At 44.4% G+C, this 1014660-nt stretch overlaps 2 protein-coding genes across 5 annotated transcripts; both read left to right on the forward strand.

Annotated features, from left to right (window-relative positions):
* Window positions 1-9331: 9331 nt before the first annotated feature.
* On the forward strand, window positions 9332-853433 carry LOC144766566 (uncharacterized). 4 transcript variants are annotated; one of them, XM_078650371.1, is made up of 10 exons: window positions 9332-9423; window positions 25161-25225; window positions 158632-158697; window positions 268682-268741; window positions 294722-294865; window positions 356475-356519; window positions 409190-409255; window positions 466991-467050; window positions 847797-847847; window positions 853318-853433. In XM_078650371.1, exons 1-9 carry the CDS (start codon window positions 9375-9377, stop codon window positions 847830-847832), a joined length of 591 nt encoding a protein of 196 aa, XP_078506497.1. In that variant the 5' UTR covers window positions 9332-9374; the 3' UTR covers window positions 847833-847847; window positions 853318-853433. The 4 variants fall into 4 exon arrangements, with proteins under 4 accessions (XP_078506497.1, XP_078506496.1, XP_078506495.1 ...); XM_078650370.1 differs by lacking the exon at window positions 847797-847847 and adding an exon at window positions 501728-501778 and having other exon boundaries at window positions 853318-853419; XM_078650369.1 differs by lacking the exons at window positions 847797-847847; window positions 853318-853433 and adding exons at window positions 501728-501778; window positions 507181-507295.
* On the forward strand, window positions 709863-786226 carry LOC144766952 (uncharacterized). Its single transcript, XM_078650636.1, has 4 exons — window positions 709863-709986; window positions 713060-713124; window positions 726549-726614; window positions 786098-786226. Exons 1-4 carry the CDS (start codon window positions 709938-709940, stop codon window positions 786224-786226), a joined length of 309 nt encoding a protein of 102 aa, XP_078506762.1. The 5' UTR covers window positions 709863-709937.
* Window positions 853434-1014660: the final 161227 nt, after the last annotated feature.

Genomic DNA, 1014660 nt, shown 5'->3' on the forward strand with positions numbered 1-1014660 from the left:
CGCAAGCACCTCAGTCCAATAGGCAGCCACCCTCGGACACTCCCAAACAATGTGAAGAAACGTAGCACTCAACCCACACCCCCGCTTGCATAGGCCATCCGGGGAAAAACCCATCGCAACCAAACGAGGACCAGTAACATACACCCGGTGGAGGATCTTGAGCTGGACCAGACGGAGACGGGCAGGAATGGCGACCTCTTTCGGAGAAGATAGTGCCGACTGCCAATCCTCGTCATCCAATTCCAGCCCGTCGCCGACCCATGCCTCTCTAAGTCGAACCAGCAAGTCAGCGCGATTGTGAATCAGCTTCTTATAAATCAAGGAGATAGTGCTATCAGGGAGATGACCGTCCAGGATACGATCTTCGAGGGGGGAGGACTCGGGGATGGCGGTACCGGAAGTCAGTACAGAAGTGAGGGCATGACGGACCTGTAAATATCTAAAAAATTCTCTATCACTCAGGTCATAATCATTCCGAAGGGCCTCGAAGGACTTCACCGCTCCATTCGCACACACGTCATGCACTCTACAGATCCCAATCATGTCCCAGCGGTCAAACCCCTTCGTCGTCCAGAGACATCCCAGACGCTCAGATGCATAAAGCGGAGTCGCCAGCGTCACTCGTTCATCCCACCCCAAGCTCACATTCGCAGCGCGCCATACACTAACCGCAATCCTGGTCGGTCCCGTAAGATGGCGCCCAGCCGACCTAGAATAAAGCGCTCTATTAAAATCCCCACCCGGCAGTTGGAGTCTGTCCATTTCAAAGGCCGGATCCGGGGAATACATTGAGTGGTTAATGGCAGACAGTTGGGTAGCCCAATAATATCTCCTGATATCAGGAAGCGCTATGCCCCCGTCATACCAAGGGATGGTGAGCTTCGCAAGGGCAATACGTGGACGCCCGTCCCAAATCAGTTGCCTTTGTAGACTCTCGACCTCTCGGAAATAAGTAGCGGGGATATCATCATAGGAATTCTGGAGTGCGTAAAGGAATCGCGGCAAGGACATCATCTTGAAAAGGGCTGCTCTGCCCAGCGGTGACAAGGGTAATTTACGCCAGCGAGCCACGTCCAGCCTAAGTCTATGAAGCGGGGGAAGGAGATTACGTTCAAACCGGAGCGACGAATCCAGTGTAATAAAAACCCCCAGATATTTGAAACCGGACTGAACAACCTGGATGGGAAATCTATTCGGCAACGGGGGCAAATCACCCGAAATAACATAGACACAGGATTTAGCCCAGTTTATAATCAAACCAGAATTCTTGCCAAACGAGGTGAGAACGTCAAATAAGACATTTAAAGATTTACGCGGGGAAGTAAGATAAAGAAGAATGTCGTCCGCGTAAAGCGAGACACGATCCTCAAAATCTGGGGACCAACGTATACCCTTGAGAGAAGGCTCCCAGTGAAGCCACGCAGCTAGCGGCTCTAACGCGAGAGCAAAAAGCAATGGAGACAAGGGGCACCCCTGTCTGGTCTCCCTACCGAGGGAAAAGGGAACCGAAACTCGACCGTTAACCACGACCTGTGCCAGGGGGTCGGTATACAGCAGCTTCACCCATCCGATAAACCCCGGGCCAAAACCAAACTTCTCAAGAGCCGCCCAAAGGTAGGGCCACTCTATCGTGTCGAAGGCCATCGAGGCGTCCAACGAAGCCAAAATGGCCGGCTCCGTCAGAAGCCCCGCCCTCGCGATGGCTCCATGAAGGCGACGCAAATTAAGAGCTGTGTTACGGTGCGGGATGAATCCGGATTGGTCCGGATGAATCAAGTCACTAATGACCGTTAGGAGGCGAGTAGCCAAGATCTTGGCAAGAACCTTAGGCTCAACATTTAACAGGGAGATGGGTCTATATGACGAACAAAGATCCCGGGGCTTACCATCTTTAGGAATTACCACAATCGTAGCCAGGCGCTGGTCATAAGGGAGAGCACCCCGCTCACGAGACTCCGAAAACATTGTTCGAAGATAGGGCGCAATCTTATCAGGACGCAGTTTGTATAACTCAATTGGCAAACCGTTCGGGCCCAAAGCCTTGCCGGAACGGAGAGAGCGAATTGCAGTCGCTATTTCGTCCGTAGAGAACGAGCCCTCCATAGAGTCCCGCTCCAGATCAGAGAGGCAGGGCAAAGCTATGTCGCGCAGCAAAAGGCGAGAGTCGTCTGCATCCCTTTCCGACACTGGGGAGTAAACCGCACGAAAATAGTCCGCAAAACATTCCACTATTTCAACCGGGTCCGTCACTTTCACACCATTCAAAGTCTGAATCACAGGCACTACTCGATTTGCCCTCTCCTTCTTGTCCAACCAGGCAAGCAATTTACCCGCTTTGTCCCCAACATCATACAGACGACCCTGTTGCTCTCTAAACATCATTTTGGCCGCATCTGTGACCAGAGACTTATAGGCAAATTGCTTCAGACCCAGGGCATGGAGTTTGTCACGAGTAACACTCGATTCCAGGTCAGCCTCCATTTCAAGTATTTCCATCTCAAGGTCCACCACCTCCTGATTCCTCGCCTTTTTGGTTTCAGCAATGAGAGACAGGGCCTGCCCACGAATTACTGTCTTAAAAGCCTCCCATAGGGACACCGCAGAGGAGACAGACCCCTCGTTTTCTAAAAAGTAGTCGTCCAGGGACTTAATCAATTGACTACGAGTCTCAGGGGAGGTCAGGTACCAAGGGTTGATAGGAGCCACCCGGCCCGCCGCCTCCACCCCCACATCAAAACAAAGCCAGAGTGGAGAATGGTCTGAGATGCCCCGGGGGAGGTGTCTAATCTCCCGGACAGCCGATGACTGTGCAGCTGGCATGAGGAAGTAATCCAGTCTAGATAAACTCCCATGGGCCCCAGAATGGAAAGTATACTGAAGCTGAGTGGGGTGCATAAGTCTCCAACAGTCCACCAAACCAAAAGTATCCAAAAAGCCACCCAGCCACAATTGGGCCGAAGGAGTATCCCTAGGGGGGTAACAATCACTCAGACCGGAGAGGACAGAGTTAAAGTCACCAGCCATGAAAAGAGCACCATCAGTGAGTTCCAACAGCACTCGGCCCAAATCGGAGAAGGTAGAGGTCTGCAGGCCGGGGGGCACATAGACGGTGAACAGGGAAAGGGTCCGGCCCTCGTATCGTCCCACGAGGACGGCATAACGCCCCCGATCATCAAGGATTACATCATCTATCGCAAGGGGAAGGGAAGCCCGGACAAGGATACCCACCCCCCTGGAACCCGTTGTAAACCCTGAGTGCGCGACAAGACGATAGCCCCACCTATTCATTGCACGACAAGTATTACCCACTAGATGTGTCTGCTGCAGAAAGACAATATCGGGAGACAAACGTCGCAGGCATCGCAACACCACCCCCCGTTTTATACGATCCCCTAGACCATTGACATTCCACGAAATAAACCTCAACCCGCTACCCCCCATTCCACAAAGCAATGCAGGAACCATCCCCCAATGAGCATGACACTGAAAATTCAATTATCAAGATAGAATCGCCTTCAAAAAACAAAACACAAACCACAAACACCCCACCAACCCACCCCCCAACATCCAAGAAAACACCCCCCACCCTGCACCCCTGCAGTAAACAAAAAAACCACCCCAACATGCAGTGTGCCTGTCGCCCAAAAACCCCCGTTCTACAAAAAGACCCCGGAGGAGGAAAAGGCCCTGTCCCACCCGCCACCCCGACAGAGATAAAGAAAGAAGAGAATACACAGAAAATAGAGGCGCTCAAGTACAGAACCCAGAAAGAAATTACATGATACGGAGACAGGGGCCCAGACAACAAGTTCAGCTCTCTACACCACCCTCGGCACCACCCGGGTGCTCGGTGGGCTCAGTCAAAGTAGGCCGGTCCGGCAGAGAGTCCAGCCAGTCATTTACCGAATCAGGTCGATCAAAGAAGAGGGTCCGTTCATTGTACTCAACTCGTAGCCTGGTAGGAAAAAGCATGGCGTATCTCAGACCCAAGTCCCGAAGACGCTTCTTGACTCCACGGAAGCCCATTCGCTGTCTCTGCACAAGCTGTGAGAAGTCCGGGTAAAAGTTCACCGAGGCATTTTCGAAGGCCACCGGGCCCTTAACCCTCGAGGCCTGCAGGATAGCGTCTCGGTCCCTATAATGAAAAAGTTTTGCGACAATGGGCCTCGGCGGGGCGCCCGTCTTGCCCTGGCCACCCGGAACGCGATGGGCACGTTCCACCGCAAAGAATTTGCTCAATCCAGATGGAGAAAGGTAGTTTTGTATCAAGTCCTCAACCAGGAGATCAACAGAATGTGGATCAGGAATTTCCGGAACACCATCCACACGCACGTTGCAACGCCGTGCTCTGTTTTCAAAATCCTCCAAGCGCTGAGTCATGAAATCGTTCACCTTTCTGAGGTTGCCGATCTCCGTCTGTATCTCCGAGACGTCGGCCGTGAGGCTAGATGACTTGAGGTCCAATGACTTCACCTTCTCATTGGTTTTAGATAAGTCGGCCCGAATCAAGGTCACATCAATAGCCACAGTATCAATTTTGTGGGCCAAAGCTTCATACTGTTGGCCGATGGTTTCTCTCATGCCGGAGATGGCGCCCATGATGTCCTGCAGGGACGGCTCCGCCGAAGCCTCCAAAGGGTGCCCCACTGCACTCAGGCCAGGCAAGGTGGCACCGGGGGACCCCTTCGATTGTGTGTACCGGTCCATGATATTAGACTGGACCGGGCCTCCGCGAAGGGGCATCTTGGTCTTCCGCCTCTCTTGGTCCCCTCTGCCAGTCATAGTGTAGACCACGTCCCCAAGGGACCCACGCGACCTGGTGAAAATGGCCGCAGGAAGACAGGGCGCCGGAGCCAAAAGTCAGCAGCGAGGGCACCTCGAGGTGTGAACCGGCCCGGAAGGATACGAAGCAGGCAAAAGGTGCAACTGCGACCTCGTGCCGCTGGACTCAGCACCGGCCAGACACCTCCGCTGGAAGACGTAGTCTGAGTCAGAATCGAAACCGAAAGTTAAGAGGGGGACCCATAAGTCGAGTCTCCCTGCCGCTGTTGTTCAACTCAGACACGGCAGCAGAGCCTCACCAAGACCCGGGCGCACCACCAGGGCGGGCCCGGAAAGTTCGAGTCGACGTAGCTTCGGTGCCCCTGGTCCAATTCGAAATCCAAAAACAATATTAAGATCAGCCCAGGTTCCTCTTCATGAGTCCTTGTAATGATTCAGGATAAGTTCAGGATATCATGCCGGGGGTGGCGGGGGTCCGGAGAGCGCTGTGCTCACGCGGCCATCACGGATGCTCGCCAAGCTCCTGATGAAATACATTTTAAACTTTGGTGGAAGCTTACTGTTGAATACATTTTTTGTGACAGTTGGAGAACTTTACTAGAAGTACTTGAAGGTGCTCTAGTGTGTTGTGTTTCTCTGAATAAACTACTTTCGAAGTGAATGAAACACATTTTGGAAGCTCACTGTGGAATATATTTATAGTGAAAGTTTGAGAACTTTATTGGAAATACTTGAAAGTGCTCTTGTCTGGAATATCTATCAGAAATACTATGGAGAATCCATGTGTAATTACACCTCCTATGTTTCTACAACAAAGTGGAGAACCACCCATAGAGTGGGATGAATGGATTGATATTTTCGAAAACTACATAGAAGCCCTTGATGGTAAAGACTTTAGCGCTACAAGAAAGAAAGCATTACTTTTAAGTGTCCTTGGAAAAGAAGGTCAGCATGCTTTCAAATATTTACCGCTGGGTTTGAGCCAAGATGGTAGAGCTATTAACAATGTTTATACAGAGGCTAAGGCAAGAATGAAGAAACAATATTCAAAAGAGGTGAATATTGTCATGGCGAGACATAAGTTTTATACTCAACCGCAGAGAGCTGAGGAGTCTGTTGACTAATTTGTGACTAGATTACGAGAACTTTCCTTAAAGTGCAATTTTGGAGAGATGAGGGACGAGATGATAAGAGATCAATTGATCGTTCAATGTAAAAACCAGAAAATGCAGGAAAAACTTTGGGCGGCAATAAATCCCACTCTGCAAGCTGCGATAGACATAGCTACGGTTGTTGAGGAATCTACTGCGTGTATGAAAGAAATGGAGAAGAAAGAGACTTCGAGAGAGAGTGGGGGTGGGTCAGTCTCGTCTGTTGCTAAAACTGAAGTTGCTGTAATGAACAAAAAGGGGTTTGAAGCAAACGACAAAATTGAGAAATGAAGTTACGGAGGATACAACTGTGGGGAGAAAGGGAGATATCAAGTGAGGATGTGTAGCAGGTGTGGCAGCACCTATCATGGTGCAGATTATAAGCGTTGCTTTGCTATCGATAAAGAATGTAGGAAGTGTGGAAAGAGGGGTCACTTCTCGAGGATGTGTAAAATGTCAAATAATGACAAGGTAGCGATTGTTGAAGTAATGCCTGAGATGAGTGTGCAAGACAATGTGGGAGGTGCGGATAAAATATTATGTTTAGATGAGATGAATGCACAACGAATGGATCCTGGGAGGAAAAATAGGCTTAAGCTAACTTCAACATCAATAATAAAGTTGTTGAACTAATGGTTAACCCAGGTTCGTTTTGGACAATAGTTCCAGAATCCTTATTCAAGCAGAATTGGGTGGGAACTGTTTTGTTACCTAAAGACATCAATCCTTCTGGATACCAAGGGGGAATGTTTTGATTTTTTGGGGTACATGGAAGCTGAGATTAGGTTTCAGGGATGATCTGTTAATGGGAAAGTGTACGTTGCTAGTTCTGGACCAGCAATTTTGGGTTGGGGTCACCTATATGACCTTCACATTGTCATTGATCCTAGAGCGACACAGCAGGTAATGGTTGTAGCTGAGATGACTGCTGAAATGATAGTTGAAGGCATGCCAGACTTGTTTGCTGAACGTATTGGTGAATTGAAAGGGTATGTACATAAGATAGTACTTAGAGAGGATGCAGTTCCGATGCAGCACAAAGAGAGGAAAGTGCCTTTTATAGCAAGACAAGGAGCGCTACTAGACGCTGAGACAGCAGCTCGTAGGTATGTTTACTTTTAAAAATATTACGTTGACTCTCATCGAGTTGGTGAATGAAACTTGGAAATTAAGTATTCTCTTTTTATCGCGAATTTTACACTGACTTTGTACTCGGATTCTCATTAAATGTTAATAAAAGTCCCAGTCACGATACAAACAAAAAAAAAATGCTCACCAGAAGGTATTTGTTGGAAGGCTGAAAGGCTCTTGTACTTTTAAAGAAATGAACATCTCCTTCAAAATCCTCGTTGAAGTTAAAGATCGTTTTCCAGAACATCCGCCTCTAAATCCTTATCCTTAGATAGGAAGGTACTTCCTTTTCCACGCGTTTTTCTTGGTTCTTTTCCCACCAGTCGAGTTTTCTCTACAAAACTCACTCTGCACTACACTTGCTCCATAAGCCAATCGCCGCCATCTGATGTAATCGAAGATAAATGTCATGGAAGCCATAAGAGTAGTTAAGGTATTTTAATAGAAGTACAGAGTAAAAGCTGGTGTTCCCATTGAAGACTCAGGAGCAACTGGCAGAAAGAGAATGCAAGAGCATTAAGTTGCATCATGACATCAGCAAAGATAGAATGTTCTATTTAAAGGGAAAATGCAAAATAAGAGAATACAACAAGTACCTTATTATAGCCATAGAGGGGCTAAGAGGTGGCAAAACTGGCAGAGTGGCCGGTGGCGGTCATGTGCGGACGGGTGCAGACGGGCTTGCCTTTGGTGCACCATCGGCATGACGCTGCACCCTTCCGCTCTGTGCACTTCCTTAAGAGTGACTGGAAGTGGGGGGGACTGCAACAGCATGTGGAGAGCTGACCTCTTGTGCTCAGAGGTTACTGAGGGCTAAAAATGGTAGTGCTTTAACCCTCCGCACAAACAGCACTTGCGCGACGGACCAGGGCAGCGCAGCCTAGAACAGGTGAGCAACGCGTTAAAAGAGTTAAAAAATGTGGCTGAAGACCAGCAACTAGGTCTGACCTGTCTTCGTTCGAGTTTCTGTTTCTGAGTACGCTGTGCGTTCACTTCTGCACACTTCCTTAAGAGTGACTGGAAGTAGGTAGAGGATGGAGGAGTCTGGCTCAATGGTTAGAGCGGCAGACCCTGACGCAGAGGTCTGGCCCGGACTAGGGTTCAATTCCCACCTTGGCGTGTCTTGGGCTCAATTTCCTCGGACCTGACAATTCTCGCCTCGGTGCCTACTCTAATCATGGGCCCCACGCTGCAACTCTGGGCAATAGCTTGCTTAGCCTCCACACCGGCCCCAAGAGCACTAGGATGCCTGGCTTCACGTTGGGGGTGCCCAGGAGTGGACACCTCACAGGGAAAGCCAGGAAGGGTTCCACAGCGGTATGAGTAATAGCGCCAGGAAACCGCTTGGTGGCAGTGCGCTCTACTAATACCTTAACATTTACATTTAGGCAGGACTGCAACAGCTTGTGGAGCTCTGACCTCTTGTGTTCAGAGGTTACTGAGGGTTAAAAATGGTGGTGCTTTTACCCTCCGGAAAAAAGGCACTTGCCGCAACAGGCCAGGGCAGCACGGCGCAGAACAGGAGAGCGGCATGTTCTCGCCCCTTTTTTCCTTTCTCCTGTGTGCCCTGATGAAGGTCTGGCCCTAGATTGGGCCGAGCACCGAAACGCGCGTTGACACCTCAAGTCTGTCCTGACACGTGATCATCTAGTCTCCTATGTGCTCTTGGGAGACGTTCTCAGGACCGCATTCATCGTTTAACATCTGGCAACTGTAGTTTGATATGTATTTGATGCTTGAAGGGTGTGTGAGTATGTCTGGATTTTGCTGAAGTATTGGATGATTGAAGAGCGAGTGGAGATTTTTAAGTCTTAATGAATGTGTGAAGGGATGAATGGGATGTTGATTGAATGATACGACCACCTTGGTATCGCCATATGCATGTTTTGTCACCTATGTTATTACTTTCTGTAAAAAAATATATATTCATACAAAAGAAATGAAATAAAAAATGAATCTTGTTTTATAATGATCTGGTGTTGGAAAGTTTGATTTGCCTCTGGTCTTATTGAGCTCATTACTGCGAATTTAATGGAAGGACCCTAGTCGGGCCTGGTGTATCAGAAAGGGCATTCTGTTTGGTTTCTCCTTATAGTGCAGAGAAGCTGGCACCGGTTGAGTCAATATTGATTGGTCCCAGTGCCAAGAATCTCTCTGGTACACGTGTCACGTGACCTGACATGAGACCTGCTGGGAGGAGGCTGGCTGCTCGCCTCCGGTATAAACATAGGAGCTGTGGGCTGACAGCCCCACCCTGAGACTGAACCTTGTGTGCCCAGGATCACACCTCGGTGCCAGCCACCCCTCGCCATGAAGGTCGCTCTGGCTCTAGTGCTGGTGGCAGTCAGCTGCTCCCTGGGTGAGTGTCCTTCCTGGGCTCAGGGGGAGGGGGTGAGAGAGGGGGCTCTGAATGGACCTGTATTTGAATAAATAACAAATCATAACATTCCTCAGCGCAGCCCCAGGACTCAGTAATATCTGTGGAAGCGAGAGGTATAGAGACCCCCCCACAAAATAAACAGTCCCATCTCTGCTGGAGGGGATTCTTTTTAAAGTAAATGTAAAGCTCTTTAGTTTCTTCATTTATATGTTTCTTTACATGTTTCAGTTTTCGTCTTCAATGTCCCTCACCCTCATAAGTGAGAGGGGGCGTGGCTGGAGAGGTGAGGTCAGGGTGGGGATTTTGAAAGTACATTGTTATTTAAACCCCCTCATACTTTTGAATTTGTGGCACATTCTCAAGTGTTGTTTTTGTTTTTTTAACAATGTGGGAAAGAAAATTGATGGTAGTATTCCAAATCTAGTTTCAAAATACTCTCTGGAGCCATTCCTTCTCTATTCCTCATTTAGCCCTTTGCTGAGTAAATACAACACCGATTGGTGATTTTATGATCAGAAATACAACAATTGCTTCAGGGCTTTGTACTCAAAACACAGAAGAGGCTGCCTTTAACAAATATATTAAAATGTAAGTACGACTGCTCCCACGAGCCAGACAGATACAACCACGATGCAAGCTGCCAGGCTCTTACTTACAGGCACTAAACACATGTCTGAGGCAGCTAAGAGTTTACAATAAAAGCCAGAGGATAGCTCAGGGGGTTTGCTGCAGAGGAGGTATCTCGGGGCTGCACCCTCGGTTCCCATGGAGACCAGAGAGGAGGGGCTACAAGGACTGTTTTGAGGAACCTTCAGAGATGGCTGAAGTGCTGGAGAGGACACATACATACATTAAATGGCAGGCAAGTGAATATGCAAATTAGTAAACAGTATAGTTTGCCTGGAATGTAAAGTTACATTTAAAAGGAAAAAAGACGAGTCATCTGGCAGCAGGTGCAACCAGTTCATTCATTAAGTAGAAGTCACCATTGACTGATAACAACACACAACAAACAAATAGGATTGCTCCCATCAAAAACACACAGACACATTCACAATTTAAATTTCTTTCGAATGTCTTAAAATAGCTGTTTCCGGTGGTCCTAGTGACACATTTAAAGCAAGTTGATGAAAACCTCTTTAGGAGTGGTTAAAGTTTACTAGGCGGCCAGATTTTAAGGGCAATGCCAATATATCAGGGTCAAAATCAAGGTAAAGTAAACATGAAAACTCAGATTTCTGGGTTTGGCACCAGCAACAATAGGGCTTTGGGGGGGGCGGCCGACCAGCGGGAGGCCTGCCACCCCCGGGGGGGGGGGGGGGGGGGTTTGGGGCCGGGGGAGGGGAGGGATAGAGCCAGCACCGTACTTGGGCTGGTATTGGGCTAGTTAGTAGCCTTGGGCTGGGGTTGGGCTAGTTTTGGGCTGCTTTTGGGCTGGCCCCCTTTAAAACCGGACATTTTGTGTTATAGGTCACCATTTGGTGGCTGGTGACACAGCAGCCGGGCGGGGGTTATGGCGGAGGTAATTATTTTCCCACCCTCCCTCCCTGTGTTTTCGATCAGTTGATGGGTGGGTTTCAAGTGTGGGGTCTGGGGGGGCGGGGAGAGGGGTGATTGCTTTTCTTCAGGGTGTAGGAGGGGTTTTGTGGTGTGCGGTGGTTTTGGAAGGAGTTTTCTTGGGGGCCGGTGCATCTGGTTTTTTGCTCGATGGTTGTGGGTGTGGTTGTGTCGCTGGAGCAGGTGTGGGGTGATGTTCTGCCTTTGGGGCGGTTCTTCCTACTATATGGGGGAAGTGTAGGAGATCTGTTGTTGGATTATCGGGGGGTAGGTCAAGCATAATAAAGGATTTAGCCAGGTGGAGAGGCAAATTGACGTTTCTGCTAATTGTTTACTGTATTTGGATTGGGGGAACCAGTTAGGGGAGGAGGTGGGGGGATTGTCAAGAAATTGCATATTTAGAGAGGTATAGTTTTGTACGGCGCAGGCCAAGGGTTTTCGTTGTTTAAGGTGCACCTGCTTCCAATAAAGCGGCCTTTATCACACCTAATTTTGAGTTTTGGGTCGGTGCTGTTTTCCTCCCCCCCCCTCCCCCGTTTGGCCCCAAATAGTGCTTTGCTATTTAGGGTGTGCTATGTACGGTGGGACGCATTACACCCCTCCTTTGGTTTGGGTTGCGCATGCGATTACTACTACAGGGATTTTATTGGCCAAGTATTTTTGACCTTCCTTGAGGCATGTCTTTGAATGATACCTGTGTGCTGCCGCTCTCCTATTGGAGAACACTGGGACACGTGCTTGTCTAGGCTCCGCCTCCTCCCCTCACCTCCATCATTAACCCTCAAGCACAGCAGCCCCAGCAGGTGGCGCCCTTCGAGCCTGTCTGCTCGAGGACAAATCCAACAAAGAGCCATGAGTAAGACTAAATGGCAAGGTTGATAATTCTCCCAAAGTACATTAGCTGTTTTTATGAAATTGTGAGCCGCCCCCTGAAAGTCATCCACTGGTGTGGTCTGCATAATAAACAGCACATTTTGTGAAATGCATATTATAATTCCAAACCTCCTCTACATTAAAAAATGTACATTGTACATGGAATGATGCTGCCCAAAGTGACAAATACATGTGTTGCCCCCTCTTTAACCTGGCTGTTTCCTAAGGTTTAGCCTTTAGTTTCCTAACTACCGCCTCTTTGCCACCTCATTGGAGCCTTAGCACCAGGATGCCTGTAAGGTGATAGTGCGCTCTATAAGTTCAATAAATAAATGAAATAAAATAAATAAACTTAGTAATCCCTGCCCTCATATCTTCCTACAAGGTTTAATGCATTGTGGACCCTTTAGAAGCATCAGCTGCAAGGTGGGCAGAGACATCTTCAAGCCCCAGACAAGTAGAACCCCCAGACCCATGTACAGCAGCCCCAGAGAGCAGCCCCCATGCAGGACACCCAGACCCATGTACAGCAGCCCCACAGAGCCGGCACCCATGCAGGACACCCAGACCCATGTACAGCAGCCCCACAGAGCAGGCACCCATGCAGGACACCCAGACCCATGTACAGCAGCCCCACAGAGCAGGCACCCATGCAGGACACCCAGACCCATGTACAGCAGCCCCACAGAGCAGCACCCACGCAGGACACACAGACCCATGTACAGCAGCCCCAGAGAGCAGCACCCATGCAGGACACCCAGACCCATGTACATCAGCCCCACAGAGCAGGCACCCATGCAGGACACCCAGACCCATGTACAGCAGCCCCACAGAGCAGGCACCCATGCAGGACACCAAGACACATGTACAGCAGCCCCACAGAGCAGGCACACATGCAGGACACCCAGACCCATGTACTGCAGCCCCACAGAGCAGGCACCCATGCAGGACACCCAGACCCATGTACAGCAGCCCCACAGAGCAGGCACCCATGCAGAACACCCAGACCCATGTACAGCAGCCCCACAGAGCAGCACCTATGCAGGACACCCAGACCCATGTACAGCAGCCCCAGAGAGCAGGCACCCATGCAGGACACCCAGACCCATGTACAGCAGCCCCACAGAGCAGGCACCCATGCAGAACACCCAGAGCCATGTACAGCAGCCCCAGAGAGCAGGCACCAATGCAGGACACCCAGAGCCATGTACAGCAGCCCCACAGAGCAGTCACCCATGCAGGACACCCAGACCCATGTACAGCAGCCCCGGAGAGCAGGCACCCATGCAGGACACCAAGACACATGTACAGCAGCCCCACAGAGCAGGCCCCATGCAGGACACCCAGACCCATGTACAGCAGCCCCACAGAGCAGGCACCCATGGAGGACACCCAGACCCATGTACAGCAGCCCCACAGAGCAGGCACCCATGCAGGACACCAAGACCCATGTACAGCAGCCCCAAAGAGCAGGCACCCATGCAGCACACCCAGACCCATGTACAGCAGCCCCAGAGAGCAGGCACCCATGCAGCACACCCAGACCCATGTAGAGCAGCCCCAGAGAGCAGGCACCATGCAGGACACCCAGACCCATGTACAGCAGCCCCACAGAGCAGCCCCATGCAGAACACCCAGACCCATGTACAGCAGCCCCACAGAGCCGGCACCCATGCAGGACACCCAGACCCATGTACAGCAGCCCCAGAGAGCAGGCACCCATGCAGCACACCCAGACCCATGTAGAGCAGCCCCAGAGAGCAGCCCCCATGCAGAACACCCAGACCCATGTACAGCAGCCCCACAGAGCCGGCACCCATGCAGAACACCCAGACCCATGTACAGCAGCCCCACAGAGCAGCACCCATGCAGCACACAGAGCCATGTACAGCAGCCCCACAGAGCAGGCACCCATGCAGGACACCCAGACCCATGTACAGCAGCCCCAGAGAGCAGGCACCCATGCAGGACACCCAGACCCATGTACAGCAGCCCCACAGAGCAGGCACCCATGCAGGACACCCAGACCCATGTACAGCAGCCCCACAGAGCAGCACCCACGCAGGACACACAGACCCATGTACAGCAGCCCCAGAGAGCAGGCACCCATGCAGGACACCCAGACCCATGTACATCAGCCCCACAGAGCAGGCACCCATGCAGGACACCCAGACCCATGTACAGCAGACCCAGAGAGCAGGCACCCATGCAGAACACACAGGCCCATGTACAGCAGCCCCACAGAGCAGCACCCATGCAGGACACCCAGACCCATGTACAGCAGACCCAGAGAGCAGGCACCCATGCAGGACACACAGGCCCATGTACAGCAGCCCCACAGAGCAGGTACCCATGCAGGACACCCGGACACATGTACAGCAGCCCCACAGAGCAGCACCCATGCAGGACACCCAGACCCATGTACTGCAGCCTCACAGTGGAGGCACCCATGCAGGACACACAGACCCATGTACAGCAGCCCCACAGAGCAGGCACCCATGCAGGACACCCAGACCCATGTACTGCAGCCTCACAGTGGAGGCACCCATGCAGGACACACAGGCCCATGTACAGCAGCCCCACAGAGCAGCACCCATGCAGGACACCCAGACCCATGTACAGCAGCCCCACAGAGCAGGCACCCATGCAGGACACACAGACCCATGTACAGCAGCCCCACAGAGCAGCCCCATGCAGGACACCCAGACCCATGTACAGCAGCCCCACAGAGCACCACCCATGCAGGACGCCCAGACCCATGTACAGCAGCCCCACAGAGCAGCCCCATGCAGGACACCCAGACTCATGTACAGCAGCCCCACAGAGCAGCACCCATGCAGGACACCCAGACCCATGTACAGCAGCCCCACAGAGCAGCACCCATGCAGGACACCCAGACCCATGTACTGCAGCCCCACAGAGCAGGCACCCATGCAGAACACCCAGACTCATGTACAGCAGCCCCACAGAGCAGCACCCATGCAGGACACCCAGACCCATGTACAGCAGCCCCACAGAGCAGGCCCCATGCAGGACACCCAGAGCCATGTACAGCAGCCCCAGAGAGCAGGCACCCATGCAGGACACCCAGACCCATGTACAGCAGCCCCACAGAGCAGCCCCCATGCAGGACACCCAGACCCAAGTACAGCAGCCCCAGAGAGCACCACCCATGCAGGTCACCCAGACCCATGTACAGCAGCCCCAGAGAGCAGGCCCCATGCAGGACACCCAGACCCAAGTACAGCAGCCCCAGAGAGCAGGCCCCATGCAGGACACCCAGACCCATGTACAGCAGCCCCAGAGAGCAGCCCCCATGCAGGACACCCAGACCCAAGTACAGCAGCCCCACAGAGCAGCCCCCATGCAGGACACCCAGACCCATGTACAGCAGCTCCACAGAGCAGCACCCATGCAGGACACCCAGACCCATGTACAGCAGCCCCAGAGAGCACCACCCATGCAGGACACCCAGACCCATGTACAGCAGCCCCACAGAGCAGGCACCCATGCAGGACACCCAGACCCATGTACAGCAGCCCCACAGAGCAGGCACACATGCAGGACACCCAGACCCATGTACAGCAGTCCCACAGAGCAGGCACCCATGCAGGACACCAAGACCCATGTACAGCAGCCCCAGGGAACAGGCACACATGCAGGACACTCAGACCCATGTACAGCAGTCCCACAGAGCAGGCACCCATGCAGGACACCAAGACCCATGTACAGCAGCCCCAGGGAACAGGCACCCATGCAGGACACCCAGACCCATGTACAGCAGCCCCACAGAGCAGCACCAATGCAGGACACCCAGACCCATGTACAGCAGTCCCACAGAGCAGGCACCCATGCAGGACACCAAGACCCATGTACAGCAGCCCCAGGGAACAGGCACACATGCAGGACACTCAGACCCATGTACAGCAGCCCCACAGAGCAGGCACCCATGCAGGACACCCAGACCCATGTACAGCAGCCCCACAGAGCAGCACCAATGCAGGACACCCAGACCCATGTACAGCAGCCCCACAGAGCAGGCACCCATGCAGGACACCCAGACCCATGTACAGCAGCCTCACAGAGCAGGCACCCATGCAGGACACCCAGACCCATGTACAGCAGCCCCACAGAGCAGCACCAATGCAGGACACCCAGACCCATGTACAGCAGCCCCACAGAGCAGGCACCCATGCAGGACACCCAGACCCATGTACAGCAGCCCCAGAGAGCAGCACCCATGCAGGACACCCAGACCCATGTACAGCAGCCCCAGAGAGCAGGCACCATGCAGGACACCCAGACCCATGTACAGCAGCCCCACAGAGCCGGCACCCATGCAGGACACCCAGACCCATGTACAGCAGCCCCACAGAGCAGTCACCCATGCAGGACACCCAGACCCATGTACAGCAGCCCCACAGAGCAGGCACCCATGCAGGACACATAGACCCCTGTACAGCAGCCCCACAGAGCAGCCACCCATGCAGGACACCCAGACCCATGTACAGCAGCCCCACAGAGCAGGCCCCCATGCAGAACACACATAGCCATGTACAGCAGCCCCAGAGAGCAGGCACCCATGCAGGACACCCAGACCCATGTACAGCAGCTCCAGAGAGCAGCACCCATGCAGGACACCCAGACCCATGTACAGCAGCCCCAGAGAGCAGGCACCCATGCAGGACACACAGACCCATGTACAGCAGCCCCACAGAGCAGGGCCCCATGCAGAACACCCATACCCATGTACAGCAGCCCCAGAGAGCAGGCACCCATGCAGGACACCCAGACCCATGTGCAGCAGCCCCACAGAGCAGCACCCATGCAGGACACCCAGACCCATGTACAGCAGCCCCACAGAGCAGGCACCCATGCAGGACTCCCAGAGCCATGTACAGCAGCCCAGAGAGCAGGCACCCATGCAGGACACCCAGACCCGTGTAGAGCAGCCCCCATGCAGGACACCCCGACCCATGTACAGCAGCCCCACAGAGCAGGCACCCATGCAGGACACACAGACCCATGTACAGCAGCCCCACAGAGCAGGCACCCATGCAGAACACCCAGACCCATGTACAGCAGCCTCACAGAGCAGGCACCCATGCAGGACACACAGACCCATGTACAGCAGCCCCAGAGAGCAGGCACCCATGCAGGACACCCAGACCCATGTACAGCAGCCCCAGAGAGCAGGCACCCATGCAGGACACACAGACCAATGTACAGCAGCCCCAGAGAGCACCACCCATGCAGGACACCCAGACCCATGTACAGCAGCCCCAGAGAGCAGGCACCCATGCAGAACGCCAAGACCCATGTACAGCAGCCCCAGAGAGCAGGCACCCATGCAGAACACCCATACCCATGTACAGCAGCCCCAGAGAGCAGGCACCCATGCAGGACACCCAGACCCATGTACAGCAGCCCCAGAGAGCAGGCACCCATGCAGAACGCCAAGACCCATGTACAGCAGCCCCACAGAGCAGGCCCCCATGCAGAACACCCAGACCCATGTACAGCAGCCCCAGAGAGCAGGCACCCATGCAGGACACCCAGACCCATGTACAGCAGCCCCAGAGAGCAGGCACCCATGCAGGACACCCAGACCCATGTACAACATCCCCACAGAGCAGGCACCCATGCAGGACACCCAGACCCATGTACAGCAGCCCCAGAGAGCAGGCACCCATGCAGGACACCCAGACCCATGTACAGCAGCCCCAGAGAGCAGGCACCCATGCAGGACACCCAGACCCATGTACAGCAGCCCCAGAGAGCAGGCACCCATGCAGGACACCCAGACACATGTACAGCAGCCCCACAGAGCAGGCACCCATGCAGGACACCCAGACCCATGTACAACATCCCCACAGAGCAGCCACCCATGCAGAACACACAGACCCATGTACAGCAGCCCCACAGAGCAGCACCCATGCAGGACACCCAGACCCATGTACAGCAGTCCCAGAGAACAGCCCCCATGCAGGACACCCAGACCCATGTACAGCAGTCCCAGAGAACAGCCCCCATGCAGGACACCCAGACCCATGTACAGCAGCCCCACAGAGCAGGCACCCATGCAGAACACCCAGACCCATGTACAGCAGCCCCACAGAGCAGGCACCCATGCAGGACACCCAGACCCATGTACAGCAGTCCCACAGAGCAGGCACCCATGCAGAACACCCAGACCCATGTACAGCAGCCTCACAGAGCAGGCACCCATGCCGGACACCCAGACCCATGTACAGCAGCCTCACAGAGCAGGCACCCATGCAGGACACCCAGACCCATGTACAGCAGCCCCACAGAGCAGGCACCCATTCAGGACACCCAGCCCCATGTACAGCAGCCCCACAGAGCAGGCACCCATGCAGGACACCCAGAACCATGTACAGCAGCCCCACAGAGCAGGCACACATGCAGGACACCCAGACCCATGTACAGCAGCCTCACAGAGCAGGCACCCATGCAGGACACCCTGACCCATGTATAGCAGCCCCACAGAGCAGGCACCCATGCAGAACACCCAGACCCATGTACAGCAGCCCCAGAGAGCAGGCACCCATGGAGGACACCCAGACCCATGTACAGCAGCCCCACAGAGCAGGCACCCATGGAGGACACCCAGACCCATGTACAGCAGACCCACAGAGCAGCACCCATGCAGAACACACAGGCCCATGTACAGCAGCCCCACAGAGCACCACCCATGCAGGACACCCAGACACATGTACAGCAGCCCCACAGAGCAGCCCCCATGCAGGACACCCAGACCCATGTACAGCAGCCCCACAGAGCAGGCACCCATGCAGGACACCCAGACCCATGTACAGCAGCCCCACAGAGCCGCCACCCATGCAGGACACCCAGACCCATGTACAGCAGCCCCAGAGAGCAGGCACCCATGCAGAACACCCAGACCCATGTAAAGCAGCCCCACAGAGCAGCACCAATGCAGGACACCCAGACCCATGTACAGCAGCCCCACAGAGCAGCACCCATGCAGGACACCCAGACCCATGTACAGCAGCCCCAGAGAGCAGGCACCCATGCAGGACACCCAGACCCATGTACAGCGGCCCCACAGAGCAGGCACCCATGCAAGACACCCAAACCCTTGTACAGCAGCCCCACAGAGCAGGCACCCATGCAGGACATCCAGACCCATGTACAGCAGCCCCAGAGAGCAGCACCCATGCAGGACACCCAGACCCATGTACAGCAGCCCCAGGGAGCAGGCACCCATGCAGGACACCCAGACCCATGTACAGCAGCCCCAGAGAGCAGCCCCCATGCAGGACACCCCGACCCATGTACAGCAGCCTCACAGTGGAGGCACCCATGCAGGACACCAAGACCCATGTACAGCAGCCCCAGGGAACAGGCACCCATGCAGGACACCCAGACCCATGTACAGCAGCCCCACAGAGCAGGCACCCTTGCACGACACCCAGACCCATGTACTGCAGTCCCACAGAGCAGGCACCCGTGCAGGACACCCAGACCCATGTACAGCAGCCCCACAGAGCAGGCACCCATGCAGGACACCCAGACCCATGTACAGCAGCCCCACAGAGCAGGCACCCATGCAGGACACCCAGACCCATGTACAGCAGTCCCACAGAGCAGGCACCCATGCAGGACACCCAGACCCATGTACAGCAGCCCCACAGAGCAGGCACCCATGCAGGACACCCAGACCCATGTACAGCAGCCTCACAGAGCAGGCACCCATGCAGGACACCCAGACCCATGTACAGCAGCCCCACAGAGCAGGCACCCATGCAGGACAACCAGACCCATGTACAGCAGCCCCACAGAGCAGGCACCCATGCAGGACACCCAGACCCATGTACAGCAGCCCCACAGATCAGGCACCCATGCAGGACACCCAGACCCATGTACAACAGCCCCACAGAGCAGGCACCCATGCAGGACACCCAGACCCATGTACAGCAGCCCCACAGAGCAGCACCAATGCAGGACACCCAGACCCATGTACAGCAGCCCCACAGAGCAGCACCCATGCAAGACACCCAGACCCTTGTACATCAGCCCCACAGAGCAGGCACCCATGCAGGACACACAGACCCATGTACAGCAGCCCCACAGAGCAGCACCAATGCAGGACACCCAGACCCATGTACAGCAGCCCCACAGAGCAGGCACCCATGCAGGACACCCAGACCCATGTACAGCAGCCCCAGAGAGCAGACCCCATGCAGAACACAGAGCCATGTACAGCAGCCCCACAGAGCAGGCACCCATGCAGGACACCCAGACCCATGTACAGCAGCCCCACAGAGCAGGCACCCTTGCAGGACACCCAGACCCATGTACAGCAGCCCCAGAGAGCACCACCCATGCAGGACACCCAGACCCATGTACAGCAGCCCCACAGAGCAGGCACCCATGCAGGACACCCAGACCCATGTACAGCAGCCCCAGAGAGCAGGCACCCATGCAGGACACCCAGACCCATGTACAGCAGCCCCACAGAGCACCACCCATGCAGGACACCCCGACCCATGTACAGCAGCCCCAGAGAGCAGGCACCCATGCAGGACACCCAGACCCATGTACAGCAGCCCCACAGAGCAGGCACCCATGCAGGACACCCAGACCCATGTACAGCAGCCCCACAGAGCAGCACCCATGCAAGACACCCAGACCCTTGTACAGCAGCCCCACAGAGCAGCACCCATGCAGGACACACAGACCCATGTACAGCAGCCCCAGAGAGCAGGCACCCATGAAGGACACCCAGACCCATGTACAGCAGCCCCAGAGAGCAGGCACCCATGCAAGGCACCCAGACCCATGTACAGCAGCCCCACAGAGCAGGCACCCATGAAGGACACCCAGACCCATGTACAGCAGCCCTACAGAGCAGGCACCATGCAGGACACCCAGACCCATGTACAGCAGCCCCACAGAGCAGCACCCATGCAGGACACCCAGACCCATGTACAGCAGCCCCACAGAGCAGGCACCCATGCAGAACCCCCAGACCCATGTTCAGCAGCCCCACAGAGCAGGCACCCAGGCAGAACACACAGCACTTCAGCACAGAGCAGGCACCCATGCAGGACACCCAGACCCATGTACAGCAGCCCCACAGAGCAGAGACCCATGCCGGACACACAGCAGACCCATGTACAGCAGCCCTAGAGAGCAGGCCCCATGCAGGATACCCAGACCCATGTACAGCAGCCCCGCAGAGCAGGCACCCATGCAAGACACCCAGACCCATGTACAGCAGCCCCACAGAGCAGGCACCCATGCAGGACACCCAGACCCATGTACAGCAGCCCCACAGAGCAGGCACCCATGCAGGACACCCAGACCCATGTACAGCAGCCCCAGGGAGCAGCCCCCATGCAGGACACCCAGACCCATGTACAGCAGCCCCACAGAGCAGGCACCCATGCAGGACACCCAGACCCATGTACAGCAGCCCCACAGAGCAGGAACCCATGCAGGACACCCAGACCCATGTACAGCAGCCCCAGAGAGCAGGCACCCATGCAGGACACCCAGACCAATGTACAGCAGCCCCACAGAGCAGCCCCCATGCAGGACACCCAGACCCATGTACAGCAGCCCCACAGAGCAGGCACCCTTGCAGGACACACAGACCCATGTACAGCAGCCCCAGAGAGCAGCCCCCATGCAGGACACCCAGACCCATGTACAGCAGCCCCACAGAGCAGGCACCCATGCAGGACACCCAGACCCGTGTACAGCAGCCCCACAGAGCAGCCCCCATACAGAACACCTAGACCCATGTACAGCAGCCCCACAGAGCAGGCACCCATGCAGGACACCCAGACCCGTGTACAGCAGCCCCACAGAGCAGCCCCCATACAGAACACCTAGACCCATGTACAGCAGCCCCACAGAGCAGGCACCCATGCAGGACACACTGACCCATGTACAGCAGCCCCACAGAGCAGCACCCTTGCAGGACACACAGACCCATGTACAGCAGCCCCAGAGAGCAGGCACCCATGCAGGACACACAGACCCATGTACAGCAGCCCCACAGAGCAGGCACCCATGCAGGACACCCAGACCCATGTACAGCAACCCCACAGAGCAGCACCCATGCAGGACACCCAGACCCATGTACAGCAGCCCCAGAGAGCAGCACCCATGCAGGACACCCAGACCCATGTACAGCAGCCCCACAGAGCAGGCACCCATGCAGGACACACTGACCCATGTACAGCAGCCCCACAGAGCAGCACCCTTGCAGGACACACAGACCCATGTACAGCAGCCCCAGAGAGCAGCCCCCATACAGAACACCTAGACCCATGTACAGCAGCCCCACAGAGCAGGCACCCATGCAGGACACCCAGACCCATGTACAGCAGCCCCACAGAGCAGGCACCCATGCAGGACACCCAGACCCGTGTACAGCAGCCCCAGAGAGCAGGCCCCCATGAAGGACACCCAGACCCATGTACAGCAGCCCCACAGAGCAGGCACCCATGCAGGACACACAGACCCATGTACTGCAGCCCCACAGAGCAGGCACCCATGCAGGACACCCAGACCCATGTACTGCAGCCCCACAGAGCAGGCACCCATGCAGGACACCCAGACCCATTTACAGCAGCCCCAGAGAGCAGCACCCATGCAGTACACCCAGACCCATGTACAGCAGCCCCAGAGAGCAGGCACCAATGCAGGACACCCAGACCCATGTACAGCAGCCCCACAGAGCAGGCACCCATGCAGGACACCCAGACCCATGTACAGCAGCCCCACAGAGCAGGCACCCATACAGGACACCCAGACCCATGTACAGCAGCCCCACAGGGCAGGCCCCATGCGGGACACCCAGACCCATGTACAGCAGCCCCACAGAGCAGGCACCCATGCAGGACACCCAGACCGATGTACAGCAGCCCCACAGAGCAGGCACCCATGCAGAACACCCAGACCCATGTACAGCAGCCCCAGAGAGCAGACCCCATGCAGAACACACAGACCCATGTACAGCAGCCCCGGAGAGCAGGCACACATGCAGAACACACAGACCCATGTACAGCAGACCCACAGAGCAGGCACCCATGCAGGACACCCAGACCCATGTACAGCAGCCCCAGAGAGCAGCACCCATGCAGGACACCCAGACCCATGTACAGCAGCCCCAGAGACCAGGCACCCATGCAGGACACCCAGACCCATGTACAGCAGCCCCAGAGAGCAGCACCAATGCAGGACACACAGACCCATGTACAGCAGCCCCACAGAGCAGGCACCCATGCAGGACACCCAGACCCATGTACAGCAGCCCCAGAGAGCACCACCCATGCAGGACACCCAGACCCATGTACAGCAGCCCCACAGAGCAGGCACACATGCAGGACACCCAGACCCATTTACAGCAGCCCCAGAGAGCAGCACCCATGCAGTACACCCAGACCCATGTACAGCAGCCCCACAGAGCAGCACCCATGCAGGACACCCAGACCCATGTACAGCAGCCCCACAGAGCAGCACCCTTGCAGGACACACAGACCCATGTACTGCAGCCCCACAGAGCAGGCACCCATGCAGGACACCCAGACCCATGTACAGCAGCTTCACAGAGCAGGCACCCATGCAGGACACCCAGACCCATGTACAGCAGCCCCACAGAGCAGGCATCCATGCAGGACACCCCGACCCATGTACAGCAGCCCCAGAGAGCAGCCCCATGCAGAACACCCAGACCCATGTCCAGCAGCCCCACAGAGCAGCACCCATGCAGGACACCCAGAGCCATGAACAGCAGCCCCACAGAGCAGGCACCCATGGAGGACACACAGACCCATGTACAGCAGCCCCAGGGAGCAGCACCCATGCAGAACACCCAGACCCACAGCCCCAGAGAGCAGCACCCATGCAGTACACCCCGACCCATGTACAGCAGCCCCCCAGAGCAGGCACCCATGCAGAACACCCAGACCCATGTACAGCAGCCCCACAGAGCAGGCACCCATGCAGGACACCCAGACCCATGTACAGCAGTCCCAGAGAGCAGCCACGCATGCAGGACACCCAGACCCATGTACAGCAGCCCCACAGAGCAGGCACCCATGCAGGACACCCAGACCCATGTACAGCAGTCCCACAGAGCAGGCACCCATGCAGAACACACAGGCCCATGTACAGCAGCCCCACAGAGCAGGCACCCATGCAGGACACCCAGACCCATGTACAGCAGTCCCACAGAGCAGGCACCCATGCAGGACACCCAGACCCATGTACAGCAGCCCCACAGAGCAGGCACCCATGCAGAACACCCAGACCCATGTACAGCAGCCTCACAGAGCAGGCACCCATGCCGGACACCCAGACCCATGTACAGCAGCCCCAGAGAGCAGGCACCCATGCAGAACACCCAGACCCATGTACAGCAGTCCCACAGAGCAGGCACCCATTCAGGACACCCAGACCCTTGTACAGCAGCCCCACAGAGCAGCACCCATGCAGGACACCCAGCCCCATGTACAGCAGCCCCGCAGAGCAGGCACCCATGCAGGACACCCTGACCCATGTACAGCAGCCCCAGAGAGCAGGCACCATGCAGGACACCCAGACCCATGTACAGCAGCCCCACAGAGCAGCACCCATGCAGGACACCCAGACCCATGTACAGCAGCCCCAGAGAGCAGGCACCATGCAGGACACCCAGACCCATGTACAGCAGCCCCACAGAGCAGCACCCATGCAGGACACCCAGACCCATGTACAGCAGCCCCAGAGAGCAGGCACCCATGCAAGACACCCAGACCCATGTACAGCAGCCCCAGAGAGCAGGCACCCATGCAAGACACCCAGACCCATGTACAGCAGCCCCACAGAGCAGGCACCCATGGAGGACACCCAGACCCATGTACAGCAGCCCCACAGAGCAGGCACCCATGCAGGACACCCAGACCCATGCACAGCAGCCCCAGAGAGCAGCACCCATGCAGGACACCCAGACCCATGTACAGCAGCCCCACAGAGCAGCACCCATGCAGGACACCCAGAGCCATGTACAGCAGCCCCAGAGATCAGGCACCCATGCAGAACACACAGCACTTCAGCACAGAGCACCACAGTTAAACAGATCCTCACTCAGGATACATTGAAGTCCTATTAGCCCCTCACATAAGAGATGTGGTAATTACAGGTGAGGACAAGAAAACACAGAAGAAAACACATTCTTCAACGTTATTTGCAAAACGTATTTCTGTTTGTGATTGTGCTAAATATGTGTTTTCCATCTGGTATTGTAGATCTTGTGTCTTCTCGAGTTGTTGATGGTAACCCAAAGGAAAGTCTGAAGACATTGAAGCAATTGGTATGAACTTTTAAAGTTACATTATATTTTAAGAACAATCTTCTACTTTTTAATGGATGACCTACATTTATGGGAAATAAATATTTAATATTGTTTTGCCAACCAACAGTATTCCTGTATGTGTTTGAGGATGGATGGGGTTGGTTGGTATTGTATAATATATTGTATTATATATTATCATGGCACTCATGACAACTGACCTGGGTGGGGGGGGTGGACTAAACTGCAGGGGCCATTATGAGTATTCTTGTATTTGGAATGGGAGTTACTGCTGCCACAAACACAGGACCCACTGAGCCTCGCTTTTAAATCCCGTGGTGAGCTGAGACTAAGGCTGGAAGCATCTGGAGCAGACAGATGTGGCCTCTGCCTGAGGGCAAGAAACAAGTCCAGCCATCACCTGCAACACTGTAGGAGCTAGCCACCCTCCCTCCCGTCTCCTCTCAAGAGATTGCTCATAAATTTTACAGAGTCTTTCTTAAACAAATACTCCCGGTCTATTGCTCTGGACAATTCTTTTCCCTGCATTTTAAGTACGCTCTTTATTACATTCATTTTTTAATGTCTTCGGGTCTATTTTCACCTTCAGGTGGTCACAAATGGACTGAAGTTTACTTCTTGTGGTTTTAGCCCATTTTAGCTCACTCACTTGAATTTCTTTCATACACCATTGAGATACCCTAGGGACCTCCCCAAAACCCAAACGATTCCAAAATCGGAGTAGACTTTGTTGCACCTCAACATTCCACGCAGTCAGACCCGCTTCCAGTCGGACTGCCTGGATCATTGCCGAGCTCGGGGGGGCACAATAAAGATTTTAAACATTTCCCCTCCTCTTTATCCCAGAAGCTATTACCATCCATACAAAGAATTTCTGAACCGTATTGGAGTTGCGGGGGAATCATTGCTTTAAAGACCATCAATAGGGGTTTGTGGTACATATCTCCATAACTGCGGTTAAATCTTTTCAGCCCACATACCACCAGTTGAGCTTTTAGTTTCTCTGCCTCAAGATGCCTACCCCACTACAACACATTTGTAAACCATATTCCAAGATATTTATATTCATTTACAATTTCTAGTTTGGTTTGGCCCAGATACCAATTGCACTTCGAATTTCTCTCCCCGAAGCACAACATTTTTGTTTTGTCCATGGGGTCCCCAGGTCAAGAACAGAGCAACTGCCCTAGCAAGAACTTCTGCAGCCCTTCAGGGGTTCTCCAAAAAACGTCCCTATTCTATTGGGACTATCGACCGCCGCTCCACCCACTCCTTTAATCTACCAAGGATTATTTTTGAAAATACTTTTTCTCCAATGTCCAGCAGGTTAATTAACCTGTAGTTCATTGGATCCTTCGTATCTCCCTTTTCATGTAATGGTCTAATTATTGACCCTCTCCAGGATTTAGGAATACAACCGGAGTCTACAATGGCCGTGAACATGTGCGATAGGAAACCAGCCCACCAATCTATTTGAGTTTTATTTAAGATGGCTGGAAGGTTATCTGGTCCTGCTGCACGAGATAAATTCATCTTCTTGATTGTTTCTTTATTTATCTCTGTATTAAAAGCTGCTTTTAACTCTTCTATGGAGACTGTCCAGATCGATTGTTCCTTATTTTGTTTCCAGGTTCCTATTTGCTTTGTATAAATTACCCAAGTAGTTTACCCAAGCCGCCTCTTCCACAACACAGCTCATATTTCCCGGTGTCTTTATGGGGCCTCATGTATCTACCTCGAGAACCCTTTTATATTTTTAGTTTCTATTGTTTCTAGTAGGTTTCCCCAACATTTTTCTTTAAAAATCCTTTTCTGCGTTCTTACTAAGGATTTATATTCTTTCTTCAAGTTGAGCAGGATCGCTAAGTTTTTTACTTCATAGCGTATCCTCTGCCTCCATTCTATTTTCCGAATAGCCCTTTTTTTTATTCCTACAGGCAAGATTAAGGGCCAGATGTAGGTAGCCAAATACCGGTCGATAACGGCCTAATTCGGCCGTTACCGACCGGTATTTGGCTTTTGACATGTAGGGGGAAGGAAACAGGCCAATTCGGTAATTTTACCGATTCGGTAAATATACCGGTCGGTAAATTTACCGACCGGTATTTTTACAGAATCGGTAAAATTGAGATGTAGGTGGGACTCTTCTGAGTCCCACAAGCCCTACAAATTCGGTATTTTACCATCAAATTCAATTTGATGGTAAAATACCGATTCAGGTGTGCATGCACATGTGTGCATGCACACCTCTGCCATATGACAGGCAGACCTGCCCTTAGGGCAGGTATGCCTGCCACATGGCCCCCAAACCTTTTTTGGGGGTGCTAGAGGGTGTCAAAGTGACACCCCCTGCACCCTTGTCAAAATCGGTATTTACCGATTCGGTAATTACCGAATCGGTAATGCCCATTCATTCCTATGGGCTACAAAGCCCATAGGAATGATTGGGCATTACCGGTCGGTAAATGCACATCTGGATTTACCTACATCTCGGTACTTCTATTTTACCACTTCTTAAATACCGAATCGGTATGATTCGGTATTTAAGAGGTGGTAAAATAAAATTACCTACATCTGGCCCTAAATCACCTGGGTTGCCTTCCTTGGTTATGTTGTTCTTTTACCTTAGCCTGTTTCTTATCATTTAGATGCACTCTGAGGCATTGTACCGCCTGTACAATTTTGTCCACGTACCATATTACCTGCTGTCCTTCAACACTATCCTTCGTTAGGTTTTGTTGAAAGTTTACTAATTTCTTAACATATTCTTCCGTCAGTTTTGTAGTCAGGCGCTTGGGGTATTCCACATTTTGGGGGATGACTCTCTCCCATGGGATTGAAGGTCCTCTTAAACATTCATAAAACAAAGCATTATGGTCACTATCCGTGCGCTTGATTATCCGGAACTTATTTACCATAACATAGTTCCAAGCTTGAACAAAAACATGGGGCCTTATTTATGAAAAGTGACGCATCGCTGCGTGAAAACAGCGATGCGTCACTTTTCACTGCGCTCCTCCTGCGACATGATTGATGCGTCATATTTATAATATGACGCATCATGTCGCAAGGAGTTACAGATACGTCAGTATTTCTGACGTATCTGTAAGCGCAAAAGTCACGCATTGCTGGGTTGTGTCACAAAAGTGACGCAACTCCAGCAATGCGTCCTTTCACATGGGAAAGCCCCATGTGAAAGGGCTTGCGTCAGTCTTACGCCTGATGTGAGGCAGGCGCAAGATTTTGACGCACCAGCGTCCTAAAAGTGACGCAGTGAAATCTCATAGATTTCACTGCATCGCTATTACGAGGCTTTTTGCGGGTGAACGCCCCCTTTGCATACATTATACCTGACGCAGGTAAAATGTAGCGCAGGGGTTTACAAAGTGACACATCTGCTTAGATTGTAAATAGTGCGCAACACGACGCATGTTTTACGCCGCCGATGCGTCACAAAAAGTGACGCATCGGAAGCGCAAAACTGACGCACGGCTTCATAAATGAGGCCCAAGGTCTATAGGCACTGTTGATTCCCTACTCTAAAAGTCCGTGTTGCTGGGCGGTCTGGGTCCAACCTGCCATTTAAGCATATTAATCCTGTGGAACCCAGAAACTTCCCTAATGCTTCATCCTGATTGGTAGTTACACACATGGGAAATTTTGCTGAACCTATATTATTAGAGCTCAAAATTTCCTCGAACCAATGATCTATCTTTTCATAATTTAGTTTGTGATTAAAATCGCCCATCATCACCATTACCTCTATTCCATACATTTCATTTAAATTGATTAGCCCCATTTCTGTATCATATTCTTTTTGAGAACTCCATTGTATATATACATTTATAATGATCTGCTTCTCCTCTTTCCCTTCGCTGCTCGAATGGTATACCTTACAAACCAACAACCATTTCCATGATGTGCTGATTAACTTAACCTTTTTCGCTAGCCTGGTTGAAGTGAGAGTCATAATCCCACCCGACGGGCGCCCACATTTTTTTATTTTACTGGCTGGCTTATGAATTTGAACAAACCCTTCAACCACTGGGGTGTTGCCGCATAGCCATGTTTCCTGCAAACAAATATTATCAACATACTGTGCAACGTGGTTTAAACTATCCACCTTTGTTTGCCCTCCCAATCCATTTATTGTTCCATGATATTATTCTCAGGCTATGCGACAACTCAGTGTCCTAATCGATTTCACAAAGGTACCCTGATTCATTCAAACCCCATGAGGATGTACTTAGGATACTATTATCCGAGCCCCAATTGCCCCAGTTTTTATTAGGCTCCAGGTTCTCTACAGCTATGGTAATATTTGCCTTCTCGCCACGCCCCCCTGCTACCAACTTCACCTGCCTTACCCCCAAACCTGCATGGAATCTCAGGAAGTCTCCCTCTCGCTGTTTCCCTTTTTCAACTTCTACTTCGGGGATTATTCTTATACCCTCTTTTAAGATCTCCTTCTCAGCTTTCTGAATGGCTGCCTTAACCAGACCTGAGTAGACTTGGACTTTTGTATATTCAACGCCTTTAATATTACTACTGAACCCAACCTGTCTCAAATCCTTGGTACCAATTTCTTTTAAACTTGAACATTTTGCAAAGGAAAATAAAACACCAGATACCCCGGCAGAGCGGGGGAGACCATAGAACTTACCTGCCACGCCGATACTGCCAGGGACACCAAGGACGCCAAGCCGCCACCGCCGAGAGTCACTCTGCCCTTAAGCATCGCGCCGCCGCTCTGGGAACCACAACACCCGGCAGGCCTCGCGGCGGCGCGGAATTGACGCGGAAGGAGAGCGCCGCTGGCGCCATAAAACACCAGACACCCCGGCAGAGCGGGGGAGACCATAGAACTTACCTGCCACGCCGATACTGCCAGGGACACCAAGGACGCCAAGCCGCCACCGCCGAGAGTCACTCTGCCCTTAAGCATTGCGCCGCCGCTCCGGGAACCACAACACCCGGCAGGCCTCGCGGCGGCACGGAATTGACGCGGAAGGAGAGCGCCGCTGGCGCCATAAAACACCAGACACCCCCGCGTCGCGGGACGTGAGCGGGACGCCCGGGGCTAAGCCCGGGCAAAGGGTGGGCCCTCTACGGCCCTAAGCGGCAGGAGGCGACAGGACCAGGGCCAGAATCGCTGTCGGCCTCTTGAGGCAATCGGACTAACCAAGTAAGGCACTGTTGTTTTGTCACGCCCACATAAGAGTGTGGAGACTGCTCCCTGGGTGTAGGGGCAGGATGCCTAAAAGAGGCGTGGTCACTGCCACAAACACTATGGAAAATTATTTGGTTCAAACTGTGCAGAAAATAAACACACAGAGAAGAGAATCTTTGGGGTTGAGCCAGTCACCAGACCTACAATGCTTGACCCCTAGTATATTGCCTCCAACTGACGATATTATATCCTTGGAAACTGATCCAGAGGCTTGTCCAGCCCTCTCCATCAACCAGGGTAGCCGCAATCAAACTGAGATTATAGTGCATGCCCCCGAGGCACTTATTGCGGACCCAGTGAACAACATAGACAGTGACTCGGAACAGGAGGTTCAGTCCGGTCTCTCTGATGAGGATCAGTCTCTAATCGACCATGCCCCCCGGATAGAACATTCTGGTGCTAAAACCCAGTCAAAACGACCAGGGCTAAGGTCGGGGTCAAGGAGGAAGAGGGCAATTACTCCCAAGGATAAGTTAAAGGAAAAAGGAGAGGGGAGAGTAAAATCTAGCGTTCAAGATGATTTGCTTGCAAAAATTGCTGAGTTGATTGATATCAAAATTAGAGCTATTATTAAACCTCTAGTAGCAAAGATAGATAAATTACTAACTGAGGTTAAAAAGCTAGGTGGGCAGCAGTATAAGTTAGTTGAGGGTGTTGAAAATATTACCACGCTGGTTGGAAATATGGCCAACAATACTGGGGAGCATGCAGATGCAGATGATGTTGGTGAAGGAATAGAGGATCTGTTGCCTAATAATCCCCTAATACAGCCCTCACTATCAAGTGCCGACAATTTAGGTGGTAACGGGGATGGCTCCTTAAGAGTTGATATCCCCTTAGCGCAAGTCCACACAACTGACCCTTTACAATTTATAGTTGAAGCTTCACCTGTTGTTCTTGTATTAGCAAATATCCCCCCCTTGCAACCAGGCATAGTTGAAACTACTACTTCCTTGTCAAAGAAGGCATTGCAATGGCTCACAAATAATGTGAGACTAGCCCGGGGAGGGGATCAGCAATTGGCTCAAGAGATTAAAACTGCAAAAAGGGTATCCTGGCTGGGTAACCGCCCCAAAAAATTTAAAGGGGATTGTGTGGCAGTGAGTTTTTCACATGCAGGTGTCCTTCCTAACATCCTTACCAACGTACTCCCGCCCCAGCGCAGGCAGGGCACTGTTGTCCCATTAACTTTAAAATTCTTTTACGGAGAACAACAGAATGTTACCTACCCTAGGATTCCTGCATTTGGGTGGGATAATAATAGGGACACAAATAACAGATGGGGCCAAGATCAACATCGAAACATCAAATATCACTCACCTCATCCAGTTCATCATAATCCCTTTGTACAACCTTTATTGCTGTCTAACCGCTATGCTCCTCTATCCTTTTTGGACCAAAATGATTGACTTTCACCTGCACATATAAGCTACGATGAGAAACAGGTAGAAGTATTTAGTATCCTTACCTGGAACATTGCAGGAATTAAGACCAAAGTAGGAAATGTGGCATGGGTAGACTTGATGACAAGGTATGATATAATTGCCTTGCAGGAAACCTGGGATATAAATAACAGTTTTTCTTTAGATGGATATAGTCATTTCTGTATCCCTGCAGTAGCTAGCGTTGCTGGCAGAGCCAAGGGAGGCCTGTTAAGCCTCTTTAAAACAGACATTAATGGCCGTCTAAAGAAATGTGATTCAGGTTCCGAACAATGTCTAATAGTTGAACTTTCGTCGGCAGATTCTCCCAATATTTTATTTATAATTTTTTATAATTCCAATGCATCTGACTGTACTCTCTATAGCCTAGATAGATTGGATCAATTTTTGTCAGTCTATAGTGAAAATGTTCACTCTTTTGAAATCATCTTTTTGGGTGATTTCAATATACACCCGTGTTTATCAATGTGTGTTTGCGATGAAGTAGATTCCCCCCAGTACTGTACACCTATCCATCTTGAACACAATAAACAGGGGGAGTGTCTAGAGAACTTTTTAGCAGGATGGAATCTATATGAGTCTGGGTGTGGGGAAGGGGGGGCTAGATTATCTACATTTAAGGGAACAGACAATGGCTCTATTATTGATTATATTTTTATTTCATTGTGTTTTTTAGATAAGGTTTTAATGTATAAAACTGTGGTTTCTGTCTTTAGTGATCACAATCCTGTCTCCTTGGATATAGTAACCACTGGTTTACTAAGGCGTAAACATGGCCCTAGTATTAGCTCACATGCATTTAAACTTAAAGATCAGGGACGCAGATTAAAGTGGGATAACATCAACCCTGAACCCTTTGTACAAGAGGTACTCGCTGACGCTGAGGACGAAGTTGGTGTGTGCCTATCTAGTAAGGCTGAAAACAGAGAAGTGATACTTGCCTTTGGTAGTATTTGTAGTAAGATTAACCACCGTCTGTCTATTGTTTCTAAACCCAAGACAGAGCCCATTAGAAGATGGTTTGATCATAAATGTTCAAAAACACATTCTGCACTACTAAATGCTTTGAAGGCTGTACCAAAAGATTGTGTACTTATCACTACATGCAGAGCTCAGTACAAGAAAACTATAGCAGACAGGAAAAAAGAGATTAAAGATGAAGCCTGGATCCAGCTCCTAGACCCAGCAATACTGAAAAACAGTGGAAAATTTTGGAAAGTTGTCAACCAACCTCTTTTTACAGGGGAGGAGAATTCCCCCCTTGAAACAAATATATCTGACGAAGGTTGGATTAAACACTTTAGTGACATATATTCCAGTCATACTAGCGGAGCTCTTGGGGCTCGTGAGGATGACTTTAAAGCTACTGGGACTCATTTGCACTTTGAGACGTTGGAAGTTTTACATGCTATAGATTGTACCATAAAGAAAAAGGCCCCAGGACCCGATGGGGTTCCTGCGGATGCCTTTAAATGCTTCCCCAATTTTTGGTCTAGACTACTTTGCAGGGTTTTTAATGCATTAAGCCATGACAATATACCTAAATCATGGAAAACATCTATAATCATCCCTGTGTTTAAAAAAGGGAATAGGCAGGACCCTGCTTGTTATAGACCAATCTCATTGATTGACTCTTCAGTTAAGATTCTAGGAAGAGTCATTTTAGTGAAATTAAATGAATGGGTTGCCGAAAATAGTATCCTTACGAATGTGCAATATGGTTTTAGACCTAAAAGAAGTACCCAGGACCAATGCCTTAATCTCCACTTGCTGATTGAAAAATATACCAGGGCTAAGGAGGGGTCCATGTACCTTGGGTTCATGGACCTCTCCTCTGCTTTTGATCTGGTCAACAGATCAAAGCTCTGGGTAAAATTGCTGGAAATGGGTCTGGATAGGACTATAGTTAATCTCTTGGCTGATTTGCACTCGGGTTTAACTGCTAAAATTAGAGTCACCACGAGAGGCAGGTGCACCGACGCCTTTGCTTCTGAGAGAGGTGTTAGACAGGGGTGCATTTTGGCTCCCCTGTTGTTCACTCTATATGTAAATGCTCTGGAGCCGGCTCTTAGGGATGTGACCCCGAATATTCCGCGTGCAGGGGAACAGGGGATTCCTGTCCTCCTCTACGCGGATGACGCGGTCCTCCTTGCGCGTACTGGGGTGGGTCTCCAGCGCCTCTTGGATGCTTTTGAAACTTTCATGACCTCACTAGATTTGAAAATAAACTCAAAGAAATCTCAAATTATGCTCATGGGAAGAGTAGCAAGGACAAATTGTCATAAAACTTTCCTGTGTGGGCAGGAGAAGCTTGCCCGAGTAACTACCTTCCCCTACTTGGGAATCACATTTGATGAGAAGGGTAATTGGGGTCCCCAGGTCAAGAACAGAGCAACTGCCCTAGCAAGAACTTCTGCAGCCCTTCAGGGGTTCTCCAAAAAACTTGGGGCTAGGCCATTCATAGCCATATTGAAAATCTATAAGGCCAAATGTATCTCGGTGGCAACTTATGGAAGTTCTATTTGGGGATATAGGGGGCTGGATTCCCTACAAATGATGGAAAACAAATTTTTTAGATCTCTCCTTGGTGTTCCGCAATCAACCTCGTCCTACACCGTTCATATGGAAGTAGGGGAAGGTTACATCATTGATTTGATAAAAATAGCACCTCTAGTAGCATGGCTGAGGTTGTGGCTCAATGATGAAATTCCCTTAAACCATATTATTTTGAAAGATTGTTTGTGTTTGGACAAAGCCAATAACATCAAGTGGCTGACTTACATCAAGGATAGCTTTTCCAGGCTGGGGAGGCCAGAGCTTTATTCTGAAATATGATCTATAACATTTGAAGATATCGCACTTACAAAATGTGCAATGAGAGAGCTTTTATCTCTGGAGAGAGAAGAGTGTGAGCTAAGAAAAGTTAGTGTCAGGACTAGTCTAATGTTACTCATACCTGACGGCCCAGAAAATTATTTGAATGTGGTGACTCACCCCTAACACAGGTTTATTTTAACTCGTTTTCGCATGAACTTGATTCATTTTAACCTTGGTTTTTATCCTGTTTGGAGCACTCCAGAAAAGGCGTTACCATGTTCTTGTGATCACTTCTCCGAACAAAATACTATGCACTTTGTGATGTTTTGTAGTCACTACAATGATGCTAGGAGAAAGTTCATAGTGCCAATTCTTAAGACGGAGGGTTTCATTCAAGTTAAACCTGCCCTTATTTTCTTACAGCTTTTACAGACACCCAGGATCATGTTTTATGTGGCTAGTTTCCTGGTGAGTGCCATCAGGAGCAGGAATATTAGATTAAAAAATGTGGTTACCCCCTTAAGCAGCATAGACTATGCACTACATTAAGGCACTTTGTTCTAGATCATGGTTTTTAATCAGGGCATATTTGGTCCTTGTTATGTCTGTCCTGCTGGAGTTTTCCTTTTTTAGTAGTAGTTGTACTTAGTTTTAGCACTCTTGCACTTTATAATCCACGCTGATATGAATTGTAAATACGCAGTGTGGATCTTATTTTTACTGTTTTTAACTGTTTTTTATGCATGAATTTCTTGTATATGTATTTTTGTGTAATATGTATTTTGCCATTGTCCTTATATGATATTAAGTTATCGCAATAAAGTATTTTGACTGACTGACTGGCTGCCTTAACCAGACCTGAGTAGACTTGGACTTTTGTATATTCAACGCCTTTAATATTACTACTGAACCCAACCTGTCTCAAATCCTTGGTACCAATTTCTTTTAAACTTGAACATTTTGCAAAGGAAAATAAGAGCTGTGAGCGATTTAGGGGGACAAACTTCCTTTGTTTTTTTCTCCCCGTCACTTGATCGGCCGGTTTAAAGTAAATCCACATTTTATTCTTACTGAGCTTATCTGAGGGAATTTTTGCGTCCCAATCTCCACTTCTCTGCCATTCATTCTTTTTAAGAAAAGTGTTTGTTCTTCTTCCTTCTATTGCTGAGTTTCTAGGGTATTCTTTCCCTCCTAGCTTATCTCCTTTAATTTTTAGACTCTGATCTTCCCTACAGGATTTGCGCGTGCATTTCCGCCGTACCATTTTCCCTTCCACATCTGCTACTACTCCTACAGACCCAATTTGCCTCTCTATATGGCTTCCTTCCATTTTGTTATTTCGCAGCATTCCATTTCCATAAGATTGTTCCCTAGTCTGAAATTCCTTGCCCTTCTTTTTTATTAGTGGTGCTTTCTTTCTTCCATATGTGTGAGTAGGTCTTTTATGAGAATATCTGTGGGACAGGCGTTTTGTCCAGGGAAAATGTCCCCGTCTCCTTACCAGCATTGGCCATCTGGAAATGTACACATCGGACTGAGCCCTACCCTCTGTAGTCGCCCCTGTGTGCCCTTCAGTGCTACCTTCTATTAAGGGGTGTAGTACTGGTCTAACCATTGTTGGCATCTGCCCCCTTATCCCCTGTAGTTCTTCTACCATTTTCTTAAACTGTATTTCATGGCTACAGGGAATTATTTAGTACTGAAACTTCTAACAGTCCTTGCAACATTTTTTGCAGCACTAGCATAATGTCCAACATAGAGGTAGAAGATGATGTCGTAATATCTAAGCCCGGCGTGCCATTCCGTAATATTTCATTTACAGAGTCCATGATCTTAGAGCTTTAGTTTCCTTCAAGGGCTTCGCTTCTTTCAAAAACAGTTCTTGAGGCAGAGTTTGTCAAATCAATACTTGCCCCTTCATCTTTAGACCCATTCTCTACCGATATCACATTCTCAATCCCCAACGAGGAAAATATCTGAGGCGAAGATGAAAGTCTTGGCTCCAAAGGAATGCCAATTTGACTTACATCACTCTGTGTGAGGGAGGAATCAACAATCTCCATGACATCCTCTACACTTGGTTGTTCCTTGTCACTTTCTTGATCATGACCTTTTACCGGAGTAAGTGTCCTCTTAAAGTGCTTCCCCACAAAGTCCTTTATAGAATTGGACATTAGGCCACCTCCTTTTGTTTTATCAACTATGATGGGTTTCTTTGTGATTTTCCTCACCTCCCTTTTCTCATTTCCCACTGGATTATTCGTGGGCGCCTCTTCCAGCCCTTCTTCAATTAGCGTCACCTCCAGCTCCCCACTTTGTTTTGTTGATTCTTTACATATTTTTCTTGGCTTTGTCTTCCTTGGCGCCATTCCAATTGGGGCCTCAATATATACTGTGTCTTGATAGTAAGATAATATAGGATACGACTATTTGTAGGTTTTGCCCGCCAAAGCAGTGTAAACTCTCAAACAGTCGGCTCTACCTCCTTACCCCATACAGTTCATCAGATCGTCAGTTCTAAAAATCAATTAGCCTCCTGGTCTTCCTGCTCTTCCTGTGCTTTCTATTCTCAAGCCAGGTCTAGAGTTTCAATAGACATGATTTTAATACTTTTGGTTAATTAAAAAACACTAAAAGCACTTACCTCCCCTGTGTGCTCACTGGCTGACCGCGGGCCTTCTTAAACTAGTTTTACCACAGTATAATTGTTTCTAGATACTAGCTAAGGTCTTATCTGGTTGTATTCAGACCTCACTGGTCCCCTTAAAAACAGGTGTTTTCCCCAAGGGTGAATCGCTTTTCCCACTGCCTTTCCACAGTGCTGCCGCCGCTGCCACCGCTGATTCTCGCCAGGGCCCCCAGCTCCCTCCTCCGGATCTGCTAATCACAGTACCTCCAGAGGACTCACTTGCGGGAGATCCCCACTGAGGGTCCGCTCTTGAGTTACAGCCTCCCTCTCCTCACAGTGTCGGCGGTTCCAGATGACGATTATACGGACCCCCGAGTGTACCTCCAGTGTGCCTCACAGGTCTCACAGATTTGCGCTCTTATTATCGGCGCTTTTTCCGGACCTTTCAGCAACCAACGGTGATTATATGATGATTGTACCCGGAGCACCCGACTTCCGTGCTTCCCGCTAGATCTCTCACTTCCTTCGTTGTACGTCGCAAGTCGTCACGTTGCCGCCTCGTCAGCCACTACCTCGTCAGCCACAGCAACACAGGGGGAGTCAGCGGGCACCTGCACGTAAACAATATTAAAAAAAAGAAAATTACATTTTGTAACTTCTATGTGTGCTGCATTAAGCAGAAAACTTAGAAGTGGCAAAACGCCATCTAAATATTGTTTAATTGCAGGAAGGTGCAAGAGCGCCTGCGTTGGTGCTAGGCTGCTAAATTTAACGCCTGCACAGGGAGACACACAGGGCTGCATCATATTGTTGTAAATATGGTGCAGTCCTGCGTTTCAGAAGTGGCGGAGCGTGGCGTTAAGCCAAGGAGACAAATGCCAAGCTCTTCCACTTCATTGTAAAAATGCTCCTTAGTATTTTTACTTCTAGTATGAGGAGCAAGAACTGGAGTAAGGTCAGGTTCCTAAGTGGTTCCAGTAGTGGCACATGTATCCAGTGTATATACTGTCGACATGGTGATTATCGGTTCAGTGACTTTCGGGAATGTTAGTCCCAGCGTCTTGAGGGAATGTTAGTCCCATTTACATAATAAAAAAGGGAGAGGCCAACATTATGCCATGAATCAGAAGTGTGCGACTGAGATTGCTTTAGTGCACACAGGGCTCATATGGCTGCTTGTTGTTCAGCTTTGTGATTCAGAGGAAGCGCTGATCCTAATGCATGAAGGGTTGCTACCCTGCGGTAGGACACGCAAGAGGTTTCTTGAGACATGGAGTTTGATATAGAGCACAGAGCGAACGTGGTATGCGTTTTTTTTGTAATTGAATATTGGAAGGTTTTATATCTCTAAATTTAGAGTTGTAAAACAGGTTGTTTAATCTTTCTTGCTTGATAGCATATACAGCAATTGACTCTCAAGTGAGTCCTAGAGGTTATCAATGGACATATAACAAATGTAGGTTTTCGCAGGTATGTGTACACATGCTATATAGTTTTGGCTTAGTGAAAGCGGGTACTTACACCCTTCATTGGTGCTTTACAGTCGGTTATTTCCACAGAGTGCGGCACAGAAGAACGTGTGTTTCAGAATTTCCAGGAGAAGGTGTAGTGACATAGATCTTCCTGGGATAATGAGTACTTACGAGCTAAGTAGCACACTCATTTGCTAAACTATGTTGGCCACTACTTTTTGAAGGGCATCATGATTAGATATTAAGACCATGCTTGTGATCACAAATTGATTTGCAACTACAGAGAGGAGATTGATGCATGGTTTCTGTTTTCTCTCTTACCTTTTTTCGGGTTACCTCAACCACATTGTCAGGATTGTATACACAGGTTCTTTCATCTTTTGGGCAGTATAGAGTACATTATTCTGTATTCAGGCAGGGGAGCATTTACACCATTGATCCAAGAATAATTATCCTTGAATTTCCAAATAAAACAAGCATTTTAAATGGAGTTGAAATGCCATTGGGTTGTGATATTTCCTTCCACCTTAATGTTATGTTATGTTACGTGGGAATTTGTATAGCGCACGTACACCAACAGGTTTCTTGGCACTGTCGAAGTGATAGACGAATGCAGCTTTAAGCCCGAGACAGCTAATTGTAGGCCACGTTGAAGAGCCATGTCTTTAGCTGTTTTCTGAACCACAGATAGTCTCCCTCAAGCCTGAGGGAAGCAGAGAAAGCATTCCAGATCATGGGACCCAAGAAAGAAAACCTAGTCACACCTACGCGTTTGCGACGGATTCTGGGCACCATCAAAAGCTTCCGGTGCGAGGATCTCAAAGTCCGCTTGGGAAGGTGTTTATTGATCAGGGAGACAATGAATCTTGGGCCGGTGTCTTGGATAGCTCTGAAGAGTATACAGCCAGCTTTGAACAAGGCTCATTGCTCCACTGGGAGCCAGTGGAGGTCTCTGAGCAGGGGATGATATGACATTGCCTGTCCTTAAGATAGAGGATTCTTGCCGCTTGATTTTGAATCATCTGCAGGCGATCTCTCGGGAATTGTGGGAGACCAATGTAGAGGACATACCCATAATCGATTTTGGAAATGATTAGGGCAATAGCAATTTGGGTGATGGCCTCCTTACTATAATAAGTCGGATCTTGCGCAGTATGCGAAATTGGACAAAGCATGACGATGTCACCGAGACAATTTGGGTGCTCATGGAGAGGTCAGCATCAATATGAAGACAAATACTTTTTATCGCAGATTTAGGGGTGGGGGCCACACCTAGATTAGGGGGCCAATAGGAGGGAGCCCAGTAGTCAGGTTTACTGTGGGGAACAATGATCTCGTTTTTTTCCGAATTCCACTTTAGCTGATTTTCATTCATCCACGTTTTGACATACAGCATAGACCTCTTGACAAAGTACATGGATTCTGTAGATTTGTCAAGGGTGAAAATAAGCTGCATGTCATCTGCGTAGTTTAAGATTTTTACACCCATCTGATGTATACCTGAGAACAGGGGGTGTATATAGATATTAAAAAGAATTGGCAAAAGGGAGGAGCCCTGAGGAACAGTTCAGGTCTACCATTCTAGATTTGAAGGGTGATAGCCACACTGACTGTTGATGGGCCTCCAAAAATGAGCCGAACCAGGGAAGTGCCGAGCCCCGAACAGAATTTTGTGTTTCACGGTGTGAAATGCCACAGACAGGTCAAGGAGGATCAGGTCCTGAGTGTGATCCATGACGGCCTGTCCCTTGAGGTCGTCCAGTACTGATAGAATCAATGCTTTGGTGGAATGTGCGGAACGGACACCTGCCTGATGGTTGTCCAGGAATGTAGTAGTTTCCAGAAAAGAGCTAAGGCAAGTGGCCACATGGGTCTCCAACACTTTCGCCGGGAAAAGGAGAAGAGAAATGGGTCTGTAGTTCTCCAATTTATTGGGAACTATGCCTTGCTTTTTTTAAGTAGAACGACCACTGCTTCTTTAAAAGCAAGTGGTACAATGCCAAGGGACAAAGAGTGATTCAAAAATTTGAGAAATATATCAGGGAAGGACCAATAGATTGCTATTGAGACGTAAATGGGACAGTCCTCCTTAGGTGAGCCTGATTTGATCCTAACTATGAGGTCCAAGAAACATTTCTTATCCATCAAGGGGAAGGAGTTGAGAACGCAATGATTGGGAAGATCCCTGTTGTTTTGGGAGCCACAGTTGGTGGGGGCAATGGAATTTTGAATGTACTTTATTTTATCTAAGAAAAAGGAATTCAGGTCATTGCAAAGTACCTGACTAGGCACAAAGGATGGGGTCACACGGCTTGGGTTAGAGAGTTTTTTACTATCATAAAGATTTCTGTTGAACCATTATCGGAATCGAGTACCCTGTTCATAAAGACGACTCTCTTAGCCTCCAGTATAGCCGCCTTATACTGATAAAGATTGGTGGTATAATCAAGTTTATCTTTCGCTTTGTAGGTTTTCCTCCACTTCCGCTCAGCTTGGCGTACTTAGAGTTTAATGGTTTTAAGATCTTTGTTAAACCATTTGGCAGCTTCATGTTGCCTGGGGCGGTAGGTTTTGGTCTGTAAAGGAACATGGAGATTAAAAGCCTTCCTTTGCCAGGCGGAAATCTCTCTCTCCCATTTATCTGGATTACCTTCCGATACCGGCTGCTCCCTAGACAGAGTTTCTACTAGTTTACCAGCTCAACCAGATTCCAGGTTCTAAAAGTGCTTTTTGAGTGAGAGGGGTTAGAACTCAGCGGGGGAGCAAGCTGATTATAACTGATGATAGAGTGGTCAGACCAAGTGCAGGGTTGTACTGCCAGGTTAGTCAGGTTGACATTAATTGACCACACTTGATCGAGGGAATGGCCCTTAAAGTGCGTGGTGGAGTCAATGTGTTGAGTGAGGTTTAGACAAGCAAGGGGCTCAGAAAGATCCCTGGAAGATTTTCCCTCACCATTTTTCACAGTGGCCCCTGAAGAAGGGATTCTCATCCTGAAATGCATTGGGCAGGCAACGAATACACGGATTGAAACAAAACCTTAAATTTTTAAATAAGCCACTTTATGTGTTTCTTCGTTATTATTTATGTTTAAAACAGAAAGTCGCAGTTGTTAAATTTAATACCACTGAATGAATATCTTTGACATTGATGATTGATGAATTGTAAAATTGAAGAATGAATATAAATGAGAAAGTGATACAGTAATTCTAGAATTGTTTACAATTGTCCTGATTATAAAAAAATGTGACCAGGCTACGAGTGACCAGTGACACTTGGAATAGAGAAGTATAACTATAGGTGTGCAAGGCAGCCACACGTCCCTGACCAGCACGTCAATACATTAAAAAGGCATTTAAACGTCATAAATTGTTCCCGCATGATACCTTAAAACAGGTGTCGCCATAGCATTGAAGGAGCCAGGATCCATGTTCTAGATCTGCTCTGGAACCCTAGGCTGATCATCCATCACAGTGGCAATGAACTATGACTCCAAAGAATCACAGACTCCCAAATTGATTTTGTTAATTTAATATGAAGCCCAGAACAGTTGAACATACAAGCACCTCATAATGAGGGTGTGGAGACACATTTTAACTAATTCAAAACCAAACCTATGAGAAATTAAGACAGTGCAAAATGTACATAATAATCAATTCCAGAATCAGGATACAGAGGATGATGGCTCCAATATCGATATTCCCCTTAATTGAAGATTCATAGGTATAAAGCACTAGTCTCTCCCTACTCTACCACTAGCGTGACACCTACTTAGCATTTCCCAAGGCACATTCTATAAAGGTGTCACCACGTGAAGGCCTCCTAAGAAGTGCACTCACGTTGCATGGGTCAACCTGCATAAAGCTACAGAGCTCGTTCTAAGATGCGCTCTCTATCAAAGAAATGTCGTGCAGGCCTCAGCCAGACCCGCTAGTTCAAGGGGTTTGCCCTTCTGCGCACGAAGTCCTCAGACCCAAAGGAAAAAGTTGGCACGGAAACTGAATTGCAAAACATAGAATTTATTATACTTCATGAAGTGGTGCTAAAGTTCAACCAGTACCCTTCGGCACTGCGAGAAGTAGCACAAAGGGCTACCGGACACATGGTTTATTTATACCCACACAGGGGCTCAAAAGAAGGCGGTACAAAGCACAAGAGCACATTTCATGTCCATACAAGGCAATATCAAGAGGCACAATCGATCAGTGGGAGGCGTTAACAGTCTTGGGGTCTCGGTAAACACATTCCAATCCAGGGCTAATCATTGGCAGATGTGGACCCTAACGGTCAGCAGCGAAACACAGAGATGCTATTATTAACCTGTTGCCGGGCAGATTCAAAGGCCATGAGCAGAAAGATAGGACAACGCACATGGTCGGCACGAGGCAGCATGTGGCAGACAAAATGGCTGCCGCAGATCCAAAATGGATGCTCCAGATGTCGAGACAACAGCTAGAACTCGGATGTCTTTTGCTAACGCTCAACCTAATCGCTGCCAAACTACAACAGACGACCCTTTTAGCGTTAGCTGAAGACATATGCTCTTTTTGGGTAATCTGTGCATTCATCTCGTATATCTATGCACATTATACTTGTCACCTCTTTATCTGACAATTGTTGCGCTTTTATGGCATTTCGTTTCGATGGTATACAAGCAGTTATATACATAGAACATAGCATTGGACCACAATGTATACACATACAACAGGTGAAAATGAACGCAGCTGCAATACACCGAAAAGTCAATAATTTCCAACCCCAAGCGGAAATCAAAGCCCAAAAACATCCAGCAAATGTCCAGGTACCGTTTTTCTCATAATTATCAGGGGCTATCTTATGTAGTTTACAAATTGCTTCATATACAGAAGGCAAATTGTCTGGAATGTAAACGCAACAACTACTTCCGATGATTTTACATGCTCCTCCTCTATCTGCTAACATAACATCCAGAACCATTCGGTTCTGCAGAGTTACAATTCTAGCAACTTGCAGTTCCTCAGTAATATTGCCAAGTGCTACTGCTGTTTCATTAGTGACAGCTTCTACAACTCTAGTTAATCGTCGTATTTTCCTGCTGTTTAATGCAGCTCCTACAAACGAGAACAGGCCTAAATTGATGTCAACATATTGCTGTAGACTAGTGTCTGTCTGATCGACATCATCAACTCGGATTGTTTGTTTATAACGGTTCATAGAAATATTTTGAAACAGTTTAAAATCTCGGTGGTAAGAAGCAGGTGCAAGAAAAACAGGTGGCAACAGAAAAGATACATAACAAATGCCAGACCACCCTATAGGTAATCTATGATATCCATAACTACCACATACTAGATATGTGTTATGTGAGGCTAAAAAAGTACTGTCATTTATTCCATCTATATTTAATACAACAACACAATCACTATTTCCTACTGGAATTCGGCCAGTACTTTGTACACAGAGGTTAGCTCTGGTTTGTGTTACAGTAATTACAGATTCATTACTCGTAGTAGAGTCTCTTGTATGGGTGAAAACATAAGGCATGGAAGCATTGTCCGGCCGATATTCTTCTCATTCCCATATAGTTCCATTCGCTTGAGGATAACCATGTTCATCTTGGTAACACTCTTTATTCAAACGAAAGAGAAGTCCACCTACTGCAGGTTTTCTGTTCGAAAAGAGAAGAGTGTACCAGGCTCGACAAGAACCATTGTGCGAAAAAGGAAGTGGAATAAACGGCATTCCACCTTCCTTCTGATGAGCTGGAAGCATGCCACAAATCCAGCAGTTTGTAACATTAGTGGCGTCATGTGTATGGTGGAGCATTTGAACAAAAGTGTTATTCAAATAAGATTCTCGATGCTTATGCTCATGATAGGGAAGAGAAAAATGTTGATGCTCTTCCGGAATCGGAGTAGTAGGAACCACAAAGAATGTCCGGGCAGGACTCACCCTCTCAACACACCAGGTGATTGCTGCTATAACAGTTAGAACAACAAAAACACTTAATACTCCTAAAATCTTCTTCTTAGTAGCATTCATAGTCACAAAGCTAAATCTTCAAAACTAAAAAATGAAAAAAAACAAAAAAATAGTCCATGAGCTCTTTACTCTGGGCAGACGTTGGTTTCTTCGCCACAGACCAAGACAGGTGTCACTACACTACGCAGGGCTGATCCCCCTCCCTTGTCATATCGGCTCTCAGTTTCCACTACCCAGAGCGGTTGCTCAACCAGTCTCGCAACAAAAAGAACTGCAAATCACTTTCTTGCTCTAAAATTATATCGCGCTGCTCCAGGAGTTGTCTGGTCCGGGAAGAACTCCACAGATCCTTCAGGTGATACAGTAGGGCCTTTCTCCGTAGTCAAGATCTCTCGATGTTCAGTCAGCACAGCAGGTTCCACCAGGGTCGGCAGAACTTTTCGGCAGTGGGTACTATGGACCCAGTTCTTCTTGTTGGTCACCCTGACCGCTGTTATCGTGGCGAGGAGTACTTGCTCTGGTCCACGCCACCTTGGTTCCAAGCTGCTTGACCTCTCGAAGACTTTCAGCATGACAAAGTCTCCGGGACGGAGTTCATGGCCTTCACCTTGGGATTTATCAGGGAGTGCTTCTCGAACCTGTTGATGAATAGAAACCAAGCTGTCAGTTAATTGTGCCAAATAGTCATTCATTAAAACACAAGGTACATCATACACAGAACTTGGTTTCGGGACTCCCCAGATATTCATAGGACGTCCGAATACCACCTCGTACGGGGTAAGACCCGTTCTAGAATGTGGTACTGATCTGATGGACAACAATGCCAATGGCAGCGCATCTGGCCAAGTCAGATTCGTGGAGGCTTGAATTTTCGCGAGTTTGAGCTTGAGAGTACAATTATACCTCTCCACCAATCCTGCAGATTGTGGATGGAACACAGCATGGAACTTTTGCTTAATTACTAATCCTTTCAGGACATACTTGATAACTTCCCCGACAAAATGAGGTCCATTATCATTCCATAAAAGTCTGCAAACACCGAACCTCGGGAAGAACTCCTTCAGTAGCACCTTAGCAGTAATAATAGCAGTATTATCTTTCGTAGGGTATGCCTCAATCCATTTACTGAAGGCACAAACCACCACTAGAACATACTTCAAATTATTACACCGCTCAAGCTGAATGTAGTCCATTTGCAGGACTTCAAAAGGTGCGGTTGGTGTGACAAACCCTCCAGACGGAACTCGTGTCCCCTTTCCAGGATTGTATTGTAAACAAATCAAGCAGGACTGTACTATTCTCTTAGCTGTGTTGGCAATCTCAGGATGCTCTCAAACTCGCTTAAGCATTTTCGTTATCGCAAAAGCTCCAACATGCACTACTCCATGTGCCATCTGAACCATAGGTTGCACGAAAGCTATAGGCAGCTTCCATCGATCCATCTGCTTGTTTCTTCAACAACCTTCATCATCTAACTCTCCTTCTCTAGACCATTGTTCACGTTCCTTGTCAGAAGCTGTCTTCTGTATTTCTCACACTTCCTGCCTAGCATCATGCCATCTTTCAGCTTGTGACTTCACTACATACATAGAAGTGGTGTTCCTCTGCATTGCAGTCTCACGTGCTATACGATCTACAAAAGCATTTCCTTGTCCAATTTTGTCTGTGACTTTCTTATGTGCGCTACACTTCACTATGGCAATTTTCTTCGGTAACGTCAATGCAGTCAAGAGATTTTGCACTAAATCTCCATGCATTATCTGCACTCCATGAGATGTAAGAAAGCCTCTTTCCTTCCAGAGTAGGCCAAAATCGTGCACTACTCCAAAAGCATAGTGGCTATCTGTGTAAATATTTACGCACAAACCAGCACTGAGCTCACATGCTCGCATCAACGCTATCAATTCAGCTGCTTGAGCCGATTTCTGTGGTATGCGAGCTGTCTGCACTACTGTCTCAAGCGTGGTAATTGCAAATGCGGCTGAGGTCGTACCATCTGGCAATTTCAAACAGGACCCATCAACCCACAATTCACCATCTACATCTGGAAGGGGCGTATCCTGTAAATCAATACGACCCTTTGTCTGTTCTTCAGTCAGAAAAATACAATCATGCGTTTCTTGTGGCTGGGACTGAGTCACCGGATATGACAACAATGTGGCTGGGTTCAGAGTTGCACATCTCTTCAATGTAATGTGGGGGGCTAGCAATGTCAGTTCATATCCTGTAAGACGAGCACTAGTCAAGTGCTGTGTCTTTGTCTGATTCAGAAGGGCATCAACAGCATGCGGCACTAGCACCAACAATTTGTGTGACACAACTATCCCTTCACTCTGTCGAATAGACACTGCTGTTGCTGCAACTGAACGAAAGCATCCAGGTAATGCTCTAGCAACAGGGTCAAGAACTGCAGAAAAGTATGCACACGGACGTTGCTTGTCACCGTGTAACTGGACCAACACTGATAATGCACAACCATCTTTTTCGTGCACGTAAAGCGTGAAAATCTTGGTGTAATCTGGTGTACCTAACACTGGTGCTGAACAAAGGGCTTTTCGTAATTGTCGAAAAGCACTTTCACATTCATCTGTCCATGGAAGAGGTACTGGGGTATCTTTCGTCAAAAGTGCTAACAGGGGCTTAACAATGTGTGAAAATCCCAAAATCCACTGTCTACAAAACGAAGTAAGACCTAAAAATGCACGTACTGCTTTCTGTGTGGTAGGAACTGGCATGTCTAAATTTGCTTGTATGCGATCTGATGTCAATGCACGTCCCTCCTTAGGCAAAAGGTGGCCTAAGTAGGTTACCTTTGGTCTACAGTATTGCAGCTTCTTTCGAGAGACTTTGTGATGGTGTGTAGCAAGAAAAGAAAGCAAAGATAAAGTACATTTTTCACACTGCTCCGGTGTGTCGGCCGCCAACAAGATGTTATCAACATATTGTATGAGAGCCACACCGTCGAGCAGTACAAAAGAATCAAGTTCCCTCTTCAATGCTTGCCTATAAATACTCGGACTTTCATTATAGCCCTAAGGAACTCTACAAAACCTATACGCTCGATTATTCAAAGTGAAACCGAACAGATATCGGCTATCAGGATGAATAGGGATCGAAAAGAACGTGTTCTTCAGGTCAATTACAGTGAATGTAGTAGCAGTTGGGGGGACTAAAGTAAGAAGTGTCGTGAGGTCAGAAACCACAGGGTATTGTGGTACAACTATCTTATTAACTTCTCTCAAATCAATAATAAATCTGTAAACTTGTGTGTCAGTGTCTCTCTTCAAAATCGGAAGAATCGGACTATTGCAAACATTGTATGGGACTTCCTCAACAACCCCAACTCGTATCAGATCATGTACAATTCGTATGAGTGCTTCTTCACCCTCCTGTGAAATGCGATACTGTGGCAAACGAGGCAACACAGCTCCCTCCTTGACACTAATCTGGATCGGAAGAATGGTCATCTGACCCACATCAGTGTCTGAGGTAGCCCATAAAGATTCAGGAAGGGAGGCTAATGCAACGTCTTCCTGAACCAGGCAAATTCGATCAAATTCAATGTAACTATCATTCAGAATAACTCGTACCCCTTCAGGAAAACATCGTATAGTAGCTCTAAAATACTTCAACATATCAAGGCCCAAAATGTTGTCTGGAGTATTAGGGGAGAGCAAAAATGGGCATGGAGCATTGAATTTGTCAACATAAAATGGGAGTGGCTGGGACAATGGGCTAAGGGAAGGTGTTCCATCAAAACCTATCGAACTAATAGTTGTGCCAGACAGGGGAGCCCTCGGAACCAATTGTTTAGACAAATCGCTACAGGTAGCTCCTGTATCGACCAGAAACCGATCAGTAGAGCCCAAAACATGTGCTGTAACATAGGGACCCGTCTGATCTACCGGAACTTCAACTGATTCCTTACCCCATCCTACGCAATCCTATGCATGAGCAGAATCGTACAAATCAGGCTGAACATAATCAGACATTTGACATTGATTTCGCCTATCAAATGTGTTCAGTCTCTGCTGTGGGCGTGCATTCATGTCGGATCGGGCACGATCAGTCAGATTACCTCGAGGTGCCGAGAAACCTGAACCAGTTCTCCCTTGACCCCGCCCCCTAACATCCTGTGGAGAACGTAACACAGGGCAATTTCGCACCCAATGGCCAATCTGCTTACAATACGCGCATTGATTTGAAGACACATCCGAACGACCATAGGGAGTATAGAGAGGCGGTCGTCCACCTCTATCATAGTTTCTATCAGGGCCCCTATCATAACCTCTAGAAGGCGGACCATACACTTGGGCCAACATAACTTTCGTTTTCAACTCTTTTGATTTCTTGTCCTCGGTCCCCTTCGCCTCCGCCTCTTGGCACTCATAATACTGAGCCATCGTCAAAACAGAGGCCGGAGAGGACGTAGTCCAAGAACTCTCACTAGCTTTTAGGCGAATTGCTATGCCAGAAAATAGATTCGAAACATATTTATCGACAAACAGATATCTGCCGGTATCAACGGTAAGGGACTTACCGCTAAAATCATGAAAAGCTTCCTCAAAACGCGTAAACAAATCGGAAACCTATTTATCTGTCTTTTGTGTACAGGACGCTAAAACAGTCCAATCAATCTTTTTAGGGGGAATAATCGTTTTATGCTTAGTCAAAATAGCAGCAGGAAGATCTAATATTAGCTGATGCGGTTTTTGGGCGGGCTCTCTATCCACATCCGTGCGCTCTATCTCCTTCCATTCAGCACCAAGAACAGCACGATCATCAATGTTATGAACGGTCCTCCACATATCTGGGGGCAAAATAAGACCAAAAAACAAATCTATATCACATAAGGTCATAACACAAGAATTTAGAGCACCCTCAACTTCTTCGTAAAAGGCGGCTGGGTTTTTACGTGGGTCAGGTAACGCATTTTTAAGCGCCATTACATCTGTTCTATTCCAGGGAGTGTATACCCAATTATAAATAAAATATCCCTTAGCATCGACAGAAGTTTTATCATCGTTATCCCCTGTTCCTTTAGGAGGAACATACAATGTCGCGGCTTCCCACATAGGTTTCATGACAACTGGTAATCTCTTATCTGTCACGAAGATAGGGTGCATCGGCTCTCCAGGCGGATTAGTCTGTGGAGCGGTATCCGCAGGCTTTTTCTGTTCCTTCAGATATCTCACCTCATTCCGTATTTTAACCAGCCGTCTAATCATATCTTCCACCTGGGTAAAAACAAAGAGACCGTCACGTAACTGTTTATGATCAGTTGCAATATCAACAGGTTCTAATGTTGGGGAACATTTACGATACATTTCTACAACTTCATCAGCAAACATTGCAGTGAAATATATCTGTTCCTTTTCCGACCAATCCTTAATAATAGCAAGAAGATCGGAAGCAGGATCAATGCTACGTAATGCTTTCCGAGCAGATTGTCTGATCTGGGCCGACCGTTCAGTTGACAACATCGATCGGGTGTCCCGCGCTTTCTGCTGTCCCGAATCAGAATCCTCATCGTCCCCGGACGGAGCACACAGAATGATATACGGAGGTGGAGGTCGATCTAATAACAAGAAATCATCGTGTGGTTTATTAAGGACAGGATAAAGAGGCTGACGGACAGGATATTGGCCAGATATCTGTAACCTTCGTTCTTTCTCCTCTCGTTCCTGTAGTCCTTTCGCTTCTTTCTTTCTTAACTCCAGCGCTTTCTCATACACAGTCTTTCGCTGTTCTTTTTCAATCAACGCTTGCTCACGCTTCTCTTGCTGCCGTACTTCTTTCTCCCACATTCGCAAACTCTCAAACATATCATGCCTAGACTTTCGCTCAAACAAACATTGCTCCACATATTCAACATTTCGCGCATCAAACGACCCATACAATGGCCAACGTAACTCAGGATTCTTCTTTGTGTATTTATGCCACAATGTGCTGTACATTATGGCAGAAAGACCATACTTCACATACATATCTCGATAAGGAGTCCCCTCGGGGGGAGCCGGCTGCGATTCCTCAAGTCGTAAACTGGTACCACCAAACAGCAGCACATCTTCCGAAGTGCGCGACAAACAGACATGCTCAAAAATAGTCCAAGATATACACTACTATAGGGAAAGAGCGCTTAAAGTACTTTCTTAGTACGTTGCGCTATACAAATCAAAGCGGAGACAAGAAACTCGATGCTATGTCTGCCTATATGAGTTGCAACACATATATACACAATCATATCAAACAATCAAAGTAGACGTCTATCCCAAAGTCAAACGTGCCACAATAAGCGTCCTTATCATACGTGGCACTCCAAAGGCCAAGGCCTACAACAGGCGCCGTAAAACGGCTCTTACCAATCATAGGCCGTCCAGATTCCAACTGCCAAGTTCTAAATTCGACCAAACGGTCACTGCACGGCAGACCAGCAGAAGAGGTCTCAGTCGGGGACCGGCGCCGCCTGGATGGTCGGATCGGAAAGTAGGGAAGAAACACCGTGGATGCCAAGACACGGGTCTCCTCTGGCAGCGATCGCGTCCTCAGCGAAGTTCCGAACCTTCGTCACGACCAATCCTTCGGGCATCCGAGTCGCCGATGAGCCCCACGTGCCGGGCGCCAATTTGTCGTGCAGGCCTCAGCCAGACCCGCTAGTGCAAGGGGTTCGCCCTTCTGCGCACAAAGTCCTCAGACCCAAAGGAAAAAGTTGGCACGGAAACTGGAATTGCAAAACATAGAATCTATTATACTTCATGAAGTGGTGCTAAAGTTCAACCAGTACCCTTCTGCACTGCAAGAAGTAGCACAAAGGGCTACCGGACACATGGTTTATTTATACCAACACAGGGGCTCAAAAGAAGGCAGTACAAAGCACAAGAGCACATTTCATGTCCATACAAGGCAATATCGAGAGGCACAATCGATCAGTGGGAGGAGTTAACAGTCTTGGGGTCTCGGCTAACACATTCCAATCCAAGGCTAATCATTGGAAGATGTGGACCCTAACGGTCAGCCGCGAAACACAGAGATGCTATTATTAGCCTGTTGCCGGGCAGATTCAAAGGCCATGAGCAGAAAGATAGGACAACGCACATGGTCGGCACGAGGCAGCATGTGGCAGACAAAATGGCTGCCGCAGATCCAAAATGGATGCTCCAGATGTCAAGACAACAGCTAGAACTCGGATGTCTTTTGCTAACGCTCAACCTAATCCAAATCCAACATGTACATTAAATTTACTCGCCGAGGGACACAGTGTGTGAGGATTGTGCCGGGTCCTGACGGGAGTCGCAGGAGCGGAGACCCGTGGCATTTCCGCCGCTGTATTCCCGTCGCCCGCCGCCGCACCTTCAAGACCTACGGTGCAGCCGCTGAGTGGCGTGCGGGACTACATTTCCCAGCATCCCGGGCGGCCTGCTGCCGCGTATGCCCAATCGAAGGCTGGGCTGGGCCAGCCCTCTAACTGCTACTTCCCCGGGTAAGCGTTTCGTATTCTATTCATCTCGCTTTTGATAACATCTGATATCCTCAGTGGCCATGGAGGGTCAGCGTTGTTTAACACCTGCTCCCGCAGGGGGCAGACCTACTGGGACTCTAGATGACTTTTTTACCAGAGCAGCCGGAGTCTTGGGCAGAGAAATTGCTTTGACAGAGAAACGACTGTCTATTGAACTTTTGAGTGCTAAACGCTCCTCTATAGGTGGCCTGATAAATGCAGTCTCACCAGCCAACACTGTACCAACTACCCTACTTTCCTGTAGCCCCATTGACCTAGAAAAACTGGACTTACAATTTGATTACCTCTCTGGGGGCGAAGTTGCACCTTCCCTGAATATATCTTCTAGTAGCACTGCTTCATCAGAGGGGTTTTATCCAATTGAGCCAAGGAAAAGCCTCCAGCCACCAGATATTCCACTGGTATTGGATAATGTTCCACCATGCTCTAAGCTAAAAGGGAAAAGGAAGAGGAGTGGGGGACGTCACGTTGGCAGAAAACCCAAGGTTTCTAGAACTTCCAGCTGTCCGAGTACTACTATGTTAAAGAAACCTAGGAATACATTTAAAAAATTGAAAAAATCCACCACAATCCCCCCTGTCGCTAGCGCCAATACTAAACAGAAGGCAAATATAACTACAGAACTCAAGGAAGGGGAAGAACTAGTGTTATCCTTCCAAAACCTGACGCATCTATTACGTTCGTTTACTCTACCCCTGATTGAGAGACTCAAAATTATTGATAGTAAGATTGATGCCCTTAGTGAGCTCGCTAATGATAATACACGCAGACTTGATATATTAACACTACCCAAGTCTGTTTCTGCAAAGGGGAACACGTCTAGTATTAATTCGCACCCTAAAGCGTCTACTTCACTTTCTATAAACAAGACACACTCAGGTTGCAAAAGAAACACTACTCAAGGTCTGCCCCCACTAGTGAGTAAACCTCAAGAACAAAACTTACTCACAACACAAACACCAGATTTAGATAAGAACAAGGATAGGGGGAAGGAAACCACTGAACTAAACCTAAGAAGTACGGCGTCCCTACCAGTAATAAATCTTCCGCCAGAATCAGCACCTCTGGTACTGGTGCTAGCGAATGTTCCTGCTTTGAATGAGGGCTCAAGGGAAAATTTTGTTCAACTAAAAAATAAGGTAGTTCATTGGATCACTAATAATACATCTGAGGGAAATAATATCTGGCAAGACTTAATTATGGTCCGCAGAGTATCTTGGATAGGGAGAACAAAAAAGAATAAATTAGGGGACTGTATTGTCCTGAATTTTAAAAGACCTGACCCTGTCAAACATATATTGAGTGAGGTGTTGTTTCATGCTAAGTTACAAAAAAGGTCTATCGAGATTCACCCACTAGAATATTTTTATAGAGAGCTGAATGGATCTAATCCCAGCAGAGAAAACAAACTGAGTTATAATAGATACGTACAAAGACCAACCAGACAGGGATGGGAATATCCTAAATCCTTTTCATATCAACAACATAGAGGTTCGAATGGACAAACCCCCAGTTTTGAAGGGGTAAACCGCTACTCGGCTTTGATGGGGCTAGAGGGAGTCGATTGACGACGAACCATTGCAGATAGAGAGGATGTATGTACGGATTTAGAATCAGTGGTAGTACAAGATGGGGAACAGAGTGTGTGCGGACCATATAAGGAAAAATCCATGAAGGAGCACCTTGAGGCTCCTATCTTGATAAGGACTGAACTTCTAACGGCACAAAGCGAGATTGTCTGCACTCCAGAAAATACGCCCAAAGATCTCCCTGAAGAATCTCCGCAGAAAGGAACTAGGGTTGCTTTTTGGAACATTGCTGGTCTTCTTTCAAAGCTAAACAATCCTTATTGGTTGGATTTTATTAAAGACATAGATATTCTCTGCCTACAGGAGACCTGGTCGCGTGAAGCAATTCACATTAACGGCTTCAAAACATTCTTTGTACCAGCAAGCCCTTCTAGACATGGGAGGTGTAAAGGTGGATTGACTGTTTATGTTTCAAACCTATTAAAGGTATCCTCTTTGAAATTAGTAGGCTCATCTAGCGAGTTTCAAATTGTGGATATACAGGTGACCGACAAGGTGAAGTAATTATCACCAACATGTATAACAATATGGAAAAAGGGTTGGTAAATAACATGATATACTCCCTTAATAAGGAAATCAGAACGCTCATGGACAATACAGCTGGGGACTCTATTCTGATTTGGGGAGGTGATTTCAATCATCATCTATGTAAACAGTATTTAAGTGGATGTGGGGACCATGAAATGTATAAGTCGGAAAATCAACCCCATTTTCAGCACAATAATGGAGGTGACGCCTTTAACGACATGATGGCGTCACACGATTTGGGTTTTGTCAATTTGTTATGTAGCCCACCAGTAGAATTTAGCCCCACCTATGTGGGAAGAGGGCATAGTACTCTGATAGACTTTGTAACTATTACCAATTCGCACTCAAATTGTTTAACCGACTTTGATACCCACATTGTAGGCTTGAGCGACCACCTCCCTCTTTGTTTTGGATTACATCTTCCTGTAAATAGAGATAGCTACATGATTGAAAGATTGGCCTGGACAAATAATTGTGTTTTAAATAGACAGAACGGTTATGCCCTTAAGTGGTCAATGACCAATCCAGAAGTAATAAATAGTAAAATAATTAAACAAGCACTTGTACCCATCACCAGATGTCTTGAGGACGAGGTTGTACATACAGAGGTTTTGGACTGTTTTTCTGATATTACTAGAATTATTCAAACGAACCTTATACGCCCAGCGGGAAATAGGAAATTCCCTAAAAATGGGTGGTTTGACTCAATATGCTCGAAAACTCATGTACAACTCAAGAGAGCATTGAGTAAAAACCCAAGAAACCAAGCAGAAATAACCCAGTGTAGGCGAAATTACAATATGGCAAGAAAGGCACGGAAACGTGCTATCAAAAACGAAGCGTGGGTAAACCTACACGAGGCTTCTTTGAAAAGGGATAGCTGTGCCTTTTGGACGGCAGTGAAGGCCCCGTTTTTTAATCTAGCAGACAATGCAAAATTGGAAGTGGCAATAGCAGAAGATGCCTGGATAGACTTTTTTGCTGAGGTCTATAATCCGGGAGGAGTGCATAAACTGGCTATTATACCTGAAAATTCAACAGGACATGGCAAGGTCGGTTTCGCATCAATTAATCTACAGGTATCTGTAACTGAAATACAGGTTGCCATAGCCCAGAGCAGGGGTAATAAAGCACCAGGTGCTAATGGTATTCCTATTGATTTATTTAAACATCAGCCCGAGTTATGGTCACCGTTACTTAAGCGAGTCTTTGATGCGAGCTGTGATCAGGGTTTTATTGAAACCTGGGCAGAATCTATAATCATTCCCATATTTAAAAAAAGTGACCGGGAAAATCCCGCCTGTTATCGCCCAATATCCCTCCTGGATTCTTTTATGAAAGTTATCGGGAGGGTAGTCTTAAATCGTCTTCAACAACGGGCGGATGACGAAATTTTTTTATCCCCTGTACAATATGGTTTTAGGGAGGGCCGTGGTACCGTAGAACAGGTTTTAAATTTCACTATGCTCCTAGGAAAAAATACCCAATCCAAGGAGGGCAAGCTTTATGCCGTGTTCGTTGACTTAAGTGCGGCGTTTGATTGCGTCATACATGACCGCTTATGGGAGATCCTGAGGGATTTGAAGGTGGATGAAACGTTAATTTCATTTTTGAGACAACTTTATGCCGGAGCTAAGGCTAAAGTGAGGTTCGGCACACAAGGTGAATGTACCAAGTCCTTTCCTGTAAAGAGGGGAGTGAGGCAAGGGTGCGTTCTAGCCCCATTTCTTTTCAACCTGTACACCAATGATTTAGAAAAGGAATTAGAGGCTAAAGTGCGCGACTCTCCATAGGCAAACCACCAACAACTTGCGTCCCTCTTATATGCAGACGACGCCGTGATTATGTCACCGACCCAAGTAGGATTACAGGTGGCTCTGGACACTTATTTAGATTTTATGAATCGTAGGGGTCTAAAACTTAACGTGTCAAAAACATTTGTAATGACGAGTGGTAGATCTGGGAATAAAGTTTGTCGTCTGTTTGCCGTGAAGGAAAAAATAGCAACTACTAAATCCTTTTCCTACCTGGGCATTGTACTTGAAGAAACTGGGTCTTGGGGGTTAGCCATCAGAAATAGGTTCCTGATGTTTAAGAGAGCTACTGCGGCACTTATGTCATTCGCGAAAAAAATGGGTAAGAGACCTCCAGAAATTTTGCTCAAAATCTACCAGGCCAAGTGTATTAGCACAGCAACATATGGTGCAGGTATCTGGGGAATCGAAAAGTGCAGTCAGATACAAAAGGTCGAGAATGCGTTCTTAAGATTCATTCTGGCCACTCCTGCAAGCTCCCCAGTATTCAATTGTCATGCTGAGTTGGGGATCCGTTATATTATTGACCTGATCAGTATGCAACCTGTTTTGCTCTGGCACCGAATTTGGACCACACCCGAGCTCGCGCTAAATAGAGATATTATTAAAGACTGTATGAGCTTGGATAAGGCCAACAAGATACCCTGGCTGATGTATATTTTTAAATTTACCAGGGATCTAGGAAGACCAGAGTTCTACCAACAACCTGATTCATTACTTAAGATATCTAGAAAATCTCTGAAGCAGCTGTGTTGGTACCATGTTGAATCCCTGAGACTAGGTGTGGTAATGAATAAAAAGCTAGTAATGCAGCATCAGCTCAGCGTAGTCACATATAGCATTCAGCCCTATTTAATATGGTGCTTGGAGGCATTTGATCGATATCTGCTGACAAGATTTAGGTTTGATATATTTTTTCGTTTAATTTCTTTCCCGAAAGTAAATGACGGGGGAAGAAATCTGTGTAAATGCCCATGTGACAATGTATCTACTCAATCCACGTTACATGCTATATGCTTCTGTAAACTTTATATATTGGAAAGGTCCAGATGGATCAAACCATTTTTAACAAAATATGGTACTTGGAGGCAATGCCGCCCAGCTTTGCTATTCCTGCTATCCTTGAATGATGTGACTTGTGTAGCTGTCATGCTGGGTTTCTTGAAAAGTATGTTAAAAAAACAGAAAAGCTTAACTTTATGCTAAAATGTATGCATTCTAATTTATATTGTGATTGTAATGAATATGTTGCTTTTATGATTTTATGTGTTTTAAAGTCGAATAAAGCTTTTTCAAACACTAGCGAGTCTAATGCAAGAGCTTCCAGGGGAAAAATAAAATTCAAGCCTACAGAAATCGGTCAACATAAGAAATGGCAGAAGGCCTCATGAAGTTATACATATAAAATGAACATTAACACTGAGCACATCTGTTAACACGTTACATAAGTGCATCAAATATGTGAGTAAATGTCAGCATCATGTACATATTCTACATCTTAATGTTTTCAACTGAACACACATAGATGGAACATTGGTTCCTTCATGTTTACATTGAAAATATCCCTAACACATCACCCTTCTTGTTATTACAATTCACTTCCTAGTGACCTAATGTTAACACAATAAAGCCTTCTAAGCGAGTGTGAATTACCCATGATTATAAAGCACCCCTATAAATGAAAGAGCGAAATATGCGCTCTAACAATCCCCTGTCTGATGACAGGTGTCATTCCACCTATACTACAATTCCATGTAAAAAGAACCGATCTAAACAGATGTTGTGGCCAGTATTTCATTCAGAAATCTCTCGAAGCTCTAGATTAGCATAGTGACTATCTGGCGTGTCTCCATTCTCCTTTCTCGCAGTCTAAGATAATTTTCAGCTTCTTTGGACCAATGCCCCTTGTAAGCCTTCACTGGTCCCATCAGCAAGATGATACAAAGCACAACTAGTACTATTGGTTTTAAGATAAAACCAAGAATTCCATTTCCAAGGCTTGCAAACCAACTTCCAATTTTACCAAATCCTTTCCCAACTTTGCTCCAAACTCCCTCAGTTGCCAAATCATGTATCTCAGTGATGTTACTTATATACTTCCTCAGATCCTTGCTATAGTCTGGGATATACGTAGAGCACTGTTGAATCCTCAGCATTTTACAGTCTCCACCTTCTTTTGCCAATAATACGTCTAAAGCAAGAGGGGGTATGCATCACCATAACTCTTATTGAAACCATCTCTCCATCTATGAGTAGCAATGACTGAGCTGTATTGGCTGCCAACTCATCCACTGTAGTTGACAAACTTCTAATCTTAATGCCATTATAGGCCACTCCTAAACTGGGCATCGTTGCTCCAAACTCATCCCCTGCAATCACTCCTGCACTGGTTTCCCTCTATGTGTTAACTTCCCTTCCAAACATTTTGGAAGACAAGGAAGGCAGAGCGTGCGGTAACAACATCCGGGTGGTAAATTTCCCAGAAGGCATGGAGGGGAAATCAGTGCACCTCTTCCTTGAAGTCTTAATCGTTAATGTGCTCAAGCCCAAACTCTTGTCCAATTTGTTCTCCATAGAATGAGCACACCGGGCACTGGTACCCCCGCCCAAGCCCTGAGACTCCCCCGACACAGTCATAGCCCTCTTACTAAACTACAGTAAGCATGGGTGGAAAATTCGTTCCGCTCGCGGAATTTGCGGATTTTTGGCAATTTCGTGAATCGCGCTAAATTGTCCAAAAATCCGCAATTCGCGAGTAGGCAAATTTATTTTGCTTGTTCGCGCTACAAAAATACAGTCTCGCGCGCACGGCGTTGACTTACCGTGATTCTAAGTTCGCCGAGTTGTTTTCCTCCCGGTTTGCGTGCGCTGTGCCATTTTGGATCTGGCTGCGTGATCGCGCGAGACTTTTGGACCGAGAGTATGTAATGGAGTCCTGCCATCTTGCACTGCAAGACTTTGAGAATGCGAATACATCATAAGGGCCCGCAATCACATATAGCGAGAATAAACAATAGCGAATAAGTAGATGCGACACGCAGCTGACATCCGGCGGGAAATTTGAACAGCTCGCTTTCCCGAAGACTCAAAAATTCAAAGCCGTGGTGAAAAAAATCTTGCAAAATCGCAAAAATAAAAAATCCGCAATCCCACGAAAGTTCGCATATTTTGCGAACCGTGAATACGCTTTCATGCAATTCGCATACCGCAAATTCAAAAAAATTTCCCTATACTTAAACTACAGGGACAGGGATGCAATCCTGCAAGCCGCACGTTGGCATGGTGACCTCCAATACGAAAACGCAACCATCTGACTCTTCCCTAACTTCCTGCTCCAAGTTCAGTGAGTAAGATGCACCTTTTATGCAGTGAAACGGACCCCTCATGAGATAAGAATCTCATGAGGGGATATTCCAGTTCTCCTGTCTGGAATACTGCGCAAACTCATCAACACCAAAGGTAACGCATCAGGCCAATTCAGAGATATCAAAGAGCACACCTTTGCTATACTCATCTTCAGATTCCTGTTTATTTGTTCCACCACGCCTGACACCTCCGGCCTGTAGCTATGGTGTAATTTATTTTTTCGCGCGCGCTCTGTCTTCCTGGTCTTCCCGCCTAGTCAAGATTTCTGTCTGGTTTTTGGTTAACATTGACATTTGTTCCTCCAGGCGCTTCATTTTGGACTGTAGGCACCCTATACTTACTTAGGCTGTCGACATTTTGTCAGCGAGCTTCAGAAAATCCACCCTAAGTAAGTTGACTTCCTCCCTTACGGCGTCGAGTTTTGGTTCCGGAGTGCCCCCCAGGTCTCTGATTGCCAACATTATGTCTCTTAGTGAAGGGTCAGGGGCTTGGTCTTCTTCTCCGGCTGGCATTGTGGTAGTGGTCGCACCACTTTCATGGCCCACTGCCATGGAATAATTGTCCATTTGATTGACCGGGCCTGCTCCTCTGCCCTTATTTCAAACCATTGCTGTTGCCTTCCGGTTGTCGCTGGCGGCCCGTTAGTGGAGCTTGGTGCAGTGATTGATTTCTTCCCCTTCATCCCTGTAGGAGTCAGCTAACTGGTAGCCCTCGTTATTGTGCTTTTCCCCGTCAGGTGGGGCTTGTGTTTAACTCTGCCAATCTGCACACTATCTCCACTCAGGGAGGTGGCGCTTTCCATAATTCTGTCCAATTTACCTGAGTTTATGGGTTGCCCCATGGCACGGGCTCCTAGGGCCAATTGTTTGTCCAAGAGATTTTAGAGGGTAGGAAAGGATACGAGAGGGACGCCCACTGCGAATTCCATCTGCTTCCTTCGTCTGGGTGTGATGGGCAGCATTTCTGGGCCTTTGCTACTTATTTGGGTCTTTATTCTGTGTTGCTGAGTGCAACCGTGGGCCTCGCGGCTGTAGGACCTCTGAGTTTTAAGGACTGGGTTAGCCGCCTTCCTGCTCGCCCGCCTGTCTCTTCCCGGCAGTGGTAACCCTCTGATCTTCTTTGTGGTGGTGTGGCTGTTCTGGATCGCTTCCGCGGGCTTAGGTGTAGTTATTAGGCCTTTACCATGGCCTGCGGCACCCAAGCATTCAGGAGCCCTCAAGATTACTTTCTCTGTTTGCCTCTTGCCCCATGTGAGAAGCTCCCAGCTCGGGACTCTGCTGTCAGTGCTCTCTTTTGCACTGGACTGGTTTGTGGCCGCTCGCTCGGCCAGGCCTCTTCAATGGGTTTATGGGGGGACCTGGCGGTATGCGGCCACTGTACCTTCTCAAAGCATGGTGCCGCCCGGATCCTGCGTATCGGGTGAGCTGCAGACTTTTCCTGTCTGTCTCTGTGTTCCAGTGAGAGGAAAGTGTGTTAGTGCGGCCTGTGCCTACCTTGACTCAATCAGCTGGTTTAGGGTTTTCGGGCCTCCGGGCAGCATCCCCAGTGACAGGCCAGAGTGGATCTCAACCACGCTCACGACGATTCTCTCTCCTGCCTCTGGTCAGGGTCTGGCGGGTCAGTGCCCAACTCTGTGATCTCTGTGGACTCCACTTCCGCTGTGTTGGTGAAGTCGTTCTGTGGCACCAGACTGGTGGTGCGAGCCTCTACGCCCGTCTCTAGCAAGTGGGCGGCACCATGTTGTATGCACACTTTTTTCCGGCCTCCCTATTTTGTACGGTATTTAGCGTCTGATGGGATCATTTTTAGCAGCAAAATGTGGATCTCACTTCCTGCCCTCTTCTTACCACTAATGTCCTCAATTTGAGTCGGATCATGATGGATCAGCCAGGGCTACAAGCTGGCAAGTGGCGCAGCCCGGTTAATGTGCGGCCATATTCACTGGCTGCTGTCCATGTCCACCCATGGTGTACTCTTTGATCGACATTCAAGGCAGTGAACAGTAGCTTCATAATCTCACTGTGAAAGTGATGTCCTCTATCTGATTCCAATGAAGTTGGAAACCAGCACCTTGAAATCAACTCTCTTAGCAACAACTTGGCTACTGTAAGGCTATCATACCTTCTAGTCGGTTGCGGTTCCAACCACAGTGAAAAGATTCACACTACAACAAGAATGTATCTCAAGCCATTGCACCTGGGCATCTCTATTAAGTCGAGATGTATTCGGTTGAAAGGACCTCCCAATCTCCCAATGTGACTGAAGGCAATGACAGTTTTCTTACAAACATTCATCTGTTGACATGTGAAACACCGATGACACACTGCATCCACAACCACATGAAACCTCGGGTTAAATCACATCTGTCTGAACACTCACACCATTGCATCTCTCCAAATGTGAACTGCTCCATGAATATGTCTCACCATAGGATTCAGTAAACAGTTGGTTAACACTGCTCTACCATCAGGTGAAACCCAAATACCATCTCTCTTTTCAGAGCCTGTTCTGACCCGACCAGCCTGTTCTTGATCAGACACTTCTCCCTGCAGATGCCTGACCTCATCCCAGGTATTAGCTATGGCTAACATCACGCTGAGCTCAGTTCTTTCTATGCTCTCGCCTGAATATTCTCAGTTAAATATGAATGCATGAGTTGCACAAAAGCAGATGACTTTGTCTGCATACTGGTTTACAACCATCACAAAATCCTCCCCTTTTCCATGGGCAGCACATTTCACAACTGCCACTTTCTTCAGTCGCTGCAAAGCTTTTAACAGTTGTCTCACATACTCCCCCATCCTGATAGGGGATCCTGATGATGTTAAGAACACCCTATGTGACCATAGCTGTCCGAAGTTATGAACCACATCAAAACTGTATTGGCGATCAGTGGAGATTGTGACTGGGATTTGATCGGAAACAAGAGATGCACGGGTCAAGGCAATGATTTCAGCTACTTGTGTTAAATATACTCCCTGTAAACATGCAGCTTCCACAACTCCAGAAATGGCACAAACGGATGTATGTCGTTACTATGCATGCTTTTACAGCGCATGCCTTTACCACGCAGGTTTTACAACGCAAGTCGTTACAACGACTTGCGTTGGGGGCGCTGGATAGTGAATAGTTTAATTTACTATTCCAACTCCAGTCCCCGTGGATAGTAGGGAAGGTTTTGGATAGTAAATTAAACTATTCCCTATCCTACAGCGCCCCCCAGCGCAAGTCGTTGTAACGACTTGCGTTGTAAAAGTTGCGTGGTAAAGGTACTGTGTGGTAAGAGTTGCATTGTAAACGCTGTTCTCCGGTACAAACAACAAAAGCTGCTCTCAAGTAACCCTCAGTGTCTCTTAAGAATGAGCAATCAAAAAAAAGGACTTGGTCAAATTCAGGTAAAGGCTTATCGGCAGTGTTGGGTCTTGGTTTGGTACAAAGTTCAGTCACATCCAGACAGTCATGGTCCTCACAATATTCTCTATCAACACTTGGAGTAGGCATCAAGTAGCAGGATTTAACACAGATTACCTCTTCAAGGTGATATTCTTGGCAGCCAACAAGATCCTCTCATACGTAGTGAGCCTATTATTCGTCAAGTGATGCATTTTGGTTCTCCTCATCAGGAGCTCAAATGAATGTGGAACATAAACAGTAAGAAGGTGACCGATCACAATACTTTAATACCTTTCAATTCTGACACCTGTTGCAGCATGGGATCTGAGATACCGGGCAATGCTGAAGCAGCAAGATCTAATCTTGCAGAGAAATTGGCCACTGGTCTACGGATACCTCACTTGTCTGGGTGAGTACAGATAGAACACAACCCTCCCTCTTGCAGCAGAATAATGAAAATTCTTTGTTGCAATCAGGCATTATTAGAGCTGGAGCATGACACAAACTTTATCTCAGCTCCAAGAAAGCAACCAAACAATCGTTATCCCAGGGTACTGGTTCACTTGCATCTTGATGTGTGTCAATCTCTGTAAGTGCTTCACCTCCAATGAGAAGTTTGGAATCCATTGTTGGCAGTAGCCAACCAATCCCAGAATTTTTTTTATTTGTGTAAAAATTCTAGTTTCTTTTTGTGTGGTAGGCGCATTCATTTTCATGATCGCCTCAATGCGGTCTGGATTACACCTTTCTCTTACCTTACTCAATGCGATCACTCAAATACTGAACTTCAGGCAAGAAGTGCTGAATTTTGCTTGGAGATACCTTGTGTCCATTTTATGCCAAATAGTTCAAAATAGCAATGGTATCATCCCTACAAGCCTCTTCTGATTCTGATGGAATCAAGAGGTTGTCAATATATTGCACAAGCACTAAACTCTGTGGCAGCACCAAGCTCTCAAGGTTCTTTTTCAAAATCTTATTAAAGATGGATGGGCTTTCAGTATACCCTTGTGGAATAAGACACCATGTTAACACACAGTTCTACAGCCGGAAAGCAAATAAAAATCAACTTTCCTCAAGTATTGAGATTAAAAAGAACACTTGGCACAAGGTAATCACAGTGAACCATTCAGCCTCACAAGGAATTTGGAACAAGATCACAGACGGATTTGGTACATCGGGAAAACATGGAATCACAATCAAATGGATTTTCCTCAAATCTTGTACTATGCGATATTTACTGCTCGGTTTCAGTAACCCAATTATAGGCAAATTGCACGGACTTCCCATTATCTCCTTCAAGATGCCCTGCCAAATCATAGAATCAATCACAGGTGTAATCCTTGCCAACATTTCCAGAATAAGGTTGTACGGGGCGTTCTTGGAAATTCCGCATTTGGCTTGATCTGTTTGTGAACTGGCTCAATTCCTCGAATCAATCATATCTCTTCCCTTGTGAAGTCCCACACCATGGGAGATATGGTGTCTCTCAAGTTCCATGGCATGTCATCCACTGTCAGTACTGGAAACATGTCTGCACACTGGTTCTGGTTTGCCAATTTGAATGCAATGTCATCATAATTAGTCTGTAGTTCTACTCCCTTGGGCGTCCAATAGATGGTGCAATCCAGCTTGCACAAGAGGTCTCGTCCTAACACGCAGATTGGTATTGATCCTGGTTCCTATTTTCATGGGTATTTTTTCAGTCAATGGATTAGTCATTCTCCTATTGGCAACTCCTATACCTTGGATCGATTGTCCCAAGAGGGATAGGTTTGGGACTGCTACGGATCTCACAGTAGAACGGGTAGCACCAGTACCAATCAAAAATGTAATGGGGTGATCGCCTACATCTGCCTCCAGGTACAATCCACTCTGGTCTACCGTCAAGACTGGTCCAAGGGTACAGTCTTCCTCCCCCTTTAGGCACCGTCATTGTGACAGGTCCTGTCGAATCCGTCTAGAGTTTCCATAAAAGGCATTCGATGATACGCTTGGTTACTCTGCGTAATTCTCGCAGGTTGGGGTACTTGCACTAGCTGGTTCTTATCTCCTCCTTTAAAGGATCTGGGTCTTTTGACTGTGTTTATAACATTAGGCACCTGTGCAATCTCTCCTTCTTGCAACTGATGTGCTGGATTTAATCTACGCTTGCTCTTCCAATTCCCGATTTTGTAACAATAATGACAAGCACTTGTTTTCTTTAGCATGTTAATGTCTACACCTGTCTTGGGGTCGGTACCCTTCCCTTTCCCCTGTCCGGCATTGTGCAGAACCTTCTAAACCCCTCCTTGGTTGTTTCCCTGATTCTGACCTAAGGTTCATCCATTTGTCTTTGCCTGATCCACTCTATTCACATTTCTCATCTCTCATTACTACAATATCTGACGTACTGCAGGATCTTGTCCACCGACTTTTTCTGCCAGTAGATTAAAAGCTGTTGACTAATCTCTGGTCTCAGTCCTAAGACAAATTTCAAACAAACTGTCCATTATCTCTCAAGTCAAGAGTATCTAACCCACTGTACTGCTTGAAGGGTTGCATGAGCCGTTCATAGTAGGCTCCTGGGTGATTCAATTTATCTTAACCCAAACGATATCCTGTGGGTATATTTTAGACAGCAGCCATGTCATTACCTGTATGAACTCTTTCATGACCGAAGGTGAAGGACCGTAAGTTAAAGGATCCCTAGCTGAGTCAATAAAAGGCCTATCAATAGCAATAGCAATAGCAATTTTACATGCAGAACCACAAGTCACTAGAAACCACAATGTCAAACAATGTGTTCCAAGGCTCAAACCCTCCGCTTGGCACCTCTCGCGATGGTTAAGCCTCAACTCTTGGTATCCCCCTCCTGGACGAGGCATATCTCCTGTTACCTTCCTAACACACTTTTTCTTTGACCATCGTTCCTCCCATTTGTCAAGCATGCTCCATGCATGTATCCCTATGACCAGCTCCTGGATATATGTGTTTTCCCCTCTAATTCCTGATCACTGTAATTTAACCTATGATTTCCCTGTAACATCTTCGTTTTAGACGGATCTACATCATTATTGGGCCAATTCTGTTAATTTCTCATGTGCTCGCCTTGCTTTACGATTGCCAACCTATCCACACACAGTAGTTCTTCCTGTTCATACAGCTCTATCTTTTCTAAAGGCTAGTTCCTACTGATTATTACATCCCCCTCTGCTTTCAACCTCACTATGTCTAGCAATTTTGCCTTTATTGCAGCCTTGATTGTGCCCTGACTCGACATGTTACTTTGCCCTTCTCCCTCACCACTCCAATTTCTTTGCCATTTTTACGAAGTTGGGGCCTACAAAACATGCTGATTTCCAGCAGTTTCCTTCCAACCCTCCAACCTTTGGTATCCTTCCCATGGGTCCCCTTACTGGAGCTTCCAACATTCTCAAATCTGAATTTGAGTTTGCCAATGACACAGATCGTATAGTATTAGACCCAACCCGAACTCTCGAAGGATCTGTAGTTGCTGGCAATGGTGTACTATTTTCTACATGCATCAATAATGGGTTGTTTCCATTCACTGTCACATTTCATTTCTGAGCTGACCCTTCCTCCCAACCCTGGCTTTTGTTGACAAGCATTTTCCACTAAACTGGGGTTATACACAGAAACTACAGGTCCAATGGTGGCCGGTAACATAAGGGCGTCCAGTAACCGTAAAGCAGCATTGACTCCGCTTAACTCTGCACCTCCTAACACTGGTATCCCTGTTTCTTCTGTTCTTATTGAATTCCTCCCCACTACCCTGCACTAGGGCCTGTCTGTAACATTCCCACTCTTTCCATACTCACTGCATTTGCCAGTTCTCATCGACCTTCTTCTGAATGTGGATTATAACGTGGAGGACGCTCTGCTAAGAGTTTGTCTAGGAAGATGCCATCAGTGTCTCTCTCGCATCATTTCCATTTTGTCCTCCATTCCTATTCCGAGGATCTCCCTCTTTCACTAGTAATGCGTACAATCTCTCTCCCTCGATGGAGTCTACCTTCCATCACTTTAGTTGTGCATCTCATTGTGGATATGCTTTCATTGCCTTTCTTATCTTTCCCTGTTCTTTACCTGAGCTGCTTGCATCCACGCATCTAATGCCTCAAACTGTGTTGGTTCACGTTTACTTACCCAATCACAACTCTGTAATTATCTGCCTTTCTAATACATCAATAGAATTCCAGTCACTCAAGAACATTCACGCACAGCAAACCTCAGCCTGTGCTGTTTACCCGAATAAATATAGTCTACCCCTGTATAAAAAGTTTACCATATTATTCTAACATGTCCCACTCACACAAAGTTCCCTGTCTCAGGTGGATTGCCGATGACATCTTAAGACAACACTTCAAACCAGTGGCCAGACAATCACAACAAACTGGTGTCTTTTACATCACTAAATATATCCCGGAATCTTCAGCCACTTCGGGGTCAGAAACTCAAAACAAAATTCTTGGACCATGTCCGGCCCAAAACCACATTCACTCGACTTTCACACAAACTCCGCCAGACATCCTACAATCAGCACACTCCCACAATATAAGACACAATGCATCCCTATTGTTACTCACTCCTCCGTTTACCGCTTTTCTTGCCGCACCATCATTCTCCGTCGGTCCCCACCAAAATCCGTTGTTCTTTGCTCTCAGTCATTGGGATCTATTTTGGGGTTCTAGGGAGCTAGGTCTTTTCTAGAGTTTTCTAGATTCTCCCTTCACCTCATGTGACAACCATCCTACACTGCTACTAACTGAAGGAGCCGGGTTCCAAGTTCTAGATCTACTCTAGTACCCCAGACCAATGTCTCTTTTTGTCAGCATGGAAGTGTGGAGGGGAGGAAAATCATTAGCCAATCAGCCATTACAGTTCCAATGAACGCCAAAGAATCACAGACTCTCAAATAGATTTTGTTCATTTATTACAAAGCCAGGAACAGTTGGAAATACAAGCACCTCAAAATGAAGGTGTAGAGACACATTGGAATTATTGCAAAGCCAAACCTAATAGTGAAATTAAGACGGTGCAACATGCACAGAATAATCAATATCAGGATGCAGAGGATGATGGCTCCAATATCGATATTCCCCTTCATTGGAGATTCGCAGGTATGCAGCATTATTCTGTCCCTACTCTACCACTAGCATATCATCCATACTTAGCATTTCCCAAGGCAAGTTCTATAAAGGTATCAGCACGTGAAGGCTTTCTAAGAAGTCCGCTAATGTTGAATGGGTCAACTAGCATAAAGCTACTGAGCTCGTTCTAAGATGCTCTGTCTCTCAAAGCAATGTAGAAGTCCCCGGACTCTGACCCTAACATAGATACTTCTCCTTCTGGTAGTATCCAAAGATCCATTGCCATCCATTCAAGCCACCTCCTTGTAGGTAACTTTCCACACAGCAGCGATGCTCCTGGGTCTTGGCTAGACAACCTTAATTCCCAGGTTCACTCCGATGAGAAAGTACAACAGTTATTTTATATCAGTATTGCTGTTCAATGTATCCACTCCTCCCTAAGCCTAACTCCTAAAACAAACACATTATTCTAGCCAACAAGGATGAATTTCTCCACCTGCAACAGAACGAACAAATCCAACATGTGCATGAAATTCACTAGTGAGTCTAATGCGAGAACTTCCAGGGGAAAATACAATACAGACCTACAGAAATTGGTCAACATACCAAAGGGCAGTAGGCCTCATGAAGTTACACATACAAAATGAACGTTATCACTGAGCACATCTGTTAACACGTTACATAAGTGCATCAAATACATGAGTAAATGTCAGCATCATCTACATATTATTCATGTTAATGTTTTCAACTAACCACACATAGTTGAAAAGTTATTTTTTTCACGTTTACATTGAAAATTTCCCTAACACATCATCCTTTATGTTATTACATTTCAGATCCTAGTGACCTAACATTAACACAATAAAGGATTAAATGTGGGTGCGAACAACCTATGAATATAATGGAACCCTACAAATGAAAGAGCAAAATTTGTGCTCTTTCACAATTCTTTTACAGCATTTTTACTCTCCAACAAACACACCCTTGTTCCACAGTGCATGGGTGTGTGTGTTCTCTGAAACATGGGTTTTATGCTGAAAGGTGTCCCTTCCAGTACAAAACTATGCTTTAAGGCTTATCACACTTTGTATGTATGCTGTACACTGTAGCACACATGCAAAGTTTGAGAAATGGGGAAAATAGTTCTCCTTGTTACACCTGCCTCAAAGAGGCATACATTGTTGGTACAAGTTCTGGTCTATTTATAGGTAAAACTTCTGGAATGTCCTCTTGATTCAAAATACCAGTAGCACAACATTGCCTTACTTTAGGACACAACCAAATGTATATCTTGATTTGTGTTGGATAGTAAATCCCCTCCAACACTTTGTGATATGTTTGTGTCACAGTCCAGGCGCAAAAGTTCCTAAACCTCTCCCTGACTGTCGGTACATATGAATGAGTGAGAAGGCAAGAGATTAAAATTGAATTCAATTGAGGGAGATTGAATAAGAATGAGTGTAAGGGAATGCAAGAGAGGGTGAGTATGAGTGAGGGAATGAGTGTGAGTGTTTTAAGATACGTGTGAGAGAGGATATGGAAGGTAATTATTATCTTATAGAGACCCCAAGGCAATATGCTGTTCCTGGCACACTTGCAGCAATTCTTATTAAGGCAGACACCTGTGATAAAATACTGTCACTTGCACACTGTGGGATCATTCTTGGTATAAAGGGCACCAATAGTAAATTCATTGGTACTGGAATACTAGACATAATTTGTGGCACACAGGGCATACATTGATAAATACTGGTATACACATGGACACTAGTTGCAGAATGCAGGTACTAGCACACCAAGGAACGTTTGGGAATGAAGGTGGACAACCTGACATATGGAAGGGTAATACAATTCTGGTCCTCAAATACTGTCATTGTTGACATAAGGTTTCTCTATGGTATAAGGGTGGAATAAATTGCATAATTTTAGCACTGCATATCCTTTGTTATTCTTGTCATAAGGGGGCACCCATCGAATATGGGGCATCCATGCGAAAATGCTGGCCCAGGCACAATGGAGGTAATGTTTGACATACGGGGGCACCCATACCATATTTTAGATTGGCACACCATGAACAAAGTTGAATATTTAAGGAGGGCCGTTTCTGCACCTATGGCATTTTAGCAATTTTATGTGGAAATTGTGCTGAGACATTTTTCTCATGGGGTGAAGCCCACAAGAAGCAGGCTGGATTATTCACTTTCCTTACTCAGCTAAGCTAGGCCAAGTATTATGCTCAGAATTTTCAAAGATAGATCAAGTCATCAGCACCATAATATAGATTGTATCTAAAATAGACATTTGTCTGTTGTATTCTGTTATACTAATCACGTTATTATGGCACTTCCACGATGTCATGTGCTATGATGATAGCATCATGTGACATACCTTTCTGGAAAAACCAGGGTCAGGGGTTATATTATGTCACGTCCTGTGATGTCATTAAGAGCAAAGGTTATGTGATGTCACTTCTGCTATCCCTGGCATTTTGGTGAATCAAAGTCCATGCTCTTCACCCTCAGGCATCCCCTGCACCTCACCCTCCAACCCCTGGAGTAACATTTCTAGGTCCTGCCAAAGCCCAGAGAGGACCAGTGTCTTCCCTCCCATGTGCCCACTTCCTTCTACAAGCAGGAAACAGTCACCAGCAGTGACAGAGCCCAAGGCTAACAAATGGCTATTTATGCCCTGCATGCTGTGCCTATGCCACCCTCCCCGGTGTGCAGGACCAGACCAGTGCCATGAACAGACACCTCATGCTGACAGGGCTCCCATGAGAAGGAAGGACAGGATGGGCAGAGCAAACAAATCCCCCCAAGATGACTCCTATCCTGCTCTGCATCCTCCTATCTACCCACCTGCCACCAATGACCCACGTGTTTCCCCAAAGGTCTGACACCTATTTACCACTGGCCCGCAATTTGTAAATGTAAGCAGATTTGTGATTGGTATGCACACTGTTAGGGGGGAAAACATGGATTTAGACCTGGTATTCCTGGGCCTGCATAATAATCCCTATTGCAGAGGAATAGATCATGGGCACAGGACATAGATGCATGGATACTGGCCACATTTCGAGATTCTCCCCCCCTCCCCCCACATCAATCTCCTCACAGCTGAAACCTTGCATTGCATAATGATGGCATGCATGTTCTTCTTTAATATATCATCAGCACAATGTAAATTATAGCTTCCTTTGATGCTATCTTCATCTGTTTCCCTTTGGGAGCCTTCCTCAGAGCCTTTGCTGCTACCCCTTTGGCTTCCTCATTACAGCTTTTGGTCCACACTTGCTTCCTGTTTTTAATTTGAATGTCATGTATCAGCATTACCTTATAGAATATAGAATATCATGGTCTGTATACTGTGGGCCTGATTCACAATGGTAAACTTACACATCTTGGGTAAGCTGACGCTTGTTTGGAATGCACAAGACTGCAATTTAATCATTAGTTTATGAGTGTGGAGAGTGGAGACTCAGCAGTCAGGGAGGAGATCTCAGCTCCTAAAAAGTTAGGCATATCAGATAGTTTTACATAAGAAGTTCTCAAGCCTTAACACTCATATACTTACTATTAAAAAGCACTTTTGTAAATTCCAAATAAACGTAAACTTACACAAGAGTGTAAGTTTGCCTTTGTGAATCAGGCCCTGCATTCTTTAAAAAGCAAAGTAATAGCTACATAAAATAGGTATTTATTAGGAGAAGTAGGAAGCAATGTGCTATGGTGAATATCTTTCTCCACAGGTGTGTAGGTATCAATAGAGCAGCTTGTGAGGTTTAACCAGGCTCCCTAGATTAGATGGGCTCATGCCGCCCCAATTAATGACATGGGCCTCTCAATTTTTACTACAAAGCTAGGGGACGAGGGGTGCACTTTCTTTGCTTGCAGTTCAGCCCCTGGAAACCTTTCCACTCCTTGTCTACATGTAAAGCAACCTGAAATGAATGGTATTTAGAGGAAGCCAGTGTTTTGCCTTCAAAGCTGGCAGACAAGTTCTCTGCCTGGGGCTGGGCAGTAAATTCCGTTCCGCTTGCGGAATTTGCAAAATTTGGAATTGCGGAATTTTTTGATTGTTCGCGCTTTCAAAATGCGTTTTAGCAAGATATTTCACCCCGAGCACACAAACAGCGTTCGCGAACAGGAAAAAAGCATCACGAATGGATGGAACAAGCAATTCTGCATGTTTGCTGAACTTTTGCGTGCTCACAGAGATTTTTTACCATTTTGTAGAGCTTTGCTTAGCGCGACTATGCAAATTGCGCCCACCCCTAATTGCAACCCAGCATAAACTGAGGGGTTCACTTGACACTGAGAAGCACTGCCTGTTGGCCTTGGAAATACAGGAAAAAGATGCAACCAGAGTAACAATATGCAAACAGGAGCCACAGAAAATTATAAAAGCATGCAAACTAACCAGAACAAATAATACTAAACAAAATATTCAAATACTGAACCATCACACAGCTATCAGCATTTGGGTAACTATTTAACTTGACACATTCTTTAATAAAATTCCACTGAGAATATTTTGCGTTTATCTCTCTACATACAGAAAAGGAAACTGTTTTACTGTTACCACAGAGTGGGAACCAGCTGGGCTCGGGTTCTGGTAGCCATTCTGATGTCAGCACCCACTCATTGTTGCCCCCATCAATTCTCATTCCAATGGCATCCCAGTGCAGTGTACCAGCATCACTTTGGATTGGCTTTGAATTCTACTTTTTCTGTTTGTGCAATCTGTTTCTGACAGCTTGCTTTAGGAGCCAAATAGAGAATTCCTGCTTCAGCAGCTCAGCAACGCAAACAAGATATGTCACTTCACAAATTGCCAGAAAAAAACCCTGAAATTGCAGAATGTTTTTGAATTTCTCAAGCTCTGTTTTCTGATAAGAAAAGGGGGTGTATGCATGCTGTGTAGGAATTGCAGGTTTAAGATTGCATGTGTGTGTTTGTATATATATATATATATATATATATATATATATATATATATATATATATATATATATATATATATATCTATATTACCTTCTGGCGATAGCCAGTAGGTATATATAGTTAGGATTGTTTTCCATAGGGAAATCGCAACATTCTATTGGGAATAACTTTGGCGCCGGTTGAGGAATCTTCCTGAAATTTCCCTTAACTTTGCCTCGCGGCGCTCCGCTCCTTCCCTGAAAGTTTTGGGGGGATTCGTCAAGCGGGGGCCGAGATAAAAGGAGGGTCCAAAAACGTGTTTTCCCCATGTTAATTTCCATAGGGCGGTTGGACTCACTTTTAGCCCGAACGGCTGAATGGTTTTCCACCAAACTTGGCAAAATTGTAGGGACTGGTAGCCCGATGTGCCTTTGCTATGTCTCAAGATATGTGCTCCAGTGGTTTTTATGAAAATTAACTTTGAAAAAATATATATTGGGCTACATTGGGCTATATATATGTTAGAGCCCAAATGTAGCCCAATGTAGCCCAATGTAGCCCAATGTAGCCCAATGTAGCCCAAAGATGGCCACCAGAGACAAAAAAAACAAATGTAGCCCAAATATCAGCCAGATGTAGCCCAACTATAGCCCAATGACAGAATGTCCCAGAGTGTTCTAAAGAACAACTAGAGCGCCAACAGTCTTACTTATGACAAAAGTATGGAACACCTGAAGTCATCTTGATTGGAATAACGTGTTAACACTTAAAACATTTAATTTGCAAAGGAACAAAATGAGGGGGTTCATTTTGCCATAGAAATTATGATTAGTGCTGAAGAAAGAAAAATTAGGGCACATTTTGAGTGACTTCTCAAATCCTCTTATATTTCATTTAAAAAATTCTGATATGCAGCCTCCCAAGATGGCCACCAGAGACAAAAGAGCTCAAATGTAGCCCAAATATCAGCCAGATGTAGCCCAACTATAGCCCAATGACAGAATGTCCCAGAGTGTTCTAAAGAACAAATAGAACGCTAACAGTCTTACTTATGACAAAATTATGGCACACCTGAAGTCATCTTGATTGGAATAAAGTGGTAACACTTAATACATTTAATTTGAAAAGGAACAAAATGAGGGGTTTCATTTTGCCATAGAAATTTTATATTACCTACTGGCGATAGCCAGTAGGTATATATAGTTAGGATTGTTTTCCATAGGGAAATCGCAACATTCTATTGGGAATAACTTTGGGTCCGGTTGAGGAATCTTCCTGAAATTTTCCTTAACTTTGCCTCGCGGCGCTCCGCTCCTTCCCTGGAAGTTTGGGGGGGATTCGTCAAGCGGGGGCCGAGATAAAAGGGGGTCCCAAAACGTGTTTTCCCCATGTTAATTTCCTTAGGGCGGTTGGACTCACTTTTAGCCCGAACGGCTGAATGGTTTTCCACCAAACTTGGCAAAATTGTAGGGACTGGTAGCCCGATGTGCCTTTGCTATGTCTCAAGATATGTGCTCCAGTGGTTTTTACGAAAATTAACTTTGAAAAAATATATATTGGGCTACATTGGGCTATATATATGTTAGAGCCCAAATGTAGCCCAATGTAGCCCAATGTAGCACAATGTAGCACAAAGATGGCCACCAGAGACAAAAAAAACAAATGTAGCCCAAATATCAGCCAGATGTAGCCCAACTATAGCCCAATGACAGAATGTCCCATAGTGTTCTAAAAACCAACTAGAGCGCTAACAGTCTTACTTATGACAAAAGTATGGCACACCTGAAGTCATCTTGATTGGAATAAAGTGTTAACACTTAAAACATTTAATTTGCAAAGGAACAAAATGAGGGGGTTCATTTTGCCATAGAAATTATCATTAGTGCTGAAGAAAGAAAAATTAGGGCACATTTTGAGTGACTTCTCAAATCCTCTTATATTTCATTAAATACATTCTGATATGCAGTCTCCCAAGATGGCCACCAGAGACAAAAGAGCCCAAATGTAGCCCAAATATCAGCCAGATGTAGCCCAACTATAGCCCAATGACAGAATGTCCCAGAGTGTTCTAAAGGACAACTAGAACGCTAACAGTCTTACTTATGACAAAAGTATGGCACACCTGAAGTCATCTTGATTGGAATAAAGTGGTAACACTTAATACATTTAATTTGAAAAGGAACAAAATGAGGGGTTTCATTTTCCATATAAATTTTATATATATATATATATATATTCACTGAAAAAACCATAGGTTACACACCAGTTATAGTTAGGAATTAGCATTTAAAAAACCTTTGAAATTCACTGAAAAAACCATAGGTTTCACACCAGTTATAGTTAGCTGGAAATTTTTCTCGCATAAAACCATTGAAATTCCCACGTTATAGTTAGTTGGACTCACTATAACTTGCACGTCTGCAACGCACTGCTGATGACGTCACATATTACATCACTCATGCATATATTTAAATATTTAAACATTACTCGCTAATATATGTATTCACTAAGATACACTTAATAAGCCAGTTAACCAATCAATTTTTTTTTTAAAACACTGAAAAAACCATAGGTTTCAGGCCTTATATAGTTAGGAATTAGCATTTAAAAAACCTTTGAAATTCACTGAAAAAACCATTGGTTTCAGGCCTTATATAGTTAGGAATTAGCATTTAAAAAACCTTTGAAATTCACTGAAAAAAACATAGGTTTCAGGCCTTATATAGTTAGGAATCAGCATTTAAAAAAACCTTTGAAATTCACTGAAAAAAACATAGGTTTCAGGCCTTATATAGTTAGGAATTAGCATTTAAAAAAACCTTTGACATTCACTGAAAAAACCATAGGTTTCAGGAGTTATATAGTTAGGAATTCGTTTTTAAAATTCACTCAAAAAACTATGTTTTAGTGGTGTTATAGTTAGCTGGACATTTTACTCATACAAAACCAATGAAATTGCTCCTATATAGTTAGTTGTACCAACTATATTTCGCGTACCCGCAATCCACTGCTGATGATGTCACATATTAGATCATTCATGACATGGTCAGTGACATCACTGATGACATCATCCACGTGACAATCACATACACCTTTTCATACACTATTACAATTTTTCATCACTGTTTGTAAAATACAGAGTATCATATTTAAATCCATTGTCACAGCAATACAAGCATCTAAAAATCCACTCAGTGATTCATAGATGTATACACACATCTAATCACTTACATATGGATTCACTCATACATGCTGTCAATGAACAATAGAACACTATCAAAAATACTTATACATCTATATCGACATTAAAGATCAGCACGCATCCTATTCACATATGAAGTCATCCTACTCACTTATGCAAACAATGGATCATACTTACATATTTACTTAGCAAAACACTTATACAAACACCACTTCTTCTATTCATTTAGATAGTAAGTCATACTTAGTGAATTATAAAATCATTATTACAAGTATACAGTTATCCATACAGTCACTCACACAATCATTGTGTCTTATGTATACTTATTTATATACAACAACTGACACATACACTGCCTTTTATTTTTCTAGTTTGTTGGACCTGTACCTTTGAGAAATATATTTGCTCATCACCACACCCATAAAGAGAATCCCTCACCCAAACTGTTAGAACATGTAGTTTTAACTTCATATATCTACTGAATCAACTATTCACACATCTTTGGACAGTCACACACCCCCCACCGAACCACACACACTTTCACACTCCCATACAAATACTCAGTTAACTAATCAATAACTAATATAGACTTTCACAAAGCTAGTAACCAACTGTAGAATCAGTTTACACAACAACTGACAAAGTGATACAGAGATTCACACAGTTTAGTCACTATCCACTATATTTAGTGAGACATTATAAATTGGTCAAGTAAACAGTCAATTACACTGCTACTAAATCCTCCATCCAAATATTTATTTATATTTATCCACTCATTCTTCAATGTAAATTGCTATAAATATAAAGCATATTTAAATAACAAAGCAAACCACATTCACTGGATGATGTCATCCGTGATGTCATCAGTGATGTCATTTGAGATGTCATCAGTGATGTCACTGACCATGTCATGAATGATCTAATATGTGACATCATCAGCAGTGGATTGCGGGTGCGCGAAATATAGTTAGTACAACTAACTATATAGGAGCAATTTCATTGGTTTTGTATGAGTAAAATGTCCAGCTAACTATAACACCACTAAAACTTATAGTTTTTTGAGTGAATTTTAAAAACTAATTCCTAACTATATAACTCCTGAAACCTATGGTTTTTTCAGTGAATATATATATAGATATATATATATTCACTGAAAAAACATAGGTTCTACACACGTTATAGTTAGGAAATAGCATTTACAAAATATTTACTTTTTTAAAAAGACACACATTCACTGGATGGTGTCATCAGTGATGTCATGAGTGATGTCACTGACCATGTCATGAGTGATGTAATATGTGAGGTCATCAGCAGTGCATTGCACGCGCAAGTTATAGTGAGTCCAACTAACTATAACGTGGGAATTTCATTGGTTTTATGCGAGTAAAATTTCCAGCTAACTATAACTGGTGTCAAACCTATGTTTTTTTCAGTGAATTTCATAGGTTTTTTAAATGCTACTTCCTAACTCTAACGTATGTAAAACCTATGGTTTTTTCAGTGAATTTCATAGGTTTTTTAAATGCTACTTCCTAACTATAACGTGTGTAAAACCTATGGTTTTTTCAGTGAATTTCAAAGGTTTTTTAAATGCTAATTGTTAACTATATCTTGACTGTAACCTATAGTTTTATCAATGAATTTCGACAAATGTTTTTATCCGAAAAAAAGTTTTCTTGACTCGCAGAGTTGTTTAGGGACTCCTTCTAAAGCTCTAGAGGATTAGGGGGTGTCTACCTTGCCTTCTTTTTAACATTTTGAAACTTGTCTGTAAATGGAGGAGAACGCCTTTTTAAATTTCGTGCGCGACCGGGTACGCGCACCCCGGTATTTTTTTAAGAATAAAAAAAGTATTATAGTTCATTAATATTCTTCTTGGGGCCCCCTGAGTAGGTGTACAAGATCAGGGAGTGTCTACCTTTCCTCCTTTTGACTTTTTGAAACTTCATTAAATTAGACCGATACTTCCAAATGACGTACGTGACCGAATACTGTCACCGCGTACACGTCCTAATGCGCGCATGTCTAGTCATGTGACTCGAAAACAACACTTCCTATTGGTTCACAGTAGTTTCTATTCTGGAATTTTCCAGAACCCCACCCACTTCCCTCACAATCTTTTTTCCTCTCAAGGGAGAAGAGCCTCTTACATCTTTCCGAAGAGTTTGGTGAAATGTCTGCCGCACAGAATTCATCTTCTGAATCTGAGGAAAATTATCGACTACCTTTATCAAAAAGGAAGGAATCTTTCATCTGGCAATTTTTTACTTATCCTAAGGAGCTAAAAAAAGTGAATGCTCCGAAAGTTACTTGCACAATATGTGACGCAGTTCGTTCAAGAGGAAATCCTTTGAAAAAGTATTCCTTTTCGATACATACGATGTTGAGGCATGTCAGACAACTGCATCCTGTGAAATTTTCACAGGCTTCTACAAGAGCTCTGGCAACACAACTACCACCAGCTGTGGCCAGCACATCATCTGGAAGACGACCTGCATCTCCATCCACTGCACGGTTGGACTTGAGACCATATTTGTCATCAGTGCATATGAAATGCAACTTGTGTTCAGAAATGATTGTGTACGGAGAGCAGAGCCTCACTCTTAGAATTAATGAACATCAATGCTCCGAAAGAAGATGATTTTTTTACAATTTATTTTGTTCCTGTTTAACAGTTTTACAGTTCAAAATTTCGGCTCCAGTTTAAAAAATCAAAAACAATATAAAACTTGTTAAAAAAAAAACACAAAACTACAAAACAAAAAAAAAAGTTCTTTTCAGAACTAACTCATTGTACCAAAAAGAGCTGCATTCACAAGCTGAAGTATCGCCGCTTTCTCAGCACAATTATTCAAAAAAGCGGCGATACTTGGGGCATATTATGAAGAAGACGTGTTACGTTTTCGTCGCTTTTATCGGCACGACACTGCCGATAAAGCGACGATAATGGCCTTCATAATATGTTCTATGAATTCCAATCGAAACCTATGTTAGATGTATTTATATCTAACATTACGTTCGATTGCAATTCATAGAGCATATTATCAAGGCCGTTTTCGCCCCTATATAGGCAGTTTCCTGCCGATAAAAGCGGCGAAAATGTTTTGCGTATCCTTGTAAATATTCCCCAGCACCTTTTTGAAAACGTCATTACAACGCCTGCCGAAAGACCACTTTGCATGTCTGCCGCACAGAAAGTTAATGACATGCAAAGTGGGCGTACGTCAAACCACATGCAAAATGTGGTTGGAGGGGAAAAGACCCTATCACGAACACAGGCGTTCCGAGAAAAAGAGTTGGTATAAACTTGTTTATCGTACGACTGCCAAGGCCTGCTCTGATCAAGCATTCGGCAGCGTTAACATGGGGGTGTGGAAAATAAAACTGAATCCACCCCTCCCCTAATTACAAGGCACACATTAGTGCGTGAATACAACGCATGTTTTCATGCAGTAATGTTAACTGCCGCCGGCTGTTACAGGATTTACTATCACATATGTGTTCGCAATGATAATAACGCACTAACACCGTGGAAAATTCTGGCAGTAGCCGCCGAAAGTCAAATGTGCGATCTTCGGGGCATATTACCAACAACTAGCGATAATTATCACTATGCTGGTTTAGCTGCGATATTTTTATCGCCGAGCTGCGGCGATTTTTATCGCTTAGGAGTCTTGCTATTATGAAGGTTTATCTCCTAAGCCTGTGGTCCCAAACTGTGCATCGCGGCTTCCCCGTGCGCCGTAATGAGGTGCCAAGGGCGCCGCGCACACTAGAGTGACCAACCGTCCGTAAATTCCACGGACGTCCCTACCCTGTTATATGTAATTGTGGCCATCACAGGGAGCAGCGCTGCTCCCCTGTGAGAGGCCTCACCCCGCTGCTGGAACGACCTCGCACTCCTCCAGGAGCACAGGAGCAGCCCCTCCCGCCCATTGAAATTCTGTATGGGACTGATTGCCACTAACTGAATGAGAATGGGGGAGTCAGGAGTGTTCAAGCATTTGGCGCTCCTCCTGCCTCAACGTACAGAAGGGATTCTGTTAGATTAAAAAAAGTAAAACGCCCACGCTGCAATGTTAGAAAACACTTCATTTAAAGAAGGCTATCAAATAAGTTTAAAAGAACAGGTTAACGTTCTTTCATTGTCTCATCATTTTTGAACAGAAGTATTTTCAATATTATATTCAACAATGCCATGGTTGCTGCTTTTGTATTTGAAAGAACTAGCAACCATTGACAAAGCCAATAGTCCTGGCTTGTTGTTGGTGTAAAGATACTTGCTCTATTATATATCTGCATGCGATGACACAAACAACATAACACCAGTCGGCCGCAAAACTATGCTAAACGCAGATTTTTAGCTTAGGTGTTTTAAACTGCCCTCGGAATTACATCCAACCCCCCCTTTGAAGAGACCCCCCCATTTTTTTAACCCTGCTTAAAGCCCTGGAAACAACACCATTTTACAGTAACCTCACATACTGGCACTGTACATCATCTGTGACTCATAACTTCTACGTTTTCAGTCTGCCTATGTACCGAGGCATTGTGAACTCTCCCGCACCGCACCCCACCCCTTGCTGTAGTTTGTTCTTCATAGGCCTCTTCTCCCTCCAACTCTGCAGACAAAGGCTCAGCTCATAATGTGGAAAGGTGGGTGAGTAAATAAGTATGGAATGTCTGAATGGCTGGATGGATTACTGAAAGGATGAATAGACGAATGAAAGGGGAATGGATATATAATCAAAGAAAAGATGGATGGATAAGCGAATGAGTGGAAGTATAGATGAGAGAAAAGATAAATAGATGGATGTATGGCTGGAAGGGTGGAGGAATGGGTAAAAGGATGGATGGGTGTGTTAAAGGAAGGATAGATGAGTAAAAGGGCACCTGATGAATGAGTGAATTGGTGGATGGGTGTGTGAAAGGATAGATGGATGAATGAATAAAAGGGTAGATGATGGGCAAGTGAATGCGTGGATGGATTATTTGATAAGTGAAATGGTGAATGGATGGATGAATGAAAGGGTGCATCTAAGGATTGATAAGTTAGTAAACGGGGGTAGATGGACAAAAGCATGGATACATCAGTGAAGTGAAAGGGTGCATGGATGAGAGAGCGGATGGCTGGATCAGTGAACGGTTGGTTGGATGAGTGAAAGAATGCGCCCCAATTACTTTAAGGAAAATAACAGGAGGTACATACCATCCACCCACCGGTAAAACAAATGGATGGGGAGCCACGGCCAACTGCCGAGTAGGTCAAGGGAACCACAGGTCAAAAAAGTTTGCGAACCACTGTCCTAAGCGATAATAATCGGTCAAAATGCATGAATATTGCTGTAAATTCAGCGATATTCATGCATTACCGAGCTACTGCTCTTAGTCATGTTATCCTCCTACCATTAGATAACATAGGTAAGAACTGCTCAGGGGCACGTGTTAGCTTTTGGAGATATTCGCGCTTAGCGCAAATATCTCCAAAAGTGGGTAATAAGAGATAGCAATGTTAGCAACTCTTTCCAGTCGTTAACATGTTGGCATGCTTACTTTGCATGTCATTAGTGATAAATATCACTGACAAGCAAAGCAGGGCACAAGATGGTCGCTATCTCCTACTAGATGTCGCTAACTGGTGTTAGCTACAGCTACGTACTAGAGAGATAATTTTATCTCCACTTTCTTGGCTTTTAAAGCCAAAAAAGCAGACCATGTTCTGATACGCATCTTTAACTAGTTTATTAAAGGACACTGTTTTACAATCTGGTAATGTTAAATATATGAATCGTTCTGTCTGTATTTCAGTACTACTTGAAAATGAACAATTATCGCAATTATGTTCCCATTTATAAGAAAGGCCAAGAAAAACTATCAATATCTACACCTTCATCTTCCAAAACTGTAAGCATATACATAATAAATTCCTGACAATCTTGCTGAATATTCTGAGAAAATTGATTTAGTCCTGCACATATATCTAAAACATTCCTTAGTTCTGAAACACTTGCTACTTCACTATTACCACTGCCACATTTTTCAAAGACAGAATTTAACGAACATTAAAATGTTTGCTCCCGATTTTGTACAATCTGTTGCTGTAAATTTTTTAGAAAAAAAACAACATTCACCACTACATTTGCATAGCAGTTGACACCAGACCTGTTTTCAAACTAAAATCCAACAATCTCTTCAATACTAACCTTTTTCTTACGGCTACCAATGACAGCTTCATCTTTTTTTCTTCGTTTTTCTACTACTTCACTACATTTTTCCTCAATTCTCCTTTTTTGACCAACCATACACTTTTGAATTAAAGGATATTGAGGTAAACTTGGAGCATATTCTCTTCTTAACCTATTATACTCCTTCACACAATTTAAATCTGCACTAATCTTTGTCTCATCAAAATCAATTAGATAAAGTCCAGATAAAGTTCTAACTCGAGATAAAGCAACATACGCCATACCCTCTTTGAATACAGTGCTTCCAATATTTACCAAAGCACAATCTACACTTAAACCTTGAGATTTGTGAATAGTCACTGCATATGCCAAACAAATTGGAAATTGCTTCCGACGGACATATAAGTCTTTCACAAGCAAAAAACGAGTTGAACAGCGACTGAATTGTTGAACTTCCTCAATTCCATCAAATTTGATTCTTAAAAATTCAATCTCACCTCTATTTGGGTAATTCACAAAACCAACAATATTACCCATTGCTCCATTCACCAAACGTCTTTCAACATGTAAATTTCTCCGTAATATAATACGACAATTTAAACATACATACAGATTATTTTCTAAGCCAGCAGTTTTAGATATAGATTTCTGAAGAGAATCCAATTTTAACTTCAACTTTTCAGACAAAACAATAGTACTTCCTTCATGCTCTATTCTATCTTTAGCTTCCAGTTTTTTAATTTCTTGATTTTCTAACTTCAAAATTTTTTCATTGAAAACCGAACATTCTTTTAGAGTTGGCATCAAACATATGACTGACTTATCTTCTACCTCTTTACTATATATTTTCTCAGGTACATTATCTTCATTGGGAAACAACTTGGAAAGTAATCGTGTTTGTAGAGTTTCTTTCGCATCTTCAGTTAGTTTTCCAAAAAATAAATAATGAATTACCGGTACTATTTTTCTATGCATTAACTAAAACAGATAGCTCAATAAATAAGAGGCAGGATCCGTGATATCTGAGTCAGAATGGGCTTTAATCAGATGGCTCGAGCCTAAAGACCATGAAGTGGCATGCAATGGAATGGAATGGCAGCTGCAACGTCTTATTAACATTACACAGTATATATAGTAAAACAGTACAATTGCATTGCATACAGTAGGCGTAACAAGTGACAAACGTAAGATAAGAACATATGGACGTACAAAGAAGGCGTGCACAGGGCGTGCATGGAGACATGTGATGAAAACGTCACAGAAGTGTCATAAATGGGTGGATACATGGAGGGGGCTACCTGGGCAGCTGGAACCTTTAACCTACTGGTGCGCGCAAACGGGCCATGACGTGTAACTAGGGAGAGCTGGGGCTCTGACTTCTGCACTAAAAGAGGAGACTAAAGTCTGGGATGTCAGGACGACATGTACCTATAGCATATCTGGTATCTGGTGTTTGGAGTACATGTTGATTGAATCTAAAAGTCATCAGAGCAAAGGCTACTTGACACTAAGGCTGGTGCATGCATATATTCTACATGTATTGCGTGTGCTATGAATCTTCTATGGATATTAATTCAGTAATTCTCTTGCATGGAGACAGGAAGACTAGACTATAGCTGAAGATGTTTATGCGGTTCGTTAGCTTAGGAATGTGAAGCCGGGGAGCCGAACTGATAACTAGAGGCATAACATATTCTTGGCAGACAGGCAGGCAGGACCGCGCTGCTTGGAAGAAAGTAAGCGAAGGGTCAGGGATGCGGGAGGGGCTGTATCGCTCCTCGGAGTGGTTTCAGGAGACTGGAGCTTGAATCTGGTGTCCGGGCCCTTTGAGGCCTAGAAACGGGGACAACTCGATGAATTAACGTGCACAATGTAAGACGTTGGCAACATAGGCCTAATACTCGTTGTTTTCACGAGGACTGGATAACTGGCATACTAACGTTGGACAAAACTATAATTGCATCTTTATTCGGTCAAGGGGGAACATATGCATATCGATCATGCACATATAACATATAATGGGGAACACGTAGGGACACATGACAAGGCAAAATTCAATTTTCCTCATTCCCTCCTTGTGCCCTACGTTTCCTTCAGGAAACATCAATATTCATGATACCATCTATCTGTTCATATAGCATCATTTGCTCGTCTCGAATCTTCTTGGAACGGGACTTAGGACTAGGAATACAAGAGGTAGCGCACAAGCCGCAAATCGCAGGGCCACATTGTAAACATAGACAACAACTGAATATGATCATTACTACTATTCCTAGGAATGACAATACTTTCCATCCCCAGGCAGATATTATACTCCAGAGCCAACCGGACCATGTCCAGGTGCCTGGATTCTGGTGTAACTGATGGGCTATGTTGTGAAGTCTGATTATAGCTGAATAAACAGACGGCGCGTTATTAGGAATGAAAATGCAGCAACTAGATCCGATGACTCTACAAGCTCCGCCCCTATCGGCCAGTATGACGTCAAGAATAAGGCGGTTTTGAAGGACTACAAATCTCATAGCAGATTGTTCTTCAGTTAAGTTACCTAGAGCGGAAGTAGTCTCATTCACTACTGCTTCAAGGGTTCTGGTTAGCCTACGTATTAGCTTACTATTTTGGACAGGACCTATGAAGAAAAAGAAACCTTTATTGAAGTCTGTATACTGTTCTAAGGCAGTTTCAGTTTGATCGACAATTGGGGACTCAGTCTCCCTTCTATGTCTAACGTGTACTAGATGTGTATTTCTGTGATAATCGGATGGGGCTAGGAAAACTGGTGGCAGTAGGAAGGCAATGTAACATGTTCCATCCCAATCGAGGGGCAGACGAACATATGCGGTCTGACCACACACAAAATACGAATGACGTGAGGCTCTGAAATTAGATTTCCCACTGTCACTATACTCGACCACAGTAGTACAATCACTATGTCCTAGATGTACTGAACCATTCTTTCTGACACATAATTCGCCTTTCACTGGTAGGACTGTAATAGCAGGTAAATCTGGAGTAGTCTCGGACTGAACATTCAAAACCATGAAATTCGAGGAATAATTACCTAGATCATATACTTCATTTTCTAGATCTAACCCTGTTCTATGGGAAAGTCCTTCCTTGTCTGGGAAACATGTTCTATTCAAAAGGGACTTATCGTCTGAGGATGACGTTATCGTAAACCATGCTCCACACGAACCATTGTGTGAAAACGGATAGGGAAAGAGTGGCAGAACTCCCTTCGGTGTCTGGAAAGGGGGGAGTCGACCACACACCCAACAATTAGTGGCATTGCTAGTCTGGTGTGCATAGTGTAACATTCGGATAAAAGTATTGTTGCGCATGGCAAGTCTGTAGGATAACTCGTGAGGAGGTAGTTCACTAAAGGTGTGCTCTACTGTATCATTAGAAGACAAATGTACATGTGAATCAATAGGAGGAAAATATACATGTAAAACATAACTTATGCATGTAACCGTAAGACTCAGAAATAACATAAACAGTAACGTGATTACGCATCTGCTGCGCACATTTTTACAGTAACGTATTTTCTTGGAGTTTCGACTAACTCTCTCACTATGGGGGTCTATCTCATACATGTCAGGAACCTGTCTAACCGCTTCACCCGAGAGGGACTTAAACAATTAAACTGTCTGACTTGCTAGACCTTAGTTTCATTTTATACTCCTGCTGCGGAGTTTTCTCTAACAGGGGGAGTTTAGAGTCAGTATCTGGGCAGTCCTTGAAAAAAGTCTTTGGACGGAGTCCATGAAAACGTTTAACGTGACTGGAGTGGAGCCATCCTTTGCGGCCCTCCACTTTGACGGCGGTCCTTGTGGTCATCAGAACAAGCTTCGGCTCTTTCCAGCGGGGCTCCAGCGGACTTGAACGATCAAAATTCCGGATCAAAACCAGATCACCTGGAACGACCTCGTGCGGTTTCACTTGGGTGTTGTCTGGAAAAGCAGCCGCAACCTGTGAACGACAAGAGAGTAGTGCAGACATCAAGGAAGCTAGGTAATCTGTCAGCATATTACTGTCAACATCAGTTATTTTACGTGGCATTGGTGTACCCCACATGTTCGGGGGACGACCGAAAACAACCTCAAAAGGTGACAGACCTGAACGGGAGTGAGCGACCATTCTCATGTAAAAAAGGGCGACTGGCAGAGCTACCATCCAATCTACGCCTTTTTCTGCGCAAACCTTTGCAATGCTGATTTTCAGAGTCTGATTATGTCTCTCGACGAGGCCAGCTGCCTCGGGGTGTCGTACACAATGGAACTTCCACTGGTACCCTAACAGAAGAGATACTTGTTTCATGAGTTCGGATGAGAATGGTTGGCCGTTGTCCAAACATACGACCCTGGGCAAACCATAGCGAGGAAAATACTCACAAACCAACTGCCTGGCAGTGGTCGCGGCAGTGTAATCTGGGACTGGGTATGCTTCCGTCCATCTGGACAAAGCGCATACAACTACGGGGACATACTTGAAACCTCGACATCGATCCATCTGAATATAATCCATCTGGAGGACTTCAAAAGGGTGGTCAGGAGGATGGAATCCACCTTGTTCCACCGGAACACCTTTACCTGGATTGAACTGACAACATATCATGCGGGTACGTACTTTCTGTTTAGCTGCTGCTCGTAAATGCTTGTTAAACCAAATGTTCTGGATGCTGTCTAACATGGCTTTCTCTCCTAAATGTGCTGGACTATGTGCGGTGTTAATAATGACTTGAACCATAGAGTCGGGGAGAAACCATGTGGCTTTTCCCTTCGTCAACCATCCTTGATCTGTCTGGACCCCTCCTTGTTCAGACCATTTCTTGATTTCATCGGGAGTAGCATGTGACTGTATGTCTAGTACATCTCGTGTAGGGTCTTTAACTGTCATACAAGTAGTCTGATCTGGAATATGTATCTTGATCGTGTTAACTGGAATGTCTGGAGTCTGGGCTGTAAGCTTGGCTGTTCGATCTGCTAGATCGTTACCTTGAGAAATGGTGTCAGTGGCTTTCGTATGTGCTTTGCACTTCATAATGGCAATGTCTTTCGGTAAATGTATTGCTTCTAACAGAGCTTGAATGAGGGGGCCATGCTGAATCTTGGCTCCATGAGAGGTCATGAAACCTCTTTCTTGCCAGAGTACTCCAAAGTCGTGAACGACTCCGAATGCATAACGTGAATCTGTATATATGTTTACTTTCAGGTTCTTAGCTCGTATGCAGGCTTGGGTCAGAGCAACGAGCTCTGCTGCTTGAGCAGACAAGGTGTCAATACGATGTGTTTCTATGACTTCAGTTTCAGTAGTCACTGCATACGCGGCAACTAGTTCTCCTCTACTTGTTCTCATACATGAACCATCCACATAAAGTGTCAGGTCGGGATCAGGTAATGCAATGTCAGTCAAGTCTTGTCTTGGCTTCGTCATGGTGTTAATAACTTCCACACAGTCATGTGTGGCAGGATTCGATGTAATCGAGGGTAACAGTGTAGCAGGATTCAAAATGTTGCAGCGTCTGATTTCTATGTGTGGCTGAAATAGTGTCAGTTCATATCCTGTTAATCGTGCAATTGTCAAGTGCTGAGTCTGTGTTCGGTTTAAAAGAACTTCCACAGAGTGTGGAACTTGTACTGTCAGGGAGTGTCCTAACACTATGGAATCACTTTGTCTGATAGCTAGAGCTGTGGCTGCAACTGACTTGAGGCACGCAGGCAAAGCCTGGGCTACTGGATCTAATGTGCTAGAAAAATAAGCACAAGGCTTGTGTTGTCCTGCTTGATCTTGTGTGAGGACAGATAATGCTGTACCATCACGTTCAGTAACAAAAAGTGTAAAAGGCTTACTGTAGTTTGGTGTCGCTAACACAGGTGCATTACATAAAGCTTTCTTTAACTCGTTAAAAACAAGTGTATGTTCCTGGGTCCAAGGGAGGACAGTCGATGTCGCTGCCTCCTGTGTCGTTAACTGTATCAGTGGTTTAGCTAGATATGCATACTGAGGAATCCATTGTCTGCAGTAAGAAGTGAGGCCGATAAAAGCTCGTACCTCCTTCTGTGTCTTGGGCTGTGGAAGATGTGCTATTAACAGGATGCGGTCAGGTGTCAACTGTCTACCCCTCTTGGACAGTAAGTGTCCAAGGTATACCACTTGCTGGACACAGAATTGTAGTTTGGAAGGGGACACCTTGTGCCCCATTTCGGCCAGAAAATACAAGACTGTAAGTGACGCACATTCGCAGTCACGTTCTGTACGGGCTGTGAATAATAGATCATCGACATACTGAAGCAGGGCAGTGTCAGTTGGCATGTGAATACTGTCTAGTTGTCTTTTAAGTGCTTGACTGTAAATACTAGGACTTTCCGTGAAACCTTGAGGAGCTCGTGTGAATTTATAGCTTCTTCCATTTAAACAGAATCCGAAAAGAAAACGGCTGTCTGGATGAATGGGGACACTAAAGAATGCATTCTTGAGATCAATAACAGTAAAGAACGTAGCTTCAGAATCAATGGCTGTCAATAGGGAAGAGATATCTGGAACTACAGGGTACTGGGGTATGATACATTTATTAAGTTCTCGAAGATCAATCACTAATCGATAAACTGGAGGTGCATTTGAGTCAGTACGTTTAAGAATCGGAATGATAGGAGAATTACATATATTAGAGTCAGTTTCTACAACCACTCCTTGAGCAATAAGCTCGTCAATAATTTTCGATAAGGCTGCTACAGCCTCAGGTGGCAATTTGTACTGTCGGATTCGTGGTAATACAACACCTTGCTTCAGAGTGACACGATAGGGTGTAATGTGCATACAACCTACATCAGTTGGACCTTGCGCCCATAAATGCTGTGGTACATTCAGTAATCTTGGATCAAAATCACGTAATACATAATGACCTTTAAAATCACGTAAAAACAATCTCACTCCTTCTGGGGAACAGCATATTACCGCTCCTAATTCTTTCAATGTTTTAATACCAAGTAAATTTTCGGGACAGGATTTCGTAAGTAACAAGTCTGTAGTTCGGGACAATGGACCAACTTCTAGGGAAACTGGTTTCGATATTTCATTAACAATAGGCTTTCCTGAAAATCCCAGGGAAACGTTTCTTGAGCCTGAGAGTGGAGCCCCTGGAACCTCGTCATGACTGATGGTAGTCCTACTTGCCCCTGTATCAATCAGAAACTTTCTGTCTTTCCCTAATACCTGACTGTGTACATAGGGACCCTCTTGATCTACAGGAACCTCGATGAGAGGCAAGCCAACCTCCCTCTCTAGGCTGTTTCATGAATACTGCTGATATTCTGGATAATCTGACTGTGCGTACTGGTACATCTGTTGTGTAACGTGTTGTGTAGCAGCTATAGGCTGCGGTACTGTAACTGTCTGTTGTGCGTTCTGCGGTGGTTGCGAATTCTGCGGAACATGTTCTTGTCTAGGAGGACGTGGTCTCTCTTTCGTCTTACCTGTAGCTATGTTGTGTTTCAGAACTGCACATTCGTTTATATAATGACCTGGCTGTTTACAGTAATTGCAGGTCCCTTTAACAGGAGCTGCAGAATGACTAGTCTGATTCGGACCCCTCTTCTGACTATCTGGTTGAACAGACTGTGCAACTAGTACTTTCATTTTCGTGTCTTTCATACGTCTCCTTTCGTGTTCTTGCTCTTCCCTGATTCTATTCTGGTGATATTGTAGCATCTGGAGCATTTGCGACGGGGTATTAGCTTGCCAAGTACTCTCGACTTTTAATACTCTATTTTTAACTTGCGGTAAAGAATTCTCAACTAGTTTGGTAACAAAAAGATGTGGATACGACTCACTACTTGTTTTCAGACCGCTATTAATAATGAAACATTTCTCAAATCTGGAATAAAAATCACTAGTGTCTTCGTCTTGTTTCTGTTTACAGGCTGAGATGGCATCCCAATCTTCCTTTTTCGTGGCTAGTAATCTTGGCAAGACTTGTATTAACAGTTCGGGCAATTCTTTGGCTTTATCCCCAAGACCAGTACCTGGGACTCGTGCATTATCTTCGTTCTCTAACGCGGTCCAATCTATCTTTTTCTCTCCCACCTCCCATTCTTTTTCTTTCAGTTTTTCATATATGCCCGCAGGCAACAGGACCTTTAACATTTTGATGATATCAGGATACGTGTATTCTCCCATACGGAGCATGTCTTTTAATTCGCGATGGAACCCTGCTGGATCTTTATCGTGACAGGGTATTAACTTTTTCATTTCTAGTAGTTCTATTTTCGTGATAGGGGTGTAAACAAATACTCGTTCGAGGTTACCTCCCGCTCCCTTCACTGGATGTACTTCTCGTAACGGATTCTGTCTGTCTATGTAGAACGGAGGTGAAACAGGAACAAAATGCGGAGTCAGGAACGTTCTGTATTTGTGGCGCTGTTCTAAAATGACACTAATTAAATCGGTACCTAGACCTTTCCATCTGTTTAGGAGCAACTCGTTCAATACAGTATATAAGGGACCTGGATCAGAATGCTGACTCTCGTACAGTGTGATGAGGTGCTGGATCATGTACATACCCACCAGTCGCTGCTCGGCTGGGGGCAGTTTCAGAAACATTTGGGCCACTACTTTGTCTGGAAACGTGGCAGAATCACTAACCCATCGGACTGCTGATCGGGCTAGTTCTTGTTCATGCATGGTACTAAGCTCACTGTAACCTATTCGTAGTTTCAGAACTTTATCTGTAGCCTGGAATACTTGTTCAAGAGAACACTGTTCTGGTACGGGAGGAGGAAAAACTTTCTTGTAATCTAGGCGTGTGTGTCTATCGGAAAGTCTCGTTCTACCTACATACGCTATTCTAGTGGGAATCTCGCTGTCTACCTCTCCGTTTGAAGAGTCATTCTCTTTCTCAGCTACTCTCATTTCTTCCTCCTTTTGGTGTATACTTATAATTTCTTTACGAATCCTTTTGTACATAGATTCTACACAATTTTGTGTTCTGTGTTTTCCTTCTGCTATATTGTCACTCCATCTTGTCAGGACTTTCATATCTTCCTTGTTTTTATCAGGATAATCCTGTTCTCTTATTAAACAATTTATCAGAAATTGCAAAATCATGCCTTGAATCTTGACTTTCCTGTGTGCCATAGCTTCGTGAATACTTTCTGGATTCTCCCCTGTTTGAATAAAGTGGTATATTCTGTCTAGATGTGGTTCCATATTTGATATGGTAACCAAGAAGCTTGCAACTCGTCGTAAACGTATGGAATATATTAACATGCTATCTTCACCTGGCACGGGATCATATCTACAATCAGGTCCGCACTCTGTAAGATACTTTCTGAGGGCGTCATACGTAGCCAGCTTTGGCGTACGCTGTAACGATACATCTCTCAGCGTCCGTCGCCTTGTTTGAGGCGGGGTGGTAGGAGCACCTCCCCCTGCCCCTCCTGAACTGGAATCGTCAATTAATACTGGATTTGCGGCTGCTGGTAACGTGACTGGTACAGTAGGGATACGTAATGTGGGTTGATCCTGGGGGACTGGCGCATGGACAGGACCAACGACTGGAGGCACAGGAATTACATTATTAACAGGGGGCTGGACATGAACTTGGACTGGCGGGGTAGGATCTGTATTAGCATATTCTGGGACAGTGTCGTCTAAATAGGAAGAAAGAAAAATTTCGGCTGCAGTCGGTTTATGACGCAGCTTAGTCGGAACCAAGGGTGGCGGTAAATTATGGAGTGCTTCCGGGGTCGCCTTCGGCAAACCCTCGGCGAGAAGAGGATACATACCTTTAATAAGGGCATTTCTCTGTCTGTCTGACTGTTCTGCTCTAACTCGTTCACCTTCTTCTAGTAGTTCCCTTTCTTGGGCTTTTTCGGAGGATTCTCTACTTAATTCTGCTTTTCTGAATTCTTTCTCTGTTCTTTTATGAGATTCTTTACGCCATAACTCTATGGCATCTTTCTGGGATTGTCTGGCTTTCTTTTTCCATAATGCTTCTTCTACTCTCATGATGCACTCAGCATCCCATGTTCCTGAAACAGGCCATCTATATTTCTCTTCGAGATGTTTGGTATAGTCCACCCATAAATCTAGATACAGTATGGCATCTAAGCCATGCTTATGATACATGAAATGTCCAGGACTGTCCCTGGGAGGGACAGGAACTGATTCTTCGAGTAACCCTTTTCTCGTTTTTATCTGACGTAGTTTCGAAAACAGCGGCATATTTGAACCGTACTTGAACTTGAACACAATACACAATGAACACAGTAATGAATAGCAAAACAATCATTCATACCACGACATCAAGAACATATTAATAACAGTTCGAACAGAATACTACCTGATACATTGAAAACACAATACTTGAATTTCTCGAGAACGGACTTACTGGATGCACTGCTAAAACAGTACAGAACATACCGGTCTCCCAAAGAGACACGTCATACCGTATCCACCTAGGTGAACACGTCGGACCGGATCTGTGTACCCAAACCCGTCGGACCGGGCACAAATTAATGAACACCCGTCTAGATACCCCCAGCAACGGTACTCACCGGGAAGCAAAACTGAAGGCCTCGGACTGGACTGGACTGCTACGACGTCTTGTTACGGCTACACACTACGCATGCGCCTCGGGCTTCGGGCTTCGGATACAGGTGGGCCTCCGGATACCTCGGACCTTGCTCTCTCGACTTGGGCTCTGGTCGGAACGACCCGCCTTCCTCACCACCTCGTCTGGATGCCGGACCGCAGTCTCCGTCTCCTCCGTGGGCCTGAGGGAGACTCGAGCAGAAATATCTGCAGGTGCGCAGTAGAGGTCCGTCACGGCTGTAGAAGGGTCAGGGGGCCTGCGTTACATCGCAGCGCGTGGGGAAGAGGCTCGTCCCTATTCGGGCGCCATTTTATGTGGTAAATAAATAATTAATTACCGGTACTATTTTTCTATGCATTAACTAAAACAGATAGCTCAATAAATAAGAGGCAGGATCCGTGATATCTGAGTCAGAATGGGCTTTAATCAGATGGCTCGAGCCTAAAGACCATGAAGTGGCATGCAATGGAATGGAATGGCAGCTGCAACGTCTTATTAACATTACACAGTATATATAGTAAAACAGTACAATTGCATTGCATACAGTAGGCGTAACAAGTGACAAACGTAAGATAAGAACATATGGACGTACAAAGAAGGCGTGCACAGGGCGTGCACGGAGACATGTGATGAAAACGTCACAGAAGTGTCATAAATGGGTGGATACATGGAGGGGGCTACCTGGGCAGCTGGAACCTTTAACCTACTGGTGCGCGCAAACGGGCCATGACGTGTAACTAGGGAGAGCTGGGGCTCTGACTTCTGCACTAAAAGAGGAGACTAAAGTCTGGGATGTCAGGACGACATGTACCTATAGCATATCTGGTATCTGGTGTTTGGAGTACATGTTGATTGAATCTAAAAGTCATCAGAGCAAAGGCTACTTGACACTAAGGCTGGTGCATGCATATATTCTACATGTATTGCGTGTGCTATGAATCTTCTATGGATATTAATTCAGTAATTCTCTTGCATGGAGACAGGAAGACTAGACTATAGCTGAAGATGTTTATGCGGTTCGTTAGCTTAGGAATGTGAAGCCGGGGAGCCGAACTGATAACTAGAGGCATAACATATTCTTGGCAGACAGGCAGGCAGGCCAGGCCGGGCACCGCGCTGCTTGGCAGAAAGTAAGCGAAGGGTCAGGGATGCGGGAGGGGCTGTATCGCTCCTCGGAGTGGTTTCAGGAGACTGGAGCTTGAATCTGGTGTCCGGGCCCTTTGAGGCCTAGAAACGGGGACAACTCGATGAATTAACGTGCACAATGTAAGACGTTGGCAACATAGGCCTAATACTCGTTGTTTTCACGAGGACTGGATAACTGGCATACTAACGTTGGACACAACTATAATTGCGCCTTTATTCGGTCAAGGGGGAACATATGCATATCGATCATGCACATATAACATATAATGGGGAACACGTAGGGACACATGACAAGGCAAAATTCAATTTTCCTCACTTATATCTTGAAGAATATTCCCATATTTAGTATCCTTTGCCTGTCGCATATTTTGAATCAGTTCAGTATATTTGAAATGTGACCATATATTAACATTTCCAATACTGTATGTATGTATGTATTTTAATGCTTATTAAGCGCAGCTGTCACCCAGCGGGTATCCTGGCGCTGAGATCAGTTCCACCATCTGGTCTACAATTTATTCTGCTCTAGGGAAGAGATAAGTTTTAAGGTCCCTTTTAAATGAACTCAGATTTTGTCTGCTCCTCAGTGTTAAAGGTAAAGTGTTCCACATTGTGGCGGCCGTAAAACTGAAGGCGCGGCCGCCCATTCTCACTCTGTTTATTCTTGGGATTTTCACTAAGAAAGCTGAGGCGGATCTCAGAGGTCTGGCAGCCTGATACCACGAAAAAAGGTTTTGCAGTGGTATTGGTCCTTGACCATGCAGAGCTCCAAAAATCAGGCATAGGGCCTTATAGGAGATCCTCTGCTGGACCGGTAACCAATGTAAGACTGCCAGAGCTCCGGCAGAAGAGGCCAAGCGAGGCAAGGACAGGGCTAGTTTAGCCGCCATATTTTGAACCCTTTGTAATTTAAGGATCAAGATCTTTGGGGCTCCTAGAAGTAGTGCGTTGCAGTAGTCCAACCTACTGAGAATGGTACTACGCACTACTTCTACTCTGGCTTCCCGCGGGAGAAGCGGCAGTATCTTCCGTAGAGCACGGAGCAGACCCATACATGTCCCAACAGTCCTGTTCACCGAGACATCCAGTTGCAGGTTCGATTCAAACATGACTCCCAGATTACGGGCCGAGTCTGCCGCCTCCACCGAGCCTGGAATGGAAATAGGCCAAAAGTCTTCCGGCAATGGGCGAGGGAGTCGGTCTGAAGAGCAGTGCAATATCTCCGTCTTTGCGCCATTGAATTGGAGTGAATTGGCTTGCAACCACTCTGCTGTGGCCGACATACACTGATGGAAAGTGTCCCTCGACACTGCCTCCGAACCCTCAAAAGAAAAAATCAATTGGGTATCATCGGCATAATTGGGACACTATTGTGCAAAGCTACACATGCTAAACGGAGGATTTTAGCGCCATCAGCGAGTCAGAGCAGCTCACCTTCTTCTTTTCCCGGCACCAGTCTACCTCTCGGCGCACCCGCTCCGCGGGTGCCCCATCGCCTGTTTCGAAGGGGGAAAGTCATCTCTCGCCGGTTGTGAGGAGCATTGAGGCAGTAAGGCGGTAAGCGGCACCGGGCGTGTGGCTGCAGCGGGGCTGCGAGCCACACGCCCGGTGTCCCTTCAGGGACTTCAATTCCCAGAAGTCCCTGCTAGACCTTCCGGTCCGCTCTCCCTGCTGGCCCGCCCCCCGCCCTCCTGAGGCCTCAAAACACCAGCTTCCAGGCCAAGCAAGTGGGACACTATTGTGCAAAGCTACACATGCTAAACGGAGGATTTTAGCGCCATCAGCGAGTCAGAGCAGCTCACCTTCTTCTTTTCCCGGCACCAGTCTACCTCTCGGCGCACCCGCTCCGCGGGTGCCCCATCGCCTGTTTCGAAGGGGGAAAGTCATCTCTCGCCGGTTGTGAGGAGCATTGAGGCAGTAAGGCGGTAAGCGGCACCGGGCGTGTGGCTGCAGCGGGGCTGCGAGCGTCAGGGACTTCAATTCCCAGAAGTCCCTGCTAGACCTTCCGGTCCGCTCTCCCTGCTGGCCCGCCCCCCGCCCTCCTGAGGCCTCAAAACACCAGCTTCCAGGCCAAGCAAGTGGGACACTATTGTGCAAAGCTACACATGCTAAACGGAGGATTTTAGCGCCATCAGCGAGTCAGAGCAGCTCACCTTCTTCTTTTCCCGGCACCAGTCTACCTCTCGGCGCACCCGCTCCGCGGGTGCCCCATCGCCTGTTTCGAAGGGGGAAAGTCATCTCTCGCCGGTTGTGAGGAGCATTGAGGCAGTAAGGCGGTAAGCGGCACCGGGCGTGTGGCTGCAGCGGGGCTGCGAGCGTCAGGGACTTCAATTCCCAGAAGTCCCTGCTAGACCTTCCGGTCCGCTCTCCCTGCTGGCCCGCCCCCCGCCCTCCTGAGGCCTCAAAACACCAGCCTACTCCCGCAGCGCGGGACGCAGCCCGGGCTAAGACTGGGCAAAGACAGGGCCGTTTTAGGCCGTTAGAGACCGTTTAAGACCGGACCGGGCCACATCTCTTGGTTTTTACTTTTTGAGTATTCCCTGCTAGTATACTTGATTTTAAATCTTATTTATTGTAATATCTCTTCCCCACAATGTCATCACGTGAAACTCGGAGCAAGGCAACTAAGATCCCCAAAAAAGCTACGGGCACCCTAGATGACTTTATCACCAGGACCAGCCTCTCTATTGATAATGAAATAACTAAATTACAGCACAAAGTATCAACAGAACTTGAATGTGCTAGGAGGCTTTCAACTGAATTGGCGCTTAGGAAAAAATCTTCCCTAGGCAGCATTGCCCTTTCTAAAACTCCTGAACGCATTTCTGGTCCAAAACCAATCATAGCCCTAGTCGAGGTACATGCAACAGCAGAGGAATTAACTCCCTCCACCTCCCATGAAACTCATGAGTCTTCAGCTAGGGCTGAGTCAGGAAGCCCATCACAGTTGACACTCTCAAAGGAGAGTGCTGAGGTCCTTTTAGATGGGGCGTCCTGTAAGTCATCAGAAGAGATGACTCCTAATGTAAGCGCATCATCCAACTCTAGGAAGCAAGAGGAGGCAGAGTCCCTCAAAAGTAAATCACCTATCAATGCACCAATAAAGCACAAAAGAAAGCGCAAACATCTAACCGCTTTCGCTAGGAAAAAAGTTAAAGTAGCACATAGACATAACATCAAGAGTGGTACTTTAAATACTTTAAATACTCCTATCGTAACTTCCGAGATCACCGTCCAAGATGTAGCACCAGTAAATGCAGACAACACTAACAACAGCATAGATGAACAAATCTCCAGTACTATGTCTGACCACTTAGGTAGCGAGGGGCAAAGAGTCTCCTGTGACACAGTAGAACAAGATGGTGGAAGAGAAGAATTTTTAAAAATAGTATGGGAGACGCTTAAGAGACTACTCAAACCACTGGAAACTAGGTTAACTGGAATCGAGAATCAACTTCTTGAGGTCGAGAAAAGTGTTATCACTCTTTCAAGCATAAGTCTTAACTGCACTGAAGTACCTCCCGTTCCCGTCCCGGTCATATTAAAAAATTCACATATCAGTCCATTGGACATGCAGCAAAATAAGGTGGGGGTAGTAAACAATACAAATACTACTCAAGCAACTAGCACTATAATCCGACAGAATCCAACCCCCTCAACTTCATTAGCTGTAAATACCACTAGCAAACCTATGCAGAAAAACCAGGTTCACACTAACACTCTCCTACCACAAATTCCTTCTTCCTCTCACTCTTTCAATCAGAGTGTATTAGCCCAAAATAAACCTCAATCTAATCCCCCTGTCTACCCCTTTACTACCCCTGCAGGCATCAAACCCATGCCCGACAAAATCCCTGTAAATGTCATCCATAAGTCAAATTATCAGTCTAATCACACTCGCGATAATTTTAGAGGAGGGTACATAGATTTACCACCTGATGCTAGTACATTTGTAGCTGTTCTTACAGGGGTACCAGAACTGGATAGTCAATATGAAGAAAATTTCCAATCACTAAAAAATAAAGTGATTTTTTGGCTAAATAAATATAAACCCATTCCAAACCAGATGAAAAGTAAGATTCTTATGGTTAGGAGGGTACCATGGGTAGGGCCATCTGTAAAATCAATCACGGGCGATTGCATTATCATATCCTTTGAAGAACCCCAGAGTGCCGAGCAAATTTGCAATTGGAAATCATATGGTATGAATCCACCTATTGAAGCCAGACCTCTATCATTTTTCTACCCTCCACCAAGACCTATTCACCACGGCCCTAATTGGAACCTTGTTAACCAGCACTATGGTAGCGCTCCTAATTTGGCTAGACATGGTGATTATAACATGTGGTCTGGTACTCCAAACTTAGGCAGATATGGTGATTATAATATATGGTCGGGCATTCCTATTTCCAATAGATTTAATTGTCTAGAAGCTGTGGATTGACTTGCCACTGTCCCATACTGTATCTATGAACTATATGATGCCTTTTGTAGATTAAGTGAAGGTTATTCCAAGCCTGACTTTGTTTATGAATTATATGATGCCTTCTGTAGATTGGTTATTGGCTATCCCAAAACAAAAAATGTCGTACACTTGCTTGATGATGACTTGGTTAAAAGGAATATGCTGCATAGGTCCAAATTAGTACCACAGAAAACGGAATCATTCAACATGTCTGAGAATGTACGCCATTGCACAACGGTGGGTGGTCGGGATGGGAATGCAATCACTGTAGCTAGAGGAACAGTAAAGGCTGCAGAAAAAGTGACAACAAATTTGCAAGTTGGCAACCGGCCCAATGATTGTGTAGTTGATTCCAGCTCTGCCATCCGGAGTACTGATCCTTGCTTACTTATCCTATCATGGAACATCGCAGGTGTCCATAAGAATTTAAAAGATCCCGAGTGGGCAAATTACATTGACACCAGTGATATTTGTCTACTACAGGAAACTTGGGCTATGGAAGTACCTCATCGGGTAGGATACAAAACCTTTGGCATTAGGGCTGTTCAGTCTGACAGAGGAAGACCATCAGGGGGTCTACTAATTTGGCTAAAAATCACCTTGGCCATGCAGGTGGAAATTGTGAATACAGGTTCTTTGGACATTTTAGCCCTAAGGATCACTCCCCCGTGTGGCATTGAATGGTTTATTGTTAATGTCTATAATAGACCAACCAGCCACACAAAAGTTTCGGTAACATTTGAGGCACTGGAACTACTGTTGAAGAATGTAATTGGAGATGTCCCGGTCATCTTGGGAGGAGATCTAAATTGTAATTTTGAACCTGTTTTGGGCATCTCTGAAGTCTTCGAGGATGAGGATTCAGCATATAACATCCCCCAGCTTGAAACCACCAAATTTGTCAAATATTCGACATTGGCCAGCCAATTACTAAGACTTTCTGCGGACCACGGCCTAAGAGCAGGTAATGGCCGACTCCCATCGGACCTGCAAAAAAAACCCACCTTCTCTAAAGCTAAAAGCAATTTAGATTTTATACTTGTTTCTCTTAGCATTTGGCACTTTGTGATAGATCTGGAAGTTGTAAGCAGGGGGGAAAGTGATCATTACCCCTTGGAACTTTACATCAACAAGAAAATGGTCAGTGATACCGCTCCAATTACAACAGAATCTACCCAAGTCAGCTTATGTGAGGACGTCCATATACATAATAACAGACGTGCAGTAAGATGGCCACGTGTTTTGGCGGATGGTAATGTGCTAGCATCGGTTTATTCTCTTTTTGAACAAACATTTACACATATTGTTGACCATGCCTTCCTACCGGAACACTTTGAACATTTTATTGATCTACACAAAGTCTTTTTTTCTGAATTAAAAAAGCTTTTATCAAAAATGCCGAAAAAGAAACAGCAAAACCACAGAATGGCCAACCATGGAAAGTTATGGTATGGTCATTCGTGCAGAACTGCCAAATCAAATCTATTGCTTGCCATTAAAACTAAATCCAAAGAAGAAGTAAAATCTGCAAGGGTGGAATACAAACGTACATTAGAAACATCTAAAAAACTCTGGGAGGAATCAATCTGGGCTGAAATGTTACTTGCTGCAAAAACCAATGATAATGTTGGCTTCTGGAGATTGGTGGCTAATGGGGGGCATGCTGGGAGAGCCGTGAAAGACGTATTTCTAGATGAGATGACCTGGGTAACCCATTTTACAAACCTCTACAAACAGTTCGACAGTGAAAGCCAATGGAACTTAAAGTCCTTTTTCCCTATTGAACCCCTCAACTTCACATTGGAGGAGACTACAAGGGCGATCAATGACCTTAAAAATTCAAAAGCCCCTGGCCCGGACAGAATACCGGGGGATCTCTATAAGCACGAAGTTGATGTCTGGGCCCCTTATCTGAACCGTTTGTTTAATGCCCTATCGTCAAGTTGCAACTTTCCAGATAGCTGGCGGGCAGCGGAGGTTGTGTTAATATTTAAAAAGGGGGACAGAATGACACCGTCCAATTACAGACCAATTAGTCTGATGGACACACTCCAAAAATTATATGCAAAACACCTCCTGTACAGAATTAATGATTGGCTTGAAGCTACGAAGATAATTTCCAAATTCCAAGCTGGCTTTCGGAGTAAAACCAGTACAACAGACCAAATCTTTCGATTCTGTTGTCTGATTTGGAAATATGTTCAGTTGAAAAAAGGTCATCTGTATGTAGCCTTCGTCGATCTGAGGGCTGCATTTGACTTAGTCCCACGGAGTTTACTTTGGAAATCCTTGCAAAAAACTGGGTTGCCGGGATGTATTTTAACTCAAATAGTAGAGCTGCATGCTGACAATTTTGCTAATATTAGGTGGGGCCCCAACGGCGAGTTATCTCGTAACATTCCTATTGAACGTGGGGTTCGCCAGGGATGTGTCCTGGCTCCTACCCTATTCTCCCTGTTTATTAATGATGTCCCTGATTATTTAAATACTTGTGTTAATGATTCACCGCAGCTTAATGGTGTAAGGGTGCCTGCGCTGCTTTTTGCAGACGACACCATACTTATATCCCAAACAAAAAAGGGCCTTCAGGCACTCCTTAATTCCTTTAGCAGCTATTGCAAGACAAAGGGCTTGGAAATCAATGCAAATAAAACAAAATGTATGTCATTGAATCCCAGTATGCCAGACAGAGGGCTTTTGACTCTGAACAACCAAAAATTAGATACTGTGGATAACTTTTCCTATTTGGGTGTTGTACTAGATTCTAAACAAAGCTGGAAACCCCAAATCGAGAAAAGTAAAATAACATACGCCCAAAATGTCAAACCAATCTTATGCAAAATGAATTCTAGCACAAGCAAAAGTGTAACCCCGGTTTTAGAACTTTTTAAATTCAAAATACAGTCTGCTGTACTATATGGAGCAGAGATATGGGGCCCATGGGCAAGGAATAGTTTTCAAATTATGGATAACAAATTCATGCGGGCTTCTGTGAGGGTCCCCACTAGTACTCCCCTTTTACCACTCCAACTGGACTTAAATTTTAGGAGAACAGATCATTTAGCAATCTTGAGGCCTTTATTATTCTGGGTCAGGCTTTGGACTACCCCCGAGTTGATAGATTACAGAAACGGCCTGCAAGAATTGATGCTGCTTGATACTTTTAATTCCATCACTTGGCTAGTGCATATTAAAAAATGGCTTGCACTTTTGGGCCTATACTCAATGTGGGAGACTCCAGATAAAATGCCCACTTTTTCTAAACTAGTAGTCAAGCGAGCTTTCTGGACCCACATTAGCAGGGAGTTAGTAGTTGGAGTTAGTGTTGGTTCAGCAGTCCAGGCTTTTTTATTATTTAAGGACGAGCCTTGTTTCGAGCCATTCCTGGACGAGATAGAGCCACCCATTGCGAAAACTCTCTTCCTAAAGTTTAGATATGGGATACTCATGCTGAATTACAACACTGAAAGATGGGCACAAAAAAGATTAGGAGCCTTGGCTGTTAAAACCAAGTGCTGCCCCATGTGCTCCATTAACTGCCCCGAGAATGAGCAACATATGCTTTTTGTTTGTAGTGCATATACGAAGCCGAGAAAGAAATGGTTGAAACCAATGTGTAACCTTCTAGGGACTAGGTCCTGTTTAATAGCTTTTAGGATCATGAAAAGTAATTCAAATCAGTTTGTTGTATTCAGTGTGAGTAAATTTCTATATTCTGTTTACATAATTAGAAAAAAACAGGGACATTGTCTTTAAGTTGGAAATTTTACATGTTTTCTTAACCCTCGCATTGTGATAAAATTTTTAATGAAATATAATGTGCGATCTTCCATGTAAAATGAAATGTAAAGATGAACTAATGTTTGATTTTATATGTATGTATGTGACTTTTATGGCCAAATAGGCCGAAATAAAGTAATAATAATAATAATAATAATTGATGACTTGAATACCGAAAGACCTTATTAGGTGTATCAGGGGCTGGAGGTACAAATTAAAGAGAATCGGACTTATCGCCGACCCCTGGGGGACACCCTGGTTCACCTGGCGAATGGCAGAACGGAAAGGTGGTAGTGTTACTGACTGTTGTCTGTTATCCAGATATGATGATAACCAGGCTAGTGCCGAGCCCGTTATTCCCGCATTACAGAGACGGCCCAGAAGGACCTCATGGTTCACCGTGTCGAACGCGGCCGACATGTCAAGCAGCACTAAAAATGCTGACTTGCCCCTGTCGACACGCGTTCGCAGATCATTCAACACGGTAACCAAAGCCGTCTCAGTACCGTGGCCCGGTCTGAAGCCAAATTGAGCTACATCCAGACTGGAGTTGGATTCCAGGAAGTTGACCAAGGCTCTCGTAACCCACTTCTCTAAGATCTTTATCGCGAATGGTAACAGCGAAATAGGCCTATAATTGGCTGGACAGAGGGGGTCCAAAGTAGCCTTTTTTAGCAAAGGTGTTACAGTTGCTAACTTCCAGCAGTCTGGTACAGATGCAGTAGCTAACGATTGGCAACAGATTGAATGGAGCGGGGGAAACAGCTCGCCGTGGAAGGCCTTCCAGATCTTGTGCGGCATGGGATCAAGAGGAGAGCCAGATGATACACAGTTAGCCAGAGCACAAAACTCCTCCAATGAGGGTATTGGAAGGCTCGGCAGTTGACAGGCAGACTCCTTGTTCTTAATTGCCTCAGAAGCCGGGTGGCCGGGGGACACAGAGGGACAGGACCCAAATGGCATAGGCTGCGTAGAAACCTCAAAGCCCTTCAGAATGTTCCTAATTTTGTCACTGCCCAGGCACTTTCTGGTGTCTTCATGTGTAACAGTTTCAAATACAGGTTGTCCTTTCACAGGAGTTAGTTGCAGTAGATCTCCAAAAACTATGACATGTTTGCCTCCAAATAACACATCATAGTCTGTTTTAAGTATCTGTTGCACTCTTAAATGCACAAAAGCAAGCATTAAATTGGATACCATGCTTACCTCATCAATAATGAGAAGTTTCATTTCTTTAAGGACTCTAGAAACTTCATAACAAGCTTCTCCAGATAGCTTGTGATATTGTAATTTATTTTCATGTTCAACTGGCAGCATCAGTAAACGATGTAAAGTAATACCTTTAATATTATATGCTGCCAATCCAGTTGGAGCAGTAACAACACCAGACAGTGTTGACTGAGTTCTTTGCTGTAGATATGTAGTAATTCCTTTAATTAGAAAACTTTTACCAGTTCCAGCTTCTCCACTTACATATAGTCAAATAGGTTCAAATGACATATATGAGCATTCTTTTTTCTCATGACGAAAACCATGCTCAATGTGCTCTGTCACTTCATCATATATCTGTCTTTGCTCACGATTAAGTTGCTTCTCCAATTCTTCTAAGTTTATTATATCCTCTTGAGCTTGCTGCATTGCTCTTTCCACCTCATCCATGGCAGTGGCTGCTTCATTTTGGATAATTGGTTGTCCCAGTGGATCTTGACTCAACGAAGCAGAACTTTGACTATCTTGAGAACTGTCTCTAGCAATCTCTGCTGCAATTCTTGCTTCTTGCTCTATTTCGTTGTTCAACATTTGGAGATAATTACTAAAAACAGGACATTCTATACTACTTTTAGATGCGTTAAATGAATCTTCATAACTATGAAAGTCACCAAGTAGTTCCTCTTCTGTACGCCATGGTTTAAAGAGTTGCAAAAGAGCTAAATAGTAAAATTCTCTTTTGTCAGGACTTTCGCAACTCAGTTTTCGGTGATTAATCAAGTGTCCTTTTCTTTGTTTCACCAGGCATCCTTCATGTCCAATTACAGCATATACACCTTTATCAATATTCTCTGTAATATTAATATTCCTTTTAAAACTGTATTTTTCAAGTATTTCATACAGACAAATGTTTTCAAGCAGAGTACTTCTATTTGGATAGTATGTATCCAACATATTTGTTTTCGGAATGTCTGTACTGTTTGGTTCTTTCTGTGCGAAATATTCAATTTCTTGCACAGGCTTCAAAACACGGTTTCGTGTTTCTGCAAGACCTAAACTCACCCACAGGATAGTTTTAGATTTCGCATAAAGACTTGCTGATGATAATCGATCACAACATTCATATGCTCCAATTTCTCGATGAGATAACATCTTCAAACTGTACGTATACAATTTCTTGCTTAGGCTCTTTTCATGAGAAATGTCTTCCCACATCTCCTTTAGTTCCGTCGTTTCAGATTTCGTGATGTAAGACGTTACATATCGAGCCACAGCAATAGAGTTGTCCGCAACATATTGTATATCCATGTTAGCATTCCACATGGACAAAAGGACTGGGTTATAGACATTTATATATTTGGACTCTTCACCTCTTCTTAAATTGTACGTATTTTTGGGTGATCTTCTTGTGATATTATGTCGCAAAGATGACATAAAATTGTTGACTCTTCCTTTTGAAAGCAAATCCAAAACGACATTTGGTATAGAATTTATTCTTTGATTTAAATTTTCGCCGACAATATTTTCCACAACGATGTCTTTGAAAGCGTAACACTTTTCCTCTTAAGTCCTTATCAGTTGTACTGTTAGGTATCTCACAAGTGGCATATTGTTCAATAAAAGACAGTACAGTGTCATCCGAGTCTGTTCCAAATTTGGGAGCATCCTTGATCCATAATAGCATATGAATATGAGGAGCACCTCTCGCTTGATACTCTTTTCTCCAAAAGAAATCCAGAACTTCACCAAGAGGTGGATTTTTCTTGTTTGTAATAAAAGACATCATAGCTTCAAATTTATGATTAAAATATCTGCAAACATTAACAGGATCCAACGAACACAGTTCTCCAGGTGTCTTGTAGTTTATATTTTCTATATTTGCATTCGCCTCCCGAAGAAATTCAAGTAAATCTTCCCAAGCATACTCTGCACAGCTTAGAGTTAAAAACCATGCAGGTGCTCCTAAGTTTCTTAGCATGCATTTCAAATCTCCATGACAACGGTACCAATACTCATTAGTACCACGCTGACATGCCATTAAATTAATAAGGTGAGAATCCAAAACACTGTCTTTCTGTTGCACTTTATCCATAAATTCCTTTGCTGAAACATTTTGCAGATGCACTCCACTTTTTAAGATATGGTTTACTGCATAAGTAAGACCAGATAAGTCACTCTCAAACAGAAGATGAAACAAATATGGAATACATTGACGAAATCTCGAATCTTCTGCATATAATCTTGCTGTCCGGTACTCAGAGGCAGGAATCTGCATAGGTCGATCATCATATCGTGCACCTTCACCTGTTGGGAATAACTGTGGGAAACAACGACCTTCCAAACTTTCTTCCCATACACTAATAGGACTTCCTTTTGCTTTTTTCATCTGAAATAATTCAATAGCATTCCCTATTTCTTCTTTGGAATGCAGTGGATGAACACTGTAATGTTCATAAATTTCTTCACTTCTGGACAAGTCGACTTTTTCAATTTGTCCAATAGACAAATCATTATCCTCTTCTTCACTTACTTCATCTTCTTCTACATATACATTTTTATAGTATTTATTGTTTTTGACTAAATACAACGTTGCCTTTTTGACTTTCCTAACATCCACTAAATCTTGCCAGATTTTCTTACTCTTTGTAGGTACACCATTAACTAGAATAACTAGAGGTTCCTCTTCTACATTTTCAACACCAATTGTCTCCATATTTTTTTTTTAATCAAGTGGCAAATATACAACTCTACCCTTTAATCCTCTTTGTAAATCTGAAGGATTTAATTTTCCAGTCTTAGGCTCCATACAAACAATAGCCTGAAAAGGATGTACACATTGAATCAGAATAGTCTCATAAGTATTTAAATCCTTCAGTACCGATGGAATATTTATCAACTCAAGGGGGCATATTATCAAGGAGGTTTATCTCCGCTTTTTTGGCTTTAAAAGCCAAGAAAGCGGAGATAAAATTATCTCCCTATTACCAAGCTGTCGCTAACACCAGTTAGCGACAGCTAATAGGAGATAGCGAACATCTTGGGCCCCGCTTTGCATGTCAGTGATATTTATCACTAATGACATGCAAAGTGGGCATGCCAAGATGTTAGCGACTGGAAACAGTCGCTAACATCGCTATCTCCTATTACCAACTTTTGGAGATATTCGCGCTAAGCGCGAATATCTCCAAAAGCTAACACCTGCCCTGAGCAGTTCTTAGCCATGTTAACCAATGGAGGTGGATAACATGGCTAAGAGCATTTGCTCGATAATGCATGAATATCGCTGACTTTTCAGCGATATTCATGCATTGCGGCCGTTTTTTATCGCATTTGCGATAAACCTTGCTAATAGCAAGGTTTATCTGCGATAAAAATCGCCGATGTGCGGCGATAATTTTTGTCTCTAAACAAGTTAGAGACAAAAATTATCTCTATTGGTTGGTAATATGCCCCAAGATTATTATATACAGCTCTTGCAGGCATTCTATTTTCATTTAATTTATTATAACAATATTTACAAATACGTTGCTCAAAACCCAAATCAAAATAGTTTTCTACCAACAAATAAGTCGCAAAATCTTTCCACTGACTATTATTTTCATCTTCACTTTTTAAATATAAATCAACTAACCTAGTTTGACTTTTGTAATGAATGCGTCGACAACACACACATGGAAAATTTGGTTTTTCACCTGCAATGACCTTAAACTTTGTTATTTCCTGTTCAAAATCTTCAGTATTAAAATTCCCGACATTTTCAAACACATTTCCTTCTATAACTATATCAGTTTCTGCATTGTCTTCATCTCGACCAAAATAACTTACCTCAATTTCTGCACAAATCCTCTTAACATCTAATTGACATCCATGCAAAAGAGCACTATTTAACTCTTTAAGTTTAAGTGCTGGACTTTTTACATAATACATCTTTCTCACTAATTTTCTCATTTTGGTATGATGCACTGCTAACATCCTGAAGTGATGAAAAACACTCTGGCATATTTTTTTAGAAAGACAAGCCAGAGAATGGCCTTGCAGACCTATTTTTTCTCTCACTCTGCAACGGTCTATTTCTTGCAACATTACAATCTTTTTTTTTAGACTTTTCTTAGTGTACTTACGTAAGAAATTGCGAAACAAATCAATTGAATCCTGTCGTACACTGCAAATACTACTACAATTCCAAGTGTAAACAGGAACAATAACACGTCCCAGTAAAACTTCTCCAGCTATCACCTCTCCTGCATTTCTAACCACAATTTTCTCCTTCTCAATAGGACAACCATCCTTCACCTCATATGCTCGACCACTGGTGTCAACTGCATGCAACAAATCGTTACTTTGAAAGTAACTCTCTTCATTAAAAAATGGCTCAGAATTTGAAGTATGCATCCATTTCCCAGAAAACACTTTACAAAAATTACTTCTATTTATGTGTCTCTTCCATTTACTCTTAGCTTTTAAAACTCTGATTGCCTTATTTAGTGTATTTATTCTATTAATTACTAAAATAAATTACAAAAAATTGTCTCAAACGTGCGCTCAACAACATCCTCTATATATTTTTTCTTCTTATAAAAAGCAGATTTCCTTTTAGAAACTTTTTCCTTTTTTAATAAATTCGAAACCACTGTGTTATAAAACATACGCTTCCTGATTTCCGCAAACTGATTAGTACGTCTTTTACTGTACATTTTTTCCTCACCGCTGATTTCAGAAACATTTTTCAATTTTCTCGCATTTCTCCTTGTACATACTGACAACTGTTTTTCCTTTTGAACATTATCCAATTTACTTTTCGTTTGAGACAACTTTTTTATGAAATCCTTGCTGCTCTTACCCGGTGCACTCTTGTTTTTATCCGTCCTTTGTCTATTAGGTAATTCTTCTAATTCTTTCCTCTTCAAATGGTATGTCCGTTTATACAGCTTTCTTTTTTCATTTCTGGTCGGCATACGATTAATGTTTTTGATAAAAATGACAATCTGTTAAGAAAAAAGTTAAAAAATATTATAGACCTCTACTAGCATATAACATAGAAATTATAACCACTAGTTTATACTATAAGTAGAATAAAGACAAAGAAACAGTCTTGAACAGAGTAGGAAATCCTGTAGTGAATGTTGGTTCTAAATTTATGACAGTCCATAGCTGTGTCAGCATTATAGACGTATTTTCAGGTTCTAATTTTTCAGGCATATGAACACTACACTAATTTTCAAGCACTGTAGGTGATCCTAGTGCTTTTAATTTTTTTGACTATAATCTCCTATACACTTCATGAAAACATTTATTCTCATTCTCAGAAAGCAGATCAACAACGAATAGTACAAGAAAACTGCCTTCAAGAATATTTTTCTATCAAAAATAATTTTATTCATTTAAAAGTTCATATTCTATAATGACTTGTAGCATAATCTCATCAGGTACTTCTTCATTTTCAAAATTTTTATCATCCAAATTCTGTTCTTCCCCTTCCACCAATTCTAAGTAAGCACTGTCGAAAGTATTGTCCATAAAGTCCTCATTTTCTGTCTCAATTTCCTCTTCAAATACTCCATCTAGTAATTGCTCTATCAATTCATTAGCAATTTCAAAATGTAAATAAATGTGGTCGGAGTAATATTCCATTTTAGGAATCTTTTTGTTTCTTGTGTAGCCTTTTAAAAAAATATAAAGACTAAATTATATCTTTTTCATGAATAGTTAACAAAAAGTTCATACATTTTCATACTTTGTAACACATTAACTACATGGATTAAGATCGCATCTTCCTCTTGTTTGAAAACAAACTGACACTATGATCCTAGACGTTAACACTATCCCTTTTAATTTTTTAAAATAAATTCTGCTGTAAAAAGACATTTTACTGTGAAATTTGTTTTTAGGTTTTCTGGACTGTAGAACTGTTGATAGACTTTATAATTTATTTTTAGGGATCTATTTTCTGAGTTCACCACTACAAACCGCTATTTAAACTGTATACAGACTGAAGGGGGGCTCACAATGTACAAATGAAAACATTCACTAAACAGATTACTACTTCCCACAGAGACAGTTGCTTTTACTTTTCAACAGCATACTCAGAATGTGAATTTCATCGTATGTACAAAATTTCATGCTAAGCATGAGGAACCACATCATAATACACCTCTGCAAATGCATATAAAAGGGTGCAAAAGGATAGTACAGTCACAGACATGCAGAAAAAAATGGCCATCACACCAACAGCCATATCTCAATGCGTCACTTCTCCACTAGTCACAACTAGGCAGTGTCAAAAGTATCAATACCACACATAATCTACCTGCAGTTTCTGAACGTGTCTCTATCGGGCTCTGTTTTTTGCTCTGCCACTTTTTCTTGAACTACTGCAACAGCAGGCTGTCACTACAGGCCGGCTAAAAAAACAGTCTGCCTATACCAGGGCTCAAAAGTGCAGCCCGATAGACACCGAGCCTAGCTTTAAGAAACTGCCTCTGCTCAGACCCGAAAAGACCCGGCCAACTTAAAGCCCTGAAACTATCTTAATGTCTCCTCTCTCTTTGCACCTTTAAATTTGACTTTCAAACCACGTTTGCTTTCCATGACACACGCTTCTTTTTCGGTGTTCCACATTCAACGCCTAGACACTTTACCCTTTTTAGTATCAGAAGCCGCAGCTGCAACATGGCTAATCCACAAATTCTTTAGTCTATCTTTTACGCTTTTTCAGTGTTCAAATTCCATAAATTATTTTCACATAAATAGATACGAGCGGCTCAGTACCTCCTACTGGCATGAAACCAAATCGCTCCCTTTCACTTACAAATTCCTTAGAGACGGCAAACAAATTATATCTGTATAGACATGAGTGTACTCAAACATGGGATTAGTCGTTCACATCCAGGCACTTCCAATTGCATGACTTATTTAACTGGAACCACTGTAATGTTGCATGTGTTTTGAAAGGTACACCGGTGCCTGCTATAATGCAGACTTTTACCTTATTGCTCAACAGTGGTTATTTATTTTCAAGCAATGAGAATTGCTATGAGTTATTAAACGACAAACCTTACGCTGTAATAGTCACTCTGCATATGCTTCCCTGTAAGAATGTAGTTTAAACACCCCCGCATAAGAACCTTGATGTTTCCATCTGGCCGCGAATTCCGGCCTTGAATTCAAAGTTCAATCACAAGACATGAACAAGAGCCTTATTGTAACAAAAACAAGTTACCCTAGCATCTGTTCACAAACATATCTCCTTCACTTAGCTAACACTCGCCGAAAAGTGTATATCTTATTAAATAGTGACCTTCCTTTACAATTTGCTGAGGTGACTCCCATATTCTTTAACGCATCCTCCACTTCACGGCTGGCCTATTTTTTTTATAAGTACTGAGCAATGGTTTAGTGACTTCTTTGCCCGAAATGATTTGAAGTCATTCTGCTACTCCATATTCTCCGACCTACGTTTGTAGACTTCCTGATCTACTACCAGTGGCTGCTACTTTTGTGTTCCTATTTTGTTTTTTACAAAATGGATGTCCGTCCTGTCTTCGCAAACGAGCCGGAGCACTTAGAACTGTTTCGCCACAGGATGCTTGAGTACTATGGCATCATGCCACTCGCGACTTTGAGTGCATCATATGGATTATCATTTCGATTTTCCTATTTCACCTGTGTGTAGCCTGTATTTCATTGCCTGAGCTGTGATTTCATGTGGGCCCTGGACTTATGTCTCTGCAACTTGGAATCTCCTGAAGTGAATTACAATCATCTCATGAATCTGTTAATTGATCATGAACATCTTTGTTCCGATGCAGGAATTATGGCCTTTGCAGCGATACATGGAGTTCTGGGTCATTGGAATATATTTGCAGCGGCGCAAGATTTCTTGGCACACAGCTACATTGAAAAGTCACAGAGTTGTCCTCTGATGGTACTAGAGGCTCCGGTAATTGAAGAGCATGTATGTTCTTTTCCTCTTTTCAATTGGATGGCTGATGTGTTTTAGGATGATAACAGTGACTTCCTTTTTTGAAGCGGTTGCTGCTTATTTTGCCTACTCAGTTGTAGGATGACTATTATGCAAGCCATTGACGTCTTAATTTTTTTTCCCTCCCTATCTTTCTCACGTTTTTGGGACTTCTTTTTTTATATAAACAGACCTATTGGCTTTACTAACAGTGGACATTACAATTCCGTGCTGGTCAGATTTTCGTGTTTTATGTGGACTAAATTTTTTTTCCTCACCTGCTCGATTTTGAACTGAACATTTCATTGAACTCTAATTTCAACAATTCACTTGCTTATCTTATCTTATCTTATTTGAAACGAACTCGAAGCAAGGCAGGGTAATACATGATTAAATGTGCCCTGATAAATGTGTAAAGTTAGCATGAGTTTTTTATAAGTTTAAACGCCATTTTCCCTTTCTGCTCCTTATTTGCGCCTCACACACATCTGCTGCTTTACTTTTCTGCCTAGTGAAAGTTTTTGGATTCATACGAGAAAAATATGTTGTTACACTGATATTACCCTTGCTTTTCGAGCTGTATCTGACATCGAGTACTGAAACCTTCAAAAGATATCTCAATACAGTAGTTGTTCTGAACACTGATTTTCGAACGTCCCTACAGATAACATACATGCAGCTCCAGCCAAGTTCTTGCTTTTGGCGCGTTTTTTATTTCCTTACACAATACCATAACACAAACTTGATAGTGCTTCGCATGCAGAGAACTGATTGTTAATGAAGTGATGTCTAACCACTAGCATTTTCATATATGGTTGCTGAACTTAAAGTCAAAACACACCTACTTAGATTTAATATAATTTAATATACTTGCTCAGGAGGGTGTAGAATATGTTTTGTTAAACCCTATTCATTTTGCATCATACTATGCTTGCACCGTCTGTGTTCTATGGACTAGTAACTATGCCGATTACTTTGTTTTTTATAATATCTTTACGCGTATTAGATAATAAACTTCGCTTCAAAGCACTGCATTAGTGAATAAACATTTCAAATATACACGTTCCCTCTTTTAATCCATATTGTGAACTGAAATTATTGTATACTGAAAATGTATTCATGTGTTCGACGTAACCTCAGCTGTACTAAGTTCATGTTTTCTTTTGTCGACCTGAGTTACTCATACTGCAACCCATTGGCCTGTGACGGCCCGTCAAGCCTTTCTTAGCGGGTCGCGGACCATGCAAACAATCGTACCTCTGGTAAAAAAATAATTTATTACTGTTACCAAGCACTGCCGCAGTTGCGCTTCACTCACACTGATAATCACTGCTCCCCCGCTTCTACAGAGCAGACGCTATGTCGTATTTCACTACTTATCACCCTTTCATCTCCACTATAACAAACACTTCTCCGCCAGCCACCAGAGAACAGAGTGGAAAAACAAACGGACTAAGTAGTGAAATACGACAAACCCTCTGCTCTGTGGAGCCGAGCGAGCGGTAATTGTGAAAGTAGACATTCACTAGCGCTTCAAAAAAGCATCTCAATTATATAAATAGTGTTTAGATAACCTGCCAAATACTTTGATACGAATATCTGTGTGTGCCTGCATAGCAAACTTCCTCAGCCCAGACTGAACCCAGACACAGACAGACACACACACACTAAGATAACACAGAGCAACGGATACGGAAAGCAGCAGGGAGATGAAGATGGAGTCACACGGCAGGAGGGAGAGAGATCTATATATACTCGGTCTGCTACCTCAATGTATGAAGGCATGTACTCCACGAACATATGTACAACCTCATGGTCACGAGTTTTCATTTTATTTCACTCGGCCCCCTCCCCTTCTCACCCCACCCCCACCAATGCAGCCCTCGACCACAAACCACACTGTAATTTTATCCTCCGACATAAAGTTTATAAATACCTTAAGCATTAGCACTTTTTGACGACGGTATCACATATAATCTACCATTTTTCTCTCTACCTGCATTATCTGTGTCTCTGCTAATACCATTTTTTCATCTCCAAACCAACTTTACAGATTATACGGAAACGCTCCCAAATCACTCAAATAATTACTGTCTATTTTAAACATATTTTATATACCATTTATTCAGTATACCAAAAATATATGCAAAACTATAATTCACACTTGAAAGAAAGTGAAGAAAGGGCGCGCAACCCCCATTAAATTCACAGGACTTCAGCCCCCCCCTTCCGTCTGCTGTAGAAGCCCAAGATAACATACATCCCAGATACACACAGAGCCGCACCTGAACGTTTCACATCTCTATAAAGAACCATTTGAATGTTAATTAGGCCTTGCAGTTGTTTTACCCCTTCTAAATGCCCCTGCAGCTTTACTCTGCCTACTGATTAAACGTTCATGTCCCCCTAACAAAATTTTTTTTGTTCCCCCCCCCCGAAATTTCGTTCCAGTTCCGTCTCTGACTGACAGTGAATAAAAAGAACTTACAGTAAGGGATAACATAAGAACATGACTGAAGACCACTGAGCTTAATCAATTTTATTAATCGAAATTTAAAACTAATAATTGCAAACAAATAATGTATATAAAGAGTGATGAAACTAAATGGAACAGTGCCAAAGTCAAAAATGAGGTTATTTAGAGACTGTGAGGGAAATATACAATTATACTGACCGAACCACATTTTACGGTGCATCGCAAAAGAAACAGTTAGAGACTCACCTTTACCAATGCTTTATAAGATGTAGAACAATGACAGTCACAAAACAGATATTCGTTTGACGGAACTCTCGGTAATGCTTCTATCACTGCAACCAAAGATTAATGGCACAGATTTCCTCTCAATACACACTCATATATGTCTCTTCAACCAATCATATTTGTTCCCGCACAATTTTAAAATCAAATTAACATTTCAGTTGGTTATCCCTTTCAATATTTTCAAAGTTCATTCTTTCATTGATAAATGTATTGAGGTCATAGACCATAAAAGCACAGATAAAATATGTACATACACAAGGTAAAATAGATAAATAATTAAGAGTACATGGTTTAAAAATTATTGAACAGTAAGTTATCAAAAGAAAGCTAGAAAACGTCACTTAAGTCACAAAGTCACATAAAGGTCACCCTTCACCCTCTGCCTTCTCTGGCTTTTACCATGGTAACAGCTCATTCTGCACCTGGCTGAAGGCACAGGTCAAAAGTTCATATCTCAACGTTCTAAATCAAAGCAACAAGGCTCATTTCCCTCCAAACACACCTGCCTATCCACTGTTTTTTTACATTTCATTTTTTTTCACGACCAATAGTAGTTTTCGTTTAAAAAAAAGATAACATGCAAAGTAGTGTTCAATCTTGAGGTATAAGAATCAACCAATCATTTTTAGTTTTTCAACAACACCAAACTTCATCCACTTTTTTATCCTGACTTTCAGCTTCTAACTGCCATTCCACTTCCAGAACCCATCGGAGTACTACTGCATCTGCCTTGAAAATGAAGGTTTGGCTTGTAGGACACAGCTATATTCACTGGAGTGAAAAATATGCAGCAAACAGACGAATTTCCAACCTTGACTTTCCAAATGTGCACATTACGTGGATTGGACAAAGAGGATTGAGATGTCACCAATTGATACCATTGGTGAAAACTTTTATGCATCTCCCTGAACCTAACCTTATCATTGTGCACTGTGGTGGGAATGATCTAGGCACATTGACTGGGGTAGGTCTGGAAATGCTTCTAAAGGACACCTTTCGTCAATTGATGACACTTTTTCATCGAACTGTCTTGGTGTATTCCAATATATGCCAAAGACAGAAATGGAATTGGTCCAATCAACATTGTCCACAGATTGAGAAAGCAAGGAAACATGTAAATAAATCTGTTTCTGCTTTCCTCAGAGAATATAGCATGGGTTCTATATACAACAACAACTTGCGTTACAACATGCAAGGCATCTATAGGAGAGATGGTGTTCATTTCACTGATGAGGGAAATAGAATCTTCCTCTGTAACATGAGACTCTGCATCGGTACCTACTTATAAGTGCAGAAAAAACTCAATCAACACAAGGGCTCTTTTAAGAGCCACCTTACATCTAAACACTCAAACTTGTAATTTATCTCCATCTTTATTTATTTTTTTGTTCGCCGTGCGCGACTGGGTGCGAGCACCCCGCAACTTTTTTGCAAAAAAAAGCTACTTTTCCACTTTCGGCGTCCTTAATAAACCCCTGAGGAAACCTACAAGATCAAACAGTCTCCACCCTGCTCCCTTTCCATGCTCTCCACTATAGTTTTTCACAGTCTTGTGAATAGGGGTGCACTACCGAGTGCGCACACCCCGCAACGTTTTTAAAAAAATATATATATATTTTCGCGTTCAGGGTCCTTACTGCACCCCCTGAGAAAAGCTACCCGGCCAGACAATCTCTACCTTCTCCCGTTTCCATGTTCTAACCCTTTGTTCTGTACAATATATTCACTCGCACTAACAAAATGGCGGTCAACACTTCCTGATTTCCTCCGAATCGAATGTTGACAGACGTTAAACAGCAAATCAAAATTCCGCTCGCGCACAGCCGCATTACTGCGCGCACCCGTGCGCGCTTACAGATATATAATTGAATTCAACTTTAATTTTCTCAGCAACTACTGAACAGATTTACACCATTCAAAGAAAAGCGTAATCTGCGAGCCGGACTCTACCTTTCTACCAAATTTCTTATAAATCCATTCAGCCGTTCGAGCTGTAGCCGTGTCTAAACGTCCTATGGAAAATAACATGGGGAAAACACGTTTTGGGACCCCCCTTTTATCTCAGCCCCCACTTGACGAATCCCCCCAAACTTTCAGGGAAGGAGCGGAGCAGAGCAGGCCATCTTCTTTAAAAAATTCGCAAAGATTCGTCCACCGGCGCCAAAGTTATTCTCAATAGAATGCTGCGGATTTCCTATGGATACTAGGTCCTAACTATAACTACCTACTGGCGACCGCCAGTAGATAATATATGTATATATACATATATATATATATATATATATATTACCTACTGGCGGTCGCCAGTAGGTAGTTATAGTTAGGACCTAGTTTCCATAGGAAATCCGCAACATTCTATTGGGAATAACTTTAGCGCCGGTGGATGAATCTTCACGAATTTCTCAAAGAAGATGGCCCGCTCCTTCCCAGAAAGCCCCAGGAAGATTCGTCAAGCGGGGGCCGAGAAAAAAGGGCGGTCCCAAAAGTTTTTTCCCCATGTTAATTTCCATAGGACGATTAGACACGGCCACAGTCCAAACCGCTGAACGGAATTACATCAAATTTGGCAAAATGGTAGAGTCTAATTCGCAGATCGCCCTTTTGTTTAAATGGTGTAAATCCCTCCAGTAAATGTTGAGAAAATCGAATTAAAAAAAAACTATATATCTATAAGCGCGTACCATACGCGTATCATGCTCGCACGGTACGCGTACAGTACGCGTACCTTCGCATGCGCGAGCTGTATGCTGATTGGCTGCCACTGTCTGTCAACACTCCAAAAATTGTGAACAGCCATCTTGTGCCTTGGTAGACTGAGGCACAGGAAAGCAGAAAAACAAACATGTAGAACTCAAAAAGGGGGCAGGGTAGAAGCACCCTGACCCCCTAGGCCTGCTCAGGCGGTCCCACAAGAACCCCCAAGGCCCCCAATTTTTTTTATATTTTTCAAAATTTTTTTGGGGGGGCCTTGGGGGTCCTTCTGGGACCCCCTGCGCAGGCTCAGGGGGTCAGGGTGCTTCTACCCTGCCCCCTTTGCATGTTTTCCACCTTTGTTTCACTGCTTTCTTGTGCCTTGGTTCTACCGAGGAACAAGATGGTTGCCAACACTTCCTGGTTTGGAGTGTTGACAGACAGTGGCAGCCAATCAGCATGCCTTCCCGAGAAAGCTGCATGCTCATTGGCTGTCAACACTTCTAACCAGGAAGTGTTGGCATCCATCTTGTGCTCGGTAGACCGAGGCACAAGAAAGCAGAAAAACAAACGTGTAGAACACAAAAAGGGGGCAGGGTTGACACACCCTGACCCCCTAGGCCTGCCCAGGTGGTCCCACAAGGACAAAAAAGGCCCAACATTTTTTTTTTTAAACCCGGTCTGTTTTTTTTCAATTACCCCCGGAGAGACCAAATCGTGGAGGCATAGTGATAAAGAAGTGTGGGAGGTCCCCAATCCCCCCCACACTGCCTCGGGGACCGCCACACCCCAGGGCAAAGCAACGCAGCTCCTTGGCGCATACTGGAGGCTCATGGTGGGCTAGTTGGCCCCCAGGGACCCTCAGTATGCAAGGGGAATTAGTTCCCCCTCTGCAAATGCGCCAGGGGGCTGCGTTGTAGAGAGGTGTAAAAAGGGGCATAGCCTCATTACACCTCTCTGCAATGCAGCCCCCTGGCGCATACTGGACTTTCCAGGTGGACTAGTTGGCCCCCAGGGACCCCTAGTATGCAAGGGGAATTAGTTCCCCCTCTGCAAACGCGCCAGGTGGGAAAACATTTTTTTTCTATTTCTATTTAAAATATGTATTGTAATAAAAAAATATCTAAAAATAAATATTTTAAAATAATGTAGTAAATCAGTATAAAAATATATAACAATTAATACATTTTAAAATTATCATTTACAAAACCATTGAAATTCACTGAAAAAAACCATAGGTTTCAGCCACGTTATAGTTAGGAATTACCATTTAAAAAACCTTTGAAATTCACTGAAAAAACAATAGGTTTCAGCCACGTTATAGTTAGGAATTAGCATTTAAAAAAACTTGCAAATTCACTGAAAAAACATAGGTTTGACACACGTTATAGTTAGGAATTAGCATTTAAAAAACCTTTGAAATTCACTGAAAATACCATAGGTTTCACACCAGTTATAGTTATGAATTAGCATTTAAAAAACCTTATAGTTAGCTGGACATTTTACTCATACAAAACCATTAAAATTCCCCCGTTATAATTAGTTATTTTCACTATAACTCGCGCGCCCGCAATCCACTGCTGATGATGTCACATATTACATCAGTCATGACATGGTCAGTGACATCACTTATGACATCACTGATGACATCTCAAATGACATCACTGATGACATCACTGATGACATCTTCCATGTGACAATGAAATACCCCTCATCACACATTAGTATAATATTTTTCACTTACTGTAAAATAGAAAGTGCCCTATTTCAAACCATTGACACACCAATAGTATTTTCTAAACAGCCACTCATGAATCAAAGATCTATACACACACTTAATCACTTACCTATAGATTCAGTGTTATTTGCAGTGAATAATTAATAGAAAACTAACAAATATACTAATACGCCTATTCCAACATTACACACCAGCACACATTGTATTCACTTTAAAAAATATCTTATTGACTTATGCAAACAATGGATCATACTTACATTTACTCATCAACACACTTATACAAACACCACTTCATCTATTCTTCTCTTCACTTAGTGTGTTACAAAATGACTATTAGAAATATACAGTTATCCATACAGTGACTAATACAATCACTAAGTCTTAGGTTTACTTAATTAGATATAACTGTAACATACACTGCTTTTTTCCAATTATATTGGAGATATACTATTGAGAGACATACTTCATCACCACCACACCCATAAACATATACACTCACTGAAAAAAGTGTTAAAACATGTAGTCCTAATCTCATTTAGCTACTAAATGAACTAATCACACATTTTTAGGCAACTACACCCCCCACCAAACCACATAGATATTCATTTACTCATACAAATACTCAGTTAAGAAACCAATAACAAATATAGTCTTAAATATACCATTTAAGACAAATCAATAAAGACTTTCACACAGTTTAAAAACTACAGATTATATATAGTGAGACTCTACAAATTAGTCAAGGAAACAATCACTGACACTGTTACTAAATCCACCATCCACATATTTATATTTATATATCCACTCATTCTTCAATACAAAGTAGTGTATTTATAATACATATTTAAATATCAAAGCAAACAACATTCACTGGATGATGTCATAAGTGATGTCATCAGTGATGTCACTGACCATGTCATGACTGATGTAATATTTGACATCATCAGCAGTGGATTGCTGGCGCGCAAGTTATAGTGAGAACAACTAACTATAACGGGGGAATTTCAATGGTTTTGTATGAGTAAAATGTCCAGCTAACTATAACTGGTGTAAAATCTATGGTATGTATATATATTATCTACTGGGACCTTCCTCATGTCCCTTTTGGAACCTTTGACAAACTCAAAATTCATGACCTTGCAATGGAAAAAGAGTGGGGGCCGCCAGTAGATAGTTATAGTTAGGACCTAGTTTCCATAGTTTTTTGTTTTCCCAATTACTTTGGCGCCGGATAACGAATCTTTGCGGAATTTTTAAAACTTGTGGGACGCTCCGGTCAGCTCCTGTCTTGAAAGTTGTGGGGTGATTTGGCAAGCGGGGGCCGAAAAAAAGGGGGTCCCAAAATGTGTTTTCTCCATGTTATGTTCCATAGGAAACTTGAGTCACAGCTACAGCTCGAACTGCTGAACGGAATTACACCAAATTTGGCAAAAAGGCAGCTTTTGCTTCAGAAAGAACTCTTTTTGTTAAATGGTGGGAATCCGTTCAGTAGTTCCTGAGAAATTAAAAAAATAAAAAGTTTCGATATCTGGGCGGAGACGAAACCCCTGAGCATGAGCTTGGCTCTAATTGGCTGGCGACACTTCAAACCAGGAAGTGTTGGCAGCCATCTTGGGCCTCACATCAAGTGAAAATCGAAAAGGTGAGACAAGTAAGCATGATTGTGTATATTGGGATTAATTAAGGTACATATATAAATGTATATTCACCTTCTGTAAGTATATGCCCTGTGTGTGTGTGATTGACGTGAGGAGACACGGTGTCCCGGTAAGCAATAGGGGAGGAGCTACGTTAGGTCGAGTTAGATACTGGCAGCGAAGGCTATGCATACTGTTCGCGGAGGGGGCAAATATTGTTTTTGCGGCGTTTTCTTTTGAAAACTCATAGAGAGGAGCTTAAAGCCCAAGTCTTTCGGCTGGGCGGCTGTAAAATATGTGAGCTGTGATTGCGCTATGCCGTCAAAAATTGCCCGCATGGAGTTCAATTATAGGCTGAGCGTGCCTCTCACTGGTACAGTGCAAGCGAACGTCCAGCGCCGGCTAAGTGTACCGTGAGAGTTCAGCAACTCAGCTGCTGAGTGTCTGTGTTGTGCCTTCAAATTGAACCAGACAGTGAACGCAGCCCCCAACCTGATGTGCCTCCAGAGCTGGCATTTCCCCGGACTCGCAGTGATCTCGCCGGTGGCAGACGATGGTCTTCCGGGCGCCCATGACTCCTGGTTGGCAGAGCTCGCTTCCCTGGAGGCAGACGCGCCTGGCTGGGCTCCGGGGCCGCGGGCACTAGCTTGAACTTTGGGCAGCGGTGGTGTTGGGAAGGTTTGGAGCTGCGGGAGCCATGATGGGTCGGGGACCGTGGTGGAGCTGGGCACCCCGCTGCTCTTTTGCCTCTGCTGTGCTGTGCTGCAGCGGCATGGGAGTCACACACACCAAGTTTGTGATCTTCAACAGGGCGCAGGTCCTGGCCCTGCAGATGTGGAGGCTGGCCGATGAGGACCTGGGAGTGGTCACCATGCAGGTATGTTTGGCTGGGGGAGGGAACAATGGAATGAGGCATGGGTGAGCACCCCAGCTGCACTCAGTGTCTGACTGTTGCCCCTGTATGTACGCTGTAGTGCGCTGTGGCACTGGGTATACCTGTCCCGTGCCGTGCACGCTCCACATGTGCCCTCGCCTAATGCAGGGCACTGTGCATGCCCCCCGCTTTCCCACTTGGAAGTATGGACTTGGTGAATAAAGCAGGGTGCAACAGTTGTTTCACCCACTGTCCTGTACTTTAAGTTCTGTTTTCTCATTGGTGTAATTGGATCCTTCTACAGTTCTGCACTTTACGTTGTCCTGCACGCAGCCTGCCGCATTCCAGCACTTCATTCTGCTGTGGCCCCGGTCCTCTTGTGCTAGCGACCTGCATCTTCAAAGTTCTCAAGTGCCAAGAAGAGCGCATGGCATCATTGCGTGCTTTTGGAGCGTAGATGGCCCATTGATGGTGCTTGCCTTTTCGGATCAATTATTGAATATTACCATCTTGTTATGGTCATGACGGCCAGGTAGTCCTGTCACACTTGGGTATGCATGCACCACCTATTGCACAGCAACCTTTCGTGGACTTCATTCAGGGATTCAAATAATAAGTGGTATGATGGGGCCGTTAACCTTGTTTAAACTGGATTTAGTAATTATCGCAAAGACTTTCTATGAACTAGGCATATTTCGGCCACCTCAGGTGATGACCGCTTTCCATGAATGCGGTCTGTTGTCACAGATGGTGCAGTGGGCCGGCAGGTGCCTGTGATTCCTCATGTCAGTTATTTCCAGGGCACCACTGTTTGTGCGTGTGTTCAGATGCCCTGACTCTCTTGCTGCATCCTGTTGTGAGTTCTGTTCTGTTGGTTTACATGCGCCACACCAGCGGTGGTGGCAGCGCAAGTTCTTCTTTCTTGTTCCTCACAGAGGGGGTCTCTCTGAGAGAGGAGAGCCTGGCTCTCATGGATGTGGGTGTGAACAGGCTCAGTGCCCACCTCAAACTCTCTCACTGGTGTCTCTGTGCCCACCTAGGACTCTGTCTCACTCCAGTCTCCGTGCCCACCTAGGACTCTCTCTCAGTGGTATCTCCATGCCTACCTATTACTCTCTCACTGGTGTCGCTGTACCCACCTAGGACTCTCACACTGGTGTTTCCGTGCCCACCTATCACTCTCTCACTGGTGTCCCCGTGCCCACCTAGGTAGGACTCCCTCTCACTGGTGTCTCCGTGCCCACCTAGGACACTCTCTCTCACTGGTGCCTCTGTGCCCACATATCACTCTCTCACTGGTGTTTCCGTGCCCACCTATCACTCTCTCACTGGTGTCCCCGTGCCCACCTAGGTAGGACTCTCTCTCACTGGTGTCTCCATGCCCACCTAGGACACTCTCTCTCACTGGTGCCTCTGTGCCCACATATCACTCTCTCACTGGTGTCCCTGTGCCCAACTAGGTAGCACTCTCTCTCGCTGGTGTCTCCGTGCCCACCTAGGACTCTCTCTTTCTCTCACTGGTATTTCTGTGCCCACCTAGGACTTTCTTTCTCATTGGTATCGCTGTGCCCACCTAAGACTCTCTCTCTCACTGGTGTCTCTTTGCCCATCTAAGACTTTCTCTCTCACTGGTGTCCCCATGCCCACCTAGGTAGGACTTTCTCTCACTTCTGTCTCCATGCCCAACTAGGACCCTCTCTTTCTCTCTCACTGGTATTTCTGTGCCCACCTAGCACTCTCTCACTGGTATCTCTGTGCCCACCTATAAATACCACACATACCTATATACTTTGTCTCATTTTCCACACATACTACAATTGGACCATATATAATAGGGAAAGCAACATAAACACTTAAATTAAAAATATATATCACATATATTTATTATTTGTTTGTATACAAAATATCACTTTTAAAAAAGCGCATAAATCCATACAGTTAATAACACAAAAATGTCATAAAAATACAATACTTTAAAAAAGTTAATCACCGTAGGCATGAACACATCAAGAGAGTGAAAAACCAAAAGCTAGACAGAAAAAATTGGTCGTAACACTTTACACCTCCGTAATAACATAATATTACAAGCACGGAAATATGCCATATATAATTAGCCTTCTTTCACCAGTGCTCACTGACCGGATTGTGTATCAGAATGTAGCATTGACGCGTTTCGATGGGATTTTGCCTTATAAGTCTATCTTTATTAAGACCTGTATTATGTACACTCTGTCTTATATTGAACATTTTCATGCAGTCACCTATATTGAGATACGGTCAATGTTATGTTTATACTCCAGAGAAACATAATAGAATACATCTAAAAACAAATAACAACCCCCAGATATATCTATTTCTAAACAAGTATTTTACATTTCCTATTTATTGGACGAGCAAGCTATCGACTGTATCTCTTGTATCCTATTCAATCAATCAATCAATCAATCAATCACCTGACCTGAGAGACCTGACCTGACCTGGTCAGCCCGGTGGCTCCTCCTGCTGCGTGGCCCACCCCGAATGTGGCTGTTCTCCTCCCGCTGCCGCTGCCAGGAGTAATCTTGTGCCCCTACTAGGTCTGGCCCCCTGCCCCTGACCTCCCTCTGTGCCTGCTCTGCTTTTAATTTGTATTCTTCGCCGTTTTTCTCCTCTGGCCCCCTGCCCCTGACTTTCCCTCTGTGCCTGCTTGTTTTAATTGTACTCTGTATTGTCTTGTGCCGTTTTCTCGTTCCTCCTCGTGTTAACTCTGTGCCCCTTGTCGCCCAGTTCTCCCCTGCACCTCGGTGCCGCTGCCCCACCCCGCTCCCTGCCGCTGCTCCCCCGTGGCCCCACCCCCGCTCCCTCTAGCATCACCGCATCCTTCCCCCCACTCGCCACCCCGCTCCCGCCTCCCAGCTGCTCCTCCCTCCCACAAGAGTACTTAAAGCGAGGCTCACGGGCAAGGAGCTGTGACCTGACATGACCTGGTCAGCCCGGTCGCTCCTCCTGCTGTGTGGCCCACCCCGAGTGTGGTTGTTCTCCTCCCGCTGCCACCGCCACTGCCAGGAGTAATCTTGTGCCCCTGCTAGGTCTGGACCCCTGCCCCTGACCTCCCTCTGTGCCTGCTCCACTTTTAATTTTTATTCTTCGCCGTTTTTCTCCTCTGGCCCCCTGCCCCTGACTTTCCCTCTGTGCCTGCTTGTTTAATTGTACTCTGTATTGTCTGGTGCCGTTTTCTCGCTCCTCCTCGTGTTGACTCTGTGGCCCTTGTCGCCCAGTTCTCCCCTGCACCTCGGTGCCACTGCCCCACCCCACTCCCTGCCACTGCTCCCCCGCGGCCCCACCCCCGCTCCCTCTAGCATCACCGCATCCTTCCCCCCCACTTGCCACCCCACTCCCGCCTCCCAGCTGCTCCTCCCTCGCCCCGCCCCCTACTCTCCATTTATGGCAGAGTGCACATGTACGCGCAGCATAGACGCGCAGCGGGCGCGCCGAAGGCGCGCCAAAGGTAAGCCCGTCTGCGCCCGTCCGTGCCTGGACCGCGCCCAGCGCCAGAACCCCTGGCCCCCGAGGATGCCAGTCCTCCCGCCAAACTTACGACTACGCCACCCTCAATGCTCTCAACACCGGTCGAATCCCCGGCTGCACCCAGCCACCCCAGGACGCACCCACGGACCCTTCACCTGCCAATCCTGCAAGTTCTCCTGCATCCGGACCTGCACCGCACCCGCCAAGATGAGCACTAGCAGCAACCACCTGAAGTGCATCCTGCTCAACACCCGCTCCGTCCACAGACACGCCGTAGAACTCTGGAACCTCCTCGACACCACAGCCCCAGACAACGCTTTGCTCACGGAAACCTGAATGAATGCCTCCTCAGCACCTGACATCGCCATCACCATCCCGGACGGATACAAGATCATCCGGAGGGACCGCGTCAACAAGACTGGAGGAGGCATTGCCATCGTCTACAAGAACACCATCCGCATCACGACCAACTCCGACGACACCCTCACAGTCGCTGAACACCTGCACTTCCAGATCCACACCGACCCCAAGACCACCCTCAGAGGCACCCTCATCTACAGACCCCCGGGACCACGCACACAATTCAGCGAAGACATCGCCGACTTCATCAGCCCGCACGCCCTCCCCTAAGTGGACTACATCCTCCTCGGGGACCTCAATTTCCATCTGGAGAACAACATCGACCGCAACACCACCACCCTGCTGGACAACCTCGCCAACCTCGGACTCAAGCAACTGGTGACCACCCCCACCCACCACGCCGGCCACACGCTCGACCCCGTCTTCTCCTCCAGCAAGGACATCTCCTTCAGCCACGCCACCTGACTCCACTGGACAGACCACAGCTGCATCCACTTCAGCTTCAGAAGGACCACGCTCCACCACCACCAGCAACAAATCCCCCACAGAAGCTGGAACAAGATCACAGCCGACCAGCTCGCCACATCCCTGGGCCAGAACCCTCCCGCCAGCTCAGAGAACCCCAACCAAGCCGCCAACAACCTCACGAGGTGGATCAGCAACTGCGTAGACGACCTCGCTCCACTGAAAACCCCCCCTGCCAGACCCGGCACCAAGAAAGCCTCCTGGTTCACCGACGAACTCAGGAGCTCCAAGAAGAACTGCCGAACCCTCGAGAAAGCCTGGCGCAGAGACCCAACTACAGACAAAATGACCACCCTCAAGCTCGCCACACGAAAACACCACCAACTGATCCACGCCACCAAGAAAACCGCATTCAAGGAACGACTGGACAACAACGCCCACAACAGCAAGGAACTCTTCAACATCGTCAAAGAGCTCTCGAACCCTAGCGCTGGAAACAACAATATCACTCCCTCGCAAGATCTCTGCAACTCGCTCGCCTCGTTCTTCCACAGCAAGATTGCAGACATACACAACAGTTTCAGCGCACAGCCGACGCACCCTAAGACCACACCAACGCCCCCCACCACCACCCTCCGCGCTTGGACCCCGATCAACACCGAAGACACCATGAGGACAATAAATTCCATCCACTCCGGATCACCAACCGACCCCTGCCCTCACCACGTCTTCAACAAGGCAGACTCCGTCATCGCACCCCATCTACGGGACATCATCAACGCCTCCTTCGACACCGCCACCTTCCCAGAGAGCTGGAAGCATGCCGAACTCAGAGCCCTACTGAAGAAACCATCAGCAGACCCCACCGACCTCAAAAACTATCGCCCCATCTCGCTCCTTCCGTTTCCTGCCAAAGTCATAGAGAAGACCGTCAACAGACAGCTGTCCGCCTTCCTCGAGACGAATGGATCCCTCAACCACACACAGTCCGGCTTCCAGGCCAACCACAGCACCGAGACCGCCCTCATCGCAGCCACCGACGACATCCGAACCCTGCTCGACAACGGGGAAACAGCGGCCCTCATCCTCCTGGACCTCTCCGCGGCATTCGACACGGTCTGCCACCGCACCCTAGTGCAGTGCCTCAACAACATTGGAATTCAGGAGAAGGCACCGATCCGAGGCCACTGAAGTCATCTGCGGCGTACCACAAGGATCATCACTCAGCCCCACGCTGTTTAACATATACATGAGCCCCCTTGCGGCCATCGCACGCCAACACAACCTCAACATCATCTCCTACGCTGACGACACCCAGCTGATCCTCTCCCTCACCAACGATCCCGCCACCGCCAGAACCAACCTACACGAAGGGATGAAAGACGTAGCCGAGTGGATGATGAACAGCTGCCTGAAACTGAACTCAGATAAGACGGAAGTCCTCATCCTGGGATCCTCGCCCTTCGCCTGGGACGACTCCTGGTGGCCCCCTGCCCTGGGCAGCGCACCCAAACCCACAGACCACGCACACAACCTGGGCTTCATCCTGGACTCCTCCCTCTCCATGACCAGACAAGTCAACGCCATCTCCTCGTCGTGCTTCAACATTCTACGCATGCTACATAAGATCTTCCGGTGGATCCCCACCGAAACCAGGAAGACGGTCACCCAGGCCCTCATCACCAGCCGACTGGACTACGGCAACTCCCTCTACGCCGGAACGACTGCAAAAATCCAGAAAAGACTCCAGCGCATTCAGAACGCCTCAGCACGCCTCATCCTTGACATCCCCCGACACAGCCACATCTCCGTACACCTGAGAAACCTATACTGGCTCCCCGTCAGCAAGAGAATCACGTTCCGACTCCTCACCCAAGCACACAAAGCTCTCCACAACCAAGGCCCAAAATACCTCAACGACCACCTGACCTTCTACACTCCCACCCGCCAGCTTTGATCGACCAGCCACGCCCTCGCCGCCGTCCCCCGCATCCGAAGAGCAACAACGGGAGGAAGATCCTTCTCCTACCTGGCCGCCAAGACGTGGAACTCCCTCCCCATCCACCTCCGCTTGACCCAAGACCAGCTCGCCTTCAGGAAGCAACTCAAGACCTCGCTGTTCGAGCAGTAGCGGACCCCCCTACCCAAGCGCCTTGAGACCCTCCGGGTGAGTAGCGCGCTATACAAATGCTTTGATTGATTGATTGATTTTATACACAACATTCTATCATAAATATATATATATAGCTATATTTGAAAAAGCTGTGGAGATAGAAATAAAGAAATTATTTGAACGTCTACACAAAATTAACCATAATTTGTCTTTGGAACATAAAAAAGCTTCAAGAGAACTAAGAGAAAACACTAAAATTATAATCAAGCCCGCCGATAAAGGCGGGGGTGGTTATTTTTGATCAAATTAACTATGATGACAAAATGATGAGACTTCTTGATGTTAAAGAATACTATAAACAAGTGTCTCACAGCAAGAATGTACAACTTGATAAGGATGTGTATGAAATATTGGATAGGGCTAGGCAAGAGGAGTGGATTAGGAGTGGATGAGGAATATACATTTTTGTACAACTGAGATCCCATCACCCCAGCAATCTATGGGCTTCCGATAATCCACAAAAAATATAGAACGACCTCCTATGTGCCCAATAGTCAGCAGTATAGGTTCAAATTTGGAACCCTTGAGTAGATACGCTGACTATTTTTTTAAACCAATTGTGGCCAAACAAAAGTCCTACCTTAATGATTCAGCACATGCTATAACCACATTCGAAGGGGTGAGCTTCAACAGGGTGACCCAGTATTGGGTCACCCTGGATATTGAAGCTCTTTAAACTAATATCCCGCAGGAAGATACCATTAGAACTATTCACACTATGCTTCAAGTTGAGGACCTTAGAGGAGGGAATCTGGATTTTATCATCAGCTGCGTGCAACTAGTACTGAAGAACAACTTTTTCCTCTACAAAAAGGATTTATACCATCAAATAAAGGAGACCAGCATGGGCGCAACCTGCGCCCCAAGTCTGGCCTGCTTATGTGTAAGCAATTTTGAACGGATGTATATTTTTAACGAACTAGCACCGTTCTTTGAGAACATCAGTCACTGGCACCGCTTCATAGATGACATCATCTTTATTTGGAGTGGTGCAAGTGAACCTTTGGAGGAATTCATTGCATGGCTGAACTTGAGAGAGCCTAATTTGAAATTTACTTCAAGTTGGAGTAATACTCATATCAACTTCCTGGATGTATGTTTTAAAAGTGTGGACGATGTCTTGGCGGTTGAACTATATAGTAAACCGACAGACAAAAACACCCTCCTACACTACCAGAGTCATCATCCGAAATCGCAGAAAGACAATATCCCGTTTGGGGAATTTTTGCGGCTTCGGAGAATTGGAAGTTTTTTACATTCATTCAGAGAAGTTTACTAAAAAATTAGTAGATAGAGGATACCCTAAAAAATTGGTAAATAACTCATTAAAAAGGGCTAGATTCTACAACAGAGAAGCTATGCTGGATATCAATAAAAAAAGAAAAGAGATAATAACAAAAGTGTACAGAAGATAGTGTTTGTCAGTAAACTCTCGAATGTTAGTAACCAAATCAAGAATGTCATTAATAGAAATTGGAAAATTTTAAACCACGAGGGAGAGGAACCTATTGAAAAAACGTTGTTTACGTTTAGACGCAATACTAATTTAAGAAATTCCTTAGTTCACACTTACCTTGATCAAGAAGAGTGTTTTCAAAGTACCTTGTCCCAGACACGAGCCATAGGAAATAACAGGTGTGGTAACTCTTCAATATGTGAACAGTGTCTAGTAGGAAAATCAATTGAATATAGGGGTCAGACCTATTATTCTAAAGATCTGACCAACTGTAGAACAAAGAGCCTGATCTATCTTTTAGTTTGCCCTTGTGGCTTAGGCTACTTGGGCGAGACAGGGTAGGAATTACATCCCAGATTGACCGAACATAAATCTGCAATCCGCACCCAAAAAGAAAACGCACCACTGACAGCATATTTCCTGCAAGAAAACCATAAAAGTGACAGTTTTAAATGTTTTGTTTTGGAAAAAAATCAAAATCAGCTGACGGGGTTGTAATATGGAAAAAGTGAGGAAGATGTGAGAACAGTGGTTCGTATGTACTATGGATACCATTAATATTGGCCTGAATAGTAGGGAGGAGTGGATGTTATGTGTGTCATAAGGTTCAAGATATAAATTAGATTATACTTACACCTTTATACAGATAGTAGTAGATAAATAATGATGATAGAATATAGGGTCCAATGGGAAGTGATAGATCCACTTATGAATGGGCCATTAGGGTATCTAATAGGGTACATTAGCCAATTAAACACGTAACACCGTGTAAAATTACTTTTTGCGATCTATTACTTAGATTGGACTACCATTATGTGAAAGCGGGGGGACATGCTCTTTATTTTGAACGAGAATATGGGCTTCTTTTTACAACTAATGGCTATAGCACCATAATACACGTGTCTAAAATATTGGTGTATTTTGAAATTTACGAGAATGGTGCAGCGGAATATTTGATCAATAACTATGAAGATTATCCTCTGTTTTCTGACTCTAAAAGATATAAGACGGAGACTCGCCAAAAGAAAAAAAAAATTGTGCCCTTTGGTATATAAACAAGTGGGGAGATATTTTTCCTAACTGTTATCCAAATTAATATTTTCTGAAGGATTTAAATGCATATATCCTTTGGGTAGGAGTGAGTATTCTCACTCTTTACCCCTTATTAAGATCGCGCCCACATTTAGGGAGGTATGATAAACAACTTAGCTGAGCAATGTCAAAATATCGCGTCCGAGTTGACCCGGAAGTTGCCCAAGTGTGCCCACTTTAGTGATAGAATATATAAAGGAAGAGGTACCGAGCCCGGAGGGACCGCGTCAACCAGACGGGAGGAGGAATCGCCATCGTTCACAAGAACACCATCCGTATCACAACCAACTCTGATGACACCCTGACCACCGCTGAACAACTCCACTTCAAGATACACACAGACCCCAAGACCACACTCAGAGGCACCCTCATCTACAGACCCCCGGGACCCCGCACACAATTCAGCGAAGACATCGCAGACTTCATCAGCCCACACGCCCTCCCATCCACCGACTACATCCTCCTAGGGGACCTCAACTTCCACCTGGATAACAACAAGGACTGCAACACCGCCGCCCTGCTGGACAACCTCGCCAACCTCGGACTCAAGCAACTGGCGAACACCCCCACCCACTACGCCGGCCAAACGCTTGACCCAGTCTTCACCTCCAGCAAACATGTCTCCTTCAGCCACTCCACCGGACTCCACTGGACTGACCACAGCTGCGTCCACTTCAGCTTAAGAAGAACCACGACCCACCACCACCCCAAACAGGTCCCTCGCAGAAACTGGAGCAAGATCACCGCTGACCAGCTCACCACCTCCCTCAGCCGGAACTCCCCCACCAGCACAGCGGACCCCAACGAAGCAGCCAACAACCTCACACAGTGGATCACCGTCTGCGCAGATGAACTCGCACCACTAAAGACCCCTCCCAGCAGACCCGGCAGCAAGAAAACCTCATGGTTCACCGACGAACTCAAGAACTCCAAGAAGAACTGCTGCACCCTCGAGAAGGCCTGGCGCATCGACCAGACCACAGACAACATGACTGCCCTCAAGAACGCCACCTGCAATCCCCATCAGCTGATCGCACCACCAAGAAGTCAGCACTCAAAGAACGACAGGACAACAATGCCCCCAACAGCAAGGAACTCTTCAGCATCGTCAAAGAGCTCTCCAACCCCAGCGCCGGAAACAACAACATCGCTCCCTCGCAAGACCTCTGCGACTCGCTTGCCTCATTCTTCCACCGCAAGATCGCCAAAATACACAACAGCTTCGGCCCACCAACCATGCACCCCACCACCGAACCAACGCCCCCCACCAGCACCCTCCGCGTCTGGACCCCGGTCAGCACCGAAGACACCATCAGCACGATGAACACCATCCATTCCGGATCACCTACCGACCCCTGCTCCCACCACGTTTTCAACAAGGCCGACTCCACCATCGCACCCAAACTCCGGGACATCATCAACACCTCCTTCAACACTGCCACCTTCCCGGAGAGCTGGAAGCACGCCGAGATCAACGCCCTCCTGAAAAATAAAAACAGCTGACCCCTCCGACCTCAAGAACTTCCGCCCCATCTCGCTCCTCCCGTTTCCGGCCAGGGCCATCGAGAAGACCGTCAACAGACAGCTCCCCGCCTTCCTCGAGAGGAATGGATCCTCGACCAGTCACAGTCCAGCTTCTGAGCCAACCACAGCACTGAGAACGCCCTCATCGCAGCCACAGACGACATCAGATCCCTGCTAGACAACGGGGAAACAGCCGCCCTCATCCTCCTGGACCTCTCCGCAGCATTCGACACCGTCTGCCACCGTACCCTAGTGCAGCGCCTCAGCAACACCGGAATCCAAGAGAAGGCACTGGAATGGATCATCTCGTTTCTCGCTGGAAGAACCCAGAGAGTCCGCCTCCCCCCGTTCAGATCAGAGGCCACCAAAGTCATGTGCGGCGTACCACAAGGATCATCACTCAGCCCCACTCGCTTCAACATCTACATGAACCCCCTCGCAGCCATCGCACGCCAACACAACCTCAACATCATCTCCTATGCCGACGACACCCAGCTGATCCTCTCCCTCACCAACGACCCCGCCACCGCCAGAACCAGCCTACACGAAGGGATGAAAGATGTCGCCGACTGGATGAAGAACAGCCGCATGAAACTGAACTCAGACAAGACGGAAGTCCTCATCCTGGGATCATCACCCACTGCCTGGGACGACTCCTGGTGGCCCCTCACCCTGGGCACCACTCCCAAGCCAACGGACCATGCACGCAACCTGGGCTTCATCCTGGACTCCTCCCTCTCGATGACCAGACAAGTCAACGCCGTAACATCATCATGCTTCAATACCCTGCGCATACTCCGCAAGATCTTCCGATGGATCCCCACCGATACCAGGAAGATGGTCACCCAGGCATTCGTCACCAGCCGACTCGACTACGGAAACACCCTCTACGCCGGAACCACAGCCAAACTTCAGAAAAGATTCCAACGCATCCAAAACTCCTCCGCACGTCTCATCCTGGACATCCCCCGACGCAGCCACATCTCCGACCACCGGAGAGACCTGCGCTGGCTCCCCGTCAGCAAGAGGATTACGTTCAGACTCCTCACCCACGCACACAAAGCTCTATATGACCTGGGCCCCAAGTACCTCAACACCGACTGACCTTCTACACGCCCACCCGCCGGCTCGATCGACCAACCTCGCCCTCGCCACCGTTCCGCGCATCCGCAGAGCCACCGCCGGAGGAAGATCCTTCTCCTACCTGGCAATCAAGTCATGGAACTCCCTCCCCACCCACCTTCGGCGAACCCAGGACCATCTCACCTTCAGGAAGCAACTCAAGACCTGGTTTTTCGAGCAGTAAACGGACCCCTCCCCCCAGCGCCTTAAGACCCGCCCGGGTGAGTAGCGTGCTATACAAATGCTATGAATAATTGATTGATTGATTCATTGAGCCGTTATTTTGAGACAGAATTCTACACAAGGGTGCGGACGGTCAGTTCGAGTGCTGGGAGACTGCGGTAAGAAACTGAGCAAATGCGAGTGTTTGTACAAATGGAGTCAGGTTAAAAAATAAACTTTAGGGCGGGTATGCCTTGTGAAATGCCCTGAGTTATATTCCTAAGATTTGCTCGAGGACTAAAAGATAAACAAGAAGAGCCCGCGTTTGTCCATGATCGTATCAAAAGACCAACAGCGTAAAATGAATTGGTGGGGATATATAAATGAGTAAAGAAGTGTGTTTTCCCCGAGTTACATTTCTAAGAGTTGCTCGAGGAGAAAAGTTTAATGAGGCAGAGTCCGTTCTAGTGTTCTGCCGGAAGTAAAGAATAAGAAATAGTTGGTATTAATGAGTAGGTACATCGATCTTTAGAATACGTATGCCCCATGAGTGTCAACTCAATAACAATATTGGACTGATTCCATTTGAAGCTAAGTGAGTCTATATTGTAACAGATATAAAGAGGTACTGGTGAGATATAAAGAGATGGCGTTTCAGGTCATAATTCATGAGAATCCTAACTCTGACAAGTATTAGCCATGTAAATTTCTCTCTCACAGGACATTGGACCCTAATTATAAAAGGGCTTTTTGAGAGCAAATATTTCACTCCAAGTAATTACCAAGCGCCCTAGAAGGTTCTACCAAGATCCAAGGTTGCCAATGCACGACAAGCAAATTTTTTCAGCTAAAGGTAATAAATACATTTATTCACTCGTAGTTATACAAGAGAGGATGCTATGTGGTTGAGGAAGTCATATATGATAGAATGTTGTGTATAAAACACATATATTTTCCATTTGTACAGGTAGACTTCCTAAATAGGACAAAGCTATCTCCCAGATAAGATCGGATTATACTCACCGTGGTTTCCACCATATTAAGTTGTAAGGTGAGGAGTCTTGAATATAGCTAAGTCCACCCTAAAATAAGAACATGTAGAGAGGTAGCATGTGAATAATAAGCCTGTGTTGATTTTTCTGCCAACAGTTTTAAGACAAGGGGCTTGGACTGTAGTGTTTCACTCAACGCACAGATGATAAAGGGTTCTAGCAGGGAGGTCCCGCTAATTTAAGCGGGTGAGACACGACATGACATCCATAAGTGTGGATCTATGTAATATGGAGCGTGACAGTGGCAGTATAAGGTGTATGACGGTATGACGTGTTTGATGTTAATAGTATGACTGAAGTTGGGTAGTAAAATGATTACACCATATCTAAAGGGAAGCATATTGTTTTTTAAGCACAGCCCATCATCTATTATGTTTGATACTTTATTTCTATTTTTAAACTGCAACAGAATGGGGGGTGGTAAATGAATAGGATACAAGAGATACAGTCGATAGCTTGCTCGTCCATTAAATAGGACATGTAAAATACTTGTTTAGAAATAGATATATCTGGGGGTTGTTATTTGTTTTTAGATGTATTCTATTATGTTTCTCTGGAGTATAAACATAACATTGACCGCATCTCAATATAGGTGACTGCATGAAAATGTTCAATATAAGACAGAGTGTACATAATACAGGTCTTGATAAAGATAGACTTATAAGGCAAAATCCCATCGAAACGCGTCAACACCACATTCTGATACACAATCCGGTCATTGAGCACTGGTGAAAGAAGGCTAATTATATATGGCATATTTCCGTGCTTGTAATATTATGTTATGACGGAGGTGTAAAGTATTAAGATCAATTTTTTCTGTCTAGCTTTTGGTTTTTCACTCTCTTGATGTGTTCATGCCTACGGTGATTAACTTTTTTAATGTATTGTATTTTTATGACATTTTTGTGTTATTAACTGTATGTATTTATGCGCTTTTTTAAATGTGATATTTGGTATACAAACAAATAATAAATATATGTGATACTTTTTTTTAATTAAGTGTTTATGTTGCTTTCCTATTATATATGGTCTAATTGTAGTACATGTGGAAAATGAGACAAAGTATATAGTTATGTGTGATGTGTGAACATGGAGTCTTCTCCATAACATTATCTACCCAAAGTGATCTTCCTTTTATCACTGAGTAAGTGCCCTACTCCCTTGTTGGTGTAAAAGGGCCCCTCTTTTCCCTAAACCCAACCTATAAATACCCCATTGTGTTCTGCGCAATGGTGTGTATATGCTTGGACAGCAAGCTGTGCATAGATGGTCTCCAAACACAGTGCATAAACTGTAACTTTTAATGCTGTATTTCCTTTTCTTTTTTTTTACCTAAATGCCTTGTTTACAATCACAGTTTTTAGTCACTTGAGAACAGCAAGCTAGAGCTGTTTATTTTTTGGGGAGGGGTGCTTTGTTTTCTTGCACCCACAATTGTTGCAGTTCTGGGACCCTTTTGGTGCCCGGGCATTTTGTGTCTCTGTCACGGCATCCATGTGGTCTTACTGTGTTTTGTTTGAATTACCCTTTTAATTTGCATGCAGAGTACTTCGCTTTTCAGGTTGGCAGAACGTGCAGCTGGATTGCTGTAAACTGCCATTGTGTTGGAAGCCGCCGTGAATCACCGTAACAGACATGAGGTGGGGTCCGAGAGTGAAAACCTGGACTAACTCCATCATCTCGCATCTGTCTCTGGTCTCTATTTACCAAATTTTAAGTATGGGCGAATTATGCGGACCGCAAATTCGTGCAAAATCGCAAAAAAGTCAGCGAATTCGCAGATTTTCCAGCAAAATCATGGATTTTTTTGCGATTTCCATCTACTCAACTTGAGTACTTTCTACTGGCTAATCAGTAAGGGCTACCTCGTTGGGTAAATGTATAGTGCTTTTCCTACACTGCAGCTGCATAAAGGGCCAGAAGATTTGTCTCCACTGACCATGTGTGCTGTAACTTTGCCACCGCGCCCAATGGCCCTGAGGTCCCTTGAGTGAGCTGTCCATCATAGTTGAGAAAGAGCGGGAATACGTTTGATACCGCTAGTGTGTGGTGCGGGGCTTCTATGCGTGTCAACATGCCTCTTGTGTATAAAGGGTCAGAGAGCGAGCAGGGCAGCAGGTGAGGAGAAAGCAGCCTCCTGGTCACAGGAACGGGGATTGCGCTCGAGAAACTCAGGGATGCAAAGACCTCCCTCGGGTATTACAGCTAATTTTCGACGGCAGATATGGGGTTAAAGCACACTTGCCCAGCCTCGACTGTGCTCACTAATGTTTTGGGCTGATTAAAACGTTACTGAATTTGAGCTTCAACTCGGGCAGCTCCTTTATTTATATCTGTTGACGTTTAATTTTTGGCCCACCGGAAGCACTTACAGAGTTAAGGCAGGTGCCAGGGTTGAAAGCCAACCTTGAAACCATTTTAGAATGGCGCCAGCAAGCACTCTGGCAGCTTGCCGGCGCCATTCTAAAATGGTTACAAAGTTAGCTTCCACTGGAGCACCTGCCTTAACTGTGCATCCTGGGGTAAAAAAAAATATTCCGCCCACTCGCGTATTGGCACATTTTTCATCAATTTCGCGAGATTCGCGGATCGCGAAATTGCCGGAAAATTAACACATTTCGCGAGCGGAGCGGATTTTTACCCATACTTACAAAGTTTGTGTATACCCAAATATCCCATTTTATTGTTCAAATTAAACTATTTATAGTGCAGTGCCGGGCTGTGCAGTTTGCAGTGTGAATAAAACACCATTTATTACCCTGGCAACGCCATACCCCCCCAATTCTGTTTTGTTTTTAAATTTAATTACTGTGGCATTCTGGATATAAACAGCCCTTATTTCACAGGCAACTTTTCGTTTAGTGTTCAAGCTTCCCTAAGCCTTTGGCTTTTTGAGGCAGTAATCAGAGTTTTTCGTTCAGTGCTGGGATTGTAAGCTATATAATAGTATATTCCTTTATGAAATGAACAGTTTGTGAATGACTATAGATACCAACTAGAGCCACTAATGGATTACTGTGTGCGACTCCCGTCCCTTTTTCCTGCAGTATTATGTACTCATTTAATTTGTTTTGCCAAAATTTAGGGGCATTTGAAAGTTAATGGTTTGTGAAGAGCAGAAGTCTGTGGTGAAAAGCGGCCTGCCCACCCCCACCCACCCCCTCAGACCCAGAGGTCCACTGTCATTTAGGTGAGAATGTGGCCAGGAGCCAGCCACACTAGCTTCCGAGGCACCCTGGGGTAAGCCTGGCACCTCGCCGAAGTCAGCAAGGCCCAGCGGCATCTTGGCACAGGAGTGCAGGAGGCAGGTGACCATATGTTCTCTTTGACCCCACTTGTCACCACCCCAGCTCCCTGGCTTGTGTTTGCTGTGCTTACAATACATGTTTACTCTCCCACATGCATTTTTAGCATCCCACTGCCAACTATTGGCCGTTCCTCCCTGGGTGTTTTCATACCATATGTTGTCGTGTATTTCTATAGGTTCTGAATCGATCCCCCTATTCCTGACCCTATTCTGGTTAAACTAACTATCAAGTTAACTAACAGTCAGCCCATGAGGCAAGAAAACCCCCATGATGCAGATACCGTTATCTGACGCAGTCACACTACGGCACAGGAACGTGTTATCTGATTAGGTCATAACGCTTGAGATCTAATTAGACAAGCGACATTCCTCCAGCCCCTGATAAGGCATACGACGTTCTCATAACAAATCAAACCTATGACAACCTGGATAATCCGTGCGGCCATTGTTTTGATTTCACAGAGAACTTTTGCAAAAGAATGTGCTAACGAGCAAGTCGTATGACATCTTTATTGACGTACCTATGTCCATCCTTACGTCAATCTCGGCACCTTTAAGGTATAAATATTGCCGACCTTGCCCTATGCAAACGCACGCGTGGTGACAAGACGGAGCAGCCATACTTGCCGAAGCCGAGAGCAGAAGCAGACCCCGCTGGCAGCAGCCCCGCCTTCCTGACGCGCTGAGAGACGCGCTGCTATCTCAAGCCGAGAGACCCAGCACCGGCGCTTTCGGGCAGCCCTCGCAGGCAGCCTGGAATATCGAGAGCAGAGAAAGAGATACCATTCCTCATTCATCCTAAATTCCAGGTACAGAACTGAATAACCCCTCACAGAGAATTCTTTAGTTATTCACTTGGCAAAAACAAACTTAACTTAAACTGTAACTTTCTATTCCCGCCCACGCATTAGACTTAGGTCAGGTACACGGGGTAGGCGTATTTAGAAACACCAGTTGAGTACGTTTAGTCAAATGTATATGTGTATGTAAATATATTTTAATCATTTTAAACATCATATGGCTCAGAAACCATATCAATGTTTTTACAGTATTATTTTATACTATTGCTTCTAATGTATGCACTTTACTTAACTATAAGTATTGCAATAATATCGATCCATTTCTCATGTATGAGAAAAGAGACTGATCAATAAATAACACCTTTTTATTGAACACGCCCGTCTCTTCCTTTTCTCTACATTCTGATGAGACTAAGAATGCACGTACTGACTGAGTAAAATAATTGCCTTGTGCTCACACGACTCTCGAGATTGACTCTTGATTAGGGGAGAGCAAAGTTGTCATGTTCTATGGTTGTCAGAAACTAAATCCCTTCTTGTCTAATCAGGGAAGTTAATCCTTCCTTGAACATTCGAGAAAGTTTCTAGCGAACTCTGAGCTTAGCTGGCAAACCCAAAAATTAAGTCTAGTATCGACAGTAGTAGACCTAGTTAACGTCTGGCCTAGGCCTTTACTGCTGTAGTTACTATTCCAATGCGCAGAGCCTATTGGGAAAATAGGAACTACACTACATGGCGCCCAACGCGTTTGGAAAGGGCGATAAAACTAACGTAAGACATTTAGAGTAACTCAGTCGTGCTTTCTCACTCAGACCCCTTTTCCCAAATACTCCAAAGACGTCTGGAGTGGGTGAAAGGTTATATCCTCCAAAACCTCGCAGGAGGGAACTCCTATGTATGGTTCTTGGTCAAGTCAACGTTGAAGGATAAAAACAGTTCCAAAATATTGTGCATCTAATCTCTGTTTCCATAAAGAAACCTGATCTGCAAACAAACATAATACCATCCTGTCTGTAAAATGGGAGACAGTGATGAAGAAAGAGAGGCAGTTAGATTAGCAACTGAACTCGCAGATGCTGATGCTACCATGCAAGCAGCAGACGCGGATATAATACTCATTCCGGTCATTAAAAGGAGATCTATAACCTTAAAACTTATAGAAAATGGACTGACACCTAGAGGTGGCACAGTCATATTCGTAATCGAGGCACACGAATATCGGCAGACAGAGGTATACTATTCATGGATACATTTTCCAGCAGCAAATGCTGTAACAAAGTACTTCCACTATTACAAAGTAGAGGAACCTCCTGAAACGTACACTCCTTTCGAGGAGGTGGAAGTACCACTCAAATTCCAAGAGCATTTGCTCTTATTTGATGGCGCCCTAAAACATAACAATCACATTACAAGGCTCGGTCCTTTAGGAAGACCAGGAGCAACGTGGCCGGTCTTAGCCGGATACACACCACATCCAGACATCGAAAGAATGCCTGCAGCAGAGCTGTTAATACAGCTAAAACAACTACTAAAAATTCATAGACAATTAGTTCAGTATGTAATGCGGACTTCAACAATTCAGCCAGCGATTAAACTTCCACAGCTGACCCCTCACCAGGGGAACACAAATAAAATCACACCACAGAACATCCAATCCTGCCTAGGTAAAGTTCCAGCTAAACGGGAACAAATACCATTCTGGTTGGCACAGAAAATTACCCAAATAGAGGCGGTGTTTCCTGACACCACCCCGCTGGAAAAACACAGGATTCTGACTATATGTCTCCCAATGGGAATCGCACCACACATAGAGGACTGTGACACTTGGGGTACAGTCTTTGCTTCCATCTACACAAAAACGCACGGTGTTCCATCCATTTCGGTGATACCAGATGTGCTAAAACAAATTCAAGATGAATACGGTCCAGAACCTGCTTTAACTCTTGGTATGAAATTACTAAAAGACTTCAAGCAGGTCTCGGCTATATTATTAGCCAACATAAAAGGTGAAGCAGCAAACGTGGCGATCCGCCAGAGGTTAAAAGAGACAGATATAGCAGACCAACCAGCTGAAATTGCCAGAATCATAGAAAAATCCTATGAAGAACTAGGCAGAGATAGTCTAGGTGGAATACCAGTAAAACCGCAACTGACTACAAGTCCAGAAAAAATATTTTTTAATAATAATAATTCACCAAAAAAGAACTGGGATGGAAACAAACAATCCAATCCTAAAGAAAAGAAATTCCAGTCCAGAGGAAGGTCTCCGAGGCGAAGAGAGAAATCTCCAAACCAAAGACAGAGGTCACCGCAGAGTGACCCCTCGGGGAATAGATATAACCTTAGAAATAGGGATAATATTAAAAAACCTGATAGATATCAAGACATTGATACACGTCCCTCTCAATCTTTTCAGAATTCCTCGCAGAAATCGGAAAGAAGAGGACGATCAGAAGAGCACGCCAAGTCCAAAGACAAGGAATCTGCTCAGCTAAAAAAGAAATTACAATTTCCAAAAAAGAAGGTAGCCAGTATCAAGGTAGTTAACAATGCCGAGAATACTGAGGACACAACTGAAAAACGGAGAATGGGCTCAGACAATGCTAGACAGCGCAGCAGAGGTGAGCATAGCTCGCAAAGTCCTTATGAATCATCTGGAGACAGTGGACACGAATGAATACCTTCAAGTGGAAACTGCAGACACCAGAGTTAGCAAGCCCCACAAGATATACGAGATAACATTACGTATAGAGGGAGATAAGACTAGGAAAATAAGGGGACTATTTTGGGATAACCTCTCCAAAGGCTATGACATCCTTCTAGCTGAAAAAGACTGGCCACCAGAGTTTGTCAGGGAGTGCCCGCATGGCGAAGAAGTAATTATGCCTGCCTTCTCGAATCAAATACCGGTTCATAAAAAATACACACTTGCTAGAAAGTGGGCAGTGGCCTTAGCACCTGCTTTATATAAAAATCACGTAGGATGGGATGAGGATTCTCCTCCTCACAAAATCCAGTTAAAATCACAACCTACTGCACAAAGGCAGTACCCAATTAAGCAAGAAGCTAAAAAACAGGTAAATGAAATACTAGATCAGCTAGAATACCAGGGGGTGATTGAAACTTGCACCTCACACATGAACAATCCTTTGTTTCCGGTCTCCAAACCAGACAATTCGTACCGTCTAGTTTTGGATTACCGACACCTTAACACATGTTGCAAAACCTTTGCAGTGCAAAACTCACACAGTGCTGCACTAATGAATAACATAGTGCGCAAAAAATACAAAACAACCTTGGACATCTCCAATGGATTCTTTTGTCAAAACATAGCACCAGAGAGCAGATATTTAACTGCATTCTCAGTAAATGGCACTCAAAAACAATTCTGTCGGTTAGCCCAGGGGTACAAGAACAGCCCGGGGGTATTCTCAGCGAGAGTAACAGAATTACTACAACTATATGATGATGAAGCATTATCTTATGTCGATGACATTTACTTAACAGATGATGACTTGGAGACTCACTTGAAAAGGGTGAACACCATAATACTTGGGTTCGCTGCAGAGGGTTACAAATTCAACTTCAAAAAGTCCAGAATTGCCCATCTAAAAATTCTATACGAAGGATATGAATTATCAAGTATAGCCTGGTTGACAATTTTTTAAGAACTTGAAGAATTAAAAAATCTAAAATATGAAAAGACGTATCCTCTGCCAATCGACATTCTGCCTCTACGACATTACGCCTGTGTAATCTATACAGACGGACATGCTCAACCCTCCGTTTGGGGAGAACAAGCATACAACCCCACATGTGAGATTACAAAAGAAGTGTGGCGCGGAGGTAAACTAAGACCTCTATTAACAAAATCACACTCAGTAGAAACTAATTCAGAACTACAAACTGAAATAATAGCTTTGAAAATGGCGCTAGATAATGCGGATCGCGAATTCCCGACACTTATAGTGTCAGATTCATATTACTGCGTCAAAGCATATAACAAGGATTTGCAGACATGGATTCAGAACGGTTACAAAGATGACACAGATGCACCAATAAAGCAGAGACTGCTCTGGGAACAAGTAGCTCTTTTGAAAAAAGAACTACCAAAGACTCACGTGACTCACTCACTGAGTCATCAACGTGATGGCGTTCACGTTGTGGGGAATTCATTGGCTGAAGCAGCCGCAGCGGCAGCCACTAAACCGGCTCCCGTAGATCGAAAAAAGCGTACATTAAAATACATTGACGGTGAAACAATGCTGGCGGTGAAAACGTCATCAAAAGGCGACTGCTCAGCGTTACCGATCAACTATCCACTCAATTATACATACATAATCGATGCAAACTCCGTCCCTTTTGCTCGAATCCCTGGAGTGGGGGATAGAGTGATTCCAAACATGGACAGGAGAAACTTGTTAATCGCAGACGCACACATGGGCAAGGGTCTCAGACACCTTAAATTAAAAGATTCTCTGGAAGAATTACAATCACGGTACTGGTGGCCAGGCATGAGCCTGCACTACACCATGTTTGTAAAAAACTGCCCAAACTGCAACAGAGATCGCAGTGGGGAGAGAAGCAGTTTAATACCTCGTCGTATCAAGGCAGATAATATTACCAGCAAAAAGAATGGCTTGCGATTAACATATACAGGCTAGTTTCCACTTATAATGTAGATCACCAGCACTCGGCTGACGTCCGGACTATTATACAAGATTTGCGAGTCTAAATGGCATATACGCTAAGAGCATGCTACGTTCGACCATTGTTTTCACTCAGGCAATCCAGCTTGGGGGGGAAACATGGCCAAATGAGCACAGCCCAGCGGGAATCTTCTCACTTCCTTCCTGAGGGTACGGGATGGTGTAAAGAAAAAACCAAGGCAGAAAGCAATCTATAATGGAAAGGATATTAGGTTCGGGAGCTGGGTGGGTCAAACATCTAATAAGTGTCCAACGTAGTCTAAATAACTTGCCAAGAAATTCTCTGAAGGGATTCAGTCCGTACGAATTATTATTCGGAACTAGGATGTTGATCTCTGACCTTGATAGTCAGACTTCAGTGGTAATAGAAAAAACCTTTGATGTCAAAGACCGTTTGGCTATTTTGCAGGACTTAAACAAAACAAGAAAAGACCTGAGCAACATACAGTTGAAACAACAGCCAACGACCACTGAAGAATCACCACCTGTCCCAGCAAGACCTGTCTGGATTCCAAAAGTCGGGGATCTAGTCAGGGAGAAGATCGCGGTAAAGAAGGAATTTGGGCCTTCTTACAGAAAAGCAGTTCCTGTCTTGTCTGTCAACGGGACAAGATCAGTTGTACTACCGCCACTTGCTGGTAAAAAGGAGAACCGAGTTGTATCCATCGACCTGGTAAAACCACAACATGTGGCCGATAACAAACAGTAGGCCAAGTGGACTCCCAATAAGTAGCAGAACACCAAGGTTTGCTACCAGTACAGAGGTCCTAACAAAAAGGCTCATCACATTCAAAACGCCTAAAGAAGAACAAGAAGGACTATGCAACAATGCAATAGAACTCAGACCTCTTAAAACCCAAATAAAGACATTTAGCAGAGACACACCAATCTACAATGAAGTGCCGAGTGACAATGCAAGAAACAAAAATCCTGAAGCAATTGGAACAATTGACAGAACTGCATCCGGGTACTTCATCAACTTCGATGATTCCTCTGAAAGCCTCAGTGAATCAAAGACGCAGCCATCATCAAAATCCTTTAAAGACAAAGCTAAGGAACTTTTGAAACATCTGAAAGAAACATATCTGGTTTCTCCATGGATTGAATTTTGGGTGGGTTTTGGTGCATTTATCCTCATACTTTGGCTCATCATGGTATTTACTTTGGGACGCTTCATTGAGGGAAAATATGCTAAAATGGACACAGCAAGTCAGAACATCAACTTGGTCCTCAAACCACACACATCTTCACACGTCGAGAAAAGAGAACTTTCTTCAGAACTTTCCTCAGCCAACTTCACAGCCAATCCTATACCTGGTGGGATAGCCTGGGACAACACTGACTATGAAATTTATGGTCCGGTCGAGATCCTGAAATATCCACACCAAATCAAGATCTCCTTGAGTGATTTTGCAAAACCAAACTCATTTGCTGATGATTGGGACTTCGAAAGCATCAACAATATGATGTCTGACTTAGTAATGTCTGCTAAATTTACAAAACATGATTATTTGCAAGGTTCTACAAATTATGATAGTATGTATTGCTATAACCATTATGGTAACCATTTTTTGCATAAATCTGCACAACCTAGAAATGTTTTAAATTATAATCAATGGGAACATTGTGCTACACCTCCAAAAGGGAGCTCTAGAACTGTTTATGACAAATATTCATATTTTTCAGGTTTTAACACAAGTAATGCTGAAACATTTTATTTTAAATTGTCAAACAAGACAGGGATGAAAACCATGATAACCAACACAAAATTGATATACTCAGATTCATTCTTTGAAAAAATGAATACATTTGGATTTGATTATTGGGACAAAAATATTGATTTGAAAAGTGTTTGGGGTACAAAAGAATGGCAAGTACAGGGTATAGAAGCTTTGTTTAGAGCCTGCATGATCCCAGAACAAATTATATTTTTAAATGACACTGTTCAACAAACCACCTGTCTTGGCTTAGCCAAAATCAAAGATTTAAATAATCCGTCTATTCCAAAGCCAACAATGTTTAGCAATAGCTCTGATACAGATGAAGAGATAGACGTAAACCATATATTAAACCAAAACAGAACACATCCTGATTGGAAACAATGGTTGATCTGGCCCACAGATACAAATCACTGTCAAGATAGATTCCTGAATAAAACACAGGGTTTCAAAATGACCAGGCCAGACCCTAGATATCCCCAAAGACATCACCCAGGGATAATAACAACCTACAGTGTGGGCAAATTATGCCTTCAATGGCTACAAACTTCCACACTGCCTGAAATTAAGCAACACCTAACTTTACTTACTGATGGTGCTGACTTGCGTGATTTCATTCTGGGACCACGCAAACAGCGTCAAAAGCGTTTCATAGCAGCCTCTGTATATGCAGCATACAATGAGGCCTGGAAGGTTACTCAAATTGAGACAGCAGAAAGAATACAGGAAATTGACCGTATCAATTTGGAAAAATCACTATCTGTAGTGGACAATGGGTTAATGACTCTGTCCTCCAGAATTTTTTCATTGGACAGCATTGTGTCTTCAGCAATCGATATATTATCGCAAGACTTACTGTTATTACAACATGGTCAGTCACAATTGCGTTCTATTGTACAGCTTGGCTGGACGTTACAAAATCTGCGTTCAGGCTATGTGCCTTGGCGTTTAATCAACACAACGTCACTATTCCAAATCTTTAACCTTACTGATAGACAAATCGGTATGGCGCAAAAGGGTGCTGATTATACAATCTTGAGCATTGAAAAACTAGAAAGATTACCAATGACAATGTCAGAACGAACCTGTCAGTGAATGGATAATACACGGAATCATAAATATTCCAATCTCAACCTTCAGGTTTCAATACTGCCAAAAATATATACAGGCTGGCATGTACGAGAAATTGGGAAAGGGGTACCTTAAAACAACTTGGAACCTGCCCTATTCACATGCATGTGTCAGTAATAAAGGACAGAAAGTGTTTCTTAGTGGCAACAATTGTGCTATGTCACTAAGCGGCACGCTTCTGTGTAACGGAATTAGTTTGCATGGAGCCTGTGAAGGGAATTCATACAACCTTTCATGTCACCAGCAAGGCGCACCTGCAACTGAAATAGAACCATTCTTTCAAAGACTCTATAATGGGAGTCACATTCTTATTGTAGACCGCAGATGTTGCAGTCTTATGCCCGGGACTCCTTATCTAGTAACTACAACGGCGAAGGTCAAGTGCTGTGGACGTTCTTTATTCCCCAGCTCCTTTCCAGACAGGGAGGCAAGGGCATGGCCCAGTTTGAAAATTACTTCTATTCGAATAGATACTTTAAGCAGAATGAAAACAGTGCTTCTTCAGACGCCTACAAGGCTCACGTCATCAAAAGAAACGTATGATCTACAAGTCGCAAGGACGACTGCAGAGATACATACATTATTATCAACTAATTCCCCCGTACATTTCGCGGAAATCCTGAGCGAAATCTTAAATATTTCTGATACCAATGGGATCTCAGGGGTATTTAAGAAAGTATTTTCGATGGCATTAACACCATTCAAAGCCATACTGGGTATTTTTCCAGATTTCGTCCATTCGATTTTTGGCGGACTTCCCCTGATCCTGGGACTAATTGCAGGAATCCTATTCCTAGTCCTTATTTTTCGTTATGGCAACCCATGTCACAGATCAAACTCTCGCGACAATGGAAGATACGATCCTAGCCATTGGATACCGGGACCGGATATCAAAAATCCTGGGACTCTCCCGGCTTAGAGACCTGAACATGACTTGGTTTCTATCATTTCGACCAATGTGGCAAAGGTGTGTTTTACCTGTACTAAGGTGTCTGCTATGCGGAGAAGAATGCGTGTTAGACACCTGTCTGACGCTACAATCGGATGCGCCAGTGGATGCAGATACACTGTTGGTTCCTACCAAGGTTCACGCTTTGTGCTGCCCTCAAAGGCTGCCAATCCTGATGACGGCATTCCTGGAATCTTCACCACTGCGATTGAAGAGTAGTGAAGTTCAAGATGAAAGCAGCATCGAACAGGTACGACCTTCTGTCAGCAATGCGAATCAGAATGTCAATGGAGACAATCATGCGCACGAATGCATGGTTACACCTATTTCCGACTTAGTGGAACTTTCCCATGAAGCTGTTGACAGTTTTTTCGAAAGCCTGAATGATATGATGTTCTCTCCAGAACAGAAATAGAGACTTTTGAGTAAACTCGCACACGGCGTTCCCTGAATTCGGCCTTCAACTTTAAAAATAAAGTCACATGAACAATTACAATCCAGTTCACGGACAGCAATTTTTTCAGCAAGCCCCTAAAATATTTTTCTTCCTATATTTTTCCCGGGACACTGATCTTCTGCTTAAAGTAAGAAACTATTCCTAGAGAACTAAGATTTCTATTTTTAGATACTTTATAGACTTTAGCTGCCCGCTGGTAGGTTCACAAATATTTTATTATGTGATGAAATGGTCTCGAACTTCCTTTCTGTATAGCCATATTAAGAGCCATTTCATGTGTATTTCTCATATACCAATTAGCAATAATGCATAAAAATGCGTGTTTACTTTTGCATTTAATTCATAGCTTAAGTGCATACAATATATATGACTGCAATTTTTCAGTATATTTGAAAATTTCGAAATGCATTTATGTATTTTGGGGTGGTAAGGTATACACTATACTCTATAGTATGTTGTACTATGTTATACTATGCATAGATTAGTAGATATGACCATAGTTAGCGTGGAGTGGGTGTCGTGTATTTCTATAGGTTCTGAATCGATCCCCCTATTCCTGACCCTATTCTGGTTAAACTAACTATCAAGTTAACTAACAGTCAGCCCATGAGGCAAGAAAACCCCCATGATGCAGATACCGTTATCTGACGCAGTCACACTACGGCACAGGAACGTGTTATCTGATTAGGTCATAACGCTTGAGATCTAATTAGACAAGCGACATTCCTCCAGCCCCTGATAAGGCATACGACGTTCTCATAACAAATCAAACCTATGACAACCTGGATAATCCGTGCGGCCATTGTTTTGATTTCACAGAGAACTTTTGCAAAAGAATGTGCTAACGAGCAAGTCGTATGACATCTTTATTGACGTACCTATGTCCATCCTTACGTCAATCTCGGCACCTTTAAGGTATAAATATTGCCGACCTTGCCCTATGCAAACACACGCGTGGTGACAAGACGGAGCAGCCATACTTGCCGAAGCCGAGAGCAGAAGCAGACCCCGCTGGCAGCAGCCCCGCCTTCCTGACGCGCTGCTATCTCAAGCCGAGAGACCCAGCACCGGCGCTTTCGGGCAGCCCTCGCAGGCAGCCTGGAATATCGAGAGCAGAGAAAGAGATACCATTCCTCATTCATCCTAAATTCCAGGTACAGAACTGAATAACCCCTCACAGAGAATTCTTTAGTTATTCACTTGGCAAAAACAAACTTAACTTAAACTGTAACTTTCTATTCCCGCCCACGCATTAGACTTAGGTCAGGTACACGGGGTAGGCGTATTTAGAAACACCAGTTGAGTACGTTTAGTCAAATGTATATGTGTATGTAAATATATTTTAATCATTTTAAACATCATATGGCTCAGAAACCATATCAATGTTTTTACAGTATTATTTTATACTATTGCTTCTAATGTATGCACTTTACTTAACTATAAGTATTGCAATAATATCGATCCATTTCTCATGTATGAGAAAAGAGACTGATCAATAAATAACACCTTTTTATTGAACACGCCCGTCTCTTCCTTTTCTCTACATTCTGATGAGACTAAGAATGCACGTACTGACTGAGTAAAATAATTGCCTTGTGCTCACACGACTCTCGAGATTGACTCTTGATTAGGGGAGAGCAAAGTTGTCATGTTCTATGGTTGTCAGAAACTAAATCCCTTCTTGTCTAATCAGGGAAGTTAATCCTTCCTTGAACATTCGAGAAAGTTTCTAGCGAACTCTGAGCTTAGCTGGCAAACCCAAAAATTAAGTCTAGTATCGACAGTAGTAGACCTAGTTAACGTCTGGCCTAGGCCTTTACTGCTGTAGGTACTATTCCAATGCGCAGAGCCTATTGGGAAAATAGGAACTACACTACAATGTCATGAGTGTGCTTATAACTAATTCTTAACCGACAGGCACAATTATGCATGCCGACCATTGTGCAATTTGAAGCATGACTTGTGCAATTTTTCCCTCAGGGCATTTTATTAATATTGTGGGATTGGAGTTGACGATCTGCAGCCTTTCCCCCACAGTTCCTTGCCAAGGTTTGTTGCATTTGTGTCGTTGCCAACATTTACAGTTTCCAATTGTGTTTCACGCTCTTTTCATGTGCGTGCCATCCCAGGGCACGCACGTCTGTCGTGGTCACATTGGTCCAACCTATGCCAACAGGGGAGGTAGTGACGACAAATGTCACCCTCTCACGGCATGACCCGCGTGTTACACCAATGTGTTTCTGTTGTGTTTTGTGACATTTGTTGTTTGTGTCCTGATGGCATAAGACGCACAATTGATGGTTGGAATGAGGAACAAATCAAAACATTCACACCCAGTCAAGTGATCAGGGTTAAACCCATCATTCTTTTGCTCACCATGCCACCCCAGTTTAGACCTGGCCATGTGCAAATCAGTGTTGACCGTATGCCTCAGCCCGAACTGAAAAAACAGGTCCTCCCTGGACTGGAAACAAGCATCCTAGGACCTGTTTTGTGGTTTCACACCTCATCAGCCAGGATAGCTTGAATCCAGTGGCACAGTGAGCCCGGGACCCACGTCTGTGCATACCCAGCGCACTTAGGGTGAGAAAACCTAAGACACCCAATTGATGGACGGAATGAACACCAAACTAAATCATTCACTCCAGATGGCAGCAGGCAGAAATAAAGCCAGAGGTTTTGTTGCTTTACTGGCCGCCCTTAGGCCACAGACTTTTATCACCGCTGATGTCAGCCGCACCTCAGGAAGGCACAGCCAGCTTGTCACCATTTCCTTTTCTCACCCTGTGTGTGTTGTGATTCTGCTGGTGTCTTGTCCAAGGGCTGTGATGGTGGTTGCTTGCCTCCTTGTCTGCCATGCGGTTGTCTGGAGCAGCTGCGGTAGACAGACTTTGCTTGCATCCATTATGGTTAAATCTGTACTTTTCTGTTCAAGTTCTGGGCTCCACACCCGGCCACCCCCTTTCCCGCAACGCAGCCTGTGGTTCTTTTCTCTCGTGACCATCTGGTGGTGTCATTTCTGTTTTAAAGCAAGTGTACCTCGTGATGCCGAATAATGGAGAGTGTGCCACTAGTTAACAGAGTTTGCAGGCTTGCAAGTCGATGCACCATAATGCCAGGGGTAGCGGACATGACGTCACACACCCTTTGATACCCGGCAGTGCCATCACTGAGTTGACTCCTTGTCATATCTTTAGCTTCCTGTTTGATGATGTGTGTGTGTGTGTGTGTGTAGTGGGGAGAAGAGATGGCATGGAAACTGCAGAAGGTAAACAGTCAGCCCCAACCCCTCCCTTTAGTTCTGTTCTTGCTGTTGGTTGTCCATTCTCTCTTACCAGTGTATATAAGGGCACTAAACGGCAAACTAGTAGCATCGGCTGTTACTAATATTTAACCTTCATTTTCTTAACAGGAAGTGGCGTGAATGCACTGAAATGGTTCTGCAATCCATTTACTAACATTTCTGACTGTCAATGACTGTCCTGATTCCTGACATTTTTGGATACTGTATTTGGTATGCATGTCCATGCTTGAGGACGTGGAGGCCAGTGAATGAGTGTGAAAAACATACCTGGGTATGTGTGCTTTTGTGAGTGTGTGTATATGTACATATATATATATATATATATATTCACTGAAAAAAACATAGGTTTCAGGGGCGTTATAGTTAGTTGGACATTTCACCCATACAAAACCATAGAAATTCCCCTGTTATAATTAGTTGAGCTAACTATAACTCGCGCGCGGCCGCAATGCACTGCTGTTGACGTCACATATTACATCAATCATGACATGGTCAGTGACATCACTCATGACATCACTGATGAAATCTCAAATGATATCACTGATGACATCACTGATGACATCATCCAGTGAATGTGTGTTTTTTCTGAAAATTAAATATGTTTTATATATGTACATCTCAAGGTTGATGGAAGAATAAAGAATAAATGGGCATATAATTGTCTAAATGGATGATTTTTGGGGTAAAATTAATTGTATAACTGACTGATTGTGTATTTTAGTGAATACATGGGTTAGTGACTAATGTTTAAATATGTGAATATCTCAATAAGTCTCTCACTTTGTGTGTAAGTGACTGCATGGGTTGGTGAGTAGCTACATGAGTGTCTATATAGGCTATTAGTTGTTTTTTTTAGTATCAGTATGAGTGTCTGAGTGGCTGTATGGTTCGCTGGGGGGTATTACATAGTGCATAGATGCATGAATGAGTGGCTCACTGTTTGTATGTGAAGACAGCATGTGTGCAGGACTGTATGGGTGGATGAGTGTGTGTATGAGTGTTTTAGTGAGTGAATGACTGTCTCAATAGTGTCTTTATGAGTAACTACATATGTTTTAAACTAGTATATGTGAGTGTTGGTGTATATAAGTGAGTATATGTGAGAGTGAGAGATTGGAAAAGTTCCTGTATAAATTAGTATGTGTTTCTATAAGTGATTGCTTAAGAGAGTAAGTATGTGTACATTTCTGTAGCAGTACGTTTGGTGGTGTGTGTATAACTGTATATGCAATTTAATGGATGTTTGATACTTTGTTTGCATGTGTGACTATGTGTGTGAGTAAATCTATGGATGAGTGTCACTGTGTAACAGGATGTATAGGTGTATGAGTACATATGGTGATTGAGTACATGAATGAGTGGATGTGTGTTTAGATCTTTTTTTTGAGTGTGTGTATAAAAGGTTATATTAGGGTGAGAAGAGGTCTGCCACTCTATCACAAGGTTGATGTCATCAGTGATGTCATTTGAGATGTCATAAGGGATGTAATATGTGACGTCATCAGCAGTGCATTGCGGGCGCGCTAGTTATAGTTAGCCCAACTAACCTTAACAGGTGAATTTCTCTGGTTTTATATGAGTCAAATGTTCAACTATAAAGTCCCTGAAACCTATGTTTTTTTTGTGAATTTCTAAGGTTTTTTAAATGCTAATTCCTAACTATAATGTCTGTAAAACCTATGTTTTTTTCAGTGAATATGTATATATACATATATATATTTATGGAATGAGGTTAAAAGTAGTGCAGAAAAGAAAAACATGCAGAAAGAAGCAACAGAAATGCAGAAAAAGGCAAGAAAGGCGCAGAGGCAAGCAAGAGTGGCTTGCACACCATTAGTACCAATTTAACACCCACATTTAGAAATAAGTAACAGGTAACTGTTCTAGGTTTGCAAAGGGCCTTCCACCACGCTGTAACACTTGTCGCTGCATTTTTGGTAACGTTTGACCCGTTTCAGTTAGAAACAAGACTTTTTTTGTTCAAATCTGCAGATTAGGGTGCAGATAATGAATTATGTGGCTAATGCATAAAATGTATAATTGTGTGAAAGTCGGTGCAGCCAAACAGTCACATAATTCCAGTGGCCCTGCTCATACTTCTATCTGGGTCCACAAGTGCTCCTCGGTGATTCCATCTTTTTTCGTCTCACCTAGTTCATAGTTGAGCTTCTATGGAACTGAGGTTAAGACTCCACAACACAGACTACCATACCACATAATTACTCTCCATAACACATAATCCCACTTTACATAAAACCTACACACTAAATACCACATACTTTCTATCCACTTAATTTCCCTGCACAACATACCACATAATTCCACTACACACAACGTACATCCACACCACTCAAAAAAATATTGTAAAAAACGTTTGCATTTACAACGCCAATAGCTCTAATTCTCACAAATGCTAAATTTATTACATTGCAAACACTTCTTTAACTAGTAGTCACGTTTGCAGGGTGGTAGGGAGAGGGTGATGGGCCTCTGACCAGCGCTCAGGAATTCCGGTGCGTTGTGCTTACAGGAAGTACCAGTAGGGCTTCTTGGCCTCCAAAGTCCCACAGGAGTAAATTGGACTTCATCCCCATCCTGTAGTCTGCCAGGAGGCGCGTTTTCAGAATGGCTGCGAAAGGGGGGCCTGGCCTCCGAAGAAGTCTTAGCAATCCCACTGTGCAGGACGTACTGGTGGTAACAAGAGGGGTAGTTGGCCCCCAAGGACAACCTTGGGGGCCAACTACCCCTTTTATTACCTCCAGTAAGTCCCACACATCAGCATTGCTAAGTTTGAAGAGCAGGCCACGCCCCCTTTTCCCAATACTCTACAAATGCACTCCCTGGCGTGCTCTTTGATGGGGATTGAAGTCCCCTTCGCTGCTGGAATTCCTTTAGGGGCCAACTAGCCTACCTCTTACCTCCAGTTATCCCCACACAGTGGGATTGCTGAGAGGTAGACAAAGACCTCTTCCCCTTTCTGCAACACTCTGCAAACGTGCCCCCTGGTGCATTCTAGGTTGGGAGATTAACTCCCCTTGAATACTGAGGGTCCCTGGGGGCCTACTAGTCCACCTGGTACCTCCAGTAAGCATCACAGAGCTGCGTTGCAAAGAGGTGTAAAAAGGGACTCGGCCTCGGACCACCTCTTCGTAACACAGCCCTATGGCGCTTACTGGAGGTACCTGGTTGGCTACTTGGCCCCCTGGGACCCTCAGGATTGAAGGGGAATCAATCACCTAACTTAAAACCTGCCACAGGCACATTTGCACAGTGGTGCAGGGTGGAGCCGGGCCTGATGTGAAAAGTATGCAAATGCACCCTGTGGTGCGTTTCAAGTTGGGGGATTATGTCCTCTTGAATTCTGAGGGTCCCTGGGAGACAACTAGCCCACCAGGTACCTCCAGTAAGCGCCACTGAGCTGCGTTGCAGTGAGATGGTAAGAGACCACATCCCTTTATACACCGCTCTGCAACGCAACTCTGTGGTGCTTACTGTACGTACATGGTGGGCTAGTTGGGCCCAGGAACCCTCAGGATTCAAGGGGTCTTAATCATCAAACTTAAAACCCGCCACAGGGCGCTTTTGCACAATTGTCACATCAGGCCCCACCCCATCCCTGCACCACTATGCAAACGTGCCTCCGGACTTTTGCCATTTATGCAGCAAAGTTTTTAAGCATAGGATTAACTAGTTTCAGCCAAGCTGAGCTGTAAAATGACAAAAGCCTTGTACCACCACAGGTGGGGAACTGAAGCTTTGGATTGATAAAACTCCATGCAAGCTCAACTGGATGTGAATAAAAGTAGGGGCGGGCGTAGTATGCAAAGTAGCTACGCTTTGCACTACGCGAACTTCACGTTGCACTACGCGAGCTGCATAGTAGCATGTTCGCGCTGAGCAAGATGAATTTTTATTGATTGCACAGTGCGGGCAAGCATCCGGCACTGTGCAATCATTGAAAACGACATCTTGCACAGTGCGAGCTGTAGTTTTCTGCCGCTTGAGTAGATTTTTACTGGAGCGGCAGCTTTCTCAACGCGGACTGGTAGTTTCTCAACGAGTGCGGTCGCAAGCATGCGCGACCACTCGCAATGAGAAACCTGACCTCCCAGCGTTGAGAATCTCGCCGGGAGGTTTATTTTCCACGCTCGCGATCGGCAACTTGATGTCGCTGATAGCGAACGAGGAAAAAGTCTCACCAGGATGTCATTTTACTTGCTCGCGGTCGCCAACATGACGTTGAGGACCGCAAACAAGCAAAAAATGACCGCTGCACTACGCCACGCAGCGCTACACGTGTTCGCACTGTGCTACGTGCAGCTCGCGTAGTGCGAAGTTGTGCAAACTTCGCAAACTACACGAGCGTAGCATAGTGCTTCGCACAGGTTTAAATAAAAACAATCCCTGGCATATGTTGTGCTGCCATTACAGCCATTTCGAGATGTTTAGATTTGTCTAGACACAATTTAACATCAATTAAATAATTAACAATTCATAATTTATTTTTTTATATTTAATTAACATCTCAACCTAGAACCCTACAAACCTAGCAGTCCGCAATTAATAAATAAGTAAAATAATTAAGTATTGCCTATTTTACATATTGAAAATTCAATAAATATTTAATTTACAAAAAATAATTAATAGCTAACTAAACTATTACTTAGTAAACTTCCCACCATTTACCAGTAAAAACCTAGTAGCACACAACTAAAATAGAAGTGAAATAGTCAGTATTCCATAATTACATAAATATAATCAATTCAATGATTCATTTCTGAGTAATGTAGGAATTCATTATTACATAACTTCCCACCGTAGACCACTACAAACCTAGCATTGCACAACAAAAATGTACGTAAAATAAATCAGTATTCCATATTGTACATAAATAAACTCAAATAAATAACTAATTAACTATTAATGATTCATTGTTCATTATTACTTAAATAACTTCACTACCTATACCCCTACAAATCCAAAACACACTTCAGCACAATGAAATACCATTAATAATTAAATTAAAAAATGTAAATCATTTAAAATTAACAAGCTGTTTTAGAAAAATGTATGACATTTAAATAAACAATAGTAACATTAAATAAACATATCAACTAAAATAAATTACAATAATTAAAAACATCATTTTTATCAACTATATAACTGAAAACGTTATTACATTTTTTAATATTCTTTAAAATGATATTACTTCAAAACCTGTTATTCTTGTCACCAACATTAATACATTATAATATTTTTGTGTTACGATATATAATTAACGATATTCATGTCTCTTGATATTTTGAACTCGATATTTTGTCAAAACTGCCAAAGATACAGCACAATGGGCCCGATTCACAGAACTAACTTAAGACAAAATCCTAAACTTACTACTTTTGGTATTCACAGAAGTTAGGATTTTGTCTTAAGTTTGTCTTAAGACAGACTTAAGACAGACTTAAGAAAGACTTAAGACAAAATCCTAACTTAAGTCTGTATTAAGTTTGTCTTAAGACAAAATCGTAACTTCTGTGAATACCAAAAGTAGTAAGTTTAGCTTTTTGTCTTAAGTTAGTACTGTGAATCGGGCCCAATTACATCATTTGAAGACTGAGGTGCAGAAACGGGATAAAATAGAGGTAACCCAAATATATCAGATTGCGAGGACTTTCTACTGAAATTTGAAGACAAGGCTGACACAAGCCACCATCAGCTCTTCAGGGGTGGGCAATTACTAGACTAAAACACGCTAGTTGGAGTACAGGACATAGAGACCCACCTCACCACAAAATAAGGCTATAGAGAGTCATGTTCCATACTAACTGTGTTGCATGAGAGAGGCAAGGCTGCAAGGACTGTCAGATGAGACATTCAGGCAAGAGATGCACAAACAGCGACATAACTCTGTCTTGTAGAATATTCATTTCCAAAATCATTATTAAGTAACAAAATACTGTATGGAAGTGCTTAGGCTGTTAGGTAGTCATGGTCATGAACATATGTTACAAAAAGGTAATAACCATGAAACATGCATTATTGTTATTCGAATATCTTGATCTAAAGCCAAGTGCTCATCTAACATTGTGTATTGTGGAAAAAGAACCTGTAATGTAAATAGCAGATGTAATGCAAAACAATGAAAATAGTCAATAAAACTTTTAAATAAATTGACAAATTTCTGGAAAATGTTATGGAAGATCAGCATATCCATTATATTAGGCATTGTTAGGGGGTGCTGTTATATTCCATATAGGTACAATAATATAGCCTTGGTAACGTCATTACCCTTCACCTATATTCTTCCTTACATTACAATTGTAACGGTTTACAGGGACTGACCTTTTACCTAGATATGACACTGCATTCAGAAAGCAGGTTTTTCCTACATTATGCATGAGGATTCTTGGAAGCACAGCAGGACGACCATATCCTGTATAATATCTATGTATAAACTTCATGCCCAACATCATCCTTAAGCTGACACAGTAATTCAGCAAGGTAGGAACCCTGGGTAGACCGATGGGTATATATACTTCACATCTTACTAAGACAGGACAGAGGAGACTAAGACTTCCCAGCCGACACACTGACCAGAGAAGCTGAGGTTCCTACATGCAGACACTACAGCTTTCAGTGGTCTAAACATCCATCGCGGGCTGTCCAACTCACGACCAGGGCGGGGTCCCACAGTCTCTCACTTCAGGTAATGGGGTTGACTTTATCCTAGAGGGATTCTTGGCTTAACCCCTACACACATGCTAGGTACTAAATCTTAAGTTAGGGAGGCATCGTAGGAGTATGACCCCTCTTTTTTATCATGGATTTTATTTACTTGTACGTATTCATTATTATTGGAAGATGATAGAACTCTATCATCCTATTACTTTTATAGCGCTTCTAATCACATATATCTTATACTGTCTAACGGTTGTTGCAGCTCATCTATTCAACACCAGAATAACAACTGTTCAACAAATGCTTATTGAAATATGTCCAGACCGTTTATTCGGTGTAACTCTCTGAGACTAAGTGAGCACAAGTGACTGAGCGAAAAGTTGTGTATTGTTTCCACTGTCCTGAGGGATCAGGGTTGTCATGGTCGATGGCTGCCAATAACTATTCTCTCTCCTTGGTAAGAGGAGAATCTAGTGGCACTGTGAGCTAGTAGGGAAAACTGCCTAAGTATTTTGTGGGTTATTTACCTAATTAGTAAGATTTCAGTTGATATCCTGGTCATGGTCAACTTTTCTTACAGTCTGCATCCTTCAGTATCTTCTCTTACAGAATAAATCTTGAGAAAGGTTCATAAGCGTTTTGACAGTTTCCAACTTAGATCCTCATTTAGTGGCAAATTTACTACATTTTGACAAATTACAGAGCTGCAACCAAATCTGCATTGTGGCTACGGGACAGGCAAAAACTGCACCAGATCTTTCCAGCAGCATAGTGCAAAGATGCGTGTGTTCCTTCAAGCATTTGTTTTGAACTTGAAGGGGACGGCTCCACAAGAAAATCATGCTTTAATACTGTTCCCTCTTGATTTGTGCTGTACAGCGCAGCCACAAGCAAAGTTTGAAAAGTATTGAGAAAAGAAAACCTTTCTCATACCTTACACCTGCCTTTAAGAGAAATGCATTTCCAGCGTAAGTAGATAGGGATTTGTGCAAAAACACATAGGTGGTTGAATGGAAATGCACAAGTACCACCAATGGAAGACTCTCTTGACGGAAAGTAACCTAAAGTAGCTTTATATTGCACATGTTTGTTACTTTATCCCCCTTTCAAACACAAATTATGATTTCATTGTGGTTTTGGGCTTTCAAAACCCTTTGAGCAAACCCAACATGCAGGAAGTAAAATCTGTGCTCATCCGAGACACTTCTTTTATCTCTTCTAGAAGCACAAAACGCTTTGTGTAGCTGTTTCTGAAATGAAAAAAAGACAAGCAAAGAGAGTTATTGAAACATTAAGGTCCATGTAGCATGCGTTTAGAATAAAAGGTACCAATAATGTTGCAAACTAACGTTTTTGAACATGAGAACTGTTTCATATAATGTTTGGAAATTCTTCTTACCACTTTGTGACTTCAATTCTTTTGTAGCTGAACATAGCCCTGAAAGAAATATTGAAAGCGCTTGAACAACTTGGCTGTGCACTTATGGAGAACGTAAGATTGATTATTATTTACTTCTATTTACTTATAGTCTCTAACCTGACTTAAAATGGTACCTCGGATCATAGTGATTCGCGATCTATCATGTGAGCGATAATAAAATTCATGAATGGCATCTACACATCTGTGGGTATTGTATACTTTCAACAAAAGAAGGGGTAGATTGGGAATTGTATGGGTTGCTAATCTTCCCCCCACCCTAGTTGAGGACTGACCTCCATATCTAGAGGTGCTGCCATGTTGATGGGGGTCTATTGAAATTAATTGCTTCTGCTAGTGTGGCTGAAACATTTTTTGAAAGCCTGAATCTGGATGGCTGCCACATGTTGGCATATTCCCAGCATTTGTATCAGCAGAAATAAACAATGTGAGTGTTTCTTTCTGCAAAATAAATAACAACCCAATGAGCCTGATGTACACAGGATGTTGTCCCTATTGAACTATTGTTGATTTCTGTGCCCATGTCAACCATACTTCACCAGGTCATAGCAGTCAACCTGATTCATGCTGGTGACAGGGCTTGTACTGTTAAATGAAAAGCAGCTCCTTGTACAGCAGCTTGCTGCTCTGACATTGTGCTTGAGGTCCTAAGTACCCTTTGACTTCCCCTGCTTTTCCCCACTGTCTGATCTTATATCAATACACTGGTGTATACAGGATAGTGGGGTAGAAAGAAAGGCTTCTGCCATTCCGCATAGAGTTCCCTTTACATACCACTCACAGGATTAACACAGCCAGAGCTCCTACCCCTCAATCTGTTGGGAATTGGCCCTTTAAACCGAAAGCAGGCCCACGTTCACCTACTTAGAGCTTTGACTTTCTGCACCATGAGCTATGGGGCCATTAACTTCCATTAGTCTCCTCACATCCACCCTTACACCAACTACTGCATTCTATGGGTATGTGGGGTTTAGAGGTGGTCAGTTGTGGCTCTGTAAGGCTTCTCTAGAGACTCCCACGATGATAATCCACTCAGCCATTGCTGTCCTCACTGTGTTGTGTGAAAGGCAGGGCTGGTCCATCCCAGGTACTGTGCATGTGACTGAAAGACAATTTTATATAGCACCTTTTGGATTTTCAGTAAATAGGGTGGCACTTTTATTACTTGTCCGAAAAAGGGTTTTTCTAACTTGACTGTTCAGGTTTTTCTTGTATTTTATGTTGTGGGTAAACCAGATGAAATCAAAGTTGCCTTTAACCCTTGCACTCCTTCTAACCTCAAACCAAATCAAAATGAAATCCATCTGTGAGCTCAAAAAATTAAATGATTCCTAGGAGAATTATAGGATCGATTGTGAGAATGTAAGCATAATGATTGATCGTCTCTAAAGTCTTGCCTGTTGAGGGGGATGCAAAGGCATATCAAAGAAAAACAAAAAACTGCCCAAAGCAAATTTAATCTTGCCATTGTTCATAAAAAATAAAGATGAAAGTAAAAATACGTATGTAAATGGAGGCATAAGAAGGATAACTACTGAACCTAAGAGATAAGGTGCCTAATAATGTTTTGAATCACTATTTTAAGCTTAAAATTCCAAGTATCAGACGGAGCACAGCTTTTAACTATCATTTAACTAGATAATGTTATTTTAATTTGCATGAAGCAGTGCAGAGGGTATTGATGTCATTTGAGATGTCATCAGTGATGTAACTGAACATGTCATGAGTGATGTAATATGTAAGGTCATAAGCAGTTCATTGCGGGGCAGCTAACTATAACTGATGAATTTCTCTGGTTTTGGAAGAGTGAAATGTCAGCTTAACTATAACGTCACTCTAACCTTTGATTTTTCATTGAATATATATATATATATATCTCACAAGTCTATTCCGATAAAGTGCGCTCTCAGCAGATACAGACTCCACAGCAAAATAGGTTCCAAGGGTGTTTATTCACAACGCGTTTCAGCTTAATGCAAAGCCTTGATCACGTGAAAAAAGTGCATAAATAGACAACTGATAAAGCTTTCGGGTATCGTGATGGGAGATAGACATAGGACTGGCTCTGGCACTGCATTTCAGTTAGACATGTTAACCAACGGACATCTTGTAATGGTTGAAAGTCTAGTGTAACCAGATGTAAAACAATTTACATAGATAATCCTGTACATGGATCTTTATTGCCGCTTTATCTGCAGTTTTCTGTCGATGAAAGCGGCGATAATGTATCGCCTTATGTTGTTCATAATATGCCGCTTCGTTCCGTGCCCTGCATGGCATTTTGCAATGCAGGGCGCGTTACGAAATTCGGGGCATACTATCAAGGACCGGTGTTGAAATTATCGCCGTTTTATCGTATTCGTAGCGTATGCTGAGAATGATTAGCAGTAGAAACTATGGTGCGATCACTCTCTCACTGTCAAATGAGAGCACAGGGCGAGATATGAGATTTGTTAGAAGTGGTCACTTATTGGAGATCCGATTCAACTGTGTGTCTTATTGTGCGATGTTAGGCAATGCTTACATGATTACGGTAACTGAGCGGGTGGTTTGATTAAAAAAAAGTTGTGTTAACTCATCTGCATGGGAAGCTGGATGTTTCCATCTGGCTGTCGATTCAAGCAGAGCCAACCAAATCAGTCGTATAAGAGCGCTATTGTCTCAAAAAGAGGCCGCTCTTACATCTGCTAGAGAAACATTTGTCCTTCATGTAGCAAACACCTGCACAGAAGTGTATGCTTTGTTAAAAACAGACGTGCCGTGGAATTTAAGGGAGTTAATTTAGACTATCTTTAATGCGTCCTCGAGTAGGGGGTTAGCTTACTTTTTTTAAATTATAAGAATTGGTCTTTTGACTTCTGTAGAAAGTATATTTGGGGTCTTGTCGGTGTTTTTTCATTGCATTTTTTGCAGCATCTTTGGTGAATTGTGCTTAATGGTCGGATCAGTTGCCAGTGTGCTGGTATTAATTTGTTTACTTAAAAATGGATGCACATCTTCCAGAAGACGACAATATTTCTCGGTTGTTGCTGGTCCGCAACCGAATGCTTAGTTACTATGGAGCGCTGCCTCTTGCAACGTTGAGTGCAGCTTATTGATTATCATTTTGATCCTCCTTTTTCACATGCGTTCAGCCTCTTCCATTGCCTGAGCTGTGATTTCGACTGGGCCCTGGATTTGTGTCTCTGCGGTACGGTGTCTCCCGACGTGGATTATGACCAGCTGATGAGCCCCTTAGTGGTTCATGACTTACTCTGTTCTGGCGGCGGGATTATGGCCTTAGCAGCGACACATGGAATAATGGGACGTTGGAATGTTTTTGCAGCGGCGCATGAGTTATTCGCACGCAGTTACACTGAAGATGACCCGAGTTTTCCTCCGATGGTGATAGAGGCTCCGGTCTTTGAGGAACATGTATGCTCATTCTCACTATTGAATTGGATGGCTGAAATGTTTTCAGATGAGAACAATAACTTCCTGTTGGAGGCTGTTGCTACATACTGTGCTTACACGCTGTTGGATTAAGACTCTTTAATTTTTCTGCGTATTCTTTATTTTTTAGCTACTGCTTTCTATCAAGAGCGAATAACTTTTTTTAGGAAATGTGTACTTGACTCTGGTTTTTAGTCTTGGAGTGTGCGTTTCTAAGTGGCACACGTTTATATCACGTGCTTTGATGAAGAAAGGGTGCCGTGGGGCTGAGGCTTGCACTGACACCCTGTTAAGTTAGCATGGGTTTATTAGAAGCTTACACGCTATTTTTGCTTTCCTGCTCTGCTTTGCACATGACACATACTTGTGATATTGTTTAGAGAAGTATGAGTATTTTGTTTTATATAAGAATAATTTGGTATGCTAGATTTGTAAAGTTCCTCGCTAGTTTTGTGTGTATAGTGAGAGCATGGAACATTAAAGTTATCTTGAATACTGTGTCTGTTCAGAATGATCCTCGGAAGTTCGAGCTATAATACATATATAGTTGTGTCCACCTTTGATACTTGTGCTTTTCATAATGCATTGTGGAGGCAAAGTTACACACATTTGGAGAACATTCATATCTTGACAGTTTGTGGAGCACTGAATGTGATCTATTACTGCTGAGTACCAGAGGTATGGGTCTGACCATGTAATCCTATGAGACTTTCTGTAGTTATAAACGAATCTGCTAGGTAGGGAGGGTGAAATGTAGGTATATTTAAAATTTGTTTACCTTTAGTATTATAGGATGCTTTTTCCGTTTGTATCTTATAGAATAGTAACAATGCTGACAACCTTGTTTGTGATAATATGTTTGGTTGTATTATCTAAGGTACTGTGCATGAGATTTTGGCGTTAGAAATCTCTCGTTTATTTATTTACATCTTGCATTGGACTGGTGTAAAACTATAATGAAAGAGTGCTATTGTTATCCACGTTACTTCATGTAATCTAAGTGGCATGTCCTGGGTTGACTAGTCATTGGTGTTTTTGCTCTAGGGCATTGGTTCCCAAAATTTTGACTCCTGAGGACTCCCCATAGAGTCACCACTGGAAGCCGGGGACCCCCAAGCAATTTGTAGGATTTAAATTTCAAACATTAAAACCGTAATTCTGAAAAAATTAACACATATGTACACACAAAACAAATACTCAAATTACTAATGATTTTAGTGGCATATTTACAAGCCCCTATCACCATGGGAACATCACTTTCTGAGAGTTTTCTGTGGCGATAGGGGCTTTGCCTTATTTACAAGGCAACGTTAAGTCACTTAACGTGGCTTAACGGTCCCTTGTAATTAAGACCCCCTTTGACACAATGCTTAGCGTGAAAGCGGTGGGCAGTGCGTGTTGTGGTGGGTGTTTCCTCTGTGACACCCATTGATTTTGATGCTTCTGCCTATTTACAAGAGCAGCGTAAATGGAAAGCAGCGCCAAAATTAAGGCCAGGGAAAACCTGGTCTTAACTTGGCGAAACAATGAGAAATGCTCCATTTCTCCTCGTTTTTGTAAAACACCTTGGATTGTTTATGTTCTGGAAGGCGACCCTTCCTGCACATAAACAATCTTTAATAAAAAAATACATTTCGTAACTTCTATGTGTGATGCATTAAGCAGGTCACATAGAAGTGACAAAATGACATTTCAATATTGTTTATGTGCAGGAAGGGGGACCTTCCTGCACATAAACAATCTTCCCCTATTAAATGTAGCGCTAGTGCAGGGGAAACGCAGGGCTGCACCATATTCTTGTAAATATGGTGCAGCCTTGCGTTTCTGAAGTAGTAGAGTGTTGTTAAGCCAAGGAGGCTGGTCTGGAGAAGTACAAAATAAAGGAGTGCTGGTCTGGAGAAGCACAAACTCAGGATTCAGAACATAACACAGTGGTTAGCATTGAATTTAACAATACAAATGTATTTCCACCCAAATAAACCTTTTTAGAAGCATCAGGATACTGAAAGACTGAAAAAAAGCATGTCACTAACTTGTACCTTGCAGTATGCAAGCAGTTGTTTGATTACAGTTTTTTGGTCACTGTGCTAGATTATGATTGTCACTTATGAACTTCACTGTAACAAAAGAATCTGTGTGACAAAAGCAGTTACCCACTGACCGATGCATATCAAATACTGTTTTTTAAAATGTATGGTACACTTCTTTGCAGTAGGCATATTAACCCTCTGTGTTACATTAGTTCAGTCACAGCTGTCACTGGGCAAAACTTTCATGTCTCTCCAGCAGGGAAATCAATCACTGTTGTTATTTTGACATTTTTATTGTTCTTTGAAAACTGCTAATTAAACAAGATACTTTGCAGTGCTTTTAAAACTGCTGCTAGCGGACCCCCTGGGAATGTGTGAGGGACTCATAGGGGTCTGCGGACCACAGTTTGGGAAACACTGCTCTAAGGCAAAGAACCAATGAGTCCCTGATTGCTAGTCTGGTAGGTTGTTTGTGTAGTAAGGTGGGTTTTGGAACACCGTAATTCACTGAGGTCCTAAGGGGCAGATTTACGTTAACTGGCGCATCCCCAGGGATGCGGCAGTTAATGTGCGCCGCAGTGCGCCACAGCTCCGTAACCCATGGTGCGCCGCATTTACAATGCGGCGCACCATGGTGCAAGGCATGGAAGATGCGTGACGCATCTTTCGGCGTACGGGCGGCGCATTGCTGGAGTCATGTCGCAAGTGCACCATGACTCCTGCAATGCACAGGGGCCGATCCCCTACATTGCATGGTGCATCACCCTTACGCCTGCTTCAAGCAGGCTTAAGGAATTAACGTAGAAAGTGACTCAGTGAAATCTTGTAGATTTCACTGAGTCACTTTCCAGGGGTGTTCCTGCGACGGAACGCCCCCCCCCTGCACCGGAACACCTACATGAAACCTGATGCAGGATTCATGTGGCGCAGGGCTTTACACCATGACGCATCTCCATAGATGCGTCACGTTGTAAATGCCTCGTAGGGATGCGCCACGTTTACGCCGCCTTGCGTGATGCAACAGCGGCGTAAACGTGGCGCAGGGGCCTCATAAATCTGCCCCTAAGTCTTTATGCACAGTTCTGTGTAGGAGCAGAATTCCTGGAACAGTAGTTACAACAAAGTAAAGGAATGCAGCAATTAGATGTCTGTATGTGTGGATGATGTGTAGATTGAGTGGAAGATGAAAAACTTGAACAATTAGAGAGGTTGTAGAGATGCAAACTTTCCATTTCTTTGTAAAGGAAGTGGGTGTTTAGTTTTCCGGTGCATATGTATTTTCTCTGAAAAAAACATAGGTTTCAGGCATGTTATAGTCAGGAATTAGCATTTAAAAAACTTTAGAAATTCACTGAAAAAAACCATAGGTTATAGACATATTATAGTTAGGAATAGGCATTTAAAAAAACTTTAGAAATTCACTGAAAAAACCATAGGTTTCACACACGTCATAGTTAGGAATTAGCATTTAAAAAACCTTAGAAATTCACTGAAAAAAACAAAGTCAAAGCATATTCGTACCGTATGCGCGGGTACACGCTGAGTATGATAAGCAGTACAAACTATGGTGCGATCACCCTCTCAGTGACAAATCAGAGCTCAGTGCGCGCTAAGGAGAATGATTAGACGTGCTGACTCATTGCAGATCCGATTCTGGGCCTGCCTCTGTGCACATGATAAGACCGCCCCCATCTCTCTCTGTTGTTAATGGTTAGTGCACACACTCATACTTGCACATGCGAGGTACACGCCAGCCCACACTACCCACATGCCACCACCTAGCATGCTTGCTATCATTTAGCCTCGAAACCAATACATTACCCAATGGCATGTCACCCAGGGCCATCATTCTTGCAGACCGCAAAAACTCTACCAATGACGGCCCTGGCCTTGGTGTGATCAGCCCCTGCGGTTCCCATATAATGCGGGCACTGATGTGAGCACGCTCTCTTTTGCCTGCCTGTGCTGCGATGACAGACAGACTGTCGAAAACACCCCAGACTCAGCAAAACCGCAGCCTTTCAAGACACGACAAAAGACGACAGAAGCAAAGGTAAGGGAAGACGTCACAACATCAGCCTCCACTGTAAATTGTATATACATAATGCTATTTTGTTATCCTTCATATGGCTTTCCTATCCCTCAATGGTTTTAAATTGCACTTACATAATTGAAATATTTCTTTATAGGTCACGAGGTCCTATACACCTCTAATCTTAAAAATTGTGCGTGCATACATTTCTGTGTCGTATTTCTGTACTACGCCACGTGTTTAGGCCTCTATTAATATTAATTGTGCGTCCATGATACTATTTTCTTTTCAGCGTCACAAGACCGACCCAGGCCTCTATTAACTTATTGATCTTCCTTTGTTTGCTGGAGCAGCGACAGTCTTAACTACAGAATAATAAGAACCCTCATTAAAATTAACTTTTGATAGTAGTTACGCAACTCAGTTTACGATGACTAATCAAAATGTCCTTTTGTTTCCTTCACCAAACATCGTTCAGAAGCAACCACTGCCAATCGAGCAACAGCAATGGAATTCTCTGCAACTTATTGAATATACTTTGAGGTATAGCCAGACATCAAGTCGAATGGTGAACTCCGGTGGCCGCACTCTTTATACAAGGTAAGCACAGCACCCTGGATCTACAAAGCCTTCAGAGCAATGCATTAGAAATCAGTCGCCATACGGGCATCAGTAACGCAGTAGGCACTTCCTTATAGACACCACTTGAACGCGGCACTATAACAAGTAAAATGTACCAGATACACTGCACTCATAAAACTGTAGTGTTATCTTTATTTGTGAAACGAGAGAGGGCCATATTATCAACCCCTGGTGACAAAATTATCGCCACTTTATCGGCAGCAAACTGCCGCTAAAGTGGCCATAATAGGTTTGATAATATGCTCTATGGAATTCCAATCGAAGTTCCTGTTAGATGTGAAGGACATCTGACATGAGCTTTGATTGGAATTCCATAGAGCATATTATCAAACCCATTATCGCCACTTAAGCGACACTTTCCTGCCGATAAATTGGCAATAATCTTTGTCGCCCAGGCTTGATATTATGGCCCAGAGTGCGTAGTGTACAGCAGCTTCTCTATAAAATCTATAATTACCTCCGAGCAGTGACAACAGATAGGTTACAACAGTCTGACAAACAGATCCTTAAACTTATTACGCCACTTTTGAGTCACTTTTAACATGGGTAAAGTGATGCAAAGAGCTAGTAAATCTACTTCTGGTTCAACAAAAAATCTCAACTCCAGACTCTGCGACACAGTTTTAATGTTGTTTTCTCTCTCTCTCACTCTCTGTGACATCATTTCTCTTTCTCTCTTAAACTTAGACACTGCTGTCTACTTGGTTGTGTAGAATATCTGCTCAACTTAAGTTGTGAACTCCACTTCCTAATGTGTTTGGCACAAAGTTTACACAATTATAACAGAACAGGAATATACGAGTTACACTGCACACGTAAAACTGTAGAGTTACCACAACTTGTAATGCTTCAGCTCATTTACTCACATCTACATAATTCTAAACTCTAATTTTCTTTTTTCTTTTGCAGATTACCAATCGGAATCCATTTCACAATTTCTTTATAACATTGTTTAAGTTATTTTGCCAGTTCTAATATAGTTATGATTGAGTTTTGTTTATATTTATTGTTTAATAAAAGTTAATTAAAAAAAAACTACATACTTCTTTTATTTTGTGGGGGAGGGGTATGACGGTCCACAATAAAAATAATGTTAAAATACTATAGTAAGATATTCAAGACTAGGATTGAAAACTACTGAGTTCTAACTAACTGATATAATAAATACAATGGTGAGAAACTACTAAAATGGCAGTGGACGGAGTACGCAATCAACGTTTGGCGCCTCGGCACTACCTTTCAAATAAATATATAAAAAAATATGACTATTAATACTGTACAAAAGTACAGCACTGGATGAATCACACGAACCGGGAAAAGAAAGCGAAAGATTTACTAACTGATATAAAGAAAGGTTTGCTTGTTGGAGTTGAAGAAAAAAACATGGACTTCGAAACGACGCTGAGCATGCGAAGAGAGTACAACTGCTACACCAAAAAAAAGGAAAGCTTTTAATACAAAAGGCGATACATTATCGCCGCTTTTAACGACAGGAAACTGCCAATAAAGCGGCGATAATGTGCTTGATAATAGGCCCTTGTAACTTCCCATAGCAGCCCAGGTTCTGATCCTAACCAAGGCTGCTATGGTTATTGACAAGTACATATTATCAAGCCCATTATCTCTGCTTTATCGGCAGTTTCCTGCCAATAAAAGCGACGATACTGTATCTCCTTTTGTTGATAATATGGCCCATTGTTCTTTTTTTGACCAGTAAACTTAGGTGCAAATTATCAAGGAACGGTGTTAAAATTATCTCTGTTTTATTCGCAAGAAACTGCTGATAAAACGGCGATAATGAGCTTGATAATACGGCCTTGTTATTTACCATAGAACTCCATGTTAGCACCAGAACATAGACTTCTATGAGAATTAACAAGGACGTATTTTCAAGCCCACCCTCCCAACATTAATAAAAGAATCCAGACAATGCAGATACCCGGTGCTGGAAAGTCATTTTACATATCACTGCCCCAGAAATGTGGCGTTCCCCACGACGTGTACGGGGACAAAGAGAGATAGCTCAAAACATATATTTTTTTTTAAAAAGACCCGATGGGTGCCGCTCCCCGAGACTGCGGGGAGTAGGACCGGAACCCCCTCCCGCCGCATACTCCCGAGTAGAGCCATTCCCCAGTGTTCGGGGCACCTTACAAGCCCCCATTATGCAGAAAAATTGCCCCTGTAATTTACCCCCTGGGACCTAATGAATAAAATGGACTTCTACTTTTTTTTCACCTTTTCCACCGCGTACCCCGCCATTTTTTATTTTTTTTAAATAAAAATTGACCCTAAAGATCCATGTACCACGCCCTGACAAAGACTATATGTTTCTACCCTGCCCCCTTTCCTTATTTCTCAACTTTGTTTTACTGTTTTCTTGTGACTCTGCTCTCCCGACAAACAACATGCCAGCCAACGCTTCCTGGTTTGGAGTATTGACAGCCAATCAGCATGCAGCTCCTGCTCGTAATTGTAGGTATTTACATATGCGTACGCAGCGATTTTTCTTTAAAAAAAATAGAGCCTAAACATCCATGTACTACCCCCTGAGCAAGCCTAGAGGGTCAGAATTTCTCTACCCTACCCCTATTTCTCAACTTTGTTTTACTGTTTTCTCGTGACTCGGTTCTAGCGAGGCACAAGATGGCCGCCAACACTTCCTGGTTTTGAGTGTTGACAGACAGTTCACAACCAATCAGCATGCAGCTCGCGCCCGAAATTGAACAGATTTCAGTACGCGTACTCAACTCCGACTCTAGATATCGCTATGATTTTACTTGCAATTTTCTGAACGGATTTACACCATGCACAATCTGCGAACAGAACTCTACCTCCCTGCCAAATTTCGTGTAATTCCGTTCAGCCGTTCGAGCTGTAGCCCTGGCTAAAGGTCCCATGGAAAATTGCTTGGGGAAAACATGTTTTGGGACCCCCCTTTTTTCTCAGCCCCCACTTGACGAATCACCCCCAGACTTTCAGGGAAGGAGCGGAACCGAGCAAGCCATTTTCTGGCAGTCGACAGTAGGTAGTTATAGTTAAAACCTAGTTTCCATAGGAAATCCGCAACATTCTATTTGGAATAACTTTGGCACCGGAGGACGAATCTTCGCAAATTTCTCCAAGAAAATGGCCTGCTCCGCTCCTTCCCTGAAAGTTTGGGGTTGATTCATGAAGCGGGGGCCGAGAAAAAAAGGGGGCCCCAAAACATGTTTTCCCCATTCAATTTCCCCTAGGACCTTTAGCCAGGGCTACAGCCCGAACAGCTGAACGGAATTACACCAAACTTAGCAAAAAGGTAGAGTTCTGTTCGCAGATCACGCTTTTTGTTGAATGGTGTAAATCCGTTCAGTAGTTCGTGAGAAAATCATAAGTAAAATCATAAGTATATCTATAGAAGCTTACCGTACTCTTTACTGTACTCTGTACAGTAAGCTTACGGTACGTGTAAACGCGCAAAACACGCAAAAGGGGCAGGGTAGACACACCCTGACCCCCTAGGCCCGCTCAGGGGGTCCCACAAGGACCCCCAAGGTCCCCCAAATTATAATTATATTTTTTTTAAATCGCGGGGTACGCGTACGGTACGCGTACCCCACGAAAAAAAAGAAACTTGGTGTGCTTTTTTTAATATTAGCCCCCGGGGAGACCAAATCGAGGAGGGCATATTTCATAAATAGTGTGGGGGGGCCCCAATCCCCCCCACACTGCCCCGGGGCAAAGTTATTATGCTAGCGGGGGTGCATAGAGCCCCCCTGCAGCCTCGGGGACCTCCACACCCCAGGGCTTTTTAGATTTGTGATGGGGGGCCTCTAAGGCCCCCCGAGCCTTGGGGATTGCCATCCCCCAGGGCTTTGTTTTCTACAATAAAACCTGTGTGGTGGGGGGCTCAAGCCCCCCACATGCGTGGAGAAGTGTGGCTCACTGGTTAGAGGGGCAGACTCTGAAGCAGAGATCAGGCCCGGGACCAGGGTTCAAGTCCCGACGCGGCAGGGTCTTGGGCTCAATTTCCGCGCACTCGATAATTCTCGCATCAGCGCCTACTCTAATCATGGGTCCCACGCTGCAACTCTGGGCAATAGCTTGCTTAATCTCCACAATGGCCCCTACAACACTGGGATGCCTGGCTTCACCTTGGGGGTGCCCAGGAGAGGCATCTCACAGGGAGAGTCAGGAAGGGTTCCACAGCGTTATACAGTGCCGGGACGCCCCGTTGGGGCAGCTGTGCGCTTTACAAAATACACTACATTTACACTACATGCCCCGGGGACCGCCACCTCCCCGGGGCACTAATAAGCAAATAGGGGGGTCGGTGACGGACCACCCAGCCCCGGGAACCACCACCCCTCTCTTTCAAAAATCAAAGCCCATTGCTTTTCTGTACGGGGAGCAGCATGTTAGCTGCTCCCCATACAGAAAAGCAATGCCGGCTCCCGCAGGATGCGGGAGCCGGCAGGCACCATGGGGTGCTTGGGGACCACCCCGCGGCCCCCAACGAGGAAGGCCAGGCCCCGGGGGATGGGTTCCCCGGGCCAGAAGTGGCCCAGGAGGGGGGCCACACAAAAAAGAAAAAAGAAAAATTAATAAAAAAGGCCGCCCCGGGGGATGGGGTCCCCGGGGCCTTAAGGTAGTATAGGAGGGGGGCTATGCAGCCCCTTCCACAAAAATATAAATATTAAAATTGGCCATGCATCGGGGGATGGGGTCCCCGGGGCCGAAAAAGGGCACAGGAGGGGAGCCACGTGGCCGCCTTCCCCATTTAAAAAAAAAATAATAATAACAATTAGGGGCAGGCCCTGGGGGATGGGGTCCCCAGGGCCAAAAAAGAAGGGGGCTACACTGCTCCCCTTCTTAAAAGTGTTTTTTTTTTTAACCACGGGATTGGGAGGAGGCCATTCCCCCTCCCTGCACCTGTCTGCAAACGCGCCTCCTGGCGCGTTTTTAGAGGGGGAAGTAATTCTCCTCGCATACTGGGAGTCCCTGGGGGCCAACTAGCCCACCAGGAGCCTCCAGTATGGGCCAGGGGGCTACCTTGCAGAGAAGTGTAAAGAGGCCACGCCCCTTTTTACACCTCTCTGCAATGGAACCCCGGGCGCATACTGGAGGTTGCTGGTGGGCTAGGGTTGCGTTGCAGACAGGTGTAAAAAGGGGCGTGGCCTCTTTACACCTCTCTGCAACGCAGCCCCCTGGCGCACACTGGAGGTTCCTGGTGGGCTAGTTGGAGTCCAGGGACCCCCAGTATGCAAGGGGAATTAGTTGCCCCTCTGAAATAGCGCCAGGGGGCTCCATTGCAGAGAAGTGTAAAAAGGGGCGTGGCCTCTTTACACCTCTCTGCAACGCAGCCCCCTGGCGCACATTGGAGGTTCCTGGTGGGCTAGTTGGCCCCCAGGGATCCCCAGTATGCGAGGGGAATTACTTTCCCCTCTGTAAACACGCCAGGGGGCTGTGTTGCAGAGAGGTGTAAAAAGGGGTGTGGCCTATTTATACCTCTCTGCAACACAGCCCCCTGGTGCATACTGGAGGTTCCTGGTGGGCTAGTTGGCCCCCAGGGACCCCAAGTATGCAAGGAGACCTAATCCCTCAACTTAGAACGCGTTACGGGGCATGTTTGCACAGTGGTGAAGGTAGGGGGCGGAGCTTGATTTGACATGTGTGCAAACACGCCCTGTGGTGTGTTTTAGGTTGGGGAATATATTCCTCCTCAATCCAGAGGTCCCCTAGGGCCCAACTAGTCCAACGGGTACCTCTAGTAAGTGCCACAGAGCTGCGTTACAGAGTGTTGTATAAAGGGGGCGTGCCCTCTGAACGCCTCTCTACAACGCAGCTCCCTGGCACAAACTGGAGGTACCTGATGGGCTAGTTGGCTCACAGGTGACTTCAGGATTGAAGAGGAATATATTCCCCTACCTAAAACGCGCCACAGGGCGTGTTTGCACACATGTGTCCTCAGGCCCCACCCCTTTCCTTCACTATTGAGCGAAATCTTCCTCTAAAATTAGCCGAAGTACGAATTCCGATTTACTCACCTGTTATCGCGAGAGACGTCAGTGCTGCATCTTTGAGCCTAGGACCGACCCTGAAAAGTAAATGTAACCATACTTACAGTAACTTGAATTTCCTTCCATAGGCAAACATTGACTGGTTTCACTTGGAAATTTTTCTAAATGTGGAGTTTTGGAACTTAAAAAAATTCCTGTAAAATGAGCCGAACTACGAATTCCGATTTTCTCACCTGTTATCACGAGAGACGTCAGTGCTGCATCTTTGAGCCCAGGATGGACCCTGAAAAGTAAATGTAACAATACTTACAGTAACTTGAATTTCCTTCCATAGCCTAACGTTGACCTGTTGTACTTGGAAATTCTTCTAAGTGTGGAGTTTTGGAACTTTAAAAAATCCCTCTAAAATCAGCCGAACTACGAATTCCGATTTACTCACTTGTTATCATGAGAGACGTCAGTGTTGCATGTTTGAGCCCACTACCGATCCTGAAAAGTAATTCTAATTGTAGTTACAGTAACTTGAATTTCCTTCCATAGGCTAACATTGACATGTTTTACTTGGAGATTCTTCTAAGTGTGGAGTTTAGGAAATTAAAAAAATTGCTGTAAAATCAGTCGAACTACAAATTGCTATTTACTCACTTGTTATCAGGAGAGACCTCAGTGCTATATCTTTCAGCCCACTACTGATCCTTAAAAAAGATTCTAATCGTAGTTACATTAACTTGAATTTCCTTCCATAGGCTAACATTGACTGGTATCTTTTTTTTTTTTTTACATTTTTATTGTTATTGCAAGAGGAAAGTCAGACAGATACATTATAATTCATAACATAACAATAAAAGATCAGAAGAAGAGGTGAAAATGACGAATGCAGAGAAAAATATGAAGCAGAAAAATAAAAATAAACATACAGTTAAATGGATATTAAAGTGGTCTCATCAGCCTTTTGAAATTACCTTATGTTAATCTCTATCAGAGTAACATTCCCCAAGTTTTCTCTCTTTTCCTCAAAGAGTTAGGGCCCCTTAGCCTTGCTAGTGCTACTGATAGAGCGCGCGAGGCCACCCGACCAATAGTTTTCGCCGTTTCCGGCTTCAGGGCCCATATACTTTTCAAATCACCATATACATCGATCAGGTGACTTCACGAGCTCTACCAAGTTGTGTGTGTGTTCCCTATTATTATTTTTCAGTGCACCCGACTTACCATCCACCGATGCGGGTACCTAATGACCACAATGAATCAGGGAGCTAGCTGTAAAGGAAAGGCAGCAAAATACAAACCCAACCAATAACATTCAAATACTGTTTAAATGACCACGGACAACTGGAAGTTTTAAAATGTTTATCTAAATTCAATATTTTCTTGCATGAGGTACAGTAAAATAAGGCAGTCAATAACCAAGATAACGTAAATCACATAGGCATAAAGAAATAATGACAGGGTAATCATTCAAATGTAATATGTAATGCAGATGGGAAATATTATAAAATCTCAGAAATGTTTAAGCATGGACATTTTATGCATGATTAACTATGGGAGGGCCTATAAAGAGTAGCACGCTTCACTTAAGGTGAATGGGCCTTTGAACAATCTAGGCAATGAAGTTCTAGACCATATCATAAAATTACAGACTGCAATGCAAAATATAATTTCTAACAAGTGAGAAGACATAGGAACAAACTTATGGAAAAATATGTAATTGACTTTCAATAGTTGCGGAAAGGCATGGAAAATATAACATATGCAATGATGAACTTTATTAAAGCAAAAGTCAGAAATTTAGAAGGTGCAAGATTTAAAGAGTTTTCAGAGCAATATTTACCTAGAAAGGTGTGGAAACCAAACCCTGGCCACGGGTCAGTTAAGGACAGGAAACCCTCAAGGAAGGATACCCCTCAAAGGACAGCAGGTGCAGAATGGACACCCAGGACAGGACAGGATACCCTCGGAATAGGAATCAGGACAGGACCCTCAGGACAGGACAGCAAACCCTCAGGACAGGACCCTCTTCAGGACAGGACCGGAACCCACAGTTCGGAAGCAACGCCTGCGCTCCACCCGCTCTGCAGCTATCGATCAAGACCCCGATTGGGTCAGCGAACTCCCAGCTAAGTGCTTGCCAGCACTTTAAGGCTCAGTAGAACCTTAGTCTATGGTCAAATTCGGACAGAGTGCTTCGCAGCGCTCTGTATCTTCAGTCACCTATTGAGTGCGTTGGGTCAGTGACAGGTCAGCTAAACCAGACAAGTCGGACGGTTCACTAGGTGAACCCAGGGTAGATATACAGTTTTGGGACAGTGTACCACCCCCCAATGTTGCAAAGTGTCAGAATCCCTCAATTTCGATTGGTCCTAAGGTAGGATTTGGGTAACACACCAATCACAATACAAGATTTGAAGCCTTCATTAACATACTTGGGTACCGCCTAGCAGGTTTGGGGTTCTCATGAGAACTGTGCAGAAATACGAGTGAAAATTAACATTGTAACACATGAGGAGCAACATTCGCCGTTCTCGTAGCGCAGAGGTGGCTTTCCCAGGCGCATCTTGACTGTGGCTGCCAGCTGGCTGAGTTCCACTGTCCAAAGTGGCCACCTTTCAATGCTCCCTGGTCATGCGCAGAAGAGACCATCAATATGGCTCCCAATCAGTTTGGACCCCCATTCCCCGCGGTACATGAAAAGTAAGCGAAAACAAGTTAATACATAATAATGTCATTATGAAAATACATCATAGGGTTTGTACTTTTGACTCATCATCAAGAAATAAAACTATCGCATTAAATGTTAGCTACATTGACACAATCACAAGAGCAGTGGCACGAGCAGTACCATATGATAAGCACAGCTATGAATTACGCATGCGCATAACTTTCCCTCCACTTCTGCAGACGCGTCAGGACACGTGAGTGTGGCTGACGCATGCACAGTAACTAAAATACAAGCGGCGGCCATATTAAAGAACACGGATTAAATTCATTAGAAATACACATAGGCAAGCTTCGGGAACTTTGCCTAAACAAAAATAAATGTTAGTAAAACATACGTTTTGTTACCTTATTACACATAAACGAGGTTCTTGACTTCGGCAAGCCGCAAAATATGCGAAGCTTTGCTTCATCAATCCCCTCTTTGATGATATTTACTATCATCACAAATTATAATGGAACCAGATGCCAACTTTCTTTCATACTTTATAAAGTTCTATTTCTTCCAGCAACCGTTCTAACTTTTCTCTCTCAGTTTTAGCAGGGTGAGAAGTCTTCACCTTTTTGTATATCTGATCATTCACTTCCTCTAATTCAATCTCATCCACACTTCGTTTCACTCCTCTTGCATTTACCTCGTGCTTTTTGGTGCGCTTGCGGCATTTACAGCATAAGAAAATGGAAAGTATAATAAGACCTATAATACCAATTGGCATCAGAATTTTGAATAATAAGCTTTTACCTATGCTAGCAAGCCAATGACCTACATTTGAGAGACCATCTACCAGTCTCTTCCAGGCACTATCAACCTCGAGTGGTTTGAGTTCCTTTGCCAAATTAGTAATGTTTTTCACATATCTTTTGATCTGTACACTTTTATCCGGAATATAAGTGCAACAATGTTGTGCCTTCAACATCCGGCAGACTCCGCCCTCTTTCGCTAATAAGGTGTCAAGAGCAAGTCGATTCTGTAAAACCATTGATCTGATCGCAACCATTTCGGTATTGACCAGCAGAAATCCATGAGCTGTTTCAGTAGACAGCACATCTACTATAGTAGACAATTTGCAAATTCTGTGAGTGTTCAGAACCACTCCCACTCCAGGTATCAGTGCACTGAAAATACTACCCATAATTTCACCTATACTTTCTCTTTTACTACGCACTAAGCCATTAGTATCTTCATTGCTTCCAGCTTTTCCATTCACATGGTATATTTTCGGGAAGACAATGCCAAAGTAGCAGCTTCCATACCAGTGATCCGGCAATTTGAAATAAGCCTTGTCCCCACAAATATAATAAATTCCAGGAAACACAGGCTCTGACCCATTTTTGAAACCCCAACCTCCAATTACCTTGTAATTATGTTCGCATTCACTGGAACCAATGAAAACATTATTATAATAGCTAGTCTTCTCGCGGTGAAGACATAGCTTGCCTTTCTTTTCAAAATCCAGCAACAGAGCAGGACCCGCTCCACCAGATGAGGTGCCTTCCATGTTCTCTGCCCACTTTGGCTTTTTCTGACTTTCGTCATTAGCCTTTTTTTGAATTTTAATTCTCCTTTTCTCTGCCATGTTCAGGAACATCTTTTCCTGCTCACGCAAAGAACAAGTCAAGTTATCTCTGTGTGCGTCTGCTATGTCAATGTTACCTATAGTCAGAAAGTAGTCTCCCATATATCTTATGGTGTCAGTTTTGGTATGTACAGGATTCAAGTTCCCACGTATAGGAAGTTCAGAAAAGATCACGTCATTGTTAGAATAATAATACTGTAACGGTCCCCTTTTGTAAAATAAACTAGCTAAAATGCTACAGGAGATTCCATATGTCAATGGCAGGTGATGGTATGTCACGCCTTCAGCCACAGAAGTAGGTAGCTTCATGCAGACATAGCAATCTTCAATTTCCATAGTCTCTACATAGTGTATTAATAAGTTTGCGAAAACATTTAAGTGTGTCTTGTTCTTAACTCCATGATAATGTAGTCCTCCCTCATCTGATGCTTCTAAGTTCTGTTTTGTTTGTCTCAAAGCTCTTTCATGTCGTGCTACACTCTGGGTTGTTAGCTCCTCATTGTCAGTATTTATAACTTCAGTAGGGACAATGTTAGTATCTTTACTTACAGCAAAGGGAATGAAAATTGTTAATCCTATCCAGATAACTATCAGTACTACTACACTACATATACACACCTTGCAACACGTCTTAAAACGGCTGCAACTAGGTCTACCATTCACTGTTGAATCAGACATTTTGGCTCAGAAGGAGTCTTTCGAACCCCTCTTTTTGGCTTTACACAATTAGCTTACTTTGTGCAACTTCACGGTGGTTCGTCTTCTTCTTCAGCTGAGTACTCTGGGACGGGTTCTCCGTCGCTCACGTCAGTTATATCAAGATCTTCAAGTTCTTCCAAAACCAGTGTCCATTCAGGAGACTTGTACTTTTTGTTTTGTCTCTTTATTCGTTCACTCCTTCTTTTGGAAGAGTCTTCTTCTTGCTCTGCTATCCGAGCACTTCTTCTTGCTTCGGCACGTTTTTCTTCCACTGTCTTTATCCTTAGTCTCAATCTTTTTACAAACCTAGGCTCAAGGTTGTTTCTTTTCTTTAGTCTCTTAGTCGGTACTTGGACTTCACTTTCTTTTCTTATTCTCTTGTTCTCTTTATCTTGTGGTAATTCTTCTCCACTTTCTTCTCCTACTTCCCCTATCTGGCTAGTTCCAGGGCTAGCATCAAATTCTTCTGCCTGGTTGCTAATCTGGCCTTGTTCAGGAATATTTTGTTTTTGGCTTTCGATTGTCTCTGTTTCTGTTTCTATTTCCTGAACCCGTTCTTTTAACCCTCTCTGATCCTGTTCAAGCACTTCGATCTCTTGATTTTCTTCTGCTCGAACTATCACTCTATTTCTAGTCTCACCCTTATCTGCATCAGGTGTTAGCGGTGGTGTATCGAACACCTGCTCTGTCCCTGTCTGACCTTCTCCTTCCTCAGTTTTGATGTGAATCTCAAGCGGCTGAGGTTCTTCGCCTGTGCCTTGCTTTTCCTGACTAGTCCACTCTCTACCTTCACTAAGTCGTTCTCTTGTTCTGATAGGATCTTCGGTCAGATCAATCATCGGTATCCATTCTTCTGGCCATATGCTTGGCAGCTCGTCTTCAGCTACTCCTGGCTCAGTTTCCTGGACCTCTTCCACAGGCTGGTTTCTTGGCAGTTCGTAGTCAACTACTCCTGGGCCAACGTCTGCTGTTCCTGCAACCTGACTGGTGCTGGGCTGCTCGTTGTCAGCTGCTTCTGGACCGGCTCCTGCAGGGTCCTCTGCTGGTTGCCCCTCTTCTGCAAATTCTTTGTCTGGTAATACCTTCTGAGTGTGTCCAGCGTGGATCCACTGGGGAACACCTGCGACCTTCACTGCAGTTGTTGTTACCAGGATTACTTGGCGTTTCTTTCCCCACCTTGGTGCCAGACAATTAGATCGAGTGTGCTTCTTTATTTTGACCCAGTCTCCTGGAACCAAGCTGTGGAGAGGAGTCGTTGGATTGAGGATGCCGTCGTCTCCAATCTGGCGAGAGATAGAACGCACTTGGTCACCCAATCTTCTGCAGTATTCAAGCACTAAATCATCAGTAATACTCAACAGTTTGCTTCCTGGCACCCATGCTTGTCTCATCACTCTTCCCATAATGATTTCATGGGGACTTAGGCCTGTCTTGCGGTCAGGAACACTTCTCAGTCCCATTAGGACCAGAGGCAGGGCCTTCACCCAGGTCATGCCAGTAGCATCTGTCAGCTTTGCTAGTCTGTTTTTGATAGTTCCATTTACTTGTTCCACTATTCCAGAAGCCTCTGGGTGGTATGCACAATGAAGTTTCTGCCTTATTCCAAAGGCCTTACAGAGTTCAGCCAGTATTTCATTCTGGAAATGACCACCTTTATCTGATTCAATAATGTATGGTATTCCGAATCTAGGTATCAGTTCTTTTAGTAAACACTTCGCTACTGTCAGTGCGTCACTTTGGGGAGTAGGGTAAGCTTCCACCCATTTTGAAAATACGCAAACAATGACAAGGACATATCGTTTCCCTTCACAACGGGGCATGGTGATGAAATCAATCTGTATCCTTACAAAGGGACCCCCTGATCTCCCAATCTTGCTCAGTTCAACCATTGTCCTCTTGCCTGGGTTCATCTGTTGACATGACAGGCACCTCTGGCAGAGGGACTCTGCTACCTTCCTGAACTTCTTACTGTACCAAGTCTGTTGAAATACCAGAATCATGGCATCCCTACCAATGTGTGATCCTTCATGTATTAATCTTGCCATTGTGCCAAGCAAGTGTCGGGGTAACACAGGCATACCAGTTGGGCCCAAAATCACACCATCCACACGTCTCGGTCTACACCCATCCTCCTTCCATTTCTCTCTTTCTTGCCAAGGAGCCGATTCCTGCCACTCTCTCACTTCATCCCACGTAGGCACTTCTTCAAACACCTGAAGCTGGCAGCTGGTTCCTGGCCCCCCTCGTTTTGGATTTACAATATACCGATCTTTGGCACACCATTGGGCCACTCGATCAGCATAATCGTTTCCCAGTGATACTTTGTCCATGCTCTTTTTATGAGCAGCACATTTTACCACTGCCAGTTCTTTGGGCAACTGGATGGCCTCTAAAAGGTCATGAACAACCTTTGCATTCCGAATGGGAGTACCTGAGGAAGTCATGAATTCTCTCTGCAGCCACAATTGGCCAAAGTCATGCACAACTCCATAACAGTACTGACTGTCAGTATACACTGTTATGCGTAAGTCCTTCCCAATTTTGCAAGCCTTTATCATGGCTATCAATTCGGCTACTTGTGCAGACTTGATGTTATATAGGTAACCTGCTTCTTCAATTTTTGTGAAAGACACTACTGCATAAGCAGCACTCAGGCCTCCTAGTTCATGTCTTAGACAGGAACCATCCACAAATAGTTCTTTATCATGTTCAGGCAGTGGCACTTCTTTTATGTCTGGGCGTGGCTTAGTACTGAACTCTGTCAGGTCAATACAATCATGTTCATCATCATCCCCACCTTTTATTTCCAAGGGGTCGGGGAGTAAAGTGGCAGGGTTCAGAATACCGCACCTAACAATGCTTACATTTGCTGCACCCACAAGAATCCTCTCGTATTTAGTCAGCCGACTAGGGGTGAGATACTGTGTTTTAGTTCTGGTCAATAGAATTACCACTCCATGTGAAACATACACGGTCACAGGATGTCCCATGACAATGGACTCACTCTGTTCCAAACTTGCACAGGTAGCAGCTACTGCTTTCAGACAGCCTGGTAACCCAGCAGCTACTGGGTCCAAAGTGGCAGAGAAATAGGCCACAGGCCTTCTGGTCGTGCCATGTTCTTGAGTCAGGACTGACAATGCGCAATTATCGCGAGTGTCACAGAATAGGGCAAACTCTTTGGAATAATCTGGCATTCCCAACGCAGGGGCCGTACACAGACAGTTTTTCAGTCTTGTGAAAGCCATTAGACTTTCATCGTCCCACTCTACAACATCTGGCATTCCTCTCATGGTCATTTTTATCAAGGGCCTGGCTAAGGCTGCAAATCCCAGAATCCACTGCCTGCAGTACCCTAATACCCCCAGGAACATTCTGACATCTTTTTGAGTACGGGGCAACTGCATCTTTTGAATTATTCTCACTCTTTCTGATGTGACTTTTCTGACACCCTTTTCTATCTGGTGTCCTAGATATTTTACTGATTTCGCACAGAACTGTAGTTTGTCAGGGGCCACTTTATGCCCTTTCTCACACAGATGATTTAGGAGGGCAATGGTGTCAACTACACAGTCCCTGTGACTTTTAGACGCCAGTAGAAGGTCGTCTATGTACTGCACTAACACAGAGTTCCCAGGTAAGGTCAAAGTCTCTAGACATTTTTTCAAGATCTGATTAAAGATAGAGGGGCTCTCTGTATACCCTTGAGGGACCCGGTTCCAACAATACACGTGACCTTCGAAGGCAAATGAGAAAAGAAATTTGCTGTCGGGGTGCAGGGGTATCGAAAAAAATGCATGACATAAATCAATCACAGTGAACCATTCAGCATCCCAAGGAATCTGGTACAATATCACTGCAGGGTTTGGGACAATAGGGCAGCAAGGAACTACAATTTTGTTAACCTTTCTCAGGTCCTGCACTACCCTATACTTGCCACTAGGCTTTTTGATGCCCATAATCGGTGAGTTGCATGGGCTGCTCATCACTTCCTGTATGATGTCTCCTTCTAATAATTTTTGTATTTCTAGAGTGACATCTGCTTTCACTTCAGCATTCATTCGGTAGGGCCTAGTGTTAGGATATACTGCATTGTCCTTGATGGCTATCTGTATGGGGTCCACATCTTTCATCAACCCCACATCTTTTCCAGTGAAATCCCACACCTCTGGCTTTACGGCTTCCTGGAGTTCTTGGGGCAAGTCCTGCAGGGTCAATCTTTTAATTTCTGAGTCAGGTCTAAGTAACAATAATTTATAAATGCCATCTTCATCTGGGGTCTGTATTTCAACACCTTTTGGTGTGCAAAAGATGGTACAGTTCATTTTGCACAGCAAATCACGACCCAGTAGATTCACTGGACTGGTGTCACAGACGACAAATCTATGCATCTGTTTAAAATTTCCAATTGAAATCTCCATTGGTTCGGTAACAGGAGTACTAATCAATTGATTAGATACACCCACTACTTGGATATTTTCTCCCGAGAGGGGTAGGTTTGGAACGTCCACTGTTCTTACAGTAGAACGGGTAGCGCCAGTGTCCAACAGAAAGGTGACATCATTTCCGTCAACCTTTCCTTCAATATATGGTCCAGACTGGTCTACCGGCAAGGAAGCGCCAAGTACGCACTCCTCGTCCTCCCCTCTCAGGCCCCGTCAGTCCTGATCATTACAAAGGAAGGTATCATTCAGCAGATACTGCGAAGTTGCTGTATTTCTGTTCTCCCCGCTTTCCCAAACCTCTATCTCTTCATCTTCTGCCTGTCTTCCCCTGTATACCTGCTTGGGTGCTCGAGGCACCTGAACTGTTTTTACCTGGGGTTGAGTCTTTCTTGGTCTTTCTTTCTGCGTCTGTGGAGTTAAATCAGGAGTTTTTTCATTAATATCTACTAATTGGGGACACTCGTTTCGCCAGTGTCCAATTTCGCCGCACTGATGGCAGGGAAATTTTTTCATAGCCTCTTCCCTGCTAAATTTGGGCCGGGGCTTTCCTCCACCCCCTCCCCCAGGACCTTTGTTCTCAGCATTTTTAACCATGTTACTCAATTGTTTTTCTTGCTGTTCTGCGAGCTTCACCTGAGCCCACATCACCTTTTCCTTGAGGGCCTTTTTCTTTTCTGCCATCTCATCCTCGCAGTACTTAGCGTACCGCAGGACCTCATCCATTTTCTTAGTATGCCAACAGATTTTATTATCTTTTATCCACTGACAAATTTCAGGTCTTAAACCATTTACAAACCTGTAAATAAAGTGCGTCATATCTTTCAGGTCGATGTTATCAATACCACTGTATGTTTTAAATACCTGCAATAACCTCTCATAGAAGGAGTGCACTGTCTCGTCCCTTTCCTGTGTTGTTCTATCTATTTTTGTCCAATCAGTTTCCTTTGCGGGCACCTTTTCTTTCAAGTGCTGAATTACCTGCTCATATTTTCGCATGACATCCTTTGATGGCTCCCCTGTTTCTTTATTTCTTGGGTACTCCTCACTCGGCCAGTCTATGTTTATTTTACACTGGGTCCATAAATCTACTGGAACCACAATGTCGAAAAACCCATCCAGGTCTTTCCACAGACATTTCTGTACCTTCACGAACCTTTCCACCTGCCTGTACCAGTCAACTGGTTTCTCTCGTAATTTTGGAAAATCGTTCGTGAAGGACACAATATCCTGCCTAGACCAGGGGACATGCACATATTTCCCTCCTGGAACTTCGCGCATGGGGCATAACTGCTCAGGTTTTTCTACCTCTCTTAAAGCAAACTCAGGAGTCACTTGTCGGGAGCGAACCTCTTCTCTCTTTTTCGCCCACCTGCTTCTCCATCTTTCCACATCTCCCCATTTCTGCAGTACCCCCATTAATTCTTTAATCTGCAACTTCTTCCCTGCCACATTCAGGTGTTCTATATCTTTGTCTGAGAAGTCTGCTCTGTACGGTTTCTGTAAGGGCTTGGATTTTGAGATATCTACCCCCATACTAACTGCTGTTTCGGTCAGTTTTTCGTGGAGCACTCTGGTGTTCCTTGTAAAGCTTTTACATATGAACGACAATTCTTCTTCAGAGTAGGTATTCAATCGATCCAACCCCACATTTCCTGCCATTAATTCTTCTATTTCGACCCTCAGCTTGTAGAGGTCTAAAGGTTTTGTTTGCGGAGTCTGCTTCTCTAATTCACGACTCCAACTCTCAATTTCATCCGGAGTTACCAGAGAGACATTCCTAGTACCTGTTGCTGTCTCTAATTTAATTTCTTTTGTATTAAAAGGGTTATGCCTCTGCTGTATTCCCTTTCCAGTCTGTTTGTTTGGCAATTCCAAGAACGCAACTTCAGACTCGCACTCACTGGACTGATCATCTATGATGATCGGTTCCTGTCTCGGGGTTGCCATGACTGGGGTCATAACTGGAGTAATCGGATTTCCCTGACCATTTCCGTATAACGGGACCACCGGTCCAATAGTTACTGGAATAGTCAATGCCTCAGGACTGGTATTTAACTGGGAAATTTTCTGAATTATTTCTGTCCTTTGTCTAGCTAGAGCCTCTTGTTCCTTTTCCACTAGTACCCTTCTTAAAGTTGTGTCATGTAATATCTGTGGGGTCAACGGAGGAGTAAAACTCGGGGCAGTAGGATGCGTTTCACTTGGTCCTCCCCCATAATTTGGTTTCGGGAATAAAGTTCCAGTATTAAAGGACCTGCGCTCTTCCCCATATGGAGGTTGAACAAAAGGCAGTCCTGAATTCGATGGTTTCTCTTCGCTTTCATACAAGGGTCTGGGAAAAAAGATTTTCGTACGTGAATATTTTTCTTCCTGGCTCGCGGGCACTTTGGGATATATATCCCTTGTTTCCGTCGGTTCGGGTTTTTCAGGATAGGGCAATACTTGACCACCCCCTCCCAGTCCCAGGGACCTGTCTTCTTCCTTTAGGAAGTGGCGTCGGGGAACATCTCCTACACTGGAAGGTCGGGTTCCCTCATTGTAAGGTGGCGGACTTCTGGTACAGATGTCATCTATTAGTTCATCATCTGATTCCCCCAGGGCCCCCCAATGCTTACATTTTTCAGTACTTTTCTCACCCGCTCCAATGTTATGACATGCCGGCATCATGGGAAACGGACCCTCAACAATCATGCTCTGCCTCCACTGTTTCATCCTTTTATCCCTGGACTCCTGTTTCTGCCTGGGGTACCACTTGGTCAAACCCTTGTCCATTCGGGGTCTTTCTCTTTCAAAAGCCTCAATCTCCCATTCCTCTAATGCCTCATACTGCGTTAGTCTCGGTCTGGGATGCAATTCGTTCATCCGAGTCCTTAAATTAAATAGGATCCTACCATTGAAGGTACCATCTAACGGAAAAGCCAATACTCCGTCATCTTTTGTGTATTTCACCCAATTCTCCAACCACACACAGGTATTGTACCCTCGGTCAAACATCATGAATGAGGCAGGAGTATTAGGTGGTGGGACAAGAACACCTTCCCTAGATTTAATCGGTTTGTCCGTTTTAAAATAATTTTTCACCTTACTTATAAGGGACATTTTTCTCTTTGTTCCGTACATAATATCGTATCTATTAGTCTTCCACTGATCCCTTTCAAACCCTAGGTGCCTTGGATCAGGTCGAGTTCCTGTAGTCTGCGAGTGCCACATACAACTTCTGCGGTAAACTTTGTTTACAAACTACCTCCAATCAGAACGCGCTTCAGAAATTCGTGCAACCAATGGGTGCGCGACACTAAATAAGCTCCACCAATGGGTGCGCGGCCCCTTCGTGAGACAGTTCCCACGCTCCGGCGCTCACCCCTCCTTTACAATTCCCGCTCCGCTACCCGCCCGCTGCTTCTACCATTCACAGCGCGGCACAGAGTGACGTCAGAGGCGCTTCGCGACTGACTCCCTCCCTTCACAAGGTAACGGAAACTTTCTTTCTTTTAAAGTGCTCAGTGCTTGGTTATTTTTACAACAAATACACATTCGCCACAGTGCTCAAGTGTCTAGACAGAGAAAGAATTGTTTTACTGCAAGTAAACTACTTCCATTTACTTTTCACTCGCTGCGGGCAGATCTCTTCCGCCTACCCTTCACTCTAGCATCGGTGAACCTGTTATTCCCCTAAACTCATCCACTTCTTTCCGGGATATATTCCGAGCTTAAGGTTTCTCAGCGGACCCCTCTGCTTTCACGCTAGCTCCGAGGAACCTGCTACTCTTCCGATGTGACCCTTACTAGGTTACGCCACTATGGGAATTTTGCCAATGAACCCCGTTACTGTCATTTATTCACGCATGTATTCAGAAAACCCTAGTTAGTGCTTCCCGGTTATCCTAACCTGCACCTAACTTTCCTCGAACCTGTGACCTCAGGACAATGGATTCTATTCACCACTTGCCCTTTCAATTCCCCGGGGAGTTCGGACAACACGAAACGATACGGTTTACAAATGCATGGATTAGTACATATAGCAATATAAGAACAAGAATAAAAACAATGCAAAAAATCATGAGTTTCAGCAGCGTATTCACAAGAGAATGATCAGGTCTCTTAGAACAGCCGCTCTTCTAGCAGCATCAATATAATAGCAGCTTCCGACTCAACTAGTCCAACTAATCCCTGCCTTACTCTCAACTAGTCCCTAACCATCCTCTAGCTACCAGAAAACTGATAGAGCGCGCGAGGCCACCCGACCAATAGTTTGCGCCGTTTCCGGCTTCAGGGCCCATATACTTTTCAAATCACCATATACATCGATCAGGTGACTTCACGAGCTCTACCAAGTTGTGTGTGTGTTCCCTATTATTATTTTTCAGTGCACCCGACTTACCATCCACCGATGCGGGTACCTAATGACCACAATGAATCAGGGAGCTAGCTGTAAAGGAAAGGCAGCAAAATACAAACCCAACCAATAACATTCAAATACTGTTTAAATGACCACGGACAACTGGAAGTTTTAAAATGTTTATCTAAATTCAATATTTTCTTGCATGAGGTACAGTAAAATAAGGCAGTCAATAACCAAGATAACGTAAATCACATAGGCATAAAGAAATAATGACAGGGTAATCATTCAAATGTAATATGAAATGCAGATGGGAAATATTATAAAATCTCAGAAATGTTTAAGCATGGACATTTTATGCATGATTAACTATGGGAGGGCCTATAAAGAGTAGCACGCTTCACTTAAGGTGAATGGGCCTTTGAACAATCTAGGCAATGAAGTTCTAGACCATATCATAAAATTACAGACTGCAATGCAAAATATAATTTCTAACAAGTGAGAAGACATAGGAACAAACTTATGGAAAAATATGTAATTGACTTTCAATAGTTGCGGAAAGGCATGGAAAATATAACATATGCAATGATGAACTTTATTAAAGCAAAAGTCAAAAATTTAGAAGGTGCAAGATTTAAAAGAGTTTTCAGAGCAATATTTACCTAGAAAGGTGTGGAAACCAAACCCTGGCCACGTGTCAGTTAAGGACAGGAAACCCTCAAGGAAGGATACCCCTCAAGGACAGCAGGTGCAGAATGGACACCCAGGACAGGACAGGATACCCTCGGAATAGGAATCAGGACAGGACCCTCAGGACAGGACAGCAAACCCTCAGGACAGGACCCTCTTCAGGACAGGACCGGAACCCACAGTTCGGAAGCAACGCCTGCGCTCCACCCGCTCTGCAGCTATCGATCAAGACCCCGATTGGGTCAGCGAACTCCCAGCTAAGTGCTTGCCAGCACTTTAAGGCTCAGTAGAACCTTAGTCTATGGTCAAATTCGGACAGAGTGCTTCGCAGCGCTCTGTATCTTCAGTCACCTATTGAGTGCGTTGGGTCAGTGACAGGTCAGCTAAACCAGACAAGTCGGACGGTTCACTAGGTGAACCCAGGGTAGATATACAGTTTTGGGACAGTGTACCACCCCCCAATGTTGCAAAGTGTCAGAATCCCTCAATTTCGATTGGTCCTAAGGTAGGATTTGGGTAACACACCAATCACAATACAAGATTTGAAGCCTTCATTAACATACTTGGGTACCGCCTAGCAGGTTTGGGGTTCTCATGAGAACTGTGCAGAAATACGAGTGAAAATTAACATTGTAACACATGAGGAGCAACATTCGCCGTTCTCGTAGCGCAGAGGTGGCTTTCCCAGGCGCATCTTGACTGTGGCTGCCAGCTGGCTGAGTTCCACTGTCCAAAGTGGCCACCTTTCAATGCTCCCTGGTCATGCGCAGAAGAGACCGTCAATATGGCTCCCAATCAGTTTGGACCCCCATTCCCCGCGGTACATGAAAAGTAAGCGAAAACAAGTTAATACATAATAATGTCATTATGAAAATACATCATAGGGTTTGTACTTTTGACTCATCATCAAGAAATAAAACTATCGCATTAAATGTTAGCTACATTGACACAATCACAAGAGCAGTGGCACGAGCAGTACCACATGATAAGCACAGCTATGAATTACGCATGCGCATAACTTTCCCTCCACTTCTGCAGACGCGTCAGGACACGTGAGTGTGGCTGACGCATGCGCAGTAACTAAAATACAAGCGGCGGCCATATTAAAGAACACGGATTAAATTCATTAGAAATACACATAGGCAAGCTTCGGGAACTTTGCCTAAACAAAAATAAATGTTAGTAAAACATACGTTTTGTTACCTTATTACACATAAACGAGGTTCTTGACTTCGGCAAGCCGCAAAATATGCGAAGCTTTGCTTCATCACTACCTCCATTGTATGTATTTCATTTACCAGAGCCCACCATTCCATAACATGCGGAGAATCTGAAGATATCCAAGACCTGGCTATAGTTAGTCTTGCACATGCGAATAAAATAGTGTTCAAATCTTTATTTGGACTATTCGTTTCCTGCAAGTCTAATAGAATCAAGTGAGCTGAAAGGGACGGAAATATGATTTGCTTCCTGTTTAATACACCTTCCATACCCTTCCAGAACTCAGATAGCGCAGGGCATGAAAAGAGCATATGTCCTATATCAGCAGCCTCTAATTCACATTTAGGACATCTTGTACGCTCGTTTAATCGATTATCTAAAACCCAGCTGGAAATTCTTTGAGGAGTATGATATAATTGACAGATGGTTCTGTAAAAATGTAATCTAATACTAGAAGACTGCACCACCCGGTTAATTTGGGAGAGAGAAGCAGATATGTGCTTAGGGGTTATGTTTAATCCTAACCTATCCGACCATTTATGTGCTACTTTGTCGCAGTCATCCGCCTTCCCCTGAATTAGATGACAATAGCTTTCACTAATAAGTGATTTAGTCCGATCAGAGTACAAGCATTTTAGAGTATCCGAGTGTCGAATTTCTTTATTTTTCATTTTTCGGACTAAAAAATCTTGAATTTGCATATACTTTAAATACATATAGTCTTTCAATTTATATATAGATTTAAGTGATGTAAATCCTAATTATCCGTCAGGGCCATAAAGATCTCCCACAGTATTAATACCGCAGCTAGACCAAATAATCCCTGTACCATCTGAAAACATTTCGGGAAGTCCTGGGTTCCCCATAGCTGTAATTATGCATTAAAAAAGGATATTTTTCGTCAAGAATAATAATCTGATTCCAAATTTTTATTATATGCCAAGCAGTCTTGAATGTAACTCGTTTAAAGTAATTTGGATCGTTTACTCGGGCCAAATATTGTTTGCAGTCATACCCTAACATAAACTGGTGAAAAAATAAAGAGTTTTCATTTCTCAGCAGACTACGAATCCGACCAAAAAAAGAAGCAAAAAAGTATAATCTGAAATTGGGGAAAGTTAAACCCCCTTTTTCAATTGGGAGTTTCAGTAGATTTATTGCTCTGCGAGCTTTTTTGTAACCCCATATATAACTACTACAGATTCCATCGAGTTTTTTAAAGAAAAAATTATTAAGGCGCAGAGGAATTGATCGGAATAAATTAAGAAATTTGGGTGCAATTTTCATCTTGATTACATTTATGCGTCCTACCAAACTTAGAGGTATCTTATGCAATTTTTTAGGATGTAGTGACTTCCTTCAGTAGTGAGTCATAATTAAGTGCTATTATTTCATCGACCGTAGCTGATATTTTAACCCCCAAATAGACCGCATTTGGACACAAACCTTGTACCGGAGCTGATGGGTTATAATTAGCGATGACCTGAGTTTTATTTATGTTTAATTTATACCCAGATATGTCCCCAAATCCTTTTGCTTCGTTTGTTACCGTCGGGATAGCCTTAACTACATCGGTAGTGAATATTGCGATATCGCCCGCGTACGCTGTTATTTTTAAACTATTCCCCATATGCTGAAATGGAGTAATATCACCTTGTGAGAGAAGTGAATTAAGAAATGGCTCCAATGACCGGGCAAACATCAAGGGTGACAAAGGGCACCCTTGCCTAGTTCCTCTTTCTATCGGAAAATTAGAAGAGTTCCTTCCTGCATAGCTAATCTTAGCCATTAGCTGATCATATAATGACCGAATCCAGCCAAGGTATCTACCCTTAATGCCATAAGCCTTAAGTACGGCCCATAAGTAATCCCACCCCACTCGGTCAAATGCTTTTTCAGCATCTAGCACGACCATTCCGAGTGGGGTGGATTCAGTTGATGCTACGTCAAAAGCCGTAATGACCGTATTAATATGGGCGGTAGTGTCTCTCCCCATAACAAATCCGTGCTGTTGTGTGTTAACCAGTTCAGGCATAAGGGGTGCTAATCGGTTTGCCAATATTTTAGCAAAAGCCTTTTCGTCGGCGTTAATCAATGAGATTGATCTATATGACCCACATTGGTCTGCAGGCTTTTGTTTTTTAAGAATAAATACTATTTTAGCAATTCTCCAGGAAGAGGGGGCTTTCACAGTTTCACCAATTGAATCTGCGACTAACTTAAATAGGGGAGTAGTTCCTGAATACAGATCTTATAGAGTTCAATAGGAAGCAGATCTTCACCAGCTGCCTTGCCCAAAGGAAGAGATAAAAACATTGACTGGTTTCACATGGAAATTCTTGTAAGTGTGGAGTTTTGGAAGTTTAAAAAATTCCTGTGAAATCAGCCGAACTACGAATTCCGATTTACTCACCTGTTATCACGAGAGACGTCAGTGCTGCATCTTTGAGCCCAGGATGGACCCTGAAAAGTAAATGTAACAATACTTACAGTAACTTGAATTTCCTTCCATAGCCTAACATTGACCTGTTGTACTTGGAAATTCTTCTAAGTGTGGAGTTTTGGAACTTTAAAAAATTCCTCTAAAATCCGCCAAACTACGAATTCCGATTTACTCACCTGTTATCAAGAGAGACCTCAGTGCTGCATCTTTCAGCCCACTACTGATCCTGAAAAGTAATTCTAATCGTAGTTACAGTAACTTGAATTTCCTTTTCTAGGCAAACATTGACATGTTTTACTTGGAAATTCTTTTAAGTTTGGAGTTTTGGAACTTTAAAAAATTCCTGTGAAATCAGCCGAACTACGAATTCCGATTTACTCACCTGTTATCACGAGAGACGTCAGTGCTGCATCTTTGAGCCCAGGATGGACCCTGAAAAGTAAATGTAACAATACTTACAGTAACTTGAATTTCCTTTCATAGCCTAACATTGACCTGTTGTACTTGGAAATTCTTCTAAGTGTGGAGTTTTGGAACTTTAAAATCTTCCTCTAAAATCAGTCGAACTACGAATTGCGATTTACTCACCTGTTATCAGGAGAGACCTCAGTGCTGCATCTTTCAGCTCACTACTGTTCCTGAAAAGTAAATTTAACTGTACTTACCAGTAACTTGAATTTTCTTCCATAGGATATCATTGCCTGCTATATAAAATATATATAAATAAAAAAATATGAAAAAAAAATATTACAATTTCAATATTTATATAAAAATATGTAATGTAATGTAATTTAAAAAATAAAATATCTAAAAATAAATAATTTAAAATAATGTAGTAAATCAGTATAAAAAAAGATAACTATTAATACATTTAAAAATTATCATTTACAAAACCTTTGAAATTCACTGAAAAAACCATTGGTTTCAGCCATGTTATAGTTAAAAATGAGCATTTAAAATACCTTGGAAATTCACTGAAAAAACCATAGGTTTCACCCGCGTTATTGTTAAAAATTAGCATTTAAAAGACCTTAGAAATACACTGAAAAAACCATAGGTTTCACACACGTTATAGTTAAAAATTAGTCATTTAAAAAACCTGTAGAAATTCACTGACAAACCATAGGTTTCACACATGTTATAGTTAGCTGGACATTTCACGGATACAAAACCATTGAAATTCCCCTGTTATAGTTAACTATAATTTGCGCCCCCGCAATGCACTGCTGATGACGTCACATATTACATCACTCATGACATGGTCAGTGACATCACTGATGACATCACTGATGACATCTCAAATAACATCACTGATGACATCACTGATGACATCATCCTTGTGAAACAGTGGCAGACCTCCTCTCAGCGTAATATAACCCTTGATATACACATTCAAAAATAGAAACTAACATTTTCAAAAAAATGGAGATACCAATACCAGTTACAACAACCTATTCAGTAATTTCACCATCTGCATACACATCCACTCATTCAGCAACAGTTCTATATAGTCACTCATACAAGTACTCACTCATCATATGTACTCATACACTTATATATCCTGTTACACACCGACACTCGTCCATAGAGTTACTCACACACATAGTCACACATGCAAATAAACTATCAAACATCCATTTACTTGCATATACAGCTATACACCCACCACTTCACTTACTTTTACAGAAACGTACACATACTTACTCTCTTAAACAATCACTTATAGAAACACATACTTATTTATACAGGAACTCGTCCAATCTCACACATATAATCACTTATATACATCAATACTCATATATACTAGATTAAAACATATGTAGTTACTCATAAAGATACTATTGAGACAGTCATTCACTCACTCACTCACTAACACACCCATACACACACGCATCCACCCACACAGTCCTGCACACATGCTGTCTTCAAAACACATACAAACAGTGAGTCACCCATTTATGCATCTATACGGTAAGTAATACCCCCACCAAACCATACAGACACTCATACTGATACTCTAAAAACCAACTAATAACCCATATTGACACTCATGTAGCTAGTCACCAACCCATGCAGCCACTTATACACAAAGTGAGACACTGATACAGACATTTACATATTTAAACATTTCTCGCTAATACATGTATTTACTAAGATACACTTAATAAGTCAGTTATACAATCATTATTTAAAAAAAAACATCAATTTAGACACTTATTTATACATTTATTCTTCCATCGACCTTTAGATATACATATATAAAACATATTTATTTTTCAGAAAGACACACATTCATAGGATGATGTCATCAGTGATGTCATTTGAGATGTCATCAGTGATGTCATGAGTGATGTCACTGACCATGTCATGAGTGATGTAATATGTGACGTCATCAGCAGTGCTATAAACTATAACGGGGGAATTGCAATGGTTTTGTATGAGTTAAATGTCCAGCTAACCATAACATGTGTGAAACCTATGGTTTTTCAGTGAATTTCTAAGGTTTTTTAAATGCTACTTTTTAACTATAGCGTGTGCCATTTGCCATTTGCCAACATTGTTCCTATCAATATGCGGTCGGGTGAGGAGTGAACAGGTAGTACCGATTGGGTTCGCCAATAGGAACAATGTTTCCACGAGGCGATCCTGCCCTCGCCTGAGACCATGAAGTGTAACTTAGCACTTACACATGAATACGAGTAGGATACAAATCGTATGTACATAACGCATGTTTAATCATTAACAGCGCATAGCACAACTATTAATTTTTATTCATTGAAATATAGGAGTGGCAAATACAGGGCTGGACCCTGTATGGTCCTGATGAAAAGCTTGGGGAGCTTGAAACATGTCGACCGTAACACTGATCTAGCCTAAATTTAAGGTTAGAATACAGTGTTCACCCCATTTTTAATCATACCAAACTAGGAGCAGAATAAATTGGTTAGGCCCACTAGCACGGTATTTTTAATCACACCCACTCCACCATCACTACACTTTACACCACACATAGTCATTTCACAAAGAAGTGCTCCTGCGTAGTTCGCTAGTCGCAGCACGCCCCTTTTCGTAGAGAACTGGGATGGCCCCAATGATGAAGCATGTCACCGTGGGGAAACCCCGGTGAGTGAGGGGACTCTAGAAAGAAATTTTTCTTTCTCATAATGGGTACACACTGACATAATTGACAGTAACCATACACACCAACTAGGTCTCTGAACCCTTGATAGGGGGTTCCTGAATTTCTATGTACAAGGAGCTACAACAGAAGAAATTCAGTATGGAAAATCAACAACATAATTTGAACACATTTTCGAAATTAGTAACAGTGTCATAGAAGAGCTGAACATACTTCCTAAGTAGCGAGAATGGAGAGCAAGATATAAATGCTGGAGAAATTAGCTGTGATTTCCTAGATTAAAGGTTAGATGTTGATTTTTTGGAAGAATTATATGACATCTAGTATGATCATATGAGTTTTGAAATTGATAATGAGGTATATGAAATAAATGATGAAATTATTTTAGGTCTAATAAGTTATGAGATGTTATAAGAATACATTTATTAAAATGGCTGCAAGTGTGCAAATTACCCAGTGCCTTTAGCCGGGTAAGTAGTTACATCAAAAAGCCTCGATGAAGGGCCTTGATGTTCAATCAGAATGTGATATTGAACAATAATTGATAATACCGGTCAAGAAAGGCAGAAAGTGTGCAATTTAACCACTGCTTTCGGCTGAGGTAGTTCATACTAATTAGAAGATAATGTCAAAAAAGTAATGTTGAGCATAGTGATGCTCCTGATCCATGCATTTTATTAGGTCGATAGATTATTCCTCGTAAGAAAAAACTTCATCACAATAAATGCATAGAATGTTAATTTCATCAAAATGAGGATTAATTTGTGGGTGTGGATTGGTTGCTGAATGTGCTGCTGCAGCAATCGCTGTGCTTGGTGCAGCAGTAGGTGGGTTCTCTCTGTAAATGAAAAGGAGGACATTTTTCTGTCTTAGGCTCTGTGAGAAGTTGGCCTGGTAAACGATGTTCACTATTCTAGTGAGCACCTTGCACCAGTCCAAACAACCCTTATGGTGATGGCTGTAAAGTCAACCTTATAGACCAGCTATCCTAGTGGTAGCATGGACAAAAGCAGTCTTAGGCTTAACTCAAGAGGGCATGTGAAGCCAGCTGTTTTACCATATGCAATCCCTTTAATACCAAATGAAAGGACACCACACAGGTTATATATTCAAAATATATATGTATTTATTTCTAAAATAATCCTCTGAACTCTTTATGAGGGCATAGGCACAAGCGCATAACAAGTAACTTAATATAACATACAATAAGTTGCACAAATATGGATAGGCCCTGGTGGCCCGTAAAACCATACAATAAAATAGTGGTATAAGAACCATGTCACGAACAGTTGGAAGGCCTAGGGCCTTGGGAATCGCTGGGACTACACTGGACTAACAGTAGTTAGGAAGCAGGAGGCCCACGGGATGTGGGTGCAGAGTCTAAATGCACGCGCGCGCACACATAGAAGTCAATGGGTGCGTAAAGTTAGAAAGTTAAAGAATTAGGAGTCTTCCTACTTGACTAGGAACTAACCACTTGAACCTAGGACACTAGGATAGTCAATCTTCACAGGAGCACTGGAGTACTCGCGTTACCTCACCCACAGGAAGCGGGTGCATAGGTCCCAAAGTGTGTCGGGTTTCGTCGTGGATGCCTATGGAGCCTTGGAGAAAAGATGCTGCAGGCGACCAGGAGAGAAGATTCTGGTTGGATCCAAGGGTGGATCGAGGATGAGGAGTACCTGAAAGCAGATTGGACAGAGTCTGGGTCACTAGCCAGTGACCAGGATTGAACCAGGAAGGAACCAGGCGATGTCGGGAAGCAATGAGTGCTGTCATGAAGCTTGTCTCCGCTGCCACGTGGACCAGGAGGTGTCGATGATGACCAGGAGCTGGGCACGGACTGTCCCACAAAGACTTTCGCGGTTGGCGGTGTCGGTTCTTGATTCGGAATCAACAGGCCTTGGCAAATGCAACCCATGCAGGAATCAAAGATGGCTTCTTAATCAGACCAGCAAGGTCTGATGGACTGCTCCTTTTCAGGGGAGTGAGGGCCAGTCAGGAACAACCAGCCAGACAAGTGGTGTAAATTCAAAGGATCATCGTCACAGAGGCCACGAGCCAACGGGCAAGTGACCGGACAGACGCCTCAAGCAGGAAAATTCAGAAGGGCCCCACGCAGAACTCCTGGAGTTTGGAGGGCTGATCTTCAGTGCAGTTGGTGCTCGGGGCTGGGGCTTCTCAATCCCCAATGCACAACTTCGAGGGTGCCTCAGAAGTTGCACGGAAAGCAATTTGCTTGCTTTCCAAGATGGCCAGTCCCACGTCTCTCGTCGCCTCCACGGGTCTCAGCTTTGCTGTGGCTGTGGATCGGGCTGTTGGATGTCTGGAAGTCTGGGTCTTGTCAGGCTGTGTGCTTGGGCTCCGGCAGGAGCGTCGACAAACCAAACCGTTGATCGCTTGATGGTGCCTGTTTGTGCAGGGTGGTCACTCCTTGACCACAAGGGAGATTCTTCAGTCTTCTATGTTGAGTAGGATGTCGAAGGTCCAGAGTTTCGTATCAGAGTTTCAGTCAGGATAAAATTTAAAGTCTTGGGACTCAGCTCCTACCTATATACCAAATCTAGGGGCTGGATTACCTGCTAGGTCTCTCCTATGGGTGGGCCCCAGGAAGGGGGTGGTTACACCCCTTTCCCTTTGTCCAGTTTTGTGCCAGAGCTGAGGCTGGAGTGCCCCAGCACCGGTTTGAACTGGACTATGCATGGGACACCTTGTGTGCCCCAGGCAGTGTCTCATTTCATTCAGCCCTCCCTGCCCCAATACACTATGGCCTGTCTGGGGTGGTGCTAGTACCTCCTTGTGACAGGAAACCTATTGTCCAAGCCTCCCTCGCTGGAAGGACTCCCAGCAGCAGGAGGTCAGACTTGTGTCTGTGGCAGGAGCATCCATTTTGTGATGCTGAGGCTCTGGTTAACTTTAACCCGGATTAGTAGGAACAACATGTCTTCTCCCTCTAGAAGGATGGAATGCTACCCCCGTCACCAGAACTGGCGAGGGGGTAGTATTCCAAAGAGTATGACACCTTACATACTGAGGTACAGAAAATGCTCAAGCATTTTCTGTACCTCAGTCTTTATACAGTCCCTGACATGGTCAGGTTGCCTGTAGATCTTACTCTTCACAGGCAGACTGCCACCAGTGTCCACCTCATGGGTGCACCAGTTAGTCTGACTAGGTGTCAATGAAAACATATGTCTAAAAGCCAGTAGAACTTGTCTGCAGTCCTGTTGCTGGTTTTCAGTGAGGCTGCCGTCTAAAGCCACACCATCAACTGAATCATCATCAGGGTTCTGAGTCAACAGTTCTGGGAGAGGGTCACTCTCTTCCTCCTGTCCCTCATCTGTAGCCATGAGCAAACCTATGTCTGCCCTGTCAACATATGTTTGAGTCTGTTGACATGGAGCACCCTGTGGGGGCTCCTAGGGGTTCCAAGATCCACTAAGTAGGTGACCTCTCCCTTTTTCTCAACAATGGTGTGGGGTCCAGGCCATTTGTCCTGGAGTGCTGCTGGGGCCACTGGCTCCAACACCCACACCTTCTGTCCTGGCTGGTTCTCAGTCAGAACAGCCTTTTGGTCATGCCAAGCTTTTTGAATTTCTTGGCTAGCCTCAAGGTTTTTAGAAGCCTTCTTCATATACTCAGCCATCCTGGAGCGGCGACCTAGTACATAGTCCACTATATCTTGTTTAGGCTTTTTGAGAGGTAACTCCCATCCTTTCTTCACCAGACATAGGGGTCCCCTTACAGGTTGCCCAGACAAAAGCTCAAAAGGGCTGTAGCCAACCCCGTTTTGTGGGACCTCTCTGTAAGCAAATAGAAGGCAGGGTAGAAGGATGTCCCATCTTCGCCTAAGCTTTTCAGGTAAACCCTTGATCATACCCTTGAGGGTCTTGTTGAATCTTTCAACAAGCCCATTGCACTGTGGATGGTAGGGTGTAGTGAATTTGTAATTAACACCACACTCCTTCCACATAGCAGTCAAGTACCCAGACATGAAGTTTGCACCTCTGTCTGAGACAACCTCCTTTGGAAAGCCCACTCTTGAGATAACTCCCAGGAGGGCTCTTGCCACAACAGGTACTGTTGTGGTCCTTAGGGAAATAGCTTCTGGATACCTGGTGGCATGATCCACTACCACCAGTATAAATCTGTGCCGAGAGGCTGTTTGGAGATCCATTGGTCCAACAATGTCAATCCCTACTCTTTCATAGGGTACCCCCACCACAGGGTATGAGGGGGGGGCCTTTGTTGTGCCACCTGATTTGCCACTGGGTTGGCTGGTCACACAGGAGCGACAAAACTCCTTGGTATCTTCTGACATATGGGGCCAGTGAAAGTGAGGGACAAGCCGGTCCCAAGTCTTGTTCTGGCCTAGATGTCCTGCTAAGGGAATATCATGGGCTAAGGTAAGAAGGAAACCCCTAAAGGTCTGAGGTATGACCATCCTCCTGGAAGCACGAGGCTTGGGGTCTCTACCCTCAAAATAAAGGAGTCCTTCATCCCAGTAAACTTTATGGGTACCTGTAGCATTCCCAGCAGCCTCAGAAGCAGCTTGCTGTCTGAGGGGTTCAAGAGAGGGGTAGTCTAACTGTGCCTGCCTCAAGTCTGCCCTTGAAGGTCCCCCTGTCCCAAGAAACTCAACCTGGTCAGGTTCAAGTTCTTCTAGGACAGTTCCTTCAGGAGTCTCAGATTCAGCTTCCTGAGAAGGCTGGTCCTCACTTACAGGCAGGGGGGAAGGCACTGCCTTAACCCTACTGCTCTTTCTCGTGGATGGCACTTGGTCCACAGTTTCAGGATCCATGGTCTGTTCAGTTTGGCACTTTTTGGCCTGTGACCTGGTCACAGCAAGGACATGAGCTGATATGCCTAACATCTCTGCATGAGTCCTATACTCCACTTCTGACCATACTGAGGATTCAAGATCATTGCCCAACAGACATTCAACTCTGAGGTCTGCACTTACCACAACTCTTTTGAGGCCAGTTACCCCTCCCCAGGAGAAGTTAACAACTGCCACACTATGTGTAGTAGTGATGTTGCTTGCATTGGTCACCAGGTAATTATCACCCAGTACAATCTGTCCAGGGTCCACAAAGTTAGGTGTCACCATAGTGACACTGGCACATGTATCCCTGTAGGCCTGAGCCACTTTGTGATTAATCAAAGGTGTTTGCCTGTACTTGCCGAGAGTACTGGGACTCTCAGTAGAGGACATAGCCATGTCCACATTACAGTCAAGAACAGCCTGGGTTGGTATCCTGACTAGGCCAGAATCCACCTCAGTACCCATGGTTAACCCCACCATAGCCTTGGGTTGGGAACTACCACTGTTAACTGTACTAGGGGGTGCAGATGCCTTAGAGGCTACAGTGGTAGGGGCTGTACCTTTTTTGGTGCACTCACTAAACCAGTGAGAGGCAGAATTACAATAATTGCACCAAGGTTTCTTTGGACCTTCTTTCTTCTTCTTCTTGGAAGATTGGAACCCCCCTTCATTAGAATTTTGGGGGCCTGATGAAGACTTATGGTCTTTTGGTTTCTGATCCCCATCTTTTTGGTCTGCCTTTTTCTGATCACCACCTTGGACCTGGAGTTTCTGCTTAACCCTGGTTCTGACCCATTTGTCTGCTTTCTTTGCCAATTCTTGGGGAGAGGTCAGATCTGAGTCAATCAGGTGTTGGTGCAACAACTGGTTCTGACAATTGTTAATGATTTGCTCGCTCATGATCAAATTATACAATCCTGTATAGTCCTTAACTTTACTTCCCAGTAACCAACCTTCCAGAGCCTTAGTGGCACAATCAACAAAATCAGCCCATTCCCGAGTCTGTGTCTTCTGGGTATCTCTGAACATCAACCTGTACTGCTCAGTGGTTAGGCCAAACCCATCAATTAGAGCACTCTTCAGGACAGTGTAATCGTTAGCATCATCATCACCAACTGTGAGGAGCTTGTCTCTTCCTTTTTCTGCAAAAGAGAGCCACAATATTGCTGCCCACTGACTTTGGGGTACCTGCTGTGCTTTGCAGGCCCTCTCCAAAGCAGTTATCCATTTGTGGATGTCATCCCCAAATTTGTAGGGGGGCACAATCTTACTCAGGTGTCTATTGTCATAGGACCTGTCTTTATCCTTAGGGATATTGTTGCCACCAGTGGAATCTAATTCACTTAACTTTTGCTCCCTTGCTAAAGCAAGTTTTGCTTTGGCTAGGGCAAGTTCTTCCTTCTCTATTCTGAGTTGGACTTCCCTCATCCTAGCCTGGTGTTCTCTCCTCTGGGGGTAAGTCATTCCCCTCCTAGAACCCCTTGAAGCATTGGATTGGACGGAGTCACCTGAGAGTGACCTATCCCTCCTATACCTCTGATTAAACCCACTTGGAGGCCTGAATGGGGCTATCCCATTCTCAGCCCCAAGTTGGCTTAAGTTAGCCTGGCTAAGTCTCCTGACTATATGATCTTTCAAATGATATTGCAAAGATTACAATTGGTAAAACAACAGCAAGCTCAAACCCCAACCGCTACACACCAATGTGAGAAGTTGGCCTGGTATATGATGTTCACTATTCTAGTGAGCACCTTGCACCAGTCCAAACAACCCTTATGGTGATGGTTGTAAAGTCAACCTTATAGACCAGCTATCCTAGTGGTAGCATGGACAAAGCAGTCTTAGGCTAAACTCAAGAGGGCATGTGAAGCCAGCTGTTTTAACATATGCAATCCCCTTAATACCAACTGAAAGGACACCACACAGGTTGTATATCAAAATATATATGTATTTATTTCTAACACAATCCTCTGAACTCTTTATGAGGTCAGAGGCACCAGCACATAACAAGATACTTAATTATAATACAATAAGTTGCACAAAATACAGTAATGCCCTTGGGGCACTTCGAACCATATACTAAAATAGGGGTATAAGAACCACGTCACAAACAAAGGAAAGACCTAGGTCCTAGGGAATCGCTGGGGCTGCACTGCACTACCAAAGGATAGGAAGTGGGAGGCCCACAGGATGTGCATGCAGTTTGAATGGGAACACAAGAATTGGAAACTAGTTCTTTTAGTTCACTTCCGGATGGACAAGGAGAAAGATATTTGAAAGTTAGACACTAGGATAGTAAATACCCACAGGAACACCGGAGTACTCGTGATACCTCACCCACAGGAAGCGGGTGCATAGGTGTCAAAGTGTGTCGGGTTTCGTCGCTGAATCCTCTGGAGCCTTGGAGAGTCTGGGTCACTAGCCAGTGACCAGGAACGAACCAGGCGATGTCGGGATGCGATCAGGTGATGTCGTGAAGCTTGTCTCTGCAGCCACGTGGACCAGGAGGTGTCGTTGACAACCAGGAGCTGGATACTAACTGTCCCACAAAGGCTCTCACTGTCGGCGGTGTCGGCTTCCGGATTGGAGTCAACAAGCCTTGGTAAAGGCAAACCACATAGGAATCGAAGATGGCTTCTTGATCAGACCAGCAAGGTCTGATGACTTTCTCCTTTTTAGGGAAGCAAGGGCCAGCCGGGAGCAACCAGACCGGCAGTGTAAATCAAAAGGTTCATTGTCACAGAGGCCACTAGCCAGCGGGCAAGTGACCGGACAGACGCGTAAAGCAGGAAAATACAGAGGGGCCCCATGCAGAACTCGTGGAGTGTGAAGGGCTGATCTTCGGTGCAGTTGGTGCTCGGGGCTGTGGCTTCTCAATCCCCAATGCACAACTTTGAGGGTGCCTCAGAAGTTGCACGGAAAGCAATTAGCTGGCTTTCCAAGATGGCCGGTCCCATGTCTCGCGTCACCTCCACTGGTCTCAGCTTTGCTGTGGCTGTGGATTGGGCTGTTGGATGTCTGGAAGTCTGGGTCTTGTCAGGCTCTGTGCTCGGGCTCCGGCAGGAGCATCGACAAAGCAAACCATTGATCGCTTGATGGTGCCTGCTTGTGCAGGGTGGTCACTCCTTGATCACAAGGGAGATTCTTCAGTCTTCTACTTCGAGTAGGATGTCGAAGGTCCAGAGTTTCGTATCAGAGTTTCAGTCAGGATAAATCTAAAGTCTTGGGACTCAGCTCCTACCTATATACCAAATTTAGGGGCTGGATTACCTGCTAGGTCCCTCCTATGGGTGGGAACCAGGAAGGGGGTGGTTACACCCCTTTCCCTTTGTCCAGTTGCGTGCCAGAGCTGGGGCTGGAGTGCCCCAGCTCCGGTTTGAACTGGACTATGCATGGGACACCTTGTGTGCCCCAGGCAGTGTCTCATTTCATTCAGCCCTCCCTGCCCCAATACACTATAGCCTGTCTGGGGTGGTGCTAGCACCTCCCAAGACAGGAAACCTATTGTCCAAGCCTCCCTCGCTGGAAGGACTCCCAGCAGCAGGAGGTCAGACTTGTGTCTGTGACAGCAGCATCCATTTTGTGATGCTGAGGCTCTGGTTAACTTTAACCGGGAATAGTAGGAACAACATGTCTCCTCCCTCTAGAAGGGTCGAATGCTACCCCCGTCACCAGAACTGGCAAGGGGGTAGTATTCCAAAGCGTTTGACACCTTACACGACATGTTTTGATAAAGCCAAACCAAAGTTAGCATTCAACCGCGAGGATTATAATGCACTTAAGAGTATATGGTATGGCTATATCATAGAACAGCTATAAGGACATGGTTCCGAAAGCTGCAGACAGGCTCTGCTCATGCTAGAGCACCATCTCACATAAAACCAAGCACTCAGCCTTCAGGATTGTTAAGGCCTGCCATAGGAGTAACTTATAGGTGCATATGTGTCTATATATAATGGTAGGTATAGGAATACTATACCTAAGCAAGGGGTGATTACACAACCTTGCCCCAGCTGAGTGATCAGCCAGTTGAGTCAGTTTGGATGCCAGCCAGGGGTGGCATAAGATATGCTGCAGCCCCTGGTAGGCCTTGGGTGCACCTATGCCCTGGGTACCTATTGTACACTCTACAGGGACTCACAAGTGTGACCCAAATCCCAATTGGTGATGTACCTAAAGTACATGGTGTGAAATTTAGAGAGAAAACAGCAGGGCTGTGGGTCTGATTAGCAGGCCCACAGCCACATTAAGTCAAAAACCAGTGAAGCAAAAAGCAAAAAGTGGGGTTACCATAGGAAAGCAGACCCTACTCTCCTACAATGTAGTATATTTTTTTGGTGCTTTCTTTAAAAACAGGTAAAACAAAAGAAGTAAGTTTCAACTTTGTAATTAACCAGTCATTGAAACAATAAAAGAAAAAAAAATAACAATGGTGGTTTCTTTCCGCAGAAACCACAGCATCAATGGATTGCTCGCCAAAGCAAACAAGAGTGTTTCACTTGATGCAAACTTTCTTAAGATTTCCAGACTCAGGATGAATGTCCACGCCTCGTGATGAGGAGGTTGAGGTTCCAGATGTGCTTGGACCAGCTCCCTGGTCATCCTGCTGCCTTTGTTCTTGTGGACGTTGCATTTGTTCCAGTGCAAATGGACAAGGGTGAATGGTCTGCATGTGTTTATACAGGCTGGAAGTTTTTTTGTCACTGCCCCTTGAGAGAACTCTCAAACATAGAATGCAAGTGACCTTTCTTGCATTCACTTTCTTTTCTCCAGGTGGAATTGTGAAGAATTACCACACAATGCTCTCTTTTTTTGTCGTAGTGGAATGTCCTCTTCCTATTCTTCCAAAGAAATATCCACCACAGGAGTAGAAGAAGCCATATCCATAAAAAGAAGAAAAAAACAAGGAAATCTACAACCGAGTTAAAAAAACACAGCAGGGGTGTCTCCTGGGATGCTGTAGAAAGAATGAGAAAAATGGGTGGGGTCCTCCAACTTCTATAATGGGAAACATTATGAAGCAATAAATACTTTCTTTTAAAGTCACATGGGAGTCGCACACCCAGCACGCACCTAGGGTGCACCTGACGCGACTTCCCGAAAGTATATTTAACAGTAATATAACTTTATTGCAATTAGACATATATCATTTAAATAATTAGTTCACATAATCTCTTGGTCTAATATACGTATACATATAGTTTTCAACAAAAAACATTTTTTGCGGGAGTCACGCACCCAGCACGACCGCACACATTCATTACAGTACGTGGAGCAGGAAATCGTGCTTCCGTCACATACTAAACACGCACATGATGCGATCCCATATGTATATGATGTTACGCGGGGGTCAGGCACCGCACACCCGTCGCTAACCAAACACGCATTCTTCACGACCTTGCCAATATGGCGGCTTGAATCTGTGCACCCACCGAGATAGGTACACGATGAGGGCATGGCTCCATTTTTTTCTAAAAAACAAAAAAATGCACAGGTAAGAAAACAGAAGAAATTATATACTGTTAGTAACAATAAATAACAAAAACTATTTTTAGAATATTAAACTTACAAAATATTTTTTTTAATTACTGAACAAACCATAGGTTTCAATGAACATTATATTTACATATTATCATTTACAAAACCTTTGAAATTCACTGAAAAAACCATAGGTTTCAGGAACGTTATAGTTAGAAATGACCATTTAAAAAACCTTTGAAAATCACTGAAAAAACCACAGGTTTCAGGGTTGTTATAAGTTAGTTGGACATTTCACTCATACAAAACCATAGAAATTTGGCTGTTAATATTATTATACCTAACTATAACTCGCGCCCCCCGCAATGCACTGCAGATGACATCACATATTACATCACTCATGACATCACTGATAACATCTCAAATAACATCAGTGATGACATCACTGATGACATCATCCACATGATTATCTGATGTACTTCCCCATACCCTAATAAAACTTTTCATACACCTACTCCAAAATGCAGACCACCAATATCGAAACCATAGACTGACCAATAGCAGTTAGTACATACCTGCTCAGTGATACATACGTATACACACACATCCACCCACTAACTCATACAGTCATTCATACACACAGTTATTCATCTATACAGCCACTGATATATCCACTCATAAACCCATATAGACATGCAAACCCTGCCACTCAAAGATCTACTCATGCACCTGGTCAGTCATGCAAACAAACTATCACACACCCATTCCCTTGCTTATACAGTCATACACACACCACCACACTTATTTATACAGATACTAACACATGCTTACTCTCTGAAACAATCACTCATAGAAACACTCATCCATACAGATACTCTTGCAATCACTAACTCTCACATATATTCCTTTAAATACTCCAACACTCACATATACTGCTTTAAAACATATGTAGTTCATCACTCATGCACCACTGAGACATCCATTTACTCACCAACACACCCATACACACACTCATCCACCCATACCGGTGTTTCCATATGCACTCTTGATTCTGTACACCCAGTGAAACAACCACTCACATATCTATGCACAGTCACACACACCCCCACCCACCCACAAAGACACTAAGGCACCCATACAGATACTCAGACAACCAATAAATACCCTCAATAGACACTCATGTAGCTACTCATCAAGCCATGCAGCCTCTTACACACTAACTAACAGACTAATAAAGACATTCACAGAGTTTAGTCTCTAACCCTTGCATTCAGTAAGACACATTTAATCACTCACTTGTACAGTCAGTCACACACCTACTAAATCCTCCATCAGACACTCATACACCCACTCAAACTTCAATACACCTTGGCATACATATATATATATATAAAAATCATATTTTTATACTTTATAGAAATACACATTCACTGGATGATGTCATCAGTGATGTTTTTAAAAAAATATATTTTTTATTGGTCCTCATTTTCCACCGTGGTTTCAAGTGGTAAGGCCGACAGAGAGTGACATACTGCCACAGTAGGAACTGGCAGGGACCGCCGGATATAATTCAGCGTCACCCATCAGCGATGTCATTGTCTCCAAGTCCCCCACTCTAGAGAAACCATTAAAGTGTGAAGTTACTGCCATCATATCCCAGCCTCAAGAATCGGACCGGCATACCTAGGTGCACCAGAGAAAGCATGGAAATAAAACCACAGCAGCATAATCATTGGACCATGGGTGGGGGGGGGAAACAACCCTACAGTCAAATTCATTGTTGATCCCATTTCAGCAAATACCAAAAGGCTCTTTTCTCTCGGTTTCCAGACCTAACAAAGTTCAGCTTTGGCACCTGCAAAACAGAGGCACGCCAGTCAAGGAGGGAAGGTGGTGGAGGGTCCTTCCATTTTTTACAGATTTCCCTTCTGGCCAGTAAAATGGAATAAATAAAAAAGAAAGACTTTTAGCTGGACTTCGGGCCTCACCCATAACCCCAAAAATTACAAGAGGGAGGTTAATCAAAACTTGGAAACCCTAGGAAGCCGTAAGTGAGACAGCTATAGAGTCCCAAAACGAAGACAGTAGGGGACACTCGAAAAACATATGAACATCAGAGGCAGCTACCAAACCACATCTGGCGCATGCCACTGGGGTGTCTGAAGAAAATGTTGACAGTCTCTGTGGAGAATAGTAAGCTCTATGAAAAGATGGTTCCCCCGAAGCCAAGCGGGCTTGACAATGTCCAACAGCACCTTGAACGTTGTAAACCACAGGTTTTCTAGGTTATGGCCCACTAGGGAGGAACCCCATAACTTCTCCGGCAGTTGGAATATGCCGTCAACCTCATCTAACATTAAGTTGTACCATAAAGAAACCTCCTTTCTAACTGATGGTTTATCAAGTAGTAGGGACTCAAGGTGACTACCCCCTCCTACTGGGAATCCGCTCCTGAGTGAGGTATGTGAGTGAGCCCAACTAACAATCTGAAGATATTTAAACCTAAAGAGGTTTAGCCCAACTTTATCCTTCAGAGATTCCCAATGTAACAAGCAACCTCCCACAAACAAATCACCCCAAACCTCCAACCCTGCAACTCTCAAGGGCACAGCTTGACAGTTTACCAGCCACCCTGGGCTCCCAAGAGAATCCCACAGTGGTGACTTGCTAGAAAAATATTCATAAGTGATGTTATTTGAGATGTCATCAGTGATGTCACTGAGCATGTCATGAGTGATGTAATATTTGGCATCATCAGCAGGGCATTGCAGGGGTGCCAGTTATAGTTCGGTATACTAACTATAACGGCTGAATTTCTATGGTTTTGTACGAGTGAAATGTCCAACTATCTATAACGACTCTGAAACCTGTGTTTTTTTCAGTGATATATATATATATATATATATACACACACATATACACAAATTACCTACTGGCGGTCGCCAGTAGGTATATATAGTTAGGATTTTTTCTCTATGGGATTTTTGAAAATTCTATGTCTAATAACTTTGGCGTTTGTGGACGTAATTGGCTGAAATTTTCAGGAAAATGGCACATTTTGTTTCTGAGCAGCCCTTAAAAATTTGGGGGGGGTTCGTCAAGGGGGGGCCGAGAAAAAAGGGGGGTCCCAAAACGTGTTTTTAACATTGAGTTTTCCATAGGGCGGTTGGCCTCACTTTTAGCCCGAACGGCTGAATGGATTTGCACGAAACTTGGCAAAATTGTAGGGACTGGTAGCCCGATGTGCCTTTGCTAGGTCTCAATATATGTGCTCCAGTGGATTTTGAGAAATTAACGTTCAAAAAAAGATATATATCTGTAACAGCGGACCGGGCAGCGCTCCGGTTCGCGGACTTTTCGCGGTACGGAGCTTTGTGAAGCGAAGCTGATTGGTTCTCCGGCATCTGTGAACATTCCAAACAGTCCGTAGCGGCCGCCATCTTGTCTCTCGGTAGGATCGAGAGACAAGAGGATGCCAAAGCGAAGGGGCAAATGACCATAAGGGGGCATAGTAGATCCTCGCTGACCCCCTAGGTTTGATGTGAAGGTTTTAAAAGGGTCCCGCGGGGCAAAAAAAAATAATAATAATAATAATCGAACGGCTGAATGGATTTGCACGAAACTTGGTAAAATATTAGGGACTGGTAGCCCGATGTGCCTTTGCTAGGTCTCAATATATGTGCTCCAGTGGATTTTGAGAAATTAACGTTCAAAAAAAGATATATATCTGTAACAGCGCTCCGCTTCGCGTAACGGAGGTTTGCGAAGCTGATTGGTTCTCCGGCGTCTGTAAACATTGCAAACAGTCCGTAGCGGCCGCCATCTTGTCTCTCGGTAGGATCGAGAGACAAGAGGAGGCCAAAGCGAAGGGGCAAATGACCATAAGGGGGCATAGTAGATCCTCCTTGACCTCTTAGGTTTGATGTGGAGGTTTTAAAAGGGCCCCGCGGGGCAAAAAAATAAATAATAATAATAATCGAACGGCTGAATGGATTTGCACGAAACTTGGCAAAATTGTAGGGACTGGTAGCTCGATGTGCCTTTGCTAGGTCTCAATATATGTGCTTCAGTGGAATTTGAGAAATTAACGTTCAAAAACAAGATATATAACTGTAACAGCGCTCCGCTTCGCGGAGATAAAATTATATCTGTATTACCTAGCTGTTGCTAACACCAGTTAGCGACGGCTAGTAGGAGATAGCGACCATCTTGGGCCCCACTTTGCATGTGAGTGATATTTATCACTAATGACATGCAAAGTGGGCATGCCAAGATGTTAGCGACTGGAAACAGTCGCTAACATCGCTATCTCCTATTATCAACTTTTGGAAATATTCGCGATAAGCGCGAATATCTCCAAAAGTTAGCACCTGCCCTGAGCAGTTCTTAGCCATGTTATCCAATGGGAGGTGGATAACATGGCTAAGAGCATTAGCTCGGTAATGCATGAATATCGCTGAGTTTTCAGCGATAATAATGCATTGCGGTCGTTTTTTATCGGATTTGCGATAAACCTTGATAATAGCAAGGTTTATCTGCGATAATTTCTGACGATGCTTAGCGGTAAAAAAATCGTTGCTAAGCATCGTTAGGGATAAATATCGCTTAACTTTGGTAATATGCCCCAACGTCTGTTAACGTTCGATTCGAAGGAAATCAGGAAGTGTTGAAAAACATTGTCTGCGCCATCTTGTCTTTTTTCAAATGCCACACTTTTGTCGTGCACGGCAGTCATTTTAGATGCCTTGACCAGACCCACTCTGTGCACGCTGTCGAACCTTAGCATGGCTCCCCACCCTCGCAAGCATCTCCCCCAGGCAGTGGTCACCCCCGCTCTCTGTCTTATGCATGGGTAATAAACCTCCCCCCATCTGCGCTGCTCTTCCCTGAGAATCACACCCTGTGCCCGCCCGACACCTCCCTTTCGCCCTATTCACTACCGCACCCTCTGACACTCCTTTTCCTCTGTGTCCGATTGTCCAGGCCGGTCTAAGGGTATCAGCTAACCCTGCAGATGTAGTTTATGGCCCCAGCTGTAAAGAATCACCCCTCTTCAAAGGAGTTATAGTAGATCAAGGCCCACACTCGATGAGATCCGTCACAGCAGACGCGTTCCTATTATCTGAAAACCATCCTGTATTGTGATTGGGGAGGGGACCGAGCCTGAAGCGGAAGATTCCAGGGATGACTCTTTGTACATCAAAGTTTTTACAATTATGTGTCACATTAAAAATATATAGCACTCCGACAAAGTAGTAAGATTATAAAACTTTAATAACTTATAAATATATACAAGAAACCAAAAACAGTAATAACATATAAACATTTTTAGGGAAAAACAACGAAGTAGCGGTCGGCTGTGCGAATAGTCCCAACGCAGCACAACGTCCAGATTTCTGGCGTGGGGCGTCGCGGGGGGTGGGTCATCAGTAGCAAACTGTTGTGCGAATAGTTCCAAGGCAGCAGAACGATGGCACCAAGGTGATGTCCAGTAAGTTGCCGCACTGGTTTTGGTATCCTACAATGCTGCTCCGAATAACGGCGTGGGGCGCCCCAGGGGAGGCGGCGTGAACGGGCCTCTCCAGGTGGAGTCTCATCTGTTGTAGTGGGGCGCCCCTTTACCGTTTCAGTTGCCATTCCGTCCGTTTTTGGTCCACTGTGTCAACAGCCGCAATTCAGCTGAGTTGCGCCCACTCTTGCGGTGCAGCGATAGGCGGCTGTCACAGGACTCTCAAAATGGCGGCAGGCTGTTTCCTTTTTGGGCCTGGTCCACTGAAATGGCCCTGGGACACCTTGGAAATCGGACGCTTGTCTGCTAGGTCTTGGACCCCATTCTCGAAAGCGTCCCCTCCGCCTTGAGGATTCATCAAAAGTTTTGGGGGCCCCCGACTCCTGTAGGCTTCTGGTGGGGAGCGGCTGCCATGATTGCTCGCGGAATGACCACGGCGGAGCTACGAGATGGTGGTGCTCTCATGCTGACGCCAGCTTCAGTCTGAAACATCCAGAAACAAGGTGGGGCTTTCATCGTTTGTGAAAAAAAAAAAGTTTTCATCCAATGAAAAGTGTTGTTTTTAGGTCATATGATCAAGCCTTCCATCATTAGGAAACCAAAAGTAAAATGAACCAATGAAAAGTTTTATAAACAAGTCACATGACCTGTTATGCGGCATAGGGTATAAAATGCGGAGAAAATACGTTGGCACGTGAGGCGGCGTCAGTAGCGGACCGATGTGCGAATAGGCCGAAGGCAACACAACGCGCCAAGATCCGGATGGCACCGAGGTGGTGTCCAGCAAGTTGCAGCACTGGTGTGGCCATCCTACAATGCTGAAAGTCGGCGTGGGGCGCCCCGTTGGCCTGTGAGTTTGCGTCAGTAGCGGACCGATGTGCGAATAGGCCGAAGGCAGCACAACGCGCCAAGATCCGGATGGCACCGAGGTGGTGTCTAGTAAGTTGCCGCACTGGTGTGGCCATCCTACAATGTTGAAAGTCGGCGTGGGGCGCCCCGTTGGCCTGTGAGATGGCGTCAGTAGCGGACCGATGTGCGAATGGGGCCAAAGGCAGCGCAACAATATTTTCGGAATGGAAGACACCACAAGGCGCTGAGATGCCAAGATCCGGATGGCACCGAGGTGGTGTGTAGCAAGTTGTGGCACTGGTGTGGCCATCCTACAATGGTAAAAGTCGGCGTGGGGCGCCCTGTTGGCCTGTGAGATGGTGTCAGTAGCGGACTGATATGCGAATGGGGCCAAAGGCAGCGCAACAATATTTTCTGACTGACACCACAAGGCGCTGAGATGCCAAGATCCGGATGGCACCGAGGTGGTGTCTAGGAAGTTGCTGTACTGGTGTGGCCATCCTACAATGGTAAAAGTCGGCGTGGGGCGCCCTGTTGGCCTGTGAGATGGTGTCAGTTGCGGACCGATGTGCGAATGGGGCCAAAGGCAGCGCAACAATATTTTCTGTATGGAAGATACCACTAGGCGTTGAGATGCCAAGATCCGAATGGCACCGAGGTGATGTCTAGCAAGTTGCTGTACTGGTGTGGTCATCCTACAATGCTGAAACTCGGCGTGGGGCGCCCCATTAGCCTGTGAGATGGCGTCAGTAGCGGACCGATGTGTGAATAGGCCGGAACCAGCACAAGGCGCCAAGATCCGGATGTCACCGTGGTGGTTTCATAGTTGAGAGGCACTTCATCTGCAGTGGGGCGCCGAGATCCGGATGGCACCGAGGTGATGTCTAGCAAGTTGCTGTACTGGTGTGGTCATCCTACAATGCTGAAACTCGGCGTGGGGCGCCCCATTAGTCTGTGAGATGGCGTCAGTAGCGGACCGATGTGCGAATAGGCCGAAGGCAGCACAACGCGCCAAGATCCGGATGTCACCGTGGTGGTTTCATAGTTGAGAGGCACTTCATCTGCAGTGGGGCGCCGAGATCCGGATGGCACCGAGGTGATGTCTAGCAAGTTGCTGTACTGGTGTGGTCATCCTACAATGCTGAAACTCGGCGTGGGGCGCCCCATTAGCCTGTGAGATGGCGTCAGTAGCGGACCGATGTGCGAATAGGCCGAAGGCAGCACAACGCGCCAAGATCCGGATGTCACCGTGGTGGTTTCATAGTTGAGAGGCACTTCATCTGCAGTGGGGCGCCGAGATCCGGATGGCACCGAGGTGATGTCTAGCAAGTTGCTGTACTGTTGTGGTCATCCTACAATGCTGAAACTCGGCGTGGGGCGCCCCATTAGCCTGTGAGATGGCGTCAGTAGCGGACCGATGTGCGAATGGGGCCAAAGGCAGCGCAACAATGTTTTCTGAATAGAAGACACCACAAGGCGCTGAGATTCGGTTACCACCGAGGTGATGTGTAGCAAGTTGCCGCACTGGTGTGGCCATCCTACAATACTGCTCCGAATAACGGCGTGGGGTGCCCGAAGGGGGGGGGGGGGCGGCGTGAACGGGCCTTCCTAGGTGGAGGCTCGTCTGCTGTAGTGGGGCGCCCCTTTACCGTTTCAGTTGCCATTCAGCTGAGTTTCGGCTGCTCTTGATGCTACAGCGACAGGCGGCTGCAACAGGACTCTCAAAATGGCGGCCTGTTCTTTGGATTTGGGCCTGGTCCACTAAAATGGCCCTGGGACACCTTAGAACTCGGACGCTCGATTTTTTTTTCCTTTCCTGTACATGCAAAAAAAGGTAAATGCCCGGTACGTTACACGCTTCATCTGCCACGATGAACTCTCCAGAGGAACCGAAAAAAAATATAGTTATGGTAACTATACCATGCATCGTCATATGGAGAGGTGGCACCAATTAATTATAGTGCTGCATAAAAGAGAGATTTGGAGGAGAACCCCTGACCTGCTAGTACATTCATCAAAGAAGTGGCACTGACAGCATCAGAGGCAAGGGAAACGGTCCCAAATATTTAGAAGAACTTTGGAAAGATTAAAATGACATGTTTAGATTGTGGCAAATTAATTTCATGTGGACAGATGAGTGTTACTCTAATAAATACAGCATATGAACATCATCATAGTCGATGGTTGGTAGAGACATTTTGACTATATCCTGGACCTGCCCGTCCTCGCCCAAAATGGCGCCGGAATAAATGGGACTCGTAACTCCTTGTTGTGTCCTGGTTGCAGAACCTTGAAATCACGAGATACGTATGCAGTTTTGAAGCACATGGCGGGCGGGGACGAGAATTGATTGAATATTTCGACATCCCTATTGATATTAAGTTCTGATGTGTTATTGATTACTGTACTATTGAAAGTTCGAATTAACGTCACCCATGGTACTTGCCCGCAAATGTATATCTAGATAATTTTATTGTAACTGGCCCTGTCGTATTTTAATTATAAAATGTACGTCCACCGATTCCGTAACTGTTAGACACCTTAGTTCTTGCAACCTAATGGCCCGCCCGTTACGTTCCTCTACAGTGTAAATGTCTATTCATCATATACGATTACAGTTTGCTCCGTGGCCGGCCCACGTGGTTATAGGCTCGTATTTGTATAATGAAATTTTCACAATAAAGGTTTTTAAAAGAAAACATGGTAGTAGTATATACATTGGTAAAGTTTTTAATAATAGTCACTGTTTTAGAATCATTAAAAGGCAAGTGAAATAAAGCAGACCAATTACATGAAGGGTAAAAGGTATAATACGAAGGAATGCAGTAAAGATAAATGGTCAAGGCCTGTTGTGTTTTCTATTCCTGCAACATAAAGTGATCGATAAGAATCTCATATTCAGGCGTATCGGCGACTAAGACAGCAGGTCGACCCTCTTTTGCTCAACGGCTCCGTCATGCGACGAAGAAACGCTCTTTTTCTCGAAAAAAGAATATATTTTACTTGCAGGACAGTTGTAAATTTTCCGGGAAAGTACATTAGCCTGGAACATTATAACATATATTTAAGAAAAAATAATGTTCGGAAGTAATAAAAAGCGTAATTTTTAGGTCATATGACCAAGCCTTTCATCATTAGAATAAGAAAAGTAAAATGAACCAATGAAAAGTTTTATTAACAAGTCACATGACTTGTTATGCTTACGTTACGCGCTGCGCGCCCCGGATGACTGCCGGATGCGCTAACGCGGCGCGTCATATGACGCATTACGCGACAACGCAGGTCCAGAATATAGTCAAAATGTCTCCACCAACCAGCGGTCGGAACACAACCCCTTTCAGCAGGCTAAATAGTTCTGTTAAATGACAACAGAAGGGACAGGCAACAAGAACCATTAGTCAAAGAGGGGAGGGCTAGTTCTTCTCTACCGGGTTACATTGGGGCGCTACCGGAACTGATCGAATTGGTAGTCTACAGTGTTTCTGGATGTTTCAGACTGAAGCTGGGGTTAGCATGAGAGCAGCACCATTTCGTAGCTCCGTCGTGGCCATTCCGCAACCAATCATGGCAGCCGCTCTTTATCGTTATTTTGGGCGGGGTGGGTGGCGGAGCCGAGCTGTTTTGCAGCCATCATTGTGTGGAGTTCAGTTCATTTCACTAGTTTTGTATTTGTCATGAGGGGTTGTTCCTAATGTTTCTATTTTAGCGAGGTCAAAAAGAGATCCCATTAGTGGCCTACTGATTTTGCTCGATTCCTTTTCTTTTTTTTTTACACGATTTTTCGTTATCTGCAAAGACTAAACAGAGTATTGCGACTCTGTGTTTGTTTGTAAATAGAGAATGAACCAAAGAGAACCAATTCTAAAACAGTAAATACTTGGATATCAATCAAATGGAGAGAGAAGCAGGCACGACGTATTACAACGGGGGCAAAGGCCTGCGTTAACTACCCTTCACTATGTGCAAAGAGAGAGTACTCCTAATAGAAATGAGGGGGGGGGCACCATTCAAAGCAGATCAGTGTGCATAAACACGAAAATGTTTTCACTTACCACGTACTTGACATTCGACAGCTTATGATATTTGCTATTAAAAAACCATTGAAATTCACTGAAAAAACCATAGGTTATAGACCATATATAGTTAGGAATTAGCATTTACAAAACCTTGAAAATTCACTGAAAAAACCATAGGTTATAGACCATATATAGTTAGGAATTAGCATTTAAAAAACCTTATTTTACTCACACAAAACCATTGAAATTCCATATATAGTTAGTTGCACTAACTATATATCGCGCACCCGCAATCCACTGCTGATGATGTCACATATTACATCATTCATGACATGGTCAGTGACATCACTGATGACATCACTGATGACATCTCAAATGACATCACTGATGACATCTCATTTGACATCAATGACCACATCACTGATGATATCATTCATGTGACAATACAATGCATCTCCTCACATTTTAATATAACCTCTGTTTCACCCAGTGTTAAATACAGAGTATAATTTTTGAAACCATTGACACACCAATACTAGTTACTACATATGTACTCACTGATTCCTACGTCTACACACACATTCACTCATTCACCCATACAATCATTCATACATACAATCACTCATCTTTACAACACTATCATATGCACTCATACACCTATACAGACACTCACACTCTGCCACTCATCCATGGAGTTACTCACACACCTAGTCTGTCCTGTAAAGAATCAATCACACTTCCATTTTCTTGTCTATACAGTTAAACATAGAGCACCTTACATTTTCAAACATATACTAACACATACTTACCTTGTTATACAATCATTGATATAAGTACACATTGATCTGCACAGAGTCACACACCTCCCAGCCAGCCACACACACACTCAGTCTCCCATACAAATACTTGGACAATCAATCAGTAACCCATATAGTTAATCATATAGCTACTGATCAACACATGCAGCAGTTTACAGAACAACAGACATAATGATGCACAAATTAAGACACTTTAGTCACTAACCCATGCACTCAGTGAGACACATTTAATCACTCACTCATACAGTCAGTCATGCACCTACTAAATCCTTTGTTCAGACACTTCTACATCCACTCATTCTTCAATATGTAAGACATATTTTAACTTTACAGAAACATACAGTCACTGGATGTTGTCATCAGTGATGTCATCAGTGATGTCATTTGAGATGTCATCAGTGATGTCATCAGTGATGTCACTGACCACGTCATGAATGATGTAATATGTGACATCATCAGCAGTGGATTGCGGGTGCTCGATATATAGTTAGTGCAACTAACTATATATGGAATTTCAATGGTTTTGTGTGAGTAAAATAAGGTTTTTTAAATGCTAATTCCTAACTATATATGGTCTATAACCTATGGTTTTTTCAGTGAATATATATATATATATATGTTCTTCAGCTTCTTCATGTGTATATATGTGTGTGTATATATATATATATTCACTGAAAAAACCATAGGTTATACACCATATATAGTTAGGAATTAGCATTTAAAAAACCTTATTTTACTCACACAAAACCAATGAAATTCCATATATAGTTAGTTGTACTAACTATATATCGCGCACCCGCAATCCACTGCTGATCATGTCACATATTACATCATTCATGACATGGTCAGTGACATCACTGATGACATCACTGATGACATCTCAAATGACATCACTGATGACATTACTGATGACATCATCCAGTGACTGTATGTTTCTGTAAAGTTAAAATATGTCTTACATATTGAAGAATGAGTGGATGTAGAAGTGTCTGAACAAAGGATTTAGTAGGTGCATGACTGACTGTATGAGTGAGTGATTAAATGTGTCTCACTGAGTGCATGGGTTAGTGACTAAACTGTCTTAATTTGTGCATCATTATGTCTGTTGTTCTGTAAATTGCTGCATGTGTTGATCAGTAGCTATATGATTAACTATATGGGTTATTGATTGGTTGCCCAAGTATTTGTATGGGAGACTGAGAGTGTGTATGGGTGGCTGGGAGGTGTATGACTCTCTGCATAGATGTATGGGTTCAAAAGTGCATGTGGAAACAGCTGTATGGGTGGTTGACTGTGTGCATCAGTGTATTGGTGAGTGAATGGATATCTCAGTGCTACATGTCAAAGTAAGTACATATGTAAAACACAGTACATGTGAGAGTTGGCATATATAAATAACTTTGCATAAGAGCCAGTGAATGTGTGAGTGGCTGTATGGATGATTGTGAACTTGTATCAGGGATTGTAAAAGAGAGTAAATATGTGTTAGTATATGTTTGAATAAGTAAGGTGTGTATAACTGTATAGTTGAGGAAATGGAGGTGTGATTGATTCTTTGCATGACTGACTAGGTGTGTAAGTAACTCCATGGATGAGTGACAGTCTGTGAGTGTCTGTTTACACTAAGTGTATCTAAGGTTATATTAGAGTCTGAAGAGGTTCATCGTATTATCACATGAATGATGTCATCAGTGATGTGATCAGTAATGTCAAATGAGATGTCATCAGTGATGTCATCAGTGATGTCATTTGAGATGTCATCAGTGATGTCATCAGTGATGTCACTGACCATGTCATGAATGATGTAATATGTGACATGATCAGCAGTGGATTGCGGGTGCGCGATATATAGTTAGTACAACTAACTATATATGGAATTTCATTGGTTTTGTGTGAGTAAAATAAGGTTTTTTAAATGCTAATTCCTAACTATATATGGTGTATAACCTATGGTTTTTTCAGTGAATTTTCAAGGTTTTGTAAATGCTAATTCCTAACTATATATGGTCTATAACCTATGGTTTTTTCAGTGAATTTCATTGGTTTTTTAAAAGCTAATATCTATAGCTGTAAAATGTATTCTTCTTTAAATCCAAAAATATATTTTATATATTTATTAATAATTTTTTTTAAATATTTTTTTTGTTTCGCTCCCGGTCCGCGAACCGGGAAGCTTTCCGTTAGCTCAAATTGATGCCGCGACCCGGTCCGCGAACCGGTAAGATATCAACATAGTGACGGTATCGCGTTGCCGCGTAATGCGTCTTATGACGTACTGCGTTAGCGCACCCGGAAGTGCCCCGGGGCGCGGACCGAGGCGCGAAATGCAGCTCCCTCGGAAGCGATCCGCGGCGCGTCGCGAAAGCGCGACGTATCGCGTTGCTGCGTAATGCGTCTTGTGACGTACCCCGTTAGCGCACCCGGAAGTGTCCCGGGGCGCGGACCGAGGCGCGAAGCGCAGCGACCCGGAAGCTAACCGGGGCGCGTTCCGCAGCACGTAACATGAGCGTGAGAGGTCATGTGACTTGTTAATAAAACTTTTCATTGGTTCATTTCACTTTTGGTTTCATAATGATGTAAGGCTAGGTCAGGTGACCTAAAAATAACACTTTTCATTGGTTGAGAAGTATTGTTTTTCCCAAATGATGAAAACCCCTCCTTCTTTCCTCACTCTGACTTTCATCATTGTGAGAGGAAGACCTTTACTACTATATGAGAAATGGCTTCATTGGTAGCTTCAGCTGGTGCACCCCCACCACCACCTCCACCTCCTCATGGGAAGAGAGGACTACCTCCCCAGGTCATGACCAACACTGAGGAGGAAGAGGAAGAAATGGATGAGGAGGGAGAAGAACCACAGTTCTTAGAAGAGGTGCCCCGGGTTTCCAGAAAGAAAGCCAGTTTCATCTGGCAGTTTTATTCGATCCCTCGTGGCCAAAAAAAAGTCAATGCGAGGTATGTCACCTGCCTCATATGCAAAGAACAATTATCCAGAGGGACGGACAAGAAATATAGTTACGGAAATCACACAATGCACAGGCACATGACAAGGAAGCATCCACTCAATTACAGCCGGGCGGAAATAAGGGATTTGCAGGACAATCCAAGATCAACTCCTGTGGCCAGACCAAGAATACCAATTTCATTAACACCAGAAGAGGCACGGGAAACTGTGCCAAATATACAAGAAAATTTTGGCCACATGATACACTCTTGTATGCACTGTTGTGCGTTGTTAGCATGTGGCAACATGAGCATAAATGCTATAAACCTGGCGTATGAACACCATAATTGCCCTAACCGCCCCCAGTAATTTTTTTTTTGCTCCTGTTGAGCCCTTTTCAACGCCTGTTTTTTGTTGTTTCCCCCCCCAAAAAAAACCCAAAAAAATATAAAATCGTTCAAAAAATACAAAAAAAAACAAAAAAAATTCAAAAAAAAAAAAATATATATAAAACAACAAAAATATTAAAAAAAAGTTCTTTTCAGAACTACCTTCCCTTTCAAAAAAAATTGCTAGAATGTTTAGCACTCTGGCAAGCTCTATTTCTTTTGGTTCGCTCCCCGGTTAGCTTCCCGGTACGCGGACCGGGAGCTAACCAAAAAAAATAAAAAAAAAATAAAAGAGTAAGTATAAGGAAAGTAAACAGAGAGTGATGTTAAAAGAAAGACAGCTATAGGGAGTAAAGAAGAGATACTGTTTAATAGATCTATTTACCGAAGAAAAGACGGAAGAGGGTATAATTGTGAAAAACAAAATAGATAACGAAGTGAAAGAAAAAAAAAGAGAGTATAACATTAACAAAGAAGAGTTTCTTGGAGAATGTGAGTGAATGTTCAAAATAAGATTAAAACATGAGGAATAACAGAGAGAAAAAATAGAAAACAGAAAACAAAAAATAACAGAAAAAGATTAATTGAAACAGCAAAGAAATGTAAGTAACATAGAGCCATATCATCAACATAGGCAATAAAAGTTTTGCAGCTTTTATTGGCAGAAATGTGTCGCTAAAGCTGCTTTTGCGGCAGAAAACTGCCGCTAAAACCTCTTTTGCACCAGTTTTCTGCCAATAAAAAGAGCAATAATTTTATTGGCTGTGTTCATAATATGCCCCTTAGTGTGCTTCAACTACACAGAGAAAGCATTATGAACAAGTAGTGATAGAGTGATCAGTCAAAGACACTAAGAGTAATAGAGACGGAGTGAGTGAACAAGAGTGAGGAACTATGAGAAGAGAGGGACTGAGAAAAAGAGTGGAAGGAGTTGAGTAAGTAGGTAATAGAGAAAGGAATGATGGAAGTAGCAAAGGCAGGAAACTGAGGGTTAAAGAAATGAAGCAGTGGAACTAATAGTAGGTGAATGTGATAGAAATGTAACGAAAAGAGTACAAAGCATTTACCTTATAATTGTCGTTAAATTACTCACTTTTTGTTTTTATACTTTCAATCTGTGAAAGAGAGAACAAACATTTCAAAAATATTAAAACATGTATTTAAAAATTACAAAAGACAAGGGAAAAGATTGAAGGACAAACAGTTTTTCAACAACTTTGACACTTACAGAAGCTTCTGCTTCTCCAGGCACCCTACACAGTCCTAAAGATATACATTTTAAACTAACAGTATCTTGATGCAGATGAAGTGAGGCCTATCTTAAAACATGGTGCACCTTTTGCATTGCTGTTGTCTCAGAAAAGTGTCGCAAGACACTAAAATTTTAAATAATTGCTTCAGGTTGCCAATAAGATGTGTCCTATCCAGAGGTTTGTTTGAGGTGAGGCCTACTCAGGGTTGCAGATGAAATTTCGAGTTGTTGAAGAGAATAGAGGACATAATACATGTGAAGGTCTACCAATGAAGTGAGTCATGTCCACTGCACTCTTGAACAAAGTCCAAACCTCCTATGTTTCCCTGGACAGACCTAAACTTGATCTGCACAATGTGATTCGTAATGATAGGAAACACAGGTGATGTAATTGAAATACGTGCAATTTATTTTGCTCATTTCACAATCACATCACTTGTGTTTCCTTTGCTTAGGTATGTCATTGTGCAGATGTAGTCTAGCATATGAAAGAATACGCAGAAGTGCAGCACTGCATGCAACAACTTTGACACTTACAGAAGCCTCACCTTCTCCATGCCTCCTACACAGTTCTACATATACATCATAAATGCAAACAGTACAGAATTAATTATACATGTTAAATGGTTTATTTTTGCTGTTCTCAGAATGTATCAAAATTCACTAAAATCAGTGACTTGAAGGTATTCATCATATAACAGCGGGGAAAAAAAACCAAATGATTGTGTTTAAAAAACCCATACAACATAAGAAATCAGAATTCAGAACTCCTTAAAGTTAACTTACTTTCCATGACGTCAAAGGATGTCCTATGAACAGCTTACACTCTTTTGTGCTGTTATTACTTTCAGCCCGCCACTTTCTGAAAGAAAATCTCCATCGTTTTTAAAAACATGTTACATGCAATAAATGACTTCTTGCTCTCTACCACAAGTTTCCACAAGGCCAAATCTTGTCAGACCCATTTATAACTCTTGGATTTCTTGTAAGCCAATCCCGTCATTTGGCATTTCCGCAACTTTCAGAATTAAAGATCATTTTCACAATCCTGGAATAGTAATATCTTCCCCTTCTTGCTCAGTCATGTTCTACATTTCCTATGACACTGATACTGCTTACTATGAAGCAGACTTACACTAACTCTATGACTACTACAATTATTTAATTCTCTACATCACTTTCAATCACAAAGCAATGTAAAACAGTAGACAGCGTTGCAGACTTACATTCCCTCTACTCTATGTTTTGATTGGCTGCTTCAATTAGCTTATAAAAAGAAATAGTTTTTCTGAACTCATTCAAAGTGCACTTATTTCTCCATGACGTCCAGTCTTATGGTTAGAAGTTATGTCTCTGAACTACACTTATCCTCAAGGCCAAATTGTGTAGGAGCCATTAGAACTTCTTGAAATTCCACCGAGCACATCCCGAGATTATTTCCCTAAAATTTTGGTTTTAAAAACACCAGGTAAGAGTTTTTAAGGTCATACGGCAATTTTTTTTTGAAAATTAAAACAGAATCGTTGCAGAATGACCAGCCATTTCTAGACTTTAAATAAGCTGTGTAATGTCCTGATGTTATTGAAGGGCCGTCATGATATATAATTGCTGCAGTTACAAAAGTCCTTCCTGATATTGACAAATGCGAAGCTACAAAATTTTTAATTAAAGTTGTCAATTTTGTTCCATCAGGCCTACATCGTTGGAACATTAAAATGACATACTGGCCATATGTTCGTATAAATAATGTGGACATCATTTCAGATTTACATTGGCTACACTCCATGTTGTGATCAGCTGCTTTTACTAGCTTATTAAAGGAGACTGATTTACAGTCTGGCAAAGTTAAATATATAAATCTTTCTGAGTCTACACTAGTAGTACTTGATACCATACAGTTCTCGCAGTCATGCTGCCATTGATAAGAAAGCCCAAACAGCTGATCTACATCTACACCTTCAGCATGCAATACATCAAGCATATACATTAAAAACTCCTGACAATCTTGCTGAATATTTTGAGAGAATTGTGTTTGGCCTGAACATCTGTCTAACAGATTTCGAATTTCAGACACACTTTCTATGTTTCTTCTATCAGTGCTACATTTCTCTAACACAGAATTTAACAAACTGCAAAATCTTTGATCAGAATTGACCACAATCTCTTCTTTTACATTTTCTAGAGAAAACAAAACATTAACCACTACATTAGCATAGCAGTTGACACCAGAACTATTTTCAAATTGAAAACCAACAACATCTTCAACAGAATCCTTTTTGTTTCTGCTTGTAATTTTAGGTTCATCGACTTTTCGTCTTTTTGCTACAACCTCCCCAGTATTGGTCACATTTCTTCGTTTCCGGCCTACCACACGTTTCTCAAACAAAGGATACTGAAGCAAATGTGGCGCATACTCTCTTCTTAACCTATTGTATTCCTTAACACAATCTAGATCTGCACAAATGTTTGTGACATCACACTCAATCAAGTACAATCCCGATAAAGTTCTAACTCGTGACAATGCCACATATGCCATACCCTCCTTGAACACAGAACTGCCAATATTCACCAATGCACAGTCTACACTTAAACCTTGCGATTTATGGATTGTCACCGCATATGCCAAGCAAACAGGAAACTGCTTACGGCGAACATATAAGTCTTTTACAAGCAAAAATGTAGCAGAGCAACGACCAATTAGCTGTACTTCCTCAATGCCATCAAATTTAATTTTTAAAAATTCAATTCCATCTCTATTTCTGTATTTCACAAAATCAACAACATTACCCATTGATCCATTTACCAGACCTCTTTCAACATGTAAATTCCTTCTTAAAATTATACGGCAGTTTAAGCACACATTCAGAGTCTTTTCAAAACCTGCAGTTTTAGATATACTCTTCTCTAATGAATCCAATTTTGTTTTCAGATTCTCAGACAAAATAATTGTTGATCCCATATGCTCTACTCTGTCAATAGCTTCCAGTTTCACAATCTCTTGCTTTTCTAAATGCAACATTTTGTTGTTAAATTTGGCACATTCTGCAAGAGTTGGCATCAAACATATTCCAGATTTCTTCTCAGTAATTTTCTGAAAAATATTCTCAGGCACAACATCTTGTTCTGGATATAAATTTGACAGTAATCGTGCATGTAAAGCTTCTTTCCCATGCTCGGTCACTTTTCAATTCTAACATCTTGTAGAATAGTCTTGTAAACTTCATCCTTCGCCTGACGCATATTTTCATGCAGTTCAGCATAATTGAAGTTTAACCATATATTGACGTTGCCAATGCTGCCTAGGCACTTCCTGGTATCTTCATGCGTGAGCATTTTGAACACAGGTTGCCCTTTCACTGGTGTCAGCTGCAGAAGATCTCCGAAAACAATGATGTGTTTGCCACCAAATAACACATCATACTCTGTTTTGAGAACTTCTTGCATTCTCAAATGCACAAAGGCAAGCATGACATTGGAAACCATGCTTACTTCGTCAATGATAAGAAGTTTCATTTTCCTCAAGATTCTTGAAACTTCAAAACAAGCATCTCCAGATAGCTTGTGATATTGTAATTTGTTGTCATGCTCCACTGGCAGCATCAGTAAACGATGTAAAGTAATCCCTTTAATATTATGTGCTGCCAGTCCAGTTGGAGCAGTGACAACACAAGACAGCGATGACTCTGTCCTTTCCTGCAAATAGCATGAAATTGCTTTAATGAGGAAACTTTTTCCAGTTCCCGCTTCTCCACTCACGTACAGTCGGACAGGCTTCAACGACGTACATGAGCACTCTTTCTTATCATGACTTAATCCATGATCAATTTGCATGGTAACTTCGTCATATATTTTCCTCTGCTCAACGTTGAGTTGTCTTTCCAACTCTTCTAAGTTAACCGCATCCTCTTGAGAATGTGCCATGGCTCTTTCCACTTCATTCATAGCAGTGGCAGCTTCATTTTCAATAACAGGTCCTCCTAGTGGATCCTGACTCAATGAAGCAGAACTCTGACTGTCCTGAGAACTGTCTCTGGCAATCTCGGCTGCAATCGTTGCTTCCTGCTCAATTTCCGCATTCAACATTTCTACATATTTGGGAAAAGCAGGACATTCTATGGTCTCCTTGGCGGCATTGAAAGAGTCTTCGTAACAGAGAAAATCTCCAAGCAGTTCCTCTTCTGCACGCCAAGGCTTGAAAAGTTGCAAAAGTGCTAAATAGAAAAACTCCTTTTTTTCAGGAGATTCGCCACTCAATTTTCGATGGTTTACCAAGTGGCATTTTCTTTGCTTGACCAGACATCCCTCACTTCCTATTACAGCATACACTCCTTTCTCAGTATCTTCTTTGATGTTCCTCTTGAATATGTAATTTTGAAGAACCTCATACAGACAAACATTCTCGAGGTGAATGCTTCGATTTGGATAATATGTATCCAACATGTTGGTCTTCAAAATGTCGGTACTGTTTGGCTCCTTTTCCGCCAAATACTCAATTTCCCGGACAGGTTTGAGAACTCGATTACGCGTTGCAGCAAGACCAAGACTCGCCCAAACGATACTCCTGGACTTGGCATAGAGACTTGCTGAAGACAACCGGTCAGAACATTCGTACGCTCCGATTTCTCGATGCGACAACATCTTCAGACTGAAACTGTACAACTTTTTGCTGAGGCTCTTTTCATGGGAAATGTCCTCCCACATATCCTTCAATTCTGTCTTCTCTTTTTTGGTGATGTAAGACGTCACATACCGAGCCACAGCCATACAGTTATCAGCCACAAACTGTATATCCATGTTAGCATTCCACATGGACAAAATCACCGGGTTGTAGTCATTGATGTACTTGGACTCTTCGTTCCTCTTCAAATTGTATGTGTTTTTAGGTGATTTCTTCATGACATTGTGTCGCAGCGAAGACATCAAACTGTTTACTCTTCCTTTAGAAATCACCGGTCGTGGAAAGCCGAAACGACATTTGGTGTAGAACTTGTCCTTGTTTCGGAATTTACGACGGCAGTACTTTCCACATCGATGGCTTTGGAAACGCAGAACTTTTTCTCTTAGGCTTTTCTTCTCCTTTGCGTTTGGAACAGCACACGTAGAATACTGTTGGATGAAACTCATCACTGAGTCTTCTGGATCCGTTCCAAATTTAGGTGCATCCTTGATCCACAGCAACATATGTATATGAGGAGCACCTCTTGCTTGGTACTCCTTTCTCCAGAAGAAATCCAACACCTCTCCAAGAGGTGGATTCTTCTTATTCATGATGAAAGACATCATAGCTTCAAATCTATGATTGAAGTACCTACATACATTGACTGGATCCAAAGAGCACAGTTCTCCGGGTGTCTTGAATTCGATGTTATCTACGTTAGCATTTGCCTCTCGTAGAAATTCAAGTAAGTCTTCCCAGCCATACTCGGCACAGCTCAGAGTGAGGAACCATGTGGGAGTACCTAAGTTCCTCAGCATACATTTTAAATCACCATGACTACGGTACCAGTACTCATTAGTACCACGCTGACACGCCATGAGATTAATCAGGTGAGAATCCAAAATACTGTCTTGGACATTGACTTTATCCATAAAGTCACTTGCCGAGATGTTTTGCATGTGTATACCACTTTTCAAGATGTGGTTCACTGCATATGACAGTCCAGACAGATCGCTTTCAAACAGGAGATGAAACAAATAAGGAATGCATTGTCGAAACCTAGCATCTCCTGCATACAATCGCAAAGTCCGGTATTCAGAAGCAGGAATTTGATGAGGTCGCTCATCATATCTTCCTCGCTGACCTGTTGGAAAAAGCTGTGGGAAACACCGAGCTTCCAAACTTTCCTCCCAAACACTAATGGGACTCCCTTTGGCTTGTTTCATTTGAAACAACTCAATAGCATTCCCCATGACTTCCTTGGAATGCAAAGGATGAACACTATAATGTTCATATATTTCTTCACTAGTAGAGGGTTCTACTTTCTCAATTTGACCAGCACACAAATCGCTATCCTCTTCCTCACTTACTTCCTCTTCTGCAACATATACATTCTTATAGTATTTATTATTTTTTTTCAAATACAATGTTGCCTTTTTAACTTTCCTAACATCTACTAAATCTTGCCATATTTTCTTATTCTTTGTCGGAACCCCATTAACTAAGATAACCAGAGGTTCCTCTTCCACTTTTTCTACTCCAATTGTGTTAATGTTTTTCTTCAAATCTAGAGGCAAATAAACAACTCTTCCCTTTAATCCTCTCTGTAAATCTGATGGAGGCAATTTCCCTGTCTTTGGCTCCATTCTTACAATAGCCTGAAAGGGATGGATACTTTGAATCAAAATAGATTCATAAGTATTTAAATCCTTCAATTCAGAAGGAATCTCAACCAATTCCAGATTATTATGAACTGCTCTAGCAGGCATCTGGTTTTGATTTAATTTGCAACAACAATAAGTACACACACGTTGATCGAATCCCAAATCAAAACAATTTTCTACCATCAAGTATGTTGCAAAATCCTTCCATTCACTATTATTTTCCCTTTCACTTTTTGCATATAAATCCACTAACTTAGTCTGATTCTTATAATAAGTGCGTCGACAACACACACAAGTGAAATTAGGCCTCTCACTTGATTTCACCTGAAACGTCGCAATTTCCCTCTGGAAATTATCTGTACTGGAAACCTGTACACTATCTTCCACATTACCCTCTTCTTCTGGGTCAATTTCAACATTCTCCTCTTTACTTCCAAAGTAACAAAACTCAATTTCTTCACATATGTTCTTCACATCTATTTCAGAACCATGCAAAAGAGCAGCGCATAATTGTTTAAGCATAATTGCTGGACTCTTAGCATAATACAACATTCTAACTAATTTCCTCACTTTATTATGATGCACTGCTAGCATCCTGAAATGATGAAAAACACTCTGGCATACTCTCCTGGAAAGACAAGCCAGTGAATGACCATGCAAACCTGTCACTTCTCTCACTCTGCAAGGATCTAATTCTTGCAACAACCTTATTTTCTGCTTCAAACTTTTCTTATTAAATGACCGTACAAAATCACAAAGCAAATTGATGGAATCCTGTCGCACACTACAAATACTACTACACTTCCAGGTGTACACAGGACCCTTAGCACGTCTTCCTAAAACCTCATTACCTAACACCTCTTCTGTCTCTGTTGTCACAAGTTTTTCTTTTTCAACTGGACAACCATCTTTCACTTCATAAGCACGACCACTGGTGTCAACTGCATGCACCAAATCATTATCCTGGAAATAACTCTCCTCATTAAAAAATGCCTCACAGCTTGAACTATGCATCCATTCTCCAGAAAAAACTTCACAAAAATTACTACGATTAACTATTCTCTTCCATCTACTATTTCTTTTGAAATCATAAATTGCCTTGTTTAGCTTCCTAATTCTATTGATTATCAAAATAAATAACTTACGTTTAATTTCAAATGCCTGATCAATAACTTTCTCAACTTTTTTTTTCTCTTATAAAAAACCAGTTTCTGTTGACCTTTCTTAATATTTTTTAACAAATTGCCAATTATCCTGTTGCGGAACATTCGTTTGCGAATGTCCCTAAACTGTTGTTTCCTTCTACTATCATGCACAGAGTTATCTCTTGCTCTAGCAGTAACATTTTTGATTGGCCTTTCCTTTCCATTTGAATTGCTTCTCTTTTTATGGACTGAAACATTTTCTGTAGTAATATTTTTTTTACTACACATATTTCTTATGAAATATTTTGTGCTCTTACCCGGTGCTTTCTTCGTGACTTGACAAATCTTTTTGTTAGAGGACTGCTGCTTATTTTGTTTCACCTGCTGTCTTTGACGTTTTGCAGCCTTTCTCTGTCTTTCTATTGTTGGCATGGTGAAATCTTGAAATGATCTGCAGTTGAATCTGTGGTAAAATATAATAAAAAATGTTATTAACCATTATTACCAAACAGTAAATCAATAACAGTGATCAAAAACTTAACACACTACTTGACATTTTAAATAGAAGATTTTTTAGTCCTTGGCAAATTTACAATACAGAAATAGCAGAAAAGAAATGACATTTATATTTATGTTACCTGTGCTATTTTATATGTGAATCTGATCTAATTTTATGAGCATATTTTAATATTTTATTGAAGACACTACACATAACCTGTTTTTGAAGGTGTCTTTATTTTTAAATTAAAAGGTTTACATTTTTACTTTTTATTAATTATAAATTTTAAAAATAAATGTTTATATTTCCATAGGCTCAAGCAGGTCAGCTTCCCACCCTATGTCATATAATTCGGACAAATCTGCATCCTCATCACGCTCTTCTTCATCCTCAGGAGTTAAATCATCCAATGGATCAACATCCACTGATGTTTCAATTACAAGTTCAATGATGAGGTCAAAATCAACTGATTGCAGATTGTCGCTCATGTTGATGTTGTCTTTATCTTTCAAGAAAGATAACAACAATGAGATGTTGCAGAGTAAGAGACAAATCTCAGAGATTATAATAGTAAAATTGTTTAACAAGAGTAATATTTTGCAGCTATTATTTAGCCATGTCCAGCAATGCTGAGCAGGTGAAGACTATGTCTAATTTTTCAGTGAACAGGACTCATCTCTTCTTAACCTTGGATAAGCCTCACCGACTCTGTGTCCCCTGCTCATACTTAAATGTACAGGGGCAGATTTATGCTAAGTGGCGCATCCCCACGGATGCACCAGTTAATGTGCACCGCTGCTCTCCCACCCATAGTGTGCCGAATTTACATTGCATTTAAGGAATCGCAAAATTTGCAAATCCTTCAGTGCAATCGCAAAATAAGGAATAGCAAATTTTGCTATTCCTTATTTTGCATCAAACTTGTTTGATACATACCATTTGTCTAATTAGCATTCGCAAAGGCCGAAATTCGCAGAATTTTGACCTTTGCGAATGCTAATTAGCTTGATACATATGGCCCCAAGTGAGGCCTGTCTTGCAACATGGTGCATCTTTTGCATCACTGCTGCATCGGTTTCATGTGGCACGTTTTTTTTACACCATGACACATCTGCCTAAATGCATCAATTTGTAATTTTGTCGCCTCATAGCAAATCTTTTGCACCGCCGCTGTATCAGAAAAGTGACGCACAGAGGCGCAAAAGAGGCATACACCTATCATAAATCTGTCCCTAGCATTTTAAATGATTAATTCAGGATGACGATAAGGTGTGGCCTATCCAGAGGTTTGTTTAAGGTGAGGCCTACTCAGGATTGCAGATTAAAGTTACGCTTGATGAAGAATACAGAGGAGATAATACATGTAAAGGCCTACCAATGAAGTAAGTAATGTCCACTTTATTGCGCCAGTCATCATAAATGTATCCCTAAGCTTCTTATCTTGTTACAGATGAACCGCCATATGTATCATCAAACTATTTTGCATTTCCTAAATAGCGAATTTTAAGGGATAAATAGCGATTCTTTACCATTCCTAATTTGCAATGAGCAAATTGCTAATTGCAAGTTACCCATTCATTTCCATGGGCTAGGAGGCTCATAGGAATGAAGGTTTAATTTGCGATTAGCAATTTGCTCATCACAAATTAGGAATTTTTCCAAGGGTGCAGGGGTGTCTCAAGAACACCCTGCTGCACCCCTGAAAAAGAAATTTGGGGGCATATGGCACACATACATGCCCTAAGGGCATGTGTTGGCGTCATATGGGACCTTTTGTTTTTTTGAAAAAAGCTTTTTGAAAAGAATTCACAAATTACCACCAATTTACCACAATAGTTTCCAAATCCTTAATGTCATTTTTTACATATTTTTTGTTTGATACATTGCATTTAAGTAATCGCAAAATTTGCAAATCCTTCAGTGCAATCGCAAAATAAGGAATAGCAAATTTTGCTACTCCTTATTTTGCATCAAACTTGTTTGATACATACCATTTGTCTAATTAACATTCGCAAAGGCCGAAATTCGCAGAATTTTGATCTTTGCGAATGCTAATTAGCTTGATACATATGGCCCCAAGTGAGGCCTGTCTTGCGACATGGTGCATCTTTTGCATCACTGCTGCATCGGTTTCATGTGGTAAGTTTTTTTTACACCATGACATATCTGCCTAAATGCATCAATTTGTAATGTTGTCGCCTCATAGCAAATCTTTTGCACCGCCGCTGCATCATAAAAGTGACGCACAGTGGCGCAAAAGAGGCATACACCTATCATAAATCTGTCCCTAGCATTTTAAATGATTAATCCAGGATGACGATAAGGTGTGGCCTACCCAAAGGTTTGTTTAAGGTGAGGCCTACTCAGGATTGCAGATTAAAGTTACGCTTGATGAAGAATACAGAGGAGATAATACATGTAAAGGCCTACCAATGAAGTAAGTAATGTGCACTTTATTTCGCCAGTCATCATAAATGTATCCCTAAGCTTCTTATCTTGTTACAGATCAACCACCATATCTACCATCAAACTATTTTGCATTTCCTAAATAGCGAATTTTAAGGAATAAATAGCAATTCTTTACCATTCCTAATTTGCAATGAGCAAATTGCTAATTGCAAATTACCCATTCATTTCCATGGGCTAGGAGGCTCATAGGAATGAAGGTTTAATTTGCGATTAGCAATTTGCTCATCACAAATTAGGAATTTTTTCAAGGGTGCAGGGGTATCTCAAGAACACCCTGCTGCACCCCTGAAAAAGAAATTTGGGGGCATATGGCGCACATACATGCCCTAAGGACATGTATTGGCGTCATATGGCACCTTTTGTTTTTTGGAAAAAAATGCTTTTTGAAAAGAATTCGCAAATTACCACAAACTAGAAGTTGGTGGTAGTTTCCAAATCCTTAATGTTATTTTTTACATATTTTTTGTTTGATACATTGCATTTAAGGAATCGCAAAATTTGCAAATCCTTCAGTGCAATCGCAAAATAAGGAATAGCACATTTTGAATTAAGGACATTTTAAGTCATTTCCACATGTGCAGTGTTTTCAAATTATGATTTGAAAATCGTTTTTGGAGAAAAGTAATGGTTTGCAAATTTATGACAAGGACATAATGGTGTATGCTTCTCTATAAGGCATTTCAGTGTCTCTGATGTCATTTTTCCCATATTACATTATAAGACCTTTCCCCATGGAGCACATTCCTTGTAAATATGCTCCCACCTGTGCATGGTGAATTTAGATTTTGACTGTTTGAGTCACATAGCCATGTTAAAAGTGACCCAAAAAAATTGGAAACGCTTTAAAAAAACACATTCATGTGTCTTAAGGACATTTTAAGTCATTTCCCCATGGACAGTGTTTTCTAAGTGGCGCAAAAGAGGCATACACCTATCATAAATCTGTCCCTAGCATTTTAAATGATTAATTTATGATGACGATAAGGTGTGGCCTATCCAGAGGTTTGTTTAAGGTGAGGCCTACTCAGGATTGCAGATTAAAGTTACGCTTGATGAAGAATTCAGAGGAGATAATACATGTAAAGGCCTACCAATGAAGTAAGTGATTTGCACTTTATTTCGCCAGTCATCATAAATGTATCCCTAAGCTTCTTATCTTGTTACAGATGAACCGCCATATGTATCATCAAACTATTTTGCATTTCCTAAATAGCGAATTTTAAGGAATAAATAGCAATTCTTTACCATTCCTAATTTGCAATGAGCAAATTGCTAATTGCAAATTACCCATTCATTTCCATGGGCTAGGAGGCTCATAGGAATGAAGGTTTAATTTGCGATTAGCAATTTGCTCATCACAAATTAGGAATTTTTTCAAGGGTGCAGGGGTGTCTCAATAACACCCTGCTGCACCCCTGAAAAAGAAATTTGGGGGCATATGGCGCACATAAATTTTAACAACATTCCTTTACCTCAAAAACGATTTTCAATTCATAATTTGAAAACACTGCCCACAGGGAAATTACTTAAAATGTCCTTAAGACACATGAAAGTGTTTTTTTATTGCCTTTCCAGCATGGTTGGGTCACTTTTAACATGGCTATGTAACACAAACATTTAAAATCTAAATTTGCCATGCACAGGTGGGAGCATATTTACAAGCAATTTGCGCCACAGAGAAAGGTCTTACATTAAAATGGGAAAAATAACATCAGGGACAGTCAATTGCCTTATAAAGAAGCATACACCATTATGTCCTTGTCATAAATTTAAAAACAATTCCTTTTCCCCAAAAACGATTTTCAAATCATAATTTCAAAACACTGCACATGGGAAAATTACTTAAAATGTCCTTAAGACACATAAAAGCGTTTTTTAATTGCCTTTGCAGCATGTTTGTATCACTTTTAACATGGCTATGTAACACAAACATTCAAAATCTAAATTTTCCATGCACAGGTGGGAGCATATTTACAAGCAATTTGCGCCACATAATTCATAATTTTCTCCTTAAACTTAAAGCACACTATTCTCTATCTAAATTAAAGAAATATTTTCTCACCTTAGCAAATACTTTGAGTTTGAAAACAGTCTCAGAAACACACCAATTTGTCTTCAGCAGAGCAAAAGGTATGCACTCCAGAGTCTGCAGCTATCAAAAGCACAGAAATGCTGTAATTCTTCACACATATCTCTCATGTCACCCAATCAAAACTCTTCCCTCACTTTTTTTCAAATGAAAACCCTTCCCCCCTCTGCCCTTTCTGCCTTTTTTGCATAGCAACCACCTCTTGGAAGACCTCTGGTGTTTGCAAGTTCACACAACAATGTTGCAATTGAACTCTGAACTCTCAGTGCACCTGCATATCCAGTGCATTCTTTCATTTAATGATTTTTTATTGACCATTCAAAATACATCTTTCAAATAACTCATCCGTGCACCCTAACTTTCTGTTTTCAGCAATCAAAATCCACCAATCACTGTTACTGCTTCATGAACACAGAAACTCCACAGTTTTTTTCATTTTAAACTCTCATTTTTTCAACTGCCATTTCATTGCCACACTTCATCTGACTGCAGGAGAACCTTCTCTCACCATGTTTTCTGTCTGGATTGTTGGACATAGTTATATTCACTGGGCTCACAGGTACGCTGAAAACAGGAATTTACCTAACCTCAATTTACAAGATGTGGAAATTAAGTGGTTTGGCCACAGAGGATTAAAATGTCACCAATTGATACCATTGGTGAAAACCTTTATGCATTTGCCCAAACCTGACCTGTTAATTGTGCACTGTGGAGGTAATGATTTGGGCACTTTGACTGGGGTAGGTCTGGAAATGCTTTTAAAGGACACCTTTGAGCAATTGATGGCACTTTTTCCTCAGACTGCCTTGGTATATTCAAATATATGCCAAAGACAGAAATGGAGGTGGTCAAACCAATTTTGTCCACAAATTGAGAAGTCGAGGAAGCATGTAAACAAATCTGTTTCAGCTTACATGAGAGACCATGGAATGGGCTCCATGTACAACAATAACTTGCGTTACTACATGCAAGATATCTACAGAGGAGATGGAGTTCACTTCTCAGATGAGGGCAACAGAATTTTCACTCTGAATTTAAGACTGTGCATTGGTACCTACTTATAAGTACCTAAATGTACCATAAACCCAAAAGCTCTTCTCAGAGCTACCCTACATCTGATCACTCACAATTATTATTTTACTCTAACATTTTTCACTAATTTTCAACAAAGTACGCTCCCTGGGGCGCTACCCGGTACGCGATCCGGGAGCTAACCTCGCGAAATTTTTAAAAAAAATGTTTTTTTTTCGCACATATAAGCCTCCTCAGCCACCCTCACAAAACCTAGGGGGTCAAGATAAGTCTACCGTGCCCCCTTCTACCCATTCTGAACATTATTTGCCCTCCATCTTGTATCTTAATTCGACCGAAACACAAAATGGTGGACTCCCGTAACGCTTAAGGTTCGCGAACCGGGGCGCTCAACGGGTCGCGTACCGGGTCGCTCCCTGGGAAGCGCACCATCAAAAAAGGTGGGAAAGTAGTTTACAGAAAAGCCACTGGAGACAATTTCACCAAATATAGATTAGCTCATACTACATACCAATCCCTACCATTTTCACAAATTTGATTGGAATTCCATTTAGCCATTTAGCCTGTAGACCTCTCTAAATACCGTGAGGTAAATTACTTCACAAAACACATCTGAAGTGTTGGAATTGACAACCAATGAAAATGTTACTTTCATTTTCTACTTTTTTTACCTGACATTTCATTGGTTATATACCTGAATATATATAAAGGAAGAGAAGAAAACACAGCCATTTTGACTACTACTTCTTGGTGTACATTTCAATAGGATTTTCACTAATTCCTTCAACTTCTTTCTAAAGGTAAGTTTTTATTTTTAAAACTGAAGTATATTGTGCACTATAAGTTAATATGGTAAACTTTTTCTGATAGTTATATACTATCCCTCTGTAGTAGTTATAGATTTAGATAGACTTCTCTGTTATAGTTATGGATGGAGTTAGGCTTCTCTTGTATAATTATGAATTTACTTACGTTAAATCACATACACTTTTTTATATTCCTACTTCCACTCTGATACTATACACTGCCCAAAGATAAATTCACTGATAAAAACTGCCTATCTAAAATTAATCCCAACAGTGCCCTATCTCTACTAATATATATTTTTTTAATCTAAATTTCAGGCAAAATGGAAGGCGAACAGAAAGTTGAATTTCAAATTGTCCTGCAAGAGAGCAGCCAAGAAATCATTGATGAAAATGATATTGAATTTTTCGATGAAACTTTAGACAAAGAACTACTGCAATGTGTACAAGCAGTAGATAACCTCCTTGAAAATGAGGACATTTTACACCCTCAGAGACTACAATGTATATTCAATGATAATTATGAAATTTCTGACAATGAAATGTTAGAAAGTTTAATAAATTATGAAACACAATCACAATAAAAAAAAATGCTTAAAAAATAAAGAAAATAAAAAATAATCAACAAAACCAACAATCAATTAACATACAGCATTTGAAAAGTCTATCATTCATTTTTCATTGTAGTACGCTGCCCAGAACGCTTCCCGGTTCGCGGACCGGGCGCAACCCACGCAAAAAAACAAAATTTTTTTTTATTTTTTTTTGCCCCGCGGGGCCCTTTTAAAACCTCCACATTAAACCTAGGGGGTCAGGGAGGATCTACTATGCCCCCTTATGGTTATTTCCCCCTTTGTTTTGGCCTCCTCTTGTCTCTCAATCCTACCGAGAGACAAGATGGCGGCCGCTCCGGACTGTTTAGAATGTTGACAGACACCGGAGAGCCAATCAGCTTCGCTACGCGAAGTTCCGGTACGCGCCCCGGTCCGCGAACCGGGGCGCTGACCGGTCCGCTGTTACAGATATATATCTTTTTTTAAACGTTAATTTCTCAAAATCCACTGGAGCACATATATTGAGACCTACAAAAGGCACATCGGGCTACCAGTCCCTACAATTTTGCCAAGTTTCGTGCAAATCCATTCAGCCGTTCGGCCTAAAAGTGAGGCCAACCGCCCTATGGAAAACTCAATGTTAAAAACACGTTTTGGGACCCCCCTTTTTTCTCGGCCCCCCCTTGACGAAACCCCCCCAAATTTTCAAGGGCTGCTCAGAAACAAAATGTGCCATTTTCCTGGAAATTTCAGCCAATTCCGTCCACAAACGCCAAAGTTATTAGACATAGAATTTTCAAAAATCCCATAGGGAAAAAATCCTAACTATATATACCTACTGGCGACCGCCAGTAGGTAATGCATTATTCTGTTTTTTATCAGATCCTTGCTATTATTTTTTTATACACAGGGTGTTTTATTCACTTTTAACCATGATAAATTATTAAACTAATATGTAATGTTTTAATTAACTTTTTACCAACAAAATTAGATCTTGTTTGATCCCAATTGTTGAGATAGCATTTATGCATTACCATTACAGGTTGATTTATCATGCACTACAGAATTTTATCCTGACTTTTTGCACGTGTATTTTTAACTTCTCGCACTTTAGACATTGACCAGGTGTCACTATTATTAGCACTACAAGTTTTCCTGCCTGTTTCTTGCTATTATTCTCCGCTGATAACATAACTATGTGCATTCTCTATGTATTACACTGAAATATAATGTTATGTTATAGATAACAGAAAAGAAAGTATTTAGCCTGTTATAAAAAGAATTGGTAAAACAAGTATGTTTTTTACTAGATTGTTAATTTATATTTGCGTATTTTGCACACAGAATTTCTATGCACAGTATGTTCTTTATGTTTATGGTCACATGACCAAAATCGGAGATGGGATGTAGGCGGGTCACTAAGCATTATAAAAAGAAAAAAGTTACATTTGGTCATTTGCATGTGAACAAGCGCTGTTCAAGCCCGAAACGCGTCTTGCCCTTTTACCCAGCTGAAATTCAATAAAGAACCTTTAATTCGATTTTGTGGTCCGTCTCCTGCTTGCTTCGCCGATCCGAGTTGTGATTGGAGGTGGTGTTTTTGGAGTTTTCGTGCATATATATATATATATGAAACAAACAACCGCCTCCCATAGAAGCTCTATGGAAGAAGGCACGGACTCGAGGAGGTTCCAGATTCGGCATCTTTATATTTATTCAGGTCGCCCTCAATCCCAAGCACAAGGAGAGACGTGTTCCAGCCTTCAAGAGGCCTTTGTCAATCTAGTTTGGTGCGGTCTTGCACCTGTATTAAGAAGCCCTTCCCACCGGACTGATGAATAAACATAAACAACATACTATAAAGTATGTGATCAACTCACAGACGAAATACCACATGTATATATTGTCCACAGCAAAAAAATCTGCATAAATGCAGGTACGGCATAACTTCATAAATATTACCCACAATGCATGTATTTAGTTTGCTTAAAAATGCAGCCAAAGTCGTAATCCTGTGTTGCCTTTATAAAAATATATAACTCATAATTTAAAAATGCCACTACTGTCAAACATTATTGTTCATGCCCGCTTTTATAAGCCAAAGTTCCAAAAGCTCAGCTAATAACAAGTCCGCAGCAGCATGACCTCTGACCTCAACTTTGAAATTTGAAGTGTTTTCCTGCCATAATATCAATGTCACAATCCTGATGAAAACCGAGCACCGGGACTTGATAAATAAAGTCTCATCTCGGGGTGGCATGTTCAGATAATGAGTATACTTGCAACTCAAAATCTGCCGAGCACGTGCTCCCAAACCCTTAGGACTCCAAATCCCATAATGCCATAGAATGGTGAACTCTTAGGTGGTTGATGAACATTAGATATTATTATTGCCAGGTCAGTGTCAAAGGCGTCTCACACCGTGGCAAAGGCATTGATTAATAAAAAAGGGACACTGACAGTTGGCATACAATTAGTCACAATATGGCATAACCTCGGGGTTGAGAGTGACCCATCATGAAAATTGATAACGCCAAAACCACCTCACCACATCGGCGTTGGCGTCTGCGGTGCCCAGTCACCAGCTGGTACCAGTCTTCCGGGCAAGGCCTTTCTTGTTGGTGAAAACAAAGATCCCATGCTGGCAGTCGCAAAGACCGCCCTGCTACGAGACCCTCATCCTCTATATATATATATTACCTACTGGCGGTCGCCAGTAGGTCTATATAGTTAGGATTTTTTCTCTATGGGATTTTTGAAAATTCTATGTCTAATAACTTTGGCGTTTGTGGACGGAATTGGCTGAAATTTTCAGGAAAATGGAACATTTTGTTTCTGAGCAGCCCCTGAAAATTTGGGGGGGGGGTTCGTCAAGGGGGGGCCGAGAAAAAAGGGGGTCCCAAAACGCTTTTTCCCATGTTAATTTCCATAGGGCGGTTGGCCTCACTTTTAGCCGGAACGGCTGAATGATTTGCATGAAACTTGGCAAAATTGTAGGGACTGTTAGCCCGATGTGCCTTTGCTAGGTCTCAATATATGTGCTCCAGTGGATTTTGATAAATTAACGTTAAAAAAAATATATATATCTGTAACAGCGCTCCGGGTAGCGCTCCGGTTTGCGTACTTGACGCGTAACGGAACTTCGCGAAGCGAAGCTGATTGGCTCTCCGGTGTCTGTCAACATTCTAAACAGTCCGGAGCGGCCGCCATCTTGTCTCTCGGTAGGATCGAGAGACAAGAGGAGGCCAAAACAAAGGGGGAAATGACCATAAGGGGGCATAGTAGATCCTCCCTCACCCTCTAGGTTTGATGTGGAGGCTTTAAAAGTGCCACGCGGGGCAAAAAAAAAAAACAAACAATTTTTTTTTGCGTGGGGAGCGCCTGGTACGCTTTTGTGCAATGGGTGGTGGTAATCTAAATGATGAGGGGGGGGGGCAGCGTTCAAAGCACATCAGTGTGCATAAACACGAAAATGTTTTTATCTACCACGTACTTGACTTATCTCTAGCTTTATTAATACAATAATCAATAATGAAAAATCGACATCAATAGGGTTGTCCGTATTCCCAGTCAGTACCCTTCCCCGCCCGCGATGTGCACAAAGACCGCATACATCCCCCATAACGTCAAGGCTAAGTAACTAGAACGTCATAAGGAGTTGCAAGTCGCTCCCATACTGGCGCCATTTTGGTCGAGGCCAGGCAGGTCCAGAGTATAGTTGAATGTCTCTAATAAGTAGCGGCAGGACCAGAATCCCTTTCGGCAGTTCTGGCTTCGTCATTACGAGCACTAGAAAACAAGACATTCTGGGCAATACCACCTTGACGCAGCCCTTTATTCTACAAGATGGTGTCTTTCAAAAGCCAGGGGTATAGGAGTATGTAAGAAGCGGTCCATTTAATTGAAAAAACTAAACGTGACAAACGGTTGCAGGATCAGTGAAGGTTGATTTTATAATTGAAAGTATAACAGGATCAGTTACAATAAAATCATTCATACGCACACCATGGGCGAGTATCATGGGTAACATTATTTCGAAGCTTTATTAATACAATAATCAATAATGAAAAATCGACATCAATAGGGTTGTCCGTATTCCTAGTCAGTACCCTTCCCCGCCCGCCATGTGCACAAAGACCGCATACATCCCCCATAACGTCAAGGCTAAGTAACTAGAACGTCATAAGGAGTTGCAAGTCGCTCCCATACTGGCGCCATTTTGGTCGAGGCCAGGCAGGTTCAGAGTATAGTTCAATGTCTCCAATAAGTAGCGGCAGGAGCAGAATCCCTTTCGGCAGTTCTGGCTTCGTCATTACGAGCACTAGAAAACAAGACATTCTGGGCAATACCACCCTTGACGCAGCCCTTTATTCTACAAGATGGTGTCTTTCAAAAGCCAGGGGTATAGGAGTATGTAACAAGCGAGCCATTTAATTGAAAAAACTAAACGTGACAAACGGTTGCAGAATCAGTGAAGGTTGATTTTTTAATTGAAAGTATAACAGGACCAGTTAAAATAAAATCGTCCATACGCACACCATGGGCGAGTATCATGGGTAACATTACTTCGAAGCTTTAATAATACAATAATCAATAATGAAAAATCAACATCAATAGGGTTGTCCGTATTCCCAGTCAGTACCCTTCCCCGCCCGCCATGTGCACAAAGACCGCATACATCCCCCATAACGTCAAGGCTAAGTAACTAGAACGTCATAAGGAGTTGCAAGTCGCTCCCATACTGGCGCCATTTTGGTCGAGGCCAGGCAGGTCCAGAGTATAGTTCAATGTCTCCAATAAGTAGCGGCAGGACCAGAATCCCTTTCGGCAGTTCTGGCTTCGTCATTACGAGCACTAGAAAACAAGACATTCTGGGCAATACCACCCTTGACGCAGCCCTTTATGCTACAAGATGGTGTCTTCCATTCAGAAAATATTGTTGGCAGCATTTTGAAAGGAAAGATAAACGGCCGTTCTCCTAGTGAGTCTCACATTGTTACATTTATGAAGAATGTTGAAGAGTAGTATGTTGAAAATCTGAAGCCATCGTTCTACAAACTCTCAACCAGCCTTGGATGGAAAAATCCTGAAGAATGTACAAACTGAAAACCAGTTTTTGTCTGCATAGCATCAGCAGCAACACTTGAGTCAGCTTTGTGTGAAGCCGCCATCTTGATCCAATCAATACTGTCCACCTGCACACATTCAGGGACCAGGCCGCATTGCGAGGGCACCGCAAGACGTGTCTTCAGGTCAAACGGATTGTGGGACAAGGTCCAGAATGAAGAGTCACCAAAAGGCAAAAAGTTCCGCCGGACCCCGGGAGGCGGCCGCCTATGTCGGGGGCGATCTCAGGCCACACCAGGGCAACAAGACTTGGGGAGGGGGCAGGTGCCAAGCGCCCCCTCCCAGTCCGCGCCACCACACCGCCCCTCGGGGGCCTCCGTCAAGCGGTTCAGGGAGGCACCGCAGGCAGCGGTTCTTCAGATCAGTGGCTCTCACCGACATGGCTCCCCTCCGTCAGCAGCGATCGTTGGCGCTGTGGTTGCAGCCGGAGGCCCCGCCTAGTCAACGCCCCGGCCTCTCCATGTCGTAGGCCGCAAGAGTGGGCGCAACTCAGCTGGATGGTGGGTGAGACGCTGTAGCCGCAAGAGTAGGCGAAACTCAACCGGCCGGGTGAGGCACTGTGCCGCAAGAGCGGGCGGAACTCAGCTGGCCGAGCGAGGCACTGTGCCGCAAGAGTGGTCGGAACTCAGCTGGCCGAGTGAGGCACTGTGCCGCAAGAGCGGGCGGAACTCAGCTGGACGAGCGAGACACTGTGCCGCAAGAGTGGGCGGAACTCAGCTGGCCGAGCGAGGCACTGTGCCGCAAGAGCGGGCGTAACTCAGGTGGCCGAGTGAGGCACTGTAGGTCTTCCTCTCACAAAGATGAAAGTCAGAGTGAGGAAACAAGGAGGGGTTTTCATCATTTGGGACAAAAAAATAGTTCTAAACCAATGAAAAGTGTCATTTTTAGGTCACATGACCTAGCCTTACATCATTAGGAAACCAAAAGTGAAATGAACCAATGAAAATTTTTATTAACAAGTCACATGACCTGTTATGCTTACGTTACGCGCTCCGCGCCGCGCTCTGCGCCGCGCCCGGATCGCTTCCGGGAAGCTGCGCTTCGCGCCTCGCTTCGGGCATCGGGTGCGCTAACGCGGCGCGTCATATGACGCATTACGCGACAACGCGATACTACAGTGTTTCTGGATGTTTCAGACTGAAGCTGGCGTCAGCATGAGAGCACCCCGTGGCTACGTCGTGACCGTTCCGCGAGCAATCATGGCAGTCGCTCCCCACCGGAAGTCTGCGGGAGTCGGGGGCCCCGGTGACTCTTGTAGAATCTTCAAGGCTGAGGGGACGCTTTTGGGAATGGGGCCCATGCCCTAGCAGTCAAGCGTCCGACTTCCAGGGTTGCCCAGAGCCATCCTTGCAGGGAAGGCCCAAGTCTGTGGAGCCGACCGCCATTTCGTGAGCTCCGTGGCAGCCGCCTGTCGCTGTACCGCAAGAGTGGGTGCAATTCAGCCAGATGGCGGGTGAGACGCTGTAATAGCAAGAGCAGGCGCAACTCAGCTGGCCGAGAGAGGCACTGTGCCGCCAGAGTGGGCGTAACTCAGCTGCCGAGTGAAGCGCTGGGGTGCAGCTGAGAGACCTCCACCTGGGGAGGTGGGGGAGGCTCGTTCGTGCCACCTCTCCCTTCCGGTGCACCCCACGCCGTCTCGTGGCGCAGGTAGGCACTGTGCCGGAAGAGTGGGCGTAACTCAGATGCCGAGTTAAGCACTGGGGTGCAGCTGAGAAACCTCCACCTGGGGAGGTGGGGGAGGCTCGTTCGCGCCGCCTCTTCCTTCCAGTGCACCCCACGCCGTCTCCTGGCGCAGGTATATGTGATGGTCGGACCAGGGCACCGCAGGACGTGTCTTCAGGTCAAACGGATTGTGGGACAAGGTCCAGAATGGAAGAGTCACCAAAAGACAAACAGTTCCGCCGGACCCCGGGAGCCGGCCGCCTATGTCGGCGGCGATCTCAAGCCACAGCAGGGCAACAAGACTTGGGGAGGGGGCAGGAGCCAAGCGCCCCTTCCAAGTCCGCGCCACCACACCGCCCCTCGGGGGCCTCCGTCAAGCGGCTCAGGGAGGCACCGCAGGCAGCGGTTCTTCAGATCAGTGGTCTCACCGGCAAGGCTCCCCTCCGTCAGCAGCGATCGTTGGCGCTGTGGTTGCGGCCGGAGGCCCCGCATAGTCAACGCCCCGGCCTCTCTATCTCGTAGGCCGCAGAGTAGTCGGGGAGAAATCCCAGGAACGGCGGCATGTATTTGGATCGATGCTGCAGCAGGCTGCCATGTAAATAGTTTTTTAATAAAATGTTTTACCCTGTTACTTTGCTGGTGTGCTGTATATATTTATAATATTTGCATAGGGTTTGTCGTTATTTTGGGCGGGGTGGGCAGCGGAGCCGAGCTGTCTTGCAGCCATCATGGCGTCAAGCTTGGTTCCTCTCACTAGTTTCATATTTCTCATGAGGGGTTGTTCCTAATGTTTCTATTTTAGCGAGGTCAAAAAGAGATCCCATTAGTGGCCTACTGATTTTGCTTGATTCCTTTTGTTTTTTCTAACGATTTTTCACTATCTGCAAAGACTAAACAGAGTATTGCGACTATGTGCTTGTTTGTAAATAGAGAATGAACCAAAGAGAAGCAATTCCAAAACAGTAAATGCTTGGATAACAATCAATCAAATGGAGAGGGAAGCAGGCACAACGGATTACAACGGGGGCAAAGGCCTGCGTTACCTACCCTTCACTATCTGCAAAGAGAGAATACTCCTAAAAGAAAAGAGGGGAGGGGGGGGCAGCGTTGAAAGCACATCAGCGTGCATAAACACGAAAATGTTTTTACCTACCACGTACTTGACATTTTAAAGCTTTTGATATTTGCTAATAAAAAACCATTGAAATTCACTGAAAAAACCATAGGTTATAGACCATATATAGTTAGGAATTAGCATTTACAAAACCTTGAAAATTCACTGAAAAAACCATGGGTTATAGACCATATATAGTTAGGAATTAGCATTTACAAAACCTTATTTTACTCACACAAAACCATTGAAATTCCATATATAGTTAGTTGCACTAACTATATATCGTGCACCCGCAATCCACTGCTGATGATGTCACATATTACATCATTCATGACATGGTCAGTGACATCACTGATGACATCACTGATGACATCTCAAATGACATCACTGATGACATCACTGATGACATCTCAAATGACATCACTGATGACATCACTGATGACATCTCATTTGACATTACTGATCACATCACTGATGACATCATTCATGTGATGATACGGAGAACCTCTTCAGACTCTAATATAACCTTAGATACACTCAGTGTAAACGGACACTCACAGACTGTCACTCATCCATGGAGTTACTGACACACCTAGTCAGTCTTACAGGGAATCAATCACACCTCCATTTCCTCAACTATATAGTTATACACACCTTACTTATTGAAACATATACTAACACATATTTACTCTCTTATACAATCCCTGATACAAGTTCACAATGATCCATACAGCCACTCACACATTCACTGGCTCTTATGCACAGTTATTTATATATGTCAACTCTCACATGTACTGTGTTTTACATATGTACTTACTTTGACATGTAGCACTGAGATATCCATTCACTCACCAATACACTCATTCACACAGTCAACCGCCCATACAGCTGTTTCCACATGCACTTTTGAACCCATACATCTAGTGAATCAACTGCTCACACATCTATGCACAGAGTCATACACCTCCCAGCCACCCACACACACACTCAGTCTCCCATACAAATACTTGGGCAACCAATCAATAACCCATATAGTTACTCATATAGCTACTGATCAACACATGCAGCAGTTTACAGAACAACAGACACAATGATGCACAAATTAAAACAGTTTAGTCACTAATCCATGCACTCAGTGAGACACATTTAATCACTCACTCATACAGTCAGTCATGCACCTACTAAATCCTTCATCCAGACACTTATACATCCACTCATTCTTCAATATGTAAGACATATTTTAACTTCACAGAAACATACAGTCACTGGATGTTGTCATCAGTGATGTCATCAGTGATGTCATTTGAGATGTCATCAGTGATGTCATCAGTGATGTCACTGACCATGTCATGAATGATGTAATATGTGACATCATCAGCAGTGGATTGCGGGTGTGCGATATATAGTTAGTGCAACTAACTATATATGGAATTTCAATGGTTTTGTGTGAGTAAAATAAGGTTTTTTAAATGCTAATCCCTAACTATATATGGTCTATAACCCATGGTTTTTTCAGTGAATATATATATATATCCAACAAATCAACAAATCAAGCCCCTTGATCAAAAGAAATCCAGGCGCATCTCGGCTTTCGCTTTTTCACAGTATGTGCCTGGGCTGCCATGATTGTTTACATAGCCCTGCTCAGTGCAATTAAACGAGATTATCGTACACCAGAATGATGGAAGAAAACCATTGGAGTAAAGCTCATGAGATTAAAAAAAAATTATACCGAAGCCCTTCTAGAACTGGATGAACACGTGCTGTAGGCCCACCTGCTGCCCTACAACTACAAATATTTCACCTGCAACTTGGGAAAAGTATATTGAAGTACTCTATGTGGAGACATCTAGTCATAATGGCATAACTCCCCCCATGAGGTATATTAACAGCAAGTATTCGAGTTCAGAGTCGCAGTCTCAATCTGGCGGCCAAAAGGAAATTACATTGGGTGAAGTCCTGCATCTTATTAAAAAAATCCGCTCTGGAGGGGCCTCTGGCCCCAATGGAATCCGTCCCATGGGTTTCAAAGGGATGACGGATATGTGGGATAAAATTATGGTACCACTATTCCAAGAGTTTATGTTGGGAAGAAGTATTCCGGAGTGTCCGCTTGTTCTGATACACAAAAAAGGCTCATGATCCACCCCGGAAAACTATAGAATAATTGTGCTCCTAGATGTGGATGGGAAGTGCTATGCTAGCATTCTGCTGCAAAAGCCGATGGCTTGGGTTTAAAAGTGCAAACTTATCCCTTACATGCAAATAGGGTTCCAAAAGATTGCACACATTGAAAACAACTTGATTTGCATTTCCAACCTGATTGAAACAACACTGACAAGAAAAGGCAGGGCCCTGTACCTTGCTTACATTTACTTTTACACTGCCTTTGACAGTGTTTCCTGTCAGCGATTATGGATGAAACAAAATAATTGGGCCATTGATAATGCAATACTAAAGCACTGATTGCCCTATATTCAGACAACTGGGTTAAGATCATAGTTACGACCACTTGTTCTACCACCAAAAAAAATCATACTAATAAGGGCTTAAAGCAAGGTTGCCTGTTGACCCCAATGCTTTTCAATCTATATCTGGCTGATTTACCGGAACGATTGACTGTAGCATGAACATTTCCCCCCAAAATACCCGAAACGAAAATCCAATCACTCCAATATGTGGACAATACGATAATGCTTAACCGAACCCAGATTGGGCTGCAGCGGCTGTTAACGATATTATCTCTATTCTGTAGAGAGAACAATCTAAAACTGAATTCACAAAAACAAAGGCAATGATAATGTTTTGACAATTAAAATAGGAAGGGTGCATGGAACATCGAAGGTAAACCCATTGAGATTGTGACCACCTATAAGTATTTAGGTGTGCTGATTGACCCCAAGGAACGGACCGCTGCTCACATTACTGCAATGCGAGGTGCAGCTCAATCTTTGGAAGGCATTTTTTTGTAGAGTAAGGAAAACCATGTGATCACCTGACCTCACTCCCCTAATCCAATTAATAGGGGTAACATTTCTACCATCAGTCGCCCATTGAGCATTATCCTTCAAAAATAAGATGACTATATGGCTTGATAGAGCACAATCGGGCTGTTTTCGTAAAGTCTTTTTCTTGCCGACTGCCACTGCTCATGCCCAAATTCGGAGAGAATTATTTCTTTCTTCCCAAAAATGGATCCTGAAGGCGTGATTTATTGCATATTATTTAAAGTCTAAGAAAGCTCTGGAAAATACCTTGAAACAACATATCTGTACAATGATAAATTCCGAAGGGTCTGCATGGTGTGAATATCACGCCCATTGTGTTGAGGTATTGAATGCAAAGGAAATATGGTCAGCCTCAATACCCACCCCTGATGCCTCAAGACTTTTACCAAAACAGGCAAAGCTACTGTCTGCCGACTGTGATATGCAAACATTGAAAAACTTAAAGCATGGAATGTGTCCTTGCCATACTACCTGTCCTCTCCTTTAAAAGCAACGCTGACGCGACAACTAATGAGGTTGCGGATCTGTCTGATCCCACTGTTGGCATATAAATATGGGCAAGGGTATAAAGAGTGTGTAGTTACCAAGTGCCGAGCTTTCGGAGCAGCAGAGGAATCACTAATTCATATATTGTGCATTTGCCAGAAACTGCGTCCACTGAGAATATACTGTCTCCATACTATTTGCCATATTTTAAATACACAAACATTTAATTGAGAGTATGAAAGGAGAATCAGCACAATTGGCGGCCCGGTTCCTGAAATATTTGATAGCAATAAGGGCCTCTCTGGATTCCCCCATCATATAGAACTTGTAAAGCTAGACCATGTTATGTACTCGTTTTAGGTTTTTATGTTCATTGTGGAAAAGTAAATTTTGCCATGTTCTGTGTCCCTACGTGTCCTCCATCTTATGTTATGTGTGCATGATTAAATATGCATATGTATCCCCATGTTTGATTAAAGACGCAATTACAGTTGTGTCCATCTCTAGTATGCCAGTTTCCAGTTCTCGTGAAAGCTACGAGTATCAGGCCTATGTAAAGTTACGTTGCCACGTTTCTCAGTGTGCACGTTATTTCATTGTAAAGTCCCCGTTTCTAGGCCTCAAAAGGGCCCGGACACCTGATTCAGCTCCTGTCTTCTGAGTCCTCGCTGAGGAGCGATACAGCCCCCACCTGTATCCTCGACCCTTCACTTACTTCCTGCCTCACAGTGCCCGGCTCAGCCTGGCTCTGCCTCTGAGTCTGCCAAGAGTATGTTATGATTCTAGTTATCAGTCCAGCCCTCCTTCTCTGCATTCCTAAGCTACTGAATCGCATCAATAGTTTCCGTCATTGTCTAGCCTTTACGTCTCCATGTAAGAGAAATACTGCATTTAATGGTCATTTAATATTCTTCATCACGCACTACATGTAGAATAATGCATGCTCCAGTCTTAGAGTCTGTTAGCCTTTACCCCGATAACTTTTGGATTCTATCAACATGTTCTCTAAACATCAGATACTAGATACTGTTTAGGTACATGTCGCCCTGACTCTCCAGACTTCAGTCTCTACTCCTAGCACAGAGTTCATAGCCCCCAGCTTCTCCTAGTAACACGTCATTGTCAGTTTACGCGCACCATTAGGTTAGAGGTCCCGGCTCCTTAGGTAGCCCCCTCCATGTTTCCGCCCCATTTATGACATATTCTGTTACGTTTACATCACATGTATATGTATACGCCCCTGTTACACCCATTTTCACCCTTATCTTTCGCGACTGCTATTGACCACACCCACTGCTCCGCCTACTGTAATTCATTGTAATGTAACTGTTTTAGTATATATATTTGTGCACTGTTATTAAATGTTACGCCGATTATGATCCTGCCCCCGGCAGCGCTGCCATCCCGTTCCCGTGCAGGTTGTCCTGTTCCTGTCCTTTATGCTGTATTAAAACCTGCAAACTCCTACTACCTCGAATCTTGACTCTTATTTATTGAGCTATCTGTTATTGCTATGTCCAGACAAACCTAGATCCGGTATTATTTATTTATATACCACATAATGGCGCCCGAATAGGGACTTGCCCTTTCCCCACGCGCCGGTGAAGCCACGCCGGCCCCCTGACCCTCTGCAGCCGTGACGGAACCATACCGTGCACGTGCAGATATTTCTGCTTCAAGTATCCCTCAGGCCCACGGAGGAGACGGAGGTGGCGGTCCAGCATCCAGACGAGGCGGTGGAGGAACGCGGCGAGTCCCGACCAGAGCCCAAGCCGAGAGTCCAAGGTCCGAGGTATCCGGAGGCCCACCCGTAACAGAAGTCCGAAGTTCGTCCGTCCGGCGTCGAAGCAGTCCAGTCCAGTCCGAGGCCTTCCGTTCTTGCTGCCCGGTGAGTACCATTGCTGGAGTAGTATCTAGACAGGGTCAGTCAAATTGACTCTGGTCCGTGGGTTGGTGGTACACAGACCCAAAACGAAGTGTCCACTTCGGTGGATGCGGGTCCTGACGTGTCTCTTTATGAGACCGGTAAGTTTCGTACTGTTTCAGCAGTGCATCTAGTTTCTGTTCTAGTCAGTTCTGTTCTCGAGAAAATTCATGTATTCTGTTTTCAGTATTCCAGGTAGTATTCTGTTCGAACTGTTATTTTAAATGTTCTTCATGTATTTTTAATGTCGTGGTATGAAAGTGGTGTAGTTATCGTGTTCGTTGTGTATTGTATTGTGTCTAGATTACAGTTCAGTCATGCCTTTATTCTCGAAATTACGTCAGTTAAAAACTAGAAAAGGTCTGCTAGAAGCAGCAGTTCCTGTCCCGCCTAGGGACAGTCCAGGTCATTTTATGTATCAGAAGCATGGCATAAGTGCCATATTATATCTAGATTTATGGGTAGAGTATACCAAAGAGTTAGAGGAAAAGTATAGATGGCCCGTATCAGGTACGTGGGATGCCGAGTGCATCATGAGAGTAGAAGAAGCATTATGGAAAAAGAAAGCCAGACAGTCACAGAAAGATGCCATCGAGTTATGGTGTAAAGAATCCCATAGAAGAACCGAAAAAGAAATCAGAAAGTCAGAACTAAGTAGAGAATCCTTAGAACGAGCCCAAGAAAAGGAATTAATCGAGATAGGTGAACGAGTCAAAACCGAACAGTCAGACAGACAGAGGAATGCCCTCATCAAGGGTATGTACCCTCTTCTTGCCGAGGGCTTGCCAAAAGCGACTCCGGAGGCATCCAGTAATTTTCCGCCACCCTTAGTTCCGACTAAGCTACGTTACAAACCGACCGCAGCTGATATTTTCATCTCGTCCTATTTGGACGACACAGTCCCAGAATATGCAAATCCTGTTCCGCCAGCTCCTGTAAATAATGTAAATCCTGCTCCTCCAGTCACCGGAGTACCCGCTACGGTACCCCCGGTCCAGCCTACATTACAATTTCCCGCCGCGCTAGTACGAAGAGTATCAGTCGACGATTCCAGTTTAGGGGCCGCAGGAGGAGGTCCTCCTGGTACCCCGCCGCCACACCAACGTAGAACGTTGGCCGAGTTACATGAATGTGCGTTACAGCGTACGCCCAAATATAAGTCCGTTGCAGATATCCGACGAGCTCTCACTGAATGCCGCTATGATCCAGTTGCAGGTGATGATAGTACAGTAATATATTCCATCCGTGTAAGACGGGTGACCGGGTATTTAGACACCCTACCAGATATGAAAGGAGATCTAGACAGAATATATCGTTTCATCCGTACAGGGGATGATCCAGAAAGTATTGGCGAAGCCATGTCTCAAAGGAAAGCTGAAATCCAGCTCATGATATTAAAGTTTCTGATTAATTGTCTAATAAGAGAACAAGATTCCCCGACTAAAGATCCGGCCGAAATGAAAATCCTGACAAGGTGGAGTGATAATATAGCCGAGGGTAAACACAAGACTATCAGTAGTATAGAGAGTATGTACAAGAAAATTCGTAAGGAAATACTAAAGTTACACGAACAACGTAAAGCAGCACAAGTAAGCGAGAAAGAAAATGACTCTACTGAAGAGGTAGAGGACGAGAATCCCACTAGAATAGCGTATGTAGGAAAATCTAGATTTCCAGACCGTAATTTACGCCTAGAACACAAGTTAGTTTCTCATCATCCAGCACCAGAACAAGGTTCTCTAGAACAAGTATTTCAAGCTACCGATCATATTCTGAAATCACGAATCGGTTATAGTGAGTTAAGTACTATGCATGAACAAGAACTAGCCCGATCAGCAGTCCGATGGATTACTGATTCTACCACTTTTCCAGACGAAATAGTGGCACAAATGTTTCTGAAATTGCCCCCAGCCGAGCAGCGACTGGTGGGTATGTATATGATCCAGCACCTCATTACATTGTATGAGGGTCAACATTCTGATCCAGGTCCGTTACACGATGTCCTGAACGAGTTACTCCAATATAGATGGAAAGGTCTAGGTACCGATTTAATTAGTGTCATCCTAGAACAGCGCCACAAATATAGAACGTTTTTGAACCCGCATTTTGTTCATGTCTCACCTCCAGAAAGTAAACCGTTTTACATAGACAGACAGAATCCGTTACGAGAAGTACACCCAGTCAGGACAACAGATGGTGAAATGCAACGAGTGTTTGTTTACACCCCGATTACAAAGATGGAACTCTTAGAGATGAAAAAGTTAATTCCCTGTCATGACAAAGATCCAGCAGGGTTCCACCGAGAATTAAAAGACATGCTCCGTATGGGAGAATACACGTATCCATATATTATTAAAATGTTAAAGGTCCTGTTGCCCGCAGGGGTATATGAAAAACTCAAGGAAAAAGAATGGGAGGTGGGAGAGAAAAAGATCGATTGGGCAGTTCTCGAAGCTGAAGATAAGATACGAGTACCAGGTACCGGTCTAGGAGAAAAATGTAAAGAATTACCAGAACTGTTAATACAAGTTTTGCCCAGATTATTAGCCACTAAAAAGGAAGACTGGGATGCAATCTCAGCCTGTAAACAGAAACAAGACGAAGACACTAGTGATTTTTATTCTAGATTTGAAAAATGTTTTAGTATAAACAGTGGCCTCAAGACAAGTAGCGAGTCATACCCTCATCTTTTTGTTACTAAACTAGTCGAGAATTCAAGTCCACAAGTTAAGAACCGAGTTCTGAAAGTCGAAAGTACCTGGCAAGCTAATACCCCGTCCCAGATGTTACAGATGCTCCAATACCACCAGAATAGAATCAGAGAAGAGCAAGAACACGAGAGAAAACGTATGAAAGACACGAAAATGAAAGTGCTAGTTGCACAATCTGTTCCACAAGACAGTCAGAAGAGGGGTCCGAATCAAGCCAGTCATCCTGCAGCTCCCGTTAAAGGGAACTGCAATTATTGTAAACAGCCAGGTCATTTTATAAACGAGTGTGCAGTTCTGAAACACAACATAGCTACTGGTAAGACTAAAGAAAGACCACGTCCGCCTAGACAAGAACAAGTTTCACAGACTTCTCAGCCACAGAATGCACAACAGACAGTTCCAGCACCGCAGCCTATTGCTGAAACACAGCATGTTACACAGCAGATTTACCAGTATGCACAGTCCGAGTATCCAGAGTACCAGCCGTATTCATGAAACAGCCTAGAGAGGGAGGTAGGCTTGCCTCTCATCGAGATACCTATAGATCAAGAGGGTCCCTATGTTCATAGTCAAGTATTAGGGAAAGACAGAAAGTTTTTGATTGATACAGGGGCAAGTAGGACCACCATCAGTCACGCCGAAGTTCCAGGGGCTCCGCTCTCAGGCTCTAGAAATGTTTCCCTTGGATTTTCAGGAAAGCCTATTGTAAACGAGATATCTAAGCCAGTTACTCTAGAAGTAGGTCCATTGTCCCGCACTACTGATCTGTTACTTACGAAGTCATGTCCAGAAAATGTATTAGGCATTAAGACACTGAAAGAATTAGGTGCAGTTATTTGCTGTTCCCCAGAGGGAATACGACTGTTCCTACGTGACTTCAAGGGTCACTATGTATTACGAGATTTTGATCCGAGATTGTCTAATGTTCCGCAGCATCTATGGGCGCAAGGTCCAACTGATGTTGGCTTCATGCAAATCACACCCCATCGTGTGACTCTTAAGCCAGGTATAGTCCTGCCACGAATCAGACAGTACAGATTGCCACCTGAGGCTGTAGCAGCCTTATCCAAAATTATTGACGAGTTCATGGCTCAAGGAGTAGTTGTAGAAACTGACTCCAATGTATGTAATTCTCCGATCATTCCAGTCATGAAACGTACTGATCCAAATGCACCCCCAGTATATCGATTAGTGATTGACCTTCGAGAACTCAACAAATGTATTATTCCCCAGTACCCAGTTGTCCCAGATATTTCATCCCTATTGACAGCCATTGATTCCGAAGCCTCATTTTTTTCAGTCATAGACCTCAAGAACGCGTTTTTTAGTGTCCCCATTCATCCAGACAGCCAGTTTCTTTTCGGATTTTGTTTAAATGGAAGGAGCTATATGTTCACACGAGCTCCTCAAGGTTTCACATAAAGTCCTAGTATTTACAGTCAAGCACTTAAGAGACAACTAGACAATATTCACATGCCAACTGACACTGCCCTGCTCCAGTATGTCGATGATCTACTGATCACAGCCCGTTCTGAACGTGCTTGCGAGCGAGCATCCCTTACAGTCTTGTATTTCCTTGCCGAGATGGGGCACAAGGTGTCCCCTTCTAAGCTTCAATTCTGTGTCCAGCAAGTGATCTACTTAGGCCACTTGCTGTCCAAGAGGGGTAGGCAGTTGACACCTGACCGTATCCAGTTAATAGCGAGTCTTCCTCAGCCCAAGACCCAGAAGGAGGTACGTGCTTTTATCGGCCTTACTTCTTACTGCAGACAATGGATTCCTCAGTATGCATTTCTAGCTAAGCCACTGATACAGTTAACGACACAGGAGGCAGCCGTATCGACTGTCCTCCCTTGGACATCTGAACATACACTTAGTTTTAATGAATTAAAGAAAGCTCTATGCCAAGCTCCAGTTCTAGCTACACCGAACTACAGTAAGCCTTTTACACTTTTCGTCACAGAACGCGAAGGTACAGCATTATCTGTTCTCACACAAGATCAAGCAGGACAATACAAGCCCTGTGCTTATTTATCGAGCACATTAGATCCTGTAGCCCAGGCTCTGCCTGCGTGCCTCAAGTCAGTTGCAGCCACAGCACTAGCTATCAGACAAAGTGATTCCATAGTATTAGGACATTCCTTGACAGTACAAGTTCCACAATCCGTGGAAGTTCTTTTAAACCGAACACAGACTCAGCACTTGACAATTGCACGTTTAACAGGTTATGAATTGACACTGTTCCAGCCACACATAGAAATCAGACGCTGCAACGTTCTAAATCCTGCAACACTGTTACCGTCAGTTACTTCAAATCCTGCCACACATGACTGTGTGGAAGTAGTTAACATTATGACTAAGCCAAGACAAGATCTGACAGATATTCCATTACCAGATCCCGACCTGACACTTTATGTGGATGGTTCATGTATGAGAACAAGTACAGGAGAACTAGTAGCCGCGTATGCACTGACTACTGACACTGAAGTTATTGAAAAACATCGTATTGACACCCTGTCTGCTCAAGCAGCAGAGCTAGTTGCTCTGACACAAGCCTGCATACACGCCAAGAACCTGAAAGTTAATGTTTACACAGATTCACGTTACGCATTTGGAGTCGTACACGACTTTGGAGTGCTCTGGCAGGAGAGAGGTTTCATGACTTCTCATGGAACCAAGATTCAGCATGGTCTCCTTATTCAAGCTCTGTTAGATGCCATACACTTACCGACATCTATTGCTATCATGAAATGCAAAGCACATACGAAAGTTACTGACACTATTTCTCAAGGTAATGATCTAGCAGATCGCACAGCCAGGCTTACAGCACAGACGCCAGACATTTCAGTTAATAAGACACCGACATACACTCCAGATCCGACTACCTGTATGACAGTTAAGGACCCTACTCAAGATGTCATAGATATCCAGTTACATGCTACTCCCGATGAAATCAAGAAATGGTCCGAACAAGGAGGGGTCCAGACAGATCAGGGATGGGTGACGAAGGGTAAAGCCACATGGTTTCTCCCCGATTCTATGGTTCAAGTCATTATCAATAACGCACATAGTCCAGCACATTTAGGAGAAAAAGCTATGTTAGATAGTATCCAGAACATTTGGTCCAACAAGCATTTACGAGCTGCAGCCAAGCAGAAAGTCCGTACCTGTATGATATGTTGTCAGTTTAATCCAGGTAAAAGTGTTCCGGTGGAACAAGGTGGATTCCAGCCTCCTGACCACCCTTTTGAAGTCCTCCAGATGGATTATATTCAGATGGAGCGATGTCGAGGTTTCAAGTATGTCCTTGTAGTTGTATGCGCTTTGTCCAGATGGACAGAAGCATATCCAGTACCAGATTACACAGCCGCGACCACTGCCAAGCAGTTGGTTCGTGAATTCTTCCCCCGTTATGGACTCCCTAGAGTCGTATATTCTGATAACGGCCAGCCATTCTCATCCGAGCTTATGAAACATATTTCCATGTTGTTAGGGTACCAGTGGAAGTTCCATTGTGTACGCCATCCAAAAGCAGCCGGTCTCGTAGAGAGACATAATCAGACCCTGAAAATCCGAATTGCAAAAGTATGTAAAGAGAAAGGTGTGGACTGGCTAGTAGCTCTGCCAGTTGCCTTGTTTTATATGCGCATGGTCGCACATTCCAGATCAGGTCTGTCCCCTTATGAGGTCGTATTCGGCCGCCCCCCTAACATGTGGGGTACACCTAGACCTCGAAGTATTACCGATGTTTCAAGTAATATGCTGACAGATTACCTAGCTTCCTTGATGTCTGCCCTCAACTCTTGTCGTTCACAGGTTGCTGCCGCATTTCCAGACAATACCGAGGTGGCACCGCATGAAATCGTTCCCGGATCCATGGTTCTTGTCCGGAATTTTGATCGTTCAAGTCCGCTGGAGCCTCGCTGGAAGGAACCCCGACAGGTCCTCCTGGCCACCCGTACTGCCGTCAAGCTGGAAGGCAGGAAGGGCTGGGTCCACCTGTAACATGTGAAAAGATTTTTTGGACTGAAACCTGTTTCAAAGAACATTTCCGAGGATCTTAAAGACTGCCAAAGTACTATTCTTAAGGACTGTCCCGCAAAAGACATTGCTACGAACCCTTCCCTGTTAGAGAAAACTCCGCAACAGGAGTATAAGCTTAAACTAAGGTCTAGTAAAATAAGTCAGCCAGTTTGATTGTCTAAGTCCTCCCCTAGGTGAAACGGTTAGACCGGTTTCTGACATGTATATAATAGACCCCCACAGAGAGAGAGTTAGTGAGAACTCTAGAAGTTGCACTATTATTTTATGTTTTCTGCTATATTTCAGCATTATGATTTCCTGCACCAGTTATGCATTTTATTTGTATTTTCCAGTTTCTCATGTAAATAAGTCTGCTAATGTTACAGTAGAGCACACGTTTAGTGATCTGCCTCCCCATGAACTCTCATATCGTCTTGCTATGCGTAATAACTCCTTTATCCGCATGTTACATTATTCACACCAGACCAGCAATGCCACAAATTGTTGGGTGTGTGGTCGACTCCCCCCTTTCCAGACACCGAAGGGAGTTCTGCCACTCTTTCCTTATCCATTTTCACATAATGGTTCGTGTGGAGCATGGTCCACGTTAACGTCATCCTCAACAGATATGTCCTTTCTGAACAGTACATGTTTCCCAGACAAGCAAGGTCTTCCCCACAGAACAGGGTTAGATCTAGAAAATGAAGTTTATAATCTAGGTAATTATTCTTCGAATTTTATGGTCCTGAATGTTCAGTCTGATACTACTCCAGATTTGCCTGCAATTTCAGTACTACCAGTCAAAGGTGAATTATGTGTCCGAAATAATGGTTCCATACATGTAGGCCATAGTGATTGTACTACTATTATCAAGTATAGTGACAGTGGGAAATCTATTTTCAAAGCCTCACGTCATTCTTATTTTGTTTGTGGTCAGACCGCATATGTTCGTCTGCCCCTTGATTGGGATGGTACATGTTACATTGCCTTCCTACTGCCACCAGTTTTCCTAGCCCCACCTGACTATCATAGGAATTCCCATCTAGTACATACTAGACACAAGAGAAATCTCCCGATTGTCGATTATACTGAAACTGCTCTAGAACAATACATAGATATCAATAAAGGTGTCTTCCCCTACTTAGGTACTGTTGTAAATAGTAAACTGATACGTAGATTAACCAGAACACTTGAAGCAGTAGTGATTGAGACTACTTCTGCTCTAGGTAACTTAACCGAAGAACAATCCTTTATGAGAATTGTTGTGCTCCAGAATCGTCTCGTCCTTGACGTCATACTGGCCGATAGGGGCGGGGCATGTAGAGTCATCGGATCTAGTTGCTGCATTTTCATTCCTAATAACGCGCCGTCTGTTTATTCAGCTATAACCAGACTCCATAAAATTGCCCATATGTTACACCAAGATCCAGACACCTGGACATGGTCCGGTTGGTTCTGGAATACAATTTCCGCCTGGGGATGGAAAGTATTGTCATTTCTGGGTATTGCAGTAGCGATCATATTTAGTTGCTGCCTCTGTTTACAATGTGGCCCTGCGATTTGCGGCATTTGTGCTACATCATGTGTTCCTAGTCCCAAGTCCCGTCCTAAATCCCGTTCCAAGAAAATTCGAGACGAGCAAATGATACTGTATGAAATGATAGATGGTATCATGAATATTGATGTTTCCTGATGGAAACGTAGTGACAAGGAGGGAATGTGGAAAAGTAAATTTTGCCATGTTCTGTGTCCCTACGTGTCCTCCATCTTATGTTATGTGTGCATGATTAAATATGCATATGTATCCCCATGTTTGATTAAAGACGCAATTACAGTTGTGTCCATCTCTAGTATGCCAGTTTCCAGTTCTCGTGAAAGCTACGAGTATCAGGCCTATGTAAAGTTACGTTGCCACGTTTCTCAGTGTGCACGTTATTTCATTGTAAAGTCCCCGTTTCTAGGCCTCAAAAGGGCCCGGACACCTGATTCAGCTCCTGTCTTCTGAGTCCTCGCTGAGGAGCGATACAGCCCCCACCTGTATCCTCGACCCTTCACTTACTTCCTGCCTCACAGTGCCCGGCTCAGCCTGGCTCTGCCTCTGAGTCTGCCAATAGTATGTTATGATTCTAGTTATCAGTCCAGCCCTCCTTCTCTGCATTCCTAAGCTACTGAATCGCATCAATAGTTTCCGTCATTGTCTAGCCTTTACGTCTCCATGTAAGAGAAATACTGCATTTAATGGTCATTTAATATTCTTCATCACGCACTACATGTAGAATAATGCATGCTCCAGTCTTAGAGTCTGTTAGCCTTTACCCCGATAACTTTTGGATTCTATCAACATGTTCTCTAAACATCAGATACTAGATACTGTTTAGGTACATGTCGCCCTGACTCTCCAGACTTCAGTCTCTACTCCTAGCACAGAGTTCATAGCCCCCAGCTTCTCCTAGTAACACGTCATTGTCAGTTTACGCGCACCATTAGGTTAGAGGTCCCGGCTCCTTAGGTAGCCCCCTCCATGTTTCCGCCCCATTTATGACATATTCTGTTACGTTTACATCACATGTCTATGTATACGCCCCTGTTACACCCATTTTCACCCTTATCTTTCGCGACTGCTATTGACCACACCCACTGCTCCGCCTACTGTAATTCATTGTAATGTAACTGTTTTAGTATATATATTTGTGCACTGTTATTAAATGTTACGCCGATTCTGATCCTGCCCCCGGCAGCGCTGCCATCCCGTTCCCGTGCAGGTTGTCCTGTTCCTGTCCTTTATGCTGTATTAAAACCTGCAAACTCCTACTACCTCGAATCTTGACTCTTATTTATTGAGCTATCTGTTATTGCTATGTCCAGACAAACCTAGATCCGGTATTATTTATTTATATACCACATCATAGTAACTGTTACATCCTTGTATGTTATATAGTTATGTTTCTTTAATTCCCTTAGAATGCTTAGGATGAACGAGTTCTATTTGAGAAGCTTAGCTTGGAAATTGCAGATGAGAGCTTGGAAGAGCAGTTGCATGTAACTGTATATCGGGGGTTTTTATTACGATTAAACTTCTACAAAAACGATTATTCGTGTTGATTCCACTTTGTAAAAGTGGCGACGAGGGAGAACCCACCTGACCTGACCCCCGAGACGTTTACGAAGAAAGAAAATCGCAAGGGAGGTAAACACTAGCAGAATGTACGTTATTGCGATAACTCCAAATTATTTTCTTAACAGCAATTTTACAATCTACACCTTCTACCACTGCCAACTGATTACACTCCTTCAATACCCGGTTGAACCTTTCTACCATACCATTTTCCCTTGGACAAAATACCGCAGTAGTAACATGCTTCACACTACATGACCGTAAGTAATCCTGAAATTCACCAGCCACAAATTGTGGACCATTATCCGTAGTAATTGTCTCAGGAAAACCCTCCCTATGAAACAATTCCTCGCAAAAACTAATCATATTAGAAGCTTTGATCTCCCTGACAAACGCTACCTCAGGCCATTTACTATGATAATCCATTATAACTATAGCAAATTTGCCAGCAATATTACCAACGCTACATGGACCACAAATATCCATAGCCAATTTCTGCCACGGTTTATCTGGAAATGGAATAGGACTGATGATGGATTCCTGTGAAGAGTGAGACTTGTCACTACAAGTGCACGCTATGCAATTCCTGACACACCTCTCAACATCTTTATCCATGCCAGGCCACCAGAAATCACATCTACACCTTCTCTTCATGCCAGACATACCTGAATGCCCTTCATGAATAAGGTCCAACAGCCTCTTACGTAAACCATATGGTACAATAAGTTTATCTGCTCTCCTACCTACACCAACAACCGAATCATAAGAAAGTTGTGGCCATACAGTTTTATATTTAGATAATTCACAATAACTCCATGAATAACAATTGCACTCTGAAATTAATCGTGAAATCACTTGTTTTAACACAGTATCGTCTTGTACAGCTTGTTTCCACTCTTCCAAACCAATAGCACCATTGCAAGCTTCATCTACCATAGCTACCGACCAATCCTCATCCTGGTCCATTAAAATGTCCCCATCGTTGACTGGAAGATGAGATAAACAATCAGCATTAATATTCTTAATGCCAGGTACAAACATCATTTGGAAATCATATTCCTGGAGTTTGTAAATCCACTTTGCAATTCTAGGAGTAGCTCTGCCTGCCCCTTTGGTTGAAAATATATCCACAAGAGGTTTATGATCAGTTCTTAATTCAAAATTTGTGCCCCAAACATAATTCCTGAAATAATTTACTCCCCAAAAACAAGCTAAGGCCTCCTTTTCTATGACCGAATATGATGGTTTAGCACCTTTCAGAGTTCGAGACGCAAACGCTATTGCCCATTCAAAATTGTCTTTACCTTGCATTAATACGGCACCCAGACCATACGCACTCGCATCCACTACAATGATTGATTTTTTGTTGGGATCAAAAGGTTTAAGTGCAACAGTATCCATGATGTCCTCCTTAATAGTGTCAAAGACTGATTGACATTCTGCATTCCACGAAAAATTAGCTCCCTTTTTCATTAATATTCTTAAACAAAAGACTTTTGAGGCAAAATTGGAAACAAATTTGGAGTAATACTCCGCTAAACCGAAAAAAGAACGTAATTATTCATTGTCAGAAGGCGATGGAGCATTCTTGATAGCATCTAATAGGTTTTTCTTAGGCCTAACACCTTCAGCTGACAAAGTATGCCCAAGATACTCGATTTCACTCGTGGCAAACTTACATTTCTCAGCAGCAACAGTCAACCCAGCACACTGAAGCTTGAACAAGACTTCATTTAAGACTTTATCATGGTCTATTTCACTTTTTCCCCACACAAGCACGTCATCTTGAAACACCAACATATTGGATGTGCCTTCAAGAACTCTACACATAACTCTTTGAAAAACAGCTGATGCTGAAGATAAACCAAAAGGCATTCTCAAAAATTGAAATGCCCCTTCTGGTGTTATGAAGGATGTTAAGTGGCGAGACTCTGGGTGCAAATTTATCTGGTGATATGCATTTGATAAATCTATGGATGAAAAATACTTTCTGTCCTTAACTGATGCTACCATCTCGTTAATCCGGGGTAAGGGATAATGGTCTAACCCAATTGTTTTTGTTCAAGTCCCTTAAATCGATGCACATGCATAATTTTCCGTTGGACTTCCGTGCCAAAACCACCGGACTAAGCCAATCTGATGCCTCTATGGGCTCAATGATGTTTTGTTGACATAACCTAGCCAGCTCTATTTTTAACTGTTATCTTAACACCAAGGGAACATTGCGCACCTTGTGAACAACAGGTATGCAATCAGGTTTGAGGATTACGCGATGTTCGAATTCATCTGGACCCTGCATCCTTTTGAGTTAACAAAACTTGGTCGGGAATTCCCTTGTGCCATTTGGATTCTGCATAACACTGAGTTAAAAGAACTTGGTCAGGATGATTTGGATCAAGAATTCTTGAGATATCTGGAAAGGCTCAACCAAATTCTGTCAAAATTCATCCCAAATCACATGCTTCAGTTGTGAAAACTATTCCTAGTTCAAGAAGGTTGTCAGGACGAATTGTAGAGAAACCTGTTAAGCTTAATGACTATTTGTTGTATTCTTAAATGTGTTCACCATGTATTTTTTTATTTATTTTTTATTATTATTTTTTTTGGTTAATTAGAAAAGGGGATGTGTTACATCCTTGTATGTTATATAGTTATGTTTCTTTAATTCCCTTAGAATGCTTAGGATGAACGAGTTCTATTTGAGAAGCTTAACTTGGAAATTGCAGATGAGAGCTTGGAAGAGCAGTTGCATGTAACTGTATCTGGGGGTTTTATCACGTTTAAACTTCTACAAAAACAATTATTCGTGTTGATTCCACTTTCTAAAAGTAACTAAAATGGGGTTTTCATTTTCTTAACTTTTGCATTATTGATTGAAACAACCTGTCTTTTTATCTTGTACATTAAGGGAACACACTTTTATACTGTATATTTATATGTGCTCTCATTGCAATGTTTTTAATTAATTGGAAATAAAATTATCTATCAATTATCTATCAGTGCAATTAACATAGGACTACATTGGGAGAGCAGTGCAAGACTGTGCCATCTAGGCATGTGCAATGAATGGCAAATTAACAGTGAAAATAGATACTTGTGCCACATAGTGGTGTCTAAGATTTGTGTACAGAACTAAAAATTAACATCAAAATCATATTTCATATTTTAGCATTGCACATTTCATGTTTAGATGTTAGTCTAAATATATCACATGTGCCAATTGCACATGTATACATTTTGTAGTTCAAATGTCCCATATACTGTGGTCCAGGACACTAGTAGCCGACTTTCTGTATATCAATATTTGTGTAACACCAATTGCATTCATAAATACATACTTATATGCAGATGTGAGGTAAAGAGAAAGAGCTGGTTGCCCATGTGGGTTCAGTATATCAGTAATATGAATATCTCTAAATGGCATGACAAATGCAAAAACAATTGATTATTAAATCACAGTCTCGGTCCAGAATGGATAATATAACAAAGTTTTCCTTCACCCATGCAGGAAAACTACTCTTCCTACTAGTGAGACTGCAGATACACGATTCTCATTAAGCGTGGCTATGATGGTATCCTGCCCAGGATACCATCATAAAAACATGAAAACTTCATAAAAACAAAGGTTACTGGGATGTTATATTTTGGAAATAGAATTAAACACACTTTAGAAATTCACTTAAAAAAAAGGTTACAGGGTTGTTATAGTTAGGTTCACATTTTACACACACAACCATACAAATTCAGCAGTGATAGTTATCTCAAGTAACTTTAACTCATGCCCTAAGGCAACTATAACTTGCATCCCTGCGATACAAATTTGTCTCATCAATAAATTTACAGCAACTGTTACAGAGATATATTCAATGATGTAATAGGCAATGTTATGAGTGTTGTAATATGAGAGGCAATTAGCAGTTTATGATGAGGGCATGAGTTATAGTTGCCTTCAGCTGTGCATGGAGGGAGTTTGGCTGTAGGGCCTCCATCAAAGCTGTGCAGCTAAGCCCCACATGCAGCAAACCGTGCATAAACAGAGGTAACTTTAACTTGCGCCTTCACCATGCCCTGCTAACTTGGGCTTAAACATGTAGTAGGAAAGTAGCAATTATTCTTATGCAATAAATGTTATGGTTTAGAATGACAATTTGTAGGTATTTCAGATGATATTTCTGAAAATGAAGAGTAATGATTAGAAACAATGGATTACCATGATACAGAGAAGATAGAGGTAGTCCACTAGATCGGAGGTCATTGGAAATATAAATGTGGCATAACTGAAAATTGTGTGACATTTGAGCATGTATATAAAAAGAAGTGTATTTTTGAAAAACTATTATGAGTACATAAAAACACAAGTAATTTGTATTTTACATAATCCACATTCTCACATATCGGGAAAGCTATCTTTTATAACATTTTATGTGTAGCATGCGACAGGTAGCAGCGCGCCGGTTAGGCAAATGAAAATCAAGTTTTAGAGGCAATATTTGCTGTGTTTTTATGATTGACTGTATGCTGACATTGTTTTACTAGCGCCCAGATTTTAATTTAATTTCGGTTGATTGCACTGTACCTTAGGCTACTGCCGGTCCCCGGTCCACTGCGGCTTTCTGTGCCGATTGTGTGGAGGGAGGCGACTCCTCCCGCTGCTCCCTCATTTCCACTACCGGGGACAGTATATTTACCGCATGTGCACCCGGCCTCGCAGCGGAAGTGCGTATCGGGTGCACCGCTGGCGCGCCAAAGGCAACCCCATCTACGCCCGTCCACGGCCAGACCACAGCCAGCGCCAACCATGCTGCCTGGCTTATCAGCAAAGAGGCAATTCATCGGTCCAGAAATTATCTTCTGGCCCTAAGGGACACACGCTGTTCTAGGCTTTACTGCTTTACGTGCACTGGGTGTAATCAGGTGCTAAGAGACACCAAAGGACATTCAGGTAAAAGTGATTAGAAGAACAATGAGAGGGGGCATAACAGGCATACAGAGGTGCTGAGGGCTTGCTTAATCAATTGTCATTCTTTGGTACAATACACAGAGTATATATGGCTACTACTTGGTGAGAATGAGTGGGAGGTGTTCCTGACAGAAATGTGGCTGAAGGAAGATGCCTTAGCAGCAGTGGTGTTAGCCACCACCTCCGGGTTTCAAAATTTGCTGTGCGAACAGGGAGGGAGGAAAAAGATGAGGGGGTTGCCATTATTTTAAAAGACTCGTGGGAAGTTGCATCCTCAGCTTTGCTTGACATGGATGTGGTGAAAGGGCTTAACTTTTGCATTAAGACTAGCCCAACTACCTCCTTTGCGGGACTATTGGTCTATGGACCTCCAGACTGCAAGACACGTATACACCTGGAATTATGCAACTACATTGCCCAGAAATCTCTATTGTTTTCAAATTTCACTGTGTTAGGAGATTTTAATCTTCATGTTAATGACCCAAGTTGCCCTCAGGCAACACAGTTTGTCTCTTCTCTTTCCGGTGCTAATCTGATCCAGCATGTGAAATTTCCTACTCATAAAGCGGGGCATACCCTCGACCTGGTATTTTCCAACATCCCGTCCCTGAAAATGGACGCGCCTAGCTAAATGGTTTGGACTGACCACTGCTTAATTCCATTCTAAATTAGAGTGGCAAGAACCTGCCTGCCCGAGAGTACCCGTTACCTTTCAAAATAAATTGGAATAAACTAACTGATGAGTTCCTAGGCCCAGGTTTGCTGAATAGACCCTAACGCAGATACAATGGCGCTAAACAAGTGGATTTCCGCAGTGGTAGAGTCCACCGCCCCAGCCAGAGTTACAAAATCAATGAGAAAATCCTCTTCGGCCCTTTGGTTTACAGAGATTCCAAGGAAACAAAAAAGCAGGTGCAAACACCTGGAACATCAGCGGAGGGTGGATTATGGTGCTGCGGCCAAAGCGGCGTATAAGAAATCTCTGAAAGAGCTTCATAAATTTATGAGAGAGGCTAGGAAGGACTACATAGCAACATGCATCAGCAATGCGGATTACTCTAGCAAAGACATTTAAAAGGTTGTTAATTCTTCTCTTAAACTGCACAAATCAGTCATTGAAGCACTGCCTTCTCTATCACTATGCGAAAGAATCTCAAGAATCTTTTGACAGAAAAATTCGAACAGTCTCTAATTCTTTCTCAGCAGAAGTGGAGACTATTAAATCCGATGTGACTGAAAGAATTAGTCTTGTGCCTCTCCTTTTAGAATTCTCTCCTATCTCCCAGCAGGAGGCGCTGGTAGAGATTCAGAGATGCACATCAGGGTCACCGGAGGACTCTTGCCCCCCTAAACTTCGGAAAGAGTTGGCCCCCTTCCTTCCATGTGTTGTCTCGCATTTGGAAAACCTCTCTTACTTCTGGCATTTTGCCTGACCTGTGGAAGCACGCCACACTCCTGCCTCTTAAAAAAAACAATGTTGATTCAGGTGAACTGTGGGATGCAGATCTTTCTTTTGCGACCCAAATTCAGCAAGTTACCGCTTCCTGCTTTGGTGAATTGAAAAATGTGCAAAAGTTTTTCCATCTGCTGCGGGAGAAATGCAGATGGGTCATAGTCCATGCCACTGTGACATCTAGGCTGGACGATGCCAATGGCCTTTATTTAGGCTTGCCAGCATGCATTGTCAGTAAACTACAGCTGGTACAAAATGCGGCTGCAAGATTGATTAAACGTTTTCCATTTTGTCACCATATCTCCCCGCACATTAAAGAACTGCACTGGCCGCCAGTGAAAAAAACGAATGTCTGACAAAATATCGAGATTCACAATATCGACATACAAAAATATCGGAGCAAAAATATCGAGGACAATAATATCGGGATCCTATCTTCATAAAGGTAAGTACAAAAATATCGAAAAAATAATATCGTAGTACAAAAATATCGAAATTAAAAATATCGTTTTTTTAAATGTATTAATAATAATGTAAAAATAATGTTAAAATACATATTACGCCTGTACCCCAAAAACCCAAAACTGACCCTGAACCCTAAAAATACCCCTGTACCCCAAAAACCCAAAACTGACCCTGAACCCTAAAAATACCCCTTTACCCAAAAACTGAAAACTGACCCTGAACCCTATAAATACCCCTTTACCCAAGAACTGAAAACTGACCCTGAACCCTAAAAATACCCCTTTACCCAAAAACTGAAAACTGACCCTGAACCCTAAAAATACCCCTTTACCCAAAAACTGAAAACTGACCCTGAACCCCAAAAATACTCCTTTACCCAAGAACTGAAAACTGACCCTGAACCCTAAAAATACCCCTTTACCCAAAAACTGAAAACTGACCCTGAACCCTAAAAATACCCCTTTACCCAAGAACTGAAAACTGACCCTGAACCCTAAAAATACTCCTTTACCCAAGAACTGAAAACTGACCCTGAACCCTAAAAATACCCCTTTACCCAAAAACTGAAAACTGACCCTGAACCCTAAAAATACCCCTTCACCCAAAAACTGAAAACTGACCCTGAACCCCAAAAATACTTCTTTACCCAAGAACTGAAAACTGACCCTGAACCCTAAAAATACCCCTTTACCCAAAAACTGAAAACTGACCCTGAACCCTAAAAATACCCCTTTACCCAAGAACTGAAAACTGACCCTGAACCCTAAAAATACTCCTTTACCCAAGAACTGAAAACTGACCCTGAACCCTAAAAATACTCCTTTACCCAAGAACTGAAAACTGACCCTGAACCCTAAAAATACCCCTTTACCCAAAAACTGAAAACTGACCCTGAACCCCAAAAATACTCCTTTACCCAAGAACTGAAAACTGACCCTGAACCCTAAAAATACTCCTTTACCCAAAATTAATTAACATTATTTAATTACCAATTAATTATTAATTAACAATAACAATAAAGTAAATATATTAGCACATTAGCTATAATTAATTTAATTTACTAATTAATATTAATTTTTCCCAAATAATTAATTAACAATAAAAAAATTAGATATATTAAAAAATTAATCTAATTAATGTAATTAACTAATTAATAATAATTAATTCCCAATTAATTATTAATTAATAATATGTACAAAATTATATTATTAATTAACTAATTAATATTAATTAATTACCAATTAATTATTAAATAAACATATGTACAAATTTATATTAATTAATTAACTAATTAATATTAATTAATTACCAATTAATTATTAATTAAAAATATGTACAAACATATATTAATTAATTAATTATTATTAAATTACTTCCCACCCTATTCCCCTATAAACCCACAACCCGCTCTAATACTAAAACGCAAAATGTTCACAAAATGACTAATTTTCAAACATACATTTCTAAACATATATAGCAAACATATAAACAACAAAATAAAATACATAACACTAAACAACAACATTTCGATATTACTAACATACATACCTTATTCTCGATATTCTGTCTGTCGATATTATGGCACATCGATATACTGTACCATCGATATTAAAACTTCGATATTATTGCATATCGATATTTTATTTTCGATATTTTGTCTGTGTACCGAAAAAAACTATTGATTTTAAGGCCCTCACTCTAGCCTTCCGGACATTCCACGGTAACTGCCCTAGTTACCTGAAACAATGGCTTCAGACTTATAAGCAAAATCGCCTACTGAGGGCGAATACTCAAAACCTGCTTGGCATTCCTCGAGTTAGGAAAGCTCAGCTCGACGGCAGATCTTTCACGGGGAGGTAGCCAAATTATGGAACTCTCTGCCGAACCACAAGCGTCACATTGACCCTGAACCAGTATTCAGGAAAACTGCAAAAACTTGGCTCTTAAGTCCTAACTAATTCTCAAGGGTTATGTTGCTGTGCCACCTGTGTGGGCCACCTGTTGCTACAGGGCCGGGACACCGTAGGAGGTAGCTGTTTGCGCTTTATAAATGTCAGTATTATTATTACCAGAATGTTGTATGGGATAAAAATAGTTAAAGGACCTTGGGCCCGATTCACAGAACTAACTTATGACAAAATCCTAAACTTACTACTTTTGGTATTCACAGAAGTTAGGATTTTGTCTTAAGTTTGTCTTAAGACAGACTTAAGACAGACTTAAGTTAGGATTTTGTCTTAAGTTTGTCTTAAGTTTGTCTTAAGTCTGTCTTAAGTTTGTCTTAAGACAAACTTAAGACAAAATCCTAAGTTCTGTGAACACCAAAAGTAGTAAGTTTAGGATTTTGTCTTAAGTTAGGTCTGTGAATCGGGCCCAATGTATATAGGTCATGACTATGGTGGCCATATTTTGTAGACGAGACTTTAGGTCAAAACACGTCACTGGCGTTCTTTCTGCTAATTTAATTTACAATAAAGTTAAACTACGATCTCTTTGGCGTGCCTCCTTGGAGCCAGTTACCCCAGGAGGAGGTACCAGCAAATATGTCAATGTATAGACATACACAAACATAATATTATAAAGAGAGAGAGATACCACAAAAGATAAAATGTTATGAGATACTCAAGCTCGGGGGGAGTTTTGGTGAGTTAGGCATTTGCACTTTCATTTATATATTTTGGGACCTTTGTATGCACAATGCTTTCTTACAGGATCGTGATATTTACTCTTGTAGGCCTACTTCGGCAGGGTTTGATAACTGATGTAAGAGTATATTCAGATTTGTCATGTACAGTGCGCATGACAAAGAGGGGCTGCTACTCTTTGTCTTTCTAATTTTATTATAAATATCTTGTATTTCTTTTTGTGATTGCATTAGTGTGCCCCACATGCCCACTTTAGCATGATTGGGGTCCTAGACATGTTCTAATATAGATTGTGTAGCTGATATAATTTGTTTTTCTTTGTGCTTAATTCATGCAAGTATTTCAATTTTGAAATTCAGTTAGATATGTGATTTTAACCTGAGTCACTTTAATATCACTCTCCAATATCACTGGGATAATATATTTTTTTAGTTCTTCATTCACTAATAGGTGTTTTTTATCCATGACAAAATGAAACTCCATTTGTACTTCTGTGGTAGTTTAATGAATCTTTTAAGCATTTGAAATCAGACATGACTACATGTGATTAAGGTTTGGTTGAGCTGAAATACTTCTAGACAAATAAAATTTCTGTACTACCACGGAATGTGTTTTTACACAAACACACACACATGCACACGCACACACAAACACATATATATTCACACACAAAAACACGTCAGTTATAGTTAGTGAAACTTTATTTTGGTTTGGTGTAAAAACCCAAATTGAGCTACACAAACATTAGAAATTCAATACTTACATCTTAATTGGATTATTTATGCACCACTTTCTGCCAACACATCTTACAATGCACATCGATAACAACTTCATAACTTAGACCTATCTGTTGAAATTAGCATTTAGATACTGCTTTTATATTACTGTAAGTCATATGTTTTTACTCTTTATTTTTGGCATAATCAACTATTATTTTTCTCTTTAAGGACCCGGTAGAAGCACAGAAAAAGTCAATTCCGAATTTTCAAGAAACAGAGGTCCCTATGGTAAGTCGTCAATATGTTATTATCCTTTCTGAAAGATTCACTGTGCCTGAATGTTAATAGATGAAATGAATCTAATAGTCAGGATTCTCACACTTTCTTCTGACTGTGACCTCATTGAAATCTCAGAATTCTCAATGTTAGCCTTATTAAAAGGAAAAGTACAATATTGTTCTTTGGCCATACGTATCATCACCTATGCCCGGGAGGCCTTGCTTGAGCTGAGGACCCCGGTAAGAGGATGTAAGCAGGTGGATGGGTTCGCTGTTGAAGGTCCTTTTTGCTGTCTGAAGTGTGGCTTTCAAGCCACATACACTCTTCTTATGCGTCATTGCCCACTTAAGTCTAAACTGCATGCGAGCATTCTTAGTTTGAATTGCCGCTCACTAGTCAAACATCATGCCGGTATTTTTGACCTGCTGGAGGAGGCATGGCCGGATGTTCTCTTTCTTACAGAGACATGGCTTTCTGATGCCACTTTAGCTGAACCTGGGCTGACGCTCCCTGTGGGTTTTAGGATTCTAACAGTGAACAGAGCATCTAGAGGAGGGGGTTAGCAATAATCTATAGATCACGTTATCCTTGCTCCTTCACTAAACAGTTGATTTCCGGCTGTGAGAGTGCCTATTTTAAGGTTACCTTGAGCTCAAACTACACTATGTCTGATCTCCTTGTGTACCGACCTCCGGGTCCCTCCCTTGGTTTTAGAGAGGCCCTTACAGATATGGTCAACATACTAGTAGTTAATACCGCTAATTTCACAGTGTTGGGAGATCTGAACCTCCATTTAGACAATGCAGAGGACACTGAAATAGCGAGTTTTGTAGCCGACCTTGCAGCATGTCAACTGCTGCAGCTGGTCAGTGGGGCTACGCATATTGCGGGCCACTTATTGGACCCGGTTTTTACTAATACAGCACATATCACTATTCTTGCCCCTGCCAGGATGGGTTGGACGGACCATTTTTTGGTCTCTATGTCGCTGCATGGAGTTACTCCTGCACAGTCCACGGGTCGGTTGACTCTGTTGAAGCGTCCCTGGTATAAATTGGCCTGGGATCAATTTGAGGCGGGCCTTTTGGCCACTCCGCCTGATCTACCGGAAGATATTAATGAGGCATACGGGCTATTTTTCGAATGGTCAGGTAGTCGTGAGACCAAGTCAAGGCCTTGGTACAATGTGGACCTTGCTCACATGCGCAAGGGATGCAAGAAGCTGGAGCGGATCTGGAGAAGGGATTTCTGCACTGTAGCTAAGGGCATCTATAGGGCAGCAATTAAAAAATACCATAAAGCCATCTATCAGGCCTGTGCAGCTTTTCTCTCTAACCAGATCCGCGAAAGCACTAATCCCGCAGAGAGCGTGTTTACCATACTTACCAGTCTGCAATCTCAGCATAATGCTGCTGGGTCCACTATCAACTCTAATAAGCAGTGTGAGGAGCTGGCCACCTTTTTTGTTAAAAAGGTAGAGGATATCTACAGCTCCTTTCCGACCATGCACAGCGATGCGCCGGTGGCACTGTGCTGTCAGCAGCTTAATATTTTCCAATCTTTTCCCCCGATTCCGGTGGATCAGCTACGATCGCTTTGCGGTAGGATTAAGTCAGGCTCTCCCGCTGACTCTCTTAAATCTGACCAATTCAAGAAGGTATTGCCTACCATCTTACCCTCTCTTATTCAGGTTATTAATAATTCCCTTAGTACTGCTATCGTGCCCAGAGTATGGAAACAGGGCAAAGTGATACCTTTGCTTAAAAAGCCGGCTCTTGATCCACTAAAGCAGAAATATATCGGCCCATCTCGCTGCTACCTTGGATAGCCAAGATCACTGAGGCATATGTGAACTCCCTCTTGTCAGACCATCTCACTCGTAATAACATACTGGACCCCTCTCAAAATGGCTTTAGACCCGGCCACAGCACGGAGTCTGCGCTTCTGGCTGTGACGGAACACCTCTAGCCGGCCATGGAGGGGGGCAAACTTCGGCACTGATCCTGTTGGACTTAAGTGCAGCGTTTGATACGGTATCACATGACATCCTGCTGCGTCACCTGGCGGAGGTAGGAATTAGGGGTCAGGCCCTGGAGTGGCTTGCCTCATTCCTTCATGAGAGAACTTTCTCAGTATCAGCCCCCCTGTTTATGTCCAGTGAACACGGCATCAAGCAAGGGGTGTCACAGGGCTCCTCCCTTAGTCCCCTACTATTCAATATTTATGTTCTACCTTTGGCTGCTGTGGCCTTGAGTAGGGGCCTGACCATGGTCTCATATGCTGATGACACTCAGTTAGTGGTGGCACTCTCTAATAACACCGAGCAAGACGCCCTTAAGTTTCAGAGGGATCTTGCGGCAGTGGCCGAGTGGATGACTGCTAACAGCCTCCGACTTAATTCCAACAAGTCGGAGGTTTTGGTGGTCGGCAGAGACCATGGTCTGTGGAGTGACCTCTGGTGGCCAGCTAACCTGAGCACGCCCCCTCCCCCCAAGCAAGTGGTTAAGAACCTGGGGGTTTGGTTGGACTCATCTTTAAACTATCAAGTCCAAACCAAAAAAAGTGGCAGGTACGTGTTTTGGACTTTTACGGGGGCTTAGGCCGCTGATGGCCCTCTTTGATGCCTCTATATGTCAGGTTATTATCCAAGCTATAGTCCTGTCCACACTGGATTACTCGTGCTCCCTCTATTTGGGGGCCAATAAAGCAGAGGTTCAGAGGCTGCAAAGGGTACAAAATGCTGCAGTCAGAACATTTCTAGGTCTACGCAAGTTCTGCTCTGTGTCCAGTGCCATTCGCTGCCTCCATTGGCTTCCGGTGGCCAGGCGCATTGAATTCAAGGCTCTCTGTATCTCTTTCAAGGCCTATTTTGTCTAATCTCCTCTCACTGTATGTTCCTGCACGTTCCCTCCAGTCAGAGGGTCAACATTTGGTAGTGGTCCCCCGGATCCGTAGAGTGCGGGCTGGTGGTCGCTCTTTTCGCTATAGAGCTGCCGCCCTCTGTAACACACTACCTGTGCAGATTCGTGGCTTAGATAACTATCTGGAATTTAGGAAGGCCATCAAGACTCTGCTCTTCCCGTCTAACTAGCTGGTGTCACTCTGCAATCTGTCAGTCTTTCCTTCAGCTCTGGGACGCCCTTTTGCTGGGGCAGCTTTCGAACTATGTAAAACACCCTAACATAACATAATGTATGCTTTTTGATGCCATCACACAGAAGAACTCCCACTAGATGACATTATTGTAGCGTATGTCTTTCTACTTTCATGATGTTCTGTGTGTCCATGTATTGCAGCAATGTGCCCAAACACAAGCAAGCACATCCACACACATTCAACATGCACTTTCACATATGAATACATGTATTCACACAAATGCATCTGCCTTTAAGTCAAACATCTGCAATTTTCCTGTCATGACAGTCCAAAGTATTATTTCTGATCAACATATTTCAATGAATCTTGAAACTGGTCAAGTAAGTGAAAATAACTCTTTTCCACAAACGGAAAACACACTGCCATAAACTTTCACACATAATCATATACACAATGCAAGGAATTTGATGTCTGAAAATAAATGTTTTTCTTGCTGTAAATCTTTAGAAAAGTGCAGGACTATTGTGGTGTAACTTTACATAAAAATGAGAATTGCAAGGCCTGAGGGTATAAAAGAGGTGATGTAAATATCTGCAAAAGTTGTGAGGCAAATGAAACACGTTAGGAGAAGCTTGGAGATCTGGCTTTCTAAAAGTGAAAGTAATGCTTCCTTAATTTCTGAGTCTGTGGTTGCAGTACTAGGAAGATATGGGTCAATGGTTGGATGCTGGGTGAAACGGTGAGTTATTAAATACATCGGGGCATATTATCGAGGGGGTTTATATCCGCTTTTTTGGCTTTAAAAGCCAAGAAAGCGGAGATAAAATTATCTCCCTATTACCTAGCTGTCGCTAACACCAGTTAGCGACAGCTAGTAGGAGATAGCGACCATCTTGGGCCCCACTTTGCATGTCAGTGATATTTATCACTAATGACATGCAAAGTGGGCGTGCCAAGATGTTAGCGACTGGAAACAGTCGCTAACATCGCTATCTCCTATTACCAACTTTTGGAGATATTCGCGCTAAGCGCAAATATCTCCAAAAGCTAACACCTGCCCTGAGCAGTTCTTAGCCATGTTATCCAATGGGAGGTGGATAACATGGCTAAGAGCATTAGCTCGGTAATGCATGAATATCGCGGACGTTTTAGCGATATTCATGCATTGCGGCCGTTTTTTATCGCATTTGCGATAAACCTTGGTAATACCAAGGGTTATCTGCAATAAAAATCGCCGCAGCTCAGCGGTAAAATTTTGTCTCTAACCAAGCAATAGCGATAATTATCGCTATTGCTTGGTAATATGCCCCATAGTTTGATAAATTGATGAGTGTACTGATGGGTGGGTGATTTGTGTATGACTTCAATAATTCACAGAAAACACGTAGTACATGGGTGTCATAACTCCTTTCAGAGGGCCAGGTGGCAAGCAGGAGCTATTGGGCCCAACCATAGGGGGTAAGGCATTTTACTGCTGATGTCCTGGAGCTCGATTGATCCTGATCAGCTAAGCCTAGTATTCCTTCATCACTTGACTCTCAGCAATAGCGTAGGTCGAGAAGTCTAAGGCGTCTAAGGGGGAAGGTAGATGCTGGGAATGAACACAGTCTCACAACTCATGATATGTTCAATAGCAGCAGTAAATGATTGTCAGTTCAAATCCTTGCTTTTATGAAAAAAGGAATGTTTATATAAAATGACAAAGTATAACATGGCATACACAAACATTATACACAGTCCCATGAGGTTGGGGCTCTAGTGTTGGAAAGACAGGTCCTTGAGTCAACCTTATGTAGTGAATGATGATCAGAAATCCATGTAGATGATGAAGATATTTATTCAAGTAGGATGGTACCGGATAGTAGTACATTAATTAAGTAAAAGTAAAGGAAGTATTAACCCCACCAGGAGCAGGATGGTACCAGCTCTGCCCTAACTCTCAACTGAAATCCGAGAGCTCGGTAGCATTCTATTAAATCATCATCATGTCAACATTCTACAGGGCTAGGCAGGAGACTATGGGGAAGGAAGTATGAAGTGCAGCCACTACACCTTCCCTCTCACTACTGGTAGTAGCTATTCCTCACTCACTATAGGTGACATTCAGATGAAGCCCCCCTAGTAGTCGGAGTCTCAGGAGTCCCACTCCAACTCTTCCAAAAATCAAAAGTGTTCCAGCATCCAAAGCACCAAGTGGCAGAACAAGGTTATCTGGGGCCTTCTGGCCTTGTGATCAGTCTTACCGGCTCCTACTGGGGTTGCGCTACCGGAGTACATGGGATCATTTCTGCCTCAGATGTTGCAGAGGGCTGGAGCAGATGCGGATGGTAAGTAGCACTCGCAACTCTGCTGAGGAAGACTAAGGTGTCCATGGCAGCTTCCTCCAGTTAGACAGGAAGTTCCTCTGATCCTCCTCACAGGTGGGGGAGACAGTTGGTTGGGTTCTGATCCTATGTTGGAGCTCAGGAATGCACCGGTCACCCCGGCGCCCTCTCCCCTTTACAATGGCTGAACCAGACAACATCCCTTGTTCCTCATGGTGGCTCCAATTGGCATGTGTAGACAATGGCCTTACTCCGCACACTGGCAACAGCCCGATCAGCACAGCAGTAAATTCCTCTTCAGAGCATTCCCTCCGGCAAACATGGTCCCTGGCTTGACTCTGCACGTGGACTATGTCCCCATTAGCATTACATAAATCTTTATGGTAGGCCCTTCTGTCAAATGTGTTGCTTACTTCAATCGTCACATGGGCTAGCACCCGATTGGCATGACATTAAGATTATCTACACATCCACAGGGGACAAGGGTATAAGGGAAAGTTTACCGACTAAACACCAGACTCAATTCCCAAATCAGCTAATTTTTTTACACAAAAATCTGGCAGTCCAAAAGGAGAAAATATGAAATGAATAAAGAGAGATAAGCAACCATAAACCATATAGTCCACTATTAATTAGTAGAAAGAGGGAATATTACATTCCATAATGGGTACTAACAACAAACAGACAGAGACCATTACGAAACAGTCAGATTTCCATCAACTGCCAGTGATGGCCAGTGTCATCATCTGGATATCCTCCTTTCATTACCACTCAGCCATCTTAACACAAATGGACATGATGTGGTATAAGAAGACCAAATGACTAGTTTTATTCCTTGATCATCCAGTGTTCTTAGAGGATATCAGCTGTATCTGCGATGGAAAGAAACTAAGTGCAGTGCTAGTGAGGTGGTGATTTAAAAAGGATATGGAAGGGAAAAACTTTTTATTTTAATATCTCTCCCAAACCTATTAAAAATGTTGCAGATGCGGCGTAAACCAAATAAGCCGCTGCTCGTGAGAAGTGGTCGACTAGTTTCAACCTAACGGGCCTATAGCCCAGGCTTTTTTCAGGACCTTGATTAAAAAACAAGCTAGTGCTTACGTGAAAACTAAAATTAAGTCTTCGTCAATTTACCTTCATTTAGGCAGAGTGATTGTCACACCTGGAAGAGAAAATGACACAGATACACCATAATTGTAAATAAATATATGAAAATGATGAATTGCTTTATCTCTTTTGTAAACTCGCTGTATTCAGCAGCATTAGTAAATATTTACTTCTATAAAGAGGAAAAAGACGGGTCCACTCACCTGTCCTATATGAGGTATCACAAGATCTAACCTGACTAATGGGGGGGGGATTCCCAATCTTCCAAGAAAGGAAAAGGCCAAAAGAAACCATGGTGTAAAATCTGTAAACAGAATAGCCATTGAACAAGTGATTGCACCAAGAAGGATGCAGCTCCAGCCACCAGTGCTCCTAAGGCAACTGTTCCCCCTAGTTCAAGTGGTTGTGGTACTCAGCAAAAGGGTGTAGTAGGATTAACCCTGGGTACTGAGATGGGCTCTGGCCTAGTCAGAGTACCATCTCAGGCTGTGTTAGTCTGTGATGGAGGCATGGATATGACCTCCTTTGTGAGTCCCAGTAACCTGGGCAAGTACAGACAACGGCCTTTGATAAGTGAAAAAGAGGGTTTGACCTACAGGGACACAGGGGCAAGTGTCACAATGGTGACACCAGACTTTGTGACCCTGGACAGATCATACTTGGTGAGACCTACCAAGGGACCAATGCTAGCAATGTCAGGGCCAACCATGCCCTGACAGTTGTTAATTTCTCCTGAGACTGAAGCAGTAGATCACAGAGGGCTGAGCAGTGCTGGAGGACGCGAGTGAGAGGACGCGTTGGGAGGCAGTTGCCACGGATTTGACCGTCTTCGGCCCCTCCACCTCTCCCCTGGTGCGAGCGGCTTTCAGGCTGGTGACTTGCCTGTTCCCTCCCACCCCCGTGCAGTGCGGTGTGGAGCGTGGGAGCGTGAGCGCAGGGGGCCGCCAGAACTCGCAGTCTCCTCAGCAGCGGCGGCAGGTAAAAGCGGGAGCAGCCCGGTAGCAGCGGGAGCCGCTGCGAGGCTCTCGGCAGGCAGCAGGCAGGGGGCACGGGAGCTCTTGGACAGCTCGGGGATAGTCCGGAAAGCGGCAGGAATTCAGGCAAGGTTCCCTACAGCGACAGGAGCATTCCAGAAGCCGTGGGAACACTCAGCAGCCCAACCCAGGAATATCCTGGTAAAGGCGGAAACTACAGCGAGGCCTCCCTGTAGTGGGAGCATTCAGGTGAGAGCCCTCGGGCGACCAGGCTGAGGTAACAGTAGCAGCCAGGGCCACCCCATAGGCGGCGGGAGCTGCAGGAATCATTGGGACCAGCCTGGAGACTGCTGAACTTCCCCCACTCGTCATCTGTATCAACGGCACTAACGAGGGAGGCGAAGCAGTGGGTGCCCGGAGCTGTGGTGCCTGGAAATTGAGGCATTTGATCATCGTTTGTGCGAGTGAGACACAAGGCGTCTCCACCACGTGAGGGCTCCTACGGGCGAGAGCAGCGAAGCCAGGTGAGTCAGTCTGACGCACTGCTTCCCTACTGTCTCTTCTATCTCGCCACATCACCCCCGATCCCTGACTCCTCCTATATTACCAAATTTACTCACACAGAAGCACAGAAGTTCAATACAGAAGTTTAGTAGTAGCGCTTATTGACACTGATATTGACACTGATAGCGCTAACAACCCCCCCCCCCGGATGGCAGGGTAATGTGAACGAAGGCAGAGGGGAGGTAGCGATCAAGGGGCGGTGAGCAGCAAGGAGAGCTGTAAGAAGGGCCGCGAATAACAGCTTTCTTCGACCCATTCTGATTCAATTAAATCCAGTAGCGAACCACAAATGAACCAATTACTAGACCAAGCATTCTGCATCAACTTTTACAACTTTTACACTATTGCTAGCTCGGTCTCGGTTTAGACAAAAGACCTTGGGGGCCCTGTAGTCACCATCGGTCAATTGTTTTAAAGGAACTAACCCCCCTTCCACGCACGCCTGTTTGTGCCAACAGCGCCGGACAAGACCTTAAACAAGAACTGTATACAACGTAACCATATTACCAAAGACATACGCCACATTGAGGAGTAGGAGACAGCTATTCACTTACTGTGAAGAGTATCCATGCGGACAAGGAATGCAGGCCTTCTACAAGCTCACACCAACCATCGCCCTCACAAATCAGCACGACGCCAAAAGGCTAGGATGTTATACCCAGTGGGCAAAGGTAACATAAGATATGACACGACCCTACAAGACAGATCTAAAAACGATGGGGAACAAGTGGAAGAAGAAAGAGCAAACTGCCCTTTAACTCCTGGGTCTGGAATAGTCTCCAGGACGGAAGCCATGGAAACAAACATAAACTTAAATGGGGCCACCGGCCCCTCAGGAACTCCACGCCACCTTCACGACACAGACAGGATAGTCTGCATTAAACCCACAAATACAAATATTAGTCCAAATACTAGCAACAGTAATAGCCCTAAAGGCTCCAACGATATTAGGAAATACTTTCATCATCAACCAAAACAAAATAAACTGATTGATCATGAAAAATTGACTGATACATCTCTTGTTGCCTTAAGGCCGGCCATTTACTGCTTTAACGCCTATACCAACACCCCATCAGTTGTTCCTCTTTCTCCAAAAGTTCTGATCGTCAAGGGCAAGACAAAACAAACCGGGGAATGATCAATTGATCATAATGAGACCAGAGCCAACGACCAAGGAAGGAACACAGAGGTGCTTAAAAATCTACCCGACGACCTTCCAGAGCCACAAATTAACATGGCCTTAGGAGATAGTGAAACAAACAAAGAACCCTACCCCCTAACAGAAAATCTCGCTATCCCTAAGATCAACTGTATACCCTCAGAACCTCGATCAGGCTCCCTGGCAGCTCCACGGTTATCCATCAAAACAGGGAATGAAGAAGATGACGAGTTATTCCAGCGAAATAAGCTCTCTGTCTTAGGGCTGGAGGAGAGCACAATAAATTCAAACGCACATTTGCCCCTCCGGAGATCCAGTTTGGCCCCACAAAGAATAGAAAACCATCTTGTATTAATCAACGAGGCCTTGATATCTATAAGAAACGTTGCATTAATGCACGTGGACAAATTAGACATTCAAATCAACATTTTGCAGTCCGTAGCCAACTCAATTTCTGGAGTGGATTCAAAATTAGAACATCTAAATTCCTTAATACGCAGAGCGCAGCAGATACAGAAGTAACAATGAAACCTTTAGATTGCGGGTGTTCCCCGATACTGCAGTCCTTAGAAAAACTCCCGGAAATAATGAACACCTTAATTACGGATCTCAAGCACGAGGTAAATAGAAGGAAAAGCAACAGCTGTCCCCAAAAACCACTGCAAAGAACAGGCATAAAGACCCCACATAAGGGAACAAAGAACATGTCTCCAACTTTAAGGTTAGTCGGAGACTCGACAAACAAACCGACAATACCTAATTCTCAGCCTACTTTGTATCTAAACCAATGCTCAAAGGTCACCCAGAAAAGCCTAGAGCAAACTGAAGAAACTGCTTGTAAAAGTATCAACGAAATAAAATGTCTATTGAGCGCCAATCTTCTAATCCCAAATCCAAATTTATACGCATCCTCACAATCTCATTCAACAACTAATAATAATAGTTCTGGCAAATCGGACGATTTAAATCCATCTTTCTCAGTACGGCAATCCTTGTCAAGGAAAAATAAAAAAAAAACTGAAAAAGCTAAATAAAATAAAAAAAGACAAAAGTTATGCAAAAGGGAAAATTGAGCACTGGTTCGCATCAGCGAACAAGGACATTAAAGTGGCAAGCAGTGAGGACCAGGAGGGTCAGTGCTTAACCCTTATTGATCAAACAAGAGAAATACAAGCACAAACACACAAATTAACAACCACGGTAATGGCTCTGAAGAGCCCACCATGTGCTCCAAGTGAACACTTGCTTAAAGCTTCACTTCAAAGATCTCCTGGGCCATGTAGCATCATGAAGCATGAACTAGGCTCACAGGTCAACGGTCTTGAGAATGAAAACTGGAAAAAAATTGACACATTAGAAAAATATGCCAATAAGGGCCAACATTTGCAACTTACATCTATCTTGCAAAGGGAACACATTTCCACTCAAGCTAGCAACAATGAGGGCCGACTCAAGGGGGACCAAACCATCACCTCTTGGTTCGACACGAACATTTACACCATAAAAACAATCAAGATCGATGAAGGACGGGTCCCAGGGGACAACCTTGCCCGCAACTTAAATTTAAATGACCCCCTTGTTACCCCAACGGTTCCCTTTGCCCCATTTAACCCCGCTCAGTCTCTGGACCGTGACCTTGAAAATCCAAAAGTATTCCTATATCCAGAATATATCTTGCAAGGGAGCTGGGACATCCTCAATAGAGGGAACCTCCTGAATCTCTGCAAAAACATTCCTGGCATGGAGAATATAAAAACAACAGATATAAAGAAGGTGGCTTTTTTTGGCCCAGGACCCAGCGAACAAAACGAAACAACTGAGATAACCTTTGCCAATTTCAACATGGCAAAGGCTTTAAAGGAATACAAAATACAACTGGATAATTGGGGAATTAAAATTAAATACCTACTACTAATGAAATATCCAGAAATCCTGAAAGATATAAAAAGCAAACAGGGCAATGATGATCTATGAGACAGGAAAAATAGGTACATCACTCATTCAAGCCCTCCCGCCATTGGATCTATTCTACATGGATCATTAGGAGGCACACAGCCAATACAGTTGAGTAGCAACTCAATTCAAATTTCTAAAAACACGGAAGGAGGCAATCGATCCTGCTCAATGACGGGTCAGGGCCGCAAAGACTAGTCTTGGCTGGCTCAGGCCTTAAATTCCACTCCCTAACATCAATAGCGCCACCTCATTAAACAACTCGCTGCTAACAATAAATAATACCTTGGGTAACATCAGGTGCACAGAGCCTCTTTCATGCATCATTGGCTCCTACCAAGATTCTGGCAACCATTTACCTCAAACAATTCCTAAAATTGACTGTGTTCCCCATATGAATCCCACGAATACTCCAGTTATCAACATACTGTAAATTAAATGAAATGAAAATTATTTTTATAGAGCGCAGGTAGTTGCCCTGGGGCATCCAAGCGCTAAGACTAAGGGTGTTATCTAACAAGGCGTAGAGCAGGGGAGGGCTTTACTTATTAAATAGGAATGATTTTAATTGTTTTCGGAAAGATGTCAGTTCCGGATTGGACCTTAAATGAAAAGGGGGAGCATTCCATAACTTGGCAACATTAAAAGAGAAGGAGCGACCTCCCGCTCTGGTTCTTTTGATCTTGGGCACCGCAGCCAGAAAAGCATTGGATGATCGTAGTTGTCTTCTGGGATGATACGGGGTGATTAGTGAGATGTTAATTGCTGGAAATTGTCTTGGAATGTTGCAGGAATACACAAAGCCTTGCAAAGTCCGAGTGCAGTAGCACTTATGGCATGAGCGGACATAATTTGTGTACAGGAAACTAGGGCCACTTCCTCCACACCATTATGGAATTTTGCTGAATATTTTATTCCTGCAAAAAAGGTTAATATCTTTGGGAGACCATCGGGCGGCATCTCAACTTATATAAAGCATGCATTAGAGGTAAACTTCACAATACTCAAAAGATAAACTGTTCGACCTATCAAAAGAGATTGAAGCTCTACTGCTACAACATGCAGGATTGCACTCAATTATATTGGGCGATTTAAATTTGCACGATATAGGGCACTTAACTGATGAAAGCCACCACAATTCGAGCACTAAAAGATTCAACGTCCTATTGCGAGCCTATAAACTGGCACAACACATTATATTACCATAAAAAACAATGGAACAGCATCAATACCGCCTACCTTTAACAAACAGACAATAGTAGACTACATGATAATAAGCGAACGCCTACAAAGCCACATGTTAAGCTATACTGTTCAACCTAGGTCCGACAGCGATTGTGCCGCTCCCATATTATAACTGCGAAATCAAGACATAACCTTCAACACATTGGAGCTACAAACGGAGATGAACAACATAGACTCCTCAAAAGAATCAAATGGGGTCCGCTCCCGACCCACAAGTTTGCTGCATGGAAATCGACTTGGAAAGGCTGGCAGATCGACCGTAATGACCTTGGAAGAATTGGGAAATGGGGCGCTCTTGCATATGACTTGGCATACCAACTTCGTGAGAATAACAACCAAAGAGTTTATGACCACTCTAAATACAAACTGGGATTCCAGTCAAAAATAAAAAAATCTTTAAAAATTCTTAATTCCAAACGCAGAGCCTACCGTGCTACTAGCTCGATAACTGCAAAAAAATAGCTAAAAGAGGTGACCAAGGCACACGCGAAAGTGGTTTGGCAGGTGAAACCTGAAGCAACTGAGCAAAAATGGCTTAAAATCTTTGAACTGCTTGCTCCTCGTAAGACCCAAGAATTTTTGCAATATATAAACAAGCTCAGCAATGGGCAGTGTAATAGAGAGAATCCACTCGACGCGAGAACTTGGGTAGCCATGTAAAAACTCTCTATACTAATGACTCGGAGCAAAACCCAAACTTAAGAACATCTCCCGATAAACATCTAATTGATAAACCAATTGAATCAACGGCCTGCCCTGTGAACATCACACCTGCTGAAAGAAAAAAACTAAGAGGAATCCTGAAAAGAATACACCCCAACGGGGCACCGGGATTGAACGGGCTACCAGGCTCTCTCTTTAGAGAGTATATAGACTTTTGGACCGAGAACCTGGGTCAGCTGTACGCGGAGTGCAGACTCCTTATGGATGTCCTAGACTCCTGGAGGGGATCCTTGTTACATCCCATCTACAAAAAAGGAGTAAGCACAGATCCGAAGAACTATCGTATGATAGCCTTATTGGGCGTGGAGGGCAAGTCATATGCGAGTTCTCTCCTTACGGAATTAGAACATTGGGTCACCAAGGAGAATTTGCTCCCCTTCTATCAAACAGGGTTCCGTCAGGGAGGCTCAACCATAGACAACATTATAGCCCTTTCGTATATTATACAGCAAACAACGATTCAAGGCGCTCATCCTCTTTTTGCCTGCTTTATAGATTATACAGCGGCATTTGATGGAATTGACCGGAACATCTTATGGAGGAAATTGGCGAGTTGGAACATCTGTCCGAAACTTCTACAAGCTATCAGATCACTGTATACTCAGACATGGGTTAAGAGTCAAACTCTCATGTGACTCAGCCACGGAAAAAATCGGCACAGACCAGGGCTTAAAGCAGGGCTGTGTCCTTGCCCCGCTTCTTTTCAACTTATATACAACTGATCTGGGCAAGGCTCTACAGGGAGCTAACCTGGTGACACCTAAGATTAAGGGAACCAGACTCCAATTAATTCAGTATGAAGATGACCTAGTTCTTTTGGACCACACCAAAGTTGGTCTTCAGAAATGCTTAACAGCACTAGCAGTTTACAATGCCAAAAACAAACTGGTTGCAAATCCAGCAAAATCTAAAATACTAATTTTTGGCCGCTACCTAAAAAAGAAGCTAATAAAATGGAGACTGGGACCACTTACGTTATCTAGCACACAAGCACATAACTATCTTGGAGTATGGCTCAGCGAAACTGGTCGATCACAGGTCCATCGAACTAAGCTCCTGCAGAAAGCCAAAACTGTATTTTACACCATCTGCAAACTTAATGCGACCTTGGAAAGCTCAACCACCGTGGCCATTCGACGGGTTCTGAAAGCAAAACTATTACCCTCCCTCAATTACGCTATACAGGCCTTCCCGGGCAAATTGAGTGAAGATTTCGAAAAGATTAACTGCGCAGCCTATAAAAAGCTATTTTGCCTTCCATCATGCACAAGGAACACTTTAATTCGCTTAGAATTCAATCTCAGCCGGCAATCCTTGGAAGAACTGGCAAACATGGCAAAATAATATTACTTAACAACCACAGCTCCGGAGAACTCGATGAAGCAACTAATAAACAAAATATTTACAAAATCAGGAAACCCATGGTACCCAGCCTAAACCTAGCCAAAGAGCACCTGAGTTTAGCGATAGAAAATTGGGACCCTACACAATAAAATATACTGTCATCAAATCAACTAATAAAAAGCAAGTAAGAGCCTGCTCAAGAAAATTGGACATTGAAGCATTGACGGTCAGAGGCTTCCATGAGTCTCAAAGCTCTCCCCATATTTTAAAGGGCCACAAACCACATCTTGTACAGTCGTTGGGTAGGCAAGCCCTCCAAAGGATTCTGGCTGCAAGACTGAATGTGTTCCCCTTAAAACAGCTGTATCCGGCTTTGAAAGTAGGCCCAGCTATCACGGAATGTCGCCTTTGTCATTATAAACGTGAAACTCTAGCGCACATTCTGTTATGCTGTCCTGCACTGCTATCAGCCCGTAGAATCCATCTAAAGCCCATTCTTCTTCAATTAGGTGCGCGGACGGTAAAAGAGGCAGTTCTTCAACTATATTCGTTGGACAAGGTGAAGCACATGGCCAACTTTGCCAAATTAATTTATTCTGCGCGAACAGCACTAATGGATAACACAACCATGGCATAAAGTGACTTTTTACTTGGGGGAATCTTTTATGTAGCACATGCTTTCAAAACATACATTGTTTTACTAAATTTTAAATATTTTTTTATAATGATTGCTTTTATTTACACTAATTCCTATCTTTTGTATTGATTTTATTTAATCATTCAAATAAACTATTTGTCATTTGTCATTAATTTCTCCTGGGGAGGGTAACTGGCCTTAAGAAAAGTTGTGGTTAGTGCATACCTCCCTGTTGAATGCTTGCTTGGCAATGATCTAGAGACTTCAGACTGCCCTGAAATGGAGTTTAAGACCCATGCAGAAATGCTTGGGATCTCTGCACATGTGTTAGCTGTGACTAGGTCACAAGTCAAAAAAGTCTGACACTGAACAGGCCCTAGATTCTGGAATAATGGACCAGGTGCCTTCCAAGAAAAGGAGCAGTAGGGTTAAGGCAGTGCCTTCCCCCCTGACTCAGAGTGATGATCAGTCTCTTGAGGGAGATGATAGTGCTCCTGAAGAAGTAACTGTCCCAGAGAAGCTTGAGCCTGATCAGGTTGAGTTCTTGGGGACAGGGGGCCCTTCCAGGGCAGATCTGAGTCAGGAGCAGGAGAGCTGCCCTTCTCTTGAACCCCTCAGACGGCAAGCTGCTGCTGAGGCTGCTGGGAATGCTAGTGGCACCCATAAGATATATTGGGATGATGGACTCCTGTATTAAGTAAGTATGGGCAAAATTGAATTCGCAATCCGCAAAATCCGCGAATTTGTGCGAATTTGCGGATTTTAGTTTTTTGCGAGTTCGCTTGTTTTTTTGCGTGTTCGCAGGGCTTTTTGCGTGTTCGCGGGCCGCTTGCATGGCGAAGTTACCCATGCGGTCGTGTATGGGCACAGCACCCTCTGGTTCACCACTGCCACCCTCTGGTTCATCACTGCCACCCTCTGGTACACCACTGCCACCCTCTGGTTCACCCCTGCCACCCTCTGGTTCACCACTGCCACCCTCTGGTTCAGCACTGCCACCCTCTACCGAGACCTTTTGTGACGCAGCGGCAGCACAAAAGATGTGCCATGGTGCTGGGTATTAACAACGTGACGCATCTGAGAGATGCGTCACGTTGTAAAGCCCTGCGCCATCAGGAGGCGTTCCTGCGCAGGGGAGAGCCTCCTAAAAGTGGCTGAGTGAAATCTACAAGATTTCACTCAGTCACTTTTAGGCCAATGCAGCGTCAAAACCCTGCGCCTGCTTGAAGCAGGTGCAAGGCTTGATGCAGCATTGGGGAGATAGGGCCCCCCAGAGCATTGCTGGAGCTGCGTCGCAAGCGCGACGCAGCTCCAGCAATGCGCTGCTTTTACGGCACAGATGCGTGACGCATCTGTGCCGTTTTTGCCACATGGTGCGCCGCATTGCAAATGCGGCGCACCATGGGTGGCGGAGCTGCGGCGCACAATAACTGGCGCATCCCTAGGGATGCCCCAAGGTATTGTAAATCTGCCCATATAAATTTAGCCTACGAGGGAGCACTTACTGATTAGTCAGTAGAAAGTACTCCAGTTGAGTAGAGGTATTGCACAAGAAGGTGGCATCTTCGTGGACAAACACGCAGGGCGGGATTCATTCTGACCCCTGTTAGACTCGTTTTTTGTGCCCTTCGGCCCACTGTTAGACTCGTTTTTCCCTTGTTTTTCTGCCCTTATGCCCTCTGTTAGACTCGTTTTTCCCTTGTTTTTCTGCCCTTCTGCTCCCTGTTAGACTCGTTTTTTGTGCCCTTGTGCCCTCTGTTAGACTCATTTTTCCCTTGTTTTTTTGCCCTTCTGCCCTCTGTTAGACTCGTTTTTTGTGCCCTTCTGCCCTCTGTTATTCCCTTGTTTTTGTGCTCTTCTGCCCTCTTTTAGACTCGTTTTTTTTGCCCTTCTGCCCTCTGTTAGACTCGTTTTGTGCCTTTCTGCCCCGTTAGACTCGTTTTTTGTGCCCTTCTGCCCTCTGTTAGACTCGTTTTTCCCTTGTTTTTCTGCCCTTCTGTCCTCTGTTAGACTGGTTTTTTGTGCCCTGCCCTCTGTTAGACTCGTTTTTCCCTTGTTTTTCTGCCCTTCTGCCCTTTGTTAGACTGCTTTTTGTGCCTTTCTGCCCTCTGCATCACCACACCATCACTCAGCGCTACCCCAGCATCACTCAGCACCACCACATTATCACTCAGCACCACCACATTATCGCTCAGCACCACCACAGCACCACTCAGCACCACCACAGCATCAATCAGCGCCACCACAGCATCACTCAGCACCACCGCAGCACCACTCAGCACCACCACAGCACCACTCAGTGCCACCACAGCATCTCTCAGCACCACCACATTATCACTCAGCACCACCACAGCATCACTCAGCACCACCACAGCACCACTCAGCACCACCACAGCATCACTCAGCACCACCACAGCACCACTCAGCACCACCACAGCACCACTCAGCACCACCACAGCATCACTCAGCACCACCACAGCATCACTCAGCACCACCACCGCACCACTCAGAAACACCAATCAGCACCACCACAGCACCACTCAGCGCCACCACAGCATCACTCAGCGCCACCACAGCATCACTCAGCACCACCACAGCATCACTCACCACCACCACAGCACCACTCAGCACCACCCCAGCATCACTCAGCACCACCACAGCAACACTCAGCATTACCATAGCACCACTCAGCACCACCACGGCACCACTCAGCGTCACCCCAGCATCAATCTGCGCAACCATTCAACAACAACTGGTTCAAATATGTTCTCTCAATGTTTCAAACTTTATTACGACTGTCACAAAAAGATGTTAATATTTCACTTCTGTTCTTGGATTTTCGTCACAATACAATACACTGAACATAATCTTCACAAAAGTTATTTACAAAAGTTTAAGCTATTGCCATTATAAATTAAAATCACTTTTATGTAAGTATTAATTATTTTAAAAAATTAAAAGCCATTGTAATTTGTAATATCAATACAGCTAAGTCACGTAAATACAAAACATGTTGCATTACAAATGCCATAGGTGTCACATTTGCGAAAGTTATAACTATTGGCATTGTAAATGACAAAGCTATTAATTTAGCTATTTTCAAAACCAACACATAAATAAAAATAAATTGTCATTTACAAGACCAATAGCTCAAACTTTCCTAATGCGAGACCTATTGCATCGCAAATGCTTGTTTTTATATCTGTCAGTGCTTTCTGTTGAGGTTTAATTTTCGTGGCAGGCGTCTCATTGCCTACTTGTAACTATTCTCTGACCCTGCTTCAAGGGTCAGAGCACGGTCAGAGAATAGTTGCAAGTAGGCAACGAGGTGCCAGGAAGCACTTACAGGCTCACAGCAGCAGGTGCCCAAGTTAAAGTTAATTTCTTTGTAACCCTTTTGTAAAAGGTTACAAAAAATTAGCTTCAACTTTTGCACCTGCTGCTGTAACCCTGTAAGTGCTTTGCTGATAATTCGTCCCCGCTGATTCGCTGATTTTACCGCGATTTCGTGAATTCCGTGAGCGGAAAATTTTTTCAGCCCATGCTTAGTATTAAGAGAGTAGAGACCCCAGGCCTGGTACAACCAGGAGGTTGGTTATACCTTTGAATTTCAGGGGCTTCCTATTGACACTAGCCCATGATATTCCTTTAGCAGGTCACCTGGGCCAGAACAATATTTGGGACAGAATTCTCCCTCACTTTAACTCGCCCCACATGTCTGAAGACACAATAGAGTTTTGTCGCTACTGTGTAACCTGTCAAGCCAATGGTAAGGCAGGTGGCACCACAAAAGCCCCCTGATACCACTACCTGTGGTGGAGGTTCCCTTTGAGAGAGTGGGGATTGACATTGGTGGACCAATGGATCCTCAGACTGCATCTGGGCACATGTTTATCCTAGTGGTGGTGGACCATGCCGCTAGGTACCCAGAGGCAATTCCCCTTAGGACCACTACAGAACCTGTTGCGGCAAGAGCCCTCTTGGGATTTTTCTCAAGAGTAGGTTTCCCTAAGGAACTAGTATCTGACAGAGGTGCAAAGTTTATGTCCAGCTACTTGACTGCAATGTGGAAGGAGTGTGAAGTGAACTACAAATTCATCACACCCTATCACCCACAATAAAATGGTTTAGTTGAAAGATTCAACAAAACCTTAAAGGGTATGATCAAGGTCTCCCAGAAAAACTGATAAGGAGATGGGACATCCTACTACCCTGCCTTTTGTTTGCATACAGGGAGGTTCTTCAGAAGTGGGTTGGCTACAGCACATTTGAACTTCAGTTTGGAAACACTGTTAGAGGACCACTCTGTCTGGTGAAGGAGGGATGGGAGTTACCTCTCAAACCCCTACACAGGATATTGTGGACTATGTACTTGGTCTCCGCTCCAGGATGGCTAAATACATGAAAAAGGCAACCAAAAACCTTGAGGCTATCCAGGAATTACAGAAAGCCTGGCATGGCCAAAAGGTTGTACTAACTGTTTACCAGCCAGGACAGAAAGTGTGGGTGTTGGAGCCTGTGGCCCCAGCAGCTCTCCAAGATAAGTGAAGTGGACCCCACACTATTGTTGAACAGAAGGGAGAGGTTCTCTATTTAGTAGATCTTGGAACTCCCAGGAGCCCCCATAGGGTGCTTCATGTCAACAGACTGAAACCATATGTTGACAGGGCAGACATGGGCTTGCTCAAGGCTACTGACAGGAGGAGGAGAGCGCCCCTCTCCCAGACCTGCTCTCTCAGTACCCTGATGATGGATAAGTAGATGGAGTTGCCTTAGCAGGCAGAATCACTGATCAGTAGCAAACTGACTGCAGACAAGTTCTAAATCAGTTTAGACATGTGTTTTCACTGACTCCAAGTCAGACTACCTGGTGCACTCATGAAGTGGACACTGGAGACAGTCTGCCTGTTAAAAATAAGATTTACAGGCAACCTGATAATGTCAGGGACTGTATCAGGACTGAAGTCTAGAAAATGTTGGATTTGGGAGTGATTGAACCCTCGGATAGCCCTTGGGCCAGTCCAGTTGTCTTGGTACCAAAACCTCACACCCAGGGTGGTAAGAGAGAGATGAGGTTTTGTGTTGACTACCGAGGTCTTATTGCAGTCACTAGGACTGATGCCCATCCAATACCAAGAGCAGATGAGCTGATAGATATGCTGGCCTAAGCCAAATTTCTAAGCACATTTGATCCTAAAGCTGGCTACTGGGAGATCAGATTAGCTGATGATGCAAAGCCAAAGACAGCATTTTCTACCCCTAATTTGTACTATCAATTTGTGGCAAAGCCCTTTGGTTTGAAGAATGCACCTGCCACTTTTCAAAGGTTGGTGAATAAAGTCCTAACAGGCCTGGAAGACTACAGTGCAGCATATCTAGATGATATTGCTGTCTTTAGCTTCACCTGGGAAGATCACCTGGTACACCTGAGAAATGTTTTGAAGGCCATGCAGAAGGCAGGCCTAACTATCAAGGCTACTATGTGCCAGATTGGGCAGAGTCAGGTTGTGTACTTGGGCCACCTTGTAGTTGGAGGCCAGGTTCAACCATTGCAGAGCAATATCCATACCATCATGAAATGGGTTGATCCAACCACCCAGACTCAGGTCAGAGCTTTCTTGGGCCTGACTGGGTACTACAGGAGATTTGTCAAGGGGTATGGTTCGAGTGTGACTCCCCTAAATGCCTTAACTTCTAAGAGAATGCCAAAAAAAGTTCAGTGGATAGGTAACTGTCAAAAGGCATTTGATGACCTGAAGCAGGCCATGTGCACTGCACCAATTCTACAAAGTCCTAACTACTCCAGAGAATTCATTGGCCAAACAGATGCATCTGAATTGGGTGTAGGGGCTGTGCTATCACAATTGAATGATGAAGGGCAGGACCAGCCAGTAGGTTTTATTAGCAGAAGGCTGACCCCTAGAAAGAAACGTTGGTCAGCTATTGAGAGGGAGGCCTTTGCTGTGGTTTTGGCTCTGAAGAAGCTGAGGACATACTTGTTTGGCACTCACTTCACTGTTCAGACTGACCATAAGCCCCACTTATGGCTAAAACGGATGAAGGGTGAAACCCCCAAACTTTTAAGATGGTCCATTTCCCTAGAGGGGATGGACTATACAGTGGAATATAGACCTGGGAGTAACCATGCCAATGCAGATGGACTCTCCAGATATTTCCACTTAGATCATGAAGACGCAACTGGTCAAGGTTAGTTTAATGTCCCTGCGTTGGGGGGGGGTTGTGTAGGAGAGTAGGATCTGCTTACTATGGTTACCCCCACGTTTTGCTGGTGTTTTACTGTTTTTTTACTTCAGTCTGGCTGGGGCCCTGCTAACTAGGACCCCAGCCTAGCTGCTTCCTCTCTAAATTGATTGTATGTACATTACGTTCACTCCAGATTGGTTACTGGGTTACCCTAGTGAGTCTCTAGTATATGGTACCTTAGGTACCAAAGGCATAGGTACCACAGAGGCCTACCAGGGGCTGAAGCATGTATTATGCCACCCCTGGGAAGCCTTCCGAAATGGCACCACAGGTCTGCTACTACAGCCTGGGTAAGCTGGTGCATGCACCCCTTGCTGAGATATAGGTTACCTATATCTACCTTTAAATACAGACACATACAAACCTATAAGTCACTTCTATGGCAGGCCTTAACAATCCTGAAGGCAGAATGCTGGGTTTTGTGTGAGAGGGTGCCCATGCATGAGCAGGACCCCTCTCCAGCTTTCGGAATCTTTATGCTGTAGCTGTTCTGGTATACAGCCATACCATATACTCCTAAGTGCATTATAACCCCGCAGTAAATGCTAACTTTGGAATGGCTGCATCGAAACACATCGTGTTTGGTGTCAGACACTTTGGAATCCTACCCCCCTGGCGGCGAGGGTAGAATTCCACCCTTCTAGAGGGAGAAGACAAGTACACACTGGTCAGACCGATAATAAGTTAAAAGAACCCCAGCATCACAAAATGGATGCTGCTGCAACAGACACGGGTCTGACCTCCTGCTGCTGGACAAAACTCCGGAAGGGGAGGCCTGGACAATATGTTTCCTGTCCCAAGGAGGTGTAACTACCTCCCCAGACAGGCTTTAGTGTATTGGGGCAGGGTGGGTGCATTCAGTGAATGCTTTTCAGACAGTGCCTGGGGCACCCAAGGTGACCCTGTGCATACCCCAGTTCAAACCGGTTGCAGGGGCGCCCCTGCTCTGATGCGAACTGGACAAAGGGGAAGTGGTGTAACCACACCCTCCCCAGGTCCTCCCATAGGTGGGACCTTAGAGTTAGTCCATCCCCTAAACTTAGTATAAGTATAGGAACTCAGTCCTTAGGACTTTTGATCACCCTGGACGAAACTCTGCAACATATATCCTGGACCTTCGACATTCTATTTTGTCTAGAAGATGGAAGAATCTCCTGTGGGGTCAAGGAGTCACTCCCCTGTTCAAACAGGCACCAAAGAAGCATCTTGCCGGTCTGCATTTCCGAGGCTCCCGCCGGAATCCGAAGGTTTTGCGACACAGGACACGGACTTCCGGACATCTCCGAGGCCGACACGAGATGCCATCAAAGCTGAGACCCGCAGCCATCACGAGAGACGTGGGATCGGAACTCCTGGACACCGTGCACATTTGCTACTGGTAGTCCAAGCCCTGAGCACCATCTGCATCTAAGATTGTGGGCTTACACTCCACGAGTGTTCCATGGGCCCGCTTCTAGCATTTCTGCACAAGGCTCCTTCGCGATCCCTAGTCTGTCGACTGGTGCGTCCTCACAAAGGTAACTCTTCTGTTTATTGGGCTTCCCTGGTTGCTCCAGACGTGCCCTGACTCCTCTCCAAAGGGTGAGTCCCTCAGACCTGGTTGGTCTGCACCGAAGCCAATCTCTTCTTTCTGTGTGGGTTGCTGTTGCCAAGGCTTGTTGGGGTCCAACCGTAATTCGACACCGCAGCACTCGACATCTTTCATGGGGAAGCTCGAATCCAGCACCTGGTTGTCCTCGACACCTCCTGGTCCTCATGGCTGAAGAGTCAAGCTTCACCTTTTCACCTGCAAAGCACCTGACAACGGTTGGCATCTTCTCCTCGCCTTCCTGTTCACTGGCTTGTGACCCAGACTCTGTCCCCCCAGCTTTCAGGTTCTTCCCAACTCTGATCCAGGCTTGGATCCATCCGGATAGTTTCGACTTGGCTGCCTGCAGCACTTTTCAGCAGCTCGCCATTGGAAACGACAATGAAACCTGACATCAAAAGACACCTATGCACCCGGCTTCCCTGGGTGAGGTAACTTGAGTACTCCGGTGCTCCCATGGGTATTGACTCCAGAACTGCCTAGTTCTAAAGGGGTTTTCTCCAAGTCCTCTTCTGAGTGTTCTTCCTTTGTAATTTTCCAACCGCGACTTTCTCCATAGAAGTAAATGATGATTCGCGTCTGTGTTTAGACACTGCACGCGCCCCCCTGGGTCTCCTGTGTTACTACCTTGGGTGCTTCCTGGTGGCCACAAAGGTTCTACAGGCTCTATGCCTTGTATCTATGTCGTTATATATGAGGTGGGAGACCCAATAAACCCTTGCGAGCTTGGGCTAAAGTTCAATACAATAAAGATGCCAACAAGGGATTTTGTTCTCATGAAATTGAATCACAGGTATTTGATCGCATAAATATATGTACTTATGATCAACTCAATTAAATTGAACCTGCTATTTTTATAATTTGTCCCATAAATTTGGACACAGTAATCAAAATACTTAAGAAGAAATGCTACACGGGTATTGAGTTTGATAAACAATATCTCTTTATATATTTGTTTTAAAAGGGTACTGTAAAACAAATTCATCAAAAACAAATGGATTAGAAACAAATGAATTTTTCTTCACATCCACTTGTGCTGTAGTCCACTCTTAATGAATTGATAACAATGAATCTTGCATAGCCTGACACAATGATTCAGTTGTCTGAATTATTTGAACTTAAAAGATATGGACAAGAAAAGTCTACGTTTCGACCTTGTAGTTGTTACATCCTTAAAGCCATCCTCAGGACAAATCAAACTTTAGAGAGTAGAGACCCCCTGCGTGTTGCCTAGATCCAAAAAATTCTGGAAGATAAAGTTGGCTCTGGGATTTCAAGCGACCTTCTCTTGAAGAATAATTGAGCAAAGAAGGATGTTGGAATCGGCATTATAGAATCAGCCTTTCCACAGTGTATTTGTTCTGAATCTGATGTTTGTCTCGATCGTGGCGTAGTCTCGCGAGAGATTAACTTATACCTCTTTCTTAGTATATGGTTTGTGAGGCCCCTATGTCAAAACGTATACTGTGCTAATTTACTGTGTGCTAAATAAGTTTACTTGAGGTACTTTTGCCTCAAGCCTCATAAAGAGACTAGAGTAGTGCGTTTAGAATAAATACATATATTTTATATATATACATGGTGTGGTTCTCCTTTCATTTGGTCTTCCATGAGATTATAGACTGGTAAAACAAGCTGCTTTACATTCCTCCAAGACTTATCCTGAAGGCCGCTCTCCACAGCTACCTCTAGGTGTCACGAAAACTCTCACCTGAATTCCGTTTGGTTCCCTTCTTGGTGTTGCTTGTTCCCTACTCCCCCGAGGATCAAATGAAACCAGCAAGATAGAATATAAGTTACTGTTTCCAAATGACCCCCAAGAGAAGGGGGAGTGGAAGAGAGAGAAAGAGAAAAAACAAACACCGTCATCTGGCGTCGGGAATGCTTCTTGTGTACGTCTCTCACGGAACTGGGAATGCGGTACGTGTCTCTACCAAGATTGTGTTTATCTTGCCAAGATTGTGTTTATCCTGAAGAAACGAATAAACTACTAAGTTCTCACAAGATTTTTGGGGGTACACAATTATTGTCAAATTCTAACATACTCATAATTAACATACCATGCTAATTGACAGCAACATTTTGCACTCCTTTAAATGCATTCATTTAGTGTGTTTTCTTAGTATTCCTTGATCTGACTTTTCTGTATAAAAACACATATAAAGCTTACTTAATTCACTTCCTCAATAATCTTGTATTTCACAGTTGTCATATGCAAGATAAAAGCATGTACCTTATTTGTACCTTTCCCAGGCTCCAAAAAGGGGTTCTGAAATGAAATAAAATAAACAAAAGAAGCCACAAGAAGATACAGCAATATGACTTGGTTGTTCTCTAAAGCATTTTAGCAAATACTAATTAGTAACATTGAACAATAAACTTGAACTTCTAAGTTGTCTCATGAAACTGTTCTGAAGTTATTTCAAACAAAATGTCACTTTTAAAAGTTAGCTTTCGTTCCAACACGTAATCTTCAAAGAAATTAAGTCCTTGTAAAAATAACCAGTGTTGAAAATAAACATTAGTGGGGAAAGCACTCTAGAAAACCAAGCTGTCCACCACAACCCAGCCACAAACTTTGCATGCTTCGCGTGACATCCTAAAAGCCACCCAACAACCTATCAAAAATATCTATGTAACCCGAATATGCAAATGTATCAGCGAAGTGTAATAATTGTTATATGTATGTAAATACTCTGTCAATGAAAAACAATAAAAATATATTACAAAAAAAAAGAAAGCACTCTAGCAAGAGAGATAACTGTTCTGAAGAAAGCTGTCATAGATTGCTATTCTGCAAAATGCACTCAAGCGTTAAATGTTCATTTCCTGAAGAATGTTCCCGAGGGCAGAAATCTCTTTTATTAACTTGGTAATGTCTTTAAATAAAATAATAACCTGTTCGGCTTACCGTTGTCAAGCAGGAATGAAATAATAATTAAATACCAGCTGGCTCACTAGGAATTTCTCGCCAACGATCTGTTGATGTCTTTTTCTTCTTTTCACAGGAAGCTGAAGGAAAGGGTCTGAAGTCCAGCGCAGAAGGAGGACCGGTGGAGACAGCAGGAGAGCGCGGGGCGAGCAGAGAGGCCAGCCGGGGGCCAGACACTGCCACCGATCTGGACGGGGGGCCCGAGAAGACAGGGAGACAGGTGGGAGTCACTGGCGAGAAGCAAGGCTGGGAGAAGGACGGGCGGGGTTTTAACCACATCAATGCTACAGCAATTCATCCTCTGGGCTGCAGATCCTTGTTTCCCATTGTTCATGACGAGCTGAGCTCGTCATGAGCACACGAGCAGTGTACTGCATGACGGGCTGAGCTCGTCATGAGCATGGAAGGGGTTAAACAGTCTTAGAGCACGTTGCAGGCTCGTGTTCAGCCATGCATGTAAACTGACAGTTAGGGGCGCCTGAAAAACGTGAGCAACCACAAACTTGAGCCAATGGTCCTCTACATTCTGCTGGAAAGCATAGAATCAACAAGCATTGGCCAACACAAGAATAAATACATTCAAAGAGGCATTAAGCATTGGCTACAACAAGGAATACATACTAAAAGAGGCATTAGGTATTAACATGTTTACCTTTTACTAGAAACATTCCGTCTTTGCAAGGGAATTGGTTTTCATGATAGTTATTTCATAACACTAGGCTAGCTTTCTATATAGGTTGTCTTTAAACCTACCATCATGAGGGTCATTTGGACTGGTGCAAGGTGCCCACTAGAATAGTGGACAGCATATGCCAGGCCAACTTCTCACAGATATGACCACAAAGAAATTGTGCTCTGGCAGATTGATCTACACAAGAGTATGCAAAAAAAGTAGAGCCAATCCTTTAAGGAATAACTCACTGCAGATAAACATCCTGAAGAGTTTTGATATCATTCCTTCCTTCTTCATCAAAAAAGAAATAATCCTAAATTTAGTAGGGATGTCGACTCAAAAAGATCATGTAAAGGCTAAAGTAGTCCCTGGAAAATCATTGCCAGCAGTATGCTCTAAATTATCTCCCAAAACTGGGGGAACCTGGTGTAGAAATCACCAATACTCGGAGTCTAGGGAATCGAGGGAGGCTGACTCTTTGTTGGCAAACTTAACCATCCACTCCCACTCCCTTATACATGGAGTCTTCAAACTCAAAGGGTTATCTCCACTAGTGCCAGTGGGAGGACCCATAATGGAATATTTTACGGTCCCTGACATTAATCTAAATCAGTCCCCTTTAGATGTCTCAAGTACCTAATTTAGAGTCGTCCAGGATACATATTCCTGCAACTTCATCTTTCTTTAAGGATGGCCCTGTTAAAATGCAACTGTTCAGATGTACAATCAGCGGAACAAGCCTATTGGATTCACGGAGCTCATCTACTCCTGATCTATCCCTGAATTTTCTCCACTTAAGTAATAATCCAAAGTCAAAAATACTGATGTTGGAATCATTACTTTTTCCTGGAAAGAGTGCTGTCTTCCATCCTAGCCTTAATGGAGAAATCAGTGAGTAATTCTGGCTTTATTCTGGATTCCCTTTTAACCTTGACAAAGTTCATAGCCTCTGAACAAAAATTATCACCCGGTAAAGCCTGCCTACTCCCCTCCCGTAAGCCTGATCCAGGGAATGGGTCCTCCCCTCCTCTACTTCTGGAGAATAACTCCAATTGGCCCTATACTACTCAAACAGACTCTCTTTCCCATGCTAAAAGGCGAGTCTTTGTCATTCAGGCGGGTAAGCCTTTTTCTAGTAGGAAGAAAAAATCAAATTGAAAGAAAATGAAGATAAACTTGATAAAATACACTCCTCTGCTCTACAGCAACTCTTCGGTTCTGAGTCTTTGCCAACAGCGGCTGTACCAATTGTCCCATCTGCGAGCTAAGAATGAAAATACAAACTCAAATACAATTCGAAAGGTTTTTCTTATCTTCGTAAAAACAGGTGTATAACTCTTGAGAATCCTATTGAGGAAGGACTAAAAGTTGGTTGCTCACCCATTAAGGAAAAGGACATTAGGAATAAAATTAACAGCGTTTGTAAGAAAAAGAAGGATGAAAAAAGGGAAAAACGTCAGAGTATAAATAAATATCGTATAAAATGGCTACACTTCGATCCTAACATAATTCACAATATACCAACAACCTCAGAATCAAAAGTTTAGAAGAAGGAAGATGGCCAAGCAGAGCTCAATCTGTTGGAAGCTTGTTCTTCTTTTTGAACCAAAGTGCACCAATTAAATCAACTCAAGATGCACTTGCATTAGATATACATGTTCCTTCTACTGCTCAGAGTCTCTTGAAGCCTAATGCTTCTTTATTTGCTTCATCCCTAGGTAATAATGTCATTTATAATCCTTCTAAAAATATTCCAGAGAGATACCACCTGGTTAATTCTTCACATTCTGCCCCTTTTACCCTGAACCATTTATGAAGAGGACTTTTCTGTTGGGTTGCTTTTCTGAAATCCCAGGCCTTCAAATGATCGAAAGCAACAACATTGCTCTGGTTGAGGTAAAAAATATATTATTCTTAGGGGCGCAAGTGTAACGTTTGCATCCAAAGCTATCTTGCACCTGATAATGTCACACAGTGATACTTTGCATTGTTGTGGCATTGATGTTCTAATACCTGAAGAGGAGCCAGCCTTAAACAAGGGGTCCAAAATAAACAGTCTAACATCAATCTAGTATCCACCTCAAGGGGCAAACCCTTCTTGGAGAGAGAGAGTATATTCCAGGTCTTCCTTGGTAAAGAAGGCAGGACGGTCTTGCTTCTTAGAGTGAAAAATACCCAGTATGTGCTTTCTGCAGAGGAGGGGGCACAAGAAATGGAGTTGGGTAGCAGGCTCTCTTAATACAAAGAGATACTTAGGTCTAAAATGTGGGAAATCTTCTAGCAAGGATATTTATGTGATATCTTGGAACGCAGCTGGCTTAAGCACTAATAAAAACAAACTCTTATTCTTGAGAGAGCAGAGTGCTGATATAATTTGTCTACAAGAAACTTGGACCACAAAGGACTGGTCCACTGAAGATTATATAGCGTTGAGTCGGCCTGTGCTCCCTGTGAAAAGAGGTCATGCAAAAAAAGGAGGTATTGCTATTTTGCTAAGTACGTAAGTACGAGTCTTAGTTGGTCATATAAAGACATTTTTCATGCCTCAAACTTAATTCAGGCGATTAAGCTAGATCATAAGGATGCCCAGGATAATTTGAATTCCTTGTTGATCGTAAATGTATATCTACTTCCTGACACAGCTTACTTTTACCTATTAAAAGATCTATTTGTCTTAATCTCCTCTACCATGGAAAGTGAAGACTGCAGGTTCCTAATGTTAGTAGGACATTTGATCTCTAAAGTCTCTTCTCATAGTATAAGGGTATTCTATAATATTACAAAAAACTAAGCCCTAAACATCCCCAATGCCCTGTAGCAGGACAGACAAAAGAGGAGTCTCATTACTTGAAGGCCAGAGGAGTCTAGACCTTATAATTGCTAATGGTTGGTTAGAAAAGGATATTCCAGCAAAATATACTCATAAGGCACCAGCTGGGAGATCTATCATATACTATTTAATTGTCTCTGCAGATTTCTTTTGTAAACTTATAAACATGGAAGTTCTGGGAAATGTTTTTAGCGCCCATATGTTGATTCATTTTAAATTTGAATTTAATTGTGATAAGGTAGACCCCTAGAGTTTTAAAGGCAGCACAGTAGGGTTCAATGCAACAAATGGTAGAATTCATTGGAATACTCAAGCGACCGCTAAATTAAAAATGAACTTAATGGCTCTGCTAAGAGATCAGCAGCATTTATTAGAACATTGGAATGTTGGTAGCTCCATTGAAAACAATGGAGTGCTCCGGGCTTGTAATGGCTGGTATAAGCCCAGAGCTCCAACATTCCAATGTTTCTTTGTTCACAGCTCTGGCTGTTAACAAATGCTTCAGGGAGCCTGAGGGGATTTCAATCCCCTCACCCTCCCTGAAGGCGTTGTTTTATTTATTAGAACATTCTGCCCTCTAGTGGCAGAATATTCTAAAAGCCTTATAGCCCTTTGTAGCTGGGCTATACCGGCTATTGAAGACCCACTGCCTTGTTAAATTCCCGGCTTCGGTTTGGGACTTTAACCCTGCAGCGGGCCTTTAATAGCTGGTATAGCCCACTACGGCGGGCTATAAGGCTATAGTAACGTTCGAGTGTGATTCTAGCCAATCTGACTTATTCAAAGCCTTTTCCCATATTGTAGGTTTTCTGGCTAAATCATGCAAATCCTCCCATGCTCCAGTTAAACTGAGCTTACATTTTAATACAATGCTTACCATCAATAGGGACATGAATAAATAAGTGAGGGCCCAGTTCCTGAATTTTGTATTCAAACAAAGTAAATTAATAAACCTATTAAAGAGGAAAAGACCGAGAAAAAAAGCTCCCTAAGACAAATAAAGGAGGATGGTGTTTGGGTGCAGTTCAAAGAGGCGGCCTCAAAAAATAATTCCAAAAGGTATTGGGAAATAATTGCTGACTGTTGTGGCACAAGAGAGACATCTCTCCCCATAACCATTAAAGAAGAGTTCAGTCACCACGTCACCCGATCTGTTTAAAATCCTGTATTTAACTATGTTCATTCAATTAGTGATGTGGCTGTTTATGCACCATATACGTTTAATTAGTAAGACTGTATGTCTGTGCAAATGTAATGGTCATTTGAAATGAAAATGTGTTGTCTGTAAAGGCAGTGTGCTACAACACTATGCATACTCCACTCTACGCCACTCCACTCTGCAACACTCAGCGCCAGTGCACTGTGCACCTCTCTACTCCTAAGGGACACGCTCTACTTCTAAGTAATGCAGCTTAACAAATATGTGGAAATGTATTGTTTTGGTATGAAAGCACAGTTTGATCACTACTAAAGATGTCAAGTTTCCCAGGAATAGTGTACTGCTCCAGTCAAGGCTGTTTTTTTAATCTTTAGATTTGTAGTCTTGTTTTTAAGGGAATACACAAGAATACAAAACCCAGAATCAAAGAAAAAACTTGAACTGGTGCGGCACATCACTTATGGACCTGGGAGGGACACTTAGAAGGGCTGCTACAGACTTTGTATATCTGTGTGTGTAATTAAAGGGTCTCTGACTTCAATCCTGCCTGTTTCGCGACCTTGTCTCCAACGTCTGAGCATCATGCCATCCTTCACCCGACCGCTGAACGGCCCCTGACTCTGACGGACAGTGGACTCCCTTATCCTCTTTGATGTTCATTTCCACCAGACAGCATGATCACTAACATGGTGACATCCCTCCAATTTTCACCCTTCAAGATGGCGTCTAACGCGGTCCCCCATCGAGAATAGGGTGAGTGATCTAGGAGACCCCTGAAAAAGAGGCCCTAATACACTAGGGGCCCTTGAGAATTCAAAGGGGAATGTTTAAAATGGGGACTGGCCGAATGGAAAACCAGGGACAGGATCTCTTGCCTGACCCTGAGATGGCCGCCACAGTGGTCCTTTATCACGATGAGCTATTACACTTAGACAAAAATTGGACATCGTCCAGATCTCGTGCATATCCCCCCTCCGTCTCACGTACCAGGACATTGAATCTGTGAACTCACTATTGACCGTTGACACCTAGCACTTTGGCTGATGCCCTGTGGAGCCACCTTGATCGCTATTAAGGAGATGAGCTGTGGACTTACCCCTCGGCCTTCACCTACCCAGCCAGACTTTGGGCAAACTTTCCTTCGTCTAACTGCCATAGCTCCCTCCTACCCTTTTTCCTGACCCCCTTTACCCCTCTACGCTCCTTATCTCGTCCTCTATGCTCTTTTATGTTTCTAGAAACTGATGTAACTTTGTAACAATGTGGAACCTCATGTAAAGCGCTCTGATACCTCCGGGTCTAGTCAGCACTATATAAAACTCATCAAATAAGGAGCAATGGGTCCTGACAACATTCCCATGATGGTAATTAAAAAGGAGCCACTTCTGTGGGCCACTTACCTAGCCCCACTGTGTAGCTTTTGCTACTCCCAGGGGAAGATTCCACAATCTTGGTCTGGAATTATAAAACCTCTTTAGAAAAAAGGCCCTAAAACACTTCCGGGTAATTACCGGCTAATAGCCCTATTAGATGCGGCAGGGAAAATATTTGCACGTAGTATCCTCGATCACCTTATGGAATGGGTGATGGAGCAGAAGGTCCTCCCTATAGAACAAGCAGGTTTTAGGAAAAATCACTCTACCCTAGATAATATCTCCATGTTGAACCTAATTGAGGAGAAATACACGATTTCCTGTAGTTCAAATGTATATATGTCTTTCATAGATTTTTCAACGGCCTTCAATAAGGTAGATCGACCATTACTATGGAAAAAATTGCAAAAAACTGCTCTGCCTTCTCCCCCCCTTTCCTTAATTATCTCACTACATTCTCAAACTTGGGGTCAGATAATAATGCGAGGAAATCAAGGTTTATCAGATGTAATCCCTACAGAAAATAGTTTGAAACAAGGTTGCTTGTTAGCACCATTGTTATTTTCATTATATATAGCAGATTTACCCGATTGCTTCTCTCAGTTAGAGGGAGATGCACCAAAGATAAGTAGCCGGCCTATTGCATGTCTCCTATATGCAGACGATATAGTAGTGCTGGACCTAACCCCTAACGGGCTGAATAGAAAGCTGATATCACTACAGAATTACACGCTGGCCCATTTCCTAAAGATAACAGATCAAAATGTAAAGTCTTGATCATGACATGAAATAAAAGTAGAAAATCAAGAAATTTTAAGTGGCAAATTGGTCCTGAAAAGCTGGAGGTGGTAGATTCATATCTTTATTTAGGGAAACTCATAGCGGGTAGTGCGAAGAAAAAACTTCATATTGAAAAATAGTTCCTGTACATGGTTTGCGTATTTTCTATAGTGCCATGGGCAGAAGGCATTTTTTGCACCTATTGATGGTTTTCAAAGCAAAAATCCCTCTAACCCTGCTCTATGCCATTGAATCAATCTCTGTTAAGGACTGGATCTTTTTACATAGGATTGAACGTCAGATTTTAAGTAAACTTTGCAATTTTAACACATTAGTACCATCAGCTGCTATTAGATTGGAATGTGGCTTGATAAGCACCTATATCCAAGGTTTAACCAGGGTTTTACCATGGGGATATCAGTTAAAAAACAGCAAACCTGATTCATTAAGAGGTTTCATGTGTCAAAAAATCTTCGGCGATATGGTTGGGAAATACTCCTATCGTGATTTCTCATTGGCAGTAAAACTCTTTTGTGTACAAGAAGAATAAGTGGTTACTCTCACACCATTAGAACTTAAATCTTATTTAAAAACGTTAAGTGGCAAGATTAGCTATAATAGAGATTTTAAATTCTGTATGTCTAAAGAGAGACTAAAGATAATATCCAGGACAAACTCACTGAGAATCTCACAGAAATATATATTCTGGAATTTAGAGCATGGAACTCAATGACTGCTCACTCTATGCCATATGAATCTTTTACCTTTAAACGACTTAACAGCAAACTGGTCCCAGAATTTGAAAAATGAAAACATTTGTAATTTATGCAACCTGAGCATTCAAACTCTGGATCATGTCTTGTTTTGCTGTCCAGCATTGGTTTTGAGTCATCGTCGCTGACTTCGGCCGATGTTTTTACAAAATGGTGTTAAAAATGTAGCTTTAGCCTGTGATTTTCTCTTTTGCCTGAAGAATGAAGCAGTCTGTGTAAAACTATTCAATTATTTTAAGGATTTTATGTATATATTTTAAAAATGATACATATACTTTTAAATGGGCTGAAACCCCCCGTGTCTGTCACCCTTACATGGAGTATTAATATTTTTCGTCTTTTTTAGATTGTGTTTTGCACATTTATTGGCTGCTATCTATTGCTTTTTTGCACAATTGGGATACGTTGTGCTCGTCTCCCACTATTTCTCCTGTTGCACATTTCAAATCTCAGTTGAAACAGGACATTGAATTGTATTTTGCACATGAACTGGCTAGTATTGAATGGTCTTCCGCACAGGCTAGGGTATGCCCTGGGACTGCTTTTTTCTTGCTGCTCATTTTAAACAGAACTCTCTGCTGAAGCTGGATTTTGGACTATATTTTGAACATGAACTGGCTGCTAGTTCGTTGCTTTTTGCACACCCTGGGTTACGCTTAGTTATACCAATCCTCTTGCTGCTAATCCCAAACCCCATTTTCTACCAAAGTGGTTTTTGTTGCTGCCTAAATGTCTGATGCATATTATCATATACCTTCATGAACCTGCTATTGTTTAATACGGTCCTCAACATACGTCACTTGTTATGGTAGAGGTCTTTCAGGCTTCTGTCTTTGCCTATGAGCTAAATGGTATTACTATTGAAAAGCTTACTTATTCTGCCTATTAGGGTAAATGACAGGGGGGCATATTATCAAGGGGGTTTATCTCCGCTTTTTTGGCTTTAAAAGCCAAGAAAGCGGAGATAAAATTATCTCCCTATTACCAAGCTGTCGCTAACACCAGTTAGTGACAGCTAATAGGAGATAGCGACCATCTTGGGCCCCGCTTTGCATGTCAGTGATATTTATCACTAATGACATGCAAAGTGGGCGTGCCAAGATGTTAGCGACTGGAAACAGTCGCTAACATCGCTATCTCCTATTACCAACTTTTGGAGATATTCGCGCTAAGAGCGAATATCTCCAAAAACTAACACCTGCCCTGAGCAGTTCTTAGCCATGTTATCCAATGGGAGGTGGATAACATGGCTAAGAGCATTAGCTCGGTAATGCATGAATATCGCTGACTTTTCAGCGATATTCATGCATTGCAACCGTTTTTTATCGCATTTGCGATAAACCTTGATAATAGCAAGGTTTATCTGCGATAATTTCTGACGATGCTTAGCGTTAAAAAATTTGTTGCTAAGCATCGTTAGCGATAAATATCGCTTAACGTTGGTAATATGCCCCGTAGTTTTTAACTTCTGTGAAAAAGTTAACAGCCCCCTTATATTTATTTATGTAATATCTCATGTAGCATCGACTCCAACCGGGCGGGGCTTCATAGCACAGCATGACGCCCTCTTAAAGACGGACGGTCAACTATTTATTGACTGCGGTAAACACGCTCTTAATGCAGTTGAAATCAGTTTTGCCTTTCTTTTAAGAAATACGTACTAAACGCTGACAGTGTGCTAGTTTTTATATGTCTCAAAACTATAACTAAATAACTTTAAAGTATATATAATAGCAAGCGATAATCTAAAATATTTTAAACATTTATATATTTCTAACTGTAATAAACTTATATTAGGGTAAATATATTTTCTCAAAATCGCGTCGGGTGCGGTCTCTTTGCGCGCTGGGTGCCCGATTGAATTGTGACCTTAAAAAAAGCATTTTATTAGTTCATAACATTTCCCATTGTAGCAGTTGGAGAACGCCACTCATTTTAGTCATTCTCTTTACAACAATTGATGAGACACACCTCTTCTGCTTAGAGAGTTTTTTTGAAAACCTTTTTTGCTATGTACACATATCTTACACTACACACAACATGCAAGTCTACCTTACCACAAGTAAATTCAAATTTAGAACAAATCAACATATGGGCACTAAAAACATTTCCCAGAACTTCTATGTTTATAAGTTTACAAAAGAAATCTGCAGAGACAATTCATCAATATTCGTGACCTGTAAAGTAGCCTTCCACATGTGATAGCCATGCACCTAAAAGTTACATAACTGAAGTTTTCCCCACTGCCAGAGGTAACATGGTTGCATACGCTGTCCACAGCACAATGTAATGTGGTATGGCCCAGGGGCAGTATCATGCATAGATAATGAACACACGGACACAGATAGATAGTGGAAGTGGGTACGGGCACATGCGCTCAACTCCTTTTTATTACCAGGGTCACAAATTCAGTGACGTCTGTGCTGGATGCGTGTGTGGTGAGTGTAAACCACCCTCAGGGAATGGTTGCTGTTAGCTTCAACTACAACAGTAATGATTGGATCAGAGATTCAATAATAAAAGGGTCAATACTTTGTGCTGCAGTAAGGTAGGGACAGTAGATGTGAAATAATACACAAAATATTCTATCGTAAAAGAACCATAACTTGTAGAATACTGAGATACAGGCAGTAGATCTGAAAAATAATGCACAAAAAGATTGTATCATAAAGGGTCCATCAGATTTAGTGCACTCAGATAGCCACATCACAAGCATTCAGCATGTGCACAGCCAGCAATGATGCATGCTGCGGGCCAGGCCATACTAGGAGCAATGTCTGTTGCCTCCAGGACTGCATCATATGCAATAGCGACGCAATCTGAATTGTGAACACTGCTGTCTGTAGTGTAGGCCAGAGAGAGCTGTCAGCAAGGGCCCAGAGCCACGTGGCGTTGACTTGCGCTGCCCAGTTTGTAATACACGAAACAACAAAAAGCATGTGCAGAACCTGCGATGATGCGTATGCGTGGTGCAGACAGAGCGCAATCGAGCAATGTCTTTTGCCTACAGGACTGCATCATCTACAATAATGACTCGATCTGAATTGTGAACACTGCTGTCTGCAGTGTAAGTTGAAGGCAGTAGTCACACAGACATCCATGAATACTTTTTCTCACTTCCTCTTCACAAAATACAACAACATAAATTACAAAAAACTCTGCAATAAATAAATCAAAACAATTTGAATTGCCATCTCTGATGTCCACATTGTAGACTGTTATTCAGTGTTCTTTTCCACTACCAAGAAGAATTTCATCATTGTAGTAAACCTATAACTCATCTGAAAAAGTTCTTCAAGCAAGTATACTAAAATTATATTGTGTATATTTCAATAGACGTTGTAGTTAGTTGCCAGCTGTTTCTGTAATTAAACAATCACCACTTGATCTGAATTGTGAGCCCTCGTGACTGCAGTGTAGGCCAGAGGCAATGGTCATTAATGCCTCACAACCACGTGCCGTTGGATTCGGAAGCACGGATTTGGTTGCACCTGATCAGAGGGGTACACAGAAATCATCACAGACTTTAACTTCTGACATCCTCAATCTTAGAATCAAGACCCCGTTTCACTATTCGGACCTGCTGTACCACGGTGCAGACCAGCGACTGCAGTCGACCAAGACCAATAATCCTGTGCAGCAGTTAGCTACAGTTAGCTACGGAAGCACAGAGTGTGATGCACCGCAACTGAGGGAGTTGTGTGAAAACCAAGCAGCAAGTAATATCGGACATCATCTATTGTGGGATCATGACACCGTTCCACCGTTGGGAGCTAGAGTTGGCTTCACCTGGTCGAAGGGAGGACCTTCATCTCCACTCTCAGATGCAGTTCTAACATCGTCCATTGTGGGATCAAGACACCGTTCCACTGTTGGGACCTAGAGTTGGTTGCACCTGGTCAAAGGGAGTACCTTCATCTCCACTCTCAGATGCAGTTCTAACATCGTCCATTGTGGGATCAAGACCCCATTCCACTGTTGGTACCTGTTGGACTACTGTGTTAGTAGTATACAGAGCACTCCACGGTGCTGATCCTCAGGTTGGTCACTGCGTTGCTGTGTCGGGGTAGCCAGCGTTGATCTCAGGAGCCTTACGAGCTCGCAGACCTTGGCCGAGGAGCTTCCGCCGGCACATGGTGGGCCCTCTTTCACATACGGTGGTGTCGAAAGGTGAACTGTGGGGCATATGTGCATCTCAGCAGCCATTATCGTTTCTGGGTACCAGCAGGCTGAGAGCATCATTCACGCAGCCACCTTCGCTCATGGCGTCAGCCTCGTGGCGGTGTAAGCTGCGCAGACCTGACAGACACGTTCGCCTTTCCGGAAGAGAACCACAACCAGAGAAACGTGCCTTTTACTCATAGCCCTATGCTAGCCTTGTGTATGCCGAGCCTGCCCACTATGCTAAAGATTTGTGGGGGTAAGGGGGCATGTACGCCTTTTCGTAATCTTCCCTACTGACTGTACTGTCATGGTTGCGTCCACTGTCCACTTCACTCAATAGACCATCAGTGTATGTTGACTTGTACATGTCTGTGCTCTGCTCACTCAAGTCTGTCCGGCACATCCCCTCAATACTTTGGATTGTATACTTTTAGAATCGGGAATCACTTGCCACCTTTGCACATACTTTGCTCCCATCTCTCCCCGCATTCTGCATTGTGTGGCAGAGGTGCCATGCCTTGTTTGGTTTGTGTACATGGCTATCCACGGGTCCCACAGTACGTAGTGTCATTGTGTCTGCTAGGTGTACATGTTGTTTATCTTGTTGTATCTGATTATATAATGTAGTGCGTTTATTCAGGAGCAGTGGTTTCTCCCTTTTACATATTGCTGTCCTAAAGAGGATACAGAAGTTTTTCTCACAGCTCAAAAGTGCGACCACAATAGCAGTCATTCATTACTATGCAAGAATGTCCAACTGCATGACGCTTCTAAGCTTACAGCCTCCAATCTTGCATGCTTTCTTAAAAGCTCGCCAACTCCCACAATCAGACCAACATTCACACATCTTTCTAACAGCAGTTATCTGCTTCTTAATAACATGGACTGCTACGGAATGTGAGCTGGTGTTGTAGGAGAAGGGACATCCTTTAAAGAGAGCTATTTTCTCTCAGGATATCCCTTCTCTTTTTGCAGCGCAGGAGCAACATCATCGTGGGGTGATTAGCAGAGAGACCACCAGGCGCGCAACGCCCATTGCCCCGGACTCTCTGAGAAAGCTTCCCAGGCGCACACACAGAGCCGCACCTGAGTACTTCACAGGTCTTCAAAAGACCATTTGCTTGTAAATGAGGCTCTGTTCTTTTTCACCCCTTTTTAGAGCCCCTACATCCCCACTCTGCCCATTGCTGAAGGAATTAGCCTCCCTCAAAATTTCACTCTGATTGCACATCTGGAGACGACCACAGGCAGCCAACTCCAGCACGACCCTGCTCTGACCTTTCACAGTGTCTTGTTTTAGTGCTACGAAAACACACGCTTTGCCTCGTTCACCTAGTCCACAAACCCCCTCTTTAATATGGAGATAGTAGCTTTGGAATTACCTTTATATTCCTATACTGTGCTTCACATGGAAATATTTAAGTGCAGGTTCTCACCACCCCAAATTAGCTGCCTGGTCTGCCCTCTCAAATGTATGAACTACAGGTATCCAGTATCTGTCAGTCACGGCCAGTTTAAAGCAGTGTTCCTATAAAGAAATGGACGAAATGTTATGTTTCTAAATTAACGTCTTACACTAAAAAGCTGCTTTACATTTCTTTCGCTGGATCGACCTTTGTGTAAAACACCACCAGAGAAGGGTGGTGAACTATGGTCCACAAGGAGCACCTCAAAGCTTTTTTGTTCTTTATCAGAAACATCTGCCTGTCAATGCTTATCGCCAGCCTTTTCGGACCCTTAAGAGGCTGGGTGGATGAGTATAATAAGCGGGATTTAGGATCGGGCGGAGGTTGCATGGAAATAAGGACGGATAGTTGAATAAAGGGCGAGATTGATGAATGAATGGATGGATGAATTGATAGCTTGATGGATGGATGCATGGCTGTATGGATGGATGGAAGGGTGAATGGCTGCAAGGACCAGTACTTAGGATAGACGGGTGGGCTGATAGATGCTTAGGATTGGTTCTGGGACAGATGTATGTATGGATATATGGGCACATGGCTGGATGGATGGCACAGTGCTTACCATAGGCGAGTGGGCTGATAGATGGTTAGGATAAGTTCAGGGACAGATGTATGTATGTATGTAGGAATGTATGGATGAATCGAAATATGGTTGGATGGCGCAGTGCTTAGGATGGATGGATGCAGGGCTTTAAGTGGGCCTGGCCTGAGCACAGGCAGTTATTTTCAGGGGGCCTCAACACAGGTCTCTATCGAGCTCTATTTTCGGCAATGGCAAACTTTTTTATTGGACTGCAGTGAGAGCATGCACATCGATGTGCACATGGTCTTTTTACTCACTACTGAGAAGTGCAGACATCATGCTAGGTGAGCCATGTTGTAGGAGGAAGGGAAATCCTTTAAAGAGTGTGTTTTCCCAAGGTAGGATAATTGGAGGGGATTTTCTTAAGCACACAATGCTTCTTATCTTGATTTAGACCATGCCCCTACTTGGAAAGCCCACACCCCTTTAAGAGGTTTGACCTAACCCTTTTAGAGCACCCCCAGTTTTTTTCCCACTTAAACCCCTGACTGCACCTTAGTAACAAAGAAATGGTCCAAGCTTCCATGTAAATCTACAATGGCACCAAGTTTCATAATTTGCCATCAACGCTGGCAGCCTTCTACCACAGTGCAAGAGTGTCCATCAGCACGAAGATTTGTTATCCACAGAAATGTTATGCGATTTGCGTCGCTGTCTGCTGGATTACTCATCACCAAAAGGTATTAAAACATGCAAATTTGCGACGAAAACATATACCACACCATAAAGCGGTTCATAAATGGACCCAGTGCCACTACACCACCCTCTTCCCCATCCTTGCTTAACCTTACAAAATCAAAGAAAGAGCCCCAGCAAACCTGGTAGAGCCACTATAGCAATACAGGGACTTAATTTCAACAAGTGTCTGCCAGAACGCTCAGCAACAAAAGGTATTATGATATGCAAATTGCCAGATAAAATATATATACCATGACAGAGCGCTTTATAAATGGACCCAGTGGCACTACATCACCTTTACTAGCTACATATGTGCACGTTAGAAATGTCCGTGTTATAATCAGCAACATACCCACCTCACCCACCCCTGCCCTTGCTTAACCTTATAAAATCAAACAACGAGCCCCAGCACTCCTGTAAACGCCACCATGGCCATACATAGACTTAATTTCAACAAGTGTCTGCCTGAACGCACATCAGCAAAAGGTATTAAACAAGCAATTTTGCAAGTAAAACATACACCATACCATACGGCGGTTTATAAATGGTCTCAGTACCACTACACCACCTCCACACTTGCCCTTGCTTAACTTTACGCAATCAAACAAAAGAGCCCCAGCAAACTTGGAAGCGCCACGATAGCCATAGAGAGGCTAAATTTCAACAGATGTCTCCCGAAACGCTCATCAGCAAAACGTATTAAAACATGCAAATAAACATATACCATGCCATAGGGCGCTTTATAAATGGTCCCAGTGGTACTACATCAACTTTAGTAGCTAGACATCTGCACGAAAGTCTGTGTTTTAATCACCAACATACCCGCCTCCCCCACCCCCACTCCTGCCGTTGCTTAACTGAAATCAAACGGTGTAAAAAGGGGCATGGCCTCTGAACACCTCTCTTCAACGCAGCTCCCTGGCGCATACTGGAGGTACCTGGTGGGCTAGTTTGCCCCCTGGGACCCTCAGGATTGATGGGGACTTAATCCCCCAATTTACAATGTGTCAGGGGGTGCGTTTGCACACCTCCAGTAAGCGCCACAGAGCTGCGTTGCAGAGAGGTGTAAAATGCGGCGTGACCTCTGAACATCTCCCTGCAACGTAGCTCCTTGACGCATACTGGAGGTTCCTGGTGGGCTGTGTGGACCCTTTTCTATTGCCTTTTTTTGGGCTCTGGAGACCCCATCCCCCATCCCCAGGGCATGGCCCACTTTTTTATGTAAATGGGAGGGGGTCCGCGTAGCCACATATATTTTTTTTATAGGAAGGGGGGCTGCCCTGAGGCCTCTATTGGCCCCGGGGACCACATCCCTAGGGGCTGGTCTTTATTTAATAATTATTTATTTTGGCCACTTGGTCCCCCTCCCTGATCCTTCTGGCCCCAGGGATCCCATACCCCGGTGCCTGACAATTCTTTTTTGGGGGAAGGGCGCGTGGCCCCCCTCCTCTGGCCAAATATGGCCTCAGGGACCCCATCTCTCAGGGCCTGGCCTCTCTGTTTTAAAAAAAAACAATATATACACACGGGAGGAGGGCCACGTGGCCCTCCTCCTGGGCCACTTCTGACTCCAGGGACCCCATCCCCTGGGCCTGGCCCCTTCGTTGTGGACCATGGGGGGGCCCCAATGCCCACACGGTCCCTGCCGGCTCCCCACATCCTGTAGTAGCCTGCATTGGTTTTCCACATGGGGAACTGCTGACATGCAGCTCCCCTTGTGGAAAAGCAATATGGTTTGAATTTTGTAAGCGAGAGCAGGAAACCTGCTCTCGCTTACAAGATCCAAACCACAGTTTGCTATGACAGGGCGGGAGCTGCACGGCTCCCGCCCTGCCATAGCAAACAGCAGTGTCCCGGGGGTGGGCACCCTAGGACACTGCAGGAGCCTGCCCTGGGGGGTGGCGGTCCCCAGGGCCATTAAGGGCTCTGGAGGGGGGCCGCGCAGCCCTCCTACCAATGTTTGCAAAGCCGTGGTCAGTGGTGGTCCCTGGGGCTCGGGGGTCCGTCAAGGACCCCCACATTTGCATCTTAGTGCCCTGGGAAGGTGGCGGACCCTGGGGCGTGTGGGGGTTTTTGCCCATCACACAGGTTTAATTATTATTTTATAAAAAAGCCCTGGGGTGGCGGTCACCAGGGCAGCAGGGGGGCCGTTTCCCCCACAAATAATTAATAAAAGCCCCAGGAGGTGGTCTCTGAGGTTGGTGGGGCCTTGGAGGCCCCGCACACATTTAAAAATTAGCCCCAGGGGTGGCGGTCCCGAGGACTCCGGGGGCAGTAACAGACCCCCACATTTGCATCTTAGTGCCCAGGGGACTTGGCAGTCCCCGGGGCATGTGGGGGGGTTGAGCTCCCCATACAGGTTTAATTATTATTGTATAAAAAAGCCCTTGGGGTGGCGGTCCCCGGGGCAGCGGGAGGGCCGTGTGCCCACGCAAATAATTAATAAAAGCCCTGGGGTGGTGGTCCCTGGGGCTTGGTGAGCCTTGGAGGCCCCCCACACATTTAAAAATTAGCCCCGTGGGGTGGCAGTCCCCGGGGCTGCAGGGAGCTGCATGTCCCCCCGCAACTCTTAAATCAGGTTGAGCCACCCCACAAAGATTTAGTTATTATTGTCAAAAAAAGCCCAGGGAGGTGGCAGTCCCCTGGGCAGTGTGGGGGGGTTGGGGCCCCCGGGACCTGGCCCACCCAGAGGGGTTTCAATACAAAGCGCGCTTTGTTTTTTTTAAATGTTCTCTGCCGGCTTCGCGCACCCAGTGCAAATTAGGCCAATTTTTTTTTTTAATGCTTTTTTGGGCCCTTGGGGTCTTTGTGGGACCCCCTAAGCAGGCCTAGGGAGCTGGGGTGTTTCTTCCCTGCTCCCTTTTCTTGTTTTTCACGTTTGTTTTTCTCTTTTACTACCAAGTCACAAAATGGCTGCCAACACTTCCTGGTTTGGAGTGTTGACAGCCAATTAGAATAAAGTTTGTGGTCGGGAGGGTCCGCAGATCCACCGCCTCTCTAGATAGCGAAACCTTTATTTTTTGATTTTCTCAGCAACTACTGAACGGATTTACACCATTTAAAAAAAAGAACGCTTTCTGAACCAAGCACTACCTTTTTGCTAAATTTGGTGTAATTCCGTTCAGCAGTTCGGGCAGTAGCCATGTCTAAAGTTTCCTATGGGAAATTGATTTTGTGACCTCTTTTTTTTTAATTCTCAAGAAATGCTGAACGGATTTACACCATTTAACAAAAAGGGCTCTTTCTGATCCAAGGGCTACCTTTTTGCCAAATTTGGTCTAATTCCATTAAGCAGTTCGGGCTGTTTTTAAAATATTAATGGAAAAAGAAATATATATATCTGGGGGGAGCCTATTTTATTTATTTTATATTCTTCTATAGCGCCTGAATAGACCCCCGAAGGGGTATCTCCGCGCTTTGCCAGTAAGAACATCCTCAGATGAATATGGGTAGTACATATAAACAGAGAGGGATCAATTGCTGGGGAATAGGTACGTTTTTAAGACCTTACGGAAGGTCAGATGGTTGGTAAGTATTCTCATCTCAGAAGGTAGGGAGTTCCAGAGCTTTGGTCCAAGATGGGCCAGAGCTCGTCCTCCTTGTCTGGACCTTTTTATTCTGGGCACCTGCAGAAGCTGCTGGTTACCGGAACGAAGGGTACGTCCAGGGGCATAGGGCAGGAAGATGTTGGCCAGATATTTTGGGCCTTTGCCTATCATACTTTTGTGGATAGTGCATAGGGTCTTAAAATGTACTCGTGCCCTCACTGGCAGCCAGTGGAGCCTAATCAGCAGAGGGAGGGAGGGAGTCCTAGGGGGGGCATTGAGGACTACCCTTGCTGCCGTGTTTTGGATCACTTGCAACTTTTTGAGCTGCCCTTCGTTTGCTCCTAAAAGGAGGCCGTTGCAGTAATCCACTCTGCTGATGACTAATGCCTGCACGAGTGTTTTCCTATGGCAGTCTGGCAGATAGGGGAACACTCTTCTTAACATTCCAATAGCTTGGAAGCAGGTGCTAGCCACCTGGTTTACATGGTCCTTGTAAGTGAGTGTCTGGTCTAATAACACTCCAAGGTTTCTCACCATGCTTTTAGGGCTGGGAACAGGGCCCAATTCCAGGGGCCACCAATCCGGTGTCCAGTGTGTTGCTGCTTGCCCAAACAACATTACCTCAGTTTTTCCAATATTACATTGGAGGCAATTTAATGACATCCATGTAGATATTGCTTTCATTCCCTCTGCAAAAGATCTTTGTATTGCAGGTGTTAGATCTTTAAAGGGAAAGAGGAGTTGGGTGTCGTCAGCATACGACACCGGTGTAAACCCAAATGATCTTGCTAGAGTGGCCAAGGGGGCCACATACACGTTGAAGAGTGTAGGACTTAAGCAAGAACCCTGTGGCACTCCCTTGTTGAGCTCCCTGTAGATGGATTTGTGGGAGCCCAGCCTGACCTCTTGAGAACGGCCTGACAGGAAGCTTTCCATCCATGTCAGTGCCACTCCCTCCAATCCTACGCCCTTTAGTCGCTCAAGAAGCACTTTGTGAGACACCGTATCGAAAGCGGCGGAGAGATCCAACAGCACCAGAATCATAGAGCTACCTCCATCCAGTGCCATTCTGATGTTATTGGTCACTGTTTGGAGGGCTGATTCGGTGCTGTGGTTCGGCCTGAAACCAGATTGGGAATAGTCCAGACCCTCCGTCGCTTCGAGATGTTGTGACAGATAGGTGTTCACATGCTTCTCAGCTATTTTGCTGATGTATGGCAGGAGCGAGATGGGGCGCAAGTTGGAGAGGTCGGTCCATGGGGATGCAGCTTTCTTGCGTATTGGGTTTACCACCGCCCTTTTCCACTCTACCGGGACGTGTCCTTTAGTAAGAGAGATGTTAATAACATTTTGTATAAAGGGGCCCAGGAGAGGGATCAGGGGAGGAACCATCTTGGCAGGGAGGAGGTCATTTGGAGATCCTGATTTAATGTGAGTAATGAGATGAGGAAGATCTGTACTTTCAATAAGGGGGAAAAATGATAATGGGTGTGGGTTATCTTTAGGCGGGGTTAGAGGTGTAATCTTATTGGTATCGCTCATGCTGTTATTGGCAGCCACTATTTTCTCATATATGATATTTATTTTACTCTCAAAAAACGATGATATGTCGTCGCATAAAATCTGTGAGAACTCCTCAGGGCTCTCACATGCGGCGGGTTTGATGAAGTTTTGAAGGATTTTAAAAAGCTCCTTAGGACAATTAACAGCTTCTTCCAGCTGTTGCAGAAGACGATTTTTTCGGGCCGTTCTGATGTTTTTGTAATAAATGGATTGAGCATGACGGAAGACCGCTCTAATCTCCTCAGTCTTATGCTTCCTCCATTTTTTTTCGGCTTGCCTACATTTCTGTTTTTGCTCCCTTAGCTCCTGAGTATACCAACTTTCTTGTTTAGAGGAGGGATACTCTTTGTATAGTTTTAAAGGGGCCAGGGTGTCAATGGCTTGCTTAATTAAGCCCATGAATTTTTCCAGTGCTGTGTCTGCTGTGTCTTCTGCTAATATGGTGGGTTCTACCCAGATTTCCCGTAGGTTACTTAAGGAGATTTTGTGCCATTGGCGGCGCCAAGTCTGAGGAAAGGGTCCTTTGTTAGTAGGTTTTTTGGGGATTGAGAGTGAGAATTGTAGAAGAAAATGGTCTGTCCATAGGATCTCTCTTGCTGGAAGGCAGTTGATCTTTGAACAGTTGGAGAGGACAAGGTCTAACGTGTGGCCACCACTGTGCGTGGGTCCGGTGTTTTTTATCTCTAGACCTAGATTTAACAGGTCGGTGATAAGGGAGTAAGATTCAGGTAGAGTTGGTTGATCTACATGAATGTTGAAGTCCCCTAGAAGGATAAACTCTTCGTTGGATTTGAGTTGGGGCGCTAGCAACTCTTGGAGGAGGAGCGGGAAGTCTGGGTTTGATCCTGGGGGGCGATAAGCCAGAGCTCCTTTCCAGAATATGTGGCTTTTAAGATCAATTTTAAAAAACATGATTTCAAGTAGTGAGCTTTGATATTGCGAAAATACAGTGACCTTTAAATCATCCTTGTGTATGATTGCTAGGCCACCGCCAGTCTTCCCTTCTCTATCTAGGTGTTTAAGTTTATATCCGATTGGGATCCCCATTGTTACAGCAGTGATGGTGTGGGGCTTCATCCAGGTTTCAGTGATGAAACATATGTCTGGCTGGATAGAATGTATCAGATCCCATACCTCGTGCTGGTGTTTGGGCAGGGATCGTACGTTAAGAAGGAAAGACTTCAACCTTATTGCGGGAGCTTCTACTTCAGGTGGACTGTAATTACAGAGCAATCGATGATGACATTCTAAACATGAAAAGGCTCCCTCCACAGTATGCCATGGTATTTTAGTGCTGCATGCGGACAGCGGTTTTAGGGCTAGTAAGGATTGAGTAGAGTAGGTGATAAAGTGTGGATTCATACCTGATCGTGATAATATAGAAGGCGCAATGGCTGTGGCCCCTAGCCCCGTCCTGTCGCGGACGGGCGCAGACGGGCAGCTCTTTGGCGGGTCTTCGGCGGGGCTGCGCGCGATCGCTGCGCGCTCAAAAGGGCGCGAGGGCTATATACCACTGCGTGGATCCACTAGAGCGCTAACCGCTCCCAGTGGACCAGGAAGTGAACAGGAAGTGAGTAAAAAGCCTACCACCCCCTTGTTACCGTGGGAGGCGGCAGCCTAGCGCTTTCACCCACCGTGGGTCACGCGAGGATGTCTGGAAGCAAAGTTGCTTCTTGGTGAGTGCGTGCGGTGCAAGCAATGCGCTCCGATTTTAAAAATACACTTTAGCACTTTAGTGTTATTTCAGTACAATAATGCCACAGTTCAATTCACTTTTGCTTTTAAAAATTATGTTGGTACCATTCCATACACGCTCTCCTTACATGAGGCGACCGGCAAGCGGGTTGGAGACACTGCCACCGTCTCCTTCCCGCAGCGAGCACCTCCGGCGCTCCGCCTATATACCACTGCGTGGATCCACTAGAGCGCTAACTGCTCCCAGTGGACCAGGAAGTGAACAGGAAGTGAGTAAAAAGCCTACCACCCCCTTGTTACCGTGGGAGGCGGCAGCCTAGCGCTTTCACCCACCGTGGGTCACGCGAGGATGTCTGGAAGCAAAGTTGCTTCTTGGTGAGTGCGTGCGGTGCAAGCAATGCGCTCCGATTTTAAAAATACACTTTAGCACTTTAGTGTTATTTCAGTAAAATAATGCCACAGTTCAATTCACTTTTGCTTTTAAAAATTATGTTGGTACCATTCCATACACGCTCTCCTTACATGAGGCGACCGGCAAGCGGGTTGGAGACACTGCCACCGTCTCCTTCCCGCAGCGAGCACCTCCGGCGCTCCGCCTATATACCACTGCGTGGATCCACTAGAGCGCTAACTGCTCCCAGTGGACCAGGAAGTGAACAGGAAGTGAGTAAAAAGCCTACCACCCCCTTGTTACCGTGGGAGGCGGCAGCCTAGCGCTTTCACCCACCGTGGGTCACGCGAGGATGTCTGGAAGCAAAGTTGCTTCTTGGTGAGTGCGTGCGGTGCAAGCAATGCGCTCCGATTTTAAAAATACACTTTAGCACTTTAGTGTTATTTCAGTAAAATAATGCCACAGTTCAATTCACTTTTGCTTTTAAAAATTATGTTGGTACCATTCCATACACGCTCTCCTTACATGAGGCGACCGGCAAGCGGGTTGGAGACACTGCCACCGTCTCCTTCCCGCAGCGAGCACCTCCGGCGCTCCGCCTATATACCACTGCGTGGATCCACTAGAGCGCTAACTGCTCCCAGTGGACCAGGAAGTGAACAGGAAGTGAGTAAAAAGCCTACCACCCCCTTGTTACCGTGGGAGGCGGCAGCCTAGCGCTTTCACCCACCGTGGGTCACGCGAGGATGTCTGGAAGCAAAGTTGCTTCTTGGTGAGTGCGTGCGGTGCAAGCAATGCGCTCCGATTTTAAAAATACACTTTAGCACTTTAGTGTTATTTCAGTAAAATAATGCCACAGTTCAATTCACTTTTGCTTTTAAAAATTATGTTGGTACCATTCCATACACGCTCTCCTTACATGAGGCGACCGGCAAGCGGGTTGGAGACACTGCCACCGTCTCCTTCCCGCCTAACCACACATCTCATCGTGAGATCTGATTGGCTGTCAGCACTTCATCCAAGAAGTGTTGGCAGCCATCTTGGGACCAACATTCTTGATAGCACCTCATTAAAAAGCATTGCAGTTAATAGAAGGTTTGAAGACTTTTGTTACATTATAAATCATCGGTTGATGGTACCATACTCATTTTCGGAATTGTGGTGTGCTCTAAGGTGATTTTTCAATGGGAAAAAGCCTTCTGCTGGGATATCATGAATCATGTTTGAGAGAAAACTATTTTCTCATGCTTTTCCCACAGTGGTTTGGAAGGGGATCTATAAGCCAAACTGAGAGCATATTTTCTGTAAATTCACATTATCTTTCTCAGGCATGTGAGAATGAAGCCTGACATTCTCAGTTAAACATGTACATCCAACAAGGACAGAGACTGTCAGTTGATTCCTTTGTGTTCTACTGCAGGTCCCCAGAGTGTTCTAAAGAACAACTAGAACGCTAACAGTACTACTTATGACAAACGTATTGAACACCTGAAGCCATCATGATTGGAATAAAATGGTAACTCTCAAGACATTTAATTTAAAAAGGCACAAAATGAGGGGGTATATTTTGCCATAGAAAGTATGATTAGTGCTGCAGAAAGAAAAATGAGGGCACATAGTGAGTGACTTCTCAAATCCTCTTCTATTTCATTAAAAAATTCTGACATGCAGACTGAAACATGCACTTTGAATACCAGCAGCAGACTTCCCTGTTGAGCCGTAGCTTTACTACAGTGATCTAATGAGCAACTAGAGGGCTAACATTCAGAATTTATGGCAAATGTGTGACAAATAGGGAGAAAGTGGATGGGGCAGCTAGCTAACTGTTCAGAGAAGGTGTGAAGGCCAGTGGCAGAACAACGGCCACACAGGGCTGTAATAAGGGAGCAGGGACATGGACTTGGACAAACGATGGCTAGGAGGAGGGAAGGCAGAAGCTGCAAGCTTGGGTGGGGGACCACAATTCCAGGCCCTGTTTCCAAACCCCCACCATCCATTGTGATATGCATCTTACTGAACCTCTTAAAAACTAGAAATTTGCTGAAAAAATCTAAGTTTACAGGGACAGTATAGTTAGATTCATTTTCACACACACACAACCAGTGAAATTCAGCAGTTATACTTACCTGAGCAAACTATAATCAACCCCCCACAATGTACTGGTAGGGACTTCAGACATTACATCATTCATGACATGGTCAGTTACATCACTCATGACATCTCAAATGAGCTGTGAATGGAATGGAACTATAATTGCTAAAACTTTATTTAGGGATAGTGTCTTTATATTAACACACATTTTTTTCCTTTTTCTTTCGTGTAGGAACCATTATAATACACAACGTGCCCAGATTAATATAGCCGATAGCCTTTCACTTTAAAGTAATGTGTAGTCCATTGTTTATGTTTGCAATCCTAAGTATGTTTATTATGAATAAGTCACGTTGACGAACATAGAGGTATGGCAGTCACGGGGCAAGATATGCTGAAATTACATTGTGGATACAAAAAAGGGGGTGGTGATGAACAGAGTGTCTGAATTAAGCAGACCACTCTTACCCAGTCCAAAGATCAGGGCTTGATCCATCACCGTTATTTATCTCACTGCCCCATCCCAGCACAGAACCTGGCTATATGCAAATTAGTCTGTCCCTGGCCCAGTGCATCATGGGAACAGGGCAGACCAAACTACCAAGCCAATTCTTCACCAGAAAGGAGACAAGCTACAAATTACATTGTGTGCATATTAACGCTTGGTTTCTTTTCTTTATTTTATCACTCCCTGAATTTTCACATCATGACCAGGCCAATATGGCCGCCAGCTTTTTGGATTAAAGTAATATGTAGTCCTTTGTTAATGTTGGCAACTGGAGGCATTTGTACATTTAATAAGGATGCTACAATGACGTCGTGTATCGTTATCAAGGTTCGGACGAACCGAAATACGTGGATCACATCCTTTGCAGATTAAATACTTCCAAACTACAACCTGAGTGCTGATTCCTTCCTTGTAAGAGTGAGAGGAGATTAAATACATATTTATGAAATTCACTGAAAAAAACACAAGTTTCAGGGACATTATAGTTAGAAATTAGCATTTAAAAAACCTCAGAAATTCACTGACTAAACACAGGTTTCATGGACGTTATAGTTAGTTGGACGTTTCACTCGTACAAAACAAGAGAAATTCGGCCATTATAGTTAGTTGTGCTAACTATAATTCGTGCCCCACAATGCACTGCTGATGATGTCACATATTACATCACTCATGACATGGTCAGTGACATCACTGATGACATCACTGATGACATCTCAAATGACATCACTGATTACATCATCCACATGATCATCTGATGCACCTCCTCACACCCTAAAATACACGAAACCATAGACGCACCAATACTAGTACAGCTACAATATTCTGTGCACTATGCATGGAGACCTCTAATCAGCTATATAGCGTTGATAAAGTTTTTTAAATACTCAATTAGTACCTATGCATTCTAGGAATCCTTCTGTCAGTCCCATGCAATTGCCAATTCTCCCATCCAGCACTATGTACGTATCCTATCACGCTGCCAATACCTAAGCACTTATAAATCAGCATGCACTCTCTTTGCAGCACTGAAATTACTCCAGTTATTAGTCATATACTTAAAGAATGGCCTAGCCACTAACCCAAGTACAGGTACAATGTTTTGCTCACTATGCATGCAGCTCTCTCTAACAAGCTACATACTATTATTTCGCTCTTCTAAATACCCAGTTAATACCTATACAATGTTGGAATCTTCCTGTCTGTGCCATGTATTTATCCAATTACCCATCCAGCACTATCTACGTATCCTATTACTCCGCCAATACTTAAGCACTTATAAATTCAACATGTACTCTCTTTGCTGCAATGACATTATTCTAGTTACTAGTCATGTTCCTAAGGAATGGCCTAGCCAGTAAAACTAGTAGAGCTACAATATTCTGTGCACTATGCATGCAGACCTCTAACTATCTACAAACTATTGATACGCTCTTCTAAATAGTTAAAGTTAGTACCTATGCAGTGTAGGAATCCTCCTGTTTGTCCCATGCATTTCTCCAATCACCCGTCCAGCACTATCTCCTTATCCTATCAATCCGCCAATACCTAAGCACTTATAAATTCACTATAGACTCTGTTTGTAATACTGTAATTATTCTAGTTACTAGTCATGAACTTATGGAATGTCCTAGCTACTAACACAAGTACAGCTATAATATTTTGTGCACTATCCAAGCAGACCTCTAACTAGCTACATACTTTTGATACACTCTTCTAAATACCCAGTTAGTACTCTGCAGGGCAGGAACCATCCAATCTGTCCCATGCACTTCTTTCATCACTTATCTACCACTGTCTACTTATCCTATCGATCCATCAATACGTAAGCACTTATACATTAAGTGTTCACTCTGTTTGCAGCATTGTCATCATTCCAGTTACTAGTGGTATTCTTATAAAATGGCAAAGGCACCAACACAAGTACACATAAAATATTCTGTGCATAATCCCTACAAATCTCTAAGCAGATACATACTATTGGTCCACTCCATTAAATCCTGAAGTAGTAGCCATGCAGCGTAGGATACCTCCTGTCAGTCTCATGCAATTCTTCAATCACCCATCCAGCACTATGTTCTTATTGTATATGTCTGCCATTACCTAAGCACTTATGGATCACATTTACAAGCACCCTGCACCACCAGTAAGTCACCTTTTGTAACGTAGTGATGGCGTTGGGCACTCCTTCATATTTACAAGGAGAGGAAAAGCCATCCTATGTGGTTTTTCCTTTCGTTGTAAATACAACCCCTTCATACACAGAACTTTGCATTGAAGGGACGTTCCATAGGTGTTGCTGTGAGTGTTCCCACGCAACACCCATAGAACAAGACACATCTCCAGATTTATGAGAAATCGTAAACCTGGAGATGTGTTTGAATGCTGCGCCATCCTAGAGTTGGTGTAGCAAGGCGCAACAAGAAGAATTGTTTTCATTTCTCCTAGTTTTTTCCTCTTTTAATGCATGCTGCATTCCACAGCATACGTTGAAAGAGGAAAATGCCTTTACTGATTGTTTTTGCGCAGGAAGGTGTCACTTCCTGCACAAAAACAATCTCCGCATGACACAGACATCCGTGCACCATGGTGCAAGGGTGCCTGTGTCACCGCATGGCTGCAGTTTGTGCAGCAGTGCTGAGGGAAGCACAGAGTTGCAACATATTCATGTACATATGTCACATCCCTGTGCTTCGGAAGTGCCACAGTGCAGTGCAGCTAAAGAGCTTGCAGTGTCACGCTGCAGTACTTCCTCATAAATCTTCACCTATAAATTCACCATACACTACTAATGCATTATTTCAGTCAATCATGCTGTATACATATATTCAACCAAACTGTCACACATTACCTTGCAATTGTAGTTCTTTCTTTAACCAGATAAGGTAGTTCTGATAAGAACTTCTTTTTTCTTTTGTAATTTTTAAAAATATTTTTTAACAATTATGTATATTATTTTTGGTGTTTTTTCAAAAAATGAACAAAAAAAGAACAAATAAAACAGGAAACTTTTGGAATTACTTATCATTCCAAAAACAAAAACAAAAATTAACAATGATGGTTGCATTGCGCAGCACAAACTGCATCCATTGACTGCTCACCGAAGCATATAAGTTTCTTACTCTTCACGCAGTGTTGCTCGAGAAAGGCGAATTCTGGCCTAATGTCCATTGCAGGTGTTCCTGAGGACGCTCCAGATGTAATTGACACAGCAGGTGAGGGGTTCAAAGCAGCTCGCCTCATTTCCTCCCTAGCAAGATTGAGAGGATGCGAGTCCGGAGATGCTTGTACATAGAAGCAGTGCAACAAGAGTATTTTTTTTCACTGCCTCTTGACAGGACTCGGCCACAAATTTTGCGTGTCACCAATCTCGCATTTACTTTCTTCTCTCCAGGTGGAAAAGAGAAGAATTTCCAGATGACAGTCTCCGGCCTCTTTGGACGTGTTGCCTCCTTGAAGAATTCTTCTTCAGAAGATAATTCCTCCTGCTGCTGCTGCTGCTGTCCGGATGCCATTTTGTTTGATATTTTTTGAAAAACACCAAAAAAAACAAGCAAAAAGGGTTCTTGTTGGAAAAGAGATGTCTCTCTGTAGATGCTCCAACAAGAATGATTAAAATGGGTGGGGTCCTCTAATAGTTACAGTGGGAAATGTTATGAACCAATGAAATCTTTTTTTTTGAGGTCACATAGGATCCGCACACTCTGCGCTCATGAAGCACGCACCAGACGCTACTTCACGAAAATATATTTAAAAATAATATGTTTATTATGAGTACAAATATATTATTTTTATAAATATCTTAGATAATCTCTTGCCCTAATATGTATATTAAAGACACATACATATCATTTTAGAGCATAAAAAAATTTCACGGGAGTCGCGCACCCAGTGCGCCCCAGCACGTATATGATGTCACGAGGGACCCGCCACCGCGACAGCGTCGCGTACCTTAATGCACATGTGTCCGAATGCGCAGGAGCAGGCGTCTCCGACTTGTCGCATACCAATCGCGCACATCACGTAATATTAAATGTATACACTGTTACTGAAAAACACGCAGCTGTCGCACACCGTACGCGGATCCTTCACGACTTTTCTAACATGGCGGCTAGAATCCCCGCACCCACCGTGATGTGTACGCTTTGGGTACGCGACTCCAAAAAAAATTTGGAAAATGTTTTTTTAAAGAAAATATTATAAATATATTAAAATTAAAAATTAAACAAAACAATTAAACAATATTTCGGTTTGATACTTTTTTTTTTGTTGCAATTTTCAGAAAAATATATAATGTTATTTAATGTATAAAATATTTATAAACAAACAGTTTAAAAACTGTAGAAAATCAGTGCAACAAAATTGGTATAACTACTATTATACTTAAAAAATAGCATTTAAAAAAGCTTTGAAATTCACTGAAAAAACCATAGGTTTCAGAGACGTTATATTTAGAAATTAGCATTTAAAAAACCTTAGAAATTCACAGAAAAAAACATAGGTTTCAGGGGTGTTATAGTTAGCCGGACATTTCATTCATACAAAACCATAGAAATTCTTCCGTTATAGTTAGTTCTGCTAACTTTAACTCGCGCGCCCGCAATGCACTGCTGATGATGTCACATAATATATCATTCATGACATGGTCAGTGACATCATGATTTGTATGAGTGAAATATCCAGCTAACTATAACACCCCTGGAACCTACGGTTTTTCTGTGACTTTCTAAGGTTTTTTAAATGCTAATTTCTAACTATAACGTCTCTGAGACCTATGGAGTGGCCTTGGTCCAGGAGGGTGCGGATGTCGCATGCGGCGGTGAGTAGGGCAGTCTCTGTGCTGTGGTTGCTTTAGAAATCCGTATTGTGACGGGTCGAGAATGGCATTCTCTTCTGTGAATCGTGTCAGTTTCCTGTTGACTGGAGGAGCGAGATGGGCTGATAGTTCTTGAGGTCAGTGGGGTTAGCTGTGGGCTTCTTGAGCAGAGGTCTGACTTCTGCGTGCTTCCAGTCATCTGGGAAGGTGACTGTTTTGGAGGTGGTGTTGACGGTGCATTGTAGTTCAGGTGTGATGGCCGCCGCGGCTCTATGGTAGATGCGAGGGGGGCAGGGTTCAGTGGGGGCCCCAGAGTAGATGCTTTTCATGGTCAAGGCGGTCAAGGTGGTGTCTTCGGACGTGATCGGTGTCCAGATGGAGATGGTAGGCTGGCTGGTGTTTCTGGGGGGGTGGGGTGCCGTCTGTGGCGCCTGGTGGATGGTCAATGAAGTTGTCGTAGAGGTTTTTGATCTTGAGGTGGAGAAAGGTTCCAAGCATGTCACAGAGGTCTTGGGATGGGGTGATGTCTGTGGCTTTACTGCGTGGGTTGGTGAATTTTCGAAAAACACTGAAAAGTTCCTTGGAGTTGGTGGAGTTAGCCAGGATTTTGTTGTGGATGAAGTTCTTATTGGTGGCCCTGATCTGGTTGTGGTAGTCTGTCATGTCGCCCTGAGTATGGAGTTAAGTTGCTCATTGGTAACCTTGCTCCAGTTCCTTCGTGGTGGGCCTGGGGCTGGTTTGGGTGCCTTGGGTTTGTTGATGGTGAAGTATACGCAGTGGTGGTCTGTCCATGGCGGCTGCATTGTGTGGCTGAATTTGACGCTGTTTCCTGCTGCGAAGATGGGGTCGAGGGTGTGTCCTCCTCTGTGGGTCGGTGTGTTGAAGATTTGTTTAAGTCAGATGCTGGCGAGGTTGTCACAAAAGATAGTGGAGTTGGGGTCACTGGGTTGTTGAGGAGGATGTTCAGGTCTCCAATGAATATGTAGTCTGTTGAGGCAATGGTGTGGGGTGCTATTAAGTTGGTGATGGTGGTGGCAAAGGTGTGCGGGGTCCGGGGGTCTCTAGATGAGGGTTCCTTAGAGTGTGGCTTTGGGGGTGGTCTGGATCTGGAAGTGCAGGTATTCGGCAGAGGGGAAGGTTTTGCTGGAGTTGGTGAGGCAGAGGGTGCTCTTGTGGGATATGGCGAGGCCCTCTCCGGGGTGGTTGGGGTGGTCTTTTCTCTGGATATTGTATCCATCTGGAATGGCAGTGCTGATGTCGGGGCCGAGGATGCGTTGGTCCTGGTCTCTGTGAAGAAGGCAATGTCAGGCGAGAGAGAGTTGAGTAGGGTCAATATTTCCATGGCGTGTTTGTGTATGGAGAGTATGTTGAAGAGGATGCATTTTAGCGTGTTGTTGGTGCTGGCGTCGGCGGTGTTGGAGGCCGGGGTGGCAGTGAGGATCTGGCGGCAGTGGAGGCAGAAGAACTGGCTATGGATCGTGTTCTGGGAGGCCTGTTGGCATTTTCCTTACAGGGTTGAGTGCGAGGAGGGTGGTGGTGTCGTAGCGATGGGTAGTGGAAGGTCCAGTGCTGGCCGCGGTCGGGCGCCGATGGGCTTGCCTTTGGCTCCTGGTTGCTCACCTGCTTCGCCCTTCCGCTGTGTGACCGTACAGCGGCCACAACTAAGGGGAGGAGGGAAGGATGAGAGGCTGGGAGGCGGGAGTGGGGTAATTCTGGGGGGGAAATCCGGAGGGGAATTCCCAGGGATAACTCTGTGGGGGAGGGGACGCAGTGGCAAAAGTCGAAAGTAACAGGCAAGCACGAGAAAATAAAAACAGTGGTGGAATTAGAGCAAGACACAGATGGGCACAAGCAAAATAACAGTGACACAACAGGGAAAAATTAAGAAAAAACAGCTGAGAAAGGTTACAGTTGTTGCAGGCAGTCTGGTCCCAGTTGGAGCAGGCAGCAGACGCAGGAGCGGACAGCAGCCTCGAACCTGCCAAGGAGGAGGTCGGGGTCTGGAGGCAAGAGACAGCACAGTAGAGCTGCGGGGGGAGAGTGGACCAAGTCAGAGGGTCGGAGGTTTAGGTCTATGTTAGTAGATATAAATTACTGCAGTAGTTATAGAAAAAACATAAACATATAAAATATACACTGAGTACACTATATTATTTAAATACAGTGCAGTACAGTGTATTTATAATTTTTTAACAAATGTAATTTTTTAAATTATTCTGAAGTAGCTAGTAATTTGTAGGCATTACTGAAGTACTCTGTAAACATTTTTGTAAAGAATTAAAATGTAAAAATGTTTAAATACTTCGTAGTACATACTATTTGTGAAATATTGTTTTTCGCAGTATATTTAATATTCTTTAATGCAAATAAAAAAAAAATGTTTATTAAGTACCACTGTACTTCCGAGGTAAACCATACATTTTTTAAAACTATATAGGATACTTTAATACATTTTCCATGCCATTACTGCTTGAATGGCAATAGGTAGGGAAAAAACTATAAAACCTAATACTTACCTATATTGAAGGTATAAACCCAGAACATAGCCAAAGTGTACTTAAAGCAACATGGTTGGCTTTAACTTTTGTAAAGACAGTCATTAGCCAATCCCGTAATGCCTTGTCAAGACTATGCACCACAGTACTTTTTCAAAACACCACAACATTTTGCCAAAAGCATGCCCGCCACAGATATCACTAAGTTAAAATGCCTTATGACTTTCAAAATACTTACCCTACTCACCCGTACCACCAGAAGGGATCATTTACGTACCATAATATAAAATCATGCCAAATTTCATGAAAATTTGACTGGCCATTTGACCGATACATATGAGTATACTGTTCATGAAAAATGATTGGTGGAAAAGTGCAGTTTGGTAACACACCAGTTTCTTTGCATACCCTTGACCATTCACTGTAAAACTTTGCATCATCTGCCAATGTAAATAAAATGATAGATTTGGGAAGTTTTGTAGAGATGTGGTAATTGGGTGTAAAGTAATCATTGGTAAAAAATCAGAGAAATTCCTGCTCTACCGCCACTCTATAATATGTATCTCTATGTGTATGGGTATATGTGTATATGTATATTTATATATGTGTGTGTGTGTATATATATATATATATCACCAGTAGGTAGTTATAGTTAGGACCTATATTCTATAGGAAATCTGCAACATTCTATTTGGAATAACTTTGGCGCCGGTTGACTAATCTTCGCAAAATTTTCAAAACTAGTGGGGCGCTACGGTCCACTCCTATCCTGAAAGTCTTGGGGTAATTCGTGAAACAGGTCCTGAGAAAAAAGGGGGTCCCAAAACATGTTTTCCCCATGCAATTTTCCATAGGAACCGTTCATCGCGGCTACAGCCCGAACTGCTGAACGGAATTACGCCAACTTTGGCAAAGAAGTAGTCCTCAGTTCAGACTCGTGCCTTTTGCTTAAATGGTGTAAATCAGTTCAGTAGTTCCTGAGAAAATGACAATTAAAATTACATATGTATCTATGGCCGCGCTGGATACGCGCATCCTGAGCGTGCCCTGAGCGCACCATCCCGATCACACGCTGAATGCTAATTGGCTGTCAAGTGGTTGTCAATATTCGAAACCAGGAAGTGTTGGCAGCCACTTTGTGCCTCGGTAGAAGAGAGGCTGAACAAGTCAGTGGAACAAGTGTGCAAAACATATAAAGGAGGCTGGGTAGAAATACCCTGACCCTCTAGACCTGATTAGGGGGTCTTAAAAACAGAAAAGTGCGCACTGGGGGCGTGGATCCTGTCGTAAAAAAATAAATAAAACAGGGATTTTTTAATAATTAGCTGCCGGGGTGCCAAAATGCTTATATTTTATGGGGGGCCCAGAGGGGCCCCCCTGCCCTGGGGACAGTCAACCCCGGGGCTTCAAAACAAATGGATGTGGGGGCTCCAATGACCCCCAAAACCTGGGGACTACCACCCCCGGGGATTTGTGTTTTATGGGAGGGGGCTGTGTGGACCCCTCCTGGAGCCGTTTAAGGCTCTGGCAACTGCCATCCCCCAGGGCTGGCTCCAGAAGTGTCCCTGGGTGCCTACCCCCGGGACACAGCTGTTTACTATGAGAGGGCGGGAGTCTCACGGCTCCTGCCCTCCCATAGCAAACTTGGTTTGGATATTGAAAGAGAGAGCAGGGAAACCTGCTATCTCTTTCAAAATGCAAACCATATTGCTTTTCCACATGGGGAGCTGCATGTTAGCAGCTCCCCATGTGGAAAAGCAATGCCGACTCCCGAAGGACGAGGGAGTCTGGCTGGGACTGTGGGGGCATTGGGGCTCCCCCCATGGTCCCCAATGTTTTATATAAGCCCCGGGGGATGGGGTCCCCGGGGATAATAGAAATTAGTGATAGGGGCTATTTTTTTTATTGTAAAATTAGAAGTCGTGCACTCAGGGTGGCGCTCAGTGTGGCCCCCTGGTGTGCATGCGTTTAATGCACGACTACTAACATGTAGGGTGTGCGACTCCAACGTGTTTGGTGCACGACTTCTACGCATTGGGTGCACGACTCTAACGTGTTGGGTGCGTGACTCCAAGCAAAAAAAATATATATTTTTGAGATATACATTAAGCTTATGTGTTTAGATCTTGGGTGGCTCTACAAAGAGCTGGTGTGTTTATTGACAGATTTTGGTACCTACAAGTGAGTACCGATGCGGAGTCTAAAGTTTATGAGGAAGACTTTGTTTCACTCATCTGTAAAATGTACACCATCTCTCCTATAGATGCCATCCATATTGAAACACAGATTGTTGTGGTAAATGGACCCCATTCTATACTCTTGGGGAAAAGCAGAAGCAGATTTATTGACGTTTCCTATCTTTCTAAATCTGTGGACAAAATTGATTGGACCAGTTCCATTTCTGCCTTTGGCATATGTAAGAATAGACAAAGGCAGTTTGGGGAAAAGTGACATCAATTCTCCAAAGGTCTCCTTCATAAGTATTTCCAGACCTACCCCAGTCAAAGTGCCTAGGTCATTGCCACCACAGTGCACAACTATAAGGTCAGGGTGTTGGATATGCAAAAAGGATTTAACCAATGGCATCAATTGGTGCCACTTTAACCCTCCCTCTCCAATCAATGTAATATCTACATTTGGCAAAGCTAGGTCTTTGTCTATGTCTTTGTTTTCTGCATACCTTTGGCTCCAGAAAATATATCTGTGTCTCACAATCCACACTCTAAGCATCTTGAAGGGAGGTCTGGATGCACTCAGATGGTCTCTGTAAATGAAATGGCAGTTTGAAAAGTAAGAGTTTTCTAAAGTGGTGGATAAGATGCAGTTTTGAAAAAAGAACAGAAATGATTGGTTGTTTGACAACGTTCTAGACTGAAAACTAGGGTGTATGTTTCTGTTTTTTAAAAGCATGATTCTTATTGGTTAACAAAAACTGTTTGAAAGGAACATTACATAGGATAAGCTGATATGTTGAAAAGTCAAGCACACTTGCTGTTTTGATTAGCAACATTGTGTGCTGAACTTGTGACCTGTGTGCTCAGTTAAGTGTTCCATGAACTGTTTTTATGGTAACAGGCAGAAGGAAGATTGGGGGTAGGGTTCAAATTTATGTCAATTGGAAAGGGTTGAAATGTGTAACCAATAGAAATGTGTGTTTGCTTTGAATTAATGTGGGAAGCAATGTGATTTGATATTTACATGTATATATGTGCAGAATGAGAGGGAAAGTTTGCCATTCTTTGTGTTTCCTGAAAGGAGTACAATAAAGATATTCTGTATAAGAAAATCTGCTGTGTGACTGACATACTTCTTAATCTACAAAACAATTTGAAAGGTGAGTTATTAATTTGTGAGGGGATGTATGTGGTGCATGTTGTTTTTAATAAGAGTAATGTGTTTCTCCTGCTAAAGTGCAGGGAGTAGTTTGTTTTTGTCTAGAATCCTATTGTGAGTGTGTGTGCATTTAGGAACCATTCTGAGATAGGCATTTGTGCATCTCATGTGTTTGTGGATAGATAACTGCTTAAAAACCTATGCTATTCTCATGTTTTAGTAGAATTAGAACCAGTCATTGTTTATGTATTTGCAAAATGAGTCAGGTTTCTACGCTAAAATGCAGTACCCCTTCCAGACTACTTAATGTGTTTTGGTAAAATCCAAGGGATAGTGTTTGTTGTCTAGAATGACACTGTGAGTCTTTTTGCATTTAGGAATCATTCTGAGAGAAGTATTTCGGTATTTCATGTGTTTGCAAACACATAACTGATTAAAAACCTATTGTGTTCTCACATTTTGGTAGAATTAGAAACCAGTCATTGCTTATGTATTTGCAAAATGAGTCAAGCTTCTACACTAAAATGGAGTACCCCTTCCAGAATACTAAATGTGTTTTGGTAAAAGCCAAGGGATAGTGTTTGTTGTCTAGAATCACACTGTGAGTCTGTGTGAATTTAGGAAGCTTTCTGAGAGAAGCATTCTACACTAATGTGTATTTGAAAATTTGGAGGAAAGTGTGCGGTCACATTACGTCTTGTAGACTACTCAATGTGTATTGGTAAAATGCAAGGAATAGTGTTGCTTGTCTAGAATCACACTGTGAGTCTGTGTGCATTTAGGAATTATTCTGACAGAAGCATTTCTATATTTCATGTGGTTGCAGATAGATAACTGCTTAAAAACCTATGCTATTCTCATGTTTTGGTAGAATTAGAAACCAGTCATTGTTTATGTATTTGCAAAATGAGTCAGGTTTCTACGCTAAAATGCAGTACCCCTTCCAGACTACTTAATGTGTTTTGGTAAAATGCAAGGGATAGTGTTTGTTGTCCAGAATCACACTGTGAGTCTGTGTGCATTTAGGAAGCATTCTGAGAGAAGCATTTCGGTATTTCATGTGTTTGCAGATACATAACTGATTAAAAACCCATCGTGTTCTCACATTTTGGTAGAATTAAAAAACAGTCTTTGCTTATGTATTTGCAAAATGAGTCAGGCTTCTACAGTAAAATGCAGTACCCCTTCCAGATTACTTAATGTGTTTTGGTAAAATGCAAGGGATAGTGTTGCTGGTCTAGAATTACAGTACTCATGCAGTGATGCAGGGCCTTAGCACGTGGACTGGTACAAACTCTTATACATTATGCATGTAGTCCTCCAAAGACCTACACACTTGTGTTTCAGACCTACAATTCCCCAGTCAGTATCCATACACTCCAGCAAACACCCTGTGACTGCTCTTGCAATCCCATAGTGACTCTTTTAGTACCATGTACTAATCCATTCACTGAAGTAAAACTCAACCAATATGTATTCACCCAGTGTCTCTTCTTATAGTACTGTAATCATTCAGTCAGTATGCATGTACTCATGCAGTGAGCCAGGATTTATGCTTTGGAGTGCTTCAAACTCCTATGCACTATGCATGTAGTGGTCTAATCACCTTCACACTTGTGTTTCAGACCTACAATTCCGCAGTCAGTATCCATACACTGCTGCAAGCACTCTGTCACTTCTCTTGTAATCCCATACTGACCCTTTCAGCAGCATGTACCAATCCATTCACTGAAGAAAAACACAATACATTATAAATTCATCCAGTATCTCTCCTTGTACTAATCTAATCATTCAGTCAGTATCCATGCAATTATGCAGTGAGACAGAGATAGTGTGTGACTATAGGAATGTCCAGGATCCCACAGAGATAGTGTGTGATTTTACACAAGCCCAGGTCCCCACAGAGATAGTGTGTGATTAAAGGAATGCCCCACAGAGACAGTGCTTGATGATTCTCATGTTCAAAACCCCCCAAAGGTAGTGTGTGATTGATTATACTGATGTCCAGGTCCCCACAGAGATATAGTGGGAAGATACTCATGTTCAATGCCCGCAAAATGTAGTGCGTGATTGACTATATTGCTGTATGGCATTTTAGATTCCGAATGAATTTTCCCAATTCATGCCGTTATATAGGTACAATTTGCGTTGCACTTATACAGGCATAGAAATTAAGCCCTTATTAAGGCATAACCCATGCTACCCAAATACAGGCATGGCTACTTCCATCCCTTCATCAACGTCACCACGATTTCTTGGAAAACCAGAGTCTTAAGCAGAAGGGACTTACCCTAGCCTGAATATTGATTTCTCCAAGAAACTCATTATGCATGAACAACTATTCCTCAGGGGCTCATCCATGACGTTCATATGCCCGACTTTAAGTCAAAGATAGCATTCCTAAACACCTTCAAGGTATGAAATGAAATGAAATGAAAATGGGTTTTATAAAGCGCAGATAGCTGCCCGGAGGCGTCCAAGCTCTGAGTGCCAGCAATGTGTTATCAGCTGAGTTAGTGAACAGAACAGAAACAACTATTTATTAAATAAAAAGGTTGTCAGCTGTTTTCTGAAAGAGGTAAGGTCCGAATTGGACCTTAAGTAAAAAGGTAAACTGTTCCAGAGCCTGGCCGCATTCAGGGAAAATAAGCGACCTCCTGATCTCGATCTTTTTACCTTGGGCACAACAGCACGTAAGGCATTAGTAGACCGTAGCTGTCTGCAAGGAAGGTAGGGAGTGATGAGAGGGCGGCTGATCACTGGACCAGTTTCCCAAAAGGACTGGTGGGCGACACAGAGAGATTTAAAACTGATCCTGTCCTTCACCGGGAGCCAGTGCAGTCTTGCTAGTCCAGATTTTACAGAAGTCCTACGGGGAATTTGAAGCAGGGTCCTAGCAGCACAGTTCTGAATTACCTGCAGCTTCTTTAATGTGAAGTCTGGGGCCCCAAGAAAAAGCGCGTTTCCGAAATCCAACCTAGAAAGAATCAGTCCTTGAACCACAATTTGTCTTGCCTCAAAAGGTAGCAAAGGAAGAATCTTCCTCAACATTCTAATGAGGCCAAAACAGGTGGCAGATAGTACAACAGCCTGATGGTCAAACGTCAAGGACTTATCCAACCAGATGCCCAAGCTCTTGATGGCATCCTTAGGGACTGGGGGGGTTCCCAAGCACACTGGCCAGATTTGGTCGATTGCAGTTGGAGCTGAGTGGCCCAACAGCATGACCTCTGTCTTGTCCCTGTTAAGTTTGAGACAAGACAGGGTCATCCAGCTCCTGACCTCACTCAAGCAGCCCGCCAGGTCCACTGTGCCCACAGGGTCCTCAGTCCGCGCCAGTGAGACCACCAGCTGTGTATCGTCCGCATAGGTCACGATCTTAATACCATATGGACAGACGATCCCAGCCAGCGGCCTCATATAGACATTAAACATCGTCGGTCTGAGCGAAGAACCCTGCGGGACTCCACAGTCCAAGGGCCTGCTGGTAGAGGTGGTAGTTCCCTCAAAGACCTGGAAATGTCTATTGGTTAGGAATGAACGAATCCATTCCAACGCTCCTCCTTGAATCCCAATGTCCTGGAGGTGCTGCAATAAGATGGTATGGTTTACAGTGTCAAAAGCGGCACTCAGATCGAGGAGGAACACTGCCACCGATCCTCCCCGATCTAAGATGCCCCTTGTTTCTTCCAGGACCGCCAATAGAGCCGACTCCGTCCCATGCTTGGGGCGGAAGCCGGTTTGCGAGGGGTCAAGGAGGCTGTTATTCTCCCAAAAATTGGTCAGGAGGCTGTTAATATATTTTTCGAGTAGCTTGCTGGCCCAAGGAAGCAGGGAGATTGGACGATAATTTCTGAGGTTGGTAATATTCAGATTGGGCTTCTTAGCAAGTGCCTTTACCCTGGCCTCTTTCCACCTAGATGGAACTGTATTGGTGGAAATAGAGGCATTGAGTACCTTCAATACAACCGGGAGGATGGTTTGACTGACGGTCCTTAAGAAGCTCGGAGGGGCGGGATCGCTGGGGGAGCCCGATTTTACCTGGGCCATTAAGGTGGCTAATAGGTCCGAGTGCATCAATGGAAAGTTATCCAGTACTGGTAACTGGTGACTGTTGTCCGTCATGTCATCTTTGACATGTCCAGAAATGGCTACTGAGGTATCTGGTTGGGTAGTTGGAAAGGCAGAGTATATAAGATCTATTTTATTGAAAAAATAGTCTGCCAGTTCGTTACAGCGGGCTTGTAAATTGTCACTGTTTATTGGGGGCTGGGAGAGAACAGTAAGGCTTTTTACTATTCTATAAATTTCCTTAGAATTGGACCTGGCATCAGTGATCTTACCTGTATAGTGGCCGAGATTGAGCTTTCTTAATCTCAAGCTTGTATTCCCTGATGGAGTTTCTGTATACAGCTTTATCTAGGTCTGTATAGTCCAAACGCCATCTCCTCTCCAGCCTTTTACACTTACTTTTGATCTCCCTAAGATCGGTGGTGTACCAGGGGGCTGAGATCCTGGATCTTTTAGCCCGTGTTGTCTTCACTGGTAGAATAGTGTCCAATGACTGGGTTATCCAGTCATTGAAGGTGTCATTAGCTGCCGTAGGATCTGTAGAGATAGAGGGAATTGTGGCTTGAAGTTCATGAGCCCACTCATCTGTTGACAGTTTGGGCCAATTTCGAGCCTCCCGTAATCCTGTAGAAAGAACAGGCAGTTTATGGATGTACCAGGTTAAAGGGACAAGTCGATGGTCTGTCCACGGGAGTACAATGGGGGGCTCTATCACTAGATCCGGGCAGTTGCTAAAAACGGGATCCAGCAGATGTCCTTTCACATGTGTGGGTGAGGGGACCAATTGGGTCAGCTGTAGCGCGGATAGGCCGGCGATTAGTTCTTGGGCGGCATGATCATTAATGTCTTCGAAATGCATATTTAAATCGCCCAACAGCGTGAAGCTAGCTGAAGTGATGGCAAGATCTGCAACTGCTGAGGGCGCAGAGTCCAAAAACTGTCTAACCGAGCCAGGCGGGCGGTAGACCAATACTCCGGAGAAATTTAAATTTGGTGACATTTCCAGACTAAATGACATACTTTCACAGTCCAGAATAGAGGTGGAGGTGCATCGGCATATGTAGCTTTCTTTAAATACTATAGCTAAACCTCCTCCCTTCCCCGAAGTACGGTCTGTCCTGGCTATTTGATAGCCCTGTGGTAATGCTTGGACGAGATCAGGTGCAGAAGACGTGGTTAACCATGTCTCCGTAAAAAAGACTGCATCCGGATTGTGTTCTTCAAGCAATAGGGACACTTCTGTTTGATGCTTGGGCAAGGATCTACAATTTAAAAGAAACATCTTAAAAGAGTGCCGATGTTCAGTGGTCATAATGCCTCTTGGGTTGATATGGCAGTATTGACAATAGGAGGGTAGATTTAAAGGGTAATATAGATGATGACACTTTCCTTTTGGCGAAGGTCTCAAACTGAGTAGCTCATTGGAGGTATATCTTGTATGAGACCCGTAAAAATGGGCAGGGGTCATGGCCCCTAGCCCCGTCCGGTCGCGGACGGGCGCAGACGGGCTTGCCTTTGGCGCGCCGCCGGCGCGCCCGCCCACTGCGCGGACGGGATGACAACATCCTTATATACGGGTTAGAGGCGGGTGGGAGGCGACCAACAACTCAAGCGCCAACCCCGATTTCCCCCTATATGGCCTCCTAAGCCCTGCCTCGCACAGCGTCAGCACTGACTCTGCTGCGCTGGGAGCGGGGACAAGTGTAGAGGAAATCCCTGGTCAGGTGAGTCTAAAAGAAATAATAACGAAGTTTTTGAGGCAAAGTAATAAAATGCACACAGTTAAAATAGTTATCCCCTGGCTCACGCCTCAGGGGTCCAACACGCGCTAGCAATCAGCGCGCTCGCGCATTCACTCAGCTTTTATACTTGGGCGGGCGGGAGGCGACCAACAACTCGAGCACCAACCCCGATTTCCCCCAATATGGCCTCCTAAGCCCGGCGTCGCACAGCGTCAGCACTGACTCTGCTGCGCTGGGAGCGGGGACGAGTGTAGAGGAAATCCCTGGTCAGGTGAGTTTAAAAGAAATAATGCCGAAGTTTTTGAGGCAAAGTAATAAAATGCACACAGTTAAAATAGTTATCCCCCGCTCACGCCTCAGGGGTCCAACACGCGCTAGCAATCAGCACGCTCGCGCATTCACTCAGCTTTTATACTTGGGCGGGCGGGAGGCAACCAACAACTCGAGCGCCAACCCCGATTTCGCCCAATATGGCCTCCTAAGCCATGCCTCGCACAGCGTCAGCACTGACTCTGCTGCGCTGGGAGCGGGGACGAGTGTAGAGGAAATCCCTGGTCAGGTGAGTTTAAAAGAAATAATAACAAAGTTTTTGAGGCAAAGTAATAAAATGCACACAGTTAAAATAGTTATCCCCCGGCTCACGCCTCAGGGGTCCAACACGCTCTAGCAATCAGCGCGCTTGCGCATTCACTCAGCTTTTATACTTGGGCGGGCGGGAGGCGACCAACAACTCGAGCGCCAACCCCGATTTTCCCCAATATGGCCTCCTAATCCCTGCCTCGCACAGCGTCAGCACTGACTCTGCTGCGCTGGGAGCGGGGACGAGTGTAGAGGAAATCCCTGGTCAGGTGAGTTTAAAAGAAATAATAACGAAGTTTTTGAGGCAAAGTAATAAAATGCACACAGTTAAAATAGTTATCCCCCGGCTAAACGCCTCAGGGGTCCAACACGCGCTAGCAATCAGCGTGCTCGCGCATTCACTCAGCTTTTATACTTGGGCGGGCGGGAGGCGACCAACAACTCGAGCGCCAACCCCGATTTCCCCCAATATGGCCTCCTAAGCCCTGCCTCGCACAGCGTCAGCACTGACTCTGCTGCGCTGGGAGCGGGGACGAGTGTAGAGGAAATCCCTGGTCAGGTGAGTTTAAAAGAAATAATGCCGAAGTTTTTGAGGCAAAGTAATAAAATGCACACAGTTAAAATAGTTATCCCCCGGCTCACGCCTCAGGGGTCCAACACGCGCTAGCAATCAGCGCGCTCGCGCATTCACTCAGCTTTTATAGTTGGGCGGGCGGGAGGCGACCAACAACTCGAGCGCCAACCCCGATTTCCCCCAATATGGCCTCCTAAGCCCTGCCTCGCACAGCGTCAGCACTGACTCTGCTGCGCTGGTAGCAGGGATGAGTGTAGAGGAAATCCCTGGTCAGGTGAGTTTAAAAGAAATAATAACGAAGTTTTTGAGGCAAAGTAATAAAATGCACACAGTTAAAATAGTTATCCCCCGGCTCACGCCTCAGGGGTCCAACACGCGCTAGCAATTCATTTCATTTCATTTAAGTCAAAGATAGCATTCCTAAACACCTTCAAGGTATAAATATACCTTCACTTGCTATGGCAAAGAACGATGTGGTTCGGTGCAGTTCGACTACCTACTTGCCCGATGCAGCTCGCTACAGCAAGGGCAGAAGGAAGCCGACTCTCCCGCTGAAGCACTGAACAGCAGCGGACATCCTCCTGTGGAGAATCCAGCGCCAGTGTTTCTGACTACCCTTGTAGGGTGTTGGGAAATCGAGTCCGAGACAGAGATAACAAACCTCCTTCATTCTAAGGTATGGAGCTGATTAGAACCTAGAGAAACCTTTGGCAGTTCTCGGCAGAACTACAACTTATGCTAAGCAATACTTACTTTTTCCCTCGTACTAGACCTAGGTTAGGCACATTGGGGAAGGCATATTTTAGAAGCACCAGTTCAGTATTTTATCCTGTGTTATTTATGTATGTATTTTTATATGGCTTAGAAACCATACAATGCTTTAACAGTATTATTTTATATTACTGTTCACACTGTACGCATTATACTTTGCATTCTGTCTAATGATTGTAGCAGTTCACCTCTCTTGCATGAGAAAGAAGACTGTTCAATAAACCTTTTTAATGGAAATGCCTGTCACTCTATTTCTCTGCAACTCTGTAGAAACGAAGCATGCACGATTGACTGAGAAAAATAGTTATCTATTGTTCCCCCGACTCTGAAAATACTGTTCCAGTTCTAGGAGAAACAAAGTAGTCGATTTATGCCGCTGTCAGAAACTAATCCCTTCTTGTGTATTCGAGAAAGTTTCTAGTGACCTCTGAGGTAGCTGGCACTCACAATTAAGTTTAGGATATTCGATAGAGACCTACTGACCTAAGTCCTACGTCATATCTATAGGATATATTATTCCAATGCGCAGAGCATATTGGGAATATAGGAACTACACTACATGGCGCCCAATGTTTGGAAAGGCACTAATTTAACACTAGATACTAGAGTAACTCAGTCGTGCTTTTCACAGAGACCCCTTTTTTCCCCTAAAATACTCCAGTAGAATTCTGGAGTGGGTAAAAGGATAATATCAGCCATAACTGAGTAGGACAAAAATCCTATATATTAATATTTTGGGTTTGTTCAACGTTGAAGGATACAATGTTCCAAAATATTGTGTACCTTATCTTTGTTTACTTGAAACTTGCTTTGCAAACTTTCAGCCAACAAAATGGCCGACAATGATAATCCCGGGGCCAGTGGAGCTGCAGGCGGACACGCCATACCAGCTTTTAACGTTACCGGTTTCCAAGAAACCGACGAGGATGCTACAGCCATACCTCCATATTTAAGGAAAGCCATCACTATACAACTTATAAAAAAGAGCCTATCAGCAAGAGGTGGTTTAACGGTGCCCTAACACATTTAAATTGCATTACCAGGCTTGGTTCACTAGGTACACCAGGAGCAACATGGCCAGTCTTAGCCAGCTATACACCACTTCCTGAAATTAATGAAATGACAGATGTGGAACTACAATCTCAACTCAAAGAGCTAATCAAAATCTATAGACAATTGGTTTATCATTTTTGCAGATTTCAACTTTTTACTTCTTACTGTGCTGTTCTAATGTGAGCCGACTCTTTTCAGCTGTCACTGCAGTTGATAGAACTCCACAGGCACTGATCTGAAGTTTCTGGTAAATGTTTGGCCTTGCTTTAAGGATATTCCATTGAGTGTTGCATGCAGAATTTCTCTACACTAGGTTGTAGCAAGGGGTGAGCGCAAATAGTGAAAATTGCTTTTGGGTCATTGAGAAAAATGATGGCAAACTTACATGAAATTAGATGTAATTGCGCTAAATGCTAATCTGTCAGTTTGCGCTACATTTTAGTGCAAAATCCATCTTCACATCAATTAATTTTACAAAAGGATGCATCTAAACATAAGCACCGCGCACAGCAGTGACTTGCATTTTGTTGCTCCTGTACATTCGCTGTAGGCTTTTCCTGCAACCTGCTATGTGTTGTATATAAAATTATTTTTAAAAAGAATATCAGCTCTTTATAGTTCTGCTTCCCACTAGTATATTGTATCGTAACTCATTGTACCAAAGTGCATATATTTTCAAACATCCGAGGGTCTTTTAACCTTGAATGGGTGAAGCAGGAATTCAAAGAGAGTTGATGGTTGGCAGGCCCTCTGTGCAGACGGATACAAGCTCCAAAGATGACCTCTTGATCCATTCTGATTCACAAAGTGGACAGCCAGGGGAGTTAAAAAGCATCATTGGGAGGCCAAGGTCAGTATTTTTGAGAGAGTTTAGGAGATGCACTCAAGGAGACAATTGCAAATTTAAAAGTAAATTGAAATCCACCCCTCCTCCTAGGGCTCTCCACACACAGGCCCAGGCAATCAAAATAACTATCATTCAATTAAACAAGAACGTTTAAGCTCAGTCATTCAAAGAAATCCAGCCCTCAGATTGCACTGATCTTTGTGATGTTTGTTTTTATACACAAATGCTAAATCTCAGATTTCTAAACCTTACATAAGAGTGAAGAGTGAAAATGAAGCCTACGAATGAATGGGCGGGCTGCCATTCATGTTGTACTTAATATCTCTTGCAATTAAAAGTAATAGTGAATGTGCTGTCACACATGAGACCTACAAATGGGAGAGCTTTTGAGCCAAGCTTTTAAAATAGTGCTGAGTTTTTGCAAGTCACAAAATTGGTATAGTGTCCTTTCATTTAGTAGAGTTTTTGCCAAGAGAACAGTAAATATCAGGTTACAGGCTCCACAAGAAATGCTGCTTCAGCAGTGATCTGTGTGTAAACTGTCGTCAAATTCAGTGTGCACATGCTGCACACATGTGTGTTTATGTCTAACATGCAAGGTTAAATATTCAGATAATTTTGTAAGACACTGATATCAGAAAGTTGTATCTTCCAATCCCGGTGTCAGTTTGCTGTTTGAATCTTTGCTGCAGAGTTATCTCAGCACACTGCCCTTCTTTGGTTAATAAAAATAACTTGCATTAAAGTATTTTAAGGTATTACAATACTCTTAGTGAGATCAGACGTCTCACATTTCCATGTTACTTATGTGGTCTTCCTGTATGGGAACACAAGAAGGGTCAGTCATGACTGTTACTACAGCAGAAGGAAGTATGGATGACTACTTTAGGTAAGTACTTCTTATTCATTCATCATTCGAGTTCTCAGTACACCTCTGGAAAGATGGACATCTTGTCTCAGAGGCTCCCCCAGTGATATGACCACTGCCAATGTCGACACCACCCGAGGGATGGCATCCACCATGTTTGAGTCACCAAAAGGAAGCGCGAGTCTACACAAATCAAGAGTAAGAGAATAGTCAGGCCCAGAAATGACAGCTGAAAAAACATTGGGTTTACAGCTACAGATGTCCCTCACACAATACTCTGGAGAGAAAGCCTACAAGACATTTCTGTCCTGGATCACCCTCATCAAAAAAGGGGAAATTGAGAGGGATGAAGGTGTCATTCTTGGTACCTAATCAAATGCATCAAAGTGGAGTGCAGCAGGTGGGAAGAAACTAGCTGCAAAGAGTTCACTTTCTCCAAGCAGTCATCCACATACTATAAAATATCTATTCCCAGTCTGCAAAGATGTCCCATGAACAACACCAGGACCTTAGTAAACACTTGAGAACCTAAAGTGAGGCCAGTAGGAAGGACTAAAAACCGGTAGCAGTTCTATCCTGCAACACATCTCAAGGACTGCAATATCAAACAAGGCATCCCGTGGTTCCTAGGACAGCATTGTTTGCTGAAGGTCCAGCACCTGAAGAGCTTGGCTGACAAAGAGCACTAAGAAATTTTCTTTCCACATGAAGGAGTTGAAGACACTCAGGCTCTACTCTTCCTTGGCGACCAAGAAGTAGCAGAAGCTGCACCAAGACCCCCTCTGGGCCTTTCATTATTCCTTACAACACCACTGGCAAGAACGTTTAGGATTCTCTAAGACAATATATGGCCATGAATGGCTGGAGAAGAAGAAAAGTTGGAGGGGAGGACTTTGGGTGGAAATATCCTGAAGGGGAGAGCATATCCTTTGCTATTGATTTGGAGGAGGCACAGCTCTGAAGTTAAAGTCTGCTAGCGGTCGCTAAACTTGGAGCTCTGTCCACCTGTCTGGTGATTGTGTTCAGCAGAAACAACAGTAAAGTGTTTTGGAGTAGTGAGGGTGGGAAAGGATGATGAAGAAGACTGCTCTTGTGCTGGCATCTTCTTTTGAACCCACTTTTATCCTCTGGCCACAAATAAAATTGGGGTTGGTCCTGAGGAAGATATGATGGTTGATCCACAAAAAACTGTTACGACCTTGAAAAACTGCAACAGTTCTGTTAGTGCTGCAGTGTCTTTTGTGCTTGGTGAGCAAAATCTCATTTGATGCTCTACTGATGAGATTCATAATCCAGACCCTACTTGGCTCATTAAGGGATCCAGAAGGATGGTTAGTATTTATCACCTGAAATATTCTCTCACTGTCTCTCTCTGTCTGTATCATTCTATGTCTCGCTCTTTCTCTGATAGAGAAACCTCTCTCCCTCTCCTGCCATTTCTGCTTTCTCATTGTGTATCTGGTAGAAGGGATAGGGGGCATGAGAAACAATTTGGAGGCGAACATAACAGAATAAATGTAGGTACTTTTTTCATGGGAGTGTTTAAGGCAGCACAACATATGGGCAATTTGTTGGGAATTAGAATAACATTTGCCCAAGGAATGCAAGAAATAGCCATTCACATTCAGGCCTTTCATGTTCTGCCTGAGTGATCATGCTAATATGTAACAATGAAAAGCATTTAATTATGCCATGTGGCATAATATTGTAATTTCAGGAATTTCATGCAAAACACGTGAAATGAAATACCAGAAATTACACCAATTACACCAGCGCAGACCAGAAGAAAGAAGTATGCAGGCATTTTCCCAGAAGAAAATGTGTTTGTTGCAATTGCAGAACTTATAAAAGTCAAGGCCCCCTGGCCCTAATATGAAAGATTAAAACAGCTACCCAGTTTGTGGGCGCCAATTTATTCCCTGTTGTTCACAGAGATCTCAGATGTGAAAATATAGCCCCCCTTCATGGATCGGTAACCTTTTAGTTGTAAAGGGGTGCTAATCGAGGTGACAAAAAATCTTATAGACCTATAATCCTCATTGATATAGATTGTACCCTATACACAAAATTCATTCTGAAGGCAATCAAAGAATGGATAGAGGTGATGGGGAAATTGAATGCACCTCAGGGGGTATCTAGACAAGAACTATCTACCACTTAGCAGGCCTTTATATTCCTTCACATTGTGAATAAATTCAGCATGATGTAACAGATGCATTTATATGTAGCATTTTTGGATTTCCCCTCAATGTTCATTATGATCCTGAGGGCTAGAATGTGGGAAGAACTGGGGAACTTGGGCATAAAGGTAGCACTGCTATCTATAGTGAAAATACTCTACCCAGGAGCTACTGCCTCTGTTAGAGTGGTCCTAAAACAGAGCTTGAGCAGGCAATTTCCAACATCAGGTGGAGTGAAACAGGAGCTGTATCATGATGGTATTTTCTGTTTAATTGCAGAGCTGAGCATCAGTCTTTATGTGCTTGCAGTGTGTAGGGTTATATGGCTATATGCAAATCAGTCTGACCCTGTGCCTCACCGCTTTTGGCCGCCATAAGTGTGGCAGGGTATGCTCAGACGTGAGTCCCTTGCTCACTTTGCGACTGGATTCAAGCAAGCCGGGCTGTAGACGGCTGTAATGCCAGAAACCGGTCCTCGGAAGCTTGTTTCCGGTCCAGGGAGGGCATGGCTTGGCAGTTCGGGCTGGACTGCTCCCATGAGGCACAGGGTCAGACTGATTTGCATATAGCCATGTCTCAACTGGGGTGGCAGAGTGTGCTAAAGAACGGTGATGGATTAAACCCAGATCTTTTGACTGGGTGTGAGTGTTTGATTGGTTCAGATGCTCCATCCATTACCACCCCCTTTTGTACTGCTTTTGGCCGCCATAAGTGTGGCAGAGTATGCTCAGACGTGAGTCCCTTGCTCACTTTGCTACTGGATTCAAGCAAGCCGGGCTGTAGACGGCTGTAATGCCAGAAACCGGTCTCGGAAGCTTGTTTCCAGTCCAGAGAGGGCATGGCTTTGCAGTTCGGGCTGGACTGTTCCCATGAGGCACAGGGTCAGACTGATTTGCATATAGCCATGTCTGAACTGGGGTGGCAGAGTGGGCTAAAGAACGGTGATGGATTAAACCCAGATCTTTTGACTGGGTCTGAGTGTTTGATTGGTTCAGATGCTCCGTCCAATACCACCCCCTTTTCTACCACTTTTGGCCGCCATAAGTGTGGCAGGGTATGCTCAGACGTGAGTCCCTTGCTCACTTTGCCACTGGATTCAAGCAAGCTGGGCTGTAGACGGCTGTAATGCCAGAAACCGGTCCTCGGAAGCTTGTTTCCGGTCCAGGGAGGGCATGGCTTGGCAGTTCGGGCTGGACTGTTCCCATGAGGCACAGGGTCAGACTGATTTGCATATAGCCATGTCTGAACTGGGGTGGCAGAGTGGGCTAAAGAACGGTGATGGATTAAACCCAGATCTTTTGACTGGGTGTGAGTGTTTGATTGGTTCAGATAATCCATCCATTACCACCCCCTTTTGTACCGCTTTTGGCCGCCATAAGTGTGGCAGGGTATGCTCAGACGTCAGTCCCTTGCTCACTTTGCCACTGGATTCAAGCAAGCCGGGCTGTAGATGGCTGTAATGCCAGAAACCGGTCCTCGGAAGCTTGTTTCCGGTCCAGGGAGGGCATGGCTTGGCAGTTCGGGCTGGACTGTTCCCATGAGGCACAGGGTCAGACTGATTTTCATATAGCCATGTCTGAACTGGGGTGGCAGAGTGGGCTAAAGAACGGTGATAAATTAAACCCAGATCTTTTGACTGGGTGTGAGTGTTTGATTAGTCCAGATGCTCCGTCCATTACCACCCCCTTTTGTACTGCTTTTGGCCGCCATAAGTGTGGCAGGGTATGCTCAGACGTGAGTCCCTTGCTCACTTTGCCACTGGATTTAAGCAAGCCGGGCTGTAGACGGCTGTAATGCCAGAAACCGGTCCTCGGAAGCTTGTTTCCGGTCAATGGAGCGCATGGCTTGGCAGTTCGGGCTGGACTGTTCCCATGAGGCACAGGGTCAGACTGATTTGTATATAGCCATGTCTGAACTGGGGTGGCAGAGTGGGCTAAAGAACGGTGATGGATTAAACCCAGATCTTTTGACTGGGTGTGAGTGTTTGATTGGTTCAGATGCTCCGTCCATTACCACCCCCTTTTGTACCACTCCAGTGGCATGGAGAGCACGGGACCCATGTCCCGGAATACCCGGTGGATAGATTTTGGCCCAGACCTCTGTACTGGGGTGAATGATTGACATTGTTCAACATTCTGTCCATCAATTGTTCTCTGTGCATTTGTCAGCCCTAGTGGGACGGGTACGCCCAGACATGGGCCCTTTGCTCTCCATGCCACTGGAGTCAAGCTAGCCTGGCTGATGAGGGGCGATACCCGGAAACCGGTCCTAGGATGCAAAGGCCAAGGCCAATTTGAATGGGAAATCTTGGAAACAGTGCTGAAGGTAACTTAATTGCTCACTAACATAACAACATGTAGATTTGTAAAGCGAACATTCACCACTACGGGTATCTTGGCACTGAATACCAGATGTTTGTTGTTACCCAACTCAATGGTACGCATTTTATCAACCTCAGGCGAATAAAAGCTGAGTGTGTCGGGGTGAGCCTCAGCTAGGACTACCAGTGCAAGGGGTTCGCTCATCTCTGCACAAGTCCTTGGACCAATAGAATAGAAGTTGGCACGGAAACTGGAATATAAAACAAAGCTTTATTATTAAACCTCATGAGGTGGAACTACATTCACAAAATACCCTCCGGTAGTGTATGAAGTAGCACACTGAACAGAAGGAACATGGTCCTTTTATACCCACACAGGGGCTCAGAAGAAGTTGGTGCAAGTACAGAAGAGAAGAGTTACATACATAAAAGGACATACAGAAATACACAGTCAACAGAAGGGAGGAGCTAGCCGCTTGCTAATTCTGGTAGAGGCAAACTGACAGTTACAAACTAAGAACAAATGTATGGACAGTTACAGTTCCTTCTGCGCATGTGCAGAGCAGCAGAGCCTAAATATAGCCAGTCTCTAAGCAGAGTACAAGGGTAAACAACAGCAAGGAAGGACAGAGCACATGGTGAGCACATGACAGACAAGATGGCTGCCACATACAAGATGGCTTCAGCTAAATGCTAACCCCGATCGCTGCCAAATTACAACAGACGAACCTTTTATCATTTGCTAAAGACATTCGGTCATTTGGGGTAATCTTGATTCACATCTTGTACATCTATTAACATAATTTCACCAAGGACCAACTGACCACCGCCCTCGCACTGAGACCACCCGCCGACCCCACCGACCCAAACACCGCCGCGACCAACCTCAAACAGTGGATCATCGACTGCGCCGAAATCCTCGCCCCTCTGAAGACCTCCACAACCAACCACACCAACAAGAAAGCCGCCTGGTTCACCAAAGACCTCCGGATATCCAAGCGCACCTGTCGGAAGCTGGAGAAGTAATGGCTCCACGACCGAACACCAGACAGCCACACATCCCAGAAGAACGCCACCCGCAGACACCACCAACTCTTCAGGACCGCTAAGAGGACCGCCATCAAGGACCGCTTAGACAACAACGCACACAACACCAAAGAACTCTCCAACCCCAGCTCCAACACCAACGACAACCCTCCATCACAAGACCAGTGCCACTCCCTAGCCGCCTTCTGTGACCGCAAGATCACCGACATCTACGATAGCTTCAACTCCCACACCCCCGCATCCACCACCGAGTCCACCACCCCTGCGACCACCACCCGCACCAGCCGCCTGACCGCCTGGTCCAGCGACGAAGACACCATCAAAATCATGAACTCCATCCACTCCGGATCCCCATCTGACCCCTGCCCTCACCACGTCTTCAACAAAGCCAGCACAACCATCGCGCCCCACCTACGAAAAACAATCAATAGTTCCTTCGAGACAGTAACTTTCCCGGAAAGCTGGAAGCATGCCGAGATCAACGCCCTTCTGAAGGAGCCCAAAGCGGACCCCAAGGACCTCAAGAACTTCTGCCCTATTTCCCTGCTCCCGTTCCCAGCAAAAGTGACAGAGAAGATTGTCAACAAACAGCTAACCCGCTACCTCAAAGACAACAACATCATGGACCCCTCCCAATCCGATTTTCGCAGCAACCACAGCACCGAGACCGCCCTCATTGCCGCCACTGACGACATCAGGATCCTGATGGACAAAGGAGAAACAGCCGCTATCATCCTCCTGGACCTATCAGCAGCCTTTGACACAGTCTGCCACCGTACCCTATCAGCACGCCTCCATGATGCCAGAATTGAAGAGAAGGCCCTGGCCTGGACCACATCCTTCCTCTCCGGCAGAACCCAGAGCGTCCGCCTCCCACCCTTCCACTCGAAACCCACCCAGATCATCTGCGGCGTCCCACAGGGATCCTCCCTCAGCCCGACGCTGTTCAATATCTACATGGCACCGCTCGCCCATGTCGCACGACAACATAGCCTCAACATCATCTCCTACGCCGATGACACCCAGCTGATCATATCCCTCACCGAAGACCCCCACACCGCCAAAGCCAACCTCCACAGAGGAATGAAGGCCGTAGCCGACTGGCTGAGGGACAGCAGACTGAAGATGAACTCAGACAAGACGGAGGTCCTCATTCTCGGACCAACCCCATCAGCCTAGGACGACTCTTGGTGGCCCACTTTGCTAGGCACAGCCCCGGAACCCACAGACCACGCACGCAACCTGGGGGTCATCCTCGACTCCACCCTCTCCATGACCAGGCAAGTCAACGCCATCTCCGCATCCTGCTTCAACACCCTCGGCATGCTCCGCAGGATCTTCAAATGGATCCCTCCCGACACAAGGAAAATCGTCACCCAGGCCCTCATCACCAGCAGACTCGACTACGGGAACGCCCTCTACTCAGGAACAACAACCAAGCTCCTGAGACGACTCCAACGAATCCAGAATGCCTCGGCACGACTGATCCTCGACATCCCCCGACGCAGCCACATCACCCCCCACCTGAGAGGCCTGCACTGGCTCCCCGTCAAGAGGATCACCTTCAAACTCCTTCACACAAAACCCTACACAACGCCGGACCCACATACCTCAACAACTGTCTCAGCTTCCACACCCCCACCCAAAACCTCCGCTCAGCCAATCTCGCCCTCGCCACAGTACCCCGTATCCGGAAAACCACCGCCGGTGGCAGATCCTTCTCCTACCTTGCCGCCAGGACCTGGGACGCTCTCCCCACCAGCCTACGACAGACGCAGGACCTGCTGGCCTTCAGAAGACTCCTCAAGGCCTGGCTCTTCGATCAGTAGTGGGCCCCCTCCCCCCCCCCAGCGCCTTGAGACCCTCACGGGTATGTAGCGCACTTTATAAATGCAGTGATTGATTGATTGATTGATCATTTCGGTAAACTCTTTATTTAGCATACGTTGGTTTTTTACTTCTGCAACATTTCGCTTGGCAGGTGTACAGGCAGTATTGCAAATGGAGCAAAGCATTGGACCACATTGTATACATACACAGCATGTAAATAGTGTTACTAGTATTACACATAGGATGGTCAATAGCTTCCAGCCCCAAGTGGCAAAGAGTTTCCAAAGCCAGCTGGCAAAAGTCCGGGTGCCAGTCTCTGAGGGAATTTCATCAGTAATCTTATGTAGTTTAGAGATTGCATCAAACACTGAAGGTGAGTGATCAGGAATGTAGATACAGCAACTACTACCGATGATGCAACATGCACCACCTCGATCAACCAAAATCACATCTAGAAGCATACGATTTTGGAGTGCTACAATCCTCGTAACTTGCAGCTCTTCTGTAATGTTCCCAAGTGCCATAGCTGTCTGATTGATACCAGCTTCTACAACACGAGTCAATCGTCTTCTCTTTCTGCTGTTTAATGCAGCACTCACAATGAAAAACAAGCCCAAATTGAAATCAACGTATTGTTTCAAGGTGGTGTAAGTCTGGTCCACCTCATCAATGCTTGTTGTCCTCTTATATCTGTTCTTAGAGATATCGTTGTATAATTTGAAGTCTCTATGATACGATGCAGGTGCCAGAAACACAGGGGGCAACAAAAAGGACACGTAACATACTTCAGACCATCCAACAGGTAGTAGGTAATATCCCTTGTTACCGCAGACAAAGTAGGTATTATGTGTGGATATAAAACTGCTGTTATGGACACCTTCAATAGTCAGAACTACAGTACACTCACTTCTCCCCACTGGAATTCTCCCAACACTGCTTATACACAAGTCTGCTTTAGCTCTAGTAACAGAAATCACAAATGGTCCATTGTTCCTAATAGTTCTCATGTTTGGGAAAACATATGGCGTAGAAATATTCTCAGGTCGATACTCCTCCCATTCCCATTTAGTCCCTTCGGCCAGGAGATTGCCATTCTCATCTGGGCAGCACACTTTATTGAGATGATACTTAATTTGTCCTACTGAAGCACTTGAGATGTTAGCCCTTTTAGAAGCAAACAAAAGTGCAAACCAAGCTTGGCAAGAACCATTATGCGAGAAAGGAAGAGGAATACAAGGTGTTCCTCTCTTCTTCTAGTGAGCAGGTGTCATCCCACACACCCAGCAGTCAGTAGTATTTGTAGCATTGTGAGTGTGATGCAACATCTGAATATACGTATTGTTCAAATAGGATTGTCAATGCTTTTGCTCATGGTATGGAAGCGTAAAGCAATGATGTTCAGCTGGTACTGGAGTAGTGGCGATCAGAAGCTGTCGAGCAGGAGCCACTTTCTCAACAAACCAAGCTGTCACTGCTACAGCTACCATAGCAACAACATATCCTACAGCACAAATGATATTTGTATTACAGATCTTAGCAACAGCTGATCTCCCTGCAGACATGATCACTTCATCATTGAATCAATCTTTGGAGCTCTAATGTCCTGGGAAGCCGTTGGTGTCTTCACTGAGGGTCAAGACGGGTGTCACTATAAAGGACTGATCCCCCCCTTGCCACATCAGCACTCCGTTTCACAAACCCAGGATGGTAGCTAGCCAGTCTTTTTCAACAATGCAGACTTTTTCCTTCGTCTCAGTTGGTATCGGGATACTCCAGGAATCGTGTGGTCCGGAAAGACTTCCTCAGATTTGTCAGGTGAAATAGCTTGCCCTTTCTCTGTGTTCAAAATCTCTCGATGGTCGGTCAACACAGTGGGTTCCACCAAGGTAGGCAACACTCGCTTGCAGTGAGTGCTGTGGATCCAGTTCTTCCTGTTCGTCACTCGAACCGCTGTCCTCGTAGCTAGGAGCACCTGCTCCGGACCTCGCCACCTGGGCTCCAAAATGTTCGACCTCTCGAAGACCTTGACCATTACGTGGTCACTGGGTTGGAATTCATGGGCCTCACCTGTGGACCTGTCAGGAAGAGCTTCTCAAACCTGTTGATGAATAGAAATCAAACTGTCAGTCAACTGTGATAAGTAGTCACTCATCAGAATGCATGGTACGTCATGTATGGGGCGTGGCTTAGGGACTCTCCAAATGTTCATCGTTCTCCCAAATACCACCTCATATGGTGTAAGTCCAGATCGTGAATGTGGCATTGATATAATGGACAACAATGCCAAAGGCAACACATCAGGCCATTTCAAAGACGTGGAAGCCTGTATTTTCACTAGTTTCAACGTCAGAGTAGCATTATACCTTTCCACTAGTCCTGCTGATTGAGGGTGGAAGACTGCATGGAACTTCTGTTTGATCCCTAATCCTTTCAGGACATACTCAACAACTTGCCCAATAAAATGAGGTCCGTTGTCACTCTACAAAAGTTTGCAAACACCAAATCTAGGGAAGAACTCTTTTAAACGCACCTTTGCTGTTGTGAGAGCTGTATTATCCTTTGTGGGGTATGCCTCTATCCATTTACTGAAGGCACATACCACCACTAAGACATACTTTAAGTTATTGCAACGTTCAAGTTGGATATAATCCATTTGCAAAACTTAAAAAGGTGCCGTTGGTGTAGCAAACCCTCTTCTAGGAGTTTGTGTCCCTTTACCAGGATTGTACTGCCAACAAATCAAACAGGACTGTAGTGTCTTTTTAGCTGTGCCGGCAATTTCTGGATGCTCCCAAACTTGCGTAAGCAATTTCGTTATTGCTGAGGCTCCAACCTGTGCCGGCCCATGTGCCATATGAACCATAGGCTGTAAATAGGATACAGGCAGTTTCCATTTGTCCATCTCTTTATTTCGCCAACAACCCTCATCATCCAACATTCCCTCTTTAGACCATTGTTCAAGCTCCTCCACAGAAGAAGATTTCTGTAAGTCTAACACTTCTTGTCTAGCATCATGCTAATGTTCAGCTTGTGACTTCACTACATACATAGATGTAGTACTTTGCTGCATTGCAGTCTCACGGGCTACGCGATCTGCAAAGGCGTGCCTTGTCCTGTCTTGTCAGTCACTTTCTTGTGTGCCCTACACTTAACAATAGCAATTTTCTTCGGATATGTTAGCGCAGTCAAAAGATTATGCACTAGTTCTCCATGCATTATCTGCATTCCGTGGGATGTAAGAAAGCCTCTTTCCTTTCAGAGTAGGCCAAAATCATGGGCCACTACAAAAGCATAGCGGCTATCTGTATAGATGTTCACACACAAATCAGTACTAAGTTCACACGCCTGTGTCAAAGCTATTAGCTCAGCTGCTTGAGCTGACTTCTGTGGTATACGAGCTGTCTCAACTACTGTCTGAAGTGTCGTAATTGCATATGCAGCTGAGATCGTGCCATCTGTTAACTTCAAACAAGACCCATCAACCCACAGTTCCCCATCTACCTCTGAAAGGGGCGTATCTTGTAAATCGACGCAACCCTTTGTCTGTTCCTCAGTAAGAAATATACAATCATGCGACTCCTGTGACTGAGGCTGAGTCGCTGGATATGGCAACAAAGTAGCTGGGTTCAGGGTCGCACATCTCTTTAGGGTAAGGGGCCAACAATGTCAAGTCGTGTCCTGTCAAACGAACACTAGTCAAGTGTTGCGTCTTAGTCTGGTTCAAAAGTGCATCGACCGCATGGGGTACTAGCACCAACAATTTGTGTGACAAAACTATCCCTTCATTCTGATGTATAGACACAGCTGCTGCTGTAACTGAGCGAAAGCACCCAGGCAATGCACGAGCAACGGGATCAAGAACAGCTGCAAAATATGCACAGGGACACTGCTTGTCACCGTGTGTCTGTACTAAAACTGACAATGCACACCCATCTTTCTCGTGTACATAAAGTGTAAAAGCCTTCATATAATGTGGAGTGCCTAACACTGGTGCAGAGCAAAGAGCTTGACGTAACTGATGAAAAGCATGTGTGAAAAGCCTAATATCCATTGCTTACAAAAAGAAGTAAGACCGATAAATGCACGGACATCTTTCTGAGTAGAAGGTACTGGTGTGTCTAAAATTGCTTGAATGCGATCTGGTGTAAGTGCACGCCCCTCCTTAGACAGAAGGTGACCTAAGTAGGTAACCTTCGGTCTACAATATTGTAATTTCCTCCGTCACACTTTGTGGTGGTGTGCAGCAAGAAAGGAAAGCAAAGACAAAGTACATTTTTCACACTGTTCAGGGGTATCGGCTGCCAACAAGATGTCATCGACATATTGTATGAGAGCCACTCCTTTAGGCAAAGTAAAGGAATCAAGTTGTCTTTTCAATGCTTGGCTGTAAATACTAGGACTCTCAGTATACCCTTGAGGAATTCTACAAAATCTGTATGATCGATTATTCAAAGTGAAACCGAACACATATCAGCTATCAGGATGAATAGGAATCAAAAAGAAGGCATTCTTTAGGTCAATTACAGTGAATGTAGTTGCTGTCGGAGGAACCAAAGTAAGAAGTGTCGTTATGTCTGAAACCACTGGGTATAGTGGCACCACAATCTTGTTAACTTCTCGTAAATCAATGATGAATCTGTAAATCCTAGTGTCAGTATCTTTTTTCAAAATGAGAAGAATAGGACTGTTGCAAATGTTATAAGGAACTTCTTCCACAACCCCCACTTCAATTAAATCATGGACAACGTACAAGTGCTTCTTCACCTTCTTGAGAAATTTTGTATTGAGGCAAGCGCGGCAATGAAGCGCCCTTCTTGACACTAATATGTACTGGTGGAATAACCATTTGCTCTACATTGGTGTCTGAAGTAGCCCACAAAGTACTAGGGAGTGAAGCTAATGCAATGTCTTCTTTCACAAGATAAGATCTCTCAATTATAGGGTAGTTGTCATTCAAAATAACACATACATCTTCTGTAGAACATCGTATCGTAGCACTGAAATACTTGAGCATATCAAGACCCACAATATTGTCCAGTGTGTTCGGAGAAAGAAAAATGGACATCGAGCAGTGAATTTGTCAACATGAAATGCAAGTGGTTGTAACAATGGGCTAAGGGAAGGTGCTCCATCGAAACCTATTGATGTAATGGTTAAGCCAGACAGGGGAGCCTTTGGAACCAATTGTTTAGATAAGGTGCTACAAGTGGCTCCTGTATCAACTAAAAACTGATCAGTAGTACCCAAAACATGTGCTGTAATATAGGGATCCTTTTGATCTACTGGAACTTCAACTGATACCTTACCCCAAGGCAATCCTAGGCATAAGTAGAATCTTTCAAATCAGACAGCAAATAATCAGACATTTGATATTGGTTCCGTCTATCAAACGTGTTAAACCCATTCTGTCCACGCATATTAGTATCAAACCAAGCACGGTCTTCCGTGCTTCATCTAGGCCCTGAATATCCTGCACCATTTCTCATTTGTCCCTGTCCAAGTGGATACTGATGAGCACGCAATACCGGACAATCGGCAGCCCAATGTCCACATTTCTTACAGTACGCACACTAGTCAGAAGACAAAGTCGAACGAACAATAGGAGAAAAAGATGGACCGTAAGACCCACGTCCACCTCTATCATTACCTCTAGAAGGCGAACCATAAACCTGAGCCAACATAACCTTCGTTTTTCACTCCTTAGTCTTTTTATCCTCATTACCCTTCGCTTCTAATTCCTGATGTTCATAATACTGAGCCATAGTCAAAAGAGAAACTGGAGAAGAGGTGGTCCATGTACTCTCACTGGCCTTTAGGCGACTAGCTATTCCTGGCAACAGGTTGGCGACATATTTATCAACAAACAGATGCCTGCCCGTGTCATCTGTCAATGAATGCCGCCTCAAAACGAGTAAAGAAGTCAGAAACCGATTCATATGTATTTTGCTTACAAGATGCTAATACAATCCAGTCTATCTTTTTAGAGGGAATAATCGTCTTTAACTTAACCAATATAGCTGAGAGAAGATCTAAAATTAACTGACATGGTTTCTGTGTAGGTTCACTTTCTACGTCCATTTGTTCTAATTCTTTCCATAACGCCCCAAAAGCTGCACGATCATCAACTTCACAAACAGTTCTCCCCATCTCAGGAGGTAATATTAATCTGAAGAACATATCGATATCAGGCAAAGTCATGGTACAAGAACTAATGGCCCCCTCAACTTCCTCATAAAAAGCGGCTGGATTTTTCCACAGATAAGGCAATGCAGTTTTAAGGGCCATAACATCCGCTCTATTCCAAGGAGTGTAAACCCAATTATAAATAAAATAACCCTTTGCATCAGTGGAATCCTTATTATCATCTGTTCCTGCACCCCTAGGAGGGACATACAAATGTGCGGCTCCCCGCATAGGTTTCGCATGTACTACCGCAATCTTATCTGTTTCAGAGGTAGAAGCCTGTGTCACGCTGGTCAGCTATGTTTGTGCAGCTGCGTCTGCTGCGTTTTTCTCATCTCGTAAATGGACCGCATGCATCAGCACGTAGTTTAACCAAAAGTCTGATTGAGTCAGCCAGCTGAGAAAAGACAAAAAGTCCATCACGCAAATGCTTACAGTCATCTACTATATCATCGGGCTCCAACTCATCAGAATATTTCCTAAACCGCTCAAGGACTTCTGCGGCAAATACTTTGGTAAAATATATTTGCTCCCTTTCCTGCCAGTTTTTCATGTTATCTATACATTCAGAATCAGAAGCAGTACTACGAACTGCTTTGCGAGCAGAGGATCTAAGCTCAGACGCACGCTCAGTGGTCAACATAGAACGGGTTTCCCATGCTTTCTCCTGCTCTATAGAAGAGTCCTCATCCGCATCACGAGGAGCAGAAGGAAAAGTATACGGAGGCGGAGAACGATATAACAACAGGGAATCATCTTGTGGTTTGTTAAGAATCGGATAAACGGGTTGCCTAACAGCGTATTGGCCAGTTACCTGCAAATGACGCTCTCTATCTTCCCTTTCTTTTATTTCCTTAATTTCTTTATTTTTCAATTCTAATGTTTTTGCATGGATATTTTTCCGTAATTCTTTTTCGGGCAAGGCTTACTCTCGTTTCATTTGCTCACGCACTTCGTTCTCCCACATTCATACACAGTCAAACATATCTTGCCTAGTCTTTCTCTTAAACATACATTGTTCCACATACTGAATATTTCGTAAATCAAATGACCCATGCATGGGCCAACACAACTCAGGATCCTTACTAGTGTATTTATTCCATAACGTGCTGTACATTATAGAAGAAATACCATGTTTAATATCCATATCCCTATTAGACATCCCTTCCGGGGGGCGGTTGTGTCTCATTAAGTCTCAAACGGGTACCACCACAAAAGCAATAATAATAATAATAATAATCCACATTTGTAAAGCGCACCACCACCCGTAAGGGTCTCTAGGCGCTGGGGGCCGTCTGGAAGATTAAGCAAGCTATAGTCACATGGTGCTGGGCTAATCTGCCGCCGGTGCCGGGGATCGAACCGTGATCCCCAGATTCCGGAGTCAGTCGCCCTAGCCGCGGTGTCACACCGCGGCGCAACACATTCTACGAAGTGTGCTAGAAACAGGCATGCAAAAAATAGTCCAATATATGCAGTATTATACGCAAAGTAGCACTTAAATCACGTTGTGCCGTTCAAATCTTATTCAAAGTAGAGCAAATTCTCCTCATTAGCTGCCTATATAAATTGCAATTTATATATTCCAAATCCCAAATTCCAAATTGGCCAATACATATACAAAACCAACAGTAAGCAGCATCAAACGAACTTACCAATCCCTGGTATCAAACCAACAGCAAGTGTCACATCAAAACAACCCTTACCAGTCCCTGGTGTCCAAATTCCAACTGCCAAGTTCTTGAATCGACCAAATGGTCACTGCACGGCGAATCAACAGAAAAGATCTCATTCTAGGACTGGCACCACCTGGAGGGTCAGATCAGAAAGAGAGGAAAAGCACCGTAGTTGCCAAGACGCGGGTCTCCTCGGGCAGTGATCGTACACAGTGAGATTCCAATCCTTCGTTTCGACGACTCCTTCGGGCATCCGATTCGCCGATGAGCCCCACTGGTTGGGCGCTAATTTGTCAGGGTGAGCCTCAGCTAGGCCTACCAGTGCTAGGGGTTCGCCGTTCTCTGCACAAGTCCTTGGACCAATAGAATAGAAGTTGGCACGGAAACTGGAATATAAAACAAATCTTTATTATTAAACCTCATGAGGTGGAACTACATTCACAAAACACCCTCCGGTAGTGTATGAAGTAGCACACTGAACAGAAGGAACATGGTCCTTTTATACCCACACAGGGGCTCAGAAGAAGGTGGTGCAAGTACAGAAGAGAAGAGTTACATACAGAAAAGGTCATACAGAAATACACAGTCAACAGTAGGGAGGAGCTAGCAGCTTGCTAATTCTGGTAGAGGCAACCTGACCGTTACAAACTAAGAACAGATGTGTGGACAGTTAAAGTTCCTTCTGCGCATGTGCAGAGTAGCAGAGCCTAAATATAGCCAGTCTCTAAGCAGAGTACATGGGTAAGCAACAGCAAGGAAGCACAGAGCACTTGGCGAGCACATGGCAGACAAAATGGCTACCGAATACAAGATGGCTTCAGCTAAATGCTAACCCCGATCGCTGCCAAATTACAAGTGGACACGCCGGGATTTGAACCTGTGACCATGTGGTCGAACACAGGCCCTTGCTGTAGACACATTGGTCCACTGAACCACCAGACCCAGTTGACCACAGTATCAATCAGATGATTTTCACCCTCTCTGTGGCCCAGGCCTAAAAGAAACGCAGTGGGGTATAACATTATAGAGACTCCAGTCCAATATGTAATAGTTCTGGAAAAAAATTCATTTTTGTGTCTGGTTGTAGCCGGTTTTATTTCTGCTTTATGTTAGAGTAGATGTATTGTTCCAATTTTATTTAGATAACTGTACATTTTTATTTTAATTATCAGATGACGCCGTGTCTCAGGAGCCTTCATTGGACCCACGACATTAAGGTACGCAGACCACAACGTTCTTTAGCATAAACACAGCAGTTGCACAGGACAGATCCATCTTCACCTGGACCTCTGAAGAGAGTGAATGAAGGTGTAATATCAACAATAAGTTACCACGATACATGTGAAGGAAGGAAGCAAAGAAAGGTTTTTGTTGCGGGCAATTCTTATAGGAATCTTAGGGCCCCATCCATCAACTTAAAAACCGTTTGCAAACGGGCACATTTGCAGAATCTGCCCCTTCCTTTGCGACCGGTATTTTTGCATTTGGGATGCATCATCCCAAATGCAAAAATCGCGATTTAAGGAATCCTTAAATGCAATGCATTAAACAATCAATCTGAAGTTGATGGTCATTTTCGATTTCTTCAAAGTCACATGTTACACACACACATGGCCTTGGTGCATGTGTGTATGCAACATGTGGTTAAATTGTAATTTCAGGGGTGCGACAGGGTATCCTTTAGGAACCCTTGCATCCTTGAAATTGCATGCACAATTTGCGAGTACCTATTGGGTATTGCGCATGCATTTCCCATTCATTCCTTTGGGCCTCTGGGCAATAGTGAGTCTTTAATTGCGATTCCTTAATAATCGCAAATAGATAATCGCTATTGTTTATGTTGATGCATGGGCCCCTTAGTTACAGAACAGAAAGTCACAAATAAAAATTTGGCGACATCATAGCAATATGAAGTTAATGGCTTAGTGCAGGGCAGCGGCAAAATTGCGCTTGCAAAGACATGGAGGTGCAGGAAAAATAGCTCACCTGGAAAAAATGTAAAAAGGTGAAAAAACCTCATAAACCTTCCAGAGAAATTCCGCACAGCTCGTTTTTCAAAACTGAGGCAAAATGCTAAAGATAATACTTGCACATTGGTCATAAAGCCTAGTTACGGCAGACAATATGGGGCATATGTAAATGTGTTGTATTTGTAAAGCGCACGGCTGCCCACGCGACGGGGCGTCCCGGCGCTGCACTCATACCGCTGTGGAACCCTTCCTGGCTTTTCCATGTGAAATGTCCACTCCTGGGCACCCCCAAGGTGAAGCCAGGCATCCAAGCGCTGCTGGGGCCGTTGTGGAGATTAAGAAAGCTATTGCCCAGAGTCACAGAGTGGGACCCATGATTAGAATAGGCACCGAGGCGAGAATTATCAGGTCCAGGGAGATTGAGTCCAAGAGCCGCCGAGGCAGGAATTGAACCCTGGTCCCGGGCCAGACCTCTGCATCAGGGTCTGCCGCTCTAACCATTGAGCCATGCTTCTCCACTATATCTCTCATACTTTCAGCAGTGCAATGAAGCAAACTACCTTGCTGTGCTACGCTGCATGAAAGGGCAGGAATTCACTGTATTTAACATCAAATGGTGCATTCCTGTCCTTTCCTTGCGCTGGTGCACTTGCACCAAGGTGCCCAATGCAGGCACACTTGCACCAAGGTTCCCAATGCAGGCACACTTGCAACAAGGTGCCCAATGTAGGCACACTTCCACCAAGGTGCCCAATGCAGGCACACTTGCACCAAGGGGCCCAATGCAGGCACACTTGCACCAAGGTGCCCAATGCAGGCACACTTGCACCAAGGTGCCCAATGCAGGCACACTTGCACCAGGTGCCCAATGCAGGCACACTTGCACCAAGGTGCCCAATGCAGGCACACTTGCACCAAGGGGCCCAATGCAGGCACACTTGCACCAAGGTGCCCAATGCAGGCACACTTGCAGCAAGGTGCCCAATGCAGGCACACTTGCACCAAGGTGCCCAATGCAGGCACACTTGCACCAGGTGCAAGGTTGCCTGCCTTGCAAGCAGGATTGTTTTGTACAGAAAGGGGCACCTTCTGGCGCAAAAAATTCAAATAATGAAGAGAAATATTTTTATTTCCCTTGTGGAGGCTTTGTATTTTGACGCATTCTCAAGTCAACCATTAATGGCAAATTTGAGAATGTGCCAAAATCCACAGGTGGATGCATTGGAACACCCAAGCTTCACCCATTGAATGCCTCCCTGGGGCAGAGTAAAGCAAGGCAATGATTTGAAAAGCCTTACGTTACTCCAGATCTATCAAGCCATGCAGGACCTCGCAGGGTAGCCTTGCATGGCTTGATAAATCTGACTTTAGTGTTGTGTCATCCTTGCACCCCCCTGCGCGGCACAAGGGCAACATGGCACTATGAAAAATAAGGGCCTAGGCATTTAGGGAAGATTTGTTTTTGGTCACAGAGCTTCCAGTGTGGGAGCATGAGGAAAATCCAAAAATATTTTGGAAAAGATGAAAGTATTCTATGTTGTGGTTTCCAAATAACACCAGATGCTGGCAGCATTATTGATTTCCTCTATGGCCACAGATTATGATGCAATGTCTTTAGGACCATAGAAGATAGCTCACTCAATAGCTCACATAATTTCCACGCCGGCCCCCAGGACCTTCAGACCCATAGGGGTGAGTAGTTTGCACTTTACAAATACCGTATTGATTTACCTTCGCACTCCCTGTATAACACCACCTAAGCACCACATAGAAGTTACTGTGTTCCAAACAAAACTTCCTCCTACTACGAGTCCAGCAGCAGCTCAATTTAGCAGCATGACACTCTAGGCAATACCTTACTTAATTTCCGTATCCCGCACTTTCAGACCAGTAGGGGTCAGTAGTTCAGCGACTTTATCCCCGAGTCCGGCAGCAGCTCAGCTTATGCCCCCAGGGCCATCACACCCGTAGGAGTGAGTAGTTTGCACCTTACAAATACCGAATTGATTTGATACGTGCAAATGTACCTTTGCCCTCCCTGTATAACTCCCACTAAGCACCATACACAAGTTACAATGTTCAGAACAAAAGTTCTTCCGAGTAGGTATAACTACATGCTGACACTACTTGGACAGATATGGCACAGTGGCCAGAGAACATGACTTCACATTTCAGTGGACAATCCTGACTCATTTTTCAAATACATTTCCAATTTGCTGCATTATTTTTTTGCCAACATTACACCCAAAAGTGAGACACAATTTTCACAAAAAAGAGGCCCAAGTGGCTTGTAAATCTGCCCAAGAGTGTATGCAGCAGTCTATGTATACTGACTGGGGAATTCTTAAAAGGGAAGTATAATCAGAGAGGGTGGATTAAAAGGTCAGAGGTGGCAGTATAAAAAGAAGGGAGACTATTAGGAGACAGAAGAAACAATGAGGATAGAGAGACACTAAGGTGTTTATTAGGATGGCGGGCAGGCTTAGCCCGCCCGCCACCCTTTCGGGAATGTGGACCGCCCGCCTACAGGGCAGGGGTCCTGATATTGGCATTAGGATGCGCCCGCCACACAGGCGGGCGCATCCTGTATATTTACCATTGAGGCGGGCGGAGATGAAATCTCCGCCCGCCGCAATGGTAAAAATGCACGTTGTGCATGTCAAAGCACAACATGACAGGCACTGGCCGGTGCCTGCCATGTTGCACTTTGAAATGCGGGGGGGGTACCCCCATGTGCACCCCCCAAGCCCCAGACTCCCAGGGGGCCCGCAAGGGGCCCCCGCAGGGAGTCTCCGCATGCCTTTCTGTGGCGGCATTACCGCCAAGGAAAAGCATTTGTAAATGCACATAGTAATATGGCGGGCGGTTTCTAACAGACACCGCCACCATGTTACTCATTTTCCACCCTGGCCGCAAGGCGACCGTGGCGGAAAACAGGCGGGCGGTGTTTGACACCCCCCCGGCCCCCCCCCCCCGCCATCCAAATATGGCGGGGTGGGAATTGGGCAGTGGATGTCGTGGCCACCCCAAGCCTGGCGGAGGAAATCCGCCCGACATCGTAATGGACCCCTAAGAGTGCAGAAGGAACTATGAGAACAAGCAGCACTATAAGGAAAGACAAGTGAAAATAAAGAAAGAGGGAAAATATCTCAAGAGAGGAGACAGTATAAGCAGAGAGAGGTAGACTGTGAGGAGAGACTGCGGAGATTATGCAAAAAGGTGCAACTATAATTCCTTAATTTACACAGATGCTCAGTGTGATTATAGACAAATTATTTAAAACCATACATTTTACCAAAACACATTTACCACACTAAAACGTTTAAGTGACTACACACATTCTAAATTTTTTAGTACTGCACTTTATTGCACAAAGCTGACTCACTAACCACATTAACTTACCAAATGATTTTATCACAATAGTTATCTAAATGCAGTCAAACTCAAAATACAATTCTACAAACTTTAGAAGAATAAACACATTACTTTTACTAAAAATAAAATGCACCACATACATTCCCTTACAAGTTATCAACTCACCTCTCAAACTGATTGGTAGATTAAGAAGAATGCCATTCACACAGCAGATGGCCTTATACAGAATCTCTCTGCTTCAGTGCTTGCAGCAGAAACAAAAATGGCACATTTTGCCTCTCAATTTACACATATATACACATTATTAACAAATCAAATTCCTTCACACAATAATTCAAAACTAAAGACACATTTCTATTGGTTCAACATTTCAACCTTTCCAACTAACATAATGCATAAGTACTTACTTGTAAGTACCAATAAAGAGAACATTTCTAATTAGAACCAACCAACACATAAACACATAAACTTGAAAGATATCTCTAAAATATATTTTTTTAATGATTTTTTTCATGACAGGTTACGCTTACGGGACGACTTACAGAATTCGCACCGTACGTTGCACGTACGAGCATGGTACACGCTAACATGCTGCTCTCTCTGACGAAAAGCAGTTTGATATGGTAGGGTGGGAGCTGCGAGGCTCCCGCGCTACCAAAGGAAACAGCAGTGTCCCGGGCGTAGGCACCCCGGGACACTGCAGGAGCCGGCCCTGGGGAGGTGGCGGTCCCCAGGGCCACCACAAGGCTCCAGGAGGGGAGCAAACATGGAAAAGGCCCGGGGGGTGGTGGTCCCTGGGGGGTCCGTCACGGACCCCCTATATTCAATATTACAACCCCGGGGAGGTGGCGGTCCCCGGGGCTGCGGGGGGCAAATAGCCCCCCCCCCGCAAACATATACCTTAAGCCCCGGGGGATGGGGTCCCCGGGGATTATAAAAAATTTGTAATAGAGGCTATTTTCTTTTACGATAGATTTACCATACGCATACCATGCTCGTACGTACGACGTACGGTGCGAAGTCTGTAAGTTGTCCCATAAGCGTACAAAACCAAGAAAAAAAAATGGACATTGGGGATCATTGTAAAACCCCCTAACTAACCCAAGGGAGTCAGGAAGTCCAGCAGCAAACAGCAAACATTTCCTGTCAATCTACACATTCAATCCACACACATATACAAATAAATAACAAACCTCATTTATTCCCACATTAAATCAAAATGAAACACACTTTTCTATTGCTTGAACTTTTGAACCCTTTCCAACTGACAAAACTTTCAACACTTCCCCCAACCACATTCTGCCTGTTACCATAGAAACATTTCAGGGAACACCTAACTGACAACACAGGTGAAAAGTTCATCATACATTGTAGCAAATCAAAACAGCAAGTCTGCTTGACTTGTCAATATACCAGCTTATCTTAAGTAATGTACTTTTCAATCACTTTTTCTTAACCAATAAATGACAGGCTTTTAAACAACAGAAAATTACACCCTACTTTTGTAGCTAGTAACATTTCAATCAACCAATCACTTCTTTGCTTTTTTTTAAAACTCCACTTATCCACCATTTTAGAAAAAAAAATCTTCAAACTGCCCTTTCATTTACAGAGACCACCTGAGTACATTAAGACCTCTCATCAAGATGCTTACAGTGTGGATTGTGGGACACAGCTATATTTTCTGGAGTGAAAGATACGCACAACACATAGAAATTCACAAAGACCTAGGTTTACCAAATGTAGACATTAAATGGATTGGACAGAGAGGGTTAACGTGGCACCAATTGATGCCATTGGTGAAATCCTTTATGTATCTCCAACACCCTAACCTCATAATTGTGCACTGTGGTGGCAATGACCTAGGCACTTTGACTGGGGTAGGACTGGAAATGTTTATGAAGGACACCTTTACAGAACTGATGTCACTTTTCCCCCAAACTGCCTTTGTCTATCCTAATATATGTCAAAGGCAGAAACGAACTGGTCCAATCAATTTTGTCCACAAATTGAGAAAGCTAGAAAACATGTGAATAAATCTGTTTCTGCGTTTCTCCGAGACTATAGAATGGGGTCCATTTACAACAACAATTTGCGTTTCAATATGCAAGGCATCTATAGGAGAGATGGTGTACATTTTACAGATGAAGGGAAGAGTCTTCCTCATGAACTTTAGACTCTGCATCGGTACTTACTTGACTAGGTACTAAAATCTCCCAATAAACACAAGGGCTCTTTTTAGAGCCACTCAACATGTAAACACATACACTTCATAAATGTCTAAATTTTTTTTAATTTTTCTAGCTTAGGTGCCCTTACGGGACGACTTACAGACTTCGCACCGTATGTCGTACGTACGAGCATGGTACGAGTACGGTAAATCTATTGTAAAAAAAAAAAGATAGCATCTATTACTAATTTTTTATAATCCCCAGGGACCCCATCACCCGGGGCTAAAATACAACGTTGGGGACCGTGAGGGGAGCCCCAATGCCCCCACGGTCCCAGCTGGCTCCCCACGTCCTTTGGGAGCCGGTATTGCTTTTCGTCAGAGAGAGCAACTAACATGCTGCTCTCTCTGACGAAAAGCAGTTTGCTATGGTAGGGCGGTCCCCAGGGCCACCACAAGGCTCCAGGAGGGGGGCCACGCGGCCCCCCTCCCAACATTGAAAAGCCCCGGGGGGTGGTGGTCACCGGGGCTGGGGGGTCTGTCACGGATCCCCCTATATTCAATATAACAGCCCCGGGGCGGTGGCGGTCCCCGGGGCGAGTGGGGGGGCCGTAAGCCCCCCGCATCATTAATAACAAAGCCCCAGGGGGTGGCAGTCCCCGGGGATTATAAAAAATTAGTAATAGACGCTATCTTTTTTTTTACAATAGATTTACCGTACGCGTACCATGCTCGTACCTACGACATACGGTGTGAAGTCTGTAACTCGTCCCGTAAGTGCCGTGTGCCCCCCCACACGCATAATTACTATGCCCCGGGGGGTGGCAGTCCAAGGGGCAATGTGGGGGGGATTGGACCCCCCCACACACACATTTTCCATAATGCCCCCGGGATTTGGTCCCTGCGGGGGCTAATTAAAAAAAAAATCAGACCAAATGTATTTATTTTTGTTCACATCGGACGTGTACCTACGCGTATCACGTGATTTAAAAATAATAAAACAAAATTTGGGGGGCCTTTGGGGTCCCTGTGGGACCCCTTGAGCATGCCTAGGAGGTCAGGGTGTTTCTACCCTGCCACCTTTGCGTGTTTTCCACCTTTGTTTCACTGCTTTCTTCTGCCTCGGTTCTAACGAGGCACAAGATGGCAGCCAACACTTCCTGATTTGGAGTGTTGACAGACAGTTGACAGCCAATGAGCATGCACCTCGTGCTCGTAATGGTACTCTTACAGTTTCTCAGGAACTACTGAACGGATTTACACCATTTAACAAAAAACGTGATATGTGAACCAAATTCTACCTTTTTACCAAATTTGGTGTAATTCCGTACAGCCGTTCGGGCTGTAGCCCTGGCTAAAGGTCCTATGGAAAATTGCAATTGGAAAACATGTTTTGTGACCCCCCTTTTTCTTGGCCCCCAATTGACGAATCACCCCCAAACTTTCAGGGATGGAGCAGTGCAGAGCAGGCCATTTTCTTGGAGAAATTTTATTCATCCACCGGCGCCAAAGTTATTCCAAACAGAATGTTGCGGATTTCCTATGGAAACTAGGTCCTAACTATAACTACCTACTGGTGACCGCCAGTAGGTAATATATATATATATATATTCACTGAAAAAACCATAGGTTATAGACCATATATAGTTAGGAATTAGCATTTAAAAAACCTTATTTTACTCACACAAAACCATTGAAATTCCATATATAGTTAGTTGCACTAACTATATATCGCGCACCCGCAATCCACTGCTGATCATGTCACATATTACATCATTCATGACATGGTCAGTGACATCACTGATGACATCACTGATGACATCTCAAATGACATCACTGATGAGATCACTGATGACGTCATCCAGTGACTGTGTGTTTCTGTAAAGTTTAAATATGTTTTACATATTGAAGAATGAGTAGATGTATAAGTGTCTGGACGAAAGATTTAGTAGGTGCATGACTGAATGTATGAGTGAGTGATTAAATGTGTCTCACTGAGTGCATGGGTTAGTGACTAAACTGTCTTAATTTGTGCATCATTATGTCTGTTGTTCTGTAAACTGCTGCATGTGTTGATCATTACCTATACGAGAGGCTATATGTGTTATTAATTGGTTGCCCAAGTATTTCTATGGCAGATTGAGTTTGTGTGGGGGTGGCTGGAAGGTGTGTGACTCTATGCATAGATGTGTGAGCAGTTTATTCACTAGGTGTATGAGTTCAAGAGTGCATGTGGAAACAGCTACATGGGCAGTTGACTGTGTGCATGAGTGTATTGATGAGTGAATGGATATCTCAATGCTACATGTCATAGTAAGTACATATGTAAAACACAGTACATGTGAGAGTTGGCATATATAAATAACTGTGCATGAGAGCCACTGAATGAGTGAGTGGTTGTATCGATCATTGTGAACTTGTATCAGGGATTGTATAAGAGAGTAAATATGTGTTAGTATATGTTTCAATAAGTAAGGTGTGTTTAACTGTATAGTTGAAGAAATGGAGGTGAGATTGTTTCTTTGCATGACTGACTGGGTGTGTGAGTAACTCCATGGATGAGTGGCAGTGTGTGAGTGTCTGTATACACTGAGTGTATCTAAGGTTATATTAGAGTCTGAAGAGGTTTATCGTATTAGCACAAGAATGATGTCAAATGAGATGTCATCAGTGATCTCATCAGTGATGTCATTTGAGATGTCATCAGTGATGTCATCAGTGATGTCACTGACCATGTCATGAATGATGTAATATGTGACATGATCAGCAGTGGATTGCGGGTGCGCGATATATAGTTAGTGCAACTAACTATATATGGAATTTCAATGGTTTTGTGTGAGTAAAATAAGGTTTTTTAAATGCTAATTCCTAACTATATATGGTCTATAACCTATGGTTTTTTCAGTGAATTTTCAAGGTTTTGTAAATGCTAATTCCTAACTATATATGGTCTATAACCTATGGTTTTTTCAGTGAATTTCAATGGTTTTTTAATAGCAAATATCATAAGCTGTCGAATGTCAAGTACGTGGTAAGTGAAAACATTTTCGTGTTTATGCACACTGATCTGCTTTGAATGGTGCCCCCCCCCCCCTCATTTCTATTAGGAGTACTCTCTCTTTGCAGATAGTGAAAGGTAGTTAACGCAGGCCTTTGCCCCCGTTGTAATCCGTCGTGCCTGCTTCTCTCTCCATTTGATTGATTGTTATCCAAGTATTTACTGTTTTAGAATTAGTTCTCTTTGGTTCATTCTCTATTTACAAACAAACACAGAGTCGCAATACTCTGTTTAGTCTTTGCAGATAACGAAAAATCGTGTAAAAAAAAAGAAAAGGAATCGAGCAAAATCAGTAGGCCACTAATGGGATCTCTTTTTGACCTCGCTAAAATAGAAACATTAGGAACAACCCCTCATGACAAATACAAAACTAGTGAGATGAACTGAACTCCACACAATGATGGCTGCAAAACAGCTCGGCTCCGCCACCCACCCCGCCCAAAATAACGATAAAGAGCGGCTGCCAGGATTGGTTGCGGAATGGCCACAACGGAGCTACGAAATGGTGGTGCTCTCATGCTAACCCCAGCTTCAGTCTGAAACATCCAGAAACACTGTAGACTACCAATTCGATCAGTTCCGGTAGCGCCCCAATGTAACCCGGTAGAGAAGAACTAGCCCTCCCCTCTTTGACTGATGGTTCTTGTTGCCTGTCCCTTCTGTTGTCATTTAACAGAACTATTTAGCCTGCTGAAAGGGGTTGTGTTTCGACCGCTGGTTGGTGGAGACATTTTGACTATATTCTGGACCTGCGTTGTCGCGTAATGCGTCATATGACGCGCCGCGTTAGCGCATCCGGAAGTCATCCGGGGCGCGCAGCGCGTAACGTAAGCATAACAAGTCATGTGACTTGTTAATAAAACTTTTCATTGGTTCATTTTACTTTTCTTATTCTAATGATGAAAGCCTTGGTCATATCACCTAAAAATTACGCTTTTAATTACTTCCGAACATTATTTTTTCTTAAATATATGTTATAATGTTCCAGGCTAATGTACTTTCCCGGAAATTTTACAACTGTCCTGCAAGTAAAATATATTCTTTTTTCGAGAAAAAGAGCATTTCTTCGTCCCATGACGGAGCCGTTGAGCAAAAGAGGGTCGACCTGCTGTCTTAGTCGCCGATACGCCTGAATATGAGATTCTTATCGATCACTTTATGTTGCAGGAATAGAAAACACAACAGCCCTTGACCATTTATCTTTACTGCGTTCCTTCGTATTATACCTTTTACCCTTCATGTAATTGGTCTGCTTTATTTCACTTGCCTTTTAATGATTCTAAAACAGTGACTATTATTAAAAACTTTACCAATGTATATACTACTACCATGTTTTCTTTTAAAAACCTTTATTGTGAAAAATTCATTATACAAATACGAGCCTATAACCACGTGGGCCTGCCACGGAGCAAACTGTAATCGTATATGATGAATAGACATTTACACTGTAGAGGAACGTAACGGGCGGGCCATTAGGTTGCAAGAACTAAGGTGTCTAACAGTTACGGAATCGGTGGACGTACATTTTATAATTAAAATACGACAGGGCCAGTTACAATAAAATTATCTAGATATGCATTTGCGGGCAAGTACCATGGGTGACGTTAATTCGAATTTTCAACAGTACAGTAATCAATAACACATCAGAACTTAATATCAATAGGGATGTCGAAATATTCAATCAATTCTCGTCCCCGCCCGCCATGTGCTTCAAAACTGCATACGTATCTCGTGATTTCAAGGTTCTGCAACCAGTACACAACAAGGAGTTACGAGTCCCATTTATTCCGGCGCCATTTTGGGCGAGGACGGGCAGGTCCAGGATATAGTCAAAATGTCTCTACCAACCATCGACTATGATGATGTTCATATGCTGTATTTATTAGAGTAACACTCATCTGCCCACATGAAATTAATTTACCACAATCTAAACATGTCATTTTAATCTTTCCAAAGTTCTTCTAAATATTTGGGACCGTTTCCCTTGCCTCTGAAGCTCTCAGTGCCACTTCTTTGATGAATGTACTAGCAGGTCAGGGGTTCTCCTCCAAATCTCTCTTTTATGCAGCACTATAATTAATTGGTGCCACCTCTCCATATGACGATGCATGGTATAGTTACCACAACTATATTTTTTTTCGGTTCCTCTGGAGAGTTCATCGTGGCAGATGAAGCGTGTAACGTACCGGGCATTTACCTTTTTTTGCATGTACAGGAAAGGAAAAAAAAAATCGAGCGTCCGAGTTCTAAGGTGTCCCAGGGCCATTTTAGTGGACCAGGCCAAAATCCAAAGAACAGGCCGCCATTTTGAGAGTCCTCTTGCAGCCGCCTGTCGCTGTAGCATCAAGAGCAGCCGAAACTCAGCTGAATGGCAACTGAAACGGTAAATGGGCGCCCCACTACATTTCAGCATTGTAGGATGACCACACCAGTACAGCAACTTGCTAGACATCACCTCGGTGCCATCCGGATCTCGGCGCCCCACTGCAGATGAAGTGCCTCTCAACTATGAAACCACCACGGTGACATCCGGATCTTGGCGCGTTGTGCTGCCTTCGGCCTATTCGCACATCGGTCCGCTACTGACGCCATCTCACAGGCTAATGGGGTGACCCACGCCGAGTTTCAGCATTGTAGGATGACCACACCAACTTGCTAGACATCACCTCGGTGCCATCCGAATCTTGGCATCTCAACGCCTAGTGGTATCTTCCATACAGAAAATATTGTTACGCTGCCTTTGGCCCCATTCGCACATCAGTCCACAACTTAGACATCACCTCGGTGCCATCCGGATCTTGGCATCTCAGCGCCTTGTGGTGTCAGTCAGAAAATATTGTTGCGCTGCCTTTGGCCCCATTCGCACATCAGTCCGCTACTGACACCATCTCACAGGCCAATAGGGCGCCCCACGCCGACTTTTACCATTGTACGATGGCCACACCAGTGGCACAACTTGCTAGACATCACCTCGGTGCCATCCGAATCTTGGCATCTCAACGCCTAGTGGTATCTTCCATACAGAAAATCTTGTTACGCTACCTTTGGCCCCATTCGCACATCGGTCCGCAACTTAGACATCACCTCGGTGCCATCCGGATCTTGGCATCTCAGCGCCTTGTGGTGTATTCTCTTCAGAAAATATTGTTGAGCTGCCTTTGGCCCCATTCACACATCAGTCCGCTACTGACACCATCTCACAGGCCAACAGGGCGCCCCACGCCGACTTTTACCATTGTACGATGGCCACACCAGTGCCGCAACTTGCTAGACACCACCTCGGTGCCATCCGGATCTTGGCATCTCAGCGCCTTGTGGTGTCTTCAAATCAGAAAATATTGTTGCGCTGCCTTTGGCCCCATTCGCACATCGGTCCGCTACTGACGCCATCTCACTGGCCAACGGGGCGCCCCACGCCGACTTTCAACATTGTAGGATGGCCACAGAAGTGCGACAACTTACTAGACACCACCTCGGTGCCATCCGGATCTTGGCGCGTTGTGCTGACTTCGGCCTATTCGCACATCGGTCCGCTACTGACGCAAACTCACAGGCCAACGGGGCGCCCCACGCCGACTTTCAGCATTGTAGGATGGCCACACCAGTGCGGCAACTTGCTACACACCACCTCGGTGCCATCCGGATCTTGGCATCTCAGCGCCTAGTGGTGTCTTCTATTCCGAAAATATTGTTGCGCTGCCTTCGGCCCCATTCACACATCGGTCCGCTACTGACGCCATCTCACAGTCCAACGGGGCGCCCCACGCCGACTTTCAGCATTGTTGGATGGCCACACCAGTGCGGCAACTTACTAGACACCACCTCAGTGCCATCCGGATCTTGGCGCGTTGTGCTGCCTTCGGCCTATTCGCACATCGGTCCGCTACTGACGCAAACTCACAGGCCAACGGGGCGCCCCACGCCGACTTTCAGCATTGTAGGATGGCCACACCAGTGCGGCAACTTACTAGACACCACCTCGGTGCCATCCGGATCTTGGCGCGTTGTGCTGCCTTCGGCCTATTCGCACATCGGTCCGCTACTGACGCAAACTCACAGGCCAACGGGGCGCCCCACGCCGACTTTCAGCATTGTTGGATGGCCACACCAGTGCGGCAACTTACTAGACACCACCTCGGTGCCATCCGGATCTTGGCGCGTTGTGCTGCCTTCGGCCTATTCGCACATCGGTCCGCTACTGACGCAAACTCACAGGCCAACGGGGCGCCCCACGCCGACTTTCAGCATTGTAGGATGGCCACACCAGTGCTGCAACTTGCTGGACACCACCTCGGTGCCATCCGGATCTTGGCGCGTTGTGTTGCCTTCGGCCTATTCGCACATCGGTCCGCTACTGACGCCGCCTCACGTGCCAACGTATTTTCTCCGCATTTTACACCCTATGCCGCATAACAGGTCATGTGACTTGTTTATAAAACTTTTCATTGGTTCATTTTACTTTTGGTTTCCTAATGATGGAAGGCTTGATCATGTAACCTAAAAACAACACTTTTAATTGGATGAAAACTTTTTTTTTTCCCCAAACGATGAAAGCCCCACCTTGTTTCTGGATGTTTCAGACTGAAGCTGGCGTCAGCATGAAAGCACCACCATCTCGTAGCTCAGTCGTGGTCCTTCCGCGAGCAATCATGGCAGCCGCTCCCCACCAGAAGCCTGCAGGAGTCGGAGCCCCCAAAACTTTTGATGAATTCTCAAGGCGGAGGGGACGCTTTCGAGAATGGGGTCCAAGACCTAGCACACAAGCGTCCGATTTCCAAGGTGTCCCAGGGCCATTTCAGTGGACCAGGCCCAAAAAGGAAACGGCCTGCCGCCATTTTGAGAGTCCTGTGACAGCCGCCTATCGCTGCACCGCAAGAGTGGGCGCAACTCAGCTGAATTGCGGCTTTTGACACAGTGGACCAAAAACGGACGGAATGGCAACTGAAACGGTAAAGGGGCGCCCCACTACAACAGATGACATTCCACCTGGAGAGGCCCGTTCACGCCGCCTTCTCCGGGGCGCCCCACGCCGTTATTCGGAGCAGCATTGTAGGATACCAAAACCAGTGCGGCAACTTACTGGACATCACCTTGGTGCCATCGTTCTGCTGCCTTGGAACTATTCGCGCAACAGTTTGCTACTGATGACCCACCCCCCGCGACGCCCCATGCCGTTATTTGCTGGGTGGCAACTTACTAGACATCACTTTCGTGTCATCTAGATTTCAGCGCGTTCTGCTGCCTTGGAACTATTCGCACAACAGTTTGCTACTGATGACCCACCCCCCGCGACGCCCCACGCCGGAAATCTGGACGTTGTGCTGCGCTGGGACTATTCGCACAGCCGACCGCTACTTCGTTGTTTTTCCCTAAAAATGTTTATATGTTATTACTATTTTTGTTTTCTTGTATATATTTATAAATTATTAAAGTTTTATAATCTTACTACTTTGTCGGAGTGCTATATATTTTTAATGTGACACATAATTGTAAAAACTTTGATGTACAAAGAGTCATCCCTGGAATCTTCCGCTTCAGGCTCGGTCCCCTCCCCAATCACAATACAGGATGGTTTTCAGATAATAGCAACGCTTCTGCTGTGACGGATCTCATCGAGTGTGGGCCTTGATCTACTATAACTCCTTTGAAGAGGGGTGATTCTTTACAGCTGTGGCCATAAACTACATCTGCAGGGCTAGCTGATACCCTAGGACCAGCCTGGACAATCGGACACAGAGGAAAAGGAGTGTCAGAGGGTGCGGTAGTGAATAGGGCGAAAGGGAGGTGTCGGGCGGGCACAGGGTGTGATTCTCAGGGAAGAGCAGCACAGATGGGGGGAGGTTTATTACCCATGCATAAGACAGAGAGCGGGGGTGACCACTGCCTGGGGGAGATGCTTGCGAGGGTGGGGAGCCATGCTAAGGATCGACAGCGTGCACAGAGTGGGTCTGGTCAAGGCATCTAAAATGGCTGCCGTGCACGACAAAAGTGTGGCATTTGAAAAAAGACAAGATGGCGCAGACAATGTTTTTCAACACTTCCTGATTTCCTTCGAATCGAACGTTAACAGACGTTGGGGCATATTACCAAAGTTAAGCGATATTTATCCCTAACGATGCTTAGCAACGATTTTTTTACCGTCAGAAATTATCGCAGATAAACCTTGCTATTATCAAGGTTTATCGGAAATACGATAAAAAACGACCGCAATGCATTAATATCGCTGAAAACTCAGCGATATTCATGCATTACCGAGCTAATGCTCTTAGCCATGTTATCCACCTCCCATTGGATAACATGGCTAAGAACTGCTCAGGGCAGGTGGTAGCTTTTGGAGATATTCGCGCTTATCTCGAATATTTCCAAAAGTTGATAATAGGAGATAGCGATGTTAGCGACTGTTTCCAGTCGCTAACATCTTGGCATGCCCACTTTGCATGTCATTAGTGATAAATATCACTCACATGCAAAGTGGGGCCCAAGATGGTCGCTATCTTCTACTAGCCGTCGCTAACTGGTGTTAGCAACAGCTAGGTAATACACATATAATTTTATCTCCGCGAAGCGGAGCGCTGTTACAGATATATATCTTGTTTCTGAACGTTAATTTCTCAAAATGCACTGAAGCACATATATTGAGACCTAGCAAAGGCACATCGGGCTACCAGTCCCTACAATTTTGCCAAGTTTCGTGCAAATCCATTCAGCTGTTCGATCCTACCGAGAGACAAGATGGCGGCCGCTACGGACTGTTTGGAATGTTTACAGACACCGGAGAGCCAATCAGCTTCGCTTCGCAAAGCTCCGTAACGCGAAAAGTACGCGAAGCGGTGCGCTGTTACAGATATATATCTTTTTTTGAACGTTAATTTCTCAAAATCCACTGGAGCACATATATTGAGATCTAGCAAAGGCACATCGGGCTACCAGTCCCTACAATTTTGCCAAGTTTCGTGCAAATCCATTCAGCTGTTCGATTATTATTATTTTTATTTTTTTTTGCCCCGCGGGGCCCTTTTAAAACCTCCACATCAAACCTAGGGGGTGAGCGACAATGTACTATGCCCCCTTATGGTCATTTGCCCCTTCGCTTTGGCCTCCTCTTGTCTCTCGATCCTACCGAGAGACAAGATGGCGGCCGCTACGGACTGTTTGGAATGTTGACAGACGCCGGAGAACCAATCAGCTTCGCTTCACAAAGCTCCGTTGCGCGAAAAGTACGCGTAGCGGAGCGCTGCCCAGTCCGCTGTTACAGATATATATCTTTTTTTGAACATTAATTTCTCAAAATCCACTGAAGCACATATATTGAGACCTACAAAAGGCACATCGGGCTACCAGTCCCTACAATTTTGCCAAGTTTCGTGCAAATCCATTCAGCCGTTCGGGCTAAAAGTGAGGCCAACCGCCCTATGGAAATTAACATGGGAAAAACGCGTTTTGGGACCCCCCTTTTTTCTCGGCCCCCCCTTGACGAACCCCCCCAAAATTTTCAGGGGCTGCTCAGAAACAAAATGTGCCATTTTCCTGAAAATTTCAGCCAATTCCGTCCACAAACGCCAAAGTTATTAGACATAGAATTTTCAAAAAACCCATAGAGAAAAAATCCTAACTATATATACCTACTGGCGACCGCCAGTAGGTAATATATATATATATATATATATCGCACTCCGCTCCTTCAAAGAACGAGTAAGGCCACAGCTGAGGAACGATTTGGAAGCGCTTTATTAGGCTGCACAAACAACGGAGAGTATATTCTCTTCCTATGGCGGATGCATTTCGGCGTTCTTCGCCTCTTCAGCGCCAGGTGCATGTGCTTGTGTGAACAGGTGTGAGTGAGGAAGATATGTCCTGCCTTCTCACCATCAGACCGCAGCTCCTCCCACTTCGTTGACCTCACGGTGCATACACCTCTTGTAGTCCGCTTGATGTTCGGCGCCTACAAGGTCGAGCATGCCACAGCAGTGCATAGGTAGGTATCGCAGGAGTGAAGTGGAAAGGGGAACATTTGCTGCATAGTCTGTGGCAATAATTCAATATATATATCAAAGATACAACCCAGCTTCAGCAAAGAAGAAGGCATGCACCCAAAGCTGCAGGAATATGGTCTTTTTTATTTTCTCGGGTCTCCCTCGACCCCCCACAGGAGAGACGCGGTTCGGCTTCGCAGAAGCCTTTGTCAATCTAATTTGGCGCCAAAAACATCTAAGTATATATATCCCTTCCCACTAGAAACACACATCAACATTAAGAAAATACTTTTACGTTTTAGGTCATGCACTAGGATAAACACGTAATGTAGTTTAAACATTGCCCTGAAAAAATACCCGAGCAATGCTGCTGGTACATATGATCATGCATTATTATAATTTACTTTGATAATAGACTGCAAAGTACGGACAAGCATATCTCCGCCTAATGCTATCTCAGCCTGCACTGATCCAGGGTTAAACTTAATGCGATTCTGAACGTGCACATGGGAGGCATAAATTAAGCTTGTTATACATTTTGATTGTGCCAATGTCGCGGAAAAATAAAGCCCACAATGTATAAAATAAACATGTGAATGCATTTTAAAATCGTGCTGTTCAAACCAACTTCACGTTTAGCTGAGACCTCTTTGACCCCATGATGTAAACTCTGAAACAGATTGGTTTACCGGTAATTGTCCTGTGCTTTAAACTCCGGGCTCAAACTTGTAGTATGCTACATTATGGACAGAACTTCAATTGTGTAGCGTAAGAGGCAAGGAAAGACAGAGGTTTAGCAAGGTATCCCGGTTCTGGACAATACAATACACAATGTATAATGTCGGCATGAATGCCTGCCACCTGGTAAACGCTGTAATTCCGCAAGAAACTACATGTCCCATAATACCTCTCTACTGTTGTAAGAATGTCTTGGAGTCCGTGTGCAAACAGCCCGAATACAAGTCAGAACCATAGGCTCACTGCGCCGGTAACCATAAGCACTAATACTTGTGAAGAAAAACGGTAAAAATATTCAGGAAACAGTGTTTCAGTGTCTTTAGTGATGAACAGCACAAAATTATAGTTCCAGTATATATATATATATATATATATTGACTGAAAAAAAGCATAGGTTTCAGGGACATTATAGTTAGAAATTAGCATTTAAAAAACCTTAGAAATTCACTGAAAAAAACCCAGGTTTCAGGGACGTAATAGTTAGTTGGACATTTCACTCGTACAAAACCAGAGAAATTCTGCTGTGATATTTAGTTTAGCTAACTATAACTCGCGGCCCCAAAATGCACTACTGATGATGTCACATATTACATCATTCATGACATGGTCAGTGACATCATTGAGGACATCACTGATGACATCTCAAATGACACCACTGATGACATCACTGATGACATCATCCACGTGATAATATGATGCACCTCCTCATAGCCTAATATGACCTATGATAAGTTCAAGTTCAAGTTCTGAAATTTGTATAGCGCACTACTCACCCAGAGGGTCTCAAGGCGCTTGAGGGATGGTGGGTGCGTTATTTATCGAATAGCCAGGTTTTAAGCTGCTTTCTGAAGGAGGGGTAATTCTGGGTAAGGCGGAGGTGGGCGGGGAGGGAGTTCCAGGTCCTGGCCGCCAAGTAGGAGAAGGATCTTCCTCCCATGGTGGCTCTGTGGATGCGCGGAATTGCAGCGAGGGCTTGATTGGATGATCGTAGTTGGCGGGTGGGTTTGTAGAAGGATAGTCGTGTGTTGAGGCATTCGGGTCCCAGGTCGTGTAGGGCTTTGTGTGCGTGGGTGAGGAGACGGAACGTTATTCTCTTGTTAACGGGGAGCCAGTGGAGTTCCTTCAGGTTGCCGGAAATGTGAGCTTGACGGGGGATGTCCAGTATGAGTCTGGCTGAGGCGTTTTGGATGCGTTGGAGTTTATTCTGTAATTTGGCTGTGGTTCCGGCGTAAAGGGTATTTCCATAGTCCAATCGGCTGGTGACTAGTGCGTGGGTGACTGTCTTTCTTGTTTCGGTGGGGATCCAACGGAAGATTTTTTTGATCATGCGAAGGATGTTGAAGCATGACGATGAGACGGCATTGACTTGTCTGGTCATTGAGAGGGAGGAGTCCAGGATGAAGCCCAGGTGTGGGTGCATTGCCCAAGGCCGGTGGCCACCAAGAGTCGTCCCAGGCAGAGGGGGATGATCCTAAGATAAAGACTTCCGTTTTGTCTGAGTTTAGTTTTAATCGGCTGTTTTTCATCCATTCGGCTACATCTTTCATTCCTTCGTGTAGGTTGGTTTTGGTGGTGTTTGGGTCTTTGGTGAGGGAGAGGATCAGCTGGGTGTCATCTGCGTAGGAGATGATGTTGAGGTTGTGTTGTCGTGCGATGGATGCGAGGGGACTCATGTATACATTGAAGAGGGTGGGACTGAGGGAAGGTCCTTGTGGTACGCCGCAGATGACTTCGGTGGCCTCTGATTTGAAGGGGGGGAGGCGGACTCTCTGGGTTCTTCCGGCGAGGAATGAGATGATCCAGTCCAGAGCTTTTCCTTGAATTCCGATGTTGCTGAGGCGTTGTATGAGGGTGCTGTGGCAGACTGTGTCGAAGGCGGCGGAGAGGTCAAGTAGGATGAGGGCAACTGTTTCCCCGTTGTCCAGTAGCATTCGGACGTTGTCTGTAGCTGCGATGAGGGCAGTTTTGGTGCTTTGTTTAGCTCGGAAGCCTGACTGTGAGGGGTCAAGGGAGTTGTTGGATTCGAGGAAAGCGGCGAGCTGACTGTTGACGGCTTTCTCAATGACTTTGGCGGGGAATGGGAGGAGTGAAATGGGGCGGTAGTTCTTAAGTTCGAAGGGGTCTGCTGTGGGTTTCTTCAGAAGGGCGCTGAGTTCGGCGTGTTTCCAGCTTTCCGGGAAGGTAGCGGAGTTGAAGGAGCAGTTGATAACATCGCGGAGATGGGGTGCAATGATGTAGTCTGCTTTGTTGAAGATGTGGTGGGGACATGGGTCGGTTGGAGAGCCTGAGTGGATGGAGTTCATCAGGCGGATGGTGTCTTCAGTGGTGATTGGGTTCCAGGTGCAAAGGTTGTGAGAGTGCTGTTTTGGTTCGGATATGGGTGGAGTGGGCTGTTCTTCGGTCTGGTTTTCAAAGCTGTTATGTATTTCGGCGATTTTGTTGTGGAAGAAAGAGGATAAAGAGTTGCAGAGGTCTATGGAGGGAGTAATGTCGTTGGTGCTGGCGGTGGGGTTGGTAAATTCTTTGACGATGTTGAAAAGATCCTTGCTGTTGTGGGCGTTGTTTTCGAGTCGATCCTTGAGAGCTGATTTCTTGGTGGATCGGATCAATTGGTGGTGTTTGCGGGTGACGTCCTTGAAGTTGGTTAGGTTGTCAGTGGTTGGGTTTTTTCTCCAGGTTTTCTCGAGGGTGCGACATACCTTCTTTGATTTTTTAAGGTCATCGTTGAACCAGGGGGCCTTTTTTTTACCTTGTTTGATCTGGTGGATTTTCAAGGGTGCTAGTTCGTCAGCGCAGAGGGTGATCCATTGTGTGAGTTTGGTGGCGGCTTGGTTTGGGTCCGATGAAATGGCGGGAGGGTTATGGTTAAGTGATGTGGTGAGTTGGTCGGTGGTGATTTTATTCCAGTTTCTTCGAGGGATAGGTTGTGGGGGGTTGTGATTCGGGGTCTTCTTGTAGCTGAAGTGGACGCAGCTGTGGTCCGTCCAATGGAGAGCTGTGGTGTGATCGAAGGAGATGTGTTTGCTGGAGGTGAAGATAGGGTCGAGCGTGTGACCGGCTAAGTGGGTGGGGGTGTCGACAAGTTGTTTGAGTCCGAGATTGGCCAGGTTGTCCAGAAGGGTGGTGGTGTTGCTGTCATTTTTCTTTTCCAGGTGGAAGTTGAGGTCTCCCAGTAGGATGTAGTTCTCGGAGGTGAGGGCATGTGGGCTGGTGAAGTCAGTGATGTCTTCGATGAATTGTGTGCGGGTTCCTGGTGGTCTGTAGATGAGGGTGCCTCTAAGTGTGTTCTTGGGGTCGGTGTGGATCTGGAAGTGAAGGTGTTCAGCCGTTGCGAGGTTGTCGTCGGAGCTGGTCGTGATTCGGATGGTGTTCTTATGGACGATGGCGATGCCTCCTCCTGTTTGGACGGTGCGGTCTTTTCGGATGATCTTGTAATATTCCGGGATGGCTATGGCGATGTTGGGTGCTGATGAGGCGTTCATCCATGTTTCAGTAAGGAAGGCGACGTCCGGTGATGTAGTGTCGAGTAGATCCCAGAGTTCAGTGACGTGTCTGTGCACCGAGCGGGTGTTCAGCAGGATGCACTTCAGGTGGTTAGAGTCGGTGTTGTGTTTGGGGGAAGTGGAATTGGTGTGGGTTCTGATGCAGGTGAACTTGCAGGATTGGCAGGTGAACGGTCCATGGGTGTGTCCTGGGGTGGCTATGCAGCATTGTGGGGTGCGTCCGGGGTTGATGGAGAGGAGAGTAGCGGCGTCATACGTTAAGCGTGTGGGGTGAGTATTGCGAGGACCAGGGGGTATGGCGCTGGGCGTGGACCAGGCGCGGATGGGCGCAGACGGGCTTACCTTTGGTGCACCTTCGGCGCGCATGGGGCGCATCCGCTGCGCGTCAACACTGCGCGCAAAAGCATCTGGCATGTATGGATAGTGGAGGGGGCGGGGGTGAGGGAGGGTCAGCTGGGAGGCGGGATCGGGGAGGAGACACGGGCCAGGAGTGGACACAACAACAAAATGGCTGGAAAATAGAAAGCGAAAAGGGGCACAGCCGAAGGACAAGCAAAGAATACTAATTAGCAGGCTACGATAATTCTAACACGACAATGCAGCGCTAATGTGCACAAATACAAATGAGCAGGTACAATTTGGATTTTTTAAATGAGCAGGCTATGATAAATATGACTCGGCAATGCTGCGCAAATGAGCACTATTTGCTGTGAGCAGGCTACGATACCAGGCGCTGTGTAAATACACGTGATCACGAATCCAGGCAGCAAGGTAACAGGCAGCAGGGAGGCACGCGATCACGAATCCAGGCAGCAAGTAAGGGAGCGTGGGGAGTTGGAGCGACCGCTTCGGGGCAAGCCCAGGTGGTCACAGCGTTAGGATGGAAGGGACGAGCCTACTCTGTCCGTGGGAGGGAGGGTCAGCTGGGAGGCGGGATCGGGGAGGAGACACGGGCCAGGAGTGGACACAACAACAAAATGGCTGGTAAATAGAGAGCGAAATGGGGCACAGCCGAAGGACAAGCAAAGAATACTAATTAGCAGGCTACGATAATTCTAACACGACAATGCAGCGCTAATGTACACAAATACAAATGAGCAGGTACAATTTGGATTTTTTAAATGAGCAGGCTACGATAAATATGACTCGGCAATGCTGCGCAAATGAGCACTATTTGCTGTGAGCAGGCTATGATGCACCCACTCTAAAATACAGACTACCATTTTCAAAACCAGAGACACTCCAATACCAGTTAGTACATACCCACTCACTAATTCCTAGGTCTATACACACATCCACTAATTCACCCATACAGTCATTCATACATGCAGTCAACCATCAATATGGCATTATCATATGCACTCACATATCTATACGGACACTCATCCATAAAGTTACTCACATACCTAGTCGGTCATGCAACTAATCAATCACACTCCCATTTACTCACCTATACATTTATACACACACCACCTCACTTTTTAAAACATATACTAACACATACTTATACTCTTATATAATAACTAATACAAGCACACACTGATTCATACAGCCACTCTCACAATCACTCACTCTCACATATAGTCATTTATACACTCCAACACTCACATATACTGCCTTTTACATATGCAGTTACTCACACATGTACCACTGAGGCATCCATTCACTCACCAACACACCCATACACACACTCACCCACCCATAAAGACATTCACAGATGTACTCTTGAACCCATGCACCCAGTGAATCGTCCACTCACAAATCTATGCACAGTCACCCCCCCCACCCACCCACCCACACAGACACTCAGGCACCCATACAGATACTCAGACAACCAATCAATAACCCATTCAGATCCTCATTTAGCTACTCACCAACCCATGCAACCGCTTACCCACCAACTTGTTAAATATTGCAGGGATTTGTTAGCATGAGCTAAAAGCCATTTTTGAACTTGGCAGCATTTTAGTTAGCCATGTGCTCGCCATGTGCTGTTTCCCTCTTCAGAGCCTCACACGTGCTCAGAGAGGCCTAGCTAGTAGAATGCACCTGCTCCTCTTATAGAACTGTCGGGCTATTTTTGCTGATGTATGGAGAAGTAACTCTACTGAGGAGGACAGGACAGGACTCTACTAAGGAGGTACTCTGTGCACGGAGATTCTGGGGATTCTCTGTCGCTGCAGCCCAGTATATTTCTGGTCTTCCTGATTTTGATCCTCCACATGGTTACCACTCCTGGCTGAGAACCTTTTTGGCGTGAGTATTCTAAAAACAACCGTTAGGCCATTCAGAACTTGGCAGTTAGAATCTGGACACAAGGTATTGGTAAGGGTCGTTTTGATGCGACACTTGCTGTTGGTTTGATACCAGGGTTTGGTAAGATCATTTGATGCGGCTTACTGTTGGTTTGGAATTTGTATTGGCCAATTTTGGAATCTATGATTGAGAATATATAAATTGCAATTTGTGTAGGCAGATAATGAGGAGACTTTTCTCTACTTTGTATAAGATTTGAACGGCACAACGTACAAGGGTACTTTAAGTTTTACTTTGCGTATAATTTTTGCATATGTTGCAATATTTTTGGCGTGCCGGTTTCAAGCACACATTGAAGAATGTGTTGCTTTTTGGAGGTACCATAGTAAGATTTGAAGTAAATTAGCCAGCTCCCCTAGAGGGAATACCTAAATAGGTTTAGGTATAAAAACATATTTCTTCCTTGGTGATTCTGTACCCCATGGAATTAAAATATGAACATAAAACAAACAAGGATCCTATTCTGCGCACTTTTATAAATGGAGATATGCAGAGCGATTTTTTGTTGGTTTTCTGCCACCAAAACTAGTGAATTTGGTGTTTTTTAGCTTCTTCAAAATGGAACAAGTTGTTTTGGGCAGTCTTTTGGAATACTATTGAAAAGTTCTTCTTGTAAATATGACTTACAACTAGTATTTACAAATGGTTTGGTTTAAGTTGAGTCTGTGGGCTGTCCTTTTTTCTGTCCTAAGGGTTGATCTGTGGGTTAATCGTGTGTTTAAATGTCTATGTGGTTTGAGTAAATAGCGATTGCGCACTTTGTGAAAGAATGGCTAGCCTTAAGCGCACTGTATTGTGTGTTCTGAGTGTATGACCCCCTTCTGTATATGTCTGGAATGAGCTCAATGTGTGTGTTTGTGTTTTTTTTGCTGTCATTAGTCTGTTATGCAAAATGTCATTTAATTAAAATTAAATAAAAATCCAGAATTAAATTATATAACATATGCTACATGTTACTATTAAATTGATAGAGTAAGCAACTATGCACATGTACAAACTGCTAATGCTTAAAAGATAAAATTAGAATTCACATTCAATAGGAATAAAATAGGCCTAAAAAACGAAATTGTGTTTTGCAATAAATAAACAACTATAACATGTTACAGCATTTTCCTTAGATACATTGTATTAGATATTAATAGGGCAGCACATCATCTGAGTAAATTGGATGTTGCTGAACTAAACACACATTATAGAACTACATTGAAATACCTCAGTTTTAAATAGACTGTCACCATGCTTACATTTCAACACAGAAATAAGCTTTCCAACAGCTGTTTTAACTGTCGCTGAGCAGCAGCTGTCGTTTTGATTGTAGGCCACAGAGAGAAAGGGATGCTGACTCAGCTAGTATTTAAGTCAGTGCAAACTCGGTGTAAAACCCTGCATTTCAGAGTGCTGTTTTAAAAAGTTACAAAAATCAGGTGCATTATTTTGGATAACAGGAAAACTTTTAAAGTAAGGATTTCCTTTCTTAATGCCTTTTTACATAAGTACATTCGTCGTTCTGATGTTAAATAATGAGATGGCGCGACATGGCCAATATTAGCGGCCTACACACCACATACTGACATTTAAACACTGCAAGGAGGAGACTTACTTATACTTCAAAAGAATTAATAAAAATGTATAGAAACTGGATGCAATTTGTCATGAGGACACTCACAGTCCAGCCTGGAACGGTTACAACAAATACAACTCCAGTTCAAAATACAGCAACTAAAATAACCCCACAAATATTACATGCAGTAATGGGTAAAATGGCCGCAAAATGTGAAAAAATGCCACTCTGGGAGCTCAGAAAATAACACAGCTAGAAGCAGTATTCCTGAATACTAGCCCTTATGAAAAACACAGAATGCTGACAATCTGCGTGCTCATGGGGATAACACCTCAGATAGTGGATTTTTTGCTGCCATATATACTAGAACTCCTGGTATTCCATCATTAGCAGTAATACCAGATGTATTAAGACAAATACAAAATGAGTACAGGGCAGAGCCTGCTCTGAACTTAGGGAAATGTTACTAGGTAATTATGCCCAGGTATCAGCCATAATATTAGCCAATATTAAAGGGGAAGCAGCAAAGGTGGCTATCCACCAACACCTAAGGAAGTTCAGTCCTTTACAACAGGTGCACAAACTACCTAATATAGTTGAAACTGCGTCTGCAGAATTAGGCAGGGACAGTTTGGGTGGAAAAGCATTGAAACCACAACTGATGGGTAGACTCAAAAGGGACACCTTCAAGCAGACACCTGCTTCATCAAAAAAGTAGTGGGACAATAGCAAAAAACAGAAAGTTAAAGACAACAGATCTCAATCTAGAGGTAAATCTCCTCTACAGGATGCCTCTGAAAGGAAGAATAACCTTAGTAATAGGGACAATATTAGAAAACCTGACAGGTATCAGGATACTTATACATGTTCCTCTTTCAGGGTTCAACAAAAAACTCGGAGAGGGAAGGACGGTCAGACAGACAAGAAGAGCGTACAAAGTTCATAGACAATCAGCACGCTCAAGACAATGCTTCCAAAAAAGAAGACAAACCAAAACAAAAGCCACAGTCCAAAAAGAAGAAGGTTGCAGGTCTGAAGATTAGAAATGCCCAGAATTCTGAGGACTCGACTACTGAATGGGAAATGGGCTCCGACGATGCTAGACAGTGCAGAAGAAGTGAGAATAGCTCGCCAGAACCTGATGGAATTTCTGGTGACATCAGACTTGAATAATTACATCACGGTGGAAACATCTGATACAAGGTTAAGTGTCCCACATAATTTATATGAAACAACACTCAAATTGGTGGGGGACAAGTCCAGGAAAGTTAGAGGTCTCTTTTGGGAGAACCTGACGTTTGGCTATGACTTTTTGTTAGCTGAACAAGATTGGCCGCCAGCATTCATCATGGACTGCACTTGGGGAGAAACAGTAATCTTACCAGCCTTTTCTGACCCTGTTCCCAAATATTTAAAATATACATATGCACAGGAGTGGGCGGTAGCCCTTGCTCCGGCATAATAAAAAAAACATGTTAGATTGGAAACAAAGGCAGTTTCCAATAAAGCAAGAAGCAAAAAAGAGGTCAGGGATATCTTAGATCAACTTGAGTACAAAGGGGTGATTGAAACTTGCACCTCTCAAATGAATAACCCTTTGTTTCCTGTATCAAACCCGGAAAATTCATATTGTCTACTTTTAGATTACAGACATCTAAACACTAGTACAAAGACGTCTGTGGTATAACCTACACACAGTGCTGCAGAAATGAATAAAATTGTGTGAAAAAAATGCAAAAACACTAGGGGGCATATTACCAAGCAATAGCGTTAATTATCGCTATTGCTTGGTTAGAGACAAAAATTTACCGCTAAGCTGCGGCGATTTTTATCGCAGATAAACCTTGGTATTACCATGGTTTATCGCAAATGCGATAAAAAACGGCCGCAATGCATGAATATCGCTGAAAAGTCAGCGATATTCATGCATTACAGAGCTAATGCTCTTAGCCATGTTATCCACCTCCCATTGGAAAACATGGCTAAGAACTGCTCAGGGGCAGGTGTTAGCTTTTGGAGATATTCGCGCTTAGCGCGAATATCTCCAAATGTTGGTAATAGGAGATAGCGATGTTAGCGACTGTTTCCAGTCGCTAACATCTTGGCACGCCCACTTTGCATGTCATTAGTGATAAATATCTCTGACATGCAAAGTGGGGCCCAAGTGGTCGCTATCTCCTACTAGCTGTCGCTAACTGGTGTTAGCGACAGCTAGGTAATAGGGAGATCATTTTATCTCCGCTTTCTTGGCTTTTAAAGCCAAAAAAGCGGAGATAAACCCCCTTGGTAATATGCCCCTAGATATCTATAATGGATTTTTTTGCCAGAATATAGCACCTGAAAGCAGGTATTTAATAACCATGGGCAGAGAACTCCGCTCTGCCTGCGGAGTATGCAGAGATTTGACTACTCCGCATTCTGTGGAGAACGCGGAGTAGGCAAATTTCTGCACACTCCCTGCCAGAGCAGAGCTCACCAGCCCCTGCCTCCAACCCTTTAAGAATTAAATAAATATAAATGATAAGTAAAATAATAAACACTTACCTTGCCTGCTTCCCTGGCTTCTGTCCTCCTCTTTCTCGATGTTTCACGGTAATCTGCGCATGCACGCAAGCCCGCGCATGCGCATTCTTTGCGAGAAATAAACATACGCAGTGAAGCGCGCATGCACAGATCACGTGAAACACAGAGGAAGAGGAGACCAGCAGTTCGAGGACGCCGCACGCAAGGTAAGTGTTTATTATTTTACTTATAATTTATATTTATTTAATTCTTACTAGGGGGGTGGAGGCGGGCGGTGAAGCAGAGCTCCACGCAGGGTTAGTATTTAACCACATTCTCTGCGTTGGGATCCCAGCGACAATTTTGCAGACTCACCTAGGGGTATACGAACAGCCTGGGATTATTTTCAGTCAGAGTAACTGAAAGAAATTCAAAATTTGGATGAAAAGGCATTGTCCTATGTGGGTGATATATATCTAAAGGATTATGACCTGGAGGAACACTTGAACAGAGTAAATGCCATAATTTTGGGATTTGCCTCTGAGGGTTACAAATTCAACTTTAAAAATTCGAAGATAGCCCACCTCAATGTCCTTTTTCTGGGGTATGAGCTTTCAAGTGAAGGGAAAAGCCTTTCAGCTACCTTTTTAGAAAAATGTGCACTGCTCCAACCTCTAAAATCATTAAAAAACTTACAATCAATCCTGAATTTCCTGAACTTTGGCAGAACATACATTTTCGATTACGCAGAAAGAGTAAAATCTTTCTACGTTTTAATAAAACCTGACTATTTAGTTAGACAATAGACACAGGAACACACAGATATCCTTTGTTCCCTACAAGCTGATATGATAGCTTCATAACACTTTCACACACGTGTAAATGTACGCATCACAGGGATCCGCATGGTTGCGGGTCAATCAGGGTACACCTACCTAACACATATTGAAGGTGAAACAGTACCAATAGCATACAAATCACATTTGTACACAAATGCTGTGATGCGCTTTACTTCAACAGAAAGAATTCTAACAGCAGTACACACTGCTGTAGTGAGAGAAATAGCACTGGCTCAAGGGAACTGTCATTACCCCAGTTCCAGCCTTGGAGGCTGCAACAAAGACAAGCATTCCAAACACTAAATACTTACATCCAAGATGGATACAATGGGCTAATTCTCTCACTGTAACAGATATAGAATACAGGTACGACCCAAGTCTGACAACACAAGCATTTCTGCAAATACTAACAAGAATATCCTCCACCAAGTTAAATAATGCCTCTGGATCTGTACAAACATATCATTTACACTGACGGTTCTGCTCAGCCGGCCATGGGAAGTAAACAGCAATACAGCGCTGTGTGTGCTATTATTAAAGGATGCACTCAGGATGGAAAGTTTCATTCGAGTTGTACAAAAACCCAGTCTCTAGGAGACTGCATGACGCAGCTGGCAGAGTTAAAAGCACTGCACTGGCACTGGTAAATACAGATTGAGAATTCCCCAAACTAATCGTGTGTGATTCCTTTTACTGTGTACAATCATACAATCATACAAGCAATATTTACACCACTGGAGACAAAATGGGTTAAAAGATTTAAAATGTGGCACAATTAAGCACAAAACACTATGGGAACAGGTAGTGGAGTTGAAAAATAAACTACCAAGGGCTCACGTGAGACACATACTGAGTCATCAACCTGATGGCGTTCACATTGAAGGGAATTCATTGGCTGACAATCCCACAAAGGGGGCTGAATGCATGGCTTACGTAGCTGCAATCACTTGTTCAAAAGCGAGAATAGACAGTGAGATTATGGTTGCATTTATTGCTACACGCAATAATAAGCCAGTACCGAATACTCCACTCAAGTACTCCTACAAGTTAGATGCAAACAACGCTCCATTTGCTCAGATTCCTGGATTGGGGGATAGAGTGATACCAAATATGGATAGCAGGTTAGGGTTAATTCTACCATCACACGTGGGTATAGATTCTGCACACGCAGGAGTTACAGCAACTGTTTCTCTGCTGAAGCAGCGCTACTGGTGGCCAGGCTTAACAAAGTAAACTAAGGACTTTGGGGCATATGTAGATAGGGGTTTGCAATTCGCAAACGCCGAAATTCGGCGAATTTCGGTGTTTGCGAATCGCAAATGGTGTTTTGATATGTAGGTGCCACTTATCAAAATAAGGAATCGCAAAAAATTGCAATTGCCTATTTTGCTCAAGCATTTAAGGAATCGCAATTTTGGGATTCCTTAAATGCTATGTAGGGGTGCATTTAAAATTGCGATTTTGGCTTAAGGATTCGCAAAATACCACCTACTTCAAGTAGATGGTATTTTGCGATTTCCTTTCAAAATGCATTTTTAAAAAAAAAATCAAAGTGCCATGTGGCGCACAGACATGCCCTTAGGGCATGTATATGCGCCACATGTACTTACAGGCACATTCCAGGGGTGCAACAGGTGTCCTTTGGACACCCTCGCACCCTTGGAATTGCGATTCTCAAATTGTGATTTTCTCATAGAAAATCGCAATTTGAGAATGTATCCCCATTCATTCCTATGGGCCTCTTGGCCCATAGGAACGAATGGGACCCTCATTCCTTAATTGCGATTCGCAATTTGCTAATCGCAATAAAGGAATGTTAGGGATTCGCAAAAAAATTGTGAATTATTACCTACATTCCATTTTGCAATTCTCAAATAGCGATTCCTTAAAAATCGCTATTTGAGAATCGCAAAATGGAAATTACCTACATATGCTCCCATGTCTTGAAATGCAACATCAGATGAAAGGCTCCACCATAACGCGTCCAGCACGGACACCATTCCTCATATCAGACAAACCAGTTGTGTGTGTTTATTTGGAACATTGTGGCCCCTTACAAACAGATGGGGCTTACAAGTATATCATGGTTGCAGTCGATTCCTGCTCTAGATTCCTATGGGTGTGGCCCCATTGCTCGGCTGACGCTCAAACTGTTATAAAATATTGCGGGTCGTTATAGGGACATGCACAACAGGCACATTACATTCTGATCATGGCTCCACATTTAGCTCTAGGGCTTACAAGGAAACCATGGGAGTTTTGGGTGTAGCATTGCGGTACTCCTCTCTGTACCATCCTAAGGGAAATTTGGTTGTGGAGAGGAAAAACCGGGACTTAAAGCAGTCTTTAACAGCTAGAGTATTAGGCTTGGATGTAAATTGAGTAAAACATCTGTATGGGGAACAAAGAGCATTAAAAAAACATGCTACGAAGTTATCTAGGGGCTGTTACTCCTTATACGGTCCAACCTGATCTTGATTGTGAAGGCACAGTGGCGGATAAAAAATCTTTTGACATCCATAAACATTTGGCTATTGAGCAGGAGCTAAATGAATCCAGTGCGCTACAAAGTAATGTCCAGGTGAAGTGGACTGCCACTGGGGAAGTCAAATCTGTCAAGGTAAGACCTGTCTGGGTCCCTAAAGTCAGGGACCTGGTCATAGAAGAAATAGCAGACAAAAAAGAACTTGGGCCATCATGCAGAAAGCATGTACCTGTACTGGCAGTTGAAGGTACAAGAACAGTACTTCTGCCGCCTCTTGCCAGGAAAAAGGAGAAATGATTTGTCTCAAAAAAACAAATCAAACCACACTATGTGGCTGATAGTGAATAATAGGCTGCGTGGATTCCAGAGTAACAGAAACTCTCCTCTTGCAACTATACAAGAAGTTCAAACAGAAAGACTCATCACGTTTGAGGAGTCACTTGCACAAAATGATGGACAATGCAACAATGCCATGGAACTCATTCCTCTTGAAATAGAAAATCAAGTTCAAAACCAGAATGAAAGACAGATTTCAATTCAACTAAACACAGATATCTACATCAACATGCCTCAACAAGAGCAAGCTACAGTTTCCACAAAACCAGCGGAAATACCGAAAATTGAACAAACTGCATATGGCTATTTCATTGACTTTGATACTTTTCCATTGGATCCAAGTGAACCTGAAACAATGCCAGCCCAAAAAACTTGTCAACGGCAAATGAAAGATTTTCTGAACTTTCTTAGAAATACTTACCTGGTATCACCTTGGGTGGAACTCTGGGTAATTACCGGGATACGATTCTATTTTGGATAGGCTTAGTAACTGTCTTTAGTATGCTTATAAATGGAACTTATGTTTGAGAAAGCTCTGCAGCACAAAAAGTGAATGTGATTCTGAAACCGCATCTATCATCACATTGTGAACAAAAGAGGCCTATCATCAGTGAAAATGAAGCATTGGCTGAAAATTCGTTCCGCAGGCGGAATTTGCGGATTTTCCGTGATTTCTCGATCCGCGAATCTCGCGAAATCGCGGTAAAATCCGCGAATCAGCGGGGACGAAATTTCAGCCAAGCACTTTGAGGGTTACAGCAGCAGGTGCAAAAGTTGAAGCTAATTTTTTGTAACCTCTTACAAAAGCGTTACAAAGAAATTAACTTCAACTTGGGTACCTGCTGCTGTAAGCCTGTAAGTGCTTCCTGGCGCCATGTTGTCTACTGGCAACTATTCTCTGACCCTGCTCTGACCCTTGTAGCAGGGTCAGAGAATAGTTACAAGTAGGCAATGAGGCGCCTGTCATGAAAATTAAACCTCAACAGGAAGCACTGACAGATATAAAAACAAGCATTTGCAATGCAATAGGTCTCGCATTAGGAAAGTTTGAGCTATTGGTCTTGTAAATGACAATTTTTTTTAATTATGTGTTGGTTTTGAAAATAGCTAAATTAATAGCTTTGTCATTTACAATGCCAATAGTTATAACTTTCGCAAATGTGACTCCTATAGCATTTGTAATGCAACATGTTTTGTATTTACGTGACTTAGCTGTATTGATATTACAAATTACAATGGCTTTTAATTTTTTTAAATAATTAATACTTAAATAATAGTGATTTCAATTTATAATGGCAATAGCTTAAACTTTTGTAAATAACTTTTGTGAAGAATATGTTCAGTGTATTTTATTGTGACGAAAATCCAAGAACAGAAGTGAAATATTAACATATTTTTGTGACATTTGTAATAAAGTTTGAAACATTGAGAGAACATAGTTGAACCAGTTGTTGTTGAATGGTTGCGCAGATTGTTGCTGGGGTGGCGCTGAGTGGTGCTGTGGTGGTGCTGAGTGGTGCTGTGGTGATGCTGAGTGGTGCTGTGGTTGTGCTGAGTGATACTGGGATGGTGCTGAGTGATGCTGGGGTGGTGATGAGTGGTGCTGTGGTGGTGCTGAGTGATGCTGTGGTGGTGCTGAGTGATGCTGTGGAGGTGCTGAGTGGTGCTGTGGTGGTGCTGAGTGATGCTGTGGTGGTGCTGAGTGATGCTGTGGTGATGCTGAGTGATGCTGTGGTGGCGCTGAGTGCTGCTATGGTGGTGCTGATTGGTGCTGTGGTGGTGCTGAGTGATGCTGTGGTGGTGCTGAGTGATGCTGTGGTGGTGCTGAGTGGTGCTGTGGTGGCGCTGAGTGGTGCTGTGGTGGTGCTGAGTGATAATGTGGTGGTGCTGAGTGATAATGTGGTGGTGCTGAGTGATGCTGGGGTAGCGCTGAGTGATGATGTGGTGATGCAGAGGGCAGAAAGGCTCAAAAAGCAGTCTAACAAAGTGCAGAAGGGCAGAAAAACTAGGGAAAAACGAGTTAACAGAGGGCAGAAGGGCAGAAAAACAAGGGAAAAACGAGTCTAACAGAGGGCAGAAGGGCACAATAAACGAGTCTAACGGGGCAGAAAGGCACAAAAAACGAGTCTAACAGAGGGCAGAAGGGCACAAAAACAAGGGAATAACAGAGGGCAGAAGGGCACAAAAACGAGTCTAACAGAGGGCAGAAGGGCAGAAAAACAAGGAAAAAATGAGTCTAACAGAGGGCAGAAGGGCACCAAAAACGAGTCTAACAGGGGGCAGAAGGGCAGAAAAACATGGGAAAAACAAGTCTAACAGAGGGCAGAAGGGCACAAAAAACGAGTCTAACAGAGGGAAGAAGGGCACAAAAACAAAGGAATAACAGAGGGCAGAAGGGCACAAAAAACGAGTCTAACAGAGGGCAGAAGGGCAGAAAAACAAGGAAAAAATGAGTCTAACAGAGGGCAGAAGGGCACAAAAAACGAGTCTAACAGGGGGCAGAAGGGCAGAAAAACGGGAAAAACGAGTCTAACAGAGGGCAGAAGGGCACAAAAACAAGGGAAAAACAAGTCTAACAGAGGGCAGAAGGGCACAAAAAACGAGTCTAACAGGGGGCAGAATGAATCCCGCCCTGCATGTTTGTCCACGAAGATGCCACCTTTTTGTGCAATACCTCTACTCAACTGGAGTACTTTCTACTGTCTAATCAGTAAGTGCTCCCTCGTTGGCTAAATGTATAGGGGCAGATTTACAATAACTGGCGCATCCCCAGGGATGCGCCAGTTATTGTGCGCCGCAGCTCCGCCACCCATGGTGCGCCGCATTTACAATGCGGCGCACCATGTGGCAAAAACGGCACAGATGCGTCACGCATTTATTTATTTATTTATTTATATTCTTATAGCGCGCATGAATCAGCCCCGAAGGGGTATCTCCGCGCATAGCTGCTGTGTGAGTCGAGAGAACTTATTGACGGGATGGCAATGGGGGGCAGAGGAAAATTAGTCTTGGGTGAATAGGTATGGTTTTAATTTTTTCCTAAAAGAAAACAGATTAGATATTTGTCTCAACTGTGGAGGGAGGGAGTTCCATAGCAAAGGGCCTTTGAGAGAAGGTGCTCGGCCACCCCGTCTCGCTCTGGTGACTTTGGGTACATGCATCAACATAGTGTTGCTGGAGCGCAAAGCACGTCCAGGAGAGTAGGGGACAAAAATGTCTTTTAAATATTTGGGACCGGACCCATAAATGCACTTATGCATTATGCAGCAAAGTTTAAAATTGACCCGTTGTGGCACTGGGAGCCAGTGAAGGTGGAAAAGGAGAGGGCGTGACGGGGTACGGGGGGGGCATTCAAGATGAGTCTTGCTGCGGTGTTCTGCACCACCTGCAGTCTGCGTAGTTGTTCATGATTGGCAGAAATTAGCAGACCATTGCAATAGTCTACCCGCCCTAGAACTAGTGCCTGTACCAGCGTTTTCCTGTGGATGTCTGGCAGGAAGGGGAAAATGCGCCGTAGAAGACCAATTATTCGGAAGCACGTTCCCGTGACTTGACTGACATGATCTTTTAGAATCAGTGTTTGGTCCAGGCGTACTCCCAGGTTTTTGATGGTCTGTTTGGGCGCAGGAAGCTAGCTCAAGAGGCCACCAATCCGGAGACCAGAGCAGGGAGGCCCCTCCAAACAACATGACTTCGGTTTTAGTCACATTGCATTGGAGGAAGTTCTGGGCCATCCAACCTGCCACAGCTCTCATACCATTTTGGAAGGATTGCATGACTGCAGGTGTGATAGTTTGGAAGGGAAACAACAGCTGGGTGTCATCAGCATAGGAGATTGGGGAGAACCCGTAAGATCTTATAATCTCCGCCAAGGGGGCCACATATACGTTAAATAACGTGGGGCTCAGGCATGAGCCCTGTGGCACACCCTTGGTGAGCTTCCGACAGATAGATTTATGGGAGCCTAGTTTGACACCTTGTTGTCTGTCTGCAAGAAAGCTTTCAAGCCACGCAAGGGCGGTCCCTTTTACTCCCACTCCCTTCAAGCGGTCGAGAAGGATTTTGTGCGACACCGTGTCGAAGGCAGCGGACAAATCCAATAGCACCATAATCACTGAGCTCACCCTGTCAAGAGACATTCTGATGTTATCTGTCACTGACAAGAGGGCTGATTCGGTGCTATGGTTGGGCCTAAAACCAGATTGTGAGTGGTCTAGGCCGCCCGCTGCCTCGATGTAATTAGACAGGTGTGCGTTGACATGTTTCTCGGCCAGCTTGCTGAAATACGGTAGGAGGGAGATGGGCCGAAGGTTGGAAAGCTCCGTCCAAGGGAGAACCGCGTTCTTACGAATGGGGTTCACCACCGCTATTTTCCATTTGGTTGGTACATATCCCTTCTTCAGAGACTGATTGATTACATCTTGTATGTAGGGACCTAACAAGGTGCTGAGGGAGGTTAGGGTTTTAACAGGGATGAGGTCATCCGGAGACCCGGATTTTACATGGGTCATTAGTGCGACCAGCTCTTCATTGTTAATAGGAGGGAATGTAGTCAGCGTGAGGTTGGTGTTTTCAGTGGGGGGGAGAACAGTCAGAGTGTCATTGTCTGTTCGAGATGCTAGAATTTTGTCATGGATGGATTCTATTTTATTTTCGAAGTATAAGGAGACTTCTTCGCATAGACTTTGTGAGAAGTCATCTGGACTTACACAAGCCGTAGGCTTAACAAATGTTTCAAGGATCCTATAAAGTTCCTTAGGGGAATTACCGGCTTCCATGAGCTGTTGGGCAATGTTATTTTTGCGGGCAGCTTTGATATGTTTGTAGTAGTTTGTTTGGGCTGCACGGTGTGCCTTCTTGTTATCTTCTGAGTGTGATTTTCTCCATCTCTTCTCTATCCTCCTGCATTCTTGCTTCTCTTTTCTGAGAGCCTCGGTGTACCATTTTTCCTGTTTGGCCACAGGAAATTGTTTAAATGTTTTCAAAGGGGCAATTTTGTCAATGGCTACGGTGAGTGATTGCTGAAACATAGTTAGACTATGTTCTACTTCCTCAGTGTCTTTAATTTCGGGTTTTTCCCATACCTTTTGTAGTGCCTCCAGTGTAAGTTTGTGCCACTGTCTGCGTATATTAGGGGGTGATGATTTCTTATAGGAGCCTTTATTGACTTTAAAAATAGTGAATTGTAATAAAAAATGATCAGACCAATCTAATTGGGTTGGTTCGTAACAGGATATATTGTCAAAGTTGGTATATATCAGGTTGATACAGTGTCCACCTTCATGTGTGGGACCCTGGTTCTTTTGTGTGAGGCCAATGGTTGTCAAATCAGCAGACAAACTTTTGGTCTCCGTGGATTCAGGTTGGTCAGTATGTATGTTAAAATCTCCAAGGAGAAGGAAGTCCTCATTGGCCCGTATGTGAGGGCCTAATATCTCTAAGAGAGATATTGAAAAGCTGGGGTATGTAAGTGGTGGTCTGTATATAAGTGATCCCTTGCTGGTCTTTCTGTTAGGGAAGGTAATTCTATAAATCATTATTTCCATTTCTTCGCAGCATTGTTTATCTAGAATATCCATTTTGAGGTGGTCTTTGTAGATTATAGCAATGCCGCCACCTGTTTTTTCAGGACGATCTGAATGATGCAGTTTGTATCCCGTTGGTACTCCCAAGGTAATGGCAGATATCGTGTGCATCTGTGCCGTAAAAGCTGCGCATTGCTGGAGCTGCGTCGCACTTGCGACGCAGCTCCAGCAATGCTCTGGGGGGCCCTATCTCCCCAATGCTACATGAAGCCTTGCGCCTGCTTCAAGCAGGCGCAGGGTTTTGACGCAGCATTGGACTAAAAGTGACTGAGTGAATTCGTGTAGATTTCACTCAGCCACTTTTAGGAGGCGTTCCTGCGCAGGGGAGGGCGTTCCTGCGCAGGAACGCCTCCTGATGGCACAGGGCTTTACAACGTGATGCATCTCTCAGATGCGTCACGTTGTTAATACCCAGCACCATGGCGCATCTTTTGTGCTGCCGCTGCGTCACAAAAGGTCTCGGTAGAGGGTGGCAGTGGTGAACCAGAGGGTGGCAGTGATGAACCAGAGGGTGACAGTGATGAACCAGAGGGTGGCAGGGGTGAACCAGAGGGTGACAGTGCTGAGCCAGAGGGTGGCAGTGCTGAACCAGAGGGTGGCAGGGATGAACCAGAGGGTGGCAGGGGTGAACCAGATGGTGGCAGGGGTGAACGATAGGGTGGCAGTGGTGAACCAGAGGGTGGCATGGGTGAACCCGAGGGTGGCAGTGGTGAACCATAGAGTAGCAGTGGTGAAACAGAGGGTGGCAGTGCTGAACCAGAGGGTGACAGTGGTTAACCAGAGGGTGGCAGTGGTGAACCAGAGGTGCAGTGATGAACCAGATGGTGGCGGTCGTGAACCAGAGGGTGGCAGTCGTGAACCAGAGGGTGGCAGTAGTGAACCAGAGGGTGACAGTGCTGTACCAGAGGGTGGCAGGGGTGAACCAGAGGGTGCTGTGATGAACCAGAGGGTGGCAGTGGTGAACCAGAGGGTGGCAGGGGTGAACCAGAGGGTGGCAGTGGTGAACCAGAGGGTGGCAGTGCTGAACCAGAGGGTGACAGTGGTTAACTAGAGGGTGGCAGTGGTGAACCAGAGGTGCTGTGATGAACCAGAGGGTGACAGTGGTGAACCAGAGGGTGGCAGTGGTGAACCAGAGGGTGGCAGTTGTGAACCAGAGGGTGGCAGTGCTGAACCAGAGGGTGGCAGTGGTTAACCAGAGTGTGGAAGTGGTGAACCAGAGCTGCTGTGATGAACCAGAGGGTGGCAGTCGTGAACCAGAGGGTGGCAGTGGTGAACCAGACGGTGACAGTGCTGAACCAGAGGGTGGCAGGGGTGAACGAGAGAGTGGCAGTGCTGAACGAGAGGGTGGCAGTGGTGAACCAGAGGGTACTGTGCCCATACACGACCGCATGGCTAACTTAGCCATGCAAGCGGCCCGCAAACACGCAAAAAGCCCCGCGAACACGCAAAAAACCCCGCGAACACGCAAAAAAACAAAAATTTTGCGGACTGCGAATTCGATTTCGCGCAAATTCCCAGAACGCGAAATTGCAAATTTCACCCATATTTAGTGAAAATAAAGCAGTTCCTATACCTGACGGTATAATGTGGGACAAGGTTGATTACGATATATTTGGCCTGACCGAACTTTTAAAAATACCACATTTATTTAAAATTTCATTAAGTGATATCATTAACTCCAGTACATTTTCTGATGATTTTGATTATGAAACTGTAAATGAAATGTTGTCTGATTTAGAAAAGTCTGCTGCTTTTTATAATAATGTACTGTTGAAAGACACATCAGACTTTGAAACAATGTATTGCTATCAACATTATGGTCATTATTTTCTGCATAAATCTGCTAATCACAGAAATGTTTTCACATACCACCAATGGGAACATTGTCCAATACCTCTGAAAAGCAGTTCAAAGACATTGCACACAAATGTCCATATTTTTCAGGGTTTAACAGGTCAGACCCAGCCTCATATTATTATAAGATTGCACCAACATCAGCACAGAAATATATGTTGACAAACACCAAAGAGATGTATTCTTCTTCCTTTATTACCGAGTTGTCTGAACAAGGTTTTGACTTATTGAAAGACACCATAGACTTAAAATCTGTCTGGGGTACTAGAGACTGGCAGGTCCCGGGAACAGTGGCACTATTTCGAGCATGTCTTATTCCTCAGCAAATCATGTTCTTGAATGAAATGGTTCAACAAACGTCCTGTCTTGGACTACCCAAAAACAAAGACTCGAATACACCTTGGATGCCCACACCATCACACACCGAGGGCAACATAACATCACAAGAAGATGGGATTACGCTAAGTGAGATCATGCAATACAACATATCAGACCCTGATTGGAAGGAGTGGTTGTTTTGGCCCAAAAACACCAATAGCTGTCAGTAAATATTAATGGGTAAAACCAACGGGTTCAGTAATAACAGGCCAGATCCACGCTCTGTACAGAGAGAACATGCAGGAGTAGTGACATCATACAGTGTTGGGAAGCTATGCTGCGATTGGCTAAGGACATCAACTCTTACACTTGTGAAACAACACTTATCCTTACTTACAGAGGATGTGGACCTACAGGATTTGTTATTAGGGTCTAGGAAAGCACGTCATAAACGTTTATATTATGCTGCCTATAATGGCATTTAGAAAATATTTCAACAAAAAGGTTGGGAAGGGGTCTAGGGGGTAATATTTAAAGACCCATAGTACTCCACACCCCTGAATAGGAACTTGACTAACTACAAGGAGTAAGATGGTCTAATATGATGCAACTGAAAAAACAACTGGTGTGAAAGCAAATACAGTTCACCAATATTGCATCACCTGTCAAACTCGGACATGAGTCAAATTTCCATCAGCCCACCCTTTTGGCGGAAATTCGTCATCTGGAAAACTGGTAGAGAGGGGGGGAAGAAAAATGTCACCTCTAGCTAAGGAAGTACCAAAGCTGGTGTGCAAGGTGATAGGCCTCTGTTGTATTCTCTGCACTTATGTTTCTCTGTATCCCTTTAAGTCATGCATTCCATTTTCCCTGATGTCATTTTCCCCTATGTTCTGTCTTGTCAGTTAGCTCCTGCTTTCTGATGGGAACACCAGCTTTTCTCTATGGTGCTTAATAAACAAGTGTTAAGCCTTTCATCTGTCTACTAACTTCATTTACAACACATGGCGACGATGAACAGAAGGAGCTAAACAACCATAGAGGGAGGAGAACTCCACTGGTGAAAAGAACCACGCGAATTTCTGAGGAAACAGAGAAAACAACTCTAAAAGAACCACGCAAGTCTTAAAAAAAAAAGAGGAAAATATATTGCTACACATCTATTGAAACAGGCAAGAAGGACATATTACGTTTTGATGTGAAAACTGCAAGAATCTACGTTTGAATTGGAACCTGCAAGCCTCCAAAGCAACTGGTGAGTTGGAGAAATCATTAACAAACCCTTGCTGTGTGTCTCGTTGTAACTTTGGTTAACTTTGATGAACGTTAAGCTTAAAGGCTACAGCCACAGAAATACCACGTTTGAGAAAGCTCCGTTTTTAAAAGAAAGAGAAATTCCTGTCGACTATAAAATTTTAAGGAGATGAAAAACGTGACCTTTAGAGCGAAAACGGAGTGACTGGTGTAGCATTCATGCTCAAAATCTAACTTTATCTGTGTAATCCTGCTCAAACTGATAACCTCAACACAAACATACGTGTTGCATCTTTTGAAAATACACGAGCACACTTCTTGAACAGAGAAGCACAGCAGACACACGAGCGCAGGAGACTCACCGTTCCATTTTCATCCATTGTTTTCTTTCGCAACCGAGCTGCGCATCCAACAATGCAGGAAGTGAAGCAGTGACGCGATCACGCAGCGTTCATCCGGATCACTGCGTATCCTAACAACCGACATCGCGTGAGAGCAAAGTGCCGGCAGTGACGCAACCACGCAGCGTCCATCTTTGTTTACCGCGTATCTTGGCAACGCGAGTAGAAATTGTTACAGACATCCCGAGTAAAGATCGTTACCAAAAAAAAAAAAAAAAAAGTTTACCGAGTAGCTTGAAAATCTCAGTAAATCTAAATGAACGAAAGAAAAAGGAATTGAAAGGTGAGCGCGTCAACAAGAGGAAACGGAGGGTGAGTGCACCATTAACAAGAGAAAGTGGAGGGTGAGAGAACCTTACTTACAGTTTAGCTTTGAGACTTTAGGCAGTGCACAACGAAAGCTGCAAGTTGAAGTGTTAGAGCCCCATGGAAGAGCTCCTCTATTAGACACAGTGTAAGCTACCAATGACTTTATTCTTTACATTAGACGGGTAAAGAAAGAGCAATGAATTGCATATAGCATATGTTAAGGAGTGTAATTGTTATCCCAGTCTGACTATTTCTTCATTTTTTTATTAAAAAAAAATAAAATACATTTTTTTTTTAAAATAAAAAAAAAATGGAGAATTTAAATATCATTGCACCCCCATTGTTCTTACAAGCCACAGGAGATCCACCCATTGAGTGGGATGAATGGATAGACATTTTCGAGAACTACATCGAAGCACTTGATGGGAAAGATTTTAGTGCAATTAGGAAGAAAGCTCTCTTGTTAAGTGCTTTGGGCAAGGAGGGTCAACATTCTTTTAAATACCTTCCTGTGGCAGTCAACCAAGATGGTAGAGCAATAACTAATGTATACACAGAAGCTAAAGCTCGGATGAAAAAACAATACGCAAAAGAAGTAAATATTGTTATGGCGCGACACAAATTTTACACTCAGCCTCAAAGGAATGAAGAGTCTGTGGATCAGTTCGTGGCTAGACTACGTGAGTTGTCGATAAAATGCAGTTTTGGAGAAATAAGAGATGAAATGATAAGAGACCAACTAATAGTACAGTGTCGAAATAAAAAGATGCAAGAAAAACTGTGGGCAGCAAAAAACCCAACCCTACAAATGGCCATTGACATAGCAAAAGTGGTTGAGGAGTCGAATGCATGCATGAAAGAAATGGAAAAGAAAGATAACGCAAAAGGCAATGCTCAAGGCAATGATGTTTCGTGTGTTGACCATGACGAAGTTGCTGTTGTAAACAAGAGGAGTGTGGATCTGGGAGGAAGTAGTCAGAAAAAATTTAACAATACATTTTCAAGTAACGATAGAAATAGATTCCAAGGAAGAATGTGCAGTAGGTGTGGGAGCACTTTTCACAATTCAGACTTTAGAAAATGTTTTGCAATTGACAAGATGTGTAGGAAATGTGGGCGGAAAGGACATTTCGCGAAGATGTGTAGAAGTACCAATGTCGATAAAGTTGCTGTTGTTGAAAACAGGGATGAAGTAAGAGACTTTGTTAGTGTTGAAGGTGCGAACAAAATATTGTGCTTAGGTGGAGACGGTGTGAACAAGGATGAGCCTGGGAGGAGATTCAGACCAAAAGCTCTATTCCTTATTGATAAAATTGAGGTTCAACTGATGGTTGACCCTGGATCCTTATGGACCATCATTCCCAAAGATATGTTCCAAACCAATTGGAAGGACGTGCAATTGTCTCCCAGCGACATTAATGCCTGTGGTTTTCAGGGTGAAAGCATAGATGTGATTGGGTTCATGGTGTGTGTAATAACATTCAAGGATCGTTCAGCTGAAGGGAAGGTGTACGTAGCCAAGTCCGGTCCTGCAATTTTAGGATGGGGACAGCAGTATGACCTTGGGATAATAATAAATCCAAGAGCAGCACAACAGGTAATGGTAGTAGACAGTATAACCACGGATTCGATAGTGGAAGGGATGAATGGTTTGTTTGATGAGCATATAGGAGAGTTAAGGGGCTATGTGCATAAGATTGTGTTGAGGGATAATGCCATACCCATGCAACACAGAGTCAGAAAGGTTCCATTTATCGCACGTGAGGAAGTGAAGAAGATGTTAAAGGAAATGCTAGATCAGGGTGTGATAGAACAGATCGAAACGTCACCTTGGATTTCCCCCGTGGTTATTACAACCAAATCTGATGGGAAATTTCGTTTTTGTGTGGACCTTCGCACCCTGAACCAAAACATTGTGACAGATAATTTTCCTTTACCAAACATCAATGAGTTGGTCCTATCACTAAAAGGTGGGAAGTATTTTTCCAAGTTAGACCTTCGCAGCGCCTATCATCAGATAAAACTACACCAAGACTCTAAAGCACTTACAGCGTTCATAACAACCGAAGGAATATACCAATTCACGCGAATGCCTTTTGGACTTGCCTCTGCAGCTGGGGTATTTCAGAGGATGATGGGTGTTGTACTAAAAGGGGTGCACAATGTTGTATATTTTCAGGACGATGTTCTAATATTTGGAGCGACTGTCGAAGAACATAATGTGATTTTGAAAACTGTTTTAGAAAGGATGGAACAAGCGGGTTTAACTCTCAAGAAAGAGAAATGTAAATTTGCAGTGGAGGAGGTTGAATATCTTGGGTATACATTGTCTGTGGATGGTGTAAAACCCAAGAGAGATTTATTAGACTCCATTAGAAATGCACCATCTCCATGTGATAAGGATCAGTTGAGGTCTTTCCTCGGCCTCATCGAGTACTACGCTAAGTTTGTAGGGGATTTTGCAGAGAAAACCGAAAAGATCAAGGTGCTGTTGAGGAGTGGTTGTAAGTTTGTGTGGGGTGTGGAACAAGATGAGTGCTTCAAAAGAATCAAGGTGGAGATTTGTGAGGCGGGTATTCTGACACCGTTTGACACCAACCGTAAGTCGGTTCTGACAGTGGATGCAAGTGCTGTGGGAGTTGGTGCGGTCCTAGCTCAAGTACACGATTCCGGTCTTAAAACTGTAGCGTTTGCCTCAAGGACACTTACTACAGCCGAGAGAAATTACTCTATAATCGAGCGTGAGGCTTTAGCTGCAGCATGGGGTTGCGAGTACTATAGAATGTACCTGTGGGGGTTTAAATTTACATTATTGACAGACCACAAACCCCTGGTTAAGATACTTTCGCCTGGTGGCGCTGGTAAAGGCTCCGCCAGGTTAGCGAGACTCGCCGCCAGGATTCAAGAGTACTTATACACCGTGGAATACATTCCCGGTTGGAAGAATTGCCAGGCGGATGGACTCTCTAGACTTCCACTACCTTGGGAGAGAGTAGACAAGTTAGGGGTTGAATCTCTCAACTCGGAGGGTTCTGTTGCTGCTGTAGATGAAGTTGTAGATATGTGTGCTGGAGCAATTACTAGAAGTTTGTGGAACACTTCAATGGTTAAAGATGCAGTGCTGTGTGAAGTCAAAGATTTGATAGCAAAGGGCCCAAGGAGAGAGAGTTGTATATCTCCTGCACTCCGTCCTTATTTGAAGGTTCTGGATCAATTGTCTATCTTGGACAATGAGGGATTCTTGATCTTAATGGATGACAAATTCATTCCTCCACAAGACGTGCGATTTACCTTGTTTAAGCTGGGTCATGAGGGCCATTTAGGGCAGTCCCTTACCAAGAGGAGAATTAGGGACAATTTTTGGTGGCCCGGAATGGACTCTGAAATCTCGCAGTGGGTGGAGAGATGTACCGATTGCTTAGAAAGTGAAAAGAGACTTAAGGTGGGTAGTCATACTGGCTGTGGCTCAATAACGGATCCCAAGTGCCCCTGGCACACCATATGCCTCGACTTCATTGGCCCATTCCACCAGTTGAACCAGGATTTGAGGTTTGGGCTGGTGGTAGTTGATGTCTCTTCTAAATGGTTAGTAGTCAAATTCATGAGGGAGATCACTACGAGCAGCACTATTGCCGTACTGGGTGAGATTTTTAGGGAGGAAGGCTTCCCCACAAAGATTATTACTGATAATGGGACGCAGCTCACCTCCTTGGAGATGGCTAACTTCTTGGGAAGATGTGGGATCATTCACTCAAGGACCTCGCTTTATAACCCCCAGGGAAATGGCATAGTGGAGAGGGCCAACCGAATGGTTAAAGGTGCTATTCAGATGGCGATTTCTTCCCGGTTAGATGTAAAGAGTCTGGTTAATGACCTGGTGTGGGCCTACAGGACCACTGAAAATGGTGTGACTGGTTTGGTCCCGTTTTCTGTCATGAGGGGACGTCCAGCGGGTACCAAACTTGTGGCTGCATGGATGAAGGAACTCCTGAACGCTGATCCCCCTGCCAGTCCTGATGAGCCTGACATTGTTTGCGAATCTGATGGCGCGTGTAAGTTTGCTGTGAATGATTGGGTTAAGGTCAAGCCCGGTCGAGTGGGTGTCGGACTGACGAAGTTCAGGGGTCCATTTAAGGTGAAGTCTGTACACAGGAGATTTGTCACTTTATTTAACGGTGAAAGTTGGAACTTGAGGCGTGTGGCACTGTATAAGAAAGCCGAGCAAGAACCGGTGAGGTCAAGCGAGCACAAGACAAGTGGCACCAATGAGTTTCGTACTAGTAGAACCCAGAGAGTGAGAAGACCCCCAGCCCATTTGCACGACTTTGTTTGCAAGTAAGGTCTTCTCCTGTAACGAAGGGCATAGCCTTATTATGTTTTTTTTTTTATGTTTCTCCATGGGAAGGGAAGAGGATATGTTGTATTCTCTGCACTTATGTTTCTCTGTATCCCTTTAAGTCATGCATTCCATTTTCCCTGATGTCATTTTCCCCTATGTTCTGTCTTGTCAGTTAGCTCCTGCTTTCTGATGGGAACACCAGCTTTTCTCTATGGTGCTTAATAAACAAGTGTTAAGCCTTTCATCTGTCTACTAACTTCATTTACAACAGCCTCCACCGCTCAAACAAGACTCAGCCACTTGTTTCTATCTTCTATTTCTACAATCAGTGTCTGCCTTTGTGGTTCCCAATATATATTTGGGATATATGGTGCAAAACCCTGAGTGAATACGGTATTATTGTATTTACCTTTCATAAAAAGTTTTTAAGTGCCCAATATCCATTCAAGAGACTATTACAATCAAAGCCTTATTGTGTTAGTCATTGTTCTAAGGTGTTTTTAACCTGAGCAATTGGTCTTGTTCTAAATTATGCCATTACCATCTAGTAGGCATAATTAAACACACTTCAACAACAAGCATTTTTCGACCTACTTTTCTAGTCGCTGCCTACCTGCGCTCACTGTTGTTTTAGAGGCACATGGTGTGAGGTCAATAGAGAGAGGTTTTTAGTGAGAGTACACTAGGGGTCCTTCAATTGGATAACATGATTACCCTTTCCCCTGCTGTTGTTTTTCTCACCACCAGAGCGGGGCCTCAGTCACCGAGTGATTGCCGTGTGAGGTGAGGCTTATCCCCACAAAATGCTGGGTGAGTATTTTTTTAAATTGTTAAAATGAATATTACGGTTTTGTAAATCTCAACCAATGCGTTACAATTAATCAGTTAATGACAACGTTCCTCTGATCAGGCAACTTTATTTAACTTCTATGTGTGAAGCAATAGTATTGTTCACCAATGTTTTTGTTTGAACATCAGTCTTTATAATGCATCTTTATTTTAAAGGATGAAGAAGTATTTTCAGATACATGGATCACATGTCGGGTAAGGTGGTATGTTACCACTAACTTACCTTCTCTTCAACTCTTCTCCTGGACCAAGTTCAAATTACACTTTGTTTATGGTTTTTGCAGTAGCATAATTCACTTTAGTAAGGTCCTGAAGAAGGCTGAGCAAATAAGCAAGACGGCTGAAACATGTTGACCCCACTCCTAGCCAACAGATAGTTATTAATATTTTCACTAGTATCAGGCGGTTTTTATTATATGACATTAAGGCAATCCTCAATAAACATATTTTTTGCCTTTTTAGCCATTTTTATTTCACGCACTATCAACACTTGCACTGCACTTCATCAGTCCTGACATACTCTGTACAAAACAAGTGGCTGAGTCTTGTTTGAGCGGTGGAGGCCTATCACCTTGCACACCAGCTTTGGTACTTCCTTAGCTAGAGGTGAAATGTTTCTTCCCCCCCTCTCTACCAGTTTTCCAGATGACGAATTTCCGCCAAAAGGGTGGGCTGATGGAAATTGGACTCATGTCCGAGTTTGACAGGTGATGCAATATTGGTGAACTGTATTTGCTTTCACACCAGTTGTTTTTTAAGTTGCATCATATTAGACCATCTTACTCCTTGTAGTTAGTCAAATTTAGAAAATATGCCAAGAGGCCGCTGAGAGATTACAAGAAATAGATACTATAAACCTAGAGAAAGCTCTATCAGTGGTTGACAATGGGGTAACTACACTTACATCCAGGATATATTCACTGGGCAACATTGTATTTTCTGCTATTGATGTACTAGAACAGGATTTGTCTGTATTACAACACATGCAATCACAATTGCGCTCTATTATGTTATTAAGCTGGACGCTGCATTCGTTGAGCGCAGGCTATGTGCCTTGGCGTTTCATAAACAGCACTTCTCTGTTTTATTCATAAAATCTAACAGAAAAACAGATAGAAATGGCATAGAGGGGAGCAAATTATACAATACTGCAAATTGAAAAACTGAACAGATTAGCTTTTACAGTGGCATAGTCACCGTCCACAGAATGAAATATTGCCTTGAACAAAAGAAGGCAGGCAGATATGGAGAAATGGGTAGGGAATTCATCAAATAATCTTGGGAATAACCGTACAGATGTGGATGCTGGAGTGGGGAAAGAGAAGTATTTTAAGTGGTACAAACTGCAAGAATACTTTAAGTGTATCCCTCATACACCAGGATATAATGCTTCATGGGGCTTCTAACGGTTCAGTAGCACACTTATATTGTCACTTGAGAGGTGCCCCAGCTGCTGTGATCACTCCAGTGTTCAGGCTGCTTTCGAATGGCAGTTACTTGATGCTGAATGATCAAGGCTGCTGTGGGATGCTTCCGGGCATCGCATATCTGGTAACCGTGAGCTCCAGGGTTATTTGCTCTATGCAAGTATTGTTTCCACCAACACATACCATCAGGGAGGCACTGTTATGGCCTTCAATAAATGTTTCATTAATACGGTTTGATGCTTTGAGCAGAATGAAAGCCATGCTTTTACAGAAATCTTTGCCCTTAACCTCCGCTCAAGAGACTTTTGATCTCCAGACAGATCGTAAGGTCTTCAGCAGAGATATTGGCAGTCATACGTAAGAATTGCACCCTCCATTTTGTAGAAATGATAAATCGTATTGTTAAAATGCCTGATACAACAGGCTGCGTCCACCTATTTAAGATCATAGGTTTTGGACTATTAAGCACCTTTTCGACGGTCCTCGGAGTTATACCAAACTTTATACGTTTTTTAGCATTTTTGGAGGGCTGCAACTGTTCTTGTTTCTAATTGCAGGTATCCTGATTGTTATTTTTCTGCTACGCAATGGACGTCCCATTCATCATGGAGATGGAAACAGTACTTCTGGAGCACAAATACAGTTATCGCCTGGCACAAATCTAGCACACCTCGCCTAAGAGAACTAAGTGCATATTGGTTCTTGTCATTTAGACCAGTCTGGATGGACTCCAACTTACCTGTCCTCCGATGCCTGTTTTGTCGAGAAAAGTGCGTGTTGGATCTCTGCCTGACACTCCCATCATGTGCGCAACCAGACTTTGAGGCTATACTGGACCCGATAACGGCCCATGTTCTGCAGTGTCCCCAACATATTCCAATGTTGATGGCGGCATTTCTAGAGCCACCACAAGTAGTATCAACTCCTGCTGGTATGGACATCAGCACCTCCTCTGACACCCAGGCCTTGGATGGAACACAGACTACCCCAGCATCGGTTGTGGACAGTACAAAAGATCATCTGTGCTCTACTGACATAATCTGCAAGGTGTTACAGGGACCATCGTCTGCCGAGGCAGGCAAGGAGAATGTTGCGTCTACCAGACAGAACACATAAACATTTGACTAATTTGGCCCTTCGTGTCCTAGAAGAAAATTCAACCTTTTTAGAAAAACAAACTGAAAATTGGAGCTCCATAACAAAATTGACATTCTTTTCAGCATGCATGGCTTTCAAATGTTTATAGTAGTTTGAACTACACCTATGGAGACATTAGGTCTATGGCTTGAGTAACACTTTCCTTTTAAAGTTTTTTACAGCTTTTTTTATAATTCTCTTAACATTGTTTTTAGCACAACAAAAAACTATAATACATACGATTTGACTCATGGATCGTAGAATTTTATATGCTGTCTCCTGGGGTACAAGTAGGTGAATCATCAGCGAGGCGTGCTCAGCTCAAAGTGTGACTATGAGCCCCTCGACCCCTCCACACCATGGGGCAATTCTGAACCTCACATGAAATACTACGATCCATTGAGTCAAATCGTATGTTTTATAGTGCACACACAGTAGGTGTGGCACATCAATTATCACTAACTATTTATTTACCTCACTTTTAGGTCACTTAGGAGTGGAGCGCACAGGGCTGGCCCCAGTGTGGTCCTGAGGAAGAGCCCTGGGGAGGCTCAAAACATGTTGACCAATACTAGGGGCTTTTAACTCATTATGGTTACATTGTTATTTAGTACCCCTGCTTTTATTATACAGACTAGGAGCTAGAATAAAAATATTGCGCCCGCGAGCCAGGCATTCTTGATTTCCTTTCCATCCATTCCACAACACTGCACGACACATATTCTCACATAAGTGCTCCTACGTAATTGCGCAAGTCGAAGCACGCCTCAATCCTCAGCGGATGGAGTAGACGAAGCATGTCACCAGTGGGAAACCATGGTGAGTGAGGGGACTCAAGAAAGAAATTGTTCTTTCTTGTCTGAAACAAGTCTGTCCAACTCGACTTGAATTGGGGTCTTACACCACCCTAGTTAGGTTCCATATCCGGTATTCCGTTTTTTCTGTGTACATGACTGAAAGGAGGGTGGACCTAGCTTAATACCCTCTACGTCTCCCCCTTTTTTTATGCGTACAATTTAACTATGTCATCCATTCGGAGGAGGAGTGGGAGTTATATTCCATTTAGGTACCATGATATAGGCCCCAGTAACTTCATTACCCTTCACCTTTATTCTCCCCTACATTGCACTTGTAACGGTTTACAGGGACTGATCTTTTACCTAGATACAACACTGCATTCATAATGCAGGTTTTCCCTAGTTCAAATTCTCATACATTATGCATGACTATTCTTGGAAACACAGCAGAAGACCATCTCCTGTATAACATCTATGTACTAAGTTCATGCCAGACATTATCCTTAGGCAAACACAGTAAAACAGCGAGGCAGGACACCTAGGGAGACCTATGTGTATATATACATCACATCTTGCTAAGATAGGACAGAGGAGACCTAGACTTCCCAGCATATACACTGACCAGAGATGCTAGAGTTCCTGTATGGAGAAACTACAGCTTGCAGTGGTCTAAACATCCATTGCGGGTGATCAACTGGAGACCAAGATGGGGTCCCACATTCTCTCACTTCAAGTAATGGGGTTGACTTTATCCCAGAGGGATTCTTGGCTTAACCCCTACACACATGCTAGATACACTTAGGTACATCTAGTTAGGGATGCATCATAGGAGTACGCCCCTTCATTTCATCATGTATTTTATATACTCGTATGTATTCATGATTATTGCAAGATGATAGAACTCTATCATTCTTTTACTTTTATAGCACTTCTAATAATTTATATCTCTTACTGTCTAACGGATGTTGCAGCTCATCTATTCTACACCAGAATAACAACTGTTCAACAAATGCTTATTGAAAAACGTTTATTCAGTGTATCTCTCTGAGACTAAGTGAGCACAAGTGACTGAGCAAAAGTAGTGTATTGTTTCCACTGTCCTGATGGATCAGGGTTGTCATGGTCGATGGTTGCCAAGAGCTATTCTCTCTCCTTGGTAAGAGGAGAATCTAGTGGCACTGTGAGCTAGTTGGTACAAAAAGTCAACATACCCGTGGGGGTGAATCAGTCTGACACCAATCCTACAGTGTATGCTGTCTAAACGTGCAGATCCGGTACACTTTAACAGGAACTTTACGATAGTGCAAGTGCCACCTTGTTTCCTTATTTAGAACATAGCAGATAAGTCCTTAATAAAGATGCTGTCTTCATAGATAATTGCTCTTGTAACTCAAGCGGAATATAATTCAGAACCCAAATGAGAAGAATTAGGTGCAATTAGTTACAAAGATTCGTAGATTGTATAGCGCGCTGAAACATATCAGACAAGTCTTGGTTAATGGGAGAATTCTTGCTTTGCGGATTTATCTTTATTGGTCACAGATCATCATACCGGAGAATAGAGAGATGTATCTGAATGGGTCCCATCTGATTCCTCACTCCACAGAAATGCATGTGACAATAAGGGGCAGAAGCCCCTAGATCTATTACAGCATTGTAAATAGATGGGAACAGAAATGCCCTTTCAGGAATATGTTTAGGGAAAACTGCCTAAAAAGTAGTTAGTGGATTATTCACCTAATTAGTAAGATTTCAGTTGATATCCTGGTCATGGTCAATTTTTCTTACAGTCTGTATCATTCAGTATCTTCTCCTACAGATTAAATCTTTAGAAAGGTTCATAAGCGTTCTGACAGTTTCAGACTTAGATCCTCATTTAGTGGCAAATTTACTACATTTTGACAAATTACAGAGCAGCAACCAAAGCTTCTCAGCTGCATTGTGGCTACGGGACAGGCAAAAACTGCACCAGATCTTTCCAGCAACATAGTGCAAAGATGTGTGTGTTCCTTCAAACATTTGTTTTGAACTTGAAGGGGGTGGCTCCAGAAGAAAATCATGCTTTAATACTTTTCCCTCTTGATTTGTGCTGTACAGCACAGAACACAAGTAAAGTTTGAAAAGTATTGAGAAAAGAAAACCTTTCTCATACCTTTCTCATACCTTAACCCCTTCCACACTCATGACGAGCTGGGCTCGTCATGCAGTAGCCTCCTGCTACACTGATGACGAGCCCAGCTCGTCATCTTGTGTGGGAGTTCAGATTTCTCAGCACAGCAGGGGAATATGCTGAGCAGCCATGGGGTTAAGAGACAGGCATTTCCAGCGTACGTAGATAGGGATTTGTGCAAAAACACATAGGTGATTGAATGGAAATGCACAGGTACCACCAATGGAAGACTCTCTTGGCGGAAAGTAGCCTAAAGCAGCTTTATAGTGCACATTTATGTTACTTTACCCCCTTTCAAACACACATTATGATTTCAGGGTGGTTTTGGAATTTTTTAATTTAAATAATAAAATTATTTAAATAAAAAAAAAAGTAAAATCTGTGCTCATCATAGAAACTTCTTTTATCGCTTCCAGAAGCAAAAAACGCTTTTGGTAGCTGCTTCTGAAATTAAAAAAAGACATGCAAAGAGAGTTATTGAAAAATGAAGGCCCATGTGGGATGTATTTAGAATAAAAGGTAACAATAATGTTGCAAACTAAAGTTATTGAACAGAAGAGCTGTTTCATATGGTGTTTGGAAAATTCTTCTACCCACTTTGTTTCTTTAACTCTTTTGTAGCCAGACACTACCCACACAAAATTATCGGAAATGACCGGAGAACTTGGCGTGGCACTTAAGGAGAAAGTAAGATTGATTATTATTTACTTCTATTTAATTACAGTCTCTAACCCGACTTGAAATGGTATCTCAGATCATAGTGATTCGCAATCTAGCATATGAGAGATAATAACATTCATGAATGGCATCTACACATATGTGGGTATTGTATACTGTTAGCTAAAGAAGGGGTAGATTGGGAATTATACGGGTTGCTCATCCTCCCCCACCCTAGTTGAGGACTGACCTCCATATCTAGCGGTGCCGCCATGGGGGTCTATTGAAATGAATTGCTCTGCTAGTGTGCATGAAGCATTTTTTTAAAGTCTGAATCTGGATGGCTGCCATATTTTGTCACATTCCCAGCCTTTGTATCTGCAGAAAAAACCCAACATGAGTGTTTCTTTCTGCAAAATAACAAACCAATGAGCCTGATGTACACAGGATTTTGTCCCTGTTGAAATATTGTTGATTTCTGTGCCCATGTCACCCATGCTTCTCCAGGTCATAGCAATCAACCTGATTCATGCTAGTGGCAGGGCTTGTACTGTTAAATCAGAAGCAGTTCCTTGTCCAGCAGCTTGTTGCTCTGACATTGTGCTTGAGGAGCTTGTTACTCTGACATTGTGCTTGAGCTGCTAAGTACCCTTTGACTTCCCCTGCTTTTACCCACTGTCTGATCTTACATAAAAACACTGGTGTATACAGGATAGTGGGGTAGAGAGAAAGGCTTCTACCATTCCACATAGAGTTCCAAAGTGACTACCACTCACAGGATTTACACAGCCACAGCTCCTACCCCTCAATCTGTTGGGTATTGGCCCTTTAAACCTAAAGCAGGCCCACATTCACCTACTTGGAGCTTTGACTTTCTGTGCCATGAGCTATGGGGCCTTTAACTTCCATTAGTCACCTCACATCCACCCTTACACCAACGACTGCATTCTATGGGTATGTGGGGTTTAGAGGTGGGTTGTTGTGGCTCTGTAAGGCTTCTCTAGAGACTCCCAAGATGATAATTCCCTCAGCCATTGCTGTCCTCACTGTGTTGTGTAAGAGGCAGGACTGGTCCCTTTAAAAATGAAGCCACCCCAGGTACTGTGCATGTGACTGAAAGATAATTTTTACGGCACCTTTTGGATTTTCAGTAAATAGGGTGGTATTTTTATTACTTCTCTGAAAAAGGACTTTTCTAACATTGCTGTTCAGGTTTTTCTTGGATTTTATGTTGTGGGTAAACCAGATGAAATCAAAGCTGCCTTTAACCCTTGCCCTCCTTCTAACCTCAAACCTAATCAAAATTAAATCCATCTGTGAGCTCACGAAATTAAATGATTCCTAAGAGAATTATGGGATCTATTGTGAGAATGTAAGCATAATGATTGATCATCAGTAAAGTCTTGCCTATTGAGGGGGATGCAAAGGCATGTCAAAGCAAAACAAAAAACTGCCCAAAGTAAATCTAATCTAGCAACTTTTCATAAAAAAATAACGATGAAAGTAAAAAATATGTATGTAAATGGAGGCATAAGAAGGATAACTACTGAATGTAAGAGATAAGGTGTCTAATAATGTTTTCAATCACTATTTTAAGCTTAAAGCTCCAAGTATCAGATGGAGCAGAGCTTTTAACCATTGTTTAACTAGATAATCTTATTTTAATTTGCATGAAGCAGTGCAGAGGTTATTGATGTCATTTGAGATGTCATCAGTGATGTCACTGAACATGTCATGAGTGATGTAATATATGAGGTCATAAGCAGTGCATAGCGGGGAAGCGATGTATAGTTAGCTCAGCTAACTATAACTGATGAATTTCTCAGATTTTGGACAAGTGAAATGGGAGCTTAAAATGTTACTCTAAACTTTGTTTTTTTCAGTGAATATATATATGTATAGGCGCTGGGTGGAGTTTTTGCCCTGCTGTTGTGCTTCACAAGGACTTGGATGTCATATATATATATATATATCTTCTTGCTCGAACTTGCAATTCTTTTGAAGAAAAAACGAGCGTGGACCCAAAATATTGCGCAGTCAGTATCTTTTATTCAGCCACTTCTGCCACTACGCGTTCCCGGCGCTCCCGCCCTTGATCACATGACAACCCTCCTAAGACTGTCACTGCTATTTAAAGTGCAAGTGCATAAAAAACGAAGCATGGACATGGTAAAAATACTACACCTCATCGCCATCATCGCCTTGAAATTGATTGCTCATTTCCGACATTTGCAGCCCTAATTACTTAAAATGTCATTCGGATTAAAAGAGGAGAATAACTGCTTAAATGCGCATAAGTACTCAACCCAGTGTTGTTTAATGTATCCGTATGTAGTTTACACGAGATTGCAGCTTAATTATATGGCAATCATCATGATAAAATAATTCTCCAACCATGTCTTAATACTTTGCTAACAATATATCGTGCTAACCCACAATATTTTGTACATACAAAAAAAGTTTATAATAATAAAAAAAAAAATGGTGCTCAAACTAATCCCTAAACCCAAAGAAAACACAATGAATAACAGTGCATCACTTCAATAACTACCATATTTTCCAGATATATTCTACTTCTAAGTACCTCATTTGAGCGTTACTTTTTCTTACATATCTGTAAAAAAAAACATGTATTTTTTCTCTGTTTCTTGTTAACCAAACTAATATCTGGAAGATATCTTATTTTTACATAGAGTGCAAACTTGCAAAGGACTATAAATATAATAAATATAATAAATAAATGGAACATTCACTCATCATTATATTTTGGGACCCCAGACCATAAATAATAAGTGTGTAAAATATACTTTCACAAATTTCATGCCTAAAATCCGATCATAAATATCATATATAAATACATAAATAGTCCTAAAAGTTACCTCTATGAATAAATGTATACATTTAAATATATATATACATATATATATATATATATATATATATATATATATATATATATATATATATATATATATATATATATATATATATATATATATATATATATATATATATATATATATATATATATATATTTAAATTTGCCAATTGCTTTTTTTTAAAATTAGATTGTGGTTTCAATCAAATGTTTTCATGACGCTAGTTTTATAACTAATTAAGTTTCCGTTTTATTTAATAATATAGTCGGAAATGTTATCGTAGGTCATGATAATTTGTATAGATGGCATAATTAATGAAATACATGAGCAATACTCCATCGACTGTTTTTAAATCATGCAGTCTGTTTGCTATGTTTATCATCAACTTGCTGAACATGTGACCTGAGTGGGAAGGGCATATTATTTAAAATGGCTTCAATCGTTTACAGCCTTTATGTGATCAAGGGCGCCTGAGCCCGAAACGCGTCATCTGTTGACTGCTGCTGAAGGTTGAAATAAAACATCTTGCCTGACAAAGAAGTGGTTCGCTTCTCCTTCTTCGCCGCCGAGGTTTTGGTGGAAGTGGATGGGGTTATACGCTTGTGATTTGAAATTTACGGAAGTCTGGCTTTCTTCCGTCTTGCGAACCCTCTCACCCGGAAGTGGCTGCCGCCATTAAGTCGAGGAATTGGATGTTCGTGGCGAAACATTGGTAGCAGCCCCCTCTTGCCGCCACACGTCACACGAGATCAAGGGATACTGGTTGGGGAGTAGAACCGGACGGGTTCGAAGTTGAAGCAGAGACAGTACCCGGAGAGTGACGACGGCATTGTGGCAGAGGTGGGGAGATAACAGGCACCTACAGAGTAACTCGAGAAACGATTCGGGCTACACTAGTATCTTAAACACCTATCAGTCAGCATGACAGACGAGGCTATACGCCAGCGTCAGCGCGAAGCAGCAGCGGAAGAGTTGTTCTGCAAAAGACCAGCAGCAAATTCAAACATTACACCTACCACTAGCAAAACGGCAGGGGCAGATGATAATGAAAAAACGCTACTTAGAAATTTAGAAAAGTACATGCGCCTGGAAACGACTAAATGGTGGGAGCACTGCTCATTATCTAAGTATGCAGAGGTAGGTCGGGTTCCGAGAGGTCTTCGTTTTCTTTTGGCTCCGACCTATGATAACCCCAACCCTGCAATGCTGAAAGAATGGGCACAGAACAACTTGGAGGCTTCCATGACCTCAGTCCGCATTCTAATCAAATATGCAGCAATCGACCGGGCGGAAATCTTGAAAAAAATCGAGAATATTGAAGAAGAACTTAAGAAGTCTGCCAAAGTCGAGTATAATAAAACTGCCAGAATCGCCATTGAGGAAAGATTACGCAAACATGAGGAAAAAATCAAACATCGCAAAGCCCATAAGTTTGCCAGAGATGAATCAGACTACAACAACGGGCAAATCTTCACATTCGCCTGAAAATATAACAATGAAAACCGAAAGAAATTCGGGGAACAGAAGGGAAAGAGTAATGTGGAGACCAATGTACAGCAGTCTGCCGCAATAGAAGGAGCAGCGGTAGAAAGTTCCAGTTTTGATTCTATCTCCACATCAAGCGAATCCAGCATAGAGAGCGGAGAAAGGCCCACACCAGCAACTGTACTAGACATGGGAGAGGAGTTGGATTTTTTAGTATCAGAGAGACTTCGCACACTGAGACCGAGAAAGGACAGCAAACAGCAACAAAAAAGTCAAGAAAAAACAGACGAAGAAAAGAAAGACGAAAAAAGCACGAACAAAAGAGGAAAAAACAAAAAGAAGAGCAATTGGACACGGAAAAAGTAAATGGAGATAAAACTATTATCAATCTGTCCAATGTGCCTTTGACTGAAACGGAAAAATCTTTGTTGTTATTAGGTCTCAATTTTTGTCCTAGCCAAACATTTAATTATAGCTCTACGAGAATAGATGTTTTCAGATTTGTTAGGAAACTCAAGCTGAAAAAATATTTTTCTTTGAAAAACACCAAAGATAAAGACGCAGAGCTACAGCGAGATTCTAACAATCATGTAGAGAGTTTGGGTATTGAGGCAGCGGATATTCCAACATACCTAGACCTACATGATTTGAACACCGGCGAGGCAGGACCAGATGAAACTGAGTATGACTCCTCTACTCAGACTAGAATGAGAAACATCAACCTGCTACAAAAGGGTGCTGGGATCAGCCCCTTCAAGAAAAAATCCAAATACATCCCCATGATGCCGAGGGATGCGTTAGATACGTTTCATGATTGCGTGGTTGAGGACATTAAAAAATTAAACAAACAAGTACAATCAAAAAGATTCAAACAAAAAAAGCAAATTGAACAAAGGAAAAAAGACTATGCCAAGTTGATGAAAAAACTAAGTGAGAACAATGAAATCATCATTAAAAAATCGGACAAAGGCGGCAACTTGGTAATTTGGCCCCGAGCAGACTACATCAAGGAGGCAAAGCGCCAATTGTATGACATGAACTGCTATGAGCCGGCTAACATCAAAAAGTATAATATGGCTACAAATTCTCTTAAGAAGTTGTTGATACAATCACGCAGTGATGGCCTGATTTCTAATGATGAATTTAAATTTATGCACAATGAAAACCCTATTGTACCAGTGCTTTATTTAATACCTAAAGTGCATAAATGTGTGTCTCCCATTCCTGGCAGGCCTATCATTTCCGCTATAGGGGGTGCAGCAGAACAGGTGGGCCAATACGTAGACTTTTTTCTACAGAGTCACGTAAAAACCCTGCCCAGTTACATCAAGGATACTGGTGATTTCCTGGGAAAAATCAGGAATATCCAATGGTCAGATGGAATGTATTTAATCTCACTAGACATAGAGTCTTTATACACCAGTATAGACCATCAGGCAGGTTTGTTGGCTGTAAAATTCTTTTTGGACCAAAGATCGTGCGAATTCTATCAGCACAATAAACCTCTAATTAATTTGATAAGTTGGTGTCTCAACAACAATTTCTTTCTTTTTGGAAAGGAGTTGTTTAAACAACTAAGGGGCGTGGCCATGGGAGCCTGCTTCTCCCCCAGCTATGCATGCTTGCATGTTGGCTGGTGGGAGGAGCAGGTCCTCAAGAAGGACTATTCTTCCATTTTTAAAGAAAACTTCAAACATTACTATAGGTATATTGATGATGTTTTCATCGTGTGGCAAGGTAGTAAAGAGAAAGCATTGGAATTCATTCAAAACATCAATCGAAATAGTTTGAATCTCCACTTTACCCACCACATAGACAGTTCCAGCTTGGAATTTCTGGATGTTAAGCTATATGTAGTTGATGGAAGAGTAGAGAGCACCCTGTTCAGAAAATCCACTGCAGGTAATGTCACGCTCCATGCCTCGAGTGCCCATCCCAGGCATCTGATTGCGAGCATCCCTTATGGGGAGCTATTACGCTTGAAAAGGATATGCAGCACGGAGGTTGAATTCAATACCTGTGCTGCTGAATCCATGCAACGCATGAAGGCAAGAGGCTATTCTGATAAGATCTTGACAACAGCCCTGTCCAAAACATCTTTAAGATCGAGAGCAAGTTTGCTACCAGCCCTTACAGAGGAAGAATCTGTCCCGCATGATTTACCTGATTCACCAGCAATCTCCGGGTCAGTTGAAATTGATCAGTGTCCGAGATTAATCACAGCCTACAGTGAGAATGAACGTAAAATAAGATCTATCATCAATAAGAATTGGGCAATAGTTCTAACTGACCCCGTTCTTAGGATAAATTTGCCATCCAACCCCACTATAACATTCAGCAGAGCAAGAAACATGGGAGCTGTGTTAGATTCCACAAGTCCTGAGGTAAAAAGTAAACCCAATTGGTTGAAACCCAAAGATGGATTCTATAAATGCTCCACATGTCGTGCATGCAAGTTTGGAATAAACACAACAGAATACCACACTCCATTCAGTCCTATACCGCACAAGATATTGGGAAATTTTAACTGTAAAACTGAATTCGCAGTTTATGTTCTCACTTGTACCTGCGGACTAAACTACATCGGTAGCACCAAGCTGCAGGTTCATGAGAGAATCCTTCAACATCTACGTGCCATTCTGCATAGTGATCCCAATTATCCAGTGGCACGCCACTTTAAACAAGTACATGGAAACAATTTATCTTGTCTAAAGTATTATGTGGTATCTTCTGTCCCTAAACCACGCAGAGGAGGGAATAGAGAGGCTTTGCTTAGGAGATTAGAAACTAAATTTATTCTTAACTTCGATAGCAAATGCCCAAATGGACTGAACAACACCGAAGACATGTACACGTGCCTGTAATGTATGTATTTTGACTGTTTTCCCGAGCTGAGTGAGATAGATCTTATAACCTAGAATTTGTTGCTGGTCTAGATGCAGATAACTTATATTTTTTTCATTATGTATATATTGTTAATTCGAGGTATAGATGGGAATATTGGGTAATTTCCGATATATGATGTATGGGGACTGCCAATTCCTTATCTCACTTATTCACACTTTGGCTGAGACATTTGATCAGATGGAGGGCATCATTTGTATGAGAGAAGTGGTCTCCTTTAATATGGTTGGAGATTATTAGAACTGACTCCCAAAAACAAGTTGTTGCCATCTCGTTACACATCTTTTCTTTTCTTTGTTTCATGTCCCAGCCTGGGTTTGGTTGCAAGATGCATTTTTGTCTTGTAACTATTTTATCTATGCACGAAACAATACACCTTTTAACAATACACCTTTTGCACATGGGACATTGTGCATTTGCTAGGAAAAATTATAGATATTGCTGCTATGCTCTGCAATTGTTTTGCACATTCTTTTTAATCAGAGTCACGAATCAGCGAGTAAGTATATGCATTCATGCAGTTATGTTAAATTGTATTATTGCACTTTACATGTATATATGGATTTATCCAGGAATTCTAATTTGCCAATTGCTTTTTTTTTTTAAATTAGATTGTGGTTTCAATCAAATGTTTTCATGACGCTAGTTTTATAACTAATTAAGTTTCCGTTTTATTTAATAATATAGTCGGAAATGTTATCGTAGGTCATGATAATTTGTATAGATGGCATAATTAATGAAATACATGAGCAATACTCCATCGACTGTTTTTAAATCATGCAGTCTGTTTGCTATGTTTATCATCAACTTGCTGAACATGTGACCTGAGTGGGAAGGGCATATTATTTAAAATGGCTTCAATCGTTTACAGCCTTTATGTGATCAAGGGCGCCTGAGCCCGAAACGCGTCATCTGTTGACTGCTGCTGAAGGTTGAAATAAAACATCTTGCCTGACAAAGAAGTGGTTCGCTTCTCCTTCTTCGCCGCCGGGGTTTTGGTGGAAGTGGATGGGGTTATACGCTTGTGATATATATATATATATATATATATATATATATATATATATATATATATATATATATATATTCACTGAAAAATACATACGTTTCAGGGACGTTATAGTTAGTTGGAAATTTCACTGGTACAAAACCATAGAAATTCCCCTCTTATAGTTAGTTCAGCTAACTATAACTCGCGCCCCGCAATGCACTGCTGATGAGGTCGCATATTATATCATTCATGACATGGTCAGTGACATCACAGATGACATCACTGATGACATCATCATGTGACTGTTTCGGTAAAGTGTAAATATGTTTTATATATATATGCCACGGTTTATTGACGAATGAGTGGGTGTATAAGTGTCTGGATGAAGGATTTAGTAGATGCATGACTGACTGTATAAGTGAGTGATTAAATGTGTCTTACTGAATGCATGGGTTAGTGACTAAACTGTCTGAATGTGTGCATCAGTATGTCTGTTGTTGTGTAAGATGTTGCTTGTGTTGGTCAGTAGCTGCATGAGTGTCTATATGGGTTATTGATTGTTTGTCTGAGTATTTGTATGGGAGACTGAGTGTGTGTGTAGGTGGCTGGGAGGTGTGTGACTCTGTGCATAGATGGTTGAGTGGTTGAATCACTGGGTGTATGGGTTCAAGAGTGCATGTATAAACAGCTGTATGGGTGGGTGAGTGTGTGTATGGGTGTGTTGGTGAGAGATTGGATGTCTCAGCGTACATGTCCAAGTAACTACATATGTAAAAGGCAGTGTATATCAGAGTTGGAGTATATAAATAACTATACTTGAGAGTCAGTGATTGTGAGAGTGGCTGTATGGATCAATGTGTACTTGTATCAGTAATTGTATAAGAGAGTAAGTATGTGTTAGTATATGTTTGAATAAGTGAGATGGTGGTATGTGTATTACTGTATAGATGAGGAAATGGCAGTGTGATTGATTCTTTGCATGACTGAATAAGTGTGTGAGTAACTCCGTGGATGAGTGGCGGTGTGGGAGTGTCTGTATACGTGTAGGAGTGTATATGATACTGTTGTATTGATGAGTGACTGTATGTATGAGTGCTTGTATGTGTGAATGAGTGGATGTATGTGTAGACATAGGAATCAGTGAGTGCGTATGTAGTAACTGTTATTGGTGTGTCAATGGTTTCGAGAATGGTAGTCTGTATTTTACAGTGGGTGTATCAAATGTTATATAAGTGTAAGGAGGTGCATCGTATTATCACGTGGATGATGTCATCAGTGATGTCATTTGAGATGTCATCAGTGATGTCACTGACCATGTCATGAATGATGTAATATGTGACATCATCAGCAGTGCATTGCGGGAGCGCGAGTTGTTGTTAGCTGAACTAATTATAACAGGGGAATTTCTATGGTTTTGTACGAGTCAATAGTCCAACTAACTATAACGTCCCTGAAACCTATGGTTTTTCAGTGAATTTCTAAGGTTTTTTAAATGCTAATTTCTAACTATAATGTGCCTAAAACCTATGTTTTTTTCAATGAATTTCAGTGGATTTTTAAATGCTAATTGCTAACTATGCCTACAAAGTTAGGACATGTGAAGAAAGAGGAAGAAAAGCGCAGGAAGAAGCAAGACAAATGCAGAAAGAGGCAATAGAAGTCCAGAAAGACGAAGGAAAGTGCAGGAAGAAGCAAGAGATATGCAGAAAGAACCAACAGAGGAGCAGAAAGTCCTCCTGTGGCCCCAACTTTCTAGTGACGGGTACTGGTGGTAACTGACTCCGACTAACCAGAACCGGAGCAAGTGCTATGCTAAAAGATACTTAGAATACAGTGAAAACACCTACATACACTAGGGAACACTATGCGTTGGGGTACCCTGTAATGAGCATGACCTCTTCAATATTTGCCATGAGTTAGTGCATGGGTCATTGCATGAGTACATGGGTAGTGACTGGATGATGATTAGAGTGCTGCAAGGACAGTGCCTGGTGATTTTATAACTGCTTGGGTTTTGGTGGAGTGAATTGAAAAGTACATATTATTGGATGGGTGATTGTAAATGTAAATGTGTTGGACTTGTAAAGCGCACAGCTGCCCGTAAGCGTCCCGGCGCTTGCTTAGGGAACCCGTCCTGGTATTCCCCTGTGAGAAACCCTAGCAGTGTGTCCACAAGGTGAGAGCCAGGCATCCCGCCGCGAGGGGCCGTAGTGGAGATTAAGCAAGCTATTGCCCAGAGTCGCAGAGTGTGACCCTGTGAGTTGAGTAGGCACCAGAGCGAGAATTGTCGAGTCTGTGGAATTTTGGGCCCAAGACCCGCCGAGGCGGGGAATTGAACCCTGGTCCATGGTCGATCTCAGCTACCGGGTCTGCCGCCTCTAACCACTGAGCCACACAGAGGAGTGCATGGGTAGTGACAGAGGGATTTATGGAGTGCATGGGTACAACCTGGGCAATTGGAGGAGTGAATCAGTAATGTGTAGGTAGTTAGAGGTCTGCATGGTTAGTGCACAGGGGATTGTAGCAGTGCATGTGTTATTGCCTGGGTCACTCCATGAACATATGGGTACTGAATAGAAGATTATGGTACTGCATGGAGAGTCCATAGTGAATTTATAAGTGCCTGGGTTTTGGCAGAGTGATTGGATAAGTAAATGGTGCTTGCTGGGTGATTGGATGAGTGCACGGGTAGTGACAGGGCAATGGCTGGACTGCATGGGTACTGCTCAGGATATTGTAGCAGTGCATAAGTTAGTGCATGGGTCTTTGCATGAGTGCATGGGTAGTGACTGGTCGATTAGAGTGCTGCAAAGAGAGTGCATGGGTCTTTGTAGGCGTGCTTGAGTTTTGGTGAAGTGATTGCATAAGTACACTCATATCCCATCAGGCCCTGCCCCCTCACTTCACCACTGTGCAAACGCGCCCCCTGCCAGGTTTTATTTTGGGGGATTAATTCCCCTTTGACTCCTGAGGGTCCCTGGGGGCCAACTAGCCCACCTTGTACCTCCAGTAGGCACCACAGAGCTGTGTTGCAGAGAGGTGGTCCGAGTCCATGCCCCTTTTTACATCTCTCTGCAACACAAGTCCGTGGCGCTTACCGGAGGTAGCTGGTGGGCTAGTTGGCCCCCAGGGACCCTCAGGATTCAAGAGGCCTTAATTCCCAACTTAAAAAACATTTGTCACATCAGGCCATGCCCCCTCCCTGCACCACTGTGCAAACGCACCCCCAGGTGCATTGTAAATTGGGGGATTAAGTGCCCTAGAGTCCTGAGGGTCCCTGGGGGCCAACTAGCCCACCAGCTACCTCCAGTAAGCACCACAGAGCTGCATTGCAGAGTGGTGTAAAAATGGGGCGTGACCTTGGACCACCTCTATGCAAGGCAGCTGCCTGGCGCTTTCTAGAGGTACCTGTTTGGCTAGTTGGCCCCCAGGGAACCTCAGTATTCAAGGCAACTTAATCCCCCGACTTGAAACAGGCCGCAGGCGCGTTTGCACAGTGGTGCAGGGAGGGGGGGTTGCTGATGTGACAAGTGTGCAAATGCGCCCTGTGGCACATTTTAAGTTAGGGGATTCCCCTTGAATCCTGAGGGTCTCTGTGGGCCAACTAGCCCACCAGGTACCTCCAGTATGCACCAGGGAGCTGCGTTGCAGAGAGGTGTTCAGAGACCACACCCTTTTTACACCTCTCTGCAACACAGCTCTTTGGCGTTTGCCGGAGGTACATGGTGGACTAGTTGGCTGCTGACTGAAACATGCACTTTTAATACCAGCAGCAGACTTCCGTGGTGAGCAGTAGATTTACTACGGTAATCTAATGAGCAACTAGAGTGCTAACATTCAGAATTTATGGCAAAAGTGTGACATATCTGAATACCTTCTTGATGGAATCAAAGTAAAAAACTGAAAGCATTTCCTACTTAGGAGACTGCAGTAAATCTGGAAATTAGGAAACTTCATAACAAATACATCTCCCAAGATGGCCACAAGAGACCAAAGAGCCCCAATGTAGCACACATATCACCCAGATGTAGCCCACATGTTGCCCAATGACAAAAGTGTGCAAAATACTTTTTTATTTTTTTGTGTTTCTGCAGTTTTATAAAGTGCAGACTTGTCAAGTATTGGAGTGCTTTACATGAGCATTGGTTACATCACACAAGAACAAATTCATTTTGGTTGTAGACATGGGGAGAATAAGTTAGTTGACCAGAATCACAGAATGTCGAGCTGAAGCAGAAACTCCAACCTGGTTCCCCAGCTGCAAAGTCTGCAGCTCTGGAAGGAACACCACATCCTCTCCTCTAAGTGCAATATTTAATCAAGTGGTCAACTGGACAAAAAAACATAAAGACAACAAATATTTTAAAAGTGCTTTGTCACTATTTGAAAACGCAGAAAATATGTCCTCATTTTAGCTTTTTAGAGCACTAACCATAATTTTGATGCAAATAAGATCCTCTCGTATATTTAATTTCTAAAGGAAATGCTCTAGTTATTACAGTTTTGATTACATCAGGATGACGTCAGGCGTTCCACACTTTTGTAATAAATATAGAATGTTAGCAATCTAGTTGTTCATTAGGATACTGTTGAGAGGCAGAGGTCAGGGACACGGATCCTGAAAATTGAAGGCAGGTAGGAGGGTGCAGAGGCAACAATTTGACCACACAGGGCAGGCAGGAAGGGCAGTGGTAGCACAACAGACTATGGAGGGCAGTGGAAAGGGGGGCAGGGGCAACAAACCAACAATACAGGACTGGCATGAGAGGCTGTGGCAATATAATAGACCATTGTAGGCAGAAGGAAGAGGCAGTGGTAGCACAACCATACATGCCAACAGACCCGATTCAGCCAAGAAGCATCCAATGTTTTTAAGCCCAAATGGGTTTTATTTGATATGTCTCCTGTCTACAATCTCCTTTTTTTTCAATGTAAGTCAAAGGGGAAAATCAATGCCCCAGTTGTTTTCAAAATCTCCCTCTTACCAAGTTCAAAATATTAGCAAGTATGGTACATTGAATCATGGAAGGCAGGAGGAATTGGGGTAGGGACTTGAACTTGGATAACAGAGGACAGGAATGACATGGAGAGGTGCACCAAACTGACCCTACAGGACAGGCATCAGGGTTTGCAGCAGCAAAATACACCACACAGGGCATGCGGGACGGGAGTGCAGCACAACAATCCATAGAAAGCAATAGGGAGGAGACAGGACCATGCACATGGACAACAGACAACAGAGGGGAAAGAGGCAATGGTAGCTAGCTTACCTTAATGGACATACTGGAGAGAAAGCTGCAGCATAATGGACCATAAAGGGCAGGAGGGATGGATCAGGGGCATTACAATGGAACAGACAAGCCAGGAAGGAGGGAATAGGGGTCTGCATATGGAAACAGAGGGTTGGGGCAAGGGGGCAGGGCAGGAGCAGCAAGATGACCATGGAGATCAGGCAGGATGGGCACTAGAAGCAAGACCACCATGGAGAGCAACAGTGAGACTATAATGGCATACACACAGATCATAGAGGGAAGGTGGGAGGGGGTCAGGGGCAGCTAGCTGACTACACAGGGAAGGTGGGAGGGCCTGTGGCAGCACAGAAGACCATGCATGGCAAGCAGGAGGGTTAGTGGTAGCACAATGTCTATGATGGGCGAGAAGGAGGGTGCCTGGGCATGCACAAAGGACCATGGAGGATAGAAGGGAGGGTCAGGACCTGGGCACAGACAAGAGAGTTCAGGGAAGGGGCCTCACAACAGACCACGTGGGGCAGGCAGGAGGTGCAGTGGCAGCACAACAGACCAGGGAGGGCAGAAGGGTGTAGCAGTAAAATGGACCACGGAGGACAGAAGGAAGGGGATAGGGGCATGGAATATGGACAGGCAGGGTGGAGGTGGAAGGGACAGGTTACAGTAATCTGACAATGCTAGGCAGGTGGGAGGGGAGTGGCATCTCTACAGAACACTCAGAGTAGATAGGAGTGGCAGGTCCATGGAACATGGTGGGCAAAAAGAATGGAGCTGGGGCATGCACACAGACATCGGAGGGCAGGTAGAAGGAGAATAGGGGCAGCAAGCTAAGCACAGAGGCTAAGCAGGAGGTCAATGATGGTGCATAGAATTGGGCTATGGAGGGCAGGAGGAGTGCACTGTTACATCATGCTAAATGGAGGGCAGTGCCAGTACATCAGACCATGCATGGCAGGAGGGATGAGGCTAGTCCATGTATTCAGACAACAGAGGATAGGGAGGAGGTGGATGGGGCAGCAAGCTAACTGTTCAGAGAAGGCGGGAAGACCAGTGGCAGAACAACTGCCACACAGGGCTGCAATAAGGGACCAGGGACATGGACTTGGACAAAGGATGGCTAGGAGGAGGGAAAGCAGGAGCTGCAAGCTTGGGTGGGGCAGGACAATTCCAGGCCCTGCTTCCAAACCCCCACCATCCACTGTGATATGCATCTTATTGTACATTAAAAAAAACTAGAAATGTGCTGAAAAAACTAAGATTACAGGGACAGTATAGTTAGACTCAAATTTCACACATGCATGACCAGTGAAATTCAGCAGTTATAGTTACCTGAGCTAACTATAATCTACCAGTTTATTGGCTGCAGCCAGTAACAGGTATCCTACAAGTACAACACGGTGTATATTCTCAGGAGACTGCTCAATCTTACAAAACCAGCCATCCCTTTTTATACCAAAAATCATGCTTTAGGCAAACATTCCTTATTTTACAGTTGACCATTCACATATTTTCACGACAAAGAAAAAGCAGAATCATGATGACAAGCTTATTTTCAGTTTGTCCAGCCCACATTCAATTACCCTGCAAGGCCCAACATTTTCATCAGATATAGACGGACCCCTAATAAAAACGGGCACCTCCTCATCGTAAAGCAGGTCATAAAGTAGGAAACAGAGACAGGTGTGTGTAAGATAAAACATGGTTTGTATGCGATGAAAGGTTTATGGTATGCTGTGCCTTGATACTAATCTCGATCGGCCACTGGGAAAAGAACTGGCCGAACAGGTTTGGCTTCAGGCAGTGGAGTCAGCTTGCCCAGGTCACACAGAAGTCAGCGAAGGTGTACGTGTCCTTAAGACTCGTTTTGGCCTTAGTCATCGACCTATGTGAGGGCAACCACAAAATGGCTGCTATGCACAAAATGGAACCCGAGGGTTCAGGACGGAATTCTTGATTTAATGGTGATCTCGCCACTCAAACGTGACCAAAATACTCGTATATAGTATACTCGTCATTCTCGGTCTATTGATACCAAAAATCGTCATGATTCGACGATGTTTATGACACGGGTTCAGAATTTTCAGTACCACAGACCCTCCTTTTGCCCTTACATAGGCAATAACCTATACTCACGCTAATCTGAGTCCAGGTCTATATTCATAAATTCATTGAGATGTTGCTATAGCATCATTCTATTACTTAGCTCGTCCCTCGTTACAGGTTTCCTTATACACGATGTAGCACAGAGGCCACATATAGCAGGAGCACACTGTACTCACAGACAGAACAGGAAAAGAATGGCTAAAATCATCCCAGTGACCATCAAAATCTTCCATCCCCAGACGGATATTAGTTCCCAGAACCACCCCATCAACGACCAATCTCCTTTATCCACATGAATAGATTCGGAGATCTTATGCAGTTTGGAAATGGCCTGGTACACTGTTGGAGCTTTATCTGGAATGAAAACACAGCAACTTGATTTGATCACTTTACATACCCCACCTCGGTCTTCAAGTATGACGTCTAACGCGACCCTGTTCTGAAGAGTCATAAGGCGATCCGACTGGAGCTCAGCAGTCAAGTTACTAAGGGCACCAGCAGTTTCAACTACGGTGGACTCAACCACCCTCGCTAATTGCCTTAGGTTCCTGCTGTTAACCATAGGTCCCCAAAACGGCAGAAAACCCTTCAAGAAACCTCCCAATTCTTGTCCTGCAGTGTCTTCTTTGCTGAATACACCTCTAACTATCCTTGTCTTGTGGTAATCTGCCGCAGCTGTGTAGGTGGGAGGCAACAGGAACGAAACAAAACATGTGCCCGAGAAGTCAGGGGGCAACCATGTGTATGCTCTATCATGACAGATGAAATACGTACCCTTAGCTGCTAGGAACGAAGAGGAAGTCTGAGACGCAAAAACATATGTCTCAGTACAGATACTCTTCCCTAACTGAGCTCTGGGATTCTTGCCATTACCTTGCAGACATAGGGGACCCTGATGGGGTACAATCCAAATCGGGGAGGAACTCTTTGCTCGCTGGTTCTCACTCAGGGTAACTCCATATCCGGTTACGTTCCATCCAATATATGCTAGTGTCTCATCTCTCGGGATAGTCTCATAGGAAATAGCTTCCCTAATCATATCTACTATACCCTTAACTAGAGCACTATTTTTTGGATTATCTTTCACAGAACGTAGGGGGTTGACTTCATGAGCGTATATGAACATCGTTCTGTATGCCCACACAGAACCATTATGACTGAATGGCACAACCAGATAAGGGATACCTTTATCCGTAGTGTGAGGCATAAGACCACACACCCAACAGTTAGTCGTGTTTACTACTAATTGGTGTTGGTGCAAAAGCTGAGCGAAAGAGTTATTAACGAACTATAATCTTCTAACGGACTCATGTTCAGGTAGAGGGTGAAAAGAATGCGAAGAAACAGTAGAAGGAGGTATGGGCTGTGTAGTGGGTGCAAATGTCACTCGGAAAGAAAATAAGACATATCCTATTAAAAACATCATTACACTAAACAACATGAAAATGCATAATATCAAAAAACGTTTCCTGGTCATCATTATACACATTTTGGCTTTAAAGTTCATCTCTTTGGCAGGTCTCTCCATCTCAAAAACTCCATCCTCTCTAATTGCTGCTTGCGATGGTAGGGTGTTCTATGCTAAGGAATGCTTCTGTCAGTCCAGGGCAACTCCCTTAGACCAACCAGAACCGTCGACCTAACGTCTTCGGCTGCACTCCAAAGACTTCGGCAACCGCGACCCTACAGCTGAACCCGGATGGTGGTTCGAAAAACAAAAATAAAAAAGTTTCTCAGATGAGAGAGCTGCACTTTCAAAAATAGCAAAGAAAAGGAATTTATTTGTCCATAGTTCTCGGCCTCAGATTATAATGGCTTTTTCCAGATAATGTCTGTTCTTGGAATAGGAGTTCAGGCTCTGTAGTGTCCAATCGAATTGACAGTGGCACAGCTTCTTGCAAAAGATTGTCACGTTCACGTTCAGAATTTGTTCCTTTTACACGTGCATCGCTAAAAGGCAGAAAACGAGGCACAGTCTCAGTCTCAGAGTCAGCGATACCCTCCTGGACCCACCGGTCGTACGGCAGAGGCAAATGCACCCTCCTACAATGTACACCGTGGATCCAGTGCTTCTTTCCTTCTACTCGTACTGCGGATCTTGTTGATAGCAGGGCTAGGTGGGGGCCTGTCCAACGGGGCTGATCGTTCTTTGTCCGCTGGAAATTTTTCACCAAGATCCATGAACCAGGGTTGATAGTATGTCCTGGATCTTCAGAGACCTGAGGCAGAGTATTGTGAACCTGTTGGTGTAAAACACGCAATTTAGCTGTCAAATCATACAAGTAATCAAGCAGTACAGGGTGTTCAATTTCACTGAATTTTGTAGGCCTTGGCACTCCCCATATGTTGGCCGGGCGGCTGAACACGATTTCGTAAGGACTAAGTCCCACTCGCGAATGCACAGTCATTCTTGTTGAAAGGAGTGCTAAGGGTAAAGCATCGGGACATTTTCGGCCAGAGCTTGCTTGTATCTTGGCCACTTTAAGTTTTAACGTGCCATTATAGCATTCTACTAGTCCAGCTGATTGGGGGTGATTTGCAGCGTGGAATCTTTGCTGGATTCCCAGCCCTTCACATACTTTCTTCATCACTCGACCCACAAATTCACTCCCATTATCACTCCAGACCATTCTCGGCATTCCAAACCTGGGGAAAAATTATTTGACAAGGGTTTTAGCTGTGGATAAGGCAGTGTTGTCTTTCAAGGGATATGCTTCTACCCATCTTGAAAAGGCACAAACAACAACGAGTACGTATTTCAAATTGTTGCACCTTTCCATGTGGATGAAATCTAGCTGCAAAACCTCGAACGGATACGTTGGAGACGCAAAATGACCAGCTGGAGTTGGGGTTCCCCTACCAGGATTGTATTTCAGACATATCATGCAATTCTTGACCACATTCTCTGCACACTTAGGAATTCCAGCATTTTGCCATACTGGAGCCAACAACTTACAAATTCCTTTCACACTGATATGAGCCATTCCATGGGCCATTGTCACCACTGCAAGCACATACGCATCGGGTAACAACCATCGTTGATGCTCTGACAATTCAACCCAACAACCATTTGCATCCAATTTACCCGTACTCTCTCTCCACACACTCAACTCTTTCTCTGTAGCTTCAGCTTGAATAGATTTCACACTCTCTATCGTATCTTCACACATTCCAACGTCACCAACCCATCTTGCAGGGCCTGCAACATACATTCGACTCATCACATCCCTTGCTGTTTCTTTTGCGACTTCGTCAGCAAATGCATTTCCACGACCAGCATCATCAGTAACCTTCTTGTGTGCACTGCATTTCACAATCGCAACTTGTAATGGCAAAGTCAGTGACTCAAGAAGCTCATTCACCAACGGACCATGCTGTATCTTAGCTCCATGCGAAGTCAGAAACCCACGCTCTTTCCACAATCGTCCAAAACTATGAGCCACACCAAACGCATACTGGCTGTCAGTGTATGTGGTCACTTTCATTCCTTTTGACAACACACATGCTCTCGTAAGTGCAATCAGTTCCGCTGCTTGAGCTGAATTGTGTGGAATACGTGCAGTTTCGACAATCGTACGCAAAGTCGTAACAGCATATGCTGCAGTCGTATCACCATTCGGAAGCTTGAAGCATGAACCATCCACCCATAAGGTACCATCACACCTCACAAGAGGAGTGTCCCTAAGATCTACTCTCCCTTTCGTTTCTTCTTCTGTCCTGAGAAAGCAATCATGCTGTTTAGAAACATCTGTCTCTGCTACAATCGGTAACAACGTAGCTGGATTCAACGTATTGCATCTCTTTTTGTGCACATGACTCGCTAAAAGTGTCAACTCGTAACCTGACAATCAAGGTCAATGCTACCAAAGGTTTGGCCAGCAAAGAAAAATTCGGTATCCATTGTCTGCAATATGATGTGATACCCATGAAAGCACGCACTTCTCTCTGTGTCATTGGCACACTCAATTTTGCAATTGCCTGAATTCTTTCTGGGGTCAGTTTCCTTCCCTCCTTCGATAAGAGATGACCTAAGTAGGTCACTTCTTGTCGACAATATCGCAGTTTTGAAAGAGACACTTTGTGATGCAAATCAGACAAATGACGCAACAAAGACAAGGTGGCTTCTTTACAAATCTCCTCAGTATCTGCAGCAACTAGTAAATCATCGACGTACTGAATAAGAGCTGCGCCATCAGGTAAAACAATCGTATCGAGCTGTGTTTTTAAAGCTTGACTATAGATTGACGGACTCTCACAATAGCCTTGAGGAGCGCGTTTGAACCGGAAGCTTCGGCCTCCTAAACTGAAGCCAAAAATATCCCTGCTCTCCTCGGCAATCGGGATGCTGAAGAAAGCATTCTTCAAGTCAATCACCGAGAACCAAGTCGCGGAAGCTGGAATCATAGTCAATAGGGCAGTGATATCAGGAACAACTGGAAATTGTGGCACAACTATTTTACTTACCTCTCTAAGATCAATCACAAACCTGTAAACAGGTGGCTGGGAAGGGTCAGTACGCTTAAAAACAGGCAGAACAGGACTATTGCAAACGTTGCCTCTTGTCTCTTCAATGACATCCTTTTCAATCAAATCATAAATGATCGCTAGCAACGCCTTTTCACCTTCACTAGAGATCTTGTATTGGGGCATGCGCTGCATTTTAACATTGGCTTTCAATGTCACAACATATGGCGGTATTTCCAAAAGACCCACATCATTAGGACCAGTAGCCCAAAGAATATCAGGAAGTAACGACAATTCTGTCGGAAGTTTATCCTTCGACAAATACATTGGGGATACCACTTTCTTACCCAGTGTAAGTTGTACTCCCGAAGGAGAACAATACAATGTCGCATACAATCTTTTCAACAAATCCAATCCTAATAAGTTCTCACCACAACCTGTCGTCAAAATAAGGGGTGCTTCGAATTCACAAGGTCCAACAGAAAGGGACATAGGACTAGAGATCGGGTTTCTAACCGGGGCGCCAGAAAAACCTACTGAAACATTCGTCTCGCCAGACAAAGGTGCGCCAGGTAGTTTAGAGTGCATGATAGAACTCTTCGTAGCACCAGTATCCAACAGAAAAGGCTCTGACACACCTGATGTAATCACCTCAACATAAGGTCCACTCTGATCTACTGGAACTGAAACAACTCCCTCCCTTTGTCTATGGCTGTCCTAGCAATCATTACCTTCCATATTCTCATCTTCTGCATAGTAGTAATCAGCATAGTACTGAGTCGTCCTACTAGAAGCGTTATTCTTCTGATCAAAACTATTCATTGAATTCTGAGGTGGAAAAGGACGCGCATTCTGGGGGAAATTTCCACGTCCTCTACCTCTAGGATTTTGTTGAACACCTCGACCTCTTGCACCAGAGGCACCATTCATACGCTGTAACAAAATAGGACAACTATACTTGAAATGACCCTCTTCTTTACAATACGAACACTGATTGGGACCTACAGGAACACGTGGTTGAGAAAACTCGAACCTTTGCGAGTTTCTCTGAAACTGTTGAGGTTGCTGGTAGTTACTCTGACCAGCACGAGGCGGATACGCCTGCTGTAAAAGACCCTTCGTCTTCAATTCTTTCGTTTTCTTGTCTGCTCTATCCTTCTCATCTTTATCCCTATTTTGGTAGTACTGTGCAGTAGCCAATATCTGCGCTGAAGAGGAGATGGCCCAAGAACTCTCTGAATCTTTCAATTTCTTACACAGCTCGGGAAGCAAATTGTGCACAAACTTGTCAACGAACAACCGTTGAACACCTTCTGTACTCATATCTTGACCACTGTGGTCGATAAACGTCTCTTCAAACCTGGTGAAGAAATCAGACACTGTTTCATCTTTCTTCTGCTTACACGCAGACAATTTGTCCCAATTCACTTGCATAGCAGGCATTAAAGTCTTCATGTATGTAACGATCTTACCAGGGAGTTCTGCAACTAAAGGCTCAGGTTTAGCACCACCAACTTTTCTGTCATTCACAGCACTAATATTAGCCCATGTGTCGCCTAATTCTTGAGCGTGATCTGTATGACGAATTAAACCCCATAAAGGCTGAGGAACCACATTCCCAAACAACATGTCTACATCGGCTAGATTCATAACGCATGAGTCTGCGGTCTGTGATAATTCCTTATAATACCCTGCAGGATTCTTACGTGGATCAGGTAAAGTCTGCTTAAGAGCCAAGACTTCAGCACATTTCCATGGAACATGGACCCAAACACGCTGAAAGTGAGCTGGGGCAGCTACAATACCAAGACCTACATCAGCCTGAACTGCTTCCTTCCATACCGGAGGAACTTCTCTCATGGGGTATTGTCTCACCTTCTTTCTGAGGAATCAGGCTCAAACAACGACCAAGAAATACCCTCACTCCTAAACGACAATAGTGTCGCAACTGCTTTCTCAACCCCAGATCCCACAATTGTGCCTTTTGCAAACTCGAACTGTATACGGCACAAATCAGGCGGATTGGATTCCAAATCATTATCCTCCAATTCTTCACAAAGAAAAACACACATTTTCTCAAAAACATATCTCTGCTTTGATGCTTCCCATTGATGGAAGATATCCATAACAGACTCTAGCTCATATCTTGTGGGGTCTGTAACCCATTTATGCGCCATATGATCCAATATCTCCTGTTCTCTAGAATCAGGCAGTTGACTACGCAACTGTTTGCGTGTTGAAACAGGGGTCATACTCGTTTCCCCAAAGAGAGGATATAGAAGACTAGCAACAGTATCAGTCATTCTTTGTCGAACAGAAGGAGAAGTCGACAAAAGAACAGGAGGAAAAACAAAGGGAGGCAAGGCAGACGCAGATGCAGACGCAGAGGCAGTATCAGGAGGAATATCAGAAAAGGTAGTCAATGCAGTAGGCAAAGTCGTAGGAAGTACAGGTGGAGCAGGTAGCAAAGTCGGCGGCCCTTGAGGAGGCTGCGCCGTAGCAGTAGGAGCCAACTGAAGAGGAGCTGGCGGCAGTGGAAGAACCTGAGGCACAACAACCGGGTGTTGCACAACTATAGGTTGCGGAGGTGCTGTAGCACTTTGTGCATAAGTGTGAGAAGTTGGCCTGATAGGTGATGTTTCCAATTCTGGAACCACCTATTATCAGACCAAACAATCCCTTATGGTGTCAGGTTGTAAGTCAACCTTGTTAGACAAGCTATCCTAGGGGTAGCATGGACTAAGCAGCCTAAAGGCTTAACTTAAGAGGTCGTGTTAAGCGAGCTGTTTTACCACATACAATCCTGTAATATCAAATGAAAGGACACCACACAAGTATATATTATAAAAATATATGTATTTATTACTAAAAACAATCCCCAGTATTCTTTATGAATAAAGGGGCACAAGCGTTAAATCAAAAGCACTGTTTAAACATACAAAGTTGCACAATTATGGATGAGGGCAGGGGGCCACTCAAACCATATACTAAACAAGTGGTATAAGAGATGCCACTCGAGCAGTGGTTAGGCCTAGGGCCTAGGGAATCGCTGGGAGCAGTCGGGACAAGCAATGCTGAAGTCGGGAACGGCCCTCGGGATTCGGGAGCAGTGCGGAAAGCGCACGCATGCACCAATGTTAACCAATGGTGCGTAAAAAGTGTAAAGTTAAAGTTTAAGGACACTTCCGCTGAACCTAGAGGAACAAAACTTAAGACACAGACCCTAGAGATGTGTACCAGTGTGGGAACACCGGCAGAGCAAAGTTACCTCACCCACAGGAAGCGGGTGCACAGGGTCGAAGTGGCGTCGGGTTTTGACACGCAGGTTCTTGGCGCTTGAAGCTGAAGATGCTGCAGGCAATGTGAAGGAGAAGTGTCCGGTGGATCCAAGGGTGGATCTGAAGTGGTGAAGACCTGAAAGCAGAGGGGACAGTGTTCAAAGTCACTGACCAGTGACCACCGTGGAACCAGATTGGAACCAGGCAAAGTTGGGTGCAAACAGGTGATGAGGTGTTGCTTCTCTCTGCAGCCACGTGGACACGAAGAGGTCAAGGACGTCCAGGAGTCGATCACGAGCTGTCCCTCGAAGGCTCTAGCTGATGGCGGTGTCGGCAACTCGATTGAAGCAAACAAGCCTTGGCTAATGCAAGCCACGGGGAAAGTGAAAAAGGCTTATTATATAGACCAGCAAGGTCAGAGCGGGTACTCCTTTCTACAGGAGCGAGGGCAGGTCTGGAGCAACCAGACCCACAGTGTATATTGTAGGTTTCGTCGCCAAGATGGCCGCTGACCACGTGACAAGCGGCCGGGATGGCGAGTCGAGTGGCACAAAGCAAAAGGGCCCCACGCAGATCATGGAGATGCTGGAGGGCTGATCTTTGGTGCAAATGCTGCTCGATTGTGGGGCTTCTCAAACCCCAAAGCACAGAGTCGAGAGTGCCTCGGGTGCTGCGCAGTCAGCGTCTCGGGGGTCTTTCAAGATGTCCGCTCCCACGTCTCTCGGTGCCTCCACGGGTCCCTTCTTTGCAGGGACTGTGGATCGGGCTGGGAGAAGTCTGAGAAGCTGGGTCTTGTCAGGCTCTGCACTCGGGCTCCGGCGGGAGGCGGCGGCAAAGCAGATGTTGAGGTGCTGGGTGGTGCCTGTGTTCACAGGGTGGCCCCTCCTAGGCCACAAGGGAGATGCTCTTCAGTCTTCTGTTCATCAGAATGTCGAAGTCCAGTCGTCTTCTTAGTTTAAAGGTGATTTCAGGATGATCTAAAGTGCATTGGCACTGCTCCCAGTCTTATACTAATTTTGGGGGCTGGATTACCTGCTAGGTCCCCTCCTATGGGTGGGACCCAGGAAGTGGGTGGATACACCCCCTTCCTTTGATCCAGGCCGCCCTGGCACGAGGGCTGGAGTGCCCCAGAACCGGTTTGGCCGGATTATGCAAGGGGCAGCCTTGTGCTCCCCATGCAGTGTCTGGTTTCTTTCAAACCTCCCTGCTACAATCCACTATCTCCTGTCTGAGGGGGTGTAACACCTCCCTGCAACAGGAAACCCTTTGTCCAGGCCCCATTTGGCTGAGTTTCGGTCAGCTTCAGGGGGTCAGACTCTTGTCTGTGGCAGAGGCATCCATTTTGTGGATCTACGGTCCTTTTAGAAATTAACCGCATTTAAGCAAAGTAACATGTCTTACCCCTCTAGAGGGGTGGAATGCTATCCCCGTCGCCAGACCTGGCGAGGGGATAGTATTCCAAATCGTATGACACCTTACACGACATGTTTTGATAAAGCCAAACCAGAGTTGCTATATAACCGCGAGGATTATAAGGCACTTAAGAGTATATGGTATGGCGTTATCCTGAAACAGCTTAGGGAGTTGTTCCCGACAGCTGCGGACAGGCTCAGCTCATGCTAGAGCTCCATCTCACATGAAACCACGCACTCTGCCTCCAGGATTGATGAGGCCTTCCATAGGAGTGGCTCACAGGTTAATATGTGTCCAGATATAGGTTTAGATATAGGTATACTATATCTAAGCAAGGGGTGATTACACCACCTTACCCCAGCTGAGTGATCAGCCAGTTGTGTCAATTTAAGAACCATCCAGGGGTGGCAAAAGATATGCTGCAGCCCCTGGTAGGCCTTGGTGGCCCCTATGCCCTGGGCACCTATAGTGCATTATACAGGGGCTGACAAGGAGTCCATTTCCAATTGTGGTATGTACCTAGGGTACATGGAATCCATTTTACAGAGAGAGCAGATGGCCTGGGGCCCTAATTAGCAGGGAACCAGGTCAACAAAGTCAAAAAACCAGCTAAACACAGGCAAAAAATCTGGGGTAACCATAGTCAGGTAGCCACCTTCCTACACAACCCCCCCCCCAAACGAAAGGAGATAAGGCTATCCTTGGCCAGGTAAGCCTATATTGCCTGAGTGGCCATATAAGGAAGTACCTGCACTAGCATGGGTACCCCCTGTCTCATGGTCCACTAAGCAGTCCCTCACCCTTGGGGTATTAGAGGGTCTCCACCATAGGGAATCACTACCTTGGGTGTGTTTATGCAAAGTTAAAGGCTGGTTTGGATATGGAGTATTGAAGTGAGGCTCTACTAATTTAGGGCTTAGCTTCCTCCAATTATCTTCCACCATGTGTGCCTTTCTTTCTTCAACTGAGTTGCACTGTGCTCTCAGGGTCAACCTCTGGCTACCTAAAGCTGGAGGCTGGGTCCCTCTGTTTGGCTTGCTGGAGGGACAGTTCAGGTTTGGGCCCTTTGGGTCCCAGGTTTGGCTGTGCCCAACAGAATCCATCTGTGGGAGGTCCCTAACTGTTTGTAAGGGGGCTCCCTCAGGAGTTTTTAAAGTTTTCACCTTACTAGGGCTACTAGTTTTGGTGCACCTAATCTTTTGATGGGGGTGCTTTATTTGACAGGGGGCCCTCTGGGTCTCACTGTCCTTCTTGTCCTCTGCAGCCCTGGGCTGGCTAAGGCAAGGTAGAGAGGGGCAGGTTACCTGCTCCAGACTGGGTCCCACCTGAGAAGGGTCCACTGACATCAGAGGTTCTGTCAGGCTAGGCCCAACCACCTCTGGGGCAGTTCCTTCATCAGGGGTAAGATCAGTTCCCTGAGGAGGCTGATCCTGTCCTAAAGTCTGGTGAGGGGGAGATTCCTCTTCCTCCTCCATGCTCTCAGTTTGTGTGGAGTTATCCATCATTTCAGGTTTCACAACACACATATCAGTTTGAGTTTGGGCTGTGGCCCTCACAGCCCCACCAACCTTTTCAGGAGGAGACTCAGTTTGGGTTTCTGCTGTTATCATAACAGCTTTGCTATTCTGTTCAGGAAGAGCTTTTGCTAAAGATGGGGCAGAGAGTTTCTCAGCCCTACCAACCTTTTCAGGAAGGACATCTTGAATTGGGGCTGTAGCCATTACAGCCCCACTAACCTTTCCATTGGAATGTATCATTCTAGAATGGATTTCCTGTTCAACCTCAGCCCAGGCTGAGATTTCCAAATCATTACCAAGTAGACAGTCCACAGGCAAGTTTGATGACACTGCCACTCTCTTTGGGCCAATGACACCTCCCCAGCTGAGACTTACTACTGCCATGGGATGATTTGTTTTGATGCCATCAATGTTTGTTACCTGGTATGTGGCACCAGGTAAAAGTTGCTTAGAGGGGACTATACAGTCAGCCACCATGGTGATGCTAGCCCCTGTGTCTCTAAAAGCTTCAACTTTCAAACCATTGATGATGGGTTCTTGTTTATATTTGCTCAAAGTATTTGGGCAATCAGAGAAGTTGGCAAACCCCCTGCCAGTCTCATAAACAAGATCATTTGGGGAGGGGGACCTGGATAGGCCAGGGTCCTCCTGTGCTCCAAAAGTAAACCCACCCAGATTCCTGGGTGTGCTCCCACTTCCTGGGGGATTACTGCTGACAGTAACAGGAGGTGTTGGAGCTGGCTTTGGAGGTATATTCTCTTTATTGTTATTCTTGGGACAACAGTTGTCTGTTTTGTAATGCCCAACCTGTTTACAGGCATAACAATAAGGCTTTTTCTCTGTTGAAGAAGTGTCTGGGGACCCACCCCCATTCTTGGAGTAGTTTTGGGGCCCTGGGGAAGTCTTTTCTTTATTTTTATCCCCACCCTTATCTTGAGGCTTGGTAGACTCCTTCTTCTGGTTACTGTCCTGATTCTTAGGCCTAATCCTGGTTCTGACCCACTTGTCTGCCTTCTTTCCCAATTCTTGGGGAGAGGTCAGATCAGAGTCCACCAGGTGCTGGTGTAAGAGCTGGTTCTGACAATTACTTAGGATCTGCTCCCTCATAATCAAATTATACAATCCTGTAAAGTCATGTACTTTGCTGCCATGTAGCCAACCCTCCAGAGCCTTAGTTGCACAATCAACAAAATCAGTCCAGTCCTGAGTCTGTGTCTTCTGGGTGTCTCTGAACTTCAACCTGTACTGTTCAGTGGTTAAGCCAAACCCATCTATTAGGACACTCTTCAGGACTTTGTAATTGTTTGCATCCTCATGTCTGACAGTGAGGAGCTTATCTCTCCCTTTCTCTGAAAAGGAGTACCATAAGATTGCTGCCCACTGTTTCTCAGGAACCTGCTGTACCATGCAGGCTCTCTCAAGAGCAGTTATCCACTTGTGGATGTCATCCCCTTCCTTGTAGGGGGGCACAATCTTTGTCAGGTTTCTACTATCATAGGACCTGGGTTTTTCTTTAGGAATATTGCTGCCACCAGTGGCATCTAAGCCACACAATTTTTGCTCTCTTGCCAAGGCAAGTCTAGCTTGAGCCAAGGCTACCTCCTCCCTCTCTATTTGGAGTTTGACAGCCCTCATTCTGGCCCTATGCTCTAGCTTTTGAGAAGCAGTCATGCCTCTCTGAGATTCTCTGGAGGCACTCGAAATATGAGAGTCCCCTGAGGGAGATCTCACTCTTCTGTTGCCTGGGAGAATGACATGGTGGGATCTGGGGAGGTGCTGGCCCTCTCCATTCCCCAGTAGGTCTAAGTTGGCCTGGTTAAGCCTGGCAACTTGGACCTGGCTACCCCTCTGATCCTGATCTTCTGGGTCCTCTACATCTGAGTCCTCCTCCTCCTCTTCTTCCTCCTCTTCTCCTTCCTCTTGAGGGGTATCAGTTACAGGGGGGTTCACTCCATCTCCTGATTCTAAGGGAGCTTCATTTCCCTTCTCTAAGTCATCCTGCTCTAGAATGGCTATCAGGATAGGACAGGTGGGACTTCTGCCCCTTTTTAACCCTCTTGATATGCACAAGGCAATCAAGTCCTTTCGGGTTAACTTGTCATAGCTGGAAGTTGCCTTGGTAAGGTCAACTGTCACAGGAGCAGACCCTGAGGCTTTTCCTGTGTCAGACATGACTGCTAGTGAGGTGTAAGTGGTGCACTTACCTACACTAAGTGTTTTCCTACTGTACCTTGCTAGTGAGTTGTATTCAGGGTGTGCTAATCCCTTTAATCTACAACTACTAAGTTCAGTAGAACTTAATATGCTAAGCTTTTGATTTATATGTACCTAGAGGTACTTGATGTGATCTTTCAATTTGATAAAAAGATTGCAATGGTAAAACAACAGCAAGCTCAAATCCCACCGCTGCCACCAATGTGAGAAGTTGGCCTGATAGGTGATGTTTCCAATTCTGGAACCACCTATTATCAGACCAAACAATCCCTTATGGTGTCAGGTTGTAAGTCAACCTTGTTAGACAAGCTATCCTAGGGGTAGCATGGACTAAGCAGCCTAAAGGCTTAACTTAAGAGGTCGTGTTAAGCGAGCTGTTTTACCACATACAATCCTGTAATATCAAATGAAAGGACACCACACAAGTATATATTATAAAAATATATGTATTTATTACTAAAAACAATCCCCAGTATTCTTTATGAATAAAGGGGCACAAGCGTTAAATCAAAAGCACTGTTTAAACATACAAAGTTGCACAATTATGGATGAGGGCAGGGGGCCACTCAAACCATATACTAAACAAGTGGTATAAGAGATGCCACTCGAGCAGTGGTTAGGCCTAGGGCCTAGGGAATCGCTGGGAGCAGTCGGGACAAGCAATGCTGAAGTCGGGAACGGCCCTCGGGATTCGGGAGCAGTGCGGAAAGCGCACGCATGCACCAATGTTAACCAATGGTGCGTAAAAAGTGTAAAGTTAAAGTTTAAGGACACTTCCGCTGAACCTAGAGGAACAAAACTTAAGACACAGACCCTAGAGATGTGTACCAGTGTGGGAACACCGGCAGAGCAAAGTTACCTCACCCACAGGAAGCGGGTGCACAGGGTCGAAGTGGCGTCGGGTTTTGACACGCAGGTTCTTGGCGCTTGAAGCTGAAGATGCTGCAGGCGATGTGAAGGAGAAGTGTCCGGTGGATCCAAGGGTGGATCTGAAGTGGTGAAGACCTGAAAGCAGAGGGGACAGTGTTCAAAGTCACTGACCAGTGACCACCGTGGAACCAGATTGGAACCAGGCAAAGTCGGGTGCAAACAGGTGATGAGGTGTTGCTTCTCTCTGCAGCCACGTGGACACGAAGAGGTCAAGGACGTCCAGGAGTCGATCACGAGCTGTCCCTCGAAGGCTCTAGCTGATGGCGGTGTTGGCAACTCGATTGAAGCAAACAAGCCTTGGCTAATGCAAGCCATGGGGAAAGTGAAAAAGGCGTATTACTCGGACCAGCAAGATCAGAGCGGGTACTCCTTTCTACAGGAGCGAGGGCAGGTCTGGAGCAACCAGACCCACAGTGTACATTGTAGGTTTCGTCGCCAAGATGGCCGCTGACCACGTGACAAGCGGCTGGGATGGCGAGTCGAGTGGCACAAAGCAAAAGGGCCCCACGCAGATTGTGGAGATGCTGGAGGGCTGATCTTTGGTGCAAATGCTGCTCGAATGTGGGGCTTCTCGAACCCCAAAGCACAGAGTCGAGAGTGCCTCGGGTGCTGCGCAGTCAGCGTCTCGGGGGTCTTTCAAGATGTCCGCTCCCACGTCTCTCGGTGCCTCCACGGGTCCCTTCTTTGCAGGGACTGTGGATCGGGCTGGGAAAAGTCTGGGAAGTTGGGTCTTGTCAGGCTTTGCACTCGGGCTCCGGCGGGAGGCGGCGGCAAAGCAGATGTCGAGGTGCTGGGTGGTGCCTGTGTTCACAGGGTGGCCCCTCCTAGGCCACAAGGGAGATGCTCTTCAGTCTTCTGTTCATCAGAATGTCGAAGTCCAGTCGTCTTCTTAGTTTAAAGGTGATTTCAGGATGATCTAAAGTGCATTGGCACTGCTCCCAGTCTTATACTAATTTTGGGGGCTGGATTACCTGCTAGGTCCCCTCCTATGGGTGGGACCCAGGAAGTGGGTGGATACACCCCCTTCCTTTGATCCAGGCCGCCCTGGCACGAGGGCTGGAGTGCCCCAGAACCGGTTTGGCCGGATTATGCAAGGGGCAGCCTTGTGCTCCCCATGCAGTGTCTGGTTTCTTTCAAACCTCCCTGCTACAATCCACTATCTCCTGTCTGAGGGGGTGTAACACCTCCCTGCAACAGGAAACCCTTTGTCCAGGCCCCATTTGGCTGAGTTTCGGTCAGCTTCAGGGGGTCAGACTCTTGTCTGTGGCAGAGGCATCCATTTTGTGGATCTACGGTCCTTTTAGAAATTAACCGCATTTAAGCAAAGTAACATGTCTTACCCCTCTAGAGGGGTGGAATGCTATCCCCGTCGCCAGACCTGGCGAGGGGATAGTATTCCAAATCGTATGACACCTTACACAACATGTTTTGATAAAGCCAAACCAGAGTTGCTATATAACCGCGAGGATTATAAGGCACTTAAGAGTATATGGTATGGCGTTATCCTGAAACAGCTTAGGGAGTTGTTCCCGACAGCTGCGGACAGGCTCAGCTCATGCTAGAGCTCCATCTCACATGAAACCACGCACTCTGCCTCCAGGATTGATGAGGCCTTCCATAGGAGTGGCTCACAGGTTAATATGTGTCCAGATATAGGTTTAGATATAGGTATACTATATCTAAGCAAGGGGTGATTACACCACCTTACCCCAGCTGAGTGATCAGCCAGTTGTGTCAATTTAAGAACCATCCAGGGGTGGCAAAAGATATGCTGCAGCCCCTGGTAGGCCTTGGTGGCCCCTATGCCCTGGGCACCTATAGTGCATTATACAGGGGCTGACAAGGAGTCCATTTCCAATTGTGGTATGTACCTAGGGTACATGGAATCCATTTTACAGAGAGAGCAGATGGCCAGGGGCCCTAATTAGCAGGGAACCAGGTCAACAAAGTCAAAAAACCAGCTAAACACAGGCAAAAAATCTGGGGTAACCATAGTCAGGTAGCCACCTTCCTACAATAAGGAGGTGGCGAACTCAATAAGTGTGACATTAAAGGATCTTTTTCAAGTTCTTTGGCTGCATATTGCTGGAGGGGCGGCAAAACTGGATAACATTTATCAATTACCATTTTACGTTGCCTGTGCAACTGCTCACTTGCCTGTTCTTCTTCGTTATCTTTAAACTGTGTAGCAGCTTGCATTATCAAGATACCACTTTCTCTCTTATTTCTCTTCGCTAATTTAATTTCTTTCTGTTTGGCTTCCTTTCGCCATAGGCAGAAAGAGTCAAACATCGCTGGCCGGGCTATCTTCTTAAAGAGTTTAACTTCTAGATTATCTAAAATCTCCTTGTCAAAACTACCATATTGGGGCCATTTTAGAACACAATCTTTTCTGGTGTATATGATCCATACTTCATTATATGTGATGGGGCCTACGCCATGTTTCAAATAAAGTTCATAGGTTGGAGTTCCAATCGGAGGAACCGGACACAAGTCCTCCAATCGAGAATCCCTATTACAACCAAGACAAAACAAATTTCCAAGTCTGCTAAGACCAGGCATCTTCGCTCTCTAGTCTTTCTTCAAACTTCAAAGGATTATCGAATACGAGAGTCTCGTGAATACACGAGTCCCTCGGCTTTGGTACTTGCAAGTTCCAAATCAAAGATCCCAAGGGGATACCCAAACTAAGAACCAAACTAAGGACTGGGAGACGCTCCACTCATACTTAACTGAGGTATCGATGACGTCACCAGAAGACTCGTCTATCGTCTCGCTCTACAAATCATCAAGGGTCCAAAACAGGGCAATAGTCAGGGCAGCAGTCCTTCGTAGCCGTTGGGAAGCGGGGAACCTCGCAGCAAAGACTTTCGGACCACGTCGACATAAAGGGGTCGATGAAGTGGCGGCCTTCCTCCAGAATTTTCACACGAAGCTCCTCACGAACCTCTGGCTTGGACCGGTACCGCTGAAATCGCCCTACGTTGGGCGCCAACTGAAGCACTGGGTTTTTCAGAACCCAGCGGTGCCAGGGAACACACCCTAAGACTTCAAGTCCTTCCTGTTTCAGACTACAGAAACACAGAGTCTTCTTGGTGAAGTCAAAGATCTTGTTTATTGGCTGCAGCCAGTAACAGGTATCCTAGAAGTAAAACACAGTGTATATTCTCAGAAGACTGCTCAATCTTACAAAGCCAGCCATCCCTTTTTAGACCAAAAGTTATGCTTTAGGCAAACATTCCTTATTTTACAGTTGACCATTCACATATTTTCACGACAAAGAAAAAGCAGAATCATGATGACAAGCTTATTTTCAGTTTGTCCAGCCCACAATCAATTACCCGGCAAGGCCCAACATTTTCATCAGATATCAACGGACCCCCAATAAAAACGAGCACCTCCTCATCGTAAAGCAGGTCATAAAGTAGGAAACAGAGACAGGTGTGTGTAAGATAAAACATGGTTTGTATGCGATGAAAGGTTTATGGTATGCTGTGCCTTGATACTAATCTCGATCGGCCACTGGGAAAAGAACTGGTCGAACAGGTTTGGCTTCAGGCAGTGGAGTCAGCTTGCCCAGGTCACACAGAAGTCAGCGAAGGTGTACGTGTCCTTAAGACTCGTTTTGGCCTTAGTCATCGGCCTATGTGAGGGCAACCACAAAATGGCTGCTATGCACAAAATGGAACCTGAGGGTTCAGGACGGAATTCTTGATTTAATGGTGATCTCGCCACTCAAACGTGACGAAAATACTCGTATATAGTATACTCGTCATTCTCGGTCTATTGATACCAAAAATCGTCATGATTCGACGATGTTTATGACACGTGTTCAGAATTTTCAGTACCACAATCCGCAACATTCTATTGGGAATAACTTTGGCGCCGGTGGACGAATCATCACGGATTTCTCAAAGAAGATGGCCCGCTCCGCTCTGCTCCTTCCCTGAAAGTTTGGGGGGGGGATTCGTCAAGCGGGGGCCGAGATAAAAGGGGGGTCCCAAAACATGTTTTCCCCATGTTAATTTCCATAGGGGGGTTGGAGTCACTTTTAGCCCGAACGGCTGAATGGATCTCCACTAAATTGTAGGGACTTGTAGCCCGATGTGCCGTTGCTATGTCTCAAGATATGTGCTCCAGTGGATTTTGAGTAATTTAGGTTCAAAAAAATATATATATCAAGAAGCGCGCCCCGGTACGCGCACCGGGGCGCGTACCAGCGCTCTACGCGAGTTCGCGAGCGGAAAGCTGATTGGCTCTCGGGTGTCTGTCAACATTCCAAACAGTCCAGAGTGGCCGCCATCTTGTGTCTCGGTAGGATCAAAAAAAACAAAGGGGGAAATGACTAAAAGGGGGTAGGGTAGACCCCCCCTGACCCCCTAGGTTTGATGTGGGGGCCATAAAAGGGCCCCGCGGGGCAAAAAAAAAATTCAATTTTCGCGGGCGGAACGCCGGGTACGCGCACCGGGTAGCGTACCGGGGAGCGTACCATGGGGAAAACCCAGTGAAACAGTAAAATAATGATTTAAAGTACTTAGATATAGGGTAGCTCTGAATAGAGTTGTTGTGTTGTGTGGGTGATTTAAGTACCAACATGTAGGTACCAATGCAGAATCTTAAATTCAATGTACACCTTTTTTTCTGTAGATATGTTGTTTCAGACGTTATTGTTGTATATGGAATCCATACCATAGTCTGTCAGGAAAGCAGAAACAGATCCTTTAAGCACTCCTTGAGAAGACCTAGGGGATCATGGGTAGTCTACCCTTCTCCCTTATGATGTTTTAAAATTGCACAGTATACTGTAAGTTTCACTTTATATTATAATATAAATATAATCATTTGGTAGTACTTCATGAATTACATATAAAAATGAATAATGTCTCAAACAATATTAAATAAAAATGTATTGGTTAGAATTTTCATAGTTTAATAAAACTTCCAGCATTAGATGATCTGGAATCTCCTCAAAATTGCATGATTCAATATCTTGTAAACAGTCAATAAATTGTTGGTCCAAAGACTCATCCATAAAATCCTCGTCAACAAAATCTTCTTGAAGAAGCTCCTCATTTGTAATTTCGAAAAAAACATTGATGTTTTCTTGTTCTCCTTCCATTTTCTTGCCGTAAATTGCATAAGAAATAACTATATCAGTAGAGTTAGGGCACTGTTGGGTTTAAGTTCAGACAGGTAGTTCTGATTTTTTAATACTCAATTTATCTATGGGCAGTGTATGGTATCAGGTAGGAAGTATAAATATAAAAAAATGCATGTGATGAAGCCTAAGTAAATTCATAATTATACCAGAGAAGCCTAACTCAATCCATAAATATAACAGAGAAGCCAATCTCAATCTATAACTATAACAGAGGGACAGTAAATAACTATCAGAAAACGTTTTTACAAATTAACTTAAAGTGCCCCTTACAAATTAACAACTTACTTTACAGAAAGGTGAAGAAGAACAAATGCGAAAATCCTTTCAAGATGTACCTCAGGTAGTTGTAGTCAAAATGGCTGTGTTTCCCTCTTTTTTCATTTATATTCATGTACGTAACCAATCAAATGTCAGGAAATTATAGTAGAAAATGAAAGTAACATTTTAATTGGTTGTAAATTCTAACACTTCATATGTGTTTTTGTCATGTAATTTACCTCAGGATATTTACACAGGGCTACAGGCCAAATGGCTCAATGGAATTCCACCAAATTTGGGAAAATAGTAGGGACTGGTATGTAGTATGGCCTATTCTATATTTGGTGAACATCTCTACAGAGGTTTTTATGTAAATTAACTTTAAAAAATGTTTGGGAGCGCTTACCGGTGAGCGCCCCGGTACGCCTACCGGTAGCGCTACGGAAGTCCTCCATCTTGTGTTTCGGAAGAATTGATACACAAGATGGAGGACAAACAACGTTGGGAATGGGTAAAAGGGGGCACGGTAGACACCCCCTGACTCCCTAGGTTTTCTGAGGGGGTCTTAGGAGGCCCATATAGACCAAAAAAAATAATATATTTTTTAATTTTCGCGGGGGCGCCTGGTACGTGCACCGGGAAGCGTACCGGGGAGCGTACTTTGGTGAAAAACAGTGAAAAAAGTTAGAGTAAAGTAATCATTTTGAGTGATCAGAGGTAGGGTAGCCCTGGAAAGAGCTTTTGGGTTCTGTGGCTGATTTAGGTACCTACAAGTAGGTTCCGATGCACAGTCTTAAATTCAGGAGGAATATTCTATTCCCCTCATCTGAGAAGTGCACACCATCTCCTCTGTAGATATCTTGCATGTTGAACGCAAGTTATTGTTGTATATTGAACCCATTCCATAGTCTCTCATGTAAGCAAAAACAGATTTATTCACATGTTTCCGTGCTTTCTCAAATTGTGGACAAAATTGTTGGACCACTTCCATTTCTGTCTTTGGCATATATTGGAATATACCAAGGCAGTTTGTGGAAAAAGTGTCATCAATTGCCCAAAGGTGTCCTTTGAAACCATTTCCAGACCTACCCCAGTCAAAGTGCCTAGGTCATTTCCACCACAGTGCAAAATTATAAGGTCAGGGTGTGGAAGATGGTGAAAGGTTTTCACCAATGGTATCAATTGATGACATCTTAATCCTCTTTGGCCAATCCACTTGATGTGCACATTTGGTAAATCAAGGTTGTGAAATTTCTGAGAGCTGCATACCTTTGAGCCCAGTGGATGAGCAATGTCCAATAATCCAGACAGAATACATGGTGAGAGAAGGTTCTGGTGCAGTCAGATGAAGTGTAGGAATAAAATGGCAGTTGAAACAGTAGGAGTTTGAAAAAAAACTATGGAGTTTCAGTGCTTTTGAATCACAAGCAAAGCTTGGTGGATTCAGATAGTTGAAAACTGAAAGTTAGGGTGCATGGTTCTGTGAAAGAAGTAATTTGAAGGGTTAAGAAAAAATCATTGAAAGAAACATTGCACCTGATAAGCTGGTGTATTGAGAGGTCAAACATCCTTGCTGAGTTCATTTGCAACATTGTAGAATAAACTTTTAAACCTGAGAGCTCAGTGAGGAGGAAGTTGCTATGGTAACAGGTAGAAAGGGCTGAGGGGGGGAAGGGTGTTGGTTTGAAAATAGAGAGGGAAGAGTTTTAATTGGTTAACATGAGGGATATGTGTGTAGAATTCGAGGTTTTCTGTGCCATTCATGGTTGCAGTGTCTGGAGTCCATACCTTTTGCTCTGCTAAAGAAATATTGGTGTGTGTATCTGACACTGTTCTCAATCTCCCAAAGCATTTGTAAAGGTGAGTTATGATTCATTTAATATAGATAGAGACTTCAGATTAGGAAGCACATTGAGTTTCTTTGCTGTTGGTTTGTGTCATGCTTTTTGATAATGCTTGGTATCAACATTTGCAAGATAGAGGATTTGTATTTTGTGAAATAGTAAGGTTTCAGTAGTGAAATTGAATGCTTGTACATAGGACCTGTGCTCTGTTTCTAAAATGTTATTTAAAAAACAATTTTAGGGCAAATCCATGACTTTTAGATTTTTGAGAAGGAATAAATAGTGTCTGCATGATTAAATAAGTATATTGAACCTTTCACAATCATGTTACCTGTGTTACCTTAGATTAGGAAGCACATTGAGCTTCTTTGCTGTTTGTTTGTGTCGTGTTTTTGATAATGCTTGGTATCAACATTTGCAAGATAGAGGAATTGTATTTTGTGAAATAGTAAGGTTTCAGTAGTGAAATTGAATGCTTGTATATAGGCCGTGCGGTCTGCTTATAAAATGTTATTTAAAAAACGATTTTGGGGCAAATAAATGGGTTTTATATTTTTGAGGAGGAATAAATAGTGTCTGCATGATTAAGAAATATATTTGAACCTTTCCCAATGATGTCACCTGTGTTTCCTCAAATTAGGAAGTAGATTGTGCAGATGAGGTGAGGCATGTCCAGGGGTGCAAAGGAGTTGAGGCCTGTGTCCATGAGTGCAATGGAGAGGACTCACCTCCTCTGACCCTTAGACAAGCCTTATCTAGTCTGTGCCCCTTGGACAGGCCTCAATATATTGGGTATAATTGATGGTAACAGAGTGCAGACGAGATTAGGCGTGTCCAGGGATGTAGATGAACTGAGGCCTGTCTAGGGGTGCAGATGAGTTGAGGTCTATTTAGGGTTGCAGATGAGGTGAGGATTGTCTAGGGGTGCAGAGGAGGTGATGCCTGTGTTGAAGAGTGCAGTGCAAGAGAGGTCTGTCCAGGGGTGCAAAGGAGGTGAGGGCTGTGTCTAAGAGTGCAGTGGGGGATAGGCTTCATGAAGTCCAGTCCAGTGCACTCCTGGGGCCTCATTTATGAGGCCTTGCGTGAGTTTTGCGCACCCGATGCGTCACTTTTTGTGACCCATCGGCGGCGTAAAACATGCCTCATGATGCGCACTATTTACAAAGTGACGCATCTAAGCAGATGCATCACTTTGTGAACCCCTGCGCTACATTATACCTGCGTCAGGTATAATGTATGCAGAGGGGGCGTTCACCCGCAAAAAGCCTTGTAATAGTGATGCAGTGAAATCTATGAGATTTCACTGCGTCACTTTTAGGATGCTGTTGCGTCAAAATCTTGCGCCTGCCTCACAGCAGGCGTAAGAATGACGCAAGCCCTTTCACATGGGGCTTTCCCCATGTGAAAGGAAGCATTGCTGGAGTTGCGTCACTTTTGTGACACACTCCAGCAATGCGTCACTTTTGCGCCTACAGATACGTCAGAAATACTGACGTATCTGTAACTCCTTGCGACATGATGCGTCATATTATAAATATGACGCATCAATCATGTCGCAGGGAGAGCACAGTGAAAAGTGACGCATCGCTGTTTTCACGCAGCGATGCGTCACTTTTCATAAATGAGGCCCTTAGAACCGGCCTCACCACCTATGCTCCCCAGGACAGGCCTCACCTCATGTGCACAATCTGCTTACTAATCTGAGGAAACACAGGTGATATGATTGTGAAATGTGTTATATATTTTTTTAATCATGCAGATACTATTTAATCCTTGTCAATAATGTAAAACCAATTCATGTGTCCGAAATATTTTTTTAGAATAACATTTAAAAAACAGAGATAAGGTCATATGTATAAGCATTATAGTGTTTATATTGTTTACTTATTGTCATTGCTTTGTTGTTTGGTAATAGTGGTCTATAATGTGTTTTTTTTTTGTTTACCACAGATTGAAATCAAGATTTCAATAGTAAGGAAATATGCCCTCAAGGCAGAGGAGAAGGAAAGATGCTAAGCGGAAAAAACCAAAAACAGCAACGGAATTAAAGCAGTCTCCTATAACAAATACTTCAAAAAATGCGAAAAAAGTTCCTGGTAAGACAACTAAGTCTTTTTTTAGGAACATATGTAGATCAAAAAAAAATGATAATGTACATGTGAATTTACAGAAGGAGAGAGCAAATTTGAAGAGGAAGGAGAGGCCCCCCAAAAATGTTACTACTGCAGCAAGAGACAATAGTATGTATAGGAATAGAAGGCAAAATCAATTTAGGGACATTCGTAAACGAATGTTTCGCAATAGGGTAGTTTTAAATTTGTTAAAAAACGTTAAGAAAGGTAAACAGAGAGCTGCTTTTTACAAGAAAAAGAAAAATGTAGAGAAGATTGTTGATAAAGCTTTTGAAGTTAAGAAAAAAATATTTATTTTAGTAATTAATAGAATTAGGACACTTAACAAGACAATTGATGTTTTCGGTTCAAACAGTTGATGCAAAAGAGTAATTAATCGAACTAATTTTTGTAACGTTTTTTCTGGAGAATGGATGCATAGTTCAAGTTGTGAGACATTTTTTAATGAGGAGAGTTACTTCCAGGAGAATGATTTGGTGCATGCAGTTGACACCAGTGGTCGAGCATATGAGGTGAAAGATGGTTGGCCGATTGAAAAAGAGAAACTTGTGTCTAGAGATGCAGAAGAGGTGTTAGCTGGTGAAGTTTTAGGGAGACGTACTAAGGGTCCAGTGTACACTTGGAAGTGTAGTAGTATTTGTAGTGTGCGACAGGATTCAATCGATGTGCTTCGTAATTTCTTACGTACATATAGTATAAATATGTGGTAGTTAAATCCCAGCCTGTGTATGCAGCATTCATTGACTTTACCACAGCGTTCGACCGAGTGGATAGAGTGATCCTATGGAAAAAACTGAAGAAATTAGGAATCCCTGAGCAGTTGTTACGAATTATAGTTGCACTGCATACAGACACCTGGTGCCAAGTACAAATGGGGAGGGAAAAGGGCCTCACTAACCCGATCCCAACCCCCAACGGACTTAAGCAAGGGTGCCTCCTTGCCCCGTTGTTGTTCTCCTTATATCTCAGTGCTTTGCCTCAGCATCTACAGCAAGAACTAAACTTTCCACCAAAGGTCGCTGCCCAAAAAAGTTCACACCCTACTTTACGCGGACGATATTATAGTGATGGACCAAACCCCCTTTGGTCTACAAAACAATCTGGATGCCCTGTATAACTATACTAAGGAACATTTTCTAATACCTAATTTAGCCAAAACAAAAATAGTCTCTTTCTCAGGCAAGAAAAAAAGCAGTACATTTTGTTGGAGACTTGGTGACGAAAAAATCGAAGAAGTTGAGGAGTATACCTATCTGGGTAAGATCTTCACTTAGTCCCTAAAAAACAACCGTCAGTTCTTAAACTTGTTGAGAAAATCAGAGGTGCACGCAGGAGCACTGCTAAGGTTATATGCTGCCTCGGGAAATAGACATTTCTCCTCCCTGCTTAAAGTCTATAGTGTGAAGATCCCTGCAGTTTTATCGTATGCCCTGGAATACATGCCTGTAAAGCAGTGGACATTCCTGGACCTAAAAGAAGGAAAAATATTGAGGAAAATGCTAAAAGTAGCGCAGTCCATCTCAGTACAAGCACTCCGCCTTCAACTATTGCTCACGAGCTCTTATTCTCGAGGTATCGCAAACATCATTAGGTGGGCATACAACCTGCTTCATGCAAAGGATGGTACACTTCGCTACCTGCTTAAAACAGAGACTTTTGATAATGACTCTACGAAGCACGTATTTTATAAAAACATGTCTTTTGCCTTCAAACTGGCGAACATTAGTACTGATCTGTTGCTGACTTGGACACCACCTCAATTGAAACTCTTCTTAAAATGCTATACCCCAAGACTAAGCTTTGACTTGTCGCATTGCACCAAACTAATTTTATATAAAAACTTTGCCGAATCAATGGTATTTAAGAAAACCCAGAACTATATAGATTTTAATCTCACTCACGGCGCTAGGAGAGTAATTATCCTGCTCCGGTTGGGCATTCTACCCACCCAAACTTTAACATCAAAATGGCATCTAAATGAGTCACCAATATGTAGCCTATGTAACGGCGGGGAGCAGGACTTAGAGCATCTACTGTTTATATGCCCCAATCTAAAAGTAGTAGCGGCGAGAGCAAAACATCTGTCTCCTATATATCTTAGATGCCATATCACCACCGTCAAGGAACTGATGATCGCATGCAAAACTCCCCCTAATGAACTAGTTTGTTATAAACTTTATACATTTTTAAAACCTTTTTTATCTTTGTATTAACATGAGAACTTTTAAAAACTGTAAGAATTGCATTTTATATATATTATTTGTGGTCCTCAGTGGAGTACCAAACCAAATAAAAACTTTGACTTGACTTGACTAGTAAGAAAAGTCTAAAACAGAAAATGAAGATGTTGCAAGACTTAGATCCTTGCAGAGTGAGAGAAAACACAGGTTTGCATGGTCATTCACTGGCTTGTCTTTCAAGAAAAGTATGTCAGAGTGTTTTTCATCATTTTAGGATGTTAGCAGTGCATCATAACAAAATGAGGAAATTAGTGAGAAGGTTGTATTATGCAAAAAGTCCAGCACTTAAGCTTAAACAGTTAAATAGTGCTCTTTTGCATGGAACTGAATTAGATGTGAAGAAGATTTGTGAAGAAATTGAGATTCGTTATTTTTGTGAAAAAGAGGACAGTGTAGAAATTGACACAGTAATACAAGGTAATGTGAAAGACAATGTACAGATTTCACGTACAGAAAAGTTTGACCAGGAAATTACCAAGTTTAAGGTGAAATCAAGTGAAAGGCCTAATTTTACTTGTGTGTGTTGTCGACGGACTCATTATAAGATTCAGACTAGGTTAGTTGATTCATATGCAAAAAGTGAAATGGAAAATAATAGTGAATGGAAGAATTTTGTAACTTATTTGTTGGTGGAGAATTCTTTTGATTTGAGTTCTGATCAGTGTATTTGTAAATATTGTCATAATAAATTAAATGAAAACAGAATGCCTGCTAGAGCTGTTCATAATAATCTTGAGTTGGTAGACATTCCTGTTGAATTGATGGCTTTAAATACATATGAATCTATTTTGATTCAATGTGTCCATCCTTTTCAGGCTAGGGTTCGCATGGAGCCTAAGATAGGGAAAGTGCCTCCTTCAGATTTACAGAGAGGATTAAAGGGAAGAGTTGTTTATTTGCCTCTAGATTTCAAGACACATATTGATACAATTGGTGTAGGAAAAGTGGAAGAGGAATCTTTAGTTATTCTAGTTAATGGGGTTCCGACAAATAGTAAGAAAATCTGGCAAGATTTAGTGGATGTTAGGAAAGTCAAAAAGGCAACGTTGTATTTGGTCAAAAACAATGAGTACTACAAACATGTATGTGTTGGAGCAGAGGAAATAGCTGCAGAAGAAGACAGTGATTGTTCAGCTGGCCAAATTTAAAAAGTTGATGTGTCTAGAAGTGAAGGAATATATGAACATTATACTGTTCATCCTTTGCATTCCAAAGAAGTAATGGGGAATGCAATTGAATTGTTTCAAATGAAAGCAGCAAAAGGAAGTCCCATTAGTGTATGGGAAGACAGTTTGGAAGCTTGTTCTTTTCCACAGCTATTTCCAACAGGTCGAGGTGGATGATATGACGATCAACCAATTCAAATTCCTGCATCTGAATACCGGACTTTAAGATTATATGCTGAAGATCCAAGGTTTCGTCAATGCATTCCATATTTGTTTCATCTACTGTATGAAAGTGACTTGTCTGGGCTTTCTTATGCAGTAAATCATATACTGGAAAGTGGAGCACATCTGCAAAATGTTTCGGCGAGGGATTTTATGGAGAAAGTCAATCTGCAAGATAATATTTTGGAATCTCATCTAATCAATCTCATGGCATGTCAGTGTGGTACAAACGAGTATTGGTACCATCGTCATGGGGAATTGAAATGTATGCTAAGAAACTTAGGAACACCTACATGGTTTCTCACTCTTAGCTGTGCCGAGTATGCATGGGACGACTTACTTCAATTTATACGCGAGGCAAATGCAAATATACAAAATATAGAATTCAAAACACCTATAGAACTGTGTTCTTTGGATCCAGTGAATGTAAGCAGATATTTTAATCATAGATTTGAAGCTATGATGTCTTTTATTACCAACAAAAAAAATCCTCTCCTTGGAGAGGTTTTGGATTTCTTTTGGAGAAAGGAGTATCAAGCGTGAGGTGCTCCTCACATACATATGTTGTTTGGATTAAAGATGCACCCAAATTTGGAACAGATTCGGATGAAACAGTGATGAGTTTCATTGAAGAGTATTTAACATGTGCTGTTCCGAAAACTACCGAGGAAAACAGTTTAAGGCAACACGTTTTACGCTTTCAATCCCATCGTTGTGGGAAGTATTCTCGTTGAAAATTCAAAAACAAGGAAAAGTTCTACACAAAATGTCGTTTCGGCTTTCCATGACCAGTGATTTCTAAAGGAAGAATAAATAATTTGATGTCTTCTCTACGACATACTGTGACGAGGAAATCACCCAAAAATACATATAATTTAAAAAGAAACGAAGAGTCCAAGTACATCAACAACTACAACCCAGTGATTTTGTCCATGTGGAATGCTAACATGGATATTCAATTTGTTGCTGACAACTCTATTACTGTGGCTCGATGTGTGACGTCTTACATCACAAAAAAAGAAAAGACAGAACTGAAGGAAATGTGGGAGGACATTTCACATAAAAAGAGTCATAGCAAGAAATTATACAGTTACAGTCTGAATATGTTGTCACATTGAGAAATTGGAGCATATGAATGTTCTGATCGATTCTCATAAGCAAGTCTATATGCCAAATCTAGAACCATCATTTGGGTGAGTCTAGGTCTTGCTGCAACACGAAACCGAGTTTTGAAATCTGTACAAGAAATAGAGTATTTGGTGGAGAAAGAACCAGACAGTACAGATATTTTGAAGACAAACATGTTGGATACATACTATCCAAATAGAAGTCCTCACCTTGAGAACGCTTGTCTCTATGAAGTTCTGCAAAGCTATATTTATAAGAGGAACATCAGAGAAGATATCAATAATGGAATATATGCTGTCATTGGATGTGAAGGATGTCTAGTGAAACAGAGAAAAGGTCATTTGATTTATCATCGAAAATTGAGTTGCGAAAATCCAGACAAAAGGGAATTTTAATATTTGGCTCTTTTGCAACTCTTTAAACCATGGCGTACAGAAGAGGAACTACTTGGAGATTTTCTCTGTTACTAAGATTCTTTTAATGCAACCAAGGATACCATAGAATATCCTGTTTTTCCAAATTATCTGCAAATGTTGAACGAAGAAATAGAGCAAGAAGCCACAATTGCTGCAGAGATTGCTAGAGACAGTTCTCAAGACAGTCAGAGTTCTACTTCATTGAGTCAGGATCCACTAGGAGGACCAATTATTCAAAATGAGGCTGCCACTGCCATGGATGAGGTGGAAAGAGCTATGGAACAAGCTGAAGAGGATGTAATTAACTTAGAAGATTTGGTGAAACAACTAAACATTGAGCAGAAACAGATATATGATGAAGTCACAGAACAGATTGAACATGGATTCAGTCATGAGAAAAAAGAGTGCTCATGTACATCATTTAAGCCTGTCCGACTGTACGTGAGTGGAGAAGCGGGAACTGGAAAAAGTTTTCTGATTAAAGCAATTGCAACTTATTTGCAGAAAAGGACTGAATCACCGCTGTCTTGTGTTGTAACCGCTCCAACTGGGCTGGCAACACATAACATTAAAGGGATTACTTTACATCGTTTACTGATGCTACCAGTTGAGCATGATAATAAATTGCAATACCACAAGTTATCTGGAGATGCGTGTTCTGAAGTTTGGATAATCCTAAAGAAAATGAAACTTCTTATCATTGATGAAGTAAGCATGGTCTCAAATCTAATGCTTGCTTTTGTGCATTTGAGAATGCAAGAAATTCTTAGAACAGAATATGATGTCTTATTCGGAGGAAAACACATTATTGTTTTTGGAGATCCACTGCAGTTGACTCCAGTGAAAGGACAACCTGTGTTTAAAATGCTCACGCATGAAGATACCAGGAAGTGCCTAGGAAGCATTGGAAACGTTAACATATGGTTAAACTTCAAATATGCAGAAATGCTTCAAAATATGCGACAGGCAAAGGATGAAGATTATAAAAATATTCTACAAGATGTAAGAATTGGAAAACTAAGTGAGCATGGGAAGGAAGCTTTACATGCACAGTTAATTTCAAACTTGTATCCAGATGAAAACATTCTTCCAGAGAATATTTTTAAGAAAATTACTGACAACAAATCTGGGATATGTTTGATGCCAACTTTGAAAGAATGTTCCATCTTCAACAACAAAATGTTAAAGTTAGAAAATGAAGAGATTGTGAAACTGGAAGCTATAGATAAAATAGACCATATGGGAGCAACAATTATTTTGTCTGAAAATTTGAAATCAAAATTGGATTCATTAGAGAAGAGTATATCTAAAACTGCTGGTTTTGAAAAGACTCTGAATGTGTGTTTAAATTGTCGTATTATTTTGAGAAGGAATTTAAATGTTGAAAGAGGTCTGGTAAATGGAGCAATGGGTCATGTTGTTGATTTTGTGAATTACAGAAATAGAGATGGAATTGAATTTTTAAAAATTAAGTTTGATGGCATTGAGGAAGTACAACAAATCAGTCGTTGTTCTGCTAGATTTTTGCTTGTAAAAGACTTATATGTTCGCCGAAAACAGTTTCCTGTTTGTTTGGCATATGCGGTGACAATTCATAAATCTCAAGGTTTAAGTGTAGATAGTGCTTTGGTGAACATTGGAAGTTCTGTGTTTAAAGAGGGTATGGCATATGTGGCATTATCACGAGTCAGAACTTTATCAGGATTGTACTTGGTTGAGTGTGATGAGATTTGTGCAGATCTAGATTGTGTTAAAGAATACAATAGGTTAAGAAGAGAGTATGCTCCACATTTGCCTCAATATCCTCTGTTTGAAAAACGTGTGTTAGGCCGAAAAAGAAGAAATGAGAATAATTGCAGTGAGGTACTAGCAAAAAGACAAAAAGTAGATGAAACGGTAATTGTAAGCAGAAAGAAAAAGGATTCTGTTGAAGATGTTTTTGGATTTCAATTTGAAAACAGTTCTGGTGTCAACTGCTATGCTAATGTAGTGGTTAATATTGTTTTCTTTCATTAAAATCTACAAGAACAGATTGTTGAAAATCGAGATCAGACATTCTGTTGTTTATTGAATTCTGTGTTTGAGAAATGTAACAGTGATAGAGCAAAAATATAAAGTGTTTCTGAAATTTGAAATCTTTTAGACATATGTTCTGGTCAAAATCAATTTTCACAGAATATTCAGCAGGATTGTCAGGAATTTTTAATGTATATGTTTGGTGTATTAGAAGATGAAGGTGTAGATGTAGAAAATCTATTTGGCCTTTCTTATCAATGGCAGCATGACTGTGACAATTGTAGTTTATCAAGTAGTACTAGAATAGACACTGAAAGATTTATATATTTGACTTTACCAGACTGCAAATCAGTGTCTTTCAAAAATTTTGTTAAAGCAGCTGATCACAATATGGTATGTACCCAATGTAAGTCTGCAATGCTGTCCACATTATTTCTGGTCAGTATGTCATTTTAATGTTCCAACGATGTAGACCTGATGGAACGAAATTGACAACTTCTATTAAAAATTTTGTGGCTTCTCAGTTATCAATTTCAGGAAGAACCTTTGCAACTGCAGCTATTATTTATCATGACGGTCCATCGACAACATCAGGGCATTACATATGCTATTTAAAATGTCAAAAAGGGTAGAAGTTGTGTAATGATACTCATTTGACTTTTAAACAACGTTTGCCTTTTGACTTAAAAAACTCATACCTAGTGTTTTTAGAACCAAAATTTAAGTAAAGGTAATTGGCCTATGAAGACGGGAACAGTTAATAAAAGTTAGTTTATTGTTTAAAATTATATTCTGAGTAAAATTGATCAAGATAATATAAAAAATTGAGTTGTCATATAGGTACTGTAAGTGGATCTCATAGTAAGTGATATTAGTATCATACGAAATGTTGAACATGAGTGAGCCAGAGATGGAATTATGAATATTTAAATATTGTGAAAATGTTGTATGAGCCTTTCTTTCAGAACGTCGGGAAAACGGTAATTTCAGAGTTAGTTTTAAGTAATTTGAAAATATACTGATACATCTGACACTATTTGGCCTTAAGGAAAAGTGAAGGAATGAGCAAAGAGTCATGACTGAAAAAAAGGAGTATATGAAAACATTGAAACATATTTCAGATATTCTTGGAGCTTTTCTTCTAGAAGGTCGATTACATGGATTATTTAGTGAACAGCAGAGTACTTTCCAACGAAAAGGACCTTCATTATGTACTATTTGGCCTAAAGGAAAGGTAAGTGAATCAAAGATTACTGTACATTTGTGATTTTTAAGTTTATATGGGTTTATTTAAAACACAATCTTTTAGATTGTGTTTTTTTTCCCGCTGTCATATGATGAGTAGGTTTGAACTCACTGTTTTAAGTGAAATTCAATATATTCTGAGAACAGCAAAAATAAACTATGTAACATGTTGTACAAGTTATTCTATAGTTTGTATTGTGTAATTTAAATTGTATTCCCATTGTCTCACACTCACTTTCCTTTTCCCACCCTCTTTCAGCTCTCTTTACTCACTTATAATGTCTTTCTCTCACTCTGTTTCACCCCGTTCCTTTACTCCACTTCTTTCACAACCCCTTATTCCCATTTCAACTGTCAGTATCCCCTCTCTCCCTTGCATCACTTTCCAACTTTCAGTCTCTCTGTTTTATTTCCCTTTTCCGTGTTTTCCTTCTTTCCTGTTTTAGTAATTCCTCTTTACTGATTCAGCTCTTTTGTCGTAGTCTGTCACTATAACTCACCCACTCTCCCTGACTTATCTTTCTATGCTCTTTTCTTTTGTCCTCTTCTCTTTGTTTTTCCTTCACTACCTCTATGTCTTCAGTCCCCGACTCTCCTTGTCTTATGCTCACTTATGTTTATCTACCTTCTATCATTTCTCTTAAAACAAATTCACTGCTCCTCTCTCACAGTTCTTCATCTCCTTTTTTTTACTCCGGTTCCATTACTACTTCTCATTTCCTATTATTCAGTGTCCTTCTCTTTACTTTCATCACCAAATCACATTCTCTCTGTTCCATTGCTTTACTTCTTTTACCCTCTCTTTCCTTCTTTTGCTCCCTTACTCATTTTCCTTTCCTCACTCTTTGTATTCCACTTCACTCAGTCCTTCCCTTAGTCCCTCTGTCTACTAACTTCCTCACTCCTTTTCCCTCAATCATTCTATATTATCCTCTCTCTCTTCATCCCTTCACTCTGTGACTCCCCTTCACTCACTTTCAGTCATCTTCCATTCCTCATTCTTGTAAATACATCCTCAATCAGACTCCTTTCTCTCTCAGTTATTTCCTTTTTACTTACTCCTGTTTCCTGATTTAGTTTTGCTAAGTCACATTCTGTTAGTATCTTTCTTACCTTCAGTTCATTTCTCTCTTCTTCTCTTCTTCTTTGTCACTAAACGTATCTGCCTTACTCTTAGTAATTTGCTCTCCTTCTATTTCTTTTTCCCTCTTTTTGTCCTTCTACATTACTTTATTTCCCTTTCTGTGTCTTTCACTCTTACTTTATTTCTTAGTACACTTTTATGATTTTTAACCTCTTGACTTGTCTCTTCTATTTTAAAATATATATTTTACTAATTATAACCTATTTTTTTCTCTCTTTCACAGATACAAAGTGTAGTTAAAACATGTAATTACATTTACATTAATTATATGGTAAGTATGACTAAAAAAATGTAATTTGTCATCACCCTTTGCTTTAACCTCATTACTATTCTTTCACCCTACCTCACTCCTCTTTCCTTACTATGCTTCCCTCACTTATTCTTATCCTCCATGTTTACTCCTCTTTCCCTACTGTCCTACCACATTCAACTTCTTTCAGTCTCCCTGCTTTACTTCCCTTACCCTCTCTTCCCTTCCTTTACTCCCTCACTCATTCCCTTACTCATTTACTTCACTACTCTCACTCGTTCTCTCAGTCCGTCTGTCCTAACAGTTCCTCACTTCCGTTCCCTTACTCTGTCTCTCTTACCATCGCTGTGTCTGTCCCCTCACTCTGTCACTACTCTTTCATCATGCTCACTCCCTATAACTCACCCACACTCCCTTACTTACCTTTCTTTGCTGCTTCACTCAGACCCTTTCAGTCACTCTTTCCTTTAATCTCTCTGTCCTTTCTCTCTGTCACTCCCCATGTCCTACCCTAATTCAGTTTTATCCACCCTCTTTCACCCCTCTTTACTTACACTCACTCCTCTTTTCTCACCCTCCCTCACCGTTGTTCATTTATTCCGGTTCCGTCACTACCACTCTTTCCTCATCCTTTACTGTCCTTCCTTTTACTTTCAATACCCACTCACATTCTTCCAGTACCTCTACTTTAGTCTTCTTCCTCTCTCTTCCCTTCTTTCGCTCCCTTATTCCTTTTCCTTTTCTCCCTTATACCCTATTACACCTTCTCTCTGTTTTACTATGTAATAAACAGTCCCTCTGTGTTGCTCCCTCTAGCTCTCTTTCTCTTAACATCACTCTCTCTGTGTCCTTCCCTCATGCTCACTCCTTTATTTATTTATTTTTTTGGGGTGCGCACCCCGGTACGCGTACCGGGGAGCGTACCCTGGTGAAAAAAGAATGACAGAGTTTTTTAAAAATTTAGCTTTTTTTTATAAATTGGAGGTAGTTCTAAAAAGAACTGTTTTTTAATTCTTTTTGTTGTTTTATTTTTTTTGTTTTTTTGAACATTTTTTACTTTTTTTGGCTTTTCTGAACAGTTTTATATTTTTTTTGTATTTTTTATGGGGAGAAACAAAAAACAGGGAATTGTAAACGGCTCAACTGGAGCAAAAAAAAAATCAGGAAAAAATCAAGGTTTCTTCGGGCATTTGTGGTTATCACCAGCAAGGTTGATGAGTGTAATGCTTTGCTCACCATAAGTTATTGTTTTGCCACAATGTACACAAACAATTTTGTATCCCCCAAACTTTGGTTGTATATTTGAAATCATCTGACTTGCCTCTGGACCCGATGGAGTGGGTTCTTTGGTTGTTGAGGTTCTGGCAGATGATTGAGTTCTCTCACCTCTGCCGCAGAATAGTTATTGGGATGCAAACGTTGCATATGCCGAATCATTGTATGATTCCCAAAGGAATATTTTTTTGCAGGGTTCCCCCTGAATAGCACAGCACCACAGATGAGACAGGTCACCTTTGCTGCGTTCACTTTTTTTGCACCCCTTGGGATTTTAAAAAACTCCCATATAAAATGCTCCCTTGGTTTGTATGGGGATTGTCTTCAGGCAGGAACTGCCTTCTCTCCTCCTCCTTCTCCTCCTCCTCCTCTTCTTCTTGACCACCAATGTAATGTTGTGGTGGTCCTTGTGGTGGTGGTGGTGCAGATGCTCCAGCTGCTGCTACTGTAGCCATTTCTGTAACAATACAAGCAGGTCTTCCTCACTCAAATAACAAAGTGAGAATGAGGAAAAAAAGTGGGGGCTTTCATTATCTGGAAAACAAAACTGTTCTGAACCAATGAAAAGTGTTATTTTCAAGTCACATGACCCGGGCTTTCATCATTTGGAAACCAAAAGTGTTCTGAACCAATGAAAGTGTTATTTTCAGGTCACATGACCTGACGCGCTTACGCTACGCACCCCGGGTCGCGCCCGGGGGCGCGTAGCGTAAGCGCGTCGGGTCGCGCTCGGGGGCATTTACGTAGCACGATTGTATGCGCTCGGGCGCTTCCGGGTGCATTTACGCCGTGCGTCATAAGACGCATCACGAGGCTACGCGATACGTCATGATGATGTTTTCGTTCGCGGCAATAGCGCTAACGGGACGCTCACCGGTACGCGCAATGGGGCACGGCAGTTCTGCGCTTACCGGTGAGCGCATTGGTACGCACCCCGGGAGCGCTCCAGGGCAAAAAAATAAACATAAAAAAAATACTATTACATAATTATAGAATATAAAATTCGTTATAAAAAATATTACTTTTCATACCTATACCTATAGAGATTTGCTATTAAAAAACCTTTGAAATTCACTGAAAAAACCATAGGTTTCACACCAGTTATAGTTAGGAATTAGCACTTAAAAAACCTATGAAATTCACTGAAAAAACCATATGTTTCACACCAGTTATAGTTAGGAATTAGCATTTAAAAAACCTATTAAATTCACTGAAAAAACCATAGGTTTCACACCAGTTATAGTTAGCTGGAAATTTTACTCGCATAAAACCATTGAAATTCCCACGTTATAGTTAGTTGGACTCACTATAACTTGTGCGTGTAATGCACTGCTGATGACGTCACATATTACATCACTCATGACATGGTCAGTGACATCACTCATGACATCACTGATGACACCATCCAGTGAATGTGTGTCTTTCTGAAAAATAAATATTAGTGAGTAATGTTTAAATATTTAAATATATGTATTAGTGTTTCACTTTGTGTATAAGTGGCTGCATGGGTTGGTGAGTAGCTACATGTGTATGTATATGGGTTATGAGATTTTTTTTAATATCAGTATGAGTGTCTATATGGTTTGGTGGGGTATTACGTAGCACATAGATGCATGAGTGACTGACTCTCTGTTTGTATGTGTTTTGAAGACAGCATATGTGCAGGACTGTATGGGTGGATGAGTGTGTATATGTGTATGTTAGTGAGTGAATGACTGTCACACTAGTGTCTTTGTCAGTAACTACATATGTTTTAATCTAGTATATGTGAATATTGATGTATATAAGTGAATATATGTGAGAGTAAGAGATTGTAAGAGTTCCTGTTTAAATAAGTATGTGTTTCTATAAGTGATTGTTTAAGAGAATAAATATGTGTACATTTCCATAGAAGTAAGGTGGTAGTGTGTGTATAGCTCTATATGCAAATAAATGGATGTTCAATAGTTTATTTGCATGTGTGAGTATGTGTGTGAGTAACTTTTGGATGACTGTCGGTGTGTAACAGGATGTATAGGTGTATCACTACATATGATGAGTGAGTATATGTATGAATGACTACATAGAACTGTTGGTGAATGATTGGATATGTATATAGATGGTGGAATTACTGAATTAGTTTTTGTAACTGTTATGGGTATCTCTATTTTTTTGAAAATTTTAGTTTCTATTTTTGAATATGTGTTCAAGGGTTACATTACAGTGAAAGGAGGTCTGTCACTCTGTCACAAGGATGGCGTCATCAGTGATGTCATGAGTGATGTCACTGACCATGTCATGAGTGATGTAATATTTGACATCATCAGCAGTGCATTACACGCGCAAGTTATAGTGAGTCCAACTAACTATAACGTGGGAATTTCAATGGTTTTATGCGAGTAAAATTTCCAGCTAACTATAACTGGTGTGAAACCTATGGTTTTTTCAGTGAATTTAATAGGTTTTTTAAATGCTAATTCCTAACTATAACTGGTGTGAAACCTATGGTTTTTTCAGTGAATATATATATATGTATATATATATATATATATAGAGAGAGAGAGAGAATGAATGAATGAATGAATGAATTCCGATTTGTAGAGCGCACATAGCTGCCCTGAGGCGTCCAAGCGCTAAGCATACCGTCTGAGGTTTGGGTTAGAGGAGGCAGGTTCAGCTCCATCATTAAGTAGTAAATAGGAGCGTTTTCAGGTGTTTACGAAAGGAGAGAATATTGGAATTAGATCTGAGATGCTGGGGCAGAGCGTTCCACCTCTTAGCTACATTGTAGGAGAAGGAGCAGCCTCCTGACCTTGATTTCTTTATTGGCGGCACAATGGCTAGATTTGCAGAGGTGGAGCGCAACTGTCTTGTGGGGAGGTAGGGTGTAATGAGAGGGATATTGATTGCCGGTCCTGTAGACCAGAAGGTCTGGTGGGCAATACAGAGTGCTTTGAAGTTTACTCTTTCCTTTATAGGGAGCCAGTGCAGTGTCCTCAGTCCGGGTTTTGCTGATGATCTGCGGGGGAGTTGTAAGAGTGTTCTAGCTGCGCAATTCTGTATTAATTGCAGTTTGCACAGGGTGAAGTCAGGGGCTCCGAGATACAAGGCATTTCCGTAGTCCAGTCGCGACTGAATTAGGCCCAGAACCATGGTCTTTCTTGCTTCAAAGGGGAGAAGAGGCAGGATCTTCCTGATAACTCTCAGGATGCCGAAGCAAATGGCAGAAAGTTTTGTTGCCTGTTGATCGAACGACAGGGATCTGTCAAGCCAGACACCCAAACTCTTGATGGCGTCTTTGGGAATAGGGGCAGGGCCCAAGCTGGGAGGCCAGAGAGTGTCTATGGTAGATGGTACGGTATGACCCAGGAGCATGAGCTCAGTCTTGTCTCCGTTAAGTTTGAGACAAGACTTGGTCATCCAGCTCTTGACCATCTCCATGCAGCCAACGAGATCTACATTGGCTGAGGGTCCGCCTGCCTGTGCCAAGGAGACCACCAGCTGGGTATCGTCCGCATAGGTAACGATCTTAATACCAAATGGGCGGACGATCTCAGCCAGTGGCCTCATGAAGACGTTAAATAATGTCGGGCTTAACGATGATCCCTGCGGGACTCCACACTTCAGAGGCTTGCTGGAGGAGGTGACATTCCCTTCAAACACCTGGAAAGATCTGTCACTCAGGTAGGACCTGAACCACTCCAGGGCTTTGTCAGATATTCCGGTGTCCAGGAGGCGCTGCAGAAGGATGCCGTGATTCACGGTATCAAATGCCGCGCTCAGATCGAGGAGGATGATTGCCACCGATCCTCCCCGATCTAAGATTCTCCTGGACTCCTCTGTGACTGCCAGCAGTGCCGTCTCGAGAGAGAGAGAGATATAGATATAGATATATCCAACAAAACAATCCCTTTGATCAAAGGATTACCAGGTGTGTTTCGGCTTTCACCTTTTTACAGTATGTGTCTGGGCTGTCATGATTGTTTACATAGCCATTCCCAGTGCAATTAACATAGGACTACATTGGGGGAGCAGTATAAGACCATCTATAAATTATGGCAATTTAGCAGTAAAAATAGTTAATTGTGCCACATAATGGTGTCTAAGATTGGTGTACAGAACCTAAATGAACATCAAAATCATATTTCATATTTTAGCATTGCACAATTCATGTTTAGATTTTAGTCTGAATATATCACGTGTGCCAGTTGCACATGTATGCATTTTATAGTTCAAATGTCCCATATACTGTGGTCCATTATTCTAGTAGCAAACTTTCTGTATATCAATATTTGTGTAACACCAATTGCATTCATAAATACATACTTATATGCAAATGTGGGTGAACGAGAAAGAGCTGGCTGCCCATGTGGGTTGAGTATATCATTACTATTAATATCTCCAAATGGCATGACCAATGCAAAAACAATTGATTATTAAATCACAGTCTTGGTCTAAAATGGATAATATAACAACGTTTTCCTTCACCCATCCAGGAAAACTACTCTTCCTACTAGTGAGACTGCAGATACTCGATTCTCACCAAGCATAGGCCATGATGGTATCCTGCCAGGATACCATCATAAAAACATGAGATCTTCATAGAAACACAGGTTACTGGAACGTTATTTTTCAGAAATAGGATTTAATACACTTTAGAAACTCACTTAAAAAAACAAAGGTTACAGGGTCATTATATTTATGGTTATGTTTAGGTAATTTGTATTGCGCCCAACTACCCTAGGGTGTCTCGGCGCATAGGACTGTAATTCCAGAAAAGGAAGCGCTAGAGAGGAATCATTGATTAAAGAGCCAGGTTTTCAGTTGTTTCCGAAAGATTATGAGGGTGGGACTGGTTTTGATAAAGAGAGGAAGGGTATTCCAGAGTCTGGCGGTGGCAACTAGAAAGCGTCTGTCTCCCCAAGAGGAATTCTTTGTATGTGGGACTGGTAGGCGACAGGCAGTGGAAGAGCGAAGGGATCTAGTGGGGGCATAAATAAGAAAGGCGTTCTTGAGGAACCGAGGACCTGAGTTGTGGATGGCTTTGTAAGCAATGCAAAGCGCCTTAAATTTAATCCGGCTTCTGACACGCAGCCAATGAAGATGTCGTATGGCCGTGGTGGTGGAGTTGTGTTTAGGGATGCCGAGCAGGACTCTGGCCGCCGCATTCTGATCAGACTGGAGTTTGTTCAGGACCTTCTCTTGAGCATTGAGAAGGAGGGCATTGCAGTAATCCATCTTAGAGAAGATGAGAGTGGTAATGAGGGTTTTTCCTGCGGAAGCAGGGAGGTAAGGCATTAGCTTCTTAATTTTTTTTAGGATGTAAAAGGAGGAGGATACCACGTTATTTACATGATGATGGAATAACAGTTTATCATCAAACATTACTCTGAGGTTTCTGACCTTGACAACAGGTTCTGGGGGGGAGCCCGTTTCATTGGGCCACCAGATGGCAGATCACCCAGGAGAAAGGGCGCCGAAGGTCATGACTTCCGTCTTCTCTGAATTTAATTTTAAACAGTTATGGTTCGGTTCACATTTTACACACACAACCATTGAAATTCAGCAGTTATAGTTATCTCAAGTACCTTTAACTCATGCCCTAAGGCAACAATAACTTGCGCCCCTGCGATGCACATTTGTCTCATCAATAATTTTACATCAAGTGTTACAGAGATATATTCAATGATGTAATAGGCAATGTTATGAGTGTTGTAATATGAGAGGCAATAAGCAGTTCATGACAAGGGCATGAGTTATAGTTGCCTTCAGCCGTGCATGGAGGGAGTTTGGCTGTAGGGCCTCCACCCAGGCCGTGCAGCTAAGCCCCACATGCAGCAAACCGTGCATGGCAAAAAGGTAACTATAACTTACGCCTTCACCATGCCCTGCTAATTTGGGCTTAATCTTGTAGTATGAAAGTAGCAATTATTCTTATGCAATAAATGTTATGGTTTCGAATGACAATTTGTGGGTATTTCAGATGATATTTCTGAAAATGAAGATTCATGATTAGAAACAATGGATTACCATGATACAGAGAGGATAGACATTTGAGCAAGTATATGAAAAGAAATGTAGTTGTGAAAAACTAATATGAGTGCATAAAAACACAAGTAATTTATATTTTAAACAATCTGCATTTATACATTTCGGGAACGCTATCTTTTATAATATACTATAAAATCCAGGTTGATTGGAGTGAGACTAGTTCTTTTCATTTACCACATTATTATGTCCATTTCACTCGTTTTTAATTTTCCCAAAGTATCTTGAAAAAGCACAGACTAATCGCTGATACCTTGATGTTGGAATGTAATGACTAGCCTTGAGAAAGTCCAGGCTCTATCTGCCACATAGGGCAAAACATGGGTCGGCTGTTCACTTTCCCTAACAATTTACTTTGCGAAAAATTAAAAAATGAGTGAAATGGACATAATAATGTGGTAAATAATAAGAACTATTCTCACTCAAATCAACCTGGATTATTGTGTTATATTTAAGGAAGTAATTACTCTTTTGACCAGAATATACCTTTAGAAAGGAGGAACACCTGCTCACAACCCCTCAATTCACTGGCGTTCTGTAAAATCCCTCTCTACCATGCACTGTATTCTGGCTAAAAATATAAATTCTCATCTCTTAAGTGTTTAAATTACTGAAATAAATTCACAATTCACCACCTATAACTTAGATAATATTCCAAGGGTGTAGATAGTGCATGGAGAAGGGGTGAGTTATAGTTGATGTAGTGTAACAAGGCTGTGTATGGAAGTAAGTGAGTGATATTACTTTGAAAGGTGGTGTGTAAGTACAAATGTGAGTGAAACGCATGACTTACAGTAATATAAAAGCAGTACCTAAATGCTAATTTCAAAAGATAAGTCTAAGTTATGTATTTGTTATCAAAGTGCATTGTAAGATGTGTTGGCAGAAAGTGGTGCATAAATAATCCAATTAAGAGGTAAGTACAAGTACTGAATTTCTAATGTTTGTGTAGCCTAATTTAGGTTTTTACACCAAACCAAAATACAGTTTCACTAACTATAACTGACGTGTTTTTGTTTGTGAATATATGTATGTGTGTGCATGCACGTGTGTAAAAACAAATTCCGTGGTAGTGCAGAAATGTTATTTCCCAAGAAGTATTTCAGTTCAACCAAACCTTAATCACATGTAGTCATGTCTGATATCAAACGCTTAAAAGATTCATTAGACTACCACAGCAGTACAAATAGAGTTTCATTTTGTCATGGATAAACAACACCTATTAGTGAACGAAGAACTAAAAAAATATATTATCCCAGTGATATTGGAGAGTGATATTAAAGTGATTCAGGTTAAAATCACATATCTAATAGAATTTCAAAATTGAAATACTTGCATAAATGAATCACAAAATATATCAGCTACACAATCCATATTAGAACATGTCTAGGACCCCAATCACGCTAAAGTGGGCATGCGGGGCACACTAATGCAAACACAAATAGAAATACAAGATATTTATAATAAAATTAGAAAGACAAAGAGTAGCTGCCTCTCTTTGACATGCGCACTGTACATGACAAATCTGAATTTACTCTTACATCAGTTATCAAACCCTGCCGACATATGCCTGCAAGAGTAAATATAACAATCCTGTAAGAAAGCATTGTGCATACAAAGGTCCCAACATATATACATGAAAGTGCAAATGCCTAACTCACCAAAACTCTCCCCGAGCTTGAGTATCTCATAACTTTTTATCTTTTGTGGTATCTCTCTCTCTTTATAATATTATGTATGTGTATGTCTATGCATTACAAATGTGATTTTAGTCTTTATTTTTGGGTTAATCAACTCTTATTTTTCTCTTTAAGGACTGGGTAAAAGCACAGACAAATTCAATGTTGATTCGTAAAATATTACTGAAGCTGCTTGTAAGTCATCAATGTTTTATTATCATTTCTGAAAGATTCACTGTGCCTGAATGTGAAGAGATGGAATGAATCTAAGCCAGGATTCTCACACTTTCTTCTGACTGTGACCTCATTGAAATCTCTGAATTCTCAATGTTAGCCTTATTAAAAGGAAAAGTGCCATATTGTGCTTTGGCCATACATATGCTTTTTGATGCCATCACACGCAAGAACTCCCACTAGACGACATTATTGTAGCAAATGTCTTTCTACTTTCATGATGTTCTGTTTGTCCATGTATTGCAGCAATGTACCCAAACACAAGTAAACACAGCCACACACATTCAAGCATGCACTTTCACATATGAATACATGTATTCACACAAATGCATCTGCCTTTAAGTCAAACATCTGCAATTTTCCTGTCATGACAGCCCAAAGTATTATTTCTGATCAACATATTTTAATGAATCTTGAAAGTGGTCAAGTAATTGAAAATGACTCTTTTCCACAAATGATAAACACACTGCCATAAATGTGCACACACAATCATATACACAATACATGGAATTTGATGCCTGAAAATAAATGTTGTTCTTGCTGTAAATGTTTAGAAAAGTGAAGGACTATTGTGGCGTAAATGTATATGAAAATGAGCATTGCAAGGCCTGAGGGTGTAAAAGAGGTGATGTAAATATCTGCAAAAGTTGTGAGGCAAAAGAAACAGGCTAGGAGAAATCTTGGAGATCTAGCTTTCCAAAAGTGAAAGTAATGCTCCCTTGATTTTTGAGTCCATGGTTGCAGTACTAGGTAGATATGAGTCAATGGTTGGATGCTGGATGAAAGGGTGAGTTACTAAATACATAGTTTGATCAATTGATGAGTGCATTGATAGGTGGGTGATTTGCGTATGACTGAAGTAAATTACAGAAAACAAGTAATACATGGGTGTCATAACTCCTTTCAGAGGGCCAGATGGCAAGCAGGAGCTATTGGGCCCAACCATAGGGGTTAAGGCATTTAACTTCTGATGTCTTGAAGCTCGATTGATCCTGATAAGCTAAGCCTAGTATTCCTTCATCACTTGACTCTCAGTAATAGCGTAGGTCAAGAAGTCTAAGGCGTCTAAGGGGGAAGGTAGATGCTGGGAATTAACACAGTCTCACAAATCAAAATATGTTCAATAGCAGCAGTAAATGATTGTCAGGTCAAATCCTTGCTTTTATGAAAAAAGGAGTGTTTATATAAAATGACAAAGTATAACATGGCATACACAAGCATTATAAACAGTCCCATGAGGTTGGGGCTCTAGGGTTTGAAAGACAGGTCCTTGAGTCAACCTTCCCTCTCACTACTGGTAGTAGCTATTCCTCACTCACTATAGGTGACATTCAGATGAAGCCCCCCTAGTAGTCGGATTCTCAGGAGTCCCACTCCGACTCTTCTAAAAAGCAAAAGTGTTCCAGCATCCAAAGCACCAAGTGGCAGAACAAGGTTCTCTTGGGCCTTCTGGCCTTGTGATCAGTCTTACCCGCTCCTACAGGGGTTGCGCTACCGGAGTACATGGCACCGTTTGTGCTTCAGATGTTGCAGAGGGCTGGAACAGATGTGGATGTTAAGTAGCACTCGCAACTCTGCTGAGTGAGAGTGCGGTGTCCATGGTGCATTCCTCCAGTTAGACAGCAAGGGCCTCATTTATGAGACTCCTTGCACCTCCGGAACATCACTTTATGTGACGTTTTGTGGCGCAGAAGCCTGCGTGATTTTTATCAGGCAGCACTAAGCCACTTTATTGGCGTACTACTGCCTGATAATATCAGTCCCTTTAACTCAGTGTTCTGCGGTAAAGGGGTTGTGCAACGTGTGTTGCTGGGGCGTTCCCAGCAACATCCATGGCCTTTTGACACTGCCTTAGATTACGAGAAACCGTAAATCTAAGGCAGTGCCAAATGTTTTCGCCTCCCAAAGGGAGGCATAAGTGAGGCACAACGCGGAGACATATCTTTATTTCTCCTTGTTTTTCCTCATTCCTCGTGTGCTGCAGCCTCCAGCACACATAGAAAGAGGAAAAAAACTCTTGTTATTACTTTTGTAGGGTTACCCTTCCTGTACAAAAATAATCATCCCCTCAATGCAGGCACCCTTGCACCATGTTGCAAAAATGCCTGCATTGGCGTACAGCAGCCCATTGTGAGCCGGCGCAGGGGAAAAGAACAGGAATGCACTGTATCTTATATATACGGCGCATTCCTGCACTTTTCTTTTGTCGCAGGGAAGTGCAGCAGGAAGGCCTGCTGTGCTTCTCTACGGCAAAACCTCATAAATGAGGCCCTAAGTTCCTTTGATCCTCCCCACAGGTGGGGGAGACAGTTGGTTGGGTTCCGATCCTATGTTGGAACTCAGGAATGCACCGGTCACCCCCCGGAGCCCTCTCCCCTTTACAATGGCTGAACCAGACAACATCCCTTGTTCATCACGGTGGCTCCAATTAGCATGTGTGGTCAATGGCCTCACTCCGCACACTGGCAAGAGCCCGATCAGCACAGCTGTAAATTCCTCTTCACAGCAGTCCCTCCAGAAAACATGGTCCCTGGCTTCGCTCCGCACATAGACTATGCCCCCATTGGCATTCCATAGATCTATATGGTAGGCCCCTCTGTCAAACGAGTTGCTGACTTCAATTGGCACATGGGCTATTGCCCGATTGGCATGAGATTAGGGTTCACAGCGGGCCCCTTTGGTTTACAAGGTCACCGGCTTCCCTCCACACATGGGCTATGGCCCAATCATTACAGCTGCTGTCTCTTCACTTCTTGCTGTAGGGATCCACACAATAGGGTCCTCATCTGGAGCTTTCTCCTTCGTAGCGCTCTCCTGTTCCTCATTGGGCACATTGGTCTTACAAAGTAGACAAGAAATGGTGCTCCACGTTCCAGTTGCAATTGGTCTTGGATACCCAGTTAGGAGGCAGGCATGCCTTAGCCTCAAATCCTGATCACAGGCAGAAGTTTTGCGGAGCTACCCTCCTCCACAGCCCCACTGGCTGCTTGACAGTTGACAATTTTGGAGGACTCAAGCTCCTCTTCTGATAGTCCATTTACAGTCACAAAATGTGATTTAGAGGGTTTGAAGTTGGTGCTAGGGGTCTGCCCACTTATCTGGCCTGTACTTTGTCTAGAAATCAGTCTGTCACAGCAGGAGTGACTATAAATCTGGTAGCCCCACAACACAGGCCATGGAAGTGACTAAGTGTGTCACACCTGGATGTCAGCCAAAGTGATTTGTGTAACAAAATGTTACTCTGGGCCCAAGCTTTGCTCTATGAATCTTTTATCAGCACCATCTCCTCCCTAAGTTGTGCACATACATCTTTCTAGTGACCTGTCCCAGAATCCAAGAGCAGTTTGAAGTGTACTGAGGAGCCTTCCTCTTCTTCCTCCAGGGTGGGGTGCACTCAGCTCTCAGGAATGCAGCAATTCACAGATCTGTCTGAAGAAAGTCCTCTAGCTCCATATGCTCCTCCAGTCAATCCTGTGTCTCCCAAAATGAAATCCAGTGTCTTCCATGTACTCTGCCATCATTAGGCACACATACACACATGACATCTATGCAACCACACAGCACTACATACTAACTTGATGTAGGCTAAGGGTAAGTTAAGCACATGGCAGTGGAACTTTACATGAGAGAGCATGAAGGCCTCACTCCAGTCACACAGATAAAGTACTACTCACTTCTGGTGATCACTACAATCTTTGATGCATGGACTGCTTGTCTGTGCCTTTTGTTTAAACTTAGTTCAACAAACTTAAGGTATCAAGTTTTCGAGTATCAGAGAGAATGGGATGATCAGTAGAAGCAGGATTATGGTTCCTGATGCATTTCAAGATACCGCTGGTGTTGATTCAGGTTGTTCCCGTGCATCCTGTTGCTATAGTAATATCCCTACATGGTATGAGTGAGTACCCAAGACCTGACGGCCTCCTTGCATCTGTACCTAGCACCCTAACGGGTACTTTTGACCCTGGCATTATGCTAATATTGCATGTGGGCAGTGGCCTTGTACTGTCCTAGACAAGGTGAGATACTGTGCTGTGGCCTATGAGGCGAACTACCCGTACCCTCAAAGTGAACAGAGGAATACTGCGCCTGTTGGGAATTAAGCATGTACGGAGGTGGAGCCATCATTTGAGTTTTGTGATCTTATATGCTTGACCAGATCAATATGTCTGTGTCATTGAAAGTGTTGTCTTATCTTTCTTGCTGTTATTTTAAAACACACAGCCTTGCAGTGACATCCTGTATGTATGTATGTCACAGTGTGCGTACATGAATAGTGTAACACTTGTGTAGGAGTAGAACTCCGTGTGTATATATGTCTGAGTACTGAAACCAGTGGAATCCATTTAGATGCCCCTGGTTTAACATGGATTAAAGTGACGGAATAGTACAAAATTCTCAGACAGTGGCAGTGTATAGCCAGGTCTGTGGCTATCCAGACAGTGTTACTGTTCACAAATTCAATGAAGACTTTATTAGCAAGGACCTGCTCATTAGTTCATCCTGACCAATGACATTCGGTAGATGGAAAAACAACAATTGATGGACAGAATGCAGAACAACGTCATACATTCACCCCAGTACAGAGATCTGGGCCTAAATACATCGTTTTTTTGCACTCCACACTACCCCAGGTCAGACATGGCTATATGCAAATCAGCCTTGACCCTGTGCCTCATGGGAACAGTCCAGCCCGAACTGCCAAGCCATGTCTTTCCTGGACCGGAATCAAGCATCCAAGGACCGGTTTCTGGCTATCAGCCTTCATCAGCCTGGATAGCTTGACTTCAGTGGTGTGGAGAGCATGAGACTCACATCTGAGCATACCCATCCCACGCGGGGTGACAAATGCAAAAACAACAATTGATGGACAGAATGAAGAACAATGTCATACATTCACTCCAGTACAGAGATCTGGGCCTAAATCCATCGTTTTTTTGCACTCCACACCACCCCAGGTCAGACATGGCTATATGCAAATCAGCCTTGACCCTGTGCCTCATGGGAACAGTCCAGCCCGAACTGCCAAACCATGTCTTTCCTGGACCGGAATCAAGCATCCAAGGACCGGTTTCTGGCTATCAGCCTTCTTCAGCCTGGATAGCTTGACTTCAGTGGTGTGGAGAGCATGAGACTCACATCTGAGCATACCCATCCCACGCGGGGTGACAAATGCAAAAACAACAATTGATGGACAGAATGAAGAACAATGTCATACATTCACTCCAGTACAGAGATCTTGGCCTAAATCCATCGTTTTTTTGCTCTCCACACCACCCCAGGTCAGACATGGCTATATGCAAATCAGCCTTGACCCTGTGCCTCATGGGAACAGTCCAGCCCGAACTGCCAAACCATGTCTTTCCTGGACCGGAATCAAGCATCCAAGGACCGGTTTCTGGCTATCAGCTTTCTTCAGCCTGGATAGCTTGACTCCAGTGGTGTGGAGAGCATGGGACTCACGTCTGAGCATACCCATCCCACTCGGGGTGACAAATGCAAAAACAACAATTGATGGACGGAATGCAGAACAATGTCATACATTCAACCCAGTACAGAGATCTGGGCCTAAATCCATCGTTTTTTTGCACTCCACACCACCCCAGGTCAGACATGGCTATATGCAAATCAGCCTTGACCCTGTGCCTCATGGGAACAGTCCAGCCCGAACTGCCAAGCCATGTCTTTCCTGGACCGGAATCAAGCATCCAAGGACCGGTTTCTGGCTATCAGCCTTCATCAGCCTGGATAGCTTGACTCCAGTGGTGTGGAGAGCATGGGACTCACGTCTGAGCATACCCATCCCACTCGGGGTGACAAATGCAAAACAAACATCCGTAGATGGTACGGATGAAGGGTGGACCAAAATTTCTGCTGCTAAAAGCGAGGACGTTTCTAGATCAGGCAGGCCCTTTTGTTTATTTCTGATTGCTGCTTCAGAAGGGCTGACGGACGTGAGATGCAGAAACCTTACAATTCTGTATACATGTTGTCGGTTTAGAGACCACCCCATTGCACCTTTCTGTGAAAAACGTACTTTACATAACGTTGTGTCTGGAGAGCAGCCTTAGAAGAACACTTGGAAGAGAACCAAACTAAAACAGTTAACGTTTGATATATTGGATCCACATTGCGGTCAAAAATATGCCTATGAAAATGGAACCCAGACCACTGCACTTTTTTCAATTGTTGTTTTTCCATCTACCGAATGTCATTGGTCAGGATGAACTAATGAGCAGGTCCTTGCTAATAAAGTCTTCATTGAATTTGTGAACAGTAACACTGTCTGGATAGCCACAGACCTGGCTATACACTGCCACTGTCTGAGAATTTTGTACTATTCCGTCACTTTAATCCATGTTAAACCAGGGGCATCTAAATGGATTCCACTGGTTTCAGTACTCAGACATATATACACACGGAGTTCTACTACTACACAAGTGTTACACTATTCATGTACGCACACTGTGACATACATACATACAGGATGTCACTGCAAGGCTGTGTGTTTTAAAATAACAGCAAGAAAGATAAGACAACACTTTCAATGACACAGACATATTGATCTGGTCAAGCATATAAGATCACAAAACTCAAATGATGCCACCACCTCCGTACATGCTAAATTCCCAACAGGCGCAGTATTCCTCTGTTCACTTTGAGGGTACGGGTAGTTCGCCTCATAGGCCACAGCACAGTATCTCACCTTGTAAAGGACAGTACAAGGCCACTGCCCACATGCAATATTAGCATAATGCCAGGGTCAAAAGTACCCGTTAGGGTGCTAGGTACCCTATTCCCACCCTATTCCCCTATAAACCCACAACCCGCTACAGAAAATAAATTACTAAAATTAAAATATTTATCAATTAATCAATTATAATTAATTACCACTCGGGGTGACAAATGCAAAAACAACAATTGATGGACGGAATGCAGAACAATGTCATACATTCACCCCAGTACAGAGATCTGGGCCTAAATCCATCGTTTTTTTGCACTCCACACCACCCCAGGTCAGACATGGCTATATGCAAATCAGCCTTGACCCTGTGCCTCATGGGAACAGTCCAGCCCGAACTGCCAAGCCATGTCTTTCCTGGACCGTAATCAAGCATCCAAGGACCGGTTTCTGGCTATCAGCCTTCATCAGCCTGGATAGCTTGACTCCAGTGGTGTGGAGAGCATGGGACTCACGTCTGAGCATACCCATCCCACTCGGGGTGACAAATGCAAAAACAAACATCCGTAGATGGTACGGATGAAGGGTGGACCAAAATTTCTGCTGCTAAAAGCGAGGACGTTTCTAGATCAGGCATGCCCTTTTGTTTATATCTGATTGCTGCTTCAGAAGGGCTGACGGACGTGAGATGCAGAAACCTTACAATTCTGTATACATGTTGTCGGTTTAGAGACCACCCCATTGCACCTTTCTGTGAAAAACGTACTTTACATAACGTTGTGTCTGGAGAGCAGCCTTAGAAGAACATTTGGAAGAGAACCAAACTAAAACAGTTAACGTTTGATATATTGGATCCACATTGCGGTCAAAAATATGCCTATGAAAATGGAACCCAGACCACTGCACTTTTTTCTAGCTCCGAATTGTCTATGACAAAGGAAAGGCATGCTCAGCAAAGTACTCAAATGGCTACTGGGAGACCAGGGTTGCTCACTGACTAATAGCAAGCATCCGAGAAGTGAGGGGTCATAGCTTGAAGTCAGCTCTTTTTGTTGGATGATCAGGGGGTCTGTCTAAAGCCTACAAATGTGCCTGCCTATGGAGAGGTAGAAGGGATGTGCCTGGTCTTGCAGGAGCCGAGACTGCCCAGATGGACTAGCCCAGCATGTTCCTGGCCGGGCAAACATCTATAGACAGTAGACTGCCTGATAAAACTAAGCCATGAGCTACAAGTGCTGTGGAGGGTCTCCTAGTCTCTCTCTGTAGTTCCTGGAGAGAACTGTGGAAGTCTACGTACATCAACATATCAGCCTGAGGTAGCCATTATCAGCACAGATCAGGGCTGAATCTACCTTGATGTGTGTATTGACTGACTTCTATTCTTTCACTGATCACTTTTAGGGAGCCATATATGTCTCTTGGTGGGCAGTCATAATATCGAGTCTTTTATTTCGACTGGACAGAATATCGAGTAAAAAATATAGAATGTACATAATATCGACTAGACATAATATAGACAACAAAAATATCGACTAGAGAAAATTAATATCGAATAGAATGGACATAATATCGAATCAAAAATATAGAATGGACATAATATCGACTAGACATAATATAGCCAACAAAAATATCGAATTTAAGGTAAGTTAATATTAATTTTTATTTTTTGTGTAATATAAGTCTGTAGCGGGTTGTGGGTTTATAGGGGAATAGGGTGGGAAGTAATTTAATTATAATTAATTAAGTATGTTAATTTATTTATTGATATTTATTTAGAATTAAGTGTTAATTAATTATTAATTGGTAATTAATTAAAATATAATTGGTAATTAATTATAATTGATTAATTGATAAATATTTTAATTTTAGTAATTTATTTTCTGTAGCGGGTTGTGGGTTTATAGGGGAATAGGGTGGGAAGTAATTTAATTATAATTAATTAAATATGTTAATTTATTTATTGATATTTATTTAGAATTAATTGTTAATTAATTATTAATTGGTAATTAATTAAAATATAATTGGTAATTAATTATAATTGATTAATTGATAAATATTTTAATTTTAGTAATTTATTTTCTGTAGCGGGTTGTGGGTTTATAGGGGAATAGGGTGGGGAGTAATTTAATTATAATTAATTACATTTTTTTAATTATTTATTGATATTTATTTATAATTAATTGTTAATTATGTATTAATTGGTAATTAATTAAAATATAATTGGTAATTAATTATAATTGATTAATTGATAAATATGTTAATTTTATTACATTATTTTCTGTAGCGGGTTGTGGGTTTATAGGGGAATAGGGTGGGAAGTAATTTAATTATAATTAATTAAATATGTTAATTTATTTATTCTTAATTATTTGGAATACATTGTTAATTAAATAATAATTGGTAATTAATAAAAATATGATTGGTAAATAATTTTAATTGATTAATTGATAAATATGTTAATTTCATTCATTTATTTTCTGTAGCGGGTTGTGGGTTTATAGGGGAATAGGGTGGGAAATAATTTAATTCTCATTAATTAAATATGTCATTTAAATTATTGGTATTTATTTTGAATTAATTGTTAATTAATTTTTAATAGGTAATTAATTAAAATATAATTGGGAATTAAAATTAATTTATTAATTTTGAAATTGTAAATTAATTTATTGTTAATAGGTAATTAATTAGTATGAGTAGGCAATTTTTATAATTAAATAATTTTATTTTGTATTTATAAATAAATATGTAATATTTTTTATACACAAGTACAATATTTTATTTATTTGTAATTGGTATTACTATTTATGTTATTTATATCTATTTGTTAAGTATTTACTTTCCCTATTATTGCACTCTCTGAAGTTGGAATAGTAATTTTAACCCTTACGCTATACAACACTTTCCCTAATGTTGCACCCACTGGAGTGGGTATGCAACGTTTACAACGCAACTTTTACTATGCACTACCATTACAATGAAACTTTTACAACGCAAAAACTTTTACAACGCATACATTTACAAAGCATGTTTTTACAACGCAGATACCTTTACAACGCATACCATTACAACGTAAGTATTGCTAAGTATATAATTATTTTTAAAATGTTATATGTTTGGGTTTTTGGGTAAAGGGGTATTTTTGGGGTTCAGGGTCAGTTTTCAGTATTTGGGTAAAGGGGTATTTTTAGGGTTCAGGGTCAGTTTTCAGTTTTTGGGTAAAGGGGTATTTTTAGTGTTCAGGGTCAGTTTTCAGTTTCTGGGGTAAAGGGGTATTTTTAGGGTTCAGGGCCAGTTTTCAGTTTTTGGGTAAAGGGGTATTTTTAGGGTTCAGGGTCAGTTTTCAGTTTTTGGGTTAAGGGGTATTTTAAGGGTTCAGGGTCAGTTTTCAGTTTCTGGGGTAAAGGGGTATTTTTAGGGTTCAGGGTCAGTATTCAGTTTCTGGGGTAAAGGGGTATCTTTAGGGTTCAGGGTCAGTTTTCAGTTTTTGGGTAAAGGGGTATTTTTAGGGTTCAGGGTCAGTTTTCAGTTTTTGGGGTAAAGGGGTATTTTTAGGGTTCAGGGTCAGTTTTCAGTTTTTGGGTAAAGGGGTATTTTTAAGGTTCAGGGTCAGTTTAGGGTTTTTGGGGTACAGGGGTACTTTGTAAAAATAAAGTAAAATTACATTTAAATTACAGTAATTAAATACAATTAAATAAAATTAAATTATATTATAATATTTGAAATTAATTTATATTAAAAAAAAATATTACATACTTACCAATACTTACGTTGTAATGGTATGCGTTGTAAAGGTATATGCGTTGTAAAATCTTGAGTTGTAAATGTATGAGTTGTAAACGTTTTTGTGTTGTAAAAGTTTTGATGTAATGGTAGGTGTTGTAAAAGTATGCGTTGTAACGTCATACATCCCTGGAGTGGGAATAGTAATTTTAACCCCTACGCTATCCAGCGCTTTCCCTACTGTTGCACCCACTGGAGTGGGAATAGTAAATTTTACCTCTACGCTATCCAACACTTTTGCTAATGTTGAACTCACTATAGTTGTTACAATAAATTTTAACCATTTTCTATGCTACGCTAAAAATGCTATATATGTTTATTTAATAATATGTTTTTATATATATATATATATATATATATATATATATATATATATATATATATATATATATATATATATATTATTTTTGGTGATATAATTTTTTTAATTATAGAAATTATTTATTAAAATTTAAATTTTAAAATAATTATTTCTAAGTTTATATTAAATATATTTATTACTATATTAGTTTTAACCTCTCTCTTCTTCCTTTCTTATCTCCACATTTGGTATTTCTATCTTACACAATCCCTTTCATTTCCCCTCTCCTTTCCCTCTCATTGTCTCACCCACAACTCTTTTGCAGTATATTATTCTCCTCCTTTGTTTTTTTATTTGGCTATATCTTTTCTTTGCCTCTCAACTCCTCTTCTTTTTCTCCTTTGTTCCCAACATCATATTTTGTAATTCTTCGTCTCTGCTCTGCAGTCTTCTTATTTTGCCCCCCTTTATTAATGAATTAATGGATTTTTATATAGCGCATGGCTACCCGGAGGCATCCCAGCACTGTGGCAGAACTGAAGAGGAAGGGGAAGGTCCCTCGGGGAAGAGCCAGGTCTTCAGTTGTTTCCGAAAGACCAAGTGGTTGGGTTCCTTACGAATGGATAGAGGTAGGGAATTCCAAAGCTTGGATGAGTTATATGAAAAGAGACGACCACCTGATCTGGACCTCATGATTCCTGGAACCTCTGCCGGATGGAGCTTGTCGGAACAGAGATTTCTGGGAGCCTTATAAGTTCCAAGGAGGGCCTTGGTGTTGGGTGGGCCATTCCCCTTCAGAGATTTATGAGTGATACAGAGGGCCTTAAAGTGAATTCTCTCCTGAACCGGGAGCCAGTGGAGGGAGCATAGGGCGGGTTTGGCTGAGCAGCGGTTGCTCTTTCCTGTGAGCAGTCTGGCTGCCGAATTCTGAACAACTGCAACTTGGTGGTTACTGACTTCAGGGTACCCAGATAGAGAGAGTTGGCAAGATCTAATCTCGACAGAATCAGAGCCTGGATCAGGAGCTTTCCAGATTGACCGGGGAGTAGGGGAAGAACTTTTCAGATTGTTCTGAGAAGGCCATAGCACACAGTGGCAGTCTTTCTCACTTGGGTCCCCTCCTCTTTCTTATTGTCGCCCAAATCTCCATTTCCTTTTTCTCATCTTCTTCTGCCTCTGCCTTCCCATTAGCCCTCATTCTGTATATCCCCATTCCATCTCCTTCTGATTTTTACTTCTGGACACCTCTACTTCCCTTGCTCTTCTCTTTCTCTTTCTTGTCCAGTTCCACTTTATTTTACCTCTTTTTCTCTTTCTCTCCTCAATCTTGCTCCATCTCCACAACCTCTTTCGATCATTTGTTCTTTTCTATCTCCTCTTCCCGTCTCTCCCCTTTTAGCTTCTTGCCCTCTGCTCTGCTATCCTCCAACCTCCATATCTTTCTCTCCACCCATCTCCTTCATCTGCTTTTGCAGACCCTTTGACCTTTTCTTACAGACCTCTTTTCCTACCTTCTTCCATTTACCCTCTCCTGACCTCCGATCTACAATCTCACCCTTTTCTCTTTCTATTCCCATTCTACCGTTCTCTCCTCTTGCCTTCCCCCTCTCCTTACATCACCCTCTAATCTGCTGCTTTTCCTTTCTTCCTTCTCCTCTCCCTCCTCTTCCTTCCCTTTCTTCCTTATCTCCCCCAGGTTTTCTTTTTTGCCTCCTCTTTCAGCTCGCTGATATCATCTCCACATTATCTTTTCACCTTTCTCTCCTTTTGTCTCCCCTCCTGTTTTCTCCATTCTCCTTCTGTCTCCCTCTTCTCCTTGTGACAACTTCTTTCTTATGCTTCTTCTGTCCATTTATCCATTGTTTTTCCCCTTTCTCCCACTTTCCCATTTTCTCACCTTCATATTTATAGTGGTCTTTCTCCTGCCTCTCATTCCGTCCCCTTCTCTTTTATCGATAATTTTCATCCTTTGTACTCATTAAATTCTCTTTCCAGTCTATCCATCTGTAGATCATCTGTTTTCTCATTTTTGGTTTAAAACAGATTTTATTGAATACCTCACTGGTAATTGCCCAACATACACCAGTTGCATACAGGCTGATAGCATATTACCAAATTTGGAATACCCGTTAGGTACTCTTTGTAAACAGAACATAAGTAAAAACCAAAACTTCACATTGACTGTCTCCTCCAGCCTGTTTTCTCTTTTTGACTCTTTTTTCTCTCATTCTGAATTCCTTTCTTCTTCTCACTCTCTATCTTCCTCTCCCCTGTTTTTTTCTTTTTTATTCCTTTCTCTTTCTCTACTTCCTCTTCTATTTCCATCCTATTTAAATTCCCCCTTTTCTCTTCTTTCTCTGCCTTGATCCTCTCCCTCTTTAACTCCTGTTTCTAATCTCCCTTTTCTTCATTCTCCTCTCTTCTTAACTCCCTTTCTCTCCTACTCTTTAATCTCTTTAAATGCATGTTCTTTTCTACTGTAGGGGGAGCTGAAGGGCGCAAAGCAAGATGGCCACACTTGCGTGAGGTCTGGTTTTTGCAGTTCAGGGACAGATCCGGCAAATATCCTGGTCATCTCAGATCCTGAGAGTGCAAAAAAACAACGATCTAAACTTCGGAGCGATGCAGCTTTACCGTTCGCCTGAAAACGTCGACATTCTGACTAGCTAAGCCCCAGAATTGGCCTCCTGTTCTCCAAGACCACCCACAAGATGGTGGCGACGCGGGCTGACTCGACTAAACACTACTGAGGAGGCTGGCAGGTGCTGCATATCTATAATCACTTCCCTGCTGTGGCTGCTGTGGGTGAGACCTCGCAGGACCCAGTGCAGGGACACGTGTGCGGTGCCCTCCCCCTTGGCTCTGTGCCCACGCTCCTGATGCCAATTTGCTGCAGCCCAGTGGGCCTCAAAGACGAGTTACGGGCTGACTGCAGGCCGAGGGGGGCTGGCACGGGGGTGAGGTGGTGAGAGCCTGAATCTCCCCTGGGCCAGCTGGGCTTGCTATGCGGCGGCGTCCGGGATTCATGCCTGGCGCTGCTCTGCTTGAATTTAGCCGGGGTCTGATTGATGATGCTGCGGCCTTGGGGAGTGCGACAGAGCCCCACCCCCTGCTGCCCTGGCTGTGCTGGCGATCCGCCAGGACTATGTGCCCGACATCAGAGGTGAGGATGACCCAGATTGCCTTCATAAGCATGCCCCCCACTCCATTACCAGCACCTGAACAGACCGGAGGTGAAACGCTATTCTGCGGTGATCCCCCTGCGGCCTCTGAGGACACTTCGGTTCATGTCACTGGCCTAGGGCTCACGTACTGAGTGGGCGGTCCTACCAGCATTGACATGCTGGCTATCTCCAATGTCTGTGGGAGTGAGTCAAGCCCTGGCCTGTTGTGCAGGAGCCGTGAACACCGAAGGCTGGTGTGCAGGCGGTGCCGATTGGCGGCTTGGGCGCCTGAGATTCACTCTGCCACACGGCCACCCGGTGCGACCTAATACCTGAGGGTGCTTGTATGAGCCTGGCCTCCCCGGGCTGGTGAGAGGCTAGTAGCTCGGAGACGTGACACACCACTGGGCACCGTGTGGTGGACCCCGAGAGCTGCCCCACACTTAAAAGGAGATCTGTTGAAGCAGGGGTTGGCGTGCGACTGACAGTACCCACTGCACTGCAGAAACACCCTACCTGAGTCCTTATGTAGCCCGGTGCACCTATGAGAGGGAGATACTGGTAGCGCCTGCGGGACCGTCCCTTCTGCTGTGCCACCTTAAGGAAGCAAGGAGTGGAGGGTGAGCGGCCCATGGGAACCCTCCCTCCTGAATTGCAGGCACCGTCTGTGGCTTGTGTCGCCACCCCGGAAGCTCATTGTTGTCCACACGGGCTCTGCGCCGTGGCTCCCTGGCCTGACCCCTTTAGGAATAACCTATTCCCCAGCCGCCATCGGGAAACCAGATGGGCGCCAGCCAAAACTCAACATGCAAGAATACTCACTCCCAGATGGACCCTGAAGATGACCCTACTGAGACACCGGCACCCTCTATTTTAGACCTGAAGGCTACTAGTTAAGCATTCCACCCTGACTTCCATTGAATCCAAAATGGACTCCATGAATGCAAGACTAGATGGCATCATGCATTGAGTCGACAAACATGAAGACCAACTGAAAGAGGCGGAGAGGCGCGTTTCGGATTTGTAGGATACCTCAGCTGCCACTACCACTTGTATGCTGGAGATGGAGCGGGTCCTAAAAGTTATAGCGGCCAAAAATAAAACTTAGAATCCCGCTCTAGGAGAAACATCCTCCGCATCCTGGGAGTGTCAAAGTCAACAGCAACTGGCAGGATGGAGGAGTATGCTGAGCGCCTCCTCATTGCGCTGTTTGGAAAGGAGGCCTTCTCGCCGGTCCTGTTGGTTGAACGGGCGCATCACTTACTGGCGGCTCGCCCTATCCCAGGCGCCACACCCAGCCCAATAATTGCCAGAATGCTCAATTATCGGGACACGGTCCTTCGCCTGTCCCGGGAGCACGGACAACTCTGCTTTGATGGGATGAACATTTCAATCTACCCCGACTTCACAATGGCTGTTCAAGAGCAAAGACGGAAATTTCTCCCTGTGAAGAAGAAGCTACAACAACTCAATTTACCCTATGCAATGTTATTCCCCGCCCATCTCAAGCTAACCATCAAGGGAAACAACGTTTCTTCAACACCCCACAACTCACGCAGGATTTCATTAATGCTTTACCGAAGCCGGCCGCGGACCGCCCCTACCCGACACACCGACCAGCCGAGGGGGGAGCCACTTCAGACGTTGAATGAACAGAAGCTGGAATGTTGTATGTGACGGACTAGTCCCTTTGGAATGGTACCAGGCATCTAGCATATTAGAGACTTCTGAAGCTCAGTTGTGGAGCATGAATATCTGAGGAGATGCTCTTTCCCTTCTCGCACTTCTTTAAACAACTCGCGTTTAGGCGATGTGTTCTCCACATTTGTGTTCCTTCTTCGGGTCTATGAAGAAGAGTTCTGGATCTTTTCATAACATTTTTTTGCACAAGCAATATCGGTATACACCCAGATACAGTTTTTCAGGTTTACTTCTGTGCTACGGAGCAACATAATAATCAAGCCCCGGAAGAAGGGCAGAAATGCATTGGGCAGTTCTACAAACATAATTGCGCACCATGAACTAGTGATGTATTATAAGAATGTATTATTTTTTGATGCATACACAATCAAAAGATAACGTTTTTGTTGAAATGGACATTATGTAGCAACAATTCAATTGGTTTCTATTTTGTTTATTGAGTGTACATTAGCAATATTGTTATACCGCCATTGGGAGCGTAGGCTACAGTGCGCAGAGGACAAGTGGAAACACTTGAAATATTATTTGTCTAGTTTACAGCGCATAGGGACAGTGTGCATGCCTCTGCAGCATGCCAGGGTAAAGTACATAAGCATATTAGCAAGTTGAATGGAGTGCTCCTCTGACACTTTATTTTTAGGTATGGTACTCTCAGGAATGTCAATTATCACCTCAACTGAAGGAGAGGCATACTCAATATTCACAGTGGTGGATGTAGAAGTTAAAACAGGCAATAAATCATTTGAAGTTTCCATCTCCTCCTCCATTAGCTGGAGAGTAGTTGAAAAAACCGAAGCCATCAAATTCAGTGAAATATCACAGTATGTAATGCTTGGAGGCATATTATTCAGTATCAGTCATATGGTGCAGCTTGACATGTTCTACAGAAATGTAACGATTCTCCCTACAACCAGGTAATCTCAGTATGGGTTCCTTTTAAGCCAAGGACTCTGACCGGCGCACGGTATGATGGACTAAATTATTTTTTGTTATCCACTTTTTCATGGACCAGGTTTCCAACTTCCAGAAGCCAGCCGGAAACCAGAATCAGCACCTCTGAATCTGTGGACAAGGGCAACTGAGCTTCCGCTTGTGAATCGCAAGCTTTTTTGTAGATCCTGTGACATAGTACATTGGTTATCTACGTCAAAGGTTGCAGCAGTTACCACGACGTCTGAACCATCAATCCGGCACAGACATTTTAATGCCAAAGAGTATTTAGTACAGGGTCTGCCCACCCAGAGATCTTCTAGGGAGATTATTTAGTGCATGTTGGACTCCATATAGATGAGTCAGCCAACCCCTGCCAGTAGCTAGGACTCTAGCTGTCAAAGATTGCTTTACGTCACAGTTCATTTGCTTCACAACAGAATTGCCCTCAGACCCCTATGGAGAAGGAAATTGCACCTGCACGCCTAGAGATTTCATCGCGCCCCGGTAAGCCTTAGAGGCCAAAGCAAGACCTTAGTCAGAATAGAAGGTGCCACAGGCAAATATGCCGACAAATCCATGCAAATCTTTTATGACAGTCGAGCGTCAGCACTACGTTGCGGCCAGACCCAAAGGAATCTTGATCACAAATCTACTGCAACCAATATAGGTTTAAAAGCAGTGTCAGACATCAAAGGACCGCAGTGTCCGTCCTGACCTGGTCAGAACCGGTCGCTCCACCTCGCTCCTGAGCCGCCTGGTGTTCGTGGCTGCCTGGTGTCCACATTGCTCCCTCCTGGGCTGCCTGGTATCGTTGTGCTCATTGCTGCGCCTGCTATTGCAAATAAGGTGTTTTGATTTTCCTATTTCGTTATATAATATTGTGCTCATTGCTGCGCCTGCTATTGCAAATAAGGTGTTTTGATTTTCCTATTTCGTCATATAATATTGTGCTCATTGTTGCGCCTGCCATTGCAAATAAGTTGTTTTGATTTGCCCATTTCATTACATAATATTGCTCCGCTTTGCCTGGTATCGCCGCTTTGGGTGTCTGTGCCAGATTGTGCCCCCCCGATCCCGTCCTGCATTGTTTTCGTGCCATTTGTTGTGCCCCTCCTGCTCCCCCACGGCCCCTCCCCGTAGCCCTCCGGCATCCCCAGACCTCGCAACCCCGCTCCAGCCTCCCAGCTGCTCCTCCCTCGTTCCGCCCCTCCACGATCCATTTATGACAGATGCACGCAAGCGCAGCGTTCACGTGCAGCGGTCGCGCCCCATGCGCGCCGAAGGCACGCCAAAGGTAAGCCCGCCTACGCCCGTCCGCGCCTGGACCGCGCCCAGCCCCAGACCCCCTGGCCCCCGCCAAACCAACTCCTCCCGCCTAACGTACGGCGCCGCAACCCTCTCTGCACTCAACACCGGCCGACTCCACAACTGCCACCAAGCCGCCCCAGGACACACCCATGGACCCTTCACCTGCCACTCCTGCAAGTTCTGCTGCATCAAGACCTACACTACGCCCACTAATGCCAAACAGAACTCCGACAATAACCACCTGAAATGCATCCTGCTCAACACCCGCTCGGTCCACAGACACGCCATTGAACTATAGAACCTACTGGACACCACAACGCCGGACGTCGCCTTTCTTACAGAAACCTGGATGAATACCACATCAGCGCCCGACATCGCCATAGCCATCCCGGACGGCTACAAGATCATCCGAAAGGACCGCATCAACCGAACAGGAGGAGGCATCGCCATCGTCCACAAGAACACCATCCGCATCACGACCAGCTCCGACGACACCTTCACCGCCGCCGAACACCTCCACTTCCAGATACACACCGACCCCAAGACCACACTAAGAGGCACCCTCATCTACAGACCACCAGGACCCTACACACAATTCAGCGAAGAGATCACTGACTTTATCAGCCCACACGCCCTCCCCTCCGAGGACTACATTCTCCGAGGGGACCTCAACTTCCACCTGGAAAAGAATAATGACAGCAACACCACCACCCTGCTGGACAACCTCGCCAATCTCGGACTCATACAACTGGTAAACACCCCCACCCACCACGCCGGACACACGCTCGACCCAATCTTCTCCTCCAGCAAACATATCTCCTTTATTCACGCCACAGGACTCCACTGGACGGACCACAGCTGCATCCACTTCAACTTCAGAAAGACCACAACCCAGCACCACCCACAACAAGTCCCACGCAGAAACTGGAACAAAATTACCACCGACCAGCTCACCACATCGCTAAACCAAAACCTTCCCACCAAACCATCGGACCCAAACCAAGCAGCCATCAATCTCGCACAATGGATCACCCACTGCGCCGACTAATTAGCACCCTTGAAAAACCATCACAACAAACCAGGTAGCAAAAAAGCCTCCTGGTTCAATGACGACCTCAAGAACTCCAAAAAGAACTGCCGCACCCTCGAGAAAGCCTGGCAAAAAAACCCAACCACAGACAACATGACCGCCCTCAAGGACGCCACCCGCAAACACCACCAGCTGATCCGATCCACCAAGAAATTAGCATTCAAGGATCGACTCGACAACAACGCCCACAACAGCAAGGAACTCTTCAGCATTGTCCAAGAGCTAACCAATCCCAGCGCAGGCTCTAACGACATCACTCCCTCTCAAGACCTCTGCTACTCTCTAGCCTCATTCTTCCACAGCAAAATCGCTGACATAGATAACAGCTTTGGCGACCAGTACACCCCCCTCACGACCACCGAACTGAAGCCCCCCACCACCACCCTTGGCGCCTGGGACCCAATCAGCACTGAAGACACCATCCGCTTGATGAACTCCATACACTCCAGATCACCAACCGACCCATGCCCCCACCACATTTTCAACAAGGCCGACTACATCATCGCACCCCATCTCCGAGATATGATCAACTGCTCCCTCAACACCGCTATCTTCCCAGAAAGCTGGAAACATGCCGAACTCAGTGCTCTACTGAAGAAACCCACAGCAGACCCGACTGAACTTAAGAACTACCGCCCCATCTCGCTCCTCCCTTTCCCTGCCAAGGTCATAGAGAAGACCGTCAACAATCAGCTCGCAGCCTTCCTCGAATCTAACGGCTCCCTCGACCCCTCACAGTCCGGCTTCCGAGCCAAACACAGCACCGAGACCGCCCTCATCGCAGCTACAGACGACATCCGAACACTTCTCGACAACGAAGAAACAGCTGCCCTTATCCTCCTGGACCTCTCCGCAGCGTTTGACACGGTCTGTCATAGCACCCTTGTACAATGCCTCAGAAACGTCGGGATACAAGGAAAAGCACTGGACTGGATCATCTCGTTTCTCGCTGGAAGAACCCAGAGAGTCCGCCTCCCCCTTTCAGGTCAGAGGCCACCGAAGTCATCTGCGGCGTACCACAAAGATCATCGCTCAGCCCCACCCTCTTCAATGTCTACATGAGCCCCCTTGCATCCATCGCACGCCAGCACAACCTCAACATCATCTGCTACGCCGTCGACACCCAGCTGATCCTCTCCCTCACCAAAGACCCAAACACCGCTAAAACTAACCTACACGAAGGGATGAAAGACGTTGCCGAATGGATGAAGAACAGCCGCTTAAAACTGAATTCTGACAAGACGGAAGTCCTCATCCTAGGATCATCCCCCTCCGCATGGGACGACTCATGGTGACCACCGGCCCTGGGCAGCGCACCCAAACCAACGGACCATGCACGCAACCTGGGATTCAGTCTAGACTCCTCCCTCTCGATGACCAGACAAGTCAACGCCGTCTCATCATCATGCTTTAACATCTTACGTATGCTCAGAAAGATCTTCCGCTGGATCCTGACCAAAACAAGAAAGACGGTCACCCAAGCTCTTGTCACAAGCCGACTGGACTACGGAAACACCCTCTACGCCGGAACCACAGCCAAATTACAGAATAAACTCCAACGCATTCAGAACGCCTCCGCCCGACTCATCCTAGACATACCCCGCCACAATCACATATCCGGTCACCTGAGAGACCTCCACTGGCTCCCAGTCAACAAGAGAATAACGTTCCGTCTCCTCACCCACGCACACAAAGCCCTCCACGACCTGGGACCCAAATACCTCAACACGCGCCTGACCTTTTACACCCCCACCCGCCAACTACGATCGCCCAATCTAGCCCTCGCCACGCTTCCACGCATCCGAAGAGCCACCATGGGAGGAAGATCCTTCTCCTACTTAGTGGCCAAAACCTGGAACTCTCTCACCTCCCACCTCCGCCTTACACAGAACCACCTCTCCTTCAGAAAACAACTCAAAACCTGGCTATTTGATAAGTAACGAACACCCCCTCCCCCCCCCAAGCGCCTTGAGACCCTCTGGGTGATTAGGGCGCTATACAAATTTTTGACTTGACTTGACTTGAGTGATCAAGATAAATACAACCAAAAGGTTGATTAGAGATTTAAAGTTGAGTATGTGGTGGAGGCGCAATGGTAGAAGGCTTAATTTGTTGACAAATATCACAAGAAAGAACATATTTACATGCCTGTTAATATGAGCCACACCACCTAAAAAGTGCTGTAATCGTGAAATTGTCACAGTTACTTTGGCATGTGCAGAAGCCATGCCTTCATGAGCAGCAATGATCAAAGAAAGTCTGCGGTCCTCATTGGGAATCAGCCGATCTGCAGCGGACAGAATAGTTGCAACAGGGACTTGATCGGGAGACAATAGACATGTGTAACGTGAAGGGAAACCTGGGGGAAACTCTGTTCCCTCTTTTGTCTCAACTATAGCCACCAAAATATCATCATTGATTTTAGTCATAGACCTAGTGACTGCAGCTACTGAACAAGTGGCTACTGCAGATTTGTCTGCCTCATCAGCCAACGAATTACCAACAGCGAATGCTCCCACACATTGATGGCCCAAAGTATGAATAACATGTGTGAGTGGCAAACATTCCTTAAGAATGGCCACTCGGACCCAAAGCTTTTTATGGCCTACCATTAGAATCAGGAAAATCATTTTGTGTCCAGAAAAACAAGTTGTCATTGAAGGATTGTAGACAGTGAAATGAATTGCACACTACAAGTGTAGGAACATCGGAATCAGCAAATTCAAGAGCCAAAGCCAAAGCACATAGCTCTGCCAATTGAGCCGTGCAATCTCCAAGAGACTGTGTGTGCACCAAGGAGGATTCAAAATCTCTGTCAATAATTTTCCCTACCACAATTGTGCAGGCTGCTGAAGAAGCATGTTTAGAACCAATGGCTGGCTGTGCAGATCCACCAGTGTAAATAATGCATTTGTACTGATCAAGTGGGAGTAATGATAAAGGAGGAGGATGAACATGTTAATATTGTAAAAACTCCTGCATCTTTAAACAAAGATCAAAGATAAAGTTGACATCAGCCGACTTCAAAAAAATAGCCCATTGTATCTAACGTGGATGCAAGACTTTGGAATTCGGGACGCTAGCCTTGGTAACTGCTTCTAAAGCAGGTACTGGCAAAACCATAAAAATGTGTTTACCCTGAGTGAGAGAGCATTCTTTCCGAATCGCCATCTGGACAGCTGTCAAAATCTTTTCTGTAGAGGAGGAACGCATCTCAGCAGGAGTATACAAATGCGATTTATAAGCAATGGGGACCGTGTCCCATTCATTGAGAGTTAAGTAGGTAAAACCCAACGTGCATGGTACAATTCTTATTACCAAATTTGTAGAATCGTCTCATGTTAACAAGAAGTTGGTTGCAAGCAGATGAGACTGCAAAGACCGAAAATTACAGTATGTTCCACATGATAACAGGAAGCCAAAAATGAAGGTTGTATCAATGACTAAAGAGGTTTGATACACTGGGCATAATCAAGAATGTATGTCCACCCAAAATTTAAAAAAACAGCAAAGATTGCAATTTCTTAAGTGTAGATGAAGGTTGAAATTGAACACATTTCTCCAGAAAGTGGGAGGCCTACCCCCTAGCTCCATTATTTGGTTTGTAACCAAGAAAAAGGACCACCAACGAGGCGATGTGAGACTTAGCAAATTTGAATTTCTAGCCAAAGTGTGCAAAATGTGTGATAATGCAGTCTACATGCAAGAGATGCAGCTGTAATTCATCATCCGTCAAGTATATGTCATCATCTACAAGAAGGCATCAGGTTCGATCTCATGCAAAAGGGACACTATGCATGCCACAATCACACCAGGGCTATTATTATATCCCATAGGCAATCTCGCATATCAGCGCTGATTGCCCAACACACTGCATGGGGTCAAATTATGGCTCTCAGGAGCAAAAGAGTGACTTAAAAATTGATTTGAAATATCCAAGGTGGTTTTATATTTTTTGCAAACAAGGTTTTTCACTAACCCAGAGCTATGCGTGTTCTGAACCACAAAGGTTGGAACATGACTGTTCAAATGTCTGTAGTCTAAAACTATGCGATATGAACCATCCAGTTTCGATATTGTACAAAGAGACTTATTCATTGATGAAACACAGGTATCAATCACACCCTGGTATTCCAGCTGAGTCAGGATTTCACTTACGGATGCCTTGGTGTATTTTTAATCGGATACTGTGGCTCGGGCAGAGGTGTGTAAAGCAAAGGAATCACATGAACCGAGGAACCCTCGTCCCAACCTGCCTGATTGAGATATAACACCAGGGCTAAGGATAAAGCCCACTTTGAGGTATAAGCCATTTTATCATCATCAGGAACATATTGAGAAAAACAAGGAAGAATAGCATCTTCCCCTCTAGAGGAGGCTAGGATAAAAGGGGGAGGCCAATCGACCTCCGCCATTAAAATATCATAAGAAGAAGTGAGGTTTTCCCAAAACACTGCTTTAATTGTTTGTTTAGTATCACCTTAAATTTTCAGGGTTACTTCATAAAGTCGATAAGGAGGGGCAACTCAAGTATCAGTCGACTCTACTGTAATAAAAATAAAAACCTGGAACCTCTCAGGAGTCCTAATTTTAGGGCAGTCAGGAAAATCATATCTGCGTTCAGAACCATCAGTTGGAGTCACACCTGCATGAGAACCAGGCTTCTGTTGTTGCCTCTGATTTCTTTTCCAAGCCTTCCTCGGAAAGACTGGATGACCCTCCTGGTCAGGAGGCGGTTTAATTGGTGGTTGACTGAATGGGAAAATGCCTAAGCTATTTTGAGATGTATAGACATCTGCAAAGATAATTGGCAACTGCCTATCCACTTACGCCATTGCCGCTAGGCATTGACGTACTTATAAGCAAACTGCTTCACCTTTAATATTGGCCAGAATCATATCGGCGACAATAGGGAACATGCCTACTAATTTCATCCCCAAATCAAGGGCTGGACCAGCTCCATGTTCATCCTGTACTTTTTTTTAGAAAGGTTGGTAGAACGCTCATGGAGGGGGTGCCAAAGCACAGTGTATACACTGAAGCAAACTCCATCCCCCAGGTGGTGCAGTCACCTAAAGTGGGAATCAAACCATTGGGCAAAATCAGTGCAAGGATCCTGGGTTTTTCTACAGAAGTAGTATGTGGAAAACCAGCCTCAAGTGGCTCTGATTTTTCTACCAGCTAAAATGGCAAGTCTTCCCTATTCTGAGGACGTTTTCACAAAATTATTCATGATGGGACTAATAACAAGAACACCACCATGTCCTGGTAGCTGAGCAGTGACTCCAGCCGGAGCCACATGAATAGCATGTGACATAAATTTTGCCCACTACTGTATATGTGTATTACCAATGTATGTAACTGACGTAGCTCTGCGAGTGTAACATTCCGATAGTTCGGATGTGGTGTATAACCTGCCAAAAGAGGTCAGGTGAGGAAGGGTGCCATTCAGCCAGATGGTATGTTCCCAGGCAGTCAATGGAACTTCAAGTAATGCATAAGGACTATAAGCATGCAGAGCTGCAGCTCCCATGGATTCATACAACAAATTATCATTCCCGTCCACCGCGGAGAATGTAACCCAAGAATAAAAGACTTTGATGTGAAAAATAGGGTCCGATTCGAGCACAAAAATACATTTAGGCCCCTCTACCGGGACTCCATGTTGAGTCAAGAAAGCAGTAACCGCCACACAGTTATGTGCCGCAATAGTGACCGATTGTGCCATATTAGAAATAGGACAAAGAATCAGAGAGATCCGTAGCACAAAACAGGGTCAAGAAAAAGCTTTTAAAATTCACGCTTCAAAAACCTAGAAATACACAAATATAGGAGGCTAAGTCCCCCACCAGGGACTTTATTATATATAGAAGATCTCTGGGCTTTGTCAGCAGACCCCATACCTTAGCCTATAGATGGTAGATCTACATCATAGGTGCTGTCTTGCTCTTCTACATGGAAAGGGCCATCTCCAAGTGTGTGATACCTATTTGTGTATCTCACTAAAAACTAAAGTACGTTGAACAAACAACAGCTGCATCAGTACATTTTGTCTAAGGGCTAAGGTATTGCCAGAACAAAATAACAAGGGGCATTGTTGTTCGATTTTGCACATAATGTTCAGTAAAAACCCCAGGAACATACAGAGAATGAACACAGTGATGAGTTCTCATGTGAAAACAGGAAAAGAAAATATTGCAAAAAAAAAGACGTGTAGTAACATGCACAATGCAGCAGACAGGCTGCAACGTGCTCATGCTAACTTAGTGAAGTCGGCACGTGACAACACCATCACTGTGTGCCACGTGACAGTAGAAAATATCTGGTGCCCCGTGTGGTGTCCTTTGCTTTGATCTAGCCCGGGACCAGGGTTCAATTCCTTGCCTCTGCGGGTCTTGAGCTCAAAAATTCCACGGACCTGATAATTCTCGCCTCGGTGCCTATTCCAATCATGGAGTCCCACTCTGCAACTCTGGGCAATAGCTTGCTTAATCTCCACAACGGCCCCCACAACGCTAAGGATGCCTGACCTCCACCTTGGGGGTGCCCAGGAGTGGACACCTCACAGGGAAAGCCAGGAGGGGTTCCACAGCGGTATTCGTACAAGCGCCTTGAGACCCTTGCGGGTGAGTAGTGCGCTATACAAGTATCAATTTACATCAATTTACAATTTACATCTTTTAGTGCAAAACAATGTCCTTCCACTAAAAATAAGTGCGTGCAGCGCAATGTGACACAATTCTGCCCCTCACGGAACTCCACAGTGTCTGTGAAACTCTGGAAATTCCCCCACCACTAAAATTAATGGGAACTCTCCTTCCTATAGCCTATTTACCAATAAGTAAACTTAAAATAGGAAACTGTTCTACAGTCAATCAATCAATGTTCTGCTAAAGCACAACTACTCACCGGTAAGTGTCTAAAGATGCTGGGGGCAGATCTGCTATTTAGTTGGAGAACCAGGTCTTGAGGTCCTTTCTGAATTGAAGCAGAGCTCATGATTGCCCAAGGAGCAGAGGTAGGGAGCCCCATGTCTTTGCAGCGAGGTAGGGGAAGGAGTTTCTTTCATCAGTGGTCCTGCACATCTGTAGGATGGTAGCCATGGCATGCTGAGTGGAGCGGTGATGTCTGGTGGAAGTGTGAAAGGAGAGGCGGTGGTTGAGGTATGCCGGTCTGGCATTATGGAGGGCTTTGCATGTAAGTGTGAGGAGTTTGTAGGTGATTCGATGGTTGACCAGGAGCCAGTGAAGGTCTTTTAGGTGGCCGGTGATGTGGCTGTGATGGGGGATGTTCAGGATCAGTCTGGCAGAGATGTTGTGTATGTTTAGCAGCTTCATTTGGGGTTGTTTCCTTTGTGCCAGCATAGAGTGCATTGCCATAGGGAAGTCTTCTGCTGACGAGTGCATGAGTGACTTTTTTCCTGGACTCGGCGGTGATCCACTTGAAGATTTTCTAGAGCAGGCGGAGTGCGTGGAAGCTGGAGGACAAGACGGCATTCATCTGGCTGTTCATTGAGAGCGAGTTGTCCAGGATAATGCTGAGAATTTGTGTGTGGTCTGTGGGTGTGTGGGGGTTCAGCTACTACTGGCCACAGGAGTCAACCTAGGTAGAAGGGTTGGGCCAAGCATGAGGACTTCAGTCTTGTCTGAGTTGAGCTTGAGACAGCTGTCCTTCATCCACGTAGCTACTGCCTTCATTCAGCTGTGGAAATTGTTCTTGGTGGCTGTGGGCTCATTGGTGAGGCAGAGAATCAGCTGGGTGTCATCAGCATAGGAGGCGATGTTAAATCTGATGGTTGCAAGTGAGGCCATGTAGATGTCGAAGATGGTGGGGCTCAGGGAGGAGTCCTGTGGCATTCCGCAGACGGTTTATGTGGGTTCTGACAAAAAAGGTGGAAGTCTGACTCCCTGTGTTCAGCTAGTGAGAAATGTGCAGTTCCAGTCAAGGGCTTTGTTGTGGATGCCAGCATCATGAAGTCTAGTGCAGAGGCTGTCGTGGTATACGTGTTGAAGGCTGCCAAGAGGTCCGAGAGGATGAGGGCTGCTGTTGTGCCTCTGTCAAGGAGGTTGGGGATGTTGTCTGTGGTGGCGAGGAGAATGGTCTATGTTTTTTATTTTATTTATTTTAGTTTTAGTGTTTTATAGAGCGCGATCTTGACCCGTGAGGGTATCAGAGCGCTTTACAAGATATACCAAGGTGTACAAACAAAGTCCAAGGTGCAGAAATATACAGAACTGTACAAAGGGATGGCGAGGGGCAGCGATGTAGGGAACATAGGGGATACTGTGGATAAAAAGGTAAGATTGCAATCATATTTAAAGTCGGTAAAAATTAAAGGCCCCGTAAATTCTCTGCGGTGAGAGTTGGTGATCTGGGGAAGGAAAAATAGTCTTAGAAACATCAGATTTGTGGTCAGGCATGGCAGGCATTAGGCAAGAAATTTACTCATGAGGAAGGTTTTGTCCTCCTTCTTGATACGTGCTGGAGAAGGGATTCTTTGGATGGCTGGTGGGAGAGAGTTCCTGATTCTAAGTGCTGCCCCGGTGAATGCCCTATTATAGGTTCTTTTTTCTGAAAAAAGGTGTGTTGGAGTACGAGGTTTCTGGTGGACCGGGAGTTCCTGCTTCCTCCAGATACCACTAGTTTTTGTGCCAGATAAGCAGGGGAGTTTGAGTAAAGAGCCTTGTGCGTGATGCATGCCAGTTTCAGCTGAATTCTGGCCTCTAGGGGGGGGCCAGTTCAGTGCTTTCATATGTGGAGAGATGAGATCGAATTTCCTGGTGCCAGTGAGTAGTCTGGCGGCCGCGTTGAGGCAAACTTTTAAGGGTGCTAGGGAGATATTGGGTAGACCAGTGAGGGTGAAGCAACCATATTCCAGTCTGGAGATGACCAGTGCTTGAACTGCCATTTTTAAGTCAGGAGCCTCAATGAAAGGTTTCAGCTTCCAAAGGTAGCTCAAGTGGAATCTAGCTGCTTTAGCCAATGAGTTGATGTGGTCCCGCATGTTCAAATTACAGGCTAGGATTACGCTCAGGGATTTGCCAGAGTCCACAATGGTCGGCGGGCAGTTTATGGCTGTGATGGCGTTGATCCACATCTGAATCTCTGGGTTGGCTTTAGAGGGGGAGATTAGGAGACATTAGTTTTTTTTTGCGTTGAGTTTTAGTTGGTTAGTGGCTAGCCATTGGACAGTCAATTTCAGGGTCTCGTTCAGGGAGAGGTTCTCCTCAAGCAAAGAGATATTGTTGTATATTTGGGTATCGTCCGCGTACATGTGGTAGGAGATGTTGGTGGTATGAAGAACTTCGGTGAGGGGCTCAAGGTAAAGATTGAAGAGGGTGGGGACAGGGTTGAGCCTTGGGGACTCCAACTGTGACCGGGTGGGAGCTGATAGGTTGCCGTTGATGAGGAATCTCTGGGATCGATTATGGAGGAAGGACCTGAACCATTCTAGGACCGCACCATCCAGACCCATCCTGAGGTTAAGGCGTTCGATACGTTTATCGCGGTTGACCGTGTCGAAGGGGGAGGAAAGATCTAGGAGGATTAGAAGGCAGGTCTTGCCTTGGTCTAGGGCTTGGAGGGCATCGTCCACAATGTGGAGCATAGTGGTTTCAGTGCTATGCCCCGGTCTGAACCCAGATTGGCAGTCATCAAGTAGGTGGAATTATTGATATGTTGACTTAGTTGTTGCTGTACACATTTCTCAAGTACTTTAGCTAGTAGCAGGATTTTGGAGATGGGTCTGAAATTGTCGGGAAGGATGGATCCAGAGATGTTTTTTCTAAAATAGTGAGGACTTGGCCAGCTTTCAAGGGGTTCGGAATCGGTCCCTGTTGTAGAGAGGCGTTTAATATTGCAGACCAGCATGGAACAATGGATTGAGAGACAGCAGTGAGGCAGTTGGAAGGAAGCGGGTCATTAAAGTCATTGTTAGGTTTTAGGGTGGAGAGGATTTTGGAGATGGAGTCTTCGTCATAATATTCGAAGTCAAACCAACGGGCTTGGTTTTTAGGAGAGGCCGGAGGGGGTAGTGCGGAGAAAGGGGGCGGGTCTGGATGGGGTTGTGAATAGGAGGTGGTACTAAAGTTCAATTCCTAAAGCCGTGGATTGATCAGCAAAGAAAAAGGAGAATTCCTCTGACGATATTGGAGATTTGCGGAATTCTTTTGGTGTTTTAGTCAGTTTGTTGGATTGGTGTTTGACCAGTTCAAAGAGTTTACGGGGTCTATTCTTGGCGTTGCCCAGTTCAGATCTGAAATATTCTTTTTTTGAATTGAGGATGTGCTTGTTGTAAGAGTTTCTCGCCTGGCGGAGAAGTTTGAGATGCGTCGCAGTGGGGTGTTGTCTCCAGATTCTTTCGTATTGTCGTAGGGACCTCCTCTCCATGTTGAGGCAACCAGTGAACCAGGGGTTGCTGTCTTTGACTTGTGTTCTTTTTAGCTTCAGAGGTGCAAGGTCGTCCAGAATGATTGATATAGTTGACGAGTAATGCTCATTAACTTCGCTGACCGAGGTTATGTGCGGGGGGGGGTCAGATTTTCAGCGAGCCTCCAGTTCCATAAGGTCGAGGTTTTTAGTGTCTCTGGTCCATCGTCTTGCGGGTCCCAGGTAAAATGAAGGAGATGGAGTGGTGGTCAGACCAGTCACATGGGTCTATGGAGATGAGCTTGACTGAGGATTCCTTCGAAATGATCCAGTTAAGGATGGCCCATTTGAGTGAGTTGGCTGAGAACAGGCTTGAGTTAGTGCGTGATCAGTTAGTAGGTCTTTGATAGCGTTGACGTGGGGATCTTTAGTGTAATTCCTGTGCAGGTTGTAATTACCCAGGAAAATCTCTTTGGCGTTGGAGGAAATCTTAGTTGTGATGATTTACAAGAGGTGATCGGTAAAAGAGGTGATGTGGTTGCTTCTGAATCCAGTCTGGGAGTGGTCCAGGATGATGTCCTTTCAGTGAGCTCATGGAATTTGGCATTGATGGCCTTCTCGATGACTTTGGCTGAGAAGGGGAGCAGGAACATGAGTTTGTAGTTCTTGAGGTTCCATTGCGTCTGCAGAGGGTTTCTTCAGCCGGGGCTTGATCTCTGCATGTTTCCAGTCTTCAGGGAAGATGGCGGATTCAATGTAAAATGTAAATCCGTATTTGTAAAGCACAAACAACTAATCCTTACGGGTCTCTAGGCGCTTGGGGTGGTCGTGGAAATGAACTGAGCTATTGCCCAGAGTCACATGGTGCTGAGCTGAGTTGCCGCCAGAGCCGAGGATCAAACCGTGAACCCTGTTCCCCCAAAGTCAGCTGCCCTGGCTGCTGTACCACACCTCTACACCCACTGGACTACAGCTCTCCACTGGAGCAGTTGATTGTGCAGGAGTTGGGGTGCGATGGAGGTGCGTGCTCTATTGAAGATGTTGGTGCAGCAGGGAACCTAGGTGGCTCCGGAGTGGATGCTCATCGTGATCATGAGGGTCTCGTCAATGGTGAGGGAGGACCAGTTGAGCAGTGTCTGCAGGTGTATTGGGCAATTGAGTGCAGTGGTTCAGTGTGAGGTTGGCGGTTCTTGGCTTGTGAAGCTGTCAGAGATTGACTTGATCTTGTGGTGGAAGAAGGTGGCAAGGTTGTCGCAGAGGTCTTGGGAGGGCAGATGTCTGCTTTCTCCGTGCTGATTTTGTCTGATTCTATAACCACTGTAAAGAGTTATTGGCTGTTGTGAGTCTTGGTGTTGATGCAATCCTGTATGGCAGTTTTCCTTAGTTTTGATGATGTGGTGGTGTTCAGTGACTGCGGTTTTGAAGGCAGCATGGTCTGGCGGGCCTTGCTGTTTCTCCATCTTTTCCAGGGTCCTTGGCAGTCAGCACGGTCTAGGCGCAGACAGGCTCGAACCGGCTTACCTTTGCTATGCCAGCTACCCTGCAACAGCCGCCATTAAGTAGTGTTTTGGAAGTGCGGGACAGCAGGGAGGCGGGCCATGGGGGATGAGCAGAATCAAGGGCAATGGAATGAAAAAAGTGCAAAAAGTAGGAGAATTTAGAGAAAGTGAAAAAAACAGTAAGAGATGAAAGGAAGGTGAATAAAGAGCAGAGGACTAAAAAGGCAGAAAGCAGGAAAACAGAGGGCAGGAAGCAGCAGAGCAGAGATGCTCCCCATTGGATCACCGGGGATGAAGCACAGGATGGTGGCTGCTGGGGAAGGAGGACCTTTAATTTATGACCTGAAGGGTCATGGGCAACAGCGACCATGTGGAGCTGTGGGGCAAGGGAAGCAATTTACTGGAAGAGGTCAGTAAGACCGCTCCTTCACTGTGCAGGGGCCACCAGTAAGTAGTGTTTGCAGACAGCTGGGAGGCAGGAAGTGAGAAAACAGCACAGAGGGAGACGCCAGGGGGGACGAGCAGCGACAAGAACACAAAAAGGAAAAAAAAGTGCAAAAAAGAGGAGAAATTAGGGAAAGGGAAAAAAGAAATAATAGATAAAGAAAGGTTAAAAAAGAGCAGAGGAGCAAAAAGGCAGAAAGAAGAAAAACAGACGGCAGTAACCAGCAACAGAGAAGTCTTTGCCTTATTATCTGGACAAGTATTATCTATAATTTGTGCATTGTGATCACTCAGACCATTTAGATGTTTCCTACAAATCATAATTAAGAAGCTAAAAACACAAGTGAATAAGATAAAATTATTGTCAAACTACAGTCTCTACTCATAAAACGTGTGGGTGAGAGATCTCATTGGCAAAAGTCAATTCAACATTTAAAAAATGCACTATTTTGTTGCTTGCCATACACATCATGACCTACTTGAGATAGACCTTGATGATGTACATAGTCACAGGTGATGATAGATCTCATGTTTAAACTCCCAAAGCCACCAGAATCTGCACCTTTCACAGAGCAAAGGGTTTTCAATTCTTTTACAATACTATCAGTCACAACAGATTTCTCTAGAGTAAAAGTGTTACTATATTAATAAAAAAATACAAATGTATGGTACTGACAATTTTAAGACAGACAACCTGATAGCAAGATGGCTCAAGCTTTTTATAAAATAAAATCCTGACAGCAAAGTGGTAATATAAGTTATGAGACCCTCCTTTGATCTCCCTGACAGTGGTGTAAAAAAAGTGGTATAACCATTATTGTGGTAACCATCAGTGGCCTATGTTTCCTGAAAACACAGGATTCCAAAATCCTTAAAGAAGGAAATCCCATCATGGTTCAGGCTTTTGTTCTTAAAACTAGCTACATTCCTAAAATACAGGCCTTAAATATTTATCATGGTTAGAAATTGGTTCAGTGGTGCTGGAAGCTAACAGATTCAAATAGCTAAGATCACAAGTAACAGAGTTCTGACTGATAACCTTTTGCATTTCTATAGAAATTGGTTTGGTGGTGCTGGGTAAGCATGAGCGCAAAATCCGCTCCGATCGCGGATTTTGCGGATTTTCGGTAAATTCGCAGTCCGCGAACTCTCGCGAATTTACCGAAAATCCGCAATCCGTGATCGGAGCGGATTTTGCGGTCAAAAGTTCAAGCGAGCCTAATTATTTACGATGGCGCCGGCAAGCTGCCAGCGCCATCCTCAAATAGTTACTTAATTAGCTTCAACAGGAAGCTCTAATAGATAAGATACAGCAGGGGCTCGAGCGCCTGCTTTATTTTATCCGTTGGAGCTTCCTGTTGAAGCTAATTAAGTAACTTTTGCAGGATGGCGCTGGCAGCTTGCCGGCGCCATCGTAAATTATTCATGATGGTGACAAACGTTTCTGTCTCTTAATCTGCTGCTCTGATCGGTTTCTGACCTTTTATACACACAAGAGGCATGTGTGGAAGCCCCGTCCGTTTGGCCCCGCCCACACACTTGAGGAACACTTGCAGATATCAATAAAGCATGTGCCCTAGTTGAAGCTTAAATTCAGTGACTCATTCATCAGCCCAAAAACAATCGTGAGCATTGTGGGTGCTGGGCAGGTGTGCCTTCTTCCCAAATATACCATCGAAAATCCTCTGTGATGCTGGCCAGAGGCATTTGCATCTTTGACTTTCACGAGCGCAATCCCCGTGCTGTTCCTGTGACCAGGAGCTTCTGTCTCTTAATCTGCTGCTCCGATCGGTCTCTGACCTTTTATACACACAAGAGGCATGTGCGCTCGCATGGAAGCCCGTCCGTTTGGCCCCGCCCACACACTCGAGGAAGCCCCGCCCCCAAATCCGCCGATCCGCATAATCCGCGGATTTTGTGGATCCACGATCCGTGAATCCGCAAATTCGTGAATCGTGGATCCGCAAAATCCGCCCATGCTTAGTGCTGGGAGGAAACTGATTAAAATTGTTTATATCACATGTAACAGTGTTCTGCAGATACATTTTTGTGATTCTATAGGACTTGATGTGTCCTAATTGGACCTAAGGAGTTTCTAAAATGTTTCCATTGAGTTTTGCACTGTAGCTATGCGCTCTTCAGTACTACTAATTTCTCTTTCAATCACACCAATAAAATTAGTTAGGTCGTAATAGAGTTTGATGATTTACCTGGGATGCTAGCCTGGTTCACATCCATTTTCTTTTTGTCAATTTTGAAGTTTTTGAGGGACAGCAGATAAAGCTGGATGCCATAGCCATGAGGGGTAGACCAGCCCAGCTTCTTCCGAGCTCTGTCAGGCTCAGACGTGTCCTGGACTGCGGGTGTCACAGAGTGCTTTAGACCACAAAGTTTAGCTAGCGCCCCTCCTGTCTGTGGGTGGCTAGGGGATGTAGTCCCACCGCAGACACATTAATGTGGCCAGAAACACTTCCCATGTCACGGGTGTCCCAGGGTTCTTTAGAGCACGAACGTTAGCTGGCACCCCTCCTCCTGTCTGTGGGCTGCTGGGGTATATAGTCCCACACCAGCAGCAACAATGCTGCCAGGAATACATCCTCTGAATCTCTGTCAATGTGTTTGTGCCCTTCCATTACTCACTTTCAGGGACCTACTTTTGCAATAGGCAACCCAATGAGAGCTCATTGAGTGCTTAAGTATATTTAACTTCCTCCTACATGCTGCATGTTAGTCTTACTAGCCAATGTGTTTGTCCCCTACAATCCCTCCATGATGTGCTCATCCATATGTGGTTCTTCCCACATTACTTACTTGCCCTAGTCCTTTTCCCCCTGCCTTCCACGTTGCTCTCCAGTGGAGGCCGGCATGGCTCGATGATGGCGGGCGGGGGAGGGTTAGGGGTGTGGGGCTCACGCACCAGGGGTAGTAGGGTGCACCTAATAGAAAGAAAATTAACTTACCTTGTCGCCAGGTACCACGTCTCTGCTCCTGCTCTGCTCGAGGAACAGGAAGCACAATCAGGCCCCACTGACTACTCACAACGCTGCAATACAGCATTGTGATTGGTAGTCAGCCGGGCTCCCCTGACCAATCACAACGCTGCAGTGCTTTGCGAATTTGTTTTGAGAGCCCTGATTTGACGCTGGCACCCCTCCTCCTGTCTGTGGCTGCTGGGGGATGTAGTCCCACCGCAAACACATTAATATGGCCAGAAGCACTTCCCATGTCCCCTTAAAGTTAGAGGTAAGAGGTATCCACCTAAAAAAAAAATAACACATTAGATTTTGAAAGCTGAAAGTGTATCTTGCGCAAATGAAGTTGCCTTGTTTGTTCTTTCTTGTAACAATGTATTTGACATTGTCTTTTAGAAAGATGTGGGATGTATGGTTGACCATCTTGAATAAGTAACTACTACTGAGGTAAGTGTATTTTTGTTAAATCCATAATGTAGCCCTTCCTCTCTATTTTATCTAAGACCCTGGTCTGTTTTATACACAGGTTATTTTTCCTGATGAATAGTGTAGTGTGTGTATGGACTGCTTGACCTGCAAAGACAAGTGTCAGAACAAGGAGCTGGTGTGTTCTATCTTGACATTGAATTTGTGCATAATCTACTCCACCCTCTCTCTCTGGCTCTTCACAGATGAAAGGAAATCATTGCAAGTGTTGCTGCCATAAAACTGGCCGCCCCTGTTACCCATTTCCCACTTAGAACACCCCATAGACGGCTAACTGGTGTGTACTGTTGACTCAATACCTTGAGCTGGAAAACATGACACTCTTTATAACCTTCAAAGTATATTACTCTATTAGATGCACATTCAAGGTGATGTTTCATCTTCCCCTATTTTGTAAGTCTCTCTGCGGTCTCTAAGGACTTAAGGGAAGTGGAAGAAGGTAGAAAGCTGCAAGTCACCCTTGATAGTTGTCAACTAGTTTCCACAGCCTTGTAGGATGCCCTGGAAGCATGAATACCTGCCACCCTCTGTTTCTGCTCCTTGTCAGATTAGGCTTTATGGGGACATAAAGAAGGAACATCATTTTTATTAATTTGCTAATATTCTACTTTAATTCAGGTAGGACAGAGATCACAATAACAAACACCCCAGGCCTTTTGGCATGGAAGAGAATACAATCAGCAAGTAAAGTAACACATATGCATTTCAATATCTCCCTCCACTCCTCAAACAAATACATATTTCTCTTTTGGTTTGAAAGCAGTTCCATTACATTTAGGAGTAAGCCTGCTCTGCCCATGTTAAGCAGAGAACCCCTTTATTCATCCCTATGTTCTCCAATTCCTGTGGTTCCTCTGATTTTTGTTCCCTGTACTTTCTGATCATGCAAACATTGGACCAGTGCCCGCAACCTGTGATCCCAGTACTTGTTCATTAGAAGGAGCAATGTCTAAGTTTTAGAAAAACTTTATAAAAGCACACTTACTTCTTTTTTCAGCACCATTCACACCCAGAAAGCCCTCCTCAGGCGGTGTTCTTTCCGCCCAACTGCAGGCTCTTTCCTCTTCTTTTGAATGTTCACACAGTAACCAGTGTCTCCATCACTATTGAGGGCAAATTAAATGTATCTTTTCGAAACACGTCACTTTAAAACATGTTTGTACTAACCAATTTGTTGTCACTGACCAAAACACACACTCTGTTCATCTCCTTTCTTGTCATCATGATAACCCATGTCTCCTCAGTCCCACTCCATACCAATCTCATTATTAGCTGTATCAAGATCATTGGTACTCCCATCCAACAAGTTTTTTTATCTCAAACAGCCCTTACTTAATCTCATAAATCAGTTTCAGTCAAGTCTACTGTATCCATTCATTTTAACCCAGATGTACAGCTATCAAAATCAACAGTTTTTTTCCTTCTCATTGTATTTCCACATCTTTAAGGTACCACATTGTCTCTTTCCTGTAATTCATTTGTGTCTGCATGTTCCCATCACCATCTAATAATCACCTGGTCATATATACAAATTTCCAGCCTCCCTGCCTCGTAGACTTCTTCTCTAGTCAATGACGGAAAATAATTATTAGACAAACTAGGAGGTGAAAAGGTATTCTTCCCTATCATTTATTGTCCCCTTCATATTCTCCTAAATCTTTCTACTTTATGCACCGCTTTCACCTGTGGAATTTAGAACCTGCAGTATTTAAACCTTGTGCTAAGCATTGTAATATTAGTCTCCTTGACTTCCTCAGTCCTGAGGGGGCCTTTTAATAGTATTGACTGAAACAAGTCAACTTTTCTTGTTGGAAGGAGTCAAATTGAATTTAGTTTTTTAGAGATTAGAATAGCAATAAGAGGAACTTGAAGTTTCTTTTGAACCTTTTCAAGTTAAGATATTTCGTTTTATACATTGTTCCTGCGCAGAATATCTTTATAGGCTTGCACTATATGGCCAGCCTTTGGGTAGGGTATTTACGATGCACCATAGTACATACTGTGTTATAGTGCTACTTTTCTTTTTTCTGCTGAAATATTAGACTTAGTGGGCTAGTTACCAAAAGTCTAAAAACAAAAAGTAGTGACAGTGGTCAGATAATTCAGCTGAACAATACAAATTCAAAAGAAGTCATGAATTCAACCAAAAAGTATATAACCTTTGCTTGAATGAACATACAACACTGCGTCTCTAATCTAGTGTTTAACAGATCTCAGTGAGGAACAACTTTCTAATAATCATAACATGATAAAAAGAGCAACGCTGACTAAAAGTATCAAGGTCCATCAATCTGACAGGTCCAATAGTTGTGTTCAAGAGAACAAATGATGGATAATCAATGAATTCAAGTCCAAAAATACAAAGGCACCGTGTGAATCAGGAATGCTCAGAGCTTTTTATTTCTTTAAGCACTCAAGCTGATAGGAATCTAAAACTGAAACAGAGGACACGTGTTTTGTTGTTTGACAACTTTTTCAAGGCTGTAAGTTTAAGCAATACATATTTAAAAAACTCAACAATCTCAATTGTTTGTTCATCACGGTGTATATTAAATTTTACAATTGATTATTTAATGCACCACACACTCATGGGCCAAGTTTGAGACATATTACAGCAACAATTAATGAACAGATCTGAAGAGGGGGAAGTTACCTTGGAAACCCCAAGGAAAGAGATCTTTGTTAATAAAGAGGGACTATGACCCCTGGCTTGGATGGCTAGCCTTCAGAATTTTACACAACATACTCAACACAGTTGGTCCCTCACTTACAAGCCATTTATAAGGAATCATTTATTAGGGGTTAATTCTCTCCCCCTCTTCGCCAAGCACTATTTGTGGTTCGCCTGAAACCTGGTAGAGACCCTTTCCGTATGGGTTCTTACTGTCTGTTATCTTTATTAAACTCGGACTATAACATTTTAGGTAAATTGTTAGCTAACAGGCTACTGGACGCTGTCCCATTATTGGTACATACGGACCAGAATGGGTTAATCCCTGGCAAAACACAAGGCTAAACCTCAGTCGACTTAAATTGTTAGAATGGGACCAAACTACAAGCGAACAACACTGGATCGCTGCCTTGGATATCGAGAAAGCCATCAATACCTTGGGATGGGACTATCTGCTGGCCTTGGTAGCAAGGTTCGGCATAGGTGCAAGATTTTGCGATGGGTAAAGACACTATACACCAGCCCACTGGCCTGGGTGAGAACAGGTTGCATTGTCTCGCTGTCCTTGAAAATTTAGCGGGGCACCAGGCAGGGTTGCCCGCTCTCGCCAATTATTTTTGCACTGGCCATAGAGCCTTTGGCGTGCGCGATCCCCAGTCGTGTCTTGGATTAGGGCATAAGTGGGTCAAAAATAAACCATTCCCTTTGGAGACGTTTGAACAAACTGATATCAAATCATGCACCATTCATCCCAAGCATGCCAATATCACCATATAATTCTAACTGCTTTCAAAAGCCAATATATGAATATTTATTCTATGTAAATCAGTTTAAAAAAAAATGATTTTTTTAACTTATAATGGAAACATGGATTTCTTCAAAGCAGAATATCTCTCTATAGAAAGAGGCACATCTAGATTTTTCACAAAATCATGCACCTTATTACAAAAGAATCCCAGTAAATAAAATGTTTTTTGTCATTGCTACACACTAATGAAACTGAAATTCATTGGTCAAACCACTATTGTGGACAGTCTCTTGTTTCACCAGGATAAAGTTAATTTAGAGTTTTAATGCACAACTGTGAGAGACGACAAGCCTTTTTCCTGAAGAAGGTGATAAGATCATTTTAACCCACCGAAACACGTCGCGCTAGTTCAACAAAAACACTAAATCCTCTTTATTATGGCCAAAGAAGAGATTGTCCACAATAGTGGTTTGGCCAATGAATTTCTGTTTGATTAGTGTGTAGCAATGACAAAAATGTATGTTCATGGTACTCTCCCATTTTACAATATATATTTATTGTGACTCTTTGTAAGAATGTGCATCTGACGCACCTAGTCTATTGAGTGGAAACTACACTGTGCCACCTCCCCCCACCATCGAAATTTACACCGGCTCATATACCTCGCAGTTTGCACACACTACACAGACAACGGTTTCACATGAACGGTAATCATCGGACAGGCACACTAGTTTATTTAAGTTGGATAACATTTGCTATTATGATTTGGTACAGCTCTTAGGTTAAAAATATTTAGAAAAATCTTGAGAAGGATTAATGTTGCTGATAATGGATTATTGTATTGTACAGGATCTGTCCCCCCACCATGTTGCACGAAAATGCAAATCGAAATAAACAAAATATGTACCCTACTATGGGTTATATATTGCTGTAAATTGTATTGAAAAATGTAATAAATAATATTTTTTTAAAAGGGATCATGAGCCAAATATGTATTCCCAGAGAAACATTCAGTATGAAAACATGAGAAACACACCCTTTTGTTAAAACCTAAGATGAACCTGCGAGAAGAAGTAATATTTACCCAAGTATCACACAAGAGAAACTAATGATAAAAACCTCAAAAAATTCATGAGGAAACAGTACACTCCACAGTGCGCCTGGTACCGAGCAGGCAGTTTACTCAAAATTGCCTCGGTGCCCTGAGGACAAAAATAAATAAATTCTAGACACTTTTTCGGAAATCAGCCAAAACATTTGGGCAAAAAAGTTCAATATAATCGAAAAGAGTAATTAAGCTGGGAAAAAGAAAAACGACCATAAGTACTCATAAACACAAAAACATCTAAAAATATATTCTTCGGTCTCTAAAGTCTAAGACTCAATTGGTTCGTATCATATCGAGAGCATGTCATTCGGTAAATATTTCATACGTGAAAAAGTACAGGATGAAGAAGCAGAAAAGAGCTAAAAAGAAAGCAGGCATTGAGTCAAATGAGCCAAGCGATCAATGTTAAGATCCTAGTTAGTAATTTTAATAACATTCTGTTAGCCAAGTAAATTTTAAGTCCCACGTGCTTAGCAATATACATTTTGCAGAATTTATATACCACATAACTTGACAATTTTGGGATGTATACAGTGCCAGTAGATGTTATGGATCTGGTGAATATCACATACAATTTAGAGGTATGCTTTATGAAATATTTTCTAAAATGATTGTATTCATCATGTAGACTCAAGCCACGATGAAATAGAATACTATAAACTGTTAGTTTCAGCATGCACTGTTAATCACATGAAAATTGAATTGACGTTCTGTCTGGAGTCTTCTCCAGTATTGTAATAATATTAAGTATGTATTTTTTGCTTTAAAAATATTTTTTTGATTTGTCTAACTTATATGTACATACTTTAAAATGTTGATTTATGTGTTTTCTGTAGCCCTGAAGAAGTCTTTTGTGGATGAAACGCGTCGGCTACTGGATTTTATTATTCATTTCATTGATGTAAATTTGCATGAGAGAATATTCAATTACGAATACATTAAGAAAGTAAATGTCGAAATCGGAAGTCCTTACTTGTTCACCCATGAACTGTGATCGCTGTTGTAGGTGATAAAAAGACTCTTGCTAAATTCTTGCATTCTATACAATACATTATGATTTGTGAGTTCCGAACCGCTGTTTGCATTTTGTGTTTTGGAAATCTTCCATTTTGGAGTAGAGAGGTGTTGCACTCCTAGGTTCTCTGCACCACTCAGAGTATCTTATATATATCCGACAATATTATTTTCAAGTGTGGTTCTTCTTTTGCCTCAACCCCTCAGTTTCTTGTTGTTTTTCCAATATACCTTTGACTAAAATTCTAAATTTGAAAAGGGAAAAGTGCCCCAAAGGGCTGACACCATCTTACCTGAGGTAAGACGGAAAAACAGAATCCTAGTAGAGACGTTGTGACGCCAACGGTATATGATAAGCCGGTAGTAGTAAAGTGTTACCATTGCTGAAAAGGTAAAAAGTAACGACATATGAAAAAGGGACCCCCTCAAACATCCAGAAGACATAGACATGCTATGCATGCACAAATCAGTGCAGGATGTCTGAAGATAGAAACCTGCTTTGGAGGTGTTGCTTTCAAGCTAGCACCCTATCAGAATATAGGTTGGAATGGGGTGAAGAAAGGTCAGCCCCATTACTATCCTAAATTCTGATTTGGCTTTCAACAGACCCATTTTCAGTTGGAGGTTGTGTACAGTGCCCTCTCAGACTCCTGCAGTGAATAACCGTGGAGTTCACGTTCAGCAGTAAAGGTAAACAGTATGAGTCGCTTGTTGACTATCCCAAAAAATATCACTACTGTGGTTAAGGTGATTTAAGGATTCTTCTCTCTGTGTTTGCTCACTGTCCAACCTTCATTCCAATCAAAGTTGCTTTCACCTCCTTACACAGGCAGGAGGCAGGAGCTCTGCATTCAATACAGTCAGCGAATGCTGGAAGAAAAGCCTACAACAATGATTCCATCTGTTTTTAAACTTTGAATTGTAGTACTATTCTTACATTTGAGGTGGGCAAGCCAGCAATTTAACAGGGAGAGCCATGCCAAGGGTTGGATCAGGCTTTGCTAGCCCAGGCTGAAAATAAGTGTCATGTAAATCATGCAAGAAACATCATGTTACAATATGATACAGTGTTTTCAAAATTAAAAAAGGGCATTTCTGTTACACACAGTAGTGTTTCACCTCAGTAAATCCTATTACATCTCTGCATTGAGAAGTATTTATTAAAAGTGAGTGTTTTTAAACATACCCTATCAAAGCTCTGCTTCTTTTAGGCTTGAGGTTCCAAGGGATGTATGACATTACAACGCATGCTTTTACCACACATGCTGTTACAACGCAGTTTTTACAACGCATGCTGTTACAATGCATAGCGCTTTGGGGTACTGGATAGTTAATTGTTTAATTTACTATTCCAACTCCAGTCCCCGTGGATAGTAGGGAAGGTGTTGGATAGTACATTAAAACTATTCCCTATCCTAGAGCGCCCCCCAGTGCAATGCGTTGTAATGGTTTTCGTTGTAAAACCTGCGTTGTAAAAAGTGCTAAAAGTTTTGTTGTAAAGGATGTTTCCCGGTTCCAAGTGAACCTCTGGCAGAGGCAGAGCCAGGCTTCTGGCTCAAGCTTGCAGTGATTGGCCCATCTCTGTTTTGGATAAGGCTTCATAAGGCTGACAGGGCCAAGAAGAGCACCTTCAGCAGGTTTCCTGTGATATTTCAGGGTGAGCTTCTGGCTGCTAGATGAGAATCTGAAGTGAAGTAAGATGTCATTTACATTTGGAATAATGGTAGGCATTTGAAATAATTTTCGTTTAACTGCTTGTAATATTTATACCATGTCAGGCAATGTTTAGAGAATTTGTCTTGAAAAATCTACTGCTTTGCCCTCATTTGATCAAAGATGTCTCCAGGAAGGGAAGCTTCAAAGGGAGGGAAACAACGACAGTCACACTTCAAAGTTACTAAAATATTTTATTACTGTCCCTTCAGAAGTCATGGGTTTGATCTGATTAATGGGAAAAGTATGCTGTAAAATGTAACATATATGCATAAAAGCATTCTCCACAACTTTAAGAACATTTTAAATCAGCTGACCTAATGATGAAAAGTACACTAACAATCCCTTCTTTCACAGAGTATGTGATGAAAGAGAAGAATTCATTAAAAAAATTCAATTCTTTTTTTAATTAAATATAACACAATTATGCCAGTTAATCCAGATTTTTACAACATGTTTACAAGTGGCTATCATCGTTGTCAACTGTTTGTTTTCATCACCTGCAACATATTTCAATTTCAAACCCCTTCTAGATAACATAAAACATTAGTTGGGGCTGGTAAGAAGCACATTTGTGAGTAGTAATTCCACATTTTAAAGAGTTTCCTGCCACACTCTGGTCTCTCGAAGGTGAGCAGGAGGGAGGCCAGATCTTTTGTGTAATTCACATTTTATTAAAATCTCCTGTCAACAAATATATCTGGCCACTTGTGTGTTCATAACGCTCAGAAACAAGGTGTACGTCCGGTATCTTTCAACTACACTTGTCTCATTTTTTATCACATATACATTTACTATTACAGCACGGGGTCTCTGCATCACCAAGTAGTCCGATTACACTTTGAGTGCACAATCTGTTTGAAGGGGAGCCATATTATGAAAAATACTTTACAGTTGAAAGTTAAAGAAAATCAAAACTACAGTACAAAAGAAATGTAAGTTTATGTTAGACTTGACAGCCTTATGGTGGTCTTCCCCTAACTTTTTGCCCATCCACTCCACTTTTCGTGGCCTCGCTTCGGCTAGTTTTAGCACTTTACAAGTGTTAACCAGTGCTAAAGTGCTTACACTGCACTCCCAGGTGAGCTCAGCGGTGTCCTCTTCTTTTCTTTCACTTCGTACTATCCATAAGGTCTCCCGCTTCTTTTCTTTCACTGCCCTAAATCTCATCGTTCTGGCTATGGTCATCTCCCGTTTAGACTACGACAACGCTTTATACTGTGGCATGCCCGCATACAATATATGGCGATTACAGCTGGTCCAAAACCAGGCCGCCCGCCTAGTCTGCAACTTGGCCAAATTCCATCACGTCACCCGCTCCTAAAATCCCTGCACTGGCTCCCCATTCGAGAACGATCCCAGTTCAAGATGGGCTGTATCACCTTTCAGGCTCGGCTCGGCTCCGCCCTTGCCTTTATCTCCTCGGAAATTAAAGCCTATGCCCCCGCCCGGGAACTGCGCTCGTCTTCCCAACATCTGCTGACAGTTCCCCGCTTTAGGCGCAAAAAGTGGAGGGGCTCAAAATTCTCCACACTTGCCCCTACCTTCTGGAACTCTCTACCGGTCCACCTCAGACCCTCTACTCAATACTCTCATTTCCGAAGGGCGCTAAAAACCTTCCTCTTTCTACTATAAATCTCCCTTACTCCCCCCGATATTCTTGCTCTCTGAGGTTCAGTAAACCATAGCGCCATTAAACCGCCAGGTGAACGCGCACTTTACAAATGATTTAAACTCAAGCTCAAACTTGTGCTCTCTCCCCTAAACATTTTAATATTGATTCTACTTATAAGTCAATACTAAAGTGCACTACATGTGCCCAGGACCTGTACATTAAATGCTATTAGTGGTCCTGAGGCACTTATTGGGGCATCTCCTTGATGCTTAAGCAGGGCCTGTGTGTGCAGTTTACACTGCCATTTCAACCTGGCAAGATAAACATCTGGGTCCAAACAGGGGTGGTGGGATGAGCAAAAAAATGATGGATTAACCCCAGATCTAGGTGACTTGGGGTGAATGTTTACATTGTCCATCATTCTGTCCATCATTCTTTTCTTTTGCATAAGATACACATCCTTCCAGGCATAAACCCTTCACTTTCTGTATATATAAGTCACCCTAAGTTTGGCCCTGGACAACCAGAGGGCAGGGTGCCATGTATTTAAAAGGTAGATCATGTACTTTTAAGTTTTGCATGTCCTGGCAGTAAAAAGCTCTCACATTAATGTTATACCACTGCAAGACCTATTTCTAAGTAGCATAACATTGGGATAACCTTTTTACACTGTAATGTAATTTCGAATTGCAAAGAGATAGACTTTCCAATTGTGATGTCTCTGGACTCACAATTTCAAATTGTAACTTATAATAAAGTCAGATTTTAAATTGTTGGGCTGAAAATGCTACTTTTGGAAAGTTGCCACTTTCCTACTTTAGCCATTTGGTGCCTGCTGCTTGTCACTGAACACGTCTATGAAGGGTAAGAGCTGGGCTTTGTTTATTCCCCCTAGCCAGCCACACACAATGGGAGCTTATGTGTGACTTCATGGGAAATCCTGGGAGATGTGAGAGAGACCAGCTGGACACTGCCTTACACAAACATCTGAATAGGATGTGTCCTTCCCCACACAAAGGGCTGCAAAGCCTGTAGTGAGTGGAGCTAGGGCAGGAGAAGAGGACCTCTGTGCATTTCAAAGAACTCTTTGAGGCCTCTCCCAGTTTTAAGGCACAACTGGGTATAAGTACTGGAACTCTGACACCATGACTTGAGTGCACTTCTAGACCTTTGACCACTCTGCCAGGAGGAGGAACAGCTGGGCTGCTAAAGCACTGCCACTCTGCTGGACTGCTGTTTGCTGGACTCCTGCCTGTGTCTTGCCAGGCTACCTGTTGCTCTCTCTTATATGGCTGAGAAGGACTGGGCCTGCATTATTGAACCCAGAGTGAATCCAAGGGATAGCTGACTGGCATCCTGATCTGAAGTCTCAGGGACATAAAATACTTTAAATCAGCCTGCTTCAACATTTGGACTCTGCCATGTAAGTGGTGCAGGATTGGTGCATCGCACTTTGAACCAGAGTATCACCTTCGGAAATTCCACTTCAGAACCACTGCATCACCGCCCCTGTTTGGAGAAGACTGATGCATCACCTCCCCTGTTTGGAGAAGACTGATGCATCACCTCTACTGTTTGGAGTAACACAGCACATCGCCTCCAGAACTGCTGTTTCTCAGAACCAGTACATCGCCCTCGGAACTGAAGGATTGCCGCTGTTGCATGGATAAAATCGAAGCATCACCCCAACTGCTTGGGGAACACCAACGCATGGCTCAGCTGCACCCTGCATCTTCATTGATGCAGTCAGTGGGCCTTACGGGGTCCCGGTATCTGGCCTGCATTCCATCGCAGTCAGCCTGAATTCTTGACTTGTTCCGATCTAGCACAACCAGATGTCCCGTTTAGGCGCTCATTTCTTCTTAGCACTATTTTACAGTTTATTCTATAAAAAATCATATCTCAAGTTGTACTCATTGGATTTCTGTCATCTTGGTATTATTTTATTTATTACATTAAGAGCTGTTTTCCTAATCTGGTGTAGAATCATTTGTGTGGTGTTTACCATTTTACTGCTGGAAGTGTTGCATTAATACTTTGCAACACTCTCTGTGCCGTCCTCCCAGTGGGTAAGCACAGATTACTTTGCGGTGTTTTTGTGACTTTCCCTGACTAGGATTGTGGTTCCTGCTTGGACATGGTGCATACCTCTGCCGTCCAGAAACCCAATTACAAACACTAAACCTTACCATCCATACTGTAAGCAGCAGCTAGCCGGTGAACATACTTCATTTGCGCCTTTTGCCTCCAGTAATGTTGATAGCAGTTGCAAGTTTTGTGAATCGTCCAAGCAGGTATCGCTTATAAAACAGAGAGGGTCTTTTGCATGGAGTTAGCCACACCCATTTTTCACAAGTCCTACTTATATCAACTGAGAAAATCAAAAAAGTGCAGAGGACATTTTACCGTGAGCAACATAAATGTAGTTAGGAAACTTCATTCACTTATTGAGGATGGGTGAACCAGGAAAGGATCCATGACAAGTAGCTGAGAGCCAAATAATCCTATGGTTGATCAGTGTGTTAATGTGCTTGCTGCAGAAACTACATATTAAATCAAATAGAGGGAAAGATCACCACCAGACTTATAAGCCTGTTTGTATAAAATATGAATGACACAACAGAGCACGCCATGGTGCAGCATAAGACACACTACAAATGTGGAAGTTTCAAGATCAACACATTAAAAGAAACTTACTATGTAGGATTGAAGATGTTATAATGTATTGCAATTAAATATTAGATTTATCAGTAATCCATATTACGTACTGTTTTTGATGCACAGAAGAGTCAGTTAAGAATAAGATGAGATTTCTTTTTCAGAAGAAAATATTCATAATTATATGAAATGTCTTGTAGTTATAAAAAGGAAATCTGGAAAGACTAATGCAATAAAATAGAAATAAGGAGAACAAATGCATTATCAACTCTGACAAGTTCAAGTACTTGAAAAAACATATTCTAATGTACTTTTTAAACACATTCATTGTCTGACTTTTTGTGTTTTAGGACAATTGTAGCAAATGATGTAAAGGACCCAGTATCGGATATGGTTCTTTACAATTATTTGTATTAGGGTTTTTACAGCCTAGTTAATTTTTATTTGTCAAATGTTAGATTTTGCAAAATGTTTGAAAGGTTAATCAAGAATGAATGAAGCAAATTGTTTATTTTAAAAAGACACGTTGATTTTTATCCCCTCCCATGCGCCGCCCGTTTTGCGGCAGTGCGGCACTTCCGCAAAACAGGTGGGGCCGTGTCGGCCATTGGCCGACGGCAGCACCTGCGAGGTAGCGTTGCCGTCAGCCTATGTCTGACGGCAGCATGGAAGGGGTTAATACACAGCACATATTCCTATAGACTGTTCTGTAGGGTTGCTGTGTTAACAATCCATATGGTGGAAGGTATTGCCTTAACCCTATGGCGACTGATTGCACACAAATGTTGGAAGTTACCGATGTTATCTGCATTGACACAATAGGAGGTGCTCAGTATCAGAGTTTTTGTTAGGCTTACCAGCTAGATACTGAAGAAAAGAATATATCTATCAATAAATCAGAATTTGTAGAGCGTGGCTGCTTTACCCGTGAGAATCTCGAGGTGCTGTTGGATAGTGTTGCCTGTTCTATTTGTTGAACATCCATATCTGAGGGTCCTTCCTAAGTTGCTGGAGCAATGGTGAGCCTCTGATGTCCAGAGGGAGGTTGATGCCCTGGTTACTTACCTGTAATCTTCATTACTCCAAGTATGGTCTTCCTCGCCACATGATACACAAAGTGAGCCTCAGCTCCACAACAGAACCCTCCAAAGCAAAAGTTAGCCCCCCAGGCCTCCCATCCCTTCCCAACAGGGCCGACCCCTTTGACTTCTGACACGGAGGCAAGGAAACAGGCAGAAACACACCAAAGGCAAGAAGGACAGAAGAGCTGAGCAATGTCAACACCTCCAGGGAGCAAACCCGAGACATCAGGCCCCAGTTCCCCAAAACCAGGGGCAAAGGAGAAGAGGATACAGAATCTACACAGAAAGCGCAGGTACCCGCCCGGGGAAGGAGAACCGGTAAACTCCATCACCTCGAGACAATAAAAAGCACCGCTTAAACAAATACCCCCATGGGATATGTAGAAAGCATTGGCAGGATACAAACCCTTGTCCTGTGCGAGCCGGAGCCCCCAGATGCACCATACGGACCATCAAGCAAAAGCTCCTAGGTCTAACACCCGCAGCAGCAGAAACCAAGGAAGAAGCACCCAGGCGAGCACTACCAACATGCCAAATGCCCTGTAAAGGCCAAACAAGCCCAGAATCCACGCAAGCAAAGGGACCAGAGGAAAGCGCAAAAGCCGGAGCCTCCATCCAGGAACAAATCAAGAACAACCTCGCTTAACTCCTGAGGTCAGAAGAGAACAGGTGCATTCAGCGCGGTGTGTCCGCAGGCCCGACGAGAAGGAGACAGAGCCAAAACTAGGAACTCAAATCGAAACTGGAACAAAAGCGAGCACAAGGACAGCACAACTGTGCCAAAAAGCCAAAGGGGCAAATTCCGCAACCCCTCAGGGAACAAGGCAGGTGAAAAACTGCCCAGAATAGCAACAAGATGCCCCCACAGGACAGTGGCAAACCCCGTACAAGCCAAGTAACAGCCAACAGAAGCCAGATGAGAAACCTGCCATCAGGTGAACCAACCGACCCAGTAGCGACCGACAACCCAAGCACGCACCACAGGACGGCAAAGGCTGCCAACAACTGGTAAAGGGATACCAGAACAGAAAGATCACCGGCCGCACCAGAAGACAGGGTGGGAAGGGAGCCACAGGGGCAAGAGAAGGGGCTCCAATGGTAACAGGCGAAGCCAGGAATGAACCAGAACCAAGGAAGGCCCAGAGACGTGAGACCAACACGACAGGGAGAACCCCCAATGGACAGACCGGGCAAGCACCGCCTGACAGCAAGGCACAAAGACACCCAAAGCACTCCTTGAGGAAGGCCCCATCAAGGAAGACAATCCCGAAATGAACAGCCATGGGGCCATACAAATATCACCAGAAGGGGGATAGGACCAAGTAGGAAAGCAACCAAAAACCAGAAAAAAAAGAAACAGGATGAGGAAAACACCAATACCCCACTGGAAAACCGGAACTGGATGAACAGGACCCGCCAGAGAAGGGCCAGAGAGATAGTCAAAAAGCGTCCCCGTAAGAACAGGTCAATACGCGAACCCCAGCAGAGGCGGCACCGAACCCCTGGCCCGACCAAGCCACCACCACCCAAAAGCAGAAGACCACCGACAGAGCCACAGCACTTCAGACACAAGCAGGGGAGCACAACAACCGACAACAACCGGTGCGGCCCGGTAGTGGGCAGGCTCCAATTTCAGTTGACAGCTTTCCAGATCATCTGGGAGGGCTGCAATTAATTGTTGATAATAAAGTCCCATCGGGGTCTTCTTTCTCATTTTCTCTATTAGCTCATTTTTACAAAATTGAGTTTCCATATTGGAACCAAATTTAGCCATAAAGCTCCGAATTTGTAAATATTTAAAAAAGTCTCCCTTGTCCAGGGCAACCTTTTCTCTAAGCGCTGCAAATACCATCATCTCTCCTTGATCCAACAAATCCCCTAAACAAGAAATTCCTTTTCTATTCCATTTAAAACTAAGGTGGTCCCTAAAAATTGCTGGTGGCAACCAGGAGGCAATAAACAAAGTATAATAATTCAGCTTTGGAATATTGCATAACCGTTTAATTTCCACCCACACTTTATGGGCTGCCCGCAGAACCTTAAACCTTGTTTTATTGTAATACGATGGCTCTAAGATAGTCACGAAGCAGCCATTGGCTTCTTCACCCTTAATACGCACATAAATCGACATCCGATGACATAAAGCATAGGAGCATTGCCCCCCCATATCAATGTCCCCATAATCTGCATCATGGCCGCCCCATTATACATTATAAAGTGCGAATGCCCCAGCCACCACAATTTCTTGGAAGAATCATTTTCTTAGGGGCCCTTGGTGTTCTCCGATACCCCCACAAAAATCTTGAACAAATTCTCTCCAATTTTAGAAACATTGAGTTAGGAAATTCCAAAAGGGATTGTTCTGAATATTGTGGTAAATAAATAAATAATACCTCTCTTTTTGCATGTATAAATGAATAACAGATAGCTCAATAAATAAGAGTCAAGATTCGAGGTAGTAGGAGTTTTGCAGGTTTAATACAGCATAAGGACAGGAACAGGACGACCTGCACGGGAATAGGATGGCAGGGCCCTGGCAGCGCTGCCAGGATCAGGATCGGGACAAGGGAACGGAACGGATAACTTTTAATAACAGTACATGAGCATATATACATAACGCAAACACATAGCATTACATTGCAATGGGCGTAGCAGTGGGTGGAGCAATAGGCGTGACGCGTAGCAGTCGCGAAAGATAAGGGTGAAAAGAGGTGTAACAGGGCGTATACACAGACATGTGATGCAAACGTAACAGAATATGTCATGAACGGGGCGGAAACCCATGGAGGGGGCTACCTAAGGAGCCGGGACCTCTAACCTGATGGTGCGCGCAAACTGGCAATGACGTATCACTAGGAGAAGCTGGGGGCTTCGAACTCTGTGCTAGGAGCAGAGACTGAAGTCTGGAGAGTCAGGGCGACATGTACCTAAACAGTATCTAGTATCTGATGTTTAGAGAACATGTTGATATAAACTAGAAGTCAGGAGGGGAAAGGCTAACAGACACTAAGACTGGACCATGCATTATTCTACATGTAGTGCGTGATGAAGAATATTAAATGACCATTAATACAGTATTTCTCTAACATGGGGCCGTAAAGGCTAGACAATGACGGAAACTATTGATGCAGTTCAGTAGCTTTAGGAATGCAGAGGAAGAGGACTGAACTGATAATCTGGAATCATAACATACTCTTGGCAGACTCAGAGGCAGGGCCAAGCTGAACCGGGCACTGCGAGGCAGGAAGTAAGTGAAGGGTCGAGGATACAGGTGGGGGCTGTATCGCTCCTCCGCGAGGCTTCAGGAGACAGGAGACAGGAGCTGAATCTGGTGTCCGGGCCCTTTTGAGGCCTAGAAACGGGGACTTTACAATGGAATAACGTGCACACTGAGAAACGTGGCAACGTAGCTTTACATAGGCCTGATATTCGTAGTATTCACGAGAACTGGAAACTGCCATACTAGAGGTGGACACAACTGTAATTGCGTCTTTAATCAAACATGGGGAATAACATATGCATATTAATCATGCACATATAACATATGATGGATGACATGTAGGGACACAGAACATGGCAAAATTTACTTTTCCACATTCCCTCCTTGTCACTACGTTTCATCAGGAAACATCAATATTCATGATACCATCTATCATTTCATACAGTATCATTTGTTCGTCTCGAATTGTCTTGGAACGGGATTTAGAACGGGGCTTGGGACTAGGAATACAAGAGGTAGCACAAATGCCGCAAATCGCAGGGCCACATTGTATACAGAGGCAGCAGCTGAATATGATCGCTACTGCAATACCTAGAAAGGACAAGACTTTCCATCCCCAGGCGGAAATTATATTCCAGAACCAACCGGACCATGTCCAGGTGCCTGGATCTTGGTGTAACAGATGGGCAATTTTATGGAGTCTGGTTATAGCTGAATAAACAGACGGCGCGTTATTTGGAATAAAAATGCAGCAACTAGATCCGATGACTCTACAGGCCCCGCCCCTATCGGCCAGTATGACGTCAAGGACGAGACGATTCTGTAAAACGACAAATCTCATAGCAGATTGCTCTTCGGTTAAGTTACCTAGAGCAGAGGCAGTCTCATTGACTACAGCTTCAAGGGTTCTGGTTAACCTACGGATTAGCTTACTATTCTGGATAGGTCCTATAAAGAAAAAGAAACCTCTGTTGAAATCTGTATACTGTTCTAGGGCAGTTTCAGTATAATCGACAATGGGGGACTCCCTTCTATGTCTAACGTGTACTAGATGTGTGTTTCTATGATAATCAGATGGGGCTAGGAAAACTGGTGGCAGTAGGAAGGCAATGTAACAGGTTCCCTCCCAATCGAGGGGCAGACGAACATATGCGGTCTGACCATAAATAAAATAAGAATGACGTGAAGCTTTGAAAATAGATTTCCTACTGTCACTATACTTGACAATAGTAGTACAATCACTATGACCTACGTGTACGGAACCATTATTTCGGACACATAATTCGCCTTTGACTGGTAGTACTGAAATAGCAGGTAAGTCTGGAGTGGAATCAGACTGAACATTCAGGACCATGAAATTCGAAGAATAATTACCTAAATTGTACACTTCATTTTCTAGATCTAACCCGGTTCTGTGGGGGAGACCTTGCTTGTCTGGGAAACACGTACTGTTAAGAAAAGACATATCTGTTGAGGATAACGTTAACGTGGACCATGCTCCACACGAACCATTATGTGAAAAAGGATAAGGAAAAAGTGGCAGAACTCCCTTCGGTGTCTGGAAAGGGGGGAGTCGACCACACACCCAACAATTAGTGGCATTGCTGGTCTGGTGTGAATAATGTAACATGCGGATAAAAGAATTATTTCGCATAGCGAGGCGGTAAGAGAGTTCATGAGGAGGTAGATCACTAAACGTGTGCTCTACTGTAGCATTAGAAGACGTATTTACATGAGAAACTGGGAAACACAGGTAAAATGCATAACTGGTGCAGGAAATCATAATGCTGAGAAATAATATGAAACTTAGAAAAATGATACATCGGATTGAGTTTTGACTAACTCTCTCACTATGGGGGTCTATTTTATACATGTCAGAAACAGTCTAACCGTTTCACCTAGGGGAGGACTTAGACAATCAAACTGGCTGACTTATTTTACTAGACCGGAGTTTCAACTTATACTCCTGCTGCGGAGTTTTCTCTAGCAGGGGAGGGTTTGTAGCAATGTCTTTTGCGGGACAGTCCTTGAGAACAATATTTTGGCAATCCTTCAAATCCTGGGAAATGTTCTTTGAGACGGGTTTCAGTCCATAAAACTTCTTTATATGTGAAAGGTGCACCCAGCCTTTGCGACCCTCCAACTTCACGGCTGTACGGGTGGCGAGGAGGACCTGTCGGGGCTCCTTCCAGCGTGGCTCCAGCGGACTTGAGCGGTCAAAATTCCGGACAAGGACCATGGATCCTGGAACGATTTCATGCGGTGCCACCTCGGTGTTGTCTGGAAATGCGGCGGCAACCTGTGAACGACAAGAGTTGAGGGCAGACATCAAGGAAGCTAGGTAATCTGTCAGCATATTACTTGAAACATCGGTAATACTTCGGGGTCTAGGAGTACCCCACATGTTAGGGGGGCGGCCGAAAACGACCTCATACGGGGACAGACCTGATCTGGAATGTGCGACCATGCGCATATAGAACAAGGCAACTGGCAGAGCTACTAGCCAGTCCACACCTTTCTCTCTACATACTTTGGCGATGCGAATTTTCAGGGTCTGGTTATGTCTCTCTACGAGACCTGCTGCTTCAGGATGGCGTACACAATGGAACTTCCACTGGTATCCTAACAAAAGGGAAACGTGCTTCATTAACTCAGATGAGAATGGCTGGCCGTTATCAGAATATACGACCCTAGGGAGTCCATAACGGGGGAAGAACTCACGAACCAACTGCTTGGCAGTGGTCGCGGCTGTGTAATCTGGGACTGGATATGCTTCTGTCCACCTGGACAAGGCGCATACAACTACAAGGACATACTTGAAACCTCGACATCGCTCCATCTGAATATAATCCATCTGGAGGACTTCAAAAGGGTGGTCAGGAGGCTGGAATCCACCTTGTTCCACCGGGACACTTTTACCTGGATTAAACTGACAACATATCATACAGGTACGGACTTTCTGCTTGGCTGCAGCTCGTAAATGCTTGTTGAACCAAATGTTCTGGATACTGTCTAACATAGCTTTTTCTCCTAAATGTGCTGGACTATGTGCGGTATTGATAATGACTTGAACCATAGAGTCGGGGAGAAACCATGTGGCTCTACCCTTCGTTAACCATCATTGATCTGTCTGGACCCCTCCTTGTTCGGACCATTTCTTGATTTCTTCAGGAGTAGCATGTAACTGGATATCTATGACATCTTGTGTAGGGTCCTTAACTGTCATACATGTAGTCGGATCTGGAGTGTGTGTCTGTGTCGGATTAACTGGAATGTCTGGAGTCTGTGCTGTAAGCTTGGCTGTGCGATCTGCTAGATTGTTACCTTGAGAAATAGTGTCAGTAACTTTCGTATGTGCTTTGCACTTCATGATAGCAATGGATGTCGGTAAATGTATGGCATCTAACAGAGCTTGAATAAGGAGACCATGCTGAATCTTGGTTCCATGAGAAGTCATGAAACCTCTCTCCTGCCAGAGCACTCCAAAGTCGTGTACGACTCCGAATGCGTAGCGTGAATCTGTGTAAACATTAACTTTCCGGTTCTTAGCGTGTATGCAGGCTTGTGTCAGAGCAACTAGCTCTGCTGCTTGAGCGGACAGGGTGTCAATACGGTGTGTCTCAATAACTTCGGTGTCGGTAGTCACTGCATACGCGGCGACTAGTTCTCCTGTACTTGTCCTCATACATGAACCATCCACATAAAGTGTCAGGTCGGGATCTGGTAACGGAATATCTGTCAGATCTTGTCTTGGCTTTGTCGTAATGTTAACTACTTCCACACAGTCATGTGTGGCAGAATTCGAAGTAACTGATGGTAACAATGTAGCAGGATTTAAAACGTTGCAGCATCTGATTTCTATGTGTGGCTGGAACAGTGTCAATTCATAACCTGTTAAACGTGCGATTGTCAAGTGTTGAGTCTGTGTTCGATTTAAAAGAACTTCCACGGAGTGTGGAACTTGTACTGTCAGGGAGTGTCCTAAGACTATGGAATCACTTTGTCTGATAGCTAGTGCTGTGGCTGCAACTGACTTGAGGCACGCAGGCAGAGCCTGGGCTACAGGATCTAATGTGCTCGAAAAATAAGCACATGGCTTGTATTGTCCTGCTTGATCTTGTGTGAGAACAGATAATGCTGTACCTTCACGTTCAGTGACGAAAAGTGTAAAAGGCTTACTGTAGTTTGGTGTAGCTAGAACTGGAGCTTGACATAGGGCTTTCTTTAACTCATTGAAACTGAGTGTATGTTCAGATGTCCAAGGGAGGACAGTCGATACGGCTGCCTCCTGTGTCGTTAACTGTATCAGTGGCTTGGCTAGGAATGCATACTGAGGAATCCATTGTCGGCAATAAGAAGTGAGGCCGATAAAAGCACGTACCTCCTTCTGGGTCTTGGGCTGAGGAAGACTCGCTATTAACTGGATACGGTCTGGTGTCAACTGCCTACCCCTCTTGGACAGTAAGTGTCCTAAGTAGACCACTTGCTGGACACAGAATTGAAGCTTAGAAGGGGACACCTTGTGCCCCATCTCGGCTAGGAAATACAAGACTGTAAGGGATGCTCGCTCGCAATCACGTTCAGAACGGGCTGTGATCAGTAGATCATCGACATACTGGAGCAGGGCAGTGTCAGTTGGCATGTGAATGTTGTCTAGTTGTCTCTTGAGTGCTTGACTGTAAATACTAGGACTTTCTGTGAAACCTTGAGGAGCTCGTGTGAACATATAGCTTCTTCCATTTAAACAGAATCCGAAAAGAAACTGGCTGTCTGGATGAATGGGAACACTGAAAAACGCGTTCTTGAGGTCTATGACAGTGAAAAATGTGGCTTCGGAATCAATGGCTGTCAATAGGGAAGAGATATCTGGGACAACTGGATACTGGGGAATAATACATTTATTAAGCTCTCGTAGGTCAATCACTAATCGATATACTGGGGGTGCATTTGGATCAGTACGTTTCATGACTGGAATGATCGGAGAATTGCATACATTGGAGTCAGTTTCTACAACTACTCCTTGAGCGATGAGCTCGTCAATAATTTTGGATAAGGCTGCTACAGCCTCAGGTGGCAATCTGTACTGTCGGATTCGTGGTAATACTACACCTGGCTTGAGAGTCACACGATGGGGTGTGATTTGCATATAACCTACATCAGTTGGACCTTGCGCCCATAAATGCTGCGGAACATTAGACAATCTGGGATCAAAATCTCGTAATACATAGTGACCCTTAAAGTCACGTAGGAACAGACGTATTCCCTCTGGGGAACAGCATATAACTGCACCTAATTCTTTCAGTGTTTTAATGCCTAATAAATTTTCTGGACATGACTTAGTAAGTAACAGATCAGTAGTACGGGACAATGGACCTACTTCTAGAGTAACTGGCTTTGATGTTTCATTTACGATAGGTTTTCCTGAAAATCCAAGGGAAACATTTCTTGAGCCTGAGAGCGGAGCCCCTGGAACTTCGGCATGGCTAATTGTGGTCCTACTTGCCCCTGTATCAATCAAAAACTTTCTATCTTTCCCTAGTACTTGACTGTGAACATAGGGACCTTCTTGATCTACAGGTATCTCGATGAGAGGCAAGCCTACCTCCCTCTCTAGGCTGTTTCATGAATACTGCTGGTACTCTGGATACTCGGACTGTGCATACTGGTACATCTGCTGTGTAACGTGCTGTGTTGCAGCGATGGGCTGCGGTGCTGTAACTGTCTGTGGTGCATTCTGTGGCTGAGGAGTCTGTGAAACTTGTTCTTGTCTAGGCGGACGTGGTCTTTCTTTAGTCTTACCAGTAGCTATGTTATGTTTCAGAACTGCACACTCGTTTATAAAATGACCTGGCTGTTTACAATAATTGCAGTTCCCTTTAACGGGAGCTGCAGGATGACTGGCTTGATTCGGACCCCTCTTCTGACTGTCTTGAGGAACAGATTGTGCAACTAGTACTTTCATTTTCGTGTCTTTCATACGTTTCCTTTCGTGGTCTTGCTCTTCCCTGATTCTATTCTGGTGGTATTGGAGCATCTGTAACATCTGGGACGGGGTATTAGCTTGCCAGGTACTTTCGACTTTCAAAACTCGATTTTTAATTGGTGGACTTGAATTCTCGACTAATTTAGTAACAAAAAGATGAGGGTATGACTCACTACTTGTCTTGAGGCCACTGTTGATGCTAAAACATTTCTCAAATCTAGAATAAAAATCACTAATGTCTTCGTCTTGTTTCTGTTTACAGGCTGAGATTGCATCCCAGTCTTCTTTTCTAGTTGTCAATAACCTAGGCAAAACTTGTATTAATAATTCCGGTAATTCTTTACATTTCGCTCCAAGACCGGTACCTGGTACTCGTGCCTTGTCTTCAGCTTCTAGAACTGCCCAATCGATCTTTTTCTCTCCCACCTCCCATTCTTTTTCCTTGAGCTTTTCATACACCCCTGCGGGCAGCAGAACCTTTAACTTTTTAATTATATCTGGATACGTGTATTCTCCCATACGGAGCATGTCTTTTAATTCTCGGTGGAACCCTGCTGGATCTTTATCATGACAGGGAATTAATTTCTTCATCTCTAGGAGTTCCATCTTTGTAATCGGAGTGTAAACAAACACTCGTTCTAGTTCGCCACCCGTTCCTCTAACTGGGTGGACTTCTCGTAACGGATTCTGTCTCTCCATGTAAAATGGTTTACTTTCTGGGGGTGAGACATGAACAAAATGCGGGTTCAAAAACGTTCTATATTTGTGACGCTGTTCTAGAACGACACTAATTAAATCGGTACCTAAACCTTTCCATCTATACTGGAGTAACTCGTTCAGGATATCATGTAACGGGCCTGGATCAGAGTGCTGACCCTCATACAATGTAATGAGGTGCTGAATCATATACATACCCGCCAGTCGTTGCTCGGCTGGGGGCATTTTCAGAAACATTTGTGCCACTATTTCGTCTGGAAAAGTGGTAGAATCAGTAATCCATCGAACTGCTGATCGGACTAGTTCTTGTTCATGCATGGTACTCAACTCACTGTAACCGATTCGTGATTTCAGAATGTGATCGGTAGCTTGGAATACTTGTTCTAGAGAACCTTGTTCTGGTGCTGGATGATGGAAAGTAGACTTGTGTTCTAGGCGTAAATGGCGATCTGGAAATCTAGATTTTCCTACATACGCTATTCTGTCGGGATTCTCGTCCTCTACCTCTTCAGTATCAGAGTTACTTTCTTTCTCGCTTACTTGTGCTGCTTTACGTTGATCGTGTAACCTTATTATTTCTTTACGAATTTTCTTGTACATACTTTCCATAGCACTGATGGTTCTGTGCTTACCCTCGGCTATATTATCACTCCACTTTGTCAGGGTTCTCATTTCGGCTTGATCTTTGGACGGGTAATCTTGTTCTCTTATTAGACAATTGATCAGAAACTTTAATATCATGAGCTGGGTCTCAGCTTTCCTTTGAGACATGGCCTCGCCAATGCTTTCTGGATCATCCCCTGTACGGATGAAACGATATATTCTGTCTAGGTCTTCTTTCATATTCGGTAGGGTGACTAGATACTCGGCCACCCTTCTTACACGTAATGAATATAAAACCATATTATCCTCGCCTGGGACTGGATCATAGCCGCATTCATTAAGGGCTTTTCTTATTTCTGCTACAGACTGATGTCTGGGCGTACGCTGTGACGCTTGCATATGTAATTCGGCTGTTGTTAAACGCTTATGTGGCGGCGGGGTCTGAGGAGGACCTCCTCCTGCGGCCCCTAAACTAGAGTCGTCTACTGATGCTCTTCGTCCTGGCAGAGTGGAAAATGGAAATGTAGGCTGAACTTGTATGGCGGGCTGGACCGGGGGTACCGTAACAGGTACTCCCGTGTCTGGAGGAGCGGGAAGTGCCTGATTTACAGGGACTGGCGGAGCGCGAACAGGATTTGCATATTCTGGGACTGTGTCGTCCAAATAGGACGAAATGAAAATATCAGCTGCGGTCTGTTTGTGACGTAGCTTGGTCGGAACTAACGGTGGCGGAAAGTTACTGGATGCCTCCGGGGTCGCTTTTGGCAAGCCCTCGGCAAGGAGAGGATACATACCCTTAATAAGGGCATTCCTCTGTCTCTCTGATTGTTCAGTTCTGACTCGTTCACCAATCTCGATTAATTCCCTTTCTTGGGCTCGTTCCAAGGATTCTCTACTTAATTCTGACTTTCTGATTTCTTTTTCGGTTCTTTTATGAGATTCTTTGCGCCATAACTCGATGGCATCTTTCTGTGACTGTCTGGCTTTCTTTTTCCATAATGCCTCTTCTACTCGCATGATGCACTCGGCATCCCATGTGCCTGATACAGGCCATCTATACTTTTCCTCTAACTGTTTGGTATACTCGACCCATAAATCTAGATACAATATGGCGCTTATGCCATGCTTCTGATACATAAAATGACCTGGACTGTCCCTAGGCGGAACTGGAACTGCTGCTTCCAGCAGACCCTTTCTAGTTTTTAACTGACGTAACTTAGAAAACAAGGGCATGACTGGACTGTAATCTAGACACAATACAATACACAATGAACACGATACTTATTCCCCATTCATACCACGACATTAAAATACATGAAGAACATCATAACATAACAGTTCGGACAGAATATTACCTGGAATACTGAGAACAGAAACACAAGAATTTCTCGAGAACGGAACAGACTAGAGTTACTGGATGCACTGCTGAAACAGTACGGAACATACCGGTCCCATAAAGGGACGCATCAAGACCCGTATCCACCTAGGTGAACACTTCGTTTGTGGGTCTGTGTACCACCAACCCACGGACCAGAGTCAATTTAGATTGACCCTGTCTAGATACTACCCCAGCGACGGTACTCACCGGGCAGCAAGAACGGAAGGCCTCGGATCGGACTGGACTGCTACGACGACGGACGACGAACTTCGGACTTCAGTTACGGGTGGACCTCCGGATACCTCGGACCTTGGACTCTCGGCTTGGGCTCTGGTCGGGACTCGCCGCGTTCCTCCACCGTCTCGTCTGGATGCTGGACCGCCTCCTCCGTCTCCTCCATGGGCCTGAGGGATACTTGAAGCAGAAATATCTGCCGGTGCGCAGAAGAGTTCCGTCACGACTGCAGAGGGTCAGGGGGTCGGCGTGGCTTCACCGACGCGTGGGGAAAGGGCAAGTCCCTATTCGGGCGCCATTATGTGGTAAATAAATAAATAATACCTCTCTTTTTGCATGTATAAATGAATAACAGATAGCTCAATAAATAAGAGTCAAGATTCGAGGTAGTAGGAGTTTTGCAGGTTTAATACAGCATAAGGACAGGAACAGGACGACCTGCACGGGAATAGGATGGCAGGGCCCTGGCAGCGCTGCCAGGATCAGGATCGGGACAAGGGAACGGAACGGATAACTTTTAATAACAGTACATGAGCATATATACATAACGCAAACACATAGCATTACATTGCAATGGGCGTAGCAGTGGGTGGAGCAATAGGCGTGACGCGTAGCTGTCGCGAAAGATAAGGGTGAAAAGAGGTGTAACAGGGCGTATACACAGACATGTGATGCAAACGTAACAGAATATGTCATGAACGGGGCGGAAACCCATGGAGGGGGCTACCTAAGGAGCCGGGACCTCTAACCTGATGGTGCGCGCAAACTGGCAATGACGTATCACTAGGAGAAGCTGGGGGCTTCGAACTCTGTGCTAGGAGCAGAGACTGAAGTCTGGAGAGTCAGGGCGACATGTACCTAAACAGTATCTAGTATCTGATGTTTAGAGAACATGTTGATATAAACTAGAAGTCAGGAGGGGAAAGGCTAACAGACACTAAGACTGGACCATGCATTATTCTACATGTAGTGCGTGATGAAGAATATTAAATGACCATTAATACAGTATTTCTCTAACATGGGGCCGTAAAGGCTAGACAATGACGGAAACTATTGATGCAGTTCAGTAGCTTTAGGAATGCAGAGGAAGAGGACTGAACTGATAATCTGGAATCATAACATACTCTTGGCAGACTCAGAGGCAGGGCCAAGCTGAACCGGGCACTGCGAGGCAGGAAGTAAGTGAAGGGTCGAGGATACAGGTGGGGGCTGTATCGCTCCTCCGCGAGGCTTCAGGAGACAGGAGACAGGAGCTGAATCTGGTGTCCGGGCCCTTTTGAGGCCTAGAAACGGGGACTTTACAATGGAATAACGTGCACACTGAGAAACGTGGCAACGTAGCTTTACATAGGCCTGCTATTCGTAGTATTCACGAGAACTGGAAACTGCCATACTAGAGGTGGACACAACTGTAATTGCGTCTTTAATCAAACATGGGGAATAACATATGCATATTAATCATGCACATATAACATATGATGGATGACATGTAGGGACACAGAACATGGCAAAATTTACTTTTCCACAATATATACACAAATTTAGGGAGAATAAGCATTTTTAAAACATTACATCCAACCCTGAGATCCGAATAGTGGCCGCCGGACTGATATATAAAGTCTTAATTGCTTGAATTATTTCTGGCAGATAGCACCAGGAGACCTTTTTGGCGTCCAACAGGATCCTCCCCAGTGCTGAATCCGTTGCCTGTGCCCAATCCAGAAGGGTAATAACCCTTCTTACATGGTCAGCAGTGTCCCTCCCTGGGATAAAGCCATGTTGGACGCTAGATACCAGAGGGGTAACGACTGTCCCCAAATGCAAAGCAAGGATTTTTGAAAATATTTTGCTGTCTGAGTTGATTGGATCCATACACAGAGCAGACTGTCACTGAAGACCCATTAATCCCAAGTTCCACAATGACCCAACGCCCCTGGGCATCCTCTTCCACCCGCCTCCTCACTCCCAGCCCATGTCTCATAAAAATAGCAACACCTCTAATGTCAGCACCTTGTTTGGTGCAACCTAAAATGTCCATACCAAGATCCCGTAGTCACTCACGGTTGTTCCAGGCTATATGCGTTTCTTGTAAGCATAACAAATCATAATGATGAATCCGCAGCATTTGAGCCAACACCCCCCTTTTTCTCTTATCATTTAACCCACAAATATTCCAAGAACAAATAGAATATCGTCCCATCTTATCTCATTTTAGAATTGTATATCTGCTTTTCCAAAACCAATTAAACAAATCTCTTGTTTCGAGAAAAAAATATATATATCATATTCCTTTTATTCAGCCTGAACCACCACACACCCTCTGTGCCCACCTCACCACCCTCACTACCCTGCTTCCCCTCCCCCAAAAGCCACCCATCCCTCAACCCCCTCCCCCCAAATGAGGCGTAAGGACCTAGTCCTCAATGATGGAAAAGTGCACCCCCATAACCCTACCCATGCCACTCCGCCTCCCCTTAAGAAAACATTTCTCCCTGTGAACCCTTTCAAGAGCAGTTAGGGGCCCCTTATAACTGATTTAACAACATGTAGTCTCACATTGCCTGCAAAAACTCATAGTCCTTATATTCATTTCACCACATTACCTTGCAAATAAGCATGATCTCATCTAAAAGCATCTGTATCACTCCTGGTTCACTAGTGGCGTGGGGCACACACGCAAAGATCATGCAGTAAACATTTTTCTTTATTGATCCATTTGCTGAGAGTGATTTTAATCAGAACCTCTCTTGGTATTTGATGACAATTTCAGGGTTACAGGGGACACTGTTCTATTTCCCCACTACACTCCTCTGTTCATTTAGGGTAAATAAGCTATCCAAACAAAAGGAACATACATCGCAAAGTCCCTGAGGCATGCTTGGTTTAAGCGTATTTCCTCAAGGAGTGTGCCAGCAGTTCTACCTACTATGCCTCCGGGCTCCCAGCCAGACCCAGAGTCTGGCGGAGGAACAGAGGGGGCTGTCTGGAGTTCAAAGTGCATCATAGTCAGTGTGAATCACCTGCCGACTCGCTGGGATGCAACTGGGCCTGGATTACTGATCAGATCAAATCAAACACATTTATAGAGCGCGCTACAGGCCCGCTAGGGTCTCAAGGCGCTGGGAGGAGAGGGGGGGGGGCTGCTGCTACTGCTCGAAGAGCCAGGTCTTGAGTTGCTTCCTGAAGGACAGATGGTCCTGGGTCAGACGTAGGTGGGCTGGGAGGGAGTTCCATGTCTTGGCCGCGAGGTAGGAGAAAGATCTTCCTCCGGTGGTGGTTCTGCGAATCCCTGGGACGGTGGCGGAGACTGCAAGCTGAATCAAAACATTTCATTATGGCCAGTGAAGCCTGTTAAAAGTTTGGATTAAATTATCAGAATAAATAAAATAAAAGTATAAAGGGCTTCAGTGAAGGTGCAGTCCAGTGCGACCAATGAACTCTTTGAGTACCTTTTGCTTTTAAGTGCAGAGTTTGCATTTACTCCTAAACAATTCATATCTTGACATCTCCTCATTGGAATTTTTATGTTTTGGTCTTGATGTATTCATAAAATCATAATCAATGTTCCTAAACTGGTGAGGAGTTTTTTTGGTGAGTGTTTTCAGTGTGTTGATGTTTGAAGTGTTGCACAAATACGATACACATTACCTCTTACGTTAAGCCTGACTGCTCTGTGTATGCTACCAGAGGGTGAGAGCACAGGTTATTTATGGTGTGTATCTGACTTACCATGGCTAGATTTGTAGTTCCTGCTTGGACAGGGTGCATATATTCGCCAAATAGAAACTTTGTTCCTAACATATACCATAGTAAGTCATTTCCAGTAAGACTTTTGTATTACTGGGGTTATTTATTGTGATGTGGCATTGTTAACATTCTTTATATGTGTTGATTATGCAGAATGTCATTAGGCCATATGTCATTGTATTCTTTGGAATGCTGGGTTGGTTCTGAAACAGTTCGGTGAAAGGAGTAGTTTGCTTATCCTGCTACTGAGCTGGACATTCCAGCTGCTGTGGGTTTCTACAATTGAAATAAAAGAATTCACTCTGCAACCACTCATCACTTGTGACATGTTGTGTGCCACCTCTTCACACTACACCCTGGTGCTTGATAGTGTATTGTTAAATGTGCGCCATCTTCTTGTGTTATGGTGTTTGTTAAATCTGACACGTAACTTGTCATCATACTATATACTTTGAGCACACAAACACATAGAAACCTTTTGTAGATTTGCCGTTAGTAAAAGTGCCAAGGATTGGTATGCCCAGCACTAATTTGGTCAACATTTATGTTAGCACACATTATACTTCCACAGGATTGATGTCCTCTGACCAGTAGTTAATTCCATATGGATTACTGATTTCTTCTTACTTCAGGATTTTTGTTGTTTGGCTTCGTCGTTCAAGCTTCTATACATACAACATAGCCTTTTCAAATGAACTTTTCCTTGAAATGAGTATTTGCTGGTGCCTATTTACAATCTCTGTAAGTGTATTAGAATTTGGACCAAAGATATTCTCACAGATCAGTCTTTTGGTTTCAGCCATATCATAAATTGCTGGTAGTTAACCCCTATTGTTGCTCTTCTTTGCTCTTTCAATCAAATGTGAAGGGTCAGTCTTCTCTTGGGGTTTCTTAGTGAGCCTTTTGGCATTTATTTTATAATCACTCACTTCTTTACAGTTATACTTCAGAAGTAAGAAGTGTCCAAGTAGGAAGTTCTCCCTGAGCAAGCAAGGGTAGACTCTTTCAAACTGTAATAAGTTATTTCTGTCTGTTGGTTTCTAATAGAATTCAGACATAACAAACCTCCCTCTGCAAAGCTCTTTGGATCAAGGAAGGCTGATTCCTCGTAGTCCAAGGTGGCAGTAGATTTAAGCACAGGATCCAGAGAGTTCAGCCATTCTGTGACAGTCATAGCCTCATACCTCCTGCCTATCTAGACCAGAAAGATATCAGCAACATCATCATCAACATCAAAGACTTTATTTTGGTCGAACGACCATAAAAGTGCCGCTCAAATGAAAGTGCATTAAATATAATAATATATATGATACGCGATAAAATGGAGTATAGGCTAGGAGCGGAATTACGGTCATCAAGGTGGACAGATCTCTCGGTAGTCCAAACAGAGTGATAGCAACAGAACCTCAATATAGCCAAGGAACACTAACAGGGTCCGCTATGTTGTCAATGTTCACCTATTACACTGCTACAGCTAGTCCTTTAATACTTCCCCAATAAAAAAGGTAAAAGATATCATCATCATGTGACTATATTTTGATCAATAAATGACATCTTTGGATCTCTTCCAGACCCTAACGTGATCTGTAAAAGGATTATCAATGGTATACATGCACATGGACTCAAACTCATTTTAAAACAAACATTCCAGACTAAGGGCAAATCTGCTGCCCACAGATATTCCATGTATTTGTAGGAAAACCTCACCCTCAAGCGAGCAGATTTACAAGCCCATTGCACCACATTTACGCCACCATTGCGTCACTTCTGTGATGCAGCAGCGACGTAAACCATGCGCCACATTGTACCGTATTTACAACGTGACGCATCTAGGGAGATGCGTCACGTTGTAAAGCCCTGAGCCACATGAAACCTGCGTCAGGTTTCATGTGGGCATTCCAGCGCGTGGCGCGTCTCATCACAGGAACGTCTCGTAAACGTGACGCAGTGAAATCTACAAGCTTTCCCTGAGTCACTTTTACGGCCATGCTGCGACAAAACCTTGCGCCTGCTTGAAGCAGGCGTAAGGAGTGACGCAGCATGTAAGCATAGGGCACCCCCGAGCTTTGCTGGAGCCGCGTCGCACTCGTGACACGACTCCAGCAATGCACCGCTCTTACACCAGTGGATGTGACACGCATCTGTCCACACGTGCGCCATAGCGTGCCGCATTGTAAATGTGGCGCATCAGTGGTGGTGCACGGGTGGTTTTGCATGTTGCAAGTTTTCTTGCGCATCCCTGCTGATTTGCAGAAATCTGCCCCACAATATTTACATGTAAGGGTCATATAAACATGAAATCACAAGGTGTAAGGTAGTCCCAATTTGTAAAGATCGCATATTACTTTCAAAGTTTTGTCCTGTGGAATACTGTGTATATAGACATCAATGCTAGCCAGGATCTCATTTTGAGTATCAACATTAGTTTTCTTTAGTAAATTAGGTCCATCCTCGGTACCCTTCAGGAAAGAGGGCATGCTTGTCACCAGGGGTCTCAAAAATTAATTACAGAACTGTGTGTGTTTCTAATGTAGAGTCAATGCTCGAAGCAGTAGGTCGTCTCAGTGGTGAGTGCTTACCTCATTGCACAAACACTATTCTTGGAGGATTTCTCCTCTTTGTGTGTTCTGCAGAATGCAGCATGCATGCAAAGAGAAAATGACATCGAGAAATAAAGATATTCCTCCTTGATATGCCAGCCATGGGTAAGCGCCTCATTTTGGCCAAACCCATCTTTACGTCGTCTATCTGTTGAAAAACATTTTGTGTTTCAATTAGGTTCAACATTAAACTATCATTCAACCCCGGATGACAGGGATTTAGTAGTACCAGGGGGGGGGGGGAAGGGGGGGGGGAGTGGACCCTATCACGGTACGCTGTGTTTAAGATTAGTCCCCACACTCTTGGATCAGAGAGGTATATCCCATGAGCACACCACAAACTGAGGGGCATATTATCAAGGGGGGCGAAAGAGAATTATCGCCGCTTTAGCGGCCGTTTTCATCCGCCAAGCGGCGTTCATTCTATCGCCCTATTAGCAAGCTGTCTCTAACAGCAGTTAGCGACAGCTTGCAGGCGATAGCGAGCGGTTTAGGGCCCGCTTTGCAAGTCAGCGATATTTATCGCTAATGACATGCAAAGTGGGCGTACCAAACCTGTCAGCGACTGAAAGCAGTCGCTAACATCGCTATCGCCTATTAGCAACACAAGAGTAGCGATGGAAATATTCGAGCTAAGCGCAAATATCTCCAAAAACTAACGTCTGCTGAGATCAGTTCTTAGCCCTTATATCCAACGGGAGGTGGATATAATGGCTAAGACCCTGTTAGCGATAATGCATGAATATCGCTGTATTCTCAGCGATATTCACACATTTTGCCGCTATCGCCAGGAATTGTATCGCTTTTGAGATAAACGTTGCTAATTGCACGTTATTGCAGCAATAAAATCCAGTAATGCGCGGCGATAAAAAAATTGCCGCTAAGCCTACTTAGCGATAAATATCGCTATTTGTTGGTAATATGCCCCTAAGTACCTTGAACATCACGGATATAAAAGCTGTGCATGTTTTCCCACTTATTCTTGTTTTCAGTTGTAAATGTAGACATTAATCAAGAGTACCCTTACCAGCCCCGAGGCCATACTTTAGGTTGGAAATAAATTCATGTTGATCTGCCTAGGTGGACCTGGATAGAATCACCCTCCCATGACTCTGGCCATGGAATCTATTAGGGGCATGGGTCATTAACATCTAGGGTCCCATCTTATTCCTTTCTCAAATAAATCCAGACCTGGGCCTTGAACCTGGTACACCTGTTTTACAAGCAGACATGGCTGGGTCCATCCTAAATACATCAGCTGGCACTGGATCAGAGCCCGGATCATAGCCCTTTGACATGATTAACATTGCTTTGGTATTTTCCTCCATCAAAAAAAACATGAACTCTACCAGGCTTAACCTGCCTATCGGTGAGGGACTTACCTGTCTCACTCCCATACATCTTACTAAAGTGGTTCACCCAAGTCTCTGGGGACATGACACTGTCCACAACATTGTTTTAAAAATGGAATATGCATATTACACACAGGTAGAAACACAAAACTTTGTGGAAAGAAAATTTAACACAACACACTTTTCTTTTGTAATCTGCAGTCCCTCTGTGCAGGTCAGAGCTTATTTATCCTTCTTATATTACACTGACTCCCAGTGCCTTCTGGGCACTCTCCACACATACAGAGTCAGGTTAGGTATCCACCTGCAGCCGAACTGTGTGCGAGGTCAGGTGCAAAATAAGTGCTGCTTCTGTACACTGCCCCGTGTGCAGTTCTGTTACTGGCACTGAGCACAAAGAGGGAAGAGACTAGCAAAGGACAGAAAATGGCCAATCACAGCATGGCTTCATATTAAAAGGCCTTGTTTAGTGGATCTGCGCCTCCCACCTTTGCGCAGCCGCATGTGCAGGATGGTTGTGTGACATTACAATTCATGCATAAACTATGCATGCCTGTGCCACACAGCCTTTACCACACATGCTATTGCCACACATATGTCTCTACCACACCTGCCTTTTCCAAGCATTTTCTTTTAATAACATTGCAACTACCTTTACCATACATACTTTAACCACCCACCCCTGTAATATGCAACTTATTTGATAACATTTTAATTTTCAAAAATTAAATATAAACTGTTTCTTTTTCTTTAGTTTTCAACTTGAATTGCACAAACCACAATAAAAAGCATTAAGAGAACCAGCAACACATGGCTTTGCAGTAAATACCTTATTAAATCTGTATCCCTAACCTAGAAGATGGGCACATGAATTTGAGAAAGTAAAAAACACAATAAGAACCATTTCGTTATAAAGTTGTTTATATTAAAATGAGATTTCAATGCTTATTTTGTTGTAAATTGTATTAAATCTTTTTCAAAAAGATATAAAAATTGACAACCACCATTTTGTGGTCATTGGGTCACTGATCTCTGAGGTGACCACATGCACTCCTGAGAGGAGGCTATTGTAAGACAATGGGTTATTTATTGGGGGGTTAGCCTCTACTCAAGGAACAACCACAATGGGGCAAGGCATCAGGCTGTGTCTGAGAAGTCTTTGTCGAAGAGGGGCACTGGACAAGTATCAGTGAAGCCATCAACCATGGCAGGAAAAAGTTCAGAGTGTGAGAAGATGTGTTTTCAGGCATAGGAGGTCATTGTCGATGGTGAGCCTGTCCTTGTTGAGTTCGGTAAAGATTTTTATCTTCAGACTTAGACAACGATTTAGAAATGAAAGCCCTCCTGTTGGTCGATGCTGCAAGTCTTAGCCAAAGTGGGCTACACAAGTCTGGATAACATTGCTTGGAGGTCCAGCTTACCAGCACTCGCTGCTGCAGAGAAGAAAATAGCGGGAGTTACCACAAAGTCAAGGTGATAGGCAATGCTCTTTGGGTGGATCAACTGACTGGTAGGTCCGGTTCTGGTGTAAGTTCTTCTGATACATTCTGGTGATAATTTCTCTAAGTTCCAACTTTTGGGTTTTGGAAGCAGCAGCATTTCAAACACCACTTCCAAGACCTGGGGTGCACCACAAGTGGGTTAGAACTCACTAGTCTAACAAGTCCTTGGAGACAACACTTGTGGTCCTGGATTCAATGAGATGTATTTCTCTACTTCAAGAAGCAAGGCTGGCCTCAATCAGCAGAGCAGTCCTCTGAAAAGCAAGACAAGACTTAAGCATTAAGACAGTCCTCTGAAGAACAAAGCAGGTCTCAAGTAGCAGGGCAGTCCATTGGAGAACAAAGCAGGGCTCAAGTAGCAGGGCAGTCATCTGGAGTACAAGGCATTAATTCCGAAGCCTTTCACAAGTCCAGGAGTATACAGAGGAGGTGGTGGTGACAGCCTTTGAAGTGTGGTTGTCATCCTGGCTACTCCCACATCTGGTTCTGGAAAGTTCTCCCCTTCCCATGCCATGGCTCCAAATAGTCTGTGGTGACAAAAGCATGTTGTCAGGTTCCATTGTGTGTGTGCTGGATGAAGCCCTATCACATGTCAGTGTGGCAGAGAACAGACCTGCCAACCACTTCCTGGAATGATGCCCCATCCGGACAATACCTAGTCCCTCTATGTCCCACTGAGTAGGAGTATAAACAACGAAGAGTTGGCTCTTAATCAGTTAGGCTGAGCACTTATACACATTAAACCAAAAGGACATGCCTAAACTGATATGTAAATTGAACAATAAACTTTACTCTATAAGGTAGAAAAACTCATTTCGACCTGAGATGTTGCTAACAAATAGCGATTTATTCATTCAATTTGAAAATAATTTTTTACAAGAAATTTTTCATTTTATATACAATACTACACCATTATTTCATACAAAACTCATTCGACTAGTCATCCATATCACAATCATGCAAAATCAAACATCCATATGTACACAAAACAAAAGAATAAAAAGAAAAGAATTGCCAGGGAGAAGAAAAAGTGTGGGTGGGGGGAAAAAAGGACAAAGGTTGCTCAAACAATAAGTATCTGTAATTAACCATATATATACATATACACTAAGAAATTAATCACAATCAGCTTAAATGATGGAACACACTGTATATACTCAAATTAACACATACAGGTTGTTACTTTTTGAATTTTTGAATTTAACAAGAGCAACACTTTGTACAGGGGCCTACGCGTTTTGAGTCCTATACAGTGAAGGGACTCTCATCAGGGCCAAAGGAAATATCCTACTGGTCTGCAAGGCCACTTAAGGGGTGTAGAAAGTATAGGCGCAGCCGGTAGTGCTCTGCTTTTGAACTGGCGTGGTCACACTCGCTCGGTCTGAGCGGACTCCCAGGGTCAGAGACAGAGTTGTTCTCCACTATAGGGTTGAACAAGTGGGCACAGACGAGGTCCGGGGACGTGGCCTGTGTTAAGACAGCACCGGGGCTCTGTTGAAGGGCGTCCCAACCGTATTTTTGAAGAATTTTTGATTGTGTGCTTGACTCCTGATGACCGAAGTATCCTCGTCTCGTTCGGCGTCTCCAAAGGCACTGATCCTTCGCGCATGCGACGTGCACTGAGTAGGAGGCATTCACAAAGGCCAAGTTATGCATAGTCTCATGGCCCAGGACACAGGCACCAAATGGTTAGGACAAGAAATTGCCAACTTTCTAAAAGGGGACTTTTCAGAATTGTCATTTAACATTGACTGCACCATTTAAGAGGATTTAAATGGCAATTAAAGTTGGAAGTTCCAAAGTTGGAATTCCCTTCTGCTGCCAATCAAAAATTTACACTTATCAACGTAATAAGGTAACCCAATGCTATTCAATGGGAGAGATAGGCCTTACAGTAGTTAACAATGAATTTAGGACTTTTTCACCACCAGGACATGTAAAATGTGAAGCACATGTCCTACTCTTTGAATGCAATGCACCCTGTCCCATGGGCTATTTAGGGCCTACCTTAAGCATGACATATGTTTTTAAAAGAAGAATTAGGCCTGGCAAAATTTGTATTTTGCCCGTGTGAATTGGCAGTTTAGATCTGCACCATAGGCTGCAATGACCAGGCATGAGACATGTTTAAAAGTGCTAGTTTAGTGTGTGGTGCAATAAATGCTGCAGGCCTCCTAGTAGCATTGTCTATATATATTTTACCATATACCCGGGATTCATAAGTAAATTCAATGTGCCAATCAGGAGGCATGGGTGGAATTTCAATTATACTAGAGTAATCTGAGTAAATTTGGTAATGCTGTGTTCGTATTTACCACATAATTACGCAGCCAGGGCCCGATGTAGGTAAAATAGATTTACCGATTTTTAATTACCGAATTGCACCGATTCGGTAATTAAAAATCGGTAAATCTAAGGGGTGGATATGTAGGAACATCCAGATGTTCCTTTTACCGAATCGGTAAATATCTGTATTTACCGATTCGGTACATACCGACCGGTAATGCCCCATTCATTCCTATGGGCTTTGAAGCCCATAGGAATGAATAGGGCATTACCGGTCGGTATTTACCGAATCGGTAAATACAGATTTTGACAAGGGTGCAGGGGGTGTCACTTTGACACCCTCTAGCACCCCCAAAAAAGATTTGGGTGCCATGTGGCAGGCATACCTGCCCTAAGGGCAGGTCTGCCTGTCACATGGCACAGGTGTGCATGCACACATGTGCATGCACACCGGAATCGGTATTTTACCATCAAATATATTTGATGGTAAAATACAGATTCGGTAAGGGTTGTGGGACTCAGAAGAGTCCCACCTACATATCGAAATTAACGAATAGGTAAAAATACCGATTCGGTATTTTACAGATTCGGTAAATTTACCGATCGGTAAATTTACCGAATCTGTAAAATATGTGGCCCTACATACCATTTAGTAAATACCGTTCGGTAACGGCCGAAAATACCGATTTTCGGCCGTTACCGACCGACCTACATCCGGCCCCTAATCCTCCCATCATAATTGTGGGGGAAATGTTACTCCCTCGCTATTTGTGTTCTGCTGCATTTAGTGGTATTTCATGGTGCAAAAATGTATCCTTGTGTTTTGGACTTTAAATACAAACCAGCGATGCCATAATAAATCCAATCAATCGCTAGATTTGTGTATCCAGGAGCTAGCAGTGTCCCGTTGGTTATTCAAGAGACTTTTGGAACTCTGGGAGACATGGGGCGGTCCTGAGATAAAAGCATAGCTTGATACATGTCTGTACTGCTTGGTAGGAGAAGGAGTGAGCTCTGCTTCTGCCACGTCAGATGCGGTTGTGAGGGTTAGAGGAAGCGAAGCGGAGAGTAGGTATCTAGTGGGCTGATGGCACTTCAGGTGGTGGTTTAAGAAGGCAGGGCCACAGTTGTGGAGGGCTTTGTATTCATTGGTGAGGAGCTTGAACTGGTATATTTTCTGTATAGTCAGGGGAGTTCCCTGAGGTAGCGGGTGATGTGGGGTTGTCTTGGGAGATTCAGGACGAGTCTGGTTGCAGAGTTCTGTATGGTGTGTAATCATCTGAGGAGGTGAACTGCTATCCCTGCTTAAAGAGCGTTGCGATAGTCGAGTCGGTTGAAAATGAGTCTGTCCCTGGGTACAGGTGCGTCTTGAGCTTTGGGGTAGCTATTTGAGTTTCTTACAAAGCATGCAGAGGATGAAAAAGAAGGTTAAGGAGACTTAGTTGACCTGAGTCATCATGGTTAACTTGCTCTCCAGAATTATGCCTAGATCCCAGCAAGGTCAGTGGGGGTAGGAGTAGAATTGAGTTCTGAGAGACATCAGAATGTGTCCACTGGGGAGCTTTTGTTTCTGAAGATCAACCTCTGTCCTGTCCGTGTCAAGTTTCAGGCAGTTGTCCTTCATACAGTTGTGAGGAGAGTTATTGGTTGATTATATTTTCTAATATTTTGGCTGGAAATGGGAGCAGTGAGATTGGTTGGTAGTTGTTGGGTTTGCTGCAGTCTGCAATGATTTCTTTAGTAGGGCATTTAATTCTGCATGTTTTCAGTCCCAGAGGAAGGGGGGGTGGCAGGGACAGCTGGTGCAGGTAAGATCGGTGGGGTGTAGGGTAGTTGGCAGACCACAACGAGGGAAAATAACATTTAAAAATGAAAAACACTTACCTTGCACTCGCTGCATTGCCAAGCTGATTCTCTCCTTGTCTAGGTTGAAGATGTGATGAGGCCTGGGTCTGTTGGGGCCCTTGAGGGGACTGAGTTCATAATGGAAGCGATGGCCAGTGGCATGAATTGGATCCATTCAGTTAGTCAGATGTCTGTCGTAGTAGCAGGGTCATTATGTTGCTTGAAGAAGTCTGTGGCTTTGGTCTGGGGTTTGAAGTTTCTGAATATGTTGACGATCTTTTGTGTGTATAAATTCCTAGGCAACAATATAACAATGAAAAAGGACAAGGTTGCAAAAAAATTAACATGTATAACAAAAACTATCAGAAGGAGTACATATTTATTACATATTTAAAATAACAGATCGTACAATACATAATCATCATCAATGAGTACAATGTTAATTGAAAACAGACAATAAATGATAACCAATCAATAAAAAAACATATACATTAAAAAGAAGACTAATAATATACTTGACACGCGTTTCGGCGTTAAAAGTACGCCTTCTTCAGGAGCCACAAAGTATTCTGAAATATATAATAGAGATAAAACAGAAAAATAATCAATATACACCATTGGGATAAAATCTATATATACAGTATAAAAACATACAATTCATCTAATTTCTATATATAATATGTAACATTTCAAAAACACCTATTTACAAAGCAACCCTTATCCTCATTTCATAAATAGAAAGCATCAATGGCATAATATAAACAGCTTCTAATAAAATATCTGAGTAGTCATAAAATCCTAATGTGTCACATGTGGTAAGCCCATTAAGATGACAATAATGTCACTCCGATGAAAACAACAAATCAATAATAATTCTAAGGTACCAGAGATGTAAAATCACATTTCTGAATACGGCAATTCAAAAATGACAACAAAGAAACAACCCTAATGCTCACCTTTCTAGAGAACTGTCATAATCTTGCAAAGCTTGTTTTCACTGTGATAGAATAAAGGACTAACAATAAGGAATATTTATGATCAAATAATTCTTGAGTTTCTGTCGATTTAAGAGAAAGAAATATATCCCTTAATGCTTAACATTATTGCCGTGATTCACTCACATAGAAGGTTAAGATCTGCTTACCGTATTTATAAATTAATACGTCTAAGTAGGGGTGTCCAAAAGTTCCCTAGGTACACCTTCAGTCAACCAATGCTTGATAGCAAGGAGTTCAAGTGGGCATAGAAGTGAGATCTATAATGAACAAGTGTTTTCAAAGGCATTAAGATAAGGAAATATTGTTTAAAAGGGATTCTTTTTTTTTTTTAACAAACATTAACGCCTGATTGATAGTCACGCTTACCAAAGAACAACACCCGAAGGGAGCAAATATCTGTTGATACGATTGAGTCGCAGCTCACATTTGTGTTTATGCAGATCGTTGAATTGTTTAAAAATCGTCGTGCTCCTTGATTCAAATCCACACAATAAAAAGTCCCCGAAATGTGAGAGTCTGAAATCATAAATGAGTAAAACAGACATAATACCCGAAATGTCGCTCAAGTTGGATAATCAACCTTTTTAAACTTTTTTTTAAAGTAGTCTGATAGACAGTCAAGGTAGCGCTCGAAAACACTTTCCAAATAAAGGCAAGACGTAGCAACAGAAGATAGCTGTTGTAGTCTTTACGAAAATCTGGCGGATTCGTGATAAAAAGCGACGTACTGCTCGATAATGCAAGTCTAGGATAACAAAAGAAACCAAATTACGCCCTTAGTTCGAAAACAAATAAGGACTAACTAGTTGGCTAACTAGAGCAACGACAAAAATAATATGTCATAATGGAATACAAATTGGATAGCAAACCGAACACTAACTTCTGCTTACCTAATTACGGCCGCATGAGAGATTCAAAAGACGTGGCAGCAAAGGATGGCTGTTCGCGTCTCCCGACGGTTAAAAGATGTATCACTGGAGTCGGATTTAGCGCGATCTTAAGTATACCACAGGGGTAGGTCAAAGGTCACATGATTGACCGGCCAAGAAATGTTAAAGATACAAGCACCATTTGGGTAAACTTATGGCTCGATCGTAAGTGTAGTAACTTATGAAATTAAGACCCTGATGGGACTAAAATAGTTTACTATACAGTTCTCGAACATAAAATAGGTAGGGCAAGTGATAGGTATAAACCCATTTTACATTGCCAATGTCAAAAATTATAATCAATGACGGATTATAAATTACAGAATACATAAACAAGGACAGATTGCAGATGGTTAGAATATCGCATTTTCCCAAGGGATTTCACTATTTAATCCCCGTTTAAATGTGTCTAGAACAAAAATCCAATATACTTCTTTTTTCTTGCGGATAGCGCAACCACCTTTATTATCAGGGGTTCTTAATTTTTTCCAGAATGCGCCATTGAAATTCTTCCGGTTTATAGTGTTTCTCCGCAAAATGTTTCACCAGGGGGGCTGTCAATTTCTCTGTCCTAATTGCAGACCTATGTTCAGAAAGGGGAACATGGATAGCTCTAGAGGTCTCGCCCACATACCCTAAGCCACATGGGAAAAGGATAAAGTATACAGTATTCATGGTTTTACAGTTCCAAATGTCATAAGCTTTAGTGGAAAATCCATTGTGAGAAAAATCCTCACCACTTAAGATATTAGAACAGCATTTGCATGAAGAACACTTGACAGTCCCCCGTCCTGGGAGGTTGTTCAGTAGAGATCTTTGACTTAATCCTGAACAAGACAGTTTCTTTTAATATCTCGAATGGATAATCCGGTCCTTAATGTTTTTATTTCTTGTATGTGCGAATAATGGTTTCGCCAGGTTGTCATGAGAGGTAGGGTTGCAGTTAAGAATATGCCAATTGGCATTGATGATCTGTTTGATTCGATCATCTAAAGTTGAATGTCTAGTAACGCAGACAAGTTGGTCAGTGGCAGCTGGTACCTTAGAATTATTATTGATTTGTTGTTTTCATCGGAATGACATTATTGTCATCTTAATGGGCTTACCACATGTGACACATTAGGATTTTATGACTACTCATATATTTTATTAGAAGCTGTTTATATTATGGCATTGATGCTTTCTATTTATGAAATAAGGATAAGGGTTGCTTTGTAAATAAGTGTTTTTGAAATGTTACATATTATATATAGAAATTAGATGAATTGTATGTTTTTATACTGTATATATAGATTTTATCCCAATGGTGTATATTGATTATTTTTCTTTTTATCTCTATTATATATTTCAGAATACTTTGTGGCTCCTGAAGAAGGCGTTCTTTTAACGCCGAAACGCGCGTCGAGTATATTATTAGTCTTCTTTTTAATTTATATGTTTTTTTATTGATTGGTTATCATTTATTGTCTGTTTGTAATTAACATTGTACTCATTGATGATGATTATGTATTGTACGATCTGTTATTTTAAATATGTAATAAATATGTACTCCTTCTGATAGTTTTTGTTATACATGTTAATTTTTTTGCAACCTTGTCCTTTTTCATTGTTATATTGTTGCCTAGGAATTTATACACACAATTGTTTTCCCTGTCCTAGGAATATTGTTATTTCTCACTCAGGGGGTCCTTGTTTCTCACATATTATGTTGACGATCTTGTCATGGAAGAAGATAGCAAGGTGTTGCAGAGTTCCTGTGAGGGGGTAAGGCTGTGTATAGCAGCTGAAGGGTTGAAGAGTTCTTTGCTGTCATTGAAACTTGTTTTGATGCAGGAGGCTAAGGCCTTTTTCTTTGATTCCCACCACTGTCTGTGGTAGAGGTTGCGAGCTGTCTTGAAGGTGGTCTTGTTGATTGTGTCCTTGCCAATACACCATCTCCTTTCCAGATGTTTACAGTGTCGTTAGGCAGTTCTGAGGTCTTTAGTGTACCAGCTAGCCAGCTTGCAGGACCTTCGGTGGGTGTTGTTGCTGACTGGAGCGACGCATTCAATGCAGTTGGTGATCCAATTGTTGAAGTTTCTGAAGTTCTGGTCTAGGTTGTTGGATGAGATGGGATAGTTGATTTTGAGGGCATTGATCCACATGTCCTTTAAAACTTTGCTCCAGCTTTGGTGGGGAGCACTGGGCAGAATTTAGGCAGAGGCTTGTGAGCTGGTGATGTTGAAGTTGACGATGGAGTGGTCAGTTCAGAAGAGTTCCATGGTGTGGGTATACATGATGCAGTCGCTGGAGGTAAAGATGGGGTGTAGAGTGTGGCCTATCATGTGAATGGGGTCATGGATGAGTTGGGCAAGTCTGATGCTGTTCAGGCTGTCAAGGAGGTTGGTACTGTTGATGACATTGTGGTCATCAAGATCAACATTGTGGTTGCTGAAAATAATTTAGTTGTTGAAGTCTATGGCGAGGGGGCGATAAAGTCGGCGATGAAGGTGCAGAAGGCTAGATGTGGTCATGGAGGGTGGTAGGTGAAAGTTCTCCTGATAGAGGTTTTTGCAGTTTGTTTGGAGTTGGAAGTTGAGGTGTTCCATGACTGAGGGTGATTTTGTCATTTGTGGTGGTACTTTGAATGGATTCCTCGTGTATGATGGTGATCCCTCAACCAGGCTTGTTGATGGGGCTGCAGTAGGTGATATTGTATCCTTCGATAATTGTGGTGGCAGTGTTGGGTGTGGAAGTGGGGTTTAGCCAGCTAGTGTTTGCATTGTAAGTGTGTGTTAAAAAGGGCAACTGTGTGTTGGTGTTTTTTGTTCAGGTCATGTCTTCAGTGTTTTTTTGTTGCCGCTGGTCAGAGGGCGGATGTAGCCCGCCTCTCCTATTTTTTGGGATGTCAGCACAGCATGGTTGTCCGTCCAATGGTATAGAAATCATATTTTTTTACCTAATTCACTTGGCCAGAGGGAGATTAGCAAAACATGGATCTGTATCTTATCACCTACAGAACTTGACTGGGTAACATCTATTAAATATACCATCAATACAGATAGAGACATTTTCAGAAGAAGAAATACATTTTGGTCTCCAGCAATAAAATCCTTTCAACATTCCCTTGTGTGTTCTGTATTTCAGCATAGTCGGCCAGCGCACAAATCGAAGGAGAAGATTATGCCTTGGTATAAAAGAGCTCCTCTGCTAAGGCAATCACTGAGGGGGGCCCCAGAGGTTAAATCCAAGACAAATGAGGACAAAAATAAAGAAAGATTGTAGGGGGTTAAAAGACGTATGCTGAAAAACTCTATGGAAAACTATTCTAGGACAGTAGATTGCCAAAAAGTAAGGAATTCTGGGGTACAATCAGTGGCCTAACAAAAGGCCAGGCCCAGCACCAAAATGCAGCATTAAGTGAAGAAACCTGGACAGCATATGTGTGCGAAATATAAACTACCAAAATAGGAAGACAATCTAGGAGATGAAGGGGCCAAGAGATGAGGGGGCATGGCTAGGAGCCGATGTGAGAGGAGGTGAATTCCAGAGCTCCGGCCGGCATATCCCTGGTAAACAATTATCCTGAGCCGGGGCACATATATTCTGTACCTGATGAATCGCAGACTGTCTCGGGAGAGTGTTGTTCCCATTGGTGAGGCTGGCTGAACTATATGGCAGAGGAAAACCAGCTGAAGACGCACTGATAGAGAGCGGCCCGGAGTGACACAAGATGGCAGCTGATGCGGGGAGGAATAGCTAGCCTATTGCAAAATGACTGGGACCTGGGCTACCAAGCCCCAAGGGTAGTTCCCGCAACACTCAGTGCAGTGGGTCAGGAGCAGAGGCGCCGTGCTTCCAAAGGTGTGGGAGGAAGACCTGGCAGATCCCCCACACCCTTCACAATGAGAAAAAGATGGAGACTGCATTTCTGGACGAGTAGCGGAGTGGCCTATATTGGGGACAGCACCCGGGTGAGATCACAGACTCCTGGGTGTGCACCACAGTGCATATACTGTAGTTCGTCTATTTGGAGCCCTGCAAGGAGCGACCTACGGCCGGTAGAAGAGGTTCACAAATGTGAGGCCTTGTAGGGGGGCGGGCACGTGAAATGGCCCAGCCGCAATACAAAGGGGAGTTGGGGATATGCATTGAACCCAAACGTCCCTGTTGCTGCAGAATGCAGTAGTGGATGGCTTATCAGTGGTGACGTGATTAATGCGACTGGCTGACTAGGCCATACCAAATAGCTCTGGGGAGCGCTTAAGGTCAGCGACAGACCAGGCCTAGAAATTGGGCCTAATGGTCTGGCGCTGTTTGCCCAGGGCCAAAGATAGGTGCTGATCTGAGGGGGCTAGGATTGGCCTTCTTACACCGCCTCACTTCAATTTTGTACTTGACCCTGCCCTAAACCATTCCATCCCTCCCTTGACGTGCACAGCGGCCTCCTCCAACACACCAGCTCTGAACAGTTGGCTTGAACACTGATCTTTGACAGATGTATGGTGTGACCATAATCCAGATACCCACATATACTCGTTTATCTCCCATGTGCATGATCTCCTTGTGAGATTGAATCAGATTGTAAGCTCTCCCTCACTTTTACCAGTTATTATACACATGGAATACCTAGGTCGCCCACACACTGACCACAACCCCGACTAATGCAACTAGGCTGAAATGCCAGCCCACTTCAAGTTCCCAATTGGCATCTCCAGCTAGCAGCTCTGAAAGACTCAGTATTTTGGGCCCCGCTAGGGATAAACACGGCAGACTATTTTGATACCAATACAGGCACCGCATGTAGCAGGTCTATCAAATGGGAGGCATGTAAAGTGCTTGTTAGAGGGCACAGCATGGGACTCACCTAGAACACACACACACAGCTAACCCTAGAGATAGGGCCGATAGGACAGGAGATATTACCCTGTGAAACACACGTGGCATTAGGGAATGTCTGACAAAATATCAAAAGACAAAATATCGACATACAAAAATATCGGAACAATATTATCAATGTCAACAATATTGACATCCTATCTACATCATGGTAAGTAAAAAAATATCGAAAGAAATATATCAATGTCAAAAATATCGCTTTAAAAAAATATCGTTTTTTTTTAATTAAAAAAATATGTAAAAGAAATTAAATAACACTTATAAATATATTAAACATGGTTAAAAACATTTTATATTTAAAATTAATAAGTAATATACATAATTTAATAAGAAAATAATGAAACATATACATATAATATATAATATATATACTTAATAATAAGTTTTAATAATTATTTTAATAACTTCTAAATAATTAAAAATATTATAAATTACAAATACATCTATACACATAAAATATTAACATACATAAAAATTAAATAAATATGTAAAACAAATTAGAATAAATTATTTACTACATTAGCAAAAATAATACAAAAAATATTAAATAACAGAGGGAAAAAAAACTACTATTCCAACTCCCAAAAAACAACAGTAAGGAAAATGTTGGATAGCGTAGGGGTAATAATTACTTTTCCCACTCTAGAGTGTGCAACAGCAGGGAAAGTGTTGGATAGCGTTGGTGTAAAAATGACTATTCGCACCCTAGAGAGTGCAACATTAGAGAAAGTGTTGGATAGCGTAGGAGTTAAAAATAATATACTTATAAATAAATTAATATTTTAAAATATTTAATAAATTAATTATTAAATAATTCTAAACTATTAACAAATGATTAAAAACATAATTACCAATGAATAATTAAATAACAATAACTTAACAATAAATGGCAATTAATAATAATTAATAAATATTACTCACAAATTAATAAACATTGAACAATAAAATATTTTGTGTATTAAAAGCATATTAATTATTACAAACAAATTACCAATTAACTAATATTGAACAATTAAATAATTTGTTATACCAAAAATATTAATTATCAAACATTAATTGCCAATTAATAATTACTTATTAATATATTAATTAAAAATGTCAATACATAATATTTAGTAATATTTAATTACCAGTTAATGATTAATCTATAATGAATTAATTTTCATAACCAAACAATTATTCTTTTAAATAATTACCAATTAATAAGTAATACCCAATACATTATTCATCAATACCTAACTATTTATTAAATACTTAATTACATATCAATTACTTTACACACTATTCCCCTATAAACGCACAACAAATTCCAATAATAAAATAATACACTTAACATAATTATCAATTAATCAATTAATTAAAAGTAATTACAAATTAATAAAATGTAATTACCAATTATTAATTAATTAACAATAATATAATTAGCAATACCAATTAATGAAAATAAATTCCTACTAAATTACATCTAAATTACTTCCCACCCTAGTCCCCTATGAACCCAGAACCCGCTACAGAACTTACACACAATAATTAATTAAAATGATTTTATAATTCCTAAAAATTAATAATTAATTTAGTATAAATAAATCACTTCCCACACTATTCCCCTATAAACCCACAACCAACTGTACTAAAATACAAAATTAACTTAAATAACATTAAAAAAATAGCACATACATATTAAATACATAATAATATACATAGACATCATATAAAAATCGATATTAGTAACATGGATATTACTAACATCGATATTACTAACATCGATATTACTTACTTTTGAAATTCTGTCCCTTCGATATTAAAAAAATCGATATTACTTACCGTCTATATTCTGTCCCTTCGATATTATTACATCGATATTATTGTAGGTCGATATTTAAATTTCAATATTTTGGCTACTCACCGGCATTAGGCATAGGAGACCTGCAATGTCTACATAAAAAAAGCAGTGAATACATAGGAATGTTGGAGAGACTACGATGCTTAAGTTGCACAATGCACTCAGCATGCACGACATCTGACAGGCCTGGAAGATTGCTGGTGTGGATACTGTGTCAGGAGCAGTCCCAACACCCCATACATGCTATACATACCACAGCAGGTCCCGTAGTGTGATATACATGCCGAGCTGGCAGAACACTATACGGCTCTATGCAAATCGACAACCCCAAATAACAAAGAATGAGTCCCTTCTTGTCCACGATACACCTGCCCACCATAACACCAGAACAGAGTGAAGCACTAAGTGCTCCGATTGGGTCATAGCGATGCTGGTAACAGAAAAAAACCCATGCCTAGATGTACTCCTAACAGAATTTTACAAAACATATGCGGCAACATTAGTACCGCACCTCCAGGTTACCTATTCTGCAGCTTTGGTAGATGCCAGTCTCCCAAAACTATTGAATGAAGCGCAGCTGGTTTTGCTCCCTAAACCCAACAGGGTCTCTATGGAGCTGGGCTCATATATGCCTTTGGCTGCATTGAATACCAATGACAAAATCATAGCGAAGCTCCTGGCTGATCGGTTAGCACCACTCGTTCAATCTCTGGTTCCTGATGACCAGAATGGATTTGCCCCAACCCCAAGTACTTTACTGAACCTCAATGTTTCTTCAGGGTTGCTAAGTATGCACCGGTCCAATGTTTCTCCTCAGACTGTTTGATCCTAGACCTGGAGAAGGCCTTTGATACGGTGGAGTATCATTAAAATGATCCGGCTTCTGTATCATGAACCAGTGATGAGGGTACAGACAGGTCCATATATCTCTGCACTGGTAGGGCTGCAGTGGGGAACCAGACAGGGGTGTCCACTATTCCCCATTGCTGTTCTCGCTAGCTGTGGAACCTCTGGCAGCAACATTCCGAATGAGCGGTGCAGGGTGGGGAATCCCACTAAGAGATGCTCTGCACACCATCTCTCTATATGCTGACGATCTCCTCCTATACTTTAAAGACGTGCATTCAATCCCGGGAGAAGTGGGACACATCCTAGAAGAGTTTGCTTCCCTATCTGGGCTAAAAATAAACACAGCCAAGTCCTGTCTTTACCCGCTTGACAGCACATGTCCTAACCCATATTACTTGCTTAATAACGTCAGTATAGAGTGGCAGACAAACACTTTCCACTGTTTAGGGATTCATATATATCATCAACAAGATGACCTGCTCGAAAGTGACCAGGGCAGGGCGATGACTTCAATCTGCTCTCAAATCTCTTTCTGAGGCACACTCCCCTGGCAACTATGGGTCGCGTAGATCTGGTTAAAATGATATTCTTACCACAGCTTTTATACTTCTTTGCCAACCGTCCTACGTACATTCCACCAGCTTACTTCAGAACTTTGAGGGGACTCCTCTGAGGGGCATCCTGTAATAGATTTGCCCTCCAGAAACTTTATTTACCGGCAAACCAAGGCGGGCTTGCTCTTCCTAACTTAGAATAATACTACCTAGCAGTGCAACTGCAATGTGTAGCCTGGTACCTTGCTGAGTGTCAATTGTCAGACACAGAAACATATCTACTGCCCCTGACCCATCAGACCATTCTCTCAATATTCCATCTATGCAATAAGCAGAAAACCCGCCTAAGTTACTACTCAGCGTATCATACAGATGTTACCACAGAAGCCTGTTCATCACACGTCTCATACGCCACCACACTTCCACTGCTAGGCACTCTCAGGGGCCATACGTGTATCAATACATGTGAATTATGACACCTGATGGAAGGTGGAATTCACAACACTGGGAATTTATATCATGAGGGCAACCTGATGTCTTTTGCCCTTTTGGGGTTCCAACCCGGGCAATTCACCATACACTGGACGGTCATTGCCGCATTACATAAACAGTGGGGTGACATGTCACGAGAACCCCCAAACCACTTGACAATCAAACATTTGCACGTCACGGGGCAGGGACACCACTAATTGAGTGGTTAACTGCCTCCCTTGGGCATCATACAGCGACTATATTACTCCCCTTACGAACGAGTTGGGAGGTGGATCTACAGCGACCCTTCATGGATGCGGAGTGGAGCAAGGTACAGGAGGGGCCCAATAATGTCCCGCATAATATGGGGATTCACCTAATACAATATTACATTACCAAAAGGGCATAACTTACCCCAGTGAAAATCTATAAATACTATAATAATGCAGATGGTGCCTGCCCGCGATGTCATGCAGCAGATCGGGATATGTTACACATGATGTGCAGCCATCATTATCTGAGGGAGTTTTGGGGCTCAGTGGTGGACTCCTTGAGTCATTGCACAGGTTGCACCATACCTATGAACTGGGAAACCTGGATACGGCACCTCTACCCAACACTAAAAGCCTTAGAGTAACCTCCTGTGTATTGCCTTGGGATTAGTCTTATGAAAATGATTGATCACTCAAGATGACGCTCCTCTGAACCCAAGCAGCACGTGCCTGGAAGCACACATTACAAGTGTGGGCCAAGGCGGAAAGTGTTGCGCTGAGCAGAGGGGACGGTCTGGGATTGTGAAAAATACCAATTGCAGCACATGGGGACACAATCTTACAAGAATTGCTGGACAGGGATAAGGCCCCTGAGACCGCACCTGAGAACACGACAGACATGCCCTAACATAGATCCAACGTAAACACCTAATGGTCCTCTCATGGACACAATATCAAAACACCACTCCAACGGACTAGAGGTGCCACTCCAAGTTAAACCCTTTCCCAGTTATACTTTAGTAGTCCCCGAAATTATTTCCCGCCCCCTTAGTTAACAACCTCAGTAATGGTACACATAGGGCCAGCCGACAGACAAAGCGCTCTCTTAGTGATTGTCAGCATGCAAAACAGGATAACTCACTGATTAATGCACACAGCAGCCTACATCCTCGATGTAGTAGCAATATATGTTTTGTATTATGCATGCAATGATTGTAACAAATGATGTGATGCACTGTACCATACAAAGAACTGTTTTGTTTAATGTTAAAACAATAAAAACAATAAAACAAATTGAAGCAAAAGAAAAAAATGGAATGCACATTATGGTTAGGAATAACCAAATAAAGGTTTTTTGACTTGAGAAAGTTCTCCCACCAGTTGTAAATAGGAACCTCACCCCTTGTTTCTTTAACTTTATTCTATGGATCAAGGTCACAGTGGATTACCCTTTTCATAAGGCAACAGCCTTTTTTAGGAGTTGAGCTATTATCCCTAAAGGAACAATGCTCAGCCAATATTTTGTCATGTTGGTAAAAAAATGAGAAATTAGTGAATGTGGATAAGAAAGATTGATGAAAGTAGCTGGAACAGATTCACTGAGTGTAGTTGCTCTCTTAGAAGATGAATGATGTCATGGAAACTCTTTGATCTCAGTAAGTCAGAAGAAGTTTCACTGTTATATTTGTTTTTAAGTATAATCATTCCTGACATTTACTTAGGAGTCCATTCCTTCCTGTGTAATTATATTCTTTGGATTGCTCTTCTAGTAGACCGTCTGCACCTCATCATTTTTGGGAGGGAAAGAATCCCTTGTTGATGCCAAGGTACACCTCTTGCGTGCGGTAAACATATTTAAAATTGGTATTTGGATTTTGGCACACGGCCCAGCAATGAACAGGCTGCAGAGCTCTTGTGACTGTATTTCCTTCTAAAACATTGTCATGGACTATTTGTAATTTTTATCTATAATGTAAAAGTTTTCAGCGACTTGTAAACAGTGGATCAAAAAGTGTGAACTCATTTACTGAGAATGTCTTTCACTTTAGTGAACGCAACTCCTGTGTACATTTTAGTTTTGGTGGTACTAATGGAAAAATACATAAGCACTAAAGAACTCAAATAGACTGACATGCTCCCTCATCTCACAGGAAGACACTGCGGATTGGTCAATTAGTTCATTAGGCTCTTGTCAGTAAATTAGGACTTTACTGACAAGAGCCTTATAAATGACGCAAAATGGTGCATACTTTTCAACCAAAATATACTTCAACTACGCAGCTTTTACTATGTACTCTGAGTTGGTGCTCATGAAATTATATTTAATTGCTATGTTGTTGCCCTCATCTTGCTAATGATGGCCAACATCTACTGGTCCCAGTCTATCGGGAAAAGTTACTGAGACATTGCAGGGAAGCATCTGATTTGTGCTTCAGTAACAATTCAGCCCAAGTTCTAGCAAGGGCTGGGAAGTTTGTTAACATTATTTTAACTGCACTACATAATGCCCAGAGCTAAGAAAATGACAAGTGTTATTCTTATTGCACAAATGAAAGTTGAAGAAAGATAACCCTTAGTAATAAGTATTGTGACATTTTTGCTATTTTTTTTCATACTTTACACTTCCCTTTTGGACTAAACGGCTAATTGTGATATCCAGCTATCAACTTGAAATGCTTCTTTTGGAACTGACATTTATTTCGTATTGCCAGATTTTATAAATGTGTATACAATTTTTAATCCTTACATTTTATTAAGTATCAATATGATGTTTGTATGTTATGGTTTTAATTAACTGTATAATAAAAGAGACTAGTTGTAATAGGCATAGGGCAGAAGGAGGTATGATGGAATGAGTGGGAGAAGGGAGACATATGGAGGGTAGAAGGCATAATAATAGAATAAAGTCCCCAGAATATCAAATGACAGCAAAATAATTCTTCAAAACACCAGAACGCAGGTTCAAGCTTCCTGTAGCACCATTTGTTCATTCTCAAAGGAATCATGCCCCAGACACAAGTTAGTTGCGGAAAAATAATCATTGGTAGTGCAAATCCCACCTCCAACTAATACAATAAATGGTGTTGGGTTTATGCCTTTCTAAATGGAGACTGCTAACACAATAAAATAGCAGATGTGGTGGAATGTCTGTGTGAGTACATTTGCTAAGTTGGACTGAATTGTGGGCATTTCTGAGTTCGTTTACCAGCAAAACCAGTTTGACGCCCCTACCTTGAAAAATCTTTTGTTCTTCACCAATAGTTGGCAAGCAGTTTCCTACCCAAGAAAACATGTGCATATTCAGCCCAGTCAAGTGAAGTATTCATTTTGTTTTGCGGTATGAAGGGAGCACCTCAAATTGAAATGGGGACAAAGAGAAACTTCCTCTTTGTGGAAAATCTTGCCCATATTTTAGAAAAAAACACTTGTAATAGCATTTGCTGCCCCATTTCTACTGACTGAAAGTACACACATGCTTTGCCACATGTGCAGAGACCTTTATCAAGTGAGTACTTGTGAGAGCTACAGACTTGTAGCTTCATCACTGGAATATTCTCGGAATTAAAATAAAGAATAGTATTTGCACAAAACTCCGGAATAGATGGGCTGTGATAGTGCAATTATGCTACAGCCACAGGTATAGTAATACTCTACTGTAAAATGTGCAAGGCAAAAGAAGTGCTCCCTGCAGACTAAGCCTAGTGTAATTCAAGGATGGGTGATAAGAAAGCCATAATAAAGAGATAACAGAGCCTGATTAAATGTTAGCCCATAGGTAGGTTTTTATAATTAAAATTGAATAGCACAAAACGTCAATGGAAGTGATTCAGAAGTTCCCACAACCTTGATTTTGAATCTCCTCTGTGACCTATAGGACCTTTTCCATTCTACTTTTTTGAAGTCACAGAGTGTCATCGTCTTAGTTACAGGACAGGGTCAAATATAAGCAAAGTTTTAGCATCAGTGCCACCATGAGAGCTGGTAGGTCGCAAATACTTACACACCTTGAACTTGGATAAAGTTGAGTACAGTGGCTTCCACTTCTTTTCAGACAGAGGATGGGGATCCACTGTCTAAGGTTTCAGAACCGGTTTGGGTTGGCTCTTTTTCAGGTGTCCTTTTCTGGCTGTTCCTCAGGCACATCCTTTGTGCAAGGTTCTAGCACGCACAACAGGTAACAGCAATGCAGGCTCCAAGCAGGAGTAGACAAAATGGGGACCCACTGAAGTGTGAGATCTTGCACTGGCTATCTTCAGCCTTCTTGAAGCATTATTCAAGGGCATAGAAAAAGCTGCCTCACTTTGAACATCTGAACACAGTCTCTTATCCATCTTGAAATGCCTGGGTCTCCATCCTCGAGTCACAGGAAGGCGGCCAATGCACATCCACTGTCTGGGGAAGTTGTATCTACCTTCCCTCTTCTTCCACGCTAAAGCAGGAGCCATCTAAAATGGATTGCACGGGCCCAGTGCTCAGACTCTGACCAAACACTGAGTCCTACTATCATACATGTGCCATGCTCTCACTACACATCTATGCACTCAACGTGCACATAATGTCAGTGCAAAGTCCTGGAGATGAAATAACTGAGACCTTTATACACAATTGGTTCCTACACCACTCTGACCTTGACAGAAAGAACAAGTTCTGCCACTACCATTGTGGTAAATAAATAAATAATACCTCTCTTTTTGACTAGATATAACAATAACAGATAGCTCAATAAATAAGAGTCAAGATTCGAGGTAGTAGGAGTTTGCAGGTTTAATACAGCATAAAGGACAGGAACAGGACAACCTGCACGGGAATAGGATGGCAGCGCTGCACGGGCAGGATCGGCGTAACATTTAATAACAGTGCACAAGTATATATACTAAAACAATTGCATTACAGTACATACGGTAGGCGGAGCAGTGGGTGGGGTACGTAGCAGTCGCGAAAGATAAGGGTGAAAGTGGGTGTAACAAGAGGCGTGAACATAGACATGTGATGCAAACGTAACAGAATATGTCATAAAATGGGGCGGAAACATGGAGGGGGCTACCTAAGGAGCCGGGACCTCTAACCTAATGGTGCGCGCAAACTGACAATGACGTGTTACTAGGAGAAGCTGGGGGCTACGACTTCTGCACTAGAAGGAGAGACTGAAGTCTGGAGAGTCAGAGCGACATGTACCTAAACACTATCTAGTATCTGATGTTTAGAGAACATGTTGATAGAATCCAAAAGTTATCGGGGTAAAGGCTAACAGATTCTAAGACTGGTGCATGCATTATTCTACATGTAGTGCGTGTTGAGGAATATTAAATGACCATTAATACAGTATTTCTCTTACATGGAGACGTAAAGGCTAGACAATGACGGAAACTATTGATGCGATTCAGTAGCTAAGGAATGCAGAGAAGGAGGGCTAGACTGATAACTAGAATCATAACATACTCTTGGCAGACTGGCAGGCAGAGCCAGGCCGAGCCGGGCACTGTGAGGCAGGAAGTAAGTGAAGGGTCAGGAATACAGGTGGGGGCTGTATCGCTCCTCAGCGAGGGCTCAGGAGACAGGAGCTGAATCTGGTGTCCGGGCCCTTTTGAGGCCTAGAAACGGGGACTTTTCAATGAAATAACGTGCACACTGAGAAACGTGGCAACGTAACTTTACATAGGCCTAATACTCGTAGTTTTCACGAGAACTGGAAACCGGCATACTAGAGATGGACACAACTGTAATTGCGTCTTTAATCGAACATGGGGAATACATATGCATATTAATCATGCACACATAACATAAGATGGGGAACACGTAGGGACACAGAACATGGCAAAATTTACTTTTCCACATTCCCTCCTTGTCACTACGTTTCCATCAGGAAACATCAATATTCATGATACCATCTATCATTTCATACAGTATCATTTGCTCGTCTCGAATTGTCTTGGAACGGGATTTAGGACGGGACTTGGGACTAGGAATACAAGAGGTAGCACAAATGCCGCAAATCGCAGGGCCACATTGTATACAGAGGCAGCAACTGAATGTGATCGCTACTGCAATACCTAGAAAGGACAATACTTTCCATCCCCAGGCAGAAATTATACTCCAGAACCAACCGGACCATGTCCAGGTGCCTGGATTTTGGTGTAACAGATGGGCAATATTATGAAGTCTGGTTATAGCTGAATAAACAGACGGCGCGTTATTAGGAATGAAAATGCAGCAACTAGATCCGATGACTCTACATGCTCCTCCTCTATCGGCCAGTATGACGTCAAGAACGAGACGATTTTGGAGCACGACAACTCTCATAGCAGATTGCTCTTCGGTTAAGTTACCTAGAGCAGAAGTAGTTTCAGTCACTACCGCTTCAAGGGTTCTGGTTAATCTACGTATCAATTTACTATTCACGACAGTACCTAAGTAGGGAAAGAAACCTTTATTGAGATCTATATATTGTTCTAGAGCAGTTTCAGTATAATCGACAATCGGGAGGTCTCTCTTGTGTCTAGTATGTACTAGGTAGGAGTTCCTATGATAGTCAGGTGGGGCTAGGAAAACTGGTGGCAGTAGGAAGGCAATGTAACAGGATCCCTCCCAATCGAGGGGCAGATGAACATATGCGGTCTGACCACAAATAAAATAAGAATGACGTGAAGCTTTAAAAATAGATTTCCCACTGTCACTGTACTTGATGATAGTAGTACAATCACTATGTCCTACATGTACGGAACCATTATTTCTGACACATAATTCACCTTTGACTGGTAATACTGACATAGCAGGTAAGTCTGGAGTAGAATCAGACTGAACATTCAGGACCATGAAATTCGAAGAATAATTACCCAAAATATAAACTTCATTTTCTAGATCTAACCCTGTTCTGTGGGGAAGATCTTGCTTGTCTGGAAAACATGTACTGTTCAGAAAGGACATATCAGTTGAGGATGACGTTAACGTGGACCATGCTCCACATGAACCGTTATGTGAAAATGAATAAGGAAACAGTGGCAGAACTCCCTTCGGTGTCTGAAAAGGGGGGAGTCGACCACACACCCAACAATTGGTGGCATTGCTGGTCTGGTGTGAATAATGTAGCATGCGGATAAAGGAATTGTTTCGCATAGCAAGACGATAAGATAGTTCATGAGGAGGCAGATCACCAAACGTGTGCTCTACTGTAGCATTAGAAGACTTATTTACATGAGAAATTGGAAAACATAAATGAAATGCATAACTCGTGCAGGTAACCATCAGGCTGAAAAAAAATAGAAAACTGAGGAAAACGATACATCGGATTGAGTTTTGACTAACTCTCTCACTATGGGGGTCTATTTCATACATGTCAGATACCTATTTAACCGTTTCACCTAGGGGAGGACTTAGACAATTAAACTGGCTGACTTATTTTACTAGACCGTAATTTCTTCTTATACTCCTGCTGCGGAGTTTCCTCTAACAGTGGAGGCTTGGTATCAATGTCATTTGCGGGACAGTCCTTAAGAATAGTATCTCGGCAGTCTTTAAAATCTTGGCAATCCTTGGAAAAGTTCTTGGAAACAGTTCGTGGTCGGAGTCCGTGAAATGTCTTTACATGCGACAGGTGGACCCACCCCTTCCTGCCTTCCAACTTGACGGCAGTACTGGTGGTTAAGAGGACCAATTTTGGCTCCTTCCAACGAGGCTCCAGCGGACTTGAACGATCAAAATTCCTGATGAGAACAAAAGAGCCTGGAAGGATCTCGTGTGGCTTGACTTCAGTATTGTCGGGAAATGCAGCGGCAACCTGTGAACGACAAGAGTGTAGGGCAGACATCAAGGAAGCTAGGTAATCTGTCAGCATATTACTGGAAACATCTGTAATACTTCGGGGTCTGGGTGTACCCCACATATTTGGAGGGCGGCCGAAGACGACCTCATACGGGGACAGACCTGATCTGGAATGTGCGACCATGCGCATATAAAACAGAGCGACTGGCAGAGCTACTAACCAGTCTACACCTTTTTCTTGACAGATTTAGCAATACGGATTTTCAAGGTTTGATTATGTCTCTCTACGAGACCGGCTGCTTCTGGATGGCGTACACAATGGAACTTCCACTGGTACCCTAACAACAGGGAAACATGTTTCATCAGTTCAGATGAGAATGGCTGGCCGTTATCAGAATATACGACCCTTGGGAGTCCATACCGGGGGAAGAATTCACGAACCAACTGCTTGGCAGTGGTCGCGGCTGTGTAATCTGGGACTGGATATGCTTCTGTCCACCTGGACAAAGCGCATACAACTACAAGGACATACTTGAAACCTCGACATCGCTCCATCTGAATATAATCCATCTGGAGGACCTCAAAAGGGTGGTCAGGGGGCTGGAATCCACCTTGTTCCACCGGGACACTTTTACCTGGATTAAACTGGCAACATATCATACAGGTACAGACTTTCTGCTTAGCTGCAGCTCGTAAGTGCTTGTTAAACCAAATATTCTGGATACTGTCTAACATGGCTTTTTCTCCTAAGTGTGCTGGACTATGTGCGGTATTAATAATGACTTGAACCATAGAGTCGGGGAGAAACCATGTGGCTCTACCCTTCGTCAACCATCCCTGATCTGTCTGGACCCCTCCTTGTTCGGAACATTTCTTGATTTCTTCGGGAGTAGCATGTAACTGGATATCTATGACATCTTGAGTGGGGTCCTTAACTGTCATACAAGTAGTCTGTTCTAGAGTGGATGTCGGTATCTTGTTAACTGGTATGTCTGGTGTCTGAGCTGTAAGCTTGGCTGTTCGATCTGCTAGATCATTACCTTGAGAAATAATGTCTGTAACTTTAGTATGTGCTTTGCACTTCATGATGGCGATGGATGTCGGTAAATGTATGGCATCTAACAGAGCTTGAATAAGGAGACCATGCTGAATCTTGGTTCCATGAGAAGTCATGAAACCTCTCTCCTGCCAAAGCACTCCGAAGTCGTGTACAACTCCGAATGCGTAACGTGAATCTGTGTAAATATTAACTTTCAGGTTCTTAGCGTGTATGCAGGCTTGTGTCAGAGCAACTAGCTCTGCTGCTTGAGCAGACAGGGTGTCAATACGGTGTGTTTCAATAACTTCAGTGTCAGTAGTCACTGCATACGCAGCTTCTAGTTCTCCTGTATTTGTTCTCATACATGAACCATCCACATAAAGGGGGTCATTAGGATGGCGGATTTCCTGCATACTCCGGGCCGGCGGAAGCCACCGCCGGCCCGGAGTATGCGGGAAATCCGCCGAGGAGGCCTGAAAGACCCACCGCCAAATCAGGATGGCTGGTGGGTCTCCCAATCCGTCCGCCGCTTTTCCACCGTGGTCGGAAGGCGACCACGGCGGAAAAGCAATAACATGGCTGGCGGTGTCTATCAGACACCGCCAGCCATATTAGGATGCAGGGTGAGTCATGCTTTTCCGCGGCGGCTTTTCCGCCGTGGAAAAGCATACGGACAGTCACTTTGGGGGCCCGTTGCGGGCCCCCTGGGTGAAGGTTGCGTGGGGGGTGCACATGGGGGGTACCTATGGTACCCCCCTGCCCTTGCGTGCACGAAGCGGCAGGCACCACGCGGTGCCTGCCGCTTTGTGCATGCAAATGCACACCTTTCGTTTTTTGCATTGCGGCGGATGCTGCTTCAAGCAGCATCCGCCGCAATGTAAAACATACAGGATGTGACCGCCAGGGTGGCGGTCACATCCTACTTGCTATGGAGGGACCGCCGCTGCCCATGCGGACGGTCCCTCAAACTCAGGGGTGGCGGACGGACGCAAGTCCGTCCGCCATCCTAATGACCCCCAAAGTGTCAGGTCAGGATCTGGTAATGGAATATCTGTCAGATCTTGTCTTGGCTTAGTCATAGTGTTAACTACTTCCACACAGTCATGTGTGGCAGGATTCGAAATAACTGACGGTAACAGTGTAGCAGGATTTAGAACGTTGCAGCGTATAATTTCTATGTGTGGCTGGAACAGTGTCAGTTCATAACCTGTTAAACGTGCAATTGTCAAGTGCTGAGTCTGTGTTCGGTTTAAAAGAACTTCCACGGAATGTGGAACTTGTACTGTCAAGGAGTGTCCTAATACTATGGAATCACTTTGTCTGATAGCTAGTGCTGTGGCTGCAACTGACTTGAGGCACGCAGGCAGAGCCTGGGCTACAGGATCTAATGTGCTAGAAAAATAAGCACAGGGCTTGTATTGTCCTGCTTGATCTTGGGTGAGAACAGATAATGCTGTACCATCACGTTCCGTGACAAAAAGTGTAAAAGGCTTACTGTAGTTCGGTGTAGCTAGAACAGGAGCTTGGCATAGAGCTTTCTTTAACTCATTGAAGCTAAGTGTATGTTCAGATGTCCAAGGGAGAACAGTCGATACGGCTGCCTCCTGTGTCGTTAACTGTATCAGTGGCTTGGCTAGAAATGCATACTGAGGAATCCATTGTCTGCAATAAGAAGTAAGGCCGATAAAAGCACGTACCTCCTTCTGTGTCTTGGGCTGAGGAAGACTCGCTATTAACTGGATACGATCGGGTGTCAACTGCCTACCCCACTTGGACAGTAAGTGGCCTAAGTAGATCACTTGCTGGACACAGAATTGAAGCTTCGAAGGGGACACCTTGTGCCCCATCTCGGCTAGGAAATACAAGACTGTAAGTGATGCTCGCTCGCAAGCACGTTCAGAACGGGCTGTGATCAGTAGATCATCGACATACTGGAGCAGGGCAGTGTCAGTTGGCATGTGAATATTGTCTAGTTGTCTCTTAAGTGCTTGACTGTAAATGCTAGGGCTTTCTGTAAAACCTTGAGGAGCTCGTGTGAATTTATAGCTCCTTCCATTTAAACAAAAACCGAAAAGGTACTGGCTGTCTGGATGAATTGGAACACTGAAAAATGCGTTCTTGAGGTCGATTACGGTAAAGAATATTGCCTCAGAATCAATGGCTGTCAATAGGGATGAGATGTCTGGAACAACTGGATACTGGGGGATAATACAGTTATTGAGTTCTCGAAGGTCAATCACTAATCGATATACTGGGGGTGCATTTGGATCAGTACGTTTCATGACTGGAATGATCGGAGAATTACATATATTGGAGTCAGTTTCTACAACTACTCCTTGAGCCATGAGCTCGTCAATAATTTTGGATAAGGCTGCTACAGCCTCAGGTGGCAATCTGTACTGTCTGATTCGTGGCAAGACTATACCTTGCTTGAGAGTCACACGATGGGGTGTGATTTGCATGAAGCCAACATCAGTTGGACCTTGCGCCCATAGATGCTGCGGGACATTTGACAATCTCGGATCAAAATCTCGTAATACATAGTGACCCTTGAAGTCACGTAAAAACAAACGTATTCCCTCTGGGGAACAGCAAATAACTGCACCTAATTCTTTCAGTGTTTTAATACCTAACAAATTTTCTGGACATGACTTCGTAAGTAATAGATCAGTAGTTCGGGACAATGGACCTACTTCTAGAGTAACTGGTTTAGAAATCTCGTTTACAATAGGCTTTCCTGAAAATCCAAGGGAAACATTTCTAGAGCCTGAGAGCGGAGCCCCTGGAACCTCGTTGTGACTTATGGTAGTCCTACTTGCCCCTGTATCAATCAGAAACTTTCTGTCTTTCCCTAGTACTTGACTATGAACATAGGGACCTTCTTGATCTACAGGAATCTCGATGAGAGGCAAGCATACCTCCCTCTCTAGGCTGTTTCATGAATACTGTTGATACTCTGGATACTCAGACTGTGCATACTGGTACATCTGCTGTGTAACATGCTGTGTTGCAGCAATAGGCTGCGGCGCTGGAACTGTCTGTTGTGCATTCTGTGGCTGAGAAGTCTGTGAAACTTGTTCTTGTCTAGGCGGACGTGGTCTTTCTTTAGTTTTACCAGTGGCTATATTGTGTTTCAGAACTGCACACTCGTTTATAAAATGACCTGGCTGTTTACAATAATTACAGGTCCCTTTAACGGGAGCTGCAGGATGACTGGCTTGATTCGGACCCCTCTTCTGACTGTCTTGTGGAACAGATTGTGCAACTAGTACTTTCATTTTCGTGTCTTTCATACGTCTTCTCTCGTGTTCTTGCTCTTCTCTGATTCTATTCTGGTGATACTGGAGCATCTGTAACATCTGGGACGGAGTACTAGCTTGCCATGTACTTTCGACTTTCAAAACTCGATTCTTAACTTGTGGACTTGAATTCTCGACTAGTTTAGTAACAAAAAGATGAGGGTATGACTCACTACTCGTCTTCAAGCCACTGTTTATAATGAAACATTTTTCAAATCTAGAATAAAAATCACTAGTGTCTTCGTCTTGTTTCTGTTTACAGGCTGAGATTGCATCCCAGTCTTCCTTTTTAGTGGCTAATAATCTAGGCAAAACTTGTATTAATAGTTCAGGTAATTCTTTACATTTCTCTCCAAGACCGGTACCTGGTACTCGTATCTTATCTTCAGCTTCTAGAACTGCCCAATCGATCTTTTTCTCTCCCACCTCCCAATCTTTTTCCTTGAGTTTCTCATATACCCCTGCGGGCAACAGGACTTTTAACATTTTAATAATATCTGGATACGTGTATTCTCCCATACGGAGCATGTCTTTTAAATCTCGGTGGAACCCTGCTGGATCTTTGTCGTGACAGGGAATTAATTTCTTCATCTCTAAGAGTTCCATCTTGGTAACTGGGGTGTAAACAAATACTCGTTGCATTTCACCATCCGCTGTCCTAACTGGATGTACTTCTCGTAGCGGATTCTGTCTATCTATGTAAAACGGTTTACTTTCTGGAGGTGAGACGTGAACAAAATGCGGGTTCAAAAACGTACTATATTTGTGGCGCTGTTCTAAAATGACACTAATTAAATCGGTACCTAAACCTTTCCATCTATACTGGAGTAACTCGTTCAGGACATCATGTAACGGACCTGGATCAGAATGTTGACCCTCATACAATGTGATGAGGTGCTGGATCATATACATACCCACCAGTCGCTGCTCGGCTGGGGGCACTTTCAGAAACATTTGTGCCACTATTTCGTCTGGAAAAGTGGTAGAATCAGTAACCCATCGGACTGCTGATCGGGCTAGTTCTTGTTCATGCATGGTACTTAACTCACTATAACCGATTCGTGATTTCAGAATGTGATCGGTAGCTTGAAACACTTGTTCTAGAGAGCCTTGTTCTGGTGCTGGGTAATGAAAGACTTTCTTGTGTTCTAGGCGTAAATGTCGGTCTGAAAATCTAGATTTACCTACATACGCTATTCTGGCGGGATTCTCGTCCTCTACCTCTTCAGTAAAAGAGTCATTTTCTTTCTCGCTTCCTAGAGCTTCACTGCGTTGTTCGTGTAACCTTATTATTTCTTTACGAATTTTCTTGTACATATGCTCTATACTATTGAGTGTCTTATGCTTACCCTCGGCTATATTATCACTCCACTTTGTCAGGATTCTCATTTCGGTCGGATCTTTAGTCGGGGAATCTTGTTCCCGTATTAAACAATTGATCAGGAACTTTAATAGCATAAACTGGGTTTCGGATTTCCTGTGAGACATGACGTCTGCAATACTTTCTGGATCTTGTCCTGTACGAATGAAACGATACATTCTGTCTAGATCTTCTTTCATGTCCGGTAGGGTGACCAAATACTCGGACACCTGTCTTATACGTATGGAATATATAACCATGCTATCCTCGCCTGGGACTGGATCATAACAGCATTCAGTAAGAGCTCGCCTGATTTCTGCAACGGACTTAAATTTGGGCGTACGCTGTAACGCACGTTCATGTAACTCGACTGCTCCTAAACGCCTAACTGGCGGCGGGGTACCAGGAGGACCTCCTCCTGCGGCCCCTATACTGGAATCGTCGACTGATACTCTTCATGCTGGCAGAGTGACTGATGTGGCGGGAAGTTGTACTACGGGCTGGACCGGGGGTACCGTAGCAGGTACTGCAACAGGTGCCCCGGTGACTGGAGGAGCAGGATTTACATTATTTACAGGAGCCGGTGGAACAGGATTTGCATATTCTGGGACTGTGTCGTCCAAATAGGACGAGATAAAAATATCAGCTGCGGTCGGTTTGTGACGTAGCTTGGTCGGAACCAAGGGTGGCGGAAAATTACTGGATGCCTCCGGGGTTGCTTTTGGCAAGCCCTCGGCAAGAAGAGGATACATACCCTTAATGAGGGCATTCCTCTGTCTGTCTGACTGTTCGGTTTTAACTCGTTCACCTATTTCGATGAGTTCCCTTTCTTGGGCTCTTTCTATGGATTCTCTACTTAATTCTGACTTTCTGATTTCTTTTTCGGTTCTTTTATGAGATTCTTTGCGCCATAACTCGATGGCATCTTTCTGTGACTGTCTGGCTTTCTTTTTCCATAATGCTTCTTCTACTCGCATTATGCACTCGGCATCCCACGTACCTGATACGGGCCATCTATACTTTTCCTCCAACTGTTTGGTGTACTCCACCCATAAATCTAGATATAATATGGCACTTATGCCATGTTTTTGATACATAAAATGACCTGGACTGTCCCTAGGCGGGACAGGAACTGCTTCTACTAACAGACCTTTTCTAGTTTTTAAATGACGTAACTTGGAAAACAACGGCATGACTGAACTGTAGTCTAGACACAATACAATACACAATGAACACGATAATTACACCACTTTCATACCACGACATTAAAATACATGAATGACATTTAAAATAACAGTTTTGACAAAATACTACCTGGAATACTGAAAACAAAATACAGACTTCTCGAGAACAAAACGGACTAGAACAGAAACTAGATGCAGTGCTGAAACAGTACGAAACTTACCGGTCCCATAAAGAGACACGTCAGGACCCGCATCCACCTAAGTGGACACTTCGTGTTGGATCTGTGTACCCCAAACCCACGGACCAGAGACAAATTAATTGACCCTGTCTAGATACTACCCCAGCAACGGTACTCACCGGGCAGCAAGAACGGAAGGCCTCAGACTGGACTGGACTGCTTCGACGCCGGACGGACGAACTTCGGACTTCTGTTACGGGTGGGCCTCCGGATACCTCGGACCTTGGACTCTCGGCTTGGGCTCTGGTCGGGACTCGCCGCGTTCCTCCACCGCCTCGTCTGGATGCTGGACCGCAACCTCCGTCTCCTCCGTGGGCCTGAGGGATACTTGAAGCAGAAATATCTGCACGTGCACGGTATGGTTCCGTCACGGCTGCAGAGGGTCAGGGGGCTTGCGTGGCTTCACCGGCGCGTGGGGAAAGGGCAAGTTCCTGTTCGGGCGCCATTATGTGGTAAATAAATAAATAATACCTCTCTTTTTGACTAGATATAACAATAACAGATAGCTCAATAAATAAGAGTCAAGATTCGAGGTAGTAGGAGTTTGCAGGTTTAATACAGCATAAAGGACAGGAACAGGACAACCTGCACGGGAATAGGATGGCAGCGCTGCACGGGCAGGATCGGCGTAACATTTAATAACAGTGCACAAGTATATATACTAAAACAATTGCATTACAGTACATACGGTAGGCGGAGCAGTGGGTGGGGTGCGTAGCAGTCGCGAAAGATAAGGGTGAAAGTGGGTGTAACAAGAGGCGTGAACATAGACATGTGATGTAAACGTAACAGAATATGTCATAAAATGGGGCGGAAACATGGAGGGGGCTACCTAAGGAGCCGGGACCTCTAACCTAATGGTGCGCGCAAACTGACAATGACGTGTTACTAGGAGAAGCTGGGGGCTACGACTTCTGCGCTAGAAGGAGAGACTGAAGTCTGGAGAGTCAGAGCGACATGTACCTAAACACTATCTAGTATCTGATGTTTAGAGAACATGTTGATAGAATCCAAAAGTTATCGGGGTAAAGGCTAACAGATTCTAAGACTGGTGCATGCATTATTCTACATGTAGTGCGTGTTGAGGAATATTAAATGACCATTAATACAGTATTTCTCTTACATGGAGACGTAAAGGCTAGACCATGACGGAAACTATTGATGCGATTCAGTAGCTAAGGAATGCAGAGAAGGAGGGCTAGACTGATAACTAGAATCATAACATACTCTTGGCAGACTGGCAGGCAGAGCCAGGCCGAGCCGGGCACTGTGAGGCAGGAAGTAAGTGAAGGGTCAGGAATACAGGTGGGGGCTGTATCGCTCCTCAGCGAGGGCTCAGGAGACAGGAGCTGAATCTGGTGTCCGGGCCCTTTTGAGGCCTAGAAACGGGGACTTTTCAATGAAATAACGTGCACACTGAGAAACGTGGCAACGTAACTTTACATAGGCCTAATACTCGTAGTTTTCACGAGAACTGGAAACCGGCATACTAGAGATGGACACAACTGTAATTGCGTCTTTAATCGAACATGGGGAATACATATGCATATTAATCATGCACACATAACATAAGATGGGGAACACGTAGGGACACAGAACATGGCAAAATTTACTTTTCCACACCATGATTAAAGGAAATCTACAAGCTGTCATCATTGCTTTATGTGATTTGCTCGGGGCATGGACATAAATCCACTACCTGCTTTGAGGGCACACTCGGTGCACGCTTCCAAGTCACGAATAAGGTTTGGGACCTTGCATTACTAAGAACAGCTCTAACTAACCGCACACAAGGCTAGCATGATGCTGGGGCCAAAGAGTAAGTCAAGATTATAAATGCATTTGTGCACTCAGGGTAGTAATAATTTCATACTAGACTAATGATGTGCATTGAGTTAGTAGTTCCAGGGTATTGGAACTCTGAGTTATTTTAGTAATCGTTCTATGACTTATAATGACCAGCTGTAATGTATTGCTGCCCTATGAATTTTGCCAGCTAACCCCTATTTTTTAGTGCCTTAGTTAATAATAATATAATAATCCACATTTGTAAAGCCCACAATCACTCGTTAGGGTCTCTAGGTGCTGGGGCCGTCGGGAAGATTAAGCAAGCTAATGCCCAGAGTCACATGGTGCTGGGCTAATCTGCCGCCGGTGCCGGGGATTGAACCGTGATCCCCAGATTCCGGAGTCAGTCGCCCTTGCCGCGGTGCCACACCTCTTCCGCGTTAGTATTACTGGTGACCTGGGCACCGTAATAAGTTTAGACATATGTTCTCTTTGCCAAGAGATAACACATCTCTAAGTGGTCAGGCATGTAACCCCACACTATTTAGTTAATTTCAAAAGGTATCAAGCAGGATTCTTGGAGGAGCAGCCATACAGACCGCACGCAGGGCACCGGATCCTATGGGACCTCATTTTTATCTCCACCCGACACATTTTCGAAGTAGGATGTTGAAAAGGAACCTATCGCCATAATTGCTACCCCTGTTCACATGTTCAGTTGGGCCACTACTCCGTATCCATTAAATTCAGTATGGATAAGGCTTTTTAGAGATTTTCAATCTTAACTCTATTGAAATCACGTGTGTTTGGCTGGACCAACATTCTGCCTTATTTCCCTGTTTTACATGGGGTCCTGGAATCAGGCGTCTGGATAATCTTGGTCCAGATGCACACCTACATTTTTTATGAACTTATGCTCCTTGTTCGTCCTATGTTTCTTGTTCACCCCTGACATCTAGTCTTGCCTTGATGCAGTACCAGTCTGCTAATCGTACTCTCCTTTTATTAGAGCCCTGTTCCTTCATTATTGAACATGCACCATGAATATTGATGGCCCTGTGTGACCACTATTTAGATTGATGAAATCTGCGCCCTGATGAAGGAATTTACAGATATTGGCCATTCCGAAACAAGCGTCGGCACTTTCACTTTCTCCTTCTATTTGCTGTATGTGGTGTATATTTAATGTATTTTCTTCTTTAATTAACTTTTGTCTCTTGTATTTTTTCTTCCTAGAATGTGTTGATGTTTGCATATTTTTGTATTGTCTTATTGCACATGTTTAATAAGGTGGTCATCTGCACAGTTATATAGTCATTGTTTGTTCAACACTTACCCAGGGCTCTTTTTTGCTCAATTGTACAAACTATCTTGTGATTATTTATTATATATATATGTGCCCTTTGTAATTTATGGCTTGTCTAAATTAATGTCGTAAAATATATATATACATATATCAAAAAAGAAATTAATTTCTATATGAATAAATAATTAAAAAATGATTTATTTTGTCGGTGAGATATATATATATATATATATATATATATATATTTTTTTTTTTAGACACACGGTATCCCAATTCGAGCCACACTTGAGACAAGGTGAAGGTTACCAGCCTTTATTTCAGGTACATATATATATTACCTACTGGCGGTCGCCAGTAGGTAGTTATAGTTAGGACCTACTTTCCATAGGAAATCTACAACATTCTATTTGGAATAACTTTGGCGCCGGTGGACGAATCTTCATGAATTTCTCCAAGAAAATGGCTTGCTTGGTTCTGCTCCTTCCCTAAAAGTTTGGGGGTGATTCATCAAGTGGGGGCTTGGAAAAAAGGGGTGTCCCAAAACGTGTTTTCCCCATGCAATTTTCCATAGTGACCTTTAGCCAGGGCTACAGCCCGAACGGCTGAACGGAATTATACCAAATTTGGCAGAGAGGTAGAGTTTGGTTCGCAGATTTTTTTTTTTTTAAATGGTGTTAATCTGTTCTGTAGTTTCTTGGAAAATTACAAGTAAAATCATAGCAATATCTAGAGACAGATTTCTACATGCGGACTGAGATCCGTTCAATTACGAGCGCGAGCTGCATGCTGATTGGCTGTCAACTGTCTGTCAACACTCCAAACCAGGAAGTGTTGGCGGCCATCTTGTGCCTCGGTAGAGTCACAAGAAAACAGTAAAACAAAGTTGAGAAATAAGGGAAGGCGGCAGGCTAGAAACATTCTGACCCTTTACGCTTGCTCAGGGAGTCGTACATGGATGTTTAGGGTCTATTTTTAAAAAAGAAAGAAAAATCGCGGCGTACGCGTACGGAAATTCATACAATTACGAGCACGAGCTGCATGCTGATTGGCTGTCAACACTCCAAACCAGGAAGTGTTGGCAGCCATCTTGTTTGTCAGGAGAACGAGTCACAAAAAAACAGTAAAACAAAGTTGAGAAATAAGGAAAGGGGGCAGGGTAGAAACATTCTGACCCTATAGTCTTGCTCAGGGGGTGGTAAATGGATCTTTAGGCTCAATTTTTATTTATTTTTTTAAATAAAAAAATCGCGGGGTACCCGTGCAGTACTCGTACGCAGTGGAGTAGGTGAAAAAAAACCTAGAAGTCTGTTTTATTCATTAGGTCCTGGGGGGAAAATTACGGGGGCAATTGTTTTGCATAATGGGGGCTTGTAAGGTGCCCAGAGCACTGGGGAACAGCACTCCTCTGGTTTGATTTTGAAGTATGCTGGGGGGTTACGCTTGTACTCTCCACAGTCTCGGGGAGCGGCACCCCTTGGGGCTTTTATAAAAAAAATGTTTTGAGCTCTCCCTCCCTCTCTCCCCGTACACGTCGCGGGGTAGGCCATCTTTCTGGGGCAGTAATATGTAAAATGACCTTCCAGCTCCGGGTACCTGCACTGTCTGGGGTTTTTTATTAATGTTGGGAGGGTGGGCTTGATAATACGTCCTTGTTAATTCCCATAGAAGCCCATGTTCTGGTGTTAACATGGGCTTCTATGGGAAATAACAAGGCCATATTATCAAGCTCATTATCGCTGTTTTATCAGCAGTTTCCTGCCTATAAAACGGCAATAATTTTAACACCGGTCCTTGATAATATGTACCTAAGTTTACTGGTCAAAAAAAGAGCTATATTTCTATGATAGTATGTAAAACTTTCCTTTTTTTGTGTAGCAGTTGTACTCTCTGAGCATGCGCAGCCTCGTTTCGAAGCCCACGTTTTTTTCTTTTTCTTCAAGTTCAACAAGCAAACCTTTCTTTATATCAGGTATTAAATTTGCCGCTTTCTTTTCCCGGGTCCCGTGTGTCATCCGCTGCTGTACTTTTGTAATATATTAATAATCATATTTTATCTATATTTATTTGAACCGTAGTGCCGAGGCGCAACACGTTGATTACATACTCCGTCCACCACCATTTTAGTAGTTTTTCACCGTTATTTTTATTATATCTGTTACTTTCATTTTACCGTCCTCCTATTTTCTCTGTGATCGATGAGATTTCCTGCAACAGACACCACGGTGTTTGTCCTTAACCTCTGATGTTATCAGACTTGGTCTCGCGTATACCTTAAAACTAATTTGAAGGACGTAAGCCACAACCATTACAACGCGTGTTTGTCAACACAAAGACATTATTAAGATTATGCGTGGTCAATGGATACTATTTGTAAAAGCATGCGTGGTAAGGGCATGCGTGGTAAAGCCATATGCGTGCTAATGGCTTCGTGGTGACGATCACGCGTGGTTATGACCGCGTTGTAATGGCTGATTCTCCCCAATGGACACTGCAGCAACCGGGTCTGGGCGTCGTGGAAACCAGGGTAGTAGGCGGAGGGCCACGCAGCTCCTCATACAATATAGAAATCTTTGTGGGGTGATTGCTTCCGTGGTTTGAGGGGAGTGATTGTGGTCCACACATTTAATTTTGTAGGGGGGTAAGTTTGCATGGGAAAATGTTGCAAGAGGTTTGTTAATGTGGTACACATTGTTTTGTATTATTATGATTTATTTTCTAAATTGTAGTCTATCCAGAGGAAATATAACTCAGTAATTTTCAATCCTAGTTTTGAATATCTTACTATAGTATTTCAACATTATTTTTATTGTGAACCGTCATACCCCCCACAAAATAAAAGAAGTATGTCGTTTTTTTTATTAACTTTCATTCAAACAATAACTGTAAACGAAACTTAAATATAACTATACTAGCAGCCCGTCCCGCCGTTGTCCGGGTAGGCTTTGCGAGAGTACTCCCCCACCAGCCTCGCCGCTCCTCCCCGCCGCAAAAAAATCCCAATTGTAAAGTTCTCACCAACATCACGCATTTTAAAATCTGTGCAAAATGTAGTTTATGTGAAAGTAGAGCAGAAACATCGTCACAAACCACGTCCATTCAGGATATTGAGTTCAGCCAGTACTGCGTGACAGAAAACACATGCACACAACACACAGCTACGATTTCCGTGAACTACGGCCCACTGGCTTCTTCGGATCCTAAATTCGCTCCATGAGAACCCCACATATTTCCCAGCTGCCTGTCATACTGCGATGTGCATATGATCGGACGGGCTGCCTCCTGGGCAGACAGTGTGTGTTTGATTACAGCCTGTCAAGTTCACACCGTGGGCTTAAATGATGCCTTTTTGAAACCCAAGTCCCCTCAAGTTACACCCTGAAGGAGCTCAGGTGTACCAGCTATTGGACAATGTGCAGCCTGCAGGCCGCTGCAACGATTGACTCCACATCCTCCTAACGCAAGGGTTTCCTTTCAAACATTTAGCGCGACAGTACTGACCCGCATCGCCGCTCCTACCCCACCAGCATCGCCGCTCCTCCCCCCGCTGGGCAATCCAGCTATTGGAAAATATGCAGCCTGCAGCCCGCTGCAGCGAATGACTCCACAGCCTCATAACGCATGGGTTTCCTTTCAAGCATTTAGGGCGACAGTACTGACCCACATCGCCGCTCCTCCCCGCCGCTCCTCCCCGCGCTGGGCACTCCATCAGCTGGGCACTTGTGTCGGTCCCGCGCTCCTTCCAGCGCTCTGTCCGGACACCTAACGCCGCGTTTACGTAACGCCACGCCCACACGCCATTGCGCCTCTGGAACGCCGCGTGCATATCACTGTATGCATACGCCCGGACTACTTTTCCCCTAACGTTCTTTCCCCCCCTTAAATGTATATGGTGTGGTGCTGTATAGCCTATGTCCATCTCCTGGACCTCCCCTTTCCAAAGCTGTATTGGGTGTTGTGATTGGTGGTGTACTTTTCGAGTTTACCAGCCTCAAAGGTTCCCAGTTCTCGCTTTATAATAGTAGTATAGATTAGAAGCAACTAGAAAAATAACTTTAACAACAAACAATATTATAAACACATTTTTAAATGGACTCCAAAAAATGTCCGATTGGTAATCTGCAAAACAAAAAAGAAAATTAGAGTTTAGAATTATGTAGATGTGAGTAAATGAGCTGAAGCATTACAAGTCAAGGTAACACTACGATTTTACGTGTGCAGTGTGCCTGGTACATTTCAGTTCCGTTATAGTGCTGTGTTCAAGTGGTGTGTATCTGAAAGTGCCTACTGCGTTAGAGACCCAAAAGTGGCAGAACGGGATTGTAAATATGCCGACTTATTTCTAATGCATTGCTATGAAGGCTTTGTAGATCTAGGGCTCTGTGCTTACCGTTGTATAAACACTGCGGCCAAACACTTCAGCCAGTGGAATTCACAACTTGTTTTGAGCAATTCTTCTACACGTCGAAGCAGACACCAGTGTCTATAAGTTTAAGAGAGAAAGAGAAATGATGTCACAGAGAGCGAGAAAGAGAAAGAGAGAGAAAACAACATTAAAACTGTCTCGCAGAGTCTGGAGTTGAGATTTTTTTCTTGAAAAGTTAGACGTAGATTTACAAGCTCCTTGCGTCACTTTCCTCATGTTAAAAGTGACAAAAAAGTGGTGTAATAAGCTTGTAGATCAGTTTTTCAGACTGTTGAAACCTATCTGTTGTCACTGCTCGGAGGTAATTATAGATTTTACACAGAGAAGCTGCTGTACACTATGCACTCTCTCCTTTCACAAATAAAGGTAACAGTACGGTTTTACGAGTGCAGTGTGTCTGGTACATTTCACTTGTTATAGTGCCGCGTTCAAGTGGTGTCTATATGGAAGTGCCTACTGCGTTACTGACGCAAAAGTGGCATAATGGGAATGTAAATATGCCGACTTATTTCTAATGCATTGCTATGAAGGCTTTGTAGATCTAGGCCTCTGTGCTTACCTTTGTATAAACACTGCGGCCAACCACTGCGGCCAGTGGAATTCTCAACTTCACTTGAGCTGTTCTTCTACATATGCAAGTAGACAGCAGTGTCTATAAGTTTAAGAGTGAAAGAGAAATTATGTCACAGAGAGTGAGAGAGAGAAAACAACATTAAAACTGTCTCGCAGAGTCTGGAGTTGAGATTTTTTTCTTGAAAAGTTAGACGTAGATTTACAAGCTCCTTGCGTCACTTTCCTCATGTTAAAAGTGACAGAAAAGTGGCGTAATAAGCTTGTAGATCTGTTTGTCAGACTGTTGTAACCTATCTGTTGTCACTGCTTGGAGGTAAGTATAGATTTTACAAAGAGAAGCTGCTGTATACTACGCACTGTCTCCTTTCAGAAATAAAGGTAACACTACGGTTTTACGAGTGCAGTGTGCTTGGTACATTTCACTTGTTATAGTGTTGCATTCAAGTAGTGTCTATATGGAAGTGCCTACTGCGTTACTGACGCAAAAGTGGCATAACGGGATTGTAAATATGCCGATTTATTTCTAAAGCATTGCTATGAAGGCTTTTTAGATCTAGGCCTCTGTGCTTACCGTTGTATAAACACTGCGGCCAAACTCTGCGGCCAGTGGAATTCACAAATTCAGTTGGGCCGTTCTTCTGCATGTTCAAGTACACAGTGAAGCTGCTGCAGACTACCTAGTCTTTCCTTTCACAAATGATCTGTTGTTGTTTTGGAAACAAAGGGCCATATTATCAAGCAAGGATGATACATTATCGACGCTTTTATCGGCAGGAAACTGCCGATAAAGTGGAGATAATGGGCTTGGTAGTATGCCCTTGTGAATTCCCATAGCAGCCCAGGTTAACACAAGAACCTGGGGTGCTATGGGAATTCACAAGGGCATATTATCAAGCCCATTATCGCCACTTTATCGGCAGTTTCCTGCCGATAAAACGGCTATAATTTTAACACCGGTCCTTGATAATATGTCCCTGTTTGTATTGTGAATATATTACGGACAATTCAGCAATTATAAAAACGTTATTGCTATTGGGAAAAAAATTAAACATGTAAATTAATACATTATATAGGAGTGCGTTCGTCTAAAATATTAAGTGCATTTTTGTATGTAGTCAGCTACAACCCTTTGACTCCTGATGCGTACTCAAATGTCACTGCTCACCTTTTGTGGAAACGACAGTTTCTTCATGATGTAGTCACGATCTCTAACAAAGAAGTCTCACACGTGTTGCCGAGTCTTGATATCTCTATGGCTCATGACATACTCGTGCTCCCATCATCATCATCATCGCAGGTTCTTCACCCGCTCAGTGCTTCGGGCATCACTAACTCAGTGACCAAAGAGGCCACGCATGTAGTAGTGGGCCCTCTGTTCGGTGTTTTGGGAACAACTCTAAAATGGAGTACAACACGTGCGCTCCGTCTTTTTTATGCATAGGGTCACGTGTGTAGTGACAGATACGCTGAATGGGTGTGGTGTGGGTGTATACCAGCCAAGAGAGAGTGTGTGTGTCGATCTGACAACTAGACCTGCAACTAAGAAATCACTACAATGGAATTTTGGGCCTTGTACTTTTGTTGTGTTTTCCTGGTAGCGTAAGAGTGGCCTTCTTTTTTCTATGTGATGTTATAGAGTCACCATGTATGTAGCCTATTTTGCGACGCATTTTATTGTACAATGCGTTTCAGAAACTAGGTGTGGTAGGGTGCTTTTACATTAAACTGTGTACTCCGCTTACGAGTTTGTTGAGTGTAGAAGTATATATATATTTTTTCTATTTTGTATTCTATCTTTTTGTTGTAATTCTTTTTTTTTGTTTTTTTGTTGTAATACTGTATTCGAAAAAAGAATTTCCATAAAAGTACAAACAGTCACACATATAAAAATACCTAAAACAGTATTACTAGCATTACATTCCCATAATTAAATATCATTAAAAAAGCGAAAAAAGGCATCACGGAAACAAGCATTAACAGATAGTACAGGTTACCCTTTGGGTAACAATTTGGATCTGATGAGCCAGGCACGAGACACATATTTAGCGACCCCGCAGACAATATACATAGTAGAGGTGTTAGTTAGAATAATACGCATGGCTAATCTGTAGTCCCTTACTCCAAGAACTCTGCAAACGGGTTTTAACCATTTAGATCTAGGTTGTTTATATGCAGTACAAGCAAACAAAAAATGGCCAAGTGATTCTTTCGGACACGAACAACCCGGACATTTCAAGTCTGCCTCCCTCCTATCTTTCCACCCTTCCTTGAAAATATTGAGGGGGAGGGTTCCGTATCTTAGTTTAAGGAACAAGGTTCTATCACGGGGAGTCTGGATAAAATCTAGAAATGGCTCAAGCTTTGAAGGTCTTGTGTTCAAGGAAGTTATTCGTCAAAGATCCCCATTTCGAGTTCTTTAGTTCCTTTGCCTCAATCCAATCCCAATATAGTTTTTTAACGGTTTTTTTCGGGGGGGGGGGGAGATTGGGAGGCCCAGGACTCACCCAGTCCTATGGATACAACCAACTTTTTTGAATTATTAAGCCATTTTATTTTATTCGCAGTGTTCAAACTAAGGAGCTCTTCTAGTACTAGTGCATAACTAGATAGTTCAGGGGTCCTTCTGAGTCGTACCCAAAATAACAAGGGGCAGATTTGAACTACATCAGAAATAGATTTTTGGCCCATGTCAAGGAATAATGGTTTCAAAGGGTTGAAGAAGGTAGCGAGACAATGTCTCTCATAAATTTATTTTCTGCCACTACAAATGCTTTAGTATTCTCCGCACCCCAAAGTTCAGAGACATATACTGCTGAAGGTAGCGCCTTTCCCCCGTAGACCGCCAAAGCGGGAGCTACGGGTCTACTTACGGAAAGGCGCTGGTTTTTTAGAATAGCTCCAGATGACCTTTTAAGGTTCAGAACCATTTTGGATATATGGGAATTCCAGTTCATGGTGTTACTAAGCCTCACTCCCAGATAGTCGAATTCCGCCACTACCTCCAGGGGGGTGCCATTAAGAGAGAGGTTAACCCTCCTGATCTTTTTGTTGGCGGACAGCAACATCAACTTAGTCTTGGTGGTGTTGACCGTCAAACCTCGGTCTTGACAAAAGGTGCAAAAGCGATAGAGTAGCCCTTGCAAACCTATGGGGGTTTTAGATAACAGGAGGGTATCATCTGCGAAGAGGAGTGTTGGTCTTTTCTCACCAGCAAGAACTGGGGCATCCACAGGGTCCTCCCTCAGGTGGTCCACCACCCCATTTATAAAAAGGGAAAAGAGAGTGGGGGCCATCACACAGCCCTGTCTTACTCCTCTATTGACCAGTATCGGCCTTGTTAGTTGGCCCTGGCTTCCCCAACGGATCCTTGCAAAGTTCCCTTCATGGAGTTTAATAATGAGTTGCAGCAAATAGCTGGGGAAACCCATATCATAAAGGACCGACCAGAGTTTGGCGCGTGGAATAACATCAAATGCTGTTTTGAGGTCTATGGAAGTCAAATATAAACTACCTTTGGCAATTAACACAGACTTCCAATAGACTGCACAGAATCGAAAGACCTGGTCCATTGCACCGACATTGCGCCTAAACCCCGCCTGGAAATGGGATAAAATATCCTCATCCATCAGCCATGATTCTGTACGATTTATTATGACCCTGCCAACTACCTTTTGGATAGTGTCTATTATGCTTATTGGTCTGTAGTTGGCAGGGTCCTCTCTATTGCCTTTTTTAAATATGGTGATGACTTCTGCTCCTTTCCAGGACTCTGGAACAGGGTGGCCCTGCTGAATAAGATTCATCAAACATGCTATAAAATCTGCCCATAATTTGGGGTCGTGTAATAGTAAATCTCCTGGAAGCCCAGCCGCCTTACCCAGTAAAATTTTAGAAATGGCGTCCTGCACTTCTAGCTTGGTAAATTGGCCTTCCGTGGGGCTTTGCTCTATGGCCGTCTTACTTTGGAGATCAATAGCTAGAGATGTTATTGCGCCATTAAGGCTGTCTTCACAATATAGATTTAAGAAGTGAGAGAACCATTGCTGTTCTGTTATATGATTTAAAATAGGCTCTCCCCCCTTCTATCAAGGGCATTAATCAGTTTCCAAAAAATAACTGAATTTTTGCCACTGGCTGCCAATGCTCCTCCTCCCATTTCTTTTTGGCTGAATTTATACTACTACGATACTCCTTTCTGGCCATACGGACTGCTACGGGGTCCTTACTTTTTATCGCTAAAATTATAGCTTTCCTTTTTGCCCTGCAGTTTGCCGTGTACCAAGGGTTACTTTTAGATAGTTTGCGGTTTGGCAAGGGGTTCTCCCGGGATTTTTTGGTAAAGTAATTACCTAACTTGGTTATTAAATCTTTATAGGAAGATTGCAAGTTAAATCCGGGGGGGTCTGCTACTGCCTGAACCACTCCCGTAAGATTACAAGTTTCATAAGATACTAACTCATTGATGCATTTGGGTTTCTCCTCTTCACACTTGACCACATTCCATTTTAGTTTCCGATTACAATATGTTGGAAAGACCTCTTTTGTGATCATCTCTGATTTCCTCGAATCGGACCCATTTACCCATTTGATTGACATACATAATGGATTGTGGTCACTATCCGAAGATTGCCTGACCTCCATGTCAACTAGGGCCGGCCAAGATAGTGTATCTAGGAAGATATAATCAATTCGCGAGGGGCAGCCCAACTTGTTGTAGGTCATCGCCCCCTCACGATCTGACGCTGTTCGCCCGTTTAGAGCCCTTAGGTTGTGGTCCAATGCCAGAGCATTCAACTGGATTGCTCTGGCTGTCCACTTCTTAATGGGATCCAGGGATAAGGGTGGTATGACTTGACCCCAATCCTCTGTGTTGAAACCCAGTGAATCGTCGTTGTCTAGGGGTTCAAAAGTACAGTTGGAATCCCCTCCAACTAGTATTTTGGATCTGGGGGGAAGATCTAATAACATCCCATCTAGGAGGTCAATGATTGGCGAGGCTAGCCCACCCTGGAGGCCTCCAGCATAAATACAAAAAAGATCCAACTTCCAACCCCCTATCTCACTTTTAAGGGTAATATGCAAAATGTCATTACAACCAGTATTGTGTATGGTGACAACACAATTCAGTATCACTTTAACCCAAATATGCAAGCCTCCAGAAGGGCGGCCTTTCCCCAGCGTAACAGCGGTGATAAAAAATGTAGAATAACCATTTTTATGTTGCGGGTTCAAGCACCAGGTTTCTTGGAACATACATATATGGAAAGTATTAATAAAATCATTCCATTCGGGATTTGCTAGATTTTTCTTTAATCCTGCTATGTTCCAAGACAAGATATTAATAGGTCTTGTGGCCAAAGGTTGATCCCTGGATGTAATTGGGGTACTGGGTTCCGGTTCACCTAAGCGAACTAAACCTTCCCTGGTTGTGTTAGAATAAGTTTCAGGGATTTGTATTCTATCATAATTGTGCTGACTTTTCTGCTTTAGCGTGCAGTACTATATTTTTTTATAAAATGTATAACAAACTGTTGAAATAATGTTTGAAATTAGAATGTAAGCATGTAAGCTGCTCTCTGTGAGGAATAGCAATGCCGGCTCCCGCAGGAAGTGGGGAGCCGGCTGGGATCGTGGAGGCCTTGGGGCTGTTCCCACGGTCCGCAACGTTAGATTTGAGCCCCGGGGGATGGGGTCCTCGGGAATTATAGAAAATTATAGAAAATTAGTGATAAAGGCTATTTTTTTTATGGTAGATTTATCGTATGCGTACCAAGCACGTATGGACGACGTTCAGCTGGAATATATGAAGTTGTCCAGTAAGCGTATCTAAGCAAGAAAAATAAAAATAATTTTAGATATTTATGAAGTGTATTTGTTTATGTGTTGTGTGGCTCTAAAAATAGCCCTTGTGTTTATTGGGAGATTTTAGTACCTACAAGTAAGTACTGATGCAGAGTCTTAAGTTGATGAGGAAGACTCTGTTCCCCTCATCTGTAAAATGTACACCATCTCTCCTATAGATGTCATGCATATTGAAACGCAGATTGTTGTTGTAAATGGACCCCATTCGATAGTCTCTGAGAAAGGCAGAAACATATTTATTCACATGTTTCCTAGCTTTTTCAATCTGTTGACAATAGTGGTTGGACCAGTTCCATTTCTGCCTTTTTGGCATATATTAGAATAGACAAAGGCAGTTTGGGGGAAAAGTGCCATCAATTCTCTAAAGGTGTCCGTCATAAGCATTTCCAGACCTAACACAGTCAAAGTGCCTAGGTCATTGCCACCACAGTGCACAATTATGAGGTCAGGGTGTTGGAGATGTAAAAAGGATTTCACATATGGCATCAATTGGTGCTACTTTAATCCTCTCTGTCCAATCCATTTAATGTCTACATTTGGTAAACCTAGGTCCTTGTGAATTCTTTTCCGTTGTGCATACCTTTGGCTCCAGAAAATATAGCTGTGTCCCACAATCCACACTGTAAACATTTTGAAGAGAGGTCTGGATGCACTCTGATGGTCTCTGTAAATGAAATGGCAGTTTGAAAAGTGAGATTTTTCTAAATGGGCAACATGCAGTTTTGAAAAAAGAAAATAAATGATTGGTTGTTTGACAACATTTTACAGAAAACTAGGATGCATGTATCTGTTTTGTAAAAGCCTTATTTTTATTGGTTAAGAAAAACTGATAGAAAAGAACGTTACATAAGATAAGCTGGTATATTCTCAGGTCAAGCATACTTGCTGTTTTAATTTGCAACAATGTATGATGAACTTTTCACCTGTGTGCTGAGTTAGGTGTTCCCTGAAGTGTTTCTATGATAACTGGCAGATTGTGGAATGGGGGAAGGGTTGAAAGTTTTGTCAGTTGGAAAGGGTGCAAAAGTTCAAGAAATCTAGATGTGAGTTTCATTTTGAATTTAATGTGGGAATAAATGTGATTTTTTATTTATTTGTATATGTGTGTAGATTGAGTGTGTAGATTGATCGGAAAAGTTTGCTTTTTGCTATAGGACTTCCTGATCCCGTAGGACTGCTTATGGGGATTTACAAGGATCCCCAAGGTCAAAATCTTTGATGGCCTTTGTTGAGCCTTTGATGGCTCTGGGGAGCACCATCTCCGAGGGTCGGCTCCTGTAGTGTCATAGGGTGCCTATTCCTGGGACTCTGCTGTTTGCTATGGTTGGGCAAGAGTTCTCCTGGGACTCTGCTGTTTGCTATGGTTGGGCAAGAGTTCTCTTTGAAATAGGAAAGCAGATTGATTTTCATCTGAGAGAGCAGTATGTAAGCTGGTTTCTCTGACCAAAAGCAATTCCGGCTCTCGAAGGACGCAGGGAGCCGGCTGGGACCGTGGGGGATTTGGGGCTCTCCCCACGGTCTTGAACGTTATATTTGAGCCGCGGTGGATGGGGTGTCCGGGGATTGTAAAAAATTAGTGATGGATGCTATATATTCTTTTTTACGGTATATTTATTGTGCGCGTACAGTGCCAATTCTGAAAGTTGTTCCATAAGCGTAAGTAAGCATGAAAAATCAATTGAAAAATAAATATTTTACAGATATCTATCAAGTTTATGTGGTTATATCTTGGTTGCTTGTAATGAGACCTTTTCACTTTATTGGTACTTATAAGTAAGTGCTCATGCATAGTTTAAATTTGTTGAGGAGCAGTGTTTTATACCTCTGTTGACAGTTGACTTTTGCATGATTTGTTGGGGGTAGGGTGGGAAGTTATGTCAGTTGGAAAGGTTTGGAATGTTAAACCAATAGAAAGGTGTGTTTTGTTTTGAATTAATGTGTACAGGATTTTAATTGGTTATTTATATGTATGTATATGTAAAATGAGAGGGAAAATGTTCCATTTCACGGTTCAGCTGCAAACACTGAACTAGAGAGATTCTGTATAAGAATATCCACTGTGTGAGTGGTATTATTCTTAATCTACAAATCAATTTGAAAGGTGAGTTGAGAAGTTGTATGGGAATGTGAGCGGTGCATCTTTGTACATTAAGGAATTATGGGGTAAATAAAGACAGGCGATAATATTATTGCCGCTTTATGGGTAGAAAACTGCTGATAAAGCGGCGATAATGTTATCACCTGTCTTGATAATATGCCCCTATATTCATCCTTTGTTAAACGTTTTATAGTAGTAAATGTGTTTTGCTATAATGCATTCTGTTATGTTTTTTGTTTAATATCAAGGACCGGTGTTAAAATTATCGACGTTTTATGTTCAGGGAACTGCCGATAAAACGGCGAAAATGGGCTTGATAATACGCCTTTGTTAATTCCCATAGAAGCCCATGTTCTCACCAGAACACTGGCTTCTATGGGAATTAACAAGGGCGTATTATCAAGCCCATTATTGCCATTTTATTAGCAGTTTCCTGCCAATAAAACGGCGATAATTTTAACAGCTGTCTTTGATAATATGCCCCTTAGTTTTATTCATTTAATTGTTTACTTACCTGCAATCATGGAGACTCCCTTGTTTATCTCCCCCCACCGTACCCCTCCCCCGCCCTGCCTGCCTGCCCCATTGCAACTCCCTCCACGGGCTGCGGCTGATGAAGCCCATTATCGCAATTTTATCAGCATTTTTCTGCCGATAAAACGGCGATAACACCGGTCCTTGATAATATGCCCCTATATTTGTCCCTTTTTTCAATAATTTGTAGCCTCTGTTTTTATACTTCCCTCTCTCTCCTCTTACTCCTTTCTCTCTCTCGGTACTACTGTCTTTTTCTTATATTGTACTCTGTGCTCATATTGTCTTTCTTTGTGTTTATATTTTCTTGTCTCTCCTCTTATTCCTTCTGTCTCATCATTTTCTACCCTCTCTCTTCTTACTTCATTTTTGTCTTGATACTCCCTGTTCTGTCTTCTTTCTCATTTCTCTCCCTCTGTATATAGTCTGAGCATATTTAGAAGCCCCTTGTGTGTCTTTGTTGTTTTATTGTGTTAGTTTTTTTGATGTAATAGTGGCAGAAATAATGTAGTAAAATGCATATGTATTTGGAAAATGAGTCAGTGCTGTTCACTGATATGTAGTAATTATATACATGGAATATGTATAGTCCGTTAAACAGTTTTCAGAAGTAAATGGTAAAATACATGGTCTCTTTTTTTTGTGTAATATCACACTGTGCATGTGTGTACATTAAGGATTTATGGGGCATATTATCAAGGACTGGTGTTAAAATTATCGCTGTTTTCCGGCAGGAAATTGCAGATAATACAGCGACAATGGGTTTGATAATACGCCCTTGTTAATTCCCATAAAAGCCCATGTTAAAACCAGAAAATGGGCTTCTATGGGAATTAATAAGGGCGTATTATCAAGCCCATTATCACCGTTTTATCGGCAGTTTGCTGCCGATAAAACAGCGATAATTTTAACACCGGTCCTTGATAATATGCCCCTATGGGCATTTCATCAAGTCTGGGCGTTAAAATTATCGCCACTTTATCGACAGGAAACTGCCGATGAAGTTGCGATAATGGGCTTTATAATATGTTCTATGGAATTCCAATTGAAGCTCATGTTAGATGTTCTTCACATCTAACATGAGCTTCGATTGGAATTTCATAGAGCATATTATCAAGCCCATTATCGCCACTTTAGCGGCAGTTTCCTGTCGATAAAGTTGCGATAATTGTATCACCCAGGCTTGATAATATGCCCCCATATTTGCTCCTTTTTGCATATTTTCTACACTCTGTTGTCATACACCCTCCCCTCTTCTCTTACTCCTTCCTCTCTCATTATACTATCTTCTTTTTCTTATATTCTGTTGTCTTTTTATACTTTTTTGTTTCATACTTGCTCCTATTTTTGCATGTTTGTCCTACTGTTGTTTATATTGTCTCTTGTCTTAATATTCACCACTGTTGTCATAGTTGTTACTGTCTTCTCGTAGTACTCCCTCTCTGCTTATACGGTCAGTCTTCCTTTATATTTGTCTATTCTCTATATTTTTGTCTCTGTGTCTTTTTACATACCTCCGTCTTTCTTCATATATACTCTTCTGTTTTTATATTCTATGTTTCTTCTTATTCTTGCTGTTCTTTGCAGGTATTCCCTATTGTTTTTGTCGTGTATTTCTATAGGTTCTGAATCGATCCCCCTATTCCTGACCCTATTCTGGTTAAACTTACTAGCTAGTTAACTAACAGTCAGCCCATGAGGCAATAAATCCCCCATGATGCAGATACCGTTATCTGACGCAGTCACACTACGGCACAGGAACGTGTTATCTGATTAGGTCATAACGCTTGAGATCTAATTAGACAAGCGATATTCCTCCAGCCCCTGATAAGGCATACGACGTTCTCATAACAAATCAAACCTATGACAACCTGGATAATCCGTGCGGCCATTGTTTTGATTTCACAGAGAACTTTAGTAAAGAATGTGCTAACGAGCAAGTCGTATGACATCTTTATTGACGTACCTATGTCCATCCTTACGTCAATCCCGGCACCTTTAAGGTATAAATATTGCCGACCTTGCCCTATGCAAAACACACGCGTGGTGACGAGACGGAGCAGCCATACTTGCCGAAGCAGAGAGCCGAAGCAGACCCCGCAGGCAGCAGCCCCGCCTTCCTGACGCGCTGAGAGACGCGCTGCTATCTCAAGCCGAGAGACCCAGCACCGGCGCTTCTGGGCAGCCCTCGCAGGCAGCCTGGAATATCGAGAGCAGAGAAAGAGATACCATTCCTCATTCATCCTAAATTCCAGGTACAGAACTGAATAACCCCTCACAGAGAATTCTTTAGTTATTCACTTGGCAAAAACAAACTTAACTTAAACTGTAACTTTCTATTCCCGCCCACGTATTAGACTTAGGTCAGGTACACGGGGTAGGCGTATTTAGAAACACCAGTTGAGTACGTTTAGTCAAATGTATATGTGTATGTAAATATATTTTAATCATTTTAAACATCATATGGCTCAGAAACCATATCAATGTTTTTACAGTATTATTTTATACTATTGCTTCTAATGTATGCACTTTACTTAACTATAAGTATCGCAATAATATCGATCCATTTCTCTTGTACGAGAAAAGAGACTGATCAATAAATAACATCTTTTATTGAACACGCCCGTCTCTTCCTTTTCTCTACATTCTGATGAGACTAAGAATGCACGTACTGACTGAGTAAAATAATTGCCTTGTGCTCACACGACTCTTGAGATTGACTCTTGATTAGGGGAGAGCAAAGTTGTCATGTTCTATGGTTGTCAGAAACTAAATCCCTTCTTGTCTAATCAGGGAAGTTAATCCTTCCTTGAACATTCGAGAAAGTTTCTAGCGAACTCTGAGCTTAGCTGGCAAACCCAAAAATTAAGTCTAGTATCGACAGTAGTAGACCTAGTTAACGTCTGGCCTAGGCCTTTACTGCTGTAGGTACTATTCCAATGCGCAGAGCCTATTGGGAAAATAGGAGCTACACTACATTTTCACATACTTTCTTTTTCTTCTAATACTCTTGTGTCTGTTCTCACATCTCTTCTGTCTTTTCTTATACTTTGCACTCACTACTAATATTGTCATCTTTTCTTATTGTTACATTTCTCTCCTCATTTTACCCCCTGTTGTTATACTGCTCCCGGTTTTCATATTCTCCTCTCTCTTCTCTTAGTTCTTAATGTGTCCTCTTACTACTGAGTCTAGTATCGACAGTAGTAGACCTAGTTAACGTCTGGCCTAGGCCTTTACTGCTGTAGGTACTATTCCAATGCGCAGAGCCTATTGGGAAAATAGGAGCTACACTACATGGCGCCCAACGCGTTTGGAAAGGGCGATAAAACTAACGTAAGACATTTAGAGTAACTCAGTCGTGCTTTCTCACTCAGACCCCTTTTTCCAAATACTCCAAAGACGTCTGGAGTGGGTGAAAGGTTATTATATCCTCCAAAACCTCGCAGGAGGGAACTCCTATGTATGGTTTTTGGTCTAGTCAACGTTGAAGGATAAAACAGTTCCAGAATATTGTGCATCTAATCTCTGTTTCCATAAGAAACCTGATCTGCAAATAAAAATAATACCATCCTGTCAGTAAAATGGGAGACAGTGATGGAGAAAGAGAGGCAATTAGATTAGCTACTGAAATAGCAGATGCTGATGCTACCATGCAAGCAGCAGACGCGGATATAATACTCATTCCGGTCATTAAAAGGAGATCTATAACCTTAAAACTTATAGAAAATGGACTGACACCTAGAGGTGGCACAGTCATATTCGTAATCGAGGCACACGAATATCGGCAGACAGAGGTATACTATACATGGATACATTTTCCAGCAGCAAATGCTGTAACAAAGTACTTCCACTATTACAAAGTAGAGGAACCTCCTAATGAGTACACTCCTTTCGAGGAGGTGGAAGTACCACTCAAATTCCAAGAGCATTTGCTCTTATTTGATGGCGCCCTAAAACATAATAATCACATTACAAGGCTCGGTCCTTTAGGAAGACCAGGAGCAACGTGGCCGGTCTTAGCCGGATACACACCATATCCAGACATCGAAAGAATGCCTGCAGCAGAGCTGTTAATACAGCTAAAACAACTACTAAAAATTCACAGACAATTAGTTCAGTATGTAATGCGGACTTCAACAATTCAGCCAGCGATTAAACTTCCACAGCTGACCCCTCACCAGGGGAACACAAATAAAATTACACCACAGAACATCCAATCCTGCCTAGGTAAAGTTCCAGCTAAACGGGAACAGATACCATTCTGGTTGGCACAGAAAATTACCCAAATAGAGGCGGTGTTTCCTGACACCACCCCGCTGGAAAAACACAGAATTCTGACTATATGTCTCCCAATGGGAATCGCACCACACATTGAGGACTGTGACACTTGGGGTACAGTCTTTGCTTCCATCTACACAAAAACGCACGGTGTTCCATCCATTTCGGTAATACCAGATGTGCTAAAACAAATTCAAGATGAATATGGTCCAGAACCTGCTTTAACTCTTGGTATGAAATTACTAAAAGACTTCAAGCAGGTCTCGGCTATATTACTAGCCAACATAAAGGGTGAAGCAGCAAACGTGGCGATCCGCCAGAGGTTAAAAGAGACAGATATAGCAGACCAACCAGCTGAAATTGCCAGAATCATAGAAAAATCCTATGAAGAACTAGGCAGAGATAGTCTAGGTGGAATACCAGTAAAACCGCAACTGACTACAAGTCCAGAAAAAATGTTTTTTAATAATAATAATAATTCACCAAAAAAGAACTGGGATGGAAACAAACAATCCAATCCAAAAGAAAAGAAATTCCAGTCCAGAGGAAGGTCTCCTAGGCGAAGAGAGAAATCTCCAAACCCGAGACAAAGGTCACCTCAGAGTGAACCCTCTGGGAATAGATATAACCTTAGAAATAGGGATAATATTAAAAAACCTGATAGATATCAAGACATTGATACACGTCCCTCTCAATCTTTTCAGAATTCCTCGCAGAAATCGGAAAGAAGAGGACGATCAGAAGAGCACGCCAAGTCCAAAGACAAGGAACCTGCTCAACTGAAAAAGAAATCACAATTTCCAAAAAAGAAGGTAGCCAGTATCAAGGTAGTTAACAATGCCGAGAATACTGAGGACACAACTGAAAAACGGAGAATGGGCTCAGACAATGCTAGACAGCGCAGCAGAGGTGAGCATAGCTCGCAAAGTCCTTATGGATCATCTGGAGACAGTGGACACGAATGAATACCTTCAAGTGGAAACTGCAGATACCAGAGTTAGCAAGCCCTACAAAATATACGAGATAACATTACGTATAGAGGGAGATAAGACTAGGAAAATAAGGGGACTATTTTGGGATAACCTCTCAAAGGGTTATGACATACTTCTAGCTGAAAAAGACTGGCCACCAGAGTTTGTCAGGGAGTGCCCTCATGGCGAAGAAGTAATTATGCCTGCCTTCTCGAATCAAATACCGATTCATAAAAAATACACACTTGCTAGAAAGTGGGCAGTGGCCTTAGCACCTGCTTTATATAAAAATCATGTAGGATGGGATGAGGATTCTCCTCCTCACAAAATCCAGTTAAAATCACAACCTACTGCACAAAGGCAGTACCCAATTAAGCAAGAAGCTAAAAAACAAGTAAATGAAATACTAGATCAGCTAGAATACCAGGGGGTGATTGAAACTTGCACCTCACAAATGAACAATCCTTTGTTTCCGGTCTCCAAACCAGACAATTCGTACCGTCTAGTTTTGGATTACCGACACCTTAACACATGTTGCAAAACTTTTGCAGTGCAAAACTCACACAGTGCTGCACTAATGAATAACATAGTGCGCAAAAAATACAAAACAACCTTGGACATCTCCAACGGATTCTTTTGTCAAAACATAGCACCAGAGAGCAGATATTTAACTGCATTCTCAGTAAATGGCACTCAAAAACAATTCTGTCGGTTAGCCCAGGGGTACAAGAACAGCCCGGGGGTATTCTCAGCGAGAGTAACAGAATTACTACAACTATATGATGATGAAGCATTATCTTATGTCGATGACATTTACTTAACAGATGATGACTTGGAAACTCACTTGAAAAGAGTGAACACCATAATACTTGGTTTCGCTGCAGAGGGTTACAAATTCAACTTCAAAAAATCCAGAATTGCCCATCTGAAAATCCAGTACGGAGGATATGAATTATCAAGTATTGCCTGGTTGACAGTCTTTTAAGAACTAGAAGAATTAAAAAATCTAAAATATGAAAAAACGTATCCTCTGCCAATCGACATTCTGCCTCTACGACACTACGCCTGTGTAATCTATACAGACGGACATGCTCAACCCTCCGTTTGGGGAGAACATGCATACAATCCCACATGTGAGATTACAAAAGAAGTGTGGCACGGAGGTAAACTAAGACCTCTATTAACAAAATCACACTCAGTAGAAACTAATTCAGAACTACAAACTGAAATATTAGCTTTGAAAATGGCGCTAGATAACGCGGATCGCGAATTCCCGACACTTATAGTGTCAGATTCATATTTCTGCGTCAAAGCATATAACAAGGATTTGCAGACCTGGATTCAGAACGATTACAAAGATGACACGGATGCACCAATAAAGCAGAGACTGCTCTGGGAACAGGTAGCTCTTTTGAAAAAAGAACTACCAAAGACTCACGTGACACACTCACTGAGTCACCAGCGTGATGGCGTTCACGTTGTAGGGAATTCATTGGCTGAAACAGCCGCAGCGGCAGCCAGTAAACCGGCTCCCGTAGATCGGAAAAAGCGTACATTAAAATACATTGACGGCGAAACATTGCTGGCAGTAAAAACGTCATCAAAAGGCGACTGCTCGGCGTTACCGATCAACTATCCACTCAATTACACATACATCATAGATGCAAACTCCATTCCTTTTGCTCGAATCCCTGGAGTGGGGGATAGAGTGATTCCAAACATGGACAGGAGAAACCTGTTAATCGCAGACGCACACATGGGCGAGGGTCTCAGACACCTTAAATTAAAAGATTCTCTGGAAGAATTACAATCACGGTACTGGTGGCCAGGCATGAGCCTGCACTACACCATGTTTGTAAAAAACTGCCCAAACTGCAACAGAGATCGCAGTGGGGAGAGAAGCAGTTTAATACCTCGTCGTATCAAGGCAGATAATATTACCAGTAAAAAGAATGGCTTGCGATTAACATATACAGGCTAGTTCCCACTTATAATGTAGATCCACAGCACTCGGCTGACGTCCGGACTGTTATACAAGATTTGCGAGTCTAAATGGCATATACGCTAAGAGCATGCTACGTTCGACCAATTTTTTCTTTTTCTCAGGCAATCCAGCCTGGGGGGGGGGAAAGAATGGCCAAATGAGCACAGCCCAGCGGGAATCTTCTCACTTCCTTCCTGAGGGTATGGGATGGTGTAAAGAAAAAACCAAGACAGAAAGCAATCTATAATAGAAAGGATATTAGGTTCGGGAGCTGGGTGGGTCGAACATCTAATAAGTGTCCAACGTAGTCTAAATAACTTGCCAAGAAATTCTCTGAAGGGATTCAGTCCGTACGAATTATTATTCGGAACTAGGATGTTGATCTCTGACCTTGATAGTCAGACTTCAGTGGTAACAGAAAAAAGCTTTGATGTCAAAGACCGTTTGGCTATTTTGTAGGACTTAAACAAAACAAGAAAAGACCTGAGCAACATACAGTTGAAAGAACAGCTAACGACCACTGAAGATTCACCACCTGTCCCAGCAAGACCTGTCTGGATTCCAAAAGTCGGGGATCTAGTCAGGGAGAAGATCGCGGTAAAGAAGGAATTTGGGCCTTCTTACAGAAAAGCAGTTCCTGTATTGTCTGTCAACGGGACAAGATCAGTTGTACTACCGCCACTTGCTGGAAAAAAGGAGAACCGAGTTGTATCCATCGACCTGGTAAAACCACAACATGTGGCCGATAACAAACAGTAGGCCAAGTGGACTCCCAATAAGTAGCAGAACACCAAGGTTTGCTACCAGTACAGAGGTCCTAACAAAGAGGCTCATCACATTCGAAACGCCTACAGAAGAACAACAAGGACTATGCAACAATGCAATAGAACTAAGACCTCTGAAAACCCAAATAAAGACATTTAGCAGAGACACACCAATCTATACAGAAGTACCAAGTGAAAATGCAAGAAACAAAAATCCTGAACCAATTGGAACAATTGACAGAACTGCATCCGGTTACTTCATCAACTTCGATGATTCCTCCGACGGTTTCAGCGAACAAAAGACACAGCCATCATCAAAATCCTTTAAAGACAAAGCGAAGGAACTTTTGAAACAACTAAAAGAAACATATCTGATCTCTCCATGGATTGAATTTTGGGTGGGTTTTGGTGCATTTATCCTCATACTTTGGCTCATCATGGTATTTACCTTGGGACGCTTCATTGAGGGAAAATATGCTAAAATGGACACAGCAAGTCAGAACATCAACTTGGTCCTCAAACCACACACATCTTCACACGTCGAGAAACGAGAACTTTCTTCAGAACTTTCTTCAGCCAACTTCACAGCAATTCCAATACCTGGTGGGGTAGCCTGGGACAACACTGACTATGAAATTTATGGTCCGGTCGAGATCCTGAAATATCCACACCAAATTAAGATCTCTTTGAGTGACTTTGCAAAACCAAACTCATTTGCTGATGATTGGGACTTTGAAAGTATTAACAATATGATGTCTGACTTAGTAATGTCTGCTAAATTTACAAAACATGATTATTTGCAGGGTTCTACAAATTATGACAGCATGTACTGCTATAACCATTATGGTAACCATTTCGTGCATAAATCTGCACAACCTAGAAATGTTTTAAGTTATAATCAATGGGAACATTGTGCTACACCTCCAAAAGGGAGCTCTAGAACCGTTTATGACAAATATTCATATTTTTCAGGTTTTAACATAACTAATGCTGAAACATTTTATTACAAATTGTCAAACAAGACAGGGATGAAAACCATGATAACCAACACAAAATTGATATATTCAGATTCTTTCTTTGAAAAAATGAATACCTTTGGATTTGATTATTGGGACAAAAATGTTGATTTGAAAAGTGTTTGGGGTACAAAAGAATGGCAAGTACAGGGTTTAGAAGCTTTGTTTAGAGCCTGCATGATCCCAGAACAAATGATATTTTTAAATGACACCGTTCAACAAACCACCTGTCTTGGCCTAGCAAAAATCAAAGATTTAAATAACCTGTCTATTCCAAAGCCAACAATGTTTAGCAATAACTCTGATATAGACATAAACCATATACTTAACCAAAACAGAACACATCCTGATTGGAAACAATGGTTGATCTGGCCCACAGATACAAATAACTGTCAAGATAGATTCCTGAATAAAACACAGGGTTTCAAAATGAACAGGCCAGACCCTAGATATCCCCAAAGACATCACCCAGGGATAATAACAACCTACAGTGTGGGCAAATTATGCCTTCAATGGCTACAAACTTCCACACTGCCTGAAATTAAGCAACACCTAACTTTACTTACTGATGGTGCTGACTTGCGTGATTTCATACTGGGACCACGCAAACAGCGTCATAAGCGTTTCATAGCAGCCTCTGTATATGCAGCATACAATGAGGCCTGGAAGGTTACTCAAATTGAGACAGCAGAAAGAATACGGGAAATTGACCGTATTAATTTGGAAAAATCACTTTCTGTAGTGGACAATGGGTTAATGACTCTGTCCTCCAGAATTTTTTCATTGGACAGCATTGTGTCTTCAGCAATCGATATATTATCGCAAGACTTACTGTTATTACAACATGGTCAGTCACAATTGCGTTCTATCGTACAGCTTGGCTGGACGTTACAAAATCTGCGTTCAGGCTACGTGCCTTGGCGTTTAATCAACACTACGTCACTATTCCAAATCTTTAACCTTACTGATAGACAAATCGGTATGGCGCAGAAGGGTGCTGATTATACAATCTTGAGCATTGAAAAACTAGAAAGATTACCAATGACAATGTCAGAACGACCTGTCAGTGAATGGATAATCCACGGAATCATAAATATTCCAATCTCAACCTTCAGGTTTCAATACTGCCAAAAATATATACAGGCTGGCATGTACGAGAAATTGGGAAAGGGGTACCTTAAAACAACTTGGAACCTGCCCTATTCACATGCATGTGTCAGTAACAAAGGACAGAAAGTGTTTCTTAGTGGCAACAATTGTGCTATGTCACTAAGCGGCACGCTTCTGTGTAACGGTATTAGTTTGCACGGAGCCTGTGAAGGGAATTCATACAACCTTTCATGTCACCAGCAAGGCGCACCTGCAACTGAAATAGAACCATTCTTTCAAAGACTCTATAATGGGAGTTACATTCTTATTGTAGACCGCAGATGCTGTAGTCTTATGCCCGGGACTCCTTATCTCGTCACTACGACGGCGAAGGTCAAGTGCTGTGGACGTTCTTTGTTCCCCAGCTCCTTTCCAGACAGGGAGGCAAGGGCATGGCCCGGTCTGAAAATTACTTCTATTCGAATAGACACTTTAAGCAGAATGAAAACAGTGCTTCTTCAGACGCCTACAAGGCTCACGTCATCTAAAGAAACGTATGATCTACAAGTCGCAAGGACGACTGCAGAGATACATACATTATTATCAACCAATTCCCCCGTACATTTCGTGGAAATCCTGAGCGAAATCTTAAATATTTCTGATACCACTGGGGTCTCAAAGGTATTTAAGACAGTATTTTCGATGGCATTAACACCATTCAAAGCCATACTGGGTATTTTTCCAGATTTCGTCCATTCGATTTTTGGCGGACTTCCCCTGATCCTAGGACTAATTGCAGGAATCCTATTCCTGGTCCTTATTTTTCGTTATGGCAACCCATGTCACAGAACAAAATCTCACGACAATGGAAGATACGATCCTAGCCATTGGATACCGGGACCGGATATCAAAAATCCTGGGACTCTCCCGGCTTAGAGACCTAAACATGACTTGGTTTCTATCATTTCGACCAATGTGGCAAAGGTGTGTTTTACCTGTACTAAGGTGTCTGCTATGCGGAGAAGAATGCGTGTTAGACACCTGTCTGACGCTACAATCGGATGCGCCGGTGGATGCAGATACACTGTTGGTTCCTACCAAGGTTCACGCACTGTGCTGCCCTCAAAGGCTGCCAATTCTGATGACGGCATTCCTGGAATCTTCACCACTGCGATTGAAGAGTAGTGAAGTTCAAGATGAAAGCAGCATCGAACAGGTACGACCTTCTGTCAGCAATGCAAATCAGAATGTCAATGGAGACAATCATGCGCACGAATGCATGGTTACCCCTATTTCCGACTTAGAGGAACTTTCCCATGAAGCTGTTGACAGTTTTTTCGAAAGCCTGAATGATATGATGTTCTCTCCGGAACAGAAATAGAGACTTTTGAGTAAACTCGCACACGGCGTTCCCTGAATTCGGCCTTCAACTTTAAAAATAAAGTCACATGAACAATTACAATCCAGTTCACGGACAGCAACTTTTTTCAGCAAGCCCCTAAAATATTTTTCTATATATTTTTTCCCGGGACACTGATCTTCTGCTTAAAGTAAGAAACTATTCCTAGAGAACTAAGATTTCTATTTTTTTAGATACTTTATAGACTTTATATAGACTTTAGCTGCCCACTGGTATGTTCACAATATATTTTATGTGATGAAATGGTTTCGACTTTTTTTCTGTATAGCCATATTAAGAGCCATTTCATGTGTATTTCTCATATACCAACAAGCAATAATGCATAACAATGCGTGTTTACTTTTGCATTTAATTCATAGCTTAAGTGCATACAATATATATGACTGCAATTTTCCAGTATATTTGAAAATTTCAAAATGCATTTATGTATTTTGGGGTGGTAAGGTATACACTATACTCTATAGTATGTTGTACTATGTTATACTATGCATAGATTAGTAGATATGACCATAGTTAGCGTGGAGTGGGTGTCGTGTATTTCTATAGGTTCTGAATCGATCCCCCTATTCCTGACCCTATTCTGGTTAAACTTACTAGCTAGTTAACTAACAGTCAGCCCATGAGGCAAGAAATCCCCCATGATGCAGATACCGTTATCTGACGCAGTCACACTACGGCACAGGAACGTGTTATCTGATTAGGTCATAACGCTTGAGATCTAATTAGACAAGCGATATTCCTCCAGCCCCTGATAAGGCATACGACGTTCTCATAACAAATCAAACCTATGACAACCTGGATAATCCGTGCGGCCATTGTTTTGATTTCACAGAGAACTTTAGTAAAGAATGTGCTAACGAGCAAGTCGTATGACATCTTTATTGACGTACCTATGTCCATCCTTACGTCAATCCCGGCACCTTTAAGGTATAAATATTGCCGACCTTGCCCTATGCAAAACACACGCGTGGTGACGAGACGGAGCAGCCATACTTGCCGAAGCAGAGAGCCGAAGCAGACCCCGCAGGCAGCAGCCCCGCCTTCCTGACGCGCTGAGAGACGCGCTGCTATCTCAAGCCGAGAGACCCAGCACCGGCGCTTCTGGGCAGCCCTCGCAGGCAGCCTGGAATATCGAGAGCAGAGAAAGAGATACCATTCCTCATTCATCCTAAATTCCAGGTACAGAACTGAATAACCCCTCACAGAGAATTCTTTAGTTATTCACTTGGCAAAAACAAACTTAACTTAAACTGTAACTTTCTATTCCCGCCCACGTATTAGACTTAGGTCAGGTACACGGGGTAGGCGTATTTAGAAACACCAGTTGAGTACGTTTAGTCAAATGTATATGTGTATGTAAATATATTTTAATCATTTTAAACATCATATGGCTCAGAAACCATATCAATGTTTTTACAGTATTATTTTATACTATTGCTTCTAATGTATGCACTTTACTTAACTATAAGTATCGCAATAATATCGATCCATTTCTCTTGTACGAGAAAAGAGACTGATCAATAAATAACATCTTTTATTGAACACGCCCGTCTCTTCCTTTTCTCTACATTCTGATGAGACTAAGAATGCACGTACTGACTGAGTAAAATAATTGCCTTGTGCTCACACGACTCTTGAGATTGACTCTTGATTAGGGGAGAGCAAAGTTGTCATGTTCTATGGTTGTCAGAAACTAAATCCCTTCTTGTCTAATCAGGGAAGTTAATCCTTCCTTGAACATTCGAGAAAGTTTCTAGCGAACTCTGAGCTTAGCTGGCAAACCCAAAAATTAAGTCTAGTATCGACAGTAGTAGACCTAGTTAACGTCTGGCCTAGGCCTTTACTGCTGTAGGTACTATTCCAATGCGCAGAGCCTATTGGGAAAATAGGAGCTACACTACATTTTCACATACTTTCTTTTTCTTCTAATACTCTTGTGTCTGTTCTCACATCTCTTCTGTCTTTTCTTATACTTTGCACTCACTACTAATATTGTCATCTTTTCTTATTGTTACATTTCTCTCCTCATTTTACCCCCTGTTGTTATACTGCTCCCGGTTTTCATATTCTCCTCTCTCTTCTCTTAGTTCTTAATGTGTCCTCTTACTACTGAGTTTTTCTTATATTGCCTTTTGTCCTATATTCCTTCTCTCTGTGTTCATATTTTCCACTGTTTCTTCATATTTGTTTTCTATTTTCATTTTCTGTCCTCTCTGTTTATACTTCTTAAATCTGTTCATATTGTTTGCTCACATCTGTTAGTGCTCCTTGATTCACTGTATACACTCTGAAGCACTTTCCTCATATTCTCTGCTTTTCATACTGACCTCTTTCTTTATATTTGTTTGACTTGTCATACTTCTGCCTCTTTCGTCATACACTTTTCACTCTTTATAATCCTCCATCTGTTTATTCTCCTTCTTTTCACCTCAGACTGTATCCTCTGTTCTTCTTTACCCCTTTTTTCCTTTTGCTCCACTTTTCCTGACATTGTTCGTGATTTCTTCTGGTACTGTTCTCTCTGTCCTTATACAAGGGAAAAAAGCTTGGAAACTCGTTGTTTCCCTCAGTTGTTTCCTACAGGAAAATGAGGACGATATGATGAGCGACCTGTGCAGATTCCTGCATCTGAATACCGGACATCAAGATTATATGCAGAAGATCCAAGATTTTGACAATGTATTCCGTGTTTGTTTCATCTTTTGTTTGAGAGTGATTTGTCTGGACTTTCTTATGCAGTAAACCATATATTGAAAACAGGTGTACATCTGCAAAATGTTTAGGCAAAGGAATTTATGGATAAAGTACAGCAGAAAGATAATTTTTTGTTATGTCAGGTGATTAATCTGATGGCATGTCAGCGTGGTACTAATGAGTACTGGTACCGTTGTCACGGAGAACTCAAATGTATGCTAAGGAACTTAGGAACTCCTACATGGTTCCTCACTCTAAGCTGTGCTGAATATGCTTGGGATGATTTACTTCAATTTCGTCGAGAGGCAAATCTAAATATACTAAATATCGAATACAAGACACCTGGAGAATTGTGCTCTTTGGATCCTGTTAATGTATGCAGGTATTTCAATCATAGATTCGAAGCTATGATGTCTTTTATCACCAATAAAAAAAATCTTCCTCTTGGAGAGGTTCTGGATTTCTTTTGGAAGAAGGAGTATCAAGCGAGAGGTGCTCCTCACATATATATGCTATTATGGATCAAAGATGCTCCCAAATTTGGAACAGACTCAGATGATACTGTGTTGTCTTTTATTGAAGAATATGCTACATGTGATGTACCCAAAAGTACACAAGATAAGGACTTAAGACAACAAGTCTTACGATTCCAAAGCCATCGCTGTGGGAAATACTGTTGTTGAAAGTACAAATCTAAGGACAAATTCTACATCAAATGCCATTTTGCATTTCCACGACCTGTAATATCGAAAGGAAGAGTGAACAGTTTTATGTCATCTTTGCGACATACTATCACAAGAAAGTCTCCAAAAAATACCTACAACTTAAGAAGAAATGAAGAGTCAAAATACATAAATGACTATAACCCAGTCATTTTGTCCATTTGGAATGCTAATATGGATATTCAATATGTTGCAGACAATTCCATTGCTGTTGCTCGATGTGTGAGATTGTACATAACAAAGTCAGAAAAGACGAAATTGAAGGAAATGTGGGAAGAGATTTCCCATGAGAAGAGTCTAAGTAAGAAATTATACAGTTACATCTGCAAGTCTATACTCCAAGTCTAGAAGAATCATTTGGGTGAGTCTAGGTCTTGCTGCAGCACGAAACCGAGTATTTAAATCTGTACAAGAAATTGAATATTTAGCTGGAAAAGAGCCAGAAAGTACAGATATTGTGAAAACAAATATGTTGGATACATATTATCCAAATAGAAGTCATCATCTTGAGAACATTTGTCTCTATGAAGTTCTGCAAAACTATATTTTTAAACAGAATATTACAGAAAACATCATTAATTGTATATATGCCGAGATTGGTTCTGAAGGATGTCTGGTGAAAGAAAGAAAAGGACATTTGATTAATCACCGTAAACTGAGTTGTGAAATACCTGACAAAAGAGAATTTTACTATTTAGCTCTTTTGCAACTTTTCACGCCATGGCGTTCAGAATTGGAATTACTGAGAGCTATAAAGATTCCTTCAATGCAACTAAAGATACTATAGAATGTCCTGTTTTTGCTAATTATGTGAAATTGTTGAACGACGAATTTGAGCAAGAAGCTACAATTGCACCTGAGATTGCTAGAGATAGTTCTCAAGAGAGTCAAACTTCTGCTCCGTTGAGTCAGGACTCACTAGGATAACCAATTGTTCAAAATGAAGCAGCAACTGCTATGGAAGAGGTGGAAACAGCAATGTATCAAGCTCAAGAAGATGTAAAAAACTTAGGAAACTTGGAAGAACAACTAAATCTTGATCAGAAAGAAATATATGAGCAAGTGAGAGAACAGATTCAGCATGGATTACTTCATGAGAAGAAAGAGTGCTCTTGCTCATCATTTGAACCTATCCGTATGTATGTGAGAGGACAAGCTGGAACAGGAATTTTTTTTTTAATTAAAGTAATCACAAGTTTTCTACACCTTACTCCTGTAAAAGGACAACCAGTGTTTAAAACACTGGTGCATGAAGATACTAGAAAGTATTTGGGGAGCATTGGAAATGTAAACATTTGGTCATATTTTCAGTATAAAGAACTTATTACAATTATGCGACAAGCAAATGATGCTGATTATGGAACTATTCTTCAAGATATAAGAATTGGAAAAATGACCGAACATGGCAAACAAGTTTTACAGAGACGATTACTTTCCCATTTGTTTCCAAATGAAAATATTGTCCCAGAGAAAATATACATGAGAATTTCAGAAAAGAAATCTGTAATCTTCTTAATGCCAACACTGCGTGAATGTTCTATATTCAATGAAGAAATGTTAAAGTTGGAAAATGAAGAAATTATAAAATTGGAAGCAATTGATAAAATATAATAGGAAGGAATCACTATTATTTTGAGTGAAAAGTTGAAGAGGAAATTGGATTCTTTAGAGAAATCGATAAGTAAAACTGCTGGTTTAGAAAAGAATGTGTATGCATGTGTAAATTGTAGGGTAATTTTACGACGTAATTTGAATGTGGAAAAAGGTTTAGTAAATTGAGCAATGGGTAAAATTGTTGATTTTACTAAATATGTAAATAGAGATGGGATTGAATCTTTGAAAATCAAATTTGATGAAATTGCTGCAGTACAACAACTTAGTCGTTGTACAGCTCGATTTCTGCTTGTAAGAGATTTGTATGTCTGCAGAAAACAGTTTCCTATTTCTTTGGCATATGCGGTGACCATTCATAAATCTCAAGGTTTAAGTGTAGATAGCGCTTTAGTGAATATTGGAAGTACCGTGTTTAAAGAAGGTATGGCATATGTTGCTTTGTCTCCAGTCAGAACTTTATCTGGATTGTACTTGATTGATTTTTATGAGACAAAGGTTAGTGCAGATGCAAATTGTGTGAAAGAGTATAATAGGTTAAGAAGAGAATATGCACCCAATTTAGGCCAATATCCAGTATTTGAAAAGCGCGTGGTATGTAGAAGAAGAAGATTTGAGAATATCTGTAGTGAAACTGTAGAGAAAGAAAAAAAACAAGATGAAGTTGCACCTGCAAGCAAAAAGAGAAAGGAAAGTGTTGAAGAGAATGTTGGTTATCGGTTTGAAAATAGTTGTGGTGTCAACTGCTATGCTAATCTAGTTGTTAATGTTGTTTTTTTTCTTGAAAGTTTGCAACAGCAAATTGTAGAAAATCGGGACAAAAGACTCTGTTCATTGTTGAATTCTGTTTATGAGAAATGTAGTAGTGATTTGTCTTGTGTTGTCACTGCTCCAACTGGATTAGCAGCCCACAATATTAAAGGAATTACTTTACATCTTTATTAATGCTACCAGTAGAGCATGAAAACAAATTAGAATACCACAGGCTATCTGGAGAAGCTTCTTGTGAAGTTTCAAGAGTGTTGAGGAAAATGAAACTCCTCTTTATTGATGAGGTAAGCATGGTATCAAACTTAATGCTTGCCTTTGTGCATTTAAGAATGCAGCGAATTCTTAAAACAGAGTATGACGTATTATTCGGAGGAAAGCACGTCATAGTTTTTGGATATCTTCTACACCTTACTCCTGTAAAAGGACAACCAATTGTAAAACCTGGGTCGGGGACAATCGATATTTGCCCGGCGGTATTGCCTCTGTGACCCACGAATTATTAATAAATGAAGAGGCAGGCGCTGGAGACTGGAAAGCAGGAAACAAGGTTTTATTCTCTCCGGAGGAGAACACAACAAAACAGACAGCAGGTATCGTCATGAGGTGCTCTAACTCATTTCTGAGGCCTGGCCCCTTATATACAGGTTTTTGTGGTTTTATTACAGTTTACATACTCATGGCAATGCTTTGATGTACGGAAAGACATTCCCGGAATCCCCCCTTCGGGCCCGTTCCCACACACATTTACAGTAGAAGTCCCCACCCTGGTCACAACAGGTGATGATTATCGCGCAGCTGGATATTCCGCCAATTCATGGAATGCGGGGTTCGATCGGATCTCATGGGGTGGGGGCTTTGATCAACTCGGGGGTCCTTTGATGAGGGAAGCTTTCTATTGTACGGGGAGGGGCAAGGAATAGATCCGGCAGAGCTGGGTGTCGGCCTGGGAACGAGGAAGACAAACGGGCACACGGGGAAAAAGGGGTTTGCATCAAAGGGCCGGGGACCATGAAAGGGAAGAAGGGAGGTGTTGCGCTGGGAACAGGATGAGGTTCTGAGGCAGAGCCGCGCTGAAGAGGGGTTTATGATTCAAGGCAGGTGCGAGCAGGGGGGTTGGTCAGCGTGCAGGCTTGGTGAGGGCGAAGGGCTATGTCGGGGGCCAGTGGCATGCAAAAAGGGATGGTCCTGATCGAGGCACCTAAAATGGCGGGTGCGCACGACAAAAGTGTGGCATCAGGAGAAAAGGCAAGATGGCGCAGATAATGTTTACCAAACCGTACTAATTTTCCACAGTCCTCCCTTTAACATATTCAAGACATCTTGCTGATCTATTTCCTATTCAAGTCTATTATGGTGGGCATAAGAAAAAAGGCAGTAGGACCCCAGGTGAAGGAGTTGTAAATATTACATTTAAGATCTCTAGTTTTAGGAGGCGGACCTATTGATAAACTTTGATAAACTTGTTAGCAGGAAAGTCATAGTAATGCAATACAAAAATGATTCTGAAGTGAGAGCAGTGAGTACATTTCATAATGCGAACTGATGGATTGTTACATGATTAATACAATGTTGGCTGGGAGAGAAACGAGACGTAGCAGAAACGATAGTGAAGGAATGTTCGAAGTTTAGTAAGTTTTCCGCATTTTTTTTCGTCTTCTGTTGGCACTGTGGAGCACCGGCGGTGGAGCTACGAGTCCAGCTCTATTCTAAGTTCCGTGTTGCAGGGCACAACCTTTTCCTCGCGTTTCTGGTCAGAAAGGTCTTTTTCGCCCTGTGTCCTTTGGAATCAATAGTCAAAAAGTTCAGGTGGAAGAAGAGTGTACAAATAGTCCATAGGGTAGGTCGGAGAAAAAGGGGGATGGAGCAAGGCCAGATCGGGAACAAACTAGGGGAACGAGAGATTTCAGGTAGGCGGGCTCATGACCGAGTCTAGAGAGCGGGGACTTTTCAGCACACATTCGAACATTGAGCAGGGGCATCAGGTTAGCCCTTTCCTCTCATTTTGTCGGAGATAGTGCCTCGTCCTGCAGCTCCGTTCTGTCACGGTCTCGCATTGGCCCATGTCGCAGACGTTCCATAGTCTGTAGTCAGGCCACGTGCTCCCACATCCGGTCCTTCTTTCCTCCGACAGCCGTACCCTTGAAGGAGTTTGAAAAGACAGTCTTTAGAGAATTGGTAGAGGAAAGTAATCACATAAGTCTATTTCTCTCCCAGCTCCAAGTAAATGAGAATAGAAACGTCCGTTATATTAGGGTTCACAACTGACATATTAATGATCGATGGTGGGCCTGCTGGATTTACTATGACTTTCCTTCACAACTGTTTACTATAGTCACGACAGTTCATCTGATGGGGACCCACCTTTGTAATACAAGCCTGGCAATGCTATACCGTTCTCTAGGGGTTTATATTTACAAAAAGGGTGTTGTGAGCTATCAACATGGTACTAATAGGCATCTCGCTGAGGGACGAACATAGGCTAAACATTTTTCATATTATCCATGCATCCTGCCTTTTAACTAAACATTTTCGCTTTCGACAAGGTTCATTGTAATGGTTTTCTTCGCTTCGGTCTAAACTTTAACTTTGTAAAACATCATTCTGGTTCCTATGCAGCCTCTCACGGCCTGATTACTAAATTAGAAAAGACAGGGGTCTCATGGGAAAACAACTAGGGACATAGAAAACTGTGATGGGGGGCATCATCTTACTTTGGGTTATAAGGGTACTATCGGCAGAAGGCCACAGTTCAGTTGGTGAGCGTTCAGTGACATTTCTCGAATTCCAAACTCTGAAATTCGCCTATCAAAAAAATCATTTCTAGGAACCACAGCTGGCCTGCGTTAGTCGCAAGTCGACCCACCTTTTACAATCGGGGGATGAAGGATAGTAAAAAACTCTTATCGGGGGCAACTGAACGCAATACTGGGTGCGTCCTGGGAAGATGGGGAGGTTTCGATTACCTTTACGGTTTGGGTATTGCGACAATTCGGAACGGGGAAGGTCGCGTCATCTGAGGCATTTTATCTCATAATAGGAGCCGCTGACATGTAGTTCCCTCATTATGGGTCTGATTAGGGAACCTCAGTCGTCTTACCTGTCCTTTCCCTTATGGCCAATTCTCGGTTTCATCAAAATATTTTTTCTCGGAAAGGAGAGGTAGTGACACAGCGTTAGGGTGATTTTATTAAAGACAAGTTTTGTGCAAATACTGGCGGTATTTGGAGCCAATCGGGTGGTGTGCTAGGGGTGGCAGTCTGCCAATTTCGGAGCTAATCGCTCGGCTGAGTAGGAGCGTGAAGGAGAGAGAGAGAGAGAGAGAGAGAGAGAGAGAGAGAGAGAGAGAGAGAGAGAGAGAGAGAGAGTGCAAAAGCAGGCTAAATAGTACACGTGCGACATGGAGAGTGGCAGTGTATTTAAGAAAGGCTATTTAGTGCATTACACAGCAAAGGACATTTACGGGTCTGCGCTAGAATCTTAAAAGCATGCAGTTTGAGGTGGACGAGCATTAGACAGGGTAGAGGGGACAAGCTTTGAGAAAAAGGAAAAAGGGGGGAGTACCACTGTGTCGCACTTTCTTGCATTCTTGGCCCTTCGACCAGTTGAGTCAACGCTTCAGTCACACACACACATTCTCTCCTAGTTTCGAATCATACGTGACATGGGTTCATTCGTGCAGCATGGGTTAAGGGTGATCATTTTTCATCAGATCATACTAATTTTACGGGCTCGTTTGCTACGTGAGTAGTTTGTAGGCGTGCTTAGGCGCCACCTTGCAGCGTTGGTCCGCTTCGCGTATCAGACGGGGCAAGGCTTCAGATCTTCGCCATACCTCGGTTGCGGCCCCTGATGTAACCTGTAGAGGGAGGGAAAAGAGGGGAAGGGAGGGGGACAACATTCGCGCATATCAAATACATGGATTCGAGAGTCCTTTACTTACCTCATACTCGTCTTTCCTCCTCGGGGTAGAATCCCCGGGGGTATGGTTTCTGGAGTCGGGGGGGGGCAGTGTGTCCTTATAGGTCGTGTGCGGGGAAACGTAAAAAGGAAACCAGAGGTGCCTAGTGCGAGGTATCTAGTTAGTAGATGTATCTCACTATCGGGGTCCTTAAATCTCCTTCAACGCTGTGACGTTCTAAGGTTCTTCGGTTCTTGGGTCAGCTCTGTTCCCTAATACCTTTGAACGTCGTACTTTATAACATTTACATCGTTTTATTTTACCCTTCTTTTACATTCCCTCATTTATACCGTTCGTTTTACCCATCCTTGGAAGCCGAGGTCTTCCCCCACGCGAGAGTTCATGAGTCAGTCGCGTACCTTGAAGGCAGAGTATCGTGTCGTAGATCCGATCCGTCCTCCGGGGCTGGGCAACCATCTTCTAATAACCTTAAAGAGAGAGCAGAGTAGGGTGCACAGAAAAGAACTCTCCCGCCCATCCCATATTTCAAATAAAGCATGCAATATCCGTTCATAATTTCGAAAACCTTTATTTTTGCAAAATCATAGCACGTGGATTTACGAGGGTGCAGTCGTATTTGGCCGGACACGGCAATGGCTAAAGTGCGTACAGTGGGGGTGTTGCTTTGCAGCAAAAAAAACATTAGAAAGTTTTATCAATTCATTTGTAGCAAACTAAAACGTCTATCAATTGGCTGGGGGTTTCGGGGGCATTTATTTCACAATTTAGAAGCATAGTCAGGCTAGTTGCAATCGGATCTCCTATAGGCATACCGTGTGCGTGCGTCATAAGCGAGGTTATACATCAGCTATAAAAAAATAATACATTGTACATTTGTAATCATCATTTTTAACGGGATCCCTTTTTACATGTTCGTCGAGTGAGCTCCCTTTTCTTCTTGTCAAGTGTACAAAGGGTCATATATGTCTCAGAACATTAAGTTTGTATAGTAAAAAGGGAACACCACGAGGTGTTCGTAAGTTCCTATCGATACCGACGCCATTTTGGGCGGGGCCGGGTCAGCCCGGAAGTAGCATCAGAAAAAGTTTCCTACAACCGGCAGTTGGACCAGAGTCCTTTTCGGCAGTTCAAGAATTCATGCTAACAGAAGGAGTGGCAATGTCATGTTTATTTCGTTGGCGATCAAGGCAGTTGTCCCTTACCGGAGGCCTGCAGTGGCCGAGGGTTCCTCCGGGGACCTTTGTAGAATCTTCAAGGCTGTGGAGATGTTGCCGGAGGTGGGGGCTCGTGCTCCGGTGGGCGAGTGACCGAGTTATATTGCTGTTCAAAGTTACTCTAGCGGCCGAGACCCGCCTTCCAGCGGACCCAGACGCCATTTTGAGGCCCTGCAGCAGTCCCCTCTCATCGAGTCTGTAAGAGTGGAAGAGACCTTTCTGGGGACAAAATAGAGAGTGGAACTCCGTGTTGTGGAAGCGGGACATTCGGCTGGGGTGCGGCTGTGATGCCCCCACCTGGGGGGCGAGGGAGACTCGTTCGCGCCGTCTCCTTCTTCCGGTGCACTCCAGGCCGCTCTCTTCCATGGGCATGCACGATGGTCTCTCCACACCCTGTGCTCCACAAGGCCCGTGCCCAGTGCTACGGAGGTATGGCCACCTGCGGCGCACATTCGGTGCTGCGCAAGTATCGGTGCAGTCATTGCATATTCGGTGCTCCGAAAATATGGGCACCGTTGCACGTTCGGTGCTGCGCAAGTACTGGGGCACCACCATGGTATGTTCGGTGCTGCGAAAATATGGCACCACCGCCTGGCTGGGGGAGTTCGGCGTTGGGCCGGGGGCTGGGAGACCTCCTATCCGTGGAGGTGGGAGAGGCTCGTCCGCGTCTCCTCTCCTTTCCAGCCCAACTTGGACAAACTTCTGCAGAGGTATGGACAGGACATCCCGCCGCCCAGAGCTGCTGTGGCTGTCACGGAGGGGAAAAGGAAGAGGTGTCTCGTTCTTCTCTGGACCGGGCCTCCCTAGGTTATCGGCTGCAGCCGGACTCAGTTGGCCCCGGTCCCTGGCCATTGGTGGCCGGACCGGGTGGACATGTGGCGGGACTACCTGAAACTATCCAGGGCCGCTGCGGTTGGGCCGAGGAGGCATGTGGCGGGACTACCTGCAACTGCCCAGTGCCGCTGCGGCTGGACTCCGCTGGCCCCTGCCTCTCCTCCGGCTCCCCCATATGTTAAGATTTCCTGACCAAGTGTTGGCAGCAGGGCCCGCCTTATATGGGTTGCCGCCGGTTGGGCGTAGCCGTAACCCTGCCCTACTTTGGAAGGTTCCAGAATGTGGGGGGGGCGGATGTTCTGTTGACTTTCATATTCTACAGTTTACCGTTCTTGTTTTCTAGCGTTATTGTTTTTTGCTTGTTATGTTAAATAAAAGTTCGTGTTTATCAGTGGCTTACTGATTTCGTTTCCCATTTCTTTCTTTCCAGGTTGTTCCATGCTAAAATTTCTATTAACAGAGTTTATGTAACATGGAAGCACGTGCAGGGGGATGACGTTGATTCATATATTACGTACACACAAACTCAGACGGGGGGACAGTAAAAGTATGACACACAAGATTCAAAGACAAACATAAAAACAGTTATTGGCCATAATTATCTCTTTCTGTCTGTTAATTTAGAGCTAGGCTGGGTTCCCGTCTTTACATTATCCGACCTAGGAAAATTCGAACATGTCGCTGAAATTGTTCTGGCGAAATCTGTGCCATCGGGCATAATCAAACGTGGTGGTTCTATCTGGCTTGTCCAAGTCAGTCCGATTCATCTTTGTCTCGCGCCTTTTCTCATTCTGCCGGCCTGTCATTCCTGTCGGCCCTCTGCCCCTACTCACGCTCAGTAGAGTCGGGCATTGGGCTTCCCAGTGTCCGACATATCTACAAAAAGCGCATTGGTCTTGCTCTAAGTCTGGCCGTCCTTTGCGTAGTGTCGGGGGATAATTTTCGGGTCGTGGTGCCCAGGGGTTGTCCTGTCGATATATTTCTCTACCTGCTCTGTCCTCGTCTTTTTTCTGTCGTTGCATTGCCTCTTTGCGCCACATACCGAGACTGTCGAGCATAATAGGCGTTGTCTTATTATTGCGAAGGGCTATTTCTAACGTTTCTATTTTATCAAGGTCAAAGGATCCTACCAGTGGCCACTGTTTGTCTTGACTTTCTTTGGTATACCTGTGCCACAATTTATTATAGGCTATGGTAACTAATCCATAGTTTATGAACATGTCCTTATTAGGGGTGCCTTCCAGCGGAGCTAGATGATCCACCTCTAATAAACGGTCCGGGCTGAACCAATTATCAACCAGTGGGGAGAAGACAGACATGACGGCTCGCAACGAGGGACAAAAAGTCAGCACTGCCTATCTTATCACTGTACGCAAAGACTAGACAGAATATTTCTATTCTACGTTGTTTGCAGGCAGTGAATACCTCATGAACAAATAACAAAGAGTAACCAATAACGAGGAACAATCAATAATAAATAAAAATAAAATAAAGTCAATGGGGAGAGTAAGTAGGGCGCAAAAGTCTGCGTCCTCTACCCTTTCACTATCCGTAAAGAGGAATCTGTTATTTCCTGTTTGCAGACAGAGAATCTCCAGAAGACAATCCGTGAACAGTAGTTCGGGGTCAAAGAACCCAGTTAATCAGTGTGGGAGAGGGAATCTCCCGAAAACCGTTAATAAATAATAGAGTCAGTGGGGGAGAAAAATAGGCACGACGGCTGCGTTACCTATCCTTCACTGTTTGTAAAAGGGAAAGAGCCTACTGTTTCTCCGTGTGCAGACAGTGAATCTCCAAATAAGTCAAATAAAGAGCAATACTAGTATTTCCTAAACAATCAAGCAATTATTTCGCAACTCGTCGTGTTTACACGACCTTACCCGGGCCGTATGGACAGTTTCTTGTCTTCCGAATCCAGCGCCCGTTCGTCCTCCTTTTTCTCGTATTTCTCACGGCACTCCTAATGATTCCCAGTCAGGACCGTAGATCACTCGAGAGAGGTCTGTTCGGAACTAGTGAAGTTCGGATGATCGGCTGCCAGACGAGGGTCTATTGGGCAAGAGCTCTCCCGATCGTTGCAGTCGTTCACTCTGTCGTCAGGACCTCTCCCACTGGATCCACGAGTCGCTGATGGGCCCCACGCTTGGGACGCCAATTGTAAAACCTGGGTCGGGGACAATCGATATTTGCCCGGCAGTATTGCCTCTGTGACCCACGAATTATTAATAAATGAAGAGGCAGGCGCTGGAGACTGGAAAGCAGGAAACAAGGTTTTATTCTCTCCGGAGGAGAACACAACAAAACAGACAGCAGGTATCGTCATGAGGTGCTCTAACTCATTTCTGAGGCCTGGCCCCTTATATACAGGTTTTTGTGGTTTTATTACAGTTTACATACTCATGGCAATGCTTTGATGTACGGAAAGACATTCCCGGAATCCCCCCTTCGGGCCCGTTCCCACACACATTTACAGTAGAAGTCCCCACCCTGGTCACAACAGGTGATGATTATCGCGCAGCTGGATATTCCGCCAATTCATGGAATGCGGGGTTCGATCGGATCTCATGGGGTGGGGGCTTTGATCAACTCGGGGGTCCTTTGATGAGGGAAGCTTTCTATTGTACGGGGAGGGGCAAGGAATAGTATCGGCAGAGCTGGGTGTCGGCCTGGGAACGAGGAAGACAAACGGGCACACGGGGAAAAAGGGGTTTGCATCAAAGGGCCGGGGACCATGAAAGGGAAGAAGGGAGGTGTTGCGCTGGGAACAGGATGAGGTTCTGAGGCAGAGCCGCGCTGAAGAGGGGTTTATGATTCAAGGCAGGTGCGAGCAGGGGGGTTGGTCAGCGTGCAGGCTTGGTGAGGGCGAAGGGCTATGTCGGGGGCCAGTGGCATGCAAAAAGGGATGGTCCTGATCGAGGCACCTAAAATGGCGGGTGCGCACGACAAAAGTGTGGCATCAGGGGAAAAGGCAAGATGGCGCAGATAATGTTTACCAAACCGTACTAATTTTCCACACAGTGTTTAAAACACTGGTGCATGAAGATACTTGAAAAACTTTGGGGAGCATTGGAAATGTAAACATTTGGTCATATTTTCAGTATAAAGAACTTATTACAAATATGCGACAGGCAAATGATGCTGATTATGGAACTATTCTTCAAGATATAAGAATTGGAAAAATGACCGAACATGGCAAACAAGCTTTTCAGAGACGATTACTTTCCAATATGTTTCCAAATGAAAATATTGTCCCAGAGAAAATATACATGAGAATTGCAGAAAAGAAATCTGTAATCTGCTTAATGCCAACACTGCGTGAATGTTCTATATTCAATGAAGAAATGTTAAAGTTTGAAAATTAAGAAATTATAAAATTGGAAGCCATTGTTAAAATAGATCATGAAGGAATCACTATTATTTTGAGTGAAAAGTTGAAGAGGAAATTAGATTCTTTAGAGAAATTGATAAGTAAAACTGCTGGTTTACAAAAGAATGTGTATGCATGTGTAAACTGTAGGGTAATTTTACGACGTAATTTGAATGTGGAAAAAGGTTTAGTAAATGGAGCAATAGGTAAAATTGTTGATTTTGTTATTTATGTAAATAGAGATGGGATTGAATATTTAAAAATCAAATTTGATGAAATTGCTGAAGTACAACAACTTAGTCGTTGTGCAGCGCGATTTTTGCTTGTAAAAGATTTGTATGTCTGCAGAAAACAGTTTCCTATTTTTTGGCGTATGCGGTGGCCATTTATAAATCTCAAGGTTTAAGTGTAGATAGCGCTTTAGTGAATATTGGAAGTACTGTGTTTAAAGAAGGTGTGGCATATGTTGCTTCGTCTCGAGTCAGAACTTTATCTGGATTGTACTTGATTGATTTTTATGAGACAAAGGTTAGTGCAGATGCAAATTGTGTGAAAGAGTATAATAGGTTAAGAAGAGAATATGCACCAAATTTAGGCCAATATCCAGTATTTGAAAAGCGTAGGTATGTAGAAGAAGAAGATTTGAGAATATCTGTAGTGAAACTGTAGAGAAAGAAAAAAAACAAGATGAAGTTGCACCTGCAAGCATAAAGAGAAAGGAAAGTGTTGAAGAGAATGTTGGTTATCGGTTTGAAAATAGTTGTGGTGTCAACTGCTATGCTAATCTAGTTTTTAATGTTGTTTTTTTTCTTGAAAGTTTGCAACAGCAAATTGTAGAAAATCAGGACAAAAGATTCTCTTCATTGTTGAATTCAGTTTATGAGAAATGTAGTAGTGATAAAAGTAAAATACAAAGTGTTGCTGATATTTGAAATGTTTTGGACATATGTTCTGGTTGTACTCAATTTACACAGAATATTCAGCAAGATTGTCAGGAATTTTTAATGTTTATGCTTGGTGTACAGGAAGATGAAGGTATAGATGTTGAAAACCTTTTTGGCCTTTCTTATGAATGGCAATATGACTGTCAAAATTGTTTGTTTACATGTAGCACTAACATAGACACTGAAAGATTCATAAAGTTGACTTTACCTGACTGTGAATCAGTGTCTTTTAACAATCTAATTAGAGGAGCAAGTCAAAACATGGAGTGTAGCCAATGTAAATCAGAAATGTCATCAACATTACTTATACAAAGATATGGACAGTATGTTGTTTTAATGCTGCAACGTTGTAGAGCTGATGGAAGAACTTTGGAAACTTTAATTAAAAATGGTGTAGCTGGTCAATGTTCAATATCAGGAAGAACTTTTGTAGCTGTTGCAATTATTTTTCATGATGGACCTTCTACCACATCTGGACATTACAATGTTTATTTAAAATGTATCAAAGGTTGGATTCATTTTAATGATAGTCAATTAGTTTTTAAGTAACGTTTGCCCAAAGAGTTACCAAATTCTTGCCTAATATTTTTAAAGGCAAAATTTCAAGATCAAAATTTGGGCTTTAGGATTACTGCTGTTAAGGTAGATGAGTCTGGTGTTGTAGAGCATTTTGTAAGTGAGGGTGAGGAGCTTGAAGGTGATCCTTTTGTAGATATTGAGGTGTTGGTGTATCAGGTGGTGGGTGATGTGGGTGCAGCAGGAGACATTGATGATCACTCAGGTGGAGGTCTTTTGGATTTGTTGTAGTTGTTGTAGGTGTTTGGCAGGAATTCCTGTGTAGAGTGTTTTGTCACAGTGTAGTCTGCTGCTGATGAGGGCCTATGTCACTGTTCTTCTTTTGGGTAGGATGCACTTGTAAATGTTGCGGAGCATGTGGAGGGTGTTATAGCAGTACGAGGAGACGGTGTACACATGGTTACACATGTAGAGGGAGGAGTTTAGGATGAATCCTAGGTTGTGGACATGGTTGGTAGGTGTTGGTACTGTTCACAGTGTAGTCAGGTAGCAGGAGTTGTCCGAGGCTGAGGGGGTGGGTCTGAGGATGAGTACCTTCATCTTGTGTGAGTTTATGATTAGAGAGCTGCTCTGTATGTGATAAACAGCGGCATCTGGATGATTGCAGGTAAGTAAACAATTAAATTAATAAAACGAATTTCGTAGCGCGCCCTGCATCACAAAATGCGATGAAGGGCACGGAACAAAGGGACATATTATCAACAAAAGGAGATACATTATCGTCACTTTTATCGGCAGGAAACTGCCGATAAAGCGGCGATAATGGGCTTGATAATAGGCCCTTGTAAATTCCCATAGCAGCCAAGTTCTGGTGTTAACCTGGGCTGCTATGGGAATTCACAAGGGCATATTATCAAGCCCATTATTGCCGCTTTAATGGCAGTTTCCTGCCGATAAAAGCGGCGATAATGTATCTCCTTTTGTTGATAATATGGCCCGAAATTCGTTTTATTAATTTAATTGTTTACTTACCTGCAATTATCCAGATTCCGTTGTTTATCACCCCCCACACTGCCCCTCCCCCGCCCCGCCCCGCCTGCCTGTCCCACTGCAACTCCCTCCACGGGGCGAGGCTGAAAGACGTGGTAGCGATCTAGTCATTTACCACGGAGTTGTCGGGAATCCTTGGTGAGGCGCGCGCTCACTAACGAGTGCGCACTTCACCGAAGAAGTTCCGGAGTTCAGACCCATTTTCAATTGCTCCTTAGACATTCCTGAAGAGAAAGTGGAAATATTTCTATGAGAGTTAAAGAACGTTGTATGACAAGTTAGTGAGTAAGTAAACTTACCTGACATAGACAATATTGAATGTACTCTGTCGATGTATTTTCTCTAACTTAAAACAAGAAACGATAAAATTCGTGTTAAGCAGGGTCTTAAGGGAAAAGAACACATTCAGTAAGGAATACTAGAAAGACTTTTGAATTAAGAAGGAACATTAGTGAAAAACACAAGATATTCAAGGATTGACAGAATAGATAAGAAGCAACTGCATAAAGAACGGTTAGTAGAAGAACACAAGGAAATTAATATTATAAACATTAGACAATAAAACTGAGGGGCCTAGGTTAATGAATGTTACGTAATTATAGGTTATAAGCAGTGAGAAACATAAAGAACCGCAAGCTACAAGGTTGCAGATAAATACTAGAGGAGAGTCTAGTTCGAAAGTCGAAGGGGTAGTTAATTAGTAGGGTTGGAATGAGTTATAGATGAGGAATAGAGATAGAGTAAAAACATGAAGTATTCAAAAAGTAGTGTAATAATGATGTCTAAGTATACATAGATACACAGTGTTATTCTGGACAATGAATAGTATCTTTTGCATTTTACTAAAACATATTTACTATTTTGGAATGGGTAAGGTGAATAGATATATTCTACATTTTTTTAGTAGTGTATTTTACTATAACAGCCTGAGTCTTTTCCTACAGTCATAAGGAGTGACTGGTTTCAAAATTTAAGAAAAGCTAAGAACAGGATATCCTTATAAGTAATTATATTTATATACATTTTCAAAGGACTAAAACTCTACTAATGGAATGTTATTAGATAATAGTATTTATATAGTATTTTTTTGGAGGCCAAAATAGGTGAAAACAGTAGTTTTGTATTATATATCACGAAAAGTGATAAAATTAACTGTTTATATTTTTATACAAGGAGCAAGAACATAAAGGAAAAATTATGGAAAGAGATCAGCCTCATACTGAGGAGATTTTGAATATTACCTTCAGTATAATTGAGGAACTAATCGTATCTGTCAAAGGCAATGAGAGTGAAGAAGGGGATATTAGTGCTGCAGACATGAGGTGCGATTTCGAAGACAAAAGCTTTGATGGAGAATCTCTGGAAGTATTAAATTATGTTGAAAGTTTAGAACAAATTAATTCAGAAACTGCTAACGAGGGAATTGATCTGAATGACATACCTGATGAACTTGTATTGGAATGTGTGTTAAATTATGAGATGTTAATAGAATAAAATTATTGTTCAAAAATAATAAAGGTTTAAGCACTATATACTAATGTATTTATTGAACTAAAAGTGAATCACTTATAGATTCAGTTATTTATTCTTTAAATGTTTGTATTGATTTAAAATATGCAAAGTGGGCCTGAGGGTATTTTTTGCTTAAAATCCGTATGGAGTATACATGGAGTCTTGTATGCACCTGCAAACTTGTGTTTTATGCCTTCAATTCCCCAGTCTGTATTCTTAAACTTCTTCCAAACCCTCTGACACTGCTGTTTTTTTTTAATTGTTTTTTATTTCACCAGATCAGCATTGAAAGCACAGACAGCACATAGCATTCAAAATACATTGCATATAAACATTCTACAATAATCCGTTATTTACCGTAAATTCCGGCTCTGAACATGCATTATCCCGCTATTTTGTTAAAGGTTTGGCAGCATTTACATAGACATCATTGACTAAGAACAGCTGATTTACCTACTCAAATTAAAGTACCGAAGACCAGCGGACTAACACACTTTGTGTCACTGAACCCTAGCTACTTTCTGGCTCTCAACACCTAGTGCCGCTAAAACTCCCTGCTCCTATTCCTCACCATTGTCATCTTGTTGTTCCAACAGGTAGTCAACAACCGGTTGTCAGTAATCTTTTGGTCTGAAGGTCTGCGGCAGTTGCTCCTCATACATCCCCATCATTTCTTTGCAATATAACATAGCTTGGATCCAATCTTTGAATCTGGGTGGTCTTTTGCTACCCCGCCTTTATTGCTATACGTCTTTTTGCCAGTAATAGCGTTACAGCCAACAGTTTCAGTCTCCTAATCTGTTTGATCCTGAACGTGCCCAGTAGGCATACCAATGGGGAGTTTGGGATATGTTCCTTCAACATATGTGTAAGCGCGGTCGTCACCTCTTGCCAATATGCGGTGAGAACAGGACAGGCCCAAGCCAGATGCATGAAATCAGCTTGTGGTGCCTGGAGCCTCTGACATTTGTCATCTACTCTAAGGCCATATTTAAACAATTTGACCGGTGTGTAGTACGTTTGGTGCATGAATTTAAAATATTTAATGCGCAGATTGCAATTGGATGTGAATAGGCCTATTTGTGCGCAACTATAGGATCGTTCATCTTCAGAGATAGTCATTCCCGTTTGTTCTTCCCATCTTAGCAGCGACCTAGTTGTATCCCATGTCTGTTCATGTTGGGAAGCTGTATACAGTCTAGTGACCAATTCTGCTCGTGTTGGTGCTGTTAGCAAGATTTGTAAGGCCTGTAGTGTTGGTGGCTCGTCTGGAAACAGTACATACAGGTCTTTAATTGCAGCTTTTAGTCTATGATAGGCAAATATTTTTAGCGGCGTTTGACGGGCACACAACGCTGGACTTTGCAAGGAGATAAACTTATTGTGAGGAAACACCGAGCCCAGCGTCCGGAGGCCCATGTCACCCAGTTCCCTATTCATCCGCTGTTCGCATGTGACCGATAATTTGGGATGGTTCTCCAGTGGGAGCGCCGGAGCGTATAATGGGAGTTTTTGGGCTCGTGTTGCTAGTACGTGCCACGCCCTTGACGTGCATTTGACAGGCTGGATCGTGTCGTTGGCGTAGTGGCTCACCGGGTCTGCAATGTATTGCGTCAGTTTTTTTGGTTGTACGTTATCTGTTTCCACTGCGATGTGTGGGATATGCGCGTGTGGTTGTAGCCAGTAGTGTGCATGGTGCGCTTGTGCGCAATAGTAATACAGTTGAAAGTCAGGAGCTGCCAACCCTCCTAAGTGGTAGGGTCTTGTGAGTGTCTTCAAGCCTACCCTCGGTGGCTTACCCGCCCATGTGAGGCGCTGTACCACCGATCGCAGCCTGTTGAAAAACGCGTTTGTGAGTCATATTGGGATATTCCAGAATAGGTACAGGAATCTGGGCAAGATTACCATTTTCTGCAGTGCTATTCTGTCAGCTATCGACAGTGGGAGTTTAATCCATTTTTCCACCGTGTCCTCCAATTTGGACATAGCAACCCCGTAATTTTCTTTGAGCACTACCTCTGGGTCCCGATGTACCCATATTCCCAGATATTTCACCGGACCTGTTTCCCATTTTAGTGGGTAGTCAATTGTGGGTTGTGGGGTTTCTGCCGTCAGCGGTATCACCACTGATTTATCCCAGTTTATACTTAGGCCAGTGTAATGTTCATATTTGATGTATTCCCTGATCAGTGGGTTCAAGTTTGTTTCTGGATATCTGGTATACAGCACCATGTCATCCGCTTAAAGCGAAATCCCAAGAGGCCGCAAAGAGAACTGCAGCGCTGACTCTGGGTGTTTTTGTCTGATCTTACACGCCAGTGGTTCTACAATGAGTGTGAACAATATAGGGGACAGTGGGCAGCCTTGTCTGGTCCCGCGACTTATGCCCATACTTACTGAGGTGCTTCCGTTAATGCGAACTCTTGCCCTAGGCTCAGAGTATAGTAAGGCTATCCATTGAAGGAACGAGGGTGGGAATCCCATTCTTGTCAGGACAGTGAACATGAACTCCCATTCCACTGAGTCAAACGCCTTTGCTGCGTCTAAAAGTGTAGTTGAAGCTGGCAGATCCGGATTCAGGCTTTGGTACATTGTAAATATTGTTCGTAAGTTTTGCGTTGTGGATCTAGTGGGGATGAAACCCGCCTGATCTGGAAGCACCAAGAACCCCAGTAGCAATTGTATCCTAGTAGCTACTATTTTCGCTAAGATTTTGACGTCTATATTAATGAGGGAGAGGGGACGGTAGGATTCGCACTTTGAAAGGTCTTTTCCAGGCTTAGGGAGCGCTATCAATAATGCTTCTCTTAAAGTCTCCGGGAGAAGCCCTTTCTCGTACGACTCCTCGTACATGTGGGCTAAATGTGGCAATAATAGATCCCTGTATTCATTGTAAAATTTGCCCGGTAGTCCGTCTAGACCCGGGGCCTTGTTATTCAGGAGTGAGTTAATAGCGTCTTTAAGCTTGTCTTCTGTGAGGTGGTGACCCAGAAAGGATCTGTGCGTATCCGATAGCCAGGCCAGGCCTATATCATCGAGGTAGTCATGTATTTCCTGGCGAGATTTAGATACCCATGTAGTGTAAAGTGTGGAGTAAAACTTTAGGAAACTGTCTAGAATGGCTGGCGAATCGTAAACTGTATCGCCTTGATCAGTAGTTATGTGTGTTATCTGGGTGTTGTTTTGTATGGATTTTATCTTATGCGAAAGAACCCTACCCGGTCTGCCTTCCTCACCATATGCCCTGGCCTTGTTGTTTTTCGATAAGTATTTTATTTCAGTGTCCGCATATTCATGATATGTATCGACTTTGCGTCTTATATCAGCCTGAATGGATTCCCTCGGTGTATCTGCTTATTCAGCTTCCAGCGATCGGATGTCTGACTCCACCAGGTTAATTGCTGCCTAATGTCTTTAAGTATCCCGGCGTGTTTCCCTATGCAGAACCCTCTAATGGTAACCTTAAAGGCCTCCCAGAGCGTCCGCGCACTATCCACAGACCCCTCATTTGTCTGGAAAAAGTGTACAATAGCCTGGTGTAATTCACTTCTGAAAACCTGATCTTTAAGTGCCGATTGGCGGAGTCGCCATGTGAATTGCCATGGTGTATGTGTGGGTATTTCTAGGATCATCTGCACCGGGGAATGATCTGACAATGTTTTGGGTAGGTGTTCCACTGTTGTTACCCATGTGCTGACCTCTCGTGTAGTGAGCCAATAATCAATCCTCGACCACGTGTTATGAGTCAGCGAGGTGCACGTGCCGTCTCTAGTGCCTGGGTGACGCATCCGCCATACATCCACCAGCCCTCATTCGTCCATTCTGTCCGTTAAGGCTCTAGCTGATCTTCTACCATGTCTGTCGGAGCCTGCAGATCTGTCTAAGGGTGGGTCTAAACATGTGTTGAAATCGCCCCCCATATTATATTTGTCGGTTGGATGAGTCTCAATTTGGAGCACATGGTCTCATAGAATTGCGGATCGTCTGTATTTGGACTGTACACAGATACTATTGTGACTTCTGTGCCACCAAAATTCCCCCGGATAATAACAAACCTCCCCTGGTCATCTGTTGCCGTGTCCATGAGAGTGAAAGGAATAATACATCTAATCATGAGTAGCACACCCCTAGCGTAATTTGAATATGACCACAGTATCCGTGTGTGTGCCCATTTGTATCCGATCCTACATTCTCTTACTGGGGTCATGTGTGTCTCCTGTAGGCAGGCCAAGTCTACCTTATGTCTGTCTAAATATGCTATGACTTTCCTGATCTTACATGGATCCTGCAACCCTCTCACGTTCCACGTTAGGAAGGATAAAGTCCTTGTCTGCCTCAGATTGTTTGCCATAATTTACGGTTGCTCGTCCTGTCTACCACTGCGAATGCAGTTCTCCTGAAATATGGCGTCTGCCTCTGTAGCCGTCCACAGCCGACTGGTGAATTTTACGTTTTCCCCTTCTTCCCGCCCCCCTCCCACTTCGTCTTTTACCCCATAACGAAGACATATTCCCACCCCTTCGCATACTTCTAACCATCCCCAACCAATACCAGGCGTGTAATACACAGGAGGGCAAAAGCTGCCTTGACTAAACCCCTGTTGTGGTAAAAACAGGGGGGAGGTTATACTTGAACAAATAAAATCACTAAATGTGTACACTCCAACCCTTATGTTAGATATTAGAATTGAAATCAACCAGTTGCAATACAGTTAACAAGAAAATCTTATGACCCATCATCCCTGTAGTAGTGTGTCCTTATCAAAATATCTATGTCCCACTGGAAACTTATCTGGATCTCCGGACTGCATCCCATCAAATAGTGTCCCAACCAGAGCATATCTCGACTTTGAAGCTCGCCATCTACCCGTGTTCCAGAGACAACCTGTACTTTCGTGAAGAGTGCCCCCCAGGGCATCCCATTAAGACTCTGATTTGAGAAAAGACGTTGCATCGCCTGCATAGTGGAATGATATGCGCTTAGTCAGGAAAAGTTTACTCCACATCCGACATGGCCTCTCTTTCTTGGAGTCTGTCCCGCGACGACCTCCTGCGTTCCCCCCTCGATTTCTTCTGTTGTAAACATTTCATGATGTCTTTGGGGTCATTGAAGATTTTTTGAGCGCCATCATCCGTTATCTTTAGTCGTGCAGGGTACAGCATGGCGTATGGGATTTGCAACTCACGAAGTTTTTGTTTTGCCGTACCATACTTTTTCCTCGCTTCCTGCACCATTTGGGTGAAATCTGGATATATGGCTATATCCATTCCTTCATGTCTCAAGGCATCCAGGTCTCTCGCTTTTCGCAGAGCTGCATCTCTGTCTCGATAATTTAATAATTTGGCTATTATGGGCCGTGGCCTGGTGCCCACTGGAGGTTTAGGAGCCAAGGATCTGTGAGCCCTCTCGACGATAAACACCTCCGAGAAAGTTTCTCTTCCCATGAGCGCTATCAGTAATTGTTCGATGTATTTCTCCATGGGGCCAGTGTTGGTGGTTTCCGCAATTCCCATAATGCGTACGTTGCTCCTTCGAGATCTGGCCTCCAAATCCTCGGTTTTTGCCGCCAACGCCGCCACTTGCTTGTCCATTCCTGTTTGTTTGGCGGTCATTTGGTTGGTAATGTCTTCCACATCTGATATTATCCTTTCCGCCATGTCAATTCTTTCGGTATGTCGGTCTAGCCTCTCAGACATGCGGTCCACTCTGTGGGTCAGTGTATCAATTTTACCATCGATATTAGACAGTGCAGTTTGTATGGATTGAAACGTTGATTGGATATTCTCCGCCGGGGTTCCACTTGATTGCGACCTTGATGGCGCGTGCGCCTGCTGGTCTGCGTCTGTCTGCTCCTGGGCTTTTTTTGATGCCTCAAAGTTTATTTTTGTCTGATTTTTGTCTGGTTTGCCCATTATGTCAGTATTGTGGCACCCACGCCACCTTCTCACTGCTCTGATAAAAGCGTTCTACCCCTGGCTCCACTTATGGCTGTTTATTTCAGAAGGGCACAGATTGCACGTGGGTCCCGGCCGCCCGCCGGCCTGCTCTGAGTTTGACGCTTCTTTAATAATCGGCCGCTGTCCTCAGCAGCTCTCGTATTAGCAGACCCCTATGGCGCACTGCAGTTACAAAGGACTGGCCAAAACACACTGTCTCTGTGTCAGTTCGCGTCCGAGCTCAACACTGTGTCCTCTCGTGTTAGTTTCTCATGGACACCTTTGTGTTGCACCCAATCTGCCCATAGCGTTGTATGTGTCCATTGTAGGAGAGTAGGGTCTGCTATCCTATGGTCACCCCAAATTTTTGCTTTTTGCTTCACTGGTTTATGACTTAATGTGGCTGTGGGCCTGCTAATCAGACCCACAGCCTGCTGTTCTCTCACTAGGTGCATTACGAATTCGAACTGGTTCACCTTATTGGCCCCTGTAACAGTGTACTCCAGGTACCCAGGGCATAGGTGTTTCCAAGGCCTACCAGGGGCTGCAGCATGTATTATGCCACCCCTGGCCTGGCCTCCATATTTTACACAACTGGCTGATGACTCAGCTGGGGTAAGTTGGTGTAATCACCTCTTGCTCAGGTATAGTATATCTATATCTAACTTAAAATTGGACACATAGGTTCCTATCAGCCACTCCTATGGAAGACCTCATCAATTCTGGAGGCAGAGTGCTTGGAAATATGTGAGATGGTTTTCTAGCATGAGCTGAGCCTGTCTGCAGCTTTCGAAACCAAGTCCTTTAGCTGTTCCATGATACTGCCATACCATATACTCTTAAGTGCATTATGAACCTCGCGGTTAAATGCTATCTTTGGTTTGGCCTTATCAAAACATGTCGAGTAAGGTGTCATACGAATTGGGATTCTACCCCCTCGCCAGTTCTGGCGACGGGGGTAGCATTCCACCCTTCTAGAGGGACATGGCATGTACATAACCTGAACACCGGTTAACGTTAAACATCAGCATCAGCATCACAAAATGGATGCTGCCACCACAGACACAAGTCTGACCTCCTGCTGCTGGGAGTCCTTCCAGCGAGGGAGGCTTGGACAAAGGGTTTCCTGCCTTGGGAGGTGCTAGCACCACCCCAGACAGGAATTTGTGTATTGGGTAGGACAGGGCTGAATAGATTGAGACATGCCTGGGGCACACAAGGTGTCCCTGTGCATAGGCCAGTTCAAACCGGTGCTGGGGCTCTCCACCCCCCTTCCTGGTCCCACCCAGAGGAGGGACCTAGCAGGTAATCCGGCCCCTAGATTTGGAATAAGAGTAGGAGCTGTGTCCCAAGACTTCAGATCATCCCGAACTCGACTTGAAACTAAGAAGAAAACTGGACTTCGACATTCTGCTGCACATAAGACTGAAGAGAATCTCCCTTGTGGCCAAAGAGTGACCACCCTGTGAATACAGGCACCAACCAGCAACTCGACGTCTGCTTTGCCGCCGCCTTCCGCCGGAGCCCGAGCCCAAAGCCCAACAAGACCTGGATTCCCAGACATCTCACAGCCCGATCCACAGTCCCTGAAAAGAAGAGACCCGTGGAGGCACGAGAGACGTGGGACTGGCCATCTTGAAAGACCCCCGAGAAGCTGACTGCTCAGCACCCGAGGCACCCTCGATGCTGTGCTTTGGTGTTTGAGAAGCCCCACCAACGAGCAGCATTTGCACCAAGGATCAGCCATTAGCATCTCCACGATCTGCGTGGGGCCCTTTTGCACTTTGCCACTCGACGCGTCATCCCGGTCGCTAGCCCATTGGCTGGTGGCCATCTTGGTGACGAAATCTACAAACAACGCCACTGGTCTGGTTGCTCTAGACAGGCCCTCGTTCCCCTGAAAAGGAGAGCCCGCTCTGACCTTGCTGGTCCGAGTAACACGCTTTCTCCACTTCCTGCGTGGCTTGCATTAGCCAAGGCCTGTTTGCTCCAATAAAGTTGTCAACACTGCCATCAGCTAGAGCTTTTGTGGGACAGCTCGTGATCGACTCCTGGACAGCCTAGACCTCTTTGTGTCCATGTGGCTGAAGAGACAAGCTACACCTCTTCACCTGTTTGCACCCGACATCGCCTGGTTCCATCCTGGTTCCACGGTAGTCACTGGCTAGTGGCTTTGAACATTGTCCCCTCTGCTTTCAGGTCTTCACATCTTCATATCCATCCTTGGCTCCACCGGAACTCTCCTCGACGACCCGCCTGCAGCATCTTCATCTCCAGGCACCATCGACCTGCGTGACGAAACCCGACACATTTTCGCACCTGTGCACCCGCTTCCTGTGGGTGGGGTAATTCAGCAACGCCAGTGTTCCTACACTGGTACACACCTCTAGTGCCTAGATCTAAAGTTTTGTCCTTCTAGGTCAGTCGGAAGGTTCCTAAAACAGTAACTCTATAACTTTTATGCACCATTGACATTGCATTGGTGCATGCGTGTGCTTTAAGCGCTGCACCCGAGTCCTGCGGGCCTTTCCCGACTTCTTCACTGTTAGTCCCGAACAGCTCCAGCGATTCCCCAGGCCCTAGGCCTATTTCCTTTCCCATTGGTGGTTCTTATACCACTCTTTTAGTATATGGTTTAAGTGGCCCCTAGGGCTCATCCATATTGTGCAACTTTTGTATATTTAAACTGTGTTTTGTTTTAACGCATTTGCTTCTGTGCTCATAAAGAGTATAGGGGATTTTGTAGTAAATAAATATATATATATTTTTAATATACATCTGTGTGGTGTCCTTTCATTTGGTATTCAAGGGGATTGTGTATGGTAAAACAGCTTGCTTCACATGCCTTTACAGAGTTTAGCCTAAGACTGCTTTGTCCACGCTACTAGGATAGCTGGTCTTTTAAGGTTGACTTACAACCAATCATCATAAGGGTTGCTTGGCATGGAACAAGGTGATCACTAGAACTAGTGAGCATCATATACCAGGCCAACTTCTCACATCCATGTGGCTCCATACAGCGTGTCCTGAGGTCTTGCGTGGCACACTAGCCCTTCAAGATTGAGTAGTCTGTTGCAGGATACCACAGCAGGGAACCCCTCACTCTGTCTGCTTTCAAATGGGGTTTTTACAACAGACCGGATTGCACAGCCTGATTCAGCCTTCCCCTGTTGCAGAGCCCCGAGTGCTGGTCTACAACATCGTCTACGCTGCGCCAGCCCCCGATTCGGCACCGTTTTTCAGTCGGTACAGCAGACCGCGTTATGCCGACAGATCGTCTTCTCGCAGCGTTATGCGCTCCAGCGCCTCACACGTCTGTAGTGCAGTCGTGTGTAATTGTCTAATAGCAGCCTTCCCCCGGTGTACCGATTCCCTCGGAGAGGCCCGTAGGAGATAACGGGGGCCTCCGGGGGGTCGTAGTTGTCCCGTACCTGGTTCAGTGCCTCAGTTTCCGACCTCGTCTCTTCCGTGCATTTGGCAGCTTTCTGGCCGGCGTACGTGCCTTACGTCGCAGCCTGAGTCTCCACTTTAGGGCGCCGCTTCGCTTCAGTGATCAGTCGATAGGCCTCACGCACCTCCGGGGCCGCGCCTCTGTCCCAATCTCCTCCAGCGGGCTCCGCCTTTCACCGAGTGCGTCTCAGGAGGGGACGGATCTCCGGTGGCAGTTTTGGGCAGGAGTGACCCGATTTTAGTGCAGGATGTGGTTGAAATATTGAATCCCCTCGAGGAGCTCGCTCAAAGCGCGGCCATCTCTTGTCGTGGCTAGCTCCGCCCCTGACACTGCTGTTTTAGTATTGTAGTGAGCCAGTCAGCAGTATGTTCTTTTCCATTGTACCGTGGTAAAACTGAAGCTGTAATAAATTTAGTGAGGAACTTTCTTTGCAAAAGTGTAATGATCCAGGCAGTATCTAGATAGTCATGGATTAAAAGAGGCCTTAGTCCATGGACTGTTTCAAACCTCTATAGACTGTGCATGCACTGCTCTATGCACCAGCGAAGTTATGTTTTATATGTTCAATTCCTCAATCTGTATCCTTATACTTCCAGAAAACATTCTCACACTACTGTTTCAATATTGTAGTGAGCCATTCAGCAGTATGTGTTTATCTGTATACTGTGGTAAAACTGAGGCTGTTATCAATTCAATCAGGTTCTTTCCTTGCAGAACTGTAATCATCCACTCACTACCTAAGTACTCATGCATTAAAATAGGCCTTAGGGCATAGACTGCTTCAAACCCCTATAGACAATGTATGCAGTCTTCTATGCACTTGCAAATTTGTCTTTTATACGTTGAATTTACCAGTTTGTATCCTTACACTTCCACCAAACACTCTGTCACTGTTGTTTTACTTTTGTAGTGACTCATTCATCGGTATGTAGTAATCCATTCATTACATTAAAACACTAATGGGCACATACACAATAACTGGCATATCTCCAGGAATATGTCAGTTATTGTGCTCCGTGACAGTACCACCATGGATATGCCGTATTTACAATGCGGTGTACCATGGGACCAAAATGGCACATATATATGATGTATCTGTGCTGTAAAGGTGGTGCATTGTTTGTGATATGTTGCAAGTGCAACGTATCTCCAGCAATGCTCTGGGGGCCCTATGCTCAGACTGCTGTGTCAATCCTTACACCTGCTTCAAGGTAGTGCAGGGTTTTGACACAGCATGAGCCCAAAAGTGACAAAGGGAAATCTTGTAGATTTCAGTCAGTCACTTTTAGAAGGTGTTCCTGCGCCGGAACGCCCCCCCATGTAGGAATGTCTCTTTCTGGTACAGGGATTTACAATGTGACGCACCTCCCAGATACGTCACATTCTAAATACTACATACCATGGCGCATCTTTTGCACCACCGCTTCATCAGAAAAGTGATGCAACGGCGGTGTAAAAGAGGCACAAGAGTGTTGTAAATCTGCCTATAACAAACACTTATCAATTCACCCAGGCAGTTTCACTAGCAGTGCATTATTTTTAATGTATTGCGTCAGGTTTTTTGGTTGTACGTTATCTGTTTCCACTGCGATGTGTGGGATATGCGCGTGTGGTTGTAGCCAGTAGTGTGCATGGTGCGCTTGTGCGCAATAGTAATACAGTTGAAAGTCAGGAGCTGCCAACCCTCCTAAGTGGTAGGGTCTTGTGAGTGTCTTCAAGCCTACCCTCGGTGGCTTACCCGCCCATGTGAGGCGCTGTACCACCGATCGCAGCCTGTTGAAAAACGCGTTTGTGAGTCATATTGGGATATTCCAGAATAGGTACAGGAATCTGGGCAAGATTACCATTTTCTGCAGTGCTATTCTGTCAGCTATCGACAGTGGGAGTTTAATCCATTTTTCCACCGTGTCCTCCAATTTGGACATAGCAACCCCGTAATTTTCTTTGAGCACTACCTCTGGGTCCCGATGTACCCATATTCCCAGATATTTCACCGGACCTGTTTCCCATTTTAGTGGGTAGTCAATTGTGGGTTGTGGGGTTTCTGCCGTCAGCGGTATCACCACTGATTTATCCCAGTTTATACTTAGGCCAGTGTAATGTTCATATTTGATGTATTCCCTGATCAGTGGGTTCAAGTTTGTTTCTGGATATCTGGTATACAGCACCATGTCATCCGCTTAAAGCGAAATCCCAAGAGGCCGCAAAGAGAACTGCAGCGCTGACTCTGGGTGTTTTTGTCTGATCTTACACGCCAGTGGTTCTACAATGAGTGTGAACAATATAGGGGACAGTGGGCAGCCTTGTCTGGTCCCGCGACTTATGCCCATACTTACTGAGGTGCTTCCGTTAATGCGAACTCTTGCCCTAGGCTCAGAGTATAGTAAGGCTATCCATTGAAGGAACGAGGGTGGGAATCCCATTCTTGTCAGGACAGTGAACATGAACTCCCATTCCACTGAGTCAAACGCCTTTGCTGCGTCTAAAAGTGTAGTTGAAGCTGGCAGATCCGGATTCAGGCTTTGGTACATTGTAAATATTGTTCGTAAGTTTTGCGTTGTGGATCTAGTGGGGATGAAACCCGCCTGATCTGGAAGCACCAAGAACCCCAGTAGCAATTGTATCCTAGTAGCTACTATTTTCGCTAAGATTTTGACGTCTATATTAATGAGGGAGAGGGGACGGTAGGATTCGCACTTTGAAAGGTCTTTTCCAGGCTTAGGGAGCGCTATCAATAATGCTTCTCTTAAAGTCTCCGGGAGAAGCCCTTTCTCGTACGACTCCTCGTACATGTGGGCTAAATGTGGCAATAATAGATCCCTGTATTCATTGTAAAATTTGCCCGGTAGTCCGTCTAGACCCGGGGCCTTGTTATTCAGGAGTGAGTTAATAGCGTCTTTAAGCTTGTCTTCTGTGAGGTGGTGACCCAGAAAGGATCTGTGCGTATCCGATAGCCAGGCCAGGCCTATATCATCGAGGTAGTCATGTATTTCCTGGCGAGATTTAGATACCCATGTAGTGTAAAGTGTGGAGTAAAACTTTAGGAAACTGTCTAGAATGGCTGGCGAATCGTAAACTGTATCGCCTTGATCAGTAGTTATGTGTGTTATCTGGGTGTTGTTTTGTATGGATTTTATCTTATGCGAAAGAACCCTACCCGGTCTGCCTTCCTCACCATATGCCCTGGCCTTGTCGTTTTTCGATAAGTATTTTATTTCAGTGTCCGCATATTCATGATATGTATCGACTTTGCGTCTTATATCAGCCTGAATGGATTCCCTCGGTGTATCTGCTTATTCAGCTTCCAGCGATCGGATGTCTGACTCCACCAGGTTAATTGCTGCCTAATGTCTTTAAGTATCCCGGCGTGTTTCCCTATGCAGAACCCTCTAATGGTAACCTTAAAGGCCTCCCAGAGCGTCCGCGCACTATCCACAGACCCCTCATTTGTCTGGAAAAAGTGTACAATAGCCTGGTGTAATTCACTTCTGAAAACCTGATCTTTAAGTGCCGATTGTCGGAGTCGCCATGTGAATTGCCGTGGTGTATGTGTGGGTATTTCTAGGATCATCTGCACCGGGGAATGATCTGACAATGTTTTGGGTAGGTGTTCCACTGTTGTTACCCATGTGCTGACCTCTCGTGTAGTGAGCCAATAATCAATCCTCGACCACGTGTTATGAGTCAGCGTGGTGCACGTGCCGTCTCTAGTGCCTGGGTGACGCATCCGCCATACATCCACCAGCCCTCATTCGTCCATTCTGTCCGTTAAGGCTCTAGCTGATCTTCTACCATGTCTGTCGGAGCCTGCAGATCTGTCTAAGGGTGGGTCTAAACATGTGTTGAAATCGCCCCCCATATTATATTTGTCGGTTGGATGAGTCTCAATTTGGAGCACATGGTCTCATAGAATTGCGGATCGTCTGTATTTGGACCGTACACAGATACTTTTGTGACTTCTGTGCCACCAAAATTCCCCCGGATAATAACAAACCTCCCCTGGTCATCTGTTGCCGTGTCCATGAGAGTGAAAGGAATAATACATCTAATCATGAGTAGCACACCCCTAGCGTAATTTGAATATGACCACAGTATCCGTGTGTGTGCCCATTTGTATCCGATCCTACATTCTCTTACTGGGGTCATGTGTGTCTCCTGTAGGCAGGCCAAGTCTACCTTATGTCTGTCTAAATATGCTATGACTTTCCTGATCTTACATGGATCCTGCAACCCTCTCACGTTCCATGTTAGGAAGGATAAAGTCCTTGTCTGCCTCAGATTGTTTGCCATAATTTACGGTTGCTAGTCCTGTCTACCACCGCGAATGCAGTTCTCCTGAAATATGGCGTCTGCCTCTGTAGCCGTCCACAGCCGACTGGTGAATTTTACGTTTTCCCCTTCTTCCCGCCCCCCTCCCACTTCGTCTTTTACCCCATAACGAAGACATATTCCCACCCCTTCGCATACTTCTACCCATCCCCAACCAATACCAGGCGTGTAATACACAGGAGGGCAAAAGCTGCCTTGACTAAACCCCTGTTGTGGTAAAAACAGGGGGGAGGTTATACTTGAACAAATAAAATCACTAAATGTGTACACTCCAACCCTTATGTTAGATATTAGAATTGAAATCAACCAGTTGCAATACAGTTAACAAGAAAATCTTATGACCCATCATCCCTGTAGTAGTGTGTCCTTATCAAAATATCTATGTCCCACTGGAAACTTATCTGGATCTCCGGACTGCATCCCATCAAATAGTGTCCCAACCAGAGCATATCTCGACTTTGAAGCTCGCCATCTACCCGTGTTCCAGAGACAACCTGTACTTTCGTGAAGAGTGCCCCCCAGGGCATCCCATTAAGACTCTGATTTGAGAAAAGACGTTGCATCGCCTGCATAGTGGAATGATATGCGCTTAGTCAGGAAAAGTTTACTCCACATCCGACATGGCCTCTCTTTCTTGGAGTCTGTCCCGCGACGACCTCCTGCGTTCCCCCCTCGATTTCTTCTGTTGTAAATATTTCATGATGTCTTTGGGGTCATTGAAGATTTTTTGAGCGCCATCATCCGTTATCTTTAGTCGTGCAGGGTACAGCATGGCGTATGGGATTTGCAACTCACGAAGTTTTTGTTTTGCCGTACCATACTTTTTCCTCGCTTCCTGCACCATTTGGGTGTAATCTGGATATATGGCTATATCCATTCCTTCATGTCTCAAGGCATCCAGGTCTCTCGCTTTTCGCAGAGCTGCATCTCTGTCTCGATAATTTAATAATTTGGCTATTATGGGCCGTGGCCTGGTGCCCACTGGAGGTTTAGGAGCCAAGGATCTGTGAGCCCTCTCGACGATAAACACCTCCGAGAAAGTTTCTCTTCCCATGAGCGCTATCAGTAATTGTTCGATGTATTTCTCCATGGGGCCAGTGTTGGTGGTTTCCGCAATTCCCATAATGCGTACGTTGCTCCTTCGAGATCTGGCCTCCAAATCCTCGGTTTTTGCCGCCAACGCCGCCACTTGCTTGTCCATTCCTGTTTGTTTGGCGGTCATTTGGTTGGTAATGTCTTCCACATCTGATATTATCCTTTCCGCCATGTCAATTCTTTCGGTATGTCGGTCTAGCCTCTCAGACATGCGGTCCACTCTGTGGGTCAGTGTATCAATTTTACCATCGATATTAGACAGTGCAGTTTGTATGGATTGAAACGTTGATTGGATATTCTCCGCCGGGGTTCCACTTAATTGCGACCTTGATGGCGCGTGCGCCTGCTGGTCTGCGTCTGTCTGCTCCTGGGCTTTTTTTGATGCCTCAAAGTTTATTTTTGTCTGATTTTTGTCTGGTTTGCCCATTATGTCAGTATTGTGGCACCCACGCCACCTTCTCACTGCTCTGATAAAAGCGTTCTACCCCTGGCTCCACTTATGGCTGTTTATTTCAGAAGGGCACAGATTGCACGTGGGTCCCGGCCGCCCGCCGGCCTGCTCTGAGTTTGACGCTTCTTTAATAATCGGCCGCTGTCCTCAGCAGCTCTCGTATTAGCAGACCCCTATGGCGCACTGCAGTTACAAAGGACTGGCCAAAACACACTGTCTCTGTGTCAGTTCGCGTCCGAGCTCAACACTGTGTCCTCTCGTGTTAGTTTCTCATGGACACCTTTGTGTTGCACCCAATCTGCCCATAGCGTTGTATGTGTCCATTGTAGGAGAGTAGGGTCTGCTATCCTATGGTCACCCCAAATTTTTGCTTTTTGCTTCACTGGTTTATGACTTAATGTGGCTGTGGGCCTGCTAATCAGACCCACAGCCTGCTGTTCTCTCACTAGGTGCATTACGAATTCGAACTGGTTCACCTTATTGGCCCCTGTAACAGTGTACTCCAGGTACCCAGGGCATAGGTGTTTCCAAGGCCTACCAGGGGCTGCAGCATGTATTATGCCACCCCTGGCCTGGCCTCCATATTTTACACAACTGGCTGATGACTCAGCTGGGGTAAGTTGGTGTAATCACCTCTTGCTCAGGTATAGTATATCTATATCTAACTTAAAATTGGACACATAGGTTCCTATCAGCCACTCCTATGGAAGACCTCATCAATTCTGGAGGCAGAGTGCTTGGAAATATGTGAGATGGTTTTCTAGCATGAGCTGAGCCTGTCTGCAGCTTTCGGAACCAAGTCCTTTAGCTGTTCCATGATACTGCCATACCATATACTCTTAAGTGCATTATGAACCTCGCGGTTAAATGCTATCTTTGGTTTGGCCTTATCAAAACATGTCGAGTAAGGTGTCATACGAATTGGGATTCTACCCCCTCGCCAGTTCTGGCGACGGGGGTAGAATTCCACCCTTCTAGAGGGACATGGCATGTACATAACCTGAACACCGGTTAACGTTAAACATCAGCATCAGCATCACAAAATGGATGCTGCCACCACAGACACAAGTCTGACCTCCTGCTGCTGGGAGTCCTTCCAGCGAGGGAGGCTTGGACAAAGGGTTTCCTGCCTTGGGAGGTGCTAGCACCACCCCAGACAGGAATTTGTGTATTGGGTAGGACAGGGCTGAATAGATTGAGACATGCCTGGGGCACACAAGGTGTCCCTGTGCATAGGCCAGTTCAAACCGGTGCTGGGGCTCTCCACCCCCCTTCCTGGTCCCACCCAGAGGAGGGACCTAGCAGGTAATCCGGCCCCTAGATTTGGAATAAGAGTAGGAGCTGTGTCCCAAGACTTCAGATCATCCCGAACTCGACTTGAAACTAAGAAGAAAACTGGACTTCGACATTCTGCTGCACATAAGACTGAAGAGAATCTCCCTTGTGGCCAAAGAGTGACCACCCTGTGAATACAGGCACCAACCAGCAACTCGACGTCTGCTTTGCCGCCGCCTTCCGCCGGAGCCCGATCCCAAAGCCCAACAAGACCTGGATTCCCAGACATCTCACAGCCCGATCCACAGTCCCTGAAAAGAAGAGACCCGTGGAGGCACGAGAGACGTGGGACTGGCCATCTTGAAAGACCCCCGAGAAGCTGACTGCTCAGCACCCGAGGCACCCTCGATGCTGTGCTTTGGTGTTTGAGAAGCCCCACCAACGAGCAGCATTTGCACCAAGGATCAGCCATCAGCATCTCCACGATCTGCGTGGGGCCCTTTTGCACTTTGCCACTCGACGCGTCATCCCGGTCGCTAGCCCATTGGCTGGTGGCCATCTTGGTGACGAAATCTACAAACAACGCCACTGGTCTGGTTGCTCTAGACAGGCCCTCGTTCCCCTGAAAAGGAGAGCCCGCTCTGACCTTGCTGGTCCGAGTAACACGCTTTCTCCACTTCCTGCGTAGCTTGCATTAGCCAAGGCCTGTTTGCTCCAATAAAGTTGTCAACACTGCCATCAGCTAGAGCTTTTGTGGGACAGCTCGTGATCGACTCCTGGACAGCCTAGACCTCTTTGTGTCCATGTGGCTGAAGAGACAAGCTACACCTCTTCGCCTGTTTGCACCCGACATCGCCTGGTTCCATCCTGGTTCCACGGTAGTCACTGGCTAGTGGCTTTGAACATTGTCCCCTCTGCTTTCAGGTCTTCACATCTTCATATCCATCCTTGGCTCCACCGGAACTCTCCTCGACGACCCGCCTGCAGCATCTTCATCTCCAGGCACCATCGACCTGCGTGACGAAACCCGACACATTTTCGCACCTGTGCACCCGCTTCCTGTGGGTGGGGTAATTCAGCAACGCCGGTGTTCCTACACTGGTACACACCTCTAGTGCCTAGATCTAAAGTTTTGTCCTTCTAGGTCAGTCGGAAGGTTCCTAAAACAGTAACTCTATAACTTTTATGCACCATTGACATTGCATTGGTGCATGCGTGTGCTTTAAACGCTGCACCCGAGTCCTGCGGGCCTTTCCCGACTTCTTCACTGTTAGTCCCGAACAGCTCCAGCGATTCCCCAGGCCCTAGGCCTATTTCCTTTCCCATTGGTGGTTCTTATACCACTCTTTTAGTATATGGTTTAAGTGGCCCCTAGGGCTCATCCATATTGTGCAACTTTTGTATATTTAAACTGTGTTTTGTTTTAACGCATTTGCTTCTGTGCTCATAAAGAGTATAGGGGATTTTGTAGTAAATAAATATATATATATTTTTAATATACATCTGTGTGGTGTCCTTTCATTTGGTATTCAAGGGGATTGTGTATGGTAAAACAGCTTGCTTCACATGCCTTTACAGAGTTTAGCCTAAGACTGCTTTGTCCACGCTACTAGGATAGCTGGTCTTTTAAGGTTGACTTACAACCAATCATCATAAGGGTTGCTTGGCATGGAACAAGGTGATCACTAGAACTAGTGAGCATCATATACCAGGCCAACTTCTCACATCCATGTGGCTCCATACAGCGTGTCCTGAGGTCTTGCGTGGCACACTAGCCCTTCAAGATTGAGTAGTCTGTTGCAGGATACCACAGCAGGGAACCCCTCACTCTGTCTGCTTTCAAATGGGGTTTTTACAACAGACCGGATTGCACAGCCTGATTCAGCCTTCCCCTGTTGCAGAGCCCCGAGTGCTGGTCTACAACATCGTCTACGCTGCGCCAGCCCCCGATTCGGCACCGTTTTTCAGTCGGTACAGCAGACCGCGTTATGCCGACAGATCGTCTTCTCGCAGCGTTATGCGCTCCAGCGCCTCACACGTCTGTAGTGCAGTCGTGTGTAATTGTCTAATAGCAGCCTTCCCCCGGTGTACCGATTCCCTCGGAGAGGCCCGTAGGAGATAACGGGGGCCTCCGGGGGGTCGTAGTTGTCCCGTACCTGGTTCAGTGCCTCAGTTTCCGACCTCGTCTCTTCCGTGCATTTGGCAGCTTTCTGGCCGGCGTACGTGCCTTACGTCGCAGCCTGAGTCTCCACTTTAGGGCGCCGCTTCGCTTCAGTGATCAGTCGATAGGCCTCACGCACCTCCGGGGCCGCGCCTCTGTCCCAATCTCCTCCAGCGGGCTCCGCCTTTCACCGAGTGCGTCTCAGGAGGGGACGGATCTCCGGTGGCAGTTTTGGGCAGGAGTGACCCGATTTTAGTGCAGGATGTGGTTGAAATATTGAATCCCCTCGAGGAGCTCGCTCAAAGCGCGGCCATCTCTTGTCGTGGCTAGCTCCGCCCCTGACACTGCTGTTTTAGTATTGTAGTGAGCCAGTCAGCAGTATGTTCTTTTCCATTGTACCGTGGTAAAACTGAAGCTGTAATAAATTTAGTGAGGAACTTTCTTTGCAAAAGTGTAATGATCCAGGCAGTATCTAGATAGTCATGGATTAAAAGAGGCCTTAGTCCATGGACTGTTTCAAACCTCTATAGACTGTGCATGCACTGCTCTATGCACCAGCGAAGTTATGTTTTATATGTTCAATTCCTCAATCTGTATCCTTATACTTCCAGAAAACATTCTCACACTACTGTTTCAATATTGTAGTGAGCCATTCAGCAGTATGTGTTTATCTGTATACTGTGGTAAAACTGAGGCTGTTATCAATTCAATCAGGTTCTTTCCTTGCAGAACTGTAATCATCCACTCACTACCTAAGTACTCATGCATTAAAATAGGCCTTAGGGCATAGACTGCTTCAAACCCCTATAGACAATGTATGCAGTCTTCTATGCACTTGCAAATTTGTCTTTTATACGTTGAATTTACCAGTTTGTATCCTTACACTTCCACCAAACACTCTGTCACTGTTGTTTTACTTTTGTAGTGACTCATTCATCGGTATGTAGTAATCCATTCATTACATTAAAACACTAATGGGCACATACACAATAACTGGCATATCTCCAGGAATATGTCAGTTATTGTGCTCCGTGACAGTACCACCATGGATATGCCGTATTTACAATGCGGTGTACCATGGGACCAAAATGGCACATATATATGATGTATCTGTGCTGTAAAGGTGGTGCATTGTTTGTGATATGTTGCAAGTGCAACGTATCTCCAGCAATGCTCTGGGGGCCCTATGCTCAGACTGCTGTGTCAATCCTTACACCTGCTTCAAGGTAGTGCAGGGTTTTGACACAGCATGAGCCCAAAAGTGACAAAGGGAAATCTTGTAGATTTCAGTCAGTCACTTTTAGAAGGTGTTCCTGCGCCGGAACGCCCCCCCATGTAGGAATGTCTCTTTCTGGTACAGGGATTTACAATGTGACGCACCTTCCAGATACGTCACATTCTAAATACTACATACCATGGCGCATCTTTTGCACCACCGCTTCATCAGAAAAGTGATGCAACGGCGGTGTAAAAGAGGCACAAGAGTGTTGTAAATCTGCCTATAACAAACACTTATCAATTCACCCAGGCAGTTTCACTAGCAGTGCATTATTTTTTAATATACTTTTGTTATTATTTTACATAACAAATATGAAATGTAACTTTAAAAATAAAATAAATATAAGTATTTATAATAAGAATTTAGGAAATTACTATAAAAAGAAAGAAATATAATAATTACTATATTTTCAAATGATCATTTACAAAACCTTAGAAATTCACTGAAAAAAACATAGATTTCAGGCACGTTATAGATAGGAATTAGCATTTAAAAAACCTTACAAATTCACTGAAAAAAAACAATAGGTTTCAGCCACGTTATAGTTAGGAATTAGCATTTAAAAAACCTTAGAAACTCACTGAAAAAACCATAGTTTTCACCCATGTTATAGTTAGCTGGACATTTCTCTTATACAAAACCATTGAAATACCTCCTCTCACCCTAATATAACCTTTGATAAACACATTGAAAAATAGAAACTAAAAATTTCAAAACAATGGAGATACCAATACCAGTTTCAACAACCTATTCAGTAATTCCAAAATCTACATACACATCCACTCATTCACCAACAGTTCTATATAGTTACTCATACATGTACTTACTCATCATATGTACTCATACATCTATACATCCTGTTACACACCAACATTCATCCATAGAGTTACTCACACACATACTCACACATTCGAATAAACTATAAAACATCCATTTACTTGCATATACAGCTATACACACACCACTACTCTTACTTCTACAGAAATGTACACATACTGACTCTCTTAAACAATCACTTATAGAAACACATACTTATTTACACAGGAACTCTTCCAATCTCTCAATCTCACATATATTGACTTATATACATCAATACTCACATATACTAGTTTAAAACATATGTAGTTACTCATAAAGATATGATTGAGACAGTCATTCACTCACTAACACACCCATACACACACTCAGTTTAAAACATATGTAGTTACTCATAAAGATATGATTGAGACAGTCATTCACTCACTAACACACCCATACACACATTCACCCACCCATACAGTCCTGCACACATGCTGTCTTCAAAACACATACAAACAGTGAGTCACCCATTCATGCATCTGTGCGCTAAGTAATACCCCCCCAAACCATACAGACACTCATTCTGATACTCAAAAAACCAACTAATAACCCATATGCACACTCATGTAGTTACTCACCAACCCATGCAGCCACTTATATACATAGTGAGACACTGATACAGATATTTAAATATTTAAGCATTACTCGCTAATACATCTATCATGTATAAAAAATATTTATTTTTCAGAAAGGCACACATTCACTGGATGATGTCATCAGTGATGTCATTTGAGATATCATCAGTGATGTCATGAGTGATGTCACTGACCATGTCATGAGGGATGTAATATGTGATGTCATCAGCAGTGCATTGCGGGCGTGCGAGTTATAGTTAGCTGAACTAACTATAACGGGGGAATTTCAATGGTTTTGTATGAGAGAAATGTCCAGCTAACTATAACATGGGTGAAACCTATGGTTTTTTTTCAGTAAATTTCTAAGGTTTTTTAAATGCTAATTCCTAACTATAACATGGCTGAAACCTATGTTTTTTTCAGTGAATATATATACATATATATATATATATATATATATATATATTCAGGCACCTGAATTAATTGAACTGTGGTAAAGGCGTGCTGACACAAGAAGCCCGGAGGGCAGAGCCCTGCAGTGTGCCTCTCGAACCTTGAGGCACTTTGTGAAACCATTAACTGTACGGCTGCCTAGCCGCGAGGGAGCACCATCGCCTGCTGAGCTGAGGATGTTCGTCAGCAGGAAGAGGCTCGAACTTCTAAACTATTGGGAGTGATTATGAGCGCAGGACTCTTGGTTTTAATACAGCGCGCTGAACTGCAAATACAACTTACTAAAAGCCTAAAGGAATGCATTAATAATTCAAGAACTCTCGACCCTACCTGAAAGGGAATACTTCAATGCATCGCAAGACTTCAAGTCCCATAAATCCAGGTAATGACGGTGTACTAAACACACGCCTACCTTGGGGTTTGTCCTAATTAAATGCATAAAACATGTGATGCATCCTTCGAGTGTTTTTGAAAGCAGCCCTTGATGAGGGGGGAGGCCCCCCCGAAACGCGTCGGGCACCTGCATTAATTGAACTGTGGTAAAGGCGTGCTGACACAAGAAGCCCGGAGGGCAGAGCCCTGCAGTGTGCCTCTCGAACCTTGAGGCACTTTGTGAAACCATTAACTGTACGGCTGCCTAGCCGCGAGAGAGCACCATCGCCTGCTGAGCTGAGGATGTTCGTCAGCAGGAAGAGGCTCGAACTTCTAAACTATTGGGAGTGATTATGAGCGCAGGACTCTTGGTTTTAATACAGCGCGCTGAACTGCAAATACAACTTACTAAAAGCCTAAAGGAATGCATTAATAATTCAAGAACTCTCGACCCTACCAGAAAGGGAATACTTCAATGCATCGCAAGACTTCAAGTTCCATAAATCCAGGTAATGACGGTGTACTAAACACACGCCTACCTGGGGGTTTGTCCTAATTAAATGCATAAAACATGTGATGCATCCTTCGAGTGTTTTTGAAAGCAGCCCCTGATGAGGGGGGAGGCCCCCCGAAACGCGTCGGGCACCTGAATTAATTGAACGGTAGGTAAAGGCGTGCTGACACAAGAAGCCCGGAGGGCAGAGCCCTGCAGTGTGCCTCTCGTACCTTGAGGCACTTTGTGAAACCATATATATATATATATATATATATATATATATATATATATATATATATATATATATATATATATATATATATATATATATATATATATATATATATATTACCTACTGGCGGTCGCCAGTAGGTAGTTATAGTTAGGATTGGCTACCATAGGAAATCCGCGGCATTCTATTGGGAATAACTCTGGCGCCGGTTGAGGAATTTACGTGTAATTTTCCAAAATTTTGGCCAGCTCCACTCCGCTCCTTCCCTGGAAGTTTCGGGGGGATTCGTGAAGTGGGGGCTGAGAAAAAAGGGGGGTCCCAAAATGTGTTTTCCCTATGTTAATTTCCATAGGACGGTCTGACAAGTCTACAGCCCGAACCGCTGAACGGAATTACGCCAAACTTGGCAAAATTGTAGGGACTGGTACGCAGATGTGCCTTTGCTATATTTGCTTAAAATTGCTCCAGTGTTTTTTTTTTTAATTAACTTCCAAAACACATATATATCTATATGCGCGCTTCGAGCGCTTACAGGTACGCGTACCGGGGAGCGCACCCGGCGCGCTACGGGAGTACGCGAGCGGAAAGCTGATTGGCTATCGGGTGTCTGTCAACATTCTAAACAGTCCGGAGAGTACGCCATCTTGTGTCTCGGTAGAATCGTGAAACAAGAGGTGAAAAAAGAAAGGGGGATATAATTAAAAGGGGGCAGAGTAGACCTCCCTGACCCCCTAGGTTTTCTGAGGGGGGGCCTAGAAGGACCCTGAAGGGCAAAAAACATTCTAGTTTTTTATTTTTTTATTTCGCGGAGTAAGCTCAGGGTGCGCGCACATGGGTGCTTACAGGTACGCGTACCCTGAGCGCACCATGGGGAAAAACAGAATTGTAAAATATGTAAAGAATACAGCTCTTTTTTGAAAATTGGAGGTAGTTCTGAAAAGAACTTTTTTTTTTCTTCTTTCTTTTAATATCTTTTTTATACTTTTTTATAACGATTTTATATTTTTTTGTATTTTTTTCAGGGGAAAAACAAAACCAGGGATTCGAAAACTGCTCAACAGGAGCAAAAAAAAATTGAAAAATTAGGGACGGGGAGGGCAGCGGTGTTCCTGTCTCTACATAGCAATGAGTTCAACGCTCTGCTCCCCATAACAGAGCAGCTTATCACAGTCCACGCATAGAAATTTTATGCCTGCAAAGACCGGCTGCACATTAGGGACCATTCTTCCACGTGGTGTTCCGGAAGCTGTTGCTCCACCAGTGGAGGTGCTGCCACCATCTCTTGGTGCATTCCGTGCCAGGTCTCTGACACTCTCCCTGGCAAAGTTATTTGGGTGTCTTCTGTGGACATGCCTAATTAATGTGGCATTTCCAAAGCTATATTTCCTATTGGGATTGTCTCTGGATAAAGTAGTGCCACATATCTTGCAGGTTACCTTAGCAGCATTACCCTTTTTTTTCCTTCAGGGATGTCAAAAAATTTCCAAATGAAGTGGTCCTTTGTTTTGTGGTGAGGAGGGTCCTCAGGCAAAAAACCATTAGAATCACTGCTGGATGACTCACTTTCAGCCATTGCTGTAGATCAGAAAACTTTGAGAAGCAGATAATAGACCGAACATCTCTTGCTCTCTCCAAGTACAAAGCAATAGTGAGAGAAATGGGTGGGGTTCTCAATATTTGGAAAAAGAAATGTTATGAACCAATGAAAAGTGTTATTTTAAGGTCACATGTCTTGACGCGCTTACGCTACGCGCTCCGGAGCGCTTCCGGGGATGCTTACGCCGCACGTACGTGGGCGCTTCCTGGAGCGCTTCCGGGAGCGCTTATGCGGCGCGTAGTAGTGTTGCTCGTTTTTCGGGAATTCGTTTAAAGTTCAAATACGGTTCTTAAATATTATAAATAGTGATTTTATATATTATTATTTACTTTTCATACATAAATTAATATTTTTTTTCGATCGTGATAGGGCGCTCTCGCTGCGCGTACCAGTGCGCGCGCCGGTACGCGTAATGTGAGCGCACCGGTGCCCAAATAATAAAAAAAAACATATATATGAAAAACATGTAAAAAATAGTTTTTTACAATTATAAAACTAGGAAATAATTAGAAAAAAAATAAAAAATTAATAGATATAATAATTACCTATCATTAAAAAGCAATATTTCACTTAAAATTTGTAGTTTTCAAACTCGTTAAAGTTACGAATTAGCTTTTTAAAAAAGTTGCACATTCACTGAAAAAACCATAGGTTTCACACACGTTTTAGTTAGGAATTAGCTTTTAAAAAACCTTTGAAATTCACAGAAAAAAACATAGGTTTCACACATGTTATAGTTAGGAATTAGCTTTTAAAAAACCATAGAAATTCACAGAAAAAAAACATAGGTTTCACAATCGTTATAGTTAGGAATTAGCATTTATAAAACCTTTGAAATTCACTGAAAAAACCATAGGTTTCACACTCGTTATAGTTAGGAATTAGCATTTAAAAAATCTTTGAAATTCACTGAAAAAACCATAGGTTTCACACCAGTTATAGTTAGCTGAACATTTTAATCACACAAAACCATTGAAATTCCCACGTTATAGTTAGTTGGACTCACTATAACTCGCGCGCCCGCAATCCACTGCTGATGATGTCACATATTACATCATTCATGACATGGTCAGTGACATCACTGATGACATCTCAAATGACATCACTGGTGACATCACTGATGACATCTCAAATGACATCACTGATGACATCACTGATGACACCATCCAGTGTCTGTATGTTTCTGTAAAGTTTAAATATGTTTTACATATTGAAGAATGAGTGGATGTATAAGTGTCTGGATGAAGGATTTAGAAGGTGCGTGACTGACTGTATGAGTGAGTGATTAAATGTGTCTTACTGAATGCATGGGTTAGTGACTAAACTGTCTGAATGTGTGCATCATTATGTCTGTTGTTGTGTAAGCTGCTGCATGTGTTGATCAGTAGCTATATGAGTGGCTATATGGGTTATTGATTGGTTGCCCAAGTATTTGTATGTGAGGCTGAGTGTGTGTGTGGGTGCCCGGGAGGTGTGTGACTCTGTGCATAGATGTGTGAGCAGTTGATTCCCTTGGTGTATGGGTTTAAGAGTGCATGTGAAAACAGCTGTATGGGTGGTTGACTATGTGTATGGGTGTGTTGGTGAGTGAATGGATATCTCAGTGCTACATGTCCAGGTAAGTACATATTTAAAACATAGTGCTTGGGAGAGGTGGCATATGTAAATGACTATACATGGGAGCCTGCGATTGCGTAAGTGGCTGTATGGATCAATGTGTACTTGTCTCAGTGATTGTAAAAGAGAGTAAGTATGTGTTAGTATATGTTTGAATAAGTAAGGTTTAGTGTGTATAACTGTGTAGATGAGGAAATTGGAGTGTGATTGATTCTTTGCATAACTGACTAGGTGTGTGAGTGACTCCGTGGATGAGTATCAGTGTGTGAGTGTCTGTATAGGTGTATGAGTGGATATGATAGTGTTTTATTGATGAGTGACTGTATGTATGAGTGATTGTATGGGTGAATGAGTGGATGTGTGTGTAGACATCAAAATCAGTGAGTGCGTATGTAGTTACTGGTATTGGTGTGTCAATAATTTCAGGAATGGTAGTTTGTATTTAACACTGGGTGTATCAAAGGTTAGATTAGAGTGTGAGGAGGTGCTTTGTATTATCACATGGATGATGTCATCAGTGATGTCATTTGAGATGTCATCAGTGATGTCATCAGTGATGTCATTTGAGATGTCATCAGTGATGTCACTGACCATGTCATGAATGATGTAATATGTGACATCATCAGCAGTGGATTGCGGGCGCGCGAGTTATAGTGAGTCCAACTAACTATAACGTGGGAATTTCAATGGTTTTGTGTGAGTAAAATGTTCAGCTAACTATAACTGGTGTGAAACCTATGGTGTTTTTCAGTGAATATATATATATATATATATATATATATATATATATATATATATATATATATATATATATATATATATATTTGGAGTTACCTACTTACATGAATTTTGAGTGGGGGATTTCTCTCATGTTCTTTACTGTATTTTCCCTGGATTTGGCTTTCCCCTAGAACTGTTGTTGTTCTCAGGGCCCCTGTTCTGTTTTCGTATTGTTAGTTTCAAAAGGCCCTGGCAGCACTTACTGACTTTGTTAAAGAGGCACAACATCAAATATAAAAGTAGACCTATTGGATTTATCATGGGGTGAGCATATCAATATATATAAAGCATAACTATCATGTTTCTCTAAAAATCACCACTATTATAAATCAAACATATAGTTCAATATTTCACACAATGCAATGTTCAATAATAGTTATTATTTTAAAAAATACGTTTTTATAAACAAATTAAACAACATGCCTGGGTCTCCATCCTCGAGGCACAAGGCACACTGTTCAATAAACTCACACCTGTCCCGACACACTATTTTAGATCCCAGTCCTGCCACATTCCAAGAGATAAGCTGGACCTTCCTGGGAGCACCTGGAACAACAATGGTTGGATACGTTGAAAGATTCTCTGGATGACCTTCAAGACTATTAGGGGTATGGGACAATCTATTATGAACTATAAACCAATCAATCCAGGTTGGTAAAGCACAACACCTCACCCGTTATGATCTAAAGGCGCTGGGGGGCGGCTCCATTGAGTGCTGAGGTCATCCAAAGAGCCAGGTCTTGAGGTCCTTCCTGAACTGGGACAGTGTGGGGGCTTGCCATAGGTGGAGGGGGGTCATTCCAGGCCTTGGCTGTGAGGTAGGAGAAGGACATTCCCCCTTTCTAGTCCTGTATATGTGTGGGACGATGGCTGGAGAGATGTTGGCTGATCTGAGGTGTCTCTTGGGTGCGTGGAAGGAGAGGTAGTTGTTCAGGTATGTTGGTCCAGTACTGTGCAGGGCCTTGTGTGTGTGGGTGAAGAGCTTGAAGGTAATTCTTCTTTTGAGTGGGAGCCAGTGGAGATCACAGAGGTGTTGGGTGACGTGACTGTGACGAGGGATGTTGAGGATTAGGGGTCTAATTAGAAATCACAGTGTGATTCTATGCTTTTGTAATCATGTCAATAGTACATGAGGACAAACACAGCAAATCCAACAAACCATACCACCAAAAGTGAAGCGCCAGTAAACGTGAGTCACCCCTAGTTAAGGATTCCCATCAAAAGTCTTGAATGGATCAATATTCTCATTTGGTAGTCCTTATCGGGTATCGTGTCTCTTGATCATTGAGACCGGCATACCCAGACAGCCAGTTCGGGGTAGCGACCCACAATCACTCGGTACTACCACATGATGTTGATACGATGGGAAGTGCAGTGCAAAAGCAAAAAGAGTGGTGATTTAAAAAAGGATAGGGAACTTAACACAAACCAGTTTTAATGAACGTTAGCCCCTTCCCCTTTAAAAACAAGAACAGTATAACATCATCAACGCAGTCTACACAAATAGCTGCGAGGAGACCAACATGTTTCAGCCCCAATGGGAAGATTCCCCAGGCTTTCGTCAGGGTCTCTGTTCTAAATACATGCTACTGTTTATAAGTAAATAAAGTGTGAAAAAACTATACAAAAAACACACAAGTGAAAACCAGTAAAGGATATAATCTTCCTTCAACTGTATCAACTCCTCTCTTCGGCACCTGGTCGACTTAGTACTGTATGTTGGGGACAAACATACCGGTGAATCACGATCAGTAATCATGGTCTGCTAAAAGAGATACATAGTTTCTCAAATATATACAAATTCATTACTCACCCAGGGTGTCCGGGGAGTGGACCTCACCTCTTCCTGGACCTGGCTCAGGATATGTGAGACCCCGCTCTACAATAACAGAAACCGGCTCCGTAAATACAAAAGGCAGAGTGATCAAACAATGATCTACTCTGGCACTATAAACATTACGAAGTCATAAAGTCTTCTGTGCATGGAGTACACGTACATCTATCAAAACATTACCATTACAACCAACTATCCAAACCCTAGTTAGCCACAAACTGAAAAGCCATTGGTGTGATAGTCATTAAGCTAAAAAGTCAAATGATGACAGCCTTGACACAAGACAGTTGAGAGAGGTAGAGATATATGTCCTACCTGTCCGTCGTTGTCTCAGGATGTGAGACTGAGTCAGGGGGAGGCACCGAACCTCCTTCGTTCTCTCTACTTCATTAGTCTGGTCTAATTGAATAAACCAATCGGTGCCTGTAGTGGAGGGGCAGGGCCGAGAGGCTGAGTTCGATTTTATTGCCCAATGTCATATTTTACAGCCTCCACTAGTGTAAGATGTAGATTGGAGACCGGGAGGGAACCAGGTCAGTGTCACCGACTGCCTTCGGTGTTTGGGAGACTTGCGCGCGTGATCTCGCGAGACTAGCGCGTCGGAACTACAGGATGACGTCACGCGTCAGTCTAATGTAGTTTATTCGTACCGTTTCCGCCATCAACAGCAGGAAATGAACGCTGCGAGCAGTGGAGGAACTACCAAATGACGCAGAAATCCATAGTAAGGTAGTTCAATGTGGGCAAAAGTCGCTATAATCAACTTAGTATACAATCTCTCTCAGAGCCTGAAAACCATGTCCCAAAACATGTTCAGCGCCATAATCACAGTAAATAGTTAGTGAGAGGGAAAGTAAAAAGTGTAATTATAAACCGCTATTCACTGTTTATGAGTAAAAACCATAGGGGACCGACAATATGACATTGGGCAATAAATGTCGTCGTCAGCATAAGTGATAATGTTGAGCCCATGGTTCCTGAAGATGGTTGCAAGGGAGCCATGTAGATATTGAAGAGGGTGGGGCTGAGGGAGGAGTCTGTCAGTCCAGAGAGATAGAGCGGGTGTCTGGCCTGTTGGGTTCTGCTGGTGAGGAATAAGCATATTCACTCGAGGGCCTTGTCACACTTGCCAGCGTCATGGAGTCTTGTAGCTAGGGTGCGGTGTGAGACAGTGTTGTTTTGCCCCGATCGAGAAGTGAGCCGATGTCATTGGTAGCGGCGAGAAGAGTGGTCTCGGTGCTGTGGTTGCAGAAGAATCTGTATTGGGAGATGTCCAGGACATTGTTAGCATCAATGAAGTTTGCACGCAAATATGGGTCTTTACAACAAATGTGTTGTTTATGCATTCCATTACAACGCGGTTGTTACAACGACCACTTTGTTTCTACGCAGTCCATTACATTGCAAGTCGTTTCAATGACTTGCAGTAGGGGGCGCGATGGACTTAGGACTACTATAATTTACTATTCCAACCCCAGCGTGTTCAACAGTAGGGAAGGTGTTGGAATAGTAAATTATACTATTCCTTAGTTTAGTGCGCCCCAAAAGCAAGTCGCTGAAACGACTTGTGATGTAATGAATTGCGTTGAAACAGGTAGTTTGTTGTAATGACCGCGTTGTAATGTAAGCACGTTGTGGAAACAGCGATGTAAACGCTGTTTTCCTTGCTAGCTGGGTGTTGATGTCCTTTTTGACGACTTTAGCTGTGAATGGAAGCAGGAGATCTGCAGGAGGTTTTTGAGATCTGTCGGGTTGTTTAAGGGTGTCAGAAATTGGATCTATGGTTGGCTAAGACTTGCACCAAAGCCAGGCAGAGACAACAATTCTAGTCAGGGCTTGGGAGTTACATGCCAAAGATAATCCCTGCTCACCTCTTTGGTAGCTTGGCACGAGCAGTCAGGCTTATCCCGGAGGCAATGTCTAAAGCATTTGCGCAACACACACTTAGCAGCAGCAACACACTAGGCACACCACAAAACGAACTCAAAACAAGGTTATATATAAAAATAGCTTTGTATTATCATAAAACACATTAGATCATAATCACACCATGTACACTGTGCCTACTGGCACTGGGCAGTATTTACAGGGGGATTATATACACATGACAGGGCCACATGGACCACTGTCAGAATCAGCACATAGGAGAAATAGTAGATGTAGCACATAGAAAAACTGTAGCACAAAATAATTATTGTAGAGCACAACCAGTAACTACTGGTAAATGAATGACCTTAGTGTTAGCTCCTGCAACGTAAACCACCCTATGCAGTAATAATCACACTAGGCATAAAGACACGGTGCGCTAACTTCATAAGCACTAAATCACGTAGGCATAAAGCACTTCAGGAATGATAAACAGGATTCATCACATTAGGCTCAAAAATGCACTATTCGTTTAAGATATTAGGCATGAACACAGTGTGCCCCATCTGGGGGCACACACATGAAAACTGGCCCCAGGCCAACTAGCCTCTCACCGGGGCTCAAATGCCCGATGTCCAGAATTTCCGGGCTGGCTGCTCAAACAGCAAAAGCCACAAAATAAAAGATCAGGCCTAAACGTGGCAGCTGCCCACTACTTGCTGGGCAGCTGTAAAAATTAGCATGGGCACTAGCGTGCCCTCTGAGCCCCTCTCTGGGACTCTAGCAGAAAATCAATGGTCCCCAACATTGCAGCTGCCTGCACCCTCTGAGGGTAGCTGGGGAATTTAGGCAAACAAACAAGATCTGGCATCACCGTGCCTCTGGACCTTGCTAGGGATTTAGGCGTCCACACATGGACTTTTAAACTGACATGGCCCCCAAGTCCTCCTTCAGGACTTTTAAAAAGGAATGGCCCACAGGATGCAGGCACCACGGTGCCAGGTATGTTGAAGTCCCGCTCTGGGACTCAAAAGGAGAACAAAAACGTTGCCCCCATGTTGCAGCTGCCCTCTGACCAGTGGGGCAGCTGTGAGCACCGAAAATGTGCCCGAAGCGGGCACCAACCATTTGCGTGCGGGCCCCACGGGACTTACACCAAGTGCAGGCTCCCTTTCTGACCCCACTCACCGGACTGCCTTGGCTTCTCCTCTGGTCGGGTCTTCTCGCTCTTTGGGGTCCTCTGCAGCTGTACGCAGGCTCTATTATCTACACGGGAGCCCCGCCAGCCACTGCAGCTCTCCTCCGTGTCTCACTGGGCACCACAGGGCTCTCCCTCGCTCTCGGGGGCCCTGGGTGCAAACGCCGCCTTTGTCCCCGTGGTCTTCTTCACTTTTCAGAAGCGCGGGGTAGGCTCCCACCCGCTTCCTTGCTGCGGTGAACACAGGAGAGCGGGGTAGGCTCCCGCCCGCTTCCTGGTTCGTGGCGCGCCCTGCCCACACCAAGGCAGCTCTTCTGGACTTCCGGGTCGTGGCGGTGATCTCGGGCGAGATACGGGGTAGGCTCCCGTTAGTTAACAGCACAAAGTCCCTGGTGGGGTGGGCACCTGCCAGGGGTATTGAAAACAGCACAAGTCAGTGGTGCCAATGCTGGGTAGGCTCTAGCTCGTATTTAACTAGTGCCGAGATGCAGGGTGGGCACCTACTTGATAAATAGAAATTGTGTGGGGGAATCCCACACAGTGCAGCTTTGTGCTGCAGGGCACCCGCCATGCTCCACAGCCCTTCCCAGCACGAAGGTCAATCGCTTCCTTGGACTGAAAAAATAAAGCGCTGCAGCCCAAAGTCCAGAGAAAGTCTTGTGGAATGAAGGGGGGAAAAGGCTGGGCCCAGGCAGGCCAGCTCACAGGGCCCTCCAGCAGGGAGGCAGTCCCTAGTGGCGGTTCCTCCTGACACCCAGCAGCAGCAGCAGGCCCACCTCAAGTCAGGAACACAGAGAGAACATTTTCATGGGGTCACAGCCCCTTCTTTTATACACACGTTTCCTTTGTTCACCCAGCACAGGGCTGGGGGATAACCAGATGCAACTGGGTTTGGGGAGCTTTGGAGCACTTTGTTGTGCTCAGCTCCTCTCCCCTTTGTCAGGTGGGGGCTAGGTGCTCAGACGCACCACAGGGGGTGGAGCCAGCATTGTGGAGGGAAGGCACAGCCCTATTCAGTTCCCAGGTGCAACTCCTCCTTACCATCTCGATGCAGATCTCCCTATTCACCACTGGGTAGACTCATCCTGGCTCCTGGAGCCAAGCACACCATCCAGCCCCTGTCAAACACTAGTCAGACATGCACTCCACATCAGGCAGGCAGACACACAGCACACAGAGTGCCAACTTCTAAAAGTGGCACTTCTCCACCAGTCACAATAAATCTGCGCACACCACTGCACAGCATTTATTCTCACGAGTCCGCACATACCAAACTCGCCCCTGCCCTCCTCTCACACCAGGATTTACCATGGACACATATATCCCCCATGCATTCCTATGGGAGGGCAGGCCAATCTCACCACATGCACTCAGAGTGAGCACGCACTTTACACTGGGACACAGTGCTAAGTTGCGCAGAGGCCCAAAACAAAAAATATCAGGTCACATTAAAAGGCAAAAAGTTTAGGGGTGAACCTGCCAAAAGGGCCAAGTCCAAAAGAGGGTTTCTACAGGAGGGGGTTGACCTTGGCGTCTTTCCAATCATCGGGGTAGGTGGTGGTCTCGAGGGAGCAGTTGATGGTCCGACATAGTTTGGGTGCGATAGCCAAGGCGGCTCTGAGGAAGATGTGTGATGGGCAGAGGTCTAAGGGTGCCCCACAGTGGATGCTTTTCATGGTCTTCAAGTTGTCTTCTGCTGTGAGTGGCGTCCAATTGAGCAGGGTTTGTTAGGTGGCGTAGCTTGGAGTGGGAGCAAGAGCGGTGTGGAGTTCATGGTTTCAAAGTTGACGTAGATCATTTTGATCTTAAGGTGGAAGAAGGTGCTGAGTCTGTTGCAGATTTCTTGGGAGGGTGGGACATCTGTTGTTTTGCTGCAGGGTTTGGTGAATTCATTTAATCTTTATTTCGGTTAATTATAACCATGAAAGATACATTTAAAATACAATTTTGCAATATCAGTTAATCCAAAAGCTGAGGTACAAAAAGGAAAAGGGCAATAGTTAATGGTGAATTCCTTTGAACTATGGTGGGAGACACTTGGTTATCCATTACCTCATTGGCCAGAATTCATTCCACGGCCTCTAAGTCACTCAGGATGGAGAACCTATTTAAACAGGGAGCATGATTGGATGCAGCCACAGAGCCTTAGCTTTGTGCTGGAAGGAGTAGAGGTGGTCTGTAGAAAAACCTGAGGGAGAGTTACCACCTTTGTTTCAGCAGGGTTGTGAGGTGCCTTAGCACTCAAGATATCACGTACACATGCAGACCTGCGAAAATGTAAACCGGCTCAGTCACATTCAATAACTTTCTTGGACTGCCCCACCCACCCTTCGGGCCATTATAATTTCATTCAATCCCCATGCATTAAAATGCTTATGCTTGGCTTGGAAAGCCAAACTTGTTGCATAATTCTTCCCAAGACTCATGCTGCCCAACCTTCAGCAGAGGAACCGCGGCCAGAATCAGGACATAGGGATAGGCTACAAGGGGAAGGCTCAGATTGTCGGGGCGGTGATAACGTAGTGTTCAGTGCAATGGAGATTGTGTTGATCTGCGGGCTATCACCAGTTTGAGTTACTCCACTGTCCTGGTGGGCAACAATTGAGGATGGTCTCAAGGTCTTCTCGGCTAGCTTGATAGGAATAGTTGTACCAATAAGATGGTCGATTGGAACTATGTTTGCAAGAGTTGGTGGGGTACAAGCAATGGAGCAAGCTGTTGTGCACTTTATGTGTTCATGCAAAAAATTATGGAAGATAGGAAGCACTGATGGTCCATCACAGGTTTTACTTTGTCCTCTAGTATTTTCCCAAATTTATCGCATTATGCCTCAAAGGTGAGGGAATTCAGGGAGTCCAGGAGTGGTATGTTGTCAGTCTGGCATTCCGTATTTTGGGCCAGATACGTGGTATTGGTTGGATCCATGTTTGCAGTTGGTTCATTAGGCCTTTGGAAACAGGGGTTGTTTGCTCTTGCTGCACTCATTCTTTCCAGGTTGTCTTTTTCTCTTTACCACTAAAATAGGCTCATGTTAATGCAATGGGTGTCTGCCCAGGGATGCCTCTGGATGGAGTGCTGTTTCAGGTCTAATGACCAGAGCAGTGGGGACTGGGAATGGGGAGACCCTCACTTCAGAGTTGCTGGTGCTTGCATTATCTGCATCGAGACAAGGACCCAACATCGGTCCACAGTCAATAAAAAGTCTAGGTTCAGTTAAATCGATCTCATTGCTTACAATCCTGACAACCCACTCCAGTATGCTTTTGATCAAAACAGAAGGGCAGGCAACATTACCACCATCTTTATGTTTTCCCATGCTTATCCGTCCAAGGGGCATATTATCAAGAACAGCGTTAATAATAAAAAATAATAAGACCATTTCTCAAGCGCCTGGTTACACCTGTGACGGTGTGTCCCCGCGCTGAAAGACTGCTGCTCCCAAATGAAGCTGAAACCAAGATGCAATAAGTCCCAGAAGTGTCAGGATACATTTACTTGGGAAAAAGATGAGTTTTTAGATTTTGTCTAAATCTTGTTTCGGAGGGCTCCATCTGAAGGTTCAGGGGGAGGCCATTCCAGTGCTTGCTAGCCAAGAATCGGAAGGAGCCACCTCCCATTCTGGACTTGTAAACGCGGGGGAGTTTGAATAACATCACTCCAGCGGATCTAAGATTTCGAGTAGGGCGATGGGTGATAAGGAGTCTTTGCAGGTAGTTAGGGCCTTTTCCCTGGGCAATACGATGAGCCATGCATAGTGCCTTAAATTTGATACGCTCCGCAATGGGGAGCCAATGAAGTTTACGTAATGCCGTTGTACCGTTATAAATTATCGCCGATTTAGCAGCAGAAAACTGCCGCTAAAACGTCGATGGTGGGCTTGATAATATGCCCTTGAGATTTCCAATAGAAGTCCATGTGCTGGGGTGAACATGGGCTTCTATTGGAATTCTCCAGGGCATATTATGTAGCCCATTATCACCGCTTTAGCAGCAGTTTTCTGCTTCTAAACCGGCGATAATTTTAACGCTGTTCTTGATAATATGCCCGAAGTGTTTGCCATTGGCAACCAAGCTAAACAAGCCACCAGACCAGGTTCTGGGATGGAAGAAAAAGGCCCTACCCCAGCAATGCAGCAAACTGTCCCAACTGCAAGGAGTGGTCAGGAAGGTCAAAGGGGTCAATCTGACAAACAGCCTTTCCGGAGAAAAAATTAACCGTGGGAAACCTTAAAATTAAACTGAAATTTACCTCCACCCTTGTTCGTGCCGCTGCCACACCACACGCACAGCTTAGTTCAAGCAGGATGTAAGTCTGGAAGTGGATCACCTATTATCAGACTTAAAACTTTGAGATCAGTACTCTGAACTAGAATGCTCTGGCAGCAGAAGACTTGAATTTGTTATTGCTCCTTTTATTCTTTTGGTGGACCACCCTCCGTAGACTCTGACCAGTAACCACACTCCTGCCTATTCAACTCCGCCATCAGGCATCAAGTGGGGCACCAAGCAGGTAGTAAGTAGAGGGTGCCTATTGGGATTGGCCCTATTTGCAGGGTCATCCCAGAACTTTTTGCCTTCCTCCTGCATTTTTTGTGACCTATTGTTGGTGGTTTTATGACTCTGGGCACTTAATCACCGTTGTGACGTAGCACATAAAGTGGTTGCCACATCTGTAACTCCCCTTTTAGTACATATCAGTCACTCCTAAGTTAGGCCCTAGCTAGCCCCCTGGGCAGTGTGTGGTCTAGGTAAAAGGTAGGGCATGTGCCTTAACTGTGGTGCATGTCCTGGTAGTGACAAAAAACCTATTTGGTTTCTCACTGCTGTGAGACTGCCCTCTAATAGGGATGCATTGTGGATTCCCTGATATGTGCTTCAGTGGTAATTCTTGACATGAGAGGGGTAGTGTAATCAAGTTTGTTTTGTTTGGAATAGAAGTGATAAATCCTGATTGATGAATGCAGAATTATTATTTCTATTTTAGAAAGGTCACTTTTAGAAGTGGGCATTTCTGTTTGCTATGTGTCTTTGTGCCTTCCTGATGTGTATTGACCATCTGGTTCTGAATGACAGGAGAGAGGGGATGTGCATTCACTTCAGCCAGACCCTGCGGGATTGTGTTGTGCCCTGCCCGCGTCACTCAGCGCTAGGCTGAATACTGAATAGGCCTGGTCTGCATTTGGAGTGGTGGGAGGAGTAGCACCTGTACCTGAATAGGGCTGTGCCTGCCTTCCACAATGGTGGCTCCACCCCCTGTGGTGTGTCCAGAGCCAAGGCTTACACTAACAATAGAGGTGATAGTGCATTTGTAAAGATATGATAAAGTGCCCCTGAACTGGTTTTGACTGGGCTCAGAGCCCTGTGCCAGTGGAAAGAGCAAAGACATATTAACTATAAGTATTGGGGCTATGACCCCATGTCTGTTGATCTCGCTCGGAACTTGGGAGAAGACACTGCGTGGGCCCAGGAGGAACCGCCATTGAACTGGACAGCAGAAAGGGCTGGCCTGCTGCCTTTTTGGGGCTAGGGGAGGGACTACTGTGGTGTTGGGTTCAAATCAGGCCTACATACTCTGCTAAACTCTCGAACACCTTAGTATAGAAGTTGGCACGGACACTGGAAAAGGCAAAAGACAAGTTTATTAAGACCCCATGGGGTGGTGATACATTCCTACAGCACCCTTCGGCAATGTAAGAAGTAGCGCACCGAACATCGGTGCGCAACCTCTTTTATACAGTTTAATAGCAATAAAAAGATAGGCGGTTACAAGTTACACATTTTCGGTACATATAAGGTCATTTTTGGAACACAGCCAGCATGTAGGAGGAGTTCAATAGCACTGGTCAGTTAGTGCTAACATTCCTAAAGAGTGACCAGTTGATGCATAGTGCGCATGCGCGCTTGACCAGTACTAAAAATAGCCTGTTGCCGAGCAGAATAGGTGACCATGGGTATCGAGGAAGGACGAAAGGGCACACTGACCACGAGGCAGTGTGTTCATAGAGAATGGAAGCCAGAAGGATTCAAAATGGCCCCCGTTCGTTTTGGTCAAGTTAACGAGAAGACCGTGTAGCTGTGCTAAACGCTAACTCAGGAGCTGCCAAAACACGACAGACGGCCCTTTTAGCGTTTAGCAAAAGCTACCTCATAGTGAACATAATCAGAATGTTCATCATCAATGTTAATAGCCATTATTTTCAATACTTCATCATAGATCAGTTTCTCTTGCTTAACAATAGCTCGTTTAGACGGAATACAGGCTGTGATACATACAGAACATAATGTAGGGCCACATTGAATACATAGACAAAGGGAAAATAGTACTCCAATAAAAGCACAGAGAATCGTTAATAATTTCCAACCCCAAGTACTAAGCAGGGTCCAGAACCAACCAGAAAAGGTCCATGTTCCATTTTCTGGGTGGATCTCAGCAGCTATCTTATGTAATTTCGTAATCGAATCATACACGGAAGGTGAGTTATCTGGTACGTACACGCAACAACTACTTCCGATGACGCGGCATGCTCCGCCCCTATCAGCTAGTATCACATCTAGAACCATTCGATTCTGGAGCGCTACAATTCTGGTAATTTGTAATTCCTCAGTAATATTCCCTAAAGCAGAGGCAGTTTCATTAGCGACAGCTTCCACCACACGTGTAAGCCGCCTTATCTTCCTGCTATTCAGTGCAGCTCCTACAAATGAAAATAACCCCAAGTTGAAATCTACATATTGTTGTAAAGTGGTATCAGTCTGGTCAATTTCATCAAGATCTAATGTTCGTTTAACTCTGTTCAGTATGAAATCATGGTACAGAACGTAATCATTGTGGTACATGGGAGGAGCAATAAATACAGGTGGTAATACAAAAGCTATGTAACATGTTCCTAACCATCCCAATGGTAGACAATGGTATCCCTTATTTCCACAAATGAAATATGTGTTACGTGAAGCTACGAATGCAATTCCAGTTGGTGTATCAAAGGTAAGTGTAATATTACATTCACTGCGGCCTACAGGGATTGTACCTTTATTTCTAATACACAACTCTGCTTTTGTATCAATGACTGTTATCATATGCAAGCTCGTCACATTTATAAGTCTTTGATTCGTATATACACGAGGTGTAGAGACATTGTCCGGACGATACTCTTCCCATTCAAATTTAGTTCCTTCAGCGTGTGGATAACCATCTTTGTCGTTATAGCATATTTTATTCAATCGAAAAAGTAGTCCACCTTTCGTTGGCCATCGCAGGGTGAAAAGAAGAGTGTACCAAGCATGACAAGAACCATTATGAGAAAACGGGAGAGGAATGAGTGGAGTTCCTCCCCTCTTCTGATGTCCGGGCAACATTCCACATACCCAACAATTGGACGTGTTGGTCATGTTATGAGTTTGATGCAAAATCTGAATAAAGCTGTTATTCAAATAAGTCTGCCTATGTCTTTCTTCGTGAAAAGGCAAAGTAAAATGAAAATGTTCAGATGGACTTGGAGTGGTGGGCAGCAAATGTTCTCGTACAGGAAACAATAGTTCTATAGTCCAAGCTAATACTGCGATCACCACTACGGTCGAGACAAACAAAACAGCACCAAGAATTCTCCCTTTTCGTGTCGAAGGAGATGCCATAGTTCACAAAACAATACTCTTCAAAAGCAACACTAAGCGAAAAAAAAATAAAACGATGGTTCTGGACCGAGGCTGCCGTTGATTTGTTCTCCGGGATTGAAGACGGGTGTCGCTACACTGGGCAGAACTGATCCCCCCCCCTTGATATTCCCGGCTTCCGTTTCACAAACCTCAGAGCGGTTACCAACCAGTTCAAAAAATACAAAAAGGAATCTTATTTCCTGGGACGTAGATTGTACTTCACTTTATCAGAAACAACGTGGTCCGGGAAGGCTCCCTCCAATTCATCAGGCGTGACAGCTGGGCTCTTTTCTGTATCCAAAATCTTTCTGTAGTCGGATAGCACCACAGGGCTCACCAGTTCCGGAGAGACACGTCGGCAGTGCGTTGAATGTATCCACCGCTTCTTGTTGGTGACTCTCACAGCAGTCCGCGTTGCCAGCAGCACTTGCTCAGGGCCATGCCACCTCGGTTCCAAGCTGCTGGAGCGCTCGAACACCCGGATCATAACATGGTCACCAGGACGAAGATCGTGAGCCTCACCAGTGGAGTTATCAGGGAGCGCCTCTCGAACCTGTTGATGAATAGAAAGTAAATCATTTGTTTATCGTGCCAAATAATCGTTCATCATTATACAAGGCACATCATGTATTAAACGAGGTTTTGGAACTCCCCAAATATTCATCGGCCTTCCAAATACCACTTCATAGGGTGTGAGGCCAGATCGAGAATGTGGCACTGATCGAATGGACAGCAATGCCAGAGGCAAAGCATCCGGCCATTTCAGAGATGTGGATGCCACTATCTTTGCTAGCTTCAGCTTCAGAGTTGCATTGTATCTTTCTACCAAACCTGCTGATTGCGGATGAAAGACAGCGTGGAATCGTTGCTTGATTCCCAATCCTTTCAGGACGTACTCCACTACTTTCCCAATGAAATGAGGACCATTATCACTCCACATAATTTTACAAACACCATAGCGCGGGAAGTACTCTTTCAGTAACACCTTAGCTGTTGTCAATGCTGTATTGTCTTTCGTAGGGTAAGCCTCAATCCATTTACTGAAGGCACACACCACCACTAGGACATACTTGAGATTATTACAGCGCTCCAGCTGGATGTAATCCATTTGTAGTACTTCGAATGGTGCAGTAGGTGGAACAAACCCTCCTTTAGGAGTATGAGTCCCTTGTCCAGGATTGTGCTGTAAACATATCAGACAGGTCTGCACCACTCTCTTAGCCGTGCTAGCAATGTCAGCATTTCCCAAACTCGTGTAAGCAATTTAGTAATTGCGAAAGCTCCAATGTGTGCCAGCCCGTGTGTCATTTGCACCATTGTTTGTAAATAGGCCATGGGTAGTTTCCATCTCTCCATATCTTTACTACACCAGCAACCCTCATCATCCAATACTCCTTCAGTGGCCCCTTTCGTAAGTTCTGCCTCTGATGCTGACTTCTGTATATCTAGTATTTCTTCTCTAGCATCATGCCACCGCTCGGCTTGTGATTTCACCACGTACATGGGGAAATCATTTTGTAGCATAGCGGTCTCTCTCGCAATCGATCTGCGAAAGCATTGCCTTGTCCTATTTTGTCCGTCACCTTTTTGTGTGCACTGCATTTAACTATTGCTACTTTCTTTGGACATAATAGTGCATTCAGAAGATCGCGTACCAATTCTCCATGCATGATGTGTACTCCATGTGAAGTCAAGAATCCTCGTCCCTTCCAGAGTAGGCCAAAATCATGCACTACTCCAAAAGCGTAACGACTATCCGTGTAAATGTTCACACATAGTCCAGCACTTAACTCACATGCTTTCGTTAAGGCTATCAATTCAGCTGCTTGAGCCGATTTCTGGGGTATTCGTGCTGCTTCTACCACTGTCCTAAGTGTCGTGATCGCATAAGCTGCGGAAGTCGTACCATCTGGTAACCTCACGCACGATCCATCAACCCACAGTTCCCCATCTACATCTGGAAATGGTGTATCCTGTAAATCGATACGACCCTTTGTCTGTTCCTCAGTCAGAAAAACACAATCATGTTGTTCTTCCTTCTGGGTCTCAGCAACAGGATCCGGCAGTAAAGTAGCAGGATTCAGTGTCGCACATCGTTTTAGTGTGATGTGTGGCGCCAACTACGTTAGCTCATATCCTGTCAGACGGGCACTGGTTAGATGCTGTGTTTTCGTTTGATTCAATAACGCATCTACCGCATGGGGAACTAACACCAACAATTTGTGTGACAAAACTATTCCCTCACTTTGTCGTATCGCTACTGCTGTTGCTGCAACTGCTCGAAAACATCCAGGTAATCCTCGAGCCACAGGGTCGAGTACCGCCGAGAAGTATGCACAAGGCCTCTGTTTGTCTCCGTGTGTCTGCACTAACACTGACAATGCGCACCCATCCTTCTCGTGTACATATAATGTAAAGATCTTCGTGTAATCAGGTGTACCCAACACTGGTGCAGAACAAAGGGCTTGTCTCAATTGTTCAAAAGCATTCTGACATTCATCCGTCCATTCAATGGGGATCGGTGTATCTTTAGACAACAATGCCAACAATGGTTTGACAATGTGTGAAAAACCCAATATCCATTGCCTACAAAAAGACGTCAAACCTATAAAGGCACGAACATCCTTCTGAGTGCGAGGAACTGGTGTGTCTAAAACTGCTTGAATTCGATTTGGTGTCAATGCACGGCCGGCCCTCCTTAGACAAAAGATGACCGAGGTAGGTCACCTTGGGTCTACAATATTGCAGCTTTTTCTTCGAAACCTTATGATTATGTTTGGCTAGGAAGGAAAGCAAGGAAAAGGTACTCTTCTCACATTGTTCTGGTGTGTCTGCAGCAAGTAAGATATCATCTACATATTAAATAAGAGCCACTCCATCTTGTAAGTCAAAGGAATCAAGCTGTCTTTTCAAAGCCTGACTATAAATGCTAGGACTTTCGGTATAGCCTTGAGGAACTCGACAAAATCTGTACGATTTATTATTTAATGTAAAGCCGAATAGATATCGACTGTCAGGATGTACAGAGATTGAAAAGAAGGCATTCTTCAAATCGATGACTGTAAAGGTAGTTGCCGTCGATGGAACCAACGTAAGCAACGTGGTGATGTCAGACACCACCGGGTACTGAGGCACTACTATCTTGTTTATTTCCCTCAAATCAATAATGAAACGGTAGACCTTAGCATCTGTATCTCTTTTAAGGATCGGTAAAATTGGGCTATTACAAACATTGTAAGGGACTTCCTCAACTACTCCTGCCAAAATCAAATCGTTCACAATGTGTATCAAAGCAAGTTCACCTTCTCTCGAAATCTTATATTGTGGGACACGTGGTAGAGATACTCCCTCCTTTACAGTGATACGTACTGGGGGAATTATCATCTGCCCTACATCCGTGTCTGAAGTGGCCCACAACGTTTTGGGTAAGGAGGCCAATACTTCAGATTCATGAAGAAAACACACTCGCTCAAATTCTGGGTAATTCTCATTCAACACAACTCGCACTCCTTCTGGGGCACAGCGAATAGTAGCTCGAAAGTGTTTTAACATATCGAGTCCCATAATATTATCTGGTGTATTTGGAGACAACAAAAAGGGACAAGGGGCAGCAAATTTATCAACATGAAATGCAACTGGTTGAGACAGTGGGCTAGAAGTAGGTGTTCCATCGAACCCTATAGCTGTAATTACCTCATCAGACAGGGGAGCCCTTGGAACCAAGTATTTGGACAAAGCGCTACGAGTAGCTCCTGTATCGACCAGAAATTGATCAGTAGAACCCAAAACATGTGCTTCTATATATGGACCCCTTTGATCAACTGGTACCTCAACCGATTCCACACCCCATCCTACGCAATCCTATGCATAGTGCTCATCCCGTGGCTCAGCAGAACCACCCTCATTTATTTGATATTGATTGCGATTATCAAACGTATTATAATCTGTCTGACCACGACCCCTTGCTCCATATCCTCCGCGATCGTTCGTGCCATAACCTCCTCGATCATGCGTTCCATAACCTCCTCGATCATTCGTTCCCCATCCTCTTGGCCCTCCATAATTATTCCTAGACCGTCCACTTCCTCGCCCCCTCAAATTACACTGCTCTCGAAACACCAGACAGTCTGCAATCCAATGCCCAAACTGTTTGCAGTATGCACATTGATTCACAGAAATGTCAGAACGAGGGGGAGGAGCATTATTGTACGATCCTCGCTCTCCTCTGTTGTTTCCTCTCGTAGCCTGAACCTGAGCTAACATTACCTTCGTCTTCAAATCCTTCGCTTTCTTTTCACTACTTTCTTTTGCCTCCAATTCCTGTCGTTCATAATATTGAGCCATAGTCAATAAAGAAGCAGGGGTTGATGTGGTCCATGAACTTTCACTCGCTTTTAATCGTTTCGCAATCTCCGGTAGGAGATTAGCCACATACTTATCAACGAATAAATGCCTGCCTGTATCTTCTGTCAATGATTGACCACTGTAGTCATGGAACGCTTCTTCAAAGCGGGAGAAAAAATTGGAAACCGATTCATCCGTCTTCTGCTTACAAGAGGCTAATATAGTCCAATCAATCTTTTTAGCGGGAGCAAGAGTTTTTAATTTTGTTAGTATGGCCCCTGGAAGGTCTAATATTAATTGACACGGCTTACATGCTGGTTCCCTATCCAAATCAGCTTGAACAAGATCTTTCCAAGTGGCCCGAGAGTCGTGTGGTCATCAAACTTACGAATCGCTCTCCACATATCAGGGGGCAATATCAACCCGAAAAACAGATCAATATCAACTAACGTCATAATACACGAAGAAATTGCACTTTCAACACTTTCATAAAAAGCCGCAGGATTTTTACGGGGATCAGGCAAAGCATTCTTAAGCGCCATAACATCTGCTCTATTCCAAGGCGTATAAACCCAGTTATATACAAAATACCCTTTCACGTCTTTAGATCTTTTATCATCATCTGTGCCATCCCCTTTATGAGGGACATATAAAGGCGCAGCTTCTCGCATAGGTCTAATATTAATCGCAGCGATCTTATCTGTTCCAAAGATAGGGCATTCTTTGGATATCCCCGTCGCTCCGGACGCAGGCGGATTCTTCGACTTTTCCAACTCCCGTAGTCGTGTCGCCTCATTCCGTAGATGAATCAAACGTTTGAAGAATTCATCCGCATCTGAAAGAACAAAAAGACCTTTACGAAAATTCTCACGACCCTTGGATATATCCTTGGGTTCTAACTCTAGAGAATATTTTCTGAACCGGTCAACGACCTCATCTCCAAAATGATCTAAGAAATACAGTCGCTCCTGATCAGACCACTGTTCCATTTGTGCAGTAATTTCAGAAACAGTAACAGTATTAATATTTAGCTTTCGTGCAAACGAACGTAATTCCGCAGTTCGTTCCGCATGTAACCTTGTACGCTGTGTACGATCACTATCCTCGTCTGATTCCTCGTTCGGAGCCGTAGGTGCGACGTACGGAGGCGGACAGCGATCTAGTAATGAAAAATCATCTGTTTCATTAGTAAGGACCGGATAAAGAGGACGCCTGATAGGGAATTGACCATTAACCTGTAAATTATTTTCTCGCGTCTCTCTCTCTCTTTCTTTTCCTGTAATTCCTTCTCCTGTAGCTGTAAAGCTTTATCATGTGCAGCCTTCCGCTGCACCTTCTCCGCCAAGGCTTCCTCACGCTTCACTCGTTCACGCACCTCTTTCTCCCACATACGCACGCAATCAAACATATCTTGTCTAGACCTTCGCTGAAACAAACACTGCTCTACATATTGAACCTTTCGAAGGTCAAATGACCCATATAGTGGCCACTGTAATTCACGATCAGTTTTAGTATACTTACGCCATAACGTGCTGTACATTATTGGTGGAATACCGAATTTGACATACATCTCACGATTTGGAGTCCCCTCTGGGGGAGCCGGCTGTGATTCATTTAATCGATAATTGGTACCATTTTCAAAACAGCACATCCTTCGGAGTGTGCTAAAAACAGGCATGTTCAAAAAGTACCACGAGAACGCGATACTACACAAAAATGGCACCTAACACGGTGTATCGTTCAAATCAAATAAATCAGAGAAATATCCTTACATGCCTGCCTATGTGAGGTGCACTTCACATATTCAAATTCAAATTCAAAGATTCAAACGTTAGCTAACTTCAAACAAATTCAAATTCAAATTCAAAATTCAAAAAGCCACAGTAAGTGTCAGTAGACTACCTCACCAATCAAAAGCTTACCAACTATTTTCAAACGTCCAAGGTCCAACTGCCAAGTTCTGTGGTCAAATCAGCCAAAACGGCACATCACGACAATCCAAAATCAGAATCTCAGTCGAAGACCGGCGCCACCTGGAAGGTCAGATCGGAAGGAAGGAAAAACACACCGTGGGTGCCAAGACTCGGGTCACTCAGTGGCAGCGTACGCGTCCATGGCGAGTTTCCTGACCTTCGTCACGACCTCTCCTTCGGGCATCCGAGTCGCCGATGAGTCCCTTCGTGGTCGCCAATTGTGGTGTTGGGTTCAAATCAGGCCTACATACTCTGCTAAACTCTCGAACACCTTAGTATAGAAGTTGGCACGGACACTGGAAAAGGCAAAAGACAAGTTTATTAAGACCCCATGGGGTGGTGATACATTCCTACAGCACCCTTCGGCAATGTAAGAAGTAGCACACCGAACATCGGTGCGCGACCTCTTTTATACAGTTTAATAGCAATAAAAAGATAGGCGGTTACAAGTTACACATTTTCGGTACATATAAGGTCATTTTTGGAACACAGCCAGCATGTAGGAGGAGTTCAATAGCACTGGTCAGTTAGTGCTAACATTCCTAAAGAGTGACCAGTTGATGCATAGTGCGCATGCGCGCTTGACCAGTACTAAAAATAGCCTGTTGCCGAGCAGAATAGGTGACCATGGGTATCGAGGAAGGACGAAAGGGCACACTGACCACGAGGCAGTGTGTTCATAGAGAATGGAAGCCAGAAGGATTCAAAATGGCCCCCGTTCGTTTTGGTCAAGTTAACGAGAAGACCGTGTAGCTGTGCTAAACGCTAACTCAGGAGCTGCCAAAACACGACACTACCGCTCTGCCTAATAGGATTCTTGTGCTGGCCTCCCTAAGGACAATGTGCTAGTGTGTCTCTACAGTCTCCAATGGCTGTGGGATTGCTCTATCTGCTTAGTGGCAGCGTGTGGTGTTAGGTTTGAAAAATCCTTTATCATTATACACTTGTTCTATGCTATATTAGGTTAGCAGTGTGCGGCTAAATTAGGCATCATTCATATTCATTTTATGCAACCCACTGAGATTACCCTGCAATGTGTAAGCTTCAGTTAGCACGTATGACTCCATTTTGTATTTTGTAATCACTATTAGGCTGTATTTGAACTAGTCCTCATTATTGGCATTGATTGCCCCAGAAGAACATTGTATTCAGTTATTATTTTCCCTTTCTGTTCAGAGGTGGATTATGACTTACTAATGAATAGGCCATTCTGCTCTCGCATGCCTATCCCTGTGTGTAACTCTGCTCCCACTTTAGGAGACACCGAGCCCCAGCAAGGCAACCTTGAGATAGTGATAGCGTGTACCCATCTAGCAGGTGGTAGCCCATCCTTCTGTGCCTCCTTTGTTCATGTACGACCTAAGCCGGTAACTTTCCACTGTGGGCGTGGTTGGGAGTTCTTGGAGGAATGATTATGCATTGCACACTGTTGGGGGTTCAGTCCCTCGGCAGACATCTTAGGGTGCAGGTCAGATTGGACTCCTCTGCAGAGTATTTCTAGTAAATACCTATTTGTATTCTCTACTGTCTGCCCAACTCTTCATTTGTCTGGAAGGCGATTAGGTGGTTGTAGATAACCCGGCAGACTCTTTTCGGGTCATTTCCTTCAGTTGGCGCCAAAACAGGGACCCCGCAAGGTGACCCAACTTGCCCGTAATCAGGTTGAGGGGCCGAGGTAGTGTTTGGTCAGGAAGGTGGATTGGGGATCCCCACACGATAAGAGCTAAGTTCTCTTGGCTGCCCGCCTGTCTGATTGGGTGGCTCCTTGTCTAGTGATCACCAGCTGGGGTCCTGAGAGTGCACCAGGTGAGTGATTTGATTCTTGCAAAAATGTGGCACCATGCTTGAATGGCACAAGCCTACGAGCTGTGTCTGCAAACAGTCTACAAGCCCAACTGGAAATTTGGCTTACTCTTGAAAAGAACTGGGGCTGTTTGCGAACAATCTGCAAGGCCAACTGGAAATTCGGCTTATCCTTGAAAAGGTCTGGGGCTGGAGCATGTCTTCTTCTCTTGGTGCAGTCTTTGGACTGTTTAGTCTTGGTGCTGTCTCAGGATTGACACGTAAAAATAAGACCCGTTTAAACAATGAAAAGGTTTTAACTCCTATTTTATTGAATTAACCGTGATATAAAACTTGTAAACTTTTAAAAAAATTTAAGCTATTTTAAATTGACTTTAGCATTGTAACTTGGTAGCGACAATAACTATTCATGATTTATTATCCTGTTTTATTGGATAACTGACCCTTTGACATAATTCATGTACTGTATTTAATGTATCATAATTGGATGAATTGTAATGTTTCTATGTTTTTCTTTTTATGATTATTAATAATCGAATAAAAGTATTTTGACTGACTGACTGACTTGTTTTGGTTCAGGCTAGAGCCTGACTTTTTTTGGTTCAGTCTGTAGACTGACTTGCCATGGCGCAGTCTGTCTGTGAGTGTTTTGTGTGAATATGGTGCACGATCAGTTTGTTTTTGATACGGTCTGAGGACTGTCATTTTAATAAAAAAGAAAAGAAGGCACTTGCAATTGCTTTGCCAGGCAAAATACTGAATTTGGCTCCTTTGTGAAAATGCCTGGAATGAGTTTCTTGGTGTCATTGTTGTTCTGCAGATGCATGATTGGAAGAAGATCAGCCGGCGCAAATCATAGCAATAATATATATATATGATTTTTTTTTTTGCATAGGATGAATGGTTTGAGAAAGGACAAAGGAATGCGTAATGGAGGGAGAATGTGAAATAAGACAGTTAACCCTTAGGATGCGGTCTACAATTTTCCCGCAGTGTGGGAACATTTCACACATGTGCAAATCAGCGTCCGACGCACACGCCACCTGTAATGTCGGACGGCCGGGGGCCGTCCGACTCATCCAAAGGGTTAAAGAGCATGCTGTGATGATAGAAAGAAAAATTAGAGAAAAGCAGGGGTGAGCTGATGACACCCAGATATTACATTTTTCTTTGCACATTGCAAAATGACAAAAGCTGTTTTGAGCTATAGACATGAAGTTACATTTGAGAAGTGGCATTCAAGTAAAAAACATGAATGAATGAGCCCTGCTCAGATGGTGATATTTTTTGTTTGTCTGATGGGGAGTGTAAGGACTGCTCAAGTAATTCATTCATGATCGATTTGATTGTGTTGAATTTAGATTTGACCTCATTATAGAATGTGTAGTTAATTTGAAAAATGGGTTGTGAACATTCAGGTAATATATATATTTGTGCTGAACAGACATGCATTTAAAAAATGCAGTAGGAGAGATGAAATACACAGTTAGTGATTCTGTTTAGTTTGGCAGGCTTACTGTGGCCTCCAAGATAAGAAAGGAATCCCCAAGGAGGGGGTTCATAGGACAGGGGGTGCAGAGCAGCAGACAGGGAAGAGTGAACAGAAGAAAATGAGCTTGAGAGGCAGACAGATTTAGAAGGAAAAAATATGATGGTATAGAGAAGGTTTGCTCAGAAAAGTTGCTTGCAGGGAATGAAAGTAAGTTATAATGTGTTGTTTCACAAGCAGAAATAAAAGGGGCTCAGGCGTTTTTCAAGCTCAGATGCTCCCTCGATATATGGAGAATGCTAAAATTAATTTGAAAAAGTTGTCCAGGGCAAATGTGAATTATATTCAGAAAGTAAATACGAACACGTTTCAACAGGTTGCTGTATTTGAAGATGATGTTTTTTGGCTCTAACATTTCTGGCATTACCACTTCCACTGTGGCAACTGTGAAAGGTCCAGATTTCCCCACATAGGAAGGAATATCAAAGTTGTAAGAGTTTTAAAAGAGAAAATACAAAGTCAGTTTGAGAGAGGGTTGCTGCAACAATAGGCTCATTTTAGAAAGGTTGCCAATTTGTTATTTGTGACTTAAGCCTGACAGGAAAAGGTTAGATTACTGTACACCAAATGGTGTTAAATATCAGGTTTTTGATGAGTATGTACAGTTTAAAAGGACCCAGCAGGAGACAGCCATAGTATTGTTTTCAGAAACGACAGTTGGGAAATATCCCCCTGACTATATTGCTTTAGAGACTGGATGCAAATGGAGGAATGTGCGTGACCTTCTTAGAAGGGGGAATTTGATTGTTTGTAGGTCCTTTTTTCCTGTGTTTTTGCAATAGCGATCTGGTTGTAGACATTTGTAAGTATTTGGTCTACACTGCCTCTTTTTGTCACGTATTTGACATAGCATAGTGTAATGAGCGTTTTGGTGGGTGTTTCAGAAGCATTAGTTGTAACACATGTCTGCGCTCTCTTGCTCTGATCATTGGTCCTTTTTACCATGAATTTTCTATTTCAGTTAATGCCTAGTTGTGGTGAGCATGTGATGGGTTTGCTGCTCCAATTACTCTGAGAGAGGCGGTGAAAAGAACGGAAAATTATCAAGGTTCTAGCGTCGTTCTCGGGAAAAGAAAGAACAAAGGAAGAACAGAGCTAAGTAACTACGCATTACAATTGCATAACTTCTCTGCAATGTGAATAGCTCAAGAGATAAAAAATTTTGAAAATACATACCCAAAAAACTAAACTGCAGAGTGATAAAACGACTTGAGGCAGCTAAAAGAAAAGAAGAGAAAAAGTTAAATATGGTTAATAATTAATAGATGTACAGATATAAACTACTAGAAGATAACTACATAGAAGAAAAGGACAAAAGGACAAACACAGAAGCAATAATAAGAAAGAAAAAGACACTTGCAAACTAAGAGCATAAATAAGGACCACAAGACAGGAGAGAGATATTGACAACTAGAACGCCAAAATTAGAGAAGTAAGTTGACTATTATATAGATATAGGAATAAAGAAATAGTAAGAAGGCTAAGAGTGAAAAGGATAATCTTGTGTTTAGTTTCAGCTAATACTGGCGCAACTCTGATAGCTAAGAATGCAAAATGAAGCATAGAAGAGGAGCACAGATCTTGGAAAAAAGGGGTAGGTGAAAATAGCGCTAAGATAGAGTAGAGTTAGAGAGAATAGATTTAGAAGCTAACCTGTTTTTACCTTTTAAGTTCTCTGAGAAGAATATGAGTCTGCTGGTCGGGCTAGAGAATTAGAAGAAAAACAAAGAGAACAAAATCCAGGACCAGTCTCTTCTTGTTTATTATTTTATCCACTCCCCCTTCCCCCTAGAGAGTAGTTTGGAGGCTTGGTATATTATGACCTCCGGAGTATTTTCTGGAGGGATTTGGGAACTAGCATCTCTGTTCCTGCGCAAGTTCATGGTAAGAAAATATATAGTCTTTAGACATAATTGTAAGAGTCTGACAGGTTGAGAAAGGTGTTGGTGAAGAGTCGCCGGCTAAATTATAACATTTCCAATTATTTTGATTGCGTTTACAATTTTGTGCCTGATTGGTGTGAAGTTCATGAGAATGTGGTTTTCCAACATCCTCCTGTTCGAGCCATTGCTAAGCTTCGGGTTCTTTTTGCTGCTCACATTTTTTTATCACTGATCTAAAATACATTCTTTGGTGGTACTATTGATTCCAATAATAGATCTTTCTCTGGATTCACATTGACTGGTAGGAGTCATTGGCTCCGCAGTGCTTCTTAGCACTATACAGAACGACAGAGCATCCATAAAAATGTTTAAAAGGGATAGTCACTTGCTCATCGTTTCAGACACACAGCAAAGTTGTGGGGACAATATTGTTAAATTGTGTTTGACATGGCATCCTTGGTGTGGTTTTCCCTGACCTTTTTCCTCTACCTCCTATGTTTTTATGCTGTGCTGGATTTAGTTTCTGCTGGGGTAGATGCTTTGGGCATTTTGCCACTGCTGGTCAGTGTCACAGTGAAAGTGCTTTTTGTGTAACGTGATATTGTGTTTGTTTCTCCCTGATTTGTGTATTTTGTTTTGCCAGTAGATCCATAGTGAAGTGCTAGAGCTGGTTGATCGGGTGCTACTGGTGGGCTTTTGGTGCCGATTGTTTCGCCCACATGAGCAGTTTGTACATATGGCACCTCTTTGGTGGACTCAGGTTACCCCCCTGGTCGGGGTGCAGTGTGCGTGGGGCATGGGATGTGTGCTGGTGTGTGTGGCATGTCCTGGTGGTAAAATGCTGTCAGTTTTGTTTTTTTCACTATTGAAAGGCTATCTTGCCCACAGGACAGAATGGGGAATACTTTGTAACATTTTACAAGAATATCTTCCCATAGGGATAAGATGGAAAATTGGGGTCTGGTATCCCTGAATTTGTGAGTTAATAATACGTCTTTTAGTTAGAATGGTTTTTATAGTCTGTGTTGGAAATTAGCACTTTTAGTAAGTGGCTATTTTCTTGTTCAGCTTTTCTGTGTGTTTCTGTCTGTTTGTGGATTGATTGTTTGCTTTCAGTGAGACAGAGACCGAGGATGTACAATTGGTGTGGTATGCTTTGTGGTATTTCCACTGTGTTGCTGTGAGTGGGTACAAATGCTGTTCACATTGCCTTTAGATGAACTTGTCTGCTCGTGCCAAGCTACGAAGGGGGTGAGTAGGGGTTACCTGAAGTGTGTCTCCCCCTTACCCTGACTGGTAGAAATGGTCCGTGTTTGGACAGAGGTACCTACCTCCGCCAACTAGAGACCCCAATTACTAACAAATTGTTCTTGTGTTTAGCTTTGAATGGCTAGGGAGTCAGCTCTTGAAATGGGTAAGTATTGTGGACAAGAGGTCACCTGCTTAGGTCAACTACTGTCGAAGGGGGGGTAGGAGATCAGCTCCTTGGCAAATCAACACATTAAATGAGGTGCTTGAGGTGCATGAAATAGACTTTTGGGCCACAAACAAAGTGCACATTTCTTTGACTTCTGTGCTTGGTACATATATTTTTGTGTGTTATTTTGTGTTGTAAGTACACAGGACTGTTTGTTGTGGGCGTTTTCTGTCTTTGACGCTACCACAAGAGCCCTCCAGAGAGGTCTAGGAACGGTCATGCTGGTGGCTGTCTCTATAAGACAATCAGTTGGACTCGCTTAGCCACTAATTTCACAGATATGGTACTCCATGCTGTGAACATGCCCTTGAAAAAAAGAGTTTCAGCACCTCACCAGTGCATGTCTATCTGGCCACAAAAAAGTACTGTTGGGGAAAATTGTCGTGATCAAAAGTGTGTCATCTTGAAGTCAGCCATGTTACTGTCCCTCCTTTCTGTAGATTGATGGAATTTGAATTGAAAAGGAGATGAAAGGGCGGGTAGACTAGATTGATGTTACCTTATCTGATCCTTAACCGCTACCGCGTTTTCCCCGCTGTGCGCTGATTTTTTAAAAACGCGCGGTTTGTGACAAAGCCAGCTTGTCATCCGCGTAGCGCAGGTAACGTCCATGACGAGCTGGCTTTGTCATCAGCGCGGATGGGGTTAAGGGGAACTATAGGTTGATGGCTCTTGCTTAAATTCCCAGGTGGCACCACCACTATTGCTTACAATACCAAAACATTACATACAGTTGTAGAGACATCACAAGTCCCTTATCAGTTAACCCAAGTAACTGGGTTGTGAATTATAAGTAAGTGTAGTGCCCACAAGAAAGTAACTGATGATGTGGGGAGCTATAATGTTTGCAGATCAGGCATTTCTTTCCCTTGCATGTCATGTTTCTTAATAGTGGCTAACTGTTTGAGAGCACATAGCTCTACAAGAGCTTGTTTGGAACTGGGGAACTCATGTATTTGCTATATTATGCTTAATTTGTCAGTTATTTATGTAATAAGAATGTCTGTTAAATTAGCAATTTATCATTTTCCTGCCACAACTATAACATGAGAGCATGGCCACAAATGCAATATTTATGTTGGCTTTACTTGGAAACATAATTCTAGAGGTGTCTACAGAACTGCAGTGAAGGATCACAAAGTAGAAGATGTGTTGTGATCTCTATGTTTATTGAACACAAGCTTGCTAAGACAAGAAAGACAACAAAGACGTTGCTTTGCAATTCACTTTTTTGAGGTTCTTCAGATGAATAATATAGGAATGGACAGATGCAATGACTTAAAGTATGTCCAGAATTAAGGCTTACCCCACTAATTGGTGTTGGGAGAAAAAAAAGTACAAAATATTATCCTTGCCCGTTAACTGAAAGTTTGAATTTTGTTCATTAATAGGTCTGGGACATCCTGCAGTCACGGCAGAAAGGCCTGGACACGATGCACAGCCTGGTAGCTTGTTATAGACCACCCTTATGAATATGACTAGGGCAGCACTGCAGAGCAAAGAAGTGCTGTTCAAGGCAGTACCACCGAAAAATAAAAGGAAGAAGGGCTATCCAGAAGCCCCAGCATATTGATCCTCAAGTGTTTGAGCCTCTGCCCCCTGGTCCTCTTGAGTCTGACCCCATGTTTTCCTTGACCCCCCGTAACAGGAGTATTGAGGCACAATTTGTGACCGACAGAAGGACAGTGCACCAGGGGGAAAGTTGAATGAGTAGGGATGGACTTCATTGATAAAGAATAAAAAGATATTAGGGATGGACTTCATGGATGAAGCATAGGGTGCATTTACCCTGCCTAAGGTACCAGCAACAGAGCATGGTAAGGGAGATTGCTGCACTGGCCTGGACACTGGAAAGGATTAGTTGAGGGTGTCCTCCCATCTTTGTGATGTTTTAAATATACTGCTTGTGATGTACCTTTTTTATATACTTTGAATGATGTATGATCTGTATACTTTTATAACCTTATCAATTAAGATCGAATAAAGTTATTAATAGGCCTGTGCGGTAATTTCCGTTCTGCTCGCGGAATTTGCGGAATTTGGGTATTTTCGCGTTACATGGAGAACGTGAAGTTGCCCAAAATTCTGTCTTCCGCGACTTCATGAAATGTTTTGCTTGTTTGCATTCTCAAATGCGTGTTCGTGAGATATTTCCACTCAAGCATGCAAACAGCAATTGCGAACAGTAAAAAAGCATCGCGAACAAGCAATTCCACGTGTTCGCCGAATTTCTGTATGTTCGCTGAGATTTTTTGCCATTTCGTGGAGATTTGCGTAACGCGAGTATGCAAATTACGCCCACCCCTAATTATTAACCAACCAACCACTGGCCTGGACACTAGACAGGATTAGTTGAGGGTGTCCTGCCAGGAGGGAGGATGCCCCTTCCTGAGTGAAGAGGATTTTTCCAGAAAGAGCTAGACGAGTAGCTCCACCCCCGGTGCTCAACAGCACCTACACCCGATGAACAATAGTGATGGATCTTTGAGAGACACAGGACAGAAGAGCTTTGCCCATCTTCTTGTTCCCTGGTCGCCAATTCTATTGTGTTGCATTTCTCTCCCAATCACCATGTATCCAATTGGTCGCCCAACTGATGAGGAAAATAGCCCTTTGCACCTCCCTGTCCAGATCGGGGTTGGTACACAGAAAGTGCAAGTTGAATCCATAGTTGTTATTGCACTAATATTAGTGTTAGGAGACAACACGCCCCAGCAAGGCAACTTTGAGATAGTGATAGTGTGTACCCATATAGCAGGTGGTAGCCCATCCACTGCTGAATATGTCCCTGTTACAAATGGGGATTTTTGTTGACTAGAGCATACACCTAAGCCAGGTAGAACTCACCACCACTAAGGTTAGTTCATATAGACATGTAAGATTACCTGTGCTCATCGTCTGGTAACTTGGTACAGAGCAGGCAGGCTTATCAAAGAGGCAATATGTACAGTATTTGTTCATCACCTGGTAAAATAACACTGTGAAAGATACTACAAAAAAACTCCACACCACTTGTAGAAAACTAGGCCATATTAGTGTAATTAAACCCAGGCCCAAAGGACAACAATCTAATCAGTCTATCAAGAGTTATGCAAGTAGTAACATTAATAGGTCATTCCCCTGGAGCATCACAGTGCTCAAGAAACTGTAAGGGACTTACAGTAATCCTCATGTGAGCCCAACGGCTGCCTCCATATTGGAAAGGTCTTTGATGGAGTGAGGGTTGAAGTCAGGCCGCACAGGCCCTTGGGACAGTACCTGGGGCTTGGAGTTGCTGCTCTGGTTGTCGGCAGTATTGCACGCAGGATCCATGCTGTAGGAAGATGAGTTGGGCTACAGCATGGCCGCAGGAGCACAGGCGGGTCTAAGCCCCAAACTGCTGTGTTAGCAGGCCTCACATATGGAGCTTGTGTTGATAAGAATCACAGAAGCAGACAGGGCTGAGGTTCAGCCACAGTCGAGGCAGTCTTATGAAACTTCGGCCCAAAAAGCCTGGAAAGAGCACACTCAAATTTTTGTGTAGCTAGGCAACCAGAATGCACTCAAGCCACTCAGTGCTCCCAGCACTGACTGAGGGGACAGGGCTACACTGCAGCACTGTGGTATTTTCAAAAACAGCAATCTCGAGTATTACTACCAGTAAAAGGTGATCAGGCTCCAGCACAGCAGATGCTAGACAGTATGACTGTGTCTGGTGGCCCAATAAAACATACAAATACCCAGCAGCAGATGTTATTTAGCAAGCAGTGCTTGGTCTGAGTACACAAAAGTAATTTATTGCCCCGATTCTTCCATTACATGAGGCAAGCCAACAAGTTCTTGGGAACTTGTAGGATACAGAGGGCAGTTGTCCCTCACTGCAGAAGTGGCAGGGAGCAGGCCAACACAGCAGAGCACAGTGCCAGGAAGGCAGTCATTCCTGGCAGTACAGCAATCAGCAGGCAGAAGGCCAGCACAGCAAAGTAAGTGACAAAGGGGCAGTCCCGCCTAGCAGCATAGTACCTCTTAATTGCAGAGTCTCCTCCAGACCCCAAAGTGAGCAAACTTGGGGGAGTCACATGTCCAGTACTAATACCAAAATGTGTCTTTGAATTGGGGGACACAACAAAAGAAGGCTGTCTTTGATACTCAAAAGGTCCCTGCCCTTCCCTCCCTGTCTCCAGACACACTAAAGGTGGTTATGCAGCTATTTATGTGGGGACAGGACTAGCCCTATTCAGGTGTAGGTGTCTGCTCTCCCTCCTATCATGTTTAATGAAGCCTTCCCAGGGCTGTGCTATAGTTTGACTTGATAATGTCAAAGTTTTTAAATGTTAAAAACATACACTTTTTTGATTTTCAAGCGTGTTCACTTTTCACAGCTGCAGTCCTGACAAGTAGCCCTCATTAGTGGTCAGACTTGTGCTAGTGTCTGCATCACCACACCAGAATGCTTTATTCATTCAAGCTATAGCACCCCTGGGCCATAACCACCCTGTGTGCTGTATGGGTAGCTGCATTTAAGCAGCAAGCATGCTGGCAGTAAGTGCATCATGGAAAGCAGGCAGTCAGTCCCACTTATTTTCTTGGCTCAATAAAATGTTGCCACTGCCTGGAAACATATAATCACCAATCTCTTGCCAAACTGTCTGCTTTCATGAGTGTAAAACACTTTCTTCAGTTTGTACAAGTTATAAACAAAAATAATTCCAGACCCATCTGCCAGACAGTCCCCCAAATAGAACCAATGGGTGGCATTTTACCAACTGTTGTTTTCTGGAATGGCGATGGACTTTAGGCAGCTTTGAGGGGGCAGAGTCCTTGGTGCTGAACGTTTTCAACCTTGGGGTCCGGTGGTTGGACATTATCACTGACTTACCTGCCTCCTGTCTCTCCAGCTGCCTGAATGTAGCTGTTGTAAAACCTATATGGGCGGGATACCCGTCACCCCCTCCCAACACAAATCCCAAGAATGGGAAGACGGAAACGGTTCTTGAGCTTTTGGAAGGCGGTGAGGGAGTTACCCTCACCGGCCGTATTTATTAAAAATATGAAACAAAAATTAAAACATTAAATTAACAGTTTCATACTATGTACAATTTCATTTACACATTACGATGCATTTTCTCAAAATCAAATTGTACATCCTAGCATTACGGGCCAACGGCAAGGTCGTAACCGGTGTCAGATCCCTAATACCATAACATCCCTCCTCACTTGTGAGGGGCGGGTGCACAGAGGACTGTACCTCTGTGCCAACTTCCAATTTCCCTTGTCTTAACGGGGGCCCCATATTTACTCGGCGCCATCTTGGTGGTCGTCCGAGGACTCGTGTGAGGTGTCTAGAAGGTAGCGTAGACCCCCCTCCCACCCCACACTGCTTACCACATCCGCCGTCGCGGATGTCCTGGCCCCGGGAAATTCCCAGGAGGGGCCCGTAGCCCCTCCTCCCCAGGGAGGGGCCGATGACCGCCTTCCCTTTCGGCGTCCCCATCCTTAGAGGGTACCGCCTCCCCGTGTGAGGGGCCAATGGCCGCCTCACCCCGGGCGCTCCCATCCATAATGGGTGGCGCCCCACCTCTAGGGATCTTCCAATTACTGCTCACCGATCATGACCTTACCGCCTGACCAGAAAATAAATACGACAGTTTTTAAACTAAAGAGAGTAACAGTTATACTGGGCATTTTAAAACATAAACCTCCAACTATGCCATAACAGTTTTTACACTTAGCTGTGATACCTCGCCAGAAAAGAACAACCATTTTATTGCCATATCACGACCATCCCAACTTTTTTCGAAACAACCTGAGAAGAGATAATATCCATGTCAATTGACTTTATTGCAATACAAATCGCTGTCATCAGGGGCTGGTGGGTGGGTCAAAATTGGCTCCTTGTTCCGTCTCGGGCTCACGAGCAACGAGGAGGTGCAGCTTCCAAGTACAGGAACAAGAGGATGCTTCCTTGGCAAGATGCTCCTTTTATCCTTCTTCGGGAGGGCGTGGGCCTTCCCCAACACGCCTACGGGGCGGTGTCTAGGACAACCCTTCTTGGGCGGGAGCAGGCGCGCCCCGGCTACGCCACTACGGGCATACCAGCCAAGCCACGCCTTCCACCCAAAACAGTTTCCCGGGGGGATCGGGGTACTCCACCATACGTTCGGGGGGACCGAGTGGTCGCCCCTTTCCATATGGGTGGGATACCCGTCACCCCCTCCCAACACAAATCCCAAGAATGGGAAGACGGAAACGGTTCTTGAGCTTTTGGAAGGCGGTGAGGGAGTTACCCTCACCGGCCGTATTTATTAAAAATATGAAACAAAAATTAAAACATTAAATTAACAGTTTCATATCATGTACAATTTCATTTACACATTACGATGCATTTTCTCAAAATCAAATTGTACATCCTAGCATTACGGGCCAACGGCAAGGTCGTAACCGGTGTCAGATCCCTAATACCATAACTCCCCCCTCACTTGTGAGGGGCGGGTGCACAGAGGACTGTACCTCTGTGCCAACTTCCAATTTCCCTTGTCTTAACGGGGGCCCCATATTTACTCGGCGCCATCTTGGTGGTCGTCCGAGGACTCGTGTGAGGTGTCTAGAAGGTAGCGTAGACCCCCCTCCCACCCCACACTGCTTACCACATCTGCCGTCGCGGATGTCCTGGCCCCGGGAAATTCCCAGGAGGGGCCCGTAGCCCCTCCTCCCCAGGGAGGGGCCGATGACCGCCTTCCCTTTCGGCGTCCCCATCCTTAGAGGGTACCGCCTCCCCGTGTGAGGGGCCAATGGCCGCCTCACCCCGGGCGCTCCCATCCATAATGGGTGGCGCCCCACCTCTAGGGATCTTCCAATTACTGCTCACCGATCATGACCTTACCGCCACAGGCCGGATAGTTGACCGGCTATCCGGACCCCCCAAAAACTCCTACTATAGGTCATGGCTACTCAAACTTTTTAACCAAGCTAGGAAGTCCCCTATGAGTAAGACATTTCCTTCCCGGGACAAATGGACCCCATCCTCCAGATACATATGTTCCCCCCGGATACATCCATGTGGTACACAATGCAATTTTCCTGTGCGAAACAATCTACCTAATTTGCTATTAACCTTCTTTACCGAGTGATTCAAAGCTGACACAGAGAGGGCCCCCCGCAACACCTTCCGAGGAATCATGTGTGACCATGCGATCGTGCACCCCGGAACCCTCCTTGCCAGCCAGCTTACCGAGGCCAAGATTAACTCAAGAAGTACTCGTCGACCAATGGTCACCAAATCATTGCCCCCAAGATGTACTATGATTACAGACGGCGGTGACCTTGTCCGCCCTAACAAACCCTCCATAAAACCTTGAAACTGGTCAATACAGAGCCCGCCCCTTCCGTGGAAGGTCACCCTGTACCCGTATTCCCCCGCAACGTGAATCATGTCACCTGCTTTGAATACATCCGCTGCGCGCCTCACGTATGAGTGGCCAACGACCCACACCACTCTTTCTTCTGCCGGTGAACTTTGACCGCTGGTCCTCAGGTGTCGGGTCAACAGCACTGACCGCCCCGCAAGGCCTGCTCGTGCAACTGAAAATCAAACAGAAAACAAGAAGCGTGAGTGCATGACATAGGCTTCACAACATGTGCAACCGCACATACCTCTTATAGCAATTCGAGGACCAACGCCCCAATTGTTTCACTTTTTCAACACTCAGACCCCTGGCTGTAGCCTCCGTAGCAGCCCCTATCCGGAAGGAATGGGTCCCAAAATCGCTCGGGTCCAAGCCCGCTGACGCGATTGCCATTGTTAACACCCGCTGAAACTGAAACCTCGTCAGTGGGGTGGCATCGGTGTGTCTCAACAAACTCCCCCCCCATGATGCCGCCCTCTGTGCTAAATACTCCTCCACGCATTTTACCGGGCACATGGGAGACTCCGGGATCCGCTGGACTACCACACTGTCCCCGATGGCTTCCTGATCGGTCTTGGAACTGGCTATTGTGACCACCATTGTGTCACCCTTAATCTGAATGTGGTCTCGACACAGACCTCCCCCCGTATCCCACTTATTCCTTGCTACCAGCTCGCTCACCCGCATAGCCCCATGGAATGCTAATGCAAAAGCGGCCCGGAACAGCACCGTCTCTGATTGAGATGAACAAGTCGCAGGGAGTACGGACATTAACAGGGACAACCTAGCCAGATCTATCGGGTGCCTTCCATCCACTCTCCGACCCTCAAGGCGTTGCCACCCACGCAACGCTCTTTTCACGAGAAAGGACGATGTGGGGTCCTGGATGCCATGCGCCTGTGCCATGAAGGCAATGGCGGCCCTGTGCCTGTTGGCTGTTGCCAGTGATCGGCCTGCCTGATGTAGTGCTACCAGAAATTGCAGAACAGACTCTTCCTGTCCCCAATGCTCCCCCCCGTTGAACCCAAAAATGACCAATATAAACGGAACGCTCCTTCATATGCCTTCCTTGTCCTGGGTGCTAAACTCTCTCCCACGAGGTTTTGTAATCCGGGGCACCGAGAGACCAGAGAGCTTCGGGAAATGGTGCCGCCACCAAGTCCGCTGAGGGCAGAAAACCCCTGAAGGCCTGCATATGGGAACGAGAGAGTGCATCAGCTGCCTGGTTCAGTACCCCCGGCACGTGTCTTGCCCTAAAGTGGACATTTAATCTCATACATAGCAGGACAATTTCCTTCAGCAATCTCAAAATCCATTTGCAACGTGCTGCCTGATTATTGATACATTCAACAACAGTCATATTATCAGACCAGAACACCACAGCACGATCATGCAACGCCTCTGGCCATGTTTTCAAGGCCACCAGAATGGGGAACAGCTCGAGGAACCCGATGTTACCTGTGAGCCCACTATCGTGCCACCACGCCGGCCATGTTTGTGCCGACCATTTCTCACCAAATATGGCGCCAAAACCCACACTCCCTGCCGAGTCAGTCCACAACCCCAGCTCCTCGGAGGAAACTGCTGGCTTGTTCCACACGACACGACCGTTGAAATCCACCAGAAATGCCAACCATATGCGCATGTCCTGGCGAACCTCGGCTGACAGTCTTGTGCGGTGGTGTCCTTCCTTGAGACCCACCATGGCTTGTGCGATAGAGCGGGAAAAGGGGCGGGCCATCGGTATTACTCTGAGGGCAAAGTTAAGCTGACCCACAACCTGTTGCAGCTGATGGAGAGTTACTTTTCTCTCACCAATGCATACTTCCAGTGCGGCCTTAAACTTCATTACCTTCTCCCTGGGCAGACGGAAGCACCCCTCTACTGAATCCAGCTCAATTCAAAGAAACTCGAGAGACGTAGATGGCCCCACTGTCTTGCCCGGTGCCAATGGCACACCAAAACTTTTCATGAGATTACAGAATTCCATCAAAGCCTGTTCACATTCCGTGCCCCCGGCTGCCCCTAGAAACAGAAAATCAGCAAGGTAGTGCATTACCTGTGTGAGGCCCGTGGCTCTAGTGAACGCCCATTGCAAAAAGGTACTGAACTTCTCAAAATATGCACAAGAAATGGAGCAACCCATCGGCATACATTTATCCATGTAATAACGTCCTTGGAACACAAAACCTAAGAGGCGCTGATCCTGTGGGTGTACCGGGAGCAACCGGAACGCTGACTCAATATCTGATTTAGCCATCAGCGCTCCGGGCCCTAGGTGATTCAACATGGCGACGGCCTCATCAAAGGATGCGTACCGCACCGAACACAGTCCCGGGTCAATCGCATCGTTCACCGAAAGACCCCTAGGAGCAGACAAATTATGGATCAACCGAAACTCACCTGGGTCCTTCTTGGGGACTACTCCCAACGGTGAACATACAAAATTAACAACAGGCGGGTGCACATACGGCCCCGCAACCCGACCTCGGGTCACCTCTTTTGCAATTTTTGCCTGCACCACCGTCGTGTTTCGTTGCACAGATAGTTGATACTTACACTGTGCTTCCCCCCGTAAACCCCCGCCGGGATGCGGAAACCATATGAGAAACCGTCTCGCAACACCCCAGCGGAGACATGGTCTGGGTATCGGTTCAGCCAAGGGATCAATGCCATAATGTCAACAGGAGTAGGTAACTGTGCCCCTCGGGCGATGTTAGACCTGTTTGGCCCCCCCTCTACCTCCCGTCTCACCATTCTTTGCTCTGCACGAACTCTCGGGGTGTGAGGACTGTCCACACCCTGCACACTCATGCCTGAACTTGCATGTTCCTTGTGGCCTAGTGCACTTGCCTCTGTTAAAGCTCCAACACACCCCTTTTTTACCTGAGTTCCCATTATTCTTGTTGTGCTGATCCCCATTGGCGCCTGCCCGAAAGGGCACCGCCAAGTAATGGCGGGGAGGCTCTGCGCCATTCCCGCCAAAAGAAGACGACCTCGCCGTGTTCGGCATAACTTGCTTCTGCCAGGAAATGGAGTCGAAACAATCCCACTTCAGGGATGAGTCGTGCTCCTTGGCCTTACGAAATTTGTTATCATAACCCATCCATTGATTACCTTCATATGCTTCAAAAAATTCCATAATACGTGTCTGATAACAGGCCAATTCTGATAATACTTCAGGCCTACGTTCCCCCATGATTGTAGTAAACATACCGAACGCCCTGGCCCAATTAGCGATTGTTTCCTCCACCCTGAAACCCGCCATTTTTGCACGCCATACACTCGGATGCAACAACTCCTTCTGATTTTTAACATGTTCTATCTCATGGTGATCGGTCAACAACGAAAACATGTTCACATATTTATCGGCCCAAATCCTCTCTTTCACATCCATCGGGATATGCTGAACAATTTTTTCCCTCCTAGAGGGTAACGATCCCTCCCCTGCTATCGGCAACGGCTGCTTACCAGAACCATGAGCCATATCTGTTGCAGCTGTTGTTCCAACGACCGGTGCCGGTTTATCAGAGGGAACCTGCGGGGAAACAAGAGGACAAGGTGCCTTCGCAGCATCTCTCGATTGCCGCAACTGCTTCATTATCAACCTGGCCTCTGCCGCCGTGTCTCTTGGTGCCGGAGCACTCTCGTTGTTTTTGCCCAACCATGCCGCCAACTGAGCGGCCAGTTCGGGAGGCATATCCCCCTCACTCACGGGCGTAACTACCACAGGGATCGTCTGTCCCGCGTTCGGGATCGGAACTGGGGCCCCCACTGGACCGACCGGGCTCGCCGGTGGTGACTCAAGAACCGGGGCCTCCCCACCTGCCGCCCTACTCCTGACCCTTTTACCTCTCCCGGCAGGGACTATTCCCGGCAATGCTGGCCCGATGGTCTTCTTCGGTCTACCATTCATTGCCGCCATCTGCTTCTTCATGTCCGCCATATCTTTCACCAGCGTGCGAAGCAGTTGTTCAGTCCCAACTTTCTTTCCGACCCTCTTGCCAGGCATCGTACCGCGGGTATTCAAACGAAGTCCTGGATCCAAAGCTTCGGACTCACTGAAAGAGAAACACAAAAAATTACAAGTTCTCAAAATTGGCTCCTTGTTCCGTCTCGGGCTCACGAGCAACGAGGAGGTGCAGCTTCCAAGCACAGGAACAAGAGGATGCTTCCTTGGCAAGATGCTCCTTTTATCCTTCTTCGGGAGGGCGTGGGCCTTCCCCAACACGCCTACGGGGCGGTTCGAACGGTGTAGGTGTCTAGGACAACCCTTCTTGGGCGGGAACAGGCGCGCCCCGGCTACGCCACTACGGGCATACCAGCCAAGCCACGCCTCCCGCCCAAAACGGTTTCCCGGGGGGATCGGGGTACTCCACCATACATTCGGGGGGACCGAGTGGTCGCCCCTTTCCAAACTCACCATCCCTCCTCTAGTCACTTCAGGTGTTCCCATACCTCTGCTCACTACACCAACAGGATTCTAGAGTTCGGCCTGCGCCACAGGCACTCACTGCAATGCACACACACTCAAACATGCACACACATGAGTACACATTGATTTATGTTTAAAAATGGGCATGCACTTCTTTGCAGAAACATGCGACTCTTCATAACATTGCACACATCACCGTGCTTTCAGAGACCCAGGCGCTCACTTGCACTCCTGCACATTCCATTAAAAAACAAATGAATTTATTATTTTAAATGTTTGTTTTTATTTATTTTGTGTACAGGAAGCACATTTGCTAGAAACATTACATGAATGCAATGTATTTGTTGGTAATAATTCTTGTTTAATTATTTTAGTACTTGAGAAATTGGAGTTAAGACTCGTAATATATTCAAATATCAAAGATATTGAAAGAGGACACGTTCTAGCTCTGCTGCAATAGGACCTTGGTTGAAACTCAGCCTCCTGGTCCTTGATCTCAAGCCACAAGGTCGGACATGCTTCTCTGATTATGGCAAAGGTCCACATTCAGCTGTATATGGGTGCCAACTGTGCGGTCTTAAGGTGTGAAGGCCGGTTGGTTTATCATAACAGAACAGTGCTGAGAGTAAGAGGTTGTGGCAAGATGAAAGTTCAAGGGAATCATTTTGTTTTTTTTATTATTAACTAGGAAAATTCCCCAAATATTGATTTTTAAATCTTTTATAATTTTATGCACTTTCATTTATCTAACTGTATCCATATAATCCCTTACTATCACTAAACGCTTCCCATCCCTAAAGCCTTTAAACCCCAAACTCCACATAAATGATATCCTTTCTTGATACTTTTTTCCCCACAATATTTTTACTGCACACAACATATGTACAGTCAGTAAGATATATAAAATCTATCTAATGCATTGTGAATTTGTGACTGCTGTCTATTTAGTAATAGGATCACTGATAGGACTAGCACTGTCTATAGGCTGTAATTTTAGTCTGTTTTGTGTGTAAAATAGCTCTGTTCAAACATTTGTAGAAATTCAAAATGGTCTAACTGGTCTAACTGCAATGTTAAAGTCTTAATTTCAAACATATACATGTATTTTGCTGTGCTTGGTACAGATGAATACTGGATATATCAGAGATCTGCCTAGAGCTCTTTGAAAGGGTATTGCTCAGTGAGTCTTATGCTTTTTAAGAATGTTTTCAATATGATTTGTATTGTTTGCCATCTAAAGTAAAGTCCAAATTTAGAAGTACTTTGTTTTAGGTTTACTCCTAACATATAGTTATTTTTATTCTTATATTATTAATTCATGGACAACATCATTTGAATACACCCTTTACATTCTAGGCAGATCACTGAATTGACATGCTCAAGCTTTTCAATCACCACAATATTTTAAGTATTAACAGGATCCCAGAAGTAATTCTGCAAGTAGTTAGAGGTCCATACCATTTGGGGGACAGCTTTTCATACTGCTGCAGTGGCATTCCTGTCAGAATGTGGACGGATGAATAATTGCTGTTAATTGTGCATGCATGAAAATTCATGTTAGTGTTTATTTAGAATTTTGTGTAATATAGTTTTTGTGTATTCACCCAAGGGGATATTAAAAAACTGGTTAGGTTTTCCAATCTGATCTAGTGCTGGACACAATGAACACAGTTGACAGTTTACTCATAAACCCATTTTTGGGCTTGGCACATGCAGATAAACTACAAATGAAAACATTAGGAGCTGATAAACCTGAAATTAAAATTGAGCAGTCCGCAAAAGATAGGGGAAAGAGTTACACACATTAGTTTACCAGAACATAGTATGATAGGATGGAATGGCTTACTAGTTGCACTTAAAAAAATGCTTTATTCTGTTTCCCTTGCTTACTCTTTGGAGGTGATGTTACCTGGACAAAAACAGTTACTGACGTAACACATCTTTCATTAAAAAATAAAAAGACTTGAAATTATCTCTTTTTGGAAAATCGGACATTGTACAACAATTGAACAAAGCATACCATGTGGGAGTAAGAAAACATAATGCAGAAGTGGATAACAACCGATAAATCTTATCAAAATTGATTGACTGTATTCGTTTTAGGGTGCCTTTGAGTTGGCATTACAAGGCAATGATGCAACAGAAGAGTCTCTAAATCCTGGCGTGTTCAGGGGCTAAGATCATTTTGTCTCCAGCATTGACAGTGCTATGGAAACACATTTAAAACCAGCCACAGTTTTTAAAGGTACTTCTAAAACTGTTCAGAATGAATTGCTGAACTGTATGCTGGAAGTAATAAGAGAATATAGTACACAGCAGTTGAGAAGTACTGACTATGAAGCTATCCAAGCTGACGATACAAACTGATGTCTCTACTCAGACTCAGTCAGTTCTGGTCTTTCACTACATTGATGGAAATTGCAAGGTAGCTGAAAGATTTTTTTGTTTGACACATCTAAAACACTCATCTGCAGAAACAATTGCCTCAGCCATTCTTAATGAATTAAACATTGTTTTCCCTGAGCAATGTGCTTAAGGAAAAGTAATTGCTCAAAGCTACGACAGTGCCAGGGTCATGCATGGTGCAACTAGTGGGGTGCAAAAGAAAATCAGGGATGTGTACCCAAATGAACATTATATTCATTGCTATGCCCACCAACAATACCTAATCATGGAACAGACTTCCTCCAAAATATCTAGAATACCAATTTTCTTTTCAGAGGTTCGTGAAATATAACAGCATTTTTTGCACGTTCCCCAAAAAGGACTAATATTCTTGAACAAATAGTTTCAAGAAGACTTCCAAGAGAGTCTGCAACTCGCTGTAACTTCAATATTCATGCAATAAACATAATTTATGAATACAGAAACGATCTTCTTGAATGCATGACAACCATTGCAAACAGTGGTGATTTCGAGTCCAGTACTATATGTGAAGCTAAGGGATTTACTAGAACATTAGAATATATCGAGTGTATATTCTTTCTGTTTCTTTTTAATAGTATAATGCTCCACGTAGATATTTTATATAATCAATTGCAAAAGCGACACATTGACACTGTGTTTTTCAAGAAAGCTACTACAGTCTTTGTGATAAGCATCACCAAATTACGGGAATCCATTGACAGTTTGGAATCTACACTGCCACAAGAATCTAAATTTGGAAACCAGAGACTACAAATAAATACTTTTACCGAAGAAGAAAAATAAGTCTGTGACATTATTGTGGTCCATGCTAGAGAGCATTCATAAGCTTCTTGTAAGAGCAACACTATTGCATAGTGACCTTTTTGAAAGACATGCCAAATCTTTCCTATTCAATGAACTCACAGAAATGATGAAGCCTATCCTATGCTGGACAAAGCCAGATTGCGTACAGAACTTTAAGTCCTGTATGGAAGACGTGACAGGCTACTGGTAGTGCCATGGCTTTATTTAGCTTTTGGTGTGAAAACAACTTAGAGAAGTCTTTTTCTGAGACCATAAGGCTTTTAAGAGTTGTCTTTACTACACCCATGAAAACAGCATATTCTGAGATAGGTTTTTCCACACTAAAGAGGGTAAAAATGTTTTTGCGAAACACTATGCTTCAAGCTAGAATTATTGCATTTGCTATGATATCAATGTACATTTAAATCCATATCTGTAATGCGGAAACTACTCACCCTTACGCGTCTCAAGGCGCTGGAGGTTGTCGTGGAAATTAAGTGAGCTATTGCCCAAAGTCACATGGTTCTGAGCTGAGCTGCCGCCAGGGATCGAACCCTGAACACTGTTTTCCGAAGTCAGCTACCCTGGCCGCTGCACCACACCTCTCCATCAATGGAAAAAGTGCTAAAAAAGGAAATACCCGAATAACTGAATTTGAAAAGTTTGTTCATATTAAACATCGACGAGCAAACTTTCTATATACATATAAATATTAATCTGATGTGTGATCACAGTTTAAGGTGTTTATAGCTAGGTTTGTTTTGTTTTTATAACAGTAGGAAGTACTGTTGGCAACCTACTCATTCCATTTAATATTCATACAACTCCTGCACAGTTGATGAATATTTATATATGTGTATTTATGTATCTGTGAATTTATATATATTTGTTTTCATATTTTATTATTATTTAAAATATTTTTGTTGCTAGTGTTTAAAAGATGTTGGTTTTGAGGGTATATTTCTTTAAATGTACAACATTTAGTTATTTTTATAATTTATTTTTATTTAACTATTTTCTACTCTACAGACAGCCACAATAATCTTAGATTGACATGCAAAGTCTTTTAAATATTATTATTTAAAACAAATTGTGTTTAAAAATATCATATTGGTATTTAAATTTTATAAAATGAAATTTTTTGTTCCTAATTTATTTTTATTCAACTGTTTTCTGCTGTCCTGGCTGACAGGCACACGGGCCTGAGAGTGGCATTCAAAGTATTTACATATTATTATTTACAATAATTTTATACTTTCTGTTTACAAATATTATATTGGTTTTGAAGGGATATTTCTTAAAATGTACATTGATTTATTTTCATAATTAATTTTTATGTAACAATTTTCTACTGCACTTCAAGTAAAAAGATTTATTAGTAAACAATTTTACCAAGCCTGCTTATACATATAAAGTTGTTGTTGTTTCTTTCTAAAATAAATGAATTATTTTTAATGGATATTTCTTATATTTTAAGCAATGCATATTAGTCTCATTTCATATTTTTTTTTTTTTTGAAAACTTTTTATTAATTTTAAAACAAGAAAACAAAAGAACAATACAAAACAAGGCAGTACATTAAAACGTGTCATCACGTGGCCCGTGGGGGGGGGTATATAGAGGAATCAAGCAGTAGTGCAGTCAATAATTGGGGAGGGGGGAGAGGGGGGGGAAAGGAGACCAAAATATATACAAAACAACTATATTCCTGCGGAGGAAACGTCAGGTTGGGAGGAAGACAAATCAGCATCAAATTCCGACATTGGGGGAGTACATATATCTCCACGGTATGCGTTCCATTGGGTCCACACTTTCCCCCACTTGCCTGGTTTGCCACGGGAAACATACACAGTTTTTTCTCGAAACATGCACCAATCCATGTTTTGTGTCCACCCCAGAAGTGTCGGAGGCTTCTGAGCGCCCCACAATTGGGCAATATCACGCTTGGCAACCATGTTGCCCAAGGTCGGCCAACGGAGCTGCGCCTGATTGTAGTCATTCGGCTCCCAAACATTCAACAAGCATCTACGCGCTTCAGGCATTAACCGCACTCCCGTGACCTTACTCATTACTTCATGCACGCGGTTCCAATAACGTATCACAGCAGGGCATTCCCAGATAATGTGAAGGAACGTAGCCACCATACCGCATCCGCGCCTGCACAATCCATCCATCGAAAATCCCATTCGAACCAGACGTGGGCCAGTCACATACACCCTATGCAAAATTTTTTGTTGGACGAATCGAAGACGTGCCGGGATAGCCACTTCCCTCGGGGAAGAAATCGCGGACTGCCAGTCCTCATCATCGAGTTCTAGACCATCTCTGGTCCACAACCCTCGAAGACTATCTAGTAGATCAGTCCTGGTATTGATCAACTTTTTATAAATTAGCGAGATCGTGCTATCAGGAACGTGACCATCCAGAATCCGATCCTCGAGCGGGGATGCCTCCGGCACGTCCGAGCCTATTGGAAAAACAGACAAGACTGCATGCCGGACTTGCGCATATCTGAAGAATTCCTTATCATTCAGCCCATACTCAACTTTCAATTCCTCAAACGTCTTGACCCTGCCCTTGATCCATACGTCATCTACCCTACTGATCCCGATCATGTCCCACCGATCAAATCCCTTCGATTGCCAAAGGGAGCCTAGTTTATCCGAAGCATATAGTGGGGTAGCCCGGGTCGGCCTGTCGACCCATCCCGTGGCCGCCGTAGCTCTACGCCACACCTGCACTGCTGTTTTGGTGGGGCCCGTAAGAGTTTCGCCAGCTGATTTCGCATATAGAGCCCTATTGTAGTCCCCACCGGGTAGCAACCATCTGTCCATCGCAAAAGCCGGGTTTAGAGGGGGAGTGTAGGTGCCATGGTTGATGGCCCCCAATTGAGAGGCCCAGTAGTAGCGATGAATGTCCGGGAGAGCGATGCCGCCATCGTACCAAGGGAGTGTAAGCTTCGAGAGGGCGATACGAGGACGGCCCCCCCATAACAATTGCCGCTGTAGACTCTCAATCTCGCGAAAATATTCCGCTGGCACAACATCAAGCGTGTTTTGGAGCGCATATAGGAATCGGGGGAGCGACATCATCTTAAACAACGCGGCTCGTCCCAAGGGAGAAAGGGGCAGTCTGCTCCAAGTCCCGACATCCGCCCGAAGGCGTCTGAGAGGGGGCAGCAGATTGCGATCATACCGAAGTGTGGGGTCCAAGGTGACAAAGATTCCCAGATATTTGAAACCATCTAGTACCACTGGAATAGGACAATCACGGGGCAGGAGAGGATTATCACCGGAGACAACATAAACGCAAGATTTAGACCAATTTATAACTAAGCCGGAATTCTTACGGAAAGAAGTCAAAACGTCGAAAAGGACGATTAACGACTTTCGGGGCGATGTGAGGTACAAAAGGATATCATCTGCATACAGAGATATACGGTCTTCAAATTCCGGAGACCATCGGATGCCCTTCATGGATGGTTCCCATCGCAACCAAGCCGCCAGTGGCTCTAAAGCAAGGGCAAACAAGAGTGGGGACAGAGGACAGCCCTGGCGCGTACCTCTACCGAGAGCAAAGGAGGCCGAGACACGTCCATTCACCACTACCTGGGCTAAGGGATCAGCATAAAGCAATCGAACCCAACGGATAAAGGTGGGCCCAAACCCGAATTTGGAAAGGACCGCCCAAAGATAGGGCCATTCAATCGTGTCAAACGCCATGGTGGCGTCCAAAGACGCCAAGATGGCCGACTCTCTCAATGTCCCCGCTCGCGCGAGGACTCCATGCAAGCGCCGAAGATTAAGTGCCGTATTGCGATGTGGTATAAATCCGGACTGGTCCGGATGAACCAGATCGCTTATAACAGTCACCAGACGATTAGCAAGAATTTTGGCCAGGATCTTGGGTTCAGCATTTATTAGGGAAAAAGGCCTGTATGATTCGCAGCGGTCACGTGGCTTACCCTCTTTATGAATAACCACTATGGAAGCCAATCTCTGGTCAGGAGGAAGAAACCCTTCTGCCAGTGATTCCAAGAACATAGATCGCATATACGGTGCCAGCACATCCAGACGGAGCTTGTAGAGTTCTATAGGGAGTCCATTAGGGCCCGAGGCCTTCCCGGAGCGGATTGAACGGATAGCGGTCGCAACCTCATCCGCCGTGGGCGGAGCTTCCAGCAGGTCCCTCTCTGAATCAGACAAGCATGGCAGCGAGATATCGCGTAAAAGCATGTGGGAGTCCTGCTCCGGCCTATCGGACACAGGGGAGTACACTACCCGAAAATAGTCGGCGAACCTCTCAACAATCCCAGCAGGGTCCGTGATACTTTCACCATTCGCGTCAACTATAACAGGAACCACTCGACTCGGGCATTCTCTCCTATCCAACCAAGCAAGCAACTTCCCAGCCTTATCTCCCACATCATACAGACGTCCCTGCTGTTCACGACTCATCTCCTTCGCTGCATCAGTCACCAGAGCTCTGTACTCATGTTGTTTTAGGTCCAACAGATGAAGCCTCTCAGGGGAGACCCCAGCATCAAACTCTCCCTCAAGAACGGTAATTTCAGTCTCAAGACGAACAACCTCCTCTCGTCTACATCTCTTAACATTGCCAATCGACGAGAGGGCCTGCCCCCGAATTACAGTTTTGTACGCCTCCCACAAGGAGACAGAAGAGGATACTGACCCCACATTTTCGGCAAAGTATTGATCAATTGTCTTAAGTAGTTCCGCTCTAATCTTAGGATCACGGAGGTACCATGGGTTGATCGGGACCACTCGACCCTCCGATCCCCCATGTGCGTTCACAACCAACCACAGAGGGGAATGATCCGAAATACCCCTGGCAAGATGTTTCACCTCCCCTATACGGGAAGCCTGGGAGGAGGGCATCAAAACATAATCCAATCTCGAAAGGCTGCCGTGGGCCCCAGAGTGAAAGGTATACTGTTGTTGCCCAGGATGATGTAAGCGCCAACAATCGGTCAGCCCCAGCGCCCCCATGAAGTCCCCAAGCCAGGATTGGAACTTAGCGAGAACTCGGGGAGGGTAACGATCACACATCCCAGATACTACGGAATTAAAGTCTCCCCCGACTACAAGCAAACCCTCGGGGACTCCCAGAATCACTCTTCCCAGATCTGCATAGGTCGTAGTTTGAAGACCTGGGGGTATGTAAACAGAAAATAATGTAACCACCCTACCCTCCCAACGCCCCACAATGGCGGCGTACCGCCCTCTATCATCAAGTATAATGTCGTCAACAGCGAGGGGGAGGGAGGTCCGGATTAGAATGCCCACCCCTCTGGAGCCAGAAGTGAAACCTGAGTGTGCAATGAGACGATAGCCACGCCTATTCATGGCGTGGCACGTATTACCCCGCAAGTGCGTCTCCTGAAGCAAAACCACATCAGGGGACAAGCGTCTCAGTCACTGCAAGACCACTCCCCGCTTAATTATGTCTCCCAGACCATTTACGTTCCAACACAGTATCCGTAGTCCCCTACACCCCATCCCAGAGTCCACCCCAAGTCCCCCCCCACACCAGCCGTGACACCACAACACAGAAGATCATCAGCATTATGCCTTGAAATAAACAAAGAAACACATCCCTGAACTTCTCAACCCCCCTGAACAACATCATACCCCCCACCCCGCACCCCTGCGTTAGACTCAAAAGCCACCCCTACTCGCAGCGTGCCTGTTGCCCTAACATACAACTAATCTATGAAAAGAACCCCAGAGGAGGAAGTCTCACCCGCCCCTCACCCACACCCCAGTAAGACAATGGAGTAGCAATCATTATCAGTATAGCATCGAACCACTGCCGAAAGTCAAAACGTTGGTCCGGGAGCCGATGTCGCTCCCTATTCCTGCTCCGTCGGGCCGCCCTCCGCTCCACCGGAAGGTCCTGATTGTTCAAATCGCCCTCGTCCCGTAGGCAGCGAGTCCAACCAGTCATTAGCCGCTCCAGGATGGTCAAAGAAAAATGTTCTATCGTTGTGGACGACACGCAATCGAGCCGGGAAAAGCATGGCATATTTCATGTCCCTGTCTCTCAGTCTCTTCTTCACTCCTTGAAATCCCAGCTGCTGCTTCTGGACTTGTTGGGTGAAGTCCGGGTAAAAGCTGACCGCAGCGTTCTCATATTCCGTGGAGCCTGATGTGCGGGAAGCCTGCAGTATCACATCTCTGTCACGAAAGTTGAAAATTCGCGCAATGATGGGGCGCCGAGAGGCACCCAGCTTGGGCGGGCCACCCGGGACACGGTGGGCCCGTTCTACTGCAAAAAACGTGCTCAGGCCCTTGGGCGCTAAATGATTCAGGACAAGGTCCTCCACCAGTAGGTCCACAGCTGAGGTGGGTCAGAGACGTCGGTGAGAAGACTAGTAGTCTTCAGGTCGAGAGACTTGACCTTTTCGTTGGTTTTTGCGAGATCCGCCCTGATCAGATTGACATCTATGGCAACAGTGTCCAGCTTGTGGGTTAGGGCCTCATACTGTTGTCCCATCGCGGCCTTCATCCCAGCAATGGCGCACATGACGTCTTTCAACGACGGGTCATCACCCAGCAGGGATTCGTCCTCAATGCCGGCCGGGGGTTTAGCCATTCCGCTCGGAGAGCTCTTAGTGAGGGTATATCGGTCCATGACGTTGGATTGGACAGATCCTCCTTAAGCTGCCGGTCTGGTCTTGCGCCTCTCTGCTTCAGGCTTGGTGGCCATCTTAGGTCGTGTGCCCCGGAGGGTATTCTGAGACCTAGTGAAAATGGCTACACTCGATGTGCCCGCAGAAGCTCAGAGAATAAAGTGAGGACCAGTCACTAGGCAAAGAGCAAGAAAGTCCGGATCTCCGAGCGATGTTGCGAATAGTTGAGTGGAGCAAGCAACCAGGGCGACCAAGGCAAGGTCAATGACGTATGCTCGTCAGAATCGAAACTGAAAGTGGAAGACCGGGCAAGGGAGGTTAGCGCAGGCCGTTGTTATTCAATTACTACCCGGCTGGCAGAGTAAGCAAGCCCGGGGCAGTGCCATGGAGCAGGCCACAAATATTCAAAAGTCCATATATTCGGTTCCCGGAGACCAAATCGAAATTCGTAAACGGATAAGTGATCAGCAGGTTCTCGGCCACAAAAGCCCGTCATCCAAATCAGGATTAGTTGCAGGATAGTCGATGGAGGTGGCGAAGGTCCGGGAGCTCTGAGCTCACGCGACCATCTTGGGTGCGCGCTAAGCTCCTCCCTCATTTCATAATTAATTTTTATTTAGTGGTTTGCTAAGGTACTAATGGACTCGAGGGCTTCAGAGCTATATGTAAACTATTTAAGTACAAAATTGCCTTGCTCAAAAATGCTAAGCTTTTGCTGACTTCCTAAAAATAAAATGTTTGCTTCAAATAGATATTTCTTACACTTGGAGCTATTTAATATTTCTTGGAGATTACTTGTCAATCAACTTTGAATAGCTGATGCAGAAAAGGAAGTGGCCAGCCTGCATTTCTGGTTGGAACAAAATTATAAATTTGTTTCTTTGTAGACATTTATTCACCTATGTTAAGTGTTTTATATTGGAAAGGGTAGAGCGCAGTAGTTTTGCCTAGCAACTGCCCCAGCTCCCTTCACTAGTCAGACTTGCTTGTCAACCCAAAAAATCAATTATATATTTTACTTTATGAATTCATATAAGAACTGTATTTTTAGCCCATTTATCACAGAGGTAGTGCTGAAAAGTGCACCAAAATACATCAATTTTCCAAAAAGATTCTCAGGGGAGAACCCCCCCAAACTCTCCTTACTTTAGTTAGGCTTGCTCGTTTCTCTTATTCGGTAGCATTCATTTATTAATTATGCTTATAGCATACCGGTTTCAAATTCTGCAAGCCGTCCCTGGATGTATAAACTATTTTAATGGAATATATTTTTTTTTTTTTAGCAAAATTGCCCTGCTCATAAATACAAAGCTTTTACTGACATCCTAAAACTGTAATGTTTTTTTGGAATGGATATTTCTTATACTTGTAGCTATTTAATATTACATAAAGATTACTGGGCAATCAACATTAAATAGCTGGTGAAGAAAAGGAACTGGCCAGCCTGCATTTTCAGAAGGAACAAAATTACAAGTATGTTTCTTTGTGGACGTTTATGCGCCTTAGTTATGGGTTTTCTATTGGAAAGGGTAGAGCCAGAGCAGTCTTGCTTAGTACCCTAGCCCCCTTCAGAAGTAAGACTTGCTTGGCAACCCAGAAATTCTCTGAAATAATGTATGAGTTTTCTTTTATGAATGTCAATAAGAACTGATTTTGCAGTCCATTTATCACGGAAATAGTGCTGAAAATTGCACCAAAAAGACACCAATTTTAATAAGAAATCTCAGAGTGGAGAACCCCTGTGGAACTCCCGCTATTGCCGTCAGACTCAGTTGCTACTCTCGCTCGCTTGCATACGTTGATTCCTTATGCATACACCACACCAGTTTAAAATACTGCCAACCGTCACTGTTCAACATTGCATTGTACACAGAGCGTACCTTAGGCCATCACGAATACAGAAGATATATGGGTGTGAGTTCACATGCCCTAGGTGTGGCACAATGCCGCAGATATGGGGCATATGTTTAGGAACTGACCGGAGGTGAGGTTACTGTGAGGGGCATTTACGGAGCACCTTGCTGGCAGTCATGGGAAAGTGTCACCTCTACACAATAGAGGCAGGCCTGATGGGGCTGTACGGGCACAGGAGAAAGGGAAGTACCACTGATAGATGTATTGACTTAGCTCTGATTATGACCAAGAGAACTGTAGCCATGAACTGGAAGGTGATGTGCCTTCTGGGCATGCCCTATTGATATGTGGCAAAGTTGAAGTGGAGCTGGGCAGTATCTGTGGCACTCTGCAGAGAGGAGGTCAGAGGGTTGCACTGGGTTCTCATGGCATTGGAATGTGATGCCCTCACTCAAGACCTGCAGGTCCTCTCGAAGGGCCGGAGGGAGAGGAGATGAAGGAGGAGTTTGATTGCTCACTGTGAAGCAACACATATACCCATAGTGACCCCCCAGCCACTTCCTCTTCCTTTCTCCCCCTTCTACTTGTGTCCTTCTCTTCTCCCCATGATGTTATCAATGCCCTGAGTCTATGATCTCTCTTATACTGTAGCGTGCCCTCGCGTGCCTTAATGCTGACGCACTGTGGCCTGGTATGCTCTCTGCCAGCAGAGTGCTGCAGTGGATGCTTCCCAGCCTGTGCCATGGACCTCTGCTCTTTGGACACATAGCTCTTGAATGAAACACTGTTAGTGTCCTGCTGTTTACCTGTGTTGCATATGATGCTTATTGCACATACGAAAAGGAACTCATATCTCCTGTCACAACTGGCATGGCTGTATAGACTACTCCGACCCATTGTGAAAATGTGATCTCTGTCTGTACACATTGTAATACTGAATTACCAGCATTTTGTACAAGTCACTCTTAAAATCAATGAAATTGTTTAAAAAAAGCAAACTCCAAACCTGCCTTTATTCCTCTATACATCCTCCCCCTCGACTCAACACACTTAACTTGGGTAGTTGGTAAATCTCTTGATAATGCATTTTCCATTTACGCTTTAGAAGAAGTGGTTTTAAACAGATGCCATGTTTTTGTCCTTTCTCAAAACAATGATGTGGCAGCTTTACAATCTCCAGTAAAGATCTGCAAAGTGTGAGAGTGTGACATGAAAGGCCTCGTTTTCTGTTTTGGCTTTTACCAGTTTTTGTATTCCCAATAAAGCTTTTGATGAGCTTCAGTTCTATGTGAACCTCCCGAGACAATCTAAAATGTATGATTTGCTACATACTATGGTCTCCAATATTTTTAAAGCAGACACCTTGTTGAAAATCACCAACAATGCCTTGTATTTGTATTCATCTTTTTCCACATTCAATCATTTACACCACAGATTCTGTAGGAACTGCTCCCCCAGGTCCCATAACAGTTTTCCCCTTTTGTGTTGTTATTACTTGGGCTAATTTCAACCAAACCACACCTTTGGGTGGGTGTTTTAAGCTTCAATAAAAATCCATGTAATTATTAAGCCTGAAAACAATGTTTCTGTTTTCTCCAGTGACAGGTTCAACATCCGCGTCACAAAACTGAAATCCTGTTCATCCCCTGAGACATTTTCCAGTAAGGGTAATTTATCTTGCTGCTGCATCACATCCTGTGCAAATATTTACTTTCCCATTCATTTGGATTCCATTGTTTGCCTTTTAAACACACTTGTAAATGGTAAAACATTTTTATTGGAGGTGGAGTTCATTCTTTTCTTTAACCTACATTTATATGATCAACAGCTCAGGTGTCTCCATCTAAGGGGGCCAAAGACTGCTCATAGGAAAAGATGCAATCTGTCTTACTGAACTGCACCCTTCTTACCACACATACATTTAAAGAAAACACATAGGTACTAGATTGAAAATATCTGAGGAGATATGAGAAATAGATGACAGAAATACCAGATGTGATTTTTACCAAACCAATAAGCGACCTTTGACCCTGTCACCAGGCAGGTATCTCCCCTCACCGCCACGCAGCCCCCTGTGTGACCTGTGATCCGCGGCCACTGCCACCCTTGTTAGCCCACTTGCATCATTGCTGAGTACTATTCTGTTATTGTTTTTGCATCTGTGTCCATTTTGCCTTCTGTACACCTGTGCCAGTTTTCTCACCCTTGTGCCCCCTTTCTTTTTTGTTCCCTCGTCTTCCGTGTCCCCCGCCGTTTTCCCGCTGCTGCGTCCCTGCGGCCCCGCCCCCTTGTCTCCCATTGGCCGCCCCGCTCCCACCTCCCAGCTGCTCCTCCCTCCCTCTGCCCCTCATATGGAGGTCGCGCAAAGCAAACCCGTCTGCTCCCGTCCGCGCCTGGACCGCGCCTATCACCAGAACCCATGGTTCCAGCCGATGCCAGGAACCCCGACTGAGATACAACACCACCGCCCTCAACGCACCCAACACCGGACAACCACCCGCCTGTTATCAAGCCACCCCAAAGCACACCCACGGACCCTTCACCTGCCTAGCCTGCAAATTGCACACCGCCCGCCGGACCTAACATCAACAACAACCACCTCAAGTGCATCCTCCTCAACACCCGCTCCGTCCACAAGCACGCCGTCGAACTCTGGGACTTCCTCGACACAACAGCACCGGACGTCTCCTTCCTCACGGAAACCTGGATGAACGCCTCCTCGGCCCCCGACATCGCCATAGCCATCCCGGACGGCTACAAGATCACCCGGAGGGACCGCGTCAACCAAACCGGAGGAGGAATCGCCATCATCTACAGAAACACCATCAGTGTCACGACCAACGCCGAAGACACACTCTCCGCCGCCGAACACCTACACTTCCAGATCCACACCGACCCCAAAACCACACTCAGAGGAACCCTCATCTACAGACCCACGGGCCCGCGCTCACAATTCAGCGAAACCATCGTCGACTTCGTCAGCCCGCACCCACTAACCTCACCAGAATACAACCTCCTAGGGGACCTGAACTTCCACCTGGAGAACAACAACGACAACAACACCACCACCCTGCTCGCCAACCTCGCCAACCTGGGACTCAAGCAACTGGTGAACACCCCCACCCACTACGCCGGCCACATGTTGGACCCCATCTTCTACGCCAGCAACCACATCTCCTTCAGCCACTCCACAGGACTACACTGGACCGACCAAAGCTGCATCCAGTCCATCTTCACGAAGACTACATCCCACCACCGCACGCCACAGATGCCCCGCAGATGCTGGAGCAAAGTCACCACAGACCAGCTAACCACATCACTGAGCCAGAACCCACCAGCCCACACCTCTGACACCATCGACGCAGCCCACAATCTCACACAGTGGATCACCAACTGCACTGACAACCTTGCTCCACTGAAGAAACCCCCAGGCAAGACCAGCAACAGGAAAACCACATGACTCACCGACGCCCTCAAAGACTCAAAGAAATCCTGCCGTACTCTTGAAAAAACCTGGCACCACGAAAGGACGACAGAAAACATGACAGCCCTAAAGAACGACTCTCGCGAACACCACTAGCTGATCCGCACCCCCAAAAGGACATCGTTCAAAGAGCGGCTGGACAACAACACCCATAACAGCAAGGAACTCTTCAACATCGTAAAAGAGCTCTCCAACCCCAGCGCCAGCCACAAGGACATCACACCATCGCAAGATCTCTGCAACTCCCTCGCCACGTTCTTCTACCACAAGATCGCAGATATACACGAAAGCTTTGATGCCCAGAATCCGTCTCCAGTCACTAAACCAACGACCCCCACCACCACCCTCAGCGCCTGGACCCCATCAGCACAGAAGACACCACCCACGCCATGAACACCATCCACGCTGGCTCTCCCTCTGACCCATGCCCCCATGCTTCTCCGCCCCCGAGTCTCGCTGGGGCCCCCGGCTTCCCAGCTGATGTCCCGCTTGCCTTTGGCTTTTGGTAGCGGGTCTTAGTGGCGAGTAGGTCTGCTTTTAGGTCCGGTCGGGGGATCGGGAATGGGGAGCATCATCAGGACACGTCTTTACCGAGCCGCCATCTTAGCCACGCCTCTGCCGCCATTCTTGATGATGCGGATTTTATGTGCAGTTAAAAGTTGTTTGCTGGCAGATCGAAGGGTTCCTATTGGTTGGTATTTTATTAGTTTCTTTGCTAGATATTGAGGCTGTTTTCTGTTAAGAGTTTTGTGTACCAGACGGCATAGTTTAAAGGTGATCAGGTTTCTGATGGGAAGTCAGTGAAGGGTCTTCAAGCTGGGGGCCGAGGGCGAGCGAGGGGGGAGGTTAAGAACCAGTCTAGCTGCTGTATTCTGCAGGACCTGGAGCTTTGTCAAATGTACTTCATATGTCGATGCCGGTAGGGCATTGCCAAAGTCCAGGCGGCTTATGTTTAGTCCCTGTACTAAAGGCATGCATGAGGACAATGGGATCCATTTAAAGATTTTTCTGAGGCTATGCATTAGTCCATAGCATGTGCGAACCACATGATTGATGTGACCAGACATCGCGAGTTTATTGTCTATTATCACTCGTAGATTGCAGGCCGCCGTCTTAGGCGAAGGGCAGGGGCCTATGTTAGACGGCCACCAGCCATTGATGCACCACTTTTGTGCATCTCCAAAGAGTATAATCTCTGTTTTACCAGCATTGAGTTAAAGATGATTGTTTGCCATCCAAGCATTGATGTCGGCCATAATTGCTTAAATCAGTGTTTTGTGTTGTTAGGATCAGGTCCAAGTGTAATTAACAATTGAGTGTCGTCCGTTTACGACACTGTATCAAAGTCATGGGCTTAGATTATCTTGGCTAAAGCTGATAGATACAGATTAAATAGGGTGAGGATTAGAATGGATACCTAGGGAACACCCTTGTTGATGGACTGGCTACTGGAGGTGAAGGCTCCTATTTGGACTTTGGATGTGCGTCTGTCAGGTAACTCCTGAGCCAGCTCAAAGCGGGGCCCTCGACACCAAGCTCCCATAAGCGGTCCAAAAGAATGCAATGGGAGATGGTGTCGAAACCTGCCAACAGGTCAAGTACGACCAAGATGGCAGATTGTCTGGCATCAAGGGAGAGCCTGATGTTATCGACTATCTCCAGTAAGGCCGTTTCGGTGCTGTGGAATGTCTGGAACCTAGATTGAGAGGAGTCCAGAAGGATGTTGCTTTCTAGGTGTTTGGATATTTGATCATTTACCAATGATTCCTGGACTTTTCCAAAAAAAGACAGAAGAGAGATTGGCCAGTAATTGTTGTGCTGTTTTGGGTCAGCATTGGGATTTTTTAGGATGGGACTGACTAGGGCCTCTTTCCAGATTGAAGGCACGGTGGACAAAGATAGTGAATGATTGAATAGTTTGGTCAGACTGGGCAAAAGAGCTGGTCTGAATTTGGATATAATCTGGGAGGAGCCTGGATCTGAGGGGAGCCAGAATTAATCCTTGTGAGGGTGGTTGAGACTTCATCGTCAGTGACTAGGCGGAATTCTCTAAGAAGGTTGGAGTGTGGGAGGAGATTGTCATAGTTTCTCTCTGAAGGTGGCGTACCAGTTGGTTCGGGAAATAGTTTATCAATGATATTAATTTTGTTCACAAAGAAGCCCGAAAGAGAGTCAACCCACTCCTGCGAGGCGATCTGCGTTGGTTGACAAGAGGGGGGATTGGTGAATTTGTTCAGGATTCTATACAGTGTTTTGTGGAGGTTGGATGCCTGATTGATTCTATCACCTAGGTAGGATTTTTTGGCTGCCGCTATGTGGTCCATATAGCGCTGGTGTGTTATTTTATAGTCCTGTCTATCTGCGACATTTTCTGTGTCTCCATTTACGCTCTGCCTTTTGGCAGCTAGTTTGTAAATTTTTTGTTCTGGAGTAAACCAGGGGGAGAGTTTATGAGGGCATTTGACTCGTTTTATCAGGGCAATTTTGTCAAGGGTCAGGCTGATAGCTTCCTCGAGGGATTTGGTTGCCTCATTAGGGAGGTCTAGTTCTGATGATGAAAGGGGGGCAAAATGTGCAGAAAAGGAAACTTAGTTTATTTTATTCTAGGACCTGATTAGCCTTGATTCTTTCAAGGGGTCTCGTTGGGTTGGTATACCCAGTATTTGAAATTTTAATGCATGGTGGTCAGACCATAGGACTGGGATTGGTTGGTGGACCTTCACCTGGGTAGAGTTGGTGAATAGAAGATCTAAGGTGTGGCCAGCTATGTGGGTGGGACCAGTCACCAGCTGATTGAGGCCTAGAGTGTTTAAGCTGGAAACAACACCATCTGAATGTGGAGCGGATAGAAGTTCTGCACAATATTAAAAGTCCCCCAAAAGGAGAAAGTTGTCAGTAGCCAGGTCATGTGATGCATTTGCCTCTGTTAGATGTCTAGAAAAGTGAGTCTTATTGCCAGGGGGTCGATAGAGTAGGGTGCCTCTCCAGGACCCCTTTCTGGTAATGTTTATTTAAAAAATACAGATTTCACCCCAATCTGTTTGGAGGGTGTCAATATTGTGTACATTGGTATTGGCCCTAAAAGCTATAGCCATGCCTCTGCCTCTTTTATCTTTTCTGTCTAATCTGGTCAGCTGACAGTCGTGGGGGAGGGCTAAGGAGATATCGGGTTGCGAGGACTCGTGGAGCCATGTCTCGGTGATGAAAAAGAGGTCTGGTTTCTCTGAGTCCAGTAGAGATCAGATTTCCAGAGCATGTGTTTGGAGAGAGCAGGCTTTGCAGTATAAGCCTGTTAGGTTGTTATGAATAGAAGTTACTGTACTATTAGCAGGTTTTCTGAGGCATAGACTTAGTATTGCACAGGGTTAACCATTGTATGAGGAATGTTTTTGAATAGTGGGACACTTAGGGGTCCATTAGGATGACGGGTGGACTTTGCCCGCCCGTCATCCTATCGTAAATCGGGACCGCCCGCCATAAGGGCGGGGGTCCCGGGGGTGCCATTAGGATGTGCCCGCCACAGTGGCGGGCACATCCTGTATTTTCAGCATTGTGGCGGGCGATGCTCTCTGCACCGCCTGCCACAATGCTGAAAATGCAATTTCACATTGTCATTTGCAAAGCGGCAGGCACCGCGCGGTGCCTGCCGCTTTGCAAATGACAATGAAGGGGGGTACCACAGGTACCCCCCATGTGCACCCACCACCTGTACTTTACTCTGGGGGCCCGCAGGGGGCCCCCAGAGTGAAGACCGCATGCCTTTCCGTAGCGGCAGCGCCGCCGCGGAAAGGCATCTAACACTGCCCATTGTAATATGGCTGGCCGTGTCTAATAGACACCGCCACCATATTAAACATTTTCCGCCCGGCCGCAAGGCGACCGGGGCGGAAAAGTGGCGGGCGGTGTTTTGGTCCACTGCGGTCCCCCCACCATTGTAATATGGCGGGGGGGAATTCAGGAAAGGATGTCGGGCGGATTGCCCCCGCCAGGCTGGCGGTAGCCACCGCCAGCCTTGCTGGGGCAATCCGCCCGACATCCTAATGGACCCCTTAGTCGCGTGAAAGGGTGATGCCTACCACAGGGGGATATTTTATTGAGCGAGTGGAGCTTTTGACTAGAGTACCTTATTATAGCCATAGAGGGGCTGAGAGGAAAGTAGGTGGCAAAACAGGCAGAGTGGCCACAGGCGGTCATGTGCGGACGGGTGCAGACAGGCTTGCCTTTGGTGCACCATCGGAATGACGCTGCGCCCTTCCGCTCTGTGCACTTCCTTAAGAGTGACTGGAAGTGGGGGGGATTGCAACAGCATGTGGAGAGCTGACCTCTTGTGTTCAGAGGTTACTGTGGGCTAAAAATGGTAGTGCTTTAACGCTCCGCACAAACAGCACTTGCTCGACGGACCAGGGCAGCACAGCCTAGAACAGGTGAGCAACACGTTAAAAGAGTTAAAAAATGTGACTGAAGACCAGCAACTAGGTCTTTGTTATTCATTTCAGCTTTACGGAATGACAAGACTTATTTGACCTCTCTTCTTTAAATGGCGCGCATAAAATGCCTTGCATGGAATGTTGCAGGTTTTAATAGCAGAAAAAAGAGAAGAATTGTTCGGGAAGAATTAGCTCTCCATGATCCGAATTTTGTCTTTCTGTCTGAGACGCACATAGCCTATAAAGACAGGAAGTTACTTGGTCAATTGGGCTACTATGTGATTATTTGCTCCACTTTTAATGCTTCAATAAGAGGGGTCACCATCCTAAAAGACAAATGCTTTAAGACTGAGATATGTAGAACCACTTATGATAAAAATGGCAGATGGGCTTTAGCGCAAATACTAGTTGGTAAATGCAAACTGGTTTTCTGTGTGGTCCGACGAGCCATTTATCTTTGATCAATTAAATATGGAATTACTACAGTGGGAAGGGGAACTAGTCATCATGGGTGACTTTAACTGTATAATGAATTATCAGATTGACACTACCAGGCACAACTCATTCCAACAAATGCGGAGAACCCGCGCCACCATATAAGAGCTTGACCGCATTCATAACATCAAGGATGCTTGGCGCAGTGCTTTCCCCAACGTGCCCGGTTACACATATTATTCCGCTCGCCATAGGTTTTGTACACGGATTGATATGGTTTGGGCAACAGACAACCTGCTGAAGGACAGTACTATAGAACTCTGTCCACGAATAAACTCTGACCACAACCCCATCTTATTCTCTTGCGACACCAAATAGAACCGTGCAGCGCCCCGAGTATTTTCATTCCCTAGGCATTTGTGTACAACATGCCTTATTGTGTGGGACGCCTGTAAAGCTAGTATTCGCGGGTTTACTCAGCAGTTTCTATACCAACAAAACACTGAGCGTCACAGGAGAGACAAAACAATGGTTAATGATATATTGAATGTAGAACTTCAACTAGTTGATGCTCTCCGCTTGTGCCCCGAAAATGTGACCGCGCTAGGGCTACAATTAGGGTGTCTGAAGGCTAGACTTAAAACGATTTTCTGGGAAAAGAGTTGTTTAAAATTACATAAAATACGACTCTCGCAGTATGAAAGCGGGGACAAGGTCGGGAAATTGCTGGCCTATCAAATAGCGGATGAAAAGGCTAGCACTCGGATAAAATATATTAGCGGCCCTAATAACACAATATGTGACCAACCATCTAAAATCTTAGAGCAATTCTCGCTGTTTTATGAAAAGCTATATACACCAGAAGCATGCCCCACTTCGGCAGCTATTCAAAAATACCTGGATTATTCTGTAGGAACATTTGAAGCTCTTGAATTGGAACAACTGTCTAATAATATTAGCCAACAGGAGATCAGACAAGCGATTTCCTCTTTACCATCCGGAAAAGCTTCCAATTGAGATTTATAAGTTATGCTCGGATGAATTGATTCCTCTACTTCAAAAAGTTAGGAATTAGATCGGGGACCACGGGAAAGCCCCCTGTTCTTGGATTAGGTTTAATCTTATGTTCTTTTTGCAAAAAGGGAAACCTCCTGATAATTGCGGCTCTTACCGCCCAATTTCATTGGTCAATGCTGACGCCAAAATATTTGCTAAGGTACTGGCCACTCGGCTGGCCCCGTTTATACCAAAAATTGTCAGCCCGCACCAACACGGTTTTGTAATGGGCAGAGATACTACGGCACACATCAACATGGCAATAACTGCTTTTGACATTGCAGACAAGGAATCCACCCCACTCGGCATGATTTTGCTGGACGCAGATAAAGCTTTTGACCGAGTGGGGTGGGGCTACCTTTGGCAGGTCATGACTAATCTTGGTTTTAGTGGTAAATTTCTGAAATGGACCCAATCTTTATATGACAAACCCACAGCTAAAATTAGGTATGCCGGTATTACATCAATTCCATTCTCCATAGCTAGGGGCACCCGACAAGGATGCCCCCTCTCACCATTATTATTTCCCTTGTCAATGGAACCATTTCTTTTTGCTTTGCAATCTCAACCCCATATCTCTCCTTTCGAGTTTGGCCCTCACACACTAAAAATTACGGCTTATGCCGACGACGTTGCTATCTACTCTACCGACATCACAGAAGCATTGAAGGGTATCATAGAGGAGGCCAATCAATTCGGAGAAATTTCCGCGTACAAATTGAATCTAAATAAAACTCAAATTGTATCGAACTATAAACCAGTGCTGCCAACCGCAGGTCTATGCCAGACTGCAACTTATCTGGGGGTTCAAATCTCTGATAAAATAAAGAGCATAATTAAAATAAATGATGAACCCTACTTAAAACCACGGGCCTATTATTAAAAAAATGGCACAAGATCCCTCTAAACATCATAGGTAGAATCAACCTGATACGAATGATCATACTGCCCAAATTCTTATATTTATTTCGCTCTATCCCTTTGGCTCTCAACAATTGTTTCTTTTAAAAATTGGATGGCTTATTCAGCAGCTTCATATGGGGCTATCGTAAAGCAAGGCGTTCAATGGCTTTGTTAAAAGGGCCTCTGGATGTAGGGGGATTAAACTTTCCTGACTTTAAGTTATACTTCTCGTCAACATTTATTGAACGTCTCCGATGCCTAATTAATTTGAAGGCTGAAGACAATCAATTTTATTTTTTTACTTTTATGTTAGATATGGACTCAAATATGTATCTCTGGAGGGTGAACGATCCCAATTACTTTAAAAGGGTCAGGTTTAAGACCGCTAGGGATTTAGTTAAAATATGGCGGAATATCATGGACTTCTGTCACACTTCCTTTTTCCATCCTAAATTACTACTGTGGGGCAATCCGGGGCTCCCGGAAATTTTTTGTACTGGTGCAATAAACACTTGGTCAGCACTCGGTATAAGGACACTAGGAGACTTATATGGAGAACAGGGATTCCTGAGCTTTGACACATTAAAACTTCTCTATAAAGCCACCGATTGGATGAGATATAAATACATACAGATACATGATTTCCTCATCCGAAAGATGAAACTCTTTAATATCTTGGATTCGGATATTTGGGACTGTATTTATTTATATAAAAATAAGGGGTTAATTAGCGCTGGCTATAAATGCCTTAATACCTATAAAAATACTGAATGTAATAAATTAGCAGAAAAATGGAGTAAAATGCTAGACAGTGACATCACAACGGCGATGATTAACATCTCATTGTGCAATATCAACAATGCCGTTTCTTCATCCAGTCTAAGACTCCAACAATTTAGAACAACTTGTATGCTTTATCATACTCCAGAAAGAATCTCTAAATGGGCTGGAAATTTATCAAATAATAATGAGCGAACTAAATGCCCTAAGTGCGCGCTGGTAGCAGCGGACCTGGTACACATGTTGTACTCATGCCCAATGCTATTAGAGTTCTGGAGTATTTTGGGCAAGATAATTAATCAAAAACTGAATCGTCTTCTCTCACTTACAGCTTACTCAGTCCTATTGGATAATAATATCATTAACTCTCCACATAAGGATATTATCACTGTCATGTTGTCCTGCGCCAAACTTAAAATCGCACCTGTCTGGATTTCCCCTAACCCCCCCTTAATCGCTGAGTGGTGGGCTCTGATAAACAAAATATTTGGTATGGAATCTTCTCTAGCTAGACTAAGAGGCCCAAGGTCAATATTGAGGTTTGAAAGGATCTGGGGACCTCTTGGTCTCTGATGGTCATTTTCCTGATGAAACCTGTTCCCTCGCCCTATATGTTTTTTCTTTCTTCTTATTTCAACCCCTTCACTTATCCTTAAATGGAATGATCTTTTTTTACCTGCAATGCCTCAGGGTGAATAAACCTATCATGTATTCTGTTTTGTATTATAATGATTATGTTTTTAAAAAAAACAAAAATGTATGCAATGATAATTCTGGTATCGCTGAATGACTCATGTGTATGCTATTGCGCTATTGTAAATGTTTCTTCTGAGTTGCAATTAAAAACTAAAAATAAATAAATAAATAAATAAAAAGAAGACCAGCAACTAGGTCTGACTTGTCTTCGTTCGAGTTTCGGTTACTGAGTACGTTGTGCGTCCACTTCTGCACACTTCCTTAAGAGTGACTGGAAGTAGGCAGGACTGCAACAGCTTGTGGAGCTCTGACCTCTTGTGTTCAGAGGTTACTAAGGGTTAAAAATGGTGGTGCTTTTACCTTTCAAAACAAAGGCACTTGCCGCAACCGGCCAGGGCAGCACGGCGTAGAACAGGTGAGCGGCATGTTAAAAGAGTTAACAAATGTGGCTGAAGACCAGCAACTAGGTCTGACCTGTCTTCGTTCGAGGTTCTTTTTCTGAGTATGCTGCGAGGTAGGCGAAGGATATTCCGCACTTTCTGTTCCTGTCGATGCGTGGGACAGTGGCTGGAGAGAGGTTGGGTGATCAAAGGTGTCTATTGGGTGCGTGGAAGGAGAGGCAGTTGTTCATGTATGTTCAGGTATGCTGATCCAGTGCTGTGCATGGCTTTGTATTAATGGGTGAAGAGCTTGAAGGTAATTCTTCTTTTGAGTGGGAGCCAGTGGAGATCGCAGAGGTGTTGGGTGATGTGGCTGCAACGGGGGATGTTGAGGATGAGCCTGGCTGCAGCGTTCTGTTCGGTCTGGAGTTTTTTAAGTAGTGTCTTGTTGATTTCAGCTTAGAGCGCATTGCCTTAGTCTAGACTGCTACTGAGGAATGCATGTGCGACAGTTTTTCTGGATTCGGATGGGATCCATCAGAATGTCTTTTGAAGCATGCAGAGGGTGATAAAGCAGGTCGAGGATACGGCGTTGATCTCATGTTTCATTGTGAGCGATGAGTACAGTATGATGCTGAGTTTTCGTACGTGGTCTGGTGGGGTAGGGGGTTGACCAAGAGTGAGGGGCTAAGGGGAATCGTTCCATGTGGACGGGGTAGAGCCCAGGATGAGGACTTCTGTTTTCTCAGAGATGAGTTTCAGGCAGCTGTTCTTCACCCAGGTAGCAACGACTTCCATCCCTTCTTGGGAGTTGTGTTTGATGATGTTCGGTTCATTGGGGGGAGAGAGGATAAGCTGAGTGTTGTCAGTGTATGTGACAACATTGAGCCCATGGTTCCTGAAGGTGGTTGCAAGGGGGCCATGTAGATGTTGAAGAGGGTGGGGCTGATGGAAGAGCCCTGGGGCACTCCACAGTTGGTGTCTGTCAGTCCCGAGTGATAGAGCGGGAGTCTGACTTGTTGAGATCTGCTTGTGAGGAATGAGCATATCCAGTCGAGGGCCTTGTTGCAGTTGCTGGCGTCATGCAGTCTTGTAGCTAGGGTGCGGTGTGAGACGGTGTTGAAAGCAGCCGAGATGTCCAGAAGGATGAGGGTTTCCCTTTTACCCTGCTTGAGGAGCGAGCCGATGTCATTGGTGGTGTCATTGGTGGTGGCAAGAAGACCGGTCTCGGTGCTGTGGTTGCTGCAGAATCTGTATTGGGAGATGTCCAGGACATGGTTAACATTGATGAAGTTTGGAAGTGAATATGGGTCTTTATAATAAATGCGTTGTTCATGCATTCCTTTACAACGTGGTTGTTACAATGACCCCGTTGTTTCTATGTGATTCATTACATTGCAAGTTGTTTCAATGACTTGCTGTAGGGGGCGCGCTGGACTTAGGAGTAGTAACATTTACTATTCCAACTCTTGCGTATTCAACAGTTGGGAAAGGTGTTTGAATAGTAAATTATTCTTTTCCTTAGGTTAGCGTGCCCCCAACAGCAAGTGGTTGAAACGACTTGCGATGTAATGGATTGCGTCGAAACAAAGCAGTTGTTGTAATGACCACATTGTCATGGAGGCACGTTGTGGAAACAGTGATGTAAATGCTGTTTCCCTTGCTAGCTGGGTGTTGATGTCCTTTTTGATGACTTTGGCTGTGAATGGAAGCAGGAGATGGGCCTGAGGTTTTTGAGGCTCGAGGGTTTCTTCAGGAGAGGGTTGAACTTGCTATTTTTCCAATCATTGGGGTAGGTGGCGGTCTCAAGGGAGCAGTTGATCATCCGACATAGTTTGGGTGCGATGGCAAGGCGGCTCTGTGGAAAATGTGGGATGGGCAGGGATCTAAGGGTGCCGCAGAGTGTATGCTTTTCATGGTCTTCAAGATGTCTTCTGCTGTCAGTGGGGTACAAATGAGCAGGGTTTGTTAGGTGGCGTTGCTTGGAGTGGGAGCAGGTGTGGAGTTCATTGTTTCAAAGTTGTCGTAGATCATTTTGATCTTAAGGTGGAAGAAGGTGCTGAGTCTGTTGCAGGTTTCTTGGGAGGATGGGACGTCTGTTGTTTTGCTGCAGGGTTTTGTGAATTCCTTTGAACTATGGTGGGAGACACTTGATTATCCATTACCTCATTGGCCACGGCCTCTAAGTCACTCAGACTCACTGCACTGCCTCCTTTTTTGAAGATCTGCATTAAGATTGCAAATCCCAGGGGTTCTGCACTTCCTGAAGTGTAAACCTGTAGGCACATGGTAATCACTGAATCTATTTAGCCCTATAAAACAAGGTTATGCATTCTTCCCACTGAACTGATAATATAAAGAAAATTGAAAAAAAAGATTAAATAACATGCAAAAGAGATAGTTTGCTGTTTATTCAAATGTCTGCCTATGCTTGCATGTCCTGTTCTTGAGGGAGCTGTTAATCACTGTTTTAGCTCCTCCCTTTGGATGGAACATGAGAATGAACGTGGAGATTGTTATGTCTCGAGCTGCACCATGTTGTGTCTCAAGCCAGTACTATACTTTTCCTGGCTCGAGCACTACGTGGATGTGTTCCGGTGCTCGAACCCTCACACTCTATGTTGTTAGCATTTGTTGTGAATTAAAATGAGCTTGAACATTCCTTTAGAATGTGTGCTGTTGTGGGCAGATTGGATGGGGAGAGCTAACCGGCGGCTGCGTCCGCGATTCCTCTGTCATAGGGGTTATGTCCATAAATAAAGGATTATCCTTCATTTGACTACGTGTATTCATCGTAACATTGGCAACGATGGCTACATAACCCCAGATGAACCCGTGCAAGAAGTTATTTTGATTGGATTGTGCCTTTTATCTACAATTGGACCTTGTCTGGAAAAGGACTTCTTCAGACTTTACTTTATTTATGACAGACTGAAAGGAAAATACTATGAAGCAGCTCTTTCGTCTTCTTTGATCAACCAATGTAAGTCACAAATGGAGTTTGTTTGTTTTGAACCTTCGTTGATTGTTTCTCTACAGTGATTTACTAATTGGAATGCAGAAGAGTTGTGTGTTATGTGGAGAGCTATCGTTACGGAAATGAAGAACTCCTTTGTTAAGCTGGTTTCGTTTGAAAATGAGTGAAGACATAAGCGCTTTAACTTACTTGATAAAGTGAGAATCGTTTGGCTGTGCATCTTTTGATCCTGTGGAACCGTGGAATCTTTTAAGTCTCTGCAGGATGGTTCTTGAGACTTGCGAGCATCACGTTCAGCAAGACCTTTGTCACTACGCAATACGCACTACGCAACGTCATACAACCTGCGTAAGGTCATGCAGATAGGTCAAACAACGTGACTCCATCTTGAATTCACACAACAGACATTTCAGTCGGACTTTCGTGCTTGGATTGTCTTCCACTTCAGCGATACGCACGCTGCGTGTCACAATATTAAGGTACTTCATTTATGTGACACATGAATTCCTTATTCGAGGATAATTAATCTTCTCATCTGCGATACGCTCGTAGCGTGTCTTCATTATTAAGTGTTTTTGACGCTTGTGTACAGTCTAGATTCTATCTCCCTTCATCGCGTTTTACACCTTACCAATGCCTTTATTGAGGTAACTTAGAGTGTGAATTATGCTACACTTATAACGCTTTTATATTTAAACATATTTACATTGTATTGTTGGTATTCTTAATATTTCAGTATCACAGATATCCTGCTGATTTACCAGAATGTCCACCACCACAATGAATTTACCAGCACCCTAAGCGTTTTTGATTAAAGATGGGGAGGTGTCTAGTCAGAGATGGGAGGAATGGAGGGATTATTTGGTAAACTATTTAGATATCTTTGAAAGCAAAGAATTGACCCCGGAAAGGAAAAAAAAATACTGCTACATTGTCTTGGTCCTGGGGGATTAAGAGTTTACAATAGAATTGAGAAAAAAAACGTTAGTGGTGGTGAAGTCAATGTCTTTTCGCAGGCCATTAATGATCTCAATGCATATTTCGCACCAACGGTTTGTAAGGCCGTACACAGATTTAACTTTTATCATAGGAAGCAAGAACCCAATGAAAAAATCGAGGACTACATTGCTTCGCTTAGGAGACTGGCCTTTTCCTGCAACTTTGGAACCATCGAAGAAGATCTAATACGTGACCAATTGGTAATGCACTGCAATAATCACAATTTGCAGGATAAGGTATGGGTAAACGATGACGCAAGTCTAAAAGAAATTTCAGCGATAATTAGCAAGGCGGAATTGACTTCGAGATGTGCTAAGACTGTTATTAATAAAGCCAAAGGTGATCAAGGTGACGAAATAATCAAGATTGTTAGAGCTCCTGCTCACATAAATACAGAGAAAATCAAATGCTAACCCAATTCCAAAGGGAAGAGTAAGACAAGAGATGTCAGCAATGCTAAGACTTTTGATGTTATAGGTGCTTGCTTTCGTTGTGGTAGTTCTTCGCATCTAGCAAATGACAAAAAATGCTCTGCTTTGGGTCAAAGATGTGCTTATTGCAAAATGTCGGGGCATTTCGCTAGAGCTTGTAGAAATACTAAGAGCGTGAAATGTGTTGTGGATGAGTGTGATGATGATCATGACAGTAATGAGACTGATTTAGGTGATAATATTGTTTGCTGTGTGAGTGATGAGGAATCTTCTAGTCCAAAGAAGATTAGGAAAAAAACTGTTTGTGATATTGTTGCTGATGGTTTCGTGGTGACACTGACAGCTTATTCGGGTTCCCCGTACACAATCATCAACAAGATGAGGTGGGATGAACTGTTTAGTTTTAAGTTTGGTCATGAATTGAATTCTCCTGATATACATCCTGTTCGTTATACAGGTAAACCCATTTGTTTGATTGGGTTCCGCAGCATCGTCTTTGAATTTAAGGGGAGATCTGCCACATGCAAACTTTACGTCTCCAAAGCAGGACTTTGTATTCTAGGATGGTGGGATCAGAGAGATTTAGGCATACTTCTCGAACCAAATTGTCCTGACCCGATCCTGTGTATCAACCAGGATTGTTTCCAGGATGGAATTTGTAACGATGTTTATGAGAGATTTCCAAGGGTGTTCTCAGGTAAGGTGGGGGTGGTCAAGGGTTTCTCGCATAAAATTGTTCTTAAGGATGGTGCTGTACACCGCATCCATGAGGTCAGAAACATTCCCGTTAGTGTAAAGGACGAAGTACAACTTGAGATACAAAAACTTGTGGACAGGGATATAATTGAGTGTGTGGAATCCTCGGATTGGGTCACTCCCTTAGTGGTCGCTAGGAAGGCCAATGGCAAAATTAGTTTATGTGTGGACCTCAGGGAGCTAAACAAATGTATATTTATTGATGTTTTTCCCCTACCCAAAATTGCTGAGTTACTTTGCCACACCAAGGATATGGAATGGTTTTCCACTATCGACTTAACCCCGGCCTATCACCAAGTTTCTCTTCATCCTGATAGCAAGCACTTAACGGCCTTTATCACTCCCTTCGGGTTATTCCAGTTTAAAAGAGTACCGTTTGGTTTGGCATGGGCTGCTATGTTCCAACGCATCATGTTCACTCTGTTCTAGGGGATTAAATTTGTCATTTTCTTCCAAGATGATATTCTTATCATGGGTATACACAGAGATGAGCATGACCAACATTTGACAACAGTTTTGGGGATTCTAGATACCAAAGGTCTTGCTGCGGAGAGTTCAAAGTGCAGGATTGCTAGAAGGAGCGTAACCTATCTAGGCCATGATATTAGCGCATTTGGTATCAGTCCAAAGTCTGAGCTAGTACATGCTATCTTGAAAGCCCCTATTCCCAGAAATAAGGACAAAGTGAGATCCTTCTTAGGACTCGCCGAGTATTACTCGAAATTCATACACAATTTCGCGGAGAAGATGTACAACATCAGGCAGTTATTGAAGAAGGCTTGTAACTTCCATTGGTCTGATGAGTGCCAAAAAAAACATGGATAATATTAAAAAGGATATTTGTTGTGCACCGGCACTCAAGGGTTTTGACTCCAAATTGAAAAGTTTTATTACTACTGACGCCAGTGGTAGAGGAATTGGTGCTGTCCTTTCTCTGTTGCAGGATGACGGTTCTGAATGCGTGGTTGCGTTCGCATCAAGAACACTGTCTGTTACTGAATGTAATTATTCAGTCATAGAGAGGGAGGCACAGGGCTGTTTATGGGGTTTAAGACATTTTAAACAGTTTATATGGGGAACTAGTGTCACCTTGCGTACGGATCATACACCCCTTACAAAAGTTCTCACTTCATCTGGATTAGATAATGTGTCTCCCAGGATTTCAAGGTTTTCAGCTCAACTTCTGGATTTTGTGTATGAGGTTGTTTATGTGCCTGGTGTACGCAATAGGATTGCGGATTTTCTTAGTAGAAGTCTGTTTCCTGTAACTGATAAATGTGTGGATGACTGGAACGATTGGTATGTTGCCAGTATTTTTAGCAACGAAGAAAAATGCATTACACATAAGGAATGGGTAGAGACTATGACATCTGATGCAGAAATCCAAGAAGTGTGCCGATTTGTCAAACATGGGTGGCCTGAAAAACACAGTGTTAAGAAGCATCTAGTACCCTTCTGGGAAGTTAGGCAAGAGTTATCTGTGGAGAGTGAGTTATTACTTAGGGGTGGTAAACTAGTTCCAACCTCAGTTTTGCATGAGAAAGTAATTAACCTATTTCATGAAAGGACATTTAGGTATTGTAAAGACTAAGGGCCAGATGTAGGTAGGCGTTTACCGGGTGGTAACGGCCGAATTCGGCCGTTACCGACCGGTAAAAGCAATTTGATATGTAGGGCCCTGTATTTTACAGACTCAGTAAATTTACCGATAGGTAAATTTACCCATTATGTAAAATACCGAGTCGGTATTATTACGGATTCCGGAAAATTGTTATGTAGGTGGGACTCTTCTGAGTCCCACAAGCATTAAAAAATCGGTATTTTACCATCAAATACTATTTGATGGCAAAATACCGATTCTGGTGTGCATGCACATGTGTGCATGCACACCTATGCCATATGACAGGCAGACCTGCCCTTAGGGCAGGTATGCCTGCCACATGGCACCCGAGCCTCTTTTGGGGGTGCCAGAGGGTGTCAAAGTGACACCCCCTGCACCCTTGTGACAGTCGGTATTTTCCGATGCGGTAAATACCGACCGGTAAATGCCCAATCAATCCTATGGGCTTCAAAGCCCATAGGAATGAATGGGCATTAACTGGTCGGTATTTACCGCATCGGAAAATACCGACTGTTTCCGATTCGGTAAATGCACATCTGCATTTACCTACATCTCGGTACTTTTATTTTACCACTTCTTAAATACCGAGTCGGTATGATGCGGTATTTAAGAGGTGGTAAAATAAAATTTACCTACATCTGGCCCTAAGAGTAGAATAAAACATGAATATTGGTGGCCGGGCATTAATAGGGAAATTGAAAGAATTGTTCGAGAATTCTGCGATTGTGTCAACTGTGACAAGAGTTTAGTTACTTGTAAAACCAATTTACATCCTATTGTGGTACCAGAGATGCCTTGGGAGAGGATCGCAGTTGACATTTTTGGACCTGTGAATAATGTTGAGAGCGTACAGAAGTATATTATTGTACTTGTGGATCATTTTTCAAAGTGGCCAGAATATGATGTTGTTGAGAGGATTGATTCAGGTAGTGTGTTAAAATTATTGGCTGAAGTATTCAGTAGGGAGGGTCTTCCAAATGACCTGGTTTCTGATAATGGTGGGCAGTTCTGTGGAGATCTATTTAAGAAATTTATCAAAGATTCAGGTATAGTACATAGGACTACCTCTATTTACCACCCAGAAGGAAATGGTAGCATAGAACGCTTTAACAGGGTCATCAAAGGGATCATCGGGTTGTGTAATAGTAACAACAAAGATTGGGAGGATGAGTTGAGGAAGACCGTTTGGGCGTATGGAGTCACTAGAAATGATGCTTCTGGTTTTTCGCCGTTTGAACTTATGAAAGGACGTTCTCCTCGCACAAAAGATAATATGGGTTGGTTAAACTGTACCAAAAGAGTTACCTGGTCCCCCAAAGATGTCAGGAATTCACTTGTTGAGAATCAGGTACGTTGGAAGGAGAAGCTCAGTAAGAATAAAAAATGCGTAGCTCTCAATGTGGGTGATGTTGTTAAAGTTAAAAAAGGAAGGATTGTTTCCAAGGGTGAAAGCAAATACTCTGCCCCTCTTAAGGTTGTGAAGGTACTTTGTAATTCTGCCCTGTTAAGTGACGGTAAGGTGTGGAATGCCAACAGAATTGCATTGTTTAGGGGTAACATTAGTTCTTCTCCTGGAAGTAAGAGTTATGATTAGATTGAAGATACGTCAGAGTCACGGAGCACTGATAAGGATTAGGTTTCCCTCTCCAGTAGTAATTCCTTGGAGTGTTCTAGTACCATGGAGAATTCATCATCTGGGCATGATATGTGTGCTGATGGTAGGGGTGAGGTTGTGCGTCCCAAACGCATTTGTACTAAACCTAAAAAATTGGAAGATTATATTACTTGATTTTTTATATTATTACATTCTTGTTTTTTTATTTATTTATTTATTTTTTCCAGTTATTTTTGTGTTTTTATGAAGGGGGATGTGTTATGTCTCGAGCTGCACCATGTTGTGTCTCGAGCCAGTACTATACTTTTCCTGGCTCGAGCACTACATGGATGTGTTCCAGTGCTCGAAGCCTCACACTCTACGTTGTTAGCATTTGTTGTGAATTAAAATGAGCTTGAACATTCCTTTAGAATGTGTGCTGTTGTGGGCAGATTGGATGGTGAGAGCTGACCGGCGGCTGCGTCCGCGATTCCTCTGTCATAGGGGTTATGTCCATAAATAAAGGATTATCCTTCATTTGACTACGTGTATTCATCGTAACAGAGAGAAGCTGGCACCGGTTGAGTCAATATTGATTGGTCCCAGGGCCAAGAATCTCTCTGGTACACGTGTCACGTGACCTGACATGAGATCTGCTGGGAGGAGGCTGGCTGGTCGCTTCCGGTATAAACATAGGAGCTGTGGGCTGACAGCCCCACCCTGAGACTGAACCTTGTGTGCCCAGGATCACACCTCGGTGCCAGCCACCCCTCGCCATGAAGGTCGCTCTGGCTCTTGTGCTGGTGGCAGTCAGCTGCTCCCTGGGTGAGTGTCCTTCCTGTGTCCAGGGGGAGGGGGGAGAGGGGAGAGAGGGGGCTTTGAATGGACCTGTATTTGAATAAATAACAAATCATAACATCCATCAGCGCAGCTCCAGGACTCAGTAATATCTGTGGAAGCGAGAGGTAGAGAGACCCCCCCACAAAATAAACAGTTCCATCTTTGCTGGAGGGGATTCTTTTTCAAAGTAAATGGGAAGCTCTTTAGTTTCTTCTTTTATATGTTTCTATACATGTTGGAGTTTTCGTTTTTAATGTCTCTCACCCTCATAAGTGAGAGGGGGTGAGGGTGGAGAGGTGAGGTTAGGGTGGGGATTTTGAAAGTACATTGTTATTTAAACCCCCTTATACTTTTGAATTTGTGGCACATTCTCAAGTGTTGTTTTTGTTTTTTTAACAATGTGGGAAAGAAAATTGATGATAGTATTCCAAATCTAGTTTCAAAATACTCTCTGGAGCCATTCCTTCTCTATTCCTCATTTAGCCCTTTGCTAAGTACATCAATTTGTGATCCAGAAATACAACAATTGCTTCAGGGCTTTCTACCCAAGCCATTGTACTCAAAACACACAACAGGCTACCTTTAACAAATATATTAAAATGTAAGTACGACTGCTCCCACAAGCCCATACAGATAAAACCACGATGCAAGCTGCCAGGCTATTACTTGCAGGCACAAAACATATGTCTGAGGCCAGCTAAGAGCTTTACAATAAAACCCAGGTGATAGCTCAGAGGGTTTGCTGCAGAGGAGGTATCTCGGGGGCTGCACCCTCGGTTCCCATGGAGACCAGAGAGGAGGGACTGGCTGAGCCGATACAAAGACTGTGTTGAGGAACCTTTAGAGATGGATGAAGTGCTGGAGAGGACAAATACATACATTAAATGGCATGCAAGGCAATATGCAAATTAGTAAACAGTATAGTTTGCCTTAAATGTACAGTTAAATTTAAAAGGAAAACAGACGAGTCATATGGGAGAAGGTGCAACCAGTTAATTCATTAAGTAGGAGGCACCATTGACTGATAAAAACAGACAACAAACAAATAGGATTGCTCCCATAAAAACACAGAGATACATTCACAATTTAAATTTCTTTCGAATGTCTTCAAATAGCTGTCTCCCGGTGGTCCTAGTGACACATTTAAAGCAAGTTGGTGAAAGCCTCTTTCGGTGGGGTTAAAGTAGACAAGGTGGTCAGATTTTAAGGGCAATGCCAATATATCAGGGTCAAAATCAAGGTAAAGTAAACATGAAAACTCAGATTTCTGGGTTTGGCAGCAGCAAGAATAGTACTTTGCCTATTGAGGGTGTGCTATGTAGGGTGGGACGCATTACACCCCTCCTTGGAGTTGGTAAGCAGAGGCATGCAATAACTACTACAGGGATTTCATTGGTCAAGTATGTTTGACCTTCCTTGAGGCATGTCTTTCAACGATACCTGTGTGCTGTCGCTCTCCTATTGGATAACCCTGGGACACGTGCTTGTCTAGGTTCCGCCTCCTCCCCTCACCTCCATCATTAACCCCTCAAGCACAGCAGCCCCAGCAGGTGGCGCCCTTCGAGCCTGTCTGCTTGAGGACAAATCCAACAAAGAGCCACAAGTAAGACTAAATGGCAAGGTTGATATTTTTCCTAATTTATTCTCCCATAGAACATTAGCTGTTTTTATGAAATTGTGAGGCGTCCCATCAAAAATTATTAATTTTAATGCTCCTTTTTGATTAATTAAAAGTCATCCACTGGTGTGGTCTGCATAATAAACAGCACATTTTGTGAAAAGGCATATTATAATTCCAAGCCGCCTTTACAATGTAATTAACATTGTACATGGAAGGATGCTGCTCAAAGTGACATATACATGTGTTGCCCCCCCCTTCCTAATCCCTGCCCTCATATCTTCCTACAAGGTTTAATGCATTGGCCACCCTTCTGAAGCATCACACGCAAGGTGGACAGACACATCTTCAAGCCCCAGACAAGTGGAACACCCAGACCCATGTACAGCAGCCCCACAGAGCAGCCCCCCATGCAGGACACATAGCACCTCAACACAGAGCACCACAGAGCAGCCACCCATGCAGAACACACAGCACTTCAGCACAGAGCACCACAGAGCAGCCACCCATGCAGAACACACAACACTTCAGCACAGAGCACCATAGAGCAGCCACCCATGCAGAACACTCAGCACCACAACACAGAGCACCACAGAGCATCCACCCATGCAGAACACACAGCACTTCAGCACAGAGCACCACAGAGCAGCCATCCACTGCACCTCAACACAGAGCACCACTGAGCAGCCACACTTGCAGAACACACAGCACTTCAGGACAGAGCACCACAGAACAGCCACCCATGCATAACACACAGCACTTCAGCACAGAGCACCACAGAGCAGCCACCCATGCAGTACACACAGCACTTCAGCACAGAGCACTACAGAGCAGCCACCCATGCAGAACACAGAGCACTTCAGCACAGAGCACTCCAGAGCAGGCACCCATGCAGAACACACACCACCTCAACACAGAGCACCACAGAGCAGGCACCCATGCAGAACACACACCACCTCAACACAGAGCAGCCACCCATGCAGAACACACAGCACTTCAGCACAGAGCACTACAGAGCAGGCCCCCATGCAGAACACACACCACCTCAACACAGAGCACCACAGAGCAGGCACCCATGCAGAACACACATCACCTCAACACAGATCACCACAGAGCAGCCACCCATGCAGAACACACAGCACTTCAGCACAGAGCACTACAGAGCAGGCACCCATGCAGAACACACAGCACTTCAGCACAGAGCACCACAGAGCAGGCACCCATGCAGAACACACAGCACTTCAGCACAGAGCACCACGGTTAAAACAGATCCTCACTCAGGATACATTGAAGTCCTATTGGCCCCTCACATAAGAGATGTGGTAATTACAGATGAGGAGAAGAAACCACAGAAAGAAACACATTCTTTATTGTTATTTGCAAAACGTATTTCTGTTTGTGATTGAGCTAATTATGTGTTTTCCATCTCTCTCATTGTAGATCCTGTGTCTTCTCGAGTTGTTGATGGTAACCCAAAGGAAAGTCTGAAGTCATTGCTGCAATTGGTATGAACTTTTAAAGTTTCATTTTATTTTAAGAACACTCTTCTAAACTGATGACCTACATTTAAGGGAAATAAATATTTAATATTATTTTGCCAAACTACAGTATTCCTGTATGTGTTTGAGGATGGACGATGGGGGGGGGGGGGGGGTAACTAAATGGCCCTCATGACAACTGAGCTGGAGCAATATCCATGGGGGGGTGGACTAAACTGCTGAGGCCATTATGAGTATTCTAGTATTTTGGACTAGGAGTTATTTGCTGCCACAAACACTGGACCCACTAATCCTTGGTTTGAAATCCCATGGTGAGGTAAGACTAAGACTGGAAACATCTGGAGCAGAGAGATGTGACCTCTGCCAGAGGGCAAGAAAAAAGTCCAGACATCTCCTGCAACACTGCAAGAGCTAGTAACTCTTCCTCCCGCCTCCTCTCAATAGATGTCATCGAGGGGTCCCCTTGGGCAGCAGCTGTGAATCCTAGCTTGCTCCTTGTGACTCTTGAGCTATTGGGGATGAGGTTCTGACTACAGCACACCTTAGAGTCTAAATTGTTTTAGTCTTAGCTTGAGTGATTGCTTATTGGAGGAACAGTCTGCCAACCATAAACAACAGAACAAGGACATAGCAAACATCAATTAGATAAGCAAGGATCCCAACAGTCCAAAGTAAATTAAATAATAGTTCTCTTCAGATTTCATCAATTCTTTTATTAGTGTTCATAATTTCATATAAAATCTGCCAGCACGTAATTCGCCAACACTTGTTTCGTCTCACACAGAGACTTCATCAAGGCATAAATATAGTTGGTGATTGTCTCCCAATCCGCTTGAGCTGTGTCAGGAACCACGCATCCAGCCCAATAAGACACATCCAATTGGAGAATTCTAAAAAGCATCCAGAACTGAAATCCAAGAATATGTAGGAGTATGCATATAGAAAGATGCCACAAAATCAAATGTCAACTGGACAGAACGTCACGATAAAAGCACAGTTCCAATCTTGATTCATGTATATGTTGGCCAAAGTGGTCATGGATGTATTAGACCCATGGTATACAAATATAGATAGTGATCCTAAATATCCGATCCACAATCTGCGGTCTTCCACAGAAGAGTCAGTAACGTGCTCTTAGTATCCACAAACAAGTATGTCGAAATTCGTAATTTCACGAAAAAAACGCCCAACAGTTTAAGCCTATACGGTATTGCAACCATGATAAGTTGCATTCCGAAAAGTCGGAGAAGCGGTCCATGAGACTCTCCGTAACCCACAGCATCGAGGGTGACGGAGCATCTCATGGACCGTTTCTCCGACTTTTCGATCTTGCGCAGTTTGCGCAATTGAACAAAGCATGACAATGTCACCGAGCCAATTTGGGTGCTTAAGGAGAGGTCAGCATCAATATGAAGACCAAGACTTTTTATAGCAGATTTAGGGGTGGGTAGCACACCTAGATCAGGGAGCCAATAGGAGGGAGTCTAGTGGGCAGGTGTATGGTGGGGAACAATGATCTAGTTTTTTTCTGAATTCAACCTTAGTTGATTTTCATTCATCCACGTTTTGACGTACAGTATAGACCTCTTGACTAAGATTCTGTAGAGTTGTCAAGGGTGAAAAAAAGCTGCATGTCGTCTGCGTAGTTGAAGATTTTTACACCCATCTGACGTAGACCTGAGATCAGGGAGCGTATTTAGATATTAAACAGAATTGTCGAAAGGGAGGACCCCTGAGAAACTCCACAGTTCAGGTCAACCATTCTAGATTTGAAGGGTGATAGCCACACAGACTGTTTATGGGCCTCCAAAAATGAGCTGAACCAGGCTAGTGCAGAGCCCCTGAAACCTGCTGCGGCAATGCGTTCTAACAGAATTTTGCGGTTCACGTTGTCAAATGCCGCAGACAGGTCAAGGAGGATCAGGGCCTGAGTGTGATCCATGTCAGCCTGTCCCTTGAGGTCGTCCAGTACTGATAGAATCACTACTTCGGTGGAATGTGCAGGATGGAAACCTGCCTGATGGTTGTCCAGGAATTTAGTAGTTTCCACAAAACAGCTGAGGCAAGTGGCCACATGGGTCTCCAACACTTTCGCCGGGAATGGGAAAAGAGAAATGGGTCTGTAGTTCTCCAATTTATTGGGATCTTTGCCTTGCTTTTTTTGAAGTGGAACGACCACTGCTTCTTTAAAAGCAAGTGGTACAATGCCAAGGGACAGAGAGTGGTTCAGAAATTTGAGAAAGATATCAGGGAAGGACCGATAGATTGCTTTTGAGACGTAAATGGGACAGTCCTCCTTAGGTGAGCCTGATTTGATATTAACTATGAGGTCCAAGAAACATTTCTTAACCATCAAGGGGAGGGAGTTGGGAACGCAAGGATTGGGAATATCCCTGTTGTTTCGGGAGCCACAGTTATTGGGGGCAATGGAATTTTGAATTTTCTTTATTTTATCTAAGGAAAAGGAATTCAGGTCTTTGCAAAGTACGTGACTAGCAACAAAGGATGGGGTCACACGGCTTGGGTTAGAGAGTTCCTTTACTATCTTAAACATTTCTGTCAACCATTATTGGAATCGAGTACCCTGTTCATGAAGAAGGCTCTCTTAGCCTCCAGTATATCTGCCTTATACTGATGAAGATTGGTTGTATAATCAAGTTTATCTTCGCCTTGTAGGTTTTCCTCCACTTCCGCTCAGCTTGGCATACTTAGATTTTAATGGTTTTGAGATCTTTGTTAAACCTTTTGGCTGCTTCATGTTGCCTTGGGCGGGAGGTTTTGGTCTGTAAAGGATCATGGAGATTAAAAGCCTTCGTTTGCCAGGCAGCAATCTCTCTCATTTATCTGGATTACCTTCCGATACCGGCTGCTCCCTAGACAGAGTTTCTACTAGTTTACCAGCTCAACCCGATTCCAGTTTCTAAAAGTGCTTTTTGAGTGAGAGGGGTTAGAACTCAGCGGGGGAGCAAGCAGATTAAAGCTGATGATAGAGTGGTCAGACCAAGTGCAGGGTTGTACTGCCAGGTTAGTCAGGTTGACATTAATTGACCACACTTGATCGAGGGAATGGCCCTTAATGTGCATGAGGGTGTGAATGTGTTGAGTGAGGTTTAGACAAGCAAGGGACTCAGAAAGCTCCCTGGAAGATTTTCCCTCGTCAGTCTCATTGGCCCAGTAGTTCAAGTCACCTATAATCATTACTTTGTCACAACATTGTTGTTCATATTTTTCACAGTGGCCCCTGAAGAAGGGCTTCTCATCTCAAAATGCATTGGGCAGGCAACGAACACACGGATTGAAACAAAACCTTCATTTCTTAACTAGGCCACTTTATGTGTTTCTTCGTTATTATTTATGTTTAAAACTAAAAGTTGCAGTTGTTAAATGTAATACCACTGAATGAATATCTTTGACATTGATGATTGATGAATTGTAAAATTGAAGAATGAATACGAATGAGAAACTGATACAGTAATTCTAGAATTCTTTACAATTGTCCTGATTATAAAAAAATGCGACCAGGCTACGAGTGACCAGTGACACTTGGAATAGAGAAGTATAACTATAGGTATGCAAGGCAGTCACACGTCCCTGAGCAGCACGTCAATATATTAAAATGCCATTCAAACGTCATAAATTGTTCCCGCATGATACATTAAAACCGGTGTCACCATAGCATTGAAGGAGCCGGGACCGATGTTCTAGATCTGCTCTGGAACCCTAGGCTGATGCCTCTTTTTGTCAGCATGAAAGTGTGGAGGGGAGGAAAATCATTAGCCAATCAACCATTACAGTGCCAATGAACTATGACTCCCAAGAATCACAGACTCCCATATTGATTTTGTTCATTTATTATAAAGCCAAGAACAGTTGGACATACAAGCACCTCATAATGAGGGTGTGGAGACACATTTTAACTAATGCAAAGCCAAACTTACGAGTGAAATTAAGACAGTGCAAAATGTACAGAATAATCAATTCCAGAATCAGGATACAGAAGTTCATGCCTCCAATATCGATATTCCCCTTAATTGAAGATTCATGGGTAGAAAGCATTAGTCTCTCCCTACTCAACCACTAGTGTGACACACCTACTTAGCATTTCCCAAGGCACGTTCTATAAAGTAAGCATGGGTGTAAAATTCGTTACGCTCGTGGAATTTTGCGGATTTTACGCAATTTCGTGATCTGCGAAATGCGCGAAATTGTGGCAAAATCCGCGAATCTGCGAGCGGGACAAAATTTGCTCCGGAAGCCCTTACAGGGTTAAAGTAGGTGCCCAAATTGAAGCTAATTTCTTTGTAACCATTTACAAAATGGTTACAAAGAAATTAACTTCAACTTGGGCACCTGCTGTAACCCTGTAAGTGCTTCCTGAGCGGCGTCTCGTTTCCTACTTGCAACTATTCTCTGACCACGCTCTGACCCCACTGTGATGGACAGCTCACTCAAGGGACCTCGGCGCCTATGGGCATGGTGGAAAAGTTACAGACACACGGGGTCACTGGAGACAACTCTTCTGAGCCTTTACGCAACTGTAGTGCAGGAATAGCACGATACATTTACCCAATGAGGTAGCACTTACTGATTCCCAGTTTCACTCCGATGAGAAAGTACAACAGTTCTTTATTATCAGTATTGCTGCATAATGTATCCTCTCCTCTCTAACCTTAACTCCTAAAACAAACACATTATTCTAACTAACAAGGATGAATTTCTTCACCTGCAACAGAAACATGAGAAAGAAGAACTCCAACTTGTAAAAGAAATTCACTAGCGAGTCTAATGCGAGAACTTCCAGGGGAAAATACAATGCAGTCCTACAGAAATCGGTCAACATAAGAAATGGCAGAAGGCCTCATGAAGTTACGCACATAAAATGAACATTAATACCGAGCACATCTGTTAACACGTTACATAGGTGCATCAAATATGTGAGTAAATGTCAGCATCATGTACAAATTCTACATGTTAATGTTTTCAACTAAACACACATAGATGCAACATTGGTTCCTTCATGTTTACATTGAAAATATCCCTAACACATCACCCTTCCTGTTATTACAATTCACTTCCTAGTGACCTAATGTTAACACAATAAAGCCTTCTCAGCGAGTGTGAACTACCCATGAATATAATGCATCCCTATAAATGAAAGAGCGAAATATGCGCTGTAACAATCCCCCCTCTGATGACAGGTGCCATCCCACCTATACCAAAATTCCCTGTAGAAAGAACCGATCTAAACATATGTTGTAGCCAGTATTTCGTTCAGAAATCTCTCGAAGCTCTAGATTTGCATAGTGACTATCCGGCGTGTCTCCATTCTCCTTTCTCGCAGTCTAAGATAATTTTCAGCTTGTTTGGACCAATGCCCCTTGTAAGTCTTCACTGTTCCCATCAGCAAGATGATACAAATCACAACTATTACTATTGGTTTCAAGATACAACCAAGAATTCCATTCCCAAGGCTTGCAAACCAACTTCAAATTTTACCAAATCCTTTCCCAACTTTGTAACTATCAGGAACTCATGCACACTCTAATTGATGAACAAAATTGTCAGTGTAGACATGTTAAGACAATAGGAGACAAAGCGTTAGATTGCAAACAAGTAATAAGTTGTCCTGGAATCAGTCGTAAGAAAGGGTGTTTTTAATGTTCAAGAGAGCCAGCCGACACGTGTTTCGTCGCGTCTGGGACAATCTTCCCGTGACTCCTCAGGGCTGGGGGGGATGCAAAGGGAAGTGATGGGGTACATGACAACAACATATAAAACCTAATGGTATGCGACAATTTACTGAACGTTGGACCAAACGCCAAAGGGAACCACTAGACGCGTGATTGTAGACATGGCGACGTGAGTGGGGTTGACATTTTGATGTAGAGCTGGTTGAAAAATCACAGTGGTAAGGCAACCATGTTGATTAATATGGTATATGTCATGCGTTGGTGTAGGAAGGTGGAAGTAGTGGGGGATAAGTGAAAACCATTAGTGCCACGTAAAATACAATAAGTGGAACAAGCAGTGCGGGGACGTGTACAAGCGAAGAGTGATCAGAAACATTAGGAGGAGTGGTGAAACCGATCATGCCTGTGTTTAGAAAAACACTGAAGAACTCATAGATAAATCATACCTATGGCGAAATATAGTATCGTGGGGAGAGTCTTTAAAGCGAAGTAAGAATGCGCAAGATAAGAACACATATGTTCCTACCTATCGTTTAATATCCTATCAAAAAATTGCTAGGGAAGAGATATAACGGGGGAAAATGCAAAATAAAAGGATGCTCACCATTAGTCGGTGATACTTCCGACCCGACATGGCCCTGGACTGTTTAGCTATGAAAAACAGTGATTGGAGGATTTCTAATAATAAAAGAATAAACAGAGCACGTATAGAAGGCAGCTCTGTATGAGTATAGTTTAAGAGCGTAATGCATGCGGGTAGTCTGAATTCCAGAGAAAAAAAATTGCCTGCTCAGTTATTAAGTTTAATCTTCGTAGTGCGAGATAAAGTAGGGTGAGTGAATACAACGTAGGACACTCAAAGAATGTAGAGAAGTATTGATGTGGAATATCTTGAAAGAAAAAAGTGTGGAGGGAGGAGGATCTCAATTAAGCGAGAAGAACCGCATATGCAAAGTGGACTGGTAGCAGAAACAAAATGTAAATGTCTATCAGCTAGATTCATCAAGCTTAATTGCGCTCGCAAAGGGCCAGATTCTGAGAATCTGGCCCTTTGCAAGTGCAATTTTTGCATTTGGGATTCATCATCCCAAATGCAAAATTCGCTACTAAAGAATTCGCACATTTGCGAGGAATTGCATTTAAGGAATCTCTATTTGAGATTCCTTAAATGCAATTCATGAACCATTTTGAAATTGCGAAATCGCAATTTAGGACCGCTATTTACCACGAAGTCAAACCTCGTGGTAAATAGCAAAAATTTTGAAAAATGCATTTAAATGCATTTTTCTAAGTTGCATGTTACACACACACATGTCCTTGGACATGTGTGTCCACAACATCAGGGGACACACCTGGCACCCTTGAAATCGCATCCTTATTTGCGATTAGCAAATTGCTAATCGCAAATAAGGAATAACTCCCCATTCATTCCTACGGGCCTAAAGGCCAATAGGAATGAATGGGAAGTTATTCCTTATTTGCGATTAACAATTTGCTAATCGCAAATAAGGAATGTGTAGGAATCGCAATTTATTTAGCAATTCCTGCATGAATCCCGTTTTGCAAGTCCTTAATAGCGATTCCTTATGAATCGCTATTAAAGACTCGCAAAACGGCCCTTTCATGAATCTAGCTGTAAGTCCCGGAGAGCCATAGTATACTAAAAAGTCTACTTTAAACGGGGATTGTAATGACGTAGCCCTAAACCCATGGTGTAAGCATGCATGGAGGAGAGATTAGCTGTAGGTCTGAGTTGTAAGATCAACCGCAAAAGCAACGCAATCTGATTGCAAAAAGAGGAGTGAGTGCATCTATGTCCCGGGGAGCAAAGACAAGTGGGCAAATCTGAACTTATATGGATATCGTGGTGTAGGAGACCATGGAGTCATGAGGGACAGGGTGAAACGAGGTGCAGAGGTGAAGTAACTGTGAAGAGCACACACTTACTTGAAGTTATTAATCGGTGTGTCTCCACGGGTTTTCTGGTTGTCGGAGCGGTAAATTATAAAAATCAGAGGCAGTTAACCCTAAAAAAGTAAAAAAGCTTTGTACTTCCTGACAATCTGTAATAGAGAAATGGCGATAGCTATACGAGCTCTCCCGTAGAGTGAGGGAATTACCTTATAGAATATAGAATATCATGGTCTGTATACTGTGGGCCTGATTCACAATGGTAAACGTACACATCTTGGGTAAGCTGACTCTTGTTTGGAATGCACAAGACTGCAATTTAATAATTAGTTTATGAGTGTGGCGACTCAGCGGTCAGGGTGGAGATCTCAGCTCCTAAAAAGGTAGGCAGATCAGATCTTTTTACATGAGTTCTCAACCCTTAACACTCATATACTTACTATTAAAAAGCACTTTTGTGAATTCAGTAGTAGCTACATAAAATAGGTATTTATTAAGAGAAGTAGCAAGCAATGTGCTATGGTGAATATCTCCACAGGTGTGTAGGTATCAATAGAGCAGCTTGTGCGGTTTAACCAGGCTCCCTAGATTAGATGGGCTCAAGCCACCCCAATTAATGACATGGGCCTCTCAATTTTTACTACAAAGCTAGGGCACGAGGGGTGCAATTTCTTTGCTTGCAGTTCAGCCTCATGAAACCTTTCCACTTCTTGTCTACATGTGAACCAACCTGAAATGAATAGTCTTTAGAGGAAGCCAGTGTTTTGCCTTCAAAGCTGGCAGACAAGTTCTCTGGGGCTATTGCAACCCAGCATAAAGTGAGGGGTTCACGTGACACTGAGGAGCACTGCCTGTTGGCCTTGGAAATACAGGAAAAAGATGCCACCTGAGTCACAATATGCAAACAGGAGCCACAGAAAATCATAAAAGCATGCAAACTAACCAGAACAAACAATACTACACAAAATATTCAAATACTGAACCATCACACAGCTATCAGCATTTGTGAAATTATTTAACTTGACACTTTCTCTCAGTGAATGAAGAATGTGTCAAGAATATTTTGCGTTTATCTCACTACATACACAAATGAAAACTGTTTTACTATTACCACAGAGTGGAAACCAGCTGGGCTCTGGTTCTGGTAGCCATTCTGACGTCAGCACCCACTCATTGATGCCCCCATCAATTCTCGTTCCAATGACATCCCAGTGCAGTGTACCAGCATCACTTTGGGTGACTTTGAATTCTACTAATTCTTTTGTGGAAGCTGTGTCCTTTCTGACAGCTGGCTTTAGGAGCCAAATAGAGATTTCCTGCTTCAGCAGCTCAGTAAGGGAAACAAGATGTGTCACTTCACAAAATTTCCCCAAAGAAACCCTGAAATTACAGAATGTTTTTGAATTTCTGAAGCTTTGTTTTCTGTAAGAAAAGGGGTTGTATGGTTGCTGTGTAGGAATTGCAGGTTTAAGATTGCATGTGGTTTTTTGTGTTTGTGTGTCTGTGCATACATGTTGCAAATATATATGTATATATGCAAAAAAAGAAGCAGAAATCTCTGGGTAGTTCTCAAGTTTAGATGCAGAGCAGCTCCTATACAGAGCACCCTACACCACCAGTGACACTCTGCTCACTTAAAAGGTCTGTTTTTGTAGCAGAATTTTTAAGCATAGTATTAGTACAGTGTCATCCACTCCAAGCTAGAAAGGGACAAAGTATTTTGACATTCATGCAGCAACGTTTTTAAGCATAGGATTAGCTAGTTTCATCCATGCTGAAATGTAAAATGACAAAAGCCTTGTACCACCACAGGCGGGGTACTGAATCTTTGGATTGATAACATACCATGCAAGCTAACCCAGTGTGAAGAAAAGCAATCCCTGGCATGTGTTCTGCTGCCATTACAACCATTTCGAGATGTTTAGATTTGTCAAGACACAATTTAAAATCAATGAAATATTTAACAATTCATAATTAATTGTTATTTTATTTAATATTTAATTTACATCTCACCATAGACCCCTACAAACCTAGCAGTCCAAAACAAAAAAATAAGTAAAATAATTCAGTATTGCCTATTTTACATATTGAAAATGCAATAAATAATTAATTTACAAATAATAATTAATAGCTTGCTGAACTATTACTTAGTAAACTTCCCACCATTTACCAGTACAAACCTAGTAGCCCACAACTAAAATAGAAGTGAAATAGTCAGTATTCCATTAATTACATACATATAATCAATTCGGTGATTCATTTATGAGTAATAGATTAATTCATTAATACTTAATTGACTTCCCACCCTAGACCCCTACAAACCTAGCATCACACAACAAAAATGTAGGTGAAATAAATCAGTGTTCCATATCTTACATAATTTAAACTCAATTAAATAACTAATTAACTATTAATGATTCATTGTTCATTACTTAAATACCTTCACTTCCTATACCCCCATGAACCCCAAAACACACTACAACACAATAAAATACTATTAATAATTACATTTAAAAATCTAAATCATTTAAAATTAACAAGCTGTGTTTTAGATAAATGTATAACTTTTAAATAAATAATAGTAACATAAAATAAATATATCAACTAAAATAAATTAAAATAATTAAAAACATTACTTTTGTAAACTATATAACTGAAAACGTTATTAAATCTTTTTATATTCTTTAAAGTTATATTACTTCAAAACCTTATATTCTTGTCACCAACATCAATGCATTACAATATTTTTGCGTCACAATATATAATTAACAATATCTATATCTCCTGATATTTTGAACTCGATATTTTGTCTAAGCAGCCAAAGATACAACACAATTACATCAATTGAAGACTGAGGTGCAGAAACGGGCTGAAATAGAGGTAACACAAATATATCAGATTGCGAGGACTTTCTACTGAAATTTGAAGACAAGGCTGACACAAGCCGCCACCAGCTCCTCAGGGGATGGGCAATTACCAGACTAAAACACGCTAGATGGAGTACAAGACATAGAGGCCCACACCACCACAAAATAAGGTTATAGAGAGTCATGTTCCATACTAAGTGTGTTGCATGGGAGAGGCAAGGCTGCAAGGACTGTCAGATGAGACATTCAGACAAGAGATGCACAAACAGCGACATAATTCTGTCTTGTAGAATATTCATTTCCAAAATCATTATAAAGTAATAAAATACTGTATGGAAGTGCTTAGGCTACTAGGTAGTCCTGGTCATGATCATATGTTACGAAAAGGTAACAATCATGAAACATGCATTATTATTATTCGAACATCTTTATCTAAAGCCAAGTGCTCATCTAACATTGTGTACTGTGGAAAAAGAACCTGTAATGTAAATAGCAGATGTAATGCGAAACAATGAAAATAGTCAATAAAACTTTTAAATAAATTAACAAATTTCTGGAAAATGTTATGGAAGATCAGCATTTCCATTATAGTTGGCATTGGTTGGGGGTGCTGTTATATTCCATATGGGTACAATAATATAGCCCGGGTAACATCATTACCCTTCACCTACATTCTTCCCTACATTACAATTGTAACGGTTTACCGGGACTGACCTTTTACCTAGATATGACACTGCATTCAGAAAGCAGGTTTTCCCTAGTTCAAAATCTCATACATTATGCAAGAGGATTCTTGGAAGCACAGCAGGACGACCATCTCCTGTATAATATCTATGTATAAAGTTCATGCCCGACGTCATCCTTAAGCCGACACAGTAATACAGCAATGTAGGAACCCTGGGGAGACCGATGGGTATATATACTTCACATCTTACTAAGACAGGACAGAGGAGACTGAGACTTCCCAGACGACACACTGACCAAAGACGCTGAGGTTCCTACATGCAGACACTACAGCTTGCAGGGGTCAAAACGTCCCTCGTGGGCTGTCCAACTCAAGACCAGGGAGTACGACCCTTCTTTTTTATCATGTATTTTATATACTTGTACGTATTCATGATTAGTGCAAGATGATAGAACTCTATCATCCTTTTACTTTTATAGCACATCGAATCATATATATCTTACACTGTCTAACCGTTGTTGCAGCTCATCTATTCTACACCAGAATAACAACTGTTCAACAAATGCTTATTGAAAAACGTTTAGCCCGTTTATTCTGTGTAACTCTCTGAGACTAAGTGAGCACAAGTGACTGAGCGAAAAGTAGTATATGGTTTCCTCTGTCCTGAGGGATCAGGGTTGTCATGGTCGATGGTTGCCAAGAACTATTTTCTCCTTGGTAAGAGGAGATTCTAGTGGTACTGTGAGCTAGTTGGTACAAAAGGCCAACATACCTGGTGGGGGTGTTCAGAATCAGTCTGACATGTATCCTACAGTTTATGCTGTCCAAACGTAGATCCTGTACAGTTTTATAGGAGTTTCTTGATAGTGCGAGTGCCACCTTGTTGCCTTATTTACAACATAGCAGATATGTCCTTAATGTCCTTAATGTAGATGCTGTCATCATAGACAATTGCTCTTGCAACTCAAGCAGAATATAAATCAGATCTCAAATGAGAAGAATTAGGTGCAATTAGTTACAAAGAATCGTAGATTGTATAGCGTGCTAAAACATGTCAGACAAGTCTTGGTGAATGGGAGCATTCTTTCTTTGTGTATTTATCTTTATTGGTCACAGATCATCATACCGGAGAATAGAGAGACGTATCTGAATGGGTCCCATCTGATTCCTCACTCCACAGAAATGCATGTGACAATAAGGGGCAGAAGCCCCTAGATCTATTACAGCATTTTTATTAGGTGGGAACAGAACTGCTCTTTCAGGAATATTTTTGGGGAAAACTGCCTAAAAAGTAATTTGTGGGTTATATACCTAATTAGTGAGATTTCAGTTAATATCCTGGTCATGGTCAACTTTTCTTACAGTCTGCATCATTCAGTATCTTCTCTTACAGAATAAATCTTGAGAAAGGTTCATAAGCGTTTTTTTTATTTATTTTTTATTTTAATTATATATTTTATTTTAATTATATATTTCATAAGCAAATTTATTACATTTTGACAAATTACAGAGCTGCAACCAAACCTTCTAAGCTGCGTTGAGGCTATAGGGAAGGCAAAAACTGCACCAAATCTTTCCAGCAACATAGTGCAAAGATGCGTGTGTTCCTTCAAGCAACATAGTGCAAAGATTCGTCTGTTCCTTCCAGCATTTGTTTTGAACTTGAAGGGGATGGCTCCAGAAGAAAATCATGCTTCAATACTTTTCCCTCTTGATTTGTGCTGTACAGCACAGAACACAAGTAAAGTTTGAAGAGTATTGAGAAAAGAAAACCTTTCTCATACCTTACACCTGCCTTTAAGAGACCTGCATTTCCAGAGTAAGTAGATAGGGATTTGTGCAAAAACACATAGGTGATTGAATGGAAATTCACAGGTAACACCAATGACCGACTCTCTTGATGGAAAGTAGCCTACAGCAGCTTTATAGTGCACATGTTTGTTACTTTAGCCCCCTTTCAAACACACATTATGATTTCATTGTGGTTTTGGGTTTTCAAAACCTAGGAGCAAACCCAACATGCAGGCAGTAAAATCTGTGCTCATCCGAGACACTTCTTTCATCTCTTCCAGAAGCACAAAACGCTTTGTGTAGCTGTTTCTGAAATGAAAAAAAATCATGCAAAGAGAGTTATCGAAACATTAAGGTCCATGTAGCATGCATTTAGAATAAAAGGTACCAATAATGTTGCAAACTAACGTTATTGAACATGAGAACTGTTTCATATAATGTTTGGGAAATTCTTCTTACCACTTTGTGACTTCAATTCTTTTGTAGCTGAACACCACCTTCAAAGAAATATTGGAAAAGCTTGAAGAACTTGGCTCTGCACTGATGGTTAAAGTAAGATTGATTATTATTTACTTCTATTTACTTACAGTGTCTAACCTGACTTGACATGGTACCTCAGATCATAGTGATTCGCGATCTAGCATGTGAGGGACAGTGAAATTCATGAATGGCATCTACACATATGTGGGTATTGTATACTGTCAGCAAAAGAAGGGGTAGATTGGGAATTGTACGGGTTGCTAATCCTCCCCCCACCCTAGTTGAAGACTGACCTCCATATCTAGAGGTGCCGCCATGTTGATGGGGGTCTATTGAAATAAATTGCTTCTGCTAGTGTGTCTGAAGCATTTTTTGAAAGCCTGTATCTGGATGGCTGCCATATTTTGGCATATTCCCAGCATTTGTATCTGCTGAAATAAACCCAACATGAGTGTTTCTTTCTGCAAAATAAATACCAACCCAATGAGCCTGATGTACAAAGGATTTTGTCCCTATTAAGTTATTGTTGATTTCTGTGCCCATGTCAACCATACTTCACCAGGTCATAGCAGTCAACCTGATTCATGCTGGTGGCAGGGCTTGTACTGTTAAATGAAAAGCAGCTCCTTGTCCAGCAGCTTGCTGCTAAGTATCAGACAGAGCACAGCTTTGAACTATCATTTAACTAGATAATGTTATTTTAATTTGCATGAAGCAGTGCAGAGGTTATTGATGTCATTTGAGATGTCATCAGTGATGTATATGAACATGTCATTAGTGATGTAATATTTGAGGCCATAAGCATTGCGGGAAAGCTAACTATAACTGATGAATTTCTCTGGTTTTGGATGAGTGAAATGTCAGCTTAACTATAACGTCACTCTAACCTTTGTTTTTTTATTGAATATATATATATATATATATTGATCTGTTGGCGTTTTAGATTTCTTACCAGGCTTCTGGCTTGTACAAAATTCTTTTTTGGTGTTGGAAAGCACACTACATAGACTTTGGCACTATGCCATTATACTTGCAATTTTGCTTGTTACTGTGCTTCCTTGATTACAATTTATTATTTTCCAGCCAGTCCCTTTTGAAATCTATTTGCCAATGGCCTATGCTTATATTTTTAGCAGCCTCCATTTTGAAATATATTTTTTTGTATGTTTACCCAACACACTGTTTATAAATTTGTTCACAATTGCCATGATTAATTTGTAACTTGAAAACCTAATATAAGGTGCTTGTTCTGCATTTGTGAAAAAACATTCTTATATTTGTTTGCACTGTTTCTTTATTTTTATTTTTCTTCTTTTGGGCGTGTTCCCCCAATTAAGCCCCTCCCAGTGTTATGTATATATATTCCCATTTTTTTGTTGAGTGCTTATATGTGAACAAGCTCCCCAGTGGAGCGAAACGCGTCATTTTCTAATAAACGTTTATTCCTGCTACTCACTCGAGTTGGATCCTTTGTGAGCTTTGTTTTGACTGTTTGCTGAGGCGTAATGAGGTCTGCACCCTGATGTTGCCTGTCATCCACTGACGGGTTGGGATTGCTTTTTCATATATATAACCACGCAGGACAACACCTATCCCGTGGCGAGGCATTTTAAAAGTCAACACCAAAGCAATAACAAGGATCTGAAATACTGGGTGGTGGATGCTGTAAGTGCGAGCAGGAGGGGAGGCAACAGGGAAAACAAATTACGTAAAATGGAAACCAACTACATACTCAAGCTCAATAGTAAACAGCCTGTAGGTCTGAATTTGACTGAGGATTTACACACATGTTTGCATAACTAATGATTATGAATGACAGAAATGCCCAAGTATGAGAAATTAATAAATGTGAACAACATAAATGTGTAAATAGGATGTACATATATCAATTAGAATTGATGTATATTTTTGGATAAGTGTGTATATTAGTTTATGTGTATATATAGTTGTATATAGGTGAAGATGATATAAATTGTGAATAATTAATTTTATACAGAACTAGTTGGGCAACTACCATATTCGCTGAAATAATTAATAACATGTGACAATTGAGTAATAAGTAGAAGGACCATATTCACTGATACATAGTATGTAAGTTAGCAACCTGAAGGAAAAGATAATCAATAGTGAAGTAACTGAGAACTAAAATGGCAACAGGATAAACTCGAACATAAGTGTAGTGGGATTGTAAAATAGAAGGAGAAAAGGTTGGCTCCACAAATAATAACAATGAAATAACTATCTAAATTCAAAATGTATAGCCCTCGTTTACATGGTTTTTAAACACTTTTTTGCACTGGAGCACTTTTATATGGGTATGGGTAAGAACACAAATAATGCAAGGCGAATTAAAATATCAAATGTAATGTTGAAGTTAATGCTTAACATAGTAATGGATAAAAGGCCAACATGGGGATTTAACCCAAAACTGCAAAAGTATGGCAACATTGTATAAATGTGGTGGATATTCTTTAAAGTACATAATGGGATTTAACCCGGAATTGTTTAAGAATATTTAGGGATTTATCCTAAACATCAAAAGAGAGTGGACAGCTAATAACTGTAAACATGCATTGTAAATACGTGTACATATCGTATTAATGTGATGTGTAAGTCCATCAACTGTGTTTACCCAATGGTTGTGACAATTCAAATGAACCAATCACTAATGAGCACTGTGCACTTTAAATATGCCAAAAAAACAAGGTTACGCTGTCATGTGATCAAGGCTTTTCAGCCGAAACGTTATGGCGACAGCTGAATAAACGAAACTAACCAGCATCCAAGTGTGGTCCGTGTCTGTTTCCAGCGCGATCAGGTCAGAGGTGATTGTGGCAGGAGAACGGAGGTTTTTTCATATGTGCAGCCGTTACGATATCACACGGCTCAACACGGACCCCTTCCTAAAGTCGGCTTGAGAGGGAAAAGCTGACTGGTCGACGCGAAGTGGTATCCGGTCTGAGGTCTCCCTCGGACTTTGTTTGCGACTTCCGAAAAGGGAGATTAGCGTCGGACCCCCCTGGAGTACGAAGATTGGAGACGCAAGTCCAGTCCTCCCGGAAGCGGCACAAGGAGAAAAGTGCACGAGTTCAGGAATAAGGACGGAGGACTACGCGATAAAAACAGTCAAGGTACCGGCGGGAGGAAGGTACGGGTGCGCGGGGTTACCTGTGGTGGGAAATTTAAAACATCCACAGAGTAACGTGACGCCCGCATACATTATCATCAGCGCAAAAAAATGTCTGCCGACAGCGTAAGAGAGCGGGAAGCAAGGGCAAGTACAATGTTCTCGGACAAACAATTGGCAAAACCGATTACCGAGATACAAGAACAGGCTGCCAGTAGCTCCAAAAATATATCCCTGACTGTTAAAATAAAAATACTGGAGAAGAAATCCCGTCAGGAACAGAGCAAATGGTGGGAGTCAAAATCCCTACAAAGCTACATTGAAGTTAGGAGAATACCGCGTGGTTTACGCATCCTATCAGCTCCCAGTTACGAGAACCCGAACCCGGACCTAATGAAGGAGTGGGCCGAGATAAACCTAGAAGCGTCCAGACAGCAGGTCCTAGTCCTGATAAAGTATGCCGATATCGACAGAGCTCGATTATTAGAGGAGATATCTAGCATCTACGAGGAATTGGAGGGAATGGGTCCGGAAGATGAAAAAGAGAAATTACTAAAGGAAATGAAAACCAGGTTGAAAAAAGAGGAGGAGAAAATTATAGACCGCAAAACCTATAAGTTCCAAAGAGATCGTACGGACTATGAATTAGGACAAATCTTCACATTTTCGAAACGATATGATTCCTTACGTAATGCGTCAGCAGGCAAAAATCAGGCAAACAAACAAACCAGGGTACCTCAAGCAAAAACACGAAAAGATCAGACTGACTCAACAATGTCAGATTTCAGCTCTGAGGGTGGGAGCGGATCGGAGTCAGAACAAAGAAAGGTAAATGGGGAAACACAACAAAAAAGACCCTCCCCTGGTGAAGAAATTGTTTTTTTATGCCAAAACAGACTGCAATCATTAAGACCTGGGACGCGAAAAAATTACAGCGAAGGAGGAAGAACTACATCTCGAGGAAGAGGAGGAGGGCAAGGCAGCGGAGGCAAATCAAATCAAACCACGTGGAGAGGCCGGGGGAAATGGGACAAGAAACAGTAATCCCACAAAATAACACAGTAATTAATCTAACTAAAATGGATTTAACAGAAAAGGAGGAAAAAATCCTACAGCTTGGACTGTCGTTTGCCCCCAGATCTAACCTTGACTATGCCAAAACACGAATAGATATATATAAGGCGGTGAGAAAACTAAAACTCAAAAAATACCATAAGCAAAGAAAAAGGAAAGGAGAAAACATCCAGGATGAGGAACAAGGCACCCTCACACAGGAGATGGAGGAATTATGGAATAATGAGGGCGAAGAAGTGCAACCGCCTATGCCTGATATTTTTGGTGGAACAAGAGGCAAGCAGAGAGAGGGGGAAATGGGGTTAACGGAGCTGAAACCCCCATCTACATTTTGCCCGATACTACCAAGAGATGGAATAGACATCTTCCATGAAAATGTGACTAATGATTTGAAGGAAATGCAGAAGCGCATAAGCAAGGAACGCTACAAAAACAACGAACAAACCAAGGACTATGAAAATTTGATAACAAAACTGAGCAAGGACAAAAACATAGTAGTTCGGCCCAGTGATAAGGGAGGCAACGTAGTCCTGCTCACTAAGGAAATGTATGATAAAGAAGCACTTATGCAACTCAATAATCGAGAACATTATGAGAGAGTGAACATGGCAACAATCAAAGGATGGCAGAGTGAGTACCATGACTGGTTGGCAAAATGGAAAAGGAGGAAACTCATATCCGAAGCAGAATACAGGTATTTAAAGGTGGACCATCCGGTGATGCCATGCATTTATTTCATTCCAAAAGTGCACAAGGACCGAGAAGACCCCCCGGGGAGACCCATTATCAATGCAATGGGGGGTTTGCTGGAAAATACATCGGTATACATTGATCAGTTTCTACAAACCTTTGTGAAAAGCTTGGACTCATATATTCGGGACTCGAGTGATTTCCTTGGCAAAATGTGCAACATTGACTGGCAACCGGGAGACTGGCTGTTGGCATTAGACGTAAGTTCCTTGTATACAAGCATAAAACATCTAGATTGTATAAATGCGGTCAAATACTATCTATCTAGAAGATCTGAAGACTGCATAGAACACACTGAAATGTTGCTAATTATGTTGACTTATTGCCTAGAACACAATGTTTTCATATTCAACAACCTTCTTTACCGACAATGTCAGGGGGTGGCAATGGGGGCCAGTTTTTCACCAAGCGTGGCATGTTTACACATGGGGGCTTGGGAGGAACTGGTCCTCAAAATCAACTTTGAAAAAGAAATGAAGGAAAACATTGTAACATGGTATCGTTTCATAGACGATCTGTTTGTAGTGTGGAGAGGGCCGCAAGTGGATGCGGAAAGATTCATTGAAAATCTAAATGGGAATGAGTTGAATATTAACTTTACCTACACAATGAGCCAGATAAAGATCCCTTTCTTGGATATAGAAATTTATACCCATGAGAACAAACTAGCTAGCAGGCTATTTCGCAAAACAACAGCAGGGAACACGATCCTGCACGCCAGCAGCACTCACCCGGCCCATCTAATACGGAGCATTCCGTACGGTGAGATGGTAAGGATTCGTAGGCTGTGTAGTGAACCTGATGAACTATTAAGAGCACAAGATGAATGTGCCAAGCGGTTCATGGAGCGAGGGTATAGCAAAGGGGTCATACAACAGGCAATTAAAAAATCCATGGTCAAGGACCGCAAGGATGTATTAGGTATTGGAGAGGCCTCGGCTGAGGCATCTAACAATGAACCCGTAACGAACCCTGACCACAACAAACAGGCAGAACCGTTCCGCATAATAGTAGGGTACTGTAACCAACATTATGAAGTACGAAAAATTATCAACAAAAATTGGCCAATAATCAGCAGTGATCCTTTAATAGGTCAGGATCTCCCAAAGAAAGCCTCCATAACCTTCAGTAAAGCTCCCAACATGAGACAAAGATTAGTGGCAACCTGCCCAGAAATTATTGACAACAGTTCTTGGTATCAGAACAATCAAGGCTTTTATAGGTGTAAAACCTGCAAAGCATGTGTACATGGTGTGAACAAAAAAATGTACAAGGACGGATTTAGTGACCAAGAGCATCGTATCACAAAAGTCCTGACTTGTAAAACGGACTATGCCGTTTACGTCCTCGAATGCCCCTGCAAACGGCAATATGTGGGAAGCACGAAACTTCCCGTGCATAAAAGGATATTGCAGCATTTAAGGGCGATAACCACGCAGGACAACACCTATCCCGTGGCGAGGCATTTTAAAAGTCAACACCAAAGCAATAACAAGGATCTGAAATACTGGGTGGTGGATGCTGTAAGTGCGAGCAGGAGGGGAGGCAACAGGGAAAACAAATTACGTAAAATGGAAACCAACTACATACTCAAGCTCAATAGTAAACAGCCTGTAGGTCTGAATTTGACTGAGGATTTACACACATGTTTGCATAACTAATGATTATGAATGACAGAAATGCCCAAGTATGAGAAATTAATAAATGTGAACAACATAAATGTGTAAATAGGATGTACATATATCAATTAGAATTGATGTATATTTTTGGATAAGTGTGTATATTAGTTTATGTGTATATATAGTTGTATATAGGTGAAGATGATATAAATTGTGAATAATTAATTTTATACAGAACTAGTTGGGCAACTACCATATTCGCTGAAATAATTAATAACATGTGACAATTGAGTAATAAGTAGAAGGACCATATTCACTGATACATAGTATGTAAGTTAGCAACCTGAAGGAAAAGATAATCAATAGTGAAGTAACTGAGAACTAAAATGGCAACAGGATAAACTCGAACATAAGTGTAGTGGGATTGTAAAATAGAAGGAGAAAAGGTTGGCTCTACAAATAATAACAATGAAATAACTATCTAAATTCAAAATGTATAGCCCTCGTTTACATGGTTTTTAAACACTTTTTTGCACTGGAGCACTTTTATATGGGTATGGGTAAGAACACAAATAATGCAAGGCGAATTAAAATATCAAATGTAATGTTGAAGTTAATGCTTAACATAGTAATGGATAAAAGGCCAACATGGGGATTTAACCCAAAACTGCAAAAGTATGGCAACATTGTATAAATGTGGTGGATATTCTTTAAAGTACATAATGGGATTTAACCCGGAATTGTTTAAGAATATTTAGGGATTTATCCTAAACATCAAAAGAGAGTGGACAGCTAATAACTGTAAACATGCATTGTAAATACGTGTACATATCGTATTAATGTGATGTGTAAGTCCATCAACTGTGTTTACCCAATGGTTGTGACAATTCAAATGAACCAATCACTAATGAGCACTGTGCACTTTAAATATGCCAAAAAAACAAGGTTACACTGTCATGTGATCAAGGCTTTTCAGCCGAAACGTTATGGCGACAGCTGAATAAACGAAACTAACCAGCATCCAAGTGTGGTCCGTGTCTGTTTCCAGCGCGATCAGGTCAGAGGTGATTGTGGCAGGAGAACGGAGGTTTTTTCATATATATATATATATATTACTTCACGTAGCAGGCAACTCTCTGGCTTGCAAAATGAAAGGCACACGCGAGTTGATTTTAAAGCTTTAGAATGCTTTATTCGGTGCTTGAGTCCTCTCCCCCCCTATCGACAAACGCGTTTCGCCTCGCGGCTTTTTCAATGTCGACTACCATTATGTGACACAACCATTTTAAACCCTCCATACGTTATCATAGCCATGAAAAGAGAAGATGGACATTTCACCAGCCCCAATGGTATCAGTTGTACGGTGGCCATCTTACAGTGGGTTAATAAAATGCAAATATATCAAATTCATTTATAAAGTGCAAGTGCTGAAAACTTTAACAAAAATTTAAACCAAAATTAAGGAGTTAAAACATTTTCCATAAGCAGGTATATTTTTGTATACAAAAGAAATTCATTACTTGCAATACGTATTGCCTGTTATAAATCTTGGCCACAACAGGAGCAAAGAAGGATCTGATTAATATCTACACAATTCGTAAACATTAGATCAATTTCTATTATCACAGAACCTGTTGCGGTAGCAAAATTGTACCCTGGATGGGCTCGTTATTATATATATGTCTAGCAAAACTTGCTGCTAATAGACAGTCTTATTTTAATTGTTTCAAGTAGAGCAGCAGTTTACAACGTAAAGGATTCGGGGGAATGAAAAGGATATATGTGTTCTTACATATGTTTATACATATTTGCACTTAATCCTTATTCTTACAATGAAGCTGTTTTTATATTCTAGGTATGACATAGCCACTTATTACTCTAGGTGGGTCCAAAGTTCCTCATCATTGTTGAGTCCAGCCGGATTCATACTTTGGAGCTCTATAATGTATCGGGACTCTTTGGCTCTGAGTTTATTTAACCTGTCTCCACCCCTTTCGTGTTTATCTACCCCGTCGATGCAGTAATATTGCAACAGATCCCTGTTACTTTGATGGTAAATTTCAAAATGTCTTGCGACAGGGTAGGTAGGGTCTTTGTTCGAAATGGCCCGCATGTGTTCTAATATTCGCTTTTTAGTGGGGTTCTTAGTGCTGCCGATATATCTTTTGTTGCACGGACAAATGAGACAGTATATGGTATACTCAGAATTACAGTGGTAAAACTTGTTAATTGTTCTTACTGGCCTAGGGTCCCCTGGCCCACCTTCAAAAGTAGTGTTTTTTTTACTAAATTTACAGGCTTTACATTTCCGACAGGGAAAGAAGCCATTTATTCCTAGTTTGTTCTGTGTTATATTGGATTTAGTAAAGTGGCTATGTATTAGAGAGTCTCCGATTGATGGACATCTTTTATATGTGATTGGCGGGCGTTGTGAAATATGGTCTTTTATTTTGTTATCGGATTGGAGGATATGCCAATTCTTTTGAAAATTTGGATGATTTGTGCAGATTTATCATTGTACGTTGTAATCATTCGCACAGTGTTGTCCTCAGTTTTAGATTGTTTAGTTTTTTTATTTTTGGAAGACAGTAGTGTTTTCCTCTCAATCTTCTGCACCTTTAATTCAGCCGTTTTTAAATGTCCTTGCCTATACCATCCGTCTGAAAAGTGCGATAATGCATCATTTTTAGCACTTACATACTTCTCCTCGGTGGAGCAGTTGCGCTTTAAGCGCAAGAGTTCCCCATAGGGTATGCTTTTGATTAGGCTTGTTGGATGGTGACTGCCTGCGTGCAGAACTGCATTGCCCGCAGTGGGTTTTCTGAAAAGACGGGTTAGTAGGGCATTGTTTGCAATGTAGACCTGTAGGTCCAGATAATTGACCATACTGTTGCTGATATTCCCTGTAAAAATCAGGTTTAAGTTGTTATTATTTAGAGATGCGATATACTCCTCCGCCGAGGGTCGATCGCCTCTCCATATGATGAACAGGTCGTCAATGTATCGCGACCAAAGCACAATCCTATCTAACCATTGGTCATTGGCCTCCCCCCAGGCTACGTGCTTCTCCCACCAGCCGACGAAAAGGTTCGTGTAGCTGGGGGCGAAGCACGTACCCATCACTGTACCACAATTTTGTAGGTACAGTTGTCCATCAAACACAAAGATGTTGTTATGAAGACAATATGAGACCCTCTGTAGCAGCATTTCATTGTGTTGTGTACATTTTGGATGTTTTTGGCCCAAAAACCATCTTATTGCATTTAAATAAAAATAAAAAAAATAAAAAAAAAATATATATATATATATATTACCTACTGGCGGTCGCCAGTAGGTAGTTATAGTTAGGATTGATTTCCATAGGGAAATCGCAACATTCTATTGGGAATAACTTTGGCGCCGGTTGAGGAATCTGCCTGCATTTTTCAGCAACTTTGCCTCGCGGCGCTCCGGTCCATCTCTGAAAGTTTGGGGGGGATCCGTGAAGCGGGGGCCCAGATAAAAGGGGGGTCCCAAAACGTGTTTTCCCCATGTTAATTTCCATAGGGCGGTCGGTTTCACTTTTAGCTCTAACGGCTGAATAGATTTTCACCAAACTTGGCAAAATTGTAGGGATTGGTAGCCCGATGTGCCTTTGCTATGTCTCAAGATATGTGCTCCAGAGGATTTTGAGTAATTTAGGTTCAAAAAAATTTATATATCTATAGCCGCGCCCTGGTACGCGCACCGGGGAGCGCTCCGGGCACGCCACGCGACTTGCGTATGGAAAGCTGATTGGCTCTCGGGTGTCTGTAAACATTCGAAACAGTCCGGAGCGGCCGCCATCTTATGTCTCGGTAGGATTGAGACACAAGAGGTGGTAAAAACAAAGGGGGAAATAGCCAAAAGGGGGCAGGGTAGACCCCCCTGACCCTCTAGGTTTGATGTGGGGGCTATAAAAGGGTCCCTCGAGTATAAAAAAAAATATATATTTTTCGGTTTTCGCGGGGGGAGCGCCTGGTACGCGCACCGGGAGCGTACCGGGGAGCGTACCACAGGGAAAACCCAGTGAAAGAGTAAAATAATAATTTAAAGTGCTTAGAGGTAGGGTAGCTCTGAATAGAGTTGTTGTGTTGTGTGGGTGATTTAAGTACCAACATGTAGGTACCAATGCAGAGTCTTAAATTCAATGTACACCTTTTTTATGTAGATATCTAGCATGTTGTTATAGAAGTTATTGTGGTATATGGAATCCATACCATTGTCTGTCAGGAAAGCAGAAACATATATTGGAAAATACCAAGGCAGTTTGAGGAAAAAGTGCCATCAATTGTTCAAAGGTGTCCTTTAAAAGCATTTCCAGACCTACTCCAGTCAAAGTGCCTAAGTCATTTCCACCACAGTGCAGAATTATGAGGTTAGGGTGTGGCAAATAAAAAAAGGTTTTCACCAATGGTATCAATTGGTGACATCTCAATCCTCTCTGGTCAATCCATTTAATGTTAAAATTTGGTAAATCAAGGTTGTGAACATTTCTGGCAGCTCCATACCTTTGATCCCAGTGGATATAGCTATGTCCAATAATCCAGACAGAATACATGGTAGAGGAGGTTCTGGTGCAGTCAGATGAAGTGTAGGAATAAAATGGCAGTTGGAACAGTAGGAGTTTGCAAAAAAAAACTGTGGAGTTTCAGTGCTGTTGAATCACAAGCAATGATTGGTAGATTGAGATAGTTGAAAACTGTAAGTTAGGGTGCATGGTTGTGTTCTGTGTAAGAAGTAATTTGAATGGTTAAAAAAAAGTCATTTAAAGAAACCTTGCACCAGATAAGCTGGTGTATTCGCAGGTCAAACATCCTTGCTGAGCGGATTTGCAACATTGTAGAATACACTTTAAAACCTGAGAGCTCAGTGAGTAGGGAGTTGCTATGGTAACAAGTAGAAAGGGCTGAGGGGGGGAAGGGTGTTGGTTTGGGATCACTGACATAACCTCGACAGACCGAATATCGACTGTACAAAATATCGCCGAAAAATTATCGACTATAAAATTATCGATTGCCTATACTTAAACAACAAAACACAAAAATATCGAAACCACATTATCGACTACAAAAAACAACGACTACTACAATATCGACTAACAACATTATCGATTTCTAAAACATCGATTATCACATCTTTCAATGAAAAACTGACAAAATATCGAATACAAAAATATAGATAGCACATTTTTTTTTTTTAAATATCGAAATTACTACATCCTTGAATAAATCACTGTATTATCTTAAAATTTAGTCATACTATTCATATTTATTCACTAATTGTTTCTAAAATGCTATAAAACATACTATATATTTTCCTAACATTTATAACACAAAATAAATACAAACATACATTTTATAATACATAAACAATGTTTCGAACAACTAAACATTTCGTACTGCAAATTATATATATTTCTCCACTTTAAAAATATAAAGATAACATTACCTATACAAAATAAGGCCTTACACATTAAATAAACGTTAATTGGCGTCACCCATATAAGGAAAGCAATTAGTATAACAGGTTAAAAAATTCAAATCCCCGAATTAAAACAGACTATCAATTTAAACAACCAATCCTACTTCAGAAACTATTAGACTAATACTATATAAACAAGATTACAGCAAACTAAAAATGCAGCCTAAATCTCCTAACTAAAGGAAGACGAAACTCTGCAGGATTTCTGAAAGAAAACGTATTGACTTCAACATAAAGACAGCTACACCTATATAAAGTAAGTACTACTACATTATTTTCCATCGAAAATGTAACTCTCAAACCTCACACCTATGGTTAAAAGCCAAATACATAAAATATATGTTTTTTTTTTTACTATTTATCCTACAGACAAAAAGAAAATGCAGAAGACCTAGACAACACATGGACATCAAAAGTTAAATATAAATAAGTAAGTATATAATTTAAATGTAACTTCGACATTTAATAGATAGGTAACTAAATAGAAACTAGCTAAAAACCTCTACCAAAATATCATAAATAGTTCTAAAATATTTCTACACATTTTCTCAACTTCCACAGGTACAAATATATATACACAGAAAATAACAGTTTGAAGAACATCAACACCTGAAAAGAACTACTTGAAATCATAAAAAGATTTACAGGTAAATCAGAAATGTGTTAAACTGTATTATTAGAATACAACATTATTTTTTGAACAAATGTAATGACATTCTCTTTTAATTACCTCCTAGCACTACAATACAAGCATGACTGAAGGAGCTAAATTCATTTATTCACAAAAAGGGAAAATGCTTCTTTTTTACATGGGATATGTCTACACTCAAGAGAAACAAAAAGATTTGAAAGTTTTTTGGAAGTGTACGAAATATTATGCCAACAAATGTTATGGTAGAGCTATAACTCAGGAGACTACTGTTACTTATACTAAGGAACATAATCACCCACCCAATGTAACAGAAATAGAGATTAGACAAATGCTACATTCCCTTAAAGAAGCTAGTACTAGTACTGATCAACCAACAACTGCTATTCTAAAACACCATTTAAGTGTACTTCCCCAACATGCTTTTAGCCAATTACCATCTATCGATTCCCTAAAAAAAACTATAGCTAGAAAAAAAAGAGCAACATGCACTACTCCTCCCACACCAAAAACTTTTGAAGAAGTGCAAATTCCCCCTGAACTCTCTGTAACTCACAATAAAGATGATTTTATACTCTATGACAACAAATGTAAAGATAAAAGAATTATACTGTTTGCCACAGCAAACAACTTGACTAAACTTACCCAATGCCAAACTTGGATGATGGATGGTACTTTTTCTGTATGTCCCAAACCTTTTTATCAATTATACACTATCCTTGGTCATTTCCAAAATGCTAATATTCCATTCCTTTATGCCCTTCTACCAAACAAACAGCAAGCTACCTATCAAGAAATACTAACTGAAGTCAAGCAACATACTAACAACTATTTTCCACAAAAAATTATCATTGACTTTGAAAAAGCTATGATAAACACCATCCTTAAAACATACCCACACACAGCAATACAAGGTTGCTAATATCATTTTAACCAATGTATCTGGCGACATCTACAACAATCTACCTTGAGTATCCAATACGCCACTGATAGCACTTTGCTTATCAAATAAAAAAACTCATCGCCCTAGCCTATGTTCCACTGACAGATGTAACTGAGCACTATAACTTGTTAATAGACAGCCCCTACTATAAAAGAAATGAAGAAAGACTAAGCCCTATGCTTGACTACTTCGAAGACACATGGGTAGGAAGGCTACACAGATCAGGCCATAGAAGACAACCCAAATACCAAATAGCTTGGTGGAATGTCTACCTTAGCACACTAAATAAGGAAGCAAAAACCAACAATGCAGTTGAAGGATGGCACAATGCCTTCCAAGCAACTACAGGCCGAGGAACACCTACCCTTCACAAATTAATACAATCCTTACAAAAAGAACAGAGTTACCAGGAGCTCCGAATGGAGCAATCAGAAACTTTGATCGGACCTAAACTCACCAAAGAAAGGAAAAAAATATATAACACACTCCAAAGTCAAGTTACCCTCTATCCAACTAGCAAAGGACTAGACTATCTATCAATGATTGCAAAAACTATTCTTTAAAACATAACATAACTATACACGTGACATTAGGCTTTTTTTTTTGAAAATCCTTAATTTTTACATGTAACAATTTGCAATTAAATTATCAAATACATAATATTAACATATATAAAATGTATTTAGATAATGTATTTACAAAATGCTACATACAACATAACTAAAGCAAAAATTAAAACAGTTTCCCCACCCATAAAAAGTTTTGTAAAAAATTACCTTTCTGTTGCACCTTCAAACGTAATCCAATTCCAAGCAATCCATACGACACCATAGCAAAAACCCATTCAATCCATGGAAGCCCCAAAAAAAATGCAAAAATACAAGCAAATCCATAGCGACTCCTCTCCAATGTAATACACACGATATACCATTGAAACCCGAAAATAGTAATTTGTAAAAAAAAACGCTCCTGCAAAACGTGAAAACCAATACATTTGTGTGCTAAAATAAGAGTATATAATACTCGTCACACAACTCTGATCGAAAAAGAAGGACCTCCTCAAAAACAGTAAAACGCGACGATAACCTTGAAAAAATAAAATACATACCCACCCACACAAAAACACCCATACATATATAAAAAGACATATTTATACACCAAACATATTATCTTTGTAACATTTAAACATATTAGCTCACGTCACACACCTACAACTAAAACGCGGCAAAAATTAAATATCGTACACTCTAGCGAAAACCGAAAACACAATCTTCTCTTAATAACCCTATGTACATAAACTTAAACACACCACACATACACTAACACTAACTTCATTAACTTATAAAATACAATAAAAACAAACTTACCCTCTCTAACGCGAAGCAGCATCCAACCGCGATCTGTTGAAGCACCAAATAAGCCTAAATAACATTACGCGGTTAAAAAGTAGTCCCTGTATACAGCAAAAACCTCATTAATTTCTATATTTCAACACTTAAAAAAAATACACTGAGTATTATATTAAGTGTAAATAATTATTTAAATTGTAGAAAATTATTTCTTAAATATGCATTACTTTCAAATAATTATTCAAGTGTTATCTGTTACTTTAAATAATATGTTATTATTTATATATACATGTTGAAAATAATCTATATGTTAAACAAATGTGAATATATAACCTTGTTACAAATAATTTGTTTATAAAAATAGCTCATATTAGTTCAAACATTATGTATGTATCTAAAAATGTATTTGTGTGTTTATCTATGTTAAAATTAATATTATAAATATGTTAAATATTCATAATATAAATTTGTAAAAAAAAATATGATAACTTTGTAAAAAACTAAAATGTTACTGTTATAAAACAAATATACATATTTATCTATGACGATATATTCAATGTCTATGTGAATAACATAATTGTTATTAAATGAAAAGTACATATTACCAATTTGTTTCTTTAACTAATTTAATTACAATATATGTGAATAAACATATAAATATTTAAATATCATATCTTTGTTAAAAACATATGTATGCACTTCATATATTTTTTTGGATAATAAAAACTGTTTACTTACAATTTTCAATAGAAATAAAAAATACATCTGTACTTACAATTTATTTTGTATATGTTAATAAACTGTTTTTCATTCATTCCATTTAACCCTGTGTATGTTTCCTTCTTTATTATTCTATATGATTATTAATTGCATATGAAATATTCTATTTAAAATGCATTTTAAATTTTAATAAATGCAAAAATTTATTTATCTTTTAACTACTACAATAACAATAATTATCATTAATACAAATTTTTTCATATGTAATTTTAAAACTTTATTATAGTATCCTACCAATAATAGTTATTTGTATTAAAAATGTTTTCTTATTTACACAGCACCAATTATAAACTCACAAAACCATTCTACACATTAAAACCATACAAATTACAATTCCCACTTCACCAATTGTAAACTCATGGAAGGTGCTGGACACTGAACCCATACTAATTACTATTCCCACTCCACCAAGTATAACATCAGGGAAGGTGCTGGACACTGAACCCATACAAATTACTATTCCAACTCCACCAAGTATAAACGTAATTTTTACCCTGTACCCCTGTACCCAAAAACCCCAAACTGACCCTGAACCCTAAAAATACCCCTTTACCCAAAAACTGAAAACTTACCCTGAACCCTAAAAATACCCCTTTACCCAAAAAACTGAAAACTGACCCTGAACCCAAAAAATACCCCTTTATCCAAAAACTGAAAACTGACCCTCAACCCTAAAAATACCCCATTACCCAAAAACTGAAAACTGACCCTGAACCCTAAAAATACCCCTTTACCCAAAAACTGAAAACTGACCCTAAACCCTAAAAATACCCCTTTACCCAAAAACTGAAAACTGACCCTGAACCCTAAAAATACCCCTTTACCCAAAATCTGAAAACTGACCTGAACCCTAAAAATACCCCTTTACCAAAAACTGAAAACTGACCCTGAACCCTAAAAATACCCCATTACCCAAAAACTGAAAAATGACCCTGAACACTAAAAATACCCCTTAACCCAAAAACTGAAAACTGACCCTGAACACTAAAAAAAAACCTTTACCCAAAAACTGAAAACTGACCCTGAACCCTAAAAATACCCCTTTACCCAAAAACGGAAAACTGACCCTGAACCCTAAAAATACCCCTTTACCCAAAAACTGAAAACTGACCCTGAACCCTAAAAATACCCCTTTACCCAAAAACTGAAAACTGACCCTGAACCCTAAAAATACCCCTTTACCCAAAAACCCAAAACTGACCCTGAACCCTAAAAATACCCCTTTACCCAAAAACCCAAAACTGACCCTGAACGCTTAAAAAAAACCTTTACCCAAAAACCCAAACCTATAACATTTTAAATATAATTATATACTTACAAATACTTACGTTGTAATGGTATGCGTTGTAAAAGTACCTGCGTTGTAAAAAAATTCGTTGTAAATACATGCGTTATAATGGTATTTGCGTAGTAAAATTTTCGTTGTAATGGTAGTGCGTAGTAAAAGTTGCGTGGTAAACGTTGTATACCTTTAATAAATATTATTATTTCCTTCTTTATTATTAAATTACTTCCCACTCTATTCCCCTATAAACCCACAACCCGCTACAGGAAATAAAAAAATTAATTTAACATAATTAGCAATTAATCAATTAAATTAAATTAATTACCAATTAAATTATAAAATAATCAACAAATATTTTTTAAATAACAATTATTTAAATATTACTAACAATTAATAAATTTACATATTTAATGATGTATAATTAAATTACTTCCCACCCTATTCCCCTATAAACCCACAACCCGCTACATGACATAAATTATTTAAATTAACATAATTACCAATTAATCAATTAAATTAAATTATTTACAAATTAATTTTTATATAATTAAAAAATATTATTTAATTAACATTTAATTAAATATTACTACCAAATCATAAATTTACATATTTAATTAATTATAAATAAATTACTTCCCACCCTATTCCCCTATAAACCCACAACCCGCTACATCACATAAATATTTTAAATTAGCATAATTAGCAATGAATCAATTAAATTAAATTAATTACCAATTAAATATTATATAATTGAAAACTATTATTTAATTAACAATTATTTAAATATTACTACCAATTAATAAATTTACATATTTAATTAATTATAATTAAATTACTTCCCACCCTATTCCCCTATAAACCCACAACCCGCTACATCACATAAATATTTTAAATTAGCATAATTAGCAATTAATCAATTAAATTAATTACCAATTAAATTTTATATAATTGAAAACTATTATTTAATTAACAATTATTTAAATATTACTACCAATTAATACATTTACATATTTAATTAATTAAAATTAAATTACTTCCCACCCTATTCCCCTAAAAACCCACAACCCGCTACATGACATAAATTATTTAAATTACCATAATTACTAATTAATCAATTAACTTAAATTAATTAGCAATTAAATTTAATATAATTAAAAAATATTATTTAATTAACAATTAATCAAATATTACTACCAATTAATAAATTTACATTTTGAATTAATTATAATTAAATTACTTCCCACCCTATTCCCCTAAAAACCCACTACCCGCTCCTAGAAATTATTATACTATTTGAATAAATTTTTATATTTATTAATTGTTTATAAAAAAAAATTCAATATAAATACATAAAAAAATAACATATATTTAATCATGACTGTCGATAACACAACTTTCGATATTCTTAAAACCGATATTTTGACTTTCGATATTTTTAAACTACTAAAAATAACGATATTTTTTACTATCGATATTACTTACTCGATATTTTTTCAATCGATATTTTTTAACATACATGAAAATCGATAATAAATACATCGATATTACTTACCTCGACATTAATGCCATCTCGATATTCTGGAGTCGATATTATGTCCAGTCGAAAATAAAAACTCGATATTTAGACTACACACCGTTGGTTTGAAAATACAGAGGGAAGAGTTTTGGTTGGTTACCATGAGCAATATGTGGGTAGAATTAGGGGTTTTCTGTGCCAATAATGGTTGCAGTGCCTGGAGAATATACCTTTTGCTCTGCTAAAGAAATATTGGTGTGTGTATCTGACACTGTTGTGAATCTCCTAAAGCATTTGTAAAGGTGAGTTATGATTTATTTAGATAGAGAGTTCAGATTAAGAAGCACATAGGACCTGTGTTGTGTTCCTAAAATGGTAATTGAAAAACTATTTTAGTGCAAATCAATGGGTTTTATTAGTGAAAATAAATGCTTATATATGAAGCACATAGGACCTGTGTTGTGTTCCTAAAATGGTAATTGAAATACGATTTTAGTGCAAATCAATGGGTTTTAGTAGTGAAAATGAATGCTTGTAAATAGGATCTGTACAGTGTTTCTAAAATGTTAATTGAAAAACGATTTTAGTGCAAAACAATGGGTTTTAGTAGTGAAAATGAATGCTTGTAAATAGGATCTGTGCTCTGTTCATAAAATATTAAATAAAAAACGAATTCATTCACTGCGTCACCTCTACGACCCTTTCTTGCGTCAATATACCCATTTTGCATACTTTACACCTGACGTAGGTATAATGTGGCGCAGGGGTTTACAAAGTGATGCATCTACCTAGATGTGTCACTTTGTAAATATGACTGAATAAGGTGCATTTTTAACAGCACTGGTGCGTCACAAAAAGTGACGCACCGGTGGCGTAAAAGTGATGCATGGCCTCATAAATGAGGCCTTCAGTTTTCTACTCATGCGTCATATTAAATATATGACGTATTATGTCGCAAGTACTTTTAGATATGTCAGTATTTCAGACGTATCTGTAAGCGCAAAAGTGATGCATTGCTGGAGTGTGTCACAAAAATTATGCAACTCCAGCAATGCATCCTTTCACATGGGGCCAGGCCCCATGTGAAAGGGCCTGCACCAGTCTTACGCCTGCTGTGAAACAGGCGCAAGATTTGGACGCAACAGCGTCATAAAAGTGACGTAGTGATATCTCATAGATTTTACTGCGTCACCTCTAGGACCCTTTCTTGCGTCAATATGTCCCTTTTGCATACATTACACCTGACTTAGGTAGAATGTGGCGCAGGGGTTTACAAAGTGATGCATGTACCTAGATGCGTCACTTTGTAAATATGACTGAATAAGGTGCATTTTTAACAGCACTGGTGCGTCACAAAAAGTGACGCACCGGTGGCATAAAAGTGACGCATGGCCTCATAAATGTTGTCTTTTTGTGGAGAAATGACCCCTCTGTGTACATTACACTTGAAAGAGGTATAATGTGGTGCAGAGGTTTAAAAAATGACGCATCTACCTACAGGGAGCGTACCGGGGAGCGTAGCATGGGGAAAACCCCGTTCATTCACTGCGTCACCTCTACGACCCTTTCTTGAGTCAATACGTCCCTTTTGCATACATTACGCCTGACGTAGGTATAATGTGGCGCAGGGGTTTACAAAGTGATGCATCTACCTAGATGTGTCACTTTGTAAATATGACTGAATAAGGTGCATTTTTAAGAGCACTGGTGCGTCACGGCGTAAAAGTGACGCATGGCCTCATAAATGAGGCCTTCAGTTTTCTACTCATGCGTCATATTAAATATATGACGTATTATGTCGCAAGTACTTTTAGATATGTCAGTATTTCAGACGTATCTGTAAGCGCAAAAGTGATGCATTGCTGGAGTGTGTCACAAAAATGATGCAACTCCAGCAATGCATCCTTTCACATGGGGCCAGGCCCCATGTGAAAGGGCCTGCACCAGTATTACACCTGCTGTGAAACAGGCGCAAGATTTGGACGCAACAGCGTCATAAAAGTGACGTAGTGATATCTCATAGATTTTACTGCGTCACCTCTACGACCCTTTCTTGCGTCAATATGTCCCTTTTGCATACATTACACCTGACGTAGGTAGAATGTGGCGCAGGGGTTTACAAAGTGATGCATGTACCTAGATGCGTCACTTTGTAAATATGACTGAATAAGGTGCATTTTTAACAGCACTGGTGCGTCACAAAAAGTGACGCACCGGTGGCGTAAAAGTGACGCATGGCCTCATAAATGAGGTCTTTTTGTGGAGAAATGACCCCTCTGTGAACATTACACTTGAAAGAGGTATAATGTGGTGTAGAGGTTTAAAAAATGACGCATCTACCTACAGGGAGTGTACCGGGGAGCGTAGCATGGGGAAAACCCTGTTCATTCACTGCGTCACCTCTACGACCCTTTCTTGCATCAATATACCCATTTTGCATACATTACACCTGACGTAGGTATAATGTGGCGCAGGGGTTTACAAAGTGATGCACCTACCTAGATGTGTCACTTTGTAAATATGACTGAATAAGGTGCATTTTTAACAGCACTGGTGCGTCACAAAAAGTGACGCACCGGTGGCGTGAAAGTGACTCATGGCCTCATAAATGAGGCCTTAAGTCTTCTACTTATGCGTCATATTAAATATATGACGTATTATGTCGCAAGTACTTTTAGATACGTCAGTATTTCAGACGTATCTGTAAGTGCAAAAGTGATGCATTGCTGGAGAGTGTCACAAAAATGATGCAACTCCAGCAATGCATCTTTTTTTATCCTTCCACACCCCCATTCTTTTTCTACATTTTGTTTGAATAACCACATTCCCCATGTTCACTCTCCTTCTCCTTACTTTTGTTCCCAACACTCACCTTCTTTCAGTCCCCCTACTTCACTTCCTTTCTCCTCTCATACTTTTCTGTTCTTTCTTACTCATTTTCCTTTCATTTATCAATGCACTCCACTTCACTTACTCTTTTTAATTTTTTTAAGAATATAGCTCTTTGATGAGAATTGGAGGTAGTTCTGAAAAGAACTTTTTTTTTTCTTCTTTTTTCTTTTTTTAGAACTACAACAAAAACAGGGAATGGAATCTGCTCAACAGGAGCAAAAAAGAACAAAAAAAAAATTAGGGCTGGTAACGGCAGTGATGGTTCTCCAATGCTCGAACCATGAGCAGAACACTTTGCTCCCCACAGGAAAGTAGCTGATCACAGTATCTGCATTTAAGGGCGCCTTTGTTAAATGCAGGCTGAATGTTCAGAACCTGCTCTTGTGATCTCCCCCTCACTGATGGTGTTCGGTTGATGTAGAGGCCCCATCACTGGGAACCTTTTGTGCCAGAGCCCTGACACTTTTCCGGGCAAAATTCTGGGTGTGCCTTCTCTCCACATGGCGAATCATTGTGGAGTTTCCAAAAGAACATTTTTTATTGGGGTTACCCCGTGACAGGACTGTGTGACAGATCCTGCACTCCACTTTTGGAGCACTTACCTTCTTCTGGTCATGAGGTATGGAAAAAAAATTCCAGATGAAATGTTCTTTGTATTTTGCCTGAGGAGGCTCTTCATCGATAAATTCAGGCAGGTCTTTCAGTCACAAAAGTGAAAGAAGAAGTGAAGGAAATGGGTGGGGATTTCATTCTTTATAAAAAAAATGTTAGCAACCAATGGAAAGTGTTATTTTCAGGTCACTTGACCCGACGCGCTTACGCTACGCGCCCCGGGGCGCGCCCGTAGTCGCGCTCCGGGGCGGGCCCGCGGCGCTTAGCGTAAGCGCGTCAAAACGTTGCGCGATCGTATGCGCTCGCGTGATTCCGGGTGCGCTTACGCTGTGCGTCATATGACGCATCACGTGTATACGCGATACGTCACGATGTTGTTTTCATTCGCAAAAATAGCGCTAACGAGACGCTCCCCGGTACGCGGCCCGGGGCGCGCCGCCACATTGCGCTGACCGGGGCGCTCCCCGGTACGCGCCCCGGGAGCACCCCATGGCAAAAAAAATAAATTAAAAAAAATTACATAATTATACAATATAAAATTTGTTATAAAAAAAATTACTTTTCATACCTATAGAGATTTGCTATTAAAAAACCTATGAAATTCACTGAAAAAACCATAGGTTTCACACCAGTTGTAGTTAGGAATTTGCATTTAAAAAACCTATTAAATTCACTGAAAAAATCATAGGTTTTACACCAGTTATAGTTAGCTGGAAGTTTTACTCACATAAAACCATTGAAATTCCCACGTTATAGTTAGTTGGACTCACTATAATTTGCGCGTGCAATGCACTGCTGATGACGTCACATATTACATCACTCATGACATGGTCAGTGACATCACTCATGACATCACTGATGACACCATCCTTGTGACAGAGTGACAGACCTCCTTTCACTGTAATGTAACCCTTGAAACAAATATTCAAAAATAGAAACTAAAATATTGAAAAAAATTGAGATACCCATACCACTTACAACAACCAATTTAATAATTCCAGCATCTATATACACATGCACTAATTCACCAACAGTTCTATATAGTCACTCATACATATACTCACTCATCATATGTAGTGATACACCTATACATCCTGTTACACACCGACAGTCATCCAAAAGTTACTCACACACATACTCACACATGCAAATAAACTATTGAACATCCATTTATTTGCATATACAGCTATACACACACTACCACTTTACTTCTAAGGAAACTTACACATACTTACTCTCTTAAACAATGACTTATAGAAACACATACTAATATAAATAGGAACTCTTACAATCTCTTACTCTCACATATACTCACTTATATACATCAATATTCACATATACTAGATTAAAACATATGTAGTTACTGAGAAAGACACTGGTGAGACAGTCATTCACTCACTAACACATACATATACACACTCATTCACCCATATAGTCCTGCACATATGCTGTATTCGAAACAGATACAAACAGAGAGTCAGTGATTCATGCATCTACCACCAAACCATACAGACACTCATACTGATACTAAAAAAACATCTAATAACCCATATACATACACATGTAGCTACTCGCCAACCCATGCAGCCACTTATACAGAAAGTGAAACACTAATCCTTATATTTAAATATTTAAACATTACTCTCTAATATATCTATTCACTAAGATACACTTAATAAACCAGTTAACCAATCAATATGTTTTTCAAAAAACATCCATGTAAACACTTATTTAAACATTTATTCTTCCATCAACTTTTACATATACATATATAACACATATTTATTTCTTTTAAAAGACCCACATTCACAGGATGGTGTCATCAGTGATTTCATGAGTGATGTCACTGACCATGTCATGAGTGATGTAATATGTGACGTCATCAGCAGTGCATTGCACGCGCAAGTTATAGTGAGTCCAACTAACTATAACGTGGGAATTTCAATGGTTTTATGCGAGTAAAACTTCCAGCTAACTATAACTGGTGTAAAACCTATGGTTTTTTCAGTGAATTTAATAGGTTTTTAAATGCAAATTCCTAACTATAACTGGTGTGAAACCTATGTTTTTTTCAGTGAATATATATATATATATATTCACTGAAAAAACCATAGGTTATAGACCATATATAGTTAGGAATTAGCATTTACAAAACCTTATTTTACTCACACAAAACCATTGAAATTCCATATATAGTTAGTTGCACTAACTATATATCGCGCACCCGCAATCCACTGCTGATGATGTCACATATTACATCATTCATGACATGGTCAGTGACATCACTGATGACATCACTGATGACATCTCAAATGACATCACTGATGACATCACTGATGACAACATCCAGTGACTGTATGTTTCTGTAAAGTTAAAATGTGTCTTACATATTGAAGAATGAGTGGAAGTATAAGTGTCTGGACAAAGGATTTAGTAGGTGCATGACTGAATGTATGAGTGAGTGATTAAATGTGTCTCACTGAGTGCATGGGTTAGTGACTAAACTGTCTTAATTTGTGCATCATTATGTCTGTTGTTCTGTAAACTGCTGCATGTGTTGATCAGTAGCTATATGAGTAACTATATGGGTTATTGATTGATTGTCCAAGTATTTGTATGGGAGACTGAGTGTGTGTGTGGCTGGCTGGGAGATGTGTGACTCTGTGCAGATCAATGTGTACTTGTATCAATGATTGTATAAGAGAGTAAGTATGTGTTAGTATATGTTTGAAAATGTAAGGTACTCTATGTTTAAATGGAAAATGGAAAAAATAGAAAATGGAAGTGTGATTGATTCTTTACAGGACTGACTAGGTGTGTGAGTAACTCCATGGATGAGTGGCAGAGTGTGAGTGTCTGTATAGGTGTATGAGTGCATATGATAGTGTTGTAAAGATGAGTGATTGTATGTATGAATGATTGTATGGGTGAGTGAGTGAATGTGTGTGTAGACGTAGGAATCAGTGAGTGCGTATGTAGTAACTAGTATTGGTGTGTCAATGGTTTCAAAAATTATACTCTGTATTTAACACTGGGTGTAACAGAGGTTATATTAAAGTGTGAGGAGATGCATTGTATTGTCACATGAATGATATCATCAGTGATGTGGTCATTGATGTCAAATGAGATGTCATCAGTGATGTCATCAGTGATGTCATTTGAGATGTCATCAGTGATGTCATCAGTGATGTCACTGACCATGTCATGAATGATGTAATATGTGACATCATCAGCAGTGGATTGCGGGTGCGCGATATATAGTTAGTGCAACTAACTATATATGGAATTTCAATGGTTTTGTGTGAGTAAAATAAGGTTTTCTAAATGCTAATTCCTAACTATATATGGTCTATAACCTATGGTTTTTTCAGTGAATTTTCAAGGTTTTGTAAATGCTAATTCCTAACTATATATGGTCTATAACCTATGGTTTTTTCAGTGAATTTCATTGGTTTTTTAACAGCTAATATCTGTATCTGTAAAATGTATTCTTCTTTAAATCCCAAAATATATTTTATATGTTTATTAATAACTTTTTTTTAAAATATTTTTTTTTCTTCGTTCCCGCTTCGCGAATCGGGAAGCTTCCCGTTAGCTGACCTTGATGCCGCGAAATAGACCGCGAGCCGGTAAACGTTTCTTTACCGCAACTGCCGCGTTAGAAAACAACATCGTGACGCCTCCCGTCCGCATGACGTTTCGCGTTGTCGCGTGATACGTCATATGACGTGCTACGTTAGCGAACTGGTAGGCTTACCGAGTCGCAAAGCACAGGTTTCTGGAAGCAAACCGGGAGGCCCTGCAAAGCGCGTAACGTAAACACAGCAGGTCATGTGACTTGGTAATAACACTTTTCATTGGTTCATTTCACTTTTGGTTTCCTAATGATGTAAGACTAGGTCATATAATCTAAAATGAACACTTTTCATTGGTTGAGAACTATTGTTTTTCCCAAATGATGAAAATCCCTCCTTCTTTCCTCACTCTGACTTTCATCATTGTGAGAGAAAGACCCTTTGTTACCAGTGAGCAATGGCTTCTTTAGTAGCTTCAGCTGGTGCTTCCCCACCACCTGCACCACATCCAAGGAAGAGTGGACCACCTGCTGAAATTATAATTCAGCAAGAAGAGGAAGAAGAGGAACAGGACGACGAGCACGAAGAGAGGCACTTTTTGCCTGAGGAGCCCAGGACGTCTCACCGGAAAGAAAACTTCATTTGGCAATTTTTTAAAATTCCCAAAGGTCAGAAAAAAGTAAATGCAAGATACGTACCTTGCCTTATATGTCAAGATAGACTGTCCAGAGGGACCGACAAAAAATACAGTTTCGTAAACTACACAATGCATCGCCATATGACTAAGTGGCATCCTAACAACTACAGTGCTGCACAGTTTCGTAACGACCTAGATAATCTCCCTATTATGGCCAGAAGATCTGTTGTACCGGAAGTAACGGGACCAGAGGGCAGGGAGATGGTGCCAAATATACAAACGAGATTTTGTGAAGTAAAACAAGTCTGCGTACATTGCAGTGGATTCATTTGCAACGGAGAAAGTAGCATCACTCTGATCAACAGAGCTATTGACTATCATATGCAAGTTTGTACGAAACGCCCCAAATAATAAATTCTTTTTTTTTGTTTTGTTGCTCCTGTTGAGCCCTTTACAATGAATCGTTTTTGTTGCCCCCTCTGAAAAAAAACAAAAAAAATATAAAACTGTTCAGAAAAATTCAAAAAAAGTAAAAAAATGTTCAGAAAAATTATAAAAAAAATATAAAACAACAAAAACAATAAAAAAAAAGTTCTTTTCAGAACTACCTCCCCGTTATTAAAAAATTGGTACAATATTTGGAACTGTGCCAACCTCTATTTCTCTTAGTTCGCTTCCCAGTTCGCTCCCCGGTACGCGAACCGGAAGCGAACCAAAATTTTTTTTTTTTAAAAAAGAACAGTAAGTATAAGGGAAGGAAACAGACAGTTATGTTAAAAGAAAGACCGCTATAGGGGAGTAAACTAGAGATACTATTACCCGTAATCCACTGCTGATGATGTCACATATTACATCATTCATGACATGCTCAGTGACATCATCAGCAGAGGATTGCGGGTAACAGTATCCCTAGTTTATTCCCTATAGCTGTGTTTCTTTTAACATAACTGTCTGTTTCCTTCCCTTATACTTACTGTTCTTTTTAAAAAAAATTTTTTAGATCAGTCAGAAACAGTGAAAGTAATGAAATATAAAAGACTACGTAGAATATGAGCACTGTATGCAACAACTTTGACACTTACAGAAGCCTCACCTTCTCCATGCCTCCTACACAGTTCTACATGTACATCATAAATGCAAACAGAACAGAATTAATTATACATGTTAAATGGTTTATTTTTGCTGTTCTCAGAATGTATCAAATTTCACTAAAACAGTGACTTGAAGGTATTCATCATATAACAGCGGGGAAAAAAAACACAAACAAAATGATTGTGTTTAAAAAACCCATACAACATAACAAATCAGAATTCAGAACTCCTTAAAGTTAACTTACTTTCCATGACGGCCAAGGATGTCCTATGAACAGCTTACACTCTGTTGTGCTGTTATTACTTTCAACCCGCCACTTTCTGAAGGAAAACCTCCATCGTTTTCAAAAACATGTTACATACAATAAATGACTTCTCGCTCTCTACCACACGTTTCCACAAGGCCAAATCGTGTCTGAGCCATTTATAACTCTTAGAATTCTTTTAAGCCAATCCCGTCATGTTGTATTTCCGCAACTTTCACAATTAAAATGTTGAAGATCATTTTCACAATCCTGGACTAGTAATATCGTCCCCTTCTTGCTCAATCATGTTCTACATTTCCTATCACACTGATACTGCTTACTATGAAGCAGACTTACACTACCTTTATGACTAGTACAATTATTTAATTCTCTACATCACTTTTAATCACAAAGCAATGTAAAACAGTAGACAGCATTGCAGACTTACATTCCCTCTACTCCATGTTTTGATTGGCTGCTTCAATTAGGTTATAAAAAGAAACAGTTTTTCTGAACTCATTCAAAGTGCACGTATTTCTCCATGACGTCCAGTGTTATGGTAAGAAGTTATGTCTCTGTACTACACTTATCCTCAAGGCCAAATCGTGTAGGAGCCATTAGAACGTCTTGAAATTCCTCAGAGCACATGCCGAGATTCTTTCCCTAAAATTTTGGTTTTAAAAACACCAGGTAAGAGTTTTTAAGGTCATACGGCAATTTTTTTTTGAAAATTAAAACAGAATCATTGCAGAATGACCAGCCATTTCTACACTTTAAATAAGCTGTATAATGTCCTGATGTTATTGAAGGACCATCATGATATATAATTGCTACAGTTACAAAAGTCCTTCCTGATATTGACAACTGTGAAGCCACAAAATTTTTAATTAAAGTTGTCAATTTTGTTCCATCAGGCCTACATCGTTGGAACATTAAAATGACATACTGGCCATATGTTCGTATAAATAATGTGGACATCATTTCAGATTTACATTGGCTACACTCCATGTTGTGATCAGCTGCTTTTACTAGCTTATTAAAAGAGACTGATTTACTGTCTGGCAAAGTTAAATATATAAATCTTTCTGAGTCTACACTAGTAGTACTTGATACCCTACAGTTCTCGCAGTCATGCTGCCATTGATAAGAAAGCCCAAACAGGTGATCTACATCTACACCTTCATCATGCAATACATCAAGCATATACATTAAAAACTCCTGACAATCTTGCTGACTATTTTGAGAGAATTGTGTTTGGCCTGAACATCTGTCTAACAGATTTCGAATTTCAGACACACTTTCTATGTTTGTTCTATCAGTGCTACATTTCTCTAACACAGAATTTAACAAACTGCAAAATCTTTGATCAGAATTGACCACAATCTCTTCTTTTACATTTTCTAGAGAAAACAAAACATTAACCACTACATTAGCATAACAGTTGACACCAGAACTGTTTTCAAATTGAAAACCAACAACATCTTCAACAGAATCCTTTTTGTTTCTGCTTATAATTTCAAGTTCATCGACTTTTCGTCTTTTTGCTACAACCTCCCCAGTATTGGTCACATTTCTTCGTTTCCGGCCTACCACACGTTTCTCAAACAAAGGATACTGAGGCAAATGTGGCGCATACTCTCTTCTTAACCTATTGTATTCCTTAACACAATCTAGATCCGCACAAATGTTTGTGACATCACACTCAATCAAGTACAATCCCGATAAAGTTCTAACTCGTGACAATGCCACATATGCCATACCCTCCTTGAACACAGAACTGCCAATATTCACCAATGCACAGTCTAGACTTAAACCTTGCGATTTATGGATTGTCACCGCATATGCCAAGCAAACAGGAAACTGCTTACGACGAACATATAAGTCTTTTACAAGCAAAAATCTAGCAGAACAACGAGCAATTAGCTGTACTTCCTCAATGCCATCAAATTTAATTTTTAAAAATTCAATTCCATCTCTATTTCTGTATTTCACAAAATCAACAACATTACCCATTGATCCATTTACCAGACCTCTTTCAACATGTAAATTCCTTCTTAAAATTATACGGCAGTTCAAGCACACATTCAGAGTCTTTTCAAAACCCGCAGTTTTAGATATACTCTTCTCTAATGAATCCAATTTTGTTTTCAGATTCTCAGACAAAATAATTGTTGATCCCATATGCTCTACTCTGTCAATAGCTTCCAGTTTCACAATCTCTTGCTTTTCTAAATGCAACATTTTGTTGTTGAATTTGGCACATTCTGCAAGAGTTGGCATCAAACATATTCCAGATTTTTTCTCAGTAACTTTCTGAAAAATATTCTCAGGCACAACATCTTCGTCTGGATATAAATTTGTCAGTAATCGTGCATGTAAAGCTTCTTTCCCATGCTCGGTCACTTTTCCAATTCTAACATCTTGTAGAATAGTCTTGTAAACTTCATCCTTTGCCTGACGCATATTTTCATGCAGTTCAGCATAATTGAAGTTTAACCATATATTGACGTTGCCAATGCTCCCTAAGCACTTCCTGGTATCTTCATGCGTGAGCATTTTGAACACAGGTTGCCCTTTCACTGGTGTCAGCTACAGAAGATCTCCGAAAACAATGATGTGTTTGCCACCAAATAACACATCATACTCTGTTTTGAGAACTTCTTTCATTCTCAAATGCACAAAGGCAAGCATGACATTGGAAACCATGCTTACTTCGTCAATGATAAGAAGTTTCATTTTCCTCAAGACTCTTGAAACTTCAAAACAAGCATCTCCAGATAGCTTGTGATATTCTAATTTGTTGTCATGCTCCACTGGCAGCATCAGTAAACGATGTAAAGTAATCCCTTTAATGTTATGTGCTGCCAGTCCAGTTGGAGCGGTGACAGCACAAGACAGCGATGACTCTGTCCTTTCCTGCAAATAACATGAAATTGCTTTAATAAGGAAACTTTTTCCAGTTCCCGCTTCTCCACTCACGTACAGTCGGACAGGCTTCAACGACGTACATGAGCACTCTTTCTTGTCATGACTTAATCCATGATCAATTTGCATGGTAAGTTCGTCATATATTTTCCTCTGCTCAACGTTGAGTTGTCTTTCCAACTCTTCTAAGTTAACCGCATCCTCCTGAGCATGTGCCATGGCTCTTTCCACTTCATTCATAGCAGTGGCAGCTTCATTTTCGATAAGAGGTCCTCCTAGTGGACCCTGACTCAATGAAGCAGAACTCTGACTGTCCTGAGAACTGTCTCTGGCAATCTCGGCTGCAATCGTTGCTTCCTGCTCAATTTCCACATTCAACATTTCTACATATTTGGGAAAAGCAGGTTATTCTATGGTCTCCTTGGCAGCATTGAATGAGTCTTCGTAACAAAGGAAATCTCCAAGCAGTTCCTCTTCTGCACGCCAAGGCTTAAAAAGTTGCAAAAGTGCTAAATAGAAAAACTCCTTTTTTTCAGGAGATTCGCCACTCAATTTTCGATGGTTTATCAAGTGGCATTTTCTTTGCTTGACCAGACATCCCTCACTTCCTATTACAGCATACACTCCTTTCTCAGTATCTTCTTTGATGTTCCTCTTGAATATGTAATTTTGCAGAACCTCATACAGACAAACATTCTCGAGGTGACTGCTTCGATTTGGATAATATGTATCCAACATGTTGCTCTTCAAAATGTCGGTACTGTTTGGCTCCTTTTCCGCCAAATACTCAATTTCCCGCACAGGTTTCAGAACTCGATTACGCGTTGCAGCAAGACCAACACTCGCCCAAACGATACTCCTGGACTTGGCATAGAGACTTGCTGAAGACAACTGGTCAGAACATTCGTAAGCTCCGATTTCTCGATGCGACAACATCTTCAGACTGAAACTGTACAACTTCTTGCTGAGGCTCTTTTCATGGGAAATGTCCTCCCACATATCCTTCAATTCTGTCTTCTCTTTTTTGGTGATGTAAGATGTCACATACCGAGCCACAGCCATACAGTTATCAGCCACAAACTGTATATCCATGTTAGCATTCCACATGGACAAAATCACCGGGTTGTAGTCGTTGATGTACTTAGACTCTTCGTTCCTCTTCAAATTGTATGTGTTTTTAGGTGATTTCTTCATCACATTATGTCGCAGCGAAGACATCAAACTGTTCACTCTTCCTTTAGAAATCACCGGTCGTGGAAAGCCGAAACGACATTTGGTGTAGAACTTGTCTTTGTTCCGGAATTTACGACGACAGTACTTTCCACATCGATGGCTTTGGAAACGTAGAACTTTTTCTCTTAGGCTTTTTTTCTCCTTTGCGTTTGGAACAGCACACGTAGAATACTGTTCTATGAAACTCATCACTGAGTCTTCTGCATCCGTTCCAAATTTAGGTGCATCCTTGATCCACAGCAACATATGTATATGAGGAGCACCTCTTGCTTTGTACTCCTTCCTCCAGAAGAAATCCAACACCTCTCCAAGAGGTGGATTCTTCTTATTCATGATGAAAGACATCATACCTTCAAATCTATGATTGAAGTACCTACATACATTGACTGGATCCAAAGAGCACAGTTCTCCGGGTGTCTTGAATTCGATGTTTTCTACGTTAGCATTTGCCTCTCGTAGAAATTCAAGTAAGTCTTCCCAGCCATACTCAGCACAGCTCAAAGTGAGGAGCCATGTGGGAGTTCCTAAGTTCCTCAGCATACATTTTAAATCACCATGACGACGGTACCAGTACTCATTAGTACCACGCTGACACGCCATGAGATTAATCAGGTGAGAATCCAAAATACTGTCTTGGACATTGACTTTATCCATAAAGTCACTTGCCGAGATGTTTTGCATGTGTATACCACTTTTCAAGATGTGGTTCACTGCATATGACAGTCCAGACAGATCGCTTTCAAACAGGAGATGAAACAAATAAGGAATGCATTGTCGAAACCTAGGATCTCCTGCATACAATCGCAAAGTCCGGTATTCAGAAGCAGGAATTTGATGAGGTCGCTCATCATATCTTCCTCCCTGACCTGTTGGAAAAAGCTGTGGGAAACACCGAGCTTCCAAACTTTCCTCCCAAACACTAATGGGACTCCCTTTCGCTTGTTTCATTTGAAACAACTCAATAGCATTCCCCATGACTTCCTTGAAATGCAAAGGATGAACAATATAATGTTCATATATTTCTTCACTAGTACAGGGTTCTACTTTCTCAATTTGACCAGCACACAAATCGCTATCCTCTTCCTCACTTACTTCCTCTTCTGCAACATATACATTTTTATAGTATTTATTATATTTTTTCAAATACAATGTTGCCCTTTTGACTTTCCTAACATCTACTAAATCTTGCCATATTTTCTTATTCTTTGTCGGAACCCCATTAACTAAGATAACAAGAGGTTCCTCTTCCACTTTTTCTACTCCAATTGTGTTAATGTTTTTCTTCAAATCTAGAGGCAAATAAACAACTCTTCCCTTTAATCCTCTCTGTAAATCTGATGGAGGCAATTTCCCTGTCTTTGGCTCCATTCTTACAATAGCCTGAAAGGGATGGATACTTTGAATCAAAATAGATTCATAAGTATTTAAATCCTTCAATTCAGAAGGAATCTCAACCAATTCCAGATTATTATGAACTGCTCTAGCAGGCATCTGGTTTTGATTTAATTTGTTAAAACAATAAGTACACACACGTTGATCCAATCCCAAATCAAAACAATTTTCTACCATCAAGTATGTTGTAAAATCCTTCCATTCACTATTATTTTCCCTTTCACTTTTTCCATATAAATCCACTAACTTAGTCTGATTCTTATAATAAGTGCGTCGACAACACACATATGGCTGAGATACCCGCCACCCCCTCTCGACACAATCCCCAAGGATGGGAAACCGAAACGGTTCTGGACTTTTGGAAGGCGGGAGGGAGTGACCCTCCCGGCCATATTTATTAAAATATGAAACAAAATCAAAACATTAAAAATAACAGTTTCATATTATGTACAATTTCATTTCCACATTACGATGTTTGGCTAACCTTAACATATCTCTAATACAAAGATTCTCCTAGCCGATCCAACATCCTACAAAACATTTGATTTGAAATTGTACATCCTAACGTTAAGGGCCAACGGCAAGGTCGTAACCAGTGTCAGATCCCTAAACCATAAATACAACCCTCACTTGTGAGAGGACCAACCGCACAGAGGCGTACCTCAAGTGCATCTACCAATTTCCCTTGGACTTGACGGGGGCCCCAATGAACTCGACGCCATTTAACGGTCGTCCGAGGACTCGTGTGAGGTGTCTAAGAGGTAGCGTAAACCCCCTCCCGAACCCCACACAACTTACCCATCTGCCGTCGCAGATGTCCTGGCCCCGGGAAATTCCCCAGGAGGGCCCGTAGCCCCTCCTATCCAGGAAGGGGCCTTGACCACCTTTCCTTTCCTTCCGGCGGCCTATCCTTAGACGGGACCGCCTCCCCGTTGAGGGGCCAATGGCCACCTCCCCCGAGCGCTCCCATCCGTAATGGGTGACGCCCCCCCATAGGGATCTTCCAATTACTGCTCACCGATCATGACCTTACCGCCTGACAATAAATACGACAAATCTACCTAAATTACTAAATCACGAAATAATTATAGCCTATTAAAAGCATGATTACTGATCAACACCACTGCAAAATCCTCTATTTGCACAACATACTGAAAGTGACCATCTTTAATGCATACTCAAAAATTATCACGACAATCCTCACAACCTGTAAGAAAATATGGTTACCACATCAAAACTTTATTTCAAAAACAACTAGCTGTCCTCAGGGGCTGGTGGGTGGGTCAAAATTGGCTCTTCGTTCCGTCCTGAGCTCACGTGCAGTGGGGAGGTGCAGCTTCAGAGCACAGGAACAAGAGGATGTTTCTTGGCTTGTTGCTTCTTTTATCCGTCTTCGGGGCGGGCGTCAACCCGCCCCCGCCCGCCACCGAGGGCGTGGCCGAGTGCGTCAGTGTCTAGGACAACCCACTCCAGGGCGGGAAAAGGCGCGCCCCGGCTACGCCGCTTCGGGCATACCAGCCGAGACTCGCCTCCCGCCCAAGATGGCTTCCCGGGGGGATCGTGGTACTCCACCATACGTTCGGGGGGACCGAATGGTCGCCCCTTTCCATATGGCTGAGATACCCGCCACCCCCTCTCGACACAATCCCCAAGGATGGGAAACCGAAACGGTTCTGGACTTTTGGAAGGCGGGAGGGAGTGACCCTCCCGGCCGTATTTATTAAAATATGAAACAAAATCAAAACATTAAAAATAACAGTTTCATATTATGTACAATTTCATTTCCACATTACGATGTTTGGCTAACCTTAACATATCTCTAATACAAAGATTCTCCTAGCCGATCCAACATCCTACAAAACATTTGATTTGAAATTGTACATCCTAACGTTAAGGGCCAACGGCAAGGTCGTAACCGGTGTCAGTTCCCTAAACCATAAATACAACCCTCACTTGTGAGAGGACCAACCGCACAGAGGCGTACCTCAAGTGCATCTACCAATTTCCCTTGGACTTGACGGGGGCCCCAATGAACTCGATGCCATTTAACGGTCGTCCGAGGACTCGTGTGAGGTGTCTAAGAGGTAGCGTAAACCCCCTCCCGAACCCCACACAACTTACCCATCTGCCGTCGCAGATGTCCTGGCCCCGGGAAATTCCCCAGGAGGGCCCGTAGCCCCTCCTATCCAGGAAGGGGCCTTGACCACCTTTCCTTTCCTTCCGGCGGCCTATCCTTAGACGGGACCGCCTCCCCGTTGAGGGGCCAATGGCCACCTCCCCCGAGCGCTCCCATCCGTAATGGGTGACGCCCCCCCATAGGGATCTTCCAATTACTGCTCACCGATCATGACCTTACCGCCACAGGCCGGATAGTTGACCGGCTATCCGGACTCCCCACAACAACTCCTGCCTAAAGGTCATGTTATAAACTCTTTAACCAGGCTATGAGGTCTCCTATGAGTAACTCATTCCCCACCCGGGACAAATGAACCCCGTCCCCCAAATACATACTGTCCCCTCTGATACAACCATGCGAGACAGAATGCAGAGAACTTGAACGAAACAATCTACTCACTTTGTTATTTATTTTCCTTACTGAATGATTCAGAGCAGAAACAGAAATAGCCCCCCGCCACACTTTTCGTGGGATCATGTGGGACCATGCAATTGTGCACCCTGGAACTCTCCTTGCCAACCAACTTACTGTGGAAAGCATTGCCTCAAGAAGAAGTCGTCTACCAGTGGCCACCAAATCGTTGCCCCCAAGATGGACTATGATTATAGACGGCGGTGACCTTATCCGCCCTAACAAACCCTCGAAAAAGGATTGAAACTGGTCAATACAGAGCCCGCCCTTTCCGTAGAAGGACACACTGTACCCGTATTCCCCAGCCACGTGAATCATGTCACCTGCTTTGAATACGTCCGCGGCACGCCTCACGTATGAGTGGCCCAAGACCCACACCTTCTTTTTCCCAGCCGGTGATGTCTGACCGCTGGTCCCCATGTGTCGGGTCGACTGCACAGTCCGCCCCGCCTCGTAGGCTTGCGCAACTGAAAACCAAACAAAACAAGAAGTGTGAGTACATCATTACAGCTTCATAACATGTGCAAGCGCACATACCTTTTATAACAGTTCGAGGACCAACGCCCTACACGTTTTACTTCTTCTACACTCAGACCCCTGGCTGTAGCCTCTGTAGCAGCCCCTATCCGAAAAGAATGGGTCCCAAACTCGCCGGGGTTCAAGCCCGCGGCCGAAATCGACATCGCAAGCACCCGCTGGAACTGAAACCTTGTCAGTGGGGTGGTGTCAGCGTGTCTCAAAAAGGTCCCCCCCATGATGCCACTCTCTGCGCTAAATATTCCTCTACGCAAACCACAGGGCACATGGGGGACCCGGGAATCCTCTGTATGATTATGCAGTCCCCAAACGCACCCTGATCGGTTTTGGACCTGACAAACGAGACAGTCATTGTCTCCCCCTTGACCTGAACGTGCTCTTGGCACAATCCCCCCATCGTATCCCGCTTGTTCCTCGCCACTAGTTCGCTTACCCGCATAGCCCCATGGAATGCTAGCGCAAAAGCGGCTCGGAATAACACTGTCTCATACTGTGATGAACACGTTGCCGGGAGTACGGAAAATAACAGGGCCAACCTATCCAGACCTATCGGGCGCCTCTCATCTGTTTTGCGACCCTCCAGGCGTTGCCACCCCCGTAGCGCTTTCTGGACTACGAAAGACGCTGTCGGGTCCTGGATCCCATGAGCCCTTGCCATAAAGGAAATGGCGGCCCGATGCCTCTGGGCCGTAGCTACTGATTTGCCTGCCTGATGTAAAGACAGCAACAATTTAACGACAAGCTCCTCCTGGCCCCAAAGCTCCCCCCTAGCAGAACCCAAAAAGGACCAGTAAGAACGGAACGCCCCTTCGTATGCCTTCCTTGTCCTGGGCGCTAAACTCTCTCCCACGAGGTTTTGTAGTTCGGGGCACCGAGAGACCAGAGAGCTTCGGGAAAGGGTGCTGCCACCGGGTCCGCTGCGGGCAGAAAACCCCAGAAGGCCTGCATACGGAAACGAGAAAGCGCATCAGCCGCTTGGTTCAATACCCCCGGGACATGTCTTGCCCTAAAGAGCACATTCAACTGCATGCACAATAACACAATTTCTTTAAGCAGTCTCAGCATCCATTTGCAACGTGCTGCCTGATTATTGATACACTCTACCACGGTCATGTTGTCAGACCAAAACACCACAGACTGATCCCGGAACCCCTCAGGCCAGGTTTTCAGGGCCACCAAAATAGGGAAAAGTTCGAGAAAAGCAATGTTCCTCGTCAATCCGCACTCATGCCACCATGACGGCCATTTTTGAGCCGTCCATTGTGTGCCGAATATGGCGCCAAAACCTATACTCCCCGCCGAATCTGTCCACAGCCCCAGCTCCTCAGAGGACACCGCCGGTTTTATCCAGACTATTCGACCATTGAAATCCGCAAGAAATGCCAACCAAATGCGCATGTCCTGGCGAACCTCTGCCGAGAGTCTTGTGCGGTGATGACCCTCCTTCAGGCCGACCATGGCTTGTGCAATCGAGCGGGAAAAGGGGCGGGCCATCGGCATTACTCTCAGGGCAAAATTCAACTGGCCCACCACTTGTTGTAATTGATGCAGTTTTACTTTAATCTCACTGATACATGTTTCAAGGGATGCCCTGAATTTCAAAACCTTTTCTCTTGGTAGTCGAAAACAACCCTCTACCGAGTCGAGCTCGATCCCCAGAAACTCGAGGGAAGTCGAGGGACCCACGGTCTTACCTGGCGCCAATGGCACACCAAATTGGTTCATCAAGACACAAAATTCATTTAAAGCCTGTCCACATTCTGGATCCCCGGCTGCCCCCAAGAACAAAAAATCATCGAGATAATGCATAACATGTTGAAAACCCGTCTTCTTTGTGAAGACCCATTGCAAAAAACAACTGAACATTTCAAAATAGGCACAAGATATAGAACATCCCATTGGCATACATCTGTCCATGTAATAGCGACCCTGAAACCTAAAACCGAGGAGACGCTGATCGTCTGGGTGTACCGGGAGCAACCGGAACGCTGACTCGATATCTGATTTTGCCATCAGCGCCCCGGGCCCCAGGCGATGCAACATGGCGACGGCCTCATCGAAAGATGCGTACCGCACCGAACACACCTCCGGGTCTATCGCATCATTCACGGAAAGACCACGTGGGGCTGACAAGTTATGTATCAGCCGAAACTCACCCGGGTCCTTCTTGGGGACCACCCCTAGAGGGGAACAAACAAAATTATCCACCGGTGGCAAGTCAAATGGACCGGCGACACGACCTCGAGTCACCTCCTTCCCAATCTTTGCCTGTACCACAGCCGAATGCTGTAAGACCGATAGTTGATTCGTACAGTTAGCTACACCCTGAAAATCCCCCACTGGGATGCGGAAACCATATGAAAACCCGTTCCGCAACACCCCAGCGGAAGCATGATCCGGGTATTCACTGAGCCAAGGAATCATTGCCATGGTATCAATCGGAGTAGGTAAAGTCGCCCCTCGGACTATTTCAGACCTGTTTGGCGCTTCCCTTACCACCGTTATCACCGGTTTTGGCTCTGCACATGGACTCAGGATGGGATGGCTGCCCACACCCCCCACATTCATGTCTGAACTTGCATGACCCCTGGGGCCTCGTACATTTACCTCTGTTAAAATTCCAACAGATCCCCCTTTTACCTGCGTTGCCACTCGTCTTCGAGTGGTACTCGCTACCTGCACCCGTCCGAAAGGATGTCCCAGAGTATTGGCGGGAAGATTCACCCCCGCTACTCCCTGACAATGGTACTTTTAACATTCCAGTACTCTCCATTTTTTGCCATGACACGGAGTCGTAACAATCCCAAGTCAAAACTGGGTCATGTTCCTTAGCTTTTCTAAAAATATTGTCATAGCAGAACCACTGATTGCCCCCATACGCTACGGAGTACTCCATGATACGCGATTGATAAATCGGCAACTCGGTCAGCAACTCTGGCCTGCGCTCACCCATGATGGAGGTAAAAATGCCCCACGCTCTGCCCCAAGTACCAATGTTTTCGTCAACCTTAAAGGCGGCCATTTTTGCGCGCCAAACACTCGGATGCATGAGCTCCTTTTGGCTCTTAACATGCTCCATCTCGTAATGGTCGGTAAGCAAAGAAAAAATATTAACATACTTATTCGCCCAAATCTTTTCCTTAATTTCCAGTGGAACATGCTGAGCCACCTTCTCCCTTCGTGAAGGTACAGACCCTTCCCCCGCGATCGGCAATGGCCGCTTACCTGAACCAGAAGCTGCATTTGCTGCCGAAACTGGGCCCGTTGCATTTTCCGCCGCCGTAACTGGCGGGGTAACAGAAGCTGGTGTCTTCGCAGCCTCCCTAGATTCCCGCAGTTGTCTCATTACTGCCCGGGCGTCGTCAGCCGTGGTGCCCTCGTTATCTTTTCCCAACCACGCTGCCAATTGTGCCGCTAACTCGGGAGGCATATCTTCTCTGGTCACGGGGGTGACCACCACGGGGATCGGATTCCCCCCCTTCGGCACCGGGGTTGGCTCCTCAAGTGGGATTTCACCCCCAAGCGCCCCCTTTCTGGACCTCTTGCCTCTCCCACCGGGGACTACTCCCGGCAAAGGCCGTTTCGGTCCTCCCTCCCCGTTTTTAGCCGCCATCTGCTTCTTCAAATCGGCTACCTCCTTCATGAGCATGCGGAGCATCTGATCGGTACTGACCCGCTTTTCGACTTTCTTAGGCATTCCCAGACGGGATATCTGTAAGACAAAAAGAAAGATTACAACGCTCAAAATTGGCTCTTCGTTCCGTCCTGAGCTCACGTGCAGTGGGGAGGTGCAGCTTCAGAGCACAGGAACAAGAGGATGTTTCTTGGCTTGTTGCTTCTTTTATCCGTCTTCGGGGCGGTCGTCAACCCGCCCCCGCCCGCCACCGAGGGCGTGGCCGAGTGCGTCAGTGTCTAGGACAACCCACTCCAGGGCGGGAAAAGGCGCGCCCCGGCTACGCCGCTTCGGGCATACCAGCCGAGACTCGCCTCCCGCCCAAGATGGCTTCCCGGGGGGATCGTGGTACTCCACCATACGTTCGGGGGGACCGAATGGTCGCCCCTTTCCACAAGTGAAATTTGGCCTCTCACTTGATTTCACCTCAAACGTCGCAATTTCCCTCTGGAAATTATCTGTACTGGAAACCTGTACACTATCTTCCACATTACTCTCTTCTTCTTGGTCAATTTCAACATTCATTCTCCTCTTTACTTCCAAAGTAACAAAACTCAATTTCTTCACATATATTCTTCACATCTATTTCAGAACCATGCAAAAGAGCAGCGCATAATTGTTTAAGCATAATTGCTGGACTCTTAGCATAATACAACATTCTAACTAATTTCCTCACTTTATTATGATGCACTGCTAGCATCCTGAAATGATGAAAAACACTCTGGCATACTCTCCTGGAAAGACAAGCCAGTGAATGACCATGCAAACCTATCACTTCTCTCACTCTGCAAGGATCTAATTCTTGCAACAACTTCATTTTCTGCTTCAAACTTTTCTTATTAAATGACCGTATAAAATCACAAAGCAAATTGATGGAATCCTGTCGTACACTGCAAATACTACTACACTTTCAGGTGTACACAGGACCCTTAGGACGTCTCCCTAAAACCTCATTACCTAACACCTCTTCTATCTCTGTTGTCACAAGTTTTTCTTTTTCAACTGGACAACCATCTTTCACTTCATAAGCTCGACCACTGGTGTCAACTGCATGCACCAAATCATTATCCTGGAAATAACTCTCCTCATTAAAAAATGCCTCAGAGCTTGAACTATGCATCCATTCTCCAGAAAAAACTTCACAAAAATTACTACGATTAACTATTCTCTTCCATCTACTATTTCTTTTGAAATCATAAATTGCCTTGTTTAGCTTCCTAATTCTATTGATTGTCAAAATAAATAACTTACGTTTAATTTCAAATGCCTGATCAATAACTTTCTCAACTATTTTTTTTCTCTTATAAAAAACCACTTTCTGTTGACCTTTCTTAATATTTTTTAACAAATTGCCAATTATCCTGTTGCGGAACATTCGTTTACGAATGTCCCTAAACTGTTGTTTCCTTCTACTTTCATGCATAGAGTTATCTCTTACTCTAGCAGTAACATTTCTCATTGGCCTTTCCTTACCGTTTGAATTGCTTCTCCTTTTCTGGACTGAAACATTTTCTGTAGTAATATTTTTTTTACTAGAGATATTTCTTATGAATGTTTTTGTACTCTTACCCGGTGCTTTCTTGGTGACTTGACAAATCTTTTTGTTAGAGGACTGCTGCCTTTGACGTTTTGCAGCCTTTCTCACTCTTTCTTTGCTTGGCATCCTAAAATCTTGAAATAATCTGCAGTTGAATCTGTGGTAAAATATAATAAAAAATGTTATTAACCACTATTACCCAACAGTAAATTAATAACAGTCATCAAAAACTTAACACACTACTTAACATTTTTACATAGAAGAATTTTTTGTACATGGCAAATTTAGAATACAGAAATAGCAGAAAAGAAATGGAATTTATATTCATTTTACCTGTGCTGTTTTATATATGAATCTGATCTAATTTTATGACCATATTTTAATATTTTATTGAAGACACTACACATAACCTCTTTTTGAAGGTGTCTTTATTTTTAAATTAAATGGTTTACATATTTACTTTTTATTTATTATAAATTTATAAAATAAATGTTTATAGTTCCATAGGCTCAAGCACGTCAGCTTCCCATCCTATGTCATGCAATTCTGACAAATCTGCATCCTCATCACGTTCTTCTTCATCCTCAGGATTGAAATCATCCAAGGGATCAACATCCACTGATGTTTCAATTACGAGTTCAATGATGAGGTCGAAATCAACTGATTGCTGATTGTCGCTCATGTTGATGTTGTCTTTATCTTTAAAGAAAGATAACAACAATGAGATGTTGCACAGTAAGAGACAAATCTCAGAGATTATAATAGTAAAATTGTTTAACAAGAGTAACATTTTGCAGCTATTATTTAACCATGTCCAACGATGCTGAGGAGCAGAGGAGGTGAAGCCTATATCCAATTTTTCACTGAACAGGACTCATCTCTTCTTAACCTTGGATAAACCTCACCGACTCTGTGTCCCCTGCACATAATTAAATGTAAAGGGGCAGATTTATATTAACTAGCACATCCCCAGGGATGCACCAGGTAACGTGCACCGCTGCTCTGCCACCCACGGTGTGCCGCATTTACAATCAGATAGGACAAAGCTGCATCAAAACCCTGCGCCTGCTTGAAGCAGGCATAGATCTTGACGCAGGTAGGCTGAAAGCTAAATCAACAACTAAGTGTCATGTGCAGAAGTTGCAAAAAAGGAAAAATGGCGTTTAAACCGGTAATGAGCCCATGCTAACTTAACACAGTGTAAAGATATCCAGGATCTACATCAGTTTGGGGTTCACGAACCTGGCAGGTATAAGGCACTGAGGCTTTGCACCGTGCATGTCTCATCCCAAATCATATGTTGTTTGTGAATGAAACAATTTCCCAGACCAAATGCTTTGGATTGGCTACTTCTAAAAAATTAAACACCCCTACTATCCCGGAGTTAGAGGAATATGATGGTTGGAGTAATTTTACTCGGTTGTCCATTAAAGATTTGCAGGCCCTACTCCGTAATTCTTCCTTTAACATTTCCAGTATAAATCCAAAAGGTTGGCTGCTTTGGCAACGTGCCTTATCCACGGTTTAATAACGCTGCCTTTTGCTTTATATAAGTTTTCAAATTGTATGAAATATATACCAATAGGTCGTTATGAACCTTTAGGTAGTGGTTTTCTTCATGAGGTCTGGTCGCTTCCATACACATACAGATTTTCAAAGATGATCAAGAAGTTTATCTGAATGGAGAGGAATGCACTGAGACGCCAGATCATTCACTAATGTGTAGGCACATACAGTTACACGGTTCATGCAACAAACACCGACCAAATATGGCTTGCGTGTTGCAAGGCACGCCGGTTCCTGCTATCATCCCCACGTTCAAGTTGTTGGAAAATGGTAGTTATTTGATGCTCAATAATGAAGATTGTTCTGGGTTAATTAAAAGTATTCCTTTTATCGTAACAGTAAGTGAATGGGTTATTTGCTGCAGAAATGTTCTATTTCCTCCCACACATGAACATAGGGAGTTTTCAATCTGGCCACAAATACCAACCTTGGGAGCACATTTCAACGGCATGGCAAGAATAAGAGCTCTTTTGTCTCAGAGAGAGGTGGCCTTCAGTTCGGCCCGTGAAACTTTCGTGCTTCACATAGCGAACACCCGTATAGAGGTGCAGACCCTTTTAAATACTGATTCGCCTTTGCATTTCAGCGACATGGTTCGGACTATCTTTAACGCGTCCTCCACAAAGGGCCTGGCGCACTTTTTTAAAGTTGTTGCCAGTGGTCTTGTGACTTCATTTGAGAAAATCTTTGGAGTCATCCCTGCTTTCTTTCATTCTATTTTTTCCACTGTGCTTGGTGGATTCCCATTTTTAATTGCATTACCAACGGACGCTCTTGTGCTTTTTTGCATTTTTAAATATGGATGTCCCTCCTGTGCAAGCTCCCGCCCTGCAGCTGCTGACGCTGTTCCGCAATCGCATGCTTGAATATTATGGCACAATGCCGTTGGCGATATTAAGCACGGCATATGGATTATCTTTTCGATTCTCCTACTTCACCTGTGTCCAGCCTGTATTTCACTGCCTGACCTGTGATTTCGATTGGGCCATTGATTTGTGTCTCTGCGGACCGGTTTCTCGTGACGTCGTCTTTAATCAGCTGATGACTCCTATCATTACTCACGAGTTGGTTTATCCTGGCGAAAGGATTATGGCTGTGGCATTGATGCATGGACTAATTGGTCCCTGGAATTTACTGGCGGCAACACAGTCTTTCTTGGAACAGAGCTTTCTTGAAAACTCACCGAGCTGTCCTCTGATGGTGATAGAGGATCCGGTGCTGGGAGAGCACGTATGTTCTTTTCCGCTTTTAAATTGGATGGCTGAACTCTTTTCGGATGAAGACGGTGACTTCCTATTAGATGCTGTTGCAGCTTATTTTGCATACACAGTTATGTCATAGACCTTTTTCATGTTTGATATGCTGAGTACTAGCATTTCATTGACAATTCATTGACTTATTTGTCAAGTTTTTATTATTTAGCTTGCCTATTGGCTTAAGCCTCGATAAAGTAGTTGGCGGTTTTATTTTTCTTTAGCATTAAATTTTCCTAGTTTTTAATGTTTTACCTTGCGGACCGTCCACATATAAAGTTGCAATCTGCTCTCATGAGATGGCACTTCTATTATCTTATTCAGTTCGTTTCCGGATCATGGGGAGGTGTCATCTAGATCCTGGATATCTTTACACCGTGTTAAGTTAGCATGGGCTCATTACCGGTTTAAACGCCATTTTTCCTTTTTTGCAACTTCTGCACACAACACTTAGTTGTTGCTTTAGCTTTCAACCTAATAGTTCATCGTGATTTACATGAGAATAATATGTTATTGCTCTACTATCTGCTTTACTTGTTAAACTATATCTGTACAGCGAGAGCTGAAGTTTCAAGAACAACACGATACAGAATTGTTATGAGGTCTGATCTCCACGACTTCATACTCATAACATAAGTGCAGCTTCTGCCAATTCTGGGCATGAGGCGGGTTTTATATTGCTTTGCCGAACACACATACACAACACTTGATGCGGTTCACATGAAGAGAGAGCTGCTGTATGCTGATGTGATTCCTTCAAATCTAAGACACTAAAGTATGGGCACGCCCTAAACCAACACAAAGAGACCTTCTTAGCAAATAATATAATATGTGTATTAGGGAGGGTGAGATATAAGCAGCCGCGGGCCGTGGAAGGAGTTACGGTGGGGCAGGGAGGTGGGGAGGGGGAGGGGCAGGGTGGAGCCCTCTCCACCCTGCCCCTCCCCCTCCCCGCCTCCCTGCCCCACCGTAACTCCCTCCACGGCCCGCGGCTGCTTGTAAGTGTTGCTAACTCTTATTCATTTACAGCATGTTAACATACTGTCACCATTCGCTTTTTATGTACTAGTAACTATGCTGGTAATTTTGCTACTGATAATATGTGTACTAGTATTATCTAAGATACTACGCCTGAGAAGACGGCATTAGTAAATAAACATTTCAAATACACATGTGTTCTTCTTAACTCCATGTTCTGGTTTCTAAGAAATATATAACGACCGACTGTTCATGAGTTCCACGTATCCTGAGGTACTATAAGTTCATATTCTGGATTGTCTAAACATTGAGAGTTTGTTATATCCAATGTGACACTGTACCTAGCTTGCTAAGAGGTTTTTGATTACTAAGGTGAGTTTTGGGGCACCCTAATTCGCCGAGGTTCCAATCCTCTGTCCACAGTTCTGTGTGAGAACAGAAACCCTGCGACAGGGGCACCCCTGAGCCTTGCTGGAGCTTCATCACACTTGCGATACAACTCCAGCAATGCGCCACCTTTACGGCACAGATACGTCACGCATCTGTGCTGTTTTTGCCCCATGATGCGCCGCATTGTAAATGCAGCACACCATAGGTGACGGAACAGCGGCACAGAATGACTAACACATCCCTGGTGATGCGCCAGTCATCATAAATCTATCCCTATGCTTCTTATCTTGTTAGAGATGAACCGCCATATGTATCATCAAAGTTTTTTGCATTTCCTAAATAGCGAACTTTAAGGAATAAATAGCGATTCTTTACCATTCCTAGTTTGCGATGAGCTATTTGCTAATTACAAATTACCCATTCATTTCCATGCAGCAGGCCCATAGGAATGAAGGTGCAATTTGCGATTAGCAATTACCTCATCGCAAATTACAAATTTTTCCGAGGGTGCAGGGGTGTCTCAAGAACACCCTGCTGCACCCCTGAAAAAGAAATTTGGGGGCATATGGCGCACATAAATTTTGAAAACATTCCTTTACCTCAAAAACGATTTTCAACTCATAATTTGAAAACACTGCACATGGAGAAATGACTTAAAATGTCCTTAAGACACATAAAAGCGTTTTTTGATTGCCTTTGCAGCATGTTTCAGTCACCTTTAACATGCCTATGTAACGCAAACATTCAAAATCTAAATTTGCCATGCACAGGTGGGAGCATATTTACAAGCAATTTGCTCCACAGACAAACTTCTTACATTAAAATGGGAAAAATAACATCAGAGACTCTCAATTACCTTATAAAGAAGCAGACACCATTATGTCCTTGTCATCAATATTAAAACCATTGCTTTTTCTCAAAAACGATTTACAAGTCATAATTTGAAAACACTCCACAGCTCCTATGCACATAAAAACCCTGTCAGTACTAATACTTCACATTTTCTCCAATTACAATTTCTCAAAGAAACAACATCTATTTGTAAAACACTTGAGACAAAGCAACATTTGAAAAACACAACTTTCTTCATAATTTTCTCCTTAACCACTTGGCTGCTAAGGTACTCCCTCTTCTTCCCATTGACTTTCCATTGAAATCAATGGAAAGTCCATGACGAGTTACCCTTGTCATTAGCGCTGAAGGGGTTAAAGCACACTATTTTCTATCTAAATTAAAGAAATCTTTTCTCACCTTAGCAAATACTTTGAGTTTCAAAACAGTCTCAGAAACACACCAATTTGTCTTCAGCAGAGCAAAAGGTATGCACTCCAGAGTCTGCAGCTATCAAAAGCACAGAAATGCTGTAATTCTTCACACATATCTCTCATGTCACCCAATCAAAACTCTTCCCTCACTTTTTTCAAATCAAAACCCTTCCCCCCTCTGCCCCCTCTCTGCTTTTTCTGCATAGCAACCACCTCTTGCAAGACCTCTGGTGTTTCCAAGTTCACACAACAATGTTGCAATTGAACTCTGAACTCTCAGTGCACCTGCATATCCAGTGCAATCTTTCATTTAATGATTTTTTCTTCGCCACTCAAAATACATCTTTCAACGAACTCATCCATGCACCCTAACTTTCTGTTTTCAGCAATCAAAATCCACCAATCACTCTTACTGCTTCATTAACACAGAAACTCCTCAGTTTTTTTCATTTTACACTCTCATTTTTTCAACTGCCATTTCATTGCCACACTTCATCTGACTGCAGGAGAACCTTCTCTCGCCATGTTTTCTGTCTGGATTGTTGGACATAGTTACATCTATTGGGCTCAGAGGTACACTGAAAACAGGAATTTACCTAACCTCAATTTACAAGATGTGGAAATTAAGTGGTTTGGCCACAGAGGATTAAAATGTCACCAATTGATACCATTGGTGAAAACCTTTATGCATTTGCCAAAACCTGACCTGTTAATTGTGCACTGTGGAGGTAATGATTTGGGCACTTTGACTGGGGTAGGTCTGGAAATGCTTTTAAAGGACACCTTTGAGCAATTGATGGCACTTTTTCCTCAGACTGCCTTGGTATATTCAAATATATGCCAAAGACAAAAATGGAGGTGGTCGAACCAATTTTGTCCACAAATTGAGAAATCGAGGAAGCATGTAAACAAATCTGTTTCAGCTTACATGAGAGACCATGGAATGGGCTCCCTGTACAACAATAACTTGCGTTACTACATGCAAGATATCTACAGAGGAGATGGAGTTCACTTCTCAGATGAGGGCAACAGAATTTTTACTCTGAATTTAAGACTGTGCATTGGTACCTACTTATAAGTACCTAAATGTACCATAAACCCAAAAGCTCTTCTCAGAGCTACCCTACATCTGATCACTCACAATTATTATTTTACTCTAACTTTTTTCACTAATTTTCAAGAAAGTACGCTCCCCAGAACGCTTCCCGGTTCGCGAACCGGGCGCACTCCACGCAAAAAAACTAAAAAAACGATATATATTTTTTTTGCCCTGCGAGACCCTTTTAAAGCCGCCACATCAAACCTAGGGGGTCAGGGAGGATCTACTATGCCCCCTTATGGTCATTTGCCTCTTCGCTTTGGCCTCCTCTTGTCTCTCGATCCTACCGAGAGACAAGATGGCGGCCGCTACGGACTGTTTGGAATGTTTACAGACGCCGAAGAACCAATCAGCTTCGCAAACCTCCGTAACGCGAAAAGTACGCGAAGCGGAGCGCTGTTACAGATATATATCTTTTTTTGAACGTTAATTTCTCAAAATCCACTGGAGCACATATATTGAGACCTAGCAAAGGCACATCGGGCTACCAGTCCCTACAATTTTGCCAAGTTTCGTGCAAATCCATTCAGCCGTTCGATTATTATTATTATTTTTTTTTTTGCCCCGCGGGGCCCTTTTAAAACCTCCACATCAAACCTAGGGGGTCAGCGAGAATCTACTATGCCCCCTTATGGTCATTTGCCCCTTCGCTTTGGCCTCCTCTTGTCTCTCGATCCTACCGAGAGACAAGATGGCGGCCGCTACGGACTGTTTGGAATGTTTACAGACGCCGGAGAACCAATCAGCTTCGCTTCACAAAGCTCTGTTGCGCGAAAAGTACGCGAACTGGAGCGCTGCCCGGTCCGCTGTTACAGATATATATCTTTTTTTAAACGTTAATTTCTCAAAATCCACTGGAGCACATATATTGAGACCTACAAAAGGCACATCGGGCTACCAGTCCCTACAATTTTGCCAAGTTTCGTGCAAATCCATTCAGCCGTTCGGGCTAAAAGTGAGGCCAACCGCCCTATGGAAAACTCAATGTTAAAAACACGTTTTGGGACCCCCCTTTTTTCTCGACCCCCCCTGGACGAACCCCCCCCAATTTTCAGGGGCTGCTCAGATACAAAATGTGCCATTTTCCTGAAAATTTCAGCTAATTCCGTCCACAAACGCCAAAGTTATTAGATATAGAATTTTCAAAAATCCCATAGAGAAAAAATTCTAACTATATATACCTACTGGCGACCGCCAGTAGGTAATGTATATATATATATATATATATATATTACCTACTGGCGGTCGCCAGTAGGTATATATAGTTAGGATTTTTTCTCTATGGGATTTTTGAAAATTCTATGTCTAATAACTTTGGCGTTTGTGGACGGAATTGGCTGAAATTTTCAGGAAAATGGAACATTTTGTTTCTGAGCAGCCCCTGAAAATTTGGGGGGGGTTCGTCAAGGGGGGGCCGAGAAAAAAGGGGGGGTCCCAAAACGTGTTTTTAACATTGAGTTTTCCATAGGGCTGTTGGCCTCACTTTTAGCCCGAACGGCTGAATGGATTTGCACGAAACTTGGCAAAATTGTAGGGACTGGTAGCCCGATGTGCCTTTGCTAGGTCTCAATATATGTGCTCCAGTGGATTTTGAGAAATTAACGTTCAAAAAAAGATATATATTTGTAACAGCGGACCGGGCAGCGCTCCAGTTCGCGTACTTTTCGCATTACGGAGCTTTGTGAAGCGAAGCTGATTGGTTCTCCGGCGTCTAGTGAACATTCCAAACAGTCCGTAGCGGCCGCCATCTTGTCTCTCGGTAGGATCGAGAGACAAGAGGAGGCCAAAGCGAAGGGGCAAATGACCATAAGGGGGCATAGTAGATCCTCCCTGACCCCCTAGGTTTGATGTGGAGGTTTTAAAAGGGCCCCGCGGGGCAAAAAAAAATAAAAATAATAATAATCGAACGGCTGAATGGATTTGCACGAAACTTGGCAAAATATTAGGGACTGGTAGCCCAATGTGCCTTTGCTAGGTCTCAATATATGTGCTCCAGTGGATTTTGAGAAATTAACGTTCAAAAAAAGATATATATCTGTAACAGCGCTCCGCTTCGCTTACTTTTCACGTTACGGAGCTTTGCGAAGCTGATTGGTTCTCCGGCGTCTGTAAACATTGCAAACAGTCCGTAGCGGCCGCCATCTTGTCTCTCGGTAGGATCGAGAGACAAGAGGAGGCCAAAGCGAAGGGGCAAATGACCATAAGGGGGCATAGTAGATTCTCCTTGACCTCTTAGGTTTGATGTGGAGGTTTTAAAAGGGCCCCGCGGGGCAAAAAAAAAAATAATAATAATAATCGAATGGCTGAATGGATTTGCACGAAACTTGGCAAAATTGTAGGGACTGGTAGCCCGATGTGCCTTTGCTAGGTCTCAATATATGTGCTTCAGTGGATTTTGAGAAATTAACGTTCAAAAAAAGATATATATCTGTAACAGCGCTCCGCTTCGCGGAGATAAAATTATCTCTGTATTACCTAGCTGTTGCTAACACCAGTTAGCGACCGCTAGTAGGAGATAGCGACCATCTTGGGCTCCACTTTGCATGTCAGTGATATTTATCACTAATGACATGCAAAGTGGGCATGCCAAGATGTTAGCGACTGGAAACAGTCGCTAACATCGCTATCTCCTATTACCAACTTTTGGAGATATTCGCGCTAAGCGCGAATATCTCCAAAAAGTAACACCTGCCCTGAGCAGTTCTTAGCCATGTTATCCAATGGGAGGTGGATAACATGGCTAAGAGCATTAGCTCGGTAATGCATGAATATCGCTGACTTTTCAGCGATATTAATGCATTGCGGTCGTTTTTTATCGCATTTGCGATAAACCTTGATAATAGCAAGGTTTATCTGCGATAATTTCTGACGATGCTTAGCTGTAAAAAATTCGTTGCTAAGCATCGTTAGGGATAAATATCGCTTAACTTTGGTAATATGCCCCAACGTCTGTTAACGTTCGATTCGAAGGAAATCAGGAAGTGTTGAAAAACATTGTCTGCGCCATCTTGCCTTTTTTCAAATGCCACACTTTTGTCGTGCACGGCAGTCATTTTAGATGCCTTGACCAGACCCACTCTCTGCACGCTGTCGATCCTTAGCATGGCTCCCCACCCTCGCAAGCATCTCCCCCAGTCACTGGTCACCCCCGCTCTCTGTCTTATGCATGGGTAATAAACCTCCCCCCATCTGCGCTGCTCTTCCCTGAGAATCACACCCTGTGCCCGCCCGACACCTCCCTTTCGCCCTATTCACTACCGCACCCTCTGACACTCCTCTTCCTCTGTGTCCGATTGTCCAGGCTATCAGCTAGCCCTGCAGATGTAGTTTATGGCCCCAGCTGTAAAGAATCACCCCTCTTCAAAGGAGTTATAGTAGATCAATGCCCACACCCGATGAGATCCGTCACACCACACGTGTTCCTACTATCTGAAAACCATCCTGTATTGTGATTGGGGAGGGGACCGAGCCTGAAGCGGAAGATTCCAGGGATGACTCTTTGTACATCAAAGTTTTTACAATTATGTGTCATATAAAAAATATATAGCACTCCAACAAAGTAGTAGGATTATAAAACTTTAATAACTTATAAATATATACAACAAAACAAAAACAGTAAAAACATTTAAACAACGAAGAGACCGTGGCAATTTCTTTTGAATTATCCAATACATTTATTGAAATTGACAGCACCAATAATGAAATATTCTCACAAGGAGGAGATGACTTGAATGATTTTTTTGATCAATCTCTTGATGGCGAATTTATCGAATGTTTGGAGACCATAGAGTTACAAGAATCATCATTGCAGAGTTTTCATGAGGAAATTCCTGATGAGGACATGTTACTAGTTCTTTCAAATTATGAAAATTCAGAAGATGTTGCCTGGGTGCCGCACTGATTTGGGTATCCGGCGTGGGGCGTCCCGGGGGGTGGATTGTCAGTAGCGGTCTGTTGTGCGAATAGTTCCAAGGCAGCAGAAAGCGCTGAAATCTGGATGTCACGAAGGTGATGTCTAGTAAGTTGCCGCCCAGCAAATAACGGCGTGGGGCGCCGCGGGGTGAGTGAGTCCAGTAGGCACCACAGCTATACTTACCGGCATTGCAGAATTACTGCTGGGGACAATGCCTCTGCTGTAGCAGGGTCACAGCAGAAACAAAAAGGATTCTGCTGAAGATGTTGTTGGTTTTCAATTTGAAAACAGTTCTGGTGTCAACTGCTATGCTAATGTAGTGGTTAATGTTTTGTTTTCTCTAGAAAATGTAAAAGAGGGGGAGGCAGTCCAAAGTTCCGGTAAAAGGGCAAAGGAAAGGATCGGTGGTTTGGACTATCAGTCAAAAAGGGGAGGGGGTGCAACAATTTTTCCTACCGGGTCACACTGTGCTTTCACCGGAACTGAGGTCTGCAGGATTCTAGTCATTCAAACTGAGGCTGGCGCCAGCATGGGAGCGCCGACGTCCCGCGGATACAGTTTCGTCACTCCACGGGCGATCATGGCAGTCATTCCCCATCGGGGGTGTCTGCGGGGGTCGGAGACTCCCGCGGCTCCTCTAGAATCTTCAAGGTCGTGGAGGACTACGGTGGTGGAGTCAACCAGTGACCGGGCCATTTCTTTATGCTGGGCCCGCTCTTGCCAGGTCGACCGCCATTTTGAGAGTTCGGTAGCTACTGGCGATCGCGGGGTCAAATGAGCGGACGGGCTCCACCCTGCCGGGCGAGACGTTGCAGCATCTTTTCCGGGCGCCTGGAGCGCTGAGGGTGCAGCTGGGAAGCCTCCACCTGGGGAGGCGGGAGAGGCCTGTTCGCACCGTCTCTCCCTCCCAGTGCACCCCACGGCGTCTCGCTTGACATTTGTTATGGCCGGACCAGGCGATGAGGACGAGGGGGGGGGGTCGGAGGCATGTGCAAGACATCCCCCCCAGTGTTGTCAAAGCCATTATTGAAGAAAGAAGAAATGTCCCGTCCGTCTTTGGGCCGGACCTCCGGTGGATGGCGGCCGGACGCCCTTTGCTCTGGCCCCATGAACAGGTTCCTTGGCTCATCGGCTGCAGCCGGATCCTTTTCCGGGCGCCTGGAGCGCTGAGGGTGCAGCTGGGAAGCCTCCACCTGGGGAGGCGGGAGAGGCCTGTTCGCACCGTCTCTCCCTCCCAGTGCACCCCACGTAGTCTCGCTTGACATTTGTTATGGCCGGACCAGGCGATGAGGATGAGGGGGGGGTCGGAGGCATGTGCAAGACATCCCCCCCCAGTGTTGTCGCAGCCATTATAAAAGAAAGAAGAAATGTCCCGTCCGTCTTTGGGCCGGACCTCCGGTGGATGGGGCCGGACGCCCTTTGCTCTGGCCCCATGAACGGGTTCCTTGGCTCATCGGCTGCAGCCGGATCCTTTTCCGGGCGCCTGGAGCGCTGAGGGTGCAGCTGGGAAGCCTCCACCTGGGGAGGCGGGAGAGGCCTGTTTGCACCGTCTCTCCCTCCCAGTGCACCCCACGGCGTCTCGCTTGACATTTGTTATGGCCGGACCAGGCGATGAGGACGAGGGGGGGGGGTCGGAGGCATGTGCAAGACATCCCCCCCCAGGGTTGTTGCAGCAATTATAGAAGAAAGAAGAAATGTCCAGTCCGTCTTCGGGCCGGACCTCCGGTGGATGGCAGCCGGACGCCCTTTGCTCTGGCCTCATGAACGGGTTCCTTGGCTCATCGGCTGCAGCCGGATCCCGTCGGCCCCAGCCCCCGGCCGTTGGTGGCTGGACCAGGAGAGAGTGTGGGGGGACAACCTGCAACTCTCAAGGGCCACCGCGGCCGGACTGGGAGAGAGAGGGGAGGGTCGAGGACACGGACATTCCCCCACCTAAAACTGTCCAGTGTTGTAAATCCCCCTGGCCGGGTCCCGCTGGCCTCGGCCTCTCCTCCGGCTACACCCTACGTGATGATCTCCTGGCCGAGGCGTGGCAGCAGGACCCGCCTTATATGTGTTGCTTCCGGCTGGGCGTAGCCGAAAACCTGTTGCACTTTGGAAGTTTCTAGAATGGGGTGGATGTCTGCTGACTTGTATCTTTCCCAGTTTGCCGTTATTTGGCCGTGGCAGGCGGTGGGACAGACAGGTTTTGGGGCAGGGAGGGGCGATATTTTCAGGTTTCTTATTACAGGCTTACTTCTAACGTTTCTTGTTTCTAGGACAATAATAGGTTTTATCATTACGTATTGTTATCGTTTCTTTGTTTGTTATTTAATAAAAAGTTCATCAGTGGCCTACTGATTTTCGTTTTCCTATTCTTTTCTTTCCAGGTTGTTTCATGCTAAAGTTTCTGTTAACAGGATACAGTGATCACTTCGGTATTATTGCATATGTCCTTTTCACTAGGGGTGCTCTCTGGTCGGGCCAGATGACGTATCTCTAGTAAATGGTCCGGGTGAAACAGGTGCATCAATCAGTGGGGAGTAGATAGGCATGACAGATTACAACGGGGGAGAAAGGTCCGCATTACGTACCCTTTCACTACTTGCAAAGATTTTCCTACGTATATTTGCAAACAGGGAATACCTCCAAAAAGAACCAATTCCCAAACAGTCATTGTTTGGGCAAACAATCAATCAATGAGGAACGAAATAGGCACGACGTGTTAAAGGTTTGCGTTACCTACCCTTCACTATCTGCAAAGGGAGAGAGAATATTCCTATTCTTCCTCGTTTGCAGGCAGAGAAGATCCTTAAGAGAACCAACTTCGAACAATTCAATGCTCGATTCAAACAATCAACAAGGGGTATTGTGAACACAAATGAACGCCGCTTATGTACATACACATTGCTATATTCAACAGGTTGGTCCTAATGTTTCTATTTTAGCGAGGTCAAAAAGAGATCCCATTAGTGGCCTACTGATTTTGCTCGATTCCTTTTGTTTTTTTACACGATTTTTCGCTATCTGCAAAGACTAAACAGAGTATTGCGACTCTGTGCTTGTTTGTAAATAGAGAATGAACCAAAGAGAACAATCAATCAAATGGAGAGAGAAGCAGGCACGACGGATTACAACGGGGGCAAAGGCCTGCGTTAACTACCCTTCACTATCTGCAAAGAGAGAGTACTCCTAATAGAAATGAGGGGTGGGGGGCAGCATTCAAAGCAGATCAGTGTGCATAAACACGAAAATGTTTTTACTTACCACGTACTTGACATTCGACAGCTTATGATATTTGCTATTAAAAAACCATTGAAATGCACTGAAAAAACCATAGGTTATAGACCATATATAGTTAGGAATTAGCATTTACAAAACCTTGAAAATTCACTGAAAAAACCATAGGTTATAGACCATATATAGTTAGGAATTAGCATTTAAAAAACCTTATTTTACTCACACAAAACCATTGAAATTCCATATATAGTTAGTTGCACTAACTATATATCGCGCACCCGCAATCCACTGCTGATCATGTCACATATTACATCATTCATGACATGGTCAGTGACATCACTGATGACATCACTGATGACATCTCAAATGACATCACTGATGACATCAATGATGACATCTCATTTGACATCATTCTTGTGCTAATACGATAAACCTCTTCAGACTCTACTATAACCTTAGATACACTCAGTGTATACAGACACTCACACACTGTCACTCATCCATGGAGTTACTCACACACCTAGTCAGTCATGCAAAGAAACAATCTCACCTCCATTTCTTCAACTATACAGTTATACACACCTTACTTATTCAAACATATACTAACACATATTTACTCTCTTATACAATCCCTGATACAAGTTCACAATGATCCATACAACCACTCACACATTCAGTGGCTCTCATGCACAGTTATTTATATATGCCAACTCTCACATGTACTGTGTTTTACATATGTACTTACTATGACATGTAGCATTGAGATATCCATTCACTCATCAATACACTCATGCACACAGTCAACTGCCCATGTAGCTATTTCCACATGCACTCTTGAACTCATACACCTAGTGAATCAACTGCTCACACATCTATGCACAGAGTCACACACCTCCCAGCCACCCCCACACAAACTCAATCTCCCATACAAATACTTGGGCAACCAATCAATAACACATATAGCCTCTCGTATAGCTAATGATCAACACATGCAGCAGTTTACATCACAACAGACATAATGATGCACAAATTAAGACAGTTTAGTCACTAACCCATGCATTCAGTGAGACACATTTAATCACTCACTCATACAGTCAGTCACGCACCTACTAAATCCTTCATCCAGACACTTATACATCCACTCATTCTTCAATATGTAAGACATATTTTAACTTTACAGAAACATACAGTCACTGGATGTTGTCATCAGTGATGTCATCAGTGATGTCATTTGAGATGTCATCAGTGATGTCATCAGTGATGTCACTGACCATGTCATGAATGATGTAATATGTGACATGATCAGCAGTGGATTGCGGGTGCGCGATATATAGTTAGTGCAACTAACTATATATGGAATTTCAATGGTTTTGTGTGAGTAAAATAAGGTTTTTTAAATGCTAATTCCTAACTATATATGGTCTATAACCTATGGTTTTTTCAGTGAATTTTCAAGGTTTTGTAAATGCTAATTCCTAACTATATATGGTCTATAACCTATGGTTTTTTCAGTGAATATATATATATATATTACCTACTGGCGATAGCTAGTAGGTATATATAGTTAGGATTGTTTTCCATAGGGATATCGCAACATTCTATTGGGAATCACTTTGGCGCCGGTTGAGGAATCTTCCTGAAATTTTCCTTAACTTTGCCTCGCGGCGCTCCGGTCCTCCCCTGAAAGTTTGGGGGGGATTCATCAAGCGGGGGCCGAGATAAACGGGGGGTCCCAAAACGTGTTTTCCCTATGTTAATTTACATAGGGCGGTTGGACTCACTTTTAGCCCGAACGGCTGAATGGTTTTCCACCAAACTTGGCAAAATTGTAGGGACTGGTAGCCCGATGTGCCTTTGCTATGTCTCAAGATATATGCTCCAGTGGTTTTTACGAAAATTAACTTTGAAAAAATATATATTGGGCTACATTGGGCTATATATATGTTAGAGCCCAGATGTAGGCCAATGTAGCCCAATGTAGCCCAAAGATGGCCACCAGAGACAAAAAAAAACAAATGTAGCCCAAATATCAGCCAGATGTAGCCCAACTATAGCCCAATGACAGAATGTCCCAGAGTGTTCTACAGAACAACTAGAGCGCTAACAGTCTTACTTATGACAAAAGTATGGCACACCTGAAGTCATCTTGATTGGAATAAAGTGTTAGCACTTAAAACATTTAATTTGCAAAGGAACAAAATGAGGGGGTTCATTTTGCCATAGAAATTATGATTAGTGCTGAAGAAAGAAAAATTAGGACACTATTTGAGTGACTTCTCAAATCCTCTTATATTTCATTAAAAAAATTCTGATATGCAGTCTCCCAAGATGGCCACCAGAGACCAAAGAGCCTGTGCTTAAAAACGCTGTTAGCAAAGCAGGCATTTGAGATTTAAAAAACATTTTAATATATAAAAACATTATCCGCTAATAGAATTAGCATTTAAAAAACCTTGCGAATTCAATAAAAAACCATAGGTTTCAGGCCTTATATAGTTAGGAATTAGCATTTAACCCCTTCGGCGCTGATGACAAAGCCAGCTCATCATCAGCGTTACCTGCGCTGCGCAGGTGACGAGCTGACTTTGTCACAATCAAGCAATTTTTTATTTTCAGCGCACAGCGGGTAAACGCGGTAGCGCGGTAGGGGTTAAAAAACCTTGCGAATTCACTGAAAAAACCATAGGTTTCAGGCCTTATATAGTTAGGAATTAGCATTTAAAAACCCTTTGAAATTCACTGAAAAAAACATAGGTGTCAGGCTTTTTATAGTTAGGAATTAGCATTTAAAAAAACCTTGCAAATTCACTGAAAAAAACATAGGTTTCAGGCCTTATATAGTTAGGAATTAGCATTTAAAAAACCTTTGAAATTCACTCAAAAAACTATAAGTTTTAGTGGTGTTATAGTTAGCTGGACATTTTACTCATACAAAACCATTGAAATTGCTCCTATATAGTTAGTTGTACTAACTATATTTCGCGCACCCGCAATCCACTGCTGATGATGTCACACATTAGATCATTCATGACATGGTCAGTGACATCACTGATGACATCTCAAATGACATCACTGATTACTAGCCGCCCGTCCCGACCTTGTCCGGGAGCAATCAGGCTTCCCGGACCGCCCGACATTGTCCAGCAGCCCGGGACCCCGCCCGCCCCGACATTGTCCAGCAGCCCGGGCCCCCGCCCGCCCCTGCCCCCGCCTGCCCCGACATTGTCCGTAATTGTAATTGTAATTGTAATTGTAAGTGGATTTATAGAGCGCGATTGATGCCCGGGGGCGTCCAAGCGCAAAGGGACCAACAGATGATTAGGCAGAGGCGGGGATAGTACCAGGAATTACTGTGGGGAGTTGAAAAGAAGAGTCTTGAGCTGTTTCCGGAATGAGGTAAGATTGGAGTTAGCTCTCAGATGAAGGGGAAGGGCGTTCCACAACTTGGAGGCGTTATGGGCGAAGGTCCTACCGCCTGATCTGGCTCTTTTTATTCTGGGTGCGGTGGCAGTAAAGGTCTGGGTTGACCGTAGGTTTCTACTTGGATGGTAGTGAGAGATTAGGTCACGGGTGATAATGGGGCCTGTGTCCCAGAAGGCCTGGTGGGCGATACACAAGGCTTTGAAGTGGATTCTTTGGCGGACTGGCAACCAGTGTAGACTGGTCAGACCAGCTCTGATGGATTGTCGGCGTGGGAGCTGGAGCAGTGTCCGGGCTGCACAGTTCTGCACTGTTTGAAGTCACCGCAGTGTGTAGTCTGGTGCCGCGAGATACAGGACGTTATTGAAGTCCAGGCGGGACTGGATCAGACCCTGGATGGCCACCTGTTTAGCCTCCATGGGTAAAAGATGAAGATTTTTTTTTTTTAGCATTTCAAGCAGGCCAAAGCAGGTGGCCGAAAGTTTGGCCGTGGGTCCCCCGGAGCCTTACCTCAGCCGCCGCTCCTACCCCGCGCTCCTCAGTTCACCGCTCCGCCGCTCCTTGCCGCTCGTCACCACTCCTCCCGCCTGTCAAACGGTCCTCACCACCTGTCCGCCGCTCGTCAGCGCTCCTCCCCCACGCCATGTCCGCAGCTCCTGGACGCCGCTCCTCCCCGTGTGACTACTTTTTTTTTAAGGTACATTTTTTAAATAACGCATATTTTTTTTGTTTATATAGCCTATGTCCATCTGCACACTCTGACGATTGCAATGATGTATCGGGTGTGTGGATTGGCGCTGTGGTTCTCGAGTTTACCCGCCTCAAAGGTTCAAAGTTCTTGTTTTATAATAGTAGTATAGATGTATGCGTATGTCTATGCATGTAAATGTAATTTTATTCTTCTCTTATTTTTCTCTTTAAGGACCCGGTAGAAGCACAGAAAAACTCAATTCCGATTTTTCAAAAAGTCAAGGTCCTGATTGTAAGTTGTCAATATTTTATTATCATTTCTGAAAGATTCACTGTGCCTGAATGTCAATTGATGGAATGAATCTAAGTCAGGATTCTTACACTTTCTTCTGACTGTGACCTCATTGAAATCTCTGAATTCTCAATGTTAGCCTTATTAAAAGGAAAAGTGCAATATTGTGCTTTGGCCATTTGTATGCTTTTTGTGCCATCACACGCAAGAACTCCCACTAGACGACATTATTGTAGCGTATGTCTTTCTACTTTCATGATGTTTCATTTGTCCATGGATTGCAGCAATGTGCCCAAGCACAAGCATGCACATCCACACACATTCAAGCATGCACTCTCACATATGAATACATGTATTCACACAAATGCATCTGCAATTTTCCTGTCATGAAAGTCCAAAGTATTATTTCTGATCAACATATTCCAATGAATATTGAAACTGGTCAAGTAGGTGAAAATCACTCTTTTCCACAAATGATAAACACACTGCCATAAAGTTTCATATACAATCATATACACAATGCATGGAATGTGGTGCCTGAAAATAAATGTTTTTCTTGCTGTACATGTTTAGAAAAGTGAAGGACTATTGTGGTTTAAACGTATATGAAAATGTGCATTGCAAGGCCTGAGGGTATACAAGAGGTGATGTAAATATCTGCAAAAGGTGTGAGGCAAAAGAAACAGGCTAGGAGAAATCTTGGAGATCTGGCTTTCCAAAAGTGAAAGTAATGCTTCCTTAATTTCTAAGTCTGTGGTTGCAGTACTAGGTAGATATGGGTCAATGGTTGTATGCTGGATGAATGGGTGAGTTACTAAATACATAATTTGATAAATTGATGTGTGCATTGATGGGTGGGTGATTTGCGTATGACTTCAATAATTCACAGAAAACACGTAGTACATGGGTGTCATAACTCCTTTCAGAGGGCCAGGTGGCAAGCAGGAGCTATTGGGCCCAACCATAGGCGTTAAGGCATTTTACTTCTGATGTCCTGGAGTTCGATTGATCCTGATCAGCTAAGACTAGTATTCCTTCATCACTTGACTCTCAGTAATAGCGTAGGTCGAGAAGTCTAAGGCGTCTAAGGGGGAAGGTAGATGCTGGGTATGAACACAGTCTCACAACTCATGATATGTTCAATAGCAGCAGTAAATGATTGTTAGGTCAAATCCTTGCTTTTATGAAAAAAGGAGTATTTATATAAAAGGTCAAAGTATAACATGGCATACACAAACATTATGCACAGTCCCATGAGGTTGGGGCTCTAGCGTTCGAAAGACAGGTCCTTGAGTCAACCTTCCCTCTCACTACTGGTAGTAGCTATTCCTCATTTACTATAGGTGACATTCCGATGAAGCCCCCCTAGTAGTCGGAGTCTCAGGAGTCCCACTCTGACTCTTCCAAAAAAAAAAAAGTGTTCCAGCACCCAAAGCCCCATGTGGCAGAACAAGGTTCTCTGGGGCCTTCTGGCCTTGTGATCAGTCTTACCCGCTCCTACAAGGGTTGCGCTGCTGGAGTACATTGGAGCATTTCTGCCTCAGATGTTGCAGAGGGCTGGAGCAGATACTTATGGTAAGTAGCAGTCACAACTCTGATGAGGAAGACTATGATGTCCATGGTGATTTTCTGCAGTTACATAGTAAGGGCTTCATTTATGAGACTCCTTGCGCCTGAGGAACGTCACTTTTTGTGATGTTCCGTGGAGCAGAAGCTTGGGTTCAGATCCTATGTTGGAGCTCAGGAATGCACTGGTCACCCCGTCACCCTCTCCCTTTTACAATGGCTGAACCAGACAACATCCCTTGTTACTCACGGTGGCTCCAATTGGCATGTGTGTTCAAAGGCCTTACTCCGCACACTGGTAAGAGCCCGATCAGCACAGCAGTAAAGTCCTCTTCACAGCAGTCCCTCTAGCAAACTTGGTCCCTGGCTTCACTCAGCATATGGACTATGCCCCCATTGGCATTCCATAGATCTATATGGTAGGCCCCTTTGTCAAACGTGTTGCTGACTTCAATCGACACATGGGCTATTCCCCAATTAGCTTGACATTAAGGTTCACAGCGGACCCCTTTGGTTTACACGGGCACCGGCTTCCCTCCACACATGGGCTTTGGCCCAATCGTTACAGCTGCTGTCTCGTCACTTCTTGCTGTTGGGATCCACACAATAGGGTCCACATCTGGAGGTTTCTCCTTCGTAGTGCTCTCCTGTTCCTCATTGGGCACATTGGTCTTGCAAAGCAGGCAAGAAATGGTGCTCCAGGTTCCAGTTGCAATTGGTCTTGGATACCCAGTTGGGAGGCTGGCATGCCTTAGCCTCAAATCCTGATCACAGGCAGAAGTTTTGCAGAGCTGCCCTCCTCAACAGCCCGACAGGCTGCTTGACAGTTGACAATTTTGGAGGACTCAAGCTCCTCTTCGTATAGTCTATTTACAGACACAAAATGTGATTTAGAGTGTTTGAAGTTGGTGTTTGGGGGTCTGCTTCCCTTTGAAGTGCCCACTTATCTGGCCTGTACTTTCTCTAGAATTCAGTCTGTCACAGCAGGAGTGACTACAAATCTGGCAGCCCCACAACACAGGCCATGGAAGTGACTAAGTGTGTCACACCTGGATGCCAGCCAAAGTGATATGTGTAACAAAATGTTACTCTGGGCTCGAGCTTTACTCTTTATGAATCTTTTATCAGCACCATATCCTCCCTAAGTTGTGCACATGCACCTTTCTAGTGACCCATCCCAGAATCCAAGAGCAGTTTGAAGTGTACTGAAGAGCCTTCTCTTCTTCCTCCAGGGTGCGGTGCACTCGGCTCTCAGAAATGCAGCAATTCACAGATCTGTCTGAAGAAAGTCCTCTAGCATTCAATAACAAAAGGAGAGGTAGGGAGAATGAGGCACTCTCTTAGTCCCCGGTTAGTTATACAAAAACAAGAAAAGAGAGGTCAGAAAGTCCTCTAGCTCCATGTGCTCCTCCGGTCAGTCATGTGTCTCCCCAAATGAAATCCAGTGTCTTCCATGCACTCTGCCATCATTAGGCACGCATACACACATCACATCTATGCAACCACACATCACTACATACTAACTTGACATAGGCTATGGGTAAGTTAAGCACATGGCAGTGGAGATTTACATGAGAGAGCATGAAAGCCTCACTACAGTGACACAGATAAAGTACTACTCGCTTCTGGTGATCACTACAATCTTTGATGCATGGACTGCTTGTCTGTGCCTTTTGTTTAAACGTACTTCAACGGACTTAAGGTATCACGTTTTGGAGTGTCAGAGAGAATGGGAGGATCAGTAGAAGCAGGATTATGGTTCCTGATGCATTTCAAGATACTGCTGGTGTTGATTCAGGTTGTTCCCGTGCATCCTGTTGGTATAGTAATATCCCTACATGGTATGAGTGAGTACCCAAGACCTGACGGCCTCCTTGCATCTGTAGCTAGCAGCCTAACTGGTACTTTTGACCCTGGCATTATGCTAATATTGCATGTGGGCAGTGGCCTTGTACTGTCCTTGACAAGGTGAGATACTGTGCTGTGGCCTATGAGGCGAACCACCTGTACCCTCAAAATGAACAGAGGAATACTGCGCCTGTTGTGAATTTAGCATGTACGGAGGTGGTGGCATCATTTGAGTTTTGTGATCATATATGCTTGACCAGATCAATATAGCTGTCATTGAAAGTGTTGTCTGATCTTTCTCGTACATAGTTCTGCTGTTATTTTAAAACACACAGCCTTGCAGTGACATCCTGTATGTATGTATGTCACAGTGTGCGTACATGAACAGTGTAACACGTGTGTAGTAGTAGAACTCAGTCTGTATATATCAGCTTAACCACGGTGCAAATCCCGCCATGGTGCGGTGGTTTAATCAAGCGGGCGGGGCCGCGTCGGCCAACAAGTGTACACAGCACTACAGAGGTTGTGCTCGCGACGGCCGTTGGCCGACAGAAGCAGCAAAGGAATCCATTTTGATGCCCCTTGTTTAAAATGGCTTAAAATGACGGAATATTACAACATTCTCTGACAGTGGCAGTGTATAGCCTGGATTCCTGTGGCCCTCGGTGGATATCCAGACAGTGCTACTGTTCACAAATTAAATTAAGTCTTTATTAGCAAGGACCTGCTCATTAGTTCTTCCTGACCAATGACATTTGGAAGATGGTACGGATGAAGGGTGGACCGAAATTTCTGCTGTTAAAAACAAGGACTTTTCTAGATCAGGCATGCCCTTTTGTCTATTTCTGATTGCTGCTTCAGAGGGGCTGACGGAAGTGAGATGCAGAAACCTTACAATTCTCTATACATGCTGTCCGTTTGGAGACCACCCCATTGCAACTTTCTGTGGAAAAACGTACTTTACATGAAGTTGTGTCTGGAGAGCAGCCTTAGAAGAACACTTGGAAGAAAACCACACTAAAACAGTTCTAACGTTTGATGGTGGATCCACATTGCGGTCAAAAATATGCCTATGAAAATGGAACCCAGACGACTGCGCTTTGTTCTAGCTCCGAATTGTCTAAGACCAAGGAAAGGCATGCTCTGCAGAGTACTCAAAAGGCTACTGGGAGACCAGGGTTGCTCACTGACTAATAGAAAGCATCCGAGAAGTGAGGGGTTGTAGCTTGAAGTCAGCTCTTTTTATTGGATGATCAGGGGGTCTGCCTAAAGCCTACAAACGTGGCTGCCTATGGAGAGGTAGAAGGGATGTGCCTGGTCTTGCAGGAGGAGAGACTGCCCAGATGGACTAGTCCAGCATGTTCCTGGCTGGGCAAACAACCATGCGCGCCTGAGTGGTACTAAACCTGGCAGATATTTGGCAGCCACCGGCAACCCCAGAACACGGCCTATCCCTGCTGACGAGGGGTGATACCCCGAAACACGTGTCCAGGGATGGCGAAGACAGCGAAGATAGCAGAGAATCGAAAGAAGATGCATCGCGGAACACGTAACTACATTAACCATAGTCCTTAGGGGCGATACCGCCGGTGTGTGAGTAGTGTGCGACCCCACCCCCATTTGTAATCTTAAAGCTCCCTTGAGCAGTTGGAAGACAAGCCTGGGACCCCGCACCTGCGCACCTGAGTGGTACTAAACCTGGCAGATATTTGTCAGCCACCGGCAACCCCAGAACACAGCCTATCCCTGCTGACGAGGGGTGATTCCCCGAAACACGTGTCCAGGGATGGCGAAGATAGCAGAGAATCGAAAGAAGATGCATCGCGGAACACGTAACTACATTAACCATAGTCCTTAGGGGCGATACCGCCGGTGTGTGAGTAGTGTGCGACCCCACCCCCATTTGTAATCTTAAAGCTCCCTTGAGCAGTTGGCTGACGAGCCTGGGACCCCGCACCTGCGCGCCTGAGTGGTACTAAACCTGGCAGATATTTGGCAGCCACCGGCAACCCCAGAACACGGCCTATCCCTGCTGACGAGCGGTGATACCCCGAAACACGTGTCCAGGGATGGCGAAGACAACGAAGATAGCAGAGAATCAAAAGAAGATGCATCGAGGAACACGTAACTACATTAACCATAGTCCTTAGGGGTGATACCGCTGGTGTGTGAGTAGTGTGCGACCCCACCCCCATTTGTAATCTCAAAGCTCCCTTGCGCAGTTGGCTGATGAGCCTGGGACCCCGCACCTGCGCGCCTGAGTGGTACTAAACCTGGCAGATATTTGGCAGCCACCGGCAACCCCAGAACACGGCCTATCCCTGCTGACGAGGGGTGATACCCCGAAACACGTGTCTAGGGATGGCGAAGACAGCGAAGATAGCAGAGAATCGAAAGAAGATGCATCGCGGAACACGTAACTACATTAACCATAGTCCTTAGGGGCGATACCGCCGGTGTGTGAGTAGTGTGCGACCCCACCCCCATTTGTAACCATAGAAAGTAGACTGCCTGAAAAAACTAAGCCATGAGCTGCAAGTGCTGTGGAGGGTCACCTAGTCTCTCTCTGTAGTTCCTGGCGAGAACTGTGGAAGTCTATGTACATCAACATATCAGCCTGAGGTAGCCATTATCAGCACAGATCAGGGCTGAATCTACCTTGATGTGTGTATTGGCTGACTTCTATTCTTTCACTGATCATTTTTAGGGAGCCATATATGTCTTTTAGGATAAACACACCAAGAAAGTAGGTGTATTTTCCATCTCTCTCCTTCTCTCCAGCATGTGTTCCTCCAAATGCCCTCCCCATACTTGTTTTTTCCTTGTGAAATTCTGCCCCACCCCCTCAAGCAATGTATTGTTGCCACCCATCTGTGTTTCTACCCATTCCCAGTGTTGCTTCACTTTCACTTGCTTCTCACTCTCTTGTGTGCTTCTCCCCGGCTTTAGTATTCTTCTCACCCCACTAAATGCTATGTGTTCTTCTCAGCACATGTGCTTCTCTCCCAGAATAAACACGTTCGGCATTGACCCAATGCCTAGATCCCGGCGAGCATATCTCGAGGACACGGAAGTGCTTGCTGTGAGCTTATCTCCAGACGAACACGGTTTTGTACATAAAGTATGCACATTTAACGTTCATTTTTTTTCTTTATACGAGTGGACCATTATGCCATCCGGCATTATCAGATTGTCGGTAACATGATACGGTCTATCTACACGCCGGTTCTTACTTTCTTTCCTTTTTTCTCACCACGTTGGTAGCAGCACGGTTCGATAGCGTTGTCTCACGGGCTTATGACTCTCACGGGTGCTTTTTCTCAGATGATATCGCGGATTTAACCTTAAAGCATGCACTTTTCCCTTTTTGGAAGCGCAATGAACTAGAAATCACAAACTGAATTAAACTAATAATAGTTGTATTTAATATGTTGTGTTAGATAAATATTAAAGTAGTTCACATCTATATGTCCAAGAGACTGAACTGGTCCTGTGTTTTTCCTTTATAGACCCCTGAGGAAGGGTTGTTTTTGTGTTGACCCGAAATGCATTGGGTGATGTAGAAACGTATCAGACATGATGCAGGAAATCATGAAAAAACAATGAATTACAGAATCATCATGAATAAAAGAGCAATTGATTAATCTACAAGATGAACTTTGGAATGTGTTTTTTGCAATGAAAATATGTTTGTGAAGAAACAAAACAGTTTCAAGTACAACAAGCGCAAGCCTTAGTGACTGGAGACTCCTTTCACACGTTAATGCTGATTTTTACAGGCACCGCCAGACACGGTGTGACAGGCGTTTGCGCCACATCCTGAATTTTTTGAGTTGGATTATCCTTTAACCTTTTGATAACTGCGAGTGCACAGGGATACTAAAATATTGTTATAACTTCCCTCCCATACCCCATGTTGCACTCTCCATCGTGTAATGTTTCTTCACTCCTTCTGAACATCCACTCCACCGTGTGCTCCTCCAAGACCCCCTACTGCTGCAGTCCTTATTTTTAAAAATAATTGCAACATGGTAGAAAATGTTTCTACTTACTGATTCAGGTTGTGCCCAACATCTTGGATCGCTAAATAAAGAATTAAAGCAAATGAAGCTTGCATCATTCAATTGGTGTGAACATGCATTCCGAAGTATGCGTGTACATATGTCATCAGACATGCTCAAGCGAATAGCGGTCACCACTCCTTTCTCATCTCCACAACTGTTATTCTCCATCTTACACAATCCCTTTCATTTCCCCTCACCTTTCCCTCTCATTGTCTCACCCCAACTCTTCTCCAGTATATTATTCTCTTCCTTTATTTTTTATTTGGCTATATCTTTTCTTTGCCTCTCCTTTGTTTCCAACATCATATTTTGTCTTTCTTTGTCTCCGCTCTGCAGTCTTCTTGTTTTACCCCCTTTTTTCCTCCCCTCCTCTTTCTTATTGTCGCCCACATCTCAATTTCCTTTTTCTCATCTTCTTCTGCCTCTGCCTTCCCATTAGCCCTCATTTTGTATATCCCCATCCCATATTCTTCTTATTTTTACTTCTGGACACCTCTACTTCCCTTGCTCTTCTCTTTCTCTTTCTTGTCCATTCCCACTTTATCTTACCTCTTTTTCTCTTTCTCTCCTCAATCTTGCTCCAACTCCTCTAACTCTTTCTACCATTTGTTCTTTTCTATCTCCTCTTCCCGTCTCTCCCCTTTTACCTTCTTGCCCTCTGCTCTGCTATCCTCCAACCTCCCTATCTTTCTCTGCTTCCATCTCCTTCTTCTGCTTTTGCAGACCCTTTGACTTTTTCTTACAGAGCTCTTTTCCTACCCTCTTCCATTTGCCCTCTCCTGACCTCCTACCTACTATCTCACCCTTTGTTCTTTCTATTCCCTTCTACCTTTCTCTTCTCTTACCTTCCCCCTCTTCTTACATCACCCTCTAATCTACTGCTTTTCCTTTCTTTCCTTCTCCTCTCTCTCCCCTTCCTTCTCTTTCTTCCTTATCTCCCCCAGGTTTTCTTTTTTGTCTCCTCTTTCAGCCCGCTGATTTCATCTCCACCTTATTTTTCACCTTTCTCTCCGTATTGTCTCTCCTCCTATTTTCTCCATTCTCCTTCTGTCTCCCTCTTCTCTCTGTGACAACTTCTTTCTTATGCTTCTTCTGTCCATTTATTCATTATTTTTCCCCTTTCTCCTTATTTCCCATTTTCTCACCTACATATTTATAGTGGTCTTTCTCCCTCCTCTCATTCTGTCCCCTTCTCTTTTATCAATATTTTTCATCCTTTGTTCTCATTCAATTCTCTTTCCAGTCTATCCATCTGTAGATCATCCGATTTCTTATTTTTGTTCTAAAACAGACTTCATTTCATTTTTAATGTACCTCCCATGGTAATTTCTAATCTCCCTTTTCTTCATTCTTTTCTCTTCTTTACTCCCTTAACTCCTTTTCTCTCCTACTCCTCTTTAATCTCTTTAAATGCATGTTCTTTTCTACTCTAAACATTCTTGTGACTCTCCCTCCAATACTGTTTTTGTCCTCACTTAACCTCTTCTAATTTCCTCTCTTTCTTCTCTCCTCCTTCCACTTGATTCATCTCTTTCCTCTCATCCCCTTTACTCTTCTTTTTTCCTGTATCATTTCTTCTGTGTTCTCCCCTCTGCTCTTCTTCCTTCACTGCTGTATACAATCTTTTAATTTTCTTCTCTTTCTCTTCATCCCATATTCTCTTCCTTCTCTGCCCTCCGACTATTTTCTCCCCTCTATCTTTTGTTTTTATCTTCACTCATTTATTTTCTCTTCATTCTCTTTTACCCGCTACCATTAACTTCTCATCTGTGCTCTAATTTCCCCTAAGTGCACCTCTCCTGAACTCTCTGTCTTGTGCACTATATGTTTCCATCTGCTTACTATACTTCTTTCTTACCTTCTGTCAACTTCCCATGTGTACCTCCAACTTCCTGATCTGTATTAATGTTCTTGCTCCCCTCTTCATGCCTCTTTACTTGCCCATTCACCACCATTTATATTCTCACCTCAAACCTCTCAGTTCTCTTTTCTACTGACCTAAGAACCAAATTCATTCTTCCTCCTTGACACTCTCACAAAGACGACATCCCTTTAATGCCATAGTCATTAAGATAGACATTTTAGTAGGGATATTATCACACATGGACAATCACAATATGGCCCGGATGCCGCCACCCCCTCCCAACACATATCCCCAAGGATGGGAAGTCGGACAATAGTTGAACTTTTGGAAGGCGGGAGGGAGTCACCCTCCCGGCCGTATTTATTAAAATATGAAACAAAATTTAAAACATTAAATAAAAGTTTCATCATTATGCATTATGTACAATTTGTCATTTATCACATTTCGATATCCTGAAAATGCATACACTCTAATTCAAATTGTACATCCTAGCATTAAGGGCCAACGGCAAGGTCTTAACCGGTGTCAGATCCCTACTACCAAACTCCCGCCGTCACTGTGTGAGCGGCGCATGCGCAGAGGGCTCTACCCTCATTGCCAACTGTAACTTCCCTTGTCGTGGTGGGGGCCCCCTTTCTACTCGACGCCATCTTAAGGGTCGTCCGAGTTCCCGTATGAGGTCTCTGTAGGAAGGACAGCGTGGACTCTCCCCCCCAACCCCACACTCTCTATCCGCCGTCGCGGCTATCCGGCCCCCGGGAAATTTGTAAGGAGGGGCATATAACCGCCTCCCCCCCTGGGAGGGGCCCATGGCCATCTCCCCCTAGGCGCACCATCCTTAGTGGGTGCCGCCTCCCCGTGGAAGGGGCCAATGGCCGTCTTCCCCCGGGCGCTCCCATCCATTGTGGGTGGCGCCCCACTCTAGGGACCTTTCAATTACTGCTCACCGATCATGACCTTACCGCCCGACAAATAAATACGACAGTTGTTTAAGTACTAAAAGAAAAAATTTCACCTCATTTTACTGTTACTGAACTTTTTCCTGCAAGAAGAAATTTCTCCAATGCAAACCAAATCTTTATTCTCAGAGTTCCATCATACACTCTACCAAGGAAAAAAGGCCTATACTTTCATCACTCAGAAACCTTTATTTTCCTCCAAACTTTTGCTATCAGGGGCTGGTGGGTGGGTCAAAATTGCTGCTTGTTCCGTCGAGGGCTCACGAGCAACGAGTGGGTGCAGCCTTCCGATCCGAGGAACAAGAGGACGATCTTCTGGATTCCCGCTCCTTTATCCTTCTGCGGGAGGGCGTGTACCCGTCCCCGATACGCCTACTGGGCGTGGTCTTCCATCGAGGTGTCTAGGACAACCCCTCTCGGGCGGGGGAAGGCGCGCCCCGGCCACGCCGCTTTGGGCATACCAGCCGGGCAACGCCCACCCCGCCCAAAATGGTTTCACGGGAGGTTCGGGCACCCATCCATACGTTCGGGGGGACCGAGCGGTCGCCCCTTTCCATATGGCCGGGATGCCGCCACCCCGTCCCAACACATATCCCCAAGGATGGGAAGTCGGACAATAGTTGAACTTTTGGAAGGCGGGAGGGAGTCACCCTCCCGGCCGTATTTATTAAAATATGAAACAAAATTTAAAACATTAAATAAAAGTTTCATCATTATGCATTATGTACAATTTGTCATTTATCACATTTCGATATCCTGAAAATGCATACACTCTAATTCAAATTGTACATCCTAGCATTAAGGGCCAACGGCAAGGTCTTAACCGGTGTCAGATCCCTACTACCAAACTCCCGCCGTCACTGTGTGAGCGGCGCATGCGCAGAGGGCTCTACCCTCATTGCCAACTGTAACTTCCCTTGTCGTGGTGGGGGCCCCCTTTCTACTCGACGCCATCTTAAGGGTCGTCCGAGTTCCCGTATGAGGTCTCTGTAGGAAGGACAGCGTGGACTCTCCCCCCCAACCCCACACTCTCTATCCGCCGTCGCGGCTATCCGGCCCCCGGGAAATTAGTAAGAAGGGGCATATAACCGCCTCCCCCCCTGGGAGGGGCCCATGGCCATCTCCCCCTAGGCGCACCATCCTTAGTGGGTGCCGCCTCCCCGTGGAAGGGGCCAATGGCCACCTTCCCCCGGGCGCTCCCATCCATTGTGGGTGGCGCCCGACTCTAGGGACCTTTCAATTACTGCTCACCGATCATGACCTTACCGCCCGACAAATAAATACGACAGTTGTTTACCTACTAAAAGAAAAAATGTCACCTCATTTTACTGTTACTGAACTTTTTCCAGCAAGAAGAAATTTCTCCAATGCAAACCAAATCTTTATTCTCAGAGTTCCATCATACACTCTACCTAGGAAAAAAGGCCTATACTTTCATCACTCAGAAACCTTTATTTTCCTCCAAACTTTTGCTATCAGGGGCTGGTGGGTGGGTCAAAATTGCTGCTTGTTCCGTCGAGGGCTCACGAGCAACGAGTGGGTGCAGCCTTCCGATCCGAGGAACAAGAGGACGATCTTCTGGATTCCCGCTCCTTTATCCTTCTGCGGGAGGGCGTGTACCCATCCCCGATACGCCTACTGGGCGTGGTCTTCCATCGAGGTGTCTAGGACAACCCCTCTCGGGCGGGGGAAGGCGCGCCCCAGCCACGCCGCTTTGGGCATACCAGCCGGGCAACGCCCACCCCGCCCAAAATGGTTTCACGGGAGGTTCGGGCACCCATCCATACGTTCGGGGGACCGAGCGGTCGCCCCTTTCCATATGGCCGGGATGCCGCCACCCCCTCCCAACACATATCCCCAAGGATGGGAAGTCGGACAATAGTTGAACTTTTGGAAGGCGGGAGGGAGTCACCCTCCCGGCCGTATTTATTAAAATATGAAACAAAATTTAAAACATTAAATAAAAGTTTCATCATTATGCATTATGTACAATTTGTCATTTATCACATTTCGATATCCTGAAAATGCATACACTCTAATTCAAATTGTACATCCTAGCATTAAGGGCCAACGGCAAGGTCTTAACCGGTGTCAGATCCCTACTACCAAACTCTCGCCGTCACTGTGTGAGCGGCGCATGCGCAGAGGTCTCTACCCTCATTGCCAACTGTAACTTCCCTTGTCGTGGTGGGGGCCCCCTTTCTACTCGACGCCATCTTAAGGGTCGTCCGAGTTCCCGTATGAGGTCTCTGTAGGAAGGACAGCGTGGACTCTCCCCCCCAACCCCACACTCTCTATCCGCCGTTGCGGATATCCGGCCCCTGGGAAATTAGTAAGGAGGGGCATATAACCGCCTCCCCCCCTGGGAGGGGCCCATGGCCATCTCCCCCTAGGCGCACCATCCTTAGTGGGTGCCGCCTCCCCGTGGAAGGGGCCAATGGCCGTCTTCCCCCGGGCGCTCCCATCCATTGTGGGTGGCGCCCCACTCTAGGGACCTTTCAATTACTGCTCACCGATCATGACCTTACCGCCACAGACCGGATGGTTGACCGACCATCCGGTCCCCCTCAACTCCTCCTATAGGTCATGCTTCCTCAAACCTCTCAGCCATGCAACCCAGTCTCCTATGAGTAAATCATTCCCCTCCCTGGACAGGTGAACCCCATCGTTCAGATACATTTGGTCACCCCGGATACACCCATGTGGAATGACATGCAACTGTGCAGAACGGAACAATCTACCAATCTTATTATTGACCCGTTTAACTGAATGGTTCAGAGCAGACACCAAAAGGCCCCCCTGCCACCTCCTTCTAGGAATAATGTGGGACCAGGCAATCGTGCACCCCGGGACTCTTTTAGCCAACCAGCTAACAGCCGACAAGATTCGTTCAAGTAACACTCGTCTACCCAGTGTCACCAAATCATTGCCTCCCAGGTGTACTATTGTTAGAGCGCGCGAGGTCACCCGACCAATAGTTTTCGCCGTTTCCGGCTTCAGGGCCCATATACTTTTCAAATCACCATATACATCGATCAGGTGACTTCACGAGCTCTACCAATTTGGTGTGTGTGTGTTCCCTGCTACCAATTCTCAGTGCACCCGACTTACCATCCACCGATGCGGGTGCCTAATGACCACAATGAATCAGGGAGCTAGCTGTAAAGAAAAGCAGCAAAATACAAACCCAACCAATAACATTCAAATACTGTGTAAATGACCACGGACAACTGGAAGTTTTAAAATGTTTATCTAAAGTTCAATATTTTCTTGCATGAGATACAGTAAAATAAGGCAATCAATAACCAAGAAAATGTAAATCACATATGCATAAAGAAATAATGGCAGAGTAATCATCAACGTACTAATAAAATGTAACGAGAAAAGATACTTATACAAGTCAGTATTATCTAAAACAGTGATAGACTAAGTGTGTGTGATTATAGAAGAACTTATAATGAATAACACGCTTCACTCAAGGTGAAAAGGGCCTTTGAACAACCTAGGCAATGAAGTTCTAGACCATATCAGGAAATGACACACTGCTATGCAAAATATAATTTCTAACAAATGAGAAGACATAGGAATCACTTTGCAAAGATTTAAATGACTTTCAATATTTGCGGAAAGGCATGGAAAATATCACATATGCAATGTTGAACTTTATTGAAGCAAAAGTTAGAAATTCAGAAGGTGCAAGAATTTCAAGAGATTTCAGAGCAGTATTTACCTAGAAAGGTGTGGAAACCAAACCCTGGCCACGGGTCAGTTAAAGACAGGAAACCCTCAAGGAAGGATACCCTCAAAGGACAGCAGGTGCAGAATGGACACCCAGGACAGGACAGGATACCCTTGGAATAAGAATCAGGACAGGACCTCAGGACAGGACAGCAAACCCTCAGGACAGGACCCTCTTCAGGACAGGACCGGAACCCACAGTTAGGAAGCAACGCCTGCGCTCCACCCGCTCTGCAGATATCGATCAAGACCCCGATTGGGTCAGCGAACTCCCAGCTAAGTGCCTTGTCTGCACTTTAAGGTTCAGTAAAACCTTAGTCTATGGTCAAATTCGGACAGAGTGCACTGCAGCGCTCTGTATCTTCAGTCGCCTATTGAGTGCGTTGGGTCAGTGACAGGTCAGCTAAACCAGACAAGTCGGACGGTTCACTAGGTGAACCCAGGGTAGATATACAGTTTTGGGACAGTGTACCACCCCCCAATGTTGCAAAGTGTCAGAATCCCTCAATTTCGATTGGTCCTAAGGTAGGATTTGGGTAACACACCAATCACAATATGCGATTTGAAGCCTTCATTTACATATTTTGGGACCGCCTAGCATGTTTGGGTTCCCATGAGCTAACAGTAGCACATCAATACAATGTAACATATAAGAAGCCACATTCGCTGTTCTCGCAGGGCAGAGGTGACTTTCTCAGGAGCATCTCGCCCATCACTGCCAGCTGGCTATGTTCCATTAGCCAAGGTCCCTCGTGCTGCCGAATGTCGCACAGGCGCAGAAGGGACCTCCAATATGGCTCTCCTCTCACTCAGACCCCCATTGCCCGCGGTACATGAAAAGTAAGCGAAAACAAATTAATACATAATAATGTCATTATGAAAACACATCACAGGGTTTGTACTTTTAACTCATCATCAAGAAATAAACTTATGCAATTTAAATGTTAGCTATATTGACACGATCACAAGAGCAGTGGCACGAGCAGTACCACATGATAAGCACAGCTATGAATTACGCATGCGCATAACTTTCCCTCCACTTCTGCAGACGCGTCAGGACACGTGAGTGTGGCTGACGCATGCGCAGTAACTAAAATACAAGCGGCGGCCATTTTTAGAGGACATGGATTAATTTCATTAGAAATACACATAGGCAAGCGTCTTAAACTTTACTCAATCTTAATATAAACGTTAGTAAAACATACACGGGTTACCTTATTACACATAAATGAGGTTCTTGATTTCGGCAAGCCGCAAAATATGCGAAGCTTTGCTTCATCAATCCCCTCTTTGATGATATTTACTATCATCACAAATTATAATGGAACCAGATGCCAACTTTCTTTCACACTTTATAAAGTTCTATTTCTTCCAACAATCGCTCTAACTTTTCTCTTTCAGTTTTAGCAGGGTGAGAAGTCTTCACCTTTTTGTATATCTGATCATTCACTTCCTCTAATTCAATCTCATCCACACTTCGTTTCACCCCTCTTGCATTAACCTCGTGCTTTCTGGTGCGCTTGCGGTATTTACAGCATAAGAAAATGGAAAGTATAATAAAACCTATAATACCAATTGGCATCAGAATTTTGAATAATAAGCTTTTACCTATGCCAGCAAGCCAATGACCTACATTTGAAAGACCATCTACCAGTCTCTTCCAGGCACTATCAACCTCGAGTGGTTTGAGTTCCTTTGCCAAATTAGTAATGTTTCTCACATATCTTTTGATCTGTACACTTTTGTCCGGAATATAAGTGCAACAATGTTGCGCCTTCAACATCCGGCAGACTCCGCCCTCTTTCGCTAATAAGGTGTCAAGAGCAAGTCGATTTTGTAAAACCATTGATCTGATCGCAACCATTTCGGTATTGACCAGCAGAAATCCATGAGCTGTTTCAGTAGACAGCACATCTACTATAGTAGACAATTTGCAAATTCTGTGAGTGTTCAGAACCACTCCCACTCCAGGTATCAGTGCACTGAAAATACTACCCATAATTTCACCTATACTTTCTCTTTTACTACGCACTAAGCCATTAGTATCTCCATTGCTTCCAGCTTTTCCATTCACATGGTATATTTTCGGGAAAACAATGCCAAAGTAGCAGCTTCCATACCAGTGATCCGGCAATTTGAAATAAGCCTTGTCCCCACAAATATAAAAAATTCCAGGAAACACAGGCTCTGACCCATTTTTGAAACCCCAACCTCCAATTACCTTGTAATTATGTTCGCATTCACTGGAACCAATGAAAACATTATTATAATAGCTAGTCTTCTCGCGGTGAAGACATAGCTTGCCTTTCTTTTCAAAATCCAGCAACAGAGCAGGACCCGCTCCACCAGATGAGGTGCCTTCCATGTTTTCTGCCCACTTTGGCTTTTTCTGACTTTCGTCATTAGCCTTCTTCTGAATTTTAATTCTCCTTTTCTCTGCCATGTTCAGGAACATCTTTTCCTGCTCACGCAAAGAACAAGTCAAGTTATCTCTGTGTGCATCTGCTATGTCAATGTTCCCTATAGTCAGAAAGTAGTCTCCCATATATCTTATGGTGTCAGTTTTGGTATGTACAGGATTCAAGTTCCCACGTATAGGCAGTTCAGAAAAGATCACGTCATTGTTAGAGTAATAATACTGTAACGGTCCCCTTTTGTAAAATAAACTAGCTAAAATGCTACAAAATAAACTAGCTAAAATGCTACAGGAAATTCCATAAGTTAATGGCAGATGATGGTATGTCACGCCTTCAGCCACAGAGGTAGGTAGCTTCATGCAGACATAGCAATCTTCAATTTCCATAGTCTCTACATAGTGTATTAACAAGTTTGCGAAAACATTCAAATGTGTCCTGTTCTTCATGCCATGATAATGTAGTCCTTTCTCATCTGATGCTTCTAAGTCTCGTTTAGTTTGTCTCAATGCTCTCTCATGTCTTTCTACACTCTGTGTTGTCAGCTCCTCACTGTCAGTATTTACAACTTCAGTAGGGACAATGTTAGTATCTTTACTTACAGCAAAGGGAATGAAAATTGTTAATCCTATCCAGATAACTATCAGTACTACTACACTACATATACACACCTTGCAACACGTTTTAAAACGGCTGCAACTAGGACTACCATTCACTGTTGAATCAGACATTTTAGCTCAGTAGGAGTGTTCTCACCCCTCCCTTTTTACTTTTTTTTTTACACAACTAGCTTACTTTGTGCAAATTCACGGTGGTTCGTCTTCTTCTTCAGCTGAGTACTCTGGGACAGGTTCTCCGTCGCTCACGTCAGTTATATCAAGATCTTCAAGTTCTTCCAAAACCAGTGTCCATTCAGGAGACTTGTACTTTTTGTTTTGTCTTTTTATTCGCTCACTCCTTCTTTTGGAAGAGTCTTCTTCTTGCTCTGCTATCCGAGCACTTCTTCTTGCCTCTGCACGTTTTTCTTCCACTGTCTTTATCCTAAGTCTCAATCTTTTTACAAACCTAGGCTCAAGGTTGTTTCTTTTCTTTAGTCTCTTAGTCGGTACTTGGACTTCACTTTCTTTTCTTCTTCTCTTGTTCTCTTTATCTTGTGGTAATTCTTCTCCACTTTCTTCTCCTACTTCCCTTATCTGACTAGTTCCAGGGCTAGCATCGAATTCTTCTGCCTGGTTGCTAATCTGGCCTTGTTCAGGAATATTTTGTTTTTGGCTTTCAATTGTCTCTGTTTCTGTTTCTGTTTCCTGAACCCGTTTTTCTAACCCTATCTGATCCTGTTCAAGCACTTCGATCTCTTGATTTTCTTCTGCTCGAACTATTACTCTATGTCTAGTCTGTCCCTTATCCACATCAGGAGTTAATGGAGGAGTATCGAACACTTGTTCTGTATCCTGCACTTGTTCAGTATCAGGTACTTGTTCAGTCTCAGGTACTTGCTCAGTATCGGATATTTGTTCAGTCTTATTCACTGGATCTGTATCAATCACGTGCTCTGTCCCTGTCTGACCTTCTCCTTCCTCAGTTTTGATTTGAATCGCAAGTGGCTGAGGTTCTTCGCCTGTGCCTTGCTTTTCCTGACTAGTCCACTCTCTACCTTCACTAAGTCGTTCTCTTGTTCTGATAGGATCTTCGGTCAGATCAATCATCGGTATCCATTCTTCTGGCCATATGCTTGGCAGCTCGTCTTCAGCTACTTCTGGCTCAGTTTCCTGGACCTCTTCAGCAGGCTGGTTTCTTGGCAGTTCGCAGTCAACTACTCCTGGGCCAACGTCTGCTGTTCCTGCAACTTGACTGGTGCTGGGCTGCTCGTTGTCAGTTGCTACTGGTCTGGCTTCTTCAGGGTCCTCTGCTGGTTGCCCTGGTTCTTCAAATCCTTTGTCTGGCAATACCTTCTGGGTGTGTCCGGCGTGGATCCACTGGGGAACACCTGCGACTTTCACTGCAGTGGTTGTCACCAGGATTACTTGGCGCTTCTTTCCCCACCTGGGTGCCAGACAGCTTGATCGAGTGTGCTTCTTTATTTTAACCCAGTCTCCTGGAACCAAGTTGTGGAGAGGAGTCGTTGGATTAAGGATGCCGTCGTCTCCAATCTGGCGAGAGATAGAACGCACTTGGTCACCCAATCTTCTGCAGTATTCAAGCACCAAATCATCAGTAATACTCAACAGTTTGCTTCCTGGCACCCATGCTTGTCTCATCACTCTTCCCATAATGATTTCATGGGGACTTAGGCCTGTCTTGCGGTCTGGAACACTTCTCAGTCCCATCAGGACCAGGGGCAGGGCCTTCACCCAGTTCATGCCAGTAGCATCTGTCAGCTTTGCTAGTCTGTTTTTGATAGTTCCATTTACTTGTTCCACTATTCCAGAAGCCTCTGGGTGGTATGCACAATGGAGTTTCGGCCTTATTCCAAAGGCCTTACACAGTTCAGCCATTATTTCATTGTGGAAATGTCCACCCTGGTCTGATTCAATAATGTATGGTATGCCGAACCTAGGTATCAGTTCTTTTAGTAAACACTTCGCTACTGTCAGTGCGTCACTCTTGGGAGTAGGGTAAGCTTCTACCCATTTTGAAAATACGCACACAATGACAAGGACATATCGTTTCCCTTCACAACGGGGCATGGTGATGAAATCAACCTGTATTCTTATAAAGGGACCCCCTGACCTCCCAATCTTGCTCAGTTCAACCATTGTCCTCTTGCCTGGGTTCATCTGTTGACATGACAGGCACCTCTGGCAGAGGGACTCTGCTACCTTCCTGAATTTCTTGCTGTACCAAGTCTGTTGAAATACCAGAATCATGGCATCCCTACCAATGTGTGATCCTTCATGTATTAATCTTGCCATTGTGCCAAGCAAGTGTCGGGGTAACACAGGCATACCAGTTGGGCCCAAAATCACACCATCCACACGCCTCGGTCTACACCCATCCTCCTTCCATTTCTCTCTTTCTTGCCAAGGAGCCGACTCCTGCCATTCTCTCACCTCATCCCATGTAGGCACTTCCTCAAACACCTGAAGCTGGCAGCTGGTTCCTGGCCCCCCTCGTTTTGGATTTATAATATATCGATCTTTGGCACACCATTGAGCCACTCGATCAGCATAATCGTTTCCCAGTGATACTCTGTCCATGCTCCTTTGATGAGCAGCACATTTTACCACTGCCAGTTCTTTGGGCAACTGGATGGCCTCTAAAAGGTCATGAACAACCTTTGCATTCCGAATGGGAGTACCTGAGGAAGTCATGAATTCCCTCTGCATCCATAATTGGCCAAAGTCATGCACAACGCCATAACAGTACTGACTGTCAGTATACACTGTTATGCGTAAGTCCTTCCCAATTTTGCAAGCCATTATCAGGGCTATCAATTCGGCTACTTGTGCAGACTTGATGTGATATAGGTAACCTGCTTGTTCAATTTTTTCAAAAGATACTACTGCATAAGCAGCACTCAAGCCTCCTAATTCATGTCTTAGGCAGGAACCATCCACAAACAGTTCTTTATCATGCTCAGGCAATGGTACTTCTTTTATGTCAGGGCGTGGCTTGGTACTGAACTCTGTCAGATCAATACAATCATGTTCATCATCATCCCCACCTTCCATTTCTGAAGGGTCGGGGAGTAAGGTGGCAGGGTTCAGAATACCGCACCTAAAAATACTCACATTTGCTGCACCCACAAGAATCCTCTCGTATTTAGTCAGCCGACTAGGGGTGAGATACTGTGTTTTAGTTCTGGTCAATAGAATTACCACTCCATGTGAAACATAGACAGTCACAGGATGTCCCATGACAATGGACTCACTCTGTTCCAAACTTGCACAGGTAGCAGCTACTGCTTTCAGACAACCTGGTAACCCAGCAGCTACTGGGTCCAGTGTGGCAGAGAAATAGGCCACAGGCCTCCTGGTTGTGCCATGTTCCTGAGTCAGGACTGACAATGCGCAATTATCGCGAGTGTCACAGAAAAGGGAAAACTCTTTTGAATAATCTGGCATTCCCAACGCAGGGGCTGTACACAGACAGTTTTTCAATCTGGTGAAAGCCATTAGACTTTCATCGTCCCACTGCACAACATCTGGCATTCCTCTCGTGGTCATTTTTATCAAGGGCCTGGCTAAGGCTGCAAATCCCAGAATCCACTGCCTGCAGTACCCTAATACACCCAGGAACATTCTGACTTCCTTTTGCGTACGGGGCAACTGCATCTTTTGAATTATTCTCACTCTTTCTGAAGTGACTTTTCTGACACCCTTTTCTATCTGGTGTCCCAGATATTTCACTGACTTCGCACAGAACTGTAGTTTGTCAGGGGACACTTTATGCCCTTTCTCACACAGGTGATTTAGGAGGGCAATGGTGTCCACTACACAGTCCCTGTGACTTTTAGACGCCAATAGAAGGTCGTCTATGTACTGCACTAATACAGAGTTCCCAGGTAATGTCAAAGTCTCTAGACATTTCTTCAAGATCTGATTAAAGATAGAGGGGCTCTCTGTATACCCTTGAGGGACCCGGTTCCAACAATACACGTGACCCTCGAAGGCAAATGAGAAAAGAAATTTGCTGTCGGGGTGCAGGGGTATCGAAAAGAATGCATGACACAAATCAATCACAGTGAACCACTCAGCATCCCAAGGAATCTGGTACAGAATTACTGCAGGGTTCGGGACAATAGGGCAGCAAGGAACTACAATCTTGTTAACCTTTCTCAGGTCCTGCACTACCCTATACTTGCCACTAGGCTTTTTGATGCCCATAATCGGTGAGTTGCATGGGCTGCTCATCACTTCTTGTATGATGTTTCCTTCCAATAATTTTTGTATCTCCAGAGTGACACCTGCTTTCACTTCAGCATTCATTCGGTAGGGCCTAGTGTTAGGATATACTGCATTGTCCTTGATGGCTATTTGTATGGGGTCCACATCTTTCATCAAACCCACATCTTTTCCAGTGAAATCCCACACTTCTGGCTTTACGGCTTCCTGTAGTTCTTTGGGCAAGTCCTGCAGGGTCAATCTTTTAAGTTCTGAGTCAGGTCTAAGCAACAATAATTTATAAATGCCGTCTTCATCTGGGGTCTGTATTTCGACACCCTTTGGTGTGCAAAAGATGGTACAGTTCATTTTACACAGCAAATCACGTCCCAGTAAATTTACTGGACTGGTGTCACAGACTACAAATCTATGCATCTGTTTAAAATTTCCAATTGAAATCTCCATTGGTTCGGTAACAGGAGTACTAATCAATTGATTAGATACACCTACTACTTGGATGTTTTCTCCCGAGAGGGGCAGGTTTGGAACGTCCACTGTTCTTACAGTAGAACGGGTAGCGCCAGTGTCCAACAGAAAGGTGACATCATTTCCGTCAACCTTTCCTTCAATATATGGTCCAGACTGGTCTACCGGCAAGGAAGCGCCAAGTACGCACTCCTCGTCCTCCCCTCTCAGGCCCCGTCAGTCCTGATCATTACAAAGGAAGGTATCATTCAGCAGATACTGCGAAGTTGCTGTATTTCTGTTCTCCCCGCTTTCCCAAACCTCTATCTCTTCATTTTCTGCCTGTCTTCCCCTGTATACCTGTTTGGGTGCTCGAGGCACCTGAACTGTTTTTACCTGGGGTTGAGTCTTTCTTGGTCTTTCTTTCTGCGTCTGTGGAATTAAATCAGGAGTTGTCTCATTAACATCGACTAATTGGGGACACTCGTTTCGCCAGTGTCCAATTTCGCCGCACTGATGGCAGGGAAATTTTTTCATAGCCTCTTCCCTGCTAAATTTGGGCCGGGGCTTTCCTCCACCCCCTCCCCCAGGACTTTTGTTCTCAGCATTTTTAACCATGTTACTCAATTGTTTTTCCTGCTGTTCTGCGAGCTTCACCTGAGCCCACATAACCTTCTCCTTAAGGGCCTTTTTCTTTTCTGCCATCTCGTCCTCGCAGTACTTAGCGTACCGCAGGACCTCATCCATTTTCTTAGTATGCCAACAGATTTTATTGTCTTTTATCCACTGACAAATTTCAGGTCTTAAACCATTTACAAACCTGTAAATAAAGTGTGTCATATCCTTCAGGTCAATGTTGTCAATACCACTGTATGTTTTAAATACCTGCAACAACCTCTCATAGAAGGAATGCACTGTCTCGTCCCTTTCCTGTGTTGTTCTATCTATTTTTGTCCAATCAGTTTCCTTGGCGGGCACCTTTTCTTTCAAGTGCTGAATTACCTGCTCATATTTTCGCATGACTTCCTTTGATGGCTCCCCTGTGTCCTTGTCTCTGGGATACTCTTCACTGGGCCAATTTATGTTTATTTTACACTGGGTCCATAAATCTACTGGAACCACAATGTCGAAAAACCCATCCAGGTCTTTCCACAGACATTTCTGTACCTTCACGAACCTTTCCACCTGCCGGTACCAGTCAACTGGTTTCTCTCTTAATTTTGGAAAATCGTTCGTGAAGGACACAATATCCTGCCTAGACCAGGGGACATGCACATATTTCCCTCCTGGAACTTCGCGCATGGGGCATAACTGCTCAGGTTTTTCTACCTCCCTTAAAGCAAACTCGGGAGTCACTTGTCGGGAGCGAACCTCTTCCCTCTTTTTCGCCCACCTGTTTCTCCATTTTTCCACATCTCCCCATTTCTGCAGTACCCCCATTAATTCTTTAATCTGTAGCTTCTTTCCTGCCACATTCAGGTGTTCTATATCCTTGTCTGAGAAGTCTGCTCTGTACGGTTTCTGTAAGGGCTTGGATTTTGAGATATCTACCCCCATACTAATTGCTGTTTCGGTCAGTTTTTCATGGAGCACTCTGGTGTTCCTTGTAAAGCTTTTACATATGAACGACAATTCTTCCTCAGAGTAGGTATTCAATCGATTCAACCCCACGTTTCCTGCCATTAATTCTTCTATTTCAACCCTCAGCTTGTAGAGGTCTAAAGGCTTTGTTTGCGGAGTCTGCTTTTCTAATTCACGACTCCAACTCTCAATTTCATCCGGAGTTACCAGAGAGACATTCCTAGTACCTGTTGCTGTCTCTAATTTAATTTCTTTTGCATTAAAAGGATTATACCTCTGCTGTATTCCCTTTCCGGTCTGTTTGTTTGGCAATTCCAAGAATGCAACTTCAGACTCGCACTCACTGGACTGATCATCTATGATGATTGGTTCCTGTCTCGGTGTTGCTATGACTGGGGTCATGACTGGAGTAATCGGATTTCCCTGACCATTTCCGTATAATGGGACCACCGGTCCAATAGTTACTGGAATAGTCAATGCCTCAGGACTGGTATTTATCTGAGAAATTTTCTGAATTATTTCTGTTCTTTGTCTAGCTAGAGCCTCTTGCTCCTTTTCCACTAGTACCCTTCTTAGAGTTGTGTCATGTAATATCTGTGGGGTCAATGGAGGAGTAAAACTCGGGGCAGTAGGCGGAGGAGTAAAACTCGGGGCAGTAGGATGCGTTTCACTTGGTCCTCCACCATAATTTGGTTTCGGGAATAAAGTTCCAGTATTAAAGGACCTGCGCTCTTCCCCATATGGAGGTTGAACAAAAGGCAGTCCTGAATTCGATGGTTTCTCTTCGCTTTCATACAAGGGTCTGGGGAAAAAGGTTTTTGTACGTGAATATTTTTCTTCCTGACTTGCGGGCACTTTGGGATATATATCCCTTGTTTCCGCCAGTTCGGGTTTCTCAGGATAGGGTAATACTTGACCACCCCCTCCCAGTCCCAGGGACCTGTCTTCTTCTTTTAGGAAGGGGCGTCGGGGAACATCTCCTACACTGGCAGGTCGGGTTCCCTCACTGTAAGGTGGCGGACTTCTGGTACAGATGTCATCTATTAGTTCATCATCTGAATCCCCTAGGGCCCCCCAATGCTTACATTTTTCAGTACTTTTCCCCCCCGCTGCAGGGTTATGACATGCCGGCATCATGGGAAACAGACCCTCAACAATCATGCTCTGCCTCCACTGCTTCATCCTTTTATCCCTGGACTCCTGTTTCAGCCTGGGGTACCACTTGGTCAAACCCTTGTCCATTCGGGGTCTTTCTCTTTCAAAAGCCTCAATCTCCCATTCTTCTAATGCCTCATACTGCGTTAGTCTCGGTCTGGGATGCAGTTCATTCATTCGGGTTCTTAAATTAAATAAGATCCTACCATTGAAAGTACCATCTAACGGAAAAGCCAATACTCCGTCATCTTTTGTATATTTCACCCAATTCTCCAGCCACACACAGGTATTGTACCCTCGGTCAAACATCATGAATGAGGCGGGAGTATTGGGTGCTGGGACAAGAACACCTTCCCTTGATTTAATCGGTTTGTCCGTTTTAAAATAATTTTTCACCTTATTTACAAGGGACATTTTTCTCTTGGTTCCGTACATAATATCGTATCTGTTAGCCTTCCACTGATCCCTTTCAAACCCTAGATGCCTTGGATCAGGTCGCGTCTCTGTAGTCCGCGAGTGCCACATACGACTTCTGCGCTAACTGTGTTTACAAACCACCTCCAATCAGAATGCGCTTCAGAAAATCGTGCAACCAATGGGTGCGCGACACAAAATAAGCTCTGCCAATGGGTGCGCGGCCCCTTCGTGAGACAGTTCCCACGCTCCGGCGCTCACCCCTCCTTTACAATTTCAGCTCCGCTACCCGCCCGCTGTTTCTACCAATCCCAGCGCGGCACAGAGTGACGTCAGAGGCGCTTCGCGACTGACTCCCTCCCTTCACAAGGTAACGGAAACTTTCTTACTTTTAAAGTGCTCAGTGCTTGGTTATTTTACAACAAATACACATTCGCCACAGTGCTCAAGTGTCTAGACAGAGTAAGAATTCTATTACTGCAAGTAAACTACTTCCATTTACTTTTCACTCGCTGCGGGCAGATCTCTTCCGCCTACCCTTCACTCTAGCATCGGTGAACCTGTTATTCCCCTAAAACTCATCCACTTCTTTCCGGGATATGTTCCGAGTTTAAGGTTTCTCAGCGGACCCCTCTGCTTTCACGCTAGCTCCGAGGAACCTGCTACTCTTCCGATGTGACCCTTACTAGGTTACGCCACTATGGGAATTTTGCCAATGAACCCCGTTACTGTCATTTATTCACACATGTATTCAGAAAAAAACCCTAGTTAGTGCTTCCCGGTTATCCTAACCTGCACCTAACTTTCCTCGAACCTGTGACCTCAGGACAATGGATTCTATTCACCACTTGCCCTTTCAATTCCCCGGGGAGTTCGGACAACACTTAACGAGTCGATTTACAAATGCATGGATTAGTACATATAACAATATAAGAACAAGAATAATGACAATACAAAAATTCATGAATTTCAGCAGCGTATTCACAAGAGAGTGATCAGTTCCCTCAGAACAGCCGTTCTTTTAGCAGCAATAAAATAGCAGCTTCCGACTTAACTAGTCTAACTAGTCCCTGCCTTACTCTCAACTAGTCCCTAACCATCCTCTAGCTACCAGAAAAACTGTTAGAGCGCGCGAGGTCACCCGACCAATAGTTTTCGCCGTTTCCGGCTTCAGGGCCCATATACTTTTCAAATCACCATATACATCGATCAGGTGACTTCACGAGCTCTACCAATTTGGTGTGTGTGTGTTCCCTGCTACCAATTCTCAGTGCACCCGACTTACCATCCACCGATGCGGGTGCCTAATGACCACAATGAATCAGGGAGCTAGCTGTAAAGAAAAGCAGCAAAATACAAACCCAACCAATAACATTCAAATACTGTGTAAATGACCACGGACAACTGGAAGTTTTAAAATGTTTATCTAAAGTTCAATATTTTCTTGCATGAGATACAGTAAAATAAGGCAATCAATAACCAAGAAAATGTAAATCACATATGCATAAAGAAATAATGGCAGAGTAATCATCAACGTACTAATAAAATGTAACGAGAAAAGATACTTATACAAGTCAGTATTATCTAAAACAGTGATAGACTAAGTGTGTGTGATTATAGAAGAACTTATAATGAATAACACGCTTCACTCAAGGTGAAAAGGGCCTTTGAACAACCTAGGCAATGAAGTTCTAGACCATATCAGGAAATGACACACTGCTATGCAAAATATAATTTCTAACAAATGAGAAGACATAGGAATCACTTTGCAAAGATTTAAATGACTTTCAATATTTGCGGAAAGGCATGGAAAATATCACATATGCAATGTTGAACTTTATTGAAGCAAAAGTTAGAAATTCAGAAGGTGCAAGAATTTCAAGAGATTTCAGAGCAGTATTTACCTAGAAAGGTGTGGAAACCAAACCCTGGCCACGGGTCAGTTAAAGACAGGAAACCCTCAAGGAAGGATACCCTCAAAGGACAGCAGGTGCAGAATGGACACCCAGGACAGGACAGGATACCCTTGGAATAAGAATCAGGACAGGACCTCAGGACAGGACAGCAAACCCTCAGGACAGGACCCTCTTCAGGACAGGACCGGAACCCACAGTTAGGAAGCAACGCCTGCGCTCCACCCGCTCTGCAGATATCGATCAAGACCCCGATTGGGTCAGCGAACTCCCAGCTAAGTGCCTTGTCTGCACTTTAAGGTTCAGTAAAACCTTAGTCTATGGTCAAATTCGGACAGAGTGCACTGCAGCGCTCTGTATCTTCAGTCGCCTATTGAGTGCGTTGGGTCAGTGACAGGTCAGCTAAACCAGACAAGTCGGACGGTTCACTAGGTGAACCCAGGGTAGATATACAGTTTTGGGACAGTGTACCACCCCCCAATGTTGCAAAGTGTCAGAATCCCTCAATTTCGATTGGTCCTAAGGTAGGATTTGGGTAACACACCAATCACAATATGCGATTTGAAGCCTTCATTTACATATTTTGGGACCGCCTAGCATGTTTGGGTTCCCATGAGCTAACAGTAGCACATCAATACAATGTAACATATAAGAAGCCACATTCGCTGTTCTCGCAGGGCAGAGGTGACTTTCTCAGGAGCATCTCGCCCATCACTGCCAGCTGGCTATGTTCCATTAGCCAAGGTCCCTCGTGCTGCCGAATGTCGCACAGGCGCAGAAGGGACCTCCAATATGGCTCTCCTCTCACTCAGACCCCCATTGCCCGCGGTACATGAAAAGTAAGCGAAAACAAATTAATACATAATAATGTCATTATGAAAACACATCACAGGGTTTGTACTTTTAACTCATCATCAAGAAATAAACTTATGCAATTTAAATGTTAGCTATATTGACACGATCACAAGAGCAGTGGCACGAGCAGTACCACATGATAAGCACAGCTATGAATTACGCATGCGCATAACTTTCCCTCCACTTCTGCAGACGCGTCAGGACACGTGAGTGTGGCTGACGCATGCGCAGTAACTAAAATACAAGCGGCGGCCATTTTTAGAGGACATGGATTAATTTCATTAGAAATACACATAGGCAAGCGTCTTAAACTTTACTCAATCTTAATATAAACGTTAGTAAAACATACACGGGTTACCTTATTACACATAAATGAGGTTCTTGATTTCGGCAAGCCGCAAAATATGCGAAGCTTTGCTTCATCACTATGACTACAGATGGCGGTGACCTATGCCGCCCTAAAAGTCCCTCGAAAAATGACTCAAATTTGTCAAAAACGAGCCCTCCTTTCCCATGGAAAGCCACTCTGAACCCGTATTCCCCAGGTGCGTGAATCGCGTCACCTTCCTTGAATACGTCACCGGCACGCCTGATGTATGAGTGGCCCACGACCCATGCCATCCTCTACCCAGTCGGTGATCTCTGACCGCTGGTCTCTCGATGCAGGGTCGACATCCAATTCCGCCCTGCATGGCAGGCCCGCGAAACTGCAAAGTAAACAAAAGACAGAAAACGTGAGTGCATGTCAATTGATCACTTACAACATGTGCAAGCACACATACCTCTTGAAGCAATTCGAGGACCAACGGCCCAATCGTTTCACTTCCTCAGCACTCTGACCCCTGGCTGTAGCCCCAGTAGCAGCCCCTATCCTAAAGGAGTGGGTCCCAAAATCGCACGGGTCCATGCCCGCGTCAGCGATTGCCAGTGCCAGCACCCTCTGAAACTGAAATCTCGTCAGTGGGGTGCCATCCTTGTGTCGTAGCAAGCTCCCCCCCCAAGCGGCCGCTCTTAGCGCCAAATAGTCTTCCACACATTTCAACGGGCAGACGGGGGACCCAGGCTTGCGCTGTACGACCACATTATCTCCCATAGCCCCCTGGTCAGTCTTGGACCTGGCTATCATGATTATAATCGAATCACCCCTTATCTGGATGTGATCCCTGCACAAACCTCCCTCCATATCTCTCTTGTTCCTTGCGACCAGCTCGCTCACCCTCATGGCCCCATGGAATGCCAACGTGAACGCTGCCCGGAACAGAACTGTTTCGTAATGGGAGGAACACGTCTCATCCAGCTTTGCTAAAAGCCGAGACAGTCTGTCTAAGCCAATCGGGTGCCTTGTATCTTTCTTGCAACCCTCAAGGCGCTGCCAGCCGCGAAGGGCTTTCTTCACCAAAAAAGAACCTGTAGGGTCTTTTATGCCGTGTACCTGGGCCATGAAGGAAATGGCCGCCCTATGCCTACCGGCCGTTGCCACTGATCGGCCCTCCCTGTGTAGTGCTACCAGGTACCCCAGGACGGATTCCTCCTGACCCCAATTCCGACTCCCTGCAGGACCCAAATATGTGCAATAGGAACGAAACGCCCCTTCGTATGCTTTCCTTGTCCTGGGGGCTAGACTCGCTGCCACGAGGTCTTGTAATCCGAGGCACCGATTAACCACATTGCTTCTGGGAATGGAGCTGCCTCCGGGTCTGCTGTGGGCAGATAACCCCTGAATGCCTGCATATGTGAACGAGAGAGTGCATCAGCCGCACGGTTCAGTACACCTGGCACATGTCTTGCCCTGAACAGTACATCCAGTCTCATGCACAGCAGCACAATCTCTTTCAACAACCTCAGGATCATTTTGCAGCGTGCTGCCTGTTGGTTAATGCAATCAACAACCGTCATATTGTCGGACCAAAACACCACTGAGCGACCCCTGAAGTCGTCAGCCCATGTCATCAGAGCAACCCAAATTGGGAATAACTCCAGGAACCCAATGTTACCTGTGAGACCGTTGGAGTGCCACCATGTCGGCCATGTTTGTGCTGACCATCGATCACCTAAGATGGCGCCAAAACCCACGCTCCTTGCCGAGTCGGTCCATAGACCTAATTCCTCCGAAGACTCTGGCGGGGAGGTCCAGACGACTCGACCGTTGAAGTCCGCCAGAAATGCCAACCAAATACGCATATCCTGGCGAACCTCTCCAGACAGTCTCTTACGGTGGTGAGCCTCTTTAAGACCACCCATAGCTTGCGCGATAGAGCGCGAAAACGGGCGGGCCATAGGAATCACCCTCAAGGCAAAATTAAGCTGACCCACTGTTTGTTGTAACTGGTGCAGGGTCACTTTCTCCCCCCCCCCGAGGCATTGCATCAAGGAAGCCTGGAACTTGATCACTTTTTCAACTGGTAGTCGGAAACACCCCTCCACAGAATCGAGCTCAATTCCCAGAAACTCCAGTAAAGTAGATGGTCCGACCGTCTTACCCGGTGCCAACGGGACACCAAATTCATTCATGAGGATGCAGAAATCATACAGCGCCTGTGCGCACATCGTATCCCCGGCTGTCCCCAAGAACAAAAAGTCATCCAGATAATGCATAACATGTCTATGCCCTGTAGCCTCGGTAAATGCCCATTCCAAAAAACAGATAAACATCTCAAAATATGCACATGAAATGGAACAACCCATGGGCATGCATTTATCCATGTAATAACTTCCCTGAAATGCAAAACCTAGCAGGCGCTGATCCTGCGGGTGCACCGGAAGCAACCGGAACGCTGATTCGATATCACATTTCTCAATCAGCGCCCCAGGGCCTAGGTGGTTCAACATGGCGACGGCATCGTCGAACGGTGCGTATCTTACTGAACAAACTTCTGGGTCAATGGCATCATTTACCGATGAACCCCTAGGAGCAGAAAGGTTATGTATGAGTCTAAACTCCCCCGGATCTTTCTTCGGGACAACCCCTAACGGGGAACAGATGAACTCGGCCACCGGCGGGCAAGAAAAGGGGCCAGCCACTCGCCCCATCCCAACCTCTTTTGCTATTTTCTTTTATGCCACACCTGGGTTGTGCCGTATCGATACTTGGTTTCTACAAAAGGAGTTCCCCCGAACCTCCCCCGCTGGGATGTGGAAGCCATGTAAGAATCCCTTCCTCAACACCCCAGCGGAGACATGATCAGGATATTTGTTTAACCACGGAATCATAACCATGAGATCAACGGGTGTAGGCAATCGGTCACAAAGGTCCACCTCACTCCTGCTTAGGGCCACCTTTTCCTCCCATCCCGCCATTTTTTGATCTACATGCACTCTCCGGGTGTGAGGAATTCCCACAGCCGGCGCACACATGCTTAAACTTGCATGCCCCCTGCGGTCTGTTACAATTGCCTCGATTGAAGCCCCAACAGACCCCTCCTTTACCACCATTCCCGCCAACTCTGGGCTGATAGCCCCCACCTGTGCCTGCTCGAAAGGGCACCCCGGGCTTTTGGCGGACCCCTCCGGACCCGCTCCCGCCTGGCGAGGACGTACCTGTCGCCCCTGGCAGGAGTTGTTTGTGCCATGACACCGAGTCCAAACAATCCCAAGACAAAGAAGCATCATATTCTTTTGCTTTACGGAACTTCATGTCATAGCCTTTCCATTCTTCCCCCTCATACATTGAATAAAAATCCATAATGCGATTCTGATAGCAAACCTACTCAGTCATAACCTCAGGTTTACGTTCCCTCATAACTGCGGTAAATATAGAGAAGGCCTTTACCCAGTTCGTCACTGTCTCTTCCACCCTGAACTCGGCCATCTTGGCGCGCCAAACACTAGGGTGCCACAAATCTTTCTGCGTTTTAGCATACTCCATCTCACGATGGTCCGTTAACAATGAAAACATGTTGACATACTTGTCTCCCCATATTAACTCTTTTGTGGCCAAGGGAATGTGCTGTGCAACCTTTTCCCGCCTCGAGGGTATCGAGCCCTCCCCCACCATCGGCAATGCGAGCTTACCCGGATCGGCTGTTGTTGCCGCCGTCTTCTCTTGACCAGCTGCTGGTACTCCCGGCGCCACCTGTGGGGGAACAAGAGGAACACTCGCCTTCGCGCCATCTCTCGCTTGCCGCAACTGCCTCATTAACACTCTGGCTTCTTCAGCCGGATCCCCCGGGGTCGCTGTGCCCCCACCTTTTTTATTTGAGCCATGCCGTCAATTGTGCGGCCAGTTCTGGGGGTATTTCATCGTCCTCGACAGCGGTGATCACAACCGGGATCGGCTGGCCTACATCAGGGGTCTGAACCGGGTTATCCACTGGTACGGGGGGGGCGAAAAGAGGTACCTCTGTAACTGGGACCCCCCCCCAAAACCGCCCTCTCTTTGACCCTCTTCCCCCCAACCTTGGGGGCAACTCCCGGCAATGCCGGGCCTATTACCTTTTTCGGCTGACCTGGGTCGTTCAGTGCGGCCAATTGCTTCTTCACCTCCGCCAAACCTCTACCGAGCGATTGGACTTGACCGAGCTTTCGGTCCATACAAGCCATCCGGTTCGACAATAGGCGTAACATCTTCTCCGTCTCGGAACCCTTTCCTGCTTGCTTGCTAGGCATAGTTTCGAGTCCTCCGCCTTTGGTCGATCCACGAGGTCCTGAAATCTGTGTCGAAACTGAAAGAGAAAAACAGGATTACCACGTTCAAAATTGCTGCTTGTTCCGTCGAGGGCTCACGAGCAACGAGTGGGTGCAGCCTTCCGATCCGAGGAACAAGAGGACGATCTTCTGGATTCCCGCTCCTTTATCCTTCTGCGGGAGGGCGTGTACCCGTCCCCGATACGCCTACTGGGCGTGGTCTTCCATCGAGGTGTCTAGGACAACCCCTCTCGGGCGGGGGAAGGCGCGCCCCGGCCACGCCGCTTTGGGCATACCAGCCGGGCAACGCCCACCCCGCCCAAAATGGTTTCCCGGGAGGTTCGGGCACCCATCCATACGTTCGGGGGGACCGAGCGGTCGCCCCTTTCCATTCCCTCACCTCTCACATTAGTCTTTATACATTATCCTCATACCCCTCAACCTTACCTTACAGTCTATTTTAACTTTGTAAACCATTCACCACTACACCCTGACAGAACAAACAGGTAAATGCAATGACATTCACAAGCACAATCATTTACCCCATCATAAAATATATCACTCACAATTCCTAAACGCCTACTTCAGTCTTTCAGAGTAAAGCCCATACCAGTAACCACGGGTATTCAAAACAGTTTCTTGCCTAGCCATCTCATCACTTCTCTAGTAACTCTAAGACCTAACTTACCCCTCCTTGAACAAAAAGAAGAACCACCCTCAAATTAAACCTCTCTGTCTCCCCTTCAAAGCTCCCACATGTAAAGTTGTTCAGCAAGAGAGCTATAGACTATCACCCTGCCCAACATCACCTTGACAAAATAATTCCCCTGTAGACCTTTAAGCACACGTTGCCTTAAATTCCATGAACACACTAAGCAAGAATGACTCCTTCCTGATAAACCACCAACTCTTCCATCTCACCTAAATAATCCACCCTGTCTCAGTTTTCTTCAACTGTCCCTTTAAGGAATCTGCTATCAAAACTGGGCAAATCACAATATTCTGACTCAGACCCACATTCCTCAAATGAGATCTCACCAGATGTAAAGCAGTCAGATAATACATGATGCAATGCCTGACACATACACCGGTACACCACAGCAGAACAAAACAATTAACAGGAGGTATCGCAACTGAACACAAAAACATACCTCCTAAAAGTGAATTGAACCCCACACTAGACTGCAAATCACTCTTTGTTATGGTACCCAAACAGACCTAGCATCACTCTGTAAACCTCGTTCATATACCCTCAAATGCTCAGATTCCCTGGGAAACTCCATTTCAGACATCATCCTTATTCGTCTAAGAATAACCATGTTGGAGAACTTTATTATATGTTTCAAGTCTTCATACTTTAATTTCCAACCTGGAATATCTAAGCTTTAACGCAGCTGTGTATAGTCAGAACCCAAGTAACAGAACACGCATGATGCTCTATCTGTAGCTCTGACTTACTTCTTGCATCTGCGCCACCCACACACATATCTTGTGGCAACCACTCTCTCATTTCCTTTACAATCTTCACTCCCCCCACTCACCACCCAACCAAACATTGACATGGACATGTGGGTGATTTTAGAAAAATTTAGAGATCTCTGCTCCAATTAATTCCATCCATTCACTGATTCCTTGCCTCCCATACTACACACAAGCTATAAGTGGATAATAAATGCCCTCAACCCTGTAGCACCACAAATAAAATACAAGCACTCTCTCAATCTGACCACTTCAGATAATGTCACCTCCCTTAATAAAGTGAGAGTCCAACCAGCATCTTGAATGTAAATGTTACTCTTAGTACTCCACAGAGGACAGAAAAACCTCTCATTAAGCTCATCTCTGAGATCCATAAACAAAAGCTTCAATCAACAGTATTAGTTTGCCTCATTAGCCGGCGACACACTAGCAAAGTGATTCATAAACAAAATGTAAGAAATCCAGCAAGATCACCTTACCAATCCAGCACTATGATGGGTGGTACTTCCAACTGGAAGTCTCATCTGTGGCATGTCAGCACGGACGTGCAGCGGACATGCAGCAGAAGCGCGCAGGAGGCACTCCGCTGGTACGCCGCAGGCAAGCCCATCTGCGTCCATCTGTGCCCGAACGAGACCAAGGGCAAGAACCCCTGCCTGCAACACCCAGACATAACTTTCTCCAGTAGCCTACTATTCAAGCTGAGGAAGCCCTGTCTCAAGACATGCCGCCTCTCGATGGCCCCTCTCAGGGAGGATTCCCAAAGCCCCCACTGTACCTTTAGGCTTCCTCCTCACATGCAGAGTATCCCGGAGACCAAGTACCCTTTAACTCTAGAAATATTTGTTTTAAATTGCCGGTCTCTAGCTAAACACTCCACTGAGCTGAAAGTACTCCTTGAGACATAATGGGCCAGATGTAGGAAGCCTAATTCTGGGTGGTAACGGGCGAAATTACTGAATTTTGTCCGTTACCGACCGGAATTAGGCTTTTCAGATGTAGGTGGCTACATTTCGGATTCGGTAAATTACCGAATCTGAAATGTAGAGAGCACTCAAGTGAGTGCTTTTTACATTTAAGGATTAGTTATTTACCACCAACTAATAGTTGGTGGTAAATACAGAATTCCTTATAAAGAGCAATGTTGTGCTTTTTATTCAATGCCATGTGGCAGACATACATGCCCTTAGGGCATGTATGTGTGTCACATGTGCACACAAGCACGATTCAGGGGTGCAACAGGCTGTCAAAGTGACACCCGGGCACCATTGAATGTTTTCCCAATTTTACCGAATCGGTATTTACTGATTCGGTAAGTGCCATTCATTCCTATGGGCCGGCAATTACCGAATCGGTAAATACAGATTCGGTAAATACCAAATCTTACCGATTCGGTAATACTTACCGAATATTTAGCTACATAGCATTTGCCGATTCTATAATAACCGGTAAAATTCGGTATTCTAGAATTGGTAAATGTACTTTACCTACATCTGGCCCAATGTTCTTAATGGAAACCTGGCTCCACAGGAGTCTGAACCTGATTTGGTGCAGACTCTCCCAGCTGGATACAACATTCAGTGGAAAGACAGGGAGAAAAAGAAAGGAGGAGGCTTGGTAATAATACATAAAGAATCCATTAAATGTCGGGTGGAACTCAACATTGTCGCGGACTGTGAAAGTCTTTTTTTAACATCGCACTATCTACGGTACAGTCCTTCCCAGGAGTACCTATTTACCGCCCCTGGGTGGATGTGGGCTGTTTCCCCAATCTCTTCTGGAGGTGGCAGCCTCATGTGTAGGTACTACTCCAAATACTGCTCTTTTGGGGGACTTTAATCTTCATTTTGATAATCCTGACATGGCGGACGCAGCAGAATTGACCAAAAACTTATTAGCAATCCAACTTCTGCACAAGGTCTCATGCCTCACCCATAAACTGGGCCACACGTTGAATCCAATCTTCACCAATAATAACGATTTATCGGTGGGCAACCCCATACCTCTGCCTTGGATCAACGACCACCTGCTGCCCTTCTATGTCAATCTGTCACACCCTCCTCCAGTTGTTATACCCACCACTAAGAGAGTTAGACCTTGGGCCAAACTTGTAGAAGATACTTTGACCACAGCCCTAGTAAGATTAAAGCCCAAACTTAACCCCAACCTCACGGTAGCGACAGATACGTTTTCTACCTGGGTCAAGTCATTACTAGACATGGTCATCCCACTTAAAGCAGGCAATGAAGCAATGGAGAAATCCTCGCCCTGGTACTACCCCACACTCTGAACATATACACAGCAGTGTAAAAGACTGGAGAGAATATGGAGGAAGGACTTCACTGTTACCAGCAAACAGATATATAGAGAAGCCATAAAACGATACCAAAGCGAAATAAAAAAAGCTCAGGCAGCACACTATGAGGAACGCATTATAATAGCAGCCAATACCCCCAGAGAAATGTTCTGCATCGCAAAAGACCTGCTAGAACTACCTAGATCAGAAACCCATCTTGTGGCATAATCTGAGCGATATGAGGAATTAGTCTACTTTTTCTCAGAAAAGTTTAAAACATCTACTCGCCCTTTCCTAGATCCTCTTGCCCCATTGATATTCTAGCAAGTGACACACCCCGGCCCTACACCAATCACATATTTAGCTCACTCCCCCCGCTCACTTTAATCAGGCTCTCAGAAATTCTCCACCAGATAAAATCCTGATCCCCCCTAGATACAGCACCACCCCACGTACTACTCAAAGCTGGAAAAGTGATTCTTCCCCACATGCTTGAAATAATGAATCAAATCAAATTAAATCAAATCAAAAACAGCTTTATTCGGTTTTGCATATGGAAAACCACAAACGTTACACAGCATCCAGATGTCATTTAACACATGAAGTTAAAAAAATTACAATTCATATCGGTAATAAAAGACAAAATGGATCCATTGGTAAAAAGACATATATACCACACGTTGAAACAAGAAGTGCTTTCTACCAATACAATAGCTAAGTTTCCCGGCAAGCCCTAGATCTCACCGGAGATTTCAGGTAGCCCACGATAAAAAAGATACAATCTGCTTTACACAGTTGCAGATACAAAAGCGCATGGCAAAAAAGGTTAAAATTCCGACTCCTTAAAATGGGGACTAAAAATATCTCCGGGGTACCTCGTAAAATTTACAGAGTAACATGAAGTGTAGCAGATCCTGTGGAGACACGCCGTGGCAGCCACAGGGTGCTATCACCTGTCCTCTACAGCGCCCTTTTGGAACGGCAAGTAGCAAATGAAAAAGGTCCAGACGAAACCTGGACAATAAAACCGTTGGTAGGTGGATAGTGACCCCCAGGAGAATGGTAGAAGTAGCCCAAGAATCCGGGCAACAGTCCTTGGCTGCAGCATTAAGCACAGCGATACAAAAGGGGATGATAGACGGAGCGTTTGAGCAAATCAAACACTCACCCCCAGTCAACTGATCTGGGTTTAATCCATCCCCATTCTTTAGCTCACTCAGCCACCCCAGTTCAGACATGGCCATATGCAAATCAGTCTGACCCTGTGCCTCATGGGAACAGTCCAGCCCGAACTGCCAAGCCATGTCTTCCCTGGACCGGAAACAAGCATCCTGGGACCGGTTTCGGATTCATAATCCTCATCAGCCAGGCTATCTTGAATCCAGTGGCCAAGTGAGCAAGGGACTCCCGTCTGAGCATACCCTGCCACACTTAGGGCGAACAACGCGATACAAAAGGGGATGATGGACGGAGGGTTTGAGCAAATCAAACACTCACCCCCAGTCAACTGAACTGGGTTTCATCCATCCCCATTCTTTAGCTCACTCAGCCACCCTAGTTCAGACATGGCCATATGCAAATCAGTCTGACCCTGTGCCTCATGGGAACAGTCCAGCCCGAACTGCCAAGCCATGTCTTCCCTGGACCGGAAACAAGCATCCTGGGACCGGTTTCGGATTCATAATCCTCATCAGCCAGGCTATCTTGAATCCAGTGGCCAAGTGAGCAAGGGACTCCCGTCTGAGCATACCCTGCCACACTTAGGGCAAACAACGCGATACAAAAGGGGATGATGGACGAAGCGTTTGAGCAAATCAAACACTCACCCCCAGTCAACTGATCTGGGTTTAATCCATCCCCATTCTTTAGCTCACTCAGCCACCCCAGTTCAGACATGGCCATATGCAAATCAGTCTGACCCTGTGCCTCATGGGAACAGTCCAGCCCGAACTGCCAAGCCATGTCTTCCCTGGACCGGAAACAAGCATCCTGGGACCGGTTTCGGATTCATAAACCTCATAAGCCAGGCTATCTTGAATCCAGTGGCCAAGTGAGCAAGGGACCCACGTCCGAGCATACCCTGCCACACTTAGGGCGAACAAAGCGATACAAAAGGGGATGATGGACGGAGCGTTTGAGCAAATCAAACACTCACCCCCAGTCAACTGATCTGGGTTTAATCCATCCCCATTCTTTAGCTCACTCAGCCACCCCAGTTCAGACATGGCCATATGCAAATCAGTCTGACCCTGTGCCTCATGGGAACAGTCCAGCCCAAACTGCCAAGCCATGTCTTCCCTGGACCGGAAACAAGCATCCTGGGACCAGTTTCGAATTCGTAATCCTCATCAGCCAGGCTATCTTGAATCCAGTGGCCAAGTGAGCAAGGGACTCACGTCTGAGCATACCCTGCCACACTTAGGGCGAACAAAGCGATACAAAAGGGGATGATGGACGGAGCGTTTGAGCAAATCAAACACTCACACCCAGTCAACTGATCTGGGTTTAATCCACCCCCATTTTTTAGCTCACTCAGCCACCCCAGTTCAGACATGGCCATATTGCAGCAGAAGTAAGCACAGCCACAAGGATCAGTGCTCAAAAAGATGGATACGATTTTTAGAGGTCCGGTGGGATGCCGTCTGGGCCCGGTGCCCTGTTACAGGTCAGGCCGGCAATCCCCGCCTCAACCTCTTTTTGCTCAAAGACCACTGTCGTATTTTTTATGTCCCTTTCTATCTGCTCTGGGTAAACCATAGGGCCCTGGAACATAGATTGAAAGTGGGACACCCATTCTTCCTCAAACAGCGGTCTATTGACGATACCCCAAAACCTTGAGCTGTTCCCTAGAGTGCTCTTCTCTAACAGCTCCCTCCAGGCCTCCTCCTTCAAGGCACCCTTGCATGTGGCCAAAGCCTGTTTATATTCAATATGACGGGTACGTATATACAGTTGATTTCTAGGGGTGGAGTTCAGAGGTTCCTTTAACTTCTGTGCCGCCTGAGAGCAGGATGAGTCAAACCATCTTGGATTAGAGATGCCTACCCTGCGTGCTGGTGCACTTAGAAGTTCCCCTGCCTTAATGGTGATAACATTAAAGGCACTGAGAACATCCCTTGGTGAGGTACCTGGCAAGGCACAAAGTGCAAGTTCAACAGCACAAGAGTCTCTTACCTCGCTGTAAAAGGTATCTGGGGAAATCTGTGACCATTTGAGATGACGCCTACCATCCATAGGTCTTAATATGCCAGGAGTCACCACCCTAGGTTTTCTGTATAAAAGTGGGCCACTCAGATGGACGCAAAGAGGGTTATGATCACTGTATGCACTGTCCCTAATGGTAAACCCCTGAAATAAAGACTGGAGGGAAGAAGAAATTAAGATGTAATCGATAAAAGATCCGCTGCCTCTCCCTTTAAAGGAAGGAACAGGGGCTTTTCTGTATGGGGCAGAGAGAGACATTAATGACAGTAGATCAAAGTCGTTGAGTATGTTATTCAGTTCTTCCCCCTGAATAGAATGCTCAAAATTGAACCCATGCAATCAATGGCATCCCAGACCAGCCATGATTGTAAGCTTAGGATCTCCGCAGGGATGTATATTAAAGTTACCTGTCACCATAAGGGTATGTGATCTAAAGCAGCAAGACTGACTTAGATATAAGCCCAACTGGGTGATATTACTTTCCACCTGGGTGTTTGACGTGGCATTATAGAAGTTAGCAGGCCCATTCTTGTGTTTCCCATCTTCAAGACAACTGCTTGAAGGCCTGGACATGGATATGGGAGGATTCGTATTCGGCAGTCCACTGCAAGAGATATATATATATATAGTCAGACCGCCCTTGGCTCTGCCATAGGCCGACGTAATGGCTGGAACAAAAAAAACTTTAAATCCTTCCATAAATAAGTCGCAGTGCACCAACCATGTCTCCTGGAGACAAATTACAGAAAATTGCCTGACGAACTGCTGCCATATGGGATCCTGAAACTTATCTGCCAGGCCTACAATATTCCATGATAGAACATTATTGTCAAAATTGCGGGGGGCCGCCTTACTTTGCGCTGGTGGAGGGAGATCCTTCTGTTGGGTCTTTATCTCAGCTACAGGCTCTGGAGAGATATGTAGTCGTTCGCACTCTTCCAATCTGGAAAGTGTAGAGAACCTATTAAACAATGCTGGGGGGGGCGAGTTAACCCAGTAAACTGATTTAGGATACATGCTACTTGGGGATACCATTTATCTTTTGCCACAAAAGGCGTTTGTATCCACCTATCCTCAGCAATATCCATAACGGGAGTCCTTGGAATGTACCTTTGTGTAACAGCTCTATAGAAAAAACCTAAGGGTACTGCCTGTATTGCGGACCCGTGATTTAAAGTGCCAATACAAGAGACCCTGGACAGAATGCTTTCTGCAGGGGATGCCCTGTCGAAGTTCACAATGACACAATCACCCCCTCCAGGTTTCCGCGAGCTGCCTATCCAGCCAAGTCGACGCACCATGATGATATTTTGTTCCGCGATTAAACCCACGGTAGTGTTGTTTGAGAGTCAATGGAGTACCTTGTTTTTAAGCTGACTAAAATCCTCTTGTGCACCCCAGGGGAGCGGTGGCACATTCCCCTCGTCAATCTCCTCATGGTTTGTCTAATAATTCAAGGGGAGATTCCAACTGGGAAACTATAAATAGGAGAAACACATTGGCATCACATAATCCTCCTATGCCAAAAGGAGTAGAAGGAATTTATTTACCTACATCAAATAGTTTTTCTCCATTATCACATCTAGATGAGAATGATTGACTAGGGTTATCAGCTGAACCTATTCTTGAAGATGGTCATAACTCTCATTCACTGGTTGTAGAGGCTGACCTTAACCCCAAGATTATTAGCTGGAATATCGTGGGACTCAGATCTAAAAGAGATGTCTCTAGTTGGGTAACCTTCATAAAACAATATGATGTTATTTCTTTTCAGGAAATGTGGGGGAAGGAGAGTAATTTCTGGCTGGATGGGTTTATATCATATTGCCTACCAGCCTGTCCATGTATAGCAGGCAGAGCGAAGGGGGGCCTCACCCTTCTTTTTTCATTAAAATTAAAAGGTTCAACAAAGAGGCTGGAGGCATCCTCCCACAATTGTTTGTTTGTTGAACTATGCACCCCTTGTCAACCTAAAGTGTTATTTGTTAACTTTTATAACTCTGGGAAAGGCAGTCTCCGGAATGAACATTTACTCTATTTACAGTCTTTTTTAGAAATCTATACGTCAAAACAAACTTCTTTTTATCATATTATTCATATCGGAGATGTTTTATATTCATTTGTGTAACTTAAAGTGTCACATTGTTAACCACTTGGGTCCTGAATATTCTGTCTCACCCCATTTTGAGCATACACAACGGGGGAGGTTATGGAAGACCTTCTGGCAGGTGCTGACTTGTTTGAACCTCCTGTAATGAGTTAAGTAAACGGTGTCCAACATTCAAAGCTCGAGAAAGGGACGCAATTATTGACTACACATTTGTGTCCCCTACATTACTAGCTAATGTTGCCTTTTATAATGCTCAGTTCTCCCCGTTCAGTGACCATAATCCAGTAATTCTGGAGTTAAATCAGGACGTGGGCCTCTTGGGCTTACCAGGAAGGTTTACAGGATCTAAGAGCTTATCATCAAGGGATCAGGGGAGGAGACTCAAGTGGTCAAAAGTTATTCCTGAATCTTTTCATAGTGATTTGTGTGAGAAGGCCAAGTTTAAACTTGATATGTGTAAAGACCCTAGCACCCCAGGGACTGAGGTAATTAAAGCCTTTGAGGGCATTTGCAGGCACGTAGCTATGGATCTGACTGTTACCTCTAAACACAAATGGAATAATGGGGAAAGGTGGTCTGATGTTAACTGTTCCAGGGCCCATCGCAAGTTAATGCATGCCCTCAAGAAAACACCTAGAGACAGGGAGCATAGAGCCCAAGCGAGGAAGTGTTATAAGTTAAATGTATCCTCCAAACAAAATAAGATTAAAAAAAGGCATTGAATGCACTCATGTCCGTTGAGGTTATCAAGGATAGCTCCAGGTTTTGGGCCATCATTAATACGCCTTTTTTCTCGGGTATGGAGAATGACAGTATGGAAACTAATATCACAGAAAGTCAATGGTTAGACCATTTTGAGACCATATATGGATTATGTGAGGGCTCAGAGTCCCTTCCGCCCTTAGAAGCATATGGATATTCTTCAGATTTCGTTTTTTTAGAGGAGGATATTGAAATAGCTATTAAAGAGACCTCCACTAATAAAGCTTCTGGACCAGACTGTGTTCCTTCAGATTTGTATAAATGTGACCCTACACAGTGGGCAAAGATTCTGGCGAATGTGTTTAATGCTGTAGTGGCTCACGGGGCTCCCGTGTCTTGGTCTAGGTCCATAATCATGCTGATATTTAAAAAAGGCCATAGAGGTGACCCACATTGCTACAGACCAATAGTACTGATTGATCCTGTAGTTAAGATTTTAGGGAAATTGATTTTAGCTAAGGTCACTGATTGGGTTAATGAAAACGGGGTTTTACCTGATTTGCAATATGGCTTTAGAAAAGGGAGAAGTACTATGGACCAATGCCTTAACTTACATCTATTATTAAGCAAATACACGTAGCCAAGGAGGGTTCCCTGTATATGGGATTTGTGGACCTCACATCAGCATTCGATCTGGTTAACAGATCGAAGCTATGGTCCATTTTACTTGAATTGGGTATTGATCGAAGTCTGGTATATTTCTGGGCAGACTTACACCAGGATTTATCGGCTGCAGTCACGGTCACTCAGGATGGCAATTGCACAAGATCTTTTAAATCTTGCAGAGGTGTGCGACAGGGTTGTATCCTGGCCCCTCTGCTTTTTACCCTTTATATAAATGATTTAGATAAAACACTGGCCCAGGCAAGTTTGGATACTCCGCATGTAGGGACACTTTCCATCCCAGTTCTCCCATACGCGGATGACGCTGTTTTATTATCCCGAACTGCCGTGGGTCTCCAGAGGCTCTTGAATGCCTTTGGGGGTTTTATGTGTTCTCTGAATCTAATAGTGAATATTGCCAAGTCTCATGTTATGATTGCGGGGCATAGAAATAGAAAGAATAAATATTTTACCTGTAACGGAGTTGTGGTGTCCAGAGTACTCTCTTGTACTTATTTGGGTGTACTCTTTGACTAGAGAGGCTCATGGGTCCCCCAATATGAATTTAAAAATAATTCTGTAGTTGGATCTACCTCAGCATTAATGGGGTTTGCACGGCGTCTGGGAGCTAGGCCCTTTGAAGACATTATTTCTATCTATAGAGCAAAATGCCTGGCCATTGCTACGTATGGCGCTGCAATTTACACACCCTCCTGTCTGCTCCCCAATCAACGCCAACCTTTGCTATCCATCATGTATTGGGTCTGGGTTATGTGACTGACTTACTGAAAGTAGCACCCTTGGTCTGTTGGCTTAAGACTTGGCTTAACCCTGACATAACATTGAATCATTTAATCCTACGGGACTGTGTTTCATTGGATAAGGCTGCAAGTATTCAATGGCTGTGATATGTAAAATCCATGTTTACCAAGTTGGGAGACCCAGACCTTTATCATAACCCGGAGGGGATTAGAAAAGTTGATGTGAAGTGGGTTAAGACCCAATTTTTTAACTTAAAGATGATGGAACGGGAGGATCAGGAGCTTCAAAAACCTTTGGTTTGGGCTCATTATTTGATAAATACCTCTCCATTGATTGAGCCCTATTTTAAGATCGTGACCAATCACTTCCATCGGTGGCTCCTGACTAGGTTTCAACTGAATATGATTCACTTTATTTTGGGGGATAGCATAGGGTGGTGTAAACCAGAAGACGCCCATGTAAGTGTGATCATTTTTCATCACAGGACACCTTGCACTTTATGCTCTTTTGTGACCTTTTTACTGATATCGGGAGGAAGTTCATAGTTCCGCTCCTGAGGGGAAAAGGGTTCTTGCAGGCAAGACCGGTACTACAGTCACTTCAACTATTAGATGAACCTTGGATTATTTATGGTGTTGGTAGTTTTCTTGCTACTGCTTTGCGAAGAAAAGATCTTTGATACTTGATGTCATATGAATTGTTGATTTAAAAAAATTTTTTTTATTGAAATTGCTCTTATACCAGGTTCCCAAGCGTTCAGTCTGCCAAGCCCAATGTCGGCGTGTTATTAGTAAGGGCTGCACCCCCTGCCCCGGGCAGCGTGATCACACAATGCACAATCAGCCAGCCATCTAGCCCCCCGGCCTCAGTGAGAAAGCCAGTAGATCCGAGAGGCCAGCTCGCAGGGTGAATCCAAACGTGTCTCAGCCAGAGAGAGCGAACCGCTGGCCTCGAAGGCCCACCAGAGTCCCCCAGCACTTAAGTGGTCACTTCAGGTACTCCGAAATGGGTGAGTGCCAGTCCACCAGCAAACATAGGAGGGGATCACTACCCACCCCGCAGCAGAGGAGCCTCCCGTGGAACCAACAAGTGTATTTTCAGTGGCCGCCTATTGATTATACGATGTGCCGGTACCAGGCAAGGTGCACCCTCTTGGCCAGCCGCGCCGAGAATAGTATCCAACGGGCACCCACGCCGATGGATCCTTCACCCTAGTTCCCAGGGCAGAGGTAGCAGTGTAGACGCAGGCTGATCCTGCCCATTCCCGAAGCCTACAGAGAGAGGAGGGAGCACGCACACCCAGCCGGACCCAGCGCCGCCCTGGCTCCAGAAATGGAACCAACCGGACTGCCTCCTCACTCCCGCCGCACCCCCAAGGCCACACCAGGACCGGAAGGCCCTGTCCACATCATGGTCCCATGGGTAGGCCTCCAGCACAGGGTCGGCAGCACCCCACAGATGTCACTCACGCTGCTCAGCCCGCAGTCCCAAGCCCACAGGGGGGGGCGGAGGAGGGCAGACACAAAGCGAGCGGAGAGCCGGAGCCAGCACGGCGAACAGAGTGGGGGCCAAAGCTCACCTCAACTCAACCACTCCCCAGCTCACATGTCAGCGTCCAAGATGACGGAGGCCCCGGGTTCGGGACACAGAGCCCCCACATGCTGATGCTGATACTGGCAGAACAGGACGTCGCAGCGGGTCGTGGCGGATGTCTCTGCAATCCTCCTCTCCTCCTGGGTATAATGGTGGGTTTTCTGCATCAGATAGCACATCGGATCATGAAGAAATCAGGCTTTAGGCATGCCCGGCCGACGGAGCTTCAATCCCAGGCGGCCATCTTAGATGCCTGCATGGCCACAACCCCAGGCAGTTGTAACACACTTAGCTTTGTATGCTTGCATTAGTTCCACCACTGGTCTTCTGCCCAATCTTCTAGAAAAATTGGATAGAGTGCCAGTGGTTTCAGAAAATAACATTTTGCTGGCTAAAACCACATGTGACCAGGTTCCCCTTTGATCGAAGTGAATACCCAGAAATGGATATCTATTGATAACTCCACCTTAGTATTATTAATGAAAAAGTTGTGGCATTTGGCACTATTCGTACCACATTTCATTATAAACATTTTTGAAATGTTCACTTGCAGTCTCCGATTTTTCATGAATGTAGCGAAGTTAGTCACTCCTCTTTGTAGCCCCAGTTGAGTATGTGACATTAAAACAGCGTCATCTGCATACAATCATGCAGGAATAGGGCGCTAACCAATGAGGGGCAAGTGTTGGCATTGGTTGACTAAAACTTGGCTGAGGCCCTTAATATATAAGGTAAAAAGGAAAGGGCAAGCTCACAGCCTTGTCTAACCCCTTTTCAGATTGGAAATTTGGCTGTGCATTCACCCATGTTTCCAAATCGGCCCCTTGCGCCTGCATCTTGGTGTAGGTGCTCATGAAGTTTATAAGTAGTAGTTCCACTCTCATTTCCACAAGGATACTCCAGAGTCTGTCATGTCTCGAGCAGTCAAATGCAGAGCTAAGGTCCACAAGGACCAGAAATAAATTTCCCTGCTCAGCTTGCATATATTTACATAAAAATAGGCTCAGATTTCATCCTTGTTCGAATATTCCTACACTGCAGCGAAAGCCTTATTGTAGTTCGGAAATGACACCTGTGTCTTCCGCCCATGACTGGTCTATTTAGTAAAATATAGCCTGTCACTTTAACCTCTTCGGTGCTCATGACGGCTCCCAGCTGTCATGAGTCACGGTAGGTGTGTGCTCATGACGGCTGGGAGCCGTCCGAACTTTGCCGCTCCTCCCATGCAGTGTTAATTCCCCTCCTGTGCGAGAGAATTAATCAGTGGGCGGAGCTCGGATGGCTCCCACCATCTTGAGCACACACCTACTGTGATTTATGACTGCCGGGAGCCCTCATGAGTACCGCAGCGCCATGCCCACCCCCTAGCAACCCCACGCACCGTGGCGGAATTCTTGCCGCGGCGAAGGGGTTAAGGAAAGAGTCTGAAAGATAAATTGGTCGATAGCATGTGGGGATATTACGATCACCCTTTTTAAAGATTGGAACCACGATCGATTTGGACCAAGATGGAATGGAGCCATAATGGCAACATGCTGTTAAGACGAAGGTTAGTAATGGGCCCCAGAGAGAGGGATTTGACTTATACAAGTCGACAGGGACTCTGTCCGGGCCAGTAGCTTTATCTCCCGCACTCGCATTTATGGCTCAGATCACTTTGCCTAATGAGAAGTCAACATCTAGTGGAAAAAAATTAAAAAGTTCAGGCTCTGCGGAGGGTTTGGATTCAGATGGTGGCGCTGCCTGCTCCTCGTTGTTGTAAAATGTGGTAAAGTGATTCACCCAATTATCCTCACTAAAAGATCTATCTATTGATGAAAGTTCTATAGGGGCTAAAAAAGGTACGTTAACTGCCTTCCAAAAACTTGTATTATATCTACGTAAAGAGGCTTCATGCAGGGCCCGCCAGGATTCAGCTCTCAGTGCCTCCTTATGTTCTTTTAGCGCATGTCTATATGCACTTCTGGCGTATTATTTTCCAGCTGATTTCTATCAGGTTTGTGTAGAACTATCTTCAAGTCTATGTAGGCTTTGTTCATTTGTACATCTACAGGTAGTCTACCTTTAGGTGTCAATTGGGGTATATCGAGGTTAGTATAGCAGAATACCACATATGTAGTGTAGATATAAACTTGCATAATAGGTCCTGAAGATTTGCCGCCTGATCATCTCAACAAATAGGCAAGAAACATGTTGACCACACGAGACTAAGCACAACATCCTGAAACATCACTTCAGGTAGCCGCCACTCCAAAGTTTTTTAACCAGGTTGGAAGACAGGGCCATTAAAATTGTTCTGCCTGACTTTCCAATTCCTGTTTTAATTTGTACAGTCTATTGACCTTCACCTTCAACACATCTAGACTTTTAGGCTCTCACACCCATGGCACCAAACGGCAAGGAATAAAAGATCTCCGCCAAAGAGCCCCTCATAGGGTGCCCGTCAGGGATTGCAGCACTGACCTGATGAGGAGCATGCCCTATGATGAAGCATGACACCCAGCTGTTTGGGTGTGTGAGGGCCCTAATTCGGAAAGGAGGGATGCCCCTTTCCCTCCCTTCATAGAGCACAACCTACTTTCTCACGGGGACATCACTCCCATTCCCCACTGTTAGGAACTGCATACCCTTGCTTGCTTTGCCCTTTTTATTTAACACATTGCTCATAGGAAAGTGGTCGCTCATTGCGTTAGAATGTATCCAACATTAGTCAAACTACTCGAGTGATGATTTGAAAACAAAATAAAATCAATAATGGAACCATGCCCTCTGCCATTGTAGGTGCAACTAAATGGGACTGCAGGGGTACACAATTTGTTTGTGAAACCAAGATCAAATAAGAACAGGAGTGAGTTTAGAAGGTCCCCGGGTATTGTGTATAGAAAGTGAACATAATCAGCACCTTCATCGTGGGCTAGGCCACAAGTATCCCCCTTAGTGTGTGGACGCAAGGCATCATTAATGTCCCCTCCCTAGACGACACACGTATCTTTGGCCATATCCTTCTGTAAGATAGACAGATCGTCCTGTAATTTGTTCAACACACCCGCAAACTGCTCCTTAGAGATATTGTTATACAAGTTTAACAAAGCAATGCAGTGCTTTTTATCCACATGTAACAAAACAATCTGATAGTAAATAGCCAAAACCATAAGTACATCTTTTGATATTTACTCGATTGGACGCATAAGTACACAAGACTCCCTTATTTATCCCGTGTGCTGTAGTTACCGCTGGTCATTAGAATGTTTTATAACCGTTGATATGTAAAGTATTCTCCAGCCAGGTTTCTTGCAGGCAGGGAATGGTAAAAGCTTCAACGAAGTTTAGCCACATAGGGTCAATGGCTTTGGTTGGCAAGCCCGCCAAATTCCAAATTAATTTATTACAGGTAGGCGACATACTCTTACCACCTTCACACTGTGTGATGGAATTAACGTGGTGTGCAGTTGTGTAGTGTTGAGTTGTCTGAGCCGATGTATCCTGGGTACATACAGGAGTCCTAGCTAGAGGGAGAAGATTAAAAACTTTGGCCATGGTAGATGGCGTGTTTATAGGTGGAACAGATATTTCAGGAGGTGTATACCCGTCAGATCCCTCTATTTGGATGCCATGTGCAGCGGGGGCATTGCGTAAATGTATGTCTTCTAGAGTGGGTACATTATTGAAATTATTAAATACGGGACATTATAAGAATCAGATGGGATAGCCAAAGGGCCCCTGCTCTATATTCTTGTATGAGTTACACAGAAATAACTTACCCTGCTTAGCTTACGTATATTTACATAAAAATAGGCTCAGATTTCATCCTTGTTCGAATGTACCTAGACCGTGGCAAAAGTCCAGTGGCAGAATGTTAATGCCCTTTGGCACAACATGTTGGTTGCCAGCTCAGGTGAGAATCGCCTGTATTAAATGTGGGGATCTAAAAATCAGTACTAGACAGTCTCCAGCCTATGATTTATGGTCTCTACCAACCCAGGTAACCCTTCTGCCCATTTTAAATCTGGCAAATAAAGCCTTTGTTATTCCTGTTTTTGTGCCCAACCAAAATAATGTTTTCTTTCTAAGGGCATCCCATGATTTCCTTGTCTGAGTCAGAAGGATTGGGACGTTGGCCAGAATTATAGTGTAGGGGTTGCTGCCAGGGGTAAATCAAGCGTACATGATTCCTTATTTAAGACTTAGATTGGGGTAAAGGGACCTTCTGCTGTTTTGCTCTTGAGTTGAATATGGCAGGAGCCCTCAAGATGGTATCTGCAGTGCTGTTTGCCGAGTTCACATTTATAGTGGTGGTTTGGGCCCGTGGCCTGATGGTCTAAATTCATTAATGGCATTGGACCAACACTTTCATAAGACTCAGCGCATGACATTCCACCGGGCTTTTGGCCCTTGGACTGGCTCGTTAAATCCCTGTATGGACGAATATCAGTATTAACCTTTGTGGGGGAGTGTTGAGTGCCCACTTTGTGCTTTAATATATCCTCAATTACATCCTCCCTGGCCATTAACTTAGTATATCACTTACAGTTTTGTTTAAATCATCTATTTTGTCTACAGTCTTACAGAGATCAGCTGACTGATTCATACATAAGCTAATAACCGAGGGTGAACCCTTTCTACCAAGGTCAAGTTTGCTTGGTTTGTTTGTTAATTTCCGTTTCTTTTTAATATCTGTCCTAGGTGCTGGTTAATTTAGATCTGTATGGTTAGAAAATTAATCTGGATTTTTAGGTCGCTTAGATGGGGGCTGTAGGTCACAATCCAGGTCGTTCACTTATAAATGCCCTGATGTGTCTTGAACACACCTATTCCGAGGTGATTGACGGGGTGCGACCACTGGTTGGCTAAATGAAGAGGCATTGTGTACAAATACCTGGGGGCTCCTGGCTGCCCAGTCTAGTACCTTCCCTTGCTTTAAGGACTCTTCAACTGAGTTGATTTGTTTTTCAAAGGCCCCGGTTAGATAGTTCATTAGAGATTGCTGTGCACTCCCTGACGGTTTGGGAATTTTCTCCACTTTTCTCTTACCCGTCCCGTACCCTGACTCACAGAAAACAAAGAGAGTTACAACACACTCAGGAAATAAAATAGTGTGGGGCTTAACGTTGTATGATCAGCAAGCAAGGTGTCAGTAAATGGAGGAAGATAGGCCTTCAATAAAGTCTGGTGCTTACAACTGTAAGCCAGCTGACATGCAATTCCCCCAAAAATTCAAATGTTTCAAGTCTATGTCCCACAACAGTGAAGGCTCGAACTAAACTCAGCCATTCAAAATGAAGCCTATAGCTACTTGTCCTTGCTTGTATAGGCCCTCAAACAGCAGCCTGAGGTGGTTAGTCAATAAATGTGAAAGGTCCGGAAATAATTGCACAATGAAGAAGGACTCACCTCGTAGGTTCAAGACTCTGTTAATGTACTTTTCAGGGGTATGGCCCAGCACAGCCTCCTCCGGTCTCTGACGGGCTAAGATGGGCCCATCTTGGCCCAGTCTTCGCTGGGCAGAGCCCGGGCACGCCCCACAGGCGTTCCGCGATGCGGGACCTCCACCGACCTTTTAGGCATATCACGCCCCTCCTCTCTGCCAGTAGGGATCGGGACCAATGTGCGGTGTGTTTGCAGTTAGGGTCCTGGGCCAAAGTGCAAATGCTATGCTGTGCTTCCCACATTCAGTAAAAATCCCAGGAACATGCAGAGATGTGAAAATAGCCAGAGAAAATATGGCAAAAAATAAAGACGTGTAGTAACGTGTGCAAAGCAGCAGGCAGGCTGCAAAGTGCTCATGCTAACTTAGTGAAGATGATAATGTCCCAATGTACCACATGACAACCTCCCCTTTGCCAGGCTGTTAGCCCTAAGCAAAGACAAAAATCAGAGGTAAGCAAAGGCATAGCGTCTCAGTGTTATTCTAATGAGAATAATCATGAAACCCAAAAATGTTTTATTGCAAGGTTTTATTTTGAAAAAAGTGTTGACAATTGGGTACTCAAAACCCCATTCCATTCATAATTAATCTTCGGAGACCAAAATGTTGGGGGAATAGCAGAATGCTATGAATTCCAAAATCTTGTCTGTCCTTTCCATAGTAAAAAGTTATGCCATTCAGTTTAATAGATTGAATGAGCACACATGCTCCTTATATCCAGAGGCTGTTAGAGCATGCCAGGGCAACCTGTGTTAACTTCGATGAAACTCTGTTCTATGAGGTGCTGAGCTCAAGCACATGTACTCAAGTTTGCCGTTGTTCCAAGTAGGGGATTGCACACTAAACGCCTACCCTTGGCAAATTCCTGGTCATAGGCCTTCAACGGACCCAATAATAATTGTAATCCAGGGCAGCTTGAGTGGTATTGGAGAGGCAGACATGCAGGACCCATTGAAAAGGGCACCGGCGACAGTGGAACACAGGTTACTCGTTGGTAAAGTAGGCATAACGGAAGGTCAGCTAATAGTTGATGGCAAAAGACTTCACTGTCAAAGAACCAAAATGCTGCCACATTCGATCACGGTATAGTTGCAACTGGACCGGGTTGGGCAGCTCCGCAGATTGAGCATCCATTGCGAAGCAATATCAGGAGAACAAGCATGCTGCAAATCAACAGGAGCACCAGGGGAAACCTTCCGAAGGCAGTGGAAAAAATAGAATGGATAATAGTCTGAAAGGAATAAACAAGGCCAGATCCCACAGGTTTAAATAAGTGGGCAAGGCCCTCTGTATCAGAACCATCAAATATTTGGTGTATTAATTCTCCAAAATGGAGAAGAAGATTCGTATTTAGCAGCAAGTGTATCTCACTTGCGGTTCTCGCCACCTGTAATTCAAAGGTCTCTCGAGCTGATGTGAGAGCCACTTCTAGTTGAAACAATAGCACTTTGGGTCTGCTTAGCTTATTGAAATCTGTTTTCAAAGTTGGGATAGAAGGCCAAAGCGAACTCTACAATCCCATGTCGGGGTGGAAACAGGATATTGCTGCAACATGTAACACGTAGGGAAACTGCTGCTAAATACCGGATGCCTGTCTGTAAGCGGCAGCAGTCATGGTTATTCAAAAGAAGTTAACTACCATTAGAGAGCAAAGTTAGTGCGTGATTAATAGCAGGGACAGCGTTACCTTTAATAAAATAAGCCAGATTAGGGGCAGAGACTTTGCAGCATTCGTGAAGTTTAACCTGTTTACAAACTAGGGAGTATCCCACTGTGGAAACACAATACTTCCTGTAAGAAAAACCTCTTTGTCTGCGCGTTGACATTCACCATTAATATTAGCCAGAATCATATCGGAGACAATAGGGAACGTGCCTACTAATTTCATCCCCAAATCCAGGGCTGGACCAGCTCAGTGTTCATCCTGTACTTTTTTTTAGAAAGCTCTGTAGAACGCTCATGGAGGGGGTGCCAAAGCATAGTGTATACAGTGAAGCAAACACCGTCCCCCAGGTGGTGCAGTCACCTAAAGCAGCAATTACACCACCCGGCAAACTCATTGTAAGGATCCTGCGTTTTTCTAGAGGAGTAGTATGTGGAAAAAAAGCTTCAAGTTGTTCACATTTTTGTGCCAGCCAAAATGGAAAGTCATCCCTATTCTGAGGACATTTTCCCATCACTGAATTAATCATGACGGGACTAATAAGAAGACCACCACCATGTCCTAGTTGCTAAGGCTGGAGCCACATGAATATCAAGTGACATAAATTTGGGGCACTACTGTGTACGTGGATCAGCAATGTATGTCACTGACGTAACTCTGCGATTGTAACATTATGATAGTTCGGATGTGGTGTATAACCTGCCAAAACTGGCCAGGTGAGGAAGGGTGCCATTAGGCCAGATGGTATGCTCTCAGGCTGTCAATGGAACTTCAAGTAATGCATAAGGACATTATGTGTCACAATTGCGACTGATTGTGCCATATTAGAAATGGGACAAAGAATCAGAGAGAACGGTAGCGCAAGGCAGGGTAAAGAAAAAGCTTTTAAAATTAAAGCTTGAAAAACCTATACAAAAATATAGGAGGCCAAGCCCCTTACCATGGACGTCTCCGGAAACCAGTGAGAGGGTATTGCAGACAAGCGCAAGCGCTACTCAAGGGTCTTGTGAATAAGTACCTGTCCAAACATTGGTGTTGCCATGTTTCAGGGATCTGGCACAAACACAGATCAATGCACAGGATTATAGGACCTTGGTGTATAGGGACTGGGTCTTCCTGCGACCTGAGCACAGAACCAACTAGCTATAGTGTCTCACTTGCTCGCCTACTCACTCACAGAGATACAAATGATTAGACACCCCAGAACACAACATTCGCAGCACTCTCAGGAATCGCAGTAAAAAGACACACCCTTTCGCTTATACTCTTGTACTTGTCCACAATAAGTTCTGACAGAGACACAAAACAGTTTAAAATATTTATTTTAACAAACGTGCCCTAACATGCAGTACACGTGCCACAACAAGCAGGAAACTTTTTTAATACAAATATAGTCAGCATAGCAGCTAGTCTGTAAATCATGAAGGGAGATGTCATCATGGAAAGACAATAGATCCTAACCTCCCTCCCCTTGCTACAGAGTAGACGTATTACATATTTGAAGATCTCTGGGCTTTGTCAGCAGACCCCATACCTTAGCCTATGGATGGTAGATCAACATCATAGGTGCTGTCTCGCTCTTCTTCCTAGAAAGATCCATTTCCAACTGTGTGTTACCTATTTATGTATCTCACTAAAAAAACAAAGTACATTGTCCAAACAACAGCTGCATCAGTATGTTTTGTCTAATGGCTAAGGTCTGACCAGAACAAAATAACAAGGGGCATTGTTGTTCGGCCTTGCACATACTGTTCAGAAAAAATCCCAGGAACATGCAGAGAGTGAACACAGTGATGAGTTCTCATGGAATTTTTTTTTAAAGACGTATAGTAACGTGCGCAATGCAGCAGGCAGGCTGCAACGTGCTCATGCTAACTTAGTGAAGAGAACACGTGACAGCACCATCACTGTGTGTCATGTGACAATAGAAAATAAATCTCTGGTGCTCTATGTGGTGTCCTTTGGATTGATTTTATAGTGCAGAACAATCTCCTGGCACTAAAAATAAGTGTGACCAGCGCGATGTGACACAATTCTGCCCCTTACGGAACTCCACAGTGTCTGTGATACTCTGAAAATTCTCCCACCACTAAAACAGATGGGAACTCTCCTTGCTATAGCATATTTACCAATAAGTACACTTAAAATAAGAAACTGTTCTCAGTCAATCAACCAATGTTCTGCTAAAGCAGAACTACACACCCGTAAACGTCTCAAGATGCTGGGGGCGGATCTGCTCTTCAGTTGGAGAGCCAGGTCTTGGGTTACTTTCTGAATTGAGGCATAGCTGATGATTGCCCAAGGTGCAGAGGTAGGGAGTTCCATGTCTTTGCAGCGAGGTAGGGGAAGGAGTTTTTTTTTATCAGTGGTCCTGCACATCTGTAGGATGGTAGCCATGGCATGCTGAGTGAAGCGGTGATGTCTGGTGGAAGTGTGAAAGGAGAGACGGTGGTTGAGGTATGCCGGTCTGGCATTATGGAGGGCTTTGCATGCAAGTGTGAGGAGTTTGTAGGTGATTCGATAGTTGACCAGGAGCCAGTGAAGGTCTTTAGGTGGCCGGTGATGTGGCTGCGATGGGGGATGTTCAGGATCAGTCTGGCAGAGATGTTTTGAATGTTTAGCAGCTTCATTTGGAGTTTTTTCCTTTGTGCCAGCATAGAGTGCAATGCCATAGGGAAGTCTTCTGCTGAGGAGTGCATGAGCGACTTTTTTCCTGGACTCGGCGGTGATCCACTTGAACATTTTCTAGAGCAGAAGGAGTGCGTGGAAGCTGGAGGACAAGACGGGATTGATCTGGCTGTTCATTCAGAGCGATTTGTCCAGGAAAATGCTGAGGATTCGTGTGTGGTCTGTGGGTGTGTGGGGGTTGAGATACAACAGGCCACCAGGAGTCAAACTAGGTAGAAGTGTTGGGACAAGGATGAGGACTTCAGTCTTGTCTGAGTTGAACTTGAGACAGCTGTCCTTCATCCACGTAGCTACTGCCTTCATTCAGCTGTGAAAATTATTCTTGGTGGCTGTGGGTCCATCAGTGAGGCAAATAATCAGATGGGTGTCATCAGCATAGGAGGCGATGTTAAATCTGTGGTTTCTGACAATGGTTGCAAGTGAGGCCATGTAGATGTTGAAGATGGTGGGGCTCAGGGAGGAGTCCTGTGGCATGCCGCAGACGATTTATGTGGGTTCTGACAGAAAAGGTGGAAGTCTGACTCCCTGTGTTCAGCCAGTGAGAAATGTGCAGTTCCAGTAAAGGGCTTTGTTGTGGATGCCAGCATCATGAAGTCTAGTGCAGAGGCTGTCGTGGTATACGTGTTGAAGGCAGCCAAGAGATCCGAGAGGATGAAGGCTGCTGTTGTGCCTCTGTCAAGGAGGTTGCAGATGTTGTCTGTGGTGGCGAGGAAAATGGTCTAGGTTTTTTATTTTCTTTATTTTATTTTTAGTGTTTCATAGAGTGCTTACTTGACCCGTGAGGGTATCAGAGCGCTTTACAAGATATACCAAGGTGTACAAACAAAGTCCAAGGTGCAGAAAAATACAGAACTGTACAAAGGGATGGCGAGGGGCAGGGGTGTAGGGAGCATAGGGGATACTGGGGATACAAAGGTAAGATTGCAATCATATTTAAAGTCGGTAAAAAATTAAAGGCCCCGTAAATTCTCTGCGGTGAGAGTTGGTGATCTGGGGAAGGAAAAATAGTCTTAGAAACATCAGATTTGTGGTCAGGCATGGCAGGCATTAGGCAAGGAATTTACCCATGAGGAAGGTTTTGTCCTCCTTCTTGATACGTGCTGGAGAAGGGATTCTTTGGATGGCTGGTGGGAGAGAGTTCCTGATTCTAAGTGCTGCCCCGGTGAATGCCCTATTATAGGTTCTTTTTTCTGAAAAAAGGCGTGTTGGAGTACGAGGTTTCTGGCGGACCGGGAGTTCCTGCTTCCTCCAGATACCACTAGTTTTTGTGCCAGATAAGCAGGGGAGTTTGAGTAAAGAGCCTTGTGCGTGATGCATGCCAGTTTCAGCTGAATTCTGGCCTCTAGGGGGGGGCCAGTTCAGTGCTTTCATATGTGGAGAGATGAGATCGAATTTCCTGGTGCCAGTGAGTAGTCTGGCGGCCGCGTTGAGGCAAACTTTTAAGGGTGCTAGGGAGATATTGGGTAGACCAGTGAGGGTGAAGCAACCATATTCCAGTCTGGAGATGACTAGTGCTGGAACTGCCATTGTTAAGTCAGGAGCCTCAATGAAAGGTTTCAGCTTCCAAAGGTAGCTCAGGTGGAATCTAGCTGCTTTAGCCAATGAGTTGATGTGGTCCCGCATGTTCAAATTACAGTCTAGGATTATGCCCAGGGATTTGCCAGAGTCCACAATGGTCGGCGGGCAGTTTATGGCTGTGATGGCGTTGATCCACATCTGATTCTCTGGGTTGGCTTTAGAGGGGGAGATTAGGAGACATTAGTTTTTTTTTGCGTTGAGTTTTAGTTGGTTAGTGGCTAGCCATTGGACAGTCAATTTCAGGGTCTCGTTCAGGGAGAGGTTCTCCTCAAGCAAAGAGATATTGTTGTATATTTGGGTATCGTCCGCGTACATGTGGTAGGAGATGTTGGTGGTATGAAGAACTTCGGTGAGGGGCTCAAGGTAAAGATTGAAGAGGGTGGGGACAGGGTTGAGCCTTGGGGACTCCAACTGTGACCGGGTGGGAGCTGATAGGTTGCCGTTGATGAGGAATCTCTGGGATCGATTATGGAGGAAGGACCTGAACCATTCTAGGACCGCACCATCCAGACCCATCCTGAGGTTAAGGCGTTCGATACGTTTATCGCGGTTGACCGTGTCGAAGGGGGAGGAAAGATCTAGGAGGATTAGAAGGCAGGTCTTGCCTTGGTCTAGGGCTTGGAGGGCATCGTCCACAATGTGGAGCATAGTGGTTTCAGTGCTATGCCCCGGTCTGAACCCAGATTGTCAGTCATCAAGTAGGTGGAATTATTGATATGTTGACTTAGTTGTTGCTGTACACATTTCTCAAGTACTTTAGCTAGTAGCAGGATTTTGGAGATGGGTCTGAAATTGTCGGGAAGGATGGATCCAGAGATGTTTTTTCTAAAATAGTGAGGACTTGGCCAGCTTTCAAGGGGTTCGGAATCGGTCCCTGTTGTAGAGAGGCGTTTAATATTGCAGACCAGCATGGAACAATGGATTGAGAGACAGCAGTGAGGCAGTTGGAAGGAAGCGGGTCATTAAAGTCATTGTTAGGTTTTAGGGTGGAGAGGATTTTGGAGATGGAGTCTTCGTCATAATATTCGAAGTCAAACCAACGGGCTTGGTTTTTAGGAGAGGCCGGAGGGGGTAGAGCGGAGAAAGGGGGCGGGTCTGGATGGGGTTGTGAATAGGAGGTGGTACTAAAGTTCAATTCCTAAAGCCGTGGATTGATCAGCAAAGAAAAAGGAGAATTCCTCTGACGATATTGGAGATTTGCGGGATTCTTTTGGTGTTTTAGTCAGTTTGTTGGATTGGAGTTTGACCAGTTCAAAGAGTTTACGGGGTCTATTCTTGGCGTTGCCCAGTTCAGATCTGAAATATTCTTTTTTTGAATTGAGGATGTGCTTGTTGTAAGAGTTTCTCGCCTGGCGGAGAAGTTTGAGATGCGTCGCAGTGGGGTGTTGTCTCCAGATTCTTTCGTATTGTCGTAGGGACCTCCTCTCCATGTTGAGGCAACCAGTGAACCAGGGGTTACTGTCTTTGACTTGTGTTCTTTTTAGCTTCAGAGGTGCAAGGTCGTCCAGAATGATTGATATAGTTGACGAGTAATGCTCATTAACTTCGCTGACCGAGGTTATGTGCGGGGGGGGGGGTCAGATTTTCAGCGAGCCTCCAGTTCCATAAGGTCGAGGTTTTTAGTGTCTCTGGTCCATCATCTTGCGGGTCCCAGGTAAAATGAAGGAGATGGAGTGGTGGTCAGACCAGTCACATGGGTCTATGGAGATGAGCTTGACTGAGGATTCCTTCGAAATGATCCAGTTAAGGATGGCCCATTTGAGTGAGTTGGCTGAGAACAGGCTTGAGTTAGTGCGTGATCAGTTAGTAGGTCTTTGATAGCGTTGACGTGGGGATCTTTAGTGTAATTCCTGTGCAGGTTGTTATCACCCAGGAAAATCTCTTTGGCGTTGGAGGAAATCTTAGTTGTGATGATTTACAAGAGGTGATCGGTAAAAGAGGTGATGTGGTTGCTTCTGAATCCAGTCTGGGAGTGGTCCAGGATGATGTCCTTTCAGTGAGCTCATGGAATTTGGCATTGATGGCCTTCTCGATGACTTTGGCTGAGAAGGGGAGCAGGAACATGAGTTTGTAGTTCTTGAGGTTCCATTGCGTCTGCAGAGGGTTTCTTCAGCCGGGGCTTGATCTCTGCATGTTTCCAGTCTTCAGGGAAGATGGCGGATTCAATGTAAAATGTAAATCCGTATTTGTAAAGCACAAACAACTAATCTTTACGGGTCTCTAGGCGCTTGGGGTGGTCGTGGAAATGAAGTGAGCTATTGCCCAGAGTCACATGGTGCTGAGCTGAGTTGCCGCCAGAGCCGAGGATCAAACCGTGAACCCTGTTCCCCCAAAGTCAGCTGCCCTGGCTGCTGTACCACACCTCTCCACCCACTGGACTACAGCTCTCCACTGGAGCAGTTGATTGTGCAGGAGTTGGGGTGCGATGGAGGTGCGTGCTCTATTGAAGATGTTGGTGGAGCAGTCAGCGTAGGAGGCTCCAGAGTGGATGCTCATCATGATCATGAGGGTCTCGTCAATGGTGAGGGAAGACCAGTTGAGCAGTGTCTGCAGGTGTATTGGGCAATTGAGTGCAGTGGTTCAGTGTGCGGTTAATGGGTCTTGGCTTGTGAAGCTGTCAGAGATTGACTTGATCTTGTGTTGGAAGAAGGTGGCAAGGTTGTCGCAGAGGTCTTGGGAGGGCAGATGTCTGCTTTCTCCGTGCTGATTTTGTCTGATTCTATAACCACTGTAAAGAGTTATTGGCTGTTGTGAGTCTTGGTGTTGATGCAATCCTGTATGGCAGTTTTCCTTAGTTTTGATGATGTGGTGGTGTTCAGTGACTGCGGTTTTGAAGGCAGCATGGTCTGGCGGGCCCTTGCTGTTTCTCCATCTTTTCCAGGGTCCTTGGCAGTCAGCACGGTCTAGGCGCAGACAGGCTCGAACCGGCTTACCTTTGCTATGCCAGCTGCCCTGCCATACAACAGCCGCCATTAAGTAGTGTTTGGGGAGTGCTGGACAGCTGGGAGGCGGGCCACGGGGGATGAGCAGAAGCAAGGGTATGGAATGAAAAAAGTGCAAAAAGTAGGAGAATTTAGAGAAAGTGAAAAAAACAGTAAGAGATGAAAGGAAAGTGAATAAAGAGCAGAGGACTAAAAAGGCAGAAAGCAGGAAAACAGAGGGCAAGGAGCAGCAGAGCAGAGATGCTCCCCATTGGATCACCGGGGATGAAGCACAGGATGGTGGCTGCTGGGGAAGGAGGACCTTTAATTTATGACCTGAAGGGTCATGGGCAACAGCGACCATGTGGAGCTGTGGGGCAAGGGAAGCAATTTACTGGAAGAGGTCAGTAAGACCACTCCTTCACTGTGCAGGGGCCACCAGTAAGTAGTGTTTGCAGACAGCTGGGAGGCCGGAAGTGAGAAAACAGCACAGAGGGAGCCGCCGGGGGGGGGGACGAGCAGCAACAAGAACACAAAAAGGAAAAAAAAGTGCAAAAAAGAGGAGAAATTAGGGAAAGGGAAAAAAGAAATAATAGATAAAGAAAGGTTAAAAAAGAGCAGAGGAGCAAAAAGGCAGAAAGAAGAAAAACAGAGGGCAGTAACCAGCAACAGAGAAGTCTTTGCCTTATTATCTGGACAAGTATTATCTATAATTTGTGCATTGTGATCACTCAGACCATTTAGATGTTTCCTACAAATCATAATTAAGAAGCTAAAAACACAAGTGAATAAGATAAAATTATTGTCAAACTACAGTCTCTACTGATAAAACCTGTGGGAGAGAGATCTCATTGGCAAAAGTCAATTCAACATTTAAAAAATGCACTATTTTGTTGCTTGCCATACACATCATGACCTAATTGAGATAGACCTTGATGATGTACATAGTCACAGGTGATGATAGATCTCATGTTTAAACTCCCAAAGCCACCAGAATCTGCACCTTTCACAGAGCAAAGGGTTTTCAATTCTTTTACAATACTATCAGTCACAACAGATTTCTCTAGAGTAAAAGTGTTACTATATTAATAAAAAAATACAAATGTATGGTACTGACAATTTTAAGACAGACAACCTGATAGCAAGATGAATCAAGCTTTTTATAAAAAAAAATCCTGACAGCAAAGTGGTAATATAAGTTATGAGACCCTCCTTTGATCTCCCTGACAGTGGTGTAAAAAAAGTGGTATAACCATTATTGTGGTAACCATCAGTGGCCTATGTTTCCTGAAAACACAGGATTCCAAAATCCTTAAAGAAGGAAATCCCATCATGGTTCAGGCTTTTGTTCTTAAAACTAGCTACATTCCTAAAATACAGGCCTTAAATATTTATCATGGTTAGAAATTGGTTCAGTGGTGCTGGAAGCTAACTGATTCAAATTGTTTGAAAGACAAGTAGCAGTGTTCTGACTGATAACCTTTTGCATTTCTATAGAAATTGGTTTGGTGGTGCTGGAAGGAAACTGATTAAAATTGTTTAGATCACATGTAACAGTGTCCTGCAGATACATTATTGTGATTCTATAGGACTTGATGTGTCCTAATTGGACCTAAGGAGTTTCTAAAATGTTTCCATTGAGTTTTGCACTGTAGCTATGCGCTCTTCAGTACTCCTAATTTCTCTTTCAATCACACCAATAAAATTAGTTAGGTCGTAATAGAGTTTGATGATTTACCTGGGATGCTAGCCTGGTTCACATCCATTTTCTTTTTGTCAATTTTGAAGTTTTTGGGGGACAGCAGACAAAGCTGGATGCCATAGCCATGAGGGGTAGCCCAGCCCAGCATCTTCCGAGCTCTGTCAGGCTCAGACGTGTCCTGGACTGCGGGTGTCACAGAGCGCTTTAGACCACAAAGTTTAGCTAGCGCCCCTCCTGTCTGTGGGTGGCTAGGGAATGTAGTCCCCCCACAGTAACAAACAATGCGGTCAAATTTGCTCCCCATGCCATGGGTGTACCAGGGTGGGTTATAGTATGAAACTTAGCTGGCTTCCCCCCTCCTGTCTGGGGCTGCTGGGGGATGTAGTCCCACCGCAAACACATTAATGTGGCCAGAAACACTTCCCATGTCCCCTTAAAGTTAGAGGTAAGAGGTATCCACCTAAAAAAAAAAATAACACATTAGATTTTGAAAGCTGAAAGTGTATCTTGCGCAAATGAAGTTGCCTTTTTTGTTCTTTCTTGTAACAATGTATTTGACATTGTCTTTTAGAAAGATGTGGGATGTATGGTTGACCATCTTGAATAAGTAACTACTACTGAGGTAAGTGTATTTTTGTTAAATCCATAATGTAGCCCTTCCTCTCTATTTTATCTAAGACCCTGGTCTGTTTTATACACAGGTTATTTTTCCCGATGAATAGTGTAGTGTGCGTATGGACTGCTTGACCTGCAAAGACAACTGTCAGAACAAGGAGCTGATGTGTTCTATCTTGACATTGAATTTGTGCATAATCTACTCCACCCTCTCTCTCTGGCTCTTCCCAGATGAAAGGAAATCATTGCAAGTGTTGCTGCCATAAAACTGGCCGCCCCTGTTACCCATTTCTCACTTAGAACACCCCATAGATGGCTGACTGGTGTGTACTGTTGAGTCAATACCTTGAGCTGGAAAACATGACACTCTTTATAACCTTCAAAGTATATTACACTATTAGATGCACATTCAAGGTGATGTTTCATCTTCCCCTATTTTGTAAGTCTCTCTGCGGTCTCTAAGGACTTAAGGGAAGTGGAAGAAGGTAGAAAGCTGCAAGTCACCCTTGATAGTTGTCAACTAGTTTCCACAGCCTTGTAGGATGCCCTGGAAGCATGAATACCTGCCACCCTCTGTTTCTGCTCCTTGTCAGATTAGGCTTTATGGGGACATAAAGAAGGAACATCATTTTTATTAATTTGCTAATATTCTACTTTAATTCAGGTAGGACAGAGATCACAATAACAAACACCCCAGGCCTTTTGGCATGGAAGAGAATACAATCAACAAGTAAAGTAACACATATGCATTTCAATATCTCCCTCCACTCCTCAAACAAATAAATATTTCTCTTTAGGTTTGAAAGCAGTCCCAATACATTTAGGAGTACGCCTGCTCTGCCCATGTTAAGCGAAGAACCCCTTTCTTCACTCTATGTTCTCCGATTCCTGTGTTTTTTGTTTCCTGGACTTTCTGATCATGCAACCATTGGACCAGTGCTGCAACCTGTGATACCAGTATTTGTTTATTAGCAGGCGCAATGTGTAAGTTTTAGAAAAACTTTATAAAAGCACACTTTTACTTCCTTTTGCAGCACCATTCACACCCAGAAAGCCCTCCTCAGGCGGTGTTCTTTCAGCCCAAGTGCAGGCTACTTCCTCTTCTTTTGAATGTTCACTCAGTAAACAGTGTCTCCATCACTATTGAGGGCAAATTAAATGTATCTTTTCGAAACACATCACTTTAAAACATGTTTGTACTAACCAATTTATTGTCACTGACCAAAATACACACCCTGTCCATCTCCTTTCTTGTCATCATGATAACCCATGTCTCCTCAGTCCCACTCCATACCAATCCCATTATTAGCTGTATCCAGATCATTGGTACTCCCATCCAACACGTTCTTTATCTCAAACAGCCCTTACTTAATCTCATACATCAGTTTCCCTCCTGCCTACTGTATCCATTCATTTTAACCCAGATCTACAGCTAACAAAAACAACTCTATTGATTCTTTCTCATTTCATTTCCACATCTTTAAGGTACCATGTGGTATCGTTTTTCCAGCAAGGCCTAGTTATGCCGCTAACAACTCTTAAACCCTTAGAATAGAAGTTGGCACGGAAACTGGAATAGAAAAGACAAGTTTATTAAGACCTCATGAGGCGGAACTACATTCAGCCAATACCCTTCGGCAATGCATGAAGTAGCAACCCGAACGGAAGGCACATGGTCCATTTATACCCGCACAGGGGCTCAGAAAATAGGCGGCACATTCACAAGACGAATTTATCTACATATAAGGGCATTTTCAGTGCACATTCAACAAGTGGGAGGAGTTAACGGTTTGACCAGTTTGGGGTAAACACATCTTGACAGCGAGCACGAGGTATTGTAAGGCATACCAAAAATGGTCGATAGTAATACAAAATGGCTTCCGAAAACGCTCAAGATAACATTGAAAAACAGATTGGCTTCAGCAAATGCTAACCTAATCGCTGCTAATTTACGACAGACAACCCTTTTAGCATTTAGCTGAAGACAATCCCTCATTCAGGATAATCTGGATATGCATCGTATAAATTTATTAGCATTATTTTGGCTACCTCTTCATTTAATATTTGGTGAGCTTTTGTCTCAACAATACTTCTCTCAGAAGGAATACAAGCAGAAATGCAAATAGAACAAAGCATAGGACCACATTGTAAACATATATTTAGGGATATTTAGGGATCCAGATTTGTCACTCCTTGTATGATATTATAGACGGCAACCTGGGTAAGGCGATCGCCAGTGCTAGGGCTACACTTCCGTTCTGGACCAATCCTACACTATCCCCCGGGGGCCGGATAATCATCTCCAATATGCTTCTCCTCCCTAGGCGATACGTGTTGCCCACCCGTCATCTGCCACCATAAGCTCCAGATCTTCCTCTCGAGACAATGCCAGGTACATACACTTGCCTAATGTGCCCAGAATTGGCTGAATGGCAGACAGCCGGTCTGGCAACGTGGGGAGACTTTTTCACAGACTCAACCCTATGTGACTTTGATACCCTGAGGGACAGCTATGGTGTGTCGCCAGGAACTTTCCTTCTATATGCGACACTAACACAGCAGGCATCACAAATGTGGGGGGACATAAGTACTGTACCCACAAACTCAGGAGCCCGTCCCTACCCATCCGATATGTCATTACTGACAGCTGGGACGGGCAGAAAAGCTATCACAGCCATCTACAACTCCCTTAGAACAGACACAGCCCCTCGCTCACTCCTCTTTGTGAACTCTGGAATGCAGCACTCTCCATCGAAATCAGCGACAAAAAGTGGGCACAATGTGTGGGAATTCCTAAGATTATATCCAGAAATGCCAGATTAAAATTCACTTAATTAATTTATCTACATCATATATATTTAACCCCGCAAAAATTGGAACATGTGTACCCATCATCTGCGGACCCTTGTCGTAGATGCCAGAACTCAGACGCCACGGAGCAGATTTACAAGCCCCTTGCGCCACTTTTGCACCACTTTTAACATGTGAAAAGTGACGCAAAAGTGGCGCAAGGGACTTGTAAATCTGCCCGCACGTTTTTACGCATGGTGTGATCATGCCCTCAAATCACGTCATTCTGGGGAAAAGTCTCAGAAATAATAACAGCAGCAATGGGAACTCCAATTCCAGCACAGGGCTCATACTACTTGCTCGGCATCGTGAAACGTAATGCACGCCACAAGAATCCTAAGAAGTTACTAGACTTAGCGCTGGTCTTGTCTAAACGCACACTAGCTAGGGCCTGGAAATAACTGGCGGGCTCCTCCATCCAAGGTTGGTTAGTGGCCCTCCGCCGGGCCTTGGTGGAAAAACACAAAATACAGGCCTCCCATGCTCCACAGCCAACATCTGGGACGCAACCTGTAGATTGGCAACACTATTTATCCTCCATTGAATCCAATTATAGCATGACATTCACTAATCCATAATATACCAGAGGTATTACCATCATAACTCAATAGACCATCTGGAATAGTACAGTAATATTTCTATGCTTTATCAAGGGAAGCCTTTCTCTGGGTACACGCACACTCTGCACACGGACTCAGATGTCTATCACTTTGTTCAAGCCCAGACGCACCGAGGGGCAGATTTACAATAAGTGGCGCATCCCTGCATAACAGCAGGGATGCGCCAGTTATTGTGCACCACGGCTCCGCCACCATGGATGCGCCGCATTGTTACAATGCGGCTCACAATGGGGCAAAAACGGCACATATGCATGACGCATCTGTGCCGTAAAGGCGGGGCATTGCTGGAATTGCATCGCAAGCGTGACGCAGTTCCAGGAAGGCTCGGGGTGCCCTATTCCCAGCATGCTGCATCAATCCTTACGCCTGCTTCAAGCAGGCGCAGGGTTTTGATGCAGCATGGTCTCAAAAGCGACTGAGTGAAATCTTGTAGATTTCACTCAGTCACTTTTGGAAGGCGTTCCTGCACCGGAACTCCCTCCCTGCGCAGGAACGCCTACTTCTGGTGCAGGTCTTTACAACGTGACTCATCTCCCAGATGCATCTCGTTGTAACTACCCTGCAGCATGGCACATCTTTTGCGCCACCGCTGCATCACAACGGCGGCGTAAAAGAGGCGCAAGGGGCTTGTAAATCTGCCCCCTAGTCTATTGAGTGGAAATTAAACTGTGCCACCTCCCCCCTACCATCAAAATTAACACCAGCTCATATACCTCACAGTGTGCGTTATGAACACGCTACACAGACAATGGTTTCGAATGAACGGTATTCATCGGACAGGCACACTTGTGTATTTAAGTTGGATAACATTTGTTATTATTATTTGGTACAGCTCTTTAGTTTCAAAATATTGTGAAAAATATTGAGAAGGATTAATGTTGCTGATACTGGATTATTGTAATGTACATCATGTCACCTCCACCATACGGCACGAAAATGCAAATCTAAATGAAAAATTATGTACCCTACTATGGTTTATATATTGTTGTAAGTTGGAATAAAAATTCAAAAAATATTTTTTTTTTTAAAAAGAGGGAACATGAGACAAAAACGTATTCCCAGAGAATCCTCCAGTATAAAAACATGAGAACCACACCCTTATGTTAAAACCTAAGGTGAACCTGTGAGAAAAAGTAATATTTACCAATGTATCACACAAGAGAAACTAATGATAAATACACAAAAACATTAATGAGGAAACAGTACACTCCAAAGTGCAACTGGTACCGAGCAGGCAGGTTACTAAAAATTGCCTCGGTGTCCTGAGGACAAAAAAACAATACATTCTAGACACTTTTTTCGGAAGTCAGCCAAAGCATTTGGGCAAAAGAGTTCAATATAATCAAAAAGAGTAATTAAGCTGCGAAAAAGAAAAACAAACATAAGTACTCACAAACGCAAAAACATCTAAAAATATTTTCTTAGGTAAAAATATCAAACTAAGAAGATAATCTCTAAAGTCTAAGACTCAATTGGTTCGTATCATATCGAGAGCATGTCAATCGGTAAATATTTCGTATGTGAAAAAGTACAGGCTGAAGAAGCAGAAAAGAGCTAAAAAGAAAGCAGGCATTGAGTCAAATGTGCCAAGCGATCAATGTTAAGACCCAAGTTAGTCAAGTAAATTTTAAGTCCCAAGCGCTTACCAATATACATTTTTCAGAATGCATATACTGCATAACTTGACACATTTGGGATGTATACAGTGCCAGTAGATGTTATGGATCTGGTGAATCCCACATACAATTTAGAGGTATGCTTTATGAAATATTTTCTAAAATGATTGTATTTGTCATGTAGATTCAATCCACGTTGAAATAGAATACTATAAACTGTTAGTTTCAGCATGCACTGTTATTCACATGAAAATAGAATTGACGTTCTGCCTGGAGTCTTCTCCAGTATTGTAACAATATTAAGTATGTCTTTTTTGCTTTAAATTTTTTTTGTGATTTTTCTAATTTATATGTACATACTTTAAAATGTTGATTTATGTATTTTCTGTAGCCCTGAAGAAGTCCTTTGTGGATGAAACGCGTCGTCTACTGGATTTTATTATTCATTTCATTGATGTAACTTTGCATGAGAGGATATTCAATAAAGAATACATTAAGAAAGTAAACGTCAAAATCGGAAGTCCTTACTTGTTCACACATAAACTGTGATCGCTGTTGTTGGTGATAAAAAGACTCCTGCTAAATTCTTGCATTCTATACAATACATTATAATTTGTGAGTTCCAAACCGCTGTTTGCATTTTGTGTTTTGGAAATCTTCCATTTGGAGTAGAGAGGTGTTGCACTACTAGGTTCTCTGCACCACTGAGAATATCTTATATATATCCCACAATATTATTTTCAAATGTGGTTCTTCTTTTGCCTCAACCCCTCAGTTTCTTGTATTTCCAATGTACATATGACTAAAATTCTAAATTTGAAAAGGGAAAATGCCCCAAATGGCTGACGACATCTTACCTGAGGTAAGACGGAAAAACAGAATCCTGGTAGAGACAATGTGACGCCAACGGTATATGATAAGCCGGTAGTAGTAAAGTGTTACAATTGCTAAAAAGGTAAAAAGTAACAAAATATGGAAAAAAGGAACCCCCCTCAAACATCCACAATCCATAGACATGCTATGTGCCAAGTATGAGTATGCATGTACAAATCAGTGCAGCATGTCTGAAGATAGAAACCTGCTTGGGAGGTGTTGCTTTCAAGCTAGCACCCTATCAGAATATAGGTTGGAATGGGGTGAAGAAAAGTCAGCCCCATTCCTATCCTAAATTCTGATTGGGCTTTCAACAGACCCATTTTTAGTTGGAGGTTTTGCACAGTGCCCTCTCAGACTCCTGCAGTGAATATCCGTGGAGTTCACGTTCAGCAGTAAAGGCAAACAGTATGAGTCGCTTGTTGACTATCCAAAAAAATCTACAGTCAGAGATGTGCAGGAATGGCAATCAAATTGTCACTACTGTGGGTAAGGTGATTTAATGATTCTTCTCTCTGTGTTTGCTTACCGTCCAACCTTCATTCCAATTAAAGTTGTTATCTGCTTCCATCTCCTTACACAGGCAGGAGGCAGGAGCTCTGCTTCCAAAACAGTTAGCAAATTCTGGAAGAAAAGTCTACAATAATGATTCCATCTGTTTCCAAACAAAATATGCACAGCTGATGCAACCTATTCTATACAGTAGCTTTGTGTTCAACTGTGGATGTATGTTTGTGTGTGTGTATGTATATAAATATATATATATATAACTAGCAGCCCGTCCCGACCTTGTCCGGGTGCAATCAGGCTTCAGGGCCCCCGCCCGCCCCGACATTGTCCGTGGGTCCCCCGGAGTAGCAGCCCATCCGGACCTTGGCTTCAGGGCCCCCGCCCGCCCCGACATTGTCCGTGGGTCCCTCGGAGCCTTACCTCATCCGCCGCACCTCCCCGTGCTCCTGAGTTCACCGGTCCGCCGCTCCTCGCCGCTCCTCGCCGCTCCTCCCTTCTCCTCCCCGCCTGTCCGCCGCTCCTCCCAGCCTGTCCGCCGCTCCTCACCGCTCCTCCCTGCCTGTCCGCTGCTCCTCCCCGTGCTCATGTCCGCCGCTCCTCCTCGCGCTCCTGGACGTCGCTCCTCCCCGTGCTCCTGATGTCAGCACGCACGTCGCGGCCGGCGCTACTTCCATGGGACTACTTTTTTTTCTCGTAAATTTTTTAAATAACATATATTTTTAAAATTTATATAGCCTATATCCATCTGCACACCCTGACAATTTCAACGATGTATCGGGTGTGTGGATTGGCGCTGTGGTTCCCGAGTTTACCCGCCTCAAAGGTTTAAAGTTCTTCCTTTATAATAGTAGTATAGATTTCCACGCCAGTATTCTTTGAAATATTGCTTCCCCTTCCTCTGTTTTCTACCTCATTTAGTAGGAAATTTGTCTCTATTAGTTAAATATTCACTGCTAATGCCTGTTCCAGACTACAGGTCATAAGTTTGAATCCTACCAAGGCCAACAGAACCTTCCATCCTTCCGAGGACATTCAACTGAGAACCATCAAATCTGTGAAAAAAAAAATTCACAGATTATGCAGCAGTTAACGGATAATGTGGCAAATGTGGCAAACGACACGAAAATAGCATGAGTGCAGTGACCGTGATTATAAGCACTTGCACAGGAAGACTCTCCTCAGACCCCCCAAAACGCGAAAAGAGGTGTGCAGAGGGAGGCCTAGATACGAACCTTACCTGAGTTTTGGAAAAAGAACAGCAAAGCACGTCTTTTCCTAGAAGCAAAACTCATGTGCTCTACTCCCATTCTTGTAGTGTTGGGTCAGGTAAGAGCAATCAGTGGTTAGATGACTAGATCTACAAATCATTAACGTGTCCTACACATTTCTTCTTGCGCCATGAGTACTGCATACATTCAATGGAGCTCCCGGTCTCTGCAGGAACCAACAACAAGTCATTAATAATTACGGCGCAGAGGCACAGCACTGATGTCAGCACGCACGTCGCGGCCTGCTCTACTTCAATGGGACTACTTTTTTTTTTCTCGTAAATTTTTTAAATGACGTATATATTTTACATTTTTATAGCCTATGTCCATCTGCACACCCTGACAATTTCAACGATGTATCGGGTGTGTGGATTGGCGCTGTGGTTCCCGAGTTTACCCGCCTCAAAGGTACAATGTTCTTCCTCTATAATAGTAGTATAGATTGTCTATGAAAAAAGCATAATGGGTTCTATAAGAGCTGGTTGTGTTACTATGCACTTTTATTTTTGAATAATGTTTTTTTCACAACAATCACTTATGTATATAGTGCACAAATTTTGTCAGTGTCAATAACTGATAACTAAGCCAGTATACTTCTTAAAGATTATCGAATGTACATTGAGATATGTTTTCTATGTTCATGACATTATGTGACTACACCTTTAAATAGTGGGTTGAGATGAACGCGGGTCATGTGACCAAGAACAACTTGTTGTTCGAAACGCGTAATCCCTCGACGTTTGTTTTTGCCGAATAAAAGATCTTTTCGGATGCGCTACGGGCTTGTTTGGATTCATTACCTGGATTCTTCTTCTGCATATATATATATATATATATTACCTACTGGCGGTAGGGGGGGCCCAAAACGTGTTTTTAACATTGAGTTTTCCATAGGGCGGTTGGCCCCACTTTTAGCCCGAACGGCTGAATGGATTTGCACGAAACTTGGCAAAATTGTAGGGACTAGTAGCCCGATGTGCCTTTGCTAGGTCTCAATATATGTGCTCCAGTGGATTTTGAGAAATGAACGTTCAAAAAAAGATATATATCTGTAATAGCGGACCAGGCAGCGCTCCAGTTCGCGTACTTTTCGCGTTACGGAGCTTTGTGAAGCGAAGCTGATTGGTTCTCCGGCGTCTGTAAACATTCCAAACAGTCCATAGCGGCCGCCATCTTGTCTCTCGGTAGGATCGAGAGACAAGAGGAGGCCAAAGCGAAGGGGCAAATGACCATAAGGGGGCATAGTAGATCCTCCCTGACCCCCTAGGTTTGATGTGGAGGTTTTAAAAGGGCCCCGCGGGGCAAAAAAAAAACAAAATAATAATAATCGAACGGCTGAATGGATTTGCACGAAACTTGGCAAAATTGTAGGGACTGGTAGCCCGATGTGCCTTTGCTAGGTCTCAATATATGTGCTCCAGTGGATTTTGAGAAATTAACGTTCAAAAAAAGATATATATCTGTAACAGCGCTCCGCTTCGCGTACTTTTCGCGTTACGGAGCTTTGCGAAGCTGATTGGTTCTCCGGCGTCTGTAAACGTTCCAAACAGTCCGTAGCGGACGCCATCTTGTCTCTCGGTAGGATCGAGAGACAAGAGGAGGCCAAAGCGAAGGGGCAAATGACCATAAGGGGGCATAGTAGATCCTCCCTGACCTCTTAGGTTTGATGTACCATTTTGCCAAGTTTGGTGTAATTCCGTTTAGCCATTCAGGCTGTAGACGTATCTAAATGTCCTATGGAAAATTGCATGGGGAAAACACATTTGAAAGTGTTGAAATTTAGAACCAATTAAAATGTTACTTTGGTTTTGTATTTGTGTGTGATGAAAGTTAATTGGTTATGTATATATCTAAAATGAGAGGAAACCACAGCCATTTTGTGATACTACTGTCTGAGGTACATTTGTGAGGAATTTTTGGTGGTGAATTTCTGGTGTTTGATTTACACAGTACTAACACTTCTCCTACTTTTAAAAAGGTGAGTTGTTAATTTGTAAGGGGAACTATATTGTACACTTGAAGATAATTTGAAAAATGTTTTCTGTTATTTATTTACAGTCCTTCTGTTATACTAAATACTTGATAAAGTTAGTTTTATCTTATGTATTACTAAAAACGATAAATGAAAGTGATTATTTTCTGCAATTTACAGCAAGCAATTTCAAAATAAAATGGATCACAATGAAGAGACCGTGGCAATTTCTTTTGAATTATCCACTACATTTATTGAAATTGACAGCACCAATAATGAAATATTCTCACAAGGAGGAGATGACTTGAATGATTTTTTTGATCAATCTCTTGATGGCGAATTTATCGAATGTTTGGAGACCATAGAGTTACAAGAATCATCATTGCAGACTTTTCATGAGGAGATTCCTGATGAGATGATTGAAGAGGAAATTCCTGATGAGGACATGTTACTAGTTCTTTCAAATTATGAAAATTTAGAAGAATAAATTTATATTTAGAAATCAAAAATTGTTTGAGACATTATTCATTTTTATTTTTAATTTATGAGGTTGTAGCGAAGTGATTGTAGTATAAAATGAGACTTATAGTATAGAGTGCAACATTTTTATGTTACATGGTAAGTTTACTCATATTTACTTCTCTTCTCCCACTATATTATCTCCAATGTGTATTTGACATCTCTTCTTCATCTCCGGCCTCCTTTCTCTCACTGTCTGTCTCTGATGCATCCTATCGCTGCCATTTTGTGTAATTACAGAAGAGAGTAAAATAAAATAGTTCGGAACGTGAAAAGGGGGCAAAGTAGAGTACCCCTCACCCCCTAGGCCTTCTCAGGCGGTCCCAAAAGGATCAGTTCCTGCTTTCCTGAGAGATTATGGTATGAGTTCCATATACCACAATAACTTGCATTACAACATGCAAGATATCTATCTCCTATTACCAACTTTTGGAGATATTCGCGCTAAGCGCGAATATCTCCAAAAACTAACACCTGCCCTGAGCAGTTCTTAGCCATGTTATCCAATGGGAGGTGGATAACATGGCTAAGAGCATTAGCTCGGTAATGCATGAATATCGCGGACTTTTTAGCGATATTCATGCATTGCGGCCGTTTTTTATCGCATTTGCGATAAACCTTGATAATAGCAAGGTTTATCTACGATAATTTCTGACGATGCTTAGCGGTAAAAAATGTGTTGCTAAGCATCGTTAGCGATAAATATCGCTTAACTTTGGTAATATGCACCAACGTCTGTTAACGTTCGATTCGAAGGAAATGAGGAAGTGTTGAAAAACATTGTCTGCGCCATCTTGCCTTTTTTCAAATGCCACACTTTTGTCGTGCACGGCAGCCATTTTAGATGCCTTGACCAGACCCACTCTCTGCACGCTGTCGATCCGTAGCATGGCTCCCCACCCTCGCAAGCATCTTCCCCAGGCACTGGTCACCCCCGCTCTCTGTCTTATGCATGGGCAATAAACCTCCCCCCATCTGCGCTGCTCTTCCCTGAGAATCACACTCTGTGCCCGCCCGACACCTCCCTTTCGCCCTATTCACTACCGCACCCTCTGACACTCCTCTTCCTCTGTGTCCGATTGTCCAGGCCGGTCCCAGGCTATCAGCTAGCCCTGCAGATGTAGTTTATGGCCCCAGCTTTAAAGAATCACCCCTCTTCAAAGGAGTTATAGTAGATCAAGGCCCACACCCGATGAGATCCATCACACCACACGCGTTCCTACTATCTAAAAACCATCCTGTATTGTGATTGGGGAGGGGACCGAGCCTGAAGCGGAAGATTCCAGGGATGACTCTTTGTACATCAAAGTTTTTACAATTATGTGTCACATTAAAAATATATAGCACTCCAACAAAGTAGTAGGAATATAAAACTTTAATAACTTATAAATATATACAACAAAACAAAAACAGTAAAAACATTTAAACATTTTTAGGGAAAAAGAAGGAACAATGGTCAGTAGCGGTCGGTTGTGCGAATAGTCCCAAGGCAGCACAACGTCCAGATTTCTGGACGGCACCCAGGTGATGTTGCCTGGGTGCCGCACTGATTTGGGTATCCGGCGTGGGGTGTCCCGGGGGGTGAGTCGTCAGTAGCGGTCTGTTGTGCGAATAGTTCCAAGGCAGCAGGACGCGCTGAAATCTGGATGGCACCAAGGTGATGTCCAGTGAGTTGCCGCCCACCAAATAACGGCGTGGGGCGCCGCGGGGGGGGGGGGGAGGCAGTCCAAAGTTCCGTTAAAAGGGCAAAGGAAAGGATCGGTGGTTTGAACCATCAGTCATTCATTCAAAATACTTTATTCGGTTAAAAAGACAAAAATAACCATAAAAGTAGCATATAGAAAATACAGTTTACACAGGGAGTCATGTAATCATTTCTTAAAAAAAAAAAAAAAAAAACCTATGTACAATAAGGGGGTTAATTCATCAAAATCGATTTACGACATTTAAAAATAGATTTAAAAAATTCACCCATTGAGGCTACCATAAAAACAGTTTCCAGTTTCTGGCACTCTAAAAACGCTAAGCGACATCTTCGTGAATTTAAGTCTTTAAGAATCGGGATGATACATTTCTTTCGCGCAAAGGTATAAAATTTACAAAAAAATAAAATATGAATATCAGACTGTGGGGAAACATCATCACATGGGCAAAAGGGTAGTTCTTTCAACCAGCAATTCATCACGGGAAAAGACAAGACTCTAAAAACAATATTGAGTCTAAACCGGGTTAAAAGGAAACGTTCATGATTGGACATATATAGGGACAGGTATGGCTGTAATTTATCTCCGCATAAAATATCCTGATGAGCAGAGACAGTCTTTTTCCTTGCCTCCTCTAAATGTCTTTTATCCCTGAGATGAGCAATACACAGATTTTTCAAGTCTCTTCACGATATGTATGCCATAGTTGGTGGGTCCTCAAAGTATTGAACACAGTTCATTTCACTGAGAAAGTCCTTGACATAACATATCCATTTAGAATCATTAATATTGTCCAGTCCTAAAACGTCCTTTAAAATAGCCCGATTAACCAAACATTCATCATTTGTCCACACCCTATGCCATAGGAGGATGGGTTGAATCTTAATAGTATCAGTAACATAAATTACTCCCAACTCAACATGGCAAATCATAGTTGCAGTACTTTCAGGTACGGACAGGATGTGGCGTAAGAATTTATTTTCCATGGTTTGGATTTTGCTAATGTTAGAGTAACCCCACAGCCCTGATCCATAGGAAGCAACTGCTAGGCAGGTTGCCCTATAAATAGTTAAAATCTCTTTTATGGGTTTTTTCCCTAGTTTTCTCATAAAACATTTTAAGGCCATAATAGTTTTGGAAAACAACAAAGATCTAGCCTGGATTGCACTAGTCCATGAACCACTTTCGTGGAACAGAATTCCCAAATAGGGAAAAGTGGAGGTTTTTTCCAGGGGATTGGAATTTATAAAAATAGGTTTCAAACGCTTATTTGATCTCGGCCCACAAAACATGGACAGTGTTTTTGAACAATTTATTTTTAGATCTAAACCAAGCATGAAACTATTAAAAGAGGAAACCAAAATTTGTAACGCCATTGGGGTTCGTGCCATCAAAACGGCATCGTCCGCGTACATCAAGGCTGGGACGGGCCTTCCACCCACCATAGGCATGTCCCTACCCTCCTGCACGAGTCGTTTCTCAAAGCCATTTATGTATAGCAAAAATAAAAATGGGGCTAAAACACACCCTTGGCGTACACCCCGGCCAATCCCAAACTGTCTAGTGCATTCACCATTTTTTCCAAAACGAACACTTGCATTGGCCCCAGAATAAAGGTCTCGCAGGAAGCAGATAATAGCATTGTCAACCCCCAATTCAGTCATAATTGACCACAATTTACTGTGTGAAACACAGTCAAAAGCTGACGATAAGTCAACAAATGTGAGGTATAGACGTTGTTTTTTAACTGCTACATACTTCTGCTGCAGGATTAACAGATTCAATCCCTGCTCTATAGTTCCTAAACCTCTTTGAAACCCGAATTGGAAATCACATAACACCCCGTTCTCTTCTGACCAGATTCGCAATTTGTCTAAAACAACTCTCCCTAGAATTTTAATTGAGGAGTCCAATAAAGAAATTGGCCTATAACACATGCAATTCTGCCTATCACCTTTCTTGAATATCGGAACTATAATTGATGTAAGCCAGGTGGAAACTAAGCCCTTAGCCAGAGCAACATTAAAAAGCTGGACAAGCAAAGGCCCCCATAGATCAGTATTGGCCTTGTAGAGATCTGCTGGTATGCCATCTGGTCCAGCCGCCTTACCCCCTTTGGTTGCCTTTAAGCTCGCCAGAACTTCGGGCAAGGTTACGACCAGGACATTAGTTGAATCTATGTTTGGGCACGTAGAGTCCTGACTTGCGTCACGTACTGGTTCCACAGCTTTGTAGAGCGAGGAAAAATGCGCCACCCAGTCCTCTTCAGGGATGGCGATTTCCATCCGCGCCTTTTTTTCATACAGTAACGGGGTATTAATTACCCTCCAAAAGGCTGCCGGGTCCTTTGATTGTGACGCCTCGCATAGATCGTCCCAGGCCTCTTTCCTTATTGCCACCTTCCTATCCTTCAATGCTGTATTATAGTCCCTCCTCAGGATTCTAATTTGATTTACCTCCCGTGGTCTTTTATGGATCGCTTGTCTAAGCTTTGATAGGGCACTAGTACATTTATTATCAAACCATTTTCTATTATGCATTAGGGAGTTTTTCTTTGCAACCCATAACGCCTCCTTGATTGCAATAGAAATAGTATAAAAATTATTTAAAATTTCATTACTGTCAGCATGCTCGTTCAGGCAGGTCAAGAAATTACTCCTGCACTTATTCACTAATTTAGATAGAAAATCTGCCGGGACCACTCTACTCCATTTAAGACTATATCCGTTTTGGGTACCCAAAATCACATCCGGCGCCTTAGTATTGGGACCTGCTACATGGCCCACAAGAGAAAATAAATTCTCCATTTTTAGTACCTGTGGGTAGTGGTCGCTTAGTGGTAAGTGCATGATACTAGAACTCAGCAATCTGCCCGCCGAGCTAGTTGTACAGAGACTAAAATCAATAATGGTCGAAGCCCCCCGCCCCACAAAAGTTGGAACAAATGGCATTGTGTGGTGGGCTAACTCATTTGTAAAACCCAAATCAAAATTAAAAATCATCTCATTCAATGAATCACCTAGAAGGGTATGTTCAAAATGCGTCAGGCTAATGTCCTGCTCCAACATCAAACCGCAAATACCCTTTTGACCCTTTTTACACAAAGAGCAATTAAAATCACCCCCCCATAATACCATGACTTCACCCTTTTTTTCCTCAAGAGTATTCTGTATATCTGCACTTATGTTAACAAAAACATCCCTAATTACGCTACTTGAACAGTTATTGTAAAAGTTAAAAAGAACAATCGTTAGACCCTTCCTTGTATCAATGACAATTTTCTGGTAATAACTTGAACCAGGAAAAAAGGTAATTTTATCCGTAACTAGGAGATTCGATATATACACGGAGAGTCCCCCCTTTGGTCTTCCGTGTGCTCCTCCCACTGCAGGGGTAAAATAAGTTCTATAACCATTTAGATGTATTGCTGCGGTGGTCCAAGTTTCTTGTAAAGCTAATATACCCACATCAGCAATAACATTACACCAGGACGGATTTAGGATTTTCTGCTTTAAACCTGCCACATTCCAAAAAACAACCTTACAAAAATTTTCTGTAAGTGGCTCTTCAGCAGTAGCTCCAGTAACACTACTAAGGCTCCTTGATATAGACGCATCCTCCCCATGAATTTCTAGTGGCTCAACATATGACTCCTGAATCTCAACATGCCCCAGTGGTTTTATAGGCCCCAAATCTGCAGATTTGGAAGGCCCCAAGGCCTCATTTTTGATCGTTGGGAGTCAATCCACCGCTTCCAAGCAGTCGAACCGATTAAAACACGGGAAGATCGGAGGGAATTGTGGATTGCCTAACCAACCTTGGTCAAAACTCTGTGGTCGAAAGTGAGGGGACCTCGATCTGTATTTCACTACATTCCAACCATCCTCACCTCTCCCTCCACCATGCGTATTATAGTAGTCACTATCGGGAGCCCAACCCATGGTACCTCCTTGATGTCTATTGTCCCTGGTCCAGCTCCACCTATTATCAGGATGTTCACCTTCAGGATAAAAATAAGATAGTCCCCTAGCCGTAACAGAGAGACCATGATTTCTAGGGGGTCTTGTAGTAATGTATTTAGCTGTCAATGGGTTCTCAAATGTTATAACCACACAATCGCCGTGTGTCCTTTTTTTGTTGTAGCCAATCCATGGGGCCCTTTCTACCATCAAAATATTACTTTTTACTGCTGGCGGGAGAGGGTAATTATCATTTAACCAATGAATGGTTTTATTTACAAGTCCACCATTATTTTCTTTAGAATTATCATCTAATTGGGGGACTCCTGTAAGGACCACAACGTATGGTGCGGCTTTTGGGGGTAAATGTATATTTCTACGTACATCCCGTTTTTTAGATTTATCTTTATCCTTATCATGTGGTGGTTTAGGAGTTTCTTGGACTGGGACTACTATATCAGTCTGGGCAGGGGTTTTAGGGGTTGGTATAGTTTTTGGCAGTGATTTGGTAGTAACTACGTTTTTAACAACTGGTGGCGGCCTAGTCATTTGTTGTTTCCCAGATGGATTTTTGTTATCCAGATTGAAGCTAGGGGCACTTATATCTTTATGGATGTTTTTTAATATAGTTTCCAGACACCGTAGCCTAACCTCGATTGGTTCGAGGAGGGTCTTCAAGATGGCCAAGATGTTATTATTAGCCATATTTAGGCTACAGTTGTCCTCACTACCTTCATCTAGATTCGTGACAGCACCGCTTAAATCCAAGATATCCTCAAGGCTGCTATCTAAGATGGTATCATCCGGGATACTCAGTGGTAAACCAGCATTAGCATTAGCATGAGGGATTAAACCATTATCACTAGTCTGAAGCACTCTATTAGTATTCACATTCAGTGGCAGAACTTCTAAATTGACCCGGTCTGCATTCTTACTAATATCTACCTTTCTCCCTTGGCTCCTGTTAGATTTTACAGTTTTTTGAATATTAATCTTTTGTTTAGGGATCGCCCCCTCCTTCAAACCCCTTTGTGTTGAATCACTAGCTATAGTTAAAATATCAGACTCCTTTTCAACTGAAGTGCTAGTCACAAGCAGAGAAAGATTAGGTGTGGCCTCCAGGTCCTCCTGTGAGCCTGGGGCAACTTGACCCCTGTCGTTCTGTGCATTTCTAGAATTTCCCCGAGCAGGAACATTGTTCGGAGTACAAGCTTTAGCGATAAGACCTAGGGAAGATCGTCTCGCTGCAGCTAGGTCCTGGGACACCCTCCTATCCATAATTACTATCCCTTCATCAATTAAAGCATTTGTCCGAACAATAAAGTCATCCAGAGTACCAGTCAGTTTCTTTACAGCAGCCGCCCTGCTTCTAGTTTCCGGGCAGCTCATGTCAGTAACCCCAGAGGTACCTGGAAGTAAGGCAGGAGATATGTATAGCTAGTAGAACAAATGGTCCCAGAAAGTCAGAATCCGGAAGGATACGATTGCAAAAGCTACAGATGGGTAACCTACTTACAGTTCTGTTGAGACCATATCCATGGAAGTCAATTGGGCAGAGTTTCTGGCCCAGGCCCGGCTCCTCTGGCCTCTGAGGGCCACAGAGGGCCCGCCCTTTGCCCGGGCTTAGCCCCGGGCGTCCCGCTCGCGTCCCGCGACGCGGGGGTTGCTGCGCTTTATGGTCCCCGTTGGCGCTCTCTGTGCGCAAGCCGCGTCGCTCTGACGCGCCGCCGCGAGGCCTGCCGGGATTTGTGGTCTCCCGGAGCGGCGGCGCGGAGTCCGGTACCTCTGGACTCTTGGCGGCTGCGACCCCCCAGTGTTGTCGCAGCCATTATAAAAGAAAGAAGAAATGTCCCGTCCGTCTTTGGGCCGGACCTCCGGTGGATGGCGGCCGAACGCCCTTTGCTCTGGCCCCATGAACGGGTTCCTTGGCTCATCCGGTGGGGCAGGCCTTGGCGTGTGGTGCCTCTCCTGGGCCTTTCGTGCAGTGGCCTCTCCACTCCCAGGCCCTCCATGGATGCTGGCCCAGACTGGGAGAGAGAGGGTCTAACCTGCAATTCTCCAGGGTTACCGCCACCGCGGCCGGATCCCGTCGGCCTCGGCCTCTGGTTGATGGTGGCCGGACTGGGAGAGAGAGGGGAGGGTCGAGGACACAGACATTCCCCCCCTTGCAACTCTCCAGGGTTGTCGTAGCAATCCCCCTGGACGGGTGCCATTGGCCTCGGCCTTTCCTCCGGCTACACCCTACGTGATGATCTTCTGCCGACGGTTGGCAGCAGGACCCGCCTTATATGTGTTGCTTCCGGCTGGGCGTAGCCGGAAACCTGTTGCACTTTGGAAGTTTCCAGAATGGGGCGGATGTCTGCTGACTTGTATCTTTCCCAGTTTGCCGTTATTTGGCCGTGGCAGGCGGTGGGACAGACACGTTTTGGGGCAGTGAGGGGCGATGAAGCCTCGTTGCCTTGTGGCCGTTGCAATGTCACACTTGGTTTCTCTTACTGTTTTCAGGTTTCTTATTACGGGCTTACTTCTAACGTTTCTTGTTTCTAGGACAATAATAGGTTTTATCATTACGTATTGTTATCGTTTCTTTGTTTGTTATTTAATAAAAAGTTCATCAGTGGCCTACTGATTTTCGTTTTCCTATTCCTTTCTTTCCAGGTTGTTTCATGCTAAAGTTTCTGTTAACAGGATACAGTGATCACTTCGTTATTATTGCATATGTCCTTTTCACTAGGGGTGCTCTCTGGTCGGGCCAGATGACCTATCTCTAGTAAATGGTCCGGGTGAAACAGGTGCATCAATCAGTGGGGAGTAGATAGGCATGACAGATTACAACAGGGGAGAAAGGTCGGCATTACCTACCCTTTCACTACTTGCAAAGATTTTCCTACGTTTATTTGCAAACAGGGAATACCTCCAAAAAGAACCAATTCCCAAACAGTCAATGTTCGGGCAAACAATCAATCAATGAGGAACGAAATAGGCACGACGTGTTAAAGGTTTGCGTTACCTACCCTTCACTATCTGCAAAGGGAGAGAGAATATTCCTATTCTTCCTCGTTTGCAGGCAGAGAAGATCCTTAAGAGAACCAACTTCGAACAATTCAATGCTCGATTCAAACAATCAACAAGGGGTACTGTGAACACAAATGAACGCCACTTATGTACATACACATTGCTATTTTGAACAGGTTGTTCCTAATGTTTCTATTTTAGCGAGGTCAAAAAGAGATCCCATTAGTGGCCTACTGATTTTGCTCGATTCCTTTTGTTTTTTTACACGATTTTTCGCTATCTGCAAAGACTAAACAGAGTATTGCGACTCTGTGCTTGTTTGTAAATAGAGAATGAACCAAAGAGAACCAATTCTAAAACAGTAAATGCTTGGATAACAATCAATCAAATGGAGAGAGAAGCAGGCACGACGGATTACAACGGGGGCAAAGGCCTGCGTTAACTACCCTTCACTATCTGCAAAGAGAGAGTACTCCTAATAGAAATGAGGGGGGGGCAGCATTCAAAGCAGATCAGTGTGCATAAACACGAAAATGTTTTTACTTACCACGTACTTGACATTCGACAGCTTATGATATTTGCTATTAAAAAAACATTGACATTCACTGAAAAAACCATAGGTTAGAGACCATATATAGTTAGGAATTAGCATTTACAAAACCTTGAAAATTCCCTGAAAAAACCATATGTTATAGACCATATATAGTTAGGAATTAGCATTTAAAAAACCTTTTTTTACTCACACAAAACCATTGAAATTCCATTTATAGTTAGTAGTACTAACTATATATCGCGCACCCGCAATCCACTGCTGATCATGTCACATATTACATCATTCATGACATGGTCAGTGACATCACTGATGACATCACTGATGACATCTCAAATGACATCACTGATGACATCACTGATGACATCTCAAATGACATCACTGATGACATCACTGATGACATCTCAAATGACATCACTGATGACATCTCATTTGACATTACTGATCACATCACTGATGACATCATTCATGTGATAATACGATGAACCTCTTCAGACTCTAATATAACCTTAGATACACTCAGTGTAAACAGACACTCACAGACTGTCACTCATCTATGGAGTTACTTACACACCTAGTCAGTCATACAAAGAATCAATTACACCTCCATTTCCTCAACTATACAGTTATACACACCTTACTTATTCAAACATATACTAACACATATTTACTCTCTTTTACAATCCCTGATACAAGTTCACAATCATCCATACAGTCACTCACACATTCACTGGCTCTTATGCACAGTTATTTATATATGCCAACTCTCACATGTACTATGTTTTACATATGTACTTACTTTGACATGTAGCACTGAGATATCCATTCACTCACCAATGCACTGATGCACACAGTCAACCACCCATACAGCTGTTTCCACATGCACTTTTGAACCCATACATCTAGTGAATCAACTGCTCACACATCTATGCACAGAGTCATACACCTCCCAGCCACCCACACACACACTCAGTCTCCCATACAAATACTTGAGCAACCAATCAATAACCCATATACTTACTCATATAGCTACTGATCAACACATGCAGCAGTTTACAGAACAACAATCATAATGATGCACAAATTAACACAGTTCAGTCACTAGCCCATGCACTCAGTGAGACACATTTAACCACTCACTCATACAGTCAGTCATGCACCTACTAAATCCTTCATCCAGACACTTCTACATCCACTCATTCTTCAATATGTAAGACATATTTTAACTTTACAGAAATACACAGTCACTGGATGTTGTCATCAGTGATGTCATCAGTGATGTCATTTGAGATGTCATCAGTGATGTCATCAGTGATGTCATTTTTGATGTCATCAGTGATGTCATCAGTGATGTCATTTGAGATGTCATCAGTGATGTCATCAGTGATGTCACTGACCATGTCATGAATGATGTAATATGTGACATGATCAGCAGTGGATTGCGGGTGCGCGATATATAGTTAGTACTACTAACTATATATGGAATTTCAATGTTTTTGTGTGAGTAAAAAAAGGTTTTTTAAATGCTAATTCCTAACTATATATGGTCTATAACCTATGGTTTTTTCAGGGAATTTTCAAGGTTTTGTAAATGCTAATTCCTAACTATATATGGTCTCTAACCTATGGTTTTTTCAGTGAATATATATATATATATATGTATATAAACATACAGACCATTAACAGCGGTGCATATTTTATTTTGTTATTATATATACAAATATATAAACATATATATATACCAACATAAAAACAAGAAAACAAAAAAAATGGGTAACAATCTTGCTAATTGATAGGTCTTGAAAAAAAGCCCACATTTCCCATACGTTCCCCTGCTAGAAAATATTGTAGAAATTGAACTTCAGGCTTGAATTGCACTTAGAAATGGGTATTTAGATTTTGTCATTTAAAGTTGTAAATGATATGAGGTAAATACCCCAGTTGTATGTTTTGTTCCTATTGGTGGTGGAGAAGGCTTGCTCCTTTACATTGATGCTCTATACCATGAACTCTATGACCCAGTGAAAGGCTAAGGCCGCAATGCGTAGGTCAATTGTCTTTTGCACCGTATGGAATGTAAACATATGAATAAAAGAAAGATTGTTAGAGACTTACCAACCTATGCCGCATGCTTTTCTGTCCCGCTGGAGTCACATTGATGGACCAACATATGTGGGGTTTTGAGCAGTGGCGTTGCTATGGAGGGGCGGGGGGGCAGTCCACCCCAGGTGGCACAATTTTGAGGGCGGCGGCATTTACAAGGTGAGGTGCACTTGCTCTACACACAGGGGCGTGCGGCACTGGCGGCGGCCTTTATAATTTATTTGGGGACACGCAAATTCTATAATAAAATAAATTATAAAGGCCGCGGCGAGTACCGCACGGCCCCGTGTAAAGAGCAAATGCACCTTGTAAATTCTGCCTGCAGTGCAGCATGCGCGTCTTACCCCGTTTGTGGTGGATGTCAGTGGATTGGATCCCGTCCCAGGGCCGTCAATCTTGTATCGCGCGAAAGCGCTACCAATGACGGCCCTGGGCATAATGTTTGGCCAGCCCTTGCGCGAGTCACACGCTCCACCACCACGCAATCGCTCGCCTCTCATGAGCAGCCGCCAGCACCCCTATCACTGGAGGCGGGCCGGACCTGGGCGGCAAACTCAAATTGCCGCAGCCGGGGCCCGTTGTTACTCACGGGCCCCAAACATCTGCCCCAGCAATTGATTTACGCCGATGAGGCGAGCAATCTTCGGTACTTTTCCCAGTAGACCTATCGACCACCACAGGTCAGAGTTTGCCGCTTTATCTTGTTGCTTAACAGAATCTGTTCTTTCACTCCCTGGTGAAGAAAGAATGAAGCCAATGAGAAAAAAACAAGGACCCCCTGAAAAATGGATAGTTCAATTCCTAGGACAGGAAATTAAATGGTAGTGACAAAAACTCCTAGGCAATGTCAATAAAGCAAATATACACAGTATCTACAACATTAAGAAAACCAAGGAAGACAGAAAAAATATATTCAAAGTTGTTACCATTTTAATAATTTCCTCTCATTACCTAAACAAATGATATTTATATAAAACATTTAAAAAATGAAACACAATATGTAACACATCACATTTAATCAATATGTATAAATAAAGGGTTAAAAAGTGGCAATATCTTTATTAACTCGACGCGCGTTTCGGCGTATACAACGCCTTCTTCAGGAAAGCCACACAATTATAGATCCTGTTTCAATGTGATTAGTTCATAGTGATTAAAATCTGCAACTCCATAGTTGGTGGATGTTCTTGATTCTAATAAATGGCTGGTTATCAAACAAGCCTTGTGTAGGTACATTTGAAAAGCAACCTGGTCCCGCTAAATGTTAAAATCAGTAAATGATATTCTGGAAAGCCTCTTGCGATGGAAGAGATTCAACGCTAATTTTGAAAATAGAACTCTTGGGAGACAAAGTTAGACCACTCTCCACACCCTGCTGTGCTTATGCTCGCTTGCTGTGCACTTTCGCAGAATGGGAGCTCGTATGAGTAAATGTGCCTGGCTTGCTTTTAGTTGCTGAGAAGGCCCTGCTGCCGGCCGACTACTGCTTTAAAGGCAGTGAACGCACAGCAGGTGTAGCACTTCAGAGACCCCATTAAACAGACAGTAGACATCCGGCTTAGCAACACGGCGTTCTTTGTCACAATCCTCACGCAAACAGTTGAATATGAATCCAGGCAAGTGGCTGGGACATGGCCTGTGGTGGTCCATATGGCGCTCCGTTTGCTTTCATAAAACACGTACCATCTCACATACAGTACACGCCAACATATCTGCATGAGCACACTATCGTTCCAGCGTGCATACTAACACACGCATAGGCGCAGCATTTCACACAAGCTTCACCACTGAACTCCATCAGACAGAGTATAGCACCCATCTCACGCCCTTACTGTCAAAAAATCACACACATCATCATAAACCCCAACGCTCACTCCACAGAAATGCACATTATTTTCATTTCACACATGGCCTTGCATATCACATCACAGACAGCATCAAGCCCACATATACCACCAGAAGCACTGTCAAACACACCCCTGCTTGCCTTTACACCAGCAAACTCCTTCATCACGCCCTCTCTCAACAAACCTTCAAGTCATACATAAGCACACTATAAAAAAAAACAACATTGCACATTAGGCTAAAAGTTTGCCCTGGTACCGTCTGTGCTTTTACGTTTGTGTTTATTCATTGGATGTATTTGTTCTGAGTAAACTTTTACGTTTGCCTTGTATATTTTTCATCATGAATAACAAACTCACGTGTCGCCAAATGCAGTAAAACACCCATGCTGGTAACTACCACGCAGGCTGGTGGAAGCTGCACCCGGTCTGGGGTGGGACAGGACCAGTACTGAGAGCCCGGTGTTCAGTTTGAGGTTCCGTGAATCCTGAACCCGTTTCATAAGGGTCATCATTTCGCTACGAATTTGGTATTAGCGAACCGTAACCAGTTAGTACGGCAAGCATGAGTGTTTTCGTCACATTACACCGATGGATTCGCTATGTATTTAGGGATTCGTTCTGAACCCTCGGGTTCCATTTTGTATACGGCAGCCATTTTGTGGTTGCCCTCACATAGGCCGATGACTTCGGCCACACGAGTCTTTAGCAACACGTACACTGTAGCTGACTTCTGAATGACCCGAGCGAACGACCCTCTTGCCTGAAGCCAAACTTGTTAGGCCAGTTCCTTTCCCAGTAGCCGATCGAGATTGAGGATCAAGGCACAGGACATCATAAACCCTTTTATTGCACACAACTATGTCTTATCTTGCTCACACCTGTCTCTGCTTCTTTCTTTATGACCCGTTTTACGATGAGGAGGTGCCCGTTTTTATGATGGGTTTTCGATCGACCTGCCTGATGAAGAATGTTGGGTTCGACCAATGATTAATCGTGGGCTGGGCAACTGAAAAGTGGGTTTTACCGTCATGCGATACCTCTGATTTGGACACATGTGATTGGACAGTTCGTAAATGTAAGGTATTTGTCTGGAATGTGATTTTTGGCATAAGAAGGATGGCTTGCTTTGTAAAATTTGAGCAGTCTCCTACGAATATACAGTCATTGTACTTCATGGACCTCTGTTTCTGGTTGCAGCCAATAAATTCGTTCTTTGACGTCACCAAGAAGATTCCGTGTCTCTGTGTTTAGAAGACAGGTGAACCTGGAGACTTTGGGCGTGTCCCCTGACGCCGCTGGGTCTTAAATAACCCGGTTCTTCATTTGGCGTCCAATGTGGGGCGACTTCAGTGGTACCGGTCCAAGCCTGAAGATCGTGAGGAGCTTCGTGTGGAATTTCTGGAGGAAGGCCTGCCACTTCATCGACCCCTGTATGTCGTCGTGGTCCGAAAGTCTTTGCTGCGAGGTTTCCCGCTTTCCGACGGCTACAAAGGACTGCTGCCCTGACTGTCGCCCTGTCTTGGAGCCTTTGACGATTTGTAGAGCGAGACGATAGACGGATCTTCTGGCGACATCATCGATACTTCAGTTAAGTATGAGTGGAGCGTCTCCCAGTCTTTAGTTTTGTTTTTGGGTATCCCTTGGGATCTTTGATTTGGAACTCGACGATCTTTGATTTGGAACTTGCAAGCTCCAAAGCCGAGGGACTTGTGTATTCACGAGACTATTGTATTCGATACTCCCTTGAACTTTGAAGCTAGACTAGAGAGCGAAGATGCCTGGTCTTAGCAGACTTGGAAGAATGTTTTGTTGTGGTCGTAATAGGGATTCCCGATTGGAGGACTCGTGTCCGGTTCCTCCGATTGGAACTCCAACCTATGAGCTCTATGTGAAACATGGCGTAGGCCCCATCACATATAATGAAGTATGGATTCGTTGGTGTCCTTAAATGGCCCCAATATGGTAGTTTTGACACGGAAGTTTTAGATAATCTAGAAGTTAGACTTTTTAAGAAGAAAGCCCGGCCGGCGATGTTTGACTCTTCCCAAACAGAAAGAAATAAAATTGGCGAAGAAGAATAAAAGAGAAAAGGGTATGTCGATAATGCAAGCGGCTATGCAGTTTAAAGATAATGAAGAAGAACAAGCGAATGAGCAGTTGCACAGGCAACGTAAGATGGCGATAGATAAATGCTATCCAGTTTTGCCGCCTCTTCAGCAAGGTGCGATGAAGGATCTTGTGAAAGATCCTTTGATGACGCATTTGTTGAATTCGCCACCCCCTTATGCTCAGAATGCTACAGCACCTCCGCAACCTTTAGTTGCACAACAACCGGCTGTTTTGCCTCACGCTATTGCACAGCCGCCAGCTCCTCTTCAGTTGGCTCCTATTCCTCTGGTGCAGCCTTCTCAAGGGCCGCCGACTTCGCTACCTGCTCCGCCTTTAACTCCTACGACTTTTTTACCTGCTCTTGCTGCCTCCTCTGCTACTGCTCCTACGTTGACTTTTTCTCAGTCCGCTTTATCTCCTGTCCTGTCAACTTCACCTTCTGTTCGACAGAGGATGACTGATACTGTCACTACTCTCTTGTCTCCTTTCTTTGGGTCATTTAGTACGACCCCCATTTCAGAGCGTAAACAGTTGCGTAGTCAACTGCCTGATTCCCAAGAGAGGGAAGTATTGGATCATTTAGCGTACAAATGGGTCACTCGTCCTTTAAGATACGATGTAGAGTCTGTTATGAATGTCTTCCGTCAATGGGAAGCGCCGAAGCAGAGATATGTCTTCGATAAGATGTGCACGTCCTTTCGTGAGGAATGGGAAGATAGTGATCTGGAACTGACTCCGTCTGAGTTGTACAATGTACAATCCGAGTTTGCAAAAGGCACGATTGTGGGCCCTGACGTTGAAAGAGCGGTAGCGACGCTGTTTTCGGTCACGAATGAGTCTCCCTCTCGGTCATTGTTTGAGCCTGACCCTTCTGTTTGGAGGAAAGTGAAGCAGTACCCGATGAGAGAAGTTCCTCCTGTATGGAAGGACGCTGTCGCAGCCGATGCCCCTAATAACATTGCTGCCGTACCAGCTCATTTTCAACGTGTTTGGGTGCATGTACCGTGGAAACGAGCTGAAGTCTTGGCCCTTAAGCAGACTTTACCGGACCCCCGTAAAAATCCTGCAGGGTATTATAAGGAATTATCACAGACTGCAGACTCATGCATCATGAATTTAACGGATATAGACATGTTGTTTGGTAATGTGGTCCCGCAGCCTTTGTGGGGTTTGATTCGTCATACTGATCATGCACAGGAGTTAGGTGACACTTGGGCTAATATTGGAGCTGCGGATACGCGACAAGTGGGTGGTGCTAAACCTGAGCCTGTAGTTGCAGAACTTCCTGGTAGAATCATTACTTACATGAAAACCTTAATGCCTGCTATGAGAGTAAATTGGGACAAATTGTCTGCGTGTAAGCAGAAGAAGGATGAAACCGTATCCGATTTCTTCACTAGGTTTGAAGAAACGTTTATTGACCATAGTGGTCAACACATGAGTACCAAGGGTGGTCAACGGTTGTTTGTTGATAAGTTTGTGCATACTTTACTACCTGAATTATGTACTAAGTTAAAGGTTTCAGAGAGTTCTTGGGCTGTTTCCTCGTCAGCACAGATATTGGCTACTGCGCAATACTACGAAAATAGGGATAAGGATGAGAAAGATAGAGCAGACAAGAAGACTAAAGAGTTGAAGATGAAGGTTCTTTTACAGCAAGCATACCCGCCTCGTAATAACAATCGTGATTATCAGCAACCTCAGCAGTTTCAGCGAAACTCGCAACGGTTTGAGCCTTCCCAACCGCGTTTTCCTGTAGGCCCTAATCAATGTGCATATTGCAAAGAAGAGGGTCATTTTAAACATAGTTGCCCTGTTTTGTTACAGCGTATGAATGGTGTTTCTGGGGCAAGAGGTCGAGGTGTTCCGCAAGCTTCTAGAGGTAGGGGACGTGGAGGTTTTCCCCAGAATGCGCGTTCCTTCCCTCAGCAGATTTCAATGAATTGTTTCGATCAGCAGAATAATGCGTCTGGTAGAACGACTCAGTACTATGCTGATGACTACTACGTAGAAGGTGAGAATGTGGATGGTAATGATTGCTAGGACAGCCATGGACAAAGGGAGGCAGTTGTTTCAGTTCCAGTAGATCAGAGTGGACCTTATGTTGAAGTGATTACATCAGGTGTGTCAGAGCCTTTTCTGTTGGATACTGGTGCTACTAAGAGTTCTATTATGCACTCTAGACTCCCTGGCACACCTTTGTCTGGCTTAACGAACGTTTCAGTAGGTTTTTCTGGCGCCCCAGTTAGAAACCCGATTTCTAATCCTTTGTCTCTTTCTGTTGGACCTCGTGAACTCGAAGCACCCCTTATTTTGACGACAGGTTGTGGTGAGAACTTGTTGGGATTGGATCTGTTGAAAAGATTGTATGCGACATTGTATTGTTCTCCTTCGGTAGTACAACTTACATTGGGTAAGAAAGTGGTCTCGCCTATGTATTTATCGAGAGATCAACTTCCGAGAGAATTATCTTCTCTTCCTGATACTATTTGGGCTACTGGACCTAATGATGTGGGTCTTTTGGAGATACCGCCGTATGTTGTGACTCTGAAATCAAACGTTAAAATGCCACGCATTCCTTAATATCGGATTTCCAGTGATGGTGAAAGAGCGTTGTTAGCGATTATGAATGATCTATTTGGGAAAGATGTAATTGAGGAAACAAGAGGCAATGTTTGCAACAGCCCTCTTTTGCCTGTCTTGAAAGCACTGACTCTTCTCAGCCACCCGTTTACAGGTTTGTGATCGATCTTAGAGAGGTGAATAAAATAGTTGTGCCACAGTTTCCTGTTGTTCCAGATATTACTGCCTTATTGACTATGATTCCAGCTTCGGCCACGTGGTTTTCGGTGATTGATTTGAGAGAATGCTTTCTTCAGCATCCCGATTGCCGAGGAGAGTAGGGACATCTTTGGCTTCTCTTTAGGAGGCCGAAGCTTCCGGTTTAAGAGAGCTCCTCAAGGCTACTGCGAGAGTCCTTCTATCTATAGTCAGGCCTTAAAAACACAGCTTGATAGGATTGCTTTAACTAATGGTGCTGCTCTTCTCCAGTACGTTGACGATTTGTTGGTCGCTGCCGATACTGAAGAGCTTTGTAAGGAAGATACTTTGTTGTTGTTGCGTCATTTGTCTGACTTTCATCACAAGGTGTCTCTTTTGAAGTTACAGTATTGTCGACAAGAAGTGACCTACTTAGGTCATCTCTTATCGAAGGAGGGAAGAAGATTGACCGCAGAATTAATTCAGGCGATTGCGAAAATGAGTGTGCCAATTACACAGAGAGACGTGCGTGCTTTCTTGGGTATCACGTCATACTGCAGACAATGGATACCGAATTTTTCTTTGCTGGCCAAACCTCTGGTGGCATTAACGTGCAAAGATACACCAAATCCCCTCCCGTGGTCTGATGATTGTCAGAAGAGTTTTCCGAATTGCGCGATGCATTATGTTTGGCTCCTGTGTTGGGTACCCCCGACTACAGTAAGCCTTTTCGCTGTACGTCCACGAGAGAGAGGGATGTGCATTGTCAGTGTTGACGCAATCTTTTGGGGACAAGCAACGTCCATGCGCGTATTTCTCGTCGACTTTGGATCCGGTAGCTAGAGCGTTACCGAGTTGTTTGAGAGCCACAGTGGCAGCAGCTGTTTCCATTCGACAGTCTGCTGGTTTGGTCATGAATAATATGTTGATTGTAATGGTGCCACATGCTGTGGATACCTTGTTGAACATGACCAAGACACAGCACTTAACTAGTGCTCGATTGTCAGGTTACGAGTTGACACTTTTAGCGAGTCATGTGCACATAAAGAGATGCAATAAGTTGAATCCAGCTACGTTGTTGCCGATTTCAGTAGATACAGATGTTTCCGAACAGCATGATTGTTTTCTCAGGACAGAAGAGGAAACGAAAGGGAGAGTAGATCTTAGGGACACTCCTCTTGTGCAGTGTGATGGTACCTTATGGGTGGATGGTTCATGCTTCAAGCTTCCGAATGGTGATACGACTGCAGCATATGCTGTTACGACTTTGCATACGATTGTTGAAGCTGCACGTATCCCACATAATTCACCCCTAGCAGCCGAGATGATTGCACTTACCAGAGCGTGTGTGTTATCGAAAGGAAAGAGAGTGACCATATACACCGACAGCCAGTATGTGTTTGGTGTGGCTCATAGTTTTGGACGTTTGCGGAAGGAACGTGGGTTCCTCACGTCTCATGGAACGAAGATTCAGAATGGTCAGTTGGTGAACGAGCTTCTTGAGTCACTCACCTTGCCGTTGCAAGTTGCGATTGTGAAATGCCGTGCACACAAAAAGGTTACCGATGACGTTGGTCGCGGTAATGCGTTTGCCGATGAAGTTGCAAAAGATGTGGCGAGGGATGTAATGAGTCGAATGTATGTTGCTGGCCTTGCAAGATGGATTGGTGACGTTGGAATGTGTGAGGATACGATAGAGAGTGGGAAGTCTATCCAAGCTGAAGCTACAGAGAGAGAGTTGAGCGTATGGAGAGAAAGTACGGGTAAATTGGATGCGAATGGCTGTTGGGTTGACCTGTCAGAAAATCAGCGATGGTTGTTCCCCGATGCGTACGTGCTTGCAGTGGTTACGATGGCTCATGGAATGGCTCATATCAGTGTGAAAGGGATTTGTAAGTTGTTGGCTCCGGTATGGTATAATGCTGGAATTCCTAAGTGTGCAGAGAATGTGGTCAAGAATTGTATGGTTTGCCTGATGTACAACCCTGGTAAGGGAACCCCAACTCCAGCTGGTCATTTTGCGCCTCTGACGTATCCGTTTGAGGTTTTGCAATTAGATTTCATTCACATGGAGAGATGCAACAACCTGAAATACGTACTCGTGGTTGTTTGTGCCTTCTCGAGATGGATAGAAGCATATCCCCTAAAAGATAACACTGCCTTCTCCACAGCCAAAGCCCTTATTAAAGAGTTCTTTCCCAGATATGGGTTGCCGAGAATGGTCTGGAGTGACAATGGGAGTGAATTTGTGGATCAAGTGATGAAGAGAGTGTGTGAGGGGCTTGGGATACGACAGAAATTCCACGCTGCAAACCACCCACAATCAGCTGGACTAGTAGAGTGCTATAATGGCACTCTTAGGTTAAAACTTGCCAAGATACAAGCGAGATCTGGTCTTAAATGGCCTGACGCATTGCCATTAGCACTTTTGTCAACTAGAATGACTGTACATTCTCGAGTGGGACTTAGTCCCTATGAAATAATTTTTGGTCGCCGAGCAAACATATGGGGAGTGCCGAGGCCGACAAAATTTAGCGAGATTGAACACCCTGTATTGCTTGATTATCTGTATGATTTGACGGCTAAATTGCGTGTCTTACACCAACAGGTTCATGATACATTGCCTCAGGCTTCTGATGATCCAGGACATGTCATCTATCCTGGCTGGTGGGTACTAGTCAAGAACTTCCAGCGGACAAAGAACGATCAGCCTCGCTGGATTGGTCCCTACTTGGTGCTCCTATCAACACGATCTGCAGTGCGAGTACAAGGGAAAAGTAACTGGATCCACGGCGTACACTGTAAGAGGGTCCCTTTGCCTCTGCCGTACGACCGGTGGGTCCAGGAGGGCATTCCTGATTCGGAGACTGACACTGTACCTCGTTTTCTGCCTTTTAGCGATGCACGTTTAATTGGGACAAGTTCTGAGCGAGAAAGCGACAATCTTCTACAAGAAGCTGTGCCACTGTCAGTTCGATTGGACACTAATGAGCCTGAACTACTGTTTTGCGACCAGACATTGCCTGAAAAAGGCCGTTATAATTTGCGACCAAGAGTCATGGGACAAATAAAGTGATCAAATTTTTCTTCCGCTATTTTTGAAACTCAGCTCTCCCATCTGAGAAACTGTTTTGACTGATTTTTGTTTTTCGAACCGCCATCCGGGTTCAGCTGTAGGGTTGCGGTGTCAAGTCTTTGGAGTGCAAGCCGAAGACACAAGGTCGACGGTTCTGGTTGGTCCTAGGGCGTTCCCTGGACTGACAGGCGCATTCCTTAGCACAGAACACCCAACCGCCGCAAACGGCACGGTTAGAGGATGGAGTTTTTCAAGATGGAGAGACCTGTTAAGGAAACGAATTTTAAAAGCAAAATGTGTCAAATAATGAACAGAAAATGTTTTGTAATATTATGTCTTTTTATGTTGCTTAGCTTAATGATGATTTTAATGGAATATATTGTATTCTCTTTTCAAGTGACGTTTGCACCCACTACACAACCTATACCTTCTTCTACTATTTCTTCACATTCTTTTCATCCTCTGCCTGAACATGAATCCATTAGAAGATTGGAATTCGTAAATAACTCCTTTGTTCAGCTTCTACACCAACACCAACTGGTAGTGAACACGACTAACTGTTGGGTGTGTGGCCTTATGCCGCATACTACTGATAAAGGTATTCCTTACCTGGTCCTGCCTTTCAGCTACATTGGTTCTGTGTGGGCATACAGAACGATGTTCATCTATGCTCGTGAAGTCTACCCCCTGCGTTCTATAAAGGACAATCCAAAGAATAGTGCTCTAGTTAAGGGAATAGTCGATATGATTAGAGGGTTTAGCTCCTATGAGACGATCCCGAGAGAAGAGACACTAGCGTATATTGGATGGAACGTGACTGGATATGGAGTCAGTCTGAGTGAGAACCAGCGAGAGAAAAGATCCTCTCCGATTTGGATCGTACCCCATCAGGGTAATCTTTGTCCGCAAGGTAATGGCAAGAATCCGAGAGCTCAGTTAGGGAAGAGTATCTGCGCGGAGACGTATGTTTTTGCGTCCCAGACTTCCCCACCGTTTCTAGCAGCTAAGGGTACCTATTTTGTCTGTTACGATAGGGCATACACATGGTTGCCCCCTGACTTCTCGGGCACATGTTTTGTATCGTTTCTATTGCCTCCCACCTATACAGCAGCGGCAGATTACCACAAGACGAGAATTGTTAGAGGTGTCTTCAGTAAGGAAGATACTGCAGGACAAGAATTTGGAGATTTTGTGTAGGGTTTTCTGCCGTTTTGGGGACCGATGGCTAACAGCAGGAACATACGGCAGCTAACGAGAGTGGTTGAGTCCGCCGTAGTTGAAACTGCCGGTGCCCTTAGTAACTTGACTGCTGAGCTCCAGTCGGATCGTCTTATGACACTCCAGAATAGAGTTGCGTTAGATGTCGTACTTGCAGATCGAGGTGGGGTATGTAAAGTGATCCAATCGAGCTGCTGTGTTTTCATTCCAGACAATGCTCCGAGAGTATATCAGGCCATTTCCAAGTTACATAAGATCTCCGATTCTATACACGTGGATAAAGGAGATTGGCCGTTAATGGGATGGTTCTGGGAACTGTTATCCACCTGGGGATGGAAGATTCTGATGGTCATTGGGATGGCTTTAGCGATTCTGTTTCTGTTCTGTCTTTGTGTGCAGTGTGCTCCTGCTATATGTGGCCTCTGTGCTACTACGTGTGCAAGGAGCCCTGTCCCAAGAGAGGTACTAAGCAATAGGATTATGCTTCAGCAACATCTTGATGATCATAGACCTGGATTCAGATTAACGTGAGTGTAGGTAATTGCCTATGTAAGGGCAAAAGGAGGGTCTGAGGTTCCGTGAATCCTCAACCCGTTTCATAAGGGTCATCATTTCGCTACGAATTTGGTATTAGCGAACCGTAACCAGTTAGTACGGCAAGCATGAGTGTTTTCGTCACATTACACTGATGGATTCACTATGTATTTAGGGATTCGTTCTGAACCCTCGGGTTCCATTTTGTATACGCCAGCCATTTTGTGGTTGCCCTCACATAGGCCGATGACTTCGGCCACACGAGTCTTTAGCAACACGTACACTGTAGCTGACATCTGAATGACCCGAGCGAACGACCCTCTTGCCTGAAGCCAAACTTGTTAGGCCAGTTCCTTTCCCAATAGCCGATCGAGATTGAGGATCAAGGCACCGGACATCATAAACCCTTTTATTGCACAACTATGTCTTATCTTGCTCACACCTGTCTCTGCTTCTTTCTTTATGACCCGTTTTACGATGAGGAGGTGCCCGTTTTTATGACGGGTTTTCGATCGACCTGCCTGATGAAGAATGTTGGGTTCGACCAATGATTAATCGTGGGCCGGGCAACTGAAAAGTGGGTTTTACCGTCATGCGATACCTCTGATTTGGACACATGTGATTGGACAGTTCGTAAATGTAAGGTATTTGTCTGGAATGTGATTTTTGGCATAAAAAGGATGGCTTGCTTTGTAAAATTTGAGCAGTCTCCTACGAATATACAGTCATTGTACTTCGTGGACCTCTGTTTCTGGTTGCAGCCAATAAAGTTGTTCTTTGACGTCACCAACAAGATTCCGTGTCTCTGTGTTTAGAAGACAGGTGAACCTGGAGACTTTGGGCGTGTCTCCTGACGCCGCTGGGTCTTAAATAACCCGGTTCTTCAAGTTCTTCACTCTTTTCCGAAGGCATCACCGGCAGCCATCCTTAGCCTGGTCCTAACTGGAGCCTCCCTTTATCAGATATATTTTGTTACATTCCTTTTTAGATAAGTCATTTACTGTGCATGCCTATTCAGCTACATATTTGGAACACTATCGCATATCTAGCGCGTGTTCCAGTTTCTTAGTTGAATCTCTTCCATCGCAAAAGGCTTTCCAGAATATCATATTACTGATTTTACTATTTAGCGGGACCAGGTCGCTTTTCAAATGTACCTACACAAGGCTTGTTTGATAACCAGCCATTTATTAGAATCAAGAACATCCACCAACTATGGAGTTGCAGATTTTAATCACTATGAACTAATCACATTGAAACAGGATCTATAATTGTGTGGCTTTCCTGAAGAAGGCGTTGAGTTAATAAAGATATTGCCACTTTTTAACCCTTTATTTATACATATTGATTAAATGTGATGTGTTACATATTGTGTTTCATTTTTTAAATGTTTTATATAAATATCATTTGTTTAGATAATGAGAAGAAATTATTAAAATGGTAACAACTATGAATATATTTTTTCTGTCTTCCTTGGTTTTCTTAATGTTATAGATACTGTGTATATTTGCTTTATTGACGTTGTCTAGGCGTTTTTGTCACTACCATTTAAGTCCCTGTCCTAGGAATTGAACTATCCATTGTTCAGTGGGTCCTTGTTTTTTCTCATTGATTTCTCTTTTGAAAATGCCAGGCATCAGTAAGATTTTTTCTTTGTGTTGTCGCTGTTTTTGTACAGATGCTTGGTCACAAAGATATGAGGAACAATGTCGAGGGCACTTTTGATGAACAAAAGATTGGGTTCTTACAGGAACAGTTATTTAAGAGACGGAATAGACAGTCTATGTTTGATTCCCTCAGAACATGGCACAAAGCAGCTAAACAGAGATGAATGAAGATGGAAAAAGATGCATGGAAAGGGAGGATGCAGACATTGACTCAGAAAGCTGTAGCATATGACAAAGAAAACCAAGAGACAGGAGTTGAATGTGCAGATAGGAGGCTTTAGTTGCAAATTGACAGGTTTTACTTGGCTCGAGAAGACAATTATACTTTTGTGGAAGAATTGCGATATACTCGACCCCCACCTCCGTATGCCCCAAAGAGGATAGATAGATAAGATAGATACATTTTATTGCACAATTAATTAAAATCATTGCAGTTAAAAACAAATTTCCATTCTCTTTTAAAAAGGAGTTCATATTAGAAAAAGGTACATAACTAGCATGCTAAAATTCACAGCAATCGTCAACAGGTAAGATAGATTGGATTTCTGACTTGTATTTTACAAAACGGTCGGCCACCTGGGTGAAGTCACCCTTCAATCTCTCCTCTAGGGCCTCTTAGCTTGTCTGCACATTGAGGATGCACCAGATTGGATGCAGCTAAAAAGTTTGCAAGGGGCGCAAGGTCCTACAAATGCAATAAACCTGAATTAAGGATCCTTTCCCTTTGCTTCAGAAACGGAATTGAGAGTGCGAATCTTCCTTATACCTCTGGCCATACTTATTCGCCATCAGGGGGATTAGGCCATATCCTTGTCTCATAAATGATGTTTCACTGATGGCTTCATGGTGGATGACAAATAGTATATTGGGGTTTCACGAGCATAGAGTTTTGACGCCCAGCCACCATGGGGGAGATTTTTCATGGCAAGTGCATCATGATCCTCTGACGAGAACTTTACTTGTTTTGTCCATACTGTATCAGCCACACCTGAGGCAGTGATCTGGGCCATCTATTGTGGGCTTCTCGTGCATCCAAGCAGTGTGTTAAAAATGGACTCCAAGTAGTTCTAGGGGCAGTGGAGAAGTGTGGCTCACCGGTTAGAGGAGGCAGGGTCTTGAGCTCAAAATGTCAACGGACTCGATAATTCTCGCCTCGGTGCCTACTCTAATCATGGTCCCACTCTGCAACTCTGGGCAATAGCTTGCTTAATCTCCACTACGGCCCCAACGCGATGGGATGCCTGGTCTTCACCTTGGGGATGCCCAGTAGGGGTAATCTTGCAGGGAAAGACCAGGACGGGTTCCCAAAGCAAGCGCCTTGAGACCTTACGATGAAAAGGCGCTATATAAGAACGTATGATCTGATCTATGATCTTAGCAGGGACCAGATGTAACTCTTTAGTGCGTGGTCACTGGCCTTTTTAGTTTTTAATCAGTAGGCAATAAATCTTGCTTTCATTGTCCAATGGTGGAATGGCAGGCTAAACTCCATGCAGAAATGGTGTGAGAGGTCGCGTTGGGTGGATGGAACACTCTGCAAAATCAGGCTGATTGCACTCTGTCCAGCCAAGTGAACATTTGGTTTTTGAAGGTTAGTGCGCCAGAGAATAAAGTTGGTAGAAATTTGACACCTATCACTCAAATTAATGGTGAGAAATTGGGGGAATGAGGGGATTCCTTGGTTCTTAAGAAGGCCCCCTCCAGGCAGCGAGCCGGTCTTCCTCTGTGATCTATCCAAACTCCCAGGTGCTTATGTGTCGCCACTGCCTCTATTGAACTTTTTTTCAATATACCAGAAGCGCATTCTTGCATCACCTTGGTTTTGACGATGTTGATCTCTAAAGTGTTTGTTTTACTGTATGAGACCAATGAGTCAAAGAGCCTCTGGGTGCTCTCCTGGGTTTGATCGAGGAGAATCCTATTGTCTACATATTGCATTGATTACACTTTAGTAGATAAGATTCTGGGCAGAAATGCTCAAGAGAGAGAGAGTCAGACACTCGGGCAGGTCTGCCGGGTACAGATTAGTAGTGGGGTCAGTCTGCATCCCTGCTTTAAGCCTCTTTTGGTCATGACTTTTTGTTAGTTGTTGACCATCCAGAAGAAGCTCTTATTTCTACCCAGGTGTCAGTGTACAGGGCGTTGAGAGCATTCAGTAGGGATTGTGGAATTCCCAATGATCTTTCTGCGTGGGCTGGAGGCTGGAGGCGGGAGGAGGGAGGGGGGGTTTGGGGGACCAACTTTGAGGCTGGAGTTAGGTGCCATTCCTGGCATCTATCAGATATTCTGCTGTAGTCTTGTAAACATGGAAGAATATAATGTTGGATGAAAACGACACAAATGTAAAAAAAAAACTCGCATTGATAGTTATACTTAATAGTGAGGGTCGCTAGAGTTCTGTTGAAGTGGAAGACGGATTATGCGGAAGGTTTCACTCCATTCTGCGTCAAGATAGGGCAAGTTATTCTACACGATGCCGGGCAACCTGCTGAAGTATTATTTTGCAATTTTAAAGCAGGGTGCTTTAACAAATGTGGTGCTTTTTTGTAACTTTTGACTTACATGAGCTAGTAAATATTTTGCCGAAATCAGCTAATTATTCAGCAGATTGTAGTTTATGTGACAAGGACGGTAAATGGATAATTACGTGGGATACACACAATTCCAGTGGCCTTGATAAAAATACTTCTTGTAAAATAGAACACTAAAGCATGCGTGTGGGGAATGCGAGAGCACTGCACATATAAGTATTTTCTTTTCCGACTCCTTTCTAGTACTCAGGGGCAGATTTATGAGTTCTGGCGCATCTCTGCAAATCAGCAGGGATGCGCCAGAACTGATGCGTCACGCAATTCCCTCCTTGCGGCACCACAGATGGGTCGCATTTACAATGCGGCGCACCATGGTGCAAGGAAGGGCAGATGCGTGACGCATCTTGTGGTGTACGGGCGGCGCATTGTTGGAGTAGCGTCGCAAGTGCAACGCAACTCCTGCAATGTACAGAGGCCACCCATACATAACGTGGTGCGTCACTCCTTACGCCTGCTTCAAGCAGGCGTAAGGATTTGACGCAGCAGCGTCGTAAAACTGACTCAGTGAAATCTTGTAGATTTCACTGCGTCAGTTTTACGGGGCTTTCCTACGAGGGAACGCCCACCCTGCGACAGAACGGCCACATGAAACCTGACGCAGGTTTCATGTGGCGCAGGGCTTTACAACGTGACGCATCTGCCTAGATGCGTCACGTTGTAAATAGGCCGCAGGGATGCGCCACGTTTTCACGCCGTTGCGTGACGCAACGGCGGCGTAAACATGGCGCAAGTCCGACATAAATCTGCCCCACAGTTCGGCGAGGCTGCTTGTGAAACTGTGCGTCAGAGTGTCTTCTGAATAACGTTTGCAGACAGTCCTCCGCTGGTAAATTCATTCATTGCATCTCAGACTGCGCCACTAGGGCAGCAGAGGGTTAAGCGGAGTTGTTGATCCGCACCGCTGGGGCCCACAGTCTCAGCTTTGTCGAGGCTTTCAGAAGTTCCACACTACAGTCCCCGTGCAGTCGCGAGGCTGGTAAACAGGGCTGTGCTTCCTGCAGACTGTACATGACAAAGCATGCCCCATTGCCCCCGCCTCCTGGCACACCCTAAGCCCACCCACCCCCCTGGTGCCAGCGCAGCCTGGCAGGCCTCGGACCCCGCACATCAGAGCCCTGCCCTGGTGCCAGCACAGCCTGGCAGGCCTCGGACCCTGCCCACACCGAGTCCAGGAGGCCCACCGGCAGGACCAAGCCCCGAGCCTTGGCGGGCCATAGTGCCAATATCGGCGCGCCCACCATCCCTCCAAATACATAAACACCCATCAAAATAATTGGACAAGACAACTTGTTGTTGGGAAAAGTAGTCGCAGGTTTATTAGCATATCATTGCTAAAACATGGTGGGTTAACTTACAGATGATCCAAGGCAAGCCGCCCCTCGCAGCTTGCCACCTGATAGGCCAAGTAGCCCGCGGCCTTGGCCTTGCGGTGCTTCGCGGTTGATGGTGAGAGGGTAGCCCCTCACCTGTCCGGTGAACCATTAGTCCACCCTCTAGCCCACGCCCCCCCCTACGAGGGGCGGAGCGTTCAAGCAACCCCCGGTTGTCCAGGTAACCAACCGCCCGTAGGATAACGGGGCGCTGTCGCACCCCCAGGGTCCACCGCACGGATCTCCCAGGGATAATAGGCCTCAGCACCCTTTGTGCTTCTGCATAGGGTACTCCTAAGTACCTTTCGCCTCTGGATCATCATGTAACTCCTCCTGCAACACAAATAACAATTCATTCAATCCTAAACCCCCCTTGCCACCCGAGATGTAGGGTAAGCGGCAGGGAGGGCAACATCGAGGGCAGTGAAGACAAAAGAGACTGCTCCGGGGCGTGTAGGAATCCTAAATACCTTGTCCCCCCACGCCCCCCAATAAATACCTCTGACGTCATGGCCCGGGCAGCGGCCTCCGGCCACTGGACCCCAGAGGGCTGGTGCGCCTGTTCTCCTCTGGCACTAAGATGCCCGCCCTCTTATGAGGGTCACCTGCGGCTCCGTGTCGGGCGGCCTGCATAGTGCCAATATCGGCGCGCCCACCATCCCTCCAAATACATAAACACCCATCAAAATAATTGGACAAGACAACTTGTTGTTGGGAAAAGTAGTCGCAGGTTTATTAGCATATCATTGCTAAAACATGGTGGGTTAACTTACAGATGATCCAAGGCAAGCCGCCCCTCGCAGCTTGCCACCTGATAGGCCAAGTAGCCCGCGGCCTTGGCCTTGCGGTGCTTCGCGGTTGATGGTGAGAGGGTAGCCCCTCACCTGTCCGGTGAACCATTAGTCCACCCTCTAGCCCACGCCCCCCCCCTATGAGGGGCCGAGCGTTCAAGCAACCCCCGGTTGTCCAGGTAACCAACCGCCCGTAGGATAACGGGGCGCCGTCGCACCCCCAGGGTCCACCGCACGGATCTCCCAGGGATAATAGGCCTCAGCACCCTTTGTGCTTCTGCATAGGGTACTCCTAAGTACCTTTCGCCTCTGGATCATCATGTAATTCCTCCACAGCCCTGTATGTGGCGACCGTCACAGGCAGGGCCCCCCACCATATCTACCTCCTATATGTAGCCCGAAGAGCTTAGTGCCTCCTGAATGTCCAGCAGAAATAAATCCATGCCTACGTTGGACAAGTGGACGCCTTCCTCGTCCAGGCAACCGGGGGCTTTGACATGGAGTTCCCCGTGTCGGATAAAACCAAAGCCCATCAGCTCAGCAAATTTACGCATAGCGCAGTTTACTTTTCTTCGCGCCCCTTCCACTGCTTGCCCCGAGCGAGCACCTGCCCAACACCGGCGTGGTGTGATTTCTGACCACCAAAGATCACAAGGACCCAATAAGTTGCTGATTTTGATGATGTTTACTTTCATGTCCCTTAAGAGAAATCTCTTCCCTAGGCAAGGTAGGTCGTTCCCCCCCACCTGCAGGATGAGCACGTCTGGGGGCTGAGCGTTCCCTTGTAATTCACGTGTGAGCAAACCAAGCACCCGGCTCCATCGTAAACCAGTGACTCCATGCCAAACAAAACGTGTTCTGTGAAACCCATGCTTCCACTTTCTCTTCTCCGCCCACTGGGCCAACCTGGAAACCCCCTTGTGTCCCATCACCCAGACCGTTGTTCCTGGTAAATGAAGAGAAGTTTTGAATGTAACTATTTATTAAACACACTAAATCACACTGTTCATATTACCACACATTAAACCAACAGTAAAACAAAATTACAGGTGCATGGCCCCGGGTGCCTCCTTATACAACTTTGTTTCAAGACCCATGACCACATATCCACCCTCACATGTGCTCCAGCCCATCATCTGTTACTTTCGGTCTTATGTATCTCTTGTAACAATCAGAGGACCATCTCCCCAATTGCTTGATGCCTTCCACCTGTACCCCTTCTGCGGCTGCAGTCGTTGCTGCGCCTATGCGGAATGAATGGGGACTATACTTTCTGCCCACCTTTGAGACACCTGCTGCAGCTAAGCATGCGTGCATTACCTGTTCTACCTGAAATTTGGTCAGGGGGGTACTATCTGCGTGTAAGAGGAGGTACCCCACCCCATGTGGCCGCATGGCCAGGTAATCCGACAGGAGGCTTACGGGGCAAAATTTTGGCACGGCCAGGCTTTGAAGCCACAGTTCTATCCCCCTGCCCCTCTGATCAGTCTTGGATTGGCGCAGAGTAACAATGAGTGTGTCCCCCAAAACCCGCACATCCGACCTTGCCAATGCTACCCCTGAAATGTCATGTTTAGATTTGGCGACTAGTTCAGAGATCCTGAACGCGCAGAAGAAGGCAAGGCTAAAAGCAGATGCGAACAACGCAGTCTCATTAGTGGACGAAGTGATCTGAGGCAAGCACAGGATCATCTTCTGCAGAGTGACAAAATCAATAGGCGATCTGCTATCTGGCACCTTGTGTTCCGTCCTAGCCCACCCTCTCAATGCTGCCCTGGTCACAAACGCCCTGGTAGGGTCCTCCTGGCCTAATAGCTTGGCTGTGTGACTAATGGCCGCTATGTGCCCCGAAATCCAAGAGTGGCTCTTATTACTGTCTTTGGCCCACAAAATGAATGCCTGTACTTTCAATTCTGCCGCATCACCATCAGCCTCCCACTGTCCAACAATATCACAAAACTTTTTCAGACAGGCCTTGTATCGCTTGACAGTGTTCTGTGCCAGAGACATCTCCCCCAGAGCCCTCATCCTTTTCACCACTTCAGCAGGTACCAGAGGTGCGCGGGGAAAGGGGTGCCTTCCTCTCTCGCTCTCGGCCAGGCTTCTCGGAACCGTTGCCACTGAAAACGAGAGAGAGCGTCAGCGGCGATGTTCTTGGTGCCCTGAATGTGGCGCGCCCTGCATTCAACATTGTTATACAAGCAAGTACGCACCAGTTCGCGCAGCAAACAGAGAACCAGGGGGCAAGAGGCCGAGTGGGAGTTGATGGCCTGCACCACTGCCAAATTATCAGACCACAGCAGGACCCTTTTGGCGGACAAGATGGTGGGCCAGAGGTGGAAAGCCACCACAATGGGGAAGAGCTCCAGTACTGTGATCTTAGCTGTCACCTTCTTCTTGACCCATGCGTTAGGCCACTTCTCCGCACACCACTCCCTGTCTAAAATGGCCCCAAAACCGCACCTGCCCGAAGCGTCCGTGAACAGAGAAAGATCAGGGCTGCCGGCCCAGGGAGCCCTCCAAATCACTGCCCCATTGAAATTGCGCAGGAACTCCGCCCACATGGCCAAATCATGCTGTATACCCTTGCCAAGCTTCACCATGTGGTGTTTGCTGGCCATGTTTGCAGTGGCCCTGGCAAGTCTTCTGGCAAAGACCCTGCCCGCTGGAATGATTCTAGCAGCAAAGTTGAGCAGGCCTAGGATGCCCTGGATGCAGCCCAGGGAAGCTTTGTCAATTCCTACCAACGCCTGAATCTTGCTAGCCAGGTCACGCACCTTCTCCTCAGGTAATCTGCATTCGCCTGCCACGGTGTCAATCTCTATACCCAGAAAGGTAAGAATTTGAGCCGGCCCCACTGTCTTACCAGGGGCCAGGGGGACCCCCAGGTGCTCTGCAAGACGGACGAAATCTGCCAGGCCCTGTGAGCAACGCTGTGTCCCCTCGCTCCCGATGAACAAAAAGTCATCCAAGTAATGAGTCACCCCTTCTACACCGAACGTGTCTTGGAGTGCCCATTGCAAGAAACAACTGAATGCTTCGAAGTACGCACAGGACACAGCACAACCCATGGGCATACATTTGTCAAAGTAGAACAATCCGTCCAGCTTAAAACCTAGCAGGTGATAGCTGCTCGGGTGGACTGGTAGTAACCTGAAAGCTGATTCGATGTCAGCCTTAGCCAACCAGGCCCCTCTGCCCGCTCTCCTGACCAGGTCCAATGCTACATCTAGCGTGGCATAAGACACTGAGCATGTATCCTCATCTAACCCATCGTTGACCGAAGCCCCTTTAGGGTAGGAGAGGTGGTGAATCAGTCTAAAGGCCCCTTGTTCTTTTTTAGGCACGACCCCCAAGGGAGATACAACAAAGTTCTCTAAAGGTGGGTGCCCAAACGGACCTCCTACCCTGCCCAGCGCTCTCTCTTTCTCAACCTTTGCCCTAACAACTTCTGGCTGGTCCCTTGCAGATTTTAGGTTCTCAGCATCCCTGTTCCCCAGGGGACCGGAGTAAGGGATCCTAAAGCCCTCGTGGAAACCGGCTAACAACAAGCGTCTGTCTGCCTCTAAGGGGTACCGCCTCAGTAAAGGGGTAATGTTATCAATGCTCACCGGGGACCCTCCCAGGGGCCCCTTCCGGTGCGTACTTGTAGGGGGAGAGGCAGAGGCTGTGGCAAGAGGGAGCCCGGAAGGCTCACTGAAAGGCAAAGAGGGGGGAGAAGAGAGCGTGAGTGGAGAAATCAACACCAGGGGCCTGGGACCTGACTCAAACTTACTGACTACCCTTGCTCGCTGGCTGGGAGGTCTGCTTAGATTGGCAAGAGGCTGAGGTTGCGGGGTGGGGCCCCCCACAGGTGTTACAGGCGTGGACAAACTTACATGTCTTTCCCCAGGAACAAGACCCATTATTGAACAGACGGCAGGTGCCGGGGGGAGACCGCTTAAAGCCCCCTCTGGCCCCGCCTCCTCTGTGGCCCCCTCGAAAGGAATGCTTACCCTTGCCCCGAAAAAAGGAAGCTCCCCCCGCATAAGCCTGACCACTGGTACTGCTGCTAGCTGGACCCGCAGGAAGCTGGCCACGTGCCCCCATGTGCTCCATCCAGAGTTGTACCTCCTTCTGGTCCCAGTTTAACTCTGGGCACTGTGACATTTTCCTCCGAAACTCCCTATCATAATTGATCCACCCATTACCACCCCATTTCAAGGCCTCGTTATGGATGATCCTGGAGTATTGAACAAGGCCTGGGCCCTGCTCAGGGAAACGTTCCATAGTAACGGACGCTAGGATAGAAAACGCTTCCAGCCAATTGCCGATGTTCTTCTCAGGCCATGGCTGGTACTTGACCTTCTTCTCTTCTTCCTTAACACCAATCTTTCTAGCGTCCAAGCCTTCCTGCCCTAACATTAGAAGGGTGAAAATATCGATGAACTCCCTTCTCCAGATGGCCTCTTTAGCGGCCTGGGGTACCTTCCAAGCCAGAGAGCATCGCCCCGAGAGGAGTGGAGCATTGGAGATCGCGGGGACAGGAGTAGGCACGGGAACGGGCAAGGAGCTGGCCGCTGGTGGAGCATTGGAGGTCGCAGGGACAGGAGTAGGCACCGGAGCATTGGAGATCGCAGGGACAGCAGTAGGCACAGGCAATGGCAACGCGCTGCCGGCTGGAGGACCCCCCGAAGTGGCGCTAGCAGAAGCGGAGGGGGAGCTAGAAACCAACACAGTGGGCGCAGCAAGTGGAGCAGGGGAGCTCGCCGGGGGCGGGCCACTAGGGGCCCCCAGAGATATCGTAGGAGCCACCGATGGTGCAACAACATTGACTGAATCTCCCTGCTTAGCAGCTTGTACTGAAGACCAAACAGTGGAGGCTGCCAGAACCGCACTCCCGCTAACCATGCCACTACCCCCCGCTGAGTCACTACCCCCCGCTGTCGTGGCGCTAAGGCCAGGTGCCCCCCTTTGAAAACGCTCCATGAACATGTTCAATGAGTCCAAAACTTTTGTCAGGTCGTCTTTGGTAGCAAAATTACCTTGCGACCCCAGAGTGTCCTTGGGGGGGGCGGGAGGCGGTGGAGTAGCACTTGCCACCGGCGACGGGACCTCCTTGGAGGTCGCCACAGACTTGCTGCGAGTCAGCGGCAAAGCGTCCATGGGGAAATCCCTAACCGTGGGTTTTCTGATCCGCTTGGGCCTGGAAGGAGCCGCCTCAGCATTGTTCGAGTTGTCGGCCGATGGGGATTCCGCGGGGCACCCCGAATCCTCTGGCTCTGGCGTGCTCATCAAGTTCTGAGCCCAAGCCAGGCCCTTCAGTTTTGCCATTTCCAAAAAGTCAGCCCACACTGCGTCCCGGGAGGTCCCTGGCAACGAATCCTCCACCTGGGTCGCCTCTTGGAAGAGGGGAGGGGAACTCTGGCTGTCCATTCCGCCTTCGCAACACTTGCACTGAATCTGGGGATAAAAATTAATTGGATCAGCCACGGATACACCATAGGTGAAAGAGCCTGTCCCTCGTGAACGTCACAGGTGCGTAACCCTCACCCTCCATACTTACATCCCAGTGATGCGATCAGAAGACCCCAAGTCCCGAGCGATACGAAGTATTCAGAGCGTGCGAGTGCGAAGTGCTATGGAGGGAAAGGCGGACGTTAGATGCAGTGCTTGTGCAAGGCATTTCTTCAGATCAACACCCCTCTGATCACTTTCCCCTACCGCCTGCCTGAGGTCTCCCTCCCATTTAACCCCAAGCTGTTTCTTCTCCCAGTGTACCTGTCTCTGTACACCTAAAGGCAACCTGGCTCGCTTCACCAGTCTCCCGCTGCTGATTATTTATTTAGCAATCTGTAAAACAAAGAACACAGTTACAACGTTCCTTCACATTCCTTTTAATGTACTCCTTTTGTCCGTTGTGATCCTTTCGCCTGTAGGCGTCTTGCAGCTGTGTTCCTGTTCCTCCGCCTTCCCGGCTCCGCTAGCCGACTACATTAATTCCTGTAAAATATGAATATTAGTGCCACAGTAAAATACCAGAAACGGCGCCTGGAGAGAAAGGCGGCATGTCTGAAGTCCCTGTACAACGCACTGCTAGGTCCCCCTACTTTGGAAGTGAACACACCACTTACTATCCCAAGCAATAAATAGGCCTCACATAAAACTTGCAGAGAAATCACCATTTCCACGCCCATAAGCTCCAGCCCATGCGTGCAAGGACTCGCCCCCTTTCCCCACTCATGTGAAGCGAGGACCGTGTTTTAAATCGCAGCACAGTAATTTACTGCATCCTGTTTCCCCTGTTTCGGACAGCCCGTCACCGTCTAAAACCTCCCGGCGCGCTCCTTGTGTGAGAATCCTCTCACCTGTCTTCGGCTGGTTATAAGCGTGTTCTCACATAATTAAGAGGCACTTAAGAAACCCCGTGGCTATACTTTTAGCAGGACAATGCCTACCAGAATTCTTCAACAGCGTGTACGGAGAGTTAGACAGACAAGCAGTCAAAATCTCTGCGAGCGCTCCCAAGAGGGCAATAATAAAATCGAGATGCTTTTAGCAGGACAATGCATACCAGACCTCTTCAACAGCGTGTACGGAGAGGTAGACAGACAAGCAGACAAGCCGTCGAGATCTCTGCGAGCGCTACCAAGAGGGCAATAATAAAATTGAGTTGCTGTGCATGCCAGCTGCCGGCCGGAGCAGAAGAGCCTTTAACCCCGACGAAACCCATATCAAAGTCACCGGCCCGTGTCCACCCATGAGGCCAGCTGACCCCGCGATGCCCCGCCCCGCCAAGCATCCCTGTCCAAGTACGACGCGAGCACCAGGCCAACAACCAAGTTCCACAACGTATAGGCCCCCTGCACCACAGGGAAGGCCGGAGGTAAAGGTGAACAAAAATGGCCACCCAACCCCGCCCCCCCATGTGGAAACTGACCGTTCCACCACAAAATGGCCGCTGGCTGCTTGACCCGTCTGTCCGGCAATGACCATTACACAACAAAATGGCCGCCTGGGTGCTTGACCCTCCTGTCAGGCAATGGCGGCCCCGCCCCAAGTACACTTACCATGCCCACTGTAAAGCACGAACTCACTCCCTTCAACATACGAGACTGACGCGCTGCACACTGCGCTCCGAAGGCTCTAATTGGGCCCCTCTCCCGACAACGGACCACAGGCACCCAAAGACCCTGTCCCCGTGACTTAATTCGACCACCAGAGCACCCGCGCTCATCAGGCAGGGTGAAGCCAGATAATATGTCCCCCATTCTCACCGTGAATCAAGAGTCATTACGGCCTCAGTCCCAGCCCCGAAGAAAATACCTGCCCCGAGGGATCTACGAGAGCAACCCCTCTCCGCTCCTACTGTGGGGCCGAATCCCCGAGTGGACTGCCCATCTCGCTCCTGGAGCCTGCCAGGACCCAGCACGCGACAGCCAACGGCCCGCAGAGACGGTACCTCAAGTGAAAAGCTCCCTGACCCGCGAGTCAGGTCAGGCCTGCCGCCCGCAGCCCCCCCCACCCCCGGCTCACAATTCGGGGGAAGTACCAAGCCCGGGAAGGACCAGGCTCTCTGAAGTACCCTGGCCCACCGGACCCCGCGGCAGACGCTCACCAGGGTTCCGCAGTTGCATGCTCCCCACAACCGGCCCCGCAATAAGGAACAATTTAAATAAACAAAAGCGCCGAAGGTTTCCACAGTTGCAAGCTCCCCACAATAGCCCCACCCATTGCTGCTGCTGCCCCGCGATCCGCATGGCCTCACCCGCTCCTCCACCTGAGCACCCCCTCTGCTGTCCTGCAGCGCCCCCCAGGGAACCCCTGCTGCTTTGCAAGCATGGGCGTAGCACTTCGTACCAACTGAGTTGCTTCAGAGCACTGGAGGGGGAGGGGGAGTTGGCAGTAGATGAGAGGATAAGCGGATGGCAGAAGAGAGAAAAGTTTGTGTGTAAAGTAGACACGCCCCCTTCCCTCCCCAATACCTAGCAAGCCCTCCCGACCATGGCTTTTCAGTACTCTCTGCAAAACCAGAGGCACAACTAATTCAAATTGGCACACACGTGCCCCAGCCTTGCACAAACCTGCATGCACACACGTGACCCCACCCATGAACCCCTTCCTTCATATACCCACGTGTCCAACCCATGAAACTCTACCTGCATGCACTCATGTGTAGCATCCGTACATGTACCCATGTGTACCCCTAACTGTGACTGCACCCCCCCCCCCCCAGGCCACCACCTGTGGTTCAAATTTATGGTGTGTTGCCTGCCTACAGAGAGCAGGAGACACACTGTGCGCCCCAGACGTAGCTCCACCCTCTCTCGCGGGTGAGAGAGGTGCTACCTATGCACCTATGCAGGGCCTTATCAGTAACTCGGAAGTGCCTTTAAGGAAAACAGAAGACGACCAATCAACAGCACCATGCCAGGCACCAGCTGATGGGGCACCCAGCCGCCCACTCCTCATCATCCTCACGGTTTAACAATCCTATGACCTTCCTGTTACTGGGTCAAAAAAGTTGTTCAGAAGCCAGCCATCCAATCGTTGGCCTCTCTGTCGAGCGCACAGAGCCATTGGTCACTATTCTAGTTGCCATTTTGTGTAATGTTTGCGCTGGAGATACACAGCTGTCTAAAGGCTGATAAGGCAAAATAAAATACAGTGGGGCAGATTTATGAGTTCTGGCGCATCTCTGCAAATCAGCAGGGATGCGCCAGAACTGATGCGTCACGCAATTCCCTCCTTGCGGCACCACAGATGTGCCGCATTTACAATGCGGCGCACCATGGTGCAAGGAAGGGCAGATGCGTGACGCATCTTGTTGTGTACGGGCGGCGCATTGCTGGAGTAGCATTGCAAGTGCGACGCAACTCCTGCAATGTACAGAGGCCCCCCATACATAACGTGGTGCGTCACTCCCTACGCCTGCTTCAAGCAGGCGTAAGGATTTGACGCAGCAGCGTCGTAAAACTGACTCAGTGAAATCTTGTAGATTTCACTGCGTCCGTTTTACGGGGCTTTCCTACGAGGGAACGCCCACCCTGCGACAGAACGCCCACATGAAACCTGACGCAGGTTTCATGTGGCGCAGGGCTTTACAACGTGACGCATCTGCCTAGATGCGTCACGTTGTAAATAGGCCGCAGGGATGCGCCACGTTTCCACGCCGTTGCGTGACGCAACGGCGGCGTAAACATGGCGCAAGTCCGACATAAATCTGCCCCAGTGTTTATAGGTGAGTGGGTGCGTTGTGTGTGCGAGTGATTAAAACACTCTGAAGATCACTGCAGCTTCCACAGGCCTCACAAGTTCAGAATTTAAAAAAATCAATAGTAATTATTTACAGCAAAATAATCACTGTTACTTATTTGTCTTGAAGAGCTAACGGCTATTGATAAAGCCAATAGTCCTGGTTGATTTTAGGTTGTCAGTTGTGTTATATATCTGGATACAAGTGCAGAAAGCTCAAAGAGGAACCAACAGAAATGTAGTTTACTTCTTTAACTCACACCCTTAATTACATAGGCCACCCCCGTTTCAGAGAACCCCGCTTTTTTGCATCCCACGTAAAGCCCTTGTCCATGGCGTCACGAAGGCTCCGTAAGGGACTGGCCGCATCATTCTGTATTAGGCCGGTCACTACACATTCTTCTGCTGTATCTCGATTCTTGTACGTGAAGTCTTTTATAGCGCTTCCCAACCCACTTAATCGGCTCTAGTTAGGGTGACCAACTGGCATGGGTGCAAATTCAGGACAGTGAGTGTAAAAATTCAGGAAAAAGGGTCCAAATTCAGGACAAAAATTCAGGACAGGTAGTTGAAATTCAGGACAGAAGGTACGTTTTACAGACACGTCAGAGGAGGTTGCGCAAAAGTATATCAGTAAGTAAATTGACAACCACTTAAGTACAAGTGAAAATAAGTTCATATTAGGTTGACCCAATTGTGCACTTCATGGTGTTTCAGTATGCGCCGCTTTCAGCAAATGTGCAGGTCTTTTTGTGGTAACAAATCCGCCCCCACCTTTCCAGACTCCCCGGGCAATGCATGATACCCGGGCCAGCCAGGCTGGCATTGCAACCACCTTCCATTGGTGACCCTAATCTCCACAAAGACTCTCTCGCAAGTGTATTTAATTTCTTTTATAGTGCTACTCATCCCAAGTAAGTAGGATAGGGTGTTGGGTGCCTTACATCACACACATAATGTGTAGAGACAATGACTCATATAAATGTGAAAGTCAATGTATAGGAAATGTTAATTAAGATAATGGGGGTTACAAGGTCTAATCATTCTTTCATCCATCATTCAATCTTTCACCATTCATTCTGCCCTTCCATCTGTGTGCCCCGCCATATCCATATTTAACCATTTGCAAACCTATCCATCATCTATCCCTCCATCCATCCATCATTCCACTCATCTATCCCTCCATCCGGACTTTCACTCGTCCAATCCTCCATTCATCCTTTCATCCTATCCATTTGTACACTCATCCATCCACTCTTCCACTCATCCATCCATTCACTCATCCATCTAGCCATTTAACCTTTTGCCCATCCAGCTATACTTTCACTTACTCATCCACCCACCCAGTCACTCATCCTTCCACCCATCCACCCGTTGTCATCCATCCATCATCCCTTTCTCTCGCCGTTCCCTTAGTCATCAATCCTTCCATCCAAACATCCATTTACTCATCCACTCATGAATCCATCCATTGACCCTATCACTCCTCCACCCTTTCACTCATTGATACATCCATCCATCCTTTCTCCCATCCATCCACCCTTTCACGCTGTCACTAATCCATCAATCTTTTCTCTCATCCATCCAACCTTTTACTCCTTCACTCATCCATCCACCCTGTTGTCCATTTACCCGCCCTTGCACTCACTCATCCAGCCTTACATCCATCCTTTGACTCATCCAACCATCCTTTCATCCTTTCACTTATCAATTCATCAATCCTCCCATCAGTTCACGCATCAATCCACCCATTCACTCGCCTATCATCCACTCTTTCACTCATCCATCCATCCACTCATCCATCCATTTACCAGTCCATCTACCATGCCACCCTTACATCCATGTATTTACCTTCTCTCATCCATCTGTCCACTCCCTTATCCGTCCATCCTTTCTGTCATTATCCATGCTGTCACCCTTTCATTCATCCATTCACCCTTTCAATAATCCATGCAGCCATCCACCCATCCCTTCACTTACTCACTTTTTCACATTAATTATGAGCTGAGCCTTTGCCTGCAGAGTTGCAGACTCAAGGGGCCCATCAAGTGTGTCACCCCTGCTGTAGTTCCTAAAGCAAGGGGTGGGACGGGGAGGGCTCACTCTACCCCTGTACATAGGTAATCCAAAAAGGTGGAAGTCTTGAGTCATGCATGAAGCACAGTGCCACTGTGACATGGTATTGTTTTCAGGGCTTTAAGTGGGTTTAAAAAACTTGGGGGTCTCTCCAAAGGGGGTGTTCGGTGTAACAAAGTGCATGGCCTAAAACAACTAAGCTAAAAATCTGTGCTTAGCATAGTGTGCTGCCCGACTGGTAATTTCCAGCTTCTTTCATTGCATCCAGATATATAACACAACAAGTAGAGTTACACCTACAAGCCAGAACTATTGGCTTTGTCAGTGGTTTTCAGTTGCATTAAATAAAAAAGCTGCAACCATGGCTTTGTTGAATATAGCACTGAAAATGCGTTCGTTTTAAAATGATCGGACAGTTTAACTTGTTTCACTGCCTTCTTTTCGTGAACCTGGTTCTCGTGTAGCAGCATTGGCGTTTTTGTGCATTTCTTCCACCTGACGGAATGCCCTGCCCTAGACCGAGGTGCAGGAGGCTCACCACATGCATTAAGAGTGCAGACTGTCCCACTGTCATTCTGTATGTGGCAATCATCAGCCCCATACAGAATGACAATGGGTGGATGGGGCTTGCCTTGCGCTCAGAGGTTGAGTGTGTGGCGGCCCCATCAGGGAGGTGAGGCTTCTGGCAGGGGAACAGTGATGTTCCCCAATGGCCAAAACTACGGACAAAAGGCGTCCGTAAAAGAGATCGTCACAGACAACAGACGTGAGATCCAAATTACGGACAGTCTGTGAAATTTACGGACGGTTGGTCACCCTAGTTCTAGTTGAGTCAAGCAGATCACTTTTCTCTGAAAGAAGTATATGCATTCTCTTTTTTACAGAGCACAAAACGCAAAGCCAACCTGTTAAATGTAAATAGCTTTAGTAATTTTTCTGTAAAACTCATGCACACAGCTGGTCTGCTTTTAGTGATTGAGGCTTCGGTCTGCTTTTAGTTATTTAGGCTCTCTCAATACAAAGAAGGGTGTTTGATGTATTTCTTTTCTAGCTCTGATATATTGTGCCATTTTGATTATATTCCTAATTCATTTTGTAACTGCACTAGATTGTACCGACTCTGTTTAGGGAAATTAATAACATCTCCAAAAATGCAACATGCTATTGGCTCGAAGGTCAGGACTGCAAAGTTTGGCTCTGTTCTCAATATCGATCAGACATACAATCTCCTCTTCATCAGGCCCTTAGGCTGGTATTAATGTATAGTAACTTTACCAGATAGGCCATGTCACCAGGGGCATCCTGTTCAGGGCCATCTAAGCATCTAAGCATTGTAATTTGGAATCTATCTATCCGGCCAGAACTGAGAAATAAGGCTTTACATTTTAAGGATCGTGTATCGTATTAATCTTTGCAATCAAGGCAACCGAGGAAAGTTTTTCAGAGCGTACCTCGCCAGGATGAATATATTTATTCCACAAAGCAGAAAGCGGATGACACAAGAAGTTTCTGAAAGTAAACAGTTATTATCGGTATCCTGTTTGCCTTCTGCTCTTCATTTTGATCTACCTGCCATGGGTCGCAAGCAGAGTGCCATGGGTCACAAGAGGAGTGCCATTGGTAGCACGGTGTCGCATGTGCGATCCCTGGTGACTTCTAAATGATGGTCCATGGCTGCATCCTTCCTATTGGTACTTTTCATTGGCTCCTGCCTCTGCTGCAGTGCCTCACTTGTAGCTAGCACAAGCCACCAACCTCTGGAGGGCCTGGGATAACTAGGTGTCCTGGATTCACCAGGACAGTCCAGGTGTTTCACCAGCTGTCCCATTAGATTGCGACAATTTTAGCACATGTCCTTGTTTTCAGAGAGGGTCCACTAAAGACATGGGGAGGCACTTTTTTATGTGTTTCATGGGCAGTATGGCTGGTAGCTCGCTTGAGAGCTCTTGACTGGCATGGAGAATGGGGGACCCCCTCCATGTACTTTGCAGGGGGGCCCCCTCAAGATTCATTGCGCCACTGTATCAACACCTCCCTCACATCCGACATCTTCCCTGATGCCTGGAAGTGGGCGGAAGTTAAACCCCTCCTCAAGAAGCCCACGGCTGACCCAACGGACTAGAAGAACTACCGGCCTATCTCTCTCCTCCTGTTTACAGCCAAAGTCACCGAAAGACTCGTGAATGCCCAACTGACCACCTTCGTCAAAGAGAACTCCATCCTAGACCCCTCCCAGTCTGGATTCCGCAGTAACCACAGCATTGAGACCGCTCTCCTCACCGCCACAGACGACATCCGCATGCTACTCGACCAGGGACACACCGCGACCTTTATCCTTCTGGACCTCCCCGCAGCCTTCAACACTGTCTCTCACCACACCCTCGCAGCCAGACTTCAAGATGCTGGGATACAAGGAAGCACCCTCGACTGGATCCAAACCTTTCTCTCCGGCAGAGCCCAGAGGATCAGACTCCCTCCCTTCCTCTCCAAACCCACAAACATCAACTGCGGAGTGCCCCAGGGCTCCTCACTCAGCCCCACCCTCTTCAACATCTTCATGGTCCCCCTCGCCACCACCATCAGACAGCATGTGCTCAGCATCGTTTCCTACGCAGACAACACCCAGCTCATCCTCTCACTCACAAAGAATCCTGGCGACACCAGACTCTGCTTACAGGAGGGAATGAAGAAAGTGGCAACCTGGATGAATGACAGCTGCCTCAAGCTTAACTCAGAGAATACCGAGGTCCTCATCCTCGGACCCTGCCACTCAGCCTGGGACATCTCCTGGTGGCCCTCTGCCCTCGGAAGCCCACCCACTCCCACGAACAACGCACGCAACCTCGGCATCATCCTCGACTCTTCCCTCTCCATGAACCGCCAGGTCAATGCCGTCGCTTCCACAAGCTTCAACAGACTACGCATCCTCCGTAAGACCTCCAAATGGATCCCCCCCGACTACAAAAAGACCATCACCCACACGCTCATAACCAGCAGACTGGACTACGGCAATGCCCTATATGCTGTAATCAACTGATCCCTCCTTCGCAGACTCCAGACCATCCAGAATGCCGCCGCCAGACTCGTCCCCAGGATCCCATGCCATGAACACATGACTCAATGCCTATGAGATCTTCAATGGCTCCCGGTCAAGAAGAGGGTCACCTTCAAGCTCCTAACCCACTCCTACAAGTCCCTCTACAACATCGAACCCAAATACCTCAACGAGAGACTATCATTCCACCCAAGAGGAACCTCAGCTCTGCCGACCTCTCACTGGCTGAGGTCCCCCGGATCCGCAAGAACAGGACTGGTGGGAGAGCTTTCTCCCACATCGCAGCTAAGACCTGGAACGAGCTCCCTGTGAACATCAGATGCTCCCCAACCCTGTACACTTTCAGGAGGGACATCAAGACCTGGCTTTTTGACTGATCCAGAGCTCTCCCTCCCCTCAGCGCCTTGAGACCCTCAAAGGTGAGTAGTGTGCTTTAAAAACCTCTGATTGATTGATTGATTGTCCATCCTGCTTTCTGTCATTCAGCAACGCCTCTCAAGCCCTGGCTCTCTCCTCCCTGCCTAGCCGTTGCTGGGCATTACTCAGAAGGATCCTGCTCTCACGGCCCGCCCATTATACTAGCTCCCGCTTCCACCCCTCTACATTGTTGATAATCTATCAGGTTATGGCCTTTTTCAAATAGTTGCGGGACCTACTCACTCTGCTTGTCAATCACTTGACGGCATTTTTACTAACAATACTGATGTCACAATAATTAAGACGTCTCCTCTGCCTTGGACTGACCACAAGGCAATTTATTTTAACATCAAGGTTACACAACCACACCTGCCTGTTTCAAACAAATCAGCCAGTCAAAAATTAGATGATGGAACAAAATATAAGGGACAGAACTAGAGCAGGCCCTACATATTGGTCCCCCCTACAGGTCCCTGATAATAATGATGCAACCTTCCAGTTTGGAAACTGGATAGCTACCGCAGTAAACAAGGTGATGCCTGGGAAAGTCATCAGAGTAAGAAGTTTCCAGGTGACATCGCCTTGGTATGGTCCAGATGCTTCGTCCGTCACCACCCCCTTTTGTACTGCTTTTGGCCGCCATAAGTGTGGCAGCGTATGCTCCGACGTGAGTCCCTTGCTCACTTTGCCACTGGATTCATGCAAACCTGGCTGAAGACGGCTGAAATGCCTGAAACCGGACCTAGGAAGCTTGTTTCAGGTCCAGGGAAGGCATGGCTTGGCAGTTTGGGCTGGACTGTTTCCATGAGGCACAGGGTCAGACTGATTTGCATATGGCCATGTCTGAACTGGGGTGGCAGAGTGGGCTAAAGAACGGTGATGGATTAAACCCAGATCTCTTGACTGGGTGTGAGTGTTTGATTGGTTCAGATGCTCCGTACATCACCACCCGCTTTTGTATTGCTTTGTTCAACATAGGTTGGCAGGGTATGCCCAGACGTGAGTCCCTTGCTCACTTTGCCACTGGATTCAAGCAAGCCTGGCTGAAGACGGCGGAAATGCCAGAAACCGGTCCTAGGAAGCTTGTTTCCGGTCCAGGGAAGGCATGGCTTGGCAGTTCGGGCTGGACTGTTCCCATGAGGCACAGGGTCAGACTGATTTGCATATGGCCATGTCTGAACTGGGGTGGCTGAGTGGGCTAAAGAACAGTGATGGATTAAACCCAGATCTGTTGACTGGGTGTGAGTGTTTGATTGGTTCAGATGCTCCGTCCATCACCACCCCCTTTTGTACCGCCTTGGTATGGTCCTGAGCTTAAAAGATTGAAAGCCATCTGTAGAAAAGGAGAGTGTATTTGGAGAACGGACTATAGTAGGGAGCATAAGTCTGCATATAATATAGCACTTCAAGAATACAAAGAGGCTATTATAAAAGCGAAAACCACCTACTTTACTACAAAAATAGAGTCGGACAACAACTCCTCTAATGAGCTTCTTAAATCCATCCAATTGCTATCTAAACCGCATCAGAGCAGCTTATTCAGCCCAGATCGAGCGTTCTGTAACAAAATGGCTAACTTCTTCCAGGCTAAGGTCCAATTGATTTATGACAACCTTCGTAACAATGTGAAGGTTACTGAGAATGGCCAGAATGCAGCAGGGGAGGAGAAGACAATAGTTTCAGCTTGCTTACGCCAAATGAAGTCAACAAATTCTTACTATCCACTAAATCTGGGTCCCCTAAGGATCCATGTCCACATGCTTTCCGGGACTATTAGTCTACATCTAACCCCCCTCTTAAATCAAGTAGTTGAGTCGGGAATCTTCCCATCAGTCTGGAAAAAAGCTTGCATCAGACCAATTTTGAAAAAGCCGGCCCTTGATCCCGTGGAGGTCAAGAACTATTGACCTATTTCGTGTCTGCAGATTGCAGCCAAAATTCTCGATAGGTCGATAAACCAGGAACTAACAATATATTTAGATGTTAACAATCTGCTTGACTCAAGTCAGCATGGCTTCCGGTCATGTCATTCGACAGAGACTGCGCTGGTCATGGCAACTGAGGAGATTCACAGACGGGTAGATGGGGGAAGAGCCATCCTCATCCTCCTAGACCTATCAGCAACAGTTGACACCGTGAATCACACAGTGTTAGTGCGGCGGCTGAAGGCAGTGGGGATTGGGGACCTGGCTCAGTCCCTTCTCTCCTCATTTCTGGACGCTAGGGAAGACCACACATTGGGAAAAACTGCAATCTGATTCTTTCCTTCTCCTGTGTGGGGTGCCGCAGGGATCTATACTGGCGCCAACTCTGTTTAATGTATAATTTCACCCCACTTGCCAGTCTCGTCAGAGAGCATGGTTTCTCACTGGTTTCGTATGCTGATGACTCACAGATTGTCATCTCTGTATCTAAACAGTCTGAGTCCACTGCCACCAGCTTCCATGCTTGTCTGACTCACATCATGAGCAGGATGAGTTGTAACTATCTTAAGATCAAAGCGATACAAAAGGGGATGATAGACGGAGCGTTTGTACAAATCAAACACTCACCCCCAGTCAACTGATCTGGGTTTAATCCATCACCATTCTTTAGCTCACTCAGCCACCCCAGTTCAGACATGGCCATATGCAAATCAGTCTGACCCTGTGCCTCGTGGGAACAGTCCAGCCCGAACTGCCAAGCCATGTCTTCCCTGGACCGGAAACAAGCATCCTGGGACCGGTTTCGGATTCATACTATCTTAAGATCAATACAGACAAAATGGAGGTAATGGAGTTTGGCAACTGTCCGTCCCTGTGGAACCAAACCTGGTGACCGACAGAGGCCGGTGAATGTCCCATTCCATCAGCCAAGGTCAAGAATCTGGGGGTCATTTTTGATGACCAACTTAATTGTGCGGCCCAGATCAACTGTGTAACCTCTTCCTGTTTCTTTGTACTGAAGCTTCTTTGGAAGGTGTTCCCCTTCATTCTGCAGGAGCTAAGAAAAACAGTAGTCGTGGCCCTTATTCTTTCACGGTTAGACTATTGCAATGCACTATTTATAGGCGTAAATACCGGGTAACCACACACTCAGGAAGCGGCAGAGGGACAAGGAGCATACACGCTCAGATATTTTAAAATGGCGGGAAGTCATTACGAACGAGAGTAGATCGGGTCTCGACGCGCTCAAGCAGATTCCGCACTGTAAGCATAAGGCTCGAAACACAAGCGAATCTGGAAAAAATAATATTCGAACAGCACAGGATTGGAGGAATGTAAACAGCCAGGACGAAATTAGAACCGGCAGGGAGATTGGGAGAAATCTCGTCAGTTTTTTGCTATCAGCCCTGAAGAAGTCAGTTGGGATAGTTCCCACGACAAAACACGTGTTGGCTGGGCAATCTCGCAAGAAATATAAGAAAAGAACATTAAGCAACTCATTTTGGAACATTATTTTAAAATATTTGATCTCATTGTAATTTTGCAGAATTGTGATAATAACTTATAAACTAAAAACAGACACTACTGTCAACAACATTAGCGTGTTCATAGGACAAGTATTTCACTATTTATAGGCATTGATAAGATGCAGAGGGCTAAATTACAATCAATACAGAATGCTGCTGCTCGTTGATTACTAAACATTCCGAAAGGCCACACTACCTCTGCTGCCATCAGGTTGCTGCATTGGCCTCCGAAACAGCAACTAATGCAATTTAGAGCCCTATGCCTGGTTCACAAGACATTATATGGCGGAGGCGTAGCTAACTTTCATAAATTTTTCTCTTGGTATACTCCTACGAGAAATCTTAGATCCACAAATACAGGCCGCATCTGTAGCTCTGAAATCCATAGAGTCAGATGGGGAGGCAGGAGTCTATCACACTGTGCAGCCAGGTTATGGATCCAACTGCCTATCACCATGAGACTTCAAACAAACAGGCAACTGTTCAGGAAACTGCTAAAAACCTGGCTGTTCCCCGCGTCTAAATAGGTCTGGTATAGTTATATGCAGTCCGTCTAGTTTTTCACCTTTCAGTGCCAAGACGCCTCGGCATTCGAGCGCTTTATAAACTTTATCCTAACCGATGCCGCAGTTACTGCAAGTGGGTTTTATATTTGCAAGACTGCCCCCACTTATATTTCCCTTATTGTACTTCTAGTAGGTCGTATTGTGTCCTTTTCCAGGCCTCCCCCCCAGAGTACTCGCGTCTTGTCTCCCTTTGGTCCCTATTGCACGGAATGCATGCTCCCGTGTGCTCACACCTTTCCTGCCTGCCACCATGTGATTTGTGAAGCCTTCCATGTCCTGAGGGTCCCAATCTGTCACAGGCCAGTCCTGCAATTTTTCCATAAAACCCTAATCATAGTGGAACCTTGTATCTCCTTTTCTACTGTGCCTCATGTACTTTTTGCTCGTGCAAGAAGACTGCTACCAAGAAAATACATGCCAAGGTCCTAAAGGCCCGGCGCCAACTTTCGATGGTTTTAGCCTATCCCTCATGTTCTTTTCCATGTTGTTCCATAGCTGTCAGGTCCAGTCTCGCCTCGTGCTCCTCTAATAGGGAGAAGATGTGTATGTATTCCTTGCGACAAATTCTCTTTCAGTACCAGGAGGATGAGGCTGACAGGACCAGTTTTCGAGCTACAGTGGGCAGATACCCCAGGGACGGTCTGATGTATTTTCTGAAAAGTTTCCCTTCTGCGACCCCAGGTGCATCCCCCCACACCCCCAGCCCAGACGATCTTGGAATCAATGCTCCCGGGTGGCCCTCCTTGCCAAAGGCCTGCCCTGTGCGCCCTGCCTGCCTTGTTGTGTTGTCCTGGTGGCCTACTTGTCCATTTGATGTACCCTTCATTACCCATACTTGCCTGACAAAGTTAGCTATTGGATTCACACAAGGGAGCTAGAGGATATTTAATGACCTGCGAAGGCCACCTTCCCACTCGAAGGCCGAAACATGTTGGTCATGCACTAACACAGTAGCCTCTAATGACGGCAACTGCGTTACCAGCAATTTGATTTTAATCCTGTCACAGGGTAGCATATTAAAGTTGTTACATAACTAACCCCGTAGCCAGTTTTAACCACGTTTACATTAGCACCGCACTTCACTTATCACACCCAGCTCACATCGGGTCTTAGTACAACCCGCCTTACCCATACCAAAACATCCCTGAGCTCATCCTTTGCAGCAAGGGGGTTGTAGCCCGTGTAGACACCTCACTAAGGCTCCCAGCTCCTGCCACTTTGCATCCCCTCTGGCCTGCCTACTTGTCCCAGGGCCCTGTCTCATTCTGCCTCTTGTCTTTATCCATCGCTGTGGGGGCTGCGGTTCTGGGTGCACGCCCCTCACAGATAGGACCTTGGGACAGAGAATTCACTGCACTGCTCTTTGTCCTCACTGCCTTCCCTCAGGCAGCCCCCTTCTACTTCTGTGGGTCTGTAGCTTTTAGCGCCAGACTGCCTAGGACCTGCTGCTGACCCATTCATTTCCTCTGAGGCCACCATATCCATGCCCCCCAAGCAGCTACTGCAGCCCCCCGTCCTGCTCTGGAGAGCCCCCCCCAAGCAACCCCTGCAGCCCCCCGTCCTGCTCTGGAGAGCCCCCCCAAGCAGCCACTACAGGCCCCCGTCCTGCTCTGGAGAGCCCCCCCCCAGCAGCCCCTGCAGGCCCCGTCCTGCTCTGGAGAGCCCCCCCTGAAGCAGCCACTACAGGCCCCTGTCCTGCTCTGGAGAGCCCCCCCCAGCAGCCCCTGCAGACCCCGTCCTGCTCTGGAGAGCCCCCCCTGAAGCAGCCCCTGCAGGCCCCGTCCTGCTCTGGAGAGCCCCCCCTGAAGCAGCCCCTGCAGGCCCCCGTCCTGCTCTGGAGAGCCCCCCCAAGCAGCCACTACAGGCCCCCGTCCTGCTCTGGAGAGCCCCCCCCCTAGCAGCCCCTGCAGGCCCCCGTCCTGCTCTGGAGAGCCCCCCCAAAGCAGCCCCTGCAGGCCCCCAGTCTGCACTGGAGAGCCCCCTCAAGCAGCCCCTGCAGGCCCCCGTCCTGCTCTGGAGAGCCCCCCCAGGCAGCCCCTGCAGGCCCCGTCCTGCTCTGGAGAGCCCCCCCAAGCAGCCCCTGCAGCCCCCAACCTGCTCTGGAGAGCCCCCCCCTCAAGCAGCCCCTGCAGGCCCCCATCCTGCTCTGGAGAGCCCCCCCAAGCAGCCACTGCAGGCCCCCGACCTGCTCTGGAGAGCCACCCCCCCCCTCAAGCAGCCCCTGCAGGACCCCGACCTGCTCTGGAGAGCCCCCCCAAGCAGCCCCTGCAGGCCCCGACCTGCTCTGGAGAGCCCCCCCTCAAGCAGCCCCTGCAGGCCCCGTCCTGCTCTGGAGAGCCCCCCCTCAAGCAGCCACTGCAGGCCCCCGACCTGCTCTGGAGAGCCCCCCAAGCAGCCACTGCAGGCCCCCGACCTGCTCTGGAGAGCCCCCCCCTCAAGCAGCCCCTGCAGGCCCCCGTCCTGCTCCGGAGAGCCCCCCCAAGCAGCCCCTGCAGGCCCCGTCCTGCTCTGGAGAGCCCCCCCCTCAAGCAGCCCCTGCAGGCCCCGTCCTGCTCTGGAGAACCCCCCCCAAGCAGCCCCTGCAGGCCCCGTCCTGCTCTGGAGAGCCCCCCCCCCCTCAAGCAGGACCTGCAGGCCCCGTCCTACTCTGGAGAGCCCCCCCCCCAAGCAGCCCCTGCAGGCCCCCGTCCTGCTCTGGAGAGCCCCACCCCAAGCAGCCCCTGCAGGCCCCCGTCCTGCTCTGGAGAGCCCCCCCAAGCAGCCACTACAGGCCCCGTCCTGCTCTGGAGAGCCCCCCCAAGCAGCCCCTGCAGGCCCCCGACCTGCTCTGGAGAGCCCCCCCAAGCAGCCCCTGCAGGCCCCCGTCCTGCTCTGGAGAGCCCCCCCCACAAGCAGCCCCTGCAGGCCCCCATCCTGCTCTGGAGAGCCCCCCCAAGCAGCCACTGCAGGCCCCCGACCTGCTCTGGAGAGCCCCCCCTGAAGCAGCCCCTGCAGGCCCCGTCCTGCTCTGGAGAGCCCCCCCAAGCAGCCACTGCAGGCACCCTTCCTGCTCTGGAGAGCCCCCCAAACAGCCCCTGCAGGCCCCCGTCCTGCTCTGGAGAGCCCCCCCTGAAGCAGCCCCTGCAGGCCCCGTCCTGCTCTGGAGAGCCCCCCCAAGCAGCCACTGCAGGCACCCTTCCTGCTCTGGAGAGCCCCCCCAAGCAGCCCCTGCAGCCCCCGACCTGCTCTGGAGAGCCCCCCCCCCCTCAAGCAACCCCTGCAGGCCCCCATCCTGCTCTGGAGAGCCCCCCCAAGCAGCCACTGCAGGCCCCCGACCTGCTCTGGAGAGCCACCCCCCCCTCAAGCAGCCCCTGCAGGACCCCGACCTGCTCTGGAGAGCCCCCCCAAGCAGCCACTGCAGGCACCCTTCCTGCTCTGGAGAGCCCCCCCCCTCAAGCAGCCCCTGCAGGCCCCCGTCCTGCTCCGGAGAGCCCCCCCAAGCAGCCCCTGCAGGCCCCGTCCTGCTCTGGAGAGCCCCCCCCTCAAGCAGCCCCTGCAGGCCCCGTCCTGCTCTGGAGAACCCCCCCCCAAGCAGCCCCTGCAGGCCCCCGTCCTGCTCTGGAGAGCCCCCCCCCCTCAAGCAGGCCCTGCAGGCCCCGTCCTACTCTGGAGAGCCCCCCCCAAGCAGCCCCTGCAGGCCCCCGTCCTGCTCTGGAGAGCCCCCCCCCTCAAGCAGGCCCTGCAGGCCCCGTCCTACTCTGGAGAGCCCCCCCCCAAGCAGCCCCTGCAGGCCCCCGTCCTGCTCCGGAGAGCCCCCCCAAGCAGCCCCTGCAGGCCCCGTCCTGCTCTGGAGAGCCCCCCCCTCAAGCAGCCCCTGCAGGCCCCGTCCTGCTCTGGAGAACCCCCCCCAAGCAGCCCCTGCAGGCCCCCGTCCTGCTCTGGAGAGCCCCCCCCCTCAAGCAGGCCCTGCAGGCCCCGTCCTACTCTGGAGAGCCCCCCCCCAAGCAGCCCCTGCAGGCCCCCGTCCTGCTCTGGAGAGCCCCACCCCAAGCAGCCCCTGCAGGCCCCCGTCCTGCTCTGGAGAGCCCCCCCAAGCAGCCACTACAGGCCCCGTCCTGCTCTGGAGAGCCCCCCCAAGCAGCCCCTGCAGGCCCCCGACCTGCTCTGGAGAGCCCCCCCCCCAACCAGCCACTGCAGGCCTCGTCCTGCTCTGGAGAGCCCCCCCCTCAGGAAGCCCCTGCAGGCCCCTGTCCTGCTCTGGAGAGCCCCCCCAAGAAGCCCCTGCAGGCCCCCGTCCTGTTCTGGAGAGCCCACCAAAGCAGCCCCTGCAGCCCTCCGTCCTGCTCTGGAGAGCCCCCCCCTCAAGCAGCCCCTGCAGCCCCCGTCCTGGTCTGGAGAGCCCCCCCAAGCAGCCCCTGCAGGCCCCGTCCTGCTCTGGAGAGCCCCCCAAGCAGCCACTGCAGGCACCCTTCCTGCTCTGGAGAGCCCCCCCTCAAGCAGCCCCTGCAGGCCCCGTCCTGCTCTGGAGAGCCCCCTCTGAAGCAGCCCCTGCAGGCCCCGTCCTGCTCTGGAGAGCCCCCCCACAAGCAGCCCCTGAAGGCCCCCGTCCTGCTCTGGAGAGCCCCCCCAAGCAGCCCCTGCAGGCCCCCGTCCTGCTCTGGAGAGCCCCCCCACAAGCAGCCCCTGCAGGCCCCGTCCTGCTCTGGAGAGCCCCCCCAAGCAGCCCCTGCAGGCCCCCGTCCTGTTCTGGGGAGCCCCCCCACAAGCAGCCCCTGCAGGCCCCCATCCTGCTCTGGAGAGCCCCCCCAAGCAGCCACTGCAGGCCCCCGACCTGCTCTGGAGAGCCCCCCCACAAGCAGCCCCTGCAGGCCCCCGTCCTGCTCTGGAGAGCCCCCTCTGAAGCAGCCCCTGCAGGCCCCGTCCTGCTCTGGAGAGCCCCCCCTGAAGCAGCCCCTGCAGGCCCCCGTCCTGCTCTGGAGAGCCCCCCCAAGCAGCCACTACAGGCCCCCGTCCTGCTCTGGAGAGCCCCCCCCTAGCAGCCCCTGCAGGCCCCCGTCCTGCTCTGGAGAGCCCCCCCAAAGCAGCCCCTGCAGGCCCCCAGTCTGCACTGGAGAGCCCCCTCAAGCAGCCCCTGCAGGCCCCCATCCTGCTCTGGAGAGCCCCCCCAGGCAGCCCCTGCAGGCCCCCGTCCTGCTCTGGAGAGCCCCCCCAAGCAGCCCCTGCAGCCCCCGACCTGCTCTGGAGAGCCCCCCCCCCTCAAGCAGCCCCTGCAGGCCCCCAGTCTGCACTGGAGAGCCCCCTCAAACAGCCCCTGCAGGCCCCCGTCCTGCTCTGGAGAGCCCCCCCAGGCAGCCCCTGCAGGCCCCCGTCCTGCTCTGGAGAGCCCCCCCAAGCAGCCCCTGCAGCCCCCGACCTGCTCTGGAGAGCCCCCCCCTCAAGCAGCCCCTGCAGGCCCCCATCCTGCTCTGGAGAGCCCCCCCAAGCAGCCACTGCAGGCCCCCGACCTGCTCTGGAGAGCCACCCCCCCCTCAAGCAGCCCCTGCAGGATCCCGACCTGCTCTGGAGAGCCCCCCCAAGCAGCCCCTGCAGGCCCCCGTCCTGCTCTGCAGAGCCCCACCCCAAGCAGCCCCTGCAGGCCCCCGTCCTGCTCTGGAGAGCCCCCCCAAGCAGCCACTACAGGCCCCGTCCTGCTCTGGAGAGCCCCCCAAGCAGCCCCTGCAGGCCCCCGACCTGCTCTGGAGAGCCCCCCCCAAGCAGCCATTGCAGGCCTCGTCCTGCTCTGGAGAGCCCCCCCCTCAGGAAGCCCCTGCAGGCCCCTGTCCAGCTCTGGAGAGCCCCCCCAAGAAGCCCCTGCAGGCCCCCGTCCTGTTCTGGAGAGCCCACCAAAGCAGCCCCTGCAGCCCTCCGTCCTGCTCTGGAGAGCCCCCCCCCTCAAGCAGCCCCTGCAGCCCCGTCCTGGTCTGGAGAGCCCCCCCAAGCAGCCCCTGCAGGCCCCGTCCTTCTCTGGAGAGCCCCCCAAGCAGCCACTGCAGGCACCCTTCCTGCTCTGGAGAGCCCCCCAAACAGCCCCTGCAGGCCCCCGTCCTGCTCTGGAGAGCCCCCCCACAAGCAGCCCCTGCAGGCCCCCGTCCTGCTCTGGAGAGCCCCCCCAAGCAGCCCCTGCAGGCCCCCGTCCTGCTCCGGAGAGCCCCCCCAAGCAGCCCCTGCAGGCCCCGTCCTGCTCTGGAGAGCCTCCCCCCCTCAAGCAGCCCCTGCAGGCCCCGTCCTGCTCTGGAGAACCCCCCCCCCAAGCAGCCCCTGCAGGCCCCCGACCTGCTCTGGAGAGCCCCCCCTGAAGCAGCCCCTGCACGCCCCGTCCTGCTCTGGAGAGCCCCCCAAGCAGCCACTGCAGGCACCCTTCCTGCTCTGGAGAGCCCCCCAAACAGCCCCTGCAGGCCCCCGTCCTGCTCTGGAGAGCCCCCCCAAGCAGCCCCTGCAGGCCCCCGTCCTGCTCTGGAGAGCCCCCCCAAGCAGCCCCTGCAGGCCCCCGTCCTGCTCTGGAGAGCCCCCCCACAAGCAGCCCCTGCAGGCCCCCATCCTGCTCTGGAGAGCCCCCCCAAGCAGCCACTGCAGGCCCCCGACCTGCTCTGGAGAGCCCCCCTGAAGCAGCCCCTGCAGGCCACGTCCTGCTCTGGAGAGCCCCCCCAAGCAGCCACTGCAGGCACCCTTCCTGCTCTGGAGAGCCCCCCAAACAGCCCCTGCAGGACCCCGTCCTGCTCTGGAGAGCCCCCCCACAAGCAGCCCCTGCAGGCCCCCGTCCTGCTCTGGAGAGCCCCCCCAAGCAGCCCCTGCAGGCCACCCCTCCTGTTCTGGAGAGCCCCCCCTGAAGCAGCCCCTGCAGGCCCCCATCCTGCTCTGGAGAGCCCCCCCAAGCAGCCCCTGCAGGCCCCCGTCCTGCTCTGGAGAGCCCCCCCACAAGCAGCCACTGCAGGCCCCCGACCTGCTCTGGAGAGCCCCCCTGAAGCAGCCCCTGCAGGCCCCGTCCTGCTCTGGAGAGCCCCCCCAAGCAGCCACTGCAGGCACCCTTCCTGCTCTGGAGAGCCCCCCCACAAGCAGCCCCTTCAGCCCCCGTCCTGCTCTGGAGAGCCCCCCCCAAGCAGCCTCTGCAGGCCCCGTCCTGCTCTGGAGAGCCCCCCCCTCAAGCAGGCTCTGCAGGCCCCGTCCTGCTCTGGAGAGCCCCCCCAAGAAGCCCCTGCAGGCCCTCGTCCTGCTCTGGAGAGCTCCCCCCAAGCAGCCCCTGCAGCCCCCGTCCTGCTCTGGAGAGCCCCCCTAAGCAGCCCCTGCAGCCCCCGACCTGCTCTGGAGAGCCCCCCCCCCTCAAGCAGCCCCTGCAGGCCCCCATCCTGCTCTGAAGAGCCCCCCCAAGCAGCCACTGCAGGCCCCCGACCTGCTCTGGAGAGCCACCCCCCCTCAAGCAGCCCCTGCAGGACCCCGACCTGCTCTGGAGAGCCCCCCCAAGCAGCCCCTGCAGGCCCCGACCTGCTCTGGAGAGCCCCCCCTTCAAGCAGCCCCTGCAGGCCCCGACCTGCTCTGGAGAGCCCCTCCCTCAAGCAGCCACTGCAGGCCCCCGACCTGCTCTGGAGAGCCCCCCAAGCAGCCACTGCAGGCCCCCGACCTGCTCTGGAGAGCCCCCCAAGCAGCCACTGCAGGCCCCCGACCTGCTCTGGAGAGCCCCCCCCTCAAGCAGCCCCTGCAGGCCCCCGTCCTGCTCCGGAGAACCACCCCAAGCAGCCCCTGCAGGACCCGTCCTGCTCTGGAGAGCCCCCCCCCCTCAAGCAGCCCCTGCAGGCCCCCGTCCTGCTCTGGAGAGCTCCCCCCAAGCAGCCCCTGCAGCCCCCGTCCTGGTCTGGTGAGCCCCCCAAGCAGCCACTACAGGCCCCCGACCTGCTCTGGAGAGACCCCCCCCTCAAGCAGCCCCTGCAGGCCCCCATCCTGCTCTGGAGAGCCCCCCCAAGCAGCCACTGCAGGCCCCCGACCTGCTCTGGAGAGCCCCCCCCAAGCAGCCTCGGCAGGCCCCCGTCCTGCTCTGGTGAGCCCCCCCAAGCAGCCTCTGCAGGCCCCCGTCCTGCTCTGGAGAGCCCCCCCAAGCAGCCCCTGCAGGCCCCCGTCCTGCTCTGGAGAGCCCCCCCCAAGCAGCCTCTGCAGGCCCCCGTCCTGCTCTGGTGAGCCCCCCCAAGCAGCCCCTGCAGGCCCCCATCCTGCTCTGGAGAGCCCCCCCCTCAAGCAGGCCCTGCAGGCCCCGTCCTGCTCTTGAGAGCCCCCCAAGCAGCCCCAGCAGGCCCCCATCCTGCTCTGGAGAGCCGCCCCTGAAGCAGCCCCTGCAGGCCCCCATCCTGCTCTGGAGAGCCCCCCCCCTCTCAAGCAGCCCCTGCAGCCCCCGTCTTGCTCTGGAGAGACCCCCCTCCCCCAAGCAGCCCCTGCAGCCCCCGTCTTGCTCTGGAGAGCCCCCCCAAGCAGCCCCTGCAGGCCCCCAAACTGCTCTGGAGAGCCCCCCCCCTCAAACAGCCCCTGCAGGCCCCCATCCTGCTCTGGAGAGCCCCCCCAAGCAGCCACTGCAGGCCCCCGACCTGCTCTGGAGAGCCCCCCCCCTCAAGCAGCCCCTGCAGGCCCCCATCCTGCTCTGGAGAGCCCCCCCAAGCAGCCCCTGCAGGCCCCCGTCTTGCTCTGGAGAGCTCCCCCCAAGCAGCCCCTGCAGGCCCCCGTCCTGCTCTGGAGAGCCCCCCCCAAGCAGCCCCTGCAGGCCCCCGTCCTGCTCTGGAGAGCCCCCCCAAGCAGCCCCTGCAGGCCCCGTCCTGCTCTGGAGTGCCCCCCCCAAGCAGCCCCTGCAGGCCCCCGTCCTGCTCTGGAGAGCCCCCCAAGCAGCCCCTGCAGGCCCCGTCCTGCTCTGGAGAGCCCCCCCAAGCAGCCCCTGCAGGCCCCGTCCTGCTCTGGAGAGCCCCCCCCGAAGCAGCCCCTGCCGGCCCCGTCCTGCTCTGGAGAGCCCCCCCAAGCAGCCCCTGCAGGCCCCCGTCCTGCTCTGGAGAGCCCCCCAAGCAGCCACTACAGGCCCCGTCCTGCTCTGGAGAGCCCCCCCCTCAAGCAGGCTCTGCAGGCCCCCGTCCTGCTCTGGAGAGCCCCCCCCAAGCAGCCCCTGCAGGCCCCTGTCCTGCTCTGGAGAGCCCCCCCAAGCAGCCCCTGCAGGCCCCCGTCCTGCTCTGGAGAGCCCCCCCAAGCAGCCACTACAGGCCCCGTCCTGCTCTGGAGAGCCCCCCCCCTCAAGGAGGCTCTGCAGGCCCCCGTCCTGCTCTGGAGAGCCCCCCCCAAGCAGCCGCTGCAGGCCCTGTCCTGCTCTGGAGAGCCCCCCCAAGCAGCCCCTGCAGGCCCCGTCCTGCTCTGGAGAGCCCCCCTCCCCTCAAGCTGCCCCTGCAGGCCCCCGTCCTGCTCTGGAGAGTCCCCCCCCTCAAGCAGCCCCTGCAGGCCCCCGTCCTGCTCTGGAGAGCCCCCTCCCTCAAGCAGGCCCTGCAGGCCCCCGTCCTGCTCTGGAGAGCCCCCCCCTCAAGCAGGCTCTGCAGGCCCCCGTCCTGCTCTGGAGAACCCCCCCCTCAAGCAGCCCCTACAGGCCCCGTCCTGCTGTGGAGAGCCCCCCCCTCTCAAGCAGGCCCTGCAGGCCCCCGTCCTGCTCTGGAGAGCCCCCCCAAGCAGCCCCTGCAGGCCCCAGTCCTGCTCTGGAGAGCCCCCCCCAAGCAGCCCCTGCAGGCCCCCGTCCTGCTCTGGAGAGCCCCCCCCTCAAGCAGCCCCTGCAGGCCCCGTCCTGCTCTGGAGAGCCCCCCCAGGCAGCCCCTGCAGGCCCCCATCCTGCTCTGGAGAGCCCCCCCAAGCAGCCCCTGCAGGCCCCGTCCTGCTGTGGAGAGCCCCCCCCTCTCAAGCAGGCCCAGCAGGCCCCCGTCCTGCTCTGGAGAGCCCCCCCAAGCAGCCCCTGCAGGCCCCAGTCCTGCTCTGGAGAGCCCCCCCCCAAGCAGCCCCTGCAGGCCCCCGTCCTGCTCTGGAGAGCCCCCCCCTCAAGCAGCCCCTGCAGGCCCCGTCCTGCTCTGGAGAGCCCCCCCAGGCAGCCCCTGCAGGCCCCCATCCTGCTCTGGAGAGCCCCCCAGGCAGCCCCTGCAGGCCCCCATCCTGCTCTGGAGAGCCCCCCTCAGCAGCCCCTGCAGGCCCCGTCCTGCTCTGGAGAGCCCCCCCTGAAGCAGCCCCTGCAGGCCCCCGTGCTGCTCTGGAGAGCCCCCCCAAGCAGCCCCTGCAGGCCCCCATCCTGCTCTGGAGAGCCCCACCCAAGCAGCCTCTGCAGGCCCCCGTCCTGCTCTGGAGAGCCCCCCCAAGCAGCCCCTGCAGGCCCCGTCCTGCTCTGGAGAGCCCCCCCGAAGCAGCCCCTGCAGGCCCCCGACCTGCTCTGGAGAGCCCCCCCTCAAGCAGGCTCTGCAGGCCCCCGAACTGCTCTGGAGAGCCCCCCCCCCAAGCAGCCCCTGCAGGCCCTGTCCTGCTCTGGAGAGCCCCCCCGAAGCAGCCCCTGCAGGCCCCCGACCTGCTCTGGAGAGCCCCCCCCCTCAAGCAGGCTCTGCAGGCCCCCGACCTGCTCTGGAGAGCCCCCCCCCCCCCCCAAGCAGCCCCTGCAGGCCCCCATCCTGCTCTGGAGAGCCCCCCCCCTCAAGCAGGCTATGCAGGCCCCGTCCTTCTCTGGAGAGCCCCCCCCAAGCAGCCCCTGCAGGCCCCCGTCCTGCTCTGGAGAGCCCCCCCCAAGCAGCCCTTGCAGGCCCCGTCCTGCTCTGGAGAGCCCCCCCCCAAGCAGCCCCTGCAGGCCCCCGTCCTGCTCTGGAGAGCCCCCCCCCCTCAAGCAGCCCCTGCAGGCCCCCGTCCTGCTCTGGAGAGCCCCCCCAAGCAGCCACTACAGGCCCCGTCCTGCTCTGGAGAGCCCCCCAAGCAGCCCCTGCAGGCCCCCGACCTGCTCTGGAGAGCCCCCCCCAAGCAGCCACTGCAGGCCTCGTCCTGCTCTGGAGAGCCCCCCCCTCAGGAAGCCCCTGCAGGCCCCTGTCCAGCTCTGGAGAGCCCCCCCAAGAAGCCCCTGCAGGCCCCCGTCCTGTTCTGGAGAGCCCACCAAAGCAGCCCCTGCAGCCCTCCGTCCTGCTCTGGAGAGCCCCCCCCTCAAGCAGCCCCTGCAGCCCCCGTCCTGGTCTGGAGAGCCCCCCCAAGCAGCCCCTGCAGGCCCCGTCCTGCTCTGGAGAGCCCCCCCAAGCAGCCACTGCAGGCCCCCGACCTGCTCTGGAGAGCCACCCCCCCCTCAAGCAGCCCCTGCATTACCCCGACCTGCTCTGGAGAGCCCCCCCAAGCAGCCCCTGCAGGCCCCGACCTGCTCTGGAGAGCCCCCCCTCAAGCAGCCCCTGCAGGCCCCGTCCTGCTCTGGAGAGCCCCCCCTCAAGCAGCCACTGCAGGCCCCCGACCTGCTCTGGAGAGCCCCCCAAGCAGCCACTGCAGGCCCCCGACCTGCTCTGGAGAGCCCCCCCCCTCAAGCAGCCCCTGCAGGCCCCCGTCCTGCTCCGGAGAGCCCCCCCAAGCAGCCCCTGCAGGCCCCGTCCTGCTCTGGAGAGCCCCCCCCTCAAGCAGCCCCTGCAGGCCCCGTCCTGCTCTGGAGAACCCCCCCCAAGCAGCCCCTGCAGGCCCCGTCCTGCTCTGGAGAGCCCCCCCCCCTCAAGCAGGACCTGCAGGCCCCGTCCTACTCTGGAGAGCCCCCCCCCAAGCAGCCCCTGCAGGCCCCCGTCCTGCTCTGGAGAGCCCCACCCCAAGCAGCCCCTGCAGGCCCCCGTCCTGCTCTGGAGAGCCCCCCCAAGCAGCCACTACAGGCCCCGTCCTGCTCTGGAGAGCCCCCCCAAGCAGCCCCTGCAGGCCCCCGACCTGCTCTGGAGAGCCCCCCCAAGCAGCCCCTGCAGGCCCCCGTCCTGCTCTGGAGAGCCCCCCCCACAAGCAGCCCCTGCAGGCCCCCATCCTGCTCTGGAGAGCCCCCCCAAGCAGCCACTGCAGGCCCCCGACCTGCTCTGGAGAGCCCCCCTGAAGCAGCCCCTGCAGGCCCCGTCCTGCTCTGGAGAGCCCCCCCAAGCAGCCACTGCAGGCACCCTTCCTGCTCTGGAGAGCCCCCCAAACAGCCCCTGCAGGCCCCCGTCCTGCTCTGGAGAGCCCCCCCTGAAGCAGCCCCTGCAGGCCCCGTCCTGCTCTGGAGAGCCCCCCCAAGCAGCCACTGCAGGCACCCTTCCTGCTCTGGAGAGCCCCCCCAAGCAGCCCCTGCAGCCCCCGACCTGCTCTGGAGAGCCCCCCCCCCTCAAGCAGCCCCTGCAGGCCCCCATCCTGCTCCGGAAAACCCCCTCCAAGCAGCCACTGCAGGCCCCCGACCTGCTCTTGAGAGCCACCCCCCCCTCAAGCAGCCCCTGCAGGACCCCGACCTGCTCTGGAGAGCCCCCCCAAGCAGCCACTGCAGGCAACCTTCCTGCTCTGGAGAGCCCCCCCCTCAAGCAGCCCCTGCAGGCCCCCGTCCTGCTCCGGAGAGCCCCCCCAAGCAGCCCCTGCAGGCCCCGTCCTGCTCTGGAGAGCCCCCCCCTCAAGCAGCCCCTGCAGGCCCCGTCCTGCTCTGGAGAACCCCCCCCCAAGCAGCCCCTGCAGGCCCCCGTCCTGCTCTGGAGAGCCCCCCCAAGCAGCCACTGCAGGCACCCTTCCTGCTCTGGAGAGCCCCCCCTCAAGCAGCCCCTGCAGGCCCCGTCCTGCTCTGGATAGCCCCCCCTCAAGCAGCCACTGCAGGCCCCCGACCTGCTCTGGAGAGCCCCCCAAGCAGCCACTGCAGGCCCCCGACCTGCTCTGGAGAGCCCCCCCCCTCAAGCAGCCCCTGCAGGCCCCCGTCCTGCTCCGGAGAGCCCCCCCAAGCAGCCCCTGCAGGCCCCGTCCTGCTCTGGAGAGCCCCCCCCTCAAGCAGCCCCTGCAGGCCCCGTCCTGCTCTGGAGAACCCCCCCCAAGCAGCCCCTGCAGGCCCCCGTCCTGCTCTGGAGAGCCCCCCCCCTCAAGCAGGCCCTGCAGGCCCCGTCCTACTCTGGAGAGCCCCCCCCCAAGCAGCCCCTGCAGGCCCCCGTCCTGCTCTGGAGAGCCCCACCCCAAGCAGCCCCTGCAGGCCCCCGTCCTGCTCTGGAGAGCCCCCCCAAGCAGCCACTACAGGCCCCGTCCTGCTCTGGAGAGCCCCCCCAAGCAGCCCCTGCAGGCCCCCGACCTGCTCTGGAGAGCCCCCCCCCCAACCAGCCACTGCAGGCCTCGTCCTGCTCTGGAGAGCCCCCCCCTCAGGAAGCCCCTGCAGGCCCCTGTCCTGCTCTGGAGAGCCCCCCCAAGAAGCCCCTGCAGGCCCCCGTCCTGTTCTGGAGAGCCCACCAAAGCAGCCCCTGCAGCCCTCCGTCCTGCTCTGGAGAGCCCCCCCCCTCAAGCAGCCCCTGCAGCCCCCGTCCTGGTCTGGAGAGCCCCCCCAAGCAGCCCCTGCAGGCCCCGTCCTGCTCTGGAGAGCCCCCCAAGCAGCCACTGCAGGCACCCTTCCTGCTCTGGAGAGCCCCCCCTCAAGCAGCCCCTGCAGGCCCCGTCCTGCTCTGGAGAGCCCCCTCTGAAGCAGCCCCTGCAGGCCCCGTCCTGCTCTGGAGAGCCCCCCCACAAGCAGCCCCTGAAGGCCCCCGTCCTGCTCTGGAGAGCCCCCCCAAGCAGCCCCTGCAGGCCCCCGTCCTGCTCTGGAGAGCCCCCCTCAAGCAGCCCCTGCAGGCCCCCGTCCTGCTCTGGAGAGCCCCCCCCAAGCAGCCCCTGCAGGCCCCCGTCCTGTTCTGGGGAGCCCCCCCACAAGCAGCCCCTGCAGGCCCCCATCCTGCTCTGGAGAGCCCCCCCAAGCAGCCACTGCAGGCCCCCGACCTGCTCTGGAGAGCCCCCCCACAAGCAGCCCCTGCAGGCCCCCGTCCTGCTCTGGAGAGCCCCCTCTGAAGCAGCCCCTGCAGGCCCCGTCCTGCTCTGGAGAGCCCCCCCTGAAGCAGCCCCTGCAGGCCCCCGTCCTGCTCTGGAGAGCCCCCCCAAGCAGCCACTACAGGCCCCCGTCCTGCTCTGGAGAGCCCCCCCCTAGCAGCCCCTGCAGGCCCCCGTCCTGCTCTGGAGAGCCCCCCCAAAGCAGCCCCTGCAGGCCCCCAGTCTGCACTGGAGAGCCCCCTCAAGCAGCCCCTGCAGGCCCCCATCCTGCTCTGGAGAGCCCCCCCAGGCAGCCCCTGCAGGCCCCCGTCCTGCTCTGGAGAGCCCCCCCAAGCAGCCCCTGCAGCCCCCGACCTGCTCTGGAGAGCCCCCCCCCTCAAGCAGCCCCTGCAGGCCCCCAGTCTGCACTGGAGAGCCCCCTCAAACAGCCCCTGCAGGCCCCCGTCCTGCTCTGGAGAGCCCCCCCAGGCAGCCCCTGCAGGCCCCCGTCCTGCTCTGGAGAGCCCCCCCAAGCAGCCCCTGCAGCCCCCGACCTGCTCTGGAGAGCCCCCCCCTCAAGCAGCCCCTGCAGGCCCCCATCCTGCTCTGGAGAGCCCCCCCAAGCAGCCACTGCAGGCCCCCGACCTGCTCTGGAGAGCCACCCCCCCTCAAGCAGCCCCTGCAGGATCCCGACCTGCTCTGGAGAGCCCCCCCAAGCAGCCCCTGCAGGCCCCCGTCCTGCTCTGCAGAGCCCCACCCCAAGCAGCCCCTGCAGGCCCCCGTCCTGCTCTGGAGAGCCCCCCCAAGCAGCCACTACAGGCCCCGTCCTGCTCTGGAGAGCCCCCCAAGCAGCCCCTGCAGGCCCCCGACCTGCTCTGGAGAGCCCCCCCCAAGCAGCCACTGCAGGCCTCGTCCTGCTCTGGAGAGCCCCCCCCTCAGGAAGCCCCTGCAGGCCCCTGTCCAGCTCTGGAGAGCCCCCCCAAGAAGCCCCTGCAGGCCCCCGTCCTGTTCTGGAGAGCCCACCAAAGCAGCCCCTGCAGCCCTCCGTCCTGCTCTGGAGAGCCCCCCCCCTCAAGCAGCCCCTGCAGCCCCCGTCCTGGTCTGGAGAGCCCCCCCAAGCAGCCCCTGCAGGCCCCGTCCTTCTCTGGAGAGCCCCCCAAGCAGCCACTGCAGGCACCCTTCCTGCTCTGGAGAGCCCCCCAAACAGCCCCTGCAGGCCCCCGTCCTGCTCTGGAGAGCCCCCCCACAAGCAGCCCCTGCAGGCCCCCGTCCTGCTCTGGAGAGCCCCCCCAAGCAGCCCCTGCAGGCCCCCGTCCTGCTCCGGAGAGCCCCCCCAAGCAGCCCCTGCAGGCCCCGTCCTGCTCTGGAGAGCCTCCCCCCCTCAAGCAGCCCCTGCAGGCCCCGTCCTGCTCTGGAGAACCCCCCCCCCAAGCAGCCCCTGCAGGCCCCCGACCTGCTCTGGAGAGCCCCCCCTGAAGCAGCCCCTGCACGCCCCGTCCTGCTCTGGAGAGCCCCCCAAGCAGCCACTGCAGGCACCCTTCCTGCTCTGGAGAGCCCCCCAAACAGCCCCTGCAGGCCCCCGTCCTGCTCTGGAGAGCCCCCCCAAGCAGCCCCTGCAGGCCCCCGTCCTGCTCTGGAGAGCCCCCCCAAGCAGCCCCTGCAGGCCCCCGTCCTGCTCTGGAGAGCCCCCCCACAAGCAGCCCCTGCAGGCCCCCATCCTGCTCTGGAGAGCCCCCCCAAGCAGCCACTGCAGGCCCCCGACCTGCTCTGGAGAGCCCCCCTGAAGCAGCCCCTGCAGGCCACGTCCTGCTCTGGAGAGCCCCCCCAAGCAGCCACTGCAGGCACCCTTCCTGCTCTGGAGAGCCCCCCAAACAGCCCCTGCAGGACCCCGTCCTGCTCTGGAGAGCCCCCCCACAAGCAGCCCCTGCAGGCCACCCCTCCTGTTCTGGAGAGCCCCCCCTGAAGCAGCCCCTGCAGGCCCCCATCCTGCTCTGGAGAGCCCCCCCAAGCAGCCCCTGCAGGCCCCCGTCCTGCTCTGGAGAGCCCCCCCACAAGCAGCCACTGCAGGCCCCCGACCTGCTCTGGAGAGCCCCCCTGAAGCAGCCCCTGCAGGCCCCGTCCTGCTCTGGAGAGCCCCCCCAAGCAGCCACTGCAGGCACCCTTCCTGCTCTGGAGAGCCCCCCCACAAGCAGCCCCTTCAGCCCCCGTCCTGCTCTGGAGAGCCCCCCCCAAGCAGCCTCTGCAGGCCCCGTCCTGCTCTGGAGAGCCCCCCCCTCAAGCAGGCTCTGCAGGCCCCGTCCTGCTCTGGAGAGCCCCCCCAAGAAGCCCCTGCAGGCCCCCGTCCTGCTCTGGAGAGCTCCCCCCAAGCAGCCCCTGCAGCCCCCGTCCTGCTCTGGAGAGCCCCCCTAAGCAGCCCCTGCAGCCCCCGACCTGCTCTGGAGAGCCCCCCCCCCTCAAGCAGCCCCTGCAGGCCCCCATCCTGCTCTGAAGAGCCCCCCCAAGCAGCCACTGCAGGCCCCCGACCTGCTCTGGAGAGCCACCCCCCCCTCAAGCAGCCCCTGCAGGACCCCGACCTGCTCTGGAGAGCCCCCCCAAGCAGCCCCTGCAGGCCCCGACCTGCTCTGGAGAGCCCCCCCTTCAAGCAGCCCCTGCAGGCCCCGACCTGCTCTGGAGAGCCCCTCCCTCAAGCAGCCACTGCAGGCCCCCGACCTGCTCTGGAGAGCCCCCCAAGCAGCCACTGCAGGCCCCCGACCTGCTCTGGAGAGCCCCCCAAGCAGCCACTGCAGGCCCCCGACCTGCTCTGGAGAGCCCCCCCCTCAAGCAGCCCCTGCAGGCCCCCGTCCTGCTCCGGAGAACCCCCCCAAGCAGCCCCTGCAGGACCCGTCCTGCTCTGGAGAGCCCCCCCCCTCAAGCAGCCCCTGCAGGCCCCCGTCCTGCTCTGGAGAGCTCCCCCCAAGCAGCCCCTGCAGCCCCCGTCCTGGTCTGGTGAGCCCCCCAAGCAGCCACTACAGGCCCCCGACCTGCTCTGGAGAGACCCCCCCCTCAAGCAGCCCCTGCAGGCCCCCATCCTGCTCTGGAGAGCCCCCCCAAGCAGCCACTGCAGGCCCCCGACCTGCTCTGGAGAGCCCCCCCCAAGCAGCCTCGGCAGGCCCCCGTCCTGCTCTGGTGAGCCCCCCCAAGCAGCCTCTGCAGGCCCCCGTCCTGCTCTGGAGAGCCCCCCCAAGCAGCCCCTGCAGGCCCCCGTCCTGCTCTGGAGAGCCCCCCCCAAGCAGCCTCTGCAGGCCCCCGTCCTGCTCTGGTGAGCCCCCCCAAGCAGCCCCTGCAGGCCCCCATCCTGCTCTGGAGAGCCCCCCCCTCAAGCAGGCCCTGCAGGCCCCGTCCTGCTCTTGAGAGCCCCCCAAGCAGCCCCTGCAGGCCCCCATCCTGCTCTGGAGAGCCGCCCCTGAAGCAGCCCCTGCAGGCCCCCATCCTGCTCTGGAGAGCCCCCCCCCTCTCAAGCAGCCCCTGCAGCCCCCGTCTTGCTCTGGAGAGACCCCCCTCCCCCAAGCAGCCCCTGCAGCCCCCGTCTTGCTCTGGAGAGCCCCCCCAAGCAGCCCCTGCAGGCCCCCGAACTGCTCTGGAGAGCCCCCCCCCCCTCAAACAGCCCCTGCAGGCCCCCATCCTGCTCTGGAGAGCCCCCCCAAGCAGCCACTGCAGGCCCCCGACCTGCTCTGGAGAGCCCCCCCCCCTCAAGCAGCCCCTGCAGGCCCCCATCCTGCTCTGGAGAGCCCCCCCAAGCAGCCCCTGCAGGCCCCCGTCTTGCTCTGGAGAGCTCCCCCCAAGCAGCCCCTGCAGGCCCCGTCCTGCTCTGGAGAGCCCCCCCCGAAGCAGCCCCTGCCGGCCCGTCCTGCTCTGGAGAGCCCCCCCAAGCAGCCCCTGCAGGCCCCCGTCCTGCTCTGGAGAGCCCCCCAAGCAGCCACTACAGGCCCCGTCCTGCTCTGGAGAGCCCCCCCCTCAAGCAGGCTCTGCAGGCCCCCGTCCTGCTCTGGAGAGCCCCCCCCAAGCAGCCCCTGCAGGCCCCTGTCCTGCTCTGGAGAGCCCCCCCAAGCAGCCCCTGCAGGCCCCCGTCCTGCTCTGGAGAGCCCCCCCAAGCAGCCACTACAGGCCCCGTCCTGCTCTGGAGAGCCCCCCCCCTCAAGGAGGCTCTGCAGGCCCCCGTCCTGCTCTGGAGAGCCCCCCCCAAGCAGCCGCTGCAGGCCCTGTCCTGCTCTGGAGAGCCCCCCCAAGCAGCCCCTGCAGGCCCCGTCCTGCTCTGGAGAGCCCCCCTCCCCTCAAGCTGCCCCTGCAGGCCCCCGTCCTGCTCTGGAGAGTCCCCCCCCTCAAGCAGCCCCTGCAGGCCCCCGTCCTGCTCTGGAGAGCCCCCTCCCTCAAGCAGGCCCTGCAGGCCCCCGTCCTGCTCTGGAGAGCCCCCCCCTCAAGCAGGCTCTGCAGGCCCCCGTCCTGCTCTGGAGAACCCCCCCCTCAAGCAGCCCCTACAGGCCCCGTCCTGCTGTGGAGAGCCCCCCCCTCTCAAGCAGGCCCTGCAGGCCCCCGTCCTGCTCTGGAGAGCCCCCCCAAGCAGCCCCTGCAGGCCCCAGTCCTGCTCTGGAGAGCCCCCCCCAAGCAGCCCCTGCAGGCCCCCGTCCTGCTCTGGAGAGCCCCCCCCTCAAGCAGCCCCTGCAGGCCCCGTCCTGCTCTGGAGAGCCCCCCCAGGCAGCCCCTGCAGGCCCCCATCCTGCTCTGGAGAGCCCCCCCAAGCAGCCCCTGCAGGCCCCGTCCTGCTGTGGAGAGCCCCCCCCTCTCAAGCAGGCCCTGCAGGCCCCCGTCCTGCTCTGGAGAGCCCCCCCAAGCAGCCCCTGCAGGCCCCAGTCCTGCTCTGGAGAGCCCCCCCCCAAGCAGCCCCTGCAGGCCCCCGTCCTGCTCTGGAGAGCCCCCCCCCTCAAGCAGCCCCTGCAGGCCCCGTCCTGCTCTGGAGAGCCCCCCCAGGCAGCCCCTGCAGGCCCCCATCCTGCTCTGGAGAGCCCCCCAGGCAGCCCCTGCAGGCCCCCATCCTGCTCTGGAGAGCCCCCCTCAGCAGCCCCTGCAGGCCCCGTCCTGCTCTGGAGAGCCCCCCCTGAAGCAGCCCCTGCAGGCCCCCGTGCTGCTCTGGAGAGCCCCCCCAAGCAGCCCCTGCAGGCCCCCATCCTGCTCTGGAGAGCCCCACCCAAGCAGCCTCTGCAGGCCCCCGTCCTGCTCTGGAGAGCCCCCCCAAGCAGCCCCTGCAGGCCCCGTCCTGCTCTGGAGAGCCCCCCCGAAGCAGCCCCTGCAGGCCCCCGACCTGCTCTGGAGAGCCCCCCCTCAAGCAGGCTCTGCAGGCCCCCGAACTGCTCTGGAGAGCCCCCCCCCCAAGCAGCCCCTGCAGGCCCTGTCCTGCTCTGGAGAGCCCCCCCGAAGCAGCCCCTGCAGGCCCCCGACCTGCTCTGGAGAGCCCCCCCCTCAAGCAGGCTCTGCAGGCCCCCGACCTGCTCTGGAGAGCCCCCCCCCCCCCAAGCAGCCCCTGCAGGCCCCCATCCTGCTCTGGAGAGCCCCCCCCCTCAAGCAGGCTATGCAGGCCCCGTCCTTCTCTGGAGAGCCCCCCCCAAGCAGCCCCTGCAGGCCCCCGTCCTGCTCTGGAGAGCCCCCCCCAAGCAGCCCTTGCAGGCCCCGTCCTGCTCTGGAGAGCCCCCCCCCAAGCAGCCCCTGCAGGCCCCCGTCCTGCTCTGGAGAGCCCCCCCCCTCAAGCAGCCCCTGCAGGCCCCCGTCCTGCTCTGGAGAGCCCCCCCAAGCAGCCACTACAGGCCCCGTCCTGCTCTGGAGAGCCCCCCAAGCAGCCCCTGCAGGCCCCCGACCTGCTCTGGAGAGCCCCCCCCAAGCAGCCACTGCAGGCCTCGTCCTGCTCTGGAGAGCCCCCCCCTCAGGAAGCCCCTGCAGGCCCCTGTCCAGCTCTGGAGAGCCCCCCCAAGAAGCCCCTGCAGGCCCCCGTCCTGTTCTGGAGAGCCCACCAAAGCAGCCCCTGCAGCCCTCCGTCCTGCTCTGGAGAGCCCCCCCCTCAAGCAGCCCCTGCAGCCCCCGTCCTGGTCTGGAGAGCCCCCCCAAGCAGCCCCTGCAGGCCCCGTCCTTCTCTGGAGAGCCCCCCAAGCAGCCACTGCAGGCACCCTTCCTGCTCTGGAGAGCCCCCCAAACAGCCCCTGCAGGCCCCCGTCCTGCTCTGGAGAGCCCCCCCACAAGCAGCCCCTGCAGGCCCCCGTCCTGCTCTGGAGAGCCCCCCCAAGCAGCCCCTGCAGGCCCCCGTCCTGCTCCGGAGAGCCCCCCCAAGCAGCCCCTGCAGGCCCCGTCCTGCTCTGGAGAGCCTCCCCCCCTCAAGCAGCCCCTGCAGGCCCCGTCCTGCTCTGGAGAACCCCCCCCCCCAAGCAGCCCCTGCAGGCCCCCGACCTGCTCTGGAGAGCCCCCCCTGAAGCAGCCCCTGCACGCCCCGTCCTGCTCTGGAGAGCCCCCCAAGCAGCCACTGCAGGCACCCTTCCTGCTCTGGAGAGCCCCCCATACAGCCCCTGCAGGCCCCCGTCCTGCTCTGGAGAGCCCCCCCAAGCAGCCCCTGCAGGCCCCCGTCCTGCTCTGGAGAGCCCCCCCAAGCAGCCCCTGCAGGCCCCCGTCCTGCTCTGGAGAGCCCCCCCACAAGCAGCCCCTGCAGGCCCCCATCCTGCTCTGGAGAGCCCCCCCAAGCAGCCACTGCAGGCCCCCGACCTGCTCTGGAGAGCCCCCCCACAAGCAGCCACTGCAGGCCCCCGACCTGCTCTGGAGAGCCCCCCTGAAGCAGCCCCTGCAGGCCCCGTCCTGCTCTGGAGAGCCCCCCCAAGCAGCCACTGCAGGCACCCTTCCTGCTCTGGAGAGCCCCCCCACAAGCAGCCCCTTCAGCCCCCGTCCTGCTCTGGAGAGCCCCCCCCAAGCAGCCCCTGCAGGCCCCGTCCTGCTCTGGAGAGCCCCCCCCTCAAGCAGGCTCTGCAGGCCCCGTCCTGCTCTGGAGAGCCCCCCCAAGAAGCCCCTGCAGGCCCCCGTCCTGCTCTGGAGAGCTCCCCCCAAGCAGCCCCTGCAGCCCCCGTCCTGCTCTGGAGAGCCCCCCTAAGCAGCCCCTGCAGCCCCCGACCTGCTCTGGAGAGCCCCCCCCCTCAAGCAGCCCCTGCAGGCCCCCATCCTGCTCTGAAGAGCCCCCCCAAGCAGCCACTGCAGGCCCCCGACCTGCTCTGGAGAGCCACCCCCCCCTCAAGCAGCCCCTGCAGGACCCCGACCTGCTCTGGAGAGCCCCCCCAAGCAGCCCCTGCAGGCCCCGACCTGCTCTGGAGAGCCCCCCCTTCAAGCAGCCCCTGCAGGCCCCGACCTGCTCTGGAGAGCCCCTCCCTCAAGCAGCCCCTGCAGGACCCGTCCTGCTCTGGAGAGCCCCCCCCCCTCAAGCAGCCCCTGCAGGCCCCCGTCCTGCTCTGGAGAGCTCCCCCCAAGCAGCCCCTGCAGCCCCCGTCCTGGTCTGGTGAGCCCCCCAAGCAGCCACTACAGGCCCCCGACCTGCTCTGGAGAGACCCCCCCCTCAAGCAGCCCCTGCAGGCCCCCATCCTGCTCTGGAGAGCCCCCCCAAGCAGCCACTGCAGGCCCCCGACCTGCTCTGGAGAGCCCCCCCCAAGCAGCCTCGGCAGGCCCCCGTCCTGCTCTGGTGAGCCCCCCCAAGCAGCCTCTGCAGGCCCCCGTCCTGCTCTGGAGAGCCCCCCCAAGCAGCCCCTGCAGGCCCCCGTCCTGCTCTGGAGAGCCCCCCCCAAGCAGCCTCTGCAGGCCCCCGTCCTGCTCTGGTGAGCCCCCCCAAGCAGCCCCTGCAGGCCCCCATCCTGCTCTGGAGAGCCCCCCCCTCAAGCAGGCCCTGCAGGCCCCGTCCTGCTCTTGAGAGCCCCCCAAGCAGCCCCTGCAGGCCCCCATCCTGCTCTGGAGAGCCGCCCCTGAAGCAGCCCCTGCAGGCCCCCATCCTGCTCTGGAGAGCCCCCCCCCTCTCAAGCAGCCCCTGCAGCCCCCGTCTTGCTCTGGAGAGACCCCCCTCCCCCAAGCAGCCCCTGCAGCCCCCGTCTTGCTCTGGAGAGCCCCCCCAAGCAGCCCCTGCAGGCCCCCGAACTGCTCTGGAGAGCCCCCCCCCTCAAGCAGCCCCTGCAGGCCCCCATCCTGCTCTGGAGAGCCCCCCCAAGCATCCACTGCAGGCCCCCGACCTGCTCTGGAGAGCCCCCCCCCTCAAGCAGCCCCTGCAGGCCCCCATCCTGCTCTGGAGAGCCCCCCCAAGCAGCCCCTGCAGGCCCCGTCCTGCTCTGGAGAGCCCCCCCAAGCAGCCCCTGCAGGCCCCGTCCTGCTCTGGAGAGCCCCCCCAAGCAGCCCCTGCAGGCCCCGTCCTGCTCTGGAGAGCCCCCCCCGAAGCAGCCCCTGCCGGCCCCGTCCTGCTCTGGAGAGCCCCCCCAAGCAGCCCCTGCAGGCCCCCGTCCTGCTCTGGAGAGCCCCCCAAGCAGCCACTACAGGCCCCGTCCTGCTCTGGAGAGCCCCCCCCTCAAGCAGGCTCTGCAGGCCCCCGTCCTGCTCTGGAGAGCCCCCCCCAAGCAGCCCCTGCAGGCCCCTGTCCTGCTCTGGAGAGCCCCCCCAAGCAGCCCCTGCAGGCCCCCGTCCTGCTCTGGAGAGCCCCCCCAAGCAGCCACTACAGGCCCCGTCCTGCTGTGGAGAGCCCCCCCCCTCAAGCAGGCTCTGCAGGCCCCCGTCCTGCTCTGGAGAGCCCCCCCCAAGCAGCCGCTGCAGGCCCTGTCCTGCTCTGGAGAGCCCCCCCAAGCAGCCCCTGCAGGCCCCGTCCTGCTCTGGAGAGCCCCCCTCCCCTCAAGCAGCCCCTGCAGGCCCCCGTCCTGCTCTGGAGAGCCCCCCCCTCAAGCAGCCCCTGCAGGCCCCCGTCCTGCTCTGGGGAGCCCCCTCCCTCAAGCAGGCCCTGCAGGCCCCCGTCCTGCTCTGGAGAGCCCCCCCCTCAAGCAGGCTCTGCAGGCCCCCGTCCTGCTCTGGAGAACCCCCCCCCTCAAGCAGCCCCTACAGGCCCCGTCCTGCTGTGGAGAGCCCCCCCCTCTCAAGCAGGCCCTGCAGGCCCCCGTCCTGCTCTGGAGAGCCCCCCCAAGCAGCCCCTGCAGGCCCCAGTCCTGCTCTGGAGAGCCCCCCCCCAAGCAGCCCCTGCAGGCCCCCGTCCTGCTCTGGAGAGCCCCCCCCTCAAGCAGCCCCTGCAGGCCCCGTCCTGCTCTGGAGAGCCCCCCCAGGCAGCCCCTGCAGGCCCCCATCCTGCTCTGGAGAGCCCCCCCAAGCAGCCCCTGCAGGCCCCGTCCTGCTGTGGAGAGCCCCCCCCTCTCAAGCAGGCCCTGCAGGCCCCCGTCCTGCTCTGGAGAGCCCCCCCAAGCAGCCCCTGCAGGCCCCAGTCCTGCTCTGGAGAGCCCCCCCCCAAGCAGCCCCTGCAGGCCCCCGTCCTGCTCTGGAGAGCCCCCCCCCTCAAGCAGCCCCTGCAGGCCCCGTCCTGCTCTGGAGAGCCCCCCCAGGCAGCCCCTGCAGGCCCCCATCCTGCTCTGGAGAGCCCCCCAGGCAGCCCCTGCAGGCCCCCATCCTGCTCTGGAGAGCCCCCCTCAGCAGCCCCTGCAGGCCCCGTCCTGCTCTGGAGAGCCCCCCCTGAAGCAGCCCCTGCAGGCCCCCGTGCTGCTCTGGAGAGCCCCCCCAAGCAGCCCCTGCAGGCCCCCATCCTGCTCTGGAGAGCCCCACCCAAGCAGCCTCTGCAGGCCCCCGTCCTGCTCTGGAGAGCCCCCCCAAGCAGCCCCTGCAGGCCCCGTCCTGCTCTGGAGAGCCCCCCCGAAGCAGCCCCTGCAGGCCCCCGACCTGCTCTGGAGAGCCCCCCCTCAAGCAGGCTCTGCAGGCCCCCGAACTGCTCTGGAGAGCCCCCCCCCCAAGCAGCCCCTGCAGGCCCTGTCCTGCTCTGGAGAGCCCCCCCGAAGCAGCCCCTGCAGGCCCCCGACCTGCTCTGGAGAGCCCCCCCCTCAAGCAGGCTCTGCAGGCCCCCGACCTGCTCTGGAGAGCCCCCCCCCCCCCAAGCAGCCCCTGCAGGCCCCCATCCTGCTCTGGAGAGCCCCCCCCCTCAAGCAGGCTATGCAGGCCCCGTCCTTCTCTGGAGAGCCCCCCCCAAGCAGCCCCTGCAGGCCCCCGTCCTGCTCTGGAGAGCCCCCCCCCAAGCAGCCCTTGCAGGCCCCGTCCTGCTCTGGAGAGCCCCCCCCAAGCAGCCCCTGCAGGCCCCCGTCCTGCTCTGGAGAGCCCCCCCCCCTCAAGCAGCCCCTGCAGGCCCCCATCCTGCTCTGGAGAGCCCCCCCAAGCAGCCACTGCAGGCCCCCGACCTGCTCTGGAGAGCCCCCCCCCTCAAGCAGGCTCTGCAGGCCCCGTCCTGCACTGGAGAGCCCCCCCCTCAAGCAGGCCCTGCAGGCCGCCGTCCTGCTCTGGAGAGCCCCCCCCTCAAGCAGGCCCTGCAGCCCCCCGTCCTGCTCTGGAGAGACCCTCCCAAGCAGCCCCTGCAGGCCCCTGTCCTGCTCTGGAGAGCCCCCCCCTCAAGCAGCCCCTGCAGGCCCCGTCCTGCTCTGGAGAGCCCCCCCAAGCAGCCCCTGCAGGCCCCGTCCTGCTCTGGAGAGCCCCCCCAAGCAGCCCCTGCAGGCCCCCGTCCTGCTCTGGAGAGCCCCCCCAAGCAGCCACTACAGGCCCCGTCCTGCTCTGGAGAGCCCCCCCCTCAAGCAGGCTCTGCAGGCCCCCGTCCTGCTCTGGAGAGTCCACCCCCCCCAAGCAGCCCCTGTAGGCCCCCGTCCTGCTTTGGAGAGCCCCCCCCCCTCAAGCAGGCCCTGCAGGCCCCGTCCTGCTCTGGAGAGCCCCCCCCCAAGCAGTCCCTGCAGGCCCCCGACCTGCTCTGGAGAGCCCCCCCTCAAGCAGCCCCTGCAGGCCCCCATCCTGCTCTGGAGAGCCCACCAAAGCAGCCCCTACAGGCCCCGTCCTGCTGTGGAGACCCCCCCCCCTCAAGCAGGCCCTGCAGGCCCCCGACCTGCTCTGGAGAGCCCCCCCCTCAAGCAGCCCCTGCAGGCCCCGTCCTGCTCTGGAGAGCCCCCCCCTCAAGCAGCCCCTGCAGGCCCCGTCTTGCTCTGGAGAGTGCACCCCCCCCCAAGCAGCCCCTGCAGGCCCCGTCCTGCTCTGGAGAGCCCCCCCCCAAGCAGCCTCTGCATGCCCCCGTCCTGCTTTGGAGAGTCCCCCCCCCAAGCAGCCCCTGCAGGCCTCCGTCCTGCTCTGGAGAGGCCCCCCCCAAGCAGCCCCTGCAGGCCCCGTCCTGCTCTGGAGAGCCCCCCCCCCAAGCAGCCCCTGTAGGCCCCCGTCCTGCTCTAGAGAGCTCCCCCCAAGCAGCCCCTGCAGGTCCCGTCCTGCTCTGGAGAACCCCCCCCAAGCAGCCCCTGCAGGCCCCCGTCCTGCTCTGGAGAGCCCCCCCAAGCAGCCCCTGTAGGCCCTCGTCCTGCTCTGGAGAGCTCCCCCCAAGCAGCCCCTGCAGGTCCCGTCCTGCTCTGGAGAGCCCACCAAAGCAGCCCCTGCAGCCCTCCGTCCTGCTCTGGAGAGCCCCCCCAAGCAGCCCCTGCAGGCCCCGTCCTGCTCTGGAGAGCCCCCCCAAGCAGCCTCTGCATGCCCCCGTCCTGCTTTGGAGAGTCCCCCCCCCAAGCAGCCCCTGCAGGCCTCCGTCCTGCTCTGGAGAGGCCCCCCCCAAGCAGCCCCTGCAGGCCCCGTCCTGCTCTGGAGAGCCCCCCCCCCCCAAGCAGCCCCTGTAGGCCCCCGTCCTGCTCTAGAGAGCTCCCCCCAAGCAGCCCCTGCAGGTCCCGTCCTGCTCTGGAGAACCCCCCCCAAGCAGCCCCTGCAGGCCCCCGTCCTGCTCTGGAGAGCCCCCCCAAGCAGCCCCTGTAGGCCCTCGTCCTGCTCTGGAGAGCTCCCCCCAAGCAGCCCCTGCAGGTCCCTTCCTGCTCTGGAGAGCCCACCAAAGCAGCCCCTGCAGCCCTCCGTCCTGCTCTGGAGAGCCCCCCCAAGCAGCCCCTGCAGGCCCCATCCTGCTCTGGAGAGCCCCCCCAGCAGCACCTCCAGGCCCCCGTCCTGCTCTGGAGAGCCCCCCCGAAGCAGCCCCTGCAGGCCCTGTCCTGCTCTGGAGAGCCCCCCCAAGCAGCCTCTGCAGGCCCCGTCCTGCTCTGGAGAGCCCCCCCCCCCCAAGCAGCCCCTGTAGGCCCCCGTCCTGCTCTAGAGAGCTCCCCCCAAGCAGCCCCTGCAGGTCCCGTCCTGCTCTGGAGAACCCCCCCCAAGCAGCCCCTGCAGGCCCCCGTCCTGCTCTGGAGAGCCCCCCCAAGCAGCCCCTGTAGGCCCTCGTCCTGCTCTGGAGAGCTCCCCCCAAGCAGCCCCTGCAGGTCCCGTCCTGCTCTGGAGAGCCCACCAAAGCAGCCCCTGCAGCCCTCCGTCCTGCTCTGGAGAGCCCCCCCAAGCAGCCCCTGCAGGCCCCATCCTGCTCTGGAGAGCCCCCCCAGCAGCACCTCCAGGCCCCCGTCCTGCTCTGGAGAGCCCCCCCGAAGCAGCCCCTGCAGGCCCTGTCCTGCTCTGGAGAGCCCCCCCAAGCAGCCTCTGCAGGCCCCGGTCCTGCTCTGGAGAGTCCCCCCTGAAGCAGCCCCTTCAGCCCCCGTCCTGCTCTGGAGAGCCCCCCCTGAAGCAGCCCCTGCAGGCCTCCGTCCTGCTCTGGAGAGCCCCCCCCCAAGCAGCCCCTGCAGGCCCCGTCCTGCTCTGGAGAGCCCCCCCCCAAGCAGCCCCTGCAGGTCCCGTCCTGCTCTGGAGAACCCCCCCAAGCAGCCCCTGCAGGCCCCGTCCTGCTCTGGAGAGCCCCCACCCCCTCAAGCAGGCCCTGCAGGCCCCATCCTGCTCTGGAGAGCCCCCCCCCCAACCAGCCACTGCAGGCCCCGTCCTGCTCTGGAGAGCCCCCCCAGCAGCACCTCCAGGCCCCCGTCCTGCTCTGGAGAGCCCCCCCGAAGCAGCCCCTGCAGGCCCTGTCCTGCTCTGGAGAGCCCCCCCCAAGCAGCCCCTGCAGGCCCTGTCCTGCTCTGGAGAGCCCCCCCCAAGCAGCCTCTGCAGGCCCCGGTCCTGCTCTGGAGAGTCCCCCCCCCCCACCCCCCAAGCAGTCTCTGCAGCCCCCGTCCTGCTCTGGAGCCCCCCCCCTCAAGCAGCCCCTGCAGCCCCCGTCCTGCTCTGGAGCCCCCCTCCAAGCAGCCCCTTCAGCCCCCGTCCTGCTCTGGAGAGCCCCCCCCCAAGCAGTCTCTGCAGCCCCTGTCCTGCTCTGGAGAGCCCCCCCCAAGCAACCCCTGCAGCCCCCCGTCCTGCTCTGGAGCCCCCCTCCAAGCAGTCTCTGCAGCCCCCGTCCTGCTCTGGAGAACCCTCACCCCTGTGTCCATCCACTCTGTGCCTTCTGCAGCTTGTTGCCTGCATCCCCTCTTCTTCCTTGGCGCTCGTGCATCTCTCCCCCCCTTTGCCCTCAGGTTCCAGGGGCCTTATTTAGGAAGGCCTTGCGCCGCCGGTGCGTCACTTTTTCCCATGTTAAAAGTGACGCACCGGCAGCGCATGGCCTTCATAAATAAGGCCCCAGATATCCCATAATGAGCTCTATGCTGAGCCCAGTGCCTGCCAACAATGCCCTGAGTGTCAGTGCTCCAGGAGATGAGGGGCGGAGCTCTTTGGGATCCTTCTCTCTGCTGTGATCGGTCGGTTAACATTGTTAATGGTTCGTATTAATGTATAGTGAACCGACTACTCCTGCTCCAAATCTTGTCATTACTGCCCTGCCTGCAGCACTTACGTGTTTCCTACTGAAAGTGTCTTTTTGTATGAGCGTTCCATATTGCGCTGAAAAATATTAAACTGTGCAATGGCGCCTTCGTATCGGGACAACGCGGGGTTCGTGTTTGCAAGAGGGGGCAGCGGCTGCTATCACTTAGCCGGGAGCGGGAGCTCAGAGGCACGAGTCCGCCCAATATTTGAAAGAAGCTCTCTGGTGAGCAGCAGGGGGGGGGGTGCCCCCATAGACGAGCGTAACTGGGACTGGGCATGGGCTGGCACGGCACATACACCCAACTCAGTCCACCTTGCATTTCCAAGGATGAGGGTGTGCCCAGAAGGTCCTGCTGCAGTCGGAGTGTGGGCAATCCGCCAGATTGTCCCTACACCCGCCCCTAGGAGCGTGAGTCACCGTACTACCCCCAAGGGGGAGAGCAGCACCTCAGTCCATGGAGGGAGAGGTTTGTGGGAGGTCAGTGCGGGGAATAAGAGAGGTAGTTATAGGGGCAGTGTGTGGTTGTGCCGGTGCAAGGGCCTCAGAGGCATCGCTTCTAGGCCACCAGGGAACCCCTCAACGTCTGAAGTTCATGTAACAGTCCATCCCATGGGGCAGCTGTGGGCACTTGGCCAGCCGCGGATCTCCTCCGTCTGAGCGCCACTGCTTCGGTCCTACCCCACTTGAGAGTTGCTGCACACCAGTGTTGAATACTCAAGAGGGTGTGAGACGTCCAATATATCACTATGGATCATTGGTCTATAAGGAGGGCCAAGTCCAGGAAAAGGTTGGTCACCATGTGTGCTATCTTCCATTTAAAGGTGCACAATAGTACCCCTCCAATGGTGAGGAACCCCTCCCGGCCTCTCACCTCTGCCAGAGCCTCCAAGACTCTTTGCCAGAGAGCCGCGACCAGTGGGCAGCTCCATAACATATGCGCTATCTCGACATTCGATGCACGACATTGGGGACAGAGCAGAAAAACCCAAACATTGTATGCAGGCTTGCAGGTGTAGGTCCGCCCTATGGAGAATACTGTGCCGTATACACTGGAATTTAATGTTCCAAAATACCGTCCACGGATAGTATAGGGGTCCAGCCCACTCAATGGCTGTGAAACTTTGGCCCACCCCTCTCTCCCTTGTTCGACGTGTTGCCTCAGGGGTCCAGAGTGGTGTGTGTTAGAGCCCACACCAACCACTTCATAAGCCTGTGCCTGCTGCTCGTGATGTGAAGCGTGTGTACACTTGGGCGATGCTGTGGCTCAGAGTCTACTATGTCCCACAGGATCTCCACAACAGCCAACAGCCTGCATTAGGCAAGAAATGCCCTGCAGGGAGATCATACTCCTCCCGTTACTGGTCAAAGTTACCCCTCCAACAACTTACTTGGACAGATCATTCAGTTATTGAATTTTTTATTTAGGATCCCATAGATCTCAAAATCCCTAAACCAGCTACATTATATACTCGTAGGCAATGGCACAAAGTCTCTGCGGAAAACTTTCAAACCGTTTTTTTGAGACCTCAAAACTCTGCATCGGACAATATTGAGGAAGCCCTGTCCAAATATAACTCAGCTGTCTCAATAGCCATTGACCATTAAGGGAAGAGGTGTAGCGCAGCGGCCAGGGCGACTGACGCTGCACGCTGGGGATCACGGTTTGATCCCCGGCACCGGCGGCAGGGGTCTGCCCAGCACCATGTGACCCTGGGTAATAGCTTGCTTAATCTTCCCAACGGCCCCCAGCGCCGGGATGCCTACGGGTAGCTGTGCGCTTTACAAATACTGGATTTTTTACCACATTGCACCTCTGAAATCCTCCTTGAACCATCCCAATCGCCCAGAGGCAGTCTGGATCTCGACTCATCTGCGAGTTCAAAAACAACATTGCAGGAAGTTGGAGAGAATCTGGCGCGCTTCTCATAATGAGGCGGACAGAGATCGGTTCCATTCCACTCTGTCCAGCTATCATAAAAATATAAAAACAGCACAGAAAACCCATATAACATCACAGTTAGCCCAGGCGGGCAACTCTTCGAAAACCCTGCACTAAATTCTTAAGTCCTTCATTAATCCCAAGGCATGTGAAAGCTTAGAGGCCTCCTCCCAACGGCTGTGTTATGATATTGCTCTCTATTTTGCACAAAAGATATAGCTTATCTATGGAAAAATTACTGCAGCAGGAAGCCTGCAGCAGACCCCTATGGCATTGGACCAATTGAATATAATAAACTCTCAGTTGTTAGAGAACTTCCCCACTATTACATTAGTAGAGGTTGAATCACTGATCCACAAGATAAAGTCTGGGTCCCCTTCTGACCATATTCCAGCTAAAGTCATTCCGTCCTTAGCCAAACATCTGTCTCCCTCGGTTCAATCTCTTATTAACCTCTCCCTAACAGAGGGCCATGTACCGCTGGAGTGGAAAGTTGTTCAGGTTAGACCACTAAAACTCTGTGGACAAACCTCTCTAACCTCCGTCCGATCTCACTCCTTCCAGTCCTGAGTAAATTAATGGAAAAACATGTCAATACCCACCTTGCCAACTATGCGAACTGACTGGATGTTTAGATTAGGCCTGGGCGGTAAATTCCGTTCCGCTCGCGGAATTTGCGGAATTCGGGTAATTTCACGTTCCGCGAAGAACGCAAAATTGACAAAAATCCCACAATCCGCAGCTTTGCGGAATTTTTTGCTTCTTCGCGCTTTCAAAATGCTTGCTCGCGAGCTATTTCTCCCCGGGCACGCAAACAGCATTCGCGGACAGGCAAAAATCATTGCGAACATGCAGAACAAGCATTTCCGCATGTTAGCGGAACTTTACATGTTCGCAGAGGTTTTTTACCGTTTCGCGGAGCTTTGCGTAGAGCGACTACGCAAATTCCACCCACCCCTAGTTTAGATCCTTCCCAGTCCGGTGTTAGGCCCAAATACTGCACCAAATCAGCATTACTAGCGGTCACAGATAACATCAGGATATTAAACATATATATATATATTACCTACTGGCGGTCGCCAGTAGGTAGTTATAGTTAGGATTGATTTCCATAGGGAAATCGCAACATTCTATTGGGAATAACTTTGGCGCCTGTTGAGAAATCTGCCTGAATTTTTCCTCAACTTTGCCTCGCGGCTCTTCGCTCCTTCCCTGAAAGTTTGGGGGGGGATCCGTCAATTGGGGGCCGAGATAAAAGGGGGGTCCCAAAACGTGTTTTCCCCATGTTAATTTCCATAGGGCGGTCAAACTCATTTTTAGCTCGAACGGCTGAATGGATTTCCACCAAACTTGCCAAAATTGTAGGGACTGCTAGCCCAATGTGCCTTTGCTATGTCTCAAGATATGTGCTCAAGTGGATTTTGAGTAATTTAGGTTAAAAAAAATATATATATCTATAAGCGCGCCACGCGAGTTCGCTCGCGGAAAGCTGATTGGCTCTCGGGTGTCTGTAAACATTCCAAAGAGTCCGGAACGGCCGCCATCTTGTGTCTCGGTAGGATCGAGACACAAGAGGTGGCAAAAAACAAAGGGGCAAATGACCAAAAGAGGGCAGGGTAGACCCCCCGACCCCCTAGGTTTGATGTGGGCGCCATAAAAGACTCCTCGGGGCAAACAAAATAAATATTTTTTTTAGGAATATTCGTGGGGGAGCTCTGAAAAGAGCTTTTGGTTCTGTGGCTGTTTTAGTTACCTACAAGTACGTCCCACACACACCCACACGCACACAACCCCACACCCCACACCCACACACTCCCCACACACACCTCACACACACACACCTCCACCCACACCCAAACACCCCACACCCCCACACCGACACCTTACACATCCACACCCACACACACACACTCACACACACACCTCACCCCCCCAACACACACACACGCACACACAGATACCTCACAGACACACCTCACACATCCCACACACACACACATCCCCCCCACACACACACACAGACACACACCTCACAGACACACCCACACATCCCACACATACACACACATCCTACACACATACCCCCCACACCCACACACACCCCACACACACCTCACACCCCCACACCCCCACCTACACCCAAACACCCCACACACCCACACCCACACACACACCTTACACACCCACATCCCCACCCACACCCACATACCCCACACACCTACACACACCTATACACCTCATCCCCCCTCAGACACACACACACACACACACACCTCACAGACACTCCCCACACATCCCCCACACTCACCTCCCCCCCACACATGGGGAAAACTCAATGAAACACTAAAAAATTAATTTAAAGTGCTTAGAGGTAGGGTAGCTCTGAATAGAGTTGTTGTGTTGTTTGGGTGTTTTAAGTACCAACATGTAGGTACCAATGCTGAGTCTTAAATTTAATGTACACCTTTTCCTCTGTAGATAATTTGCATGTTGTTACAGAAGTTATTTTGGTATATGGAATCCATATCATAATCTGTCAGGAAAGCGGAAACAACATGGAAGCAGGAGATGAAAAAGAGATGTCAAATACACATTGGAGATAATATATTGGGAGAAAGGAAGTATCTATGAGCAAAATTACTATGTAACATAAAAAAGTTGCACAGTATACTATAAATCTGACTTTACATTATAATCAATTTGGTACTAGTTTATGAATTACATATAAAAATGAATAATGTCTCAAACAATTTTAGAATTATTAAATATAAATTTATTTTTCAGATTCTTTTTCAAAATTTGATAGAATTTCTAATAACAGATTGTCGGAAATGTCCTCATTTTGAATTAGCGAATCTACCGCTTCTACACATTGAACTAATTCATAGTCCCGTGATTTATCCATGAATTCTAAGTCATCATTGGGTTCAATAACTTGTTCATTGTTGGTCTCCAGAATAATTTTGAAGGAAATATTTTGCTCTCCTTCCATTTTTTTGCTGTAATTTGCATAAAAAATAAATATATCAGTAGAGATAGGGCACTGTTGGGTTTAAGTTCAGTCAGTTAGTTTTTATTTTTTAACAGTGAAGTTATCTTTGGGCAGTGTATGGTATCAGGCTGGAAGTACAAATATAAAAAAGTGTATATCATGAAGCCTAAGTAAATTTATAATTATAAAAGACAAGCCTAACTCCATCCATAACTATAACAGAGAAGTGTATCTCAATCTATAACTATTACAGAGGGATAGTATATAACTATCAGAAAATGTTTTCCAAATTAACTTAAAGTGCACAACATACTTCAGTTTTCAAAATAACATCTTACCTTTCAAAAAGAAGTTTAAGTTCTCAGTGGAAATGCTTTTGAAATGTACTTCAGGAAGTAGTAGTCAAAATGGCTGTGGTTCCCTCTCTTTCTTTATATATATTCATGTACATAACCAATCAAATGTCATGAAATAATAGTAGAAAATGAAAGTAACATTTTAATTGGTTGTAAATTCTAACATTTCAGATGTGTTTTTGTCAAGTAATTCACCTCAGGATATTTAGAGAGGGCTACAGGCTAAATGGTTCAATGGAATTCCACCAAATTTGGGAAAATGGTAGGGACTGGTATGTAGTATGGCCTATTCTATATTTGGTGAAAGTGTCTCCAGTGGTGTTTATGTAAATTAACTTTTAAAAATTTTTGGGAGCGCTTCCCGGTGAGCGCCCCGGTACGCGTACCGGTAAGCGCAACGGGAGTCCTCCATTTTGTGTTTCGGTAGATTTGAGTCAGAAAATGGCAGACAAACAACTTTGGGAATGGGTATAAGGGGGCACGGTAGGCACTCCCTGACCCAATAGGTTTTCTGAGGGGGTCTTAGGAGGCCCATATAGGCCAAAAAGAAAAATTTGATTTTCGCGGGGGGAGCGCCCGGTACGCGCACCGGAAAGCGTACCGGGGAGCGTACTTTGGTGAAAAATAGTGAAAAAAGTTAGAAAAAAATAATCATTTGGAGTGATCAGAGATAGGGTAACCCTGAAAAGGGCTTTTGGGTTCTGTGGCTGATTTAGGTACCTACAAGTAGGTACCAATGCACAGTGTTAAATTCAGGAGGAACATTCTATTCCCCTCATCTGAGAAGTGCACACCATCTCCTCTGTAGATATCTTGCATGTTGTAATGCAAGTTGTTGTTGTATATTGAACCCATTCCATAGTCTCTCATGTAAGCAGAAACAGATTTATTCACATGTTTCCGTGCTTTTTCAAATTGTGGACAAAATTGGTTGGACCACTTCCATTTCTGTCTTTGGCATATATTGGAATATACCAAGGCAGTTTGAGGAAAACGTGTCATCAATTGCCCAAAGGTGTCCTTTAAAACCATTTCCAGACCTACCCCAGTCAAAGTGCCTAGGTCATTTCCACCACAGTGCAAAATTATGAGGTCAGGGTGCGGCAGATGGTAAAAGGTTTTTACCAATGGTATCTATTGATGACATCTCAATCCTCTTTGGCCAATCTATTTTATGTGCACATTTGGTAAATCAAGGTTGTGAAAATTTCTGTTAGATGCATACCTTTGAGCCCAGTGAATGTAGCTATGTCCAATAATCCAGACAGAGTACATGGTGAGAGGAGGTTCTGGTGAAGGCAGATGAAGTGTAGAAATGAAATGGCAGTTGGAACAGTAGGAGTTTGCAAAAAATAAAATTGTGGAGTTTCAGTGCTCTTGAATCACAAGCAATGATTGGTGGATTCAGATAGTTGAAAACTGAAAGTTAGGGTGCATGGTTCTGTTGTGTGAAAGAAGTCATTTGAATGGTTAAAAAACAGTAATTTAAAGAAAGATTGCAGCAGATAAGCTGGTGTATTCACAGGTCAAACATCCTTGCTGAGGTGATTTGCAACATTGTAGAATAAACTTTTAATCCTGGGAGCTCAGTGAGGAGGGAGTTGCTATGGTAACAGGTAGAAAGGGCTGAGTGGGGGAAGGGTGTTGATTTGAAAATAAAGAGGGAAGAGTTTTGATTGGTTACCATGAGCAATATGTGTGTAGAATTAGAGATTTTCTGTGCCATTAATGGTTGCAGTGCCTGGAGAACATACCTTTTGCTCTGCTAAAGAAATATTGGTGTGTGTATCTGACACTGTTCTGAATCTCTCAAAGCATTTGTAAAGGTGAGTTATGATTCATTTAGATAGAGAGTTTAGATTAAGAAGCACATTGATTTTCTTTGCTTTTGGTTTGTGTGATGCTTTTAAAAAATGCATGGTTTCTATATTTGCAAAATAGAGGATTTGTATTTTGTGAAATAGTGATGTTTCAGTAGTGAAGTTGAATGGTTGTACATAGGACTTGCACTCTATATCTAAAATGTTATTTTAAAAATCAATTTTAGGGTAAATCAATGGGTTTCAGTAGTGAAAATGAATGCTTGTATATAGGATATGTGGTCTGTTTTAAAAATGTGAAATAAAAAACGGTTTTAGGGCAAATTAATGGCTTTCAGTAGTGAAAATGAATGCTTGTACATGGGACCTGTGTTATGTTCCTAAAATGGTAATTGAAAAACGAGTTTAGTGCAAAATAATGGTTTTTACTTATGAAAATGAATGCCTGTAAATAGGATCTGTGCTCTGTTCATAAAATATTAAATAAAAAACGGTTTTAGGGAAAATTAATGGCTTTCAGTAGTGAAAATGAATGCTCGTACATAGGACCTGTGTTATGTTCCTAAAATGGTAATTGAAAAACGGTTTTAGTGCAAATCCATGGCTTTAACATTTTTAAGAAGGAATAAATAGTGTGTGCTTAATTACATAAAAATATTTGAATCTTTTACAAACATGTTATCTGTTTTACCTAAGATTAGGAAACAGATTGAGTTTCTTTGCTGTTGGTTTGTTTAATTTTTTGGGTAATGCTTGGTAGGAATGTTTGCAAGAGATAGGAAACACATTTTGTAAAATAGTGACTTTTCAGTACTGAAATGGAATGATTTTACATAGGACTTGCACTGTGTTTCTAAAATGTTATTGAAAAAACGATTTTGGGGCAAATTAATAGCTTTTACATTTTTGAGAAAAAATAAAAAATGTGTGCATGATTAAGTAAAATAATTTGAAGGTTTCATAATCATGTCACCTGTGTTACCTCACATTAGGAAGCACACTGAGAGCTTTATTTATGAAAACAGCGATGCATCACTTTTCACTGTGCACTCCTTGTGACACCAATGATGCATTATATTTAATGTATGACGCATCATGTTTCTAGGACTTACAGATAAGTCAGTATTTGTGATGTATCTGTAAGCGCAAAAGTGACGAATTGTTGGAGTGTGTCACAAAAATGACGCAACTCCTGCAATGCATACTTTCACATGGGGAAAGCCCCATGTGAAAGTGTTTGCCTCAGTGTTATGGCTGCTGTTAGGCAGGTGCAAGATTTTGTAAATGTACAGCAATTTATATAGCGCAAATCAACAAGCGGCTTCTAAGCGCTTGCTTAGGGAACCTGTCCTGTTATTCCCTTGTGAGATAACCCCGGCAGGGTATCCGCAAGGTGAAAGCCAGGCATCCCGCTGCGAGGGGCCGTTGTGGAGATTAAGCAAGCTATTGCCCAGAGTCGCAGAGTGTGAACCCAGTAGGCACCGGAGCGAGAATTGTCGAGTCCATGGACATTTTAGGACTCAAGACCCCGCCGAGCCGGGAATTGAACCCTGGTCCCGGGCTGACCTCTGCTTCCAGGTCTGCCTCCTTAACCAGTGAGCCACACTTCTCCATTTTGACGTAACAGTGTCCTAAAAGTGACGCAGTGAAATCTCAATCATGTCACCTGTGTTACGTCAGGTTAGGAAGTAGATTGTGCAGATGAGGTGAGGAATGTCCAGAGGGACAGAGGAGGTGAGGTCTGTGTTCAAGACTGTAGTGGGAGAGAGGCTTTTCTTGGAGAGCTTAGGTGGTGAGACCTGTGTCTAAGAGTGCAGTGGACTAGGCTTCATGAAGCCTATCCCTCACTGCACTCTTAGAAACAGGTGTCAAGTTCTTTGCACCCGTGGACAGATCTCTCTTCTACTACACTCTTCAATAGAGGCCATACCTCTTGTGCACCCCAAGACAATCCTTACCTCATCTGCAACCCTGAATAGACTTCAACTAATTGGCATGTTTAGACAAGCCTCATGTTATTTACACCCTTGGACATGCGGTAGGATTGTTTGCAAGAGAGAGGAAATGTATTTTGTAAAATAGTGAGTTTTCAGTATTGAAATGGAATGCTTGTACAGTCTTATGTGTGCTGTGAGGCAGGCGCAAGATTTTGACGTAACAGTGTCCTAAAAGTGACGCAGTGAAATCTCATTGATTTCACTGCGTCACTATTACGAGGCTTTCTGCGGAGAAATAACCCTTCTGTGTACATTAAACCTGGCAGAGGTATAATGTGGCGCAGAGGTTGAAAAAGTGACGCATCTACCTACATACGTCACTTTTTAAATATGGCGCAACAAGGCATATGTTTTATGACGCTGATGTGTCAGAAAAAGTGACGCATCAGCAGTGGAAAACTGATGCAGGGCTTTATAAATGAGGTTCATCTTTTTTTTGCACACTACTCCAGTTTAGTCCTGTCCACTGCACTCTTGGACACAAGCCTCATCTTTTGTGCTTCACAGGACAGGCTTAATTACATCTGCACTCCTGCTTAGGCCTCATAATCTTTTTTTAGAATAACATTTGAAAAACAGAGAAAAGCTTATATGTATAAGCTTTTCATTACACTACTGAAACATTTTTGGGGCAAATTAATGTCTTTTACATAGTGTCTGCATGATTAAATACATATATGTCATCCTTTCATAAAAATTTCACCTGTGTTGCCTTACATTAGGAAGTAGATTGTGTAGATGAGGTGAGGCATGTCCAGAGGGACAGACAAGGTGAAGCCTGTGTTCAAGACTGTAGTGGGAGAGAGGCCTTTCCTGGAGAACATAAGTGGTGAAGCCTGTGTGTAAGAGTGCAGTGGACTAAACTTTATGAAGCTTATCTCTTACTGCACTCGTAGACACAGGTCTCACTTTCTTTGTACCTGTGGACATACCTCTCTTCCACTACACTCTTCAATGTATGTCTCACCTCTTCTGCACCCCTTGAGAATCCTCAGTTGATGTGTAACCCTGAATAGATTGTTTGCTTTTTGTCATTGCTTTGTTGTTTGATAATAGTGGTCTATAATGTGCTATTTTTTTGTTTAACACAGATTGAAAACAAGATTTCAAGAGTAAGGAAATATGCCCTCAAGGCAAAGATCAAGGAAATTTGAAATACGGTTTAAAACAAAAACAGCATCGGAATTACAGCAGTCCTCCACAACAAAGACTTCAAAAAACAGGAAAGAAGTTCCTGGTAAGATAACTAAGTCTTTTTTACGGAACGTATGTAGAACAAAAATAAATGTTGGACAGCATGTAGAAAAAGAGAAGGAGAGAGTAATTTTGAAAAGGAAGGAGAGGCCCTCAAAAAATGTTAACACTGGAGCAGGAGAGAATAATATGTATCGAAATAGAAGGCAGAATCAGTTTAGAGACATTCGTAAACGAATGTTTCGCAATAGGGTGGTTTTAAATTTGTTAAAAAACATTAGGAAAGGCAAACAGAGAGTTGCTTTTTATAAGAAAAAGAAAAATGTAGAGAAGATTGTTGATCAGGCTTTTGAAGTTAAGAAAAAATTATTTATTTTAATAATCAATAGAATTAGGACACTTAACAAGACAATTGATGTTTTTAAATCAAACAGTAGATGGAAAAGAGTAATTAATCGGACTAATTTTTGTAAGGTTTTTTCAGGAGAATGGATGCACAGTTCAAGTTGTGAGCCATTTTTTTAATGAGGAGAGTTACTTTCAGGAGAATGATTTAGTGCATGCAGTTGACACCAGTGGTCGAGCGTATGAAGTGAAAGACGGTTGTCCGATTGAAAAAGAGAAACTTGTGCCTAGAGAACCAGAAGAGGTGTTAACTGATGAAGTTTTAGGGAGACGTACTAAGGGTCCAGTGTACACTTGGAAGTGTAGTCGTATTTGTAGTGTGCGACAGGAATCAATTGATTTGTTTTGTAATTTCTTACGTACATATAGTAAGAAAAGTCTAAAGCAGAAAGTGAAGTTGTTGAAAGACTTAGATCCTTGCAGAGTGAGAGAAAACACAGGTTTGCAAGGGCATTCACTGGCTTGTCTTTCTAGAAAAGTCTTTCAGAGTGTTTTTCATCATTTTAGGATGTTAGCAGTGCATCATACCAAAATGAGGAAATTAGTGAGAATGTTGTATTATGCAAAAACTCCAGCACTTAAGCTTAAACAATTAAACAGTGCTCTTTTGCATGGAACTGAATTAGATGTGAAGAAGATTTGTGAAGAAATTGAGATTTGGTATTTTGGTGAAAAAGAGGACAGTGTAGAAATTGACACAGCAATTCAAGGTAATGTGGAAGAGAATGTACAGATTTAAAGTACATAAAAGTTTGAGCAGGAAATTACCAGGTTTAAGGTGAAATCAAGTGAAAGGCTGAATTTTACTTGTGTGTGTTGTCAACAAAGTCACTATAAACATCAAACTAGATTAGTTGATTTATACGTAAAAAGTGAAAAGATGAATAATTATGAGTGGAAGGATTTTGCAACTTATTTGTGGGTGGAGAATTGTTTTGATTTGAGTTGTGATCAGCGTATTTGTAAATATTGTTATGATAAATTAAATCAAAACAGAATGCCTTCCAGAGCTGTTCATAATAATCTGGAGTTGGTAGACATTCCCCGTGAATTGATGGATTTAAATACTATGAGTCTATTTTGATTCAATGTGTCTATCCTTTTCAGGCAATTGTTCGCATGGAGCCTAAGATAGGGAAATTGCCTCCTACAGATTTGCAGAGAGGATTAAAGGGAAGAGTTGTTTATTTGCCTCTAGATTTGAAAAAAAATATTGATACAATTGTATAGAAAAAGTAGAAGAGGAACCTTTAGTTATTCTAGTTAATGGGGTTCCGACAAAGAGTAAGAAAATCTGGCAAGATTTATTGGATGTTAGGAAAGTCAAAAAGGCAACGTTGTATTTACTTAAAAACAATGAGTATTACAAAGATGTATGTGTTGCAGCAGAGGAAACAGCTGCAGATGAAGACACTGATTGTTCAGGCGGCCAAATTGAAAAAGTTGATGTGTCTAGAAGTGAAGAAATATATGAACATTATACTGTTCATCCTTTGCATTCCAAAGAAGTAATGGGGAATGCAATTGAATTGTTTCAAATGAAAGCAGCAAAAGGAAGTCCCATGAGTGTATAGGAGAAAAGTTTGGAAGCTCGTTGTTTCCCACAGCTATTTCCAACAGGTCGAGGTGGACGATATGACGATCGACCACTTCAAATTCCTGCATCTGAATATCGAACTGTAAGATTATATGCTGAAGATCCAAGGTTTCGTCAATGCATTCCCTATTTGTTTCATTTACTGTATGAAAGTGACTTGTCTGGGCTTTCTTATGCAGTAAACCATATACTGAAAAGTGGAGCACATCTGCAAAATTTCGGCGAGGGACTTTATGGAGAAAGTGAATCTGCAAGATAATATTTTGGAATCTCATTTAATCAATCTCATGGCATGTCAGCGTGGTACAAACGAGTATTGGTACCGTCGTCATGGGGAATTGAAATGTATGCTAAGAAACTTAGGAACTCCTACATGGTTCCTCACTCTTAGCTGTGCCGAGTATGCATGGGATGACTTACTTGAATTTCTACGCGAGGCAAATGCAAATATACAAAATATAGAATTCAAAACAGCTGGAGAACTGTGTTCTTTGGATCCAGTGAATGTATGCAGATATTTCAATCATAGATTTGAAGCTATGATGTCTTTTATTACCAACAAAAAAAATCCTCCCCTTGGAGAGGTTTTGGCTTTCTTTTGGAGAAAGGAGTATCAAGCGAGAGGTGCTCCTCACATTCATATGTTGTTGTGGATTAAAGATGCACCCAAATTTGGAAAAGATTCGGATGAGACAGTGATGAGCTTCATTGAAGAGTATTCAACATGTGCTGTTCCGAAAACTACCAAAGAAAACAGTTTAAGGCAACAAGTTTTACGCTTTCAATCCCATCGTTGTGGAAAGTACTGTCGTCGAAAATTCAGAAACAAGGACAAGTTCTACACAAAATGTCGTTTCAGCTTACCACGACCAGTGATTTCTAAAGGAAGAGTAAATAATTTGATGTCTTCTCTGCGACATACTGTGACGAGGAAGTCACCAAAAAATACATACAATTTAAAAAGAAACGAAGAGTCCAAGTACATCAACGACTAAAACCCAGTGATTTTGTCCATGTGGAATGCTAACATGGATATTCAATTTGTTGCTGACAACTCTATTGCTGTGGCTCGATATGTGATGTCTTACATCACAAAAAAAAGACAGAACTGAAGGACATGTGGGAGGACATTTCACATGAAAAGAGTCTAAGCAAGAAATTATACAGTTACAGTCTAAAGATGTCGCATCGAGAAATTGAAACATATGAATGTTCTGATCGATTGTCATCAGCAAGTCTCTATGCCAAATCTAGAACCATCATTTGGGTGAGTTTAGGTCTTGCTGCAACACGAAATCGAGTTTTGAAATCTGTACAAGAGATAGAGTATTTGGCGGAGAAAGAACCAGAAAGTACAGATATTTTGAAGACAAACATGTTGGATACATACTATCCAAATAGAAGTCCTCAGCTTGAGAACGCTTGTCTCTATGAAGTTCTTCAAAGCTATATTTATAAGAGGAACATCAGAGAAGATATCAATAATGGAATATATGCTGTCATTGGATGTGAAGGATGTCTAGTGAAACAGAAAAAAGGCCATTTGATTAATCATCGAAAATTGAGTTGTGAAAATCCAGACAAAAGGGAATTTTACTATTTAGCTCTTTTGCAACTCTTTAAGCCATGGCATACAGAAGAGGAACTACTTGGAGATTTTCTCTGTTACGAAGATTCTTTTAATGCAGCCAAAGATACCATAGAATGTCCTGTTTTTTCAAATTATCTGCAAATGTTGAACGAAGAAATAGAGCAAGAAGCCACAATTGCTGCAGAGATTGCTAGAGACAGTTCTCAAGACAGTCAGAGTTCTGCTTCATTGAGTCAGGATCCACTTGGAGGACCAATTATTCAAAATGAAGCTGCCACTGCCATGGATGAGGTGGAAAGAGCTATGGAACAAGCTCAAGATGATGTAGTTAACTTAGAAGATTTGGTGAAACAACTAAACCTTGAGCAGAAACAGATATATGACGAAGTCACAGAACAGGTTGAACATGGATTCAGTCATGAGAAGAAAGAGTGCTCATGTACATCATTTAAGCCTGTCCAACTGTACGTGAGTGGAGAAGCGGGAACTGGAAAAAGTTTTCCGATTAAAGCAATTGCAACTTATCTGCAGAAACGGACTGAATCACCGCTGTCTTGTGTTGTTACCGCTCCAACTGGGCTGGCAGCATATAATATTAAAGGGATTACTTTACATCGTTTACTGATGCTGCCAGTGGAGCATGATAACAAATTGCAATATGACAAGCTTTCTGGAGATGCGTGTTCCGAAGTTTCGAGAGTCTTGAAGAAAATGAAACTTCTTATCATTGATGAAGTAAGCATGGTGTCAAATATAATGCTTGCTTTTGTACATTTGAGAATGCAAGAAATTCTTAGAACAGACTATGATGTCTTATTTGGAGGAAAACATATTATTGTTTTTGGAGATCTACTGCAGTTGACTCCAGTGAAAGGTCAACCAGTGTTTAAAATGGTCACGCATGAAGATACGAGGAAGTGCCTAGGAAGCATTGGAAAAGTTAATATATGGTTACATTTCAAATATGTAGAACTACTCCAAAATATGCGGCAGGCAAAGGATGAAGATTATAAAAATATTCTACAAGATGTAAGAATTGGAAAAATAAGTCAGCATGGGAAAGAAGCTTTACATGGACGATTAATTTCTAATTTGTACCCAAATGAAAACATTCTTCCAGAGAATATTTTTAAGAAAATGAATGAGAAGAAATCTGGCATATGTTTGATGCCTACTCTGAAAGAATGTTCCATGTTCAACAACAAAATGTTGAAGTTAGAAAATGAAGAGATAGTGAAACTGGAAGCTATAGATAAAATAGAGCATATGGGAGCAACAATTATTTTGTCAGAAAATTTGAAATCAAAATTGGATTCATTAGAGAAGACTATATCTAAAACTGCTGGTTTTGAAAAGACTCTGAATGTGTGTTTAAATTGTCGTATCATTTTGAGAAGGAATTTAAATGTTGAAAGAGGTCTGGTAAATGGAGCAATGGGTCATGTTGTCGGTTTTGTGAATTACAAAATTAGAGATGGAATTGAAATTTTAAAAATTAAATTTGATGTTATTGACGAAATAGAACACATTTGTCGTTGTTCAGCTAGATTTTTGCTTGTGAAAGACTTATATGTTCGCCGAAAACAGTTTCCTGTTTGTTTGGCATATGCAGTGACAATTCATAAATCTCAAGGTTTAAGTGTAGATAGTGCTTTGTTGAACATTGGAAGTTCTGTGTTTAAAGAGGGTATGGCATATGTGGCATTATCACGAGTCAGAACTTTATCAGGATTGTACTTGATTGAGTGTGATGAAACAAAGATTTCTGCTGATCTAGATTGTGTTAAAGAATACAATAGGTTAAGAAGAGACTATGCTCCACATTTGCCTCAATATCCTCTGTTTGAAAAACGTGTGGTAGGCCGAAAAAGAAGAAATGAGATTAATTGCAGTGAGGTACTAGCAAAAAGGCAAAAAGTAGATAAAAGTGTAATTATAAAGAGAAAGAAAAAGGATTCTGTTGAAGATGTTGCTGGATTTCATTTTGAAAACAGTTCTGGTGTCAACTGCTATGCTAATGTAGTAGTTAATGTTGTTTTTTTTCTTCAAAATTTACAAAAACAGATTGTTGAAAATCGGGATCGAACATTGTGCTGTTTATTGAGTTCTGTGTTAGAGAAATGTAGCAGTGATAGAGCAAAAATAGAAAGTGTTTCAGAAATTAGAAATCTTCTAGACATATCTTCTGGTCAAAATCAATTTTCACAGATAATTCAGCAGGATTGTAAGAAATTTATAAAGTATATGTTTGATGTATTGCAAGATGAAGGACTAGATATAAAAAATCTTTGTAACCTTTCTTATCAATGGCAACATGACTGTGATAACTGTACTTCATCAAGTACTACTAGAATAGACACTGAAAGATTTATATATTTGACTTTACCAGACTGCAAATCAGTGTCTTTCAATAATCTAGTTAAAGCAGCTGATCACAATATGGTGTGTACCCAATGTAAGTCTGCAATGCTGTCCACATTATTTCTACAAAGTTACGGTCACTATGTCATTTTAATGTTCCAACGATGTAGACCTGATGGAACGAAATTGACAACTTCTATTAAAAATGTTGTGGCTTCTCAGTTATCCATTTCAGGAAGAACATTTGGAACTGTAGCTATTATTTATCATGACGGTCCTTCAACAACATCAGGGCATTACACATGCTATTTAAAAAGTTGCAAAGGTTGGACCCTTTGTAACGATACTCATTTGACTTTTAAACAACGTTTGCCTTTTGACTTAAAAAATTCATATCTAGTGTTTTTAGAACCAAAATTTAAGTAAAGGTAATTGGCGTATGAAGACGGGAGCAGTTAATAAAGGTTAGTTTGCTATTTAAAATTATATTCAGAGTAAAAGTGATCAAGATAATATAAATAATTGATTTGTCATATAGGTACTGTAAGTGGATCTTATAGGAAGTGATATTAGTATTATTGGAAATGTTGAACATGAGTAAGTCACAGATGGAATTAGGTAAATTTAAATATTATGAAAATGTTGTTTGAGCCTTTTTTTCAGAACGTCGGAAAAACGGTAATTTTAGAGTTTGTTTTAATTCATTTGAGAATATAATGATACATCTGACACTATTTGGCCTTAAGGAATGGTGAAGGAATGAGCAAAGAGTTATGACTGAAAAGAAGGAGTATATGAAAATAATGAAAATATTTCAGATGTTCTTCAAGGTTGTCTTCTAGAAAGTCGATGAAATGGAATTTTTATAGAACAGCAGAGTATTTTCCAACGAAAAGGAACTTCATGATATACTATTTGGCCTAAAGAAAAAGTAAGTAAATCAAAGATTAGTGTACGTTTGTTATTTATAACTTTAGATGGTTTTTTTAAAAACACAATCTTTTTGATTGTGTTTTTTTTCCCCGCTGTAATATGATGAGTAGTTTGAACTCACTTTTTTAAGTGAAATTCAATATATTCTGAGAACAGCAAAAATAAAATAAACTATGTAACATGTTGTACAAGTTAATCTATAGTTTGTATTCTGTAATTTAAATTATATTCCCATTGTCTCACACTTACTTTTCTTTTTCCACCCTCTTTCAGCTCTTTTTACTCACTTATAATGTCTTTCTTTCACTCTCTTTCAACCCTGTTGTTTTTCTCCACTTCTTTCACAACCCCTCATTCTCATTTCAACTGTCTGCATCCCCTCTCTCACTTGCATAACTATTCAGCTTTCAGTCTGTCTGCTTTACTTTCCTTTTCCGTGTTTTCCTCCTTTGCTCTTTTAGTAATTCCTCTTTACTCACTCACCAGTATTGTCGCACTCTATCACTATAAATCATCCACTCTCCCTCGTTTATCTTTGTTTCCTCCTTTCTTTTGACCTCTTCTCTCTATTTTCCGTTCACTACCTCTATGTACTCAGTCCCTCACTCTCCTTGTTATGTTCACTTGTGTTTATCTACCTTCTATCATTTCTCTTACAACAACTTCACTGCTCCTCTCTCATCGTTCTTCAACCTATTTCTTTTAGTCCGGTTCCATTACTACCCCTCTTTTCCTTTCTTTCAATGTCCTTCTCTTTACATTCATCACCAAATTCGTTTCTCTCATTACCACTGTTTTAGTCGTTTTCTCCTCTGTTGTCTTTTTTTGCTCCCTTACTCATTTCCTTTGTTCACTCATTGTACTCCACCTCACTCAGTATTTCTCTTAGTGTGTCTCTTTACTAACTTCCTCACTCCATTTCCCTCAATCATTGTGTATTATTATCTCTCTCTTCATCCCTTCACTCAATGACTGTTCTTCACTTACTCTCAGTTATCTTCTATTCCTCATTCTTCTAAATGCATTCTTAATTAGACTCTTTTCCATCTCTGTCATTATCTTTTTACTTATTACTGTTTCTTGACTTAGTTTTACTAACTCACATTGTTTTAGTATCTTTCTTACCTTCAGTTCATTTCTCTGTTCTTCTCTTCCTCTCTGTCAGTGAATCTATATGCCTTACTCTTAGTAATTTGCTCTGCTTCTATTTCTTTTTCTCTCTTTTTTTCATTCTACTTTACTTTATTTCCCTTTCTATGTCCTTCACTCTTACTTTATTTCTAAATACACTGTTATGATTTTTAACCACTTCATTTGTATCTTTTAATTTAAAATACATATTTTACTAAATATAACTTATTTTTCTTCTCTCTTTCACAGATACAAAGTGTAGTAAAAAAATGTAATTACAGTTACATTTATTATATGGTAAGTGTCACTACAAAAATGTAGTTTGTCATCACCCTTTGCTTTAAGCTCAATAATATTTTCTCAACCAACCTCACTCCTGTTTCTTCACTCTGCTTCCCTCACGTATTCTTATTCTCCATGTTTACTCCCCTTTCCCTATTTCCCCTCTCATATTCAACTTCTTTCAGTCCCTATTCTTTATTTCACTTACCCTCTGTTCCCTTCCTTGCTTCTTCACTCATTCTGTTTTTCTTAATTATTTACTTCACTCCTACATACACACCTCATCCACCTCCCAACACATACACACACCTCTGACATACACCCCACATACACACCCCACACACACCTCATACATACACTCACCTCCCCCACATACACTACTCTCTCACACACACACATTCCAAACACACACATACATCCCACACATATACCCCCCACACCCATACACCGAACACATATCTCACACACCCTCACCTCCACTCACACCGAAATACCCCACACACCCACACCCATATACACACCTTACACACCCACACCCCGACCTACACCCACTGTCTCCCTATAAGTCACACATACTGCATTACTTACCTTTCTTTGCTGTGTCACTCAGACCCATTCTGACAGTCTTTCCTTTACTGTCTCTGTCCTTTCTATTTGTCACTCCCCATGTGTTATCCTAATTCAATTTTTCACCCTCTTTCACTCCTCTTTACTTATACTCACTGCTCTTTCCTTACCCTCTCTCACCGTTGTTCATTTATCCTGGATCCGTCACTACTCTTCATTCCCCATTTTTTACTGTTCTTTCTTTGTCTTTCAACACCCATTCACATTCCCTCACTATGTCTACTTTAGTCTTCTTCCTCTCTCTTCCCTTCTTTCGCATCCTTATTCATTTTCCTTTTCTCACTTTCACCCTATTACACCTTTTCTGTTTTTTACTATGTGATAAACAATCCCTCTGTATGTCTCCCTCTAGCTCTCTTTCTCTTAACATTACTCTCTTTGTGTTCTTCCCTCATGCTAACTTCTTCATTAATTTTTTTTTTCTTATTTTTTTTTGGTGCGCTCCCCGGTGCGCGCCCCGGTGCACGTACCGGTACGCGTACCCTGCAGAAAAAAGATTGACACAGATTCATTAAAAATATTGGTTTATTTTTATAAAGTAAAGGTAGTTCTAAAAAGGACAGTTTTTTTCTTCTTTTTGTTGTTTTATATTTTTGTTGAACATTTTGTACTTTTTTTGGCTTTTCTGAACACTTTTATATTTTTTTTGTACTTTTTATGGGGAGAAACAAAAAACAGGGAATTGTAAATGGCTCAACTGGAGCATAAAAAAAATCAGGAAAAATTAGTTTTTTTTGGACACTTATGGTTATCACCAGCAACCATGATAAGTTCGATGCTTTGCTCACCATAGCAAAGTGTCTTGTTACAAAATGTGCATAACATTTTGTAATTGGCAAACTTAGGTTGGATAGTAGCCAATGTGTGTCTTGCCCCCGAACCCGATGGAGTGGGTTGTTTTGATGTTGAGGGTCTAGACGTTGATGGGGGTAGCTTACTGCAGAGGTCCCTTAACTCTGCATTAGAATAATTGTTTGGATGCCAACGCATCATGTGGCGAATCATGGTATGATTCCCGAAGGAATACTTTTTGTTAGGGTTCCCCCTAGACAGTTCAGCACCACAAATTAAACAAGTCACCTTTGCAGAGCTGACTTTCTTAAAACCCCTTGGGATTTTATAGAACTCCCATATAAAGTGTTCTTTCGGTTTGCAGGGCTGTTTATCTTCAGGCAGGAACTCCCTTGTCTGTGCCTCCTCTTCATCATCCTCCTCCTCTTCCTCTTGACCACCAATGTAATCTTCTGGTGGTCTTTTAGATGGTGGTGGTGGTGGTGGTGGGGCAGATGCTCCAGCTGTTGCTGCTGCTGTAGCCATGTTATACAAGTGAAGAGTACAGATAGAACTCCAAACAGGTCTTCCTCAGTCAAAGAACAAAGTCACAATAAGGAAAAAAGGTGGGGCTTTCAGTATTTGGAAACAAAACTGTTCTAAACCAATGAAAAGTGTTATTTTCAAGTCACATGATCCAGGCTTTAATCATTTGGAAACCAAAACTGATTTGCACCAATGAAAAGTGTTATTTTCAGATCACATGACCCGACGCGTTTATGCTACGTGCCCCGGGGCGCGCTCTGGGGCGCGTGGCGTAAGCGCGTCGAGACATTGCGCGATCGTATGCGATCGCGTGCTTCCAGGTGCGCTTATGCAGTGCGTCATATGACGCATCACGCGACTGCGCGAAACGTCACGATGTTGTTTTCGTTTGCGGGAATAGCGCTAACGGGACGCTCCCCGGTACGTGCCCCGGGTCTCGCCGTAACATTGCGCTTACCCGTGCGTTCACCGGTACGCGCCCCGGGAGCGCTCCGGGCAAAAAATATTTACATTTAAAAAAAAAAAAAAAATTACATATTTATACAATATAAAATTCGTTATAAAAAATATTACTTTTCATTCCTATAGAGATTTGCTATTAAAAAAACATTGAAATTCACTGAAAAAACCATAGGTTTCACATCAGTTATAGTTAGGAATTAGCATTAAAAAACCTATTAAATTTACTGAAAAAACCATAGGTTTCACACCAGTTATAGTTAGCTGGAAATGTTACTGGCATAAAACCATTGAAATTCTCACGTTATAGTTAGTTGGACTCACTATAACTTGCGCGTGCAATGCACTGCTGATGACGTCACATATTACATCACTCATGACATGGTCAGTGACATCACTCATGACATCACTGATGACACCATCCTTGTGACAGAGTGACAGATCTCCTTTCACTGTAATGTAACCCTTGAAACACATATTCAAAAATAGAAACTAAAATTTTCAAAAAAATGGAGATACCCATACCAGTTACAACAACCAATTCAGTAATTCCACCATCTATATACACATCCACTCATTCACCAACAGTTCTATGTAGTTACTCATACATATACTCACTCATCATATGTAGTGATACACCTATACATCCTGTTACACACCGACAGTCATCCAAAAGATACTGTCACACATACTCACACATGCAAATAAACTATTAAACATCCATTTATTTGCATATACAGTTATATACACACTGCCACTTTACTTTTAAGGAAACTTACACATACTTACTCTCTTAAACAATCACTTATAGAAACACATACTAATTTAAACAGGAACTCTTACAATCCCTCACTCTCACATATACTCACTTATATACATCAATATTCACATATACTACATTAAAACATATGTAGTTACTGATAAAGACACTAGTGAGACAGTCATTCACTCACTAACACACACATATACACACTCATCCACCCATACAGTCCTGCACATATGCTGTCTTCAAAACACATACAAAGAGAGAGTCAGTCATTCATGCATCTATGTGCTAAGTAATACCCCCACTAAACCATACAAACACTCATACTGATACCAAGAAAAACATCTAATAACCCATATGCATACACATGTACCTACTCACCAACCCATGCAGCCATTTATACAGAAAGTGAAACAATAATACATATATTTAAATATTTAAACATTACTCACTAATATTTATTTTTCAGAAAGACACACTGTCACTGGATGGTGTCATCAGTGATGTCATGAGTGATGTCACTGACCATGTCATGAGTGATGTAATATGTGATGTCATCAGCAGTGCATTACACGCACAAGGTATAGAGAGTCCAACCAACTATAACGTGGGAATTTCAATGGTTTTATGCCAGTAAAATTTCCAGCTAACTATAACTGGTGTGAAACCTATGGTTTTTTCAGTGAATTTAATAGTTTTTTTTTAATGCTAATTCCTAACTATAACTGATGGGAAACCTATGGTTTTTTCAGTGAATATATATATATATATATTCACTGAAAAAACCATAGGTTTCACTTCTACACAAAGTGAAACACTAATACATATATTTAAATATTTAAACATTACTCACTAATATTTATTTTTCAGAAAGACACACATTCACTGAATGGTGTCATCAGTGATGTCATGAGTGATGTCACTGACCATGTCATGAGTGATGTAATATGTGACGTCATCAGCAGTGCATTGCACGCGCAAGTTATAGTGAGTCCAACTAACTATAACGTGGGAATTTCAATGGTTTTATGCGAGTAAAACTTCCAGCTAACTATAACTGGTGTGAAACCTATGATTTTTTCAGTGAATTTCATGGGTTTTTTAAATGCTACTTCCTAACTATAACGTGTGTAAAACCTATGTTTTTTTCAGTGAATTTCATAGGTTTTTTAAAGGCTACTTCCTAACTATAACATGTATAAAACCTATGTTTTTTTCAGTGAATTTCATAGGTTTTTCAAATGCTACTTCCTAACTATAACGTGTATAAAACCTATGGTTTTTTCAGTGAATTTCAAAGGTTTTCAAAATGTGAATTATTAACTATATTTTCAATGTATTCTATAGTTTTATCATAGTATTTCGAGAAATGTTTTCATAGGATTACAAACTTTTCTTCACTGTCAGAATTGTTTAGGGACTCCTTATAAATCTTTAGAGGTTTACGAAGTCTTTACCTTACCTTCTTTTTAACGTTTTCAGACTTCTCACTAAATGTTGGAAAACGTACTGGGGTGCGCGACCGCGTGCGCGCACCCTGGTATTTTTAAAGATTAAAAAAAGGATGTATACTTTATCGGTATTGTTCTTGGGACCCCATATGAAGGTATACAACATCAGAGAATGTCTACCTTTGCTCCTTTTCACATTTTAAAACTTCATTAAATTAGACCGATACTTCCAAATGACGTACGTGTCCGGATTCCGTCACCACGTATACGTCCTAATACGTGCATGTCAAATCATGTGACTTGAAAAGAACACTTCCTATTGGTTCATAGTAGTTTCTATTCTGCAATTTTCCAGAAACCACCAACTTCCCTCACTATCTATTTGGCGCTGAAGGGAGAAGAACCTTTTTCATCTTTCCGGAGACTTTGCTGAAATGGCTGCCGCACGCAATTCATCCTCGGAATGTGGAAAAGTAAATTTTGCCATGTTCTGTGTCCCTACGCCTCATCCATCATATGTTATGTGTGCATGACCAATATGCATATGTTATTCCCCATGCCTGGTTAATGACGCAATTACAGTTGTGTCCACCTCTGGTATGTCATTTTCCAGTCCTCGTGAATACTACGAATATCAGGCCTATGTAAAGTAATGTTGCCACGTTTCTTAGTGTGCACGTTATTCCATTGTAAAATCCCCGTTTCTAGGCCTCAAAAGGGCCCGGACCCTGGATTCAGCTCCTGTCTCCTGAAAGCCTCGCTGAGGAGCGATACAGCCCCCACCTGTATCCTCGACCCTTCACTTACTTCCTGCCTCGCAGTGCCCGGTGCAGCTTGGCTCTGCCTCTGAGTCTGCCAAAAGTATGTTATAGTTCCAGTTATCAGTTCAGTCCTCCTCCTCTGCATTCCTAAGCTACTGAACTGCATCAATAGTTTCCGTCATTGTCTAGCCTTCTCGTCTCCACGTTAGAGAAATACTGTATTAATGGTCATTTAGTATTCTTCATTACGCACTACATGTAGAATAATGCATGGTCCAGTCTTAGAATCAAGTTAGCTTCTCCCCTCATGACTTCTAGTTTATATCAACATGTTCCCTAAACATCAGATACTAGATAGGGTTTAGGTACATGTCGCTCCGACCCTTCAGACTCTAGTCTCTGCTCCTAGCACAGAGTTCGTAGCCCCCAGCTTCTCCTAGTAACACGTCATTGCCAGTTTTCGCGCACCATTAGGTTAGAGGTCCCGGCTCCTTAGGTAGCCCCCTCCAAAGTTTCCGCCCATTCATGACATATTCTGTTACGTTTGCATCACATGTCTATGTATACTCCCAGTTACACCTCTTTTTACTGTTATCTTTCGCGACTGCTACGCGTCACGCCTTCTGCTCCACCCACTGTTACGCCTACTGCAATGTAATGCTATGTGTTTGCGCTATGTATATATGCCTGTGTTTTGTTATTGAATGTTAGCGCGCTCATCCCAGACCCAGCCCCGGCAGCTGCCGGGCCTTATTGTCCTATTCCCATGCAGGTTGTCCTGATCCTGTCCTTATGCTGTAATAAACCTGCAGAAACTCCAACTACCTCGAATCTTGACTCTTATTTTATTGAGCTATCTGTTATGCTATAAGTCTAGTCAAAAATAGGGTATTATTTATTTATTTACCACATAATGGCGCCCGAATAGGGACTTGCCCTTTCCCCACGCGTCGGTGAAGCCACGCCGACCCCCTGACCCTCTGCAGTCGTGACGGAACCATACCGTGCACTGGCAGATATTTCTGCTCCAAGTATCCCTCAGGCCCACGGAGGAGACGGAGGAGGCGGTCCAGCATCCAAACGAGACGGTGGAGGAACGCGGCGAGTCCCGACCAGAGCCCAAGCCGAGAGTCCAAGGTCCGAGGTATCCGGAGGCCCACCCGTAACCGAAGTCCGAAGTCCGAAGTCCGTCGTAGTCCAGTCCCGTCCGAGGCTTTCCGTTCCGTGCTGCCCGGTGAGTACCATTGCTGGGGTAGTATCTAGACAGGGTCAGTCTAAATTGACTCCTGGTCCGTGGGTTGGTGGTACCCAAGCCCACAAACGAAGTGTTCACCTAGGTGGATACGGGTCTTGATGCGTTCCTTTATGGGACCGGTATGTTCCGTACTGTTACAGCAGTGCATCCAGTAACTCTAGTCTGTTCCGTTCTCGAGAATTCTGTTCTGTTTCTGTTTTCAGTATTTTCAGGTAGTATTCTGTTCGAACTGTTATGTTATGATATTGTTTAATGTATTTCCAATGTCGTGGTATGCCTGAATTGTTTTCCCAATTGTTATTGTTTTTCGTGTATTGTATTGTGTTCCGATTCAAGTTTAGAATGCCGCTCTTTTCCAAGTTACGTCAGTTAAAAACTAGAAAGGGTCTGTTAGAGGAAGCAGTTCCTGTCCCGCCTAGGGACAGTCCAGGTCATTTTATGTATCAGAAACATGGCATAAGCGCCATAATGTATCTAGATTTATGGGTAGAGTATACCAAACAGTTAGAAGAAAAGTATAGATGGCCCGTATCGGGTACATGGGATGCCGAATGTATCATGCGAGTAGAAGAAGCATTATGGAAAAAGAAAGCCAGACAGTCACAGAAAGATGCCATCGAGTTATGGCGCAAGGAAGCTCATAAAAGAACGGAAAAGGAAGTCAGAAAGTCAGAGTTAAGTAGAGAATCCCAAGAACGAGCCCAAGAAAGAGAGTTAATCGAGATAGGTGAACAAGTCAAAGCCGAACAGTCAGACAGACAGAGGCATGCCCTTATTAAGGGTATGTATCCTCTTCTTGCCGAAGGTTTGCCAAAAGCAACCCCAGAGGCATCCAGTAATTTCCCGCCGCCACTAATTCCGACCAAGCTACGTCACAAACCGACCGCAGCTGATATTTTTATTTCGTCCTATTTGGACGACACAGTCCCCGAATATGCCAATCCTGTTCGCGCTCCGCCAGTCCCTGTAAACCAGGTAATTCATGTTCCTCCAGACACCGGAGTACCTGTTACGGTACCCCCGGTCCAGCCTATAGTTCCATTTCCCACTCTGCCAGGACGTAGAGCCTCAGTAGACGACTCCAGTCTAGGGGCCGCAGGAGGAGCTACTCCTCAAACCCCGCCGCCACACAAGCGTTTATCAGCACTCGAATTACATGCTCAAGCATCACAGCGTACTCCTAAAAGTAATAAGTCTGTTACAGAAATCAGACAAGCCCTTAACGAATGTGTCTATGATCCAGTCCCAGGCGAATATACTATGGTTTTATATTCCTTACGTGTAAGGAGAGTGACCGAGTATCTAGTCACCTTGCCGAATATGAAAGAAGATCTAGACAGAATATATCGTTTCATCCGTACAGGGGATGATCCAGAAAGTATTGGCGAGATTATGTCTCAAAGGAAAGCCGAGATTCAGCTCATGATATTAAAGTTCCTGATCAATTGTTTAATAAGAGAACAAGATTACCCGTCTAAAGATCCCGCCGAAATGAGAATCCTGACAAGGTGGAGTGATAATATAGCCGAGGGTAAGCACAAGACCGTCAGTGCCATGGAGAGTATGTACAAGAAAATTCGTAAAGAAATAATAAGGTTACACGACCAGCGTAAAGCAGCACAAGTAAGCGAGAAAGAAAGTATCTCTGATCCTGAAGAGGAAGAGAACGAGAATCCCGCCAGAATAGCGTATGTAGGAAAATCCAGATTTCCAGATCGCCATTTACGTCTAGAACCCAAGTCTATTTTTCAACATCTAGCACCAGAACAAGGTTCCCTAGAACAAGTATTTCAAGCTACCGATCACATTCTGAAATCAAGAGTCGGTTACAGTGAATTAAGTACTATGCATGAACAAGAACTAGCCCGATCAGCAGTCCGATGGATTACTGATTCTACCACTTTTCCAGACGAAATAGTGGCACAAATGTTTCTGAAATTGCCCCCAGCCGAGCAACGACTGGTGGGTATGTATATGATCCAGCACCTCATTACTCAGTATGAGGGTCAACATTCTGATCCAGGCCCGTTGCACGATATCCTGAACGAGTTACTCCAGTATAGATGGAGAGGTCTAGGTACCGATTTAATTAGTGTCATTCTAGAACAGCGCCACAAATATAGAACGTTTCTGAACCCGCATTTTGTTCATGTCTCACCCCCAGAAAGTAAATCATTCTACATAGACAGACAGAATCCGTTACGAGAAGTCCACCCAGTCCAAGGGGCGGGTGGCGTAATGCAACGAGTGTTTGTATACACTCCAATATCAAAGATGGAACTTCTTGAAATGAAGAAATTAATTCCCTGTCATGACAAAGATCCAGCAGGGTTCCATAGAGAATTAAAAGACATGCTCCGTATGGGAGAATACACTTACCCAGACATCATTAAAATGTTAAAGGTCCTGTTACCCGCAGGGGTGTATGAAAAGTTAAAGGAAAAAGAATGGGAGGTGGGAGAGAAAAAGATCGATTGGGCAGCTCTAGAAGCTGAAGACAAGGCACGAGTACCAGGTACCGGTCTTGGAGATAAATGTAAAGATTTACCAGAATTATTGATTCAAGTTTTACCCAGATTATTGACAACAAGGAAAGAAGACTGGGATGCAATCTCAGCCTGTAAACAGAAACAAGACGAGGATATTAGTGATTTTTATTCTAGATTTGAGAAATGTTTCAGTATCAACAGTGGTCTCAAGACAAGTAGTGAGTCATACCCTCACCTTTTCGTTACTAAATTAGTCGAGAATTCAAGTCCACAAATTAAAAATAGAGTTTTGAAAGTCGAAAGCACCTGGCAAGCAAATACTCCGTCCCAGATGCTCCAGATGCTCCAGTACCACCAGAATAGAATCAGGGAAGAGCAAGAACACGAGAGAAAACGTATGAAAGACACGAAAATGAAAGTGCTAGTTGCACAATCTGTTCCTCAAGACAGTCAGAAGAGGGGTCCGAATCAAGCCAGTCATCCTGCAGCTCCCGTTAAAGGGAACTGCAATTATTGTAAACAGCCAGGTCATTTTATAAACGAGTGTGCAGTTCTGAAACATAACATAGCTACTGGTAAGACTAAAGAAAGACCACGTCCGCCTAGACAAGAACAAGTTTCCCAGATTCCTCAGCTACAGAATGCACAACAGACAGTTACAGTACCGCAGCCCATTGCTGCAACACAGCACGTTACATCGCAGATGTACCAGTATGCGCAGTCTGAGTATCCAGAGTACCAGTCATATTCATGAAACAGCCTAGAGAGGGAGGTAGGCTTGCCTCTCATCGAGATACCTGTAGATCAAGAAGGTCCCTATGTTCACAGTCAAGTATTAGGGAAAGACAGAAAGTTTTTGATCGATACAGGGGCAAGTAGGACCACAATTAGTCATGCCGAAGTTCCAGGGGCTCCGCTCTCAGGCTCAAGAAATGTTTCCCTTGGATTTTCAGGAAAGCCAATAGTTAATGAAATATCTAAGCCAGTTACTCTAGAAGTAGGTCCATTGTCCCGTACTACTGATCTGTTACTTACTAAGTCATGTCCAGAAAATCTATTAGGTATTAAGACACTGAAAGAGTTAGGTGCAGTTATTTGCTGTTCCCCAGAGGGAATACGTCTGTTCCTACGTGACTTTAAGGGTCACTATGTATTACGAGATTTTGATTCAAGATTGTCTAATGTTCCGCAGCATTTATGGGCGCAAGGTCCAACTGATGTAGGTTACATGCAAATCACACCCCATTGTGTGACTCTCAAGCCAGGTGTAGTGTTACCACGAATCAGGCAGTACAGATTGCCACCTGAGGCTGTAGCAGCCTTATCCAAAATTATTGACGAGCTCATGGCTCAAGGAGTAGTTGTAGAAACTGACTCCAATGTATGCAATTCTCCGATCATTCCAGTCATGAAACGTACTGATCCGAATGCACCCCCAGTATATCGATTAGTGATTGATTTACGAGAGCTTAATAAATGTATTATTCCTCAGTACCCAGTTGTTCCAGACATCTCTTCCCTGTTAACGGCCATTGATTCCGAAGCCATGTTTTTCACTGTCATAGACCTCAAGAATGCATTTTTTAGTGTTCCAATTCATCCAGACAGTCAGTTTCTTTTCGGATTCTGTCTAAATGGAAGGAGCTATATGTTTACACGCGCTCCTCAAGGTTTCACAGAAAGCCCTAGTATTTACAGTCAAGCACTCAAGAGACAACTAGACAACATTCACATGCCAACTGACACTGCCCTGCTCCAGTATGTCGATGATCTACTGATCACAGCCCGTTCTGAATGTGCTTGCGAGCGAGCATCACTTACAGTTCTGTATTTCCTTGCCGAGATGGGGCACAAGGTGTCACCTTCGAAGCTTCAATTCTGTGTCCAGCAAGTGGTATACTTAGGACACTTGCTGTCCAAGAGGGGTAGGCAGTTGACACCCGACCGTATTCAGTTAATAGCGAGTCTTCCCCAGCCCAGAACCCAGAAGGAGGTACGTGCTTTTATCGGCCTTACTTCTTATTGTAGACAATGGATTCCCCAGTATGCATTTCTAGCCAAGCCACTGATACAGTTAACGACACAGGAGGCAGCCGTATCGACTGTCCTCCCTTGGACATCTGACCATACACTTAGTTATAACGAGTTAAAGAAAGCCCTATGTCAAGCTCCAGTTCTAGCTACACCGAACTACAGTAAGCCTTTTACACTTTTCGTTACTGAACGCGAAGGTACAGCATTATCTGTTCTCACACAAGATCAAGCAGGACAATACAAGCCCTGTGCTTATTTTTCGAGCACATTAGATCCAGTCGCCCAGGCGTTGCCTGCGTGCCTCAAGTCAGTTGCAGCCACAGCACTAGCTATCAGACAAAGTGATTCCATAGTTTTAGGACATTCCCTGACAGTACAAGTCCCACATTCAGTAGAAGTTCTTTTAAACCGAACACAAACACAGCACTTGACAATTGCACGTTTAACAGGTTATGAATTGACACTGTTCCAGCCACACATAGAAATCAGACGCTGCAACATTCTGAATCCTGCTACACTGTTACCATCAGTTAATTCAAATTCTGACCCACATGATTGTGTGGAAGTAATTAACATTACGACTAAGCCAAGACAAGACCTGACAGATATTCCGTTATCAGATCCTGACCTGACACTTTATGTGGATGGTTCATGTATGAGAACTAGTACAGGAGAACTAGTAGCCGCGTATGCAGTGACTACTGACACTGAAGTTATTGAAACACACCGTATTGACACCCTGTCCGCTCAAGCAGCAGAGCTAGTCGCTCTGACACAAGCCTGTATACATGCCAAGAACCTGAAAGTTAATGTTTACACAGATTCACGTTACGCATTCGGAGTTGTACACGACTTCGGAGTGCTCTGGCAGGAGAGAGGTTTCATGACTTCTCATGGAACCAAGATTCAGCATGGTCTCCTTATTCAAGCCCTGTTAGATGCCATACATTTACCGACATCTATTGCTATCATGAAATGCAAAGCACATACGAAAGTCACCGACATTATTTCCCAAGGTAATGATCTAGCAGACCGTACAGCCAAGCTTACAGCACAGACTCCAGACATTCCAGTAAACATGACACGTACTCCAGATCCGATTACATGCATGACAGTTAAGGACCCTACACAAGATGTCATAGATATTCAGTTACATGCTACCCCCAATGAAATCAAGAAATGGTCTGAACAAGGAGGGGTCCAGACAGATCAAGGATGGTTAACGAAAGGTAGAGCCACATGGTTTCTCCCCGATTCTATGGTTCAAGTCATTATCAATACCGCACATAGTCCAGCACATTTAGGAGAAAAAGCTATGTTAGACAGTATCCAGAACATTTGGTTCAACAAGCATTTACGAGCTGCAGCCAAGCAGAAAGTCCGTACCTGTATGATATGTTGTCAGTTTAATCCAGGTAAAAGTGTCCCGGTGGAACAAGGTGGTTTCCAGCCCCCTGACCACCCTTTTGAGGTCCTCCAGATGGATTATATTCAGATGGAGCGATGTCGAGGTTTCAAGTATGTCCTTGTAGTAGTATGCGCTTTGTCCAGGTGGACAGAAGCATATCCAGTCCCAGATTACACAGCCGCGACCACTGCCAAGCAGTTGGTTCGTGAATTTTTCCCTAGATACGGACTCCCTAGAGTCGTATATTCTGATAACGGCCAGCCATTCTCATCTGAACTCATGAAACACGTTTCCCTTTTGTTAGGGTACCAGTGGAAGTTTCATTGTGTACGCCATCCAGAAGCAGCTGGACTAGTCGAAAGGCATAATCAGACTCTGAAAATCCGCATTGCAAAAGTCTGTAAGGACAAAGGTGTGGACTGGTTAATAGCTCTGCCAGTCGCTTTGTTTTATATGCGCATGGTCGCACATTCCAGATCAGGTCTGTCCCCGTATGAGGTCGTATTCGGCCGCCCCCCTAACATGTGGGGTACTCCTAGACCCCGAAGTATTACCGATGTTTCATGTAATATGCTGACAGATTACCTAGCTTCCTTGATGTCTGCCCTCAACTCATGTCGTTCACAGGTTGCCGCCGCATTTCCAGACAATACCGAGGTGGCACCGCACGAGATCGTTCCAGGCTCCCTTGTAATGGTCAGAAATTTCGACAGATCAAGTCCGCTGGAACCACGTTGGAAGGAGCCACGTCAGGTCCTCTTGACCACCCGTACTGCCGTCAAGTTGGAAGGCAGGAAGGGGTGGGTCCACCTTTCTCATGTAAAACTTTTCAATGGATTGAAATCAGTCTCCAAGAACATTTCCAAGGATGTCCAGGATTCGAAAGATTGCCAGAACATTGTTTTAAAGGACTGTCCCGCACAAGACATTATTACAACCCCTCCCTTGTTAGAGAAAACTCCGCAGCAGGAGTATAAGCTCAAATTAAGGTCTAGTAAAATAAGTCAGTCAGTTTGATTGTATAAGTCCTCCCCTAGGTGAAACGGTTAGACTGTTTCTGACATGTATAAAATAGACCCCCATAGTGAGAGAGTCAGTCGAAGTTCACTTCAATGTATCGTTTTTCTGAGTTTCATATTATTTCTCAGCATAATGATTTCTTGCACCAGCTACGCACTTTTCCTGTGTTTTCCAGTTCCTCATGTAAATATGTCTGCTAATGCTACAGTAGAGCACACGTTTAGTGATCTGCCTCCTCACGAATATTCTTACCGCCTCGCTATGCGCAACAACACATTTATCCGTATGTTACATTATTCACACCAGACCAGCAATGCCACTAATTGTTGGGTGTGTGGTCGACTCCCCCCTTTCCAGACACCGAAGGGAGTTCTGCCACTCTTTCCTTATCCATTCTCACACAATGGTTCGTGTGGAGCATGGTCCACGTTAACGTCATCTTCAACAGATATGTCTTTTCTTAACAGTACATGTTTTCCAGACAAGCAAGGTCTCCCCCACAGAACAGGTTTAGATCTAGAAAATGAAGTATATAATTTAGGTAATTATTCGTCGAATTTCATGGTCCTGAATGTTCAGTCTGATACTACTCCAGACTTACCTGCTATTTCAGTACTACCTGTCAAAGGCGAATTATGTGTCCGTAGTTATGGTTCTATACACATAGGTCATAGTGAATGTACTACTGTTATCAAGTATAGTGACAGTGGGAAATCTGTTTTCAAAGCTTCACGTCATTCTTATTTTATTTGTGGTCAAACTGCATATGTCCGTCTGCCCCTCGATTGGGAGGGAACCTGTTACATTGCTTTCCTACTGCCACCTGTTTTTCTAGCCCCATCTGATTATCACAGAAACACACATCTAGTACACATTAGACATAGAAGGGAGTCCCCAATTGTCGATTATACTGAAACTACTCTAGAACAGTATACAGATTTCAATAAAGGTTTCTTCTTCTTTGTAGGACCTGTCCAGAATAGTAAACTGATCCGTAGGTTAACAAGAACCCTTGAAGCTGTAGTTAATGAGACTGCCTCTGCTCTAGGTAACCTAACCGAAGAACAATCTGCTATGAGATTTGTCGTTTTGCAAAATCGTCTCGTCCTTGACGTCATACTGGCCGATAGGGGCGGGGCCTGTAGAGTCATCGGATCTAGTTGCTGCATTTTCATTCCAAATAACGCGCCGTCTGTTTATTCAGCTATAACCAGACTCCATAAAATTGCCCATCTGTTACATCAAGATCCAGGCACCTGGACATGGTCCGGTTGGTTCTGGAATATAATTTCCGCATGGGGATGGAAAGTCCTGTCCTTTTTAGGTATTGCAGTAGCGATCATATTTAGCTGCTGCCTCTGTATACAATGTGGCCCTGCGATTTGTAGCATGTGTGCTACCTCTTGTATTCCTAGTCCCAAGCCCCGTTCTAAATCCCGTTCCAAGACAATTCGAGACGAGCAAATGGTACTGTATGAAATGATAGATGGTATCATGAAAATTGATGTTTCCTGATGGAAACGTAGTGACAAGGAGGGAATGTGGAAAAGTAAATTTTGCCATGTTCTGTGTCCCTACGCCTCATCCATCATATGTTATGTGTGCATGACCAATATGCATATGTTATTCCCCATGCCTGGTTAATGACGCAATTACAGTTGTGTCCACCTCTGGTATGTCATTTTCCAGTCCTCGTGAATACTACGAATATCAGGCCTATGTAAAGTAATGTTGCCACGTTTCTTAGTGTGCACGTTATTCCATTGTAAAATCCCCGTTTCTAGGCCTCAAAAGGGCCCGGACCCTGGATTCAGCTCCTGTCTCCTGAAAGCCTCGCTGAGGAGCGATACAGCCCCCACCTGTATCCTCGACCCTTCACTTACTTCCTGCCTCGCAGTGCCCGGTGCAGCTTGGCTCTGCCTCTGAGTCTGCCAAAAGTATGTTATAGTTCCAGTTATCAGTTCAGTCCTCCTCCTCTGCATTCCTAAGCTACTGAACTGCATCAATAGTTTCCGTCATTGTCTAGCCTTCTCGTCTCCACGTTAGAGAAATACTGTATTAATGGTCATTTAGTATTCTTCATTACGCACTACATGTAGAATAATGCATGGTCCAGTCTTAGAATCAAGTTAGCTTCTCCCCTCATGACTTCTAGTTTATATCAACATGTTCCCTAAACATCAGATACTAGATAGGGTTTAGGTACATGTCGCTCCGACCCTTCAGACTCTAGTCTCTGCTCCTAGCACAGAGTTCGTAGCCCCCAGCTTCTCCTAGTAACACGTCATTGCCAGTTTTCGCGCACCATTAGGTTAGAGGTCCCGGCTCCTTAGGTAGCCCCCTCCAAAGTTTCCGCCCATTCATGACATATTCTGTTACGTTTGCATCACATGTCTATGTATACTCCCAGTTACACCTCTTTTTACTGTTATCTTTCGCGACTGCTACGCGTCACGCCTTCTGCTCCACCCACTGTTACGCCTACTGCAATGTAATGCTATGTGTTTGCGCTATGTATATATGCCTGTGTTTTGTTATTGAATGTTAGCGCGCTCATCCCAGACCCAGCCCCGGCAGCTGCCGGGCCTTATTGTCCTATTCCCATGCAGGTTGTCCTGATCCTGTCCTTATGCTGTAATAAACCTGCAGAAACTCCAACTACCTCGAATCTTGACTCTTATTTTATTGAGCTATCTGTTATGCTATAAGTCTAGTCAAAAATAGGGTATTATTTATTTATTTACCACAGGAATCTGAAGAAAATGTTCGTGTACCTTTAAAAAAAAAAAAAGAATCTTTCATCTGGCAATTTTTTACCTATCCTCAGGATAAAAAAAAAGTAAATGCTCCGAAAGTAACTTGCACTATTTGTGACACAGTACTTTCAAGAGGAAATGTTTCAAAAAAATATTCCTTTTCGATTCATACCATGAAGAGACATGTGAGCCAAGTCCATCCTGTGCAATGTGCACAGGCAGCAACAAAAGCTCTGGCAACAGAACTACCACCAGCTGTGGCCAGTACTTCATCGAGAAGACGACCTGCATCTCCATCTACTGCACAGTTGGAGTTGAAACCATTTTTGTCGAAAGTGCATATGAAATGCAACAAGTGTGATGGAATGATTGTGTACGGGGAGCAGAGCCTCACTCTTGTAGAAAGAAGAATTAATGACCATGAAAGATTCGAATGTAGCTAATTTTTTAACAACTTCTTATGTTCCTGTTTTACAGTTCAAAAATTCGGCTCCAGTTTAACAAATTATAAAGAATAAAAAACGTGTCCAAAAATAAAAAAAACTACAAAAACTACAAAACTCAAAAAAAAAAATCTTTTCAGAACTACCTCATTGTACCAAAAAGAGCTCTAATCATAAGCTAAAGTATCGCCGCATTTTCAGAACAATTATTAAAGAATGCGGCAATACTTGGGGCATATTATGAAGAAGAGTTGATAATTTATCGTCGCTTTTATCAGCAGAACGCTGCTCTAAAAGCGACGATAATCGCCTTCATAATATGGGGCATATTATCAAGGACGGGCGATACAATGTCGCCGCTTTTATCGGCAGGATACTGCCGATAAAGCGGCGATAATGGACTTGATAATATACTGTATGGAATTCCTATCGAAGCCCATGTTAGATGTTTTCACATCTCACATGGGCTTCGATAGGATTTCCATAGGGCATATTATCAAGCCCATTAACGCCGCTTTATCGGCAATTTATTGTCGATAAAAGCGGCAAAAATGTATCGACCGTCCTTGATAATATGCCCCTATGTTCTACAAATTCCAATCGAAACGTATGTTATATGTCTTTATATCTAACATTACGTTCGACTGCAATTTATAAAGCATATTATGAACGCCGTTTTTGCCCCTATATCGGCAACTTCCTGCCGTTAAAGGCGGCGATAATGTCTTCCGTATCCTTGTAAATGTTCCTGAACACCTTTGTGACAATGTCATAACACCGCCTGCGGTAAGAGCACTTTGCATGTGTGCCGCACAAACAGTTAATGACATGCATAGTAGGCGTACGTTAAACCACAAGCAAAATGTGTTTGGAGACGAAAATACTATCACAAACACGGCTATTGTTAGAAAAACAGTTTAAATAAACTTCTTCATCGTACGAGTGCCACGGCCTGCTTTGATGAAGCATTTGGCAGCGTTAACATGGAGGTGTGGAAAATAAAACTAAATCAACCCCCTCTCCTAATTACAAAGCACACATTAGTGCATAAAAACAAAGCTTGTTTTCACGCGGTAATGTTAACTGCAGCTGCCTGTTACAGGAGTACTATCACATATATATTTAAATTAATAATGACGTAGTTACACTGCGGAAAACTCTGGCGATACTTCTAAAACTTGTGATTCTCAAACTGTGCACCGCGGCTCCCCAGTCCGCCGTAATGAAGTGCCAAGGGCACAACTCACACTAGGGTGACCACCGTCCATAAATTCCACAGACGTCACTACCCTGTTATGTGTAACTGTATCCATCTCAGAGAGCTGCGCGCTCCTCCCCTGTGAGAAGGCTGACAGCCCCTGCTGGAACGGCCTTGGATTTCACTGCTACAGGAGCACCCCTCCCGCACACTGAAATTCTCTATGGAACTTATTGGCACTTACTGAATGAGAATATGGCAGTCAAGGTTTTTTAAAGCAGATTGCGCTCTTCCTGCCTCAACGAACAGAATCCATTATCTTAGATAAAAAAAATAAAACCACCACCATGCCATATTAGAAAACACTTAAAAATTAAAAAAACAGATTAACGTTCTTTCATTCTCTCATGATTTTTAAACAGCAGTATTTTCATTAATATATTCAACAATGCCATGGTTACTGCTTTTGTACTTAAAGGAACTAGCACCCATTGTCAAAACCAATACTCTTTGCTTGTTATTTGTGTAAAGATAGGTGCTGTTCTACATATCTGCATGCAATCAGACATACAACATAACACCAGTCGAGCACAACACTGTGCTAGACGCATATTTGTAGCTTAGGTGTTTTAAAGTGCCCTCGGAATTACATCCAACACATCCTTTGAAAATACCCCTCCATTTTTTTTTAACAGTGCATAAAGCCATGGAAACAACACCATTTTACAGTAACCTCACATCCTGTTACTGGACATCATGTATAACTGATAACTTCTACCTTTTCAGTCTGCCTATGTACGGAGGCATTGTAAACTCTCACTCACCACACCCCACCCCTTGCTGTAGTTTGTTCTTCACAGGCCTCTTCTCCCTACAACTCTGCAGAGAAAGACTCAGGTCATAAAGTACAAAGCTGAGTGAGTAAATACATTTGGAATGTCTAAATAGGTGGATCGATTAGTGAAAGAATGAATGGATGAATGAAAAGAGAATAGTTACATAATCAAAGAAAACATGGATGCATAAATGAATGAGTGTAAGTATAGATGAGAGAAAAGATAAATAGATGGATGTATGGCTGGAAGGTTGCATAAATGGCTAGAAGAATGGATAGATATGTTAAAGGATGGATGCATGAGTAAAACAGCACCTGATGCATTAGTGATTTAGTGGATGGATGTGTGAAAGGATAGATAGATAAAAAAGTGAACGGGTAGATGATGGGCAAGTAAATGCGTTGATAGATAATTGAAATAACTGAAAGGGTGATTATAAAGATTAATTAGTAAGTCAAAGGGGGTAGATGGACAAAAGCATGGATACATCAGTGAAGTAAAAGGGTGGATGGTTAAGAGAGCGGATGGCTGGATCAGTGAACGGATGATTGGATGAGTGAAAGAATGTGTCCCAATTACTTTAAGAAATGTAACACAACGTACATACCACCTACCAACCGTTAAATAAAATGGTGAGGAACCACTGTAAACTGCTGAGTAGGTCAAGGAAACCACAGGTGAACATTGTTTACGAACCACTGTCCTAAGTGATAAAAATCGGTCCAAATACATGAATATTTGTTGTGAAGTCAGCAATATTCATCCATTTCCGAGCTATTGGTCTTAGTCATGTTATCTACCTACCATTACATGACATAACTAAGAACTGCTCAGGGGCAGCTATTAGATTTTGGACATTTTCGACCATAGCACAAATATCTTCAAAAGTGGGTAAAAGGAGATAGCAATGTTAGGAACTGTTTCCAGTCACTAACATCTTCCAATACTAACTTTGCATGTCAACAATAATAAATTTCACAGACAAACAAAGCGAATCACAAGATACGCCTTATCTGTTATTAGATGTCGCTAACTGGTGTTAGTATCACCTACATACTAGAGAGATAATTTTATCTCCGCTTTCTTGGCTTTTAAAGCCAAAAAATCAGAATAAAACCCCCTTGATAATATGCTCCAACGTTCTTTAACACATATCATTTACTTGCAATGTTTTGACACATTCGCATTAGTGAATTGACTCACTGAAATGTTGCTGATTTCTTAAATTAATTTTTAAGAGACTCCTTGTGACCGTAGAGCCAATCCTCCATGAAAGTGCTCACATAAAACACAACACTGGTATGACCAGGATACTCAAAAAAATGACACAGTGATCAAAAAGTATTTTTATTTTTTATACTTACCTAAGAAATAGTAATAAAGAAAAACTTAAAATCTTTAAAAAAACATGGTATCTGTTGAAATAAAGTAAAAATAAGGTTATAGTGTCATTTTATAAAACAAAACAAAGTAGAAGTGATTGAAACAGAAAGTGAAAGAAAAGAAGACTGAGGGACAGAAAAAGACCGAGACAGAATTATTTGAAAGAAATAATAGCACTCAAAGAATGACTGTCTAAAGGAAAGGAAAGTGAGAGACAAAATGAGAGTATAATCAGTGATAATACACGAAACAAACAGTCTGTAAAATAAATAGACTAAGAATACTGAAATGTCTTAAAGAGATAGATAAAATAAAGGAACAACACTAAGAGAAACAGAGTGAAAAAGAATGAGTAACAGAAGATGAATGGAATAGAAACAGATATGGAGTGTAAGAGAGACAGATAAAGAGAAATGAAGTAGGATGAGAGAACTAAACTATAGATTTAAGTTTGGAAATTGAGTATAATTAATGAAAGCAGAGTAAGGAAACAAATTGGAAGGAACAGTAAAACAAAGAAATTAAGATTCAGGAAACAAAGGTGATAAAGGGTCAATAAAGGTGACTCAGTATAAAACAACGTAAGTAACAAACTGAACAGTTAGATAGACTGAATAGAATATTAACAGAAAAGATGTAAGAGAAACAGCATAGAAAATTTAAAAATGCAAAATGTGCATGAGTTAAAGGGAATAAACATGTCTAAACACCAGTAACAAAGGAAGAGGATGAAAGAAATAAGGATAAGAGAGAGGTACACGACACTCTCAGATATGATTAGTTGTACTTACCTTAAAAATGTAATATCTGTGGAAGACAATAAATAAATCTCTTATAATACATATTTCTAAATCCAATGTAACAAAATAACTTAGACAACATATTAAATGGTTTATTTTTGCTGTCCTCAGATAAATTGATTTTCACTATAAACAGTGATTTCAATACTAATCATCATGTAACAGCGGGGAAAAAAAACCACAATCAAAATGATTGTGTTTAAAAAACCCGTACAAGATCTCTATACATACTATAAATACCTAGAAAAAAACATGTCTTAAATGTTTTTCTCTAATTCGCAATTTCTTGAGTAAGCACAGCACATACTCCACAATTACAAACTAATTAAAGTATACCCGTAACTTTTAATTTCCTCTCAACATATAACCGTGCAACTATGTTCTTAAAACATTTACCTCAAGTCAACATTTTGATATCTCATTTTTTTCCGCGTGGCCAAATACTATGAGTTAATTCGTTATTTTTTGAGTACCTGTCAACAAACTTGCGAGTAAGTATGTTCTAGAAACATTTATCTCAAGTCCACATTTAGATATCTCATACTTTTCTGCGTGGCCAAATAGTATGAGTTAATTCGTTTTTTTTTAATACCTCTCAACAAACTTCAGAGTAAGTATGTTCTAAAACATTTATCTCAATTTCACATTTTGATATCTCATTGTTTTCCACGTGGCCAAATAGTATGAGTTAATTCCAACATGTCCTGTACCATAAACATTAACCCCTTCAGTGCTAATGACAAGGGTAACTCGTCATGGAGTTTCCATTGATTTCAATGGAAATTACATTGAAGTGGTACCAGATGCTTAGCATCCAAGTGGTTAAGGAAACCTTACCTGATACTATCACTTTGCCACATAAAAGTTTCATTTCTACATTTGAACACCCTCAATCACATGATATTTCTAAACAACACAGTTTCATATCTTTACAGTATTACTCTGACTAGACCAAGTAATTTCACAGAAATTTTGGTTCCAAAAATATCAAATAAGAATTTCTTAACTCAGAAGGCAAACATTTCTTAAAACTTAATTGACTATCATTGCAGAGCATCCAACCAATTGGACGCTTCAAATACGCTATGTAATGTCCTGATGATATTGATGGCCCTTCATGAAAAATAATTGCTACAGTTACAAATGTTCTTCTAGAAATAAATATTTGAGAAGCCACAACATTTTTAATTAAAGTTGACAATTTACTTCCATCAGCTCTGCATCGTTGAAGCATTAAAATTACATACTGTCCATATCTGTGGATAAATAAGGTTGATAACATTTCTGAGTTACATTGAGAGCAGACCATGTTCTGATACGCATCTTTAACTAGTTTATTAAAGGACACTGTTTCACAATCTGGTAATGTTAAATATATAAATCTTTCTGTGTGTATATCAGTACTACTTGTAAATGAGCAATTATTGCAAATATGTTCCCATTTATAAGATAGGCCAAAAAGACTATCAATACCTACACCTTCTTCTTCCAAAACTGTAAGCCTATACATAATAAATTCCTGACAATCTTGCTGAATATTCTGAGAAAATTGATTTACTCCTGCACATATGTCTAAAACATTCCTTACTTCTGAAACACTTGCTACTTCACTATTACCACTGGTACATTTTTCAAACACAGAATTTAAAGAACAAAATGTTTGCTCCTGATTTTCTCTAATCTGCTGCTGTAAACTTTTTAGAAAAAAAAAACACATTAACCACTACATTTGCATAGCAGTTGACACCAGACCTATTTTCAAATTTAAATCCAACAATCTCTGTAGCACTAACCTTTTTCTTACTCCTACCAATGACAGTCTCATCTTTTTTTCTTCGTTTCTCTACTACTTCAGTACATTGTTCCTCATTTCTCCTTTTCTGACCAACTATACTCTTTTTAATTAAAGGATATTGAGGTAAACTTGGAGAATATTCTCTTCTTAACCTATTATACTCATCAAAATCAATTAGATAAAGTCCAGATAAAGTTCTAACTCGTGATAAAGCAACATATCCCATACCCTCTTTGAATACACTATTTCCAATATTTACCAAAGCACAATCTACACTTAAACCTTGAGATTTGTGAATAGTCACTGCATATGCCAAACAAATTGGAAATTGTTTCCGACGGACATGCAAGTCTTTCACAAGTAAAAAATGACTTGAACAGCGACTGAATTGTTGAACTTCCTCAATTCCATCAAATTTTATTCGTAAAAATTCAATCTCATCTCTATTTGGGTAATTTACAAAACCAACAATATTACCCATTGCTCCATTCACCAAACCTCTTTCTACAAGTAAATTTTTCCGTAAAATAATCCGACAATTTAAACATACATACAGATTCTTCTCTAAGCCAGCAGTTTTAGATATAGATTTCTTAAGAGTATCCAATTTTAACTTTAATTTTTCAGACAAAACAATAGTACTTCCTTCATGCTCTATTTTATCTTTAGCTTCCAGTTTCTTAATTTCTTGATTTTCCAACTTCAACATTTTCTCATTGAAAACTGAGCATTCTTTTAGAGTTGGCATCAGGCATATGACTGACTTATCTTTTACCTCTTTACTATATATTTTCTCAGGTACATTATCTTCATTGGGAAACAACTTACAAAGTAATCGAGTTCGTAGAGTTTCTTTCGCATCTTCAGTTAGTTTTCCAATCCTTGTATCTTGAAGAATATTTCCATATTTAGTATCCTTTGCCTGTCGCATATTTTGAATCAGTTCAGTATATTTGAAATGTGACCATATATTAACATTTCCAATACTGCCAAGACACTTTCTGGTGTCTTCATGTGTAACAGTTTCAAATACAGATTGTCCTTTCACAGGAGTTAGTTGCAGTAGATCTCCAAAAACTATGACATGTTTCCCTCCAAATAAGACATCATAGTCAGTTTTAAGTATCTGCTGCATTCTTAAATGTACAAAAGCAAGCATTAAATTGGATACCATGCTTACCTCATCAATAATGAGAAGTTTCATTTCTTTAAGAACTCTAGAAACTTCATAACAAGCGTCTCCAGATAGCTTCTGATATTGTAATTTATTTTCATGTTCAACTGGCAGCATCAGTAAGCGATGTAAAGTAATACCTTAAATATTATGTGCTGCCAATCCAGTTGGAGCAGTAACAACACAAGACAGCGGTGACTGTGTTCTTTGCTGTAGATATGTAGTAATTCCTTTTATAAGAAAACTTTTCCCTGTTCCAGCTTCTCCACTTACATATAGTCGAATAGGTTCAAATGACATACATGAGCATTCTTTTTTGTCATGACGAAAACCATGCTCAATGTGCTCTGTCACTTCGTCATATATCTGTCTTTGCTCAAGATTAAATTCCTTATCCAATTCTTCTAAGTTTATTATATCCTCTTGAGCTTGCTGCATTGCTCTTTCCACCTCATCCATGGCAGTGGCTGCTTCATTTCGGATAATTGGTTCTCCCAGTGGATCCTGACTCAACGATGCAGAACTTTGAGTGTCTTGTGAACTTTCTCTAGCAATCTCCGTTGCAATTGTTGCTTCTTGCTCTATTTCGTCATTCAACATTTTGAGATAATTACTAAAAACAGGACATTCTATACTACTTTTTGATGCGTTAAAGGAATCTTCATAACTAACAAAGTCTCCAAGTAGTTCCTCTTCAGTACGCCATGGTTTAAAGAGTTGCAAAAGAGCTAAATAGTAAAATTCTCTTTTGTCTGGATTTTCGCAACTCAGTTTTCGGTGATTAATCAGGTGTCCTTTTCTTTGTTTCACCAGACATCCTTCCTGTCCAATCACAGCGTATATACCTTTTTCAACATTCTCTCTAATATTCCTTTTAAAAGTGTATTTTTCAAGTACTTCATACAGACAAATGTTTTCAAGCAGAGTACTTCTATTTGGATAGTATGTATCCAACATATTTGTTTTCAGAATGTCTGTACTGTCTGGTTCTTTCTGTGCTAAATATTCAATTTCTTGCACAGTTTTCAAAACACGGCTTCGTGATCCTGCAAGACCTAAACTCACCCACAGGATACTTCGAGATTTCGCATAAAGATTTTCTGATGAAAATCGATCACAACATTCATATGCGCCAATTTCTCGATGAGATAACATCTTCAAACTGTACATATACAATTTCTTGCTTAGGCTCTTTTCATGAGAAATATCTTCCCACATCTCCTTCAGTTCCGTCTTTTCAGATTTCGTGATGTAAGACGTTACATATCGAGCCACAGTAATAGAGTTATCCGCAACATATTGTATATCCATGTTAGCATTCCACATGGTCAAAATGACAGGGTTGTAGTCATTTATATAATTGGACTCTTCACCTCTTCTTAAATTGTATGTATTTTTGGGTGATCTTCTTCTGATATTATGTCGCAAAGTTGACATCAAATTGTTGACTCTTCCTTTTGAAAGCACCGGTTGTGCAAATCCAAAACGACATTTAGTATAGAATTTATCCTTTGATTTGAATTTTCGCAGACAATATTTTCCACAACGATGTCTTTGAAACCGTAACACTTTTCCTCTTAAGTCCTTATCAGTTGTACTGTTAGGTATGTCACAAGTGGCATATTGTTCAATAAAAGACAGTACAGTGTCATCGGAGTCTTTTCCAAATTTGGGAGCATCCTTGATCCATAGTAACATGTGAATATGAGGGGCACCTCTTGCTTGATACTCTTTTCTCCAGAAGAAATCCAGAACTTCACCAAGCGGAGGATTTTTCTTGTTTGTAATAAAAGACATCATAGCTTCAAATCTATGATTAAAATATCTGCAAACATTAACCGGATCCAACAAACACAATTCTCCTGGTGTCTTGTAGTTTATATTTTCAATATTTACATTCGCCTCCCGAAGAAAACCAAGTAAATCTTCCCAGGCATACTCTGCACAGCTTAGAGTTTAAAACCATGTTGGTGCTCCCAAGTTTCTTAGCATGCATTTTAAATCTCCATGACGACGGTACCAATACTCATTAGTACCACGCTGACATGCCATTAAATTAATTAGGTGAGAATCCAAAACACTATCTTTCTCTTGCACTTTATCCATAAATTCATTTGCTGAAACATTTTGCAGATGCACTCCACTTTTTAAGATATCGTTTACTGCATAAGAAAGACCAGATAAGTCACTCTCAAACAGAAGATGAAACAAATATGGAATACATTGACGAAATCTAGGATCTTCTGCATATAATCTTGTTGTCCGATACTCAGATGCAGGAATCTGCATAGGTCGATCATCATATCGCGCACCTTCACCTGTTGGGAATAACTGTGGGAAACAACGACCTTCCAAACTTTTTTCCCATACACTAATAGGACTTCCTTCTGCTTTTTTCATCTGAAATAACTCAATAGCATTCCCCATTGCTTCTTTCGAATACAGTGGATGAACACTGTAATGTTCATAAATGTATTCCGTTCTGGACAAGTCGACTTTTTCAATTTGTCCAAAAGACAAATCATTATCCTCTTCTTCACTTACATCCTCTTCTTCTACATACACATTTTTATAGTATTTATTATTTTTGACTAAATACAACATTGTCTTTTTCACTTTCCTAACATCCACTAAATCTTGCCAGATTTTCTTACTCTTTGTAGGTACACCATTAACTAGAATACCTAGAGGTTCCTCTTCTACATTTTCAATACCAATTGTCTCCATATTTTTTTTTAAATCAAGTGGCAAATATACAACTCTACCCTTTAATCCTCTTTGTAAATCTGTAGGATTTAATTTCCCAGTCTTAGGCTCCATACGAACAATAGCCTGAAAAGGATGTACACATTGAATCAGAATAGTCTCATAAGTATTTAAATCCTTCAGTTCCGTTGGAATATTTATCAACTCAAGATTATTATATACAGCTCTAGCAGGCATTCTATTTTCATTTAATTTATTATAACAATATTTACAAATACGTTGCTCAAAACCCAAATCAAAATAGTTTTCTACCAGCAAATAAGTCGCAAACTCTCTCCACTGAGTATTATCTTCATCTTCACTTTTTAAATATAAATCAACTAACCTAGTTTGACTTTTGTAATGAATGCGTCGACAACACACACAAGTTAAATTTGGTTTTTTACCTGCAATCACCTTAAACTTTGTTATTTCCTGTTCAAATTCTTCAGTATTAAAATGTGCAACATTTTCTAACACATTTCCTTCTATAACTATATCAGTTTCTACATTCTCTTCATCTCGAGCAAAATAACTTACCTCAATTTCTGCACAAATATTCTTCACATCTAATGCACATCCATGCAAAAGAGCACTATTACACTCTTTAAGTTTAAGTGCAGGACTTTTTGCATAATACATCTTTCTAACTAATTTTCTCATTTTGGTATGATGAACTGCTAACATCCTGAAGTGATGAAAAACACTCTGGCATATTTTTTTAGAAAGACAAGCCAGATAATGGCCTTGCAAACCTATTTTTCTCTCACTCTGCAACGATCTAATTCTTGCAACATTACAATTTTTTTTTTTTTAGACTTTCCTTAGTGTACTTACGTAAGAAATTGCAAAAGAAATCAATTGAATCCTGTCGTACACTGCAAATACTGCTACAATTCCAACTATAAACAGGATCATGAACACGTCCCTGTAAAACTTCTCCACCTATTTCCCCTTCTGGATTTCTGACCTCAATTTTCTCTTTCTCAATAGGACAGCCATCCTTCACTTCATACGCTCGACCACTGGTGTCAACTGCATGCAACAAGTCGTTACTTTGAAAGTAACTCTCTTCATTAAAAAATGGCTCAGAATTTGAAGTATGCATCCATTTACCAGAAAAGATTTTACAAAAATTAGTTCTATTTATGTGTCTCTTCCATTTACTCCTAGCTTTTAAAACTCTGATTGCCTTATTTAGTGTATTCATTCTTTTAAGCACTAAAATAAACAATTTTTTTTTATCTCGAACGCATCATCCACAACTTCCTCTATATATTTTTTCTTCTTATAAAAAGCAGACTTCCTTTTAGAAACTTTTTCCTTTTTCAATAAATTCAAAACTACTCTCTTATGAAAGATACGTTTCCTTATTTCCGCAAACTGATTAGTACCTCTTTTACTGTACATACTTTCCTCACCACTGATTTCAGACACAATTTTCTTTTTTCTTCCATTTCTCCTTGTAGATACTGAAAACTGTTTTTCCTTTTCAACATTATCCAATTGAGTTTTCCTTGGACACAATTTTTTCAAAAAATCCTTGCTGTTCTTACCAGGAGCACTCTTATTTCTCTCCGTCCTTTGTTGATTAGATAAATATTGTGCTTCTTTCCTCTTCAAATGGTATGTCTTTTTATACAGCTTTCTTTTTTCATTTCTGGTCAGCATAGTGATTGATGTTTGTGATATAAATGACAATCTGTTTGGAAAAAAGTTAAAAAATATTATAGACCCCTACTACCATATAAATTACAAATAATAACCACTGCTTGATTTTATAACTACAATAAAGACAAAGAAACAGTCTCTGGTCAGAGTAGGAAATCCTATAGTGAATATTGTTTCTAAATATATGACACTCCATACCTGTGTTATCATTATACATGTATTTTATGAATGTAATTTTTCAGGCATATAAGTACTATACTAATTTTCAAGCATTTGAGGTGTTCCTAATGCTTTTAATTTTTTTTACTTTAATCTGTTACACACCTCATCAAAACTTTTACTATCATTCTCAAAAAAGAGAATACCGATGAATAGTACAACAATCATGTTTTCAAGTTTTTTTTTAAACAAAAATAATTTTATTGATTTAATAATTCGTATTCCAGAAGCACATGTAGCATCATTTCATCAGATACTTCCTTAATATTATTTTCTTCTTGCAAATTCTCTTCTTCTTCCCCTTCCACCATTTCTAAGTATGAACTATCAAAACTGCAGTCTTTCTGTTCCATTTTTGTCTTCAAATATTTCTTGTAATAATCCTTCAATAAGTTCAGTTGCGATTTCAAAATGGACATTTATATTTTCTGAAGATTGTTCCATTTTACTACTTCCTTTCTATCTTCTGTGTCCTTTTAAGAGAATATAAAGACTAAATTATATCTTTCTTATGATTAGATGACCAAAAATTACCTTGACTAATCTTTAAACTATATACATTTTCATACTTTTTAAGACATTAACTACATAGACTAAGATAGCACCTTCCTCTTTATTTTGGAAAGAAACTGACACTTTGATCCTACACATTAACACTATTCCTTTTAATTTTTCTAATTGAAATTGTGCTGTAAAAACACATTTCAGTGTGAAATTTGTTTTCAGGATTTGTGTGCTGTAGAACTATTTATACACTTTCTAATTTATTTGTAGGGATCTATTTTCAGAGTTCACCACTACAAACTATGATTCAAACTGTATGCAAACTGAAGGAGTGACTCACAATATACCAATTAAAACATTCACTAAACAGTTAGCTACTTCCCACAAAGGCTGTTGCTTTTCCCTTTAAACAGCATACTCAACATGTAAATTTCATCTAATGTAAAACATTTCATCATAACCATATGAAACCACATTCATCAGCGACTCGTGGAGGGAATTATGTTGGGGCAGGGAGACAAGGATGAGGAGGTGTAGGGTGGAGGGACCTAAAAACCTGGATATAGATAATTTCTAGTAAATACATAATTTAATTATTGAAATGAATTTTGTAGTGCGCACTGCATTGTAAAATACGATGCTGTGTACACTACAAAATTCGTTTTATTAATTGAATTGTATACTTACCTGCAATTATCTATATCCCAGATTTTAGATCTCTCCACCCTACACCTCCCCCTCCCTCCCTCCCTGCCCCACCGTAAGTCCCTCCACAGCCTCCGACTGACCACATCATAATACCCTGTGCAAATGCATATATTAGAGTGCAAATAGATAGTACAGTCACAGAAATGCATCAGAAATGGCCATCACGCCAACAGCCATATCATAATAGACCTCTATAAATCAAGAAAAATGACTGTACACAAATGATACAGCATAAGTTAGAGAGATAATGATGACTTACCAAAAATTAATCCACGTAAACAGCAAACTCTTACAATCAAAGAATAGATGAACCCAAACTACATTGAAAATAACACATGAACCCGGCCCATAAAAAGATAGTACCAACAAACAATGGAACCGTATTTCAAAATACATATGTACTGCAAGCAGGTACAGACATGTTTAAAATAGAAATTAAAATCCTCCTGCAAAAGAGAAGCAGTTCAAATATTCTTAAAAATCTTGCTTATTATGGTAATCTGCACAAAAATAAATTGTCATTTAAAAAATTTCAACTCACCTGTAAAAAAGAATTTGGTTGTTGTATACTCTCACGTTCACTTCAGTTTGTTGCTTTTCAGCACCAAACACTCTTAAAAAAAATAAACAACTAAATTTTATTTAACATATTACAGACATATTTATTAGACAACATACACCCATTCTGCCAAATTTCATGCCTAACAGATACATTCCATATTTTTCTATCCAATACATATCCTAAAGCCTAAGTTTAATATTTCTTTGTGAAATACATTTAATTACCACATTTTTCACCCACAATTTTTTTAAATCAATCATCATTTACAGTATAATCTACCACACATTGCCAGGATACTACATGCAATATTTATGATATGCACTGCTACACAACCTTACTTAGTATATTTGTTTCCTAAATACATGTACATTATGTGCAGGGTGTTTTTTAACAAAATGGCGGTCAACACTTCCTGATTTCCTCCGAATCGAATCTTTACAGACGTTAATCAGCAAATCGCAATGCCGCTCACGCACAGCCGCATAAGTGACTGAAAAGGGAAAAGTGTCTATGCATTGAATGTGGAAAACCGAGAAACAATCGTGTGTGATGAAAAGGAAACGTGGTTTGTAAATAAAATGTAATGGTGCAAAGGGAGAGGAGACATGAAGATAGTTTCAGGACTTTAAGTTTTGTAATTTTGCCTTTTTTTCAAAATTGCAAAAATGTACAGTTTGCGGAATTGTGATTTGCTGCTTAACGTCTACCAACATTCGAATCGGAGTAAATGAGGAAGTGTTGACCGCCATTTTGTTAGTGCGAGTGAATATATTCTACAGAACAAAGGGTTAGAACATGGAAAAGGGAGAAGGTACAGATTATCTAACCGGGTAGTTTTTCTCAGGAGGTGCAGTATACACCCTGAACGCGAAAACAACATTTTTTTTCTTTGAAAAAAGTTACAGGGTGCGCGCACTCGATCGCGCACCCCTATTTACAAGACTGACGACTACGTGGTTTGTAAATAAAATTTAATGGTGCAAACGGAGAGGAGACTTGAAGATAGTTTCAGGTCTTTAAGTTTTATAATTTTGCCAACTTTTTCAAAATTGCAAAAATTTACAGTTTGCGGAATTGTCATTTGCTATTTAACGTCTGTCAACATTCGAATCGGAGGAAATCAGGAAGTGTTGACCGCCATTTTGTTAGTGCGAGTGAATATATTAGAACATGGAAAGGGGAGAAGGTACAGATTATCTAACCGGGTAGGTTTCCTCAGGGGGTGCAGTATAGACCCTGAACGCGAAAAGACCATTTTTTTGGGGGAAAAAAGTTGTGGGGTGCGCGCACTCGATGGCGCATCCCTATTTACAAGACTGTGGACTATTGCCTTTCACACAGATTAATAGCTGCACAAGTTAAATAAACCTTAATTTACTCCTCTCAATAATGTTTATCATACTTCAACTTACAGTCCCGCTGACACTACAATATTCTCATACCTACGTTTCTTAAAAATTAAAAAGTATTCCACACTAAATGTAACTCTCTTTAAAGGTTTTCCGTTCCATTACTACACTACACTCACCTAACATCATCTCATTGCGTCACATCTCCACTACTCATAAGTACACAGTGTCAAAAATATCAATACCGTACATAATCGATCACATCCAGGCACTACCAATTGCATGACTTATTTAACAGGAAGCGCTGTAATGTTGCATGTGTTTTCAAAGGTACACCGGTACCTCCTATAATGCCGAATTTTACCCTAATACTCAGCAGTGATTATTTATTTTCAAGCAATGTGAATTACTTTGAGTTTTTAAACGACAAGCCTTACTCTATAATAGTCACTCTGCATATATCTCTCTGTAAAAATGTAGTTTATCCACCCCCGCATGAGAACCTTCATGTTTCCATCTGGCCGTGAAATCCGGCCTTGAACTGAAAGTTCCATCCCCAGACTTGAACAACAGCCTTATTGTCACAAAATCAAGCTACCCGAGCATCTGTTCACAAACAAATCTCATTCACTTTGCTAACACTCGCAGAAAACAGCATACCTTATTAAATAGTGACCTTCCTTTACAATTTTCTGAGGTGACTCTCATAATCTTTAACGCTCCTCCACTTCCCAGCTGGGCTATTTTTTTTGCAACTACTAACCAATGGTTTGGTGATTTTTTTGCACCAAATTATTTAAAGGCATTCTGCTACTCTTCACTCCATACTCTCTGATCTATGTTTCTAAACTTCCTCATCTACTACCAGCAGCTGTTACTTTTGTATTCCTATTTTCTTTATTACAAAATGGAGGTCCGTCCTGTCTTCGCAAACGAGCTGGAGCAATTAGAACTGTTTCGCCACAAGATGCTTGAGTACTATGACATCCTACCACTCGCGACTTTGAGTGCATCATATGGATTATCATTTCGATTTTCCTATTTCACCTGTGTGCAGCCTGTATTTCATTGCCTGAGCTGTGATTTCATGTGGGCCCTGGACTTATGTCTCTGCAACTCAGTACCTCCTGAAGTGAATTACAATCATCTCATGAATCCGTTACTTGATCATGAACAGCTTTGTTCCGACGGAGGGATTATGGCCTTTGCAGCGATAGATGGAGTTCTGGGTCATTGGAATATATTCGCAGCGGCGCAAGATTTCTTGGCACACAGCTGCATTGAAAATTCACCGAGTTGTCCTCTGATGGTACTAGAGGCTCCGGTAATTAATGACCATGTATGTTCATTTCCTCTTTTCAATTGGATGGCTGACTTGTTTTCGGACGATAACAATGACTTTCTTTTTGAAGCGGTTGCCACTTACTTTGCCTATTCAATGGAAGGATGACTGTTATGCAAGCCATTGATATCTTGACTGTTTTTTCCCTTCCTTATTTTTCTTATTATTTTTTTATTTTTATGTTTTATATAAACAGACCTATTGGCTTTACTAACATTGGACATTGCAATTTCCTGCTGGTGAGATTTTTTTTATTTTATGTGGAGTTAATTTTTTTTCCACACCTACTCGATTTTGTTCAAAACATTTCATGAGCTTATGTTATCTTATCTGATTTGAAATATTCTCGCAGCAAGGCTGCGTAAAATATGGTTAAATGTGCCCTGATAAATGTGTATAGTTACAATGACTTTTTATATCGTTTATCACCATTTTCCCTTTCTACTCCAATTTCCGCCTTACACACATATGTGCTGTTTTTGTTTCATGCCTATTGAAAGATTTTTGATTCATAACTGAAAAGTATATGATTACACTGATATTACCCATGCTTATCAACCTGTATGTCACATCGAGTACTGAAACCTTTCAAAAAATTATCTCAATACAGTAGTTGTTCTGAGTACTAATTTTCAAACATACCGGCAGATAACATACATGCACCTCCAGCCAAGTTCTCGCTTTTGGCGAGTTTTTCATTTCCTTTCACAATACCATACAACAAGCTTGTTAGTGCTTCGTATGCAGAAAACTAATTGTTAATGAGGTGACGTTTAACCACTAGCATTTTCATATATGATTACTGAACTTAAAATCAAAAAACACCTTCTTGCATGCAATATAATTTAATATATTTGATTGCGGGGTTGTACAATATGTTTTTTAAACGTTATTCATTTTGCTTCATACTACATTTCCATCATTTGTGTTGTATGGACTAGTAACTATGCCCACTACTTTCTTTATAATATCTTTACTTGTATTAGATAAAAAACTTCGCTTCAAAGCACTGCATCAGTGAATAAATATTTCAAATATATACGTTCCCTCTTTTAACCCATATTCACAACTGAAATAATGTATACTAAAACTGTATTCATGTGTTTGACGTAACCTCAGCTGTACTCAATTCATGTTTTCTTTTGTCAACCTGAATTATTCATAGTTCAACCCGCTGGCCTGCGACGATCAGTCAAGCCTTTCTTTGCGGGTTGTGAACCATAGCATCAATCGTACCTCTGGCATAAAAATAATTTATTACTGTAACGAAGCACCGCCGCAGTTGTGGTTCACTCAGACTGTTAATCACTGCTCCCCCGCTTCCACAGAGCACACGCTATGTCGTATTTCAGTACTTATCACCCTTTCATCTCCACTATAACAAACGCTTCTTTGCCAGCCATCAGACAACAAAGTGAAAAACCAAAGGGACTAAGAAGTGAAACACAACAAACCCTCAGCTCTGTGGTAATTCTAAAACTCGACATACACTGACTAACGCTTCCAAAGACCATCTCAATTATATAAATATTATTTTCGAAACCTGCCAAGTACTCTGATGCGACTATCTGTGTCTGCCTGCAGAACAAACTTCCTCAGCCCAGACTGAACGCACACACACACACATACACACACTAAGATAACACAAAGCAACTGATACTGAAAGCAGGAGTAAGATGAAAATACTGTCAAATGGCGGAACACCTAAACCTCTATATATATTCGGTCTTCTACATCAATTTATGAAGGCATATACTCCACGAACCTGTGTACAACCTCATGGTCACAATTTTTCATTTGATTGTACTGGGACACCTCTCCTTCTCACCCCACCCCCACCAGTGCATCCCTCGGCCACAAACCACACTGTAATTTTTTCCTCAAACTTAAAGTTTAAAATACCTAAAGCATTCCCACTTTTTGTCGACGATATCACATATAATCTACCATTTCTCTCTCTACCTGCATTATCTGTGTCTCTGCTAATTCCTTTTTTTTGATCTGTAACCAACTTTACAAATTATGTACAAACGCTCCCAAATCTCAATTAATTTCTGTCTATTGTGGTAAATAAATAAATAATACCCTATTTTTGACTAGACTTATAGCATAACAGATAGCTCAATAAATAAGAGTCAAGATTCGAGGTAGTAGGAGTTTCTGCAGGTTTATTACAGCATAAGGACAGGATCAGGACAACCTGCATGGGAATAGGACAATAAGGCCCAGCAGGACAACTGGGGCCCAGCAGGGGAAAAGAGGCCCAACAGCTGCTGGGGCTAGGTCTGGGATGAGCGCGCTAACATTTAATAACAAAACATTGACTTATATACATAGCGCAAACACATAGCATTACATTGCAGTGGGCGTAACAGTAGGTGGAGTAGAAGGCGTGACGCGTAGCAGTCGCGAGAGATAACAGTAAAAAGAGGTGTAACTGGGAGTTTATTTAGACATGTGATGGAAAACGTAACAGAATATGTCATGAATGGGCGGAAACATTGGAGGGGGCTACCTAAGGAGCCGGGACCTCTAACCTAATGGTGCGCGAAAACTGGCAATGACGTGTTACTAGGAGAAGCTGGGGGCTACGAACTCTGTGCTAGGAGCAGAGACTAGAGTCTGGAGGGTCGGAGCGACATGTACCTAAACCCTATCTGGTATCTACTGTTTAGGGAACATGTTGATATAAACTAGAAGTCATGAGGGGAGAGGCTAACCTGACTCTAAGACTGGACCATGCATTATTCTACATGTAGTGCGTGAAGAATATTAAATGACCATTAAATACAGTATTTCTCTAACATGGAGACGAGAAGGCTAGACAATGACGGAAACTATTGATGCAGTTCAGTAGCTTAGGAATGCAGAGGAGGAGGACTGAACTGATAGCTGGAACTATAACATACTTTTGGCAGACTCAGAGGCAGGGCCGGGGTGCACCGGGCACTGCGAGGCAGGAAGTAAGTGAAGGGTCGAGGATACAGGTGGGGGCTGTATCGCTCCTCAGCTAGGCTTTCAGGAGACAGGAGCTGAATCTGTGGTCCGGGCCCTTTTGAGGCCTAGAAACGGGGATTTTATAATTGAATAACGTGCACACTGAGAAACGTGGCAACATTACTTACATAGGCCTGATATTCGTAGTATTCACGAGGACTGGAAAATGACATACCAGAGGTGGACACAACTGTAATTGCGTCTTTAATCAGAAATGGGGAATAACATATGCATATTGATCATGCACACATAACATATGATGGATGAGGCGTAGGGACACAGAACATGGCAAAATTTACTTTTCCACATTCCCTCCTTGTCACTACGTTTCCATCAGGAAACATCAATATTCATGATACCGTCTATCATTTCATACAGTACCATTTGCTCGTCTCGAATTGTCTTGGAACGGGATTTAAAACAGGGCTTGGGACTGGGAATACAAGAGGTAGCACACATGCTGCAAATCGCAGGGCCACATTGTATACAGAGGCAGCAGCTGAATATGATCGCTACTGCAATACCTAAAAAGGACAGGACTTTCCAACCCCATGCGGAAATTATATTCCAGAACCAACCGGACCATGTCCAGGTGCCTGGATCTTGGTGTAACAGATGGGCAATTTTATGGAGTCTGGTTATAGCTGAATAAACAGACGGCGCGTTATTAGGAATGAAAATACAACAACTGGATCCGAGAATTCTACAGGCCCCGCCCCTATCGGCCAGTATGACGTCAAGGACGAGACGATTCTGTAAAACGACAATTCTCATAAAGGATTGCTCTTCAGTTAAGTTACCTAGAGCGGAGGCAGTCTCATCTACTACTGCTTCAAGGGTTCTTGTTAACCTACGGATGAGCTTACTATTTACAACTGTACCTAAATAAGGGAAAACACCTTTATCTATATCAATGAATTGCTCTGCGGCGGTTTCAGTATAATCGACAATCGGGAGGTTTCTCTTGTGTCTAGTGTGTACTAAGAAAGAATTCCTATGATAGTCAGGTGGGGCTAGAAAAACAGGTGGCAGTAGGAAAGCAATGTAACAGGTTCCCTCCCAATCGAGGGGCAGACGGACATATGCAGTTTGACCACAAATAAAATAAGAATGACGTGAAGCTTTGAAAATAGATTTCCCACTGTCACTATACTGGATAACAGTAGTACATTCACTATGACCTATATGTACAGAACCATAACTACGGACACATAATTCGCCTTTGACTGGTAGTACTGAAATAGCAGGTAAGTCTGGAGTAGTATCAGACTGAACATTCAGAACCATGAAATTCGACGAATAATTTCCTAAATTATATACTTCATTTTCTAAATCTAAACCTGTTCTGTGGGGGAGACCTTGCTTGTCTGGGAAACATGTACTGTTAAGAAAAGACATATCTGTTGAGGATGACGTTAACGTGGACCATGCTCCACACGAACCATTGTGTGAGAATGGATAAGGAAAGAGTGGCAGAACTCCCTTCGGTGTCTGGAAAGGGGGGAGTCGACCACACACCCAACAATTAGTGGCATTGCTGGTCTGGTGTGAATAATGTAACATACGGATAAATGTGTTATTACGCATAGCGAGGCGGTATGCATATTCGTGAGGAGGCAGATCACTAAACGTGTGCTCTACTGTAGCATGAGCAGACATATTTACATGAGGAACTGAAAAACACAGATAGAAAGCATAGCTGGTGCAGGAAATCATTATGCTGATGAATAATACGAAACTCAGAAAAACGATACATTTGATTGAGCTTTGACTGACTCTCTCACTATGGGGGTCTATTTTATACATGTCAGAAACAGTCTAACCGTTTCACCTAGGGGAGGACTTATACAATCAAACTGGCTGACTTATTAGACCTGAGCTTTAACTTATACTCCTGTTGCGGAGTTTTCTCTAACAAGGGAGGGGTTGTAATAATGTCTTGTGCGGGACAGTCCTTTAAAACAATGTTCTGGCAATCCTTCGAATCCTGGGAAATGTTCTTGGAAATGTTTTTGAAGACTGGTTTCGATCCTTTGAAAAGTTTTACATGAGAAAGGTGGACCCACCCCTTCCTGCCTTCCAACTTGACGGCAGTTCGGGTGGTCAAGAGGACCTGACGTGGCTCCTTCCAACGTGGTTCCAGCGGACTTGATCTGTCGAAATTTCTGATCATCACAAGGGAGCCTGGAACGATCTCGTGCGGTGCCACCTCGGTATTGTCTGGAAATGCGGCGGCAACCTGTGAACGACATGAGTTGAGGGCAGACATCAAGGAAGCTAGGTAATCTGTCAGCATATTACATGAAACATCGGTAATACTTCGGGGTCTAGGAGTACCCCACATGTTAGGGGGGCGGCCGAATACGACCTCATACGGGGACAGACCTGATCTGGAATGTGCGACCATACGCATATAAAATAAAGCGACTGGCAGAGCTATTAACCAGTCCACACCCTTGTCTTTACATATTTTTGCTATACGGATTTTCAGAGTCTGATTATGCCTTTCGACTAGTCCAGCTGCTTCTGGATGGCGTACACAATGGAACTTCCACTGGTACCCTAACAAAAGGGAAACATGTCTCATGAGTTCAGATGAGAATGGCTGGCCGTTATCAGAATATACGACTCTAGGGAGTCCATATCTAGGGAAAAATTCACGAACCAACTGCTTGGCAGTGGTCGCGGCTGTGTAATCTGGGACTGGATATGCTTCTGTCCATCTGGACAAGGCGCATACAACTACAAGGACATACTTGAAACCTCGACATCGCTCCATTTGAATATAATCCATCTGGAGGACCTCAAAAGGGTGGTCAGGGGGCTGGAAACCACCTTGTTCCACCGGGACACTTTTACCTGGATTAAACTGGCAACATATCATACAGGTACGGACTTTCTGCTTGGCTGCAGCTCGTAAATGCTTGTTGAACCAAATGTTCTGGATACTGTCTAACATAGCTTTTTCTCCTAAATGTGCTGGACTATGTGCGGTATTGATAATAACTTGAACCATAGAATCGGGGAGAAACCATGTGGCTCTACCCTTCGTTAACCATCCTTGATCTGTCTGGACCCCTCCTTGTACAGACCATTTCTTGATTTCATCAGGAGTAGCATGTGACTGGATATCTATGACATCTTGAGTAGGGTCCTTAACTGTCATGCATGTAATCGGATCTGGAGTATGTGTCATATTAACTGGAATGTCTGGAGTCTGTGCTGTAAGCTTGGCTGTGCGGTCTGCTAAATCATTACCTTGGGAAATAATGTCAGTGACTTTCGTATGTGCTTTGCACTTCATGATAGCAATAGATGTCGGTAAATGTATGGCATCTAACAGGGCTTGAATAAGGAGACCATGCTGAATCTTGGTTCCATGAGAAGTCATAAAACCTCTCTCCTGCCAGAGCACTCCGAAGTCGTGTACAACTCCGAATGCGTAACGTGAATCTGTGTAAACATTAACCTTCAGGTTCTTGGCATGTATACAGGCTTGTGTCAGAGCGACTAGCTCTGCTGCTTGAGCGGACAGGGTATCAATACGGTGTGTTTCAATAACTTCAGTGTCAGTAGTCACTGCATACGCGGCGACTAGTTCTCCTGTACTAGTTCTCATACATGAACCATCCACATAAAGTGTCAGGTCAGGATCTGGTAACGGAATGTCTGTCAGGTCTTGTCTTGGCTTTGTCGTAATGTTAACTACTTCCACACAATCATGTGTGTCTGGATTTGAACTAACTGATGGTAACAGTGTAGCAGGATTCAGGACGTTGCAGCGTCTAATTTCTATGTGTGGCTGGAACAGTGTCAATTCATAACCTGTTAAACGTGCAATTGTCAAGTGCTGAGTTTGTGTTCGGTTTAAAAGAACTTCTACTGAATGTGGGACCTGTACTGTCAGGGAGTGTCCTAAAACTATAGAATCACTTTGTCTGATAGCTAGTGCTGTGGCTGCAACTGACTTGAGGCACGCAGGCAACGCCTGGGCGACTGGATCTAATGTGCTCGAAAAATAAGCACAGGGCTTGTATTGACCTGCTTGATCTTGTGTGAGGACAGATAATGCTGTACCTTCGCGTTCAGTAACGAAAAGTGTAAAAGGCTTACTGTAGTTCGGTGTAGCTAGAACTGGAGCTTGACATAGGGCTTTCTTTAACTCGTTGAAACTAAGTGTATGGTCAGATGTCCAAGGGAGGACAGTCGATACGGCTGCCTCCTGTGTCGTTAACTGTATCAGTGGCTTGGCTAGGAATGCATACTGGGGAATCCATTGTCTACAATAAGAAGTAAGGCCGATAAAGGCACGTACCTCCTTCTGGGTTCTTGGCTGGGGAAGACTCGCTATTAACTGGATACGGTCGGGTGTCAACTGCCTACCCCTCTTGGACAGCAAGTGTCCTAAGTATACCACTTGCTGGACACAGAATTGAAGCTTCGAAGGTGACACCTTGTGCCCCATCTCGGCTAGAAAATACAGAACTGTAAGTGATGCTCGCTCGCAAGCACGTTCAGAACGGGCTGTGATCAGTAGATCATCGACATACTGGAGCAGGGCAGTGTCAGTTGGCATGTGAATGTTGTCTAGTTGTCTCTTGAGTGCTTGACTGTAAATACTAGGGCTTTCTGTGAAACCTTGAGGAGCGCGTGTAAACATATAGCTCCTTCCATTTAAACAGAATCCGAAAAGAAACTGGCTGTCTGGATGAATTGGAACACTAAAAAATGCATTCTTGAGGTCAATAACAGTGAAAAACATGGCTTCGGAATCAATGGCTGTTAACAGGGAAGAAATGTCTGGAACAACTGGGTACTGAGGAATAATACATTTGTTAAGCTCTCGTAAATCAATCACTAATCGATATACTGGGGGTGCATTCGGATCAGTACGTTTCATGACTGGAATGATCGGAGAATTACACACATTGGAGTCAGTTTCTACAACTACTCCTTGAGCCATGAGCTCGTCAATAATTTTGGATAAGGCTGCTACAGCCTCAGGTGGCAATCTGTACTGCCTGATTCGTGGTAACACTACACCTGGCTTGAGAGTCACACGATAGGGTGTGATTTGCATGTAACCTACATCAGTTGGACCTTGCGCCCATAAATGCTGTGGAACATTAGACAATCTTGAATCAAAATCTCGTAATACATAGTGACCCTTAAAGTCACGTAGGAACAGATGTATTCCCTCTGGGGAACAGCAAATAACTGCACCTAATTCTTTCAGTGTCTTAATACCTAATAGATTTTCTGGACATGACTTAGTAAGTAACAGATCAGTAGTACGGGACAATGGACCTACTTCTAGAGTAACTGGCTTAGATATTTCATTAACTATGGGTTTTCCTGAAAATCCAAGGGAAACATTTCTTGAGCCTGAGAGCGGAGCCCCTGGAACTTCGGCATGACTAATTGTGGTCCTACTTGCCCCTGTATCGATCAAAAACTTTCTGTCTTTCCCTAATACTTGACTATGAACATAGGGACCTTCTTGATCTACAGGTATCTCGATGAGAGGCAAGCCTACCTCCCTCTCTAGGCTGTTTCATGAATATGACTGGTACTCTGGATACTCGGACTGTGCATACTGGTACATCTGCGATGTAACGTGCTGTGTTGCAGCAATAGGCTGCGGTACTGTAACTGTCTGTAGTGCATTCTGTGACTGAGGAGTCGGTGAAACTTGTTCTTGTCTCGGCGGACGTGGTCTTTCTTTAGTCTTACCAGTAGCTATGTTGTGTTTCAGAACTGCACACTCGTTTATAAAATGACCTGGCTGTTTACAATAATTGCAGTTCCCTTTAACGGGAGCTGCAGGATGACTGGCTTGATTCGGACCTCTCTTCTGACTGTCTTGAGGAATAGACTGTGCAACTAGCACTTTCATTTTCGTGTCTTTCATACGTTTTCTTTCGTGTTCTTGCTCTTCTCTAATTCTATTCTGGTGATACTGAAGCATCTGGAGCATCTGGGACGGAGTATTTGCTTGCCAGGTGCTTTCGACTTTCAAAACTCGATTTTTAATTTGTGGACTTGAATTCTCGACTAATTTGGTAACGAAAAGATGAGGGTATGACTCACTACTTGTCTTGAGACCACTGTTAATACTGAAACATTTCTCAAATCTAGAATAAAAATCACTAATATCCTCATCTTGTTTCTGTTTACAGGCTGAGATTGCATCCCAGTCTTCTTTCCTAGTTGTCAATAATCTGGGTAAAACTTGAATCAATAATTCTGGTAATTCTTTACATTTATCTCCAAGACCGGTACCTGGTACTCGTGCCTTGTCTTCAGCTTCTAGAGCTGTCCAATCGATCTTTTTCTCTCCCACCTCCCATTCTTTTTCCTTTAACTTTTCATACACCCCTGCGGGTAGCAGGACCTTTAACATTTTAATGATATCTGGGTAAGTGTATTCTCCCATACGGAGCATGTCTTTTAATTCTCTATGGAACCCTGCTGGATCTTTGTCGTGACAGGGGATTAATTTCTTCATTTCAAGAAGTTCCATCTTTGATATTGGAGTGTATACAAACACTCGTTGCATTACGCCACCCGCCCCTTGGACTGGGTGGACTTCTCGTAACGGATTCTGTCTGTCTATGTAGAATGGTTTACTTTCTGGGGGTGAGACATGAACAAAATGCGGGTTCAGGAACGTTCTATACTTGTGGCGCTGTTCTAGAATGACACTAATTAAATCGGTACCTAGACCTCTCCATCTGTACTGGAGTAACTCGTTCAGGATATCATGTAACGGGCCTGGATCAGAATGTTGACCCTCATACAGGGTAATGAGGTGCTGGATCATATACATACCCACCAGTCGTTGCTCGGCTGGGGGCAGTTTCAGAAACATTTGTGCCACTATTTCGTCTGGAAAAGTGGTAGAATCAGTAATCCATCGGACTGCTGATCGGGCTAGTTCTTGTTCGTGCATGGTGCTTAATTCGCTATATCCGACTCGTGATTTCAGAATGTGATCGGTAGCTTGAAATACTTGTTCTAGGGAACCTCGTTCTGGTGCTGGATGATGAAAAATAGACTTAGGTTCTGGACGTAAATGGCGATCTGGAAATCTGGATTTTCCTACATACGCTATTCTGGCGGGATTCTCGTCTTCCTCTTCAGGATCAGAGATACTTTCTTTCTCGCTTACTTGTGCTGCTTTACGCTGTTCGTGTAACCTTATTATTTCTTTACGAATTTTCTTGTACATACTTTCCATGGCACTAATGGTCTTGTGCTTACCCTCGGCTATATTATCACTCCACCTTGTTAGGATTCTCATTTCGGCGGGATCTTTAGACGGATAATCTTGTTCTCTTATTAGACAATTGATCAGGAACTTTAACACCATGAGCTGAATCTCGGCTTTCCTTTGAGACATAATCTCGCCAATACTTTCTGGATCATCCCCTGTACGGATGAAACGATATATTCTGTCTAGATCTTCTTTCATATTCGGTAAGGTGACTAGATACTCGGTCACTCTCCTTACACGTAAGGAATATAAAACCATAGTATATTCGCCTGGGACTGCGTCATAGACACATTCGTTAAGGGCTTGCCTGATTTCTGTAACAGACTTATTACTTTTAGGAGTACGCTGTGATGCTTGAGCATGTAATTCGAGTGCTGATAAACGTTTGTGTGGCGGCGGGGTTTGAGGAGGACCTCCCCCTGCGGCCCCTAGACTGGAATCGTCGACTGACATTCTTCGTGCTTGCAGGGTCGGTAATTGTAACGTGGGCTGAACTTGTATGGCAGGCTGACCCGGGGGTACCATAACAGGTACTCCGGTGTCTGGAGGAACGGGAAATGCCTGATTTACAGGGACAGGTGGAGCGCGAACTGGATTTGCATATTCTGGAACTGTGTCGTCCAAATAGGACGAAATAAAAATATCAGCTGCGGTCGGTTTGTGACGTAGCTTGGTCGGAACTAATGGTGGCGGGAAATTACTGGGTGCCTCTGGGGTCGCTTTTGGCAAGCCTTCGGCAAGGAGAGGATACATACCCTTAATAAGGGCATGCCTCTGTCTGTCTGACTGTTCGACTTTGACTTGTTCACCTATCTCGATTAATTCTCTTTCTTGGGCTCGTTCTTGGGATTCTCTACTTAACTCTGACTTTCTGACTTCCTTTTCCGTTCTTCTATGCGCTTCCTTACGCCATAACTCGATGGCATCTTTCTGTGACTGTCTGGCTTTCTTTTTCCATAATGCTTCTTCTACTCGCATGATACATTCGACATCCCATGTACCCGATACGGGCCATCTATACTTTTCTTCTAACTGTTTGGTATACTCTACCCATAAATCTAGATACAATATGGCGCTTATGCCATGTTTCTGATACATAAAGTGACCTGGACTGTCCCTAGGCGGAACAGGAACTGCTGCTTCCAGCAGACCCTTTCTAGTTTTTAACTGACGTAACTTGGAAAAGAGCGGCATTCTAAACTTGAATCGGAACACAATACAATACACGAAAAACAATAACAATTGGGAAAACAATTCAGGCATACCACGACGTTGAAAATACATTAAACAACATTATAAATAACAGTTCGAACAGAATACTCCTTGAAAATACTGAAAACAGAAACAGAACAGAATTCTCGAGAACGGAACAGACTAGAGTTACTGGATGCACTGCTGTAACAGTACGGAACATACCGGTCCCATAAAGGAACGCATCAAGACCCGTATCCACCTAGGTGAGACATGAACAAAATGCGGGTTCAGGAACGTTCTATACTTGTGGCGCTGTTCTAGAATGACACTAATTAAATCGGTACCTAGACCTCTCCATCTGTACTGGAGTAACTCGTTCAGGATATCATGTAACGGGCCTGGATCAGAATGTTGACCCTCATACAGGGTAATGAGGTGCTGGATCATATACATACCCACCAGTCGTTGCTCGGCTGGGGGCAGTTTCAGAAACATTTGTGCCACTATTTCGTCTGGAAAAGTGGTAGAATCAGTAATCCATCGGACTGCTGATCGGGCTAGTTCTTGTTCGTGCATGGTGCTTAATTCGCTATATCCGACTCGTGATTTCAGAATGTGATCGGTAGCTTGAAATACTTGTTCTAGGGAACCTCGTTCTGGTGCTGGATGATGAAAAATAGACTTAGGTTCTGGACGTAAATGGCGATCTGGAAATCTGGATTTTCCTACATACGCTATTCTGGCGGGATTCTCGTCTTCCTCTTCAGGATCAGAGATACTTTCTTTCTCGCTTACTTGTGCTGCTTTACGCTGTTCGTGTAACCTTATTATTTCTTTACGAATTTTCTTGTACATACTTTCCATGGCACTAATGGTCTTGTGCTTACCCTCGGCTATATTATCACTCCACCTTGTTAGGATTCTCATTTCGGCGGGATCTTTAGACGGATAATCTTGTTCTCTTATTAGACAATTGATCAGGAACTTTAACACCATGAGCTGAATCTCGGCTTTCCTTTGAGACATAATCTCGCCAATACTTTCTGGATCATCCCCTGTACGGATGAAACGATATATTCTGTCTAGATCTTCTTTCATATTCGGTAAGGTGACTAGATACTCGGTCACTCTCCTTACACGTAAGGAATATAAAACCATAGTATATTCGCCTGGGACTGCGTCATAGACACATTCGTTAAGGGCTTGCCTGATTTCTGTAACAGACTTATTACTTTTAGGAGTACGCTGTGATGCTTGAGCATGTAATTCGAGTGCTGATAAACGTTTGTGTGGCGGCGGGGTTTGAGGAGGACCTCCCCCTGCGGCCCCTAGACTGGAATCGTCGACTGACATTCTTCGTGCTTGCAGGGTCGGTAATTGTAACGTGGGCTGAACTTGTATGGCAGGCTGACCCGGGGGTACCATAACAGGTACTCCGGTGTCTGGAGGAACGGGAAATGCCTGATTTACAGGGACAGGTGGAGCGCGAACTGGATTTGCATATTCTGGAACTGTGTCGTCCAAATAGGACGAAATAAAAATATCAGCTGCGGTCGGTTTGTGACGTAGCTTGGTCGGAACTAATGGTGGCGGGAAATTACTGGGTGCCTCTGGGGTCGCTTTTGGCAAGCCTTCGGCAAGGAGAGGATACATACCCTTAATAAGGGCATGCCTCTGTCTGTCTGACTGTTCGACTTTGACTTGTTCACCTATCTCGATTAATTCTCTTTCTTGGGCTCGTTCTTGGGATTCTCTACTTAACTCTGACTTTCTGACTTCCTTTTCCGTTCTTCTATGCGCTTCCTTACGCCATAACTCGATGGCATCTTTCTGTGACTGTCTGGCTTTCTTTTTCCATAATGCTTCTTCTACTCGCATGATACATTCGACATCCCATGTACCCGATACGGGCCATCTATACTTTTCTTCTAACTGTTTGGTATACTCTACCCATAAATCTAGATACAATATGGCGCTTATGCCATGTTTCTGATACATAAAGTGACCTGGACTGTCCCTAGGCGGAACAGGAACTGCTGCTTCCAGCAGACCCTTTCTAGTTTTTAACTGACGTAACTTGGAAAAGAGCGGCATTCTAAACTTGAATCGGAACACAATACAATACACGAAAAACAATAACAATTGGGAAAACAATTCAGGCATACCACGACGTTGAAAATACATTAAACAACATTATAAATAACAGTTCGAACAGAATACTCCTTGAAAATACTGAAAACAGAAACAGAACAGAATTCTCGAGAACGGAACAGACTAGAGTTACTGGATGCACTGCTGTAACAGTACGGAACATACCGGTCCCATAAAGGAACGCATCAAGACCCGTATCCACCTAGGTGAACACTTCGTTTGTGGGCTTGGGTACCACCAACCCACGGACCAGGAGTCAATTTAGACTGACTCTGTCTAGACACTACCCCAGCAATGGTACTCACCGGGCAGCACGGAACGGAAGGCCTCGGACGGGACTGGACTACGACGACGAACTTCGGACTTCGGACTTCAGTTACGGGTGGGCCTCCGGATACCTCGGACCTTGGACTCTCGGCTTGGGCTCTGGTCGGGACTCGCCGCGTTCCTCCACCGTCTCGTTCGGATGCTGGACCGCCTCCTCCGTCTCCTCCGTGGGCCTGAGGGATACTTGAAGCAGAAATATCTGCACTTGGCCAGTATGGTTCCGTCACGACTGCAGAGGGTCAGGGGGTCGGCGTGGCTTCACCGACGCGTGGGGAAAGGGCAAGTCCCTATTCGGGCGCCATTATGTGGTAAATAAATAAATAATACCCTATTTTTGACTAGACTTATAGCATAACAGATAGCTCAATAAATAAGAGTCAAGATTCGAGGTAGTAGGAGTTTCTGCAGGTTTATTACAGCATAAGGACAGGATCAGGACAACCTGCATGGGAATAGGACAATAAGGCCCAGCAGGACAACTGGGGCCCAGCAGGGGAAAAGAGGCCCAGCAGCTGCTGGGGCTAGGTCTGGGATGAGCGCGCTAACATTTAATAACAAAACATTGACTTATATACATAGCGCAAACACATAGCATTACATTGCAGTGGGCGTAACAGTAGGTGGAGTAGAAGGCGTGACGCGTAGCAGTCGCGAGAGATAACAGTAAAAAGAGGTGTAACTGGGAGTTTATTTAGACATGTGATGGAAAACGTAACAGAATATGTCATGAATGGGCGGAAACATTGGAGGGGGCTACCTAAGGAGCCGGGACCTCTAACCTAATGGTGCGCGAAAACTGGCAATGACGTGTTACTAGGAGAAGCTGGGGGCTACGAACTCTGTGCTAGGAGCAGAGACTAGAGTCTGGAGGGTCGGAGCGACATGTACCTAAACCCTATCTGGTATCTACTGTTTAGGGAACATGTTGATATAAACTAGAAGTCATGAGGGGAGAGGCTAACCTGACTCTAAGACTGGACCATGCATTATTCTACATGTAGTGCGTGAAGAATATTAAATGACCATTAAATACAGTATTTCTCTAACATGGAGACGAGAAGGCTAGACAATGACGGAAACTATTGATGCAGTTCAGTAGCTTAGGAATGCAGAGGAGGAGGACTGAACTGATAGCTGGAACTATAACATACTTTTGGCAGACTCAGAGGCAGGGCCGGGGTGCACCGGGCACTGCGAGGCAGGAAGTAAGTGAAGGGTTGAGGATACAGGTGGGGGCTGTATCGCTCCTCAGCGAGGCTTTCAGGAGACAGGAGCTGAATCTGTGGTCCGGGCCCTTTTGAGGCCTAGAAACGGGGATTTTATAATTGAATAACGTGCACACTGAGAAACGTGGCAACATTACTTACATAGGCCTGATATTCGTAGTATTCACGAGGACTGGAAAATGACATACCAGAGGTGGACACAACTGTAATTGCGTCTTTAATCAGAAATGGGGAATAACATATGCATATTGATCATGCACACATAACATATGATGGATGAGGCGTAGGGACACAGAACATGGCAAAATTTACTTTTCCACACTATTTTATTACATTTTATATTCCGTTTATTCAGTATACCACAAATACATTCAAAACTATAATTCACACTTCAAAGAAAGTGAAAAAACGCGCACAACCCCTATTAACTGCACACAACTTCACCCCCTCCACCCCTCACTCACGTCTGCTGTGGAAGCCCAAGATAACATACATCCCAGATACACACAGAGCCGCACCTGAACGTTTCACATCTCTATAAAGAACCATTTGAATGTTAATTAGGCCTTGCACTTGTTTTACCCATTCTAAGAGCCCCTCCAGCTTTACTCTACCTACAGATTACACGTTCATGTCCCCCTAGAAAAAAATCATTTTCTTTCGTCCCCCCCCCAAATTTCATTGCAGATCCGTCTCTAACTGACATTTAATTCATAGACCTAACAGTAGTGGATAGCATAAAAACATGGCTGAAGTCCACTAACCTTAATCAAATTTTTTAAAAAAACAGTAGTTGAAAACATATAAAACCGTAACAAAGTCAAAAATGTGATTGCTTAGACACTGTAAGTCAAATAATCAAATATAGTGATCAAACCACATTTAACGGTACATCATAAAACAAACAGTTATACACTCACCTTTACCAATGCTTTATAAGATGTAGAACAATGATAGTAGCAAAACGATAGCCGTTTGACGGAGCTCTCAATAATACTTCTATCACTGCAACCAAAGAATAATGGCATAGATTTCCTGTCAATACAGACTCATATATGTCTCTCCAACCAATCATATTTGTTCCCGCACAATTTCATAATCAAATTAACATTTCAGTTGGTTATCCTTTCAATATTTTCAAAGTCATATAAAGGTCACCCTTCACCCTCTGCCTTCTCTGGCTGTTACCATGGTAACAGCTCATTCTGCACCTGGCTGAAGCCACAGGTCAAAAGTTCATATCTCAATGTTCTAAATCAAAGCAAAAGGGTCATTTCCCTCCAAACACACCTGCCTATCCACTGTTGTTTTACATTTCTTTTTTTTCCAAGACCAATAGAATATTTGGTTTTAATAAAACAGTAACATACAACGTAGTCTTGAATCTTGAGGTATAACAATCAACCAATCATGTTCAGTTTTTCATCAACACCAATCCTCACACACTTTTTATCGTGACTTTCACCATCTACTTGCCATTCCACTTCCAGAACCCATCGGAGTACTACTGCATCTGCCTTGAAAATGAAGGTTTGGCTTGTAGGACACAGTTATATTCACTGGAGTGAAAAATATGCAGCAAACAGACGAATTTCTAACCTTGACTTACCAAATGTTCAAATTACGTGGATTGGCCAAAGAGGATTAAGATGTCACCAATTGATACCATTGGTGAAAACTTTTATGCATCTCCCTGAACCTAACCTGATAATTGTGCACTGTGGTGGGAATGATCTAGGCACGTTAACAGGGGTAGGTCTCCGAATGCTTCTAAAAGACACCTTTCGTCAATTGATGTCACTTTTTCCTCGAACTGTCTTGGTGTATTCAAATATATGCCAAAGACAAAAATGGAATTGGTCCAATCAACGTTGTCCACAAATTGAGAAAGCAAGGAAACATGTAAGTAAATCTGTTTCTGCTTTCCTCAGAGAATATAACATGGGTTCTATATACAACAACAACCTGCGTTTCAACATGGAAGGCATCTATCGGAGAGATGGTGTTCATTTCACGGATGAGGGAAACAGAATTTTCCTCTGTAACATGAGACTCTGCATCGGAACTTACTTATAAGTGCAGAAAAAACTCAATTAACACAAGGGCTCTTTTAAGAGCCTCCTTAGATCTAAACACTCAAACTTGTAATTTATCTCCATCTTTCTTTATGTTTTTTGGTCACCGTGCGTGACCGGGTGCGCGCACCACATAACTTTTTTGCAAAAAAAAAGCTACTTTTAGACTTTCGGCATCCTTAATAAACCCCTCAAGAAACCTACGAAATCAAACAGTCTCCACCCTGCTCCCTTTCCATTCTCTCCACTATAGTTTTTCACAGTCTTGTAAATAGGGGTGCGCGACCGAGTGCGCGCACCCCGCAACTTTTTTCACAAAAAAAAATGTTCTTTTCGCGTTCAGGGTCCATACTGCACCCCCTGAGAAAACCTAACCGGCCAGACAATCTCTACCTTCTCCCCTTTCCATGTTCGAACTCTTTGTTCTGTAATATATATTTACTCGCACTAACAAAATGGTGGACAACACTTCCTGATTTCCTCCGAATCGAATGTTGACAGACGTTAAACAGCAAATCACAATTCCGCTCGCGCACACCCGCATAGGTGCGCACACCCGTGCGCGCTTACAGATATATAACTGATTTCAACTTAAATTTTCTCAGCAACTATTGAACGGATTTACACCATTTAAACAAAAGCGTGATCTGCGACCCAGACTCTACCTTTCTACCAAATTTCTTATAAATCCATTCAGCCGTTCGAGCTGTAGCCGTGTCTAAACGTCCTATGGAAAATAACATGGGAAAAACACGTTTTGGGACCCCCCTTTTATCTCAGCCCCCACTTGACGAATCCCCCCAAAACGTTCACAGAATGAGCGCAGCGGACCAAGCCATCTTCTTTGAGAAATTCGCAAACATTCGTCCACCAGGGCCAAAGTTATTCCCAATAGAATGTTGCGGATTTCCTATGGAAACTAGGTCCTAACTATAACTACCTACTGGCGACCGCCAGTAGGTAATATATCTATATATATATATATATTTAAACATCTCCAGCAGCTTCGGGGTTAATAGTGATTAAACATTTGACTGGTAATCTGTCACCACCTGGGATCTTCTGAGCGGCTGCCCCTCAAATAGCTCCTTGGAGATCCTGAAGAGTGAAGGATTTATTGAGGGTGTTTCTATCGCAAAGGCTCCAGGTTAGGTATTCCCACGTCATGCAGGAACTATCCAATGTGTATCAGCTGATCAGTGGGGGCGGGGTTTGTTTACGGCCCAATATTGTTTTACAAAACCCATGGGTATATCCTCCTGGGTAACAGCTACGTGTGTCGGGGAAGCTCTGACCCTGGAGATGGGGACTGTGGATGTTGCGCTATGTAGGAGCCACACCAATAATCTCCCTGACTTATCTCCCACAGCGAGCATTTTGGCCTGATAAGCCTTTAGACCCAGGCAGCGCACCTTTTTGATCAGAAGAGCATGGTGCTCAAGAGCCGGAGACAGGGTACACCGCTCTGTGACATCGAGACAAGCAGCAACTTCAAGTGACCCTAATGATACCTCGGTCTGGGACAGATCTTGATGCAAGGCCGCTCTAGCCACCACGACTGCCCATGGGCCGTATTATACATACAGCGCATTTTCCTTGATTGCACTGGGTACATCGTTTAAAACGTGCGCCTGATGCAATTAAGGAAAATGCACTGGATTAGGGTGAATGTGTTGCTCCTAGCCAAGGGCATTGCATTTGTGTGAAAAATGAAGCAGCTTCTTTAAAGCCAGTCCGTGCTTTAAAAGTGCAGGTGGCATCCTGCTTGCACTTTGAAGGGTGATTAGAAATCGCCTTGCCGACGGGTGCAGTAGGTGACTGCACCTGTGAGCACGGGGATGTCTGGGGGTGCAAATGATGGAATGCCCTCTGAAGATTGCACCAGTTCTTTTTATGTGCCTGTGCTATTGTTTTTACAGAAGGGGCCACACAGGCATCTGTGGCCCCTTCTGCAATACCAAAGTGTCCTGGAGGAGCGCAAAGCGGAGGCAAATGCATGTTTTGCTCCCTGGTCACTTTCATAATCCAGCCCCTGATGCACTGCCTTCTGAGGACCACAATGAGTGCTTCCCATTCAATTTGCCTGGAGGTGGACGTACCCCAATTTACCTTGAAGTTTTGTGCAATGACTTCTCTTGTTCCTTCCCAGCAGACCTGGTCTTCTTGAAGGACGTGGTCCTCTAAGGGCCCTGCGGGTTATTTCCACAACCACCTGCTATGCCTTCCCAAATGAAGAGTCCGTCAGCCAGTAGAGAAAACAAGCTTACTTTATTAGTAGTTCTCTGCAGAGAGAGCCCCGGTCAGACCTGCACCCTAAGATGGACGCTGAGGGGACTGCCTGCCCCGAGGGCGCTCATAAATGATAAAGCTTTCTCGAGATCTCAGCCATGCCAACTATGAAAAAATACCGGCTGGAGCCGGGCACGAACAACGAGAGTACAGAGAGATGAGCTAACACCTGCCAGGTGGGTGTATTATCAGTAGGGGTGGGCGGAATTTGCATGGTCGCGCTACGCAAAGCTCTTTGAAACGATAAAAAATCTCCACAAGCATGCAGGGTTCCGCGAACACATGGAATTGCTTGTCCTGCTCGTTTGTGATGCTTTTTTCCTGTTTGGGAACGCCGTTTGCATGCTCGGGCGGGAAATTTCTCGCGAATACGTATTTTGAGAGTGTGAACAAGCGGATCACGGAATTTTTGGCAATTCCGTGTTCTCCGCTGAACGCAAAACTACCCAAATCCCACAAATTCTGTGAGCGTAACGAAATTTACCGCCCAGGCCTAATTATGAGTGCTCCTAGGCCAATGCTTCAGACTCCCACGTCTCCTAATGTGGGAGCAGAACTACACATACACAAAGGAATGTACGAAAAGAACATCTATTCATGGACAAATCCGAGTTCAACCTTGGGGAGGAGAGAAAGAATAATAATGATATACAGTTTTACAGCTCTGCTGAAGCAAGCAAAAATCAAATGAGGCCTAGTGTGGCTGCAGCCTAAACAAACTTCTAGTAGTCGCCCATTACAACATGGAGGCACGCAAGGCAACAAAGCTTGCATGCCGTAGGGATAACTCAGTGGGTTCCATAACGCTAATACAAATGGCATCTATTTAGCCACCTAATGCTAACATATGTGATAGGTATAAATGCATATTATGAAAGGGAATTTCAATCCTAACATTCTAACAATGCCAGCACAGCCGCCAGGTAGGAACTGGGGGTCTCATCCTTCCCCATTTGATATGTGCCTGTAGTGGGTTATGCTCCAATAATGTCTTCCCAAGATATTCAGCATCCTTCACCTGTGTTTGGAGAGTGGAGTGGCAAAGTATACAATCTAACAGAAGATCTAGGTCATGTGGGGGTGAATAATATGAGTAGTCCCTAACCCCAAGGTGCGAACGTCACCAGCTATTAAGCAGAGACCAGTGCGACAGCTACTGTGTAAGACACGTAGCCGCTGCCACCACTGGCGTGGCCGGAAGCAGAGAATGGGAGCGGTCCATATGTGGGTCAAGAACTCAAGTAAAATCTTCCTCCAGAATCCATGGGATATGAGAACAATTGGTTAGTATTAAAGAAAGGTACGTGTTTGGTACATAGATACACCCCACTTACAAAATCTTACCATTGAGCTGGCCCTCCACAGTACTTAACGTCCCTGAGGGTCTATTTCTAAAGTGATGGGAAGGGAAATTAACTCCTGGACTGATGCAGACGGGTGCACCATGTGCAAAGTATGAAAAGTGTTACTAAAGCATTCCCCTCACCAGCGCTTCTGTATGCGACATTCCTTGCCATTGGCGATGTGGATTTCCTTGAGGAGTGCTATCTGTGCACCTCTCATTTGAATGTATTGCTGGACTGTGTGCCTAATCTACGCTGTCCCCATCTCTTTTACATTCTACATCAATATACCTACGTTAGTCATAATCGATAGTGAGATGTGGATGGGAGGATGTGCAGGAGGGAATGGTAAATTGACCCTTGTTGTGAGCGCAGGGGGAAATGTGTCTATATATTCTGCTCTTTGCAGCCCATGCTCAGGGATACCCACATAAAGAGGGCCCTCCTTCACTCTGTGATCTGTGTAAGAGATGTTAAAAGAATATCCCGCAACTCCCAACCCAGTGAAGCCCCCAAACGTGAGGCTGCCCAAATAGTTACCTAATAAACCCATGAGTGGGGGACATTAAATCACTCGCACATTTACCAATGACTTTTGCAAGTTAGAGGCTGGGGGGCCTTGAGGGAAGATTCTGTACCAAGAAAGCCCCTCAACTGAGTGTTGTTGGAGAAAACTAAAGAAGAAGGGAGAAAAAACAAGGAAAGAACACTCTAGACCCATTTTTTCACCTTAAGAATAGTAAGTCACAGTCAGGATTTCCGGTGGGTGGTGGACCAGGTGCAGCCTCCCCCATCGTCTGTACTCTGTAAATTCTGTGACTAGGGTGGAGGCCGGTAACAGTCTTGTAGAGCAAATCCTCGGTTGAACCAGTTGCGGGTGTCTGCCCTGGTAGTCATGAAACTACGCAAGGCTGTCCTATTCAGGAAGTGCCCATGTGCTTAAATGAGCATATACGCGTTTGCAGTGTGACATTGGAAGAACCACAGAGTCCATGCTGCCCACCGAGTTGTGACCAACCATCTCAGGGAGGTGGTCACCTGCCTTCTCAGGGGATAGGGAGAGCTGGTCAGCCCTCCAGGTTGTTGGTGTTTTACAGGGCCAGGACTTATCTTCCTCCATGTTCTGGTGTAGGAGTTCAGCTGAGCTGTACAGTCCTGTACCCTCTTTTCTGGCATTTGCCACCTCTTCTGGGCCCATCCACTCTTGGTCTCTCTGGAGGAAAAGTTGGAGTGCTGGAGGCATATTGGTGCTGTTCCACCCAGTCCCAAACAGCCATGACGTTATCATTGACCTTTACCATCTGCTTCACAGGAAATAACAGCGAGTATCGAAGGCTGACCTGTCGAAGCTTCCACTTCACTCCCAGGAAGGAGGCTCTGCGACACATTACCACCACCGTAAAGTCTGGAAAAAGGGAGATACAGGTATTTTCATACAGGATTGGGACTGCAGCATGGGTCGGAAAAAAGATGGCTTCTTGGTCTTCGTACAACATCACTCTTGGCACCATCGTAGGGGTGGGACTCCCAAGGGTGGTCAGCTGTTTGGTGCCCAATGAGCATGTTCAAGCAGAAAGGGTGGTGACAGTTTTGTAGCCGTCATTTCTGTTGACATCCAGTCCTCAAAGATTCAGGTCTGGCCCTACGCTCCCTTCAGGAAGCCTACGATGCAGAGGTTACTGCGGCAAGATCATCCCTCAGAGTCTTCCCTCCTACCTTCGAGTTCCTGGACTTAGGTGATGAGTGTTTGGACTTTACTTTGCAAGTCTTGTAAGCTAGTTTGCAAATCTTTGATACATTCTCTGCATTGGCAATGCAAGTTTTTAGCTTCCGTTGGTCTTCCCTAAGCACCCCAGCCTCAAGTGCAACAGTATCAACCCTTCTGCTTAGCTCCTGCCTTGAATCTGTAATCACTGCAAGTATCAAGTCCAGCTTTTCCTCCAGAGGGGTCTTAGTTGAAGTGTCCGGGCTAGGTGCCATGCTATGCGGTCTGAGCTTTTGACACATTGGCGGCTTAGGGGCCCACTCCCCCACATAAACCCATATGGCAACCAAGCCTACTCTCTTCATCAGAGCATAGCAATAATCCAAAGTGTCGAAGGGAAGGCTGCAGAGAAGACCTGTTTCAGCAGCTCTTTACACACCACGAGACCCAACAACCCCCCAGGCACCCTAATAAAGTCAGCATCCATGGCGGCACAAGCAGTCTGGAAAAGAGATCTGCTGTCCACAAGTGGTGCACACCAGTGTCTCCTCTCACAAGCCACTTACTCTATCAATCAAGCCAATCCAGGTAGGTGCAGGGGATGATTTAATGCCCGGATGAGGGGGCAATGGCTCTGTCACTGTACAGGTATGACTCACCTCCAGTTGTGCCAGGCCCCACCACACCCCACTCACTCACACAGAAATCTCAAAGGGTGCATTCTATCAGGGTAACAGGTTGAAAGAGCACATTCTGTGCCACTTAATATGGCTCCTCAGTCTGGTAGATGCATTTGGGCCCCTCATGTGCTCTCTCATAGCAACTCATGTCGAAGGGGAACCGTCATCTGGCCAGGTCCGGAAAGGGACTGCCACAGGTCCTCCTTCACTCACTGTGGCTGCCCCTCCCGCCTTCCTCTCAACATGGTCAGGTGCCTCTGTAGTCAGCAGCTCTTCCTACATTGCCAGAGCCACTCCTCTGGGTCTGCTCTTTTGGCGTTTCATCCCGGGGGCAGTGACTCTTCCACAGAGGCATCATCAGGGTGGGGCAGCTCCAATCATTCAGGGGCACACAGCACATGAAGCTTCCACATGCCCCCTCTAACACCATGATGTTGCAAAGGCCTTCCTCAAGATTGGGCTGTTTGTATGCCACCCACCAACCGCGGTGCATATCTTTTATGGGCTTACAGACCTTCTCGCCCCCCAGGTGCCTGCCCTCGGGAGGCATTCAGCATGAGGCACTATCTGGTCCGACTGTGTCTCACTGTGCTTGCTTAAACATAAAATTGCAATTGTGGTGTCTTTGGTGTGGAACTGTGTAGCAACATTGCAAGCCTGCAACGCAAACCTGCTATACTGCCTCCTCTGCCCTAAACCCCAAATTACTGTCTTTGCATCATGGTTGTGTACTGGAGGGAATACATCTGAACCAGAATGTACATGCACACAGACACACAGTGAATTACATCAAACACTCATAGTGGAGTGTGCAGCTTTTCTCAGGAGATACAATGTCAATTATGTACATTAGCGGCAAGGTCCTGACCACTATTCCATCTGTACTACAGATAACTGACTACTATACATACCACAGATATTGCATGCTTCCATCATTATGCATAAACTCAAGGTTAGAAAGTAAAAGAAAAGTGGGCTCAAAGGAAGCTATTGCTGCCACGTACTGCCTGCCCAGGCACTACATGGTCTGCAGTGGGAACATTCCACCCATGCTGTCCGCTGAATCCCTTACCTTTCAGCCTCTTGGAATTCCCATTCTTCCGATGCTCGTCATCTTCCTCTTTGATGGTGAATAATCCAACGGGTGTAGGCCTCGAGCCAGTCTTATTTAATCTCTTCTGGCGATGGGCAGTAGCCGAGTCGGGGGTGATGCTGGCTATCATTCATGGTGGTCATAAATACACAAACAATACACATCTTATACTCATGTCCATCATTACAGGGTCATTGGAACTCTATCTGGTGGCAGCTATAGGATGGGAGTGATCCGCAACTACAGCCATCACAGAGGTTGGTGCTTTCTCATTATAAACAGGATATCACCGGTATGCTCATAAAAGAGGCTGGACTCAGCCATGCTTCCAGCTATGGAGGGATGGTCAGATGCCCTAGTGGCATCACATGAGTGAATACTCTATACATTAAATGACCATCTGCAAAAGTTGGGGGTACATACATAGGTGGAGTTACTGCTGTTCAATGGGTAAGATATTTGGGTGATTTTCTGTATCAAATTGTCTATGGGTGTGGGTATTGAGGTTAACATAGTCCAGACATGATTCATCACTCTCCACTATGATAAACCTGTAGCTAATGAATGGTTTGATGCACTAATCAAGTCAAGTCAAGAAGTCTTTATTCGATTAGTTCATCATAAAAGACATAAAATACAATATATACATAAAAACAGATAATACAATGATTAAATCCTTTGACAAGCTAATCTGCTTCTTGTACATATATACAAAACTTTACATATGGACATATAGGAGACATTGCATCATCAGGTTGGAGAATGCTAGACAGTCACCTATTAATTATTATTAATGAACCTGGTTCTAAGCACCCAGGCCCACCCGAGGAATTTAGCAACCCCAACAACAATAAGCGGATCCAGGTTAGTTTTTAACATTCTGGTTGCTTCTACAGCCAATCTGGTTCCTAGCTGCCGACATACAGGTTTTAGCCACTTGGCTCTGGGGGCAGAATATAACGGGCACACATACAGTAAGTGATCCAGGCTTTCCCTGATATCTTTGCATTTTGGACAAAAACCCGACCTTTCAATTCCCCATTTTTTAGTAAACTCCCCAATGGGGAGAGAACCGCATCTAAATTGGAAAAATAGTTTGCGGTCCAAGGGTTTAGTTATGGTGTCCCAAAACCCCTCTAGCTTGGGTATGTCCTTGTGCACAATAAACAATCCAGTAAGGCTACTAGGATTTATTTCCGTATACATATTGTGGGTCACCCATTCCCAATAACAACTTTTGAGATCCTTTTTGGAGGGAAAGTTGGCTGACTCAGGCGAAAGCCACAAACCGCCATGGCCCAAAGCTGATAGGATAGTCTTAAGGTCTCTGAACCATCCTATTTTTGAGGCACCAGGACTATTTTTGACCTCCAGACAGGCTGCTGCGTAATGGTGGAGTTCTGGCGTTGTCCACAAACGGCGCCAGAATGCAAGGGGGCGGAATCTTGCTTGAGCCTCCACCGATTGACACCCTAGATCATAAAGGAGGGGTATTGTTGGGGTCGACTGTGGGAGACCTGTAGACAGTCTTATGAATTTGTTTTGGGCAAGTTTTAATGAGTTCAAATTGCTGCCCCCCCATAGTTCCGCACCATACAAGATGGCTGAGAGAACCTTACCACCATAGATCTTAATGAGCGGGGACATTGGCCTCGTAAATGACCCTTTATGTTCTTTAATCAGTGCTCCGCCCAGCTGTTGATGTTTCAGGGTCATAAGCTCGATCTGATGGGTCCAACTCAAGGTGTCACTAAAGGTGACACCCAGGTATGTGAAGTGTTTGGTTTGCTCCAGGGGGATGTCCCCCATAGAAACCCTTGCATTTATTTGTTTGCGCCCCCTTAAAACCATAAATTTGGTTTTGGAGACATTCACCTCCAGCTCATGATCGCTGCAGAAACTCTCGAACCTTGACAGTGCACATTGCAGGCCCTGTCTGGTTCGTGAAATCAGGAGAGTGTCATCAGCGAACATGAGCAGGGGGATTCTCATGCCTGCCAGGGTTGGTGCATCCGTGGAAAAGTTGTCGTAGTACTTTGTAACTCTATTAATATATAGAGAAAACAAGGTAGGTGCCAAGACGCAACCTTGCCTGACACCCTTTGCCACAGGAAAATTCTCTGTCACCTCACCCGGTTTGCCCCATCGCACAAACGCAAATGTCTCAGCGTGGAGGTTCACTATAAGGCGCACCAAAATGGGAGGCATGCCCATATCTAAGAGGCAGTTCCAAAGCCCGGCCCTCGGGACAAGGTCGAAAGCTGACCGAAGATCCACGAAGGCGGCATACAGATTACCTTTACCCAAGGTAACCGTCTTCCAGTGCAGAAGCATGAAACGAAACGCTTGGTCCAGGGTACTCACACGGGGTCTAAACCCAGCTTGGAGGGGAGTAAGGATGTTAAATTCCTCAATCCAGGCCTGAACTCTTGACAGAACAAGCCTACTGATGATCTTCTGGACCGCGTCAATTAAACTGATCGGCCGGTAGTTCGAAGGAACCGACCGATCTCCCTTCTTAAAAATGGGCAGTATTTCAGCGCCTGCCCATGAGTCGGGGATCCTGGCGCCCATAACCAGCGCATTTGCCAGTTGTACTAAGTACGGTACCCATAGGTCTTGGTCTTGTTGGAATAGGTCTGCTGGAATACAGTCTGGGCCGGGCGCTTTTCCCCTAGGGATGGTTTTCAGGACTGATTCTACTTCTTTAGCTGTAAACACAAGTATATCGATGGTGATTGGCCAGCTAATGGAGTCTTGCGAAGTGTCATGACTTCTGAATTGTTCTTCAAAATATGTCACCCATTTCTTCTGTTCGATGGATGCGGGGCTAGGGCGATCATCCTGGGACTGACCCCACCTAAGGAGGTGCCAAAAATGTTGGAGGTTCCTGGCGCCACAAGCCTCAGCTAGGAGGCTCCAGCGCTCGTCGTCCCAAGTAGCTTTAGCCCGAAATTTAACAACTTTATATGCCTTCCTACAATTTTTAATTAAGGCTTGGTTCTTTGATTTCAAGGCCTTAAACAGAGACGACTGGGACTTTCGACAGGCTTCATTATACCAGTTTGCAAGCTTTTTACCCTTTCCCCTACCCCTGTTGACAACAACCAACTTAACGAACAGAGTTTTTAGGGACTGAAATAAGCCAGCATGGATATCTGTGATTTTTGAAATTGTCGTTTCCTGATTATCACAATTGTCAATCTCCGATAGAGAATTTGATACCAAGATCCTAATTTTTTCACGTGCTTCAGTATCCACAGCAACCTTTGGCCAGCGCACCCTCCTCAAATCATTTGTTAAAACCACAGCCTCTTGTACAGGGTTAGGCTGGGGATTGGCCGGCCCTGCAAAGCTGAAATCCTTCAGTTCCGCTATTAGTGGTTCGTGGTCACTTTCTGGATGCGGCTTAATTGACATGTCCTGAACTAAATGCCACATTTTAATATCAACTAAGATATAATCAATGCGACTGCTATGTCTACCATTAAAAAACGTATTATTGCCCACCCTATCAGAGGTTACGCGTCCATTAAGGGCACGCAGCCCCCAATTTAAACAGAGACCTTTGATAAATGTAGCTGCCTGGGACCACTTAGTAATCGGGGGTAGGTCGAGTTGGTGAATCCCCCAGGTCAGATCCTCGTCCTCTGTCAGTAATCCATCCTCTATACCTAGAGGTTCAAAACAGGTATTAAAATCCCCCATAACAACCACATAACCAGATAGTTGGTTAGAACCCAGGAAGTCATCCAAACAAGTTAGGGTGGATGACACTCGACCACCCGTTATACCTCTTACATATACATTGATAAGCAGTATGGACAACCCACTACTAGTTTTCACACTAATTATCAATATATCAGGGCAGTCTATAAAAACTTCCTTCACAGACACACCTGCTACCTGGCGAACCCAAATGGTGAGGCCACCCATGGCCCTACCTCTGTGGCCTCTAACTGCTGGTTTATTAAAATTCAGGAAGCCTGGAAAAAACACTGATTTGGTCGCCCAAGTCTCCTGGAACGACCAGACATCGCCCTGTCGGATAAAATCAGCCCAATCGGGGATACAAAAACAAGAATCAATTCCTGCAACATTCCAACATCCCAGGATAGTGCCCTTTTTACATGAGTGATCACACATATTGGTTACAACATTAGAATAAGATACATTAGACAGGGAGGTAGATTCAACGTGCCCCACTACATCTGTAGCCTGACCATCCGTTAGCAGACGCTTTGACCCTGCCTGACTCATTAACCCAGAGCTCGACCCTACAATATCAACATCATTAAGCAATGAAGGGGTAGATACCAAAATAGGTATTTCTGCCTCTCCTCTGTAGGCGAGACGGCTCTCCACAGGATGATGGAGTTGGACTTCCAAACTTTCAGGCACATTGTTGGAGGAACCCGGGGCAACTCCCCCCCTCGAACACTCATGGTTGGGAGCATCAACCCCGGACGAACGTGCTGGTCAATCGTTCGTCGACAACCACGATAGTGGGTCGTACAAGTTTCTCAAAGGGATATTCCAAAGCTCTTGGGGC

This window comes from Lissotriton helveticus, chromosome 7 (genome assembly GCF_964261635.1).
Source record: "Lissotriton helveticus chromosome 7, aLisHel1.1, whole genome shotgun sequence".
Lineage (NCBI taxonomy): Eukaryota > Metazoa > Chordata > Amphibia > Caudata > Salamandridae > Lissotriton > Lissotriton helveticus.

Coding starts and splice junctions, on each gene's coding strand:
- LOC144766566 (XM_078650371.1), top strand. CDS start 9,375: ATGAAGGTCGCTCTGGCTCTAGTGCTGGTGGCAGTCAGCTGCTCCCTG. Junction 158,698..268,681: donor GCTGTGCACTTATGGAGAAC/GTAAGATTGATT, acceptor TTTCTCTTTAAG/GACCCGGTAGAAGCACAGAA. Junction 294,866..356,474: donor CCGAGAAGACAGGGAGACAG/GTGGGAGTCACT, acceptor TTTAATTATCAG/ATGACGCCGTGTCTCAGGAG.
- LOC144766952 (XM_078650636.1), top strand. CDS start 709,938: ATGAAGGTCGCTCTGGCTCTTGTGCTGGTGGCAGTCAGCTGCTCCCTG. Junction 713,125..726,548: donor TGAAGTCATTGCTGCAATTG/GTATGAACTTTT, acceptor ATTCTTTTGTAG/CTGAACACCACCTTCAAAGA. Junction 726,615..786,097: donor GCTCTGCACTGATGGTTAAA/GTAAGATTGATT, acceptor TTTCTCTTTAAG/GACCCGGTAGAAGCACAGAA.